Below are 1,153,433 nucleotides of genomic sequence, written 5' to 3'. Positions count from 1 at the left end.
GTCTGCAGGACATTCTGGGGGGGGGGGGGGAAGGAACAGCCAGCTGTCGTAGTGCACATAGGCACCAACGATATAGGTAAAAAACGGGATGAGGTCCTACAAGCGGAACTCAGGGAGTTAGGAGTTAAACTAAAAAGTAGGACCTCAAAGGTAGTAATCTCAGGATTGCTACCAGTGCCACGAGCTAGTCAGAGTAGGAATGTCAGGATAGATAGGATGAATGCGTGGCTCGAGAGATGGTGCAAGAGGGAGGGATTCAAAATCCTGGGGCATTGGGACCGGTTTTGGGGGAGGTGGGACCAGTACAAACCGGACGGTCTGCACTTGGGCAGGACTGGAACCGATGTCCTAGGGGGGGTGTTTTCTAGAGCTGTTGGGGAGGGTTTAAACTAATGTGGCAGGGGGATGGGAACCGATGCAGGAAGTTGGAAGGTAGTAAAACAGGGACAGAAACAAAAGGAAGTAAGGGGAAAAGTGCAAGGCAGAGAAGACATAGTCAGAAATCCATAAGGGCGACAGTACAAGGTACAGTGACTGAGGGGAGCACAGTGAATAGGCCCAGTAATAACAAAAGGAATAAAACTGGAGATGTTAAGATTCAAAACAGAGGTAAAAAAACTAACATAAGTGTACTTTACCTGAATGCTCGTAGTATTCGGAATAAAGTAAATGAGTTGATGGCACAAATCATCGTAAATGACTATGATTTAGTGGCCATTACTGAAACATGGTTAAAGGATGGTCACGACTGGGAGTTAAATATCCGAGGGTATCAAACTATTCGGAAGGACAGAGTGGATGGTAAGGGAGGTGGTGTTGCTCTGTTATTTAAGGATGACATCCGGGCAATAGTAAGGGATGACATCGGTGCTATGGAGGATAAGGTTTAATCCATTTGGGTGGAAATCAGGAATAGTAAGGCGAAAAAGTCACTGATAGGAGTAGTCTATTGGCCACCAAATAGTAACGATATGGTGGGGCAGGCAATAAACAAAGAAATAACTGATGCATGTAGAAATGGTACAGCAGTTATCATGGGGGATTTTAATCTACATGTCGATTGGTTTAACCAGGTCGGTCACGGCAACCTTGAGGAGGAGTTTATAGAATGTATCCGCGATAGTTTCCTAGAACAGTATGTAATGGAACCTACGAGGGAACAAGCGGTCCTAGATCTTGTCCTGTGTAATGAGACAGGATTGATTCATGATCTCATAGTTAGGGATCCTCTCGGAAGGAGCGATCACAATATGGTGGAATTTAAAATACAGATGGAGGGTGAGAAAGTAAAATCAAATACTAGTGTTTTGTGTTTAAACAAAGGAGATTACAAGGGGATGAGAGAAGAACTAGCTAAGGTAGACTGGGAGCTAAGACTTTATGGTGGAACAGTTGAGGAACAGTGGAGAACCTTCCAAGCGATTTTTCACAGTGCTCAGCAAAGGTTTTATACCAACAAAAAGGAAGGAGGGAAGAAAGAGGGAAAATCGACCGTGGATATCTAAGGAAATAAGGGAGTATCAAATTGAAGGAAAAAGCATATAAAGTGGCAAAGATTGCTGGGAGATTAGAGGACTGGGAAATCTTTAGGGGGCAACAGAAAGCTACTAAAAAAGCTATAAAGAAGAGTAAGATAGAGTATGAGAGTAAACTTGCTCAGAATATAAAAACAGACAGTAAAAGTTTTTACAAATATATAAGACAAAAAAGAGTGGCTAAGGTAAATATTGGTCCTTTAGAGGATGAGAAGGGAGTTTTAATAATGGGAAATGAGGAAATGGCTGAGGAACTGAACAGGTTTTTTGGGTCGGTCTTCACAGTGGAAGACACAAATAACATGCCAGCGACTGATAGAAATGAGGCTATGACAGGTGAGGACCTTGAGAGGATTGTTATCACTAAGGAGGGAGTGATGGGCAAGCTAATGGGGCTAAAGGTAGACAAGTCTCCTGGCCCTGATGGAATGCATCCCAGAGTGCTAAAAGAGATGGCTAGGGAAATTGCAGATGCACTAGTGATAATTTACTGAAATTCACTAGACTCTGGGGTGGTCCCGCTGGATTGGAAATTAGCAAACGTGACGCCACTGTTTAAAAAAGGAGGTAGGCAGAAAGCAGGAAATTATAGGCCAGTGACCTTAACTTCGGTAATAGGGAAGATGCTGGAATCTATCATCAAGGAAGAAATTGCGAGGCATCTGGATAGAAATTGTCCCATTGGGCAGACGCAGCATGGGTTCGTAAAAGGCATGTCATGCCTAACTAATTTAGTGGAATTTTTTGAGGACATTACCAGTGCAGTAGATAACGGGGAGCCGATGGATGTGGTATATCTGGATTTCCAGAAAGCCTTTGACAAGGTGCCACACAAAAGGTTGCTGCATAAGATAAAGATGCATGGCATTCAGGGTAAAGTAGTAGCATGGATAGAGGATTGGTTAATTAATAGAAAGCAAAGAGTTGGGATAAATGGGTGTTTCTCTGGTTGACAATCAGTAGCTAGTGGTGTCCCTCAGGGATCCGTGTTGGGCCCACAATTGTTCACAATTTACATAGATGATTTGGAGTTGGGGACCAAGGGCAATGTGTCCAAGTTTGCAGATGACACTAAGATGAGTGGTAAAGCGAAAAGTGCAGAGGATACTGGAAGTCTGCAGAGGGATTTGGATAGGTTACGCGAATGGGCTCGGGTCTGGCAGATGGAATACAATGTTGACAAATGTGAGGTTATCCATTTTGGTAGGAAGAACAGAAAACGGGATTATTATTTAAACGATAAAATATTAAAGCATGCCGCTGTTCAGAGAGACTTGGATGTGCTAGTGCATGAGTCACAGAAGGTTGGTTTACAAGTGCAACAGGTGATTACGAAGGCAAATGGAATTTTGTCCTTCATTGCTAGAGGGATGGAGTTTAAGACTAGGGCGGTTATGTTGCAATTGTATAAGGTGTTAGTGTGGCCACACCTGGAGTATTGTGTTCAGTTTTGGTCTCCTTACTTGAGAAAGGACGTACTGGCGCTGGAGGGTGTGCAGAGGAGATTCACTAGGTTAATCCCAGAGCTGAAGGGGTTGGATTATGAGGAGAGGTTGAGTAGACTGGGACTGTACTCGTTGGAATTTAGAAGGATGAGGGGGGATCTTATAGAAACATTTAAAATTATGAAGGGAATAGATAGGATAGATGCGGGCAGGTTGTTTCCACTGGCGGGTGACAGCAGAACTAGGGGACATAGCCTCAAAATAAGGGGAAGTAGATTTAGGACTGAGTTTAGGAGGAACTTCTTCACCAAAGGGTTGTGAATCTATGGAATTCCTTGCCCAGTGAAGCAGTTGAGGCTCCTTCATTACATGTTTTTAAGGTAAAGATAGATAGTTTTTTGGAGAATAAAGGGATTAAGGGTTATGGTGTTCGGGCCGGAAAGTGGAGCTGAGTCCACAAAAGATCAGCCATGATCTAATTGAATGGCGGAGCAGGCTCGAGGGGCCAGATGGCCTACTCCTGCTCCTAGTTCTTATGTTCTTATGTTCTTATGTTCTTATGATATGGCGCAGGTGCCGCACCATCTCCTTGCTGAGGCAGAGCCTCCTGTTGTTCGGCCTTTCGTACAAGGACCAACAATGCCTGTGCGCCTTGGGCCATTGATGACCTCCCTATCTAGGTCCCTCCCTGGCTTTATGGGTCCTCAGGATGTGGGACAGGCCCCTGAACAAGGTTTCTGCCTTGAGCCTCTGTTGACGCTGCTGCCGTCGCCTTCTCTTGCGTCTGGCTGTCAGGATACGACTGCCACCGCAAGGGCAGCTGCTGCAGAGTCTACAATTTCATCCGTACCATGATAACTGTAAGTAATTGGCGAGGGTGAGACACCGACAATCTGCTATGGCTTCCACTCCGGTAACCTCAAATCCCCCAAGCCTGCCCCACATTAACTTCCCACATCGCAGGGTGCCAATAACGAGCCAGTTGTGCTGGGGGACCCGCCTTGCACACTCACCCCTGGTCACTGCAGTGGCACCTGGGCTCTGGATTCCAGACCTCATCCTCAGATCCCAGATCCCAGATCCCAGACCCCGCCAGGAACTTAGCTTGGGCTGGTCACAGGTGCTGCCCCCGATCCACCCCACCCACCCTCTGGTCCTGGGATGTCCCTAGTGTAGATGTCCCTTGACTGGGCCCATTCTCACGCCCACACGAGGGCTCCCCACCCGCCCTGAGCACTGGGACAGTGCGCCCAGTGTCCCCAGACTGACTGCCCGATTTCCAAGATGGCTACTTACCTCCTCTGATTCCCACAGAAGCTATTGTGGCAGCTTCACGTTTTCAAATAGGTGTGCTAAAGGGTGCCTGCGTGACTGCTCGCGGGGGAGCTGGTTAGATCCCGGGAGGCCATTCAATAGGGGATCCTTCCATTAATGGGATAGAGATTGGCTTTAATTGGTGATTATTGGTTTCTCTCCACATCGCAGCAGGATCCGCGTCTCACCAACGGGAACGAGGCAGTTAGATCAGAAACCGATCGTTGCCTGCCGTGGTTTCCGATTTCAGGCTCTCCCGCAACCTAACCCGCTCGCTCGGATTCGCGCCCGGCACGTCGTGGCCGTTAGATCGTGCTTTTTGCCGTTCCAGGGTAATTTGAAGAAGACGGGGCACTCTGAAGATCCAAAAGTAAAAGCCTTTGGCCCATTTGCAAATTTTCATGATACACAGTGAACAATGATGTGATCAACCCAGCCAAATTAGGCAGTAGGTGGTTATTTGCAGGTTCCTTACTCTGTTCTAACAATGTAGCTCAGCCTTAACCTCAGCTGGTTACCCTCATTACACCAGGGTCACATTTTCACTTTTCCACACCAATCTTTCTGTGCCTTTTTTGAATGATGTTGAAAATTTAGCGCCGTTGTAGAGAGAGGTTCTGTGCTGCAACATTATGTTTACTGGAGGTTATACTGATACTAACCACCGGCGCGAAGAGTTCACAGACAGACGTGTCATTCATCCCAAACATCTGAGCTGGATTTTATCTCGGTTCAATCGGTAAAAAAAACAATATATTAGCTCAGTCCCCTCTAACAGTTTAGGTTTGTATGTGAAATGGCATTTAGCTATTCAGTAGCCTCATCCTATACTTTGTGATGCACCTTTGTGATTATGCAAAGCCCTGTGACAGCATAATTACTGAAATCATTTTGAACTCACCATCTTCGTTTATCATGACTTATGGTCTATTAAACAAGATTACGACTGTTCCTGTAATCATTGCGCAAAGTTAAATATCAATTGTTCATAAATACTTATCCAGAAAAGTACTATCTCTTTGTAATTTGAAATAGCTCCCTCCCCCACCTCCAACATATTTTTAACATAATGAACCTATTCTTCCTCAGACCCACTCCCTCCCTCCCAATGATAGCAAACAACGTAACAATTGCATATGATTTTTAAACCCATAGTCCGCAGTGCCTTGTGATACCACTTGCCTGCTATCAGCAATGCCCAGTGACAGCTATCACGCATTATTTTTGTGTGAATAAATAAAAGAGCTGTTCCCTGATGAGAGCTGGCTGAAGGCTGTGAAAGACAAAATGTAATGGACAGCTTTGGGTGGAACATATAGGAGCGATACTGGTTTGAACTGGTTACTGTTAGAAATGCCTTGTCAGGGAGTCTGCAGGAGAGATAGAAAGGGAGAAATTGAATTGAATTGCGTTCCTCAATTAACACGGAACACTGTTCTTATGCTTCCCATTCAGAACCAAGGATTTATAGTTACAGACAGTATCCCTTTTCTAATCAACTTGTCAGTTCGTGAAAGTGACCACTGACCTTTATGAGTCATGCTAATTTAAATGCCAGATCATCAGTATAGATTGTGGCAGTAAATTTGAATAGCTTATACGAGAAAAATATATTTGAGATAGTACAATTACTGCAATTCATACAAGGATAATGCACTTTCATGTGATAAACTTCGATATGGATCCATAAAGGGACTTACAAGAGGAATAATGGTACATCAAATTGAGTTTTTAATGTTTTCACTGAGTATTATTGCATGGAGTTAATGTAAACGTGATCTGTGGTGGCCAAAAGGACCTGACAAGCTCATTTTTATTCAATATTGGAGTCAATAGGAGATGGAAGCAGATTTCAGTGTGGATATGGAGGTATAAACATCGCAAATTTAAGACATTCTTCACTGGTTGTTCTAAAGACAGTTCTAATTGCGAAACCACACCCTGCATCTTTGCCGTGCCTTTTTAGATATGAACCGATCAAAATTAAAATGAATATACTTCCAGTGGTAAGTATATTTAAGCAGGCTTCATGTTCAATGGTCCCAGCCAAATATAAAACCCCAACCAGGAACAGTTTCATTTAATTGTGAATTTGCTTTATTATTGACACAATGTTTAAACACTCTGAAGGCCTATGTTTTTGTGTGCATTTTACTGCTTGTTTGTCACTTCGACTGGACAATGGGATGGGGGTGGTGGTGGTGGTAGGGCTGATGTTTGTGCAGGGGGTCACCGTATGTTCTTGACGTCCAGAGACCCAAGAATTCTGAATCCAGCTCCTCGCCAGTGTGACGTGTTCATTTTCAGCACGACCCATTGATATTGTCTGTCACGATGAGATAGCCACTTAGTGCTGATTTATGGTTATTATTGCACTTTGGGTTACTGTTTGCCATGAAATGAATTGGTGCTGCCCCATATTAATTGTACTTAAACGTCGCCCGTTAGCTGAAGAATGTTCATTCCATTATCTGGGGTCGGACTGAAAACACCAAAAAGAAGGAAGAAAGAGATGAAAGGTACTTCTCAGATGCCAGAGACTCTCTTTCAATCTCTTCCTTGCACCGTCCAGGTTTATTACCTAAACCAGAAATCCTTAACCTTTCTGAGTAGCATTGCCAATTCAAAGCTAAATTAAGGACAGTTTTGCACTGCGGGACCATATCCAATAAAGACTCCTTTCATATTGGATTTTTGCAACCTCAAAGAAGAACTTTCATCCCATCGTTCTTGCTGGATTAGAACCCAGATGCTGGATGTGAAATGATGATTTGGTGCCAAGGCACCCAGTCTCTTAATGAAACAAGTCACACATTATAATCCCTGCATCCTTGGCAGGTTTTATTGATCACTACTCGGTACATATACTGTGAACAGGTTAGAGTAGCAGCAGCAGCAGAAATAGAATGTGTTTTATCCTGCTCTTTACTTGTAACAAATCTCCCTAGCATTTTTCAGGTTTAAGAACTGGGAGAAGCGTTATGGGACGTGACCAAAGGTGTGATTCAAAGAGGGCTGAGGAAGCTATTGAGGAAGCAGGGGAACAAGTGGTAAACTGGAAGGGTATAGGAAGACAGTCCTACAGTACAGATTGCTGGATGAATTGGAAATACCAGAGTCGTGGGGAGAGAGCATATACACAGTGGAGTGTCGTCTGCAAAACCTCAGATACTTTGACCAGTTTATTACTCAAACTTTTCACCCAGGCATCTCTCTTTGCAAAGTGAACAAAGGACAAATACAAGTTTGTGATTCAACCAAATTCATTTATCAAACAGTAAAAATAGTTACTCCTCTTAAATTACCCAAATAATACTAAATGATCCCAAGATTCTTCATACTACCCCGGCTGATGGACTCAGTCGAGCTGCGGGTCTGATTCTCTGAGTCTCGATTGCATCAGGGCTTTCGTCTGCGAAGATCTGTCTTGCTCGCTGCTCACGTCCGTCTCTGGTCGGTCATCCAATCGTCTCCACTACCTTGGCGCGGAGTATTCGCTGGGGAGGGTCCTGAGTGGTTAATCTTTATCCCTGTATTTGTGCCTTTGCAGAAATTTCTCTGGCCCTCAGCCAATGAGGTCACAAGGCGGGGGTCGCTATACCCAATGGTGTTGCCGATTGCCACTCTGGAGGAAACAAGGAACCCAACGCCAGGGGTCCATTACTAAATGCATTGTGCTTGTGCACATGTAACCTTATCCCATATAAGGTGATCTAGGTGCCAGAAAGTCTGGCTTCATCTGGGCAATCCAAAACAATCGATCCATATGAATAGGACTGATTATTTCCTGATGGGTGATTGACAGGTCAGGTCTGACATGTCCTGGCAGTTGTCTGCTTTCCGTGTATTCGAACTTGGGCAAGTTTGAATTCCCATCAGGACAGTCCGGGAGCTGACTGTGATTTTATTTTAAATGTCCAATTTCTATTTACAACGTTCGATTTTATACTGGGCCCAAAATTTGGGCTGCTGTCCATTTTACCACTGGAGTAAATGTGACTCGGTGCAGGTTGTGGGGGCTGGGGAGTAAAGGGCACCAAAATCTCTGAGAAGTGGGCTCTAACCCACCGACATTGGGTTTCATGCTCCTGGAATATGGGCAGGCACCCAAGCCACTCTCAGGAGGTGGGTGGGCATGCTAAATATATTATCACCATGGAAGCCTCAGAGTTATCTATTTGGCAGGATTCACTGTGGTCAGGTTGGCTATTCCACGCCTTGGGGTCCAACAGCTGCAGTGAGGCAAGGACAGTATCAGGAGCACTCTTTGACAAGGTAAAGCAAGAGTGTTTCCTCCCAGACCTCTTTCCTGGGTCAGACCCTGTGCCAGCCATAAAACCAAAATCCTCTCTGGCATCAAAAGTCAGATGATCCCCCATATGAGTTCAGGGATTGAACCACAGCTTCATTCAAACACTGGATTGGACTCCAACATCCAGGATCAGAAATTAGACCCCCTGATTTGGCACCCCCAGGGCCAGGAAACAGTGCTCCCCAAATCACGCCCACCACGGGTTAGAGATCCCTCTGGCATGCCCTTGGAACAGCAGAGGCTTGGTTCTGCAGCCTCTTTCCCAGTGCTCTACACCAAACTTTAAGCCAAACTTGTCAATTGGACTGACTTCTGGATGGGGCACCTGGAGTAAAAAACACAGCATTAAGGGAAAACACAAAGTTCCAATGTTCCTGCACACTCCTGGGCACAGCCCCTTTCCCCATACCTTTTTCAAGTTCTAGGCTATGACCTCATCTTCAATTTTCTTTTCTTCACCAAGTTTCCCAGATTTGTGTCCACCCCTTCCACAACTCCATGCATGATTCAATTTCACTGGTTTCCATGTCTCTGATAACACTGAAACAGTCTTAACCAAAATCGTGAACAACATTCTCAATGGCTGAATATGGTGCATTATTCCTCATTGTCCTCCTTAGACGCTAGCTATTGACACAGTTGACTCCACCAACTTCCTTCAGTGTCTCTCCTCTGTGTCCCATATTTGTGGGACTACCCTTAGTTATTTTCATTCCTACCTTTTTGATTCTTCATAAAACCATGTTGACTCTGATGGATTGCATTTTGACTTTACAAATGTCCTAATATTACTTCCTTAATAATAAATTCTAACAGTTAAGCTAACTGATCTGTAATTTCTTACATTTTGCCTCCCTCCCTTTTTGAATAAGGGCATTACATAAGCATTTTTCCAATCCACTGGAACCTTTCCCGTGTCCAGGGAATTTTGGATTCTAACTAATGGATTCACTATCTCCGCTGCCACTTCCTTTAACACCCGGGGATGTAAGCTATCAGGCCCTGGGGACTTGACTGCCTTCAATACCAATAGTTGAACACTGTTTCCCTATTGATGTTGATCTCTATATGTTCCATCCTTTCTGTTACCTCTGAATTACCTGTTCTTATAAGGATGATAAAAATGTTATCCACCACGAGAACTAAGGCTAAATATTTATTTAGCATCTCCGCCATTTCTGAGTTTCCCTCTGTTAACTCTCCGATTTCATCTTCCAAGGGACCAACATTCACTTTAGCGACACTCGTCTCTTTTACGTACTTTTTTTACTACCCTTTTCAATATTTTACGCTAGTTTTCTTTCATAATTTACCTTTGCTCTTTTTATAACTTTTTTTAGTAACCCTTTGTTTATGTTTGAAAGTTTCCCAATCTTCCAGCCTGCCACTGGCCTTTGCAACATGGCATATCTTAGAACATAGAACGATACAGCGCAGTACAGGCCCTTCGGCCCTCAATGTTGCACCGACATGGAAAAAAAAACGAAAGGCCATCTAACCTACACTATGCCCTTATCATCCATATGCTTATCCAATAAACTTTTAAATGCCCTCAATGTTGGCGAGTTCACTACTGTTGCAGGTAGGGCATTCCACGGCCTCACCACTCTTTGCGTAAAAAACCCACCTCTGACCTCTGTCCTATATCTTGTGGGTTTTTTTCTTTATATTGTCCTTAACCTCCTTGCCATGGATGTTTTCTTACCCCTCTCCACTGTCTTTCTTCCTCTCTGGAATATATATTTAGTTGTGAGGAGTTGAGTATCTCTTTAAACAACTGCCACTGTTCATCAGCTGTTCTACCTTTTAGATTGCCTGCCCAGTTTACTCGGGCCAAATCTGTACTCATGCCTGTGTATATATACCTCTGTATATATTTATTCCTTTAATAAACCAATATTTGTTAATCAACTTGGTTGTGTGCATCTGTCAGGATATTATAGACAGAACGGACTGGATTCTTCCACCCCGCCCGCCGCAATAATGCCACGGACGAGAGGCGGGCAATGGAGAAGTCCATTGATCTTGGGCGGGATTCTCCAGTTGCCGGACGGAAACGGGGGCTGGTTTAGCTCAATCCATTGTTTATGGTTGAATGAAACTTGTTACATCCTTAACATCCTATTCAACGCTGAACTGGGCTTCCAATCACATATCCACTTGACAACAAAGGTTGCTTACTTCTTTCTCTACAACATCATCTGCCTTCCTCCAACCTCAGCCCATCTGCTACTGAAACCCTTTCTAATTTCCAACTTCAACTATTCCAATGTTCTCCTGGCTAACCTCATTTCCTCCCCTCTCCATAAACCTCAGCACCTGCTGTTCATATTTTATCTGTATCTTTATCCCAGCATGAGCAAACTATTCATCTGACTTCAGCCTCTTTCCTTTCCTTCATCCCATCATTACTGACTGTAATTTCAGCTGCCAAGGCCTCTTTACTAAAGCCTCACTCCCTCTCCATTTCCCTTGTCTCTTTTAAAACTCTTGTTTTTTTAAAACAGATTTAGAGTACCCAATTCATTTTTTCCAATTAAGGGGAAATTTAACGTGGCCAATCCACCTACCCAGCACATCTTTGGGTTGTGGGTGCAAAACCCTCGCATACACGGGGAGAAGGTGCAAACTCCACATGGACAGTGAGCCAGAGCCGGGATCGAACATGGTACCTCGGCGCCGTGAGGCAGTAGTGGTAACCACTAGGCCACCGTGCAGCCCATTTAAAACTCTTCTTAAAACCCACCTCTTTGACCAAATCTTTGCTTCTTCCATCAATGTCTATTTCTCAGATCAGATGTGTTGGATCAGTGAAGCGCTTTAGGACACTTTGCAATATTAAAGGTGTTAGGCAGATGCAATTTGTTGGGCGGGATTCTCCTCAGTGTTGGGATAACCTCAGGACATCACTTGAGGCCCTCCCCCAATTCTCCGGCCCAATGAGCTGACTTCCCGACGGCGTCGGTCGGGTGGCCTCACAGTTTTCAGGGACCACGCTTGGAGGCTCCGGATTGTGTCCAGTATCGCCACAGTCGGAGGGGGAGCCGTTCTGCTGGTCGGGGGGGGGGGGGGGGGGGGGGGGGGGGCTTTGGCAGGGCCTGGTGGGGGGTGGTCTGTGGGTGGCAAGGCTGTTACAGGGGGGCACTATTTCGGCTCCTTCTTGTATGGTGTGGCCGTGTGTATGCGCAGCTGCGGACCCGTCAATTCTCTCTCCGTATCTGCAGGTAAAACCGGGGGCTTTACGTGGCACGGCTTCTAGTCCCCCAGCAGGCGGAGGAGCATCGGAGCGGGGGCAATGCCAACTTTTTCTTTGTAAAACTAGAGACTTCCTCCGGACATAGCCTCAAAATTGTAGAATCCAGACCGTTGTTGTTGGCTTCATCCATGCAGAGATGCTAATAGCTGAATAAGCAATGCTCATCAACCTCTGTAAGACAGTGAGGACCAAGGATACCATCCCAGATGACTGTGTTATAACTGAACGGGTTAAAAGATTGTGTATCTTTTACTTTTTTTGATAAAATGTGGAGAAATAGAGTCACAGGATCACTAATTAGTTTTAACAACAAGAAAAAAATCATTAAGTATGAAAAGTTTGATTATTACACAATACTCCTTTAGAGATAGAGATAGAGATAGAGAAATACAGCACAGAACAGGCCCTTCGGCCCACGATGTTGCGCCGAACTTTTGTCCTAGGTTAATCATAGAATTTTGGACAATTTGTCATGGCCAATCCACCCAACCTGCACATCTTTGGACTGTGGGAGGAAACCGGAGTACCCGGAGGAAACCCACGCAGTCACGGGGAGGATGTGCAGACTCCACACAGACAGTGACCCAAGTCGAAATCGAACTTGGGACCCTGGAGCTGTGAAGCAATTGTGCTATCCACAATGCTACCGTGCTGCCCTTAAGAAGTTAACCTACACTCCCTTATTCTACCCTAATCCAAGTACCTATCCAATAGCCGTTTGAAGGTCCATAAATTTTCCGACTCAACTACTACCACAGGCAGTGCATTCCATGCCCCCACTACTCTCTGGGTAAAGAACCTACCTCTGACATCCCCTCTATATCTTCCACCATTTATCTTAAATTTATGTCCCCTTGTAATGGTGTGTTCCACCCGGGGAAAAAGTCTCTGACTATCTACTCTATCTATTCCCCTGATCATCTTATAAACCTCTATCAAGTCGCCCCTCATCCTTCTCCGTTCTAATGAGAAAAGGCCTAGCACCCTCAACCTTTCCTCATAAGACCTACTCTCCATTCCAGGCAACATCCTGGTAAATCTCCTTTGCACCTTTTCCAAAGCTTCCACATCCTTCCTAAAATGAGGTGACCAGAACTGCACACAGTACTCCAAATGTGGCCTGACCAAGGTTTTGTACAGCTGCATCATCACCTCACGGCTCTTAAATTCAATCCCTCTGCTAATGAACGCTAGCACACCATAGGCCTTCTTCACAGCTCTATCCACTTGAGTGGCAACTTTCAAAGAACAATGAACATAGACCCCAAGATCTCTCTGCTCCTCCACATTGCCAAGAACCCTACCATTAACCCTGTATTCCGCATTCAGATTTGTCCTTCCAAAATGGACAACCTCACACTTGTCAGGGTTAAACTCCATCTGCCACTTCTCAGCCCAGCTCTGCATTCTATCTATGTCTCTTTGAAGCCGACAACAGCCCTCCTCACTATCCACAACTCCACCAATCTTCGTATCATCTGCAAATTTACTGACCCACCCTTCAACTCCCTCATCCAAGTCGTTAATGAAAATCACAAACAGCAGAGGACCCAGAACTGATCCCTGCGGTACGCCACTGATAACTGGGCTCCAGGCTGAATATTTGCCATCCACCACAACTCTCTGTCTTCTATCGGTTAGCCAGTTTGTTATCCAACTGGCCAAATTTCCCACTATCCCATGCCTCCTTACTTTCTGCATAAGCATACCATGGGGAACCTTATCAAATGCCTTACTAAAATCCATGTACACTACATCCACTGCTTTACCTTCATCCACATGCTTGGTCACCTCCTCAAAGAATTCAATAAGACTTGTAAGGCAAGACCTACCCCTCACAAATCCGTGCTGACTATCCCTAATCAAGCAATGCCTTTCCAGATGCTCAGAAATCCTATCCCTCAGTACCCTTTCCATTACTTTGCCTACCACCGAAGTAAGACTAACTGGCCTGTAATTCCCAGGGTTATCCCTATTCCCTTTTTTGAACAGGGGCACGACATTCGCCACTCTCCAATCCTCTGGTACCACCCCTGTTGACAGCGAGGATGAAAAGATCATTGCCAACGGCTCTGCAATTTCATTTCTTGCTTCCCATAGAATCCTTGGATATATCCCGTCAGGCCCGGGGGACTTGTCTATCCTCAAGTTTTTCAAAACGCGCAACACATCTTCCTTCCTGACAAGTATCTCCTCAAGCTTATCAGTCTGCTTCACGCTGTCCTCTCCAACAATATGGCCCCTCTCATTTGTAAATACTGAAGAAAAATACTTGTTCAAGACCTCTCCTATCTCTTCAGACTCAATACACAATCTCCCGCTACTTTCCTTAATCGGACCTACTCTCACTCTAGTCATTCTCATATTTCTCACGTATGTGTAAAAGGCCTTGGGGTTTTCCTTGATCCTACCCGCCAAGGATTTTTCATGCCCTCTCTTAGCTCTCCTAATCCCTTTCTTCAGTTCCCTCCTGGCTATCTTGTATCCCTCCAGCGCCCTGTCTGAACCTTGTTTCTTCAGCCTTACATAAGTCTCCTTCTTCCTCTTAACAAGACATTCAACCTCTCTTGTCAACCATGGTTCCCTCACTCGACCATCTCTTCCCTGCCTGACAGGGACATACATATCAAAGACACGCAGTACCTGATCCTTGAACAAGTTCCACATTTCACTTGTGTCCTTCCCTGACAGCCTATGTTCCCAACTTCTGCACTTCAATTCTTGTCTGACAGCATTGTATTTACCCTTCCCCCAATTATAAACCTTGCCCTGTTGCTCGCACCTATCCCTCTCCATTACTAAAGTGAAAGTCACAGAATTGTGGTCACTACCTCCAAAATGCTCCCCCACTAACAAATCTATCACCTGCCCTGGTTCATTACCAAGTACTAAATCCAATATGGCCTCCCCTCTGGTCGGACAATCTACATACTGTGTTAGAAAAGCTTCCTGGACACACTGCACAAACACTACCCCATCCAAACTATTTGATCTAAAGAGTTTCCACTCAATGTTTGGGAAGTTGAAGTCGCCCATGACTACTACCCTGTGACTTCTGCACCTTTCCAGAATCTGTTTCCCAATCTGTTCCTCCACATCTCTGCTGCTATTGGGGGGCCTATAGAACACACCCAACAAGGTGACTGCTCCTTTCCTATTTCTAACTTCAACCCATATTACCTCAGTAGGCAGATCCCCCTCGAACTGCCTTTCTGCAGCTGTTATACTATCTCTAATTAACAATGCCACCCCCCCACCTCTTTTACCATCCTCCCTAATCTTGTTGAAACATCTATAACCAGGGACCTCCAACAACCATTTCTGCCCCTCTTCTATCCAAGTTTCCGTGATGGCCACCACATCGTAGTCCCAAGTACCGATCCATGCATTAAGTTCACCCACCTTATTCCTGATGCTTCTTGCATTAAAGTATACACACTTCAACCCATCTCCTTGCCTGCAAGTACTCTCCTTTGTCATTGTTACCTTCCCCACTGCATCACTACGTGCTTTGGCGTCCTGACTATCGTCTACCTTAGTTGCTGGACTACAGATCCGGTTCCCATTCCCCTGCCAAATTAGTTTAAAACCCTCCCGAAGAGTACTAGAAAACCTCCCCCCCAGGATATTGGTGCCCCTCTGGTTCAGATGCAACCCGTCCTGCTTGTACAGGTCCCACCTTCCCCAGAATGCGCTCCAATTATCCAAATACCTGAAGCCCTCCCTCCTACACCATTCCTGCAGCCACGTGTTCAACTGCACTCTCTCCCTATTCCTAGCCTCGCTATCACGTGGCACCGGCAACAAACCAGAGATGACAACTCTGTCTGTCCTGGCCCTTAACTTCCAGCCTAACTCCCTAAACTTGTTTATTACCTCCACACCCTTTTTCCTACCTACATCGTTGGTACCAATGTGCACCACGACTTCTGGCTGCTCACCCTCCCCCTTCAGGATCCTGAAGACACGATCAGAGACATCCCTGGCCCTGGCACCCGGGAGGCAACATACCTTTCGGGAGTCTCGCTCGCGACCACAGAATCTCCTATCTATTCCCCTAACCATTGAATCTCCTATTACTATTGCTTTTCTATGCTCCCCCCTTCCCTTCTGAGCCCCAGAGCCAGACTCAGTGCCAGAGACCTGGCCGCTGGGGCCTTCCCCCGGTAGGTCATCCCCCCCAACAGCATCCAAAACGGTATACTTGTTTTGAAGGGGAATGGCCACGAGGGATCCCTGCACTGTCTGCCTGTTAATTTTCTTTCCCCTGACTGTAACCCAGCTACTCTTGTCCAGTACCTTTGGTGTGGCTACCTCCCTGTAACTCTTCTCTATGACCCCCTCTGCCTCCCGGATGATCCGAAGTTCATCCAGCTCCAGCTCCAGTACCTTAACACGGTCTCTGAGGAGCTGGAGTTGGGTGCACTTCCCGCAGGTATAGTCAGCGGGGACACCAGTGGTATCCCTCACCACCCACATCCTACAGGAGGAGCATGCAACTGCCCTAGCCTCCATCCCCTCTTACTTTACAGAATTAGCTGCCCTGTGGACCAACTGGACCTCCGCCCTCCGACTCTGCTCCCAGTCAGCTGTACTCTAAACTCCTGGTTCCCTTCACGCTCTTTGATAAATATAGGAAATTAAATGAAAGGAGTACCTTACTCCCTCCTCACCTAACTCCCTCAGTCACCAAACTCTCACTGTAGCACTCAAATGCCACAAGCTCAGCACTCAGTGCAAAACTCCCCACTTTGTTTAACAAGCACACACAGGTTTTCAGATTACACCAATTACTAAGTATGCCTTGAACTGCAATGGTCTCATTAACACACAAAGTCCCTTTTAAACACACAACATCACTGTGGTATGACACACTCCCCTCTGACCCCGAGTGAATGTTTGTGGATTTCTCCTCAAAATCCGGCCAGATGATTCTCATATCATGAATCACCCTGTCTCACTGAACTCCGGCTTCCATGAGTGATTTCAAATTCCGCTTTGAAAATTTGCACTTTCAAATCTTCTTTTAAATTACGCTTTCTCTCCACTGCTTCCATCAAGGTTTTGCAGTCAGATTTTCCACCTCCCCCATCAGGTTTCCTTTGTCTCAAAGGGTTTTACACAAACTTAGAGGTCCAGCCACCGATTTCCACAATTTTTTCAAATAATGTCTCCAAAACTGTAGTAATTTCTCACAAACCTTAGCATCACCACATATATCTTTATGGACTCTCACAATCCAATGCCTTCCTAACTCTCCGTGACTTTACCGAACAGGAGTCTAAACAGGTTCCCAGCTTCCTCTGTTCCATTAACTCCAGACTTCTTGGAGACTTCTTGAAATTTCCCTAGTTTCCTTAACTAGCTGGGCTTTAGTTTTCAGCACCTGTTTTCTTAACCATTACTCCATAGTATGACTTGTCTTCTAGCAAGGCTGAGAGAGATCTTCCATTGTTCGCCTTTTGAAACCAACTGCTTCTAGCAGAGCTGCCTTCTATCTCACAACCTATTGCCAACTGCAATAAAATTAGCTAACCTAAATCTTAAAAGCTTCTCTACTGTACAAGGCCCCAGTTTCTAAGCAATGCCCACAACCCTCTGCTGGCCTGTTTATTCTTCATGCCGTAGCCCTCTCTAAGCACAATATAAACACAATTGGAACATAACCAACCCCTGCACATATGAACACCTTTGTTCAACATGAATGTAACTATAGGTTAACATTCAGGCAGAGACAACTTAATTAAACCCACTTAAAACTATACTTTGATTCTAACGTTTACCAATGCAAATATAAATCCTTTAAAACTGCCTTTGTTTTCCCAACATCTCACTTTGAAAGAAAGAAATCTTCATAATCAGGAATATTTCTTTACACTGGTGTTACACCCACTATACACAAGTTAACAAGCTAAGTATCTAACCACGAAACTTATTACATCATTCAAGTACAATTTTCTTAGTTCATAATTACAGATATCATAATATATAATTACAATGATTTACCCAAAACAAAGGCATGGGGCATAATCTTACCAGAATTTTGAAAGTGTCAGACTCAGACTGAAAATGAGTATGCAGCTTTCCAGTTTCACAGATCAGGGGCGGAATTCTCGGACCCCCCGGGGGGTCGGAGAATCGCCCGGGATCGGCGTAAATCCCGCCCCCGCCGTGGCCGGAATTCTCCACCACCCGGGAATCGGCGGAGGCGGGAATCGCGCCGGTCGGCGGGCCCCCTGCGGCCATTCTCCGGCCCGTGATGGGCCGAAGTTCCGCTGCAGTCAGTCCTCTCCCACCGACGTGGTTTAAACCACCTCTGGTGTCGGAGGGAGCAGGCTGCGCGAGTGGACCCTGGGGTCCCAGGGGGGGGCGCGGCCCGATCTGACCCCGGGGGGTGCCCCCACGGTGGCCTGGCCCACGATCGGGGCCCACCGATCGGCAGGCGGGCCTGTGCCGTGGGGGCACTCTTTTTCTTCCGCCGCCGCCACGGCCTCCAGCATGGCGGAGGCAGAAGGGACGCCCTCCACCGCGCATGCACGGGGTGACATCAGCGGCCACTGACGATCCGGCACATGCGTGGACTCACGCCGGCCGGCGAAGGCCTTTCGGCCAGCAGTGGTGCCGGTTGGCGGGGTGCCAAAGGCCGTTCGCGTCGGTCGGCGGGGCGCCAACCACTCCGGCGTGGGCCTGGCCCCTAAAGGTGCGGAGAATTCCGCACCTTTGGGCAAACCTGTCGCCGGAGTGGTTCTCGCCACTCCAGTACGCCGGGACCCCCCCGCCCCGCCAAGTAGGGGAGAATCCCAGCCCAGTTATCTCTCCAGATCTTGAGTCTCTTTAAAAATACAAGTGGTCGGATTTACGCCATCACTCTGGTGGGGCAGGGCCTGATGGAGCCAGGACCCAGCTCCATAGAGATCTGGGGATCATCTTTAAAGGACGCCCCAATCAGAACTGAAACTGAATTATCCCCAGCCTCCATCATGGAGGTATTGGGGGTAGTCCCACCATGGACAATCAATGGCCCCCCTCCCCTCCAGGCAATTATCAGAGCTCTCACAAACCCAAATGATCTTCGGGGGCTCCCTCCCCAACCACCGTGGGAGTATTGTCGGTTTTCCCCTCTCAGTGCTGGGTTACCCGATAGCTGCAAGTTCCTCCCAGCCCACTCTCCCCCTCACCACACATTAATGAAAACTCCCCGCCCCGAGGCTCCCAGGAGGGCCCACCGCTGTGCTTCCTGATTTTCTCTGGATTTACCACCTCTCACGGCGATAGCAGTTTGAAAATCACTCTCCATAACTTTAACAGCGTCATCCAAATCTATACATGGTAACATTATTATAACCCAAATATTGTGTTTCTTTTTCTTCTGATTTCCAGGTTTGAACTCAGAAAAGTCCACAAGGCATTGTCCTTTTCATCACTTGTAGGCATAGTTCCATTCTCAAAACCACTTTCCAAATTAAGATGTGGTAAATTTGCATTTTGATTTATCACAGTCAAAATGTCATTTTTGTGCATTAACATCTCTTTTCTTCTCTTGTCAAAATCTCTCATAGCTGTTTCAAGGATGTTGTTAAGATGCTTATATTCACAGAAAATAATATTTCACTCATCTTTTGTCTGTACTTTGAACTTTCTCCCAGTCCCATTTCAAATGAGTTCTTTTCAGTTCTACTTTGGCCTAGTCATTTACTTCCTCTTGTGGTAGTATGACTAGAAGTACTACGGTACCTGGGAGTTTGAGCTGCTATTGGTGGAGAAGGCTCGCTGCTCATTGGCCCAAGTGTTGCTTTCTCATTGGTCAAGACGAAGGTAGCTCCGCCCAATGAGGCGGAGTATAAGAACCTGTGTTTCCCAGCAGCCATCATTCTTTCTGTACTCAAGCTGCTGGGGAAACATCTTGTAGATTAAAGCCTTCAATTCGGACTACTCCTTCGTTTCTGTGGTTATTGATCGCGCATCACCTCTCTCTGAAATTGCATTGGTCATTCTAACCCTTCAACGTTTTTGCACATTTTTTGCACTATCTCAGTCCAGTTCTCAGTAGAGTTTGAATGGTCTTTGGCAAACTGTTCACTTGCCTTTCCCCCAAATATTACATCTTGTGTAGTATCACTGATAAGCATTATTAAATCAGTCTCTGGTCATTGAATCAGCAAGATCATTTTGCAATGTCAGCACTTCGTACTTTCCAATTTTGCGAGTACTTCAGTTGTTTTCTTATAGTCCATTACTGACTTTATGGAACATCAGTGATATTACTTCGATCTGTTATTTGCTCAACTGTATCAGTATCCCACAATCAGATTTTATTCACAGGAACAACTTTAGAATTGCGACATTCCTTAACATCCACTTTCTCCTTCATTTCCTTCAGTTTGCTTTGAAGTTCAAAAATGTCATTGTTCTTTTCATGGCAAAGTTCTAACAGTTCGTTAGTTTTGCTTTATAGTTCTGCATTCAACCAATTATTCTGATTTACCAGAACCTTCTTTTCTTGTGCAAGGCATTTTCCATGTTATTTCACGAATACTTCTAATACTTCATAGAATCATAGAATTTACAGTGCTGAAAGAGGCCATTTGGCCCATTGAGTCAGCATCGGCCCTTGGAAAGAGCACCCTACCCAAGCCCACACTTCCACCCTATCCCCATAACCCAGTTACCCGACTTAACCTTTTTTGGACACTAAGGGAAATTTAGCAAGGCCAATCCACCTAACTGCACATCTTTGGACTTTGGGAGGAAACCGGAGCACCCGGAGGAAACCCACGCAGACACGGGGAGAACATGCTGACTCCGCACAGACAGTTACCAAGCCGGGAATCGAACCTGGCACCCTGGAGCTGTGAGGCAACTGTGCTAACCACTATGCTACCCCTACTTCAAGGTTACCAAGTTTTAACTGAAGATCACCCTTTGCCACGTTTCCTCCATCAAGCTTATCCTTAAGACAGTTAAAATCCTCGGCCAAATGTTTCATTTTTTCTGCCTGATTCTCACTATTTCTCATCAGTTCTCCTTTTTTCTTTCGCCATCTCCTCTTTTCTACGTGCAAACTGATTTTCTGTGTTAGTCAGGTTTTCCTTCAATTGCTTGTTATCTGCAAAACGTTGCCGGTTGCCATACAGTTGTCATAACATTGCTGTCTCCACATCTCAATCATTACCAAGGAGAAAATTTATTCCTCCAATAGGTAATTTAGGAATAATTCCCACCCTAAAAATTCCATTCATAAAATTACTTCTGAAGTTAACTTTACACAAACAAAGAGGTTAATCCCTTCCATTAATATGTCTTACTAACATGTCTTCCTTTATAAAACTTCCTGGAATACAAATTGTATCATCAGCTACCATCACTGATTGATCAGCTCCAGTATCTTTTATTATTTTAATTAATTTATTTATTTTACGAGACGAGTAAGAGAATACTTCTCCCTTTGAAACGAAATATCCAGAACCTCCGAAAGCCTGGTCTCCTTCACCAATGCTCAAATAATTCCCTGAACTATCTCAAGATCTGTCCCCCTTTCTCATTGATTCTGATAGAACACGGTTCACCTGTACTACTGCTACAGTTTTAACAGCCATTTATTTTTCAGATGCTTCCTTTCTTACTACAGCAACTGGTTTTCTATTTAATTTCCAACAATCTTCCCTTATATGTCCCACTTTGTTACAATGGAAACATTTGGGCCTCTGAATGTCGTTTCCACCCTCAGCACCTTTCCTTTTGACCTGAGGTGATATTTCCTGACCATTCCCAACTGTTCCATCACTTTCTCAACTATTTGTTTTCTTTTCCCCTTCCTTTTTTTCTGTCCTTCACTGGTTTAAAAGAATGACGGGAAAAAGGTTTGGTTCTATGGACCATCTTGTAATAATCAGCTAGCTCTACTGCCTGTCTAGCAGTTTTAAAGTTTTGTTCCTCAACATGTGTCCTACTAACCAAAGTAAGTGAATTTTTAAATGTTCTAAAAAAAATTACCCCTTTAAGGGCTTCATATGTTCTCTCCATCTTTAAGGCCCATATCCAATGGTCAAAATTACTTTGCTTTACTCTCTGAAATTCAATATAAGGTTCTTTAGGCTATTCTCATTTGTTCTGAAATGTTATGAACTGTCTGTATAGTACTGTGACCTATGCCCACAAAATGATAATACAATCTACTTCCAGGTATTGTACTGGAACCCCAGTGGGCTCCGCCTCTGGCTCCGCCCTCCCCGGAGCGATATACAGACCAGCCACCTGCGGGCGGCACTCATTTGTATAGCAGACACTGGTAGGCAAGTTCCTGGGTAATAAAGCCTTATGTTCACTCGTTCTCACAGTCTCGCAATGAATTGATGGTATATCAGTGAGGAAGAGTACGAAATGATAGGCACACAGAGGGCACGGGTGAACCTAGTCACTAGTAGAAATAAGTCACCATTGTAAAGCGGACTTGTATTAAAAGTCACTTTATTCACCCATTCAGAGCTTCAGAAATATCATGTTTTTATTTATTCATTTTTACAGGATGTGGACTTCGCCGGCTAGCCCAGCATTTATTGCCCATCCTTAATAGCCCTTGAGAAGATGGTAGTGAACAACCTTCTTGAACCGCTGTGGTGTAGGTACACCCACTGTGCTATTAGGGAAGGAGTCCGAGGATTTTGGCCCAGTGACAGTGAAGGAACAGCAACATATTTAAGTCAGTATGGTGAGTGACTTAATAATAATCTTTATTGTCACAAGTAGGCTTACATTAACACTGCAATTAAGTTACTGTGAAAAGCCCCTAGTCGCCACATTCCATCGCCTGTTCGGGTACACAGAGGGAGAATTCAGAATTCTCAACTGGTACGGGAATTGAACCCGCGCTGCTGGCCTTGTTCTGCATCACAAACTAGCTGTCTTGCCCACTGAGCAAAACCAGCCCCTATTCCAAGTGGTGGTATTTCCATGTATCTGCTGCCCCTGTCTTTCTAAATGGTAATGGTAAAGGGTTTTGGAAGATGGTGCCTAAGGAGCCTTGGTGAGTTCCTGCAGTGCATCTTGTAGATGCTACTGGTAGACAATGCTGCTATTGTGCGTCGGTAGTGGAGGAAGTGAATATTTGTGGAAGGGGTAATAATAAAGCGGGCATGCTTTCTCTCCAGGGACACCCAGCTGTGAATGTAGCCGTGGCAGAGGTGCAGACAGTCAGGTCGGAAGGCCAACACGATCGCCCACTGCCTGGACCTATTGATGACAAGTTTTACCAGTCCCAGGAGCTGGTTCATGAGGAGGTCTTCCTCCTTCCACATGCCTCTCTGCCCCAGTAGTGTGAAGCTAAAGTGCAAACAAAACTGCAACAAAAGGTAACTGAAAAGATGGTGTAGTCTAAAACAACTGATCCACAGACACCACAAAAGGGACTAGGCTTCCAACTATTTTGATGAACACAAGTAACCAAGTAAACTATTGAGAGATAAATTAAAGGGGCAGTCCTTTAAAGGGAAAATGCCTTAAAAGAAACCAAATTGCAAATGAAATTAAAAATCATCTCACCAAAATGTGATTAAAAGGGTCAATAATGCACCGCAGCGTCTGTGGAGCCAAACAGGCATGGAAGGTCTAGAGGTTGCCTGTGGACATTACATGGCCTCACTCCAGGGACACCCAGCTGTGAATGTAGCCGCAGTAGAGGGGCAGATAGTCAAGTTGGACAATCCCCTCGATCGACTACTGCCTGGACCTGTTGATGTCAATTTTGGCCAGGCCCAGGAGCAGGTCCGAGCAGGGGTAGATGGGAGTTCAATTATTTTGATCAATATAAATAACGAACTATACTGAATCAAATAAACTGAGGTACAAATTTAAGGATAGTCTCTTAAAGGGAATCTGCATTAAACAAAAAGCGAATCACAAATGAGACTTAAAATAGCAAACCAAATTGTGACTAAAGGGATCAATAAGGCACGTCAGCCCCTGCAGTGCCCAATGGCATGGAAGGTCTTAGGAGTGCCAGTGAAAACTCCATGCTCACTCGCCAGGGACATCCGACCATGAATGTAGCCATGGAAGTAGCCAGTCAGGTTGGAAACTCTCCTCAGTCGCCCGCAGCCTGGGTATGTTAATGGTAAGTATGGCAAGGCCCCGGAGCAGGTTGACAAACAGGTCCTCCTCCTGCCCCGCTGCACTCTGCACCGGGTGCCCATAGATCAGGAGCAGGGGCTGAAGTGCAAGTAAAACTGTGAGAAAAGATTTTTTAAATTACTGAAAAGCGAGTGCAGTCAAAAGCAGCCCTTAGTCTACAGATTCCACAAGGCTGCAAAAAGGGCAGGTAGCTGGGGAATTCGAGAACCGATGCAACCAATGGTTGTATGGGACTGCTGCATACAACACCCTCCATCCTAGATCCCCAATGTTAAGAGGTAGGACTCCTCCATAGAGGGACCTCCTTTGGGACTCTCCACCACTGGATGGCAAAAAGGTGCGGCAAGTTATGCCTGGGCGATGGGCGAGAGCAAGGAAGTGAAGGGTGTGCAGCAGCAGCCCACACAGGAAACCTCTCTACACCACGAGAAAGGGCTCGGAGGGCATTCCCATGAGGTGGTTCAGGCTGTGAGGTTCCGCGTCTTGGGGGATGGGGGCGGTTTGGGGGGGGGGGGGGGAGTGGGACCTGGGACAAATGTGAAATTCCACCTGAGCAGTGCTTCGCTCAGTCGGAACCCCAAAGGGTAACCAATAGGGTCCCAATTAGTGGCACACTCATGCATTGCAATGCTGACTAAATTGGCAAAACTGACTCATCAAGGAAGGGTCAGGGAGCTGATCGTTTCCCCTTGTGGTAGATGAGGCACACCTGATGCATCTGAAGACTGCATTTTTCTGTCAACTTCATCTTTAATGGGCACTCTCATTCCCCCAGCCACCCAGACGCAATTCCTGACAGCCTGGCTTCCATAACCAGTCATTGGGTCTTGAACGTCCAGACATCTCTTGCCTTCTGGCTTCAAAGTGCTGCCTGTCTATGGGGGTTCATTTTGACTGCACTCATCCTCCCCTCTGTGTGAGGGTCTTCAGCCCTCATGAGGCAGTGATCACCCCTTGTCAGAGTCCCCACTCGGCCCATACAGCCTGGCATAAGGTGGACCACACCTAGGGGCCTCACAGTCAACCCCTGTGCTGACCCTGTGGATATTCCTGCTCCCACCCACTTTCCAGCTGCCACTCCAGAAGGACAATCACTCAGTGGTGATATCATCAAACGCCCAGCAAGGTCAAGGGAAGCACCACCTGCAAACCAGCCACCAGGCCCCTTTAAACCTAGATTCTCAAATCCATTTTTTTTTTAAATAATTTTTATTGAAAATTTTTTACAAAATATATAACAACAAACAGTAACAAACAACAATAAAACAACATAATAAGCTTAACACCCCCAGACCGTAACCACGCATATATCGAGCCCCCCCATCCCACCCCCCCCCCCCCCCCCCCACCCCCACCCCCCCAGACCCGGTAAACAACAAGAGAACTTGAAAATAAATTAAATTAAATAAACATAGTCAACACCCCCCCCCCCCCCTTCGCCTCCCCCCTCCATCCCCCCCCCCCTCCCGGGTTGCTGCTGCTGCTGACCTAGTTCCCTATCGTTGAGCCAGAAAATCGAGGAAAGGCTGCCACCGCCTAAAGAACCCTTGTACCGATACTCTCAGGGCGGATTTGACCTTCTCCAGCTTAATAAAACCCGCCATGTCATTGATCCAGGTCTCCGCACTTGGGGGTCTCGCATCCTTCCACTGTAGCAAGATCTTCCGCCGGGCTACTACGCAAAGGCCAAAACTCCGGCCTCTCTCGCCTCCTGCACTCCCGGCTCCACCCCAACCCCAAAAATCGCGAGTCCCCAGCCTGGCTTGACCCTGGATCCTACCACCCTCAACACCGTCCTCGCCACCCCCTTCCAGAACTCCTCCAGTGCCGGGCATGCCCAGAACATATGGGCATGGTTCGCTGGACTCCCCGAACACCTGACACACCTGTCTTCGCCCCCAAAGAACCTACTCATCCTAGTCCCGGACATATGGGCCCGGTGCAGCACCTTGAATTGGATGAGGCTAAGCCGCGCACATGAGGAGGAAGAGCTCCAGGGCATCCGCCCATGTCCCATCCTCAATCAGCTCCCCCAGCTCCCCCTCCCACTTAGCCTTTAGCTCCTCTACTGACGCCTCCTCCACCTCCTGCATTACCTTGTAGATATCAGATATCTTCCCATCCCCGACCCAGACCCCCAAAAGCACCCTGTCCCTCACCCCCCTCGCGGGCAACAAAGGGAATCCCTCCACCTACCACCTGGCAAATGCCTTTACCTGCAGGTACCTGAACATGTTCCCCGCGGGGTGCTCAAATTTCTCCTCCAACTCTCCCAGGCTCGCAAACCTCCCATCAATGAACATGTCCCTCAGCTTTCTGATGCCCGCTCTGTGCCACCCCAAGAACCCCCCATCAATGTTACCCGGGACGAACCGATGGTTCCCCCTTAGCGGAGCCTCCATTGAGCCCCCCACTTCCCCCCATATCGCCTCCACTGCCCCCAAATCTTGAGGTTAGCCGCCACCACCGGACTCGTGGTATACCTTGTAGGAGGGAGCAGCAATGGCACCGTTACCAGGGCCCCCGGGCTTGTACCTCCACAGGACGCCATCTCCAACCTTTTCCATGCTGCCCCCTCCCCCTCCATCACCCACTTGCGCACCATCGACACATTGGCTGCCCAATAATACCCCGAGAGGTTGGGTAACGCCAGCCCCCCACCATCTCTGCCCCGCTCCAAGAAGACCCTCTTCACCCTCGGGGTCCCATGCGCCCAAACAAAGCTCATGATGCTGCTAGTCACCCTCCTAAAGAAGGCCCTAGGGATAAGGATGGGCAGGCACTGAAAAAGGAACAAGAACCTCGGGAGCACCGTCATTTTGACGGACTGCACTCTACCCGCCAGCGATAGCGGCACCATGTCCCACCTTTTAAATTCCTCCTGCATCTGCTCCACAAGCCTGGTAAAATTAAGCTTGTGGAGAGTCCCCCAACTCCTGGCCACCTGCACCCCCAGGTACCTAAAACTCTTCACTGCCCTCTTAAACGGGAGCCTACCAATTCCCTCCTCCTGATCACCCGGGTGCACTACAAACACCTCGCTCTTACCCAGATTCAGCTTATAGCCCGAGAAGCCCCCAAACTCAGCCAACAGCTCCATCACCCCCGGCATTCCCCCTTCTGGATCCGCCACATACAGCAACAGGTCGTCCGCATACAGCGATACCCGATGTTCCTCCCCACACCGCACCAGACCCCTCCACCTCCCCGACTCCCTCAACGCCATAGCCAAAGGTTCTATCGCCAGTGCAAAAAGCAAGGGGGACAGGGGGCACCCCTGCCTGGTCCCACGGTAGAGCCTGAAATACTCTGACCTCCTTCCATTAGTAGCTACACTCGCCATCGGGGCCTCATAAAGCAACCTCACCCATTTGATGAACCCCTCCCCAAATCCAAACCTCTCCAGCACCTCCCACAGGTACCCCCACTCAACTCTATCAAAGGCCTTCTCTGCATCTAGCGCCACCACTATCTCCGCCTCCCCTTCAACCGCCGGCAGCATAATAACATTTAACAACCTCCGCACATTCGTGTTAAGCTGTCTTCCCTTGACAAATCCTGTCTGATCCTCATGTATCACCCCTGGCACAAGTCCTCTATCCTGGTGGCCAGGATCTTCGCCAGCAACTTAGCGTCCACATTGAGGAGTGAGATAGGCCTGGATGATCCACACTGCAGGGGGTCCTTATCCCGCTTCAGGATCAAAGAAATCAGCACCCGTGACACCGTCGGGGGCAAAGCCCCCCCCCCCCCCCCCCCCCCATGCCTCATTGAAGGCCCGCATCAACAGGGGGCCCACCAGGTCCGCATACTTTTTATAAAATTCCACCAGGAACCCATCCGGCCCCGGCGCCTTCCCTGACTGCATTTGACCAATCCCCCTGACTAGCTCCTCCAACTGAATCGGCACCCCCAGCCCCTCCACCAGCTCCTCCCGCACCTTTGGGAAACGTAGCCTGTTCAGAAAGCTCTCCATCTTCCCCCCCACCCCACCGGTGGCTCCAACCAGTACAGTTCCTCGTAAAAGTCCCTAAAGACCCCGTTCACTTCTGCCCCCTTCCGCACCACATTCCCAGCCTTATCCATCACTCCACCAATTTCCCTAGCCGCATCCCACCTGCGGAGCTGATGCACCAGCATCCTGCTCGCCTTCTCCCCATACTCATAAACCGCGCCTTGCGCCTTCCTCCACTGTGTCTCCGCCTTTCTGGTGGTCAACAAGTCGAACTTGGCCTGCAAGCTACGCCGTTCGCCTATCAATCCCTCCTCCGGGGCCTCCGCGTACCTCCTATCCACATCTAGGAGCTCCCCCACCAGTCTCCCCTCTCCCTCCTCTCCCTCCTTTCCCTATGGGCCCGGATGGAAATCAGCTCCCCCCGGATCACTGCCTTCAGAGCCTCCCACACCTGCCCCATCCGGACCTCCCCCGTATCGTAGGCCTCAAGGTACCCCTCAATACTTCCCCGGACCCTCCTACACACCTCCTCATCAGCCAGCAACCCCACATCCAGACTCCACAGCGGGCGCTGGTCCCGCACCTCCCCCATCTCCAGATCGACCCAGTGCGGAGCATGGTCTGAAATTGCTATGGCCGAATACTCGGCATCCTCCACCCTCGGGATCAATCCCCTGCTCAGGACGAAAAAATCTATTCGTGAGTAAACCCTATGCACATGGGAGAAAAAGGAATACTCCCGCACCCTCGGGCTCCCGAACCTCCAGGGATCCACCCCCCCCATCTGGTCCATAAACCCCCTCAGCACCTTGGCTGCCGCCGGCCTCCTACCCGTCCTTGAACTGGACCGGTCTAGTGGGAGATCAAGCACCGTGTTAAAGTCTCCCCCCATGATCAGGCCCCCTGCTTCCAGGTCCGGAATGCAGCCCAACATACGCCTCATAAAGCCAGCGTCATCCCAATTCGGGGCATACACGTTTACCAGCACCACCTTCTCTCCCTGCAGCTTACCATAACAAATCTGCCCTCCTTGTCCGCCACCACCTCAGACGCCTCGAACGTCACCCTCTTCCCCACCAGAATCGCCACACCCCGGTTCTTTGCATCTAATCCTGAATTGAAAACCTGCCCCACCCACCCCTTCCTCAGACGTACCTGATCCGCCACCTTCAAGTGGGTCTACTGAAGCATAGCCATGTCCGCCTTCAGCCCCTTCAAATGAGAAAATACCCTAGCCCACTTAACCGGCCCATTCAGCCCCCTCACGTTCCAGGTGATCAGCCGGATCAGAGGGCACCCCGCCCCCCTCCCCCACCGACTAACCATAGCTCATCGACTGCTCGCCCCAGGCCAGCACACCCCGCCCGACCCGTTCCCCATGACGATAGCGCATCTCCTCTACCCCCCCCCCCCGCCCCCCCGGCCCACACCAGCTCCTTCCTGACCATTCCAGCAGCAACCCGGTATCCCCCACCCCCCCAGGCTAGGACCCCTCCTAGCCGCGACGCACCATCCATGGTACTTCCGTGAGCCAGCTGACTTCTGCTGACCCCGGCAACTCCCGCCAAAACCCGACCCCTTCCGACATGGGGTCATCCCCCCTCCTGCCACTCCTCCTTGGCACCGCTCCAGCGCGTTCAAGTCCAGCTTCTCCGCCTGTTCAAAGGCCCACACCTCCTCCGGGGACTCGAAGTAGTGGTGCCGGTCCTTATATGTTACCCACAGATGCGCAGGCTGCAGCATTCCAAATTTAACCTGCTTGTTATGCAGCACCGCCTTTGTCCGGTTAAACCCGGCCCGCCGCTTAGCCACCTCCGCACTCCAGTCCTGGTAGATTCGCACTACCGAGTTCTCCCACTTGCTGCTCCTCTCCTTCTTGGCCCAGCGCAGCACACACTCCCGGTCACTGAACCGATGGAACCGCACCAGCACCGCCCGCGGGGGTTCATTTGCCTTGGGCCTCCTAGCCAGCACTCTGTGGGCTCCCTCAAGCTCCAGGGGCAGATGGAAGGACCCCGCCCCCACCAACGAATTCAGCATCGTGGCCACATAGGACGATAGATTCGACCCCTCCAGCCCCTCCGCAAGACCCAGGATCCTCAAATTCTTCCACCTCGTGCGAAAGTCCAGCTCCTCCAAGCGGTCTTGCCACTTTTTGTGAAGTGCCTCGTGCATCTCCACCTTCCCCACGAGGACCACGGCCTCCTCCTCCCGATCAGCGGCCTGCTGCTGCAACTCCTGAATGGCTGCCCCCTGGGCTGTCTGGGTCTCAAGCAGCTTGCTGGTAGTCGCCTGCAGGGAGTCCAGCAATTCAGCCTTCAGCTCCGCAAAACAGCGCAGAAGAGCAGCTTGCTGCTCCTGCGCCCACTGCCTCCAATCCTCGGGTGCTCCGCCGGCCGCCATTTTGTCCTCCTTCCCCTGCTTTTTCTGGGGAGCTGCTGCCGCCTTTTTCTTTGCCCCACTCCGGGTGCGCACCATAAATTCCGGGGAATGTTCCTCCAAACACCTTCCCCCACCGGGAATCGTCGAAACAGCGCTGCAGGGAAGGTCATGTCTTACAAACCTATTATAATTCTTTGAGGAAGTGACAAAGTTAATTGATGAGGGAAGGGCTGTAGATGTCATATACATGGACTTTACTAAGGCGTTTGATAAGTTTTCCCATGGCAGGTTGATGGAAAAAGTGAAGTCGTATGGGGTTCAGGGTGTACTAGCTAGATGGATAAAGAACTGGCTGGGCAACAGGAGACAGAGAGTAGTGGTGGACGGGAGTGTCTCAAAATGGAGAAGGGTGACTAGTGGTGTTCCACAGGGATCCGTGCTCGGACCACTGCTGCTTGTGATCTACATAAATGACCTGGAGGAAGGTATAGGTGGTCTGATTAGCAAGTTTGCAGATGATACTAAGATTGGTGGAGTTGCAGATAGCGAGGACTATCAGAGAATACAACAAAATATTGATAGATTGGAGAGTTGGGCAGAGAAATGGCAGATGGAGTTCAATCCAGGCAAATGCGAGGTGATGCATTTTGGAAGATCAAATTCAAGTGCGGACTATATGGTCAATGGAAGGGTCTCAGGGAAAATTGATGTACAGAGAGATCTGGGAGTTTAGGTCCATTGTACCCTGAAGGTGACAACGCAGGTTGATAGAGTGGTCAAGAAGGCATACAGCGTGCTTGCCTTCATCGGACGAGGTATTGAGTACAAGAGTTGGCAGGTCATGTTACAGTTGTATAGGACTTTGGTTCGGCCATATTTGGAATACTGCGTGCAGTTCTGGTCGCCACATTACCAGAAGGATGTGGATGCTTTGGAGAGGGTGCAGAGGAGGTTCACCAGGATGTTGCCTGGTATGGAGGGTGCTAGCTATGAAGAAAGGTTGAGTAGATTAGGATTGTTTTCGTTGGAAAGACGGAGGTTGAGGGGGGACCTGATTGAGGTCTACAAAATTATGAGAGGTATGGACATGGTGGATAGCAACAAGCTTTTCCCAAGAGTGGGGGTGTCAGTTACAAGGGGTCACGATTTCAAGGTGAGAGGGGGAAAGTTTAAGGGAGATGTGCGTGGAAAGTTTTTTACACAGAGGGTGGTGGGTGCCTGGAATGCTTTCCCAGCGGAGGTGGTAGAGGCGGGCACGATAGCATCATTTAAGAGGCATCTAGACAGGTATATGAACGGGCGGGAACAGAGGGAAGTAGACCTTGGAAAATAGGAGACAGGTTTAGATAAAGGGTCTGGATCGGCGCAGGCTGGGAGGGCCGAAGGGCCTGTTCCTGTGCTGTAATTTTCTTTGTTCTTTGTTCTTTGTTTGGGGCCCTAAAACGGGCCCGAAAGTCCTTTGATAGCGGGAGCTGCCGAACGTGCGGCTTAGCTCCGCATCACTGCAACCGGAAGTCAGATTCTCACATCCATGAAGGGCCCTAATGAGCAACCCCAACCCCTGGACAGCAACACAGTGGTTAGAACTGTTGCTTCACCAGGCCAGGGACCCGGGTTCAATTCCCGGCTTGGGCCACTATCTGTGCAGAGTGTGTCGTCTGCATGGGTTTCCTCCGGGTGCTCCGGTTTTCTCCTATCAGTCCCTAAAGACATGCTTGTTCGGTGAATTAGACATTCTGAATTCTCCCTCAGTGTACCCAAACATGCACCATAGTGTGGCGACTTGGGGATTTACACAGTAACTTCATTGCAGTGTTGATGTAAGCCTATTTGTGGCACTAATAAAGATTGTTATAAATGCCGAGACTGAACCCACCACCCCCACCCTGCCCAAATTGTATTTGTCTGGGACCCCGCGCCTTCTCCGGTGACCCCCTGCAAGTGACACCCTGGAGGGTGATGGTGACCTGAGCACTCACCTTTCATATTATCCCCTTCGGAGATGAGGTGGCCAGGTTCTTGTTTCATGGAGCTGCTGTAAATCACAATAAATTCAGTGAGTGGGGATGTCCCAGCAGGTGGGCTCACTAATATGATATCCATGTATTTAAATGAGGTTCCTGACCTACTGTGGTGGGATTTTCATTATGTCACGGGCGAGGGGCCTGGAAAATCAATCTCACCAGCGAGAGTCCCGTTTCCCGATTCTTCCATTTTTTGCTGTTCTCGCTGACGGCTGTCACAGGCTGAAAATTGCCCCCATACAGTGTGAAACTAGATTCTAGGGACATTATAATGTCAGGACAGAACAAACTGTACTCTGCATTTAACTATATTGTGGTAGCCCTGAGAGAACTTAATGTTTAAATGCGGAGTGTTGTTTCGTATCAATAATATGCACTTTGATGAGAACAAAATCCACTTTCAAAAATGGGAAAGAATAGGTAACTCAAGTCAAACTAGGCTGCAAGTGTTTTTCTGCACATTACATCATATTTATTAACAGCTGACTCCTGTCATCTAGTACTAGGCCACTTAACTGATAGTTCACTTCCCACATCACCTTTTTATATGGTTACTTGACGACACTTCATCTGAAACTGGCCCAGTTAACTTGGAGCTAATGTCACAGTGATGCTCACTGCTCACATCGATCAAAGCTGCCCATAAAGTTCTACAGATCTCTGAGGTGTGAACTTCTCCTTTCCCGATGTTAATTTGATATTGCTGCAAAATCTAAGGAATCGTCAGGTGTTCTTCAAAAGCAGGCCTCGTCACGCCCAACTCAGTGACACGACGACGCTGTTAAATCTCGCGAGAGGCTCCTCGTTAAATCGCACAGGACGTTGCAATTTGGATCTGACCCTCACTGGGCATGGTCCAGATTTACATATTTAAGTGAGCAGGTAGGCTCACTTAAATATATTGGCGCCAGATTCTCCCATGGCCTGGGAATGAACGCTCATGCATGGGGGACATTACCATGGCGTTTAGCACTGGCCCACAAAAATGTGGACGAAGCGTAACAGCACTTGAGGGAGTCTCGCAGGCTATCAGAGGCCTCTGGGTGGTCAGGCTCTGGACAAGGTGGTACCCTGGCATTCCTGCTCCACCCGGGCACTTGGCACTGCCAACCTAGTACCTTGGCATTGCCAACCTGGCACCTGGACATTGCCTGGCAACTGGGCACTCCCACGAATGGACCTGGGCAGTGCAATCCTGGCAGCCCAGATGTGCTATCCTGGCACAGCTAGGGTGATAGGTTGGCTGTGCCAAGATGCACGGTTTCCAGGTTGCCCGTGCCGGGGATCAGACCCAGAGGGGTTCACTACCTTTATGAGGTGGGATGAGGGGGGAGGCTTGAGGACAGGTAGGCTTCGGGGTGGGGGTTGCAGAGGTCGCGTTGGGGGTCCAGAGTTCGAGGTGGTATTTTAAAATGGTGCCCTGATCTCTTCCTGCACTGACGAGCTCAGTGAAGGGAAATGCAGCTGCGGCCAACGCTGAGAAAAACAGAGTTCCATTTGATAGCGAGGTAATTCTCGGCTTTACAGACTCCGAGAAACCCCACACTAAATGCGCCCAAAACAGGACTCTTTTTTTTTTCTGTTAAATTGCACCCATGATCTCATGAAGCAGGTTAAGCAGCCAATCACATTAATGAATTCTCACAGATAGTAAACCAGGAAATGAAATACACTGATTATCATTCTCCTTTTTTTGGCAAATTTTATAGAAAGCAAAAAAAGGATTGGGGTACACTTGGAAAAAGGCAAAAGCTGAAACATCATAACAATTATAACTTTATTATATTAAAAAGCTATGGAATTTATATTATAATGTAAGAAATTTGGTATTACACAAATCTAAAATGGGGTTTTCAGGGCAGAAGAGCACAGGGTAGTATAGCAGTTGCACAACTGGACTGGTAACCCAGATACCCAATAACCCAGAGGAATGAGTTCAAATCCCACATGGGCTGGAGGGGAAACTAAATCCTGTTAATAAATAAAATCAGTAATAAAACACTACTCTCAGTGATGGGGCGGCACAATGGCACAGTGGTTGGCACTGCTGCCTCACAGTGCCAGAGACCTGGGTTCAACACAGCTACAACACATGTCTACTTGCATGTGAAACAACATTAGCAGCAAGTGATAGGCAGAGCTAAGTGATCCCATATCCAACGGATCAGATCTATTCTTTGCAGTCCTGCCACACCCAGTCGTGAATGGTGATGGACAATTGAACAATTCACTGGAGCAGGAGGCTCCACAAATATCCTCATCCTCAATGATGGGGGAACCCAGAACATCTGTGCAAAAGACAAGGCTGAAGTATTTGCAATAATCTTCAGCCAGACGTGCCCAGTGGCTGATCCATCTTCGTCTCCTCCAGAGGTCCGCAGAATCACAGATGTCAGTCTTCAACCAATTTGATTAACCTCACGTGATATCAACAAATGTGAGGTAATGCATTTTGGAAGGTTTAATACAGATGGAAAATATACAGTGAATGGCAGAACCCTTAAGAGTACTGATAGGCAGAGGGATCTGGGTGTACAGGTACACAGGTCACTGAAAGTGGCAACACAGGTGGAGATGGTAGTCAAGAATGCATCTGGCATGCTTTCCTTCATCGGCCGGGGCATTGAGTTAAAAAATTGCCAAGTCATGCTGCAGTTTTATAGAATCTTAGTTAGGTCACACTTGGAATATAGTGTTCAATTCTGATTGCCACACTACCAGAAGGATGTGGAGGCTTTGGATAGGATACAGAAGAGTTTTATCAGGATGTTGCCTGGTATGGAAGGCATGAGCTATGAGGAGGAGTTAGTAGAACAGTAGAACAGTACAGCACAGAACAGGCCCTTCGGCCCTCGATGTTGTGCCGAGCAATGATCACCCTACTCAAACTCACGTATCCACCCTATACCCGTAACCCAACAACCCCCCCCTTAACCTTACTTTTTAGGACACTACGGGCAATTTAGCATGGCCAATCCACCTAACCCGCACATCTTTGGACTGTGGGAGGAAACCGGAGCACCCGGAGGAAACCCACGCACACACGGGGAGGACGTGCAGACTCCACACAGACAGTGACCCAGCCGGGAATCGAACCTGGGACCCTGGAGCTGTGAAGCATTTATGCTAACCACCATGCTACCGTGCTGCCCCTATGTTGGAGAAACTTGTTTTTTTCTCACTGGAATGACAGAGGTTGAGGGGCGACCTGATGGAAATGATGGAAATGGAGATTATGAGGGGCATGGAAAGAGTGGGTAGTCAGAGCTTTTTCCCAGGGTGGAAGAGTAAATTTCTAGGGGGCATAGGTTTAAGGTGCGAGGGACAAGGTTTAAAGGAGATGTACAAGACAAGTTTTTTACACTGAGGATGGTGGGTGCCTGGAACACGCTGCCGGAGGAGGTGGTGGAAGCAGATACGATAGTGACTTTTAAGGGGCATCTTGCCAAATACACGAATAGGATGGGAAAAGAGGGATATGGTCCCCGGAAGGGTAGGGGGTTTTAGTTCAGATAGGCAGCATAGTCGGTGCAGACTTGGAGGGCCGAAGGGCCTGTTCCTGTTCTGTAATTTTCTTTGTTCTTTGTTCTAAACACGCTGAAGGCACTGGATACTGCAAAGACTATGGGCCCTGACAATATTCTGGCACTAGTACTGAAGACATGCTCCAAAAATTTGCCACACCCCTAGCCAAGCTGTTCCAGTACAGCTACGACACTGGCATCCACCTCGCAATGTGGAAAATTGCCTAGGTGTATCCTGAATAAAAGAAACAGGACAAATCCAATCCAGCCAATTACTGCCCTTTCAGTTTATTCTCCATCATCAGCAAAGTGGGGGAAGGGGTTATCAACAATGTGATCAAGAGACACATACTCAGCAATAACCGGCTCACTGATGCACAATTTCGGTTCCGCCAGGGTCACTCAGCTCCTGGCCTCATTACAGCCTTGGTGCAAAAGAGCTGAACTCCAGAGGTGAGGTTAATAGTGACTGCCCTTGACATCAAGGCAGCATTTGACCGGGTATGGCATCAAGGAGCCTTCGCAAAACTGGAGTCAATGGGAATCAGGGAGAAAACACTCCACTGGTTGAGTCATACCTGGCTTTGTGGTTGTTAGACATCAGTCATCTCAGTCCTGGGACATCACTGCAGGTGATTCTCAGGTTAATGTCCTATGTCCAATTATCTTCAGCAGCACAACGATAACCATTTTTCTACCTAAGGTCAGATGTGGGGGTGTTCGCTGATGTAGGGATATTCACTGATGATTGCACAATGTTCAGCACCATTTGTGATTCCTGAGAACTGAAGCAGTCCATGTCCAAATGCAAATGGAAAATATCCAGGCTTGGGCTGACAAGTGGCAAGTAACATTTGCACCACACTAGTGCCAGGTAATGACCAGGTAAAGAGAGAAACAAACCATTTTTCCAATGGCATTGCCATCACTGGATCCCCCTATCAACATCATGGGAGTTACTACTGACCACAAACTGAACTGGTCTTTGTTGGACTAGCCATAGAAATACATACAAGAGCAGGTCAGAGGCTGGGAATCTTGTGGTGAGTAACTCACCTTCTGACTCCCCAAAGCCTGTCCACCACCTACAAGGTCAGGAGTGTAATGGAATACTCTCCACTTGCCTGGATGAGTGCATCTCCAACAACACTCAAGAAGCTTGACACCATCTAGGACAAAGAAGCCCACTTACTTGGCACCCCTTCCACACACATTCACGCCCTCCACCATCGACGCACAATAGTAGCCATGTCTACTGTCTAAAAGCTGCACTGCATGAACTCAGCACGGCTCCGTAAGCAGCACCTTACAAACCCACAACCACTACTATCTAGAAGGACAAGGACAGAAGATACATGGGACCACCACCATGTGCAAGTTCCCCTCTAAATCACTCCCCATCCTGACTTGGAAATATATCTCCATTCCTACATTGTCACTGGTCAAAATCCTGACACTCTTCCTTAGAAACACTGTGGGTCTTCCTACACCACATGGACAGCAGCAGTTCAAAAAGACCCACATGAGTGGCAGCCCACCTTCATCTCAGTGTGCCGCAAGATTGGAATAAGGCATGTTCATTAACTATGACCCTTGAATAAAATTGAATACATTTAATACACACAGAACATTTCATAACAAGTTATGGAAAAGGCTTAATCATTCATATATTAATAGAACTGTCATCAACTTTATGTGGTAAAAACAATATAAATATTTTTGCATGATTGGATGCAGAGGGAGCGGAGGGCTCTTACAGTCAATGTTGCATGCAATCAGTACTCATCTCACTTCGCGGGCTCTTGCTTTATGTGTGTATCACTTCAGTTATACCAGTAGGAAAAAGGCTACATAGGTGGAAATTAGCGGAATGTGGCAATCATGTCCATGGGCTATGGCCAACAAAATGCCTCGTGGGCCGCAGCAGACGCCTGACGGACCACATGTAGTCCCTGGGTCGTAGGTTTTCCACCACAGACCCAGGATGCCATTCAATTGTATTCAAGAAGATGGCTCACCACAACCTTCTCAAGGTCAATAGATTCTGGCCTTACCAGCAACACCTGCATCCTGAGAGCAGATTTTTTTAAAAGTTGTTCGGCTGTAGTGATGACTTAATACTTTGTTAAAAAAACATCTCATCCAACAGCATGTAACCTTTTCAGCCATGTTTGTACAATGATATTACAGTGTGGAAGAGGAAATTTGCATCACGCTAAGTGTTAAGATTGCCTTCTGCCTGCAGGCCGGGGTTTCAGCAGCACACCCTGTGGAGGAGCATGGAATCACTGACAGCAACTTTGGAATTTCAACGTTTAATTGCGCATGTGTGGACACCAAAGGTTGCTGTCAGTTTCACAGATGTAATGACGGCGAATGCTGACAGCTTCAGCATCACCACAACAGCAAAATCCAGGCCTATGAGCTTTCAATTAGCTTCTTAACCCCCACTGATGTGTACACATCAACTTAAAATACTTCATGTACATGTCCAGACAGCAATTGAACTGCACTGTATTTGTACTGGAGAGAGAATACAGCGTTAAAAATATTTACCACAATAGACAATACAGCTAACGATAAAACAATATTACAGTAAGCGTGGTGTACATCGATAGTGCACCAATTTAATGCTGATGAGACAACGTGCGATCAATATATTTTCTGATTGGCTAGCTCCAGTTTCCATGACAACCAGCAATCACAGTAAGGGTTCTGGTCACTGTGAAAATCACACTTATATCTCAAACCTAATGATTTTGAAAAAACGATGAGTCTGTTTTCCAAACAGCTGGTTTATCTTTTTGCCTGATTTGAAATAAGAAACCTATTTTTTTTTACAATTACGTTACGGCTCTTTTTCTTTTGGCTTTTCAATACAGAATTGGGATAACATTGTTAAACTGAGGAAATGTAGTTGCTTTGGACAGTGTGACATAATTTTCAGTGTAAATGTTTTTTCTCATATTTACTGGTGGATGCAGTCGAAGTTCACAACCTTGCAGACGCTCTGAAAGTGGATTGATACTGCATGGGAAACCTGGAAGCATTTGAAATGTGTCTGTCAGTGACATTTTATCGCACACTGCTTGTTATCATTTTATTTCAGGATTTTCTGTTCAAGCTGTGACAGCTAACCTATTTGCTCTGCAGGGCAATGGCTATCCTGACCAGATCATTTTCCCCCATATATATTGCGCAAACTCGCAAATGGGCCAAAGGCCCCCACATTCAGACATGAATACTGTCTGGTCTACTTCAACTTATCCTTGAAAGACAAAAATTAACACAACAGATTCAGCAAGCTATTATCCAGTGACTATGCAAATTGTATTTTGGTATTTTCCACTAATAGGGTGCTGCCGTCAGTCTAAGAGATGTTTTACCGATCACACAATTGATCAACGTCATGAATAAAATTCAGTGCCAGTGAGATACCAAGTATGTAGGCTATGCACGTCAATTCCCGGCGTTTGGCTGATGAATTCAAACAAGATAAACCTTTGGTTTTCATAGCAGGCAGAGTACAGACCATACTCAACCAGCCAGCACTTAGTTGCATAACTCCAAATAAAACACCTACTGTTAGGTGAGATTCCAAAATTGAGCAGCACTTGCTCAACAATCCTGAGTGTGCTAATAATTTCACTAACAGCCAACTGAAAATAAACAGTCATGCTCATAATGTGGCTAATTCAACCTTGCTAAAAGCAACATACATTTGTATGCGGGGACCCATTCTCTGCAAACGAAAAACATACAAATATAGGAAATAGGACCAGGAGGAGGCCATTCAGCCCTTCAAGCCTGCACTGTTACACGTTATGATCATGGCTGATCATCGAGCTCAATAGCCTAATCCCGTCTTCTGCTCTTATTCTTTGATCCCCTTCATCTAACTACTTCTTGAAAGCAAACAGTGTTTTGGTCTCAACCACTTTCTGTGATAGTGAATTCCACAAGCCAACCATTCGCTGGTCCTAAATGGTCTACAAGTATCCTCAAACTGTGACCCTAATTCTGGAAACCCCACCATTGGGAACGTCCTTCTTGCATCTACCCTGTCTAGTTCTGTTAGAATTTTATAGGTTTCTATGAGATTCCCCTCATTCTTCTGAACTCCAGTGAATACAACCCTAACCAACTCAAACTCTCCTCATAGGTTAGTCATGCCATCGCAGGAATCAGTCTGGTAAACCATCTGTGCACTCGCCCTATTGCAAGAACTTCCTTCCTCAGATAAGGAGACCAAAACTGCACACAATATTGCAGGTGTAGCCTCACCAAGGTCCTGTATAATTGCAGCAAGAATCCCTGCTCCTGTACTCGAATCCTCCCACTATGAAAGCTGACATACCATTGGACTTCTTTACCACCTGCTGCACCTGCATGCTTACCTTTAGCGACTGGTTGTCGAGGACACCCAGGTCTCATTGCTCATTCCCCTCTCATAGAACATAGAAGAACATAGAACAGTACAGCACAGAACAGGCCCTTCGGCCCTCAATGTTGTGCCGAGCCATGATCACCCTACTCAAACCCACGTATCCACCCTATACCCGTAACCCAACAACCCCCCCCCCTTAACCTTACTTTTATTAGCACACTACGGGCAATTTAGCATGGCCAATCCACCTAACCCGCACATCTTTGGACTGTGGGAGGAAACCGGAGCACCCGGAGGAAACCCACACACACAGGGGGAGGACGTGCAGACTCCACACAGACAGTGACCCAGCCGGGAATCGAACCTGGGACCCTGGAGCTGTGAAGCATTTATGCTAACCACCATGCTACCCTGCTGCCCCAAGTCCTAAGTTATGTCCATTCAGATAATAATCTGCCTTATTGTTTTTGCTACCAAAGTGTATACCCTCATATTTATCCAAATTATACTGATTCTGCCATTCATTTACCCAAATCACACTAAAGGATCTCTGCATCCTCCTCATAGCTCACCCTTCCACCCAACTCTGTGTCATTCGCAAATTTGGAGATATATTGTTCCCTCATCTAAATCATTAAGATATATTGTGAATAGCTGGGGCCCTAGCACCGATCCCTGCGGTACCCCACTAGTCATTGCCTGACTATTTGAAAAATACCCATTTATTCCTACTCTTTGTTCCCTGTCTGTTTTCTATCCATCTCAAATACACTACCCCTAATCCCATGCACCTTAATGCCATAAGCTAAACTCTTGTGTGGAACTTTATCAAAAGCCTTCTTAAAGTCCAAATAAACCAGATCCACTGGCTCCCCTTCATCAACTCTATTAATGACATCCTTAAAGAATTCCAATAGATTTGTCAAGTATGATTTTCCCATCATAAATCCATACTGACTCTGTCTGATCCTGACCCTGTTTTCTAAGTGCTCTGCTATAAAATCTTTAGGAATGGATTCTAAAATTTTCCCCACTACTGACATCAGGCTTACTGGTCTGTAATTCCCTGGTCTCTAATTTCTCTCTACCTCCCTTTTTAAACAGGGGAGTTATATTACCTGCCCGCTTATCTATGGGCACCGTTCCAGAATAAACAGAATCTTGGAACATGACCACCAATGTATCCATTATTTCTAGAGCCACACCCTTAAATACTCTACAATGTAGAGGTTCTGGGGATTTATCAGCCTTCAGTCCCATCAATTTCCCCAATTCCATTTCTCTACAAACATTGATCTCCTTCAGTTCCTCCCTCTCACTAAACCCTGTGCTGCTCAATATGTCTGGTATTTTATTTGTGTCCTCCTTTGTGAAGATAGAACCAAAGTGCGTCTTTAGCTGGTCAGCCATTTCTTTGTTGCCCATTATACGTTCCCCAGTTTCTGATTCTAAGGGACCTACATTAGATTCAGATTTATTGTCACCGAAGTTCACTGAAAAGTATTGTTCTGCTAAAATCCAGGCAGATTCTCCATGAAAGAATAGCACATATAATAAATACACAATGTAAATACATAAACAGAGACATTGGGTGAAGCATTCAGAATATAGTGATACAACTGTAGAGAAGATGCATAGAAAGATCAGTTCAGTCCACAAGAAGTCTATACAGGAAACTGATAACAGCAGGGAAGAAACTGTTTTTGAATCAATTGGCGGATGTTCTCAGACTTTTATATCTTCCGCTCAATGAAAGAGATTGGAAGAGAGAATACCTGGGTGGAGGGGTCTTTGATTATGCTGCCCGTTTTCCCAAGGCAGTGAGAGGTGCAGACAGAGTCAATGAATGGGAGGCAGGCTTGTATGATGGACTGGGCTGTGTTCACGACTCTGTAGTTTCTTACGATCTTGGGCCGAGCAGTTTCCATAACAAGCTGTGATGCAGACAGATAGGATGCTTTCTCTGGTCCACATGTAAAAATTGGTAAGAGTCATTGTGGACATGCCAGAGTGGGGATAAAGGGGTCTTTTTTAAGATGGCACCCGGTGTGCCTCAGGGGTCTATGCTGGGACCACAACTTTTCACAATGGTGCGACCATCCAGAGGGAGTTGTAATATGGTCCGGGTCAAGCCCCAGAACCCCGTTTTCCACGACGTAGCCGAGGATGGCTAGTCTGGTTGTGCGGAAAACGCATTTCTCCTTGTTTTATGTGAGGTTGAGTATCTTGGCGGTTTGGAGAAATTGGTGGAGGTTGGCGTCGTGGTCCTGCTGGTCATGGCCGCAGATGGTGACGTTATCCAAGTACGGAAACGTGGCCCGCAGCCCGTACTGGTCCACCATCCGGTCCATTGCTCGTTGGAACACCGAGACCCCATTCGTGACGCCGAAGGGGATCCGGAGGAAATGGAAGAGGCGGCCATCTGCCTCGAACGCCGTGTAGTGGCGGTCCTCCGGCAGATTGGGAGCTGGTGGTATGCAGACTTCAGATCCACTGTGGAGAAGATGCGGTACTGGGCGATCTGGTTGACCATGTCAGCAATCCGGGGGAGGGGGTACGCATCGAGGTGCGTGAACCAGTTAATGGTCTGGCTGTAATCAACCACCATCTGGAACTTTCCCCCGGTCTTGACAACCACCACCTGAGCTCTCCAGGTGCTATTACTGACCTCTGTGACTCCCTCACGTAGGAGCCGCTGGACTTCGGCTCTAATAAATACCCTGTCCTGCAGGCTATACCGCCTGCTGCAAGTGGCTACGGGTCTGCAGTTAGCAGTGAGATTAGCGAAGAGTGGAGGGGGGGGGGGTCGATTTTTAGAGTCGCTAAGCTGGCTTACCTGAGGCATACCTTTGCAGGCATACCTTAGCAAAATGTCCCTTTCGACCGCAGCTGCTGCAGGTCGCATTGCGGGCCGGACAGTGCTGCCGTGGGTGTTGGGGCTGGCTGCAGAAATGGCATGATGGCGCTCTGTGGTGGGCAGGTGGCCGCGCGGCGCAGGCCTGGGGTAGTCCCCGGTCGGGGGTCCACGATGGGGTCGCGTGGTCGGCGGGGAACAAGTTCAACTTTGAAAAGCAACCTCCAGGGAGGTTGCTAGCATTACAGTGTCCTCCAAGTTCTGGGCCCCTTTTTCAAGGAGATGCTGGCGCACGTAGTTGGACCGGACCCCTGCAATATGCACATCACGGACAGCGAGTTCCATATGCTGGGAGGGAGTTACAGCCTGAAAGTTACATTCCCGTGCAAGAGCTTTTAGGTCGCGCAGGTAGACCTCTAGCGACTCTGCGGGGCGCTGGTGGCAGGTAGTGAAAATATGCCACGTGTAAACATCATTTACAGGCCGCACGTATAGGCGGTCGTGTATAGCGAGGGCTTTGGTGTACGAGTCGGTACTATCGAGTTGAGTAGAAATGCGATGGCTCACCCGTGCATGTAGGAGTTTCTGCTCTTCAGTAACAGCGGAGGTAGTTGACGCAGCCAGGTAGGCCTTGAAGCACCGAAGCCAATGTAGAAAGATTTCCTTCGCTTCTGCGGCCTGCGGGTCGAGTTCTAGTCGATCAGGTTTGAGGGCTGATTCCATGATGGTTTTTTTAAGTCGATTAAATTGATGCGACCATCAATTCGTTCAAGACACGAGAGGAAGTAAACTGTGGCTTTAATCGACTTATAACTGAGCCTTCTTGCGACCAGAAGAACTGAGGGCAGACTCACAAGACCGCAGCACTTTATACTTCCGGTAGTGGGAGGAGCCATGGGCGGAGCCAAGGGTGGAGCCCTGTACAAGCTCCTCATCTCCCCCTGTGGGCAGAGCCATGCAACGGCTCACAGATGGAGCCCACAGGGACACAGTGATACACAGTGTGAATTATACGCATTATACATTCACCACACACAATATACATAAATGATCTGGAAGAAGAAACTGAAGGCACTGTTGCTAAGTTTGCAGATGATTCAAAGATCTGTAGAGGGACAGGTAGTATTGAGAAAGCAAGGGGGCTGCAGAAGGATTTTGACAAGGGAGGAGAGTGGGCAATGAAGTGACAAATGAAATACAATGTGGAAAAGTGAGGTTATGCACTTTGGAAGGAGACATTTGGCATAGACTATTTTCTAAATGGGGAAATGCTTAGGAAATCAGAAGCACAAAGGTACTTGGAGGTCCTTGTTCATGATTCTCTTTAGGTTAATGTGAAGGTTCAGCCGGCAGTTAAGAAGGCAAATGCAATGTTAGCATTCATGTCAAGAGGGCTAGAATACAAGACCAGGGATGTACTTCTGAGGCTATATAAGGCTCATGTCAGACCCCATTTGGAGTATTATGAGCAGTTTTGGGCCCCGTGTCTAAGGAAGGATGTGCTGGCCTTGGAAAGGGTCCAGAGAAGGTTCATAAGAATGATCCCTGGAATGAACAGTTTGACGTATGAGGAACGGTTGAGGACTCTGATTCTATACTCGTTGGAGTTTAGAAGTATGAGGGGGGTCTTATTGAAACTTACAGGATACTGTGAGGCCTAGAATGAGTGGGCGTGGAGAGGATGTTTCCACTTGTAGGAAAACCTAGAACCAGAGGGTACCATCTTAGACTAAAGGGACGATCCTTTAAAACAGAGATGAGGAGCAATTTCTTCAGCCAGAGGGTGGTGAATCTGTGGAACTCTTTGCCGCAGAAGGCTGTGTTGGCCAAATCATTGAGTGTCTTTAAGACAGAGTTAGATACATTCTTGATTAATAAGAGGATCAGGGGTCATAGGGAGAAGGCAGGAGAATGGGGATGAGAAAATATCAGCCATGATTGAATGACGGAGCAGACTCTTTGGGCCGAGTGGCCTAATTCTGCTCCTATGTCTTGTGGTCTTCTGATCTTATGCCTAATTTCCTTAATTTCCTGATCAAGCACTGTTATGCTTTCTTGGTTGTAGCATTTACGTGGGTGGACCAGGACAGATTGTTGGTGATATTAACACCTAGGAATTTGAAGCTGGCAACCATCTCCACCTCGGCACCATTGATGCAGACAGGGGCATGTACAAAACTTTGCTTCCTGAAGTGATGACCAGCTCCTTCATTTTGCTGACATTGAGGGAGCGATTGTTGTCATTGCACCATGCCACTAGGTTCTCTATCTCCTTCCTGTACTCTGACTCCGGTACTGTCATCAGCAAACCTGTAGATGGAATTGGAGCTGAATTGTGCCACACAGTCATGTGTGTATAAGGAGTATAGCAGGGGGCGAAGTATGCAACCTTTACCCGGCCCCGGTATCGAGGACTATCATGGCGGAGATGCGTTGTCTATCTTTACTGATTGCAGTCTGTGGGTCAGGAAGTCAAGGATCCAGTTGCAGAGGGAGGAATGAAGTCCTAGGTTTTGGAGTTTGGATATAATAATAATCTTTATTGTCACAAGTAGGCTTACATTAAGTTACTGTGAAAAACCCATACGCCACATTCTGGCGCCTGTCCGGGTACACGGAGGGAGAATTCAGAATGTCCACTTTACCTAATAGCATGTCTTTCGGGACTTGTGGGAGGAAACCGGAGCACCCGGAGGAAACCCAGGCAGATACAGGGAGAACGTGCAGACGCCGCACAGTGACTCAAGCTGAGAATCAAATCTGGGTCCCTGGCGCTGTGAAGCCATAATGCTAACCACTATGCTACAGTGCTGGATGTGAGCTTGGCTGGGACTATGGTATTGAAGACGGAGCTGCAGTCAATGAACAGGAATCTAATGTAAGGTGTCCTTCAGTCGAGATGCTCCAGGGATGAATGTAGGGCCACGGAGATAGCATCTGCTGTGGACCAGTTGTGGTAAAAACACGGTTGTGGTGGTAGGCGAATTACAATGGATCAAGGCAATCTGGAAGGTTGGCATTGATGTGTCTCATGACCAACTTCTCAAAGCACTTCATAATAATAGATGTCAGGGCCAGTGGTGGGTAGTCATTGAGGCATGTTGCCTGGCTCCTCTTTGGCACCAGTAGGCGGTCTCTTTTAAGCAGGTGGGAACCTCGGAACAGAGTTGGGAGAGGTTAAAGATGTCTGTGAACACACCCATCAGTTGGTCCTTGCACAATCTGAGTGCTCGATCAGGACCCAGTCCTGTCATCTGATCGAGCACTCAGATTCTGCAAGGACCAAATGATGGGTGTGTTCACAGACATCTTTAACCTCCCCCAACTCCATTCCGAGGTTCCCATCCTCCAACAGGACCCATTGCTTTCCGAGGGTTCACTTTCGAGAAGGCCAATCTCACTTCTGAGGCTTTGATGGTAGGTATGGGTGTGTCGAGGCTATTGGGGCAGTTGACATCGGTTCATTGGCTTCCTGCTCAAAATGAGCATAGAATGCATGGAGTTCAATAGTGAGGGGTGTTCTGTTGCCAGAGATTCTACTCCATTTGTCTTCACCAATCTTTTTCTCTCAGATACTTCTAGAAACTTTTACAGTCAGTTTTATGTCCCCCGTAAACTTACTTTCATACTCTGTTTTCCACTTCTTAATCAATCCCTTGGTCCTCTTTTGCTGAATTCTAATCTGCTCCCAATCCTCAGGTCTATTGTTTGTCTTGGCCAATTTGTATGCTTCTTCCTTAGATCTTATACTATCTCTAATTTCCCTTGTAAGCCATGGTTTGGCCACCTTCCAATTTTACTGTAGCTTCAGAGAGGAATGAACTATTGTTGCAGTTAACAAATGTAGTCCTTGTTTGCCATTGCCTGTCTACCGTCATCCCTTTAAATAATGTTTCCCAGTCCATCATAGCCAACTTGACTCGCACCTCATATCATCATAGTTATTTTGATTCAAGATCCTGGCCTAATAATCAACTATGTCACCCTTCATCTTGAAAAAAAATTCTATCATATTCTGATAGCTCATCCCCAAAGGGTCTCGCACAACTGGATTGCCAATCATTCCTTTCTCATTCCACTGTACCCAGTCTAGGATGGTCAATTCTCTAGTTGGCAGGGGGGTGGGAACCTAACAAGTGTCATAATATACACACAGGTATATGATGGTGCATAGAGAGACACTGACTGACACACTGAATGACCAATCAACACACAGAACACAGCTGCCAATCACCAGACAGGACACGGACACTATAAAGCCAGAGGGCACTAGTTTTCCCGCTCTCTCGGGATGCAGCCTCTGAGACAGCCCGAGCCCCTGATCAGCAACACGAACATCTACCATGTGCTAGCAGTATAGCCTGGTCAGGTTAGCCTCAGGTCTGCAGTCAACTTAACATAGTGTCAACCCACAGTGCAAGTATGTTTAACAGCTCATAGTTAAATAAAATAGAGTTGTACTTCTACAAGTGTTGGTAGCCTGTCTCAATCACTGCTATGCCAAACGCAGTCCTCACAGACCTGGCATACCCAACACATCATGGTACCAGAGCGTGATGTTACAGTTTGATGGACATACCCTGAGATAGTCTGCCTTTGACCAGCGATAAACCATCCAGTAGTATGGACAGTGTCGCCCTCCCCCGCCACTCTGCATCACCGGCAACCTCGGTGCCAACTGGAAGATTTTTAAGCAGAAGTTTCAGCTGTACCTTGAAGCCACCGACCTTGAAGCCACCTCAGATGCCAGAAAGTTTTCTCTCTTTCTCTCCACGGCCGGGGACCAAGCCATCCATATTTTTAACTCCCTCACATTCGCTGAAGGTGAGGACAAGTCCAAGTTCAAAACAGTCCTGCTCAAATTAGACAGCCACTGTGACATCGAAGTCAACAAAAGTTTTGAACGCTACGTCTTTCAACAGTATCTGCAGGGTAAGGATGAACCTTTTCAATCTTTCCTAACCCATCTTCGCATCCTTGCGCAATCCTGCAATTACGGCTCCACCTCCGACTCAATGATCCGCGACCAGATTGTTTTCGGAGAACACTCATACCCCCTGCTCCTTAAGGTGAAACAGCTCACCCTCGCTATAGCCATCGATCCTGCATTCTGCATGAGCACGCCACTAACCGATACGCGCACATTCAAGCGGCAGAGACGGCGCGGCAAGGCCCCCACGATGCAGAGCGGGTGCAGCTTCAGGGCCTGAGCCTGGATGAGGGCAGCCATTTTGCACACTTTTTCTGGGCTCCCGCGCATGCGCGCAATGACCGAGGGGACAGCAAGGCCGAAGACCGAACTGCGCAGGTGCGCTCAACGTACGACCGCACCGCGCATGCGTGGTGGCGCACTGAGCGTTCTGAAATCTCGATGCTGTCTCCAGTGTGGCAAGCTTGGGCACTACGCAGCCCTGTGCAGGTCTGCTCAAACACCTGCCTCCCGTTGCTCTCAGCAGCAGCACAGGAACGTCCAGACCGTACAACAACCGGTCACCGATTCCGACTCTGACATGGTTCCAGACCCTGACACCGAGGATCTCAAATCCCCATTCCGGGTGGGCATCATCACCAAGCATACGATGCTTCAACAAAAAAAGACCAAGCCCTTCCCAGTGATGAGCATTGGTCCGGACGATGAGTGGTGTGCCACCCTTACGGTCAACAAATCTCGCATCCGATTCAGGCTGGACACCGGTGCTTCAGCCAACCTCATTTTGCAGTCTGACCTGGATAACATCCACGTCAAGCCGGACATCCTTCAATCCACCTGCCAGCTTCTCGACTACAATGGCGATGCCATTGCTGCCAGTGGCTCATGCCAGCTTGTGGTCTTGCACCGTTCCTTAAAGGCCACCCTGCACTTCGAGATTGTAGGGTCCACCAAAGCTTCCCTGCTCGGTGCTCAGGCGTGCAAGATCCTGAATCTCGTCCAAAGGGTTCACTCCATGTTGCCCGCTGAGGCATCAGCATCGCCGGACGCCGACTTTCAGACAAGAACTGAAGAACATCATTACTCGATACCACAGCGTCTTCGAGGGCATGGGCACACTCCCATACACGTACAAAATTATTTTGAAACCAAATGCCACGCCTGTGGTTGATGCACCCCGCCGGGTGTCGGCGCCCCTTCAGGACCGCCTCAAGCAGCTGCTGCAGGACCTCCAGGACCAGGGCGTCATCTCTAAGGTAATGAAACCCACCAACTGGGTCAGCTCGATGGTGTGTTAAGAAACATCAGGAGAACAACACATTTGTATCGATCCCAAAGATCTGAACCGTAACATCATGAGGGAACACTACCCTATCCCAAAGTGCGAAGAATTCACCTGCGAGATGGCTCGCGCCAAATCTTTCACAAAGTTGGACGTCTCCAAGGGGTTCTGGCAGATACAACTTGACACATCCAGTCGGAAGCTCTGTACCTTTAACACCCCGTTTGGCCGATATTGTTACAACCGGATGCCGTTTGGCATCATCTCAGCCTCGGAGGTGTTCCACTGAATAATGGAGCAAATGATGGAGGGCATTGAGCGGCTGTGGGCATATGTAGACAACATCATTGCCTGGTCCACCACCCCGCAGGAACACATCGATCAACTCCCACGTGTCTTCCGGAGAATCCATGAGCATGGCCTCCGCCTCAACAGAGCCAAATGCTCCTTTGGTCAAACAGAAATAAAATTCCTCGGCAACCACATATCACAGTTTGGTGTGCAGCCAGATGCTGACAAGGAGTCGCCAATCAATGCCATGAAGACACCGGAGGACAAGAAGGCGGTCCTCCGCTTCCTGGGAATGGTCAACTTCTTGGGGAAGTGACTACGTATATGGACTCCCCAGATTTACGGTCGAAACGGACCACAAGCCACTGGTCAACATTATACAGAAGGACCTTAACGATATGACGCCGCGCCTGCAACGCATCCTCCTTAAACTCTGGCGGTATGACTTCGAACTGGTCTACACCCCGGGCAAGGAGCTCATCGTGGCCGATGCACTCTCCCGTTCCGTCACTATGCCATGCCGTCGGACTTCGTGTGCCAAATTGATGCCCATGTTGAGTTCTGCGCATCTAACTTGCCCGCCATTGACGAACGAGTCATCCCGATTCGTCGTGAAACAGCCAAGGATCCTTTGCTCCAACGAGTCATGCGCCATCTTACAGACGGATGGCTCAAGGGCCAATGCCTGCAATTCTAAACATCAAAGATGACCTGGCAGTGGTAGATGGAATTCTGTTAAATTTGGACAGGATCGTAATTCCGCAAAGCATGCGGGAGCTCGTCCTTGAGCAGCTCCATGAGGGTCACCTGGGGGTGGAGAAGTGCAACCGGCGAGCCCGTGAGGCAGTGTACTGGCCTGGCATCAACCAGGACATCGCCAACGCCGTTCTCAACTGCCCCACATGCCGACGGTTCCAGCCAGCTCAGCCAAAGGAAACCTTGCAGCCACATTAACTGGTGTCGTCCCCATGGACCAAGGTTGGCATTGATCTCTTCCACGCACTGGGCTGGGACTATGTCCTCATTGTGGATTACTTCTCTAACTACCCGGAGGTAGTTAGGCTACACGACCTTACATCGACAGTGGTCATCTGTGCGTGCAAGGAGACTTTTGCTCGCCATGGCATTCCACTCACGGTCATGTCCGATAATGGCCCGTGTTTTGCTAGTCAGGAATGGACCAAATTTGCCCGGCGGTATAATTTCACGCACGTCACCTCAAGTCCCCACTACCCCCAGTTGAATGGCAAAGCTGAAAAGGGGATACACATTGTCAAACGACTCCTGTGCAAAGCGGCTTATGCGGGTTCCGACTTTTATCTCGCACTACCAGCCTACAGGGCGAATCCTTTATCCACTGGCCTGTCACCAGCACAATTGTTAATAAACCGCTCATTACGGACAACGGTGCCTGCAATACACATCCCAGACCTGGACAACTTTCCGGTCCTGCGCAGAATGCAACTGTCTCAGGCCCAACACAAGTCGGCCTATGACGTGCGCGCCACCCATCTCCCTGCTCTCGTTCCTGATGACCAGGTTCGTGTTCAGCTCCCTGAAGGTGGCTGGTCTGCCATCGCTGTGGTAAGCAAGCAAGTGGCCCCCAAATCGTTTCTGGTTCGTATGCAAGATGGCTCTTCGCTGTAATAGGCGGGTACTGCAGCTGCTTCCACGCTCGCCGCAGATCGTGATGCCCTGCCTCGCCCTCAGGACATGCCCTTCCAAGAGCTCGCAGATCTACCTCTTCTGTTGACACCCTCTGTGACTGACACAGCCCCGCCCATTCCAGAGCAGGTGGTCCCCAACCCACCCTTGAGGCGGTCAACCAGAATTCGTCGCCCACAGAGACTGAATTTATGAACTGACTGAATTTATGAACTGACTGAATCTTCGTTCGCGCGTTTGTACATATTGTTATTTATATCCCATGTTTTGTTACATACACTCTATCTGCACTAGACATCTTCCCGTGTAAATATGTTAGGATTTTTGTATATAGCCAGGATCATAGTCATGTAAATATGCTCACATGCTCTCTATATAGTCAGGCACATTCACATACCACACTATTTATTGCCACGTACACATATTTTTTTCAAAAAGGGGGAAATGTCATAATATACACACAGGTATATGATGGTGCATAGACAGACACTAACTGGCACACTGAATGACCAATCAACACACAGAACACAGCAGCCAATCACCAGACAGGACATGGGCACTATAAAGCCAGAGGGCACTAATTTTCCCGCTCTCTCGGGATGCAGCCTCTGAGACAGCCAGAGCCCGTGATCAGCAACACGAACATCTACCATGTGCTAGCAGTACAGTCTGGTCAGGTTAGCCTCAGGTCTGCAGTCAACTTAACATAGTGTCAACCCACAGTGCAAGTATGTTTAACAGCTCATAGTTAAATCAAATAGAGTTGTATTTCTACAAGTGTTGGTAGCCTGTCTCAATCACTGCTCTGGTAAATGCAGTCCTCACAGACCCAGCATACCCAACACATCAACAAGGTTCAGTATTGACCCAGAAATCCATCCCGTATATTCTCCTGGAATTCCTCCTCTACTGTATTATGACTAATTTGATTTACCTAATCTATATTCAGATTAAATTCACTCACAATTACAAATGTTCCTTTATCGCATGCATCGCTAATTTCCTGATTAATGTCATTCCCAACATTGCCACAGTTTGGGGGTCTATTTACAACGGCCACTAGGTTTTTTGCCCCTTGGTGTCTCTCAGCTCGAACCATATAGATTCCACATGTCAGAGCTAATATCCTTCCTCACTACTGGGTTAATCTCTTCTTTAATCACCACCACCAACTCCACCACCTTTGCCTTTTGGTCTGTTGTTCCTAAATACTGAAAACTCCTGGATGTTCAGTTCCTATCCCTGGGTCACCCTGCCGCCTGCATCATGCCCGCTTACATCTATTTGCATAATTAATTCATCCATTTGATTGTGAATATTACATGTGTTAAGGACAAAGCTTTAAGGTTTGTATTTTTAAAATTACTTGGCCCACTCCCACTATTTTTCACTGTGGCCATGTATGAATCTGACCCTTTATTTCTCTCCCTATCACTTTTCTTATTCCCATTTCTATGTTTTGTTTTTGTCTTTGATTCCTCTGACTCTTTGCATAGGTTTCCATTCCCCTGATATTTTAGTTTAAACCCACCCCAGCCACTCCAGTCCACGTCAGTCCTGGTCCTGTCCAGGTGTAACCCATCCAGTTTTTACTTGTCCCACCTCACCCAGAATTGTACCCAATGCCCCAGGAATCTGAAAGTCTCCCCCTCGTACCATCTCTGCATCTCGGTATCCATCAGTGCACGTGGCCCTGGTAGTAATCCTGAGCTCACTAGCTTTGAGGTCCAACTTCTCAACTTTTTTCCTAACTTCTGCTATATTTTAGGAACTCATTCCTTTATTTACCTATGTCATTTGTACCAATGTGTACAACCACTGCCTGTTTACCCTCCCCCTCCAGAATGCCCTGTAACTGCTCCGAGCCTAGCCCCAGGGAAGTGACATTCCATCTTGGAGTCTTGTTTGCATCCACAGAAATGCCTGTCTATTCCCTTTACAATTGAATCCCTATAACTATTGCATTCCCTCACTTTATACTCTTCCCCTCTGCAACAGAACCAACCGTGGTTCAACAAATTTGGTTGTTCCTGATTGTCCCCGAGAGTTAATTCCCCTCAACAGTATCGAAAGCCGTATATCTGCTTTGCAGGAGAATGTCCACAGGAGATTCCTGCACTTCCTGCCTAGTCTTCCTGCTCTGCCTGGTGGTCACCCTATTACCTTCTTGCCTGTGGAGTCTGGACCTGTGATGTGACCACCTCTCTTCACGTGCTATCCACGATACTCTCCACCTCGCGGATGCAGTACAGTGTCCCCCGGCGCTGCACCATCTCTGAAACCCGGGCTTCCAAGAGCTGTAGCTAGAGGCACCTCCTGCACACATGCTGGTCCAATGCACTGGAAATGTTCCTGGCTTCCCACATTGAAGAATATGTTGAAACCTTGCGCCTTTTTCTGAATTCCCAGGGATCACGGGGAGCTTATGGGCACAATCTATCAGCCTTGTTGTATCGCTGTTCAGGTGAACGGGGGTGCAACACAGCCAGTAGATGATGGGAGAGGTCTCTTCCGAGATCTATTTGGCTCGCCACGCCTTGCAAGATCTCACAGGATCACGTGAGATTTTACGATCTGGATTCCGCCCATTGTGGGCAGTATCCGTATTTGGAAATCTGCATATTAGAGTGAGTAGGTGAGTGCCGTTGACTGCTGGTCCCCACAAATGGGGACCAGTCAGAACAGCTTTGGGGGGGATTGCCCCCTGGGCAGGGTGGCGCCCTGGAACTGCTAATGCGATTTGGGCAACTTGGCACTGCCAGACTGGCATTGTACCCATACCAGGGATTCGGCTGGGAGTGCCCTGTCCTTGTGAGATGGGATGTAGGGAGGCCTGAGGACCCACTTAAAGGTGAATTGGGGCTTGGGGTGATCACGTCAGGGAAGGGTTGAGAGATCAAAATGCCATTTAAAAATGGCGCCCAGACCGCCTCCTGCATTGAGGAGCCCTGGCGAGTGGAACGCCTCAGTGCAGGCAACGAGACTAAGTGCCAGCGTGGCGGGACATCCTACACTGAAGCCACGGATTGCAACAACATTCGATAACGGCCGTTCGATAACGTGGTCCTTCTCGGCACTGCAAGAGCCAGGAAACACCCGGCTAAACGCACTCGGCACAGGACTCTGTTGCAATTCAGTTAGATTGCACCAATAGTTCCCTGTTGCTTTCTCCCTGGCAACGCCTCAGCCAATCAGAATCAACTTGCCAACCAATCAGCACCCTTTCTCCTATAGTATAAATGGCTGCATCATTTAAAAGTTCTTACATCAGTCCTGATGAAGGAGCTATGCTCCGAAAGCTAGTGATTCCAAACTTTAACCCGGTGCTGTAAGACTTCTCACTTGTCCTGATGAGTGTTAGGTGAAAGCTTTGGCAACATGTCTCTCTTTACAGCATTAATTCATGAATTGAATCAAAATTCCAACTCATAAAGTAGTGCTTCCAATTGCATTATCTTGCAGTAAATTGCATTAGCTCACCCATTCTATGTTGGTGGCTATCCTTCGTAAAAGTAGTTATTTACATTGCATGAGGGGCTGGTTTAGCTCACAGGGCTAATCGCTGGCTTTTAAAGCAGACCAAGCAGGCCAGCAGCACGGTTCAATTCCCGTACCAGCCTCCCCGGACAGGCACCGGAATGTGGCGACTAGGGGCTTTTCACAGTAACTTCATTGAAGCCTACTCGTGACAATAAGCGATTTTCATTTCATGTCCTTGTCTTGTTCCCTTTCCTCCTTCGACCACATATCCAGCATGTCCTTAAACATGAACAGTCTTCTGTTTCAAACACTAACTCTGGTTGTGCATTCAGCAATCTCACAAAGCCCTGTGTAAAAAGAAGTTTCTCCTGCTCTCTGTCATAAATCCACTACATTTAATCATATCTAAATCTCCAAACATTGCATATCAGCTTGAATATGTAATTTATCTCTATGAGATAAGCATTGCATTTGGTTTCCATGCTGCCACTCCACAGCTTTTTATATGTTTTGCTGCTCAAAATGATGGGTCACCACCACCTTCCCAAAGGCAATTTGCAATGGGAAATAAATGCTGGCTTTTCCAGTGATACTCCTATCCCAAGAATGCATTGTTATAAGCGATTCGCTATGTATTTATCACTTAAGCCTGGTTAAATGTTCACAGAAGGGTAAACAAACGTTCTCTATGCAATACATTCATTATAACTCGAAGTATTCTGTAAAAATTGGATTTGACAGGGAGAATGCTGGTATGGTATAAATAGTTGGCAAAGCTTCCAACATTTAAGGAATGTTTGCACTACAACTTCACTTTCACTGTGAAACAGAACCCGTTTGAGACAACACGATAGTTGTGGAACAGATCTATAAACGGAGTCTGACCTCACTCGAAGGCAAACCTCTCACAGCAAACTTGCTTTTGACACTCCATGAAATTGAACTGTGCTGCGATGTTAAACTGGGTTTAAAAAGTGCTCACGGGTCTTTTAGACCTCGGTGAACGCTGATTAAGCGTAGCAGTTTTGATTTAAACATTTAGAGCATGCAGATGTTACCGCCTGCTCTCTTTAAACATTTAAATTTAAACTGGCAGGAGACAGGCTCTGCCTGTGTGTGTAGTCATGCATGTGCAGAGCTCTCTCCTGGCCAAGAGGGTTGAAGCACTGGCTTGGCAGAGGATACCACTGTCTGCCTGGATCCAATAATAATAATAATAATCTTTATTAGTGTCACAAGTAGGCTTACACGAGCACTGCAATGAAGTTATTGTGAAAATCTCCTCCTCGCCACACTCTGGCGCATGTTCGGGTACACTGAGGGAGAATTCAGGATGTCCAATTCACCTCACAAGCACGTCTTTCGGGACTTTTGGCAGGAAACAGGAGCACCGGAACCCAAGCAGACAGGGGGAGAATGTGCAGACTCTGCACATTCCCAAGCCGGGAATCGAACCCGGGTCCCTGGCGCTGTGAAGCAACAGTGCTAACCACTGTGCCATCATGCCGTTCAATACTGCAGGTACCTACTTTGAATTGGTAGCAGGAGTATAAAAGTAGCATTAAAGGGGGAAAAATAAAAGACTAAAAACCTGAAATATTAACAATATTGTGAAAGTAAGTCAGCATTCAGGATAAAATAATTATTCTGATGATGACCTCCATATGACATGTTAACTCATTTTTTTTCTTCCACCTAGAAAAAGGTTCCCTCCCAATCACGGGCGGAAACTTCCAGGTCAAAAAGTTATTTTGCACGTCATGCATGCTCATTGAATGGACAGCTCGCCAGAATTAAGATCCCCCATCAAATTAATATCCCCACCAGTCAGAAATTTGAACATTTACATTTACCACTACATATAATAATAGGGGCCGCACAGTGGTTCGCAAAGTTGTTTCACAGCTCCAGGGTCCCAGGTTCGAATTCTGGCTTGGATCACTGTCTGTGAGGAGTTCACACGTTCTCCGTGTGTCTGTGTGGACTTCCTCCGGGTGCTCCGATTTCCTCCCACAGTCCAAAGATGTGCAGGTTAGGTGGATTGGCCAGGGTGAATTACCCTTAGTGTCCAAAAAAAGAAAGGTTAGGTGGGGTTACTGGGTTACGGGTTGTGGGCTTAAGTAGGGTGCTTTTTCCAAGGGCTGGTGCAGACTCGATGGGCCGAATGGCCTCCTTCCGCAGTGTAAATTCTATGATTCTATGTAAGCAACAGGTGAGGTTGACTTCTGCCACAATTACGAAGTGGATGGCTGGGTCAGCATCATGATTGAAATCAGATGCAGGTCGGCCAAGCTGTGCGAATGTTGGGCATGGGAGGGAGGACCAGTTGGGAAGGCTGTAGGGGAGGCAGGCTGAGGGGGGAAGAGGGGATAGGGGATGTGGGGGGAGAGCAGAGGCTAGACAGGGAAGGGAGGGAGGACCAGAGAGGAAGGATAAGAGGCTGTCCTGGGAGGGAAGCCAAACTGTCCTGGACATGTTAGACAGGTAAATACTGTCTTGTTATGCTCTTGGCGTAGCATAAGTTGCTTCCTTGATGTTCACTCTGACAAAGGAAGGTTCAGACCTTCCTTGAAGATAACTTCAACACGTTTATTAAACTATTTACAATTCCCCTACTCGGATTTGCCTCTACTGTTAATCCTTCTACAGCTACTCAGACCGACGAACCAGTCTGCTACAATCCACGTGGTGGGTGTGATGTAGAATCAACCCTGTGTCTGTACTCACTGAGTGTCTCCACTGGAAAGAGGAAGATCATGTGTGCTGTGTCCTTTATATATGGGTTGGTGTAATGCCGCCCTATGGTAGTGTCACCTCTGTGTGTATCGTGAATGCCCATTGGCCGTGTCCTATCTTACTGACCTATTGGTTGAGTCTCTGTGTGTCATGTCTCTGGTGCTCCCTCTAGTGTCTAGCTAGTCTACGTTTATTTACATTAACCCCTTGTGTATCTACAGTGATGCATATCACCACAAATACATGTGTATCTTAATCCTGTTGGAGCGTTGTGGCAGACCTTTCTGGGCATGAATGCCGAGAGGGATGTGTCTAAAGGGGCATGGCCTGACAGTTTTTGAAATTCATCCTAGGGGGTTTGAAGGAGGGGACCATGACTCAGAGGGTTCAGTTACAGTCAAAGGGAGGAATTGGATCAGGTAGGATGGAAGCTTTAGGCTTATGGTGGTAATTAATGTTGACTCAGCAGAGGTTCTATAAAACACACAGCCTTTTCAAAGTGTACAACCAATAAAGTGTGCATGATCAGGTGACTATGCCTGAGTAGGATGTAGACTGAGTGAGTAGCAAATTAGGTTTATGTGGGAATTCAGTGCACAGGGCAAGAGGTGTTTGATTTTGATTTTATTCACTCATGGGATGTGAGAGTCACAAGCTAGCCCAGCATTTATTGCCCACACCTAATTGCCCTTGAGAAGGTGGTGGTGAGCTGCCTTCATGAACAGCTGTAGTTCATGTGGTGTAAGTACACCCACAGTGCTGTTAGGGAGCGAGTTCCAGGATTTTGACCCAGTGACAGTGAAGGAATATATTTCATGGTGTGTCAGGTGGGGGGTGGGGGGAGTGGTGGAATGTCAGGGTACAGCTGGCCTCAAGAATGGGAGGGATCGACTTCCAGTGACGGCTATGAAGGAGTATGTCCCACATTTGGTGGCTCCCGCTCGGGCCGGACTTTTGGACCTTCTCCTCTAATTTTCTACCAGACTTGAACTGTAAAACTGATGACAGAGGCAATTGTGTACTGAATTCCCACATTGGTGCATGGAGAGAAGGACTAGAAGTGCTCGTAAAGGCAGAAACAGAAAGACAGAGAAGGCATGGGCTGAAGCTGCAGCAGGAGACAGCATGGGGGAGGACTGGACCTGTGGTTTGTCGGCCCAGCGGTCAACGGAGCAGCTGATGCAAGTTATTCAGGAGGGCTTTGCGAAGCAGAAACAGAACTGTTTGGACCCGATAAAAGAATCGATTGAGCGGCTGGAGCTTAGATTGGACGCCCAAGATCGGGCGATCCAGAAGGTGGAGAAGGCGCTGGCTGAGCAGGAGGAACATCAAACTGCGATGGAATTGGAGGTGGGGATGCTGAGAGACCAGCAGAAAAGACTCCTGGAGAAGGTGGAGGACCTAGAGAATAGGTTCCGCCGGCAGAACATGAGAATCGTTGGGCTCCCGGAGGGGTCCGAAGGATCGGACGCTGGGGCATACATCGCAGATATGTTTGAGAAGCTGCTGGGGGATGGGGCATTCTCCCGACCCTTGGAGGTGGACAGGGTTCACAGAGCGCTCGCGAGGAAGCTGCGAACGGGAGACCCCCCCCACCGAGGGCAATGGTGGTGATATTCCACCGATACTTGGATAAGGAGTGCATTCTACAGTGGGCCAAGCAGACACGGAGCTGTAGGTGGGACAACAGTATCTTGCGGGTTGACCAAGACCTTAGTGTGGAGGTGGCCAGGAGAAGAGCAGGCTTCAACCAGATTAGGTCGATCCTTATTAAGAAAAAGGTGAAGTTCAGACTGTTGTATCCGGCCCATCTCAGGGTCACGCACGAGGAACAGCACTTTTATTTCGAGTCGCCTGAGGATGCGCTGTACTTTGTGAAAAGGGAAGGACTGGTGGTGGACTTTTGAACTTTGCTGCAACGTTCATATTTTTTTTTCTTTCTGTTCTTTGAAAAAAAGTTTCTCATTTTTTGTTTTGTGAAAGCTGTTTGTAATGCCTTCTGTATCGATTTGAGACCAGTGGCAGAGCTGAGTGAGTTAAGGTTTTCATTTGCACTGTTGGGGGATGGAGGTGTGCTTGTTTAGATTTTGGTGTTTTTCTGTCGGGCAATTGTGTGGGGATTGTTTGATGTTGGAGTATGTTTGTATGAGCGGGGGGGGGGGGGGTGTGGGGAGGGAACAATAGGTGGGAAACTATTCGGCACCAGGGATGGGGGCCACCAAGCTAGCTGGGCGGGCTAGCTCACGGAAGCACAGTGGGGGGGGGTGTGCATATGTTCGGTTTATCAAAGGGTTGGGTTACAGAGTGTTTTTACCTGGGGGAGGGGAAAAGTTCTGCTGATGAGGTACGGACTTGGGCTAAGGGACAGAGAGGAGGTTGGGGGCAGAGGCTGCCTGCATTGGGCCGGTGGGGGCGCGGAGCATGGGCTGGAGGCGGGCCCAAAAAAGGGATGGCTGATCGGCGAATGGGGGGGGCAATCAGCCCGCCAACTAGGCTGATCACCTGGAATGTTCGAGGGTTAAATGGGCCGGTCAAGAGGGCACGTGTGTTCGTGCACCTTAGGCGACTGAAGGCGGACATGGTAATGTTGCAGGAGATGCACCTTGGAGTAACTGACCAGATTAGATTGAGGAAAGGCTGGGTCAATCAGGTCTTTCACTCCGGATTGGATTCAAAGACGAGAGGGGTCACGATCCTGATCAATAAGCGGGTGGTGTTTGAGGCGGGTAGAATAGTTTTGGATGTGGGAGGTCGGTACATTGTGGTCAGTGGGAAACTGGAGGGGGAGCAGGTGGTACTAGCAAGTGTGTATGCACCAAATTGGGATGATGTGGAGTTTGTAAAGACGATGCTGGGGAAGATACCGGACCTGGATTCGCACAGGTTGGTCATGGGAGGGGACTTCAACACAGTTATTGACCCTGGCTTGGACCGGTCAAGCACGAAACCGGGCAGGGAGCCACAATTGTTAAGGAACTAAAAGGGTTCACGGAGCAGATGGGTGGGGTGGATCCATGGAGATTTGGGCAGCTGAGGGCGAAGGAACATAGAACAGTACAGCACAGAACAGGCCCTTCGGCCCTCAATGTTGTGCCGAGCAATGATAACCCTACTCAAACCCACGTATCCACCCTATACCCGTAACCCAACAACCCCCCCTTAACCTTACTTTTTAGGACACTACGGGCAATTTAGCATGGCCAATCCACCTAACCCGCATATCTTTGGACTGTGGGAGGAAACCGGAGCACCCGGAGGAAACCCACGCACACACGGGGAGGACGTGCAGACTCCACACAGACAGTGATCCAGCCGGGAATTGAACCTGGGACCCTGGAGCTGTGAAGCATTTGTGCTAACCCAGGAGTTCTCCTTCTACTCACACGTGCATAAAGTGTACTCCCGGATCGATTTCTTCACCTTGAGCAGGACCTTACTGGCAGGGGTGGTGGACACGGGGTACTCGGCGATCACAATCTCAGACCATGCTCCACACTGGGTTGACCTGCCGTTTAGTAAAGAAAGTAAACACTGGAGGCTAGATGTGGGACCTCTGGCAGATGAAGGGGTGTGCGAGCGGCTGAGGAAATGTAATCAGAACCACCTGCAAGTCAACAACACGGGGGAAATTTCAGCAGCGATGGTCTGGGAAGCACTGAAGGCGGTGGTCAGAGGGAAGCTGATCTCGGTACGGACCCATATGGAGAAGGTGGACAGGGCAGAGATGGACCGACTGGTTAAGGACATACTACAGATCGAGAGGAGGTATGCGGAGACCCCAGAGGCAGGGTTTTTAAGGGAATGGCTGAGGCTACAGGCGGAGTTCGGCTTGTTAACCATGGGGGGGGGGGGGGGGGGGGGGGGGGGGGGGGGGGGGGGAGTGGAGCAGCTGAGGAAGGCTGGGGGGCGATCTATGAGTATGGAGAGAAGGCCAGTAGAATGCTTGCACAGGCAGCTTAGAAAGAGGGAGGAAGTCAGGGAGATAGGGAAAGTAAATGACGGAGATAAGAACCTGGTTGGAGATTCAGCAGGGGTGAATAAGGCGTTTAGGGATTTCTACAGTAGCCTTATAGGTCGGAACCCCCTACGGGGCCGGAGAGGATGAGGCACTTCATGGGGGGGCTGAATTTCCCAAAGGTGGATGGGGAGCTGGTAGAAGGGCTGGGAGCCCCGATTGGGTTGGAAGAGATAGTGGAGGGTCTGAAGGCCATGCAGTCGGGTAAAGCCCCGGGGCCGGACGGGTACCCAGTAGAGTTTTATAAAACGTTCTCTGGGATATTGGGGCCGGTGTTGATGCGGATGTTCAATGAGGCAAGGGAAAGAGGGGTGCTGCCCCCAACAATGTCACAGGCCACGGTTTCGCTGATTCTGAAGCAGGACAAGAACCCGGAGCTGTGTGGGTCCTACAGGCCGATATCCCTGTTGAATGTTGACACCGAACTGCTGGCCAACATTTTGTCCTCCAGGATTGAGGATTGTGTTCCAGACGTTATTGGGGAGGACCAGACGGGGTTTGTTATGGGTAGGCAGTTTGTGGCCAATGTAAGAAGTTTGTTAAATGTGATCATGATGCCCCCGGAAGGTAGGAAGGTGGAGGTAGTGATCGCAATGGTGGGACGTACTGGGACAGTTTGGATTTGGGCGAGGCTTTATTGACTGGGTCAGGTTGCTGTATCAGGCTCCTGTGGCAAGTGTACGGATGAATAGGACAGCATCGGACTATTTTAGACTGCACCGGGGGACAAGATAGGGATGACCCCTCTCCCCACTGTTGTTCACGCTGGCTATAGAGCCATTGGCAATTGCTCTGAGAGCCTCAAGGGGCTGGAAGGGGCTGCTGGTCTGGGCGGGGGGGGGGGGGGGGGGGGGGGGGGGGGGGGGGGGGGGGGGGGGGGGGGGGGGGGGGCGGGGGGGGTTGGTGAAGCACAGAGTCTCGCTCTATGCAAACGACCTGCTTCTGTATGTATCGGACCCATTGGAAGGGATGGAAGAAATCATGCTGTAATGTTCTATTTTCTATGAGGATTCTGGGGGGATTTGCTCAGTTTTCAGGGTATAAGCTAAATATGGGGAAAAGTGAAATGTTTGCGGTCCAGGCGAGGGGACAGGAGAGACGATTGGGGGAGCTGCCGTTTAGATTAGTAGGAGGAAGTTTTAGTTACCTAAGTGGCGAGGGAATTGGACCGGCTGCGTGAATTAAATCAGGCCCGGCCAGTAGACCAAATGAAAGACAATTTTCAGAGATGGGATGTGCTCCCGTTGTCATTAGCTGGGAGAGCGCAGACGGTGCAGATGATGGTCCTCCCGAGATTCCTGTTCGTGTTTCAATGTTTCCGCATCTTTATTCCGCGATTCTTTTTAAACGGGTCAACAAAGTGATCTCTGGCTTTGTTTGTGCGGGCAAGACCCCGCGGGTAAGGAAGGTAATGCTTGAGCGGAGTCGGGGAGAGGGTGGGCTGGCGCTGCCAAATTTCACTAACTGTTACTGGGCGGCAATTATAGCCATGATCAGGAAATGGGTGGTGGGGGAGGGGTCGGCATGGGAGCGTATGGAGGCGGCTTCATGCAAGGGCACCAGTTTGGGGGCGTTGGTAAGTGCGCCTCTGCCGTTCCTGCCAGTACGGTACTCCACAAGCCCCGTGTGGTGGTGGCCCTGAGAGTCTGGGGGCAATGGAGGAGACATGTGGGAGCAGAGGGAGCATCGGTCTGGTCCCCAATCTGTATTAATCACCGGTTTGCCCCAAGAAGTATGGATGGGGGATTCCGGATATGGCAGAGAGCAGGGACTGAGAGGATGGGGGATATGTTTTTAGAAAGGAGCTTTCCGAGTATGAGGGCGCTGGAAGAGAAGTTTGGGTTGGCGAGGGGAAACAAATTCAGGTATCTGCAGGTGCGGGACTTCCTACGTAAACAGGTGTCAACCTTCCCGCTCCTACCGCTCGGGGGATTCAGGACAGGGTAGTATGCAAAGGGTGGGAGGAGAAAGGAGCGTCTCGGACATTTACAAGGAACTTATGGGGTCAGAGGAGACTCAGACCAAGGAGCTCAAACACAAGTGGGAGGAGGAGCTGGGAGGAGAGATAGAGGATGGTCTATGGGCGGACGCGTTAAGTAGAGTCAACGCGTCCGCAACATGTGCCAGACTCAGCCTGATACAGTTCAAGGTCGTTCCTCGGGCTCACATGACAGTGGCCCGGATCAGCAGATTCTTTGAGGTGGAAGACAGGTGTGCAAAATTTGTGGGAGGACCAGCGAACAATGTCCACATGTTCTGGGCATGTCCGAAGCTTAGGGGATTTTGGCAGCGGTTTGCAGATGTCATGTTCACGGTGTTAAAAACAAGGGTGGCACTGAGTCCAGAGGTGGCGATTTTCGGGGTGTCGGAAGACCCGGAAATCCAGTAGGAGAAAGAGGCAGACGTTCTGGCCTTTGCTTCCCTGGTAGCGCTTAGACGAATACTATTAGCTTGGAGGGACTCAAAGCTCCCGAAGTCGGAGACCTGGCTATCGGACATGGCTAGCTGTTTGGAGAAAATCAAGTTCGCCTTGAGAGGGTCACTGATAGGGTGGCAACCGTTCATCGACTTCTTCACGGAAAATTAATCGTCTGCAGAAAGGGGGGGGGGGGTTTAGTTTAGCTTAGAGTAGGGGGTTAATAAAGGGAGGGAGACGGCTTTTGCACTATGTTTATAGTTTCATGTACATTGTTTATTGTGTTGTTGTTATAATACCAAAAAATACCTCAATAAAATGTTTATTAAAAAAAAGAATGGGAGGGATCAGGGTCAAGGTCAGGAGGAGTATGGGCACATCAACAGTGAAGGGAATGGGGGGGGGGGGGGAAACAGAAATGACCATTGATTCCAGGGTGCCAGATGCGGGGGTCGGTGGTGGTGGCGGGGGTTTGGGGGGGCGGGGGGGATGAGCTGTGGGAAAGGCCGAATAGTTACAGGAGAGAATGCAATGATAAGGCAATGATTGGGGAGGAGTATGGGGGAATCTGGGAGAACAGGGGAGGGTAGAAGGTGCATGGTGCTCTGGCAAACTTCACACGCATCATGCTGACGCCCTCAATGTTGTTGCGTAGCTCATAAAACCTCTCCAGCATTCCGTATGGGATGACTCTCATAAATGGGTGGGAGGAGTTAATGCATTTTTTTTTGGACCGAGTAAAGGGACACTCTTTTATGTATTCGGCCACTCCATGGAGAACCGGACTCAGCTGAGTTCTGCCCTTGAGGTTCCAGTGTCCAATAAACCAGCATTCCTCCATGGCCAATGAGTCGCCTTCCAGCGAGAACACATCAAGATCTGGAGCTGCCATTCATTCTATGTGATTTACCATCGGCTGCTGTCAGAGGCAGGGATGAAAGGAGTGAGGGAGGCGGTGGATGTCTCCAAGGGGTGCACGGTTTGTGGACAGCAACAAATTCCTGACCACAAACCTCTATCCTCCCAGGTAAATGGTTATGGTTGACAAGGACTCATAGAACATAGAACATAGAACAGTACAGCACAGAACAGGCCCTTCGGCCCTCGATGTTGTGCCGAGCAATGATCACCCCACTTAAACCCACGTAACCCGTATACCCGTAACCCAACTAACCCTACACTACGGGCAATTTAGCATGGCCAATCCACCTAACCCGCACATCTTTGGACTGTGGGAGGAAACCGGAGCACCCGGAGGAAACCCACGCACACACGGGGAGGACGTGCAGACTCCACACAGACAGTGACCCAGCCGGGAATCGAACCTGGGACCCTGGAGCTGTGAAGCATTGATGCTAACCACCATGCTACCGTGAGGCCCCATCGGCTGCTGTCAGAGGCAGAGGCAGGGACTCATGGGGTAACTCTTTCTATGATGGCAAAGCAATGGTCTCCAGAGTGTGTCGAGGGTAATGTACGCAAACTGTCACCATCCTGGTCACTGCATGATGTCTTCATGTACAGTATGTATGAATGGAAGGCACATGGCTTAGCACTGGTTTGGTGACTTAGAGATGGAGGTTAATCTACAAAAAATATGCTCACTTGATAGATTCCTGCATCTCATTCACAAATCAACTGAGGCAACCTTGCTTTTTTACTGGCTCTCATCGAGGTGAGGAGAAGATATCAACAGAGATTAGCGCAAGGCCATGAGGAGCCAGTGCCTAAGCAGCAAAAGGCAACGGGGCTTCAAGAAGGTCAGGATACTGGTGACTAGGGGCCATCTGCCCAACCACAGATCCATCGCAGGCAGTGCATCCATGTACAGATGAGTGAAAGGTAATGCCGGAGGCACCACAAAATGTCCTGGATTGCAGTTGCTAATGTCTACAAGCTTCTTCAAAAAGTATGCACCATCAAGGACTTGGAGGGAATTGCATGTCGGTGGCATTAAAGATCACCAACTCCTAAACTTCTTTGGCTGTAGCTCCTTCCAGGACTCAAGTAGGGACCTGTGCAGCATCTCCAAGTCAGCACTGCAGAAGTGCATTTAAAACTCTATCGAGGAGAGCGTGGATCCCGAAAGCCAGGTTGCCAGAGCATTGGGTTTTGCAGCTACTTTCTCACAAGTGCAAGGGGCTGGTGACGACACACATATAACACATATAGCCTTGAGTGCACCCAGGCATCAGCCAATACATACAGCAAGAGGAAACATTTCCACTCTTTGAATGTGCAACTGATATGTGATCACACAAGACAAATCCTGCGCATTTGTGCTTGTGTCTCAGGAAGCAATCATGATGCTTACCTTCTGACCCACTCCCAGGTGCCACAGGCTTTTGAAGGGCCTCAGCAATTGCTGAAAGAATTACCAAGAAGACCTGGCTGATGATAAGACTGTAAGACCATAAGACATAGGAGCAAAATTAGGCCACTCGGCCCATCGGTTCTGCTCTGCCATTCAATCATGACTAATATTTTTCTCATCCCCATTCTCCTGCCTTCTCCCCGTAATCCCTGATCCCCTTATTAATCAAGTACCTATCTATCTCTGTCTTAATGACACTCAGTGATTTGGCCTCCAACTGATATCAGTTCATTGTCTGAAGAGTGCCGCTGTGTAGAGTTACAATTCCACACTTGCCTCCACAAGGTCCACAAATGAGCAGACGATGGGCCTCCTCAAGATGAGGATCAGATGGTTGGACCGCTCAAGTGGGATTCTTCAATACTCACGATAGTGTGTGTCCTGGATCATAGTTGGCTGCTGTGCTTTGCACAACCTTGCCCGGAGGACCGAGATGTCTCATCCCATGATGAGAAAGGTGAAGGGGATGGTGATAATGAGGACTAGCATGTCATGGAGGCACATGCCAACATGATAGGTGGTTAATGTCCCTTGAAGGACAACACAGCAGAGTAAGGTTCGCAAGGCCTGTGTTACTAATCGGGACTCAGAGTGTGGAATCATCCCATGGTGAGAGAGGCTCTTAGGCAGAGACAGTTTGGGAGCTAACTACAGCCATGAGGTTGCTGTCCAATTCTTGTTAATAACTGCTTTTTGTGATCAGTAATGAAGTCTGTGAAAGCGACTAGGATAAATTATCCTGCCACTGCCTCTGTCCCAACACCTGTGAGTACCCAGTTTAAATCAAAGTCTAACAAAATAACTAACCAGAATGGCTCTCTTTGGGTGAATAGACACATTTGATACCTCCACAGAGGACTGGAGACTTGAGCACCTTGGGTATTATTTCCAAGCAAACAAAATAGGAAAAAAGGCAAAACACAAAGCAATTCTCCAAAGTGTTTTTAGAACTCAGACCTATAACCTTATTCGCAGTGTTATATCCCCAATCGTGCCCAACTCCAAATCATTTAGTGAGCTCATGAATTTAGTGAAGGCTCAATAGCAACCTTAACCTTCAGTCATACTCCAGAGATTCAAATTTAATTCAAGGATGAGAACCCCAGGCAAATCAATCACAACTTACATAGCTAAACTTAAGCAATTATTGGCGTATTGTGATTTTGGAGCCACCCTATTATGTATTCTCTTTTATTTTATTTTATTTTCATGTACTTTATGATCTGTTGAACTGCTGGCAGAAAAATACTTTTTACTGTACCTTGATACACATGACAATATACAAAATCCAAACCCAATCCCTAAATGATATGTTACAGATAGGTTAGTTTGCGGTGTGAACAACAATGCAATTCAATGCTTGCAGATATTGACATAAATGTTAAACAAACAATGGAGCTAGCACTGGCCACGGAAGGCATTGAAAAAGGTGCACAAGAGCTGCAGAGCGCACAAAATGGTGCCGTTCACCAGTTAGAGCAGGAACCTGCAGCCAGCCGTGGTGCCAAAACCACCAAACCACCTACAAAGCATGAAACAATCAGTCAGTAATGCTGATAGGGGAATGTTACTGATGTGGAGGTGACCACACTCCTGAATCATGTTGGTTTAAGGAAGCTGCGTGTTTTTATTGTCACAAAGAAGATACTGGCGCTGGAGGGTGTGCAGAGGAGATTCACTCGGTTAATCCCAGAGCTGAAGGGGTTGGATTATGAGGAGAGGTTGAGTAGACTGGGATTGTACTCGTTGGAATTTAGAAGGATGAGGGGGGATCTTATAGAAACATTTAAAATTATGAAGGGAATAGATAGGATAGATGCGGGCAGGTTGTTTCCACTGGCGGGTGACAGCAGAACTAGGGGACATAGCCTCAAAATAAGGGGAAGTAGATTTAGGACTGAGTTTAGGAGGAACTTCTTCACCCAAAGGGTTGTGAATCTATGGAATTCCTTGCCCAGTGAAGCAGTTGAGGCTCCTTCATTACATGTTTTTAAGGTAAAGATAGATAGTTTTTTGAAGAATAAAGGGATTAAGGGTTATGGTGTTCGGGCCGGTAAGTGGAGCTGAGTCCACAAAAGATCAGCCATGATCTAATTGAATGGCGGAGCAGGCTCGAGGGGCCAGATGGCCTACTCCTGCTCCTAGTTCTTATGTTCTTATTTGATAAAGCAATGCAGAGCTAAGTTATGATTGCCCAATAATTGATCAACCAAGACACAATGATCAACAAGCATACAGTGTGGAAAAGTCAGCACCAGTGATTCTAGTATTCACTCTGTTTAATCTAAAAACAGGCAAGATGGACCCTATTATTGTAACTCACCGGGTAAATGGAAAGCCTCTTAAGATGAAAATGGGTACAGGGGCATCAGCCATTGTGATGGATGAGCATACATTTCAGTACCTATGAGAGGGAGTCCAACCATTGAACTTGAAGAGCACTTCTGCCAAGTTGAAGACTTACACGAGAGAAGCATAGAAATAAAAGGCACCGCAATGGTACACCTTGCATATTCTGCTAAAGAAACACCATTGTTGGTCCAGGAGGAAGCTTTCAACAACGTAAAGCAATTGCTGCATTCCTCAAACCTGTTAGTACACTTTGACCCATCTAAAGAACAGATATTGACCTGTGATGCCTCTCCATTTGGTGTTGGTGCAGTGTTGTCCCATGAGATTAGTCTTTGCCGCCAAGAGATTCGGCCGGTACTTATATGGTAGATATATATAACGAATACGGATGCTCTTAGCTGACCAGCATTGCAAGAAGTTACCATCTGTACTCCAAAACCACAAGAAATCATCATTGCATTACATTTTTTAGACACATTGACAGACCTGGCGAAGCAAATCAGGAACTGGACCAACTGAGATCGACTTGTGTCCAAAGTGAGAGATAAAATATTTATAGGATGAGTAAATGAGCTAGTTTATGAGGAAGTGAAACCACTCTTTATCCGCGAAGAATGAATGAAGTTGTCAGGTTCGAATCATGTTCTGGGGAACAAGAGTAGTCATTCCTGTATGAGGCAGAGAGCTGCTCCTAACTGAATTACACAGCACTCATCCTGGCTGGGTGCCCTCTGGCCCCAGATGACCCATCAACTATATGGGCGCGCTCCAGCACAACCAATGCCATCTTGTTGGCTGGGATGATGTGTGTCGGATTGTAATGTGTATGTGCAGCTGCAGCTTGTCAGCCTCCCCAGTGTAGATCACAGATCCGACGAATCCCGCACCACTGATTATGTGACCAGCAGGCCAAACAAATCTCCTTGTGAGATCCAACAAACACTTCATTCAACTGCACACACACCTCTTTAATTCCCTATTGTAGTCACGCCTAACTTACCTGTTACCTACTTACTTGGAGACTTCACCTGCATGTCAGCTCAAAATGACAAATTAACAAGGCTGATCATTAACAATTGGACGCACCCAGCACAGTTTTCTCCAAACATGGAGGGAAGTCTTTAGTTTCCTATTGTCAATAAGACCCTAGCATGGGATCATAGCAATTTAAGTTTGTTATGGACAAGGAAATAGACAAATTGCAGAAAAAGGTCTTGGACTAGGGGAGAGCAGACTTTAGTAAAATAAGGCAGGATCTGGCCAAGGTAGATTGGACCATGTTACTGGTGGGGAGATCTACAGAAGAGCAGTGGGGGACTGTTCAAAGAGGAAATGGGGAGGATACATGCTCAACATGTCCTCTCTAGGGCAATAGGAAGGAGTAACAAGCCCAGGGAACCATTGATGACCAGAGATATTCAGGATAGAATGGGAAAGAAGAGAGAGGATTTTAATAAGTACAAAGGGAGCAAATCAACAGAGACATTAGTAGAGTACAGAAAGTGCAGGGTGGAGTTTAGGAAAGCAGTAGGAGATCAAAGAGGGGACATGAGAAATCTCTAGCTGGTAGGGAAAATCCCAAAGATATTCTGTCAGTATATCAATGGGAAGAAGATCAAATGGAAGATGGCGGCACAATGGCACAGTGGTTAGCACTGCTACCTCACAGCCCAGGGTCCAAGATTTGCCAATCTCCTCGCAGATACAAATGTAATGAGCTGAATAACGCAAGATCACAGCTAGCCAGCCATCCTGCTCCCCAGTGGAAATTACTCTCACTTCCACTCCTGGAAGATTCTGTCCCACGTACCATCCCGACTTGGACATATATCAACATTACTTCATTAATAAAAGGGTTAAGCTCCTGAAACTCCCTACCTTACAAAACTGTGGGTATACAACCTCCAGAAGGACTGCTGATGCTCATAAAGATGGGTTGCGACCACCACCCAAAGGCAATTAGGGATGGGAAATAAATGTTGGCTTTTCTACCAATACTCCTGTCCCGAGAATGCATTTTTAGAAGTGACATGCAGGTGCTCTTTTTTCTTTAGCACTTTCTGATTTTATCCCAATGTTTAATATTTAGTTGCATAGTCACATTTTGGTAGCCTAGACTGATATATATTTTCTTTATTTTAAATAAAATGCACAGCTTGCTTGCCCAACGGCATACTTGGAGGTGGAAACCCTGAATCAGGAAGCCACAGAATTGTTACTGAGCTGAAGGAGGCCATTCAGCCCGTTGTGCCTGCACCGGCCCTCTGAATGAGCAGTTCACTTGATACCATTCTCCCTCCTTCTCCCCATAGCCCTGCACATTCTCCCTTTTCAGTCTAATTCCATTTTGAATGCTTTCATTGAACCTGCCCCCACTACACTCTCAAGCAGAGCATTCCAGACCTTCACCACTCGCTGCGTGAAAATGTTTTTATCACATTGCTTTTGCCATTTACTTTAAATCTGTAGTCATCTTAAATCTCTGTGGACAAGGAAAGGAAGTGCGGTGATGAGTGGGGAGAGGAAAAAGACGTTATAAGCCTGCATGTACCTTGGACTTAGTGCAACCAGTCAATCATTGCACTGTTCCCAGTTCTTCAGTTTACATACTGACAAGTTTTACATAGTAGATAATAACATTACGTGGGCAGATTTGACCTGAAACCACTCAAACAGGAGTGACAGAAGTCAGTTCAGGAGAATTTAATCACTGTGAGCAACCAAGAGAATTGGTAGCACGGTGATTACGGACTCCTCCCAAGCTCTTAGGCACACTGGAGATAAGCGGATTTTATTGATCATTTACTTTTGTGTTATTAAAATAAAACTATAAATCAATCAAGTCAACTGTTCGCTGATAAGCCAGCAAACAGTATCTTGATTTCAGCAACACTTTTATTTTGAAATGCCAATTAGACCTTAGAAAACTGAAAGGGTGGATAACAAATGACCAGCTTCAACATGGGAATACAACTATGTGCAAACTTTGCAATAATCCTCTGTCTGCGTATTTGTAGATCAGATTCTTTGGCTTGATATGCACCACATTCTCTGATTCTAACATTCCTCAATGTACCATGACCTCAGGTACATTTAAAAAAAATACTCTTTGCACCTCAATCTTCACCCAAATCCTAAAGCAGCTGACTCAGATGCTATCGGATGAGGCGACTGCATTACCACCCCTTGCCCAGGTGTCCATTATGCATTTGTGAGCTGAGACATTGACTGTCAGAGTATTCAGCCATGGAGGGCTTCCTCTTTCCACATGGCATCCACAAATATGTGGTTGCCGTGGAAGTCACTGAAAAGCAAACTTAGGTCAGAACCCAGATTGAATTTTCTTCCTCCTCATCCTAGGGGAATGCTGGAGTTGATTACACTCTTTTGGTTCTCTCGGCTAAGGTCAGGCACCTGGCAAACGAACAAGAGGGGAAATGAGAATAATTTCTAACAGATTGGGTTGTTATGATCTCAAATACACTGTCTGAATGGGGATGGAGGGATCGGGAGCCGATTCAATTATTACCCTCAAGGAGAATTCGATATGTATACTTGAAAAGTAATATTGCTTTAGGGTCAAGGGCAGTGGCAATACTCTTTGAAAACTGGCATATCTGGGTAACCAACCACTTTCAGGCAGTAAGGCCTTCATTAAATATCTTAATTCAGGCTATGTGCTGAAAATCCTTTGAGAAACTCTTGCATTTATGTAGCGCCTTTCATGTCCACCAGATATCTCAACTGTTTTTGAGCCAATGAAGTACTTTTAAATTGTTGTCCCGGTTTTAGGAAACAATGGCAGCCAATCTGTTCACAGCATGCTCTCAGAAACAGCAATGTTGATTGGCGGACAAATATTGGCCCAAGGCACCAGACATAACTACCCCGCTCTCAAATAATGCCAAGGGATCTTTTGCGTACACCTGAGCAGGCAAGCAGAGCCTTGGTTTAATGTCTCATCTGAAAGACAGCGCCTCTGGAAGTGCTAAACTCCCTCAGTAGAGTCAACTTTGAGTTTTATGTTCGACCCCTGGTGTGAACTTGAACCCACAAGGCCCTTGAAAGTCCTCTGATTTACGGGGAATCATGCTCAGGACAGCACTGCAGTTTATTTTAACACTGTTTTTCTTTGTTTCCACCTTATCACTTAAATTGTCGGGTATCCCAGGTGTTTTACAACTGAAGGGGGGGGGGGGGGGGGATTTTCTAGCTGTTCTCGCCAACAGGATCTTCCGGTCCCGCCGATGGCAGACCCACACAGCAGGTTTCCCGTTGGTGGGGGGTGGATTCAATGGAAAATCCCATTGACAGCAATGGGACCTGAAGATCTCGCCACCAGCCAATGGCTGGCAGCCTCCCGCCACCAATAAACATGCTGCGGAGAGCGCAGAAAATCCTCCCTCAAGAAGTGCCGGATTGAACAGGTAGGCATTTTGCCTGTTCTGTTTGTGGGCAGGAGAAAGGGAACTGCTTCCCATGGCCCACAAATCTACCTTGTTCAGTTCCCTAACAACAGGATCAACCCATCTGCTCTGCAATCAGATGTTCTCTTGATCTTTTCCTTGTTGTATGTTGTTTGTTCAGCAGGTCTCACAAAGAGGTGCTGAGTCTTGTATGGTTGAACATGAGTGTTTGTTAATAACACATCAATATGAAAATATATACAGGGTATGGCCCAAGTTATGAGCTAACGCCATGCTTGCTTCTACACAGGTCTCTGTCCACTCCACAACTGACTCTAGTGTCAGGTCATATGTCTCTTTATATCACACTGTGGACAGTATTGTTTGCCAGTCCCACATTAACCCTTGCTTTGTCAGATATCCTTATACTACACTCCTGGACAATGCCCCCATATAGCCTTAAGACCTCCATGGGCGCCCTGCAATCTTAGACCATAAGAGCAGTAGTAGGCCACTTGGCCCATCCAGTCTGCTCCACAATTCAATGAGATCATGGCCGATCTGACATAATTCTCAACTCCACTTTTCCACCTTCTCCCCATAACCCTCGATTAACTTACTGATCAAAAATCTGTCTATCACAGCCTTGAACATACTTAATAATCCAGTTTCTACAGCTCTCTGCGATAAACATTTCCACAGATTCGCTACCCTCTGAGAGAAGAAATTCCTCCTCATCACTTCCTTAAATGGGCGACACTTACTCTGAGACCATGCCCTCTGGCCCGAGAATCTCCCCCAAGAGGATGCATCCCCTCAGCCTCTATCCTGTCAAGGCCCCTGAAAATCCTGCATGCCTCAATAATGTGACCTCCCGTTCTTCTAAATTCCAATGAATACAGGCCCAATCTACTCAACCTCTCCTCATAAGAAAATCCCTCCATACACAGGGTCAACCTAGTGAACCTTCTTTGGACTGCCACCAATGCCAGTATATCTTTCCTTAGATAAGTGGACCAAAACTGTTCACAATTTTCAATATTCTCCTTCTCCAAGAACAAAGATTTGATTTGATTTATTTATTGTCACGTGTACCGGAGTACGGTGAAAAGTATTTTCTGCGGCCAAGGAAATGTACGAGAAAAATTACAGCAGAGGAACAGCCCTTTGGCCCTCCAAGCTTATGTCCATCATGATGCCCTAACTCTCCTCTGAAGTCTCCTGATCCTGTCTGCATGTCCCGTCCTCCCTCAATCTCTCACACCTCCTTCCAAGATGTCTCCCCCCTCCAACCACCATCTACCAAATGGCCAGCTTCCCAACCTGGCTTGCTATGATCTGGAATCGGATTCCAAAAATGCTAATCATATTGCGTGTTAATTCAGTAGGACCTGAGGAAAACACGTTCTTCCAGTTTAAACTGCTGCTAAATGGCACCCTTGCTCACACCCTGCCTCTGTGTTGATATTGGGATCCAAGTCGCCGCCCTGCCTCTGTCACTCTCTTACTGAAACCCTCAGCCATGCTTTGTCACAACCAGACCTGTCTATTTTATTGCTCTCTTGACTGGCCTCCATATATTCCATCCACCATAAATTTCCGAAATTCTGCTGTACCTTTACTCACGCCAAGTTACATTCACCCACCACCCCTATGTTCATTGATATTTGCTCCCAATGCATCAAGGCCTCAAGTTTGGCAACCATGTCTTCAGCCATTGAGGTTTTACGGATTCACCAAGTTCAGAGTCACTGATCTCATGTTCCTTTCTTTGACTTAGTACCTATTTTTGTCTGAATACATTTGTGTGAATGCCACATTTGACTACATTAAAGATATTGTTGCGCATCCTCCACTCCCTTCACTCCATCGTGGTAATTGTAACTTCAGCTGCCTAGGCTCAAAGCTCTGGAATTCTTTCCTGAAGTCTCTACATCTCTCTTTTAGAGGCTTCCTTAAAACCCACTTCTTTTACCAAGCTCTTAGTCAACCTTCCTAAAATCTCAAAAACATCCTATTGCTAAAACAACAGAGAAAGAGAGGAATTATCACAGCCCCTTGGAGGCATCTTTGGAAGCAGGGGCTATGATGAAATTGCAAAACATGGAGGGGATAGCTCCCTAATGTTGTTTGGGTGAGTTTCCCCAGGGTGGCCTGCTATGGGAACCTACAATCTCCATGGAGGGCAACTGCTTCATTTAAGGCTCCAATCAAGGAACATTACCAACAAAGCCTTCCCGGCATCGAGTCCGGAACCAAGAAAATACTTGGAGGCTGCCGCCTTGGGCAGGCTTGAGGGCCTCTTCTCAAACGTTCAATGATAGATTTAAAGGCTGAAATGCCTGCAGCCCATTCCATCTGACACATTGGGATCTCCTTTATGTTAAAGAAGCTTAGCAGCCATCCGAGAGCGTCTCCATTTTGCTACGTCCCAATTCTTTACTTCCTCCCTCAACAGCACCTACCTCTCCTAGCCAGGTTGCCAACCAGCCAATGCTGCAGGCCCTCTGATTAGGCCTCCTGCATTACCGTCCCGCCCACCATCTTTACTTGGATAGCAAATGGGATGGTGGTGTGGTAATTGGCAGCTCCTGTCAGTTCACATCACGGCACAATGCAGATGACTGACACTAGTGAGATCGGGACCAGAAATGGTCCTGAAGCTATATTTGTTTCAATCTCTGGAGGATTCCACCCAGAGACTTCCATTTCTATCCAGCCTTTCATGACAACAGGCTTTCTAGTCAATGTAGAAATGGAGTCAAAAGACTGAAAGATGCTGTACATTTTCAGTGATAAACAAACAATCAACAATACACTATTCTGAAGACATAATGTATGATAAACTCTTCACAGTGTAAAATAATAATTTTGCTCAATGTTGCTGTAGATATTACATTTGTTTTTTTCAGTTTGCAATGTTAACTATCCTGCAGTTCATTTATGAAAATGGTAAAAGTAACAATTAGCAGTTGTCCACAAAGGAACACAGGTGTATTTCGTCATTAAGGAATTGGTTGCATGGCCTGAGGGGAAGCACTCCCCATCAAGTGTGGAACAAGGCAAGGAAGCAGGAAATTGCCGTAGCTGGTATAGGGATTGAACTGAGATCTCGGCTTCAAAACAATGGCCTTACCATAATCAAGGGACCAGGCTCCCTCGAAATTGGTCCAGCCCAGCTCCTCACCATGTTTTCCAGCTCACTGTGCAACATGGCAGCAGCATTCTAATTTGAAACCATCCAACACATGTTCTGCTCCAAGGCGAAGGCTCTGAGTGCTGAGGGAGATTGAATTAATTTTTGAACAACACATCCAAAGTGAATTCTATCTCCTGTGGCAGTAGGAAGGTAGAAATTCTGATCTTGTTGTTCACCTTTGACATGATTATCTTTGTGCCCTACACACCCGGGGACATTTGTGGATAAGCCTTATCTAGCCACTGTAGAATTTTAGTTGCTTTATAATTTTGTAACTACGTCTTGTAAAGAATCGGGCAGAAATCTTAATTCATTTTATCAGGTTGCCTGCTGGAAAGCAAGTGATTATGGACAATTATCTTTCACTTTAACATTTGTTTTTGTTTCTTTTGATTTATATGAAATATTTTCAACACATGGAGCCAAATGAGTTTCGAGGGACCCGAATTAAAACAACAGAGATAGCAACACTGGTTCAGCTCTGACCATGGGGGAGGGGATTTCCAGCCATTTTGCCTTGGATGAAAATGACTGCGTCAGCAGAAAATCCCACGAAAAAAACCACGGGAACGGGAATGTCACCAGCAAGATCTAACTTTTGGATTATCCATCCCCCTTCACTGCTGATGCAATGAGGCTCCTGCCCATTTAAATGTATTTAAAGGGCTTCCTCCCAGGCAGGGAGATCCCCCCTCAGCCACGTGAGGGGTTTCCTATACATGTGTGATTGGGGGGGGGGGGGGGGGCCTAATGTTTGTTGGGGGGGCAGGGCATTGCCTCGATGCTTGTGGGGGGTTCTCCATATCAGTGGTGGGAGGGGAGGAATTTCATTCCAACACTGATCAAGGCGTTCTTTAAAGATAGCACCCCGATCTCTGGGGAGCCGTCGTTGCTGGTTCTAACAGGCCCCACTCCGCCAGAGTGCCGGCACAAATCATGCCCCTAGATTCTCTGTGTCAGAGCACCTGGAGAGTAAGCTCAGCTGTGCAACTGGAAAGCGACATGTCGGTTTTCTCACTGAAACTAACACTCTGACAAACTATGGGAAGATTCCGCCACGTATATGTGACATGAATCCTCTGTACCCATTGCTCTAAGGTGCCCCTCTCGACTGATGATACCGTTAATCATAACTTAAACAAGCAGATTATTGCAAAAGGCTAAGGGAAAGACGGAATCAAAATAATTTGTGATTCATGTTTAAAACAAATCAATGGCGTTCAAGCCCCATATTCTATGAGCTTCTAATTCCAATCAGGCTGCTGATTCCAAGCATCAAAACAATAAAAAGTGATAGTATTGTAGAAACATAACAATAGGCACTTCACAAATGTGGAATCAAGTGAAATTGAACACAGAGGCAAAGGAGATATTAGATAGTGTCAAAAGGTTAATTAAAGAGGTAAAGGGATTTTGGGTGAAGTACACTAAATGTGTGTTTTGCTAATAAGCCATGCCTGTTTGAAAGACTGGTTTTAGCAATTTTGTTCCTAGTTGCTGACATAATGTGAACCTTCCTGGAGGCACTAAAACAGAAACCTGCATGGTTAACATTCAAATTCCCTCAAGCTTTATATGTGAATTCCACCACCACTGGAGTGGGCTAGCTGACACACAACACATTTCAGGATGGCTCTGGGACCAAGTGAGAGGGTGCACAGGTTCCTGCATGTGGCACCTGGGGCCCTGCTGGAGGAAATCTAGAGGAGGGATGATACCCTATACTCAGAGGGGATTGGGGGTGGTGGGGGGACGCCATCCATCTTGATATCCTGTCCCTTCTCTCCCGCAGCAGCTGGTGCAACTCTGACTAGCCTCATCCCCTCCTGATAATCCACCTGTAGACCGTGGGAGATCACCAAGCAAGATACTGGTGACCAAGCACTCACCTTCTCCTAGCCTGGAGACTGCTATAAGGTATACAATAAGATAGATCAGCACTCACTCTTTTTTAAATGAAGTCCGCAGAGAATTTCCACAATAAATGCTGGTAGTATGAGGTTTTTGAAAGTATCCCAGAAGGTCGTTTGATGTGCTTTTTAGTCTGAGTTATAAGGAGACGCTGGATCGCCTGGGACTTTTTTCCCTCGACTCTAGGAGGCCTAGGGGTGATCTTATAGAGGTCTATAAAGTAATGAGGAGTATAGATAAGGTAGATAGTCAACATCTTTTCCCAAAGGTAGCGGAGTCTAGAACTAGAGGGCATAGGTTTAAGATGAGAGGGGAGAGATACAAAAGAGATCATAGGGGAAATTTCTTCACACAAAGGGTGGTGAGCATCTGGAATGGGCTGGCCGAGAAAGTGGTAGAGGCGGGTCCAATTTTGTCCTTTAATAAGCAGTTAGACAATTACATGGCAGGGTGGGTTTAGAAGGATATGAGTCATATGCGGGCAAGTGAGACTAGCTTAGTGATAGAAACTGGGCAGTGTGGACAAACTGGGCTGAAGGGCCTGTTTCCATACTGTAAATATCTATGAGTCTATGACTCAAAATTCTCAGCAGTGACTTAGTTGGTTACTTCTGTTCAGCCAGCCACTCTTAGGAGCAGTCATTAGATAAAGTATTATCCACCAAAATTGCAATCGGCCTATTTAATGAGCACTAGCTGGCAATTAATTCTCAATTATCCCCTAACAGCGATGATTTTCTTGTGCTAAATGTTGGCTAAATTAGCGCTGCTGCTCAAGGTCTCATACTGTACACGTCATTACCCCTTTTGGTGTCTAAATTATTCAGCCAAAATGCCGGAGGTGATGGAGATTCTTGCTGAGTTTGGGAGTTTCTCAGGCTATAAGCTGAACCTGGGCAAGAGTGAGCTGTTTGTTGTACACCCGGGAGATCAGGAGGAGGGGATTGGTAGGCTCCCGCTAAAAAGGGCAGTGAGGAGTTTTAGGTACCTGGGGGTTCAGGTGGCTAGGAGTTGGGGGACTTTGCATAAGCTTAATTTTACTAGGTTGGTGGAGCAGATGGAGGAGGAGTTTAAAAGGTGGGACATGCTGCCGCTGTCGTTGGCGGGTAGAGTACAGTCCGTTAAAATGACGGTGCTCCCGAGGTTTTTGTTTTTATTTCAGTGTCTGCCCATTTTCATTCCGAGGGCCCTTTTTTAGGAGGGTGAACAGCAGCATCATGGGATTTGTTTGGGCGCACGGGACTCCGAGGATGAGGATGGTCTTTTTGGAGCGGGGCAGGGATAGAGGGGGGCTGGCGCTGCCCAACCTCTCTGGGTACTATTGGGCGGCTAATGTCTCGATGGTACGCAAGTGGGTAATGGATGGGGAGGGGCAGCATGGAAACGGATGGAGATGGCGTCCTGTGGAGGCACGAGCCTGAAGGCACTGGCAACGGCGCCGTTGCCGCTCCCTCCAACGAGGTACACTACGAACCCGGTGGTGGCGGCTACCCTCAAGATTTGGGGCAGTGGAGGCGACACAGGGGGGAAGTGGGGGGCTCGGTGGAGGCCCCGCTGCAGGGGAACCACTGGTTTGTCCTAGGGAACATTGATGGCGGGTTCCTGGGGTGGCACAGGGCGGGCATAAGGAAGTTGGGAGACCTGCTCATTGATGGGAGGTTTGCGAGCCTGGGTGAGCTGGAGGAGAAGTTTGAGCTCCCCGGGGAATATGTTCAGGTACCTTCAGGTCAAGGCGTTTGCTAGGCGGCAGGTGGAGGGGTTCCCTTCGCTGCCCCCGTGGGGGGTAAGGGATAGGGTGCTTTTGGGGGTGTTGGTCGGGGATGGGAAGGTGTCTGACATCTACCAGGTGATGCAGAAGGTGGAGGAGGTAGAGGAGCTGAAGGCTAAGTGGGAAGTGGAGCTGGGGGAGCAGATTGAGGAGGGGACATGGGCGGACGCTCCGGAGAGGGTGAACTCCTCCTCTTCATATGCGAGGCTTAGCCTCATCCAGTTCAAGGTACTGCACAGGGCTCATATGTCCGGGACGAGGATGAGCAGGTTTTTTGGGGGTGAGGACAGGTACATTAGGTGTTCGGGGAGCCCAGCGAACCATGCCCATATGTTTTGGGCATGCCCGGCACTGGGGGAATTCTGGCAGGGGGTGGCGAGGACGGTGTCGAGGGTGGTAGGGTCCAGGGTCAAGCCAGGCTGGGGACTTGCGATATTTGGGGTTGGGGTGGAGCCGGGAGTGCAGGAGGCGAAAGAGGCCGGTGTTTTGGCCTTTGCGTCCCTAGTAGCCCAGCGGAGGATCTTGTTGCAATGGAAAGATGCGAGACCCCCAAGCGTGGAGACCTGGATCAATGACATTGCGGGATTCATTATGCTGGAGAAGGTCAAATTCGCCCTGAGGGGGTCGGTACAAGGGTTCTTTAGGCGGTGGCAGCCTTTCCTCGACTTTCTGGCTCAAAGATAGGGAACTAGGTCAGCAGCAGCAGCAACCCGGGGGGGAGGGGGTAGAAAAAGGGGGGAGGGGTTTTCAGGGGGGCATTGTTTATGTTAATTTACTTTATTGTTAATTTATTTTGTTGTATATTGGGTTTGGGGGGGTGGTGGTGTTCGTTATATGCGTTGTTATGGGGGCCGGGGGGTGTTTATTATTGTTATTGTTATTATTATTATTGTTCTGTTGTTATACATTTTTCAAAAATCTCAATAAAAATTATTTTTTTAAAAATTAAAAATTATTCAGCCAAAACCCTAGTAACGTTTGAAGAAGGTCTTCACAGAGGCAAGGGATGGGAGTGGCAAAAACGGTTCGGGCCCAAAATCCATAGTTTGGGGCTTAAGTGGCTGAGGCATAACTGCTAATAGTAAGGCAAAGAGAGTGAATGATGTTTAAGAGGCCAGTGCTGGAGGAATGCGGAATTCTTTGAAAATTGTAGGGTTGAAGGAAGTTTCAGAGCTTGGGAAGAGTGAGGCCAGGAAAACGTTTGAACACAAGAATGGGAATTTTAAATTTGGGACATTGGCGACCATCATGTAAGTCAGCAAACAAGTGGTGGGTGTTTGGAACATGACTTATGCTAAGATACAGACTGCTGAGTTGAAGTTTGTGAAGGATGGGAGAACAAGGATGGAGAGTGAAGGAGTGATGTGTGCAGTGTGCCTAGTATAAAACTGTTGCATTGCACAGCAGGCCAACAGCTAGACAGATGTGAATCTGAAAGTGCTGTTATAAATAACGTAGGCGAGACTTTCTTCGGTGGGGGTGGGGGAAACACAGGAAGAAGTGGGGTTTGTCGGGATGATTGGGAAGCGAATGTTAGGATCTACAAAGTAGTGATTTGAGGTGGCTTTGCGACTGAGATGACTCCTTTGGGACAACTTGCACTTCAAATCGTTACATGGCCTTGAGTTCCACCCTATTTGAGCTTATCCAGTCATACATCCCCTCCACTCAGCTTGCCTGACACAGGATTAATGTTTGTTCCTCAATCACTCTACTCAAGTGCCAGCAGCCAATCTTTTAGCCACTAAAACTCTCTCAAAGCCTCTTCACTTTGTACTTCAAAAACCATACTCTTCAGCCTCTGTTACATTTTCCTTTCGTTTCTGCTGAGGGTCTACCTATCTCCCTTATTAAACACTCAGGCATTTTCTTCTACACAAGGAGAAAATTGTTATTGTGTGATTACTAGTGTTCAGGGCTTCATTTCGTAGCAGTAAAATTTTCTGTTCCTAGTTCACATTGTTCTAAAGCAAACTAGTACCTGCAGAATAACAGGGCCGTAAATAACAAAAGCAATACTTTCAGACCTTGACTCCTGATGCTTCACTGGCAACAGCAAATAAATGGAGTGATGATTCAATGTTTGGCTTGACATGGAATAAAATCAAAGTGAAAACTAAATTACAATTGCTTAAGAGTGAGTAGTTAATACATTGATAGCTACTTAAAAAACATAGAGAATGTAGCTCAAAATGTATTGTTTTCCACAGTTGTTGTATTTTATCAATATCTATTGACTATGTCGTATTTGCAGGACATAACTCAGAGTCGTTTCATTTTTAATCACAACATCCCAACATTAAGCATTGGTGTGGTAACAGACCCCTTTAAGAAACGGATTCTCGGAGGGTCACGTGATCCATTCGGCGTGGGAAACCTGTGGCTGAGCACTGGTTTTATTTTGCCAGTTAGGAGTCTGATGTCGTGGAGTACGGCAGCCTTTGTCTCACTCTCTGTAAATAGTTTCTCACCTTGTGGTATTGTGCGAAGCAAATAATGGCATGATGGGAAAACTAGTCAAGTCTTCTTGGTACAATTGAATTTAAACTGACTTCACATAACCTAAGGCACAAATACAAACAGCCAAGGTCAACTTGACCTGAAACTGGCTGACTCTAAAACTCGGATAAGGCACGTTCGTCATGAGACCAGAGCAGTCTAAATACATACGATAAGCTAAAAAACTGTCTCTTCCTGTACTTAAACAAATTTGCTCCATCTCTTAAAACAAAGACAAGATAATGATATGAGACCCCAGTCCTCTAAAGGTCAGCAAGGTGACGCCATTGAAATGATTATTACTTATGTTTTACTTTTGATCAAATTCCTGACCAAGCTGTATTCATGTTATCTTGATCCTTTAATGTATAAAAAGCGTCTTATTCTTTTGTAATATTGCAGACTTGGGACGGACCCAGCAGTTTGTACTTGACTGCCTTCCGACTTCAAGCCTCAGCCATACTGCTAGCAGTTGTAATTCATAAAATAAAGTTCAGTTTTGCTTGCCTAATGAATGCTGTTTGAATCTTTCTATCACAGTACAGAAGCGGGGAAAATATTGACTACGACAATCTAAATAAGCTGTTTATTTGTTGATCGGCTCAGTGGTCGTCAGTCTTACAGGATACTACATTTGGCGATGAGGATCAATTGGGACTTCCTTCCTACTGTTACAGAAATCAAGAGAGTAGACCTCAAGTGGAAGCCTTTTATTTAAAAAAATTCATTCAGCAGTCTGTGAATGTCAAAATGCCACTTTTTGGGAAACTTGAGCCATTCAGCCATAACACGGAGCACTCGGTACTATATGTCTAACACCTGCGCTATTTTATTTTAAGGCCAATGTAATTGAGGGGGTAGAGAACAGTGGGTAATCCTGTTAACAGCCATAGAATCCCTTCAGTGCAGAAGGATGCCATTCGGCTCATCAAATCCGCACTAACCCTCTGAAAGAGCACTCTACCTATGCCCACTCCCCCACCCTATCCCCATAATCCTGCACATTGATCATGGCCAATCCAATTAACCTGTACATCTTTGGACTGTGGGGGGAGACTGGAGCACCCAGAAGAAACCCATGCAGACAAAGGGAGAATGTACAAACTCCACATAGAAAGTCACTCAAGGCTGGAATCGAACCTGGGTCCCTGGTGCTGTGAAGCAGCAGTGGTAACCATTTTGCCACCAGGCCACCCACCATGCAGGGCTCTGATCTATAACCTGATAAGCAGTCTGGCTTCTCCAGATGTCCCCGACTCCAAAACCTTTGAGGACCTTGTGGAATTTGTCAAGGAAAATTATTACCCCAAGCCCTTGGTGATAATGTAACAATACAAATTTAATTAGACGACAAGAGTCCCAGCAGAGACGATAGTGGCATTCATGGCCGCCTAAGAAAAACAGCTGAACAATGCAAGTTCAGATCTGCACTCAAAGACATGTTGAGAGACAGGCTAGTCAATGGTGTTAACGACACGGCCATACAGAATAAATTATTAGCAGAAGCAGAGATTACTTTAAAGAAGTCATTGGAGATCGACCAGGCTACGGAAAGTGCCGAAAGGGGTTGGCAATGGAACAGCAAAGCAGGCAAGGACCACCAAGTTTGGTGGGAAGCTGCTGGGAATTTGGCACCACAAATGAGGCCGCAGAAAGTAATGAGCAAAGAGGCTTGGAGCAAAAGAGAATGCAAAGGTATAGGGAATTTGGTCCATAGACCAGAAGCAATTAAGAATGCTACCAGTGTGGGGGACATCATCTCCACGTGAAATGTACATTCAGGGAGGCTGTATATTATGCCTGTCAGTGGTATTGCTATGGATGAAAGTAGTTCTGCAGCAAGCTATCCCGAGAAGGAACCATGTAAGGTTTCAGTGGGAACTGAAGAAGTTATCCGCACTGGCACACCTTCGCAAGTTGAGCGACAACTCATTGAGGTTAAAACCAAATTTACCTCTAAGGTTGGAGCACCCACTAGTGAATTATGACACTCCCAAAATCCCCAGATTGACTTACCTTATAAGGGACTGTGTTGAGATTCATTTGTTGTAGAATATTGTAATTTGCTCCATTGTTATTGAAATGTGTTAATCAGGAACTTAAAGGGGGAGTGATATGGTAGCCATTTAAGAGACGGGTTCTCAGAGGGGCATGTGACCCATTTGGCAATTAGGCCGGAGCGTGTGAATCCTGGGGCTGAGCATGGGTTTTCCTTGCCAGTTTAGTGTCATGGAGTCTTGGAAAGGTAGCCTTTATCTCACTCTCTGTAAATAGTTACTTACCTTAACAAACCGTTTATTCCTTGATCTACTTGTTGGTGACCAGTCTTAGAGGATACTATAAGTACCACTGAGCAAAATAAAATCAACCCATTTTCCAGTTTCTCAAATATCAGCCTAACCTTCGAACTTTAATACGAGCAGAAATGGAATAAATTGGTGTGTAAATCATTTGTGGTTCATATCCTTTATTCATTTTAGTCCCTGAGGCCCAGAAGAACCCAAAAGTATGGAACAATCTGCCTGGACTCTCTGCTTAATTTCTCCCCATCTCAGTACTAAATGATCGGCTCCTTATTCTAAGGCTGTGTCCCTGAGTTTCTGATTCTCTGATCAGCAGAAATAATCTCTCAGCGTCCACCCTATCGAAGCCTCTTCGACGTTTTGTTTCAATGAGATCACCTCTCGTTTTTGTAAACTCCAGAGAATAGAAGTCCAATTTACTCAGCCTCTCCTCATAGGACAACAATTGTCTTCAGTCTGTGTCCCACTGGAACCTTGCTGCCACTGGAAATAATTTCTCCTGATCGAGATCCTGCTTGATTTTGAATGCCTCCTTTAAACTCTTCTTCCGCTTCTCCATTCCAAGGAGAACAGTCCCAGCTTCTCCCAGTCCTTTCCCATTAGCTGAAATCACCACATCCAGGGTACCATTCTGGGAAATCTCCTCTCGCACCCTCTCCAATGACTTGCTATCAAATAAATGAATTGATTATTTATGAATTTACCGAACACAAAGCCAAACCCAAAATTATAGATGTGACAGGAAGTTGCATTTAGAAAATGTCTTTGACAAAATGAAAAGTCCAAGACGAGGATGCTACCAGGACTTAATGGTCTGAGTTATAAGGAGAGGCTGGATAGGCTGGGACTTTTTCCCTGGAGGGTAGGAGTCTTAGGGGTGATCTTATAGAGGTCTATAAAATATTGATGAGCATAGATAAGGTAGATAGTCAACATCTTTTCCCAAAGGTCGAGGAGTCTAGAACTAGAGAACATAGGTTTAAGGAGAGAGTGGAGAGATACAAAAGAGACCAGAGGGGAAATTCTTTCACACAGAGGGTGGTGAGCATCTGGAATGAGCTGCCAGAGGCAGTGGTAGAGGCAGGTCCAATTTTTTCCTTTAAAAAGCAGTTAGACAGTTACATGGGCAGGGTGGGTATAGAGGGATATGGGCCAAATGTGGGCAAGTGGGACTAGCTTAGTGATAGAAACTGGGCGGCATGGACAAGCTGGGCTGAAGGGCCTGTTTCCATGCTGTAAACATCTATGACTGACTCTATGACTCTAACCCCTCATCCCAGGGACCAATGTAGTGAACATTCAATGTACTGGCTCCAATACAAGTACATCCTTTCTTAAATGTGGAGACGGAAACTGCACGCAGAATTCCAGATGTGGTCTTAGCAAAACCCTGTACAACTGTAGGAAGACTTATTTATTCTTGTACTCTATCCCCTTACAATAAAGACAAATGAGCCATTTGCCTTCTTACTTGCTTGCTGCACTGGCATGTTAACCGTGTGCTCCTTGGATGAAAACACCCAAATCTCTTTGAACATCAACACTTAGATGTTTTTCACCATTTAAAAGAATACCGTTTTTTACTCTGTTGATCAAAGTGAATACCCTCACACTCCCTGATATTACATTCCACCTACTATTATGTTGCCCACTCACTTAACCTGTATATATCCCTTTGCAGCCTTCACATTTACCGGATCACTACAGGGTGAGATCACATACTAGCTCTGCTACAGAGTACTCAGATGCTGGTTGAGAATACACCAGGAGATGCACATGAGCCAAAGGATAGTAACTTCTCCATGCGTGATGGTTTAGTGTGCACCACGTGGCACAATAGGTTTCAAGTGTCTGCTTCATGCCTGAAAAACAGCTCTAGTTCATAGACCGTAGACTGTATTGTTCACGTAAATACCATGTCCTGGAAGAATAGTTTAAGCAAAATTAACATGATGAAAAATTGTATTATCAATGGACTTTAAAAATTGGATTTGTAAAAATCAATGAGGTTTAAAAATGTGGGCTAAAGACGAAGTGCTTATTTTTGCTGTTAAATATTATTATTTTTTAAAATTTAAAGTGGTCATGGATATGTATGCTCACCCCTACAATTTCTTCTGATCTTTGTCCAAATCCACCATGACCTAAGTGAATGTCGCCCTAGTCCCCGAGGACTGTAGGCTGCTCCCCCCTTTTGAGAGAGAGCTGACTGATGGTGATTTAACCTGAGGGTCACCACATCTCAGAAGGCAGGAGAATGGGGATGAAAACATATAAGCCATGATTGAATGGCGGAGCAGACTCAATGGGCCGAATGGCCTAATTCTGCTCTTATGTCTTATGATCCGGGCAAGGTTGAGAAGGCGGGGACTTCAAGGATAATCTCAGCTGTTTGGGAATTGAACTAGCGCTGTTGGCGTCTGTCCACATCATGAACCAGCCATCCAACCAACTGATCTAACTGACTCCCATGACCTCAGTATGACCAAGACATGTATACACCTCTTATATTTGTGGTAAATACACTCTTGCACTCCAAGAAAATACAGAAAAAAAACTGATTCCTTGATAGATGATGCCTCACTCCTCTCAGCTTTCAACGTCTTTCTCTACATTTCAACCTTTTTATTTTATCCTCTATTGCATTTTTACCTTCTAAGTATATTATGCGAACCATTCTCTTCCCTCCTGCTTGCATCTTCACAATGTTAAACTCAACCCAGCACAACATCTTACCCTAATACTAACTTTCCCAGGCATTTAAAGCTGGAATTCCTCACATTCCTGTTTTATTCCCCGTATCCATTTTTCCTTTCTCAATTCAAGATTTAAAATTCAGCCTTAGTGCTAGTACGCAAAACTTATTGCGGCCGATTTTACCCCCCTCATATATACCAGATAGGTAGCAGGTGGTATAATTGACCATATATTCAGCAGGAGGTCTGAGCCATTTTGAGGGCCGGGTCTCATTTACGTTAGACTGCTCAGAGGAAATGTCATCATGGTGAGGAGGCATTCACGGATAGAGTTTTGGGGGAGGTATGGCTCGGTGGACGAGGAGATTTTCGCAGGGCCTCACAAAAATCGAAATAAAATGGAGAAAACCTTTCCTGAGTTGTCTGCAGTGATCACTATGCGCCATCTATTGCTACCTAAAACTTTTATTGGGGTTTTAGTTTACACCATAGCAACCCAATTCGCATACAGTGTTAAAATGAGGCTCTCACTTGAAGCAAGCCCCAGGCCTCCTGAAAATGGTGGAAATGAAGTGCAACTGGAGCCGTATAAAATGTCAATGTGATTCTTGGGCTGCCTACCCTATTGCCTTTTTTCCTACTCAGCAGAACGACTTAAAATTCGCCCCAACTTCTCTCCTCTTTTCAACTTAGTGGAGTTCTGCAAAATAGGAGCTGGTGCACTACCGATGTTCCTAGAAAAAGTGACAGGTGTGACATTGAGTCAGTGCCATCAGCCTATGTCAGAGTCAGAGTCAAACTGAAGGTGGGAAGCTACCCTACTTTTGATCAGTTAAAGCAATCGCAGGCAGCATAAAAAAATTTAAAAACTTTAATTTGGCATAATATTAACAAAAGAATTGGTGAATTAACAATTCTATCATTTGAAAATGTTAAAGCAAATCACCTTTAAAACCCATTAATGTCAATTGTTCCATGAACTAAAAAGAATTGACATTTGGAAAGTGTGTAAATACTCAGAGTACAATACTTAAAAGTTTACACACTAGATTGAATGAGATACAACAGACATACCAATTTCTCTGATAACAGACTAAGAGCATTCCTTGTATAGCTGCTCTAGTGGTTAACCATCGCAAAGAAGCAAGACTTTATAGCTGCAGTGATATATTATTCTATCAATACATTGATTTCAAAGGGTTCTAGTACAATATAAACTCTGTTAAATCAATAGTTTCAGTAGTAGCCTAACATAACACTTTGTCTTATTTTGCAGATGGTGTTTGCTGCTTAGCAGAAAGTACCCAGTTCTCTTACAGATTGCATTGTAATAAACTGATAAGTTACTGATAAGTGAACAGAGCCTGCAAGCATTATTATAACCAAGAATATGTTAACGTTTTAAACATATTAACAATTGTCCAGGACACCATCAATAACTCCGCTGCTCATGTTTTGAAATGTTGCCATGGGATCTTTCAGATCCATCTCAGAGGGCAGACAAGCCTCTGTTTAACATTTTATTCAACAGATTGCACCTCTGAAAATATAGCAGCCCCTCAATACTGTACAACCTTGATTTCTCTGCTGATGTCTTCGAATGGGGCTCGAATACACAACCTTCTGACTCAAACATGACAGTGCTACTAACTGAACCATGCCTGACCGTAAGGAATTGCTTAAAAGGAAGAAAGGGAGGCAGTAAGGTGGAAGGCTTTAGCAACGCAATTCCAGAAATTATGATCCAGACAGCTTTCGGCACAGGCAACAATGGAGAAATTCAAATTTGGGATGTTGAAGAGGTCAAAAATAAAGGAGCACAGATGTCACAGAGAGGCCGGAGATAGGAGGGGCAAAGCCACGGAAGGACTTGAAAACAAGGAGAATTTTAAAATCAAAGCATCGTTTAACCCAGAGTCAACATACATCAGCGAACACAGGCGAGAAAGGGGAAATGGGATTTGGTTTGAGTTAGGTCACGGGCAGCAGAGCTTTGGAAGGTGCTATGTTTATGGAAGCCAGAACATGGAGACTGATCAGAAGTACATTAGAAACAGTGGTTAACACTGCTGTCTCACGGCGCCGAGAACCCGGGTTCAACGCCAGCCCCGGGTCACTGTCTGTGTGGAGTTTGCGCATTCTCCCCGTGTCTCACTCCCACAAACCCAAAGATGCACGAGGTAGGTGGACTGGCCACTCTAAATTGCCCCTTAATTGGAATTTTAAAAAAGAAGTGCATTTGAATAGTCAAATATAGAAGTAACCAAGGCACAGATGAGTATTTCAGCAGCAGATCAGCTGAGGTCGCGGCTGAATTGGTAATTTTAGGGAGGTATCAATAGTTGGTCCGAGTGACGACGTGGATATGTGGTCAGGAGCAATTCACATGGTCAACTTGAACACCAAGGCTGTGAATAGTCTGGTTCAGCTTCTTAAAGTTACCAGGGAGAGGGATGGAGACATAGACAAAGGATCAGAGTTTATGGCTCTGATTGAAGACAATGCTTTTGGTTTCTCAATATTTAACTGTAGGAAATTTCTGCTCATCAGAGAGAGAGTCTAGCAATTTTGAGTCACTGGAGGAGTTAAGAGAGGTGCTAATGAGGTAGAGCTGGGTGTTGCCAGAGTACACATGGAAACTAAAATTGTGTTTTCAGAAGATGTCACCGAGGGGTATGTAGATGAGAGATTGATGGGGAACAAACTCAGATGCCTGGGGGGCTCCAGAAGTAACTGCGGGAATGGAATAAGAAGCTATTGCAGTGATTCTCTGGCTATGGTTTGATAGATAAAAATGTAACAAGGTGACAGCAGTCCCACCCAGCTGGATGATAATGGAGAAGCATTGGAGGATAACATTAGAAGAGCTGAATTGCATACCCATGCACAGCATACCTTGTGGTCTTCAGCCAGCAATAACTGGGATTTCTGGGCATTTTTAGTATAGAACCTACTAAACTACAGAATTGTAAATTCAATCGTACAATGCCAAAATTAAGCTATATCTGGAATTCTCATTGCTATCAAAGTAGAACCTCAATGGGTGTTTTTACTTGGTTTGTGAAAGAAAGAAAATTGATCTCGGAAGTTATTATGCAACCTATTGTGAGTTAATGATTTAAAAATAAATAAATTTAGAGTACCCAAGTATTATTATTTTTTTCCAATTAAGGGGCAGTTGAGCGTGGCCAATCCACCTAACCTGCCCTTTTTCTGGGTTGCGGGGGTGAGACCCACACGGACATGAAAAGCATTTGCAAACTCCACACAGTCAGTGACCCAGTGCCAGGATAGAACCGGGGTCCTCAGTGCTGCAGGCAGCAGTGCTAACCATGGCACCACCGTGAGCTAATAATTGACCATAAAAATAAACATGGTAATTGAGCAAACGCCAATCAACTGACTTAATTTATATATTAGTTTGAAAAAGAAACATTTGCTGAGTATTATGATGAAATATTGGCTCACGTTTGAAGGCTGACTACTTTTTGTGGTATTGGAGGACTTGCCAGTATATGTGAAATCCTACCTCAGCAGAAAGAAGAAAAAGAAAGAGGACATTCTGGGGAGAAGAAAAGATTTACTTGGTAAAATTTAATTTCCCAAAAGCACTAAATTAAAGCTGCTGCCGTACGGGAGCCATTTAGACTAAATTACTTCTTTGTGGGTATATTATTTAGCCAGTCTATTACTTGAGAAGCATCAATTCTGATTAAGAGATTTTTTTATGAATAGTTTTAGTGACCACTGTTTAACCTACTGTAGCATATTGGATTACAGTCATTAGGAGGTTTAATATTATATATTTAAGATGGAAGACCTGGAGAATCACTCCAGGAGCCAGAATCTTAGATTTGTGGGATTGCCGGAGGGAATGGAAGGCCCAAGTCTGACTGAATACATATCGAAGATGTTTGGGAAAATGGCTGGGGAGGATGGATCAGCATCCCCTCCCGAGCTGGGTCGAACCCACTGGTCTCTTAGGCACAAACCCCGTTCCAGCGAACCACCACTGGCAATCATCATTAGATCCCATAGTTATCAAGAGAAAGAATGAGCCCTGAGGTGGGTGAAGGATCCCCGAGACTACAAATGAGAGGGCCACGCCATCAGGCTGTTTCAAGATGTGGGAGCGGAGCTGGCTAAAAGGCAGGTGGCATTTAACAAGATCAAGGCCGCGTTATGTAAGAGTTATATATAGTTTGGGGTGATATACCCTGCATGCCTCCAAGGAACTTATGAGACAAAAGACTATTGCTTCCATGCGCTGGAGGAGGCTCTTGCTTTTGTTAGGAAGCATGGGCTGCGGGCGAGTTGATTGCAATTTGTATGGGATCTTGGTATGGTTGGGGAGAGAATGTGGTTATAATGGGGTTATAATGGGGTTTCTTGGGGTTTCTTGTACCAGGTTGTATTTTTTTGTTCTTGTGTGGGAAGGGTGTTTTTTCCTTGTTTACTAAAGTTGGCTTTGGGCGGTGGGGGGAGGAGGAGGGTGGGGGCTGGTTGTTATGGCTATTTATTTGTCTTTTCTCTGGGTAGGAGTTGCCCTGCTAGCTGAAGAAGTTAGTTAACAGGAGGGAAGTGGTGGGGATAACTGCAGCTCATTCTTTTAGTGTACATAGAACAGTACAGCACAGTACAGGCCCTTCGATGTTGTGCTGACCATTTATCCTCATCTAAGATCAACCTAACCTGCACCACTTTAATTTCCTGCTGTCCATATGCCTGTCTAAGAGTCGCTTAAATGTCCCTAATGACTCTGACTCCACCACCTCTGCTGGCAGTGCATTCCATGCACCCACCATTCTCTGTGTAAAGAACCTACCTCTGCCATCTCCCCTGTACCTTCCTCCAATCATCTTAAAATTATGTTCCCTCGTGACAGCCATTTTCGCCCTGGGGAAAAGTCTCTGGCTATCCACTCTATCCATGCCTCTCATCACCTTGTACACGTCTATCAAGTCACCTCTCTTCCTTCTTTGCTCCAGTGAGAAAAGCCCTAGCTCCCTCAACCTTTCTTCATAAGACGTGCCCTGGGTGTATCCTAAACTTGGAAGCTTCTGGGTCTCCCCCTTTAACACAACGTCATGGATTCTGGGTATCGAGCTGGAACCATGTCCGTTGGTGGCTATTGTTGGGGTTTCATACTCACCAGTGCTGCAGACAGGTGTGAAGGCGATATTTTCAGCTTTACCTCGTTGATAGCCCGGAGGTGAATTCTGTTGGGGTGGAGATCTCCTACTCTGCCCAGTGCCCCAACTTTGTTGGGTGATTTAATGGAATTCTGTATCTAGAGAAGGTCAAGTACACCATTAGAGGGTCAGTGGAAGGATACTACTCAAGATGGCAGCCTTCATTTACTTTTCCAGAGACTTAGACCCCGTCAGCTGTTGGGGGAGTTATTGTTAGTTATCTGTGGAAGGGTTGAGTTTAGTGGTACAGTATTGGCAATTCTTGATTCTGTTATTCATGTATTGTACCTTTCTGTTGCTGTTGTTAGTGTGGATTTCTTTTTTAATAATGAAAATTTTTTGCAATAAAAATATTTTTAAAAATAATTATGCAAGTGAATATTAATTTCTTCCAGAATCATTGTTTCTCAAAATGTCCTCACCACTGAAGTCAAGCTAACTGTAACAAGGACAAAATCATCCATTACCATGCTGATTAATTTCATCTTGAGCTGATTCTAGTGAAGGATTAGCAATATCCCACTCTTCTTTTCAGGCATCCTTTTACCTCTGGGAAGGCTGAGTTGATTTTTTTCCACAGTGGCTTTCTGGAGTCATGCACTGAAATCATGCTTGTCCCTCCCCAGGGGCTGGAATTACCCAAAATCTGTGCTAACCTTGTTTCCATGGCATCCCCTCACTCCCACAAGCATGGAGCAAGTCTGTTAGCATAGCGTTTGAACTTCACATCCTCCAAAAAGAGCAGAAATGTAACAAAGCTGGAAATAGATCAGACAACAGCAGGAAGTCACAGAGAGCCATGCAGAATTATTTCAGCTTGTATAAATTTGACTAAATTCACTTCTGAAAGTCATTGCTATTGGTCTCTTTAATGGTCAAGACGGTGGCTGATGGAGCTTGGAATACAGAAGAGCATTGTCCATTTGAGAATGGAATTCTTTTTTTTAACCCCTTGTTATCTCAGCCTAGACTAATTTGGAGCAGGCACACATGCTTTTCCCAAGCAGGCATTTCTAATGTATGAGACTACACAGTAAGGTGCCTATCAGCACATCATTAGGGGCAGCGTATCCAAGCCAGAAGCTGTTCTCATCTAACATTTACAGACTTGCACATTTCACCGGGAGATGATCAGGAGCAGGAATATTTGCCGATATTACACCTTTGTGGTCCAGGGATTCTGAGGCTCCCATTTTTAAAATAGACACTAGAGTGTGAGCTGATTGCATGTCTTTTATCGTATAGTCACAATCATGTTGCAACACACACATTATTTTATATTTATCATCTGCATACACTTTGTGTTTCTATGTAATTTATATCAATCCCTCACTGCTGCCTCCATTTCCTTATTTGAGCAAAAGATTGTCAGAGCATGACAGAAACAGCACTACACCAAGTCGATTGGGGACTGATCCAATCTCCTCTCTGTCAGTGTATGCCACAGCATGCAGCTTTGATCACACAACCTGTACCTAACCAGCTACAATTATATCAGGAATCACTGGCAGAAGTGCATGATTTCAAATCAACTTTGGATTCAAACTTCCTGAATCCACACTCATTTCCAATACATTTTACAATGATCCAATTTGTATATGAACAGTGCTTGATTGAGGCAGGACCATGTGTGTGATGATAGGCAGAACAAATTATGTAAATAGTAATGTATATGACCTCCAACCAGCTGGTGGCAGTAGAGAACAACTACGTGACACTGTTACCTCAGGGTGTCCAGAGATAGTTGCCGTAGTGGATAGTCACATTTGTAGTAGCTCTTAGATATTTTATAATAATTAGTAATTTTTGATAATTTTCTTATGGTTATCTAACCCACGTTATTGGTTAACAATAAACATTTAATTAAATTAGACGTTCGCTAGTGCACTTATTCCGACCAGCCAAGCACCAGAACGTAACACTGTGATTAACTCACACGACTAAGCAGTAAGGTACATTATTTTAATTTGTACGATAGCATATTGGATTATATTTCAAGTGTATTACAGGGAATAGCACACGTGCAATGATTTAACTTTTTAACAGATCCTGTAATCACAGGTCCATCTTGAAACAACACTCTGATTACACATGAAGACATTTTATGAATATATTTTGAGCTAAAATAAAGCGGCAAGATCCTGATGATAATAAACAAAAATAAATCTCTGGAAAAGATGTTGGTTTGTGAAAGGGGCTCGAAAGAATTGTTAAGGTCATAATTCAGTCAGTTTGGGAAAATTGTAATGACTGAAAACCAACTGAAAGCAAGGTTAAAAAATACAAAGGCTCAGCAAGTGAAATGAAAGTAACATTGCTGGAAATGCACTGAAGGTGAATCCTGATGAAATCGTGACTGGTGGCATCTTAAAGAGAGAATATGAGAAGAGACATCAATAGATATCTAACGTCAATGGGCATATCAATTGTTTTTAAAAAGCGGTTTGACAAAAGGTTAGCTCCCTTCTCTCTCCACAGATGCTGCCAGAGCTGCTGAGATTGTCCAGTATTTTCTGTTTTTGTGGAAAAAGTAAGAGGGATTCATGCATGGAAGCAGAGAGCATGGCTTATGTACTAAAATAGTTATTTGCAGCTGTCTTTATCAAGGAAGAAGATTATTCCAAAGTCATAGTGAAAGAGGAGGAATTTGAGAAACTGAGTGGGCTAAAAATTAGTAAAGCCCAGATACTAGGTAGACTGTCTGTAAGTTCATATGTCACCGGGCTCAATGGGCACAAAACAGCGCAGGCACAATGGGCAGAATGGCCTCTTTCTGTGCTGTAACTTTCCTATGGTTCCATGGATGAGATAGATCCAAGGATACTGGGCAGCACAGTGGCACAGTGATTAGCAAATCTATTGATGTCTCTTCTCATATTCTCTCTTTAAGATGCCACCAGTCACGATTTCATCAGTGATTATCAAATGGCAACGCTCTTCTGTGCTGTGGCCGTTGTAAAGATACGCACAGAATATCTAGTTTTTTACTAGTAAGATAGTTTATTGATAAAATGAACACGTGGAAAGATAACAAAAGAAAATATACAAATGGTAACGATTAGTGAATGCTACTTCTAATGCAACTGTCCTCTAGGACGACTTACTACAAACTGCCGATCAGTGGAGTCACATGGGGGAATCACTGTCCCCACCTGCTGGTCAGAGGTCATACATCCAACTATATACATTGCTATGCATATATATATCATCACAGAACCCAGGTTTATTACCAGCCTTGGGTGACCATCTGCGTGGAGTTTGCATATTTTCCTTGCGTCTGCTTGGGCTTCCTCCGAGTGCTCCAGTTTCCTCCCACAGTCCAAAGATGTGCAGGTTAGGTGGATTGGCCATGCTAAATTTGCCACTTAGTGTCCAAGATGTACAGGTTAAGTGGGGTTACAGGGATAGCGCAGCGGAGTGGGCCTAGACAAGGTGCTCTTTCAGAGAGACGGTGCAAACTCGATGGGCCAGCTGAATTCCTTCCGCACTGTAGGGCTTTTATGGATACCGAGGGAAGGTTGGAAATAGAGGAGATGCCAGCCTTAATCATCCAATCCTTCTTAGTGACAGGAGTGGTGTTAGAGGGTTGGAGAATTGCAAATGTTACACCATTGCAGAAGAAAAAGGTGTAAGTTGAAGCCCACCAACTGTGTGCCAGTCAGTTTAACCTCGGTGATGGAGGAAGAAAGTTTTTGGAAAAGATAATTTGAGACAAAACTCACAAGCATTTGGACAAATGTGAATAAATTAAGGAAAACTATCATGGATTTGTTAAGGAGATGGTGTATAACTAACTAGACCGAAATTTTTAATGAGGTACCAGGACAGGTTTACGTGGTTAGTGCGATTGATGTGGTGTATATGAACATCCAAAAAGTGTTTGATAAAGTGCCACAGAACAAGCTTGTCAGCAAAGTTATGTCCATGCAATAAAAGAGGCACTCACACAATGAACATGAAGGTGACTGAATGACAGGAAACAGAGAGCAGTGGTAAATGGTTGTCTTTCGGACTGGAAGGAAGTATATATGGGTTTCCCAGGGGCCTGTATTAGGACTATTGTTTTTCTTCATCTAGGTTAGTGGCCACTTGGTTGTACAGGGCACGGTGTCAAAATTTGCTGTTGACACAAAGCTTGGAGTTATTTTGAATTGTACAGTAGATAGTGATAGACTTCAAGAGGACATGGATACGTTGTTGGAAGGAGCAGAAATGTGGCAGATGAAATTTAATGCAGAGAAGTAAGAAGTGATAGGAAGAAGAAGTGGAGACATTGAGCGTAATTCTCCCCCGCCTATGGCAGGTTTGGTGCAGAATCTAGCAAGAATGAAAAGGTCAGAAACTCACCAGCGTAAAATCATGTTGTAATTCTCCCAAAGGCGAGTTAATGGTAGGTTGGTCTTCTCGCTGGCAGATGGCATATTAATTTGCATCTCATTAATGCTCATTAAAATCGCCAACATCCTGTCAGGCCTTCCAATCTTCATCGCACAATGTGAAATTACATTGGTCTAAATCCCCGATTTCGAAAGAGTGGTCCTCAGTTCGCAAGAGACTTCAAAGTGAGTGGAACAAAGCATTTCTGTCATAATGCTGCACTGCTCCTTATGCACTGTTCACCACTCTGCCAAGACAGACCAGTTCCTGCCCTCTGTCTCCAAGCCGAGCTGGCCTTCATTGACAGAACTGTGTGTCTGGACCCATGAACCCTCTTGTCTCAACAAGTCGATCAGTACTGTGCCTGGGGTTGGGGACTACAGGGGTCTCCTTACCCTTGGTGCCCCACACCAGTGTCTATCTGGAGAGCACTCTGCTGCAGGACTGGTTAGCACTGTTGTTTCACAGCACCAGGTACCCAGGTTCGATTCCCGGCTTGGGTCACTGTTTGTGTGCAGTTTGCACATTCGCCCCGTGTCTGCATAGGTTTCTTCCAGGTGCTCCGGTTTCCTCCCGCAAAGTCCCAAAGGACGTGCTGTTAGGTGAATTGGACATTCTGAATTCCCCCTCTGTGTACCCGAACAGGTGCCGGAATGTGGCGACTAGGGGATTTTCACAGTAACCTCACTGCAGTGTTAATGTCATCCTACTTGCGACACTAATAAAGATTATTATCATTATTAAAACTTTGTTTCCTGGAAGGGAATGCACAAAGGCTCCAGATGAGGGAGGGTAGAGGTCTCAGTGGGGCATGGGCAGGTGATGTGGTTAAATCGAGAAACAAACTTCATGAGGTTGTTAGCCTTTTCCCTCTGGGTTGCTGACATCCTGCATGGTCTGGTGAAGGCAGGTGGGTTGGAGACCGTGATATGAGTGTGCTAGTCTGGTGTTTAAAGATGGCCTGGGGATCTTCGAAGAAAAAGCAGAAAGTTATGATTAACATCTATAAATCCCTAGTTGTGTATACATTTGAGAAGCTGGGGTGTTCTCCCCAGAGAAGAGAATGAGAGGAGATTTCGTCGAGGAATTCAAGATTATGTGGGGTCTGGACAGAACAGAGAGAGAGAATCTGTTCTCAGATTGTCAGGCAGAAGGGTCAAGAACCAGAGGACTCTGATTTAAGGTGAAAGGCATAAAAGCCAAAGGGGGCATTTATGAAAAGGGGCTGGATTCTCCGCACCCCAACGCCAAAATCGCGTTCGGCGAGGGGACAGACAATCCGTTTTTCCGCACAAAGTCGGGACTGGTGCCGGTTTCACTATTCTCCGCCCCCAAAAAGCTGCGTATTCAGGAAGCATGCTACGCCGAGTAGCGATCGCCTCAGGCCATAGCCTGAGACCTGCCCCGCTATTCTCTGACCCCGACCGGCTGAATTCCTGACGGCATGGTTCTAATCTGGTCTTGCCGTTCGGGAAGCTCACATAGTGACTGTGGACTCAGTCCGAGGCTGCCACAGTCGGGTGAGGGCTGATCGGAGGGCGGTGGGGGGCTTCGCTCGGGACTGAGGGCTATGTGTGCGGGCGGTCCGGGGCGGGCGAGCAACCGATTGGGGGCACTATTTTGGTGATCCAGATCCGCGGGCTGAGTCCGGCAGGGAGCACGGCGCGGCCGCTGGAGGTCACCAGCATGCACATGCGCGGCCTCTGACCCGGAAGTGCGTGGGCTGTATCGGCAACTGGAGCTGCGAGTTCCACGAAGGCTGCCTGCTAGCCCCCTGCAAGACGGTGAATCTGTGGCTTCCTGGCATAAAAGACCACAGTTTTCTCGATGGCATGGGGACATAGTCCCAAAATCTGAGAATCCAGCCCAAGGTTTTTCTGCAGCAAGTGGTTAGGATCTGGAATGCAGTGCATGAAGTCTGGTGGAGACTGACTCAGCCATGGCTTTCAAAATAGAATCAGGTACTTGTCTGAAGAGAAAGAAGGCGTAGGGCTGCACTGGAAAGGGAATGTGAAGAGCTGGCACAGACACGACAGAGCGAAAGGCCTCTTTCTGAGCTGCAAGCCCTATGATACAGACACTCCAACCTTCTGTAGAATTTCAACCTTTCAAGGTATTTCAACTTTTTCTGTTTCTGGGCAGCACGGTGACACAGTGGTTAGCACTGCAGCCTCAAAGCATCAGAGAACTGGATTCGATTCTGGCCTCAGGTGACGTTTCTGTGTGGAGTTTGCATTTTCTCCCTGTGTCTGCGTAGGTTTCCTCTGGGTGCTCCGGTTTCCTCCCACAGTCCAAAGATGTGCGGGTCAGGTGGATTGGTCAGGCTAAAACTGCCCCTCGGTTGGGTTATGTGGATAGGGTGAAGGATTGGGCCGAGGTAGGGTGCTCTTTCAGCGGACCAGTGCAAACTCTTCTTTTTAAAAATATTTAGATTGAAGTTTTTTTTCATCTTATACACTGCATAATAAAGGTATGTGGATCCAATACAATTTACAAGAGCTCAACATTGGAATTGGCCCTCCATAACCCCACCTCCTTAGTCCCTCCCCTTTTGTTATTTTATGACAGTTTATTGGAATATCTATTTTACAAAAGGTGGGTGTCATCTATTTACATATGTATAGTTCTTCCTCCTTCCCCTTTTCCCCCCATTGATTGGCCCCACCCTATGCTTTAGGTGTTTCTTTGTGGCCTTGCCCCCTGATGTCTATTCCGGCCGTTCCCAACTTCCTCCTCCTCTCTCCCTGGCCTCCCCCCCACCACCCCTCGTTCCCTCGCTATCTGTTCCCTGCTGTCTTGTTGGCTCCAGTGTGCCAACCCCTTCCCTCGCTCTATTGGCTGTAGGCTACAAACAGGCCCTGGAACAAGTTGGTGAATGGCCTCCACGCTTTGAGGAAGCCCTTCCTCTGACCCTCAGATGGCAAATTTGATTTTCTGCAGATGGAGAAATTCCAGCAGATCTGCCAGCCAGTCTGTAGCTATGGGTGGTGCTGCCGATCGTCAACTGAGCAGGTAACTTTGGCTGATTATAAGGGAAGCAAAGGTAAGAGTGTCAGCCCCCATCCCCAGAAATAGTCTTAGCTGGTCCGATACCCCGAAGGCTGCCACTTTCGGGCTTGGCTCCACCCTCACCCCCACAACCTTGGACATTACCTCAAAGGAGACTGTCCAGAACCCAACAAGTCTGGGCCGGGGCCAGGACATGTAGGTGATTGGCCGGGCCTCCTTGGCACCGTTCATTCTTGCCCTCCACCTCCAGGAAGAACATGCTCATTTGGGTTCTTGTCAGGTGTGTTCTGTGCACCACTTTAAGCTGCATGAGGACTAGCCTTGTGCAAGTCGAGGTGGAGTTGGCGCTGTTCAAGTGCTTTGCTCCAGAGTCCCATCCTATTTCCATCCGTAGTTCTTCTTCCCATTATTCCCGTGTTTCGTCCAGTGGGGAGAGTGCTCTTTCTAATAGTCATCCGTACAGGCCCCTGAAGCTCGCCCCTCCCAGGTTACTCATGTCCTCTAACATTGTGTGTCTCGGGGTCCGTGGGTATGTTTTCATCTCGTTGTGGAGTAAGTTCTTTACCTGTAGGTGTCGTAGTTCATTCCTGTTGGGTAGTTGTAGTTTTTCTGTCAGGTCATCCAACGTCGCTAGTCTATCCTTTGTGTAGAGTCCCTAACAGTCACCGTCCTGTCTCCATCTCTTAAACGTGGTGTTTAGCATGGCTGGCGTGAACTTGTGGTTGCTGCAGATGCCACAGTGGACTTCGGATTGGCCGAAGTGCTGTCTCATTTGATTCCAGGTTCAGAGTGTGTCTACCATCACTGGGCTGGTTGAGAGGTTGGCTGGCAGTGAAGGGAGTGCTGGTGTGGCGAGGGCTCGGAGGGTCATCCCTGTACAGGAGCTCTCCTCCATCCTCACCCATTCCATTTCCGGTTCTTTTACCCATCCCCTCAATATTTCTGCTGTGGCTGTCCAGAGGTAATTATGTAGGTTTGGGAGGGCCAGGCCCTCCATGTTTCTTTTTCTTTGTTGGACCTTTTTTGAGGATTCTTGGGTTCTTCACCCACCCCACACTCCATATCTGTAGGTTTATTTTGACCTGCTCTGCCAGACTGGCTAGGTTCCACTTGTGGATCCGTGTCCAGTTGTGGGCAATCTGGATCCCCAGACTCTGTGCTCTCTGTCTCCTCTTCAGATTCCCTTCCAGCTTCTCGTCACTCTGAGGGCGATCACCAGAGTTCCAATTGTCAGGGCAACCAGGAGCGGCGACAGCGGGCATTCCTGCCTTGTCCCTCTGTGCAGCTGTAAGTATTCAGAGCTGATGGTGTTGGTCCGTATGGGTCCATTTGTGGCTTTTTCCTCTCCAGCAGAAGCTCTATGGTCGGGGCCTCAGCATATCTTTTGTCTACCTCCAGGATGGAGTCATACAGTTTGTGCCTGGACACAATCTCTTACCTGTTCCTGCGTGCCTTATGGGCGATAATTTCTTCCATGAATTGCAGAGTGTTCCACTCTTACTATCCCGGGATACACCGGCATTACAAAGAAGTTGATACGGGTACTTGTGAAAAAAATGAGAACTCCTTCTCACCAGGGTGCATGAACCACCATGGGTCCACAGGCCCCACCTGCTCCATAAATGTCCCTAGTTCTCTAGCCATCCCTGCCATTTTTCCCGTTTTAGGGTTCAATCTATCCGTCAGTGGGTCCTGTACATAGTTAAAGTCTTCCCCCATGATCAGTCGGTGCGTATCTATGTTCTTTTCAGTTGGGCACGTCCACGTTCACCAGGGCCACTGGTGCCCCATCCAGGACACCCTGATCATGACGTTCTGTCCCAATGGGTCCGTAACCATCTTCGTTTCAACAAACATCATCCTCATATTTATCAGTATGACTACTCCACCCCTAGATCTCACCCATAACATGAATGATATGCCTGTCCCACCCATCGCTTCCTGACCCGCAGTCGTCCTTCTCCTTGAGGTGTGTCTCTTGGATGAGACTATGTCAGCTTTCATACTTTTCATGTGGACGAAAATTCTCGATCTTTTCACTGAGCTGCTAAGTCCCCTGAAATTACAGGTGGCTATTCTGATAGCCCTTTTTGTTTCCCCCCACTCCTGCAGGGTCAACCATACTTACCTTGTGGATGCGCCCCTGACCTCCAAGGTTCCCTTTGTTAGCGGGCCATCTAAAATGGCCGCAGTCACCATGAGGCCGGGCCTCTGCGCCTCGGAGTTTCCCAATGTCCAGGGAGCACCCAACATGGCTGCCAACTGTGTGTGCGCCATGTAGGTGAGCCCCTGCACTCTCGGGTTTCCCTTTGTCCAAGGGGCCCTCCAAAGTGGCTGTTTGTGCTGCCATCTTGTTCCAAGAGTAACCTGCTGAAGCCAGCCTGGAGCCCTACCCCCCCTGCTGTTTTGTTCCCCCTGTTTCCACTCCTTCTGCTGCCTCCACATTCCCCCCGCCCTCCTCATTCCCTCCCCGTTTGCCCCTCTGGTTCTCCCCCCCCCCGCCATGTGTTTTTCCCCTGATGGGAGTTGTGCCTCGCCTCCCCCTCATTCATACCTCCTGGTGCTGGCTTTCCCGTTAATGATAATGTTAATCCTCCTGGGGTGGGTCTGACCCCCTCCTATGTCTGCTATGTTGGTATCCCCCCTGTCTCCTCCTCACCCTCTCCTGCGCTCTGCTGCACTCGCCCCTTCCTTTCTGTGAACCGGTTCCCCGTTCATATCGAGGCGATATAGTTCCGCGTTGTTTTTGTCCGTTGTTTTTTCTCTGCCTCCTCTGTGTCCGCCTCATCGCTGTCTCCTTTGTTGTTTATCTGGTCCATTTTTTAGGATGAACTCATCCTCACCTGCAGGGGCAGTAAAGTAATGTTCCTTTCCCTGGTATGTTACCCAGAGCATGGCCAGGTACAATATACCAAATTTAATATTGTTCTTGTACGGGGCCGACTTCGTCCTGTTAGGTTCTGCCCTGCGCTTTGCCCGATCTGCCGCAATGTCCTGATAGACTCTGATTTTGTGTCCCTCCCAGCTACAAGCCTTCTTCTGTCTGGCCCAGCAAAGGATTCTTTCCCTGTCCTGGTATCTGTGCAGCTTGGCAATAACCGCTCTCAGCTGTTACCCTGCCTTGGGTTTTGGTCAGAGCGACCTGTGGGCCCTGTCGATCTCTGGCGGCTTTGCGAAGCTGTCTCTCCCCACTATGTTACCCAGCATCTGGGCCATGTAGTCTGTCGGGTCCCTGCCCTCGATTCCCTCTGGCAGATCTACTTTCCTAATATTTTGGTATCTCGACCAGTTTTCCTGGGCATCCACCTGCCTCTTCAGGTTCCCTTGGGCCGCCACCAACCTCTTTATTTCAGCCTCCAGGGTGATGATTCGGTCACTCTTGTCCGTTTAGGCTTTCTCCAGCTCCTTTATCGTGTTCCCCTGGGCCTTCAATCTCTTTCCCTTTTGTTGAGGGACAACTACATGATGGCCAGCACCTCCGTCACTGCCACCTTGCTGCCCCCTTTATTTCTGTCTTAATGTCCTCCTTCATCTCTTTCAGTTCCATGGTGAGGAATGTATTCCATCCATCCCCTGGCGGGGGAGAGCTCAATTTCCAGGTCGCTGGTCTCCCTCTCCCACTGAGTGGCCAGGACCCCTCACCTTGTAGGGCTAAATCGCTGGCTTGAAAGCAGACCAAGGCAGGCCAGCAGCACGGTTCGATTCCCGTACCAGCCTCCCCGAACAGGCACCGGACAGGCGGCTAGGGGCTTTTCACAGTAACTTCATTTGAAGCCTACTTGTGACAAAAGTGATTTTCATTTAATTTCCTACTATAAAGGGGCTGATTTAGCACACATACCAAAAATAGCTGGCTTGTAATGCAGAACAAGGCAGCAGCGCGGGTTCAAGTCACGTACCAGCCTCCCCGAACAGGCACCGGAATGTGGCGACTAGGGGCTTTTCACAGTAACTTCATTGAAGCCTACTTGTGACAATAAGTGATTATTATTATTATTATCTTGCCACAGTTTCTGTTGTCTCTGCGGCCTCTGAAACTGCTGCTTCCTAGCATCTTTGTTGTTCTTAGTGCTGTAGAGGGTGAGGGTATATTTTAGTCCGGTTTTCATGGGCTAATTTTGGCTTTCGGAGGAGAGCCACCTGATGTGCGACTACTGAGCACATCCCAGTCACCGAAAGTCGTCCCCGTGCAGGCTCGATGGGCTGAATGGCCTCCTCTGCTTATAGGGATTCTATGATGTTGCCAGAAACCTCATGGCTTGGGGCATTTGGGGTTATATTTTCAGGACATGCAGCCTCAAGGTTGGTGTGATTCTTTCCCCTTTAAAACATGGCAGAAGGTAATCTTTTAGTATTTCGAATTTGGAGGTCTGCAGAAAGGTCTAATTTGAAATTTAAATTTGGATTCTCAGGTATTCCTAATGCACTATTTACTTATACACCGAGTATCGGAATATAAATTCTGAGCGCTTCCCCTCCCAACTGGTAAAGTCAGACTAATGAAGGCCTATATTTTGCTGCTATCTCCACAATTAATAGGAGGTGCGGTCTTGAGAGAACAAACTGATATTATGTTTTGAAAGAATAACATTTATTCGAATGATTCTGTCTCTATGACACTTTGTTGAACCTCAAATTAATTAATCAAAAAGCTTCAGCTTCATGAAGATCGGATACGTGTCAAGTGACCCCACTCCCTTATGGCACTAACCTCTGACCACCGATGCCCTGACCTCTGACCTGGTTCTCACCCCTCCGACCATGGATCTGTCCTTATTATAAGAACCACACAATGTTTAGCATGGACCAGCAGAGTTGTCGGTCTGAAGCTGCTGCTTATTAAATATACTTCCTTATTAAATTAGTTTAAGGTTCCAGGCAATAAACTACTGAAACAGCTTGTTAAATATAAGTTTTGATGCTTGCAATAATTTTGCTTCAAAATCTAAGAAGCTTATGATACAGTTTATTGAAAGATTTCAAGCTGTTCTATGTTTCTTGAACTTTATATTGTTTGAATTTTAAAGTGTCATTCATTTTTATTGCTTCAGCTATTCCCCCTTACCTTTTAGGCTCCCAATCGGCAGACATCATTCCTATGAGAAGATAGGCCACTAACCTCACCTCAAACGTCTGCTGACGCAATTTCATAAGCAATTGCTGGCGCCTGGGCATAAGTGGAAGAAGGTAATCCTACTCTTTAGCCAAATGGGAACGGATTGCACTTGGCGGCTTGATGAAGAATGAATCACCGGGCACCATCCAATCAAGGATCATTTCCCCTTCGCTCTGAAACCTTCCTACCATCTCACAGGCCCACTGCTGTGTCAGGACCGTGGCTGCACTGTGGAGAAGTCCTTTCACCAAGGGATCAGTAAGCAATGAGGATGGGGGACCTGTAATGCACACAGGAGTTTAGGAGAGGTCGGAGGCACTCACCTGGAGAGAGAGGCCTTAGTTTTGAGGCACCCTCCGGGCCTCTCTCTTCTCCAGTAGTGTGACCTCTCCTAAAGGGCCTGCTGTCCAGACATTGCTGCAGGGCCTCATCCTGGGCCTCCTCCTTCTCTGGTTAGCCACTGAACTTAAATAGACAGTGGCGACCAATTTTTAGGCTGTCCCACATTCTCTGGTGTACACACCAAGGTCATGCTCAGTTCCAGTATATATAGGAACATTTCCACAGATAAGTTTTGAATTAATTTATTCTCCCCCGCTAATTGTAGACCATGGCTGGAATTCTCCATCCGTTGCAATTCACTTTTCCTGCCGGAAGCATCTCCGCCCGTCAGTTTCCGGCAGCTTGGGATGGTTTCAATGGGAAATCCCACTGACAAGGTGGGTAGGAGGGAAGAATCCCGCCGCGAGCCGGCGAGAAACACAGGGCTGGGAAAGCGGAGAATCCCACTCCATGTCTTCTGGCTCTATTCTTTTGAATATGATGAAACAGCTGGTCATAGTCTACATCAAAGGTTCCCGAACTGGGGTCCCAACCCGAGGGGTTTCCGGGGGGTTCACGGGCTTGGCTACCGGCACATGACTGGCAAACACCGGTTTGAAGGGAGCAACTTCACAATTTTGATGGGCCGATGAGCTTGGTATGTCTGATTTATTCCAAAACCAATCAGTTGCAATATGTGTCTTATTTCCCCAATTGCCTCCGACACGGTGTGTGTTTGATCCATGATCAGATCTGTAGTTGTGTTTTACCCCAATTCGAATGCGCTTGGTGTGTGAATTCCATAATTTTATCGATCAGCTCAGTGTGTGTGATACCCACCATAAACGATGAACTCGGTGTGCTTGATTCAACCCTTTGCTGACAATCTCAATTTATGTGATTCACCCTCTGAGCCAATCAGCTCATACGCCATCACTCCCCCCATCTGTCGTTCAGCTTGACGTGTGTGCTTTCCCCCTAGCCCGGTAGCTCGGGATGTCTCTTTCCCCATAACCACTGATCTCAGAATGTGTGATTATATTGTTTGCTGATGAACTTCTTGTGCGTAATTCCCCCCGAGAATCAATGAGCTTGGTGCGTGTGCTTCCCCCCCATAGGAGAATTGCGCCTGTTCCCAAAAGTCCTGAAAGGCGTGCTTGTTAGGTAATTTGTGCATTCTGAATTCTACCTCTGTGTACCCAAACAGGCACCGGAGTGAGGTGACGAGAGGCTTTCACAGTAAGTTCATTACAATGTTAATGTAAGCCTACTTGTGACACTATAAAAGATTATTATTATTGTATATCTCCCCCATGCGCCAGCTGATGAGAGTGGTATATCTAATTACACATGAATGTCAATGACATTAGTGAGTTTGTTTCCTGCCTTAGCAGAGGAGCTCGGTGTTTATGATCCCCCCCCCCCACTGCTATACTTAAGAACTACCTTTGTCCACCAGGAGCATTGAGCTTACTATTTGGGATTCCTCTATTTACCCAAAGGCTTGTTGTGTGTGATATCCTCATAGCTGATGGGCTAGGAGTGTGCAAATTCCCCCCCCCCCCCCACACCCCTCCCCCCCCCCAGTGTGTGTGTGAGGATTTGTGTGTGTGTGGATGAGTGTGTGAGGATGAGTGTGTGAGGATGAGTGTGTGTATGAGGATGAGTGTGTGCGGGTGGGTAAGCTTGCGTGTGCATGAGGATAAGAGTGTGTGTGTGATAATGAGAGCATGTATATGTGCGAGAGGATGAGTTAATGTGTGTGTGAGGATGAGTGTGTGTGAGTTCTCCCAGTGAGCCAGAGAAGACACAGCCAGAGTGAGACACAGGAAAGAGTGAGTTTGGGAATTCGATGCTGGGTGGGGAGGAGGTGCTTTTTTAACCCTGGTAAGTGACTGGTAAGTAGTTTTTCTTTTCATTGTCTAATTTATTTATTAATTTTTTCTTTCGTTTTTTGGAATGTTAGTTGTATAAGTTAACCTAAGGTTTAAGACATTAATTAATTAATTATGGCAGGAGATCCCAGACCCGTGTCATGCTCCTCGTGTGCGATGTGGGAGCTCAGGGACACGCCCACTGTCCCTGGCTCCTTCACGTGCAAGACGTGTGTCCAGTTGCAGCTCCTGTTGGACCGTTTGATGGCTCTGGAACTGCGGATGGACTCACTTTGGAGCATCCGCGATGCTGAGGACGTAGTGGATAGCACATTTAGCGAGTTTGTCACACCGCAGGTGAAAGTTACTGAGGTAGATTGAAAATGGGTGACCAAAAGACAGAGTAAGAGTAAAAAGGCAGTGCAGGTGTCCTCTGCGGTCATCTCCCTGCCTTGGATACTGTTGAGGGAGATGGCTCACCAGGGGAAGGCAGCAGCAGAGCCAGGTTCATGGCACCGTGGCTGGCTCTGCTGCACAGCAGGGCAGGGAGAAGAATGGCAGGGCTATAGTGATAGGGGACTCGATCGTAAGGGGAATAGACAGCCGGTTCTGCGGACGCAATCGGGACTCCAGGATGCTATGTTGCCACCCTTGTGCAAGGGTCAAGGATGTCTCGGAGCGGCTGCAGGACATTCTGGGTGAGGGAGGTGAACATCCCTGTCGTGGTGCACACAGGCACCAACGGTGTAGGTAAAAAATAGGACAAGGTCTTACAAGCTGAACTCAGGGAGTTAGGAGTTAAACTAAAAAGTAGGACCACAAAGGTAGTAATCTCAGGATTGCTACCAGTGCCACGAGCTAGTCAGAGTAGGAATGTCTGGATAGATAGGATGAATGTATGGCTCGAGAGATGGTGCAAGAGGGAGGGATTCAAATTCCTGGTGCATTGGAACTGGTTCTGGGGGAGGTGGGACCAGTACAAACCGGACGGTCTGCAACTGGGCAGGACTGGAACCGATGTCCGAGGGGGTGGGTGTTTGCTAGAGCTGTTGGGGAGGGTTCAAACTAATGTGGCAGGGGGTTGGGAACCAATGCAGGAAGTCGGAAGATAGTTAAACAGGGACAGAAACAAAAGGCAGTAAGGGGGTAAGTGTAAGGCAGAGAAGACATAGTCAAAAATCAAAAAGGGTGACAGTACAAGGTACAGTGACTGAGGGGAGCTCAGTGAATAGGCCCAGTAATACTAAAAGGAATAAAACGAGAAGTAAAAATATAAATTGTAAGCGACGCGGCAGGTTGTTACATGAAGATATGGGTTCAACGTCAAGGAAAATTAGGAGAAAAGTTAAGAGGAAATATAACTTAGGAAAGGTTACTGATCGAGGTGTTAAGATTTAAAACAGAGGTATAAAAGCCAACATAAGTGTACTTTACCTGAATGCTCGTAGTATTTGGAATAAGGTAAATGAGTTGATGGTGCAAATCATCGTGAATGACTGATTTAGTGGCCATTACTGAAACATGGTTAAAGGATGGTCACGACTGGGAGTTAAATATCCGAGGGTATCAAACTATTCGGAAGGACAGAATGGATGGTAAGGGAGCTGGTGTAGCTCTGTTATTTGAGGATGATATCCGGGCAATAGTAAGGGTTGACATTGATGTTATGGAGGATAAGGTTGAATCCATTTGGGTGGAAATCAGGAATAGTAATGCGAAAAAGTCACTGTTAGGAGTAGTCTATAGGCCACCAAATAGTAACATTATGGTGGGGCAGGCAATAAACAAAGAAATAACTGATGCATGTAGAAAGGGTACAGCAGTTATCATGGGGGATTTTAATCTACATGTTGATTGGTTTGACCAGGTCGGTCAAGGCAGCCTTGAGGAGGAGGTTATAGAATGTATCCGCGATAGTTTCCTAGAAGAGTATGTAATGGAACCTACGAGGGAACAAGCAGTCCTAGATCTGGTCCTGTGTAATGAGACAGGATTGATTAATAATCTCATAGTTAGGGATCCTCTCGGAAGGAGCGATCACAATATGGTGGAATTTAAAATACAGATGGAGGGTGTGAAGGTCAAATCAAACTCTAGCGTTTTGTGCTTAAACAAAGGAGATTACAATGGGATGAGAGAAGAACTAGCTAAGGTAGACTGGGAGCAAAGACGTTATGGCGAAACAGTTGAGGGACAGTGGAGAAACTTCCAAGCGATTTTTCACAGTGCTCAGCAAAGGTTTATACCAACAAAAAGGAAGGACTGCAGAAAGAGGGAAAATCGACCGTGGATATCGAAGGAAATAAGGGAGCATACCAAATTGAAGGAAAAAGCGTACAAAGTGGCAAAAATGAGTGGGAGACTAGAGGACTGGGAAATCTTTAGGGGCCAACAGAAAGCTACTAAAAAAGCTATAAAGAAGAGTAAGATAGATTATGAGAGTAAACTTGCTCAGAATATAAAAACAGATAGTAAATATTTCTACAAATATATAAAACAACAAAGAGTGGCTAAGGTAAATATTGGTCCTTTAGAGGATGAGAAGGGAGACTTAATAATGCAAGATGAGGAAATGGCTGAGGAACTGAACAGGTTTTTTGGGTCGGTCTCCACAGTGGAAGACACAAATAACATACCAGTGACTGATAGAAATGAGGCTATGACTGGTGAGGACCTTGAGATGATTGTTATCACTAAGGAGGTAATGATGGGTAAGCTAATGGGGCTAAAGGTAGACAAGTCTCCTGGCCCTGATGGAATGCATCCCAGAATGCTAAAAGAGATGGCTAGGGAAATTGCAAATGCACTAGTGATAATTTACCGAAATTCACTAGACTCTGGGGTGGTCCCGGCAGATTGGAAATTGGCAAACGTGACACCACTGTTTAAAAAAGGAGGTAGGCAGAAAGCGGGCAATTATAGGCCAGTGAGCTTAACTTCGATAGTAGGGAAGATGCTGGAATCTATCATCGAGGAAGAAATAGCGAGGCATCTGGATGGAAAATGTCCTATTGGGCAGGCGCAGCATGGGTTCATAAAGGGCAGGTCGTGCCTAACTAATTTAGTGGAATTTTTTGAGGACATTACCAATGCGGTAGATAAAGTATAGCCAATGGATGTGGTATATCTGGATTTCCAGAAAGCCTTTGACAAGGTGCCACACAAAAGGTTGCTGCATAAGATAAAGATGCATGGCATTAAGGGTGATAGAGGATTGGTTAATTAATAGAAAGCAAAGATTGGGGATTAATAGGTGTTTCTCTGGTTGGCAATCAGTAGCTAGTGGTGTCCCTCAGCCATCCGTGTTGGGCCCACAATTGTTCACAATTTACATAGATGATTTGGAGTTGGGGACCAAGGGCAATGTGTCCAAGTTTGCAGACGACACTAAGATGAGTGGTAAAGCAAAAAGTGCAGAGGATACTGGAAGTCTGCAGAGGGATTTGGATAGGTTAAGTGAATGGGCTAGGGTCTGGCAGATGGAATACAATGTTGACAAATGTGAGGTTATCCATTTTAGTAGGAATAACAGCAAAAGGGATTACTCTTTAAATGGCAAAATATTAAAACATACTGCTGTGCAGAGGGACCTGGGTGTCCTAGTGCATGAGTCGCAAAAAGTTGGTTTACAGGTGCAACAGATGATTAAGAAGGCAAATGGAATTTTGTCCTTCATTGCTAGAGGGATGGAGTTTAAGACTAGGGAGGTTATGCTGAAATTGTATAAGGTATTAGTGAGGCCACACCTGGAGTATTATGTTCAGTTTTGGTCTCCTTACCTAAGAAAAGACGTATTGGCGCTGGAGGGTGTGCAGAGGAAATTCACAATTTTAATCCCAGAGCTGAAGGCATTGGATTATGAGGAGAGGTTGAGTAGACTGGGACTGTATTCGTTGGAATTTAGAAGGATGAGGGAGGATCTTATAGAAACATATAAAATTATGATGGGAATAGATAGGATAGGTGCGGGCAGGTTGTTTCCACTGGTGGGTGAAAGTAGAACTAGGGGGCATAGCCTCAAGATAAAGGGAAGTGGATTTAGGACTGAGTTTAGGAGGAACTTCGTCATCCAAAGGGTTGTGAATCTATGGAATTCCTTGCCCAGTGAAGCAGTTGAGGCTCCTTCATTAAATGTTTTTAAGGTAAAGATAGATAGTTTCTTGAAGAATAAAGGGATTTAAGGGTTTTGGTATTTGGGCCAGAAAGTGAAGCTGAGTCTACAAAAAGATCAGCCATGATCTCATTGAATGGCGGAGCAGGTTCGAGGAACCAGATGGCCTCCCCCTGCTCCTAATTCTTATGTTCTTATGTTCTATGTGAGGATGAGTGTGTGTGAGGATGAGTGTGTGTGAGGATGAGTGTGTGTGAGGATGAGTGTGTGTGAGGATGAGTGTGTGTGTGAGGATGAGTGTGTGTGTGAGGATGAGTGTGTGTGAGGATGAGTGTGTGTGAGGATGAGTGTGTATATCAGGATGAGTGTGTGTGAGGATGAGAGGGTGTGTGAGAGGATGAGAGGGTGTGTGTGAGGATGAGAGGGTGTGTGTGAGGATGAGAGGGTGTGTGTGAGGATGAGAGGGTGTGTGTGAGGATGAGAGGGTGTGTGAGGATGAGTGTGTGTGAGGATGAGTGTGTGTGAGGATGTGTGTGTGTGAGGATGAGTGTGTGTGAGGATGAGAGTATGTGTGTGTGAGGATGAGTGTGTGTGAGGATGAGTGTGTGTGAGGATGAGAGTATGTGTGTGTGAGGTTGAGAGTATGTGTGTGTGAGGATGAGAGTATGTGTGTGTGAGGATGAGTGTGTTTGAGGATGAGAGTATGTGTGTGTGAGGATGAGAGTACATGTGTGTGAGGATGAGAGTATGTGTGTGTGAGGATGAGAGTATGTGTGTGTGAGGATGAGAGTATGTGTGTGTGAGGATGAGAGTATGTGTGTGTGAGGATGAGAGTATGTGTGTGTGAGGATGAGTGTGTGTGAGGATGAGTGTGTGTGAGGATGAGAGTATGTGTGTGTGAGGATGAGTGTATGTGAGGATGAGAGTATGTGTGTGTGAGGATGAGAGTATGTGTGTGTGAGGATGAGAGTATGTGTGTGTGAGGATGAGTGTGTGTGAGGATGAGTGTGTGTGAGGATGAGAGTATGTGTGTGTGAGGATGAGAGTATGTGAGGATGAGAGTATGTGTGTGTGAGGATGAGTGTGTGTGAGGATGAGAGTATGTGTGTGTGAGGATGAGTGTATGTGAGGATGAGAGTATGTGTGTGTATGAGGATGAGTGTGTGTGAGGATGAGTGTGTGTGAGGATGAGTGTGTGTGAGGATGAGAGTATGTGTGTGTGAGGATGAGTGTGTGTGAGGATGAGAGAGTGTGTGTGAGGATGAGTGTGTGTGAGGATGTGTGTGTGTGAGGATGAATGTGTGTGTGAGGATGAGTGTGTGTGAGGATGAGTGTGTGTGAGGATGAGTGTGTGTGAGGATGAGTGTGTGTGAGTATGAGAGTGTGTGAGGATGAGTGTGTGTGTGTGAGGATGAGTGTGTGTGAGGATGAGTGTGTGTGAGGATGAGTGTGTGTGAGGATGAGTGTGTGTGAGGATGAGTGTGTGTGAGGATGAGTGTGTGTGAGGATGAGTGTGTGTGAGGATGAGTGTGTGTGAGGATGAGTGTGTGTGAGGATGAGTGTGTGTGAGGATGAGAGTATGTGTGTGTGAGGATGAGTGTGTGTGAGGATGAGAGTATGTGTGTGTGAGGATGAAAGTATGTGTGTGAGGATGAGTGTGTGTGAGGATGAGTGTGTGTGAGGATGAGAGTATGTGTGTGTGAGGATGAGTGTGTTTGAGGATGAGAGTATGTGTGTGTGAGGATGAGAGTACGTGTGTGTGAGGATGAGAGGGTGTGTGTGAGGATGAGAGGGTGTGTGTGAGGATGAGAGGGTGTGTGTGAGGATGAGAGGGTGTGTGAGGATGAGTGTGTGTGAGGATGAGTGTGTGTGAGGATGTGTGTGTGAGGATGAGTGTGTGTGAGGATGAGAGTATGTGTGTGTGAGGATGAGTGTTTGTGAGGATGAGAGTATGTGTGTGTGAGGATGAAAGTATGTGTGTGTGAGGATGAGTGTGTGTGAGGATGAGTGTGTGTGAGGATGAGAGTATGTGTGTGAGGATGAGTGTGTGTGAGGATGAGTGTGTGTGAGGATGAGAGTATGTGTGTGTGAGGATGAGTGTGTTTGAGGATGAGAGTATGTGTGTGTGAGGATGAGAGTATGTGTGTGTGAGGATGAGAGTATGTGTGTGTGAGGATGAGTGTGTGTGAGGATGAGAGTATGTGTGTGTGAGGATGAGAGTACGTGTGTGTGAGGATGAGAGTATGTGTGTGTGAGGATGAGTGTATGTGAGGATGAGAGTATGTGTGTGTGAGGATGAGAGTATGTGTGTGTGAGGATGAGAGTATGTGTGTGTGAGGATGAGTGTGTGTGAGGATGAGTGTGTGTGAGGATGAGAGTATGTGTGTGTGAGGATGAGAGTATGTGTGTGTGAGGATGAGAGTATGTGAGGATGAGAGTATGTGTGTGTGAGGATGAGAGTATGTGTGTGTGAGGATGAGAGTATGTGTGTGTGAGGATGAGTGTGTGTGAGGATGAGTGTGTGTGAGGATGAGAGTATGTGTGTGTGAGGATGAGAGTACGTGTGTGTGAGGATGAGAGTATGTGTGTGTGAGGATGAGTGTATGTGAGGATGAGAGTATGTGTGTGTGAGGATGAGAGTATGTGTGTGAGGATGAGTGTGTGTGTGTGTGAGGAGGAATGTGTGTGAGGATGAGTGTGTGTGAGGATGAGAGTATGTGTGTGTGAGGATGAGTGTGTGTGAGGATGAGAGTATGTGTGTGTGAGGATGAGAGTATGTGTGTGTGAGGATGAGTGTATGTGAGGATGAGAGTATGTGTGTGTGAGGATGAGAGTATGTGTGTGAGGATGAGTGTGTGTGTGTGTGAGGAGGAATGTGTGTGAGGATGAGTGTGTGTGAGGATGAGAGTATGTGTGTGTGAGGATGAGTGTGTGTGAGGATGAGGGTATGTGTGTGTGAGGATGAAAGTATGTGTGTGTGAGGATGAGTGTGTGTGAGGATGAGTGTGTGTGAGGATGAGAGTATGTGTGTGAGGATGAGTGTGTGTGAGGATGAGTGTGTGTGAGGATGAGAGTATGTGTGTGTGAGGATGAGTGTGTTTGAGGATGAGAGTATGTGTGTGTGAGGATGAGAGTACGTGTGTGTGAGGATGAGAGTATGTGTGTGTGAGGATGAGAGTACGTGTGTGTGAGGATGAGAGTATGTGTGTGTGAGGATGAGAGTATGTGTGTGTGAGGATGAGAGTATGTGTGTGTGAGGATGAGTGTGTGTGAGGATGAGTGTGTGTGAGGATGAGAGTATGTGTGTGTGAGGATGAGTGTATGTGAGGATGAGAGTATGTGTGTGTGAGGATGAGAGTATGTGTGTGTGAGGATGAGAGTACGTGTGTGAGGATGAGTGTGTGTGAGGATGAGTGTGTGTGAGGATGAGAGTATGTGTGTGTGAGGATGAGAGTATGTGAGGATGAGAGTATGTGTGTGTGAGGATGAGAGTATGTGTGTTTGAGGATGAGAGTATGTGTGTGTGAGGATGAGTGTGTGTGAGGATGAGTGTGTGTGAGGATGAGAGTATGTGTGTGTGAGGATGAGAGTACGTGTGTGTGAGGATGAGAGTATGTGTGTGTGAGGATGAGTGTATGTGAGGATGAGAGTATGTGTGTGTGAGGATGATAGTATGTGTGTGTGAGGATGAGAGTATGTGTGTGAGGATGAGTGTGTGTGTGTGAGGAGGAATGTGTGTGAGGATGAGTGTGTGTGAGGATGAGAGTATGTGTGTGTGAGGATGAGAGTATGTGTGTGTGAGGATGAGTGTGTGTGAGGATGAGAGTATGTGTGTGTGAGGATGAGTGTATGTGAGGATGAGAGTATGTGTGTGTATGAGGATGAGTGTGTGTGAGGATGAGTGTGTGTGAGGATGAGTGTGTGTGCATGAGGATGAGTGTGTGTGAGGATGAGTGTGTGTGAGGATGAGAGTATGTGTGTGTGAGGATGAGAGTATGTGTGTTTGAGGATGAGAGTATGTGTGTGTGAGGATGAGTGTGTGTGAGGATGAGTGTGTGTGAGGATGAGAGTATGTGTGTGTGAGGATGAGAGTACGTGTGTGTGAGGATGAGAGTATGTGTGTGTGAGGATGAGTGTATGTGAGGATGAGAGTATGTGTGTGTGAGGATGATAGTATGTGTGTGTGAGGATGAGAGTATGTGTGTGAGGATGAGTGTGTGTGTGTGAGGAGGAATGTGTGTGAGGATGAGTGTGTGTGAGGATGAGAGTATGTGTGTGTGAGGATGAGAGTATGTGTGTGTGAGGATGAGTGTGTGTGAGGATGAGAGTATGTGTGTGTGAGGATGAGTGTATGTGAGGATGAGAGTATGTGTGTGTATGAGGATGAGTGTGTGTGAGGATGAGTGTGTGTGAGGATGAGTGTGTGTGCATGAGGATGAGTGTGTGTGAGGATGAGTGTGTGTGAGGATGAGAGTATGTGTGTGTGAGGATGAGTGTGTGTGCATGAGGATGAATGTATATGAGGATGAGTGTGTGTGAGGATGAGATTATATGTGTGAGGATAACTGTTTGTGTGCGTGACGACGTGTGTGATAGAATATTTTGTGTGTGTGTGAGAGAGATGAATGTGAGTGTGATAGTGAGCTCTCACTAGCCTTCTGGCAGAATTTTTAAACCCCACATATAGATGCATACACTACACCTCACTGCTGGCAAGTCCTGTTCTGCTTGTTTGTGTTTTCTGTCTTGCCTATCAAGAGCTTCACATTGCAGATCTCTGTGATTGGGAGATTCTATCGTCATGGGTTTTTTGAAAGTGTTTTATTAACCAATGGTACCGTCATACTTGTATTGAGGTTTATTCTGTGTTGTGTGTATCTAAAATTTGGATTGTTAATTTGCACGTCATTACAATGGTGTATGGTATTTGAAGCATTATTGTAAGTTTTTTTTGTTTGTGTGTTTTGGACCCAGGAGATGTTCTGATTGGTAGAAAAAGAGACTGTTTTTTCAGTTGGCATGGAGACAGTAGCTCATACCTGTAAAACCATGCGAGTGAAATGCTTGTTTGTGTGTTTGATTAATTGTTTGATTAATTGAGGGGCTGTTTAGCTCACAGGGCTAATCGCTGGCTTTGAAAGCTGACCAAGACAAGCCAGCAGCACGGTTTGATTCCCGTAACAGCCTCCCCGAACAGGTGCCGGAATGTGGCGACTAGGGGCTTTTCACAGTAACTTCATTTGAAGCCTACTCGTGACAATAAGCGATTTTCATTTTTCATTTTCATTATTTTTGTCTGTCAAAACATCTTTTGTGTATTGTAAATTCTTTGCTCTGGGATTTGGGGTATAAATAAACTCCTTTGTGTGAATGTATATTGCATACTTTGTCAATCAGAATATATACATAATTTTTAGCCCAACTTCAGGCCTACGTAATCCTCACCCAAGCCTGAGGTGTGACATGTGTGAGTGAGAAAGTGGGTCAGAGTGAGAGAGAGGGGTGAGTGTGTCAGAGAGAGAGCTGAATGTGTGTGAGAGAGAGGGCAAGTGTGTGTGTGAGAGGAGTGAGTTTGTGTGAAAAAGAGGGGACTAGTGTGTGCAAGAGAGAGGGGTGTGTATGAGAGAGAGGCATGAGTGTGAGAGAGAGGGGCTGAGTGAGAGAAGGGCTAGTGTGTGCAAGAGAGAGGAATGTGTGTGTGAGAGAGAGAGGCATGAGTGTGACAGAGAGAGGGGTGAGTGTGTGAGAGAGGGCTGAGTGTGTGCAAGAGAGAGGAGTGAGTGAGAGGGAGGGATAAGTGTGTGTGCCAGAGAGGGTGAGTGTGTGAGAGAGAGGGTGAGTGTGTGAGGGACAGGAGTGAGTGTTAGAGAGTGGAGGAGTGTGTGAGAAAGAGAGTGGGTGTATGAGAGGGGGTGAGTGTGTGAGAGAGGAGTGACTGTGTGAGAGAGGAAGGGGTGAGTATGTGTGTGAGAGATGGTAAATGTGTGTGAGAGAGAGGGGTGACTCTTTGTGAGAGGGGGTAAGTGTTTGTGAGAGGGGTGAGTGAGAGAGGTGTGTGTATGAGTGTGAGAGAAAGATGTTTGTGTGTGAGCGAGCAAGGTGAGTGTGTGTATGGGTAGATTCTCCGTCAGCGGGATGCTCCATTTTGCCAGCAGGCTGGGGGTTTCCCGACGGCGTGCGGCTGCTCCACAATGGGATACCCCATTGACCAGCCAGCTTAACGGAGCACCTGCTGGTGGGGTGAAACAGAAATGTGGCGCAGTGGGATGGAGAATCCAGCCCTATGTGTGTGAGGGAGAGAGAACTGTATGTGTCCAATATGAGAATCAGTTTTCCAACATCATTCCTCCCATTAAAAATGACAAAAGGTAAGGCTCGAGTCATTTTTAATAAGAAAACGTTTTAATTATTACCAGATTACCCACTCCAAAGTGTGTACTACTTCCGAGGTTAATGTAAGGGGGCCATGTAGCTGGTGAATGTATTTGTGACTGTGCCTCTTCCTAATTCCTAATATATGCATAGATATAGCTAGAAAATACTTGCTTGTATTTAACTTCTGTGTTCGCGTCTATTCGCATCGCAAAATAAGTGTGTTAACATTATGAGAATGTTTGGGGTTCCCCGATACTCTTGGGAAGTCACTAGAGATTCCAGGCTGGAAATGTTTGGGAAACCCTGGTCCACGTTATCTAGTCCCATTAGAATCACACACACAGCAATAACATCAGCTCTCAATCTTCTCTCTGCCAGTGAGAGCAATTCCAATTTATGCAATTGTTCCATACCCTCAATCATTTTACTTACCCTCTTCTCTGCTCTCGAAATAGTTGCGACAGCATTTTATCTGACAACGAAGAGAACTGTACACAGTATTCTAAGTGTTGCTGCATGAATAATTTAGAAAGTAGCAGGATTATCTCCCTAATTTGGCTCAATATTGACCTTTTAATACATCACAGCATCTGATTTCCTTTACTCACTGTAAACAAGTATTATTGCGATAGTCTCATTTTATTGCCAATCGGGACCCTCAGATCTCTTCCATTTCCCGTGCACATTATTTTATTCAATTTAAGCAACAGGTTGCTGTTGATCTTATTTTGTTCCTGTGTGAAGTGGTTTGCATTCCAGAGCACTGAACACTATTTGCCACCTGTCTGCTCACCTACAAAGTGTATTCAAACCCTTCTGAAGCCAACACTGTTCAGCTTAACAGAACAAAATGAAAGATAAATGTAAGGTCAAAATAAGCAAATCATTAAAATGGGTCTGTATTTTGAAATCTGTTAAGGACATCCGGTTCTCAAGAATTGGTCAGCTACAAGGCAAGTGTTAGTATATTTACAAATAAACACATAATGTGATCAGCCGCAAAATGTAATGCCATTACTACAGATACATAACGAGGAGCATTTGCTGAACTACCATAACCCCCTGTTCAAAAGCTAATGAGCCCAGCGATAACCTCAGAGATGTACACAGGACAGGAAACCAATCCAAACTTGCATATAAAACAAATGCAACTTAACTTAAAGCAGTACAATTTTTAAAGAATATTTATTTATCATGATACATGAATTACTAACTCATCTTCAAACAAAATTTATTGTAATGGGTAAGTGCTTAAAATATATTATTATTGTTGAATAAATAGAGGCATGGCAAGGTGCTTCCGTGCTGTGGAATACACATCCTGTTCCATGTGGGAATGCGAAGATGGTTCTAGTATCCTGGACAGCCATATGTGCAGGAAGTGGCATCAGCTAGACAATCTTGAGCTTGAACAACAACTGGCATAACTGCAGAGTACCTGCAAGAATGAAAAGTACATGGTTAGTTTGTTTCTAGATGTGGTCATCCATTGGTTTAAGGGTGTGCAAGCAGAGATGGATTGGGTTGCTGCTAGACAGTCAAGCAAGATCAGGCATGTAGTAAAGGTGTCCTTTGAGTGCACTTCATTAGGCAACCAATATAATGGGCAGGAATTTCACAGCGGCAGAGGCGGCACACCATTGGTTGGAGGCAGGATCTTCTGGTCCAGCCGTTGTCAACAGTGTTTCCCATTGAATGTACCCCCTACAGCTGGGAAACCCACAGCAGGGGTGTCCCATCAGTGGAACCAGAAGGTCCTGCTGGCATAAACAGCTGGAAAATTCTGGCCTAAGTTCTGAATACTAGTGACGGTCCCTTTGTAGAATATAACCAAATCCAATGCATGGTACCATGGGTGATGCAGCTGTGCAAGGAGGGAAATCAAAGTCCAGGAAAGTGATACTGATAAGGACTCAATAGTTATGGGTGCATACATGCATTTCAGCAACGTAGACATGGTACCCGCCGCATATATGCGCACACACCTCCAACGCCATCACAGTGCCAGCATCAAGGATGTAGTTGAGTGCCTACAGAACATTCTGAGAGTAGAGAATTGACAGCCTCTGGCCCTGGTCCATATTGGTTCCAATGACACAGGTAGAAAGCGGAATGAGGTCCTGCAGGCAGATTTCAGAGAGCTAGGAAAGGAATTAAAAAGTTCAACTTCAAAGGTAACAATCTCCAGATTATTCCTGATGACAGATGCTATAAATACAGAAATAGGAAGATAGTACGGTTGAATATGTGATAGAAGAAATGGCACAGGAGGGAAGGATTTACATTCCTTGGTGTATAAGATGAAAGGGATGCACCTCAACAAAGCCAGGACCAATATATTGATGAGGGAGGTTTGCTGGTGCTATTGTGAAGGGTTTAAATGAGTTTAGCAGGGCAATGGGAAACTGAAAGCAGATTCAGAAGGAAGCGAAGCAAAACTGGAAATAGAAGATAGAAGATTAGTAAAACGAGCATGGAAGGTGGAGTAAACAAAGGTTAGAAGATAGATAACAACGGAATTCAGTGAGTAGTGGAATACCCTTCAAAACAAGGCGTCTAATGAAAGGCAAACCAGCTGAGGGCAAAAATTGATATTTGGAAGTAGGATGTCATCGCTGTAATTGAAATGTGCTTAAAGAAAGGTAAAAATGGCAACCCAACACTGCTGCTCACAGGGTATATAGACTGGAGGGTGATGAAGAATGGTGGGAGGTGAGTAGGGTGGTCATAATTTTGGTTAAAGGAACAATCACAGCTTTGAGGAGGGACAATGCACTAGAAAGACCATCAAATGAAGCCACGCAGGTAAGACCGAAAAACAAAAAAGGGCCAACCGCACTGCTGGGATTATTCTATAGATCTCCAGACAGTCAAAGGGAGGTGTAGTCAAATTGGTGAAAAGCGTTGAAATAAAAGGGCCATAATAATAAAGGATTTCAACTAACTGCGCTAAATGCAGTATAAAAGGTGCAGAGAGGGCATAGAGTCAGAAATGTTTACAGCATGGAAACAGGCCCTTCGGCCCAGCTTGTCCAAGCCACCAGTTTCTATCACTAAGCTAGTCCCACTTGCCTGCATTTGGCCCATATCCCCCTATACCCACCCTGCCCATGTAATTATCTAACTCTGGCCGGGATTCTCCCCTACCTGGCGGGGCGGGGGGTCCCGGCATGTTGGAGTGGCGTGAACCACTCCTGCGTCGGGCCGCCCCATAGGTGCGGAAGCCCTCACATTGAGGGGCGAGACCCGCACCGGAGTGGTTCCCGCTCCGCCGGCTGGTGTGAACGGCCTTTGGCGCCACGCCAGCTGGGGCCGAAAGGACTTCGCCGGCCGGCATAAGTCCGCGCATCCACCGGAGCGTCAGCGACCGCTGACGTCATCCCGGCGTATGCGCTGGGGAGGGGGGTCTCTTCCGCCTCCCCATGGTGAAGACCATGGCGAAGGCGGAAGAAAAATAGTGCCCCCACGGCACAGGCCCGCCAGCCGATCGGGAGGGCCCCGATCGCGGGACAGGCCACCGTGGGGGCACCCCCCAGGGTCAGCTCACCCCGCGCCCCTCCCCAGGACCCTGGCGCTTGCCCGCGCCGCTAATCCCGCCGGTCAGGTAAGTGTTTCGATTCCCACCGGCGGGAAAGGCTTGTCAGCGGTGGGACTTTGGCCCATCGTGGGCCGGAGAATCGCCGCGGGGGGCCTGCTGACCGATTGACGCCGGCCCCGGGCGATTCTCCGACCCGGTGGGGGGTCGGAGAATCCTGCCCTCCATTTTAAAAGACAAAATCATACCCGCCTCTACCACTGGCCCTGGCAGGCAGACTATTTATTCAGGAGTGCTTATTTAGCCAGTACATAGCAAGTCCAACAAGAATACTGGACTTAGTTGCAGGGATTGAATACAATACAGTACTGGACTTAGTTGTACGGATTGAATCAAGGCAGGTGTATGGGGTATCAGTGGGACAGAATTTTAGTTAGAATCACAAGGATTATAGTCAAGGATAAAGGTAGAGCAAGAATAATTTGGAAAGGCCAATTTAGCACAGTGGTTAGCACTGTTGCTTCACAGCACCAGATTTGATTCCCGGCTTGCGTCACTGCCTATGCAGAATGCACATTCTCCCCCGTGTTTGTGTGGGTTTCCTCCAGGTGCTCCAGTTTCCTCCCACAAGTCCTGAAAGACATGCTTGTTAGGTGAATTAGACAGTCTGAATTCCCCCGCTGCGTACCCGAACAGGCGCCGGAGTGTGGCGACTAGGGGCTTTTCACTTAGAACATAGAACATAGAACGATACAGCGCAGTACAGGCCCTTCGGCCCTCGATGTTGCACCGACATGGAAAAAAAAACTAAAGGCCATCTAACCTACACTATGCCCTTATCATCCATATGCTTATCCAATAAATTTTTAAATGCCCTCAATGTTGGCGAGTTCACTACTGTTGCAGGTAGGGCATTCCACGGCCTCACCACTCTTTGCGTAAAAAACCCACCTCTGACCTCTGTCCTATATCTATTACCCCTCAATTTGAGGCTATGTCCCCTCGTGCTAGCCACCTCCATCCGCGGGAGAAGGCTCTCGCTGTCCACCCTATCTAACCCTCTGATCATTTTGTATGCCTCTATTAAGTCACCTCTTAACCTTCTTCTCTCTAACGAAAACAACCTCAAGTCCATCAGCCTTTCCTCATAAGATTTTCCCTCCATACCAGGCAACATCCTGGTAAATCTCCTCTGCACCCGTTCCAAAGCTTCCACGTCCTTCCTATAATGAGGCGACCAGAACTGTACGCAATACTCCAAATGCGGCCGTACCAGAGTTTGGTACAGCTGCATCATGACCTCATGGCTCCGGAACTCAATCCCTCTACCAATAAAGGCCAACACACCATAGGCCTTCTTCACAACCCTATCAACCTGGGTGGCAACTTTCAGGGATCTATGTACATGGACACCGAGATCCCTCTGCTCATCCACACTACCAAGAATTTTACCATTAGCCAAATATTCCGCATTCCTGTTATTCTTTCCAAAGTGAATCACCTCACACTTCTCCACATTAAACTCCATTTGCCACCTCTCAGCCCAGCTCTGCAGCTTATCTATGTCCCTCTGTAACCTGCAACATCCTTCCGCACTGTCTACAACTCCACCGACTTTAGTGTCGTCTGCAAATTTACTCACCCATCCTTCTGCGCCCTCCTCTAGGTCATTTATAAAAATGACAAACAGCAACGGCCCCAGAACAGATCCTTGTGGTACGCCACTCGTAACTGAACTCCATTCTGAACATTTCCCATCAACTACCACTCTCTGTCTTCTTTCAACTAGCCAATTTCTGATCCACATCTCTAAATCACCCTCAATCCCCAGCCTCCGTATTTTCTGCAATAGTCGACCGTGGGGAACCTTATCAAACGTTTTACTGAAATCCATATACACCACATCAACTGCTCTACCCTCGTCTACCTGTTCAGTCACCTTCTCAAAGAACTCGATAAGGTTTGTGAGGCATGACCTACCCTTCACAAAACCATGCTGACTATCCCTAATCATATTATTCCTATCTAGATGATTATAAATCGTATCTTTTATAATCCTCTCCAAGACTTTACCCACCACAGACGTTAGGCTCACCGGCCTATAGTTACCGGGGTTATCTCTACTCCCCTTCTTGAACAAAGGGACCACATTTGCTATCCTCCAGTCCTCTGGCACTATTCCTGTAGCCAATGATGACCTAAAAATCAAAGCCAAAGGCTCAGCAATCTCTTCCCTGGCTTCCCAGAGAATCCTAGGATAAATCCCATCCGGCCCCGGGGACTTATCTATTTTCACCTTGTCCAGAATTGCCAACACTTCTTCCCTACGCACCTCAATGCCATCTATTCTAATAGCCTGGGTCTCAGCATTCTCCTCCTCAATATTATCTTTTTCTTGAGTGAATACTGACGAAAAGTATTCATTTAGTATCTCGCTTATCTCCTCAGCCTCCACACACAACTTCCCACCACTGTCCTTGACTGGCCCTACTCTTACCCTAGTCATTCTTTTATTCCTGACATACCTATAGAAAGCTTTTGGGTTTTCCTTGATCCTACCTGCCAAAGACTTCTCATGTCCCCTCCTTGCTCGTCTCAGCTCTCTCTTTAGATCCTTCCTCGCTTCCTTGTAACTATCAAGCGCCCCAACTGAAACTTCACGCCTCATCTTCACATAGGCCTCCTTCTTCCTCTTAACAAGAGATTCCACTTCTTTGGTAAACCACGGTTCCCTCGCTCGACCCCTTCCTCCCTGCCTGACTGGTACGTACTTATCAAGAACATGCAATAGCTGTTCCTTGAACAAGCTCCACATATCCAGTGTGCCCAACCCTTGCAGCCTACTTCTCCAACCAACACATCCTAAGTCATGTCTAATGGCATCATAATTGCCCTTCCCCCAGCTATAACTCTTGCTCTGTGGGGTATACTTATCCCTTTCCATCACTAACGTAAAGGTCACCGAATTATGGTCACTGTCTCCAAAGTGTTCACCTACCTCCAGATCTAACACCTGGCCTGGTTCATTACCCAAAACCAAATCCAAAGTGGCCTCACCTCTTGTTGGCCTGTCAACATATTGTGTCAGAAAACCCTCCTGCACACATTGTACAAAGAACGACCCATCCAATGTACTCGAACTATATCTTTTCCAGTCAATATTAGGAAAGTTAAAGTCTCCCATAACAACTACCCTGTTACTTTCGCTCTTTTCCAGAATCATCTTCGCCATCCTTTCCTCTACATCTCTAGAACTATTAGGTGGCCTATAGAAAACTCCCAACAGTGTTAATGTAAGCCTACTTGTGACAATAACAAAGATTATTATAAGGTTATTATTATTTGACAAACATGAACTGGAACCAGATAGTTAATGGTAAGTCAGTGTCCAGAGCAGTGGGAGACATTCAAGGAGGAAATTAAGAGGGTTCAGAATGAATATGTTTCCACAAAGAAAATAGGTGGAACTCACAAATTTACATGCTGAATGCCAAAGCACATATAGAGGAGAGTCGTTCAAGGCAAAACAAAAGGAAAACTTACATCAGATCCCAAGATCGTAACACCAATGTAAGCCCAGAGGAGCATAGAAAATTAATCGGTGAAATTAAAAAAGGAAATTAAGAAAACAAAGAGAGGCATGAAGAAATATTGGCAAATGAAATCAAGAAAATCCTAAAGATATTTCATAAATAAATGGAGCAAGAGGGTAATTAAGGATTAAGTTGGGCAAATTAGAGAACAAAATGGGAACTTGCATGTGGAGGCAGAAGACATGGATATGATTCTTCATGAAAACTTCAAGCGATTTATATTTGTATTGATAAACATTAGAAATAAGATGTGATTTTAAGTGGGTTTAATTTAATGTTTCTATGCCTGGAAGGGCACAGAAAAATCCCACTTTACGTAGTACTATCTTGCTGAAAATACCATTTTTACAGAATGAAAGTGATTGGGTTATGAACTGAAGTCAGCGCTGGCTGTTCCCCTCAACCACGTGAAATCATTTGAACACAATTTCCTGTTCAATGAGTTGTGGAGGAAAGCAGGGAGAGCTGACTTTTACAGAGCACTTTTGTGTTTAACAAGAGTGAATCCCTGGAAGAGATTTAGAACATAGAACATACAGTGCAGAAGGAGGCCATTCGGCCCATCGAGTCTGCACCGACCCACTTAAACCCGCACTTCCACCCTATCCCCGTAACCCAATAACCCCTCCTAACCTTTTTTAGACACTCAGGGAAATTTAGGATGGCCAAACCACCTAACCTGCACGTCTTTGGACTGTGGGAGGAAACCGGAGCACCCGGAGGAAACCCACGCAGACACGGGGAGAATGTGCAGACTCCGCAAAGATAGTGACCCAGCAGGGAATCGAACCTGGACCCTGGTGCTGTGAAGCCACAATGCTAACGTGCTGCCCGAAGATTTGCTCCAAGTACGAGCAGATCGCTGAGATGAGAGTGGTTAAAGACAAAGACGGGGACAAATTGGCCAATTATAAGCTAGGTGGGGAAACATGAGGATGGAAAATTAACTGATATCCATCACCCCCCTAAACAATAATAAAAGAAAGTGCCTGTGACTGAAATGGAAGGAGATTGGATCTCAGTAAAAGACCAAGATTCAATGTCACTGGTTGTAGGAGCTGTGGCCTCTGTAGCTGCTGTTTCCACTGGCTCCTGAAAATGGCCTTCTCCCCGAGAGTTGTACTGCTGAGAGCCATAGCCACCTCCCGACTTTTTTTCGGCATAGTCCACCCAAACATGGCACCCTTCAAGGGATTTTCCGTTGATCGCCTCCAGTGCACCCCTGGTGTCCTCCAGGTTTTTGAAAGTGATGAGGCTGAAAGCAAAGGATGCCATGGCTAAACTAAAGGTTTGATGATGACCATGAAACCATGTTGATTGCTGCTACAAAACAAACTGGTCCACTAATGCCCTTTGGAGGTGCCCTGGGAGTCCTCAACATCAACTCTGGACCCCATGAAGTCTCATGGCTTCAGGTTAAACATGGGCAAGGAAACCTTCTGCTTATTAATGCCGTCAACTCATAAATCAGTACTTCCCCATGTTGAACATCATCTGGAGGAAACATTGTGGTTGCCAAGGCACAGAATGTACTCTGGGTGGGGGACATCAATGTCCATCACCAAGAGTGGGTGGTGGGGTCCGAAAGGACATAGCTGCTAGACTGGGTCAGAGACAGGTGATGATTGGATTGGATTTGTTTATTGTCACGTGTACCGAGGTACAGTGAAAAGTATTTTTCTGCAAGCAGCTCAACAGATCATTCAGTACATGGGAAGAAAAGGGAATTGAACAGAATTCAAGAAAATACATGAGAATACATAATAGGGCAACACAATATATACAATGTACTACATAAGCATTACATAAGCATTGGCATCGGATGAAGCAGACATGGGTGTAGTGTTAATGAGGACAGTCCATAAAAGGGTCATTTAGGAGTCTGGTGACAGTGGGGAAGAAGCTGTTTTTGAGTCTGTTCGTCCGTGTTCTCAGACTTCTGAATCTCCTGCCCGATGGAAGAAGTTGGAAAAGTGAGTAAGCCGGGTGGGAGGGATCCTTGATTATGCTGCCTGCTTTCCCCCGGCAGCGGGAGGTGTAGATGGAGGGAAGCAACATGAGGGTAAACATAATAGACCTCATCCTCATGAACCTGTCTGCCCCAAGTACATCTGTCCATGACAGTATCGGTAGGAGTGACCAGCACACAATCCTTGTGGAAAGAAAGTCCCGTCTTCACACATTGAGGATATTCTCCATCGTGTTGTGTGGCACTACCACCGTGCTAAATAAAATAGATTCAGAACAGATCTAGCTGAAGACTAGGCATTCTTGAGGCACTGTAGGCCATGAGCAGTAGCAGAGTTGGACTCAACCACAATCTGAACTCATGGCCTGGCATAACCCCCACTTTACCATTACCACCAAGCCAGGGGATCAACCCTGGTTCAATGAAGAGTGCAGGAGAGCATGCCAGGAGCAACACCAAGCATACCGAAAATTGAGATGTCAACCTGGTGAAGCTATAACACAGGATTACTTGCATGTCAACCAACAGTAGCAGCAAATGATAGACAAAGCTAAGCGATCCCAGTACCAATGGATCAGATATAACCTCTGCAGCCCTGCTACATCCAGTCGTGAATAGTGATGGACAATTAAACAACTTACTGGAGGAGGCCCCAAAAATATCCCCATCCTCAATGATGGAGGGGCCCAGCATATCTATGCAAAATATAAGGCTGAAGCATTCGCAATAATCTTCAGACAGAAGTGCAGAAGAGATTGGATTGGATTTGTTTGTTTATTGTCATATATACCGAGATACAGTGAAAAATATTTTTCTGCCAGCAGCTCAAACAGATAATTTAGTACATGAAAATAAAATAAAATTAAAATAAAATACATAATAGGGCAACACAAGATAGACAATGTAAATACATAGCCACCAGCATTAGGTGAAGCACACAGGAGTGTTGTGTTAATCAGGTCAGTCCATAAGAGGGTCATTTAGGTGTCTGGTAACAGCGGGGAAGAGGCTGTTTTTTAATCTGTTCATGCGTGTTCTCATACTTTTGTATCTCCTGCCCAATGGAAGAAGTTGGAAGAGTGAGTAAGCCAGGTGGGAGGGGTCTTTGATTATGCTGCCCGTTTCCCCCAGGCAGCTAGAGGTCCACAGGTCCCCAGCATCACAGATGCCAGTCTTCAGCCAAATCGATTAATTCCACATGACATCAAAATGGCTGAAAACACTGGATACCGCAAAGGTTATGGGCCCTGCCATTATTCCCGCAAAAGTACTCCAGTTAACCTGTGCTCCAGAACTTGCTGCACCCACCTTAGCCAAGCTATCCAGTACAGCTCCAACACTGGCATGTACCCGGCAATGTGGAACATTGCCCAGATGTGCCCTATACACAAAAAGCAGGACAAATCCAACCCGGCCCTATCAGTCTACTTGCAATCATCAGTAAAGTGATGGAAGGAGTCATCAACAGTGCTTTCAAATGGCACTTGCTTTGCAATAACCTGCTCACTGATGCTCAGTTTGGATTCCACCAGGGTTACTCAGCTCCTGACCTCATTACAGCCTTGGTTCAAACATGGACAAAAGAGCTGAACTCCAGAGGTGAGGTGAGAGTGACTGGCCTTGACATCAAGGCAGCATTTGATTGAGTACAGCATTAAGGAACCCTAGCAAAATTGGAGTCAATGGGAATGAGGGGGGAAATTCTCCACTGTTTGGAGTCAAGGGAAGATGATTGTGGTTGTTGGAGGTCAGTCATCTTAGTCCAGGGACTTCACTGCAGGAGTTCCTCAAGGTCGTGTCCCAGTGTTCTAGGCCCAACCATCTTCAGCTGCTTTATCAATTACCTTCCTTCCTTTATAAGGTCAAATATGGGGATGTTGTTTTATGATTGCACAATGTTCAGCACCATTCATGACTCCTCAGTCACTGAAGCAGTCCATCTCCAAATGCAGCCAGACCTGGATAATATCCAGGTTTGGGCTGACAAGTGACAAGTAACATTCGTGCCACACAAGTGCAAGGCATTGAGCATCTCCAATGCCATAGAATCAAACCATCGCCCCTTGACATTCAATAGCATTTCCATGTCTGAATCCACTCACTATCGACATCCTGGGGGTTACCATGGGCAAGAAACTGAACTGGACTAGCTATATAAATACTGTGACGACAAGAATCATTGAATCATAGAATGCCCACACTACAGAAGGAGGCCATTCAGCCCATCAAGGCTGCACAAACCCGCTGAAAGAGCACCCAACATAGGCCCGATCCCCCACCCTATCCCCATAATCCCACCTTGGGGCACTTTAGCATGGCCAATCCACCTAACCTGCACATCTTTGGACTATGGGAGGAAACCGGAGCACCGGGAGGAAAACCACATGGACCTGGAAGTATGTGCAAACTTCACACAGTCACCTGAGGATGGAATCAAACCTGGGTCCCTGGCATTATGAGGCGGCAGTGCTAACCACTATGCCACTGTGTTGCCCCTGAGCAGGCCAAAGATTAGAAATCCTGCAGTGAATAATTCACCTCCTGCCTCCCCAAAGCCTGTCTCCCACCTACAGTCAGGTGTGTGATGGGATACTCCCTATTGACTGGATGCGTGCAGCTCCAACAACACTCAAGAAGCTTGACATCATCCAGGACAAAGCAGCCCACTTGATTGGCGTCCCTCATTCACCCCCTCCACCACCGATGCACAGTAGCAGCCATGTGTACTATTATCAAGCTGCACTGCAGGAACCCGCCAAGGTTCCTGAGGCAGCACCTTCCAAACTCACGACCACGACCATGTAGAAGGACAAGGGTAGCAGATACCCGGGAACACCACCACTTGGCGGTTCCCCTCCAAGTCACTCACCATCCTGACTTGGCGATATATCGCCATTCCTTCACTGTCGCTGGGGCAACATCCTGGAACCCACTCCCTAATAGCACAGTGGGTGTGCCTACACCAAATGGACTACAGCAGTTCAAGAAGGCAGCTCACTGCCACCTTCTCAAGGGCAATTAGGAATGGGCAACAAATGCTGGCCTAGCCAGCAAAGCTCACATCCCATAAAAATTATTATTTTTAAAAATGTATTCCTTCCTCAGGATCTACCTGTGAGCCAAGGTGTTGGACAGCTCACTGGTTCTATGTAACTGAAACCAGAGGCACAATTTCATTTGGGCATCAGGGTGAAATCCGAGGATACATTTGGCCCTAAACTCTATTCAAAGAACTCTGCTGTAAGTGAAAGTACAGAAGCACTCAGATAGTCTGTGGTGCCCATGATGTTTAACATGCTGCTGTTCTCATGATAAATGGCCATTTGTATGAGGTAAAACTGTTTGTGGTATCATGCCTTAGTATTTATACTTACTGTGAAGGGCAAGAAGAATAGATTAGAGAAAATAAATTAACAGACACAATTCTGGGTTATACACCACACTTGGAACAATAGGATGTGACCTGGTGCATAATTCCCCATTGTCACATATGTGTCGTATGACGTGAGCATATTATGACAACATTTTTTTCTTTACAATACAATAACAACATGTCATTTGAAGTACTACCTTGACCCAAGATGACCAGGTGAAACCACTTCTGAATTTACATCTCCTATTGACCGAATATTTACCAAAATTCAAAATCAAAAGCCCCTCCCGGCATACGGTCTTCAAACTGGCCCCTTAACAAAGTAAAATGCAGAGAAACTAGTTCATTGCAAGCAGGTGTGAACAGCTGCCACTTAAACGTCCTTGTGTAGCAGCGGCTTGTCACCTCAAATCAAATTAGTTATGAGGCTGCTGGGAGTACTGATCTTGGAAGGGGTGGTCATATGACCAAAACTGGTTTCATATCAGGCATTCATTTACTCCCTGAACCAGTGAGGGAAAATGGCAGTGTGAAAACCAACAGGACAGAGGGACCATCCTCCAGCAAGGAGGGCAGAACCCTGCATGAAAACCAGTTAATCCAGGCAGCATGAGAGAGGGACTAATTTGTGTTTACCTGCAAAGTTTACCTCAGCAATCCTAATCCTAATTTGTCTGGAGATCAAGAGACTTCTAACTTCCATTCATCCAAAGAACCACGAGACAGATTCCATCTGGGCCAGCTCCACGTGCATTTTTAAAGAACTAAAATTTGAACACTTGATTTACTTGTATTTTCTTCTGTTAATAACCTAAAACACATGCTTTGTCTCTCGAATCCATCTTTATTTCTGTGTATGTCTGTGTGCCTGAGGCAGTGAATGTGTTTCGTTGAATTTACACTTTGAGGTGTTGTGTGAATACACCTTCTCCTTTCTTTTGTTTCATACTCACCTGCTTCATATTTATGACTAAAATCATAATACTCAAAAGGATTTAAAATACTCCCTCTCAAACACATCTCATTGCAGGCAACTGAGAGGTGAGGAGAAAAGGGGAAAAATTGTCCCAGCCTCTCTTCTGTAGTACCATTCCCTTTTTGGAAGCATCACTGGGAAAAGAAGCTTGCGCTTCCGGGCAGAAAGTGGAGAAGAATGTCGTATGGGGAACGGTTGAGGACTCTTGGTCTGTACTCGTTGGAGTTTAGAAGGATGAGAGGGATCTTATTGAAACTTACAGGATACTGCGAAAACTGGATAGAGTGGACGTGGAGAGGACGTTTCCACTAGTAGGAAAAACTAGAACCAGAGGGCACAATCTCAGATTGAAGGGACGATCCTTTAAAACAGAGATGATGAAGAATTTCTTCAGCCAGAGGGTGGTGAATCTGTGGAACTCTTTGCCGCAGAAGGCTGTGGAGGCCAAATCACTGAATGTCTTTAAGACAGAGATAGATAGGTTCTTGATTAATAAGGGGATCAGGGGTTATGGGGAGAAGACAGGAGAATGGGGATGAGAAACATACCAGCCATGATTGAATGGTGGAGCAGATTCGAAGGGCCAAGTGGCGTAATTCTGCTCCTATGTCTTATGCTCTTATAGTCTAAGAATCAAATGGTTGATTCAAATGTTGAAGAAGAGAATTATTTTTTAAAGTTACAGTTCTACAGCTCGTTACTTTATACAATTGAAAAGTTTATCTGAATGGAAAACTGTTGATTTAGCAGCATCAGAGGGCAATTCAAACTGTTACTGCTTCAAGTCTAACACTGGCATGACATGGCAAACATGCCTGGTATGGAAGCAATTTGCAGTAAACACACTGGAGTTTGGGGAAGGGGTGGATGGAGAATAGCTTCAAGTGGCTGAGGAGGGATATCAATTTTTTTTTAAAGGCACAATTCTTGATGAGTGATTTCATATGGAAATGTACCTGGTTATAGATCTTCCATGAGATGGTACAAAGAGTAACTAAATCTAAGACGTTTTCTCCACTTAAGAAAATTGTTAATTAAAATGTACAGGAAGGTTTATGAGATCTACTCAGACAGTAACCTTAGCTTAGTTTATTGCCATTATAAACCATCACATTTAAACTGCTTCGCAGGATTTATGTCTTTCACAATAGGGGTTGAAAATTGGCTATTGATCACCGTATGTTATAATTAAGCTTAGACTTTTTTTCTAGACATACGCTAAGTAACAAAATATGTTCATCTGCGATATGCTACTCATCTCTCATTGTTCATTCATCTCTCATCTGGGGACATATAGTAAAGGAGAAGAAAGATGTAAGAAGATAGTTAAGCTCAGGGAGAAAAGAAAGGTCATCTGGTCCATCAAGCCTCCCTCTGTCCTAAGGCATGTATGGTTCCTCTGTCGTGCATTTTCATTTAAAAGAATATTTGGGGGTCTAAACAATCAGGTGCAATTCCTGTGGCATGCGGGAGGGCTAAGTGCCAACTTAAACTGCCTTCAGACTTCATCAGAATAAACCAGGCGAGTCGTTGGTACCAATCAGGTGCTCCAATGCAGTCACCAGTTAAGAGAGGGAGGCAGACAGGCAGGCAGACAGGCAGGATGGATGATGGTCAGAGGGCTGGGGGAAGTGGGGGAACAGGGTAGTGAGGGCAGTCTGACGGCAGCTTGATTTTTCTAAACATTTTCAAAAATGTTGTGCTTTTTTCGAGCGGCCTGCCTTAATGGTCACTGATTAGCTGCTCGAGCCCTGAAAATCATATCAGAATTTACCTGCCATAAGCTCCAGTTTTCCAATTCAGGCCTGAAATGAGGTAAATGAAGCTGATCAGAGAGATCACAGCAACTGATCAGAGAAATTCTTTGAGATAGGAGAGACTACATGAGATTGATGAGAGAGGTTGCACAAAACTGTGGCGAGAAGCTATTTTACTGATGTCTTGCATGATTGAGTGTTACTAATACTCTGAGGGTTCAGTTTTGACTGCTGAAATGTGCTGGGGTGAGCAGGAATGGTGAGACTACAGGCACCATTTTTGGCCCCTCCTACCCTGTTAACGCAAGTTTTACCAAACAAAAATTGCCCCTTATTGGTTTGCCTCTAGTTTCCCCCACCTACCCTTATGAGGCAACTCTGAAACCAGTTGGTGATCAAAAAGGCAACCTTGAACTTGTGGCCCAACCTCATCTGAATTTAGCAGGTGTACAGCTTGTGCTACACAGAGGTCTTGTTGGGGTTTGTTACCCTCCAGTGTCAAGACAACTGGTGGGAGGGTCAGCAGAGATCCATAGGCAGGTGCTCAGAGAGGTGGGGAAGGATATTTGCAGGAATGTGTGATTGTGATATGGGGCGTCGCAGGATCGGTAACAGCCTGCCATATTTCTCTAAAATCAGGAGAGGCTTTGCCTTCTTTTCCTGACCGCCTCCTGATTGAAACCGTGATACACGTAGGCGGTGAGCTCCACCCGCATGTGCGGGATCCAACTTCCGGGGACCCTGTTTCCAGGGCCTTGTGCTAACTCACTATTGGCTGGGGTTCCCAAGCTGGTCACGTGGTCAATATGCCCGTCTCCTTAAAGGGGCCATGCTACCACAACATGCATCTTACAATTACAATCAAAGTCCTAACTATGTCATTGAGGCTCAGACTTGGTTGGAAAAGGGGCTTGTTTCAGGTAGGCCTTTCAGCAACCAAAGGGAGACAATCATCAGTATAATGCAATTGGTTAAGGTTGTATATCCCATTTTCAGCTGCTTAACATCCTGATTATACCACCTTTCCCTGGCCAAAATCAACCCCTTTAGGTTTTCCACTGAGTGGCCCATCATTGGGAGATATAAGGCCAGGTGCCAAATATATTGGAAAATTGGAGCTGTTCCTTCATGAGGACTGCGTGAAAGGAAAATATGGCAAGCAGGCTACCCAGATGTGACCAGAATCTTGAATAATGACGTTGGGATCAATGAAGGAATAAACTGTCAGTAGCCTTCTTCGTCAGAAGTGGGTGTGAAGCACCGAAAGCTAAATATGAGAAAGTGCAGAGGGAGAATTAATGAGCAAGCCATAAAAATTAGTTTGAGTTAAATGAGTTGATATTTCTGATCTAATATCACGTGATTGAAAAGTTTTATAAAATTAATATTCATTCAATTCCATATCTATGTTGAAGGAGTTTGATGGCAGCAGGACAGCACTAACGGCATGACAATTGGTCTCAGGTAGGCTTCCACTACTGAACATTTGCCAATGACCTCTGGTGGAAAGCAGGTGAGGAAAATTCAGAAAACAAGATTCGGCTCAGCTATGAAGCCACCGTTGTCGAATAGCCTGCCATTAGTCACAGTCCAGACTTACTAATGAAGAATGACCATTTTGGGCAAGGTAGTGAAAGGTGCTCAGTGTTGTGTTATGTAATTTGGAATAACACACGCTGCCACTTGATGCAGTTTTGAGTAAAAGATGCTCCAGACTTTGAAGTGAGTTCAATGTGTTTTATTGAACTATTGGCACAGTTCTCAATGAGTTCCACTCTCTGCTAATCTAAATGTAGTAATTCAGTCTAACTGAACCAGCCTTGCTCTATGCACGTGCTGGGGTGTGATGCTAAGGATACATCTCACTCTGCAGATGTTGGTCTGTGGAAAGAGGAGGGGTGTGAGTGCCTCATCCCTTTTATACTGAGATCCCACCCCTGAGTGTCCTGACTGCTCATTGGTCGTGTCCTATTCTATGTGTTTATTAGCTGCCTGTTTGCATATCATGACACTCAGCACTTGTGGAGCAAGTACTCATCTTTTTCAGCAGACGAGGGTTAACGCATTGCATTTTTCATGGTCGATTGTGAAATCTGCTCCTCAGGAAGAAATTTGGCAGGAAACAGCTTTGAAACATTGAAGAAAATTGTTTTCCCAATAAGTAACCATCTTCAACTTTCAAAAAGTATCCTCAGCAGTGACAGGAGCGAGAGAGAGAAAGAGACAGTAGTTTTCAGCTGACTGTGTTACCAACTGCTGGGATTCCCCCAGGTTTCCCTGGGCTCTGTTCCCTATTCCTGACAAGCCAGAGCTCTGAAAACAAGAAAGAAAGAAAATCCATGTCAGGAATGCTGGGGAGCAGAGATAGGCTTCTAGAGTCCCTAGCAGATGTAGGCAACAATCAATGAAATCAATAGATAATGTTCACTGACTGTAAAATGGTTAAAGAGGTCGCTGTCAAGTGACCATATGATGGATGGGCAGTGAGCACCAGGACTGCATAAAGGTCAGAGGTGGCTATCACCTTGAGATGTAATCTACAGCTGGCTTCTCCTACTGGACACTGATTGTGACCGTAAAAGTGACTTTGTCAGCCTTCTGGTGCATCACGGGATCACGAAGAAGAAGTTGCCCAGTGTCCTTTAGAAGTGCCAGAGGTTCTTCTAAGGGTCTACATGGGTCAGTAGTTCAGTACTGTTTCCAAAAGAAAAGAAATTAAACCCATACACTAGTTTCTTTTCATGTTGCAACAGCAGTAGGCGCACTCAACGAACTGGGCGACACAATGTGTTGGAACATCATTCGGAAGCAATGTTCTTTCAACTTCAGAGTGCAGATTTAAATACAGCTCCACAGAGCAGGTCAAAAAGTCAACTGCTTTGTAGTGGATGACTGCACAACACAGAACTGCAGAAAGTTGTCACAAATTTGGCACCCTTGGTCTTTAGAGACCTAGAGGGTGAAAGTGACATGGCAGTGCAGCAGGACACAGAGCTAAAGCCACATTGTCTAGATAATGTGAAGTGGAGGCGTGAATTGCACCTGATCTCTGGCCTCATTTGACCTAAAAGCACTTGATTGTGTGACTGAGCGCAAAGCAGAAAAATGTCCCATATTCCAGAGCTGTCGCCATTCACTTTGTTGAACATTTGCAAATATAGCTCGACCTGACAAAAAAAAACATAAATTACTTTCTTGTAATTCCAGATGTATGGAATCAAGCTACATACAGCCTGTGCAAAAAAAAATACATTCCGATCATAGCCTGCAACATGCATTTAAAACCTGTTGGTGGCTTACAACAGTCATCAATTAAGTGCACGACACTTCAACTTATTTTAATTAGCTTATCATTATGACAGGATACATTTATATTGATGAAAGGGCATCAAGGCATCGAGGGCAGCACGGTAGCATTGTGGATAGCGCAATTGCTTCACAGCTCCAGGGTCCCAGGTTCGATTCCGGCTTGGGTCACTGTCTGTGCGGAGTCTGCACATCCTCCCCGTGTGTGCGTGGGTTTCCTCTGGGTGCTCCGGTTTCCTCCCACAGTCCCACAGTCCAAAGATGTGCAGGTTAGGTGGATTAGCCACGATAAATTGCCCTGAGTGTCCAAAATTGCCCTTAGTGTTGGGTGGGGTTACTGGGTTATGGGGATAGGGTGGAGGTGTTGACCTTGGGTAGGGTGCTCTTTCCAAGAGCCGGTGCAGACTCGATGGGCCGAATGGCCTCCTTCTGCACTGTATATTCTATGTAAAGCATCAAATCAAACCCATACACTAATCTGACTCAAAGTTCAGAAGCTGGGTTCTCACGCCTGACAATTTTCAAGTGTGGGAAAGGAAGGATTTGAGACAAAGATTATATGATGGGCCTTCATTTTAACAGAGGGAGAAGGGGGGGGGGGGGGGGGGGGAGCTATGCTTAGAAGATGACAGATTTTGAGCTTAGAAGTAGACAGAGAGGAAAGTCTGAGGACAAATAAAATGAGAAAAACAGAGAATGAGGTTAGAGATCACAATCAAGGTTATGACAAGAGGTGTTATAGAGAACTCTTCATGTGAATAGCATTTAAGTCTTGTAACTTGGGTTTATAAAGGGTTAAGAGTTGTTGAAGGGAAACTATTTGAAGTATTGTTGAGTTATTTGACTTCACGGAGGCAAGTAGATTCCTGGTAGGCAGCTGTAGCAATGGAGGAGTCAGCTGAATGAAATTATTTATTCTACAGTAATAATAATCTTTATTGTCACAAGTAGGCTTACATTAACACTGCAATGAAGTTACTGTGAAAAGCCCATAGTCGCCACACTCCAGCACCTGTTCGGATACACAGAGGGAGAATTCAGAATGTCCAATTCACCTAACAGCATGTCTTTCAGTTCTTATGGGAGGAAACCGGAGCGCCCAGAGGAAACCCACGCAGACACCGGGAGAAAATGCAGACTCCGCACAGACAGTGACCGATGATGTGTTGGGCAGGCTGGGTCTATGTGGACTTCGTTTGATGCAGTGTAGCTGGAGACAGACTTCCAACACTTGATGAGATGCAACACAATTTTATTTAACATCTAACTATTTTACATGTTCAACTGAGGGTTGACACTATGCTGAGTTGACTGGAGACCTGATGCTAGCCTGACCAGACTTACTGACTACCACATGGTGTTTGCACTGGCTATACTCACGAGCTCTGTCTATCTCAGAGACTGGATCCCAAGAGAGCTGGAAAACTGGTGCCTTCTGGCTTTATAGTGGTCGTGTCCTGTCTGGTGATTGGCTGCTGTGTTCTGTGTGCTCACTGGTCATCCTGTGTGTCAATCACTGCCTGGCTGCACTCCATTAAATACATGGATGTATATTATGACAACTAAAGCCGGGAATCGAACTTGGGACCCTGGCGCTGTGAAGCAACAATGCTACCCACTGTGCTACACTGCCGCCCACTGTACTACCGTACTGCCCACACTTATGGATCATGGGGCACTGACCTTATTTTAACGTCCTAAAATTGTTCATTTGTAAGTGGATCTTCGACAGTGTTTGAAATGTTCTCAGATTGTGGTAAAGCTTCCAGAACGTAAACATACTTTTTGTCACCGGGGAAATAATTTCAAATCCTGTCACAATTTCTAACACAATTAATGAAACTAAGGATATCTACCTAAAATACTTGCCAGGGGTTTACTTAGGTCAGCTCCCTTTCCTTCAACTGAACTTCACAAGAAGTGCAGCAGATATCCTGCCGTGGTTAAATTGGGTACCTCCGAAAATTGTATGTTATTTGTTATGCACGGTTAACAGACGTATGTCAGATGTAGATAGTGCAGGCAGAACATTTTCATGCTGTCTGTTCATTTATATGAATGCTGCATGCAGCCGATGCTCAACGTGCTGTTTATCAGCTGCACATATCAGCATGGGGCCAAAATTGATATTGCCTAACATGGCTGAAAACTAGCCTACACTACTTATAGCTAGACTACACCTCTGCGGTGTGGCTGCGACAGGTGCTTGGAGTCCTGTGGGAGCTGAACCTGACCAGGGTGAGACAGATGAATGGTTGAATATGGATGAGCAGCATCAAGGTTTCCCAATGCTGGACTGAAGAGTGTACAAAGAGAGGCGAGACTTTGAAAGCTGAGTGGAGCCATTAACAGCGGGAGAGGAGATCATGAGAGTTCAGGAGTTGAGTGGAGCCAGCCGTTGCTGCCAGGAACTAGTCAGAACCGGGTTTGGAGAGGAAAATCAAGGTGCAATATCACAGGGAAGCAGGTAGGTGTCTGGCTGGTGACTACTTTTTTTATTTATCTTAAGTAAACGAGGGAATTTCAATTGGGGTAAGTAGAAGATTTGTTGAAATAAAAATCTATAACCACAAGCAGGACTTGAGGCAATAATTAAAAATTAATTAGTAAAATAATTAATTGGTTAATGAGCTGGAGGCCGAGCTGCAGACACATGCAATGCGTGAGGGAAGGGGAACGTTACCTGCAGCACCACAGGCACTCTTCGAGAAGGTAGTCACATCCCTTAAGTTAGGGTCATCTTATCTGGTCCATGGCCAGAGACAGGAGGATGTGACTGCGAGTGAAGCAGGAATGGGGATGAAGGAGGTAGAAGTAGAAAAGCCCTTACAATTATCCATTTTCAATGTTCTTGCAGCCTTTACGGATGAAAGTGCGAGTTGCGATATGGATGAGCAAATTGATCATGGTGCTGTGATATCGGAAGCCATTCAAATGGGGCAATGAAAAGGAATGCAGTGCTAGTAAGGGGCAGTATAGCCAGGGAGATCAACACCATTCTGAGCCGAGAGCAAGGTTCCAGAAGGCTGTGTTGCCTGCCCGGTGCCAGATTTCAGGACATCTGCTCTGGGCGGGAGAGGAACTTGCAGTGGGAGTCCATGAATCCAGTGGCCGTGATCCACTTCGGCACCAAAGCAATAGTTAGGATTAGGAAAGGGGTTGGCTTCGGAAGTATGATCCATTAGGCATTGAATTAAAAATCAGAATCTCAAAAGTAATCATCTCTGGATTATTACCACAAGCAAATATGGCGTTGGATAAATAAGATTAGAGAGTTCAATGTATGGCTTTGCAATTTATGTGGGAGATTTAGGTTTTGATTGAAGGGGCGCAGGCACCAGGACTGGAGAAAATGGGATGGTCTTCGCCTGAATCATGCTGGGACCAGTGTTCTGGTGAGTAGCATAGCTAGGGTGGTAGAGACGGCTTTAAACTAAATAGTGTGGACAGGACAAGGCAAGAGAGCAAAGTAGCATAAGGGTCAAGGTCACAGTGATCATTACATGATAGAGTTTGCATTCGGTTTGAGAGAGAGAAGAGCAAATCCAAGATTAGTGTTTTAAACTTAAATAAAGGAAATTATAAGGGTGTAAGGAGAGAGTTGGGTGAAGTGAACTGGAAAATTAGGTCACCGTCAGTAGATATACAGTGGAAGGCATTTTAGGAGATATTTCATAGAACTCAGCAAAGATAGATTCCAGCGAGAAAGAAACACTCTGGCACAATCTAACGGAAACGCTTCTAAGTGTCATTTGTGGTGGGTTTTGCTGGGAGTTTCCAGTTGACTGCAGACAAGATCCCCGCTGCTTTCCAACACCATTTGCTCACTTTTGCCTTTGGGGAGTTTCTCATCAGTTTAGCCCACAACAGGGGCGTGATCTACCTGCCGCGTTATGCTCGCGCAGGTGCATGGCGCGGCCGGTAGATTCCGGGAGAGGCCTCCCATGGGCTTCCTGACAGCCTTTACGACTTGTGAGATTTACCCAGATCTCGCGAGGGGCGGAATCAGAACTCCACACAAAAGGGGCATGACCAAACAGCGCACACCTAAGAAGGGTTTAAACCTACTTAGGCAAGTCTTCCTGGTATCCACCGGCCTCCCGGGACCTCCCGGCTGTAACAATATGTATATTGTAAGGAATACAAAGGGTTAACAATTTGATGTTAATACTTCTCACCATCAGATGGAGATAAGGGGCGGGATTCTCTCAGCTGGGGGACGGGCCGGAGAATCCCCGAGACCGGTGGGAATTGCACCAGGCCGCCCCGACGGCGGCACGCGATTCTCTGCAGAGCGGAGAATCGGTGCCATTGGCGCGCCGCCGGTCGGAGGCCGGTCTACGCGGCTGGCCTGCCGATTCTCGGTCCGGGATAGGCTGAGCAGCCGTTGTGAAAACGCCGAGTCCCGCCGACGCCTTCCACACCTGCTCTCAGCCAGTGGGAACTCGGCATGGAAGGGTCGGGGAGCGGCCTGTTGGGTGGGTGGGGGGGGGGGGGGGGGGGGGGGGGTCCGACACCAGGGGGGCCTCCGATGTGGCCTCGCCCGCGATTTGGGCCCACCGATCGGCAGGTCGGACACTCTGGCTGGGGACCTCCTTTCCTACGTGTCGGCCCCTGTAGTCCTGCGTCATGTTCTGTCGGGGCCAGCGCATTGAAGGAAGCCACTGAGCATTGGCACATTGGCGCCAGCGCCACTGTGCATGCGCGGATCCCGCGCCGCCCAGTTCGTGTCGGGATCAGTAACTGGAGCAGCGTGAACCGCTCCAGTGCCATGCTGACCCCCTGTAGGGGCCAGAATTTGTCGTCGGGTCGGCCCGTTCACGCCATCATAAAACGCGACGGCGTTTGCGACGGCGTGGACACTCTGCCGCAGGATTAGAGAATCCCGCCCCAGGAGTAGTCATGTAAATATCATGTGATTCCTGGGATCCTGGGAGAAGGTGTTTAGGCGTAAGATAGATTAGTTGCATAGTATAGAGTTCTGTAGTTAGAGATATCATACAGTTTTGTTTAATAATTTATACCTTGTGACTGTTCGAATCTTATTTAAGTCGTGTGAATAAATGAGCTTTGATCAGTAACTTAGCTTGATGTTCTTTGTTCAACACTGTGTTCTCAAGACATCCTGATTTACAAAACAGAGAACATTACATTGGCCTCCCCAGACAGGCCACAGTACTGGTCCACACAAACATAGAACAGGTGGAACGGCATCCGGGAGGGTTCTCAGGCCATCTGAGGCCCCTGGGTGGCCAGTGATGGTGCAGGGTGGCCCTCTCCCTTGAACGCAGGCACCTTGGCACTGCCACCCTGCAGTAGCCGGCAGTAGCATTACCAAGGTGCCAGGGTGGCACTGCCTAGATTCAGGGCCTGAGGGCTCCATGCCCATGAAAAGAAGGTGGAGGGGGGTATGAAGGATGGGGAGGGTGCAGGGCAGGTAAATAGGGGCCTCTGTGAGGCTGGGGAGTCCTGGAAAGGGGGGGCCTGTAAAAATGGGCCTGTAAGTGCCGCATGGGCCTGAAGAAGGGGGCTCCCAGGGACCCCATAGCGGGGTGTCCTCACTTGGAGGGGTCTGGGGTAATGTCCATGTGCGTGTAGGGTGCCATTGCGCATGGGCGGGGGTGTGTGGGGGATCCACAGCTCTTGGAGCGCCCTTTCAAATTGTCAGTCCGATCTCGGAGTTCAGCTCCCCAGTGATGAAAATATTTCTAAGTGTGGGCTAAACTGATGAGAAACTCCCCAGGGCCCAAAAAAGTGCCGCGTGTCGTTAGATAGCGATGGGAAACTCACCAGCAGATTCATCATGACCGCACTCTCTTGCCACCCGCTAACAAGAGAGAGCGGCATTTAAACCACTCCTGTACAGCCAACCCCACATAGCACGCAGCCATGCCACCCAGGAGACCGGCCACACGATTCGGGGATGTCGACCGGACTGTTCCCCCAAGGGTCTCGGTGGGTCAGCCACAGGGCAGCCAGTGCCCTTGGGAGGAAGTGGCAGCGGCCATCAGCTTGGGGACAATGACAAAGAGGACTGGCCCCCAGTGCCGTAAGAAGATCAACTACCTACACCTGGCTGCATGGGTAGATTGGGTCCGGACCCCTTCCCTCCCCCTCATGAGAATTTGCCTGGCACCGTCCCTGCCCAGCACCTGGTGCACCACCCACCCATGTAATAATAATAATAATCACTTATTGTCACAAGTAGGCTTCAATTTGGACACTAAGGACAATTTATCATGGCCAATCCACCTAACCTGCACATCTTTGGACTGTGGGAGGAAACCGGAGTACCCGGAGGAAACCCACGCACACACGGGGAGAATGTGCAGACTCCGCACAGACAGTGACCCAAGCCGGAATCGAACCTGGGACCCTGGAGCTGTGAAGCGATTGTGCTATCCACAATGCTACCGTGCTGCCTAGTCAAGTAGGCTTCAATGACGTTACTGTGGAAAGCCCCTAGTCGCCACATTCGGGCGCATGTTCGGGGAGGCCGGTACTGGAATTGAACCAGCGCTGCTGTCTTGTTCTGTATTACAAGCCAGCTGTTTAGCCCACTGTACTAAACCAGCCCCTTGTGGTGGTATAACTAGGAGGTTTACGGTACCTATCTGCCATTGGCTCAGGTCGGTCATATGCCTCTCTGCTGATTGGTTGAGGCTAGTCATGTGACTGCTCACCCATTGGCCGAGAGGCAAGTAGTCCCGCCTACGAGGCGGGGTATAAGAACCCGTAGGACCCGGCAGTCGGCCTTTCTCTGTAAATCGACTGTCGGGCTCACAACTAGTTGATTTAAGCCTGATATATGGAACTTCTTCACGACTCGAGTCCAATTGATGGTACATCACCCCTGTCTAGTGTAGCCACCTAAAATGGACACTGGACTAACAAGATGGAGAATTGCTAAGACTGCAGGGAAAAAGCAGTTTAGCCAAGACAGCAGTCTGCAAAGACTGATTAGCATTTTGCAAGCAGCAAAACCAGTTTCTGGCCAGGTGGAAGATCTCAAACCAAAGGTGTTAATAGCAAAACGCTTTGCATATTAATGAGGCAATCCAGATCTGGGCACACACAATGGCAACATTTGGGTTTTGAATAGATACTTTAAGTGGATGTCCAGACAGAGCGGCACCAGAGGTATCCACCACAAAAGACCATAGAGACCGCCCCCTCCATCGAGGAGAGACCCTCAGATTGGGGAATTAATGAGACATCGATTGAGAATCGATCCAATCAATGCATGGAAGGTAAAGCCCGCCCCAAAAGAGGCACGGACATTGGGGCCCTATAAAGATAGACCCCCACACATGGTCCTGTCTGTTGTTTCGTGCTCCGGCTTTGACTTCGACCAAGAACTTTGAATTGTATCCTGACTCCAGCCGTTGAGCACCAGCCGCCGAACCGTAAGTGACAATACGACGCTCGCTACGCGAACCAGGCCCACTAGACCCCCAGCGACCAGCACACTCTCTGAAGGTTACAGACAAAGATCGGAACGAAGGCCTCGCTCCCTGACCTTGCCTGTTCCTGTTTAGTTAAGTATTCTGATCGCTTAGTTTAGTTATAGCTTAGTCACTTAGCGTGTGCATGCGTATTTATTATATTTGTATAATAAATATTGATCGTTTGGAACTTACTAATCGGTGTATCGTTTTATTACTTTGAACCTGACCTTGGAATATTTGTGAGGTGTCTAGATACGGCACCTGGCGACTCCCGAGCTGAAAATACATACATAGAGCCTAGCAGTGTTAAGCACACGGCCTTTAAACGGAGGCATGTTAATACACTCCAATAAACGCGATTTACACTCAAGTAAAACGTGCAACACTAGCAGTATTGCTCACACTGATCCCCCCATAATCCTCATCCCCCACACCTACTCCCCATTCTCCCCCTCCCATAGAGCCCATCTACCCAACCCCCCCAGACAAACAGACCCCCCTCAAGCCACCCCCACCCTCCGGTGGCCACCTCACCCACCTTAGCGATAAACAATACGTGTGATGCTCCATCTGAGTTTCCGCAAGAGAGTTGGTCCACAACAGACGTGCGTGTCCCAGAGGAGCGGCGGGGTGCCAGACATCAGAGTCCTCACTCCCTACAAGGAACAGGAGGTCATGGGGATGGCCAAGGACTGATCTGTCACCAACTTAGAGGTTGACATACGACTTGGAGGTGAAGGTCCACCGGCCCCCACCCAGATGGACTGTCAGGCGTGAGCTGTTAATGCCATACAGAATGATGCATTCCTCCAATTGACCACATAGCCATTTTGCCAAAGATCCGCATCTAATGATGCAGGCCCATCCGAGGTGGTCTCCCTCCCTCTTCCCCCCCCCACACACTACCCCCCCCCCCCCCCCCCCCACACACACACACACACACACACACACACACACACTACCACCCGGCCTTCCATGAGAACACCTTGGGGGACAGTTCCTTGGATGCCATCGTTGATGCGTCACAGCTGTCTTCCTACCCTCCACCAGCACAGACACCCACCTCGATGGGTAACGGTGGTTGACAGGATTCAGGGGCACATTCTGGTGAGCACCACATATTAGGGTTAGGGTTGTTATAGTTGCTGATGCATATCAGGTAGGGCAGGAGGACCCAGACGAGATCCAGCTGGGTCCCAGTCCGATGCTGAGCCTCTGGACCAGGCTAACCAGGAGCTGATGCAGACGCTAGGGTGTGGCTGTGAAATTCAGAGGGGGATGTCAGCAACCTTTCAGCAGATCCATAGCCGATTGGAGGAGTCCCAGAGGCTGCGAGGGCAAGATGACAGCAGCAATGCATGGCACCTTGGCCAACACTGCGAGGGTGGCGACCACAGTGGGGAGCCCGGTGCACAACATCAACAGGATGAGTGGAGGTGCCCAAGGTATAGCTCAGTCAGTGACGGCCGTGGCTGAGCACCTCGAGAGAGTGTCACAGTTGCTGGGGGAAAGTGGCCCACTATCCGGCGGACCTTGATGAGGCACAGTGAGGTATGTCCCAGTCTCAAGTGGGCATTGCCAAGGCCCTCCAGAGCATGTCCGGATCGCTAGGGGAGGTCTCACAGTCCCATGTGGGCATAGCCAAGGCGCTGCAGGACATGTGCCAGTCTCAGCTGGGCATAGCCAAGGCATTGAGCATGCCCCGGTTGCTGGGGAACATGTCCAAGTCGCAGGTGGGCATTGCAGAGGTGCCAGGGTATATCCCAATCACTGAGGAGCATTGCCAATGGCATCAATACAGTACTGCAGACGCGGGGGAGCCGCCAGGACTGGCAGAGCCAGGTAAGGCAGAGGCAGCCGGGGCTCGATCCAGCTGCTCCTCCGACCCGAGTTGAACCCTAGGGCCCTATGGGCACTGACTGGGAGGCGAGTGCCAATCCAAACCACCTTATGGAGTTGATGTGGTGAGGGGTAAAGGGGGATAGGGTGCATTGTGGGGGAGGGATGGGGGTGGGTCTGGGTGTCGTGGGGAGAGTAGGGTAACAGCATAGGGGGAGTGGTAAAGTTGGGGACATGTATAAATTATTAAAAATCATTGACCAAGACCAATATGATATCTCTGGCACTTACTTCTGCAACATAGGCCGAGCACCAATCCCATGCCCCATCTCCCCAGACATGGAGGTCATGGGTGTCTTCCCCCCCTGCGCCCCCCCCCCCCCTCCCCCCCAGCTCCCCCGGCAACCCCACACCCCCTCATTCGGGCACTCTACCTGCAGGTGAAAGGTGTGAGCGAGCACTCGGCAGACAGGCAGTGGTCAGGCTAGGGCTCAGCTCTCAGTGGGTTATCATCACCATCCCTGCCCTTGACAGCGACCTGCTGATAGTGCCAAAACAATCACATTGCCCTGGACTGATGTTACACAGACGCTGGGGGGGGTGGGAAATGGTGGGGGGGGGGGGGGGGGGTGAAGGAGAATGGAAGGGGGGGGAGGAAGGATGAGGGATGGGGAGGGGGTGGGAAGGGAGGGTTGGTCATAGAAGATCATAGAATTTACAGTGCAGAAGGAGGCCATTCGGCCCATCGAGTTTGCACCGGCTCCTGGAAAGAGCACCCTACCCAAGGTTAACACCCTATCCCCATAACCCAGTAACCCCACCCAACACTAAGGGCAATGGTCAGAGGGGGAATGACGGGCGAGGCCACGTCCAATGTGAAGTGATTGAGGATTAGGGTCTCTCTGGCTCTCCAGGCTTGCCGGACCCTCATGGCTCCTGCCCGTCTTCCGTCCTCTGGCTGATCCTGTGGATCTCCCCATGGTCCTGCACCTCCTCATCCTTGTCCTTTTCTTCGGAGGTGGCCAATGTTCCTCCCTCTCCTCTTCCAGCATATCGCCCCGCTGCTGTGCCAGGTTGTGGAGGACACAGCAGGTTGTGGAGGACCACCACTAATCAGGCAACTCTCCAGGAAGTGTACTGCAGAACACCACAGGAGCAGGCAAGGCATCGGAACCGCAGCTTGAGGATTCCAATGCACCCCTGAAACACAGCCCGGGTGGCCACATGGGCATCATTGTATCGGGTCTCCGCATGGGTCACCAGCCTTCATACCGGCGTCATTAGCCAGGTCCTCAGCGGCTACCCCTTATTCCCCAAGAGCCAACCAGCCATCCTGGGGTGGTCCTCGACGAGGCCGGGATGTGTCTGTCGTGCACACTCCCTGGGAAGCGTGCGCGTATGTGCATAATCTTCATGTGGTGTTCACACACGAGCTGGATGTTCAGGGAGTGGAACCCCTTCATGTTGATGTAGGGCACTCCCAGTGGCCCGGTGAGCACAAGGCGACAGGCGTGCCATCTATTAGCCGCCGCCCTCTCTGGGCATCTGACCACCTGACTTGCCAGCAGCTCCACGGGGTCCAAAATATTGTCCATACCGTTTAATATCTATGAAGAATTGGGAGAGTGAGAGACTGACAACCAGCAGTGTCTTCCACTCCAGGACCCTCCAGTCACCTCATTGTTTCCTCCCCCCCCCCCCCCCACCCACCCAGCATGCCCTGCTCACACCCCCCTCAGCCGCAACAGAAGCCCCTGTTCAAAGGACCGCAGACACCCGCATGTAACGTTACCTAAACCTGGCACTGGTCTCCTCTCCAGCACACGCCCGCCCTCTGGCCGTGGAAATGTCTCCGGTGCCGGGGCCCTGTCCCGTGGTATTCGGAGGTTGGCCGCTGTGTCCATTGTGTTGATTCCCGCAGTGTGCAGGCATCACGGTCCGATTGGGATGCTCGGCAATAGTCCACACCTGCTTCTTGGCCTGCCCACCCATGGAAATGCTCATTTAATTATGATTGCCAATTCCATATCAGCTGCACGGTCAGAGCCTTCGTGGGAGGCATGTGTGGGGCAGGCGGGCTGGTGCTGGCGTTGCCCCCAGAATGGGACTACATGGTCCAGGTATTGGCACGGCGGATCGGCTGGCTCTGAGACACCCATCACGTCCCGTGCCAGCCCAGTCCAGCCCAGGCTATTGGTGGCCACCCCCACTGCTCTGCACCCCCCCCCCCCATGGATGCCCGCCATCCCTGACCGAGGCTGATCCCCCGGTGGCCCCACCCCTTTCCGAGACCCAGGTCAGCAACCTCAGTGCCCCAGGCTCTTTGCCTGTGAGCGAAAATGGCTATCCCCTAGTCGGCTCCATTCAGCAGCCCATCCGCAAGCTTCACATTTTTAAAAAGGAGTACTTATCGGCACCCGTGTGATCATTTGCAGGAAAGGTTATTACATCACGGGGGGAGGGGGTGTTTGATTGGGGATCGCTCCCATTAATTGTATGGAGATTGGGCTTAAGTGGTGATTACTGGTTTCTCGCCATGCTGAAGCTGATTTTGCCAATGAGAGTGGGCTGGTTAGATCGCAAACAGATTGGCGCCCGGTATGGTTATCGGTTTTAGTCTCTCCCGCAATTCAACGGCCTCGGTTGAGCTTTTGCATAAGCACAACACAGCCATTCAATTGCGCTTTTAGAAACTTTTTCATTAGTTTGAGACCTTGGAATTTGTTTTAGCACTGGGGAGCTGTCCTCAGTGATTAGGTCACCATTTTGAAAGAGTGCTCGATCACTAAATGAGCTTGAGGGTCTCCCAAACGGTGCTATGTCTTTTCGTCCAACGTCATTTCGTCCAACGACACTTCGTCCACGTCTTTTGGTCCAACGTCTTTTTGTCCGCCCGTCTTTTGGTCCAACGTCACTTCGTCCAATTATCCAATTACAAATAGTTTAATTTAGTTTTTCAATGTTACTGCTCAAGGATCCTCTCCACCTATTTCGCCTCTTGAAGTTGAGTTCTGCATTTGTGCTGCTTGATCTCCAGACATTATTAAGATAAGCTGCAGGATATTCACCCATGTATGCTCCAGCGTGATGAGAGCCATTGTATCTGATGGAATATTTGATCATTTCAGACCTGTAATGTCAGAACCCACTGTCAACCAGAGGTTTTAATCACTCGACGAAAATCGAGTTTAAACCTGCTTCTTTCAGAACTGCACTCATTGTCTAAATCCAATTAGACTCCCACTTATATCTGTGTCTGTCGGAATTGTAGAATATCAAATCATCTTGTCCTCTCCCCATTATTCTCTCTCGGGTACAGTTCTGGAAATCTAACTTTTAGGGAATTTCGGGAATTTACAATTTACATCAATTTTAAGTAATTTCGGGAATTTTAAGTAATTAGTAAACTTTTAGATTTTATAACTGCATTTTTAGATTTTTTAACTTTTTAACTGCATTTTTCAACTTGCATTTTACTTGCATTTTATCAATTACTTTCATTTTAGCAATTAAATTCACTTGCTGTATTGTACTTGCATTTTATCAATTAAATGGTTTTATACGGAGTTAATTTGTAATTGGATAATTGGACGAAGTGACGTTGGACCAAAAGACGGGCGGACAAAAAGACGTTGGACCAAAAGACGTGGACGAAGTGTCGTTGGACGAAATGACGTCGGACGAAAAGACGCGACACGCTCCCAAACCACCCATCCATGGGCAATGTCACCCCCCACACACACACACATGGGAAATTACCGCCCCCCATGTGAGGGCAGTCTGCTATAGGGGTCCCTGGGGGGCCCCCTCTTCAGGCCACCCACACCCCCTTACAGGCAATCCCCTTCCAGGACCCCCACTCATCACCCCCCACAATCTCCCATAGACCCATTCTTACCTGCCCTGCAACTCCCATCCTCCACCCTCCTTTCATGGTCAAGACCCCCTCAGACAGTGCCACCATTGCACCTGGGCACCCTTTCACTGCTACCAAGGCACCCTGGCAGTACTCCTGCCAGCTTGGCAGTGCCACCTGGGCACCTTGGCAGCATCAAGGTGGCAGTGCCAAGGTGCCAGCCATACAGTGCCAAGGCGCCTTCCAGGGGGAGTTCCAGGATGCTAGCCTTCCCTGTCCCTGGCCACCCAGGGGTTTCCAATGGCCTGGGAGACCTCTGGGTGCAGTTTTGTCTGGTCAACATTTGTGTGGACCAGTACTGAATGGTGCCCAGCTGGGGATTCCCTGTGAAGCCCACTAGATGCTGGAAGGCCAGTAGATCTCGGGCGAGTAGGCCTTAGTAGGTTTACATGAGTGTGCCTTGGTCACACCCATTGCGATGGGTTCCTGGTCTCGACATCTTGCGGGACTTGGGTAGATCCCACAAGATATAGTGGCTGCTGGGAAGTCCACTAGAGGCTTCACCTGGCACCTGCCGGCCACGTCACACTCCTGTTCGTTTGCTATGCGGCCGGCAGATCTCGCCCTCTAAGACAAGGATACATCATTCATGACTAACTAAGGAAATTAAAGATAATATCAAATTGAAATTAAAATTATACAATTCCAGAAAGATTAGTGGGAGATAAGAAGATTGAGTCTTGTATAAAAAATAGCAATGAATTACTTTTTTAAATAAATTTAATCAACTTTATTAAATAACAATATGATCCCTTAAATTAACCCAATAACATTTACTAAAGATTCCCAAGATTTGCTATTCTACCAATAAAGATGACAGCTTGGGTCTGAGGCTCTCAGGTCCGTTGTTGCAAAGGTGGGTCTCACACGTTGCTTCCTTCCGCCTCTGGTCTGATGTCTCGATTGTCTCTGCATGGAGTCTTCGCTGCTTATGTGCCTGGGGTGCCTGTTTTTCTCAGCAATGGATGATTAAAAGGATAAAGAGAGAGAAATTAGAGTGTGAGAGGAAGCTAGCTGGAGGTTAAAAAAACCCATATAAGAACAAAGAACAGGAACAGGCCTTTCGGCCCTCCGAGCCTGTGCCAATCATAATGCCTGTCTAAACTAAAACTTTCTGCACTTCCGGGGTCTGTATCTCTCTATTCCCATCCTATTCATTTGTTCATCAAGATGCCTCTTAAAAGTCACTATCATATCTGCTCCCACCACCTCCCCCGGCAGGGTGTTCCAGGTACTCCATAGATTCCATACAATTTACAGTGCAGAAGGAGACCATTCGTCCCATTGAGTCTGCACCGGCCCTTGGAAAGAGCACCCTATTTAACCCCACACTTCCACACTATCCCTGTAACCCAGTAACCCCACCTAACCTTTTTTTGTGGACACTGAGGGCAACTTAGTATGGCCAATCCACCTAACCTGCTCATCTTTGGACTGAGGGAGGAAACCGGAGCACCCGGAGGAAACCCACGCAGACATGGGGAGGATGTACAGACTCCGCACAGACAGTGACCCAGCCTTAATTGAACCTGGGACCCTGGAACAGTGAAGCAACTGTGCTAACTACTGTGCTACCGTAGTCACCACTTTCAATGTAAAACACTTCCCTCGCACATCTCCTCTAAACTTTCCCCCTCGCACCTTAAACCTATGTCCCTCAGTAATTGGGAAAAAGTGACTGACTATCCACTCTGTCCATTCCACTCATAATTTTGTCGACCTCAATCAGGTCACCCCACAACCTCTGTCGTTCCAGTGAAAGCAATCCGAGTTTATCCAACCCTCCTCTTACCTCTCCTTAAGTTTCTCCAATATATTTACTTTCCCGACATGAATATACTTTAATTTGCCCATTCTTTTCAGTCCCTTTTTAGCCTCCATTTCTCGATGCATTCATTGCCTTCCACTGTGATGCCAGACACAAAATATTTGTGCCATTTCCTCCTTTCCCTTATACTTAACCAGTTACACGCGGCTGGCAAAGAGACAAATCTGACAGACTTTCCTGAACTCAAAATACAGTTAAAACCCATCCAGGTAACAATAGTTTAAAAAAGTAAACCCATATCCTGACCTTTGCAAAGTGCACACACAGACAAGTTATAGAGTTGGAGGTTTGGCCAATTCAAATTCAATGATAAATGGTTAGGTGGATTGACCACACTAAAATTTCCCCTTAGTGCGCCCAAATGTTAGGTGGGGTTACGGGGACAGGGTGGGAGAGTGGGCCTAGGGTGCTCATCTGGAGGGTCAGTGCAGACTCGATGGGCTGAATGGCCTCCTTCTGCACTGTAGGGATTCTATGATTCTATGAAAAGGCAAAAATAGAGGGTAGGATTCTCTCAGCCTGGGTGTAATTTGCGCGACGCCGCCCCGTCGATTCTCCGATCAGCGGAGAATCGGCGCCATTGACGCTGGTGCTGTCGTCACGGTACCGGTCGGGGGCTGCTCTACGCCGGCACTGTTCACATGTGGTCGTACCCAGTGGGACCTCGGTATCCATCCTGTCAGGGGTGGCTTGGTGGGCGGGGGAGGGGTGGTCCGACCCCGGGGGGGCCTCTACCGTTGCCTGGCCCGTGATCGGGGCCTAACGATCGGCGGGCCGGCCTCTCCTGGTGGGGGTCTCCTTTGCTCCGCTAATGCGCGAAATAAGCTACCGCGCATGCACGAGTCCGCACCGGTCGCAGTGCGCATGCACAGACCCGCGGCGCACATTTGACGCCGGTATCAACAGTGCTGTGCCGGCCCCCTCTAGGGCAGATGATCACTACACTTAGCGGTTCGATGACTCCGTTGTTAAACTCTCCGGTTTTTACGACAGCGTCAACACTCTGCCGTCAGAAGGGAGAATCCTGCCCAGAGAGTTAACTGTTTTTGAGTCCATTGCTGATACCTTTGGGTGAGGCACAACATTTCCATGGAAGTCTTGAAAATCCAGTGGAGTTAAAACTGATGTAAAGTGTAATTTCAGAAGACAGTGTCAGTTTTAAACATAATCTGTTGGTTACTTTTGCACCTGATGTTACTTTCATTTGAATATTCTCTATCTCTGTGATAGGACTTCAAACTGTTCAGAGAACTTGAACTTGAAAGAGAGCTGGTTTTGGACCCTTGGTCGATTTCATCCAGCCTCCTTTGTTTTTAGAACATTGGTGTTGTACTGAAGAATATTTAAAGATGGTTATTATGGTCGTATGACCTCTCGCCCCATTGCGATTTCAATAGGTAATTGATTTGTTGATGAAACTAAAGGTTAGCATCTCACATGTGCACATCGCATCATCGTGACACACCGATGTAATAGGCTCTGTATAAATTAAAGTTCCCTGGCTATAATTGGATTATGTCACTTTCAAACCTAACATTGAATTCAATGCTATTATGATCAATATTTCCTGGTGAATCTTTTATTATGTTATTACTAATTAACCCTGCCTCAACACACAATGCTGGATCTAAAATAGCATTATCCCTAATCAGTCCCACAATGTGTTGTTCCAGGCAAACGTTCTGCAATGTCATCTTTGGGACACTCCTGCCAATTTGATTGTCTAAGTCTACATGAAGATTAACATAATCTTTTTCATTTTTATCTCAATTTTTCCTTTGCCTGCTACACTTCTCTGGTAACTAAGATTTGGAAAATATTTGGGTGCACTTGAGCTTACAGCTCAGTCATCAAGGCAATTCTTTGATTGACGTCATGGAAAGTGGCACCATAGTGTCCGGGTGAGGCAGTGGTGGGGCCATAAAGACAGTGATCCTGAGACAGGATGGTAGGTTTGGACTTCACAGTGCCACTGTCATTCTCCCTGGCAATGCTTCAGCAATCCTAGTATTCTGTTGGAGGACAGGTTGCTGGACTGCCATAAGAACCTACATGTCACTTTGAGCCGTGATACCAGCAGCCTGAGCCTACATGGCGGCCAGTATGGATTTCTTGACATTCATCTGAGCTTTCGCTGTGTGTTACATCTTGTGTTGCCCTATTATGTATTTTCTTGAATTTTGTTTAATTCCCTTTTCTTCCCATGTACTGAATGATCTGTTGAGCTGCTTGCAGAAAAATACATTTCACTGTACCTCGGTACACGTGACGATAAACAAATCCAATGCAATCCAATCCAATCCACTGCAGCACTCACTCAGAGATCAGATGTATTCTGCCTGTGCTGCAGTGGAAGCTAATACATTGGCCACGAGATATAAGATGGCCAGGTCCACAAGTGCTATTATGGAGTTAGTCACCACTTCCACAGTCGATGGGTTTGGTTGTAAACTTCGCACAATGCCCTCTGGACTACTTTATACTCCTTCGTTGTGACAGGAGGCTGTCTGGTTGGCAATGTGCTGAGCATCTTCATCAACGTCCCTCTGTGTGTCATGCTTAAAATTCCTCATCTGTAACCTTGTAACAAAACAGGTCTGCAAACCAGCCCTCACATCCTGGTGTTGCAATAACTTTAGGTGATGTGCCTGCCTTAGCTGAATAGTTAGAGGTATGTGGAGGCAGTGAGAGGCGGGGGGGGGGGGGGGGGGGGGTGAATCTGGCATCGTCGGTGAGTGTGTAAGGGCTAGGTGATGTATCAGAATATTAAATCTGAGTCCTGAATGGCTGGGTGTGTGATGGGATGCGGCACATTGAGCAGCATGGGGTGGACAGGAGATGTCATTTAAGATGCATTCACTGACTTTGACCATCTGTGTGAGGTCACTGAACTTTTTTTATCCCTGCTGCCAAGTCCTCGGCAGCAAATCTCTTCCACTGACTCGCCTTGTGACCTGCTGCCAGTCCCTTCAAAGGACATTCCTTGATGGCCTCCTGGTGCCCCTGCCACATGATGGCCTCCCTCCTCCTGTCAACCACTCTGCCTAAGGCTGTATCCGTGAGCTCATGTGCCTTCTCTCTGCCCTGATGCTCCACTTTCTGTGTTTCTAATCACTAACCAGTTGCAGCGCCAGCAGTCAGCAGCAGTTTCCTTTCTCCATGTGCAGCACACTTTTTAAGAGGGAGAAACTGCTTTTCGGAACTGGAATATGTATTAACCTCATGCTCTGTTAGGTGCCCTTGTTAAGTGTACAACCAATGCAGATTGCATTCTACAATCAGGCACATGAGGAGGCAGCACAAAGTTGGTGTGCTTGTCTTAATGAGAGGACCGGGAATCATGACTTGTGTGCCCGAAAACAGGCACAGCAATTTTTAGCCCCTAAACCTTGAAGGTCAACTACACAGTGTAATTTTCAAAGTAATTACGTGGTACCTAGTTGCACAGATCTGATATCGTTCTAATCAATCAACATCTTCTTTACCAGGAAACTACAGAAATCATTTCATACTTAGTCTAATATCTAACGAATGATGATTTCCTGTGGTGCCATAGATCCATTTATGGTAATCTATGAACAAAATGAAATCATTAAGTAAGTGCCAACCTTGCAGTCTGCATTAGAGAATAAAATATTTTTAAAGTGCTTAATAATCTTTCATTGTTGTATGGATCCGAAAGAACTCAGTGATTTGTAATTTCCATATGGGATCATAACTGTATATTTGCAAGGCCCTTGTGTGGAACCTGCAAACTAAGCACCTCCTTTCAGGATTTCCTTGAAGAAGCTGGTCAATATCGAGGCTTGCAGTCGAAGTCACAATCAGTCGTACTTAGCTGGTAAGATCATGGTGATATCATTTTCTTTTTAAATTTAGAGTGCCCAATTCATTTTTCCAACTAAGGGGCAATTTAGCATTGTCAATCCATCAAGCCTGCACATCTTTGGGTTGTGGGGGCGAAATCCACGCAAACACGGGGAGAATGTGCAAACTCCACACGGACAGTGACCCAGAGCCGGGATTGAACCTGGTACCTCGGTTCCGTGAGGCAGCAGTTCTAACCACTGTGGCACCATGCTGCCAGATCATGGTGATATCATAAGGTAGGGAGGGTTCTGGAAACATTGGCTGGATTCTCCACCGCTGGCAACGGAGTTCCTGATACAATGGAGAATCCAGCGTCAGGGAAAAGCGCCCATCCGTTTCCAATGCTCCGGTCCCCCGCTGCCCTGCGCCAGCGAGAGGATGCAAATTGGTATTTAAGACCCATTTACATCCTGTCAATGGCCCAGACACTGTATTCTCAAGGCCATCATGATTCTCCAGACCTCTGGGCCGGGAATCACGTGGGCGAGAATTGGTGCATGTCCTGACAAGCCTGTACCTGATGCAGTGGACCTCCTGGTGGGCCAAGAGGGTAACTCTTTCAGGGAGTTTCCCCAAAGTCCATCAGAGGACCACACTCCCCTAACAGTGCAAGGCTTGCCCACACCACCCGACCCCCTACCACGCCCCCACCGGGAACTCCCCTATTTGAAGAGACTCCTGTCAGATAACCCCTAATTAAAGAGACCCCCCCCCCCCCGAGAACCCCCCCCTCTCTTCCCAGAAGAGAAACCCCTGTCTGGAAGCCCCCCCCCAGTATTCAACACTGAAACTAACAGAAAGCACTTAACTTTCTTTGATGTAATCCAGGAACTGTCAATCATAGCATGATGTTTAGAAACATTGTGGTTCGTTTCACAGCTCACTACTTCAAAGTCACTCAAGCTTGAAGGCGGATGAATGGAACAGTTCTGATAGCTCGGGGGGCGGGGAAGGGGGGGGGGTGGAAGCTATCAATCACAGCCTAGTAAAATCAATGTCAAAGAGAAATAAATGAATGGCTTGCGGATCAAAGAACTGAGCGGGTTTAAACGCAGGTGATTGGTTTTCTTTCATCAGGAATTGATAGGTGGACTTCCGGTGGCGGCGATGATGTAGGAAGCCGCATATTTGAGAGCTCCCGTTTCAAACGGACTTTTCGGCTCTTTTTAGAGCCCAAAATTGAAATTTTTCGAGGTCTCCCGGTGGGAGAAGGTATGCTGATCGACTTTCCCCGCAGTTCATGACTCGAACTAGGAGTGGAAAGGGGGGAAAAATGGCAGCAGCTCCCCAGAAAAAACGGGGGAAGGAATCCAAGATGGCGGCCGGCGGAGCTCCAGAGGACTGGAAGCAGTGGGCCCTGGAGCAACAAGCTGCTCTCCTGCGCTGTTTTGCAGATTTCAAGGCTGAGGTACTGAGCTCTCTGCAGGAAACGAACAGAAGGCTCTCGGAGATTCAGACGACCCAGGGTGCTGCCATCAAGGAGTTGCAGACGCAGGCCACTGAACGAGAGGAGGCGGCCGGGATCCTCGTGAGTAAGGTGGAGGGGCACGAGGCACTCCACAAGAAGTGGCAAGACCGCTTCGAGGGGCTTGATCACCGCATGAGGCAGAAAAATCAGCGGATCTTGGGCCTTGCAGAGGGGCTGGAGGGGTCGGACCTGACAACCTACGTGGCTACGATGCTGAACTCGCTAGTGGGGGCCGGGTCTTTCAATCTGCCCTTGGAGCTGGAGGGAGCACACAGAGTACTGGCCAGGAGGCCTAAGGAGAATGAACCCCCGCGTGCGGTGCTGGTGAGGTTCCACCGGTTCAGTGATCGGGAGTGCGTGCTGCGCTGGGCCAAGAAGGTGAAGAGCAGCAACTGGGAGAATGGGGTAGTACGGATCTACCAGGATTGGAGTGCGGAGGTGGGTAAGCGGCGGTCCGGGTTTAATCGGACGAAAGAGGTGCTTTACAAGAAGAAGATAAAATTCGGAATGTTGCAGCCTGCGCACCTGTGGGTAACTTATTCGGACCGGCATTATTATTTCGATTCCCCGGAGGAGGCGTGGACCTTCGTGCGGATGGAGAAACTGGACTTGAACTAGGGGTTGGGGGTTGCGGGGTCGGTTGTAATACTTTATTGCTGGATTCTGCTGTTGCTGTGTTCTCGTTCTCTTTTTCTGTACTTTTGCAATTTTGATATGGTTATTTATGGGGGTGTTGTTCTGCTATGTTTTTTCCTGTGGGGCATTGTTTGAGTTTTGTATCTTGCGGGGAGGGTTGGGGGGTTTGTTGTATTCTATGTCGGGTTGGGGGTATGGAGTGGGGCTGGTATTTGGGAGCTGCGTCAGAAGGGTGTGGTGGGGCAGTGCGAAAGCACGGGCTTTCCTCTGGTTTCCCGCGCTGCGGGACTGGGGGGTGGAGATGATGACGGGGGGAGGGCCTTAACTGGTTCTTCCCCGCGCTGGAGTGGTGCCTGGAGGAGGGATAGGATGGGATATGATCCCACTTTGGGAGGGGTCGGGTTATTGGCGGGAGTTTCCGGGGTCAGCAGAAGTTAGCTGACCCACGGAAGTACAATGGAGGACGGTTCGTGGCTAGGAGGGTTCCTAGCCTGGGGGGGAGGGAGGGGGGGGAAAGGGGAATACCGGGTTGCTGCTGGCAGGGCCAGGAAGGAGCTGGTGGGGGCCGGGGGGACAGAGGTGAGGTGTTGTCGCTGAGGGGACTGGGTCGGGCAGGGGGGTGCTGGCCTGGGGCGGGCAGTCGACGGGCTATGGCTAGTCGACGGGGGAGGGGGGTGGGACGCCCTCTGATCCGGTTGGTCACCTGGAATGCGAGAGGATTGAATGGGCCGGTGAAGCGGTCGAGGGTACTTGCTCATCTGAGGGGGCTAAAGGCAGATGTGGCAATGCTTCAGGAGACCCACCTGAAGGTGGCGGACCAGGTCCGTCTGAGGAAGGGATAGGTGGGGCAGGTTTTCCACTCTGGGTTAGATGTGAAGAACTGGGGAGTGGTGATTCTGGTGGGGTAAAATGTGTCGTTTGAGGCATCGGAGGTGGTGGTGGATAAGGGGGGGTAGGTATGTTATGGTTAGGGGCAGGCTACAAGGAGAGAAGGTGGTACTTGCTAGTGTGTATGCCCCAAATTGGGACGATGCGGGCTTTATGAGGCGTATGTTGGGACGGGTCCCGGATCTGGAGGCGGGAGGTCTGATCATGGGAGGGGACTTCAATACGGTGTTGGATCCTTCACTGGATCGGTCCAGCTCTAGGACGGGTAGGAGGCCGGCGGCGGCCAAGGTACTGAGAGGGTTTATGGACCAGATGGGTGGGGTGGATCCATGGAGGTTTGTGAGGCCGAGGGCACAGGAGTACTCTTTTTTTCTCCCACGTACATAGGGTCTACTCTCGGATAGACTTCTTCGTGGTGAGTAGGGGACTGATTCCGAGAGTGGAGGAGGCCGAGTATTCGGCCATTGCAATCTCCGACCACGCTCCGCATTGGATAGAGTTGGAGATGGGGGAGGTGTGGGACCAGCGCCCGTTGTGGCGGTTGGATGTGGGGTTGTTGGCGGAGGAGGAGGTGTGTAGGAGGGTCCGGGCAAGTATTGAGGGGTACCTCGAGGTGAATGATACGGGGGAGGTTCAGGTGGGGGTGGTCTGGGAAGCCCTGAAAGCAGTGATTCGTGGGGAGCTGATATCCATCCGGGCACACAGGGAGAGGAGCGAGAGGAGAGAGAGGGATAGACTGGTGGGAAAGATGCTGGAGGTAGACAGGAGGTACGCAGAGGCACCAGAGGAGGGACTGTTGGGGGAGAGGCGCAGCCTACAGGCTAAATTTGATTTGCTGACCACTAGAAAAGCGGAGGCACAGTGGAGGAAGGCACAAGGGGCAGTGTACGAACATGGTGAAAAGGCGAGTAGGTTGCTAGCTCATCAGCTCCGCAAGCGGGATGCGGCAAAGGAAATTGCTGGAGTGAGAGACAAGAGTGGGAATGTGGTGCGGAAGGGGGTAGAGGTGAATGAGGTCGTCAAGGACTTTTACGGGGAACTGTACCGTTCGGAGCCAACGGGGGAGAGGAAGGGAATGAAGAGGTTCCTCGACGGGCTTTCTTTCCCGAAGGTGCAGGAGGAGAAGGTGGAGGGACTGGGTGCGCCGATTGAGCTGGAGGAGCTAGTTAAGGGGATCGGGCAGATGCAGTGAGGGAAGGCACCGGGGCCGGATGGGTTCCCGGTGGAATTTTATAAAAAGTTTGTGGACCTAGTGGGCCCCTTGCAGGTGCGGACACTTAATGAAGCGTGGGAAGGGGGGACTTTGCCCCCGACGATGTCGCGGGCGCTGATCTCGTTAATCTTAAAGAGGGACAGGGACCCCCAGCAGTGTGGTTCGCACAGGCCCATATCTCTCCTCAACGTGGATGCTAAGGTGCTGGCAAAAATCCTGGCCACCAGGATAGAGGACTGTGTGCCAGGGGTTGTATACGAGGACCAGACAGGGTTTGTGAAGGGAAGGCAGCTGAACACGAATGTGCGGAGATTGTTGAATGTCATCATGATGCCGCCGATTGAGATAGTGGTGGCGCTGGATGCGGAGAAGGCGTTCGATAGAGTGGAGTGGGGGTACTTATGGGAGGTGTTGGGGAGGTTTGGATTTGGTGAAGGGTTTATTAGATGGGTGAGGCTGCTATATGAGGCCCCGATGGCGTGCGTGGCCATGAATGGGAGGAGGTTGGAGTACTTCCGGCTTTACCGAGGGACCAGGCAGGGTTGCCCCCTGTCCCCCTTGTTGTTTGCATTGGCAATCGAGCCGCTGGCGATGGCATTGAGGGATTCAGAGAGGCGGAGATGTTTGGTGCGAGGTGGGGAGGAACATAGGGTGTCGTTGTATGCCGATGACCTGTTACTGTATGTGGCGGACCCTGTGGGAGGGATGCCGGGGGTGGTGAAGCTGCTAGCTGAGTTTGGGACCTTTTCATGTTATAAACTAAATTTAGGCAAGAGTGAGGTGTTTGTGGTGCACCCTGGAGACCAGGAGGAAGGAATTGGTAGGCTCCCGCTTAGGCGGGCAGGGGAGAGTTTTAGGTACCTGGGGGTGCAGGTGGCCAGGGACTGGGGGACTCTTCACAAACATAATTTCATCAGACTTGTAGATCAGATGGAGGAGGAGTTCAAGAGGTGGGACATGCTGCCATTGTCGTTGGTGGGGAGGGTGCAGTCCGTCAAAATGATGGTGCTTCCGAGGTTCTTGTTCCTCTTTCAGTGCCTGCCCATCTTTAACCCCAGGGCCTTCTTTAGGAGAGTGACTAGCAGTATCATGAGCTTTGTGTGGGCACATGGGACTCCGAAAGTGAAGAGGGTTTTCCTGGAGCGAGGGAGGGATAGAGGCGGGCTGGCGCTGCCCAACCTTTTGGGGTACTATTGGGCGGCCAATGTGTCAATGGTGCGTAAATGGGTGATGGAGTGGGGAGGGGCGGCGTGGAAAAGAATGGAGATGGCGTCATGTAGAGGTACGAGCCTGGGTGCCATGGTAACGGCGCCGTTGCCGCTCTCCCCTAAGAGGTTTACCACGAGCCCGGTGGTGGCGGCGACCCTAAGAATCTGGGGACAGTGGAGACGGCATCGGGGGGAAACAGGGGGCTCGATGGAGGCTCCAATGGGTGGCAATCATCGGTTCATCCCGGGGAACAAGGATGGGGGATTTAGGGGGTGGCAAAGGGTGGGCATCAGTAAATTGAGGGACCTGTTTATTGGCGGGAGGTTTGCGGGCCTGGGGGAACTGGAAGATAAATTTGGGCTTCCCCAAGGGAACATGTTCAGATACTTGCAGGTAAAGGCGTTTGCTAGGCGACAGGTAGAGGGATTCCCTTTGCTGCCCTCGCGGGGGACGATCGACAGAGTGCTTTCGGGGGTGTGGGTCGGAGAGGGGAAGGTGTCTGACATCTATAAGGTAATGCAGGAGGTGGAGGAGTCGTCAGTGGAGGAGCTAAAGGCTAAATGGGAGGGGGAACTCGGGGAGCAGATAGAGGACGGGACTTGGGCGGATGCCTTGGAGAGAGTCAACTCTTCCTCTTCATGTGCGAGGCTTAGTCTCATCCAATTTAAGGTGCTGCACTGGGCCCACATGTCCGGGACCAGGATGAGTAAGTTCTTTGGGGGTGAGGACAGGTGCACCAGGTGTTCGGGGAGTCCAGCGAATCATGCCCATATGTTCTGGGCATGCCCGACACTGGAAGAATTCTGGAAGGGGGTGGCGGGGACGGTGTCGAGGGTGGTTGGATCCAGGGTCAAACCAGGGTGGGGACTCGCGATCTTTGGAGTTGTGGTGGAGCCGGGAGTGCAGGAGGCGAAAGAGGCCGGTGTCCTGGCCTATGCGTCCCTAGTAGCCCGACGAAGGATCTTGCTGCAGTGGAAGGATGCAAGGCCCCCAAGCGTGGAGACCTGGGTCAATGACATGGCGGGATTTATAAAATTGGAAAGGGTCAAATTTGCCCTGAGAGGATCAATACAAGGGTTCTATAAACGGGGCAGCCTTTTCTGGACTTCCTGGCTCAAAGATAGGTAGCTTGGTCAATAGCAGCAGCAACCCGGGGGGGGGGGGGGGGGGGGGGGGGGGGGGTGTTCCTTATTATAGTTTCTATATTTTTTCGCTACGGTTATGTAACTTCACATTGTGTTAATTTAAATTGTTGTTAATATGTTGGGTTGTTCATTGAGGAGGGGCGAAGGTTCATGATTGTTGTCATTACTGTTATCGTTGGTATTTTAGTATGGTTTGATGTTGTATAAATTCAAAATTTTTCAATAAAAATTATTTTTTAAAAAAGGAATTGATAGGTGCTGCTTGCTCTGCCCGAGTCAGAAGGTGTATTGCCCAGGTGAGTTTTACAGCAGTGATTATTTTCACTGACTGTCTGGGCTGCTCTCTAGCTTCCAGGCAGGGATGACTCTTCTCTTGGGCTTCCACACACGGGGCCACTTCTTAGGGCTTCCAAACAGGGGTTTCCTTTCTGAGGGGCTTCCAACAGGCGTTTCTCTTCTCGAGGGGTGGGGTTCCTTTAATTAGGGGGTCTCTCATGGAACTCTTTAATTAGGGGCTCACTGGTGGGGGTCTCTTTCATTAGGGGCTCTCTGGTGGGGAGAGCGGTGGAGACGGGATTGGGTCACCCCATACTGGGGGTTAGGGGAGGGCAGGGGGTGACCCAGAAAATCCTGGGGGAGGGGCTGAATTGCACCACAGGGGGGCACTGAACTGCATAGCAGAGGGGGGGCCCAACCATAGGACCTCCCTGTCGGGCCACCCACTCAGGGTAAATGCAGATAGCCCACTAGCCCTCCCCCTGGAATGTGGGAACCTTTGCACTGCCCAGCTGGCACCTTAGCATTGACACTGTGGCACTGCCAAGATGCCCAGGTGGCACTGCCAAACTGGCTGGAGCACTGCCTGCGTCAGGGTGGCAGTGCCAAGGGTCAGGGCCCAAGGGAAGGCCAACTCATGAAAGGAAGGTGGAGGGGGGTTTGAACGGTGGGGATATGCAAGACAGGTAAGTCGGGGCCTCCGGGAAGTTGTGGGAGTGGCGCGTGAGGATCCTGGAAGGGAGGATGCTGTAAGGCAGGGGGGGGGGGGGGGGGGGGGCAAAGACCCATAGTTGGGGATGTGGTGTGTGGAGGGTGTGGGTAATCCACAAGCTCACTTACAGTTCAGGGCACCCTTTCAAAATGGCAGCCCCATGCCTGGGTTCAGCTCCCCTGCCATCTTCCAAACAGGAAACAAAGTCCCCAAGTGAGCGTGTTTAGCCGCGTGTTCCCCAGCACTAACAGTGCCGAGAAACACATGGCTATTCAATGCGACTCGCTTTGAATAAGGAGCCTAAAAGGGGAATGCGGAGCCGAGGCCACATATAGCCCTGTTTATTACAATGGGGAGCTCTGCTCACCAGAACTCCCCATTCTAGCAAGAGATCGGGACACCATTTTTAAATGGTGTCCCGATCACCTGAGGCACACAAAAAAAAATCCCCGACCTCCCCCCCCCCCACCCCCCAGACCGAACTCAACATGGGAGGTCCCCAGCCTCACTCCACAGGCCGGGCAACCCCGGCCCAATTATGCACGCGCAGAAAATGTCAGCTTGACACCTTGGAAGTGCCAACCTGTCACCCTGGCAGTGCCAGTTGGTAGTGTCACATGGACACCTTGGCAGAGCCAGGCTGGCACCCATATTGTACTACCAAGGTGCCAGGCTGGCACTGCCAGGGTACCCAGGTGGCACCAGCAGTGCTAGGGCACACCCCTGCCCAAAGGGCATGCAGCTGGTGGCCTCCTTGGAGACCCCCACGAGTGCCATTCCGTCTGGTCCCCGTTTGTGGGCACCAGCTCGCCTCAGGTCTCCAAGGCGAAGGGATTGAATCCCAAAGCCTCAGGTAACTTGGGAGTCTGCACATTAGAGTCTGGCTCACTGCTTCACTTTTAAATGCAAGTTTTCCAAAAAGTGATCCCGCCCATTGTGGGTGGGATTCCCCTTGCAACATCCGTGAGAATGCGTTGAATCTCGCGAGGCGTTACGAGCCGGGTAGATCCCGGGAGCGGGGTCTCCTGGCTTTCACTGGCCACGGCTGCACCTCAGCGAGCTGATTTTCAGGCGCAGTGTGACCAGAAGATTGCGCCATAAGTGTGGGCTAAACCAGTGAGAAACTCCCCAGGGTCCAAAAAAGTGACTAATTGTCAGTGAATAGCGGTGGAGAACTCACCGATAGAGCCGACGCGAGACTCCCTGCAAAAACCGCCACAAATGAACTTAGAATTTGGGGGCGGGGGGGGAGAATCTTGCCCCTGATGTGCATATGACTCTTCTTTACAGATCTTTTCCTGACATCAAGAAAGGTTCTTTGCCCTGCCTCAAGCCCTCTGCTTCTGAATACCTCTTAACCTGCTTGTATTATGTCCAGCCTTAACTAATCCAGTACTCTCCTGGGTTGGTTCGTACACTCTATATTTTGTAATTAAGACTTTTGCTCTCAGTTTTCCTGACCTAAATTGGCCCCAACACAAAATTCATTTCCTGGCCCCAATTTTCTTTATCTCTGCAACATCCTCCAACTCTACAACGCTCCAAGAATTCTGAATTCCTCTAACTCTGGACATTTGTGCATCCTCCACTCTCTTCACCCCACCATTGATGGCCATGCTTTGAGCTATCTGGGTTCCTGGCTCTGGATTTCCCTCCCTATACCTCTCTGTCTCTCCACGTTCTTTAAAATTCACCTCATTGACCAAGATTTTAGTTATTCCTCCTCATACCTCCTCATTGGACTCGGGATTAGTTTTTACCTAATCAGATTTTTTGTTGCTGCATTTCATGGATATCATTTTCTACATCAAAGATACTAAATAAACGTAAGATCTCTTTTTCCTACACCTGAAGATTCTAAAGGCAAGATTCTACTTGCTGGTGGAAAGTGGATGGTTTGTCAATGAAAATGACCTGGGTTACTTGCCTGTCCACTGCAGTTATCATCCAGTTAACGTGTTTGTATGAAATGCCAGAGACAGAATTTTATCGAGCAATTTTCCTGCCTGTGGAACTCTTGCCCATCTGGAACTCTGTCCATTGTGTAGATGTTTAAAGACAGGGTTAAGTATCACTTGCTGAACCAAGACAATGGAGCAATTGGAAGGCACAGATTTTGCATTCTGTGTCGCATCCCAGAGTCTCTCGGGCTTTGGGCTGCCTCTCGGGGGGGGGGGGTCACTGGTATGTTTATTGCATGTCCTTGTTACAGGCCCATATTATCATGCTCATTCGTAGCTATATAACAAAACACAAAGAAAAAATAAGAATCTCATGGCTTGAAATGACCAGTTCACAATGATTAATTCTCTTTGATGAAAGCTTACAGATCACAAACCTGGTGGGTTACAGCATTTTGGTTTAAACATAACGAAAAAAGATAAACAAAAACAATTTTAATTGCCACAGTTTTTGATGGATTGAGCCTTCATTGAGGCTAAACGATTGCCTAAAACCTAATATGATATTGTGGATGTTATAAATACTGTATGAATGCAGAGTGATTATCTTTAGCGCGTGCTTCCATCTGAATGCCGGAGTTTGTTTATGTCACTGTGTCATGTATCTGGATACAGTATGTTAGCGGCTTATATAGCATGCTGAAGCTTGAACCTTTTTTGCTATTGATGCCAGGTGATCTACTTCAAACAAAGACATTCATTTTATTTCATGGTGACATTTTTCTCTGGATATTTTATTGATCTGTGAGAAGGTATTATGCTTTTTCCTTTATAATATCTTCTCTTTACATTCCAGGCACCAGAGAAGCAACTTGCTGCCTGACTTTTACTAATTAACCTATAAAATGACAGAACGAAAATGCTGTGAGATGGGTCGGGGTGAACATTTTCACTTTCTTGAACGTGCACAACAGCTCACAGCCTTCTGTTTGCCTCTCTCCTTGTAATCTTATTTTATTTTTCTTTGATTCTACTCCTTGCTGTAGTGTAGTTCCAGAACTTTGGCCAAGGCAATTTTTCAGGGACAAACCAAAACAGCTAGTGTCATTAGGCTATTGACGATGAATCACAGGATTTCTCATAAACTCATGCACTGTAGTTGACTTTAACCCTTTCTGGCTGGAGAAAACCAGTCAAACTGACCTAAGCTACTTACTCACACAAAAGCAACTGAGATTGTAATTTTTACTTGAGCAGGCAGCAAGGACACCCGCCTAAAGCCACCAGGGTCCTTTTTAACATATGTATGTTGGGTTCATATGATACAATTGAGATTCTAACTGCAATCTTTACTCATTTGCTTTCTTGCTCGGAGCAGGAAGCATCAACGTGTTTCCCATTAGGGAAATCCAGCAGCAGAGGGATGGAGGGTCAGAAGAGGCTAAAAAGGCTAATTGTTTAATTTTTGAGAGAGAGAAAAAGTCAGCATGAATTTCTGATGTCTGGGTCGTGTCTGAAAAATCGGATAGGCTATTTTGAAGAAATATCTAAGAAAGTGAACAGAGAGGTGTGTTTGGATAGACATTTGATAAAGTTCCCAATAAGAGACTATTATTTAAAGGTGCAGCTCATGGAATTGAAGGCAAATTATCGACCTAATTAGGAAATTGACTGAACAGTAGCAGACAGAGAGTACAGATAATGGGCAGGGACTTTAATTGGGAGGATGTGATTGGTAGTGTCCTGTAATGATCTGCGTTAGGTGTTCAACCACTTGCCATATTTATTCTTGACTTAGATGATGGGACAAAAGTCACATATCCAAGTTAGCTGATGATACAATGATAGGTGGCAGTACTGTATGCAGTTTCTATAGAAATATGAATTTAGAAAGAGATATTAACAAATAAGAAGGGGGTCGGCTAAGTGAGCTGGGCACTTGGTTTGTGATGTGGATCGATGCCAACAGCGCGGGTTCAAATGCTGTACCAGCTAAGGTTATCCATGAAGGCCTCAGGTTAAATCATCGCCAGTCAGCTCTCAAAGGGGAGAGCAGCCTATGGTCCTCCGGCAACTTTAATTTCATTTCAATAAATTAAGTGAATGGGAAAAACTGTCGCAAATGGATTTCAGTATTCGCAAATTGGGAATCACCCAATTTCATAGAATCATTGAATCATAGAATTTACAGTGCAGAAGGAGGCCATTCGGCCCATCGAGTCTGCACCGGCCCTACTCAAGTCCACACCCCCACCTCATCCCCGTAACCCAGCAACCCCACCCAACCTTTTTTGGACACTAAGGGAAATTTAACATTGCCAATCTACCTAATCTGCACATCTTTGGACTGTGGGAGGAAACCGGAGCACCCGGAGGAAACCCACGCAGACACGGGGAGAACGTGCAGATTCCGCAAAGACAGTGATCCAAGCCGGGAATTGAACCTGGGACCCTGGAGCTGTGAAACAACTGTGCTACCCTGCTGCCTAAAAAGGACCTGAGAAAGATACTTTGTAAATGGTAAAAAGCTAAATAGAGGTCACAAGTGATTTGGGCGTCTGTGTTCATTGATCATTAAAATGTCATGAACAGTTACAGAAAATAATCAAAAAGACTAATAAATCTTTCTATCAAGAGGACTAGGTTACAAGTTCAGAAGTAAGGATACAGCCGTACAAAGCCCTGGGTAAACAATACCTGGAGTACCGTAAATAATTCTGGGTACCACATCTTAGGGAACATGGATTGGCCTTGAAGAGATGTCCGCGCTGTTGGCATCGATTTACCAGAATGGTACTGAGGGCGCAATTCTCCGGAAACATTTCGAAGTGTGGTAGCGAGCGGGAATTGCCATGAGTTTCCTGGCGCTTGGCCCAGCGAGGCCAGCAACGCAATTCAACGTTAATTGTCCACTTAACGAGGCATCACGGGCTTCTTGCCGCAAATGAAGGCTCGGATCTGATTAGCCAGGACCGTGCTCACCAGCCCCACCCCGCAAACAAGGTTGAGCAGCACTTGCTCAGTCAACCCACGATAGCTCGCAACAATGGCGCCCAGGAGAACGGCCCCAAGATTCGGAGATGCTGACCTGAGGATATACGCAGCAGAGGCTAAGGGATGTCCTGTTCCCGCGAGGGTCCCCGAGGGTGAGCCAAAAGAGGTGGAGGCAGCTGTCAGCTTGAGGAGTATGACCAGGAGGACTGGTCAATGGTGCAGGAAGAAGGTGAACGATCTACACCAGGCACCACACCAACGCCACCCCCCCACCAAGGGATCACCCACCCCCGAATCCCCATGCGACCCCCAGGCCACCCACCCTCACCCCCCTCAACCCCCACCCCACCACACCTTCACACCCCCTCTCCCACCAATGTGAACCACTTGTGTAGCTAACAATGCCCTCTTTGTGTCTCCTCAGGAAAAGCTTCTCATAATCATCAGGAGAGGGCTGGTGGAGGGATATCAGGGGTGCCAGGGGAATCCTCATCTCCTTCAAGGAGCAGGCCTTGAAGGTGACCGGTATGGCTGAGGATAGATCGGCTGGCCATGCGGAGGCTGGCGGATGCCGTAGGGGTAAGGAACTACCGGACTCCACCCGGGGGACTCGTCAAACATGAGTACTGATTGTCTTACTGACTGACACATCCCTCCCACTGACCACATGTTCATTGTCCTGCAGGTTCTCCAGCCGAAGGAGCAGGCCCATCCCAGGCGGTCCCCTCCCCTGACTCCGAGGAGAACACATCAGAGGAGTGCCCCGAGGATGGAACTATTATAGTCGCAGCACAGCTGTCACCCCACCCTTCACCAGTGCAGATACACACACCTCGGTGGGACACGTTAGTGGGCAGGCTTCTGGGGCACAATCTGGTGAGCACCATATCGTTGATGATGTACATCAGGTGGAGGCAGGAATCTGTGGTGAATGTGTAACCACTGACCATTACTGTGTCCTTGTGGGCTCCATCTGTGAGCAGTTGCACTGTTCTGCCCACAGAGGGAGATGAGGAGCATGTACAGGGCTCCGCCCTTGGCTCCGCCCCCATCAGGAAGTATAAGTGCTGCGGTCCTGCGAATCCACCCTCAGTTCAGCGCAGTCGCAGGCAGGCTCAGTTGTAAGCCGATTAAAGCCACAGTTTACTCCAACTCGTGTCTCTGAGTGAATTGATTGTCGCATCTATTTAATCGACTTAAAGAACTACTATGGAATCAGCCCTCAAACCTGACCGACTGGAACTCGATCCACAGGCCGCAGAGGCAAAGGAAATCTTTTTGCATTGGCTTTGGTGCTTCAAGGCCTACCTGGCTGTGTCGACTACCTCCTCTGTTACAGAAGAACAGAAACTCAGCCTTCTCCACACACGGGTGAGCCATCGTATTTCTACTCAACTTGATGAAACTGGCTCTTATACTGAGGCCCTCGCGATACTCGACCGCCTGTACGTGCAGCCCGTGAATGAAGTCTACGCGTGACACATCTTCACAACTCGCCGCCAGTGCCCTGGGGAGTCGCTAGCATGCGACTGTAACTTCCAGGGCGTGACAGCCTCCCAGCACATGGAACCCGCCGTCCGAGACGTGTATGTTGCAGGTGTCCGATCAAATTATGTGCGGCAGCGTCTTCTCGGGAAAGGGGCCCAGGACCTGGAGGACACGGTAAAACTAGCGACCTCTTTCCAAAACCTAACTGCGTTCCCGGTCGATCACACGACCCCATCGTGGACCCCCGACCAAAGGCTGCCCCAGGTCTGCGCCCACCACGGAGGACTATCATGCCATTTTTGTGCCAGCCCCAACACCCCTGACAGCAATGCCCGGCCCGCAACGCGACCTGCAGCAGCTGCGGCCGAAAAGTGGACTTTGCTAAGGTCTGCCTGGGCAAATCTAAAAACTCGAACCCGAACCCGAACACTCGCTCATCTGATTCCCAGGCCTGCAGACCCCGCAATGTGGCAGCGTGTCTGCCGACTCCGCCTCCGCACAACATGTGCGACTCAAGGGGGCCGCCATCTTGGCAATGCTCCCCCACACGGCCGGCCATGTGCGATCCATGGGGGCCGCCATGTTGGGCGCCATGTTCCTGGGCGCCCGCCTCGTGCGATCAACGGGGGCTGCCATCTTGGCCATCACCCGCTACGCCACTCGAAGATTACGACCTCCGCGGACAGTCATCACGGGGCCGCTCCAGCACCGCCGACCATGCCACCGACTACCCGCAGCTCAGTGCAGTCACTTTGGATCAGTCGCGGCCAATGCACCTCAAGAGCTCCATGATATCCGTCCAGATCAATGGATATGAGACACCGTGTCTGTTCGACTCCGGGAGCACTGAGAGCTTCATTTACCCAGATCTGGTAAGGCGCTGCTCGCTCCCGATATTCCCGACACAGCAAACAATCTCCCTCGCCTCAAATGCAAGTTCAAATGCAAGGGCGCACTACTGCGACGCTAACAATACAGGGCGCCGACTACACCAATTTCCAACTGTATGTGCTCCCAGACCTCTGCTCCCCCCTCCTCCTAGTACTGGATTTCCAGTGCAACCTCAGGAGCCGAACACTCAGCTTTGGCGGACCCCTTCCCCCACTCACTATATGTAGTACAGCAACTCTGAAAATCGACCCCCCTCCACTCTTCACTAATCTCACCGCCAACTGTAAACCAGTGGCCACTTGCAGCAGGAGGTATAGTCTGCAAGACAGGGTATTTATCAGATCCAAAGTCCGGTGTCCTTTTCGTGAAGGAGTCATAGAGGCCAGTAACAGCCCCTGGAGAGCTCAAGTGGTGGTCGCCAAAACCGGGGAAAAGCTCCGGATGGTGGTTGATTACAGCCAGACCATTAACGAGTTCACGCACCTCGATGCGTACCCCCTCACCCGGATTGCAGACATGGTAAATCAGATCGCCCAGTACCGCATATTCTCCACGGTGGATCTGAAGTCTGCATACCACCAGCTCCCAATCCGCCCGGAGGACCGCCACTACACGGCGTTCGAGGCAGATGGCTGCCTCTTCCATTTCCTCTGGGTTCCCTTTGGTGTCACGAACGGAGTTTCGGTGTTCCAACGAGCAATGGATCGAATGGTGGACCAGTACGGGCTGCAGGCCACTTTTCCGTACTTGGATAACGTCACCATCTGCGGCCATGACCAGCAGGACCACGACGCCAACCTCCACCGATTTCTCCAAATCGCCCAAAAACTCAATCTCACCTATAAAAAGGAGAAATACGTTTTCCGCACTACCAGGCTAGCCATCCTCGGCTATGTTGTGGAAAACGGAGTCCTTAGCCCCGACCCGGACCGTATGTGCCCCCTCTTACAACAACCTCTCCCTCACTGTCACAAGGCCCTCAAGAGGTGCCTCGGATTTTTTTCATACTACGCCCAGTGGGTCCCCCAGTATGCGGACAAAGCCCGCCCACTATTTAAGGCCACACTCTTCCCACTGTCAGCCGAGGCTCGCCAGGCCTTCAACTGCATTAAGGCAGACATCAACAAAGCTGCCATGCGGGCGGTAGATGTGTCCGTCCCATTCCAGGTGGAGAGTGACGCCTCAGAAGTCGCTCTCGCTGCCACTCTGAACCAGGCAGGCAGGCCAGGAGCGTTCTTTTCCCGAACCCTCTCCGCTTCGGAACTTCGACACTCCTCAGTCGAAAAGGAAGCCCAAGCCATTGTGGAAGCCGTACGGCACTGGAGGCACTACCTCACTGGTAGGAGGTTTACCCTCATCACCGACCAAAGATTGGTTGCCTTTATGTTTGACAACTCGCAGCGCGGCAAAATCAAGAATGACAAAATCTTGAGGTGGAGGATCGAACTCTCCACCTATAATTACGATATAATATATCACGCTAGGAAGCTCAATGCCCTGTCCCGCGGCACATGCGCCAGCGCGCAAGACGACCGACTACATGCTACCCACATTGACCGCTGCCATCCGGGGGTCACCCGGCTCGCCCACTACGTCAAGGCCAACAACCTGCCCTTCTCCACCGGGGAGGTTAAAGCCATCACCAGGAATTGCCCGATCTTCACGGAGTGTCAACCGCACTTCTATAGACCAGACAAGGCCCACCTGGTAAAGGCATCCCAGCCCTTTGAACGCCTGAGTATTGATTTCAAAGGGCCACTCCCTTCGAACAACCCCTACTTTCTCAATATTATAGACGAATTCTCCCGTTTCCCTTTTGCCATCCTATGCCCCGATATGACCACCCCCATGGTTATCCCTTGCTATGTCCACAGTGACAGGGGTTCATCCTTCATGAGCGACGAACTGCGTCAGTACCTGCTCGGCAAGGGCATCGCCTCGAGCAGGACTACCAGCTTGATGGAACCATCAATTCACGAGACACGTGCTTTCAGAATTGAACAGTGGTTTTAATCTACTTACTTCAGAGCCAGCCTGTTACCCGTTGAACTCTCGATGAACTCAGGCTGGCTCTGGACACGGTTATTTATACAGCAGTCTAGGGGGAGGAGTCGTGGGCGGAGCCAAGGGTGGAGCCCAGTACAAACACCTGAGCATTCCCAGAGCTACTCCCCCTAGTGGTCAGATAACGCTACTGCGCTTACAATAGTACAATAGTAAATACAGTGTGAATTACTAAGTGACATTCACCACACAGCTATAATCCCAGGGGGAACGGGAAGGTGGAGAGGGAGAACGCGACGGTCTGGAAGACCGTCCTACTGACCCTACGGTCCAGGAATCTCCCGACCTCCCACTGGCAGGAGGTCCTCCCCGATGCGCTCCATGCTATTAGGTCCCTCCTTTGTACGACCACAAACCAGACTCCTCATGATCGATTATTTGCCTTCCCTAGGGGCACTACCACAGGGGCCTCTCTTCCATCCTGGTTGAGGACACCGGGCCCTGTCCTCCTTCGGAAGCACGTCCAGCCACTTAAGACAGACCCCCTGGTAGAGAGGGTCCTGCTCCTGCACGCGAACCCCCGCTACGCGTTTGTCGAACACCCCAATGACCGACAGGGCACCGTTTCCCTCCGGGACCTGGCACCCACAGGCTCTACTACCACTACCGCCGATGTACCTCCCACACTACACCCCACCCGACCTCCCATGCCCTGCGCCCCTGCACCTATTTGCTTCCCGCACTCCCTTCCACACGACACACCGGTCCGCAGGAATGAAGCTCAGGAAGAACCAACCCCGAAGTCCACCCTCGGACTCGCACCGAACATTCTTACACAGCCATCCGAAATGGCTGCAACACCAGTGCTTCGTCGGTTGCAATACACGATTCGGGCGCCGGACCGACTGAACTTGTAGACCCGTCACCCCCGCTGGAGTTTTTAACAGGGGGTGAATGCGGTGAATGTGTAACCCCTATAATTCACACTGTACAGTACTGTGTCCCTTGTGGGCTCCATCTGTGAGCCGGTGCGCGGCTCTGCCCACAGGGGGAGATGAGGAGCATGTACAGGGCTCCGCAATTGGCTCCGCCCCCATCAGGAAGTATAAGTGCTGCGGTCCTGCGAGTCCTCCCTTAGTTCAGCACAGTCGCAGGCAGGCTCAGTTGTAAGCCAATTAAAGCCACAGTTTATTCCAACTCGTGTCTCTGAGTGAATTGATGGTCGCATCAGAATCCCCGGGCGAGACAACAGTAGGAGATCTGCTGGATCCCAGGTCTCAGCTGGGTCCCTGCCTCATGCTAAGTCCATGAAAAGAGTTAGCCAGACTGATGGAGATTACAGGGACCAACCCAAGACATCTCGGAACAGTGGCACCCAGGAGACCGGCCCCAAGATTCGGAGGTGCTGACCTGGGAGGCTCCTATACGCAGCAGAGGCCTAGGGATGTCCTGTAGGGGCTGGTTTAGCATAGGGCTAAAGAGCTGGCTTTTAAAGCAGACCAAGGCGGGCCAGCAGCATTGTTCAATTCCTGTACCAACCTCTCCGAACAGGCGCTGGAATGTGGCGACTAGGGGTTTTTCAGAGTAACTTCATTTGAAGCCTACTTGTGACAATAAGCGATTTTCATTTCATTTCAAACTGGGCGTTCAGAGGGAGATGTCAGTGTCACTCCAGCAGATCCATAGCCTCTTGGAGGAGTCCCAGAGACTAGGGGTGCAGCAGATGTCACCGGGAATGCTAGGATGGCAACCGCAGTGGAGAGCATGGTGCACGACGTCAGCACAATAGTGCGGACCATGGGAACCGTCAGCGCTGGCAGAGCCAGATGATGCAGGGGCATCCAGGGCGTGAAACAGCTGCCCCTCCATCCCAAGGGAACCCCAGGGCCCAATGGGCACCGCCTGGAGACAGTGGCAATGGGTGTCAAGCTGGACGTGTCCCATGGCGTGGCGATGGTGGCCACCAGTTCCCCCAAATTCCACCCCTCTGATGAGGTCATGTCTTGCAGTCAGCACACGGAACAGGCCGTTGGATATGGGGTCGCTCTCGTTAATAGTATGGAAATGAGGTTTATGTGGTGATAATTAAGTTCTCGCCTCACCACGGCGCAATCCCGAATTCGGCTAGGGGAGCGGGCCGGTTGCATCGCAAACTGTTTGCTCACTGATGCGGATCTCGCTTTTGGCCTCTCCCGCTATTCACCGGCCTCATTACACTTGAGCAAGAGCGTAACAAGGCCAGAGAATCGCAACCGTAAACTCGGAGGATTCGATTACTGAGATTACACAAACTAGGATTGTTTTCCCTAGAAATTGGAAGGTGAGGGGCTGATTTGGTCAAAGTATTTAAGATTTGAAGGTGAACCCAGGCAACATTTGGATTATTGCTTCCAGTTTTGGGCATCACTCTTGAGGAAAGATGTGAAGGTATTGGAGAGAGTACAGAGCAGATTCACAAGAATGATTTGAGGGATAAAGAACTGTAGCTGTGAGGATAGATAGGAGAGACTATTTTCCTCAGAGTAAAGAAGGCCGAGAGGAGACTTGAAACAGATATTCAAGATCCTGAGGTGTATGGACCTGGGTAAACAGGGAGAAACCGCTCCCACACAAGAAAGCATCTAGAACTAGAGGGCCCAAATAATGGGCTAAAGGAGTTGAAGTGATGTGAGGAAAATGTTTTGCACCCAGAGGTGGTTGGAGCCTGGAACAAACTTCCTGAGAGAATGATGGAGGTACATAGAACATACAGTGCAGAAGGAGGCCATTTGGCCCATCGAGTCTGCACCGACCCAGTAGTTTCAATTGAAGAATTCAAAAGGGAATTGGACTGCTATCTGAAAAGAAATAACATGCAAGGGGGTAAGGCACGGGAGTGCAATTTAATAGAATGTTCTTTCAGAGAGCTAGTGCAGACTTGATAGGCTGAATGGCCTCCTTCTGCACTGCAATGATTCTGTGATTCTGTAGATAAACACTCATGCTGCTGTTTGGAGAACCTTGGACATAGTTTAAACATTAGAGTCAGACCTTTCAGGTGTAATGATTGGGAAAGCTCTACACGGATAGAGTGGTAGAAATTTCAAACCCTCTTCCTCAAACGGTAGTTGATGCTCTGTCAATTATTAATTTTAAATTCAAGATTGCGAGATGTTTCTTACCCAAAGTTTTTAAGGATTGTGAGGCGAAATATGGAGTTAGGTTTCAGATTAGCCATGACCTCACTGAATGGAAAAGCAGGCTCAAGGGGCTATATAGCCTGCTTCATTTCATATGTTCCTCCTTAACATAAATTTTGCCTTCTTTCTAAGTGCAGTTAGAGACTGAGGTCTCAGCACACTCGGCCTGTGCTTCTCCTCGACGACCCAACCTTCTCTGAATCCTACTCCCATATAGAGAGAAGTAGAGTGTGTGGCCTCTTGATTCAGAAATAATTAAGAAACAAAATTCATACTTTAAAGAACCCGGAACAAAGAACAAAGAAAAGCACAGCACAGGAACAGGCCCTTTGTGCCAGCCATGCTAGCCCTTGAACATCACTATCGTCCCTGCTTCCACCACCTCCTCCTTGGCAGCGAGCACCCACTGTCCTCTGTGTAAAACACTTGCCTCGTACATCTCCTCTAAACCTTGCCCCTCGCACCTTAAACCTATGCCCCCTAGTAATTGACCCATCCAGCCTGGGAAAACCCTCTGACTATCCACTCTGTCTCTGCCCCTCATAATTTTGTCGACCTCTTATCAGGTCGCCCCTCAACCTCAGTTGGTCCAGTGAGAACAACCCGAGTTTATTGAATGTGAAGAAAGAGTTTGCATTCATAAAGTGCATTTCATGTCCTCAGGGACATTATTCCAGCAATAGTATTGGAGACTTGTGCTGCAGAACGAGTCTCACGCCTAGCGAAGCTGTCGACATCTACTCAGCAATGTGGAAAATTGGCCAGGTTAGTCCTGTACACAAAAAACAGGATACATCCAACTCAACCAATTATCACCCATTGTTCTACGCTTGATTATTAGCAAAGTGATGGAAGGGATTGTCAACAGTGCGATCAAATGGTACTTGCTTAGCATTAACCTGCTCTGTTAGGTACCATTATCATCACTGAATGCCCCATTTTCAACATTGTGGGGGTTATTGACCCAAAGCTGATCTGGACCACCAATATAAATACTGTAGCTGCAAGAGCAGGTCATAGGCTGAGAACTCTGCAGAGTGACTCGCTTCCGGATTCCCCAAAGCGTGTTCACCATCTACGAGGCAGAAGTCGTGAATGTTATGGAATTCTTTCCCGCTATCTGGATGAACGTAGCTCCAACAACACTCAAAGAGGTTCAACACCATTACGGACAAAGCAGCCTGTTTGATTGGCACCCCATCCACCATCTTCAACATCCACTCCCTCCACCACCAATGACCAGGGGCAGCAGTGTGTACCATCAGTGTGTGCCAATGCTTCCAAACCTTTAACATCTGGAAGGACACAAGCAGAAGATGTATGGGATTATCACCCCTCCAAACACTCCTCTAAGCCACTCACCATCCTAACAGGAAATATATCATCGTTCCTTCAGTATCGCTCGGTCACAATCCTGGAACTCCATCCCAAACAGCACTGTGGGTGTACCTACTCCATATGGACGGCATTGCTTCAAGGCAGCACACCACCACCTTCTCGAGGACAATTATGGTTCGACAACAAATGCTGGTTTAGCCAGAGATGCCCACATTCCGTGAAAGAATGTTTAATAAAGACTAGGAGGAGGGGAACAGAGATATCTGCCTTCTAATCTTGGCATGTGTTTGGAAATGTAAATAACATGAACGCATGTAACAAAAAATGGTATCTCAGCTTCCTCAGAATGTTACCTTTGGTTGCATGGTATAGATTTCTGCTTCAATTTTTTGAATTTGTAATATTGTTCTGTTTGTCTATTTCCCAGGAAACCATCCAGAAGCATCCCAAATGCAATCTCATGTTCCAATAAATTATTATTTTCTCTTGATGGGAAAGGAAATATTGGACATTTTCCAGTGGAGACTTTTTTTTAAGACAGTCCAAATTACAAATGCAATATTTTGCCAATTCAGCCATTAATTTTCTTAAGTGGTGAGATTTGACAAGATGGAGAAAGATTCATAACATGAGGCTTGCATTACATGTATTCACATTCAAGACCAATTGACACCGAGATCAAAAGGGGCTAATAGTGGACAGGCAGGCAGAAAGTGCCAATCCAGGGGTTAGTACGTCACAAAACCTTTTCTCCAAGAGCATAATAAAGATATTGCAGGCTTTTCCCATTATATTTCCATGCTATATTTTATTGACAGTATTTCATGAATTATTTTGTAGTCTATTTCTCCACTGGATTGCAAATAAACGATCAGTTGATTTAGTCTGCAAAATATCTGGACCACTCATGTCTAAAGACATTGATATTGTAGTTGAAAACTATGATTAGGCCAGGATATTGTTTCCAGTAAATAGGGTAATTATCCACAGAACAATAGGTTGCAAAAAAAGTGTGTTTCTGGTTAGTAGCAAGCGGTAATTATCATGGAATCATTAAGGGAGACACAGTTCCAGAAAATAACAAATTTTATAATGGTAAGGTTGAGAATTCATTTTTTAAAAGCCTAAGGGATTGTATTTCAGGTGCTTGTGAACAATCACATTGAAAAATCTGCTCCTCGGTGTCGTTGCAGAATTTTTGACATTCTTTTGTTGTACAGTTGACCTCCAGTGCCTGTACTTATTGACTCTTTTTCCTCCTTACCATGATAAAACCTTGAGGTGTCAAGCTTTAAGAATGAGCCTCCTTTTCCCTCTTTCTTTGTTGCTTGGATTAGCCAGGCCTTGTCAAAATGCATTTTCTAGTTAGAACCTAAAAATATTTCCCTGCTGGCTCTGAAGTATTGATTTTCTACGCTAGCCATGTCTGTGAACTGAAGAGGTGAAAGGTGAAAGTTCAGTCCAGATGGGCTGGCTTTATTTTTCCTATCAGCACGATTACTGCAAGTGACCAATAACAGTGGCTAAAAATCCATTTACTGACTATCCTATTCTAATAAACGAATGCAGTCCGATTGTGGACTTGCATGCATTTACACAGGCTAAACTGACTAATTGGGCTAAAATATGAATTTCTACAGCACTAATCGATCAATTCTACCGTTCAAAGGAGCCATAACCAGCATTTCATTCAGAGACACCAGGAGACTTGCTATATATATATATATATTATATATATACATTCAATATTTTTCTTTCCAAAACAATTGCAGTGCATGTTATTATGGTACAAATTATTTTACTTGTATTTTGGTGCACATCTGAGACTTAAGGCACAAGTTCTTATTTGTAAAATGAATAATTGATTATTTAAACCTATTTTCTTTTGCATTTCAGTGGCCCAGAATGTTTTGTTCGCAACCTAAATTTCAGGACAATATGCGCACGCAGGTGAATTTAGGAAGCGAGCTAAATAATAGAAATGTTTCATTGAAGAAATGAAAATTCAGAGCTGGCGTACTGCAGAAAGGACAGCAGCTCGTTGTGGCAGGGTGTGCAGTAAAAAATTCGAGCTGTCACTGCAGGTGGACAAAGTCACCCGAGGTCACAGCCTTGCACATGCTCCATGCTGCCTATAGCGAACTCACAGTGACATGATGAACTGCAGAATGAAGCACAGATAGGTCACATCTGCTCATTTTTCCAGAGGACCATATTATCCCTTCACACTCTCGCCTCTCCTCCCCATCCCCCAACCTCCTTTCCCAGGCATTTAATCTGCAGTGGACATTGGGGTTAGAGACCAAAAAAAAAAATCAAAGTATTGGAATTAACCATCAGCGTGAGGGGAGGGGAGGGGGAGGCAGGAAACCACTTGACCTGGTTTTTAAGGGGCAGGCTGTTTTGCTTTCCGAAGAAAATACGTTCCAAAAAGCTTTTCAATTTATTTGAATTGGATTTGAACGTTCTGATGAGAATATTAGCTCGGTGGATGCATTTTATTTTGAAGGACATATAGCTTCATGTTGTTTTCTGATTGCTACACGGGAGCTGCATTGCAGTCTCATAAGAAAACCACTGCACCTAACGCATCAGACCTGTTCATTTTTACATAGCTGTCGTCATCAGGTTTCTTAGACTGTTGCTTAAGAGTGCAAATACAGGTATTTTTCTATTATTGTGGCTTTGTTTCCATTTCTTTCCCCTCTGGCCGGCGCTAACTCATGTTGAAGTACAGTTTCATGTATGGCACGAGGTCTGGCAGCCCTTCCATGGAAGTCCTCATGGAAGTGGCTGTCACATATGATGGAGACTGTCAAAGGTTGGGCATTATGCCCACCGCTGTTCCTGACCTTACCAGATATTCATTTTCCAGTATAGGTCACTGGATAGATAACATCATGAGGCTTTGCAACTAACTGTATCTGCCCTACTGCTGCTCCAGCTGAGATTCTCCATCTCAGCACAGACTGTAAATTAAACCTATGCCTTCCCTGTTCTGCATGTTTCAATGTTCAATTAAGCCAAGGTGGGATTTTCGGAATAGTTTTAACTTTTTTAATACTTAACTCGTGTCTCTACAGGATCACCTCTGGAAACTTTCTGAAATGTGCGAAAGGGCTGAACTCAGCCAAAGGTTCGGCCTTGCATGTTAAAACTAATTTGACTTACGGGCACTTCCAGCGGCGTGTTTCTCGGTGGCTGAGAAGCACCCCATTGTGCAATGACACTTGCCTTTTTTAGGCCCGGGGGATTCTCCCCACTGAGGCTGCACTTGGAGGGATTTTCTGCTGGCGAGCCTTCTTGCACATCATGGTGCCATTTTGTCTGGCAGGAACCCCCGGTCTTCTCCCCGCTCAACTTTTCAGGAACCCCCTTCCACCCCCCCACCCCCACTTGATAAGGCCGATCTGGCCTGACACCTGTCAGTTCCAACCTAGTATCTGGGTATCCTGGCACCCTGGTGGTGCCCCTGGAACCCTGGCAGTGCCAGGGTAGCACTTACAGGGTGCCAGGCTGGCAGTGCCAATGTGTCCAGGTGCCAGTGGGAGTGCCGTGTCCCCGACCATCCGGGGGGGGGTTCTCCAATGGCCTGGGAGATCCCCCCAGGTCCCATTAAGCCAGGTCCACGTTTGTGTGGACCAGTACTAAACAACGCCCTCTTCTCGGCATGGCCTGAGTCCTGGGGGCCGGTTGAATCCGGTGTTCGGGTATTTAAATTAACCATTAGATTGCTCCGGGCGGAACAAATTGGGATCCACACCAGGCACAGTGGGGGTCACTGAACCGCACCTTATATTTTGGTTTGAATGAAAATTCTACTTTGACAAATTGTGACGAAATAATGATGTAATCATAGAATTTACAGTGCAGAAGGAGGCCATTCGGCCCATCGAGTCTGCACCGGCTCTTAGAAAGTGCACCCTACCCAATGTCAACACCTCCCCCTATCCCAATAACCCAGTAACCCCACCCAACACTAAGGGCAATTTTGGACACTAAGGGCAATTTATCATGGCCAATCCACCTAACCTGCACATCTTTGGACTGTGGGAGGAAACCGGAGCACCCGGAGGAAATCCACGCACACACAGGGAGGATGTGCAGACTCCGCACCGACAGTGACCCAAGCCGGAATTGAACCTGGGACCCTGGAGCTGTGAAGCCATTGTGATATCCACAATGCTACCGTGCTGCCCTGCCCTATGATATAGGAGTCCTTTGCAGGAGAAGGTTGAGGAAGCCCAAATGAGGGCATTTGCACTTAAATGTGTCATGCACATGTAACACCGCACAAATTCTCACAGTGCTCTTGCATGATTGGTAACAGTATTGGTAATTATGGTAATCAGACTGAAACCAAGCTGTGTTGCTCTATTTATTAAATTCAAACGAGAGCTGGTGTACAGATTCTTTGTTCCTTATTTGGTGTTGGCTATCTAAGGTTGAGTGGCAGTGTTGGAAAATGGTTGCTTGGTTTTGCAGGAAGAGAACATTTCAACTGGGATCCATGATGAAAAAAGTCCCCATATGCTTGATGCAGAAACATGAACGTTTTTCCAATTAAGGGGCAATTTCACGTGGTCAACCCACCTATCCTGCACATCTTTGGTTTGTGGGGATGAGTCTCTCGCATCCACTGAGAGAATGTGCAAACTCCATACAGACAGAGGCCTGGGGTCAGGATCGAAACTGGTTCCTCGATGCTGGAGACAGCAGTGCTAACCACTGTGCCACAATGACACTCCGAGGGGCATTTCAACATTTGGACATTTTAACACATGTTCACAGTGGCAGAATCGGGAAGTGCATTGGGAATCCAAAGATTTAAACAGTGGATTTTCCGTGGCTTTTCAACCGAGCCATGGGGTCAGCGTGCCACTTTGTTGCTTCCTGTCCAATTAGTGCAGTTGGATGCGTTGATGACCTACTCTTTAAAGGGATGACCTACTCTTTAAAGGAATGTTGGAAGGGTCAGGTGGAAGTGTTATGTAACTATCATGAGAAAGACAGCAGAGAAAGTGATGGATTCTCAACAAGGGGAGGCGGCCCACAGTTTGTTGATGCAAACCTGGACATCCTGTTGTGGATTGTAAGGGCCTGTAGAGTGAATCTGTTCCCAGTGGACAGGAGAAAGAAGATTACCTTGGGGATCGAGCAGGCATGGCTGGAAGACACAGAGGAAGTCAGGATCAGGAGTGGGGTCTATGACTTCAATTACATCATCACAACAGGAGAGTTGAGTGGGATGACACACTGAAATGTAAATGCCCTAATTAAGGATTCCTCAACCTTCTCCTGCATAGGAGCCCTCAGCCCAATAAACCTTGCGCTCATTCCCCTCTTTTGAGACCCCCTCGCATCTCCATTTGACCATCCACCTGTGCTCCTACCTTCATCTTATAGCCATTCTTCAGAGTGATCTTCCATAAATGTTGTCCTTTCATCTTGTCTATCCCCATGTGTCTGCTGTGGCTCAGTTGGCACCACACTTACCTCTGAGTCAGAAGTTAAGAGTTCAACTACCCCTCTAGGACTTGAGCACAAAGATCAATGCTCACAGTCCAGTGCAGTACTGAGGGAATGTTGCATTGTGCTGTCTTTCAGTTCCCTCTCATGTGAATGTAAAATATCCTGTAGCACTTTCTTTTGAAGAGGAGCTGGGACTTATCGTTGGTGTCCCGATTGATCAAAAACAGATTGAGTGATAATTTTCACATTGCTGTTTGTGGAAGGTTTCTGCACACAAATTGGTTACCGTGTATCCGATTGAACAACCATGAAGACCTTTCAAAAATTACTCAATTTGCTTGAAGTGCAATGGGGACAATGGACGTGATTTTCCCACTCCTTTGCACCCATTGCTGATCGCATTAAGCCGGGTGCAGAGAGGGAGAGGCCAAAAACGAGCTCAAGCGAGGCATAATCCAATCAACCATAATGAGACATTAGACTCATTTAAATATGCGCAGCACGTTTGAGTCCACAGTCTCGAGGCGCCCGGTATTCATCTCCTGCATCAGCCAGGCCTCACTCAAATTAGAACTGATGTAATGGCCACGCCAGGCATCTCGGAGGCCTTTGGAACTCTGGGTGGTCGAGGACAAGGTAGGGCAGTGTCCTGGCATTGGTGAGCTGCCACTTCAGCAGTGCCGGCCCCACATGCTGACAGTGCCAATCTGGCACTGCAAGGGTGCCAGGTTGGCATTACCACTGTGCCAGGTTGGTACTGCCAAAGGGAGGGGCCTGAAAGGGACCAGGCTCTTAAAGAGGGTTGAAGGGGTGGTATGAAGGGAAGGGTGGGTGAGTGGGGAGTTATGAAGGGTGAGTGGTGGGGTGAAGGAGGGCCTGTAAGTTGGGGGGGGGGGCCTCAGCGACCCGTAGCAGGCTACACTCACTTTGGGGGGGGGGGGGTCGATGCCCCAATGCCTACGAGGTTGGATGGGTGTGGGGCTGGGTCACCGTCATGCCTGGGTGGGATGGGGTGGGTGGGCGTCACACGGACCTTTAGTGATGGTGGGGAAGTTGCCCATGTGTCCGGGGTGTGGGCAGTCGGAAATGTCCATATGTGAGGACCCTCAACCTCACGTTGAGATCGAAGCACCCTTTAAAAATAGGGCCCTGATCTCTGAGGAACTGGTCTTGCCGGCGTCTTTAGCTGCCCACTGCAGGAAAAAAATTCTAAGTGTGGGATTTTCCAGTGAGAAACTCCCCAAGCTGCAGAAATTGACTAATCGTAGGTGAATATCGGTCTGGAGCTCACCCAGGAATCACCTTGCCAAACCCACCCAAAATGACACAGGCATCTTTTTTGGAAAATCACGCTAGTTAAATAAGTGTATTCTTTCAATACGTTCCATTTCACATACTCAATGGGCAGGATTGTCCATTCCGCGGGATTCTCCAGCACGTCCCTGCCAGACAAGATCAAGATGGCTGGAAGGAGGGCAGTGCCACGGTTCAGGGACGCTGAGCTGGCCACCCTCATGGGCGCTGTGGAGGAGAGGCGAATGACCCTGTACCCCGACCCAGGAAGGAGGCCACCAGGTGCCACCGTTCGCCATGCCTGGGCACAGGTGACAAAGGTGGTCTGTGCCGTGGGCAACGTCGCTCGGACTGGCATGCAGTGCCGGACGAAAGCGCACGACCTCCTCAGGGTGGCCAGGGTGAGCCGGCTTCTCCGTGTCCCAGGCACTAACCTTGCCCCTACCCCCACACCCATTACCTGGCCCCAACCTATCAAACATGCCAGCACCCAGTCCAGCTGCCATCGCCGCCATCTACCCAACCCCTGGGCTGCGTGCGTCAGACTGTCTAACGGTGTCATTGTTTGTGTTTGCCCCCCAGGAGAAGGCCGCACACAACCGCCGGGAGTGGGGAAAGACTGGGGGGGCATCAGCAGAACTGCGGCCCCTCAGCATGACCGAGCAGAGGGCACTGGACGTGGTCGGCGGCCTGGAGGGAAGGGATGTCGCCGAGGTGGATTTCGATGGCAGGCGAGGAAGTGAGACCCTGCTTAGTTGTGGACCCCATGACACATGTGTACAACCCCCCGCCCATACCCCCCTAACCCCCTGCCCATACCCCCCTAACCCCCCCACAACCCACACCCCCCTAACCCCCCACGACCCACACACCCTCAGCCCTCACCCCCCACAACCCACACCCCCCATAACCCACACGCCCATCACCCCGCACCCCCGCCTCCTCCCCCCACCTCCTCCCCTCTCCCCTCCACACCCCCGCCTCCTCCCCTCCCCCTCCCCCCCGCCTCCTCCCACCCCCCCGCCTCAGGACAGCCCAGAGCTCGGGTTGAAGGATGACACTGACTTTCCGTCACAGCTGTCTCCAACATCCTCCACCATCCCAGAGGCTATCATCTTGTTTGCGCACATAAGTGAAGAGGCTCCTGGGACACTACCTGGTGCGCACCACACACCACATCCTGTACAGCAGGTGGAGGGAAGTGCAGCCGAGGGGATAGGTGGTCAGAGGGCACGCTGGCCCCAGGAACCAGCAGCCGCCCAGACGGGTCCCGGGCTTCTGGAATCCAGTCCCAGCCACATTGGAGATGCAGGCAGAGACCCAGGTACTACAGGAGGGGATGACGGTGGGCATCCAGCACCTGCAGGTGGAGGAGTCCTTTCGCGTGCAGGAGTAGTGGGTGATGCTGGTCATGCGTGCCACCCAGGCTGACACCACATGGGTGGCGCCTGCGGTGGAGGCATTAAGGGCGACGGTTTTGGCTATGGATCAGTGTGTCCAAGGCCTGGGGCATTCTGTGCAGGCAGTGACCAGGCCCAGGACAAGGGTGCCGCCTCACAGGCAGCCATGTGCCAGAGTCACTTGGACATTTCAGCGTCGCTCCTCATCATGGCCCAGTCACAGCAGGCCATGGCTGGGAACTTTGGCAGCATTGCCCAGGCGCAGGCCGGCGCTATGCAGACACTGGGCAAGGTGGTCCAGTCCCAGTGGGAAGTGGCCCAGACACTGGCTGATGTGGCACAGTCGCAGCGTGATGTGCAGCAGTCCAAGACGGAGATGGTCCACTCCCTGTGCCCAGTGGCCACGAGCATGCAGACCCTGGTCGAGACCAAAGCGGGTCTCCAGAACAGGCAGCGCCAGGTGGCGGGGGTGCCGCGGGGGCTCCGCTTCCACCCCCATCTAATGGAGTAACCTGGGGCCATCGGGCACTCCAAGGGAGGAGGAGATGCTGGGGCACGTGCCGGTGAATCCCGCAGGGGAGGTGCGGGAACACCGTAGCACCTCGGACAACGGCCCTCCTGTCCCCGGTGCATCTGGTGGACAGTGGGTAGAACAAGGTGGCATGCCCATCCAGGCCGGTCGCCCCAGGAGACACGTGCCAACGGGGTGGATTTCGATGGCAGGCGAGGAAGTGAGACCCTGCTTAGTTGTGGACCCCATGACACGTGTGTACAACCCCCCTTGTCGTAGGGCAGGAGTCACAACAGGCCGCCTTAACTCCTGTAGTACCGTCTGGGGAACCACCTAGGCATAGTGTTAGGGCCCGAAAGGCCAGAAAGTTAGAGGTAAGTTAAGTTGGCACGGGTACAGGGTGCAGTTGAGTTATAGGTGCTCGGACACAGACTGCGTATATGCTTCTGCATAATACACACCTGTTACTACCGTTAAAACCTGCCTCAGCGGGGGACCAGTGCATGTCCTGTGGGAGGACCATGCTCCCCACCCTCCCGTGCCCCGACAATCCTCAGAACCCCACCCCAGGGATTTGGGTACACTAGATTTTTTTTTAAATTTAGAGGGTTTTTCAGAGTTTTCTTAGCCTCCCGCTCCCCCTCCGCAGCCATGGCACCCACTTGTCAATAGATGCATTAATACACCTGCGAGACGTTCGCCTAAGAGGGGTGTGTGGTGAATGTGATTCACACCGGATTATAATCTGTATATCCATGTGTCTATATTGTAAGTGCAGTTGCACTACCTGACCACCGGGGGAGTAGCTCTGGGAATGCTCGAGAATTGTACTGGGCTTCTCCCTTGGCTCCGCCCAGGACTCCTCCCCCTGGAGCTGCTGTATAAAGATCAGTGCCACATGGTCAGCCGGCCAGTTCGCCGAACGTTCAATGGCTAACAGGCTGGCTCTGTTGTGAGTATATTAAAACCGCTATTCTAATCCTACAAGCACGTGTCCGTAGAATTGTTGGTTCCAACAGGGTGGAGCATCACGAAGGGGTGGAGCAAACTGTGCCCGATCCTCTAAGTAAATTTAAATGCATACAAATGATGGTGTTGCATCGCCCTGCCGCATTAGGCGCAAACCTCGATTTTGCTGCCAGGGAGGGAACGGAGCATGGTGCTGGAATTGGCGGAACATCCTGCCCCTGATGTGAAGTCTGAGCCTCATGAAGAACTGTATCCAGGATGCTAATTGTCTGCCTGTAGACCGTGTGTTGGGGTATTGCCTCCTGTAAGAATGAGACTGCTGCTTCTCATGGTTTTGTTACAGTTTCTTGTCATAATAGCCACTCATGTATATCATGAGATGCAGACAGGCAGTGATTGACACACAGGATAACCAATGAACACACACGACACAGAACAACCAATCACCAGACAGGACACCGTCACTATAAAGCCCACAGGGCATTAAGGCTCTCTCTCTCTCACAGGACACGGCCAGGGAGATAGTCGCAGTGCACAGGCCAATGAACATCATCACCATGTGATAGAGAGCTAGTCTGGTCAAGCCAGTAGGAGGTTATCAGTTTGGTTAATAGAGTGTCAACCCACAGCAGATTATGTACAGCAATCAGCAGGTTCAATAAAACAGTGTTGGACCATCTCCTGTGTTGGAAGGCTGTTTCTCGTTTTACTGCATCCAGTTGCAGTCGATGTTAGACCAAAGCAGATAACACATCATGGTACCAGAGAGCTATTAACTCTAACAAACCTACCTCAAGTGAATCTGCAATGACCAGCACGCAGCCATCCAGAGGCATGGAAAAGATCCAACCTCCTCCGCAACTCCGGATCTCCGGCAACCTCGGGACCAACTGGAAAGTCTTCAAACAGAAGTTACTCCTGTACATCGAGGCATCCGACCGCGAGGCAGCATCGGATGCCCGAAAGATCGCGCCGTCCCTGTCGACTGCGGGGGACCACACCGTCCACATCTATAACACGCTCACGTTTGCCGATGGCAAAGACAAATGAAGTTCAAGACGGTTCTCCTGAAATTCGACAACCACTGTGACATTGAGGTGAATGAGAGCTTTGAACGGTATATCTTCCAGCAGAGGCTTCAGGGTAAGGATGAACCTTTTCAGTCCTTCTTGACCCATCTCCGCATCCTAGCGCAGTCAGGTAATTATGACTCGACGGCTGATTCCATGATCTGGGATCAGATCGTTTTCGGGGTCCAGTCTGACTGCCTGCAGGAGCAGCTCCTCAAAATCAAACAGTTGACCCTCTCCGTCGCCATCGAAATGTGCGTTGTCCATGAGCATGCCAGCAATCATTACTCCCGCATCAGGGAGGCAGAAAATGCAAACCTCGGCTCCCACGAGGCAGAAAGGGTGTAGGCCATCGCAAAAATGCAAGGCCTGAGCATCAAGGAGAGTAGCCATTTTGCGCGCTTTCCCTGGGTCCCTACGCATGCACACCACGACCGGGTGGACGACGAGGCCGAAGACCCCGATGCGCATGTGCGAGTGTCGGCGGACCACACTGCACATGCGCGATGACGCACGGAATGCGCTGACGTCAGCGTCATGACGTGTCCAAATTGTGTCCAGCTAAAGGAAGGCAATGTCTACAGTGTGAAAAGCCTGGGCATTACACGGCCTTATGGAGGTCCACTCCAGCGAACAACAGCCAGCGATCCCAGCTGCAGCGCAGACCAGTCCGCTGCGTACGAGGCATGCAAGATTCGGATCCCAACAGCCCAACGGACCCAAATGCTGACTGCCTCGAGTCTCCATACCAGGTGGGCATAATCACCATGCGCGAGCTGGCCTCCACCATGTCTGCAAACCGCCTTTCAATGCTCACTGTGGATCCTGACAACGAGTGGTGTGCTGTTGTCATGGTTAACCACTCTCGCATCCAATTTAAATTGGACATTGGCACATCTGCAAACCTCATATCACAGTCGGACCTTGACAGCATCCGTGACCAACCGAGCATTCTTCCACCAGCCTGCCAGCTCCTTGACTACAGTGGCAATTCCATAGCTGCCAGTGGATCGTGTCAGCTAGGTATATCTCACAAGGCAATCAAAGTGACGTTACGATTTGAGATCATCCGGCCTGACAAGGCATCCCTGCTCGGTGCTCGCGCATGCAAACTCCTAAATCTGATCCAGCGTATCCATACCATGTCCTCGACACCGGCGACTGCCTCGCCCAATGTAAATCTCCAGGCTGAGATAGACGACATTCCCACGCAATGGAATGGGCACGCTCCCATATCGTTACAAGATATTGCTCAAACCGAATGCCATCCCAGTCATCCATGCACCGCGCCGGGTGCCGGCCCCTCTCAAGGATCATCTGAAAACGCAGCTACGAGAGCTCCAAGACCAGGGTATCATCTCAAAGGTCACTTTAGGGGGCAGCAGGATAGCATGGTGGTTAGCATAAATGCTTCACAGCTCCAGGGTCCCAGATCCGATTCCCGGCTGGGTCACTGTCTGTGTGGAGTCTGCACGTCCTCCCCCTGTGTGCGTGGGTTTCCTCCGGGTGCTCCGGTTTCCTCCCACAGTCCAAAGATGTGCGGGTTAGGTGGATTGGCCATGATAAATTGCCCGTATTGTCCTAATAAAAGTAAGGTTAAGGGGGGGGGTTGTTGGGTTACGGGTATAGGGTGGATACGTGGGTTTGAGTAGGGTGATCATGGCTCGGCACAACATTGAGGGCCGAAGGGCCTGTTCTGTGCTGTACTGTTCTATGTTCTATGTCACGGAACCAACAGACTGGGTCAGCTCCATGGTCTGCGTCAAGAAACCCTCTGGTGAACTCTGCATTTGCATTGATCCCAAAGACCTGAATCGCAACATCATGCGTGAGCGCTACCCGATCGCAAAGCGTGAAGAGTTAACCTGTGAGATGGCTCATGCCAAATTCTTTACCAAGCTGGACGCCTCGCGTGGGTTCTGGCAGATACAGCTGGACGAGTCCAGTCGGAAGCTGTGCACGTTTAACACTCTGTTCGGCAGGTATCGCTACAACCGCATGCCTTTTGGTATCATATCAGCTTCCGAAGTATTTCATCGCATAATGGAGCAAATGATGGAGGGCATCGAGGGGGTGCGAGGGTATGTGGACGACGTGATCAACTGGTCCACGACGCCTGAGGAACACATCACTCGCCTCAAACAAGTTTTCCAGAGGATACATGAAAACGGCCTCCAGCTCAACCGGGCGAAATGCTCATGAATGAAATGAAAATGAAATGAAAATCGCTTATTGTCACGAGTAGGCTTCAATGAAGTTACTGTGAAAAGCCCCTAGTCGCCACATTCCGGCGCCTATTCAGGGAGGCTGGTACGGGAATTGAACCGTGCTGCTGGCCTGCCTTGGTCTGCTTTAAAAGCCAGCGATTTAGCCCAGTGGGCTAAACCAGACCCTACCAGACCCTGTTGGTAGGTCCGCTATGAGGTTTCTGGGTGACCACATTTCACAGCATGGTGTGCAACCTGACGCTGACAAGGTGCTGGCAATCAATGCCATGAGGACCCCAGAGGACAAAAAGGCGGTCCTCCGTTTCCTCGGGATGGTGAATTTTCTCGGGAAATTCATTCCCAACATGGCATCCCACACCACAGCCATCCGGCACCTCGTACAAAAGTCGACAGTGTTCCAATGGCTTCCCGCACATCAAGCGGAGTGGCTTGAGCTGAAGGCGAAGCTCACCACAGCCCCAGTACTGGCATTTTTCGACCCAACCAAGGATACCAAGATATCCACAGACGCAAGTCAGGACGGCATTGTGGCGGTGCTCCTCCAGCGAGATGACTCCTCGTCCTGGGCTCCAGTGGCATACGGCTCCAGGGCCATGACTCCGACCGAACAACAGTCTGCCCAGATTGAAAACGTATACGACCTGCCAAAGTTCACGGTGGAAACAGACCACAGGCCTTTAGTCCACATAATCCAAAAGGATTTAAATGACACGACACCTCGGCTGCAGCGAATTCTCCTTTGTCTCCGCCGATATGACTTCGAACTCATCTACACACCGGGTAAGGAGCTGATCGTCGCGGATACCCTATCCCGATCCGTCATCACGCTGTGTGAACAGGGCGACTTCATTTGCCACATTGAAGCACAGGTGCAGCTGTGTGCCAGCAACCTCCCAGCCACCGATGAACGAGTTATACAAATACGCAAAGAAAAACAGTGTTGGTCCATCTCCTGTGTCATAAGGCTGTTTCTCGTTTTACTGCATCCAGTTGCAGTCGATGTTAGACCAACACAGATAACACATCATGGTACCAGAGAGCTATTAACTCTAACGAACCTACCTCAAGTGAATCTGCAACGACCAGCACGCAGCCATCCAGCGGCATGGAAAAGATAACACATCATTTCTCTTGTTCCTCACGATAGGTCCATGCATAAGACACTCCCATGTTGCTGAGGAAGCTGTCAGTTGGGAAGTACGGATTAAAGGAAAAAAACTTTTTAAATAGCAGAAAGCATCGCCAAAGCGGTTAAAGCAGATTCTCACATGTCCTGTAAGCGAAAGCCTTTCACTTCGGTGAAACAGCTTTCTCATCTCAGCGTGTACCTGCAAAGGCGTTCCACCCTGTTAATTGCTCCATGCTGTTAATCTCTGTTGTCCTCTCACTTTATTCAGTTTTAAAGTTCCAAGAAACCCATGCATTGACAGTGATAGCCAAAATTTGAAATGCATTCAGTTGCCTTCCAGCATATGTTAATCATAGAACTGCCTGGCCCAGAGGGCCCCAAAGGGCAACAGGGTAGCACAGTGGTTAGCACTGTGGCTTCACATGCGCCAGGGTCCCAGGTTCGATTCCGGCTTGGGTTACTGTCTGTGCGGAGTCTGCATGCTCTCCCAGTGTCTGCGTGGGTTTACTCCGGGTGCTCCGGTTTCCTTCCACTAGTCCCGAAAGACGTGCTGTTATGTAATTTGGACATTCTGAATTCCCTCTCTGTGTACCCAAACAGGCGCCGGAATGTGGCGACTCGGGGCTTTTCACATAACTTCATTGCAGTATTAATGTAAGCCTACTTGTGACAATAAGGATTATTATTATTAAATTATTATTCCATGTGTGAATGAACCCGCTCCAGTTACATGCCGAAGTCGGCAGGTTTCCTGCTGGCTTCCCAGCATGTTGGCGTTCTGATGTTTTAATCTCTCATACGTATCGGTATCTGCCTACCCTATTGCGTCTGTAATTGTGTTACTTTAACTATGCCTTAATTAAAAATATGAATAACATATAATCTTCAATGTCTGGTCCTGCCGTAATTCAAAACTTGCATTGTTGTAGCACCCTTCAGGATTCCCTAAAGTGCGCTACAGCCAACAATGTACTTTTGAATGATAACCTTTGTTGTAGTGTCAGAATCACAACAGCCAATCTGTGCCCACCAAAGTCCTTCAAACAGCAGTAAAATAAATAAATAATTTGTTTTAGATGTTGGTTGAGGGATGTGTGTTGGCCAGGACACTTGGAGAACTCCTATGCTCTTCTTTACATCGTGCATTGGGTCTATTATGTCCACCAGAGATGACAAGTTTAATAGATTTGGTGTAACTTTTTAGCCATAAAACAGTGCAGCACTTTCCCTGATGCTGCACTGGAGCACCGGCCTTGAGTATCTGGAGTAGGGTTTTAGCCCATCACCCTCTGAACATTGAGCCAAAGTTGACACAACAGGAACCAGATCGCAACGGGGATGGTTTAGCACAGTGGGCTAAACAGCTGACTTGTAATGCAGAACGAGGCCAGCAGCGCGGGTTCAATATCCGTACCAGCCTCCCTGAACAGGCGCCGGAATGTGGCGACTACGGGCTTTTCACAGTAACTTCATTGAAGCCTACTTGTGACAACAAGCGATTTTAAAAAACTCCGACTCAATTGAAGCCATTTATTTAGTAAATCAAGTCCACACTCTTGAGGGAACAGTTCTCCATTATAGGGGAAAATTCAAATTAAAGTGAGATTGCAAAACCGAGTGATCCAGGGGTTCTGATTGTGTTGTTTTATAGCAGACGCAGGTTTGCAACTCTTTGGATTAGCACAGTGCCAACAGCCATAACTTGAAAATGCTTGAAGGTCAGAGACAACTCTTTCATTAATGTCACTGCTGCCACAATCTTCATTCAAAATAACAGAAAGCAGATATCTGCCAAATCTCAGCTAGCAGTGGTCTGCACCATGCAAATGATGTACTGGCCTAGATTTTTCTGCAGTGGTGAGATTGACAATGTCCCCCATTATTTGCCATCGAGTGTGCTGAAGTCACTGGTGATAAATGGCTGACTTTTGCCGATTTTGTAATCAGAATATGATGCAGTGAAATGTAACAGCAATGGTCATTGTGGTCACAGTTAGACCTACTTAAAGATCCAAAAAGCAATTTTACCTTGAATAGCATTGCAATTAAATGTGACGGTTGGGCAATTCTTTTTTAAAGCTTTTGAGACAATCTAACCCTTATCACTTTAGTTCCTCTTCATTTTTCTTTGTAAAGAAAAAACCAGTGACTGTGGATGCGCTCTTTGCAATATGAAGAGAAGGACAACTCTCTTATGATCGCCAGGTTAGACAATCATAACAGAATTGAACACAGGTGGATAAACTGTGGGGTCACCATTTATTATTGTTAAGTTTGCCCTTGGTCACATTGCTGTTAAATTGCTTAATTAAATAAATTTGTTGTCATGTTAAAATTAAAAATTCTGACATGTCATGGGCTAACATTGTCTCTTTGAGCTTGGTTTAATTGCCTTAGGAAGTGAAGGAAAAATATACGTTTTTTTTTCCTGAATTGATCACAGGTTTTGTTGTTCAGGGTTGCACTTTCCAGGGAGGTCAGCTTTGATGGGTCTTTTTGTCCTTTCCACATTTGCATCTCTGTGAAGACCAATAACTGAAAGTTTAAATTTCTCTTTAAAAGTTAACAGGTGAGAATACACGTCAAGGCTTCATCCATTAAAACTTCTACTGTAACAACACTGTTGACTATACTTTTTGTCTTGCAGGCAATTTAGACTTTTAAATGACTGAAATAAATGGTTCATTTTTAATTATCATGCACAGCACTCTCCACAGTGTTAGGGTCCTTCCTGTTTATTCTCCTTATTTCCCCCTTTTATTTTGCCATGCTTATTTTGATTGATGGATGATTAATAGTCAAGTCTCTTAAAGGTAAGCAGCCTGTATCTTTAATTCAAGCAGGCACATGGACAGCAGTAAATTGAAGGGGGTTAGGTTTATCTTAGATTAGGATAAATGGTCGGCACAACATCGTGGGCTGAAGAGCCTGCACTGTGCTGTACTGTTCTATGTTCTATGTTTAAGAATCCAGATGTTACAGGAGAAATCACTTTGCTAACCTGTGCTGGTTTGAACAGGAGACCACAGACCTGCCGGAAGCGGCAAGAGAGATGAGTTGGGACTCGGTTTGATTGATCGGCTGGTGACCAATGAATTGACCCAAAAGGTCGTACTCTGTCTGGTAACAGGTAATGATTGGATCATGTCCCAGTGGGATGCTTTTTAGAGTCCCAAGGAGTTTTGGTTTTGATTCTGGTAGTACAAAGGGAGAACCTACTATCTCTCTCTCTCTCTCTCTCTCTCCAGAAAATCTGCTGTGAGTGCTCTCTCTCTCCAGAAAGCCGACTGAGCATATTGTAATTCTCTAAACGGCCTATCAGTGCCATCTCTGTCCAGAAAGCCTGTGAGTGCTGTTTTTCTAAACTACAGAGAACCTGGATGAATGACTCTACAAAGAAGACCATTCCAAGCTGCAAACAAAGACTTTAACCTGCAAGCTTGCTGTGAAAAAACATATTTCCTTTTGCTTATAATTAGTTTTACCCCATTCCACACCTCTGTGTGTGTCTGTCTTGAGTTTGTATGTGTGTATATATATATATAAATAAATAAATAAGAGAGTGGGAGGGAAGGAAGGCAAGTTAAAGTGGGGGGTTAGGAATTAGTTAAAAGTTAACCAGTTGTTTTTGCTGTATAAAATAAAAGCAAATTACTGCGGATGCTGGAATCCGAAACAAAAACAGAAAATACTGGACAATTTCGGCAGGTTTAACAGCATCTGTGGAGAGCTAATGTTTCGAGTCTAGATGACTCTGTCAAAGCTGTATAGTTCATCGCATAGTTTGCTGCATAGTTCATTATAGTTCATTATGATTCTTGTTATAAATAAACAGTAATTGTGTTTAAATTTACAAACCTGGTGATGTAATTATTGGGCAGCCAAGGGCTAGACTTTGGGTATTTTTGTAAAAATTATTGGTTAATTGACTTGTGCTGTGGCTCTGGGACCAGTGGGGCTGGAATTGACCGCACACTTGCCCAGGGTGTCATAACAACAGAATTATAGTTCCTATCACAGGAAGCCTGTAATATCATCTCAAAAAGGCTTCCTCTACCCTCTTCCCCATGGCAATGGGAAACACATTAACATTTCTACTTAGATACAAAGCTAATTAGCTATTCATGTTCCCAAATTCCTTTAATTTTCGAAGTAAATGGATAGCTGACAGCACAACTGTTCTATAGCACCTTTCTGGGGACTTTGGGAGACTCAGGGTAGATGCATTGTAGACTTTGAAACCGTTGTCATTGTTTCCAAGCATAAATACCTCGCACCTCCTTTTCAATAAAATAATCTGAGTCTTCCTCAGATCTCTAAGAATTAAATCACCCATGTTTACTGCCAGACAGACTCCAGCACATGACCCCAATCACCTACCCTATATTTAAGGCTACAGTCATAAAATATGATAATCTTATAAAGCAAAATATACAGTACTAAAACACAATCTTATAAGCCTCACTATTATAACATACACCATGACTGTTTACAATTTACAGAGATGATCTGTAGTTGGGGACCAAGTGTAATGTGTCAAAGTTCACAGATGACACTAATACGAGCGGTAGAGCCAAGTGTGCAGAGGACACAAAGTCTGCACAGGGATATAAATAGTTTAAGTGAGGAGTACAATGTTGGTAAATGCGAGATCATCTATTTTGGAGGAATAACAGTAAAATGGACTAATAATTAATTGAAAAAAACTGCAGCATGCTGCTTTGCAGAGGGACCTGGGTGTCCTTGTGCATGAATCGCAAAATATTGGTTTGCAGGTGCAGCAAGTAATTAAGAAGACAAGTGGAATTTTGTCCCTCAATGCTAGAGGGATGGAGTTTAAGAGCAGGGAGATAATGTTGCAGTTATATAGGGTGCTGGTGATGCCACACCTGGAGTACTGTGTACAGTTTTGGTCTCCTTGCTTGAGAAATTATGTACTGGCACTGGAGGGTGTGCAGAGGAAATTCACTAGATTGATTCTGGAGTTGAGAGGATTGGCTTACGAGGAGAGACTAAGTAGACTGGGACGATACTCATTGGAATTTAGAAGAGTGAGGGGGATCATTTCAAAACATATGAAATTATGAAGGGAATAGATAGGATAGAAGCAAGAAGTAGGGAGGTTGTTTCCACTGGTGAGTGAAACTAGAACTAAGGAACATAGCCTCAAAATAAGGGGGAGCAGATTTAGGACTGAGTTGAGGAGGAACTTCTTCACCCAAAGGGTCGTGAATCTGTGGAATTCCCTCCCCAGTGAAGCAGTTGAGGCTACCTCGTTGAATGTTTTTAAGGCAAAGGTAGATCGATTTTTGAAAAGTAAAGGAATAAAAGGTGAGCTTGCTGGTAAGTGGAGCTGAGTCCACAAAAAGATCAGCCATGATCTTACTGAATGGCGGAGCAGGCTCAAGGGGCCAAATGGCTTACTCTTGCTCCTTGTTCTTATGTTCCCATGTTAAAAGCTCATGTTCCATGGCCAATTAGAGATTAGAGACCAATTAGATTTTATAAAGCACATGAGAACTATAAGAGACAATAATGAAGAATAAAACTGAGAAATGTAATGAAAATGCCTGAGGGAAACCAGAAAGAATAAGATTTATGAGTCAACATAAAACAAATAGCAATGACTATTTAGCACAAAATAAGAAGCACAAAAGTAAAAGGACTGTCAAAGAAGGGGTAGTGAAACTTGAGAACTTGAGAGTGAAGGAATAGATTATCATGTGTTTCACCCCTTTTTTTAAACAAATGAAAATGGACGTAATATTTCAGCAGGGTGCGAAAAAATGCTGTAGATATATATTCAAAGGGAAACCGTGTTTAAAGGTTATCATGGCCAAAAGTAGGAAAGTTGTCAAATGATAAGGATACCAAAATACTGAAGGCTGGGGAGAGAAAGCAAAAACACGAATCATAATTTTCTAAAAACTTTGGAAACAGGAATAGCTGCCTTAAGGTAGTAATAGATCTGGATTCAAGGAGAAAAAATTACTTCAGCAAATTACAGGTCTGCCAGTCTTGCCTTGGTTGTTAGTAAACTTCCAAGCACCAATGTGTAAATATGCTGCCAACACTGGTGTCATAATATACACCAGTATCCCAATTGAATTGGAGGAGTTGGTGGAGGCGCTGGGAAGCAGGCAGACAGGGAAAGCGCTGGGGCCTGACGGGTTCCCGGTGGAATTTTATAAGAAATTTTCAGATTTGCTGGGCCCGCTGCTGGTGAGGACCCTAAATGAGGCCAGAGAGAGGGGGGGCTTTGCCCCCGACGATGTCCAGGGCAATTATCTCTTTGCTCCTGAAGCGGGACAAGGACCCCATTCAGTGTGGGTCTTATAGGTCAATCTCGCTCCTTAACGTAAATGTCAAGTTGTTGGCAAAGGTGCTGTCCAGGAGGCTGGAGGATGTGGTCCCGACGGTGATTCATGAGGACCAAACGGGGTTTGTAAAGGGGAGACAATTGAATTCAAACGTGCAGAGGCTCCTGAATGTTATGATGATGGTGCCGGTGGTTGGGGAGTCAGAAATAGTGGCGTCCATGGATGCGGAGAAAGCTTTTGATAGGGTGGAGTGGAGTTACCTGTGGGAGGTGTTGCGGAGGTTTGGGTTTTGGTGAGGGGTTCATTAGCTGGGTGAGGTTGCTGTACAGCTCCCCGGTGGCGAGTGTGGTGACGAATGGGAGGAGGTCAGAGGACTTTTGGCTTTCCAGAGGGACGAGGCAGGGGTGCCCCTTGTCTCCCCTGCTCTTCGCGTTAGCAATTGAGCCCCTGGCCATGGCGCTGAGGGACTCAAAGGGTTGGAGGGGAATTGTGCAGGGGGGGGGGGGGGGGGGGGGGGGGGGGAGAGGAGCACCGGTTGTCGCTGTATGCAGATGATCTGCTGTTGTATGTCGTGGACCCGGCTGAGGGGATGCCAGAGGTGCTGAGGATACTTGAGGAGTTTGGGGACTTTTCGGGATATAAGCTGAATGTGGGGAAAAGCGAGCTGTTTGTCCTGCACCTGGGGGGTCAGGAGAGGGAGATAGGGAAACTCCTGTTGAGGAGGGCTGAGCGGAGCTTTAGGTATCTTGGGGTCCACGTGGCTAGGACCTGGGGGGCTATGAATAGGCTTAACTTTTCGAGGCTGGTGGGGCAGATGGAGGAGGAGTTCAGGAGGTGGGATACGCTTCCGCTCTCGTTGGTGGGCAGGGACCAGTCGGTTAAAATGACGGTGCTCCCGAGATTTTCGTTTCTTTTCCAGTGCCTCCCCATATTGATCCTGAAGGCTTTTTTCAGAAAGGTGAATAAGTCGATTCTGGGGCTTGTGTGAGCGCGGAAGGCCCCGAGAGTAAGGAGGGTATTTTTGGAGCGAAGAAGGGAGGTAGGGGGCCTGGCGCTGCCCAACCTGTGTGGATATTATTGGGCGGCGAACGTGGTGATGATTCGCAGGTGGGTGACGGAAGGGGAGGGTGACGCATGGAAGAGGCTGGAGGTGGCATCCTGTGCGGGTACGTGTCTGGAGGCCTTGGTGACGGCCCCACTTCCACTCCCCCCGGCAAAGTACTCTTCGAGTCCGGTGGTGGTTGTGTCCCTCAAAATCTGAGGACAGTGGAGGTGGCATAGGGGGGAAGTGAAGGCCTCAGTTTGGGCCGCGATACGGGGCAATCACTGTTTTGCGCCGGGGAGAACGGGTGGGGGATTTGGGAGTTGGCACAGGGCAGGCATCAGACAGTTTGGGGACCTCTTCTTGGATGGGAAGTTCGCGACTCTGGAGGAGCTGGTGGGGAAGTGGAACCTCCCCCCGGGAACGCTTTTAGGTATATTCAGGTCAGGGACTTTGTTAAGAGGCAGGTGGCAGAGTTTCCGCAGCTGCCGCCAAGGGGGGTGCAGGACAGGGTGCTTTCGGGGACGTGGGTCGGGGAAGGGAAGATCTCGGCTATCGACCAACTGATGCAGGAGGAGGAGGAGGCCTCAGTAGATGAGCTCAAAGCGAAATGGGAGGAAAAGCTTGGGGAAGAGATTGAGGATGGGACGTGGTCGGATGCCCCGGAGAGGGTGAATTCTTTCTCCTCTTGCGCACGGCTCAGCCTAATTCAGCTGAAGGTGCTGCACAGGGGTCACATGACAGGGGCAAGGATGAGCCGGTTCGTCGGAGGGGAAGACAGCTGTGGGAGGTGTTTGGGTGGCCCGGCAAACCACACCCATATGTTTTGGGCATGTCCGGCTCTGGAGGGGTTTTGGAAGGGGGTGGCGGGGATTTTGTCGGAAGTGGTTGGGTCTAGGGTCAGGCCGGGCTGGGGGCTCGCGATCTTGGGGTAGCTTCGGAGCCGGGAGTGCAGGAGGCGAGAGAGGCCGGCATTCTGGCCTTTGCGTCTCTAGTAGCCCGGCGCAGGATTCTGTTACAGTGGACGGATACGCGGCCCCCGAGTTCGGAGACCTGGGTCAACGACATGGCTGGGTTCATCAAGTTGGAGAGGATGAAATTTGCCCTGAGGGGGTCGGTACAGGGGTTCTTTCGGCGGTGGCAGCCCTTTCTCGATTTCCTGGCGAAGGGGTAGAGAGTGGTCGGTCTCGGCAGCAACCCGGGGGGAGGGGGGGGGGGGGGGGGGGTGGGTTTGGTGATGGTTGGGGGGCATGTTTTTGCAGCGGTGGGTTTGTTATGTTATTTTCTTCTTTCTTGTATTGCTATTTGTTATTATTTATTTTGGGGGGGGTTCTTTTCTTGTTTTGTTTTGACATAGAAACACGCCTTGTTTGTTTTAAATTGCGGGGAGAAAATTTGTTATTGTTATTAAAAAACTTGAATAAAAATTAATTTAAAAAAAAAATATACACCAGTATATCATGGTACAGACACATACTGATGGACATACACTAGGACCAATCAACATGCACAAACACCGCAGCCAATCACCAGTTAGAACACACGTACTATAAAGACAGATGGCATCTCTTTTCCCGTTCATTCTGGATGCTGCCTCTCAGAAGCACAAGAGCTCATCAAGTGCAGTACAAACTCACATCACGTGCTGAGAGATTCAACTGGTTCGGACAGCACAGGTCTCTAGTTAAACTAGCATCGTGTAAACCCACAGTTGTAGTATGTCTAGTATTTTATAAGCGTTAATAAAATAGTGCTGAACCTTCTTCAGTGCTGGTGGCATATGTCTGCTTCACAAGTCCACAGTGCCCAACACTTTAACTGGTTTGTCTCACTCATTCTCTGAGGGCGGTCCCTTCCCTTGCTTTTGGAGGTTGTCGGTCGGTGCAGAGGAACAAACCTATATGGTAGTTGTCCAGAAGATTTAAGCCAACATCTCTCATAAGGTTGCGACATGCACTTGAAGGGGATTTCAGGAGTAGTTGTTTGAAAGTGTGTACACTGCTTGTTCATGGGGAACTCTTACTGTTTACAGAGTAGCTGGAAGCAAACGAGGAAGAGGTTTGTTGGTATCATAAACACAAAGGTATACAAACTACTGTAGACTTACTGATCCTTCATCAAGTTGCAATGGCCATTATCTCTTTCATGCAAAACCTCTTTCATACAGCAGTATGTGGGTGGGGGTGGTAGCCGCAGTAAAATCTTACACCCAGCAGTTTAATGGACACTCTCTTATCTTACCAGTTAGTAGATACAACATGTTGGCTCATTTGAAACATCCTGGCCCTAAGACGGAGGCTGCTTAGGAAAGGAAGTGCTGTTTGGGGTGCTCAGGTCATTGTTTATGGGTCAGGGCCACACATAACCACAAAAAAGGACCTCACAGAACCACAGAAAAGAGATCATACATGCTTGACCTCACTTCTTATCTCTGACCAAAATGGCCCAAGGCCTTCACTGATTGGCTCCCCACCTGACTGGACACCAAGTCTTCTGGGTAGCCAATCAGTTAAAAATCCACAGCATGTGAGGGAATCCAGATTTTCTGGGTTCCCCACAACTTTCTGATCCAGTTGCTTTCGGCAGGTCAGGCAGGTAACAAAATCATCCAATATGTAATCACACTTAGTAAATAGACTGTCACATTAGTGCAGTACTGAATGCCAACTCCATTGCCGCAGATGCCATCTTTCAGATACGCCATTAAACGGGGATCAGGTTTCCCTCTCAGGTGGACACAAAGTATCCCATGGCACTATTTACAAAAGTATTTCAGCAAGTCCTGGTTGATATTTATCCCGAAACTATCATCGCTAAATCACGCTTCTCCGTACGGTGCTGACTGAATCATGGAACACTTTAAGGCTGCAATATTAGTTCAGCAGCAAGTATGCATCAGGGTTGGAATAACATCTTAATCCTAAAATGCATCACACTGGGAAATTTATTTCCCAATATTTTACCAGGACTCTCACTTTTTAAGGAACACTGTTGTGTCCAAAAGTTGCGGAATTGGAACAGTGAGACTCCCAGTCATTGACATCCAGATTCAAGCCTTCTGAAATGCCACAGGCAGGATTCTCCGTCCCGGAGATGTCCAGAATATGTTCCCTGATGGGATGGAGAATCGGGCATTGGGATTAGCGCCGGATGCCAGCGGGAGCATGGAACTAAATGCAAATGAATCGTAATGGCCCATTTGCAATCATTTAGTGGGCCTGGCGGCCTATGCTCTGCCCTCTGATGATTTTCCAGTCCCGGGGGCCAAGAATCATGTGGGCACGGTTCACTTGTGGTCTCAGCAATCGTAGCCTTCACGTGACGGAACTCGTGGTGGGCCAAGTGGGCAATCACTGCCCACCGTGAGGTACACCGCTCCCAGGCCATGATTGTAGAGACCATCTGAGGCCATGCAGACTCCGCACAGACAGTGACCCAAGCTGGGAATCGAACCCGGGTCCCTGGTGCTGTGAAGCCACAGTGCTAACCACTGTGCTACAGTGCCGCCCCTGGGGAGACCCCGTAACCCCCCACAGGGACTCCCATAATAGGTGAATCCCCCCCATAGGTGAATCCCTCTTGTTTTCAGGTGATCTCCCACAGGGACCCCCTGCCTAAATGAACCCGCTGCACAGAGCCCCCCCCCCCCCCCCCCCCCCCCCCCCCCCCGCCCATAAACCACCCCCCTCACACAGGCCCCCCCCCACCGGAAAAGAGACCCCTGTCTGGAAGCTAGAGAGCAGTTCAGACAGAGGCTGTGGGGATCATTATAGCTGCAATACTTACCTTGCAGCTCCACGTGTCCATTCCTCGAAGGTGAGCAACTGTGCCTGCATCTGGTTCCCACAGATTCACTGGGCTGGATTCTCCATTTCAGAGGCTAAGTGCTGAAGCTGGGACTGAATCTGTGGTGTTTTACAATGCGGTGCTCGTCCCAGAGCAAGTTGGGATCCATTAATGGGCTAGCACTGGCACCATGTGGAACTAGAGCAATTCCAATTAAAAAGAGGTGTCTGATTCACCGGGTTCGGGATTGGTACTCGAGAGGCTGACTAGCTGCAGCCGTATATTAGCATTCCACTCCCCACACATGCTCATCCCAGCCCGGTTTGCAGATGCAGAGCTCGAGACCTTGCTGGATGCTGTGGAGGAGAGGTGGGGCACCCTATACCCCAGGGTTGCAAGGAGTCTGCCACCTACCTCCGTACACCGGGTCTGGCTGCAGTTGCAGAGGCCGCTTGCACTTTGGGCCCCGCCAGCAGGGCCGGAAAAAGCTGCACAACCTCCTCAGGGCAGCCAGGTTAAGTAGCCAGCGCCATGTTCCTGGCACCAACCCCCTTCCCACAAAAGATTAGGTTGGGTTACTGGGTTATGGGTGGAGGTGTGGGCTTAGGTAGGGTGCTCTTTCCAAGAGCCGGTGCAAACTTGATGGGCTGAATGGCCTCCTTATGCACTGTAAATTCTATGATCACCCCGCCACCACCTCCCCCACACTACCCCAACCCCACCAACCCACCTCCCTCACACCACCCCAACTCCAGCACTCCACCCCACCCACACCACCACCCCAACCCGCGATCAAGCCATGCATCATGTCTTGTGTTTTGCAAGATCACCTGGCAACGAGATGGGCCCTTCTGGTCTCCTCCACACCCAGCCACAACTCAAGGACACGTCGAGCAACGAGGCGGCACCGACAGTGACTCGAGCCCCCAAACACTAGCCTGCGACACCCTGGAGCACCAGGCAGGAACACCGACTGTCCTCCACTATCCCAGAGACACACCTCGGTTGGGCACTTTAGTGAAGATATTCCTGGGTTACTCTCTGGTGCACACCACACACACATGCTGCAGTACATCAGGTGGAGATACGTACTCCCAACGGGACAGACGGACGAGGTCCAGCTGCCATCCAGATGGATCCCAGGGTACTGGAACGTTCCATCACCGACACAGAGGCGGGAGACTACATGAGGGCTTGTCAGCAACCATCCTGTGCCTGCTGGTGAATGTGGAGGAGTCCAACCACCTGGAGGGGCAGGAGGCGGTGCTGACCATGCGTGTCACCCAGGTCAACACCGCACGCATGGTGTCCGTGGTGGAACCCTTGGAGGCGAAGGTATTGGACATGGATAAGAAAGTCCAAGGCCTGGAGAGCTCTGTGCGGGCAGTGGCTGAGACACAGGACAGGGCAGCCCTGTCCCAAGCAGCTTTGTATCAGGGCCACCTGGACATTGCAATGGCATTCCAGAGCTTGGCCCAGTCACAACGGGGCCGCTGTCTGCAGTGCCCGGGCGGTGGCTGACATGCACCAGTCACAGAGGGACATGGCACAGTCCCAGAGGGAGGTGGCCCAGTTCCAGTGCTCCATGACCATGAGCATTGAGACCCTGGTCATGACGAGAGCGGGCCTCCAGGACTGGCAGCGGCAGGTGGCAGGGGAGCCCCCCGGAGCTCGCTCTGGTCGCACACCAGTACCAAGGAGTAGTCTGAGGGGCATTGCGAACCCAGAGGGAAAAGGATGGATGGGCCCCGTGCCGGTGACCCCTGTGTCATAATATCCACTCATGTATATCATGAGATGCAGACAGGCAGTGATTGACACACAGGATAACCAATGAACACACACGACACAGAACAACCAATCACCAGACAGGGCACCACCACAGGGCATTAAGGCTCTCTCTCTCTCTCTCACAGGACACGGCTAGGGAGATAGTCGCAGTTCACAGGCCAATCAACATCATCACCATGTGATAGAGAGCTAGTCTGGTCAAGCCAGTAGGAGGTTATCAGTTAGGTTAATAGAGTGTCAACCCACAGCAGATTATGTACAGAAATCAACAGGTTCAATAAAACAGTGTTGGATCATCTCCTGTGTCGGAAGCCTGTTTCTCGTTTTACTGCATCCAATTGCAGTCAATGTTAGACCAGCATAGATAACACATCATGGTACCAGAGAGCTATTAACTCTAACGAACCTACCGAGTGAATCTGCAACGACCAGCACACAGCCATCCAGCGGCATGGAAAAGATCCAACCTCCTCCGCAACTCCGGATCTCCGGCAACCTCGGCGCCAACTGGAAAGTCTTCAAACAGAAGTTCCTCCTCTATATCGAGGTCTCTGACCTCGAGGCAGCATCGGATGCCCGAAAGATCGCGCTGTTCCTGTCAACTGCGGGGATCACGCCATCCACATCTATAACTCGTTCACATTTGCCAATAGCGAAGACAAGACGAAGTTCAAGTCGGTTCTGCTGAAATTCGACAACCACTGCGATATTGAGGTGAATGAGAGCTTTGAACGGTACATCTTCCAACAGAGGCTTCAGGGTAAGGATGAACCTTTTCAGTCCTTGACCCATCTCTGCATCCTAGCGCAGTCATTTAATTATGACTCGACGGCTGATTCCATGATCCGGGATCAGATCGTTTTCGGGGTCCAGTCCAACTCCCTGTGGGAGCAGCTCCTCAAAATCAAACAGTTGACCCTCACCGTCGCCATCGAAACGTGCGTTGTCCATGAGCATGCCGGGAATCATTACTCCCGCATCAGGGCGGCAGAAAATGCAAAACTAGCCTCCCACAAGGCAAAAGGGTACAGGCCATCACAAAAATGCAAGGCCTGAGCATCGAGGAGAGTAGCCATTTTGCACGCTTTTCCTGGGTCCCTACGCATGCGTGCCACGACCGGGTGGACGATGAGGCCGAAGACCCCGATGCGCACGTGCGAACGTCGGCCGACTGCGCATGCGCGATGGCGCACGGAACGCGTTGACGTGTCCAAATTGTGGCTCCGCCCATTTAAAGCGGCAATGTCCAGCCAAAGGAAGGCGATGTCTACAGTGTGGAAAACCTGGGCATTACGCGGCCTTATGCAGGTCCGCTCCACCGACCAACAGCCAGCGATCCCAGCTGCAGCGCAGACGTGTCCGCTGCGTACAACAAGGCATGCAGGATTTGGATCCCGACAGCCCAACGGACCCCGATGGTGACTGCCTCGAGTCTCCATACTGGGTGGGCATAATCACCACGCGCGAGCTGGCCTCCACCGTGCCTGCAAACCGCCTTTCAATCCTCACTGTGGATCCTGACGACGAGTGGTGTGCTGTTGTCATGGTTAACCAGTTTCGCATCCGATTTAAATTGGACACTGGCACATCTGCAAACTTCATATCACAGTCGGACCTCGACAGCATCTGAGACCAACCGAGCATTCTTCCACCAGCCTGTCAGCTCCTTGACTACAATGGCAATGCCATAGCTGACAGTGGATCGTGTCAGCTAGGTGTATCTCACAAGGCAATCAAAGTGACGTTACGATTCGAGATCGTCCGACCTGACAAGGCATCCCTGTTCGGTGCTCGCGCTTGCAAACTCCTAAATCTGGTCCAGCGCGTCCATGCCATGTCCTCGACACCGGCAACTGCCTCGCCCAATGTAAATCTCCAGGCTGAGATAGACGACATTCTCATGCAATACCACAACGTGTTTGATGGAATGGGCACGCTCCCATATCGTTACAAGATATTGCTCAAACCAAATGCCATCCCAGTCATCCATGCACCGCGCCGGGTGCCGGCCCCTCTCAAGGATCGTCTGAAAACGCAGCTACGAGAGCTCCAAGACCAAGGTATCATCTCAAAGGTCACGGAACCAACAGACGGTGTCAGCTCCATGGTCTGCGTCAAGAAACCCTCTAGTGAACTCCGCTTTTGCATTGATCCCAAAGACCTGAACCACAACATCATGCGCGAGCACTACCCGATCCCAAAGCATGAAGTGTTAACCTGTGAGATGGCTCATATCAAATTCTTTACCAAGCTGGACGCCTCCCGTGGGTTCTGGCAGATACAGCTGGACGAATCCAGTCGCAAGCTGTGCACGTTTAACACTCTGTTCAGCAGGTATTGATAGAACCGCATGCCTTTTGGTATCATAATCAACTTCCGAAGTATTCCATCGCATAATGGAGCAAATGATGGAGGGCATCGAGGGGGTACGAGTCTATGTAGACGGCGTGATCATCTGGTCCACGACGCCCGAGGATCACATCGCTCGCCTCAAACAAGTATTCCAGAGGATACATGAAAACGGCCTCCAGCTCAACAGGGCCAAATGCTCATTTGGTAGGTCCGCTATCAAGTTTCTGGGTGACCACATTTCACAGCAGGGTGTGCAACCTGACGCTGACAAGGTGCTGGAAATCAATGCCATGAAGACCCCAGAGGACAAAAAGGCGGTCCGTCGTTTCCTCGGGATGGTGAATTTTCTCGGGAAATTCATTCCCAACATGGCATCCCACACCACAGTCATCCGGCATCTCGTAAAAAAGTCGACAGTGTTCCAGTGGCTTCCCGCACATCAAGCGGAATGGCTTGAGCTGAAGGCGAAGCTCACCACAGCCCCAGTACTGGCATTCTTTGACCCAACCAAGGATACCAAGATATCCACAGACGCAAGCCAGGACGGCATTGGGGCGGTGTTCCTCGTCCTGGGCTCCAGTGGCACACGCCTCCAGGGCCATAACTCCGACCGAACAACGGTATGCCCAGATCGAAAAGGAGTGTTTGGGTCTCCTGACAGGAATAGTCCAGTTTCATGACTACGTATACGGCCTGCCAAAGTTCACGGTGGAAACAGACCACAGGCCTTTAGTCCACATAATCCAAAAGGATTTAAATGACATGACACCTCGGCTACAGCAAATTCTTCTTTGTCTCCGCCGATATGACTTCGAACTCGTCTACACACCGCGTTAGGAGCTGATCGTCACAGATGCCCTATCCCGATCCGTCACCACGCCGTGTGAACCGGGTGACTTCATTCGCCACGTTGAAGCACAGATGCAGCTGTTTGCCAGCAACCTCCCAGCCACTGATGAACGAGTTATACAAATACATGAAGAAACTGCCAAAGATCCCCATGCACCTCGCCCATGGCTGGCAAAAGGGGCAGTGCCCCCAGTTCTTCAACGTTAAGGACGAGCTGACGGTTGTTGAGCGGATCCTTCTTAACTAGATAGAATCGTCATTCCCCAAAGCATGCAAAACATGGTGCTCAGACAGATCCATGAGGGTCATCTGGGGGTCGAGAAATGTCGACGCAGAGCTCGACAGGCAGTTTACTGGCCTGGCATCAGCCAGGACATTGCCAACATAGTCCTCAACTGTACAACATGCCAGAAGTTTCAACCAGCTCAGCCCAAAGAAACGCTGCAACAGCACGAGATCGTGACCTCTCCGTGGTCCAAGGTGGGGATAGACCTCTTTCGCGCCAATGGGCGTGATTACGTGCTCCTGGTCGACTACTTCTCCAGCTACCCGGAAGTGGAGAAACTGCTGGACCTCACGTCCAAGTCCGTCATCAAAGCCTGCAAAGAGATGTTTGCCAGGCACGGGATACCACTCACGGTAATGAGTGACAATGGTCCATGTTTCTACAGCCAAGAGTGGTCTGACTTTGCACGATCCTACCACTTTAGTCACATTATATCCAGTCCCCATTACCCGCAATCAAACGGGAAGGTCGAGAAAGGGATCCATGTTGTCAAACGGTTGCTGTGCAATGCTGCAGACTCAGCCTTAGATTTCAACCTGGCGCTATCGGCATACAGGGCAACCTCTCTGTCGACTGGTTTGTCTCCGGCGTAGTTGCTTATGAACCGCAACCTGAGGACGACTGTTCCAGCCATCCATGCTCCAGACCTTGACCACCTCACGGTGCTGCAGAAGGTGCAGCGATCCAGGGACCAGCAAAAGATCACGTCTGATGCTCATGCCATGGATCTGCCTGTGCTGGCTCCAGACGATGTTATTCACGTTCAGCTGCCTGAGGGAGGTTGATCAGCCCCAGCTGTTGTCGTCAGACAGGCTGCTCCCAGGCCTTTCGTTGTCCAAATGGGTGATGGCTCCATTTTACGGTGCAACAGGAGGGCACTGCGTAAAGTTCCCTGCCCATCACCCGACCGCACTTCTCCGCATGTCATCATGCCTCCTCCAGACATCTTGCACCACAAGGCCACCAATCTGGCAGCGATCCCACCTATCCACAAGGCCATCGTGAAGGCAGCCATCCCGCCTGTCCAGGTGCCGGAATTCCCCCCCCCCCACCTCTGCGGCGATCAACGAAAATTCGTCGCCCCCCGCAAAGACTGAATCTATAGACTTAAATCTTGTACATTTTGTTCAGTTTGCTCTGTATCTGCACAATAGACACCTTCCCATGTACATATGTTCATTCATTCCCCACTTGTACATAGTTATGCATGCATATACAGCCACGTTCCAAAATTTATTATAAAAAGGGGGAGATGTCATAATATCCACTCATGTATATGAAATGAAAATCGCTTATTGTTAGGAGTAGGCTTCAAATGAAGGTACTGTGTAAAACCCCTAGTCGCCACATTCCGGCGCCTGTACGGGGAGGCTGATTATGTGCAGCAATCAACAGGTTCAATAAACCATCTCCTGTGTCGGAAGCCTGTTCCTTGTTTTACTGCATCCAGTTGCAGTCGATGTTAGACCAACACAGATAACACATCACCCTGCAGGGGAGGTGCTGGAACAGCACTGCATCTCGGACTCCACTCCGCTCCCCCCCCCACTGTTCCTGTCACATCCGATGGGAAGCGGGCAGATGAGGGTTGCACCACGCCACCTGCGACACATGAGAGACTGCTGGGCCCGATCTCTCCTGAGGATGGCTGCCAAAGGGGATCCAGGTCAGAGGGCGGGAATCGCAGCAGGCTGCCTCCACCCCTGATGTACCAATGGGGGATGCAGCTGAACATAGCATTAGGTCCATAAGGCCAGAAATTTAGGCACCAGTTAAGTTGGAACAGGTGCAGCACACAAGATACCAAAGGAGGTAGGGCACAAATCTGTGGAAACATGTTTACCTGTTCACAATAAACACGTGTTCACAAACGTTACAACCTGTCTTGATATTCTGTCAGAAGATTGAGGGATGGGCTGGGTTAGCTGCAGATGGGGTGCTTGTGGGGAGGGATGTGCGGACATTGGAGATGGTGCCCAGGCCAGTTCACGTGCAGGGATAACACAGGTGGATGGTGGAACGTGCTACGTGTGCACGAGTCAGATATTGTCAAACGATGCGGAGCACCAGAGCTCATCACAGAGATCATCATTCTCCACCTCATGGAGCAGACCCACTGTTACTGCCAACTCAGGGCCTGCACCCCTTGGTGAGGCAGGTACGTACCATGGAGGGGGTAGCAGGTGGGGTGCATGGATGGTGCAGGGAAGAGGTGGGATATGGATGCCACTGTCGGCCAAGCCCCCTAGCCAGTGAACCTGGAGACGATGAGAGCGTCCTCTGCACACAGTCCCTGGCACACATGGTGTGTGGCCTTCTGTGCCTGCCCAGGTCCCATGCCCTGCCCATCCCACACATCCTCATCAGACGAGGCCTGTTGTTCATCCCCTCCTCCAGCATGTTGCCCCACAGCTGCACAATGGTGTGGAGGACACCGCAGGCCACCACGATGTGGGAGACCCTCCTAGCGGTATACTGGAGGGCCCCCCGGAGCAGTGCAGGCATCTTGAGTACTCCGATGCACCCCTCTATCACACCCGTGTTCGCTGCATGGCCGTTGTTGTAGCAAGTCCCCGTGTCGGTATGTGTCCCCAGGAGCCATAGCCTAAGCTAGGGGTGTGCCTCAATGTTGTCGGGAATTGTGAAGTGTGCCAGGATGAAGGCATTGTGCATGCTGCTTGGGTATCAAGCATAGATATGAATGATGTGCATCACGTGGTCAGACACCAGCTGCACATTCATGGAGTGATATATCCCTTTTGGTTTGTGAGGACCACTCCCTCGTGCGTCCCGCCGATCATCCTGAGCCTGGGGCATGCCGGAGATGGCAGTGAACCTGTTGCCCATCATCCTGGTGTGTTCAGTCCACACTGAATTTGATATATTGTGCCAAGCGGGCAGATAGGGCCTCCGTGATGGCACAGATGCACCAAGGTTGTGAGATCCCAGAAAGTTCACCATTCAATGCTTTGAAGGACTGCATGGTGGAAAGTCAGGACGACCGTCACAATGATGGCCACCGGGAGCGGGTGTCCTCCTCCATTGCCCCATGGTTCCAGGTGTGCCCTGACCCGGCAGATATGCTGTATGGTCCCCTTGCCCAGTCCGCCAGGTCCTCAAATGACATCTCCTTCCCACCCAGCAGTTCCCCCGGCACTCTGCCCTTTGCACAGTACCCCTGCTCCCATTGGTTCCCGGTGCCTGTCCCTGCCAGCAGGGCTATCGGTGACTCTGCAGCCTCATCCAGTCCCTCCTGTAGGGGCTACCATGGATGTTGCCCTTGGGTGTGCCACATGATGCCCCACCAGTGGATGGTGCCCAGTTGCGGGTAGGGCAAGGGCATTTGGTGGGGTGGAAGGCGGCGTTGGGAGTGGGGTATGTGTACCCATATGGCCGGTGTCGCTCTATGCGACACCCGTCCCATGGCCGCCCTCCCTGCACCAACCCCCCCCGCCCACACCTCCAATCCCCTCTATGATTCATACCTGCTGCACTATGGGGTGCAGGCCCTGGTTTGGCAGTAACAGTGGGTCTGGTTCATGGCATGGAGGCTGGGGTGTGGTGGGGGGGAGCGGTGCCTGTCAGGACCGGAGGGACTAATGGGGGGTGACTAGGGGATGGGCCTTGGCGTCAGGGTGACCCCCGGGGACAGGAACGTCCAGGCACTGACTACCATCATCATGGCCGGCAAGGTAGCCACTTTGCTGCACACCCCACTGACCGCCCACCATGGCCCATGGTTGCTTGGAGCCATCCCATGGACCAACAGTCCATGGTCGCGCCGCTGGGACCAGACCTACCTCTGTTCTCTCCCTCAGCAGCCATTGCTCCTGTTCCTGATTTTTAAAGCCAGAAGTGAACCTCGCCGTCAGGAATTCCTACGAGCAGAGGCTGAGCATCACGGAAGCCCCGGAGAATACCGGGGCAGGCCTGTCAATGATATGCCAACGGCATTTACTGTATTGCGGCATAGAATGCATTCATGCCACTGTTGATGCGCCAGAGCATGGCATTCATTGGGCGCCCAGCGCCGGCCTCGATATTTGGCTGACGTGCGATTCTTTGCCTAATCGTATTTCCCAATTCCGGTGTCTGCAAACCATTCATGGCTTTCGAGCAGTGGTTTGTAATTGACAGCTGGTAAAATCCATTTGTGTGTTTGGGGGGGTCTGTGTGTGGGGGGTTATGTGGAAGGAGTTCCTTTAGGCAACGGGTCCCCCTATTACAGAGGTCACAGTGGGGGTTCCCCCTATTTACAGGGGTCCCAGGAGGGGTGGGATAGGTCACCCCTGTACTTGGGGTAGTGGAGGGCATTGAGATAATCCAGGGCTGGGGGGTCTGCCATGCAATGGGAGGGGGGGTGGGTGGGGGGGGGGGGCAAGAGGGGGTGACAGTGGCCTATCTGTGGTGTGTGTGGAGGAGGGGGCGGAATTGTGGCCAATTTACGGTGTGGGTGGTCATGGCTGATTTGCGTGCTTGGGGAGTGGTGGCCGACAGACTGCGCTATTGGCCCCCCGCTCAAGATGGTGGCCTGATATCGGGATTGCCCCGGGAATCCCCTTGTATTCTACATCATGCATAAATTTGCTTGGTAAGAAATACGGAATTGCATTCTGCTTTATGGCCACAATCGTAAAACTAGTGTAATTCAGTGCGGGCAGAACACAGTCGCCCAACGAAGAATCCGAGTCATAGATGTTTACAGCATGGATACAAGCCCTTCAGCCCAGCTTGTCCATGCTGCCCAGTTTCTACCACTAAGCTCGTCCCACTTGTCTGCATTTGACCCATATCCCTCTAGAGGCCCACAGTATCCTGGCCCACAGTTTTTGCCAGGTTTGGCAATTTTAGCTGGAGGGGCCAGAGGAAGTGGAAAGCAATAAGAGCTGCAAAAATGAATTTATTCCTCAAATTTACTGTTCGGAGAACATTGCTGTGTGCAATATTGTTTTACATTTCCTTACGTAATTGCACTTGGAAGTAACTTCAGTGGCTGTGAGCCACTATGGGATGTCTTAAAGGTGCCAGTTTCAATATAAGTACTTTATTTTCTTCTTGTGCCCCTACTTATTCGAGGAGGAATGTGCGAACTCCGCATATGCTGAGGATTAACCAGAGACCTTCTGGGTCTTTATGATTGGGTCCCACAGTGAGCATTCACCCACTAAGTTGCCTGAGGAAGTGTTGATGAATGGAAACCACCTTTCAGGAGAAAACACGCCATCCAGCACCTACTAAAATACATACATATCTACCTCTTCATTCACCTGAGGAAGGAGCAGTGCTCCAAAAGCTAGTGTTTGAAACAAACATGTTGGACTTTAACCTGCTGTTGTAAGACTTCTTACTGTGCTCACCCCAGTCCAACGCCAGCATCTCCACATCATGGTTACTAAAATAAAAACAGTGAATGTTTTCCCCTCTAACTACCCATGTCACAGTTTCAATATTTAAAGCATGTGATCTTAGAATATATCTCGTTGGTATGTGAGAAAAATAACAACAGTAACTTGAACTGAAATTCTGCTTTAATTAGACATGTAGATATAGAATTGCAGAAACCAAAAGCAACAGGTTTGGATAAATTGCAAAGCAAATAATTTACAGGACAAAGAGACATTTACAACTATTTTAATGAACAAATGACATTAAATTATTATCTTTACAAGTATCACTGAATTTGCTTTACACCCAGATGAGGAGGAAAGCCAAAGACAAGTTAATTCCATATCATGTACACAAATGACCAATCCAAATACGATGCTGACTAAAGATGAAGCTGGTAACACAAGTTTTGCAAAATGACTACTTTTCAGCAGGTATGCACCAAAGCTGAAGAGAAATATTGTAATTCTGACCTGAATCACAAAGGGTAATATTATTGTACAATATTTGGTCGGCAAGCCAAACAGCTGTTTTGTTGAGGACTACTCACAATTTCTAAGAAGCACTTGACTCCAAAAGGAATGTTTTTCAAACATTACATTTCCCAGAGCTTGAATTCCAATTAACTGACATTCAAATACAAGCTTTCCTGAAATGTGCATTTTTGCCAGATTTGGCCAGGGTATCTTGAGGGATGGGGGAGTTGAGTTGGGGCCGGGGGGGGGGGGGGGGAGTTGAAAGCAACAGGATATAAGGAACTATTTTATTCACATTTACCTCATGGATTAAGCAAGGAGTGTTACAAATTCAAATTGGAGACATCCCTCCTCCCCAATGAAAGAGTTTAATATTGATGGGCGGGAGAAGAATACGCTCTAACTGGAATATGATCAAAATAATCAGAATGCACATTTTTATATGCTTAAACAAACAATTTTGTTTCTTATTTCAAGGGGATAAATTTGTCTGTCATATCTTTGCCTTTGCAATCCAAGCAAATGTTATAAATTTATCTAACGCAGTCAAATCTGATCTTTTAGCACTCTCTTTGGTGTTATCTGTTTCCAAGCCACTCTGCTGGATTCAATTAGGATGTGATTATGAGATCCTGACTTGTGGTTCAGCCTCAAAAAGGGAAAGTTGCACTTACTCTCAATTGTTTAGAGAAAGCTGAAACTTCAATTCAGTTGTGTCTAACTCAGAAAACTTGCTGTTGTTTGATATACAGCTGGCTCCCATAAGTCCTTTTCTTTCACAATATACAGGGTATAAATTTACAGTCAGCACAAAGATTATGAAGGGAGAGGTTGGGAGATTTTTAAAAATAATGTAGAGGGGTTGTTAGACATGTCTTATGCCAAATAGTTTTGGGAGTAGAACACAAAATAGTTTTTGAAAGGGAAGGGTATGAAAAATAGAAAATAATTAAAAGGACAAGGGAATAGAAGTAAGGGGTCAGCTCCTTCAGAGTTAATACAGGTGACAATAAATTGTTTCTACTGCTGTGCTGTAAAATTGTATGATTCAATTTATAAAAAGATGGCTGTTGTAATCATTTTAATTTTCAGAGGGAACCATAATCAAAAAAGAAAAATGTGAACTATAAATGAATACAAGATAAACAGAGTTTTAAAAGTTCAGCAAAATTCTGAGTTTTGGACAGTTAAAAGGAAAGGATGTACATGACTGTCCAAGGTACGACTCCAGCGTAATACTAGCCTCAATCATTCAGACAAGTTGCCTGCTATTTTTCATACAAGAAATTCTCAGATGGAAACAAACCAACACTGCTCAGTTTATTCCCAATTGTAATATGGGAGAAATTGTGTGTCAATACTGAAAGAGATTCGACATGAATTTGAAGGGAAAAGGCTAATAATGATTGGCAGTAATTACTGTGAATGAGGAAATTCATTCGGGGTTCAGGTTACCTCACATTCTCAACATCGGAATTTATGAAATAAAGCATCATTTGACCAACCTTAAGGAAACAGGGGAATGACAGAACTTCACCAGATGCAGGAGGAGAAACCACCACTTTGAAACACCGGCTGTTCCTTTTTTGTTGTGGGAGAAACTCAAACTTTCCTGACTTAAGATTGGTTAGAATCTTTGATGCAGTTTGATTCTATTCATCAATAAATATAGAATAACTGGAATCAACTCTGCATCCGGATATGGGGCATTTGATAACACTTGGATGAACACACGCCAAAGAAACACCTGAAGTGGTCCTAAATCCTACTTTACACAACTATGTTTGCACATTGATATAATTTACTAGAGAGATTCATTCATTGTATATTGTCCAAGACAATCTTTGCACTGCAGATGAGCACCTTGGTAGAAGATAACAGACAACACAACAGTATGTATTGGGACTGTTTTGATATCAAAGCAACATCAAATGCACAATGCTTAAACATTTCCAAGCTACCTGCTTACAAACAATCTGAGACTTCCGAACAGATTTTTAGATCCTCTCATCAACATATTTTCAACAGGAATTTACAATTCATACATGACCTTTTAAACAAAATCAAAGCAATGTCCCCCTTTTGTGGTTTTTATCCAAACTATGTATTAAGTGGTAGGTTTTTAAACTAACATTATTTCTGGACCATGACTAAACTAATGGTTTGAGTGACCAATGCTTTTTTTCCCTAAAATCTCTATTCATGTAAACATCACTTAAACCTTGCCGAACCTGTAGCATTGTGAATTATTAAAAAGGCAATTTCTAGTGTGTAGAATTGCCTAATTAGTATTTTATAGAATTGACTCAATTAGATATGTTAGTTGGAAAATAGATTATGTGTATTTTAATAAAGGTGTTCTTTTATTTGTAGCAGTTTTGCAGCAAAATAATGTTTTATATACAGCCCATAATCTAACTTAAACTATGGTCAAAAGACACTGAGCACATTAGTCAAATCTGTAAAATTTTGGATTTCAATCTTCCTCCCACTTGACTACTTGTTTTTAAACCAATAAGGTATTGACACAGAATGATAGCAACATGGTTCAGAGTTTCCATTCCATGCTATTGAGAAATTCAAACAAATTCTCTCAATCTGGCATGGAGTACACACACTTTTCCTATTGGGAAACAACCCATTTAGTGCAGAAACCGTGGTACAAATTGGAAAAAGTCAAAGCTTATGGTTCCTAGGTATGTACAAGAACAATGCTGTAGTAATAAAAAATGTTTAAGCAGCTAAGACAAATGCCACTTACTAGCAAGCATTACAGGTTAAACTGCCCACTGCATGTGTGGCCAGCACCACTATAACTGTACCAACTTACAATTCCACTGAAGACTGAAATACTTTCAACTTTCCATTTCCAGGTATGCCATTTTAAAGCCAACTCAACACCAAAAATACCTCACTTATCTCTCCCTGAACAGAATAGTCATTAGTTGCTCACACAACTATGCCAAAGGTAAACTAACCTCCCTCATCATACTTAACCTGTTTGCAGCCTCCTCCAATGGCTATCCACTATTGTCCAGCTTGATAGGATTGCTCTCACCTGGCTCCATTCTGATATATCGAATTGTAACCAAAGTACCACTTGTCAGGGTTTTGCTTTCCAGTCCCACAACATTACCTCTGGTGTCCCACAAGGAACTATCCTTGACTGTCGGTTCTCATCTACCTGCTGCACCTCAGTGCAATCTTTACATGTACACTAACGACAACCAACCCTAACTCACTACCACCTCTCCTCGACTCCGCCACTATTACTAAATTATTGGACTACTGACCTGAAATCCAGTACAGAATGGAGGAAATTGCTTTCAATTAAATATTGGGAAGTCTGAAGCCATAGCTTTTGGTCTCTGCTCTAAACTCCTCTCCCTCGCAACAGACTGAGACTAAACCAACCTGTTTGTAATTTTGGTGTTACATTAGATCTTGAAATGAGTTTCTGACCACCTATTCATGCCATCACTAAGACCACCTATTTCCACCTCTGCAACATCACCGGATTTCACCACTGTCTCAGCCGATCTGCTGCTGAAATCCTCAGTCATGTCTTTGTTACCATGGCGTTTGACTATATCAATGCACTGCTGGCTGGTCTCCCACATTTTACTCTCCATGGACTTGTCATCCAAAACTCTGCTGACCATGTCCTTACTCTCAAAGTTTCACTCAACTATCACCTTTGTGCTCACTGACCTACAATATTGTTTCCTGGTCAAGAAACATCTTGATTTTAAAATTCTCATGCTTGTTTTCAAATCTCTCCATGGCTTCACCCCTCCCTATCTCGACTCTCCTCCAGCCCAGAAACCTTCTGAAATATTCACGTTCATCCAATTCTGGCCTTGAATATCCACAATTTTGATTGTTCTGCTGTTAGTGTCCTGGCTTTAAGCTGCCGAGATCCACAGCTCTGGAATTTCTTCACTGCACAACGCCACCTCCCTTTCTTCTTTGAAATTGATCTCTTTGGCCAGGTTTTTGGGCATCTGGCCTAATATATGCTTAAGTAGCTCGGTGTCATATTTTGCTTTATAATGCTCCTGTGAAACACATTGGGCTGTTTTATTACTGTAAAGGCACTAGATAAATATAAATTATTATTGTAGTTTGCTGAGAGGGAAATTTAAGAACATTTATTTTAGAAGCGGTCTGCCAATATTTCAGAGAAAATAGAATTTGGAAAACACAAAGTAAAACAATGTGACAAATTTTATTTCTTAAAAAAAATCAAAATCCAGTTGTCCTGATTACATCTGAATCGCCCGTATTATCATTTACACTTGTTACATTTTTTAGGATTTGAGCACAAGATGATGCGACACTCTTTTGTTTTTCTTTAAGTAACATTTTCCAGTCCTTTACTGTTACTTTTTTCCCTTCCTAAAGTATCTAATCTTCCTGGGTTCTGCTTCCTTGGCATTAAATACCATTTTTCTAATAGCTATTCTTTATAGATGGCTTGAAGTGTGAATATCAGCAGGCTATTTTACATGGTGGCATATCTTAGCCAAGCCTAACTGTGCCCTCGTCTGATGCCCACACATTTAATAAAGGTGGCTGATAATGATTCGAAGTGGAACCTTAGTTGATTTCTCCTTAACCCAGGGACATGGAGGCCAATTGTAACCAATTCACTAGTGGCCATGGCTCACCTGGCACTGTCCTGGTTATGTCCTAGCTTAGCCATCTGACAGGAAATAAAACATTTTATCACAATGTCAAATATGTGAGAAAAATCCTCGCAATGTAAATCTTTAAATTTATTACTCAAATTGATACTTTTACACCTCACCTGCTTTCAATTGCTACTGATCACTGGACTTTGATTGTCGGGGTATTTCCAATGATGGGAAAAAGCATTTTGCATTATTATCTAATTTAGAATAACACAACATCCATTCCCTTTGTCTATTCGATACATCAAATAAACATCACCTAAGCATAGAGAACTTGTTGCTATTTCTGTAAAGTTTTGAATTATCAGAACTTTGTTTTATATGGTGAATAATCCTCCAGAAAATAGAAAGGTTCTTTGGTGTATACATGAATCTATAAAGTCAGTTTGGAAAGAGAGCAGTTCATGAAAGAAGATATCATTTATTTAAAATTAAAATAATTTCATAGAAAAAGATAATGGACCTAAATTAAGAAGAATATGCGTAAGCAGATGTACATTAACTACTGACCATGCACCCGAGTCATAAACTTGGACCTTATCTTAGAAGTAAATGTTTTTTCTACATCTGCTCTTTTATTCATTTAAAAGCTCATTGGTTGTACAAAGAGTCTTTAATTTTATAAATAAAGGGTTAAAAAACTGAAGGAATAAAGTATCCTATGCAAATCACCATTCAGACTATTCTATCCAGTTTTGGGTGTTGAAGCACAGGGAGAATGTAGGAGAGATCATTAAGATTATAACAAGGGTGAGACGCTTGAATTGTGAGAATTAATGGGGCTCTTTTCACTCGAGTATTATGAAAGGATTTGATATGCTGAATAAAAAGTCTATTCCAATGGGCCAGTGAGTCAGTAACTAGTTAAGACAATCAGCAAAACAAAGTGGTTGATTGAGGGATTTTATTTTTAAAGCAAAAAGGTTGTCAGGGTATAGAATGTCCTACCAAAAATGGTAGTAAAAGCAGGAGTTGCAGTCAATTTTTAAAAGGGCAATGGATATTTGTTTGAAAGGAAAACATGAAATGGCGATAGGAAAAGGGCAGAAACTAGGTGGATAGTTTTATAGACCTGGCAGAAAGCCAACGGGGAAAATAATCTCTTCCCCTGCAATGTAAAATGTAATGATTCTGGATTTGTTCATCAAAGACCCCTGCAAAGTGAACTTAGTATGTGTGCAAAACAATAGAACTCAAAATGCACAAGTATAACAAACATCCTGGACAGACATTTATAGCCATAAAGCATAAATATTAAAACAATATTTAAAATAACCATTTGCCAGAGGGAGCATAAGTTAAGAGGGGGCTGATCCTTTGAAGAAATCCTGAACATTTCGCCGAGAATTAGTAAAGGTAATTTTCTCCTTCATTAAAAAATTTAACTTAGCCCTTGCCCTCCTATGAATATCTGACAAATAAAAGGCTTGCATTAGCACAGAGGAATTATGCATCTGCCCACTGTAATCAGTCATTTAATGATCCTTTCAGTCATAAATTCCTGTTAAGTGAATAGACAAGTGACAGTTTTTTTGCACAAACCATACTCTTTATGACTTCTAGTTCAAATTACAGGCATCTTCTGCATCACATGACCTCTGCAAGGACAAGGTTTTGTGTTATCATTACAGTTTGAGCAGGATCAAAATAGTTTTTCTTTAATTTAACAATATATGCATTTGAACGGGATTTTAAATAATTTCAAGATATTTTATTACCAAATGTAGCATTCAGAAGCACCCTTCTCAGCCTTGTAGATCATAGAATCCCTTCAGTGCAGAAGGAGGCTATTCGACTCATCGAGCCTGCAGCGACCATCAGAAAGAACACTCCCCCACCCCACCCCATCACTGCAACCCCGTAACCTAACCTACACATCTTTGGAAATTAAGGAGCAATTGATTATGGCCAATCCACCTAACTGGCACATCTTTAGACTGCGGGAGGAAACCGGCACACCCAGAGAAAGCCCATGCAGGCACGGGGAGAACGTGCAAGCCCCACACAGACAGTCACCCAAGGCGAACCCGGGTCCCTGGCGCTGTGAGGCAGCAGTGCTAACCACTGTGTCGACCCCTAAAGTAGATGGGCTTTAAAAGCCGTGCCGTACAAAGATATACAAAAAATCTGCATGAAACCCTTTCAACAAGCCAATTTTAAAAAAATCATTTTATGGGATGTGTGTGTTAAGGCGAGACTAGCATTTTTATTGCCCATCCCTATTTGCCCTGGAGAAGGTTGAGGTGAGCTGCCATCTTGAACTGCTGCAGTCCCTGAGGTGAGGTAGGAAGGGAGTTCGAAGATTATTAGGTGCTGCCTAAGGAGCTTGGTGAGTTCCTGTGCGTCTTGGTGGTACACATGGTTGCCACTGTTCGTCGGTGGTGCAGGGAGTGAAAGTTTATGGAAGGTGCAGAAATCCTGCGGGCTGATTTGTCCTGTAGGGCGTTGAGCTTTTTGGAGCTGCACTCATCCAGCCAAGTGGAGAGTAATCTATTACACTCCTGACTTGCGCCTTGTCGATAGTGGACAGGCTTTGGGAAGTGTTACTCATTGCAGGATTTCTAGCCTTTGACCTTCTCTGGTAGCCACAGTATTTTCAAAGCTAGTGCAGATCAGTTTCGGGTCAATGGCAATGCCCAGGATGTTGACTGTGGGGGATTCAGCGATGGTAATACCATTGAATGTCAAGGGGTGGTGGTTAGGCCTTCTCTTGTTGGAGATGGTGATTGTCTGGCATTTGTGGCCATGAATATTATTTGCCACTTGTCAGCCCAAGCCTGGGTATTATCCAGGTCTTGCTGCATTTGGACATGGACTGTTTCAATATCTGAGCAGTCGTGAATGGTACTGAACATTGTGCTGTCTTCAACAAACATCACCATTTCTGATGGGAGGAAGATCATTGATGAAGCAGCTGAAGTTGTTTGGGCCGAGATCTGTGTTAGCTACATGAATAAACCTGTAACCATATCTATGTAGATAATGCAATAATATACACGGTGTGATATTTAAGTGGGGAAAACAGTTGATACACTTGCTCTGAAGGATTTAAAATGAATGAATGAATGAAAATAGCTTATAACGCGTAGTCTTCAATGAAGTTACTGTGAAAAGCCCCTAGTCGCCACATTCCGGCGCCTGTCCGGGGAGGCTGGTACGGGAATCGAACCGTGCTGCTGGCCTGCTTTAAAAGTCAGCGATTTAGCTCAGTGAGCTAAACCAGCTAAATATGACAGTAACTAATTCTGCTGTCAGTAACAGACCAAAGGCTTCCACTGTAAATATAAGGGGAAGACCTACCAGTATAACTTCATGGAAAATGGGTAGCTCAGAGGTGGCCTGATCACATACATACCACCTAGAGTTATGGAAAAGTACCTGGCAGTGAGAATTGACCCCTGGGCGGAGGTGATTAAGGAACAGTGGGGTTCCAAGCTGAAAAACTGGATAGAGAGCCTGAGAGCTGCAGATCTTAAGACCTATCCAAAGGATTGAAATCCTTAGATTCCAAGAATTTACTTTCCTTTGATCCTTGCAGAAGTATCTCAGAACACTCTCATCAAGTTTCACCATATCATAAAAAATGCTGTAAAGGACATCCTTCACCTTCCACAATGCATCTTGGATGGCATGCTTTACAGCAGGAATAGTAATGGAGGACTTAGTCCATCTAAACTGGAACATCAAATTCCATCCGCCACCATATGGAAACTGGAAGAACTGGAATGGTTGCCTGACAACCAAACCTCCTTCGGGTGAACAACTGGGTGGAAATCGAATCCCTGAGAGACCTAAAAGTTCTTAGGAAAACTGAGGACATCTTGAAAGAGAAGCATGGTGACAGTGATGCATGAAACTGATGTACCCACCAAAGCCAGGGACATGGAAGGGGCAGGCATTGACCCGCCTGTACTCCCAAATCTGGTCAATAAATTTGCAGTTTGTATTCATTAAATGGGCCAAACCCCAGAGACAAAGAACTGGGATAAAATACTACGGCAATGATTATTCCTCAAACACTTGGCTTAAAATGAGCTACAATAACAATCAAGACTTATCAACGGCTTTCTACTATGACGCAACCTATACCACACAAGATTTACACTGCCACAGGGGCGACTGCGCACTATTAAATCATAAAGGAGATGTGAGGCCCCCTTTAAATTTCCTGCTCACATTTCTGGCGCTTGCCTGTTCCTAAAAAATGTGGGATCAAGAGACACAACAAAATTTTGGTTTAACTGCAACATCTCCAGATTCGTGTGGGAATCCTTCCTCGAGCTGAGACTTCTCGCCGGAGATGGCCTGCGGAAACCATGCCTGGTACTCGTCAAAGATGATACTGTTGCGGTTGTGGATGTGACAGTACGGTTTGAGGATAACAGTAATGCTTTGGAGAAAGCATGAGAAACTGCTAAAATATCAACATCTGAAAGATAAAATTATGAAACTAACCGGAGGCACGTCGATTATCTTCTTCGGTTTCGCAATGGGCGCTTGAGAGAAATGGTTAGAGATGAATAACAACCTAACAAGGTTCCTGGGATTATGAAATATGAGCCTTTTGTACATCTAATCTGAAGTCTGATGATATCACTGTCACTTGAATTTTGTAGATAAGTGATTGCCGATTCGTAAATAGGTCAGCCAGGAAGAACATACCCAAGACAGACTCCAGATGTGCTTGAATGAAAGGTATTGTAGAACCTTAGTGCAGGAAAGACGTCTGTTAATACCTGAACCCCGGAAGCCGGGTACTGCGAATTGTTCTTATTGGTTTTGACTGGTGGTGGTTGACATTTAGCTTTTGTGTTTTAGGGTTCATATTTTTATTATTAACATTTAATAATTGAGGCAGCAGCACAAATCAAAGGATGTACCCAAGGGGTATCTTCAGACCACTGATTTTGCAGTTCAGCTACCCCGTTACAAGTTCTTGTTTGGGAAAGATCCCATGTTCAGATGAAAGTGAGGTCCAGGTTAAGTTAGCTTTACCTGACTCCCACAATATCGAGATCCTTTCCTCTGTTTGCAGACTCTCTGACAGTAGTCACAACATGCATGAGCCATGTTAAAACACGGATTGGGCGCCACAAATGTAAACTGGTGAAATGTGTTCAATATTTCAGGAAACTGGCAATTTGTGAAGTTGGTAGTACAACACTTGCCAGGCAATTCTCCTTGCAATGCTATCCGAAGGCATCCAACAGGATTCCCAACAGTAAGTGTTAGATTCATCAGTGACAGGCAAATTTGCACAGCCCTGCAAGTTTGACAGTCCATATTTTTCAGTTCACTACCTTTTGCTCCATTCATTTACAGGAACCAGTGTATAGCAAGGACTGTGTGCATATAGAAGTTTCATTGTACTGGAATGTTAATTAAAAGGAAAAATGCAATACACCATGCTCAATATGTCACCATTTGATAGTACTTGAGAGCTGCACGAAACATATTCTTATTGTAATTGCTGAATGAAACATAATCATGAACTTTTGTAGAACTAAAGAGGGATTCAACAGAGTATTGAACTGAATGTCTGGTTCAGGGTTTAAGTTTCATACACCTTCACATATCAAATAACTGGAAACTTTTCCAAACTCTGTGGTTAGTTGCGAAGGATGAGGTTTATTGCTAGATGCTATACCTTGTGCCAGTTATTCCTGTTCGCCCATAAAAGAACAGAAACGTCACACCCTCAGCAGGCTGATAAAACGGTGGAAAATGTTGAAACTCATGAAAGTGTTGTTAGGAGTTGGCAGTATTGAGACCCAAATTAACAACTTCAAAATAAATGAAGAAAGCTCCTTAACGGAGTGTGATAGATCAATTGCAAACAGAGGCGAATGTCTTAGAGAATGGCAAGGAACCAGGTCAAATTGTCCATTACACTATTCAGCAGTTGTTGGAAGTGAAACAAATTCCCATCCTCGTTACCCACTCTCATTGTCAAAAACTTGAACGTTGGATACAGAATTGTTAAATGTGGAATAATGCTTCAGATGAGTACACCTTACTGCAGCCATAAGCTATTTGCCACTTCAAATAGCCATCTAACTGAGCTTTTTGAGTCATGAGGCTACGAACTAGGACAGTATCGTGCTGTGCTCCACTATCACTAAGGAGTGGGCTGAGAGTTCACAAAGTAATGCCACATAGGATCCTCTATCCCTCTGGTCTTGCCTTATTTCAAGTCTATGTCCTTGAGGTGAAAGATCTGTTGAAAGCCAGTGCACCATTGTGATGATTATTCAGAAACTATCTTCGTAGTCCAACAACTATTGACAATGAAAACATGACTTTTGTTCTATTACCTTCCACTATGTTTCAAGGAGAGCTGCAAGGGAACCTAAATGTTGGTGCAATGCGAGGGATAGGCTTCATACAAGCAATTCCAGTTTTCAGACTTTTACCATAACAGATTGTATTTGCACTGGCAAGAATAAGGAAATGATGTGCAATCACACAAAACTGAACTCTTAAACTATCAATGTTGGGAATAAGCAATGAATATTTAGTAATCAGGTACAAGTATTGGGCAGCCATTTTACCTCTTTTCAAAAACCCACAGAAAGTTGACATTGCAAATTATTCCATGAAAAAAATCTACACGTAAATATCTTAATGTAAACATTAACCAGCATTGCAAACAGCACACACATTTTTATTTCTTTAGTATGTTGCATGTGATTAAGGTGGTGGTTTCAAACCATAAATCGATGCTCTTTCCCATCATGTGCCATAAGGATGACATTGCGGTTGGATGTCCAGATCAGACGCGCCAGTTTCAGTGCATTCTGGGAACCAGGAGAAGCAGGATGAACGGGGGGCACTTGGTATGTTTTCATACATCTGAGCTGGGGGGCAGAGTTTAGCATACCGATACTTCCCAACAGTGAAGTGTTCATCTGTGAAGGAATAAAAAGAAGAAAAGGAATGAATCAAAAATAAAACATGAAAACAACACAGAAAACAACTATGTTACAAATAGGAGCCCTGATTTCTCCTCTCACCACCAGTCTGTGAACAGAAAGGCATTTAGATTTTGATTTCCCCTTTGCGCTGGTATATTTCCCAATCCCTCAGTTTTGGTGTGATCATTTTCTATTAATAACCCCACAGCAAAGTGGTGATAGGATGAGGTTAGGGAATTAGTTTATTTGCATACACTCAAACACGAGAACAGGGCCGCAATATAGTCCACAATGCATTCACACAATAAATGAGGGATAAGAGAAAGAAAGATTTATAAGGCAAAGACCACAGAGTTATTGTTTCATATGAGTCCAGAATCAAAGCCCAATGGTAAATTTCTTTACTGAGATCAGGAGGCACAAAACTGATGCTGGATAATTCACTTTTCCAATAGAGATGACTTCCACAATGAGATAGGCATTCAGAGGTGTATAAGTCTTATCGGTAATGGTACAAGGTTCAGAAGTTCCAGTAGAAACAGCATAGATGGGGGATAAGCATTCAAATCTGGACAGAGCCCCTTTTCTATGCTGCTGCTTGATAAATGGAAGACGGAAGACTGACTTGCAGTACAGCAAGACAGTATAATTTGTTTTCCCAGCTTGGGGGGGGGGGGGGGGGGGGGGGGGCGGCGGTGCGCTCATGTCACATGACTCCCACCTCTCTACTTTAGCTTTTACAAAGGGTGAATATTCCTTTGTCTTAGTTCCCGAGGTTGTTAATGTACAACCATTGAGAGAGGTAACAATCTTTGGAGACAGGTTTAGATAAAGGATCTGGATCGGCGCAGGCTGGGAGGGCTGAAGGGCCTGTTCCTGTGCTGTAATTTTCTTTGTTCTTTGTAATCTCTGTATTGCCCTTTGAATTCGGTCTCTGCAATCCAGAGGGGTGGTGGGCATCTTTTCCCAGATAATGAGACACAAGTCCATACAATTTTCCCAGATAGCTCTTTTGTTTAGGGTCACAGCCATACATAGCATCTGTAATTTTAAAAGGTCATTGTCCAGTTTTAAAATTTTAGGAAATAGCATGATATGTGATAATAGTCATCGCCATCAAACTACATAGAATGATTTTACATCATCGAGATGGACAGAAAGTAATTTATTTCCAGAGAAAACTGAGAGCATAGACAAAGACTAATTTACCCTCCCGAAAAGAGTGGTTGAACTGATGGACTGATCCGATCTCTTCACATATCTTCTGTACTGAGTAGTACTACACTCCTGTATGCTTCACCTGAAGCCTGTGTCAATGTATTTACACTGTGTATTTTAGGTTTGCCCTATGTATTTCCTTTTCATGTACGGAATGATCTGTCTGAACTGTACGCAGAACAATACTTTTCACTGTACGTCGGTACACGTGACAATAAACAAATCCAATCCAAATTAAAATGTCTGTCTCTTTTAGGCTTGACCATATGTTTTCTGGCTATGGCGTTTGTGGCAATCTCAAACATATTAACAAGGTTCAATTTGTCTCTTCTCTTAAATATTTAATTATCTTCCTGAGCCATTCTTCCAGGTAAGCAATCACAAACTATCCAACTCCTCCAGCCCATATGCCTTAAACAAGGTATCAAGTTCATAAAGTCTCATTATCACCTGTTGGGATTGTTTCCTCTCCTTTAAGCTAAACAACCAAAGATTCAATTGTATTTCCGTATTGTTGATACACATCACACTCTTCGTGTGATTTAGCTATCTACCAATGTATCCTAGTTCTCTCTCGTGTATCATTTACACTTTCTTACTCAGAATCACTTATTTTATATTGCCACTGTTTATTTCCTTTCTCTGGCATGATCACTTCATATTGCTTCATGTTAAATGTCATTTGTAACACACCAGTTCATCTTCTTAACCTACCAGATCCTCACATATTGGTTTGGTCCCAATTGTTTAATATGTCTCCCAACCACCAAATTTCATTAGGATCAGCAGAAATATAACTTTATGGACTGTCATTGTGCAAACTCACAAATGACTATTTAGTTCAGATGCTTGAAGGTTCTGCCAAGGAAGGGAAAAATTGGGGTTTTCGGGGCATTAATCTTTCTCCAGAGCTTGGCCAGAGAAATAGATGCTTTTCATTCTAGATATTAACACAGAAATGCAAGGGGCCTCTCGCCCCTTACTCCAGTAAGTCCTGATTACTAAAGATGGCCAGTCCCCGTGGGCACTTGATTCCAATGCTGCACAGAGGTATGTGAAAACAAGTCCAGACTGCTTCACTTTTATAATAATACTCTCCCTTTTCCTTGTGTGGAATTGTCTCCCATTGTCTTCTTTCAAGCATTCCTGTGAGTCAGAAGTCTCCAGCTGGGGAATGCACATCTGCGTTGTACTGCTCTATAATTTATCTGTGTGTAGCTGGTTACCCTTTATGTCCCCTGTTTCTAGCCCCTCATTATTGCTCTCATAACAATGTTTCAATTCAAGGCTCTGAGGACATTTCCCACATATCAGAAAGGCACACAGGAATTGGAAGATGAATGCAGACCAAAGTCCAACTAGTCTGCCTTCTACTGACCTTGGAGTCACATGATATGGGAATGGGTTGTAACATGAGTTGCTATTGCAGGATATGGTAATGGAGTGGCTATAGATCCACTACCCACATATTTCAAACAAGTATGATGATAGTGAGACCTTGGGTTTTCATCCTCGAAACAGGCAGTGGGTGTTGTGATAACTCCCAGCTCAACACACGTTGAGAGAAAGTACCTGCCAAGGCAGGATCTTCATTGCTGGGGATTTTTAAAATTTATTTAATATTTTTATTCTCCTCCTTTTTCACATTGTCTCCCAAATTTTCACCCAACAATAAACAATAATCAGTAACGAATGTAATGTCAATCCCCATATCAATAACAACGATCCCATCCTCCCACCAAACCCACAAACATTAGCCCGCATGTTAACATAAACAAATCACAAAAAAGAATCAGGAATCACCCATAGTCACCATTAACACATACAGCCCCCTGCCCCCAAACCTCCCAGCCCCCAACCCCCCTAATGTACAATGTAATCCAATTCGCGAAAGTGCATAATGAATAATGCCCATGAATTGTAGAACCGCTCCATCCTTCCCCTCAGTTCAAATTTGACCTTCTCAAGAGTCAAGAATTCCAGCAGGTCCCCCCGCCACGCCAGGGCACAGGGTGGAGAGGTTGATCTCCACCATAACAATATCCACCTTCGGGTGATCAGCGAGGCTACAACAGCTTCCTCCGCACCAGTCTCCAACCCTGGCTGGTCCGACACCCCGAATATGGCCTCCCAAGGGCCCGGGTCCAGTTTCACGTGCATCACGTGCACCACTTTAGAGATTACCCTAAAAACCTCCTTCCAGTAATCCTCCAACTTTGGACAGTACCAAAACATACACCCCCCCCACCCACACCCCCCCCCCCCCACACCCACCTCCCCACAACCCCCCCCCCCCCCCACCCAACGTTCACATACATCTTCTACCCCCTCAAAGAGCTGGCTCATCCTCATCCTTGTGAGGTGTGCGCGATACACCACCTCTCCTCCATATGCTCTCCCAACTCTGCCTTCCACTTTGCCTTGATCCCTTCAAGCGGCGCCTTCTCCTCTTCCAAAATAGCCCCGTAAACCGCCGATATTACCCTCTTCTCCAGTCCCCCTGTCGTCAGCAACTCCTCCAGCTCTACTGGTTGCTGAGGATTTATATAGGACCTTTCAGAACTTAGGATGTGCCAAAGAGTTACAGATTTGCTTTTGAAGTGTCGTCACTGTTGTAACAGAGGAAACATGGCACCGAATTTGTGGCAGCTAATTGCCACAGAGCACTGTAATAATGAGTAGATTATCTGATTTAGTGACGCACTGTAGCAGTGGTTAGCACAGTCGCTTCACAGTTCCAGGGTCCCAGGTTAGATTCCCAGCTTGGGTCACTGTCTGTGTGGTGTCTGCACGTTCTCCCTGTGTGTGCGTGGGTTTCCTCCGGGTACTTACTCACACAAGTCTTGAAAGACGTGCTATTAGGTGAGTTGGATATTCTGAGTTCTCCCTCTGTGCACCCGAACAGGCACCGGAATGTGGCGACTGGGGGCTTTTCAAAGTAACTTAATTGCAGTGTTAATGTCAGACTGCTTGTGACAATAAAGATTATAAACAATATGTTAGTTGAATAATAAATAGTGGCCAGGATGAGATAAAACCCCCCCTGCTCTTCTTCAAAATTGTGCCAAGAAATCCTTTACATTGTCTAACATCTGAACTGAAAATGGTACTTTTGGCAGTATAGCACACCCTCAGTCCTGCATTAGAATGCAAGCATAGTTTTTGTGCTTAATTCTTTGCAGTGGGACATGAACCCACAAACTCCTCACCCAGAGCTCCAAGAGAATCAAGGGGCACAGGTGAGTGTAGCGGCCATCATTAAGAAGGTTCTGGGAAAACTGAAAGGTCTGAAGGTGGATAAATCACCTGGATCGGATGGACTAAACCCCAGGGTTCTAAAAGAGTTAGCTGAGGAGATTGTGGAGGCATTGGTGGTGATCTTTCACGAATCACTGGAGGTAGGAAGGGTCCCAGAGGACTGAAAAGTGGCTAATGTAACACCGCTGTTCAAGAAGGGAAAGAGGCAGAAGACAGGAAATTATCAGCCGGTTAGCCTGACTTCAGCCATTGGTAAGATTTTAGAGTCCATTATTAAAGATGAGATCGCAGAGTACTTGGAAGTGCATGATAAAATAGGACTGAGTCAGCGCCGCTTTGTCAATGTCTGAAAAATCCGTTAAGAGTTCTTTGAGGAGGTAACAAGGAAGTTTGACAAAGGAGAACCAGTGGACGTGATTTATTTAGATTTCCTGAAAGACGTTGACAAGGTGCCGCAAAGGAGACTGTTAAATACTTAAGAGCCCCTTGTGATAAGGGTAAGGTCCTGGCATGGATAGACAATTGGCTGACTGGTAGAAGGCAGAGAGGGGGGGGATAAAGGTTTTTTTTCAGGATGGCAGCCGATGACTAGTGGTGTGCCTCAGGGGTCGGTGCTGGGACCACAACTTTTCACAATATACATTAACGATCTGGAAGGAGGAACTGAAGGCACTGTTGCTAAGTTTGTAGATGATACAAAGATATGTAGAGGGACAGGAAGTATTGAGGGAGCATGGGGGCTCCAGAAAGACTTGTACAGTCTAGGAGAGTGGGCAAAGAAGGGACAGATGGAATACAATGTGGAAAAGGAGGGATGGAGGCATAGATTCTTTCTAAATAGGAAAAGGCTTAGGAAATCAGAAGCACAAAGGGACTTGGGAGTTCTTGTTCATGATTCTCTTAAGGTTAACGTGCATGCTCAATTGGCAGTTAGAAAGGCAAATGCAATGTTAGCATGCATGTCGAGAGGGCTAGAATACAAGACCAGGGATGTACGTCTGAGGCTGTATAAGGCCCTGGTCAGACCCCATGTGAGCAGTTTTGGGCCCCGTATCTAAGGAAGGATGTGCTGGACATGGAAAGGGTCCAGAGGAAGTTGATAAGAATGATCCCTAGAATGAAGAGCTTGTCGTATGAGGAACGGCTGAGGACTCTGGGTCTGTACTCGTTGGATTTTAGAAGGATGAGCGGGGATCTTATTGAAACTTACAGGATACTGCAAAACCTGGATAGGGTGGACGTGGAGAGGATGTTTCCCCTGGTTGGAAAAACTAGAACCAGAGGACACAATCTCAGACTAGAGAGACGATCCTTTGAAACAGAGATGAGGAGGAATTTCTTCAGCCAGAGGGTGGTGAATCTGTGGAACTCTTTGCCGCAGAAGGCTGTGAAGGCCAAATCACTGAATACCTTTAAGACAGAGATAGATAGGTTCTTGATTAATAAGGGGATCAGGGGTTATGGGGAGAAGGCAGGAGAATGGGGATGAGAAAAATATCAGCCATGATTGAATAGCAGAGCAGATTCGATGGGCCAAGTGGCCTACTTCTGCCCCTGTCTCTTATGGTCTTATGATTGCCACCACCAAGCCACAGCTGCTATCTATGAGATATGGGTCAGCAATAATCTTGGTACCTCATAAGTTAAGATATTGCCCTGGCTGTGCCAGTTTGAGTTTTGTTCTCACTCCTCTCAGGTTTAGTTCACCAGACTATTGCCATATATAATGTGTCAAGTGCTGAGGCAGCATCTGGCCACTGTAGACAGAAATGAAGCCAAGGCAATTAAAGTCACTTGCAACCTTCAGAAACCAGTAGCTAGAAGAGTGATATCATATTTTGCCGAACTGGATTTAAACACTGGTTTCCATGGGTGAAGGAACAAGTTTCATCTCGAGTAACCCTGGACTCATAGCATTGAATCTAAATGTCGCACTCCAGCAGCAGAGGTAAAATGTCAGTGACATTTTCAGAATCGTTTTAATTCATGTTGAGTAATCACTCTTGGAAGATGACTAATGCCACTCATTTTTTTACATTAATAACTGTAGAGAATCTAGCCCTAGGTCACATTTCAAATGCAAGTGGTATACTCTACCTGACAGTACAACAACTCTGCAATTCATAATTACATCCAAACATTCATATGGACAACAATTTGTGAAGGGCAGGAGGCTGATTAGGGTCTGATTGTCATGTTAAAAGAGCAAAGGTTCTGACCAGTATTTTTCTCAATTTGAATAATACTCATCGTTTATTTCCTTGTCATAAATTTTAATTCAGTGAAGATGCTTTTATGTTTTTTGTTTGAATCATCTGCATTGTAAGATCATCAATATTTCTTAACTTCCTGCCTGTATGAATGGAAACTCAGGGGTGAATTTTGTTGGTGCAGACAACTAATTGATGAACAGAGAACAAGTGACGGAAAGTGATTGTCTGATGGATTATGGAGGAGCTGATAAAAGTGTAAATTCTATGTTGAGATCAGAGTCATGATTACCATTGGAAATTGAAACGTTTGGAAATGAACCTTAATTTAAAAATACAATTTTTAATTAAGCAAATGATTTATTAAAGAAGCTCGTCTAGATTTTAATGAATCAGAAATTAAGTCTCTTACTGGATCTTCTAAATCTCGGAGAGGTTATAACTATTCACCTGAGGCAGGGGCATCACAGCTGAGCCCAATTTATCAGCCAGGAATGTAGAGGTCAATTGAAATTGCTAATTCAGCATAGACTAGGGATCCGTCACAGGATCTTTGTAGTCTGTCAATGGGTCCAATGTTGTGATCTCAAGAACATTTTCCAGCAAATTAATCCATCCATTGATTGTAAAGAAATATTTCCTCATATCCGGCATAAAACTGACCCTCACTTGCTGCATCTGTGCCCTCTGTCAAAGTGTACTGGAATATGTAAAACTATTTAAGGTTTATTTTGTTTATCTTATTCATATTAAATCTCCTCTGTCAAGTTATTTTATCAAATTTATGAAGCTTTGTTTATACCCCTTTCACTAACATCTCTCTCCAACAAACAGATAGACTCCTTACGCTGAACTGCAAGCAGCAATCGACATACTGTCTGATCTGCTTTAATATGGCCAGTCGTTGGTGCACCATTTAGTGCAAGGCGCTGCAAACCAATATCATCCCAGACACCTCAGCTGGTGAATATTGAAGGACACCCCAGGTCTGTCCAGGTACCTTAACTGCATCTGCAAACTCCCATTTGTACTCTCAATCATAACTCTTGTGCCCATATAGTTTCTGCTGTACGTTTTCCACGCACTTGTGCTTGGGTTCCACACTGGTGTCACCAGCCACATTTTTGTATGGTAACCCTGGTTTCCATGGAACCATCCCACAGAATTTGCTTTCAGGTGTGAATTTCTTTGGGAGACATGATTGAAAGAGGGCAAATACATCATGGTCACTTCCCGATTTCCTGCACAGGCATGCAAGACAATCTTTCAGTAGTTGCAGACCATTAAAAGAGTGTAACCCCATTCGATTGGCGAATGTGTGGATGTTTTTTTCTCACATCATTGTTGCTCTTTTGCAGATCACTTTAAATCTATGCCCTCTTGTTCTAGATCCTTTCACGAGCAGGGACAGTTTCTCTCTATCTAAGAGAAGATTGTCCAGATCCCACATAATTTTGAACACTTCTATCACATATATTCTTGGCCTGCTCCCCTAAGGAGAACAATCTCAACCTCTCTAATCTCATAACTGAAGTTTCTCATCCCTAGAACCATCAAGTTAGGTGGATTGGCCATCGGGTTACGGCGATAGTGTGGGGGAGTGGCCCGAGGCAGAGTGCTCTTTCGGAGATTGGTGCAGACTCGACGGGCTGAATGGCCTTGTTCTGCCTGTAGGGATTCTTGTAAACTCCTTCTGCACTCTCACCAAAACATTCACCATCCTTCCTTTAGTGTAGCACCCAGAAATGGACACAATGCTACTCGTTGGTCTGAGGGTGTCTTGATTGCCACGTGTTCAATCTCGGTCTCTCCGGACCTGTGAGAATCCCAGCCCGATTAGAAAATCTGAGAGCCCTCTCTGTCTGACTTGCTTCACCAAATTGCAAATAGGTGCATAATCAACATGGCATCATGTGTGCAGCACTTTGTGAAGTGCACATGTGTGCAGCACTTTGTGAGATCCAACAAATATCACCAGAAACTCCCTGGATGGAAAACAATTATGGGCATGCCCACCTGGTTCATTCTTTCAGGAAGCTGCTAACATCAGCAATGTCTGAGCCTCATGAGGGACTAGTGCTGCCACAGTCTCTGCCTGTGTACCCGGTTTTGGAAGTTTCACTTCCTGTGAGTTGGAGCTCTGTAGACATCACCTCTGTCCTGTGGAATGGAAGGTGGTTGAGGAGGTTGCTGCTGCTGCTCCTTTTGCTCATCATAACAGGTCCAATATAAAGTTTCAGAAGCAGTTGTGCTGCTGCTGTGTAAGGCAACAGCTGAGAACTGTAGCAAATTCCTAGGCAGCAGAAATAACCTGCGAGGTGTTGGAAATCACCTTCAAAGCGACAAAAGCACACTTTCACAACAAACAAGTCTTCTTAGCCAAGGAAGCAGGTTTCAGATCTCAGTATTTGAAGATTTTTTTGGCTGTCAATTGATCAGCCCCATTGTTTTCTGCTGTCCTCTTGCTTTGTTTTACCTGACAAGATCCAGGAAGCCCGGGAATCCAGTGTACAAAGAGTTAAATACAGAATTCCTGTATTAAAATAGCAGCCAATGAGTGTTTAACATAGTTCAATGTAATACCCACCTAAACCATGAGTATTTTGCACGAGTTGATGAGCTGCTTAGAATTAGAGATGGAAGTTGGTGGTTCCTGCCAACTTCCCGATATGCAGGCACTTTCAGGTGTTTTTAATCTGCCACCCAGAAATCCCACCCCACTTCTAATCTCCCCCTCCACAGCTTGGATCCAATTCTCCTATCTATCACCATGGTAAGTGCCATTGAAATCTGTTTAGATGCCATTGTAAGGATCCTCCTGTTAATACCTGTTTATCCCTTGTTTTTTCCTTTTTGAATTTCTGTTGTTTTGCTATTTCAATTTTTGTACATTGACAATTAATGTGCCGATACCTTTAAGGTAGACTTCACCTTTAATTCAAGTGGCTGGTAAACTAAGGATTGACTTATGACCTCAAGCAAGGCAAGTTGCAAAGAGCTGCTTATATTTCAGATCAGCAGATTCAAGGGAGATCAATGCTAACACACCTTGATTGACTTGGCTGCCAGCCAATGGTTTGTTTTGGATTGCTAGGCCTTATCAATGGCCCCTGCTGATTGGTTGAGGTTTTCTCCGGAATGTTCCTTCCTCTGTGTGACTGTGTGTTTTTTTCTTTTCTTTTAGTTTTGTTTTGGTCAGAAGCTGGAGGGTCACAGCCCTGATCTCTCTCTCATTCCATGGATTCTTTCTGAAGATTCAAAGTAAAGACCCTTCTCTCTTCACAGCCAGACTGAACTGCAAGGAATTCCAGTCCAGCCACCAGCTAAAAGGCAGAGTCAGTTGTATTAAAACCTTTTTAAAATCTCGTGTGGGGAACCCTGTTTTTACCTCAGTAAGGTGGTTGGTCATTCTGATGGAGTTGGAAACAAGAAAGAATTGAGCAGGCCTGAGACTGTTCCCTTGAGTGAAGGCCCAGGCTAGTAAAACTTAAACTGCCTCTCCGGAGGAAAACCTATTGTCTGGCCGTACTGGCTGAATGCTCCTGCCAGAAGGCCATCTCTAACCACACAGTGGTGGCTTCGATCCCTAAGCATCCTGGGAGGGCAACCTGCTGCAACAATTTCAACATCAGTAGAAAGGACACTCATCTTTTATGGAGCATGTGGTTAGGATCTACACGTCAGTGCCTGAGAATGTGGGGAATGTACATGGTGAGCGGTGAGCCATCAGTTTCATTCAACTTCTTCTTTAGCATATCCTATTCAATCCAGGGAGGAGATATGGCTTTAAATTTTAGTTCGAAAATGGAGCACTTGTATTTGTCTGTACTCAACTCAATTTTCATAAATCAGCCAAGTTGAATGTCCTAGCAAAACCTCCATGAGATATTGTGATAAAAATGGCGTATTGTTTGAGACACAATCTTCAAAATAGCAGCAGACACATAGGAACATCGTCCCCTGGAAGTTCTACTCAAAGCCTATCACCATCCTGACTTAGAAATATATTGCCGTTCCTTCACTCCTCCTCTAACAGCACTGTGGGTGTATCTACACTACATGGACTGCAGCAGTTCAAGAAAGCAGCTCATCAGCACTGTCTCAAGGGTAATTAGGGATGGGCAACAAATGCTAGCCTAGCCGGCAATGCCCAGATCCCAAGAATGAATTTTAAAAAATGTTTCTGTTTTTTTCACCCTGCATGAGATTAATTATAAAAAAGCCAGACAAGTTAATGCCCACGAACAGAGAATCTTGGCAAATACCAATAAAAATACCCAATGCTAGAAACCATGAACATGCTGGTAATCAACCAAATAACATAATAAAGATAGTACCAACCCAGATTATGTTCCTCATACTCCACAGGTAGCCACTGCAAGTTTTTGTATGCAGCTTCTGAAGTCTGCTGTACATGCTTTGAGTATCTGCCTTGCCAAATGATTTTGCAAAAGTAACGCTGAGTTTCAAAGGATTTTATTATTAATATAAAAATCCAAATCTCCAATGTGCCAAGGGGTTGTGCTGTAGGCATAGATGTCTGTAGTGGTGCAGGTACATAATCTTCAGGAAAAAGTCAAATTTAATATAAAGTAGCATCATTTTATGACACCCATCCACTTTGGTCTTTGTTCTCTCAACTTTTCTATCTGATAGCCCGATCTTCCTTTGTGGACCAAGCAACACTTTGCGTAAGACTGCAATCTTAGTCTTCTCCTGATTACTCGCATTATCCTCTCTCTTCTTATACACAGCCTTATTCCCTACTCTAACTTTCCCCATCATCCTGTTTAAATAGTTTCAACAGATGTTCTTCAGGTGTGGTGAATGTAGAAATTACAGAGATTGTGAGCGTGATTCAATGGAAAAATGTTAAAGTGCGGAGATTCCCGGTGGCAGCCATAGAGTGAGCAGTCGAACATTTCGTGGCCCCTGCTTAAGGCGGTATTTTCTGGTCTTTTCTCAACCCGAAGGGCGACGATTTTAATGGCATGAGGTGCAGGAGTAGTTATGGAAGGTGTTACTCCTCTGTTGTGTCTGGTGGATGGATCCACGAGCTAGGAGTGGGCGAGAGGAAAAGAGCTGCGGGAACAGGAGGTCTTCGTGATGTGCCACAGGATAAGATGGCGGAGGCAAGGAGTTTTTCTGCCTACCCTGTGGTCAATAAAGCAGCGAGTAGAGGCGGCGGTGGGGAACACAACGAGCAGCTGGCCTCATTGGTGGCCAAGGTGAGGGTGATGTGGGAGACCCAGAAGAGGCTGAAGGAAAACGTGGAGGATCTGGAGAATTGCTCCAGAAGACAAATCTGAGGATCGTTGGGATGCCCGAAGACATTGAAGGTTCGGACACTGGCACGTACGTGACCAAAATGTTGGAGCAGTTATGGGGGAGGGGGCCTTTGACCAGCCCCTGGAGGTCGACCGAGCGCACAGGGCGCTGATGAGGCCACAAGCGGGCGAGCCACCAAGGGCGATGGCGGTGCGGTTGCACTGCTTTCTGGATAAGGAGTAGATCCTACGGTGGGTGAAGCAGACGAGGAAGGGCACCTGTAGTGGAATGAGTTGCAGGTGTATCAGGATTTGGGTGCAGAACTGGTGAAGAGGAGGGCCGGGTTTAACCGGGTAAAGGCTGCCCTCTTTAAGAAGAGGGTGAAGTTTGGCATGCTGTACCCGGCCTGCCTGCCTCTGACTCTTCAGAGCGCGAGTATTATTTTGGCATGCCAGAAGAGACAATGGAGTGGAGTTCATGAGAGACAATGGACTGGCAGGAGAGTGAGAACATGGAACTTTGGGAGAGTTTGTGCGAGTGTTTGTTTGTTCTCTGAAAACATTTCCCTTTGAAGTGTTTTTTTTGTGATGGTGGGGTTTTTGGAGGGCAGGCCCTTCATGGGGGAACATCAAGGGTGAGTGCAACTTTTGCTGCTTGTTGGAGGAGTGGGGAGGGAGGGAAGGAAATTGGGGGGGGTAGGGTGGTTGCAGGCCTTGAGCGGGACACACCATGCTAGCTGGGCAGGCTAGTTAATGGGAGTGCAGTGGGGTGGGGGTGGGGGGTTGCCAGGAGGGGCTGGGTTAAGGTTTTGTTTGGGGGTGGACGGCGGGGAGGGTTGCTGACAAGGGTGTGGTTGGTCTGGCGCAGTTGGAAGAGGATCCCTGACGGTGGACAGCCGAGGGTGGGCCCGCAGAGTTGCGTGACACGGGCTGGAATCTTGCCCAAAAAGGGATATGGGGTGGTTTGGGTTCGGGCAGGGGTTTGTGAGCTGATAGACCGGAAATGGATCTTGCCTTGGATGGAGGAACTCAGAACCGCCGAAATCCAGGGTGTAGGTGAGTGCTCTGGCAGAATTCCTGAGGCTGGAGAAGGTCAAGTTTGTCCTGAGAGGGTCAGTTGATGGGTTTTCTCGGAGGTGGAAGCCGCTCATTCACTTCTTTAAGGAGGATCGGGGGGGGGCAGAGTGCGAGTATATTATTTATATTGTTAATGGTGTACGATTTTTCTTCTGCTTCGGTTTGCTTTTATGAAAATGCCTGAATTAAATATATATATTTTTGATTTTAAAGTGCAATCTCTGGCCCGTTTGGTATGATGCTTCGCTGTGGCTGCAATGATGAGATGAAGATCGCTATTCAATGGCACTTATCCATTTTTTGGGGAATTGGGGAGTTTCTCCCTGGTCAAGGCCATACTTTGAAATGTTTCTGGCACTGGGGAGCTGAACTCGCCAGCAGGAATGGCACCTCAAAGATCGGGGCGCATTTTTAAAGGCTGCCCCAATCTCCACACCCCCACTTTCAGGACCCCACAACTTCTCAGAGGCTCCTTCAAAGCTCCCCTCATCCATCTTTCATGGACATAGACCCCCCCTCAGGCCCTGACCCTTTGGCAGTGTTGACCTGGCACCTGGGCACTGGGAGCCAGGCACCATAGCAGTGCCAAACAGGGCACTATGGCAGTGCCAGGTTGGGACTGCCAGGGTGCCGGTTGAGAACCAGGGTACTACCTTGCCCTGTCCCCGGCCACCCGGGGGAGACCCCAGGATGTGCCACCATGCCATGTCCACGCTTGTGGAAACCAGCACTAATCAGCCCGCATGCGCAGCCGTTAACTCTCACCCGCCAGGTGAATGCAGCATTGGGATATTTAAATGAGCCTAATGGTGTGATCCAGACCGCACTGGGCGTAATGAACCCGGCCCAACGCCTGATGCAAAGGCCGATTTGTAACACTCCCGGGATTCACCCGTCGCACCCGGATCTGTGTCGGGCGTAATACGGTGGCTGAATCACGCCATTCTATTACATGTATTTCGTGCAGTAAGGGTTAAAAGCCTGGGTTAGTGTGCGTATGACTGCTGCTCTGGTGTTTTTAAAGATCCTGGTTTGCAAAACAGCTAGGCATTTTGGGAGCAAGAGGTGTAATTAAAGCATCTTAAATGCTTGGGCTAATGGATTTTTGTTTGGATTAAGAGGGATCCCTGGGGAGTAGATAGTTGGAAACATGTGTTTCAGCTTGGTAAGCTGATGTAACTAATGGGAGGAGCTAGAGTACCCGACATTTTAGCAGAGAAGCAGAGATGGCTCAGTTGATTCCTGGAAGTCAACCTGTAAAGAGAGTTTCTGAAGACTTCAGCTAAAGATCCTGCATTGTTCTGACAGGTTTCAGGTCTATCTCTTAAAACAATCTCAAAGAAAATCTCTTTAGCAAGTATACCTGGGTCTGCTAACTGCATTTAAAAGTGGATTGATATCCGAGATCGAAGCATGGTAGCACAAGTGAATAGCATTGTGATTTCACAGCACTAGGGTCCCAGGTTCGATTCCCCGCTGGGTCACTGTCTGTGCGAAGTCTGCACGTTCTTCCCGTGTCTGCGTGGGTTTCCTCTGGGTGCTCCGGTTTCCTCCCACAGTCCAAAGACGTGCAACTTAGGTGGATTTGCCATGATAAATTGCCCTCAGTGACCAAAAAGGTTCGGAGGGGTTATTGGGTTGCGGGGATAAGGCGGAAGTGAGGGCTTAAGTGGGTAGGTGCAGGCTCAATGGGCTGTATGGCCTCGTTCTGCACTGTATGTTCTGTTGTTTAGTGAGAGTAAAGTTAGTAGTTAAGGGTTATTGTGTCACTGTAATGATTCGTATTGTTTAAGGGGTAATTGTAAGCTATTTTCTTGTGCGATATTAAAGATATGTTAATATTATGTCAGTAATAAAGTTTGTTTTAATATACCATATCCCTTTTTTGTGTGAATTCACTCCTGGAGCGAGGTAACTTTCCTCACAGTCTTATAAAATTAAAATTAAATATTGGGGTTTTGTCCAGTGTTCCATCCACTCTTGGGGTTCGGTTCAGTATGGTAATACAAGTTAATCGTGAGGTCTCACTATCCACTTTATTTAAATGCAACCATTTACTCTTGTAACAGCTTTCTCTGTCTCAAAAATGCTAACTGTTACTGATTAACTTTGTTTTGTGATGTTTATAGGTGATCTCATCCATTTACCTAGGAGCGAAAGCATTTCCTGTAAATCTCTATGGTCCTAGTCCTTCACGTAGTTCCCCTAGCCTGACTTCAGTTCTAGCTCCAGTTCTGTTTGATAGTCACCTGAAGCCTAACTTCCTGGGGTCTAGTGCAAAATGATGCAGCCTCCTTTAAAATTCAAGAAATCTTCTTGTGAAGCATGCCCAACAAAAAAGAACAATAGAGGCATACCTGCCAGAATGAGATGTGACTGTCAGCATTGGAATATGTGGCTAGATACCGTCCATCAGGAGCAAAGGACACTGCAGTTATTGGTCCACTGTGGCCAGGAATGGTCTGTAGGAAGTAACATAGACAAAGAGATCTGAGACATGCATTTTTGTTGCTTTAATGTATAGCAAGACAAGAGGTTACATGGAAAATTGTTGATGGATTTGTGCAAAAATTAGCCTCTTCAAAGATCAAGCATTTTAATATGATTATTACACAATCAAAATCTGCAACATCAGTAAGTCCATGGAGATTCAAACATACTGGAGACAGAAAAATGTTTCAACTAAATTTTTCTTTCTTGTAATGTGAGCCTTTGAGTGGGATGCAAGACATTTCCCGTTTGGTGACAGATTCAACATAGGTTAAAAGGTGAATAGTACAATTTATAGATCCCAATAATCCTAATTCTCAGAAATTAGACCGCTTTAAATCATTACTGGTTTTGTGGTAAATGATTGGCAAAGCTACGAGGGGAAAATATTTTGGCAACTTTTCTTACTGTTGACAACACTGCACACAGTCATTGGATAGGGCATGAATCAGATTGTGATATCTTGAAAAAGACTTTCAGAGTGTGAGCTTTGGCACTTCTGATGGCTGAGTGAAGGATGAAATCAGTCACATTGCAAACACCCGAGTCAGGAACACAAGTAGGAAAATCAATTCAATGGTCTATACCAACCAGCAAGTGAACTAGTTTTGATTAACTGAAAAATCTGTACAAAACAAGAACTAACAGCATGTATCGTTTCATTTTAATAACTGCCTGTACTTCTTTGAGAAGTATTAACCTGTCTTTTGACTTTCAGATGCCAATTGATCGATGAATTTCCAAACTCTTGTTTTGAACTTGGATTTCCAGCATTTGCTTTTGTTTCTATATACTGAAGGTTCTAGTTAAACATTAATTTTGGAATTTTTAAGAAACAGGTTAGGATCAACAAATCTTTATGTTTTTCATAGCTCTGAACACCTCTTTCCTTCATCATATAATCTTTCAATCCAGAAATGCAACAAATTACCTCTTGAATCCACTTCAATCGCCTTCCCTGGCAATTTATTCCATGCTTTAGGGGTAAACGCAGGAGCAGCAATTAATGCAATGTTATTTAAATTTATATTCAAAAGGTGGCTCCCTTTGGTGAACTGTGATGATTTCAGGTAGGTCCTACCTGTGATGGGGTTCGCTGATCTCAGGACAGGAAAATAAAATCAGCCGTAGTAATCAACATGACTTAGTGATTGTTTGGAAAGTGTACACATGGGGAAAACAAAATTGGTCTTAACGTAGACTACGAGATTCCTATAGGCTTCCCAAGCAATTAATGTCTACTTTGAATGGGTATTTAGATATGGCGGGTGCTAGCACACGTGAGTTTTGCAGCACAGCAATAGTTAGCACCTTCAGAATAGGAAAAAGAAAATAGAGAGCAATTATGCAAATATTGCACACATTTTTAAAGCTGAAGATGAGATAAACATCCTGGAAAGAGAGGCTGTCATTTTAACTTATTTCTTCAAAGAAGAGACTTGGAGTGTGGTGGAGTGTCTCTTAGCTGATTTTTGAGCTTCACAGTGTAATACAGCATCAGAAAACCTAGGATGTTTTGATGATTGGTAAATGCTTTGAACATGAAGTGACCTTGAGCAGCAGTGTATGAAATACATTCATCACCAAAACTGCAGACCGTCTGTCAATATCTGCCTCTCATTTGTTAAGAGTTCCCCTGCTGAGATTCCCTCACAGCAGCCTGTTTTTGCTTCCTGCATTCATGACAGGTCAGAAGACAAAGCAACCTCTCTTTTTTCTGAACAAGACTCACCGCTGAAAAATTTAAGTCGACAGATGTAGCCAGTCAAATACAGTGAAATCTGTCAACAGTTCCCACCCGTGGCTCCACTATAAGGGGTGCTTTTTAAAATCAGGATTGAAACACCGTGGGGACTAAATTCGATAGACCCTAAAAACGGGCGCAGGATCGGGATCAACCCTTGCCCGTTCAATGTAATGCAGGCAGCATGCCAACTTTGTGCTGCCTGCTGTTTTAAATGATTTCAACGTTCAGCCAGTGCTAACTGTGCTGTTGATTGGCTGGATGCTTCAGCAGGGGGCCAATATCTTGATGGTCTAGCACCAGTTAAAGCTAGACTGCATCTCTTATATAGGAGAAGCTGAAGCAGGTGGTGGCACTCGTGCAGGAAGAGAATCCGACCTGGGAAATACTAAAACTGACACACATGACAGAATGGGCTCCAAAGCTTTTGAAGGCTTTGGCAGAGGAGGTGGTAAAGAGGTTCTGTTTAGCAGAGAGGTGGGGAGGAGGGTCTCCAAACACATGCTCAGAAGGCAGTGGGAGCAGATAGCCTTGGAGTGCAATGACAGGAGTTGTGCCCCAAGGAGCTGGATGCAAGGCTATAATGACCTCACATGTGTAGTCAAGGTCAGTGAATTTATCTTCAAGTGCCATATTCTACTAATTGGACCACAATATTCAGGCACTGCTCAGTTCACATCACAACCACTCAGCAACCAAATTCCTCTATCAGTCTAACTGATATTCATATGCTCCGCTGCATCCTCAGAAGATTCAGACTACTGCAATCCGCAATTATCTTACAAGCAATTAGCAGCAGGAGTAAATGCTCCGCATTCAAAGAAATCCTGGCTGACCTGATTGTGGCCTCAACACCACATTCCCACCTACCCCCGATTACCTTTGACTCCCTTGTTGGTGAAGAATCTATCTACCTCTGCCAGGTTAAAGTCCAACAGGTTTGTTTCGAGTCACTAGCTTTCGGAGCACAGCTCCTTCATCACAACTCCTTCGCGCCCAGCACCGCTGGTACAAACCTAAGATTGTCACAGATTGGCGCCCACGATGACATACCTTCCAACGCAAAATACTGCTTACCTGCCCCCACACCTTTAAAGCCGACAACAATGCCCTGAAATCCGTCCCCCTATCCAGCGCCGTCTCGACCCGCCCCAGGCTGACCTGTCGCCCACAGCCCACTTCCTCACCATCGTATGACAAAGATAGGGAGGATCACTTCCGGTTGCGGCTAGGCGGAGCTAAGCCGCACGTTCGGCAGATCCCGCCAGGAACGGACTTTTGGGCTCTTTTAAGGGCCCCCAGCGGTACCTGATCGACGATTCCTGACGTGGGAAGGTGTCAGCAGCAGATCCCCAGTGGTCTATGGTCTTGACCAGGAGTGGGGCCAGCAAAATAGCGGTGGCAGCGCCTAGAAAAAAGCGGGGGAAGAAAAACACGATGGCGGCCAGCAGAGGCCTCGAGGAATGGAGGCAGTGGACACAGGAGCAGCAGGAGACTCTCCAGCGCTATTTTCTGGAGCTAAAGGTGGAGCTGCTAGACTCGCTGAATACTAATACGGACAAGCTGCTGGCGACGCAGACGGCCCAGGGGGTGGAGATCCGGGAGCTCCGACAACAAGCCTCTGAAAGAGAGGATGTGGCCGCGGCCCTCGTGGTAAAGGTGGGGATGCATGAGGCGCTCCATAAGAAGTGGCAGGAGCAGTTCGAGGTGATGGAGAACCGGTCGAAGCGGAAGGATTTGCGGATCCTGGGCCTCACGGAGGGGTCAGACCTGGGGGCCTATGTGGTCGTCTTGCTGAATTCGCTGATGGGAGCTGGGTCCTTCCAGGGGCCCCTGGAGCTGGAAGGGGCCCACAGAGGCCCAAGCCGAATGAGCCGCCACGGGCAGTGCTGGTGCGGTTCCACCGGTTCGTTGACCGAGAGTGCGTGCTGAGGTGGGCCAAGAAGGAGCGGAGTAGCAAGTGGGAGGGCATGGTAGTGCGGATCTACCAGGACTGGAGCGCGGAGGTGGCTAAGCGGAGGGCCGGGTACAACCGGACGAAGGTGGTGCTCCACAGAAAGAGTGTGACGTTTGGCATGTTACAGCCGGCGCGTCTGTGGGTCACCTACAAGGACCGGCACTTTTATTTTGAGTCCCCGGAGGAGGCGTGGGCCTTTGTGCAGGCCGAGAAGTTGGACTCTAACTGAGGGTCGGGGGTTTGTAAATAACTGTGTTAACTTTTGGTGGGGGGTTCTCTGTTTTATGCTGGTTGTGGGTTGTTTTTAGGGCGGGTGGGGCGCTGTCTTTTTGCGTGTGTTTGGTGGATGGGCTCGAGTTGGGGGGTAGACTTGGAGTGTGGGGAGCTGGTGGTGGGGGCCGACACGGGGAGCTACCCTAGAGGAGGCGGGGTCTGGCAGGGGGAAAGCGCGGGCTTTTCTTTTGCTTACCGCGCTGAGGGTGGATGGGGGCGGGGTCAGAGCTGAGAAGCGCGGGCTTTTTTCCCGCGCAAGAGCGGGAGGGGGAAGAGGAGGGTCTGCTGATGTGTATGGGGGAGGAGAAGTAACCCCATGTTGGGAGGGGTCGGAGGTGTGGCGGGATCCGCCGGAGTCAGCAGAAGTTAGCTGGCTCACGGGAGTGCTATGGAGGGAGTAACGTGGCTGGGATTGGGTGGGGGTGGGGGGTACCGGGTTGCTGCTGAAATGGCCAGGAAGGAGCTGGAGTATGCAGGGGGTGTCCGGGGTGGGGGTTTGCCGCCGTGGGGATGGGCCGAGTGGGGGGCGCTGGCCTAGGGTGGGCAGGGGAGGGGGGCAGGGAGCCCTCTGATTCGGCTGATAACTTGGAATGTGAGGGGGCTGAATGGGCCGGTCAAACGGGCCCGGGTATTTACGCACCTGAAGGGGCTGAAGGCGGACGTGGCTATGCTCCAGGAGACGCACCTGAAGGTGGCGGACCAGGTTAGACTGAGGAAGGGATGGGTAGGCCAAGTGTTTCATTCGGGGCTGGATGCAAAAAATCAGGGGGTGGCGATCCTGGTGGGAAAAAGGGTGTCGGTTTGAGGCGTCGAAGGTGGTGGCTGACAGTGGCGGGAGGTATCTGATGGTGAGCGGCAAGTTGCAAGGGGAGCGGGTGGTGCTGGTGAATGTCTATGCCCCAAATTGGGACGATGCGGGTTTTTTGCGGCGCATGTTGGGCCGCATTTCGGATCTGGAGACGGGGGGCCTGATATTGCGGGGGGGGACTTTAATACAGTGCTGGATCCCCCATTGGATCGATCCATGTCCAGGACGGGCAGGAGGCCCGCGGCGGCTAAGGTGTTTATGGACCAGATGGGAGGGGTGGATCCTTGGAGGTTCGCGAGGCCGAGGGCCAGGGAGTATTAATTTTTCTCCCACGTGCATAAAGCCTATTCCCGGATCGATTTTTTTGTTCTGAGCAGGGGGCTGATTTCGAAGGTGGAGGATGCCGAGTATTCGGCCATAGTCATTTCAGATCATGCCTCGCACTGGGTGGACCTCGAGCTAGGGGAGGAGAGAGACCAGCGCCCGCTCTGGCGCCTGGAGGTGGGGCTGCTGGCGGATGAGGAGGTGGGCAGGCGGGTTCGGGGGTGTATCAAGAGGTTCTTAGAGGCCAATGATAATGGGGAGGTCCGAGTGGGGACGGTTTGGGAGGCATTGAAGGCGGTGATTAGAGGGGAGTTGATTTCCATCCGAGCCCATAGGGAGAGGGGAGAGCAAAGAGAGAGGGAGAGGTTGGTGGGGGAGATGGTGAGGGTGGACAAGAGATATGCGGAGGCTCCGGAGGAGGGATGGCTGAGGGAGCGGCGTAATCTTCAGGCCAAGTTCGACTTACTGACCACCAGAAAGGCAGAAACTCAGTGGAGGAATTCACAGGGAGCGGTGTACAAATATTGGGAGAAGGCGAGTAGGATGTTGGCGCACCAGCTCCGTAAGCGGGATGCGACCAGGGAGATTGGTGGAGTGAAGGATAGGGGAGGAAATGTGGTGCGAAGGGGGGTGGACATTAATGGGGTCTTCAGGGACTTTTATGGGGAATTGTACCGGTCCGAACCCCCGGTGGAGGGGGGGGGGGGGGGGGGGGGGAATGGGGGGCTTTTTCGACAGGCTGAGATTACCGAAGGTGAAGGAGGGGCAGGTGGAGGGGCTGGGGGCGCCGATTGAGCTGGAGGAGTTGGTTACTGGGATAGGCAGCATGCAGTCGGGGAAGGCGCCGGGGCTGGATGGGTTCCTGGTTGAATTTTATAAAATGTACGCAGACCTGCTGGGCCCCCTGTTGGTTAGGACCTTTAACGAGGCAAGGTAGGGGGGGACTTTGCCCCCGACTATGTCTCGGGCGCTGATTTCCTTGATCCCTAAACGGGACAAGGACCTCCTGCAAGTGTGGATCATATAGGCCGATCTCGCTGTTAAATGTGGATGCCAAGCTGTTGGCGAAGATCTTGGCCACAAAGATAGAGGACTGTGTACCGGGGGGTCATTCATGAGGACCAGACGGGGTTTGCGAAGGGAAGGCAGCTGAACACCAACATACGTAGGCTTCTGAATGTTATAATGATGCCAGCGGTAGAAGGGGAGGCGGAGATAGTGGTAGCATTAGACGCGGAGAAGGCCTTTGATAGGGTTGAGTGGGGGTACCTGTGGGAGGTACTGGAAAGGTTTGGGTTCCGGGAGGGGTTTGTCAGTTGGGTGAGGCTGTTATATGAAGCCCCGATGGCGAGCGTAGCCATGAATAGGAGGAGATCGGAGTACTTTCGGTTGTACCGGGGGACGAGACAGGGATGTCCCCTGTCCCCCTTGCTCTTTGCGTTGGCAATTGAGCCCCTGGCCATGGCGTTGAGTGAGTTGAGGAAGTGGAGGGGTCTGGTGCAGAGTGTCACTTTACGCAGATGACTTGCTGCTATATGTGACGGACCCAGTGGGGGGAATGCCGGAGGTGATGAAGATTCTTAGGGAATTTGGGGGCTTTTCAGGGTACAAGCTCAACTTGGGTAAGAGTGAGTTGTTTGTCGTGCACCCGGGGGATCAGGAGGTGGGGATTGGTAGGCTCCCGCTGAAAAGGGCAGGGAGGAGCTTTAGGTACCCGGGAGTCGAGGTGGCTAGGAGCTGGGGGCCCTACACAAACTTAACCTCACTAGGCTGGTGGAGCAAATGGAGGAGGAGTTTAAAAGATGGGACATGTTGCCGCTGTCACTGGCGGGCAGGGTGCAGTCAGTCAAGATGACGGTGTTCCCGAGGTTTTTGTTCCTGTTCCAGTGCGCCCCATCCTTATCCCGAAGGCCTTTTGTAGGAGGGTCAACAGGAGCATTACGGGATTTGTATGGGCACATGTGACTCCGAGGGTGAGAAGGTTGTTTTTGGATACTATTGGGCTGCCAACGCAGCGATGGTGCGGAAGTGGTTAATGGACGAGGAAGGGGCAGCATGGAAGAGGATGGAGATGGCGTCCTGTGTGGACACGAGCCTGGAGGCGCTGGTAACGGCGCCGTTGCCGCTCCCTCGCCGGTGGTGGCGGCTACCCTCAAAATCTGGGGGCAATGGAGATGGCATAGGGGGGAGATGGGGGGCTCGATGGAGTCCCCGATACGGGGGAACCACCGGTTTGTTCCAGGGAGCATCGATGGCGGATTTCTGGGCTGGCACAGGGTAGGTATTAGGAGGTTGAGGGACCTGTTTGTGGATGGGAGGTTTGCGAGCCTGGGTGAGTTAGAGGGGAAGTTTGGGCTCCCCCCGCGGAACATGTTTAGGTACATGCAGGTTAGGGCGTTTGCCAGGCGGCAGGTGGAGGGGTTCCCTCTGCTGCCCCCACATGAGGTACGGGACAGGGTGCTCTCGGGGGTGTGGGTTGGAGGAGTGAGGATTTCGGGCATGTACCACGTCATGCAGGAGGTAGATGAGGCCTCGGTGGAGGATCTGAGGGGTAAATGGGAAGTGGAGCTGGGTGAGGAGATTTAGGAGGGGACATGGGCGGATGCCCTGGAAAGAGTGAATTCCTCCTCTTCTTCTGAGAGGCTTAGCCTCATACAGTTCAAGGTGCTACATATGGCTCACATGACCGGGATGAGGATGAGTAGGTTTTTCGGGGCGAAGACAGGTGTGCTAGGTGCTCAGGGAGCCCAGCGAACCATGCTCATATGTTCTGGGCATGCCCAGCACTGGGGGAATTTTGGAAGGGGGTAGCTAGGACGATGTCGAGGGTGGTAAGATCCAGGGTCAAGCCAGGCTGGGTTCTCCCAATTTTTGGGGTTGCAGTGGAGCCGGGAGTGCAGGAGGCGAAAGAGGCCGGTGTTCTGGCCTATGCGTCCCTAGTAGCCCGGCGGAGGATTCTTCTTCAGTGGAAGGATGCGAGGTCCCCAAGCGTGGAGGCCTGGATCAATGATATGGCGGGGTTCATCAAATTGGAGAGGGTGAAATTTGCCCTGAGGGGATCAGTACAGGGGTTCTTTAGGCGGTGGCAGCCTTTCCTGGACTTCCTGGCAGAACGGTAGGGAAATAGGCCGGCAGCAGCAGCAACCCGGGAGGTGGGGGGTTTGTTTCGGGGGAGGGGAGAGATGTGTACATGTGTTTATTGAATATGCCGGGTGCTTATCTATTTCTTCTTTTTGTAGCTACTGGGGGGGGGGTTGGTTTTGGGGGTTATTGTGTTTTTCTTTTTTTGTTGTTAATATTGTTTTCTTGTTGATATTTTCTGTTTTTGATATGTTGTTTTTTAAAAAAAGATAGGGAGGATCTGAAACACAAACAGCAACCAAGGTAGCACTGTCATTTTCTGTACAGACTGTATAGTTGATTGTTGGGAAGCATGTTTCTCAAGGTGTTTATTTGCTGTAACCCGATAACCTGCTTTGTTACATGTTACTAATAAATACCTAAAACAAAATACTCCCACTCCACCGGGTCAAAAGCCTTCTCTGCGTCCATCGCAACCACTACTTCTATCTCCTGCCCCTCCGAGGGTATCATATTCACGTTAAGTAACCACCTTTCAGATTTCGCACATTCGTCGACAACTGCCTTCCCTTCACAAAACTCGTCTGGAACACCCCCGATCACCCCAGCACACAGTCCTCAATACACTGAGGATCTGAGAATACACCCTGTGCACATGGGAGAAGTATGAATACTCCTTCACCCTCGGCTTTCCAAACCTCCACTGGTTTCCTCCCACCATGCGCTCCATGAACCCCCTCAACTCTCCTACCACTGCTGACATCCTCGATGACTTTGGACTCGACCAGTTCAGATCCAGGTCCAGGATCATATTTAAATTACCACCGATAATCAACTGATGCATGTCCAGGTCCGGATCCTCCAGAACACCTGCCGCATAAAGTCCACATCGTCCCAATTCGGGTCATATACGTTTATCAGGACCACCAGCATCTCCTCCAGCTTCCCAATGACTGATGAGACACAATCACTATTGTCCAATCTGATGGGACCTTTTCAGAATCTGGAGAATTTTGGAAAATTAAAACCAATCCAAATGCTATCTTTGCAGCCACTTATTTTCAGACCCTAGGATGAAGTCCATCATGACCTAGGGACTTGTCAGCATTCAGTTGTAATCATTTTCTCAGCATTGTTTCCCTGGTGATTGTAATTGTTTTAAGTTTCTCGTTCTCTTTCACCTCATGATTCACAATTATTTTGGGGATGTTATTTGTTTCCTCCACAGTGAACAAAAATTCAATTAATCTGGCATTTCCTTATTTTCCATTATTAATTGTTCAGACTCGCTCTCCGGAAGCCTGGAGGATCAACACACACATTATTTACTCTTTTCTCCTTCCCCACAACTCAAATGTTCATACCCGGACAGTTTTAAATCCCTCTCTCTTGTAGGACCAAGTGGTGTACAACTCGCAACAACAGTTGGTAACCACAGAGGGATAGATGGGACTGCATAACCTGACCACCATGAGGGAGATTATTTATTTTATTATTTATTTTTTTGCCCCTTGCTGAAGCTGTGGTCATCAGAGGGACTGAAACCATCAAAAATGATAACAACCTTGCAGAAAGCAGCAAACACTTGTAGAATTGAAGCAACAGACAGAAGAAATCAACCAGTAGCTAACCTGTAAGTAGTTGATGATCTTTTAAATAGTGCTGGTATTGGATCATTCTTGCTGCGGAATGGGTGTTCAGCTGTGCATGCTGTTAGCTTGAGCATTAAGTTCCAAACTGGCATTGCTGGCATAAAATCTGTGTTGTATGCTGATTAACACTATGATCTGTCTGCTCTGTGTACTTATGGCAGCCATTCACTGTGTTGTTACTTTGACTGGTGCAACTCACTCTCAAGGTGTGCTCATTTGACTTCGTCTTCGAGTTCAAAGGGCACTCGCAGCAACCAAACATTAAGTGCAAATGATTCCACTTTACTCCCCAATACACTTGCATCATTGGTTTTTCACCAGGATCCAGGTGTCATTAAATTCATTAAGAAAGATACATTTTGAGCACTTTCTTTTAAAAGATCAGACATTAAACCAAAGCCCCAACTGCCTGCACAGGTGGGTGTAAAAGATCCGATGGCACAACTTCGAAAAAAAAAAGCAGTGGCATTATCCCTGGTGTCCTGACCAATATTCATCTCTTCATCAAAATCACAAAACAGATTTTGTCTTTATCACATGGTTGTTTATGGGAGCTTGCTGGGCACCAATTGGCGGGCGCATTTCCTTTAATACAACAGTGACTGCACTGCAAAGTATACAGGGGTTGGTTTAGCACAGGGCTAAATCGCTGGCTTTGAAAGCAGACCAAGGCAGGCCAGCAGTGTGGGTTCAATTCCTGTACCAGCCTCCCTGAACTGGCGCTGGAATGTGGCGACTAGGGGCTTTTCACATTAACTTCATTTGTAGCCTACTTGTGACAATAAGCGATTTTCATTTCATTTTTTTATTTTCATTTTGTTGACTGTGAAGTGCTTTTTTAAGTGCCTAGTGGTCACGAAAGGGGCTATGCAACTGCAAGTCTTTTCTTTTTATTCTAGAAGTAATTTCATTGCTCCGAACTCTTCCTGAGTTTGTATCGTCACCTGCTTCAAACATTTAGCTATTTACGCTTAAAATTTGCAATGCTCGACGCCTGTTTGTGGAAAAGCATTCCATGTTTTTTAAAATTCATTTTCAGGATGTGGACATCGCTGGTTAGGCCAGCATTTATTGCCCATCTTTAGTTGCCCTTCAGAAGATGGTGGTGAGTTGCCTTCTTTGAACCGTCGCAGTCCATCAGGTGTAGGTACACCCACTATGCTGTTAGGGAGTTCCAGGATGTTTCTCCGGCAACAGTGAAGGAATGGCCATATATTTCCAACTGAGGGTAGTGAGTGGCTTGAAGGGGAACCTCCATGGGTTCCCAGATATCTGCTGCTCTTGTCCTTCTAGATGGTAGTGGTTGTGGGTTTGGAAGGTACTGTCTAAAGAACCTTGGTGAGTTACTGCAGTGCATCTTGTAGATGGTACACAAGGCAGCCACTGTTCGTCAGTGGTGGAGGGTTTGAATGTTTGTGGAAGGAGGAGCAATCAAGTGGGCTGCTGTGTCTTGGATGGTGTCAAGCTTCTTAAGTGTTGTTGGAGCTGCATTCATCCAAGAAGTGGAGAGTATACCAATTCACTCATGACTTGTGCCTTGTAGATGGTGGACAGGCTTTGGGGGCGGGGCGGGGCGGGGCGGGGCGGGGCGGGGGGGGGGGGGTGGTCAGGAGGTGAGTTACTCGTCATAGGATTCCTAGCCTTTGACCTGCCCTGGTAGCCACAGTATTAATGTGGCTTGTCTAGTTCACTTTCTGATCATTGGTAACCCCCAGGATGCTGATTGTCAGTTGTTGATTGCGCAACAAAATTTCTCTTGACATCTCTCTTCACTTCACATAAATTGAAGATTCAACCAGTGGCACCAGTCTTTTTCCTGTTCAATCCATCAAGACATTTCATAATTAAATCTCATTGCCACCTTTTCTCCACTTGGAAATAGTCTCTACTCGGCTTTGCATCTTCCTGGTGAATCTATGCTGGGTATTCTTTATGGCTTTAATGAACATTCAGTCATCTCTCTCCACCTTGAACACCATAAACCAAGAGACATAATTCATTTCTCAGTTTACGTTCCACCAGGACAACCACTCAGCCCCAATCCTCATTGAAGTCTTGCTTCCAGAGGTGGGAGTGAGAGATCCTTGACATCAAGGCAATATTTAGACAAGTGCACCATGAAGAAGACCTAACAGAATTGAAGCAACTGGAAATCTTCTTTACTGGCTGGAGTCATCACGTTGGGGATGGGGCCGGAAAATGTGGTGAGCTGTTCAAAAGTCCTTGAAAATCCCATTGATGGGATGGGTCGTAAAATTCAGCCCAGTGATTTCACGATTTATAAAAAAATATCCACATCACCTGTTTTCATACAAACGAATGACAAGTATCGATATTTAACTACTTCAGAGATCTGTGAAACATGGAACAGTACCTTACACTTAACACTATAACTCAAGAATAAAATACCATATTTTCCACCATTATTCCCCATGCTAATGTAAAATAGATATTAAAATATTTTCTGCTCACTTGCGAACATTTTGTTTCTTTGGCCAATGCCCATCTTTATTTGTATCTTGAAGGGCGGCACGGTAGTACTGTTAGTACTGTTGCTTCACGCGCCGACCCGCGTTCGATTTACTACTTGGGTCACTGTAGGAAAATGATTACTGAGGCAAATCTTTACCTGAGCTATGTAATTCGGAGCAAGGCCATCGCACAAAGAACTAAACTGGATTGCAATTTGGCTTCTCTACTTAGTCCAGGCTCTTGAAATAGTAGTCCAATAGTAGAACCATGACACTTCCGTACCCTTATTAGTTCAGTATTGCAGTAATAGTTACCCCAGGAAATACGTGAATATGAGAACAACACCAATCCAAGTTAACATCATAATGCACATTGAAACAGCCCACATGCTACCATAGGCTTGACCAACCTTGCCCTTTCTCCTTTCTGTGCTCACACTGGCAAATACACATTTAAATGTGTATGTAGCCAAATGAAACAGTATTATACACTGGACGTGCTGGCACATTATTGCCTACTGGCATTGCAGCCTACTTTGCATGAATCAGCGGTATTTTGTAATCGATTCTCCTCACCATAAATATACAAGTACTATCAGGGTATTAATTGCACACAGTGGAAATTTAGTAAGGATTCATACCATATGATAGTTTTAAATGTGGTGATGCAATGAAGGTAAGGCACTTGCGACTGATATCCATATGGTGAGTCAGGCACTGTTGTAAATAAATTGGGTCACATTGTTCGGAGTGAGTACTCTTCATTGGCTAATTCAACTTGATGCATAATTTGCTTGATTGCACAAAAGTCGCTGATTCCAGCACCATACAGTGCAGACAGAGCTATTGTAATGGTGCAGCAGCCCATTATATCTGACAGCAGCCTACTAGAAAGCTAAACAATTACTTCATAATCATGACAAGGCTTAACACACAATATCTATGCTGAGACAATGTCTCCTTTAATGTGATTTTAATTTCCATGTTATAAATGTCTGTTAATTGCACTTGCATTAACTGGAGAATTGATTACATTTTAAATTGGCAGTTTGTGGATGATCTGATCTATATTAGACTTGGATTTGCAGTTGATAAAACAGGGCAATATCACAGACAATGTAGCAATAAACTTCTCACTTATCTCACAGATATGGATTATTCATAACATTCAGTAATATTGTACATTGTGTTTATCAAGACAGTAACTCAACAATGAACAGTGGATAAAATGTTACACATGCCAACCAAATACATGGGGTGTTGTCTTACAAAGGCTTTTATCCTCAAAGAATGTGTGTAAAAATGCAGTTTGAATATATGGAACTGAAATTTCAGCAGTTAAGATTTACTTTTAAATCAATCTTTTCAGCTTGATGCATCTATTTTGGAAGAGAAGGAAGACAAAGAATACAGGGAAAAACATCATGATTGAGTAATATATTTCCTTTTAGCAAACGGGTGCATAGATTATGTGATAATGATTATGTGCCGATGGTCATGCAGCAGGAGTTATTAAAATAATGTAAAACATACCAGTTGCTGTACACAGTAGAATTGGGGGCCGTAATTAAAGCTAAGTGAAAGCTCTTAGCCATAGGAACAAATGGGAAATGCTTAAAGCCTGACCATGTCCAGTTATTGTTAAGGAACAGATAAATTATTTTAAACCCCAGTTCTCCCCCTTCTCCGTGAGGTCTGTTTGCAGAGGAGGATAGATCTTCCTGTGGATCGTTCCAATACTGTCATCTGTTCTGCTGACTAATAGTAATAGTCCTTTAGAGGAAGATTGTGGAGATTTTGGTTTTTCACTTTTCATGTCAGTGCTTCTACAATAAGGTATTTGTTAATTTACAAATGTTGGCCGTGATTCTATGATCCGGCGCCAGAGTGCTGGCGCCAAAACGGGAGTACTTCACTCTGGTGCTGGTGCAGAGACCGGATTCGGGGGGGGGCACGCCGCTCCAGCTGCCGTTCCCAGCGTCGATCCAGCACCGCAGGGTCCAAGCATGCACAGTTGGCCCGGTGCCAACTAGCGCATGCGCATTGGCCGTCATCCCACGCCTGCCTCGACGTCAAATGGCGCAGGGATCCAGGAGCCGGCGCGGAAGAAAAGAGGTCTGCAGCCAAAGGGGTCGGCCTGCCGATCGGTGGGCCTGTATCACGGGCCAGGCCACTACAGAGGGCTTCCCCGGGGTTGGACCACTCCCTCCCTCTGCCCCCAGACCGCCCCCGGACCCTTTAACCCCAAGGTCCCGCCGGCTCAGAGCATGTTAGAACGGTACCTGCGGGACTCAGCGGCTGCTCGGCCATCCAGGCCAGAGAATCGTGGCGCTGCCGGAGGATCGCCGCTACGGCCGTTTGCGGTGATTCTCCGTATGGCCTGGCGTCATTCGCGCGCGGCTGTTTTCACAGGGGTGGGAGAATCGTGTCCCAGCGTTGGGGCGGCGTGGTGCGATTCACGTGGCGATTCTCCCTCCCGGCGGGGGTGTCGGAGAATCCCATCCATGACTCCATGTACACATTCATTCATCTGGTTATGTAAACTCATGTCTAAGCTAGAATTACATCAGGTGCAAGTTTGAGCAGCTTAACAGAAAAAATAAATACCAGTGGTGGGAGGAGGAAACAATTTGCAAATCAAGTTCTGAAAACCTCCGAAGAGTTTTAAATGAGATCTCAACCCATTCACAGCATGTCAAAGCTGAAAGATCTGGGAAATAAAAAGAAAGAGACAAAAATGAAGGGGAGAATATACCCAAAGTAAGGGACAGGATGGTTTAACATCTAACCATCTGCTTGATACCTGTTTAAGTAGAGATGGCTCTGCATTAAGTGGTTGAGATAATTAACCGTTGCGCTAATCAGTGGCACCGACTTTTACCAACTCTTACCAACTTTTACAGATGCACCACAGAAAGCATCCTATCTAGCTGTATCACAGCCTGGCGTGGCAACTGTTCGGTCCAAGACCGTAGAAACTTCAGAGAATCGTGAACACAGCCCAGTCCATCACACAAACCTGCCTCCCATTCACTGACTCAATCTGCACCTCCCGCTGCCTGGGGAAAGTGGGCATAATCATAATCAAAGACCCCTCCCACCCGGCTTACTCACTGTGCCAACTTCTTCCATCGGGCAGGAGGTACAAAAGTCTGAGAAGATGCACGAACAGACTCCAAATCAGCTTCTTTCTCGCTGTTACCAGACTCCTAAATGACCCTCTTATGGACTGGCCTAATTAACACTACACCCCTGTATGCGTCACCCAATACCGGTGTCTATGTAGTTACATTGTGTACCTTGTGTTGCCCTATTATGGATTTTCTTTTCTTTTCATGTACTTAATGATCTGTTGAGCTGCTCACAGAAAAATACTTTTCACCGTACCTCGGTACAAACGACAATAAACAAACAAACCACCCCCAAATCAGCACAGCTGTATGTCTGAAAGGGAATGGAGCAAATTTTCCTAACTCTTATTGGCATGCCAATATTAGCTGTAAATATGCTTTCATAGATGTCTCTTATTCACCGAGAGCCAGACAAGACACTTCCCTAATGGCACTGAAACCTGCTGTTCCTAATCTGGTACCACAAAAAGCTTACATTTGGTCAGTTACCAAAGAATCTACACTGTGTAGAAAAAACCTACTTGCGCAATATGAACATCTTAGGCTAGAAATTCTAAAATAATGATGCAGATAAAATAATCTACATGAGCAACAAGTCGTCAAAATTGTAAGGCATCAAAATATTTGAACATTTGCAATGTTAAAATATTCATTTTGCCTTGCGTATTCTGTGCAGGGAAAGCACAGAACAGTAGAAAAGTATATTGTAAAATATTTTTATTCAAACAAGATTTTCATTATAACAATAAAAAAGTACATCAAATCCAAACCCCATACTATGCCAAAAGTACACACACCCAATCCCCGTCCCCTCCCCCCAGAGAAAACAACCGCAATACAAAAATAAGACAACACCCCCCCTCCAACCAACAGCTGATGGTAATCAGCTGCTTGAAAAAGGAGATTACCTCAAGTAGAACCCTCCCCCCAACCCCTCATGGTATACTTGATCTTCTCAAGATGCAAAAATTCGATCAGGTCCCCCAACCAAGCCAAGGCCTTAGCCAGCACCACGGACCTCCAACCAAGCAGAACATGCCTCTGGGCTATTAGCGAGGCAAAGGCTAGGACATCTGCCCTTGTCCCATCTGCAGCACTGGCGAATCTGATACTCCAAAAATGGTCACCAACGGGCACGGCTCCAGCTGAACACCCAAAATCTCTGACATTATATGAAAAAAGGAGATCCTGACACCAACATGCTTGGGAGAAAACCAAAACGTGTGTGAGTTTTGCTGGCCCCCGAGAGCACCGCTCACACCTATCCTCCACCCCCGAGAAGAACCCACTCATACATGGCCTTGTCAGGTGCACCCTGTGCACCTCCTTCAACAGGATCAGGCTTAACCTTTCAAATGAGCAGGTAAAGTTGACCCTGTGAAGAGCCTTCATCCACCCTCTTTCCTCAATGACCAATCCCACCTCACCCTCACAATTCGGCTTTACTTCCTCCAACGATGCCTGCTCCATCGGCAACATCTGCACATAGACATTCAAAATCTTACCCTGCCCCCTAACTCGACCAAGGACAGGATCCCGCCATAAGCGAAGCTGACGGTACCATGGGAAATGAAGGAAGCTCCTTGCGTAAAAAAATCATGCATCTGAAAGTACCTGAATACATTCCCTCTCGGGAGCTGGAATTTCTCCAGCAACCCGCCGAGGCCGTCGAACCTACCCTCCAGAAATATGTCCCTAAACCTCTCCAATCCTCCCTCTCTCATGCTCTAAACTTGAAACTAAGCCAGGCCGCACAAACCTATGGTTCCTGCAAATTGGAGCCAGCAGTGACATGGAACCCAGTTTAAAGTTCTTCCCAAACTGGTTCCAAATCCTCAAAGTGGCTATCACTGCCGTACTCGACAAGAATCTAGCAGGGGAAAACAGCAGTGGTGCAGTAACCAGGGACCTCAGACCCGACCTTATGCATAAAACTCCTCCATCCACTCCCATAAAAAGTCCGGATCACCGAACCACTCACGCACCTGATCAATATCTGCCACCGGGTAACAACAGATTGAGTAACTCTTTGCAAAAACGTCCGACAAACACAAGTAGTATTACCAGCCCAAACAAAAGCAGATATCAATTTATTAACCCTGCAAAAGAAAGCCTTGGGAAGAAAGACTGAGAGACACTGGAACAAAAAACAATAACCTCGGGAGAAGGGTACCACCTATACCCTTCTTGCTAAGTTCAGAGGGAGGACATCCCACCTTTTCAAATCATTCTGCACCCCGTCCACCAGACGCAATCATGGGCCACCCTGATTCCCAGACACCGGAAGCTAGTCTTGGCCGGACAAAACGGCAGCCTCCCCAGATCAGCTCCCTGCCCCGGGGGGCTCACTGGATATTATTCTCTTGCCCAGATTCAGCTTGCACCCCAGAAAGAAGCCTAACTTGCTGAGGCACTCCATTATCTCCCCCACATTCGAGAGTGGGTGCATGATATATAGTATAAAGACACACCATGCCCCCTCTTCTCATGCTCTATCCACTTCTACCTGGTGGATGATCTGAATGCAATGGCCAGCGACTCGATTGCTAAGGCAAACAAAAGCAGGGACAAAGAACACCCCTGCTTTGTACTCCTAATCAGTTGGAAATAACCTGAGCTCATGGCATTAGTATGAACACTCACGGTGGGGGCCCTGTACAAAACCCAAATCCATGAAATAAATTTTATTTCTCGAGCTGTCTATGTTGATGACAAGACACATGCAAACATTTCCAAAGCAATTGTAGCCTTTTGGCAGACTTCGAAACATCAGTCTGAGAACAAAGAAAAGTACGCCTGCCTACTGAACTGAAAGTCATGATGGTCAAAGGAACCGCTATAAAGACACTTTGAAGGCTTCACTTCGAATTTCGATATTGACTTCAAGTCCTTGGAGAAGCTCACCCAGAATTATTGCACCTGAGGCAACCAAAGCAGCCTCTTCTGAGAGCAAGCATATATCAGAGACAGAGAGAAAACTCAGGGAGAGGAAATCTCGAGCCAGCAGCTCATCCAAACCTCAATCCTGTTCTATTTGCAGCAGATCCTTGCAGGCGCAAATCAGCTTTAGCATTCACTTATGCACCCACTGGACCTTTACAAAACGCACCCGGTGTTGAACATGGTTATCTTTGTCTCAAATGGTGTCTACACAGGGGAAGCAATCCTTGGTAGCAAAGCACTGTTGGACATCCTTAGGATGTGATGAGGCACACTATATAAAAACAAGTTTATTCTTCAAAGATTAGTTTCTTCAAATCTAACCAACAACTAACACTGCAAATAGGACAATAAATAGGCTACTTATCCCATTGAGTCAGCTCTGTAATGTTGTTAGCTATGGCAGCTCTATTTTTTGTCAGCCCAATTCCCTGTCTTTTTTCCATACCCCGCAATAACCTTTCTTAGCCAGTATTTATCTCCCTTTTAAATAGTACAATTGATTTTGTGTCTATGTTTCTGATACAGTGTATTCTACATGCTAACAACCCTTGGGTGAACAAATTTTTCCAGGATATACTTTCAATGGACTGGAAAGTAATTCAGGAGTGGGGGCTGTTTGTTGGCAAACCCAGACTTCGCCATTTACAATTCCGCTGATAATGAAAACTATGACAGCATATAACAGTACATGATTGCATCTGTACCTGGGGTACTAAGTAAAAGGGAACATTCGTACCACAAAAGTGACAAGTAATATTATCTTATTTTAAACACTTCCATGAAATTTTAGCTTGGCAAGGCCATCATTTGTTGCCCACAATGGCCTTGAGAAGGTAGTGGTGATGAGCTGCTTTTTTGAACAGCTGCAACCCCATGGACCTTGAGTAAGTACATCCACAGTGCTGTTAGGAAGGAAGGGCCCAGATTTTGACCCAGTGAAGGAACAGCGATACAGTTCCTCGTCAGGAATCAGTGGAGGTAGTCATGGGGAATAAGGAAATGGCAGAGGAGTTAAATAGATACTTTGCAACACTCTTTATGGTGGAAGATACTCAGAACATCCCATTAATACTAAAGAAAGCAGGAGAGAAATTAAATACCATCACCATCACTGGAGAAGTAGTACTAGACAAACTAATGGGGCTAAAGGCAAATGAGTACCTAGGCCCTGATAGCTTGCATCCCAGGATCCTAAAATAAGTACCTACAGAGATAATGAATACATTGGTTGTAATATTCTTGGATTCTGGACAAGTGCCGAAGGATTGAAAAACTGCCACTGTAATACCCCTATTCAAAAAGGGAGAGGAAAAATGGCTAACTGTAGGGCAATTACCCGAACATCTATTGTTGGAATCAATTAAGGAGGAAGTAATAGCAGCACATTTTTCATTTTATTTTTCATTTGTAAAATCATAATCTAATCCAGCAGAGTCAGGGTGGCTTCTTGAAAGGGAAATCATGTCTGACTCATTTATTAGAGTTTTTCAAGGGAGTCTCAACCAGAGTGTACAAAGTGTACAGAGACTCCTTTTACACTCTCTGCCATGCCAATATATCCTTCCGAAGGAGTAGTGCCCAGAACTGCTCACGTACACCACATGTGGTCTAACCACAGCTTCGTACAGCTGAAGTATGACTGCGACTGTAGGTATTAAGGTCAACATTCCATTAGCCTTCTTGAATATTTTCTGTACCTGTTCATGACATTTTAAGGATCTATGAACCTATACCTTCAAGTCTCTTTGGACCTCTGCCATTTAGAAAGCAACCCGTTCTATCCTTTTTTAGCCCAAACTGGAATACCTCACATTGACCTACATTGAAATTCATTTGCCAGTTTTGACCATTCACTTAATCTATCAAGTAAGAAGTCTTACAACACCAGGTTAAAGTCCAACAGGTTTGTTTCAAACACGAGCTTTCGGAGCACGGCTCCTTCTTCAGGTGAATGGAAAGGCTTGTTCCAGAAATGTTTATATAGACACAGTCAGAGATGCCCCGGAATGCGAGCACCTGCAGGCAATCAAATCATCAAAGATGCAGAGAGAGAGGTAACTCCAGGTTAAAGAGGTGTGAATTGTCCCAAGCCAGTTCAGTCGGTAGGCCTCTGCAAGTCCAGGCTTGTTGGTGGGGGCCGAATGTAATGCGACATGAATCCCAGATCCCGGTTGAGTCCGCATTCATGCGTGCGGAACTTAGCTATAAGTTTTTGCTCAGCAATTTTGCGTTGTCGCGTCTCCTGAAGGCCTCCTTGTAGAATGCTGACCCGGAGATCAGAGGCTGAATGTCCTTGACTGCTGAAGTGTTCCCCAACTGGAAGGGAACAGTCCTGCCTGTTGATAGTCGCACGATGCCCGTTTATTCGTTGTCGCAGTGTCTGCATGGTCTCGCCAATGTACCACGCTTCGGGACATCCTTTCCTGCAGCGTATGAGGTAGACTACATTGGTCGAGTCGCACGAGTATGCGCCGCGTACCTGGTGGGTGGTGTTTCCACGTGTAATGGTGGTGTCCATGTCGATGATCTGGCATGTCTTGCAGAGATTACCCTGGCAGGGTTTTGTGGTGTTGTGGTTGCTGTTCTGAAGGCTGGGTAATTTGCTGCAAACAATGGTTTGTTTGAGGTTGCGCGGTTGTTTGAAGGCCAGTAGTGGGGGTGTGGGGATGACCTTGGCAAGATGTCCATCCTCGCTGATGATGTGTTGGAGGCTGCGAAGAAGATGTCGTAGTTTCTCCGCCCCAGGAAAGTACTGGACGACGAAGGGTACTCTGTCAGTGGTGTCCCGTGTTTGTCTTCTGAGGAGGTCGGTGCGGTTTTTTGCTGTGGCGCGGTGGAACTGTCGATCAATGAGTCGAGCGCCATATCCCGTTCGTACGAGGGCATCTTTCAGCATCTGTAGGTGTCTGTTGCGCTCCTCCTTGTCTGAGCAGATCCTGTGTATACGGAGGGCTTGTCCATAGGGGATGGCTTCTTTAATGTGTTTCGGGTGAAAGCTGGAGAAGTGGAGCATCGTGAGATTATCTGTGGGCTTGCGGTAAAGCGAGGTGCTGAGGTGACCGTCCTTGATGGAGACGAGTGTGTCCAAGAATGGAACTGAATTTGGAGAATAGTCCATGGTGAGTTTGATGGTGGGATGGAACTTATTGATGTCATCGTGTAGTCGTTTCAGTGATGTCTCGCCGTGGGTCCAAAGGAAAAAAATGTCATCGATGTATCTGGTGTATAGCATCGGTTGAAAGTCCTGTGTGGTGAGGAAGTCCTGTTCAAACTTGTGCATGAAGATGTTGGCATATTGAGGTGCAAATTTGGTCCCCATGGCTGTTCCGTGCGTCTGGATGAAGAATTTGTTGTCGAAGGTGAAGACGTTGTGGTCTAGAATGAAACGGATGAGTTGCAGAATTGCGTCTGGAGATTGGCAGTTGTCGGTGTTGAGGACTGAGGCTGTTGCAGCAATGCCGTCGTCATGGGGGATGCTGGTGTAGAGTGCCGAGACATCCATTGTGACGAGGAATGTTCCTGGTTCAACTGGTCCATGGGTGCTGAGTTTCTGTAGGAAGTCCGTCGTGTCGCGACAGAAGCTGGGTGTACCTTGTACGATGGGTTTCAAGATGCCCTCGATGTGGCCAGAGAGGTTCTCACACAGGGTCCCATTGCCTGAAACGATAGGACGGCCTGGTGTGTTGGCCTTGTGTATTTTCGGGAGGCAGTAGAGATCTCCAATGCGGGGATTACGTGGGATGAGAGCACGTAGGGTGTTCTGAAGGTCTGGATCTAAGGTCTTGATCAGTCTGCTGAGTTGGCGGATGTGTTCCTTGGTTGGATCTGCGGGTAACTGCCTGTAGTGTTCCTGGTTGTCGAGTTGTCGGTATACTTCTTTGCAGTAGTCTGTTCTGTTCAGTATGACGGTGGCCCCTCCTTTGTCTGCTGGTTTGATGACGATGTTGCGGTTGGTCTTGAGAGTGCGGATGGCGTTGCGTTGTGCTTGGGTGACGTTTGAGGCTGCCTTCTGATTGCGAGTGATGAATCTGGCATTGACACGACTTCTGACGGCTTGAGCATACATGTCGAGTCTAGGGCAGCGGCCTTCTGGAGGGGTCCAATTCGACCCTTTCCTTTTCGGCTGCTGCACCGCAGATCTCGCGGTCTGCTGTTCCGGTTCATTGGTCGTGTCCCTGGGTTCGCTGTCGGCCTCTTGGGGTCTGTGGAAGAATTCCCGGAGCCTCATTCGCCTGATGAATTCCTCCGTATCTGCCGCGAGACTGATGGGGTCCATTTTGGTGGTGGTGCAGAAATTGAGCCCTCTGCTGAGGACTTCGATTTCGTCTGGTTGAAGGGTGTAGTCTGACAAGTTGACAATGGATTTCCCTGTATTGTTTTCGACTGTTGTACCGGGAGAAGCTTGATTGCTGCTGGTGGTGATGCCAAGTTTCTCAAGCTTCCTGTTCTTGGTGTGCATGTAGGTGGCATAGTATTGCTGTCTCATCTGTTTGGCGGTGTTCCGCAGCTGGTCTGCTGTGTCCTGAGCGCAAGTTGAGAATATGGCCTCTCTCTTGGTTTCCAGGTTGCGTCGACTGCTGTAGAGTTGGTGTACGAGGTGTTTGAGGACAGAACACCCTACGTGCTCTCATCCCACGTAATCCCCGCATTGGAGATCTCTACTGCCTCCCGAAAATACACAAGGCCAACACACCAGGCCGTCCTATCGTTTCAGGCAATGGGACCCTGTGTGAGAACCTCTCTGGCCACATCGAGGGCATCTTGAAACCCATCGTACAAGGTACACCCAGCTTCTGTCGCGACACGACGGACTTCCTACAGAAACTCAGCACCCATGGACCAGTTGAACCAGGAACATTCCTCGTCACAATGGATGTCTCGGCACTCTACACCAGCATCCCCCATGACGACGGCATTGCTGCAACAGCCTCAGTCCTCAACACCGACAACTGCCAATCTCCAGACGCAATTCTGCAACTCATCCGTTTCATTCTAGACCACAACGTCTTCACCTTCGACAACAAATTCTTCATCCAGACGCACGGAACAGCCATGGGGACCAAATTTGCACCTCAATATGCCAACATCTTCATGCACAAGTTTGAACAGGACTTCCTCACCACACAGGACTTTCAACCGATGCTATACACCAGATACATCGATGACATTTTTTTCCTTTGGACCCACGGCGAGACATCACTGAAACGACTACACGATGACATCAATAAGTTCCATCCCACCATCAAACTCACCATGGACTATTCTCCAAATTCAGTTCCATTCTTGGACACACTCGTCTCCATCAAGGACGGTCACCTCAGCACCTCGCTTTACCGCAAGCCCACAGATAATCTCACGATGCTCCACTTCTCCAGCTTTCACCCGAAACACATTAAAGAAGCCATCCCCTATGGACAAGCCCTCCGTATACACAGGATCTGCTCAGACAAGGAGGAGCGCAACAGACACCTACAGATGCTGAAAGATGCCCTCGTACGAACGGGATATGGCGCTCGACTCATTGATCGACAGTTCCACCGCGCCACAGCAAAAAACCGCACCGACCTCCTCAGAAGACAAACACGGGACACCACTGACAGAGTACCCTTCGTCGTCCAGTACTTTCCTGGGGCGGAGAAACTACGACATCTTCTTCGCAGCCTCCAACACATCATCAGCGAGGATGGACATCTTGCCAAGGTCATCCCCACACCCCCACTACTGGCCTTCAAACAACCGCGCAACCTCAAACAAACCATTGTTTGCAGCAAATTACCCAGCCTTCAGAACAGCAACCACAACACCACAAAACCCTGCCAGGGTAATCTCTGCAAGACATGCCAGATCATCGACATGGACACCACCATTACACGTGGAAACACCACCCACCAGGTACGCGGCGCATACTCGTGCGACTCGACCAATGTAGTCTACCTCATACGCTGCAGGAAAGGATGTCCCGAAGCGTGGTACATTGGCGAGACCATGCAGACACTGCGACAACGAATAAACGGGCATCGTGCGACTATCAACAGGCAGGACTGTTCCCTTCCAGTTGGGGAACACTTCAGCAGTCAAGGACATTCAGCCTCTGATCTCCGGGTCAGCATTCTACAAGGAGGCCTTCAGGAGACGCGACAACGCAAAATTGCTGAGCAAAAACTTATAGCTAAGTTCCGCACGCATGAATGCGGACTCAACCGGGATCTGGGATTCATGTCGCATTACATTCGGCCCCCACCAACAAGCCTGGACTTGCAGAGGCCTACCGACTGAACTGGCTTGGGACAATTCACACCTCTTTAACCTGGAGTTACCTCTCTCTCTGCATCTTTGATGATTTGATTGCCTGCAGGTGCTCGCATTCCGGGGCATCTCTGACTGTGTCTATATAAACATTTCTGGAACAAGCCTTTCCATTCACCTGAAGAAGGAGCCGTGCTCCGAAAGCTCGTGTTTGAAACAAACCTGTTGGACTTTAACCTGGTGTTGTAAGACTTCTTACTGTGCTCACCCCAGTCCAACGCCGGCATCTCCACATCATTAATCTATCAATATCTCTTTGTAATTTACGATTCCATTTTCACGGTTTACAATGCCACCTATCTTTGTGTCAGTGGCACAATTAGAAATATAGTTTTCGTTCCCATCATCTAATTTGTGCAGTAAATAGTTGAGGCCCCATCACAAATCTTTACACCACTTGTCATGTTCTGCTGATTAGAGTACCTGCCCATTGTTCCTCTACACAGTCTCCTGCTGCTCAATTTCCTCGACAGGTTAATAACTTGCCTCTGATTTTATGGGCTTCAACTTAAATAATAGTACCTTATAAGGAACTTAATTACCTTATAAGGAACTTAATTAATAACCTTCTTAAAGCGCATATAAAATCCACAGACATTTCCCTGCTCACTGCTTAAGTTTCTTCAAGAAACTTAATCTGCTTCATCAGCCAAGAACTATTTATGCTGGGCCTCTAACCATGTGAAAATGTTCAAGATGCTCCCCTTAATTATAGAATCGGCTAATTTCCTGACACCTGACATTAGATTAACTGGTTTATAATTTCCTGGTTTCCCTGCATCACCATTTTTGAATAGTGGAATGATATTCACAATTTTACAATTAAAAATAAATAAATTTAGTGTACCCAATTAATTTTTTTCAATTAAGGGGCAATTTAGCGTGACCAATCCACCTAGCTTGCAAATCTTTGGGTTGTGGCAGCGAAACCAACTCAAAAACAGGGAGAATGTGCACACTCCACACACACAGTGACCCAGAGCCAGGATCGAACCTGGGACCTCGGCGCAGTGAGGCTGCAGGGCTAACCCACTGCACCACCATGCTGTCCCACAATTTTCCAATCAAAAGAAACAGTTGTTAAATCAAGAAAACTTCAGACGATAATATAGTTAGGCACCTGTAATGTTCTCACCTGCATCCTCCAAAACCCTGGGAGAAAAACCATCTGGTCCTCGGATTTGTAAGCTTTTAGTGTTATTATTTTGTTCGCTACTGTTATTGAGTCCCTGCCCAATTTAATATTTGTTTCCTTGGGATGTCTGGCATGTTGACCTCTTTCTTGCAGTATAAGGTTCTGGCGCATAAAGGGTTAACATGAGACTAAATACAGTGCCATTCATACAGTGAACACATGACCTGCAACAAGGGGTCAGTGTAGTGTTTGACAGAGCTGTGTCAAGAAGCAAACTTGGAGACAGCTCCAAGCTTGGACCTTGGTACATAGTTTCTAGTAGTTAATAAATACTCACTGTTAAACTACGTAAGAATACGAATACCTTACTAAGACCTACTGTACAATGTCCAACACTCCTATCTTGTAAATATTGATACAAAGGAACTGTTTAACATGTCCACCATTTCCTTCTTTTCATAAACAGTATCAATTTTCAAGGGATCCATATTGCTCCTGACAATTCTCTTTTTTGCCAACCTTTGCTGTTCTTTATGTCCTTCCAAATTGTTAGGATGTGTGCTATTTTTTGTATTTTTCCTTTTAGTTTTATATTACCCCTTTAGTCATCCATGGCTGTTTTTTCCCGAACAATTTGTGACTTTTCGGGGATAAATTAGCTCTGTATCATATTAAATTATTTTTGAAATCCTCCCACTGATTTTCTGACATTTTACCAAGAGACCAGATTTGCCTTGTTGATTGTGGACAGTCTCTGTCTCATCAAATTGAAATCAGCCCTCCTGAAATCTCGAATCTTGGCAACTGTTTGGCGTTTCTCTCTTTCAAACTCTAGTTTGGTCTCATTTGGAATATTGTGCACAATTTTGGTCGCCACACTACCAGAAAGATGTGGATGCTTTGGAGAGGGCACAGAAGCGGCTTATTAGGATGTTGCCTGGAATGGATGGCATTAGCTATGAGGAGAGGTTATATAAACTCGGTCTGTTCTCCCTGGAACGACAGAGGTTGAGAGGCGACCTGATAGAGGTCTACAAGATTATGAGTGACATGGACAGAGTGGATAGTCAGATGCTCTTTCCTAGGGTAGGAGAGGGACATAGGTTTAAAGTATGTGGGGAAAGGTTTAGAAGAGATGTGCAAGACAAGTTTTTACACAGAGGGTGGTAAATATATGGAACACGCTGCCTAGGGAGGTGGTGGGAGCAGGTACGAAAGCGGCATTTAAGGCGCATCTAGACAAATATATGAATAGGATGGGAATAGAAGGATACGGACTCGGTAAATGCAGACTGTTTTAGTTTAGGCAGGTACCATGGTCGGCGCAGGCTTGGCGGGCCGAAGGGCCTGTTTCTGTCCTGCTTTGTTCTTTGTTCCATCATATTATGATCGTTATTAAGTAAATGTCTGCACACTGTTAAACAGTTAACTAAATCTGGCACATTGCTCATTATAAAATCCAATATGGCACTTTCCCATGTTGGTGGTAGGACATATAATTTCAGGAAATTATCCTCGGTACAGTCAAGAAACTTACAACATTTCTGACATGGGCTAGCTAGTCTGGTCGTCTCAATTTAAATGGAAATTAAAATCTCCCATTAAAACCACTGCATTTTCCACATGCTTGGTTCGTGACATCATTCCAGCTTGGTTGTTGCAGGAAATAATGGTGTTAGAAAGTTATGTCATTATTCATGCTGCACCATTACTCCCCAAGACATTTGCACCGCTCTGGTGAAGCCCTCGCTGAAACAGAAAACTTCATTATCATAGCTCCATCCAACATTGCAGTAAACGGGCCTAGTGAATTTCCTGGATTTACACCAATTTTCTCACGAGTCACAGACTGTAGCGAATGGTGGAGGTGACCTGGTATTGATGTGATTTATGGCTCTCACATGACTTAGTCTGATTGGACAAAAATGGGATATTTAAAGGTGTTGAGCCTCATTCTTGTGGCCTGGAAACTGTACCCAGATTTTATTTTTGGATTTTCTTGATTTTTTGCAATCTTGCCAGTTTTGCCATTCAGAGTGCTCTGAATTCCTGAAGGCAACACTTACACTTTCAGGAACCCACCTCTCTTTCTACATTAAGAGAAGCAAGGATTACAGTAGCCCATCCATCAGTCATTCCCCTGTTCTTGAATATTATGGACGACCTGGCGGACACAAGGGACATCATCGTCAGTTTCCTTTTATTTGTATAAGCAAAAGAGCCCAAACATTCATCCCATCCTTATCTGTAAGTAATCTACGAATGGATTTTAACGAGATTGCATCACATGCTTGCTGCAGAACAAAAAGCACTTTTCATGAAAGCAAGAGTTTTTTGATGAAATAAGGAACTGCTGATGTTAGTCATTTGGTCTTACCTCAGCTATTGTTCTTAATTTCTGCTCAATTATTGATATTTTACAATACATTAATCTGTATAAACTTGAAATAGAAGATACACATTTCACCCCATATTTGGTCAATGTGAGCAGAGTCTAAGCTGCAGCATAGGCTGCAGAATAGCTAACATCTCACATTAGTGCACTTTTCAATTGCAGTGCTTGTAATGCTCTGTTTATCAAATGAATTAAGAAAAATCTGCTATTAAATTTCAGAGTCTACGGTATAATTGCAAGACAATAACATCCCAAAGAAAGCAGGGGTGTTTCCTTTCCCAATTGGTTACCGGTGGGCATGGTACTGTGTGACTGAAAATGCAATGAGTTTTGAGACCTTATGGGTATACAAATAACAAACAAAAAAAATGCACTCGCAAGTTTCTGCATTGTGCCTGGAGAGGGGGAGGTATATTATGCAGTCTCTGCCTGATCTTTCCGGATGGATTGATCATGAAGGATGCTGCAGATCATTACAAAGCTTTGAGATTTGCCCTTCCACTGAAATAATGCTACAGTAGTTCCCTCTAGGATTGCAAAGCACATTGCAGTTTTTCTATAGGACCTGTGTGCAATGACCTGCTGCATGGTGTCTTCATTTAAAATTCTTTGGATAAATGGCATGCATTGATGTACAGTACTTAGGCTAAGAAAAGGCTATGTTTTATTTAATAAATATTCAATGGAAATTTTTGTTCCCTTTCCTCCTTAATTTCCTGAGGTCCAATTCTGTATAATGTTGATAGCACAGTACTCCAGTACGTTACCCAGGCGAACAGTCATTGTGTGCATTCTATTCCACTGTCGCACTGAGCCAGATGCTATTCCAATCTCATTCCAACATTCAGACATGCTTACTTTTCCAACAATTGTGAAATAGAACAAGTGAAAGGATCTTGCCTCATTTTCCTCCTCCGTAGCCCAGGGACCTAGAGACAGCTAAATCAGAACAGATCAGCTCGATGGATGACTATTGCTTCAGGAAATGCCTTTACCAGTTAGGCCAGTGATGGGCAACATAAGCTGGTGAGTGGGCCACATGTGTGGCCCCCTTCATCTCAGCGGGCCATAAGATTGAAATTAGGTCTATTCACTAATCATGACTCCATGAATAAGATTAAATACATTTAATACACACCGAACATTTCATAATGATTTACAGAAAAGATTAGATTATTTATATATTAATAGAACTGGCAACAACTTTAAATGGTAAAAACAAAGGAAATATTTACACTTTGGACATGGCTCTCAGTCGATGATGTGTGCAATCAGCATGCACTTACATTGCCCTTGCTTCACGTGCTTATCACTTCAGTCATACCGGTAGGAAAAAAAAAATCAATGGAGCCTGGCAATCCTGCAAGTGGCCAACAGTCAACAAAATGTCTCTTGGGCAGCACTCAAAACCCAGATTGGGAAATGTGGTCCCCAGGCCTTAGGTTTCCTATCACTGAATTAGGCTACTGGAGGTCCTGAGTGATCATGTACTAATATAAGTACAATATTTAACATATTTTAATTATCTCTTTCTCATTGTTAAGCTCAGTAAGGCTCACTGGTAACTCGTTTTGGATGTTGTCACCACGTACTGCTTAAAAACACGATGAAGGAAAATAAATAAATGGAATATAGCAATTTGATTTGAAAATTAATACTGGATCTTTGTCCATGGTTTGATTTTTTTTTAAAGATAAATTCTTTAAGTAACATGTGTTTTTCAAATTAAAGCACCATCCCCTGCATGTTTCTAAGAAAATAAATGTCTCATTGAGTTTCAGCTGGAGCATATTTGCACAAATTCTAGACAGTCATTAAAAAAATATGGTCTGTAAATCTATTTGTGTGCCCTAAGGTAGACCAACAGAATCATTTTTTCTGTAGGTGAAACTTGGTTAGAATAGGATGATTATTGCTTGGCCTCCAAAGCTTGCAGTTCCATTCCACATGTATGATGAAGACAGGTGTAAGAGTAGGCATTGTAAATTATATCCTTCAAATACAGAGCTGAAATACATTACTGGAATACTGCAGGAGCAAACAATAGAAGCAAACTTGAGGTTCAGGATGAAAGGTTGGCCATTTATGTCATCAGTTCCTTAAAGCTACAGTCTCTGCACTGTTAGCTTTTGGGGGCAGTTCTTAAGTGTTTTTGCTCATTCTGCTTTCTGGACTTTCAAACCATTAGTGGTGACAGGAAACATAAATGAAACGCAAAGTGTTACAAGGCATTTATCCCCTCTTATTGTTGTGATAACAATAATTATCCTGAGCGCAGACTCAATCACACCCTGTCAAACCTTTTGAATATGAAACAAATGTTCGGCTTCTCAGCCAAGATTGAGCAGATATTGTAGTCTGTGCCTGCTTTGGAGAAGGAAAAACCAGGATCAAGTCACATCTGGGTGGTTTCCAGCTCAGCCGTGGCGAACACTGGTGTAATGTGAAAAGCCTAAATATTAGAATTGTTCGATCCAGTTGGATGACAGAGAGGGAATTATTTATCAGAGAATAAAAACAAGATTCCAACTGTGTGGGTTGCTGGAGATAAACTGGTCAAATCTCCACAACCAAAATGTTCGGGAATCGCATCCGGCATTCTAGGCTGGGAGCACGAACTGGTAAATATATTTTTCTTTATGACACAGACTTTTCAGCTTTATACGAGACAGGCATTTCAGATACAACTCTCTGCCAATGGCATGCCAATTAAAGGACATGCAGCAACTCCACAAACTTTGGCAATGTCAACAGCAGATTTTGCAGAGCGGATGCATTTCAATACATATGTCAAGATACTCAGTAACATAGATTTTGGCGGCCAAAAGGTACAATGGACCAACATGGCATGTTTACAGTTGGCTAGTAGGATCGAAAGGGGAGTGGATAGAAAGAACGCAGTATTTCAATCCATTCACAATACGTTAAATGGGACTTCTGGTGGTGGCTATGAAGGAGTAGGTCGCACAGGGGCTGGTTTAGCTCACTCAGCTAAATCGCTGGCTTTTAAAGCAGACTAAGCATGCCAGCAGCACGGTTCGATTCCCGTTCCAGCCTCCCTGGACAGGCGCCGGAATGTGGCGACTAGGGGCTTTTCACAGTAACTTCATTGAAGCCTACTCGTGACAATAAGCGATTGTCATTTTCATTTCATTTGGTGGCTCCCGCTCGGGTCATAGAACACAGAACAGTACAGCACAGAAAAGGCCCTTCGGCCCTCAATGTTGTGCCGAGCAATGATCACCCTACTCAAACCCACGTATCCACCCTATACCCGTAACCCAACAACCCCCCCCTTAACCTTACTTTTTAGGACACTACGGGCAATTTATCATGGCCAATCCACCTAACCCGCACATCTTTGGACTGTGGGAGGAAACCGGAGCACCCGGAGGAAACCCACGCACACACGGGGAGGACGTGCAGACTCCACACAGACAGTGACCCAGCCGGGAATCGAACCTGGGACCCTGGAGCTATGAAGCATTTATGCTAACCACCATGCTACCGTGCTGCCCGACCTTTGGACCGTTTCCCCCGATTTTCTGTTGTACTTGATTCGGTAAATTGATGGTGGAGGCAATTGTGAAGTGGATTCCTACATTGGTGCATGGAGAGGCGGACCAGAAGTGCTCGCAAAGGAAGAAATAGGCGAAGAGAAGGCTTTGGCTGAAGCTGCAGCGGGAGAAAGCATGGCGGACTACTGGGATCCTGGCTTGACGACCCAGTGGTCGAAGGAGCAGCTGATGCAGTTCATTCAGAAGGGCTTCGCCAAGCAGAAACAAGAATGCTTGGACCCGATTAAGGTATTGATTACGCGGCTGAAACTTAGATTGGATGCTCAAGACCGAGCGATCCAGAAAGTAGAGCAGGCACTGGCTGAGCAGGAGGAACATCAAACAGCAGTGGAGTTGGAGGTGGGGATGTTGAGAGACCAGCAGAAAAGGCTCCTGGAGAAGGTGGAAGACCTGGAGAATAGGTCCCGCTGGCAGAATCTGAGAATCGTTGGTCTCCTGGAGGGGTCCGAAGGAATGAACGCAGGGGCGTACATGACGGGCATGTTGGAGAAATTACTGGGGGATGGGACGTTCTCCCGACCCTTGGAGGTGGACAGGGTTCACACAGCACTCGCGAGGAAGCTGCATGTGGGGGACGCCCCGAGGGTGATGATGGCGAGATTCCACAGGTACTTGGACAAGGAGCGTAATTTACGGTGGGCCAGGCAGACACGGAGCTGTAAATGGGAGAATTGTATCCTGCGGATCTATCAGGATCTGAGTGTGGAGGTGGCAAGGAGAAGACATTTTTATTTTGAGTCGCCCGAGGAAGCGATGGACTTCGCAAGAAGGAAAGGACTGGTGGCGGACTGAGATCTTTGAACTTTGCTGCAGCGCTCATTTTGAAAAAACGTTATTTGTAATGCCTTTTGTCTAGATCTGGGGCTTGTTGCAGAGCTGTGTGAGTTAAAGTTTACATTTGCACTGATGGGGGTTGGAGGTGTGAATGTTATATGTTGGATCTTCTGTTTGATCTTTTCTTTGTTTCTCGTGTTTTTTTTCGGGCAATTGTTGGGATTGGTTTTCTTTGGCATATGTGTGTCCGAGCGGGGGGAGGGGGGAGAACAGCTGGGAGAATGTCTGGCGCCATGGGCGGTGGTCACCAAGCTAGCTGGGCTGCTAGCTCATGGAAGCGCAGTGTGGAGGGTGAACAGATATTATGCTTGTTGAAGGGGTTGGTTTACACAGTGCTGTTACTGGGGGGGGGGGGGGGGGGGGGGGGGGGGGGGGAAAGAGCTCTGCTGACGGAGGAGGGACTTTTGCTTTGGGACAGAAAGGAGGTAGGGGGCGGAGGCTGCCTGGGGGCAGGCCGATGGATGTGTCATTCGAGGTGGGAAGCATAGTTGCGGATGTGGAAGGCCGGTTGATTATGGTCAGTGGGAAAAGGAGCGGCTGCCGGTGGTACTCGTGTATGTGTACGCGCCAAATTGGGACGATGTGGAGTTTATAAAGGGGATGTTAGGGAAGATCCTGGACCTGGATTTGCATAAATTGGGCATGGTGGGGACTTTAACACAGTTATCGGCCCTGGGCTAGACCGGTTGAGCTCAAGGACAGGCAGGGTGTCAGCAATGGCAAAGGAGTTAAAGGGGTTTATGGAGCAAATGGGGGGGGGGGGGGGGGGGTCCATGGAAATTTGGGCGGCTGAGAGTGAAGGGGTTCTCCTTCTAATCACATGTGCAAAAAGTGTACTCCCAGATCTACTTTCTTATTCTGAACAGGGCTCTACTGACGGGGGTAGTGGACTCGGGGTATTCGGCGATCACAATCTCAGATCATACCCCACACTGGGTTTACCTACAGGTTAGCAAGGAGAGTAGCCAGCGCCCACTCTGGAGGCTACACGTGGGACTTTTAGCTGCTGAGGAGGTGTGTAGGCAGCTGAGGAAATATATTCAGAACTACCTGGAAGTTAACGACATGAGTGAAGTTTCAGCGGCAGTGGTCTGGGAGGCATTGAAGGCGGTGGTTAGAGGGGAGCTGATCTCGATATGGGCCCACAGGGAGAAGGTAGACAGAGCAGAGACAGACCGACTGATAAAGGAGATACTGCAGGTCGACAGGAGGTATGCAGAGACTCCAGAGGCAGGGCTTCTAAGGGAGCGACGGAGGCTACAGGTGGAGTTTGGCTTTTTAAGTACAGGGAAGGTGGTGGAGCAGCTGAGGAAGGCGAGGGAATATGGAGAGAGGCCAGCAGAATACTCACGCAGCATCTTAGAAAGAAGGAGGCAGCCAGGAGATAGGGAAAGTAAAGGACAGGGACAGGAACCTGGTCGGAGATTCAGCAGGGGTTAATAAGGCGTTCAAGGAGTTTTACAGTAGGTTGTATGAGTCGGAACCCCCAGCTGGGCCGGAGCGGATGAGGCACTTTTTAGGGGGGCTGACTTTCCCGAAAGTGGACTGGTAGAAGGACTGGGGCCCCGATCGGGTTGGAGGAAATAGCAGAGGGGCTGAAGGCCATGCAGTCAGATAAAGCCCAAGGCTGGATGGGGTACCCAGTAAAGTTTTATAAAAAGTTTTCTGCGATATTGGGGTCGCTGTTGATGAGGCCATTCAATGAGGCAAGGGAGCGTGGGGTGCTTCCCCCAACGATGTCACAGGCCACTTTCTCATTGATCCTGAAGCAGGACAAGGACCCGGAGCTATGCGGGTCCTGCAGGCCGATCTCCCCACTAAATGTAGACGCCAAACTGTTGTCCAAAATCTTGTCCTCTAGGCTTGAAGACTGCGTTCCGGATGTGATTGGGGAGGACCAGACGGGATTTGTTAAGGGTAGGCAGTTGGCGGCCAAGGTAAGAAGGTTGCTAAATGTGTAGGGATGTGGAGGTAGTGATCGCAATGGAAGCAGAGAAGGCATTTGATCGGGTGGAATGGGAATATCTGTGGGACGTACTGGGGCATTTTGGATTTGGGCGGGGCTTCATTGACTGGGTCAGGCTGCTATATCAGGCTCCTGTTGTGAGCGTAAGGACGAACAGGTCAACATCGGACTATTTCAGTCTGCACCGGAGGACGAGGCAGGGATGTCCCCTCTCCCCACTGCTGTTTGCGTTGGCCATAGAGCCACTGGTAATTGCGCTGAGAGCCTAAAGGGGCTGGAAGGGGCATGTCCCCGGGGGGGGGGGGGGGGGGGGGGGGGGAGGAGAACACAGAGTCTTGCTATATGCAGGTGACGTGCTCCGATCTGTTTTGGACCCACTAGAAGGGATGGAAGAAATTATTAGGATTCTGGGGGAATTTGGCCGGTTTTGGGTTATAAACTGAATACGGGGAAAAGTGAGATGTTTGCGGTCCAGGCAAGAGGGCAGGAGAGGCGATTGGGGAGCTGACGTTTAGGGTAGTGGGGGGAAGCTTTTGGTACCTAGGCAATCAGGTGGCGCGGTAATGGGAATGGCTGCACAAGTTAAATTTGGCCTGATTAGTAGACCAAATGAAGGCGATTTCCAAAGGTGGGACGCGCTCCCGTTGTCATTAGCTGGGAGGGTGCAGACAGTGAAAATGACGGTCCTCCCGAGATTCCTATTTGTGTTTCAATGTCTCCCCATCTTCATTCCGCGGTCCTTCTTTAAACGGGTCAATAAGGTGATCACTGGCTTTGTGTGGGTGGATAAGACCCCACGAGTAAAAAAGGGGATGCTGGAGTGGAGCCGGGGGGAGGGTGGGTTGGTGCTGCCGAACTTGAGTAATTGTTATTGGGTGGCGAATATAGCCATGATTAGGAAGTGGGTGGTGGGGGTCGGGGGGTCGGTGTAGGAGCGAGTGGAGGTGGCATCATGCAAGGGTAACGGCACCTCTGCCATTTCTGCTGGCACGGTACTCCACCAATCCCGTGGTGGTGGCAGCCCTGAGAGTCTGGGGGCAGTGGAGGAGACATGTGGGAGCAGAGGGAGCATCGGTCTGGTCCCCAATCTGGACTTTCCCTAGGAAGGCTAGATGGAGGGTTCCGGAGATGGTAGACAGCAGGGATTGAGAGGATGGAAGATATGTTTATAGAGGGGAGTTTTTCTAGCCTAAGGGAGCTGGAGGAAAAATATGGATTGACAAGAGGAAATTAGTTTAGTTACCTGCAGGCGTGGGACTTCCTACGCAGGCAGGTCTCAACCTTCCTGCTCCTACCACCAAGGACAGGAGTAGTTTCCAGAATGTGGGTGGGAGAAGGGAGGGTTTCTGACATTTACAAGGAACTCATGGGGTCAGAGGAGGCGCGGATTGAGGAGTTGAAATGCAAGTGGGAAGAGGAGTTAGGCGGAGAGATAGAGGATGGTCTCTGGGCAGACGCGTTGATTAGAGTCAACGCGCCCACATCATGTGCCAGGCTCAGCCTGAAACAGTTCAAGGTCGTTCACCGGGCTCACATGACAGTGGCCCGGATGAGCAGGTTCTTTGGGGTTGAAGATAGGTGCGCAAGGTGTGCGGGAGGGTCAGCGAACCATGTCCATATATTCTGGGCATGCCCAAAGCTTAGGGGATTCTGGCAGGGGTTTGCGGATGTCATGTCCAAGGTGTTGAAAACAAGGGTGGCACCGAGTCCAGAGGTGGCGATTTTCGGAGTGTCTGAAGACCCGGGAATCCAGGAGGAGAAAGAAACAGACGTTCTGGCCTTTGCTTCCCTGGTAGCCTGGAGACGGATACTATTAGCTTGAAGGGACTCAAAGCCCCTGAAGTCGGAGACCTGGCTATCGGACATGGTGAGCTTTCTCTGTCTGAAGAAAATCAAGTTCGCCTTGAGAGGGTCAATGTTAGGATTCATCCAGAGATGGCAACCGTTCATCGACTTCTTTGGGGAAAATTAACAATCAGCAGGAAGGGGGGATTTAGTTTAGTTTAAAGTAGGGGGTTAGTAAAGGCGGGACCTGTAAGCATGATGGCTTTTGCACTATGTTTATATTTTCACGTACATTGTTTATTCTGTTGTTGTTATAAAACCATAAATACCTCAATAAAATGTTTATTAAAAAAAAAATGCGCTAAATGATCAGCTTCCAATTTCTGCTTTTGCAGCTGTTACCTGCAAGTGCAGTGGAATTGTTTAAGGAGGAGCTGCCTTTATCTTTTAACTTTTGAAAAAGATAAAGCTAGAAAGTTGGCTCACAGGTAAAAGGAAACTGACAATAAGAGATGTCCAGCTTCACAAATAACTCTTCGGGTATGGTGAGAGGGGGGAACATATTAGAATTAAGGAGAACTGAGAAAAGAGAGAGGAGATAGAAAAGCAATAAGAAAAAGAATGAAGGGAGGAAAGAAGAAAAAAATCTAGCAGTAGGGCTTCAGATACAATGTCAACTCCAAAGCTAAATACTTCTGTGTTTCTTCAATAACTAGCCTTGGGCTCTTATCATCTGCGGCATGGTGGCAAAGTGGTTAGCACTGCTGCCTCACAGCTCCAGGATCCCGGGTTCAATTCCAGCCTCGAACGACTGTATGGAGTTTGCACTTTCTCCCCGTGTCTGTGTGGGTTTCCTCCGGGCGCTCCGGTTTCCTCCTCAGTCCAAAGATGTGCAGGTTAGGTGGATTGGCCATGCTAAATTGCCCCTTAGTGTCAAAAAGGTTAGGTTGGGTTACTGGGTTACGGGGATAGGGTGGAGGTGTGGGCTGAAATAGGGTGCTCTTTCCAAGGGCTGGTGCAGACTCAATGGGCCGAATGGCCTCGTTCTGCAATGGAGGGATTCTATGAAACAATTAAATTTGTTAAAAGGGTTGGTTTAGCACAGCGGGCCAAACAGCTGGCTTTTAATGCAGAACAATGCCAGCAGCGTGGGTTTAATTCCCCTACCAGCCTCCCCGAACAGGCGCCGGAATGTGGCGACTAGGGGCTTTTCTTTTTTTTAAAAAGTATTTTTATTAAGGTTTTGCAGAATTTTTCAAAATAAAACAGTAGTAACAATAATAACAAAACAAACTAGAAAGAACATTAACATAGTGCAAAATGAGAATATACAATAACAATTAAATAGACATTACCCCAGGCGACCCAGTCTTCCCACACCATCCCAATGAAGCACTCCCCCCCCCCCCACCCCCAAGGATTGTTGCTGACATTTTAATTTTCCCCGAGAAAGTCGACAAACGGCTGCCACCTCCGAGAGAACCCGAGCGTAGACCCTCTTGAGGCAAACTTTATTTTCTCGAGGCTGAGAAACCCAGCCATGTTGTTAACCCAAGTCTCTACACTTGGGGGCTTAGAGTCCCTCCACATTAATAAAATCAGTCTCTGGACTACTAGGGAGGCGAAGGCCAAGACATCGGCCTCTTTCGCCCCCTGAACTCCCGGGTCTTTTGACACTCTAAAGATCGCTATCTCTGGACTCGGCACCACCCGTGTGTTAACCCTTGCCAGAACACTCTAAGCAATGCTTAGAGTCCAAAAAATGTGGACATGGTTTGCAGGGCTGCCCTTGCACCTCATACAACTGTCTTCTACCACAAAAATCTTGCCCATTCCGAGTTACCCTTGAAAAGGTGTTGGTGAGCCACCTTCTTGAATGCAACTGATTGGCCTGCTAGTATGTTTCACAGCACAGTTAAAAGTCAACCACATTGCTATGGATCTGGAGTCATATAATGGCCAGAGCAGGGAATGACAAAACATCGCCTTCCCTAAAGGACATGTGAATTTTTATGACAATCCAATACATTTATGACAATCCAATCACAAGAAATCGGAGCAGGAGTAGACCGCATGACCCGCACTCCCCTCATCCCAGGAACCAATTTCGCGAACCTGTGTTATGCTCTCCCAAATGCAAGTATATATATTTTTTTGTTCAGGGGTGTGGGCATCTCAGGCTGGGCCAGAAATTACTGCCCATCCCTAATTGCCCTTGAGGGGGAAGTTAAGAATCAACCACCTTGCTGTGGATCTGGAATCACATGTAGTCACAGACCAGGTAAGGACAACAGGTTTCCTTCCCTAAAGGACCTTAGTGAACCAGTTGGATTTTTTACAACAATCTACAATGGTTTCATGGTCATCATTAGACTTTTAATTCCAGATTTTTATCAAATTCAAATTTCACCATCTGCAGTAATGAGGTTTGAACCTGGGTCCCCAGAGCATTACTCTGGGTTTACTAGTCGACTGACAATACCACCGTATCCCCTTGTAGATGGTACACACCGATGCCAGTGTTCGTCGGTGGAGGGAGTGAATGTGTGGAAGGGGTATATTGTTTCTTAAATGTGGACACTAAAATTCCACACAGTATTCCAGATGTGGGCTCACCAAAACCCTATACAATTCTAGCAATTCTATTCATGTCCTCCAATCCCCTTGAAATAAAAGGTAATTTCATGGTCACCATTACTGATAATAGCTTTTATTCCAGATTTACTTAAATTCCCCAACAGCCATGGTGGGATTTGAACTCATGTCTCTGGATCATAAGTTCATGCCCCAGTAACATAACTATTATGCTACTGTACCCCAAGGTCTCTCAAGTAGCAAATAAGCAGCAAATTAAGGTCAATTAATTAAATTTGGCGGTGTTGGCTGAGGCATAACTATTCTTTTTTTTAAAATTTAGATTAGCCAATTATTTTTTCTAATTAAGGGGCAATTTAGCGTGGCCAATCCACCTACTCTGCACATTTTTGGGTTGTGGGGGCGAAACCCACGCAGACACGGGGAGAATGTGCAAACTCCACACGGACAGTGACCCAGAGCCGGGATCGAACCTGAGACCTCAGCGCCGTGAGGCGGTTGTGCTAACCACTAGGCCACCGTGCTGCCCTCAGGCATAACTATTCTGTGGGGCAATCAGAGAAGCCCTCTAGCTCTTGAGCAAACATACTGGGGACCCGAGTTTGGCATCTCATTTAAAGATGACATTTCCAACAATGCAATGTTCCCTCAGTACTGTGCTAGAGACTTAGCCTAGATTATGTGCTCAAAACATAGAATTTACGCTATTCTGACTTTAAGGTATGTGAAATTTCTGAACATAAATAATAAATAGCACTATAAATAACATATATTAACCTGAGGGAACTTGTGCAGCACGGTAGCATGGTGGTTAGCATAAATGCTTCACAGCTCCAGGGTCCCAGGTTCGGTTCCCGGCTGGGTCACTGTCTGTGCGGAGTCTGCACGTCCTCCCCATGTGTGCGTGGGTTTCCTCCGGGTGCTCCGGTTTCCTCCCACAGTCCAAAGATGTGCGGGTTAGGTGGATTGGCCATGCTAAATTGCCCGTAGTGTCCTAAAAAGTAAGGTTAAGGGGGGGTTGTTGGGTTACGGGTATAGGGTGGATACGTGGGTTTGAGTAGGGTGATCATTGCTCGGCACAACATCGAGGGCCGAAGGGCCTGTTCTGTGCTGTACTGTTCTATGTACTAATACTGTGGCTACAGGAGCAGGTCAGGAGCTGGCAATTCCATGGCAAGTAGCTCATCTTCCGACTCGCCAAAGCCTGTCCACCATCTACAAGGCACAAGTCAGGAGTGTGAAAGAATTGTCCTTGGTGGGTCGGATCAAGGAAAACCCCAAGGCTTTTTACTCTTATGTGAGAAATAAAAGAATGACCAGGGTGAGGGTAGGGCCGGTCAAGGACAGTAGTGGGAACTTGTGCATGGAGTCAGAAGAAATAGGAGAGGCGTTGAATGAATATTTTTCTTCAGTGTTCACCAAGGAGAGGGGCCATGTTTTTGAGGATGAGTGTGTGATACAGGTGGGTAGGCTGAAGGAGGAGATGTTCTGAGGGAGGATGTATTAGCAATTTTGAAAAACCTGAGGGTTGATAGGTCCCCTGGCCCAGATGCGATATATCCAAGGATTCTTTGGGAGGCAAGGGATGAGATTGCAGAGTCTTTGGCTTTGATCTTTGGGTCCTCACTGTCTACGGGGATAGTGCCAGAGGACTGGAGAGTGGCGAATGTTGTTCCTCTGTTCAAGAAAGGGAATAGGAATGACCCTGGTAATTATAGGCCAGTTTGTCTTACTTCGGTGGTCGTAAGTCAATGGAAAAGGTCCTGAAGGATAGGATTTATGACCATTTGGAAAGATGCAGCTTAATCCGGGATAGTCAACACGGATTCGTGAAGGGTAAGTCTTGCCTCACAAATTTGATTGAATTCTTTGAGGAGGTAACTAAGTGTGTAGATGAAGGTAGAGCAGTTGATGTTGTATACATGGATTTTAGTAAGGCGTTTGATAAGATTCTCCATGGTCGGCTCATGAAGAAAGTAAGGAGGTGTGGGATAGAGGGAAATTTGGCCAATTGGATAAGTAACTGGCTAATTGCCAACAAGAGGGTGGTAGTGGATGGAACATTTTCAGACTGGAGACCAGTTACTAGCGGTGTACCACAGGGATCAGTGCTGGGTCCTCTGCTATTTGTGATTTTTATCAATGACTTGGAGGAGGGGGCTGAAGGGTGGGTCAGTAGATTTGCTGATGACACCAAGATTGGTGGAGTAGTGGATGAGGTGGAGGGCTGTTGTAGGCTGCAAAGAGACATGATAGGATGCAGAGCTGGGCCGAAAAATGGCAGATGGAGTTTAACCCTTATAAGTCCGAGGTGAATCATTTTGGTAGAAAAAATTTGAATGCTGATTACAGGGTCAACGGCAGGGTTCTGAGGAATGTGGAGGAACAGAGAGATCTTGGGGATCATGTCCACAGATCTCTAAAGGTTGCCACTCAAGTGGATAGAGCCGTGAAGAAGGCTTATAGTGTGTTAGCGTTTATTAACAGGGGGCTTGAGTTTAAGAGCCGCGGGGTTATGCTGCAACTATACATGACCCTGGTGAAACCACATTTGGAGTATTGTGTGCAGTTCTGGTCATCTTATTATAGGAAGGATGTGGAAGAATTGGAAAGGGTGCAAAGGAGATTTACCAGGATGCTGCCTGGTTTGCAGGATAGGTCTTATGAGGAAAGGCTGAGGGAGCTAGGGCTTTTCTCTTTGGAGCGGAGGAGGATAAGAGGCAACTTAATAGAGGTTTATAAGATGGTGAGGGGGATAGATAGAGTGGACGTTCAGAGACTATTTCCTCAGGTGGATGTAGCTGTTACATGGCCGCATAACTATAAGATTCAGGGTGGGAGATATACGAGGGATGTCCGAGGTAGGTTCTTTACTAAGAGAGTGGTTAGGGTGAGGAATGGAGTGCCTGCTGTGATAGTGGAGTCGGAAACTTTAGGAACTTTCAAGCGGTTATTGGATAGGCACATGGAGCACACCAGAATGACAGGTTTCGGACAATGCTCGGTACAACATCGATGGCTGAAGGGCCTGTTCTATGCTCTATGTTCTAATATTCCAGTCTGACTGAGTGCAGCTCCTTCAACTCTCAAGAAGCTCAACACCATTCTGGATAAAGCAGCTTGTTTAACTGTAACCCAATCCAACCCATACTCTATCCACCAACAGTACATAAGAACATAAGCATTAGGAGCAGGAGTAAGCCATCTGACCCCTTGAGCCTGCTCCGTCATTCAATGAGATTGTGGACTCAGCTCCACTTTCCCGGCCGAACACCATAACCCTTAATCCCTTTATTCTTCAAAAAACTATCTATCTTTATCTTGAAAACATTTAATGAAGGAGCCTCAACTGCTTCACTGGGCAAGGAATTCCATAGATTCACAATCCTTCGAGTGAAGACGTTCATCATAAACTCAGTCCTAAATGTACTTCCCCTTATTTTGAGGCTATGCCCCCTAGTTCTGCTTTCACCTGCCAGTGGAAACCATCTCCCTGCATCTATCCTGTCTATTCTCTTCATAATTTTACATGTTTCTATAAGATTCCTCCCCCGCATCCTTCTAAATTCTGACAAGTACAGTTCCAGTCTACACAACCTCTCCGCATAATCCAACCCCCTCAACTCTGGGATTAACCTAGGTATATTTTGTGGCTGCAGTGTGTACCATCTACAAGATGTATATGTACCTTCTTCAAGCCTCCTTCAACAGCACCTTCCAACCACAAAGAAGAGCAAAGGCAACAGACACATGGAAACTTTACCACCTGCATGTTTCTCACCAAGCCACAAAGCATCCTGAATTGGAACCATATAGCTGTTCTGTTATGACCCTGATATTCAATGCCAAGGCTCCCCAAATCCCAGAACAGATACTTGGAACACCAGTTCTTAACTGTTTATTGGCTTGGGAAAAGAATTGAGAAAAGAGGTGAAACCTGGTGAGGAAATGGGTGAGTCTTTTTGTAAATTATTCAATTAACAAAAAAATTCTTTAAACTTTAAAACACATAACAAGAAAGGCAACAGTAAAGAAAGGGAATTACAATGCACTACAATAATGCTTACCCAGACAGTATATTTAAATTACCCCCAATCCAAACCTATCTGCTTTTCCAAATTATGAGAATACTCTTCCCCAGAGTAGGGGCAGCACGGTAGCATGGTGGTTAGCATAAATGCTTCACAGCTCCAGGGTCCCAGGTTTGGTTCCCGGCTGGGTCACTGTCTGTGCGGAGTCTGCACGTCCTCCCCGTGTGTGCGTGGGTTTCCTCCGGGTGCTCCGGTTTCCTCCCACAGTCCAAAGATGTGCGGGTTAGGTGGATTGGCCATGCTAAATTGCCCGTAGTGTCCTAAAAAGTAAGGTTAAGGTTAAGGGGTCGGGGGGGGGGGGGGGGGGGGGGTTGTTGGGTTACGGGTATAGGGTGGATACATGGGTTTGAGTAGGGTGATCATTGCTCGGCACAACATCGAGGGCCGAAGGGCCTGTTCTGTGCTGTACTGTTTTATGTTCTATGTTCTAAAACAACAGTCTATAGGTTTCAACATGATACACCAAATTCAGCAAATAATTGCCAAACAGGGCCTGTACCTTTTTTTTGGAACCCTTTTAGCTTAGTGTAAAGTTTATGGTGTCTGACACAGAAAGACTTCCTTTTCTGCACAACAGCTTGATTCTGAGAGAGCTGGCTTTGCAACTGGGTATGGCAATTATCGAGGTCCCCATACTGCTTGTCTCCACTTTAGAGTCATTGAGTTTTACAGCAGAGACCTTTTGGTCTATAGTTTCTGCACCAGCGATCAAATACCGACCTATTCTTATCCCATTTTCTAGCACTAGGTCCAAAGCCTTATATACTGTGGAACTTGCTTAACTTTGCTTAATGAAGTATCTGTTTCACCTGCTGCTAGGCTAATCTGCATTTTATGTCCTCAGTACAGCTAAATCCCTGACAATTTCTATTTTATCCAATTCTTCAGACTTCCTAGCAGTTCCTTCATTTTCCCTGGGTTTAAAATCCTGGAACTCCCTTCCTAAAAACATATGGAAGGCAGAGGTTCAAGACGACAATAAATGCCCTCACCTTGGCAGCGACCTTCATATCCCATGAATGACTAAAAAGATATTCTTTATGAGGACATCTTTGTTCAGAGGGGTAGTGTCATTGATAGTTGGTACTGTAATGAGTGGGGAAAAAGGTTATACTCAAATTGGTTCCTCCAAAAGTTAAGTTCCCAATCTAAGCTTGGGGCAGCATGGTAGCACAGTGGTTAGCACAGTTTCTTCACAGCTCGAGTCCCAGGTTTGATTCCCGGCTTGGGTCACTATCTGTGTGGAGTCTGCATATTTTCCCAGTGCAGGTTTGGTGGATTGGCCATGATAAATTGCCCTTAGTGTCCAAAAAGGTTAGGTGGGGTTACTGGGTTACAGGGATAGGGTGGGGTGCTCTTTCCAGGGGCCGGTGCAGACTCGATGGGCGAATGGTCTCCTTCTGCACTGTAAATTCTATGTTGATGATACCCTGTCAGAAGCATTATCCACCAGAAGGTTGGTGCTTACCTGCTTGGAGGAAAATAAATCCGAAGATTAGTTATCCTATGTTGCTTTAATGCATGTTGCAGTGGTCAATCGACAGCAGGAAAGCCAGATCAGAGATACCAGCTCACTGCTTTGCCATTAGGGAAACTGAAGTGTAGGAAACGTTTAATAGATGATGTGGAAAAACAATAATCACACATTTGATGAGTTTAATGGAACTCAAAATGGGTTTGAGAGGATAAATACGAGCGATTAGAAGAATTTTTCAGGCAAACTGTTTGTGGGACATGCAATTCAATGCCACATATATGCATTGCAGCCATCAATGCTTCAGAGTCAATTAAAGAAAAATATTTAGGGATATGGGGAAAGAGCAGGGAAATTATATTAGACAGTTTCAGTCTGGAGCTCATGTGCAAAGTGGACCAAATAGTTTCCAGAATTTAAAATTCCATTGGCCCATAAAAAGTCCTTGTTCTCCAGTGTCACATTAGGGGGTACCCCAGTGATGTGATGGGGAATCGCTCTACGAGGTTGCCACACAACTCGGTTAATGCCCAGAAGTGCTAACTTCCTCTGGACCATGGTGCTGGGCTGGGAACCATCTGACAGAAGCGACATAAATTAACTTTAGATGGTTCTGCCAGTTTTATCCATCTGGTTACAGTGAAAGAGTTACAGGATAAAAATAGTCCAGAGTTAAGTATTTAAAAAAACCAGACCCAGCCCCGCACGAGACACACTCCACACACACACACCTCCCCCCACGGATCCCTCCACCCCGACACAAGTCGGCTCCCCTTACTGGTGCGACCCCCCCTCCCCCCCTCTCCTGGACTGCATCCCCTCTCCTGGATTGCACCTGCCCCCACCCTGGACTGATCCCCTCCCCCACCACCACCACACCCAGACCTGACTCGCCCCCTCCCCACCTCCAGTCCAACCCAATGCAGCCTGGGATGCGCTTTGCTGCTCCTGTCTCACCCAGCCTGTGAGGAAGGCTGGGTGTGACGGGGCTTTGCAATCCCAGATTGGGTCAGTCCGTCGAGAGTAGCAATCTGCCACTTGCTTGAAACATCCAAGACTTCTACATGTCTCAATTTCAATGGATCAACGAATAGGTTAAACTGTCTTCTCACCAAGAATTATAAGATAAAGTCAGAGCGATTTTAATTCTTTGCAAAATCCCAATTACGGTTCAAAAGTCTGAGTGCAAAATCTTTGCCAACTTTATGTAAATATGCTTATTTAAACAGATAGGTATCAAAAAAGTTTATGTTCATTGCATTGTTATTTCAAAGGTGCAAAACCGAAAATATTTTTCTAACTGCTAAAGTCACCCTACTGAAATAAAAGCAAAATTCTGCAGAGGTTGAAAATACTAACCAGGTTTTGAGTCGAAAATGGCTTCTTCAGAACTGCTGAAGTGGGGCGGAGGGGAGAAGAAAGAACAAAAGGGGAGGTCTGGGATAGTAGTGGTTGGGAGAAGTTAAATGACAAGGATGTCATGGAACAAAAGGCAAAGAAAGTGGCGATGGTTGTAGTAAAGAAACAAAACATTTGTCCAGGGTGAGTGCGAATGGCAGAATAATGAACAATTCAGCCGAAAAGCAGACATTTAAAAGAAGTTTAAGACTGGCACGCGATAATAAAAAGAAATCAAAACAGAGGGCAGAGTTCATGGTCCGCAATTGTTGGACTCAATGTTGAGTCCAGAAGGCTGTAAAATGCCTAATCAGGAGATGAAATGCTGATCCATGAGCTTAACTGAAACGCTGCAGCAGGCCAAGAACAGAAATGTGAGCATGAGAGCAAGGTGGTGAATTAAAATGGCAAACAACAGGAAGGGGCCATGCATGCCCCTTGCATGGTGAGTGGAGGTGTTCAGTAAGGCGGTCACCCAATCTACGTTTGACCGTCCCATTATAGAGGAAACCACATTGTGGGCAGCAGGTAAACTGCTGTTTCACATGGAAGCTGTTTGGGCCATGGCCAGTGAACAGAGAGAAGGCAAAAAAGCAAGAGTTAAACCTTCTGTGATTGGGTGGGAAGGTGTTGAGGGAAGGGGACAAAATACAAAACCCATCACATTCTGATCTTCCTTCAATTTTATAGAAGCGTCAGATTGAATTGAAAGTTGCTGCTGGATCTGCCCGGTATTACACTATTGAAAGTTAGCTATTAGGTTATTATCAAGATAGATCTTAAACAAGCAGAAGCCCATTCTCCTGCATTCTTTACTGAATAAAGCAGAGTGGGCAGCCAAAATAGAAAAGCAAAAAATCAGGGTTTCAACCTGGGAAAGAGGACATTCTAAAGGAATAAAAGATCGGTCCAGATTAATGGAAAACATTGGCATATAGAGCAGTTGAATATTGAAAAATACTTAAGTACCACATAGTACAATACCACATGATAAAGTGCCACACAACAGATATGCTATGCAAGAAGTAAAATTTGGAGATTTTGTTAAAGACTTGGGAGGCTTCTGCATTGCGTCTTGTATATGGTACACATTGCTGCCTCCAAAGTGGGATTAAGCTAGGGAATAACTAGCAGAGAAAGGAGAGGCACGGTGATGCAGTGGTTGGCATTGCTGCCTCATAGCACCAAGACCCGAGTTTGATCCCGGCTCCGGGTCACTGTCCCTATGGAGTTTGCACATTCTCCCCATGTCTCCATGGGTCTTACTCTCACAACCCAAAAGATGGGCAGCATGGTAGCACAAGTGGATAGCACTGTGGCTTCACAGCTCCAGGGTTCCACGTTCGATTCCCTGCTGGGTCACTGTGCGGAGTCTGCACGTTCTCCCTTTGTCTACGTAGGTTACCTCCTGGTGCTCCGATTTCCTCCCACAGTCCAAAGATGTGCAGGTTAGGTGGATTGGCCATGCTAAATTGCCCTTAGTGTCCAAAAAGATGAGATGGGGTTATTGAGTTATGGGGATAGGGTGGAAGTGAGGGCTTAAGTGGGTCAGTGCAGACCCGATGGGCCGAATGGCCTCCTTCTGCACTGTATGTTCTACGTGCAGAGTAGGTGGATTGGCCATATCTTTTTATTAAAACAGCAAAAATATATACAAGGCCAAACGGTACAAACACTAATTTTGTGTTGGAGAAACAGGATATCTGCCCCTCAGTACCAATGTACGGGGATGGGGGTAGATACTCTGATTACTAAAACAGTTCACAACACATTTCTACAACAAATGGTCCAAGCACTAAACTATGCGCTGGACAGACCAGATACCCTCACCTCTGTACCAACAGAAGGGAAAGGAAGGGGGTGGGTGTGGGGAGATAGGGGAAAGGAGGGTGATGGGGAGTGAGGGAGTTGAAGTGTTGGTGAAGGGGGGGGGGGCAAATAGGGCATGCTAAATTGCCCCTTAATTGGAAAAAAAACGAGCAGAGAAAGTGCAATTTGAAGCATCTGGGATTGAGATGAAGTAGCTGGTCAATCCCAGAGATCTGTGTTAAGACTTCTCTTGATCTCCATATGCTAGGCAATGATAACTCCAACAATCTTCCTTGGTGATACCACAGGCAAAAGCCCACCATCAACATCCTGGGCGTCACCAGTAACAGAATTTTAACTCCACCTGCGACATAAATACTGTCGCTACAAGAACAGATGGAGGCTGGGTATTCTGCATCTTTAAGGCTCTCAATTTTCACCTGCATAGCTTTGCTTAATTATGTTGCTGAAACTCTCATTTATGCCTTTGTTACTTCTGGACTTGACTATTCCAACACACACCTAGCTGGTCTGCCACAATCTACCCTCTGTGAACTTGAAGCCATCCGAACCTCTGCTGCCTGTGTCTTAATTTGCATCAAGTCCTGTTCTCCTATTATCGTTGTGCTCACAAAAACGACACTGGCTCTCGATCAGCCTTGATTTTAAAATTCTCAACCCTGCTTTGAAACTCCTCCATGGCAGCCCCCCCCCCCCCCCCCCCCCCCCTTATCTCAGCAATCTGCCCAGCCCTAGAAACCTCTGAGATGTTAGTGCTCTCTAATTATAACCTCTTGTGCATCCCAACTTTAATTGCTCCACCACTGGTACCTGTGCCTTCAGTAGCCAAGGCACAAAGTTCAGGAGTATAGTCCCTTCATCTCCTCTCTGTCTCATTGTCCTCCTTTATTCAAACCTTAAATCGACCTCTTGACCTACTATTTAGTTATCGCATGCGACTCAATGTCCTATTGCAATTTGTAATGCTGCTGCGAAATGACTTAGGATATTTTATTATGATGTTAAAGGCACTGTGCAAATCTAAGATGTAACTTTTTTGGTGAATAACCACCTGATTCCTGAAGCCTTTCTGCCATATAAAAAGAATACAGCAGTGTGATGGATTTCTTTGACTGGTTGGATGAGTGCAGCTTCAACAATACTCAAGAAGCTCAACACCATCCAGAACAAAGTAGCCTGCTTGATTAGCACTCCATCCACCACCTGAACCAACTACTACTTCCATTACTGATGTACAGTGGCAGCAATGTGTACCACATACAAGACGCAATACCAAAGACAGGGGTGATGGTGGATCAGTACAAGACATTTGTGAGGCAGAAGCCTCCCAAGTCTTTAACAAAATCTCCAGCACCTAAAAGAAATAACAAATGGAAATAACTGCCAATGGAGTGGAAGAAAGAGAGATCCAGACCACCGTGATCTATGAAAGCAGAACTGCTGGTAGAAAAAGCCAATGAAGATCAAATGAGATTCATGTTTTACACAGGGGTGTACTGAATACCAAAGACAGGGGTGATGGTGTATTAGTACAAGACATTTGTGAGGCAGGAGATGGAGTAGTGTGTGTAGTTTTGGAACGTCATTATTGATAGGATGTAAGAGCAATGAGAAGTTGTAACATAGATTACTAGGATAGCACCAGGGATAGGAGGATAGAGTTATGATGAAACGCTTGATAAAACTCAGATTGTATTCACTAGAGCAGAGAACGTTAAGAGATGGATATAATAGAAGTTTTCACAGGTTTGAAATTGTTTGAATAGTATTTCCACTGGTCAGTATGAAACAAGGACCATAAATTTAGGATTGTCGCTTGAATACTGAATGCTGAAAAGAGAGACGTTGCCGAAGTTTTCCATCTTACACTGTTCAGGACAAATGCAAAAATGCCAAATTTCAAACAATCACAACAATTCATAAGATAGGAGAAGTGTGTGTCGATTAGTTGGCAAGTCAACTCAGATCATAAAGCTCAAAAGGCAGGACAAATCCAATCTGGCCAATTCCTGCGTCGTCTGTCTACTCTTGATCATCAGCAAAGTGATAGAAGGTGGGGTTGACAGTGCTGCCAAGTGGCAATTGTTCAGAAATGATGCTTAGTTTGTGTTCTGCCAGGGCCACTCTGCTCCGGATCTCATTATCACCGTGGTCCAAACATGGAGCAAAGAACTGAACTAAAGAGGTGAGGTAAAAAGTGACTGCTCTTGACATTAAGGTAATACTTGACTGAGTGTAATCATTGTCAGTGGCATCAGTTGTCCCTTGGTTTGAAGGTGATGTCTCCCCATGGTCACAAATTCCTGTTGTGGTCTTCATCTGTCTGAACAGGCTGATTCTCAACCCACACATCTTTTGGCACATGGGGCAGGATGCTCCACATGGATGTCTTAGAATGACAGCAACAAATTCTCATATTTTCAGCCATATTGTGTGTACCTCTGGAGAGATCAGCTAAGGTAAAATGTGGAATAGAAAAATGCAACAATATTGATAAAGGAATGTGCTTTGCAGTGCTACAAAACAAGAAGGAAATTACAAAGTGGACATCAAGCATGGTAAAAGAATCAAGAGAATGCAGAGGTTTTGATGGGGGAACCGAAGATGCAGTAGAAGGTAGTGGTTTTGAGGAGTTTTTGACAGCAGAATAAAGAGGCTTGAAAAGTGTGACAGAAGTTTTTTTAGGGATCATGAATGTCATTCTGAAACCAGCTTTCTCAGCATGGACCAGAATATTCCTCGGCAGAACAGCTCAAAAGCAGACTTGACAATGCACAAACCATTTGAGTCATCTTTTAGCTTACGAACCAGTTTCTCAGTGGCCTGGAAACTAACACCAGCATAACCAAGGCCTAAGCAGCAGGTTTGACAACAGATGATCAATAAATTCACAGATGCCAATAGACTCTCTATTACAGCAACCTTTAAACATTAACTGTGAATGAGATGGGCCAATTATCTGGTTACCAGGCAAATTGCACTGAATGGAACAAGACAAACAGACTGAAGTCAAACTCTTTTCTCAAAGATATCTGACATACAAGTTGGCAAACTTGCATAGAAGTCAAGGTGCAAGGAGATGATTTATAAAACTGCAGGTGAACTAATTATTAACATTCTTGTTCATTCTCCTAATCTTATCGAAGTAGTGTCCAAGCACCTGTCAGATTTCTATTGCTCAGCCCACATCACTGGAGACCTTAGCTTATTATATTCTATAAATAGAGATGCACAGCCTCTTCCATTGCCCTCTACATCTCCAATTACTGATCTGAAGTAGCCCTATCACTGCACATTATATCTCATGACTTTATTTCATTTATTGAAGAGGAGGTTTCCAGAATGGCTGCTGCAGTACTAAAGACGACTGGCGAATAAACAACATTATAGCTAACCAGACACTTATAAAATTATTGCTTTTCTAATGAAAAGGAAGGCAAGAAAAAGATTGTGCAGATATATAGTAGACAGAGGCCAGTACATTGCAAGGATTAGAGATAACATCTTCCATATACAATCAACACCATTAGGAAAAAGTCTACATGCAGCTTCCATCATATATTTCACTCCACTTAAGTGATACTTTCTATTAAGTAAACCTTAATAAATAAGGCCAGGCCGGTTAATTTAAGATGCACCCCTTGCCCTGTTTTAGCGCTTCGCCCCCCTTCTGTAGGTTCCTCTTAAGCCAAAAGTCATTCCCAACAGTGTGAACAGAGGATTTACTCCTAAGACTTTGCTAGCATTGAGTAGAATATCAGATGCTACCCTATGCACTTAACTGAAATTAAAAATGGACCATGCAAGGAATTCCAGCTACAACCCGGTTTTATATATATATAAATTTGGTTTAATTTCAATTTTTTTTGACATTCCTAAGTAAAATATATATTTTTTATTTGTTCAGGGGATGCTGAGGCAGCATTTATTGCCCATCTCGAATTGCACTTGAATACAGTGGCTTTCTTGGGCAATTCAGAGGGCATTTAGATGTGCACATCACCAAAAATCTGTCCTCGCCCACCCACGTTGACGCTACCACCAAGAAAGCACAACAGTGCCGTTACTTTTTCAGGAAACTAAGGAAATACGGTATGTCCACACTGACCCCTACCAACTTTTACAGATGCACCATAGAAAGCATCCTATCCGGCTGCATCACAGCCTGTATGGCAACTGCTCGGCCCAAGACTACAAGAAACTTCAGAGAATTGTGAACACAGCCCAGTCCATCTCACAAACCCACTTTCCATCCATTGACTCTATCTACACTTCCCACTGCTTTGGGAAAGCGTGCACCATAATCAAAGGCCCCTCCCACCCAGCTTACTCACCCTTCCAACTTCTTCCATCGGGCAGGAGATACAAAAGTCTGAGAACATGCATGAACAGATCCAAAAACAGTTTCTTCCCCTATGTTACCAAACTCCTAAACAACCCTCTTATGGACTGACCTTATTAATACTACACTCCTGTATGCTTCACCTGATGCCAGTGTCTATGTAGTTACATTGTGTACCTTGTGTTGCCCTATTATGGATTTTCTTTTCTTTTCATGTACTGAATGATATGTTGGGCTGCTTGCAGAAAAATACTTTTCACTGTACCTCGGTACACTTGACAATAAACAAATCCAATTGCTGAGAGTCTAGAGTCACATGTAGGCCAGACCAGGTAAGGACAGCAGATTTCCTTCCCTAAAGGACATCAGTGAACCAGGTGGATTTTACGACAATTGATGATGGTTTCATGGTCATCATTAGACTTTTTATTCCAGGCTGCAAAGACCTTTTACATAGAATCATGCACAGCAAATAGCAGCAGGAGGCGGATATTCGGCCCTCCGCGCCTGCTCTACCATCCATTATGTTCATGGTTGATCATCAAGTTCAAAACCCTGATCCCACCTCCCCTCCCCCCCCCCCCCCCCCCCCCCCCCCCCCCCCATATCTCTTGATTCCTTTGGCTCCAAGAGCTGTATCTAATTCATTCTTGAAATTACACATTTTTGCCTAACTACTTTTTGTGGTAGTGAATTCAAAAGTTCACCACTCTCTGGGTGAAGAAATTTTTCCCTACCTCAGTCTTAAAAGGTTTACCTGTTATCCTCAAACTATGACCTCTTGTTCTGGATTCCCTCACCATCGGAAATATTCTTTCTGAATCTACCCTGTCGAATCCTATTAGAATTTTATAAGTTTCTGTGAGAACCCCTCTCACTCTTCTGAACTCTAATGAATATAATCCTAACCAATTTAGTTTCTCCTCATATGACAGTCTCGCAATCCCTGGAATAAGCCTGATAAATTCAGAGATTGGGGCAGCATTTTGAAAGGGTGCCACAATCTGTGAGCTAGGGGGTCCCCCACACCCCTGGGCAATGTCGCTCCCCGATGTACATGGGGATTGCCCCACAGCCTCCCCCAAGTGACGACTCCCCAGTCTGGAGTCGTTCACGGCCCCCCCTTTCCAGGCCTTCTTATGCTCTCTTCAGGTCCCCACCCTTAACACCCCCCCCCTCAAAATCTTCCAAGGGCCTTCACACCTGCTCTTCACCCCCCGCGCCCCGACCCTTCATACCCCCCATTCCTCATTTCATGGGCTTGGCCCCCCTCAAGCCTTGACCCATTGCCACCCTGGTACCCAGGCACCTTAGCACTGCCACCCGAGCATCTTGACAATAGCACCAGGGCACCTTGGCAGTGCTAGGGTGGCAGTGCCAAGGTGCCAGGCTGGCAGTGCCATGGTACCCGGGTACTAGGGAGAAAACCAGAGTGCCACCCTAGCTTGTCCCTGACCACCCAGGGGCCTACAATGGCCTGTGAGACCCCCCCAGATGCTGTTTTGCTTGGCCCACGTTTATGTGGACCAGTGCTAAATGGCGCCTGCCTGTGGTCTCCTTAGGAGACCGATAGATGCTGGGAGCTAGCATCAGCATGGTTAAGGGGGTTCTTAAACTCACTTAACCGTGCAAGACTGCACAGATCTCATGAAGCGTTTCGGTCATTAGGGATCCCAGGGGAGGTCTTTTCCGGCATTTACCGGCCTAATACCGCATCGATTTCAGTGGGAAGCGGCCAGTAGATCGCGTACACAGTATTTATGTGGCTGGCCCAGTTTAGTTTCTGGTCAATGATAATCCCTAGGATATTGATAGTGGGGGATTCAGCAACGGTATTGTCATTGAATGTCAAGGGGAGATGATTACATTCTCTCTTGTTAGAGATGATTATTGTCTGGCACTTGTGTGGCATGGAGTTTACTTGCCAATTGTCAGCCCAAGTGAACATTGTGCTACATGACATCCCTACAGTGCAGGAGGCCATTCGGCCCATCGAGTCTGCATTGATCCTCCGAAAGAGCACCCGACCTACCCAGGCCAACTCCCTCGCCCTATCCCCGTAACCCCAACAAATACTATGGGGCAATTTAGGATGGTCAATCCACCTAACCTGCACATATTTGGACTGTGGGAGGAAACCGTAGCACCCGGAGGAAACCCACTCGGGAGAAAGTACAAACTCTACACAGTCACCCAAGGACAGAATTGAACACAGGTCCCTGGTGTTGTGAGGCAGCAGTGCTAAACCACTGTGCCAGCTTGCTGTCCCATCTCCACTTCTGACTTCATGTTGGAAGGCAGGTTGCACTGATGACGCAGCTGAAGATGGTTGGGCATGTGCAACTATCCTGAGCAATGTCCTGGGACTGAGATGATTGACCTCAAACAACCACACCCTGTAAAGACTGCATCCCATTCTCCCAGTTTCTTCCCCCTCCGTCACATCTGTTCCGACGATGCCATTTTCTCATTTTTCTTTAGTCAGGGTTTCCCACTCACTGCGGTCGCTAGGGCTCTCAACCATGTCCGACCCATCCTCCACACCTCTGCTCTCACCCCGTCCCCTCCCACCCAGAGCCAGGACATGGGTCTCTCTTGTCCTCACTTTTCACTCCACAAGCCTCTGCATTCAAAGAACTATCCTCCACCATTTCTGCCACCTCCAGCATGATGACAACACTAAACACATTTTCCCCTCACTCCCCCTGTCAGCATTTGGCAGGGACCGTTCCTTCCAGAATACCCTGGTCCACTCCTCCATCACCCCCAATACCTCACTTTCTTCCTATGCCACCTTCCCAATCAATCTCATGTGTAACATCTGCCGCTTTACCTCCTCCCTGCTCACCATGCAAGCACTGCTTCATGTAAACCTCCTTTAATCTGATCCAATGCATTTGTTGCTCCCAACGTGGTCTACTCTACATTGGAGAGACTAAATGCAGACGGGGTGACTAATTTGCAGAACACCGTTGGTCCGTCCGCAAGCAGAACCCAGACCTTCCTGTTGTTTTCCATTTCAACTCACCGTCCTGCTCTCATGACCACATATCTGTTCTCGGCCTGCTGCAATGTTCCAGTGAAACCCAGCGCAAACTGGAGGAACAGTAACACATCTCCCAATTAGGTACATTACAGCTTTCCAGATTTAACATCGAGGTCAACTTTTTCTACAGAACCATAAAAAAGTTACAGCACAGAAAGAAGCCAATCGGTCCATCTTATCCATGCCAGCCTGAGCACGCCCAGGTGTCCTTTCCAATTCCACCTTCATGTTCCCGGTTCTTAGCTCTTAGCTCTGTAGCTTCCAGCACTTAAGGTGCAGATCCAGGTACCTTTCAAAAGAGTTTAGGGTCTTTGCCTCACCACCAACTCAGGGAGAGAATTCCAGACACCCGCTACCCCACGTGTAAAAAAGTTCTTCCTCATGTCCCCTCTCCACCTTCTTGACTTATCTTGAACTACTGGTTCTAGAACTCACACTAATCTGTGTCAAAATGCATCTTCAACTTTACCACCCAATCCACCAACCCATCTATTTAGTTTTGCAGATTATAGCTATCCCCTATGCTATCCACTACTCAGTCAATCTTTATGTCGTCTGCAAATTTCCCAATCCTGCCCCACATGTTCACATCCAAATCGTTAATACATAATGCAAACATGATGTCGAGATGCCGGCGTTGGACTGGAGTGAGCACAGTAAGAAGTCTTACAACACCAGGTTAAAGTCCAACGGGTTTGTTTCAAACACTAGTTTTCGGAGCACTGCTCCTTCCTCAGGTGAGGAAGGAGCAGTGCTCCGAAAGCTGGTGTTTGAAACAAACCTGTTGGACTTTAACCTGGTGTTGTAAGACTTCTTATAATGCAAACAATAAGGGTCCCAACACCAGATCCTGTGGAACACCAATTGAAACCACTTTCCATTTGTAAGGGCATTCATCGACCATTACCTTTTGTTTCCTGTTACTAAGCCAACTTTTTATCGATAGCCACATTACTCTGTATCCCTTGGACTTTTACTCTTTTGACCAATCTACAATGTGGACCTTGAAAATGCCTTGCTAAAATCCATACAAAACATTCACTACACTATTTCATCAACCCTTCTTATCACTTCCTCAACAAAAGAAATCAAATTTTTTGTGAGGCATGACATTCCTTTAACAAATCAATGCTGACCACACCTGACTAGTCCATGCCTTTCTACATGACAGTTAATCCTATCTCTCAGGATCGATTCAAATACATTTCCCACCATCGACTAACTGGCTGATAATCGTTTGGCATATCCTACTATCCCTTTTTAAACAATGCAACTACATTGAACAATGGAACTCCGCATTTCTCCAGTCCCCCGGCACCTCCCCTGTATTCAGTAAGGATTGGAAAATCATACTCAGAGCATCTGCTATCTCCTCCTTCAGCAGCCTTGGAAACAATCCATCTGTCTCTAGCAACTTATCACCTTTCAGGAATTTTAACCCTTCGAGTACTTCCTCTCTTTATGATTATCCCATCCAATATATCACAGCGTTCCCCATGGACCACTATATTTGCGTCATCCCTTTCCTTTGTAAACACGGAGCCAAAATGTTCGTTTACAATCCTATCCACAGCCTCTGCATCTATACACATGTTTCCCTTCCTCATCCTTGAGGAAGTAACAAGGAAGTTAGACAAAGGAGAACCAGTGGACGTGATTTATTTAGATTTCCAGAAGGCCTTTTACAAGGTGCCGCATAGGAGACTGTTAAATAAGTTAAGAATCCAGGTTAGGTGGATTGGCCATGCTAAATTGCCCATAGTGTCCTAAAAAAGTAAGGTTAAGGGGGGGGGTTTGAGTAGGGTAATCATTGCTCGGCACAACATCGAGGGCCGGAGGGCCTGTTCTGTGCTGTACTGTTCTATAGTCCATGGTGTTAAGGTAAAATCCTGGCGTAGAACATAGAACATAGCACGTACAGTGCAGAAGGAGGCCATTCGGCCCACCGAGTCTGCACCGGCCCACTTAAGCCTTCACTTCCACCCTATCCCTATCCCCATAACACAATAACCCCTCCTAACCTTTTTGGTCACTAAGGGCAATTTATCATGGCCAATCCACCTAACCTGCACGTCTTTGGACTGTGGGAGGAAACCGGAGCACCTGGAGGAAACCCACGCAGACACGAGGAGAACGTGCAGACTCCGCACAGACAGTGACTCAGCCGGGAATCGAACCTGGGACCCTGGTGCTGTGAAGCCACAGTGCTATCCATTTGTGCTACCGTGCTGCCCATCTCCCATCTACATTCAGTTCGCCCCCAATTTATAGTTTGCCTTGGCCTTGTTAAATCCGACATGTCTCTTTACTAGCTCCATGCTGATACCTTGATACATTCGGACCCGGTTCCTCTCCCATTTGCAGTTCCACTTCACTCTGGCCCACTGCAGCAGCTCCCCCCGCTCTCAGCTTTTGTCAAAGGGATCTGTGCGCCCTGTCCACCTCTGAGGCCCGGTCCAACATCCCTTCCACCACTAGTCCCGCCAGCGTCCTCAAAACATATCTCGTGGCGCTTGTACCTTCCACACCCTCTGGCAGGCCAGCGTTATGCAAATTCTGCCTTCTGGACCGGTTTTCCAACTCCTCTACCTTTGCCCTCAGCGACTTGCAAAGGTCCCCCAGGATCCCCACCTCTGCCTCCAATGACACCACCTGATTACTGTGATCGGACACCAGCTTCTCCATCTCCTGTAATGTGACCCCTGTGCCCCGAGACATTTCCCCACTCGCTCCATCAATCCTTTCAGGGGTGCTACTGTTCCCTCAATGGCCTTCGGCCGATTCTCATGCATCTCCTTTCTTTGCTGGCGGAACTCTTCTTTAATACATGTCATCAACTGCTCCATCCGAGGCTTTTCAACTTGCAATGACCCCTCCCCCTCTTTCACAATTGCTACTGCACCACAGGACTCCTCCAGTTCCTTGGCAAGGTCTTTCACCATTGTTTGCCGGGTCTGGTAACCAGTAAACATGCCACTCATAGGGGGGGGGGGGGGGGGGGGGGGGGGGGGGCACTTCTCCTCCACACCTTCTGCTGCACTTTGTGCCAAAACAACCCCACTTTTGAGTAAAAAGATCTCAAACCAGCGCGTTCAAGCCGGAGCTGCCCTGTGTGCCCACTCACTCCATTGCCACGACTAGAAGTCCAAACAATACTTTCCTACCTACGTATCGTCAGCAAATTTAGCAACCATTCCAGAAATGTGCTGCCTTTACAAATTGAACTACTCTGCTTCTCCCAATCTACATTAAAATTAAAATCTTCCAATATAACCACATTGTTTGGGGATAGTCTGTACTAATATCGGGGAACAGAGTTACATTTTCTGCTTCAAATGCATATTTTGTGACCAGGAGAGCAGAGGTCCTGCCCCAAGCTTATGACTGTGCTGCTTTGATACAATGGGATCTCTCCAAATTTCCATTTCAGTCCTGATGTAATACCTCTCCACAGAAATGCATGCATCGAAAGTTGAAAATGCATTCCCTCCACTGTGTTTTATATAAAAATTACCTTACCTATTCTCCTGACTAAATGGAATCTGACAATTTGAAGAACACAGAGTGTCTTTAAGACAGTGATAGATAGGCTCGTGATTAATAAGAGGATCAGGGCTTATGGGAAGAAGGCTGGAGAATGGGGATGAGAAAAATATCAGCCATGATAGAATGGCGGAGCAGACTCGATGGGCCAAGTGGCCTAATTCTGCTCCTATGTCTTATGGTCTTAACCTTGATGTCGATCATAGCAAAAGTATACTTCTCTCACACAAAAAGCTAGTTTATAGAGGAATCATAGGTGCACATGTATTACAGCAGCAATGGTACCAGGCGCTTAGTTTTTGTAAGCTGACTAACATACAGTTTGCTTATCACAGATTCCAGTGATTTTTGCTTTGAAACTGCTTTTTCTTCCTTTTTGAAAAGTCCTCCTGAAAAGTCGCCTGGTTGACAGATTGACAATCCTTTTTGTTGGGACAATTGGAAGTGAAATATCCAAAAGGAAGTCTGTAACATCAGGCCCAGTGCTGAAACCGGGAGTTCAGTAAATTTAAACCATTATATGGAGAATATATAGACTGCCTCGGCAAGGAATTAACCAGAAGTCCAACAGATCAATGCAAGCAGAAGAGGAAGGCTACAAAATTAAAAATAAGACTGCAGCCAGGAAGAAAGCAAATGCAAAAGTGCTAGAAAATGTTTCCACAGTAGAGACCTTGAACCATTAAGTATAAAACATCAATATATATGGGTCCAATCGCTATAATCCATGTCCTCCAGTGTTATCCTTTAAACTGTATGCATGCTCTTCATGCCGGCTACCGCTAGCCTGCTCTCATTCACATCCTGAATTGAGTCAAGGATTTGCAATGAACTAGTACAACCTGATTAATGAGTATTTATACCTCGTCCTCAAAGATTAACAAGCAAAATTCTTTCTGCTAAAGGTATTAAATAGATTATTTGTTGTGTGTTCTTTTCTTGTGTAAAATGCCAGATGTTCAATATTAGTTTCACAAAATAAAGGTCTCGTGAAACCCTAAATAGGAACAGGTTTAGTATTAAGGTTTAGGGTTAAGTTCTGGGAGATAAAGAAAAGGTACATTCAATTGTGACTTAGATATCATTGATATCCAACGAAAGAAGATATTGACAGCGTATTAGGAGCATGAAAAAAGCAAACAGGCAAAATGTCAATCAGGTGCAGAAGAAAAAAAATATTAAAATATATCTCCCTGCCTCTAGTCTTTCAGAACTGGGAGCACAAAGGTTTACCACCATATATCTCCCTCTGGTTTGCATCACTGCAAGATGTGATACATTTAGCATAGTTCAGCTCAGAATTACATGGGCAATTAGAGGAATTTCAAATTGATTGGTCTCATCTATTGACGATGTTAGGCTCCAGTTTCACAGCCTACAATAATTTAAAACGTTGTTCATCTGCTGACGGGTGTTGTTCACTTCCTTTCTACTGTAATTGACTTTTTTGTTGGAGAGGGAGTGGGGGCTGGGGTTTGGGAAGAGGAAGAAAAAGAGTCACACTGACTGCATATTTACATGTTTAGATTTGAGCTCCGTCCCTAAGATTGTTTTTTATCTGTAATTTTTATGAATTTTAAATACCGGTGAGATAAATGAAAGGCAAAGAAAAAAAAAGAACAAAAGGTTAAATGGGATTCAAGTTGTGGACTGGAGGCTGCATGGAATTAAGGAAAATGTGGGGGGTGGGGGGGGGGGGGGGGAGGGGAGGGAGGAAAGCGGTGAAGGACAGGAAAACCTGAAAGAGAGCATGTGCACAATTCATTAACTTTCAGCTTGGCAGCAGTTGGGGATATGTATTGCATTAAGGCAGCACATACAGCACCTGATCTTCTGTCGAGATCGCCCCATAGTGTACCTCCTCCTGGTGAAATTCAGCAAATTTACACTGCAGCTATTCCAATATATTCCTCTGATCACTCAACATGCAGCTGCCAAAAACATTTACTAGGATACTCTGCAGTAGTAATATGTGCCAGACCTGGGAACATTAATCTGATGAGAGGTGACTGAGCAGAAATACCCAGACCAACTGAAATGCACAGAAGCCACAAAACAGTTCCATTACTGCACTACTTAGCTCAAATGCAATAGGTAGGTCTGTCGACAACCTGTCGAATGTACTGATTCACCATCACATTGTCAAATCCTCATTTAAAAAGATACTTATCTGCACCCTTTCTTTAGGGCCCACCAAGAGGACAAGTGAGTAGTAGCAAAATCTTTATGAATGGTAGGCTTAAGGCCACCATTTGGAATGCAGAATAATTATCTTGGAAGATTTTCCCATGAGGGTTGGGTGGTGGGAGTGATTGCCTTCCTCTTGATGGATTGTAGATAAAGTAACTGAGCATTTGTGAATCAAGTTTAGATACAATTTATTGTTCAATAAATAAAAAATAAAATAAAATATGTTCAAGAACATGAAAGTTCTTCACATCAATCCTACTCTGTGGTAGCAATATACCAATTAACCATCATTATCACATGCATCACTCAAAAGGATGACAAGTAGCTCATAAATAGTGTTGGTTGTTCAAAGCTAGACCTCTAGTATCATCTGTGGCAACTGCCAGCAAGTTTAATACAATGAATCACAGAACGGTACAGCATTGAAGAAGGCCATTTGGTTGATCGAGTCTGTGTCAATTCTTTCAAAGAGCAAACTGGTTAGTCATATACACCTGCCCTTTCCCCACATTCGTGATTTTTTTTCTTCTTCAAGTATTATTCCAATTCCCTTTTGAAGGCAAATATTGAGTCTGCATTCACCATCCTATTGGGCAGTGCATTCCAAATGTTTTCTCGTCATGTAGTCTCTGGTTCTTTTGTTAATCTGTGCTCATTGGTTATTGACTCTTCAGATGTTGGAAACAGCTTCTCTTTATTTGTTCTATCAAAGCAGTCCATGATTTAAGCACCCATCATTTTAAGCACCTCTATTAGATTTGCTCTTACCTTTCTTTACTCCAAGGAGAACAACTCCAGCTTCTCTAGTCTATCCAGAGATGGTGGCACGGTGGCACAGTGGTTACCACTGTTGCTTCACAGTGCCAGGGACCCGGATTCGATTCCTGACTTGGGTCACTGTTTGTGCGCAGTCTGCACGATCTCCTGTGTCTGCATGGGTTTCCTCTGGGTGCACCGGTTTCCTCCCACAAGTCCCGAAAGATGTGCTGTTAGGTGAATTGGACATTCTGAATTCTCCCTCAGTGTACCCAAACAGGCGCCGGAGTTTGGGAACTAGGGGATTTTCACAGTAACCTCATTGCAGTGTTCATGTAAGCCAACTTGTGAGACTAATAAATGTTATTATAATAATCTCTGGTGCCTATCCGTATAGCTATAATCTCTGGTGCCTGGAACCACTCCTTTAAGTGTCTTCTGTGTCCTCTCTAAAGGCTTCAAGAACTTCCTAAAGTGTATTATCAGAGTTGAACTCAACACTCCCTCTGGAACCAAACTAGTGTTTTATAGCATAACTTCATTGCTTTTGTATTCTATGTCTATGGTATCAGTGGACAGCTCTTACTACCTATTGCAGAGCTTACGTCACTTCCAAATTTTGTCTCATCTGCGAATTTTGAAGTGAAAAAAGATGCCCAAGCTCAGCGGTCCAGGTCATCAATATATAACAAAATAGTGATGGTCCTAGTATTGAAGACAGTTGGAATTCCACTGTATAGCTTCTTGAAAAGCAGCCATTCACCACAACTCTGTTGTCTATCCCTGTGCCAAATTTGTGTTCATGCTGCTACTTCCCCCTTTTCTGCATGGGCTTCATTTTGACAACAAACCTAATATGTGGTACTTACTTTATCAAATGCCATCCGAAAGTCTATATAAACAATACCAACCACACTGTCCTCATTCACCCTCTGTTAACCTAATCAAAAATCTCAATCAAGATTTTGTGTGATTTTTTCTAACTTACATAAGTTAGATAAAATGAAATATTCTCTGCTAAGTTACTGGGATCACCGAGCCAGTGAGGAAGATTTATTATTCACAAGTATACCTTACTTGTGAACGATGTTATTTTTACACTTAAGATTAATTTAGAAATTTACAATTGGATTAATACTCTATTTATAAATACTTATATTCATTTGTACATGAGCATTTTCATTAAAAAAAATCACACCCAACTTAATTTGCTTCACACAATCACCGCTCGAATAATCTTTCATAGTGTTGATATTATGATTTTCCTCTAAAGTGTGTGTAGTTTCATATTATTGCAATTTGATTAATAGGTGAGGCTGGCATGTTACACTGGTACTATGCAGTAGCAACACAAGTGATACTTTCCACAAACTGGAGTCTGCCATCAAGCAAAAAGGATGTTCTGCCTATATGTATATTGGTGCCAGTGTGATGCTGGGTACGTAGCCGGTACAGTGTGCGTACAAACAACTGGCAGATTATATCAAACGGTATGTCCCATTGGCTGTTTGTAGTATTGCATATTATGTTTGTAATACTATGCAATAGTACATGATGTCAGATGTGATTCTGCGATTGGGCAGCACTTGCTGAACAATCCTGAGTGTGCTAAGAATTACATGAACCACCAGTTTAAGATTATCAGTCAGAGCTCGTAATGTGTTTCACTTAAACTTGCTCGAAATTACACTCATATTCTTATGCAAGGACTTGCCAGGCAAAAGGAACATGTCCATGCATGTTTGAGCAAATGGCGTGGGGGAGCAACAGTTCCCTGGTGCATTCCACATGGCAGTGGCTCAACAAGAGTTGACTGAACAACAAATCAGCAGCATTTTCTCATGCAGCATAAATTGTTGCCCCCGTTAAAATTTGGCATTCTTGCAACTGTCCTGATGAGTGCAAGATAAGAAGCTTTGACAAGATGTCTCTTTGTTTTTAGCAATACTAAAGTACTGTAATGGGGAAAATAATTTTTAAATAAATTGCAGGGAAGGGATATAATATGCTTTGCCTTTCTGGCAATGCAGTCTAATGTTTTCATGTGAATTACTGCTAAGTAGCATAGATGGATTAACTCCAAGAATTAATAAATAAATAAATTGGTTAAATAATGGAGTAGTTGCCTTTCTCTGTTTAGAAGAGGATTTTCTGTTTAGTGGGGCATTTCCGATTTTCACTAAGAGGGATATATATTTACACTAAAAGCAATCCTTATATTGAACAAATTTATTTTGCTATTCATTTGTTACCCAACTCAGTTGAACTGTTTCTGAAGTGGGAATACAACTAGCAACATTCTAGTTCAAGGGACAATGCCTTTGAAACAGGTAAGCTTCTATGATGCAGGCATTCAGAGTTGAGATCAGTGGCATGATCCAACGGCCACACTGAGCCTGAAAAGCAGTTCGCCGCGGTGCAGCGTGGCCAACAGAGGTCGGGAGACCCCCACTCCCAGGATCTACCAGGCTCGCAACCCCTGCGAGATCTAACGCGATCTTGCGAGATGTTGCAATGTAAATCCCACCCGTTGTGGTGAGATCACTTTTTGGCAAATCTGTATATTAAAGCAAGACAGTTATTCACTTTAATGTGCAGATTGCGGAGTTACCCGAGGCGTGGGATCTATCCCCTTCGCCTCGGAGACCTCGGGTGAGTGTCGCTCAACACTGGTCTTCACAAACGGGGACCAGATGGAACGGCACATGTGGGGGTCTCCCAGGGGATCGGAGGGCCCCAAGTGCATACCCTTTGGACAGGGTAGTACCCTGGCATCGCTGGTGCCACTTGGGCACCTGACACTGCCAGTCTGACACCCTAGCAGTGCCAGCTGGATGTCAGCATGGCACTGCCAAAGTTCCCAGGTGGCACTGCCAGCATGGCAGGTTGACACTCCCAATGTGTCAAGGTGGCATCTTTTGTGCACTGGTGATTGGGCCGGTGGTGCCCAGTGCAGGTGTTGTGGGGGGTGCGTGGACCCTCCCATAGTGCGTTAGAGATTGGGGGGCCGGTGGTTGCATTGGGGGACCCGTCATTCTGTTTTCTTGCTGGACTGAGGAGTTCCACTGAGTGGAGCTTCTCAGTGCACAAAATAGGGCTATGGCGGCCTTAGCCATGTTTCTTGGAGCTGGGAACTACAGGAAACATGCGAATAAACGTGCTTGCTATGTGACTTTGTTCCCTTTTAGTTGAGTTGCACCCAGCAGTTCATTCTTACACTTTGCCTTTGTACTTTACATAAACTTGCGGTCCTGATCCAACATACAATTTATCTTTTGACATACTTCAAGTTATTTATACACCACGAGGGCAGAATGGCGGCACAGTGGTTAGCACTGCTGCCTCACAGCGCAGGTTCAATCCCGGCCCTGGTCACTGTCCGTGTGGAGTTTGCACATTCACCGCGTGTTTGCGTGGGTTTCACCCCCATAACCCAAAGATGTGCAGGCTAGGTGGATTGGCCACACTAAATTGCCCCTTAATTGGAAAAAATGAATTGGAAAAAAATGAATTGGAAAAAAAGAATCTAAATTAAAAAAAAAGTTATTTATACACCACAATAACAAGCAGGGGTTTGTGCAGTTAGATGGGGGCCTGTTTGTGGCCGACTGTGAAGCAGCATTTAATCAGGAAGTTGTGCCATTCTGATGATAGTTTAATGTATTTGGATATTTAATAAGCAAAATAATAAATTGGCACAGCCCCTACATTCAAAGTTAACTTAATTTTGCAACAGACCTTTCACTGAGCAGGAACCAACTGTAAATTAATGGAGAAATCTCCAGATTGCCTGATTATTCTTATTTACTCTGAGTATATTAAGCCATCACTATGACAATATGGAATTATACTTTGGATTCAAAAATGACAGTGAACTATTTGCATATTACAAGTACAAAAAAGATAATTTTATGGGATGTGGACGCCACTGGCTAGACCAGTATTTATTAGCCATCCCTAGTTGCCCGTGAGAAGGTGTTGTTGAGCTGCTGTCTTAAAGCACTGCATCTCTGAGGTCTAAGTACACCCATAGTGTTGTTACGTCGGGAGTTCCAGCATTTTGACCCAGCGACAGTGAAGAAACGGCGATATATTTCCAAGTCAGGATGGTGAGTGACTTGGAGGGGAATATCCCTCAGGTTTCTGCTGCCCTTCTCCTTCGAGATGGTAATGGTCGTGGGTTTGGAAGGTGCTGCCTAAGAAACCTTGTTGAGTGCATCTTCCCTGCCACTGTTCGTTGGTGGTGAAGGGAGTGAATGTTTATGTCAGGGTGGCAATCAAGCAGGCTGCTTTGTCCTGGATGGTGTCAAGCTTCTTGAGTGTTGTTAGAGCTGCACTCATCCAAGCAAGCGGGGAGTATTCCATTACAATCCTGACAACTGCATGTAAATGGTGGACATATTTTGGGGAGTCAGCAGGTGAGTTACTTGCCGCAGGATTCTAGCAGTCACAATATTTACAAGGCTAGTCCAGTTCAGTTTCTGGTCAATGGTAAGACCCCAGGATGTTGAAAGCGGGGAATCAGCGATGGTAATGCCATTGAATGTCAAAGTTGTGACAGGAATTAGAAAAAAGACATTTTGAAAATAAATTTCTTTGAAAGACAAAGAAAAATATTGGGGTAAAAATTTATCTTGAGCAGTGAAATAAAAGTGCAAAGGAATGGAATATCAGGCGCTGCCTAGAATCAATGGTAATCGATACCACCTATTTTATGCCACTGCCCAAGACAAATTTCTTTATCTTCATGAAGGACACATGTAAAAATATTTCCTGTGTGCAAACCATTTTTGACATCATGCACTATGACTAATCCAGTGTTTCATTAGGAATGAATGTGCTAATCATGTTTTGTGCAAAGACTAGTTAACTGAAATTCTTGAGGAAATCAATTTCTAGATAAAGAAAATGTGGTAGATGTATATATAGCTTATCAAAATTGTTTGGTTAGCTGCCATTGAAGTTAAGAAAATTCATGCATAAGTTATTAAGGAGCCAAAGACTAAAGAAAATTTGTTAAGAAAATTCATGCATATGTTATTAAGGGGCCAAAGAGTAAAGAATAGGGCAAAGTGTGTACTTTTCAGATTGATGAGGATAGTGCTTTCCCAAGGGTTCTTGTGTTTTCTCTTACCCCATGTTAACTGCTGAAAAAACATGATTAATTCCAACATTTCCCTATTATATCTTACCAATTAAATAGCGCCACCATCATGGTAATACATCCCAAGGCATGTCATAGTAATGTTATTAGAAAGCTTTGGACAGTAAAACAAAAAAGGAGATATTAAGTCAGGTGACGAAAAGCTTTGTCAAAGTTGTGGATGTTATGGAGAAGTTTAAAATAGTAGAGAGAGTTGCACTGTTTCGGGGAAAGAATTCTGAGCTTAGGGCCCAGATGGGCAAAGGCACAATCGTGCGAGGTCAGGCAAAGGGAGTGGGAGATGCACAGGAGGCTATAGTTGGAAAGGTGGTGTTTTGTGCTGGTGAGGGGGAGGAGGCGCGGAGCTGTAGGACTAGAGAAAATTACCAAGATATGGAACAGTAAGCCCAGAGAGAAATTTGATTATTAGGGAGAGATTTTACAATTGAGCTCTGGATGGACCATGTGCAAACATCGGTGAGTGAGCAGAGTATTTGGTCATCACAACTTGATACAGGTTAGGATACAGAGAATAGGGATTTGGATGGATTGTATTAATTTACTGTCACGTGAACTGAGGTACAGTGAGAAGTATTTTTCTGCGAGCAGCTCAAACAGATCATTTAGTACATGAAAATAAAAGAAAAAGAAAATAAACAAAAGGGCAACACAAGGTTCACAATGTAAATACATAGACACCGGCATCGGGTGAAGCAGACAGGAGTGAAGTATCAATCAGGTCAGTCCATATGAGGGTCGTTTAGAAGTCTTGTAGCAGCAGGGAAGAAGCTGTTTTTAAATCTGTTTGTGCGTGTTCTCAGACATTCGTCTCTTCTGCCCGATGGAAGAAGTTGGAAGAGTGAGTAAGCCGGGTGGGAGGGATCCTTGATTATGCTGCCCGCTTTCCCCAGGCAGCGGGAGGTGTAGATGGAGTCAATGGATGGGAGGCAGGTTCGTGTGATGGACTGGACTGGATGTGATTAAGTTTATGTACTGCTAAGTGTACTGTAAAAGCATAAGTTGGAAGTTTGCATTCCCGGTGAGGAGAGCATTTGAAAAGTCAGCTGTGGAGGTAACAAAACCATGCACGAGGGTATAAGCAGATCAGTTAAGACAGGGGGAGACTCAGATAAAGTTCCATAAATGGAAGCTGCCAATCTTTGTAATGAAGAGGTTAGAGGACTTGAAGCTCAGCTCAGGGTAAAATAGATGGTTGCAGGGTATTTATAAAACCATAACAGAATCAGGCAGAATTATCATGGTTTTGTGAAAGGGAGGTGATGTTCAACACATTTATTGAAGCTCTTTGGGCTTGCAACTAGCTGGTTGAATAAAGGGGCACCAGAAGATATAGTTCAAAAGGCATTTGAGGAGGTGTCACAGAAAAGGTTGCTACCTGTGGTTGGGGTGATACATTAACAAGATAGAGGATAGATTAACTAACAGGAAATTGAGTCAGGATAAATAGGTACCTTTCAGGTTGGCAAACTAACTAGTGGATGGCCAGAGGAATCAATACCTTTGTTATTCACAATCTTTATTAATGACTAGAGTGAAGGGACTGACTGAACTGTAGCCAAATTTGCTGATGGTACAAAGGTAGGGAGAAAATTGTGAGAAGGGTACAAGGAGTTTGCAAAGGGATATAGAGAGGTTACGTGAGTGGGCAAAAGTTTGATGGGTGGAATATAATGTGGGAAATTGTGAGGTTGTCCATTTTGACTAGAAGAACAAAAGAGTAGAATATTATTTAAATGGAGAGACTTCAGAATGCTGCTGTACCGAAGGATGTGGGTATCCTTGAACATGCGTATCAAAAAGGTAGCATACCGGCACAAGTAATTGAAAGACTAATGGAATGTTGCCCTATATTGCAAGGAGTACAGAGTATTAAGGTCGGGAAGTCTTGCTACCACTGTACAGGACATTGGTGAGACCTCACCGAGATGATTGTTCACAGTTTTAGTCCTTCAACTTGAGGAATATAAATTCATTGGAAGCAGTTCAGAGAAGGTTCGCTGGGCTGATATCTGGGATGATGGGGTTATCTTATGAAATGAAAATCGCTTATTGTCACGAGTAGGCCTCAATGAAGTTACTGTGAAAAGCCCCTAGTCGCCACATTCCGGCGCCTGTCCGGGGAGGCTGGTACGGGAATCGAACCGTGCTGCTGGCCTGCTTGGTCTGCTTTAAAAGCCAGCGATTTAGCTCAGTGAGCTAAACCAGCCCCTTATGATGAAAGTTTCAGCGGGTTCCACCTATACTCATTGGCAAGAATTTCATGCTCCCCCGGTGGGTTCTTTGGCAGGAGGGAAAAGAGTATGAAATTGAGGGAACTGGATTCTCACCAGGTTCCCGCCCACGCCAATCATGCGGTGATTTTACTCTGGGGTGGACAAGGCCTCGGATAGAAACCCGTCTTTGTGCTAATTAAGGCCCATAAGTGGTCACCTCACTTAACAGCTGTTTCCCCACACAGCCTCAATTTTTAGGCTGATGGGAGGATTGACCTTGCATGGAAAAAAGCCTGAAAATCAATGGACTTAGATCTTGGGCAGAAATGGCTGGAGACCAGCCAGCAGAAACACCCTTCTGAAGTTGCGTGCCTCCACCTTAAAGTCTGGTTGCCTCCGGATCTCGTTCACCCCTCTCCTCATCTCCCCAACCCTGAACACCCCTTTCCCGTACATCCTTCCCAGGCCTTCCCTTCTTTCTCCTCCCCACCCTGGTACCCCTTGAACTTATCTTGGCCTCAGATGATCAGCAACTCTCTAAGGCAGGACTTCAATGTGAGTTGGGAGTGGAGAAATAGGGGACAGAGTCCTACCTGCAGCCACTGAACACTCCTTCGAACATGTCATGCCTGCAGGGTGCTTCGAGTTGGCGAGGATGAGTTTCCACTGACGCTGTCATGCGAACACTCACTGTGCCTGGGATGCTTGCAGTAGATGATGGAGACAGTCCTGCTGGCTTGCTGGGCGGTGACACCCGCTAGGAAGGTCGGCACCATGCGGCGGGGCCATGTCCGGTGATGTATTACAGGGAGAGGCTGGTAGAAGCAGTGTGGATCGGGGAGTGAGCAATGTGGCAGCAGGCCAGCCTGACCAGGCCTGGGCTACGCAGAAGGAGCAAAGAGATCGGAGAGCTGTACACGCATTTCTCCAAACAACAGTACCAAGACAAGGAGGCTAACTATAAGATCCTAAGACATAGGAGAAGAATTACGCCACTCGGCCCATCAAGTCTGCTCCGCCATTGAATCAAGGCTGATATTTTTCTAATCCCCATTCTCCTGCCTTCTCCCCGTGATCCCCATATTAATCAAGAACCTATCAATCACTGTCTTAAAGACACTCAGCGATTTGGCCTCCACAACCTTCTGCGGCAAAGTGTTCCACAGATTCACCACCCTCTGGCTGAAGAAATTCTTCCTCATCTCTGTTTTGAAGGATCGTCCCTTTAGTCTGAGATCGTGCCCTCTGCTTCCAGTTTTTCCTACAAGTGGAAACATTCTCTCTATGTCCACTCTATATAGGCCTCGCAGTGTCCTGTAAGTTTCAATAAGATCCCCCCTCATTCTTCTAAACTCCAACAAGTACAGACCCAGAGTCCTCAACCTTTCCTCAGACGACAAGCTCTTTATTCCAGGGATCATTCTTGTGAACCTCCTCTGGACCCTTTCCAAGGCCTTTCCATCCTCCCTTAGATACGGGGCCCAAAACCACTCTCAATACTCCAAATGGGATTGGACCAGAACCTTATGCAGCCTCAGAAGTACATACCTGGTTGTGTATTCTAGCCCTCTCAATATGAATGCTAACATTGCATTTGCTTTCCTAACTGCCGACTGAACCTGCACGTTAATCTTGAGAGAATTGTGAACACAAGGACTCCAAAGTCCCTTTGTGTTTCTGATTTCCGATTTAGAAAATAGTCTATGCCTCCATTTCTCCTTCCAAAGTGCATAACCGTACATTTTTCCATGTTGTATTTCATTTGCCACTTCATTGCCCACTCTCCTAGCTTGTCCAAGTCCTTCTGCAGCCCACCTACTGCCTCAATACTACATGCCCTTCTACATATCTTTGTATCATCTGCAAACTTAGCAACACTGCCTTCAGTTCGTTCTTCCAGATCATGAATGTATATTGTGAATAATTTGGCCCAGCACCGACCCCTCGGGCATATCACTAGTCACCGCTGCCATCCTAAAAAAGACCCCTTTATCCCCACTCCCACTCTCTGCCTCCTAACAGTTAGCCAACCACAACTGAATCCGACCAGCTTTACCTCTTCCTGTCTGTCATCAGGCATTAAAAAAAAAACAGTAGGATTCAGCTGGATTAAAACATTTTTTCCCCCCAAAATGACGCCGAAGCATGGTGACACTCTGCGAGCTCCCCTACAGATCTCCTTCCTACGTCTTTTATAACCGTTACTATAGTATGTTCTAGAATTATAGATTAATAGTGTGTTGACTGCATATATGGAGCAATCTGCCAGAACTGTAAGCAGAACAATACTTTTCACTGTACCTCAGTACATGTGACAATAAATAAATAAATAAAACTTTAAATCTTCGGACAGCTGGAAGCAAGGCCCTGCCATTCAAACATTCAGGCCACTAAATTTAGAAGAATGAGGTGATCCTATTGAGAAACACAAGATCCTAGGGATGCTTTACAGGGTGGCAATGAAAAATGATGTTTTCCCTTGTGGCGGAATTTAGAACTAGGGGGCACAGTTGAAAAAACAACATTTAAGACAGAGACGAGAGGGGAATTTTCATCTCTCAGGTCATTAGTCTGCTGAATTCTCCTTGGAGAGAACAGTGGAGGCTGGGTCGCTAAGTATATTCAAGGTTCAGTTAGAGTTTTGGTCTACACGGGAGCCAAAAGCTACGAGGGGCAGGCAGAAAAGTGGATCTGAGGCCACAATCAGAGCAGTCATTATCTTGTTTAATCGTGGAACAGGCTCAACGGGCTGAATGGCTTATCCTTGCTCCTGTTTCTTATGAATGCAACCTCATGACTGCTGGATGATATCGCTGAGGGGCAGTGTGTAGATTATAAATGCGAAGCAGCTGAGGATAGATCCTTGAGGAACTTCAGAGATAACAGATTTTAAGAACAGAAATTACAATTCCCATTTGCCTGGCCCTTCAAAGGGCTTATCTGAAGATATTTTTTAAAATAAATAATTAATTGTTGTGCACAGCTGCCAAGAAAATCAAGTCCATTAAGCATGAATTACTGGTCAGTCTGAGATCATGAAATCTATGAAGGGGTTTATCTGAGAAGTGTTGGTGCAACTTTAAATCCTCTTAAAGCTTTTGAATCCTTTTCAAAAAATATGAGCAACATAAATTATACAAGTTAACTAGGATAAATAAACAATAGAGAATTTTTACAGAAATGAAGAGGACATTCAGCCAGCAAAGCCTTCTCAATTTATTGACCAAACCTGAACTCCCTTCTTACTCTTAACTTCCTAATTAATTTGTAGCATGTCGTATCTGAACCCTTCACCACAGTGAACAATTTCCCTTTACATTGTTCCATTGGCAGGATAAGACAGTAAAAAAACATAGTTCTTCAGGGGTTAATATTAATATATGGTGAAAATCAACATCCATTGATAGACACTGCAACTGCAATTGAATGACTATAAAATTAATGCTAATAAATGTCAATATGGATTTCTTTACAAATACCACAGCCTCTTACTGAAGCTAATTATTTATTTATAATAAAATTTGCATCAGCCAAATATCTTTTTAACTTGCCACATAAAATTCCTAAAAACCACAAGAATGAAGAAAATAAAAAATGTCACTGTGTTCAATAGTAATCTTTTTCTATATTCCAACAAGACAATTAGTGACCTCTCCATTAATCATACAATTTTGCCAAAATTGAATGTTGGGAAATTGATACAATGGGTGGAATTCTCCCAAAAAATGATTAAGTGCCAATTCGGGCAGAAAAACTGGTGCGACATGCGGCAGTTGTCCCAGTGTGATTCCTGTCGCAATTCTCTCACGCTTAAGTCATTTCTTTGGAGACAGGGGTGAAACCGTTCTTTAACGAGCACACCGATCTCAAAGTGAGAGTGCAAGTCACAACTGCTACCCCGCCCTCCCCCTCCATAGGATCGTTGGCATGGGGCCCTCCCAAAGGGTCTCCCTTCAGGCCCCACCCCCTTTTAGCCAGCAGAAGGCACTGCTTTGCCATGCCCCCAACCATCCGGGAGTGCCAATGGCCTCCAAGCCCCCTGGGTGGTCATCATGTTTGGTCTCCAGTGATGGAGACAACAGTCATTCCCACTGGCCTCAGCTGCGCTGGCGCCAGGGGAGTTGGGGAAAACCAGTTGTAACCCGACAAGTCACATTTAAATGCTTATTAACCAGAATGCGCCAGGTGCCACGGTCTGGGAGCATCGCACTTCAATGGTGCCCAAGAATAGCGGGTTCTGCATCAGATGCAATGCAGCAGGAGAATCACCTCCAAAGCTGTAAATAAATAAGCAAAAGTATAATGATGTTAAGATTTATTTACACTGAATCCCTGTTGCTTTCTGGCTAAATGGCACAGCATAATCATAATCTTTATTAGTGTGACAAGTAGGCTTACATTAACACTGCAATGAAGTTCTGTGAAAATCCCCCAGTGTCACACTCCGGCGCCTGTTCAGGTTCACTGAGGGAGAATTCAGAATGTCCAATTCACCTAACAAGCACGTCTTTCGGGACTTGTGGGAGGAAACCAGAACTCCTGGAAGAAACCCACGCAGACACGGGGAGAACGTGCAGACTCCGCACAGACAGTGACCCAAGCTGGAATTGAACCCAGGACTTGGGCGCTGTGAAGCAACAATGCTAACCACTATGCTACCATACCACCCATACATGGGTTATCTATGGCTTTGTTTGCCAGCAACTAAAAAGAGACTTCGTAAGAGAACAATTTTCACCAAATTGGAAAACCTCTTAGTTGTAAACTGAGTGGCCAGGGAACAAAAGAAAATAAATCTGATTGAAGCACATGCTTAAATCCTTTATGGAATCAATGTAGAGACCATAATTTAATTTATTGGGCTGCAAATATTAATCCAGAAGCTGATAAAATAATTTAAATGTACTAACCAGAGAATATGAAAATCTTTTAGCCTGCATTCATTTTTGCTCTAAAACTCTAAAACCATTTCCACAATCTCTTTCTAAACATTCTGAAAATCCAAGATATATTTCACATTCGGAATTCATAAAATTTATAACCTTGTAGTGCTAAATATACTATAAAGGCACTACTCATGTTGTTTTAAGTACAGAAAACGAAACAGAAATTAAGAGCCCAAAGAAATAAATAACACAACCTTGTAACCAACACAATTAACAAAATGGCTAATCAATGTGGGAAGCCATTTAGCCATGTCAAACCAGATTACATGCAGTTATTTAAGAATTCACGTCATCAATAAATATATTTGGACTGCAGTTACTCGCTAAATGTTCTTAGCTGTATTTGACCATTGCTTTCCCAAATCAACAAACAGCTCAATAGGTGTAGCTGAGTCCTGGCTTTACAGCAGGTATTATGGCAACCGCTTTCCAATTCACAGCAAGCCATCAATTATCTTTATCACATAACAGTATCTCATCTCAGTTCATTATCAAGATGGAGTCTTCTTTGAGCCAGTCGGCAAATGTCTGCAGCCCTATCTTTGTCAGAACTGGTTACAGTGCCAAATAGTGACTGAAAGACTGAAATGATCAATAATCATTATCAAATTGTGGTCAACATATTGTGGCTCGGACATTTAATGAAATCTTGACAGTTCTGCTGTGGACAGAATTTAACCTTTAGAATACCTTCTCACCATTTGAGTCTTTTAAAATACAGAAAGCCATTTAATTTTTCTTTCCTGTCGAAGGAATCTGTCCTTGGAGAAACAGAAGGGAGGATCCCATTGTTGTGGTCCACATAAAAACAAACAACATAACAGACCTAGGAACATACACCTAGACCTACTGTTGCAAAATTTGAGGAGCTAGGGTACAATTTAAAAAAACAGAACTTCAGTGGTAATAATCACTGGATCACTAGCCGAGTCATATGAAAACAACGTAGAAATAAACAGATTGGAGGTTTAAATGTATGGCTGAAACAGTGGTGTGGGAGACATCGGTACTGGGGAAAGGAGGAGTGTTCATTGTGACAGACTTAACTTAAAATGGTTAAGACCAGAATCCTGACATTATCAAATAACTTGGATAGTAGTCTAAAGAGTAATATCAAGTCTGTAGAGTGAAAGAGAAATTTGGGTACAATAACGCAGATTGTGCCAGGGTGGGACAAATAATAATTAACAATGGTAATAGGATATTAGTGACTGGTGCCACATCAGTGAAACATAGAAAAGAGATCAAATTAAAAGTTGTTACATTTGAATGGGCAAAGCATTTTTAAAATTGATTCATGGAGTGTCGATATCGCAGGATCGGCCAACTTTTCTCATCCATCCCGAATTGTCCTCGAGAAAGTGGTGGTGTGCTGTCTTCCTTAAACGCAGTAGTACATGTCATATACCTACACCCACTGTGCTGTTAGGGTGGGAGCTTCCAGCATTTTGGCCCAGCAACAGTGAAGGAATGGCGATATATTTCTAGGTTAGGATGTTGTGTGGCTTGGAGGGTAACTTACAGGTGGTAGTGTTCCCATGCATCTGTTGCCCTTGTCATTCTAGATGGTGGTGGCCATGGCTTTGGAAGGTGTTGTCTCAGGAGGCTTGTATGTTCCTGAAGTGCATCTGGTAAATGGTACACGCTGCTGCTACTGTGCGTCGGTGGTGAAGGGAGAGAATGTTTGTGGATGGGGTGCCAATCAAGAGGGCTGCTTTGTCCTGGATAGTGTTGAGCTTCTCGCGTGTTAGAGGTAGATAAATTATTTTTAAAATAATAATCTTTATTGTCACAAGTAGGCTTACATGAACACTGCAATAAAGTTACTGTGAAAAGCCCCTAGTCGCCACATTCCAGCACTTGTTGGGGTACATAGAGGGAGAATTCAGAATGTCCAATTCACCTAACAGCACGTCTTTCGGGACTTGTGGGAGGAAACCGGAGCACCTGTAGGAAATCCATGCAGGCATTGGTAGAACGTGCAGACTCCGCACAGATAGTGAACCAAACTGGGAATCAAACCTGGGACCCTGGCGCTGTGAAGTAACAGTGCTAACCACTGTGCTGCCATAATGGCACAATTAGACACAAGTTTGGTCTAGTAGTCTAGCGAAGTCGTTGTAGGGTAACTAAAATTGGGAAGTAAATATTTCTGAGTCATTGATTTTTTTTTTGGACAATTGCAAAATAGGAAAGGAGGGTGGGAGAGCTCTAAACATGGCAGATTAAATAAAGACAGTAGTCAGAAAAGATCCTCGCCCAGAACATCAGGATATAGAATTAATAGGGTAGAAACTAATAAAGGGCGGAACAGGAAATAGGACCACACTTAAACCGTATGGCCCATTGAGCCTGCTTCATCATTCAATCCGATCATGGCTGACCATGAACTTCAATTCCAATTTCTCACCCATAATCCCATTCCTGACCCTTTCAGTGAAGTAATTTCTCTTCACCTTGGTCCTAAATTATCACTGCCTTATCCTGACGCGATGCTCCTGGCCAATCCACCTAACGTGCACATCTTTGGACTGTGGGAGGAAACCGAGGCACCCAAAGGAAACGCACGCAGACACGGGGAGAACGTGCAGATTCTGCACAGACAGTGAGCCAAGCCGGGAATCGAACCTGGGACCCTGGAGCTGTGAAGCAAATGTATTAACCACTGTGCTAACATGTCACCTGCCTCCTAACAGCATGCTAACTTTCTGTATTCCTTATTCATGTTCAAAGAGACTCGATGAGTTCCAGGCTGCCAAGAAAACTCGTGCTTAAATGTTAAAGGCAAAATATTTGTTTACATTTCTCACAATGCATTATTCTCCATTGTAATTTTTCCTGTTTCCACCTCTAACGGACCTATGTTTACTTTCACTGATCACTTCCTTTTAACCTACCTGTTTTTTTGATTATGAATAGTAACAAATTGCACAATTAAAAAAAAAAATCTGCTTTTTTATTCTTACCACAGTGGAACCACTTGTGGGAGACGTGAACAGTCCCGAATAATAATCACACAGTTGAACAAAATATAAATCAAGGAATTAGAGGAACAATAACACAATAATCCGATGAGACTTAATCTTCATTTAAACCAGAGCAAATCAAATTGGGAAAAGTAGTTTGGAGGACGATTTCAAGTAATGCATTTAAAGACAATTTCTGGAAATATATGTTGAGGAACCAAGAGTGAACAGGCTATTTTAGATCCAACATTGTGTAATGAGACAGGGTTAATTGGTAATCTTATAGAAAAGGGAGGAGCGATCACAATATGATGGAATTGCATATTAAAAGTTAGGATCCTAAATTTAAACAATGACAGAGATATGAGAGTCAAGCTGGCTGAGGCAGTTGGGAAGTTAGATTAATAGATACGATGATAGATAAGCAAAAGCAAACATTTAATGAAATAATTCATAATTTTCAACAAATAAACATTCTTGTGAGGAATAAAAACTCCAGCGGCGAGGTGGCACAACTATAGCTAAGCGCAGAGTTTAACAATGCTATTTTATTAAAATAAGAAGCCAACAAAATTGTCAAAACAAGTAGGAAGCCTGAGGATTTAAACTCAGCAAAGGATGACCAAGGAAGTGATAAAGAGGGAATAAATAAAACAATTAAATGAACAAGAAATATGAAAGCAGATTCCCTCACTATAAGCACTGTAGGTTCATCTTCAGATGGCCCACAGAGGCTCAGTCCCACCTTCTCAGGGATAATTTGGGATGGGCAACAAATGCCTGCCTTACCAGCAATACTCACAATCCATGAAAGAATAAAAAAATAACTTTCGCAGGTGGGCAAAACGGAAGAGATCAGGGAAAGTAAACGTAGGTCCATTAGAGGTGGAGACAGGGAAAATGGTAATAATAATCTTTATTGTCACAAGTAGGCTTACATTAACACTGCAACAAAGTTACTGTGAAAAGCCCCTAATCGACACATTCCAGTGCCTATTCGGGTACACGGAGGGTGAATTCAGAATGTCCAAATTACCTAACAGCACATTTTTCGGGACTTGTGGGACAAAACCAGAGCACCTGGAGGAAACCCACGCACATACTGGGAGAATGTGATAATGGACAATAGGAAATTTCGGGACGTTAACAAATATTTTGCCTTAAACTTTGAGACAATGAGTTTCCGAGACTGCCTGGAACTCACAGAAACATTGGAAACATTCTTCCTGCATCTAGCCTGTCAGAATTTTATAGGTTTCTATGAGATCCTCCCATATTCTTCTAAACGCCAGTGACCAGCACCCTGACTCAATTTCTCCTCATATTCCAGTCCCGCCATCCCAGGAATCTGATGAACTATTACTGCACTCCCTCTATAGCAAGAACATTCTTCCTCAGATAAGGAGACCAAAACTGCACACAATATTCCAGGTGTGGTCTCACCAAGGCCCTGTATAATTGCAGCAAGACATCCCTGTACTCAAATGCTCTGGCTATGAAGGCCAACATACTATGTGCCTTCGCTACCGCCTGCTGTACCTGCATACTTACCTTCAGCAAGTGGTATATGAGGAACACACGTCTTGTTGCGCAATCCCCTCTCTCAATTTATAGACATTCAGATAAATCTTTATTACCAAAGTGGATAACCTCATATTTATCCACATTATACTGCATTTGCCATGCATTTGTCCACTCACTCAATTTGTCCAAATCACATTGAAGCATTTTTGCATCCTCCTCACAGCTCATCCCTCTCACCCAGCTTTGTGTCATCTGCAAATTTGGAGGTATTACATTTAGTTCCCTCATCTAAACCATTAATATATATTGTGAATACCTGGGGTCCCAGTACTAATCCCTTCTGTACCCCATTAGTCACTGCCTGCCAATCAGAAAAATATCTGTTTATTCCAACTTTTTGTTTCCTGTCTGCCAATCAGTTTTCTATCCATCTCAATACATTACCCCAATCCCATGCACTTAATTTTACACGTTTATGTGGGACTTTTTTGAAAGCCTTCTGAAAGTCCAAATAAACTAACATCCACGGGTGCCCCTCATCAACTCTAGTACTTACATCCTCGAAGAATTCCAGATTTGTCAAGCACAATATCCCTTTCGTACATCCATGCTGACTCTGTACGATCCTGCGACTATTTTCCAAGTGCTCTGCTGTAAAATCTTTGATAATGGACCAGAGAATTTTCCCCACTACCGACTGTCAGATTGACTTACGTGCCGAGGGGACAACAGAAAATGACGGGTGTGAGCAATTGACAGGAAAGAGACGCTTTAAACTGACAGGGCTTGGAAGCCGTTGTGCAGCTCTACACATTCAACCTCTGACGAGGAGCAATAGGGACAGCACTAACAAAGCTGCAGCAGGAACAACATCAGCAGCCTTCTCTTTGACCACAGTTACTTCATAGGACAGAACGGAGAAGCAGAAAGCCCCAACTTGCAGGAGGTAACAATGCTGTACATGGTATAAAAGGCAAAAAATTAACTTTCTGCAAATCACTGGACACCAGTGCCTCAGGAGGCTTAGACATTCCCCAACAGGCGGTTGTCTACATTTCCAGCCTCCTAAAAGAAGAGTTCCTTTCTGAGGTGGGCATGCACTGCTTGTATTGGTCAAGGTAATAACAGCCCTGAATTTCTTTGTCTCTGTCCCCTTCCATAGATTTATTGGTCACATTTGCAGAATTGCACAATATATCCACAACTGCATTTAACAGTGACGGATGCCATTTTGACAGGATTATGCACATTAATTGAACTTCACCACTTGTTGAGACCAGTCAGAATAAGTGGACACTTTGATTTGCTGCTCTAGCTAGATTCCCAAGTTCAGAAAGTCACCGGTGACTAACACAGAGGTTTGAATTACACATGTGACTATCAAGGTGCCCTCAGATCTCTATTCCCGTGAGTTGTGGCTGCTCAGTCATCGAGTACTTTCAAGACTGAGATCGACAGATTGCCAATGGAAATGAGGACTATAGGGACAGGGCGAGAAAGTGGGCCTGAAGTTCATACATGATCTTGCTGAATGCTGGAGTAGGTTTGAGGGACCGTATAGTGCATTTCTGCTCCTATTTCTTATGAATATATTACAAAACACGGTAGCATTGTGGATAGCACAATTGCTTCACAGCTCCAGGGTCCCAGGTTCGATTCCGTCTTGGGTCACTGTCTGTGTGGAGTCTGCACATCCTCTCCGTGTGTGCGTGGGTTTCCTCCGGGTGCTCCGGTTTCATCCCACAGACCAAAGATGTGCAGGTTAGGTGGATTGGCCATGATAAATTGCCCATAGTGTCCAAAATTGCCCTTAGTGTTGGGTGGGGTTACAGGGTTATGGGGTTAGGGTGGAGGTGTTGACCTTGGGTAGGGTGCTCTTTCCAAGAGCCGGTGCAGACTCGTTGGGCCGAATAGCCTCCTTCTGCACTGTAAATTCTATGATAAAACAGGCTTTATAAGTTATGCGATGGCGGATTCTGATGTACTGGTAAGCTGTCAGAAACTAAACTTAAGTGTTAGATATTAGCATTCTACTGAGTTTTCAGTTCGTAGAAAACAACTAATAAAACCAGATTATATGTGTTGCCGCTTGATTGATATAAAAAAAAATCTACATTTGATAAATTTGTGTCAACAAATAGTCAATGCTGCAATGATCCAAAAAATGTCTATGCCACTCCAGTTCAAAGCTGCATTCAAACCATGACCACTCCCACCCAGCCATTCTGATGCATTCACAGAAACTCTGCACCCTCCAATGCTTCAAAGAACAAAGAAAGGTCCAGCACAGAAACAGGACCTTCGGCCCTCCAAGCCTGAGCCGACCATGCTGCCCGCCGAAACTAAAACCTTCTACACTTCTGGGATCCGTGTCCCTCTATTCCCATCCTATTCATTTATTTGTCAAGGTGCCCCTTAAACGTCACTATCGTCCCTGCTTCCACCACCTCCTCCGGTGGCGGGTTCCAGGCACCCAATACCCTCTGTGTAAAATATTTGCCTCGTACATCTCCTCTAAGCCCTGTCCTTTGCACCTTAAACCTACGCCCCCTAATAATTGATCCCTCTAACTGGGAAAAAGTCTCTGACTATCCACTCTGTCTATGCCCCTCATAACTTTGTAGACCTCTATCAGGTCGCCCCTCAACCTCCGTCGTTCCAGTGAGAACAAACCAATTTTATTCAACCTCTCCTCATGGCTAATGCCCTCCATACCAGGCAACATCCTAGTAAATCTCTTCTGCACCCTCGCCAAAACCTCCACATCCTTTTGGCAATGTGGCGACCAGAATTGAACACTATACTCCAAGTGTGGCCTAACTAAGGTTCTTATAAGTTCAGAGATGGTGAGGAGTGGCATTCCATTGAGGGGAGGGGGTCCACTCAGTGCTAATGTTGCCAATAAGTGTGGACATGTAGATGGTTGGTACATGTATTTTGGTTATTTTGTATATATGTGCTTATTGTTTGTGTTCAGTCTCCAGCATGCTTAGTTTGGAAGTTCTCATTGAAGAGTTTACTGCTTCTGCGTCATCTATTCAACAAAATCACGGGTTTGAACAAAGCAGAAAAACACCTTTCTGACCTCCCGCATAAGAATTAGACCAACTGAAAAAGCTGCCCCGTCAGGAAATGTTGTCAGGATTGCAATTCTTAATTGGCTTCCTAATAGAATCTGTTGCTCTAATCTCTGAAGCAATGGTGCCAAGTAGAATATGTCATAGAAGGACCCAAGATTAAATTATCTTCTCACTCATGCTCCGATTCCTTTCTCCCTCATATCCACTCTCCTGCTGGTATTCCTGGGCCACGGATATGTGAAGTGGTAGGACTTACGTAATGCTGGCCTGGGAAAACGACAACATTTTGTCTGTACATGTAGGGTTTCCCTACATTTTGTTCCTGAAAACAGGCTGACCATCTGTCTCATAATTTAAGGGATTGCCCCTTGTTTTGACTAATTGTCCTGTGTTCCTTAAGGAAAGCTTTTGTTCCTATTTCTCGGGCAGCCTGTGGGAGCTGAGCCTTTGTTGCCTTTGTAACCATGCACACTGTGTCATTAGTCATGAGGGGTTATGGTCAGCAGCGGCCCCCCACCTCTTATTTTAGTCACCAGCAGCCCCCACCGTTTCCACAGCCAAAGTGTCTCTTATTTAAGTATTAGTCACCCTGAGCATGCCTTATTATATTTCCTCAGAATTGGTTACTTTGCCTGAAACCCCAACATTTTTCTACCTTTTATGAAAGTTTTAGAATACAGTCTCAGCGACTGAGCCCAGTAGATAATAAAAAACTTAGTATCTATACCAGACTATTATATGGGAAAAACCAAGATATTCTGGAATTCGCTCCCTCACAACACAGCGGGTGTACCTATACCACATGGGCTGCAGTAATTCAAGAGGGTGGCTCACCATCAAATTCCCAAGGGAAATAAGGGATTAAATGTAGGGACTGCCACTGACACACATGAACAAATAAAATAAATTCACATGTTAATGGCACAAGATGTATGGCAGATTTCCTTCCCTGAATGATATTGGTGAACCAGATGGGCATTTACAACACCTGACCATGGTTTAAAGGTCATCGTTAGGCTTTTAATTCCAGAGTATTATTTGTAGTGATCTGTATATCTGCTGGTATGTAGAGGGTTAACAACTGTATCATAGTGTTAGACAACCACTAGATGGCAGCACTAGATCCATGTATATAAACTGAACTCAGAGGATTTTTCTGCCTCTTTGAACCAGGAGTGACTAGACAGCAGAGTGTTAGAGAGATATAGCTTAGTTGGCACATGTAATTGAACATAGTTAATACTTGTTTTGATTTACTTTATCATCAGTTATAGTTTGGAAGAGTGAACAAACTCATCAGTATTTATATTTGTTATTCATTAAATGTTATTTGCTTTAAATTGAAGACTGATAGTTTCATTGAACTACAACCATCAGTCCAAAGAGTAACAAAGTATTACAATTACGTAATATAACATGCTACCAGGAATTTAAATCTAACATTATTGAATTCAAATTTGACCCATCTGCAGTGGCAGGATTTGAACCTGAATCCCAGAGCATTGCCATGGACCTCTGGTTCACTAGTCTAGTGACAATACCACACCAGAAGGGTATATGGTTGCTTTGTCCAATGCCTATTAACGGCTTCCGATGAGGAAAGAGTGCCTGTCACTGGTATGCCTTTTCAGTTCAGAGCCAGGATAAATGCACAGAAGAAAAGATATTGGGGAGGGAGGGGAGAATTTTCCAGCCATTCTCGGAAGCGGGATCTTCCACTTATGGTGAATCCCCGCCACAGGTTTTCACAGGCGGGCGGTAGACTGAATGTGGAGTGCCATTGACAACAGCAGGACCAGGCGAACTCGCCGCCGGTCAACGGTAGGCCACCTTCCGGCACTGAGAAACATGCCGCAGGGGCTTGCAGAAAATCCCCCCCCCCATTCATTGAACAATATGGATTCAAATCAGCTCCATGCATAAACAGAATTCTATCAAATTACTGCACGGACAGGCTATTCAGGTTTGGTCGATATTGGTATTTGGACTCAACACGAGCCTCCTCCCACCTTATTTCCTCTCACCCTATCAGCATGTTTCTTTATTCCTTTCTCCTCAGGTGTTCTCCTTACATATACCCAAGCTATTCACCACAACTGTTGCATGTGGTAGTAAGTTCCACAATCTAATCACTGTTATCTTTTGTTTACTACTGTTTTGTTAAACTTCATTATTTATTTATATCAAGAAGATCACATTCCATGACCTTTTTTGTGTACTCAAGTTATCACAATGACATGGGCCTGAGCTTTTCAATTGGCATCGTCATGCGACCGACAGGCCTGGAAGTGGACGTAATATCCGATCGCGTCCGCACTCACAAGCCAAAGCTGATTTCACGCTGGCTGGCTAATTAACAGACGGCAAGCGTGAAAATGTGCTGACACTGGTTTAATGTTGCCAGAGGAGGTGGTCGTATACAGGGCCAAGTTCCAATGGGTTTCAGAGTGATGTTTAGAAATTACACAGCGTGATCCCTGAAGGCTCCCAAGTGTTGCATCAGGGAGCTGTGTGAAATTGACTCCAATTGGCAGCAATTATGGCCTCAGGGACCACTGCCCATGCCAAGCATGAGGGCAGTGCCACTGGACACTCTACCCCCTACTTCGCTTGTAAGGATCCTCCTGTTAATCCCTCTTTTCCCCTTGTTTTTACCCTTTTAATTTAGGTTATTTTGCGATTACAATTTTTTTACATGGATAATTAATGTACTAGTACCTTTAAGATGGAGTTTGCCTTTAATTCAAGTGACTGGTTTAAACTGAGCCGAAGGCAATGCAAATTGCACAAAGCTTTGGGCATTTCAAACCAGCAGATTCCAGGGTTATCAGTGCTGACACACCTTGATGGACTTGGCTGTCGGCCAATGGACTGACTCAGATTGCCATTAGTGTCAATGGTTCCTGCCGATTGGTCAGGTTTTGTTCTGGAATGTTCCTTCCTCTGTGAGATTGTGTTTCCAGCTTTGGTTTTGTTTTAAACTCAGAGCTAGAGGATGCGATTCCCTCCCTCAAATGGTGAAACCTCTCTGTTGTTGAAGACACCAGGTTCAAGCATTGGCAGCTTTATGGCCACATATGTGCACTCTACGGGCCCCTGGAAGTGGGGAAACCCAGAAATTGCAGCGAAGCCTGACGCTCGCTCAGCCTAGCTGACTTCGCCAGCCTTTGCTCTCCCCCCCCCCCCCCCCCCCCCCCCCACCACCCCATGATGCCTTCTGAGGTGATTTTACACATGATCTGGACCAGCACACACCTTCTTGGATACTTGTGATGAATGTTGGACTATCAGATATATTTTGTATTGTACATATTTGGTGCAGTAAGGGTTAAAAGCCAGATTTAGTGTGTGTATGACTGCTGCAACAATATTTAAAAAAAAATTTACTTTAAAAGACAGACACTTTGGCTACAAGGGATAATAAAGCATCGTAAAAGTTTGGGCTAATATAATTTTGTTTATATCAATAAGGTTCCTTGGGGGTAGAGAAGAATAGACATTGGGTGACACGCAGTAGACTGTAGTTAAAGTCTGCTGAATGGCGATTTTAGCGGGTGTTTCTAGATGGCAGCAGTGTCAGAAACATCCCGCTAACCAAGCGCACATTGCTATTGTTTTTAGCCTCAGGGAATTTCTCATTGCTGAGGCTGCCAGCAGAAATGGCTCCTCACAGATTGGGACGCCATTTAGTCTGGCAGCCCTGATCTTCCCCATCCGTTTCAGCCCCCCATGCATTTTGACCCACCCTCGCCTCCTCCAACCTTTGGGAGGTCCCCCGGATCCTCCCTCAACCACCCTCCCCACCTGGCAGGCCTCACCCCTACCCAACCCCTGGCAGTACCAAGGTGCCACCCTACTCTGCCCCGACCACCTAAGGGCCTCCCCAATGGGCTAGGTGACCACCCAGATACCGTTACGATTGGTCCACGTTTGTGTGGACCAGTACCAAACTGTGTCCTGGAGAGTTCTCCCAGGCGTGGCCAGGTGACTCCGCGCTGAGGAGATTGATTTGGGGCTTGTGTGCAATTCACCTGTTGCGTGAATTGCAATTCACCTGATCCACACTGTGTGTAACGGGGGTTGCTAAATCACACCCAAGGTATTTGGCCTTAGTAAAATGGTGCAGTTAATGGGAGGATCTAGGGGTTAAAGCAGTCAGGTGTTGAGTTTCAGTTTTGATCTGTCTGTGAACATTCAAAGTAGTTTAATTAAAAAGATTTTGCCTGTGACCAGAATAGAAGTTTATGAAAAGATGGCAGGTTAAACAGTAGTTTGACATAGGCAAGACTCTATAATTTGGTTTCCTGGAGGATCTTTTTCTCTAAGTGGTTAATCCAAAGCATCTATTTACAGCAAGTATTCCTGGGTTGGTTAACTGTATTTACAAATGGATTTTAACCTGGAATGGACTTTGATTGAGTGGAGATAAAATATAGCAGTTAGGAGTGTTTCATTGTCATTGTTAAGCATTGTTTATCTGGTAATTGTAAGCTGTTTTCTTTATTATGTTAAAGTTAGTAATATTGTGTTTGTAATAAAGTTTGTTTTAATATGGCATATCTCTATTTCTGCATGGCATCACTCCTGGAGCAACGTATCCTTTCCTCACAATCTTACAAATGAAATATTGGGCTTTCTGTCAAGGCATCTTAGCAACTGTTGAGGTTTGGTCCGGGATCCTAATATGCCATAAAATTCATTGGAATAGAATGTAAATTAGTTTGATATAAAGTGATAGGATTATTTTCCAACACTGGTTCTTTCTAGTCCTGAAGGAATGGAGATCCAAGGAAACAGAGAAACCTTGGGGCCAAGCTATCTGCCATCAGTGGAATCCAAGCTGATGTAATTTTGGGTGCCTTTCCCTCACCATACCACTGAGAATTGAAAATAGCTCCAGCTTCATGAATAGAAAATTCAACCTTGAAAAAAATTAGTTCACATGCTGATTGCATCATGTACCAGCAATGAGTTGCAGATTGACAAAATTAGTCTGACTAATTACGTGACAATTAGTGATTCTTCAAACATTGGCATTGCATATTAGGTACAGTACCCTGACCACCAGTATCAACAGCAGAAGAAAACACTGAAAATATAATGAAGTTGCTTTGTCAAAGTCACATTATTGTGTTGTAAAAAAAAGCGTATATGGGACTGACTGATTGGAAGGCTGTAATGGTATTGTGTGTTCAGATTACTGTTATACACTGTCCAAGCTTTGTTCTTGCAGTTTATGACATCACCTTGATAGGAGAAGTGCATTGTAATCACGCTCAGATATTGATTACTTTTATACTGATTTCAGTCCCAATTTTACCACAAGTGGTCTTTAGAAACTTTACACAGGACAGAAAATGAAAACAGCAAATATTGCAATGAATTTTACTCAAGCCGAGCTATAACCTTTGCACCATTACTAACAATGTTTTGGGGATTAAAATAAACTTCTGGAAATAGAGGAGGAAAGAAAATCCCATCCATGCGGAATTGCACAGGTTAATAATTGCTGTAGCTCTAACCACAGTCATTTATTTTAGGGACAGTCTGACAGGCAGAGGAGGACATTAGTTCATAAATTTAACAAAATCCACTTCATCTCACACAAAGGATAAGACAACCGGTTGCATCCTTGACTTTAGATGATGAAAGACTTCAATTAGTATCTTTGATTTCATACGGGACAGGCCTGGCAATTTGCACCTGACAAACTGCAGTTCACAGACCCTGATCAAAGTTGAAGCAGATGGCTCGGTTTGGACCCTTCCTCATTTTCGTAGAATCAAGGTTCCTTCCTCAAGCAAAGAGCATTAGGATCCAGCAACTGAAAGGCAACCTTTGATTAACCAATGGCACCAATCTCTGCACTGAAAAATATTCTCACTTGGTGCACTCCAATCAAGGCTTGAAAGCAGCAGTTTTGCAGAAGTGAAAATCAAACTGATCACAACTGGAGTTAGAGTAAAAACATTGCATTAAATTCCAGGTATGGAATTAGACTGGGGCATGATAAACAGACAATGCCTGTATAAAATTACAAGTATAAGAATTATAAATAACACCAAGAATGGAAATTGCTTCTGTCAGTTGGTACTTTATCAGCAACAGTATTTATTAACTTTCAGTGCCATGATTCGGTTTACACTCATAAATTCAGATTTGGAAGCCAGTGTGCAGTCTTTTCGTTAATAAAGCCCTTTCCATAAAGGTTTGTCAGTGAATAATCTGGCTGCATTCTAGGTGCGATAATGGCAACCTTCACATTCTAAGTTTATAATTGAAAAACTAACATTTCAACCCAGGTGAATGAAAACCCAGTATCTTAATAGTCACTTCCAACTCCAAGGTGGGCACAGTAAAAAGTCTTACAATACCAGATTAAAGTCCAACAGGTTTATTTGGAATTACTAGCTTTCGGAGCACTGCTCCTTCATCAGGTGACTCACTTTAACCTGATGTTGTAAGACCTCTTACTGTGCTCACTCCAGTCCAATGCCAGCATCTCCACATCATAACTCCAAGGTGAACTGTGGGCAGTAGTGGAAAAAACAGAATGTGAAAAGTAAAAGTGAAAATAACAAGCTGCTGACAGAGTAAGCAGAATGGAAATGACTGTATTTATAATGTATATTTATATCGTTAGCAGTTATTACAGCTATATGGAAGGTACTCCCCACATTTGATTAGTTCGGCTATTGTAATATTGGCATTGTTTAATTATAATAATAATCTTTATTAGTGTCACAAGTAAGCTTACATGAACTCTGCAATGAAGTTACTGTGAAAATCCCCTAGTCGCCACATTCCGACGTCTATTCGGGTACACGGAGGGAGAATTCAGAATGTTCAATTCACCTAACAAGCATGTCTTTCGGGGCTTGTGGGAGGAAACCGGAGCACCCGGAGGAAACCCACGCAGACATGGGGAGAACGTGCAGACTTCGCACAGACGGTGACATTTATAACTTAATAAACTTAAAATGGCTCGGCCAGGAACACAGAACTATCTCTGGACATGTTGCCAATCTGAAAATTAAATGATCTTCAAGAAAATATCTCTTCACCTTTCTATGTTTCAAGTATGTCACACTCGGTCAAATACTGGCTTGATGTCACGGGTGGTCACTCTCACACCTCTGGAGTCAGCTCTCTTGTCCATGTTTGAACCAAGGCTGTACTGTGATCAGAAGCAGAGTGGCCCTGGCAGAACCCAGGCAGTGTCAGTGAGCAACTTATTGCTGAGTAAGTGCCGCTGGACGGTGCTGTTGATGACACCTTTCATCACTTTGCTGATGGTCAGGGTTAGACTGATGGTGCTGCGATTGGCTGGGTTGTATTTGTTGTGTTTCTTGTGTACAGGATATAGCTGGGCAATTTTCCACACTGCTGGGTAGATGCCAGTGTTGCAGCTGTACTGGAACAACTTGGCTAGGGGAAGCACAAGTCTTCAGTACTATTGCTGGGGTGTTGTCAGGGCCCATAATCTTTGCAGTTTCCAGTACATTCAGCCATTTCCTCATATCACATGGAGTGAATCAAAATGGCTGAAGACTGGCACCCTTGACGCTGGAGACATCAAGAGGAGGCCAAGATAGATCATCCACTTGGCACTTCTGGCTGAAGATGGTTGGAAATGCTTCAACCTTGTCTTTTGCACTGATATGCTGGGCTACCAACACTGAAGATGGGAATATCTGTGGAGCCTCCTCCTTATTAGCTGTTCAATTGTCCACCATCATTCATGACTGGATGCAACAGGATTGCAGAGCTTAGATTTGATCTGTTGGTTGTGAGATCGCTTAGCTTGGTCTATCGGATGCTGCTTCCGTTCTTTGCATGCATGTAATCCTGTGTTGCAGCTTTGCCAGGTTGAGATTTGCTGTTCCTGGTATGCCCTCTTGCACTCTTTATTGAAGCAGGGTTGATCGGAAGATGTTAAGAGTGGGAGATATGATAGGTCATGAGGTTACAGATTGTGGTTGTATCCAATTCTACTACTGCTGACAGCCCATATGGATTCCCAGTTTTGAGCTGCTAGATCTGTTCGAAATCTATCCCATGTAGTATTGTGGTAATGCCACATAATTAACATGAAGGTGGGTATCCTCAATGAGAACATGGGACTTTGTCTCCACAAGGACTGTGCGGTGATCACTCCTCAATATTATCATGGTAGACTGGTGAGGATGAGGTCAGGAGATTTTTACAGCAATTGATGAGTTTCATGGTTACCATTACTGACATTATATTCAATTGCAACATTATATTCCAGATTTTATTAAGTGAATTTTACTTTCACCAGCTGTTGTGGTGGGATTTGAATGCATGTCCCCAGGACATTAGCCTGGCCTCTGGATTACTAGTTCAGTGACATTACCACTACACCACCATCTCCCCACGTTAGCACCTTTACGGAGATCATCAAACTGTAAGAAAATGATTTAGGAGCAATAACTGAAAGTCGAAAGAAGAGGCTTTAAAAGACAGAGAGTGATCAGCAGCAGAGAATTGTCTTGGAAGATAGTTTCCCAGGTAATACTAAGATAACTACATGAGAAAACAGGAGACTGATGCATTGGAGCCCCATTTTCTGTGGAGAAAAGAGCACAGGGAAGGATGTAAGGATGGAAGAGGCTGCTTAGGTGGGAAAGGTAAGGATATGGAATTATGTAATAGAAGGCAAGGATTTTTATTACATTAAGGTACAGGGAGCCAAAGGATGTTGGCAAGGATAAGCTATGAAGGGAAAAATAAAAATATAATAATCTGCTTTTATACAGTGACTTTCAGCATGTCTCAAAATATTTTACAGACAATTGACTATTTTGAAGCGCAGTCACTATTGTAATATAATGAACATAGAGATCAGCATAAATGATAAAATAATCTGTTCCCATGATGTCGGAATAGCGGGAACTCCTATGGAATTGTTCAAAATGGGATTGGTTTAACCTCTCATCTAAAAGACTGATGGAACTGCAGGACAAGGTGGAGGTGACAAAATTTGGACATGTTGGTGTAAATTTCCAAAGGGCAGTGAGCTGGCTATTGTGGAAGTATAAGGACCTTGGAAGTCACTGCTGTCATCGATCATCTGCATAATGAATAATATGTCTGCTTTGAGGCCCAATTCAAGTTTCAAAAGTACAACGAGGCTCCAAATTATTTGCTTAACAAATGCCCTACTTATTTTCTTTCCCAATGAAGAAAGCCTTTCAAAGCTGAAAGTTGCAATGATGAGCTCCCCACATCTAAGAATTGTTTCATTCATAGAAATAAGGACCAGGACGTGGGACTTGCCTGGAAACTCTTGACTGGCTGAGCACGCAAACAGCACCCAGGAGAAAAGGAGTGTCTGATCCCGCTCAATGGAGAAATTCAAAGGGCCAGATTTTGATCTCAGTGCTGAACGGAATGGACTAGCCAATGTTAGCTTGCTCACGGGAATATACAGCAAATGGAGCCAAAAAGCCCAAGGCCCTCTACATTCACTTAGTGAAAGCAACTGCGTATTTCCTTAATGAATCAGACTGTAGAATTATTAAAGAATAATTCTTTAAACAGGAAGTTTAAATTGGAATATTCAATTCATGCCAATTCAGGAGCAGAGAGAGGGGAAGAAAAGATTGATTCAGAGATAGGAGAGAGAGCAAGAAATGAAGAGCAAGAAAGAAAAAAGGTGAATAAAAAAATTCTAATTTGACAAACAATTAAAATCTGAAAAAAAAGAGAGACTCCAGTTCTTGTAAAGGTTCATTTTCAGTGGCAGAGGGCTTGCCTGGCAGTACGCAAGACTTTCCATGTTGTTAAAATAATGCTTACACTGACAACTTCTAACTTTGTGTGACAAGTGTAGTTCATATATATATATGCTATATAGTTTTTGAAAGTAGCCAGACACCATTTTCAGGAGGCTTTTGGACGAGAATTGCATTCGAGACACAACAGTTGGATTTCCATGTTTAACTGTGCATTTGTTGTTTCCAGATGCTACTGTCTGATTTCCACATAAATAAAAGTGAACCGTGTCAGCATCACGATCACTTGTGCAGCAAAGTCTGCAACTGTACTTTTCTTGACTGGCAATGGGGGAAAAATATTCTCGACAATTGCATTTCTCCTTAACTTTAAATAATTATCATCAGGCGCTTTTGTAAAGAGCAGCATGTGGCGCAGTGGGACTGCGGCGCTGAGGACCCGGGTTTGAATCCCAGCCCTGGGTCACTGTCCGTGTAGAGTTTGCACATTCTCCCCATGTGTGTGTGGGTCCCACCCCCACAACCTAAAGATGTGCAGGGTAGGTGGACTGACCACGCTCAGTTGTCCCTTAATTGGGAAAAAAATAATTGGGTACACTAAATTTATTAAAAAATCAGGATCTTTTGTGCATTTTTGTCATCAAAACTGTATATGTTTGCTTTATTAAACCAGCAGTTACAATTTGTATCCAATCCGCTAAATCCACAGTGGAAAGTTAATATGCAGACTTACACAAAAATATATCTTAAGGTCACAAATGATTTTAAAATGTATGATCATTTCAACCACAATTATTAATTTCAACTGTTTAACCATTGTATTAAAGCATTCATTTTGTTCCATAATCCCTATTTCACACCTTATAGAACTCAGCATTTTTCACCCTCTCTCCTTCAAAAACAATAATAATTTACAATTAGTGCTCTCTGGAAATTTTCAGGCTATGCCAGGGAGGGAAACAAAAATCAGGTGGTAGTCGAGACAGGATGCAGGAGATACAATGTTTTATTACGATCACCATGGTGACGGTGTGGAAAACCAAGAGCCACGGGGCAGTAGCTGCAACCAGGTCAATAATGCACACAGAGACATTGTGTAGATAATCAACAACAGGGCCCTTGGTTCTCTTCAATGTGCAAACAGCTGAAGGGCAAATCAATACAGCAATGGGAACAAGGTTGCCCCAGCTCTACTTCCCACAATCCACCATCAATAAGTACTGAAGGAACCCAAAAAAATCTTATTGAATTTGTTGTGCAGGCATTAAAATGAAAATTTTAAAATAATTTCCAACTCCAGCGATTGAAATAAATTCTCAAAATATTTCAATAATTACTTCTACTGTGTGTCAGATTATCAATATTTCTATTTCTAATGTTGCAAAATCCTATCAGGCCAAATGTACAGCAGGTATTCCAATACACGGTCCTCGTCTATGAAATATGCAAATATACCTCAATTTTAGACGGAGAGAAAATGGAGCTTTTGAAATTTTCTTCAAATTTACAAAAAAAAACTTACGAATTATAAGTGGCTGGATTAATTAAACAGAAACAACTTCTTCAGCCCTTTTTAAATAATAAGGGTTGCGTCCTGTTTACATGTTTTTTTTAAAAATCTGTTACCGTCTATTTTTTTAAAAAATTTAATGAAACACATTTTCAATTTATTGCTCCCCAATTATGAAAAATATAAGCATAAAAACTATTTTATTTGAAAAATGGATGCAAAAAAATATGAATTTGTAGGCATCCATTTTAAAATATTATTATTAATGCTTGCCTGCTGGTTATTAGTGTGTCTCAGAAATGTAATAAGCAAAGAACCTCCTGTCAGTCACAGTGAAACTGGGAATGAGCAGTTGGCGCAACAATTTGCATTCGCATAGCACCAAGTAAAACATCCCAAGGCACATCACATTATTATCAAATACAATTTAATCCCAAGCCGCATACAGAGGCTTTGGAAGAAATACTTGAAGGATTATCTTAAAGAAGGAGAGATAGCTGGAGGAGCAGAGTGGTTATCGGAGGGAATTACAGACCTTAGGCCCAGAAGAGCTGGCAACAATTGAGCAATGAAAATCAGGGATGTGTAACAATAACAACTTATATTTATATAGCACATTTAACATAATCAAACTTCCCAAGGTACTTCATAGGAGTATTATAAAACAAAATGTGACTACAAGCCACAGAGATATTAGGAAAGGTGACCATAAACTTGATCAAAGAGGTAGGTTTAAAGGGTTGCTTTAAAGGAAGAAAGAGAAGCAGTGCAGGAAGAGATTACAGAGCTGAGGACAGAGGCAACTGAAGACATGGCCTCGAGTGGTGGATTGATTATAATTGGGGTTGCACAACAGGCCAGAATCAGAGGAGTGCAGATAATATCTGAAATGGCCGAACAAGCCACTAGGATCAAGGGCAATGAGGGATGGGCACAAATGCTGGCCTGGCCAGTGATGTCCATATTCCATGAATGAATACAATAAATCTCAGAGGGTTGTGAGGTTAGAGGAGCTCACAGAGATAGCGAGGGGTATGGTCATGGGTGGATTTGGGAAAAGAGGATGGGAATTTTAAGCCCAAGATTTTGCTGAACGATCAATGAACACAGGGGCAATAGGAGAATGGGACTTGGAACAAGATAAGACATCAACTGCAATTTTGGATGACCTCTAGTTTTCAAGGATAGAATATGGGAGACCAGTCAGGAGTACATTGCGTAGGCAAGTGAAGGGTTAATGAAGTATGAATGAGATTATCAGCAGCAGATGAGGTGGGCAAGGGTGAAGTTGCATGATGTTATGGAGGTGGAAATAGGTGATCTTTGTGGTGGAATGAACTTGTTGTCGGAAGCCATCTCAGGATCAAATGTGCCGCCAAGGCTGCAAACAGACTGGTTGAATCTCAGACAGTTGTCATAATATTCACTCATGTATATAATGAGATGCAGACAGGCAGTGATTGATATATAGGATGACCAGTAAGCATACAGCACAGTACAGCCAATCACCAGACAGGACGCTACCACTATAAAGCCAGAAGGCACTAGGTTTCCCGCTCTCTCGGGACCCAGCTACTGAGACAGTCAGAGTCCACGAGCTAGCAAGTGAAAACACAGTGAGTCTGGTCAGGCTACTACAAGGTCACCAGTCAGATCAGTATAGTGTCGACCCACAGCTGAATATGTATAGCAGTTCTATCGTTGAATAAAACAGTCTTGGATCTTCTCCAGTGTTAGATGGACTGCATCGAGTGCAGTCCACATCGAACCAACCTGCCGAACACATCATGGTACCAGAGTTATACTGATCTTGACGGACCTACCTTGAGTGAATCAGCATTGACCAGCAAGCAGCCATCCAGCGAAATGGAAAACATCCAGCCTCCTCCGCAACTCCGGCAACCTCGGTGCCACCTGGAAAATCTTCAAGCAAAAGTTCCTCTTGTACATCGAGGCCTCCGACCTCGAGGCAGCATCGGATGCCAGGAAGATCGCGCTATTTCTCTCCACTGCGGGGGATCACGCCATCCATATCTACAACTCCCTTACATTTGCCGACGGCGAAGACAAAACAAAATTCATGGTGCAGATGATGGAGGGCATCGAGGGGGTGCGAGAATACGTGGACGACGTGATTATCTGGTCCACATCGCCCCAGGAACACATCGCTCGCCTCAAGCAGGTCGCGAGACCCCGGAGGCCAGGAAGGCGGTCCTCCGCTTCCTCGGGATGGTCAACCTTCTCGGGAAATTCATTCCCAATATGGCATCCCACACCACGGCCCTCCGCCATCTCGTCAAGAAGTCAAAGTAATTCCAGTGGCTGCCCACACGTGAAGCGGAATGGTGTGAGCTGAAGGCAAAGCTCACCACAGCCCCAGTTCTAGCGTTCTTCAACCCAACCAAGGAAACCAAGATATCAACTGATGCAAGCCAGGATGGCATTGGGGCGATGCTCCTCCAGCGAGATGACTCCTCGCCTGGGCTCCAGTGGTATATGCCTCCAGGGCCATGATGCCCACCGAGCTACGGTATGCCCAGATCGAAAAGGAGTGTCTGGGTCTCGTGACAGGAATAGTCAAGTTTCATGACTACGTTTATGGCCTGCCGAAATTCACGGTGGAAACGGACCACAGGCCTCTAGTCCACATAATCCAGAAGGATTTAAATGACACGACACCTCGGTTACAGCGAATTCTTCTTCAATTCCGCTGCTATGACTTCGAACTTGTCTACACGCCAGGCAAAGAGCTGATCATTGCAGATGCCCTATCCCGGTCCATCACCACACCGTGTGAACAAGGTGACTTAATCTGCCACATAGAAGCGCAAGTGCAACTGTGTGCCACCAACCTCCCAGCCTCTGAGGAACAGGTGGTCCAAATTTGTGATGAAACGGCAAAGGATCCTCTAATGCAGCGTGTGATGCAGCACCTTACCCATGGCTGGCAGAAGGGACAATGTCCCCAATTCTTCAACGTGAAAGACAAGCTGACGGTTGTGGAGGGAATCCTTCTGAAACTCGACAGAATCGTTATTCCTCAGAGCATGCAGGCTATGGTGCTGGGTCAACTCCATGAGGGTCACCTTGGAGTCGAGAAATGCTGACGCAGTGCTCGGGAGGAGGTTTATTGGCCGGGCATTAACCAGGACATTGCCAACACGGTCCTCAACTGCCCCACCTGTCAGAAGTTTCAACCGGCTCAACCCAAGGAAACACTGGAACAGCACGAGATCGTGACCTCTCCGTAGTCCAAAGTAGGTGTAGACCTTTTCCACGCCAAGGGGTGTGACTACGTACTCCTGGTCGACTACTTCTCCAGTTACCCAGAAGTGATGAAACTGTCCGACCTCACGTCGAAGGCGGTCATCAAAGCCTGCAAAGAAACGTTCGGGAGGCACAGGATACCGCTCACGGTCCATGCTTTTACAGCCAGGAATAGTCTGATTTTGCACAGTCCTACAACTTCCGTCACGTTACCTCCAGTCCCTACTACCCGCAATTAAACGGGAAGGCCGAGAAAGGGGTCCATATTATCAAGCGGTTGCTGTGCAAAGCTGCAGACTCAGGCTCCGACTTCAACCTGGCAATGCTGGCATACAGGGCAACCCCACTGTCCACTGACCACTGGCAGCGATCCCACCTTTCCACGTGCAGGCAGCTCCTGATCCACCTCTGCGGCGATCGACAAGAATTCGTCGCCCACCACAAAGAGTGAATCTGCAGACTGAACTTTTGTAAATTTTGTGACTGAATTCATCGATTTAACCTTCGTAAATATTGCTTCGTTTGCCATGTATCTGCACCATCGACACCTTCCCATGTATATACGTTTGTTCAAGCACCGTTTGCGTATAGTCAGGCATATATATATATATGCGTATACATACCTCAGTATTTATTTAACTAGTACAGCCAATCACCAGACAGGACACTACCACTATAAAGCCAGAAGGCACTAGGTTTCCCGCGCTCTCGGGACCCAGCTACTGAGACAGTCAGAGTCCACGAGCTAGCAAGTGCAAACACCATGCGGTAGCTAATAGGTTTGGTCAGGCTACTACAAGGTCACCAGTCAGATCAGTACAGCGTTGACCCACAGCTGAATATGTATAGCAGTTCTATAGTTGAATAAAACAGTGTTGGATCTTTTCCAGTGTTAGACGTCTGTTTCTAACTTCCCTGCATCGAGTGCAGTCCACATCGAACCAACCTGCCTAACACATCAAGTTTCTTGGAAGAGAGATGGAGTCAGTAGCTAGACAACATAGCTTGGAGCAAGGACTGAAAACAATGGCTTTAGGCTTCCCAATATTTAATTGAAAAAATATTTCTGCTCATCCAGTACTAGATGTCAGATAAGCAGTCTGATAGTTCAGAAACAGTGTATGTTGTGGATATCAGACTCCTATTTATTGATTGATTGACTACAGATCCGCCTTCAACACCATACTCCCAGCCAAGCTCATATCAAAGCTCAAAACCTAGGACTTGGCTCTCCACTCTGCAACTGGATCCTCGATTTTCTGACCAACAGACCACAATCAGTAAGAATGAACACTAACACCTCCTCCACAATAGTCCTCGATACCGGTGCCCCGCAAGGCTACGTACTTAGCACCCTACTCTACTCCCTGTACACACACGACTGCGTGGCAAAACTTGGTTCCAACTCCATCTATAAGTTTTCTGACGATACGACCATAGTGGGCCGGATCTCGAATAACGATGAGTCAGAATACAGGAGGGAGATAGGGAACCTGGTGGAGTGGTGTAACAACAACAATCTCTCCCTCAATGCCAGCAAAACTAAAGAGCTGGTCATTGACTTCAGGAAGCAATGTACTGTACACACTCCTGTCAGCATCAACGGGGCCGAGGTGGAGATGGTTAGCAGTTTCAAATTGCTAGGGGTGCACATCAACAAAAATCTGTCCTGGTCCACTCACGTCGACGCTATCACCAAGAAAGCACAACAGCGCCTATACATCCTCAGCAAACTAAGGAAATTCGGCATGTCCACATTAACCCTTACCAACTTATACAGATGCACCATAGAAAGCATCCTATCGGGCTGTAGCACAGCCTGGTATGGCAACTGCTCGGCCCAGGATCGCAATGAACTTCAGAGAGTCGTGAATACCGCCCAGTCCATCACACAAACGTGCCTCCCATCCATTGACACCATCTACACCTCCCGCTGCCTGTGGAAAGCGGGCAGCATAATCAAGGATCCCTCCCACCCGGCTTACTCACTTTTCCAACTTCTTCCATCGGGCAGGAGATACAGAAGTCTGAGAACACGCACGAACAGACTCAAAAACAGCTTCTTCCCCACTGTCACCAGACTCCTAAATGACTCTCTTATTGACTGACCTCATTAACACTACACCCTGTATGCTTCATCCGATGCCGGTGCTTATGTAGTACATTGTATATCTTGTGTTGCCCTATTATGTATTTTCTTGTATTTCCTTGAATTTTGTTTAATTCCCTTTCCTTCCCATGTACTGAATGATCTGTTGAGCTGCTTGCAGAAAAATACTTTTCACTGTACCTTGGTACATGTGACAATAAACAAATCCAATCCAATCCAATCCAATGTGCCAGGGGAGGTGGTGGCGTTGTAGAGCTGGATATTTTCTGCATACATAAGAAAATCAGAAATAGGAGTAGGAAACCATAATAAGACCATACTGGCTGTTGAGCCTGCTCCACTATTCAATATGATCATGGCTAACAGCTGTGCTTCCAGAAAATGTGGTATAGGGGCAACATGTATGCAACGGTAGCATGGTGGTTAGCATAAATGCTTCACAGCTCCAGGGTCCCAGGTTCGATTCCCGGCTGGGTCACTGTCTGTATGGAGTCTGCACGTCCTCCCCGTGTGCGCGTGGGTTTCCTCCGGGTGCTCCGGTTTCCTCCCACAGTCCAAAGATGTGCGGGTTAGGTGGATTGGCCATGCTAAATTGCCCGTAGTGTCCTAAAAAGTAAGGTTAAAGGGGGGGGGGGGTTATTAGGTTACGGGTATGAGTAGGGTGATCATTGCTCGGCACAACATCGAGGGCCGAAGGGCCTGTTCTGTGCTGTACTGTTCTATGTTCTATAAGGAATAGGAGGTTACCAGAGATAGATCCTTAGGGAACACCAGAGTAAATGGTGCAGAAGCATCAAAAAAAGCAATTGCAAATGATTCTGTCTATGATTAGGAAGAATAGAACCAGATGAGACAGGAACTGCAAGAGTGCAGAGTGATGTAAATTTGGAGAGATAGGGAAGGGACAGGCCACAGAAGAATTTCAAAAGGATGAGAATGTTTAAATCAAAATGACGCTGGACCAGGAGCCAATGTAGTTTAGTGAGATGAGTGAAAGGGATCTGGTTCATAGATTTCATAGCATTTACAATGCAGTAGGAGGCCATTCGGCCTATCGAGTCTGCACCAGCTCTTGAAAAGAGCACCCTACCCAAGCCCACACCTCCACCCTATCCCCATAACCCAATAACGCAAATTAACACTAAGGGCAATTTTGGACACAAAGGGCAATTTATCATGGCCAATCCACCTCGCCTGCACGTGTTTGGGCTGTGGGAGGAAACCGGAGCACCCGGAGGAAACCTACGCAGACACGGGGAGAACGTGCAGACTCCGCACAGACAATGACCCAAGTCGGGAATCGAACCTGGGACCCTGGAGCTGTGAAGCATTTGTGCTAACCACTATGCTACCGTGCTGCCCTACCTGGTGCGAGCCACAATATAAAATCAGAATAGTAGCGGCACAGAAGGAGGCCATATGGCCTTTTCAATAAATGCTGGCTCTCTGAAAGAGCTTTTTAGTTTGTCTACTCTCCGCCCTTTCCCCAGAGACCTGCAAATATTTTCTTTTCAGTTGATTATTCAATTCCCTTTTGAAAACTACAATTAAATCTGCCTCCAGCACACGCCTACCCCTTCACTGCATTAAAAGCTTTTTCTCACGTCACCTTCGGTTCTTTTGTCAGTTACCTTAAAGCCTGTCTCTGGTTCTTAACCTTTCCACCAATAGAAACAGTTTCTCTCTTTGTCCATATTCCTCAGGATTTTGAACACCTCAACTCTCCTGTCAGCTTTTTCTTCTCGAAGGAAAAGAGCCCCCATTTCTCCAATTTATACATGTAACCGTTTAAAATTAATTCAAGGGATGTGGTCTTTGCTGGTTCGGGCAGCATTTACTAATTGCCCTCGAGAAGGTGAGCTGCTTTCTTGAACCACTGCAGCCCATGTGGTGTAGGTACACCGACACTGCTGCTGGGAGGGAGTTGCAGGATTTTGACCTCTTGACCATGTTGTCAACCTTTCTGTCACCTTCAACAATTTGTGCACCTACACTCTGCTCCTGCACACTTTCATAATCGGATCCTTTATTTGACCATACAGAAGAGCACCAGATTACTCGAAGACAGAGGTAACAAAAACACAGATGATGGTTTCAGCAGCAAATGAGCAGAGTTGGAGACAGGTGATGCAATGGAGGCAATCTTGGTGATGGAGGGGAAACAGGTGTCAAGGTGCCACCAGACTCCCTTAACCTTAGACAGTAAGAAAGTGCCAGAGGCTGAAGTCAATGGCTTTGGTCGTCTAATATTTTACTTATCTAATACAGGAAGTAGGACAAATGTGTGACAAATCAGGAGCAACAGAGAGGTTGAAAGAGTTGATGGCATCGCTTCTTAGCCTTTTGGTTAAGATTGAGCGTGAGATCAGATGTAATGCCTGGGTCTGGTATATCTCTCTTGTGGGGACCATGAATTGGATTCAATTTTAATTTGAATTGTTTTTTAGAGAAGGCAAGGAGATGGATTAGGGGTTTACCTCAGTCCACTCTGTGCTTTGGCTTTGTAACTCTGATAAAGGAATTTAACAAAAAACAAAGAGTTGGTGGCGTTGGGTATCTTCAGTGTATCGTCAACACTATGTTTTTGGAGAATGTTGCTGAGGGATAGCATGTAGATGAGAAACAGGAGGGAGTCAGGATAGATCCTTGGGGTCTCCTAGGGTAGAGACCCATTGCAGGAGATTCTCTAATTACAATTGGATAGATAGGAATGAAGAAATGACCAGCTGGGGCAGCACTGTAGCACAGTGGTTAGCATTGTGGCTTCACAGCACCACCAAGATCTCAGGTTCGACTCCCAGCTTGGGTCACTGTCTGTGTGGAACCTGCACGTTCACCCCATGTCTGCGTGGGTTTCCACCGAGTGTTCCGGTTTCCTCTCACAAGTTCCAAAAGACATGCTGTTGGGTGAATTAGACATTCTGAATTCTCCCTCTGTGTACCCGAACAGGCGTCGGAGTGTGGCGACTAGGGTATTTTCACAGTAACTTCATTGCAGTGTGAATGTAAGCCTACATGTGACAATAAAAGATTATTATTATAGATGGTGAATATTTATTCTTTACGGATGGCCTGACTATCTTTTATTAAAAATTTAGAATATCCAATTCATTATTTTCCAATTAAAGGGCAATTTAGTGCGGCCAATCCACCTACCTTGCACGTTTTGGCGTGTGGGGGCGGAACCCACGAAACCACGGGATGAATGTGCAAACTCCACACGGACAATGACCCAGAGCCGGGGTCGAACCTGGGACCTCGGCGCCGTGACGCCGCAGTGCTAACCCACTGCGCCACCACGCTGCCCTCGGCCGGAAAATATCTAATCAATAAATTCTCATTTTTATATATCAGTAGTAGTTTACAAAATGTTAATAAACAACTACTGACAAATATTTTGACTTTTATACAGCAGATCAGACTGATGGTAAGTCTGCATATTTTGCATCGAGGTAATTTATATCAAATTCTGGCATGCAATGTAAGATTACATTGTTCACAAGTATTCAGCTTTGAACTAGCTGATTGTAAGTAAAGCTGACAGTACAGCTAAGGTCTTCCAGCACCACGTTGCTGTGAACAGGTACCTGTCATATAGCAGCTTTTACACTAACACGTAACAAAGCAACTGTGTCCAATTCTGAGCACTGCAGTTCACGATGGATGTAAACATTTTTGGAGAGGATGCCGAAAAGGTTTACAAGAATCGTTCCAGAGATGATGGCCTTCAGCATGTGGTTGTTCTCTTTTGAGAATATTAAGAGGAGATCTGATAGAGGTGTTCAAAATGATAGAGTAGATCGAGAGAAACTATTACCATTGATGAAAGGGAGGTGAACCAAACAACACGGATTTAAGGTGATTGGCCAATGAAGCAACAGTGAGATGAGGAAGAATGTTTTGTTTTACGCAGCGAGTGGCGAGGATCTGGAATGCACTGTCTGAGAGTGTGGCAGAGGCAGTTTCAATCCTGGTTTTCACAAGGGAATTGGATAAACACCTGAAGAGCCACATGGAAGGGGCTGGTAAGTGGCATCAGCAGAGTTGAAAAGGGATGGCATTGACACAACGGGCCAAACGGCCTCCTTCTATGTTGTAACCATTCCATAATTCTATTAAAATATGCAATTGGAAATCGGTGAAATTTATCAGAGTGTTACGAAGATAACAAGAACTGGTATCACATATCAACATAATATTGCAGAGGATTAGGAATTGATGCCTCGTAATAAAGACTATTTTGAAAACTATCAAGGTTCAAATTTTCATCGTACTGGTACGAGCATTTCTTCATGGCCAAAGTAAAAAGGGAAAATATCTAAAGTAATTTGAACGAGATATTGATAGTACGCATGAGAAAATCAATATTTTGACACTGCCTATTTTGGAACAGCAGAACTAGTGTTGAGATGGACGTTATCCGAATCAACTGTATTAGGCCATTAAGAATATAGGATAGTAACCCATATAAAAATGGAGGCATCATTCTGATTCATAAGGTTTAGATATTGAACCCATAAATATACCATCCTGTGTAGTGGGGCAAAGTAGTTTGTTAAAATATAATGCCATTAAGAATATAATAATACTACTTCTAAATGACACATCAGTTAAGGTGCAGTACTTTTTATAAGGAGTACAAAGCTTCTCCGGACGAAGCCCTTGTAAAATGTAAATGCGAAAATTATCATTTTATTTTTCAATTTATTTCTTGCCTTGGTACAGGACCATCATTTCAGGTTTCCTTCTTCCAGTATCCTCCAATTTATGATTCAACATGGAGGCTGTTTTGGAACTGGCTGGTCCCTAATTTTCTTTTAATTCATTTACGGGATGTGGGCATCGCTGGTTAGGCCAGCATTTATTGCCCATCCCTACTTGCCCTTCAGAAGATGGTGATGAGTTGCCATCTTGAACCATTGCAGACCCTGAGGTGTAGGTATACCCACTGAACAGTTGGGGAGGGTGTTCCAGCATTTTGACCCAGCAGCAGTGAAGGAACGGCGATATATTTCCAAGTCAGGATAGTAGTGACTTGGAGGGAAACAGCGAGGCGGTGATGTTCGCAGGTATCTGCTGCTCTTGTCCTTTTGGATGGTGATGGTTGTGGGTTCAGAGTATTCTTGGTGAGTTACTGTAGTGCATCTTACAGATGTTAGACATGGCTGCCACTGCTCGCTGGTAATGGACGGATTGATTGTTTGTGGAAGCAGGAGCAATCAAGTCGCTGGTTTGTCCTGGAAGGCGTTGAGCTTCCCAGGTGCTGTTGGAGTTGCACTCATCCAGGTAAGTGGAGAGTATTCCATTACACTCCTGACGTGCCCTGTAGAGATGGTTTTGGGGGCTCAGGTGGTGAGTTACTCGCTGTTGGGTTCCTAGCCTTTGACCTGCTCTTGTCGCCAGAGCATTAATATGGCTCGTCCAGTTCAGTCTCTGGTCAATGGTAGCCCCCAGGATGTTGATTGTGGAGGATTCAGCGATGGTAATGCCATTGAATGTCAAGGGGCGATGGTTAGATCCTCTCTTGTAGGAGATGGTCATTGTCTGGCACTTGTGTGGCGCAAATGCACCCCGTCACTTGATCAGTCCAAGCCTGGATATTTTCAGATCTTGCTGCATTTGAACATGGACTGCTTCATTATCTGAGGAATTATGAATGGTGAACATTATGCAGTCACCTGCGAAACCCCCACTTCTGATCTTATGATGGAAGGAAGGTCATTGATGAAGCAGCTGAAGATGGTTAGGCCTAGGACACTACCCTGATGAACTCCTGCACTGGATTGGATTGGATTGGATTGGATTTGTTTATTGTCACGTGTACCGAGGTACAGTGAAAAGTATTTTTCTGCAAGCAGCTCAACAGATCATTCAGTACATGGGAAGAAAAGGGAATTAAACAGAATTCAAGAAAATACATGAGAATACATAATAGGGCAACACAATATATACAATGTAACTACATAAGCATTGGCATCGGTTGAAGCATACAGGGTGTAGTGTTAATGAGGTCAGTCCATAAGAGGGTCATTTAGGAGTCTGGTGACAGTGGGGAAGAAGCTGTTTTTGAGTCTGTTCGTGCGTGTTCTCAGACTTCTGAATCTCCTGCCCGATGGAAGAAGATGGAAAAGTGAGTAAGCCAGGTGGCCGGGTGGGAGGGATCCTAGATTATGCTGCCTGCTTTCCCCCGGCAGCGGGAGGTGTAGATGGAATCAATGGATGGGAGGCAGGTTCGTGTGATGGACTGGGCGGTATTCACGACTCTCTGAAGTTCCTTGCGGTCCTGGGCCGAGCAGTTGCCATACCAGGCTGTGATGCAACCCGATAGGATGCTCTCTATAGTGCATCTGTAAAAGTTGGTAAGGGTTAATGTGGACATGCCGAATTTCCTTAGTTTCCTGAGGAAGTATAGGCGCTGTTGTGCTTTCTTGGTGATAGCGTCGACGTGAGTGGACCAGGATAGATATTTGGTGATGTGCACCCCTAGGAATTTGAAACTGCTCACCATCTCTACCTCGGCTCCGTTGATGCTGACAGGGGTGTGTACAGTACTTTGCTTCCTGAAGTCGATGACCAGCTCTTTAGTTTTGCTGGCATTGAGGGAGAGATTGTTGTCGTTACACCACTCCGCTAGGTTCTCTATCTCCCTCCTGTATTCGGACTCGTCGTTATTCGAGATCCGGCCCACTATGGTCGTATCATCAGCAAACTTGTAGATGGTGTTGGAACCAAGTTTTGCCATGCAGTCGTGTGTGTACAGGGAGTAGAGTAGGGGGCTAAGTACGCAGCCTTGCGGGTATCTGGCATCCTGGAGTGGAGATGATTGATTTCCAACCACTACAACCATCTTCCTATGTATCAGGTATGACTCCCAACAGCTGAGTGTTTTACCCCTCATTTCCAGTAACTCCAGTTTTGCTAGGGCTCCTTGATGCCATGCTCAGTCAAATGCTGCCTTGATGTAAAGGGCAGTCACTCTCACCTCACCTCTGGCATTCAGCTCTTTTGTCCATGTTTGAACCAAGGATGTAATGAGGTAAGGAGCTGAGTGATTCTGGTGGAACCCAAACTGAGCGTCCGTAAACAGGGCATTGAAATACTACCAGCAGATCAGTACTACCAGCAGGTTAATGAAATACTACCAGCAGATCAGTACTACCAGCAGGTTCATGAAATACTATCAGCAGATCAGTACTACCAGCAGGTTCATGAAATACTACTAGCAGATTAGTACTACCAGCAGGTTCATGAAATACTACCAGCAGATTAGTACTACCAGCAGGTTAATGAAATACTACCAGCAGATCAGTACTACCAGCAGGTTCATGAAATACTACCAGCAGATCAGTACTACCAGCAGGTTCATGAAATACTACCAGCAGATTCGTACTATCTGCAGGTTAATGAAATACTACCAGTAGATCAGTACTACCAGCAGGTTCATGAAATACTACCAGCAGATTAGTATGACCAGCAGGTTAATGAAATACTACCAGCAGATTAGTATGACCAGCAGGTTAATGAAATACTACCAGCAGAGTATGGCGCATTCCAAGCTGGTGCCATGTTTTTAAACAGTTATGTGACTTCAGTAAATCTGAAGCTGCTGCCCATTGCTCAATTAAGTTTCACTGCTTTGGGGGAATAGGGAAGTTGCCCCCATCAGTAATACTATCAGAGTATTCTTGAGGTAAGAAGATCCAAAATGACAGATCTCTATTTGAAATGTTGGCGTGCAGTGAGATGTGGGTGTTACAAGAAACACAAAGTTTGCATGCAGATGTAGCAAGCAATTAGGAAGGCAAATAGCATGTTGCCTTCATTGCAAGGGGTTTGATGCTTTAGAGCAAGGAAATCCAAATTCTACAATTATACATGGATTTGCTTAAATTAACCGTTGGGGGGGAGGGGGGGGGGGGGGAGGGGGGAGAGCAGTGGAGCCAAAGTGCAAGGAAAACATAGGTAGTTTTAAGAGATTTATATTTGTACTATTAAATATTAGAAATAGGGTATTGATTTAAGTGGGTTTAATTTGGAGGTTGTGTGTAAGAAGAGTAAAACTCTAGTTAGATTCATGTTCGACATAAGTGTTTGCATGTGTGGGGGTTTTGGCCAGCTCAAACTGTGCTTCTACTGACTGTGCTTAGAGGCCTGAACAGTAAACAAGGTTGGAGAATTAAAAAATGTTGTTTAGTAACCAGGGGTACCTTGAGGTTCAGAAGGATTTTGTGATTGTTTTTAACTGAATTCATAGCAGTTGGTTACGGGATGCTGGAGATGAAACATCTCTCTCAGCTTTGCTATGATGAAAGCTGTACCATGGAGTAATGGTGGAAAAATCGAACTGACATCTCCACTGCCAGCAGCTGAGTTATCTATGCGGTGGAGAATCCTGCGTCAGGGAAAAAAAATGGGATTGGTGGAAGGCTTTGATGCTCCAGTCCCCCTCTGATCACGGCATCGAGGTTCGTGCCCCACGGTAGTGGGAGAATGCAAATGGTTCAAAACAACCCATTAGCATCCTAATAACAGATTGGGCACCGGATTCTCCACGCTCCTTGGGCCGGGATTCACATATGTGTGGACTAAGGACGTGCATTTGCCCGTGTGGTTTTGATGCAGTGCACCCCATGGTGGGCCAAGTGGGTACGTATTTAGGGTAGGTGCCTCCAAAGTCCACTGGACGCACCCCTCAACCCCACAATCTAAATGCGGCCTACCCAGCCTCCCCACCAGAATCCCCTCAACAGAGACCCCCACCAGACCCCTCCATTTGAGACCCAAACTAGAGACCCCTATCAGGACCCCTCCCCACCAGAGACCCCCCAAAGCAGGGATTCTCCCCCATAGCAAAGAACCCCCCCTATAGCAGAGAACCTCCTCCCCACAGCAGAGAACCTCCTCCCCACAGCAGAGAACCTCCTTCCCATAGCAGAGAACCTCACCCCCCAATAGCAGAGAACCTCCCCCCTCCATAGCAGAGAACATCCCCCCCCCCCCATAGCAGAGATCCTCGTCCCCATTGCAGAGATCCTCCTCCCCATAGCAGAGAACCTCCCAGAACCCTTAGCAGAGAACCCATCCCCTTTTTTCCCATCAGTCATCCTTGCCTGGAAGCTCTGGCAGAAACAGTGAAAAAACACCACTTTTTCACTCACCTGTTCCTTACACCTGCTGCCTCAGACAGATGTCCAGAAAGCAGCAGCAGTAACTTAACAGAAAGCCAAAACCACATCACAATGCTTTAATAAGGTGCAAAGCATCTATTCATTCAAAGAGAAATAGCTTTTAGTAGGCTGTAATTGACAGTTTTCAGACGGCCAGATGTCTGGAATATCTATTTTAATTTCCCTTCACACTTGAATGGATCTCAAGTAGCCTGCTCTGAAACTACCTGCAATGTTGATAAATATCTAGGAGTTGAGCACTTCAACTTCCTCTTTTTTCAGAAGAAAGTATTTAACTGCTTTTGGTGTAGTCGGGAGATGTCAATAATAATGGGGGCGGGGGAAGGATTTGAGTTTCGGGGTGGGGGCAGCCGCCAGACCTTACAATCAAGCCAGCTGCTCAAAATGGCGGCCCAATAGCGTGATTCACGAGGGAATGCCTTGCGATTCCCTCCATGCATAAATTTGCTGCTCTCAACAGCGGCATGAAATAGAAGTGATTCACTCCGGAGGGAGAACATAGTTTCCCAGTCAAAGAATCCAGCCAATTATTGTGAATAATTTTAGAAATCAATGACTGAATCTTGGAGTTTATGTAAAAGCATTCAAAACAAAGGAACCCTGAAATAATTGTTGGAAAACCTTGACCTGGATTCTTAATCAAAGCAGCTGATGAAAAGAAGATATAAAGCTTGTTTGTTTTTGGGAGTGAAGGTTTGAGACATTGTCACAACGATCTGGGGGGGAATTTGAATAGAAATCCACGGAAGATCAGTGGAGTGGCATCGGTCATTTACTTTCCGAGTAGAGTGTTATCTTTGAAAACGCTACATATTTGTGAAGTTAAAGATGCAGCAAAGGAGTATTTTTTCTTGGTCTTAACAACTACTTAGCAGTCCTGGGACTCTGTTCCTCCACATTTTCTTGAAAAAGTAAAACGTTACGGTCTTCTGAGTCAGGGTTCCATTTGGGGATCTTCATCCAGCAGTAGCACCAAAAGGAACCCAGTTCGGGATGATGTGATAATAATAATCTTTATTGTCACAAGTAGGCTTACATTAACACTGCAATGAAGTTACTGTGTAAAGCACCTCGTCACCACATTCCGGTACGTGTTCGGGTACACAGAGAGAGGATTCAGAATGTCCAAATTGCCTAACAGCACGTGTTTCAGGTCTTGTGGGAGGAAACCAGAGCACCCGGAGGAAACCCACTCAGACACAGGGAGAACGTGCAGAGTCCACACAGCCAGTGACCCAAAACAGGAATCGAACCTGGGACCTTGGCGCTGTGAAGCAACAGTACTACCCATTGTGCTACCGTGCTGCCCTATAAAATGGAAGAGAAAGCGACTGGTAACACAAATATGGCAGTCTTGGACACATGCCTTTCAAAGACACTGGACGAAGCTCAAGGGAAGCAAAACACCGGCAAATCAACCAGTCTGACGAGGTGAGCAACAACTCAGAAGAATAAGATCTGAAATGTTGAGAGGACAATCTTTAGACGTACATGATACAATCATCAAAATCTGGAACCGAGCAAAGTCGTTGACGAAGTTGCAACTCCAAGGTCATGTCATTGAGACTGAATTGGGTATGAAAATGAGAAAGAACAAGGCCCATGTTAAACTACACCCGGTCCTTCACCCTCAGAAGAGTCTTTTGCAGCATCACCATATCAGCTTTCAAATTCTTCAAATGCACAAAAGTTCTGCTCCCTTCACCATTGCCCCTAACCTCCTCATGTTCCACGTCACCATTCTGACTGGGGGGGTCTCTCTCACCCCCCCCCCCCCCCCCTCCTATCCGCCATCCCCATAAATTATACAGAGAAATTATAATCAGAGCGTGGCAGGAAGGGACAGAGTGTACAAACCTAAGAGTGCACCAGAAGATAAAGCTGGAGATTACAAAAAAGTTAAAAGGAAGAACTACATACAGATAGCATTCATGACAAAGCAGATGAATTGTTTCAGTGAACAGAAATAAACATGTATGGTCTGAGTCACTACAAAGACATGTTTGCAGGATGAAAAAGACTGGGACCTGAATATTCAAGGATTCATGACATTTAGGAAGGACAGGAAGTGAAGAAAGGTTGGAAGGACAGCTCTGTTAATTAAGGATTACATTGGTACAATAGAAAGAGATTATCTTAATTCTGGAGATCAAGATGTAGAATCAATTTGGGTCGAGATGAAAAATTGTAAAGGTACAAGTCACTTGTAAGAGTGGTTTATAAGTCCCCTGGAAAGGAAGATTTGGGCATCATTAGATGATAGATATTACAGGGAAGCCAGTTTAAAAACTTTAGCTCCATCATACTGGGAGAAGGTACAGAGTTACACAGTTCTGACTGGTGAAAACAAACTGCTAAGTGTAATAATAGAAGGACACAAATTGACTCTGAAGAGGCCGGTTCCAGGGGTGGAATTTGCAGATGTTAGGTCTCAAGCTTTGTTGTTCAGTGTGGGACACTGTGCCATTTGCTGTGACTCCAACCTGTCTACTGATAATAGTGGGGAGGATAAATGGATGGCATCCATGCCTTGACAGGGGCCAGTAAAACGGCAGGGGGAAGGTGATCGATGGCTACACCCTAGATGTCAGACCACTGATATCACTAATTGCAAACCACCATACGTGCCTTTATCATGACTGGATAGCATGATGTGGAGATGTCGGTGTTGGACTGGGGTGAGCACAGTAAGAAGTCTTACAACACCAGGTTAAAGTCCAACAGGTTTGTTTCAAACACTAGCTTTCGGAGCACTGCTCCTTCCTCAGGTGACTGGATGGATAGTATCCATGACTGGATAGGTTAATTAAGCATGCGGGCCTCAGTATTATTGGTATGCAGGATGCAACCTTAATCAATAATCCTGATTGGATGTAGATAACTTGTACCAAATGACTGGTATATGCTAATTTCTTGTAATCAAATCTTGACGTATAACTGTTTGTACTATTGTTATGTTGGAGGGCATTTTGTGATACTGGATTATGATATAAATTATAGGTGGCCCTGTAACTACATTTGTGCTCCTATATTACTTTTGAGTAGTTCTGATGAAACAAAAGGTACTCATTGGCTTAGATGCCTGTTTAGAAGAGGCAATTTGTAGAAATAGATAGTGTATACACAATGCTATTAATATCAGAAAAGACACAAAATGGTTGTTAGCTATTTTGTGATATGAATGACACAAAATGGCTGAACAAGCCACATTCCCTGTAAACTGTCTCATGAGACCCAAGCATGGGTATGTGTAGAGAGAGTCCCAACAGCCGCTGGTAACAGCTTCACAGAACAAGACATGCAATGTATCCTTATAAGCTCAAGGTCTGCAGCTGTAGACAGGACACATTATGATGTTAGTTTTGAATGACTTCTGTATGAAGTTAGGGGCGGGTAAGACGACACCCACTTTAACCATATATGTAATAATTGGGGATGCTTGGAAAATTGATTGACTGCATGTAATAAATGTGACGTGAATATAGTTGATTGATTGTATGTAAATGAGAATACAAACTAATTCGGCCCCTTGAATCTGTATATTAACCTGCGTGAGCTTCGGCTCAAGTGGGATAAGGTGCTTTCAGGGGCTGCGGAGCCTCCAGATTTTGTCTCCCAGAATTCTGACATCATAAACTACTTTTTCTACTTATACTCAGGCCTTCGTGTGAATATTTTCACCCCTAACAGTTATATCTGGGCTTCTCTGCTGTCCCACTTGGAATGCCAGAGGCCCGAACTGCAGCATAAATAAACTGGACCCTTTACTCCAAGAGTCTTCGCCTGGTTTCTCATGAGTGGATGAGTGAAGTACATCAAGGTTGCATAGTTGTACTTTTCTCCACAACATCCCCTAACAGTAACCACTGGACGAGGTATTCAGCAAGAAATAAATGGGGGCTAATGAGAAAGGTACAACATTAATCATGGGCAATTTTAATCTACGTATTTTTTGGTGAAATCAGATTGGCAAAGGCAGCTTGGATAATGTCACATGCTTTTGGCATAGCTTTTAAGAGCAGCACGTTTCGGCACCAACCAAACAGCAGGCTACTAGATCTGGTAATGTCCAATCAGACAGGATTAATTAATGACTTCATCGTGAAGGTGTTCCTCAGCGACTGTGATCATAATATGATTGAAATTCACATTCAGCTTTAGGGAGAGAGGAGTGAATCTAAGACTAGTATTTTAAATGTAAATAAGGGTAATTCTGAGGGCATGAAGACAGAGGTGAAAAGAGACATTAGGTTAAAGGATAACTTAGTAGAGATGTAGTGACAGATATTTAAGAAGATAATTCAGAATACACAGAAAAGGTACATTCCAGTGAGAAAGAAAATTCAGAGAAGGAAACACTATCTGTGGCTAACTAAAGAAGTTTAAGAATTGAAAGAGAACGTGTATAATTCTGCAAATATGACTTTAAGGTCATGACTTTAAGGTCATCACATTGGACAGAATATAAAGAACAGCAAAGAATGACAAAGAAAAAGAGGAGGGAGATATTAAATTATGAAAGAAAGCGAACCAGAAATATAAAATTAATAGTAAGAGTTTACATAGGGATTTAAAAAGTAAAAAAACAAAGTGAGTGCTGGTCCCCTGGAAAGTGAGAATGGGGAATTAATAACGGAAAATAAGGAAACCATGGATAAATTGAATAGATTTTTTGTATCTGCCTTCACTGCAGAGGAAACAAACAACATGCACAAAATAAATGTGAATCATAAAATGAAAGGGAGGGAGGAACTTAAAACAATTACAATCATCAGGGAAACAGTACTGAGAAAATTATTAGAACTAAAAACTGACTGCTGTAGTAGATGCACTGATTTCAATTTTCCAAAATTCCCTACAATCTGGAGAGGATCCATCAGATTGGACAATTACAAATGTAACTCCTCTATTCAAGAAACGAAGGAAACAGAAAGCAATAAACTTCAGGCTAGTTAGCTTAACATCTGTTGTAGAGAAATTGCTGGAATCTGTTATTAAGGAGGTTATAGCAGTGTAATTAGAAAATCTCAACATAATCAAGCAGAGTTAATATGATTTTGTGAAAGGAAAATCCTGCTTGACTAATTTATTGGCGTTCTTTGAGGAAATAACAAGCAAAATGGATAAAGGGGAACCTGTGGGTGTGCTGTAGTTAGATTTCCAGAAGGCCCAGAAGGTTGACAAGGCCCAACCATCTTCAGCTGCTTCATCAGTGACCTTCCTTCAATCATAAGGTCGAAGTGGGGATGTTCACAGATGACTGCACAATCTTTAGTGCCATTCACGACTCCTCAAAAATTGAAGCAATCCATATTCAAATGCAGCAAGACCTGGACAGTATCCAGCTTGGGCTGACAAATGACAAGTAACATTTGCACCACACAAGTGCCAGGTAATGCCCATCTCCAGCAAGAGAAGATCCAAACATTACCCCTTGACATTCAATGGCATTACCATATCTAAATCGCCCACTATCAACATTCTGGGTGTTACCATTGACCAGAAACTGACCTGGAATAGCCACATAAACATTGGGGCTTCCGAGAGCAGGTCACAGGCTCGTAATCCTGTGGTGAGTAACTCATCTCATGACTCTCCAGAGCCTGCCCAACATCTATAAGGCACAATCAGGAGTGCAATGGAATATTCTCCACTTGCCTGGCTGATTGCAGCTCCAACAACATTCAAGAAGATTGACACCATAAGGACAAAGAAGTTCACTTGATTGCTCCCGCAGACATTCATTCCTTTCACCACCGACAAACACTAACAGCCATGTGTGCCATCTACAAAATGCACTGTAGGAACTCATCAAGGTTCCTTGGGCACACCTTCTGAAACCACAGCCACTACCACCTAGGGACAAGAGCAGCAGATATCTAGAAACATCACCAGCTGGAAGCTCCCCTCCGAGTTAACCACCATCCTGATTTGGAAATATATCACCGTTTCTTCATTGTCGCTGGGTCAAAATCCTGGAATTTCCTCCCAATAGCACCGTGGGTATAGCTACACCTCAGGGACTGCAGTGGTTCAAGGCAGCTCACCACCACCTTCTCAAAGGCAATTAGGGATGGGCAATAAATGCTGGCCTCGCCAGCAACGGCCACATCCCGTAAATTAATTTTAACAAAGACATGCCAGATCCAAAGTTACTCTGCAAAATAAGAATTCATAGTGTAGGCGGTAACATATTAGCATGGATCGAGAATTAATTAGCTTACAGGAAGCAACGTAAAGATAAATGGACCATTTTCAGGTTGGCTAAATGGCACAGGGATCCAGTGCTGGGGCCTCAACAATTTACAATTTATATAAATGACGTTGATGAAGGAACGAAATGTACGAGCACTAGATTTGCCGATGATACAAAAGATAAGTAGGAAATTAAGTTGTGAAGAGGACATAAGGAGACTGCAAAAGGATATAGATGGCTTAATTGGGTGGGCAAAAATCTGGCAGATGGAGTATAATGTGGGAAAATGTGAACTTTCCCAAATTGGCATGATGAATAGATTGGCATGATGAATAGATAAGCAGGACATTATGTAGATGAAGTGAGATGATTGCAGAATTTTGTGGTGCGGAGGGAACCGGGTGCCTGGGAGGCGAATTGCAAAATGCTAATATGCATGTACAGTATGAGGATAGCAAATGGAATTCTGTTATTTTTGAAAGGGGACTGGAATATAAAAAGGATGTTTTTCTCCAGTTGGATCAGGCATTGGTGAGCCCACATCTAGAGTATTGTGTAGTCTTATTTCAGAAAGGATGTAAATGCATTAAAAGTAGTTCAGAGAAGGTTCAGGCGACTGATGCCTGAGATGGTGAGGGGGGAGGGTTTGTTATCTTACTGGGAAAAGTTGAACAGGTTGGGCCTGCACCACTGGCATTTAGAACGTTGACAGGTGATCCTATTGAAACAGATAGGATTCTGAGGTGACTTGGCAGGATGGATGCAGAAAGGATGTTTGAACTGGTGGGAGAGACTGTAACTAGGGCAATAAAGGGTCTACCATTTAAGAGAACATGAGAAGAAATGTTTTCCCTCAGAAGGTCACAAATCTTTGAAACTCTCTCTTCCCTGAAGAGTGGTGGAAGGATGGTCAATTATTATTTTTAAGGCAGACGTAGATAGGATTCTTAACATGGAATCAAAGGTTTTTGGGGGTAGGCAGAATGTAGTGTTGGGACCACAACCAGATCAGCCATGATCTTACTGAATAGCAGAGCAGGCTCAAGGGGCTGAATGGCCTGCTCCTACTCTTAACTTGTTTGTTCGTATGAACTAGTGCACATTTTTGGTCTCCTTATCAAAAGTTGGGTATACTTGCAGCAAAGGTTCACAAGATGATTTCCTGGAATGAAAAGGTTTTCCTAGGCTGAGACATTAAGTTTATACTCTCTGGAGTTTAGAATCATTAGAGGTAGCCCTCACTAAAACCTAAATGGTCTGAGGGGTCTTAACAAGGTAGATGCTGAAAGGCTGTGTGGAAAATCTAGAACTCGGTGGTTCAACTCTTGACAATAAAGGCTGATCATGTAAGAGAAGTTTTTTTTGGAAATTGCTACACCAGAGGGAAACGGATGTTCAAAAGGCTGAGATAAATATATTTTTGAACTCAAGGGAAATAGGGATTGGGCAGAAATATGGAATTGAGGTCAAAGATCATCTGCAATCTTATTGAATGGTAGAGAAGGCTTGGGGAACCATATGCCCCAATATGCATTAAAGCCAGAAACTTGAAGGTTTTTCAGAAATGGAAACAAAAATATTTCAAATTATATATTTTTAGTTGAAATGAGGAGGTTTCACTGAAGAAATTCCCTGTATTCTTCTTCTCCTTACACAGAATATGAAACAAACATAAAAACATCTTTCAGTGAAGGAAAATGTCAGTTCTATGTGTTGAGTGCCACAAGCATAAGAGCAGTTTATAAAGAGAAACCTCATGACGTAAGATTCCTTCCTGTTTATTCCCTTATTTACCGTGTGTTTTATTTTTGCCGTTACATTTTTGATTCATGAATGATTAATGGACATGTGTCTTTAAGGGATGGATCGGTATCTTTAATTCAAGCAGCAGAAAGCAGAAGACTGTGCTGATTTAAATTGAAGTTGTAGACTGACCGGCACCAATGTCAGATGTGCTGGGACTTGGTTTGAGTGATTTGGCTGCTGGCCAATGAATTGGCCCAAAAGGCTATACTTTGCCTGGCAACAGGTGGTGGTTGGATGTTATCCCACTGAAATGGTTCAGAGACCTAAGGTGGTTTCAGTTTGACTCCTAGCAGTCCCAAGGAAGGTCCTGCTATTCTCTCCTCTCAGTTTTTCTCTAGGAGGGCTATGTTTCTGAACTGGAAGAGAGCCTGGATGATCCTATAGGAGAACCATTACAGGCTGTGCAGGCAAATCTGCTAACTCACCAGAAAAGCTGATGTGAATCGACTATCTCTCTCCCCAGAAGGCCTGCTGCCTGTGAGTACTCATTTTCTAAATTACAGAGGGCAAGCCATGAACTGAAAGCAAAGTTTGATAAACCAAAGACTCTGCCTCTGCAGGAAAGTTGTGAGCATGGTATTTTAAAACTGCAGAAAAGATTAATACAGGCTGCAAAACAGAGACTTTAATTTGCAAGTTTACTGTGAAGAAAGCATGCTAAGAACCATCATCTGAAGAAAAAACTCTTTTATCTTTCCACTTACTTTTTATTTACCCCTTTCCAAACCGCTGTGTTTGTCTGTCATGTGGGTGCGTGTAGATGGTGGGGAGGCAAATTAAAGTAAGAGTTCAGTATTTATTAATAGTTTACCAACTGTATTTGCTGCGTATTTCATTGTAATTCTTGTTGCAAATAAACAATAATTGTGTTTAAACTTGCATCCTCAGGTACAACCTTCCTGATGCTCGCATGGAGTCTGAACACTGTGCCCACTGATCTTATGCCCTGACAATGCCAGGAGGGTAATGATCCCCAGAACTGGGAAAAGTTCTTAATGCTGATTCTTTCCCTGACCTGTGATGGGCTGTTGGAACTTTAACTTCAAAGGGTTAAGCACCTGACCATTGAACCATTTGATTTAACTTTTTAAACTCTTCCTGCCTAGAGATAATCCACACCTTCATGTAGCTGCTCTGATATAGACAGTTGCTAAACACCTGCCCCCTCTGAGAATATTAGCTTTTAATAAGCCCTCAACAATCTTAATTGCTATGATAATAGGTGTGGGCCAGTTCTGAAGTCCTCGCTCTCCCTGGCTGTCGGGAAGATTGGTGAAGGTACAAATGGAGATGAGACTTCCGGCTGTTGATGCTGCCTTTTTGTTTTTACCCTGCCCACCTCCTTTTCAGACCCGTACATCTGAATTTTTCGAACAAGCTTCAACAATGACCTTTTGAACAGCCTGTGAAAATCCATATTATCAACATCTACTGCATTCTTTTTATCTGTCCAAAAAGAGACCGATTAAATTTGCCAAACCTGACTTATCTTAACAAATTGATGTTGGCTGTTCTTGATTATCCTTTGAGTTTCTAAATACTCCATTAATTCTATCTTGAATTATGGATTGAAAGAATTTGAACCAATGGCACTGACAAACTCCACAGTTTTACCAGGGATGGTGGGATCGTCATAAGAGGAGAGATTGACAAGGTTGAGATTGATCTTGCTGGAGTTCAGAAGAATGCGAGGGGATTTCATAGAGACTTATAAAATTTTAACATGGCTAGACAGGGTAGATGCAGGGAAGATGTTACCAATGACGGGTGTGTCCAGAACCAGGGGTCACAGTCTGAGGATTCAGGTAAACCATTTCGGACAGAGATGAGGAGACATTTCTTCACCAAAAGAGTGGTGAGCCTGTGGAATTCATTACCACAGGAAGTAGTTGATGCTAAAACATTGAATATATTTAAGAGACGGCTAGATATAGAACTTGGGGAGAATAGGATCAAAGGCTATGGGAATAAAGCAGGATTAGGAGTTGGATGATCAGACATGATCGGAGCAGGTTCAAAGGGCCAAAAGGCCTCCTCCTGCTCCTATCTTCTATGTATCTATATATCTATGTACGTAGGCTTATATTAATACTGCAATGAAGTTACTGTGAAAAACCCTTCGTCACCACACTCCAGCGCCTGTTCGGGTACACAGATGGAGAATTCAGAATGTCCAAATTACCTCACAAGCATGTCTTTCAGGACTTGTGGGAGGAAACTGGAGCACCCGGAGGAAACCCACGCAGACTCCGCACAAACAGTGACCCTGGCGCTGTGAAGCAACAGTGCTAACCACTGTGCTACCGTGCAATATAATTAATTGATACTTCCATGGGTAACAAACCTTTGTAGTCAAATTGGAGAGGTCATAAGTGGCATGGTTCAATAAATAGAACTCTTGTTCTTACCTTAAAGCTAATCATTAGTTTCTTTAATTACATACATTAAAAATATGTAGCAGTAATATACTTGGACAACTATCTCATTCCATTTACAGATGTTCCTTCAATAGTAAAGGATATAATTGTTACTCCAACACTCAGGGTTAAAACATTTTGAATGGAAAAAGTAAAATATGAAGCTGGTGCCTTTGAGAACATTAACATTTTTCAGTAATAAATTGCTTTAAAATTAAATTGAGTACTGCTATCATTCTATGCCATAGGAGCACAGAGGTTTGGTAATTTGGATCTTGTAAATGGCTATGGTTGACATTCTTCCAATTTACTTACAATAATGTACCTTGCCAGCCACCGACATAGACTGGCAGCAATCAGCAGAAATCCTGTTTGAAAAGTCTTTGCTTTAGTAGCACAATTTATTTTTTGTACTTAAAACGTTGAATACAACTGTACACCCAAGTGCACATGAGAAAGTCCATTAAAACATAAATTAGAAATACATACCACATACACTACAATCCAGCATCACACATACAAAAATCTCATCCAATTATTTCAGAGGCATCCCTGAGCAATTAGTGTGTGATGCCAAGTGGGCCTTCTAATTTCATGTTACAATATCACCAAGTTCTTCTACTTTGAATCTTCTTGAATGTTGCAACCAATTGGAACTGACTAATCAGTGCGCATATTTCATGAAACATACAGATTCAATATAAGGCAACTGTAGGAAAACGATGATTTGTTCCCCACCAGCCTCGGGACAACGCTTACACCATTAATAATTAATGTATGTAATGTTTTGTGAGAGACAGCCTTCAATCCTGATGTCAGATGTCATTACTGAGAAGTATGAGGTCAGAGGCATTTTTCAGTGCAATCTGTAAGAAGTAGCCACCATATTCAGTGGTTTAACATAGGAACATAGGAATTAGGAGCAGAAGTAGGCAGTTCAGCCCTTCGAGCCTGCTCCACCATTCAATCAAATTACGACTGATCTAAGGCAGCACGGTGGCGCAGTGGGTTAGCCCTGCTGCCTCACGGCGCCGAGGTCCCAGGTTCGATCCTGGCTCTGGTTCACTGTCCGTGTGGAGTTTGCACATTCTACCTGTGTCTGCGTGGGTTTCGCCCCCGCAACCCAAAGATGTGCAGGGTAGGTCAATTGGCCACATTAAATTGCCCCTTAATTGGAGAAAATGAATTGGATATTCTAAATTTATAAAAAAAAAAATTACAACTGATCTTTTCCTGGTTCTCACCTTCTCCCCCCCATTACCCATATCCCTTTAACCCATTTGTATCAGAAATATATCTATTTCCTTCTTTAAACCATTTAATGACTCAGATTCCACTGCACTATGGGGCAGCGAGTTCCACAAATTTACTACTCTCTGCAAAAAGTAGTTTCTCCTCATCGCAGTTCGAAATCTACCACCTCTCAACCTATATCTGTGACATCACATTCTATATTGCCCCACAAGGGGGGACATTTGGTTTACGTATAGGTTATCAATCAGATCCCCTCCCATCCTTCTAAACTCCAGCGAGTATAAGCCCAAACGGTTTAACCTCTCCTCATACGTCAACCCTTTCATCCCCGGATTCAATCTGGTGAATCCCTCTGCTTCCAATGCCACCACATCCTTCTTCAAATAAAGAGACCAAAACTGGACACAATACTCTAGATGTGGTCTCACCAACACTCTATACAATTGCAATAACACTTTTCTACTTTTATACTTCAGTCCTTTTGCAACAAACACTAACATTCCATTTGCCTTTTTTATTACATGCTGTACCTACTAACCAACTTTCTGTGATTCATGAACAAAGACACCTTGATTCCTCTGCCCAAGCGCATCTTAAATTTTCATTCCATTTAGATAAGAATTTACCTTTCTATTTTTTCAGCCAAAATAGATAACCACACACTTATCTATATTAAATTCCATCTGCCACATTTTGGTCTAATCTCCTACCATATCTATATCTGCCTTTAAAATCTTTATCTCCTCTTCACTGCCTGCTTTCCACCTATTTTAGTATCATCCACAAATTTTGCTATGTTACACTCTGTCCCTGCTTATATAGATTGTGAATAGTTGAGGTCCGAGGACTGACTCCTGCGACACCCCACTAGTTACAGTTTGCCAGCCAGAGAACGGCCCTTTTATCCCAACCCTCTGCTTTATATCAGTGAGCCAATCCTCAATCCAATCTAGTACTCTACCCCAATCCTCTGCAATTTCATCTTCTGGATCAGTCTTTTATGCGGAACCTTGTCAAATGTCTTCTGGAACTTTAGATATACAACATCTACAGGTTCCCCCTTACCTACCTTACTGGTTATGTCCTCAAAGAACTCAAGCAAGTTTGTCAAGCATGATTAGCCTTCATAAAACCATGCTGACACTGGTGGATTGAGCTTTGTCTTTCCAAATGTTCAGTCATCTCCTCCTTAATGGTTGATTTCAGCAACTTACCCACCACAGAGGTCAAGCTAACCGGTGAATAGTTTTCTACTTTTTGCCTCTCTCCCTTGTGAATAGGGGCATCACATTAGCGTGTTCCCAATGCACTGGGACCTTCCAGAATTGAGGGAATTCTGAAATATCACATAACCAATGCATCCACTATCTCTGCTGCAACGTCCCTTAATACTCCAAAGTGCAGGCCGTAGGACCCGGAGACCTATCTGTCTTTGATCCCAGTAGTTTATTCAATCCTGTCTCCCTCGTGATGGATATTGCACCAAGTTTCTCTGCATTAACTGTAGTTTTTGGAAAATTTTTATTATCTTCTACCATGAAGACAGTGGCAAAATATTGGTTCAGTCCTCCGCTATCTGTGTTCCCGATTTTTACCTCATCAGTATCGTCCTCTAAAGGGCCAACATTTACTTTAGCTATTCTCTTCTTCCTTATATACTGATAGAAGCTTTCGGTATCACTATTTATGTTTCCTGCTAGTTTCTTTTCTTAGTTCGTCTCAGCTCTTTTGTTTTTATTTTTATTAGTCTTTTGCTGAACCTTAAAGTTCTTCCAATCCTCCAGCTTACCACTAGCTTTTGCAGTATGGTATGTCATAGTTTTTGCCTTTATGTCTTCCTTGACTTCCTTATTTAGCCATGGAACATTTTTCTCCCTTTTAAAATTCCTCTTGCTCTCAGGAATATACTTTAATTGAAAGTTATTAATTCCCTGAACATCTGCCATTGTTCCTCAATTGTCCTACCCTCAATTATTTGTGCCCAGTCTACTTGGGCCAACTCTTTCCTCAGGCCTGTATAATTACCTCTGCCCAACGTTAAAACTCTAGTCTGGCACTCTGTCTTCTCTTGCTCAATCTGAATTTGAAATTCTAGCATAGTGTGATCACTCTTTCCAAGAGGATCCTTAATGACAAGACTATTTATCAATCCTTCTAACGTAATACTAAATCTAAAATAGCCTGCTCCCTGGTTGGCTCCATAAAATATTGCTTGAAGACAAAATCCCTCATACACACCATCAAATCTCCCTGGAGGCGACCCTTGCCAATTAGATTAGTCCAGTCAATATGCATATTAAAATCACTCATGATTACTGTTGCCCTTCTCGCAAGCCCTCATTATTTCTTGGTTTATACTATGTCTCATTTTGGAAGTATTGTTTGGAGACCTGCAAATTACTCCAACCAAGGAGTTTTTTTCCATGCTTTTTTATTTCCACAGATCAATTCAACATTTTGGCCCTTAGTGCCAATATCATTTGTTAATAAAGATGCTATCTTTAAATAATAAAGCAACCCCACCTCCTGTTCCATCCTGTCTATCCGTTCGGAATACTGAGTACCCTTAAACATTCAACTCCCAGTCCCAGTCCTCCTGCAACCATGTTTCAGTAATCCGCACCAGATCATGCCTGTTTGCCTTTATTCATGCCATCAGCTCATTGACCTTATTCTGAATACTGCATACATTTAGGTACAAGGTTTTTACATATATCATACTGACTTGACTTTCCCTTGCAGGATTGTCTTGTGCACTACGTTTTTAGTACATTCTGACCTCATTTACTTATCTCTGATAACACTCAGCTACATCCCCAACTTTCAATCTCACAGTCACCTTATATTTTGACTTCTTACTTTTCCTTTCCCCTCCATAGTCAATAGATAGGCCCTGCCTGTTCATCCTATTAACCTCGATCTTCCCCTCACATGCTGACCTGCTGCTTTGGTTTCCATTAACCATTATACTCTGCGTAGTTTGGCCCTTCTCTTCTTCCCCCACCCACTCGAATTTGCTACTTTAAGAATGTGGTAACTCCCTCCCGTGAAAACAGAATCAGTTAACTGCAGTTTGTAAAGACCTATCAGCTTATATCACAGGTGTGTAGCAAGTATATTTTAAAAGGGAACTGAAAATTCAAATAATGACACAAATCTTTTCATTCATTACATTTTTTAAAGCAATTTCTTATTTGGATAGTCACTTTTACTATTACCCTTGCGGGGCAAAGGTATGGGAATGGCACTCAGTCAGGATATTTGTTTAGGCAGTCGTAGCAGAGACAATGGGCCAAATGGTCTCCTTTGGTGTTGTAACAATGCGGTGATTGCCATGTTATATTTTTCTCGTGGTTATGAGTAAGTGGTGTGATGAATACCCCAATGTGTCTCGTACCAGTCTCCCCGAACAGGCGCCGGAATGTGACGACTAGGAGCTTTTTACTGTAACTTCATTTGAAGCCTACTCGTGACAATAAGCGATTTTCATTTCATTTTTTTTTCATTTCAAGTCAAAATCAACTTCCATTACCTGATTTGAATTCAGTAAGGTGAATGTTGCAGAACACAGCATTCGACAGGATGTGAATTTAGTTATTTACCTGCATTCATTGGCACAGGTAACAACATACAAATGACACAGTGATTTAGGTAAATTATAATAGAAGGGATCGATGGCAGGAATGACAAACAACTAAAACTGGATAGACTTCAGCACTTTTTCTTTTTATATTAAATAAAGTCCCTAGTGATGGCATTCTAAGGGGTTTGAATCACTCGGGCAAAGAACAAAACTCATTCACTTTGTTGTACAAATATCTTCATGTATCCTATGGAAATCTGTGTATGTTTATGTCAGGTTAGCATTTAGGAGGAACAGTTAACATCGGGCGGATGCTGTATTATCAAAATAAATGAAGTTCACTGCAAACTAACTTAAACAAATCAAGCCGTGAGCTCAAAATTAGATTGTGTTTGAATTGGACCCTGATCCTGTAATGTATGCTCCGATTAAACTGACAGCAGGACCGCAACAAGTTGCTCTGCTGGCTTCATTAGGATAGTACTGGTGGTCTATAGGCACCTTTCGTAGCCCCAGAGGCAGCTCACTTATCACAGGAATGATGCAGCAAGATCAAATGGCTCAGGTGCAGGCTGAGGACCACAGTAGAGTTTGGGAGGAGAGTGGGAAGTGGAAATCAGGTCAGGATAAACTGTGGTCAAAAACTGTCCATGGCTTTAATGGGGACCACAAATGTAAAATAGTAAATCTACCTGTCTATCCATTCAGAATACGGAGTACCTTTGGACATTCAACTCCCAGGGATGACTGCCTCCAGCAATCCCTTTCAAGACCACTGGTTTGGCTGCTGTGTGTCTGAAAAAACTGACCACAGCATCCACAGCATGCCTACTGCCAGGTTCTAGCTCCTGCCCTGGACAATTAACCAGATCCAAAATGGCAGGCAGCACACTTTCAGCTTGAAAGTAGCATGCACATGCTACCAACAATACTGAATCCTTTGCTGCCTTTTTTGTCTTGTAAAAATAATGTAGCATCACTTTATTTCTGAGCCTTTCTTTTTAAAGAGAATTACAATTTTCAAATGTTAGGTTTTTACAGCAAACTAATGCAACACATGGCATTCATTTGGCATGTTTATGCTTTATTAAAAAATTGGAGTAGTCTACATTTTGTAGTTCGGGTGGCATTGTACAACATCAGAATTCAATCTCTACAGTGAGCTTTCAACCCTCTTACAGCCATCCATTAATTCTCACCATAAATCTTCAGCTGCACCAGTTTGTAACCAAAATTATGAATTGTCAGGTTTTATGTCATTTCTTGCCAGACACAAAACAGAATGCACTCATCATTCAATAATGAAATCACAAATGTAATTATGAGAATGGTTATGAATTTTGAAAAATGTCATCAAGCCATCACAGGTAGATTTAAAATGACACCGTAAATTAAAGTTGGTTCAATTTTCAAAAATCACAAACAAATGTTAATTGGTTTTATGCCTGCTTCCCACTTTTAAAATGCTCTACATTAGCAATATTGTTTTAATGTTTAGCAGTACACTAATTTGCCGTTACACGCAAGTACATTTCAAATTTACTATAACGTGAACAAAGCACTTCAATTCTGATGAATCTTACTTATTGCGGTCATAAATTAATGTCTAAGAGCATGTGTCAGCTGTACTTCAGTTGGTAGCACATTCGCATGAGTCAGATGGTTCTGGGTTCAGGACTTGAGCACAAAAATCTAGGCTGAGACTACAGTGCAGGACTGAAAGAACACTGTACTGCTGGAGATGCTCTCTTTTGGGTAAGTCATTAGACCAAGGTCTATTCTCCCAGAGAACGTAAAAGATTTCATGGCCCTATTTGGAACAAGAGTATGGGAGTTATACCCGCATCCTGGAAAAAATGTGATCCCTTAAAGCAGAATGACTAAAAGCAGATTTTGTGATCATTATCACATTGCTATTTTGTGGGAGCTTGCCATGTGACAAGTGGCTGCCACATGACAGGGTTCTGCTTCTTTTTAAATCAGAAGTCAGGGTGCCCTTTAAAAATTGGTGCCCACATCTTGGGATTCCTGGATTTCCCAGCTTTATTCAGCTCAAAGCGTGGGCCATTCCTCCATTTTATTTTGCACAGTTTGCAGCACAATGTGGCAAGTAAAGCCCAATGTTTTTCTCACCTCGGCCAGCACTCTGTGCAGAAATGGAAGCATTCCACCCAATGGATCTGTCAAACAAGGGTTGAATCTATGACGTTTAATTGGTCAGAAGGATAGGCTCAATGGGCTGAATGGTTGATTCTCATTCTATGTTTTCATATGAAATCCCTGTTCAAGCATTGAAAAATATGCTGCTGCTCTGAATCAGATTTTTTCTATCACCTTGAGCTGGTCCTGTGCCTCTCCCCTGTTATCCAGCTGTATGGGACTGAACCCGTCAGGTTTCATTCTTATCCATCTCATCACCACTTGCAGTAGCGTCCCTTCCTGCTCCATTACCTCTCGCATCTATACAGATTCAGGCTGAGGTCATAATGGCTGCGGATCTCAGTGCTCAAAGGAGTATTTAAGTTCTCACAGCAGTCCAGCAATTTTTATACAGCAGGTTACGAGGATTCCCGAGGTGCCACCCCAAGGAGTATCAGTGGCTCCATTGTACCCAAACTTGCTGTCCGCTCTCAGGGTGGCAGTATTTTGTGTTTCCATCACTGCCACTGCAGCGGTGCCCATGCCTTTGCTCTTCAGCCAGCTGGCCAAATAGTTGTTGCTCATATGGAAGGGGTGCAGTCTGAAGCCACTTGATAAGTTTGGTGTGGACAAGTGTTTTTGCTGGTAGCTTTATTTCAGGATTTTGACCAAGAAGAGGTGCTGATGGAATGTAGCAAATGGACTGAAAGCTGGGAAATTGTGGAGCAATACTGACAATGGGATTAAGTCTTAGAGGAAGGAAGTCACTAACAGCAAGTCCAGAATGAAGAGGTCCTGGATGCCTCCTCCAGAGGTTGTCTTCAAATGCCTGGTAACAACCCCTCCCTCAATGCAGTCCAGACAACAGAACCATTGCTTCAGGATTCTGATGGTCTGCTCCACAAAGTTCCTGTGATTACATGATCCACATTCCAGATGTGTTCGCCTAATGTGGTTGAATGGTGGAGGAAATTCATGAGCCAGGTGTATGGAGGGCATTCCTTGCCACCTGGTAGCCAGCCTTTGGATCACTGTAATGGTCCAAGGACATTTTGAATGGCTGAAAACCGCAGGGTGAAAGCATTGTGGCTGCTGCCAGGATAGTGGACCTTCACCAACACTTCGATGGAGTGACAGCACTGGCAGTTCTGGTACATATCCCTGATTAGAGGCAGGGCCTGGGGAGCCATTTGTGCACTTGATGGCTTCCAGCGCCGACTGGGTATCCCACTACATTGGCAAGCCACATGTTCGCTCATTTTGCTTCTCGCTGGTAAGAGATGATGATGATCTCCAACTTGATGTACGTCCATCGCCTACCTGATGTAGTGACACGCAACAAATTGGGAAATGTTGATGATGTCACCTGCTTCTGCCTGGAGGGACTCATTTGCCTAGAGGTTGAAGGCAATGATGACACCAATGGTCAATAGCACCACCATCTTCACCCTGTGAGGCTACAGCTCCGGTTGGAAGAAATGACTAGTTGAGTAACCACCTGCCAGTTGAACTGTAGGCAGGTCAAACATTGTTCCTGCTGAAGTGAAGGGAGAAGAGATTCCTGAAGATCATGGGTGAAAAGAGCTGTCTTTGTAGAGCTCTTTCTTTTCCCTCTCTCAACGCTTCCCTTCTCTAGTCAGTGCTCCATATCCCTGTCATGCTTCAACCCAAGAGAGATTACAATCATCACCCCCGTCATATTAGCTGATGTGCTGTTGATATGGCAGATACATGCTCTGATCTCTGTGTCGAGATGCAACAACATGCCTTTCAATATTCAAGAAGGTGCCAAACCCCCTCCAAGAAAACACCACAGTGCTTCCACAAACCTTTAAGAGAAAACCTAGGTCAAAAGCATCTCATCTGAAAATTGAATGACTGACTCTTTAAATAGCATTGTTAGGGGAGGGGATGATGAAGTCTTATGCATCTGAGGGCAGTAGCTGGATCTACACAGTCAAAATTGTCAGAAAAAAGGCCTTAAAAGCAGCTTGATGTCACAATTTTCTTACTCGCCATATTTCTGGCACAAGCATGGCACACCTGCACTCGCACCCTTACAAGCACGGCAGTCTTGGCAGAGGGGCCTTGCCCACCATTTTCAGCTTTTCTGGCTTACAGCAAAGCAAGTTTTGTGGCCAATATTTAATTAGTGTCTGCCTATTTCTTTAAGATTCTGGACAGACAACATGGTAACATAAGAAATAGGAGTTGCAGGTCGACATCTGGCCCCTGCAACCTGCTCCGCTATTCAACAAGGTCATGGCTGATCTGATTGTGGCCTTAATTCTACTTTGCTGCCTGTTCCTCAGAACTTTTGATCCCCTTGTCGATCAAAAGTCTGTCTAAATCAACATTGACCCACCGTCTAATACTCTGACTGGGATGCAGGATTGCAAAGATTAACCACCCTCTGTGATAAGAAATTCCTCCTCATCTTCACCTTGAATGGGAGACCCCTTATTTTGAAACTGTGGCCCCCGAGCTCCACCTTTATACCCCCACAAGGAGAAACACCCTCTCACTATCTACTCTGTCAAGCCCCCTCAAAACCTTATCCATTTCAATAAGATCACCTCTCATTGTTCCATAGGAACAATTCTTGCTTTGCGTGCAGCAACTGAGGATCAAAGTAGTGAGGCTGCTAAAACCCATCGTGACCCTCCTTTACTCCTCTCAAACAGCAAGCAGCTCCTGTGCTTCAAATCAGCATCAGGCTGAAACAGGTGTCAAATCTAGGGCTGCTGTGCTATTGCCGACAATAAATTGACACCACAAAATTCGATTCACCTGTGATTCTCAACAGCCTGAAGTGAAGGAAGGTCTTAATCTCCTTTCCTTCCACTGGCCTGCCACTCGGGCCAACATTCAATTACTGAAAATGGGGATCAATGAGATGTGCTTAGGTGGGGGAATCTGAAAAATGTGCACAGAGAAACTGTGTGTTGGTTTCATTTCCTGAATCGTTCAGCTCTATCTGCCGAGCTAACTAATATCTATAAACAACCGTTAAAAGAAAAAAAAAATCACGGAAAGAAAAAGGCCTCAAATTGAATGCAGGAGTTTCAATAAAATGAGGAGGTAACTCCAACCAAATAGAGAGAGATGACAACTGACTTCTAAAGTCGCAAAAGGAAGACAGGTGATTCCTTCACCCAACTATCGTAATAAATTTCCAGCTAAAGGTGTCCAGATTAGTCTACATTTTACATCTGTACCTTTATTCAGATGAATAATCAAACTATTGTCCACCATTAGTACTACAATTGCCTGAAAACAAAAGCAGAAAATGCTGGAATTACTCAGAAGGTCAGTCAGTGTCAGCAGAAAAACAGAAACCAGCCTGCTAGTCAATGTTTCAGATGTAAAATTAGTCCTCTGTTTGGGTCTTGGGTCTGAAAAACGTATTAAATGGCAGATATAACTAAGAGAGGTCTCACAAATTAATTCAGCAGTAGGTCATCAATCTCAGTCAAAAAGTTCTTCAAGTCTCCATCTTCCACACAAAGAATTTTAATTCCTCTTCTTCTATGAAGTAGCGTGATCCTCAGCCGACAGCAGCACCCAACCAACCTGGGTCTTCACCAAAAATGGCACACTTCTGTAGAACCACCTCAACGTGGGCTGTTATCTTCAAGCAACAGAAACAGACACAGCAACCGTATTGTTGCTTATTCTCAGCTTCTGGATATAGCCTCCGCCTTCTTCAGCTTACCTATACTGCACCACTTTTCATCTTGGTTTTCTTAGCAACTGGAATGGTCAGTTTCCTCTTTCATTCAGTGTTTTTCTCAAAATACAACCTTTGCCTACAGATTCCATCACAAAGTGTTGTCATTGTTATCATGGAGAGAACCACAACAGTTAATTTACACACATCAAGGTTTCACAAATATCAATGAGCTAAATGACCAGACCATCAATGATCTTGGTTAAGTGTTAACTATTGGCCAGACCACCAAGAGAACTCACCTGATCCTCTCTGAATAATGCCATCAGATTTTTTACATTTATTTGAGAAGGCAGAAGTTGCCTTGGTGTAACAGCTCATCCAAAAGATAGCACATCTGCAGTACAGAGCTCCCTTACTATTAAAGTGATTGGCAGCTGACAGCATGCGGGATTGGCATTAAACAATGAACCAAGGCCCCATCTACCTTTTCAGATTAGTGCTAAAAGATCCAATGACATTTCAAAGAACAGTGGAATTGTCCCAATGTTCTGGGCAATATGTATCCCTCAACTCAATTACCTGTTTGTTTATCTCGGTTATTTCTGGAACCTTGCTGTGCATAAATATTACCTTAGTCCCTTACATTATTTATTTAAAAATAAATAAATTTAGAGTACCCACTTCATTTATTTCCAATTAAGGCGCAATTTAGCCTGGCCAATCCAACTACCCTGCACATCTTTGGGTTGTGGGAGTGAAACCCACGCAAACACGGGGAGAATGTACAAACTCCACACGGCCAATGACCCAGGGCCGGGATTGAACCTGGGTCCTCGGCGCCGTGAGGCAGCATTGCTAATCACTGCGCCACCGTGCTGCCTATTCCTTACATTATAATAGTGAATATTCTCCAAAAGTATTCAATAGTTATGGCAGCCTAAGCTGGTGTAGGAAACTGGCTCCTTTAGCTCAGTTAGCCAGACAGTTGGATTATGATGCAGAGCAAGACCAACAACACGGGTTCAATTCCCATACTAGCTGAGGTTATTCATGAAGGCCCACCTTCTCAAGCTTGCCACTCGCCTGAGATGTGTGGTCCCCCGGTTAAATTACCACCAGCCAGCTCTCCCCCTCAAAGGGGAAAGCAGCCGAAGGTCATCTGGGTCCATGATGACTTTACTTATCTGTAAATGTTTGTTCTTTTTTCCCTTTCTAGAAATATGCCAACGCAATAGTTTTTGCCTATATACAGTGACCTATCATTGTTAACTATTAACCATCTGACATTGGGATGGGCGACCCATGTATTCTTCATGAGTAGCTGATAGTAATTTGAGGTTAATTAGATCTGGGCCACTCAAATCCATACCTAGCCGAGAATAGGAATGCAAGTTCAGCTCACAAGAGAATCACAGAATACAAACATCATTTGCAAGCCACGAAGGCAAGAAAGATGCTGGGAAAAATCTGAGACTGAGTTTTGAAAAATTAATCTATCTGGTGGGTTCTTTGAATGACATGCATCTTCAGCAACTGTGTAACCTAGTTTGACAGGTTGTAGAAAAGCTAAAGCATGGACCTTAAAATTTCCTGATGATGTAGCAGATAGGGATGTCATACACTGGTCACTGAATTCTCGGTAGCATCAAGCCCCATGTTTGTTTATTTTAGCAGCAGATAATTTGCAATTAATAATCATTTCATAGAGCTGAATGGTGGGATTGTAATGTGCAGAGGATGTATATCAGCACACTGAATATTTTATCTTCGTTCTGTATCCTCCAGACCACAGCAGCATCGGATTTAAATCCATAAAAGTGTGTGTTGGAGAGATGTCACACAACTTTGGTGCAGCAAGTTTACTTCGGTGCAGGTAATATATTGTGTGCCAGTGGTGTTCACTGTACTATAGCACTCTCCTGGGAACACTTTCTGAATTTAGTGCAAAATTCTCAGGTGTGCCTTTCTCCCTTGTTCCAAATTATTTATAATTTGATACCTGTTTCACTCTGTGTAACTTTGGAAAGCATAGGAACCGCCACACTTATTATTTAATATAAACAGTTCTTTGTGTACATGTTCTGAGAAGGACATCCTACTTTTCTGGGGGTTCTTCATGTGATACAGGATATCTTTGGGATTTAGAAAACTCGAAAGAAAAACACAGAAATGTGAATGGCTGGTTTAGATAACTAAATGCTCAGAACGCTGTTTAATCTAATTCCTTTTGTAAAAGGATGAAGGCTCTTGATAGCTAGAGCGTCTAACACCAGAATCAGTTAAAGAGAACCTTTAACTGGGTAAAAATTAACTGGTACAGAAGCAAATGACCATGATGGACAATTGGGTAAAAACTGGGCTTCTTTAAACCGGTTTTATTTAAAATGGATGTGGCAAGGCCCACTTGCTACCAGGTAGAACAAGAGTGCTCCTGGAATCTCTTATGAAGTGAAAATCACTTATTGTCACGATGAAGTTACTGTGAAAAGCCCCTAGTCTCCACATTCCGGCGCCTGTCCGGGGAGGCTGTTATTTTATTTTATTTACATTTTTTGTAAATTAAAGGCAATTTAATGTGACCAATCCACCAACCCTGCACATCTTTGGGTTGTGGGGGTGAGACCCATGTAGTCATGGGGAGAATGTGAAAACACCACATCAACAGTGACCGTGGCCAGGATCAAACCTGGGTCCTCAGCTCTGTGAGACAGCAGTGCTAAGCACTGGGCCATAACGCCCCTGGTAGCTCTTATATCCAACTTAGAGAGCACAGGGCAGATTCCCTCAGTGTTGTAAAGTCGCCATAGTCCCAGGCGATCATAAGCTTACTGGTGGTGTTCAACCTGAGGATCAGCACACCTCAAGCGAGGGACAAAGGTGAGACAGCGGATTTTCATGAATAACCTCAGACAGTTTGGAAATTGAACCTGCCTTGTTGTCCTCGCTGGGCATCACTCAATTATAGAATTTACAGTGCAGAAGGAGGCTATTCTGCCCATCGAGTCAGCACCGGTCCTTGGGAAGAGCACCCCACCTAAGCCCACACTTTCACCCTATTCCCGCAACCAGTTGCTCATCCAGCTGAGCGAAACTAGCCCCGCACCGTCTGCCGAGAGTTTAAAGTTTCTTAGTGGGGCTCGGATCCACAATGAAATTAAATGAAAATGAAATGAAAATCGCTTATTGTCATAAGTAGGCTTCAAATTAAGTTACTGTGAAAAGCCCCTAGTCGCCACATTCCGGTGCCTGTTTGTGGAGGCTGGTACGGGAATTGAACCCCTGCTGCTGGCCTGCCCTGGTCTGCTTTAAAAGCCAGCTGTTTAGCTCTGTGCTAAACCAGCCCCTGACTTTCTGACTCTGAGGTGAGATAGTTACCAAGTGAGCCATTGTTGACATATTTTGTGTGCACATTTATCCAGACACCACCTCAACAGTGCATAGAACATAAACTAATTTTCTCCCTAAACCTCCACTTTAAATTGATTTAGTCTGACTATTGCCCTCTCAAAGAACAAAGAATATTCCAACACAGGAACAGGCCCTTCGGCCCACCACGCCGGTGCGATCCAGATTCCTTATTTAGACCTACTACTTATTGCCAAAAGATCGGCATCACTCCATTGCCCACCCATTCATGTGTCTTATCAAGATACATCCTAAATGTTGCTATCGTGCCTGCCTTCACCACTTCCATTGGTTACATTAACAAGGCTACCATTTACTTGGCTACCATCCTGCAAACCCACCTCACTGCCCCTTTCCCACATGTCATCCCATGACCCAAGAGCGAGCAAAGGATAGGTCCCATCCGAGAAATTTGCACAGCAGCCAAAATCTTTAAATTTCCAGATAAAGGTTCTTGCACTTTGATTTATTCAGGCACCAGATCTTAACAATATTGGCAAGGCCACCCTTATTGGGGTGATCACTGGTGAGGAAATAGACAGAGATCCACCTGCTTGACTGTTTGCTCGACCACTTCACTGGATGACACTCAGCCACCTGGAGTAGAACTGCAGGAAGCAGGAGCCACATGCAGGTACAGGTGGGTAAGGCTGGCTGCTTCCCATTCCCTGAACGACATGGGTGACCATTGGGACTTTGCTGACAATTTGTCCACTTTCACAGTCACTTCCACTTTCCTGGCACCACCCTCACAAATGACCATGATTCTTCAATTCAATTCCGGCGCTTTTTGACAAAATCTGAATTTGCAACAAATATAGCCTTTTAGGATTTTTAACCAGTGAAGTCTTACGCAATAGTTTTATTGGATCAAACTCCCTGGGGTGGAATCATCATGGCAGGGCATGGTACTCAGGTTTGGCAGATATAGATTTACCAGGATGTTTTTAAACAGAGTGTAGTGGGTGCCTGGAACTCACTACCGGAGAAGGTGGTGGCAGCAGGGACGATAGTGACATTTAAGGGGCATCTTGACAAATGCATGAATAGGATGGGAATAGAGGGATACGGACCCAGGAAGTGTAGAAGATTTTAGTTTAGACAGGCAGCACGGTCGGCACAGGCTTGGAGGGCTGTGCTGTACTTTTCTTTGTTCTTTGTGGCATTTTTCTGTTATAAGCCATAAAAAGTGCACCTTGCCCGTAGTAATTTATCACCTTTTGAAGCTATCCTGCACTAAGTTAGCTCAAATGTTGCCAGTTTAACAGGATTAACAACCGGTTAAAGCAGTTGACCTTTATTAATTGGCAGAATTTATAGAAAGAGTTATGGACGTAGGCTGGGATATTCCAGTCCCACCAACAGCAGGTATCATCGTGGGCAGGACTGGAAAATTTGGATAATGGTCAAAAGTCAGTTGACCCAAACCGAATTCAAATCCAGTTCCATGAAGAAATCTAGGGATATGGGGACAGGCAGTGAAAATGGAGCTGAGGGCAGAGACTCACCATGATCTTACTAACTGGCGGAGCAGGCTTGTGTGGGAGGGTGGGGGGCGACTGTTTCAATTCTTGTGTTCTTACAAAACCCCTTACCGAAAAATAAGTGACCTGAAAAAAGTTAACTCTATCTTTCTTTCAATCCAGGGTATTGGTTAGCTCAGTTGGCTGGTCATCTGATTCATGATGCAGAGCAACAGAAGACTCCGCCTGCTCAACCTTGCCCCTTGCCTGAGGTGCGGTGACCTTCACTTAATCACCACCAGTCAGCTCTCAAAGTGGCGGGCAGCCTATGAGACAATGGTGACATTTACACTTTTTATAATAATCCACAACTATGTACAGAAACAGACAGATTGTGCACAACCAACACTCCCTTTAACATGTGAGCAGGTACGGACGCACAGCCATTTTCAAAGGACAGTGCAGTGCCACAAACAGGCTGCACACACTGGCTTGTGTTGAGTTGATGGGGATTTGCTCCCCTGCTCCATATCACTACTGTGTGGGAAGTTAAAAATGGATTGATGGAAGAGATGAAAATAGATTGATAAAAATGGTGTGAAGGTGGAGCAAAGAGTTCAGAGTCAGAAGTTGTTGAACTCAGTGTAAAGTCCGGAAGGCTGTAATGTGCCTAATAGGAAGATGAGGTGCTGTTCCTCTAGTTTGTGCTGGGATTCAACAGAACATTTCAGCAGGTTAAGAGCGGTCTTGGGCACAAGGGAGCAGGATGATGATTTGAAATTCTAAGCGACTGGAAGGTCTGGGCCCTGTTTGCAGACGGACCAAAAGTGTTTTGCAAACTGGTCATCCAATCTGTGTTTAGTCTCTCCAATCTCAGACTTAGCTCTCAGGTGTGAGCTGTGTTCTCTCTCCCCAGATGCCGTGAGACCAGTTGAGAATTTCCAGCATTTTCGGTTTTCCTCTCAGACGTCATTGGTCACAAAATACTGCTTGTGACTGTGACCATGGTGCATTATTTCTCCTTAAGACACAACCTCCAAAGGGAGGTAATGTCTGACAAATCTGTTAGAGTTCTTTGAGAAGGTAAAAAGGAAGTTAGACAAAGGAGAACCAGTGGACTTGATTTATTTAGATTTCCAGAAGGCCTTTGACAAGGTGCTGCATAGGAGACTGTTAAATAAGTTAAAAGTCCATGGTGTTCAGGGTAAGATCCTGGAATGGATAGAGGCTTGGCTGACTGGCAGAAGGCAGAGAGTGGGATAAAGGGGCCTTTTTCAGCATGGCAGCCAGTGACTAGTGGTGTGCCTCAGGGGTCTGTGCTGGGACCACAACTTTTCATAATATACATTAATGATCTGGAAGAAGGAACTGAAGGTACTGTTGCTAAGTTTGCAGATGAAACAAAGATCTGTAGAGGGACAGGTAGTATTTAGGAAGCAAGGGGGCTGCACAAGGATTTGGACAAGCTAGGAGAGTGGGCAATGAAGTGGCAAATGAAATACAATGTGGAAAAATGTGAGGTTATGCACTTTGGAAGGAGGCATTTAGGCATAGACTATTTTCTAAATGGGGAAATGCTTAGAAAATCAGAAGTACAAAGGGACTTTGGAGTCCTTGTTCACGGTCCGTTTAAGGTTAATGTATAGGTTCAGTCGCCAGTTAAGAAGGCAAATGCAATGTTAGCATTCATGTTAAGAGGACTAGAATACAAGACCAGGGGTCTACTTCTGAGGCTGTATAAGGCTCTGGTCAGACCCCATTTGGAGTATTCCGAGCAGTTTTGGGCCCCGTATCTAAGGAAGGATGTGCTGTGTAGCCACCTGGGGTGGCCACTGCCCAACACAAAATAGAAGGTTACAAAGAATGCAGGGAAAATGGACATGTTGCAAAAGCAAGCAGCTTGCAAAAGCGCTTGTGTATTCTGACTGCTGCAGAAACCAGACAGCACTGTAAAAAAAACAAGTTAGCATACTAATGAGGCGATACCCGGTGATTCCCAGGTACAATGGAAACAAGTTAACTCAAATCGCTACAGTGAATAGAAGGTCAGACTTCTCGGCGCCAAGAGAAGTCCAAAACAATAAGCCCCAAGAACCGCCCAGTGATCGAGGGACTGCCCCGTTATTAGGGAAATTCAAATCAATCGATTGGGAAGAGACCCAATCGATTGCGAGTGTATAAAGGGTCCGCCCAGGTGGGCGCGAGACCCTGGGAGAGGTATAAGACAGAGACCCCGACCCCAGCTCTCTCTCTCAGCCAACCTCTCCATGACCAGCTCTCTGCCGGCCCTCCCAACAAGAACACCTTTGTAGCAGCTCTCGAACTTGACCACGGAGAGGAGGCCTGGCCAGCAGCCACCATCAAGTAAGTGTCACACAACGCACGCTATGAGAGTAGACACTCTTGATCCAGGACAAAGCTAGAGGCCGTTGTTCCCTGATCCGGCAGTTCCCTTATTCCAGATAAGTATTGACCTGTTAGTGGTAGGATTAGCCTAGTCTTGTAGTTTTATATGCATAATTAGTAGATAACTATTATAATAAACGTGTCTTGTTTGAATTTACTAACTGGTGTATGGAGTTATTGGTCTGAACTTGAACTTGGAACTTATGGCGGTATCTTAACGATATCTGGTGACTCTAGAGCTAAGGAACGAAACAGAGCCAAATTGAGTGTAAAGCGCACTCACCCAGAACGAGCAACAGCTGGCCTTGGAAAGGGTCCAGAGGAGGTTCACAAGAATGATCCCTGGAATGAAGAACTTGTCCTATAAGGAATGGTTGAGGACTCTGGGTTTGGACTCGTTGGAGTTTAGGAGGATGAGAGGGGATCTTATCGAAACTTGCAGAATGCTGCGAGGCCTGGATAGAGTGGATGTGGAGAGGATGTTTCCACTTCTGGGAAGAAACTAGAACCAGAGGACACAATCTCAGACTAAAGGGAAGATCCTTTAAAACAGAGTTGAGGAGGAATTTTTTCAGCCAGAGGGTGGTGAATCTGTGGAACTCTTTGCCGCAAAAGGCTGTGGAGGCCAAATTATTGAGTGTCTTTAAGACAGAGATAGATAGGTTCTTGATTAATAAGGGGATCAGGGGTTATGGGGAGAAGGCAGGAGAATGTGGATGAGAAAATATCAGCCATGATTGAATGGTGGAGCAGACTCAATGGGTCGAGTGGCCTAATTCAGCTCCTATGTCTCATGGTCTTGAACTCTCTGTAAAATATGATACAAGATCCAATGATAATTATGGATAATTCATCCAACCTGTGATATCCTACAATCCATCTATAAATTACCTTGATTTTGTTGTCAACGGCGAACGACCAGCACTTGTGGATTTTTGAACTCTGATTTAAGTAATTAGAAATCTATTTCAGGAGGAGCAGAGAAACTTGGATAGCAACTTCCTAATTTCTGCATTTAACTGTGCTTTCGTGGACACCCAATTTAGTCTTTAACTGAGCACTGAGCCTCATATTTCTTTCTATTAGAAAATCCAAATCGTTATTCAATTCGTTTTGAAACAACTCAATCACTCCATCTCACCTAAATGGAAGTCTATTGCAAGTTCTCTTTGTGTGAATAAAAAACGATATCAGTCTGAAATCGACCCTTTGACCAGCCTGAGCTTGTGATCGCTCATCCTATTCAATCAATTTCCTTTTAGATCATTTCAATAACTTACTTTCTGTGCGCTGCATATTTTTCAATAATATTACTTGTTGGATCTCCTTTTTAGAGAATAAAATGCCTTCTTTTCTTTGACATGTCTTTGTTACCAGATGGCTGTCACTATGGATCAACCTCCTGGCTCTTTTCTGCACTGCTCTCCATTGTTTGAATATTTCCCTTCCGTACTGATCATCACAATTGCAGACAATATTCAAGGTGAGGTCTCGGTAGAGTTCTACATAGTTTGTAAATTACTTAAATTACTTCCTTTGACATGTATTCTACTATGCTGGTAATATCAATGAAAATGCCTTTGGTTTTATTAATTTCTGCTGTAATGTTTGGACGTGTTCAGTATTTAGTCTGTTAAGACTCTTGGTTCTCTTTCAACTTCATTTCATAGCCATTTGAAAAGTATTCATGGAGTTTTCAATTTTTCCTTAATTTTGCATCCCTCCTCCTCCCTTTCCTTTATCATCCTCCTCCTTGGCCTTGCTCTCTGGAATGCTCCATCCTGAATCTTCCGCCTTACTAATTCTCTCATCACCTGCAAAAAGATTTCTGAGTACGTATCATTTCTGCCAAGTTTTATGTCACTCAACTGAATCTCTTCCCCCCTCGTTCATAGCGTTCCTCTTCTCCCCTCTCTGTCAATAGCATGTGATGTTTTCTCTGTCCTATATTTATATGCGAGTAATTTCTGTTGAATTAAAAATAATTACATCCTACCATCACAGTCCCAATGTAAAATGGCAACACCAATTAGGCGGCCAGTCAATGCATTCAAGTTTATTTTTAAATTATATATTTGCGATTTCCATCAGTGTTCAGGAACTTCATTTGCAGTTTCCCCCTTTTTTTTCCAGTCTTAACACGTCACTTAAGAAATCAGAGGTTTGGAATTTCTTTGCTGCTGCTCCCAGTCCACCATCAGAACTTGACTGAATGTTTACCTTCAAAAATGGGGGTTTCCACCGGTATTCCAGCAAGTTATGGAGGCAGAGTGAAAGAAGCTCTCAGGAAATTCCCTTCCATTATCAGCAGCGTGGACAGGCAATGTGCTGCCAGTTTTCCCTCGACTTGAACTGAAAAAGTTTCGAGGAAGTTTGTGAGAGGACACCTTTTTTGTGACTGAATCTTCATTGCATCACTTGAAAAAGCATGACATTGTTGCTTCAGTATGTTGTGACTCAAGCTTTTAAAAATATACTTGAATAGAGGCGGCTTCTTTAGCTTGAGAATAATATCTTTATAATACTCTGCAATCCCTCTATGATACTTTTTGAGGGGGGGGGGTTAACATACTGTACTATGTAATCCAGTATGTATGTGTAGAGGTAAACATCAAAAATAATTGATCTTTGTAACACTATTACACAAAGCCAGGTTTTTTTTAAATGGATGAATTGTAATACTATAGTTTTACTCCATTGTTATTACCAGATGTTTGCTTCATTTACTATTCCAATCTCAACAATAAAGAAATTCATTTCAGTATGCAACTCTGTTGATAATCTGGTTTTAATAATATTCAACAATTGAGTCTTCAGAAAACATGCATTTTTTAAAAAAGCCCTGAAAGTGAATTGATCATGATGATAGTCCATGGCAAAACTCAGCTAGCAGTCAACAGTGAGCAGATACAATTCGGCAACCAAACACCTAGACAATAGATTCTGAAAGGATTGAAAATCATAAGATAAGATACTTTAGAGTATCAACAAACCTAAGGGTAATGAGGCCGACAGGCAGGTTTGTTACTGCGCACTCAACAAACTAAACAATATAGCTGTAGGCAGCAATAACCTGTCCATCAACAGCTTTAACCTTAAATGAGACAACTGAGTCCAATAGTGCCAACAGTGCATTTCAAGAATTAGCTTTACTACAATTCTTAAAGAAACCTCTGAAGAAACCAGGTATCTGAAAACCTACCTGTGCTATTTTTCTAATACATCTTTGAGCCTATTCAATCCTTCAGGGCCTAATTTAAACAGAAATCTACAAAACACCAATGGAGCTTCATCAACAGATTTGAAGAATGCATTTTTCTTCTTATAGAGTCCCCGGACATCTTAATCAAATATTTTAAAAGATCAGGTACATTAGTGTCGACATTGACAAAATAGTTTCGAGGAAGTTTGAGAGAGGATTTCTTTACATTTCTAATGCTGGAAAACCATGAAAGGAAATGGTACTGGAGTGGATAAATGTGATGGAGTACACGGCCTTCTTTATTTTAAACAAGCCATCAAGCAGACCGTCATTCTTCAAAACAACTCAAGTCATTTTATCTGTCCGCAATTCACAAACGTATTTCTGTCCCCTTTCATAGAGCTATCTCCCCACAATTAACAGAGGAATTCCCCTCCCCCCCCCCCCCCACCACACACAACCAACCTCCCACACCTCCTGATTCAGGGCTACTATCTTTTTCTAACCTCTTCCTTCCTCTTCATTAAAACACTCTTTCCCCCTTCTCCCTCAGTTTGTACCTGCATCGGTTTCCTGTAACTCGTCTATAAAATACTCTTTTCCCACTCTTCCTCCTCCGGTTCACAATGGCAACTTTCAACTGACACTCAGCTCTTGGTAATACCTGTCACCCACCATATGTACTCAAGCCTCCCTATCCCCACCCCACCATCCCATCTCTTTCAATTCATGGTGGCACATTTCAGTCATTCATTAACCACTAGCACTTTTAACCCCATAGTTCCTAGTTGACATTTCCCGTTTTCTCTCCACTTACACAGCTAGCCCACACCTACCTCCTGCTGTTTTCCAGGATGATACCAGACACAACCCTGATCTCAAAAGACTAAATGCAGGCACACCAGAGTGAAATCTATTTTACCTCACATCAAGCACTTGGGAGTGCATTTGCTGATCAGTGTTGAATAAGAAAAGTTTTTGTGTCTTGAGCAAGATGCACAATGCCATTTCAAAGTGAAGACTTTTCATTCCATTATTCAGGACTAGATTTGAACCTGGGTTCAATATGTGTAATGCACAAACTCACGATCATCCAATACCCGCAAGTGTAATTAATTGTTTAACTGATCAATTGAAACACAAGTACGGTTAAATTACAGCAGCGTGCTGCTTCTAGTACAGTAAGGAAGGAAAAGTCAGAGATTAGGATTCACCTGTGGCATATTTTAATGCCATTGCCCAAGCTGGCCACAGATCACCTTTTAAGGAGACTATGGAGATCTCTATAGCCAGCCTAGATCCTTTTGATCACAATGCAACTGGGAATGATAACAAATCAGAATAAACCTGAGAAATAATAATGATTTTCTGAAAAAAAAAGTTGGATTGCAAGAATAACGTTTTAGGAGACCACAATTCAACTTGGAAAATCTCTAACCATTAATGTTCCAAATAATTACTCAGTATATCTGCATAAAGATGGCCCAGCTCTTTACAAATTTAGGGGCAGTCAGTGCAGGCAAATGACCAAGGAGCACTGCCAAAATCCATCAATTGCCATCAATAAGCCCCAGTGCCATAATACAAGTTTCTAAAACTTGCTACTTGTCATCAAAAAGCACAATACTCAAGGTTTAGTAAATACATCATTGGTCAGGAACACTCAAAATTTATTGACATAAGATCTGATTACTAATAATTAAGGGATGGATGGCATTAATGACACCTCATAGTACCATCAATTCAGTTTACAGTTTTCCTGCAGCAAGTATAGTACCTATTTTTCCCATTCTTCCCTGCCTTTGGTCATCACTTTGATTACAGTGGGTGGCAACATGGGGAGGGGGTCTCGATAAGGCCTTCCTTAAATTATTGATTAGTTTGGCTTATCCATAGTCTTACCCTATCATGGAAAGTCAAAGGCTGCAATGCAAGTCCTTCTCTTCAATCACCTTCAGAGTTTATGGAGAGGAAGTCACAATAATTTATTTACCTGGCATTTTCCTGTGCGGATGTCGTATAAAGCCACTGAGCCATGTCGAGCTCCGACTGCTATCCTGTTACTCCTCTCACAGTAGCTTACCATGTAGAACCTGAAATCCACAGAGAATAACAAAAGGACTGAAATCAACTGGCATGTCATAGTAGCGAAGAAGCAACAGCAGCAGTGTGCTTTGAGATCACTAATCCATGCGTTTAAATAAAAACAAATCAAAAGGTAATATTACTCCCAATGTACAAGGTTGATTTTGATTTTATGTGCATGCTTTATTGTAACATTTGTGAAAAATATTATTTGCCAATTTGTGTCAATAACAGTATTTTTATGTTTTCTTTTGCTATCAAAGCGATTGGGTAAGGTGATCAGTGACAAATTTATCAATTCTGCCAAGACTTGCTCATGAAATGATTAACCATCTCATCAAATAAGGTGTTCAAAAAAATATAACGCAGGGATCATCCTCCAAGCCAACTTCCTCCTCTCTCATTTTTTGGAGAATGCCGCTGATGCAGTTCCATTTCAGAGGATACTTCGACAGTTGGCCGAGCAACACGTTTGCGTACAAATAGGGAAATGTGAACATAACAGAGTTTAACAATGTTTAAAATCTTTCAGAATTGTGAGAGGCACAATGTTGTTAAACTGGTTAAATAGATAATCTGTTGCATTAACGTTTTATAACATGGGCACAAAAAAACCCTTGAAAATTAACACATCTATTTTACCATGATCAACATGATTTCTTGGAAACAAAACAAAACTATCGATCGTGTGTTTTATTGAAAACTATAGTTGCCCATGCTACTTCCCTTTAAAACAATATCTTAATGAAGTGCTCTTATTATGTAAAGAATACTCACATCAAAATACTGTGAAATAGTTCTTCTGTCATGGGCTGCACATGACAGGATTTTCTACTTTAGCACCGATGCTAATCCATTTAAAGAAGCATGAGGACGAGCATTGGTGTTAAAGTTGAAAAACCTGTGCCAAGATACTGAACTGCTAAAACTCAGATGCAGCAAGGTTTTATTTAAGATATATTGTTTATTAAATCAAATTATTTATATCATTACAGCAATATTTAGATTTTGGATAACTAACAGCTGAACATTCTATTCAAATAAATAAAGCACTTAAAATATCTTAATCCTATACTACCATCATCGTATTACCCGGTCCCATTATTCTACATGGACCAACTTTACTCGAGCCATAACTGTTATCTGCATTGTGCAACAATATTAACGCTAGTAGCTATTTTTCCATGGGGCATGGGGGGGTTTGGGAATGTTTGTCACTTGATAAACTGCATTGTTCCATTGTCTTAATGTTTATAATCCAGGAAAAAAAATCATTTAAATCCCTATTCTTGCAATTGTCAAGCACAAGTGCCAGGCACCGACTGCTGCGAAGAAGAGAGAATTGAACCATTGCCCCTTGACATTCAATGGCATTACCATCGTTGAACCCCCCACGAAAAACATCCTGGGGGTTACCATTGACCAGAAACTGAACTGGACGAGCCATATAAATAGTGTGACTACAAGAGCAGTTCAGAGGCTAGGAATCCTGCAGCAAGTACCTGACCTCCTGACCCCAAAGCCGTCCACCAACAAGGCAAAGGTAAGGCACCTGCTTCGATGAGTGCAGCTTCAAAAACAAGCTTGACACCATCCAGGAAAAAGCAGCACACTTGATTGATACTGCTTCCACAAACATTCACTCCCTCCACCAACGCGAACACTGGCAGCCATGTGCACCATCTGCAAGGGGAGGCAGTGGTGGAGTGGTATTGTCACTGGACTAGTAATCCAGAGACCCAGGATAATGATCTGGGGACCGAATCCAACCATGGCAGATGGTGGAATTTAAACTCAATAAAATACCTGCAATGTGAAATCTAACCATGAAACCATTGTCAATAATTGTAAAAATCCATCTGGTTCACTACTGTCCTTTAGGGAAGGAAATCTACCATCCTTACCTGGTCTGGCCTAGATGTGACTCCAGGCCAACAGCAATGTGGCTGACTCGTAAATGGCTAGCAAGCCACTCAGTTGTATTCAACCGCGACAAAAACCCAAAAAAGGAATGAAACCGAACAGACCACTCGGGGATCAACCCAGGCACCGGAAATTACAATGGCAAATCCAGCCCAGTCAACCCTACTAAGTTCTCCTTACTAACATCTCGGGGCTCACCACTATCTTTCAAGGGCAACTAAAGGATGGGTAATAAATGCTGCCTAGCCTGCAACACTGACATCCTATGAATGAATTTTAAAAAAACCAATGGGACAGTTGCAAAAACAGTCCAAGCCCAGACTTGAGAGTTAAACTGGAAAAGTCTCATCAGGTGAGCCTTTAACTCAGAGGTTTAATGTTGTGAAAGGTTTAAAAAAAAAATGTTTTCTTAAAAGTAATTAAGGGGCAATTTAGCGTGGCCAATCCACCTAACCTGCACATTATTGGGTTGTGGGGGTGAAACCCACTCAGACACGGGGAGAATGTGCAAACTCCACACGGACAGTGACTAAGGGCCGGGATTTGAACCTGGGTCCACAGCGCTTTAGTCCCAAGTGTAATATTGTAAAAGATAATGTTAAACGTGCAAATATACCCCTTGCCTACTTACCGACAAATTGAAGGGAAACATTCTTGAAGCCCCTTTTTCTTGACCAAGGATCCTTCCAGGCAATACATGATGATATCCATAACCTGGAATAGTAAATGAGAATGCCATCGTTTCAACAGTAAAAATTAACACTTCAGATATACTATTTGCCTTTTCCAAGAGTCCTTTAGTTCTTGAAATATGCAATTTCATTGTCTCTTCACCACAAGGCTTAAATCAGGAATGTGATGGTATTTGCCTGGGTGGGTTGAGCGACAATAACAATAATCAAGGTCATCACGCCTTCCTGCCACACCATTTCTCTTAATCAGCATCTATCACTAGACTCAATAATTTGCCCAGTATGAGCACTGCTGGCACACTGCGATTGCCATGTGCAGAACCACAGGATGCACTGCACGACTGCTAACCCTAATGACTACTGAGAAGTTAAGCATACTGCTGTACTCTATTATAGTCCTTCTTGTGTGTCTTCTTTTAAGTTAATAAATATTCTTTATTAATTGATCACAAAACGGTTGTGCTATTCCACCCTGATTTGCATATCTTTTCTCACAGTACACTAAATTAAAAATATATACCACGAAGAATTCCAGGTTACACTTCTGGGATTAGGGATACCCTCCTATTTAACATCAGTGGGGTTCTTAACACAAGGTATTTTGGTGTTGGGCTGTGGCTGAGTGATAGGCCACAGGACTGGACACAAATTCCTTCACTGGTCTTTGAGATGCTCAAGTGGAAGGCTGAAACAGCAGTATTGGCAGCATTGGGTTAAAATCTACATTTTCTGAAGATAGATAACATAGATCTTCAGTGAGTGAGAACCCAGGGCCAAATCATCAGCATTTACAAAGTACAGTGAATTTGTGGAGGTCATTGGTGCATATATGTAAGAGGGCCAGTGTGAAGACTTGATCCCTGAGGGAGCCTGTTGTTGGTTTTGTGTGGGCGGTGAATGGATCTCTAATTTGCCAGTTGCTAATTATGGAGTTGATTCCTGTAGGCTTTTCACATAGGTGATCTTGGAGAGTTTCAGCAGCATGCCTGTGCTCCATACTATGGCATAGGCACACGCTAAGTCAACAAAGGTGGTTCTTGTCTTCAGGCCTTTCTGGAAAGCAGCATCAATGTGTGAGATCAGTCTCTGGACCTGTTATGGGATGCGCAAAACCTGTCTGTAAGTAGGGCTTTGCTGTTCCCAGCGTGGGATTCAGTCTGTTCAGCAGTTCCATTTATATTTCACTGAGAGCAGAGCGATAGAGTGACTGAGGCGCTGCTTCACCTGGGAGGCAATGTAGTTGCGTGGGTCTCGTGGCCTGACAATGGCCACAATCTTGGAATGGCACCAATGTTTGATGTGGTGCTTGTGTTGTGGATGCTGGTAAACAGCTTTGCAGGAGAGGGAAGGGGAGGAGAGGGGGGATTACGGACGGTCTGGGTCTTTGCAATAGTTACCCAGAAGTTAGAAGCGGTTTCAATTCTAACTTTTTCTGGGTAATTATCGGTGTAACCCTGTTGGAACCATCTGAAGTTTATGATTTAGAACTATAGAATTCCTCCAGTGCAAATGGAGGCCATTCAGTCCATCAGGTCTGCACCAACCCTCTGAAAGAGCAGCCTAGCTAGGCCAACTCCCCCGCTCTTTCCCCACCTAACCTGCGTGAAGGAAAAAACTTAGCATGGTCAATCCACATCTTTGGACTGTGGGAGGAAACCAGAGCACCCGGAAGAAATCCAAGCAGACAAGGGTAGAAAGTGCAAACTCCACACAGACAGTAACCCAAGGCTGGAATTGAACTACGGTGCATGGCCCTGTGAGGCCGCAGTGCTAACCACTGTGCATCGTTTACATTTTCAGATGTTTCCCAGTGCAGGGCAATTAGAGGAAGTTTCCAAGTTCCAAGAGGGGTTCCCTGTCGTCTCTTTGGGGTACTCCCATAATCTGGCGCTGAGGAGCTCGGAAACTACTATCCATGTGACATATGAATAGGCCATTAAGTCCAATAAGTTTGTCCTTTTCCTTAATAAATCAATTTTACCTCCTCATGACATCACTCAATCTCTTTTTCTTTCCAAAACTGCAACAACTAGCAGTTTTGAAGCCAAGATAATGTTGGTTTTAGGTGATAATTTATTCTCTCAACCTTGAAAATAGTGCCTACATTCTAACTTGTCCTTCGCTTACCTCCACTAGAAGGTCAACTACATCTGTTGGCATCTTTTCTATTAGTATCTCAATCACTCGCAGAATTTCACTCTTTGCACGAGCCAAGGTGCTGGTGTGTACATTTGGCTGGGACTGCGTATTGGCTGCTAAAGCTGTGTGTCGGTGGACCTACAAGAGAATCACATCAAATATACTCAATGGTTTAGACTCAAAAGAGGACATTTTCTAAAATAAATAAATGATTATTTATTAAAGAATATACGCTTCATCAGTATAGTCAGTTTTTTCTAAGCAACTTATATTCATACAGCACCTTTGACATAATTATGGATGGATTTGTTTATTGTCACATGACGTGTACCGAAGTACAGTGAAAAGTATTGTTCTGCCTACAGTTCAGACAGATAATTCCGGACATGACAGGAAAATACATAGGGTAAACATAAATACACAATCTAAATACATAGGGTGAAGCATACAGGAGTGTAGTACTACTATGTGTGAATATGTGTGAAGAGATCAGATCAGTCCATAAGAGGGCCGTTTAGGAGTCTGGAAACACCCCAACACGTTTCATAGGTGACACCGAGGCACATTAGGGGATATTAGAGCAGGTGTACAAAAGCTTGGTTAAAGAGATAGAATTTAAAGAGTGTCTTAAAAGAACAAAATGAGGTGGAGACAAAGTGGTTTCAGGGAGTGAATTTCAGTGCTTAGAACCTGGGCAGCTTTGGCACGGACACCAATGGTGGAATTATTAAAATCAGCAATCGTCAAGAGGCCAGAATTAGAGAAGCGCAGACATTCTGGAGGGTTGTTGGGTGAAGATTATGTAGATAGCAAGGGGCGAGGGCATGGAGGACTTTGAAAACAAGGTTTAGAATTTTACAGCTGAGGTAAAAACAGAAAGCGCTGGAAAAGCCAAACAGGTTTGGCAGCATCCGTGGGGAGAGAAACAGCGTGAACGTTTCAAGTCCAATATCAGTCTTCTTGAAATGTTACCCCTGTCACTCTCTCTCCACAGATGCTGGCAGACCAGCTGAGTTTTGCCAGCACTTTTTGTTTTTACCGCAATTGTAAAATTCTAATTTTTTGTTTCCAGTGCTTCGTCCTTATTTCAGATCTCAAGCATCTGCAGTATTTACTTTTATATACAGTTGCAGTGCTACTTAACTGGGAGCCAATGTAGTTCTGCACTCAGGGGTAATGGATAAATGGAATTTATTGCGAGTTAGGCCACTAAAGTTTGAACGACTTCAAGCTTAAGGAGGGTAGAATATGTGAGGCATGGCAGAAATATGTTAGAATAATAGCCAAGGCTGGAGGTAATACAAGCATAGATATGGGTTTCAACTGCAGAAGAAAGAGATGAGGGCAGCGGCAATGTCAAAAAGATGGAAGTAAATGAAGGATCCTCAACATATTTCTAAGCTTCATGAAAAACATTATTAAAAATATGCTGAAAATATCAAAGGGAAATAACTTGTTTTTAACAAATGTATATCATAGGGGTTCAATACTTCAAGCGTTTGGTGCCAGTTCAAAAGTGTTTTGATGCAAAATTGTGCACGAGACTACAAAATCTTCAAAACAGCAATATAGTTAAGGCATTTTAAATCAATCAGGAGACATGTTCAGTACAATGTTTACTTAGTACTTAGAACAGTACAGCACAGAACAGGCCCTTCGGCCCTCGATGTTGTGCCGGGCAGTGATCACCCCACTCAAACTCACGTATCCACCCTATACCCGTAACCCAACAACTCCCCCTTAACCTTACTTTTTAGGACACTACGGGCAATTTAGCATGGCCAATCCACCTAACCTGCACATCTTTGGACTGTGGGAGGAAACCGGAGCACCCGGAGGAAACCCACGCACACACGGGGAGGACGTGCAGACTCCGCACAGACAGTGACCCAGCCGGGAACCGAACCTGGGACCCTGGAGCTGTGAAGCATTGATGCTAACCACTATGCTACCGTGCTGCCCAAATCTCAAATCTTTTTATTCTCTGATCTCTGATGGAATCCTGTGGCTTTCTTAAAACGATAAATGATAAACCTAATGCAGTTAAAAGAAGTTACTTGAATCATAAACATATGCAGTAAAACGTTGATGTGACATTGTAAGAATTCCATAAGATGATCACCCAAAAGACAGAAGTTAATTTATTATGCAGAGTTTTAGATGTTCAGAAAGGCGAAATATGGAGGAGAGGAGTAAGGCTTTTCAGGTTCATATGGAAACTGATAAGATAATATAGGAGAAAGGTACAAAGTAAAATGGCTTAACTTAAAAAGACGCTAACAAAATTAATAATCATTGCTGGCTATGGCTGTGATTTTTCACTCCTGATTGTGTCGGGTGGGTTCGGCAATGGGAGCAGAAAATATTGCGAGAACAGCGAAATCTCGTTTTCCAGCGACATAAACACATGACGCAATTGTCCCCTCTCCCGATTAGTGACAGAGCAGGTTTCCGGACGTTCAATGTCAAGTACGGAATTTGTATTGATTATCAGGCCCCTACATTTTAATCATATTCCCCACCCTAGTCAGAAAATCAATCCATGCCTGCATGATAGAACAGCATGAAACTGACTGGTCTCCTAAGGTGTGCATCTGGTGAGCAGACCTCCCAAAGGAGCTCGGTGATCTTGTAGGAATTAGTAAGGCACCAGGGCAGTGCCAAGGCTGTGTTGGGGCAGTAACCAGGTAGTGCCGGGGCAGGGCTAGAGGTGGTTCCAGGGGGCAGCGCTCTGGGCGTTTAAGGGTGAACTCCTTTGCACTGCGCCGGCCTTTAAAAACGTTGCCCTGATCCTCGAGTTACTAAGTTCCTGGCAGGGTGGGCGTATCAGAGGCTGGCCTTCCAGCGATACATCATGGGACCTGCCCTTTGGCATTTTTTTGCATGTCCTGCGCTATACAGCAGAAAATGCTAATATCTGGGAAAATCTCGCCCAATTCTTCAGTTGCCTAAATCCTAAACTCTGGAATTAAATCACTAAACCTCTTTGCCTGTCCACTTCTCAACCATTTTTAAACACCGTTCTTAAAAGTTTGGATCAAGCTTTTAGACACCTGTTATAATAAACCATTATTTCTTGCCAATTTTTTGTTCGAAGAAGTTTTTTTTATTCATTTACGGGATTTGGGTATCGCTGGTTAGGCCAGCATTTATTGTCCATCCCCAGTTCCCCTTCAGAAGGTGGTGGTGAGTTGCTTTTTTGAACCGCTATAGTCCTTGAGCTATGGTACAGCGTCTTTGTTGTTATGGAGGGCATTCCAGGATGTTGCCCAGCTACAATTAAGGAATGGCGATATATTTCCAAGTCAGGGTGGTGAGTGACTTGGAGGGGAAACTCCAGGTGGTTCCCAGGTATCTGCTGCTCTTGACCTTCTAGTTGGTAGTGATTGTGGGTTTTGAAGGTGTTGTCTAAGGAACCTTGGTGAGTTCCTGCAGTGCATCTTGTAGATTGTACACATGGCTGCCACTGTTGGTCGGTGATGGAGGGTCAGAATGTTTGTGGAAGGGAGAGCAATCAAGCGGGCTGCTTTGTCCTGGATAGTGTTGAACGTCTTGAGTGCTGTTGGAGCTGCATTAATCCAGGCAAGTGGCGAGTATTACATTGCACTCCTGACTTGTGCCTTGTAGATGGTGACAGGCTTTGGGGGGTCAAAGGGTGAGTTACTCGCCATAGGATTCCTGGCCTTTGACCTTCCCTAGTAGCCACAGCATTAATATGGCTAGTCCAGTTCATGTTTCTCATCAATGGTAACCCCCAGGATGTTGATTGTGGGGGAATCAGCGATGGTAATGCCATTGAATGTCAAGGTTAAATCCTCTTTTATTCCCATTTCTTCCCATGTACTTCATGATCTGTTGAGCTGCTCACAGAAAATTACTTTTCACTGTACCTCAGTACACATGACAATAAACAAATCCAATCCAATCTTGTAGGAAATGACCATTGTCGAGCACTTGTATGGTGCAAATGTCATTTGCCACTTGTCAGTCCAAGCCTGGATATTGTCCAGGGAGCTGCAATTGGGTATGGACTGCGTCATTATCTGAGGAATCGTGTATGGTGCTGAACATTGTGCAGTCATTCACAAACATCCCAACATGGTATGTTACAGGTATAATATAAATGCAAACTGTTCGTAAAGCCTCTGGCCAAACTGAAAACATAATAAAGGAAAAAAGCATAATAATTGGTAACAAATAAGTCCAAGGATTACAGAGTACATTGAAATGGGAGTGTGACAGTAAAACCTTCATGGGTTTCCGCCATAAAATCTCAGGTGAGCTTCCAGCGTAGTTCTGTGAAAGTGTTCTGAGTTCTGAGACGTGTACTGTCGAAGGCATCGTCCTTAAAATATCCCACAACACTATTCAAAGATGAGCAGGAGAGTTCTCTCATTGCCCTGGCAAATGTTTATTCCTCAGTCAACATCATTAAAATTATTCCATTTGTCCTTTATCTCACTGACATTTGTAAGATCTCGATGATTGCAAATTGGATGCTGTGTCTCCCTGTGACAACAATGGGCGCAATTAAACGACCACGCTGCGCCGGAAAAGCAGCTCACCGAGGCACAGTGCAACCGATGAAAGCAGGGAGACCTTGCGTCTGGGATCTACCCATCTCACGAAGCCTCACAAGATCGAACGAAACGTTGCAATGTAAACCCCGCCCATTGTGTGCAGGATCACTTTTTAGCAAATCTGCATTTTGGAACAAGACAGCTATCTTCGCTCTAATGTGCAGATTCCTGAGGTACCTGAGACTTTGGGATTCATCCCCTTCACCTCAGAGACCTCGGGGGCAAGCGCTGTTGAGCACCGGGCCCCACAAATGGGGACCAGATGGAACGGCACTCGTGGGGGTCTCCCAGAGTGTCAGAGGTCCCAAGCTGCATACCCTTTGGGCAGGGTGGTGCTTGGCATGGCTTATGCCACCTGTGTACCAACTTGTTTACCAAGTATCCCAGGTGGCACTGGCAGCTGGCATGGGCACTACCAGGGTGCCAAACTGGCATTTTTTTTGCACACACGATTGGGCCGGAGTACCTGCGTGGGTGTTGGAGAGGGGGGATTCAGGGATCCTCCCATAGTGCGTTTGGGGGGGGGGGAGAGGAGGAGAGGAGAGGAGAGGTGGAATTAATCGTTCCCAATATCTCTGTGACAGAAAAAACAGGAAAGAACATCAGGTCAGATGAGGTGGTGTTGGCTAGGGAAACAAACATTTCTTTTTTAAACTTTAAAAAAGATGTAATATTAGTCTGGGGGTGAGGGGTGTGTAGCAGGTGGGGGAGGGGAGGTATTGCAGCAGGCAGTTGGCATTTGAACCTCTGTAGTTTTTGATCCAAATTAATGATCTAATATCAAAATCATTTAGCATGTGAAATATGCTAAGAAAATAGAGAGCAGTAAGTAAATGTACAATAGAAAATAACCTTTTAACATTAAACTTATTGTTCATTCATGGGTTTGATGCAGCAGAGTAGCTTGCTGAGCCACTTTGAAAAGGGGTGCAGAGTCAACAACATTGTAGGAGGTCTGGAGTCACATACAGGTATGGTTGGCAAACCTCTCGGAACAGCCAGGAGTATGTCAGAATCAGCATCAATCGCTCGGTGGCTATTGGAAGCACCGCAGCAGGTTTTAGACTGTTGGTTTAAGCAAGCAAATAAATTAATTTGCACATAATTCGTAAGCAGCTCAACATTTGTTGACTGTGCACTTGGCAGTGTAATGACATAAAGCGTAAACCGGTATGGACATGGGTCATGCACGCAAACTCCACTCATGAACATCGTTGCCCCTCCTTTCCTGTCAAGCAGGAGAGGCTCGAGGAAATATAAGGAGTGAGTGCTGGGCTGTCCGCTAGAAAAATTACATAGTTAAGCCAAGAAAGTTTTTAACCTGCAGAGACTTGTGGTAAAAGGAGCGCTAATTTTAGCCCTGGCTGATTTAAACAAAATTCAACTACTGTGAGCATTTGTCAGAATTTATACACAAGTTTTATCTGGTCAGAATGCAGTGGGTTTGATAGAGGTCTTGGTGTGATTTCTTATTGTGCTTCCTTAGAACCCGCTTCTCTATGCTGCTGTGACATCACTTCTGCCAGCATCTCCCAGAATATGTTTCGCCAATGTTGGCAACCCTGCATGCATGGAAGCCAGATCAGAAAAGGGCGGCAGATTTCCTCCCCTAAAGGATATCAATGTACCAGATAAGTATTTATGACAATCTCGTAGTTTCATGCTCGCCAAGACTGATCCTCGCTTTTAATTCCATTTTAATTATGCAATTAACTGAATTTTAATTCCTCAGATTCTAAGATCATTAGTCCAGGTCTCTAAATGATTAGTCTAGTAACATAACTAGTATACCACAATATCCAAATATGAAATAATAAATTGCTTGAAAGAACATCCTAAGTGTGAATTAGCAGAAAGAGATTTTGAAAGTGACTTGGGAATAGCAATAGACTCGTCACTTTCAATGTCTAGGGAAAATGGTGAATCAATTAGAAGAGCTAATAGAATGTTGGGATATCGTGGAATCCAGTTACCGTGATTGATTTGGACAGGTACTAAAGTGATCACTATAATCAAATGTTCACTAAATCAAAAGGTGGCCATTCCAAAATACACTAGAAGGCAGTTTTCATGCCAAATTGGGAAACTGAGCGGGGCACTGCTTAGCTGTTTAAAATTCCAGCAAGCTATCTTGTTGAATAGCTGTGCAGTGCTAACCTGCAATTTAGACAGCTGCTCAGTATGCTGTGTAAGAGCCACAATATACTCCTCACCATATTCTGCTAAAGCTCAAAAAAAACTAAGCATTACAGTTCACAGTTAACAGGCTTATTTTGAATTGCTAATCATCACTGTTCATTGTCCAATGACTCCACCTCCTGATCTCTCCTGGGAAATCAGAACAACATGGTTATGGAGGCTGGATGATGGACCTGCACAAGCAGATGGGTTGCACCTGAACAGAGCTGGAACCAGTATCCTTCTAAGGCGATTCGATAGTGAACTGGGGAGGGTTCAAATTAACATGGAAGGGGAATGGCAATCAGGAGGTAACATTTGAGAAGAAAAACAAGATGCGCAAAGAATTCACAGATAGCACGAGAGTAAGAAATGATAAGATATTAGGTGGATCTGAGCAAAAGAAAATGCAATAAGACCTCGGCCTAAGTTAGGTACATTGTGCACATATGTGAATGCGAGAGTGTGATAAATAAGGTTGATGAGTTGCAGGCGCAGGTTGCCATGTGGGAATGTGGTATTTCAGCAATAACAAAGACGTGCTTCAAAAAAAATGGAGAACTGGGTACTAAATATTTTTGGATACAAGGTATTCAGGAAAGACAGGAAAGGAGGCTGGGGTCGCTGTATTGATTTGTGGGCGGCACAGTAGCACAGTGGTTAGTACTGTTGCTGCACTACTCCAGGGTCCCAGGTTCGATTCCCGACTTGGGTCACTGTCTGTGCAGAATCTGCACGTTCTCCTCCTGTCTGCGTGGGTTTCCTCTGGGTGCTCCGGTTTTCTCCCACAGTCCAAAGATGTGCAGGTTAGGTGGATTGGCCATGCTAAATTGCCGTTAGTGTCCAAAAAGGTTGGGTGGGTTTACTGGGTTACGGGGATAGGTTGGAGGTGTGGCCTTAAGTAGGGTGCTCTTTCCAAGGGCTTGTGCAGACTCGATGGGCCGAATAGCCTCCTTCTGCACTGTAAATTCTATGATTCAATGATTAAGAATAATATTACACTGCCGGAGAAGGAGAATGGGGCAAAGGACAAATATATTTGGTTAGAGCTAAGAAACAACAGAGAACAATAGAGAATAAGAAACATGACATGTCTGGTTGTATTTCAGAAACCAACGGGCAACAAATAGTGGGAAAGGTACAGAGGAGAACTTTTGCAAGGAAATTACAGAGGGGCAAAAAACTCTAGCTATAATGAGGCACTTTGAAGATTCTAAAAGAGGCCGGGATAGTAATAGTATAAAGGGAAGAAAAGGGGAATAATTTATAACGGGCAGAAAGAGGAAAGAATTTATAAAAGGTAATCAGGAACATTTTCTGCATCGGTACATTTCTAATCCAGCAAGGAAGAAGCTATTACAGGCTCTCCTTCTGGGTAATGAGGTAGATCAAATGCTGGTAGGGATACATTGAAGGGAGAGAGACCATAGTGTCATACAATAGAAATGAATAAGTAGAGTAAAAATGGTTAGCGGGCGTGGGCAGGCAGTGGGAATTATGTCAAGAGAGTGAGAACAGATTGGGCCCTGGTTAATTGGCATAAAAGATTGACAGGCAAAGCTATCATTGAATAAGTGGGCTTCCTTTAGAAAGGATATAGTTTAGGTACAGTTGATGAGATGTCCTTAGAGGGGAAAGGCAAGACAAAAAAACAGAGCTCTATGGATGATGAAAGAGTATAGAGAGCAAGGAGCAGAAAAAGGGTGTCAGTGACAGATGTCAGGTTGATAAGACAAGTGTGAACCAGACTGAATATAGAAAGTGCCGAGGGAAAATGAAAAAGAACAGTAAAGATAGAATATTAGAGGAATGCAGCCAATATAAAAGGGAATGCAAAAGGCTTCTACAGGTTTATACAAAGAAAATGGATGCCAAAAGGCCATGGAGCCGATTAAGGAATTTGCGCATGGAGGCAGAAAGCATGGCAAAGGTATAAAACGAGTTTTCTGTATCTGCATTTACCAAGGAAGGAAGATGCTGCCAAAGTCATTGTCAAACAGGATGTAGTTGAGATCACAATAGGCTAAAAATTGATTAAAAAGGCCAGATGTACCTAAAGTTTGAAGGTACCAGGATCAGATCAGATGCATCCAAGGATACGGAGCTAAGCTAGGGTGAAATTGCAGAAGCGCTGGCCATAATCTTCTTATCCTCTTTGGCTACAGGGTGGTGTCTGAGGCCTGGAAAGTTCTGGGAGCGCACTCTACGTATGATATGAGGTATTGGAGAAGATGCAGAAAAGATTTACGAAAATTGTTCTCGAAATGAGGGACTTCACTTATGTGGATAGATTGGAGAATCAATGACTGTTCTCCTTAGAGAGGTTGAGAGCAGAGCGGATTTGATAGAGGAGTTCAAAATCATGAGGGACCTGGACAGAATAGATAGGGACAGAGTTTTCCCATTGTGCACTCTGGTTCTTAACCCTTCCGCCACATTTAAAGCGACTGGCAAAAGGGAACATGAGGAAAGATGTCTTTTTTTAAATATTTATTCGCAGGATGTGGGCATTGTTGGCAAGGGAGGTGTTTATTGTTCATCACTATTTGCTCTGATGATGGGCATTTGTGAACCTCTCATTTATACAACTGACTACTTGATAGACTACTTTGAGAGCAAGTAAAGGTCAACCATGTCACATATAGCCTATACAAGGCAATGACAGCATTTTCCTTCCATAAACAGATATCAGTAAACCAGCTAAGTTTTTATTTTAAAAAATTTTATTGATGATAATATAACAGGTGCATGGATACGGTTACTGATCCAGATGCTTTTTAAACAAAATACTTGAATTCAAATTCTCAAACTGCTACGAGTTTGAGGTTGAATTATTAGCCCAGCCTCTCGAACGCTAGTCTTGAAACATATCCGCTGTCATTTCATAGAATTTACAGTACAGAAGGAGGCCATTCGGCCCATCGAGTCTGCACCGGCTCTTTGAAAGAGCACCCAAGGTCAACACCTCCACCCTATCCCCATAACCCAGTAACTCCACCCAACACTAAGGGCAATTTTGGACACTAAGGGCAATTTATCATGGCCAACCCACCTAACCTGCACATCTTTGGACTGTGGGAGGAAACCGGAGCACCTGGAGGAAACCCACGCACACACGGGGAGGATGTGCAGACTCCGCACCGACAGTCACCCAAGCTGGAATCGAACCTGGGACCCTGGAGCTGTGAAGCAATTGTGCTATCGACAATGCTACCGTACTGTCATATGCGGTATACTAAAATAGATGTCACATAAAGAGGTTCTGAGGCCTATAATGTTGAACATTAAGTGTTCATTGATAACACATAACTGTATACATATTTACACGGCATAGTCCAAGATAGAAGTTAACTCCTTGCTTCGACACATGTCACATGCAAATGTAGTGTACAGGTACTGGAAACTACAGTTTCCCAGTTCCAAATTAACCCTTGCTATGTCAGATACCTGTACACTACAAGCACGACATTACTGTACCAAATGGAGGACCAGGCATTGTACGAGAGTCTAGATTCAGAGGAATTCACAGTTCTAGGGGGCATTGATGGTGGTTATAGAGATAGATAGGGAAAATGCCATGAAAGGATATAAATATGAGCATAACATTTTTAAATTGGAGACACTGGAGGACTGCGAAGCAATATAAGCCAGCAAAACCATGAGTAATAGGTAACAGGGATTTAATAATAATAATCGCTTATTGTCACAAGGCGGCTTCAATGAATTTACTGTGAAAAACCCCTAATCGCCTGTTTGAGGAAGTCGATATGAGAATTGAACCCACGCTGCTGGCCTTGTTCTGCATTACCAAGCCCACTATGCTAAACCAGCCCCTTCGGAAAATAATATACAGCAGGGATTTAAATTAGCTCCAGTGAGATCAGAGTACACATAATTCTGGAGATGGAAATTACATGGATGAGGTTTCAGCAGCAAATGCCTGAGGTCAGGGGCAAAGTAGGTGAAGTTAAGAAGCATGAAGAAGGCAGTCGATGATGGGGAAAAATGGGATTGAAAGCTCAGCCAAGGCTGGCATAAAATACTGAAGTACCAAGAAGTCTGGTTCAAACTGAGAGAGCCTGCAGAGAGAATGGAAAGAGTGGAATGGAAGTGGCTAAAACTGGCGATTGGGCAAGAAGTCTGAAAGTGCAGAGGCAGTGGATGATGTTGTCAAGGCATAGCATGAAGAGGAAGAGGGCAAGAGCAGGGACAAGATAGATCCTTGGAAACTACAGAGGTAAGTGTGTTAGAACAGAAAAGACCCATTTCTGGAGTTGCCTTGCCTTTGACTAGATGGGTAAGAATAGACACGAGCACAAACCCTGAGAGCTGAACTATGGAAAAGAAATATTAGAGGAGGCTGGTGTTAGTGTTCCCAGTATCAAAGGCTGTGGAGATGTTAAGGAGGAATGAAAATGCATCACGACCATGTAAGTGACCTTTGATTCAAAGCAGGGATGAATTTTATAAAAATGTAATAAACTTGATGTCAGCGATTTATGATATCATTAAGGATAGATTGCCAATAAATAGTATATTTGAAATGAAATTAAACCTTCAATTAAAAATAACAGATTACTTAAGGAAGTGGTTTTCAAAACAGTGGATGCATTGGTGGTCAACTTCCAAGATTCTATAGACTCTGGGACAGTTCCTACAGATTGGAGGGTAGCTAATGTAATCCCTCTATTTAAAAAGGAAGGGAACAGGGAGTTGTAGACCAGCCTGTCTGATGTCAGTCACGGCGCAAATGCTAGTGTCCATAGTCCATTATAAAAGGTTTTATAGCAGAGCACTGGGAAACAAGTAGCAGGATTGCAGAATCACCATGGATTTAGGAATAGGAAATCATTCTTGACAAGTCTTCTGCAATTCTTCAAAGATATAATGAGCAGAATTGATGAAGGGGGAAGGGAGCCAGTGGATGTGGTTTATTTGGACTTTCAGAAGACATTCAACAAGGTCCCACAGAAGAGATTAGTGTGTAAAAGTAATACGCATGGGATATGTAGTATTATATTGAGATGAATAGAAAACTAGTTGACAGACAGGAAACAAAGAATAGGAATAAACAGGCCTTTTTCCAAGTGACAGGCAGTGACTAGTGGAGTACTTCAGGGATTAGTGCAAAAACTCGAGCTATTCGCAATCCATATTAATGATTTAGATGCGGGAACTAAGTGCAACATTTCCAAATTTGCAGATGACGCAAAGTTGGGAGGCTGGTGAGCTGTGTGGAGGAGGCAGAGATCTTTCAGTGTGATGTAGTCAACTTGTGTGAGTGGCAATTGCAGTATAATTTGGAAAATGCAAGGTTATCCACTTTGGTAGAAAAAACGGGAAGGCAGATTATCTGAATGGACATAAATTAGGAGAGGGGAATGTGCAATGAGACCTGGAAGACCTTGTAGACCAGTTGCTGAAGGTAAGCATGCAGGTGTAGGAGGCAGTAAAGCCAGCAAATGGTAAGTTAGCCTTCATAACGAGAGGATTTGAGAGCAGGGATCTCTTGTTGCAATTATACAGTGCCTTGGTGAGACCATACCTGGAAAAGTGTGCAGTTTTGGTCTCATCTGAGGAAGGGTGTTCTTGCTCTAGAGGCAGTGCAGTGAAGGTTTACCAGACCGATGCCTAGGATGGCAGGATGGACTTATGAGGAGCGATTGAGTCAGTTAGGATTGTATTCGCTGGAGTTCAGAAGAATGAGGTGGGATCTCATAGAAACCAATGAAATTTTAACAGGACTAGACAGGGGAGATGCAAGAATGATGTTTCCGATGGCGAGGTGTCCAGAACCAAGGTAGACTAGACAGGGTAGATGCAAGAATTATGTTTCCGGTGGCGAGGTGTCCAGAACCAAGGGTCACAGTCTGAGGATATGGGGTAGAACATTTACAGCCGAGATGAAGAGAAATGTCTTCACCCAAAGAGCGGTGAGGCTGTGGAATCATGACACAGAAGTAGTTGAGGCCAAAGCATTGCATGTTTTGAAGAAGCAGTTAGATATAGCACTTGGGGCGAAGGTGACCGAAGGATATTGGGGGGGGGGGGGGGGGGGGAGAAGAAGAGTTGGATAATCAGTCATGATCAGAACGAATAGCGGAGCAGGGGATTCCGGGGATGGCGGGACTGACATAAGAAGAGAGATCGTGTCTTTCAGGGTTATATTCGCTGGAGTTTAGAAGAATGAGGGGGGGATCTCATAGAAACTAGTTAGTTTGTGTTGAGGCTGCAAAGAGAAAGAATCAGAGGAGGCACATATCGAGTTTGTATAACATAGTGCAAAGGATTTAGAAGATGTTGCTCGAGTAGGGTACATTGGTGAACTCCACAAAAGCCCTCAAAATGCTCTGATGACATCATTACATCACACGTGACATTACAGCCAATGGCGTTACTCTGATACATAACACCCCCGGCATTTTTACTTGATCAAACACTAAGGGAGGAGGTGTCATAGTGGCATTGTCACTGGACTAGTAAACCGGAGACCCAGAGTAATGCTCTGAGGACCCAGGTTCAAATCCTGCCACTGCAGATGGTGAAATTTGAATTCAATAAAAATCTGGCCTTAAAAGTCTATTGATGACAATGAGACCATTGTCGATTGTTGTAAAAATCCACCTAGTTCACTTTAGGGAAAGAAATCTGCCATCCTTACCTGGTCTGTGACGACATGTGATTCCTGATCCGCAGCAAGTTAATTGGGATTCTTAACTTCTCCCTTAAGGGTAATTAGGGATAGGCAATAAATGCTGGCCCAGCCTGCAATGCCGATGTCCCATGAACGAATCAAAAAAAACTTTAACACAGATCCAACACATGCCATAACTAACATTGTTATGTTACGGATACATATGTACATTAGTAAGACAGTCTGTTGAGTAGACATCTGTCTTGTTTTGGCAGAACATGACGTTCAGGAACTTGGCTCTTAGGGATACTGGAGTGTTACATCTGACAAAATCAACTCAGGAAATCTCTGGTTGTGTTGATGATTCAGTTTTAACAGATTCCGTAATTTCAGCAGTTGCACTCCTTAAGTCAGGAATGGTGCTGTCTATGCTCTCTGTGGTGAAAACATCTGGTACAAATTCTGTACTCACTATGTGAAGACAATAATTGGTCAGTGTGCGAAGCTAAATTCATTCATCGTCAGTTCGAATAGTATATGAAATTGGACCAGTTTTGGCTAGTACAATTCCTGGAGCCCATTTTACGCCTGAGGTGTAGTTTCTCCCAAGAACATGTCAAAGACTCTGCTTTTGGAATATGCAACTTGCATCTGATGTTTTTGCCTAGCTCTGAAGTTGAAGGGCGAATTAAAAGGTCAACTGTGTGCATAGTTCCCTTTTGAACATCAGTATAACCGGTGAGCTTTGTGCTGTTGAATGCATAGTGTTTCTGTATGTCATTAAAAAGCTGTTACACATTTAGGTAGAGAACCTTTATCCCTCAAAACCTTCACTGCATGTTTGAGCAATTGTACAAAACATTAAGCTAAGCCACTGGTAGCTGAATGATCGGGGGCAGATTTGATATGGCGGATGCCACACCACTTCAGGTAGTCCTCAGAATCGGCTGATATGAACTTTGAGTACTGTTGCTACTCACAAATTGTTCAGGTCACCCGGATCTTGCAACTATCTCATCAAGCCTTTCTATGGTCTGATCCATAGTTGTCAATTTCACGTTGGCAACCTTCGGCCACTTTGAATGAGCGTCAACCATGACCAATATTACAATCTCGGACCAGACCTCCAACATGGCTAGGATTCCACGTAGAAACTCAAATATTTTATTCCAATTTTGTAAGACTGTGAGGAAAGTATACCTCGCTCCAGGGATGATTTCACACAAAATAGGGATACGGTACATTAAAAGAAACTTTATTACTAACACAGTATTAAAATACCTTTAACATCACAAAACAAAATAGCTTACAATTACCCCTTTAACAATGCTAATCAATATAATACAATACAGTGACACAATAACCCTCAACTGCTCTCCTTACTCCCACTAAACAACAGAACCATCTCAGACAAGTGGTAAAGGGTACTGATCAGCACAGAATAAAGAGTTGATAGCCATTTCAAAATCCTGCATATTCAACTGAACCATCGTTCTTTAAGACTGAGACGACTGGGTTTTCCCAATCACTGGTGGTAACAGGCTCAATGACTCATGTCTCCAGTAACTTCTCAAGTTCTTCTTAATAATAATAATAATAATAATCTTTATTGTCACAAGTAGGCTTACATTAATACTGCAATGAAGTTACTGTGAAAATCCCCTAGTCGCCACATTCCGGCGCCTGTTCGGGTACACTGAGGGAGAATTCAGAAAGTCCAAATTACCGAATAGCACGTCTTTCGGGACTTGTGCGAGGAAACCGGAGCACCGGAGGAAAGCCGCACAGACACGGAGGGAACGTGCAGACTCCGCACAGATAGTGACCAAAGCCGGGAATCGAACCTGGGAACCAAGCACTGTGAAGCTATTGTACTAACCACTATGCTACTGTGCTGACCGAATAGTATAGGGTACGGTACACACTTTCAAAAACTTAGGCACACCAGCTGCCTTTATCTTGAGTTTCACAGATCCCTGTCATGGATCCAAGTGACTCCTCGAATACCTGTGCATACTTTCTCAGATAAGAACAAAGAACAAAGAAAATTACAGCACAGGAACAGGCCCTTCGGCCCTCCCAGCCTGCGCCGATCCAGATCCTTTATCTAAACCTGTCTCCTATTTTACAAGGTCTACTTCCCTCTGTTCCTGCCCATTCATATACCTGTCTAGATGCTTCTTAAATGATGCTATCGTGCCCGCCTCTACCACCTCCGCTGGTAAAGCGTTCCAGGCACCCACCACCCTCTGCGTAAAAAACTTTCCACGCACATCTCCCTTAAACTTTCCCCCTCTCACCTTGAAATCATGACCCCTTGTAACTGACACCCCAACTCTTGGGAAAAGCTTGTTGCTGTCCACCCTGTCCATACCTCTCATAATTTTGTAGACCTCAATCAGGTCCCCCCTCAACCTCCGTCTTTCCAATGAAAACAATCCTAATCTACTCAACCTTTCTTCATAGCTAGCACCCTCCATACCAGGCAACATCCTGGTGAACCTCCTCTGCACCCTCTCCAAGGCATCCACATCCTTCTGGTAATGTGGCGACCAGAACTGCACGCAGTATTCCAAATGTGGCCGAACGAAAGTCCTATACAACTGTAACATGACCTGCCAACTCTTGTACTCAATACCCCGTCCGATGAAGGCAAGCATGCTGTATGCCTTCTTGACCACTCTATCAACCTGCGTTGCCACCTTCAGGGTACAATGGACCTGAACTCCCAGATCTCTCTGCACATCAATTTTCCCCAAGACCCTTCCATTGACCATATAGTCCGCTCTTGAATTTGATCTTCCAAAATGCATCACCTCGCATTTGCCTGGATTGAACTCCATCTGCCATTTCTCTGCCTAACTCTCCAATCTATCTATATTTTGTTGTATTCTCTGACAGTCCTCCTCGCTATCTGCAACTCCACCAATCTTAGCATCATCTGCAAACTTGCTAATCAGACCACCTATACCTGCCTCCAGGTCATTTATGTAGATCACAAACAACAGTGGTCCGAGCACGGATCCCTGTGGAACACCACTAGTCACCCTTCTCCATTTTCAGACACTCCCTTCCACCACTACTCTCTGTCTCCTGTTGCCCAGCCAGTTCTTTATCCATCTCGCTAGTACACCCTGAACCCCATACGACTTCACTTTTTTCATCAACCTGCCATGGGAAACCTTATCAAACGCCTTACTAAAGTCCATGTATACGACATCTACAGCCCTTCCCTCATCAATTAACTTTGTCACTTCCTCAAAGAATTCTATTAGGTTTGTAAGACATGACCTTCCCTGCACAAAACCATGCTGCCTATCACTGATAAGTCTATTTTCTTCCAAATGTGAATAGATCCTATCCCTCAATATCTTCTCCAACAGTTTGCCTACCACTGACGTCACGCTCACAGGTCTATAATTCCCTGGATTATCCCTGCTACCCTTCTTAAACAAAGGGACAACATTAGCAATTCTCCAGTCCTCCGGGACCTCACCCGTGCTCAAGGGTGCTGCAAAGATATCTATTAAGGCCCCAGCTATTTCGACCCTCGCTTCCTGGGATAGATCCCATCCGGTCCTGGGGACTTGTCCACCTTAATGTCTTTTAGAATACCCAAAACCTCCCCCTTCCGTATGACAACTTGACCAAGAGTATTTAAACATCCATCCCTAGCCTCAACATCCATCTTGTCCCTCTCCTTTGTGTATACCGATGCAAAGTACTCATTAAGAATCTCACCCATTTCCTCTGAGTCCACGCATAAATTCCCTCTTTTGTCTTTAAGTGGGCCAACCCTTTCTCTAGTTACCCTCTTGCTCCTTACATACGAATAAAATGCTTTGGGATTTTCCTTAACCCTGTTAGCCAAAGATATTTCATGACCCCTTTTAGCCCTCTTTATTGCGCGTTTGAGATTCGTCCTACTTTCCCGATATTCCTCCAAAGCGTCATCAGTTTTGAGTTGCCTCGATCCTATGTATGCTTCCTTTTTCATCTTAGCTAGTCTCACAATTTCACCCGTCATCCATGGTTCCCTAATCTTGCCATTTCTATCTTTCATTTTCACAGGAACATGTCTGTCCTGCACTCTAATCAACCTTTCCTTAAAAGACTTCCACATTTTAAATGTGGATTTACCCTTAAACAGCTGCTCCCAATCCACATTCCCTAGCTCCTGCCGAATTTTGTTATACTCTGCCTTTCCCCAATTTAGTATTCTTCCTTTCGGACCCCTCTTGTCCTTGTCCATGAGTATTCTAAAACTTACGGAATTGTGATCGCTATTCCCAAAGTAATCACTGACTGAAACATCAACCACCTGGCCGGGATCATTCCCCAATACCAGGTCCAGTATGGCCCCTTCCCGAGTTGGACTATTTACATACTGCTCTAAGGTTGAAGATCGTTCATAGAAACAACACGTTGGTTCACAACAGCCCAGTTTAGTTTAACCTTCCTGAACTAAGATCTCCCAAACAATACTGGAAAGTTTCCTTGAACAACGTGAAGAGGCTGCTCCATTTTGTGCTTGTTAACTTCCACAGTCACATTGATTAAACCTTTCAGCGCCACGACCTCCTCGGTAAATGCCCTTAAGACCACATCAGATGGTTGCAATGACATATATGTCAATTCCTGATGGTTGCTGGTCTCCTTGTACTGCTTGAACACCGCGCTTAAATTCCTTAAGCTGACTTGATACTTTGGTACTCAGTGAGCCTTCAGTTGGATCACTTAACTGATAAACTCGTCCTGTAAACTTTGCAGTATTTTTCTTGGTACACTTCTTTTGTGTTGTTAAAGGCTGACGTCGCCAACATGCCGTGGCAATGTGTCCAACTTTACCACAATTTTTGCATTTGTTCTTCTTGCTCCAACAATCTCCAGTCAAATGTCCCACTTGGTTGCAGCGATGGCATGTTGGGTTCTTGGTGGAAGTGATTCTCACAGACTCCTGCTTATGGACTTTAGCTCAAATTCCAATCAGTGAAGCCCGTCTTGCAGCAGGTTCCAGAGACATTGCGATTTCTATAGCAGACTTTAGTGTTAATGCACATTCAGTCAACAATTTCCTTTGGATGGCTTCATTCCTGAGGCCACAAACTAATCGGTCGTGAGGTGTCTTATCGGGCAATTTCTCAATACTTTGTTAGTTTTTGCAGTGGTGCAACAAATTGTGAAATGTTTTCCCCTTCCACCTGTGCACGACAGCGAAAGCAGAATCATTCAGGTATTAATAGTGGATGGGAAGAGAAATGTTCTTGAAAGACAGTCATTAACTCATCACCTGACTTGTCTCCAGGTTTAGCTGGGTGTACTAAATTCTGCAGAAACATGTTTTGCTCCCAACTGAGCTAAGAAAAGTCACAGTATGTAGGTCTGCTGGTGGCTTTAAGGAATGACTGGAACCTTTCCTCATAAGAGTCCCATGTCGATTCCACCTCATAAAATGCACAAATGGTGCCTTTTCTTTCTTCCATTTTGGATTGCAACTCTCTGATCTGTGTTACTCAGGCTTCAGTCTGTTTCCCTCTCTGTTTAAAGTAGAAAAATGTGCAGCACACAAGCAGACTTGTTGGCTTTTGTGCCCCGCTATTGATTCCTGGGCAGTAGATAGCAGAGTCGGTTACCACGTAGGTTTGCGATTCTGCAGCCCATTCCAGTGCATAGTGCACGGTCTATGCAGTGCTAGCCACTACAACGCTAAGTGTACTGAAAACTTTAATCCTCCATTTGAAGTAAGCCTCCAGTAACTCTCAGTCATCCAAAAGCTTTTATTAAAAAAAATATTTTACTGCGGTTGTCGCGTCAACGGGACGGTTCACCGGCATCCCGCTACAAACTGTCTGGGTGGTAAAATATTTAGTTGAGTTGTTTTTACTTGCCACAACCAAGAATTTGTCGTGGAAGTCAATGCTATTTCTCCCTGCATCACTCCCAACGGTGTCTGGGCCTGGATCTCCATCGATGATTCCTTCTTGTGGCTCACAAAATCGTAGTTGAAAGTTGCCTTTCTCCTGCTTTTTATTATATTTCCAAATCTCATCGGCAGTTTTTATTTTGTTATGTTCTTTGTGGTAGCCGCAAAGAAAAAGAATCAGGAGTGGCACACATCGAGTTCATATAACATAGTGCAAGGGATTTATTTAGAAGATGCCGCTTAAACAGGGTACATTGGTGAACTCCACAAAAGCCTGCAAAGCACTCCGATGACATCATTGTGTAACATATGACATTACATCAGCAATGGTGATACTCTGAAACCTATAAAATTCTAACAGGAAGAGAGGGTAGATTTAGGAAGAATATTTTGGATGGTGGGGGAGTCCAGAACCAGCGTCACAATCTGTGGATACGTGATAAATCTTTTAGGACTGAGATGAGGGGACATTTCTTCACCCAGCAAATGGTGATTCTGTGTAATTCTCTACCACGGAAAGCAGTCAAGGCCAAAACATTGTATGTTTTCAAGTGGAGTTCGATACAGCTCTTGGAGGCAAAAGGATCAAAGGATATGGGGGCGGGTACCAGGAACAGGTTAAAGGTGAGAATAATTTATAATTCAAAGGCAGCATTCAGTGTTAATTTCCTCGTACAGGTCAAGCATCCTTTATCCAAAATCATTGGAGCCGATTATGCAAAAAGAAAAAAGCAGTTTCTTTTTGCCATCTTACTGCGTGCAAAACATGTACACAGAACAACTACTTACAATTGGGAATCAACGTCCATAATTCTACTTTGTTTTCCATTTGATAATTGGTTTGCTTTCTGTACCCCAATCCATAAACACTGATGCAAATATAGATGCAAGATATTTGTATCAAAAAGATTCACTTTCAAATTCTACTTGGAAAATGAAGATAATAGAACGGCCTAAAAAGGAACATGTGGTTCTACACTTAATATGAGGACTTTTCCTTCATATCAACCTGTTTCCGGGGGAGAGTGAATGCAGGATGTAAAATAAAAAATCCGACCTGAATCAATGCGTTTTTTCCATGAAAGGGCTCGTCAGGATTGCAATTGTAAAAGGGGATATAATTACTGGCTAATAATTATAGCTTGCAGGGACACGGCACAATGACTCACCTCACGGGCAATAGTAGTAATGAAGGCTGGTGGTCTGGCTGTGGCAATGAGTGAAAGAGCGTGACGTGCTGAGCGGGAGGAGTCAGCTGCTGGGCTGAGCGGCAGCCCCATTGTAATGCTAAACAGGATCAGAGACAGAGAGAAAACACATTGAGAAGCTGAGACTGAAAAGATTACCAGTTTATAATGTCATTTCAAGGTCAATGGAATCAGTCAAACAGCTTGAAAACAATGAACTGCTACAAGGTGGTGTGATTAGGATTCTGGGGGTCCCAACATACATACAAAGTCAAGTAATTCCATGTATCAAAATACAGCGAATCGACTTTACATATGAAAGGGAATATTAACAAATTAACCCATTTGATTGAGGAATATCCAGCTGAACCAGAATATTTACACGGTTTTGTTTCAAAGGGAACACAAAGCACTTGTTTAAAGGATAACACTGGTCAATAGTATTTTTCTCTGTGGGAACATGTTGATGCACTTTGAAAAAAAAACCTCAAAATTGAAAATTAATTACCAAGGTTAACAAACATTGCAGCTCTAGATTAACAGGTAGAATAATTGCCATGCTTGTCAATACAGACAGATCAAGAAGTGGCAATGTCTGAATATCAAAGCTGGCAACTAAAAATAGTAAAATCTCAAAGTCAGCACTAAGAACTACAAATATCTCAAACCAGTTTGTTTTGCTTCCGGTATTTTAACTAAGGGTATGTGTTTTTGTTTCAGGGATTCTTATTCTTTTGGTGACACATTCAAGCATCTTCATCTTCCCTCTTACAAATGGCCACAATAAAGACTTAACTAAAAATCTGATCAGTGTAATTTAAAATAACTGAAGTGAGCATAAAAAACAGTGCATAAAATATCCAGCAGTATCTTAAAATGGTAAAGAATGGTTTTGGGTATAGAAACTTCAGCATTGCTTTTCAGATGCCAGTGACCTGCTATTTTATGATCAGCATTTTCTGCTTTTATTTCAATTTCACAATTCTTTTCCTATTAATTAAGATTGAAAAGGCTACCGAAACACATGATTTAATTACTCAAACCGGATAAACTGACACTGTTTGCTAACACGAAGCGATAGGTAACATGCAAAGTTTTAGCATGCTAGCATTTTTATAAACCTTAAAGTGAAATTTTCAAGCCAATATTGGTCGAAGTCAGGCGGCAGCCCCCCCCCCCAAACCCGGGTTGCACAGCCCTTCGGTTCCTCATCTATAAATTTTTTAAAGCTTACTCCCTGCTGCTGGCCTCGAACAGGTTTTGGAACAGGCCGACGAACTGCCCCCCAAGTATCCATGAAGCCTTCCTCTGACCCTGGGATGGCGTACTTAATCTTCTCCAGGTGAGAAAATTCCGAGAGGTCAGCGAGCCAGTCTGCAGCTTTGGGTGGTGCTGATCGCCAGCCAAGCAGGATTCTCCGGCGTGCGATCAGGGAAGCGAAAGCAAGGGCGTTGGCCCCCTTCCCCATGTGTAGCTGCTCCGATACGCCGAAGATTGCCACTGTTGGGCATGGCTTCACCTTCACCCCCACAACCCTGGACATTGCCTCAGAGAAGGCTGTCCAGAACCCAGCAAGTTTGGGACAAGCCCAAAACATGTGGGCGTGGTTGGCCGGGCCCCTCTGGCACCGTTCTCCACCTCCAGGAAGAACCTGCTCATTCGAGTTCTGGTCAGATGCGCTTTGTGCACCACTTTAAGCTGTACTAGCCTTGCGCAGGAGGAGGTGGAGTTCGCCCTGCTCAGTGCTTCGCTCCAGAGTCCCCATCCTACCTCTGTCCCCAGTTCGTCCTCCCATTTTTGTCTGGTCTATTCCAGTGGTGTCCGAGCTCTGTCCAGCAGCTGTCAGTATATTTTCCCACATAGCCCCCCCTTCTCGCTGCTTGTGCCTATCAGGTCCTCTAGTAGTGTGTTTTCTGGGGCCCACGGGTGCCCTACTGTCTCTTTGCGGAGGAAGTGTTTTATTTGGAGGTGTCTCAATTCCTGTCCTTTTGCTAGTTCCCACTTCTTTGTCAGTTCATCCAGTGTCGCCAGTCTGCGCCCCAGAAGTCCCCTGTCCCGCCTCTACCTTTTGAAGGTGGGAAACCTAAACCCACTTATAAGCCGGTAACTAATTCAGTTGTTCTTTGAAAAATTTCAGAAATTAAAATGTCATCCCAAATGGAATTGCATAGTTGAACCCACATAACAGAACATTCAATGGCTGCATCATATTAGGGAACCATAAATAAGGAATTATAATTCGGTAATAATTATTTGCTTGTGGCAGAATCTGTTTTAAAGGACTTACTTTCACAAGTTCAAAACCACCAATTCATTTATTTTCTGTATTGAATGCGATATTTAATGAAAACAATTTCACGTGAGACAATGTCAAAGTGTAATAGTCGAACAGGAAACACACATTTAAAGATATCTTCTGAAGACTTATTAGTGCATTGGCTTCACATAATTTTAATTTCAAATTCACTGTGGCACTTTGAATTAACTGCATTAATTGAAAATACATGTAGGATTATGTGTAAATTGTTGATGTTTTAGCACACTCACATAATTTCAAGAATTTCACATTGCAAAATAGAGGCTCAATCATTAAAGTTCACTTCCTCAAAAAGGCCGAGAAAACATGTTAGTGCCTTACAGTGAAACAAATTAGCCAACTAGACATCAACAATCCGAGGAACAGATCTCACATGTTCAGATGCAACAATCAGTCAAAACTGACCTGCTATAATTTGTCCTATTAACAAACGGTGTGCAGAGCATTCAGAACATCTCCACAAAACTGCAGGTCATCAGTCGGGTAGCATATGCTACAAACATTTTCAAAGCCGCTTGTAACCTCCCACCATCCTCTTTTTTGTGAATTGAAAAAAGCATAAAATATTGCATAGCAGGGTTCTCCTTTGAACTTAGTAACAGGCGAAACACCAGAGCATGCTGCCTATTGTTGTAGCATTCATCTATTCAGGAAAAAACATCCCTCATTTTAAACACTAAGCTGGTCTTTCTACGCACAAAAAACAAAAGGTTTTCTCATTGAAACACAATGTTAGAAAGGATCTTTCAGGCAGGGAAACATAGCTTCCCTCTATAAAACCTTAAACACTCTTACAATAACAATACTGGAAATATATGACAACTTGGTCAGCTTCCAAAGGTAAGGTAAGTTAACTCTGATTCAGGTTTTGATAACCTTAAACATCAACCAATCTTTTTCAGATTCTGGTTTATTTGTTATCCGTTTCCCGCATTTAGAGTTTGTTTTTCTAATTTCATATATCCCTGTTTAAATAATACCTGAAAACGAAATGAAATGAAAACTGCTTATTGTCACAAGTAGGCTACAAATGAAGTTACTGTGAAAAGCCTCTAGTCGCCACATTCCGGTGCCTGTTCGGGGAGGCTGGTACGGGAATTGAACCGTGCTTCTGGCCTGCCTTGGTCTGCTTTCAAAGCCAGCGATTTAGCCGTGTGCTAAACCAGCCCCTCGTGTGCTAAACCAGCCCCTTATATTAATAAATTACTTATATTAAAAATGGCAACAAAGGGACCATGATATATAGTTCTTGCAGGAGCGGGATCTAACAGATGTAGATGCTAACAAACACACCTGTAGGAATTGGCCTCCTCTGAAAGATCTCATGACCTGAGGCAGAATTGAAGACAATTGGACACATCAGAGAGGGTTAAAAGTTTTTGGGGCCAACGTTTCAGTTTCGCAGGGGAACTACTAAAGGTAAAGGGAGGAGTGGTAACTATAAAGGGAATTGAAAATGGACAAGTTGGAGCAGGAACACCCAACGTAACTTTTCATCAATAGGTGTGAAGTGGGATCAAATGGTACCAAAAAACTCAGCTCATGGGCAGCACGGTAGCATGGTGGTTAGCATAAATGCTTCACAGCTCCAGGGTCCCAGGTTCGGTTCCCGGCTGGGTCACTGTCTGTGCGGAGTCTGCACGTCCTCCCCGTGTGCGCGTGGGTTTCCTCCGGGTGCTCCGGTTTCCTCCCACAGTCCAAAGATGTGCGGGTTAGGTGGATTGGCCATGCTAAATTGCCCGTAGTGTCCTTAAAAGTAAGGTTAGGGGGGTTGTTGAGTTACGGGTATAGGGTGGATACGTGGGTTTGAGTAGGGTGATCATTGCTCGGCACAACATCGAGGGCTGAAGGGCCTGTTCTGTGCTGTACTGTTCTATGTCTATGTCTATGGTGGGCTGGATGGGGATGGGAGGGTGATGGAAAAAGTGATATTAGCAATTCAGTTAGGTATGCATGAGTAAAAGGTGTCAATTTAAATTTAAAATGAAAAGGGCGAACAAAAACAATCAGAAAGTGCAGGTAGACATAGCTGAATATGCTAATAAAAAATATTAGAGAAAGAAATAACACAGAAAGAATACATATATATGTGGAAAATCAAATCAACCAGTTGCAAGCAGGAAGTTATTGATGAAAATTAAAAAGTGACAGCACAGGAATTTGGGAGTTCAGGTCACAAGACATTAAAAGCAGGATCTTAAGTTTGAAGAGGCCATTAAACTAAGCTAATGGAATATTCAATGTTATAGCAGGAGGTACACAATATGAAAGCCAAAATGTAATGATTTATTCTGTATAAATTCTTAATTACGTCAAAGCATTGTGTGCAATTTAGTATTTAGGTTTATCTTCTGGAAGACAAATGTCATATCACAATGATCCAGGTATGTTTGTGTTTGTCCAGTCTGGTGTTACGAAATTGACGTATGAATGGTAGAAACACAGGGTCAATTCTAACAGTAGTTGCATTATTTATCTTACAGTGCAAATTGACAAAGGTTGCAACAGTAGTGAACACGCCAACATTGAGGGCATTAAAAAATTTATTGGATAAGCATATGGATGATAAGGGCATAGTGTAGGTTAGATGGCCTTTAGATTTTTTCCATGTCGGTGCAACATCGAGGGCCGAAGGGCCTGTACTGCGCTGTATCGTTCTATGTTCTATGTTCTATGTATCACACTACTTTCAGCTTTAAGTCTAGTGATCTTTCTTTCATATAGAAGTATGTATTCTTTTTTGGAAGAAACTTTTATGAAGATTTAAAAATATTTAATTTCCTTACTGACATGTAGATCCTTGGGTTGGGTCTCCCTATTTTTGTGGCTGTATCAATGCAAAGGACTATCACTCTGAACCTGAAGCAGGTTAGTAGGAATCTGGAACACTATTTCTCTAAGAAGACAAAACCAACTGGAGGTTTCAAGGCAGATAGATAATATTTTCTTTGGAAAGGGTATCAAAAGATATGTAGCAAAGACAAGCAAAGAAGCATAGAGTTGCAGGTCAGCCATATTCTCATAGAACACAGAACATACAATGCAGAAGGAGGCCATTCGGCCCATTGAGTCTGCACCGACCCACTTAAACCCTCACTTCAATCCTATTCCCGTAACCCAATAACCCCTCCAAACATTTTTTGGTCACTAAGGTCAATTTATCATGGCCAATCCACCTAACCTGCACATCTTTGGACTGTGGGAGGAAACTGGAGCACATGGAGGAAACCCACGCAGACATGGGGAGAACGAGCAGACTCCGCACAGACAATAACCCAATGGGGAATTGAAGCTGGGACCCTGGCGCTGTGAAGCCACAGTGCTATCCACTTGTGCTATCGTGCTGCCTAAGAGGCTTGAGTGGTTGAATTGGTCCTGGTGTTTCTAAGTAGCACCAGCACTTCAAGTTTAGTGTTTCCGGTCCTGATTGCTATTCAGTGACCTGTGAAAATACGTGTGCAAGGAGTGAAAGCAGAATCATGTTTGGGTATGATGGCCCCCAAGCACACTCCAATAGGGTCTTTGGTAGAATTCAACACCAGTGAAAGCATATCCCAACACTGGATCAATACTTTTCGACACAAGGGGAGATAAACTGCTGAGTTAAAAAAAAACAAATGGCTTATGCCAAAAGCTCTTGAGTCTTTTGTACTCTACACATTTTTGAATTTGTTACTGCCATACCTAGAATCAATACTCATCAGTTCACCAATCAAGGTCAATCACCAATCAAACTTAAGTACTGAAATAATTTTCCTCACTATTGACCCATTAACGCCGATATTTTTATTTTCAAACTTCTACAAAAAGGAAATGGAACATCAAAAAAATTAATAATTCTAATTATAACTCTACATTTTTGCAAATAAAAGTATTCCATTGACAACTTCCAGCACATTTTTGGTCAAATTATACTTGTCAGTAGCTTTGATGGTAGAACTATTACATAGAACAACCTATCAAAATAGCTTATTTATCCATTCAAACAATATTTCTGGATGTTTCTTAATTCCTAAAATTAAGAGCAACCAAATCAGAAAAAAATAAGTGACAATAACTTTCATCAAATTATTTTTTGTATCATTTTGTTTCAATTACCAATAGGATAAGAAAGTGTGAAACCCTTTTAAAATTATGAAAATTAAAACGTTTCCATTGTTAAAATTTCAGTAAGCTCGAGACCAGAAGATGACAGTGCTACAAATCTGTTAACGTTGTTCGATTATTACAATCTCCATTTTTCTGCATGCTTTGCACCTGCTATTGGTTAAGTTTTTTTTTCTCCAAGGTTGGCAATGCTTGACCCTTTACAAAAAGCAACTGGCTGCCTATCCCTTTATTAACAAAGCCCAGTAGTTAGTGATAGTATGTGGCCACGGATTAGTCCCTCCTGCAGCTGGTCCAGCTGGACGGTATGTCATTCTCTGGGGGAAGCAGAGTGTGATTGGATTAGTACTTGCTGCACAGATGCAGACAGCAGCGGGCCTGAGCTGGAACCAAAAGTTCATTAAACTTTTGGTGTACATTTTGAAACTGAGGTGAGTGAAACTAAAAATATTGTAGCACAACCATAAATATGTTTCTTTAAAGCACTAGAATACATCCATCTCCCATGCTTAAATGATGGTGTGACGACCTTGGCTCAGCTTAAAGCACTAATTTTGGAAACCAAAGTTAGTGGGTCCAAATCTGACTCCAGGGATTTGAACACAACATTTAGGTGGTCACTCCACTGCAGCACTGAGACTAATCATTAGATCATAAGAAATAGGAAGAGGACTTTGCCATTCGGCCCACTGAGCCTGTTCTGCCATTCACAAAGTTCATGGTTGCTCTGACCGAAGTACTGTCAGGAAGTGCTGCCTATGGGATTAAATATTCAACCAACGTCCTGCATCTCTCTCAGGTGAATTATAAAACATATTGTGATGTCTCAAAAGAGCAGGGAAATTACTCAACTTCTGACTAATATTTAACGCCCAAACTTGGTCATTAAAACATTGTTGTTTGTTGGACCTTTTACGATGTATATTTCCAAAATGACAATGTTCACACTTAAAATTATTTAATTGGCTGTGAAATGCTTTGAGGTTGCAAAAGATGCCACATCAATGCAACTTTAAAAAAAAAAATAAACTCTGTATTTGCAATGTCTCTCTATTAACCTAGACATTGATTATTGGATCAAATTTAGAAACATAAAATGACTAAATTCAGTTCAAAAGATAAATTCAACTATATATCTTCCGATGTGTACATGCATTCACACACACACGTATAGATCTACACCCACCCACATAGGTATGCATCTACACACACACACATAAGTATGCATCTACACACACACATACGTATGCATCTACACACACACATATATGCATCTACACACACAAACATATGCATCTACCCATATATATATATAATGCATCGACACACACACATACATATATATGCATCGACACACACATACATATATATGCATCGACACACACTCACATACATATATGCATCCATACACACATAGATATGTGCATCTGCACACATATATATGTGCATCTGTGCACACATATATATGCGCATCTACACACGCACATATAAATGCATCTACACACACACATACAAATGCATCTACACACACACACGCATCTACACACACACATGCATCTACACACACACATATATATATATATAAATACATCTACATATATATATATATGCATCTACACACACACATATATATATGCATCTACACACACACACATATATGCATCTACACACACACACCTATATATCTGCATCTACACACACACATGTGCATCTACACACACATATATATGCATCTACAGACACACACATATATATATGCATCTACACACACACATATATATGCATCTACACACACACATATATATGCATCTACACACACACACACATATATATGCATCTACACACACACACACATATATATGCATCTACACACACATATATATATATGCATCTACACACATATATATGCATCTACACATACATATATATGCATCTACACACACATATATATGCATCTACACACACATATATATGCATCTACACACATATATATGCATCTACACACATATATATATGCATCTACACACATATATATGCATCTACACACACATATATATGCATCTACACACACATATATATGCATCTACACACACACATATATATGCATCTACACACACATATATATATGCATCTACACACATATATATGCATCTACACACACATATATATGCATCTACACACACATATATATGCATCTACACACACATATATATGCATCTACACACACACACACACATATATGCATCTACACGCACACATACCTATATGCATCTACACACACACATACATATATGCATCTACACACACACACACATAGATGCATCTACACACATATATGCATCTACAAACACATATAGATGCATCTACATTTACACACACATATGCATCTACACACATATATGCATCTACATTTACACACACATATATGCATCTGCATCTACACACACATATATGCATCTACATCTACACACACATATATGCATCTACATCTACACACACATATATGCATCTACATCTACACACAAATATATATATGCATCTAGACACATATATGCATCTAGACACATATATGCATCTAGACACATATATGCATCTAGACACATATATGCATCTAGACACATATATGCATCTAGACACATATATGCATCTAGACACATATATGCATCTAGACACATATGTATATACATACATGTATGCAGCTACATACATTTACATGTATGCTTTCAGTTTGACAGAGATTCACTCGGTTATCCACCCTGCGGACTCACCAGAGAGTTCACACCGGGGAGAAACCGTTCATCTGCTCTCAGTGTGGGCAGGGATTTATTCGGTTACCCATCTTGCGGAGACACCGGCGAGTTCACACTGGGGAGAAGCCATTCACTTGCTCCCTCTGTGGCAATGGATTCACACAGGTATCCAGTTAGCAGACACACCAGTGTTTTCACACCAGGGAGAGGCCATTCACCTGCTCTTAGTGTGGGAAGGGATTACATGGAAATATAGAAAATAGGAGCAGGAAGAGGCCATTTGACCCTTCATGCCTGCTCTGCCAATCATTATGATTATGGTTTATCATCCAACCCAATTGCTTAATCCCGCTTTCCCCTCCATATCTTTTGATCTGAGTGGATTTCCTCCGGGTGCTCTGGTTTCCTCCCACAATCCAGAGAAGTGCAGGTTAGGTGGATTGGCCATGCTAAATTACCCTTCGTGTCCAAAAGGTTGGGTGGGGTTACTGGATTACGGGGATGGGGTGGAGGTGTGGGCTTGGGTAGGGTGCTCTTTCCAAGGGCCGATGCAGACTCGATGTGCCGAATGGCCTCCTTCTGCTCTGTAAATTCTATGATTCTACACACACGTATGCATCGACACACACGTATGCATCGACACACACGTATGCATCGACACACACGTATGCATCGACACACACATATGCATCGGCACACACACACATATGCATCGACACACACACACATATGCATCGACACACACACACATATGCATCTACTCTCAATTGCATTTACACACAGACATAAATATGCCTCAAAACACACTGACATATATGCACCTGCACTCATATACGTATGTACCCAGAGGAACCACATGGATTCAAAACGTTATTTCTATTTTTCTCTCCACTGATTCTGCCTTGCCTGTTGGGTTTTCCCAGCATTTCCTGTTTTTATTTCAAATTCCCAGCATCCACAGTATATTTCCTTTATGTTAGCCTCTGAAATACTAGCCCAGTGATGACATCGTCTTCCCAGAATCTACACATGCACACACATACATCAAACAGAATACATCATATCAAAATGATTAAAACTGAAAATTAGATTGGCAAGGTGAAATATGCGAACAACAGTTGTTATATCATGCAGCAAATGTTCAAGTCATGGGTGCAGCATATTTGGAGGTGCATGCCGCAGTTATAACTGGAGCCCACTTGCGGCCTTTTCCTGGTTTCTAATTGGCAATGCAGCACAGTATGTCAGATTCCTTCCCTAAATCATTCTCAAAATCAATGCTGAAATATAGTATCATCTTCAAGATCAAAATAGGGAACTGCACCTTGGGGGTAATGAACAGGGAAGAGACCTTCAGTGAAGTCCTGATGAGAAAAGGAGCAGATTTTTATTTCCTGAACACTTGTCTTGACGCGTGCCCATAAACTTTGAAAATGTGAAGGAAAATCCATTTTTGAGTATCCAGGTCAGATTGCTGTAAATTAAAAAAACACCAGAGGACCAAACTGACACTGCAGTGCAGGACCATGGGAATGCGGCATTGTTGGATTTGCCATGCTTCAAATTAAATGCTAAAATGAGGCTCCATCTGCTCGTTCAGGTAGATGGGAAAAACAAAATGGTACTGTTTAAAGAAAGCAGGGTTTCCTTTCTCTCATGTCTTGGTTGACATTTCTTCCTCAAATACCCCACCACCAAAAACAGGTTATTCCTCTCTCTGCTGTTTGTAAGACATTCTAGTGCACAAACGAGTTGTTATTTAAAATTTTTTTTAGAGTACCTAATAATTTTTTCCAATTAAGGGGCAATTTAGCATGGCCAATCCACCTACTCTGCACATTTGTGGGTTGTGGGGGCAAAACCCATGCAAACATGGGGAGAATGTGCAAACTTCACACGGACAGTGACCCAGAGCCGGGATCGAACCTGGGACCTCGACGTCATGGGGCAGCAGGGCTAACCCATGCGCCACCGTGCTGCCCCAGTTGTTATTTTTACCCACATGCTGTTATTACACTTCTTTCTTTTGACCATTCAAGCTTTCTCTGATAGTCGAAGACTTGAACATCCATGCTGCATCATTACACTTCACATTGTTTTATATTCTTTAAATTCTTGGCTATGACAAGCAAACTCTTGCTTCCAACTATTATGAACTCCAACCATATAAGAATAAAATAACATAGTCATGTTCTGGGATGCTGCAAATTTAAGACAATCAAAGAAAGAACTAAAGAGCAGGCAAAGATTCTTTACACAGAGGGTGTTTGGATTACGGAAGTAGGGGCAATAAATAATTTACAAAGGAATTAAATAGTTGCTTGACAAAATAGGTACATTTAAAGGTTGCAGGGAGGGAGGAGAGATTACATTAATTGGCACACATGGAGAAACTCAACAGCAATTAATTGGCATGTTTCTGTCCTCTAACATTCTAATATTCTATGTCAAAAGTAGGCAGAAAATACATTTTTTTGACCCTCACAACACTACTTTCCTGCTTTCATACGAATACCCTGTGTTTCATAGTGATCCACAGCTGAGTTCTACAGGTGTCTCAGCCTTCAACGCGTTGACTGGACATTTTCTTGTGAAGATTTTAACTTTATTTGTTATTGATACAAGAATAGATCTCAGAATAAAGTCCAACTTACATTTGTGCACTTCATTAGAAAATCTGTACTACTCACAATTTGTCATGAACACCCATCTGATTCACTTGTATCCTTGCTTGTCTGGCCTATACGGAGTCAAGACTCTCAGTAATCGCTTCGACTCTTAGCTGCCATCTGAAATGGCCCCGTGGGGGTCTCAGTGTATTTGAGGTGCTGGTGGCTCCTGGCATTTGCGTTGTGTTCTTTACAACGATACACCAGCAGGTTTTTATTATTTTTGATATTGATAGTGTAGGGACAAAACAAATTTCTCAACGATTGGGCCACATGCCTGAAACATCCACTTGTCAGTAGGTTCTACAAATACTGCACGGCCCAAGTGTCTCCAGGTTTTTCTGTTTTTATTTCAGATTTTCAACATCGATACTGTTTTTTAAATTCTTTTTGGTGGATCTGTGTGCATAGAAAATTAAACTGCAATAGTTCCCAATTCAAATAACTCCTGTGAAACAAATGCATTAATAAAAAAGCTAAAGAGGCTGGATGGAGTATCATTTGTAATAATGTTATTTGGTGTTTAATTTTGGGGTTTCAAGTTCACCAACATAATGTGTAACGTTAGAACAAGTTAATCTTGGATGCAAAGTTCTTTGACTAAGGAATTTTATAAAAACAAAACTTTCTTTCTAATGTAGGAATCAAAGCAAAATGTTAATCTAGAGGTCTTCATCTTTTTAAACTGACCTATAACAACAGTGAGTCCCGCCTTCGTGCCACGAATTTGAGTACATTTGTTGAATGCCCTCATCATCAACATCCGAGTATTACTGTTGACCAGAGCCGTAACTAGATAGCCACATTATTATGGTCCAGGGTTTATTAAAACCCCAAAGTGTATCATGGAGTTCACCTGACCCATAACTTTAAATTGATTTTGGTTATGGGGAACACAAGGGTCCACTTTACAGGTGTGGTGCAACAGAGAACTAAGAGTATTTTTAAACAAAAACAATGTTTATTCTATGAACACAGTTAACATTTTACAAAAATGCAGTGAACATCTCAGCAACCATCAATTCAAATACACCCTCCCCCAAAGAATACAGTACTCTGTAAGACATTCCTCAGACAAAAACCCTTTCACAGAAGGACAGCAGGTTTAGATTCTCTACTGAGAGCAGTTACCACTTTGAAATCACCAAATGAACATTCTTTATCTTGCAGTGATTCATACACATCTTGCTATGACTGCAGCTTCTCCAAATCTAAAATGAAACTAAACAGAGCCATAAAGCAGCTATTCAGCTCAAAATGAAAGTGAAAGATAGAAAGACAGCCCAGCTCCACCCACGCTCTGACATCACTGTTGCCATTTGAGAAAGACACATTTCTTAAAGGGATTTTTACATGACAACATAAATACTGATCTTACAAGAGCAAATCAGACATTGGGTGTTCTGCAGCAAACTGTTAACACCTTTCAAATTTGTGACCTCTAGCAAAATAATTTACATTTAAATAACACCTTCCATGATCATTGAATGTCTCAAAGCACTTAGCCAATTAAGTACTTCTGAAGTATAGTTCCTGGTGTAACATAGGTAATGCCAATATGCACACAAAAGGTTTCACAAACTGCAACGTGATAATAACAGGATACCCTATTTTTGTGATATTGATTGAATGATAAATTTGGCTGGGACACTCGGGATAACTCCCTTCTCTTCTTTGCAAGAGTGACATGGGGATTTTATACAACCACTTGAGGGACCAAACTTAGCTTAACACCTCACCCCAAAAATGGCACATCTGACAGTTCAACACTTCCTTTGTACTGCAGTGAGCATAGATTTCTTTGTTCAGGTCTCTAAAGTGGGACTTGAACCCAGAATCTTCTGAGAGAACTACCGATGGAAACATGGCCAACACTCAACATACTCATCAGCATGGTAGCATTGTGGGGCAGCATGGTAACATTGTGGATAGCACAATTGCTTCACAGCTCCAGGGTCCCAGGTTCAATTCCGGCTTGGGTCACTGTCTGTACGGAGTCTGAACATCCTCCCCGTGTGTGCGTGGGTTTCCTCCGTGTGCTCCGGTTTCCTCCCACAGTCCAAAGATGTGCGGGTTAGGTGGATTGGCCATGATAAATTGCCCTTAGTGTCCAAAATTGCCCTTAGTGTTGGGTGGGGTTACTGGGTTATGGGGATAGGGTGGGGGTGTTGACCTTGGGTAGGGTGCTCTTTTCAAGAGCCGGTGCAGACTCAATGGGCCGAATGGCCTCCTTCTGCACTGTAAATTCTATAATTGAATAAGACCATAAGACGTAGGGGAAGTAGGCTATTTGGCCCATTGAGTCTGCTCTGCCATTCAATGAGATCATGACTGATCTGATATGATAATCCTCAACTCCACTTTCCCGCCTTAATCTCAAAACTTTTGATTCCCTTATTGATTAAAAATTTGTCTATCTCAGCCTTGAATATACTGAACAACTCATATTCCACAGATTAATTACACTCCAAGATAAGAGATTCCTCATCATCTCTAAAGGTTGATTAAAGGTTAGGATTGTTTCGTGGAAAGACGGAGGTTGAGGGGGGACCTGATTGAGGTATACAAAATTATGAGAGGTATGGACAGGGTGGATAGCAACAAGCTTTTCCCAAGAGTGGGGGTGTCAGTTACAAGGGGGTCACGATTTAAAGTGAGAGGGGGAAAGTTAAGGGAGATGTGCGTAGAAAGTTTTTTACGCAGAGGGTGGTGGGTGCCTGGAACGCTTTACCAGCGGAGGTGGTAGAGGCGGGCATGATAGCATCATTTAAGAGGCATCTAGACAGGTATATGAATGGGCGGCAACAGAGGGAAGTAGACCTTGGAAAATAGGAGACAGGTTTAGATAAAGGATCTGGATCGGCGCAGGCTGGGAGGGCCGAAGGGCCTGTTCCTGTGCTGTAATTTTCTTTGTCCTTTGTTCTATCGTAAATGGGCGAACCTTTGCTCTTTGATTTTGCCCTCTGGTCCTAGACTCTCCCACAAGAGGAAACATCCTCTCAGCATCTCCCCTGTCAAGGTCTAACTAGTGCCTTGTATAGCTTTAGCAAGACTTCCCGATATTTGTACTCCATTCCCATAGAAATAAAGGCCAACATTCCATTTGGCTTCCCTACTACCTGCTGAATCTGCATTCTGACTTTTTGTTATATATGCATGAGGACCCCCCCCCCCCACCACCACTACACACTTCCCCGGCTGCAGCTTTCTGCAGTGTTTCTGCAGCCTCGCCCTCCTGGCATGTCGGATCCTTGCCGCCACCTGTTCCTCCGCCTCTTCCTCCAGGACTGTCGCCCCGCTGCTGTGCCTATGGTGGGGGACACAGCAGACCACCACAAAGTGGGAGACCCTTTGTGGGTTTATTGCAAGGCACCACGAGAGCAGTCAAGGCATCAAAACTGCAATTTCAGCAGACCGATGCACCACTCAACAACGGCATGGGTGGCAACGTGGCCCTCAATAATAACGGGTCTCCGCCTCAGTTTCAGGTCTCTGCACCTGCATCATTAGCAATGACCTCAGCGGGTATCCCTTGTCCTCCACGAACCAATCCGTCATCCTGGGGTAGTCCTCGAAGACAACAGAAATCTCAGAGTGCCCCAGGATGTCATGCACGCTTCCACTTCCAGGGTAACAGGCACCCACGTGCATGATTCAGAGTCAGTGGTTCGACGTGATCGGAACATTCGGGAAGTGGAACCATTTCCTGTTAATATAGGACACTCCCTGATGCCCTGGTGCTCGCAGGGCGACATGCATGTCATCGATCATCCCCTGGACCTGGGGAATCCGGTGATGGCAGTAAAACTTGCAGCCCGGGCATCTTGGTGGACCTGGTCCAGTTCGAAAGTGATCTATCTGGATGCTCGGGCATACAGAGCATCCGTCACCTCCCAGATGCACCTGCGGGCAAAAGCTTATGATATGCCACACAGGCACCCCCCTCGAGGCCTGGAATGACCCTGTGGTATAAATGCTCAGGGCTGGATTGACCTTGAAGGAAAGTGGGTGCTTTCCTCCTCCATGGGGTGCCAGGTCCACAAGGATGTGGCACAGGTGCCGCACTGTCTCCCTGTTGGGACGCAGTCTTCCGCGGCACATGGTGTCCCTTCAGCTCATTGAATAACCAACTACACCTGTACACCTTGGGCTGTCACTGGCCCCCAGTCGGAGTCCCTCCTCAACCTGATGGTGACTGGGTCCACAGGGATGGTCCCCTGCAAATGTAGTGTCACCTCAAGTCTGTGTTGGCAGTGCTGCCACTTTCGGCATCTGCCTGCCTCGACTACCACAAGTAACTTAAGGGCAACCTCGGCTGGATCAAAGCCAGCAAACATTGTTTTATCTCGAAGGAATTGGAGAAGGGGAGAGACTGACATCAGTTTGGGCTTCCACCCCGGGATTCTCAAATCCCCCCAAGCCTCCCCCCACCCTTACCTATCCCATCTTCGTGCCATCCAGTGAGCCAGTTGTGCTGGCAAACCTTACCCTCACCCCTGGCCCCAAGACACACCTCTACCAGGAGCATTAGGGAGACCGTGTTCAGGTACCCTCCCCCGATGCACACACACAATCTTTGGCCGCGAGAGCATTCCCCAAATGGAAATGGCTACTCATCTTGTTAATGAGATTGAAATGAATGCAAATGAGGGTTAATGCTATTTTCACCATTTTGGGGGGTGATTCACAACTCGCCATCGGGAACAGGTCAGGTGAGTCGCAAAATGGTTTGTGCTTGTCGCACGGTTATAGAGAACATTATAGCCGAAATGCGGGAGGACACCTCAGAGGATCATACAATGAGACAATCTGGGTGGAACTCAGGAACAGGACGGGGGCATTCACAATGCTGGGGGTTAATTGCAGGCCCCCAACTGCCAGTGAGAGATGCAAGAGCAGATAGGTAGAGAGATTTTGGTTAGGTGCAAAAGTACCAGGGTTGTTGTGGTAGGGGATTTTAATTTCCCCTATGCTGACTGGGACTCTCTTAGTGCAAGGGGTTTGGATGGGGCAGAATTTGTAAGGTGTATCCAGGAAGCCTTGTTGATGCAATATGTAGATAGTCCAAATAGGGAAGGGGAAGTACTGGATCTGGTATTGGGGAATGAGCCTGGGCAGGTGGTTGAGGTCTCAGTAGGAAACATTTTGGGAGTAGTGACCACAATTCCATAAGTTTTAGGGTACTTTTCAATAGGGATGAGGGTAACCCTTGCTTAAGGTGCTAAACTGGGGAAAGGCAAATTACGATAATATTTGACAGGAATTGAAAAATTTGCACTGGGTGTGGATGTTGGATGGTAAATCAACAACGGACATGTGGGAGTCTTTCAAGCAACAGTAGATTAGGATTCAGGAAAGTCACGTTCCTGAAAGAACGAAGGGTAAGTATGGGAAGTTTAGGGAGCCTTGGATAACGAGGGATATTGTGAACCTCGCCAAAAAGAAAAAGGAGACTTTTGTACAGTCGAGAAGGGTGGGGACAATCAAAACCCTTGGGAAGTATAAAGAAAGTAGGACGATACTTAAGTGGGAAATTTGGAGGGCTAATACTTTATTGTGTCACAAGTAGGCTGACGTTAACACTGCAATTAGGTTACTGTGAAATGACCCGAGTCGCCACGTTCCGGCACCTGTTCTCCGAGGGAGAATTCAGAATGTCCAAATTACCTAACAAGCACGTCTTTCAGGACTTGAGAGGGGAAACTGGAGAACTTGGAAGAAACCCACGCAGACGTGGGGAAAACGTGCAGACCCCACATAGACCCAAGACGGGAATCGAACCTGGGTCCCTGGCGCTGTGAAGCAACAGCGCTAACCACTGTGCTACCATGTCCACCTTGGACTCTCGACTTAGTGAGGCAAGTCTTCTTGTTGGCTGCGTGAATTTAAGTGGAACGTTGAAAACAGCTCCAGCTGCCAAGCTCTTTAGCGCTAACTCTGGCCCCAGCGATTAGAACACCCGCTAGGCCAGGAATTGTTCTCGAATAGTGCCCTCAATGGGAACACGAACTGCATACAATTCAGTCCCGGAGTCAACACTTACGTTTCCTAAATAGAGAATCCAGCAGAGAGCAGCAGAGAGGAGCTACTGATTGGCTGTTCCGGGGAGATTTGCATACGTGCAGTGCGGTCAGCATAATTTGAAGGCGTACCTGTGCAAGAGACCCGAGGTGTTCGAGTGAAGGCAAGCATCCAGCAGAGGGCAGCAGAGCAGAGCTACTGATTGGCTGTTCCGGGGAGATTTGCATACGTGCAGTGCAGTCAGCGTAATTTGAAGGTGGTTTGTGAAGGGGTTGTTGTCAAGTGACAGTTAAACCCGAAACACTTCCTCAGTGTTCCCTCCCTACCCCCCTCCTCTAACCAAAAAAAAACCAACCGTGGTTGTCGGGAAGGTAGGTTTATCTCTTTAAAAACTTACCTTGAAGGGTGACATCACAGCAAAGCAGTGATTGGCTGGTAAGGAAAGTGCTCCAATTAGCAGTAGCTGGGAGAAATTTAACTCTTCGTGTGTTGGTGAGTATTGTGATTGGTAAGTAAAATCTTCATTCCTTTCACTTATTAATTATTTGGTATTATATTTGTAGTCAGTTAAGGTAAAGGGTAAAAATGGCAGGAGATCCCAGACCCATGTTATGCTCCTCGTGCGCAATGTGGGAGTTCAGGGACGCGGCCGATGCCCTGACTCCTTTATGTGCAGGAAGTGTGTCCAGCTGCAACTCCTGTTAGACCGCATGACGGCTCTCGAGCTGCGGATGGACTCACTTTGGAACATCCGCGATGCTGAGGAGGTCGTGGATAGCACATTCAGTGAGTTGGTTCAGATTAGGATTGGTGAGGGAGACAGGGAATGGGTGACCAAAAGGCAGATAAAGAGCAGGAAGGCAGTGCAGGTGTCCCCTGTGTTCATCTTCCTCCAAAACAGGTATACCGTTTTGGATACTGTTGCGGGAGAATGACTTCAACCAGGGGAAGGCAGTGAGTAAGGCCAGGCCTCATTGGCACCGTGGCTGGCTCTGCTGCACAGAAGGGGGGGGGGGGGGGGGGGGGGGGTGGGAAACTGGCAGGGGCTATAGTCATAGGGGATTCAATCGTAAGGGGAGCAGACAGGCGTTTCTGTGGTTGAAAACGAGACTCCGAATGGTATGTTGACTCCCGGGTGCACAGGTTAGGGAGTCTCAGATCGGCTGCAGGACATACTGAAGGGGGAGGGTGAACAGCCAGTTGTCGTGGTGCATATAGGCACCAACGATATAGGTAAAAAACAGGATGACGTCCTACAATCAGAATTTAGGGAGTTAGGAGATAAGTTAAAAAGTAGGACCTCAAAGGTAGTAATCTCAGGATTGCTACCAGTGCCACAAAACAGTCAGAGTAGAAATTTAAGAATAGTCAGAATGAATACATGGCTTGAGAGATGGTGCAGGAGGTAGGGGTTCAGATTTTTGGGACATTGGAACCAGTTCTGGGGGCGGTGGTACCATTACAAATCGGATGGTCTACACCTGGGCAGGACTTGAACCAATGTCCTCGGGGGTGCTTTTGCTAACACTGTTGGGGAGGTTTTAAACTAATATGGCAGGGGGATGGGAACCAGATTAGGAAGTTAGAGGCCAGTAAGGAAGCAACAACTAAAGCCAGTAAGGTACTGGATAAAAAACTATATGTGGCTAAGGGGAAGAGTAGACAGGAAAGAGATGATGATCGCAAAGGGACAGGTGGTCTGAGGTGCATTTGTTTTAATGCGAGAAGTGTAGCAGGTAAGGCAGATGAATTTAGGGCTTGGATTAGTACTTGGGAATATGATGTTATTGGTATTACTGAGACTTGATTGAAGGATGGGCAAGACTGGCAACTAAATATCCCAGGGTATAGATGCTTCAGGAGAGATAGAGAGGGAGGTAAAAGGGGTGGAGGAGTTGCATTACTGGTCAGAGATGATATCACAGCTGTGATTAAGGAGGGCACTATGGAGGATTCGAGCACTGAGGCAATGTGGACAGAGCTAAGTAATAGGAAGGGTGCAGTAACATTGTTAGGACTTTACTATAGGCCTCCTAAAAGCGAGCGTGAAGTAGAGGTACAAGTATGTAGACAGATTATAGAACAATGTAGGAGCAATAGGGTGGTCGTGATGGGAGATTTTAACTTCCCCAACATTGAATGGGACTTATGTAGTGTTGGAGGCGTAGATGGAGCAGAATTTGTAAGGAGCATCCAGGAGAGTTTTTTAGAGCAGTATGTAAATAGTCCAACTCGGGAGGACCAATACTGGACCTGGTATTGGGGAATGATCCCGGCCAGGTGGTTGACGTTTCATTTGGCGATTACTTTGGGAATAGCGATCAGAATTCCATAAATTTTAGAATACACATGGACAAAGACGAGAGTGGTCCTAAAAGAAGAATTCTAAATTGGGGAAAGGCCAACTATAACAATATTCGGCAGGAGCTCAGGAATGTGGACTGGGAGCAGCTGTTTAAAGGTAAATCCACATTTGAAATGTGGGAGTCTTTTAAGGAAAGGTTGATTAGAGTGCAGGACAGACATATTCCTGTGAAAATGAGAGATAGAAATGGCAAGATTAGGGAACCATGAATGACGGGTGGAATTGTGAGACCAGCTAAGATGAAAAAGGAAGCATATGTAAGATCGAGGTGACTCAAAACTGATGAAGCTTTGGAGGAATATTGGGAAAGTAGGACAAATCTCAAACGCGCAATAAAGAGGGCTAAAAGGCGTCATGAAATATCTTTGGCTAACAGGGTTAAGGAATACCCCAAAGCCTTTTATTCATATATAAGGTGCAAGAGGGTAACTAGAGAAAGGATTGTCCCCAGGACCGGATGGGATCTATCCCAGGTTACTGAGAGAAGCGAGGGACAAAATAGCTGGGGCCTTAACAGATATCTTTGCAGCATCCTTGAGCACGGGTGAGGTCCCGGAGGACTGGAGAATTGCTAATGTTGTCCATTTGTTTAAGAAGGGTAACAGGGATAATCCAGAGAATTATAGACCTGTGAGCTTGAAGTCAGTGGTAGGCAAACTGTTGGAGAAGATACTGAGGGATAGGATCTATTCACATTTGGAAGAAAATAGACTTATCAGTGATAGGCAGCATGGTTTTGTGCAGGCAAGGTCATGTCTTACAAACCTAATAGAATTCTTTGAGGAAGTGACAAAGTTAATTGATGAGGGAAGGGCTGTAGATGTCATATCACGTGGACTTCAGTAAAGCATTTGATAAAGTTTCCCATGGCAGGTTGATGGAAAAAGTGAAGTCGTATGGGGTTCAGGGTGTACTAGCTAGATGGATAAAGAACTGGCTGGGCAACAGGAAACAGAGAAGGGAGGTGGAAGGGAGTGTCTCAAAATAGAGAAAGGTGACTAGTGGTGTGGTAACTCTCCTCCATTCTGACCGACTGGGAATCAACCCCTCTGACCCAGTTCTGCATCTTTTCTACATTCGCAGGCCAGTAGCAATACATCAGGTTCGGAAGACCCAAACCCCTGCCTGCCTTCCCCTCTGTAGCAGCACCTTTTAACTCTGGCCACCTTCCCTCCCCATATGAACGAAGTAATCATTCCCTCAATCTCTCTTTGGCAGGAAAATGAGCAGGCATTGAAAAATAAAAATAAATCACGGCAACATGTTCATTTTAAAAGCCAATGACAGAGGGAGACCATCCCACCTAGCCAGATCAGCTTTCACTCTCCCCACCAAATTAGAAACATTGTACCTGCAGAGCCCCCCCACTCCCAGGCAACCTGCACCCCCAGGTACCTAAAGTGAGTCCCTGCTGACGGAATGGCAGCCCCCACACCCCTGCCCCCACCCTCGGCCGAGACACCACAAAATACTCGCTCTTGTCGAGATTTAGTTTGTACCCCGAGAAAGACCCAAACACTTGAAGCAGCTCCAATATTTCTCCTACCGACAAACTCAGTTCCGACACGTATAACAGCAAGTCATCGGCATATAAGGACACCCCATGCTCTATCCCCCCCGCACTATTCCTTCCATACCTCCAAACTTCTTAATGCAATGGCCAACGGCTCAATCGCGAGTGCAAACAGCAAGGGGTGCAAAGGACATCCCTGCCTAGTCCCACGGTGGAGAGAAATGTATCTAGAGCTGATGTTATTTGTGCGGACACTGGTCCTCTGATCCTTATATAGTAGCTTTAACCAGTTGACAAATCTTGGTCCAATCCCAACCCGCTCCAGAACTGCCATCAAGTACCCCCATTCTACCCGGTCAAACGTCTTCTCAGCATCCAATGCCACAACCATGTCTGTTTCCTTCCCCTCTGCCGGTGCCATAACCACGTTCTATACCTTCTAACGTTTGAAAGGAGCTGCCTCCCTCTCACGAACCCCGTCTGATCTTCACCTATCACCTTTGGGAGGCACTCCTCCAGTCTACCCGCCAGTACCTTCGCCAATACTTTTGGGTCCATGTTCAAAAGGGATACGGGCCTATACGACTCACACTCTGTCGGGTCGTTATTGTTTTTTAGCAACAGGGAAATCAATGCCTGCTCCAAAGTTTGTGGTAACACCCTCTTCCCTATCACCTCCTCAAATATTCCCATCATCAGGGGTGCCAGCTTATCCTTGAATATTTTTATAATGTTCAACCGGAAACCCATCTGGCCCTGCCACCTTCCCGGACTGCATCCTCTCAATCACATCTTTTATCTCCTGCTCCCCTATTGCTCCTTCTAATGTAGCCCTGTCCCACTCCCCTAGCCTCGGGTACTCCAAACCCATCTAGAAATTCCTGCATCTCATGATCTCCCCCAGGTGGCTCTGGCCTGTACAACCTCTCATAAAATTCCTCCAGGACCTTGTTAATCAGATCTGGAGCCACCACCAACTTCCCTGCCCTCTCCCTCACCTGAACAACTTCCCTTACCGCTGCCTCCTTCCAAAGCTGACCTGCTGCTAGCCTTATCTCCATTCTCGTAAACTGCACCCCTTGCTTGCCTCAGTTGGCGCACCGCCTTCCTGGTAGATAGTCGGTCAAAGCTCGCCTGCAGTTCCTTCCTCTTTTCCAACTTCGCTGGGTCCCCAGCTTCTGCATAACTCCTATCGACCTCCAACATCTCATCTATCACCCTCTGCCGCTCCAACCTCCTCTTTGTCCACCCTAGCCTTAAACAAGATCACCTCACCCCTCACCACCACCTTTAGAGTCTCCCAGACAACTGCCTTCGTCACCTCACCCGGACAGTTGAAACCTACATATTCCTCAATTAACTTTTCAATTTTGTCACAGAACTCTTGGTCCCCAAAAGTCCCACATCTAATTTTCACCCTGGTCTCTGCACTACCCCTTTCTCCAGCACCATATCCACCCAATGCGGAGCATGATCTGACACTGCAATTGCCGAGTATTCTAACCCCTTAACCCAAACACTTTCTTTGCGAATCCCACATTATAAGACCGGAAGACATAGGAGCGGAAGTAAGGCCATTCGGCCCATCGAGTCCACTCCACCATTCAATCATGGTTGATTTCAACTCCATTTACCCGCTCTCTCCCCATAGCCCTTAATTCCTCGAGAAATCAAGAATTTATCAATTTCTGTCTTAAAGACACTCAACGTCCCGGCCTCCACCGCCCTCTGTGGCAATGAATTCCACAGACCTACCACTCTCTGGCTGAAGAAATTTCTCCTCATCTCTGTTCTAAAGTGACTCCCTTTTATTCTAAGGCTGTGCCCCCGCGTCCTAGTCTCCCCTGCTAATGGAAACAACTTCCCAACGTCCATCCTATCCAAGCCATTCATTATCTTGTAAGTTTCTATTAGATCTCCCCTCAACCTCCTAAACTCCAATGAATATAATCCCACGATCCTCAGACGTTCATCGTATGTTAGACCTACCATTCCTGGGATCATCCGTGTGAATCTCCGCTGGACCCGCTCCAGTGCCAGTATGTCCTTCCTAAGGTGTGGGGCCCAAAATTGCTCACAGTATTCTAAATGGGGCCTAACTAGTGCTTTATAAAGCCTCAGAAGTACATCCCTGCTTTTATATTCCAAGCCTCTTGAGATAAATGACAACATTACATTTGCTTTCTTAATTACGGACTCAACCTGCAAGTTTACCTTTAGAGAATCCTGGACTAGGACTCCCAAGTCCCTTTGCACTTTAGCATTATGAATTTTGTCACCGTTTAGAAAATAGTCCATGCCTCTATTCTTTTTTCCAAAGTGCAAGACCTCGCACTTGCCCACGTTGAATTTCATCAGCCACTTCTTGGACCATTCTCCTAAACTGTCTAAATCTTTCTGCAGCCTCCCCACCTCCTCAATACTACCTGCCCCTCCACCTATCTTTGTATCATCGGCAAACTTGGCCAGAATGCCCCCAGTCCCGTCATCTAGATCGTTAATATATAAAGAGAATATATATAAAGACATTGTCCCAATTGGGACCGTACACACTTAACAGCGCCACGAACCTCCCCTCCAGCGCCCCCGTCACAATCACATATCTACCCCCCTGATCTGCCACCACATTCTCCATCTGGAAACGTACTCTTTTGCTGACCATTACCGCTACCCCTCGAGTACTTCCGTTAAATTCAGAGTGAAAAACCTGATTAACCCAGTCCGTTTTAAGTCTCACCTGGTCCTTCACCCTGAAGTGAGTTCCTGCAGCATTGCTACATTGGCTTTCAAACTTTTAAGATGCGCAGGCACCCTTGACTTCTTGATCGGACCTCCTAACCCCCTCACGTTTCAAGTGACATTCCTCACTGGGGTTCACTCTCACCCCTCCCCCCCTTCTTATCCACCATCATCATATCACCAGGCCCTGCCCCATGAGCCGGATGTGCCCCTATCCATTATTAACACTGAACCCCTTCCCAAAATCCCCCCCCCCCCCAATTTCCTCTCGAAAAAACATCACCCAGCATCGATCCCTCCCCCCCCACCCCCTTGCTCGCCTCAAAGGCCCATCGAAACCTGCCAACCAGGCTCCATGTCTGCAGCCCTCCTCTCACCTCTGTTCACTAGCAAACTTTAGTTAGCTAGCGCAGGTGGCTTCCCCCCTCCCCCCCTCCCGAAGGTATACTGTTCCCTCCCACCCAGTCCCAGAGAAAAAAACAAAAAACAATCCAACCCATACCATTCACTAAAATAAGATATAACCATCGCAACACAGAATGCCAATCAACCCAACCAATAACTTGAACTCTGTAACAATGTGAAGTGAAGTAAATTACAATATACGTCAACGAAAAGAAATTTACAGCATTTATACATTTTCTAGCTCCCCAATCACAGTCCGCAGTCTCTCTTCCAGCTCCGTTCCTCACGTCTGTCCCAAGCCTTCTGCCCTCACGAACGCTTCAGCCGTCTCCACTGTCACCGCGGCAGCACGGTAGCATGGTGGTTAGCATAAATGCTTCACAGCTCCAGGGTCCCAGGTTCGATTCCCGGCTGGGTCACTGTCTGTGCGGAGTCTGCATGTCCTCCCTGTGTGTGCGTGGGTTTCCTCCGGGTGCTCCGGTTTCCTCCCACAGTCCAAAGATGTGCGGGTTAGGTGGATTGGCCATGCTAAAATTGCCCGTAGCGGGAGGGGGGGGGGGGGGGGGGGGGGGTGTTGGGTTACGGGTATAGGGTGGATACGTGGGTTTGAGTAGGGTGATCATTGCTCGGCACAACATCGAGGGCCGAAGGGCCTGTTCTGTGCTGTACTGTTCTATGTTCTATGTCTCGAAATAAAAGTCTTTGGCGTTATACATCACCCTCAGCTTCACCGGGTGCACCATACCAAATTGCACCCCCTTGGCCCGATGCCTCAGCTCCAGCCGCCCAACAGCCGCGCGGGGTTCCTCGCCGGTTTTCAAACCGGCCCCGCTTGACGCCCGGGACGGCCCCAAAGGCCGACAACAATCCAGGAGGGGGGAGAGCGAAGAATCTGGGAAACCCCCAAAAGCGGTGTAAATAGTGGCCACCGGCGGGAGCTCCTCTCGATGCGGCCCCCTTTAATGTATATGTTATGTAAAGCATGCTTTGTATTATTCCATAAAAGAACAGCACCAAAAATATTAGAATGGGAATTATTGCATGAAATTCAGCAGACAACATTTAAAATAAAAAATTATTTCAGCCAATTTGTTTGAGAAATAAGATTCCACAGCAGAGAGTCTGAGCAGAGAGTCAGAAACAGCACTGGAGGTGATCATTCGGCCCCTCAAACACATGGAGGCTCCCTGCAGAGCAAACCAGTCAGCCCCATTCCCCCACTCAACCCCCGTAAGATATTTTTTTAAAAAATCACTTCAGCCATGAGGCACCCTCAATTACGATGCGAGAGCGAGGTCGGTAATCAAAAGGCTTTAATCTACAGAGAACAGGACAGCATTCGAGAGAAGTGTGCTCGCCACATGGAGCCTTATCTTATATACCGTTTCCTGGGGGCGTAGCCAGAGGCGGAGTCCCCCAGGGTTCCAAGCCTCTTAAAGGGGCAAGGTATTAAAGGTCAGGTACCGTTTACGGCAGTTATTAATACCATTCATCACATTCACCCCCTGTTTAAAAAAAAACATATAGTCCGTCGGGGGTGAAGTGTAGTTATAAGTTCAGTCTTTGTGGTGGTCTGATCGTCCGTGCTGACTTCCGCTGCTCCGGTGGTGGCGCCGTGGATGCGGTTGGTTCCGATGGTGGTATATCCGGGAGCACGGTTGACTGAGCCTTTGCCCGCCTTGGAGGGGGAGGGATATCAGGGGTGATTAGGGTGGTTGGTGCCGGCACCGGATGGGGGGAAGGGGGCGCTATGGGGGGGGGGGGGCGCTGTCGGAGTCGGCGTTCGGTGCGGGGAGCGTCGGTAGAAAGGGGGGGGGTCGGTGGGGAAAACGTCGGGGTCGGTGGGTGAGTCGGTGGGATCGGTGGGAGAGCCAGCGGGTGCCAGGTCTCGCAGGGAGACGGTATCCTGCCTGCCGTTGGGGTGCTCGATGTAGGCATATTGAGGGTTTGCGTGCAGCAGGTGGACCCTCTCGACTATGGAATCCGTTTTATGGCTCCTCACATGTCTGCGGAGTAGGACTGGACCCAGAGTCGTCAGCCAGAGTGGAAGCGAGACCCCAGAGGTGGACTTGCTGGGGAAGACAAACAGACGATTGTGAGGGGTCTCGTTCGTGGCCGTACAGAGGAGCGACCTAATGGAGTGGAAGGCATCGGGTAGGAACTCCTGCCAGCAGGCGACTGGGAGACTCATTGACCGCAGGGCTAGGAGGACAGCCTTCCAAACTGTCGCGTTCTCCCTCTCCACTTGCCCGTTTCCCCACGGGTTATAGCTCGTCGTTCTGCTCGAGGCGATGCCCTTGCTTGAGCAGATACCAACGCAGCTCATCGCTCATGAACGATGTACCCCGGTCGCTGTGGATATAAGCGGGGAAACCAAACAGTGTGAAGATGCTGCGCAGTGCCTTGATCACAGAGGCCGAGGTCATATCGGGGCAGGGGACAGCAAAAGGGAAGCGGGAGAACTCATCGATGACGGTGAGGAAATAGATGTTGCGGTTGGTGGACGGGAGGGGCCCTTTGAAGTCCACACTTAGTCGCTCAAAGGGCCCAGAGGCCTTTATCAGGCGGGCCTTGACTGGCCGATAGAATTGCGGTTTGCATTCCGCACAGATCTGGCATGCCTTAGTCATGGCCTTGACCCCCCCTGTGGAGTAGGGTAGGTTGCGGGATTTGATGAAGTGGGCAAGCCGGGTGACCCCCGGGTGGCAGAGGTCATCGTGGATGGATCTCAGGAGGTCCAATTACGCGCACGTGCCGCGGGACAGGGCATCTGGGGACTCGTTGAGCTTCCCCGGGCGATATTTAATATCGTAAGTATAGGTGGAGAGCTCTATTCTCCACCTCAGAATTTTGTCATTCATTATTTTGCCCTGTTGTGCGTTATCGAACATAAAGGCGATCGACCATTGGTCGGTGACGAGGGTGAACCTCCTACCGGCTAGGTAGTGCCTCCAGTGTCGCACGGCCTCCACAATGGCTTGTGCCTCCTTCTCGACTGCAGAGTGCCGAATTTCCGAGGCGTTGAGGGTTCGGGAGAAGAACGCTACTGGTCTGCCCACCTGGTTGAGGGTAGCAGCCAGGGCGACGTCTGATGCGTTGCTTTCTACTTGGAAGGGAATGGCTTTTTCCACCGCGTGCATGGCGGCCTTGATGATGCCGGCCTTGAGTAGAAAACCAATTGGGCCTCATCCGTCAGGGGAAAAACCATGGTCTTAATGAGTGGCCGGGCTTTGTCCGCATATCTGGGGACCCACTGGGCGTAATAGGAGAAAAGCCCCAAGCACCGTTTGAGTACCTTGAGGGTACGGGGGAGGGGGAGTTCCTTAAGGGGATGCATGCGGTCGGGGTCCGGGCCTAGGACCCCGTTTTCCACGACGTAGCCGAGGATGGCTAGTCGGGTTGTGTGGAGCACGCATTTCTCTTTGTTGTCCGTGAGGTTAAGGGCCCGGGCAGTCTGGAGGAACTTCCTCAGGTTTGCGTCGTGGTCCTGCTGGTCATGGCCGCAGATGGTGACGTTGTCCAAGTACGGGAAGGCAGCCCGTAAGCCATACTGGTCCACCATTTGATCCATCGCCCTCTGGAAAACGGAGACTCCGTTTGTAACACCAAAGGGGACCCTGAGGAAGTGAAACAGCCGACCGGCTGCTTCGAAAGCCGTGTAGAGGCGGTCCTCCAAGCGGATAGGGAGTTGATGGTAGGCCGATTTTAGGTCAACCGTGGAGAATACCCGATACCGGGCGATGAGAGTCACCATTTCAGCTATGCGGGGAAGTGGGTAAGCATCGAGTTGTGTAAAGCGGTTTATGGTCTGGCTATAATCCACTACCATTCGTTGCTTTTCCCCAGAGCGGACTACCAATACTTGAGCCCTCCAAGGGCTGTTGCTGGCCTGTATGACCCCCTCTTTTAGTAGTCGTTGAACCTCTGACTTGATAAAAGTCATGTCTTGAGTACTGTACCGGCGACTCCTGGTGGCGCCGGGCTTACAGTCGGGAGTGAGGTTCGTGAAGAGGGAGGGTGGCGCAACTTTGCGTGTCGCCAGGCTGCATACCGTGAGTGGGGGCAGGGGTCCGCCGAACTTCAGTGTCAGGCTCCGGTAGCTGCACTGAAAGTCCAGACCGAGCAGCAGGGGGGTGCAGAGTTGAGGAAAGATGTAAAGTTTAAAACGGGTGTATTCAACGCCTTGAATTGCGAGGTCAGCGACACAATACCCCGTGATTTGAACCAGATGGGACCCTGAAGAGAGGGCGATAGTTTGGGAGGCGGGGTAGGTGCGCAGGGAGCAGCGCCTTACCGTGTCTGGGTAGATAAAGCTCTCCGTGCTCCCGGAGTTGAATAGGTAGGGAGTGTCGTGGCCGTTGATTCGCACCCGCATCAGAGAGTTTCGCAGGTGTTTCGGCCGCGATTGATCGAGTGTGATCGCTCCTAGTTGCGGGCCGTCAGAGTCGAACTCACAAAATGGCCGCCTGGAGTCACAAGATGGCCGCCGCCATGATGGCTGCTCCCATGACTCGCACGAGGTCGATGATGCATCGGAAGTGGGCGTGCCCGGCTACAGTGCGGCCGTGTTGCGGGGTCTGAGAGGCCGGGAGCTTGATTTCTGGGCTTGGTGAGGGTTTTGTTTGTGGCCTTTGGGCCCAGCCAGGCAGACTTTGGCGAAGTGCCCTTTCTTCCCGCAGTCGTTGCAGATTGCGGAGCAGGCCGGGCAACGCGGACGTGGGTGCTGGCCTTGCCCACAGAAATAGCATGGGGAACCCCCGGAGTGGGCAAATCGCCGCGCGGCACAGGCTTGTAGCGTGGCCGAGTCTGGAGGGGATCGAGGGGGGTTCGCAAGGTCCGCGGAGTACGTACGGAGGTTACGGTGGGCCGTTTCGAGAGAAGAGGCGAGCATTACCGTGCCCTGGAGATCCTTTGCCCCGTCTTCTAGGAGCCGCTGCCGGATGTACGAGGACCTGATGCCGGACACAAGGGCGTCGCGAATATGTAAGTTCCTGTGGTCTTCTGCCGTCACTGCTTTGTGGTCGCAGTTCCTCGCGAGCGCATTGAGTCTTTCCACGAACTTGTCCAGCGTTTCCCCGGAATGCTGGCTGCAGGTTGAGAGCAAATGTCTGGCGTGTACCTCGTTAGTAGGTTTTATGAAGCGTTTCTTCAGTATTTCGTCCGCCGCATCACAGGTTGTAGCGTTTTCGATCACGGCGGAGAGTCGGTGGCCCACACGGCCATGTAGTAAACGCAGCTTGCGAGTGTTGTCGACATCAGTCGTTGAGGAGTCCAGATAGTCCTCAAAACACCGGTGCCAATATTAAAAAATTTCCGGGGCTTCCGGCGGCCTGGGGTCCAGGTTGAGTTTCTCCGGTTTTAGAGCGCTGTCCATCTTGATGTGTCTGTAGATTAAATTGAGGCACCCTCAATTATGACGCGAGAGTGAGGTCGGTAATCAAAAGGCTTTAATCTACAGAGAACAGGACAGCATTCGAGAGAAGTGTGCTCGCCACATGGAGCCTTATCCTCTATACTGTTTCCTGGGGGCGTAGCCAGAGGCGGAGTCCCCCAGGGTTCCAAGCCTCTTAAAGGGGCAAGGTATTAAAGGTCAGGTACCGTTTACGGCAGTTATTAATACCGTTCATCACAAGCCAATTTGTGTGAGAAATAAGTTTCAAGAGCAAAGCGAGCTGGTGTCTAGGAGTGAGAAAGGGAGATGCCAGGCACATAGCAGATAAGTTGCATCCAGGACTGTAACCTGTGGCACAGCAAAATGATTGATTAACTAAAGGGGACCATTATACGAAACAGAAAGACTGAGCTGTCATTTTAAGGTCCAGTTTCTAAGACTCCAGTGAAAATACTGCATTTACACAGCTGTTAAGAAAACCTCAGCAAAATAAATTCTGATGCTCCGACATACTACAACTGTAAAAGGTACAGACTGAACAAAAAGGAAGAGGGTGTTTTCCACTATTCTATACAGTCTTACTACTTCGCAGAGATGAAAAGAGTCCCCCACCCACTTAAAGGATCCTTCTAAAACTCTGATTAGCCACATGCACAGGCAATTCCACACAGCATGCTTAATGCAGCGGATTCTAGGGGGATTATCCCTAATGCCGGCAGGCTGGGGTGCTGAAATTCGTTTCAGTCAATGCACATAAACTGATGAACACAGCCTGCTGTTTTTCGAGTCAATAAATGTGAATTGAAATAAAAAAAAAGCCACGAGCTCAACATAAAAGCTCTCTTGTGAAGCATGCTTAACATTGTAGACAGAAGCAAGGCAGCTGTGTGCATTTTATTGTGTACATGGTAAATCAAGCACAAAGGGGGCAGCACAGCGGGGCACCATGAGGGCAAGACGTACGCTTCATAATACATCTGCTATTCCAACGTTTTCCCTCTGCCCTCTCCCCCCTTCGGTAAGCTTCAAGGATGTAATGCACCATTTTCAATCTAAATCTAGTTATGGATTAATAAGTAAACAGTTTCTCGCTTATTATACAATTTATCACATTGAAAATTGCATTGGACTCCTGGAGGCTGCGTGGTGATATATTCGTTAGCTGGCATTTTGCACACACAGCAAACCTTATAATCTTTAGCAAGTGAATGTATATTTATAACTTGCTAATCAAAATGACACTTTGTTTCTTCAAACAAATTCAATTGAAACAGATAATCTCCAATGCAGCAAAGATGAAAAGGAAAAAGGAAATCAGGCAGTGATCTGTGCAATGCCACAAAAGGCAGGTTCCGGGCCCAAAATTCTTCAAACAAGTTCCCAAATTTATGTCCAGCAGTTATGGAAACACACTGAGCAGAGCCCAACATCCACGCCTATTAGGATGGTGATATTTTACAAAGAAACTAGAATTCACACAGATATAAGGTGCATGCTGAAACCACACTTCTGGTGTTCCTCTTTATAGATAAATCAAAAATATCATTGACAGAGGCACTGGAGCTGTGGTATTGTCACTGGACTAGTAATCCAGAGACCCAGGGTAGTGCTTCGGGCACCTGGGTTTGAATCCCACCAAGGACAGTTGGTAGAAGAATTTAATAAAAATCTGGAATTAAAGATCTAATGACGACCATGAAACGGTTGTCAATTGTCGTAAAAACCCATCTAATTCACCAATATCCTTTAGGGAAGGAAATCTGCTATCGTTATCTGGTCTGGCATCCATGTTTGATTGATTGATTGATTTGATTGATTGTCAAATGTACCGAAGTACAGTGAAAAGTATTTTTCTGCGGCTAAGGGAACGTACACAATACGTACATTGTAGACAAAAGAATAATCAACACAGAACATTGACAAATGGTACTTCGATAAACAGTGATTGATTACAGTGCAGAACAAGGGGCCAAACAAAGCAAATATATGAGAAAGAGCAGCATAGGGCGTCGTGAATAGTGTTCTTACAGGGAACAGATCAGTCCGAGGGGGAAGTCGTTGAGGAGTCTTGTAGCTGTGGGGAAGAAGCTGTTCCTGGATGTGCGGGTCTTCAGACTTCTGTACCTTCTGCCTGATGGAAGGGTCTGGAAGAAGGCAATGTCTGGGTGGGAGAGGTCTCTGATAATGCTGTCTGCCTTTCTGAGGCAACGGGAGGTGTAGACAAAATCAATGTGAGGGTGGCAGGTTTGTGTGATGTGTTGGGCTGAGTTGACCATACTTTGCAGTTTCTTGCGATCTTGGGCCGAGCAGTTGCCATACCAGGCTGTGATTCAGCCGGATAGGATGCTCTCTATCGCACATCTGCTGAAGTTTGAGAGCGTCGATGCAGACGTGCCAAATTTCTTCAGCTTCCGGAAGTAGAGACGTTGTTGGGCTTTCTTTTTTTTAATAAATTTAGATTACCCAATTATTTTTTCCAATTAAGGGGCAATTTAGCGTGGCCAATCCACCTACTCTACACATTTTTGGGTTGTGGGGGCGAAACCCACGCAGACACAGGGAGAATGTGCAAACTCCACACGGACAGTGACCCAGAGCCGGGATCGAACCTGGGACCTGTTGTTGGGCTTTCTTGACTGTTACATCGACGTGCATCGATGTGACTCCAGACTCACAGCAATATGGTTGATTCTTAAATGGGCTCATTTGATAATAAATTGTGGCCCAGCCAGCGACGTCCACGTCCCATTGACGAATTTTTAAAAAGAGATCTAGGACTGGGTCACCAGCCCATGGTCTCAGATATAGAATGTATTTGGTGCAAGGAGGAGGAAAATAGAAAATTGCATGTGCTACAAAATAAAGAAAACTGTTAGAATCAATTTGTTTGGCAGCAGAGCTACTTTATCTGTGCAGTTATTAACTGTATGCTTCTGTGAAACAGATAACACACATGCATTCCATTTTCCAATCTTTAATTAATTAATTAATGACGGAAGAACGTAGAATAAGAAAATAAGTCCTTATTTGTGCAGGAAGATTTTCAACAGCACATGTTAAAAATAAACTAGTGATGAATAGGGATTATTAATATATTATTTTGATCTAGTTTGCAACAGTGATTTGATGTGCTTTCAGAGGGGAAGATTTGCTGAGGTAAAACCATGGGCAATTTCCAAACTTATAAGGCTGGATCCGCCTGCAGCGGAGTTTCCGATGTGGTGGGAAATCTGGTTTCAGGCAAAAAATGGCCTCCCTCATGGGGAGCTTCCAGGCTGGGGTCTCTCGCATTGTGGACTGCCAGGCAGGGGTCTCTCGCATAGGGGGCTTCCACGCAGGGGTCTCTGTCTCATGAGTGGCTTCCAGGCAAGCGTCGCTGTCTTATGGGGGGGGGCTTTCAGACAAGCGTCTCTGTCTCATGGGGGGCTTCCAGGCAAGAGTCTCTGTCTCATGGGGGGCTTCCAGACAAGCGTCTCTGTCTCATGGGGGGCTTCCAGACAAGCGTCGCTGTCTCATGGGGGGCTTCCAGGCAAGCTTCTCTGTCTCATGGGGGGCTTCCAGGCAAGAGTCTCTGTCTCATGGGGGGCTTCCAGACAAGCGTCTCTGTCTCATGGGGGGCTTCCAGACAAGCGTCTCTGTCTCATGGGGGGCTTCCAGACAAGCGTCTCTGTCTCATGGGGGGCTTCCAGGCAAGCGTCTCTGTCTCATGGGGGGCTTCCAGGCAAGCGTCTCTGTCTCATGGGGGGCTTCCAGGCAAGCGTCTCTGTCTCATGGGGGGCTTCCAGACAAGCGTCTCTGTCTCATGGGGGGCTTCCAGGCAAGAGTCTCTGTCTCATGGGGGCTTTCGGCAAGCGTCGCTGTCTCATGGGGGGCTTCCAGGCAAGAGTCTCTGTCTCATGGGGGCTTTCGGCAAGCGTCTCTGTCTCATGGGGGGTTTCAGGCAAGGGTCTCTGTCTCATGGGGGGCTTCCAGGCAAGCATTTCTATCTCATGATGGGGGGCTTCCAGGCAAGCTTCTCTACCTCATGGGGGGTTTCCAGGCAAGCGTCGCTGTCTCATGGGGGGGGGGGGGGCTTCCAGGCAAGCATCTCTCTCTCATGGGGGGCTTTCAGGCAAGCGTCGCTGTCTCATGGGGGGTTTCCAGGCAAGCTTCTCTGTCTCATGAGGGCTCTGTCTCATGGGGGCTTTCAGGCAAGTGTCTCTGTCTCATGGGGGGCTTACAGGTAGGGGTCTATCTCATGGGGGGCTTCCAGGCAGGGGTCTATCTCATGGGGGGCTTCTGGGCAGGTTGGTGTCTTATGGAGGGCTTCCAGGTAGGGGTCTCTCTTTTGGGGGTCTCTGTAATTGGGGTGCCTCTTATGGAAGGTCTCTGGTGAGGGGTCAGGTCATTCTCGTACTTTGGAGGTAGGGGGTAAGCAGAATTGCATTGCAGGGGCGTGAGGGAGGGGGCCCAGTCACTGGACTTTGCTATCAGGCCGCCCGCTCAAAATAGTGGCCATATAGTGGGATTTACGATGGAATCCCTTGCAATCCCCACCATGCATAAATTTGCATGGCAACGGTTAGGAATCACTTCGGGATTTGCACTCCCAGCTCAAGCTAGGGGCTGGTTTAGCACACTGGGCTAAATCGCTGGCTTTTAAAGCAGACCGAGGCAGGCCAGCAGCACGGTTCAATTCCCGTACCAGCCTCCCCGAACAGGCGCCAGAATGTGGCGACGAGAGGCTTTTCACAGTAACTTCATTGAAGTCTAGTCGTGACAATAAGCGATTTGCATTTCATTTTCATTTCATTCATTTCAAGCGCAAATTAGTTGCGCTTCATCCCTAGTGGGAGAACATAGGGCGGGATTCTCCATTGCCTGACGCCGAAATTGTATTCGGCGATCGGGCGGAGAATCCCTGTTTGCAACCGAATCGGGGCCGAAGCTGTTTTTCGGTTGCTGTGTCCCTCCAAATTGGCGTCATCTAGGAACGTGGCGCATGCCGTTGTGACGGAGTCAGTGCGTTGCTTTGAGGTCCTTTCTCGATGCTGCGCCCCCGGTAAGCAGAGTTCATGACCACACGGGTTGCATGTGGTCTGAATTTTTGTAAACTGGCGTGGCAGCTGCGGGCTGTGTCCAGTGCTGCCACAGTCGGTTGGGGAGGGGGGGGGGGGGGGGGGGGGGCTTGCTGTTGGCAGGGGGGGCTTTGGAGAGGGCTGGGGAGACTGGTGGGGGGTGGTCCAGGAGGACACTATTTGGCTGGCCGGATCCATGTGTAGCCGGCGCCAGGTTGTACAGCGCGACCGTTGCAGATCGTCGCCGTGTGCGGCCACGGACCCAGCAATTCTCTGGTCGTTTATGATGGAAACGCCAGGGGTTTTACCTGGTGCCACTGCTAGCCCCCCCCCCCTCCAACTGGGTGGACGATCGGTATGGGGGCATTGCCAATTTTTTCATTGTAAAATAGACACTTCCTCCAAACATCGGCTCAAAATCGGTGAATCCAGCCCATCGTCTCCCAAACGGAGAATTCGGCCATGATATCTACTTCAAATTTCTTGGTATACTGGTGTTTTAATGCATAGGGCCATAACATTGGGGGTTGTAGTTTTAAACCACATGGAGTTGAGTTGCTGAAATTAGTTGCTGTGTATAGACATTAAGTACAGAACATACTTTCTTCTTGTCTGTAGATAGCGCACATTATGAAGCTACATTTTAGGACAGAAGAAGGGATTTCACACCAGAACCAAAATGAAAAAATGTGAAATATATCGAGGATTCCTTTCTATTAATGAATGTAATTATATTAAGCATAATACACAATTGGCTGCAATTTTAATTTCAGTTAACCTAGCACGATCTCTTTCCCCTCAGACCTCTAAGCTTAAATCCTTCAACTGTGCATCCAATTTACTTCAGAAATCATTGGTCATCTCCGCTTCCATCACCCCTGTCGGCAGTGACCTCCAGGTCACCACGCCTTGGTGTGTAAAAAAGCTTTTCCTCACCTACCCCTTTCAGCATTCACCCCCCCCCCCCCCCCCCCAACTCCAAAACATTAAATCTGTGTCTCCTGGTCCTTCCATTATCATCTAATGGGGCAGCTTTTCTTTGGCTATCATTTAAACCTGCCATAACCTTGTACTGCACTATCAAATCTAATAATAACAATAATCTTTATTAGTGTCACAAGTAGGTTCACATTAACACTGTAATGAAGTTACTGTGAAAATCCTCTAGTTGCCATACTAAGGCGTCTGTTCGGGTACACTGAGGGAGAATTCAGAATGTCCAAAGTACCTAACAAGCACGTTTTTCGGAACTAGCGGGAAGAAACCGGAGCACCCGGAGGAAACCCACGCAGACACGAGGAGAACGTGCAGACTCTGTACCAACAGTGATCCAAGCTGGGAATAGAACCCGGATTCCTAGTGCTGTGATGCAGCAGTGCTAACCACTGTGCCACAACCCAATTTCTCCAACCGAACTTTGTAGCTAAAATCTCTCATTCCTAAAACTAGTCTGCTAAACGTCCTATGAATGTTCTAAAGGACCTCCATATCCTTCCGAAATGAGGTGAACAGAATTGGACGCAATACTCGATAAAGCTCAGAGTTTTTTTTTTTTTTTTTTTAAATAATTTTTATTGAATTTTTCAAAATACAAACATTTTAACCCCCCCTACATTTACATTTAAATTATAACAACACAAAGTCAAACCCCCCTACTTAACAAGAAAGAGAAAAAGAATCCCCCCCCCCCCCCCCTACCCGCGCATCCCCCCCCCTCCCCCCCCGCCGGCGAACCGACAGTCAGACCAACTTATCATTTCTAGCAGCGTCCTCGGGCAGGCCTTGCCCGTGCCACCGCCGCTACCGTACTTCCTTCGTCGTTTTCCCCCCTCCCCCCCCCCCCCCCCTCCCCCCCCTCCCGCCCTCCCCTCCCCTCCCGGGTTGCTGCTGTCATGGCCTCAGTTTCTATCTCTGATCCAAGAGGTCTAGGAAGGGTTGCCATCGCCTGGAAAACCCCTGCACCGACCCTCTCAGGGCGAATTTGATCCTTTCCAATTGGATAAAGTTTGCCATGTCGTTTAACCAGGTGTTAACACTCGGAGGCCTTTCGTCCCTCCACTGAATCAGGATCCTCCTCCGAGCCACCAAGGACGCAAAGGCTAATATTCCAGCCTCCCTCGCCTCCTGTACCCCCGGTTCCACCCCAACCCCGAAGATCGCAAGTCCCCATCCTGGCTTGACCCTGGACCCCACCACTCTCGACACCGTCCCTGCCACCCCCTTCCAGAACTCCTCCAGTGCCGGACATGCCCAAAACATATGTGCATGATTCGCAGGGCTTCCCGAACATCTAATACACCTGTCTTCACCCCCGAAAAACCGACTCATCCTTGTCCCCGTCATGTGGGCTCTATGCAGTACCTTAAATTGAATGAGACTTAGTCGCGCACATGACGACGACGAGTTAACCCTCTCCAGGGCGTCTGCCCATGTCCCGTCCTCTATCTGTTCCCCCAGCTCTAACTCCCACTTATCTTTCAGCTCCTCTACTGGTACCTCCTCCACCTCCTGCATAATCTTATAGATGTCCGAGATCTTCCCCTCCCCGACCCAGACCCCTGATAGCACCCTATCACTCACCCCCCTGTCGGGGAGCGCGGGGAACCCCGCTACCTGTCGTCTGGCAAATGCCTTCACTTGGAGGTACCTGAACGTGTTCCCCGGGGGGAGCCCAAATTTCTCCTCCAGCTCTCCCAGGCTCGCAAACCTCCCCTCTATAAACAAGTCCCTCAGTTGTCTAATACCCGCCCTCTGCCAGCTCTGGAATCCCCCTCCTGTGTTTCCCGGCGCAAATCTGTGGTTCCCTCTTAGTGGTGCCCCTATCAGACCTCCCACTTCCCCCCTGTGTCGCCTCCACTGCCCCCAGATCTTGAGGGTGGCCGCCACCACCGGGCTCGTGGTATACCTCGTGGGAGGGAGCGGCCATGGTGCCGTTACCAGTGCCCCTAAGCTTATGTTGCCGCAGGACGCCCTCTCCATGCGCTTCCAGGCTGCCCCCTCCCCTTCCATCATCCACTTTCGTACCATCGATGTATTTGCCGCCCAGTAATATCCTGAAAGGTTGGGTAACGCCAGCCCTCCACTATCCCTACTCCGCTCCAAAAAGACCCTTCTAACTCTCGGGGTGCCATGTGCCCACACATACCCCATGATACTACTCGTTACCTTCTTGAAAAAGGCCCTGGGGAGGAAGATGGGCAGACACTGGAACAAAAACAAGAACCTCGGGAGGACCGTCATTTTAACTGACTGCACCCTCCCTGCTAGCGACAGCGGCACCATGTCCCACCTCTTAAACTCCTCCTCCATCTGCTCCACCAGTCTGGAAAAGTTCAACTTGTGTAGGGTCCCCCAGTTCTTTGCCACCTGCACCCCCAAATACCTAAAACTTTTAACTGCTCTTTTGAAGGGGAGCCTCCCAATTCCCTCCCCTTGGTCTCCCGGGTGTATTACAAAGACCTCACTTTTCCCCAGATTTAATTTATATCCCGAAAAGTCCCCGAACTCCGCTAGTATCCCCATTACCTCCGGCATTCCCCCCTCCGGGTCTGCCACATACAACAACAAATCATCCGCATAGAGCGAGACCCGATGTTCCTCCCCTCCCCTTGTCAGTCCTCTCCACCCCCCTGAACCCCTCAGTGCCATCGCCAACGGCTCAATCGCTAATGCAAAGAGTAAGGGAGATAGGGGACATCCCTGCCTGGTACCTCGATGGAGCCCAAAATATTCTGACCTCCTCCCGTTTGTTACCACACTTGCCATCGGAGCTGAATAGAGCAGTTTTACCCACTTGATAAATCCCTCCCCAAACCCAAACCTTTCCAACGTCTCCCACAAGTATTCCCACTCCACCCTGTCAAATGCCTTCTCCGCGTCCAGCGCTACCACTATCTCCGCCTCCCCTTCCACTGCTGGCATCATAATCACATTTAACAATCTCCGAACATTTGTGTTAAGTTGGCGTCCCTTCACGAACCCCGTCTGGTCTTCATGGACTACCCCTGGCACACAGTCCTCTATCCTGGTTGCCAGGACCTTTGCTAACAGCTTGGCATCTACATTTAAGAGGGAGATAGGCCTGTAGGACCCGCACTGGACCGGGTCCTTGTCCCGCTTCAAAATCAAGGAGATCAGGGCCTGCGACATTGTTGGAGGCAGAACCCCCCCCTCGCGCGCCTCATTGAAGGCTCGCACCAGCACTGGACCCACCAAGTCCACAAATTTCCTGTAAAACTCCACCGGGAACCCATCCGGCCCCGGCGCCTTCCCCGCCTGCATCTGGCCTATCCCTTTAATTAGCTCCTGCAGCTCTATCGGCGCCCCCAACCCTTCCACCAGCTCCTCCTGTACCTTTGGGAACCCCAATTTGTCGAGAAAGTTCTTCATTCCCCCTCTCCTCTTCGGCGGTTCAGACCTATACAATTCCCTATAGAAGTCCCTAAAGACCCTATTCACCTCTTGCCCCTTCTGCACTACATCCCCACCCCTCTCTCTCACTCCCCCAATCTCTCTGGCTGCATCTCGCTTACGAAGCTGGTGTGCCAGCATCCTGCTCGCCTTTTCCCCGTACTCATACGCCGCACCCTGCACCCTTCTCCACTGCATTTCCGCCTTCCTAGTGGTCAGTAGGTCGAACCTGGCCTGCAAGCTACGCCGCTCCCTTAATAGCCCCTCCTCTGGCGCCGCCGCATATTTCCTATCTACTTCTAGGAGCTCCCCCACCAGCCTCTCCCTTTCCTGCCTCTCCTTCCTCTCTCTGTGTGCCCTTATGGAGATCAGCTCTCCTCTAATCACTGCTTTCAAGGCCTCCCAGACCGTCCCCACCTGCACCTCACCTGTGTCATTCGTACCCAGATAGTTCTCAATGCCCGTTCTCACCCTTCTGCACACCTCTTCGTCCGCCAACAGCCCTACATCCAGGCGCCACAACGGGCGTTGGTCCCGCGCCTCCCCCATGTCCACGTCCACCCAATGTGGTGCATGGTCCGATATCGCAATGGCCGAGTACTCCGTGTCCTGCACTCTCGGTATCAGCCCCCTGTTCAATACGAAAAAATCGATCCTAGAGTACACTCTGTGGACGTGGGAGAAAAAAGAATACTCCCTCGCCCTAGGCCTACCAAATCTCCATGGGTCTACCCCTCCCATCTGCTCCATGAACCCCCTTAACACCTCTGCCGCTGCCGGCCTCCTATTCGTCCTGGAACTCGATCTATCCAGCCCAGGGTCTAACACCGTATTAAAGTCCCCTCCCATGATCAGGCCCCCTGCCTCCAGTCCCGGGATGAGGCCCAGCAGGCGCCTCATAAAACCCGCGTCGTCCCAGTTCGGGGCATACACATTTACCAGTACCACACTCTCTCCCTGCAGCCTACCCCTCACCATCACGTACCTGCCCTCCTTGTCTGCCACCACCTCTGCCGCCACAAACGACACTCTCTTTCCCACCAAAATCGCCACCCCCCGGTTCTTGATATCCAAGCCTGAGTGGAACACCTGTCCCACCCACCCCCTTCTCAGGCGGACCTGATCTGCTACCCTCAAATGAGTCTCCTGCAGCATTGCTACATCAGCCTTCAGTCCCTTCAGGTGTGAGAAGACCCTTGATCTTTTGACCGGCCCATTCAGCCCCCTTACGTTCCACGTGATCAATCGGGTCGCAGAGCGACCCGTCCCTACTCCCTGTCGATTAGCCATGTCTTGTCCCTTGCTCGCCCCGGGTCATCCCTTCTTTTCTGACCCGCTTCCCATAGCGATGGCCCCCCCCCCCACCCCCCCCGGCTCTCCCCTTCTCGTCCCTGGTCTTTCTAGCAGCAACCCGGTGTCCCCCCCCAGTCCCCTCCCCTTCCCCCCCCCCCCCCCCCCCCCCCCCCTGGCTAGGACCCCTCCTAGCCGCGATGTACCCCACATCGTACTCCCGAGAGTCAGCTGGTCTCCGCTGACCCGGCTGCTCCTGCCACATTCCGACTCCTCCCGGTTCACCCCATCTGCGCCCGTGAAAGATCCCCTTAAAACCCCCGAGAAAGACCCGCATAATCAACCCGCTCCCCCCCGTCCCGTCTCCCCAACTTAACGCTATAAATACAAATACCCAATGGCAACTAAATACATAAATACTTAACTACATACTTAAATAACAAAATAATTAACTAACTATCAACTAACCGCGTGCCCAACCATCACCCTCCATCAAACAGTATAAATAACCGCAGATAACCATAACCCGAAAAGAAAAAAAAGAACCAAAAAACCCCCCCAAGCACCCAAAGAAAAAGGGTAGGAGGGGTAAATAACTAAGGGAAATTGGAAACGGGAAAAAACACCCCATAAGAAGCCAACGACCCACAATAGAGATTTCAACAGTACAAATATACAGAAACACCCAACAACTCGAAACCTTCAAAATATTCAGAAAAGTCAACCGTTCGAGAAAAAACACCCCAAACACTCCACGAAACTGTTACCCAGTTCCGACCTGGCCTGAAAAAGAAAAGGGCCACTTGCACAATCAAGAGTCCCCCGGCGGCTACGACCGCCGGTGCTCCCAGGTTTTAGTTCGTGTCCAACTTTTCCTCTTGTACAAAGGTCCAGGCCTCCTCTGGGGACTCGAAATAATGATGTTGGTCCTTGTAGGTGACCCACAAGCGCGCCGGTTGCAACATTCCAAATTTGATCTTTTTCGCGTGTAGCACCGCCTTTGTCCGGTTGTACCGGGCCCGCCGCTTTGCCACCTCCGCACTCCAGTCCTGGTACACCCTTACCGTCGAGTTCTGCCACTTGCTGCTTTTCTCCCTTTTAGCCCACCTCAGGACTTTCTCTCGATCACTTAGCCGCTGGAACCGCACCAGCACCGCCCTCGGGGGCTCGTTTGCCCTAGGCCTCCTGGCCATGACCCGGTATGCCTCTTCCAATTCCAGGGGCGCCGGACCGGCCCCTTCCCCCATCAGGGAGCTCAACATCTCCGCCACATATCCCGGGAGATCCGACCCCTCCAGGCCTTCTTCCAGGCCCAGGATCCTCAAATTATTCCTCCTCATCCGAGTGTCCAGCTCCTCGAAGCGGCTCTGCCACTTCGTGTGGAGTGCCTCGTGCGCCTCCACCTTTGCCCCGATGACTGTGGCCTCCTCCTCCCTCGCGGCCATCTCCTGCTGCAGATCTTTAATCGACGCCTCTTGGATCGCCTGGGCTCCCACCAACCTGGTGGCCGTCGCGTTCATGGACTCTAAGAGTTCCACTTTCATCTCCGTGAAAAAACGGAGGAGAGCGGCCTGCTGCTCCTCCGCCCATTTCTTCCACTCCTCCGGTGCACCGCCGGCCGCCATTTTGATTTTCTTCCCCCGCTTTTTTTGGGGAGCTGCTGCCGTTTTTCTTGCCGCTCCGCTCCGGGTACCGACCATAAAATCGGTCTAGTTCTCCTCAGGGGACCTTCCCCCACCGGGATTCGTTTTTTCAGCGCCGTTGGGGCCCTCCAATTGGCCCAAAAACACCTTTGTTGCAGGAGCTTCCAAATGTGCGGCTTAGCTAGTCATAGCCGCAACCGGAAGTCGATAAAGCTCAGAGTTGATGACTGCGTGAAGCTGCACAAAAATACGGAGATCGGGAGTAAGTAGATTCTTACTCCCAAGGATCTACTTACTCCTGATCTGCAATTCTGCCTTTATCCTAAAGATAGTCTGAAATACTGTATCCAGCTCCCCATGTCCTGATGACAGGACGCCACATGAGAGGACGGGAACCCTTGTTGGGATTGGATATGTTAGAGCCAGAATTGACAGCTATCAGCCAAGAAAAATGTGTACAACAATTGAGCGATAATATCTAAGCCACCCTCAGACCAAGGATGTGAAGAATCAGATTGGGAATAAAGTCATGCTCCAAATTCACCAACCTGGAACGTTTTTGTCCCCTAAATATAGGGGCCCATATTCTATAGTAGACAAAACAAGTCCCTCGGTGTACAAAGTCCTGCTAGACTCTGGCAAAACCGGGTGGTACCATGTAAATCAATAAAAGCTATTCAACCCTCAGGGCAATCACAAGCATCATGTGTTGCTGGATGTGGGTGGGGAAGATGCAGTGACACCGTCTGCTCGTCCCCTTGTAGAGAATGGATTGTCTGCAGGCTAGCTCTAATCAAGCGACAGGCTTGTAGAAGCACCGAAAAGCAAAATCACGAAAGAGACACCCGCAGGTTGAGAGGAAAGAAGGGAAATGGGAGACGATTAATCCAGTAAGATCATAGTGAAGAAGACATTTTTGGCCGAAAGAGCGATTTGGTGTTACGGAAGAAATTAAATCGGAAATGTATAAAATCCTGAGGGAGTTTGACAAGGTAGATGCTGAGAGGATGTTTCCCCTTGTGGAGGAATCTAGAACAGGGGGCAGCGTTTAAAAATAATGGGCCTCCCATTTAAGCCAGAGATGAGGGGGGAATGCTTTATCTCAGGTGGTTGTTAATCTTGGAATACTCTTGCTCAGACAAGAGTGGAGGCTGGATCATTGAATATATTCAAGTTCAAGGTGGAAAGATTTTAGATCAATAAGTGAGTTAAGGGTGATGTTAAAGCCACAGTCAGATTAGCCCTGATTTTATCAAATGGCGGAGCAGGCTGAACGATCTAGTCCTGTTTCAATTTTTCATGATCTTACCATCTTAGGTCAGACAGCACCTTTGGAGAGACAAACAGAGTTAATATCTTAGGTCCGTGACCCGTAATCAGAACTTTGAGAAAAAGTTAAGGAGGTGGTCGTATTTTAAACCTTGGACTGTCCAAGTTGATGGAGATTACACGCTAAATGTGACCCAAACAAATTATTATTTTCTATGGTGAAAATGTCAAATAACAACAAAGCTAAAAAAAATTATTTTAGAAATAAGAGAAGATGGCGGAACCTCTCTTTCAACAGGTAGAAGAGTTGTTGAATAAGGGGTCAGAGAAGGTCATTAGGCAAGTGTATTTCTGGACAGAGACGAAATTGAGCGAAGTCAGATTGATGCTGCTAAGGTCACTCACAAAGGGACAGAGGATTGTTGTTTCTGGTTTCTAAAAATTCTTGCACTCTTCAACTATATTAGTAAATGGAGGACAGCAGCATCCAGCATTAATTGGTTTTGTGAGAGAGACCTTGATATTTCACATGACTTTGTCACTCATGACTTAGCAGGTCACCCGCCGTTGAATAATAAATCTTGTCTTCCAACAGTTCATCCAGTATCCTCTATATAGACGTCACATTTTAAATAAATTACAGCATTAACTATTGCAGCTGCCACCTTAAATGATATATATCTAGAATTTATCTTTCATGTGAGGCTGTTAATTTTACAGATACTTCAGATCAGCAACAAGGGGAAAAATAATGAAGAATGACTTAATCTTAAGCTATCTTAAAGTTGTATTAAGTAAAAATATTTTTTCCCTCCCAACTGTAGCTTTTACTTCCACGGCAGATTTTATGCTTCTTTTAGTTGTATTACAGTGCCACAGGTTTCTGGTTTTCAGTTCTGCAATCAGATTAGATGAATGTTATGTTGAACCTTCAGCAAAGACTATGCCCCAGATTCTGCAGTACCAATAGATAGCAAAAGCAAAACTGACAGCAACTTCTGCTGTCTGCACCCGAGAACGAGACTGGATAATTTATTGTAGGAATACAAGGCGGTGACATGGACTTTGAACAAGTACTTTATAATTGTCTCCAGAGTAGAATACACAAAAAGCATCCCAAGCACAGGAGAAAAATCAAGGGCACAAGGAAGGCTGGAACTCAAAACAATCACTGAAGAAAGAGCACTCAGAAAACTAAGGGACCAAAGGCTGACAAGTCCCCTGGACCTGACGGTGCACATCTTAGTAACTTAAAAGAAGTGGCTGCAGAGATGGTGGATGCATTGCATTGGATTTTGTTTATTGTCATGTGTACCAAGGTACAGTGAAAGGTAGTTTTCTGCGAGCAGTACAACAGATCATTAAGTACATGAAAAAAGGAAATAAAAGAAAATACATAATAGGGCAACACAAGGTACACAATGTAACTACATAACACCAGCATCGGGTGAAGCATACAAGGGTGTAGTGTTAATGAGATCAGTCCATAAGAGGGTCATTTCGGTGTCTGGTAACAGCAGGGAAGAAACTGTTTTTAAGTCTGTTCGTGCATGTTCTCAGACTTTTGTATCTCCTGCTCAGTGGAATAAGTTGGAAGAGTGAGGAAGCCGGGTGGGAGGGGTCTTTGATTATGCTGCCCGCTTTCCCAAGGCAGCGGGAGATGTAGATGGAGTCAATGGATGGCAGGCAGGTTTGTGAGATGAACTGGGCTGTGTTCATGACTCTGAAGTTTCTTGCAGTCTTGGGCCGAGCAATTGCCAAACGAGTCTGTTGTGATGCAGCCAGATAGTATGCTTTCTATGACGCATCTGTAAAAGTTGATAAGAGTTAATGTGGACATGCCGAATTTCCTTAGTTTCTGGAGGAAGTATAGACGCAGTTGTGCTTTCATGGTGGTAGCGTCGACATGGGTGGACCAGGACAGAATTTTGGAGAGGTGTACCCCTTGGAATTTGAAACTGCTAACCGTCTGTACCTCGGCCCCATTGATGCTGACAGAGGTGTGTACAGTACTCTGCTTTCTGAAGTCAATGACCAGCTCTTTAGTTTTGCTGGCATTGAGGGATAGATTGTTGTCGCTGCACCACTCCACTAGGTTCTCAATCTCCCTCCTGTATTCTGACTCGTCGTTATTCGAGATCCGGCCCACTACGATCGTATCGTCAGCAAACTTGTAGATGGAGTTGGAACCAAATTTTGCCACGCAGTTGTGTGTGTACAGGGAGTATAGTAGGGGGCTATGTACGCAGCCTTGCAGGGCCCCAGTATTGAGGACTATTGTGGAGAGGTGTTGTTGTTTATTCTTAGTGATTGTGGTCTGTGGGTTAGAAAGTCGAGGATCCAGTTGCAGAGTGAGGAGCCAAGTCCTAGGTTTTGGAGCTTTGATATGAGCTTGGCTGGGATTATGGTGTTGAAGCCGGAGCTGTAGTCAATAAATAAGAGTCTGATGTAGGAGTCCTTGTTGTCGAGATGCTCTAGGGATGAGTGTAGGGCCAGGGAGATGGCGTCTGCTGTGGACCGATTGCGACGGTATGCAAATTGCAGTGGATCAAGGCGTTCTGGGAGTATGGAGTTGATGCGCTTCATGACCAACCTCTCGAAGCACTTCATTACGACTGAAGTCAGGGCCACCGGATGGTAGTCATTGAGGCACATTGCCTGGTTCTTCTTTGGCACTGGTATGATGGTGGTCTTTTTGAAGCAGGTGAGGACCTCAGAGTGGAGTAGGGACAGGTTAAAGCTATCCGCAAACACATCTACCAACTGGTCCGCGCAGGTTCTGAGTGCATGACCAGGGATCCCGTCCGGACCCCTCGCCTTCCGAGGGTTCACTTTCAGGAAAGCCGATCTGACTTCGGAAACGGTGATGGTGTGTTGTACAACAGTGGTTGTAACTTTCCAAAATTCCCAAATTCTGGAAATGCCTGGCAGAGTGCAAAACTGCAAATATAATGCCCTTATTCAGGAATCAAGAGAAACAGAAAGCAGGAAACTCGAGGGCAGTTAGCCCAACATCTGTTACTGGGAAAATGCTGGCAAGCAACATTAAGGAAGTAGTAGCAGGACATATCAAAAAATTTAATACAATTAGGCAGAGTCAGCATGCGTTTATGAAAGGGATATGTGCTTGGCACTGCTTTTTAAAAAAAAAAAGAGTTCTTTGAGGATGTTACAAGCAGGGTGGATGAAGAGGAACCAGAACATGTAGCATATTTGGATTTTCCAGCGATAGTCAATAAGTGGCCAGATAAAAGTGCTTATGATGTTGGGGATAATATATTGGCATGTATGGAGAATTAACTATTCATCAATAAACAAAGTTGGGACAAATGGACCATTTTCAGGTTGGCAAACTGATAACTAGTTTTATAGAATTTACAGTGCAGAAAGAGGCCATTCGGCCCATCGAGTCTGCACAGGCTCTTGGAAAGAGCACCCTACCCAAGGTCAACAACTCCACCCTATCCCCAGAACCCAGTAACCCCACCCAACACTAAGGGCAATTTTGGACACTAAGGACAATTTATCATGGCCAATCCACCTGACCTGCACATCTTTGGACTGTGGGAGGAAACAGGAGCACCTGGAGGAAACCCACGCACACACGGGGAGGATGTGCAAACTCCGCACAGACAATGACCCAAGCCGGAATCGAACCAGGGACCCTGGAGCTGTGAAGCAATTGTGCTATCCACAATGCTACCGTGTTAAGTGTTATGGGATGCCAATTTAATAATAAAGGATCTTTCATTGATGATGATGAAGATGAAGATGACTGGGTTATTAATATTTGGAACTCTCTACATCAGGGAGCAGCAAATTCTGGGTCATTGGCAATTTTCAAGACTGAGTGAGACAAAGATTTGATCGAAGGGAGCCACAGGTTATGGGGAGCAGATAGGAAACAGGGAAATTTGTGTCTAGATGCAGAGACTGTGGGAAGGGTTTTAAATTATTTTTTTGTCTCCATGTTTACAAAGGAAATGGATGATACAGATATAGTAGTCCAGGAGGAACACTGTGAGACACTGGACGGGATATCATAGAGAGGAAGTACTTGAAGGATTGAAATCCTTGAAAGTGGTTGAGTCACCAGAGCCAGATGGATTGTTTCTGAGATTACTGAAGCAGGCCAGGAAGGAGGTAGCAGATGCTCAGAGGATGATTTTCCAATCGTCACTAGACATTGGGGAGATACCGGAGGACTGGAGAAATGCAAACGTGGCACCACTGTTTAAAAAGGGATCAAAGGAAATGGCAAACAATTATCGGCCAGATAGTCAGTGGTGGGCAAATGAGTAGAATCAATCCTCATAGAATCATAGAATTAACAGTGCAGAATGAGGCCATGCAGCCCATCGGATCTGTACCAGCGCATAGGATTAATAGGAATGCATGGACGAGTCCATATGGATTTGTTAAAGCAAGATCGTACCTCACAAATTTGATCAAATTCTTTACAGAAGTGACAAGTGGGGTTGATAAAGGTAGTGCAGTGGATGTGGTGTATATGGATTTTATCAAGGTATTTGACAAAGTCCCACAAAAGACCATAAGACATAGGAGCAGAATTAGGACACTCAGCCCATCGAGTCTGCTCCGCCATTCAATCATGGCTGATATGTTTCTCATCCCTATTCTCCTGCCTTCCCCCCCAATAACCCCTAATCCTCTTATTAATCAAGAACCTATCTAACTCGGTCTTAAAGACACTCAGTGATTTGGCCTCCAGAGCCTTCTGCGGCAAAGAGTTCCACAGATTCACTACTTTGGCTGAAGAATTTCTTCCTCATCTCAGTTTTAAAGGATTGTCCCTTTCGTCTGAAATGGTGTCCTCTGGTAGTAGTTTTTCCTACAAGTGGAAACATCCTCTCCACATCCACTCTATCCATGCCTCGCAGTATCCTGTAAGTTTCAATAAGATCCCCCCTTATCTTTCTAAACTCCAACGAGTACAGACCCAGAGTCCTCAACCGTTCCTCGTACGACAAGTTCTTCATTCCAGGGATCATTCTTGTGAACCTCCTCTGGACCCTTTGCAAGGCCAGCACATCCTTCCTTAGATACGGGGCCCAAAACTGCCCACAATACTCCAAATGGGGTCTGACCAGAGCCTTATACAGCTTCAGAAGTACATCCCTATCTTGTATTCTATCCCTCTTGACATGAATGCTAACATTGCATTTGCCTTCTTAACTGTCGACTGAACCTGCATGTTAACCTTAAGAGAATCGTGAACAAGAACGCCCAGGTCCCTTGTGCTTCTGATTTCCTAAGCATTTCCCCATTTATCAAATAGTCTGTGCCTAAATTCCTCCTTCCAAAGTGCATAACCTCACACTTTTCCACATTGTATTTCATTTTCCACTTCATTGACCAGATTGGTAGATTGGTCAAGAAATTGAAAGCCCATGGGATACAGGGCAATGTGGCAAACTGAATAAAAAGTTGGCTTAGTCACAGGAAACAAAGGGTAATGGTCGATGGCTGCACTTGCAATTGGAAAGTTGTTTCAAATGGGGTCCCACAGGGCTCGCTGTTGGGACCCTTATTTTTTGTGTTATATATTAATGATTTGGATGTGAATGTGGAGAGTATAACAGGGAAATTTGAAGACGGCACAAAGATTGGCCGAGTGGTGGACGGTGTAGAGGATAGCTATAATCTTCAGAATAATATAGCTGGATTGGTGGAGTGGGCAATAAAGTGGCAGATGGAATTTAACACCGAGAAGTGTGAGGTCATGCATTTGGGGAGGTCAAACAGTTGTAGGGAGTACACAATAAATGGGAATATACTAAGAGGGGTAGACAAAGCGAGAGATCTTAACATACAGGTATACAGATCCCTAAAGGCAGCAGTTCAAGTAGACAAGGTTGTTAAGAAAGCATATGGAATGCTCTCCTTCATTGGCAGAAGTATAGAATACAAAAGTAAGAACAGGACAACACAAGACCAGTGGTCGGAAGGCCACACCAACCACGGGCTCGAAACCAGGATTAGCTGCTTTCCATCGAATTTCTCTAATGCAAGAACCTCCTCATGCGCCTCCATAAAAACACCCTGCAATTCTTGGAATTGGGACTTGGCGAGCTCTACCTCGGAGCCAAGATTTTCACCCAGAACAGCATCTTTGTTGGCAGCCATCATTCGTTGATGCACACCACACCATCAGGGTGGTAGCCCGCTCAAAAGCAACTGTACCAGTAAAGGCAGGACACCACCCAACTCCTTCCTGCGGCCACAAACAAGGTAATCAAACATTCTAAGTTAGCTCCATCATGCAGAAATACTGATTCTCGGGTCATAGTATAGACCATGTAAACCAAGAAAGACAAAAAGGAAATGTGCAGAAGGATAAAAAGATGGATTAAAAGATGAGCAGAGCCAGAAATCACGAAAACGCAGCCACTCCTGTGCTACATCTAGTGACCCCCCAACCTCCCTTATTTAATAATGATACAATGTTAGCAGTGATTCAGTCCTCTAGAAACTCATCTGTGGCCAGAGAGGAGTTGAAAACGATTGCCAGTGCCCCTAATATCTCCTACTTTGCCTTCCTAAACATCCTGGGATACATCTCATCCGGGCCTGCAGATTTATCCACTTTTGAGGCCGCTAAACCTGCTCATATCTCCTCTCCCTCAATGTGAGTGAAAGCTCCAGGATTTTGACTCAGCCATAATAATCTCATCAGTGAATTTTCCCCAGCAATTTGAACAAATAAGCCTCTCATTACATGATTGTTGACACAAACAATAAAAGTGAGTTCAATTTATGGAGAAAGAAGAATTGAGTGATAAGGGGAAATGTTAAAATAGGAATAAGAGTCATCAAAAATTTATATATACATTCATATATTGCGATTCAAAGCCGAGACACAAAGAAATCCAACACATGGTCATGCAAACATGCACTAGCTCCGTTCTTTGAAAAACATACATTTTATTCAAATGGCTATTTTGTATGACTTGTGTGTGGTTGGATGTTTTTCTGATCCACCAATTTATTACACAAGATATTGGAACAACTACGACATGCACCACAGTTGCAATCATCTCACAATGGTAAGCACCAGAATCTGAATATACCGCATCCTGAGAGCATTCATAATGTTTACATGTATTTTATCATTTTTAAAAATAGGGCTGTTTTATGATATGAAGTCTCATTTTTCAGTGTAAGCTGCTGCTTATCCTTTCTTGTTCGTTAGACAGTGCCCAGCTGGACATGTATGCAAGTAAAGAATTGGCGTGTCAATTTACTGCTTCTGTAAAACCAACATATGCTCTGAATACTTTTGACTGAAATTGGGAGCTGGAGATTGACATTTTACTGGTGAGTGGGGAGGGAAGATCCCTTAACAGGGAGAAAAAGTGTTTATCCAGAGTCTAATTTATGATTTTCAAAATTATAAACATTTCCTGAGGGAAATTATATAAATATTTTTAAAGTTAGCACCCAGTGACTCATTAGGACCTAATGCATTAAAGGTAAGTGGACGTGGCGTGGGTCCCAAAGGTCGGCCAGTTGGCAAAAGTGGGTCCCGGAAAAAAAAAGTTTGAAAAACATTGCTCTTAGGCACTGAAAATTAATGATGACAGATCTGGAATCTCATTCCTTCAAATTTTAACAGTTCTTGGACATTTATTTCTCTCTCCGCACCTGGTTTGACAGCGAGTACAACCAATCCAATTATTTTACTTCATTCTCAGCCCATGTGCTATTAATTTCACAATCCTTCAGTCTGATGTGTTAAGGAGATAGCCTCATTCACCCAGGTTACACATTCTGTACCCAGTTTCTCTTGCTTCATTGTCACTTGCAGCAACCTGCCACACAAAATGTTTTAAAACCTAAACCTTGAAGGATAAGTCTAACTAGTGGCAGATGCTGTAAGATTTCCTGCTGCAGCAAATTATGAGCCTATATTTGTACAGCATCCAAAAAGATACCATCATCAATCATTTATGACTACCTAACTCAGTTGTAGATGGCTTGCCTCTGAGTTAGAAGGTTGTGTGTTCAACCCCTAGCCCCCAATTTCATCACAAACTCTTAGCTGGACTGAGGGCAGAATTATCAGACATGCATTGCTTAGATGGGATCTTAAATCTCTGCCAACCCAAAAAGGCATGAATTAATCCACAGTAAAATTCGATGTAATTGTACCAAAGTGGCAGATTCTGTAAAAGTTAAGGTAAACGAGGAGGTTGCCAAAATACTTGTTGAGGTAACAATAAAGAGGAACCACCAGGGGGGCTGAAAGTACTAGAATTTGGTAAATTATCCGGTTCAAATGGATACATCCTAGATTACAGAGGCAAATAGGAGTCAAAATCGCAGAGAGGCCACCAGCTACATTCTTCTAACCCTCCTTGGATAACATTAGCAGTGTCAAACTACTGAAGGATTGCAAATGTAACACTCTAGTTCAAAGAATGGGAGGACGACAAACTTGGTAATTATAGACCAGTCAATTTAATGCTGGAAGTCCGGAAGCTCTTAGGAACAATAATCTGGAAGAAAATGGACACCCACTTGACCAAGCCTTTAATGTGGAGTTTGAAGGCAGATGGGCAATCCCAGCACAAAAACTGTGAGAAGGCAACAGATTTTTTTATATTACGTCTGGCACCTAATGAGACCATGACACAAGCTGTGTGCTATAAATTGTAGCCAGACAGAAAATTATTTGCAGAAAAGATCAGATCTGGAAAATGTCTCCGAGCTGCTTGCCTAATTTTAGATCCCCTACCCCATTCTACATCTACCTAACCTAACTTAGAATTTGCAGTGGTATTGATCACTCCTGCTGTGCATTCTGAACATTTATGTTCCTATTCCTGGTCATCAATTATCCTTCTAAGAAACAGATTTTACACCCGTGATCTTATTTTAGTCCTCCTAAGAGATGATAACACTGGAACCCTGATTAATTTTAGTTATGGTTCGGAATGGTTCAATCCTGGAAGGAAAACAGCTGGAACATAGTACAAAATTTGCTGAAACCCAGACAGTGCCAAAAATTCATACATATAAAAGGTTTGTTGCATTGGTTCTGTCAAACTGTACACATTTTAAAATATTGCTTGCATGCACTAAAAACAAAAGGGAACTCAGCATTAATTCCTGACATGCCTACAGTACAATTATTTTAGCAAATGCATTCGCAGCATATTAACATATAAAAACATAAAAATATCTATTACAAATTGAATGAAAAATTAAACATTGTCTATTGAACAAAAAATCAATTCAGCCACAAAGCAATCATTCTAGATCTTTGGCTGCTCTTCACTATTGACAGCATGAACTGCTAATGTCTTGCCAAAGTGAATTACTTACACTGGATTACTAGACAAGAGGACCAAGGGCGGAAATCGGTATTCAAGCATGAAAACACCTGGGGATTAACACCTGAGCCTTTTAACCCTGCAATGGCTGCTGGACTATCACTGTTCCTGATTCAGAAATAACTGGGGCTGGTTTAGCACAGGGCTAAAAAGCTGGCTTTTAAAGCAGACCAAGGCAGGCCAGCAGCACGGTTTAATTCCTGTACCAGCCTCCCCGAACAGGCACCGGAATGTTGTGACTAGTGGCTTTTCACAGTAACTTCTCTTGAAGCCTACTTGTGACAATAAGCGATGTTCATTTCATTGCATTTTTAAGTATACTCCAAGAAAATGAGACTCGTGGATACATTACGTTTTTCTGTTCCTTCCATTTATTTTAAAACAGATTAGAAAACAAAGCTAAACACAGAAAATAAACTGATATAAAAAAACAATAAAAACTAACATACACAAACGTTCTACAAGCATTTGTTGTTGTTTCTGCCTTTTAGTTAAAGGTGAGAGTTTTAATTCAGATTTTGGATAGAACAGAATGGGTATGCAGACACTCTAAATCTAAAATCTGCATTTGAAGCTACATGATTGAAATTCATCTATTGCATTTCCTTACAAATGGCTAATAATTGTCTTTTTCTGATTTGTGCACTACAGACTTTTTGGTGTATCAGAGGATTATAGAGTACTATCTCAAAGAATAAGGATCTGGGGGACAGTGGACATGGATGCACTAATGCCACCTCATGTGACATCCTGCCCTGTGGACGAATAATTGGACAGAATCATCACTATCCTAGAGGCCACATAAAGGCTTTCTCTCTCCTCTCCCTCCTTCTAAAATAACCACAAGATTCTTCACAATTAGGAACCCTGGCAAGATGTTTTCCTTTCTTTTAAAAATCCTATTGATGTCTTGTCTCCCACCAACTAGCAGCATCAGTCCACTAGTGATGACAGTAAGGCAAGTTTGAAGTGAAATTGCACACTCAGAGGAAAACATTTTGTTCATTTGTGCATTGATGTCAAATAGAAAAAAAATATAGAAAAATATAGGGCAATCTGAAATTTTAAAAGAAACAGAGGACAGATAAATGCAAGGCAAGCCATTGAAAAAAAAATCTGGTTTTATTTTGGATCATGGTGTCAAAAAAAAGTGATAATGCTAAATTTATATTAAGCACTGGTGAGGCCAGAATTACAATATTGTATCCAGTTTAGACTATCCTATTTCAGGACGACGCCAAGGTTGTGAAGAATATGCAGTAAGATGATAGCAGAGATATAAAGACAGGTTAGATAGACTGGGGCTTTCATTAAAACAAAGATGAACACAACATTCAAAATAATGAAAGGTTTGGATAAAGTTAATCCAAAAACATATTTCCACGGGCCAAATAATCACGAATTTGGGGTACAATTCAAGATTGCTGAACAAAGGAAGAACTTGGAAGAATTATTTCTTTATGACAAGTGCAATTAGGACAAGGAATGCCCATCAGAGAGATGGGGAAATATCAATAATAGCTTTTAAAACGTAAATGGATAAATACTTGAAAAATAAAAAAATGAAGGGGCACAGTACATGAGCAGAAGTATATGACTAATTAGATGAGTAATTAGATGGAACAGACACAGGAATGATGGGCTAATAACCCTTTACTGTTCTCTAAAATACGATGACAAATAGAATTTTACAGTGCAGAAGGAGGCTATTCAGCCCATTGAGTCTGCACCGGTCCTTGGAACAAGCACCCTACTCCACCCTACCCCTGTAACACAGTCACCCCACCTAACCTTTTGGGCACCAAGGAGCAATTTAGCATGACTAATCCACCTAACCTGCACATCTTGGGACTGTGGGAGGAAACCGGAGCACCCGGAGGAAATTCACGCAGACACGGGGAGAAAGTGCAAACTCCACACAGACAGTCACCCGAGGCTGGAACCTAACCTGGGTTCCCAGAGCTGTGAGGCAGCAGTGCTAACCACCGTGCCACCCAAATAAGACACGTTTTTTGTAAAATAAACCTGGTTTGGTTCAAGTTAGGCCTGTTGAGGTTTGAAATTTTGTTAACAGCTTAGAATGTTTTCTTTTGCATATATTCATCCACATGTGTATCTGTCAAAAGTTTTCTGTGGCATGTTGGCCACTTCCTCGAGCTTTTAAAACAACTCAGAAATACCTCCTAAATTAAGTCGGCAATCTCTAGGAAAGAGCACATTGAGGAACCAAGTGGGATAAATCTAGGCGTGAATTGCAAGGTTCTAAACAAAAGAAGCGATATATCCAAGAGTCAATATTGGGTCTACTTTTCTCTGTATATTTTGGACAGTTGTCAGAGACTTCAGGAGGATTTGGACAGGCTAGTTTATAAATTCATAAGATATAGGAGCAGAAAGGCCATTTGGCCCATCGAGTCTGCTACGCCTTTTGATCATGGCTGATCACATCCTGGCCTTAACTTCGCCATCCTGCCCGTTTTCCATAACCCTTCAACCCATTACCAATAAAAAATCTGTCTACTCCTCCTTAAATTTACTCACTATCCCAGCATCCACCGCACTCAGGGGTAGCAAATTCCATAGATTCACAACCCTTTGGGAGAAGTAGTTTCTCCTCAACTCGGTTTTAAATTTGTTACCTCTTCTCCAAAGACCTTGACGTCTTGTTCTAGAATGCCCCATAAGAGGAATAATCTACTTTATCCATACCTTTTATCATCTTGTATACCTCAATTTGATCTCCCCTCTTCTAAACTCTAGAGAGTATAGGCCTAAACTGTCAATCTCCATATGACAAACCCCTCATCTCTGGAATAAACTGAGTGAACCTCCTTTGAACTGCCTCCAATGCCAGTTTCCTCAAATAAGTGGACCAAAACTATGCACAATATTCCGGTGTGGTCTCACCAACGCCTTGTATAGTTGCAACACTTCCTTACCTTTATACTCTATTCCTTTAGTTATAAATGCCAACATTCCATTTGCTTTCTTTATGATTTGCTGTACCTGCATGTTAGTTTTCTAAGACTCATGAACGAGGACACCCAGATCCCTCTGCAACGGAACACCCAAAGTCTTTCCCCATTTAGATAATAATTTGCCTTCCTATTTATCCGACCAAAATGCATGGTGTAGCGGAATGCAGAGACGTGACAGCTGCAATTTAATATAGAGGTGTGTAAGGTAATGCTTTCTGAGAGGAAAAAAATTGAAATATATGTTGGACAGAAACGCACTCAAAGGATTGAATGTTCGAGTGCAGGTAGATAAAGTCATAAAAAGGATAGCAATATTTTGAATTTTAGAAATACGGCAGAAACTACAAGAGCAAATAGGAAATTATAAATGCGTATAAAGCAATAACAAAACCACAAATGAAGTACCGCATGCACCCCATTAGAAAAAGGAAATAAAAGCACAGAACATAGATGCAACATTAAACGAGGGATGAACAACTATGGTTATGAAGAGACAGAAGACATCGCTACCATTTCCAGTGGATAAGCGAAGCCAATTTCATAAGGAGATTTCATAAAGATTTGTAAAATTACGGAGGATCTGAAAAGCTGAATAGGAAAATATTTTCTCTAGTTGGGGAGTGAGCAACAGTGGTTCATCAATTGAAAATTAGCAGTAAGAGAACAAGGAAACCAATCAGAAGTTTTTTTTACAGTGAGTTATGAGAGCATGGGATGTTTTTCAGCAGCGAGCAATTGTAATAGAGATAATTGCATCTTTTAGAAGGAAAGTGAGGAAAAAATGAAACATAGGATGTATCTTGACAAAGAGCCGGCAGAGACACAATGAACCTCAGTCTGCGCTGTAAACATCCATGGTTCTAAGCATAGTCCCCAACAATATTTCCTGCTGTCCCTGAAGCTTGGATTGGATTCATTTATTAAGAAGAAAAACAGAAAATTCTGGAAATACACAGGTCAGGCAGCATCTGTAGGAATGCCATGGGAGTGTCCCTTTAAGAAAGGTTTTTGTCTTATCAAAGGGGCTGGTTTAGCACAGGGCTAAAGAGCTGGCTTTTAAAGCAGACCAAGGCAGGCCAGCAGCGTGGTTTCAATTCCCGTACCAGCCTCCCCGAACTGGCGCCGGAATGTGGCGACTAGGGGCTTTTCACAGTAACTTAATTTGAAACTTACTTGTAACAATAAGCAATTTTCATTTCATTTTCATTTCATTACTTGGCTTCAGTGATGTAATTTGTGTGGGTGGAGCTGGGCTGTGGCTCTGTGTGTTTTTACTTTTGCTTTGAGTTTTGGACTGGTTTGAACTGCACAGGCTGAAAGAAGTGTCTTTCTCTATCTTCATTTTAAAAGCTGTTCCAGACTGCATGGTAACCTATAATAGATAATTGCCTACTAGAAGGAATTCAAATCTGCTGTTTGAAAAGGGGAACAGAGTATCAATAACAACAGTCTTATACCAGTGAGAATGCCCAGTGCTGGGCCACCCCTTTGAAAAGGGGTTTCTGGTTTTATTTGGATTGTATTATTGACTTGGAACAGTTAAGGGGGAATTCATTGAGGGTTTTACATAGATTACTGTAGCTGCGTGGGGTCTTTATGTTTGTCATTGATAAGAATTCTTGCTGTGTGTGTTTGTACAAATGTTAGTTAAATTCTTAGAACAAAGCTTGTTTTTTTTTGATTAAAAGCAGCTAAGAAGTCTGTTGAATAACACCTGAAAGGAAGGCTTTTGTGCTCATCCTCGCCAAAATCAATAAAAAGTTACAGGGTCAGGGGGACTCTATGATACATTTTGGAGTTGTTAAACCCTGGCCCATAACAGGAGAGATAAACAGAGTTAACCTTTCAGGTCGATGGCCTGTCACCAATTCTGCTCATGACCCGCACTTTCTGTTTTCATTTCAGATTTCCAGCATCACAATATTTTGCTTCTGTACATCGATTGAGAAGCTTTGAGAATAATGAGAACTTTCCTTGTTATTTAAAAAAATCAGCAGCCTGAGTGACAGGCTGATATTGTTATAAGCCAGGGTTTAGAGAACCCCAAAGTGTATCATGGAGGTCACCTGACCCACAACTTTCAATGGATGCTGGTATGGGGAGCACACGGCCCACTCTACAGGTGTAGTACAGCAGAACTGGAAAAGTATTTTTTAAAGCAAAACAATGTTTATTCTATGAACTCAAGTTAAAATTTTTAAAACATAGTGAACATCTTAGCAACTATCAATTCAAATAACACCCCCAAAGAATACAACACTAAATAATCCTTAATAACTTTCCAAACAACCTCCAGAAGACAAAAGAAACACCTTTTAACAAGAGCACATTAGGTTTACAATCACTACTGAGAACATTTATAATTCTGAATTCACCAAATGATCGAGAGATAGTCTTTACATGGCAGAGAGATTAACAGTATACCTGCTCTGTCTGGCTTCAGCTCCAACACTGAAAATGAAACCAAAAACTCACTCTATAGCAGCCTGATCAAAATCAAAAGTAAAAAGCTGACAGACAGCCCAGCTCCACCCACTCTCTGACATCACTGCAGTAGTAAACACCCATTTCTTAAAGGTACTTTCACTAAAGATATTTATATACACACCGATTTATAAACACCCGTTTCTTAAAGGTACTCTCACATGACAATATTCGTGCACTGTATGACACCACAAAGGCTGAAATAATAGTGAAGATAAGGTGAATTAAAATGTAATAATTAGATTATATTGCGCTTGCATTTTAAAATCTGATTGTGGAAGGAAGTGAAGACCAAGGGAGGTAAAAAGATATTTTGTTTTTAAGTTCCAGGAAGGGATACATGAAAGAGAATATGATGAGTTTGATTTCAACAAAGTGAGAATGTATGAGGATCCTAGCCAACCAAGCTGGGCAGAGCATTTACTTTAGTAAAATAAACTTAATGAACTCTCAGTGCATGTGAATTGTGTGTCCCCATTCCCTGTTAGTTTATATATTTATTTTTAATTTAAAGAAATGGACTCTTACACAACAAAACAAAGCTACTATTCCCAGTAAAATTAAGTTGTGAAATGATTGCATCAATATCAAATCTGGAAGAAGATAGCTTCTTTCCAATGCTGTAAAGATTTTATGATCTGCTGCAAACTCGACTGTCAGTTTGTTGGATTAAATTATCAAATGTCCCTTTCACTGAGTCAAAGGCTTAATGTCTGAATGAGTCTCTGGTTTCAGCCTCCACACAGCCTTGTAGAAATAGACATATTAACTCAATTAGCAGGGCTTTGCGACATTAAATTGGTTAACGGCCCATTTCGAATTTTAATGTTACCTCCAATAGCTTATGTACTTTCTTAGGCAGCCAGAATCACGTCTCTAAAAGTTAGATTTATCTGTAGAAAGCTCTTATATTCCTTTAATGTACAAAAATATTCTGAAGTACTTCGCAGAGGTGTGAGGGAATGAGCACCAAACAAAAGGTGGTAAGAAAAAAGTTTAAGCAGGTGAAAATCACTTATTGTCACAAGTAGGCTTCAAATGAAGTTACTGTGAAAAGCCCCTGGTCACCACATTCCGGCGCCAGTTCGATGAGGCTGGTACGGGAATTGAACTGTGCTGCTGGCCTGCCTTGGTCTGCTTTAAAAGAAAGCTCTTTAGCCCTATGCTAAACCAGCCCCGAGTGAGCAGGTCACTGAAGACATGCCAAATTGAGATCTGGTGGATTTTGAGGTGATGAGATCTCTAGTGAGGTGTAAGGGTTTAGTAAGAGAATTCCAGAGGCAATAGGCGGGCATAGTGACAGGCTTGATGAGTGGCTTTAAACTCAGATCAGTAGATATGGATTCAATTCAAGACATGAAGTCTTGAGTGAGAAGCCTTTATATAATATGATCATTGTGATTACTAATACAGACAGGAAGTAACCTTACCCAGCAATTATGTTACCAGCTCATACATTTTGACTGTGACTATATAAAATTGAAGATCCCTCATCACTGACTTGCCAACCAGGTATTTCCCTATTAACACGCCCTCAAATATTTCCATATAAAAAAAAATCTCAATTAAACCTCCTCTCGGCCTTTTCTCTCACGAAAATAGTTCCGGTGGACGGAACGGTGGAACAGTGGTCAGCACTGCTGCCTCACGGTGCTGAGGATCTCGGTTTGATCCTGGCCCTGGGTCCCTGTACGTGTGGAGTTCGCACATTCTCCCCGTTTCTGTGTTGGTCTCACCCCACAACACAAAGATGTGCAGGGTAGGTGGACTGGCCACGGTAAATTGCCCTTTAATTGTAAAAATAAAGAATTGAGTACTCTAAATTTCTTTTAGAAAAGAAAATAGTTCCAGTATCTTAAGTATTCCCTCAGAACAATGCCCTATTCTTGATATCATCCTAGTGATTCTGCACCATGTACTCTCCTGGGCTAAATCGCTGGCTTTTAAAGCAAACCAAGGCAGACCAGCAGCACGGTTCAATTCCCGTACCAGCCTCCCCGGGCAGGCGCCGGAATGTGGCAACTAGGGGCTTTTCACAGTAACTTCATTTGAAGCCGACCTGTGACAATAAGCGATTTTCATTTCATTTGCATTTCATTTCAATGACTTTAATGCCTTCTGTTTGGAGAAAGCACCTTACTGAAATATGAACTGGTGGGGAGTTAGTGAGACAGTGACTGGGCAATTACAGCTTAGCAAGTCAAGAAAATCTAAATACAATTATTTTTCTTATCTTAAGTAAATGACTTATGAAATGTACATGCTAAAGTTACCAGAAAAATATTTAATATTTTCAGACACACCAGGAAACATACTACCAATTTTATACCTTCCTTTTCCACGATGGCGCCAGAGCGCGGCGACACTCTGCGAGCTCTGCCCCACAGAACTTCTTCCTCCGAGGTGGAGATGGTTGCCAGCTTCAAATTCCTAGGTGTACACATACCAACAATCTGTCCTGGCTCACCTATAACAATGCTACATCCAAGAAAGCACAACAGCACCTATACTCCCTCAGGAAGCTAAGGAAATTCACATCGACTCTGATAAATGTTTACAGACGCACCACAGAAAGCATCCTAACTGACTGCATCACAGCTTTGGTGTGGCAACTGCTCAGCCCAAGTCCGTAATAAACTACAGAGAGTTGTGAACACAGCCCAATCTATCACACAAACCATTAGATTTATCTGTAGCAGATAAGCCTCCCATCCATTGACTCTACCTATACCTCCCATTGCCATGGGAAAGTGGGCAAAATAATCAAAGACCCCTCCCACACGGGTTATTCCCTCTTCCAACCTCTCCCATCGGGCAGGAGATACAGAAGTCTGAGAACATACATGGACAGATTCAAAAACAGCTTCTTTCCCGCTGTTACCAGACTCCTGATTAACCCTGTTATGGATTGAACTGATCTCTCTACGCATCTTCTCTACTGTTGTAGCACTACATTGCATGTGCTGCACCAGATGTCTATGTCTTTGGATTTGCACTGTATATTTATTGTATGTCCTATGTTTTTCGATGGATGGAACGATTTGCCGGGACTGTACGCAGAACAATGCTTTTCACTGTATCGCGGTACACGTGACAATAATCTAAACATTTAGATTTCCCCTTCAAGCTTTCAAGTACTTTAAAAAGAAATTCCTGAAATATAAAATGTTTTAAACACCAACTGCTTAAGAGCCAAGGTCTGTGCTTGTTATCACAGCAGGACTATTCTTGAGCTGTAGCTATGAAGTTGTTAGACATTTTGCTAGTTTTCTGGGTTGACATGTGAGAGTTGATGCTGCATTTCATTGATTGTAATGTATTTTTTTGCCACAGTACATTAGAACTCAAACTATACTTAGTAAAATCCATTTACAACCAAACTATGTAATTCAGAAAGCAAGTATGAGCTTATATATTGTCTGATGGCTTTCAATTTCAAAACTACAACATCCTCCTCCTTTCTCTACAGCATTCACTTTTACAACTGTCAAAAAGGTTATAAAGAAATGTAGTTGCTTTTAACCCTCTAGAATACTAAGTACAATGAACAGAGGCGGACTTTCATTGAAACATACAGTGCTGCAGCGCGGGGCCCTGAGCAATGGGGAGGCCCACAGGAAGAGGTGACTGCTGTGGTGGGAACACCAATCAGAGCCTTGGTAGATCTAAATTTGCTGATAGGATCAAGAAATTTGAATGAGCGCACCAGCAGGAAATACAGAACAACATCGGACTCTGATTGGTGTCCCCTTTTCGAGCGGGAAAACAGTTTGCCAGACATTGGGAGGTGGTGGAGACTTAGAACAGTTCAGACACGGATCTCTTGAATTGGTGTGAAGTTTATGAACTTTCATTCAGTAAAGTTGTAAAGCAGCAGCCAGGTTTCTGGCATTCGGCCTGGCAGGCAGCCTGACTCAAAAGTGAAGTTGCCGGCCTGCGAAGCCTTCAGTGAGGGGAGGTGACATCGCTGGCCAACAGCTGCCGAGTGGAGCATCGGGACGACTCCCGAGCTCCAGGCCAGGGCTGAGGGTGGGCAGGCAACCAATCACCCAAAAAGAACAGATAGCCAGCCAGGAGCATAACATGGCCGTCGAGGCTCAGACACCTGAGCAAGTGCTGTGAGGTGAGTAGAGAAGCAGTCAGAAGGTGCAAAGAAGACCAGGCAAGCACCAGCGTCATATCTTAGGGAATCACTTCAGCTGGTCATCGACTTCAGGAAGCATAGTACTGTACACACCCCTGTCAGCATCAACGGAGCCGAGGTAGAGATGGTGAGCAGTTTCAAATTCCTAGGGGTGCACATCACCAAAAATCTATCCTGGTCCACTCATGTCGATGCTGTCACCAAGAAAGTACAACAGCGCCTTTACTTCCTCAGGAAACTAAGGAAATTTGGCATGTCCACATTAACCCTTACCAACTTTTACAGATGCACTATAGAGAGCATCCTCTCGGGCTGCATCACAGCCTGGTATGGCAACTGCTCGGCCCAGGACCGCAAGGAACTTCAGAGAGTCGTGAATACCGCCCAGTCCATCACACGAACCTGCCTCCCATCCATTGATTCCATCTACACCTCCCGCTGCCGGGAGAAAGCAGGCAGCATAATCAAGGATCCCTCCCACCCGGCTTACTCACTTTTCCAACTTCTTCCATCGGGCAGGAGATTCAGAAGTCTGAGAACACGGACGAACAGACTCAAAAACAGCTTCTTCCCCACTGTCACCAGACTCCTAAATGACCCTTTTATGGACTGTCCTCATTAACACTACACCCTGTCTGCCTCATCCGATGCCAATGCTTATGTAGTTACATTGTATATCTTGTGTTGCCCTATTATGTATTCTCATGTATTTTCTTGAATTCTGTTCAATTCCCTTTTCTTCCCATGTACTGAATGATCTGTTGAGCTGCTTGCAGAAAAATACTTTTCACTGTACCTCGGTACACGTGACAATAAACAAATCCAATCCAATCCAATCCAAGTAGCAACAGCCAGCGGGAACGGGTCAGCTCGACCAGAGCCAGAAGCTGGCCAGGAAGGGCTGAGAGTGAGGGCATTGGGCTGGACAGCAACCGGACTGGACGCTGAATGTCACTGTGAGCAGGGCTCAATGTCAATGGGAGCGGGGCTCGATATCACTGGGTCCTTGGCTCAATGCCACCGGGGGGAGCGGCATTACGTGGGGTCCCCGTAAAGAGGGAGAGCATGGGGTCACCAAAAGTGTAAGGCTGCCTCTGACTATAAAGCTCTGGTTTGGCCCCAGGGATGAGGTATTTTAGCCACAAGGTTAGGTTGGAGAATCTGGACTTGTTCTCCTTGGAGTAAGGGAGATTGAAAGGAGATTTGATAGAGATGGAAACGATTCTACAGGCTTAGATAAGGTAGACAAAGAAAAGTTGTTTCCATGAGCTGATTGGCTCCATGGACTTGGGGATACAAATTTAAGACTTTGGGCAAGAGATGCAAGGGGATCAGAAAAATAACTTCTTTAATGCAGTGAGGAGTAATAACTTGGAACTTGCTGCCTACCAAGGCAATAGAAGCGGAGATGATGAACAATTTGGAAAGGAAATTGAATGTGAGCTTCAAGGGAATAAACCCGCAAGGCTACAGGGATAATGGGATTCACCGGATTGATCCACAGAGAACCAGCATGGACCTGATGAGCAGAATGGCCCACTTTGCTCGGAAAATAATAGTGAATGTCTTTTTAGTGTATAAATAACCCTGCAATTTGTGCTCAGGAAAAGATATGCCGTGAGTAGTGAATTGTGTCAAATTGTTGGATGATTTCTCGTGAAAATATAAGTTCCCCATCAATTTCCACACAAGCCTTTTTTTATTCATTCAAGGGCTGTGGACATCACTGGCTACGGCAGCATTTATTGCCCACCCCTAATTGCCCTCGAGAAGGTGATGGACGGTGAGGTGCCGACACTACAGTTCATGCCATGTAGATACACCCACTGCGCTGTTCGGGAGGAAGTTCCTGGATTTTGACTTAGTGACAGTGAAGCAACGCCAATACATTTCTAAGTCAGAATGGTGACTTACTTAATGAAATTGCTGCAGTTGCGATGTTAAAATGAATTAACCTCACCATAGAAAGTTAAGGCGAGAATTTAATGCAAGGAGCCTTTTCATGACAAGATTTCCTGCAATGTCACTCAACCTCTCCAGCCAGAAAGGGAACAATTCAAACCACAGTCTCAGTCCTACAGGCAGTAAATCGTTCCTTGGGAAGTTTTTAAAATTGAAATTTATTTTTTACTGTCTATGCCTTCGTTAGCACAGTGTTTAGCACTGTCGCTTCATAGCGCCAGGGCCCCAGGTTTGATTCCTTGGGTCACTGTCTGTGCGGAGACTGCACGTTCTCCCTGTGTCTGCATGGGCTTTCTCCGGGTGCTCCGGTTTCCTCCCACAAGTCCTGAAAGGCATGCTGTTAAGTGAATTCTGAATTCTCCCTCTGTGTACCCGAACAGGCGCCGGAATGTGGCATCTCGGGGCTTTTCACAGTAACTTCATTTTAGTGTTTATGGAAGCCTGCTTGTGACAATAAAGATTATATTAGTCTGATCTTTCTTTCCATTTCTATTTCTCCCTCTGTACCAAATTTGATTTTAATTCACCCTATTTCCTTCTCTATCCTTCCTCTGTTTCTCCCTCTGTACCAAATCTCATGGATCTGTTGTTTATTAAGTTCTCAGTTCTCATTACCCTTGGCATGTTACCATCAGCTCACACTTCAATTTGTGGCACATAAATGGCCTTGCTGCAGCATATATGTTAATAGCCTTTATTGCAAAGGTCTAATTTCTTCAAGACAAGTTGCAACTGCCCTTTTGAAATGAGATGATGTCAACCCATTAACTAGCTTTAGTTTAGTTTGTTAGTAAACTTGATCGGGTTTTTTGAGGAAGTGATTGATGAAGGAAGGACAGTGGATGTTGTCTACATGGACTTCAGAAAAACAACAGATGGAGTTTAATCCGGACAAATGTGAGGTAATGCATTTTTGAAGGTGTAATACAGGTGGGAATTATACAGTAAATGGCAGAACTATTAGGAGTATTGACAGGCAAATGGATCTGGGTGTTCAGGTCCACAGATCACTGAAAGTGCCAATGCAGGTGGATAAGGTAGTCAAGAAGGCATACGACATGCTTGCCTTCATCGGTCGGAGCACGGAGTATAAAAATTGGCAAGTCATGCCGCAGCTGTACAGAACCTTAGTTAGGCCACATTTGGAATATTGCGGACAATTTTGGTTGCCACATTACCAAAAGGATGTGAATGCTTTAGAGAGGGTGCAGAAGTGGTTTACCAGAATGTTGCCTAGTCTGGAGGGTATTAACTATGAGGAGAGATTGGATAAACTCGGATTATTTTCACTGGAACAATGAAGGTTGAAATGAAATGAAAATCACTTATTGTCACGAGTAGGCTTCAAATGAAGTTACTATGAAAAGCCCCCAGTCGCCACATTCCGGCGCCTGTTCGGGAAGGCTGTTATGGGACTTGGGGCGACTTGATAGAGGTTTGCAAAATTATGTGTGGCATGGACAGAGTGGATAGTCAAACGCTTTTTTCTAGGGTGGAAAAGTCAATTCCAGGGGACATAGCTTTATGGTGCAAGGGGAAAAATGTTGGGGAGATGTGCAAGGCAAGTTTTTTTCACACAGCGGGTGGTGAGTGCCTGGAACATGCTGGATGGGGAGGTACCGGGAGCAGATACAATAGCAATAAAAATGTTGAGAGGCATCTTAACAAATACATGAATAGGATGGGAAGAGAGGGATGCGGACCCCAGAAGTGAAGATTTCAGTTTAAACAGGCATCATGATCGGGGCAGACTTGGAGGGCTGAAGGGCCTGTTCCTGTCTACTGTTCTTTGTTCTTTATTCCTATCAGTGCATTTCCAATGCTTAGAAATAAAGTAGGGAGGAGGGTTAAAGTGATGAGTTATACTTAATTTTAACAAAGTTACATTAAAAGTCCTATAATTAGGATTTTACCACAGTCTGCTAAGGTGAGGCAACCATTAGTTTATAGGATCTTATGACACAGAAGGAGGCCATTCAGCTTTTCGTGCCAGTGCTGGTTCTTTGCAAAAGCTTTTCAATGAGCCATTTCTCCAGCTCTTTGCCAACAGCCCGACAAATTGGTTGCAATGCCTGGTTGTATAACTTTGCAAGCTGTCTCCAGTTTGTTTATGCATCCAGAGTGGAGATGATGATGCATCCATAGAGCTGGGAAGGAGGATAAACTCAATCTACCCTGATTAAAATCAGTCAAAGCTTCCAGGGAATAGGAGAATAGATTGTAAATCTGAAAATGTAAATAGTCAAGTGTATCTGTGAAAACAAAATTCACTCTGTGCCAAGTCATGCAAACTATGTTTTTGTGCATTTTCAGATTTTCTTTTGATGGTACAGTGCAATGATTTTGATTTCTACCATGGTGGTATTTGAACCTGTGACCCCAGAGCATTACCCTGGGTCTCTGGAATACTAGTCCAGTGACAATACCACTGCCTCCCCATATATCGACTGAGCTAGGATTTATTACTGTATTCTATCTTTGCATTTGCATTTTAACAAAAGAGTGCTGTTATGACTCTGAACAGTTCAGGTTCTACAGAGCAAATGAAAAGTCTCTGTTATTGTTTTACTTGACTGCTTGCCTGACAAAGTTTCTCCCTTCCCAGGGAAACGTCTGGTCTGCACTTTGTAACTCTCCATTGTGGCATGATTGAAATTAAGAATTCACTGCATCGGAAAGAAAATCAGACAGATTTCTGACGGAAATCAGAAAGCTAACCATCTGGAATTAAATGTCTAATAATGACCATGAAACCATTGTCGATTGTCATAACAACCCATCTGGTTCACTAATGTCCTTTAGGGAAAGAAATCTAACGTTGTTACCTGGTCTGGCCTACATGTGACTCCAGACCCACAGCAATGTGGTTGACCCTGAAGGGCAAAATGTCCTCCAAGGGCAAATAGGGAAAGGCTCGGCCAGCTGGTGATGCCCACATCCCATGAAAGAGTGAAAAAAAAGTGTCTATCCATCCTAAATGCCCAGATGACGCTACTCTTGATTTTATGAAAAAAACAAGAACAAAGAAAATTACAGCACAGAAACAGGCCCTTCGGCCCTCCCAGCCTGCGCCGATCCAGATCCTTTATCTAAACCTGTCACCTATTTTCCAAGGATCTACCTCCCTCTGTTCCCCGCTCGTTCATATATCTGTCTAGATGCATCTTAAATTATGCTATCGTGCCCGCTTCCACCACCTCCACTGGCAAAGCGTTCCAGGCACCCGCCACCCTCTGCGTAAAAAAACTTTCCACGCACATCTCCCTTAAATTTCCCCCTCTCACCTTGAAATCGTGACCCCTTGTAATTGACACCCCCACTCTTGGAAAAAGCTTGTTGCTATCTACCCTGTCCATACCTCTCATAATTTTGTAGACCTCAATCAGGTCCCCCCTCAACCTCCATCTTTCCAACGAAAACAATCCTAATCTACTCAACCTTCCTTTATAGCTAGCACCCTCCATACCAGGCAACATCCTGCACTCTCTCTAAAGCATCCGCATCCTTCTGGTAATTTGGTGACCAGAACTACACGCAGTATTCCAAATGTGGCCTAACCAAAGTCCTGTGCAACTGTAACATGACCTGCCAACTCTTGTACTCAATACCCCGTCCGATGAAGGGAAGCATGCTGTATGCCTTCTTGACCACTCTATCGACCTGCGTTGCCACTTTCAGGGTACAATGGACCTGAACTCCCAGAGCTCTCTGTACATCAATTTTCCCCAGGACTCTTCCATTGACCGTTTAGTCCGCTCTTGAATTAGATCTTCCAAAATGCATCACCTCACATTTGCCTGTATTGAACTCCATCTGCCATTTCTCTGCCCAACTCTCCAATCCATCTATATTTTGCTGTATTCTCTGACAGTCCTCCTCGCTATCTGCAACTCCACCAATCTTAGTATCATCTGCAAACTTGCTAATCAGACCATCTATACCTTCATCCAGATCATTTATGTATATCACAAACAACAGTGGTCCGAGCACGGATCCCTGTGGAACACCACTAGTCACCTTTCTCCATTTTGAGACACTACCTTCCACCACAACTCTCTGTCTCCTGTTGCCCAGCCAGTTCTTTATCAAGCTAGCTAGTACACCCTGAACCCCATACGACTTCATTTTTTCCATCAACCTGCCTTGGAAAAATTTATCAAACGCCTTACTAAAGTCCATGGATATGACATCTACAGCCCTTCCCTCATCAATTAACTTTGTCACTTCCTCAAAGAATTCTATTAGGTTTGTAAGACATGACCTTGCCTGCACAAAACCATGCTGCCTATCACTGATAAGTCTATTTTCTTCCAAATGTGAATAGATCCTATCCCTCAGTACCTTCTCCAACAGTTTGCCTACCACTGATGTCAAGCTCACAGGTCTATAATTCCTGGATTATCCCTGCTACCCTTCTTAAACAAAGGGACAACATTAGCAATTCTCCAGTCCTCCAAGACCTCACCCGTGCTCAAGGATGCAGCAAAGATATCTGCTGAAGGAAGGTGGTTCCCAGACTGCAGACTCATATGAACTCCTTCCTCTTCTAATTTTATATGTGGCCATGTATTGCCATTTTATATCTTTCCCACTCACCCTTCACTGCTCCTTGATTACTGAAGACCGTCAGAGAGTATGATTTAGTTTGAGCTAGAAATGTAACACTCCTGGTAGATAGCACACTGCCCATTCCCCTCAACTCCGCTTGTTGCATGTTTTTCTGGTATACACTTCAACAGTTAGAACTATGCTAATACCTAATTATCCAATTCCTGGATTCTTCTGTTCTCTTGGACCACCCCGTATGCTTTGGCTGCCATGTTTGCCGCCCTTGCTAATCAATCATTTCAAGTTTAAGGTAACCTGCTCCAACCCCACCTGCTGCTACTAGTTGAATTTGAGGACCCGGTTTCATTGTAAGACACAGAATAATGTTTTGTCCCAATAAGAATCAGCTATTTTTTCCCCACAAAGCCCATTTCTCCAATGCGTTCCAGGATTTACTGCGGACTTTATTATTTTCTAGGGTATCTCTATTCTACTAGCTGGTCTGCCTCTGTACTCGAGAATTCCCACCCATTTCCTGCAAAGGTGCTGATCTTCCTCTGAGAATTTGCTTAAAAAATAGCTCTCTGACAAAGGTTTTTTTTTAAACCCTTCATAATGTCCTCTTTGGGTTAGAGTTTATTTGTCCCTGTCTATACATTTTTGAAATATCTTGGGACTTTTTTCCATGTCAAAGGAATAGTATAAATAGAAGTTGTTACTTTCAATACAACTGTTAAGTATTGTGAATGAGTGCAGTGAATTGGCCTCTGGTTCGAGCCTTCGTTACTGCATAAGCAACTGCTCTATGACCAAAAACATAAACCTCTCCCAAATTCCCTGGTTATGAACCAAGTGTGGGTAACAGTGATGGAAAAACTTTTCTCCTCTGTAATATGGGATGTTTGCAAACCATTAGTACAGCTAAATGTGGACATTATAATTATTCACTGAATATACCAAACATTTCTCAATTTCTTAACTAGGCAACCCTAAATACAATAGTCCTGAAAGATGATGGTGAAATTGTACGCAATGGGCTGAATTTTCAAGGTACCAATTGGGACCAATCGTAGGTCCCACCTCTGATTCTGTCCTTCACCAATTTCATGAGGGCAGGTGAGGAAGCAGGCCCTGACATCCACCTGCTCGTACTAATGGGACAATTGGCACTATTCCCCCCCCCACCAGGCAAACATTTTTTTAAAAACAGCATTTTGGTTTTCCACCAGCAGGTGTGACCCATGATTTAGAGATGGAGAGTTTCAGAGGTAATATGGTTTTGCCTCCTTTATAGCTCATCATGATATATCCAGCATGAGTTGTATCTATGCCCATTAAGCTGAGTTATAACAGTGCTGTGATTGGAAGATGTAACTATCCATTAAACAAGTTTGCCAAATTATTACTTCTACCAACTGGTAAGCCACCAAGTAAAAGATCAGCATTGTAAATGTAAAAACGTCGTCAGGCGAGTTAAAAAAGTTAATTTAATGGATTGAAAAGGTTGCATACATTCCACACTGTAGAAAGGGTAGCCTCGGATGATAATAATCTGTAAATGTTGAATCTTTTCTCAATTATATTATATATTCAAGTCAAAAAATCTGTTGAGATAGCAGGTCTGAAGTCTATTTATTTATTTATTCAATGGCTTCCAACTGTTATAATAGGGATTGTGAGTGATGTTCATCAAGTGGATAATGGGAAAGGATCTGGCGGGGGGTGGGGGTTGTTGAGGGTAAGAGAGTGAGGGGGTCAGGGTGACGTATACAGGAGAATAGGGTGAGAAGTTTAAAAATGGTCAGAAGGTTCAATTGCATATAGATGAGCTGCTGATTGTACTGGGCTGAGGTTTTTTTAATGAATGGAGGTGGGTCTTTTAACCTGTTAGCTCTGGACTCTGGTCTGTCTCCCCAAAATCTTGCTTCCAGGCAGTCTTGACATGGAGGCAGGACAGGGTATTGGTCCTTTCTCCTGATTCCAGCCTCCAAAATCAAGCCCTATGTTGCCTTCATTTAAGCGAGAGTGCAATAGCTGCCTGTATAACATTACCAATCACAAAAACAAGAGAGCTAATTCATATGCTTTCATATTAGAAACAATGACATTGTGAATAATATTTTCAAATTAATTTAAGCTTCTGTAACTGTCTCTTTTCCAGGCTACGTTGCAAAAGATTTCCATAAATATCGACTGTTGTTTTTATTCCTTTTAGCGTCTGTACAATCGCTAGAATAACCTAAAGTGTGCCTAATAGTTCATATCAATTTTAAAATTTATGTGAAAAGCTGCAGATTGCGTGTGATAATTTTGAAGAGGTTCAAAACAAAAATTCTACTTAAAAAACACCTCAAAACAAATATTGGGTTTGAATTTTGCAACAAGTAACCTTGAAGAACATCTTAACAGTCAACAAATTATGCATAGGGCTGCATAAATATATTAATGTTATTTTATTAATTTCTGGCATCCTATCTGATCGTTCTGCTTATTAGCCAATGTAAGAGCTATGTAAACTGGGCACAGTCTCAATTTTTCTCTCCTGATGACACTCAAGTACTGGGCTATCTACATCACCTGGTACGGGAAGACAGACAAAGCACCAATGGGCATAACTGAAATGGACAATTTTGGCTCTCATAGTAATTTCAGCTGTGTGGGAAGAAAAACTGTTGTATCACAGAGGTGTTTACACTTAGCTATCTGAGTTTTTCCACAGACTGTAAAGTATAAACATGTCTAAAATGTATATATCATCCAGTCAGTGTCGACATGGTCTTGTTTTGAACAGGCATTTATTATTTTACTTTACAAGAATATGCTGGAGTGTTTTCCCACATAGAGGAAGTTTTCTCTAAATTAAAAGCAAAATACCGCCGACGCTGGACTCAAACAACAACATAAAATGATGGAAAAAATCAGCAACTCTGGCAGCATCTGGAGAAGAGCCATACGGAATTGAAATGTTAACTATTTTCTCGCTCCACAGTTGCTGCCAGACCTGCTGAGTCTTTCCAGCATTTTCTGCTTTTTGTAAACTTGCTTTAAAATCTGCTTTGTCGTCATTTGCCAATAAGTAAACATTGTGTTGGAGTTTAAAAATAATTTATTCTGTTCTTAGTAAAGGACACAGAACCTAACCCATGTAATCTAATTGATGGTGCATCAACAATGAGCAAGAAGATTAAGAGATTCCCACAAATAGTTGAATATAACATTTTTCTCACCATTAACGTGCATTATGTTGATCCAGGCACTATAGGGAAAGACAAAACACCCAACAGAGACAAATGCAACTGAGTTATCATTTTCTTCATTTAAGTTCCTTCCTTCAGAGGGATGATGACATAGTCCCATTGTCACTGGATGAGTAATCTAGAGACTCATGGTAATGTTCTGGGAACGAAGGTTCGAATGCCACCACAGCAGGTGGTGGAATTTGAATTCATTAAAATATCTGAATTCAAAAATCTGGTGATGATCATGAAGCCACTGTTGATTGTCGTAAAAAACTCATCTGGTTCACTAATGTCCTTTTTGGAAGGAAATCTGCCATCCTTACTAGGTCTGGCCTACATGTGACTCCACACCCACAGCAATAACCTGTCCCACTGACAGGATAGACCCAGCAGAGGTGGCAGCACAGCTGTATACCGTTATACAGTTGGGAGGGAGTTGCCTTGGGAGTCCTGAACATTGACTCCGGACTCCATGAAGTCTCATGGCATCAGGTCAAGCACGGGCAAGGAAACATCCTGCTGATTACCACGTACCGCCCAACCCCCTCAGCTGATGAATGAGTACTGGCACATGTTGAACAACACTTACAGGAAGCACTGAGGGTGACAAGGGGACAGTATGTACTCTGGGTGGGAGATTTCAATGTCCATCACCAAGACTGGCTTAATAGCACCACTACAGGCTAAACTGCAAGGGCATAGGTGCTATATTGGGTCTGCGGCATGTGGTGAAGAAACAAACAAGAGGGAAAAACACACTTTACATCATACTAATCAACCTGCCGGCTGCAAATACATCTTTCCATGACAATATCAGTTGGAGTGACCACCACACAGTCCTTATGGAGACAAAGTCCCGTCTTCACGTTGAGGATACCCTCCATCATGTTAAGTGACATCCCAATATTAACTGGGGTAGCCACAGTGTGAAAGGTGCACTGGGAGCGGAATTCTTCAAATGCATTCAGGCGAATTTTTTAAACCAGTATGTAGAAGAACCTACAAGAGAAGGGGCGGTCGTGGACTTAATTTTCAGTCACAAAGCTGGGCAAGTGGTTGAAGTATCACTGAGGAGCATTTTGCAGATAGTGATCGCAACTCAGTTAGATTCACGATTGTTCTGGAAAAGGACAAGGAAGGCCTGAGATCTAAGTTCTAAACTGGGGGAAGACTGATTTTAATAAGATCAGATGTGATTTGACCAGAATGGATTGGGAGCAGAGACTTTTAGGTAAATCTTTGACCGAACAGTGGGACACATTCAAGATGGATTTAGAGCGAGTACAGGGTTAACATGCTCTAATCAAGAAAAAGAATGGGACTAACAAATCCAGTGAACCCTGGATGTTGAGGAACATACAGCATTGGATCAGGACAAAAAGGGAGGCTTATGGCAGACATCAAGGGCCCAAAACAGCAGAAGGCCTCTGTGTATAAAATGTGCAAGAGGGAACTAAAAACGGAAATTAGGAGATCAGAAAGGGGCATGAAAGGATACTGGCAGGTAAAATAAAGGAAAATCCGAAGTTGTTTTACAAGTACATTAAGGATGGCAGGATAACTAGGAAAAGAGTCGGGCCCATTAAGGACCATTGTAGCAAACTGTGTGTGAAGCCGGAGAATGTAGGTACGGTTCTCAATGAACACTCTGCGTCAGTGTTCAGTTGTGAGAGGGGCAGTGTGGGTATCGGAATCAGGGAGAAGGACTGCCATAAAATTAAAGAGATTAACATAGGCAAAACGGCGGTTCTGAGTGGTTTGGCAGGTTTAAAAGTAGACAAATATCTAGGGCGAGGTTAAATGTATCCCAGGCTGTTGAGTGAGGCAAGGGAGGAAATAGCAGGGGCGCTGGCAATAATTTCCAATTCCACTTCCGTGGCCACAGGAGAGTTGTCGGAGGACTGGAGAACAGCCAATGTGGTATCATTATTTAAGAAAGGAAGAAGTGATGAACCAAGAAGCTACAGGCCAGTCAGTCCAACTTCAGTAGTAGGAAAACTATTGGAAGCAATTCTGAGAGACAGAATTAATCTGCATTTCAAGAGGCAGGGACTAATCAAGAACAGTCAGCATGCTTTTGTTAAGGGGAGGTCATGTCTGACCAACTTGATTGAATTTTATGAAGATCTGACCATGTATGTAGATGAGGGAAATGCATTTGATGTAGTTTATTTGGACTTCAGCAAGGCTTTTGATAAGGTCCCACATGGGTGACTGATAGCGAAGGTACGCGCCCATGGCATTCAAGAAAATATGGCAAATTGGAACCAAAATTGGCTGTGGTAGGAAGCAGAGGGTGATGGCCGTGGGTGCTTTTCTGACTGGAAGCCAGTTTCCAGTGGGGTACATACATAGATACATAGAAGATAGGAGCAGGAAGGCCTTTTGACCCTTTGAGCCTGCTCCGCCATTCATCACGATCATGGCTGATCATCCAACTCAATAGCCTAATCCTGCTTTCTCCCCATAGCCTTTGATCCCATTCTCCCCAAGTACTATATCCAGCCACCTCTTAAATATATTCAAAGTTTTAACTTCAACTACCTCCTGTGGTAATGAATTCCACAGGCTCACCACTCATTGTGTGAAGAAATGTCTCCTTATCTCTGTCCGAAATGGTTTACCCTGAATCCTCAGACTCTGACCCCTGGTTCTGGACACACACATCATTGGTAACTGCATCTACCCTGTTTGTCCTGTTAGAATTTTATAAGTCTCTATGAGATCCCCCCTCATTCTTCTGAACCCCAGCGAGAACAATACCAACCTAGTCAATCTCTCAACATATGACAGTCCCGCCATCCGGGGAATCAGTCTGGTAAACCTTCGCTGCACTCCCTCGAGAGCAAGAACATCCTTCCTCAGAGAAGGTGACTAAATCTGCATACAATACTCCAAGTGTGGCCTCACCAAGGCCCTGTACAATTGCAGCAACACGTCCCTGGTTCTATACTCGAAACCTCTTGCAATGAAGGCCAACATACCATTAGCCTCCTTTACCGCCTGCTGCACCTGCATGCTTACCTTCAGCGAATGGTGCACAAGGACACCCAGGTCCCACTGCACACCCGCCTCTCCCAATTTATAACCATTCAGGTAGTAATCTGCCTTCCTGTTTTTGCTTCCAAAATTAATAACCTCACACTTATACAAATTATGCTGCATCTGCCATTGGTTTGCCAACTCGCCCAACCTGTCCAAATCTTGCTGTAGGAGCCCTGCATCCTCGTCACAATTCACCCTCCGCAGGGTTCAAATAATATGAATGTAGGAGGGTTGATCAGTAAATTTGCAGATGATATGAAAATTGGTGGGTTGGTAAATAGAGAGGAGGATAACCTTTGACTACAGGAGAGCATAGATGGGCTGGTCAGATGGGCAGATCAGTGGCAGTGAAGTTCAATCCGGATAAGTGTGAGGTGAAGCACTTGGGTAGGACAAACAAGGCAAAGGAATACATGATAAACGCCAGGACCCTGGGATGCACCGAGGATGAGAGGGATCTTGGTATGCATGGACACTGGTCCCTTAAGGTAGCAGAGCAGCTGGACACACTGGTTAAGAAGGCACATGGTATACTTGCCTTTAGTAAATAGGATTGATTTCAAATGATATAACAACTCAAAACTGGAAAATCATGAAGTGCTGTGGGCCATCAGCAGCAGCAGGACTGCACTCAACCACAATCTAATAAAAAACTTCATGGCTCAACATCCCCCACTCTACCATAACCACCAAGCCAGGGGATCAACTCTTGGTCAAAGAAAAGCGCAGGAATGCATGCCAGACATACCTAAAAATGAGGTGTCAATCTGGTTAAGCGACAACTCAAGACTACTTGCATGCCAAACAGCAGAAGCATCAAGTGATAGACATGGCTAAGCAATCCCACAACCAACGGATCAGCAGCGGGATTCTCAGACCCCCCCCAGTCACGTGTTTCCCAGCGGCGCGCCATTTGTAGGCGGCGGTATTCTATACTCCTGCCGTCTGTCAATGGAATTTCCCATTGAAGCCACCCCATGCCTACTGGAAACTTGTGGGTGGGGGTGCAATGCCGGCGGGAAAAGAGAACCCCCACAGCCAAAGAACTCCAGCCGGGATCCAAGCTCTGTGGTCCTGCCACAGCCCGTCGTGAATGGTGGTGGACAATTAAACAACTCACTGGAGGAGGAGGAGGTTCCACAAATATCCCCATCCCCAATGATGGAGGAGCTCAGAATATCTGTGCAGAAGACAAGGCTGAACCATTTGCCTCAGAAGTACCGAGTGGAAGATCCATCTCGGCCTCCTCTGGAGGCACCGAACCTCACAGATGTCAGTCTTCAGCAAATTTGAATCACTCCACGTGATATCTAGAAACAGCTGAAGGCACTGGACAATGATAGGTAATGGGCCCTGACAATCTGCTGGCAATAGTACTGAAGACTTTTGCTCTAGAGCTTCCGTACCCCGAGCCATGCTTTTCCAGTACAGCTACAACACTGACATTTACACAGCAATGTGAAAAATTGTCAAGGTATGACCTCTGCACAAAAAGCACGACAATTCCAACCTGGCCAATTACCGCCCCATCAGTCAATTCTCAATCATCAGTAAAGTCATGGAAGAGATCATCAACAGTGATATCAAGCAGCACTTAATTAGTAATAACCTGCTCACTGTTGTTCAGTTTGGTTTCCACCAGGCTCACTCAGCTCCTGACCTCATTACAGCCTTGGTTAAAACATAGACAAAAGAGCTGAGCTCGTGAAGTGAGGTGAGAGTGACTGCCATTGACATACAGGCAGCATTCAACCAAGTATGGCATCAAGGAGCCTTAGCAAAACTAGAGTTAAAGAGAATCATGGCACTCTTTGCTGGTTGGTCTCATGCCTAGCACAAAGGAATATGGTTATGATTGTTGGAGATCAGTCATTTCAGCTCCAGGTCATCACTACAAGAGTTCCTCAGGCTAGTGTCCTAGGCCCAAATATCTTCAGATGCTTCAGCAATGACTTTCCTTTCATCAGAAGGTCAGACATGGGGATGTTCACTGATGATTACGCAATGTTTAGCACCATTCATGAATCCTCAGACACTGAAGCAGTATATGCCCAATGCAGCAAGACCTGGATAATATTCAGGCTTGGGCTAACAAGTGACAAGTAACAGTCATGCCACACAAGAGCGAGACAAAGACCATCTCCAACAAGAGAGAATGTAACCATCACCACATAACACTCAATGACATTACTATCTTTGATTTCCCCATGATCAACATCCTGGGGGGGGTTACCACTGAATAGAAACTGAACTGCACTCGCCATATAAATACTGTGAACGCAAAAGCAGTTCAAAGGGTAGGAATCCTGTGGCGAGTAACTCACCACCTGACTCCCCAAAGCCTGCTTCACCAGCTTCCATCTACAAGCCACAAGTCAGGAGCATGATGAAATACTCTCCAATTGCATAGATGAATGCAGCTCCAAGAACATTCAGGAAGCTTGCCACTATTCAAGACAAAGCAGCCTGCTTCACTGGCACCCCATCCACCACTGCAAACACACAGTGGCAGCAGTGTGTACCATCTACAAGATGAACTGTTGGAACTCACCAAGGCTCCTTATGCAGCAGCTTCGAAACTAAAGGTCATTACCGTATAGAATATCAGAGGCAGCTGACACATGGGAACACCACCACCTGGGCATTTCAGCCCAAGCCATTCACCATCCCCATTTGGAAATATATAGTCGTTTCTTCGCTGTAGCTGGGTCAAATTCCTGGAACTCTCTCCCTAACAGCACTTCGAGTGCCCCTACCCCACATAGACTACACTCGTTCAAGAAGGCAGCTCACTTACCACCGACTCAAGGACAATAATTGCTGACCTAACCATCAATGCCCACGTTTTTGAATTAATAAAAAATCAAGCGTAAGGTGGGCACTTTCACTTTGTTCGAATCCATACGAGGAACAGGACAAAAAATAATATATTGAGTTATGGGTTCATTTTCTGATGAAAATGTTAATAATTAATACCAATGTTGTAAACGACAAATTTAATTTTTATAATCCCCGCTACCGGTGGAAAGTTTTCCGAAGAAGCAGTGGAAAATTATTTGAGACCAAATCAAAGCAAATTAATTTACCCCTTTCTGTCCCATATTAACGTTTTTTTGTTACATCTTAGATTATGTTTAAAAGATACCAGGATGAGATAATTCAATGCAAAAGAGAGGGAGAAAGAACATTTGGAAAATAAACTGATTGATGTTACTTTATATTTTAGGAATTTCCCCCACTGAATTGTTATCAAGCGGCACTTTATTAGCAATAACCTGCTCACTTACACTCAGTTTTGGTTCCGCCAGGGTCATTCGACTCCTGACCTCATTACAACCTTGGTTAGAACATGGACAAAAGAGCTGAACTCAAGAGGTGAGGTGAGAGTGACTGCCATTGACATCAAGGCAGCATTTGATTGAGTATAGCATTAAGGAGCCCCAGCAAAACTGGAATCAATGGGAATCAGAGGGGAAATACTTCGCTGGTGGATCTCATACCTAGCACAAAGGAAGATAGTTGTGGTTGTGGATAACCAGCAACTGTGGTGAACCAAACCTCCACACCAAGAACTGCCTGCTGATGAGGCACATTACATTTTGCACAACGGTGTCTCTTTGCAGAATTTGGGCAAGAATTTCTGTCTTCAGTAGCCCGCAGATTGTTAAGTATTACTTCACTCATGTTACTGTTGATTTTTACATGTGTGAAATATTGATTCTGTGGCCAGAACAATGGGGCGTATTTATCACTTCATTTGGGCACAGATAGAATGGAACTTCAAGGCTGAATACATGTTTAAAAAATTCAATGAGTGAAGGGAATCAGAAACTGAAATACTTTCAATCCACCACTAAAGCAGAGCAGTATTTACATGTTTAAATCAATTATCAGAAATATTAAACAAGTCTAAATAGTAATCCCTCCTTTGTCATATTTACATCTGCAATTATGACATTTTCAACAGCAATAAATAGTCTCTGATATCTACTAAATATGTTCTGACATGGCTATTTGTATTTAATAAATGGATCTTTAAAAGACTTTAAGAAAATAAATTACCAGGAACAACAATAGGTTAAGAAAATGGAATTTAAAAGGTCCTTAATAAGCTATTGTGGTAACCGAGAAGCTCTCTCAACTGTTTCAAGGGCTCATGACTGATTTACTCTGCTGCATAACCAATTTGTTCCCAAATGTTTTCAACACTCTGCTTTCATGCAAGCCTTTGCATTATCCTGATGGAAGCACCATTGTGATGACAGATTCCAGAGACTGGAGTAAAGCAATAACGGAGACTTATTTTTAAAAACACGAAACAGGTTTGTGTTGGCAGCAGGATTAATGTTTGCAAATCAAGATCTAAAACTCATTGATTGCTCGCTTCACAATTTCAAGGATACTCACATTTCAATGCTGGATTGACATTTCTGCCCCATATTAACATTTGTTTGCCACATCTTAGTAATTTCTGTACAATTTATTAGCTAATTCTAGATCTCAGTCACCACTCGATGGATATGAAGTGTAATGACACATGGGCAGATGAAATAGAAAAGGTACTGTAACAGTGCTTTCATCTTTTTTTTTTAAAACAGCTTATAGTCTCCATTTTGAAGCACCCTCAAAGAACTATTAAGTATTCATTTTTAACTGTGTCTGTGCTAGACAGGCAGGTTCCAACAATTAGAGGGATGAGCGGCAGTATCAGAACTATGGGGTTGACCACTGCTGCCAGAGGGCCCCTCCATGGCCCATTGGGCAGCCATTAAGGAAGGTGCCCACACACCCAGGAATCCACTGATAAGCTGCTACCATTTTATAGGCAGCCCGTTTTGATGTCAGTAAAATGCTGGGTGGGAGTGGGCAGTGGCTGTTAAATAGCCAGTTAATTGCTTGACTTGGCTGTCCACCTCTGTTTGGCTGGTGGCCAGGTTACTGCCATTTCCACCCCTGACAATATCACCTGGCAGTGGGAAGGCATCAGGCATCCCTCTTATCCAGCCAGACTGCAGAGGGCTGGTAAAATTCAGCCCACGATAGTTCTTTTCCAAGATTTCATAAACTCAGCAGACAAATTTAAACTTTTTCTTGACCGTCAAATAGACTTTTCCTTGCAAGGGTTTCAAACTGGTGGGTTCCTTTCTCTGTGATTTTCAACATCTTTTATATTACATAAATTCTTTTTACAAGGATTTTGTGTACTTCACTACTTAAATTAAACAAAACCCCACATATGAATTGAACCAATGATACTGCACTGTTTCATTCATTTAATTCCTCTCACAAAACTGTTAGCAACAACATTTACAACATTACACAAAAATGAATTTGCTACAGGAATCTGAACTGTAGTCTCACTTATATGAGACATTTTGCGTGTTGTTTAAAAATTGCCTGGCATGCATTGTGCTAAGAAACAATTCCTGCAGGGCAGAGGGTGCTGTGGTTTTTCTCTTTTTCACAAAATAAATCAGAGGAGTATCAGGCACACAACAATCATTTATTGACCAACTCGTTGGGAGACCCCAGCTTCAGAAAGACCTCTGGAGCTGACTCTACCACTCCCTTTTTTGAAGAATAAAGGGATTAAGGGTTATGGTGTTCGGGCCGGAAAGTGGAGCTGAGTCCACAAAAGATCAGCCATGATCTAATTGAATGGCGGAGCAGGCTCGAGGGGCCAGATGGCCTACTCCTGCTCCTAGTTCTTATGTTCTTATGTTCTTATAAATAATCAGGTAACATTTATAGAGAGTTTGGCTACAAAGGCAAGAATCTTGTTTACATTGGATCTTGTTGGTCTTAAATTTTACATTCAATAAGTTATGTATGTGCACTCAGGCAGAATGAGTGTTATCTACACTTATCTACCGATTTTTCAATGGATCCCTTGCTAACCTCCCGACTTGGTGCCAGACCGATAGATGTGTCTGGTCCTTAGGTTGAATTTGAAAAGCATGCTTTTTAATCTTTATGCAGACTGCTGTAGATTGTCTCTTATGAATGAGCTGTTTAAGGTCACTGAAATCTGGTTTAACTGAAACATGTTTCTTGACCCCCTTCTGCTGACTGCTGTAGATGGTGCCACGTCAGTTTTTAACTGACATCTTGATGAAAATTGACCATTACTGCTTTAATATACTGTACTACATTATAAAGATTCAAAATCCCGAAAAATAGGTGCTAATTGTCTGAATAGATTGTTATTAATAAATCCTAATCATTTGTCTTCCCGCAACAGGGGGTAAGTAAAGGCACAACTGATATCTAACCTTTTTTTTACTTGAGACCGGTGAGCGGCAGACGAGGTACCTCAAGGCCGCTCTCAAGTGAATAGGACAGTGAGGTCCTGGGCAAGGGGTGATGGAGCTAAAGCGAGAGGCAGAATGAGTCAGGAGGGAGGAGTAAGTATTCATGAGATGAAGGGTTGCAATTGGGAGAGGAAAGCTGGAGGAGGCTATCGGAGGTGATGGTGAGAGGTGGCAATGCAGTAACTGTCTTTGCGACTGCACCGAAGCCAGGAGAAACAGCTGTAAAACACATGACGCCACATTCACATGTAGATCTCTCGTGGTCTCTTTAAGGTTAGGCCACAAGGAGATCATGTAGCCCAGTTTCTGCTGCATTCAAGGTAACTGATCTTTGCAAAACAGGCTCCCTTGAAACTTTAAGTTTCCTATTTACAAATGCAAATATTTAAAATCTATTTCAGACATGAGCCCTGAACAGCTCTTTTTCTGCTTTACCTGTCTGTTATGTAACAAACGCACCCTGCTCCTCTGTCTGTATTGGACATTTTGGCACCCATTTTGTGCTTGTGAAATAGGGGCTGAATTTCTAGGCTAACATGTTGAGTTGAAAAGTCACAGCCCTGAAAGGCGAACTCTATTTCTCTCTCCACGGATGCTCCCAGGTCCGCTATTTCAAACTCCTGGTAGCAACAGTATTTTTCATTTGTTCAGTTGATTTACTGCGTGATTAGATTTACATTCTTTGTTGTCATCCTTCCATCTGTGTACCAACAGTATGCCACAAATCAAATCTGTTGAATGGGGTAGCTTAATTTGGTGGACTTTTGTTGAAGAGACCAATCCATGAGGGGCAGGTTCTCCCCAAATGTCACATATGAAGTGTTTACGAAGTGTTGTGGGTTGTTGTTTTTGAATTTTGCACTTGCCACTGTTGCTACTGATTGTCATGACGGTGCACTACAGCCCAGAAGTGATGTCACCATCTTCCTCTGTTACAACCATAGAATTTCTACAGTGTAGGAGGCTGCCATTCGGCCCATTGAGCCTGTACCAACCTTCTGAAACAACACCCTACTAAGGCCCATTCTCCACCCTATACTCTTAACCCCATCTATGGACACCAAGGGCAATTTAGCATGGCCAATTCACCCAACATGCACATCTTTGGACTGTGGGAGGAAACCAGAGAACCCGGAGGAAACCCACGCAGACACGGGGAGAAAGTGCAAACTCTACACAGACAGTCACCCGAGGTCAGAATTGAATCTGGGTCCCTGGCGCTGTGAGGCAGCAGTGCCAATCACTAGCCTCTGTTGTCGACTAGTGACTTCCAAGTAAGAAAACCGATGTTTAGGGCCTAATGTCAAGCGTGCAATCATCTTTGAAGTACAGGTTTGAAGATCCTTCCTGGTCACCTGTCTCTGGCTACTTAATCACACAGTACACCCTTAGGTATGTGCTTTTCAGGGCAGCATGGTGGCGCAATGCGTTAGCACAGTGGCCTCTTGGCGCTAAGGTCCCAGGTTCAATCCCGGCTCTGGGTCACTGTCCGTGTGGAGTTTGCACATTCTCCCCGTGTTTGTGTGGGTTTCGCCCCCACACGCCAAAAGGTATGTGCATTTTTATATTCTCAAAGTATAAATTTTTTTACAACATATAATTTGGTCGGTTCTAGAACTTATTTTCTGTGTACAAATGCACTGGGTACATGATTTGAAAGAAAGGAGTCAAACCACAATGGCTGTGTTATAGATCTGAATAGCTTGATCTATACAAACTCAAATAATCGATGGTCATAATCAAAACTTTTTTGAATAGACTGTCTTTTACTGATTCCATACTCATTATTACTTTCCAAGAGATTACACACAGCATTGAAAGTTTCCTCCTGATGTACACAATACAGCCGGGTTCAAAGCAATTGTAAATGGCTTATAGGGACCTGGTTGATTCTGTAATCAGAACATAATAATATGTTTATAAAAACATAAACTGAGCACAAGAACCAACCTCTGAAGTATCTCGTTACTTTAAAAAAATGAATTCCATTGCTGAAAATATTTCCAGTTTATAAATGCTCACAAAATGATTTTAAACCCGGCATTCTCACAATCCCTACACCCCTGCCCACCCAAACAATCAGCTTTTTCCCCTTTATTCCTCATTACTCTCAGGTATTCAATACTCAGAACTTCTTGCTTCATCTTATTGAATGTTTTTATTTTAACCTATAAAAATAAATTTAATGCTTTCATTTGAAAATCTTTCAAACATTATGGTTCATTTTCTGCATTAGAAAAGCAAAATAGTTACACCCTGTTAATTGATGCTAAAAATGAGGATTCACATTCACAATCAATTCATCCTGTTCGTCTTACAAAATATCATGAGGCTTTCTTCCTCCGAATAAAGCACTGTATGAAAAATTCAGGAATTAAACCTCATTCCAACTGCTGAAAAAATTGTACAAATATTCAGATGTGGGATAAGCCCATTCTACCAAGCGGTACGTGTGCGGGGGAAGAGAGAGAGAGAAGAAAATTAGGATTTGATCATTCAACTTTAAGATGCGTCTTTCAGTGCAGTAACTAAAGTGCCATCTAGGGGTAAAATTCAGACTTGAACATCATGAATTTTAAATCGTTTTTCTAACCCTCGCTTCGCTTAGAAAACAAGGACTGCAATGAGGAGGCATTCTCAGGCTGATCCAATATATATAATGGCAGGCACACTGAAGGGGCACAAATTATGCCAGGATCCAGATATACTTTGTTCTGTTTTTTCTCTGGACTGGGAGAGGTTATAGGGGCAATACGCCTGCTTGCAATATGCCTGGAAAATCACTGATGAGCACTGAGCTAAGTGAAAACAGACTGTGGATATGAGCCAACCTGGATCGAGGTGACTTTTGAAATACTTTTTAGCCTCCTTACAAAGAAGCATTATTATATTAGTTTCAAAATATATATATTTCAGTAGTTGTTGTCACAAACTGCAATTTAAATGAATGTTAATCAAACCGCTTATGCGATCAAAAACCCACAGACCTTGGATCACAGTGCAACCGTTGGAATCTACCCAGAAATGACGTCAGAAGCCGATCCTACAAAGGTTTGCGAGTTCATGAGGAGATCATCTTACTATTGGTGGGTGTCACACAGATGGTACAATGTGGCCACTCGCCATGATGGGAGATTCTAACTGAGTGTGTAAATTTGTTGACACAGAAAATTAAGAATCACCCACAGCCCCATCCCCCAAACTCAGCACTGGGATCCAAAATCTATAGGTTTTTGGTCCCATAGGTGGTTTGATTGTATGTTCATTTAATTGAAGTATGTGACAAGAGTAAAAAAACAAGATGTATTTTGGAACAAATAATCAGTGCTGCAATATGCTTTAGAAAAATGTGTTGATTTAAAAAATGTTCTGATTATGTGTTTCATAATTGCTGCTATCATAGTATACTCCATCTCCTTTATGGTAAAATAACACAGCTTCGTTCTGGGGATGGGATTGGTTGTTCGCAATAGAACATAGAACATAGAACAGTACAGCACAGAACAGGCCCTTCGGCCCTCAATGTTGTGCCGAGCCATGATCACCCTACTCAAACCCACGTATCCACCCTATACCCGTAACCCAACAACCCCCCCTTAACCTTACTTTTATTAGGACACTACGGGCAATTTAGCATGGCCAATCCACCTAACCTGCACATCTTTGGACTGTGGGAGGAAACCGGAGCACCCGGAGGAAACCCACGCACACAGGGGGAGGACGTGCAGACTCCACACAGACAGTGACCCAGCCGGGAATCGAACCTGGGACCCTGGAGCTGTGAAGCATTTATGCTAACCACCATGCTACCCTGCTGCCCCAATGGTTGAAGCAACAGCTTATTTTTGGAAGCATTACGTATAAGGCCATAATCTTAACATTCTGGCTTCGAGTCACAATTTAAGGCACAAACATATTTGTATAAGTCTCTTGTTGGATTAAGTATTCTTTTTGAAAAATGGAAACTGGCTGTGGCAACTAACCGAGCAATTCTTGTGATCTATCATTTACAGAAGACTGCTTACATTGCAATGCAAGGTTCTCGAACCATTTCATTAATATTAAATATTCCAGCATAAATTATAAAATTAAAGCACTATAGGGACTATGATGTAATGCAGCAACTCAAGCAACATACACTGTTTACAGCTTGACATTGATCAATTCATTATACTGATGAGTTAGGAATTGGGGAAAATTCAGATTAAAATGAAATTGGGACAAAATTAAAAAGTGGGGAATTATTAAGGGCAAAATCCCTGAATAAAGGGGATTTTGTTGTGCGAATTAGCACATCAGTGAGAAAAGCAAGTGTTTATGTATATGACTAAGGAAAAATAATGGGGTATAGAACAGGTAACTTCAAAGTTGCGAGATAAGGGAATTGGCACTTATGTATTTGTTAAAAAGTCGAGTTCACAAAGTAACAAACATCAAAGAGAAAAAATATCCATAGCACAATAACTGGAGAAAGGGACACAGTAGATGCCACACCCAGCTGCAGAAAACAATCTCCCTTGAAGTTATTACTAAAAGGGCAACCGGTTAAAATCAAAAACCCGGACCAAGAATGACACCTTTGCTGAAACTGATGACGCTTTTCTCAAATATGGACAAAACCTGTGGTGGAATCATCTGCTGGGTTTAGTTCATAGAGTTATTGGATGTTGTTTGGGAACAAGGGAACTCAGGAAACGTAGAGATAACTTAATGTAATACTGTGTGTGTAAAGCCATCAGCGTAGTTAAGTGTACTGTTGTACTGCATTATAGTCCTTCTTGTCATGTGTTTTTTTTCTTTTAAGGTAATAAGTATTCTTTACTCCTTCCTGGTTTGCACATAGAACATAGAACATAGAACAGTACAGCACAGAACAGGCCCTTCGGCCCTCAATGTTGTGCCGAGCCATGATCACCCTACTCAAACCCACATATCCACCCTATACCCGTAACCCAACAACCCCCCCCCCCCTTAACCTTACATTTATTAGGACACTACGGGCAATTTATCACGGCCAATCCACCTAACCCGCACATCTTTGGACTGTGGGAGGAAACCGGAGCACCCGGAGGAAACCCACGCACACAGGGGGAGGACGTGCAGACTCCACACAGACAGTGACCCTGCCGGGAATCGAACCTGGGACCCTGGAGCTGTGAAGCATTTATGCTAACCACCATGCTACCCTGCTGCTACCAAATAGAAAATGCATGCCATGAAGAACTGATAATCCAAGTTATCCTTCTGGGTTTTGGGACACCTTCGCATTTCACATCAGAGGGGTTCTTAACAATGCCAGGTTCTCAGAGCTTCACTGACCTACGTTAATTCATTTTCAGCAGGATCTACAGCTTATTTTAAGTTAGAATGGGCTTCATTATTTGACACTTTATGCCATGTCATTCTGTTTCACTGCGCGAATAAGTAGAGTCAAGCAACAGCAAACTTACTTAGTATACAATCACTGTCATCAGTTTGCTGAGTAACTGACAAAGTAGAGATTCCGGCTTCCACAGAACGTGGGAGCCATTCATGCAATTGTTCCGGGACCTGTTTGTGGCCAACGTACAAGAGGAAGAATAGTCGGGGGAAGGTAGCCCGGGGGGGGGGGGGGCTACGGGCTCGTTACGGGGGTTTGATGGCTAGCTAAGGCCCAAAACCAAACTAAATAAATGCCAATAAACATGTTGGGGAATGTAAAATATGTATGCCGGTGAAAAGGGGGAGGCCACAGTTATTACTACGAAGATGCTCACCTGTAAATATATATGTTAATTTTTGCGTGTTCTTTTTTTTCTCTCTCTCTAACAATTTGTAATTTGTTCAATATAAAACATGAAAACTGAATAAAAAACATTTATAAAAAAAAAGTAAATGAAGACTGTGGGCAGAATTTCATGGGGGTGGTGGTAGGTGGGGTGGAGGGGGTCGCAATAGTCAGCCGGCAGTCGATGAGCCTCAAAAGAGCCCGGCCTGCAGCGATAGCATACTGCCAGCAGGCCTAAGTGGAGGATTTGGGCCACTCAGTGGGAGGAAGTCCTGCCCTCGAGAGCTGACAGCTAATCTGATCAGCTTCAGCAGTCCCAGCAACACAGGAACTTTGTAGTGGACACTGCTGTGACTGCAAGTAGTTCTTGAAGACCTTCATTGGATCGCGCAGCCTTTTACATCCCGGGCTTTTAAGACTGGAAAAAGATCAAGCAGCTCAGGGAGACGGTTTTGGAGGTTAGGTGGGGAGGAACAAAGGAGTTAACACCTTGGTGGTAGGGTGCCCTGAAGTGCAACACGCACCCCCAAATGCCATATTCTTTTTCAAAAGCAGGCTCCCTACTAATACTACTACGTACCATAAACCACGTTCATATGTTTTGGTCCTGTCCAAAGATGGAGGATTACTGGAAGCAGGTCTTTCGGGTAATCTCTAAAGTGGTGCATGTGAAACTGGACCCGGGCCCTCGGGAGGCCATATTCGGGGTGTCGGACCAGCCAGGGTTAGAAACCGGTGCGGAGGAAGCTGTTGTAGCCTTCTCCTCATTGATCGCCCGAAGGCGGATCCTGTTAGGGTGGAGATCAACCTCGCCACCCTCTGCCCTAACGTGGCGGGGGGACCTGCCGGAATTCTTGACGCTTCAAAAAGGTCAAATTTGAACTGAGGGGAAGGATGGAGAGGTTCGACAATTCATTGGCGTTATTCATTATGCACTTTCGAGAATTGGATCACATCAAACATTAGGGGGGTTGGGGTCTGGGAGCGTTGGGGGGGGGGGGGGGACTGTATGTGTTAATGGTGGCTATGGGTGATTCCTGATTCCTCTTTGTCATTTGTTCAAGTTAACATGCGGGCTAATGTTTGGGGGTTTGTGGGAGGATGGGATCGTTGTTATTGATATGGGGATTGACATTACATTCGTTACTGATTATTATTTACTGTTGGCTGTAAATCTGGGAGAAAATGTGAAAAAGGAGAATAAAAATTTTTTTTAAAAAAAAGGAAATTAGGAGAGCAAAAAGAGGACATGAAGGCATACCGGCAGGTAAAATAAAGGAAATCGAAACTTGTTTTACAAGTACATTGAGGGTAAAAGGATAACAAGGGAAAGAGTAGGATCCATTACAGACCACAGTTGTAATTTGTCTGTGGGGTTGGAGGTCATAGGTTCAGTTTGAAATTAATATTTTGTGTCAGTGTTCACTAGTGAGAATTCATAATGTGGGTACAGAAATGAAGGAGGATTAACAACAATAGTTTTTATTGTAGGGGAGGGGGACAGGGCTACTTTAGAGGGGACAATAGTGGAGCAGGAGATAAAAGATGCGAATGAGAGGATGCAGTCGGGGAAGGTGGCAGGGCCGGATGGGTTTCCGGTGGAATATTATAAAAAGTTCAAAAATAAGCTGGTACCGCCGCTAATGGTGGGGATGTTTGAGGAGGCGATAGGGAAGGGGGTGTTACCACAAAATTTTGGGCAGGCCTCGATTTTCCTGTTACTTAAGAAAGATAAGGATCCGACGGAGTGTGGGTTGTATAGGCCCATATCACTTTTAAACGTGGACGCAAAGTTACTGGCCAAGGCACTGGCAGGTAGGCTAGAGGTGTGCCTCCCGAAGGTGATAGGTGAAGATCAGACGGGGTTTGTGAGAGGGAAGCAGCTCTTTTCGAACACTAGGAGGGTATTGAACGTGGTTATGGTGCCGGTGGAGGGGAAGGAAACAAAGCTGGTTGTGGCGTTGGATGGTGAGAAAGCGTTTGGCCAGGTAGAATGGGGGCACTTTTTTAAAATATAAATTTAGAGTACCCAATTCATTTTTTCCAATTAACAGGCAATTTAGCATGGCCAATCCACCTAGCCTGCACATCTTTTGGGTTGTGGGGGCAAAACCCACGCAAACACAGGGAGAATGTGCAAACTCCACATGGACAGTGTCCCAGAGCCGGGACCTCAGCACTGTGAGGCAGCAGGGCTAACCAACTGTGCTGCCCTAGAATGGGTGTACTTGATGGCAGTTCTAGAGCGGTTTGGAATTGTACCCAGATTTGTGGACTGGGTAAAGCTATTATACAAGGAGCTGAGGGCCAGTGTCCACACAAATAACATCAGCTCGGAATACTTCCCTCGCCACCGTGGGACTAGGCAGGGATGTCCTATGTCCTCCCTGCTGTTTGCACTCGAGATTGAGCCATTGGCCATCATGTTGAGAAGTTCAGGGGTATGGAAAGGGTTAGTGCAGGGGGGGATAGAGCATAGGGTGTCCTTATATGCCGATGACTTGCTGTTATACGTGTCAGAACCGAGTGTGTCAATAGGGGGAGCTGCTTCAGGTGTTTTCGAGGTACAAATTAAATTTCGACAAGAGTGAATATTTTGTGGTGTCTCGGCCAGGAGTGAGAGCAGGAACGTGGGTCTGTCATTCCGCAGGACAGGGACTCCCATTAGATACCTGGGGGCTGCAGGTTGCTCGGGATTCGGGTGGGCTCAGTAGGTACAACATTTCCAGTTTGGTGGGGAGGGTGAAAGCTGATCTGGCAAGGTGGGATGGTCTCCCTCTGTTACTGGCGGGTCGGGTACAGGCAGTTAAAATAAATGTGCTGCTGTGATTCCGGTTTATTTTTCAATGCCTGCCGATTTTCCTGCCAAAGGCATTTTTTAGAGAGACTGAAGGGATGGTTACCTTGTTCATATGGGATGGGAAGGTGGCCAGAATTAGAAAGGTGCGACTACAGAGAGGAAGGCAGGCAAGAGTTTTGAGTCTCCCGAAGCTGATGTATTATTACTGGGCGGCGAATGTGGAGAAGGTACAGAACTGGGTCAAAGGGGTTGACTCCCAATGGGTCAGAATGGAGGAAAGTTTGGGTAGGGGGTCAGGATTGAAGGCGCTAGTGATAGCGCCGTTCCCGACGGCCATGGGGAAATACTCAGCGAGTCCGGCAGTAATAGTTTTGTTCAGAATTTGGAGGCAGTTTCGCCAGCATTTCATGTTGGGCGCAGGGTCAAAGAAAATGCCGATTTGGGAGATCCATAGATTTGAGCCAGGGAATTGGGATGGAAATTTTCGGAAATGGGAGGAGAAAGGAATTAGTACACTAAAAGATTTGTTTCTTGAGAGTCGGTTTGCGGGATTGAAGGAGCTGGGAGCAAAGTATGGGCTGGAGCAGGGGGAAATATTTAGCTACACACAGGTTCGAAACTTTGCCAGAAAGGAGATACATAGCTTCCCAGTAGAGCCCGCTTCCACAGGAGGAAGCGTTGACGACAGGGGGGCTGGAGAAGCGGGTAGTATCGGCGGTTTACGGGGCTTCTAGTCTAGTAGCCTGTATCTCAGTATTCTCCTCGACAACATTGTCTTTTTCCTGCGTGAATACTGACAAAAAATATTCATTTAGCACCTCTCCTATCTCCTCAGACTCCACGCACAACTTCCCACTACTGTCCTTGACTGGCCCTACACTTACCCTAGTCATTCTTTTATTCCTGACATATCTATAGAAAGCTTTAGGGTTATCCTTGATCCAACCTGCCAAAGACTTCTCATGTCCCCTCACTTGCAGCATCCTTGAGCACAGGTGAGGTCCCGGAGGACTGGAGAATTGCTAATGTTGTCCCTTTGTTTAAGAAGGGTAGCAGGGATAATCCAGGGAATTATAGACCTGTGAGCTTGACGTCAGTGGTAGGCAAACGGTCTCATGTCCCCTCACTTCCTCAAAGAATTCTATTAGGTTTGTAAGACATGACCTTCCCTGCACAAAACCATGTTGCCTATCACTGATAAGTCTATTTTCTTCCAAATGTGAATAGATCCTATCCCTCAGTATCTTCTCCAACAGTTTGCCTACCACTGACGTCAAGCTCACAGCTCTATAATTCTCTGGATTATCCCTGTTACCCTTCTTAAACAAATGGACAACATTAGCAATTCTCCAGTCCTCCGGGACCTCACCGTGCTCAAGGATGCAGCAAAGATATCTGTTAAGGCCCCAGCTATTTCGTCCCTCGCTTCCCTCAGAAACCTGGGATAGATCCCATACGGACCTGGGGACTTGTCCACCTTAATGCCTTTTAGAATACCCAAAACCTCCCCCTTCCTTATGCCGACTTGACCTAGAGTATTTAAACATCCATCCCTAACCTCAACATCCGTTATGCCCCTCTCCTTGGTGAATACCGATGCAAAGAACTCATTAAGAATCTCATCCATTTTCTCTGACTCCACGCATAAATTCCCTCTTTTGTTTTTGAGTGGGCCAATCCGTTCTCTAGTTACCCTCTTGCTCCTTACATACGAATAAAAGGCTTTGGGATTTTCCTTAACCCTGTTAGCCAAAGATATTTCATGACCCCTTTTAGCCCTCTTTATTGCGCGTTTGAGATATGTCCTACTTTCCCGATATTCCTCCAAAGCTTCATCAGTTTTAAGTCGCCTAGATCTTATGTATGCTTCCTTTTTCATCTTAGCTAGTCTCACAATTCCACCCTTCATCCATGGTTCCCTAATCTTGCTATTTCTATCCCTCATTTTCACAGGGACATGTCTGTCCTGAACTCGAATCAACCTTTCCTTAAAAGACTCCCACATTTCAAACGTGGATTTACCCTTAAACAGCTGCTGGCAATCCACATTCCCGAGCTCCTGCCGAATTTTGTTATACTTGGCCTTTCCCCAATTTAGCACTCTTCCTTTAGGACCACTCTCGTCTTTGTCCATGAGTATTCTAAAACCTCCGGAATTGTGATCGCTATTCCCAAAGTAATCACCGACTGAAACTTCAACCACCTGGCCGGAATACCAGGTCCAGTATGGCTCCTTCCCGAGTTGGACTATTTACATACTGCTCTAAAAAAACTCTCCTGGATGCTCCTTACAAATTCTGCTCCATCTACGCCTCCAACACTACATGAGTCCCATTCAATGTTGGGGAAGTTAAAATCTCCCATCACGACCACCCTATTGCTCCTACATTGTTCTATAATCTGTCTACATATTTGTACCTCTACTTCACGCTCGCTTTTGGGAGGCCTGTAGTAAAGTCCCAACAATATTACTGCACCCTTCCTATTTCTTAGCTCTACCCATATTGCCTCAGTGCTCGAATCCTCCATAGTGCCCTCCTTAATCACAGCTGTGATATCATCTCTGGCCAGTAATGCAACTCCTCCACCCCTTTTACCTCCCTCTCTATCCCTCCTGAAGCATCTATACCCTGGGATATTTAGTTGCCAATCTTGCCCTTCCCTCAACCAAGTCTCAGTAATACCAATAACATCATATTCCCAGGTACTAATCCAAGCCATAAATTCAACTGCCTTACCTGCTACACTTCTCGCATTAAAACAAATTCACCTCAGACCACCTGTCCATTTGCATTCATCATCTCTTCCCTGTCTACTCTTCCCCTTCGTCACAATTAGTTTATTATCTAGTGCCTTACTGGCTTTAGTTCCTGCCCCTTTACTGACCTCTAACTTCCTAATCTGGTTCCCATCCCCCTGCCACATCAGTTTAAAACCTCCCCAACAGTGTTAGCAAAAGCACCCCCGAGGACATTGGTTCCAGTCATGCCCAGGTGTAGACCATCCGATTTGTAATGGTCCCACCACCCCAGAACCGGTTCTAATGTCCCAAAAATCTGAACCCCTCCCTCCTGCACTCTCTCTCAAACAAAGTATTCATTCTGACTATTCTTGAATTTCTACTCTGACTGTCTCGTGGCACTGGTAGCAATCCTGAGATTGCTACCTTTGAGGTCCTACTTTTTAAACTTATCTCCCAACTCCCTAAATTCTCATTGTCGGACCTCATCCTGTTTTTTACCTATATCGTTGGTGCCTATATGCACCACGACAACTGGCTGTTCAGCCTCCCCCTTCAGTATGTCCTGCAGCCGATCTGACACATCCCTGACCCGTGCACCCGGGAGGCAACATATCATTTGGGAGTTTCGTTTTCGATCACAGAAACGCCTGTCTACTCCCCTTACGATTGAATCCCCCATGACCATAGTCCGGCCAGTCTTTTTCCCGCCCTTCTGTGCAGCAAAGCCAACCACGGTGCCATGAGCCTGGCTACTACTGCCTTCCCGTGATGAGTCATCTCCCCCAACAGTATCCAAAATGGCATACCTGTTTTGGAGGGAGGTTTTTAGGGTAATCGCTAAAGTGGTGCATGTGAAATTGGACCCGGACCCTCGGGAGGCCATATTCGGGGTGTCGGACCAGCCGGGGTTGGAAACGGGCGTGAAGGCAGATGTTGTAGCCTTCGCCTCGTTGATTGCCCAAAGATGGATCCTGTTAGGGTGGAGATCAACCTCTCCATTCTGTGCGTAGCGGGGGCACCTGCTGGAATTCTTGACGCTTGAAAAGGTCAAATTTGAACTGAGGGGAAGGATGGAGGGGTTCTACAATTCATGGGCATTATTCATTATGCACTTTCGAGAATTGGATTACATCGAACATTAGGGGTGTATGCTGGGAGGGTTTGTGTTAATGGTGACTATGGGTGATTCCTGATTCCTCTTTGTCATTTGTTTATGTTAACATGCGGTCTAATGTTTGGGGGCTTGGGGGGAGGATGGGATCGTTGTTTTTGATATGGGGATTGACATTGCATTCGTTACTGATTATTGTTTATTGTTGGGTGTAAATTTGAGAGAAAATATGAAAAAGGTGGAGAATAAAAAATATTTTTAAAACGTCTTTATTGTCCCAAGTAGGCTTACATTAACAGTGCAATGCAGTTATAGTGAATTCAAGAAATTGATGCAGACAGAGCGGAGGTTCTGAGAGGTCTGGCATGCTTAAAAGTAGATAAATCTCCAGGACCAAATGAAATGAATCCCAGGCTGTTGAGGCAAGGGAAGAAATAGCAGGGATGCTGCCAATAATTTTCAATTCCTCTCTGGCCACAGGAGAGGTGCCGGAGGACAGGAGGATAGCCAATGGAGGATAGCCAATGTGGTACCATTATTCAAGAAGGGAGGATGGAATAAACTAGCCAGTCAGTCTAACCTTCGTGGTGGGGAAACTATTAGCAGCAATTCTGCATTAATCTGCATTTGGAGTGGCAGGGATTAATCAAGAATGGTCAGCATAGTATGTAAAGGGCAGAGGGGTCATTTCTGACCAACTTCATTGAATTTTTCGAAGTGATAACGAGGCGTGCAGATGAAAGCAATGCATTTATCGTAGTCTACTTCGACTTCAACAAGGCTTTTGTTAAGGTCCCACATGGGAGGCTGATCAGGAAGGTAAGAGCCCATGGGATCCAAAGAAATTTGGTAAATGGGATCCAGAATTGGCTGAGTGGCAGGAAGCAGAGGGTATAGTTGAGGGGTGCTTTTCTGACTGGAAGCCTGTGTCCAGTGGGGTCCGACAGGGATTAGTTGAGGCTTTTGCTGCTTGTGGTTTATATAAATGATTTAGACATGAATGTAGGAGGGTTGATCAGTAAGATCACGGATGATATGAAAATTGGTGGGGTGGTAAATAGTGAGGAGGATAGCCTTTGATTACAGGATTGTATAGACGGGCTGGTCAGATGGGCTGATCAATGACAAATGGGATTTAATCCGGATAAGTGTGAAGTGATGCATTTGGGTAGGACAAACAAGACAAGGGAATATATGATGAACGGCAAGACCCTGGTAAGCAGAGAGGTTGAGAGAGGCTTTGATGTACATGTACACTGGTCCCTTACGGTAGCAGGGCAGGTAGACATAGTGGTTAAGAAGGCATATGGTATCCTTGCCTTTGTTAGCTGAGGCATAGAGTTTAATAGCAGGGACATTATGCTGAAACTGAATAAAATGTTGATTAGGTAACAGCTAGAATATTGTGTGCAGTTCTGGAATCCACAGAAGAGGGATGCAATTGCGCTGGAAAATTTGCAGAGAAGATTTACAAGGTGTTGCCTGGGCTGGAGAGTTTTAACTATGAAGAGAGATCGGTTAGACTGGAGTTATTTTCTTTCAAGCAGAGGAGACTGAGGGGATACATGATTGAGGTGTATAAAATTATGAGGGACGTAGATAGAGTACACAGGAAGATATCTTTCCCCTTGGTGGAGGGATCAATGACCAAGGGGCACAGATTTAGGATGACAGACAGGAGGTTTAGAAGGGATGTGAGGAAAAATCTTTTCATCCAGTGGGTAGTAGGAGTCTAGAACTCACTGCCTGGAAGGGTGGTAGAGGCAGAGACGCTGATAGCATTGAGTAAATATTTAGATGTGCCCTTGCGATGCCAAGACATACAAGGATATGGGCCAAGTGCTGGAAAATGGGATTAGAATAGTTACATGGTTGTTTTGACCAGCACAGATGTTATGAGCCGAATGGCCGTTTCTGTGCTATCGACCTCTTTGATTCTATATAAGCTCCAAGTTTAAGCTTTATTGACATTCAAATGGTAACATACTAATGAAGCCAAGTCACTAGATAAAAATATTGCAGTTGAAGCATAAATGTATCTTCAATCTGAAAACTAATACAGAAAAGAAAACTGGGAATACTCAGTAGATGAAGATAGATTGATGCAGAGGTATCAGTCAGTCAATGTTTCAGGTCTTAAGGAAAACATGTTAAACAGCATTACAAAAAAACAAGCGAACAAGATAAGGGAATAAAAACACACATACAGCAAAGGAAATAAAATTACCGTGTACACTATTCGGCTGGAGCACAGAAGAGGCTGAAACAGCAGAAGTGATATTAGCAGATGACACAAAGAGGCATAATGACAGAAATAACATGATGGTGTGAATAGCTAGAAGGGAAGAACAGAGATGGAAACATGAAAAACCTGCAAGGTAAAGTAGCCTCCAGTGGCCCTTAATCTTATCTGATTTATTTGTTTACACCCATGTGACTGATTCTCGTAAATAATATGTTTAATCATATAAACGGCACAAATTATATAATATAAAGACTTGTTTCATCAGCTTAAAGCGTGCTAAATCGAGTAATGGTATGAAACAAATTACATTACAATCAAATTTATATTACAATAAACAGAATTGCAGAAAATTATTACAGTTTTTCATTGTTAGCTGCAAAACACGTCATCAGCTGAACAGAGTTAGGATGTAGTTTGCAGGCCTATTATTGCAGTGCACAGGAACCAAAAACTATATTTAGAATAATAATAATCTTTATTGACACAAGTAGGCTTACATTAACACTGCAATGAAGTTATTGTGAAAAGCCCCTAGTCGCCACATCCCGGCGCCTGTTCGGGTACACAGAGGGAGAATTCAGAATGTCCAAATTACCTAACAGCGCGCCTTTCGGGATTTGTGGGAGGAAACCGGAACGTCCGGAGGAAACCCACGCAGACACAGGGAGAATGTGCAGACTCCGCACAGACAGTGGCCCAGTTGGGAATCGAACCTGGGACTCTGGAGCTGTGAAGCCACAGTGCTAACCACTTTGCTACCGTGCTTCCCTATTTATTAACATGTTGAAGATGATGTATTTTATTTTCACCAAAGCTGTCGATAATTTTGAAATGTTCAGAACGAAAGTCTATTTTCTCGTCCCTTCATATAAAACTTGAAATTAAAGCACAATATTCAATTCTGAGCTCTCCCACCCCATTGAATTGCAAATTAAGTGAGCAGCTAATTTCAGAAACTTGAGCTGATAGAAAAGCACTGTAAAGATCTTCCAAACAGGTTAACTAATGCTTAATTATTCTCCTCCTTTATTGCAGCAGTGACTAAATGGTACCATAATCAGTTCCAAAGCAAAAGCATATGAACAAGAAGTCCAATGTTGTGTGTCCAGATCATTGTCTGACCAGTTAACTGGACAAAGGATATCGCTGGATGCACAATCTGATCTGTAAATGTAAGGATTTCAAAAAAACTAGGTATCTATTCACATTTTTAGACATTCTTCAGATATGGCTATCTTAAATCCCTATAATAATTTCATTACTTACAATAGTGTCGCCACTTGGCACAACTTGCATCCATGCTACCTGATTATATTGATGCTACCAAGAGTTCTTGTTGGCATTAAAGGACTAATGACAAATAGCAATGAATCAGTTATGTGCTAAAAATCAACCATGTTAAACTCTAAATCTAATGCACAAGTTGAATGATTGCAGTGCATTTTTGCATCAGGGAACTTTGGAGCACAAGGTTTCTGAGCAGCTACGGTCCATTAAAGTCATAATGATGCCTTTTGCACTGACAAGATCATTGGATTTTACAGGAATCGTTTCAATATTTCAAAATAGAAACATAATATTCAGCTTTGAAGACAGGTATGGAGCTTTAAATCTCGGACAATTTTATTGAATGAGTATCACCAACAGGTAACATTTAAAAAAAATTTACCTGATGTTCTGAGTTTAGACTTTCTCTGATATTTAATTTTCCTTTGTGCATAGTTTCCATATAATTAATATGCAGTCAGAATCTAAGCAAAATCGAATATTTCTATATGTGGATCCTCTTCTGCTTAGCATGCCAATAATTGAATGTCCATTTGTGAAACCTTTTTTAAAGCTTCACTTTGATATGTGGTCCAATAATCTCCCTCACCCAATAATATTGATTGAAGATGTATCATACAATTATAGGATGACCTTCCATACTATAGCAACCCAGCAAACTACTACTGAAATATTGTACAGCGGCTTATTTTGACAGGTCAGAAACGCAGCAATTTGAGTGTTACAAATTGGGGGGGGGGGGGGGGGGGGGGCAGAGAAAAAATTATGTCTGCATCCAACTCTAGTGTGGGTTAAACTGAGAAAATTATTGAATACCGCGAGATACAATTTCAGTGTTTGAAAGCTAAATCAATTTAAATGAATCCACACACAGCTTTCTGATCACAGGTATTACTTTCATCGTACTTTTATCTTCATTTTTACACCTCAAATCAATTAACTGCACTCCCAGTTTAAATGTTATATTATGGAAAGTTGAAGCAAATCTTGCTAATACACATCATAAATGAAATATTTTATTAAATATTAATTTCTGATGCACTAAGGCAAAAGGACCACACAGCAGTTATTAAATTGCAAAGTAAAATACATTTTCTAGTTAAATCCATCAATTTCCAATATTGATTGCAAGATATAGCTTTTAAAATTTAAGAATGATGACGTTTTCATCAGATTTTCATTTTGTTTGATTTAAATGCAGCATAGCTAAAGCATTACCCTGCCCTGAGGATTACACAACATATAGGAAACCAAAGCAGAATAGGGCAGACCGCTCAAGCTCAACTGAAAAGAGGTTTAAAAAATGTAAGGCAACTGAAGTAATCACAATCATTACAAAATAGGTATCTAACAAGCAGCTATCTGATTTTCAAGGTAAGCCTAATCATGTTACAGGCATTCCTGTAAATACCCTATTTTTGTCATCTGCGTTCACATTTTACATCAAGTACCAAAGGGGTTTTTTTTCTTGGCTATAGTGCAGTATAGATTAAAAAAAACAACACCCAAGGCCACAATCATTTAATGTCTTGAACAGATCTAGCAAAGGAAAAATGGCAGGATTTTCTTGCAAAACCTCTTCTTCGCTCAGCTTTTCTACCTCCCCCCACCCCACCTCTCCACTCTGTTGCGCTGTGGCCACACCCTTGTATTTCCAAATTGTTGCATGCATGGAAGAAAAAGTTTGGAATAGCACAGCAGTTTGCGATATTAACATGTTGTGATGAAATTATGGTTATCTCAAGAAACAATGCAATGCAAATGAATTTCCAGGCCGTGGGCCTTCAGTTTTGAATGTATACTAAGACATGACCAATACTTATGTCAATCTATTGCAGCTTTTGACACACATAGAAAATAGGAGAAGTAGGCCATTCAGACCTTTGAGCCTGCTCCACCTCCGCAATTCAATATGATCATGGCTGATCATCCAATTCAGTAACCTGTTCCCGCTTTGATAGTTCTTGTCCCAAGAGCTATATCTAACTCCTTCTTGAAAAAATACGTTTTGACTTCAACTGCTATCTGTCGTAGTGAATTCCACAGGCTTACCACTCTCTGGGACAATAAACCTCCTCATCTCAGTCCTAGAAGGTTTACCCTATATCCTTGGACTATGACTCATGGTTCTGGACACTCCCACCATCGGGAATATCCTTCCTGCATCTGCCGCGTCTAGTCCTGTTAGAATTTTAGGTCAATAATAATAATCCTTATTGTCACAACAATATGCTAATCTCTGGATTTGTGTGGGCGGGGAAAACCCTGCCGGTTTGGAGGGCTTTCTTGGAGTGGCGGTAAAGGGGGGAAGACTGCTGAATATGATGAACTACTACTGGGTGGCAAATATTGCGATGGTTAGGAAATAGACCTTCGGGGAGCGGTCGACGTGGGGTCAGATGGAGGCTGCATTGTGGAGGGGAACATGTTTACCAGCTTAGTTGTTGGTGCCTCTAGCGTTCTCACTGAGCCCAGTGGTGATGTTGACCCTAAGGGTGTGGGGACAGTGGAGGCAGCACCTGGAGCTGGAGCACGATGTGGGCACGAATCTGCGATAACCATAGGTTTGCGCCAGCGGGGCTGGATACGAGGTTTCGGGGTGGCGGCAGGCAGGATTTGAGCAATTTGTGATCTGTTTATAGGGACAAATCTGCGGACGTGATGTCTGCGTTGCTGGGCATGGAGGTGGTCCCGAGTCCAGAGGTGATAACTGTATGCAACAAATTCAGGCACAAATAAATGCATTTTCTGTTTTCATGCTGCAGGTAGTCAAAGCATCAGAGAATGCCACGCATTTTACTCGACATAATACACACATCCCATCAAATATACATTGGAGGTCAGAAAATGGGAACTTTAACAAAAATAATTAAACTGAGCTTTATTCAATGGCAACACCTAGTGCAATCTGCATTTTTGTGGAACATTTGGAAACTATATGTTGAGTAAAATGGAAAAACAAAATTGATAGAACATAGAACAGTACAGCACAGAACAGGCCCTTCGGCCCTCAATGTTGTGCCGAGCCATGATCACCCTACTCAAACCCACGTATCCACCCTATACCCGTAACCCAACAACCCCCCCCCCCCTAACCTTACTTTTTATTAGGACACTACGGGCAATTTAGCATGGCCAATCCACCTAACCCGCACATCTTTGGACTGTGGGAGGAAACCGGAGCACCCGGAGGAAACCCACGCACACAGGGGGAGGACGTGCAGACTCCACACAGACAGTGACCCAGCCGGGAATCGAACCTGGGACCCTGGAGCTGTGAAGCATTTATGCTAACCACCATGCTACCCTGCTGCCCTAATGATGCCCTGATGATGCAGAAGAATGTCTATTTTTTTTTTTTAAAGGGGCACCATATTTCTCACAAAATCTGAATTAGTTGCAGAGCATTTTAATTTGAATGACATTTTCAACACGCAGTTCCATCATCATTTTAAGCGTTTGTCAAACAAAACGGTTTGCAGCTCTCTGCAGATAACTGCGGCCTTTTGAAGAGTCTCACTGACGAAAACATACACGTCGAACTGGAGACCATGGTCCACTAAAAGCTACAAATTGGGAGGTTGCTACTAGGATAGAAGTTCTATGTGCTGGCAAGAATTGGCCATGTCCAACATATAATCAGAATGACTTAAGATTTCCAAACTTGGCTTTACACTATACTTTGTTAACACTCATTACAAATCTGTACAGGTGAACATTGAATTCAAAACATGCATCCCGCCAGACAAATTTCCGTACTAGTCTATCCTTACAAGTCATCTGCATCAGGAATCAATTTTTTTGCAGCTGTCCTGCCTATTTCTTGAAACCAAAATAATGTCAGTTAAAGTGAGTCAAGGTGGGTAATTTAGCACTAAGAAATGCCATGTAGTTTTAACTCAAATTAGCTCAGCCTTTGGATAAATAACACCAATTCTTTGAATCGTACTTAGGCTTGTTTAAGTTTCATTCGCATCAGATGTTTATTCATGTTAAATTGGGTTTTCCCCAGTTCTCAGCATGGACTTCAGTGGTTTAAAGGTGTACAGTAAATGTTGGCCTAGCCAGCAAAGCCCACATCCCTTGAATGAATAAAGAAAAAAACTTCAAATCCTTAAGCCACAAATTATATTCTAAAACATTTAGATGATGAACTCGGTCTTCCTGACATGATATATCTTTCAAAACATTACCCAATTGACAGCTCTTTCTATATAAACTATTCTGTCAAATGAATAATGTTTACTTACATAAGATAACAAAGTGTCAATGGCTTGGATTTTTTTCTATTGAGACTTTAAAGGTCTAGATAACTGTCACTTTTATAGGGTTGTAGGAAAAAGTTTTTAAAAAATAAAATGCTGTGAATGAATAATTTTAAAGAAAAAATTCTGCACATGATACTGTTACTACAGGATTCATGGTTCTGTATATTGGGTGAATGGGCATGGAAGTGCCATATTTTGCATGGATGGTATGCGGGGCACAGGTTGGCATGGAGTGTATGAGCGGCAATAGAGGATGAGTAAAGGTGCATATCTTGACATGTCGTGCATGATGCGCCATGGTGGGTGAGTAGAGGGACATAGCTTGGCATGGGCAAGTCCTTTAGAACTTACCTTTCAAAATGTTCCCTCAGACTATGGTTCACAAACTCTGAGAACCCGAGAACATTTGAAAAGCTGGCATGACTCCATGAAAATTGCGGAGGGTCAGAAGTCTACTCCCACAATCGAGCCAGTCAGGTAGGGAGTGCAGGGCTCACAACCTGTAACAGCCTGCAATCTTATCCTGCTTAGATGATAATCGAAGACCACGATTCCCCAAATCCTGGCCACTGTTATTAAATGTCTGTGAAGGCTCTCTGATTTCACAAAAATCCAGTTCAATACTCTATTTTTGTCCACTCGCTTAATCTACCTATATCCCTATCCTACCTCTCTGCAAACACTCCACAACTTGCTTCCCTACCTTTAGTCATTTCAAAGTTTAGCTGCCATACACTCAGTTCCTTCAATGTGGTTTTACAGCTAGATTTTTAGCAGAAAACTTTGCAATTATAAATACAATTTTATCTGTTCTGTAAAAAAAAAATCAGGCTGAATTCGAGTTGCTTTCCTTAATATATTATCAAGAAAAGCTATATTTTCCAACTTTTCCGTTTGATAAAGACAATGGAAAAAGATTATTTTTCTGCTGTAATATGTCCTTTTTAAGCACAGAAATGTGGCTGTACTTATGGTATAAATGTAACATTGGTCTTCATTTTAAACCAGTATGGAGTTGGGATGCAATCTGATCCAAAATGAAGTAAGGGGCGCGATTTAACTAAATGGAACCAATTTCCATATCGAGCTTGTTTAGCCACGTGTATCCCGGCGCTCGCAGTGATGAGAAATACGCTATCAAACGGCACTTGGTTTAGATAGGGGCCAGAAATAGGGGCCACAGATAGCCCTGCCTTCTGCACTGAGCATCTCTGCTTGCCGGAACTCCTCAGTGTAGTGAGAGATCAAAATGGTGTCCCAATCTCTGGAGCCCCCAATGCAACCCCCATCCCCCAAGCCCTAACCCCAACTAACTAGGAGGGAGTGCCCTACCCCACTCCCCCCACAACACCACGTGGGCAGTCCCCAGACCAATTTCTACTGTTGGGTGCAAAAGATTCCATGACAATATTTCATAGGCCGGCAGAGGTGTGAGCCCTGTTTTCCTGGTCAATCCTTATCCCTCAATCAATAAAGATAGGTTACCTGATCACTAAAGCATTGTTCTTTGTCGGAGGGGAGTTTAAGGGAGGGAGCAGGTAGGAAGAAAGGGGGACCATCCCGTGATCGGCAAAAGGCAACCCCTGAAGAATGGTACCCTTCCTTCCTACCCTTTAAATATGAAGTGGATTTCCTGCTCTCGCCCTGTTGCCAAGGCCAAAACTATTATGGCATGGGCAGCATATCATCAGGAACAGCAGGCTTGGTAAAAATCCTAATTAACCCTTAGTTGTTCATTTAAATATGGTGTCTCCCTCCCCATGCCATATTATGCGGGTGAGTTCGGGGGTGATTTTATTTTATTGTCATGTGTACCAAGGTACAGTGAAAATAATGTTCTGCATACAGTCCAGATAGTTCCATACATGAAAAAAACATAGGGCATACATAAATACAAAGTGTAAATACATAGACACAGGCATCGGGTGAAGCATGCAGCGTGTAGCACTACTCAGTAGAGAAGATATCCATAAGTCCATAAGAGTATAATTCTGGAGTCTGGTAACAGCCGGGTAGAAGCTGTTTTTGAATCTATTGGTGTGTGTTCTCAGACTTTTGTATCTCCAGCCCGAGGAAGAAATTGGAAGAGGGGATTGCCCAGGTGGGAGGGTTCTTTGATTATGCTGCCCGCTTTCCCAAGGCAGCGGGAGTTGACGGAGTCAATGGGTTGGAGGTGGTTTCACGTGATGGACTGGACTGCGTATACAACTCTCTGTAGTTTTGTATGGTCTTGGACCAAGCAGTTTCTATACCAGTGTTGCTATATTTATCTGGTTAGAAATATGGCAGTCAATATGGTTGCCTTCCTTAATCCTAATTATGTTTACTCTAGAGTCGCCAGGTATCTTTCGATACTGCCACAAGGTTCAAACCCGAATACTGATCAAAGAGCCAATACATAAGTTAGTTAGTTCAAAGTCAATACTATTTTTTTACACACACAGTAATATCTACTCATGCACAAAGTACTACAAACTAAACTATCTCTAATGCTAACGCTTCTACTTAACTTCGGGTGCCCACTCAGTCAGAGGAACAATGGCCGTTGTTCGGGTCTGAGGTTGTTGGGTTTGAAGAGGTACAGGAGAACAGCTAAGGTCGTCTGTCTGATGGCGAGCGTTGACCTTGGACTTACTTGCTTCTGGTGCAGCTGGAGGACGGGTCTCTCCGTTTTGAGAGCCGAGTCCAAGAGAGCGATTCTCTCTCGGGGGTTTCTTCTTATACCCGAAGGTACTTCGCGCGCTTTTGGGTGGGCATTGAACTTGGCCCCAATTAATTGGGCCGTATCTTGATCACTGGTATTGACCTTGACCAATAAAGGGGTGGGTGCCCTGATGGCTGGGCATGTCCTAGGTGGCCGTAGGTCTTGCTTTGTTTTACGCTTTCGGTTTGGGGAACTGGCGCCGGGGTGTCTGGAGCTGGATCGGTTGCTTGAGTGTCTTTCCTTTGTTCCCGGAGATGGGCCATCAATATGTTAATTGACCTATAGTTTCAGTCTCGTCTGGGAGCTGCCTTCTCCAATATGCATACAGGCTCTGTGCCTGCTTGCTTTCTTAACATTGTCCATATTTCCCTACAGTCATTGCGACCATCCATTTTGTATTCTGGAAGTGGCCATCCCAGATGGCTACACAAGGTTGTGATGCAGCCAGATAGGATGCTTTCTATGGTGCATCTGTAAAAATTGCTAAGAGTCAATGTGGACATGCCGAATCTCCTTAGTCTCCTGACAAAGTACAGACGCTGTTGTGCTTTCTTAGTCATAGCGTCAATGTGGGTGGACCAGGACAGATTGTTGGTGATAAACACACCTAGGAATTTGAAGCCATCAACCATCTCCATCTCAGCACCATTGATGTAGACACAATACTTCCCTTCCTGAAGTCACAGACCAGCTCCATAGCTTTGCTGACGTTGAGGCAGAAGTTGTTGTCGTTAATCCATGCCACTATGTTCCCCACCTCCCTCATTATTTTTCACTATCTGACCCACTGGATGGGCAGGAAGATGGTGGGATGGGCGGCTACCCCGTTCTACACGTGTCCCCCTCCCCCTCGTGGGAAACGAGGCTCCCTGGGGCATGTAAAATTCAACCCATTGCACAGATGCAAGTCTTCTTGTTTTTTTCCCAGTAATTTTTATATTTTAGAGCTTCTGTTGCTGTCAACATTAATTTTGCATACATACTGCTAACAAACATCCGAGCAACAGTTACAATCATAGAAACGATTGTATTGAAAACCAGAGGTGATTATCACAGGGTGATAAAACACATGTTTCACACTTTAAAAAGATGCTGACTGATATAAACACACTTAAAATACACCTCATACTTGAATCACTTATTCAGCAAGATAATTACTATGCTTTGAGCAAAGATAGAAATATTAATTTGTCATCAGCTTGCTGCTGGGCAGAGAGGAAAAGAAATTTACTAACAAAATCTAATTTCCAACCAGCAACCACATCTCATCTCTAACCCGAGCTGTGCACTGCGCAATGTGCTGCCTGCATCAGCCCCTTTCTAATAAACATTGAAAGATTACACTCTCAGTGTAACTATATTAGAAGGGGTCACAGCAAGCCAGAATCATTTATGTAGTATATCTACACTGAGTGATGTAATCACTCAGCAATTTGAAGCTCACATCCTTCCTCGGGTTGCTGACTAGATAATGATTACTAGTGGATAGTATTTGCACTTCAGTTTCTGCAATACCAGAGTGATAATGTCATAATGGAATATTGCAAACTAACAATATTAATATCCTGACAATAAGGGCAGTTTATGATAACACCCCTGGACTTATGCCAGTGCATGTGTTTTCCAAGTGATGAAAAAAAACATAAATCCTTGAACAAATGATGCCATTGGCAAAAAGAATGGTTTCATTCATAACCAAATTTGTTTCGGTTTTCTAATCCTGGAAATTCAAGATCTAAAAATAATTGCTGGGTAATTATATTGGGTCAAGAATTACAAAAGGTTTGTGTTAAAATATCAGACTAAAATTAGAAATGCTAAAAATATGAATACATTCGCGAAGATTACATTTTCCTCACAAATGATTTGGCTGGTGCAAATTGTTCATTATTCATCATGGGATGTGGGCATCGCTGGATGCGCCAACATTTGCCTTTGAACCGAGTTGCTTGCTCGGCCAGAGAGCAATTGAGAGTCAACCCCATTGCTGTGGTTTTGGAGTCAGATGTATGCCTGGCCATATAAGTATGGCAGATTTCCTTCACGAAAGGACATTAGTGAACCAGATGGGTTTTTATGACAATCAACATTGGCTTCATGGTCATTATGAGACTTTAATTCCAGATTTCTATTGAATTCAAATTTCATCATCTGCCATCGTGGGATTTGAACCCGGTTCCCCAGGATATTATTGTGGATTACTAGTCCAGTGACAATACCAGTATGCCATTGTGTCCATTGACCCTTTTATATCAACTTGCTATTTTGAAAAATAAATACTAATATCAGCTTTAAAACAACTCCCTTATATAATTTTTAAGTTCAAAGATGCTAACAGCGTTCTGATTTTTTCCATTAATTTCACTACCCCCACCCCCAAAGTTAAGCTTTTATTGAAAAATGTTGTGTTGTTGACAACAGGGGAGATTATATTTGAGGAATTGCTGAATTGGCATTGTGAATCTGGTAAATTCACATTACTGTAAGCTGCCATTAACCTGGCATGCTACAGTTATCTTGTAATTACACTGGGGATGTTAAATAATTCCCTCACAGTGCATAGTAAGAGCCACAGTCGCTTTCCCCAGTGACAATCTGGCCAATACTGGAGGACATTTTTTTTGCAAAAAAGGCGATAGAAGCTAAAATTAAGAAATACATTATTAGAAACATTAAAGAGTTACAAGATGTTAAAGAAATATCTTGAGGGGCTTATAATAATAATAATAATATTTATTAGTGTCACAGTAGGCTTATATTAACACTGCAATGAAATTACTGTGAAAATCCCCTCGTTGCCACACTCCGGTGCCTGCTCGGCTACACTGAGGGAGAATTAAGAATGTCCAGTTCACCTAACAAGCACGTCTTTCAGGCGTTGTGGGAGTAAACCGGAGCATCCGGAGGAAACCCATGCAGTCACAGGGAGAACGTGCAGACGCCGCACAGAGACCCAAGCTGGAAATCAAACCAAAACGAAGATGCATGGTGCAAGATTTTAACTAATTCAAAACCCATTATCTTGCACGGAGACAAAATCAAATCCATGGCACTGAATGAATGCAGCTGCTTAGGTCTTTTGAAACTTTTTATGGATTGGTAGAATATTGGCAGTGCTGGGCCCATGACATTAGTACAAGAATTGCATTAAAACATGATAATAATAAATTATGGGGTGCGGAAAAATGAAAAAAGATCATTGGAGGACAAAGATAAAAGAGTGGGCTGATAAGCGGCAGTCACAATTCAATACAGAAGAACGTGAACTGTCAACCTTAGAAAAACAGGAGAAGGAGCGACAGTAAGATCCTTAAAGTGAAGGCAAAGATCCAGAGTCACAGATACAAAGAACTTTACAATAACAATTTACTTTTATAAAGCACCTTACTGTAAATAAAAACCTCTAAGGTGCTTCACCTAAGCTTTTTGGTCTCTTCAAACATTTCTTTTTAGCTTTGTGCTAGGTAATGGTCTGAGACAGTTCCCGATATTAAAGGCACAATATAAATGTACGTTTTGGTTGCTGTTATATGGGACATAGGAACACAAGAATTAGGAGCAGAAGTAGGCAATTCAGTCTCTCCACACTGCTCCCTCATTCAATCAGATCTTGGCTGATCTCTTCCTGGACTCAAATCTATCTCCCTACCTGTTCTCCATATCCATTTAACGCATTTAAAAAAATCAGAAGTATATCTATCTATCTATATATATCTATCTCCTTCTTGAAACCATTTAATGACTCAGACTCCACCGCACAATGGGGCAGCGAGTTCCACAAATTCACCACTATCTGTAGTTTAGTATGTAAACTATCTCCTCTTCACTGCCTGGATTCCCATCTATTTGAGTATGCTCCACACATTTTGCTACGTTACACTCTGTCCCTGCTTACAGATCATTCATTACATTACATCCAAAAGAAGGAAAAGGATCCAAATAGTTTTGTGTTCCTTTTGTATAGCTTTCACTTAGAGTCTTCCGAGTGGTGTAGAGCACCACCGATTTTGGAATGGGAAATTATTTTTCACAAGTATGGAAGAAAATCATTGCAATCAAGCCACCCTTTTCAAACCGGTTCGGGTTCATGTTCTTTTAATTCTCTACTTACGTAGTGAGATGTTTTTCAGCATCAGCACAGAGCTCTAGAAGTCCCATCAGCACGGCCGACACATCCATATAGGGCTCCCACACAGTAAAGCCACGGCCAATCAAATCAATGGCAGTTCTGCGGATTGTGCTGTGTGCTGGAAGTTTAGGGGTAGAAGGCTGCAGCAGGAGGAATGTCAAAGCCTTGCCTGTAATAAAATAGGAGGAGTCAGAATAAAAAACAAGTTGAAAATTAATTCATCTAATTTTTTATTTATTTGAATAAACTACAGCAGAGACTGGAAATTCCCATTTCAGATATATTGCAGAAATTGGCAGTTGGTGCTCATGCAAACTATAGTTATTGCAGAATTAGTTTCAAGTGGACTATTGCTGAGATTTGGCAAGCTGACATAACACCATTGTACCATTGTTGCCAAACAATGTACATACATGTGACATATATATTATTTTCTTCTTTACCAGTAGCAGGCATGCCAGTCAACTATTGCAAAATTCTAAAGATCCATTAATGGAAGGTAACTGTGATATTCCCTTTCTCTCATCATCACATTCTCTACAACAGCACTTTTTCAAACCAGTATTCCATGGATTTAGAATAGAAAAAACAATAAAAGGACATGAACCAGAGAGCTGCACATCACCAACACTCAATAAAATTGGGAAACACCTGCAGTTTTTTTTGCTGCCACTAGCAGTGTCATCTTGGTTATCACATGAAGACAATGCCTCTAATTCTCATTGACTCCAGTTTTACTAGGATGCATTGGTGGCCCACTTGGTTAAGTACTGCCTTGATGTCAAGGGCAGTCACTCTCATCTGTGGAGACCAGTCCTTTTGTCAATGAGGTCTGGTGCGGAATAATCCTGGTGGAAACCTAACTCAGCATCATTGAGTGGATTATTGGCAAGTAATTCGGACTTGATAAACTCTTAATGATTGTTAATGATTTATACTAGTGCTTTCATTCTCTGTATTAATGCTCTACATGAAGGTGAAGGTTGTAGTCAGTATGGTAGTTAGCAGATGGTACAAAGATTTGTTTGACCCAGTGTGAAAACAAAATTAACATCAGATCGAAAAGTATTGGGTGAAGAGGCTTGTGTCTGGCATGTGACATTTAATGTAAATAGGTGCAATGTTCTGCAGATGGCAGGGCTATTATTAAGTATGCATATGGTATGCAGTGCACAGTACAAAGTATGTTGAATTGGAAACCACCTGGGTGTTATAATACACGAGTCACTAAAAGCGCATAATTCATGCTGTGAGCCTAGTATAGAGACTAATAAAATACTGGGATGCACTGTGAACAAGACCCAGTATAAAACATATTATCTTCATTCTAGATCTTGGTCAGGCCTTGTCCATTTTTAATCCCCTCAGATAATGAGTAATTTAGTGGCCCTGAAAAAGATTCAAAAGAGAGCCATGCATATTTAATACCTCCTAGTTCTCATTACAAGCTCAGAGGGCTGGATCTTTATAATTTAGCAAAGCGTAGTCTTTGGGGAAACTTGATTGTGGCATTTAAAATAATGAAGGGACAGACTGCATCTCTGTTGATGGACCATTTGAACAGGAGAGTTTTTTGAAAAGAAACATAAATGCATAAAATGCTCAAAGAAAGTGAATGATTCCCAGGGCTAATATCATTGAATAAAAACATAATAATAATCTTTATTATTGTCACACATAGGCTTACATTAAAACTGCAATGAAGTTATCGCGAAAATCCCCTAGTTGCCACATTCCGGCACCTGTTCGGTACACCTGAGGGAGAATTCAGAATGTCCAATTCATCTAACAAGCACGTCTTTCAGGACTTGTGGGAGGAAACCAGAGCACCTGGAGGAAACCCACGCAGACACGGAGACATAGGTGGAATGTTAGCTCACATGCCTCTTGTAACTTGTTTTAAATTGCCTTTTTGATGGTCGAAGAAGGATTTCCCAGAATTAATTTTCCTCTGAACAGGACTTAAGTTTTGACTTGTCTGTTTCTTTTGCCTTTCCCACATTTCGTGGATGCTGGACAATGGGATCATTGGGGGTCATGGCATTTATTTTGTAACTCTGTTATATCGCACAAGCTCAATGGAGCAGCTGGTCTTGTCTGCCTTTTTCTACGTTTGTAAATTAAAGAACTCTTTAATAACCATGATCTGTATTTGCACACAAAATGAGAACAGCTGAGGAACTACAATTTATTAGTCAATAACTTTGTAAACTATTTTTGATAACTGTTATTGGACTCTATAAACCTGGTAATGCCTTCAAGTTTAGCTGATGTATTTAAGGAGCAGCCTTTGACGAAACAGGGAATCTGGGAAGCTGAAGTTTAGCCTCTTTTGTTAATCTGCACATCTTGCAAGAGATGAAGGAAACAAGTGTAATTTGTGCAGCATTTGACATTGCAACTTGCATTTACGTCAAAAAATCAAGGCAAAATGTTAATTCTCGCACAATATTAAGCCCGAGGAACTTTATACCTCAAAATCACAGGTCTAAAATTTTTTTTGTGCGATTTGAGAATAAGACTTTTTTTTTTAAATTTTAAAACCTTGGAAATGTTTCAAAGCACAGCCAAAAGGAACAGGCTGCATATGTTCTTTCCTATCTCATATCATAGCATTATGACATGGTGTTATAGGGTATCACTGACTTAGTATCAGTCTTCCAAACAGAAAAGAAGAGTATCTTTGGGTTACATGCTGCAGACTCTGTGAATGTAGCTCTGTTTCTGCAGTGGTCAGCAAAGTGCATGAAGGGGAAGGGTCTCAGGAGAGTGTCATGGCAGTTTATGCTGGCGTTTATCGGAAACCTTTTGGCTATTGCTTACAGATAAGGATAGGGTGAATTATAGCCTTAGCTCACAGCATCAATCTGTGCTGGATAATTATCTGGCCACATAATGATAAGTGTAGAGAAGGCCACGACTACCGTTTTTACCAAATGAAGACAGGAAGAAGGTAATTGTTTAATTTTTTTAATTGATTTTTCAACAATATTTTGCATCGCAGATTCATATTTTTTTTAAAAACAAGCTAACACCTTTCACATATCATTAGCATCTAAAGCTCAAACACAAATCCATGAATGGCAGTTTTGAAAGGAAGCAGCCAGGCTAAGCAATTTTCCTTTCTTGCAGGGAAAGAACATTGGTGCAACACAGATATTCATCTTGAACTGGCCGAGCAGCCTAATTAAATAATGATGAAAATAAAATAAGATGACGGTGATGCAGCAACAAAAATAGATTGACATTAGTAGCTTAGGTTTCAGTATTGGAACTAAACACAGATAAATGCAGGGCTGCCTAGGTTTATTTCACAAAGCAAATGCGTTTAAGAATTAACATTCCATAGGCATCATAAGCAAACATTCACCATAATTTCAAACTTAATGCCCTCAAATTTGTTTGCTGAGATTTTATTTAATACTTTGAGGTTTAACTTATGTAAGTCAATTGTGTAGCCAGAAACGTTTATAAAAATGACTAGAGTCTGAAGTACGTGCAGCAATATCAATCAATAGTCAAAATATTTCCCAGCTGCAGTGACTGTAATAGTGCAGAGATTATGCTATATAACTGGTTACTCAAGCATCCTGTTTTAACATTTGCCCTTCCCTCATAGCCCCCAATTATGTGTTAATTACGAACAATAGTCTGTCCCCTCTCCGCCCCATCGTGGAGAAGCTTATATGGATACTCTTAGAAATGCAATGTAATGTCATCTGAATATTAATTTTGAGCAGCAACATATTTCTTGTAAATTATGTTAAAGCTGACCAGAAGTTATCTGGAGGAAGGGAATGGTTATTCTCAATTAAATAGGAATATTAACTGGGACCATTGAATGCTGTAAACTGCTGATTCACTGTGACTTCCCTGGCTCCTGTGCATTTTTGGAGCTACATTATTTTAAAATTAATAAAATGCACATTGCATGGACTAATCACCTAAACTGAGGAATGGACATCTCTACATAACAGCTTGCATATTTATGATTAAAATTATAACATGCTATTCAATATTAGATATTAAAATAAATTCAAGTGACATTTTGAAATGAGGAAAAAAATATAGTAAAACAAACTATGCTAATTCCAATGTCTGCATTTTCTGAGAAATATAAAAAGTGAGGTCCTGGGTGGGATGCTCTTTCAGAGGGTTGGTGCATATTCGAAGGGCCAAATGGCCTCCTTCTGCACTGTAGGAATTCTTTGATCGATTAGATTTCAAGTCAAGAAATTGACTCATAGAACATACAGTGCAAAAGGAGGCCATACGGCCCATTGAGTCTGCACCCGCCCAGTTAAGCCCTCACTTCCACCCTATCCCCGTAACCCAATAACCACTCCTATCCTTTTTGGACACTGAGGGCAATTTAGCATGGCCAATCCACCTAACCTTTAGACTGTGGGAGGAAATTGTAACACCCGGTGGAAACCCACGCAGACACGGAGAGAACGTGCAGACTCCGCACAGACAGTGATCCAGAGGGGAATCGAATCTGGGACCCTGGCGCTGTGAAACCACAGTGCTATCCACTTGAATGCAGATAATAAATGTTGAGAGGGAAACTGAGTTTGAAGCATGTTTTTAACCTGAAGATTTACGTGTGTAGTATTATACTTCTTTCCAACCTGCAGTTGACATTGTGATGGACAGTGACTTCCAGATTCTCTGCAATTGTGCTCAAAGCAAAAGATCTTCATTGGAGGACTAAAAATTAGGATGTCTGCTGAGAAGTAATCTAATTTACCAAGCCAGTTAGCACATATATATTTATATATATATAAATCTATATATGTAAGGTCATTGTGATGATCAATATAGAGAGAAAGATGTGTTGATAGAGTTAAATGAAGTAGGATATGAGTTGATTCATGGGAAGCTTAATCACCAGTATGGACTATTTGGGCTGAATGGCATGATTCTGTGCTGTAGATTGTATGTATTTTTATGTACCTCCTAACTGCAACGACCGACATACTGAACTGATCTAACGGGTATCAAAAACACTTAAGGAAAAAAACGTTTGTTTAAATTCTGGGCTCATCAGTGACAATATCATTGCAGAAAGTCAAACAGGTGGCCTGTTATTTTTTTATAGCCAGTTGACTTAATTTGAGGTGTTGCATGCAAGTGTCATACACTTAGAGCACAAAGTTAAAAGGTGCACGATCACATTTTTGAAAAATAATGCCAAAACCAACAAACATAATTTTGGCCTCGCTATTTCTTTGAGGAGAGTAGAGTGGCGGTTATTTTAATGGAAGAGTACATAGAGACCTGGATGAGAAGTACAGAGAATCTCAATTATTTCAAGAACATCCTTTAGGGTTGGAAACCTAATGTCCTTTCCTTGACTAGTCCAAACACAATCCCTGTTGTAGTCCAACCTAGCTGACACAACTGTGAAGTGCCTTAGAATGTTTTATAATGTGAAATGTGTAATATAAATGCAAGTAATTGCTTTAAGAATATTACAAGCTGTTTGGTAATTCTGTAAATGTAGTCTTCTTGTGCTGTACATGCTGAGATTCCATGTTACAGGGTGGCTTGAGTTTGCTAGAGACTACACGGTGTCATGAGAATGTCACTTTAAGAAAAGGCAGTCTGCTAAAATTACTGCAGTGATGTCAGAGTGTGGGTGGAGCTGAGCTCTGGCTCTGCTTTTTAGTTTCACTTTGAGAAAAGCTCGGGTGTGTCTGTTTTTTTGGTTTCGTTTTCAGTGTTGGAGCTGCAGTCAGCCAGAAATGGTGTAATGTTGTTCTTTCTGCCATGCAAAGACTATCTCTTGATCATTTGGTGAATTCACAGTGATAACTGTTCTCAGTAGTGAATTTAAACCTGATGTGCTTCTGTTAGAAGGTTTTTTTTTAGTGTTATGGATGTTAACAGGAAAATAAGGATTACTTAGCGTTGTATTCTTTGGGGGTTGTATTTGAATTGATGGTTGCTAAGATGTTCACTATATGTTTTAAAAAGGTTAACTTGAGTTCATAGAATAAACATTGTTTTGCTTTAAAAATTACTGTTAGATGTCTGCTGTACCACACCTGTAGAGTGGGCCGTGTGCTCCCCATACCACAATCTAGTAAAAGTTGTGGGTCAGGTGAACTCCATGATACACTTTGGGGTTCTCTAAACCCTGGCCCATAACAACAGTCAGAAGCACTCTGGCCTAAAAAGGAAAATAAAACTGTTCCAAGAGTCAAGTTCCACTTTTGCTGGAATCAACAAAGTACTTTGTAGTTTAAATGTAGTTTAAAATTTGAAAATTAAGTAGGAGGCCCCTTAATGCAATGCAGGTTCTCAATTCCACAAGTTAACAAGTTGGCATGTAAAATGGTGATAAAAATAGTTTCCTTGAATAAAATATAGAAATTCACAAAATGTTTCTCATTGCAAATCATCGCTACAAAAAATATTTTGCAGCTGATTGAATGCAGAGTAAATCCTGTACGAACAGATACCTGCAAAAAAAACAAAATGGACACATACTGCAGTCCCATATTAGAATAAACAAATCGTCCCTGGAAATTACAACTGCTCACAAATTACAAACCTTCAAATCTGAAGGTTGAAAATATCACATACAAGAGTAAGTGTGAGGTGGCATCCCGTGAAAATAAAATGGCTTCTGTTTAATGGAGACATCATTATCAAAATCCGTCGGAACAGAGAAACCTCTCTATCTCTGAGAATGAATGCTTACATTGGTCTTTGACATTGAAAAGGGTAATTCTTCCAACTATGGATGCAATGCCACTATGAACTCTGCATTCCACAAAATTCAGGAATTGCACCAAAATGATGGGTATTCTGGTGAAAAGGAACTTGGGTGTCTGAGATGCTTTTTCCAGGTGATTTATGCAACAATTATCGGCTTAAATTTTCCTCTGCAGTGGGCAATTGTCCCATCTAATGACACTGCTACTTCCACAGGTTTTGTGTGTGTGTGTGTGTGTGTGTGTATGTGTGTGTCTGAAATCAGGAGCAAGAGAAGGAAACTGGGAAATGAGGACTTCGGGATCGATGGGGAAAGGGGAGAAAATAGGCTAGGGGAACAAGCAGAGGAGGATTGATCTCTGCAGATTCACGAGCAGCAGTAAATTGGACTGAGAGGATCATTTAGAGAGGAACAGCCAATAAATAAAGTAGGAGAACAAAGGGGAAAGTTCTTATATTGTGGGATCCTTTACCTTGTTTCCAATTTAAGCCAGAAGAAGAGAGAGACGGGAACCTGAAAGCAGCCTGCAAAAGACTGTGAGCAACAGGGGAAATGTGTGAGCCGAGCAAACGCAAAATTTAACTCAACATATTTATACCCCATAACTTGGCTGGACATCCGAGACAATCCTTCACTACAGCAGCCACCTAACCCTGTGCAGGCTGCTAATGGAGCAGATCCCAGAATCAGGGCATCTCTTCCTCAACGGGAAAAGACCCAGAGTGGCAATGAATAGGAAAACCCAATGAATGGAACATAGAACTGAATTCACTTCATACTGGCAGGGTTCCAGGAACAGGTACAATTCAAAATGAGAGTTAAGAAGTAATATATTACAAATATGTTTTCAGAAGATTGTTACATTTTGGGACTGTGTCTTTAATTTGGGCTGTGGCCTGTTCGGAGGTCTTGTCAAGAATAGTTCTGGGTGGGTGACGTTACTGTTAAAGATTAAAAGGAGGCCCAGCTTCTTTTGCTGGAAAGGTGTAAGGTGTTCACAATTGGAGACAACGGCAGCAGTGTCAATGTTCGCAGCAGTTAAACTGCTAATTCCAAAGTCCCAGGAAGATATGAGAAAGTTGGCTGTAAACAATTATGCTTTAAATTGTGCATTTACTTCCAAGATAAAAGAATGCTGGCATTTCTTTCAAAAATCATTTTTACCTAGAATTCAGGCTCATGTGATTAGCATTACGATGGAGATAAGACTTCAAGAGGAAAAGAGTTATTCAGATTTCTCTGAAAATCCACAGACATCGGCACTCTGCCAAGGTCCAGGTGAGGGGGGTGGGGTGGGAGGTGCTCAGATTGGAAAGTCCAAATTTGTGAGTAAATGGAACAAGGCCAGAAGATTTGCTGAGGCTATGCAAGAGGGGGAATCTCCAAGAAATAAAACCTCACCATAAAAGGCAGGTCAGGGGTTAATAGTTACCAAGTAAATGAACAAAGTGAACCCTCAGGATATAAAAATCAGTTTGGAATGGGTCCAGGAAAATCAAATGATTACATAAGGGACAGTGAATTGAGTTTTTTAGTTGTGTTGCAAATCAAAAGGGGATTCTGTAGTTTAATGTATAAGTTGCCTACAAATGCTTAGTTCTGGTGGTTTTTGTCTGTTACAGTAAAAATCTCAAAACTTGAAATCTTGTTGTTTCATCTTTTCAGCTATCAACTGAAAGTTCAAATTTATTTTTTGTCTCTCGGCGATCATAACAAACACTGCAGAAAATGCATCCAATCCTGATATATTTAGCTATCTGGTTTACTGCGCATACAATGACCATGCTGAAAATAAGAACACCTGCAAGCATAGGACACCTGTTGCAAATCCTTCAGTTGTTCTTAATTTGCAGGTTTTGCAGCAATTACACTGACCACAACCCCCCACCATTCCCCTCCTATGTTTCTGTGATAGATTAAGTTCTGAAAGCTTCAACAATTCTGAAGATGTACCAAATTATTTAATAGTATATTTTGTCATTTCAACTGTAGTATTGGAGAGACTGCCAATTCACTGCACCAGAGAGAGAGATAGGGTGAACCTATTGACATGCATTTTTTTTTTCTATGCCACCCAGTCAATACTAAACAGAAGCCATATGCTAATTTACAGGGAGAGAAACAAAACAAAACATAAGCATGCCAGTTGACACATCCAGTAAACAGAGAACTCTTCTGGTGAAAACCTAAATTCCGATTTACATCACTTCCAAATCACTTATGTGAGCTGATATTGCAGTTGTTGTATGTAGACGCCGACTGGATCCGTTTTGTTATCAATCTCTGTTTGTAGACAGGATTTGTTTTGTTATCAATCTCTCTTTGTATCAGTGTAATGATGCCCTTTCACAGACTTCATTTGTGAATACAAGAAGGATTTATTAATAAAAAAAACAGCAGCCACATGGCTGCACCTCGCTCTCTACATGTCTCCTGCCAAAAGAGGGGCCTCCGCCCCCAGCGGTGATTACACACTCGTAGCCCAGATTGGTCCCCCAAGTCAGGTGACCCTTTTTCTGCTGTGTTGCCCTTAAAGGAACAATCACCACCATCAGACTTGTTCAAATTTACAGACACAAGAGTAATCTCCAATACCCAAATATTTCACACTTTGATTGAAATACAATAACCAAACAGCAAAATATACAGGCCAGTATTCTTTGTTTGCGAGACTATGTTCTCCTGCCGGAGGATAATTGCTACTAATTTGCGCTCCCAGCAATTTAGCATCCCTCGTCATACAAATTTATGCATGGCGAGAAATACGAAGAATTCCCGAGGTAATCCCGCTATCATGGCGCCATTTTGAGGGAGCTGCCCAATAGCGAAGTCCTGCTGCTGGCCATGCCCCCTCGGCACATCAGCTCCCCCCCCCCCCCCGCAAGCAAAGCAAACTCCTATTCCCAGATTTTCTGGGTGGCTCCCATCCCCCAAGTATGACGGTGACTCGACCCACCCTCCAGGGACCCTCGATATTGAGAGGCCACCACAGACTCCCTAAAACAGGAGACCCACCAGGGACCCCTTAACTAAAGGAACCCCCCACAGAAACCCATTAAATAGGGAGCCCACCCCACAGGGACTCCCTAACTAATTCAATCCCCAGAGACCCACAAAATAGGGAGACCTGCAAAATAGGGAGCCCGCCCCCCCCCCCCCCCCCCCCCCCCCGCGCCACAGGAACCCCCAGCCAAAGGGACATCCCCCCAGAGACCACCTAACTAAAGTGATCCCCACAGGGATCACCTAATGAAAGCTTCTCCCCCCCACCCCTACACAAACCGCCAGAAGAGACCTCTGTCTGGCAGCTAGCGAGCGGTCCAGAAAAAAAAATGGCAATTCTAACAGTCATCTGGAAGCACCACATGTCCATTCCTGGAAAGAGAACAGCTGTGACTTGGGCAAAAAGCCCTCAGATCCTTTAGCTGCAAGCCATTCATTCAATTCTCCTGGTTGGCTGTGATTAACAGCTTTCACAAAACAGCTGTGAGCGTTGGTTCACTCATCTTCTTCATGGATATGTAACTCTATGTGCTGTCACCACCATGTTTATAAACATCAACCATACCAACTAAAGGGGGTCCCTTTAGTTAGGCCATCTTGGGGGTGGGGGTCCCTTTAGTTAGGGGGTTCCTGTAGGGGGTCAATGGGGGGGGGGGGGGAGGTGATCCCTTTAGTTAGGGGGTCTCCCTATTTAGGGGACACAATGGGATGCTTTAGTTAGGGGGTCGCTGTGGGGGTCTCCCTATTTAGGGTGTTCCTGGGGGAAGTCGCCCATATTTAGGAGGTGCTGGAAGGAGGTGCTGTATGGGAAGCGGTCTGGTAGGGGAGCGGTGGGCTGACAGTGCATTGTGTGGAGGGTGGCCCCTGGATGGACCTTGGGGGTAAGGAGCTATCCCTTGGCTCACCATGAGGGCCATCACATTGGATTTATCTTCGGTGATACCTGTAGTAATCCCCACCCACCTGATTCCTGGTCCAGAGGAACGGAGAATCATGGGGACCGGAGAATCTGGTGCCAGGCCCACTGTGGATACAAATGGGTCATCCGGAACATTTTGCATCCATAAGTATCCTCCCTCTGGCATATGGGTGCAAACCCCAATCCTGCCGTCAGCAGGGGGGGTCAGAACATTGCATCGGTTCACATCCGGCACAAACCTCTATTTCGGACGGACGCCCGATTCTTCTTTTAACCGCGGTCCACATTGCTGACGTTCAGCCCATAAACTCCATTGCATCATCAGGCTGCACTGTCAAGCTTCCATTTTATGACACAGCAAAATAATTATGTATTTCCCTAGATGAGACTTCTTTTTTTACAGATATAAAGTAAATAGAACAAATTGCAATTGTGTAGGTTTCTCCAATTTTGTTTTACAATGATCATCATTTGAAATTTACAGAAAAATAGTTAAATAACTGACAAATGCCAAAACCTGTCTTTTATTGGTGGTTGAAAATAATAAATATTCAATAAATATTATTAAATCCAGAAACGTGTTGTATAAGAGCCGAAATCTACACCTGGTTGAAGCTGGACAGATCTCAACAGACCTTTACAGGATGAGAAAAAAAGGGCTATTTCTGATAGCAAAACAAGCGGAGTTTATTTTTTTCTCCATCTTATACATCAAGTGGTCAGAACAAACAGTCCTCATTCTGCTGCCCATTTCTGAGAACAGACATCTTTGTTTAAGCTTTGACTTGGCTTAAATGAACGAATTAATATTGACAAAACATCAACTAAGCTAATGATTGTTAGTTAAGGCAATAAACATGTCACATTACAGTCAGCACAGTAAAGAGGTAATTAGCTCTGGAAAAGCACTGCTGATTGGAGCGGTTGAGATCCTTTGCTCTTGACCTTTGAGCCCATTATCTGGCACAGGACATACGTAGCTATGCTAATTTCAATTCACAGTTGACAGCTTGGTTGTTTGGAAGCTAGTGGGCATTCAGCGGTATTCAGTTAATATTAGCTTAGACCATAAGTGTGAATTTTGAGCTACTGTGTATTAAAATTTAACGTGTGTTATTTAAAAAAAACATACATTCCACCACGAATCAGGTCAGAAGCAAGTAGCTGCAAGATTAGTTACATATAGTTAAAACCATGAACTTCAGAACTCCTCCACCCGATGAAAAAGATAAGGAAACAAAATTAGGTTTATCCAACAATTACTACACACTTAGTATCCAAACAATTTAGGCGGTATCACACTGGTGAATAACCTATAAAGCCACTTCTGAAATTACTCAGGTTTTTTGCACACAAGTGTAATTTCAACCTTTTTCCTACCTGTCCCCTATTTGGTGCTTGCCGCTTTGCATATATTTTCTGTGTGTGTTACAGTGGCTTGGTGATGCCTGCCTTTCTTGAGAATCACAATTTCTATTTAGATTTGAGAGGCTGAAACTAATGCACGAGTGAATCAGCCAACCCCCTTGATGCAAATAGAAATTGTACTTCAATAAGAATTAGGAATTATCCTCCATTTGTTATGAATATATCTTTAAAGGATTTAAGGCTGCAAATCACCATGTGGCAAAGAAAGTGATAAGCAAAATTTTTTTAAAAGTAGTTTTCTGTTTTGCATAGAGGATAGGAAAAAGGTTAGAATAGTACAAGGAAAGAAACAGAGGCTTTGGCAGCATAAACCATAAAGGTGGAACTCAGGCAGTTTATCAATGTCACCTCAACCCTGAAATGTATAACTGATGATATACACTGCAACATATACAAATGGAGTTCAGGGATGGCATGATTAATTCAATTTTCAGCATGTCCTTACCAGCTGTAAGTATAATGATGAGCCCCAGCTCCTACAAATGAATCACAAGGGGCTGATTTAGCTCATTGGGCTAAATCGCTGGCTTTTAAAGCAGACCAAGGCAGGCCAGAAGCACGGTTCAATTCCCGTACCAGCCTCCCCGAACAGGCGCCGGAATGTGGCGACTAGGGGCGTTTCACAGTAACTTCATTGAAGCCTACTCGTGACAATAAGCAATTTTCATTTCATTTTCATTTCACATGATATGAACCCAAGTCATGCTAAAACTTAAATACAATATTTTATTCTGCTGCTAACCTCAATGTCCACAACATCACCTGACCCCACTCCTACCTAAGCCAATCTGCTACTAAACCCCTCATCTTCTTTTAGTACTTTCAAACGTAACTATTCAAATGTCTCCCATTTTTTATCCTTTGCACATTTCAGCTCATTCAAAACTCTGCTGCTCATGTCCTAAATCCCACCAAGCCCCTTTGATCCCGGGCTCAGTGGCAATTGCTGTCTCACCAGTTCAACATTACCTCAAATTGGCAATTCCCATACCTATGTTCAGAACTCTCCATGGCTTCGCCTTTTTCTATCTTTGTGACCCCCTTCAGCCTCACAAGTCACGAGAAAATCTACATTTCTCCAACTCGAGCTTCTTTGGCACATCTGATTTTCTTTAGCCCACCACCAGCAGCCGTGCCTTTATGTCTAGGCCCTAAACCATAGTTTTTTTGTCTGAAGCCTTTTCACCTCTTTACCCTTTTAAAACCTACGGATTTACCCATTTGACCTCGTATCTCTATGGTTTGGAGTCATATTTTGTCTGATTACGCTCATTTCAAACGCCTTGAAGCTTTTATACTGTTCAAGATACATCATTAATGTAAGATCATTTTTGCATGTTGCAGGGAAATATGTCAATTTTACATACAAGATTGTAGCAAGAAAGTGAGGTTGAAAATATTGCAAACAAGAACAAAGCTTGGGTAGCTTAACATTTCTGTTGGAGCCTGGAAAATATGTATAAATTCCTATATATTTGTTTCTGTACTCCAACTGGTAGTTTCTGCTCAGCATAATATTTTTTGCTGGAATATTTGACAGGAACATAGAATTTAGGAGTAGGCCATTCAGCCTTTCAAGCCTGATTGTGTTCTCAACTCCACCTTGCATTCTACACAATATGCCTTGATTCCCTTTGTCTGTTAAAAATCTATCTGACTCAACCTTGAATAACATGAATGACCCAGTCTCCACTGCTTTCTGGGGAAGAGAATTCCACAAGTTGATGACACTCAAGAAAATAACTATCCTCATTTTCATTTTAAAAGCAAGACCTCTTACTTTTAGAATAGAATAAAATCTGTACAGTACAGAAGGAGGACTCCACCCCGGTCCTCCCCCCATCCACCCCGCCCCACCCTCGTAACCTAACCTGCACTAAGGGGAAATTTAGCATGGCCAATCCACCTAACCTGCACATCTGTGGACGGAAACCGGAGCACCTGCAGGAAACCCACGCAGATGCGGGGAGAATGTGAAAACTTCACACAGGCAGGCAGCCAAGGCCAGAATTGAACCCAGGTCCCTGGTGCTATGAGGCAGCAGTGCTAACCACCGTGCCACCTGTGTCCCCTGCTAGTTATAATCTCCCCAGTGGGAAACATCCTCCTGGTATCCACCCTATCAAATCTCCTCAGGACCTTATATATTTCAAAAAGATCATGTCTTATTCTTCTCAATTCCAATGGGTATCGGCCCCATCTGTTCAACCTTTCTTCATAAGACAATCCCTTCATCCCAGGAATTAGTCAAGTGAAACTTCCTCAAGTGCTTCTAAAGCAATTATATCTTTTTTTCAAATACAGAGACCAAAACTCTACTCAGTACTCTAGAAGTAGTGTCACCAAGGCCCGGCATAGCTGCAGTCGAACGTCCCTACATTTATATTCCATTCCTCTTGCAATAAATGCCAACATTCAATTTATATTTATTTCACATCATGTAACACTAGATAACAAAAATAATACATTATTTTTACCACAACAGTTATCCTTCTATAAATAAAATCCAAATGCATTCTCTGTCGTCAGTTTAAAAGAAGAAAAAAGTACAATTCCAAAAGGGTTTGAAGTATGAAGTAAGTCAGGTAAACAACACATTAAAATAATCACAAATAAAGTAAATTCAACCAATGCTTCTCAGGTCCATGTCAAATTAACAATAACATAATAAAAATGGAGAACAGCAGGTTTATATATTGTTTAAATGGTAAAGTCCCAACTTGTCCTTAGTTTGAATTATGCCATGGAACAGTGCCATAGGAAGACAGCAGTGCACAAATGGGGATATATTGTTTGAGGAGACTGATTTTATTATCTTACCATATACACAACGCACTCAACCACCTTGTAATTCACCGTTAGAAACAACATGGTATTATTGAATTTCCTGCGTCATAAATTCTACTCTCTTTCAATCCATTTGCTCCTCTTCGCTTGTTTTTTTTAAATAGTATTGGTTTTATTCCATTCTTTTGTTTCGCCCCAGATACGCATCGTTTTCATTTTGCCACTTGATTTTACAGTTTCCCTGCCATTTTCCTTCACTTCCCCTAAGGCAAGTCCTACCTTTGATGTGGTTTCCTGCTGAACGCTGTTGTGTTATATTATTATCTTGGTAGCATGTTATATTACTTGAAGTAATATATGTTACTCATTTGTTTATGCCGAGAAGTTCTTAACGATAATGCTGAATACGCGGACTCTTCCAGTGATAACAAATAATTTATTGAGTAATTAATCAATTAACTTGAGTTTGATTCTTCAATACCTTTACTAATAGTTAAATTAAACAAGATAGAATTATATTAACTATGAATATTATACTTACACTCTGAGCCAACTATATACTTCTGTTCTCTAGCCATGTAATTCAACATTAGACGTTGTAGAAATATCATGAAGGCAACCTCAAAACTGCTATTCCATCTCGAGTAACATAGGCAGATGACCATTTTAAATACCGGAGGTTTTGTTGATTCATGGCATCAGAGCACCTCATTAACATTGCCATCGATATAATAGACGGCCAACCATGTTTGTTAAGTCCCAATAGTTTTAGTCCCTTCTCACCTATTACCTGACCAGTTTAAAATATTCAACACACAGAATTATATTTTAGGATTTTAAATATTTTCAGCAAGCCATTTGCAAGAACATGTGCTTTGTGTACTCGTGTGCACTCCAGGATCAGCACACTCCAGGAAAGGCTATTGACAAGCACACAAACTGAATTTTGTAAAAGAAAAGCAAGGTGATTGAGCAAATTTGTTTTAAACTACTCATAGAATCCCTCCAGTGCAGAAGGAGGCCATTCGGCCCATTAAGTCTGCATCAACCCGCTGGAAGATGCCCCACCTAGGTTCTTGGCTCCACCCTATCCTGTAACCCCACCTAACCTTTTGGACACTAAGGGGTAATCCAGCATGGCCAATCCGTCTAACCTGCACATCTTTGGACTGTGGGAGGTAACCGGAGCACCTGGATGAAACCCACACAGACAAGGGAGAACGTACAAACTCCACAGGGACAGTCGCCAAGGCTGGAATTCAACCCGGGTTCCTGGCGCTGTGAGGCGTCAGGGCCATTCTGCCGCCCTTCAATATTCAAATGCTTACCAGGAGCAAAATTCTCTGTTAGGGCGCAGCAATCTTTTTTCACAATGCCTTCAAAATCCTCATTTGTAACATCAATCCAATAACTTTATTTATATATATATTTACATACAAAGAACAAAAACAAAGAACAATATAGCACAGAAACAGGCCTTTTGGCTCTCCAAGCTTAAACCAGTCATGATACCACCCTTTGCCAAAACCCTCAGCACTTCCCTGTGCCCTATTCCTCTGTACCCCGCCTATCCATATATCTGTCAAGATGCCTTTTGAACGACGTTAACGTATCTGCTTCCACAACCTCCCCTGGCAACGAGTTCCAGGCACTCACCACCCTCTGTAAAAACCCGCCTCGCACATCTCCTCTAAACTTTGCCCCATGTACCTTGCCCCCTGGTGACTGACACCTCCACTCGAGGAAAGAGTGCCTGCCCATCCACTCTATCCATGCCCCTCAATCTTGTAGACCTCTATCACCCCTCAACCTCAGTCATTCTAATGAAAACAGTCCGAGTTTATTCAGCTTCTCTGCATAGCTAACATCCTCCAGACCAGGCAACATCCTGGTAAACCTCCTCTGCACCCTCTCCAAAGTCTCCGCATACTTCTGGTAGTGTGGCGACTGGAATTGTGCGCAATATTCCAAATCTAGCCTTACCAAGGTTCTATACAACTGTAGGATGACTTGCCTGTTTTTATACTCGATGCCCCATCCAATGAAGGCAAGCATTCCATATGTTTTCTTGACCACCTTGTCCATTTGACTTTGTAAACATTATAGTTAGACAAGTTGTATTACAATGTTGTGGTTTTGGAAAAGCTAGCTAAAAATATCGGACTGTTTTGGGACTATTTTGATGGCAAATCATTACTGGGAGAGTTTGCCACAGAATTGAAAGTATAAAAGTGTGAACAATAAATAAATCTAGCATGCAGCAATTTTCTGATTACTGTCAACAACAGGAATAATAAGAACATAAGAACTAGGAGCAGGAGTAGGCCATCTGGTCCCTCGAGCCTGCTCCGCCATTTAATGAGATCATGGCTGATCTTTTGTGGACTCAGCTCCACTTTCCGGCCCAAGCACCATAACACTTAATCCCTTTATTCTTCAAAAAACTAGCTATCTTTACCTTAAAAACATTTAATGAAGGAGCCTCAACTGATTCACTGGGCAAGGAATTCCATAGATTCACAACCCTTTGGGTGAAGAAGTTCCTCCTAAACTCAGTCCTCAATCTACTTCCCCTTATTTTGAGGCTATGTCCCCTAGTTCTGCTTTCACCCGCCAGTGGAAACAACCTGCCCGCATCTATCCTATCTATTCCCTTCATAATTTTAAATGTTTCTATAAGATCCCCCCTCATCCTTCTAAATTCCAACAAGTACAGTCCCAGTCTACTCAACCTCTCCTCGTAATCCAACCCCTTCAGCTCTGGGATTAACCTAGTGAATCTCCTCTGCATACCCACCAGTGCCAGTACGTCCTTTCTCAAGTAAGGAGACCAAAACTGAACACAATACTCCAGGTGTGGCCTCACTAATACCTTATACAATTGCAACATAACCTCCCTAGTCTGAAACTCCATCCCTCTAGCAATGAAGGACAACATTCCATTTGCCTTCTTAATCACTTGTTGCACCTGTAAACCAACTTTCTGTGACTCATGCACTAGCACACCCAGGTCTCTCTGCACAGCAGCATGCTTTAATATTTTATCGTTTAAATAATAATCCCGTTTGCTGTTATTCCTACCAAAATGGATAACCTCACATTTGTCAACATTGTATTCCATCTGCCAGACCCTAGCCCATTCACTTAACCTATCCAAATCCCTCTGTAGACTTCCAGTATCCTCTGCACTTTTCGCTTTACCACTCACCTTAGTGTCATCTGCAAACTTGGACACATTGCCCTTGGTCCCCAACTCCAAATCATCTATGTAAATTGTGAACAATTGTGGGCCCAACACGGATCCCTGAGGGACACCACTAGCTACTGATTGCCAACCAGAGAAACACCCATTAATCCCACTCTTTGCTTTCTATTAATTAACCAATCCTCTATCCATGCTACTATTTTACCCTTAATGCCATGCATCTTTATCTTGTGCAGCAACCTTTTGTGCAGCACCTTGTCAAAGGCTTTCTGGAAATCCAGATATACCACATCCATTGGCTCCCCGTTATCTACTGCACTGGTAATGTCCTCAAAATATTCCACTAAAATAGTTAGGCACGACCTGCCCTTTATGAACTCATGCTGCGTCTGCCCAATGGGACAATTTCTATCCAGATGCCTCGCTATTTCTTCCTTGATGATAGATTCCAGCATCTTCCCTACTACCGAAGTTAAGCTCACTGGCCTATAATTTCCTGCTTTCTGCCTACCTCCTTTTTTCAACAGTGGTGTCACGTTTGCTAATTTCCAATCCACCGGGACCACCCTAGAGTCTAGTGAATTTCGGTAAATTATCACTAGTGCATCTGCAATTTCCCTAGCCATCTCTTTTAGCACTCTGGGATGCATTCCATCAGGGCCAGGAGACTTGTCTACATTTAGCCCCATTAGCTTGCCCATCACTACCTCCTTAATGATAACAATCCTCTCAAGGTCCTCACCTGTCAGAGCCTCATTTCTATCAGTCGCTGGCATGTTATTTGTGTCTTCCACTGTGAAGACCGACCAAAAAAACTTGTTCAATTCCTCAGCCATTTCCTCATTTCCCATTTTTAAAACTCCCTTCTCATCCTCTAAAGGACCAATATTTACCTTAGCCACTCTTTTTTGTTTTATATATTTGTAAAAACTTTTACTGTCTGTTTTTATATTCTGAGCAAGTTTACTCTCATACTCTATCTTACTCTGCTTTATAGCTTTTTTAGTAGCTTTCTGTTGCCCCCTAAAGATTTCCCAGTCCTCTAATCCCCCGGCAATCTTTGCCACTTTATATGCTTTCTCCTTCAATTTGATACTCTCCCTTATTTCCTTAGATATCCACGGTCGATTTTCCCTCTTTCTACCGTCCTTCCTTTTTGTTCGTATAAACCTTTGCTGAGCACTGTGAAAAATTGCTTGGAAGGTTCTCCACTGTTCCTCAACTGTTCCACCATAAAGTCTTAGCTCCCAGTCTACCTTAGCTAGTTCTTCTCTCATCCCCTTGTAATCTCCTTTGTTTAAACACAAAACACTAGTATTTGATTTTACTTTCTCACCCTCCATCTGTATTTTAAATTCCAGCGTATTGTGATCGCTCCTTCCGAGAGGATCCCTAACTATGAGATCGTTAATCAATCCTGTCTCATTACACAGGACAAGATCTAGGACCGCTTGTTCCCTCGTAGGTTCCATTACATACTGTTCTAGGAAACTATCGCGGATACATTCTATAAACTCCTCCTCAAGGTTGCCTTGACCGACCTGGTTAAACCAATCGACATGTAGATTAAAATCCCCCATGATAACTGCTGTACCATTTCTACATGCATCAGTTATTTCTTTGTTTATTGCCTGCCCCACCATAACGTTACTATTTGGTGGCCGATAGACTACTCCTATCAGTGACTTTTTCGCCTTACTATTCCTGATTTCCACCCAAATGGATTCAACCTTTTCCTCCATAGCACCGATGTCATCCCTTACTATTGCCCGGATGTCATCCTTAAATAACAGAGCTACACCACCTCCCTTACCATCCACTCTGTCCTTCCGAATAGTTTGATACCCTCGGATATTTAACTCCCAGTCGTGACCATCCTTTAATCATGTTTCAGTAATGGCCACTAAATCATAGTCATTCACAATGATTTGCGCCATCAACTCATTTACTTTATTCCGAATACTACGAGCAATCAGGTAAATTTCGGTACCTCAGTTGCAAAAGACAGCATCATTAGGTACTGACCAACAGGGTCTGTGGCTCTCATTCAATTACTGTATTAAAAGATTGTACATACTTTACAGGACTCACTTCTATGAACAAAATAAATAGTTTATCCTAATTTGTTACCGATGCTAAAAAGCCTGGTGTTAGATTTTTAATAGCTCCCTGCTCTGATAAGCCAACCACAATCTATCTTTTTTTATAAATTTAGGGTACCCAATTCATTTTTTCCAATTCAGGGGCAATTAAGTGTGGTCAATCCAACTACCCTGCACATCTTTGGGTTGTGGCATCACAATCTATCTTCAACATTTTCTCCACAAGATGATCCATGGTCTCACTGAGAAACAGCGATAACAATAGCAGCAGGCAAATCTTGAATGCACACAAGGGTAACTATCCCTGATGACTAAAAATATGCACTATGCATGGACTGATATTTAACACATTCGCTAGTAATAGTGGTTCAAAATTAAATTTTGCGGAAAACGATAATCAGGTTTCATGGGGACATAATCTCCTTAAATAGGACACAAAGAAACCCTGAACATCCTATTTATCCTTCATAATAACATGCCCTGAGGCTTAGCTATCGTTATTCTCTGTCAGTTACCCATCACGGAGAGAAAGGGGGGGGGGGGGGGGGGGGGAAGAGCCAAGGCAGATTTTAGTATACCTACAAGCAAAAATCTTTCAATGTACCAACAAGGGTTCAGAAAGCAAACAAAAAGGCGACTTTCCCAGTTTCGCATAATTTGCATAACTAGAATTTACAGAACATCCTAAATCTTTGATGCAATTATACTTTGAAAAATGGTTTTAAACTCAACTTTAAAATCCTTTAGAAGTATTATCCTATTAACAATCGTTCAGTGCCAAATCTCAAAACAATTCCGTTTCATTCATAATGAGTTTGGGTTAAAACGCTTAAGTGCAATATTTCAGTGGATCAAATTATTTGGGATTATGTTGAATGTAAATGTTTTAGAAACATCTGGGTTGGTGAAGGGAAATAGAGATGTCTTTTCATAGCTGCTTCCAGTCAAGGCTTCACTTCAAAACTGCATTCACCAACTCGGCCCTCACAATTCAAACTAGAATGTAGCACTTAGTGCATAAGTTGACATGGGGGGCTGAGTACACCACACCATGGAATAATATGGAAGAACTGAAAACAGCATAGTACATCATATTATACTACAATTCTAAAAGATCACAATGCTTTGTTACCATTTCATTTTCTTGAATTATATAGCATTTGAGAGCACCAAATCCCAATGAATCAAACTAGTTCAATGCTACATTTTCCAAAAATAACCCGGCTTTATTCCAATAGAATTTTCAGTCAGGAATCTAAAATAAAACAGGACAGTCAAAAATCAAAAAAATAAATGAAGATGATGTCCCCTGGATATGGGAGTAACTTTGTAATATGGCTTACTTTGCCTAAGACAAGAAACACGCCTCTCCGTTGTCATGTGAGAGTACCTTTAAGAAATGGGTGTTTAAGAAATGTACCTTTAAGAAATGGGTGTTCATCAGTGATGTCAGAGCGTTGGTGGAGCTGGGCTGTTTGTCAGCTTTTTATTTTCGTTTTAGGCTGTTTGCTGTAGGGTGTGTTTTACTTTCATTTTCAGTGTTGGAGCTGAGGCCAGACCAAGCAGGTGTACTGCTGTTCTCTCTGCCATCAAAAGACTATCTCTTGATCATTTGGTGAATTCAGAATTATAAATGTTCTCAGTAGTGAATGTAAACTTAATGTGCTTCTGTTAAAAGGTGTTTCTTTTGTCTTCTGGATGTTGTTTGGAACGTTATTAAGGATTACTTAGTGTTGTATTCTTTGGGGGTTGTATTTGAATTAATGGTTGCTAAGATGTTCACTGTATGTTTTAAAAAGGTTAACTTGAGTTCATAGAATAAACATTGTTTTGCTTTAAAAAATACTTGCATTTCTGCTGTACCACACCTGCCAGGTGGGCCGTGTGCTCCGCATACCACAATGTATTAAAAGTTGGGGGGTCAGGTGAACTCCATGATACACTTCAGGGTTCTCTAAACCCTGGCTCATAACACCGTTGAGACAGATTTGTACCATATAAATCATTTTCTTTCCGTTTCGAACTGCAGAAATAATTTAAATATTTCACAAGATCCAGAACAACTGGCAGCATTGTAAGCATATATTTAATTGTGCACAAAGACATGAAAGCCTGTGAGATCAAAGGTTAGGTCATGAGTAAACAGTTAACACACTGACACATAAGTTGTTATCTTTCAATACTTCACCTTAAATTCTGTATTTAACTAAGAGGAGATATTTGGCAGAGATTTTATGATCTTTCTGCAAAAAAAATGTAGAATAGGATGGTTGGGTACGAATTAATGAGAAAGAACAAATGAACTTGTAGTCAGAAATTGTTTCATCAGGGTCCCCACAGCATTTCACATTCAAACAATTCATTTTGAAGACATTGTTGTCATACAGGCAAACATGGCAATCAGTTTGTGTCCAGGAAGGTCCCTGAATAGTAAACAAATGAAAGATCAAATGATCTATTTTTGGTGGTGTTAAGGAGTAAATATCGGTCAGAACATTGGGGAGAACTGTTGCAAATGGTACCACAGGATATTATGTCTACCATGTGTCACAGTATAATATCTCATCTGAAAGTCAGCAGTTGCAACAAGTCAGCACTTGCCATTTACTGCACTGATGTGTCAGGTAGATTATATATTCAAGTCCTGGAATATGACTTGAACCTATTAAACCTTACTGAGAGAGGAGAGCGATACTACCTCACACAAAAAAGTCATAGTCTGGCTGTCCTCTACGACTGCAGGGGTGAGTTGCCAAGGAACAAAACTTTTCATTTAATCATCATGCTTGGCTTCTACATGCGTACCATCAAGGCACAGTTTAACCAAGTTTATTGACATGTTGGGAAGCCTCTTGTAAGACTTTTCTATGTGATTAGACACAATAGAGATGCAATTATAGTTTATTATTTTATTTGCTTTGTCTGCATTTTACAGGTTTACATATTGCTTTGTAGATGGTGGCCGGGATTCTCTAAAAACGCGGCTAAGCGTTGATACCGGTGTAACCACCAGAGTGTTTTATGCCAGTATCAACGGGCCTCTTGGCCCAGCAATTCTGTAGCCCACAGGGGGCCAGCACGGTGGCAGAGTGCTCCACACTGCTCCAGCCCCTGCACAGGCCCTGCACTGCTCGCGCGGGTCCGCGCATGCGCACGGCAGCTGCTTGTGTGCCGGCACTGCGCAACATGGTGGAGCCACACAACGGGCTGGCGCGGAAGAAGGTGGTCCCAGATCGCGTGGCTGATCGGTGGCCCCCGATTACGGGGCTTGACAGTCGTCGTGGTGGAGCCCCGCACCCCCCCCCACCCCCCAAATAGACATCCCCCGCCCCCCACCAGGACGGCCACCGCAACCTCAATGGCGAGCACCCGCTAGTTGGAACCATACATGAACCACGCCGGCGGGAACTCGGCCGGTCGATTTAGGAGAATTGCCGCAGGGGCCTCTTTCAACGGCCCCTGACCGGCGCCGCGTCGAATATCGCAGGTCTGAGGCCCCATTCTCTGCGCGGAGGCTCAGAGAATCCCGGCCAAGGTTTTTCACTTCAACTATTGCTGATAAAGGAGACGTGTCAAAAATTTTCATTTTGCACTCATCAGGACATTTCACAAGAATATCAATGTGAGTAGAAAACACAGGCACAAAGCAATTAAGAGCAGAAGTATTTATATTGGATGATAAGACGGTACTGAATAGTTGGGAACTGGACTCTGGTGTGGAAGTTGCCATCGGGAATACATCCGTTGATGGTGACTAACAGTTAACTGCCAAGCATTGTTTGAAATTTCAACCAGGCAGCATGGCCCTGAGGGATGAGTCAGCAAATGGCTGTCACTTATTTTGTTTAGCTGAATTAGGCACAATGTGTGGACATGTTCTTTCTGCCGACAAAAAACAGGGCCCTGTGTTTTTTTCATTTGTTCATGGGACGTGGGTGTCACAGGCTATGCCAGCATTTATTGTCCATCCCTAATTGCCATCAAAGGGGTAGTTAAGAGTCAACCACATTGCATTAATATGTAATTAATATTCCTTTATTAAAATATGTAATAAGTGCAATTATTAATTGTTCAAATCCACACTGTTTTAAGTTTTGCAAGCATGGGCTGGTTGGATACGGTCTGTACCTTGCCGATTGCCAACAGCAGATATTTGATACAATCCAGCAGTCTATGTGGTATGTGTGTCTCAAATACTGTCCAAAAGTAGGTGTGTTTCCACAATTGGACAATATTTGCTAAGTAATACTCAGTGTGCTAAGAATTATGCTGACAACCAATCTAAGATTGTCAGTTGGGCTCACCATATAGCACTTTGCATGTACTGGATGCTGAATATATTAATATACAGAACCCAGTTCTTTGCAGATAGAAAGAGTATGCATACATGTCAAAATCTTTAGCATGTCTCCTTTTTCAACAATAATTGAATTGAAAAATCTTGCAGACTCATTCCTCAGGCCCAATCGGGGGCAAGCTGCCTGGTTAAAGTTTCAAACATTACTTGGAGGTTAACTGTCAGTCACCAAAACGGTTCCTTGATGGACTGGACATAGCAGCCGTTGGGGAGGGCAGAAAACAGGGCCTGGAAGCACCATTAGCGCTGGGAGAGATCATGGACAGCATTAGCTCCATGCAGGCAGGGAAGGTGCCGGGACCAGACAGGTTCCCGGCAGACTTCTACAAAAGATTTGTGACAGCACTGGTCCCGCACTTGTGGGAGATGTTCACAGACTCGCTGGCGAGGGGCACACTGCCACCCATGCTAGCACAGGATTCACCTCCTGGATAAAACTCCTATATAATGCTCCCATGGCGAGCGTACGGACCAACAACACCAACTTCCAGCTGCACAGGGGCACCAGACAAGGATGCCCACTGTCCCCGCTGCTGGTCGCTCCAGCGATCGAGCCACTAGCAATTGCGCTCAGAGCAACAAAAAGCTGGAGGGGGATCCGAAGGGGTGGCAGAGAGACAGAGTCTCACTCGATGCAGATGACCTGCTACTCTACATTGGATCCTGAAGAAGGTCGACAAAAAACAAAATCCAGGTGAGGGCTAGCCCTCCCAAACCTACAATTCTACCACTGGGCGGTGATAGCCGAGCGAATAAGGGGATGGATCAAGGAGCCAGAAGCCGAGTGGGTGCGCGCGGAAGAGGCCTCCTGCATGGGGACCTCCCTCCGGGCCCTCGCCACGGCAGCACTCCCATCCCCACCCAAAAAACACTCCAGCAGCCCAGTGGTGACAGCCACCCTCCAGTCCTGGAACCAACTGCGGCAGCAATTTGGCCTGACCAAAATGTCGAACAAAGCTCCCATCTGCACAACCATAGGTTCACACCAGCGCTGACGAACACCACCTTCCAAATGTGGGGACAGGACAGAAGGACACTGACAGTCAGGGACCTATACATGGATGGCAGGATCGCAACACTGTATGAACTGACAGAGAAATTCCAGCTAGCCAGGGGAAACGAGCTAAGGTACCTGCAACTCAAAAGCTTCCTACGAAAGGAGACAAGGACGTACCCAAAACCGCCACGACAGACATTACTGGAAGAGTTACTGGACGCAAGCATACTAGATGAAGGATATTGTAGCGACATGTACGACTGACTGGTAGAAAGGGCCGACACCGTACTGAAAGCAACAAGAAAGAAATGGGAGGACGATCTTGGGATTGAAATATGGTGGGGGTCTCTGGAATGAAGCACTTCATAGGGTCAACTCCACCTCCACTTGCGCAAGGCTCAGCCTGACGCAACTAAAAGTGGGACATAGAGCCCACTTAACAAGAACCGTATGAGTAGGTTTTTCCCAGAGGTGGAGGATAAATATGAACGGTGCCAAGGAGGCCCAACCAACCACGCCCACATGTTCTGGTCTTGCCCCAGACTTGCGGGGTACTGGACAGCCTTCTTTGAGGTAATGTCCAAAGTGGTAGGGATGAGGGTGGATCCATGCCCGAAAGTGGGGGTCTTCGGGGTTTCAGACCAGCCAGATTTATTCCTGGGGAGGAGGGCGGACGCCCTTGCCTTTGCCTCCCTGAACGCCTGCCGCAGAATCCTGTTCGGCTGGCGGTCAACAGCACTACCCAAAGCTGCAGACTGACTGTCCGACCTCTCGGAATCTCTCCAAATGGAGAAAATCAAATTCACTATCCGAGGGTCAGACGACGGCTTCCATAGAACGTGGGAGCCATTCACCCAATTGTTCCGGGACCTGTTTGTGGCCAACGAACAAGCAGAAGAATAGCCAGGTAGCCAAGAATCAGGGGAAAGTAGCCAAAGCATGAGAGGGAGAGATAGACCGGGAGAGGTGGGGCGGGAAACAGCTAAACCTAAGGGGAAAGAAAGGTAAACCACAGCGGGGGGCAGAAGCGGGGGGTGGGAAGAGGGAAGAGACAAGGAACAATAGAGGAGAACCAGGGAGGTTGGGGGTGAGGGGGGAGGTAGGGAAACAATAACAAACTTGACGTCCACAGGAACAGAGAAAAAGGAGAATACAGGCGGAAGACGGGAGGAACGGCTGAAGTAGAGGTGAGCGCGAGACGACAACAGCGGCGAGATCCGTCCGGGAGAAGCAAGTGACATCACCAATACCAGACCCATTCGAATATCTAGCTCCCCAGTCTCCAATCACCACCCCCCACTCCCAAACAGATGCCTACTTATGTGTTGTAAATAATTTTGCCAAGTGTACAGAGTTGCTGCTGTTGAGCTGGTGCATAATACCAGTTACTTTATTCAATTTTTTATTTCTTTTTTATGATTACATTTTTTTTGTGATATGTTTGTGTGCCCTTCTCTTCTACATATATATATCATATCCTGTGTACATAATGGCAAATATACTTTGTTCAAAAACCCAATAAAAAATATTTATAAAAAACTGTCAGTCAGCATCAACTGGCAAATTCTCCATAATAACACCTCTACCAATCAAAGTCCACTTGCCACCAATCAGTACTCACTTCTCATACAGCACAAGTTCTTGTTTTCCCCTTATACTGGTATTCCTGCAAAGTATCCTGATGCGTGCAAGACAAAAAGTTTTGACCTCGCTCTTTTTTTTCCAGCAGTACAAAGGTTCTGCACTACCCACCGACTGTTTTTTCAATTCATACTGTTAACTGCTTCCTTCTCCCCACTATATCATAGATTACAATAGAATCATAGAATCCCTGCAGTACAGGAGGCCATTTGGCCCATCAAGTCTGCACCGACCCTCTGAAAGAGTACCCCACCTAGACCCCCTCCCCAGCTCCAACCCACCCCAGTAACCCCACCTAACCAACACTTTGGTAATTTAGCATGACCAACCACCAAACCTGCACATCTTTGGACTATGGGAGGAAACTGGAGAACCCGGAATAAACCCACGCTGACACATGGGAAACATACAAACTCAATTCCATGCAGACAGTGACCCAAGGCTGGAATCAAACTCGGGTGCATCGTGCTATGAGGCAGTACCCCCTCGAGGGCAATTAGGTATGGGCAATAATTGGGCAGTTAACCCCTGTTTAAGAAGGGACAGAGGCAGAAGACGGGAAACTATAGGCTGGTTAGCCTGACTTCGGTCATTGGTAAGATTTTAGAGTCCATTATTAAAGATGAGATCGCGGAGTACTTGGAAGTGCTCGATAAAATAGGGCTGAGTCAGCACGGCTTCATCAAGGAGGTCATGTCTGACAGAACGAGGGCAGCACGGTGGCCTAGTGGTTAGCACAACCGCCTCACGGCGCTGAGGTCCCAGGTTCGATCCCGGCTCTGGGTCACTGTCCGTGTGGAGTTTGCACATTCTCCCCGTGTCTGCGTGGGTTTCGCCCCCACAAGCCAAAAAATAAATGTGCAGAGTAGGTGGATTGGCCACGCTAAATTGCCCCTTAATTGGAAAAAATAATTGGGTAATCTAAATTTTAAAAAAAAAAAGTCTGACAGAACTGTTAGAGTTCTTTGAGAAAGTAACAAGGAAGTTGGACAAAGGAGAACCAGTGGACGTGATTTATTTTGATTTCCAGAAGGCCTTTGACAAGGTGTCGCATAAAAGACTGTTAAATGAGTTAAGAGACCATGGTGTTAAAGGTAAGATCATGGCATGGATAGAGGATTGGCTGACTGGCAGAAGGCAGAGAGTGGGGATAAAGGGGTCTTTTTCAGGATGGCAACCGGTGACTAGTGGTGTACCTCAGGGGTCTGCGCTGGGACCACAACTTTTCACAGTATACATTAATGATCTGGAGGAAGGAACTGAAGGCACGTTTGCTAAGTTTGCAGATGATACAAGATCTGTAGAGGGACAGGTAGCATTGAGGAAGCCGGCGGACTGCAGAAGGACTTGGACAGGCTAGGAGAGTGGGAAAAGAAGTGGCAGATGGAATACAATGTGGAAAAGTGTGAGAGTATGCACATTGGAAGGAGAAATTGAGTCATAGACTATTTTCTAAATGGGAAGATGCTTAGGTAATCAGAAGCACAAAGGGACTTGGAAGTCCTTGTTCATGACTCTCTGAAGGTTAACGTGCAGGTTCAGTTGGCAGCTAGGAAGGCAAATGCAATGTTAGCATTCATGTCGAGAGGGCTAGAATACAAGACCAGGAATGTACTTCTGAGGCTATACAAGGTTCTGGTCAGACCCCATTCGGAGTATTGTGAGCAGTTTGGGGCCCCGTATCTAAGGAAGGATGTGCTGGCCTTGGAAAGGGTCCAGGGGAGGTTCACAGGAATGAACAGCTTGTCGTAAGAGGAACGGTTAATGACTCTGGGTCTGTCTTCTTGAGTTGAGAAGGATGAGGGGAAACTTCTTGAAACTAACATGGCCTGGATAGAGTAGATGTGGAGAGGATGTTTCCACTTGTAGGAAAACTAGAACCAGAGGACAAAATCTCAGATTAAAGCAACGATCTTTTGAAAGAGAGATGAGGAGGAATTTCTTCAGCCAGAGGTTGGTGAATTGTGGAACTCTTTGCCACAGAAGGCTGTGGAGGCCAAATCACTGAGTGCCTTTAAGACAGAGATAGATATATTTTTGATTAATAAGAGGATCAGGGATATGGAGTGTAGGCAGGAGAATGTGGATGAGAAAAATATCAGCCATGATTGAATGGCAGAGCAGACTTGATGGGCTGAGTGGCCTATTTCTGCTCCTATGTCTTATGGTCTTATAGTAGTGCTAACCACTGTGCCATGCACAATCGTGCTTCCAAGATTCTGCCAATTCCATTATGAGCACACAAAATTATTGCACAACTGCAGCCGAGAGGCATCTCTTCCTCAAATTTCATTCCCTCGGTTTAACTTCTTCCCAAAATGTGGTACCTGACTTCAGGGGTTTAGTGAAGGATCAAACTACATCAAAAAAAAGTCAAGGGGCTGAATAGTGTAAGAATTTACAACACAGAATCATGAAAACCAAGGTGAGAATAGTATGCAAGAACTCACTTTCCAATGGTATTCAAGCATTCCAGTGATACTGCAGTTTTAAATATAAATCAAACGGATGCCAGTTTTAAAAGGAAAGTAGGCGATTCCAATGTGACCTCATGTGCTTATAAAATTCTGCAGTCCCTCTCGAGATAAGCGGCTTCTACCATCTTTTTGCAGGCAGACACAGATGGGAGGTTGAAGGGAACAACTAATACATCCAATTCTCTACAGGATGAGTAACAAGATTTAGTGCCAGGCTTATGAGATTAGTGGGTCACTTTAAGAAAAGTAAGAGCAGTAAGAAAAGAACAATAAGAAACAAAATATTACACATTTCATTGTAAAAATCATTCAGCAGTGATTTACTCTGAGGCTATTTTCAATTTAAACTGCTTTTATGTTTAGTCCTGCAGGCCAATATATAAAACAATAGTTTTCCATGCAGAGGTATAATTGCAATCAAGCATATTTTTACATTCAATTTGTGCTCCAGTTGACAGATCTGGAGCTGAACCATTGTGCAAGGATCAGATATGACACACTTACAGAATTAAATATTTGAAGGAGGGAGAAAAAAATTAATAGCTGCCTGAAATTTAACTAAACAGCTTTTTAACATGGGGCAGTTTTTTAAGTGGATCATTTTTAAATGGCCGTTATTTTTCAACAAAAAGGTGTGTGACCCACATTGTAGATGTCATTTGGCGCATCAGTAATGAGCAGCTCAATGGGTGGCATCATTTTATAATTAAATACCTCATGAACCATTTGTAAGGTCAGCAAAAGATTAATGTTACAAGTCAACCAGGGTCAGAATGTGCATTTGTGTAGAATTTTGTCAACGCCTATTGGAGTGCAAACGAAAGCTTAGAATTTGTAGCAGTGAACTATTACCAGTGCAACAGGAAGCTCAAAGTCAACTAGTAATTATAAAAGACAATGTCAAACAGACACAACTCTTTTGATTGCTTCATTTAGTCAATTTTATTGGCTGTATTATTTTATCCTGTGTTGTAACTGAAATTTTAGAGTTCATTTAATTAACTCTCATGTGGAACTACCTCAAAGCAGCCATATCTAATATTACAAAGGAAATTAATATTTTTTTAATATTACCTACGCAGCCAAAAGACATTCAAGATACTATCAGAGAATAGTGTATGACAAGCACATTAAAATTTCATTTACATTCTTAAAGGGACTGCAAATTAAACTGTTCACAAGCAGCTGGAGTTTTGGACATTCCAGTGTTATTCTGAAATAAAAGACACTAGTATGTGCAAAGGTTCTCTGCTTACAAAGAGGGTGGGATTTGAAACTGAAACTTCAATTATACTGATTATTCAATGTCGGTTGAAACATTGCCAAGGCTTAGGGATTTGTCCTGCTGGAGGTCCTGTCAGTATTCACATTTTTTAAAACCACTCAGCTTTTCAACACACCGCCTGGCTTAAGTTTCCGGCTTTTTGTCCAGCTAGGATCAAGTGGTGTATTTGGGTACTTGCCTGCACATTTATTTGGAGTTGAGGGGGTAAAATCTAATTCTCTGGTAATAAATCTACCCCTCAAGGCCCCGTTAATGAACGTGGCTGACTGAACAATCATCAATAATGCACTGGAGTATTGCAGGCATAACATAGAATTCAGATACCGGAGTTGACCATCAAAATGGTCCAATTCACCATTCAGCAATGAGCCATTTTGAAGCCAACTCAATTCTAAAGTGATCTTATCTATACTTCCCACCACTGTTATCCTGCAAGGATGACTGTCACTGCGTGATTAGACAATTGTTTTTTGGATATAAAGATATTATTCCAGCGCCAAACCAAAGGTTAAACACTGTATAGTCCAATACGTGCACTGTATAGTGCAAAATGGGTGCCTAAACATCCAGCAAGTGCGTGTTCATTTTGCGCTACAAGTGCACTTTTCCCCATATTGGACTGGTCTCAACTGTTGGCATTCAGGTTTCACACCAAATGTATCAAATTATCTCCATGTAATAATTAAATAGGGAGCCCCAACTTCTTGTAATAATAATAATCTTTATTGTCACAAATAGGCTTACATTAACACTACAATTACGTTACTGTGAAAAGCCCCTAGTTGCCACATTCCGGCGCCTGTTCGAGTACACAGAGGGAGAATTCAGAATGCCCAATTCACCTAACAGCACATCTTTTGGGACTTGTGGGAGGGAACCAGAGCACCCGGAGGAAACCCACGCAGACACGGGGCGAAAGTGCAGACTCCACACAGACAGTGAACCAAGCCTGGAATCGAACCGAGGACCCTGGAGCTGGGAAACAACAGTGCTACCCACTGTACTACCATGCCCTTTTTTTTTTAAACTGAGCTGCCCCAGTGCTTGACACATGATAAACGCACTCAGCAAAACAATGCATTAAGAGACGGCAAGGATCTTGCATCGAAGCAACTTAACAGGGTCTCTCACTGAATATAGTTTTTGTTGTATTTTTAAATTAATTCTTGTAATGCAGGCATTGTTGTCAAAGCCAGCATTTATTACCCATGAGAGGATGGTGATTGCCTTTCTTTTTTAACTGCTGTACTTGATTTTTGTGGTGAAGGCTCTTTCACAATTCTGATGGGTAGGAAGTTACAGGATTCTGAGCCACTGTGGGACTGGTGTTATAGGCCCAAGTCAAGATGATATGCAGTTTGGAGGGACCTTGGAGGTGATGGCATTCTCTTGTTCTTCTGTGGTAGCCATTGCGGCCTTGACACGTACTGCTGAAGCAGCCTTGGCAAGTCTTTGCACTGCAGCTTATAAATAGTACATATGACACCCAGAGTACACTGATGCAGAAAGTCGATATTTAAGCTTATCATAGATTATCATAGAATTTACAGTGCAGAAGGAGGCCATTCGGCCCATCCAGTCTGCACTGGCTCTTGGAAAGAGCACTCTACCCAAGGTCCACACCTCCACCCTATCCCCATAACCCAGTAATCCCACCCAACACTAAGGGCAATTTTGGACACTAAGGGCAATTTAGCATGGCCAATCCACCTAACCTGCACATCTTTGGACTGTGGAAGGAAACCGGAGCACCCGGAGGAAACCCACACACACACGGGGAGGATGTGCAGACTCCACACAGACAGTGCCCCAAGCCAGAATCGAACCTGGGACCCTGGAGCTGTGAAGCAATTGTGCTATCCACAATGCTACCGTGCTGCCCCTATGAATAGGTTGCCCCAATCAAATGGATTGCTTTGCCTGGGATGATGTCAAACTGCTCAAGTATTGTTGAAACTGCAACCAAGTGCAGAGTTGCCCATTTCAGTGCCCCATACCTTGTAGGTTATAAAGCTTTGGGGAATTGGTAGGTGAGCCACCCACTGTAGATTACTGTTTTGGTAGTCACTGTATTTATGTCAATTTAATAATCTTCATTGTCACAAGTAGGCTTCCATTAACACTGCAATGAAGTTACTGTGAAAAACCCCTGGTCGCCACATTCTGGCGCCTGTTCGGGTACACAGGAGGAGAATTCAGAATGTCCAAATTACATAACTGCACGTCTTTCGGAATTTGTGGGAGGAAACCAGAGCACCCGGAGGAAACCCACAAAGACACAGGGAGAATGTGCAGACTCTGTACAGACAGTGATCCAAGCCGGGAATCGAACTTGGGATCCTGGTGCTGTGAAGATACATTGCTAACCACTGTGCTCCCGTGACTGATCCAGTTCAATTTCTTCTCAATGGCATTGCTCAGGATGGTGGGGGATTTGGCAATGATAATACCACTGAATATCAAGGGAGGTGGTAATATTCTGTTTTGGAGATAGTAATTACTTACCTTTTGCATCCAAGAACAAATGTCAGCGCTGGGGAACAGAATTGTTTCTCACTTTCATCGCAATTAGGTTTGCGAGGGAGAAGAACCAAAAACTAAGGTTTTAAAATAAGGCAAACTTTGAAGAACGAAAAATACACCCAATTGCTGATTTAAGTATTTCAAATCAGATGTAACACTGTAAAAACAGAATAAATCTGGGAAGCACGATAGCACAAGTGGATAGCACTGTGGCTTCACAGCTCCAGTGTCCCAGGTTCGATTCCCCGCTGGGTCATTGTCTGTACAGAGTCTGCACATTCTCCCCTTGTCTGCGTGGGTTTCCTCCGGGTGCTCCGAATTCCTCCCACAGTCCAAAGACGTGCAGGTTAGGTGTACTGGCCATGCTAAATTGCCCTTAGTTTCCAAAAAGGTTAGGATGGGTTACTGGGCTTCGGGGATAGGGTGAAAGTGAGGGCTTAAGTGGGTCAGTGCAGACTCGATGGGCCGAATGGCCTCTTTCTGTACTGTATGTTCTATGTTTTATGCAATCTTCCTCTAACCTGAATCAAATAATTTTGCTAAATAAACCATTTTATGTAGCCTAGTGAGCAGACAAGATTATTTCATCCCATCAATCTGAGCGGGATCCATAACTAAAGATGCAAAATTAGATAACACCTTCCAAACCTGCAGCCTCAACCAACCGGAAGAACATGGCATCAGATAGGAACAACACCTGCAAGTTTCCCCTCCAAGCCACACACTATCTTGACTTGGAACTATACTGTTGTTCCTTTACTGTCGGAGAGTCAAAATCCTGAAACTCTCCAACAGCATTGTACCTACAACACATGGATAGCAGCAGTTCAAGAAGGGGCTCACCACCACCTCAAGGGCAATTAGGGATGGGCAATAAATGTTAGCTGAGCTAGTGAAATTTACATCCTGAGAAATAATCTTTAAAAAATTAATCAAATGTCCCAGACAATCGCCAACTAAAGAAATTTCCATGCTTGTACCCAATCATGTCAGATAAGGGTCAGCATACATGAGACAAAAAAAAGTATTCCATTTGGCTATAAATGTACAACTTAAATTATAAAGCGATATGATTGTGACATTAAACAAAAAAAGTCCTGATACTCCTTATTTAAATAAATTGCATAAACCAAGTTGAAACCACTTTGAGGACGACTATAATAACTCAGTTGTGAAGGTCTTCCTTGTTAAGGTACAAACAGCAACATCCAATTATTTGGCCGATATCAATCAGCTCAGGAATGTCGGCAAGAATCTGCCAAACGTTGGAAGAACAGAAGGCTATTTGGAGCCCCTTTAACCAGGCCCAACTTGTAATCAGGTCAGTGTTGATCTGTACATTAACCTGCCTTTATTCCATAGCTCTCAAGAACCTTACCTAATAAAAATTAATTGATCAGTCACAAAAATTTCAATATACCCAGAACCACTTTGGGTGACAAAGTTCCAGATTTCTAATACCCTTTTTATGCTTACACATCACTAGTTTATTTCAGCACATTCCAATCTAATATATTTATCTAAACAGTCTATCTGATATCCTTACACATTTTGCAACTTCCTTTTTGCGCTTATTAATAATTATATCCTTTTTTTGTTTTGGATAGCTCTCCAGTCCAATGGATGCCCACTTTCTATTGCCTCCGAATCAGCCTTTTCTTTGAGCTTAATATCCTTTCTAATTTTTTGTGCTGAACTGCATTAGTGGAGCCTTTGCCTTTTAGGGGTACATACAGCTTTGTACTAGACCCAATACTCTCTAAATATGAAACATTGGCTCAACATTCTTACAAACCACAGAATGATAAAGTAGCTCACATTTTTAAAATGCTGGTTTGACAGAGAGAGAGAGAGAAAAGGACAGTAGAAGAGTGACACAGATCCCTTGTGACGATTGGCAGATTTTTAGGAAAATTGGATTATAAATGTAGTGGTAAATATAAAAGTTAAAAGCCTGGGGTTAATGGGCGTTTGACTGCAGTTGTCATGTTTTTTTTCCCCAAGAATTCCATATACAGAGCCTGGGTGCTTTTATCAGCCAGAAGGTGAAATTGATTAAGAAATGTATCACTAGTCTGGGCTAATGCACAGTGGTTTGACTGGGGAGGTCCCTGGGGAGTTAATCTGTTTTTGCAGCCTGCAGAAATAAAGTGTTTTCCAGCTGGGGGGGGGGGGGGGGGGGAGAGGATGAGTGGAGCTGGGTGGGGCTCAGAAATGCAGTGAGTTTGAAGAAGCTTTGAGGGAGAGAGAGGAGCTGAGTTCTGATCTGCCTGAGTCTACAAACTTTCCAAGTAGGATAGTTTTGTTTTCAAGCATTAATATTTTAAAGCAGAGCAGTCTTGTCTGAAGACAAGCAAGATGCTGAAACAACCTAGTTGAAGTAGCTATTTGAAGACATTCAGCCAGAGTCTGAAGGGATTCAAACCGGAGCCTCGTCTGTTTTATAAACCAAGTATGCTCTGCTAATTTTAAGATGTTTCTTTTCTGGTTGTTTCATGGGAAATTGTATTGTTGTGTTAAAGGGAAATTGTAAGCTGTTCTTCTTGGGTGTGAAGTTAAAAGCTTAATAATGTATTCATAATAAAGTTTTATTTTAAAATAGCAATGCCCTATTTTTTGCCTGCCGATTGTTTGGTGTTATCAATATGGCAGCAATGCAATTCCAACTTGTAAATAGGCTGGGTGTCCTGGTTGCCGTAAAGGAAGCAAAAGTGGGCATTTAGCTTCTGGAAAATGGGAGCTGTATGGCAGTATGTCGAGTTCGGTGTGTGGATGAGTGTGGGATATAGAGAGAAAACAAGTATGTGTGTTTGTGTGCAAGCGAGCACTCATGTTGAGCATGCGTGCACTTGTGTCAAACATGAAATTGCATTTTCAAAATGTACATTAATTCATTGCACATTATTTTACAAGAGCGAGCAGCTGAAATCTCAGTCATATATTGAGTGGGTGGCAAAGGGAATGACAATCAAAAGCTTCACAAATACTATATTTAATGAGCAATCATCAGGATCTTTGAAATATACCTTACAAGATATTGAAAGATTCTAGTCACTTTTACTAATTTCTTTATCATGCCAGAATACTAAATGTCTCTTTTCAATGGGCAATCCTATCCTTCAATTGTTGCAGTGCTGTGTATGCAAGTTTCCAATTCAATGATGAACAGTGTTCATTGCTGCCAAACTCAGTCCCGAACAGGTACAATGTCATTGCAACTTTGTCCACATTACTGAAACAATAAAACCAGGCTCATGAAGAGGTAGGGTGAACATTTTTGCAAATCATCTTATTGCAAGCCTAATTTTTCCTCTTAATTTAAATTTTGGCTACTTTTTCGAGAGTCCAAGCAAGATTGGTGCACTTCAAACTGTACAAAATACAAGACCCAAACCCAGTCTAATGTAACATGTTCATCTTAGCGGAGGAGAGAAAATAGCATTATTAATTCTAACACTGATATTTCTGGTAGGAGATAGCCAGGAATGCCATCTTAATAAAAAAGTGTCATTAATATTTCTTTGCCAGAGGGAAAAGAAAATATCTGTGAATTTATTGCTGCTACATTGCAGGCTGCCATTTAATTAAATACATTTGCATTTATTACGTGAAATGAAAATGCAGAGGTATATGAGGTCCCGGAGGTTATATTTGAGGTCATTAACAAAATGTCTAATTTCTCCCCCCGCCCCCCCTTCCTTTCATGACTGACGACATTTCAAGGAGCATGTTTTGCCATTGATTTTGCCACTTACATGCACACACATAAATCCACTTCCTCCTTTTAATAAAGCAAATTAGGCCAGTGTGTTTTCCGGGACAAGAGTGACGATATATTGTCAAGTGTGTAAGATATGTTTCAGTATAATTCTGTAAAACTCTATTTCAATCTGAACCTAAACCTAATGGATGTTGTAAAATTCACTCAGAAGTGAAGAATGGTTTGCAATTATGAACAAGTGTATTATAATGCAGCAATGCATAATATATTGCACGGAATTCCAAATTCACCATACAGCTTGATAACTGTTCCTCTGTGTTTCCGGCAACAGATAAGTAGTGCGTTTTAAATGTACTTGAGTGATTTCCGATTCCAAGCCAGCTGTCACATATAAAAGCATTGCAAATAATGCTGAGACTGCCAGATGCTATTTCTATTAACCCTTCTGAATGTGGGCAAATGGAACGGCCAGTAAAAGAATTTTGCTCTGGTTGTATTCCACAATCTTTCTTGCTCAGGAGCTCCTCTACCAGCTGAAATGCACTCGGAATTTGGATAGAACTTGTCAAGCAAACTGATAAATGTTAAACACACACAAAAACAGAATCCTCAGTTTACTTCACCATCTTCTTACATTGCTGCTCGTCTGTACAAATGAGTCCTCAAAAAGTGATTGCAATGGTCAGGAAAACTCAGCAGATTCTGTGGGAGAGTAATTTAAGAATGGTTTGCAATAATGAACAATTGTATTATAATGCAGCAAAGCAAAATATAATTATTTTGAGCCAGAATCTATTTGCTCTGTTGGGTGAATCCAGAAAAAATGGCTGTGAATGTTAGGACAGTTGAAATTTTCAAGACTGAGAGTAAGGTTAAGGGTATTGAGAGATATGGAGTTGAGGTAAGCAGTCATTATCTAAATGAATGAGGAAACAGGCTTAAAGGACAAAATGGTCCACTCCTGTTTCTATGCTCCACCCACTGAGTAATTATACATTCATTAGTTCAAATCAGTATCTTATTTTCTTATTTGCAACTGGGTTGAAGCCAGTTGTATACAGTATGTGCATCCAGAATGGAAAAATGAGGACGTTCATATCAAATGTAACTGATCGAACATTCTTCCTCATTCACTCATATGTCACACACAGTAGCAACAATACCATCATAATGTGGAACCATACCAAGTGGCGTCACAAAGGGCTACATTTTCAAGACAACTTGGCCTCAGTCACATCAAAGTACTCATTATAATGGTTTTGTAAACTGAAGACTGAAATGTACATATACTGCTGTCAGCTGCTGTTTTGTGAACAGGCTCAAGAGAAATTATCTACAAGCTATCAGAAGGAGTAACTACTGGAAAGGGGAAGATGTGAAACTTTACTTTGCAATAACATCTTGAAATAGTCTGCTAATCTCAATATTGTAATAGGCTTTACCCAAAGAAATGAGAGGTTCACTATGACATCCTCTATAGAATGTATTTTGGTAGGAACAAGGAGAGGCAATAGAAAATCAAGGCTACAGTTCAAGAGTAGGGCAATGGCTATGTGAGTTGCTCTTGCATAGAGGCAGCACAGAAATGACAGTGTAACTATTCTGTGATACTATGCAAGTAGCCATCGCAATTAACTATTCTCATTGGCACCAAATCAGGAAATAAAATACATTGAATACCCATCACATTTTATAAATTTTGAAAAAAGCGAAATAAATGATTGGCACATACATATTATGAGCTGAAATATCATGAACTTTAAGCAAAATGATTACAATTTGCAGCGACTTGAACAACAGACCCAATGGACAAGAGTAAAATTACTGACAACATATTGTGGATTACTGTGGTTAATTGCACATGTGCAGATTCCATAAATCAGTTTCAGAAGGGTAATCGCAGTGTAAGATTCTGGCACATACACGGTTAACGTGGGACTGAGTACAGTACTACCTACACAGCGATGGAAGAGGGCACATGATCCTACACAGGCTCAGGAAGGCTTTGAAACTGAAGGCATAAATTTAAAAATCCGCACTGCAGGAGCAGACTCCATTGAATCTCCTTTGGAAGTTTAGCTTCTAATCATAGAGCGCAATGTCAGCAGACAGAACATAGTTGAGGTAAAAGCTCCAAGTTACAGCAATCCTGATAAATCTTTAAATAATATAGAGCCAAAAGAGCAGTTTGAAAAAAAACCATCGCTAAAACCCAATCCCCAAGTCAGGGCATGAACACATGGTATCTGAGTTTGTTTCAAAGTGGTAAAAGATCGTTGACTAAATAATTTGGGAGAATCGTGACTTCTAAACTCAATTGAGAGAAAGTAGAAGCCAGAATTTGACAAATTGGTGACTTTGGAAAAATGAGAAGTAATCCTATTGAGACACACAGGATTCTCAAGGGGCTTGACAGGGGAGATGCTGAGAGGATGTTTCCTCTTGTGGGAGCGTCTAGGACCAGGAGGCATAATCAAAGAATAAGGGGTCGCCCATTTAATACAGAGATGAGGAGGAGTTTCTTCTCTCAGAGTGTATTGAATCCGTGGAATTCCTTATTGCAGAGAGCTGGAAAGTATGTTCAAGGCTGAGATAGACAGACTCGATGAACTGAGTGGCCTACTTCTGCTCCTGCGTCTTATGGTCTAACACTGATCAAGAGAACTCTGCATTCAGGTGATCCAGGCAACCATTGAATTTTATCAAGCTAAGTACGATTGGCATGTAGTGGAGCTAGCCAAAACCGGCAAGCGGGAGAAATCCCTTTGTCTCCAAGTGAATGGCGACGCCATCTTGAAATCCAGAAAGCTTTTAAAGCAGAACATGAAACTTATAGCTATGGATCAGATTTCCACTCAACCAGAACAATTTGGAATAATTCGGACGACAAATCTAACAGAAAATTGGGTGTCCTCAGGAGAATTTCTAAACTACCAGAGTATAACAGGGCTAAGTAGAAAGTCAGAAAAAATCTAGATTAATAACTTTGTATTCTGGTTTGGTGAATTTTCAGATTAATTAATCCTAATGCAGTGCATTGATGAGTGCCTAAGCAGCTTCAATCAAATATTAAAAGCCATTGGCGATTATTTTAAACTCCAAATTGCGAAGCACAACGCTTAAAAAGAGGAATACATAATCCCCAGTAAAAGTATGAAAAGTTAAAGACATTAATCAAGCAAATTACACAAGGGCATCAGGGAGGTAAAGAACTTTGAGAAAAAGTTGCAAAAGTATATATTTTTGCAAACCCCAACATATTACCTGAACTGTCGAACCTATCACCACCTTGTTTACAAAGAATCTATCCAGCTCTGTGTTAAACATGTTCAAAACTCTGCTTTCGCCACCTTTTCTGGTTGAGAGCTCCAAAGACGTATAACTCTTTGAAAGAAAAGATTTCATCTCACTTTAGTTTTAAATTGCGGCCCCTTATTTTTAAACAGTGACTCCTAGTTCTAGATTCTCCCACAAGAGTAAACCATCTTCTCCACACCCACAGCCGCCTTGTCAAGTTCACTCAGGATCTTATATGTTTCAATCAATTTGCTTCTTACTCATTGTGGTGAATCATAAACCTAGTAATTCACACTGTGTTATATTATATGTGTTGTGTCTTTGTAAGCTCGGTATACGAGCAGTTGCGCGGCTCTGCCCATAGGGGGAGGCCATTCAGGGCGCTAGCTACTCGAACTTCCAGCTATACATACTTCCCAAACTCTGCGCCCCACTCTTACTGGGACTCGACTTCCAGTGCAACCTCAAAAGCCTCACACTCAGCTTCGGCGGGCCCCTGTCCCCACTCACTATCTGCAGTCTAGCGACGCTAAAAATTGACCCCCCTCCACTCTTTGCCAATCTCACTCCAAACTGCAAACCCGTAGTCACTCGCAGCAGGCGATACAGCCTGCAGGACAGGATGTTTATCAGAACCGAGGTCCATAGGCTTCTACGTGAGGGGATCATAGAGGCCAGTAATAGCCCCTGGAGAGCTCAGGTGGTGGTCGTCAAGACCGGGGGAAAATTCCGAATGGCAGTGGACTATAGCCAGACCATTAATCGGTTCACGCTCCTCGATGCGTACCCTCTCCCCAGGATTGCAGACATGGGTGAATCAGATCGCCCATTATCACATCTTCTCCACAGTGGATCTGAAGTCTGCATACCACCAGCTCCCAATCCGCCCGGAGGACCGCCACTACATGGCGTTCGAGGCCAACGGCCGCCTCTGCCACTTCCTCCGGGTTCCCTTTGGCGTCACGAATGGGGTCTCGGTGTTCCAACGAGCAATGGACCAAATGGTGGACCAGTACGGGCTGCAGGCCACGTTTTCGTACTTGGGCAACGTCACCATCTGCGGCCATGATCAGCAGGACCACAATGCTAACCTCAATTGATTTCTCCAGACTGCCCAGAAACTCAACCTCACGTATAACACGGAGAAATGCGTTTTCCGCACGACCAGGCTAGCCATCCTCGGGCTATGTCGTGGAAAACGGAGTCCTGGGCCCCGACCCGGACCGTATGCGCCCCCTCTTACAACTCCCTCTCCCTCATTGTCCCAGGGTCCTCAAAAGGTGCCTCGGATTTTTCACGTATTATGCCCAGTGGGTCCCTCAGTATGCGGACAAAGCCCGCCCACTATTTAAGGCCACACTCTTTCCTCCACCTGCATCAAGGAGGACGTCGCCAAAGCGGCCATGCGGGCGGTGCATGAATCCGTCCCTTTTCAGGTAGAGAGCGACGCCTCAGAGGTCGCTCTCGCAGCCACACTAAACCAGGCAGGGAGACCAGTCGCCTTTTTCTCCCGAACCCTCTCCGCTTCGGAACTTTGACACTCCTCAGTCGAAAAGGAAGCACAGGCCATCGTGGAAGCCATACGTCACTGGAGGCACTACCTCGCAGGTAGGAGGTTCACCCTCATCGCCGACCAATGATCGGTAGCCTTCATGTTTGACAACTCACAAAGGGGCAAAATTAAAAACGATAAGATCCTACGGTGGAGGATCAAACTCTCCACCTATAAGTACGATATTATGTACCGACCGGGGAAGCTCAACGAGCCCCCAGATGCCCTGTCCCGCGGCACATGTGCCAGCGCGCAACACGACTGCTTGAAAGCTATCCACAACGATCTCTGCCACCCGGGGGTCACCCGACTCGCCCACTACGTCACAGCCCGAAATCTGCCTTTCTCCACCGAGGAGGTAAAAGCCATCACCAGGGATTGCCTGATCTGTGCGGAGTGCAAACCGCACTTCTATAGACCAGACAGGGCCCACCTGGTAAAGGCATCCCGGCCCTTTGAACGCCTGAACATCAATTTCAAAAGGCCACTCCCCTCGACCAATCGGAATGTGTACTTCCTAAACGTCATCGACGAGTTCTCCCGCTTCCCCTTTGCTATCCCGTTCCCCGATATGACCTCCCACACAGTCATCAGAGCCCTACACAGTATCTTCACCCTGTTCGGTTTCCCCAGCTACGTACACAGCGGCAGGGGTTCGTCCTTTATGAGCGACAAGCTGCGTCAGTACCTGCTCGACAAGGGCATCGCCTCGAGCACGACTACCAGCAACAACCCCGGGGGAATGGGCAGATGGAGAGGGAGAACGCGAAGGTCTGGAAGACCGTCCTACTGACCCTCTGGTCCAGGAAGCTCCCGACCTCCCATTGGCAGGAGGTCCTCCCCGACGCACTCCATGCTATTAGGTCCCTCCTATGTACAGCCACTAATCAGACCCCTCACGAGCGGCTATTTGTTTTTTCCAAGGGCACTACCACGGGGGTTTCGCTCCCAGCTTCGTTGAAGACACCGCGCCCGGTTCGCCTCCAGAAGCACGTCCGGGCACACAAAACTGACCCACTCGTAGAGGGAGTGCTCCTACTCCACTCGAACCCCCAATACGCGTTCATCGAATACCCTGACAGCCGCCAGGACACTGTTTCCCTCCGGGACCTGGCGCCTGCAGGATCCAACTCCAACACTACTACCGCCGAGGTACCCCTCACACTACACCCCACCCAACCCCCAGCGCTCTGCGCCCCCACGTTCACTGCCTGTGCTCCGCGCCCCCGCGTCTATGGATTTCCGGCGCTCCCCATCGCCAGTCGAACCAGTCGGGTACGAAGCTCGGACCGAGTCATCCCCGGAGTCCGCCATCGTACCCTCACCGGCCGCCACCACTCAGCCACCAGAAGAGGCTGCAACCCCGGTGCTCTGCCAATCGCAGAGGACAACTCGGCCGCCGGACCGGCTCAATTTGTAGACCCATCGCCCCCGCCGGACTTGATTTTTTTTTACAGGGGGTGAATGTGGTGAATCATAATCCTAGTAATTCACACTGTGTTATATTATATGTTTTGTGTCTTTGTAAGCTTGGTATAGATGAGGAGTTTGTACTGTGCTCCACCCTTGGCTCCGCCCATGGCTCCTCCCACTAACCGGAAGTATCAAGATCTGCAGTCTTGAGCCTGCTGCCAGTTCATCTCATCGCAGGCAGGTTCAGTTGTAAGACTATTAAAACCACTGTAAACTTCCAATCACGTGTCTTGTGAATTGATGGTCTCATCAATCATCTAAACCCCAGCAGATACAAGTCTAGCCTGTCCAACCATAAGACAACTCCTCCATTCCAGGTATTAGTCTGGGTAAACCTTCTCTGAACTGCTTCTAACCTACTTACAAAGCTTCCTTAATTAAGGTGACCATGACTGTACATAGTACCATGTACTATGATATGACTAATGCTCGTTTTAACTGAAGCATAGCCTCCCTACTTATGTATTCAATTCCCCTCATAATAAATTAGAACATTTTATTAGCTTTCCTAATTACTTGCTGCACCTGACTATTAGAGATTTGCAATTTATGCACTAAGACACCCATATTCTCTGCATCTTAGAGCTTGGAAATCTCTCACCATTTAGACCAGGGGTGGGCAAACTTTTCCGTACAAGGGCCACATTCAGAAATACACAATTTTAAATGGCCGCATAGTATATTAAGTAAAATAATTACTTCACCCGGTTATGATTCTGGGCGCCTCATATAGGACACAGAACAGTACAGCACAGAACAGGCCCTTCGGCCCTCGACGTTGTGCCGAGTAATGATCACCCTACTCAAGTCAACGTATCCACCCTATACCAGTAAGTAACCCAACAGCCCCCCCCCCCATTAACCTTAAAAAAAATAATAAAAAAATTTTTTTTTTTTTTTAAATGACTTGGTGGGCCGCATAAAGACCTTTGGCGGGCCGCATGCGGCCCACGGGCCGTAGTTTGCCCACCCCTGATTTAGACAATACACGTCTCTTTTATTCTTCCTGCCAAAATGGACAATATCCATCCCTTTAACCAAGTTGTTAACATGAATTATAATCATTTGGGGTCCCAGCAGTGATCCCTGTGGAATACGACGCATTACATCTTGCCAACCTTAAAATTTACTAATCTATGCATAATTTCTGCTTCCTGTTAGCCAGCCAATCTTTAATCCATGCCAATATGTCTCCTCTATACCATAAGCTTTTATTTTTCGCAATGACCTTTGATGTGGCACTTTATAAAATGCCTCTAGACATCTAGAGGCCCCGGACAGGCGCCGGAATGTGGCGACTAGGGGCTTTTCACAGTAACTTAATTGAAGCCTACTCGTGACAATAAGCGATTTTCATTTCATTCTAAGTTAATCATTTTTATTGTCACAAGTAGGCTTACATTAACACTGCAATGAAGTTACTGTGAAAAGCCCCGAGGCGCCACACTCCAGCGCCTGTTCGGGTATACAGAGGGAGAAGTCAGAAAGTCCAATTCACCTAACAGCATGTCTTTCGGGACTTGTGGGAGGAAACCAGAGCACCCAGAGGAAACCGATGCTGACACGGGGAGAATGTGCAAACTCCGCACAGATAATCACCCAAGCCGGAATCGAACCTGGAACCTTGGTGCTGTGAACAACAGTGCTCACCACTGTGCTCTAGCACATCTAACAGTTCCCCTTTATTCATAGTGCATTTTACTTCCTCAAAGAGCTCCAATAAGTTGGTTAAATACGATTGCCCTTTCACAAAATGAAATGAAATGAAAATCGCTTATTGTCACGAGTAGGCTTCAATGAAGTTACTGTGAAAAGCCCCTAGTCGCCACATTCCGGCATCTGTCCAGGGAGGCTGGTACGGGAATCGAACCGTGCTGCTGGCCTGCTTTAAAAGCCAGCGATTTAGCCCAGTGAGCTAAACCAGCCCATTATGTTAACTCTTCCTGATTACCTTGAACTTAATGTTCAAAACTATTACATAATAATAGTTTCGAACATTTTCACTATGGCAAATCCCAAGCTGCCCTGTATTTTCCCACTTTCTGCCTCCCTCTATTTGTGAATAATGGAGTTAATTTTCTATCTCACAATCTAAAGCACCTTCCCAGAATCAACAGAGCTTCATAAAATTAAAACCAATGCACTAGTTCTTCACTAGCCACTTAAGAACATAAGAACTGGGGCAGCACGGTGGCCTAGTGGTTAGCACAATCGCCTCATGGCGCTGAGGTCCTAGGTACGATCCCGGCTCTGGGTCACTGTCCGTGTGGAGTTTGCACGTTCTCCCCGTGTCTGCGTGGGTTTCGTCCCCACAACCCAGAAATGTGCAGAGTAGGTGGATTGGCCATGCTAAATTGCCCCTTAATTGGAAAAAATAATTGGGTAATCTAAATTTAAAAAAAAGAACATAAGAACTAAGAGTAGGAGTAGGAGTAGGCCATCTGGCCCCTCGAGCCTGCTCCGCCATTCAATGAGATCTTGGCTGATCTTTTCTGGACTCAGCTCCACTTTCCGGCCTGAACTCCAGAACCCTTAATCCCTTTTAGTCTTCAAAAAACTATCTATCTTTATCTTAAAAACATTTAATGAAGGAGCCTCAACTGCTTCACTGGGCAAGGAATTCCATAGATTCACAACCCTTTGGGTGAAGAAGTTCCTCCTAAACTCAGTCCTAAATCTACTTCCCCTTATTTTGAGGCTATGCCATCTGGTTCTGCTTTCACCCGCCAGTGGAAACAACCTGTCTCTGCATCTATCCTATCTATTCTCTTCATAATTTTATACGTTTCTATAATTCTAAATTAAATCCCGTATCCTTCTAAATTCCAACGAGTAAAGTCCCAGTCTACTCAACCTCTCCTCATAATCCAACCCCTTCAGCTCTGGGATTAACCTAATTAATCTCCTCTGCACACCCTCCAGCACCAATACGTCCTTTTTCCGGTAAGGAGACCAAAACTGAACACAATACTCCAGGTGTGGCCTCACTAACACCTTATACAATTGCAGCATAACTTCCCTAGTCTTAAACTCCATCTCTCTAGCAATGAAGGACAAAATTCCATTTGCCTTCTTAATCACTTGCTGCGTCTGTAAACCAACTTTTTGCGACTCATGCACTAGCACACCCAGGTCTCTCTGCACAGCAGCATGCTTTAATATTTTATCGTTTAAATAATAATCCCGTTTGCTGTTATTCCTACCAAAATGGATAACCTCACATTTGTCAACATTGTATTCCATCTGCCAGACCCTAGCCCATTCACTTAACCTATCCAAATCCCTCTGCAGACTTCCAGTATCATTTTAGTGTCATCTGCAAACTTGGACACATTGCCCTTGGTCCCCAACTCCAAATCATCTATGTAAATTGTGAACAATTGTGGGCCCAACACTGAACCCTGAGGGACACCACTAGCTACTGATTTCCAACCAGAGGAACACCCATTAATCCCCACTCTTCACTTTCTATTAATTAACCAATCCTCTATCCATGCTTCTACTTTACCCTTCATGCCATGCATCTTTCTCTTATGCAGCAATCTTTTGTGTGGCACCTTGTCAAAGGTTTTCTGGAAATCCATATATACCACATCCATTGGCTCCCCATTATCTACCGCACTGGTAATGAGCCCATGCTGCGTCTGCCCATTGGGACAATTTCTATCCAGATGCCTCACTATTTCTCCCTTGATGATAGATTCCAGCATCTTCCCAGCCACCGAAGTTAAGCTAACTGGCCTATAATTACCCGTTTTTTGCCTACCTCCTTTTTTAAACAGTGGTGTCATGTTTGCTAATTTCCAATCCACCGGGACCACCACAGAGTCTAGTGAATTTTGGTAAATTATCACTAGTGCACTTGCAATTTCCCTAGCCATCTCTTTTAGCACTCTGGGATGTATTCCATCAGGCCAGGAGACTTGTCTACCTTTAGCCCCATTAGCTTGCCCATCAGTACTTCCTCAGTGATAGCAATCATCTCAAGGTCCTCACCTGTCATAGCCTCATTTCCATCAGTCACTGGCATGTTATTTGTGTCTTCCACTGTGAAGACCGACCCATAAAACCTGTTCAGTTCCTCAGCCATTTCCTCATCTCCCATTATTAAATCTCCCTTCTCATCCTCTAAAGGACCAATATTTACCTTAGCCACTCTTTTTTGTTTTATATATTTGTAGAAACTTTTACTGTCTGTTTTTATATTCTGAGCAAGTTTACCCTGATAATCTATCTTACTCTTCTGTATAGCTTTTTTAGTAGCTTTCTGTTGCCCCCTAAAGATTTCCAAGTCCTCTAGTCGTCCACTAATCTTTGCCACTTTGTATGCTTTTTCCTTCAATTTTATATTCTCCCTTATTTCCTTAGATATCCACGGTCGATTTTCCCTCTATCTACCATCTTTCCTTTTTGTTCGTATAAACCTTTGCTGAGCACTGTGAAAATAATTGCTTGGAAGGTTCTCCACTGTTCCTCAACTGTTTCACCATAAAGTCTTTGCTCCCAGTCTACCTTAGCTAGGTCTTCTCTCATCCCGTTGTAATCTCCTTTAAACACTAGTGTTTGATTTTACCTTCTCACCCTCCACCATATTATGATCGCTCCTTCCGAGAGGATCCCTAACTATGAGATCATTAATCAATCCTGTCTCATTATACAGGACCAGATCTAGGACCGCGTGTTCTCTCGTAGGTTCCATACACACTTCTTTTAAGATCCGAGAAAGAAGTCCATCAGGCCCTTGGCACTTGTCAGCCCGTTGTTCCAAGGAGTTTCTCAGCACTCCAGTGACTGTAATTTTCCTGAGTTCTTCCCTCCCTTCCATTCTCTGATTTGAATGCAACAAAGCTACCTGGTGAAGTTGAAAATACACAAACTCTGCAAAAGTAAAATGAAATAAGCTGGAAAATGTTCACACCAAAGCTGAATTAGATGATTTGAAACGGAAAATCTGAAACAAATACAGAGCTGAAGAAACTGGTCGGACATTTGGAAGAAAACTTGGGAAAAAGCAACATTTCCTCAGATACATATGAAGAGATTAAACATAAGAATCAAGAAGTAGAACTTCTCACAAAAGATCATTAAGAGTCTCAGAAACAGTTGGCAGAAGTGCATTTTCAGAACGTGAGCTAGAAGGACAGTGCAGAATCCCTGATCAGCGTAGAGAAGCAACTGTCACGCATAAAAGATGAGTTGGGAGAGCAAAATAAGAAATGATGAGAACACAGTAATGTCACTCAAGGGAAGAAGGACACATGAAAGAGGATTTGAACTGCTCAAATAATGAACTAATCAGGGCAAATTCAACAAGGACAGATATTCAATTAGAACTTGATTAATTCCAAGCATCAGACATCTCCAGTCAGCATCGTGTAAAATGCCTCAAACAGGAAAGAATTGCTGATGGTTCAGAACAGTTGCTTTAAAGCAGAATTGACAACCAAAAGTGAGGAAATTCTTGAACTTTGATCCAATTTGACCAACTTGAAGGTAGTGATACGCAATATGGACTGCAAATCCTGAATTTGAAGGCAGGAAAGAGAAATTCGATAAACAGACTGACAATCTAATGAAAGAGTCCAAGGAATAGTCAATGGCCTGGAAGGAAGATTTCAAACAGAACTGGATGCCCAGGTGATGTTATCAAACTTATACAAGAGTTCTGCAGGTAACTTCTGGGTATATGGGTTACGTGGGTTTAATTAGGGTGATCATTGCTCGGCACAACATCGAGGGCCGAAGGGCCTGTTCTGTGCTGTACTGTTCTATGTTCTAACTCTAAATGAACACAACTCAACTTTACCAGAATAGTTGCTGAGCTGAATGAAAAGATTCATTAGCTCGAAAAACAACTGGAAAAGAGGACAGTACTCAAAACATTTTAATAAAATTGTGAAGCAAATTGGAACAAGGGTTTCATTTTTGAAATGTAAACTTCCACATACGTTGTGACAAGCCACACGATGACGGAAGAAGCAAACAAAATGACAAGGACATTATCCATCTGCCCCCCAAGAAACTAGTTAGAGCAGCAACTATTGATCAGCACAACGGCCAGAGCGACCAAGAGTGGTTCAACACAAAAGAATGATAGAAAGGGATGAAAACATATCCAGATACCCGAACACCCTCCAAACCTACAAGAAGCAATGGCAGAGTCTACCACGCCCATGACAGTAGTATGAACAAGATGAGAAATAGATTTTAAGGGGATGATCATTGACCAGAAACTGAACTGGACGAGCCATATAAATACTGTGGCTACAAGAGGTCAGAGGCTGGGGACCCTGTGGCGAGTAACTCACCTCCTGACTCCCCAAAGCCTGTCCACCATCCACAAGGCTCAAGTCAGGAGTGTGATGGAACACTTGCCTGGATGAGTGCATTTCCAACAGCACTCAAGATGCTCGACACCATCCAGGACAAAGCAGGAACTCACCAAAGCTCCTTAGACAGCATCTTTCCAACCTGTCATCTCTATCACATAGGGGAAGGACAGCAGACACATGGGAACACCACCTGAAAATTATCCTCCAAGCCACTCACCATCCTGACAGGGGAACATGGATAAAACTAACAGGAAGCTTGAAGTAGGTATAAGGTGGTCATTTTTGGGTTGGCAAGCTATAACTAATGGACTGCCGCAGGGATCAGTGCGGAGGCCTCAACCATTTGCAATCTACGTACTGACTTAGATGAAAAGACTAACAGCCAAATTTGCTAACACTAAGATAGGCAGATAAGTAGGTTGTCAAGAGAAGGTACACACCTTGAAAAGGGATAGGTTGAGCGAGTGGGCAAAAATTTGGAAGATGGGAAAGTGTGAGCTTGTCCACTTTTGACAGGAAGAATAAAAAAGCAGTTTATTATTTAAATGAGAATAGATTGCAGAGCTCAGTGGTACAACGTGATCTGGGCACCCTAACATATGAATCACAAAATGTTAGCATGCAGTACATCAAGTGATTAAGAAGGCAAATGGAACAGTGGCATTTATTGCAAGGGGAATGGGTTATATTGCAGCTGTACATGGTCTTGGTGAGCCCTCATCTGGAATACTGTGGACAGTTTTTGCCTCGTTATTCAAAATAAAGGATATAATTGTATCAGAAGCAGTTTAGCAAAGGTTCACTTGACACATTCCTGGGATAAAGGGCTTATCCTGCGAAGAAAAATTCAACAGATAGGGCCTATACCCATTGTAGTTTAGCAGAATGAGAGGTGATCTTATTGAAACATGCAAGAGCCTGGCAGCCTTGAAAGGGTAGTTACTGGGAGGATGTTTCCTCTTGTGGGGGAGACTAAAACTAGGGTAGTGGTTTAATAAGAGGTTTGTCTCCCTTTTAAGACAGAGATGAGGAGAAATCTTTTTCACAGAGGCTCGTCAGTATCTGGAATTCCCTTCTCCACAAAGCAGTGGAGGCTGGGTTATTGAGTTTATTCAAGGCTGAGTGAGATATATTTTTGATAGCCAAAAGAATCAAGGATTATGGGGTGGGGTGGGAGGGGGGAGCAGACAGAAAAGTGCAGGTAACACCACACACAAATAATTCAGTATCTCATCAAAAGCAGGGAGCAGGTTCAGAGGGCTGAATGGCCTACTCTTTCTCCCAAGTATCATGTCCCTGTTATAGAGCTCCCAGAAGTGAACATTGTGTGTAGCACAGGCTCTAAAGTTCTATTTCCCTGACAACACAAGTGGAGACTGCTTCTTAGAGCACAGTACTCCAACATTATCAATGTCTACTCATATCCAACCCGGCAGGGGCTGGTTTAGCACAGTGGGCTAAGACAGCTGGCTTATAATGCAGAACAAGACCAGCAGCACGGGTTCAATTCCTGTTCCAGCCTCCCCGAACACGCGCCGGAATGCGCCGACTAGGGGCTTTTCACAGTAACTTAATTGTAGCCTACTTGCGACAATAAGCGATTATTGTTATTATAATATTCTAAATATGGCAATTGAAAATAATGTCTTCATGGTATTGTACTTCATGGTATAGTTTAGGAAAATACAAGGCACTAAATACCTCCCAAATATTATTGCTCGTTATCAAATAACCTCTTCAATTTTGGCATGATGTTCATTGTGTCGAGTTAATATTTTGTTCAGCAATATTAAAACACTCAGATGCATTAATTAAATGTAATAAATTCACAAGTAGGAGTGTGCAATAACAGCTTGTGGAAGGAACTTTTGATTAAAACTGAGCTAGTGCAAAATAAAAAAAGAACACAATCATGTAGGACAACAATGAATGTAGTTCTGCTCTCCTTGACACTCTTCACAACTATTCATAAATGTCTTGGTGCAAAGTTTTTCACCAGTATCTTAGGAAATCAATGAGGCAATTAGCATCCCCTATTCCAATATTAAAAAATGGTTAAAAGAGGTTCATACAAACTCTGCCAATTAACTCCAAGCTAAGTTCAGGTCAATAATATTTTCCAAAGCCCAATATTAGGCCACAACTCGGATGAAAGAATACATTGTTAACTTTCACCTTCTCAAGTGTGGTTGGTTCTATTTACTGTATACATATTATGCTACATAAAACTAAACTTTATTTTTGTATAGATATACGTCAGTAAAAATCTATTGTAACTATCTTAGAGTGATTTGCTGACCTGTAATACACAACAATTAAACTCAAGATAGAAAACACACTATACATCAAGCACTGTGGAGTTCACCTCTTTTTACAGTTAATTTTATATTAAGGAGCATCGTCTCTGTCCTAACACTGAAATTCTTCAAAACAAACTTCATTTGGCTGAGCTAGGTCGCCCCAAGGTAGAAGAGGCCACACTGTGAGCAGAGAATACAGTAATCTAGATGGAAAGTAGTAAGAACAAACAGCAAAGAACAATATAGGACAGGAACAAGCTGGTCCTTCGGCTTTCCAAGCCTGCGCCGACCATGGTATCTGCCTAACTAAAAACATATACACTTACGGAGTCCGTATCCTTCCATTCCCACCCGATTCATATATTTGTCTAGATGCCCCTTAAATGCCCCTGTCATACCTGCTCACACCACCTCCCTCGGCAGCGCATTCCATATATTTATCAGTACTCGACTCTCCTACCCTAGAAAAGAGGATCTGACTGTCCACTCTGTCCATGCCTCTCAATCTTGTCGACCTCTATCAGGTCGCTTCTCAACCTCCGTCGTTCCAGTGAGAACAGACTGGGTTTATTTCATCCTCTCCTCATAGCTAATGCCCTCCATACCAGGCAAAATCCTAGTAACCCACTCTGTACCCTCTCTAGAGCATCCACATCCTTCTGGTAGTGTGGTGACCAGCATTGTACACAATATTCCAAGTGAGGCTTAACTAATGCCCTGTACAGCTGCAACATGACTTGCCAGTTTTTATATTCAATGCCCCGACCGACGAAGGCCAGCATGCTCCATGTCTTCTTGACCACCTTATCCACGTGCCTTGCCACTTTCAGTGATCGGTGGACATGCACACCCAGATTTCTCTGCCTGTCAGTACTCGCAAGAGTTCTACCATTTATTGTGCAATTCCAACATGCATTGGACCTTCCAAAGTGCGTTACCTCACATTCGTCCGGATTAAACTCCATCTGCCATTTCTCCTCCCAAGACTCCAACTAGTTTATATCCTGCTGTATCCTCTGCACCATCCACAACTCGACCAATTTTTCTGTCATCTGCGAATTTACTGATCAGAAATCAAAGGGCTCATCCAGTATTTGAACACGGGACCTCTCCGAAATTACGAGACTGAAACACCCAAAGCGAGAATCATACCCCTAGACCAACGAGCCCCTCAAACTTGAAGGTTAGTGCTACAAAGATTTTTTTCAATCTTTTCAGCATTCACCAATTCCTCTCAATATAATTACTTCAACTGAAAGGTATGAAAGCATTGCCGAGATTCAAATCACCGAATATCCAATTCATAGAACCACAGAAAAGTTACAGCACAGAAGGGAGTCCCTTGGCCCTACTTGATCATGCCATCCCGAGGCACTCAGTTGTCCTTTCTAATCCCACCTACCTGCATCCGTTCCATAGTCTGCATCTTAGAGCACCTGAGGTGCAGATCCAGGTACTTTTTAAAAAGAGTTTAGGGTCTCTGCCTCCACCACCAACTTGAACAGCGAATTCCAGACTCCCACTACCCTCAGCGTGAAAACGTTCTGCCTCATGTCACCTCTACACCTTCTGCCACTTACCTTGAATTTACGTCCCCTGGTTTTGGAATTCTCCACCAAGGGAAACAATTTTATCCAGTCTATTCCTACTGTCGAGCTGTGTTCAAAGGATGTACTTGTCAAAGAATCAGTGCAGAGATTCGGATATTTCAAATGTGGATGAGCGAACATTGCTCAGGTAATGGGATATACGATGTGCGATGTACAAAGTACAACGTGTGGTAAGTGAAATTGCAAACCAGGAAGGCGGGATCTTATTGTATTGCAGTGTCACATCCTTGATCAAAGATTTGGAATGGAATTCACTGCAGCAAAGGAGGGAATCAAATAAACTGACCATGTTCTATAAAATCTGAAAGGGACTCGTAGGATTTGACAGAAACAAGAACCTGGCCCCCAGAGGCAGACTTACAATGAAACACACAGTGTTGCAGCGTGAGACCGCGGACAATGGGGGGGCCTGATACGGCGAGTTGGCTGCGGTGTGAGAGCACCGATCAGAGCCTGGCAACTCCTAATGCGCTAAAAGGCTCATTCTTGAGCTTATCAGCAGGCAATAAAACAGCAATTGGGCTGATTGGTGGACTCTCTTTTAGAGCGGGAAATCATTGTGCCAGACGTTGAGGGGTGGTGAAGATAGAGCAGTTCAGATGGATCTCCTGATTGGTGTGAAGCTTCTGAACTTCCAATGAGTAAAGCAGCAGTGAAGCCACTTTTCTGACATTCGGCCCGGCAGCCTGAAACAAAATGAGGTCGGCAACCTTACATCGGGGTTTGAGTTTGCAAAACCTTCAGCGAGGCAAGGAAGCACTTGCCTGTGGCTGTTGAGGGGAAAAGCAGGGTGACTCCCGACCTCCAGGGCAAGGCTGAGGAGCGCAGGTGGAGAACCAACCAAAGAGAGCTTAGAGGCCAGGACAGGCCAGATAAAGCGAGCACCTAGCAGCAGCAAGGCATTCAGTCAGGAGCACACGAGGTCATCGAGGCTCAAGGACCAGCCACCCGAGCGAGAGGTGAGCAGTCGGGAGGTGTGAGGGCCAGGCAAGTGTCAATGTTGTGGTTATCAGGGAGTAGTGGCTAGTGGGGTGACTCAACCAGAGCCACAGGCCAGGGCTGAGTGAGAGGCCTGGGCGGCAACTGGACCAGCGATGATGAGAGCAGAGGCCAGACCACATAGCCAGCAGCAGCAGCCAGTGAGCCACCACTAGTACACCTGCAAGCGTAGATGGTAAAGAGCAGCAGCTGCAGGGGTGATACACCCTCCAGACCAAGGCTGAGGGCAAAGAAGCCTGTTCTCTCTGAAAATTCATATTTGTTGCAATCAAAACAGATCAGTCAATATGAAGAAACACTGGAATTTGGTCAAAAATGCAGAAAGGTGAAGGCAAAGCAAGAGACTGAAGCTAGGCAAAAGACAGTTTGACACTTTACATTAATAGGTTTCAAGTATTGAGCAGTACCCGAGCTGCACATTCATCCTCAACAACAACATCCACTGAAGGTTTTGGTGACTTGTCTGATATTTCGACGTGCCAATTTTCAGAGGCAATACATTGCGTGAAAATCCTGAAGAAGATGTGGACTTGAAATGAGAATTGAACGACAAGATGCTGCTCAAACACATTGTTCTGCAGCAGAAGTGAGGGAAGAAACCTATCCGAAAGACATCGCCTTACGGCCAAAATCTGTCCCACTGGGTATGATTGGATATTTTGCAATAAATAAACCAGACAACTTGGGTTACATGGACAATTTGAGAAAAGAGTTTGAGGTTCGAAGCCGAAAGCAGTTTAGAAGTCTTCATGAGTCCCATTTTTCGAGGGTGAAGTGAAATGGCATGACCGAAAACAGAAATCTTTCAGATACCTCTGAGGCAGTCTACTGTTAAGTTTCCAATTATTCCCTGACCCTAGTAAGGAGAAATAATCATTTGTCAATGGGTACTCTAACTGGAAAAATGTTGGAAGAGATACTGCTGATCATGAAACTTGCAAAAGTTATATTAAGGCAGTGTGCGTCCAAAGATGTAAATTATCTGGAAGAATTGATTGTGCATTATCAGCTCAGTTTCAGAAGAAGTACACTTACTGGAGGAAAGTGCTGAGATGTGATGTTGTCACAGTCAAACTGCTATCTTCCTTGGGACTTTCTTTAAGAGAACATGATGAGCCATCATTGTCAAGTCGAAGAAGTAGTTTTTTAGCTGCCTTGAATCTCTCAGTGATTTGGCAAGCTTTTCAAAAAGCAAAGTTATGATGTGGCTCAGGGAAGACCAACGTTTTAAACGCATGAGCTCATCACTACAATGGCAGAGTGGCTCAGAAATCAATTCACTAATGAAGTAAAAGATGCCAAATACTATTCCAGAATAGTTGATTCAACATCAGTTGTGAGTCATGTAGACCAATGAATATTAATCTTGAATGAAAATGAAATGAAAATCGCTTATTGTCACAAGTAGGCTTCAAATGAAGTTACTGTGAAAAGCCCCTAGTCGCCACATTCCGGCGCCTGTTCGGGGAGGCTGGTACGGGAATTGAACCGTGCTGCTGGTCTGCCTTGGTCTGCTTTAAAATCCAGCTATTTAGCCCAGTGTGCTAAACCAGCCCCTGTAAGACATGTAACCAATGATGGTGATGTTCCAGAATGATTTCTTGGTTTTGTCCAGCTACAGTCTTGGCAAATTTTGGTTGGGTCATCAAAAATTGTTGTGGACACAGCTTCGATAATGCTGCAAATATGGTAGGAAACTATTCAGGTCCACTGGTAAGACTAAACAATTCAAACCTCTGTGCGTTATTTCATCCCATGTTTCAGTCACCCCTTGAATTTAATCTGCAATGCAGTAGCTGAATTGTGTGAGGCAGCTGCATATTTTTGGGATTTTGTTCAAAAGTGGCCTTCACTTTTGTTTCCACACATTGGTGAAATGTGCTGCAATCACGCTTGGAGCAGGCACATGGAAAATATTTTACAGTCAAAAGAAATTTTGACACCAGGTAGTCCACTTGTTCAGAAGCTGTTTTGTCTTTGGGAAAAACTTTTTCAATATAAAAGAATGGTCATCAGACATCACCACATCAAAATCAGAGAAATCACTTGTGAAAGCCGAAGCAAAATCCTTAGCAGAGACGTATAAAAATTACAATATTGCAGTTTCTACTGTTTTCTGGAACTGCACACTTCAAAGAATCAATGCTGCCAGCAAATTGCTGCAAAATAAACAATTTTATTGAACATTTGACAATTGTTAGCCTCAGTTAGAGGTTTTGTTGTGGAAGTTTGAAATGACTATACATCAGTTGAAGCAGAGGCACTAATGTTAACAAATTATCATCTCTCTGATGATGTGAAGCATACAAGACATCGGGTGTTTTGTTTTGATGAAACTTGAGATAATTAAATCACTTTAAAAGGAAAAGAGAAGATCATTGTTAAGACTGTCAGTGATCTTTGTGGCATAGTAATGGTGCAATTGCAGAGTAGCAATAAATCTCTGAAGAAAACTGTTAAATTTCTTTCCATAATCTTGGTGCCTTTTCAATAAAAGTTGGGATGAGAATTCTAAGAGCCACTGCAGTCAGAGATTAATTGAATTCCACCAGGAGAAAATAGACAAATCTTTTTGAAGGTGAAGTCAAATAATTCATTAATTTCATCAATAATGATGAGCTCTGTGCTTCGAGATTATCATGATTTGTACAGACTTGTACGTGATGGTTTGCAGGCAACCTTTCCAAATGTGGAAATAATTCTGAAAATATTTTTAACACTACCTGTCACAACTTCTTCCGGTGAACTTTCTTTCTTGTGTGAAAAATCTGAGAAGTATAATGACTCTGGAACATTTTATAATGCTGACTATTGAAAATGCATCCGAACAAGATTTTACCTACAATGATATTATTGATGATATTGTGAAGAAAAAGTGAAGGAAAGTTATCTAAATTCCCATGGATTTCGAACAACTGATGAAGCAAGAAAATCTGAAAAAAGCTGTCCCCTCTCCCATGTTCTCCAGTCTAAAGTCTGTTCTTCAAAAGAGAATACGTGCTGGTCTGATAAAATGGCTGGTGGTCACATACATAGACATAAAACACACTGTGTAGGAGGACATTCGGCCCATCAAGTCTGCACCGACCCACTTAAGCCCTCACTTCCACTCTATCCACATAACCCAATAATCCCTCCTAACCTTTTTGGACACCAAGGACAATTTAGCATGACCAATCCACCTAACCTGCACGTCTTTGGACTGTGACAGAAAACTGGAGCACCCAGAGGATGTGCAGACTCTGCACAGACAGTGACCCAGCAGAGAATCGAACCTGGGATCCTGGCGCTGTGAAGCCACTGTGTCACCGTGCTGTAACAGACAGTTACGGCCAGTGAGTAACCCCCATTCCCCATCGTTCTCAATACTGGACTTCAGAAAATCTCTTCTCTTCTAGACAAATAATGGAATCCTGCCAAACAGTTGTCAGCAATCTCAAACTTGGACTGGACACAACACTTCGTTGGAGTATTTGTTCCTGCACTGGACTTTTTCCGGCTCATTCTGTCCTGCACTGGCCTGTGATGTAGTCATATCATTAACTGATTTTTCTGTTCTGTTGCTCTTCAGCCAGTCCATGTTTGCTAGCTTCAAGACACACAGAATACAATATTGACTATCTCTACTGGCATAATCTTATAATAACCTTTATTGTCACAAGTAGTCCTACATTAATACTGCAATTTGGTTACTGTGAAAAGCCCCTTGTCGCCACATTCCAGCACCTGTCCGGGTACATAGAGGGAGAATTCAGAATGTCCAATTAACTAACAGCACGTCATTTGGGACTTGTAGGAAGAAACCGGAGCACCCGGAGGAAACCCATGTAGACACGGGGAGAACGTGCAGACTCCACACAGACAGTGACCCAAGCCGGGAATTGAATCTGGGACCCGAAAGATGTGAAGCAACAGTGCTAACCATGTGCTAACCATGTGCTAACATGCTGCCCACACCCACTTCTGACAACAGGTAGGCTTGGATTTAAATAAATGAATTACAGGCTTCTTCTCATAGGTTAAAGAGCACTAAAGCAGTCGAGCAGTAATTTGGGGATTTTGTGGCTTGCATTGTGGATTTCAATTAATCAATTACAGGCTTGTTATTACATATCTTTTTATTAAAACAGCAAAAAATATATACAAGGCCAAACGGTACAAACACTCATTTTGTGTTGGAGAAACAGGATATCTGCCCCTCAGTACCAATGTACGGGGAGAGGGGAGGGGGGGATACTCTGATTATTAAAACAGTTCACAACACGTTTCTACAAAAACAAATGGTACAAGCAGCAAAACTTGCGCTGGAGAGACCAGATACCCTCGCCTCTGTACCAACAGAAGGGAAAGGAAGGGGGGTGGTGGGGAGAAAGGGGAAAGGAGGATGGTGGGGAGAGAGGGAGTCGGGGTGTTGGTGAAGGGGAGGCCCAATAGGGCACTGCCTGAACTATCTACAGAGGCAGAAAAACACAGAACCTTCAATTATGATGTGCCAGATTCTGGGAGTTCCCCAGAGGGGTTGAGGTGTGACATAGTGTCAGGCACGAGTGAGACCCGCACCCCACTACGGACAGTCTCGTGCACCCTGCGCTCCCCACTACGGACAGTCTCGTGCACCCTGCGCTCCCCACTACGGACAGTCTCGTGCACCCTGCGCTCCCGACACTGGGCGGTTGACAGCCTTCAGAGTGCGGCGGGCGACAGGGGCCCACCAACCAACTCAGGGGCTGCCTTTATCCCGCCACCAGGATCATCGACAGATGGGATCTCCTCAGGCTCCTCCCGGGGTCCCGGGCCAACTGGAGGCGGTTGTGCAGATGCCTGCTCCGCCCCGCCGTCTGGTCACTGGAAGGTCCCGAAAATAACTCCGGAAACAGGTCTGGGAGGGTGGCAGAGGTGCCCAATGGCACCGGCTGGGACAGAGAGTCTTCCAAACCATAACCTGCTAAGAACCTAACAAGCAGAGGGTTATCGCTGACCCCCTCCCATGAGAAATTGAATAATGCCGGGGTGCTAAATTGTACTGGGTGGAACGGGCCCTCTAGGGTCCCGTCCGACCCTGAAGCACCCTGCTCGGGGGACAGCGGCAGCTTCCTCACTATCCTCCCGCCTCTTTTCTTTCAGGGACTGGGCGTGACATCGATGGTAAAGAACCTGGATTGATGCCATTTGCGGCGGGGGAGGGGGGGGGGCACACGCCAGGGAAACCTCTATCTCTGGAGGCCCCTCCAGGCTGACTCCTTGTCCCTCAATGCTTCTCTCCAGAATTTGTGGCTGGGACAGAGCACCCTCTGGTTCGAGGTTGCGCACCTCATTACCACCACCCAGAGGGGCCCGCGCAGAAGTGTCGCTGGGCCCGAAGTTAAAAAGCACTGATGCAGTGATTTGTGTTTTATGTGGCTTGCATTGTGTGAGCTGAGAGTGGGTGGGGTCAGTAGGGCATTGACGTTATTGGGGACAGGGCTTAGCATAATTTGAGCGGGGCTTGACGTCACTTGGGGCAGGCTTTCGCATCACCAGAGGGAGGTGACATGGGTGCCTCACAAAGAGGGAGAGCATGGCCCTCCTAAAAGTGTAAGTCAGCATCTGCTGGCTCCACCTGGCATGGCAAAACACGAGATCGTCACCCACACCAACTACAAAGAGCATTTGTTTCCAAGGCAGCAGGCTGACAATCTTTCTTCCCAAGGATAATCCCACAATTGAACAAGCTGACAAAGGAAATAGTCACATTTCCCATCACTTGGAACCTTCAAGACCCATCTTCAGATTACTTCCATTTAAAAGTTTTCATTATCAGGACCACCGTCTCAGCAGGACATGCCTGGTTTTTTTTTTCTAAAAATTTAGAGTACCCAATTATTTTTACCAATTAAGGGGCAATTTAGCGTGGCCAATCCACCTAACCTGCACATCTTTCGGTTGTGGGGGCGAAACCCACGCAGACACAGGGAGAACGTGCAAACTCCACACACAGACAGTGACCCAGTGCCGGGATTCGAACCCGGGTGCTCAGCGCCGTAGGCAACAATGCTAACCACTGTGCCACCGTGCTGCCCCGGACATGCCTGGTTTAGCGAATGTTATCCATGTAAACGTTGATGAGATACAGAAATTAGTCCGTAATTGCAACACAACTAAAGCAGAGGCAGAAACCTGACTCCAAACTCCAAGCTGCCTATCATTTTAATTCTCCACCTTTCACTCAAACTGACGCTCTGTTCTCGGCCTGCTGCACTGTCCCAGTGAAGTTTAACGTAAGCTTGAGGAATGGTATCTCATCTTTTAACAAGACACTTTACAGCCTTTCGCATTCAACATGGAGTTCAACAATTTCAGACCGTAATCATGGTGCCTATATTGTTTCCTTGGGCAAGATTTTCCAGCCTTCTCGGGTGGAATCCTCTGGTGGATTCCCCGGCGACAGGGCAGGTGTGCCATTGCCTTTGGTAAGACTGAAAAATGCATACTCTTTACATTGAAATGTTATTTTACAATTGGACCTATAATGCATAAACACTAAATAGATGCCTGAATTTATCAAATTTGTATCAATACTTATCAGCAACAGTTATGTATTAAAATAAGAATGTAGCAACATGAATCGTAAAACATCAAAAGCAGTCGCTTAAAATAAATCCAATCTTGGGATTTCTGCAGCTCCCAACAAGAAAGGCATGTAATGCAAACTGAATACTTACAGGTGTGTCTAGCTAGGGAATAATTGGACCCTCCACTGGTCAGTCCAAAGCCCTCTGGGACCTGATTGGTGTTCCGAGTTCGCGTTGGCAGCTTCGGAGGTTCAATCTCAGCACCAAATTCTGCTCCAATGACACCAAGAAGGACAATGGCTGTAGCCTGTTTACGGCGCTCCTCATAAGACGACGATAATTTCTTTGTTTGTAGCAGGAAACCTGGCAAACAGCCTAAAAGACAAACCAAAGAAAATGCTATGTGATAAAGATATGTATGGCACATACTGACACTGTAAAATGCACAGGAATTGTCGTAAAGACAAAGTTCCACTCTCAGCTGTCCTTCCTTCTGAGGCACTACATCTTCTCTGATTTAGATTTAAAAATTCTCCATTGGCACATTTTTCAGACTTACAAACATTTCCAGAGTGAGAAAATCATCAACAGGATTCATGCAAACCTTCACGAAAAAATGTCATTGACCATTTAAAAAAAAATTTAAAATTTTAGAGTGCCCAATTCAGTTTTTCCAATTAAGGGGCAATTTAGCATGGCCAATCGAGTCCGAACCCTAACCCTAACCTTGCATATCTTTGGGTTGTGGGAACGAAACCCATGCAAGCATGGGGAGAATGTACAAACTCCACATGAACAGTAACCCAGAGCTGGGATCGAAACTGGGACCTCTGCGTTGTGAGGCAGCAGTGCTATCCACTGCGCCACCATGCTGCCCTGACAATGTTTTAAAAATGTTATTTTTAAACAGTGATTCCTGATGACAGTAACAGACCCATTTATCTCCAAGAGCGCAAATACCAAGCAGACGAGGTTCAGCGTTATGTCCATCAATTCCATTTGAGTTCCAACATAGTACTGAGCTGTCACTTGCATTCCCTATTTAGGCAACACTGCTATAAAAGGAAGGAAAAAAGATAGAATACAATTCTTTCTTCCCGATTTGTAAATGGATTCTGCTCTACCCAGGTTGGATCAAGTATCTCAACATAAAACAGAGAAGTCTCCTTTCTTAGTCGAGAATCTTCAGCCCACATCCTTGTAATATATAGCCTATTTCATTTCTTCCCAAGGAGTGGGAGATGGTGGTGTAGTGGTAATGTCACTGGACTGTGTTCTGGAGAGCATGCTCTGCGTTCGATTCCACCACAGCTGGTAGAATTTAAATTCAATTAATTCAGTAATGGTCACCATTACAGTGATCAATGATTGTTGTGAAAATCCATTTTGTTCACTACTGTCCTTTAAGGGAGGAAGTCTGGATAGATGTGATTCCAGACCATTAACAATGTGGTTGGTTGACTCTTGACTGCCCCTTGTAATGGCCTACAAAGTCACTCAGTTCAATGGCAATTTACGATGAGCAAAAATGCTGGCAACAGCCACATCCCATGAAAAAAAAATGCAAAAGCAGGGCAGAGGCTCGGAATTCTGTGGTGACCAATTCATCTCCTGACTCCCCAAAGCCCATCCACCATCTAAAAGGCACAAGTCAGGTCTGTGATGGAATATTCTCCAACACACACTTGACACCATCCAGGTCAAAGTAGCCCACTTGATTGGCACTGCACCCACTGCCTGAAACATTCATTCCATCCACCATTGATGCAGAGAAGCGGCAGTGTGCATCATCTACAAAATGCACCAAAAAGTGACTCACCAAAGCTCCTTTGTCAGCACCTTTCATACCCATGATCTCTATCACCTTGGAGGGAAGGATCAACAGGTGCATTTGAACACCACCGCCTGCAAGTTTCCCTCCAAGCCACTCACCATCCTGACTTGGAAATATATCACCATTCCTTCACGTTGCTGGTTCAAAATCCTGAACGCCCTCCCTAACAGCGCTATGAGTGTACCTACATGCCCTTCAGTAGTTCAACAAGACAGCTCACCACCACCTTCTGAAGGGCAAGTAGAAATGAGAAATAAATGTTGGCTGTCCAATCACATAAATTTAAAGTATTAAAAAAATGTAATGGCAGAGCCTCACCTTTCTTACATAGGATGTGCAGCACAAAGATAGACCAAAAATGCCAGTATCTGCACATTTAGATTCTTAAGTCGTACTATGCAGGTGGCTCCCCAGTTAATATTGTAATTTTGCAAATAATTTTAAAAATTGACGATGCAATTATTTTTGACAATATGTTGGGTAGCACAAAACCTACCTCAGCAAGGCTGCACTTGTGGAATAGACAAATTGCATTTACATAGCATATCTAACATAGAAAACCATCCCAAGGTACAAACAGAATACAGGTGCAGTTCCAACCATCTACATCTTAGTTCTAATTCATGCATAGTAACAAATGCAACACCACTGTAATTTTTGAGTGCCCAAAGAATGAGGATAAATTGAACATATGTTTCAAGAAATAAGTTTCTTTGGTGCATTTCCTGAACCATTAGGCCCCTAATGCAAACCTTTTTAAAGCTAATAGTTTTGAAGTTGCTGCAATGAAATTACTAGGTGAATACTCAACACTTTCATGTGACACTCTGGTAGTTTAGCAAAAGCATTAAGCTTGCATTAAAATAATGGGAAAATGCATGCAATATGAATGTGTTAAGTGCTCTCGGCTAAGTGTGCTAATAACTATTTTCAGGCTTATATCATAGCATGGGGCCCATAACTCACTCTCAATGCTTTGACTAAGTATTTTGACAAATTATAAGCATGAAAATTACTGAATAGACAGGCGAATGCCATGTAAGGTTGACAATCCCTTTCTAATACTTGTCGAAACCTTCCATTTTTGGGGAAGTCTTGCGAAGATTTGCGTGACATTACAGATATATATTAGTATATCTTGTACATTAACACTTCGCTCCTCTAAAAATACTACAGCCTTTCTGATATTTGTACAAGGCAGGGAAAGAATTAAATACATGTTATCTTCATATAGATGAATAGTCCTTTTCATCAGAGTATGACCCTGGGGCATCGGTTGTTTTTTATTTCTTCATGGGATGTGGACAGCACTGGCCGCCAGCATCTAATTGCCCTTGGAGTAGTGGTAGTGAACCTCCACTTTTAACTGCTGTAGCCCATGAGCTCGAGGTACAGCCAACTACTCTGAGGGAGGGAGTCCCAGGATTTTGACCCAGTGACACTGAAGGAATGATGTTATAGTGCCAAGTCAGGTTGGAGTCTGGAGGATGTGGTGTTCCTATGCATTCGTTCATGAGAAATCAAGATCTATCCTAGACTGTCCTACATGACTAAAAGTCACAAACATCTCAATGGTGTTTCACTTCCAAAGGATGCAATTGATATCGACCATGCAAATATTTTCTATTTTCTTTCTGACCTATTTACTTCCTCCCCTCTTTTGCACTTCTCTTTACTCTGGAAACAGCAATGATGAGGTGTTAAATCAGAACTTTCCTGGTGAACACAGCTCATTTTCCATGATTCAAAGGTTTTCATTGGTTTATGGGCAAAGCCCAGCAGGGTAGCACATTTGGGCTTTGGGTGGGAAAATCCAATGTCTCCACTGGATGTCACCTCCCTCCAGGTCTTTGCTATCCAGCTCACCTTGGGTGCCTTCTCTCTCTTCCAACCTTTGCAACCCAGTCCCCACTGCCCTCCCGAGGCCGCTTCCCCTTGCTGCACCAAGAGACCCCCAGATTCACCTGCATCCTGAGTTACCAACGCTTTGTTTTGTGAGAGTCTGTGTCTAAGTCTGCGGCCACTCATTCCGGTAAAGCTGCTGGGACAGGAGAACTGCCAGCCAATCAGATGGCCAGCAACTCTCCAAGATGCGTGTTCGTCCCCAGGTAGAGACAGAAGGCCCATCTCCAGCCACTGAATGCGCCACAGAGAGCTAACAGGTCGCAGGGCAACCATCAGAGTGGGGATGAATTTGCTGTCCACCGATCCAAAAAACTGCCCATGAAGAATTATCACTTGGGTGGGCACAGTCAGACGTCTTATAACACCAGGTTAAAGTCCAACGGGTTTGTTTCAAATGACGAGCTTTCGGGGTGCAGCTCCTTCATCAGGTGAGGTACAAGAACAACAACATTGATGGTTCATTGAAATATACTCCAGTCAATACTTTCAGGAAAGGGAGAAAGTAACTTTGAGGGGATTCCGGAGGGGGTACAACAAAATAAGATTTCAAATATTGTTGCAGCCAAACACAAGATATTTTTCTATCACAAGATAGAACATAAAATAATTTTAACGAGACAACCAATCGATTCCATAAACTTGCGCACAAATAGACTGTCGGACCATGATTGTTGGTATTTACAATGTGAGCTCTGAAACTTTGCAACAACAGCTTGCATACATCCCGTCATTAATATTTAAACATTCCAAAGCATATCACAGGAGCGTAATCAGATAGAACTGCCACTGAGTCAAAGAGATATCAGTAAAGGTGTCAAAAGGTATGGTAAAAGTTTAAAGGATTGCATAAAAAGAGGAGAGGTTGAATGATGTGTGAGGGAATTCCAGAGCTGGCGGCCTACACAGCTGTAGGCTCAACCAACAATGGTGGACGAGAGGACGTAATGGGTACATAAGAAGTGAACTTGAAGGAATGTAGAGTTCTCAAGAGCTGCAGGACTGAAGGAGGTTACAGAAATAGGGAAGGGTGAGGCTTTCGAGGGGCTGAAACACAAAGATGACAATCTTAAAGTTGTGCTGTTGGTGGACCGGAGGAAATCAATGTCAGTCAGCAAGCACAGGATTGATGGATTGTTGGGATTTGGTGCAAGTTAGCATTCTGACAGCAGATTTCTTGTCAAGTTTATGAAAGTTGCTAGATGGGAGGCTGACCAGGAAAATATTGGAATAGCTTGGGAGGTAACAAAAGCCCAGATGAGGGTTCTAGGGACTAAGACAGGGGTAGACGTGAGCAATAGTAGAGGTGGAAGTAGGCAGTCTCGGTGATGTCAGGTTGGAGGCCTGCTCTCAGTATCCCCACACTTTTAATGGGTTGGGAGAAGAGAAACGGAAAAGGAGAAGGAAGGGATAGTTAATCAAAGGGCTCTCATTCCCGAGGAGTGTCCAACTATTCTCTTGGAAATACAAGTTTGGAAATGTTGGATGATGGCATTCTTCATCTTATTGAGACCATACACCCAAAGTTGAATAGCTTGAATACTCACCCTTGAAGAATGTTAAGTTAGAAGGAAGGGAGTGGAGCATTGCTATATTCCATACTAGGGATACTGCAGCCACCGATATGTCCCTCACAGATGCCCACCACATATTGACTCTAGGCTACGTGCACTTCGCAGTTCTCCTTAACTACCAGTTCGAACTTGCACAAGACACTTTTCAAGCCTTCCCAACTGTGTTCTACAATACTTGCTGCAAGTATAACAATAGAACACGAGTCAGAATATTAAGAGCACAGTGGTAACTATCAGTTTGTTGTTCACTAGAAATTGAAATAAAGTAAGACATGAGAACATTAAAACTCCTTCCTAACGCTCACTTGTATTCTTATGGATTCCCTTGAGAAACCTTCCAACCATACTGAGACAAAGAACCTTGAATGGTTTTGAGGAGTGTCAGGTACAGACTATATTAGAAATGTATGCCTTTGGTTAAAATTTAGTTTCTGTTGTGGTAGCTGATATAAATTGTAAATATTGGCAATGAAAATGCACATGTTAGGTAATTTGGACATTCTGAATTCAATGCCCTGTTTCCTCAACTATCTAACCAGGATCCCATTATGTTTGCCTGGTAACATGCAAATGGGATGAGTTATGTAGGTTAAACAGATATTAGTTTCTGTAAGATACTGTGTTTAATTGAATGTTGAAGGAAGCCATTTGTATTTTGAAGTGTAATATTACTGAGCATAGTCCATTAACTCAGGAGCACAAATCCCAGCACCCAAAAGCAATTTCAGATGCTAATCAGATACTAAAAGTCATTATTTGCTCTTACTGGAATATTAATTTTCAGATTTCATAAAACAAATAGCTGTAATCCCCCAATGTGTTTAAAACTGCAAGGTTCTTCAATGTATCTTGAATTTAAGATTCAATCAGTTGGAAGAGATTCTAAACCAAGATTTGCGCCATGTACATCTTTAATTGAAATTGACACCAAAGGACAAAAGATATTGAAAGGTCAAATATAAGTAGGATTTCCCAATCCAGAAACTATTATCCAAAGATATTTCTTGCAAAATGTAATAAACACACTGGGGACATTTAATATTTTCAGTTATTTATAGTGAAACATTTAACTGCTTCCAGTCTGTAAATCTATAGCAGATGATTATATTCTATTTCTACAAACAGCTCATTTGGTGTATAACAAAGATATTTTATTCCAGTAACTATTTTTATTCCGGTCAGTTCAAGTGTAGTAATTAATTTTCAAAACCCTATATCCTTGCGATGCCACGGGCAAGGCCTGCTTAAGGAAGTGATGCGAAAAGGTTGAAAGGGAAATACTTTATAAAATACGTCAAATTGTAACAATTCTTATGAACCAAGCATAAGATAGAGGGAACCTATGCAGAGCAGAAAACACGTAAATTACAAAAACACAAGGAACGGAATTTTACAAAAAAATGACAGAGTAGATTTTCAATGAGAAAATCGGTGTGATTCTCGTCGGCCCTGGCGGCACAAACTGGACCGCAATTTTCAAGCATGTACTCTGAAGACTTTGTTTCTCCTCACATGAAAATCGGCACCCCCTTCACCTGCCCTGGGGGTCATCTGAGCACTTCAATGAAGGGGGCGCTGCATTTAAACAGCTCCACAGAACTTGCTCCCTCAAGCCAGGAGGAAACCAGCTCCTAGATTTAAGAAGGAGGCCCTCAGCTATTTGTGGATGCTGTGGAGGGCTACAATGTACCCAGGCTGGCTCTCCATCAAGGTGATGAATCCTGCCTGGGTGATGGTGGTAGCACTGTGTGGTGATATGATCTGCATACCTGTCTGCCATTGGGCCAGAACGTCGGCTTACCATTGGCCCTGGTCGGTCATGTGCCTCTCGACCTATTGGCCGAGAGGCTGAGTTAACCACGCCTCTATTAACGAGGTATAAATGGTCAGACGCCTGACGATCGTCCTTTCCATTGTAGACGATCGTAGAGCTGTGTTCTAGGTAATTAAAGCCAGACTTTGGTAAATCACTCGCCTCGCGTACAATTGATGGTACATCAATTTAATTGACTACGGCTTTGAAGATGGAGTTCCGCATCAAGCCCGAATGCCTCCGCATCAGCCCGCAAACTCCGAACTCTGCAGAACTTTTCCAACTCTGGCTGACTTGCCTCGAAGGGTTCCTATTATCTACAACCACCCCCCCCCCCCCCCCCCCCCCACCGGGGCACAGAAGCTGCACGTCATCCACTCCAGCGTGGGTATCGACGCTTACGCAATAATCAAAGAGGAAACGGATTATGATGACGCTATACAAAAGCTAAAAGGACAATTCATCAAACCGGTCAACAGGATATTCGCTCGACATCTGCTGGCCACCAGAAAGCAGGTGCCCGGTGAGTCTCTAAGCCAATACGCCCGGGCCCTCTATGCCCTGGGGAGAAGTTGCTCCTGTGTAGCGGTCTCGGCTACAGAGCACATGGAGCTACTGATCAGAGACGCTTACGTGGCTGGGATGCTGTCTCCCGTGATCCGCCAGCGGATGCTGGAAAGAGACGAACTCAGTTTAACTGAGACGCTGACTCTCTCCGTCTCTCTGGAGGTCGCAGATCAAAGCGCTCGCACCTATGACCCTGGCCAAGCCTCCCGGCACGCTTCCCACCCGCCACCTGCCGCTCCCGACCTCCCTCAGGCTTGTGCCGCGGGACGCCCCGATAAATCCGTGGGGCCCCGCTGCTACTTTTGCGGGTACGGAAAATACCCTCGCTCGGGCTGCCCAGCCCGCTCCGCTCCGCCCTCTGTAAGAGCTGCGGGAAGAAGGGCCACTACTCCACGGTCTGCCAGGCCAAAACGCTCTCTGCAGCGCTTCTGGAAGCTGCACAGCTCTCTCTTCCCCCCCCCCCCCCCCCCCCCCCCGCCGCCCCCAGGCCTCTGCGAACGGCCTGTGTGTCTCTCTCTCTCTCTCTCCCCCCGCCGCTCCCAACTCGCGCCTCGCCGGCCGACAAGCGCACCTCCCCGGCCCCTCCAGGTCTCTGCCGGCCCGCCACGCACATTTCTCCCCCGGGCCCCGACGCCCGACCGGCTCGCCCTCCGGCCCTCCCGGTCCCTACCTGCCCGCCGCGCGTACCTCGCCCCCCCACCCCCGGGCCCCGGTGCCTGACCGGCTCGCCTCTCCGGGCCCTCCCGGTCCCTGCCTGCCCGCCACGCAAATCTGCTCCTCCCGCCCCCGGGCCCTGGCGCCCGACCGGCTCGCCTCTCCAGGCCCTCCCGGTCCCTACCTGCCCGCCGCGGGAATCTGCTCCCGCCGCTCCCGGCCTCCTGCCCCCGGCCTGCGCGCCTCACCTCCTCCCACAGCTGCTCCACCCGGCTCGCCGGCAACGCTAGCTCCGCCCCCAGCGGCCACGAGGACTTCCTGGGCGCCGCCATCTTGGGGCGCCGACCCCACGTGTGGGTTCTGGGCGCCGCCATCTTGGGAAGCCGACCCCACGTGCGGGTCCTGGGCGCCGCCATCGTGGGGCGCAGACTTCACATATGGATCCTGGCCACCGACTTCCGGGACTGCCACGCAAGGTCCCTCCAGCATCGACTCGGACGGCGACGACGGATTTTCTCCACGGCTCGCGACCGTTCAACTCGACCAGTCACGTCCACGCACGCTCGCCAAAACGACAACGCTGATCCACCTCAACGGCCACGAGACGGACTGCCTGCTGGACTCCGGGAGCACGGAAAGCTTCGTTCACCGACACGGTAAGACGCTGCGCGCTCCCTGTCCATCCCGTAACACAGAAAATCGGGTTAGCCTCAGGTTCGCACTCCGTCCACATCACCGGCTGCTGCATCGCGGACCTCACGGTCCAAGGGAAGGTTTGTAAAAATTATAAATTCCTTGTCCTCCCTGACCTTTGCGCACCGGCACTCCTAGGACTGGACTTCCAGTGCAACCTGCAGAGCTTGACCTTTCAATTCAGCGGCCCTATACCCCCCCTCACTGTCTGCAGCCTCGCATCCCTCAAAGTGGACCCCCCTCCCTGTCTGCTAATGTCACCCCCGATTGCAAACCCGTCGCGACACGGAGCAGACGGTACAGCGGCCAGGACCGGACCTTCATCAGGTCCGAGGTCCAGAGGTTGCTGAAGGAAGGGGTCATCGAGGCCAGCAACAGTCCCTGGCGAGCCCAAGTGCTGGTGGTCCGGACTGGGGAGAAAAACCGGATGGTCATCGACTATAGCCAGACCATCAACCGGTTTACGCAACTGGACGCGTATCCTCTCCCCCGCATTTCCACCATGGTAAACGAGATCGCGACATACAAGGTCTTCTCCACTGTGGACCTTAAGTCCGCTTACCACCAGCTCCCCATCCGCGCGAGTGACCGCCTGTACACCGCGTTCGAGGCTGATGGGCGCCTCTACCACTTCCTTAGGGTTCCGTTTGGTGTCACAAATGGGGTCTCGGTCTTCCAACGGGAGATGGACCGAATGGTCGACAAGTGCGGATTACGGGCTACCTTCCCCTATCTTGATAATGTCACCATCCGCGGCCACGACCAGCAGGACCATGACGCCAACCTCCAGAAATTCCTCCAAACCGCAAAACTCCTTATCCTCACGTACAATAAGGATAAATGCGTGTTTAGCACCGACCGCCTAGCCATACTCGGCTACGTAGTGCGTAAGGGAGTGATAGGCCCCGACCCCGAACGCATGCGCCCCCTGATGGAACTCCCTCTCCCCAATACCCCCAAATCCCTCAAACGCTGCCTGGGGTTCTTCGCATACTACACCCAATGGGTTCCCAATTACGCTGACAGGGCCCGTCCCCTCATGCAAACCACGACCTTCCCGCCGTCGACGGAGGCCTGCCAGGCCTTTAGCCGCATCAAAGCGGACATCGCAAAGGCCACGATGCGCGCCATCGACGAGGCCCTCCCCTTCCAGGTCGAGAGCGACGCATCAGAAGTAGCTCTGGCGGCCACCCTGAACCAAGCGGGCAGACTCGTGGCCTTCTTCTCCAGAATTCTCCAGGCTTCCGAACTCCGCTACCCCTCTGTGGAAAAGGAAGCCCAGGCCATAGTCGAAGCCGTGCGACATTGGAGGCACTATTTGGCCGGCAGGAGGTTTACCCTCCTCACAGACCAACGGTCAGTAGCCTTCATGTTTGATAATGCACAAAGGGGCAAGATCAAAAATGACAAGATTTTACGGTGGCGGATCGAGTTGTCCACGTACAACTATGATATCGTGCATCGTCCTGGGAAGCTCAATGAGCCTCCTGATGCCCTGTCCCGCGGTACCTGCGCCAGCGCGCAGACAGACCGCCTCCGCTCACTCCACGTAGACCTCTGCCATCCAGGGGTGACCCGCCTACACCATTTCATTAAGGCCCGCAACCTGCCCTACTCCATCGAGGAAGTCAGGTCAGTAACCCGTGACTGCCACATCTGCGCCGAGTGCAAACCGCACTTCTACCGCCCCGAGCGCGCACACCTGATCAAAGCATCCCGCCCCTTCGAACGTCTTAGCATTGACTTCAAGGGGCCCCTTCCCTCTAACAACCGCAACATTTGCTTCCTGGCGGTTATCGACGAATACTCCCGCTTCTCCTTTGCCATTCCCTGTCCCGACATGACCACATCGACCGTCATTAAGGCCCTACTCTCCATCTTCTCACTGTTCGGCTACCCCGCGTACATACACAGCGATCAGGGGTCCTCATTTATGAGCGACGAGCTGCGTCAATTCCTGCTCGACAGGGGCATCGCCTCTAGCAGGACGACCAGCTATAACCCTCGGGGTAACGGACAGGTCGAGCGGGAGAATGGTACCATCTGGAAGACCATACTACTGGGCCTCCGGTGCAGAAATCTCCCTATTTCCCGATGGCAAGAGGTGATCCCCGATGCCCTACACTCTATCCGCTCACTCCTCTGTACCGCAACTAATCAGACACCTCATGAACGTCTTCTTGTTTTCCCCAGGAAGTCATCCTCCGGATCCCCTCTCCCGACTTGGCTGGTCACCCCCGGGCCCATCTTGCTCCGGAAGCATGTGCGGGTGCACAAGTCCGACCTGTTGGTGGAGCATGTCCAGTTACTCCACGCTAACCCGCAGTACGCGTATGTGGAGTACCCCGACGGTCGGCAGGACACGGTCTCCCTCCGGGACCTGGCACCCGCCGGCGTGCTTCCCCCCCCCACCCACCACAGACCCCCCCCTCCCCTTTTTCACCCCAGCACCCCGCTCAGCTTCCCCATCCCTCATCCATGGCGTCTCCGCGGTCAGCTCAGGTGACGGAGACATAGAACATAGAACATAGAACAGTACAGCACAGAACAGGCCCTTCGGCCCTCGATGTTGTGCCGAGCAATGATCACCCTACTTAAACCCACGTAACCCGTATACCCGTAACCCAACAATCCCCCTATTAACCTTACACTATGGGCAATTTAGCATGGCCAATCCACCTAACCCGCACATCTTTGGACTGTGGGAGGAAACCGGAGCACCCGGAGGAAACCCACGCACACACGGGGAGGACGTGCAGACTCCACACAGACAGTGACCCAGCCGGGAATCGAACTTGGGACCCTGGAGCTGTGAAGCATTGATGCTAACCACCATGCTACCGTGAGGCCCCAGTGGTCCCGTGAGACTACTCGAAGTGCATCGATCCCGGACTCCAGGACATCAGCAGGACCATCGGCCGATCCGACGTCAACTCCTCCACTGCGGCGCTCTGCCAGGACGTCAAGGACCACCAAAAGACTGATCGAATCCTTCTAGAGTTCTACAGCCCCATGGACTTTTATTTTTGTAAATATCGTTATGTCTGGGCCAGTGGGAAGCCCCCAGATTCGATAAGGGTAAGGAGAGAAAATTTATTCTCCCAACGGCTACTCATGTCACCAGTTCTCCCTCCCCCCCCCCCCCCCCCCCACCCCCCCCCACCCTGGGTCTCGTTCACCCCCCCCCCCGCATTCCTTCTCCGCAAGGGGTGAATGTGGTGATATGATCTGCATACGTGTCTGCCATTGGGCCAGAACATCGGCTTACCATTGGCCCTGGTCGGTCATGTGCCTCTCGACCGAGAGGCTGAGTTAACCACGCCTCTATTAACGAGGTATAAATGGTCAGACGCCTGACGATCGTCCTTTCCATTGTAGACGATCGCAGAGCTGTGTTCTAGTCAATTAAAGCCAGACTTTGGTAAATCACTCGCCTCGCGTACAATTGATGGTACATCACATTGGTCGATTCAGTGGTCTGACCAACAGGATGGGTGTATAATGCAGTAAATAGATGAATGAACGACTCCGACCAGCCAGGGTAAGTGCTCCCAGTCTCCTCTCTGCACTCCAGCCTTCTATCACACCCCCTAGAATTTCACCTTCTGTCATCCCCCTAGAATTTCACCTTCTGTCATCCCCCTAGAATTTCATCTCGATCTTACGTGCTGTCGGATTGTAGAATCGCAACACCTGACCTTTCACCAGCACCCTCAAACCCCCTGGCACACATCAGCACCCCTCCTGTTTAGGTGCAGTGACCACAAATGGCAGGTGTCATCAACTTTTGACCCACCAGACGTGCAGCTCACATTATCCCCATTTGTGTTCCTGCAGGAGAAGTTCGCTCACAACCACATGAGCTAGAGAAAACGGGCGGTGGGGTGCCCAAGCTGAGGATCCTGACTACACCACGGTCAGTGACCTTAGTAGACATATTTCTGGATTACAATCTCGTGATCACTACACAACTTCTGATGCACATCAGGTGGAGACCGGAACATCCAAAAGATCGGACAGTCAGAGGTGTGCTGGGCACCAAAGACACCGCTGTGCCCCAGCCAGGTGCAGTGCCTCTGGAAACATTTATCTCTCAGCTGCTGGGGGTACACAGGCAAAGAGAGAAAGGTTATTAATCACAATCCATCAGATGACAGAGAGTTCTGACCTGGATTTTCCCAGATTCTTGATTCAAAAGTAAAACTAACTGCTGTGACCAAGTCTGTGCTTGCAGAACATTCTGGAACATCCCACACCAATCAGCATCAAGAGATCAAGAGTTAATCATCCCGGGAATTCCATTGGACTAAACCAAGCATCACAACTCATCGGGAGGGGTTGCTGAGGTTAGACCAAGTAGCACATCTGGCGAGGGTATCCCGTTTATTTTGAAATTGCAGTCCATCTGGAAGGCTTAAATACTGGGAACTGTCCAGGCACGAAAGTTAGAACAGCATAGAATGACAGAAAATAAAGTGAATACACAAGGGAAACCAGGTTTAAACAGGAGGATCCTTACAACTGGTCTGTCACAAGTAACTGTGAGCCTTCTTGTATTCGGCCTCTACTGTGATATCTGGCCTCCGCACTGGGGTACACTTGACAAAGACAAGGGTTTGTGATTGTCCGAGGATGTAACGATCATGCATGCTCCCTGGAAAACGTGCATGAACCGCATCTGGTGGTCACAAACTAGCAACACAACGAAGGAATGGAACCCCTTCCTGTCTGTGAAGAGGGCTCCATGATGCCACGGATATGCATAGATCGACTTGGGTGCAGTCAATCGCTTCCTGCAGCTGTGGCAGACCAGCTATGGTTCTGAATCCAGGAACCTTCTTCTCTTGCTGGGTCTGCTCCAGGTCCAAATGAATGAAGTCTAAAGCCAGATTATGTAGGGCACAGCAGACCACCACAATGCGTGACCTCACAAATGCACTTATGAGCAGAAGACTGAGAGATGCCAAAAAAGGTCACCCTTGGAGCTCTGGAATGACGCAGTCATTTAAGGTGGAGGGCTACCGTGACCTTCACATTCACAGGGAGCAGGTTTGCGCAATCGCCACGTGGCGCATAAGTCAGAAAAGGTGTGGCACAGGTACTGCACTGTCTCCCTGGTGAGTGGAGTCTCCTATGGCACAGTCAGAGAGTGAGGGAGAGAAAGAGAGAGGCAGCGAGAAACAGAGGCAGAGAGAGGCAGAGTGAGGCAGAGAGAGAAGCCGAGAGAAAGAGGCAGAGAGAGACAGATAGAGATGCAGTGAGAGAGAGCGACAGAGAGAGAGAGAGAGCGACAGAGAGAGAGAGACAAAGACAGAGAGAGAGAGAGAGACAGAGGCAGAGCGAGAGTAAGAGATTGAGACACAGAGACTGAGAGAGAGAGAGAGAGCGTGACAGAGAGAAAGAGAGCCAGACAGACCGAGAGAGAGACCGACTGAGAGTCAGACAGTGAGAGAGAGTCAGAGTCAGACAGAAGTTGGTGTCGCTGCCGGTTAACATCAGTACCTCCCCTGACCCATTGGCCTCCCAGACTTGGAAGCAACTAGTCCTCACACCTTGTCTGGTGGCTACCAGTCATTCACAGCTCAGGGCCCTCCCACCTCTATTACATGATTGACCCCGGCCTATGCCTTGCCCTCGCCCAGTCAGACACCTTGGCCTCCTGTATGATTCCCCATTCTGTCATGTGAGAGTCTCTTTACAAAAAGTGTGTTTCATCAAATGGCTGCAGTAATGTCATTGTGTGGGTGGAGCTGGGCTCTGCTCTACTTTTTACTTTCGTTTTGAGCTGGCAGCTGCAGTGTGTTTAGTTTCTTTTTCAGAATTGGAGAGCTGCATTCACAGCAAGAAGATGTTATGATCTGTCTCTCTGCAATCTAAAGAATGTCTCCAAATCACTTGATGATTTCAAAGTAATACCTCTTTCTGTAGAGAATTTAAACCTGCTGTCTTTATTTGAAAAGGGTTTAACTTACAGATGTTGTTTGGGAAGTTATTAAGAGTTATCTATAGAGTACTGTATCTTTAGGTGGGGGGGTTGTCAGGTTTGGTAGTTGATAAACTGTTTACTGTGTGTTTCTAAAATGTTAACTGGATTCTTACAATAAACATTGTTTTGTTTTTAAAATACTTTTAGTTCGCTGTTGCATCACACCTGTAAAGTGGGCCCTTGTGCTCCCCATAACCAAAATCTATTAAACGTTGTGGGTCAGGTGAACTCCATGATATACTTTGGGATTCTCTAAACCCTGGCCCATAATAATTCCCTTATTCCCTGTATCACTGGGGATTTTGACCGGATGTTTATATGATCACAGACTCCTAGTGGGTAGGGTGAACTGGACCTGATGTCAGTCTGGGGTTAATGTATATTCACTGGCAGGCACTGGGGTCCAGCACATAAGCAAGCCCAGTCCCTCTAAATCCCTTGTACGCAAGCGTTTAACCTTGAAACACGAGTCCTCATCCCATTCCTAGCTTCGAGACTGTGGGCAGTTGACACTGTCAAGGGTTAACTCTGATGGCCAATTCGTTTGACGAGCAGGAGTCTCAGGAATGTTAGACGGCACAATTGCTTTCTGCTTCTGGGATATGTACAATTAATAGGCAATCTTCTTACTCAGGCTGCATCATTCCAAGATCCCATTGCTGTCATGCCTCTACACTTAAGACTCTTGGACAGCCACTCAAGAGATTTTGCGACCCCACCCCATCATGTTGCCTTCCCTTTCAGGGTCGCATCTAACCAGCACATTAGGCCTGCCTCCTTGACTCTAATCAACCCCACCCTCCCAGCCCACTTCCGCCCCATATTCCAATGCTATATGCAACACACTTACACTGCCCTCTAAGAACTGTTGAACAACACAGGCAGCAGACCAGTACAGCCGTCTAAGAAATTTAAAACAACACACGCAGGAGATTTCAGGGCCACTGACACCAATGGCAAACCCCATCCCAGTAAGCCACCCCTGCCAGACGCTCCTGAGCAGCCACCCCTTCTCTGGAGCTGGACAGTGGGCTCTGCTCCCTTGGGCTCCCTGGTGCGATGTGGAGATAATGTCATCATCTCCTTCCTCCCTCCCTCTTGGAGGTCATGATGCCTGGTTCCTGCTTTGAAAATGCAGTAGGAAGTTGCACCTATGTGACGTCACACCTGATGGGTGGGAAGATTCAATGAGGGCTGAATATACAATATTAACTACGCTAAGTATATTATAAGCAATTCAAATTAATGTGAATCAGGTTCATGCGTTTGCTGGGAATGAACCTGGTTGTGTTATCGCAAAAGGCGTGGGAAGTTGGTGCTCTAAAATCTCGCTGGCGCAAATCCCATTTTTGGCTCTTGGGAGATTTAGCGGGTATTACTGGATTTGTGCATTCGGCTAACAGATCTGCTAAATCGAGCCCAAGAAATATTTACTCAACGATCATTCTCTAAAGCACTGCTACAGGTTAACTGATATAAAATACCACTAAAGCTAAAGTTTGTGATTAGTGTATACGCAAAATCTCAGAATTAAATTTCTACAATATACTATTTCATCTTTAAATTGTCAAAGAACAAAAATCATCTGACATAACTAACCCTATTCTTTTGAGATATTGTTTTCCCTATGACCTTGCTGTGTAGAACGCGCTGTGTTCAATGACCCATTATTTCTCGTTAAAACAAATGTGGACACAGCCAGTTGGGCCAAAAAGATATACAAAAGCCTACAACTTACAGAATGACTGAGCACAGCCAGCCTCACTTTGATTGTTCTGTCAGCTGACCTCTGCAGAAGCAATGGTTAGGTGATCCTGTGCTCCTTAGCTGACAAATGAATGATCCAAGCTCCTTATATTTTCTACTGCTGCAGCCTTTAGTCCAGGTGCTTGGACAGTGAGCCAGCATGACATCTCAGATCAAGATGAATTGGTGCAAACTCCAAGCCAAGATTGTTTTATAGCATTTAATTTAGTTTCTTCCCCTGCTTGGATGAGCACAGTCTGGTTATGGATTTCTATTCTAATGTACTGGAGCAGGCCTGAAAGGAGCCAATGAAGCAGATGCTGGAGTGGAGAGGCAGGAATACCGATCAATAGGCAAGGCCCTGACCTCAGCGCTCTCAGCTCGAGCAATGGCCACCACACTCTGAAGGAAAAAGAAAAGCCATGTATGCTCATTCCAGTCAGAAATGATTCACAAGGAATGCAAGGATAACTCTTTTGCGCTTCTTTAATGATTTCCAAGTTTTTTTTAAATATAGAAGACTATGAATATATTCTTGTTTCAAATCTGCACATTTTGTTTCATTATGCAACATGACTACTGACAAATTAATCATGTGAATGGTTGGATTAAAAGGTAATTTTTAAATACATTTTAGAATCTGTTGTAAAGGCCATGAGGCAAATCTAATATGTTGAGGTGCACAGAAGCTAGCAGCTGCATTACAAAAATATTACTGCACAAGGTACAATCTGGAGTTTGGACGAATTTGGTGATCGTTTTTGTTTTGTAATATTCTGCTGTAAAGTGAAAAATTATGTTTAGCAATGAACGAAGTTGGGGGGGGGGGGGCGGCGACCGAAGTACCTGATCACATCAATACCCCAAAGTTACTTGCTTGACTCACAGAACAATCAGGTAGAGGTTTAAGGGTCCAAATACTGATCAAGTCACATGATATCCGTCAACACGATTTCTGTACCATTGCGCAGATAAAAGGACATAATAGATGAGTTTTCGAAAATTATACACCAATAATTAATATTTATATAGTGCCTTTACCATAATGAAATTTCTTAAGGTGCTTCAGAGGAGCATTATAAAACAAAGTATGACATCAAGTTACACAAGGAGATAACCAAAGCTTGGCCAAAGAGGGAGGGTTAAAGGAATGTCTCAGTGGGACAACAGTTGGAAAACCAAAGAGGATTTTAAAGGATTTGTATTTGTATTGGTAAACATTAGATTAAGGTATGGGTTTAATTTAATGTTTCTGTGCCTGGAAAGGGAAAACCTACAGTTACACGTTCATGCTGGAAAGCTGTTTGGTTAAGTCCCGACTGTTTCTATTATGCTGAGAGGGGGCTACAGTGTAAAAAGTAAATAAATGGCATAAACGTGTGGCCATTGCTTAGCAACTGGAGGATCTCATAAGGTAACATTTTTCTTAAAGATTTAGTTCAGATAATTTGAGAGCAGTTGGAGGCAGGATCTCGAGGAGTGAACATCTCTCGATTCAGAAGGAAGACTGGTCACGATCGGAAGTGCAAAGAGGAAGGCTTCCTACAGTCCAAGTCACCAGGGAACTGGGACAGAAAAAGTGTCTAAGTCATCTGGAATTAATTGAACAAGAAACCAAGGTATTGTTCAGAAGAATTCAAGGAAGAGTAAACAAAGTGTTCTGAATTAAAGGGACAATCACAAAAACTAGATTTTAAGTGGGAAAGCATACTTCAGTGGTAGATGAAACGTTTGGTGTCATTGCAGTAGTCTGGGAGTTGAGAGTTAAAGCAATTGTGAGCAGTTTGCACAGCAGTCAAGACAAAGAAATCTTAAAGGAGTTATGTGAAACCCTGGACTGGATTCACCGTTAAAAGTGGAGTGGAAGCTTTGCTTGAAAGTGTAATTTGTACACTTATCTAATTATCTAATTATCCATGTTCTTCCTACAAAAATTAATCACTTAACATTTCTTTGCATTGAGCTGCAACTGTCACCTCTCCGCCCATTCCACCAATGTTTATGTGCTTTTGAAGCTCTACACTATCCTCCTCACAATTCACAATGCTTCCAAGTTCCGTATCATCTACAATTTTTGAAATTTGTTCTGGACACCAAGGTCCAGATCCTTTCACACATACATACATACATACAAGGACAAACAAGGGTCCCAACATTGACCTCTGGGGAACTCTACTACAAGCCTTGCTCTCGCCTGAAAAACAGCCATTAACCACTATTCACTCATTCAATTATATATCCATGTTGCTACTTTCCTGTGGCTGAGCCCAATTCCATCCTTTACCACTTACCACACAGAAAGAATTGGGGGAGAACTGTCAAAAATAAAACAGTTCTCTCAAGACATATGACACAATCAGCAGAGTATATAAATGTTGTTCATGCAGTGATTCACATCAAGCATTTAAGCAATAGCTTTTTAGATATAAATGTAACACGTATGCAATGTATAGAACCTGAATTTATACTTGTACCCTACTTTAGTGTTGATTTACTGCAATTATTACAAATATGGTCACATTCACTTAAAATTTCAGAGAGCCCATTTACTTTAAATTTTACTTTTAAAATATTTAAGTCATTGAACGACAAATGTAGATAGAGCTTTCCTAAATTTAAACTATTGCAAGCATTGACACCTACTATCGCAATTACAAGAAATTCATATAAATAGAAGGCAATGTGATCTTTAAAAGAAATGTTAAACCAATTTTGAACAGATTATTGTTAGAACTGTAATTTCTTTGTGAACAATAACGTTCCATTTAATCATAGTACAGGTGACATAAAGATCTATTTTCTTGACAAGACAGTTGATCACCCTATCACAGCAAGAAAATTAATAACCTGAAGTAACTATTTCAATGCTGAATTTAATTTCACGTCAGATTTTGACTTTCTGAAACAGCATTTGCTACCACAATTTCATCCTACATTGCTGTACTTAAAAACAATCTAGATTTGGATCTCAGTCATTAAATAGAAGATCGAAGCAGGAGGTGAAACAATATTAGAAACAAGCCATCAGCCAACGTTCCTTTCCTTGCTGTTGCTAATCTACCATTGTGCCATGAATAAAAATAAAGTTTTACAATGGAACAAATTAATAATCAGAAAAACACACAGGTAAGTTGGAATTGAAAAGTAAATGTGAATTAAGTGCCTTCCAAAATCTCATTGAAACGTTGACTAACTTTTGTGCATTCCAGTATTTTCTGTTAATTCACATTTCCAACATTTGCTTCTCTTGTGAAAATAAAACAGTTGCTATTGCTATTCTACTATAAAATGCTGTATGTTGGTTAGACTCTCGACTTTAATGCCAAAGGTCTCCTAGGTGCAAAAGTAACATCACTTTACAATAAGATGTAGGTGCAACTTATCCTAATTTTATAGTTCTCTACCTGTGTATAAAATTTTATTCATGTTAATTGGACCATTTTGAGAGAAGTATATGGAAACCAAGAGACAATTTTCCTCATATAGTTAGACAAGCATATCAATAACAGAATGGAATCCTAGTTACCTTAGTAATCCAAAGTGAGTGTTTGCCACTTGCATTGCTTCCATCAATTATCCTGAGACTTTCAACACAATGGGTCAAATTTTAACTCTGTGCCAATGGGTGGATTTTGAACAAATTAAAATCTTGCCTAATACTTCATGTGGATCTTTCGAAAAAACTCAAAGTTATCGGAAGTGCTTGGCCAAGACTTAACCAATATGTGTACAGGAATTGCAAAATCCATGTGAGGGTACAAAGACTCACGAGAAGTATCTAACTTGGAAGAGGGGTGTGGCAAGGTTGTTCACTGCTCTCCATCCTGTTTGATCCCTTCATTTTGCCTGGCATCATGAGGTTGCAGTGTCTCTTCCAGACATTTCTGATAATATTGTGATGCACTTTTTTGCCAACAATATTAGTTTGCTGACAAATTGACCGAAGGATCAAATGTATTTTAGAAATCATCTTGAACAATGGGCTAACCATTGTGATACAGCAGTGGGTATCTCCCAAGTGCAAGATATGACTGCATAGTTCCGGAAGAGATACAGGAGGTATTGACAGGATTAGAAAGGCTGCATCTGTCTTAGCTGTTGCTTCACATTGCTGCCTAGGTTCCTTGATAGATAATAACTTCGACTTGCACACCATCCTCCTGGGTCCTGGGAAGGGGATTTTGCCTTATCTTCAGTTACAGCAAAATTCCATGTAAGACGTCCTTCATGGTCGATAGGTCAAAATCCTGGATCTCTCTTAACAGAGCTGCGGATGTACCTATACCACATGGACTGCAGAGGTTCAAGAAGGTGGCTCACCACCACCTTCTCAGGGTTTCCTTTGCTTTATATGCAAATTCTATGACCAAGAACTAAGTTGGATTTATGGATTCAGCGAAGGGGGACTCTAATTTATACATGTCACTATACAACTACCTGGGAGGCAGAATTGGCCACAAGACGTACATAACCTTGTACCCAATCTCTCATACAAGAAAATAAAAGAACCTTATGGACTCAAAACGTTAATTCTGTTTCTCTCTACACAGATGCTGCCAGATTTGCTGAGATAATCCTTCATTGTGTTTTTATCTCTCGTACAAGGATCTGGGTCAAGGAGTTGATGATGCATAAGCCTGATACATGAAATTTTACTTGGATACTGATAGGAATTGACTATTTCCTGATAGATCTGATAGGTAAAAGAAGGCTATTTAGTGTAAATATTAAGCCCCAGTTATAATACCTATTTTAAATTAAGGATTTCAGTACTCATAACCTCAGGTCATGATAAAACACAGCTTCAACAGAGATCACAAAAAGCCTGACCCATGCATAAACTCATTGGAGATTAAAACAACATTTTTACTAAGCAAAGATGAAAAAGCCATTGTTCTAACAAACATATTTTCAAAGACAGTTTGACATTAAAACATGAGCTGTACCAGTAATCAGGGGCAAAATTCTCCGACCCCCCGCAGGGTCGGAGAATCGCCCGGGGCCGGCGAAAATCCCTCCCCCGCCGTGGCAGAAATTCTCCGCCACCCGGGAATTGGCGGGGGCGGGAATCACGCCCCGCCGATCGGCGAGCCCCATGCGCCGATTATCCGGCCTGCGATGGTCAAATACATTTGATTCTAACCCAAACCAATTTGGACAACATAGAGGTATAGATAGATGGCTCAAGACAGATAAGATTTCCTATAAACGTGATGGTCCGTACGGCCATCTTTATACAGGATCACTCTAAACTTTGACCTAACTATTCACCATCCTTATTTTCGTATTTTCAGTTTTCCACTCTAATTCTTGAAGTAAATGCAAGCTGTTTTGCTGTAAGCAAGAAACCCTTTCTGTATTATTTTGAAAGTTAAATTGTTTATAAGTTATTTCTCTTTAAGTCCTTTTGCTAGCCGGACTTTATTGAGAATAGATTTAAGTTTCTCTCAATTGTAATAAAATAAAGGCAATAAAGATTCTTGTTTGCATCCGAGAAGTTTAACTCAAGTTTCTACTGAGTTTTAGTGTCGCTAAAATTCCACATGGTAGATCTCATCAGATGCCTAGAACAACAACATACCTTACAGAACACAAATTGCCCTATATAGGCCCTTCCACCACATTGGTAGAAGCTCATTGTGTAACTCATGAAGAAACTGACAATTGGGAGACATTAGTTGGAGCCAAATATGAAAACACACACATATACCCACGGCTTCATTTCTACCTTGAAGTTGTAAATAAGACAGGCAGCAGTTACTGAAGCTCCCATCGAGTCGAAGTTGAACCAATCATCCTCAACCCCGAGGGACTGCCTCAGAAAGAGTGGAAGATGACATGTCCAACTGGTGGAACTTGCAACACTGAGTTTTGGTTACTTATCCATTCTGTGCTCAGCTTGTTGGTGGCAATGCATGCTCATATCTTATGTTGAATTTTGTTACTTGTGATTCTATTTGTGAAGAGCCCCCCCCCCCCCCCCCCCCCCCCCATAACTTGTCCAACTGGTTATGGGCTCACATTCACAACAGTTTGTGGCTTACTGGTCAACTAGCAAAAATAATCTGTAGCTGAGGAGAGATTTGAGCAGGAAAACAAAGTAACATTTGTTAAAAGGAGAAAAAGTGCAACAACTTTCAAGTAGAAGTAGAGGGAAAACAGTGCACATTTATTGTTTTAGCTTATATTTGAAGAACCATCTTTTGAAGTCTATCAATAACCCATTAAAGCCCCACACAAACTTGGATTTGAGTACTCATATTGTCGTTTTTTTGACAAGGCCATGAAAATAATACCAATCTATACTGCCCTCAACTCAATTTTTGTAACATATGCTTACATTAATTGTAACAAGATTCTGTCTGCCTAAATTCATTGCAGTCAGCATTCTGAACAATCTCCAGGGAGAACTGGCTTTTATCTGTCTAGCTGGACAGAACCTGAACCCACATTCAAGGGGTAACGTTTAGTGTTATTCTGTGGTGATGTAAATTCTTGATAAAGTACTTCAATTGTAAAAACTAATACAGAATTTATCAACTATACTGCAATGATTGTGCACACCCATAAGTAGTTCATCTGCGAAAAATCTGATTCAGATTGGATTAGACTCAGATATTTATTGGAGGAATGAATGTGGAGACTGGGTAGATAATGACATGCTTTGACCTTCCTCATTTTTCAATTGAAGTTCAATCTGTGACATTTGATTTCCATCAATGCTATATCTGCATTGTACTGAAGCAAAAATCAAGGGAGCAATTCCCACCTTGCCATCTTAGCAACTGGCCCTCTTTAGCAGACTTAAACCAACAGTCCTGCCTGTAACTTTAATTTGTATGAACACCAAATGTAGAACGCCATACTCTTTGCTCTGCTTGTATGTGACTTTTAATGCAGTGGAAAAGACAAAGATGGAGCTACTGCCACAAACCATACAACATAACTTAGATTTGTCACTTTTTCCTGGATGGTGTCGAGCTTCTTGAGTGTTGTTGGAGCTGCACTCATCCAGATAATTCCATTACAGGAGAGTATTCCATTACACTCCTGGCTAATGTCTTGTATATGGTGGACAGGCCTTTTGGGGGGGGGGGGGGGGGGGGGGGGGTCATTACTCGCCATTGGATTCCTAGCCTTTGACCTGCCCTGGTAGCCACAGTATTAATATGGCTAGTCCAGTTCAGTTTCAGATCTATGGTAACCCCCAAGATGTTGATTGTGGGGTATGCAGCAATGGCAATGCCATTGAATGTCAAGGGGCAGTGGTTAGATCCCCTCTTGTCAGAGATGGTCATTGCCTGGCAGTTGTGTGGCGTGAATGTAACTTGCCACTTACATCATAAGGTCAGAAGTGGGGATTGTTTGCTGATGCCTGCACAATGTTCAGCACCATTGACAGATAATGAAGCAGTCCATGTCCAAATGCAGCAAGACCTGGACAATATCCAGGCTTGGGCTGACAAGTGGCAAGTTACATTCGTGCCACACAAGTGCCAGGCAATGACCATCTCTGACAAGAGGGGATCTAACCACTGCCCCTTGACATTCAATGACATTGCCATCGCTGCATACCCCACAATCAACATCCTGGGGGTTACCATAGATCAGAAACTGAACTGGACTAGCTATATGAATACTGTGGCTACCAGGGCAGGTCAAAGGCTAGGAATCCAATGGCGAGTAACTCATTTCCTGACCCCCCCCCCCACCCCCACCAAAGACCTGTTCACCATATACAAGACATTAGTCAGGAGTGTAATGGAATACTCTCCACTTATCTGGATGAGTGCAGCTCCAACAACACTCAGGAAGCTCGACACCATCCAGGAAAAATCACGAGGTTTCGTGAAGGGGAGATCGTGCCTCACTAACGTGATCGAGTTTTTTGAGGAGGAGACAAAGATGATTGATGAAAGATGGGCGGTGGATGTTGTTTACATGGACTTTAGGAAAGCCTTTTTTGACAAGTTGCCTCATGGTAGACTGGTACAAAAGGTGAAGTCACACGGTGACACAGAGGTGAGGTGATGAGATGGATACAGAACTGGCTCGGTCACAGAAGGCAAAGGGTTACAGTAGAAGGGTGTTTTCCTGAATGGAAGGTTGTGACTAGTGGTGTTCCACGAGGATCGGTGCTTAGGCCTCTGCTGTTTATAGTGTAAATAAACAATTTGGAAGAAAGTGTAGCCGGTCTGATTATTAAGTTTGTGGATGACACCAAGGTTGGTGGAGTGGCAGATAGTGTTGAGGATTGTCAGAGGATATAGCAGGACATAGATAGGTTGGAGACTTGGGCAGAAAAATAGCAAATGGAGTTTAATCTGAAGAAATGTGAGATAATGCATTTTGGTAGGTCTAACATAGAGGGGAAATATACCGTAAATGGCAAAACTCTTAGGACTATAGAAAGTCAGAGAGATCTGGGCGTGCAGGTCCACAGATCTTTGAAGGTGGCAACACAAGTGGACATGGTAGTCAAGAAAGCATACAGAATGCTTGCCTTCATTGGATGGGGCATCGAGTATAAAACCTGGCAAGTCATGCTACAGTTGTATAGAACCTTGGTAAGGCCACACTTGGAATATTGCGCATAATTCTGGTCACCACACTACCAGAAGGATGTGGAGGCTTTGGAGAGGGTGCAGAGAAGGTTTACCAGGATGTTGCCTGGTATGCTATGTGGAGAGGATGAATAAACTTGGACTGTTTTCATTAGAAAGACGGAGGTTCAGGGGTGACCTGATAGGGATCTACAAGATTAAGTGGCATGGATAGAGTGGATGGGCAGGCACTCTTTCCCAGGGTGGAGGGGTCAGTCACCAGGGGTCATAAGTTTAAAGTCTGTGGGGCAAAGTTTAGAGGAGATGTGCGAGGCAAGTTTTTTTATGCAGAGGGTGGTGAGTGCCTGGAACGCGTTGCCAGGGAAGGTTGTGGAAGCAGATACATTAATGGCGTTCAAAAGGCATCTTGACAAACACATGGATAGGATGGGCATCGAAGGATATGGCACAAGGAAGTGCTGAATGTTTTGGTATAGGCTTGGAGGGCCCAAGAGCCTGTTCCTGTGCTGTTTTGTTCTCTGTTCTAACCCGCTTCATTGCCCCCCCCCCCTTCCACAAACATTCAAACCTTCTTCCACCGATGAACAATGACAGCCGTGTGTACCATCTACAAGATGCACTGCACTAACTCACCAAGGTTCCTTAGACAGCACCTTCCAAACCCACAAACACTATTATCCAGAAGGAAAAGAGTAGCTGATACCTGGGAATCCCACCACCTGGAGGTTCTTTTCCAAGTCACTCACCACTCTGACTTGGAAATAAATCACCGTTCATTTACTGTTGCTGGGGCAACATCCTGGAATTCCCTCCCGAACAGCACAGTGGGTGTACCTACACCTCAGGGACTGCAGCGGTTTAAGAAAACAATTCACCACCACCTTCTGAAGGGCAGCTAGGGGTGGGCAATAAATGCTGGTCTAACCACATCCCGTAAATGAATAAAAACAAAATACTGTTCACTTCAACCAGTCTCGGCACGTACAGCAATGCATCCAACAATGTTAACTTTATTCTGGACCACGGTTAATGATTCAGATCTATCAAACAGTTCTGAAGAATAGTAATGGGGTGCAGTCAGACTTAATTGTTTGAAAACAATCAGTCCTGATATGATTTCTCATTACTGGATCTTGAGGGGATGCAAGGAGGGAATTGAGCAAAATCAGAAAGGTGACTATCCAACTGCCGCTAATATAACTTAATCCTTTTTTTTATTCACAAAAACACAAGCAACAGGAGGAGTATCCATGAGGCCCATCAAGCCTGTTCTGCCAACTAATACAAATATGGCTGATATTGGGCTGCATCTTAATTTTCCCGCATGCTCCCCATATCCCTTAATACCCCAAGACACTAAAACACTGTCTAGCCCAGCCTTAAATATATTCAACAATGGAACACATACAAACATCTGGGTTAGAGAATTCCAAAGATACACAACCCTTTGAGTGAAGTAATAAATGCTGCCCTAACCAGCGACGCCCATATCCTGTGAATGAATTTTTAAAAAATTCTCCTCATCTCAACCCTAAATGATCGGCTACTTATACTGGCACTATATCCCTGTGTTCTAGATGCCCCAACTACTGGAAACAATCTCTCAGCGTCTACTCCTTTAAGCCCCTTCAGATTTCTGCAAGTTTCAATGAGATCACCTCTGATGTTTCTAAACTTGAGGATATAAGTCCAAATTATTTAGCCTCCCATTTTAGGACAATCCTCTTCTCCAGGGACCAACTTAGTGAACTATTGTAATGCCTCCAATGCAATTATATTCTTTCTTAAATGTGGAGACCAAAACTCCATACAGTATTCCAGATGTGGTCTCACCAAAACCCTGTGCAACTGTGGCATGACACATTCATTCTTGTGCTCAACCCCCTTGCAATAAAGGCCAACATGTCATTTGCTTTCCTGACTGCTTGCTACACTTGCATGCTAATTTTCTTTATTCCTTATTTGAGCACATGAATCTCTTTGAACATCAACATGTGTAAGCTTCACACCTTTTAAAGAATATTCTGCTTTTCTATTTTTAAGACCAAAGTGAATAACTTCACATTTGCCTACATTATATTTCATTGCCATCTTGTTGCCCACTCACTTATGTTAATGGTTTAATTATGCTGCAACAAAGTACATGCTTTAAGCTGGCAATCCATTCAGGAAATATTAGGGGTTCATGGCAAGAGTATAAAAAGACGTTTACCCTGGGTCTTTGGGTGGGGGGGGGGGGGGGGGGGGGGGGGGGAGAGAGGGGGCGGGGGCGGAATTGGAATAGTCTGCACATTTACTCTGCAGGCTTGTAAATAAATGTCTTAAGGCACAGTCTGGCTTCAGACTCATTCTTTCCTCAACATACAATTATTGGAAATGATAGTTTCAACTGTCTATATCTTTTTGCAGCCTCTCTGTGCCCTCCCACAGGGTATCTTCCCACCTGGCTTCGTATCATCAGCAAATTTGATACATTATTCTCCACCTCTTTACCAAAGTCATTTATTTAAGTTTTACATAGCTGAGATCCCAGCACTGATCCATGCAGTACCCCACCAGTCACAGCTTGCAGACTTGAAAATGCCCCATATGTTCCCATACTCTGTTTCCTGTCCATTAACCAATCCCCTATCTATGTTACAATATCACTCCCAACTCCATCAGCTCTTTTCTTGTGTATCAACCTTTTTGTGACGCTTTATCGAATGCCTTTTGTAAATCAATCCATCTATTGGTTCGCTTTTATCTACCCTACTAGCTACATCCTCAAAAAGCTCTAATAAATTTGTCTAATAGGATTTCCCTCGAGTGAAACCGTGTTGACTTGTTCTAATCATATTATCCTTTTCTAAGTGCATTGTTAAGAGTTCCTTAATGATAGCAATTCCAGCATTTCTCCAACATGTAATGATAGACTGACTTGCAGTTCACTGTTTCCTCCCTCCCTCCTTTCTTGAAAAGCAGTGTAACATTTGCCAATTTCTAATCTAGTGGGAAATTTTCCAAATCTAAGGAGTTTTGGAAAATCATAGCTGGTCCATCCACTATCTCAGCAGCTATCTCTTTTAGAACCCTCGGGTGTAGTCCATCAGGTCGCAGGAAATTATCACATTTTAGTCACTTAAGTTTCTCCAATACTTTTTCTCTGCTGATACTAATTTCCTCATTTTTAGCACCTAGGTTGCCATCTATTTTTGGTATGAAACTTGTGTCTTCTGCATGAAAGCAGACAAAATATTTGTTCTGTGCCTCTGCTATTATCTCATTCGCCATGATAACTTTGCTGCTTCGAAGGGTCCAATGTTTAATCTTTTCCTTTGCATATACTGAGAAAAGCTCTTAAAACCAGTAATATTTTTCTGGTTAGTTTATTCATATTCTATTTTTTCTCCTTTTAATCACTTTTTGGTGGCTCTCTGCTGGTTTCTAAAGCAATCCTCAAACTGACCTTTTTTTCCAACCTTGTAAGCAATTTCTTTTAAACTAATCCTGCCCCAACTTTCTGAGTGAGCTAGTGATGAGTTTTCTTATTGAATTTTTATTTGGCAATGCAATGTATATTTGTTGAACAGTTTGAATTGTTTCTTCAAATGTTTGCCTCTCTTTGTCTCCCTTAATACCTTTTAGTCTATTTATCTAATTAATTGTAGATCGTTCTCTCCTCATGCCTATGTAATTTGCTTTGTTTAAGATTCTTGTTTGTGATTGGAGAAAACACTTTCAAACTTAACATGGAATTCAATGGTATTATGATCACTACTTCCCGATTAATCTTTTACATTATTACTCATTAACCCTGCTTACTTACATCGTACTAGATCAAACATAGCTTTATCCAAAGTCAGTTCCACAACTTATTGCTCCGAGAAACTGTCATAAAAATTCCATAAACCTATCTTTGAGACAGCTCTTGCCAATTTGATCGTCCCAGTGTACATGAAAATTAAAGTTCCCCTATAATTCCTTTGTTACAAGCTTCAATCATTTCTTATTGAATGCTTTGCTCAATCGTTTAACTATGGTTAGGGGGCCTATAGAATAGTCCCAGCAAAGTTTTCTGACTCTTGCTATTCTTAATTTGCACCCATATTGATTCTACTTTATGATCTTTTGATCCTTTCTCACAAATGTCCCTATGTCAGTGTTTCTCAACTTTTCCGGCCTCAGAACCCTTTTGACATCCTACTGCTATGACGGAACCCTCAAGAAACATTGAAGAGTCAAATCACTAAAAATCTGATTGTTTTTGTGCAATGGGTACAAACATAGAGACACAAATTTGTAGGAGTCTTTTATATATACACTATAATTAAAAACTTATATTATTCAAAGTACTTATCTTTGTCATTTTTAGTGAGGCGTGATGCTGCTTCAATTGGTTCACAATGTTCGTTTAATATTAGGAGTGATGCGGGAGAGCTAAATTCAATTATCATATTGGACACACATACACACACTCACCTCTCTCTTTGCACACAACCCTTCCACCGTATCTCTCACTTGCATGCACCCTTTCCCCTGTCTTTCTCTCACAAATACCCTTCACCCATCTCTTACACTTACCCACACACACGCTGCTCTCCCCTCACACACAGGCACTCTTCCCCCCTCACATACCCGTGGGCCCCATTCTCCCACCCCGTCCCTCATCCGAGGCCCATTCTGCAGCCCCCTCTCTTCATTTTCCACTCTAGCTCCAAGTCCGTGGACCACCCTCTCCCGGCTCTGTGGCACACCTTCTCCCTCGCCCCATGCTGTGCTCTCTCTCACCCGTGCTTTGTCCTCACTCTTGCCTTGTGCTCCATCTTCTCTCTTACCCTGTGCTCCGCCTGCTCCCTCTCCCCGTGCTCCATGGTTCGCTCTCTGCTTCGCTTCATAAGCTGCTCTCTCCCTTACTCTGAAACTTACTTTAAAATTTACTTTCCTGCTGTTTCAAGGTCATCAAATCACTCTGGTTTCGCACTCCATCATCAACCTCTGATTGGACAAGCAGCTTTAAAACATTTTTCAAAATGCACACCACGTTGCAGGAACTGAATAAAATGTGTTATCGAGGCTGATCCACCACGGGGCCCCTTGATATATCATGTGGACCCCACAGTTCTGCGGAATACCGTTTAGGAAACCCTGCCCGATGTCAGCCTTTGGTTTCAGGTCTACAGTTCCTCCTTTGCCATCCAGTCTGTCTTTCCAAGATATTGTGTTACCTTTCACGGGATCCAAGCACTGCTGGCCAACATTTATTGCCAATCCCTAATTGCTCTTGATTAGCCATCTTCTTGAATCATGCACTCCATGTGGTGTCGGAACACCAACCATGTTGACTAATGAAACCAATGGAGCACACTTACAAAAACAATTACTCAATAAAACTGTACCGAGCCATGAAAAACAGATCAAGTAACTCACGACTGGTGTTCAGTGCCTTTTATGTCCTCAGGATGATAATTAGTTAATCATTGAATGTGTTAACTGCAAAGGTTAACAACACTCATCCTGTAACACCAGCTAACATTAGAGTAGATTTTCAAATACTCATTATTACAACACACAATGCTCTCTGATTACCAATACATCTGTCAACATGCTAAATTATTGCCTATTCCAGCTGATCAGCTAGTTAACCGAGGAACGGTGTTTATGTGATAAGGGTCCTATTTCCGATTATTCATAACCGTGATGAGATAGATTTGAAGGAAAGTCTAAACCTGCTGTATTAGCACTGTGCTAGATCATTTCACAGAAGTCGTTCCGTTTTCCCTCCTTGTAACAGACAGTACTTTGTTTTACCACCCAACAGAAAATAAGGTTTGAAGGGAAATATTTATGGAATTAGTTTAACCATTTCTGTTTGAACAGTGGCTAGTCACCAGGTGTTTATGAAAATGATCACATTGCAGAAACTCAATTGACCATTATGCTTTTATCTGTCTCACTGACAGTCTTAATATCGTCCACACAACGGAAGCCATATAATCTCCTGGGAAAGGCAAAAAAAAAAACCTTGCCCCGTGGGATCGGTGTGGAAGAATGAATGGATTTGTGGGAAATTTTATTTCAGAAAGCAATAAGAAATTTAGTTTCAGTAGCTGCATTGACCAACATATCGCCCTGCCTTTGTATGACACATATCAACCTTCTCCAATACCCTGTTAAAAATTGGCAATGAATCCAAAGCCATTGAATGAACTGGCAATGTATTCAAAAAGTAAATGATTTTCACTGCAAAGAAAAAAAATCTCCTGACATGTCGTCCAGTTCAACACTTTCTACACATGTCCATTTGTCTGAAATTTTCAAAAACCATACTTGCTGTCCTTTCACTTAACTGATTCTATATGTGGAAAGATTACAGCAGATCCCATTTAGTTGGATTGAACTGTATATTGTGCTGTCAAAAGTAGGAGCATAATTAAGCATTCCTAACAGCTCTAAAAAGGGAGGAAATAGAAGAATATTTTCTGGAGTATTTGTGAGGCCATATGGGAAAAATGTTTTCATTTTTCCGTGGAACTTTTCTCAGGTGAGCCAGTGGGATTGAACATGCAAGGAATGGTGACCAAGTTAAAATCTTAGGTACTCTCTGTGGAACATACTTTTAAATTTTCAGCATTTACAAGGCTAGGTATTAAATTTTGTAAAAATAGAAAATAATTATCACCTCTTAAGCAATTCTCCCAGTGTGCACACATAATTACCCAAATTATTTGCCGTTCATCGCAAAAAAGTCACGTGCAGGTTAGGTGGATTGGCCACCCTAAATTGGCCCTCAATTGGAAAAAAAAATAATTGTGTACTCTAAAGTGCCTCCACAGCTGGTTCCAGACCTTAAACGTGGACTGCAACACAGGGCTCTCTGAGTGTTCCCTTGGTATCATTGGCAATGCCGCCAAGGGCATGAAATCCCTTGACTGCCTTTGAAATGCAAATCTTCCATTCAATTGCACACAGTAATACATTGTATTAGCCAGTGAGTGACAGTTTTATTCCTCTAGAGACTGCTGCTTGGGAGACTGTTAATTGAACTTGCCCTTCACACTTGAATGCATCTTCTGACCATGCTTTGATGCTAACCATAATACTCGATATGATTGACAGCCCTCCACTACATCAAAACAGCGAAGTGCGTTGACTTCCTCTTTTTCATAGAAGGAAGCACTTTGCTGCTTTGATGTGGTGAGGAACTGTCACTCATAGCAAGAATGTTTATAAAGATTATGGTTAGCATCAAAGGTGGGGGAGGGGTCTGATAGGGAGAATCAAGCCCTAGAATTATGGGGCACAGCTCCAAAATAAGTGGTCTCCCAGAGATTATGAATGTGTTTTCTCTTCGAGGTTCGCAAGTCTATGGAACTCTTCCCCAAGGAGTGTTAGAAGTGGGGTCAATTAATATCTTTCAGGCAGAGGGTGACAGATTCTTTACTGATGAGAGAGTCAAAGGATATTTAGGGCAGCATGGTAGCCTTGTGGATAGCACAATTGCTTCACAGCTCCAGGGTCCCAGGTTTGATTCCGGCTTGGGTCACTGTCTGTGTGGAGTCTGCACATCCTCCCCGTGTGTGCGTGGGTTTCCTCCGGGTGCTCCGGTTTCCTCCCACAGTCCAAAGATGTGCAGGTTAGGTGGATTGGCCATGCTAAATTGCCCTTAGTGTCCAAAATTGCCCTTAGTGTTGGGTGGGGTTACTGGGTTATGGGGATAAGGTGGAGATGTTGACCTTGAGTAGGGTGCTCTTTCCAAGTGCCGGTGCAGACACGATGGGCCGAATGGCCTCCTTCTGCACTGTAAATTCTATGTAATATCTATGATATAAAGAGTAGCATTGAGAGCACAATCAAATCAGCTCATATCTTATTGATAGGAAATAGCTATCATTAACTCTGTGATTCTGCTATTTTGCAGGCTCGAGGGGCAGAATGGCCTATTCTTGGTCCTAATTTACATGTTTATATGTTTGAATATTTCTTCAAAGACATGATGAGGTGAATATCTTCCTTCTGTGCCATAAATTCTCCATGTTTCTGTTCAAAGGGAAATATTGGGTATATTGGGAGTGTGGTTTAACAGCAGGTTGTAGAGAAACAAGAAGAAATGAAGATTAAACAGTGAGAATCTGACATATATTAAATTCCAAAAGATATCACAATACATTGGGGCAGGATTTACCGGGGGGAGGGGGGTGGCCCGCCATTGGTCAGCAGCAGAATCTTCTGGTCCCACCATTATTCAACGAGTTTTCCCATTGAATGCACCCATCGCCGCCAAGATACCCGTAGTGGGGGTGAGCTGCCAGCATGAACAGCTGAAAAATCTCACCTTTCCTTTGCACACAAATATAACAAGCACACATTTGGCTGGTTTAGCACAGTGGGCTAAACAGCTGTCTTGTAATGCAGAACAAGGCAGCAGCGCGGATTCAATTCCCGTACCGGCCTCCCCAAACAGGCACCGGAATGTGGCGACTAGGGGCTTTTCACAGTAACTTCATTGAGCCTACTTGTGACAAAATCGATTATCATTATTTTATCTCTCTCACTTTTTTAATACTCTTGTGGAAAATGGAGAAGAAAGAAAGCTCAACAATCTGGGATAACACACTCATCAACACATATGGGATGCAAACAAGTACTTGGATATAGAAATACATTCACATACAGTGAATAAAATTAACACAGACTGGATATTATACCATGTACATTTTCATTTCACGTAACCAAACAGTATCATTTATTTGGTTACCTGGTATAATTATCCATAATCTTTAAATGAGTGTCGGGCAGCACGGTGGCACAGTGGTTAGCATTGCTGCCTACAGCGCTGAGGATCCGGGTTCGAATCCCGGCCCTGGGTCACTGTCTGTGTGGAGTTTGCACGTTCTCCCCGTGTCTGCATGGGTTTCGCCCCCACAACCCAAAAAGATGTGCCGGTTAGGTGGATTGGCCACGCTAAATTGCCCCTTAATTGGAAAATAAAAAAATAAAAAAATAAAAATAATTGGGTACTCTAAATTTATAGAAAAAAAAAAATCTTTAAACGAGTGAAGCACCCCACCCCTGGAGTCCTGCATATCATGTTACGATTCATTTTGCTGGGAGAATAAATGCTCACACTCCTTCGGTATGAGAGTGAATGGACAATAGAGGATGGGAAATATATTGGTCCTGCTTTTGTGGCGATAATAATGCCAAAACTGGTAGCACTCTCCATCATTACCCCACTGAAACATACAGCAACATTGTCCATGTATGCACACAGTAATGTGAAAATTCAGTATTTGCCATCAGTAATTCGACATCCCTCCAGAGAACATTTGTTCTCCCGGACTGCAATCCCTAACCAGTGAATTGATGAAAACCTCCACTTTTTCACCATTAATCTCACTGCAAAAACCCTTGAAAAAGTTGCACTTTGTTAAGAGGAGCTGGGTTTCTAAACTAGCACACTAGCTTTATAATTGTCTCGAAACACCCTCACTGGTTCTAAAAAGCTAATTTTATATTTGTAAAATGCCACATTTCTCCATTCCAGTTTTAACAAAACAACTTTCATCTTTAGCTGAACTTCTATCTTAATCAAATCACAATTATTTACTTTTTGATCTGAATAATTACATTAAAATTGAAGGAATTCAGTGTTAACATCCTGGTTTGTTTTCTGTCAGAATACTTCAATGTGACTGGCTACTTCTTGGCATCACAGTGACTGGCCGTCTCCACTTGATGCTAGATTAAACTGCTGTTGGGAAAAGGACAGTGCATGCCACAGAGACACTCGATCTTTGTGGGCAGCTTTCTTTGAGATCAACAGCGAGCATTATTGCTTCCTTGCTGACTACTAAGTCTCATTCAGTGTCAGCAGTTGAGTGCACTTCTGCCTACGGCATTTTCCCAAACCCATCACAAACATGATTTTTTTTCAGATTTAACTTTTTTGTAAACTGACCAATATCCAGAATGCTTTAAAATTTCAGATAATTTTTATTAAAAAATCGAGCCTTTGTTATAGAAATCATTTTTGTATGGCTCCAAAGTGTTTGGGATTAAAGGTCAAGCAAATTTCGACATCAATTTGACTGCAGAGGGAGTGTGCAGACGTTTAAATGTTATGCAAATCCATTAATTAGAAGTTCCATGAATGAGACGTTTTACATTAAAAATAGGAGTGTTCATTTGACCTTTAAAAGTATTTTAAAGTAATGCAACTCATTCATAGTAGATATTAATTCTGATGGCAATGTAAATAACCCAGGAAAACACATTGAAGAAATCAAATTTTGCCACTGAAAATATAAAGTAGCAGGTGAAATTTGAAATTAGGCACATCTTATCATTTACATGGAAATATCTTTCAAGCACTAACCTAGATTTTTTTACAATGAAAAATGTGGTCTACACCTTGAGATAGTATACAAAATAACAAACAACATGACTGGGTTGGAGAGTTTTCGCTATGAAGAGAGATTGAAGAGATTGAGGTTTTTTTCCTTGGAGCAGAGGAGACTGAGCAGGACATGATTGAGATGTATAAAGTTATGAGGGGCACAGATAGAGCAGACAGGAAGAAACGTTTCCCCTTGGTGGAGGGAGCAATGACCAGGGGGCATAGATTTAACGTAAGGGGCAGGAGGTTTAATGGCGATGTCTGGGTGGTGGAAATCTGGAACTCACTGCCTGAAAGGGTAGTGGAGGAAGAGACACTCCTAACATTTGAGAAGTATTTAATGTGCACTTGCAAGGCCAAGGCATACAAGGCTATAGGCCAAATGGTGGATAATCGGATTAATAATAATTTTTCTTAGTGTCACAAGTAGGCTTACATTAACGCGGCAATGAAGTTACTGTGGAAATATCCTAGTCGCCACACTCCGGCGCCTGTTCGGGTGTCCGGCGCCTGTTCGGGTGCACGGAGGGAGAATTCAGAATGTCCAATTCACCTTACAAGCACATCTTTTGGAACTTACGGGAGGAAACTAGAGCCGATGACTTGCTGTTATACGTATTGGAACCGAGTGTGTCGATAGGGGAAATATTGGGGCTGCTTCGAGTGTTTGGGTCTTTCTCGGGGTACAAACTAAATCTCGACAAGAGCAGTATTTTGTGGTCTCTCGGCCGGGGGTGGGGGCAGGGGTGTGGGGGCTGCCATTCCGTAGGGCAGGGACCCACTTTAGGTACCTGGGGGTGCAGATTGCCCGTGAGTGGGGGTCTCCGCAGATACAACATTTCTAGTTTGGTGGGGAGAGTGAAGGCTGATCTGGCAATGTGGGATGGTCTCCCTCGGTCACTGGTGGGTTGGGTACAGGCATTTAAAATGAACGTGTTGCCGCGATTTCTGTTTATTTTTCAATCCCTACCAATTTTTCTGCCAAAGGCTTTTTTCAGAGAGATTGAGGGAAGGTCGTTCATATGGGGAGGGAAGGTGGCCAGAGTTAGAAAGTTGCTGCTACAGCGGGGAAGGCAGGCAGGGGGTTTGGGTCTTCCGAACCTGATATATTACTACTGGGTGGCGAATGTGGAGAAGATACGGAGCTGGGTCAGGGGGGCTGATTCCCAGTCGGTCAAAATGGAGGAGAGTTCGTGCAAGGGGTCGGGATTGAAAGCACTAGCAACAGCGCCGCTCCCGATAGCCCCGGTGAAATACCCCCGGAGAAACACTCAGGCAGTCCAGTAATAATAGCTTCATTGAAAATTTGGAGGCAGTTTCGCCAACATTTCGGGTTAGGGGCAGGATCAAGGGAAATGCTGATTCGGGAGAACCACAGATTTGAGCCAGGGAGGTGGGATGGAAATTTTCAGAAATGGGAGGAGAACGGGATTAAGACACTAAAAGATTTGTTTCTTCGAGGTTGGTTTGCAGGACTGAAGAAGCTGGAAGCGAAGTGTGGGCTGGAGCAGGGGGAAATGTTTAGATACATGCCAGAAAGGAGATACAAGGCTTCCTGGTGGAGCCGGCCTCTGGAGGAGGTGCTAACGACAGGGGGACAGGAGAAGGGGGTAGTGTCGGCGCTTTACAGGGCTATTTTGGAAGAGGCGAAGGCCCCACTGGAAGGGATGAAAGCAAAGTGGGAGGAAGAGTTGGGAGGGGATATGGAGGAGAGTGAATGCCTCCACCTCGTGCGCGAGGTTGGGGCTGCTACAGCTGAAGGTGGTATGCAGAGCACACCTCACGAGGGCGAGGATGAGCCGATTCTTTGAAGGAGTAGAAGATGTGTGTGAATGTTGCGCGGGTGGGGGGTGCTAATCACGTTCATATGTTTTGGTACTGTCCAAAGCTACAGGATTACTGGAAGGACGTTTTTAGGGTAATTTCTAAAGGTGCACATGAAACTGGACCCGAGCCCCCGGGAGGCCATATTATTCGGTGCGTCGGACCAGCCAGGGTTGGAAACGGGTGCGGAGGCAGATGTTGTAGCCTTCGCCTCGTTGATCGCCCGGCGGATCCTGATGGGTTGGAGAGCAACTTCTCCACTCTGTGCCCTGGCGTGGCGGGGGGACCTGTTGGAATTTTTGACTCTTGAGAAGGTAACGTTTGAACTGAGGGAAAGGATGGAGGGTTTCTGCAATTCATGGGCATTATTTATAATGCACTTTCAAGAACTGGACAACATCAAACATTAGTTGGGGGCGGGGGGGGGGGGGGGGGGGGGGTGGAATGGTTGAGGGGAGGGGGGCAGTGTGTGTTAGTACAGGCTATGGGTGATTCCTGATTCGTTTTGTCATTTGTTTATGTGAACATGTGGGCTAATGTTTGGGGTTTGGTGGGAGGATGGGATCATTGTTATTGATATGGGGATTGACATATTTGTTACTGATTATTGTTTATTGTTGGTGGGTGTAAATTTGGGAGAAAATGTGAAAAAGGAGAATAAAAAATATTTTAAAAAAAAGTCATATCTTAATTGAAAAAAAAGAATTGGGCACCTTTTTTAAATTTAGAGTACCCAATCATTGTTTTCCAAGTAAGGGGCAGTTTAGCGTGGCCAATCCACCTAACCTGCACATCCCTGGGTTGTGGGGGTGAAACCCATGCAGATATGGGGAGAATGTGCAAATTCCACGTGGACAGTGACCTAGGCCGGTGTTCAAACCCGAGTCCTCAGCGCTGTAGGCAGCAGTGCTAACCGTTCTGCCTAAGAATTGGGTACTTTAAATTTATTTTTTAAAAGTCACAAAGCTGAAGAAACAGAAATACAAGCTAATAAGCATGAACAAATATAACAATTCAGAAGTAATGTAACTTTTGCAGTATAAATTCTGTCTCAATTAAAAAATTTATTTACATGCACTAAACCTTTACAAAGTCACGTAAATAACTTGATGCCTCATATTTTATACTGCAGGGCAGATCAAAGAGAATGGTACTGGTTAATATTTTAAAGCCTTACTGCTCTCTTGGAGCTAAATTCCCACAGAGCATTGAGATCAATATTGCTTTCCCGTCATCAGTATTTCAATTTCAAACCTGCAAAATTACTGTGAATGACTTAATAATTTCATTACTTTAATCATAATTAGTATCTAAAAATTCCTTATGAAATGCTTTTGCAAATAAAACTTGCAGCATCACAGGACTTGACACATGATTCAAGAATAGTTTGGCACTGAAATCCCAAGTAGCAGCAAAAACTTTGGATCTTATGTCTTACTACCTCAACCACTGGGTAACAATGCGATTTTTTAAAACATGTTCTTATGCACATTATATTAATTGCCCAGTAAAAAACTAAGGGTTCTAATTCATCTCAAATTACAAACAACAATGTGAAACTGCTGGTGGTTCATTTTTCTGTGTTACATTACAATTTTGGAAACAAGCACATAAGTCATGTTTAAAGTGTACACAATTTGCAGTCAAGCTCATTACACTACATGAGATCATGTGCTCCATAACTCCATTCAATAATGTTCCCAAAAGTTTTATTTTTTTCATACAAAAGTCATTTAAGCTATAGGTACAAACAGTGACTCATTTTAGTTCATTAAATGGGAAATTATTCAAATACATTTTGTCCCAATTACCTGAGAAATAGCAAAATGCGGTAACTGTTTAAAATATGCGAATCCTATCTTTAAAGAGCTGCATGCACCTTGATCGGCAGTGTTATTAGCACCCTAATTTCCAAGAATGAAAATAGATTTCCTTTTAAATTTACAAATTACTTAGCATATGTAATGAAATGAAAGGATTTTCACTGAACAACTTAATACTTACAGCACAAGTAACAAAATAGGAAGGATTTTTGTCAAATGGTCTACAATTAGATTTGTTAATCCATTATCAGAACTGTACAGAGCTTAAAATACTCAGCAGCTCAGTACAGAATCACTACTTGGGGACTCCAGAGAGTTAACTCCATGTGATAAAAGGCTCAACAAAGCAATTTTGACTGCACAGCTACAACATGATGTGCACTGAATACGAGAAAAGGAGTGGGAACTGCTGTTCTTTCAACCCACACAATTTGCACATGGCTTATCAATAGCTTTAGTGCTGAATATAGAACTCAGTCTATTTGGCTTTCAGTCAATTAAGCTTTAAGCTGTCAGCAAACAACACTTTTAAGTTAATTTTGAATCACTGAGAATCAAGTTGAAGGTTGTGAAAGGGCGCGTGCACACATACACAGACAGGAAAAAAGACAGTTTAATTGCCCTGAACAGCCATTATGTGTTGTGATAGGTCTATTGAATCTTAGCTAATCTATTTATCAAAAGTGCAACTGAATGGTTGGTTAAGTTCCACTATGCACTGATCTTTAATAATGTTTCATATTAATAAAGATCATAAACCAAAGGCATTTTTAAAATGTAATGTTCAATTACAGATCTAGTGCATTAATCCAAGAAGGAATGTGCAAAATGTTTTCATTCTCAACATCTAAACTATTAAATGGCAATTAACAATATTAAACATCGACAGAAAAGCATGATGAAACACTAACAACTAGAATAGGGTTTATGGATAGCAAGTGTACATCACAGGCAAGGTTATAATGCTGTGCAAGATTATGCAAACATTTTTAAATAATCTAAAAACGGGTTTCAGCTTTCATTTTTATTATTCACTAAACGTATACCAATTCATTATTGTGATATCTTAAGTAGATCCAAAATTGTCATATAATTGTGTAACCCAAACAATGTCTTATTAAAAGCACAAGTTATATCCTTGTATATTTTTCAAATTACATCCATCGGGAGATTAAGGCGTTATACAATAGTTAAATGAACAAGGAATAGGAGGAGTCCTTTTGGCCCATCATGAATGTGTCAGTTCTTTGAAAGCATTATCCAATTAGTTCCACTCCCTAGCTCTATACTTGTGGTGTGGAAAAATTTTCAAGTATTTATCCAATTTCCTTTTGAAAGTTACTGCTGAATCTGCTTCTACCTTTACAGATCCAGATCATAACAAATTGCAGCAGAAAACAAATTATTTTCATTCCCCTCCTGAACATTGCCAATTAGCTTAAATCTTTGTCCTCTGGTATGGATCCTCTTGGCAGCGGAAACAGTTTCCCCCGTGTGCTCAAAACCTCTCCATTTTGAACGCTTCTAATAAACACCTTCGTCATCTATGCTCAAAGAACAATTACAGCTGCTCTAGTCTCTCCACAAGACGGAAGTCCTCAGGAGGGATTTTCCAGTCGTTCTCAATAGCCGGATCTTCTGGTCCTACCGACTGCTAACCCCCACTGTGCGTTTCCCGGTGGCGGGGGAGGATTCAATGGGAAATCCCAATGACAACGGCAGGCTGGCCTATGGCCCAGAAACGGCCAACGGGACCACCTATTGCTGCCGAGGAAAATCCCCCCCCCCCCCATCTCTGGTGTCATTCTTGTAAATCTCAACTCTACTCTCTCCAAGACCAGGACATTCGTTTCAATGTATGCCATCAACAATTGGACATAACACTTCAACTTAGGCCAAACCAGTGATTTATAAAAGGTTTAGCATAACTTCCATGCTTTTGTATTATTTGCCATTATTTAAAGCCAACAAATCCCTTAACAGCCTTATCATCTGGTCTTTCCAACTTCAAAGATGTGTAAGAATCTCAGGTATCTTTCTAAATTGCATTTCCTTTAACAACTTTACCATTTAGTGTTTATTGTCTTGCCTTATTTTCCTATCCAAAATGCATGACTTCAAAATATTCTCTGTTAAATTTCAAGAGCTATGTGAAACCGATTTCAGGTCAAAAACTTCCTACGGTCTGCTTCTATCTTCCTTGCCATTTACTAAATTTCCAAGTTTTGTCATCCGCAAACTTTCAAAGTTATGTCCCTATACCCATACATTATATCATAGGTTCCAATATCAATATCACTGTATACTTCATTCCAGTCTAATGAATAACCATTTACTGCTAATCTGCTTTCCGTCTCTCAGGCAATTTTGTTTCCATGCTGTTATTGCCCATTTAATTTCACGTGGTTCAATTAACAGGATTATGATGTGGCACTTCTACTAAAAGGTTAATTCAGTATAAATTGTATACTCTCATTTGGTTTCCATAACCATTCTAAGCCAGTACCACAAATATGTCATGAGCGAGTCTACAGCACATTGTTTTTAATCACCTAACCATTGGTAGCACAGTGGTTAGCACTGTCATTTCACAGCGCCAGGGACTGGGTTTGATTCCCGGCTTGGGTCACTGTTTCTGTGGAGTCTGCACTTTCTCCCCGTGTCTGTGTGGCTTTCCTCCGGGCGCTCTAGTTTCCTCCCGTAAGTCCGAAAAGATGTGCTTGTAAGGTGAATTGGATATTCTGAATTCTCCCTCCGTGCACCCGAACAGGCGCCGGAGTGTGGCGACTAGGGTATTTCCACAGTAACTTCATTGCCGTGTTAATGTAAGCCTACTTGTGACACTAAGAAAAATTATTATTAATCCGATTATCCACCATTTGGCCTATAGCCTTGTATGCCTTGGCCTTGCAAGTGCACATTAAATACTTCTCAAATGTTAGGAGTGTCTCTTCCTCCACTACCCTTTCAGGCAGTGAGTTCCAGATTTCCACCACCCAGACATCGCCATTAAACCTCCTGCCCCTTACGTTAAATCTATGCCCCTGGTCATTGCTCCCTCCACCAAGGGGAAACGTTTCTTCCTGTCTGCTCTATCTGTGCCCCTCATAACTTTATACATCTCAATCATGTCCCTGCTCGGCCTCCTCTGCTCCAAGGAAAACAACCTCAATCTCTTCAATCTCTCTTCATAGCGAAAACTCTCCAACCCAGGCAATATCCTGGTAAATCTCCTCTGCACCCTTGTCAGTAATATCACATCCCTCCTATAGTGAGGGCTGGTTTAGCTCAGTTGGCTAGACAGCTGGTTCGTGATGCAGAGCAAAGGTAACAGCCAGGGTTTAATTCCCGATTATTCATGAATAACCTCGTTACGCTAGATTTTCAGTGGCAAAATTTGATTATCTGATGAGTTTGCCGAGGCTATTTACAGTGGCATCTGAATTAATATCTACTTTGGATGAGTTGCTATGTTTTAAAAGAGTTTTAAAAGTTAAATGAAGGCCTGCCTTCTCAATCTTGCACCTTGCCTGGGGTGTGGTGATCATCAGGTTAAATCACCACCAGTCAGCTCTCCCTCTCAAAGGGGAAAGCAACCTATGGCCATCTGGAACTATGGCGACTTTACTTTTTATAATGTGAATTCCAGAACTGCACACCATTCAGTCTTATAAGGCCATAAGACCATTAGACATAGGGGCAGAATTAGGCCACTCGGCCCATCGAGTCTGCTCCGCCATTCAACTATGGCTGATACTTTTCTCATCTCCATTCTCCTGCCTTCTCCCTATAACTTCAGATCCCCTTATTAATCAAGAACCTATCTATCTCTGTCTTAAAGACACTCAGTGAATTGGCCTCCACAGCCTTCTGCTGTAATGTGTTCCACAGATTCACCACGCTCTGGCTGAAGGAATTCCTCCTCATCTCTGTTTAAAGGATCGTCCCTTTAGTCTGAGATGGTGTCCTCTGCTTCTAGTTTTTCCTACAAGTGGAAACATCTTCTCCACGTCCACTCTATCCAGACCTCACAGTATCCTGCAAGTTTCAATAAGATGCCCCCTTTTAGCACTGTCGCTTCACAGCGTCAGGGACCGGGTTTGATTCCCGGCTTGGGTCACTGTTTGTGTGGAGTCTGCACTTTCTCCCCGTATCCTTCTAAACTCCAACGTGTACAGCCCCAGACACCTCAAACAGTTCCTCATACGACATTCCAGGGATCATTCTTGTGAACCTCCTCTGGACCCTTTCCAAGGCCAGCACACCCTTCCTTAGATTCGGGACCCAAGACTGCTCACAATACTCCAAATGGAGTCTGACCAGAGCCTTATGTAGCCACCTGGGGTGGCCACTGCCCAACACAAAATGGAAGATTGCAAGGAATGCAGGGAAAATGGACATGTTGTAAAGCGATTGTATATTGGGACGACTGCAGAAACCAGTTTTGACTGTTGCAGAAACCAGACAGCACTGTGAAAAGAAACCAGTTAACATACTGATGAGGCGATACCGGGCGAGTCCCAGATACAATGGAAACAAGTTAAACACAGATCGATACATTCTATGGAAGGCCAGACCCTTTGGCGCCAGAGGAGCCGAAAACAATAAGTCCCAAGAACCGCCCCAGCGACCGAGGAACTGCCCCATGATTGTGGGGTCAAACATATCGATTGGGAAGAGACCCAATCGATTCCAAGCAGGTAAAGGAGTCTGCCCAAAGGGGCGCGGATCCCCTGGGACCTATAAAAGAAAGGTCCCACACCTGGTTCAGTCTCCTGGCTCCTGTTCCAGCCTTCGGACAGCAGCCACCAACAAGTAAGTGCCTCCCAACGGCCGCTACCAGAGATAGGCACTCCTGACTCCCTTTTTAATTAATACCAACCTGAAGTCTGCAGACCAGAGCAGAGCAAGAGGCCTTGTTCCCTGACCCAGCAGTTCCTTCGAGAGAAGTATTAGTTATTTAGTGGTAGGAATAAGTTTAATCCTTTTAGCGTGTGCATGGGTAGTTATTATAATTGTATTATAATAAACTCTAGTTGTTTGGACTTACTAATTGGTGTACGGTTTTATTGCTTTGAACTTCACCTTGAAACTTGTGGCGGTGTCTTAACGGCACCTGGCGACTCCAGAGCTTAGACAAGAAACAGAGCCAAATTGAGTGTTCAGCACACTCACACAGAAGTCACAACACTTATACAGCCTCAGAAGTACTTCCCTGGTCATGTGCAGTTCTAGTATAACCACCCCACTCTTAAAATCTGCGCCTCGGCTAATGAAGGCAACTACACCATATGCCTTCTTAACCACTTTATCCCCCTGCCCTGTTACCTCAAGGGACTGATGTACATGCACAGCAAGGCTCCTCTGATCCTCGGTGCTTCCCATGGTCCTGATATTCAACATGTATTCCTTTGCCTTGTTTGTCCTGCCCAAGTGCATCACCACAAACTATCCAGAATAAATTACATTTGCCACTGATCAGCCCATCTATCCAGCCCATCTATTTGTAATCTAAGGCTATCCGCCTCACTATTTATCAACCCCCAAATTTTGCATCATCCACAAACTTACTGATCAACCTTCCTAAATCATTTATACAAACCACAAGCAAGGCGCAAACACAGCTCCTGCAGGACACAAGTTTCCAGTCAAAAAAACACGCCTGAACCATCACCCTCTTCTTCCTGCCATTCAGCCAATTATTGATCCAATTTGCCAAAATTCCATGGATCCCATGGGCTCTTACCTTCTATCAATCTTCCATGTGGGACACCATCAAAAGCCTTGCTGAAGTCCAAGTAGACTATGTCAAATGCATTTCCCTCATCTACACACCTCGTCATCTCTTTTAAAAATTCAATCAAGTTGGTCAGTCACGACCTTCCCTTAACAAAACCATGCTGACTGTTCTTGATTAAACCCTGCCTTCCCAAAAACAGATGAATTCTGTCTCAGAATTGCTTCCAACCTCATTGTTTACAAACATCTAGCTATGATTGACAGCTCCTGGACAACATCAAATACAGTTGTGCTTCCTGCAAAAAAGAGGAAGTGAGAGCACTTAAAGTACTTAACTAGTTAGTTTCACAGCTGGATACTTCAAAGTCACTTGATCCTGAAGGGAGGAGAATGAAACAATGCAAGCAATTAGCGGGCGCGGGGGGGGGGGGGGGGGGGGGGGGGGTGAAGACTGCCAATCACAGCCTGGTGAAAGCCATTTCACAGAGAAGTGAACCAATAGCTTGCAGATCAAAGATCTAAGGGGTTTAAACCCAGCTGACTGGTATTCGCTTCCGGGAATTGACAGGTTGTGCTCCCTTTGCCTGCCCCAGCAAGTGTATTGCCCAAGTGACTTTTAAAGCATAATTTTCTATTCCAATACCTCTGGACTGCTCTCTTGCTTCCAGGCAGGGATCTCTTTTATGGGGGAATTCCAGGCAGAGGTCTCTTCTTGTGGGGGGCTTCCAGGCAGGGTTCTGTCTTATGGGGGGGGGGGCTTCCAGGCAGGGGTCTCTCATGGGAGGGTCTCTGGTGCGAGGCTCTTGTGGATGTCTCTCTAATTATGGGTTCTCTGGTGGGCATCGCATGGAGGTCTCTGATGGGGTAGGGAAGGGTCACCCTCGTCCTGTGGGGGGGGGGGGGGGGGGTTGCGGATGAGGGTCCTGCCGCCAGATCTCGCTATCGGGCCACCCGCTCAAAATGGCAGCCCTATAGCAGGATTCCTTCTCGCAATCCTCGCCATACATAAATTCGCAAAATTGAGTCCAGGATCAGCCCCCCTCTTGTAGGTCTTTCTATGTATAGGCTTAAAATGTTCTCCTGGATGCATTTTAAGAATTCTGCTCCCTCTTAACCTTTCACATATGGCTACCCGAGCTACTGTTGGGGGAAATTGAAATCCTCTAGTATCACTACCCTGTTACTTTTATATTTCTCTGAAATTTGCCTAGTGTTTGCTCTTCTGGTTTCTCTCGGGCTGTTTGGGGCCCTATAGAACACTCTCAGCAACGTGATTGCTCCTTTCTGGTTTTTAAGTTCTACCGATATGGCTTCAATTTGAAGAGCCTTCTAAGATATCGTCCATCCTTACTGCTGCAATTGATTCACTGATCAAAATTGTGACACCCCCTCCTCTTTTACCTCTTTCCGTGTCTCGCCTGAAGTTCCGATATTCCGGAATAATGAGCTGCCAATCCTGCCCCTCTCGCAACCATGTCTCAGTGACAGCAATCACAACATACCTCATATTTAAAGCCAAATTTTAATTATTTTCCCAATTTACACCTCCTTTTAAGATATTGACTCCTTGCTGATTTTCAAAAGAAACCACAATGTTTGGGACTTATTTAACACAGAGATTAAACATACTGTCTTCCAATTGTAATTACAGGGTAATGGACCACTAATACACCAGCCCATGGAATAGCTACAGATCGATTCAAACCTGTGATCCTCTAGTTTTAAACATTTGCATCTCCAACTTGCCACTGTAGGGAGACAACCAAAGAAATTACAGGTACTTCCTCATTAACAGGTTGACTTACAGCTATGTTTCAGAGGTAAGTTTCGGAGGAGCAGAAGTTAAAACCTGGGATGAATTGGGAGGAATGCACCGACACATGAAATTAAAGGAAGATAGGAGGAAAACACATATCGGTTGCAATACTGAGGGTATGGAAAGTCTCCAACTGAGGGTGGAATTTCATGCCCTCCCGAAGGCATTAGTCAGGATAAAGGATGCAGGTTGGGACATTACCGTTTTTCCACCTCTGTCCTGATCAAGTCTGGGGAATCTCATGGATGCCAGTTAAGGACCTCATTCACTGCCACTTGTATTCAATGAGCAGCAGGCATGATACTTGCCACACAAAAATTGAAAGGACAAGCCCTGTTGAATTTTCTAGTGGGAGCACATTGAGGGGGAACGCCTGGTTCAAAGCCACTCACTGACCATCGAGGGACCTGGCATCGGGTAGGCAAGGGCCCACTGAGAGCCACACCATGGCCGTTTCCTCACACGGTCTGAATCAACTCCTCTCCCAGTCCAGCCTGCAGTTCTTCCCCATGAACTCTGATGCATGCATTATTAGCAGCTACTATTTCTCTCCATGGCATGCCTGCAACAAAGTGATACTAGCTTCTGATCAGTTGGCCGTTCTCGTCACTGTGTGTGGGAGGTGGGGGTAGGATTTCCATTCCTCGAGTCCTTGATCTTGGGGAAAATCCACCATTGGCCACTTAAATGCCTGATAGGCACTTAACACAGCAGGCCTTTCCTAATGGAGGCCACACGTGGCGCTCGCAACAGCTCTCCAACCGATGGGTCGGATCCTGGGTTAAATTCTATCCCGAATCTTGCTTCTTAATTCCAGAGAGTCTTTATATGATTTTTAATGAGTAAGCAGTAAGAACATATAAGTAATGAAGCCCTTGAATCTTTGACATATTCAACTAATATCCTTTTTAGGTTGCCATTGTATCCACAACGAACGGAAATTGTAGATATCTGCTCTCATATTATCTACCAGTGTAGAGCACATATTGCTGTGTTCGGCTATAAAGAAACAAGACTTACGATTCCCATGCCGTCATGAAGCTCTAAATACATTCATCCCTACAATAACCTCTTCCACAAGACTTAATAGTCGAAGCATGCTCAGTTGCAGGACACAATTCCTGCACCAGAATTGTGAGTGCTAAGGAGTTGCAATATTGGACTTCAGGCCTTACTTCCATGAAACAGATGAGTTGCAAAGTTAGTGGCAGTTTGTCTGGCAAACATGTTTGAAGGTCAGGCACCCGTGACCCAAGCATTTATCCTCAGTTAAGAAAGAATCGGGGCCTAGGAGGAGCCATGAACTGCATGGGCTATTGGTGACAGAGGGGGGTGAAATTAAAAATCAGTAGCTTTAAATTAGTGCTCGAGAAGAGCAACCAACTCCACATACAGTTAAGCTTCCTTCAGAAACTATCCCTTGTAGATTGCTGCTGGGTTATCTGGCAGTCCCTTAAGCAAAGTGCCTATTGGCCACATATAGCACGGTATCTGCTGTCTTAATCTTTCCGTGTGGACCTCAAACAAGTGTTGGGCCCATACGTAACCTAAGTTAGGCATGCGCTGCGCAACAACATTCTGGTCTTTACTCATATAGTAAGTGTCACATTTCTAGCTCACAACAAGCATGCTATTCATAGAATCCTAAAATCCCTGACATAGAACATAGAACATTACAGCGCAGTACAGGCCCTTCGGCCCTCGATGTTGCGCCGACCTGTGAAACCACTCTAAAGCCCATCCACACTATTCTCTTATCGTCCATATGCCTATCCAATGACCATTTAAATTCCCTTAGTGTTGGCGAGTCCACTACTATTGCAGGCAGGGCATTCCACGCCCTTACTACTCTCTGAGTAAAGAATCTACCTCTGACATCTGTCCTATATCTATCTCCCCTCAATTTAAAGCTATGTCCCCTCGTGTTAGACATCACCATCCGAGGAAAAAGGCTCTCAATGTCCACCCTATCTAATCCTCTGATCATCTTGTATGCCTCAAGTCACCTCTTAACCTTCTTCTCTCTAACGAAAACAGCCTTAGGTCCCTCAGCCTTCTCTCATAAGATCTTCCCTCTATACCAGGCAACATTCTGGTAAATCTCCTCTGCACCCTTTCCAATGCTTCCACATCCTTCCTATAATGCGGCGACCAGAATTGCACGCAATACTCCAAATGCAGCCGCACCAGAGTTTTGTAGAGCTGCAACATGACCTCATGGCTCCGAAACTCAATCCCTGTACCAATAAAAGCTAACACACCGTAAGCCTTCTTAACAACCCTCTCAACCTGGGTGGCAACTTTCAGGGATCTATGTACATGGACACCGAGATCTCTCTGCTCATCCACACTACCAAGAATCTTACTCTGTCTTCTGTACTCTGTACAGAGCCCAGTACTCTGTCTTCCTGTTATTCCTTCCAAAATGAATCACCTCACACTTTTCTACATTAAACTCCATTTGCCATCTCTCAGCCCAGCTCTGCAGCTTATCTATGTCCCTCTGTAACTTGTAACATCCTTCCGCACTGTCCACAACTCCACCGACTTTAGTGTCATCTGCAAATTTACTCACCCATCCTTCTACGCCCTCCTCCAGGTCATTTATAAAAATGACAAACAGCAGTGGCCCCAAAACAGATCCTTGTGGTACACCACTAGTAACTGGACTCCAGGCTGAACAGTTCCCATCAACCACCACCCTTTGTCTTCTTCCAGTTAGCCAATTTCTGATCCAAACTGCTAAATCACCCTGAATCCCATGCCTCCGTATTTTCTGCAATAGCCTACCGTGGGGAACCTTATAAAACGCTTTATTGAAATCCATATACACCACATCAACTGCTTTACCCTCGTCCACCTGTTTGGTCACCTTCTCAAAGAACTCAATAAGGTTTGTGAGGCACGACCTACCCTTCACAAAACAGTGTTGACTATCTCTAATGAAATTATTCCTTTCCAGATGATTATACATCCTATCTCTTATAAACCTTTCTGAGACTTTGCCCACAACAGAAGTAAGGCTCACTGGTCTATAGTTACCGGGTTTGTCTCTACTCCCCTTCTTGAACAACGGGACAACATTTGTTATCCTCCAGTCTTCTGGCACTATTCCTGTAGACAATGATGACATAAAGATCAAAGCCAAAGGCTCAGCCATCTCATCCCTAGCTTCCCAGAGAATCCTAGGATAAATCCCATCCGGCCCAGGGGACTTATCTATTTTCACACTTTCCAGAATTGCTAACACCTCCTCCTTATGAACCTCAAGTCCTTGTAGTCTAGTAGCCTGTACCTCAGTATTCTCCTCGACAACATTGTCTTTTTCCTGTGTGAATACTGATGAAAAATATTCATTTAGCACCTCTCCTATCTCCTCGGACTCCACGCACAACTTCCCACTACTGTCTTTGACTGGCCGCTCTCTTACCCTAGTCATTCAGTCTGCACCGACCCTCCAAAAGAGCACCCTACCCAGGCCCACAGCCCCCACCCCTTTCCCGTAACCCAGTAACCCCATCTATCATTTTGGACACTAAGGGGCAATTTAGCATGGCCAATTCACCTTCCCTGCACATCTCTGGGTTGTGGGGGTGAAACCCACACAAACACGGGGAGAATGTGCAAACTATACATGGACAGCGACCCAGAGCCGGGATCGAGCCTGGGACCTCGGTGCTGTGAGGCAGCAGGGCTAACCCACTGTGCCACCAAGAAGAAATGCTTCCTGACATCACTTCGGAATGACCTTGCTCTAATTTTAACGTTATTCCTTGTTCTAGAATTCCCCTGAGGAAATAGTTTCACTCTCATCGACCTACCTGATCAAATTCTAGCAACTTAAATGCCTCAATCAGATCAGACTTAATCTTCCATACTAAACGGAGTAGAAGCGGATTCTATGCAACTTCCCATAGTTTAATATTTGTAGCCTTGGTAAACACAATATGCGGCCATTTATCTCATTGTTATGTGTAAATTGCATTCCATAGTTGCCTAAGAAACTGTCCTCCACAAGTTACTGGTGAAGCATTTTAGCTTGTCCCAAGGACGCAAAAGATCTATTTCTTTCTTTTTAAATTCTTTCTTGGGCTACACACCAACATAAAATTCCTGGTGTACACAATCATATTGCTCATTCAGAACTTCAATTATTTTTTCCCTGTAGCTGCTAAGATGACTTCTTGAATTTTGCTGCAGTTTATTGATTTCATTTTTTAAAAAAGTCAACAAGCTTTGATGAAACAATGAGTGTCTTGTGCCAGGCAATGGCAGCATAGTAATAATATCTGATGCACACACAACTCTACATGCCTAAATAAGTAGCTGGAAGATAATTTAAAGCAGCGTTTCACGTCTAGTACTGGTTAATGTTCATTAACTACTCAAATTTTGCTCTTACAACTTATGGTTCAGTAGACAGAGAAAATTCCACTTTTAGGGAAGATCAAAACTAGAGACCATCAAATTCAGATAATCACAAAGAAATGAAATAGGGAATTCAGAAGGATCTTCTTTTCCTCGAGTGCTGAGAATATGAAACTCCACAAGGAGTATGTGGGGCAAATAGCACATAAGTTTTTAAAGCGAATTCAGGTAAAATATAAGAGTATAAGAGGGTAATGCTGAGGAAGGATGGGAGGATTGGCTGATGAAGGATGGAAGGAAGTTTAAGTGAACCATAGATGATGGCTTGAACTGGCTGGGCCATACAGTCCATTTCCGTGCTGTATGTTCTATGTGTTTCTATATAAAATTAATCACTCCACGACCTCAATCGACCCGTTAGCTTTCATAGAACAGTACAGCACAGAACAGGCCCTTCGGCCCTCAATGTTGTGCCGAGCCATGATCACCCTACTCAAACCCACGTATCCACCCTATACCCGTAACCCAACAACCCCCCCTTAACATTACTTTTTTATTAGGACACTACGGGCAATTTAGCATGGCCAATCCACCTAACCCGCACATCTTTGGACTGTGGGAGGAAACCGGAGCACCCGGAGGAAACCCACGCACACAGGGGGAGGACGTGCAGACTCCACACAGACAGTGACCCAGCCGGGAATCGAACCTGGGACCCTGGAGCTGTGAAGCATTTATGCTTTCAGTAAATCCAATAACCTTTTCTGAAATAGCATCTTTAAACACCCAATTTTAAGAAAACCACTGAATATATGAGCTGATTTTGATCAAAGTATTGCCTTTGACATGGGACATTAAACTGAGGTCCACTCTGCCTATTTGAATATTCCACTCCCTGTTTTAACAGAACTAAAAAAAATCACCGCCTCACGACTGAAAGACAGCATAGGAACATAGGAAATAGGAGAAGTAGGCAATTCATCCCTTCGAGCCTGCTCCGCCATTCAATCAGATCTTGGCTGATCTCTTCCTGGTATCAAATCCATCTCTCTGCCTGTGCCCCATATCTCGTTAACCCTTGTTTAAAAATCAGAAATGTCCAACCAGGGAGTACATGCCACAATTCCACCGTTTACCGGCTATTTAACACACTTCGTGTTTGTTGGTCTGGTCTGTAGAATTTGCCTGTGTCAGAACTGTGGCTCTTGTGACGTTAGCTCAGGAGTGCCCCTAGGTTCTCTCCTTCACCCCCTCCTGTTTCTCAAGTATATGTTGCCATCAATGACATCACCCAAAAACACGCCAAATCGACACAGCTCTACATCACCACCACCACCACTCTCGATCCCCTCCACCGCATCGGATTTGGCACACTGTTCATTTAAATATTCTATAGCATGAACAGATGCTAGAGGGCAGCACAGTAGCATTGTGGATAGCACAATCGCTTCACAGCTCCAGGTCCCAGGTTCGATTCCGGCTTGGGTCACTGTCTGTGCGGAGTCTGCACATCCTCCCCGTGTGTGCGTGGGTTTCCTCCGGGTGCTCCGGTTTCCTCCCACAGTCCAAAGGTGTGCGGGTTAGGTGGATTGGCCATGATAAAAATTGCCCTTAGTGTCCAAAATTGCCCTTAGTGTTGGGTGGGGTTACTGAGTTATGGGGATAAGGTGGAGGTGTTGACCTTGGGTAGGGGGTAGGGTGCTCTTTCCAAGAGCCGGTGCAGACTCGATGGGCCGAATGGCCTCCTTCTGCACTGTAAATTCTATGAATAGTTTGCCCTTCAGGTGCTTACTGAAATCTGTTTTGAAGGCTCTGAAAATATCTGTCTTTGCCATTTAAGGCTGTGCATTCCAGATCATCATCATTCCCTTTGCCACATGTCACATTTAGTTATTTGTCAATCACCTTAAATCTGTGTACAATGGTCAGTTTCTCTCTATCCATTCTATCTCGATCCCTCATGATTTTTAACATCTCCATCAAATACCTTCTCAATCTTCACATCTCCAAGGAGAGCAACCTTACTTCCAACATAACTGGAAGCCATCAGCCATTCTCGTAAATCTTTTCTGCACCCTCTCTAAAGCCTTCAAAATCTTTCTAAAATGCAGTGCTCATAACAGGGCGCAATAACGTTTCATAAAAGTTCACTTAGCTTTCTTGCTTTTATGCTCTACACTTCTATTAATAAAGCTCAAGATCCCAGATGCCTTTTCTCAACCTCCCCTGCCACCTTGGATGTTCAATGCACATATACCCACAGATTTCTCTTTAGTTTATATCGCCTCTCCTCATTCTTCTGACTACTTTGCTGCATTCAATTTCTTACAAGTGTCTGCCCATTTCACACGCATATTTACTCTCAATGTCTATCATTATCCTCACAATTCATGTTGCTTTCAAATTTTGCATTACTGCAAATTTTGAAATTCTGCCCTGTACTTCCAGAATAGGAAAAGTAGTGATCCTACAACCCTTGGGGAACTGTTATAACCTGCCCGTTTACCATTGGCTGGGGACTAATGACAAGTATGAACTTCCCCAATGGGGGTGGGGGGGGGGAGAGAAGTCATTAGCAGACTCCCTGCATAAATAGAGCTGGCCAGTTTGGAACCAGCAGAGAGAGAGGAGTGAGCAGCAAGGGAAGTTGCTGTTGTATATATATGTTATTGTAAATAAATGTTATTTCTTTGTATCCTGAAAACTCGTGCTGGATTCTTTGTAGCCCTCACAAAAGGAACCCACCGTATATTTTCCAAAAAAGCAACTGTTCACTACGACTATGCTTCTCGTCATCCAGCCAACTTTGTATCCATGCTGCTGCATCAGTTTATTCCATGGGTTTGAACTGTGCTGACAAGCCAATTACATGACAGTTTATCAAACAGACTTTGGAACTCCACATACGCATGAATTGTATTACCCTCAACAATTGTATCGCTTCATTCATCATAAACACTTTGCTCTTTACAATTTCTATCTGCTTTCCTTCAGTAATCTGCACTTGTCCAAATAGTCGTTCATTTTGCCTGGATTATTGTCTCTAAAAGCTTTCCCACCACTGAGAGTAAACTGGTGGGCCTGTAATTGCTGGTTTTATCCTTTATTGAACAAGGGTGTAACATTTGTGATTCTTCAGTCTTCTGGCACTACGCCATAATTGAGGATTGGAAGAGTATTGTCAGTGCCGCCTCAACCTCCATCTTTACTTCCCCCACCCATCCTCTGAACTTTGAATGTTTAGCCTAGTTTTAATTTGTATTATCACCTGACATCTGTCATACAGTCCCTTTTGCTGTTACATCCTTACTCTCGTCGGTCGTTCAGGATGCTCTGATTTTGGTCGGCTTACCTTTCTCCCTCATGTAATGTGCCATAACCGTACCCAAATCATTTCCTCTTTCAAGGCTGCCCACTGATTCAATATCCTGTTACTTCTCATTCTTTGGTCCCAATTTTCCCAGGATGTACCATTTCCAACCAATTGAAATTGACCCTCCTCCAATTAAGTAATTTTATTCCAGATTGTTCCTTGTCTTTTCCATTACTAACCCGAACCTTATGATGCTATAATCATGATTTATTAAATGTTCCTATGATGACACTTGATTAACAAAGCTAGGTCGGAATGCAGGCTGTGAGGAGGACACACAGGGATTGCACAGAGGTTAAATGAGGGAGAACAAGGTGATGGATGGAGATGGGGAAATGTGAAGTTATTCATGTTGGGCACAAGAAAAGAAAATCAGATTTTTTTTTTTGAAGTGTAAAACTTGTAAATTTTGATGACTTGGGTGTTTGCACAAGGAACAAAGAAAGTTACAGAAAGTTGCAACAAACAATTAGGAAGGCAAATTGGATGTTGGTCATTGTTGCAAGGGGACTAAGAATACAGGAAAAATAAGCCTTGTGACAATTGTACAGGATTGCAGTGAGGCCGGATCTGGAATATGTTTTGCTGTTTTGGCCTCCAGATTTAAGGCAGCTCATATTTGCATTGAAGGCAGTACAGTAAAGGATCTGTAAAATGGTCCATGGGATGAAGGGGTTCTTCTTTGATGAGAAGCTGTGTAAATTGATTCAGAAGAATGAGTGGTAATCTTATTGATACATAGAGTTCTGAAGGAGCATGATAGGGTAGAAGCTGAGAGATTGTTTCCATTGTCCGTGGAATCTACAATATGGATGCTGAGTCTCAGGATAAGGGGCTGATCATTTGGGACCGTGATGAGGAGAAATTTCTTCACACAATGGGTTGTGAATTTTTGGAGTTCACTACCCAAGAGTTGTGAATGTGCCATCATTAAACATATATCAGGCTGAGATAAGACAGAGTTTTGATCTCAGAAACTCGAGGGAAAGAGAAAGCAGATGGGAAAGTGAAGTTGAAACCGAAGAGCAGCAATTATTATACTGAATGGCAGAACAGGCACGATGAACTGGATGGTCTTTTCCTGATCCTATTTCTTATGCTATGTTTAGGTTAATTAAAGTCTTCCATTATCACTACTCTAGAGTAATTGCACCTTCTCTGCAAATTTGCTCTTCTTAGCTTTCCTACTCGTTGAAGACCCAGGAGTACAATGCCACATGCTTTGTCTCCTAACTCTTAACCAAATAGATTTTATATCTGACTCCTCAAGGACATCCTCTCTCTTCAGCACAGCAATATTCTCCTTAAAACCATCCTGCCACTCCTCCTCCTTTCTTTCCTTCCTGAACACCTTGTTGCTCAGAGGATTTGGTACTCAGTCCTGCCCTTCTTTAAGTCAGGTTGCCATTATTGCCATTACATCATACCCCCAACTGGCTATTTGGACAAGCAGTTCTCCATCCTTATTTACCACATTTTATGCATTTATAGGAGTGCATTGTGAACCTATTTTCAACCTTGCTGTATTCTCTATTAGCCTAAATCCACCAAATACTTTCAGATTTCGTACTTGAGTGCTATTTGTCTCTCCAAATCCTTGGTGTAACTTGTTTTTCCTCCAATCCTTTGCGCACTTTGTTTCTCCCCCTGGACCTCCTCCAGTCCTCAAAACATCACAGAACTCTGTACCGAAAATTCTAGCCTCATGTAACTGATATTCTTTGCCCCTCCCCTCCTTTCCTTCCTTCCTGAGAACCTTGTAGCTAGGAGGATTTGGTACTCAGTTCTGCCCCAGGAATTCCTCCCCTTGACCTCTTTGTAAGTCTCTGTCCCCACCTTTAAGACGTTCCTTAAAGCCTACCTCAGTGACGAGCTTTTTGACACTGTCCTAACATCTCACTGTGAATGGGTAGCAAATCTCATCTGATTATACTTACACTCCTGTGAAGCACCTTGGGATATTTGCTCCATTCAAGAAGCTACAAAAATGCAAGTTGTTCTTGTGCCGAAAAATCATGCATTGACTATGCAACATTTTGTAAAGTTGGCAGGACATGAATGGTGCTGTATAAATGCAAGATCTTCCATCTTCAATTAATTTTAATATTTTCCCCCCTAAAAGGAATCACAGCTCCCTATTGTTAATACAGTGTTGTACTACAAACTCAAAGTGGCAGTGGTACAACTAGGATCAGATTGCAAGTTTTAGAAAATATTCACCGATATTGAAAATTGCTGTGCAGGCACAACTCAACTAAAATTTATATGAACATGCATTTATTTTTTAATTCTAATGGAAACACTTGCTTAGTTATTAAATTATTAACATTTTCCATTTATACCAACAACAATCTTAAATAATTTAATGCTTCTTAAACAGATTTGCTGTGAAGAATGTAATGGGCCATCATTTGTTGTTGCAGAGCAGCTAACATCATTTGCCATTAGTTAGACTGGACCGTGCACATTTTAGGTTTAAAATTTTTGCACAGTAAGTTGCTGAAAGTGCAAGTTGATAACATTGCAGCAAGAGCAGGCAGATATCTAGGACCAGAATAAACAGAACAAGCAACATTGGCCGAGATCTTTCAGTCTCCTGATCGCTGAGATAGGACATGTGATTAAAGATGCATGTCGGGACATTGTGGAATTCCCAATGTGCATCTGTGGGAATTGCTTGCAAAGTCTGAACTTCCGATCGGCAATTCCTCTGCTCCCCAGGACCCTCTGAAAAGGTCTCCAACACTAACTTAATGTTGGAGACTTTGGATAGTTCCGCAGTATTTACCTGAAAACAGTTACACAGGAAATGTTAAGACAGAAAAATCTGTCTAAAATCTCTGCCTCTCACTCTACCACTTCACTCACCTATCATTCTACCTACCTGCCAGTTTACCATGTCACCTACCTTTCACCCCACCCACTTAACTGGTCCACCCTACCCTATTCATTCACTAACATTCACACTGACATCTGAACTTACCAGGTGGCAGCTCGGGCTGTAAAAAGGGAGCACGTCTTCTGCACAGATTCATTTTACTGCTCCCTGCGTGGATTCCTGCACTGAGGGAGCCCTTCTGCATCATGGATCAGATGTTTGGCCTTTTTAAATAGATCCAACTAAGTGGGTCATTTTCTGTCTGATCAGCATCAGGTTTAGCAGTTCTACCTCTGACCGGAATTTGGGCCTGTGTATATCTTTAATGAATCAGATTTAAGCATTGTGAAATTAACCATACAAGGACTGAAAATAGGGGGGGTCAAATCTGTGTCAAATCAGATACAGAAAAAGAGTAAAGAGAAAGAAAGATTAAGAGAGAACAAAGGGGACAAAATGGTAAAGCAGTTTTTTAAAAATTCCTACCCTTTTAACGTTTTTAACAATAATTAAATCCTGAAAGAATGAGACTCCACATTTGCAATTTTTACTTTTCAGCATCAGAGCATTGATAGTCAGTAATTGACACTTACCATGTTGTTAACTTAGACTGAAGTGGAGGGGACATAACAGGATATGCATATTTGAAATTCTAAAATGTTGTTTTTGTGCATCTAATGGCAGTGTGATTGAACTTGGACAGCAACTTTTGTTTATCTGACAAATTGCACATCTGCTAGAAGCTGCTGCAATATTTATGTTTAAATAATGGCAAGTTTAATTTGTATCTCAGTTATTTTGCCACTAATCACGGCCCAAGAGAAGAGTACATGATAAATCCCAAGGAGTTTCTCCTCTCCCAGTAGAACAAGTACATTAATTGCTTATGATATGCCATCTCTGAAAGGAGGGAACTGCAAGTATTAGTATATGAAACCTTGATTACACTCCTTCCATCTTGCTTCCTGCAAGGATTCCATTTCATTCTTCCAGTGTCTCTGTTTCATCTGTTCTGAAAATGCCACCTACCATAGCAGTGCCTTACATTTACCCCAACCAAGAATTCCCCTCCATTCTTAATGAGCTGGTCTCATTTCCTGCACTTCTGCCCTCACTTCTTCTTATTCCCTTCCTCTATAGTTATGTAGGTTTCACCTCTCCGTATCGTCCACTCCATGAGCCTTCACGTTCAATGGATTGTTCTCCATTTCTGCTAATTCAAATATAATCTCATCATCAAACGCACCTTTCCCAATGTTATAACTTGCCCGGATCCTGTTGGCGAGGGACAATTGGTTACCCCATGAATCTTGGAGAACGTGAGCTCCCCCGATGAGGGGTGGAGCAGTCGCTAACCTATCAGCTATATAAATAAAGATGGCCAATGTTGGACTGGCTTGAGAGAGAACCAGCACTGAACAATTGGCGTTGTGCAAATAATAATAATCTTTATTCATGTCACAAGTAGGCTTACATTAACACTGCAATGAAGTTACTGTGAAAATCCCCTAGTCGCCACTCTCCAGCGCCTGTTCAGTACACTGAGGGAGAATTCAGAATGTCCAATTCACCTAACAAGCATGTCTTTAAGGACTTGTGGGAGAAAACTGAAGCACCTGGAGGAAACCCACGCAGACACGACGAGAACATGCAGATTCTGCACAGACAGTGACCAAAGCTGGGAATTCAACCCAGCTCCCTGGCTCTGTGACATTGTTGTAAATAAAAGTTACTTTCTGTTTGACTCCGCAAAGTCATTCTGGACACTTCATGGCCCTCACAAAACCGACTATCCTCTCTCAGTAAACCAAAGGAGTCATTCCATCATAGCACCCTGCTCCACTCCTCAATATCCCCAACACTGGCATCCGTTCTGGTGGCTGGAGGCACAGGCATTCCCACCCTCCCACTGAGCTGTACCTCAAACAGTCCTTCCAGGTGAAACAATGATTTGTACTTCTATCAATGCATTAAACTGTATTTTCTGCTCACTACACTATACTGATTGGGGAATTACATGCTCAACAACTACATTCAGTCTGCAAGCATGACCCTGAACTGCCAGTTTCTTGCTGTATGACTACATTGTTCCACTCTGTCCTCGGCTTCCTATATTGTTTCAACAAAGCTCAAGAAACAGTTCCTCATCTTTTGAATTGACATGTTAAAAACTTCCAGATGCAACATCAAGTTCAAGAATTTCAAATCATAACCATTATTTCCATTTTTGGCAATGGGTGCTGCAAAAGGTCCTTCTGTGACCTTTACAGCTCCTCTATACCATACCTTTGTTTCCTTACCTGTTACATTACCTCCCTTCTACTTTGTACCATCACCCCTTTTCTCTTTAGTTCTCTCCTCTCTTCCACCTTATTACAGATCATCTTACCGCCCCACCTTTGCCTCTGTACTTGCTTGAAACCTGCTACATTTATACATTTTCAACTTCTGACAATAGATCACCGTCCGAAAATGCTAACTCAGCTTCTGTAGAGAGAGAAACAATCTGACCTGCAAAGTATTTATGGCTTTGCTTTCTATATTGCAGATTTCCAGCATCCAGTGTTTTGATTTGTATTTGAAAGCAATATTCGTCTCAATATTGTGATCATTATTTTCCCACAGTGTTTTAGAGTGAAAAAAATATTGATCTTCACTGCCTAACAGCACTTTGCATGCACCTACACCACATGGACTGCAATGGTTCAAGAAGGTGGCTCGCCACCACCCTTGGAACACAAGGGCAATTAAGGATGGGTAACAAATGCTGGCCAAGCCAGTGGCACCCAAATCCCGTGAAAGAATAAAACAAAATTGCATAATCAATATATTACGTTAAAGTTTAATTTTCAGTGATTACTAGCAAATGGCATAATTAGCCCGAACACTTTGCTACTTGTTTACAAAGGTAAAAAGATTGCAGCGATATTAAAACAGCAGCAGAAGTGTATGTGACTGACAGGATTTGTCTGCTAGTTTTCACCTTCTCGGGTTCTTGTCTGAACCCCGCCTCTGGCCGCTGTCAGTTAAGCTTATAAAGGGCCTTTTGGAGTAGAAAGTAGTCTGGTGTAAAATTAGTTTTGTCAGCAGCTTACACTCTGGGTCTGAGGATTGTTTTTCTTGCATCATAAAACTTGACAAAGCTGGCAGTGTTAACAATTATATGCAGAACACCTGCTCAAAGGCCCCCAGGTTCTGTTTGTAGCTTTGGATCTGAATGTAAATACTGTGATCCAAGGGTGTAGAGCATAATTAGAGCTGGGTGAGCTAGGCGTAAAATCTAGCAGTATTTTCTTAAATAAAGGGTAGTGGAAATCCAGAACACTGTCCAAATAGGCCAGAGATGGCAGATTAATTGAATTGAACTAAAATTGATGGATTTTTGCGTGGTAAAGGCGTCAAGGGATTTGAAGCAAAAGGAGTTGAGCTACAGGTCAATCATGATCTAATTGAATAGCAGAAGAAGCTCGAGGGGTTCAATAGCCTATTCCTGTTTTTGGGTTCTTAACAGATAATGGTCAATTTTAACGATTTTATTATGGGTAACTTTTCATACTTTAACTCAATGCTCTATCCATTCTGATCCACATGTAAAAAAACACGGCATCATAATAACCTGTAACAAACATAACCTATTGTCAAAGCAGAGTTAATGGCTGGAGGTGACGCTCAGTTGGGAGGAAGGACGGGGAGAGAAGGTGAGGCCTGAGGGCATGGGTGAGAGAACTGAAGGAGCACACACAGGGGCCAGACCTCGAGGACAAAGCACCTGATATTGAAAGGAGACTGTTGGTGAAGGCCTGATTATGGTCACTTTCCAAGCTCCCCCCCCCCCCCCCCCCCCCCCCCTGAACTCCTCCCAACAGCCTGAAAACTTCCCTCAAGTGTCATTAATTGGCCACGTAATAGACAACTCCGGCAAGGGCAGAGGGGGCTGTCCAAAACCTCAACCACCCAGCCGGAAAATTCCAGAGTGTTCAGGGCAAATGGGAGCCCACTGGGAGGCCATCCAAGGAATTTTATGAGCCGCTCCCCCCCATCCAAGAATGTAAAATTCTGCCTCAGATAACTAGTGATGTTCTTTAGGTGTAGTAAACTTCCCATGAAGATGACCTCCCTCACTATGGTATGAAATCAATATCAAGACATTTTAATAGACCTGATTGATAGTAATGTCAGTACTAGTATTTTTTTTCATGCATCCCTTGTCCTGTCCTGCTCACCAATATAAAAATCTGCACCTCAAAATCAAATACACCAGGTTTATTCTTAATTTGTTTGTGCCTTTAATTAGAATGTTTTACATCAATATGGCAGCCCTCAGTCCCTCATTGTAAAATTGATCATTTTTAATATTTTGAAAAATCTCTGTATAGTTACCGGACTTAAGATGCAATTAACCTTTTTATTGATCCTAATCATCTTGCAGTTGTTCCAGAAACCTAATAAGTTATTTTTTTTAGGCCCTATGATGGGGTTGTGGGGGGTAGGTGATGCTGGCAAGAGCAAGAGGGGAGTTACTTTGTGTGGTACAACAAAATTGCAAATCCATTTATAGAGAATGGATTTACGATTTCAATATCTATAGTACCCAGAGGAAATCTTCCTTCACTATTTTCACCATGCTACATGATCTCTGCAATAAGATGACAATAGCTTCTACAAGTCTACAGAAAGGGAACTCACAGAAGTCAGTAGGTTACAGCACCATACGTAAGTATTCTGTGCTTAGTGCATGTTAATGATACTCGAGGTTTTGGTAAAGGGCAACAGTTTCAAACTTTGCCCCAAATATAGCCTTCATTTCACAAATATGGGAATATGATCACCCCACTTTTCGTTTGCAAACATGACACCCTGATTCCTGGCTTGTCAAAACAGAACTACACATTGCTGCCCAAAAACAAAATACCCCAGATGCTGATAATCTGAAATCTGAAATAAAAACAGATAACACTGGAAAGACTCAGCAGGTCAGGTGACATCTGTAGAAAGAGAAAAACAAAGCTGGCATTTCAGGTCTGTGACCTTCCATCACAACTTCTAATGAAAGGTTACAAACCTGGAATGCTCATTGTGTTTCCTCTCACAGATGTATGCTAAATCAACAGTCTGAATAAAGCAGCAGGGAGTTTAGGTGGGAAACTGAAGTTTTCACTGTCCAGGGCACATGGTGCCCCAACTGTGGTGACCATCACCCTCAGAACAGTGCAGCATGTTTGGCTTATGGTACATTTGCTGCAACAAATGTGGAAAGTAGAATCACTTTGCAAAATTCTGCAGATCGAAATCACAGCAGCTTTCCTTTGACAAGATACACAATATACCTGGTTAGTCCTCCAAGGTTAGGAGACAAGAAGAGGAATGAACTGGAGCTCAGCCAGAGAACCCTCAACAACACTCCACTGTGAAAGTGTCGACAGTCAGTAAAAGGGTGAGATCTTCACCACCCTGAACATGATTTACAACAACAGCAGCAAGGATTAAGATAAAGATAGACACTGGAGCAAAGCAAAATGTAATAGCTAGCCGAATGTTATGGGAACTAGACCCATATGCAGCACCGGACCCCAATACCCAGGCGCATCTCGTGACCTACGGTGGGCAAACCAAAGGTGTGCAGGTTCGGTGGATTGGCCATGCTAAATTTTACCGTAGTGTTCAAAGATGTGATTAGGTAGGGTGCTCTTTCGAACGGTCGGTGCAGAATCGATGGGCCAGATGACCTCCTTCTGCACTGTAGAAATTCTCTGATTCGATGAAACCATCCACACAGAAGGTGTGGCCACTCTCCATTGCACACTGGGCAGTTGCAAGTTTCATACAGTTGGGCAAAACACAAGGCCACTGCGAAGTCTTAGGTTCAGCATCACACAGGGGCTGCAACACCAGGCCCAGAAATGAGAGAGTATGAAGACCTCTTCAACTGCAACATCATTGATAAGCTAATATACCGCGTGACCAGATACTCAGTACCATTAACAGTTTGTGCTCCAAAAAGAGTACCAATAGTCATGAAGCAGGAAGTAGCCAATTAGCCGCATCGGATGATACTGAGTGTCATAACTCCCATTGACGAGGCCACAGAATGTGTTTCAGCAATGGTGGCCGCAGTAAAGAAAGATGGTACAGTCAAGATATGCATTGACCCAGTTAACTTCAACAAGGCGTTGCTCAGACCATATCACCCTATGAAGACAGTGGAACAGGTGATAGCAAACATGCCCAACATCAAGGTTTTCAGCATCCTGGATGAATGCAGGTTCTGGCAGATCCCATTAAATAAATAATCTTTTTATTCGTTCTTGAGATACGGGCTTCGCAGCCTGGTCCAACATCTCTTGGACATCCCTAATTGCTCCTGAACTGAGTGGCCTTGTTCGGCCATTTCAGAGGGGCTGTTAAGAATCAATCGCATTGCTGTGTGGGTCTGGAGTCACATGTAGGCCAGACGGCAGATTTCCTTCCCTGAAGGACATTAATGAACCAGGGTGGGTTTTACAACAATTGCCAATGCTTGCATGATCATCATTATACTTCTAATTCCAGACTTTTACTGAAGTCAAATTTCACCATTTGCCATGGCCAGATTTGAACCCGGGAACCCAGAGCATTACCCTGGGTCTCTGGATTACTGGTCAAGTACTGGTCAATATCACTACGTCACCACCTCCCCTTCGGAACTTACAACATTTATGTCTCCTTTATGTCTCCGGTAGGTATATATTGTATACTTTGTATGTCCTATGGCATCTCTACTGGCAGCAAGTTCTTCCAAAGGTGCATGGGGCAACTCTACCAGCCAATCCTGCAAAATAATTGTTGACGACATTCTCGTCCGGGGTCATACTGTGCATGAACACGATGTACATCTTCGTCTCATCCTCGACATAATCAGGACCAAACAACTGAAGCTCAACCCTGCTAAATGCAGATTTAGGGTCAGTCAGGTTCCTTATGTGGGTTACTTACTCACAGCCGATGATGCAAAGCCAGTTCCAGATAACAGGAAACGACAGATAGCCATCCCCATGGACCAGAACAGTTTATAGCGCTCAAATTATCTTTCAAAGTTCACCTTTGTTCTGTTGAGGTCACCAGACCTCTTCAGTTCCACCACTAAGTTGCTGAATGGTGTTGGCTGGAGCACCACATAGCGATCTTCAACAAATTCAAACAGGCACTCTCGGCTCCACCGGTGATACGATACTTCGATATTCGAACACCTGTACCCATATCAAAAGATGCCTCCCAGCATTGACTTGGCGCAGTCTTCATCCAGAATGGAAGGCGGATAGCCTTTTTTATCTGAGAGTAATGAGTCTCAATGTCAATCAAGGTTCCTGATGCAAAGGAACTCTTCGCTTTTACTTTTCATCTGTCTTAAATTTCCTTTCCATAAATATATGGTCATTCTGCGACTGTTGAAACAGATTATCAGTAACTCATTACTTTCTTTAAAAAAACCCTCTTCACACTGTGTCTGCACAACTGCAGCATCAAACAAAAGAACCGCTGCACCTACATGAGGTCCCAGACCTCCCCATGGTCATTTACTGCAATTGACATTGTCGAATGGAATGGTAAACAACATTGGTCTTAGTCAATTTGTATTCCGGGTGGATTGAACTCAACTATCTGCCAAACATGACGAGTAAAAGAGTCACCATCAAGCTCAAGAGACACTTCGATAAACATAGCATCCCTCAGACTCATGACCAACAATCTCTGCAAATTAGAAACTTTGCACACACATGGGACTTTGAGCATATCATGTGCAGCCCCCTATACCCACAGTCCAAAAGCTTGGCGGAATGGGTGGTATGCTTAACTAAGCATCTTCCAGAGAAGTGGACCTGGAATCAGACATATTACTATACTGCACTCCTCAGCCTGCAAAACATGTCAAGACAGGGTCTGCCCTCATCAGCAAGCAACTATTCTCCAAGCGCACCAGGTCTACAATTCCTACTGCCAAGCCTTTTTTGCAGCCCAAATTCAAAACCAGTGTGTCATGCCCTCATGGAATGGCAATTAAGAGGGAAAGTGCACTATGATCACAATGCTCACAGGTTCAGACCTTTAACATCTGATCAAATGGTCAGGATCCAGACCACACGTGGCCATGATAAGTTCGAGGTGGTACACAACCACGCCCCACAGCCGAACCATTACATATCAGCCTCGGACAGTACCACTAAGGTACAAAACTGACGTCACCTACTACGGGTACTGAAATCAGCACCAGCAGAAGCCACAGTATCTTAGCCTACAACACAGGTTGCCTATATCAGTGGAAATGGAGGCCCCACCAGAGTCTGACACAATAAGCCCTACACCCACTGGAAACACCAATCAAGAACCCAGGTCATTCACACTGAAGACACCAGCCCGAAAATATCTAGAGCGCAGCCAACTGCACAATCATATGCTCAGGGTGGATAACCAACCAAACCGGAAGATTGTCGAGTTTCGTAACAAGCTAGTCTACAACTGCTTCACACAACTGAACGGGGGGGGGGGGGGGGGGGAACGACACATGTGCACCAGCTGCAACAGCTTAATTTGTGTTCCACCATATGTAAATAGTTATGTATTGCTACCCGTCTCAATCTGTATGTTATAAAGTGGTTTGCACACAATTAATGTTTGCGCACAGTTAGCAGAGAACCATAGAATCCCTATAATGCAGGAGGCCATTCAGCCCATTGATTCTGCACTGACCCGAAGCGCACCATATCTAGACTCACTCCCCCATCCTATCTCCATAACCCATCGAACCTGCACATCTTTGGCCACCGAGGGCAATTTAGCATGACCAATCCACCTCACCTGTTTATTTTGTACTTTACATCTCAGTACATCTTTACCTCTGAGTACCACCGGTTGTCCCAACTTTAATGGGGACATGGTCCGTGATGATGTGGTTACTTAAGAGGTCACGTGACAGAAGCATGGGAGATCCCTGCCAGAGTGCAGCAGAGTAGCAGCATGTAATAGCTGCTCAGCTCATGAATAAACTATTGCTTTTTATAAGTCTTTGGTCGCCAGTCTTGGGAACCCCGCACTTCTAACTGTTTGAGAGAGTTTGGCGATTAATACAGCTGATTCCATTCTGGTCACTCTGAGATAAACCCTTTTCTGGTAGCTATGCTCGACTGGAGAAACCCAATTAATTCTTTCTTCCTCCCCAGCTCCTGAGGTAATAGAGCTCGAATTGCGACTCAGCTAACTCAGTTTATTTAATTTTGCATTGTTTGATCTTTATTGTTCAGTATCACACCACATCATGCATTTATCCATCAAGCTTCTTAGGCCTTACTAAGTAGTCATACAGGTTAAAAATAACCTCTGATCAAATGTCCTTGGGAAGCCTCTCAGTATTTGATGAGTCTCACTGATAACAGCTTCACATTGACTGAATACTTTAAGCGTATGGTCAATAATTACATTCAAATCTGTATGTGAAGGTTGAACTACAAAGGATGAGGAAGACCAGACCAAAGAAAATTAATCCACCACTCCTGCTTATTTATTCGACACTCATAACAACAGTAATTAAGGAGCATAGCAGCATATATGGAGCACTTTGATTTAATTTTGAACGTTCAAATATTTATCAACTTAACTGCTCCAAGAAAAAAGAGTTTCAACAAAAAAAACCTGACATTGCAATTGTGCAAGAAAATTGTGCGCGAACACTACCTCGAAATGGGCATGAGCGTGCCAGGGAATGTTCAAAAGGCAGCAACAAGAATGATACTGGAAGTTAAATTTAATTTTCTGAATCAGATTCAAGGAGTTCACTTATTTTATTTAAGCAAAGGTGATTTGAGGACAGTTGTGGAAATGATATCCTTAAAATGGAGATACATTGATGCAACTGAGTGCTTTTCCCGTTCCTTGTTCACATTCAACTTTTTTTTCAAGTATATATCTACTTCCCTTTACTAAGCTGGTAAAGATTTCACTTCCACCTTAGTTTTGGGTAGGTTCCATATAAAAAAGAATTGGGCAGGATTCTCTGTCCCACCACACCTGTTTTCTGGTACAGCCTGCCCCCCCCCCCCCCCCCCCCCCCCCCCGCAGGCAGCAGGATTCTCCGTCCCACCAGCCTGCCAATGGGGTTTGCCATTGTAGGGCACCCCCACACCATCCGTGGGTGTGAGCGCTCTGCCAGTGAAATGGAGGGTCCCGCCAATGGAGAATGAAGCCCATTATTTCCTAACCGCTCTCTTTATTCTTTTGATGATAACCTTCAAATTATGTCCACGGCTCTTTTTTGCTGATTTGTTCACAAAAATCTGGTACCTTTGTTAAGGCCAATTGTTCCTGCCCATCCCTAATTGCCACATCCACCTTTTTAAAGCAATGCAGTCCATGTGTGTAGGTACACCCACTGTACCATTAGGTAGGTAGTTCCAGAAATTAGACCAGCAAAAATGAAGGGACGGTGATATATTTCAACGTCAGGCTGGTGTGTAACCTGGAACTTACAGTTGCTAACATTCCCATGGCCTATCCTTGTTCTTCTAGTTGACAGAGATGGTAAGTTTCAAAATTGCTGCTGAAGAAGCCTGGGTGAATAGTTGCTGCATATCTTCCAGGTGGCACATGCATTGACCATACTAATGTAGCCACCTAGGGTGGACAAGTCCCGATTACAAAATGGACACTTTGCAAAGAATGCAGGAAAAATGAACAATGCTGAGAAAGCAAGCAGGTGCAAGGTTTGTCTGCTGATTGGAGCTGTAGCCAGGGCCGGCCCAAGGCACCGGCAACTCGGGCAGTCGCCCGGGGCGCCATGTGCTAGGGGGCGCCAGAGACTCGGGTCCCGCGCATGCGCAGTTGGGCCGGTGCCAACCAGCGCATGCGCGGTGGCCGCCCTCCCCCAGGGCGGCCCCCTCCGCCCCCCCCCCCCCTCCGGCCCCCCCCCCCCCCCCCCCCCCCCCCCCCCACCTCGGGCCCCCCGCCTCGGGCCCGCCCCCCCCCGGCCTCGCCCCCCCCCGCCTCGGGCCCGCCCCCCCCCGCCTCGGGCCCGCCCCTCGGCCCCCCTACAAACCCCCCCCCGGCCCCGCCCCCCCTACGCCCCCGGCCCCGCCCCCCCCCCCCCCGCCCCGAAGGGTGCCGAAGTTCATCTTGCCCGGAGGGCGCCAGCAACCCTAGGGCCGGCGCTGGCTGTAGGTCCCAGACAAGACCGATACTGCAAAGCCATAACCATACTAATGAGCCATCTCCGGGGACAAAAGAGAAACATTTAGGTAAACGATACTAAAGCAGACACCCTGGTGCCAGAGGAGACTAGAACAAAGCAGGCCAACGGCCACTTAGGACCTGCCCAGCAATCAGGGCAGCCACCCCTTTATTAGAGGAAATCGATACCGATGATCAAGATACGGTCCAATTAATTGGGACCAAGTTTAAGGCCCGCCCAAAAGTGTGCAAAGCCCCTTTTGAGTATAAGAAGAAGCCCCCAGGAGAGAATCGTTCTCTTGGCCTTGGCTCTCAGTGACGAGAGGCCTGCCTAGCAGCTGCACCAGAACAAGCAAGTCCAAAGTCAACGCACACTACGAGATAGACGCTCCCAGCTACCATTCCGTACCAGCTCGGCCCCAGCAGCCCCAGAACCGGACAACTCTGACTGAGTAGGTGCCCGAAGCGAAGTATAAGCTTTAGTAGTAGTGATAGTTTAGTTGGTAGAGTTTGTGCATGTGTATAATTGACTGTGTGTGTAAATAAATGAGCACTAATTTCGAACTTACTAACTGGTGTATCGAGTCTTTGATCAGTATTCGGTTTTGAACCTTGTGGCGGTATCGAAAGATACCTGGCGGCTCTTGAGCAAACGTAATTAGAATTAAGGAAGGCGACCATATTAACCGCCATAAACAGAGCCAATCAAAGAGCAACACTAAGTTGGTGAACGTTTGGGAAAAAACAAACTATTAAGTTATTTTGAGAGGCACTCAATTTTTTCGAGTATCTTATGATTAAAGTTTCACATCTTATCATCACCACAGTAAGTATTTTTTGCACCCTCACCAGGATGTTGATAACCCCTGTCATGAAGTTGTTGGAAGAAATTTTTAAAAATTTTATATTTTTTGAATGGTGAGAGACTGGTAAATCTTTGTACTCTGAAGAACCAAGGTGTCTTTATTCATGAATCACAGAAAGCTAACATGCTGGTAGAAAGATCTTAATACAGGGCACTGTTGAAGATACACCTGGACGACTGTGTGTAGTTTGTGTCACCTTACTTAAAGGAGGATGCACTGATCTAAATGGGGTGGAACTGAAGGCTCAATAAATTGGTGATGGAACACCCTCACATGTCTGGATGAATGTGGCTGCAACATTTAAGAAGCTAAACATCACCTAGGACAAAGAAGAGCTCTGGATTCCGATTCACCACCACCTTCAACATTCACTCTCTCCACCACCAACACACACAGGCAGTAGTTTGCACTATCTACAAAATGGACTGCAGCAACTAACCAAGGCTTCTTCGACCTCCAGAGCTAATACACTAAAATATTGGGGTTTTGATCCAGTGCCCTAGCCACTGTTGGGGTCTGGTTTGGGATCTTAATACTTGAGCTATCAAGGTGAGTGCAAGATGAAAAGCTTTGATAACATGTCCCTTCATTCAGCAATGCTCAAGTTCTATACTACCAAATATCTATTTTGATGAACTACTAGTTTGTAGGCTAAAGATAATTTGTAGCAATTTCCTCAATTTGAATAGAAAAAGTAATGATAATCTCAATAGACTCAAATGCCCACGGAACCAGATATTACATAATGGGGCTGAAGGTAGACAAGTCTCCTGGCCCTGATGGAATGCATCCCAGAGTGCTAAAAGAGATGGCTAGGGAAATTGCAGATGCACTAGTGATGATTTACCAAAATTCACTAGACTCTGGGGTGGTCCCGGTGGATTGGAAATTAGCAAACGTGACACCACTGTTTAAAAAAGGAGGTAGGCAGAGAGCAGGAAATTATAGGCCAGTGAGCTTAACGTCGGTAGTAGGGAAGATGCTGGAATCTATCATCAAGGAAGAAATAGCGAGGCATCTGGATAGAAATTGTCCCATTGGGCAGACGCAGCATGGGTTCATAAAGGGCAGGTCGTGCCTAACTAATTTAGTGGAATTTTTTGAGGACATTACCAGTGCAGTGGATAACGGGGAGCCAATGGATGTGGTATATCTGGATTTCCAGAAAGCTTTTGACAAGGTGTCACACATAAGGCTGCTGCATAAGATAAAGATGCATGGTATTAAGGGTAAAGTAGTAGCATGGATAGAGGATTGGTTAATTAATAGAAGGCAAAAAGTGGGGATTAATGGGTGTTTCTCTGGTTGGCAATCAGTAGCTAGTGGTGTCCCTCAGGGATCCGTGTTGGGCCCACAATTGTTCACAATCTACATAGATGATTTGGAGTTGGGGACCAAGGGCAATGTGTCCAAGTTTGCAGATGACACTAAGATGAGTGGCAAAGCGAAAAGTGCAGAGGATACTGGAAGTCTGCAGAGGGATTTGGTTAGGTTAAGTGAATGGGCTAGGGTCTGGCAAATGGAATACAATGTTGACAAATGTGAGGTTATCCATTTTGGTAGGAATAACAGCAAACGGGATTATTATTTAAACAATAAAATGTTAAAGCATGCTGCTGTGTAGAGAGACCTGGGTGTGCTAGTGCATGAATCACAGAAAGTTGGTTTACAAGTGCAACAGGTGATTAAGAAGGCAAATGGAATTTTGTCCTTCATTGCTAGAGGGATGGAGTTTAAGACTAGGGAGGTTATGCTGCAATTGTATAAGGTGTTAGTGAGGCCACACCTGGAGTATTGTGTTTTGTTCAGTTTTGGTTTCCTTACTTGAGAAAGGACGTACTGGCACTGGAGGGTGTGCTGAGGAGATTCACTAGGTTAATCCCAGAGCTGAAGGGGTTGGATTACGAGGAGAGGTTGAGTAGACTGGGACTGTACTCGTTGGAATTTAGAAGGATGAGGGGGGGATCTTATCGAAACATTTAAAATTATGAAGGGAATAGATAGGATAGATGCGGGCAGGTTGTTTCCACTGGCGAGTGAAAGCAGAACTAGGGGGCATAGCCTCAAAATAAGGGGAAGTAGATTTAGGACTGAGTTTAGGAGGAACTTCTTCACCCAAAGGGTTGTGAATCTATGGAATTCCTTGCCCAGTGAAGCAGTTGAGGCTCCTTCATTACATGTTTTTAAGGTAAAGATAGATAGTTTTTTGAAGAAAAAAGGGATTAAGGGTTATGGTGTTCGGGCCGGAAAGTGGAGCCGAGTCCACAAAAGATCAGCCATGATCTCATTGAATGGCGGAGCAGGCTCGAGGGGCCAGGTGGCCTACTCCTGCTCCTAGTTCTTATGTTCTTATAAGATCTAGCAGCAGGAGTAGGCCATTTGGCCCTTCGAGCCTGCTCTGCCATTCAATGAAGAGCTGGTTTAGCACACGGGGCTAAATAGCTGGCTTTTAAAGCAAACCAAGGCAGGCCAGCAGCACGGTTCAATTCCCATACCAGCCTCCCCGAACAGGCACCGGAATGTGGTGACTAGGGTCTTTTCACAGGAACTTCATTTGAGGCCTACTCGTGACAATAAGCGATTATCATTTTTCATTTCATTAGATCATGGCTGATCTGTTGTGGACTCAGCTCCACTTTCCCGTCCAAACACCATAACCCTTTATTCCTCAAAACTATCTATCTTTTATCTTGAAAGCATTTAATGAAGGAGCCTCAAGTACTTCACTGCACAAGGAATTACATAGATTCACAACCCTTTGGGTGAAGAAGTTCCTCCTGAACTCAGTCCTAAATCTACTTCCCCCTTATTTTCAGGCTATGCCCCCTAGTTCTGATTTCACCCGCCAGTGGAAACAACCTGCCCGCATCTATCTTATCCATTCCCTTCATAATTTTATATGTTTCTATAAGATCCCCCCCGCATCCCTCTAAATTCCAACGAGTACAGTCCCAGTCTACTCAACCTCATTTCGTAATCCAACCCCCTCAACTCTGGGATTAACCTAGTGAATCTCCTCGGCACACCCTCCAGCGCCAGTACATAAGGTAAGGAGACCAAAACTGAACACAATACTCCAGGTGTGGCCTCACTAACACCTTATACAGTTGCAGCATAACCTCGCTAGTCTTAAACTCTATCTCTTGAGCAACACCTGTTCTTAACCACCTGTTGCACCTGTAAACCAACATTTTGCGACTCATGCACTAGGACACCCAGGTCCCTCTGAACAGCAGCATGTATTAATAACAAGAATAATATTTTTAGACATCTTCCAGTTAAGTGTTTGCTCGTTCACGTTATCAGGAAACACCTCGGGCTGGATTCTCCGTTGGCCAACGCGTTTATCGTAATCGGCAATCGGGCGGAGAATCGACTCAGATGCCCAAATCAGGGCTGGCGCTGGTTTGACGCTGGTCAACCATGCTCCGCCCCCTCCTAAATGGCATAATTGCATCACGCGCCATTGCAATGGCGTTGGCGTGTCATCGGCCGGCCCTCTCATGATGCCCCGCCCCCAATGGGCCAAGTTCTCGATGACGCGGGACACGTGTGGTCTCAGCGGTCGGAAACCCAGCATGGTGGCTGCGGGCTGTGCTCAGTGTGCCACACTCAGCCGGGATCCGCTGGCCGCGGGGGCTACCGTGAGGGCTCGGCAGACTGATGGAGATTGGCCACGGGAGGCCAGTGGAGTTGCAGATGGCATGTCGGGTCCACGCACAACTGCTGCCATGCTGTACGCAACAACCGCTGCAGGTAGTCAGCCATGCGCAAGCGCGGCCAGGGATCCGGACGTTTTTGGCGGCAGAGCCGAAGGTTTCACCCAGCGTTGCTGCTAGCCCCGCACTGGTCCTGGAATCGGTGAGGGGTCGGCGCCGATATTTTGGTCGTAAACCTCCCATGGATTCTCCGTTCCAGCCGGCACTTATCCGCTGAAACGGAGAATCGAGCCCCTCTTCTCTCACCTGGTCAGATATGGACATACCTAAACTAATTGTTTCTTACTCCAGAACATACAAACGTACAAATTAGGAACAAGAGTAAGTTATTCAACTCTTCAAACCTGCTCCTCCATTTGATAAACTTAGTAAGGAATTATTGGCCTTGGAGAGGAGAAATTTCTTGCCAATTATCTCGCACTTGATGAGATAATAACTGCTTTTAATTCAAAAGGCTGGCAGTGTTTTCCACTAAGTTTGAAATTCTTCTTCCTTTTTGTTTCCTATTGAGTTATGATTTAGTTCGTATGCATATTTTTCATTTTCTCTTTTCCCTGCTTCCTGGGGTAAAATTTCCCATAATTAAAGAGTTTCCCCACTTTCTGTTCAGATCCCAGCACAATAAATTTGTTTCTTCCTTATTATTTACGATCACTTCCAATTTGGTACAATTAGCCAGTTTGATGAACGATCCTAAACATGCAGAACCTTTGTTCGCCACGTTTTTCCATGTCATGCTGCTCTCCTTAACTTGGCATACTCTGATTCAAGTGGTTAGTTCTGCACTTCAATCCTGCTTCATGCATTTCGAAGTAGAAAAGTAATTTCCACTGTGAGATGGTATCCAAGACTTTGCTGAGACTAGGTATATTAAATCTACCACCTTCCCCTTGTCAGGTTACATCCTGTCGCGGAGAAGGTAAGAGCAGTTCAACAAGCTCCTACACCTGAAAACACCAGAGTTTGGTCTTTTTTGGGATTGGTGAACTATTATGGCATCCTTAGCCTCATGATCATATTAGTCCACCAACGTCTTCTGTTAAGAACAACTAGGGCTGGGCACACAGAAAGCAACATGAAGCAGCGTTCACGCAAGTAAAAAAACAATTAACTTCCTCCGGCTTGTTAACACATTATGATCCCACCAAACAGCTAATTGTCTCATGTGATGCGTCACCGTATGGCATTAGTGCCATTTAATGACATTGCACGGAAGATGGCTATGAGAGGCCAATTACTTCCGCCTCCCGGACACTGGCCGTGGCCAAGCGCAATTATGCGCAAATTGAGAAGGAAGGTTTGGCAGTTGTCTTCGTCGTGAAGAAATTTCATCAATACATGCACGGTCGATGATTCACAATTATCACGGACCAGAAGCCACTGTTCAGTCTTTTTAAAGAAGAGAATTCCATCCATCTCCTCCAGCATTGAGCACTACTGCAAGCTGCCTCTGAGTACTCGTTTGAACACTATCCCGATAGCCAGATGGCAAATGCAGATTCATAAAGCCGACTGCTTTTGCCGACGCGCCCTCCTTCTCCTCCCAGGGCAACGATCTAGTGGCCATACTCAACTTTATGGATTTGTTGTCTGTTAGTGTCCCAAATCTGTGAGTGGACAGAGACCGACCCAGTCCTTTCGAAAGTTCGACACACAGTCCTATATGGGGATCAGCATCGGCGACTATCAGACATGTTAAGGGGAATCTCAACGAAGATGTCAGAGTTTAGCATGGAAGATGGCATCCTGTTGTGTGTATGTATGCGCGTCGTCATCCCAGGCAAGGGCTTGAACCTTATCCTGAGGGATCTGCACAACAGGCGCCCATGCGTGTGCAAAATGAAAATGCTAGCACATAGCTACATTTGATGGCCAGGCCTGGATGAAAGAGTAGTCCAGTAGGGCGACTTATGTCAGGAGCATCAGAAGTTCCACCAGCTGGGCCCCTTCACCCATGGGAATGCCGGAGCAGCCAGAGGTGCAGTTACATGCCGAATTTGCAAGCCCATTTCAAGGCGTGATGTTCTTCCTCCTCACAGATGCCCACTCTAAGTGGTCGGAAAGCCATAGAATGGCGACGACTGCCTCTAGAGCGACCATTGAAAAACTGTGATTGTCCTTCAGTACACATGGCATCCCAGAGGTTTGGGTGACTGACAATGAAACACCTTTTACAAGTGAGTAGTTCTTGGGATACTTGAAGGATAACGGGATACGGCTCATCCATATGGCTGCCTGTCTCCTGGCTTCAAACGGGCTGGCGGAAAGGACAGTACAAACATTCAAATAAGGACAAAAAAGCAGACTTCTAGGTCAATGCACACAAGACTGCCATAGGACCATTCCGCAAGCCGCAACCGGGGTGGCGTCGGCTGAATTGCTAATGGGTCGGAGGTTTCAAACCCGCCTTAGTCTGGTTTTCCCATATATAGGTGGAACGTACGCCACAACCAGGAGCTGCAAGGGCATTGCCCTGTTCGAAGAACACCGCCCAGACTATTTCCCAGGTGACGCACTCCATATTCAAAACTTGGCAGGCGGCGCCTAGTGGATCTCAGGGACAATCGTCTGCCAGACAGTGCCGGTATCTTATCAAGTTCAGGCACAGGGTCACATCATGAAAAAGCCGCTCGATCACATAAGGTCCAGATGACCAGTTATACTCAAACTTTCTTGGGAGAGGCAAGTTTCAGCCAAACCAAATCTAATGCCCGATGAGGTTAGAGCATTACCTCAAGTGGGTCAAGAATCCAAAATGTAAGTTGTAGATTCGGATTTTGACATGGAAACCCAGGCATCAGAGGTTTCCGAAAGGAAGCAAGTAGTGCAGCAGCCTCAGACAGTGCATCCACCATGATGCTCCAATTGGAAGTGACAATTGCCGTCTTGATATATGCCACCAGATCTAGGGATGGACAATAAATGCTGACCTAACCAGTGATGCCCACATCTCATAAATTAATTTTTTTAAATCCAGCACAGCGAGAGCAAGAAGAACAGCCAAGTACGAAGAGAGTCCTGCACCCTCCTGCTTCACAGTCGTCAGAAGAGATTTCAGACTTTGGTGGGGACGGATGTTATAACCTGCACTAGACCTACGGGGTTGGAGCAATCAGTCGCCCTGTGAGTCGCTAAGAGTCAGGAAGCCTGAGGTCATTCATTATTAAGATCTGTTTAAAGTTGGTCAGGTATGGAGCAGAGAAGACCCAATTGGGATCTGATGTAGCTTGTAGATATCATCGCGAGAAACCAACTTTTCTTTTTGCTAACTCGGTTTGGCTATTTGCGGCCTCTACAAAAATCAGACTACTGAAAAATACTGAACATGACTGTAGTTTCAAGTTATAGGTTAAAGTACTCTAGGTATACATCGGTTTAAATTTTACCCTTGGTACACCATTTTGTTATCTAGGTATTTTTATCAACACAGTGCAGCAAATGTAGCTGTTTGTACCCTTCAAGGGAAGGTTCTAATTTAACACGTTCAATCAACAACATATTTTGTTGCTGGTGGCTGTAGCTATTAGTCACCAGTTTTCATTTACACTGGCAAAACTGCTCTGAAGCATGAGAGACTGGGAGGACAATGAAGGCTGAGTCTTGGGTTGCAGGCTGTGAATTCTTTCTGACAGTTTTATTTCTCTGATTGGAATTCTAACCTGCAAACATAAAGATGGCGAATACACTGGTATTTTCTCCATTCAGTTGGGACCAAAATAGAACTCGGCCAGCCAGCTAAAGAAATAAGATTTTACTGTTATCAAAAATGCATTTTAGCATTAAATGTGCTCTTTGAAAACTTCAGAAGAATTTTTGCTTCAAAATCAAAGTAAAATTGGTCAAAATATTCAAAACTATTGTAAATAAACATTTTGTATTTTTCCCAAATCCTGGTTTTAAAAAATCATCAAAATACAGAAATTTAAATGGCTATTTTGAGTTTTAAAGGCAAATATCCCTATTAGCATCCTATTTATGAAAGTAGATATATTGAGAGATTAGATGTACTCTGGATTAATTACTCTTTTTCTCCAATCTGCCATGCAAAATACTTCTTGTATCGTAGATGGCAACAAAGATGAATATATTCAAGTTTAAGACTGATACATTTTTGGACATGAAGGGAATCAATGCCCACTAAAATATTTGTTCTTTACAACCCACAAAAAAAACTATTATTGGTCATAATTTACTCAAGCTGGTATTGCAACTGCCTGAACCATATATTAGTTTTTGTTTTCCATGAGAATTTGCAATGCAACTAACTGCAAATGGGAAAATGAAATAGTGCAGTGCCCTCTAGAGGGCACCCAGGAACCATGTCAACAGGACAAACATCTCCTTAACCGTGCGAGATTGATGGTTTGACCAGCAGAGAGTCTGAGTCAGGAGCTGTTAGAGTAATATCAAATCAGATACAGAAAGTAAAAGAGAGAGGGAGAAAGAAAGATTGTACTTGAGAGAGAAAAGAAAGGCAAAGTAAAATAAAAAGATTTTAAATTCCGAACAATTAAAAGCTGAAGGAATGAGACTCCATACTTGTAATCGTTATTTTTCAGTGCCACGAAGATTGGTTGCCAGTAATAAGACCCATGATAAAGGGTAATACACAAGATATAATTTTCTGTAATAAGCTTCATTTGCATTCATCATGCAAGTAGTTGAACTTCCTCTTGTTGGGGGCCTACATCACTATTTTTTGCAATTGTTTGCTCGTTGCTCTTGATTGTAAGCAAACTTGTATTAAGCTGACATTGATTTTTTTTGGAATTAAATAATGAACCTTGATTTAAAATCAAGTGTGATTGTGCTTTAAGTCAAGTAATTAATCAATAATCAATAGTGATTATTATTAACTGTGGACTTGTATTTTTTACTTTGTTTTCATACTGGTCAGGCCATGTCCAAAGTTGTTGCTTTGTCTAAATTGCTGTTTTTCCTTTTTGTGCTACACCTGCCAAATGTTTTTAATTCTCCTCCTTTTTCACATTTTCTCCCACATTTACACCCACCAACAATAAACAATAATCAGTCACAAATATGTCAATCCCCATATCAAGAACAACGATCCCATCCTCCCACCAAACCTCAAACACTAGCCCGCATGATCACATAAACAAATGACAAAAAGGAATCAGGAATCACCCATAGTCACCATTAACACATACAGTCACCCCCCCCCCCCCCCACCCATCCCCCCCAACTAATGTTTGATGTTATCCAGTTCTTGAAAGTGCATGATGATTAATGCCCATGAATTATAGAACCCCTCCATCCTTCCCCTCATTCCAAACTTAACCTTCTCAAGAGTCAAGAATTCCAACAGGTCCCCTCCCCCCCCCCCCCCCCCCCCCCCCCCCCCCCCGGCCACGCCAGGGCACAGGATAGGGAGGTTGCTCTCCAACCCATCAGGATCGGCCTTCGGGTGAGCAACGAGGTGAAGGCTACAACATCTGCCGCCACACCCGTTTCCAACCAGGGTTGGTCAGACATCCCGAATATGGCCTCCCGGGGGCCTGGGTCCAGTTTCGCGTGCACCACTTTAGAAATTACCCTAAAAACCTCCTTCCAGTAATTCTCTAGCTTTGTACAGGACCAAAACATATGAACGCTATTAGCCCTCCCCCCCCGACCGTTGACACACATCTTCTACTCCTTCAAAGAATCGGCTCATCCCCACCCTCGTGAGGTGTGCTCTGTATATCACCTTCAGCCCCAACCTCGCACATGAAGTGGAGGCATTCATTCTCCGGAGCACCTCACACTCTATATCCTCTCCCAACTGTTCCTCCCACTTTGCTTTGATCCCTTCCAGTGGTGCCTTGTCCTCTTCCAAAATAGCCCCGTAAACCGCTGACACTATCCCCTTCTCCAGTCCCATTGCCGTCAGCACCTCCTCAGCAATGTGGAGGCTGGTTCCACCGGGAAGCTCTGTATCTCCTTTCTAAATCTCTGTATCTCCTGTATCTAAACATTTCACCTGCTCCAGCCCATACTTCGCTTCCAGCTCCTTCAGACCTGCAAACCGACTCCTAAGAAACAAATCTTTTAGTGACATCTGCGAAAATAAAAGTTGTTTACAGGAATCAATTCTTATTGCACTCAATGGCCCTTGAACTACAAGCCAGGACAATGGATAACCTTGCATATCCCGTGGTCAATTATGGTGCAGAATCAGGAGATGAGAGTCTGATTGATGGACAGTATCATTTTACAGATGAAAGGTGGGAGACACCAAAAAAATGTGCAAACAGACTGAATATTGCAAGCCTCGTTTTGCCTGTGGGAAGAATTTGATAAGAACTCATGGCTGCCAGACTCTTTTTTGAGAAAACCTGAACAAGGCGATGGAAAGCTGGTTTGGAGTCAGAAATTCAAAATAAAGGGACACAGAATTCAGTGTTAGGGCTGCAACTGGAGTGGATTAGTCAACAACTTAAGACTACAGAGGAAAGGCTGTCAACCAAGCAACTAACTGGAGAATCCACCCCCAAATAAGGTTATTCGCAGACTTGGTGATAAAAAAAGAGGAATTGTACTATTTTAGGGAACTATCTCAAAACAACTAATTTGGAATTGTTTTACCATTAAGGAAGTCTTGAACAGACCAATTTGGGGTTGCTATTCGTGCTACAATAAAGTTTATTTTATTTTTCTTAATTTTAATTGATAAAGGGAAGAAAGATAATTTTATTAAAATGAAGGAAAAGAGCAGCAACTTTATTGTAGCACCATTTTCAATTGAGTCACTCATTCCTGTTCACCCAAAGTATGGGTCTAAGCCCAAGTGAGACGCAACAATGGAACCTCGCTCCTAAACTGTTCTCTTTTCTTTTCCTTTTATTTTTTTTCCTATAAATTTAGAATACCGAATTAATTTATCCAATTAAGGGGCAATTTAGCGTGGCCAATCCACCTAGCCTGTACATCTTTGGGTTGAGGGGGCGAAACCCACACAGGCATGGGGAGAATGTGCAAACTCCACACGCACAGTGACCCAGAGCTGGGATCGAACCTGGGACCTTGGCGCCATGAGGTAGCAGGGCTAACCCACTGTGCCACCGTGCTGCCCTTAAACTGTTCGATGCACTTGAATGGTGAATGTATTTTTGTGGAATTGTGTGTCCCTGGCAGCAAGATCTAAATTTTTATACTTAGCTGTGTAACTGCCCTTGCCTAAATTTCTGAGAGATTTGGGCATAATTAATGGTGACCACCATTAGATCACTGTTATTTTGACAGTAATTTCTTGCTCAATAACAAGCTACCACTAACATATAATTTCAAAAAAATTAAGGAAGAAACCAGACAAAAAAGGCAGTGCTAATATGGTTACATTTAATGAACCAAAGGAGAATTGAGATTAGTCTACAAGATGCACTGCAGGAACTCGCCAAAGTTCCTAGGCAGTACCTTCCAAACCCATGGCCACCATCATCTCGAAGGACAAGAGCAGCAGATACCTGTGATCCTACCACCTGGAGGTTCCCCTCCAGGTCACCAAACTTTGAAATACATCCCGACTTTGAAATATATTGCTGTTCCTTCACTGTCGCTGGATCAACACCGTGGAACTCCCTCCCTCACAGTCAGTGGCTGCAGCGGATCACGGAGGCAACTCCCACCACCTTCTGAAGAGCGACAAGGGATGGGCAATAAATGCTGGCCTACCAGCGATGCCCACATCCCATAAACGAACAATGAAAAAAAAGAATGATTGTAAAGGCTTATTTTTCCAATCAACATTGTATCCGGAATACACACAGAACACTAATTATTTGTTCTAAATCATAATCGCCTGTAAAGTCCAATTCATTATGAATAAAAATAATTAACATCTCTTTATGTTTCAGTAAGGATTCCCCAGCTGAAGCACGATTCCTCCCTTTAACTTAAAATGAATGTATATCAAAATCCATGTGCATAAATCAGATCTAAAAATCATACAATACAACCATTACATTTCAATCTATTTGTCGGAAAGTTTGTTTAATTGACAGTTTTTTCAAATGCTATGCAACTGAATAAATTAGTATTTCTGATGTAGTGAAACCACTGCCCATAAAATTGAATGTTTACATTTTAATCTCTCTTGCTTAACTTGGAATAATAATTCAGGTATAATATCGGGAAAAAAAAAAATCAAGTTTCTATTTTTAGGTTAGGTTTGTAGAAGAGAACTAATCGCAGCCTTTGGATGTGAGCTCCATTTTTCAGAAATCACACTTATTTGGGAGGTCGCAGGATGATTAACAAAAAACTTTCACTGATCTCGAACTTCTAACAGAGAAAAATTCCCCAACATGTTTCACAAAAGCATAACCAGACAAAAATGCCACAGGAGGAAATATTACCAGTTGTGATTAAAAACTTGGTCAAACAGATTAGTTTTAATGACGGTTTGAAAAAGATGGAGGAACAGAGGGAGGTATACAAATTGGGATGTTCAGAGATGTTTGTAGGGTTGTAGGTGGTTCGGGATAGAAGGAACAAGGGCGTGAAAGGATTTATACACAAGGATGAGCATTTAAAATCGGAGTATTACTAAAAGAGAATTAACAATTATTGTACATGCTGGTCTTTTTGCAAAATTACATTGTAAACTTGGTAATCTTGCAAACCAGCAATTTTATTCACTGTATTCTATCAGAGCACTGACTCAGCATCCAACATGCAAGATGTTAAAGCCCTGTTCTTTATTGGACCATGTCCCCTTCATGCCAAAACCACTCTCCGCAGGACCTCTTGCAGCCATGAGCATCCTGGAAAGTGTCAGAACATGCTCGAACCATTTCTCCCACTCAGTAGTAAGAAAATGTTCACAATAAGAGCTGTTGGTGTCACAGAAGACATTTCCTTTCCCTAGTGGATTCCTCCCAGAGTCATGATCTGTGTTTTGGGAATACAGCATGTTTAGGGAAATAAGTTGAACTTAAGTTATGCAGAGGCTGATACCTAAGAAAGACAAAGACCCAACGGAATGTGGGTCATACAGACCCATATCTCTGCTGAACGCAGACGCCAAAATACTAGCCAAAAGGCTAGAAGACTGTGTACCTGAGGTGGTCACAGAGGACCAGACGGGCTTCGTCAGGCAGACAGCTCACCTCGAACATCAGGCGCCTGCTGAACGTGATAATGACCCCCTCCGGGGAGAGAACACAAGAGGTGATCATCTCCCTGGACGCAGAAACGGCCTTCGACAGAGTCGAATGGAAATACCTCATAGAGGTACTGGAGCGATTCGGGCTTGGAACAGGGTTCACCGCTTGGGTAAAGCTCCTATACAACGCTCCCATGGCGAGTGTACGGACCAACAATACCAACTCCCAATACTTCCAGCTGCACAGGGGCACCAGACAAGGATGCCCACTGTCCCCGCTGCTGTTCGCACTAGCAATCGAACCGCTAGCAATCGCGCTCAGGGCAGCAAAAAATTGGAGGGGGATCCGAAAGGGAGGCAGAGAGCACAGAGTCTCACGGGGCAGCAGCACTAAAGGGGCTGCCGTTCAAACAAGCCCGACATAAATTCCGCTACCTGGGGATCCAAATAGCCCATGACTGGAAAGGGATCCACAAATGGAACCTCACCAGCCTGGCGGAGGAAGTAAAAAAGGACCTGCAAAGATGGAACACACTCCCACTCTCCCTCGCGGGGAGAGTCCAGACGATCAAAATGAATGTATTGCCCAGGTTCCTCTTCCTGTTTAGATCCATTCCGATCTACATCCCCAAGGCCTTCTTCAAAGTGCTGGACAAACCTATCATGGCGTTCGTATGGGGGTTAAAAATGCTAGGATCCCAAAGAAGGTCCTACAAAAAACAAAATCCAGGGGGGGGGCTAGCTCTCCCGAATCTACAATTCTACCACTGGGCGGCAACAGCCGAGCGAGTAAGGGGATGGATCCAGGAGCCAGAAGCCGAGTGGGTGCATGCGGAGGAGGCCTCCTGCATGGGGACCTCCCTCCGGGCCCTCGCCACGTCAGCACTCCCATCCCCACCCAAAAAACACTCCAGCAGCCCAGTGGTGACAGCCACCCTCCAATCCTGGAACCAACTGCGGCAGCAATTTGGCCTGACCAAAATATCGGACAAGGCTCCCATCTGCAACAACCATAGGTTCACACCAGCACTGACTGACGCCACCTTCAAAAGGTGGAGGCAGGACCGGGGGACACTGACAGTCAGGGACCTATACATGGACAACAGGATCGCAACACTGGACGAACTGACAGAGAAATTCGGCTAGCTGGGGGGAACGAGCTGCGGTACCTCCAGCTCAAAAACTTCCTACGAAAGGAGACAAGGACGTACCCACAACCGCCACGACAGACACTACTGGAAGACCTACTGGACGCAAGTATCCTAGAGAAAGGGAACTGTAGCGACTTGTATGACCGACTGGTAGAAAGGGACGACACCGTACTGGACGCAACAAGAAGGAAACGGGAGGACGACCTGGGGATGGAGATAGGGTGGGGACTTTGGAGCGAAGCACTACATAGGGTCAACTCCACCTCCACGTGCGCAAGGCTCAGCCTGACGCAACTAAAAGTGGTACATAGAGCCCACTTAACAAGAAACCATATGAGCAGGTTCTTCCCGGAGGTGGAGGACAGATGCGAATGGTGCCAAAGAGGCCCGGCCAACCACGCCCACATGTTCTGGTCTTGCCCCAGACTTGTGGAGTACTGGACAGCCTTCTTCGAGGTTATGTCCAAAGTGGTGGGGGTGAGGGTGGAGCCATAGTGGCGGTCTTCGGGGTTTCAGACCAGCCAGATCTACTCCTGGGGAGGAGGGCGGACGCCCTTGCCTTTGCCTCCTTAATCGCCTGCCGTAGAATCCTGTTTGGCTGGCGGTCAGCAGCACCGCCCAGAGCTGCAGACTGGCTGTCCGACCTCTCGGAATCTCTCCAAATGGAGAAAATCAAATTCGCCATCCGAGGGTCGGACGACGGCTTCCACAGAACGTGGGAGCCATTCATGCAATTGTTCCGGGATCTGTTTGTGGCCAACGAACAAGAGGAAGAATAGTCGGGTGGCAAGAATCAGGGGGAAAATGGATGGGAATCAGGGGAAGGTTGCCGGGGCGGGGGCGGGGGCGGGGGGGGGGGGGGGGGGGGGGGGGGGGGCTACGGGTTCGTTATGGGGGTTTGATGGCTAGCTAAGGCCCAAAACCAAACTGTAAATAAATGCCTATAAACATGTGCCTCGGCCATATTGGGGAATGTAAGATATGAATGCAGGCTAAAGGGGGGCGGCCACAGTTATTATTACGAAGATGCTTACCTGTAAATATATATGTTAATTTTTCCGTTTTTTTTTTCTCTCTAACAATTTGTAATTTGTTCAATGTAAAACATGAAAACTGAATAAAAAACATTTATTAAAAAAAAGTTATGCATAGGATCTATATAAATAGTTGCATGTTAGTAGCACCTAAAGAGCAGTTTTGCTGCTGCTGTATTAAGACTTAATTTGCAGCCCCAATATGTTTTGCTCATTATTCTATGTTATCAACACTATTTGCTTCCACTATCTCCGTATGAAGCCTATTCTACCAATGGATCCTTCGCAAAGTGAAGTAATGTTCCCACAGATTAATTTTAAATTTGCCGCCTTCAGGTGTAGGCCACGTTCTCTATATCTACTGTTCTAGACAAGATGAAGTTCGATCAACATAGTCTACATTATATAGTCTGTGCAGAGTCTTGCAAAACACAATTATAATAACCTTTCAACCTTTTCTCTTTCAATGAGAACATCTTTAATTTATATAATTACTATTTTACAATGCCATCACTTCATTCCATCAAGATTTGGGAAGCACGATAGGGCAGCACGATAGTACAGTGGTTAGCACTGTTGCTTCACAGCGCCAGGGTCCCAGGTTCGATTCCCGGCTTGGGCCACTGTCTGTGCGAAGTCTACACCTTCTCCCTGTGTCTGCGTGGGTTCCTCCCGGTGCTCCAGTTTCCTCCAAGTCCCGAAAGACGTGCTATAAAGGTAATTTGGCCATTCCGAATTCTCCCTCCGTGTACCCAAACAGGCGTCGGAATGTGGCAACTAGGGGCTTTTCACTGTAACGTAATTGATGTGTTAATGTAAGCCTACTTGTGACAATAAAGCAGATGAAAATTGCCAGTTAAACAACTGGATGACTGTGTGAAATGCTACAGTGAAGTGTTAAATAAATGCAGAGGAATTGGCAGGCCCCGTCACGTCATCTGGATCTATCTAACATTGTGTCCATTTTTATTGGATTTAAATTATTAGCTGGCTCAAATCAATGTATATGATTTCTCTTAGCATAATCCATCTATTTCCTATTGGGACTTCCTTGAAAGATTTTTTGAGATTCTGGAAATAATTGTTTAATTGATTTATTTTTGATCTCTGACCCACATTGTATCCCTATTATGTAGTGCCACTGAGGATCTTCCTTGGAGATTTACTTGGATCTAAATAAACATGCAGTGTAGAATATCTGTTTTACCTCCCAAGCCAGGCAAGTTCTTTTGAATGCATAGTAAGAATGACGATTGCGTAACTACAATGAATAAATCAGAAGCTGCCAAGTGAGCAGTGGTCCCACATGTTTTGATAGAAGCTGACATTTCCATTGTTATGGGCTAGGAATTGATACGGCAGTGCAAAATAGGCTTCAGTATACTATGGTAGGCCTGATTCCCTCAAGTATGAGCATCAATAGTTGTAGATTTGTGATCTTTCCTATCATCATGGAATAGCATAATTATTGCCTCACTCTGCAATTCTGGTGTAGTGTTCTGGTCCTGAACATAGGCTCATGGAGTAATACGAGTTTCCTTAACTGGTATCCCTTCTTTCATAATACTTCGTCCATGTTGGAGGACTCGCTGTCAGAAATGCTGGTGCCTGCACTGTTTGAGATGTGAGAACTAATACCTTGAAAAATTCATCAATAAAATACAATGAAACACAACAACGCGCATTTATTGAATTCCTTTGATACAGACAAGTATTGCAAAGTGTGAGGAAAATGGACTGAATCAAAGGAGAGATGGTTTGGGTGACCATGCACACAAAAATATACGACAAAGCACTGACGATACACTATTGATTGGAGAAAACTAGTGAATTATAATCTGCACTAATACACATTTGTCAGTAAAAACGGTAAATCTCCACAAGAGTTCCAAGTTGGTGTTTATGTCTCTCTTTTCATATGGCTGCAACACGTTGTAATGGCCTCCTACACCAGTTAACGTTTGCAGAAATAATTCATCTTAATATGGTTAATTTAATTAAATTCAGTACAGCATAGAGTGGACAGCTCGACACATTTTGTACCCAAAGTATTGAGCATTAATCACTAATTGATAAGCACCACCTTACTCAGTACTGTTAATTAACATATAACTGTCGGTTTTACATCGAGTCTGCTTTGTCCCACTGAACATTGCAGACTGATCTTCTAAGTCATTTAGGAGTAATTATCACATTGTTGAAACTTATTGGATGACGAGAAAAGTAAAAATGTGTTCATATCATTTGAAAGAAAAGTGTAAAAATGCTTCAAGCTGTCTCATCGAGCGTAACTATTATAACTTTAACTATATTAAGAATTGTATGTCTGCCTACATCTGTCAGCTTTTTTATTCCTCATTATAACGTTTCCTTATGTTTATAATAGAAACTGTCTGTGTAAACTTGTCAGGCTACAATTAAACCCTTTCCCTCATGGAGCTGCTTCAGTGTTATTACTGATAAAAAGTTGCAACTACCGCACAAGTTTAAGTAGGCAGATTGCATTATTAATTCAGATGTAAGAATTAATCATGGAAATATATCATACAAAGAGAAATGATTTTAAAATAGATTTAATAGTGAAACCTCCTATTCCAATTCCCCCTTGTCCTGTCCTCTAATCCAATGTTTCCAACATTACAACAGTAATAATAACTATAAAAGTTCTTAATTGGTGATAAGTTACTTTGGAATTCTCATGAAGGATGCTATACAACTTTTGTATTACTTAATCGGAATGCTACCCTGAGTCTTGCTAGATATGGTGGTTGTATGTTAAAGTTCACGTAGGGAGACAGTTTCCTGTTGCAACATGCACTTTTACATGAATGTTGTAGTCTGGAGCGGTGCGTAGCGATGGTGCAGGCTTCAAGTTTCTTTCCTTCTCATGGCTGACCAGGAATCTCCGAGTCTTACCATCTGCCATTGATGTGTGTCGGGAGGATTTGCAGATTGATCCTCAACCTGTAGGGCACGTTCTGAACATACCTACCTTGGTTGTGGGTCTCAAACCTGGAGCTACTGGTTGAGTGGTGGGCACTAACGATTGCACTGCAAGACCTCTACATTTATAGATGTATCTCATTTAAACTGGAGTTTGGATGTCCAGTATCTAATTTATACAGTATACAGCAGTTGATTCAGTCACCAAGTACACCAGACAGAATCGTCACTGATTTCTCCCACTCCCTCTCCCCAACATCCGCCTATGACTTCAGGTACTAATATATTTTGCGAAACAAAAGAGGCTGAAACAAATAACAAACATTAAATGTCTCCCATGTATTTGTGTAAAGTTTCAAACTTCTACCAAATGTGCCTTTTGATTGTATTTCTATTTTTCCTGATTTGAAAATTCTCAGTGGGCACATCAAGTTCTACGTACATACAAAAATCCAAGAAAGGAAAGCAATTTCATACAAGAACAGACATGCAGATAGATAATAAATAGCAACGTCGTCATAACATATAGATGGTTAATTAAATAGTACAATTAAGTACTACTCATTTCATTCATTCTTTTCCCCACATATAAAATACCTTACTTTCTTCCACGCATGATAAAATAGAACACGGCTGCCAATGCCAAATACCTTACAGGCAGATTCTTTCCATCAATCGCTTACTCAAAATATTAAATAATTCAAACTATTAAATAATTGCTAACAATATTCAGTTCCTTTTATTTTTTTTCCAAAGTCAGTTCTGACACAGGTGGATGAAAGCAAAAAGAAGAAATCAGTTGGGTACAAGTTACGGAGACTGATGCGGTGTGCATGTTAAATAACAATCAATAGGTCGAGTGAATAACCCAGGATATTCAACTCTTCTACCATTTTAACTGCATGTGGGAACTCAGTTTTCTTTCATTGTTTAACTGAGTAGCAATTCATATCCAGTTTCTCCAATTAGGTTAAATGTCACTTTAGCATGAATGAAGCTTCTTCACAAATCAAACCTATTTCCTGGGTGTTGGTTTTATTGACTGACAGCAAAGATTATTTAGAACTAGTGAAGAAATTTTCCTTCAAGAATAAAATTACTACGAGTGATATAGAAAACTATAAAGTTTATCTTTAGATGTTATGAAGCTGGTGGCATGAGCAATGCAGGTACAACTAAGGAGTTTCAGTTTAAGACTTATGTGTATGACAGAAGTGGGCGGAAGAGGGTGACAGAATATTTACAAATAATTTGGGCAGATAATAATTTAAATTCTGTTTCGTCAAATTTTTTGGACAAGCAAGTCAAATTAAAGTATACGGTTCTGATCAAATAAAATCTTATCTCTGTCTAAATCAGTGTTATATTCAGGTCAGTTTGAGTCAACAGTGTGGAAATAAGATTATAATGGAGCATCATAGTAAAACAAATTTTAAGTACATTAGTCTGGAATTCACTGCAGCTACATATTTGTGACAGAGTAAAATAGGAAGCCCTGACATCACTGTTTACATGTAGCCTATTATGTCAGAGAGTGATTATGACACAGAAGAAGGTAGTCATTCTGTCCATTGAGTCCATGCTAGCTCTCCATAGAGCAATTCACTCAGTCCCATTCCCTTGCTCTATTTCTGTAGTCCTGCAGATTTATTTTTCTCAAATGCCCACCCAATTTCCTTGCAAAATCAGTCATCATCCTTCCGCCACCCTTTTAGGCAGCAAGTTTCAGGCTATTTGCACTTGCTGCATAATCTCACTGCCTCTACATTCCTTAAAAAAAAAATGAAATCAGTGTCCCTGATCCAAATGGAAACAATTTTTTTTTGTCTTTGGGGGTCGGTTAGCTCAGTTGGCTAGATACCTGGATTTAGAACAGAATAACACCAACTTTACGGATTCAATCTCCTTAACGGCGATAGAACATACAACATACAGTGCAGAAGGAGGCCATTCAGCCCATCAAGTCAGCACCGACTCACTTAAGCCCTCATTCCCACCCTATCCCCGTAACCCAATAACCCCTCCTACCCTTTTTGGTCACTAAGGGCAATTTATCATGGCCAATCCACCTAACCTGCACGTCTTCGAACTGTGGGAGGAAACCAGAGCACCCGGAGGAAACCCACGCAGACTGGGGGAGAATGTGCAGACTCTGCGCAGACAGTGACCCAGCAAGGAATCAAACCTGGGACCCTGGCACTGTGAAGCCACAGTGCTGACCACTTGTGCCACTGTGCTGCGCAAAGTGCAAGGCCAGTTTCCTTACATTGCCTTTCAAGCTATATAACCAACTGTCTCACTCTAATGGAGATACCTATGGCCGTCGCGGACTATGGAGAAGTACCTCACCTTATCTAAACCTGCAATAGTCTTATATACCACTCTCAATTCTCCCTCAATCTATTTTTCTCCAAGGCAAACAATCCTAGCTTTTCAAACTTAACATCGTAGCTAAAATCTCTCATCCGTGAAACCATTCTGCTAAATTTTCACTGAGACTCCTCAAGGACCTCCAGACCAAACCGAACTGTGGTGACCACAACTGGATCCAATAGCCCAGTTGCAACCTAACCAGAACTTCAGAAACGATTCAACACAATTTCCCTGCATTCATACTCAGTACTCATTTTGCTTTGTTCATTACTCTCGCAATCTGCCCTGCTATTTTGAAAGATCTGTGCACATGAACCCTTTCTCTACATACTCTTTAGAACTGTCATTAAGTCTATATTGTCTTGTGCTGTCCCTTCTTCTAAAATGCAGCACCAAACATTTCTCTGTATCAAATTAAACCTATCTGCCCATTCTCCTTGCCTATGTTCTGTTCAGTTGGTTGGTATCACCCTCACTGTTTACCACACCTACAACTCTGGAATCATTGGAAAATTTTGAAATTTTACTCTGTATTCCAAGATCCAATGTTTCCGACATTGTAACTTCACTGCACTTCACTGGCTGCAAGATGCTATGGGACATCCTGTGGTCACAAAAAGCGGTATTGACACAAACGACACTGGTACAAACGACATATGTGAAAATCGGGATGAGATCCTAAAAGCGGAAGTTAGGGAGTTAGGAAGAAAGTTGAGAAGTCAGACTTCAAAGCTAATGATCAGACCTCAGGATTACTATCAGTGTCATGTGCTAGTCAGAGTAGAAATAGCAGAATATATCAGATGAATATGTGGCTGAAGAGATGGTGTGAGGGGGAGAGTTTCAGATTCCTGGGGCATTGGGGTCAATACAAACTGGACGGGTTGCACCTGGGCAGGACCGAGACTGATGTCTGCGGGGTAGTATTTGTCAGAGTGGCTGGGGAGGGTGGAAACTAAAATGGCAGGAGGATGGGAACCTATGCACAGAGAAGGAGTCAAGGTCAAGAACAAAAGGCAGAAAGGGGAATAGGAAAATGTAGATAGGCAGAGAAACAAAAGGCCAGATTCAAACAAAACCACAATAGAAAATAGTGGGACAGGGCACGGAGTGTTAAAAAGACAAGCCGAAAGGTTTTGTGGCTGAACGCGCGGAGCATTTGCAATAAAGTAGATAATTTATTCATGCAAATAGATGTAAACAGGTATGATATAGTCGGGATTATGGAGACATGCTGCAAATTGGCCAGAGATGGAAACTGAGCATCCGGGGTATTCAGCATTTACGAAGGACAGGAAAAAAGGAAAAGGCAGTGGCGTTGCCTTGCCTTAACGTAATAGTGAAGAAGGATATTGGCTCTGACAATGTGGAATCTGTATGGGTAGAGGTGAAAAACACCAAGGGGTAAAAAATGTTAGTGGAGTTGTATACACACCCCCAAACTGTAGTGGTGATGTTGGAAATGGCATTAAACAGGAAATTAGAGGCGCATGCGATAAAAGAACATCTGTAATTATCAATGACTTTAATCTGCATATAGATTGGCAAATCAAATCAGTAACAATATCGTAAAGGAGGAATTCCTTAAGTGCATGCGTGATGGTCTTCCAGATCCAATATGTTGAGGATCCAACTACAGAACAGGCCATCCTAGATTGGATACTGCGCAATGAGAAATAATCATTGACAAATGTGTTGTGCAACACATCTGGGGGATGAGCAACAATAACATGATAGAAATTTTCAAGATGGAGAGCGACGTAGTTGATTCCGCGACTAGGGTCCTGAATCTTAAAGGAAACTACGATGAGTTGGCTACGATAGATTGGGAAACGTTACTGAAAGGGAGGACAGTGGATAGGCAATGGCAAACATTCAAGGAGCGCATGGTGAACTGCAACAACTGCTGAAGGCTGTTTGGCACAAAAGTAAAACGTGAAATAGTGGATGCATTGGTGGTCACCTTCCAAGATTCGAGCGACTCTGGAACAGTTCTTACAAATTGAAACGGTGGCCAAACCATGGCTTACAAGGGAATTTAGAGATAGTATAAGATCCAAGGAAGAAGCATACAAATAGAAAAACAACAGACTCGAGGATTAGGAGCAGTTTAGAATTCAGCAAAGGAGTACCAAGGGACTGATTAAGAAGGGGAAAATAGAGCATGAAAGTAAGCTTGCAGGGAACATAAACTGAAAATGTTTCGATAGGTATGTGAAGAGAAAAACATTATTGAAGATTTCTTATTGTAGGTCTCTTACAGTCAGAAACTGGTGAATTGAAAATGGGGAACAAAGAAATGGCTAACTAAATACATACTTTAGTTCTGTGTTCATAACGGAGGACACAAATAACATAGCAGTAATGTTGGGAACACAGAGTTTAATGAGAAGAAAGAACTAAAGGAGATCAGTAGTAGTAGAGAAATGGTGGGGAAATTGATGGGACTGAAGGACAATAAACTCCCAGGGTCTGATAACCTACATCACAGTCATCTACTTTAATAGCAGAAACAGGAAGGCACATTATCTCAATGGTCAAAAATTAGGAGGGGGAAATGTGCTGTGCTTCCTCGTACTCCAGTCGCTGAAGGTAAGCATGCAGGTAAAACAGATGGTAAAATGAGGCAAATGGTATCTTGGCCTTCATGGGAGAGGATTCCAATGCAGGAGCAGGGATATCTTGCTGCAATTATGCAGGACCTTGATCACACCTGGAATACTGTGTGCAGTTTTGGACTTCTTATCTGAGGAAGCATGTTCTTTCTATAGAGGGAGTGCAGAGAAGGTTTACCAGACTGATTCCTGGGATGGCAGGACTAACGTACAAGGAGAGATTGAGTCGGTTAGGATTGTACTCGTTGGAGTTCAGAAGAATGAGGGGCAATCTCACAGAAACTTTAAAATTAGAATCATAGAAATGTTACAGCACAGAATGAGACCATTCAGCCCATCTTGTCCATGCCAGCCCAGGGACACCCAGGTGGTATTTCTAATCCCACCTTCCTGCACTCGGCCCATAGTCCTGTAGCTTAGAGCACTTAATGTGCAGATCCAGGTACCTTTCAAAAGAGTTTAGGGTCTCTGCCTCCACCACCAACTCGGGCAGCGAATTCCAGACTCCCACTACCCTTTGAGTAAAAAAGGTTTTTCCTCATGTACCCTGTACACCTTCTGCCACTATTCTTGACTCTCTGTCCCCTGGTTCTCGAATTCTCCACCAAGGGAAACAATTTCATACTGTCCACCCAATCTCTTCTCCTCATAACTTTGTACACCTCAATTAAGTCACCCTCAGCCTTCTTTTTTCCCCAAGGAAAATGGCCCCAACCTATCCAATCTCTCCTCATAGTCACACTTTTCTGGCCCTGACAACATTCTTGTAAATCTCCTCTGCACTTTGTCCAGAGCAATAACATCCTTCCTGTAATGTGGTGACCAGAACTGCATACAGTACTCCAGTTGTGGCATCACCAGTGTTTTATACAATTCAATTATATCCTTACTTTTATATTCTGTGCCTCTGCCAATGATGGAGATAAGTCCATATGTGTTCTTAACAACCTTGCCTACTTGAACTGCTGCCTTCAGGAACCTGTATATCTGTACACCAAGATCTCTCACTTCATCTACCACTCTTAGTATATTCCCATTTACTGTGTACTCCCTATAACTGTTTGACCTCTCTAAATGCATTACCTCACCCTTCTCGGTGTAAAATTCCATCTGCCACTTTATCGCCCACCCCACCAACCCATCAATATCATTTTGATGATTATAGCTAGCCTCTACACTGTCCACCACACGGTCAATCTTTGTGTCATCTGCAAATTTCCCAATCATGCACCTCACGTTCACATTCAAATCGTCAATATATAACACAATAGTAAGGCCCAACACCGAGCCCTGTGGAACACCACTTCACACAACTTTCCAATCGCAAGGACAGTCATCCGCTATTACCGTTTGTTTCCTGTTACTAAATCAACTTTTTATCCAGTTTGCCATATTGTCCTGTATCCCATGGGCTTTCACTTTAGAACATAGAACATAGAACAGTACAGCACAGAACAGGCCCTTCGGCCCTCGATGTTGTGCCGAACAATGATCACCCTACTTAAACCCACGTAACCCGTAGACCCGTAACCCAACAATCCCCCCATTAACCTTACACTACGGGCAATTTAGCATGGCCAATCCACCTAACCCGCACATCTTTGGACTGTGGGAGGAAACCGGAGCACCCGGAGGAAACCCACGCACACACGGGAAGGACGTGCAGACTCCACACAGACAGTGACCCAGCCGGGAATCGAACCTGGGACCCTGGAGCTGTGAAGCATTGATGCTAACCACCATGCTACCGTGAGGCCCCAGGGCCTCTTGACCATCTGCCATGTGCCCCTTGACCATCTGCCATGTGAAACCTTGTTAAATGGGTTGCTAAAATCTATGTACACCACATCTACTACACTACCTTCATCAACCCTTCTTGTCACTTCCTCAAAGAATCCAATCAACTTTGTGAGGCAAGACCTTCCTTTAACAAATCCACGCTGACTATCCCTGACTAATCCATGCCTTCCGATGTGACAGTTAATCATATCTCTCAGGATTGATTCTACAAATTTGTCCACCACTCACATCAGACTAACTGGCCTCTAATTGTTCGGCATTTCCATCAATCCCTTTTTAAACATAGATACATGTTTGCATTTCTCCAATCCTCCAGTGCCCCCCTGTGTCTAGTGGAGATTCGGAAATCATCCTCTAAGCATCTGTTATCTCGTCCCTGACCTCCTTCAGTAGCCTTGGAACCAATCCATCTGACCCTAGCGACTCATGAACTTTCAAGGATTTCAATTCTTCGAGTACCTTCTCTCTCTTTATGATTATCGCATCCAGTATCTCTCAGTGCTCCTCCTGGGCTACTATGTCTGCATCATCCATTTCCTTTGTAAACACAAAAAATTTTTTTTAAAGCCTTCCCACAACCTCTGCATCTACACACATATTCCCCTCTTCATCTCTGATAGGTCCCATATTTTCCTTAACTAACCTTTTACCATCAATATATTGGTAAAAACATCCTTAGGTTTTCTTTAACTTTAATTGCTCATCTTTCTTCATGCCCTCTCTTCGATTTCCTTCTTGACTTCGTCCTTGCACATTCTATACTCGTATAGGGTATCTGCAGTGCTCAGTTCTTTATGCCTATCATTTTCTTTTCTTTTTCTTTTTGATCTTCCTCTTTATTCCTCTCGACAACCATGAGGGTCCATATTTGGAAGTACCACTCTTATTTTTGGAGGGGACATGTCTACTTTGTACACTTCGGATATCACTTTTTAGTGCTTCTCACTGGTTTTACATATATGTATCCTCTAGCAAGGCTGGCCAGTCCACCTCAGCCGAGTCCCTTCTCATTCCTACAAAATTTACCTTCCCCCAGTTGAAACTTTTTATTCCTGTTTTATCTCTGTCCTTTTCCATGGTAAATTCTAACAGGATAAGACAGAGTAGATGCAAGGCAAATGTTCCCAATGATGGGGGTGGCCAGAGCCAGGGGTCACAGTCTGATCATACAGGGTAGACTATTTAGGACAGATATGAGGAGACATTTCTTCACCCAGAGAGTGGTCAGCCTATGGATTTTGCTATCACAGAAAGCAGATGAGGCCAAAACATTGTATGCTTTCAAGAAGCAGTTAGATATAGCACTTGGGCTGAGAGGTATCAAAGGATATGGCGGGAGTGGGAGGGTTGGGATCAGGTTATTGAATTGGATGATCAGCCATGATAATAATTAATGACAAAACAGGCTCGAAGGGCCTAATGGCCTCCTCCCGTTTTAATGTCAGCGTAGTCACATGTCATGCAAGGGAGATATTAGGCAATTGGGTCCAGAAATTATACCCAATGTGGCAGGCAATTTAGGGGTTAAATTGACAGAGAAAAAAACCCTGCTAGCACAGAGTCCGAAGGATACGTCCACACTTGGCCGAGTTACATTGCCCCACTTAAACATATTAGTGGGAATACAGAGGATGGTCCAGTTCAGTAAGGATGATTCACTCGAGATCCAATGTCTTTCAGGAAACTCCTGTCTGACCAGAGTCTTATGGCCTCTACGTCCATCAGGGAGGTTAGTTGCATATCAATAGCATGGCTGTGTTATTTTGTATAAATGAAAGTGGGAAATCAAACAGCCAACATAACGCTGACTGGTTCTTCAAGTCTGGGCACCCCAGGAGGGACCCTTAGTTTGAGGGGCTGGGCAGAATTTAGTGAGAGAGTAAGAAAGCTGTTTTGAACAGTTACAGGAAGGCGGCTTTGGAAATCGACAGAGAAGGTCATGAACGTTGTCACCAAGGCAGGCTTTGGAAAAGGGTCAGAACGAATGTCCCTACCAGAAGTAAAATTGCGTTATAAATAGAAGTATTACCTTTGTCTGCCTTTGAAAATGGAATGAGGGCTGCAGGTCTGGTTGAAGTGTGAAAGTTTAAATATTGCTTTCTTTTCTTTTGATGAAGTTAATTTATAAAATAAACAAGCCCTATTTCTTATATCATCAATCCTGGAATGAATCCATCTCTCCGCACTGCCTTAAAACTTAAAAGAACGTTATGGTTCTGGTTCAGCCTCTTAGCCAGGCGTCCATAACACACAGATCACCGTAGGCTGCTTTCCCCTTTTGAGGGGAGGGCTGACTGACGGTGATTTAACTCAAGGATCATCACTCCTCAGGTGAGGTGCAAGAATACGGCGCCAGGCCTTCATGAATAACCTCCGCTGGTAAGGGAATTGAACCCGTGCTATTGGCCTCGCTCTGCATCACGAATCAGCTGTCCAGCAAACTGAGCTAAACCAGTCCCCAATATACAAGTACAATCTCTCAAAGTGTAAAAGGATTGAGTTAGTAAAAGAAAACTCTTCGCTTGAATAAAAGTTCCACACAACTTTAGACAGTGGCAATTTTATGTCATTGGAACTTCATTCAAATGGTCAGATTCAGAGACCTCCAGCATTATGGTACAATGCACTAATGGTTCATCACAGTAGTGTTGATTCAGCAAATTTGATCTCGTAGGGGCGAACTGTAACAACTAACTAGTCAACTCTTTCAACAAGGGTCTCTGGAACGGTGCAAAAATCACATCAAATTTCAGTGTGGCATATGCAATTGCGTTTGTCCCTCAAGTTAATTTCCAAAAATGTCTGCAACATTACAATAATATACAGCAGAGAAATAATTTTTTTTAAGTAAAGCATAAAAATAACATTTTAAAACACAAAATGAAAATAAACAGGCAGCAAATAAATATTTTGCGGTCACTGTGGGGGTTTTGTGCAAAGTCTGGTACAATAAGGTCTGAAAAGGCACTCTGATGTGATAAAACTTTTTAAAGTACTTGATTGGCAATAGATTATACGTGTTTAAAATTTGCTTGAATGTCCTTCCCTCTTCAATAAAAAGGTTGAGACTCAAGTGGTATATCTATTGATAGTTTTACAAATATTTTCAGCCAAATATCAAAAATTTAAGGAAAATAAAACTGCCAACCCTTATTATTTATTCACATACATTGAAATTAAACTAAAACGGATGGAAATTTCTCACGATGTGTTTAAACAGCCATAGCCACTACTCACTTCAAACTATAAAAAAAAACTATAGCAATTGGTTCCATCGGAAGTCAGTGCGACAGGTGCATCTATGAAAAACCTTACTCCTGAGCCTTGCATGAGCCATTCCCCAATATTCTGAAAGGTCTAAAACTGAGTAATAAATAAGGCCATCTGTCAGTCTGAACTAACAGATCTGGGGCCCACTGCTGGATACAATGATCGTGCCAAAAATGTCAGGCACTAACAAAGTTCCTGCTGGGTTCCATTTAAAGAGCTTAGACAAACCCAAGAGCTTGCTTTAGATCCTGTCAACATGCATTTCTTTAAGCGGCCTCATGCGAGCATGTCTCACAATGATCAAAGGGCCTTTTAATTTGAATTTAATTACTTCTTAGAAACCATCAGCACCATCTCTCACACATTACAGTAACCGGAAACATTAAACCACTACCCCATCTCTGCGCACTCCAGAAGATTTCCTCTTTGCTCTTCAAGTTTGACAAACGAGCGTAACAGAGTGCAGCATTTACACAGAAAGTAGATGCGCAGGTTTCTCTTCCAATTCAGATGATTATTTAATGTGCAATGAACATGACACAGACATGGCTTCTGCTAAGAACAGTAAAAACCTTTAAAAATAAACATTTCTCACAAAGGATTGAAATCAAGCAATGAAAATGTAAAACTAAACAACGCCACATATAAAATGATGAAAAGAAAGTATATCTATCCAACGAGAGAATAAAGCTGAAAGGAGTGGAGGAGGATGGGAATGGAGGTAGAGGGGTGCAGGCAAAAGGGGGAGGTGGTGGAGGAAGGGTGGGTGATAAGGAGGGAGAGGTGGGTGATAAGGAGCGAAGGGGCCCGGGGTGGGGGGGTGAGCAAGCCGAGGGTGCGGGAGTGAGCCGAGGGTGCGGGAGCGAGCCGAGGGGGGCGGGGGAGAGGGGCTGCGGAGGGCTGGGGCAGATGGCTGGGAGAGGGGGCAGCCAAATGGGGAGGAGGCGGTTGTGGGAGACCGAGTGGGGATGAGGGAAACGGGGAGGGGGAGGAGACTGAGAGGAAGGTGGAGAGGGAAAATCGTGTTCAATTAGCTTGAGTTTTTTGAGGAGGTAACAGAAATGGGCGATGAGGGCAATGCTGTTGATCTGGAATGTAGGAACTTTCAGAAGACATTCAATACGGTGCCACACAAGACTTATGAGCAACATTGTATGAGTTAGCTCAAGTGGCTGACTGGTTTGTTGCCTGATGTGGAGCGACACCAACAACGTATGTTCAATTCCCTTACCAGCTGAGACTATTCATGAAGGTCCACGCCTTCTCAACCTTAGGGTGGCATGGTGACACAGTGGTCAGCACTTCTGCCTCACAACGCCAGGGACCTGGGTTCAATTCCAGTCTTGGGTGACTGTGTCGAGTTTGCATTGTCTCCCCCTGTCTGTGTGGGTTTCTTCCTGGTGCTCTGGTTTCCCACCACAGTCCAAAGATGTGCAGGTTAGGTGGGGTTATGGGTTAGGTTGGGGAATTGGGCCTAGTTATGGTGCTCTGTCAGAGGGTAATGCGGACTCGATTGGTCACTCCAAAAATATGGTTTCCTTCTGCACTGTATGGATTCTATAGATAACCCAAAGAAATTTTAAATAAATGGCGCAGCAGGCTGGAGTGGGCAAATGGCCTACTCCTGCTCCTATATCCCTAACCCTTGATATTTTCAATGTAGAAATCTATCACTCTGTTGAACACACTCAATGATTGAGCATGCATAGCCCTCTTGGTCGAGAATTCCAAAGATTCACCACCCGTCCTGTGAAGAAATTCTTCCTCGTCACAGTCCTAAAGCATTGTCTGGCATCTCTGACTTTGTCTAAATGTTTCTGGAACATACCTCTCCATTCACCCGAGGAAGGAGCAGCGCTCCGAAAGCTCGTGTTTGAAACAAACCTGTTAGACTTTAACCTGGTGTTGTAAGACTTCTTATTGTGCTTACCCCAGTCCAACGCCAGCATCTCCACATCACAGTCCTAAATGACTGACCTTTTATTCTGGGACTGTGTCACCTGTTTTTAGCCCCCACAGCCAGAGGAAACATTCTTCCTGCATCTACTCTGTTGAGTGCTATGAGAATTATGCATGCTTCAATGAGATCACCTCACATTTTCCAAACCTCCAAAGAAAACAGGTCAAGTCTCCTCAATTTTTCTTTAAAGGACAATTCCACCACCCCAGGGATCAGCTGAGTAGACCTTCGTTGATGGCAAGTATATCGATCCTTTGGTAAGGAGACAAAACTGTACACAATACTTGTGGTCTCATCAAGGCTTTATACAACTGCATCAAGACTTATTTGATCCTGTACTCAAATCCCCTTGCCATCAGGACCAACCTACCATTTGTGTTCATCATTGCTTGATGAACCTACATGCTAGCTTTCAGCAACTTATGAACACGGGACTCCCAGATCTCTTTGGACAGGAATATTTCCCATTTTCTCAGCATTTATCAAGTATTCTGTATTTCTGCTCTTCCTGCCAAAGTTGATAACTTCATATTTTTCCTCATTATTCCATAGTTCTTGCCCCTCACTTAGCTGCCCCTTGAACATAGAACGTAGAGCAGTACAGCACAGAACAAGCCCTTCGACCCTCGATGTTGTGCTGAGCTTTGTCCAAAACCAAGATCAAGCTATCCCACTCCCTGTCATTCTGGTGTGCTCCATGTGCCTATCCAATAACCGCTTGAAAGTTCCTGAAGTGTCCGACTCCACTATCACAGCAGGCAGTCCATTCCACACCCTAACCACTCTCTGAGTAAAGAACCTACCTCGGACTGTTTATTGCTGCTCTCTGTTTTCTGCCGATTAAACAATCCTGAATGCATGCCATTATGTTGCCCCCAAACTCAAGTGGTCTAATTTTTCTTCCCAACCTTTTCATAGAATGATATAATTCCTACAGTTCAGAAGGAGGCCATTTGGCCCAACGAGTCTGCACGACCCTCTGAAAGAGCACATTTCCCCCACCCTGTCCCCATAACCCCACCTAACCTGTACATCTTTGGACTGTGGGAGGAAACCGTAGCACCGGGAGGAAACCAACAAGGACACGGGGAGAAAGTGCAAACCTCAGTTACCCAAGGTATAAATTGAACCCAGGTCTGGTGCAGTGAAGCAGCAGTGCTAGCCACTGTGCCACCCATGCCATTTTGTGTGGAATTTTTTCAAAAGCCTTCTGAAAATCCAAATACTCAATTTCCACTGGTTCTTCCTGATCTATTCTGCTGGTTACATCCTCAAAAAACTTCAACAGGTTTGTCAAATATGATTTCCCTTTCATAAATCTATGTTGATTCTGCCTAATCCTACTATTATTTTCTAAGTGTTCAGTTACCACATTCTTTATGATAGATTCAAGCATTTTCCCTACTCTTCATGTCAAACCAACAGGTCTGTAGTTACTCATTTTCTGTTTAGTTTTTCTGCCATTTCCTTATTCCCCGTTATAAATTCTCCTGTCTCTGCCTGTAACGCTCCCACAATTGCCTTTCCTAATATTTTTCCTTTTTACATACCTATAGGAGCTTTTGCAGTCCATTTTTATGTTTCTCACTAGTTTACTTTTATATTCTATTTTCTCTTGCTCTATCAGAGTCTTGGCACTTTTTTGCTGTATTCTAAAAAAACTCCCAATCCCTAGGCATTACCACTTTTTTGGCAACTTTAAAGCCTCTTTCTTTGATCTAACACAATTTTTAACTTCTCTTGCTAGTGACGGTTTATCTTGTTAGAGCTGACATTTCCTCAACAGGGTGTTCTAGAAAACTATCTTGTCTACATTCAAGGATTACGTCCTCAACAGTATTAATGCTCATTCTTACCTAGTCTGTTTGTAGAGTCAAGTCCCTCATGATTCCGGTATTACTCTGTAATTTCCTGATTCATACCATCCTATGTATTATTCCTCTATTTGGTGGCCTATTAACAATAACCAATGTTTGCTGCCCTTTACTGTTTCTTAGCTCCACCCAACCAAATTTGACCTCTTGATCTTCCTATTGAAGATGCTCTCTCACTGACGTATTAATCTCATCCTTTGGAAGGTGAGAGCTTTCACAAAATTGCTTCTTAATGAGGGTAGGGAGTGGGACTGTGAAGTTTTTTCTCATTATGGATACAAGGGAAGGGAGTGGGAGGGAAGAGGCATGTTGGAGTGTCCTGGTGAGGAACTGCAAGTGTCAGTTGGTGATCCTAATGGCTGAACACAGTAAGAAGTCTTACAACACCAGGTTAAAGTCCAACATGTTTGTTTCAAACACTAGCTTTCGGAGCACTACGCCTTCCTCGGGTGAATGGCTGAAGGTTAGGCAGTTTCAGTTTGTCCTTTGTTGGCATCATTTTCAGGTTCAGCTTTGAATTGTGAATGGAAACCATAACATTTTCCAAGCTAGTTCACTCAGCTTGACATCTAGATCATCGGTTCAATTAATGGCCCACATTTTGCTGGAGGGGGACAACTCGCATGCTCCATTTTGCACAGTACGGCGCGATGAGAGTTGATAATGTTGCGGTGAATGCAACTCATCCTTTAGAACTTTTACAAACAATGATATCAGTAGTTTATGTTCTTAACCAATGAGACCTAATGAAGAAACCAAGAAATGATGGAGAAGAAAATTGGGTTAATTCAAGTCAATTCAGATGCAGAAAGAAAAATGAGGAGAAAAAGAGATTGAATTAAAATAGAAAAATAAGACACAACGGAAAGATAAAGACTAAAAAAAATGTCATTTCAAAATGTCTCCAACAATTTATTACCTGCAGGAATGAGACCCCAAAGTGTCCTTTCTGAATCAGAGAGGTTGATCGGCATTGCAAGAAAATAAATCTCACTAAAAGAATGCTTACACTGTAAAGTAGCAGCCCTAACTTTCTGCAACAAGTTGAGTAGGCAATTAATGCACAAATCCAGCAATTTCACGAAACTCACAGGATGGTTTAGGGTGAGCTGTTGTTTTTACAAGGCTAACAGCAGAGAACCGCAAATCGCCCAGCAATCTGTTTTTACAACTCACAAGGTAATCTCCTCCATGTTGCTGTTATTTTTGCAGAAAAATCTGAGTCATTAAAATGTCACCACATATAATGGAAGCGAAAGCGCGCTACTGGTGGGGGCGAGAGAGGTAGGTGCAATTATGGTGTGGTAGAGCAGTTTTCATTATAAATGTGGATTCAGAAATTTATACTGGGAAAGGGTGACAGTAAATGGATGTAGTTGTAAAATGCTTAATATACTGACTCGACCAGGACAGAATATACGTGTTTCGAGTGACTATTACCACTAACGATACTCGCATCATCATAGGGGCTGTTTAGCACAGGGCTAAATCGCTGGCTTTGAAAGCAGACCAAGCAGGCCAGCAGCACAGTTCGATTCCCGTAACAGCCTCCCCAAACAGGCGCTAGAATGTGGCGACTAGGGGCTTTTCACAGTAACTTCATTTGAAGCCTACTCGTGACAATAAGCGATTTTCATTTCATTTCATATGTTTTTAAGCTTTTAGAAAAATAAAAGAAATGCTTAATAGGGTGATCTAATTGCGAAAAAGAGGACATGTTTGGATTCATGATTGTGACTTTCAGAACTGGGTTATAAATGTTTTGTTTTAATAATGTTGGCTTGCTTACCCTGGTCTCTTTTGAAGCTACTTAAAAATAGAGGTTTGTGCACACTCTCCGGGAATGCCCTGTGTGCTACTGGATTGCCACAAGGTCCAGGACATGGACAGAGAGAATAGTGAGCCAGAATAAGATATAGCTGAGGTTACCCTGTGAGTAAAAGGAACTGGACACTTCAAAATGGTATCTAAATCCCTAGTTTTATTTCTCATTTGTGTAACATATGCTGGATCAATGTTTGACTTAAAGTAGCATTATACTAGATTCCAAAGTATCAGAAAATTCAAAGTGCCAAAAATCGGAACTTTGGGAAGGAGTGGTGGACAATTTAGTCTTCATAGATAAAACCTCCACATTCCTCTCTTTTCCCCCCACCCCACCCACCAAACAAACATCTCCCAGCATTTGTCCCCCTTCAACTTCAAATGCTGCAAATTTCACTTCTCTGCATTGCATTTTTTAAAATCTTTTGTAATAATGGAAGAAAATGTAGCGGGTCTGATTAGGAATACTAAGATTGCAGATAGTGATGAGGATAGTCAAAGAATACAGCAGCAGGAAAATAGGCTGCAAAATTGGGCAGAGAAATGGCAGATGGAATTTAACCCAGATAAATGTGAGGTGATGCATTTTGGTGGATCGAATTCAGGTGGGAGCTATAAAATAAATGGCAGAACCATCAGGAGCGTAGAGACACAGAGAGATCTGGGCATGCAGTCCACAGATCCTTAAAAGTGGCAGCACAGGTGGATATGGAGGTAAAGAAAGCATATGGCATGCTTGGCTTCATAGGACAGGGTATTGAGTATAAAAGCTCGAAAATTATGTTACAGTTATATAGAATGTTGGTTCGGCCACATTTAGAATACTTGTCCAATTCTGGTCACTGCACTAACAGAAGGACGTGGAGGCTTTGGAGAGAGTACAGGAAATGTTTACCAGGATGTTGCCTGGTATGAAGGATATTAGTCATGAGGAGAGATTGAATAAACTAGGATTGTTCTCCCTATAGAGAAGGAGGCTGAGGGGCAACCAGATAGAAGTTCATAAAATTATTAGGGGTATAGATAGGGTGAACAGTTGGAGGCTTTTTCCCAGGGCGGAAATGACAATTGCAAGGGGGCACAAGTTCAAGGTGAGAGGGGAAGGGTTTAGGGGAGATGTCCGGAGAACGTTCTTTTTTCCACAGGGGGTGGTGGTGGCCTGGAATGTACTGCCAAGTGAGGTGGTTGAAGCAGATACATTAGCGACCTTTAAGACTAATCTGGTTAGGCACATGCACATAGAAGGATACAGGCGATTGGTCTAGATAGGACACATGATCGGTGCAGGCTTGGAGGGCCGAAGGGCCTGTTCCTGTGCTGTACTTTTCTTTGTTCTTAAGCGATATAATGCAGGGAATATCAAAGCCAACTTCAATCCAGTCTTTAAAGCCAGAAATAAATTAACCCTGCTGAAGTTTTCTTTTATTAATTTATGGGATGTGGGCATCACTGGTTAGGCCAGCATTTATTGTCCACCCCTAGTTACCCTTCAGAAGGTGGGGATGAGTTGTCTTCTTGAACCACTGCAGTCCCGGAAGTGTAGGTACACACACAGTGCTGTTAGGAAGGGTGTTCCAGGATATCTTAAATATTAAAATGAAAGTTAACGTAACTCCAGATACACAATGTAAATGATGCAATCGGCTGTCATTGCCTTTTTATAATAATCTTTCTTATTGTCACAAGTAGGCTTACATTAACATGAAGTTAGGGCAGCCCGGTGGCACAGTGGTTAACATTGCCACCTCACGGCCTGGAGGTTCTGGGTCACTGTCCGTGTGGAGTTTGCACATTCTTCTCGTGTTTGGGTGGGTTTCGCCCCCACAACCCAAAGATGTACAGGGTAGGTGGATTGGCCACGCTAAATTGCCCCTTAATTGGAAAAAATGAATTGGGTAATCTAAATTTATTTAAAAAAAACACTGCAATGAAATTACTGTGAAAATTTCCTAGTCATAGAATCATAGAATTTACAGCGCAGGAGGCCATTCGCACCACTCGGAGACCAACTGTTCACATTATATATTTATAATTTGGATGTGGGAACTAAATGTAGTATTTCCAAATTTGCAGATGATACAAATACAAACTTTCTCCCCGTGTATGTGTCGGTTTCCTCCAGGTGCTCTAGTTTCCTCCCACAGTCCAAAGATGTACAGGGTAGGTGAATTGGCCATGCTAATATTGCCCAAAACGTCAGGGGAGTTACAGGGATAGGAGCCCGGGATTGGGCCGAGGTCGGGTGCTATATCAGAGCAAGGGCGGGTGCAGACTTGATGGGCCAAATAACCTCCTTCTACACTGTCAGGATTCTATGATTCTCCCCACAGTTATTTTGAATCATTAGCTTTCTGCAGAGCGACGTCAGCTTTGTTGACACTGCTCACGATGTGTTCCGTTTTTCAGGCTGCCATTGATGAAAGCGAATTATCAACTGCTGGGATAAGTTTCTTGTATTTATTATATTTCATACAGATGCACATAATTTCCTTAAATCTCATTTTACCTCAGCTAGTTGTAGCCATTATTCCTTAATTGCTTTCAGTTGTGCTGCAGACTTTTTCTCAGTACAGAGGACGCAGGGGTTATGGGGCCACAGACAGGAAAGTGAAGTTGACATCACAACCAGATCAGTCATGACATTATCGAGAGGCACAGAAAGCTCAAAGGACTAAGTGAACTACCTGCGATCCTAAATCCTATGTCCTATGTTGGAATGGGTCTTTTTCCAAAATGGCAGGCAGTGACAAGTGGGGTGGGAGGATGAACTGTGAGGAAGATGTAGAAATACTTCAGCAGGACTTGGACAGGCTGAGTGAGCGGGCATATGCATGGCAGATGCAGTATAAAGTGGATAAACGTAACATTATACACTTGGTAGCAAAAATAGGAAAGCAGATTATTATTTGAATGGGTGTACATTGAGAGAGATGGATACTCAGTACGTCTGATATTTAATAAAACCAACCTGTCATAACATACACACAAGTATATGATGGTGCACAGATAGGCATTGATTGACACACAGGATGACAAATGAACACACAGAACACAGCAGCCAATCACCAGACAGGACACGACCACTATAAAGCCAGAGGGCACTAGTTTTTCCGCTCTCTTGGGATCCAGCCTCTGAGACAGTCAGAGCCCGTGAGCAACAACTAGAACATACACCATGTGGTAGTAAGATAGTCTGGTCAGGTTAGCCTCAGGTCTCCAGTCAACTCAGCATTGTGTCAACCCACAGTTAAAGTATGTATGATAGTTAAGAGTTCAATAAAATAGAGTTGCATTTCTTTAAGTGTTGGAAGCCTCTCTCTCTCTCACTGCTGCAGTAAACACAGTCCTCGCAGACCCAGCTTACCTAACACATCACAACCTAGGTGGATAAAATGACATTTCTCAGAGATCTGTAGTTAACAGATCCAGGATTGAATCAATGTTTTATTCCAAATAAAGTTACAAGTCAAAACCTTTTAATTACAATCTCACGGTCAAATACTGTCATCTTACTGTTTTGAAATTCAAATACAACATCCAAGCTTAATATTCAAACTAGAATTAGTCTCGGCTAAGCTGCATATCTGTACATTTCTGAATATAAATTGCCAGTTTTCCATGCAAGTCATGCCTTATTAGCAATTGATAGCATATGAATGATGACAGGTCACTTAGATTTAGATCCACCGAAAGAAAAAAAACCTCATTCACAGAGACCTGCAAAATATGGGTCCACTGGAGACTAGATCAATAGATCTGGAGACATACACCAACTGGCCAGCATCAGAATCAAAAGTTGACCACCAAGTCTGCATTGTGGTAAAAGCATTAATCCATAGACACAATATTAAGTTGATTTCATATAAATTTGCTTGCTCTTAGTTCTGCTATTTAACTGGTGCAATTATTTAAACATTGCAGACAACCTTAAGTGAATTCATTGTTTATCCTATTATAAGGTTCAAACTCGTTTTTCACATAATTCTCATTTGGCCAGCAGACAAGGTCCAAAATTTTGAGCTAATATTTGCCTGGATGTATCCTACATTTTACTTTGTCTCACTGGATAATATTTAAAATGGAACCTCGTGTTAAAAATAAGCTTTCATGATTTCCATCATTGTAAAAAGTAGCAGTTTCCTTTTATTACTTGACTAAGAATGTGTAATTGTAAGCCACAAAAGCAAGATTGCATTACTGCAACTCTGTCCCACAAAGAGGTGTCTCTTTGGAATCATATGCAAGGACACTCTCTTCAAAGTTGATCTGGAGGCTATAGCAGAAGCTTAGATCTCTAAAATATATTTATAATTCATAAGCATTTTGCTTTTAACAGCTTCAATAAACTTGCACTGTACAGCAGTTGCTAATAAAATCGCAACAGCAGTTTCCCGGATGACAAAGTGAATCTTTTGCCTCCAAAACAGTTTTTCTGTTGAAAACATTGGGTGACATTTTAAAATAATATGAGACATACTACTTTTGGCCAAACCCAAACTGGAAGGTTATAAAGTGTCACATGTACACACAGCCAGCGTGGAGTGCAGGAAGACAGGACTGATCACCCTCAATTCACTGACAGTCTGATCTCAGCAGCACTTCTGTGGAAAGGCATTTATTTACCCTGGGGGCGAGGACATCAAAGCAAGAGCTACCGTCTGGTTGCTACCAACTTCCCTCTAGTGGCAAGCTGAAGACCAACACCTGCAGAAATTGTTCACATCCAATTTTTACCACGGTAAGCTATACTGCATAGGGAGAACATTAAAGCCTTCAAACATGCAAACTGAGAGAAAATATCTGCAGCATTCTTGAACTAAAATAACTAAACAGTGACTGATAATGAATTTTAACCAGAGTAACAGGACAGCACGCTGTCCAAAAGGGTGCTGCATTTTTTTCAAAACTAGTTACAGGGGGTGGGTGGGGATGATTCAGTTTATCTATTCCATCCCACGAAAAGACTAGGGGCTGGATTCTCTGGCTTCTCAGCGGTGGCAGGTGGCGTCGGTATGGGACAATTGGGCGCGGCCGTTTTGGCGCGGCCGTTTGGACGCAGCCGTTTGGGCGCCATGGGACAATTGGGGCGTGCTGTCTGCTGGCGACAGGACTCTCTCTTCACTAGTCTATGCTCTAGTCAACAGGACTTCCTAATGAAACCACCCCACAGTGGAAGAAAACCCATGGACAGTGCTCTGCCTGCGGGATCGGAGAGTCCCGCCACCAGTGAGACGCTGGAGAATTCCAGCCCAGATCGCTGAATCAGTTTGTTTTAAAATTGATATTTTGTTCCATTCACAACATCAACAAAATACACAAAAGCACAGTTAACAGTTTGTACAATTTTTCCCCTTTTAATCCCTCCCCACCCCGCCACTCGAAACCGGGCGGCCAACAGCTCCTCAAATAAAGTCATGAACGGCTTCCACCACACCTTGAAACCCTCCTCTGATCCCCTCAACTCGAACTTTATCTTCGCCAGTCGGTGAAAGTAGAATCCCCTCGCCAGGTCGCCAACCCCTCGGCTTCTCCGACCTCCAAGTCAACAGGATACTTCGTCGGGCAATCAAAGAGGTGAAGGCCACTATATCGGCCCCCTGCTCCTCCAGCATCTCCAGCTCCTCCAAAACCTCAAAGATCGCCACCATAAGGCCCGTCTCCACAATCATCCCAAACACCCACTCACAAAAAAGCTCCCCAGCTTCTTGCAACCCCAGAACATAGATAGAGAAATACAGCACAGAACAGGCCCTTTGGCCCACAATGTTGTGCCGAACTTTTGTCCTAGGTTAATCATAGAATTTTGGACACTAAGGGCAATTTATCATGACCAATCCACCCAACCTGCACATCTTTGGACTGTGGGAGGAAACCGGAGTACCCAGAGGAAACCCACGCACACACGGGGAGGATGTGCAGACTCCACACAGACAGTGACCCAAGTCGAAATCGAACTTGGGACCCTGGAGCTGTGAAGCAATTGTGCTATCCACAATGCTACCGTGCTGCCCTTAAGAAGAAATTAATCTACACTCCATTATTCTACCCTAATCCATGTACCTATCCAATAGCCGCTTGAAGGTCCCTAACGTTTCCGACTCAACTACTTCCACAGGCAGTGCATTCCATGTCCCCACTACTCTCTGGGTAAAGAACATGTCAGCATGATTCGCCGGCCCCCGCCCATACTTCTCACACACATCAGTCACCCCCTGGAAGACGCCACTCATCCTCGCCCGAGTCATTGGATCAGCTTTAATGCACAACTACAGTTATATCACAATTTCAACTCTATCCTGATAATAACACGGGCAATTAATGTTATTATGAGGACAGACTACAAGTTTTTTTTTTAAAGAAAGATTAGGGGTAAAAAAAAATCATCCAACTTTTCCTACTGTTAGACAGGTAGATGGTACAACTACTATTTGGACTGTAAGTAAAGAAGCAGGTGGTACATGTTCAAAACAAGACTGGATGTACAAAATCAATTCAAAAAGAATGGTATTATGGGCAGCACGGTAGCACAGTGGTTAGCACTGTTGCTTCACAGCACCAGGGTCCCAGGTACGATTTGCGGCTTGGGTAACAATCTGTGCGGAGTCTGCACATTCTCTGTGGGTTTCCTCCCACAAGTCCTGAAAGACGTGCTGTTAGGTGAATTCAACATTCTGAATTCTTCCTCTGTAAAACCAAACAGGTGCTGGAATGTGGGGACTAGGGGCTTTTCACATTAACTTCATTGCAGTGTTACTGTAAGCCTACTTGTGACAATAAAGATTATTAAAAAAATAGATTTAAAAAAATTTTAAATTCCTGTACCTGCTGACTGAAGAAATGACCCCACGCCAGAAATAAATATCTTACTCAACAATTTTAGGAAATGATTTACAACGCCATCCGAACAAGGGACCACAAGGTTCCCCACCAAGCCACACACCATCCTGACTTGGAACCATGTTGCTGTTCCTTCACTGTCGCTGGGAAATGGTTAGATTCTCAATTGTTGGAGATGGTCATTTCCTGGCACTTGGGTTACTTGCAACTCAGGCCTGAATTTTGTCCAGGTCTTGCTGCATGTTGTTCTGGAAAATACAGAATGTGTCATTTGAAACATAGAGGTCTGCCAACATCTGATCGAGGAGAGTGCAGGGAAAGATCCCACAAGAGGTTGGTGGCAGCTGAAGGGCACAGAAACTGTGGGCAGCAATTTCAGTCTATCAGAATGGTTATTACAACCTGCAGCAGGAGAAAGGCAACAGAAAAAAGTTTTAAAAAATCTCTTTGTGTTGTTGGAAAATTGTGATGGACTGCCCCTTTAAGACCCGAAGTCCGATCCTTATCAGAGGTCCCGATCAGAACAGCTGAAACAAAGAAACCAGCGTGGACTTCAGACTCCTCCCCTTTTTCTCCCCACGAGGCAAGAAGCAAGAACAAAGACACCAGCAGCAGAACACCAGCGGCACCCGAAGAAGCAAGAAGGACAGCTCAGCCACAGCAGCCGGAAAAGAGAAAACTGCACCAGGAGAGATGACCAGGAGGCTTGAAAGTGAAAGAGAGAGAGAGAGAGTCTGAAGGCCTCACCAACCAACCAGACAACATCAAAAAGTAAATAATGTTTTTAATTTAATGAGATAAAAAGAGTATGTTAATAATAAAATAATTTAACCTGAAAAAGTGGTTATTAGCTTACTTCACTTCCTTAAGAACGCAGGACCCGTGACATCGATGCCATTAAGGGGTAAGTAAGTAAAATTCTTCAGTGAAGGTAGGAGTTATACCGGGGGATAACTTGAAAGGAGAGTTTGACCCGAATCGCACTCTCAGAGGCCTGTACTGGAGTCAGGGAGGAAATTCCCTGGTCGCCGTTTTTAGAATATCGGCCATTAAGGTTCTTTGGTATAAAGGGAATTCTAAAACATATAGGTGAATTTAAAAAACATGGCGCCCAACGTGGGGCCTAGAATATTAGAAGTTTCTAGGTAAAGCGAGGCTAGAATATTAGAAGTTTCTAGTTAAGCGGAGTAGGGGCTAGAATATTAGAAGTTTCTAGTTCCCAAGAAAAGCCTAGAATATTAGAAGTTTCTAGGTAAAGCGAGGCTAGAATATTAGAAGTTTCTAGGTAAAGCGAGGCTAGAATATTAGAAGTTTCTAGTTAAGCAGAGTAGGGGCTAAAGAATAAATCATCCTCAGAGTAAGGCGGATTGTGCGGACATTTTCTGGAAAATAGGGACGCTTATATTCAGAAACCAATAATCAATCGACCCTTAACTAGAGCAGGAAGATAGTGCCTTGGTCAGCCTTGGATAGGGCCCAGAAAGGGTACTTATCCTTAATTTCAGAGTGCACCTGAAAGGGACAACCAGGAACAGAACTAAAAATCCGAAAATGGCAATTAGGGTAATTCTCATGCCCTGGGATACGGTCAAGAGAAATGTAGAAATGAAAAGGGAATGGAAGAAATTAAAAGAGCAAAAGAAATCCTGGACAGGAGATATGTATCCAGACGGAGATATCTCCCTCTTTGTTAGAGTGCCAAAAGCCCTGCAATATACAGATTCAGTCAGGGTCCTTAAAGCACTTTGTCAGTTTGCATTTGAAAAGCGAGCTGAATCACTAATCGTATTTGGACACAGACAGAAGCATGCAGCTGCTCAAGTGGGCAAAGTGTGTTCCAAACTGATTAAAATCATTGACGGAGTAAACAGGACAGAAATAATACAGATCCATAGTAAACACAAAATTAACTCTGAAGTGGTAGGCAAATATATAAAACAACTGCAGAAAAATGAACCATTAGAAATGGAAAGTGACGAGGAATCAGGCCTAGAATCAGATAGCCGAGAGAATTCGGACTCCTGTGAAAATTTCCCAACGGGATACAATTTTCCATACCCAGATCCAAGTCTGTTTCAGGAAGAAAATTGGCCTCAGCAATCTGCCACACATAAGAAAGAAGCGTTTATCGATCATTTCGTTGAACCACAAGAAAGTGAAGAGGAACAAGGCATAGTTGGGATTATGGCGCCTCCTGTGATGGGACAGGAAGAATTATCATCCTCATCCGAGAATGAGGAAATAGTCAAACCAAAGAGAGGAATAGGGAATAGAAAAAATTCTAAACCATTAGAAATAGGGGATTATAGCGATCACTGGAAACACCAACAACCTTCCACTTATCAACCAGTAAATAAGGATGTACCGTATTATATGTATAATCCAGAAGCAGAAATGGTACACCATAGAGATCAGGAAGGATGGGAAAGAGAGGTTACAGCTAGGGGACTTAAAATAGGAGAAATATTAGGCGGAAGTCCACAAATTGATTCTTCGAAATTACTAGAATTACCAAACGTTACCCCCAAAGCTAAAATTTGGCAAATGAGCAAAGGGTATGACAGTTTCGGAAGAGCCATGAGTAGGGTAAGGAACAGCACAGAAACACAAGGCCAGATAATAGCAGCACTAAGACCACAGGAAAGGATACAGAATCGTCCAAGACCCCAAAAAACTGCTCCTACTCCAATGGATAGGGCAAGTTATGCTCCACGAGATAGCCAGGTACCAAGTGCAAGGTTTGAAGAATATATAGAATCGGTGGAAGAGTTTGCACAACATGGTACCCCCTATTTTGAGGAAGAACCGGTACGACGACGGATACATTTCTCCGAATATAGGGACCCAGATAGAGGTGCCCCTTTGAGAACACCATGCCCCAGAAGTGAGAAAATAGTTCAGTCATTTACACCAGGTCCAGAGGAAGGACAGGGAGGCATGGTACCGTATAAAATAGTAGCAGCCGTAATGAAGACAGCAGGCCCAAAGAAACATGGGGAGAGTAGAATTGAGTATTCACAGAGGTTAAAACAGTTAGCGAAGAAAATGGGGGCATCAGGAGAATCCACCAAATTGATTGATTTACATACAGTGGGAGAAATAGTTACAGGCGAAGTCGCAGATTTAATAAATGAGTTAGATTTGGGAAATGAGAGAGCTAATTTAATGAAAGAGATGACAGAGGCAGCATATGCAGGGGAACACCTCACACCATATATCGACCGAATATATGAGGTTAATAAGGAAGAGGGGGTCGATGTAGTCAGATTCCTGAGGGAATTAGGACCCAAGATTCCAGGAGGAAAAAGCCTCTCAATAATACTGTTAACGACCTCTAGAAGAGAAATAGGAAGAGAACTGGTTAAATTTGATTTGGCAGGCAAAGCATTTAAGGATAAACACACAAAAGGGGAACAAAAAAGAGCAGCTGCCCAAAATAATGTTTCAACACAAAATGCTCAGATTAGACCACCAAACCGACAGATACCTGACAAATCGGAACAAAATCCAGCACAACCAGCAATGCCACAACATGGGTATAATTTGCGGTCACAAGGGCCACCTCCACCACAAAATCTAGATTATTTACCAAGGGGACAATTCCTAGCCCTCAGTCGGGAGGAAAGAGACAGATTCATTGAGGATAGGAGAAGAAGAGCAGCTGGTCAGGGGAGGATTGAGCAAGGTAGATATCAACCACCAGAAGGGTATCCGGGACGCTCGCGAGGGGGATTCCGAGGAGGAGGCAGAGGAGGCCCCGGTATATATGGACAGGATTCGGCTTCTCCCCTTAAACAGGCTATACAAAATCTAACAACAGAAACAGACAAAGGAGAATTAGTAGTAGTATACAAGGGGGAAAGATGTATAGTGGACACAGGGGCTGAGATATCAATGATAAGGGAAGAAGCTGGAAATCCGACAGGAAAGAAATACATAGTAGAAGGAGCATTAGGGAATAAGGATATTAGACCAGAAGTTAGATTGGGAGAATTACTGGCAATATCAGGAACTGATAATCTGATGGCAGGGAAAGATTTAATAAAAATAGATACTGGAAAAATAAGGATATTAAAACCAATTGATAACATGGAGGAAATAAGGAAACAGAAAGAGAAAAGTATTTTAAATGACGAAGCTTGGAAGAAGATGGAAGAAGTACTGATGGGAGCAAACCTAGCGATAGGTAAGAATGACACAGGTTTGCTTAGCCAGCAATTTCAACACACAATTCACGGGGGACAACACAGACCTCAAAAACAGTATCCTTTGCCTAGAGGAGCTAAGAGCGAGCTGGAGATAATAATCAAGGAATTGGAGCAGCAGGGGATTATTCAAGGGGTCACATATGCCTCAACAAATAGTCCACTTCAGGTAGTAAGAAAACCAGATGGTACATTTAGAATGGTAACAAATTACAAAGCTTTAAATAAAGTCACAAAGAAGGACAAGAGATATTTAATAAATCCACAAGCTACCTTAGAGCAAGTCGCGGGAAAAACTTACTTAACTAGTATAGATTTGGCGAATGGATTCTGGAGTGTTCCATTAGACCCAGACAGCAGGGAGAAAACAGCATTCACCTTTGGAACTAAGCATTATGTATATTGTAGACTTCCACAGGGATATGTTAATTCTCCAAATCACTTTCAGGCAATAATCAGGGAGCTGATTCAAGATGATTTGGCCTTAGTATATATCGATGATATATTAATTGGAGATGACGATCAGGACATACATGTGGAAAGAGTGGCCAGGATCATTAAGACACTTGGTGAAGCAGGCTTTAAAATAGGGCTAAAGAAATGTCAAATTGGGAGAAGCGAAGTCAACTATTTGGGTTATTCAGTATCGAAGGAAGGTAGAGAGGCCAGTATTGAAATGAGGAAGAAGATAGCTGAAATTACTGCGCCGGTTTCGAAAAAAGGGGTTCAAAAAATAATGGGAATGTTGGGATATCTAAGGCCAGTAGTGAAGGACTTCAGTCTCTATGCTAAAGCCATTTATCAAACCTTGAAAGGGGATTTTATTTGGACCCGCGAGGCCCAGAGAGGGTTAGATCAGTTAAAGGCAGCAATTGCGATATCGGGGTCATTAGTTGGGAGACAAGAAGAGGATGATTTAAGCATTAAATTAGACATATATAAAAATGGATATGGTATGGTACTTGCTAATCTTAGCAATCAGACACCTATCAAACATCTGACAGGAAACTGGTCGAGAGCTGAACAAAAGTTTTCAAACATCGAGAAATGTCTAGCAGCTATAACAAAGAGAATAGCAGAGATAGAAAACTTGTCGGGTGGTAAGAAAATTTATGTCACCACTGAGTTTTTGGAGTTAAAGGAGCTAACCAAGAGACAGATTTGCCAGCAAGGCGCGAATACAGCTCGATGGGAAAGATGGGAAACCATTCTTCTAAACCCTGACTTAATGTTTGTTCATAATATTCAAAAGGGACAGAAACTTGATGAGCCAGTTAGTAAAACGGAGTTGGTGAATGCTTGGGTATTATATACTGATGGTAGTAAAGTCAAGAAGGACGAAGAACAAGCCAGATGGGCATTCATTTTAAAAAATTCAGGAAACATAGTAGTGGAGGAACAGGGAGTAATCACTGGATCAGCTCAGACAGCTGAGGTAGAGGGAGTATTGCAAGGGTTGAAGGAGTGTCACCAGCGAAAGCTGCAGGAAGTTACCGTTGTAACCGATAGCTTTTTCGTGCAGCAAGGATTGGAGAAAGATTTGGAGTTTTGGAAACTAAACGGTTGGACGAACGGTAGAAATAAACTACTGGAACAGAAAGAACAGTGGGAAGAGATAGATAAAATTTTAGCCGATATGGAGATCCAGACAATTCATCAAAAAGCACACACAAAAGGAATTGGGGAACTGTGTAAGGGGAATCAGGAAGTGGATGAATTAGCCAGACTTAGGACAATAATCTTGGGGACTCTTGGGAACTCAGCAGCCGACCATCAAATGATAATTAAGCAAGTACATGAAGCCACAGGACATGGGGGTCATGTTGTAGTCTCAAGGGAGTTGAAGAAGTTGGGACTTAAAATAGCCTATTGGAGACAACATTTAACTGCAGTAAGGAGAAAATGTGAGAGATGTATGGCCTGTGGAGGACAGAGAGGAAATAAAACATATGGGAGCATAAAAACTGAGAAACCAATGCAGGAATGGTCATTAGATTATGCAGGACCACTTTTTCCCAGAAGCAGCAAAGGTAATTTGTATTTTTTAGTCAAAGCTGATAGCTGCACGGGAGAAATTGACCTTAGAGCAACCAGCAAAGCAAATGGAGCCACAACCAAAAGGGTATTGGCAGAAATGATGACCTCCAGAGGTAGACCAGAATCGATCCGAATGGACAACGCGCCACACTTTAGAAACAATACTGTTATTAACTTTTGTGCTGACAGAGGAATAACAATCAATTGGGCCGTGAAATATGCACCTGAGAGTAATGGAATGGCTGAGAGGTCTGTAAGAAAAGTAAAGGATTGGATCATAAAGAATCAGAATAATAAAGGCTGGGATAAAGACATTGAAAGAATAGTATTTGATCTTAATAGCAACCTTGGAACCTCTGTCCCCCAGGGACAAGGAGACCCAAGTGAATCTGGGAATTATCAAGTAGGAGACGAAGTTTGGGTGAAGTTACCAACTAAGACTGCGGGGAAAATCATTCGCGAGACTGTAAAATGTAAAGACAAGATTGTTCAGATTCTGGGTACACATACAATTGAATTAGAGAAGCATGGTGTCTGGAGCAAAAGAAATTGTGTCACGCTTGAAACACACGACCCAGTGAGCATCAGAGGGGTTTGAGATTCTTCGAATCTCACTCAGGGGTGCAATGACAGAAGGAGGCTTGACTACATCAAGGATATGGAATATAAACCAGTTCAAAAAGAAATGATGGCAAAAGGAATCCGGAAGTCCTGGAGAGGGCACTTCTGGGATAATCCGAATTAAAGAATAGGGCCCTCTCCACCCTTGATCTGTTCATTTGCTTTTTCAGGTGGAAAAAATTAATAACAAACCAGGTCGCAAGAAGGAAGAGAACTACACTCCAGAGAAGAATCTGTTCGACAGGATTGGGGGGAAACTAATGATATAATTGGCTACAAATTTGAGGGAATTAAATGCAAATTAGAATATCAAATTATAACTGGACAGTGAAACCCCCGGTCAGACATCTCTAACTGGACATTAGTTGATGGATGATCTGTGGTCTCCATGGGGTATGTACTACGCAGTGGAATCATTAAGGTCTCGGCAGCAGATAGCAGCGACTGACGAGGAACCCCAATATGATCAATGATAATAGGTTAAGAATTTCAGTAGCTTGATACTACGGCGGGAAAATTGTTACCAATGCAACAAAACAATATTGCATTGAAGAGCTATAATCGTTGATAAGAAAATTTTTTTTATTTTCATGTAAATTGATAGGGACTGTTGTATATATATGAGAAGGGGGGTATGTGTGTCGGTAAATAACTTGATCCGCATTTCTAAACTGTGAATGTTTTAATAGAGGGTTAGTTAGTATGTAATAATGATTGTTCCAAAAGCCAAGAAGCGATGTTTCGATATTGATATTAAATTGTTAACAGTTGAAAATATGTAAAGTGTAACACACAGTCTATTGGTTAGGTAATGAATAAGGTGTTAAGATAAGATAAAAATTTTACTATGTATAGAACAATAGGGAGAATTTGTTTGGGAAGAAAAAAAAAAGAGACGGTTCAATGCGGTTTTGTAAATGCTGAAATGAAAAATATACACGTTGTCAGAAAGATGTTCTCTCATGTAAACCAGGGGTTGGCAGACTTACATGATTCACGACAATGTTAGACATTAATGGGGAAGTTAGGAATACAAGCAGGATCAATTGAACATTTTAAATTAATAAGACTAGGGGATCAGTGGGGGGTAAAAGATATCACAATTACCACATTCCAATCAGAAATGGAAAACAAGTTGGACTGGAACGGAAAACAAGACTCGTATTGACACTGGTCGGTGATATGCATACAAATGACAATGATCAGGGATGTATGTTAGTACAATTGGATGGGGGGACAATAAACCAAATTATAGTAATGTTTCAAATGTCAAGACGGGGTGTTCTGGAAAATACAGAATGTGTCATTTGAAACATAGAGGTCTGCCAACATCTGATCGAGGAGAGTGCAGGGAAAGATCCCACAAGAGGTTGGTGGCAGCTGAAGGGCACAGAAACTGTGGGCAGCAATTTCAGTCTATCAGAATGGTTATTACAACCTGCAGCAGGAGAAAGGCAACAGAAAAAAGTTTTAAAAAATCTCTTTGTGTTGTTGGAAAATTGTGATGGACTGCCCCTTTAAGACCCGAAGTCCGATCCTTATCAGAGGTCCCGATCAGAACAGCTGAAACAAAGAAACCAGCGTGGACTTCAGACTCCTCCCCTTTTTCTCCCCACGAGGCAAGAAGCAAGAACAAAGACACCAGCAGCAGAACACCAGCGGCACCCGAAGAAGCAAGAAGGACAGCTCAGCCACAGCAGCCGGAAAAGAGAAAACTGCACCAGGAGAGATGACCAGGAGGCTTGAAAGTGAAAGAGAGAGAGAGAGAGTCTGAAGGCCTCACCAACCAACCAGACAACATCAAAAAGTAAATAATGTTTTTAATTTAATGAGATAAAAAGAGTATGTTAATAATAAAATAATTTAACCTGAAAAAGTGGTTATTAGCTTACTTCACTTCCTTAAGAACGCAGGACCCGTGACATCGATGCCATTAAGGGGTAAGTAAGTAAAATTCTTCAGTGAAGGTAGGAGTTATACCGGGGGATAACTTGAAAGGAGAGTTTGACCCGAATCGCACTCTCAGAGGCCTGTACTGGAGTCAGGGAGGAAATTCCCTGGTCGCCGTTTTTAGAATATCGGCCATTAAGGTTCTTTGGTATAAAGGGAATTCTAAAACATATAGGTGAATTTAAAAAACAATGTGAACACAGACTGCTTCAGTATCTGACGAGTCATGAATGGTGTTGAATATCGCGCAATCATCAGCGAACACGCCTACTTCTAATCTTATGATGGAGGGAAGGTCATTGATGAAGCAAAAGAAAATGGCTGGGCCTAGGCTTCTATCCAAAGGAACTCCAGCAGCGATGCCCTGGGACTAAGATGCTTAACCTCCAACAACCATCTTCTTTATACCAGGAATGACTCCAAACAGTGGAGTTTGCGCCCCTTAATACAAATTGTCTCCAGTTTTGCATCGGCTCTTTGTTACTATGCTCAAATCAAATTCTGCCTCAATATCAAGGGCAGTCACGCTCACTGCAGCTCATTTACTCATAGAATCTCTACAGTGCAGAAAGAGGCCATTCGGCCCATCGGTTCTGCACCGACCCTCTGAAAGAGCACCTTACCCCCCCCCCACCCTGTCCCTGTAAACCCACCTAACCTGTACATCCCTGGATACTAAGGGGCAATTTTATCATTGCCAATCCACCTAATATGCACCTCTTTGGACTGCGGGAGAAAACCCACACAGACAAGGGGAGAAAGTGCAAACTCCACACAGAGAGTTACCCAAGGCCGGGATTGAACCCGGATCCCTGGCGCTGTGAGGCAGCAGTGCTAATTACTGTGCCACCATGCTGCCCTTCCTCGAGTCCATGCTTGGACCAAGATTGTCAATGAGGTCAGAGCTGAGTAGCTCTGATGAAACCCAAACGGAGTGGATGTGAGCAGGTTATTGATGAGCAAGTGCCACTTGATAGCACTGTCAACACCTTCTTCCATAATTTTGCTGGGTTGGATTTGTCCTGCTTTTACGCACAGGACATATTTGGGCAGTTTTCCACGTAGAAGCCAGTGTTGTAGTTGTACTGGAACAGCTTGGCTAGCGGTGAAGTTAGTTCCGTAGCATAATTCTTCAGTACTATTGCTGGAATGGTGCCTTTGTAGTATCAAGTGTGACTCTCCATATGACCCAGTCACAGTAAAATAACAGCGATATAGCTCAAGGTCAGGGTGGTATGTGGCTTTGAGGGGAACTTGCAGGAGGTAATGTTCCCATGCATCTGCTGCCATTGTCCTTTGAAGTGGCAGAGGTTGCAGGTTTGCACCGTGTTGTAGAAGGGGCATTGTTGAATGCAAGGCATTAAGGCAATCATTGGAGGTATTCAACATTTGGAGATAGGTTAATAAGACTAATCACTTGGACAATGGAACTCTGGCTTAGATAGTTTTCCAGACATGAGTTAATCAAACAACCTTCAGAAGACACAGAAAAGGTCTGTTTTTCTGGATCCCCCAGCAGCTAGATAAGTCACAATGTAGCAATCTAAGATGGCCTCCTGCAAAGGACCATGGGAACTATGGCCAACCCAGGACTCAGACAGATAAACAGTCTACGTGTATCTAAAACACAGGTAACCAGACCTGATCGAACTCCAATAGAACTCCAATCAAGCAACCGGTACAGCCACAGATTGATTGGCGCCATTCCCCTTACTCAGAAAGCCCAACTGCCAAAGTCAATGACCGCTAAGGACCCGCCCAGCTACCAAGGCACCCGTCCCTTTATTGGTCGAAATCGAAGAGAGTGATCAGAGCCCTGTCGAACTATTGGGTCCAAGGTAAAGGAGCGCCCCAAAGAGCGTGAAATCCCAGAGGAATAAAAGAGGACACAGCCATGTGTTGTGTCTCTCTTGGATCCGGCCTGTGCCTACCCAATTGCAGCAGGAACAGCCAGGTAAGTTCAAGACCAACGTTCGCTATCTGACGGATGAGCCCAGCAGAGACAGAGCCGCTTTCTTTGAACCAGCCAAGTGAAATCCAGATAAAGGCCTTATCCATTTGCACAGTGCCGGTCGTCCTGAAGTTAAGTATAGGTTATTGTAGCTGATAGGTGTAGTTTAACCCGTTGTAGATGTTGTGTTTGCATGTTGACATAACTCTTGTGTATGTAAATAAACCATCTTCTGAACTAACTAACTGGTTATGTGGTCATTTGATCGATATAAGGGAAAGACTTGTGGTTCACCGAGATAAATAAATAGAGCAACAACATGATAAGCCAACAGATTGCATGCTTTAACGATGTGTTCTCAGCAGAGCAGAGGACAAGTAGCGTACGGAGAAGCCCTAAGTGAGCAACCTCATGCCATTGTCTCGCTACATACCACTCAGTATTCTTCAACACCTGCTTGCTGACCTTGAATCCAGGGATGCCCTGCTCTTTCATGTCCTCCAGGATGATTCACAGCAAATGGAGTACTTTCGAAAGGAAGCCACTGTTGTAATGTGACAGTCAATTTTCACAAAGCCTGCTTCCACAAACAGAATAGATAAACAGCCATTGAATCCAGGTTTGGTGATGGTGATTGAATGACACATGTTGACGAGGATAACAGAGAAAACCTCCGTGCTTTGAACAGCACTGCAGGAAATTTCACACTCAAATGAACAGGTGAATAATACCTTCACTAGCATTTCATGCAACCGATGGCATCTCAGACTGGAGCACTCTCCCAGTACTGCACTAAGCTCCAATCTCGAGTAGTGCATGAACCCATGACCTCTGACTCAGAGACAAAATCACTACCACTGAACTAAGGATGAATCCCTATAATACATTATTTGGTAAAAGATTGTTTGATTCAAAAAATAAAAGTCAAATTTGACAGCTTACTTCAATCTTCTCCAATTGAGTCATGATGGTTTCTTCAGGGGTCGCTTAAACATTTGAGGTAGATATAACTGACATTATTCAAAAGTACTTCAGTTGGTCAAAATATCTCATGACACACGTGACTCAACTGGACTCCAGGGTACAAAGCAGTGATGTGGGAGTAATAAGCTATTTGCCACACAGCTTGATTTTTGTCTGATTTTTTTTCTGGAAGTAAGGGTCAATCTCTAGGGCTGACCCTGAAAAAAAACATTGATACTACATCTGCTACCTTTGAGCAGCTCGTATTTGTCCATCATTTTATCCAGTTCACAAAAGGGTTGTAGTCTTGCTTTCACACATACAAAATGAAAATTATTTCCACTTTCCCTATTTTTCATACAGCAAAGCAGTGCTAGTTGTATGTGCATGCTCTGAGCATTTTGAAACCACTGGGGATTTTTATATTTCGATAGTAAGATCCATATTTAAGAACTCAGCGACCAGCTAAAATGAGTACGACACCATTGTCACAGACTTCACCAGCAAATGTGTGGACGACTGCATGCCAAAGAAAGCAGTACATACGTTCCCCAACCGGAAACCATGGCTCAATCACGGGGTTGACTCCCTACTGAAGGACAGTCTGAGGCGTTCAAGTCAAACGATTCTGACCTACACAAGAAATCCAGGTACGACCTTCGCAAAGCCATCCAAGATGCCAAGAGAGAATATCAGACCAAGCTAGAGTCACAGACGAGCGTTACAGACTCTCGGCGGCTGTGGCAAGGCCGAAACAACATAACCGGCTACAAAGCGAAGCCGAGCATTATCTCCAGCAGCAGCGCATCCCTCCCCGATGAACTCAATGAATTCTATGCTCGGTTTAAGCAGGAAATCAACAAGCCGCTGTCCGAGTGCCCCAGCAGCCCATAACACACCCATACCCACTATCACAGCTTTCAAAGTCAGATTGGCTTTCCTGAAAATGAACCCTTGAAAGGCGATGGGTCCGGATGGGATCCCTGGTTGTGCACTAAGAGCCTGCACGGACCAGCTGGCAGATGTGTTCACGGACATCTTTAATCTGACCCTACTCCGCTCCGAGGCCCCCACCTGCTTCAAGACGACCACCATCATACCGGTGCCAAAGAAAACCCAGGCAACGTGCTTCAATGACTACTATCCGGTGGCCCTGACTTCAGTCGTAATGAAATGCTTTGAGAGGTTGGTCATGAAGCACATCACCTCCATACTCCCAGAACGCCTTGATCCACTGCAATTCACATAGCGCCACAGCCTGTCCATAGCAGACGCCATCTCCCTAGGCCCGACACTCATCCCTCGAGCATCTCGACAACAAGGACTCCTACATCAGACTCCTATTTATTGACTATAGCTCCGCCTTCAACATCATAATCCCAGCCAAGCTCATATCAAAACTCCAAAGCCTAGGACTTGGCTCCTCACTCTGCAACTGGGTCCTCGACTTTCTCACCCACAGTCCATAATCAGCAAAAATAAACATCAACACCTCCTCCACAATAGTACTCAATACCGGGGCCCCGCAAGGCTGCATACTTAGCCTCCTACTATACTCCCTGTATACACACGACTGCGTGGCAAAATTTGATTTCAATTCCATCTATAAGTTTGCTGGCGAATCAACCATAGTGGGCTGGATCTCGAATAACGACAAGTCAGAATACGTGAGGGAGATTGAGAATCTAGTGGAGTGGTGCAGTGACAACAATCTCTCCCTCAATGTCAACAAAACTAAAGAGCTGGTCATTGACTTCAGAAAGCAAAGTACTGTACACAACTCTGTCAGCAAGACCGGGGCTGAAGTGGATATGGTTAGCAGTTTCAAATTCCTAGGGGTACACATCTCCAAAAATCTGTCCTGGCCCACCCACGTTGAAGCTACTACCAAGAAAGCACACAGCGCCTATACTTCCTCAGGAAACTAAGGAAATTCGGCATGTCAACATTAACCCTTACCAACTTTTACAGATGCACTATAGAAAGCATCCTATATGGCTGCATCACAGCCTGGTATGGCAACTGCTCGGCCCAAGACCGCAAGAAACTTCAGAGAGTCATGAACATAGCTCAGTCCATCACACAAACCTGCCTCCCATCCATTGACTCCATCTATATCTCCCGTTTCCTGGCGAAAGCAGGCAGCATAATCAAAGAATCCTCCTCCCCCGGCCTACTCACTCTTCCAACTTCTCCCATCAGACAGGAGATACAAAAGTCTGAGAACACAAATGAACAGGCTCAAAAACAGCTTCTTCCCCACTGTTACCAGACTCCTAAACGATCCTCTTAGCAGTGACTTGATTAACACTACACCCCTGTATGCTTCACCCGATGCCGGTGTTATCTAGTTACATTGTGTACTTTGTGTTGCTCTATTATGTATTTTCTTTTATTTTCATGTAGTTAATGATCTGTTGAGCTGCTTGCAGAAAAATACTTTACACTGTACCTTGCTACACGTGACAATAAACAAATCCAAATTATCCAATTTTCATGAAATGCCAAGTTTCCAGTCTTGCATCAAATATAGCACAGAAACAGGCCATTTGGCCAAACCCGTTCGTGCCAGCATTTACACGCCTCCTACTTATTCTCGGCTGATTTGAATAGCGAAGTCCTCTAATCCCTTTGCTTCCATATGCTTATCTAGTCTTCCTTTAAATGCATATGCACTATTTGCCTTAAGCTTTCACAGTGGTATTAAGTGTTGTATTCTCACCACTCTCTGGTGAAGAAGTTTCTTCTGAATTCTCTAATTTCTTGATTTTTTTTGTTGACGATCCTATATATTGATGGCCTCTGGTCTTGCTCTTCCCCACAAGAGCAAACACTGTGTCCAGTATCAAAACCTTCTGTAGCTTTAAAAGTCATGCCTCAGCATTTTTCTCCAAGAGAAAAAGGACTCAAGTCTGTTGCCTGATGGATATGACCTCACATCTTTCACATCATGCTTGTAAATCTTTTTTTCATCCTCTCCAATGTTTCTACATCATTTTTATAATATGGCCAGTAGAATTGTACACAGTATCACAAATATGGCCTTGCCAAAGTTCAATCCATGTTCAATATAACTTCTCTTCTATCCCTCTAGAAAGAAATACGAGTTAAGTGGATTGGAAGCTTTTTCCCTTCGCCTAAGAGTCAATTACCAGGGGACATAGGTTTAAGATGAGAGTGGCAAAGTATAGAGGAGATGTGCGAGGGAAGTATTTTTACACAAAGGTTAGTGAGTGCCTGGAACTTGCTGCCAGAGGAGGTAGTGGGAACAGGTATGATAGTGGCATTTAAAGGGGCGTCTTGACAAATACATGAATAGGTTGGGAATAGAGGGATAGGGACTCCGCAAGTATAGAAAGTTTTAGTTTAAGCGGTACTGTGGCCGGTGTAGGCTTGGAGGACCGAAAGGCCTGTTCCAGTGCTGTACTTTTCTTTGTTCTTCGAGTGCTTGGTTTTCTTTTTTCGAAATGACCTTATTAATCTGCGACGCCAGTTTTAGCTGTTTGTGTTTTTATTCTAGGATCCATTTTCTCTTCCACACTATTTAGTTTCCTATTTTTCAAATAATGCAAACTCATTACTTTTCTTACCAAAATAGAATACTTCACCAATGTGTTGAAATTCATTTGCCAATTCAAAACGTAAAGTCTTGCCCCATTTAATTCTATCAAGTGAAGGGAGTAGACAGTGGTAATGTAGTAGATGTAATTCACCCAGTTTTCAAAAAGCCTTTGATAAGTGTCCACATAATAAGACTAATTCATATGACCAGCATGGACACAGCAGGCTGAATGGCCTGTGCTGTAACTATTCTAGGATTCTTGTAATTGGTTGCAATTTCCTCAGTATTGACTATCCCTCCCAACTTGGCGGTGCCCACAAATTCCTAAACTGTGTTTATGATTCCAAAGTCAGTAACTTGAATAAAAATTAACGTTGGTCCCAGAACTGATCTTAATGGGATCCAATTTTCCGACTTTGTGTCATTCTAAATAGCTACTTTCTCTGCTTTCGGTTTTGAATAGCCAGATGGTTATTCATTCAGCTACTTGTCCCTTGCCTCCGCTCATTAGTCTATTACATGGAAACTTATTGAAGACAGTTTGGAAATCTGGATAAATTATATCTACTGTATCAACCTCATCTCCTCTCTTTGTAACCTCTTCAATAAATTCAATGAGATTGGTCAAGCCCTTTTGAAATCCATATTTGTTATTATAGTTTTGGTGTCTAGAAGCTTTCTATTTTCATGGTTATTCGGATTCCATTATTTTCCCTACCAATAGTTCTCTGGACATGTTCCATGTCCCTTCTTACATATAGATACTACTTTAGCTACCGCAGTCATTTGGTAATACATCTTTTTCAAACAAATTATTAATGCTATCCTTTCCCTCGAGTATTTTAAAATGTATGGATATAATCCATCCAGAACACAGGTTATATTCAAATTTGAGCATGATTACTTCTTAAAATACTTTTCTTTTTATTTTATATGCTGTTACATAATTCAGGATCTCAACTTCCAATGTTCTGTCTGCCTGATCTATCTCCATGGTAAATACTGAAGAAAAGTCATTAGATAATATTCTTGCCATTTTGCTAATGCTCCCTGTGATTGTATTTAGTCCATTCCTTATTGACTCTAATCTCATCCTATCCTTTTTAATTATATAACTGTCCAATATTAAACTATTTCATGTTCTTATTATTTTCCTCTCTGCCGTCCTAATTTTTTTGACTTCTCTATTAATCTCTTGGTAAGTTTCCTTATCGGCATCTTTCCTGCTATCTATGTATGTAGTTTATGCCTCTTTCTTTTCTTCTTCATTCAACCATGATATCTATGATAATAAAATATTGAACTTGCAATCAGAGCTGAAATTCAGATACGACTAGTTATCTGCAATTTTGAGTATTTATGAATGTGTGATAGAGTGCTAAATATATGATGGGGCTGCAAAGGAGAAAGGGGGTAGGATGGAGGTGGACTGAGGACTTGTAAAATTTGCCATGATTTTTCAGACAGCAGTTCATTTCAGATGATTACACATGAATAATAATAATCTTTATAATAATCGTTATCGTCACAAATAGGCTTACATTAACACTGCAATGAAGATATTGTGAAAAACCCCTAGTTGCCACATTCCGGCGCCTGTTCGGGTAAACGGAGGGAGAATTCAGAATGTCCAATTCACCAATTTTGCGGAGCAGGCTCGAGGGGCCAGATGGCCTACTCCTGCTCCTAGTTCTTATGTTCAAACAGCACGTCTTTCGGGACTTGTGGGAGGAAACCATGGGAGGATACCAGAGCACCCGGACGAAACCCATGCAGACACACCGAGAACGTGCAACCTCCGCTCAGACAGTGACCCAAGCCAGGAATCAAACCTGGGACCCGGGCATTGTGAAGCAACAGTGCTGACCACTGTGCTACCATGCCGCCCAATAATGAAATCAAAGTCTAAGCTACATTACCTGTTCTTCCAAAGGCATTATGAAACAGGCTGCTAAAATTAGTATTGTTGGTTCTCTTCCCAACTGCTGCAGGCAAAGAATAACAGGTGCGTCCTTCAGGTAACAACAAAGCATGGAAGCTGTTGCCAAGTATTATTAATTGCAGTTGGTTACCAACCTGTTTCCCAATGCTCAGTTTGGTTTACACCAGCGCCACTCTGCTCCAGAGCTCATTACAGCCTTGGTCCAAAAGAACTGAACTGCCAATCTGGGGCAAAAGTGATTGTTTTGATGTCAAGGCAAAATTGGACTAAGTGTAGCACGAAGGATCCCAATTAAAACGGAACAAATGGGAATCAAACCTAGCACGAGGGGAAGATATTTGCAGTTTTTAGAGGTCAACTATCTCAGCCTCATGTCAATGCTGCAGGTGGTCCTCAGTATGCTTAACCTAGCTAACCTTCATCAATAACTTTCCCTCCCTCATAAGGGCAAAGGTGGACTGTTCTCTGATGATTGCACAGTCATCAGATCCCTTTGCAATTCTGCATAATGAATCAGTTTGTTCCCACAAAATACAGCAAGACTAGAATAACAAATAGGCTAGGCCTAGTAAATTATAAATGACATTCACATCGCAAGAGTGTCAAGGTAATGATCATTGTTGTGCTCCTGTTGAGGACCATTAGCGTTTGAAGAAATCCAAACAGATCAATTAACCAACCAAACTATGCCACAAGATTTCATGTTTTTTTCAACAGAAACAACTTTATTGCATCATTAAAAAGAATTAAACAAAGTAAACATCATTAATTTAGCCATATTGTTTATAAAGATTTATGCTGTAAATACAGTTCTACTTCTCACACTGACATTTCTTCATTATTCCAGTTATTGTCCAAGGGACCAGATTTAATGGGAGTCATTCCATTAGCCTTTGACTAAGTACTCTTCCAATCCTGCTTTAAAATCTCATCACTCTGGAGACTTCCGGTGGCGGCTGGTAGGAGGAAGCGGCACGTTGCAGGGCTCTCGCCCGAGAATTGATTTTTCTGAGTTTTGATGCACCTTCCCAGGAGTAACTTTTGGTGAAACAAGGGTAGGAAGGCACAGAAAAGAGAGATGTCCAAACCTCAAAGAAAAAATGCCGTGAAAAAGGGGGTTAATGAAGGTCCGCCGGTGGGTGGAAAGGTCGGCTCAGGAACTGGAAGGAAGGCAGGGGCGCCAGGTGAGGCCGCACTGCTCATGGCAGAAAGGATGACCGAGGCGATGGCCATGGAACTTGAAAAGCAGTTCACAAAACACATGGAAGCGATGAAGAAGGAGAGGGGGGCGATATTGAAAGTGCCGGTGGAGGAGGCGATTGCCCCGGTGAGGGCGGCGGTATCGAGTGCAGCGGCTGAGGTGCAGGAGCAAGGTGAGACACTGAAGGAAGTGGAAGAGGCACTATCGCAACACAATGATCAACTCATCCTGATGGGGAAGGAGCTGCGGAGGGTGATAGAGGCCAACAAGGGTCTGCGAGCCAAAATGAAAGACCTGGAAAACAGATCTAGGTGGCAGAATCTGAGGGTCGTGGATCTGCCTGAAGGGGTGGTAGACCCGAGGCCGACAGAGTATTTTGCTCCAATGTTGGCGGAGCTATTGGGGAGGGAGATGATCCCTCTCTATACGAGCTGGATCAGGCTCATAGGTTGTGGAGGCCCATACCAAAGGCGAGTGAGCCGCCAAGAGTGGTGACTGTTTGTTTCCGTAGGTACCGAGTGAAGAAGGTCCTGTGTCGGGCAAAGCAGAAGTGGGAGGTGCAGTGGGCTGGAGTTGGTATATGCATATACCAGGACTTTACGGTGGAGTTGGCGAGGAGGCGGGCGGCCTTCAGCCGAGTGAAGATGGTACTGTATAACAGCAAAGTGCAGTGCGGCATACTGTACCATACAAGGATCCCTCCCACCCGGCTTACTCACACTTCCAACTTCTTCCATCGGGCAGGAAATTCAGAAGTCTGAGAACACGCACGAACAGACTCAAAAACAGCTTCTTCCCCACTGTCACCAGACTCCTAAATGACCCTCTTATGGACTGACCTCATTAACACTACACCCTGTATGCTTCATCCGATGCCAATGCTTATATAGTTACATTGCATATATTGTGTTGCCCTATTATGTATTCTCATGTATTTTCTTGAATTCTGTTTAATTCCCTTTTCTTCCCATGTACTGAATGATCTGTTGAGCTGCTTGCAGAAAAATACTTTTCACTGTACCTCGGTACACGTGACAATAAACAAATCCAAATCCAAATGTATCCAGCTAAGTTGAGGGTGACCTACAAATCCAAAGACTTTTATTTTGAGACGGTGGAAGCGGCGGAGGTGTTTGCGAAGGCAGAAGGTCTGTGACAGAATTGAGAAATGGGGCTGAGGACAGGTCTTGTACTGAGGTTAGGGGGTTGGTGGGAGAGTATGTAGCTTTATCTTTTCACTGCATGTTGTTATATGCACCATAGAAAGCATCCTATCGGGCTGCATCACAGCCTGGTATGGCAACTGCTCAGCCCAGGACTGCAAGGAACTTCAGAGAGTCGTGAATACCGCCCAGTCCATCACACGAACCTGCCTCCCATCCATGGACTCCATCTACACCTCCCGCTGCCGGGGGAAAGCGGGCAGCGTAATCAAGGATCCCTCCCACCCGGCTTACTCGCTTTTCCAACTTCTTCCATCGGGCAGGAGATACAGAAGTTGAGAACACGCACGAACAGACTCAAAAACAGCTTCTTCCCCACTATCACCAGACTCCTAAATGACCCTCTTTTTGACTAACCTCATTAACGCTACACCCTGTATGCTTCATCCGATGCCAGTGCTTATGTAGTTACATTGTATCTTGTGTTGCCCTATTATGTATTTTCATGTATTTTCTTGAATTTTCTTTAATTCCCTTTTCTTCCCATGTACTGAATGATCTGTTGAGCTGCTTGCAGAAAAATACTTTTCATTGTACCTCGGTACACGTGACAATAAACAAATCCAATCCAATCCAATGCACTAAATGAGTCGACGCTGTCTATTTGGACAAGGTAAGAGTTGGGACTTTCCTTTGCAATGATGGTTCTTTGGGGCTTGTGTGTTTATGCTGGGGTTGTGTGTTAAAGAGGATTTCTTTGTTTTCCTGGGACCGGGTCAGGGGGGAAGGAGACCCGGGCGGGGGCCTCCACACTGGAGGTTTAAGCTGGCCAGAAGAGGAGTGAGATGGATTGAGGGGCTGCGGCCATCAGAGCTTGGTAGAACGGGTTTCGATGAGCCTAGCCAGGGTGAAAAGTTGGCGGAAGGGGCCGATACTGGGTGAGGTGTTTTCGAGAGGAAGCACGGTGGCGCAGTGGGTTAGCTCTGCTGCCTCACAGCACCTGTGTGGAGTTTGCACATTCTCCCTGTGTTTGCACGAGTTTCGCCCCCACAACCCAAAGATGTGCAGGCTAGGTGGATTGGCCACACTAAATTACCCCTTAATTAGAAAATATGAATTGGGTACTCTAAATTTCTAAAAAGAAAAAGGTTGTACACTTTCGGGGATTGGATTGCCTTGAATATTAGCCGGGGGGGGGGGGGGGGGGGGGGGGGGGGGGGGGTAATGGTAATCATGGGCGATTCCTGATGCCTTTTCTGGAGTTTTTCTGATGCTTGTATTGTCATGCGGCTGTTGTGTGGGGTTGGGGGGAGGATAGGATCATTGTTAATAAGGGATTTGACATTGTATCCATTGCTGTTTACTGTTGGTGGGGGTAAATCTTGAAGAAAATGTGAAAAAGGAGAATAAAAACATTTTTTTTTTAAATCTCATGACTCGGGATTCTACATTTCAATCCCGGGCCGCCACATCTCAATCACCGTCCTACCTGCAACTTCTACACAGTAGCTTAAAACACTGATTTCCAATAGCCCATTGCCATGGTTTCAAATTGCAACCAGGATGATTACTTCCAGAATTCTATCTTGGAGATGGCACTGTGAAAAAAAGCTCAACCTTCTTTCAAGGAGAGGATTACTGCAAATTATTTCCTTCAGCTTCTAGCTAAACAAATCTTCCAGTCACTTTCTTCCCCTGACCAACTCTGCCTTATAATGAATACCAATCGGAGGCTGCATCATAGATTATAGATCTAGCATTTACTTCAGGTGTAACTTTGGCTTTATTTCTTGGCTTTCAAAAGAGCTACAAACTACATATGACCTAAAACTGACATAGGCTCTTAGCTGCCTTCCAAACATCACCCAATTTTGCTTGCTGTCTATGCACTGAATTAAAACCTCAAAACAAAGAATCTCACGAAGCTCCACCCATTTCCAAAGCCACACATGTCCTGTTCCTAGTTAGAAAGGATAATTAACTACCTTTTGATTTGAAAAGCTTTGCTTAATTTTGGAACCATATTGTTAGGTACTGAAGTAACACATCCCTCCTGGTGGAACGTCACGTGGTCTGTTGTGACGTCAACAGAGTGTTTGCGCGGGCTTTAGTTCTCCATCGCAGAATTGTATGAGCAACATCTCCTGAATAAACCTTGCAACGTGTTTGGAAGAAACCCAAGTGTTTAGCATCTCCATAATGTTTCTTTTTACTGCACATTGAGTATACAACACATATGAATAACTTTCCCCTTATTGGAATAAATGCAGATGTCATATCTCCAGTTCCTTAGCCTAGTAAGCCCATCTGCCATTTTGTGAACATAATTTTCTCATTGTTAAAGTATTAAGCCAACATGGCCACAACCTTTTAACTGTAATTAATTCCAAGCCTGCATAGATTTCACTGAGCTGCTTGTCAGTTTAACCAGATGCCCTACGTTCTACAGTTAAATTGTAATTCTTAGAACAAAATGCTATGTTCGGAAACAAAGAGAACATAGAATATACAGTGCAAAAGGAGGCCATTCGGCCCATCGAGTCTGCACTGACCCACTTCAGCCCTCACCTCCACCCTATCCCTGTAACCCAACAACCCCTCCTACCCTTTTTGGTCACTAAGGGCAATTTATCATGGCCAATCCAGCTAACCTGCACGTCTTTGGACTGTGGGAGGAAACCGGAGCACCCGGAGGAAACCCACGCAGACACGGGGAGAACATGCAGACTCTGCATAGACAGTGACCCAGCGGGGAATCGACCCTGGGACCCTGGCGCTGTGAAACCACAGCGCTATCCACTTGTGCTAACGTGCTGCTAAGTGTTATGAAGTAGATATTCACAACACCATCTTCAAAGTAGAATCGAATCATCACCATTGCCAAATCCATCACTGCCAACATTATTGGCTGGAAACTCAACTGACCCAGTCATATAAATACTGTGGTTACTGAAGCAGGTCAGAGGTTAAAGATTTTGCAATTAGTGGCTCACCTACTGACTCCACAAAGCCTCTCTACCACCTACACTGTGCAAGTCAGGAGTGAAGGAATACTCTCTATTTGTCTGGATGGATGCAAAGCATAAAATATTCAAGAAGCATGACCCCAGCAAAGACAAAGTAATACACTGATCAGCAGACCATTTACCGTCTTAAACGTTCACTCCAGCGACAAAGATGGTAATGGTTTGTTCCAGCTCAGATATAAGCTTGAGTTCAATTGACAGGAATTTCAGAAGGTCATGGGTTCTAGCTCCACTCCAGTGAACTGACCTCCTAGTTTAGTTCAGTACTGATAGGATGCCACACTGTCAGAGATGCCGTCCTTTGGATGAGTTGGTAAACACTATCTGCCCCCTCGAGTGCACGGAAAAGATCCATTGGTACTTTTTAGAGCAAGGGGTTCTCCTGTCAATACTTACCTCTCAACCAACAGCACTAGATACATATTATCTGGTCATCATCACATTGCTGCTTGTGGGACATTGCTCTGCTCAAATCTATACCACAAAAATAAAGCTAGTGATTAAAAACAAAAATGCCGCACATTAACCCTTCAAAAAAAATTTAGAATACCCAATTATTTTTTCCAATTAAGGGGCAATTTAGCATGGCCAATCCACCTACCTTGCACATCTTTGGGTTGTGGGGGTGAAACCCACGCAGACACGAGGAGAACATGCTAACTCCACATTGTCAGTGACCCAGGGCCGGGATTCAAACCTGGGTCCTCAGCGCTATAGACAGCAATGCTAACCATTGTGCCACCGTGCTGCCCTTGTGTTCACCTGGTGTTGGAAGACATCTTACAGTGCCCACCCCAGTCCAACACTGGCATCTTCACATCATAGCTACTATCAACACCACAAACTGCCGGCTCAAGTGGAGAGCATCTCCAAGAAGATCACGCATATAGACACTGATATCAAGTTTCTACAAATCACAAACCCACTTAAGTCGACCTACAACACAGACTACGCTGAGAGCCGTGGCACCTCTCTCGCACTCCTCAATCACCTCGTACACCAGCTCTATAGCAAACGGCACAACCGTGAAACCAAGATAGAGCCCATATTCTCAACTTGCGCTCAGGATGCATCCGACCAGCTGCCACCGAAATGCACACCAAGAACAGGAAGCTTGAGAAACTCAGCCTCTCCCGGTACCACAGCAGAAAACAATACAGGGAAATATGTTGTCAATTTGTCGGACTACACCCTTCAGCCAGACAAAATTGAAGTTCTCAGCAGAGGGCTCAATTTCTGCACCACCACCAAAATGGACCCCATCAGTCTTGCGGCAGACACGGAGGAATTCATTAGGCGAATGAGGCTCGGGGACTTCTTCCACAGACCCAAAGATGCCAACAGCAAATGATACAACAAATGAACCGGAACATCTGACTGAGTGATCTGCGGTGCAGCAACCGAAGAGGGAAGAGTCGAATTGGACCCCTCCAGAAGGCCGCTGCCCTCGACTGGACATGTGTGCTCAAGCTATCAGGAGTCGTGTCAATGCCAGATTCATCGGTTGCATTCACAAGACAGCCCCAAACATCACACGAGCACAAAGCAACGCCATCCAACGCGCTTAAGACCAGCTGCGTAATCAAACCAGCAGACAAAGGAGTTATACTGAACAGAACGGACTACTGCAAAGAAGTGTACCGACAACTCAACAACCAGGAACACTATAGACAGTTACCCGCACATCCGACCAAAGAACACATCCGCCAACTCAACAGATTGATCAAGACCTTGGATCCAAATCTTCAGAGCACCCTACGTGCTCTCATCCCACGTACTCCCCCACATTGGAGATCTCTACTGCCTCACAAAAATACATAAGGCCAACACACCAGGCCGTCCTATTGGATCAGGCAATGGGACCCTGTGTGAGAACCTCTCTGGCTACATCGAGGGTATCTTGAAACCCATCGTACAAGGAACGCCCAGCTTCTGTCGCTATACAACGGACTTCTTACAGAAACAGCACCCATGGACCAGTTGAACCAGGACCATTCCTTGTCACAATGGACGTCTCGGCACTCTACACCAGCGTATTGCTGCAACAGCCACTGTACTCAACACTGACAACTGCCAATCTCCAGACGCAACGGTAGCATGGTGGTTAGCATCAATGCTTCACAGCTCCAGGATCCCAGGTTCGATTCCCGGCTGGGTCACTGTCTGTGTGGAGTCTGCACGTCCTCCCCGTGTGTGCGTGGGTTTCCTCCGGGTGCTCCGGTTTCCTCCCACAGTCCAAAGATGTGCGGGTTAGGTGGATTGGCCATGCTAAATTGCCCGTAGTGTAAGGTTAATGGGGGGGATTGTTGGGTTACGGGTATACGGGTTACATGGGTTTAAGTAGGGTGATCATTGCTCGGCACAACATCGAGGGCCGAAGGGCCTGTTCTGTGCTGTTCTATGTAACTCTACAACTCATCTGCTTCATCCTGGATCACAATGTCTTCACCTTTGACAACAAGTTCTTCATCCAGACACACGGAACAGCCGTGGGGACCAAATTCACACCTCAATACGCCAACATCTTCACGCATAAGTTCGATAAGATCTCCTCACCGCACAGGACCTTCACTGATGTTATACACCAGATACATTGATGATATTTTTTCCTTTGGACCCACAGTGAAGAATCACTGAAATGACTACACAATGACATCACTAAGTTCCCACCATCAGACTCACCATGGACTATTCTCCAAATTCTGTTGCATTCTTGGACACACTCATCTCTATTAAGGACGGTCACCTCAGCACTTTGCTTTACCGCAAGCCCACGGATAACCTCACGATGCTCCACTTCTCCAGCTCCCACCCTCAACACATTAAAGAAGCCATTCCCTATGAACAAGCGCGCCGCATACACATGATCTGCTCAGACGAGGAGGAACATAACAGACATCGACAGGCGCTGAAAGACGCCCTGGTAAGAACGGGATATGGCGCTCGACTCATCGATCGACAGTTCCAACGCGCCACAACAAAAAACCGCACCTATCTCATCAGAAGACAAACACGGGACACAACCGACAGAGTACCCTTTGTCGCCCAGTACTTCCCCGGAGCGGAGAAACTATGACATCTACTTCAGAGCCTTCAACACATCACCGATGAAGATGAACATCTTGCCAAGGCCATCCCCACGTCCCCATAACCTCAAACAGACCATTGTTTGCAGCAAACTACCCAGCCTTCAGGAGAACAGCGACCACAACACCACACAACCTTGCTATGGCAACCTCTGCAAGACGTACCAGATCATCGACATGGGTACCACCATTACAAGCAAGAGCACCACCCACCAGGTATGCGGAAGATACTCGTGCGACTCAGCCAATGTTGTTTACCTCATACGCTGCAGTAAAGGATGTCCTGAGGCGTGGTACATTGGCGAGACCATGCAGACGCTGCGCCAATGGTAGAACGGACATCGCACGACAATCACCAGGCGGGAATGTTCCCTTCCAGTCGGGGAACACTTCAGCAGTCAAGGGCACTCAGCCTCTGATCTTCAGGTAAGCGTTCTCCGGGATCGCCTTCAGGACGCGCGACAAATATCACCGAGGAGAAACTGATCGACAAGGTTTCATTTGTCACGCAATCGTAAAATAGCAGAGTGCCGAGCTAAAGCACTTCAGTGTCTTTCACCTAGTGTGAACCAGAGTTATCATTTGGCCACGAAGAACATATCCATCTCCCATCAACTACTTATTGCAAACCATGTTTGACAAACTATCACAACATTTAAACATCTGAAATAGAATGTCAACTTGCACAACGAAATGCTATGTTGCAGCATTTATTAGTCTCGAGACTACTCAATTTCTTTCACCTTTTTTTAAAAAAAGCCTCTCTTCTGAATTTGGTGACATTTTTTCACGCAAGGGCTAAAATAGTCAGTAAACGACATTACAAAGTGGTTGGAATGAATTGCCTTTTTGTTGCCCGTGTTGCTTTTTTACTCTATTTTTTGTAATTTGAGATGTTATCACTAGTATCCACATTACCACCATCAGCCTCTCCTCAATCCCAGCTAAAAAACATCCATTATGATACTATTATGCAAAGTGTACCACACTGTTCTTATGCCCAACTTCCTAAAATAAAACTGGGGGTAGTTACCACATTGATTTCTTCAACAGAAAACAGTTCATTATTGCACACAGTAATCTCTCAAAGTTATTACTCTACTAATAGACTTTTCGGATCAACATTTAGAAAAGTTAAATAAAACTTAAGATTAAAAATTATTAACTATCATGAAGTGACTGCACAATCTTGATATTAAAGCAGGAGTGTCACCAGTTAGAACCCTGCTGAACATTAATTTAATTTAGGCGAGTAGTTAGACCAGATATATTACTACAATATCACAGGTATCAGATGTTGTTCAGTTGATAGAATTCTGGTCTCTGAGTCAGAAGGTTACCGGTTCAGGTTCAACTGCAGAGATTTAGGCACAATCTAGGCCGACATTCCAGCGCAGTACGAAAAGAGTGCTACATTGCCAGGGATAGCATCTTTCAAATGCACAGTTGCTTCACAGCGCCAGGGTCCCAGGTTCGATTCCTGGCTTGGGTCACAGTTTGTGTGGAGTCTGCATGTTCTCCCCGTGTCTGCGTGGGTTTCCTCCGGGTGCTCCGGTTTCCTCCCACAAGTCCTGAAAGACGTGGTTGTGAGGTGAATTGGACATTCTGAATTCTCCCTCAGTGTACCCAAATAGGCGCTGGGTTGTGGCGACTAGGGGCTTTTCACAGTAACTTCATTACAGTGTTAATGTAAGCCTACTTGTGACAATAAAGATTAAGATTAAGACTGCTCCTTCTATGACAGCTTGGTCCACTGCTCCATCATTCCCAACTCCCCATCTCTTCCAAAGTACCTGCCCTTGCAAACGAGAAGGTGCAACACCTGCCCCTTTACCTTCTCACCATTCAAGTCCTCAAACACTCCTTTCAGGTTAAGCAGAGTTTCACTTCGTTCAATTTGGTCGACTGTATTTGCTGCTCCCAATGCAGGGGAGACTAAACGCAGACTAGGTGACGGCTTTGCGAAACACCTCTGCTCAGTACGCAAGCATGACTCCAACCTTCCTGTTGCTTGCATCTTGCTCTCATGCCCACATGCCTGTCCTTAGCCTGTTGCAATGCTCCAAGGAAGTCAAACAAAGCTGGAGGAGCAGCATCTCATTTTCCAATTAAATACATTGCACCCTCAGGACTCAACATTGAGTTCAGCTACTTCAGACTGTGATGTTTCTCCTCCATCTTAACCTTTTTTTTAATAATCCATACATTCATTGTTACAATGTAGAAACTCCCTTCCTCATTCCGACACCAGACCATGCGTCTCTTGTTTTAAGGTTGCTACATTTTTTTGTAATCTCTCCCAGAAACAGTTTTCAAAAAACGCTTAAGTGGGTCAGTGCAGACTCGATTGGCTGAATGTCCTGCTTCTGCACTGTATGTTCTATGAGACAATGAAACTATGATAAGATCAAACACATTTCTGCCTTTCTTTAACTCTGACGGATTTGAAACGTTAACTTCTTACTCCCTACACACGCTGTCGGTCGAGCTTGTTTTTCCAGCATTTTTTGTTCACCCTTCATTAATGATGGCTGGTAATTAATTCAGCTCTTCTATCTGGCCAAAATTTGTAAGTTCTCTTAATGTCATAATTTGGACATTCTAATACAAAGGACGTTTCAGCAAACTAATGAATTTAAAAAATGCCTTTATTTCATTTCATTGGTACCTTATACAGTTTGCACAATTAGCTACCAGATCAGTGAACTCTATTTTGTCATCAAATTCTAACCTTCCAGGTCTTTTATCAATAGATTCACATAAATACCTGGGAACATCACCACCAGGTGGATTCAGCCTCTAGAGGCCGTTTAGCACAGGGCTAAATCGCTGGCTTTGAAAGCAGACCAAGGTAGGCCAGCAGCACAGTTCAATTCCCGTAACAGCCTCCCTGAACAGGTGCCGGAATGTGACGACTAGGGGATATTCACAGTAACTTTGTTTGAAGCCTACTTGTGACAATAAACAATTTTCATTTTCAATTTTTCATTTCATTACCTCCAAATCACTCACCATTCGGACTTGGAAATATATCGCTTGTAGCCATCTAAGATGGCCACCTACAAAGGACCATGGGAGTTATGGTCAACCCAGGACTCAGACAGATATACCGCCTATGTGTATCTAAAACACAGGTAACCAGACCTGATCGAAACCCATGCTCATTTGCATTTTAATGGCCCATTTTCCCAGGACAATAGAACTCCAATCAAGCAACCGGTACAGCCACAGACTAATCAGCACCACTCCCCTTACTCAGAAAGCACAACTGCCAAGGTCAATGACCGCTAAGGACCCGCCCACCATCAAGGAACCCACCCCTTTATTGGCCGAAATCGAAGACAGTGATCAGAGCCTTGTCGAACTATTGGGTCCAAGGTTAAGGACCGCCCCAAAGAGCGTGAAATTCCAGAGGTATAAAAGAGGACACAGCCATGTGTTCTGTCTCTTTTGGATCCGGCCTGTGCCAACCCATTTGCAGCAGGAACAGCCAGCCAAGTTCAAGACCAACGATCGCTACTTGACATGAGCCCAGAAGAAACAGAGCCACTTTCTTCGAACCATCCAAGTGAAATCCAGATAAAGGCCTTATCCATTTGCACAGTGCCGGTCACCCTGAAGTTAAGTATATTGTAACTGATAGGTGTAGTTCAACTCGTAGTAGATATTGTGTTTGCATATTGAGATAACTCTTGTGTAAGTAAATAAACCACCGAACTAGCTAACTGGGTGTGTGGTCATTTGATATAAGGGAAGGCTTGTGGTTCACTAAGATAAATAGAAATACCCACAGTATTGGCGCTGCTGTTGGGACCAAAACAGAGCAACACGCTGTTCCTTCACTGTCGCTGGTTCAAATCATGGAACTCCCTCCCTCACAGCATTGTGGGTGAAGCTACAGGAACTGCATCAGTTCAAGAAGACAGCTCATTGCACCTACTGAAGAGCAACTAGTGGTGGGCACTAAATGCTGACCAAGCCAGTGATGCCCACATCCAGCAAGTGAATTCAAAACATATAATGTGTATTATATGCAGACATGCATCGAGATAAAATATTTGCCTAATAAGTGACTGAGCTAATATATTGTCCACAATATTCCAGTTACAAATTAGTTTATTGTGCAGGATAAACTAATTAGTCTCTGAAGTGGTCACTGCCTAGTATTTATTTGCATTAATGTAGCTTGCCACCTGATAAGTCTTTTTTGTTTATAAACGCATTTTATTCAAACTTGTATCAAAGTAGGTTACAGCAAATAATCACCCCGGGAAACATTCTTCCCAACAATCAACGATACAGTTTGTACAGGTTTTTCTCCTAGTTCACCCCCCTCCCCATCACCCACCACACCACACCCTGCAACGAACAGCTCCTCAAACACCGTCACAAACATCCCCCACCTTTTCTCAAACTCCCCTGCTGAGCCCCTTAACTCATACTTTATCTTCTCTACCAGCAGGAAGTCATACAAGTCACCCAACCATGCTACTACCCCCGGTGGCGATGCCCACCGCCACTCCAGCAAAATCCGTCACCGTGCAATCAGAGAGGCAAAGGTCAAGACCAAGAAACCCCAAATATCGCCACCAAAGGGTCCGGGTTCACTCCCTCCTCCACTATCCTGGCTAAGACTGCGAACACTCCCGCCCAGAATCTTCCCAATTTTTCACAACCCCAAAACATGTGCGCATGATTCGCTGGCCCCCGGCCACACCTCTCACACTCATCTGCTACCCTCTGAAAGAATCCACACATTCTCGCCCGTGCCATATGCACCCTGTGCACCACCTTAAACTGTATCAGGCTCATCCTTGCGCAAGAGGAGGTCCCCTTTACTCTTCACAGTGCCTCACTCCATACTCCCCAATTGATCTCCATTCCCAACTCTGCTTCCCATTTCTCCTTGATCTTCACCATCCACTCCCTCCTCCCCCTCCACATCCGGAAGCAGCAATCGCTCCAGCAGGGTGTATCCCGGCAATCTAGGGAACCCCTTCCAGACCTTTTGTGCAAAATCCCTAACCTGTAGATACCTGAACTCACCACCCCTTGGCAGCTCTACCCTCTCCCTTAGCTCTTCCAGACTGGCGAACCCTTCCTCCAAATACAAATCCCTCACCTTGACCAACCCCACTTCCCTCCACCTCCTTTATACTATCCAACACCAACACCCCCCCCCCCCCCCCCCCCCACCCCGGCTCAAACCCATGATTCTCGCACAGCGGCGTTAGCACCGACATCCCTTACACCCGAAAATGCCTCCACAGCCAATTCCATATCTTCACTGTGGACTGCACCACTGGGCTCCCTGAATACCTACTAGGAGCCATTGGCAATGCTGCCGTCACCATATCCCTCAAACTAGACCCCTTACAAGATTCCTCCTACCCACTCTACCCCATCTCCTTCCCACCACCGCCACACCTTGTCCACATTCGCCGCCCAATAATAATGAAGCAAGTTTGGCAACGCCAACCCCCCCCCCTGCTGCCTCTGCCTCTGCAGCAGGGTCCTCCCCACCCTCAGCATCTTCCCCACCCATACAAAGTCAGAGACAATCGTGTCCACTTTCCCAAAAAAGGACTTTGGTATAAAGATCCGGAGAGCCTGAAAGATAAACAAGAACCTCGGCAGAATATTCATTTTCACCATTTGGACCCTCCCCGTCAACGTTAAGTGCAGTGTATCCCACCTGTTAAGATCCTCCCTGGCCTCCTCCACCAGCTTCGTTAAGTTCCACTTATGGAGCCCCGTCCATTCCCTCGCAACCAGAATCTCCAAGTACCTAAACCTATCCCTCGCTACCATAAATGGCATCCTCCCTAAATTAGCCCGCTCTGCCAGCTCATTCACCGGGAATACCTCGCTTTTCCCTACATTCAGCTTGTATCCCGAGAACCCTCCAAACCTCCCCAAAAGGGCCAAAATCCTTCCCATACTCTCCAACGGATCCAAAATATACAGCAAGAGGTCATCGGCATAGAGCGACACCCATTGCTCCCTCTGTCCCCTCATTATCCCCTGCCACTCTGCTGACCACCTGAGAGCCATCACCAATGGCTCCATGACCAGAGCAAACAGCAGCGGCGACAGCGGACACCCCTGCCTCGTACCCGTGTAAGTCAAAGCTTCGTGAGATCATATAATTCGTCTTCACCCTTGCTCTTGGCGCCACATACAGCAACCTCACTCATGCCACAAATCGCAGACCAAACCCAAACCTTCTCAAAACTTCGAACAAGTACCACCACTCCACCCGATCAATTGTTTTCTCCGTGTCCATGGATGCCACCACCTCGGGTACCAGAGCTCTCGACAGGTTCATCACCACATTAACCACATTCTTATATTACTCGCGAGCTGCCTGCACTTCACGAAGCCCGTTTAATCTTCTGCAACCACCCCCGGGAAAAAATCCTCCATCCTCCCCGCTAACAACTTAGCGAATACTTTCACATCCGTGTTCAATAGTGATATGGGTCTATACGACCCACATTCCACCGGGTCCTTCCCCTTTTTTTGGGATTAGTGTGATCATTGCCTGCTTCATTGTCTCCGGCAACTCCCCCTTCTCCAGTGCTTCATTAAACACCCCCAACAGATGTGGTGCCAGGTCCGCCACAAATTCCTTATAAAATTCTGCCGGGTACCCATCCGGCTCAGGGACCATCCCCGACGTCATACCCCTGATACTATCCAGCACCTCCCTCAGCCCCAGCGGCTCCTCCAACGCCTGCCTCTTTGCTTCCTCCACCTGGGGAAATTCCAGCTCGTCCAGAAACCACCCAATGTCCCCCTCCTCTCCTCCTGGGTCTACCTCATAAAGTCCCTGATAATATTCTTTAAATGCCTCATTTATCTTCCCTGGCTCTGGCACCACATCCCCAGCCCAGATCTTCAATATTTCCCTGGATGCAGCCTGCTTCCGCAGCTGGTGCGCCAGCATGCGGCTCGCCTTCTTCCCATACTCGTTATTGCACCCCTCTTGCCCTCCACAGTTGCCCTACTGCCCTCCCCATTGTCAGCCTGTCAAATTGCCCCTGCAACTTTTTCCTGCTCGCCAATCCCTCCACGGTGGGCGCCCTCGAATATTCCCTGTTCACCTCCACTATCTCGCTCACTTGACGGTCATGTTCCGCCCTCCTTTCCTTATTCGCACGAACCGTAAATTAGATAATTTCTCCACGGACCACTGCCTTCAGTGCTTCCAAAAATATGCCCGCCGACACCCCCCCATTCTGATTGAAATCCACATAATCCCTAATCGCCAACCGCACCTTATCACAAAAACCTCCATCCATCAACAACCCAGAGTTAAACGTCCACCCCAGCCTCTGCTCTCGTCCCGTACTGAACCGAATCTCCAGCCAGTGGGGTGCATGGTCCTAGATAACTATCCCCACATACTCTGTCCCCTCCACCCCAACCAAAATCTCCCGGCTCACTACAAAGTAATCAATCCTCGAATACACCTTATAGACGTTCGAAAAGAAGGAAAACCCCCTTCCCCCTGCGTTCTGAAAGCGCTATGGATCCACCATATACATCCACTCCATAAATACAACCAGCTCCCTTACCATTCGTACCCTACCCATCGACCTGGGGCTCGATCTATCCACCCGTGGCACCAGGACACAGTTAAAATCTCCTCCCATGATCAACTGGTACGTGGCCAAATCCGAGATTTACATAGATTTACATAGAATTTACAGTGCAGAAGGAGGCCATACGGCCCATCGAGTCTGCACCGGCTCTTGGAAAGAGCACCCTACCCAAGGTTAACACCTCCACCCTATCCCCATAACTCAGTAACCCCACTCAACACTAAGGGCAATTTTGGACACTAAGGGCAATTTATCATGGCCAATCCACCTAACCCGCACATCTTTGGACTGTGGGAGGAAACCGGAACACCCGGAGGAAACCCACGCACACACGGGGAGGATGTGCAGACTCCGCACAGGCAGTGACCCAAGCCGGAATCGAACCTGGGACCCTGGAGCTGTGAAGCGATTGTGCTATCCACAATGCTACCGTGCTGCCAGCAACACCCTCATAAAACCCACATCATCCTAATTTGGGGCATACACATTTACCAACACTACCGGTGCCCCTTCCAATACCCCACTCACAATCACATATCTCCCACCTTGATCCCTCACCTCCTTCGCACTCACAAATCCCATTTTTCTGCTCATTAAAATTTCCACACCCCTCGATTTCAAATCAAACCCAAACCCCGAGTGAAAAACCTGCCCTGTGTCTCCTGCAAAAAGACATCCCTGCTTTCAAGCTCCTGAGGTGCGCGACCACCCACGATCTTTCAACTGGCCCATTCAGTCCCCGGGCGTTCCATGTTATTAAACTTACCGGAGGCGTGCGCCTCCAATCCCCTCTACTGTCCGTCATCTTCCCCACTTAACTCCTGCCCCTTTAATTCCACTCTGTACCTAGCCCATCCCAGATGGTCCCTTTCTTCGCCTTGACCATGTCATCTCTCCCCTCCCCGCGTCACAGAAACCCCCCCCCCGCCTCGCTATTCCCCTTCTTCCCCACCACTTCCCCTTTCCCCCCTACCCACTGCCACCCCTCTTTGCCTTCTCCCCCACCACCTCACTTCCGTTCGCCAGCATAACCTGCTGGCGCGGCTGCCCCTGCCCAAAGGCACATCCTAATGACCTCCCCCCTCTCCCCCCCCCCCCCCCCCCCTCAGATCAAAGAAGAAGGTCTCCTGCTGGCCTTACCCTCCCTCACGCAAACAAGGACTTCTCCTGAACTCCAGGTAGCCTTCTCCAAAAGCAAACAAACAGATGTTAAACACAAACAGTCACATAAAACAGGAGGGGCTGGGGGGGTGGGAACATCCATCCCCACATAAACTTTTCACCCCTACAACTCCTCACAATCACAACGTTGAACAGAGACCCCACCCCCCACAAAAAAATATTACTCCCTACACCCACTTCAACCATGCTCCCGACCATTACATAGTGCCAGCACCCCAGTTCCCAAACATTGTCCACTCAGTTCTCCGCCAGTTTATGCTCCTTAATGAAGTCTTCGGCCGCTTCTGGGGTCTCGAAATAATACTCCCGTCCTCCGAACACCACCCATAATTTCGTCGGGTAGAACACCCCAAACCTGATCATCCGCTGATGCAGCACCGCCTTCACCTTGTTGAAACCTGCCTGCCGTTTTGCCAACTCGGCTCCGGTGTCCTGAAAAATCCGGACGTCATTTCCCTCCAAGTCGCAGCTTCTCCCTGGCCCACCGTAGAATTTTCTCCTTCTCCACAAGTATATGGAGTCTCACGATCACCACATGTGGTGGTTCCCCAGCTCTAGGCTTTTGCCTCAGAGACCTATGCGCTCGGTCCACTTCAGGTTCCTTATCTAGCAACCCTTCTGCCGCCAGTCTCGCCAGCATCCTCGAGACGTACCCCGTGGCACTCACACCTTCCACTCCTTCAGGCAGGCCCACTATTCGCAGGTTCTGCTTCCCGAGGCATTCTCCTGCTCTTCCACCTTTGCCCTCAGCGTTTTACAAAGGTCTCCTAGGAGCCCCACCTCCGTCTCCAGATCGCTGTGGTCCGAGATCACTCCTTCAATCTTCCAAATCTGTGACCCCTGCACCTCCAAACACCTCTCCATCCACTCCAAAGTACTCTTCAGGGGTGCCACAGCTTCTGCAATGGCCTTTGCATGATCCTCATGCATTTCTTTCCTCGGTTTCTGGAATTCCTCCTTGATAAAAGTCATCAGTTCTGGTATCTAGGGCCTACCCCTCCCCCGCCTGCATGCTGGAAGAGACCGTCTGTGAAGCACAAGACTGTTTCAACTTTCCAGCCAAACCTCTCACTGTTTTCTGCCGGGTCTTGTAATCGGAAGACACACCATTCCAGGGAAAACTACTCCTCTAACATTCACCCACGCCTTTTCATCAAAATTCCACCCAGATTTGGGTAAAAAGATCCCTTTTCTGTGACTTTGAACTGGAACAGCCCTTTATGTGACCAATCACTCCATGGTCACAAGCGGAGGTCACCTGATAGTCTTTTTATGTATGCTGGCATACATTTGTTTCACTATCAGGAAATTTTGAATTAAGGTGAACACTTGGAATTGGCAGCAAACAGCTACATTTCTAACTTTGTGATGAAAGGTCATTGAAGAAACAGGGTGGAGATAAGCAAAGCATGCCACTCCGATGAACTCATGTAATCCTCCAAATATTGGCAAGATAAGAGATTAATTAATTGTGATAATTAACATCTGACAAGCATTGCTCCCTTCCTGGATGTTAAGTAAAGTCACCATAGTCCCAGATGACCACAGGCGGTTTTCCTTAAGTTGGCAAATGCTCCATGATGACAGACTGCAACTGTGTTGAGTGGAAGGTAGCAGACAGCGTCAAAACCCAGACTCTAGTCTAGCCAGCTGTGAGGTAGCCCACAGTATTTAGAATACTAAATACCAGCCTCTCCAGATAGGCCACCATTGACAAGGAGATCCAAGAACATACTGCGGGTTTCAGTTCACCCCTTTAAGAAATTTCAGCAATACGTCTTGGTCGTGGAAGAGAGGTAAATTGGGAGGCTCGTGCTACAACTATCTGGATGTCCAGTATATTTTTCATAACTTGGCAAGTGCTCCATGATGACAGGCTGCAACTGTGTTGAGTGGAAGACGTCTGCAAGTCAATTGAAGTTCTAATGTGCACTGCAGTTTTTGCCACCACGCTCCCGCACAGCAGCGAGACAGGGACAGCATATCAGCCACACAAAAGAGGACAATAGAAATTCCATCAACAATGCCACCACCACATCCTTCAAACAAACATCACAAGAGTTCAGGCAAAATTCCTGCAATATTAACTTTGATGTGCTGGCCATTGTGTCAGAATGTCTGAAAACTGTCTCCCCTGATTAATGATCTGGAGGAAGGAACGGAAGGCACAGTTGCTAAGTTTGCAGATGAAACAATGATCTGTAGAGGAACAGGTAGTATTGAGGAAGCAGGTGGGCTTCAGAAGGACTTGGACAGGCTAGGAGAGTGGGCAAAGAAGTCGCAGATGGAGTACAATGTGGAAAAGTGTGAGGTTATGCACTTTGGAAGGAGAAATGGAGGCAGAGACTATTTTCTAAATGGGAAGATGCCTAAATGGGAGTCCTTGTTCACGATTCTCTTAAGGTTAATGTGCAGGTTCAGTCGGCAGTTAGGAAGGCAACTGCAATGTTAGCATTCATGTCGAGGGCTAGAATACAAGGCCAGGGATGTACTTCTGAGGCTATATAAGGCTCTGGTCATTTGGAGTGTTGTGAGCAGTTTAGAGCCCCGTATCCAAGGAAGGTGGTGCTGGCCTTGAAAAGAGTCCAGAGGAGGTTCACAAGAATGATCTCTGGAATGAAGAGTTTGCCATACGAGTAATGGTCGAGGACTCTGGGTCGGTACTCATTGGAGTTTAGAAGGATGGGGGGGGGGGGGGGGGGGGGGGGGGGATTTTGAAACTTACAGGATACTGCGTGGCCTGGATAGAGTGGGCGTGAAGAGAATGTTTCCATTTGCAGGAAAAACTAGAAGCAGAGGACACAATCTCAGACTCAAGGAACGACCCTTTAAAACGGAGATGAGGAGGATCTTCTTCAGCCATAGGGTGGTGAATCTGTGGAACTCTTTGCCGCAGAAGACTGTGGAGTGCAAATTACTGACTGTCTTTAAAACAGAGATAGATATGGGGATCAGTGATTATGGAGAGAAGGCAGGAGAATGGGGATGAGAAAAATATCAGCCATGATTGAATGGCGGAGCAGACTCGATGGGTCGAGTGGCCTAATTCCGCTCCTATGTCTTATGGTCTTCTGGCCAGTTCTCTCAACTCTGAAATGACCAACGTTCCATGGTAGGACAAAGAGAATGCTTCAGAGACACCCAGAAGTTCTCTTTGCTGCATGGTGATATTGACCTTAATGATGAGATGAAGCAACAACTTGTCCCATCAAGCTTAAGCCCCACTTTAATGAAGGGGAAGAGGGACAGCAAAAGAGGAAGGAAAGGAAATAAACCCTATACACGGGATCTGATCACTCAAGGGATATCTGTCTCACATTCTCAAAGATCTGTGGGTTCAAAATCAGCCTGCTTAGTCACATGAAGGTCCATGGCAGAAATAGAAAATGATTATAAACTGGATTTAATTAGGATCAGAATCCACTAGTTAAACCTAAATATGAGTCAACAGAAATAACTGCCAACCTGTTATATTACTTTTATCCTCGTGAACTCCTGACAGACAGGATTTCCAGTTTTGAAATGTTGTTCTCATGGAAGACAGAGGCAGAAGGCAGTGACATTAAAATGAGGATATGCAATAAATTATGAAAACAACTCAAGTTGGCCACACAAACAGGCCAGCCTTTGTACTTTTATATACATTCAAGAAATAGCCATTGATAGCCCAGCCAAATGCACAATAAGCACTCCTACCTGTAACAATAAAATATAACACAAGCAATGGACGAACTCTGCTGGAGAAAATAGGAGATCGGAGGAAGATGTACAGGAGAAAGATGAGTGGTACCAGGAAATTATGATGCCTCAAAAAGACTAGCTCAGGTGAAAGCCTAGTTAGAAATACTGAATAGGGTAAAGACTAACTTCTTTCATTGGATATTTTTGGAAATGACAATTTTAGCAACAAGACAGTGACATAGCAACTGAATCATTGAATTAGAACATTGAGCTTTTGATGCTGTTACTGAACATTGACTGAAATATCAGCTCGAGTTCACAATGCTTTTAAGGGTGGGGGAGGGTGAGGGAAGCGCAAGGTAGATCAAATTCTTGTTTAAAGGCAATATTAGTCATTTTTAATGCATGCTGGGACTCAGTAATCTTCAGAAAAAGTAAAAAAGCTCAGTTTTTATTTACAGCATTATTTTATCCGTATACAAATGTAAGGTGGCAGAGGGATGACATAAGTTTGCACATTTCACCAATATTTTACAGTACAGAACATTTTTGACATCATTAAACTATGCCTCATGTTTATAGATAGTAATAAATTAGAGTTGCGCTGTACGCGGACGACCTGCTCTTATACATATCGGATCCAGGGGCAGGGATGGGTGAAATCATTGCGATTTTGGGGGAATTTGGTCGGTTTTCGGGGTATAAACTGAATATGGCAAAGAGTGAGATGTTTGTAGTCCAGGCGAGGGGCCAGGAGGGTCGCCTGAGGGAGCTGCCGTTTAGGTTAGTAGGGGCCAGTTTCAGGTGCTTAGGGATACAAGTGGCACGCGACTGGGGCCAGTTACACAAGTTGAACTTGTCCCGGTTGGTCGAACAGATGAGGGCCGGGTTTTGGAGATGGGATGCGCTCCCACTGTCGCTAGCTGGGAGTGTGCAGACGGTCAAAATGACGGTCCTACTGAGATTTCTGTTCGTATTTCAGTGTCTCCCAATTTTCATACCGCAGTGCTTTTTTAAGAGGGTCAATAAAATCATCCTGGGCTTTATGAGGGCGGGTAAGTCCCCGCGAGTGAAGAAGGTGATGCTCGAGTGGAACCGGGGGGAGTGGAGGCTTGTGCTGCCAAATTTTAACAATTATTACTGGGCGACTAACATAGCCATGATAAGGAAGTGGGTGGTGGGGGTGGGGTTGGTTTGGGAGCGGACGGAGGCAGCTTCGTGTCGGGGCACCAGTCTGGGGACGTTGGTAATGGCACCTCTGCCGTTCCCGCCGGTGCGGTACTCCACCAGCCCCGTAGTGGTGGCGGCCCTGAGAATTTGGAGTCAGTGGAGGAGATACGCTGGAGCAGTGGGAGCATCGGTCTGGTCCCCAATATGTGACAATCACCGGTTTGCCACGGTGAGCTTGGATGGGGGGTGTTCAGAGTATGGCGAAGGGCGGGAATTAAGAGGATGGGGGACCTGTTCTTAGAGGGGAGCTTCCCTAGCTTGAGGGCGCTGGAGGAGAAGTTTGGGTTGGCAAGGGGGAATTAATTTAGATATTTACAGGTGCGGGACTTTCTGCGCAGGCAGGTATCACCCTTCCCGCTCCTGCTACTAAGGGGGATCCAGGATAGGGTAGTGTCTAGAGGATGGGTGGGGGAGGGGAGCGTCTCGGACATCTACAAAGAACTCATGGGGGCGGAGGAGACGCAGACCGAGGAGCTGAAGCGCAAGTGGGAGGAAGAGCTTGGTGGTGAGATGGAGGATGCCTTATGGGCGGACGCGTTGAGTAGAGTCAACGCAACCGCAACATGCGCCAGGCTCAGCTTGATCCAATTCAAGGTGGTCCACCGGGCCCACATGACAGTGGCCGGGATGAGTAGATTCTTTGGGGTAGAGGACAGGTGTGCAAAATGTGCGGGAGGACCAGCGAACCATGTTCACATGTTCTGGGCGTGTCCAAAACCTAGGGGCTATTGGCAGGGGTTTGTGGACATCATGTCCAGAGTATTGAAAACAAGGGTGGTAACGAGTCCAGACATGGCGATTTTTGGGGGTTGCGACGGACCCGAAGTCCAGGAGGAGAAAGAGGCTGACATTTTGGCCTTTGCTTCCCTGGTAGCCCAGAGACGGATACTGCTAGCTTGGAGGGACTCAATGCCTTCGAAGTCGGGATCCTGGCTAACTGACATGGCGAGCTTTCTCGGCCCAGAGAAGATTACGTTCGCCTTAAGAGGATCACTGTTCGGGTTCGCCCGGAGGTGGTTTCAGTTTTGGTTTGTTGCTTTGTATTGCAGAAGGGAAGCAGTGTTTCCATGTTTTCATTTTAAAGCTGTTCCAGGGAAGTGAAAGCACATTGGGTGTGGCAAGCTGCCTTGGTAACTTTAAAAATAGAGTTGCTTTCTGGAAGGAGTTTTGAATCTGTTTGTTGGAGTCTGGATCTCAAGGAAAGGGCCAGTCCTATTCAAGTGAAATTACAGTGTGTTGGGCCATGCCCTCGAAAGGGGGTTTATTGGATTTTGTATTGAATTGGAACACCTACGAAGGGGGGTCATTTGAAGTTATATACATAGATCACTGCAGCTGACGTGTTTTCTTCATATTTGTAATTGATACCAAATTCTTGTTTTATGTTAACTACATTCTTATAATTATCTTTGTTTTGGTAAAAGGCTTAGGAAGCCTGATGAATTACAACTAAAGTGAAGGCTCCTCTGCTCATCCTAGACAAATTCAACATAAAAGTTGTCGGTCAGGTCAGCTTCATAATGCACTTTTAGAGTTTCTAAGCCCTGTCCCATAACAATATGCAATACATACAAGCTGAAAATCTTACCATGCGTTAATACGTTTTGAAGTCCCTGTACTTAAACACATATGATTATGAAACAGTTAAACAGATAGTGAATGCAAACAATGACAATCTCTTGATAAAGCTGTTAGTTAATTTTCGAAGGCTGACAGCACCAGATATTACCCCAGGAATATTTTGTTTTTTGCTGTCTGTATGCTTTAATGTAGTATTTTAATAAAATAAATTTAAACAACAAACTGGTCGTGACATTCTCTTAATCTGCTAAATAGATTTCAGATCAGCCACATGCATGCTCTCTGCCATGCCAGAACAATCAATAGGTACCAGTATAAATAAAGACAAATAATATCAGGAACTCCTTTTTTTTTTACAAAGATAAAAAAAGGAGTTGAAAATAATAACGAACAGTCCCTTAAGTGGAATAGTGATAGATTCTCAACAATAAGAAAGAATCAGCACCTTACAAGTGACTGAGCAAATGTAACAAAAAAAAATCAAATACTTTCTTCATAACATTTCAAAAGTATATAATAACTTTTATTATAAAGGGACTTTTATTTAAAGGGGCTTTTCACAGTAACTTCATTTGAAGCCTACAATAAGCGATTTTCATTCATTTCATTTAATTCATAACGAGAGGGAGCAAGAGCTAAATTTAAACAGCACAGAAACATTCCATTTGACCCAATTGTTCGATATCATTCAATTGTATTAACACCATCAGCAAGCAATTTATTTAATATATCCAGCTTTACATATCTGGATGTCCCTTAATTTGTGAGTGCGATCATTTTCTAGCCATTTAGGAAGGCAAGACAAATCGCATGAAATTCAGATTCTCAACAATTCAGTGAAGGGGTAATTACTAACACTGAAATAAGCAAGTCAGGTCAATCAAAGCAGAAGTTATAAACGTTGGGCAATTAAAAGCTGCAGTCTGCCTATGGAAATTGCCATTTTTCAAAGATTTGAGCAAAGTTGGAAGACAGCCCCAATCAATTTTTAAAATATTTTAATTACCATTTTTCAATTTATAAAATACAAAATAAAAAAATTACAGACATTAACCATAAAAACAAAAACATAAAACAGCCCCTCACAAAACTTAATTCCCTCCCACCCCTCAGCCACCTTAACGACTACCATGAACCAATTCCTTGAAATAAACAATAAAAGACTGCCATCTCCAACAGAATCTCTCAATTTCTACCCTCAGTGCACTTGACTTTATCGAAGTACAGAAACTCCATCAGGTCTGCCAATCACACCGAGGCAGTGGGTGGAGATGTAGTCCTCCAACCCAGGAGTACTGACACCCAGAATACGGCCACTAAAGGACAGGGCTCCAGCTCAACCATCAGAATCACTGGCATGGTGCTAAAGAAAGAGACCGAAAAACCCATGAGCTTGAAACAAGACCAGAACATGTGCACCTGATTAGCCAGACCGACTGAATAGTGCTTGCACGTGTCCTGAACAGTGCTTGCCAAGAAGCGACTTATTTTGGACTTGGTCAGGTGCGCCTAAAAACTACCTTTAAGTTCGGTCAAAACAAGCCTCAAGGACATGGCGTTAACCCTGCGAAGGGCCTCACCCGTCACCTCGTCATCTAATGTGGACCCCAGCTCCTCCTCCCAAACTCACCTTAACCCCCTCTACTAACAGTTTTCTGACAAAATTCATCCATAAATACTGGTAGTTCCACATTCGTCCAACTCCACGAGCGAAAGGACACTCTCCAGTGGAGATGCTAGCAGCGTGACGGGGAATGTCTGGAAAATCCATTTTGCAAAATTGCGAACTGGAGATACCGGAATAGTTTTGAACCCGAGAGCCCAAACCTTTCCATTAATTCTTCTAGACTGGCAAACTGTCCCTCAATCGCCCACAGGCTCCAGCCCCTTCCCTTCCCACCCCCTCCAAACATGGCATCTAATGATTAACCTAGGACAAAAGTTTGGCACAACATCGTGGGCCGAAGGGCCTGTTCTGTGCTGTATTTCTCGATCTATCTAATGTCGCCAGCTCGAACAGATGGTTAGCACAGATGGGGACCAGCTTTACCACCAACCCCAATTTAAAATGTTGCTGAAATTGTCTTCATATCTTCAAAGTGGAAACAAACACTGGATGTGGAACTTCCAGTATTTATGGATAATATTTTTTTGGTGAGAGCGGGAATAAGGCCGTCGCTAATGCCTCCAGACCAGACCCCCTATACGACCTCAATTCTATCCGCACCCATGTAGCCCCTACTTCAACTCAACACCTTCGCTGCATTAGCTGCCCAGTAATAAAATATCAGGTTCAGCAATGCTAGGCCCCCTAGCTGTCTGTCCATTTGAAGGACTGCCCCACGAATCCTCGGGGTCTTGCCCGCCCATATAAAGCACGATATCAACTTTTAGACCACGCCCAAAAAAAATTTACAAAGGAAAATCTTCAAACGCTGGAAAAAAAACAAAAATCATGGCAAAATGTTCACCTTGATTGACTGGACCCTGACAACCAAGAACAGGAGAAAGTTATCCCCCTACGCCCCCCCCCCCCCCCCCCCCCCCCTTTGCAGGTCGGTCTTGACTCTACTTACCAGGCTAGTATAATTCATTTTACAAAGTCGGGCCCAATCTCGAGCACTCGGACCCCCAAATAGCTGAAGCTGGAACCAGCCACGTGAAATGGAAGGACCCCCAGATTGGCTCCGCTCCCTGGGGAGGTATCCAGAAAACACTCACTCTTTTCCACATTTAATTTATGGAAAAAGACCAAAGCTCCTCAATAGTTCCATTATATCACCCGTAGTGCGGACCAGGTCCGTCACGGAAAGCAAAAGGTCATTGGCATACAGGGGCATCCTGTGCTCCACCCCTCCCCTTATTATCCCCTTCCACTTTCCTGACGCCCTCAAAGCGATGGCCAAAGGCTTGATCGCAAATGCAAACAAGAGGGCGGACACCTGTCTCCTTCCCCTATGCAACTGAAAGTACCTCGAGCTAGTGGTGTCGGTGTGAACACTAGCCAAGAGAGCTTTATACACAGGTGTATCCAAGGCACAAACCTGGCCCCAACCCAAACCTCTCCAAAATCATAAAAAGATACCCCTATTGTACCCGATCAAATGCCTTTTCTAATGAGACAATTACCTCTGGATTAGGCCCTTCAGACGGAGAAAGAAGCTGATTTAGAAATCACCACACATCGGACAACAATTGATGATTACCGGCCCCGAACAAATCCTGTCTCATCTTCCCCACCTTAGATAAATAAGTTTCTAACCTCAATGCTAGCACCTTAGCCAGTAACGTGGCATTTACATGAATAAATTAAATAAGACGGTATGACCTGCATTCCATGGGGTCCTTTTTCAACAGAAGGGATATCGATGCCTGTACCAACGCTGCAAGAAGGGAGCCCCATGTTACAGAGACTTCAAACATCCCCACCGGTAACATAACCAACTGTCCAGCAAACTTCATGGAAAACTCCACCGTCAACCTATCTGGCCCAGAGGCCTCATCTGTTTACATCCAACCTATCGCTGCCATAACTCTTCTGGACTCGATGGCTCCTCCATTTCTTCACACACTTCCTCCCCTACCTCAGGAAACTCTAAGCCCTCCAAAATATCTGACATATCTGACCACCCTCCCCCCTCCCACCCCAGCAGCTCCGACTTATAAAGACAAGCCAAAAGAAGACTGGCCTTCTTTCCATTTCATAAGTGCCCTTGAGCACCACAACTGGCACACCACCTTATCTGTAGTTAGCTCAAACAGCATCTGCAGTTTTTTCATGCTTGCCAGGAGCTCTGGGTTGAGTCATTCAAGCATTTGCGGTCTACTTCCAACTACCAACTTATGGCACTCCTCTCTAGCCTCACTATCCATATGTGATTTGTGGAACATGATCTAATTTCTAATCACCGCTTTCAAGGCATTCCATAATACTGAGGTAAAAGACCAACCCATTCCCATTAAACCCCACGTACTCATCAATCAGCTTTGATATCCGTCCACAGAACCACATGTCCGCTAATAACCCCACATCTAGTCTCCATGCTGGTCACTGAGCCGAACATACCTAATGGTTGGTTTAGCACACTGGGCTAAACAGCTGGATTGTAATGCAGAACAAGACCAGCAGTGCGGGTTCAATTCCCATATCAGCCTTCCCCGAACAGGTGCCAGAATGTGGCGACTAGGGGCTTTTCACAGTAACTTCATTGAAGCCTACTTGTGACAATAAGCGATCATTATTATATTATTATTATGTCAAATCCACTGATGTGGAGCATGATCTGAGATCACTATAGTTGAGTACACCCCCTCCCACCCCCTTCTCCGTCATAAACTCCAACAACACCTTCTCCAACCCCAAAGAGGCAACTGACTTTGGCCTAGACCGGTCAACTTTTGCATTCTAAACGCAATTTAAAATTCTCCAGAATCAACTGATGTGTGTCCAAATCTCCTCATAATAGTCCCAAATCGGGGCACATACATTCACCAGCTTACCTTCCAGTGGCTATCACATACCTACCTCCCTGATCCGCCACCACCCTTCCCGCTAGAAAACCTACCACCTTGTTACTCCAAGTAATTCCTGGAACCAAGATGCCTGCGAACCACACCCATAAAATGAGACAAAGAAAACCCCCTGGTGGCTGTCAGCACTCTACCTCTCCTCCCTCCAATTCAAAAGCCTGCGAACCATGCTCCCTTCTTACCAGCCACCACCTCCTCCTCCCCCCCCCCCCCCCAACCAGACAAACATGTTAGGCACATCAAAACCTATCTAAATAGGTCCTATAGTCCATAGCCCCTCCCCTCATCTCACTCCCATTTACTAGCTAAGACATAACTGCCAGTGAGGTAGTCCCCATCAGGTTTCACACCTAATGAACAAAGAAAAAAAGAGAAGCTCCCCCATTCAGCCCGCTGAAAGAAAAACAAAACCAAGGGAGCTCAATCATAACAAGGGCATCCCCGCTTGTCTTCAGGGAGCTAAAATCTGCAGAGCAACTTGATTAACTGTTCCATTCTGCAATGCATTGATATCTTATGAACAATAAACAATATGTTAAACTGTCACATATGTTAAACTATGGATAGGCTGTCACGTAATAGATTTAATGGAGAACATTCAGCTGTCCATTCCACCAGTAGTTGGTGGCTCATTAAACTAGAACATGGTCTTCCTAATCATAAATTGTACATTTCAAATAAGGCAAGTACCTTAATGTCAAGATTGCCCATAAAACACAAGATGGAAGAGAGGCAAGAAAACTTCCCATTGTCCTCAACTGAACTAAAGAACAATAATTGACACCTGCGTAGAAGCCAGATGTAAACAGGCAGATTTAAAGATATTTAGCAAAGGTCAGCCTGCCTGTTTACCCAAATCCACAGATGTGTGCATGTTACAGGGGTCTGAAGAGTTTAAATAGATATCAATCTAACTAATGTTGTATTCGGAAATGGCTTTTATTGCTGTCAATCATTTGTGTGTGCTTAACTATGTATACACACACATTATTTGAAACCAAAATCCAGAAGAGCAATTCAACTTTCAAAAAAGCCTCCAATAACCTTAAAAACTCTTACATGACCCATAAAATATCATAATCCTGTGTAGTGCTCCTAATAGTCAGGAAGTACTGCATTAGTCAACTGATTCACAGAAACTAAATCATCGCAGGAATTTATACAGTCTAAAATCTTAAAACAATATTAATTAATTTGTTCTTACAAACTTACAAAAATGTTATCTATATTCATTGCTTTCTGATGCATTATCCTATATTATGCAAAATGTCAATTTCCCCAGACCACTTCTGACTGATAGTCCATCTCCTCCTGCTCTTTATGGCAGTTTATTTTCCTATTTACAAAAACAGTGCACTAAGTAAAAAAATGAATTTTTCAACAAGAAGCAGGCATCATAATAAATAATTTCTAGTCATTCATATTGTCTGACTTAAAAATTACACCAATAATAGTCCTCATCCTAATATTATGCACACTGAAAGAAACCTAATATTTAATTTGGGCTATTTTTTTTTCTTAAAAGGACTCTACTTACTCAATAAAAATTTAATAAAGATAGCAAACAAGCCTTAATTTAACACAAAGTTTTGAAAGGATCCTTTTGACAATACATTATAGACACTTCACAGTTATGCCGAGAAGTTATTGCGCTCTCCTGTGTAAACCATTCTACTGGAGACAAATCGGAATCTTTCAAACAATGGCTGCGGGTTTAGCGAGAACGCTGAAGATCTGTATCAAGGTCGAGGGGTGAGGTGGACAATAGGTCAGGAATTTGTTAAAGATACGCACTCGCTGATTTCAAAATGATCATTTACAAACTCTAAGGCATAATTTTACGGCTCCTCCCACCACAAGATTTTCTGGTCCCACTGAAATCAGCGGATCATTGAGCAGCTGGCTGTATTTTACGGCACCGCTTCCTCCGCAACAGGTCTGTAAAATTCCGCCCCTCGTGTTTTTCTATTTGTGATTTTTACATAGCAGTACTTACGAAGATATAACATGACATTCAAGGAATTTTTAAAAAAAAATTTGGGTAGCCAATTTTTTTTTTCCAATTAAGGGGCAATTTAGCATAGCCAATCCACCAAACCAGCACATGTTTGGGTTGTGGGGGTGAAGCCCACGCAGACATTGGGAGAATGTGCAAACTCCACACGGACAGTGACCCAGGGCTGGGATTCGAAACTGGGTCCACTGCGCCACATGCTGCCCATGACATTCCAGGAATGACTGCTCATTTAAGAAACATAATGGTGACCTGTTTGGGAGGAAAGGGGATGTATGGAGGCTGATTGGCATTCTTCATCTATATATGCTCTCCCCGCCTGTGCGTGGGTTTCCTCCCACAGCCCAAAGATGTGCAGGTTAGGTGGATTGATCATTCTAAATTTCCCTCAGTATCCAAAAAAGGTTAGGTGGGGTTACCGGAATAAAGGGGATAGGATGGAGGCATGGGGCATAAGTAGTGTGCTCTTTCCAAGGGCCGGTGCAGACTCGATGGGCTGAATGGCCTCCTTCTGCACTGTAATTTCTATGATTCTATGATAATACGCAACAAAAACAAATCTGGCTCAAAGTGGGCCGGGGTGTCAATTTTCACATACGCTAGAAGCAGAATAGCTGAAGTGATAAAGGCAATGAATTTCTAGAAAATATCAGGGCAGTTTTCTCGAACTGACAAAGGGTTAGGCCACACTAAATTTAGTGATGAGCAACAAACAAGAATTAGTTAACAATGTGATGGTATCCTGCAAAAACTAACGCACCAAAATGGCTCTTAACAAATTCACAAATGGCACTCTGTGTAATTGTGGTCATGGTAAACCTCCCCTACTCAATCTGTCTGCAGCCTCTGACACCATCCTCCATGAATGTTTCTCTTCCATCATCCATCTGGGTGAGACTTCATTTGTCTGGTTCTATTATCTATACAGTAGTAGCCAGAAATTCACCTGCAATGGATTTGCTTCCTGCACCAATGCCTTTTATGTCCCCCAGATATATTCATGGCTCCTCCTATTGCTTACCTACATGCTACCTCTCAGCAACATAATCTGAAAACACACCAGTTTCCAGATTTACACTGAGGATATGCAGCTCTACTATATCACCACCTCTCTCAACCCTTCCACGGTCTCCAAATTATGGGCAGCACGGCAGCACAGTGGTGAGCACAGTTGCTTCACAGCTCCAGGGTCCCAGGTTCAATTCCTGACTTGGGTCACAGTCTGTGCGGCGTCTGCACGTTCTCCCAGTGTCTGCGTGGGTTTCCTCTGGGGGGCTCCGGTTTCCTCCAACAGTCCAAAGATGTGCAGGTTAGGTGGATTGGTCATGATAAATTGCCCCTAGTGTCCAAAAGGGTTAGGTGGGGTTACTGGGTTACGGGGATCAGGTGGAGGCATGGGCTTAAGTGGCGTGCTCTTTCCAAGGGCCGGTGCAGACTCATTGGCCGAATGGCCTCCTTCTGCACTGTAAATTCTATGAAGTATATGAAATCAGCCTCCTCCATGCCCAAGCAATTGACTCTATACCTTTCCATGACAAACATCTCTGGCTGAACCAGACTGTTCAAAACCTTGGTGTCATAGGTTACTGAGATAAGACTCCAACTACATATCCGCACTATTAAGGCCATCAATTTTCATCTCTACCTACCTGTTTATTTCTTTTTAAAAAGAGATCTGAGAGAGGCTGAGGCATATTTGTAATGTCACCGGACTAGTAATCCAGAGACCCAGAACAATCATCTGGGTTTGAATCCCACCATGCCAGATGGTGAAATTTGAGTTCAATAAAAATCTGCAATTATAAGTCTAATGATGACCATGCAATCATTGTTGACTGTTGTAAAAATCCACCTGTTTGTGAGAGACATCCTTTAGAGAAGGATATCTGCCAACCTTACCTGGTCTGGTCTACAGGTGACTCCAGATCCACAGCAATGTGATTGATTATTAAATGCCCTCTTAAATGGAGGTCAACTAGGAATGGGCAATAAATTCTGGCCCAGCCAGCAACATCCACATCCCGTGAATGAATAAAAACAAACATAACATTGGAGTACAAACAAAAAATAGCATCTTATGCATTTTTGAATGGGATGGGGAGAAAGAGATTAAGGCATCCAAAAGAAAACATTTTTTTAAAATCCAAAATATGACCAACTGCTGAGACTAATGGACTTATTGTACTAAAATGTTCTTTTAATAATACCCCGACTGGATATTTTTAAAACTTGGCTGTCTTGACAATAGGTTCTGTACTGCTTCAATGTCAACCATCAAATGGTAATATTCTGCAAACTCAATCTTGAAAAACCACAACTAGAAAAGCTGTCATGTAATATAAAGTTGAAAATATTGTGAATTTATTGAAAGCAACTGGAAAATAAATGTTATCCGATGGCTATACATCTGAATGTAACACTATTAGAGGACTGAGACTATTATTGTATTTAAATACTTTTGGAGTTTAAAAAAAGCAATGCAGAAGGAAAGCCATTCAAAGTATGCATTCAATTTGGTATAGTGATTGAGATTTAATAATCTGTTCAGGCAACAAGAACAGCATGTGAAAAATTCCAACTCATCTTTGTGTTTGCTGGAATATTTTAATATCATAGCTGTCACATTCAATTACCTCTCTTCCTGATCAAAGTTCTGGAGAAGCTAATAATAATAATAATCACTCATTGTCATAAGTAGGCTTCAATGAAGTTACTGTGAAAAGCCCCTAGTCGCTATATTTCCGGCGCCTGTTCGGAGGGGCCGGTATAGGAATTGAACCCGTGCTGCTGGCTGTGTTCTGCATTACAAGCCAGCGATTTCGCCCACTGTGCTAAACCAGCTAGAGCCTCTATTTGATTACAAGTACACAAGCAATTAAGGGTAAAATAGCAATGTAAAAAAATCCTTAACTTTAATTCTACAAATCTGCCATTCAACCTAATTTACTAGGCTATGCCATCATAATTACCTCAATGTTTGCCAAGGTCTGCAACACCAATATGCAAAGCAATATTCAACTAGATAACAATTTCCAACCATCAAGATATCACAAGTCTATAAATGCTACTGTACACAGAAATTCAAAGGTCAAAAGTAGAGGTGTTTTATCAATAAATGGGCACACTGAACATAGTAAAGCACTACAATTAACACTACATTACAGAATTAACCTCTATTAAAAAGTACGAAGATTAGAACAGGTTGAAACTTAAAGGTTAGTGGAAATGATTACTTGACAATTCTCAATATGACTGCAAAAAATCAAATGCAGGAATCACATGATCCTAATTTGGCCATGACTGTTTTATGTAGTATAATTAGAACAAACGTTTTGCATTGTGTTCGGGTAACACAAGAGAGTCATTGTTTCATCAGTATTATAGATCTCATTTTATGATTTCTTCAAACAAAATCAAGAAAATATTCTTTAGTAAAAAGGCCCTTTTGCAAGTTTGGAAACAGAACCACTTACCTGTAGTAATGTCATCATCTGCTAGGTCAGCTTCTTCTTCTTGAACTTTGGCATCTGCCCCTTGTATATCAGGACCTGCACCAACAGCTTGCAAGGTTTCTGTTGTCACACCAGCTAAAAAGCAATCCATCAAAAACAGCATTTAATTTCTTTTTTGAAAATAACATTTGAATTAAATTTAATTCTTAGCCTTTAAATCCCAACGCCACATAGCATCCACTTATCAGTGGAACAATCACATATACTTCCTGAAGCACTGTGAATGAGTTATATCACACCAATTACTTGTAATATTGTTCTGTTGGGCAAAGCAAGATTCAAGCATGAAACAACTTATTCTTCTGGTATATTTTTCATGTAACAAAACAAAAATGAAGTGTTAGTAAAGGAAGGGATCAGTGCTGTAGTGAGAAATAATATTGGCACTGGAGATCAAGACATGGAATTGGTCTGGGTAGAAATAATAGCAAGGGAAAGAAGCCCCTGGTGGGAGTAATCTATTGGTCCCCTAATGGTACTTCCACATTAGGACGCAATATAAACTAGGAAATACTGGGGGCTTGTAAGAAAGGGAAAACAATGATCATATGCGATTTTAATATGCATACAGACGAGATTCATCAAATTGGCACAGTAAACCAACTAGGACGCAGCTGGGAGCATAGATGGGTCAAGAGGTACATAATTGAGTAATGGGGGTGATTTAGAGTATAACAATTCTAGGTAAGTATCTGGCAAAGTACAGCACATCTAGCCCAAGTCTCCAACACCACGATCAGTAAGAAGTCTTACAACACCAGGTTAAAGTCCAACAAGTTTGTTTCAAATCACTTGCTTTCGGAGCACTGCTCCTTCCTCAGGTTACCTTCCTCAGGAGCAGTGCTCTGAAAGCTAGTGATTTGAAATAAACCTGCTGGACTTTAACCTGGTGCTGTAAGACTTCTTACTGTGCTCACCCCAGTCCAACGCCAGCATCTCCACATCATGACTAAGATCAGTGTAAGAGACATTTGCAAAGGGTCTCGGGCAGCACAAATTAGCCTCAAGTTTAAATGCCCAGGGCAATTGCAGCACATGCACACATCAGAGCCTCCTCAGGGTCCCAACATGCACCAGCACCGCAATTCAGTGCACCACCACTCACAATGCTGCAAGGTATGGTTCATTCATTTTTAGCCCTATCACAAACTCCATGCCTTGAATGCCAATTTAATTCCCCTCTCAGGCCACAAAAGCATCAATTTACCTCTGTAGCATGACTCATCTCCACCACATCTCAACCTATTTGCTGCAATAACTTTGGCCACTGTCATCACAACACTGAACGATTCAATTTTCCCCCGTCAATGCCCCCATCTTCCACAAGATGTAAATTGCAGCTCATGCAAAACTTCTCTGCGAGCATCTTATCCATCAATCTCAGTCAACCATCATTGCTTTCCTTGCTGATTTGCCTAGGCTCAAAGTCTCCCAATACTTTGAATTTAAGATTTGCATTCAAGTATCTCTGTCCCTATCTCTGCAGCCTCTGCTTCTACAAGCCCCACCAACTATCCAGCTAGCTGACTATGGCCCACTTTGGTCCAATGGCGCCCGTACCTTCAAATGTCTACTAACTACATTCAATTCTTTCCATAAAATCCACTCTTGTTCTTTAAGAAGACCAACATCAAATATTCCTCCGAATATTTCTTGCTTTGGTTCATTGATTTTCTTATTGATTATGTATCTGCAAAGTGCCGTACAATATCACCCTACATTAGAGGTGTCATGTAAAATGCAAGCTGTCATTTAGTGCCAAGTCTTTATCACTCTTTTCCCTGATTGATCAATCATGTCTATTTTTGAATACTTACATTAAGTCTGGATATGATTTGAAAAAAAACTATCTCCCTCAACTTTTACCTTATCTCCTCTTTCCCACAAATGACTCTTCTCTATTAACAGATTTAGTCACCCTTATTTTTTAGGTAATTGACTTAAAACCCTCTGAACAGATCAGGCTGTGCCTGGGAACAATGTTATAAGCTATCCAGAGAAATTAGTTTAAAAGAACAAGTTTTATCATTCAGCTGGGAATGCATTTATCACCCCCAGCATTTAATTAATGGCTGTATAATTGCCATCTTGATCATTTAGATACAGGCTTAAAATTTGAAAAGGGGGCCATATGTTGACCAACATGCTGTATTCGAGGCAGTGTTGAACCTAATGCTTATGTTTTTACACCATCTTGCATGTTTTTTGGTAAATTCAACTTTCCAAGTAGATTACTTACAAACTGTGTTTTATAATCTGCTAACTGATTACATTAATTTAATAGTGGATACCAGATTGCTTCAGCACATAGGTTTTGGGAGTTAAATGTTTACTGACTCTTATTAGATTCCTTCAATACATAGGAGAACAGACAAATTTGGTACAAAACATTTCCATTGAAAATGTGGTTCAGTACTCCGGGAAATTGAGCTTTCTACCATAGATCAGTTCTGCCCTAGATTTTTAGTGCGCTTTGATAGACAGACTGCCTGCCTCACATTAATTCACTTCACACCATTTCAATCGATCAATGGCAGGCTCCCTAGCCACTTTAGACAGTGCCTGTCTGGCTGTCTGCATGCACAGGAGCACACCAACTCAGACAAATCAGTGCTCAGGAGCGTGCACAGATTGAGAGTGCACTGTAGTCAAGGCCTTGAAGGTGGAGCCTGATGGGAATCCATGCCCTGCCATTCAGATTGGCTGATCATGCATGCCACGTGAACCAGTTTCAATTTCTCTCTTCATTTGTGACTGCAGCAGATTACTACGTGACATGCATTTGAGTGAGAATGAGAGCAGTACACAACAGAGTTGTACCTCTTAATCCTTTAAAAACTGTGGTTATCTCTTCTGTTTATAGGTCTTTAATAACAGGGTTAATCTTTTTAAATCATGAAATACCAGCACAAAATAAGGTAATATTTTATCTTTTCATGCTCTAATTAAAAATTACATACAAAAGGATCAAAAAGTGCTTTTGCACTGGTATATCTTACTTCTAACACAAAAAAATCACCATATTCTGAGTTAGTATTATTTGGAAAGCAGATGTTAACTGATGAGTAAAAAAAAAAGATAAAGTCACCATAGTCCCAGATGACCATAGGCTGCTTTCTCCTTTGAGGGGGGAGAGCTGACTGGTGGTGAGTTAACCTGAGGATCACTACATCTCAAGCGAGGGGCAAGATTGAGAAGGTGGAGCCTTGATGAGTAACCTCAGCCTTTGCAGAAATTAAACCCTCACTGCTGGCCTTGCTCTGCATCATGAAGCAGCTTTCTAGCCCAGTGAGCTAAACATCCCCCCCCCAATCCGCCCCCGATAAGAGCAACAAACAAGGAACACGGATGTTACTGGATGAAATAATTCAAGGTTCAAGTGGTTTGGCATCCTGCTGCCATTCTAACTCATACGTTACAATGACTATGGAGTAGCTGAGCAATCAATCTCTGTCAATTAGTCGACAATAGACTAAGGGGCATGACAACTCCAGTACTCAATGTTCTGGCGTCAGAAATGCACGATCGGGCGGCACGGTGGCGCAGTGGTTAGCACTGGGACTACAGCACTGAGGACTCGGATTTGAATCCCGGCCCTGGGTCACTGCCCGTGTGGAGTTTGCACATTCTCCCAGAGTCTGCGTGGGTTTCACCCCCACAACCCAAAGATGTGCAGTGTAGGTGGATTGGCCATGCTAAATTGCCCCTTAATTGGAAAAAAAATTGGGTACTCGAAATTTATTTAAAAATTTAAAAGATATCCAAAATCATCTTTACCCTTCCATGTATGTTACACTGACTGCATCATATCTCAAATTACACATACAATGCATCCCGCAATGTTGGGAAAGTATAAAGCCCTCCCCATAAAATGTCCTACTCCTGCTCATAAGGCTTGTGAAAGCAGAAAAATTCACTGGACAATTAGCAACTCTTCACCCTATAATCTATGCATAATCTATGAATTCAGAAAGTGCTATTCATTCCAAAGTAGTGGCCAGAAACTGATGCAAAACACCAGTGTTAATGCTGTGCCTGCCTTGGGAGCTCCATTCTGAATCATCCAATTGAATCATCTGGAACTCTTCTCTACAAGCCCTTTAGGGTTCTTGGAAAATCAGCTTTCTTACATTAACTCTGATCAGCTTTCGTCTATCTAACACCATTGATCATTAATGCCAAGTTTCACTTAACCATCTGTTACTACTGAAACAAACTAAACGCAGACTAAAAAACAATAACTTATTTGCTATGATTACATTTTTCAGATATGCTTTTTAAAAATGAAAATCTAGTCAAAAGCAGTACTAGGCTTCTATAAACTGACGTTGGACTACATTCAGATTTTGGAAGAATGTCACATGATAATGTAAGTCAGCGATAACGGGTTTCCTTAATCCAATGGGGTACATTGCAAACCCAAGCACTTGTGTGTTGTCAACTCGCCCTATACATGACTTTCCATTAAATAGGGCTTAAGTTCTCTTGATGGAAAATGTTGTCCTGATTTATAAAACAATACAAAATTGATCATTTGTACTGATGCTGACAGGGCTAATATAAATAGCTCCTACTATTGCAACTAATGCAAGGTTTTGCGCATCTTCGCAAGCTTGAAGATCAATTTTAATTTGCTAAAACAGTAAACAAATCACTTCTCCAAAAAGGATGATATACTAACTTTGCTTTAATGCTGGATATGAACGTCAATCATTTCTATCAGATGACAATTAAAACATTGGCGATTACATCATCCTTCGCCATATCTTTTCTATTTGGGAGATTCCTTTGCTTAGGCCAATTTCTGAGATTTTACTACAGAATCTGAACGAAGTTTCAGAGTACAAAATAAAATAACAAGCTTTAGAAGAGAAAAACAGTAAAACTTTCATCATTGCAATTCCAACATTTTATCAGGATGTTTTTCAACTGCATCTGGCAACGCTTTTAAAATCTCCAAAGCCTTCAGAAGCAGTTCTGTTCTCTGTAAATATCACGAAGGAGCTGGCATTTTCAGCAAGTCTGAGCATTCTCTCAAACACCAATTCTCTTCAATCAATATTGATTTAAAAAATTTCAACAGCTCTAAAGAAACAGATTCCCAAGGAAAACACAGCAGCTGACTTCGTATCGATCAGTTTGGCGCTCCACGACACTATTATACTCGTGCTTTTCTATGGAAACCTGGGACGTGATGCAAAAATCAAACACAGACATAGTCCTGAAGTAACAATACTGGGAATGCTATTTTCTGTTTCATTATGGCAAGAATTCCTTCTATTCCTATTCAGAAATAGACTTCATGTCTGTCTTTGCATCAATGCTACTGAAGACTACAGTTAGAACAAATCTTGAATTTGATGTTTTTTTCAGAGAATAATAGAATTTGCTATTACAAAAGCACAATCTTTTCACTTGGCAAAATGAAGGATATTGGAGTGGCTAACAGAAGGGGACCCAAGCTACATAGCAATCATTGGAACATAGAACATACAGTACAGAAGGCCATTCGGCCCATCGAGTCTGCACTGACCCATTTCCAAAAAAAAGAGGTAATATGATCATTATGTAAGCTGCTAAAACTGCAAATTTCTACAAATATAATAAAGGCACTGTTCGATCCAGGAGCGGTATCAAACTTAAACTTATATAGTATCAATAGTAACAAAGCCAGTTTCCCCATCAGTGAATAAGAACAGTTGTGGCGCACTGCTTATTCATTGTAGCAGTGCAGCATTCCACAATGCCCTATTTTATTCATATTGCTAGTTTAAAAAAGCACTGAAAGAATTTACCAATGTTAAGCTCCAAAGTTTAAAACGTATATAACAGCATTTGCACCACAAGGCAGACTGACTTTTAAATTCCTTCATGGGATGTAAGCAGCACTGGCAAGGCCAACAATTATTTTCCATCCTTAATTAGAACATATGGTGCAGAAGGAGGCCATTCGGCCCATCGAGTCTGCACCAACCCACTTAAGCCCTCACTTCCTCCCTATCTTTTGATTTGATTTATTATGAAAATGAAATTAAATGAAATGAAAGAAATGAAAATCGCTTATTGTCACGAGTAGGCTTCAATGAAGTTACTGTGAAAACCCCCTAGTCGCCACATTCCGGCACCTGTTCGGGGAGGCTGGTACGGGAATTGAACCGTGCTGCAGGCCTGCCTTGGTCTGCTTTAGAAGCCAGCAATTTAGCCTAGTGTGCTAAACCAGCCCCTATTATTGTCACATGTATTAGTCGCACATAGGGCAGGAAGGAGAGACCGCAGAATATAATGTTAGTTATAGCAAGGTGCAGAGAAAAGATCAACTTAATACGAGGTAGGTCCATTCAAAAGTCAGATGGCAGTCGGGATGAAACAGTTCTTGAGTCGGTTGGTACGTGACCTCAAACTTTGGTATCTTTTTCCTGACGGAAGAAGGTGGAAGAGAGTATGTCCGGGGTGTGTAGGGTCCTTACTGAGGCAGCGTGAATTTTAGATAGAGTCAATGGATGGGAGGCTGGTTTGCATGATGGACTGGGCTACATTCACGACCTTTTGTAGTTTCCTGCGGTCTTGGGCAGAGCAGGCTCCATACCAAGCTGTGATACAATCAGAAAGAATGCTTTCTATGGTGCATCTGTAGAAGTTGGTGAGGGTCGTAGCTGACATGCCAAATTTCCTTAGCCTTCTGAGAAAGTAGAGTTGTTGGTGGACTTTCTTAACTATAGTGTCGGCATGGGAGTACCAGGACAGGCTGTTGGTGATCTGTATACCTAAAAACTTGAAGCTCTCGAATCTTTCTACTTTGTTCCCATTGATGTAGACAGGGGCATGTTTTCCACTACGCTTCATGAAGTTAATGCCAATCTCCTTCATTTTGTTGACATTGAGGGAGAGATTATTGTCATCACACCAGTTCACCAGATTCTCTATCTCATTCCTAAACTCTGTCTCGTCATTGTTTGAAATCCGACCCACTACGGTGGTGTCATCAGAAAATTTGAAAATTGAGTTGGAGGGGTATTTGGCCAAACAGTCATTGGTGTATAAGGAGTATAGTAGAGGGCTGAGGACACAGCCTTGTGGGGCACCGGTGTTGAGGATGATCATAGATGAAGTGCTGTTGCCTATCTTTACTGATCTCCGTAACCCAATAACCCCTCCTAACCTTTTTGGACACTAAGGGCAATTTAGCATGGCCAATCCGACCTAACCTGTACATCTTTGAACTGTGGGAGGAAACCGGAGCACCCGGAGGAAACCCACGCAGACACAGGGAGAACGTGTAGACTCCGCACAGACAGTGTCCCAGCAGGGAATCGAACCTGGGACCCTGGCGCTGTGAAGCCACCGTGCTAGCCACTTGTGCAACCGTGCTGCCTGCCTCGAGAAGATGGTAGTGAGCCGTGGTCCTGAACCACTGCAGTCCATTCGGTGCAGATACACTCAGAGTGCTGCTAAAAAGGGAGTTCCAAGGTGTTGGCCCAGCAACAGTGAAGAAATGGCGATATGGACCACGTCAGAATTATCTGTGGCTTGGAGGGAAACTTACAAGTGGTGGTGTTTCCACACAGCTGCTGCTGCTGTTGTTCTCCTGGATGGCAGAGGTTGCAGGTTTAGAAGGTCCTGCTGAAGGAGACTTAGAATTATCATAGAATTCCTATAGTGCAGAAGGCCATTTGGTCCATTGGGTTTGCACCAACCCTCCAGGAGCACTGTACCTACCATGTCCCCACCTTATTTCTGTTACCCCACCAAATCTTTTGGACACTAAGGGGCAATTTAGCATGGCCAAACCACTTAACCTGCACATCTTTGGGCTCTGGGAGGAAACCGGAGCACCTGGAGGAAACCCACGCAGACACAGGGAGAACGTACAAACTCCACACAGCCACCCAAGGTCGGAATTAAACCGGGTCCCTAGCAATGTGATGCAGCAGTTCTAACCAATGTGCCACCGGGCCATCCAAGGCTTGACGATTGTTACAGTGTATCTTGTATGTAGTACACACTATTGCCGCTATGTATCAGTGGCGGTGAGAGGGAATGGGTGGGTGGGGTGCCAATCAAGTGGGATGCTTTGCCCTGGATAGTGCTGAGCTTCAAGTGTGACGAAGGCTACATTTACCTGGCAAGTGGAGAATACTTCATCACACTCCTGTCTTGTGCCTCACAGATGATGGACAAGCTTTGGGGAGATAGGAGGTGATTGCTCATTGCAGAAATCACAGCCCCTGACCTGCTCTTGTCACCATTCAATGTATATGAGTAGACCAGTTCGGCTTCTGATCAATGGCAACCCCTAGGTTGTTGATAGTAGGAGTTTCAGTGATGGTAACACCATTGAATGTCAGTAAGAGACGGTCAGATTATCTCTTCTCTTGGAGATAGTCATTGCCTAGCATTTGTGTTTCATGCCACTTAACAGCCCAAACCTGAATGGCTAGGTCTTGATTGATATGGCAACAGACTAATTCAGAACCTAAGGAGTTGCTGATGATTCGATAGACCGGTGCAATCAGCAGTGAACATTCCCCCCCTTCTGATCTTATGCTGGAGGAAATTTCATTGATGAAGTAGCTGAAGATGGTTGGGCTGAAGCAGCTGTATTATCACCTGCTTTCACACTAAGCTCTGGAATTCCCACCTGGAATCTCTTCATCGTTCCTTGCTCAAGGTGGTGCTTGAAATCTCTCTTTTTGACCAAGCTTTTGGTCACCTGTCCTATTATCTCAAGTTTGTGTCAAATCTTGTTTGACCAATGTCCTTGTGAAATGAAATGAAATGAAATGAAATGAAAATTGCTTATTGTCACAAGTAGGCTTCAAATTAAGTTACTATGAAAAGCCCCTAGTCGCCACATTCCCGTGCCTGTTCGGGGAGGCTGGTATGGGAATTGAACCGTGCTGCTGGCCTGCCTTGGTCTGCTTTAAAAGCCAGCGATTTAGGCCAGTGTGCTAAACTAGCCCCTGGAGCCTTGGGATGTTTTAATATGTTAACGGCACTACATCAATGTAAGTTGTTCTATGCACATGATTCCTCATACAAACCTACGTTGTTTTGCAGTGGTACCAAGTTGCATCAAGTATTGGGCCATGGGTCCTAACATGTGTTGGGGTGAGTTCCCACAGCAGAGGCACCTGCATTCTATGCTATATGTATATGAAATACACACCGTTTGCTATTATACCAAGAATATATAAATCCTAGCCAAAATGAAGGATAGCCGAAGTGGGCTGAGTAACTGTTTGAAAATATATAATTATCAATGATTTGCCTTTGTTCAGCGATGAAGTGCATGGTGTTCCCAGCAGCTTACTCCCACCAACATTATCAATAAACTATTTGACTTTTGGAGCAGACCTGAGTGTGGAGTGATTCTTCCAATGTTCTTTCCTGTTAACATATGCATACAAGAATCTCATCAACATTGCCATAAATGACATTTGCTTCTTTCATATTTCTGCCTAATTTCTAAAGATGTCACCAAAGCACCATAAATTCAATAGGGAAATAAGAGCGATGTGAGATTGAGTACTCTTGACATCAAGGCAGTATTTGACCAATTGTGGCGTAAAAAGGATTTAACAAAAATGAAGTCAAAGGGAATAAGGGGTATTCAGTGGAATACTCTCCACTGTTTGGAGTCATACCGAGCACAAAGGAAGATGGCTGTGATTGTTGAGACCAATCATCTCACACGCAGGACATCACTGCAGGAATTTTTTAGCGTAGTATCCCAGACCCAACCACCTTCAGCTGCTTCATCGATGAACATCAGGTCAGAAGTGAGGTAATCATTGATAATTGTTGGATGTTCAGTAACATTCACAACTCCATGGTTTCTGAAGCAGTTCATGCTCACATGCAGTAAGACCTGAATGACATTTAGTCTTGGGGTGTAAAGTTGCACCACACAAGTGCCAGGCAATGGCCATCTCCAACAAGGGAGAATCTAACCATTTCTCCTCAACATTCAATGTTATTGTTATTGTTAAATCCCCTACCATTAACATCATGACGGTCATCATAAACCAGAGACTTCGCTGGAGCAGCCATATAAATACTGTCGATACAAGGGCAGGTCAGAGACTGGGAATACTGTGGCAAGTAACTAATCTTCTGACTTTCCAAAGCCTAGCCACCATCTAGAAGGCACAAGTTAGCAGTGTGATTAAATACTTTCCACTTTACTGAATGGCTGGACTCAACACTCAAGAAGCTCAACATCATTCAGGGTAAAGCAGCCCGCTTGATCAACACCACCTTGAACAATCATCCCTCCATACCCGGACCACAGTCAACCATCGGCAAGAAGCATCGTACCAACTCACCACCACCAGGATGTCTCCTCCAAACCACACATCAGCATAAGTTGGGAACAATATCACTGTTCCTTCACTGTCACTAGGCTAAAATCATGGAACAACCCGGGCTAACTGCACTGTGGGTGTACCTACATCTATTGGAGTCACACGGTTCTAAAAGGCAGCTCTCTGCCAACTTCCCAAGGGTAATTAAGATGCTGATCTTGCTAGTGATGCTCACATCCCATGAACTAATAATTTAAAAATTATCCTTCCAAAAGTCCTTTTTTTTTTCCAGACAAGTTTTTGTTCAATTCTCCTATCTCTTTCACCAAGATTTGACATTTGATTTTGCTGTCTGCACCGCAGCTTTCTCTCAATGAAGACTTTATAGAAAAGCAAGCTGATATAGATTTCTAGCATGTTTACTTTTTGTGTAGGGCGGCATATGGCGCAGTGGTTAGCACTGGGACTGCGGTGCTGAGGACCCTGGTTCAAATCCCAGCCCTGGGTCACTGTCCATGTGGAGCTTGCACATTCTCCCCATACATGCATAGGTTTTACCCCCACAACTCAAAGATGTGCAGGCTAGGAGGATTGGCCACACTAAAATGCCCCTTAATTGGAAAAAAAATAATTGGGTACTCTAAATTTATTTTTAAAAAGTGTTTACTTTTTGTCAAAAGGTATTATCACACCCTGGGCTAGTGCGTCAATTCCAGCCCCACAGGCTCCGGAGTCCCAACATAAGTGAATTAACCAATAATATATATATATATATATATATATATAAAGGTGCTGAGATCCTTGGCCCTTGACTGTTCTAATGACTTACAGGCACCAGAGTTGTAAGTGAAACACCACACCTGTTTATTGCTAACAAAAATAGAGTTAAGATGTGCAATAATTATGGTTGAATAACAGCCAGCTAATCTACTACTTCCCCGCCCTCCCCCTTTACTGCCCCATCCTCTACCTAAACGCACACAATGTATACACATAAATGGGAGGGGGATGGGAAAAATAAAAGAGGATTAATGTGAGATGGAAGATGAGTGCACTTGCTTCAGAAATTGAAGTTGTTTTTTCAGCTGGCTGTGCTTCCAGGACGCGGAGTAATTGAAAACCACCGTGCGGATGGCTAACGAGGATTTTCTGGCTAAACATTCAATCCAAATCCCCAGTCTCGGAGATTCCCTCTGGCAGTCACTTAAATTCTTATTAACCAAGGCCTTTATTCAAAGGATCCGCCTCAAGCTGTTTAATTCTGACCTATTTCCAACTCCAGAATGACCAACTGCCTTTCCAAGGAAAGAACAGAATTTGTCACATGAGATTGCAAGAAAGGTTTTATAACAACTGACCCTTTCAGCCAGTGGCTGGATTGGTTCCTTAGGATTCCTCATCTCCTCTCAAACCCAGCTCTCAGATTGGATCTTATTCTTACTTGGTGTCCAGTCTCATTAGAATGTCAACCGGCTTGGCTGAGGAAAAGACAAAGCCTCCAACTGGGATGTTTGAGAGAAATTTACCCATTTTGGGGGAGAGAAATCCAAAAGAACCTGCTTCAGCTCCGAGTTCAAAACAAAACTAAAAACCAGATGAAGCCTTCCTGTCCTTGGCAGAACATTCCGGAATAATCAGCACCAATCAGCATAGACTATCAGTTAAGAACCCAGCAAATTAAACAGCTCATCAGCTGACAGCCAAGTCCATCGAGATGAGTCATCACCGATGTCAGCACATCCTGCTCGATTCATCTTTCTTTAAATTAAAGGCGAAATCTGTCTTCAATGTATAAGTTCCAGTAATTGTCCAGGTACAAAAATTATAAAAGCCAGAAGAAAATAAAATAAAGGGAATAAACAATGGACAAATATGGATTAACAGGAGAATCCTTACAATTGTGATACACAAGTTGTATTTGATTTGATCCCAGTGGGGTGGGGGATGACCAAAATCATGGAGACCCAGTTTGGGGGGGGGGGGGGGGGGGAAATGACCAAAATCATGGAGGAACTTGGGCGATTTACAGGCTACAAGTTGAATATGGGAAAGAGCGAGATGTTTGTGATCCAGGCACGGGGTCAGGAAAGGGGACTGAGGGAGTTACCTTTTAAAGTGGTTGTGGGGAGTTTTAGATATTTAGGGATTCAAGTGGCTAAAGAGTGGGGGCATTTCCACAAGTTAAATTTGGGCAAAGCGGTCGACCAAATGAAAAGGGATTTCCACAGATGGGACATGCTCCCGCTGACGCTGGCGGGAAGGGTCCAGACGGTGAAGGTGACAGTCCTCCCAAGACTGCTTTTCTTTTTTCAATGCCTTCCGATTTTTTGTCCCAGGGGGTTTTTTACAAAAATAAATGTGGCGATTACAGGTTGTGTGGGCGGGGGAAACCCTGAGAGTAAAGAGGGCACTCCTGGAGCAGGGTCGCGAAGAGGGGAGCCTAGCCCTCCCGAGCTTTATTAATTATTACTGGGCGGCAAACATATTGATGGTCAGGAAGTGGGTAGTGTGGGAGGGGTCGACCTGGGAGCGCGTGGAAGCGGCATCCTGCAAGGGTACGAGTATGGAGGCTTCACTGACAGCGCCCCTGCCATTTTCGCCAGCTCAGTACTCTACAAGCCCTGTGGTGGTGGCAGCCCGAAGGGTGTGGGGGCAATGGAGGCCGCATATGGGATTGGAGGGGGCGTCAGTGTGGTCTCCAATTTGTAACAATCACCGGTTTGTCCTGTGGAGGTTGGATGGGGGTTTCAGGAGGTGGCAGCAGGCAGGGATCGAGAGATTTGGGGATTTATTTATCCAGGAGGACTTTCCGACCTTGAAGGTAGTGTTTGAGCTACCGGGCGGGAATGGGTTTCAAAACCTTCAGGTCCGGAACTTTGTACAAAGGTAGGTTCCTAGCTTTCCTCACATCTCCCTGAGGGGACTACAGGATATGGTGATGTCGAAAACTGGGGTTGGAGAGGGGGGGATTTCGGAGATATACAAGGAGTTGATGGAGTGGGAAGGGGTCCTGATCAGGGAGGTGAAGCGGAAGTGGTAAGAGGAGCTGGGAAGAAGAGAGCTGGAAATGGAAAAGTGGTAAAAAGCCTTGAAGAGAGTCATTTCATCCTCGTCCTGTGCCAGCCTGATCCAGTTCAAAGTGGTCCACAGGGCCCACATGACGGTAGCCCGGATGAGCATGTTCATTGAGAGGTGGAGGACAGATGTGGGCGGTGTGGGGATAGTCCGGCTAACCATGTGCATATGTTCTGGGCATTTCCGAAGTGGAGGGGATTCTGGCAGGGATTTGCGGACGTTATGTCACAAGTCCTGGATATGAGGGTAACTCAGAGTCCAGAATTGGCAATACTTGGAATATTGGATGATCCGGGGGCCAAGGGAGGGAGGGAGGCCGATGTCTTGGTCTTCTCCTCCCTGGAGGCCCGGAGACGGATTTTGCTGGGATGAAGGGACTCGGAGCCCCCGAAGGCAGGAGTGTGGGTCAGCGATATGGCAGGGTTTCTCAGTCTGGAACAAATCAAGTTCGCCTTGAGAGGATCAACTCAGGGGTTCGCCCAAAGATGGCAACTGTTCGTCGATTCTTCAAAGAAAATTGAACGTCAGCAATAAGGCGGGTGGGGGGGGGGGGGGGGGGGGGGTGGAAGAGAAAATAGGAGGCATGGCAGTGTTAGACAAGGACAGGGAACTCAGTATACTGGTAATTAGGGTGTGGGCAGTAGGGGACATTGTTTTTTAGGATTTTTGCGTGTGTCAGCCCACGCGGTTGTTTGAGAAATGTTAATGTGGTCAATAAAATATTTTCTTTAAAAAAAAGTTTTTGATTTGATGTTGAAAACTTGCAGATTGTTCCATCAAACAATGCCATTTAAAAACTGTGACGATTGCTGGGTTTTAGGAATATTGGCTTCAAAATATTGGGACATGTTAAGAGCTAAAAGCCTGGGGGTATAGTATGTTTAGCTACAATGGTCATGTTTTTAACAAAGGGTTTTGTGTTGCTTCGAGTAAAAGCAGATGAAATTGACCAGAAGAATGTGGATTGACTGGGAAGGTCCCTGGAGAATTAATGTGCTTTTGTAGCCTGCAGAGATTATGTGCTTTTCAGCTTGGTGAGATGAGGTCCTTGCTGGGTGGAGCTTGGAAAAGCAGAGAGGCAGCAAGTTCAGAGAAGCTTTACGAGAGAGAGAGAGAGACAGAGAGCGACAGAGAGAGACCGAGAGAGAGAGGGGCTGAGTTCTGATCTGCCTGAGTCCACAATGCTTTCCAAGTTGGATAGCTTAAAGAAAAAAGAGTAATAATATTTCAAAGCAGAGCAGTCTTGTCTGAAGACAAGGAAGAGGCTAAAAAACATGGATGAAGCAGCTATTTGAAGATATTCAGCCAGAGTCTAAAGGGGTTCCAACCAGAGCCAAATCTATTTTATAAAGCAAGTATTCCTCCATGCCCTGCTAATTTTAAACTGGATTAAGAGCTGCATGTTGTTTTTCTTGGTGTTTAATGGGAAATTGTAGAGTTGTGTTAAAGGGTAATTATACGGTGTTCTTTTCAGGTGTGACGTTAAAAGCTTAATATTGCATTGATAACAAAGTTTTGTTTTAGAAATAGCAACGCCCTATTTTTTTAGGTAATCGCTTCTGGAGTGAATCATTCATTACGCACAATCTTAAAATAAACAAAATCATTGGAGTTTTGGTCCAGTATGCTAGCCACTGTTGGGGTCTGGGATCGTAATAATCCAGGATCGGATTCTTAAGTATAATTCCTTGTTTGGCTTGGGGTTATTGAATTTAATGACAGAGTCTGTTTGGGACAATTGCATTCTTTCAGGTTTTGGAATTGAAATAGGGACAGAGTCGTGATGCTTCTTCAGTTACAAAGGTTTTCTTGGGTGTGGAAGCGATTACTCAGGATGATTTGCAAAGGGAGACTAAAGATAAACTTTTCGGTTTAGTGGAGGAGCTGCATTTACCCTTATAGAAAGGGGTGAGGAAAGTAGAGATATTACAAACCATAGCTTAATTTTTAAATTTGCCAGAGACTCAGCCTGAATCATTGGCGTTAGCTAGAATTCGTTAACAAATTAAACAATTAGAAATGCAGGAGGACGGCATGTGGCGCAGTGGTTAGCACTGGGACTGCGACGCTGAGGACCCGGGTTCGAATCCTGGCCCTGGGTCACTGTCCGTGTGAAGTTTGCACATTCTCCCCATGTCTGCATGGATTTCACCCCCACAACCCAAAGATGTACAGGTTAGGTGGATTGGCCACAATAAATTGCCCCTTAATTGGAAAAAAAAACAATTGATACTCTAAATTTAAAATAAGGAAATGCAGAAAAAAGATAAACAGAAAGAAATAGAACTGAAACAATGGGAAATGAAGGAAAAGGTGAGATTTGCAAATGCAGAAGAAAAGGAAAAGGAGAGATTGGCAATGGCAGCAGATAAAGATAGGGAACAAAAGGAAAAGAGAGAGCTTTTCAGAAGGAAATGCAAAGGAGGAAAGATTGAGGTAGAAATGGAAATATTAGCAAAGGAAGAAAGGGATCAGGAAAGAGAGAATTTGAACTGCAAGAACATCAAGTTCAAAGGTTGGTGGGCAGCACGATAGCGCAGTGGTTAGCACTGCTGCCTCATGACACCGAGGACCTGGGTTCGATACCGGCCCCGGGTCACTGTCTGTGTGGAGTTTGAAAATACTCTCATGTCTGTATGGGTCTCATCCTCACAACCCAAAGATGTGCAGGGTAGGTGAATTGGCCACGCTAAATTGCCCCTTAATTTAAAATTTTTTTAAAAATTAAACTTAAAAGGTTGGAATTAAAGACAAAAGCTGAGGAAGGTCCAGAAGAAGAAAGAATACTTTCTAATCAAAACTTACGAGAGATATGTCTAAATATATTCAAGCATTGCCAAGATTTGATTTGAGAAAGTGGCTAAACAACTGAATTGACCAAAGGCCATGGGATGTCGGCATTGCAGCCTGTGCCAGCACTTATTGTCCATCCTAATTGCTTTTGAAGGGGAAGTTAAGAGTCAACCACATTGCTGTGGGTCTGGAGTCACATGTAGGCCTGACCAGGTAAGGACCCTAAAGGACATTAATGGACCAAATGGGTTTTTACAACAATTGGTAATGGTTTCATAGTCATCATTAGACTTTTAATTCCAGATTTTTTTTTATTGGATTCAGATTTCACCATCTGCAGTGGTGGGATTTGAACCTGGATCCCCAGAACATTACTCTGGGTTTCTGGTTTACTCGTCCAGTTACAATACCACTATGCCACTGCCTCCTCCACGTGTTCCACAGGAACAAGAGTAGACCATTGAGCCCCTCAGCCTGTCCCACCATTCAATGAGATCATGGCAGATCTGAAACCCAACTCCATATCCTTTGGCCCATAATCCCTTAATATGTTTCTTGAACAAAAATCTATTGATCTCGGGTTTAAAATTAACAACTGTTCTAGCTTCAACTGCTGCTTGTGGGAGAGAGTTCCAAACCTCTACCACCCTTTGAGTGAAGAAGGCTTCCTAGCATATCTCCTGAATGGTCCAGCCCTAACCTTTGACTAAGACCCTAGTTTTAGAATCTCCAACCAGTGGAAATCTATATCTACCCTGTCTTTCCCTGTTAATATCTTGAATACTTCAATTAGACCACCCCTTGGTCTTCTAAATTCTAGCGAAAACAGGTCTAATTTTTAAAAAATAAATTTAGAGTAGTCAATTATTTTTTCCAATTAAGGGGCAATTTAGCGTGGCCAATTCACCTAACCTGTACATCTTTGGGTTGTGGGGGAAAAACCCACGCAGACACGGGGAGAATGTGCAAACTCCACACGGACAGTGACCCTGGGCTGGGATTCGAACCTGGGTCCTCAGCGCCGTAGGCAGCAATGCTAACCACTGTGCCACCGTGCTGCCCTAAAACAGGTCTAATTTAAGTAACCTCGCCTCATAACTTGTAATGAATAAAGTTGGACATGTGAAGTTACAGTGTTGGTGGCTTAAGAAAAGAACTGGGAAGACAGACTCGGTAAAAGAGGATAAGCCACTTATTAAAATGGAGGAAAAAAACATTGTCTCAGAGGAAAAGGTACAACAGAGTGTACAGCCTGTTCAGAGGTTGGTGGATAAGCAGGTACCAGGACCTTTTAAGGAGTTTATCTGTGAAGGTAAGGTTTACTTGTGTGTACAAACGGGAATAGGTAAGGAGATTAAGATCTTAGGGACAGGAGCAAGTCAATCTTTAACGGTGAGAGATAAGGAGATATGTAGCTTGGAAGAAGAATTGCCTGAGAAGGTGGTACATGTGGAATTGGTGGTGACAATGTACCACAATGTAAGATAAGGTTAGAGTGTCTGGTGAAAATTGAGGTGGTAATAAGAGTAAAACAAAAATGATCTTTTTCGGGGGTAAAATTTATCCCAGGTAATGGTATACCACGATCACAGGTGGGAATGCAGCTTAATGTGGTTGAAAAGCAGTGGAAAGTCAAACAACTGAGATGGTGCAAGAAGTATATCTGGAAATGTTTACTGATTGTGTGGTCACCAGATCTCAAAGCCAAAAAGTGAGACAGGAGGAAGAGAACTTGAGGAGTACCAATAGGGAGACTGACAGACACCATGTTTGATCAGATGGTTCATAAAGAACAAGAGCAGGTGGCGGATGAAGTGGATATCTTCAGTTCAAGCAAGTTGGTTGAATTACAACAGAAAGATTCAGAGACAATCATATCAGAGCAGTCATATAAGAAAGCATATACGGAAATGGAATCAGAGTGTATACCAGAGTGTTATTACATTAGAAATAATATATTAATGAGAAATTGGAGACCTTTAACTATTCAAGCAGATGCAAAATGAGCAGAAGTTCATAAAGTGGTACTACCGATGAGTTATAGAAAGGAGGTTTGCGGGTAAAGCATGAGGTTCCAGTCTGGGGTCATTTAGGAGGAACAAAACCTCATGCAAAAACACAAATATTTTTATTGGCCTGAACTACATAAGGATGGAGTTGCATTTGTGACACATGTCAAGTGATATGGAAACCTCAGGTGTTAATCAAACCAGCACCTTTAATACCCATTCCAGCATTTGAGGAACCTTTACAAAGGATCTTATTTGATTGCATGGGACCCCTGTGTAAAACTAAAAGTGGGAATCAGTATCTGTTGGCCATAATGGATGTGTCTACTAGATTTCCGGAGCCAATTCCTTTAAGAAACGTGACATCTAAGAAGGTTGTAGCGGAGTTGACCAATTTTGTTTACTAGATATGGACTACCCAAAGAAATTCATTCAGATCCAGATTGTCCTTATCTGAGGAAGGATGTTCATGCTGTGGAGGGAGTGCAACAAAGGTTTACTAGACTGCTTCCTGGGATGGTGGGACTGCCATTTGAGGGCAGGCTAAGTCGGTTAGGATTGTATTCATTGGAGTTCAGAACCGTGAGAGGGGATCGCATAGAAACTTATAAAATTCTAACAGGATTAGACAGGGCAGATTCAGAAAGAGTGTTCCCAATGGTGGGGGAGCCTTGAACTAGGGGCCATAGTTTGAGGTTAAGAGGTAAACTTAGAATGACTGAGGTGAGGAGAAATTTCTTCATCCAGAGAGTGGTGAATCTATGAAATTCACTACCACAGGAAATAGTTGAGGTCAAAACGTTGTCTAATTTCAAGAAGGAATTAGATATAGCTCTTGGGGCTAATGGAATCAAGGGATTTGGGGGAATGCAGGATCAGGTTATTGAACTTGATGATCAGCCATGATCACAATGTACAGCGGAGCAGGCTCGAAGGGCCGAATGGCCTCATCCTACATCTATTTTTAATGTATGTTTCTATGTATGTTTCCACCAGGGATCCAAGTTTATGTCAAAATTATTCAAGAAAGTTATGGATAGCTTCGGAATAAAGCAATTGAACTCAAAGGCGTACCATCCAGAATCTCAAGGGGCATTAGAAAGATGGTATCAAACTCTAAAGACCATGTTGAGGGCCGATAGTGAAGATTATGCAGCGGATTGGGACCAAGGAATTCCATTTGTATTATTTGCAATTAGGGATGCACCTATTGCATCAACTAAATTCCGTCCATTCAAATGGATTTTTGGTCATGAGGTGGGAGGACCACTTAAACTGAAATTGGTGAGTCAGTGGTCGGTGATTATGTTGTTGGAGTGTGTGTCAAACTTTAGAGAGAGATTAACTAGGGTTGATGAATTAGCTAAGAAACATTTCAAATTGTCACAACAGGTAATGAAAAAAGAGGCACAGAAGAAATTTTAAAATTGTAGTTTTGTTAGAGGAGAGATCGTACCTGTACGTTTATCAATAGAAGGTGAACCATTAAAAGCAAGATTTAGTGGGCCTTATCAAATTGAAAGGAAATTGAGTGAGGTGAATTATTTGAATGCCAGACAGAGGAAAGTTCAGAGTAGCCATGCTTAAAAGTTATTTTCACAGAGATGGAAAGAAGGAGGAAGTGTTAGTCATGTAGCTCAGGGAAAAGAGATAAATCCAGACAATTCTGAATTTGACATTCCTCAAATTGGATTGAGGTGTATTAAAAAGTTGGGATAAATTATTGAGTTACCGTTTGGAGGAAAATCAAACTGACCTGAAAATGTTATTACAGTCACAGAGCTGTATGTGGGAATAAATTGGGAAGTATGAAAGTAATTATGCATGATGTAGAAAAAGGAAATGCTATTCTCATAAACAACAAGTATACAGGCCCAACCCACTAAGTTAACACAGGTACAAAAGGAGATCAACAACATGCTTGGAATATCATCGAAGTGAGTTGTAGCGACTAACTGGAGCTCACCGATAGTCACGGTAACAAAATAAGATGGAACACAACGATTACGTGTGGACAATAGAAAGGTTAACACAGTTATGAAGTCAAATTCATACCCTATTCCTCATTTGGAAGACTGTTGAAAAGGTGGGACTAGCACATTTCACATGCGACCACAATATGATGCAATTTACCCTGCAGTTTGAGAGGGAGTAGCTGGAATCAGATGTGACGGTCTTCGAACTGAATAAAAGTAACTACAAAAACATGAGGGAGGAGCTGGCCAGAGTTGAGCAGAAAGGAGTCTAAGTGCGTCCTCGGCGGGCCCAAAAATGAAGCAAAATCCCATTTAATAGTAGGGTTGTTCTCAGCACTGCAAGCGCCGGGAAATACCCGGCTAAATGCACCTGTAACAGACTCTTTCATTTCCGTTCAATCGCGCCCAAAGTGCTTTTCCGCTTGGGGAGATGAGGTCATTGCTGGGTTGAGCTCAGAAAAGCAGAGAGTCAGCGACTTTGGAGAAACTTTGCGAGAGAGAGCAGAGTTCTGATCTGCACAAGTCCACAATTCTTTCTAAGTAGCATGGTTAAAAAAAGTAACATTTTTTGTCTTGTCTGAAGACAAGGATGATGGTGAAACAACATGGTTGAAGTCACTATTATAAGATATTCAGCCAAAGTCTAAAGGGGTTGCAACCAGTGCCAAATCGGTTACAAAGAAAATATTACTCTATGCCCTGCTAATTTTAAGATAGATTAATAGCTGTATGTTTCTTTTCTTATTTTGTAATGGTAAACTGTATAATGTTGTTAAAGGGTAATTGTAAGCTGTTATTTTCAGGTGTGTAGTTGAATACTGTATTCATAATAGAGCTTTGTTTTAGAAATACCAAAGACCTACTTTTTAATAGAATCACTCCTGAAGCAAATCATTCTTTCCACACAATCTTTAAATTAAGTAAAATGTTGAGGTTTCGATCCAGTATCCTGGCCACAGTTGGGCTGGTCTGGGTCACAATATGCCAAAAAATAAACATCCACCTACAGATAACCACAATGATGTATTTATACATTTCCTGTTAAACCTTAAGAATCAATGCCATTAATGGGTAAACTTAGAAGATAAATACAGTTCTTAAAAAAAAAAGCAGCCTGGTTCCTGGTTATGTTTTAGTGCAAGACTGCAGTTATGGTAAATTCTTAAGACCACTGTCCCTGATGAACAGCCCTATTGTTAAAAATGGTACGGTTAAGATTATTCCCGTAATGTACAAAATCATCTCCCATTGCAATTTGCTGATTGCATTGCAGAACAGCTTTGATATTATTTTAGTACAATATTAGCAGCATGGTAGCACAAGTAGCTGGCACTGTGGCCAGGGTTCCAGGTTCAATTCCCCGCTGGGTCACTGTGTGTGCGGAGTCCGCATGTTCTCTCCGTGACTCCGTAGGTTTCATCCGGGTGCTCCGGTTTCCTCCCACAGTCCAAAGACGTGCAGGTTATGTGGATTGGCCATGCTAAATTGCCTTTAGTGTCCAAAAGGTTTAGGAGGGGATATTGGGTTATGGGGATAGGGTGGAAGTGGGTCGGTGCAGACTCAATGGGCTGAATGGATTCCTTCTGCACTGTATGTTCTATGTTCTAATAGAGGCTGCATGGTGGCACAGTGCCAGGGACCTGGTTTAAATTCTGGCCTTGGGTGACTGTGTGGATTTGCCCTTTCTCCCCCAGTCTGTGCTCTCCGTGTTTCCTCTGGGTGCTCCAGTTTCCTCCCAAGATCCAAAGATGTACATGTTAGGAGAATTGGCCATGCTAAATTGCCTCTTAAGTGTCCAAAGGTGGTTGGTTAGATGGGGTTACAGGGAGAGGGCAGGGTAGTGAGTTGAGGTAGGGTGCTCTTTTAGAGGGTTAGTGCAAAGTCAATGGGCCAAATGGCCACCATTTGCACTGTAGGGTTTCTATGATTCTATTGTGTGGAACATTACAGAATATGTAACTGCGTAATTTAATCTAGTGAACAGATGTTTATAAATACCTATCTGGAGCCAACAATGAACAATTGAAAGATGTGATACAGATTTGGAAAACATTTGGAACAAAAAAAAACATATTCGTTGGCAATCCTTTTGGGAAAGGCGAGGTCCACAAAAGTACTAAATCACGGGATACAGTTTTTCTGTAATTCTTACTGCATCTGTGGTTTTAATACGCTAAAAATTGAGAACATCCATTAAGAACCTTCCTAATTTCTGCTAATTTGGATATGAAATTGTAAGATAAAGAATTCAAAATACATCTGTTGTGGAATAGGTAGAATATTATACTGCAGTAAATTATTTAAGAAATTTTTTAAAATATTTTTATTTGACAAATCTTCAGCATTTTCACCATACAAAAGAACAACAAGAACTACCCCAACAATGTAATAAAAAATTCCATCCAAATTAGAAACCCCCACCTCTCCACCTGATCATCCCCCTTGAACAGTAACCAATTCCCGAAAGTGCATAATGAACAAATCCCAACAATTGTAGAACCCTTCCTTTTCCCCCCTCAGTTCAAACTTCACCTTCTCCAGGATCAAAATGCAGCAGGTCCTCTTGCCATGTCAAGGAACAGGATGGCGAGACTGACCTCCATCCCAACAGGACCCGCCTACAAGTGATCAGCGAGGCGAAGGTTAAAACAACCACCCCTGCTCCCGCCTGCCATTCAGGCAGATCAGACACCCCAAATATGGTTTCTAGGAGACCGGTCTCCACATGCTAAATGCCATCCTCCAAAACTTCTCCATCTTAAGGCAGGACCAAAACATATAATCTTGATTTGCAGGGTCCCTCCCACATCGCTTACAGATGTGCTGGAGAGGGTGCAGAGGAGGTTTACCAGGATGCTGCCTGGTCTGGAGGGTGTTAGCTATGTGGAGAGGCTGAATAGACTCTGACGGTTTTCATTAGAACGACGAAGGTTGAGGGGTGACCTGATAGAGGTCTACAAGATTATGAGGGTCATGGGTAAGCACTCTTGCCCAGTGTGGGGGTGGGGTCACCATGAGGCACAGATTCAGGTCTGTGGAGAAAAGTTGAGAGGAGATGTGCGAGGCAGGTGTTTTTTTTTTACGCAGAGGGTGGTGAATGCCTGGAATGCGTTGCCAGGGGATGTTGCAGAAGAAGATACATTAACGGGTTCAAAAGGCATCTCCAGCAACAAAGAGGCTGGTGCTATCGGGAAGGTCAGAAAACCTTTCTTGCAAAGTTGCGAACCTGTCGGTACCTAAACTCTTCCCCCTGCGCCAACCCATACTTCTATCCCAACACCTCCAGGCTCACAAATCGCCCTAGGAACAAATCCTTAATTTCCTTGGTCCCCCTCTCATCCCATTTAAATTATTTAACAATTAATATTTCCCTTGCTTTAATTATTTAAAGATGAGTGAGTGAGGGGAATAAACAGGAAACTAGCTACTTTATGTACAAACAGCTACTGGGAGTAACTATACAAAGCAATTTGCATTGATCCACTGTGCCAATTTTTTATCCATCTCTAGGTACAGTTTGCTTCCAGTCAAGACGACTGGTCAAGGTGACAGGAGGTTTAGTCCAGTTACCCAGTACCGAGTACATTTCATATTAGTCTCAATTTTTAAAAAAATATTAAATATAACTGCTGAAAAACTGGTTTTCAAAATACACAATTGCTTTCCTTCTATCTGCTGACTTTTCTTTGAGACATTTTTATTTAATTCATAATGTTCTTGGGCTCCTTAAACAAACTTCCGACACAATCATATTTGGTTCAAAAATGTAATACATTAGCTGACAGCAAGAGAAATGACTCATCCATTTTGTTCTCTCATTTCAAACTCAATTAAAGAAACTGAGCCTGTTTGGATTTTACAAATGACGGAAAAAAGGTTTTCAAGGGTGCTTCAACTACTATACATTTTGACTACAATATTACACCAATTACTAAAATGTTCTTATTACAAGTATACAGAAGCACATATGATGCTTTGCAAGGTAAAATTGCAAAGGAAAATACCAGAGGTCAGCAATTGCATTCAGAATATTTTAATTATACTATGGTAGTGCTGCAACTAATAAAATCCCAGGTCAATCATCAAAAATCTGAAGTTAGGGTCAATATAGTTAAAGGGGCAGCAAAGATCATGAGTTTTAAATTAAAGATTATCTGTTCATAAATTCAACAGATCGTGTGCTACATCAATTAAAGTTAACAAGGATAATTCAAGTGCACGTTTTGAGTCAAGAGTAACCCAAAGCCAAACTAGTTGAGAAGTGTACCAATGATGACACCAATATTATTAAACCATTCAGCATACAAACACTTTGGAAGTACGGACTGCATTGCACTTGCTCGATCACTTATTTGAAAGGCGTGCAGAAACAGATATATGCTAATTAATCCATCAAGTCTTATTCCTTTCTAATCTGCCCGATTTGGCAGGTTTACATTTTATTTTTAATACCAATATTTCATCTCTTAATTCCTCACTTTCTAAACAAGTTATAATTGCACTTTTGATATTATATTTATAGCCTTCCAGGACAAAGTATTCATATTTCCAATACTGCGTGGGTGGAAAATATAATAGTTTAACCCAAATTTTAAGCTTATACCTTCTGTTCTCAATTCCTTTAATTGTGTGAAGGTACCTTTTCCAAACTACTTGTCAACTCTATTATTTTAAACGTTTAATTTAAATAACTCCTCGACCTGCATCTCCAGTGAGTATACACAGAGTTTACCCAGCCTCCCATTATAGGTGTCGGGTTATAAAAACTATGAACCCGATGAGTCACTGCTGAGCTTTTACCAAGTCAGGCTATTGTGTGACAAAACATATATGGTTAAGAGGTTCATTGAGATCCATGAAGACTCCAAATCTGAATTAGCCTTGAGAAAGGTTGGTGGCCAGGTACAACGTTTGTTTTGGCAGTTGATGGCGATGATTTCAGTCTTGTCCATGTTCAGCTGAAAGGAATTACAGCTCATCCAAGACTGGATATCAGGCGAGCTCTTTGACAGCAACAATGGATGGGCCAAGACAGCGAGTGAAGAAGTAGAGTTGGGTGTCATCAGTAAACTACATTGCCAAGGAACAACATGTAGTTGATCAATAAGAGAGAATAAAGATGAACTATTGGCTAAGATCAGGTAGGTAAGAATAAACCAACAAATTGGCCCAACAAGCTGGACCATGAGCAAAGCCATCGGAGGAGGATGGTACAGCCAACTGTGGAAAAGACTGTGGAAAGGAGAACAAGGAACAATGTACCATGCTCACACTCAAGAGAATAATGTGTATAATCTTGGTATGAGCTTACTTGGTGGAAGCAATGTTAACCAGATTGGAAAAATTCAGGAAAGATGCACACTGACTTGCAGGTTGGCAAAATATTCAAGGAGTTTGGTGAGAAAGGGCATTTGTAAGTAATGGTGACATATTATGTCTAAATCATTTTATCAAATCCCTATGTCAACCTTTTCAGGACACTTTGTGATGAGTGATAAATGCCAATCCTTCCAGAAATGTGCTCGCATTTTTTTTAAAAATCTAATCTTTCCAAAAGAAAAAATGGATAAAATTCAATGGACACGACCCTGTATGTTAGCTCAAGAGTAAATCTCCCTGAAGAATTCCTTCCTACCACTAACGTTTCCATTGATTCTTCTTTCCAGTTATGTTTTCTTAGTGATCCACTTTAATATCTCTGCCAATGCTGATCAAGCAAGTGCATAAGAGATGCAATAACATAATCCAAGTTAACTTTAACTTTGGGGAAGGACTCAATTTTTGAGCAGTAAACTCCTGAATACATTAGTTGAGATCTCCAACTGAATCACAAGCATGAGCTCCCTTCCTAATGCACCCAGATACAGTGGTCTATGCTTTCTACCCCCTTCACCAGCAATTGGGTTGCAATGCCAACAGTACCGACCCAGAAAGGCTCACTTACACTTTGGATGCAAGCATTTCAGGGCTTGATATAGGAGGAAAGAAACCTCAATGTGAGGAAAACGTTTCTTCCAAGATTTTTACTTTATTTTGATGATAAAGCCCATCAAGCTCAGAGTACTTCAGCAGCTCCATTCTTGTCTTCCTGTCTTAAGCCCCCTCACTGACTTCAAAACATGGCTCCCTGAATCCAGCATAGAACTCAAATAGCAGATAAACTAGTAGAGGCAATGTTTCTATCTGCGTACTTTTAGTTTTCAACTAACTCCCATGACTTTACACGCTTTCCTAATCTTTTCACTATATCCTTTTATATTGTACAACTGCGTAATATACGTGGAAAGCAGGGAATTTAGTAATTCACAAATTATTGGAAACTACTTAATTTCTGAAAATATTTCATAATCCAAAAGATATCAAGATTCCCCATTAACCTCAACTCTAATGTTTTTTTTAAAACTGCAAGCATTCTGTCAATAGTCAGAGTCTCCCATGTCTGGTATAATTTTATTGAATTTTCAAAGTACCGACTTGTTTCATTGTTCTGCTAACAATTCTAGAATGGCTCAATTGACTTACCTGCACACTCAAAATTTACCATTTATGATTTACATTCTTTCATCAACTATACTGCCACATAGATATTTGCATCAGCTACACCTCTACCCATATTATTAAGAAGTCCATGTCCAACTGCAATCTTCCTCTTTCCATTCAGCGTCATTCCATGCCAAATCACCTTCCAAGTTATCCAACTTAAGTTTCATTCCTGTAGTGGCTTGTCTAAATTATTCATTTAAAGAGTAAAACAAATGATGTGCATCACAAATCTCTAGTGCACATCATTGTTCATATCTGAAAAACATCCACATGCTCCTAATCCCTGGTATTGTATATTCATTTAGCTAGAGCACCTCTAATAAGTGTCTTGTGGTTGGAAGCAAGGGAAGAGGGATGGCTTTTGCACCACTTCAGGCTTCACAACATGACAGAGCAGGGGCAGCCTTGGGAGGCAAGAAAGAGCTGTGCTAATTCCCATTTAATCCGCGGCAGTAATAAGCTTGGCTGGGGTCAGGGATAATTGATTTCAAGTGGCTCATTAATAAGCTGAATCGCTGTCCTTCTGGATTCCCTCATTGGGCCCTTCTGGCCCCTCACTTAATTGGGGACAGTTTTTCCAATGTCAGGAATTGCAAATAGTCCCACCTGATTTTCCCAGCCAACCAGATTCTCCTGGCCACCTCCACCATCATGTCCGCTCCGGCAAGCTCCATTCTGCCCATTTTCTCATGAACCGAAATTGCTCTGTCTATTTGTGGAAATTTCAGCTGAACTAACTTCCCAACTTCATCAGTTTAAAAAAATTTTTTTGCATGATGTGGGTATTGCTGGCTTGGCTGGCATTTATTGCCCATCCCTAATTGCCCTTCAAAAGGTGGTGGAGAGGTGCTTTCCTGAACCACCGCAGTCCCGGAGGTGTTTGTGCGCCCACAGTGCTGTTAGGGACGAAATATCGGAATTTCCATGCAGTGACAGTGAAGGAACAGCAATATATTCCCATGTCCGGATGGTGATGAGTTGGAGGGAACCTCCAGGTGGTGGAGTTCCCATTGTCATGTGAATGTCCCTTTAAGAAATGGCTGCAGTGATGTCATTGTGTGGGTGGAGCTGGGCTCTGCTCTGCTTTTTACTTTTGATTTGTGCTGAAAGCTGTTTTGGTTCTGTGTTTAGCTTTGCTTTCAGTTGGAGAGCTGCATTCAAACCAAGCAGATGTGTGCATTGCCCTCTCTCTGCAATCTAAAGAATGTCTCCAGATCACTTGATGATTTCAAAGTAATATCCGTTTCTGTAGAGAATTTAAACCTGCTGTCTTTGTCAAAAGTGTTTAACTTATGGATGTTGCTGGGAAAGGTATTAAGGGTTACCTATAGAGTATTGTATCTGTGGGGTTAGTTGATAAGATGTTTACTGTATGTTTATAAAATGTTAACTGGGTTCATAGAATAAACATTGTTTTTGTTTAAAAATACTTAAGACCTCTGTTGCCTAACAACTGGAGAGTGGATCCTTGTGCTCCCCATAACCAAAATCTATTAAAAGTCATGGGTTAGGTGAACTCCATGATATACTTTGGACTTTTCTAAACCCTGGCCCATAACACCAGGTATCTGCTTCTCTAGTCCTGTTAGATGATAGTGGTTGAGGATTTGGAAGGTGCTGTCAAAGGAACCTTGGTGAGTTCCGGCACTGCACCTTGTAAATGACGCACATGGCTACCATTGTTTGCCGATGGAGGCATTGAAAGTTTGTTGACGGGGTAGCAATCAAGCAGGTTGCTCTCTCCTGGATGGCGTTGAGTTACTTGAGTGTTGTTGAAGCTGCACTCATCTAGGCAAGTGGAGAGTATTCTATTACACTCCTGAGTGGTGCCTTGGAGGGGTCAGGAGGTGAGTTACTCATCGCAGGATTCCTTGCCTTTGACCTGCTCTAGTAGCCATAGTATTTATATGGCTAGTCCAGTTCAGTTTCTGGTCAATGGCTACCCCCAGGAGCTTGATAGTGAAGAATTCAGCAATGATAATTAAATAGCTATCAAGTCTCAAGGGGCAATGGTTAGGTCCACTCTTTTGGAGATGGCAAATTGTTAAGCTTTCTGAAGTATACCTCAGCTCAGGTTTTATCAAGCAACAAAATTTAACCCTGGATAGCTGGCTTTATAAATTACCTGGCTTTATTTCTTATCTATCTTGAAGCCACATAATCACTTGCAATGGCTTCTCTTCCTCCTCCTGCACCAGTACCTTGTATCCCCCAACGATCTATCCTCCTATTTCTCATCCACATGCTGCAACATCCCTTAGCAACATCTTTGGAAAGGACAGTGTTCGATTTCAGAATTAGGTTGATGACACCCTGCTCACCACCATCTGTCTTAACGCCTCCACTGTTGCTCGATTATCAGACTGATTATCAGACTGTTTATCTGACATCCAATACTGGATGAACAGAAATGTCCTCCAATCAAATAAAAAAGATTGAAGTAATTGTTTTTGATTCCAGGGCGACACAATGGCAAGCAGCGTTGCCTCACAGCGCCGACGAACTGGGTTTGCTCCCGGCCCAGGATCACTGTCCATCTAGAGTTTGCACATTCGCCTCATGTCGGTGTGGGTTTCATCCCACAATCCAAAGATGTGCAGGGTGGGTGGATTGGCCACAAGTTCCCCTTAATTGGAATTTTTAAAAATTGTTTTCGATTCCTGCTCCAAATTCTGTTCTCTGGTCACTGACTCCATCCCTCTCTTTGTCAACAGCCTAAGATTAAGCCAGTCTGCTTGCAACCTTGATGGTACATTTAACCCTGAGGTGAGCTTCCGATATCATATTCACGCCATCAAGACTGTGTATTTAGATCTTCATAATATCACCCCAGCTTCTCCCTTGTCTCAGTTCATCTGTTCCTTGAACCCTCATTCATGTTTTCGTTACCTTTAAATTTGATTATTTCAACACATTCCTCGCTTTCCTTCTGTGAGACACTCATTCAAACCTACCACTTCAACCTAATTTTGGTCAACTGACCTAATATCTCCTTCTGTGGCTTGGCATCATGCTTTGTTTCACAGTACTACTTTGTCGCACTTTGGGACATTTTATTATGTTAAAGGCACTATATAATAATAATATTTATTAGTGCCACAAGTAGGCTTACACTAACACTGCAACTAAATTACTGTGAAAGTCCCCTGGTCGCCACACTACGGCGCCTCTTCGGGTATACTGAGGGAGCATTCAGAATGTCCAATTCATCTCACAAGCACGTCTTTCGGGACTTTACATAGATAGATTTACATAGAATTTACAGTGCAGAAGGAGGCCATTTGGCCCATCGAGTCTGGACCGGCTCCTGGAAAGAGCACCCTACCCAAGGTTAACACCTCCACCCTATCCCCATAACCCAGCAACCCCACCCAACACTAAGGGCAATTTTGGACACCAAGGGCAATTTATCATGGCCAATCCACCTAACCTGCACATCTTTGGACTGTGGGAGGAAACCGGAGCACCAGGAGGAAACCCACGCACACACGGGGAAAAAGTGCAGACTCCGCACAGACAGTGACCCGTAACCCAAGCCGGCAATCGAACCCAGGTCCCTGGCGCTGTGAATCAACAGTGCTAACCACTGTGTTAATAATAATCTCTTATTGTCGCAAGTCGGCTTCAATGAAGTTACTGTGAAAAGCCCCTAGTCGCCACATTCCGGCACCTGTTCAGGGAGGCCGGTACGGGAATTAAACCCACGCTGCTGGCCTCGTTCTGCATTACAAGTCAGCTGTTTAGCCCACTGTGCTAAACCAGCCCCTTACCACCTGGGTGCTACCGTACCACCCAGGAACAGATATCAACATATTGCTGTCATTTCAGAAGCTGAGGGCTTCATCAGTATTTGACGTAATAGTCTCTTATTAACGTTACAGTTGCAAACACAAAGTTGTGGTAATCTCAATTTCCAGAGGTTTCTAACTTTGTCCTCACATATTTAACTCTGCTGCATGTACTGTTATAGTAAAAACCAAGAAATTATGCAAATTTTCAAAAAAATGTAAAAAAAAGTACAGTAATTTATTCTACAATGTGAAGGTAACAGAAAAATAGGCTTTCATTCATGCATACTGCCTATTTCGAAACTGGCATTTATGTCTTGATATTGTTGCTATATTCAGCTACTATACTAAATTTGGTGAGTCAAGGAGATGTGATTTTGAAGAGACAATTATTTACGGTCAGCTGCTTTTACAAGTACTGATTATTTGAAGCCATGGTTTAGCATCTGTTACCAGTGCTTTGTTATGCAGGCTGCATCACTAAGCTGTGTGTTCCAGTAAATCATCATTTGACAGAGAATAATCAAACATTGAATAATATACCAACTGACATATCACATGGACATTCGCATTTAGCTGAAAAATGGGCAAAAATGAGATGGAACTCAGTCCCTGATGTACTATCAGCAAGGTCTTCAGGGACCACCTCCTGACATATTACCTTTTATAGTAAGAACTGTAATGACCGAGTAAATACATGTTTGAACACAGGAATGAACAAACAAGTGTGCAATTTGGTTTCAACAGCCAAAGGTAAAATCTTGTGGAATTAATAATGGCACATTGCTTGCAATCAAATTTGTTCCTCTCAGCATTTTTTTGGATATTTCTTTTTTTACATCACTCACTGCAATCCATGGTGATCCAATTTAGAAAGGATGGGCGACATGACTGGAAAACAGGAAATGTATCATCTGCTATGCTACAGGATTGGTGTTAACTAGATAGGTCTATAATATTTCAAATTCGGTGTCAAAATGTTCATTGCCGTGGCATACAAATCTATACTGGGATCTTTGCAGATAGCGCATCATTAAAAAAAATACATTAGTTTGGTGGGCATGTTGCTTTTGAATATGAAACACAATTTCTTGACCTTTTGACCCAAGTCACAGAGAGGTCAGGCAACATCACTGCAGCTGAAACAAAATACTGACCATCAGCGGTTGCTATGAAAGTTGATACCTAGAGCAGGGCTTTAGCTGTTTTCAGATTATCGCCATTCCAACAACTGACCACGGTTAACGGCATACATCAGGAAATGAATGCAGTTTACTTAATTAATGTTACATACACCATGTTCTGCCATTTTCTCTAATTCCGTCAAAAAAAATAAATTGCCTACATTAATCAAAACAAAATAGATAGTTTGCAATGGTAAAGATGCTTTAAAAACTGTATTTAAAATTAATATTTTCTCGATATAACCTTTGGCAAATAGGTCTCTTTGCACTGGGTAGCCTTTTTTGAAGGAATAGCAAATAGAAAGAAAAACTTGCATGTCACCGAGTCTTGCACATGCATCGGACTTTTCAAAACGCATTACAATCAATTAAGTTCCTTTGAAATGTCACAATGGTAATATGGGAAACATAGCAACCAATGTGCACACAGCAAGCTTCTACAAAACAGCAATGCGATGATGGCCAGATCATCTGTTTTTTGATGCTATCAGCCAGGATACCAGGGACTAACACCCCTGCCCTTATTCGAATAAAGACATGGAAGCTTTTACATCCAAGTCTCATCCGAAAGAAATCATCATTCTATAATGCAAGAGTCCAACAACAACAAAAATTCAGAGACTTATTTTAGGCTTTCCCGTAACTGGCCAGTGTAGTTTTCAACCTGGAATTAGACAGGGAGATTGTGGCATAATAAAGATATTATTAGATTAGCAATCTAGAGGTCTGAACTCGTGCTCCGGAGACAGGAGTTGAAATCCTGACAAGGCAGCTGGAGGAAATTAAATTGAATTAATAAATCTGGAAGAAAGTGCTGGTATCATTAGTAATGATCATAAAACTACAGATTGTCATAAACACCCATCAGGTTCACTAATGTCCTTCAGGGAGGAAATCTGCCAATGCAGAATCACAACACAACCATATAGGAGTATCAAAGGCCTGGACTAGTAATCGAGCTGCCTGAAAGCAAAATACCACAGATGCTGTAAATTTGGAAAAAAAACAGAAAATGAAGGAAGTACAATGTCAGGGAGCATCTGTGTAAAGAATAAAATAGAATTAATGTTACATGTTTCAGATCAATAACCTTTGATCAGAAATTTAGAATACCGTGTCCTGGTCAAACTCCTCAGCAATCGGCACACGTCACATTTGTGATAACTTATCATGATTTCCCTTTAACATTTGGGGACACGGAAATTCATAGCTCTTACAATGGTACTGTATTGATGAGGTGTCACCCGAATGCGAAAATGTTATCTCTGTTAATCTAAAATAACATACGTGTATGGAGATGTTAACTCTGCACCATATCATTGTTACACAGAGTAATTTTATCAACTACTCATATGTAAATCATCTTTCTGATGAAAAACAAGAAGCCCACTTCATTCTTTCGTAACATTTACCTGTCAAAATTAGTGTAATAAAGATCACAGAACGAAGGCTGTGAGAGCGAAGAGAGAGGAGAAAGCAATTCAGGACATTTTAAATTGTATGTGCAATTTTGTAAGAAAATGAAAAGCAACCGTGGAACTACAATATTTCTGGCAGGTATTCAATATTTTTCAAAGAATAGAATATTTGAAATCTCAAAATCAATAGGGCAAAATTGTAATGGGGTAAATACATTAGAGGTCAATTATTTTATTCACTTCAATGATGTGGCTTCTGCTGCCACGGCCAGCATTTATCGCCAATCCCTAGCTACTGTTGACTATCTTGTGGTGAACTATCAGATGGATGCAACTAAGTGGCTTACCAGACTATTTGAAGGGCAGTTAAGTGTTAATCACATTGTTGCGAGTATGGAGTCATGCGTAGGCCAGGCTGAGCAAGTATGGCAGATTTCTTTTCCTCAAGGGCATGAGTGACCCAGAGCAGTTTTTATAACAATTTATAGAATCATAGAATTTACAGTGCAGAAGGAGGCCATTCGGCCCATCAAGTCTGCACCGGCCTTTGGAAAGGTCACCTTACTTAAGCCCACACCTCCACCCTATTTAGTAGTTTTGTGGTCCCCATCATTGCATTAGCTTTTAAGATTTAATTAATTGTTCGGAAAATAATGGTAGTTTTAAAGGATTTATATTTGTATTGGAAAACATGAAATAAGATACAGTTTTAGGTGGGGTTAAATTAAGGTTTCTTTGCCCGGAAGAAACCTATAGAATTCATACTGGACAAAGGTGTTTGCATGTTTTGGGGATGTGTTTCGGTTCAAACTGGGATCCACTTCAATGACGTGGCTGTTGCTGCCAAGGCCAGCATTTATTGATGATCCCTAACTGCGTATCTGTGTAACAATGACATGGCATAGAGATAACATTGTCCCCATACATGTGTTATTTTAGATTGACAGAAGGTGGAGAGAGTCTGGAACTCACTGCCTGAAAGAGTGGTGGAGTCAGAGACCCTCATAACATTTAATTATTTAAATATGCACTTACAATGCCAAGACATACAGAGCTATGAGCCAAGTACTGGAGAATAGGATTACAATACTTAGGTGGTTGTTTTTGACTGGTGCAGACACGATGGGCTGAAGGGGCCTTTCTGTGCTGTCGACCTCTCGGACACTACTCATTGATGTGGTTGGCAGCAGGCTGCTCATGTAAAATACCATCCATGCTGCTACGGCAGAGTATAATTTCAAAATTTAGAAGCATTATGAAGAGTGACCTGGATAGAATAGAACTTTAAAATGACGTAGACAGATTGGTGGAATGGTTAGCAGATGGAATTAAATTCAGACTACTGTGTGAAGTGATTGATTCATTTTGGTGGGAAGAATTCAGAGACTCAATACAAAATAGAGGGTTCAGTTCTAAAGGAGGTAGAGGAACAGGTACACAAGTCATTCATGTGGCAAGACAGGTTGAGAGAGCAGTTAATAAAGCACACAGCATCCGAGGCTTTATTAATAAGCTCAGGCGTACAAAAGCAAGGCTGTTATGTTAAAGCTGTATATAATTATGTTAATCCCAAAATAAGTCCCAACTTTCCCAGATATCTACATTTGAATCTCACTAATCCAGTTTCCACCCCACCATAGTACTGAAACAGCTCTTCTCATGTGACTGCAATAAAGGTAAACATTTGTTCCTCGTCCTGCTGGACCACTCTACAGCCTTTGTCACGGGTGGCTACAGCACCCTCATCCTATGCCTCTCCACTGACCTCCAGCTGCATGGGGCTGCTCTAACCTGATTAAATTCTTATCCAACAACTCGCAGCCAGAAAAACTTTCAATGGCTTCTCTTCTTGTTCCCCCATTACCTCATTCGTCTCCCAAGGATTTATCCTTGGCCCCCTCCGATTTCTCATTTACATGTCGCTCCTTGCTGATGTCATGGGAAAGCACAGCATTAGTCTTCACATACACATTGACGACACCCAACTGGACCATACCCATCACCTCTCTCAACTCCTCCCCTGTTGTTGTGATCAGACTGCTTTTGTGATCAGACTGTTCAAGTGACATCCAGTACTGAGGGTGCAAACATTACCTCCAACTAAATATCAGGAAACCTGAAACCACTGTTTTCAGTCCCCTCTCGAAACTCCATTCCTCTCCCTGACGGAGATTAAGCCACTGTCCACAACCTTGGTGTCACATCTGATCCTCAAAATAAGCCTTGAACTTCATATGAATGTCATCACTAAGATCGCCCTTTCCATTTCTGTAACATCATCTTACTTTGACCCCATCTCAGCTCATCAGCTGCTGAAACCCACATTCATGCCTTCATTACCTCTGGATTTGACTACTACAACATGCTCCTGGTTGGTTTCCCATAGTCTACCCTATGGAAACTTTGGTCATCCAAAATTCTGCTGCCGTTGCTTAACTTGTGCTAAGTCCCAATTGCCGATCATCCCTGTGCTCACTAGTCTACATTAGTTCCTGATCATGCCATGTCTTACTTCTAAAATTCTCATCTCTGCATTCAAATCCCTCCATGGTCTCACCCTCCCCCATATCTGTAATCTTCTGCTGCCTCACATTCCTCCAACATATCTGCGCTCCTCCAATTCTGGTCTTGTATGCATCGCTGATTTGAATTGCTCCACCAATGGTGGCTGTGCCTTCAAGCTCTCAAAGACTTTGTACCTCACTTTCCTCCTTTATGCATAAAAACTTACCTGTTTGACCAAGTTTTTGTCACCCAATTTAATATCTGCTTATGTAGTTCAGTGTCATAGTTCATTTTATAATGCTGCTAAAAAACCATCGTGGGTTGTTTTACTGTGTTAAAGGCGCTATTTAAACATAAGCTGTTTTTGTTAAATCTCAGCTGAAATGTTGCTTGCAATGTCATTTAGATCAAAGATTATAACTTCAATTCCTTGAAATAAAGCTACCTTTATATTTTTAAAAAGGAAAAAAAAAAACGAAGATCAATATGAAGCATGTCAAACCTTTGTTGATTAACTGCCCATCAGTGAATAGTATGAACAGAGTTGGAATTGTGTGCGTTTTAAAATGTATTTGAAAGTCAAACTTTAATCAGTACACCCAAAAGTAAAGATACAGAGTAAGCAATTAACCTCGTAATTTGGGTTGATGTTGATTTTAATCATGAATTTAATTTCTAAAGTTGAATTTAATTCAAAATACTATAGCATTATATACATTACCAAAGACCAAAAGATGCCAGAAAATAGTTCAAATCAGGAAAGTAACTTTGCTGCTGTGGTGCAGGCTTGTGCATTATTTTAGATGTTGCGTGCTCACAACCACGTGATTAGCTCTGCTAAGTTACAAATGCACAGGCAAGAGTTCTGTATTCCATGTCCTCAGACCTGCCATTGAGATGCTACAGCCTTTTTTCTTGCCTCCAGTTGGTCAGATTGCTAAGTATTAATTCAAAATCTCATTATGGCTACTGTAGGCAAAGAGGTGAGATCAGGATGATCAACTCTTCTCTAGTTAGCAGAACAGTAAATGATGATTAGATTCTGCAGAATTCCCCCCGAGTCAGTGCTAGCAGACATCAATAATTATGTACCTCAAAGTTTGCTTACTTGTAGGTCAGTTAAGAGTACAAAACTTGGACATCCCTCCCCCTGCCCCCAATGGCTGGACTAAGACTCTCCATCAAGGGAAAGCTTGAATGCAAATGTCAGTCGGATTCAAGTTCTTGTCTGCCAGTTAACAGTCCAGTGCTGCAGTTTTTTGGCTTCGTTAATATGAAGCTTTCGGTCAACAAAGTAAAATGGAGTAAAATTGTTTTGGCAAATGACCTATGCAGAATGGCAAATAGGAATGCATTATTTCAGAGGTACCACTTTAGTTTACAGATATATAAACAGAGGCATATTAAACAGGTTATGCTATGACCTCATTAATGTTTCAGTTGTACATTATCCCCTTTTATTAAAAAAAGACAAACTGAAGACATTTTGCTGGCATAAAGGCAAAACCTACAAATTTTGTCTGAGCATAGCTTCGAATGCTATTTGTAGCCCACTGATTTCTATGACTGGGATGTTAAAAACCTATTCATCACTTTGATGTATTAGGTATACAACAGGATTAATGCCGGTGGCAATGTAAAAACTAAAACCATAGGAATCACAATTAATGAGCTGTGCCTCTCTCAGCTACTGAATAAAACACTTCTTATAATTAACTCTTTAGTCTCCCAAACACCCTTCGAGAAATGTACTTTAATGAAAAAAATCAATTGGTTGAGGGGAAGCATGTCAAATCCAAAATATTTTTTAATAATTTTAACTCTCTATATTGTCTAAGAAAATACTCAACTCAAAAAATATATTTGTACCTTTATTTCTTTGCTTTCAGGAAAACCAAAAAAGAAAACCCATTGATAATTAATGGGTGACATGTCTAGTTCTTCAGACTCTCCATCCTAATTTATCTTGTAGTATTTTCAAGATATATGAGGTATTCAGGATTATACACATTTTTATTTACCAGCCCATAAAGCATCATCCTCCATTTTGTTAACCTTGGCAGTCAGTGCCTCATTTTTGTAATCCCAATTCTTCACCATAATATCCCTCAATATCCTTCCCACCCGATAGCTATATCCCTTCTCTCTAAACAGCACACACTTCAATTGATTATAGATCTGCAGCTGGGGCAGCGTATTCCACATTTACTTTAACTGACCTCAGTTGAGATTTCATGTCCTTTTTGTTCTACTGGAGGAAGAGTTGGCTGGCAACACTGTGAACTCGCCACAATATTTTAAATTTATCCAATGATCCCCTTTATCTCACGCATAGGAAATACACTAAATATAACAGTTCAGATAAACCACCATGCTAACAATCCCTACAGTTCAAACAATTTGTTAACGCTTAACACTAATACTCAGTTGACCATGGAAAACTGAGTGGAACAGGTATTGTGGTTTCTTACTTTTCTTCATAATGTCATTACTGATGATGTGTTCAAGAATATTTGATGCCACTGGTCAGTTAGGATGCATTACTGCCTTGAGAGAATATCGAGAGCAGATGTAAAATTTGTTGCAAGCTGGACGGAACATTGGCCTGCATCTTGCGCATTACAGGCACAATTATTTATTACAACATGGCAGATAAGCAACAGGTTGGCCTTCTACTTCATGGAAGTTGCCAAGCGCTCCTTTCGCTGTCGACGCTTTGCTTCAGCTTGTCGAGTGATTAAACGTAAAGTGTTCAACTCCTTCCCAGGTGCATTCCCTCCACTTCGGGTACTCCTATGCTGGGGATTCCCAGGCGTCGGGTGGGGATGTTGTAATTTTTCGAGGAAGCTTTGAGGATATTCGTCAGGTGGGCTCACTTGCCATGCCAAAGCTCCAAGTAGAGTTCTTGTTTCAGGAGTCGCGTGTCAGGCATCCAGACGCTGTGGCATTCCCAGCGGAACTGATCAGGCATCGTCAATGCCTTGATGCTGGGGATGTTGGCATGAGCGAGAACATCAAGGCTGGTGTGCCTATCCTGGCAATGAATTACCAGGATTTTATGTAGGTGTTGCTGGTGGTATTTCTCCATGCTGTTGAGATGCTTGCTGTACATAGTCCACATTTCTGAGCCATCGAAGAGGGTGTCTATCCATGAGCATGGTGCCAGGTCTGTGGTCCTCGGGTGGGGGGGGGGGGAATTAGAAGTGCAGTGTGGCGGGGCAGGGCAGATTAGTAGAGGGCCTTTGTTGGGTGTTTAGTGTTTCATGCAAGGTCCACGCTCTCATATACCTCAGCGAAGGTGTTGACAATGGTTATGGTCTGCATACAGTAGTTCAATGAAAGAAGATGGGATGACATTGGATCTGGCCTGCCGACAGCAGAGGTTGGGCAGATACCCATTCGTTTTGTGGTTTAGCTCCACTCCAGCTGAACGTTGCTGAGAGTGAGATGGAGTCTTGCTGCAAGGAAGTCGGAGAAGAGCGGAGAGGACGTAATTTCCATGCTGGTCCAACCACCCCTGCCAGCAACCTCTTATCCAACAAATCAATTGGGGAACACACCTGGTGAACATGCAAACAGAATGAGAATTCCTTCGCCCTCCCAAATCACCACACGTTTACCCCTCCTATCCACTCCGTAAACCCCAGCAGTTCCCTCGCCAGTGGCGACACCTTCCAAGGACTTAGGACGCGACCGATGTACCTATGGACCCAGAACCGTATTTAAATCCCATCGCACCCCGCACCCCCCCCCCCCTCCCCCCCTCCCCATTAATCATCCAGTGTGTACCCAATTCGGGGACCTTCATAAACACCTTCTTCACAAACTCTGCATCATCCTACTTGGGTGCATGTATATTCACCAATACTACAGGTGCCCCCACCAACCTCCCTCTCACCATCACAAATCTGTCCCAGGATCTGCCATAATATTACCTGTCGAAAATGCCACCCTCCTACTAATCAGCACCGCTACCTCCCCTGCCTTCAGCCCCGAATGGAACACCTGCCTCACCAAACTTTTCCTCAACCTTGTTTGATCAGCAACCTTTGAATGAGTCTCCTGCACCAACACCATATCTGTCGTCAAGGTCTTTCAGTGCGCAAAGACATGGGACCTCTTGGTCGTCCTATTCAGTCCCCTAACGTTGCAGGCGATCAGCATGGTTGGAGGGCTCCAGGCACCCCTTCACATGATCAGCCACATCCACCGTTTAATGGGCTCTTCCAGGCCTGTGCCCCACCCACCTCCGGGGCCTCCTCAAGATGATGGCCGCTATTCCCCCCTAACCAATTGCATCACACCAACACCCTCCATGTCAGCGACCTATTCTCTCCCCTCCCCCAACCCTAGCCCCCAACGCAAATACCAAATGATCCAATGTCCCAGCCCTGCCTTTCCACAGCCCAAAGAAAGCAAACCCTCCTCTCCCAAGCACCGCACTCCCCCCCCCCCCCCCCCCCCCGGCAACACCCCTCATCAACACAATATTAAATACCGTAAATCAGCAGATCATGCAAATGCTCTTTCAAGGTTTCTGGTGAACACTGATTCATTTTTAACCGCCGAGTTACCTATGAATCACTTTTTGTTACAGTCTCTGTAGAGACCAGTATTTCTTCTGAAATTCCAGTTGTTTGCTAAACAACGAAGCCACAAGATTACATCGTTTAAAACAAGATTTTTTGCCACACAGTCAAACAAAGCAAACACTAAATATTATATTTGGTAACAATTTACATTCTGAAACCTCGAATCAACACAAGTTAAACATTCATTAACAGGCAAATTGAAATCAACTATAAATCACAAATTACAGGATAAATGGCAGGTATGGCAATGTCAGATCTTACAACGTGGATTATCTTTCTCCTGCCTTCTCTCCATAACTCCTGATCCCATCTATCTCTGTCTTAAAGACACTAGTGTTCAACTGCCTTCCCTGCTAATCAACTTCCAATCAACTCTAGCCAGCTCATCTCGTATGGTACCTTTACTCAATGGTAAAAACATTACATCTGATTCCAGCTTCTCCCTCTCAAACTGGAGTGTGAATTCTATCATATTGTGGTCACTGCCCCCTAAGGGTACCTTCACCTTAAGATCCGTAATCAATTCTGCCTCAACTGAAAAACAGCGTCCAAGTAACTCTCCACTTTGCAGAGTCCAAAGCTCAGACCCCAGCTCACCAACTGTGAGCCGAATTTCCTCAAGCAATCAACACTTGCTACAGATGTGTTTATTTGGAACCATTATGGGGTCCCATCACCCCCCCCCCCCCCCCCCCCCCCCCCCCCCCAATCATGCAGGTCACATCGCCTGGCCCAGCATCTCGATTTTATTCAACTACTTTTAAATTTTGTTTATACCTGAAATTTCCAGCTGGTTGTTAGCCTTTTTAATCTGTAAATTTTTTTCTTGTTACCTTTAATCTGAAAACAATTTGGAATAGGTAACGCAAATTACCAGTTACTTACCGGCCAATGAATTTACCGTTTCCAATGACATCACTCCTGGATTGCTTTGAAAACTCAGCCCGCTGTCCAGAGGTTTGACTGGCAACTCCCGCTCTTTCTAAATCTCTGCTCTCCCACTCTTACCTTAACTCCCAGCGTTCAGAGCAAAGCAGCACTCTGTGCAAGGCACTGAGAAAACTGTTTTTGTTTCATCTTCCTCTGCTTAAAGAAACCGGTCTGAACTGGTTTACCAATGGCCCTTGTCTTTCTTTAAATCTGAAGTATTTTCAAATTTCCACCAGCAATTTGTAATCTAGTAAAATTACCAGCAATATATGTTAGATTTTAAAAGAATTTAAAAAACTTAAAGGTTGATCCTCTAAAACTGCCACTCTTAACTTTACTCGCAGCACTCGAGCAAAACTGCGCTAGTAGCTGGTTAGAACTGGTTTCTCTTTCCGGCACTGGCTGACTCACCTCTGTAGAATTTCCAATAGCAGGAATACAGGTGGTCTTGTTAAGTACACAAAGTAAGCAAAAAGGTATTAGCTTGAGACAGTGTGCAAGCTTGACAATTTGTTAAATGAGGGAGGAGGTGCTGTTCGAATCTTTTGCAGAGAAGGAATGGTCCAGGTGGGAGTTGGAGACTAACTGTAGGACGGGAGAGCTGAGTACTGTAAACATTAATCAGGTGAGCAGGCAGATCAGTGTTTAGCGAGTCTTACGTATTTCTCTCTACAAATGAGGGCAAAAGTTTAACCTGATACTGGGGAGGGAAGTTGTATTCAATTTACAGTTTATGGCCAACAATGACAAAAGTATGATTGGAAGGCACAGTGCCTGCAAACATAGGAGTGCATCGGCAAATAAGAGGTCCGAGTAGGTAAAAACACAGAATTAAAGGCCGTTTATCCAAATGTCTGCAGCATTCATAACCAGATAGAATAGTTTATAGCATAGAATATACAGTGGTTAGCACTGCTGCATCACAGCTCCAGGGACCCAGATTCAATTCTGGCCTTGGGTGACTGTGTGGAGTTTGCACTTTCTCCCCTTGTCTACATGGGTTTCCTCCGGGTGCTCCAGTTTCTTTCCACAGTCCAAAGGTGTGTAGATTAGGTGGTTTGACCATGCTAAATTGCCCATCAGTTTCCAAAACGTTAGGTGGGGTTGCTGGGATAGGGTGTTGTGGGCTTAAGTAGGGTGCCCTTTCCAAGTGCCGGTGCAGACCCGATGGGCCAAATCGCCTGCTTTTGCATTGTAAATTCTATGATTTCATGATTCTATAATAGAGTATGCTATAACAGCATATTACAAGGACATGGTTGCAAGGTGACCACGGGAGAAACCTGAATATTCAAGGATATTTGACACTTTGCAAGGACAGGAGGAAAGGAAAAGGATCTGGGTTGGCTCTGTTGTTAAAGGACGAGGTCAGTACAATACTGAGAAATTATCAAGGTTAAAAAAATCACAATATAGAATCAGATTTGTTGTGAAATAATAAATCGCAAAGAAAAAAAGTCACTGGTGGTAGTCGTTTACAGGTCCCTGACAAGAGTGAATCAATACAAAACAGTATACGTCAAGGAATACTGGGGACGTACAGGAAAAATACTTCAATAATTGTGGGTGGCTTTAATTTTCACATTGATTGGACAAATCAAATTGGCAAAGGAAGCCTGCCTGGAGGATGAGTTTGAGCATTTTGGGACAGTTTCTTAGAACAATACATCCCAGACCCTGCCAGGACCAGGCTAATTTGAGCCTAGCAATGTGTTGAGACAGGATTAATTAGTAGTAAAAGATTCTCTCGGCAGGAGTGATCATAACATGATGGATGACGAAAGGAAATAAAGAGGGAGAAATTGGAGTATGGCAGCAGACTAAATATATTTTAAAAGACAATAAAAAGATCTGTGTATAGGAAAATCTGATTTAACATTTTAGGAACGCAATTACAAAGAGCAACCTTAAATGAAACAACATTCAGCGAGTCAAGTGTTTCCTTTAAAAACAATGTAAAAGCTGTAATTAGATTCTACAGAACCCTTCTTAACATAACATTAAAACATTACTGTGAGCTGAAATACTTTAAATTCCTAAATTCTGATAGTCATAAATGAAAATAAATTTTCAATTCAGAAATATGCAGACTCTGTCTACTTACTTCCGGCTCAACGTCACTTCTGATCGCTGACCCACCAGCTTTCCACCTCTCCTGCCCTCTGACCCTCCCAGTCGCTGCCGATGGTGCTCACCGAGCCTCCCTCTTAACAAACTTCCCTCTCGCCGAATCCTCAATATAAGCAAATGCTTGTAAGATGAGCAGTGAAAAGCAGGAAGAGCGGCTTTTTGCTGCAGGGTTGCAGAAGCAAGCAGCAAGCTGGAGAGGTGGAAAGAGGGAAGTTCTGCAGCAGCCAAGAGGGCTGACGAAAGTAAAGATCAGTGAGTATTTTGGTTGGCAGAAACCATGAGGGTCAGTGAGAGGCAATGTCAACACTGACCATGAGGGTTGGTGAGAGGGAATGTCACATCGGCAAGAGGGAAGATCATTAGCAAATTGAGAGAGGCCAGGTGACTGAAAGGATCAGCGAGAACATCAACAGCATCCGGAAGAGTGGTGGCCGAGAAGATCCGCAGTGACTGGGAGAGTCAGCGTACATGAGAGGCAGCTCCAAAATGGTACTGATCGGGTCACATGGCCCAATCACAGACCCAGCATTAAGACAAAATTCCCAAAGCGAAAAATGAACACAGGCCCTACTAGAACATACATGCAGAAGGAGGCCACCCGGCCCACCGAGTCTGCACCGACTCACTTAGGCCCCCATTTCCATCCTATCCCCGTAACCCAATAACCCATCCTAACCTTTTTGGAAACTAAGGGCAACTTATCATGGCCAATCCACCTAACCTGCACGTCTTTGGACTGTGGAGGAAACCGGAGCACCCAGTGGAAATCCACGCAGACACGAGGAGAATGTGCAGACAGTGGTCCAGCAGGGAATCGAACCTGGGACCCTGGTGCTGTGAAGCTCACTGACGTTAAAGATGAATGACTGACAAAAGAAAACTAAAAATTGGACTTACTATTGTTAGGATCCTGAACCAGACATCCAAATTTTGGTGTGGTCAGGTTTGGGACCAGTAATACTTGGTTTAAAATTGACAAAGTTTGAAATCCCGGAAACTTATCAAGAGAATAATGCCACACAATTCCACGGTTATAAACAAACCAACATAAACTTCACTGTAAGAAGTCAGAAACGTAAAATAATTTACAATATATGATTTATACTATCACATTCAGAACTAGCATGGAGGTACATGTGAATTAACAAGCAACCTGTGGTCAAATACCCTGCACAATAAGTGGCAGATGTGGCGAAGACAGATCTCAAGGATTTGCCAGTAACCCACCGGATGTCCATGTCCACTGTGAGTTACACAATCTCTTTATTAATGCATCTCCCTCATGAGAGTTTTCAAGTCTTCATTTTCATCGATCGAGTCTCTGAATTCCAGCAAAGGTCACTCTGACTTGTGCCTCAATGATTGCTCACCTCCCAATGATTTAATCTATTCTACAGAAGCTGCATTCCACCACCTTCCCAAGGCTGCATTCCAGCACCAACTCCAGCACTTCAGCCACCCTGAGCAGAAAACCACTGCTCCAAAGAGTTACCTTTGCCCAACGGCCTGCAACACAAAGTCATTAACCTTCCACTACCTTGTCAGCTCCTCAGGCTTCTCTGAGCCCTACCTACATGGAGCCAGCACTCAACTCCTCTGTCATCCAAAGCCTCTTTTTTTGCTCCTCCCCAGTGGTTTCTCTCACTGGTGGTCTTCACATAATGGTCTCTCATTTTCTCTCTCTCTGGGTCCTTTCTATGGTACCTCCTTCTCTGGATTACCCTCCGAGTCCTCTCTTTCTATCATGGGATTATTTATGATGCCATACTGGATCCCATGATGGCTTTTTTTGCATTCTGCAGGGACCCTACATTACAGATGACTGAGCCCGTTAACTGCAAAAAACAAAGATAAAACAAGGAGAAGTGTGCACAGCCTGTCACTCTAATTAATGCGCTCCATGAATGCACCCAAACTTTTCAGCCTGCCATGGAATGAAGTCCTCTATTCTGCCAAAAGCAAGCTAAGTTCATGTTTTGTAATTGTATATCAAAAGATAAATAGTACTTAATGCGAGGGTGAGACTGAGGAATTAAAAATGAGCAATGGAGAATGGTAAATTCAATTTGTATTAAAATTCAATGCAGAAGATACAAAAAAGCACTCCAAGAGGAGGAGAAAATCAAAAGCAAAAAGGAAAGGAGGAATTTAAATGATAACTGGAAGAAAAAGCCACGTGAATAATAGTGGGGCTGGCTGACCAGTCCCCTTGTTAGGAAAACAAACGGATTTCCATTTGTAAACATTAGAAATAAGGTATAGTTTGAAGTATAGTTAATTTAATGGTTTGATACTCGAAGGGTAAAACCTGTAGTGAGATTAATGCTGCACAACGGTATTTTATGTGTGGGGGTTGTTTGTTACAACACCCTGGGTCAGTGCACAGTCAATTCCATCCCCAGCACTGCAGCACAGTGGGTAGCACAGTTGCTTCACAGCTCCAGGGTCCCAGGTTTGATTCCCAGCTTGGGTCACTGTCTGTGCGGAGTCCACACATTCTCCCCGTATCTGCGTGGGTTTCCTCCGGGTGCTCCGGTTTCCTCCCACAGTCTAAAGATGTGCAGGTTAGATGGATTGGCCATGCTAAATTGCCCTTGGTGTCCAAAAACGTTATGTGGAGTTACTGGGTTATGGGGATAGGGTGAAGACGTGGGATTAAGTAGGGTGCTCTTTCCTGGAGCTTTTTCAGACTCGACGGGCTGAATGGCCTCCTTCTGCACTGTAAATTCTATGAAATTCTATGACCCAAATCACAACACGATTGAAGTTAAATTTCATTTTAAAATACCCGAGGTCTTCGGCTGCCCAATACCGACAAGTCACCAGGTTTGTAAATTCAAATACGATTAACATTTTATCAACAGTAACTATCACTGTCCATGTGGAGTTTCCATATTCTCACCATGTCTGCGTGGGTTCGCCCCCCCCACAACCCAAAGATGTGCAGGGTAGGTGGATTGGCCATGCTAAATTGCCCCTTAATTGGAAAAAAATGAATTGGGCACTCTAAATTTATTTAAAAAAAACAGTAACTGTAACTAAATAAGCAACTAACACAACTTGTTAACTACTAACTAATCGCTACACACCCCCCCCCCCACACTCCCCCCCCCCCCCCCCCCACACACACACACACAGACTTTTAACTCACCCCACCCTCTACACACAAACGCACACACATGGGAAAGAAGTGTGTAAATTAATGATGAAATTAAAAGTATAAGAGTCTTTGTTTCAGATGGACATCTTCCAGTTCGCTTCTTATTCAGTCTAGACTTTAAGATGAATTTGGCTAAATCGCTGGCTTTTAAAGCAGACCAAGCAGGCCAGCAGCACGGTTCGATTCCCGTACCAGGCGCCGGAATGTGGCTACTAGGGGCTTTTCACAGTAACTTCATTGAAGCCTACTCCTGACAATAAGCCATTTTCATTTCATTTCATCTTTTCTTCCAGCTTGTAATGGTTTTCACTGAAAACTCGCAGTCATAGAGGGTATGAGAGAGAGAAAGAGAGAGTCTCTTTTCAGGGTCAAAAGCTTCTGCCTTCAGACAGGAGGCAACAGAGTAGAGAAAGAGCTGCTTCCACCTTGAGGGTCCAGTGACTGCTCCCGGATTCTCTCCGAAAGACCCCACCTGACAGCAATCAATCGCTGACGATCATTGGGCAGAAAACAGTGCCCAATCCATTGGCCACCAGCCAACCAATCAAAACAAACCCCTCCAATCTCTTCAATACCATAAAGTCTGGGTTCTTCTGCCCAAAGTACAAAAATTCATAACACAGTGTATTATTTTGACACTGAGTTCTTACTCCTCTGCTCAACTTAATAATAATAATCTTTATTAGTGTCACAAGTAGGCTTACATTAACGCTGCGATGAAGTCACTGTGAAAATTCCCTAGTCAACACATTCCGGCGTCTGTTCGGGTACACGGAGAGTCAATTCAGAATGTTCAATTCACCTAACTGAGACTAGTGGGAGGAAACAGGAGCACCCGGAGGAAACCCACGCAGACAGCAGACTTTGCCCCCTCAGGGACTTCCGGAATCTGTCACATTATGATTGAAGGATCTTCTTTTTTCTGCCTCCATAGTTCAGGCAGTGCCCTATTGGGCCCCCTCCACTACCCCCCCCCCCCACCCCCCTCACCAACCCCCCCTCCACCTCCCTCCTTTCCCTTTTTCACCACCACCCCTCTTCCCTCCTCCCCCTTATGTTGGCACCGAGGCAAGAGTATCTGGTCTCTCCAGTGCAAAGTTTAGTGCTTGTACCATTTGTTTTTGTACAACTGTGCTTCCCCCCCCCCCCCCCCCCCCCCCCCCCCGCCCCTGTACATTGGTACAGAGGTGAGGGTACCCAGTTTCTCCAACACAAAGTTAGTGTTTGTACTGTTTGGCCTTGCGCAACTGCAATATTTTTGATTAAAATATTTCATGGGATAACCCGACCAACCACACCCACATGCTGGGCATGTCCCAGATTTGTTGGGTTCTGGACAGTCTTCTTCAAGGCAATGTCCAAGGTTGTGGGAGGATGAGAGTGGAGCCGTGCCCAAAAGTGGCAGTCTTCGAACGGCCGACTCCGTAGCCTTTGCTTCTCTAATCGCACATCGGAGAATCCTGCTCGGCTAACGATCAGCAACTGCTGCAGACCAGCTGACAGACCTATCGGAATTTCTCCACCTGGAGAAGATTAAGTTCACCATTCGAGGGTCAGAGGATAGCTTCCACAAAGCATGGAGGCCATTCACAAACTTGTTGCAGGAAATGTTCGAAGGTATCAGCTAATAGAACTGGGGAGGCACTACGCTTGGGAGCCAATGGGATTCTGGGAGCAGATGGGAAATGGAGTGGGGGGGGGGGCATCGCCACTTGTAAATAACAGATAACTACACGTTGTACAATGAGGCTGGAAGAGGACCCTGAAACTGCGAGTGAACGGGCGGAGGAGGACCATTACAAATTGAGTACATTGTAATCGGCTGCAATAGTGTACATGTTAGAAATTTCAATAAAACCATGAAACAAAAGAACAAAGCTCTGCGGTCCTGCCTCATCCAGTGAGAATGGTAAACAACCCGGTAACTGACAAGTGAATGAAACTCCATGAAACTTCCACATCCTGAAACTTGTTTGAGTCTGCATTGGGGTATTATATCATTTAGCATTTGCAGCCAGAAGACTGAACTGCACAATCCTGCACAGCTTCCTCTCAATTACCACCAGACATTATTACTGCCCAACCCACCCGATTCACCCACGGTAGCACAGTGGTTAGCACTATTGCTACAGAACGATAGGATCCCAGTTTCGATTCCCACTTGGGTCACTGTCTGTGTGGAGTCTGCACGTTCTCCCCGTGTCTGCGTGGGTTTCCTCCAGAGGTGCTCAGGTTTCCTCCCACAAGTCCCGAAAGACGTACTTGTTACGTGAATTGGACATTCTGAGTTCTCCCTCTATGTACCCGAACAAGCGGAAATTGGCGACTAGGGGATTTTCACAGTAACTTCATTGCAGTGTTAATGTAAGCCTACTTGTGACACTAACAAAGATTATCACTTAACAGCATGACATTGGGCACAGTTCATTGACCACAGTAACAGAAATGGGTTCTGACAATTACCTTGCTAAGGATTGGATGATATTTGAATCAGGCACAGTTGTGACACTGAGGAGTCCAATGCAGAGAAAAATGGGGATAACTTTAATCCGGTCATTTACCAAACTGTCAGTCTACTCCCAATCATCAGCAGAATAATTATAAGAATCATTTGTACCAACAAATCTATTCATTAATGGTAATCACTGTCATTGGGTCAAAATCCTGGTGTTCTCTTCCTAACAGCTCTGTGGGTGTACCTGCACCACATGGACTCAGCAGTTCAACAAGTTGGCACATCATCACCTTCTCAAGGGTAATTAGGGATGGGCAATAAAGCCGACCTAGCCAACAACGCCCACATCTTATGAACAAATAAACAATGTATTCACGTTTAGCCAGTATGGTTTGGCTTCAGAACTCAGCACAATCTTGCTCAGACATGAACACAAGTGCTCAATACCACAGGAGAGAGGAAACTGACTGCCTTCAATATAGGCAACATTTGATAAAGAAAGTCACCAAGGAACCATAGCAAATCCTGCATTACTGGATGTACAGGACAAGCCTCCAGTGTCCGCACGCATAAAGAAAATGGCTGTCTGGGATGTTAGAAGCTAATCATCAAAACTGTTTAGAAATCATTGTACAAGTTCTTCAGTTATGCCTTCTTAACCCTGACACATGCAGATGCCATAAAGATCTTAAATTGACGTTTAATGTTTGGCCTAATCCAAGTTTGTATTGACTATCATGCAAAACCATTTTCTTGATCTTCTTGAAATAAATTGCAGTGTTGCTCACTCAAGGAATAAAGAATAGCCTTCTAAGTCACATTAATTACTCTGCTAATGGTGATTCTTAGTTATTCACAGACAGCACAACCATCAGAAGGTCACAGATTTGAAAATGGATCAATTATTTTGGAACTTAATTCTCTTAGTAAGCACCTTGAATATAGATAAATTAGATTTTTAATCTGGGTTGGTAATCCTACAAACTGGTTGAAGACAACCAGCTAAATGCTCAGCAGGAATTCAATAAACAAGACATGACCAAATTAATTAAGGCAACAAGACGGTAGCAAACTAACATTTGGTGACCAAGCATTTGCCTGCCTAGGCAATCAGCTCTAAAATTCCCTTCCTAAACCTTTCCACCTCGCTCAGTCTTGAAAGAAGATACTCTTTAAGATCTACAATTAAACTCCAATCAGCTCAATGAGAAGAATTATGAAACTTCTGTCTACTCATGAACAATTTTGAATGTTTGTGTTGGAATCCTTACTTTACTGACTGAAACTTGGTTCCTGTGTGGTAACATGATGCCCATCACGAAAGCTTCCCCATCAGTCTATATTTTCCACCACAAGTTCAACCTAAGATGTTTACTCAGTGTGCTGAAAAATATTAGGTAGGAGATGTGGGGCAAGTGACAATCATTACAAGAATGTACAACTTAAAACTATCAGTGTGGTGGTGATACTCAAAATAAGTAACTTCAGTAACTACACATTCATTCATCTTACGACCATTTCTTGTAAATTATCAATGAGGATCATCTGTGCAACTGTAATATTGGGCGCGACTGAACGGAAATTAAACAGAGCCCGTGTTGAGTGTGTTCAGCCAGGTGTTTCCCAGCGTTGGCAGCACTGAGACTGACCCAGCTATTAAATGTGATTCTGCTTCATTTCAGGGACTCAGCAAGGAACGCTCCGCCTAGGCCGCACTAACGAGCTCCTCTCTAGACCCTCCACTGCAGCCTCTGGAACGTTCCCCCCCCCCCACCCCCCAACACACATCACTGACCCAACTCACCTCTAAAGGGGTCAGTGAGCCCCTTGCACCCACCTCATAACGGCAGGACACCACTGGGCCCCAACCCCGGAGAGGGCAAATGCCACCTCGGCACTGTCAGCCTGACACCCTGGCAGTGCCCCTCCCAACCCACAGTGCCATCTGGACACCCTGGCAGTGCCCAGAGGGCAACCACACGGGGGGCCTCCAATCGTCTGGGAGACTGGAAGCCCTCCCCCCCCCCCCCCCCCGTGTCATTTTGCCTGATCCACACTGATCAACAGTGCTAAGGCACTTGCTTGGGGTCTCCGAGGCGCAGGGGTTAGATCCCCTGCCTTGGGTAACTGAAGCGAGAGCATATTCAAGTGAGCCTGACTGTACACTTGGATATGCAAATGGCCGGGATCCAGATCACGACGTCTCGCGAGATCCTGTTACATCTTGCAAGGCTCAACGGGTGAGGTAAATCTCGCGGGACACCTCCGGGTTTGGCACGGCCAGTACATCACACCCATAATCAATAGCAGTCAACATGGAAGCACATGCCTAACACACCTTCTCAACTTTTTTTTAGGAATGATCTGTGATAAGCCCTATGAAGCAATGTTTGTTGACTTTCAAAATACACCAAACAAGTTAAACATGGTAGGATATTAATTAAACTCAAAGGTTTGGGGATTTAGAATAAACCGTATAATGCATGAGAACAGTTGGTAATGAATGGTCAGTCAAGGATTAATTTCAGTGAGACAATGGGGCAGCACAGTGGCGAAGTGGTTAGCCCTGCTGCCTCATGGCACCAAGGTCCCAGGTTCGATCCGACTCTGGGTTACTGTCCGTGTAGAGTTTGCATATTCTCCCCGTGTTTACGTGTGGTTTCATCCCCACAATCCAAAGATGTGCAGGGGAGGTGGATTGGCCACGCTAAATTGCCCCTTAATTGGAAAAAAATGAATTGGGTACGCTAAATTTATATTTTAAAAAACTTCAAAGACAAGTAGAACAGAGTTGGTTGCCTCAGGGTCAATGCTACTATCGATTTTAATTTATAAAAATAGACTGGATTCAGAAACTTAAAGAGCAGACATTTGCAGATGATATGAAATTATACGGAGCAATGGAATAGGACAGAGGCAACTCAAATTACCGCGTTTCTAAAAGCAGAAAGGACAATGGCTGAAGAAACTTAACACAAGAAAATGTAAAATGTTCCAGAGGGGAAGGTAGCACAGATGACACAAATCACTCAAATAATTCCCTGGGAGTCTCAATAGATTCAGCAAGAGGTCCAACCACCAAAACCAATATACATTGCCTTAACAATAGAGTACAAGCTGAAGAAATAACAATGAAATTCACAGTGCTCTGGTCAGAGCATTATCTTGAATGCCATGTCCAATTCTGGGAATCAGAAAAAAAGAGAAACAATTTAAAATTAGAAGCTTCTCCAGTCTGATCTTAGTATCAGAATATAAGTTTTAAAAATACATGAGAAAAATTGACTTTACAGCCCAAAAGAAGGTGTTCGAGTGGTGATCTGAAACTGTAGATTGTTAAAATTATAGAAAAAGCTAGCCCTGAATATCACTGTAAATTATGGGAGTAGAAAGAGAGAACACAAGTTCAATCTTGTAAGAGATAGCATCAGCATTAAGATCAAGAAAATTCTTCTCACTCAGTGACCTTACAGAATATATTTCCAGAAAGATGTGGAAGCAAAAACACTCGAGCCATTTTAAGATCTGTAATCGGAGAGGACGTAACACTTTTATAATGTTTTGCATGGACATTCCTTCTTCAATTTTAATTATTTTATGATCTTGTAACATAGAACCAATCCCAAAGAAGGTGGCAGGATTAAGGTCATTCAATATATTTTTTAAAGGAATTAGATTAACATCTGCTAAAAGCAGGACTGGGCCATGACTTGACCTCCCCCACTTGTCCACCACCACAAAGAAATCAGAGAAAGGAATTAGATTTTTTAAAGTAGGACGTTGTGAGTGGAAAATCTGTGATAGAATAAGTCTACTTGGCTTCTGGATAAAACGAGTTCGCTAGGCTGAAAGAGTTTGTTTTACCCTGAATTCAACATTTCACATTATAATGGTCAACGCAGTACATCTTATTTCTCCTTCAGCTAATCAATGAGGTAGGGAAGAAAGAGGGAAAAATTCAAGCAAAACGATCACCTTGTTCCAGTTAGGAGCATAATTCAGAAAGTTGAGAGTTCAAGCTCTACTTCAAGGCTTGAACTCATAATCTAGGCTAATATTTGATTTTATTATTGAAATGCAGTCCTTGAGATAAGTCCTTGAAGCCTTGTCTCCTGGATCCAGTGATTTTAATGGATGTAGAAGATTCCACTGCACCTTTCATAGAAAAACAGGGAGCTCTCTTCGTATGCTGGACAATATTTCCTCAATCAGCACCACCAAAAACAGATTAATTGAACATTCACCTTATTTATTTGTTGGGCTAGGCTTTGTGAAAATTGTCAATGTCCCCACATAACAACAATGATGACATTTCAAAAGGTAGTCGACTGCGCACAAATCTCAAAACATCTCGAGACACACAAGACATATGACATAATGCATAGCGCATAGAGAATAACTGCAATGCTCTATGTCTGTATCGCCTATAGCACTGCCATGAAATCATCGTTTTTAATCAAACCAATTTTCTAGACAGTCCTTCATTTGGAATACCAAAGGATGCAAAACCTTAGAAAATCTGCATGCATAATAAATGAAGGTGAAAGGCAAACAGTCAAAAATATGCACAATGTCTTCACCAAAATGTTAAGTTGAATATTGAATATTTTTTGTTGTACAAATCAATTAAGTTGTTGTTCAACTGACTGACTGCTATCACAAAATAATCAAAGCAGGCAGTAGATTAATTCCCTCTAGGGATGTAATAAATAATAACCTTGTTTCTAATACAACACCATTAGCAGATTCATCAGTCTCACATTACACAGCACTTAGGTGATTTCAACTCAAACAGGGTTTAAATACTGATATGCGGTACAATAGCAGCAAAATTATCTTTCCTGTTGTTTGACATTGTTCCTCACATAATTACTACAAAAGCCTATTGTCTCTAAGGAATTAAAACTAATCACAATAATTACCTGAAAATATAATGGAGCTATAAACAATTGAGTGTACTTTTTCTAAGAAACGGAATTTAAAAACCAACAATTACCAAAGGTTTTATAATACAGAGAAGTAAAATAAATTCATGCTGCACCTACAAAGACAGCATGAAATAAAATGTTCCAGATGATTGGCTAATACACATACGGTCAACAAGAAATAATTCCATTGTATGTAACATTCAGTAACATACAAAATAAATATTAAACATATTTCAGTTCAGGGACATGATGAAAGAAAATGGATTCCCAATTTAACTGCTTCATATGGGCTTATGCCCAAAATGTTTCAGCCTCAGCATAATGGTAACACACCCACTTGAGTCACACAGTTGCAGCCTCAAGCCAACTCCAGAAATTTGTGCATGTGACTCTGTCCAGTTTGCGACATGATTAAACCGAGACCCCTCCTATTACAGATGTAAAAGATTCCATGGTTCTATTCTATTGTCTCTTAACCAACTTCACCAATACATATTATTTGGTAATTCATCTCAATGCCAGAGAGATTTTGTTCTGTGTAAACTGCTGCTATTCTGTACATTACAACTGTGATTGTGTTTCATAATGCTCACTGGCTGACAAGCATTTTTGGGCTGACTGAAGGTTGTGAACGGTACAAATATAAATGCAGATCTCTCTTATTTCTCTTCATGGACTCTGGAGTGTATGGCTTGTAATTGCAGGTTTAGTTTTCCACAGATATAGATTTGGTAGCATATGTAGGCTAAACAGCTCAACACTAATCTGTGTGAGCCATGGTTCAGTTCTTTGAAACATAGAAAATAGGAGTGGGATATTCGGCCCTTCAAGCCTTTCATTATGATCATGATTAATAATCCAGCTGAGTAACCGTTTACGCTTTGCCCCCCCCCCCCCCCCCCCCCCCATAGCCTTTTATTCCTTTATCCCCAAGAACTACTGCTTCTTAAAAACAAAATGAAATGAAAATGAAATGAAAATCGCTTATTGTCACAAATAGACTTCAAATGAAGTTACTGTGAAAAGCCCCTAGTCGCCACATTCCTGCGCCTGTTCGGGAGACTGGTACGGGAATTGAACCGTGCTGCTGGCCTGCCTTGGTCTGCTTTCAAAGCCAGCGATTTAGCCATGTGCTAAACAAGCCCCTTAAATGTTTTGGCTTTAACTACTTTCTGTGGTAGAGAATTCCACAAGCTCACCATTCTCTAGGTGAAGACATTTCTCCTCATTTCAGTCCTAGGTGGTCTTCCCCGTATCCTTAAACTGTGACCCCTGGTTCTGGACTCCCCTTCCATCTGGAATATCCTTCCTGCATCTACTCTGTCTGGACCCGTTAGAATTTTTATATGTTTCTATAATCCCCCCTCATTCTTCTAAACTCCAATGACAAAAATTATCTGGAGTCAATCTCTCCTCATACGCAAGTCCTGCCAGGTCAGGAATCAGTCTGATAAGCCTTCACTGCACGAACATCCTTCCTCAGATAAGGAGAGAAAAATTGCACACAATATTCCAGGTGTGGTCTCACTAAAGCCCTGTATAACTGCAGCAAGACATCCTTGCTCCTGTACTCTAATTCACTCACTGTGAAGGCCAATATACCTTTTGCCTTCTTCATCACCTGCTGTACCTGCCTGCATGCTTACATTCAGCAACTCATGTAACAGTACACCGAGGTGTCGTTGCACATTCCCCTCTCTCAATCTATAGCCATTCAGATAACAATCTGCCCTCGTGTTTTTTCTACCAAAGTGGATAACCTCGCATTTATCCACATTATGGATTCTCTGTCCATTCACAGCAGCAAGATTCTCCCACTGCAGTGAATGGGAGACTTGGCTGAGCACCAAATTCTCCGCCTTTGCAGTGATAATGGGGCGGACTGGCAACAGAGAATCCCAGCCACTCAACTTGTCCAAATCGCATTGAAGCATCTCTGCATCCTCCTCACAGCTCACCCTCCCACCCAGCTTTCTGTCATCTGCAAATATGGAGATACTACATTTAGTTCCCTCATCTGAATCATGAATATACGTTGTGAATAGCTGGGGCCCTAGCACAGATACCTGCGGTACCCCACTAGTCGCTGCCTGCCACTTGGAAAAAGTCACGTTTATTCTCACGTTTCCTGTCTGCCAACTAGTTCTCTATAAATCCTAATGCACTATCCCCAATTCCATGCACTTTAATTTTACATGCTAATCTCTTATGTGGAACCTTATCAAAAGCCTTTTGAAAGTCCAAATAACCCACACTGACTGGCTCTCCTCCATTAACTCTAATAGTTACATTCTCGAAGAATTTCATTAGATTTTTCAAGCTTGATTTCCCTTTCGTAACTCCATGCTGACGCTATCCGATCCTGCCACTGTTTAACAAGTGCCCTGCTATTAAATATTGTAATTCTCATTTTCCCCATAACCGATGTCAGGCTGACTGCTCTGTAGCTCCCAGTTTTCTCTCTACCTCCCTTTTTAAATAGTGGGGTTACATTAGCTTTCCTCCAATTCTTAGGAACTGTTCCAGAGTCAATAGAATCTTTGAGATGACCACTAATTTCTTGGGCACTTCTTAAGCACTCTATGACATCATTTTCATTAGAAGATTGTGGATTCAAGTCCCACTCCAGAACATAGATACAAAATTTGAATAACATTTGGTTGTGGTACTGAGTGAGGGAGTGCAGTAAAGGCGGGGGGGGGGGGGGGGGGGGGGGGGGCAACATCTGGATGAGAAATAAATTGTGTCCTTGCGCCCAGGAGAAGGGAAGATATCCTCGGTAGGCTGGCAAACCGTTCAATCAGCATCACAAAAAAAATGATCTGGTCATTATCTAATTGATTGTAAAGTGCTTTGAGATGTCCAAGACTCGTGAAAGACATTATTTGAACGCAAGTCTTTGTTTTCTTTTTCATGGCTTTGGAGACTCAGTTTATTAGAATACCCTCGCATTCTTACCTTATTAAACGCTACAAACAACTGTTTTAATGCGCTGCTAAAATACAATCAAAATAAGCGGGTAATATTAGCTTCTTAGAATTTACAGTGCAGAAGGAAGCCATACGGCCCATCAAGTCTGCACCGGCTCTTGGAACGAGCACCCTACTTAAGCCCATGCTTGCACCCTATCCAGGTAACGCAGTAACCCCACCTAACCTTTTGGGGGGGGGGGGGGGGGGGGGGGGTGTTAAGGGGCAATTTAACATGGCCAATCCACCCAACCTGCACATCTTTGGACTGGTTGTGCCAAACCGGGAGGAAACCGGAGCACCCGGAAGAAATTCACGCAGACACGGGGAGAAAGTGCAAACTCCACACAGACAGATGGTCATCGGAGGCCGGAATTGAACCTGGGACCCTGGAGCTGTGAGGCAGCAGCTATCTGTGCCACCGTGCTGATTGATCTCATCAGCAATGCCATTGAAAACCAATTGCTGGTAACCTCTTGGCTACCATGACAGCATTTAAATACATCTTCAATGATGCCAGAGTTTTGTTCTCTGCTACGTTAAACAGGGAGCATTTCCAGGTGACAATCACACTTTTCTGGCATCAGTCCTGAGCTGGCCTCTATGAGGTTCTACCCATGTTCCCAAATAAAAGCATAAAATGCTAGAAATACTCAGCACGTCAGGAACATAGGTTCCTATGAAAGGTATTGGACCTGAAAAATTTATTTTATTTCTCTGCACAGATTCTGCCCGACTTACTCAGTATTTGTAGCATCCATATTATTTTGCTTTCCTACCCATGTACTTTGATTTCCAGATATGGCTGAGCTTGACACACTACAAATGAGTGAACCATTTTTCTTCTGTTTGGTATCCTTTCTTTCATTCTAAAATTAAAGGGTCTGAATTTTTATAACCTTTCTTTCAGGACAGTTTATTTGGCCCTAGGAATCAGTGACAGTGGTTAGCATTGATGCCTCACATCGACAGGGACCCGGGTTCAATCCCGACCTCGGGTGACTGTCTCTGTGGACTTTACACATTCCCTCAGTGTCTGCGTGGGATTCCTCCAGGTGCTCCAGTTTCCTCCCACATTCCAAAGATGTGCAGGTTAGGTGGATTGGTCATGATAAATTTCCCCCAAGTGTCCAAAGGTTAGGTGGGGATATACAGGGATAGGGCAGACTCGATGGGCCGAATAGTCTTCTGAATGCAGGGATTCTATAAATCAGCCTCTTGATTATTCTGGAAAAACCCTTTAGGGTTGGAATGTTTTCCTTGTGCCAACAGAATGTAGTAACTATGATTAATCCTGAATCACTTCAGCAGCCCTGCCTCAAACGTAACTTCTGAAACATGTGGTAATACTATTTAGTAAATGCGCTTATTTCAAACCTCAAAGTTATTAATCTCATAGAAATCCAGCATTAGGACCATAGAATTCCTCCAGTAAAGACGGTCCATCGAGTCTCTGAGAGAGCAACCTACCTCGGCTCACTCCTCCCACCCTATCCCCATAACCCCACGTAACCTGCACATCATTTGGACACGAAAGAAAAATTTATCATGGCCAATCCACCTGCATATCTTTGGATTGTGGGACAAAACCGGAGCATGCAGAGAAAACCCACAAAGACATGGGGAGCAAGTGCAAACTCCACACTGACAGGCACCTCAGGCCAAATTGAACCCTGGCGCTGTGAGGCGGCAGTGCTAACTATTGTGCCACCATGCCGTCCCTATTCTAGATTTTCTTCTTTAAATTACAAACTCCCCTGACCTTATTTTTGAATTCAACTACACAAGTATCATAAGGCCCTTCAAGAGAACCTTCAGATCACTCACTTAGTGGAAGTTCATTATTGTGTAAGCCTTAATAATAGATCAACAGGTTGATATACGTGGGCAACATCACACAAAAGCTTACACTCTGTCTTCAGCCAGTTTTCATAAATGGTGCCTTCTAGCAGAATCTACTGGAGTTGGAGCTCTGTCTGATTTCTCCTTTCCGTACTCTGAGGTACAATTACAATTATGATCCCAGACCAGACCCCAACAGTTGCTAGGATACTGAACAGAAACCCTAATATTTTACTTTAATTTTGGAAGACTGAGAGGAAAGAATACTTCGCCCTCGGAGTGATTGCACAAAGTAATAGGGATATGGTATATTAGAACAATCCATATTACTAACTGTCTTAAAATCTTCAGCATGACACCAGAAAATAGCTTACAATTCCCCATTAAACAATACTGCTCAATCGTGAATACAGTACCCTTAATTACTGTCTTTATTCCCAATTAAACAACAAGGAAAAAAAAACATCTCAGCTCTGAGTCCACCTTAAATACCAATGACACAGAGGAATACTTGCCAACAGAGTTATTCTTTGAGAAAGCAATCTCTTGACACTGCTTTACAGAAAGAAGTGCTTTACAGAAAGATCGAACTCCTGTCAGACCCATGCAGAAACTCTTACTGGATGTCTGGAAAAGCTGTAACAACTGGCTTGTTTTAGCTCCCCCTTGTCCTCATAGACATCTGCACTGCTTTCAAGACTGTTAATCTCTTTTCAACTAACTTACAGTGAGAGCAGAACTGTTTCACTGTGCACATAGTTTCAGTAAGAAGTCTCACAACACCAGGTTAACGTCCAACAGGTTTATTTGGAATCACTAGCTTTCGGAGTGCAGCCCCTTCATCAGGTGAGTGTTAACCTGATGAAGGAACTTCACTCATCTGATGATGGAGCTGCACTCCGAAAGCTAGTGATTCCAAGCAAACCTGTTGGACGTTAACCTGGTGTTGTAAGACTTCTTACTATGCCCACCCCAGTCCAATGCCAGCATCTCCACATAATTTCAGCCGCACCAGCCAAACCAGAACTTAACTGAAAATTGCTACATGGCTCAGCTCCGCCCAGCAATGACATCATCTCACCAAGCTGAAAACTAATTAACTCCTCAGGGAATCCCGTTAATCAAACAAAACTACATTAGCCCAAGCTTTTTACGATGGCTCCCTCTGGCTCACAGAAGCATTGTTGTATTTTACCCCAGGAATGTTTCAAAACATGATTTCATCAGTCAAACACACTCTAACCCACACCTTTAACCCTTATTTCACCAAATACGTATTATATAATATATCTGAAATTCCTACATTACTCACACTATCAAATGTAGCGTAACAATTCCTAGGTCAACAGGAATCGCCAAACTTCAAATGGATTAAAACACAAGCCTGGTTTGGTTCAGTGTAAGAACTGGCCATGTATTTATATAGTAATTCCTTCAACTAGTGAAGCAGATGTACTCCAAAACTATCACAATTTTCCAGATATCAGAATCTTCTAATTAAGGAGGCCAAGAAAATACTTACGTGACATTATGTTGTCTACATACTGTGGCAGGTATGGTGACCACATGTCTATTGTTTCTTTTCGTCCTTCTTTCTCAATTCTACGAAGCTCTGCCAACAGTAAAGCTTGAGCAGCTTCTCTCACCTTTCAAGAAAAGATTAAAATAGATTTATTTGGATGTGAAATGCCGTATAATAGGCATTAAATAAAACTGAAACACTTAAAAAGTCATTAAATTTACATATTTTTGGAAACATTTACACATTTTGAAGGATCAATTAATGGAGAAGAAATAGGAGTAGGTCATTTGGCTGCTCTATCCTTCTAAACCAAGCCAAGTAAGGACGGTTGGTTTTGATCCTTAAATAACATTGGTGAACGAGGTGGGTTTTTATGCCAATCCAGTAGTCAAATGGTCACCTTTACTTGCAGCAGTTTTTTATTCCAGATTTATTTAAGTAACTGAATTTAGTCTTCTTAGCTGTCGCAGTGGAATTTAAATTCATGTCTCTGGATCGTTAGTCCAGGCTTCTGAATTATTAGCTCAGTTACATAACCACTGAACGCCAGTCCTCAGTTTTCGGAAGGGAATTCCAGAGCCCAGGGCTGAGGCAGCTGAAAACATGGCCAGTTAAGCGAAGATACTCAGGGATTCACATGGGGGCAGAGTTGGAGGAATGCAAAGATCTCAAAGGGCTATTACAGAGCTAGAGAGGGGCATCCTTGGAGGGAGTTGAAAACACGGAGAATTTTAAGATAACAGCACCAACTGGCTGGGAGCCAATAAAGATCAGCAAGCACTGAGGTGATACTTCAATGAGACTTGACTGAGTTAGGTATGAGCAGCAGAATTTTGGATCAGATCAAATTTACTGAGGGATCAAGGTGGGAAGCCAGCTGAAACAGCACTGAAATAGTCAACTCTAGATATTACAAATGTACGGATGAGTGTTTCCGTAGCAGATGAGCTGAGGCAGATATGGAGCCAGGTAGCACAAATACATTGTGTCAAATACAGTAAATCTTGCTTTCCCACAAGTAATTCACAGACTTTATTTTTTTTTTAAATCGGGAACTGATATGACGACTTCTAAATTATTCAGCTTCATTTATTCTCTAAAAGAATACTATGCTCATGTGAATCTTGATCACCTAACCAAGAATACCAATGACAAGTAATTGAAGGAAGAGAATGGTGGGTGAGACAAGCAAAGGTGTGAGAAATCCAATTGCAATGAAAATATTTTAATAAATTGGGGATGGGGTATTGTCCTCAAACACCACATAAGTGAAATTCTTCTTCCCTAAACATGCATCACAATGTCAACTGTTGCAATGCTTAAGAAAGCAAACAGTATTTTGTGTTCAAGTTATTTATCAAAATGGTAAAATCCCAGCTGCCCCTCATTCAACTCCTCATAGAATCTTTCTCACAAAGCTGCACATTCAACAAAATTTCTGCCACAGCAGCAGAGGTGTGATGTCAAGGCTACCTCCTCATTTATCAAATATAGGTACAAAAAAACCATTTACTAGTCTCTATGAAAAGTTCTAAAACTGTAACAGTCAGCAATGTGTCATTGGGAACCATAAAGTACAAATTCTGCGCTGTAACAGCCTCAGATGTTCCAACAAAAAGCTGGAAATATCAAATTAGAATATTGGCACAATCTCCATTGGGGATGTTAAACCAAATTTACCAATAACCTGCAGATGAAGTTGCCAAGAAGATTTCATAATTTAAAAAAAAACTTCAAGACAAATCAGGACCAATGCACATTAAAAATAAATGAACAGGCAAATGATACTCCAAATAAAAATGCAAATTATTAGGGAGGGGGTGGGGATCGGCCAGTCCCTTTTCAAGTTACTTAATTGCTGGATATCTTGTTACTTCTGCCATAGAATTCATCTTCTAATCAGTGGTGGGGTCTCTTCGGTTGAGGATGATGGAAGTTTTCTAATGTCAGTGGGTCTGGTGTGCTGCCCTGGGTTAGTGAGGAGTGAGGCCAGTTGTATGATGAGTAATAGAATTTATAGTGCAGAAGGAGGCCATTCGGCCCATCAGGTCTGCACCAGCCTTGGCATGCGTTGGGTATCCTGGGGGTACTGACTTCTATGTGCGTATGCTGGGCTAGGCCAGGTCAGGTGCTGTAGCTGGTATCCTATTGTCCCCTTATGCTTGGGACGTCCCTCCTCGAAGGCACTCAGTACGGACATCCTGAAAGGCCGAGTCTTGATATGTGCTGAGTATCCTTAGTTTACTGACACCAAAGTGAACAAGGCTGGATTAGTTCCTGTACTATGGTTAATATCCTGCTGCCTCCCCACCACCCTCTCTTATGGTTGGGATGTTCCTTCTTAGCCGGTTGTTAGGAGAGGCTGAGTGAACTTTGAACGAGTAACATTTTCTCTTCTTTATCTTATGGTAAGATGTGTGTGTCAGAGAGTCATGGGTTTGTGGCTGTGTCCTGATCCTTTTTATGCTGAGATCCTCTCCTCTTTGTAGTTTGCCTTTCATGTCCCACCCCACTTAGTTTGTTGGGAGGCTCTGACCGCACTGATTATAATCCGAACCTATTGTATGAATACTTGCCGGAACCCTCAGTATAAATATGTGGAATGATCATCATCCGGGACTGTAGCAGCAGAGGTTGGAGTTTTATGATTCTTGAGGTATGTACAAAATATCCTTTTATAACTGGTGTTCTCGCGAATTTCTGTAGCAATGTTTTATTTTGGTTAATGTGAGGTTAAAGAATCTGTGATGACTCCTGCAAGGGTACAGACAAGTCTGATATCCGAGAGGGTGCTGTTAGTGTGTTATTAGAGCCTCTGGTGTTGCTAAAGTTGAGGGAGATGTGTTTTGCTGCGTGTCAGAACATGACGCAAAGATCATATCTTGAATTCTTTTGGTCGTTGCAGACAATCACCAAGTGGGAAGGTGTGCACCATTTTGCCATGTTTTCATGGCATTGCCCTCCTCTCCCTTGTTCTCTGGTAATGCGTACAGAGGTACCAAGTTGAGTCTAATGATTGTACTGGGCCAACTGTATAGAATTTCTCCTGTCCTCATCCGTATCTATGTGTCATGAGACATTTTTGCCATGCTGTACAATGCCTGTGGTTTTGTCTTACTTGGTAAGATGGAAAGATTTCAATAAATATACTTTTTTAAAAATGGAAATTATATTTTAAGTCGGGGATAAAACAAAGATACCACAAACACCCATCTCACTCCCTGCACAGTCTTTCCAATTCGGCCTCTGGTATGTTGGGAGTTCACACTTTTCTCACTCAACGGATTTGGTCTCCACCTGTAACTTCACTCCTTCCAAGTTCCCCACAGAAAAGTAATCACCCAAGCAACACACTCTTGCAGAACCTCCTTGCCTGGATGTGTGACAGATCCTGATAGCTCAGATGTCCCAAAGACTCTATTCGCTGACTCTTTTAATAGAACTCGTGAAACGTTCTGGTCAGTTCTGGCAAAATTGGAGCAGATCAATGGAATTCTCCAGTTCACCATCCATGCTCAACTTGGTCTTTCTGTCCCTTTTAGATTTATTTCGCACACAGCTCTTTGCAAATGTGCCTTCCCTGTTCTTGCCCTGCTTTTTTGGTATCTGGACACATAGGATCTATATCTTAACTTCCTCTCCGATTATTGCTGAAGCTTTTCATCTTGAACTCATCAGGACAAATGCAAGAATGTAAAATTTCAAACCAATCCAACAATTTGAAGGAGAAAAAGGTGCTGATTGGTTGACAAGTCAACTCTTGTTTAGCCATGACATTGCCATGGAAAAAGCAATGGCAACTCTAGATGCCCCAAGCCTCTGGTACTTCAGGCTTGTCCAAATTCTAGAAGCTCGCAAAGCCCCTATGTACGATCCCTGGCACCAGTTTTCAAAATAACAGTCAAAGAGGTGAGTTTCAATGATAAATTCTTCATGGAGCCTCTCATAGATTTTCATAGAATTTACAGTGCAGAAGGAGGCAATTCGGCCCATCGAGTCTGCACCGGCTCTTGGAAAGAGCACCCTACCCAAGGTCAACACCTCCACCCTATCCCCATAACCCAGTAACCCCACCCAACATTAAGGGCAATTTATTTGGACACGAAGGGCAATTTATCATGGCCAATCTACCTAACCTGCACATCTTTGGACTGTGGGAGGAAACCGGAGCACCCGGAGGAAACCCACGCACACACGGGGAGGATGTGCAGACTCTGCTCAGATAGTGACCCAAGCCGGAATCGAACCTGGGACCCTGGAGCTGTGAAGCAATCGTGCTATCCACAATGCTACCGTGCTGCCCTTAAATCTCTCCTCTAATCACAGACCATTTCTATCCCACTTTTGCTTCTGAAAGGCGGACTAGTGAGCCTATCAGCAGAAAATAAGGGAGGGAAACAATCTCTGATTGTAAGAGTCGCCAACACCAGTATTAGAGAGTGTGCTGAGGGCTGCTTGGTCAAGGGAAGCAAAGCAAAGGGCTGGAATCTGGGGAGGGCGAGGCAGAGTAGGGGCCCGGGGAAAGCAAAGTTTTAAATCTCCTTCAATAAACTTAGTTTAAAATCCGTTCGTATACTGCTATTTTCACAACACGAGGATGTGAATGCGGTCACCTCCTAAATATTTGAAAAGAAAAACATTTCAAGGATGCACATTTTTGCTTTATTTTCACTTAGTCAGTAGTTCTTTCTATGATCGATCAAATTAGGGGTGGAATAGTCTCCTCCTACTCTGTAAACCTCTATGATTCTATATAACTCTTTCAGAAAAGAAGTGGAATGGTTCATTATGCAGGACTGCACCAACATTTAGAAGAGGTAAGGGGTAATTTATTGAGTAATGATGCAATGGCATTAAACATGGGTTTAAAAAGGCTAAAGACTGTGGGAAGAATAATAAATGGTAACCAGGGCCAAGGAAATCAATTGGAGGGCCCAAAAAAGAACGATTCAGACAAGACATTGTATGATGAAGCTCTATCACATATTCTGGGCCAAAGTTTAGAGAACACCAATGTATATCATGGAGTTCACCTGACCCACAACTTTGAATAGATTTTGGTTATGGAGAGCACAAGGGCCCAATTTACAGGTGTGATGCAACAGAGAACTAAAAGTATTTTTAAACAAAAACAATGTTTATTCTATGAACCCAGTTAACATTTTATTAACGCATAGTAAACAGTTTAACAACAACCAATCCTGATAACAACCCAAAAGATACAGTACTCTATAGATAACACTTAATAACTTTCCAAACAGCATCCATTAGTCAAAAACCCCTTTTGACATAGACAGTAGGTTTGCATTCCTTATAGAAACAGGTATTACTTTGAAATCAAGTGATCTGGAGACATTCTTTAGAGAGAGAGAGATACAGCTTCGTCTTTGAATGCAGCTCTCCAACTGAAAATGAAACTAAACAGAGCCAAAAAAGCTTTCAGCACAAAACAAAAGTAAAAAGCAGAGCAGAGCCCAGCTCCACCCACACAATGACATCACTGCAGTTATTTGATGAAGCAACTTTTCTTAAAGGGACATGCACATGACACACAACACTGATAGGATTATATGGCACATGGAAAAACTGTTCCCAATGTACATACTATGTTACATTTAAACTCCAAGGCCTATACTGCATAAAATTGTCCCTGGATAAATATTCCTTTGTTCCCATTATTCATCCTCTGCATATCATATTATTTCCTCCAGCAGCAATGCAACAAATAGTGTCTCACGGAATATTTGATGAAGTCAATCAAATCTACCCTGTATAAACCTCAATTCCATTGGGTATGAAACTGTACTGTGAAATCTAGAAATTACTTTTGCATAACATCCCATAAGTAAGGTTAAAATGTATGTTTATCGCTACCAGAATTCACTGCCAATGCCATAAAATCTAATACAAAGCAATTGCAGCGTTAACACTTAAATTAAATTTGCATTGCAGTGCTTGTCTATTTGCTCATCTGTTATCTCAAAGCAAATCTGTGCATGATCAAACAGGAGAGGCTGCATCAATAGAAATAATCCAAATCTTTTCAACACATTTGGAAACAACATTCTGTTCGGCAAATAGCTTGGTGCGCATCAGTTCAATCAGCAGCATGTCCTTAAATAAAGCCTTACCTCTAAACAACGATCTTGCCATCGCCGGGCCAACATCTCTAGGAGGGGTGGTCTAAACTTGTCCTGTCCCAGGTAATCAGGAAGCATTACGCAATGCATGGCTGCTAGTTGACTCCAGCCTATAAAAGTACATCAAGAGCATTGTGCATGATGATACATTGAATATTGAGCTGAAGTTACCACAACCCTAATAGTCTTGCACACATTTTATTCAAAATGAAGTACCAAAGTTTGCTTTAACTAGAATTTCTCCTAAAGCTTGCATCAGAGAGATACGAGAACCTACACTGTTGACTGCTTCTGTTTAAACAAAAACTTTAAAACACTTCCCATTTAATAGCACATTTAAGAAGCGTCTTTTTCAACTGCTCATTTTCAAGGCCAAATGCAAAATATGTTGATTGAAAAACAAATTGTCTGTATTATTTAAATAACCTTAACAGAAAAAAGGACCAACGCAAACTAACTGCAGAGTTTCTATAGTGACAAAATACAAGATTCAAATCTAATTATAAAATTCAAAATGATGTAAACCATTTCCTTAAAGACATTATCCATTCAAACTGCAATGACAAAACATAATATAAAGGCAACATAAAAAATTGCTAAAATTGATAAATGCAACAATATATTGTGGACTACAAAGACAGCAAAATGCATAATTTTGACAAAATAGTCGAAAAAGGAGTTTACAAGAAACAGTATGCAGCTACTATTAACATGTTCATAATAGATTTAATATATACACAATGAACACAGTGATATATTTTAAGTGGATCATTTGTCATTTTTAAAATCACTTTCCAATTTGCAAACTCTTTGGGTCCATTAACCAGAAAATGAGAATCTGAGGATGCTTGAATATCAGAAATAATTTCAAGTGTAATCCAAAATGTGGGAGACAATCAAACAGGAATTTGATTTAAATCACCATCAATGTCCAGCGATGGATTGTAGACAGGTCTCACTTGATGATGTGACGGAAATGGATCTTCTTGTCATTGCAACAAAAGCCACACAAATTATGCTCTCAGACCATCTCTGACCAGCAGCTTTGAACAAGGGGCAACTGAATAACGACAAGACTAATACTGGGTGCTCTGAATGACCAGTAGAGTTATGCCCCTTTGTCACTTCGGATAGCTTTTCAGATTTCCTCATGGACTTCGATTCAGCAGAACTTCTGCTTAATTTGTTGCAGCAAAAACATTCCCATTTTTAATTTACTCTACTTGGCAGCGAATCATGGAAAGACGTAGCTGAAACTGTTTCTTATGACACACTTTGTCCCGTTCAATCAAAATTTGAATAATTTATATTTCATACATTCAACTGACTTACTTATGAAAATGCAACATTTTTCATCCCATGTTGAGAAAACTTGTATGGAGGCAAAAAAATGAAAGTGCATTCTAATTGTTTTCTTACTGTAAAAGCTCAAGGAAAATCACCTTCTGCACAAATGCACTTACCTCTACGCAAGGCTGGTTAACGTTGCATGATAAATAACTACTGAAATTAACAGAATGAAAGCTGGTATGATGTATTAGAGAGGGAGCAGAATACCTTCATTGACTGAGGGGCAGTTATGTAAAACATTGCCAGAGCAGTCAGCCTCATGGGCAGCAACAGCAGCTTGGAAAAGAAAAGGAAGACAGAAAAGAGAAGAGAAGCAGAGTAATTTTTAGAGGACAAAATAAAAATAATAGCATTAGTAAGAGTGGAAAAATGAGATTGTAAAAAATATTAATGAAGTATTAATCCATGGTTTAGTAAAACCACCATTTAGTAGAATCCACAGTCCTTTTAACTGCAAGATCTTCACAATAATGCACATGAAATTCTTATGCTACTTTCAATGACGTTCTTAAAAAACATTGCATTGTCTTAAAATACCTGGCACTGCTGTAAGTCTGTGCAAATAAAAAGTGATGTGAAAGTTCCAGCAAACTATTTTTCTTGAAAAGCAGTCTAATGATCAGTGCCTTTAATAGCAATGTAATAACTATAAACAAAACATATTTTCAAATCAAGAGGAGAAAAATCATTCCAATAAAAATTAATTCCCCTAAACCCAATGACCAAAAATATATAAACTGTAATCTGTGTTGGAAATAATCCACCAAGCATGAAGAGTGACCATAAAAAAAATCATATTAATTTTATTCAGGGATTATAATTTATATACTCTATCCTATAATGTTATTATCCAATTCGAGACCAGTAATCCCAGTTACCCATTAGAAGCATAAAGCCACAAAGTTCGGCACAACATCGTGGGCCGAAGGGCCTGTTCTGTGCTGTACTTTTCTACGTTTGAAGGGCATATGTTAGCTTTTTTGTAAAGTGAGAAGCGTCAAGTCACAACTGCTGAATCTTGATGTTGACTTTTAGTTGGATATCCAATCTGACGAATTTTCAAATTCTATTTTATTTTTCTGATAACATTTCAAATTCTGATTAAAATAGGTGAGAGGCACTCTTGTTTTAACACAAAATAAAAGCTGTTTCAATGATCTGGATACAATTCAAATCAGAATTGCGAATTAATATAGGTATCAAGGTTAACATTGCTTGACCCGAAGCACAGTTTTACTCAATTACATTTTTTAAAAATAAATTTAGAGTACCCAATTATTTTTTCCAATGAAGGGGCAATTTAGCATGGCCAATTCACCTAACCTGCACATCTTTGGGTTGTGGGAGCGAAACCCACACAGACACGGGGAGAATGTGCAAACTCCACACGGACAGTGGCCCAGGGCCGGGATTCGAACCCGGGTCCTCAGCGCCGTAGGCAGTAATGCTAACCACTGTGCCACCGTGCTGCCCTCTCAATTACTTTTTACGTGAATTTACTATCATGGGCAAAAGAAATTCATTTCTGGCCAGTTTTAATTTTGTGTATAAATGTCATTTAAATATCTGCCTCATTATTTTTGTTTCATCTCAAAATTAGAACAGATTCTCTGTTCGGCTCATCATCTACTCAAACACTTGTACTGACTCACCACATTTACAATAAATCTTCAAAATGCCTGTGCAAAAATAGTGCCATGTTCTGCAGATCAAGTGATTTTCTGGTGCATTGTTTCAGTGAACCTTACTTCTGCCCTTTTGTCACAAAAAGTAAACCACCGTCAAATAATTCGGTCTGATGTTGAACAGCAAATTATGGCCTGGCACAAAATTAAAATTACCACTAATTTTAATTAAGCCTGCTGCAAGAAAATGTAGTTCACTAAAAAACATTTACATTTTTCAATGGTTAACAGTAGTCTACTACAGTATGATCATTATGTACTGGGTCAGATTGTCGACAAAAGACATTTGTTCCCATCATCTACTGGTTACATCATTCAAAACGAACAATATGAATAGGATTGTTTTTTGGAAAATGGCTCATATAATTTAAGGTCAATGAGACTACTAAAAATAAAATCCTCATTCCAGATTTATTTTGTAAAAATTCATTTCAACCCGATTGTTTACTTTAGTCTGCAAGGTTTTCTTTCCCTAAATTATTCATTTTTTCACACAGAAATAATTCTACTTACTCATTGTAAATCTCATCTAGTTATTAACAGAAATGTTTAAAGATTCTGTCCTAGTTATTAATGCTGTTACTTGGAGCACCTCAGGGTTCAATATTAGAATCATTATCGTTTTACATTTTAAATTGCAATTCACTCAGCCATTCTTTCCTCCAGAAAGAATGAGGAATTTTCGTAGTTTTTATAATTGAATCTGTGTAACAAATTAAATGTGTTAACTATCATCTAATCAGGCTGAAATCGGTAGCAAGTGGGCTTCCAGAGTCCATAAAATGGGATCAACAATCATTTGGGTAATTCAGGGCAGCAAGCTCAGGTTTGCATTTGATGACGTGTGACAAATTTAATAGTTCTTCAAGGAGCTCATGTTTAATACTCAAGAAGCTAATATTTAATACTCAAAAGGCTCATGTCAAAAGTGTTTGTAACAATATCACACAGGAAGCTTGACGAAATTAAAAGGGTAATATGGCAGTATGGAGAGGAAGTTTGTTAAAAGACAGAAAGCAGAGAAATGGTTTCTGGATGTTTGTGTACCAGATGAAAGTAGACAATGGAGACACCCAGGGGTCAATGCTTAGAGTAGTTAAATAATCCTGCCTTGGTTACGGGAGAACAATATCAACATTTTGGACAAGAACAAAAAGCAGCTGGTTTTAACTGGGAAGAGGAAAGTGAATGATTACAGGAGAACGTATGGATTGGTAGGTTAAAGGGACAGATGTTAAGTGGCATGCATTTGAGACAGCTTCCTGGAGCAATTCATTGTGCAACCAACTGGAAAAGGAGGCTATTTTGGATGTTGTTTTGTGTAATTAGACATAGTTAATTTGTAATTTCCTGGTAATGGACCCTACATAGATAGTGATCATAATATGAGGAGTTTCATGTTGAGCTCAAGTCCGAAACTAAAGTATTGAAGTTAAACACAGCCAATCACAGAATTAGGAGGAGCAACGTGGCCGAGGTAGATTGGAAAATTAGATTAAAAGGTAAGTGAGCAATCGCGGTTAGAACATTGAACAGAGTGCAGCAGGCCATTCGGCCCATCGAGTCTGCACCGACCCATCTAAATCCCCACCTCCACTCTATCCCGCAACCCAATAACTCCTCCTAACCGTTATTTTGGTCACTAAGGGCAATTTATCATGGCCAATCCACCCAACCTGCACGTCTTTGGACTGTGGGAGGAAACCGGAGCACCCGGAGGAAACCCACGCAGACACAGGGAGAACGTGCAGACTCCGCACAGTGACCCAGGTTGTTTAAAGAAATGTTTGTAATGCTCAATTAATATACATTCTATTATAAAATAAAAATGCCACAAAAATGATCCATCCATGTCCAACAAAAGAGGTTCTAGATGGTATTACATTGAGAGGAGAGGCTTATAATTTTGCCAAGAGTAATAATCTCAAGGCTTTAGGTTTTTAGAAATGAGCAGAGGGTGACCAAAAAAATAGATTAAAGGAATAGGAGTGTAAGTTAGCAAGAAAATCAAAATTAAGAGCTCCAACAGGTACCTAAAATCTGGAAAAGAGCAGCCTAAGGAAATGGAGGAGAGAAGAAATTTCTATGGGGAATAAAGAAATGACAGAAGGACACAAACTAGACACACAACAAAAATCATGCAAAACCGAAGAGCTAATGACAATAAGGAACATAAAGCAACTTATCAGCAGAGAAAAAGTACAAGAGAAACTAATGTTCTAAATTTCAAAGAATTCCGCAGGCCTGATGGCCAGCATCTAAGGGTCCTACAAAGTGCCTGCAGGATGTGATCTTTCAAAATTTCCTAGAATCTAGAATGGTCCAACTGGAAAAGAAGATGGCAACATAACAACTCTTAGTCAACAATTAGGGAATGAGAAAACAGGGAACTACAGGCTGGTTATTTTGACATCAGTTGTTGGGAAACTGCTGGAATCCATTATGGAGGACGTGATACCAAGACACTTGGAAAATCCTAACATGATTAGGCAGAGTCAACATTGTTTTATTGCAGAGAAATTGAGTTTGACAAAGGTACGAGAGATTTTTAGGGTACAACAATTAAAGGGCAACTAAAGAGCATATAGTACTTTTGGATTTTCAAAAGGCATTTGAGAACGTGCTACACAAAAGATTATTGCAAAGAATAACAGGTCATTGAGATTAGGATAATATATTAGCATAGATAGAGTTTTGGTTGAATGTCAGAAAAAAGACAGAAGATCATTTCAGGTTGGCAGGCTGTTACAAGCGGGATTCCACAAGGATCAATGCTAGGGATAATCTATATTATTACCTCGGTGAAGGGACCAAGTGTAATGCATTATATTTGGGGAAGTAAGCTGGATGAGGAGGATACAAAGAGTCCACAAAGGGATAGGGCCAAAAAAAGTGAGTGGGCCAAGTTGACAAATCAAGTATAATTTGCAGACATTTAAAGCTATTTATTTTGATGGGATGACCAGAAAAAGACTGGACTGGATTCTCCGATTTTGAGGCTATGTCCGGAGGATGCGTCTGGTTTTACGACGAAAAGGTTGGTGCTGTCCCCGCACCGATCCTCCAAATGGTGAGGAGCTAGCAGTCGCGCCACGTAAAATGCACGGATATAAACCCCTGGAGAATTGCCGAGTTCATGGCCGCACATGCGCACAGCGACGACCTGCATCGGTCGCGCCGTACAACATGGCACAGGTCGCGCACGGATCCAACCTGCCAGATAGTGTACCCCTGGACACACTTTCGCCAACCCCCATCAGTCTCCCCAGCCCTCGCTGAAGCCCCCCCCCCCGGCCAGCAGCATGGCTCCCACCCGACTTGAGTTGCTAGATCTGTTCAAAGTGTTATTATATTTAGCATGATGGTAGTGCCACACAACAGATTTAGGGTTAACCTCAATGTGAAGGTGGGACTTAGACTACACTAAGGATACCATGCAGAATTCACGAAAACAGAGAGCACACATGTGCCCCGCTCAATCAGGGGAGGGGTTCAGGTAGTGTGCTGAGGCCATCCCAACAACATGCGGCATACCCCTTGATGATGCCATTTTGGAGGGGACGGAGCATCCGAAAACAGGCACCTCCCCCGATTCAGTCGTAAACAGGGATTACGATGTCGCCGTTGGGCAACAGAAAATCCTGCCCGCTATCTTTCACATGATGAGTTGGAGACTCTTGACTCCATAAAAGCTCATGGATTCAGGTTAAACATGGGCAAGGAAACTGCCTGCTGATTATCACATATCAGCCACAATCAGCTGATGAATTAGTATTTCTCCATGTTTAACACCACTTGGAGGAAGCATCAAGGGTGGCAAGGTCGCAGAATATACTCTGGTTGGGGGACTTCAATGTCCATCATCAAGAATACCTTGGTAGTACCAACACAGACTCAGTTGGACAGATCCTGACGGAAAAAACATTTTTTCTTTATAAATTTAGAGTAACCAATTCTTTTTTTTTCCCCAATTAAGGGGCAATTTTAGAGTGGCCAAATCACCTACCCTGCACATCTATACGTTGTGGGAGTGAGACGCACGCAAACACGGGGAGAATGTGCAAACTCCACAAGGACAGTGACCCAGGGCTGGGATCGAACCCAGGTCCTCAGCGCTGTGAGGCTGCAGTGCTAACCACTGCGCCAGCTTGCTGCCCAGGTAAAAACGCATACTTGACCATATCCTCACAACCTGCCTGCCACAGATGCATCTGTCTGTGACAATATCGGTAGGAGTGACCACCGCACAGGCCTTGTGTAGACTAAGACCCACCTTCACATTGAGGTTAACCCTAAATGTGTTGTGTGGCACTACCATCATGCTAAATATGACAATACTTTGAACAGATCTAGCAACTCAAGACTGGGCATCTACGAAGCGCTGTGGGCAATCAATAGCAGCAGAATTGCACTGAACCGTGCAGAAAGACAAGCCAGGAGCAACACCAAAAACGAGGTGGAAGTGTCAACCTGGTGTCTCTCCAACACAGGACTACTTGCCAAAAGCATAAGCAGCAAGTAATAGAGTGAAGCAATTCCACAATCAACGGATCAGATCTCAACTGCAGACCAGACACATCCTTCTGTGAACGGTGGTGAACAATTAAACTCACTGGAGCAGGAGGTTTCATAAATATCTCGAACAGGCCGAGGGCGAGGGAGTATTCCTTTTTCTCCCACGTCCATAGAGTGTACTCCAGAATCGATTTCTTCGTGTTGAGCAGGGGGCTGATCCCGAGGGTACGGGAAGCTGAGTACTCGGCCATTGCGATCTCTGATCATGCACCGCATTGGGTGGATGTGGAAATGGGGGAGGCGCGGGACCAGCGCCCGCTGTGGCGGCTGGATGTGGGGCTGTTAGCGGACGACGAGGTGTGTAAAAGGGTCCGGAAGAGCATTGAGAGCTATCTGGACTTGAATGACACGGGTGAGGTGCAGGTGGGGATGGTCTGGGAGGCCCTGAAGGCAGTGATCAGGGGAGAGCTGATCTCCATAAGGGCGCATAGAGAAAGAAAGGAGAGGCAGGAGAGGGAGAGGCTGGTGGGGGAGCTATTGGAAGTGGATAGGAGATATGCGGAGGCACCAGAGGAGGGGCTGCTGGAAGAACGGCGCAGCCTGCAGGTCAAGTTCGACCTGCTGACCACCAGGAAGGCAGAGACGCAGTGGAGAAGGGCACAGGGCGCAGTCTATGAGTATGGGGAAAAGGCGAGCAGGATGCTGGCACACCAGCTTCGCAAACGAGATGCGGCTAGGGAGATTGGGGGAGTGAAGGAGAGGGGCGGGAAGGTAGTGCAGAAGGGGCAAGAAGTGAACGGGGTCTTCAGGGATTTTTACAAGGAGTTGTATCGGTCTGAGCCGCCGACAAGGAGAGGGGGAATGGAGGACTTCCTAAACAAATTGAGGTTCCCAAGGGTCCAGGAGGGGCTGGTAGAAGGGCTGGGGGCGCCAATAGGGCTAGAGGAGCTAGTCAAGGGAATAGGTCAGATGCAAGCGGGGAAGGCGCCGGGGCCAGATGGGTTCCCGGTGGAATTCTATAAGAAAAATGTGGACTTGGTGGGACCGGTACTGGTACGAGCCTTTAATGAGGCGCGAGAGGGGGGGGTTCTGCCCCCGACAATGTCGCAGGCTCTGATCTCCCTGATATTGAAGCGGGATAAAGACCCCGTGCAGTGCGGGTCCTACAGGCCTATCTCGCTTCTGAACGTGGATGCCAAGTTGCTGGCAAAGATCCTGGCAGCTAGAATAGAGGATTGTGTGCCAGGGGTAATCCATGAGGACCAGACGGGGTTCGTGAAGGGGCGGCAGCTCAACACGAACGTGCGGAGATTGCTGAATGTAATTATGATGCCGGCAGTGGAGGGGGAGGCTGAGATAGTGGTAGCGCTGGACGCGGAGAAGGCATTCGATAGGGTGGAGTGGGAGTACCTGTGGGAGACGTTGAAACGGTTTGGGTTTGGGGAAGGGTTTATTAAGTGGGTGAAGTTGCTCTACTCGGCCCCGACGGCGAGTGTAGTGACAAACGGGAGGAGGTCGGAGTATTTCGGGCTCCACCGAGGGACCAGGCAGGGATGTCCCCTATCCCCCCTACTTTTCGCACTGGCGATTGAACCGTTGGCGATGGCACTGAGGGGTTCAGGGGGGTGGAGAGGACTGACTAGGGGAGGGGAGGAACATCGAGTATCGCTGTATGCGGATGATCTACTGCTGTACGTGGCAGACCCAGAAGGGGGAATGCCGGAGATAATGGAACTATTAGCAGAGTTTGGGGACTTTTCGGGGTACAAATTAAATTTGGGCAAAAGCGAGGTTTTTGTGATACACCCGGGGGACCAGGGAGAGGGTATTGGGAGACTCCCCTTCAAGCGAGCAGGAAAGAGCTTTAGGTACTTAGGGGTGCAGGTGGCAAGGAACTGGGGGACCCTCCACAAGTTGAACTTTTCCAGGCTGGTGGAACAGATGGAGGAGGAGTTTAAGAGGTGGGACATGGTACCGTTGTCGCTGGCGGGGAGGGTGCAGTCAATCAAAATGACGGTCCTCCCAAGGTTCTTGTTTTTATTTCAGTGCTTGCCCATCTTCCTCCCTAGGGCCTTCTTCAAAAAGGTGACGAGTAGCATCATGAGCTACGTGTGGGCGCATGGCACCCCAAGGGTGAGGAGGGTCTTTTTGGAGCGGAGTAGGGACAGTGGAGGGCTGGCACTGCCCAATCTCTCGGGGTACTACTGGGCGGCAAATGTGTCAATGGTGCGCAAGTGGATGATGGAAGGGGAGGGGGCAGCTTGGAAACGAATGGAGAGGGCGTCCTGTGGCAACACAAGCCTGGGGGCCCTAGTAACGGCACCATGGCCGCTCCCCCCCACGAGGTACACCACGAGCCCGGTGGTGGCGGCCACCCTCAAGATATGGGGGCAGTGGAGGCGACATAGGGGTGAAATGGGAGGTCTGTTGGCGGCGCCAATAAGAGGGAACCATAGATTCATCCCGGGGAACATCGACGGGGGATTTCAGAGCTGGTACAGGGTGGGCATACGGCAGCTGAAGGACCTGTTTATAGAGGGGAGGTTTGCGAGCCTGGGAGGGCTGGAGGAGAAGTTTGAGCTCCCCCCGGGAAACATGTTCAGATATTTACAAGTGAAGGCATTTGCTAGGCGGCAGGTGGAGGGGTTTCCCCTGCTCCCCAGTAAGGGGGCGAGTGATAGGGTGCTCTCGGGGGTCTGGGTCGGAGGGGGGAAGATATCAGACATCTACAAGATAATGCAGGAGGCGGAAGCAGCATCGGGGGAGGAGCTGAAAGCCAAGTGGGAAGGGGAGCTGGGAGAGCAGATAGAAGACGGGACGTGGGCGGATGCACTGGAGAAGGTCAACTCTTCCTCCTCGTGTGCGAGACTGAGCCTCATTCAATTTAAGGTGCTGCATAGAGCTCACATGACGGGGACAAGGATGAGCCGGTTCTTTGGGGGTGAGGACAGGTGTGTCAGATGTCTGGGAAGCCCAGCGAACCATGTGCATATGTTCTGGGCATGTCCGGTGCTGGAAGGGTTCTGGAAGGGGGTGGCAAGGACGGTGTCGAAGGTGGTGGGGTCCAGGGTCAAACCAGGATGGGGGCTTGCGATCTTTGGGGTCGGGGTAGAACCGGGGGTACAGGAGGCTAGGGAGGCCGGAATACTGGCCTTTGCGTCCCTAGTGGCTCGACGAAGGATATTAATTCAATGGAAGGACGCGAGGCCTCCAAGCGTTGAAACTTGGATTAACGATATGGCTAGCTATATTCAGCTAGAAAGGATCAAATTTGCCCTGAGAGGGTCGGTACAGGGATTCGCCAGGCGGTGGCAACCTTTCCTTGACTTTTTAGATCAGAGATAGACGTTCGGGGTCGTGGCAGCAGCAACCCGGGGGGGGGGGGGGGGGGGGAGGGGGAGGGGGGGGGGAGGGGAGGGGGGGGGGCAGCAAGGGTCGTGGGGGGACACGCACGACTGTAACGCGGGCAAGCCTGCTCGCTGCTCATGTCTGAAACTGTAGGCTGCCTTGGTTGTTAAGGTCGCCTGGGGGGGGGGGGGGGGGGGGGGGGAGGACTGGTGCGCGCGAGAGGGCGGGCGAGGGAGGGACATTTGCCTAGAGGGATTGTGTTGTAAATAATTTAAAAATTAGTAGGGGTAAATGTCTGTATGGAAAAACTCTTTCAATAAAATTATTTTAAAAAAATAAATATCTCGAACCTTAATGATGGAGGAGCCCAGCACATCTGTGGCAAATGATAAGGCTGAAGCATTCACACCAATCTTCAGACAGAAGTGCAGAGTGATTGATCCATCTTAGCCTCCTCCAGAGGTCCCCAGCATAACAGATGTTCGTTTTCAGCCAATTCGATTCACTCCATGTGATATCAAGAAATAGCTGAAGACTCTGGATGCTGCAAAGGCTATGGACCCTCACAATATTCCTGCAATAGTACTGAAGACTTGTGCTCCAGAACTTGCCATGCCCCTAGCCATGGTGTTCCAGTACAAATACAACACTGGCATCTATCTGCCAATGTGGAAAATTTCCCAGGTATCTACTGTACACAAGAAACAGAACAAATCCAACCCGGCCAATTACCACCCCATGGGTCTACTCGCGATCCTCAAAAGATTTTGCCATTGCTTCACTGTCACTGGGTTAAAATCCTGGAATTCCCTCCCTAACCGCACTGTGTGTGTACCTACACCTCAGGGACTGCAGCTGTTCAAGAAGGCAGCTCAACACCAACTTCTGAAGAGCAATTAAGGATGGGTAATAAATGCTGGCCTAGCTGTCAATGCATAAATGCTGGCCTAGCTGTCAATGCCCACATCCGGTAAATAATTTTTTTGAAAATCACACATGCGCAATTAAATGCTGAAATCCGAAGTTGTTGTCAGTGATTCTGCACTTCACCATAGGCTGTGCCATTAAAGTCCCCTTATACTGCAATAAAGTATAAATCTCTGAAGTAACAAGAACTTGCCCTTTGACGCGATTAGCCAACCAGTGAAAACCCATGAAAAAGTTGCATCTTGCTGAATGAGGTGTAACGATGTACTAAGTTCATATTTACTGTGAAAGCCTCTCTGGTTCTGAAATTTTATATTTCTACATTGTCAAATTTTTCCATTACAATAAAGGAAAATTTCTTGAATAAAATGTTTTTGTGTGCGATATTTTAGTTTCTACCTTAATCCCATGTACATGTCTCAATCATCTCTTCTGCTTTCTATAAAATTTAATTTAAAAAAGGATAATCAGTGCATTTTACTTCCTGGATTGCTGTTTATGAGAATATTTCAAGTTGATTGGCTGCTTATCCTGTTTGATGCCTGGACATTGCCTTGTCTTGGTGCCAGATTCCAATTAACTTTGGGAAAAGGGGAAATCAAAACAGAGTGGAGAGTGGAGCTGCAGAAGTCTTGGATGGTGGGAGGGTCTTCAGAGTTTCTGATTTGATGTTGCGCTCGGTGACCCAGCAAAGTGTGTTGGTCTACCAGGTTCTTGATATTTCAATTAGTGTCTATTCTACAAGTGTAATCCTTTCAAAACCTTTCATAATTTTGAAGGTAGTGTAGCCACCTGGGTTGGCCACTTCCCGACTCCAAAATAGATGCCCGCTAAGAATGCAGGGAAATTCAGTCAAGCGCAGGGAAACAAGCAAGTACAAAGTTTCCTGTAGATTAGAACTTGCAGAACCCAGACGGAACCGAAACCAAAAACAATCTGCATAGTAATGAGCAATTGGTAACATTAAGAGTAATCAAGACCAAACCAGACTCCTCGGCGCCAGCAGGAGCCAAGACAAAGGAAGGCCAACGGACACTTAGGAACCACCCAGCGATTGGGAACAGCTCCAGTATTGGAGAAATCGATCCAAGTGATCAGAACTTAGTCCAATCACTTGGAACCAGATACGGGGTCCACCCAAAAGGGCGCGAAGCCCCTGGGGACTATAAAATAGAGTCCCCAAGTTCAGTTCGATCTTCTTGGCAGGGTCTCTCAGCAGCTCGAAACAACCCTTGACCGTGACCTGCCTAGCAGCTGCACCAACCAAATAAGTGTCCAGTCACGCACGCTACGAGATAGGCGCTCCTAACCCTTAGTCCATACCAGCTGGAAGCCTGCAGACTCAGAATAGAATGAAAGGCCATTTGTTCCCCTGATCTGGTGGGCCAGTTTCCAAAGCTAAGTATTGGCCTTTTAGTGTTAGAAATAGTCTGGCGAGTAGTATTTTATACTTGAGTAGCGATTGACTGTGTATATAATAAATGTGTTTTGATTTGAACCTTACTAACTGGTGTATTGAGTTATTGATCAGCACTTGAACTTGAACCTCGTGGTCGTATCAGAAAGATACCTGGCGACTCTAGAGCAAGGTGATTAAACAGAGCAAATTAAGGAAAACACAACGAGCAACAGTACCCATTAGATTCATCCCTGACCTGCAATGCAACCCAGATTTACAACTCATTAATCATAACTTCAACTATTTGTGAAAGCTTAACTACCTTATAGTCTGACAAATGTGCAACTGTTAGCATATTTCTAGTATAGTCAGTAAATACATTGACAAAGAGTCATCGGACTCGAAACGTTAGCTCTTTTCCCTCCCTACAGATGCTGCCAAACGTGCTGAGATTTTCCAGCATTTTCTCTTTCGTTTCAGATTCCAGCAACCTCAATAATTTGCTTTTATCCAAAATACATTTTTAGTTTCCTCTTTTATACCTCTGTGTTAACATTGTAATTTTTGGGGGGGTTTCCCAAGTTTGCGTGTTCACATCAGGCTAAGAAATATTAGTTAATCTTGCAGTGTCTATTTTAAAAGTATAGCTTGCAGGCAGCCCATTATTCTAAGACAGTTTAGATGCCAAAGGAGTCATGTGGTGTTTGTCTGGTCATACAGTAGCCTTATTCACAATTCAGTTAAGTTTGTAAGCATGATTAGCTTGGAGACAGTTAAAAAGCAATCTGAAAGTAACAGGAGAATTGAGTTGACAATTGCAGTCCAAGATAAGGATGGCGCTAGAGCATCGGGCCCATTGCGGTCCAAGATATACAATCTCTCTTTTGTTTGGCTGTAGTGAAGAATCTATTTACAGTAAACATGTTTGAATAAAGCTACTGGATTTGGCATGGCTGTCGAAATGTTAACAGTTTATCTAGTGTTTTAAAATGTTAGTTACAAGACCACAATCTATGGTTGTTATACTAGAGGTGGCACAGTATTGCCTAGAAGAGTCCAATGTGTTGCATATAGAGTAGTCAGATTCTTAGTGCTGCATTCATTACCATTGTTAACCTCACTCCTCTGATCACAAGTTAAAGTTCCAAATACAATCTGATAAAGCTCCTGCAAAGAAACTGGATTTTTTAAAATGATTTATCAAATATTTACATTTCTCTTTGAGTAACTTAAATGCTTTTCTGGCAAGTTTCACACACTCCTGAGCAAGATGCTAGAAAGAGCTGGTCATCTGAACATCAGTTCCCCTTTCACCCCTTTCCTGTTTTCCTTGGTCTTATTTAAATGATGTGGAGATTTTATTTTATTTAAATTTTATTTAATTTTATTTAAATTATTTTATTTTATTTAAATGACTATGATAAGTATTCCTTTGAATTTTGCCAATCTTTATACGCTGCCAATGTGCCACCTTCATTGTTCAAAAATCAATACAAGGTTTCAGATTGGTATGTTTTCAAATTGTGTTTCAATATAGGGCAAAATGGAGGAATAGAGGGGTCATCTGGAATATTCTGACTTCTGCTGACAGAAAACCTGGGTTGTATGACTGTTAAAGATTAAATGGGGCCCTAAATTGTTTTACTGGAAATGAGGTGAAAGATATATCACACGAGTTGACAAAGACAGTAGCGGATAGTGTTAGTCTCCAAAATCCCAGGAAGGTGTTCAAGAATATCACGTTTTGTAAACAATTATGCTTCAGCTGTATATGTAATTTAAAGATATTATGAAGTGGATGTAGAGTCCCTGCAGTTTACTTGACACACCAAAGGGCTCGAGAGGGATGAGTCCATCGAAAGCCAATGTAGGATGAGGTTACAAAGCTATCCGAAAAACAATGCCCGAATTTCAAAGGTCAGTCTTTCTGGATCTGGGAGAGAGAAAGGGAGCAGATGGGGGCGGCAAGTTTCTGACAGTTCGCTATGCAGGAATGTGGATGGGAGCTCATACTCGGATTGAAAGGACCAAATTCATGAGGCTTTAAAATAAGTCAGGAAGATTCACCTCGCTTAAGCTTCAGGGAGAATCTCAAGAAAAGCCCTCATGGGGATAGATAGTTTGAGGGTTAAAAGTTACCAGGCTGGCAAAGGAAAAGAATGGATGCAAAACCTCAAGAGCCAAGAAGCACTTTGGATTGGCTCTGGGAGAACTGAATGTCTACTTAAGAGACAGTGTAAAATAGAACTGAAGTGGGATTTTCAGTTGTATTAAAAGTAAAAAAGTATAGTTCTGTTGTAGTTTGAAGTATAAGTTGCCAAGAAAAAACCTGACTGGCTAAAGTTGCTTTTGGTTTGTTTGCTGCAGTAAAAGTCTTGAAAGCTGACATTTTTGCCAAGCAACCCTTAAATTTGGTCACAGCAAAATCAAATTTCCTTTTCAAAGTTATTAGTTTCTATGGAGACTGTAACACAAGACTTAATCTATTCTCATTCTCTTAGGATCTCACACTGGGTGCTTTCATCAATCCTTTTACAATTACTTTAAAATAGACTTGAAAACTAAGCTGGCCATGACGTCGTCTTTTGTTGGCGTCCTGTGTTACGGGTCTTGTCCCAGCATACTAGAATTCATATTCCTTGGTTTCCACTTGCTCGTGATGTAGGGCATGTGCAAGTAAGGTCTTATTCTAAGCAACATGAATGAAAGATAGTTGTCTGTGGCCGAGATGTTTATGTCCTGCCCATAAGATGGTTGTGGAAGAATACTCTTCAACATGTTTCAATATGCTATTTATTATAACTGATATGCTTTGGTCTCAAAACACCACATATTTAACTTTAATTTGTAAAACTGATTTCTTTAAACACATTAACATTTGAATTCATTGTGGCCCAATTCATTTCAATCAAACTTCACCCTGGTACAAAAACTAAAATCACATGGGATTCGGGGTGGGCTGGCTGGATGAATACAGAACTGGCTGGATTATAGAAGACAGAGTAGCGGTGGAAAGATGTTTTTCAGAATTGAGATCTGCAGTTAGTGGTGTTCAGCAGGGATCAGTGCTGGGACTTCTGTTGTTTGTACTATATATAAATGATCGGGAGGAAAATGTGGGTGGTTGAATTAGTAAGTTTGCAAATGATTCCAAGATTGGCGGATTTGCCGAGGATTGTCAGAGGATACAACAGGAAATAGATGGATTGGAGACTTGGGCACAGAAATGGCAGTTGGAGGTTAATCTGGACAAATGCGAGGTGATGCATTTTTGAGGATCAAATCTAGGTATGTATTATACCAGGCATTTTCAAAGTGGAAGTCGCGGCCCGTAGGTGTGTCGGGGGCGGGTGTCGGGAGGGTCACGGAGCCATCCATCGCGGCATTCCCGATGGCAGGAATTCAGGCGCAACAGCTGCTGCAGCCAGCTTTTAAAAATGCCGGCTGTGAGCAGCTTTAAAAATGCAGGCGCGCTGTGCATGCTTGCCCGCCCATCAATGCATATGCCCGGAGCCCAGAGAGAAACACCGCCTCCTCCTGATGTCAGTACGCCGACCCAGGAGAAGATATGTTTTAAAAATTCAATTCAGTCTTCCTGCATCTGTCTTGAATGTGCTCAATGGCTGAGCCTGCAGAACTCTCTTTGATAGTGAATTTTAGAGATTAAAAAGATTCACAATACTTTGAGTTTAGTAATTCCTCCTTATTTCTCTCTAAAATCATCGCATTGTAATTTGACAACTATATTCCCAGGCTGTAAACCACCCACATCTGAGGAAAACTTACATTCGGCATCTGTTCTGTAGAGTCCCGAGAGAATAATGCCTATTTCAATTAGGTCATTTTTCATTCTTCGCTACTCTAGACTATAGAATATAAACCTCGGCTCACCTCTCACATTAAAGGTAAGAGAAAATTATGGGTCTTGAAGGCCGGCCGGCATGGGTCGCAAAGACCGGCCGGTTGGTAAAAATGGGTCCCAGGCAAAAAGTTTGAAAAACACTATAATACTGTAAATGGAACATTAACATTCAGAGAGATCTGGGTGTGCAGGTCTCCAGTTCCCTAAAAATGGCAACACAGGTGGTCAAAGTGAATAAGAAGGCATATGGCATGCTTGCCTTCATCAGCCAGATCATTGAGTACAGGAGTTGGGAAATCATGTTGCAGCTATATAAAACCTTGGTTAGGCCACACTTGGAGTAATGCGTGCAGTTCTAGTTGCCAAATTATCAGAAGTGGAAGCTTTGGAGACAGTGCAAAGAAGGTTCACCAGGATATTGCCTTGTCTCAAGGATGTTGGCTATGAGGAGAGGTTGAATAAACTAGGATTATTTTCACTGGAAAGACCAAGGCTGAGGGAAGTCCTGATCGCGGTCTACAAAATGATGAGAAGCATAGACAGGGTGGATAGTCAGACGTTTTTTCCAAAGGTGGAAGTGCCAATTACAAGGGGGCACAGGTTCAAGGGAAAATTTAAGGGAGAGGTGCAGGGTACATTTTTCATGCAGAGTGTGCTGGGTGCCTGGAATGTGCTGCCAAAGGATGTGGTGGAAGCAGGCACATTAACAACATTTAAGAGGCATCTGGATGGGAACATGAATATGGAGGAAATAGAGAGATACGGACCCAGTCAGGGCAGAAGGGATTTTTCATAAAATTAGGGCATCATGATCGGCACAGGCTTGGAGGGACGATCCCTGTGTACTTTTCTTTGTTCTCTTCACACTGTTAATCAGTTTTCTCCTATTTGCTTCCTGTCATTCTAATAAGACTTTTAGATGTAGAAGGGAAGGGTTTTCCTTGCCAACATTCACTATTATTTATCATGAAGAATGTCAGTTGAAATAATCCGACTTTCTATCCCTTTTCCTGGTTTCTGTTCAAAACTATTATATTGACATTGGGTGATTTATAAACTATTCTATTTATATATCTATTATATATTGTTCATACAAACACCCCATTAGTTTATTAAAGAGGCAACCAAGGTAAAATTGTAACCAAATATAACTCACCATTGAAGGGAAAGCATCTACCGGATGCTTTTCTGGTGGACTTTCATTCTTTCAATTGTTCCTACCATCAAGTCTAATTCATCAATTACCAATTGTGCTCAGACCTGCAGTGGCTCCCAGCCCAGCAATACATCGCTTCAAATTTCTAATTTTGGTTTTCAAACTCCTCCATGGCCTCGTTCCTCCCATTCTATCACTTCCTTCAGCCCTAACAACCCTCTGCTATCTCTGCTCCCCTCCAATTCTGGATTCTTCTGCAGCACTGATTTACTTTGCATCATCTGTTGGGCCTTCTGTTGCCGAGGCCCCATGTTCTACCATTTTCTCCCTCAACCTCTCCAGTTCTCCATTCCTTTACAATGCTCGTTAAAATTCATCACCATTTTGGCCATCTGTCCCAGAATATCCTTCCATGGCTGAGTATCAAATCTTGTTTGGTAACATTCCCACAAAGCACTTTGCAACATTTTACTGGATCAAAGCTACTATATAAATACAACATGTTACATGAAATTTGAATCTGGTTTTAAAAAGTGAACTTTTTTTCAGAAACACAGTAGCTGCAATCAAAAAGTTAATGTAGATCATATTGGATCCAGACACAAACGTCGTAAGACTCAATGACATACTATTGTTCTTTATTTAAGTTAAGATCATCTCTACAATTGAAATTGAACTGAGAATCTGCTGACTAAAGTGTCATCAGTAGATTGTGTCAAAAAGAGTATGGATTAAACAGGACACAGAAATCAAACAACATTTTAACAAGCGTTTGATATTTCTTCATCTTCACTTATGGGACGTGGACACCACTACTAAAGGCCAATAGTTAATTAACCTCGAGATGGTGGTGAGCTGTCCTCTTGAACAGCAGCAATCTGAATGGTGTAGGATCCCACCCCCCAGTGCCGTTAGGGAGGGAGTTCCAAGATTTTAACCCAGTGACAATGAAAGAAAGCTGATTAAGTTCCAAGTCAGGATGATGCTCGACTTAGAGGAAACTGGCAGGCGTTAGTGCTCACATGCATCTGCTGCCCTTGTCCTTCTAGGTAGTAGAGATCGTACGTTTGGAAGGTGCACTGCAAAGTATCTGCAGTGCCTCTTAGAGATGGTACACAGTGGAGGTCATGTGGCGCAGTGGGTAGAGAACCATAAGTTCTGGGTTTGAATACTATATCAGGACTGATGGCCACAGAAGGTGCGTTTGTAAAGTGGCCAAACAGGTTGATAATCCTTCCAATACAACTAAGGCAGGCAGTAAGAACAGTTTCCTGGTCAGCCAAAACCATGTGATAGCTGCAACAGCCTCCTCATGTTAAAGATTCTGCACACAACTCTTGCCAAGGGCTGTACTTTGAATCCAGCACCCTCCTCACTTCAAGGGACTAGTAGATAGACAGTGATGGCACACACTGCTGCACTATGTGATAGTTGTGGAGAGAGAGAATATTTAAGATATTGATGCGGTGACATGTGCACCCAAATCTAAATCATAAATATATGCCATAAAAAACATACCGGCCTTCATATTGATAAATATGTATATGCTATTCAGTGTTAAATATTTGGATTGGATTTCCTCAGTCGTTTAAACTACCATAAGACCACATTAGAATCAAATGTTCTTTAGTACCAGATTAGCTGCACGAACAGAAATATTCAATTTTTTACAAATTTGCAATCAATACTCATTAGGATCTATTTCCTTTATAAATTAACACTCCTTCACTGAAACCGTCTTTTCATTTTTTTTGTGGAATGTGGACGATGCTGGCAGGACTGTGTTGCTCGTTCTGGGTGAGTGTGCTTTACACTTAATATGGCTCTGTTTTATTCCTTAGCTCTAGAGTCGCCAGGTATCGTTAAGATACCGCCACAAGTTTCAAGTTGAAGTTCAGACCAATAACTCAATACACCAGTTAGTAAGTTCAAAAAAGACACGTTTATTATAATAGTTATCTACTAATTATGCATATAAAACTACAAGACTAGGCTAATCCTACCATTAACAGGCCAATACTTATCTGGAATAAGGGAACTGCCGGATCAGGGAACAACGGCCTCTTGCTTTGTCCTGGATCCGCAGGCTTCCAGTCGGTGTGGACTAAAGGGGTCAGGAGTGTCTACTCTCGTAGCGTGCGTTGTATGACACTTACTTGATGGCGGCTGCTGACCAGGCCTCTCCTTCTCAAGGTTCTTCGAGAGCTGCTAAGATGTTCTGCTGGAGGGCCAGCTAAGAGCGCTGGTCAAGAGGAGCTGGTCAAGAGAGCGAATCAGTCCTGGGACCTGACTTTTATAGGTCCCAGGGGCTTCGCATCCTTCTGGGCGGACCCTCTATAAACCTGCAATCGATTGGGTCTCTTCCCAATCGATTGATTTGAATTTCCCCAATAACGGGGCCGTTCCTCGATCACCGGGCGGTTCCTTACACCTTATTGGTGTCCTTTGTCTTAGACTCTAGTGGCGCCGAAATGTCTGACCTTCCATAGAATGTTTAACTGTTGTGTCCATTGTGCCTGGGAATCACCGTAAATCGCTTCATTAATATGCGCAGCTTGTTAGTTACAATTCTGTTGGGTTTCTGTGGCAGCTAGAATACAGGGGATTCTGCAGACTGCCTGTTTCTTTGCCAATGTCCATTTTACCCTGCAATCTTTGCGTCCTTCCATTTTGTGTGAGGAAGTGGCCAACCCAGGTGGCTACAACTGCATGTATCACCCGCTCTTGGGAAGGTGGCGGCAGGTTTTCTCCTTGCACATCTGCAGCCTTTGTGGAGGTGATACTCCCATAGCGGTATTGGGTCAGGATTTCGAACAGAGGATTCAGTAAAAATGATGGATAATATTAGATGCACAAGTAATAGAAACTTAGAAAATAGCTGCAGGAGTAGGTAATTTGGCCCTTCGAGTCTGCACCACCATTTAATACGATCATGGCTGATCACGCAAATTCAGTGTCCCACTCCTGCTTTCTCTCCTTATTCCTTTAGCTGCAAGAGCCACATCCAGCTCTGTCTTGAATATATCCAAAGAACTGGCCCCAACAGCTTTCTGTGGTAGAGAATTTCACAAGTTCACAACTCTTGCGAGAAGACGTTCTTTCTTATCTCAGTCCTGAATGGTGTACCCCTTATTCTTTGGCTGTGCCCCTCGCCAATTCTTCCCGCATCAACCCTGTCCAGTCCCATCAGGATTCTATATGTTTCTATGAGATCCCCTCTCATTCTTCTAAACCCCAGTGAGTACAAGCCCAGACGATCCAGTCTTTCTTCATATGTCAATCCTGCCTTCCCGGGAATTAGTCTGGTGAACCTTCGCTGGACACTTTCAATAGCAAGAATGTCCTTCCCCAAACTGCACACAATACTCGAGGTGCGGCCTAACCATGCACTGTATAACTGCAGCAAGACATCCCTATTCCTATACTCAAGTCTTCTTGCTATGAAGGCCAGCATGAAATTAGCTTCCCTCACCGCCTGCTGTACCTGCATGCCAACCTTCAGTGACTGTTCAACCTTAGCATCCAGGTCTCGTTGCACTTCCCTTTTCTTAAACTGCCACCATTTAGATCATAATCTGCCTTCCTATTTTTTGCCAAAATGGCAACCTCGCATTTATCCACATTGTATTGCATTTGCCAAGTATTTTCCCACTCAGCCAGCCTGTCCAAATCACCCTGCCGTATTAACAATTGACTCCAGCACTTTTCCCACCATCGATGTCAGGCTAACTGGTCTATAATTCCCTGTTTTCTCTCTCCCTCCTTTTTAAAAAGTGGGATTACATTAGCTACCGTCCAATCTACTGGAACTCTTCCATTGTCTACAGAATACTGGAAAATGATCAACAATGCATCCACTATTTCTAGGGCCACTTCCTTAAGTATTCTGGGATGCAGAGCATCAAGCCTTGGGGATTTATCGTGTTTTAATCCCATCAATTTCCCCCAATACAATTTTCTGACTAATAAATCAAGATGGTGTGTGACTTAGAGGGCACATTAAAGGTGATGAAGTTGCCACAGTTTTGCTGTACACCCTTCTTAATGGTAATAGTTTCAAGGGATTGAGGTGCTGCCAAGTAACATTAGGTTTTGGTATGCAATTCCTGTAGGTTATACATGTTACAGATACAGTACACTGATAATGAATCTGGTGTCAGGGATGCCAACCAAGCACACTGGTCTGTTGTGAATGATGCCAAACCTGTTAACTGTTGTTGGAGCTGCAATAATCCACAGAAGTGATGAGTATACTGCAACGCTTTCTGACTGGAGCTTTGTACATTTTAGATAGGCTTTCAAGGAGCAGATATTAAGCAACATACCTTAGGGCATCCAGCCCATGCTCTGCTCTTACAGCCACAGTATTGGTATGGCTGGTGTAATTAAACTTCTGATCAATGGTGACCGTTCAACACGTTTTTGGTAGTAAATTACTAATGGTGGTACTGTTGAATAGCAAGAGAAAATGGGTGATATTTCTCTTGCTCAAGTTGATCATTTGGAATTCAACCCTGTTATCCAAGTCCTGTAGACTGGCATGGGCTGTATTGTCAATATCAGGATCTCTATCATTTAGAAAGTCAAGGATACTAGGTGCATGGGGCCACTTAGGGGGTAGGCCATTTAGGACTGAAATGGGGAGAAAGCTCTTCACTCAGAGGGTGGTCAACCTGCCGAATTCGCTACTTGGCCCTGGAAGCCAAGACGCTGAATTTATTTAAGGAGAATACAGATAGATTTATAGACACTAAAGGTGTAAAGAAGTATGGAGAGGTATATGTTTTTAAAAAATTATTATTAATTTAATAGCTAGGCCAGCATTTATTTCCCATTCCTGGATGTCCTTCAGAATGCAGTGGTGGGCTGTCTTCGTAAACTACTAAAGTACCCGAGTTGCAGGTACACCCATAGTGCTGTTATGGGGGAAATTCCAGGATTTTGATCCAGCGACAAGTAAAGGAACAGCGATATATTTCCAAGTGAGGAGAGGGAGTGACTTGGAGGAAAACCTCCAGGTGATGAGGTTACCGGGTATCTGCTGCTCGTCCTTCTAGATCGTAGTGGTCATGCGTTTGGAAGGTGCTGCCAAAAGAACCTCGGGGAGTTCCAGTTCATCTTGTAGATGGTACTCACGGTTGCCACTGTTAGTCGGTGGTGGAGGGAGTGAATGTTTGTGGAAGGGAGAGCAAGCAAGCAAGCGACTTTGCCCTGGATAGTGACAAGCTTCTTGAGTGCTACTGGAGCTGCACTCATCCAGGAAAGAAGTGTGTATTCCATTACATTCCTAACTTGTGCCTTGGTAGGCAGGCTTTTGGGGGTCAGAAGGGGAGTTATTCGCCACAGTATTCCTGGCCTTTGACCTGCTCTGGTAGCCACCAGTATTTATATGGCTAGTCCAGTTCAATGCTGGACCCGAGATGATTGACCTCCAACCACCACAACAGTCTTCCTTTCTGCCAGGTATGGCTCCAACCAATGGAGTCCCCCCACCCCCCCCCCCCCCCCCCCCCCCCCACCCTCCATTCCCATTAACTCCATTTTTGCAAGGTATCCTAGATGCCATAATTGATCAAATGCTGCTTTGATATCAGGGACAGTTACTCTCCACTCACCTCTGGTGCACAGCTATTTTGTCAATATTTGAACCAAGGTTGTAATGAGGTCAGAAGCTTAGTGACCCTGATGGAACCCAAACTGAGCATCCGTGAGCAGGTCATTGCCAAGTGCCATTTGATAGCACGGTTGATGACCCCTTCCATCATTTTAGTGATAATCAAGAGTGGAGCATTCAGTTAGAGGATCAGCCATGATAATATTGAATTGCGGAACAGGCTCAAAGTGCTACTCTTGCTCCTATATTCTACGCTTCTAAACTAATAGAATGCAGGACCGGAGTTGAAACTGGGATGCAATAATATCAATTTATCCGACAAAAGGGAGCTGCAATATTTATGGCCAAGATAGGGACTGGGACAGTACCATAAACAGTTAATTCTAGGTGAACATGTCGAATATTTTCCCATTATAAAGTACAAGACAGTTACATTGTTTTTCTTGTCAAAGTTAACTCAGAATAAGTTCAATGACATATTTCTTAATCACATTGTCTTAATTTACTTTCAACGTGTTCATATCATTGGTTTTAGCTGTTGGGATCGTTAATATCAGGTAAGTGTAGGTATAAAACTTATAGACAGTAAGTGCTAATCTTGTGTGTGAATGACTAACCTTGGAAACAACCACCAAAGGAAAATTTGAGCATGTTCCACAAGCCAAATCATATGAGGTATGGTCAAGTTCATTGAAAGAAGGTTCATTGAAAGAGAATCTGGAAGCTGTAGTCTGTAGAACGCTTGTACAGCAGGGCGATGCTGCATTTTAGGAGATTCACTCCATTACTTTGCTGAGATCGTCATTGTGTGCTCAAACTAATGTATTCAAAGAGGAACAGGCTTGCAGAGGGAAATGCTATTCGAAATATTTGAAACACAGAAAAAGGAAATGGAAGAATAAGTTCTGTGATTGTTTGAGAGGATTGTCTGATTTTTATGAACTACAATCTGATTTTTCTTTTGTTCATCTGTAAGGTTCCATAGCTTTTCATTGCCAATTTTCTCTTTCTTTAACATAACATAAAGGTTAATCAATTGATGGCATAAAAGACGCATGCTAAACAAGACCTTCAGAAACGAAGAATTCACAAATTCTTCAATACATTCCACTTATTGAGCTTGACCTGTATTTAGCAAAGCAAAGCAAGCATTCAATATCCACAATGAAATAGTAGAAAACCACACTACAAAATGAGACTGGATATCTAAAGCAAACAACGTTGACATTTCATAATTACCTCTTGTGTGTTCTATATGAATCACAGAACCCAAATCTATTTGGTATATTGAAACATTGTGATGAATATAAATATATGCACAAACACACACTCTGCTTAACTTTGGGCTTTTAGCAGGGTAAAATAAAATTCAACAACACAAGACAGATAAGGAATCATTTCACAGACTGCATTTAGCCTTCCCCCCCCTGTCATTTTAATGCTGTGCTCCTCTCCAAGCTTTGCTTTGTAGTTACCTTGTTTGATCTGTCCCTGTATAGTACTGGAGGAGACTGGAGGGGAAGGCTTCCCTTTAGTCATCTCTAGGGTGCTTGGTTTCTGTGGTCTGCAAGGAATAACAATCAAATATTAATTACAGACTTTCAGAACAGGTCAGGCCTGCTTGATGTGCAGAGTTTGAAGCTCCACTATATCAGTCATATGTTCTGAGTTTTAGTGTCTTCCCATCTCGTCCACAAATCACTGAGTAACAATAGCCTTATGGTTACAAACCATTTAACTTTGAAAGAAACACACAAATCACAGAAAATTGTTCTCCGCAACAGTCCAGAACAAAAATATTTCCAAAGGGATACCCCAGACTACATGTTGAAGGTATTCATCATTTATTAAAACTACATCAGTTAAATCCTCTGTTTATGTGGTGCCATGCCAGATGGTCATTGTGAACACAAAAGTATCAGGAAAGATAAGTTTAATGTAGGCAATTATTATAGACTTCCTACATATACTATAAAGAGAAATAAATCATTGCTAAGACCTGATCTTCAGCCTGAAGAGCAGATTTTTTTTTTTTTTTTTTAAATGGAAAGCTAAAACTCTGGTGCATTCAAATGGAAATGCATTTTTTGGTAATAAAATGCAGCTCCTGAAAATAAAAATGTTATTTTGGGAAAGTAGCATTTATTTTAGTTTTGTCTAGAATTTAGTCAAACTTTAATTGCAGCTTGCACAAAATAATAAATTTGGCTTAGTCTTTAGCGACAATAATTTAGCTTGTTTTGCCAAAAGCTCAATTTTGGTCTTCCATATTTTGCTGTATTTCTTATGTTTTGAAAAGTGTTATCTTTGCTGTTTCACTTCTTTCAGTAATAATCACCTGGCCACTAAATTGTAATAATTATGCCTTTCAAGCCTTCCTTAAATTAACGAAGAACAGTGGCCTCTGGTGCAAGTACCATGGGAGATCCTCCCATGCAACTTAAGAATTCAGAAATACACGTGACACAAAATACACAATTTCAATTGCTTCATCCGTAAAACGTTATGAGTGGGATGGGCATATAATGCTTATAAATATTGTTAATTCAAATGATAAACAATCACAACTATGTGCTGAAGCTAATACAGTTTCTCTATTAAGTAGTGTAATTTTTGCTCCATTATTTAACAATCTAGAGTCATTTGATGTCCCTGTGTGGCTGCTTCATACGTAAAAGGCAATTTTGCACTAAACAAAACATCAGCCAATAAACATTGATTTCTGAATGTTCAAAGGATGGGACAAAAATTCCACATTTTGATCAAAGTGGACCGCGTCTGTTGTTGATGCACTGCAAGCAACACTTCAGAAACTTGAATTTTGATTTCTTTTTCCTCAATATGATTGAATTATGATTGCTGCCTCACTGATACAAATTGTGAATAGCTCACTCAACACATGAACCTCATCAGCTGCACTCTGCCTATAGTTATTTATAAGTTATTTGGCAAAAACTTAAGATTCATATAACCTTCATGTAAAAGAAATTCACAAAACTTTACAAGGGGAAAAGCTGGAAATCAAGCAAAGCCAATAACATAGGGTTGACCAAAATTTCAGGCAAGCCAAGAAGCACAGGACAGATTTAAAAATTATTTCAGTGGACAAGAGGAACAGAAATGCAAAATCGGCTTTCGAGCATATTCCAGAAATCAAGGGCATGGCAAATGAATTAATCTGATGATGAAACAGAGTATAAGCAGCAGACTCAACTTCATTTGTACAGTGGAGGCAGTAAAGCGTAGGTTCACTAGATTGATTTTATAGGATGGGAGGGTTGTCCACTGCTGAAAGGCTAAGTGAATTGGGTCTATATTCCCTAGAGTTAAAAAATGAGAGCTGATCTCATCAAAATGTGAAGATTCTGAAGGGGTTTGACAGGGTAGACAATATCAGGTTCTTTTCCCTGGCTGGGAATTCTACAACACAGGGGAAAAGGCTCAGCGTGAAGTTTATCATTCAGGACTGAGATGAGAAATTACTTCACTCAAAGGGTTGCAAATCTTTGGAATTCTCTACTCCAGAGGGTTGAGATTGCTCCATCATGGAATATATTTAAAGTTGGGGTAGACTGATTTTTGATTACTCAGGGAACCATGAGAAATGGGGAGTCGGCAGGAAGGTGGAGTTGAAAACTGAAATCACCTTCGATCATGCTGAATTGTGCAGCAGGCTTAACGGTCTGTACAGTCTACTCCTATCTCTTGTGCATTTCCACAAACTCAGAATGTCTGAAAATTTGCTACAGCCAAAGGAATGCAGCTGAAATGCAGCCATCGCTGTAACATACAAAATACAACAGCTAACTTGGACAAAAGCTTCCACAAACAAGAATTGATCAGAGCATTTGTTTTAGATGTTCGAGGGGAATATTATGTACAGAAAGCACTCCCCTGTCCTTTATGATTCCACGAGAGCAGGCATGACTTTGGTTTAGTGTCATATACAGAAGACAATGTAGCATTCCCATAGTATCTCAGCATCATAGAATGATTACAGCACAAAAGTAGGCCTTTTGACCCGTCTTGTCCAGGCTGGCTCTCTGGAAGGGCAACTCACCTAGTCCCCATCTCTCAACTTTTCGTTTTAACACTTTGTTTTATCACTTCATATAATGATCCAATAATCTCTTGAAGGCCACAATTGAACCAACCTTCACCACACTTTGATGCAAAGCATTACAGGTCCTACCCCTGACCATTTCATGTCAGGATTGCATTTCTTGCCAATCGTCTTATTTCACATCCTCTGCTAGCTGACCCTTCCACCAAGCACAACAATTTCTCCACATTTGCTCTGCTCAGGCGTCTCATGGTTTTGAAAACCTCCATCAAATGTCTCCCTCATCTTCTCCTTTCCAAGGAGAACAGTCCCAAATTCTCCAATTTATCCACGGAACTCAAGTTCCTCATCCCTGGAACCATTCATGTGAATCTTTTCTGCATTCCGCCTAATGCCTTCACATCCTTTCGAAAGTTTAGTACCCGTAATGGACACCAATCACAGCCAGGATTTTATAAAGGTTGGTCATAACTTCCTTGCTTTTGCACTCTATGTCCTGAGAAAAATTTGTGGTCAGATTGCTCATTCCTGAACCCCCTTTTCTTGTGGCTCCTCTTTCTTCCCTCCAAAATTAATCACTTCACACATCTACACATGAAATTTCATCTGCCACTTGTCCATCCCTTTCACCAGCCTAAGTCCTCTCTTCGTTCACGCCTTTCTACCTCAATTGTTCTACACTAAATATAAGGTTATTGATATAGTTGATGTTATAACTGGACAGGAAGATCTCAGAATGGAGCCATGGCTCAAAAGGCCATAACTTTTACTTTTGTTTTTAAAGGGGGAGGAAAAGTGTCACAGGACCGTTAATTAGTTTTAACAACATGGAAAAAAAGTTATTAAACTTGAAAAAATTGGATGAGAATACATTACGTCTTTATTTGAACAATTACACACAGGTTATAAGATTAACCTGGATTACAAAGTACATCTTAAGCTACAACAGTCAATTAACACAACGTCCTTTTTCGGCACACATGACGACTGTGGTCAAATACACGCACTCTACTCTGAACTCAAGTCAGTGTCTGTAGATTTCTCCTCGGAAACCTCCCAAATGATTGTTATACAGTGATCAACCTTATCTCACTGAATTCTAGCTTCAATATGAGAGATTTCAAATTCCGCTTCCAAATCTTCTTTTAAATTATGCTTTTCCCTGTACTGCTTGAATCAAGGTTTCACTTTCAGGTTTTACATCTCTCCCTTCAAGTTTCCTTCATCACAAACTCCGAGGTCCTTGCACCATTTCCACAATTATTTCACATAATGTCTCTCAAACTGTAGTAATTTCTCACAAACTTCAGCACTTCTGCAGGTACCTTTCTGGCCTCTCAGGATCCTATACATTTTCAACTCTGTGATTTTACTGAACAGCAATCTGTTCTGGGTTTTAGTTTGCTTAACTCCAGACTTATTGGAAACTTCTCATCATTTCTCTTGTTTCCTTACCAAGCTGGACTTTAGATGTTTCCTTCACCATTACTCAAGAGTATGGCTTTTCTTCTAGTAAGGCTGCGAGAGATGTGCCCCCTTTAGCCTTCTATAATTAACTGTTTCTAGCAGAGCTGTGAGAGCTGCCTGCAAAGTACTGTGCACACCCCTGTCTGCATTAAGGGAGCGGTGGTTTAAGGCGGAGATGGTTAACAGCTTCAAATTCCTAGGAGTAGACACCACCAAACATCTGTCCTGGTCCACCCACATCGACCACCAAGAAAATACAACAGCGCCTATACTTCATCAGGAAACTAAGGCAATTCGGCATGTCGACACTGACTCTAACCAACGTTTACAGATGCACCATAGAAAGCATTCTATTTGGCTGCATCACAGTCTGGTATGGCAACTGCTCGGCCCAAGACCGCAAGAACCGTCAGAGAGTCGTGAACACAGCCCAATCCATCGCACGAACCCGCCTCCCATCCATTGACTAGCTACGCATCCCGCTGCCTGGGGAAAGCAGACAGCATAATCAAAGACCTCTCCCACCCGGTTTATTCACTCTTCCAACTTCTTCCATCGGGCAGGAGATCCAAAATTCCGAGAACATGCACAAACAGTTTCAAAAACACCTCCTTCCCCGCTGTTACCAGACTCCGAAACGACCTCTTATAAACTGACCTGATTAATATTACACTCCTGTATGCTTCATCCGATGCCGGTATCTATGTATTTGGATTGTGGACATTGTGTTGCCCTTTTATGTATTTTCTTTCTATTTTATTTTCATGTACTAAATGATCTGTTTGAGCTGCTCGCAGAAAAGTACTTTTAACTGTACCTCGGTACACGTGACAACAAATAAATTCAAATTCACTCCCTATCTCCAACTGCAATAAAATTAGCTAAACTAAAATTTAAAAGCTTCTCTACAAGATCCCTATTGCGAAGTAGCCACTGCTGGTTTATTTACCCTTCATATTGTAGCCCTTTCTAAGCACAATAGAATCACAGTTGGAATTGAAATCAATTCCCACACATACAAACACCTTTGCCCAGCATAAATCTAACTACAACTTACTGATGCAGATACATTAAATTAAACGCACTGAAAATTATTCCTGATTTCTAATGTTTACCAACATAAATACGTATCCCTTATAACTACCTTTATTTTCCTAATAATATAGATAGAAAAAAAAGCAATGGTCCAAACAGCAACTCTACTATAAACTTTCCTCCAGCCCAAAACACAATTGTTTACCACTACTGCTTTGCTTCCCAACACTGCACCAACTTCCTATCCATTCTTCCACTGTCCTATTTTATGGGCTTTGTCTTTGCTGTCAAGCCTGTTATGAGGCACTTTATCAATGCTTTTCGGGTCCATGTACACCACATCAACTGCATTATCCTCATCAACCGACTCTTGTTATCACATCAGAAAACCTTTTTGCACAAGGGTATAATACTTGAAATTTTCCAGTCCGCTGGCACCACCCATAAGTCGAACGATGACTGAAAGATTATGATCAGAACCTTCACAATTTCTATTTTCCCTTCAATATCCTTAGACATATTATATCCAGTTCTGGTGACTTTAAGCACAGCCAGCCTGCCTTACATTTCACAAAATAAGGCAGACAGAAATGGTCATTGTCACAAGAGGGAAGGAAGTTGGGCTTGGGAACAAAAGATGAATTACGGTTCCACACCTCCAAACTTGGCCCAACCAAGCAGCTGCGTACACGGATTAAATCAATGCCCAAAGACCAGTGGGTGCTGGCCAAAGCCAAAGTGGATGACGTTTAGTCTTTGTCAATATTAATTTAAATTCACTCACTACTCAATGTCATGCAATGTCAGTTAGATAGTGAGACAACAATCATGATATCAAATGGAGGTGATGTAGAGGAAGAGCTAATTTTAACATATATTGGGAAGCTGCTCACATGCTCCCAAATGATATCAATAAGGGATAAACTATAAAAGGAGGAAGAGTCAAAAGATAAAGTTCATCATACACCAGACTTGACAGCACAGGCAATAGAGGCAAAAATAAAAGTTAAATGGAGGCAATGTCTACATTCAGAAAGGTGCCAGGAAGACAAATTGCAGGAAAAGAAATATTGAAGCGGATGACGTTGCTGAAGACAATGGAGAAGTGAAGTTGAGGAGAAACATCTTGTCATGGTCACAGTCACACAGATCTTGACCATATCTGACCAACACGGCCTCAGCAGTGTGGCTGGGAGAGATGTTAGATTTGTGACTCTCCAGACGGAACAGGGTGGGGAATGTGACTCTCCAGGTGGAACAGGAGAGGTTGTTTGTGGGAAGATGCATTGTTGCCCAGCAATGGAGGAAATGGAGAGTTGAAGATGGATCATAGCTGGAGACAATGATTACAATGCATAGTCTGTTTCTTAAAGTTGCTTTTGAAAACCATTAACTAAATATTAAAAGTAAATAATGAAGTTACCAAAAGTCAAGAAAGAAATAACTTTACCTCACAATACCTTATCAAAATTCAGTATTAATTCTCATAATTTAAATGCTTTTTCTTTAAATTACACAAGAACAGAGAACAGAGAACGGTTCACACCTTTGTGGCAATTTTTTCATGTGCTCTCCGATGAAGGTGGCATTAGTCATGCTCATTAATGTATTAGCTAAGGAGATAAGAGAGAGCAGGTGTTGAGTTGTGACTGCCCTGGACACATTATATGCGCTGTTTCCCAGAATGAGTTTTTTTCCTGTTTCAATGGCACCATCTAGTGTCATGCAAGTAGTCTGTTTGAAGCCAGGAAGCATCAGTGACATATGTCCTCCCCTTGAAATCAAACCAAAAGATACGGGACAGTGAGGTTTTAACATGCCAAGGCGAATGAGGCAAACCTCATCTAATCCTTCATTCAACCCCCAAGCATGAAGACAGGACATGAATAGCTTGGCAGTGTCCATTGTTAGGTTGTACTCTAACAGTGTGAGTGGTTTTGACTTGCTGCCCTTGTATTCCGAGTCACTTTCTTCCCTTTTCTGCTTCTTCATCTCCTCGTCATCATCTTCATCATCATCCAGCAAATGCTCCTTAATATTCTCTTTGATGGTTTCTTTCACCTGCTGGAAGAGGACAGCTGCTCTCTTCCCAGTCAGGAAGGAACTGCCTTTGTCAGTGCTACCTTGTGTTTTCTGGAGGCTCTCTGGAGAAATAAGAGTGGGATTGGGTCTGGATGCTTCTTCCGTTAGCAGCTGGATGATCAGAGCTTCCACATCAAAAAATAATATATGGATATCTGGGTCTGTGAGGTTGGTTTTCATGGCTTGAACCATAAGAGCATTATGGGAGTACTTTGGCAAAGCCCCCTACAGAAAAAGGACACAGGAAAATAAATTAGTGATGATAGAAATCCATAATTAACAAACTGAAGATTTCAAACAAAGCATTTTGAACTAAATGGCTGAACAAGCTCTTTCCCAAAACAAGCATTCTAAATTAATAGGCTTACTCAACTATTCCTGCTAAAGCCAAAAGGAACATTGAGAAAATTGTGGAACAAGAGAATGTCATTGTTAATCCATTTCAAGGGGCTGGTTTAGCACAAGGCTAAATCGCTGGCTTTGAAAGCAGGCCAGCAGCACGGTTCGATTCCCGTACCAGCCTCCCTGAACAGGCGCTGGAATGTGGCAACTAGGGGCTTTTCACAGTAACTTCATTTAAAGCCAAATTGTGCCAATAAGCGATTTTCATTTCATTTCTTCCACAGAACTCATCAACATTCCCTTTACATTTGGTCTTCCTCAACAATTTAAGCTCCCCTGGACATAATGTGCCAAGTTCATCCTCACTGCCAGTGGAAAAGGAAAATCAGTTTTTACTACTGAATTGCATTAACTGACCAGATTAGTTTGAGGGGAAAATGAGAGCCACCCAAACCAATCAGATCAGTTGAAGGGCAAGTCTAGATTTTGAGAACACCAAATTGGTAGCAGATTGAAAATAAAGGTTGTTATAAACAAAGCAGGCAGTGGGAGAGCGTCAGCATGAAACATTACTTCTCTTTGTGTTGCTCAAACACAAACCTGAGGCAGTAAATTATGATAAGTTGCCAGCTTTTAAAAACGATAGTAACAAGTGTATGCATTTAATACATAGAGCATAGAACAGTACAGCACAGAACAGGCACTTCGGCCCACAATGTTGTGCCGAGCATTGTCCGAAACCAAGATCAAGCTATCCCACTCCCTGTCATTGTGGTGTGCTCCATGTGCCTACCTAATAACCGCTTGAAAGTTCCTAAAGCGTCCGACTCCACCATCACAGCAGGCAGTCCATTCCACACCCTAACCACTCTGAGTAAAGAACCTACCTCGGACATCCCTCCTATATCTCCCACCCCGAACCTTATAGTTATGCCCCCTTGTAACAGCTGCATCCACCCGAGGAAATAGTCTCTGAACGTCCACTCTATCTATCCCCCTCATCATCTTATAAACCTCTATTATATAGAACATAGAACACTACAGCACAGAACAGGCCCTTCGGCCCTCAATGCTGTGCCGAGCCATGATCACCCTACTCAAACCCACGTATCCACCCTATACCCGTAACCCAACAACTCCCCCCCTTAACCTTACTTTTATTAGGACACTACGGGCAATTTAGCATGGCCAATCCACCTAACCCGCAAATCTTTGGACTGTGGGAGGAAACCGGAGCACCCGGAGGAAACCCACGCACACAGTGGGAGGACGTGCAGACTCCACACAGACAGTGACCCAGCCGGGAATCGAACCTGGGACCCTGGAGCTGTGAAGCATTTATGCTAACCACCATGCTACCCTGCTGCCTATATTATGTCGCCTCAACCTCCTCCGCTCCAAAGAGAAAAGCTCTAGCTCCCTCAGCCTTTCCTCATAAGACCTATCCTGCAAACCAGGCAGCATCCTGGTAAATCTCCTTTGCACCCTTTCCAATTCTTCCACATCCTTCCTATAATAAGATGACCAGAACTGCACACAATACTCCAAATGTGGTCTCACCAGGGTCATGTATAGTTGCAGCATAACCCCGCGGCTCTTAAACTCAAGCCCCCTGTTAATAAACGCTAACACACTATAAGCCTTCTTCACGGCTCTATCCACTTGAGTGGCAACCTTTAGAGATCTGTGGACGTGATCCCCAAGATCTCTCTGTTCCTCCACATTCCTCAGAACCCTGCTTTGACCCTGTAATCCGCATTCAGATTTTTCCTACCAAAAAGAATCACCTCGCACTTATCAGGGTTAAACTCCATCTGCCATTTTTCAGCCCAGCTCTGCATCCTATCAATGTCTCTTTGCAGCCTACGACAGCCCTCCACCTCATCCACTACTCCACCAATCTTGGTGTCATCAGCAAATTTACTGACCCACCCTTCAGCCCCCTCCTCCAAGTCATTGATAAAAATCACAAATAGCAGAGGATCCAGCACTGATCCCTGTGGTACACCGCTAGTAACTGGTCTCCAGTCTGAACATTTTCCATCCACTACCACCCTCTTGTCTTCTATGTGATAGCCAGTTACTTATCCATTTGGCCAAATTTCCCTCTATCCCACACCTCCTTACTTTCTTCATGAGCCGACCATGGGGAACCTTATAAGAACATAAGAACATAAAACTAGGAGCAGGAGTAGGCCATCTGGCCCCTCGAGCCTGCTCCGCCATTCAATGAGATCATGGCTGATCTTTTGTGGACTCAGCTCCACTTTCCGGCCCGAACACCATAACCCTTAATCCATTTATTCTTCAAAAAACTATCTATCTTTACCTTAAAAACATTTAATGAAGGAGCCTCAACTGCTTCACTGGGCAAGGAATTCCATAGATTCACAACCCTTTGGGTGAAGAATCTCCTCCTAAACTCAGTCCTAAATCTACTTCCCCTTATTTTGAGGCTATGTCCCCTAGTTCTGCTGTCACCCGCCAGTGGAAACAACCTGCCCGCATCTATCCTATCTATTCCCTTCATAATTTTAAATGTTTCTATAAGATCCCCCCTCATCCTTCTAAATTCCAACGAGTACAGTCCCAGTCTACTCAACCTCTCCTCATAATCCAACCCCTTCAGTTCTGGGATTAACCTAGTGAATCTCCTCTGCACACCCTCCAGTGCCAGTATGTCCTTTCTCAAGTAAGGAGACCAAAACTGAACACAATACTCCAGGTGTGGCCTCACTAACACCTTATACAATTACAACATAACCTCCCTAGTCTTAAACTCCATCCCTCTAGAAATGAAGGACAAAATTCCATTTGCCTTCTTAATCACCTGTTGCACCTGTAAACCAACTTTCTGTGACTCGTGCACTAGCACACCCAGGTCTCTCTGCACAGCGGCATGCTTTAATATTTTATCGTTTAAATAATAATCCCATTTGCTGTTATTCCTACCAAAATGGATAACCCCACATTTGTCGACATTGTATTCCATCTGCCAGACCCTAGCCCATTCACTTAACCTATCCAAATTCCTCTGCAGACTTCCAGTATCCTCTGCACTTTTTGCTTTACCACTCATCTTAGTGTCATCTGCAAACTTGGACACATTGCCCTTGGTCCCCAACTCCAAATCATCTATGTAAATTGTGAACAATTGTGGGCCCAACATGGATCCCTGAGGGACACCACTAGCTACTGATTGCCAACCAGAGAAACACCCATTAATCCCCACTCTTTGCTTTCTATTAATTAACCAATCCTCTATCCATGCTACTACTTTACCCTTAATGCCATGCATCTTTATCTGATGCAGCAACCTTTTGTGTGGCACCTTGTCAAAGGCTTTCTGGAAATCCAGATATACCACATACATTGGCTCCCCGTTATCTACTGCACTGGTAATGTCCTCAAAAAATTCCACTAAATTAGTTAGGCACGACCTGCCCTTTATGAACCCATGCTGCGTCTGCCCAATGGGACAATTTCTATCCAGGTGCCTCGCTATTTCTTCCTTGATGATTGATTCCAGCATCTTCCCTACTACCTAAATTAAGCTCACTGGCCTATAATTTCCTGCTCTCTGCCTACCTCCTTTTTTAAACAGTGGTGTCACGTTTGCTCATTTCCAATCCACCGGGACCACCCCAGAGTCTAGTGAATTTTGGTAAATCATCATTAGTGCATCTGCAATTTCCCTAGCCATCTCTTTTAGCACTCTGGGATGCATTCCATCAGGACCAGGAGACTTGTTTACCTTTAGCCCCATTAGCTTGCCCATCACTACCTCCTTAGTGATAACAATCCTCTCAAGGTCCTCACCTGTCATAGCCACATTTCTATCAGTCACTGGCATGCTATTTGTGTCTTCCACTGTGAAGACCGACCCAAAAAACCTGTTCAGTTCCTCAGCCATTTCCTCATCTCCCATTATTAAAACTCCCTTCTCATCCTCTAAAGGACCAATATTTACCTTAGCCACTCTTTTTTGTTTTATATATTTGTAAAAACTTTTACTGTCTGTTTTTATATTCTGAGCAAGTTTACTCTCATACTCTATCTTACTCTTCTTTATAGCTTTTTTAGTAGCTTTCTGTTGCCCCCTAAAGATTTCCCAGTCCTCTAGTCTCCCACCAATCTTTGCCACTTTATATGCTTTTTCCTTCAATTTGATACTCTCCCTTATTTCCTTAGATATCCACGGTCGATTTTCCCTCTTTCTACCGTCCTTCCTTTTGTTGGTATAAACCTTTGCTGAGCACTGTGAAAAATCGCTTGGAAGGTTCTCCACTGTTCCACCATAAAGTCTTTGCTCCCAGTCTACCTTAGCTAGTTCTTCTCTCATCCCATTGTAATCGCCTTTGTTTAAACACAAAACACTAGTATTTGATTTTACTTTCTCACCCTCCATCTGTATTTTAAATTCCACCATATTGTGATCGCTCCTTACGAGAGGATCCCTAACTATGAGATCATGAATCAATCCTGTCTCATTACACAGGACAAGATCTAGGACCGCTTGTTCCCTCGTAGGTTCCATTACATACTGTTCTAGGAAACTATCGCGGATACATTCAATAAACTCCTCCTCAAGGTTGCCTTTTTCCTTGATCCGACCCACCAAGGACTTCTCATGCCCCCTCCTAGTTCTCCGAAGCCCTTTTTTTAAGCTCATTCCTTGCTACCTTGTAACCCTCAAGCGACCCAACTGAACCTTGTTTTCTTATCCTTGCATACGCTTCCTTTTTCCTCTTGACAAGACATTCAACCTCTTTTGTGAACCATGGTTCCCTCACACGGCCATTTTCTCCCTGCCTGACAGGGACATACCTATCAAGGACACGCAGTATTTGTTCCTTGAACAAGCTCCACTTTATATTTGTGTCTTTTCCTGACAGTTTCTGTTCCCATTTTATGCTCCCTAATTCTTGCCTAATGGCATCATAATTGCCCCTCCCCCAATTATAAACCTTGCCCTGCCGTGTAGTCCTATCCTTCTCCATTGCAATAGTGAAAGACACCGAATTGTGGTCACTATCTCCAAAGTACTGTCCCACAAACAAATCTAACACTTGGCCCGGTTCATTACCCAGTACCAAATCCAATGTGTGGTATTGTCGGCCTATCCACATATTGGGTCAGGAAACCCTCCTGCACACACTGTACAAAAACTGCCCCATCCGAACTGTTTGATATATAGAGGTTCCAATCAATATTTGGAAAGTTAAAGTCACCCATGACAACTACCCTGAGACCTCCACACCTATCCATAATCTGTTTTGCAATTTCTTCCTCCACATCTCTATTACTACTTGGGGGTCTATAGAAAACTCCTAACAACGTGACCGCTCCTTTCCTGTTTCTAACTTCAGCCCATATTACCTCAGTTGGCAGATCCCCTTCGAACTGCCTTTCTGCAGCCATTAAACTATCCTTGATTAACAATGCCACTCCTCCACCTCTTTTACCACCTTCCCTACTCTTGGTGAAACATCTATACCCCGGAACTTCCAACAACCATTCCCGTCCCTGTTCTAACCATGTCTCCCGTAATGGCCACAACAGCGTAGTCCCAAGTACCAATCCTCGCTCCAAGTTCACCTACCTTATTCTGGATGCTCCTTGCATTGAAGTAGACACACTTCAACCCACCTTCCTGTCTGCTGGTACACTTCTGCAACCTTGATACCCTCCTCAGTACCTCACTACTCTCAACACTGGCTTCTGGACTACATCTCGTTTTCCCATCCCCCTGACAAATTAGTTTAAACCCCCCCCCCCCCGAAGAGCCGCAGCAAATTTCCCTCCCAGGATATTGGTGCCCCTCTGGTTCAGGTGAAAACCATCCTGTCTGTACAGGTCTCACCTTCCCCAGAATGTGCTCCAATTATCCACGTAACTGAAACCCTCCCTCCTCCACCATCCCTGCAGCCACTTGTTTATCTGCACTCTCTCCCTGTTCCTCAACTCACTAGCACGTGGCACTGGCAACAAACCAGAGATGACAACATGGTTTGTCCTAGCTCTCAGCTTCCACCCTAATGTTCATGGATTATGTGGATTTCAGCAAAGCCTGTGACTGGGCATCCCACATGGGATCCAGGGTAACTTGGGCAAGTTGGATCCAAAATTGGCTTAGTGGTAGCAGACAGAGGGTGGTGGTAGAAGGCTGTTTTGTACGCCTGAAATGCAGTGTCCAGTGGTATACAATAGGGATCAATGCTACGTCCCTTATTGTTCGAAATACGTATAAACGATATAGATGAGAATGTGTGTGGGGGTGGAGCAGATAATTAGTAAGTTTGTGGATGACATGAAGATAGGCAAATTGGTCCGATGGACAGGTCAGTGGCATAGGCAATGTAACCCTGAAAAGTGCGAGGTGATGCACGTTGGAAGACAAGGGAGTACTCAATGAATGGCAGGACACTCGGATGTACAGTGGAAGAGGGATCTTGGGTATTGGTCCACAGATCCCTGAGGACAGCAGCACAGGTTAAAGGATAGCAAGAAGTCATACGGGATATTTGCCTCTATCAGTCATGGCATAGATTATAAGAGCGGTTGGGGGGGGTTACATTGGAGCTGTACAAAACTTTGGTTAGGCCACAGCTGGAGTGCCATGTGTAGTTCTGGTCACCTCCCTTTGGGAAGGATGGATTGCACTGGAGTGTGGAGAGGATATTCACCAGGATGTTGGCTGGGATGGAGCATTTGAGCTCTGAAGAGAAGCTGAGTAGGCTCAGTTTTCTTTCTTCAGAGCAGACAAGGCAGACTTGATTGAGGGGTGTACGACTATAAGGGGTAGGAACAGGGTGGAGAAGAAGCAGCTGTTCCCCTTAGTTGAAGGATCAATATCAAGGGGATATAATTTCAAGGTGAGGGGATTTGAAGAAAACATTTTAAACCCAGAGGGTGGTGGGAGTCTGGAATTCATTGCCTGGGAGGCTAGTAGTGGCAGGAAACCTCAAAACCTTTGGCAAGTACATGGATGAGCATTTGAAATGTTACAACATGCAAGGTTAATAACTATTCAAACACACAGACCCGCATTTGAACACCTCCCCACCTATAGAATTATACAGGGAATATGTAGAAATTTCCAATCGTCTACAACCATGTTGTAAGATATAAACTTCTGGTCAATGCTGGATGACTTAGAATGCCTGCCTATTTTCTGAAACAAAGCTGTTTTTGATATCTAGCCATGAAGGCCATACTAAAGCAGTTGACATCCATTGGGAAACATGAGACATGACATTAATAATGAATAAAGAAACACAGATCAAAAATGCTGGAGTGTGGGTCGTCAGTTAGGTCCACAGTAAAAAAAAACAAAATTGGTTCTACATGCCTGCTCCTGCAAATTATATATTTGTATATTTTCTGAATTCAGTGATTCCATTGCAAAATAATTTATTTCCAATGCAAGAAAACAAACTCCCATTATCTAGAAACTACATTGGAAAATATACTCGAAGAATTATTATGGTTTTATGGCATTGCACAGACTCTAAAAAATTGTATTAAAATACCTAGTTTTTTCCAATTTAAATGATATGTAATCCTTCCAGGATAAATAATTCTTCTTGAGAAGCAGTGCTTCAAAACACACCAAATAAAATGTCAAATAAACTTCAGACAGCCTGTGAACAACTAGTAATCTCTAAATTTGATCTTGAAAAATGTGCTCTTGTGCATGTTAGGTATTTTAAACTGAAGCTACGACAAGGTGGCTGAGGCTTTCACATATCATGAAGGCTAGATTTAGACTGCTTTTTAAGTTATCAACCACGTAAGCCGATGTCAGCTTTTATTAATTTTCTAGTCATGCAAGTAAAAGTGGAAGTTCATGGAATTCAGGGGGAAATGGTCGTGATGACACAAAGTGACAGGAGACAGAAAGGGATGGTGTTCCCTCAGGATTAGTTGTCGGTTCATGACTCTTGTTAATTTTTATGAACAACCTAGGTGCAGTGTAAAGCAATATCAAGTACACAGCTGATATAAAACTTGACAAAGTAGTAGACATTGACAAGCAGGGAGCAGTGGCTAGAACTAGTAACCCAGAGGCCCAGTCTAATGGTCTGGGGACATGGGCTGAAATCACACCATGGCAATTAGAAGAATTTAAATTGAGTCAATAATTCTAGAATTAAAGCGCTAGTCTTGGTAATAGTGACAATGCAACCATTGTTGATTGTCGTAAAGAACCATCTTTAGAGAAGGAAATCTTCCATTACTACCCGGACTACATGTGACAGCACAGCAGCACAGTGAGAGCACTGCTGCTTCACAGCGCCAGGATCCCAGGTTCAATTCCCGCTTAGGTCACTGTCTGTGTGGAGTCTGCATGTTCTCCCCATGTCGGAGTGGGATTCCTCTGGGTGCTCCGGTTTCCTCCCACAAGTCCTGAAAGATGTGCTGTTAGGTGAATTGCACATTCTGAATTCTCCCTCTGTTTACCCGAACTGGCGCCAGAATGTGGCGACTCGGGGCTTTTCACAGTAACCTCATTGCAGTGTTAATGTAAGCCTATTTGTGACAATAAAGATTATTTTTTTAAAAAAGCATCTCAGTCCCAAGACATCACTGCAGGAGTTCCTCAGGCTAGTGTCCTCGGCCCAACAATCTTTAGCTGCTTCATCTATGACCTCCCCTCCAGCATAAGGTCAGAAGTGGGCATATTCGCTGAACATTGTGCAATGTTTGGCAAATTCGCAACACCTCAGATACTGAAGCAGTCCATGTTCAAATCCAGGTCATTGGAATAACGTGGCTACAAGTGTAGGTAAAGGGCTTGGAATTCTGCAGCACGTACCCCAAGCCTGTCCAACATCAACAAGACACATGTCAGGAATTTGATACAATGCTCTCTAATCTGATACTCTCTAATTGCCTGGATCAGTGCTATTCAAAAACTGTTGAGAGGTTTGACATCATCCAAGAAAAATAAATTCGCTTGAATGGATTCCCATCCACCACCATCAACATCCACTCCCTTCATCATCTGTGCACAATGGCAGCAGTGTGTACCATCTACAAGATGTACTGCATCACCGTACCAAAGCTCTTTCGACAGCACCTTCCACATCACGACCTCTACCACCTAAAACAATGGTAACAGATGTACGGGATTGCCACCACCTGAAAATTCTCCTCCAACCCAAACACCATCCTCACTTGGAACTACAGCGTCCTTCTTTTACTGTTGCTGGATCAAAATCCAGTAACTTACTCCCCAATAGTACTGTGGGTGTACCTACACCACATAGATGGCAGTGGTTCAAGAAGGCAGCTCACCACCACCTTCTCAAGACTAATTAGGATGGACAATGAATGCTGGCCTAGCCAGTGAAGTCAACATCCCTTGAATGAATGTTAAAAATAAACAATGAATGGGAGGAGACGGCTCCATGAATCTCCATCGTCAATGATGGCAGAGTCCAGTATATGAATGCAAATGGCATGCAGTCAATAACCAATTTGAGCTTCCTCCCGAGGTCGCCACCATCAAATAAGCCAATCCTCAGCCAATGCGATCAATTCCATGTGCTAGAGAAATGACTGAGAACACAATGTAGGAAAGGCCACAGACCCCAACGACAATGTTGTCATGAAGATGTGTGCTTCAGAACAAGCTGTGCCTCTGCACAAGCTGTTCCAATTCAGCTCCACCACTGGCACCAACCTGACAAAGTACAAAAGAACCCCCTCATGGCCTGTCCACAAAAAGCAGGAAAAATCAAAACCTACATACCTGCCTACTCTCAAAGTGATGGAACGTGCTGTTTGCAAAGCCATAAAGCAGCTCACCAATAATCTGGTCAGTTTGGATTATTCCAGAAATGGTCATCATCAGCCTTAATCCAAATATGAAATGGAATTTCTGAATTTCAGGTTGGGATAACAGTCCTTAACATCAGGTCAGATAAGAGACTACATGCGGATAGTTGCTTAATGTTTGCTTCCAATCACAATTCAGCAGTCTGTTCCCACATACAGCAAAACCTGAACAACATTCAAGCTTGAACTGATAAGTGACAAGGAACAGTGGAGGTACACAGCTGTCAAGGAATTACAGAGATAAAGTCAAAATACTGCAGATGCGGAAAATCGAAAATAAGAACAGAAAGTACTACAAAACCACAGCAGGTCAGATGTCCACCATTATCAATCTCCTTCCAACTGCGCATATACCACCGCACCCTTGTCAGCAACCTCCTCCCGCGGGAGGAGGTGCTGACAAAACAACAGTAGGGGCAGCAGGGTAGCATGGTGGTTAGCATAAATGCTTCACAGCTCCAGGGTCCCAGGTTCGATTCCCGGCTGGGTCACTGTCTGTGTGGAGTCTGCACGTCCTCCCCCTGTGTGCGTGGGTTTCCTCCGGGTGCTCCGGTTTCCTCCCACAGTCCAAAGATGTGCGGGTTAGGTGGATTGGCCATGCTAAATTGCCCGTAGTGTCCTAATAAAAAGTAAGGTTAAGGGGGGGGGGTTGTTGGGTTACGGGTATAGGGTGGATACATGGGTTTGAGTAGGGTGATCATGGCTCGGCACAACATTGAGGGCCGAAGGGCCTGTTCTGTGCTGTACTGTTCTATGTTCTATGTCTGGCAGCATCTGTTGAGCAAGAAACAGTGTCAATATTTAAAATCTGTATGACTGGTTCTTTGTTTGAGAGTGTGGGGGCCCGCGGGAGGAGGTTGCTGACAAGGGTGCGGTGGTATATGCGCAGTTGAAAGGAGATTGATAATGGTGGACATCTGAGTGCTGGCCTGGAGGGTTGCGTGACACAGGCCAGGGGACAACTCAAAAAAGGGTATGGCTGGGGGGCAGCACGGTGGCGCAGTGGGTTAGCCCTGCTGCCTCACGACGCTGCGGTCCCAGGTTCGATCCCGGCTCTGGGACACTGTCAGTGTGGAGTTTGCACATTCTCCCCGTGATTGCGTGGGTTTCGCCCCCACAACCCAAAGATGTGTAGGCTAGGTGGATTGGCCATGCTAAATTGCCCCTTAATTGGAAAAATGAATTGGGTACTCTAAATTTATATATTAAAAAAAAGGGTATGGCTGATCAGCAGGGGAGGGGGGAGGCCCCCAACAAGCTGATCAAACGATTGTGTATGTTAGCGCACCTGAGGAGTCTGAAAGCAGATGTGGCCTTTTCACAGGAGATTCAGTTGAAGACAGGGGACCAGATGAGGCTGAGGAAGGGATGGGTGGGACCGCCGCTTCATTCGGGACTGGATAAAAAGGCGAGAGGGGATAGTGGTGTTTGAGGTGAGGAGAATTGTGACCTATCCAGTGAGGAGAATATGTGATGGCGAGTGGAAAGTTGGAGGGAATGCCAGTAATTTTGGAAAATGTCTATGTCCTGACTTGGACTCACATCGGTTGATTAAAGCGGGGGGGGAAATTTTAATACGGTTATAGAACCAAGCTTGGAACGATCGAGTCTCAAGTTATCAAAGATGTCGGCAGCAGCAAAGGAGCTGAACGGGTTTAAGGAGCACATGGGGGAAGGTGGGGGGGGGGCGGACCTGTGGAGGTTTGTAAGGCGGAGAGTGAAGGAGTTTTTATACTTCCCCCATATGCACTGGGTGTACTCCCAGATTGATTATTTTCGTGCTAGATAAGACACTGTTGGTGGGGGTGGTCAACTCGGAGTATTTGGCAATTGTGGTTTCAGACCACCACCACATTGGGTGGATCTGCACATGGCTCCTGGGGAGGTGGGTGCAGCAGCCACAGTGAAGGCTGGACTTGGGGTTGTTGGTGGACGAGGTGGTGTGTGAGCGGGTAAGGGCTGCCATTCGGGGCTACATGGAGCTAAACAATACAGGGGAGGTCACGGCCGCCACGCTGTGGGAGGCAGTCAAGGCGGTGGTTAGGGAGGAGTTTATTTCAATTGGCCGCATATGGAAGAAGCTAAGCGACTAGAGACGGCACGACTGCTGGACGTGATTTTGAGGGTGGATAGGAGATACTCGGAGCCAGGACTGTTGAAGGAGAGGCAGAGGCTTCAGATGGAGTTTGGGCTCGTCTCCACAGGGAAGGCTGTGGGGCAGTTACGGAGGGCCAGAGGGATAGTGTATGAGTACAGGGAGAAGGCGTGCAGAATGTTGGCCCATCAGTTGCGAAAGCAAGAGGCTGCGAGGGAGATTGGCAGAGTGAGGGACTAACTCTGTGGTGACTAACCCGGAGTGGGTGAATGGTGTGTTTGAGGCGTCCTATAGAACATTATACGGGTCTGAGCCCCTGGCCGAGGATGAGGGGATGTGGCAGTTTTAGAACGTGTTGGAGTTTCCCCAAAGTGGAGGAGAGGCTGGTTCCGGGGCTGGGGTCTCCAAATCGAGTTGAGGGTGGTGTTAGAGAGTATGGGGGCAATGCAGGCAGAGAAGGACCCAGGGCCGGACGGGTTCCTGGTGAACTTCTATAAAAGCATTGGAGTGGACCTTGAGGGGCGCAAAATTAAGCATGGGAGAGAAGGGATCTCCCCCTACATTGTTGCAGGCTTCCATCTCCCTGATTTTAAATAAGGAGAAGGATCCGGAGCAGTATAGGTCGTACAGCCCGATATCACTACTGAATGTTGACACCAAGCTGTTGACCTCACAAATCCAGGACTTCCTCCGGTGGTGATAGGTGAGGATCAAACAGCTTTTGTAAAGGAGAGGCAGTTGCCGGCAGACATGAAGAGGCTGTTTAATATAATCATAAGAGCATAAGACCATAAAGATATAGGAGCAGAATTAGGCCACTCGCCCCTTCGAGTTTGCTTCGCCATTCAATCAGGCTGATATTTTTCTCATCCCCATTCTCCTGCCTTCTCCCCATAAGCCCTGATCCCCTTATTGATCAAAAACCTATCTATCTCTGTTTCAAAGACACTCAGTGATGTGGCCTCCACAGCCTTCTGGGGCAAAGAGTTCCAAAGATTCACCACCCTCTGGCTGAAGAAATTCCTCCCTCTCTCTGTTCTAAAGGATCATCCCTTTAGTCTGAGATAGTGTCCTCTGCTTTTAGTTTTTCCGACAAGTGGAAGCATCCTCTCCACACCCAGTCTCTCCAGGCCTCTCGTATCCTGCAAGTTTAAATATGATCCCCTCTCATCTTTCTAAACTCCAATGAGTACAGACCCAGAGTCCTCAAACGTTCCTCACACGACAAGTTCTTCATTCCATGGATCATTCTTGTGAACCTCCTCTGCACCCTTTCCAAGGCCAGCACATCCTTCCTTAGATGCGGGACCCAAAACTGCCCACAATACTCCAAATGGGGTCTGACCAGAGCCTTATACAGCCTCAGAGGTACATCCCTGCACTTGTATTCTAGCCCTCTCGACATGAATGCTAACATTGCATTTGCCTTCCTAACTGCTGACTGAACCTGCACGTTAACCTTAAGAGAATCGTGAACAAGGACTCCCATTTAGGCATCTTCCCATTTAGAAAATAGTCTCTGCCTCCATTTCTACTTCCAAAGTGCATAACCTCACACTTTTCCACATTGTATTCCATCTGCCACTTCTTTACCCACTCTCCTAGCCTGTCCAAGTCCTTTTGAAGCCTGCCTGCTTCCTCAACACTACATGTCCCGCCAGATCTTTGTATCATCTACAACTTAGCAACAGTGTCTTCAGTTCCTTCTTCCAGATCATTAATGTATATTGTGAAAAGTTGTGGTCCCAGCACAGAACCCTGAGGCACACCACTAGTCACCAGCTGCCATCCTGAAAAAGGGCCCCTTATCCCCACTCTCTGCCTTCTGCCAGTCAGTCAATCCTCTATCCATGCCAGGATTTTACCCTGAACATGATGGTCTCTTAACTTATTTCTCAGTCTCCAATGCGGCACCTTGTCAAAGGCCTTCTGGAAATCGAAATAAATCACGTCGACTGGTTCTCCTTTGTCTAACTTCCTTGTTACTGCCTCAAAGAATTGTAACATTTTTGTCAGACATGACCTCTCCTTCACGAAGCCGTGCTGACTCAGTCCTAATTCATCATGTACTCCGCAATCTCATTTTAAATAATGGATGCTTTTCTATTTTGTATGCTTTTTCTTTAGCTTTTATGCTATCCTTGACTTCCCTCATCAGCCATGGATGCCTTGTCCTCCCCTTAGCATGTTTCCTCCTCCTTGGGATGAATTTCTGTTGTGCCTCCCTAATAACCCCCTAAAACTCTTGCCATTGCTGTTCCACTGTCTTCCGTGCTCGGCTCCTTTTCCAATCAACCCTGGCCAGCTCCTCCCCCATGTCTTCGTAGTTATCCTTATTTAATTGTAATACCGTTACATCTGATTGCAGCTTCTCCCTCTCAAACTGCAGGGTAAATTCTATCATATTGTGGTCGCTGCTCCCCAAGGGTTCCTTCACCTCGAGTTCCCCAATCAAGTTTGCCTCATTACACATCACTAAATCTAGAATTGCCCGTTCCCTAGTAGGCTCGGTCACAAGCTGCTCTAAAAATACATCTCTTAGACATTCCACAAATTCCTTTTCTTGGTATCTACTACAAACCTGATTTTCCCAGTCCACCTGTATATTGAAGTCCACCATAATTATTGCCTTTTTTACATGCCTTTTCTAGTTCCTGATTTATTTTCCGCCCCACCTCCTGACTACTGCTAGGGGGCCTGTACATAACTCCCATCACATCAGGGTCTTTTTACCTTTGCGATTCCTCAACTCTACCCACAGAGATTCTATGCCTTCTGATCCTATATCACTCCTTGCTATCGATTTAACTTCATTCCTTACTAACAATGCAACCCCGCCCCCTTTGCCCATCTGCCTGTCCTTTCGATAGGACACATACCTTGTATATTTAGATCCCAGCCCTTATCCCCTTGCAGCCATGTCTCTGTGAAGCCCACAACATCTTACCGGCCAATTTCAATGTGCGCAACAAGCGCCTTATGCTTTCGGAGGGGAGGAGGTGGAGGTCGTGGTGGGGCAGTTTGGGTTCGGGCAGGGGTTTGTGGATTGGGTCCGGTTTCTGTATAAGGCGCCGCTCGCAAGCCTGCAGATGAACCAAGTGAGTTTCGGGTACTTTGGGTCACATCATGGGATGAGGCAGGGGTGCCCACTCTCCCTGTTGCTCGTCACCTTGGCAGCACCGCCGCTGGCAATGGCACCTAGGACATCGAGGGACTGGAGGGAGATTAAGTGGGGGGAACATTGAGCACAGAGTCTCATTGTGTGCAGACATCCTGTTGCTGTACATTTCAGACCCCTTCAACAGTATCGAAGGCATCATGGGGATTTTGGAAGAACGTGGCCGGTTTTCGGGGTATAAGTTGAATATGGGGAAGAGTGAGGTGTTCCAGATTGAGGCGAGAGGGCAGGAAAGGAGGTTAGGGGGTTGCCATTCAGGGTGGTGGGGGCGTGTTTTAGACACTTGGGTGTCGAGGTGGCTTCGTGGGTACCATCTAGTAGGTGCATCGCAGTAACTCACCAAGGTTCCTTAGACAGCACCTTCCACACCCACAACCACTACTATCTAGAAGAACAAGACCAGCTGATACCTGGAGGTTCCCTTCCAAGTCACTCACCACCCTGACTTGGAACTATATCACCATTTCTTTACTGTCGCTTGGTCAAAGTCCTGGACCTCCCTCCCCAACAGCACTGTGGGTGTACCTACACCTCGGACTGCAACGGTTCAAGTTAGCAGCTCATCACCACTTTTTAAAGGGGAACGAGGGATGGGCAATGAATGCTGGCCAGGCCAGCAAAGTCGACATCCTGTAAATTATTTGTAAAAAAAATCTACTGGGTGCACGACAGCAACCATAGAACATAGAACGTTACAGCGCAGTACAGGCCCTTCGGCCCACGATGTTGCACCGTCCTCTGAAACCCTTCTAAAGTCCCTCTACACTATTCCCTTATCGTCCATATGCCTATCCAATGACCATTTGAATGCGTTTAGTGTTGGCGAGTCCACTACTGTTGCAGGCAGGGCATTCCACGCCCTTACTACTCTCTGAGTAAAGAATCTACCTCTGACATCTGTCCTATATCTATCTCCCCTCAATTTAAAGCTATGTCCCCTCGTGCTGGACATCACCATCCAAGGAAAAAGGCTCTCACTGTCCACCCTATCTAATCCTCTGATCATCTTGTATGCCTCAATTAAGTCACCTCTTAACCTTCTTCTCTCTAACGAAAACAGCTTCAAGTCCTTCAGCCTTTCCTCATATGATCTTCCCTCCATACCAGGCAACATTCTTGTAAATCTCCTCTGTACCCTTTCCAATGCTTCCACATCCTTCCTATAATGTGGCGACCAGAACTGCACACAATACTCCAAATGCGGCCGCACCAGAGTTTTGTACAACTGCAACATGACCTCATGGCTCCGAAACTCAATTCCTCTACCAATAAAAGCTAACACACCGTACGCCTTCTTAACAACCCTCTCAACCTGGGTGGCAACTTTCAGGGATCTATGGACATTGACACCGAGATCGCTCTGCTCGTCCACACTACCAAGAATCTTACCATTAGCCCAGTACTCTGCCTTTCTGTTATTCCTTCCAAAATGAATCACCTCACACTTTTCTGCATTAAACTCCATTTTCCACCCGTCAGCCCAGCTCTGCAGCTTATCTACGTCCCTCTGTAACTTGTAACATCCTTCTGCACTGTCCACAACTCCACCGACTTTAGTGTCATCTGCAAATTTACTCACCCATCCTTCTACGCCCTCCTCCAGGTCATTTATAAAAATGACAAACAGCAACGGCCCCAAACCAGATCCTTGTGGCACACCACTAGTAACTGGACACCAGTCAGAGCATTTCCCATCAACCACCACTCTTTGTCTTCTATCAGCTAGCCAATTTCTGATCCAAACCGCTAAATCACCCTGAATCCCAATCTGCAATAGCCTACCGTGGGGAACCTTATTAAACGCTTTACTGAAATCCATAAACACCACATCAACTGCTTTACCCTCATCTACCTGTTTGGTCACCTTCTCGAAGAACTCAATGAGGTTTGTGAGGCACGACCTACCCTTCACAAAACCATGTTGACTATCTCTAATCAAATTATTCCTTTCCAGATGATTATACATCCTATCTCTTATAAACCTTTCCAAGACTTTTCCCACAACAGAAGTAAGGCTCACTGGTCTATAGTTACCGGGGTTATCTCTACCCCCCTTCTTGTACAAGGGGACAACATTTGCTATCCTCCAGTCCTCTGGCACTATTCCTGTAGACAAAGATGACTTAAAGATCAAAGCCAAAGGCACAGCAATCTCCTCCCTAGATTCCCAGAGAATCCTAGGATAAATCCCATCCGGCCCAGGGGACCCACTGAGGCTTCTCCAACAGCACCTTCCAAGTTTAATTCATGAATCCTGAATGAGTTTGTGTGGAAACATAATATTTAACTAACTTGCTAGAATTTTTTTTAGAAGTTTGCAATGCTGTCAATGTGGCATACATGGACTTTCAAAAGGCATTTGATAGTGATGCACAACAGACTTGCGAGCCAAGTTACAGATCTTAGAATAAAAGGGACAGTAGAGAAACATGGATGTAAAGTTGGCTGAATGATAGGAAACAGGAGTGATTAAACCTCTTTTTTGTGCTGGAGACAAGTTTATAGCGGAGTTCCCCAGTGGTCGCTATTGTGCCCCTTGCTTTTCCTAATATAAATTGATGCCCCAGACCTTGGTGTAGAGGTAACAATTTCAAAATCTCTGGAAGACATAAAACTTGGAGGCATTGTGAAATGAGGGTAGTGTAAAATTTCAAAAGGACATAGGTTGGTGGAAATAGCCAGATAAAATCTAACACGGAGAAGTGTAAAATGATTAATTTTGGTCGGAAAAATGAGGAAAGATAATATTAACTGAGGGGTACAATTCTAAAGGGGGTGCAGTTGCAAATGGACCTGGATATATATGTGCATAAGACATTGAAGGACAGATTGAGAAAACAATTAGTAAGGTATACAACATCTAGAGTTTATTTACAGGGTCATAGAGTACAAGAGCAAGGAAGTTACGTCAAACTTGTCTAAAACACTAGTTCAGCATCAACTGGAGTATTGCAGCGAGTCCTGGGAGCTGCATTTTCAGGAAAACGTGAAGGCAATGGAGAGTGCAATAAAGATTCACAAGGAATATCCCAAGGATGAGGAATTTCAGTTACAAAGATAATTGGAGTAGTTGGGACTAACGTCCTTAGAGAAAAGGTTGAGAGGAGATTTGACACGGATATCTAAAATCTTGACAGCAGATGGGGAAAAGCTGCTCCTATTCATGAAAGGATTGAAAGCGAGAATGCATGGTTTAAAAGTAATTGACAAAAGCAGCAACTGGAACAGGAGGAAAACCTTTTTGCACAGCAAATGATTGGGATCTGGAATGCGAGTATGGAGGCAGATTCAATCAACACATTTGAAAGGAACTTAAATGGTTATTGGAAAGTTAATTTTCTGCAGGGTTAAGGGCGAAGGTGGGAGAACGGCATGAGGTGAACTGCTCATTCAGAGAACCAGTGCAGACATGATTGGTTGAATGGCCTCCTTCAGTGCTGTAACAATTTTGTGATTGCGAAATCCAAGGCTCCACCATCTGGAAGGACTAGGGTATATATAGGGTAGATAGGAAGAAATTTTTCCCCTTACTCAAATGAACCAAGGGCATAGATTAAGTGAAGGAGCAAGAGATTTAGAGGCGATTTGAGGGAAAAGTTTTCATGAGGGTGGTAGGAATCTGGAAGTTACTGGCTGATCTTTGAGAAGCATTTAGATCAGCAGTTGAAATGCCGCAGCACACAAAGCTCTGGACCAAGTGCTGGAAAATTGGATTAGAATAGTTTTGTGAGAGCCACGCAGAGTCCAACACAAGTTTGAGTCAAACGAAACTTAGCTTTCTTTACACAGTACCAGCAGTTCATGACTGGTCATCTCTCTAGCCGGTACTATTTATACAACAGAAAAAGTTAACAATTGCCTACCGCCTTATCCGGGCAGCTCATATTCCACAAGATCCATGGGGTAACTAATTGTGTCTACCCAATACGATCTGTGCAGGTTACAACAAATAGACAGGTGCCTGATGGGTATACAAACATGATGGGTGGCAGGGGTTCTTGCTGTGACGTAAAAATATGATTTTATGGCAGCAAGCCCTTTGGCCTGCAATCAGTAACACGCTCAGGTGATTAATCCGAGTTGAGGGGTGTTGGCTGGGTTTTCTGGGCAGGGTGAACGCCGATCCTGATTTTTTGAACAACTGCAGAAGATTATGGAATGTGGATCTACACTGATTATAATTTTTTTATAATGTTCTTTGATCTTTTCTGGTGGTTCTGCCAAATTGCAATGGAATTAACTGTGTAATCTAGTGGAAACTCCAGGCCATTATGTATGCAAATAAATTTGAATATACAAATTGGGTAATGCATACAAGAAAATCAAACAGTAAACGTGTGAAATAAAGTATTCCAAATTGGACGAGGATTATTGGCTGAAAATATATTTGTTACCTCTTCTTGGACATAACACCATCAAAGATTGATTTGGAATTCTGTCTACACTGATCGTCAAGTAAAACAGGTTCAAAATGAAAAAAATATTGAATACCCAGAAGTGAAATCTAATAATTTCTTTAAAAAAATAATACACCTATTGTGCATATGCTGAAGCAAGCAATTAATTTCAAAAAGTACGCACAACTAAAGGATTAATGTATAATATTTCACAAGCCAAGTTTGCGATTGAGCGCTACAATGCAGCAAACTTGTAACAGCAAAGGAATCTGGTGTGCTGGCTAATATTTATTCCTAATCAGCATTACTAAAAGAAACAGAATATCTAGTTTTTATTTCACTGCTGTTCGAGGAACTTTGCGGTGCACAAACCAATTGTCGCATTCTCTGTACTTCAAAGGTATCCCATTAGTGGTTCAGTGCTTTTGGAAACCTTTATTTTCTTTTATACTGGGTGTTAGATTTGTGGAACAGAAATACATAAAGCATATAATAGAGTCAATTGATACATTTAAAAGAGGGTTGAATTATATCTGTTGAGAGAGTCAACAACACAAATAATCATGCAGAGAGTCTAACTAGAACTGTGTTGAATAGGTGCTTTTCTTCCTGGACTCTCCCATGAAATGGCAAAAAGTATAGTATGGTGATATCTAAAGACCATACTATGATATCTATGGCTGTCTTCTGTGGAAGAAGTCTCTTTGGGATCAGGTTGGGTTCAAGATAATATGCTTAGCAATGAGAAATTCAATCCTCTGTGATAAGCCTTAGTAATATTATCCCTGAGCTAATTAGACCCTAAGTACTCCAGGGCATCTGGCTCTTTGACGGACCTAGAGGAATAGAACCAATACAGGGAGCTGGGGTTTGTACCACTCAGCTCCAAATAACACACAAAACCACTGCCTGAACAAGCAAGGTGACCTTCGCCTGGTAAATAACTGGAAGCTTGCTGATACTCAGCCTTTTTAGCCAGTTAAATTCCAGCAATATCCTATCACATATTCTAATATTAGATGATTTGGTGGGAGGATGAATTTTTTTGTAGAATCCTTGGAGCCAAAACAAAAACTTTACTTCTCTGGATTTCTCAGTCATTTGATTTGGACAAATTTACCCTGTTGATGTCTTTCAATACATCAGGGGCAAGGCTTCACAGAAATAAGAACCAAACTAGAGGCATCTCTTTTGTTTTTTGAATTACTTCTTCCCTGGTGATACCGGTTTTATTTATGGGCTTTCTGATGATTACAAAAACTACTTTGTTTGTCGTGCTTCAATATACAAATGTGTTCTGTCTTCAAAACGTTCTCCGTAAATACCATTAATTTTGATTAAATATCATTAGATCCTCCAAAATAAAAGGACACTGTGGATCTGACAAAAAACAGATGACATGTGCTCAGTTATTTGCTCAACGTAACCGCAATTTCAGTCTGCATGTGATTTCTCAAAGAGGAATAGAATGAAAACTTTATACAAAAATACAACTTTAGCTGAGAGCGGATGCGAGATTCAACAGGGAATGGTTGAAGCAAATACAGAGGCAAATGAGCATATGAGGAAGAAGTGAATAGAGGGTAATGATGATAGATTACGACGAGGAAAATGTGGGGATAATAGTCAGGTGAAGCATAAACACTGGCAAGGACTGGTTGGGCTGAATAGTCTGTGAATGTATAAATACTCCATGTAGTCCAATGTAACTGCCAACAAAAACTCTTAGAAAACAATGGGCTGTTTTTGAAGAGGATACAGTTTGGGCACATTTGTGGCACATTCCCTCATGGGGGAAATTGGTCTGTTTGTACTGTGCATCTTATGTAATCTTGTATAATTAACTGGAATGATGTAAATGAGCACGTTTGATTGACTCGCGATATCCACCAGTCCCACTGTTAAGGTATATAAACGGGTACCAGGAAAGGAAAATCCACAGAGGTGGAAGGGCATTCAGACATGAATCAATGTGAGCTTCAGCTTAATATCTCCAGCCAATCGTGCTGACATTGTTACCGCAGTCCACAAAGGAAAAAAAAAACCTGACCTCATTTGTATGTGCATTTAATCCAGGATCAGTAACCAACCTCACCTGTTACAGCTTGTATGTTGACTTATTCTGACTATATGTTATAGTTGAGCTATTGGTCTGTCAATTCTCAATAAATTCTCCAATAATGGTTCAATCTTCACGAGGCGGGACTTCCGATGGCGGCCATGGCGTGCGTGGTCACCCATTTGGCAGTTCCAGCTCGCCGCTGTTTTTTTGTACCTTTTCCATGCTTATAGGGTGGATGTTTTGCAGAAAAGAGGAGTAGGACTGGCTGGAGAAGAGTTTGACTCCACTAGTGGGTCTGATGGATTAATCCATGGACCAGAATATGGTCCAGAAGAAGGGAGCAGTTGGAGCAAGGGAATCTCTGTGCGCCACAGGACAATATGGCGGAGGTAAAGGGTCTGCCTTGCTTGTCCAGTGGTCGACGGAGCAACTTGTGGACTTTCCAACTGAAAAGTTTAGCCGACAGAGGAAAGAGACCCAGGAGGATCTCGTCAAGGCGGTAGAGCCGTTAAAGCGGGAATTGACCGAGTGGAGTAGAGGCCGGAGCCCCAGGGCCAGGCCATTCAGAAAGTGGAGGAGGCGCTCGCTTTGTTGGCGGCCGAGATAGGTGTGATGCGGGAGATTCAGCAGCGGTTAAGGAGAAGGTGAAGGACTTGGAGAACCTTGTCCAGAGGCAGAACATAAGAATCGTGGGGTTGTCTGAATGTATCGAGGGAGCGGATGCTGGCGTGTATTTAGCCAAGATATTGAAGAATATGGTGGGCGAGGAGCCCTTTGACTGGCCCCGGAGGTCGACCAAGCGCAGAGGGTACTGATGAGGAAGCTGCAGGCAAATGAGTCACCGAGGGAGATGCTGGTGCATCTTCAGCGGTTCCTGGACAAGGAGAAGAAACTGAGATGGGCAAGGCAGGCGAGAGGTGCACCTGGGAGGGGAGTGAGCTTCAGGTGTACCAAGACTTGGGCGTGGACCTGCCGAAGAAGAGAGCCGGGTTTAACCGGGTGAAGGGGGCGAAGTTTGGGATGTTGTACCCAGCCCGCCTCTAGGTAACGTTTAATAGCCGAGAGCACTATTTTGGAACACCAAGGAGGCGATGGAGCTTGTAAGAGACAATGGACTGACAGGGGAATGAGGACATTGAACGTGGAAGTCATGTGAGGAGATGGGCATTTTTTTGGTCCACTTTTTCTTGTTAGTTGTTGGAGAACTTTCCTCATTCAAGATGTTTTGTTCTGATTGAGGGCAAGAGCACCTTTTTTTCCTTGTTGCATTGGAGATGTGTTGGAGAAGGGGGGGGAGGGGAGAAAGAGAGTAGGCGGTTTAGCCGCATTGGGCAGGGGCTACCAGGCTAGTTGGGCAGGCTAGTTAACAGGAGATCAGTGGGAAGTGATCAGGTGGTTAGTGCAGCAAAGGGGGATGGGGTAATTGTTTTGCTTAAGGAAAGGGGGAGGGGAGATGCTGACAAAGGTGCTGTTGCTGGGGCATAGCATGGGACGGTGGACACCTGAGTGTGGCCCTGGAGGGGCACTGGTCACAGGCCAGGGACTGGCCTAAGAAGGGGTATGGTTGACCGGCAGCGGAAGGGGGGGGGGGGGGGGGGGGGGGGCAGTGCCCTTCGACCAGGCTGGTTACATGGAACGTGAGGGAGCTGAATGGGCCGGTTAAACGGTGGCACGTTCACACGTACCCGAGGAGCTTGAAGGCGAACGTGGCCTTTTCACAAGAATCACACTTGCAGATTGCAGATTGTACATGGCTAAGGAAAGGATGGGTAGGGCAAGTCTTCTATTCGGGATTAGACGAATTAAGGGGAGGGAAACTTTAACACGGTCATTGATCCAAGGTTGGACCGGTTGAGCCCGAGGTTTGGGAGGTTGGCGGCAGTGGCGAAGAGCTGAAGGGATTCATAGAGCGCATGGGGGGGTATGGACCCGTGGAGGTTTGGGAGGCCGAGGGCAAAGGAGTTTTCGTACTTCTCCCATATGCACAGGGTGTACTCTCGGATTGATTTATTTGTGGTAGGTAAGGCATTATTGGCAGGTGTACTCGGTGATCGATGTGTCAGACCATGCACTGCATTGGATGGACTTGCAAGTTGATTGGGGGAGGGTGGTGGGTGCCCAGTGCCCACAGTGGAGGCTGGGTGTAGAGTTGCTGGCAGATAAGGAGGTATGTGAGCGGGTGAGGGCGCCATTTGAGGGTAAGTAGAGCTCAATGACACAAGGGAGGTCTCGGCCGCCACGCTGTGGGAGGCACTCAAGGCAGTGATTAGAGGGGAGTTCATATCGATCAAGGGTGCATAGGGAGAAGGGGGAGCAAGCAGAGATGGCAAGGCTGGTAGATGAGAGTTTGAAGGTGAACAGGAGGTATTCAGTGGCTCCTTAGGCAGGATTTTTGGAGGCAGAAGCTCAAGATGGAGTTTGGGCTGGTGCTCACAGGAAAGGCAGTAGGGCAGTTGCGGAGGGCCGGGGGGGGGGGGGGGGGGCAGTGTGAGTACAGGGCGAATGCTAGTAGGATGCTGGCCCATCAACGCAGGAAGCAGGAGGTGGCGAGGAGACTGGAAGTGTGAAGGAATGTAGTGGTGGAGCCAGTGGGGGTGGTAGGAGAAGACCAGACAGGGTTTGGTAAAGGGAGGCATCTGTCAGCTAATGTTAGGCGTTTGTTACAATGGTGCTGTCGGAGGGACGGAATATGGAGGCGGCGGTTGCCACGGATGCGGAGAAGGCCTTTGGTCAGGGCAGCACGGTGGCGCAGTGGTTAGCACTGGGACTACGGCACTGAGGACCGGGTTCGAATCCTGGTCCTGGGTCACTGTCCGTGTGGAGGGTCACTGTCCGTGTGGAGTTTGCACATTCTCCCCGTATCTGCGTGTGTTTCACTCCCACAACCCAAGATGTGCAGGGTAGGTGGATTGGCCACACTAAATTGCCCATTAATTGGGAAAAAAATAATTTGGTACTCTAAATTTATATTAAAAAAAAGTCGGGTAGAATGGGAACATCTGTGGGAGATACTGGGGCGGTTTGGGTTCTGGCAGGGGTTTGTGGACTGGGTCCAGCTGGTATGAAGCGTGACAGCGGGTGTAAGGATGAATTGGGTGAGCTTGGGGTACTTTAGGCTGCATCATGGGACGAGGCAGGGATGCTCACTCTCCCCATTGTTCTTTGCCTTGGCGATAGAGCTACTGGCAATGGGACTTAAGAGCGCCAAGGGGTTGGCAGGGGATAGTGCCGGGGTGGGGGGGCATAGGGTCTCGCCATATGCAGGCGACCTGTTGCTATACATATCGAAAGCATTGGAGATATCGTGGCCATTTTGGTGGAATTCAGACGGTTCTCGGGGTAGAGGTTAAACATGGGAAAAACTGAGGTCTTCCCGATCCAGGCGAGGGGCAGCAGAGGATGTTGGGCTAGCTGCCGTTTAAGGTAGTGGGGGTGAGCTTCAGGTATCTGGGCATCCAGGTGGTGCAGGGATGGGAGCAATTACATAAACTGAATTTGGCCCTTTGGTGGGGCAAATGAAGGGGGATTTTAGGAGGCAGGACCTGCTCCCGTTGTCATTGGCGGGCCGGGTGCAGTCCGTGAAGATGACGGAACTCGCAAGGTTTTTATTTGTGTTTCAGAACCTTTCGATTTTTATCTCAAAAGCCTTTTTTAGGAAGATCAGTTTAGGAAGATCTTGAGGTTTGTGTGGGCGGGAAAGTCCTTTAGGAGAAGGTGATGCTGTTGGAGCGGGGGAATGCTGGCCGTGCCAAATTTAATAAACGATTACTGGGAAGCAAACATAGCCATGGTAAGGAAGTGAGTCGTGGGGGAGGAGTCGGTATGGGAGCAGATGGAGGCAGCCTCTTGCAAAGACACTTGCTTGGGGGTACTGTTGACGGCACCTCTGCTGTTCTCGCCAGCCAGGTACTCCACAAGTCCGGTAGTGACGGTGGCCCCGCGGGCGTGGGGACAGCGGCAACAACACAGAGGCTGGAGGGGGCCTCGGTTTAGGCTCCGATTTGTGGGAACCACAGGTTTGTACCAGGGGGAGCTGGACTTGAGGTCCGGGGTGGCAACAGGCGGGGATTGAGCGATTTGGGGACCTGTTTGTGAGGTCAGCTTTTCAAGCTTGGAGGGGTTGGTGGAGGAGTATGAGCTGCCCAGCGGGAATGGGTTCTGGTACTTACAGCTTTGGGACTACGTGAGGAAGCAGATGTAGATGTTGTCCTTTCTTGGCCTGCCCCCCCCACCCACCCCCCACAGGGGTTGCAGGTCAAAATGGTGTCGAAAGCAGGAGTTGTTGAGGGCAGGGTGTCGGAGATTTATAAACAATTAATGGACTGGGAGGGCGCCCCGATAGGAGAAGTTAAGCAGAGGTGGGTGGAAGAGCTGGGGGATGGGGGGTTGGAGGCCGGACAATGGGAAGAGGTTCCAAGAAGGGTGAATGCATCCCCTTTGTAAAGTAGCTCACCGGGTGCATATGACGGTGGCCAGAATGAGCAGGTTTTTTGAGGGGGGTGGAGAATAGTTGTGGGGGGTGCGCAGGGTTCCTCCGAACCATGTCCACATGTTTTGGGTCTGCCTGAAGCTGGAAGGATTCTGGTGGAGGTTCGCTGACATGATGTCTGAGGTGCTGAGGTTGAAGGCGGTCCCAAGTCCAGAAGTGGCAATTTTTGGAGTGTTGGAAGATGGAGTGTCCTCAGGATGGAAAGAAAATCAGGTTTGCTTTGAGGGGGTCTGTCGAGGGGTTTGCCCGGAGATGGAAACTGCTTATTGATTTCTTCCAGGATAGTTAAGTCAGCAGGTGGAGTGGAGGGGGGATTTTGGGGTGAAAAAAAGGAGGCTGAGCGGGTGGGGGGTAACACCAGGGAGGGTAGGGAGCAGGGGTGTTGGTTATTTATTTAAATATAAGATTTCCAATTTGTTCTCTTTTTGGTTTTGGTTCAGAGACTTGCATACATAATCCAGGCTGGTACTGGTGCAGTGATGAGGCAGCACTCGTGATTCCTCGATTCTTAAGTATTCTGTGGAACCCCCCTCCCCTTCCTACCGGCCACCAAACCTTGCTGTTGTTATAGCTGCTTGCAGCTGCGCTTAAGAGGAATCATGGTATGCCACAGTATATCAAATTTTCCAGTACTGAAAATTAACTATGAAGTACAGGATTTCATTCTCAGGTTTTAGTTGTTCAAGAATTTTTAATGAAACTCCTTTTTACCTTAAACTTGTTTCCGCCTCTTTTTTCCTCACACTTAATCCAATTTTGTTTCCCCTCTCTATTTCTCTTCCTGCATTTTTACATGTACTTCCTTCTCAGTTCCTAAGATTTTAATTTCACAATCATTCAATCTAATTGGCCAAGAAGCTGCACAGATTTGCACCTTGTTCACCAAGAACACTACTAAGGTGTCTGGTTATTTTCATTATGCAAGGCAAGCAACTTGCAGTGCAAAATATTTAAAAATGTGCACAGACAAGTCTAAGTAATGAAGTTTGGGGAGGGATGTGTGTCAGAGAAAGAGTCGTAGAGGACTCTCATTGACCAGTGACGGCAAATTCTGAGCCATTATGGGATAGATCCTAATTTATCTTCAATATTCTTATCGACACATCAAGCAACAGTGTTGCTAATGCAGAGAATCATAGAATAGTTATAGTTCAGAAGGAGGCCATTCGGCCCATCGAGTCTGCATGGACCCTCTGAAAGAACACCCTACCTCAAACCAATCCCCAGCTTTATCCCTGTAACACCACTTAACCTTTGGGCACTTAGGGGAAATTTAGCATGGCCAATGCACCTAACTTGCACATCTTTGGACTCAGAGGACACCTGAGAATTTGGAGGAATCCACATAAAAATGGGAAGAACGTGCAAACTCCATATAGTCACCCGAGGTCGGAATTGAACCATGGTCAACATTTCAACTGGATTTGTTTGCTAATAACAAGTACAGCCAGGTTCCCTGTGCTCCCATTTCCACCACTCAATTCAGTTACTTAACAATGTCCAAAAGAGACATCAGACGTGTGTACAGCCAGAAGGGGCAAACATATAAACATTAATGTGAAGTCATACATTTTATTGTGTCAATCTTTCAATACTCTTCAACAATACAAAAGCAATTTTAAAAACACCTACAAATAAAATTAAAGTTCATGCTGTGTGTTTTTTATTGTGAGGTCGGTCACTGCAAATGCCATCACGAATATTTCTTGTGTTATATTTTATGATTCAATAATAAAACAAGCAGTAATGAAAGAAAGACACAGACAGAGACAGTCAGTTAGGCAGAAATAAATATTTGCATTCATGTTTGCACCTTGCACAACATCTGGATGTCCTTTGCAGAAAATTAAGTACTTTTCTAAAATGTCGTCACAGTTATAATGCTGGAAACATGGCAGCCAATTTGTATACAGTAAGGTCTCACAAACATCAATGAGAGAAGGCCAAATAATTAATTTTAGGGGCATTGGTTGAGGGATTAATGTTTGCCAGGACACAGAGGATACCTCGCCTGCTCTTCTTCAAAATAGCACCATGGGATTTTTTACACCCACCTCAGAAGACAAACAGGGTCTCAGTTGAACATTCCATCGGAAAGATGGCAACTCTGACACTGCAGCCCTCCCTTAGTATTAGACTGAAATATCAACCTCGATTGCATTTGCAAGTCTCTGGAGTGCAGCATGACCCTGAATCACAGGCAAGAGTGGTGCCAATGATCCACAACTGATAGGAAACGGCCTAATAAAGGTTTTTAAAAACAATTTTAGAGTGCCCAATTATTATTTTTTTTTCCAATTAAGGGATAATTTAGCGTGACCAATCCACCTAACCAGCACATCTTTGGGTTGTAGGGGTGAAACCAACACAGGCACAGGGAGAATGTGCAAACTCCATACAGACAGTGACTCGGGGCCAGGATCGAACCCGGGTACACAGCGACTCAGGCAGCAGTGCTAACCACTGAGCCACCATGCCACCCAATCATGAAGATTTAATCATTATAAGAAACATTTCAAAATTGCAAGCAGTCATTTTTAAGAGAGGAATCACAAAAAAACACAAAGAGCCTGTAATAAATTTCCATTAAAATGAATATAGATGGGCTTCCGGTGACGGCCTTGGAGGAGTAGGTCGCACATTTGATAGCTCCCGCCTGTGACGAACAAAGTTCTACAAGGAAGACACGAGCAGAGCTGGCAACGTGGGAATGCATAGCGGAGAATAAAGGCCACTGGGAGACAGCACAGTGGTCGACAGAGCAGCTGGTGAAGTTTTTTGAAGATTGCTTCGTCAAGCTTAAGGAGGACACACTGGACCCGATCAAGGCTTCAATTGATCAGGTGATGCAGAATCAAGAAACCCACGGACGTGCAATCCAGGAGGTGGAGAAAAAGGTGTCTGAACATGAGCAATACCTAACCATGGTGGAGACCAAGGTGGGGATGATGAATGACCGCCAGAAAAGAATGCAGGAGAAGCTGGAGGATCTGGAGAACAGGCCCAGGAGACAGAATCTGAGAATCGTCGGCCTCCCTAAAGGCAGTGAGGGATCAGGTGTGAGAGCTTATGTGACGAACATACTGGAGAAGTTGATGGGGCCTGCGGCGTTCTCTCGGCCACTGGAAGTGGATAGAACGGACAAAGCCCTCGTGAAGAACCCCCGAGCGAACGAGCTGCCGAAGGAGATGGTGGTACGTCTGCACCAATTCCTGGACAAGGAACAATTTCTGCAGTCGGCCAAGAAAGAACGGAGCAGCAAGTGGGAGAATTGCGAGCTGCGCGTTTATCAAGACCTGGGTGCAGATTTAGCCAAGAGGCGAGCTGGGTTTAGTCGGGCAAAAACGGCCCTCTTTAAGAAGGGGGTGAAGTTCGGGATGCTGTACCCAGCCCGTCTGTGGGTCACATATGAGGAACGGAATTTTTACTTTGAAACACCAGATGACGAATTGATTTTCATCAACGAAAAAAGACTGGATGTGAACTAAAGACGCTGAATCCTTGGAGAGTATTGTAGTGGTGATTTGTTGAAAATCACTTGTGTGCTGGTTTCAATAAGTACTGTTACGTGCAATAAGGGGCTGTTTTGAAATGAAATGAAAGGAAATGAAATGAAAATCGATTATTGTCACAAGTAGGCTTCAAATGAAGTTACTGTGAAAATCCCCTAGTCACCACATTCCGGCGCCTGTTCGGGGAGGCTGGTACGGGAATTGAACCATGCTGCTGGCCTGCCTTGATCTGCTTTAAAAGCCAGAACTTTAGCCCTGTGCTAAACCAGCCCCTAATAGCTAAAGTTAACTTTGTCTTACTGGGAGCTGGTTTCTGTGGTTGTTTTTTCTGTGGTTGTTTTTCCAATGTTTTTTCTGATGTTTGTTTACTGGGGAATGTGATGCTTTGAATATGTTTGTGCAAGTGGGGGGGAGAGGGGAGAGAACAATGGGAAGACAGGCTGTTTGGTGCAATGGGTGGGAGCTATCAAGTCAGCTTAGTCAGCGGACTCACAGAAGCACAGTGGGGATTGAGCAGGTGTTAAGCTGGAGCTTGATATGGGGGGTTGGGTTTCTAGTGCTGTTACTGGGGGGGGGGGGGGGGGGGGGGGGGGGGGGAGAGGGGCTGCTAAGCTGACAGGGGAGGAACTGCTACTCGGGGACAAATGGGAGGTCGGGGACAGCAAATGCCCGAGGGGGGGCTCTAAGAGGTCGGGGGTGCAAGCTGGAGGCTGGCCTAAAAAAGGTGATGCTATTAGGGGGGGGGGGCAGACAACTTCAGAGATTCGTCAACCTCTGCGAGAAGAAATTTCTACGCAGCTATGTTTTAAATGACCAGCCCATTATCTTATTGCTATGTCCCCTTGTTCGAGACTCTCCCACTAGTGAAAACATCTCACCATCTACCCTGTCAAGCCTCCTCAGGATCTTGTATGTTTGGGCAATCCTCTCATCCTAGGAATATCTCCTTTGAACTGCCTCCAATGTTACTATATCCTTTTTATGTAAGGGGACCAAAACGGAACATAACATTCCAGATGAGGCTTCACCAAAACCCTATATAATTGCAACAAACCTCACAATTTTTAAATTCCAACCCATTTGCAATAAAGGCCAAAATGCCGTTTGCCTTAACTACTTATTGCACCTGCCTGTTACATTTTTGGGTTTCATGCACTAGAACACCTAGAATCCTCAACTTCTCTCACCTGCAGTCTCTCTCCATTGAGATAACAATCTGCCTTTTGATTCCTCCCATCGAAGTGCATGACCTCACACTTCCCCACATTAAACTCCATTTGCCAGGTTTCCACCCAGTCACCAATCTATCTATATCCCATTGCAGAATCACAATGCTTTCAACACAACTTGCTCTTCCACCTATTTTTATCACCACCAAATTTGGAAACCTTACATTCTGTTCCTTCCTCCAGGCCCTGAATGTAAATAGTGAACAATTGTGGGCCAGGAGTTGATTCCTGCAGTACTCCATTAGTTACATCTTTCCACTCTGAAAAAGGCCCATTTATTCCAGTAATTATTTATTTGTGCCTGATTGGTGGAATAATGTAGCAAAGTCCCTTCTTAAGAATTATTTTTCTCCTGAATCCTGGTGCATCCTCGCCAATATTATAATACTGGTCAGACGTGTGACTAGCTCCTGGCACGACCATTGTACCACTGCTGGAGAATTGACTTCGTAAAAGCACTATGCTTCCTGCTTTCAACAGACGCTCGGCTCAATACTTCCAAGCAAAATACTGTACTACACCATACTAAACCTGATAACTTGTGTTGTGTTTATCCAATTGTTACTTCCTCTGGCAACTTAAAATGACTTGATTGAAATTAAATAAGAAGGCTAGTTTTAAACATAGCAATTGTAAGGTTACTATGAATTTATTAAAAAAGTGAATCTAACTATACCATCACTATTCAATATAACTGTTCATTTTTTTAAAAATAAATTTAGAGTACCCAATTATTTTTTGCAATTAAGGGGCAATTTAGCGTGGCCAATCCACCTATCCTGCACATCTTTTGGGTTGTGGGGGTGAAACCCACGCAGACACGGGGAGAATGTGCAAACTCCTCACGGACAGTGACCCAGGGCCGGGATTCGAACCCGGGTCCTCAGCGCCGTAGGTAGCAATGATAACCACTGTGCCACCATGCTGCCCTGAACCGTTCATTTTTATCCCATCATTAGTTTGCTCTGCAAGATAAATGTTAGACGCTTGTGGTCATTCAGTCCACTGAACATTTGAGTTATTTTGTTTATAAAGAAGCTGTTGGTAGGACAACCCTGGGCTTAATACAGAGCTGTACTTTGTTTAAAGACAATGGACACTAATTAATGCCTTAGCAAATAGTCCATGGTGCATTGGTTCCCTCTTCTGTTAGATCCAAGTATTAGCACTAATCAACAAATACAACACTGCCAGGTCAATGACCCTTAATTAAAGCTGGAAAAAGTTGGAAATGTAATCGATTTTGAGCAAAGGAGCGGGACAAGGACAAAAGGAAGGTCTATTACAGGATGAAAGACAGGATGACAGAAGAGTTAGTCTTCCAGGGCCAATGGTAATGGGACAAGAAAAGAAACAAACGAGAGCGGCTAGAGCAAGTCTGCTACTGACTGTACGGAAAAAAACAGCTAAGAAAAGGCAACAAAATGGACACAGATTGCGGTCTGAAATTGTTGAACTCAAATGTTCAGGCCTGAAAGCTGTGAAGTGCCTAATCGAGAGATGAGGTGCTGTTCCTTCAAGCTTATGTTGAGCCACATTGGAACAGTGCAAGAGGCAGAGGACAGAGGTGTCAGGGTGAAAGCAAAGGTGGAGAATTTCAGTGACAAGGCCACTGAAAACTCGGGGTAATGCTTTGGGGCTAAACAAGAGGTGCTCCATGAAGTAGAGGGGGAGCCGGTTCTGTCAAGGGGATATATAGGTTTGCAAAGCCAAAGGGTATGACAGCATTACAAGACAGCTATACCCAGAGTATCAAAGGTTGGTAAAGAGCACACAAAAATTCAAAAACAGCAACAAGGTCAAAAAAAGGGAAAATTAATGGTACTTTACTCAAATGCTCATAGCATTCAGAACAAAATAAATGAATTAACGGCACAAATGGAGGTTAATGGGTATGATCTTACAGCCATTACAGAGATGTGGTTAAGGGGAGATCAAAACGGGAAACTAAACATTCAAAGAACAATACAGCACAGGAACAGGCCCTGCGACCCTCCAAGCCTGCGCCGATCATAACGCCTGTCTAAACTAAAACCTTCTGCACTTCCCGGGTCCATAACACTCGATTTCCATCGTATTCACGTATTTGTCAAGATGCCTCTTAAATGCCGCTATCGTATCTGCTTCCACCACCTACCCCGGCAGCATGTTCCAAGCACTCACCACCCTGTGTAAAAAAACTTGCCTCACACATCTCTCTAAACTTTCCCCCATGCACCTTAAATCTAAGTCCCCTAGTAATTGACTTTTTTACCCTGGGAAAAGACATCTGATTATCCACTCTGTCCATGCCATTCATAATTTTGTAAACCTCTGTTAGGTCACCCTGAACCTCTTACGTTTCAGTGAAATCAATCTGAGTTTATCCAACCTCGCCTTTATAACTAACACCCTCAAGAGCAGACAACATCCTGGTAAACTTCTTCTGTACCCTCGCCAAAGCCTCCACATCCTTCTGGTAGTGTGGTGACCAGAATTGTACACAAGATTCCAAATGTGGCCTAACCAAGGTTCTGTACAGCTACAGCATAACTTTTATACTCAATGTCCAACCGAAGAAGGCAAGCATGCCATATGCCTTCTTGACTGCCTTATCTGCCTGCGTTGCCACTTTGTGATCTGTGGATCTGTACCCCTAGATCTCTTTGCCTGCCAATACACCCAAGTCGGGAATCGAACGTAGGACCCTGGAGCTGTGAAGCAACTGTGCTAACCACTGTGCTACCCAAAGTACAACAACAAGAAGTGAGCTGGATTGGAAGATGTAGAATCCAGACGGGTGGAGGTAAGAAATAAGGAAGTAGAAGACACCAGTGGAAATGGTCTACCGGTCTCCAAACAGTAACTATACTGTAGAAATGAGAATAAATCAGGAGATAATAAAGGCGTGTAAAAAGGCACTACTTAATCATGGGTGGCTTTAATCTTCATGTAGATTGGGAAAATCAAATTGGCAGAGGTAACCACGATGAAGAACTCAAGTGCACTCAGGACAGTTCCCTAGAACATGTTGTGGATCCAACCAGGGATCAAACCATTTTGGATTTGGCAATGTGTAATGAGGCAGATTGAATAAACAATCTCAGAGTAAAAGATTCCCTTGGAAGCAGTGACCATAACATGGTAGGATTTAGCATTCAATTTAAGAGCGTCAAATTAGAGTCCGAAACAACTGTGCTACACTTAGATAAGGGTAATTATAAAGGAATGAAGGCAAAGTTGGCTGGAGTGGATCGGGAAACGGGTTTAGCAGGCAAGATGGCTGATCATCAATGACAGATGACTCTGAAAATAGTTCATGACCCACAACAAAAATATATCCCAGTGTAGTCAGGTATTCCATTCAGACTTTGATTGTCAGGGACGGGGTGGTGGCAGTTCTGATAAACAAAATAATCCGGTTCCCGATGGAGGTGGATAAGGGTGGGAGGTATCTGATGGGGGTGCTGCAGGGAAAATGTTTTGGTGAAGGTTTACGCACCAAATTGGGAGGATATACGCAATGATCCCTGGCATTGATACATCAGTTGATATTGTTTGTGTGTGTGTGTGTGAGCATGAGTGTGTGTGTGTGTGTGTGTGTGTGTGTGTGTGTGTGTGGGGGGGGGGGGGGGGGGGGGGGGGGGGAGAAAGAGACCTGAATAGAGTCTTGAACCCAAAAGATGACTGCTCCAGGCCAAAGTAGGGAGGGGAGGGGATAAGAAGGTATTGGTGGTGTTTATGACAGAGTTTAAGGAGGGGGCACGGTACCCATGGTGATTCATCCATTGGGGGTGGGATTCTCCTTCTTCGCACCAGTGCATAAGGTCTACTCGCGGATGAACGTTTTTATAATGTGTAGGGCTTTACTGCTGGAGGTCAGGAAAGCGGAGTACTCTTCGATTGTAATTTTAGATCATGCTCCGCACCTGGTGAAAGTAATTTTGGAGAGGGGGCCAATTCGTCGGCTGGCATGGAGTTGGATGTGGCGCTATTAGTGGACCTGGGGTTTTATGCAAGATGGCCAAGGTGTTGGATGATTATGAAAAGTTCAACAGGAATGGGGAAGTTTTGCCCTCAATGTTGCGGGAAGCACTGAAGATGGTGCTGAGAGGCAAGGTGATTGCAGACAAGGCACAGGTCAATAGGGGTGCAAGGGAAGAACAGCAGCTGTTGGTGTCCGGGGGCAAGGGGGGGGGGGGGGTTGTTAGCAAGTTGGTTTCAGCCCCGGAGAAGATGAATAAAGCGTTTGAGACATTTTACTAAAAGTTGTACAGCTTGGATCCTCATAAGGACGATTCGGACATGGTTGATATTTTGGAGGGGTTGGAGTGTCCAAGGGTGGAGGAGGAGGACCGGGAGGGATTTGAGGAGCCTCTGTGGGGAAGAGGAAGTCATGAAAGCAATTGGGAATATGCAGACGGGGAAGGCACCGGGGTCAAGTGGGCACCCGGTGGGGTTTTATAAAAAGTTTACAGACAGCTTGGTCCCGCTGCTGGTGGAAGTGTTTGAGGCTGTGATGGTTCGGGGAGAGCTCCCAGAAACCATGAGTCAGGCCTCCATCTCACTCTTTTTGAAGAAGGATAGGGACCCGGTAGAATGTGGGTCATACTGACCAATTTTGTTGTTGAACATGGACACAAAGATTGTAGCAAAGGTGTTGACACTCAGGTTGGAGGGGCAACTCCCACAGGTCACTGGGGAAGATCAGACAGGATTGGTGAAGGGTAGACAATGATCTTCCAAAGTGCGACACCTGTTGAACATGTTGTTGTCTTCGCCAGAGGGAGGTGAGGAGGAAGTGATAGTGACGTTGGAGGCAAAAAAGGCCTTTGATAGGGTGAAGTGGAGGTACCTGCTCACAACGCTGGAGTGATTTGGGGTCAGGCCAAAGTTTGTGTCGTGGGTTAAGTTGTTGTCCCAGGAGCCAAAGGCTAGTGACTGGACAAATAATGTAAGCTCGGGCTACTTGTGACTGTGTAGGGGAACGAGATGGGAACTATGTGAAATGAAAATCGCTATTGTCACGAGTAGGCTTCAAATGAAGTTACTGTGAAAAGCCCCTAGTCGCCACATTCCGGCGCCTATTCGGGGAGGCTGTTACGGGAATCGAACCGTGCTGCTGGCCTGCTTGGTCATTCTCCTATTCGCATTAGCAATTGTGCATTTGGCCATCACCTTGAGGAACTTGGATAAATGGAGGGGATAATGAAGGCAAGGGTGTGGGAGAGAAGCATAGGGTGTCCCTGTATGCCGACGACCCATTACTGTAGGTCACGGATCTGGTCCGGATGATGGGGGGCATAATGGGAATAAACTTAATTGGGACAAAAGAGATTGTTTTCCGGTCACCCTGCCGGGGAGGGGAACCAATGTGGGAATGTTGCCATTCAGGCTGACAAATTCATATTTCAGGTACTTACGGGTGCAGCTTCAGAAGCTACATTTTGGAAGCTTGGTGAATTAGGTGACCCACAGAGATGGGAAAGTCTCCCACTGTCATTCGCCAGGCAGGTGCAATCAGTGAAGATGAACACTTGCCACGATTCTTGTTCCTGTTTCAATGCCTGCCGTGTTTCTAACAAAGGCATTCTTTGTAAGGGCAAAAAGCAATGGGCAGGGAAAGTGGTGAGCATCTGGGGCTGGTTTAGCTCACAAAGCTAAATCGCTGGCTTATAAAGCAGACCAGCAGCACGGTTCGATTCCCGTACCAGCCTCCCTGGACAGGTGCCGGAATGTGGCGACTAGGGGCTTTTCACAGTAACTTCATTGAAGCCTACTCGTGACAATAAGCGATTTTCATTTTCATTTTCATCTGAAGAATTGGATTGGATTTGTTTATTGTCACGTTTATCGAGGTACAGTGAAAAGTATTTTTCTGTGTGTAGCTCAAACAGATCAAGAAGTAAATGAAAATAAATAAAAAGATAACACATAATAGGGCAACACCAGGTACACAATGTAAATACATAGACACCGCATGAAGCATATAGGGGTGTAATATTAATCAGGTCAGTCCGTAAGAGGGTCGTTTAGGAGTCTGGTAACAGCGGAGAAGCTGTTTTTGAATCTGTTTGTGCGTGTCCTCAGACTTTTGGATGTTCTGCCCGATGGAAGAAGCTGAAAAAGTAAGCCTGGTGGGAGGGGTATTTGATTATACAGCCCACTTTCCCCAGGCAGCGGGAGGTGTAGATGGAGTTAATGGATGGGAGGCAGGTTCATGAGATGGACTGGGTTGTGTTCACGACTCTCCTGTAGGAATGGTCCTACAGGAGGGGTTGGCAGTCAGGAGTGTTCGAGGCTGCCAAACCTGCTTTACTACTGTGGGTGGCAAATGCGGAGAAGGTGTTGGGTTGGTAGGGGGGGGAACAGGAGTCAGTTTGGATAAAGATGGAGGCAAGGTCTCGAGGGACGGGTTTGCAGGCGCTGGTGACGATCCCACTCCCACCGAGGAAGGTGAACCCGGTGGTGATGGTTACGCAAAAAATATGGAGGCAATAATGGCAGTACTTTAATGCAAGGAGAGGCTCAAGGATGATACCGATCAGGCACCAACCATATGTTTGAGCCGGCTAGGCTGGGCGGCAGGTTTAGGGGATGGGAGGCAAGGGGGTGATAGTAATGAGATTTATTCCTGAAGGGGCGGTTTGCAAGTTTGGGGGAATTGGGGGAGAAGTATGGGATCACGCAGTCAGAGGTGTTCAGGTACTTGTAAGTCTGGAATTTTGCAAGGAAGCTTGAATCGAGTTTTTCGGTTGCGCCACCCGCATCATTGGTGGAGAGGGCACTGTCGCTGGCTGGGTTGGCGCGGGGTAAAACTTCAGGTATCTATGGGAGGCTGTTGGCGGAGGACAGGACCTCGCTCAAGGGGGCTAAGGTGAAATGGGAGGAGGAACTAGGGGGTAAAGTGAAGGAGGGGGTGTGGTGTGAGGGCTTACAGAGGGTGAATGTCACATTGTTGTGAACGAGACTCGAGCTCATACAACTGAAGGTAGTGCATCGGATTCACAACGGGGTGTTTGCTGGCGTAGATGTTAAGTGCGAGTGGTGTGGGAGGGGCCCAGAAAATCACGTACGTATGTTCTGGACATGTCCCATGTCCTCAGCTAGCAAACATTTGGGGCTCTTTCTTCAGCACTATGTCGCCGATCTTCGACAGGGACTGGAGCCGGGTTCCCTCGAGGCCATATTCAGGGTGTCAGAGCTGCTGGAGTTGCAGGTAGGAACGGGGTCATGTGTTTTCGCCTTCACCTCGCTGACTGCTCGTAGGTTGTTCTGCTGGAGTGCAGGTCAGCTTCGCCACCCAGTGCCTCAGTGTGGCTGGTGTACCTCCTGGAATTTTTGTATTTGGAAAAAGTTAAATACACGCTGAAGGAGTCGTTTAGAAGGTTCTATGTAAGATGGCAACCGTTCGTTATGTATTTTAAAGAACTGGTCACTGTCAACTGTTGGGTGGTTGGGAGGGGATAGGTTTGGGGGGCTATTGTTTTTGAATCATGTTTTTATGTTTATATATAAATTTTTTAATGTTCAATAAAAATATTTACAAAAATAATATGAATATAACCCGGTAAGGAAGGATTCTTGGAAAGGGAGGTTAGCATTAAACTGGATATAAACGTGGCAAAAATTAGTGGTAAACCAGATGATTGAGTCAACTATAAAAACCAACAAAAGCAGACCAAAAAATAATAAAGGGGGAGAAAATAAACTATGAGGGGTGGTGCAGCAGCGAGCACTGTTGCCTCACGATGCCGAGGATCCAGGTTCAATCCCAGCCTCGGGTCGCTGTCCGTGTGGAGTTTGCACATTCTCCCAGTGTCTGCGTGGGTCTCACCCCCACAACCCACAGATGTGGGCGCCGGAATGTGGCGACTAGGGGCTTTTCACAGTAACTTCATTGAAGCCTACTCGTGACAATAAGCGATTTTCATTTTTCATTTCATGTACTGGGTAGGTGGATTGGACACGCTAAAATTGCCCCTTAATTGGTGAAAAAAATTTTTGTGAACTAGCAAGTAATAGACAAACGGACAGCAAGAGTTTCTTGAAATATATAAAAAGAGGGAACCCCAAGTCAACATAGGCCCCTTGAAGAATGAGAATGGGGAAATAATCTGGGGGAAGCAGGAAATGGGAGAAGAGTTGAACAAATACTTTGCATAAGTCTTCACGGTGGTAGACACTGATAACATTCCAAAAACAAATAATGAAGGGGCAGAAGCGGGGTGGGGGGAAATAAGTTCAACAAGAATCACTTTGGAAATGAATGGGGCTAAATGCTGATAGTTCCCCTGGGCCTGTTGGATTGCATCCCCAGATATTAAAGGAAATAGCTACAGAGATAGTGTATGCACTGGTTATCATCTTCCAAGAATCCTTAAATTCTCAAAAAACTCAGAACACTTTGTTCACTCTTCCTTGAATTCTTCTGAACCATACTTTGGTCTCTGTTCACTTAACTCCGGATATTTTGGGCACTTTGTTTTATTTCTTTAATTTCCTTAACTGGCTGGACTTAGATTTCCGGCATGTGTTTTCTTAGCCATTAATCAATAATGTGGCTTTTCTTTTCAGCAAAGATGTTCCCTCTCTAAACATCTAAAGCAACTACTTGAAGCAGAGCTGTCTTCTCTCGTACTACCCGTCTCCGAATGCAATCAAATTTGCTAATTTTAAAACTTAAAAGCTTCTCTACCTTATAAGGTCCCAGTTGCTAAGCAACACCCACATTCTTATGCTTTTTATTTATTTTTCATTTGATAGCTCTCTCTAAGCATAATAAAAGCACAGTTGGAACTCAACCAACCCCCTCACAGGCAAACACCTTTATTCAGCATGCATCTAACTGTAGGTTTTACTCTTCCAGGCAAAGAAACATGAGATTAAACCCACTTAAAACTCCACTTAATTAGGGTTCAGAGCAGAGTGTGTATTTGACCACAATCATCTTACCTAAAAGGAACTTTGTGTGCATTAGACCATTGTAGATTAAGATGTACTTTGTAATCTGGGTTAATTCTAAAACGTGTGTAATTATTAAGCTGCGGACGGCACAGTGAAGCAGTGGTTAGCACTGCTGCCTCACGGCGCTGACGACCCGGGTTCACTCCCGACCCTGGGTCACTGTCCGTGTGGAGTCTGCACATTCTCCCAGTGCCTGCGTGGGTCTCACCCCACAACCCAAAAATGTGCAGGGTAGGTAGGTTGCCCACGCTAAATTGCCCCTTAATTGGAAAAATGCTATTTTTAAAAATAACTTCAGCTAAATAAAGGCATCATAGATCAAAGTGTATCATAATCCAATTTTTTCATATTTAATAAATGTTTCTGTTCTTATTAAAAAATAAGTAGCAGCCCTGTGACTCTGTCCCTCCACACTTTATTTAAGTTATGGTCTTTTGAGCCAGTGCTCCATTCTGAGATCTTCCCTTCCAGTTATAATATCAACTGGGATCATAACAATTTAGGCGGTATGGAGCACAGTGGTTAGCACTGCTCCCTCACAGCACCAGGCACCTGGGTTCAATTCCGACCTTAAGGGGCTGACTGTGTTGAGTTTGCATATTCTCCCCATCTCTATGTAGGTTTCCTCTGGGTTTGTCCTACAGTCCAAAGATGTGCAGGTTAGGTGGATTGGCCATGCTAAATTGCCCCTAAGTGACCAATAGGTTAGGTGGTGTTACACGAATAGGGCGGAGCATGGGCCTAGGTGGGGTGGCTCTTCTTTGGAGGGTCAGGACAGAATGGGTCGAATGGTCTACTTGTGCACGATGTGGAGATACCAGCGTTGGACTGGGATGGGCACAGGAAGAAGTCTTACAACACCAGGTTAAAGTCCAACAGGTTTAGTTGGAATCACTAGCTTTCGGAGCGCAGCTTCTTCATCAGGCGAGTGAAAACTCGGTTGTAAGACTTCTAACTCTACTCATTCACTGTAGGGATTCCATGAAAAGACAGGATGGCCCTGTCAACGTTCAGGACAACGATCTTCTTTCAAGCTAATATTTAAGTTGTCAAGTCAGCACAGATGCCCTACCAAAAAAAATGACTGCAATTGCTGAAGCTATTCAAAATCATTTCATGAGCTAGTGTTGAGTCTCACAGATCTATGAAGTTTGAGAGTTAATCACCATTGGCTAACTTCAGCTAGGGGTGACTGTAGACCCACTTTGATTGGCTTCAGCATTTAATATCCCTGATCAAAGAGGAGCGCTCGGAAAGAGAAGAGAGCAAAAACAGAAAATACTGGACAATCTCAGCTTGTCTGACAGCATCTGTGGAGAGAGAAGGGAGTTAATGTCGAGTCTGGATGAATCTTTGCCAAAGCTGGACAGAACTGGAAATAGGGTCAGATTTATACTGTTGTCGGGGGGTGGAGGAGCAGTGGGGAAAAAGCAGTCAGGAGATGATCATCAGTGCTCTTGCCCAATTATCTACTGGCTCCTGCACAAAAAACATGCGTTCATTTGCACAGACAGACATGGCCAAATCACTTCCAATGAATAAAGGGAAATCTCATTTCAAAGGTGGAATATCCAGGAAAAAGACACAGTATACAGAAAAATGTATTTTATCTTTCAGTAACCTATACTTTTTTCTGGGCTAATAATTGAAAACTTGTAAGAAATAGTAATAATTATTCTGCTTGTAAGTTGCTGTCAGTTTCATCCATGCAATGATGGCAAACACAGACAGTTTTGCCATATGACCTGAATTTTGCAGTGACCCAGATCTTTTGTCAACATGAATCTGAAGCCAACTAAAAACAAAACTTAGCATTGGGATTTTCCAATATCCTGCAAAACAACAAAACATTTTTTCAAGGAACTGCACCTGATATTTGATTAAACTTTTGCATTTACAAGTGGAGCAAAATATAGTACCGATATCTTCTAGAGGTTCAAAGCCAAAACTTCACTTCCACAAATTCATATGGCATTACTCCTTGAAGTCCTGCAAGTTCAATTAACTTGCTCATAATCTGTCAGCTTCTTCTAGTCTATTTCATGACCTAGTTTAAACATCCTCATTGCCAAGAAGGAGAAAACCATGCTCAGCAACAGGGTGCCACTGTTCTATACTTTCCAAAAGATTTTATGCTTTTCAGCTGTAGCTTTAATCTCTGCACAGGAGTACTGGAAAATCCATGATAGCAGCATACATTTTTCATGAAGTGATTATTCCTTCATCCTCATAATTATTACCACATATGTGAAGATATAATTGCAGTTCTCCTGGACCCCAAAAGGACTTTGCAGGCCATATAGTTTCATGTTTCGAAGCCTGAGTAATGTTTGCCATTTCTGATGCTATTATCTCTAATTGCACTATAAAAGCGTGCTATTAAAAATTCACAGCAGAAAATAAAAGTTATTGTAACACTACATAGAAAGCATGCTGTGCATAAACAACATCAGGCAGATCACCTAACAGTTGTAGATAAATGCTGTATTGCAAGCTTGTTGATTTGCTTTTAAACACATTCATTTACAATTCATTTCAGCAATAAAGAACGAACCACATTTTCCTGTTTTGTCATTAGAAATAATATTTTCCACATTTTGCACCACGCAAACAAAATGAGATATAAATCAATAGTTCGTCACTCATTTAAAATGTCGCAATAGCTGAAAGAGACAGTAATATATATGTGTGCAAGTATTGCTCGTGGTCAATGTCCTTTTTCTTCTCTGCAAGTATTTCCTGCTCATTACATTCTCATTGTTCTGAAATCTAAATATACAGCGTGTCAGTTTATCCTCCAACTAATCAGTTGCCTTAACGTCACAAAATTCCATAACATGTTACCACCTTCAATTTTTCCTTCCTCAATTTATTGTGTTAATACCCAAGCTAATTGATTTATTCCATTTTCTTCAGTCTTAGTGATACCCTACAATACAGGCTTTGGTCTTCATCTAACAAAAAATCTTCATTGCCCATGCAAATTTATGAAAATTACCACAATCAATTTCAATTAGAAGTCGGCATTGTGTAATATTTTACTGGAAAATAAGTTTGCAGAGGGAACGTCAGAATTTTAAAATACCTTATCAGCAGCTTCAGAGGCCAAAAGGTTGGTAGCAAGTGTCTGTAGCTTGTGGTGTGCCATATGTTTCAAAGCTGTGAGGCTCCGTCGAGTCATGGCCTGTTTTAGGTTTACAGCAGGGTGACTTAGAGTATCTACAGCAGCTGGAACAGCTTCATCACAGGCATTCAAGATTTCCAGTGCAGTAATTCCCATTACACAGCGGTCTAATGCACCTGTTGAGAGAAAAATCTGAGACATGATTTTCAGTTACTATTATCACTCAACTGGAGATTATGCAACCAATCCAGGAAGGTGATACTGATTGTGCATTACCTGTGACAGGTGAGGCAAATGAGACCATCCATTTCAAATTTTGTTTATTCTTCACATTGAAATATTGCATGCCATACCTGTTTGTTTTAACATTTCTTAATTTTATAAATTGCCACAATCTATGGCACTAAATGAAATAAAATGTATATACCCGATGCATGTTTGGTGACTTCATTTTCTGCTCAATTGCAGTATTTAATAAACCCTAAACATAAAAAAGTACAACTGTCTAAAGCTCTGTTGGAGGCATCCTATGTACAAAACCCAAAATTTTTCACATTTTCCCAAATGACTAGGCCAAGTTTGCACTTGCAACTGGACTCAAGGTGCTGTTCTGTGCTGTATTTTTCTATGTTCTATGCATTATGCATCGAGGTGCACTATCAACAACAATGCTTTGTTCCTCCCATCTCCCCATGTTTTGTTACCAAATAAGCCCTTGGGAATTAGCATGGTTTTCACTCAAAGCTTCTTTGCTCCAAATGAAACTTGGATAATGGGGGTTAATTCATGATATTTCTTAAAAAAAAATTCTTGAGCTTAGAAAAAACCATGACAACAGGGCAACTTCTTAATTCTTGTGGTCTTTAACCAAAGAGGAGGTTGAGCTAGAAAGATTGCATTCTGCCAGTGGCAAGTGAATTGGAATTAGAAGTCGGGGGAGGGTCTGGACAAATTTACTTTGAAGAAGCACTGCAAGTTAAAAAGTTAAAAATGAAAGTAACAGCTAAAAGTCAAAGAGGAGAGAGGGAAAGCTCACGTAAGGTTTCCTGACATATCACAATGAAGACATGCCTTATTCTCATAGACTACAACACTCAGGATGTTCTCTTTTAAGCCATGATGTGGAGATGCCGGCATTGAACTGGGGTGGGCACAGTAACAGGTCTTACAACACCAGGTTAAAGTCTAACAGGTTTGTTTCGAATCACTCGCTTTCAGAGCGCAGCTCCTTCATCGGATGATTCAAAACAAACTTGTTGGACTTTAACCGGGTGTTGTAAGACTTCTTACTGTTCTCTTTTAAAATAAGGTTTGCTATTTAGCAGTTCTTAGAAATAATGGTTGTGCATGTTAATTTTCAGATTCTTTTGAACACAAAACAAGGTTAACTTAAAATGTACTTTTGCACTTGAATTGCAATTACACAAAATCATGATCATAATAAATATCCTTCTTGAACTACAAATTCATTAAAAGCCAGGAGATGATCAACAAATTTAACCAATAATGAATGGCCCTGCTTTAAAATATAATGCCTATTTAATTAATACCTGATTCATAAGATTAACGAAAGAACATTATTGCTGAAAACAGTATAGGGATCTAGACCAGTATTCCATGAATCCATATTCATCAAACTTATGAACTCAGCAAGTCGCGCAGTTGAGTACACTTTTAGCAACACCATGTATGCCCAGTTGAAACTGTTGCCAAGTGATCCCCTCGAGGCTCAGCCCTCACAAATATCTTTGTTGGGTTCCATGAGAAATGTGCCTTCGATGGAATGAAGCCCAACCTTCTACCCCTTTCATATTTTCTGATACCTGGATGATATGTTTGCAATATTTAAATCTACAGTTGCATGTAATAATTTCTTTCCACATCTTAATGGGCTCCAATCCTGTACCTTTGAAATGGAGCAATCAAATGAACTCCCTTTCCTTGACGTACTAGTTGGGAAATCTGCAAGGGGTGCTCTGTCATGGTCTACTACAAACCGACCTTCACTGGTCAATATACATGTTGGGATTCCTACAGTTCTAAATGCTATAGGTTGGCCTCATTGTCAGCCTCGCAAATAGGGCCCCAAGCTATTTCCTCACCACGCAAGCTAAAATCAAAAGGATCCTGTGGGATAATGGTTACCCTGATCAAATCATTTCACTATGTATATCACACAAATTCCAGAATTGGACTCCAAGACTGTCACTTTCAGCCATGAAAGGTGCCTTGTCTACCTCCAATTAGCCTGGAAGAACAAGATATCTCAAATATATGAGTAAAACGTGAAGCTATCTGTTTCACGTACTATGCAGTAACAACATGAGTGACATTCGCCGTCAAGCCAAAAAGATGTTTTACGTAGAGAAACATAGACAATAGGACGTCATTCATCCTTCAAGCCTGTCCCGCCATTCATTATCATGGCTGATCAAGTTCAATACCCTGATCTTGCCTTCCCCCCCCAAATCCCTCGATCTCTTTCGCCCCAATAGTTATATCTAATTCCTTCTTGAAATTCCGCAATGTTTTGGCCTCTACTTTGTGGTAGCGAATTCCACAGATTCACCATTCGCTGGGTGAAGAAATTTCTCCTCACCTCAGTCCTAAAAGATTTACCCCTCATCTTCAAATCATGACCCCTAGTTCTGGACTCCCCCACCATCGGGAACATTCTTTCTGAATATACCCTGGCTAATCCTGTTAGAATTTTGCAAGTTTATGTGCGATCCACACTCACTTTTCTAAACTCCAATGAATATAATCCTAACCAAGTTAGTCTCTCCTCATATGACAGTCCCGCCATTCTAGGAATCAGCCCGGTAAATCTTCGCTGCACTTCCTCCATAGGAAGAACATCCTTCCTCAGATAAGGACACCAAAACTGCACACAATATTCCAGGTGTGGCCTCACCAAGGCCCTGTACAATTGTGGTAAAACTCCTACTCCCATACTCAAATCCTCTCTCTATGAAGGCCAACATACCATTTGCCTACTTTCCTGCCTGCTGTAGCGGCATGCATACCTACAGCGACTGATGCACGAGGACACCAAGGTCTTGCCGAGTATCCACCTCTCTCAATTTACACCCATTCAAATAATAATCTGCCTTCCTATTTTTGCTACTGAAGCGGATAACCTCACATTTATCCACATTATACTGCATCTGCCATGCATTTGCCCACTCATTCAGCCTGTCTAAATCCTGAAGCTCTGCACCTTCCTCGCAGCTCACCCTCCCACCCAACTTTGCATCATCTGCAAATTTGGAGATAATGCATTTAGTTCCCTTATCCACCTCAAAAAGCTGGGGTCCCAGCACAGATCCCTGCGATGCTCCACGAGTCACTGCCTGCCAATCAGAAAAAGACCCATTTATTCTAACTTTTTGCTTCATGTCTGTTAACCAGCTTTCTATCCATCTCAAGACACTACCCATTATTATTTTTTTTTTTAAATTTTAGAGTATCCAATTCATTTTTTCCAATTAAGGGGCAATTTAGCATGGCCAATCCACCTAGCTTGCACATTTTTGGGTTGTGGGGGCGAAACCCACGCAGACACGGGGAGAATGTGCAAACTCCACATGGACAGTGACCCAGAGCCGGGATCAAACCTGGGACCTCAGCGCCGTGAGGCTGCAGTGCTAACCCACTGTGCCACCGTGCTGCCCTACTACCCATTATTATTGTCCATCTCAAGACAGTACCCGTAATCTCAAGCGCTTTAACTTTACATATTCAGCTGCAATGTGAGACCTTGTCGAAAGCCTTCTGAAGGTCTAAATAAACCACATCCACCGGTTCTCCCTGGTCAACCGATACAATGAGTAATGTGGCATGTGAATTTCAGTGCCAGTGTGATGCTAAGTTATATTGGCCAATCGTCCCAATTACCGGCAGATCGTATCAACAGCATGTCCCAGCTGATGTTCACTATGGGCAAGGCACAGAATGTACCCAACCAGCACGTACTTGAAAAACTCAAAACAGTGTCCAACATTCAATATGATTCCGCGATTGCACAATACTTGCCAAATAATCTTCAGTGTGATCGGAATTATGCTGACAACCAATTTAAGATAGTCAGTCGGGCTTGCAGTGTGGCACATCAGTTTGTACTGGAAGCTGGCATATATTAATACACAGGGCCATGCTCTTTGCAGACAGAAATAATTTATACCTTATACACACATTGTGCCTGTCTCAGCTAAACAAAATAAGTGACACCATTTGCAGGCTCATTCCTCAGGACAATGCCTTGCCCAGAGTCAAGATGTCTGGTTCAAATTTTGAAACATTTGGTAGTTAACTGTCAAGTTACCATCAACTGGTACATCCAAGGCAACACCTCTACCAATCACAGTCCACTTGCCAAACAATCAGCACTCTCCGATCAGTACAAATTTGTTAATTTCTCTGCACTGCATTCTTGCATGACAAAAAATGTCTCTTTTTCAGCAATAGTAAAGTTCCACACTACCAAATGACAAAAAGAATATGGTATGAAGCAAATGATTCAAATGAACTTGCAATTTGAATATAGATGGATTTACACTTAACGTTGTGACACATTATTTTAGATTTTGGAAGATGTATTCTTCACCTTCAGGACCAGGACAGATTGGTACTCCTAACTGGTCAAGTTTAGATATTGCATCACTCACTTACTTTAGATCTATATATATTTTAAAAAGCAGTAACATTTAAAAATGTGAAATAAAAACACTAACAATCACACCACTGTAACTTTGTTCAGACATATGCATTTAGATATTTTTTGAATTACTCCTATTAAAGGGCAACTTAACCTGTGTCAAGCTTTTTGTGAATACAATTTTTCCTTTAGTGAACTGGAGGCCATCCAAAGTTCTACTATTTGTATCTTTATTCGCACCAGGCCCTGTTCACCTATCACCCCAGGGGAATCAACATGCGGGGTAACATAGTCTCAGGAAAGCCAAACATTTAGGACTGAGCAGAGGAGAAATCTCTTCACTCAAACCATTGTGAATCTTTGGAACTGTCCCAGATAGTTTTGATCCTCCATTCTTGAATATATTTTAAGGCTGAGCAGAAAAGATTTTTAGTCTCTCGGGGAATCATGGGACACAGGAAATGGATGGAAAAACAAGCAGTCTGCAGCTGCTCATGTCAGTGGGAAGCAAGAATCACCTGAATTAGGATATCAACATCCTTCTTTTGAGTACAACTCTCGTTGTTTAATAAATTATCCTAATATCAAATGTCTCCTCCTTGGAAATTTGTCTAATCTCAAAACCTCTTAAAGTCAGCTCGAAACACAATATTCAGATGAAGAAAAATTTGGCATACTTCTCTAATAGATGGGAAATTGGAGGAAAATCGGTACAATTGCTGCCCTAAATACTTTTATACTACCAGCAGAATCACAAAGCCTTGCATTCAGATTCTATTCAACACACGCGCTTTAGAGACTCTCCATTTTCTTAACTTAAAATTTCAATCTTTCACCTTTCATAATCAAAACAAAAAAATTGCTCCCAGAAAACTGACCAATTTTACCTCTGTTACATCGCCTCACTGTGTTCCTGCCTATTCTCATTTGCTGAAGCCCTCATTCATGTCGATTCTACCTCTCGGCTGACTATTCCAATGCACTCCTGGCTGGCCTTCCATATCTACTGTAGCCACCTGGGGTGGCCACGTCCCGATTCCAAAATGGATACCCGCAAAGAGAGCAGGGAAAAATGGACAGCACTAGAGCAAACAAGCAGGTGCAAGGTTTCCTGTGTATTAGGACTTGCAGAATTGAAACTACTAGCCATTAGCATAGTAATGAGCTATCTCCAGGGACAAAAAGAAACATTGAAACAATCGGTGCCAGAACAGACTTCCCAGCGCCAGTGGAAGCCAAAACAAAGGCAGGCCAACGGTTACATAGGGCCCGCCTTTGTTCTGCCATTCACACATTTTAATCTCTTCCTGCGCCACTATCAGCACTCCTTTTAGCCTTAATCACCCTCATTTACATTCCTTTTGTCCTCTATCCTCAACATCTTTGTCAACCTCCACCTATTGCTGGCTCCTATCCAGTCCCACCGCTCCACGGCCCCACTAAAGTATAAATCTGACACCATTTCCAGTTCTCTCTAGCCTTGACAAAGTCATCCAGGCTTGAAGTGTTAGCTCCCTTTTCATAGAATCATCGAATTCACAGTGCAGAAGGAGGCCTCTCAGCCCATCGAGTCTGCACCGGCTCTTGGAAAGAGCACCCCACTTAAGTCCACACCTCCACCCTATCCCCATAACCCAGTTTTCTCTCCACAGATGCTGTCAGACCTGCTGAGATTGTCCAGTATTTTCTGTTGTTGAAAAATAGTCTGGTCATTAAGGATCCTCTTGGATGGAGTGATCACAGCATGCTAGAATTTCAAATTTAGATTGAGGAGCGAAGACAGAGTCCCATACTAGAGTTTTAGCAATGGGCAGAGGTAATTATGCAGGCCTGAGGAAAGAGTTGGCCAAATAGACTGGGCACAAATAATTGAGGGTAGGACAGTTGAGGAACAGTGAGAGTATACAGGGATATATTGAATACCTCTCAATTAAAGTATATTCCTGAGAGGAAAAGGAGTTGAAAAAGGGAGAAAAACATTCTATGGCTGAAAAGGGAAGGTTAAAGAGGACATAAAGTCAAAAACTTGGGCATACCATACAGCAAAAGATAGTGATAAACTGGATGATTGGGAGAACTTTAAGGTCCAGCAAAAGGATACTAAAAATAAAAATCAAAAGAGAAAAGCGAACTACCAAAGGAAACTAGCAGAAAACAAACACTGCTACCAAAAGCTTTATAAAGAGGAAAAGAAAAGCTAAATGTTGGCCCTTTAGAGGACAATACTGGTGAAGTAATAATGAGGAACACAGAGGTGGCAGAAGCACTCAACCAATATTTTGCCTGTCTTCACGGGAGAGGAAATTTAAAAAATTCCAAAAACTGCAGTTAATTAAGAGGAACTTGATGCAATAGCCATCACATAACCTGTGGGATAAAAGGCAGATACGTCTCTGGAACCAGCTGGCCTCCACCCTAGGGTATTCAAGGAAGTGGCAGCAGAGATAGTGGATGCATTGGTTATCATCTTTCGAAAGTCCCTGGATTCTGGAAAGATTCCAGTGCATTGGAAACACGCTAATGTGACATCTCTGTTCAAAACGAGAGACGGGCAAAAAAGTAGGAAACTATAAATCTGTTAGCTTGACCTCTGTGGTGAGGAAGTTGCTGGATCAATCATTAAGGAGATGACTGAATATTTGGAAAGACAAAGCTCATTGTCAGCATGGTTTTATGAACAGTAAGTTATGCTTGACAACCTTGGTTAAGTTCTTTGATGATGTAACCAGTAAGGTGGATAATGGGGAACCTGTGGATGTGGTATATCTAAACTTCCAGAAGGCTTTTGACAAGGTGCTGCATTAAAAGACTGATCCAGAAGGTGAAGTCGCAGGGAATTGGGGATAGAGTACGAGATTAGATTGAGGCTTGGCAGGCTGACAGAAAGCAGAAGGTCGGGATAAATGGATCCTTCTCTGGCTGGTGAATTGTAACTAGTGGGGTGCCAGAGGTCAGTCCTCTGACTTCCAACTGTTTACAATCTACATAAATGATCTGCAAGCAGGGACAGAGTGTAACACATTAACATTTCAGGATGATACTAAAATAGGTGGGAAAGCAGGCAGTGAAGAGGAGATAAAGAGCTTACAGACGGATAAAGGCTAGGAGAATGGGCCAAAATTTGGCAGATGGAGTTTAATGTAGATAAGTGGGAGGTTATCTATTTTGGCTGAAAAAATAGAAAGGTAAATTGTGCAAGTGTAAAGCAGACTCAAAATGTGTCTGGGCAGAGGCCTTTGTTCATGAATCGCAGGCAGGTGCAGCTCACAGCCAGAGATGGTCCTCGGGTTGGACGGGAACACAAGGAGTGGGAAGGAATCGGACGTCAAAATGAGCCACTGCAAAAAAGCACAGCTGCAGTCCTTTGCACCACTTAACATAGTGGAGAAGATCTCTGAAGAGCCTGCAATGTATTGGTTGAATGCAGTCTAATTGAATAAGGTGACTCCGGTTGAAATGGTGTGAAGAGTAAATGGTCAACCCCTTAAAATGGAAGTCAATACCTGGACTTCAGTGACCGCAGTGGATGATCAAACCTTCAAATATCTTTGTGCTGGAGCAGTCATTAATCTTGAAGAGGACAACAGCCAAGCTTTCAACATACATGGGGAAATTTTGAAGATCCTCAGAACAGCCAGGACCCCAGTGGCCTACAGGGGTCAGGAGGCCAATTTGCCATGGAGGGACATAGGCCCAATTTGTTGGTAAGAGTCTGGTTCAGAAAATAGATTCAACGAGATGGAAATCTTCAAAATATTAGATATCATCCTTCAAGATGTTTTAATGCATTAAGATGACCTTCACAAAGAACTGGGCCGGATTAAGGCACAAAAGCTAAGATATATGTCAACCTGAATTCAACACCCAAGTTCTTCAACCAGACCAATGCCATGTGCATTGTACAAGAACCTTGAAGCAGAGATAAAAAGTTTGGAACAGCTCGGTATGATCAAAACGTTTCAATTTTCAGAGTGGGCAGCACCAACAGTCCCTGTACTTAAATCTGACCGGTCAAAATAAGGATTTGTGGGGACTACAAACGGACCATAAATCAAGCTGCCTAGGTTGATAGGTATCCGATTCCCTGAATTAAAGACCTCGACACCAAACATGTGAGGGCCTCACCTATTCAAAACTAGACTTCAGTCGCTCCCACCTGAAACTGGAGCTGGATGAAGAGTTTCAGAAATTTGCTAACCAATACCCACACAGGGAATATACTAAGAAGGGTAGATGAAGTGAGAGACCTTGGCTTACAAGTACACAGGTCCCTAAAGGCATTAGTTCAAGTTGACAAGGTTATAAATAAAGCATATGGAATGCTCTCCTTTGTTGGCAGAGGTATAAAATACCAAAACAAAGATATAGGGCGAGATTCTCCGCAAATGCGGAGAATCGTAAAGGCTGCCGCACGTCAAGCGTCACGTCGGCCACGCATGCGCAGGTTGGACAACGCCAACCCGCGCATGCGCAGTTGCCGTCTTTTCCCTCAGCCACCCCGCAAGACGTGGCGGCTTGATCTTGCGGGGCGGCGGAGGGAAAAGAGTGCGTCCGTTACGGACGCACGGCCTGTGATCGGTGGGCACCGATCGTGGGCCTATGCCCCCATTGGCATGGCCGTGGTACTGCTGTGCCAATCGGGCCCCCAGATGCCCCAAACGGGCATCTGGCGTCCGTTTCATGACGGCAGCAAGCAGGTGTGTTTGCTGCCGTTTTGAAACGGGCGTGAAGGCCCGGCTGCTCGGCCCATCGGCCTCGGAGAATCGCCGCTCGCCGTTAAAAAAAACGGCGAGCGGCGATTCGTGGCGTGTGTCGGGCGTGTGGGGGTGGGGTGGAGAATAGCGGGAGGACGTGAAAAATGTCGGGAGGCCCTCCCGCTATTCTCCCACCCGGCATGGGGGGCGGAGAATTGCGCCCATAATGTTTGAATTATATAGAACACTGGTGACGCCACAACTGGAGCATTGCATGCAATTATAGTCACCACATTACTGGAAGGATGTAATTGTTCTGGAGAGAGTGCAGAGGAGGTTTACAAGAAAGTTGGCAGGGGTAGAAAAGTGTAGCTACAAGGAGAGATTGGATAGGTTGAGGTTATTTTCCTCGGAATAAAGAAGGCTGAGAGGTGACTTAATTGAGGTGTACAAAATTGAGGGGAAATTATAATAATCGCATATTGTCACAAGTTGGCTTCAATGAAGTTACTGTGAAAAGCCTCTGAAAATTGACAGACAGGACAGGATAAAATTATTTTCCTTGGTGGAGAACTCCAGAACCAGGGTTCAAGACAAGTCAAAAAGGTGGAGAAGGTACATGAGGAGGAACGTTTTTTTTTTTAAACACAGAAGGTAGTGAGAGTCTGGAATTTGCTGCCCGACTTGGTGATGGAGACAGTGGTCCTAAACTCTTTTGAAAAGTACGGACAGCACGTGATTAGCACTGTGGCTTCACAGCTCCAGGTTCCCAGGTTCGATTCCCTGCTGGGTCACTGTCTGTGCGGAGTCTGCACATTCTCCCAGTGTCTGCGTGGGTTTCCTCTGGGTGCTCCGGTTTCCTCCCACAGTCCAAAGACGTGCAGGTTAATGGATTGGCCATAATAAATTGCCCTGAGTGACCAAAAAGGTTTAGATGGGGTTATTGGGTTATGGGGATAGGGTGGGGCTTAAGTGGGTCGGTGCAGACTCGATGGGCCGAATAGCCTCCTTTTGCACTGTATGTTCTATGTTCCATGTAAAAGTATCTGGGCCTGTACCTTAAGTGGTGTAAGTCACAGGGTTATGGACTGGGATTAGAAAAGGCATCTTGGTGTCCTCGGGTTGGCATGAAGATGGGCCAAATGGCTTCCTTGTGTGCTGTAACTGTTCTATGGTTCAAAAGGCCCCTTGAATATGCCGGACTACCGTTCGGCATAATTTTAGTCTGCACTATCCTCCAGCATAATATGGAAAATCTCCATCAGGGAATTCCCACGGTGATGTTTTACCTTGATGACATGGTAGTAATCGGCACTAAGTCAGAGGAACACATAGCCAGCCAAGAGGAAGTATTGAAGAGGATTTGTGATGTAGGGGTTTGCCTAAAATGCGGAAAATGTACTTTTCAGGCCTCCGAAGTGATGTAACTAGGATTGTGTTTTGATGCAAAAGGATTGCACCCATTGGAAGAAAAGATTAAGGCCATTGGAGACAGCCCTGCTCCCAAAAATGTCAGTGAGCTTAAGCCTTTCCTTTAATTATTGAAATGAAATGAAAATCGCTTATGGTCACAAGTAGGCTTCAAATGAAGTTACTGTGAAAAGCACTTAGTCACCACATTCCATAAGACCATAAGACCATAAGACATAGGAGTGGAAGTAAGGCCATTCGGCCCATCGAGTCCACTCCACCATTCAATCATGGTTGATTTCAACTCCATTTACCCGCTCTCTCCCCATAGCCCTTAATTCCTCGAGAAATCAAGAATTTATCAATTTCTGTCTTAAAGACACTCAATGTCCCGGCCTCCACCGCCCTCTGTGGCAATGAATTCCACAGACCTACCACTCTCTGGCTGAAGAAATTTCTCCTCATCTCTGTTCTAAAGTGACTCCCTTTTATTCTAAGGCTGTGCCCCCGCGTCCTAGTCTCCCCTGCTAATGGAAACAACTTCCCTACGTCCATCCTATCCAAGCCATTCATTATCTTGTACGTTTCTATTAGATCTCCCCTCAACCTCCTAAACTCCAATGAATATAATCCCACGATCCTCAGACGTTCATCGTATGTTAGGCCTACCATTCCTGGGATTCCGGCGCCTGTTCGGGAGGCAGGTATGGGAATTGAACCCGCGCTGCTGGCTGCCCTGGTCTGCTTTAAAAGCCAGCTATTTCGCCCTGTGCTAAACCAGTCCCTATTACGATGGAAGGGTTATTTCGAATCTACTCACAACATTGATACCATTACACCAAATATTAATAAAGTATCAGCGTTGGCAATGAACAAATGCTTAAGAAGAAGCCTCCTTACAAGTTGTGAACCAAGCCTTACAGTTGTCAGCCCCCTTGCTCATTTTGATCCAGGGAAACCAATCTTGTTGACATGTGGTGCATCCCTTTACAGTAGGGGCTGTTTTATCACACAAAATGGTAGATAGTTCAGAACACCCCATCGTTTGCCTCAAGGACCCTTTCAGAACAAACTATGCCCAGATTTAGGGCGGCTTAGCAGTTATATTCAGAGTGAACAAATTCCACTAGTCTGTGTATGCACAACATTTTGACATAGTGACTGATCACAGGCCATTACTGAGCCTGTTAAAAGAAAGATACACCCATATTGTTCTTAGCCTCGGCAAGGGTGCAGTGTTGCGCCCTGTTGTTAGCGACTTGCTTTTCAGCACCGGCATGGGACGCAGTCAGGGCCGATGTATTATGTGGTGGACGTTAATGGGATGACCAATAAAAATCAAGTCAACCACCTGAGTCATCGCGTGGTGGCAACCCACAACATGGAATGGCACAGTGGTTAGCACTGCTGACTCACAGCCCTCGGGGCTCAAGTTCATTTCCAAGCTTGGGTGACTATCTGTGTGGAGTTTGCTCATTCTCCCAGTGTCTGCATGGGTTTCCTCCCACAGTCCAAAAATGTGCAGGTTAGGTGGATTGGCCATACTAAATTGCCCGAGTGTCCAAAAGGTTAGGTGGGTTCACTGGGTTCGGGGATAGGGTGGTACTCGGTCAGAGGGTTGGTGCAGACTTGACAGGCCAAATGGCCTCCTTCTGCACTGTAGTGATTATATGGTTCTATGGAGTCGACAAGACCAGTGAGCATTGTGAATACTCCTGTAACTCAGTCCAGCCAAGGGCACCCAGGGACTCCTGTTTCTATTCAACCTGCTGCTTCTGTCTAAGGCAGTGAGGCTAGTTCACCAGGCATCAAAGTGGTCCCTCCTGAGGTGGCATCGAATGTGGACCACCCGATCACCCAAAAGAGCATCAAGCCTGTGGCAGGGCTATGGAGGTTTGGGAGACCTGGAGGTCTCCAGAGCGTCTGACTTTTTGATGGACTCTCTATCGTTGGTTATCCCCATTAATAATGATAACTTTTGTATATAGTTTTTGGGTAGTATGTTAATGGATTTCAGGTGGGGGGGGGATGTGCTTGCTTGGTCCCTTAAAAGGGGGTGGGCTCCGTAGGCCACGCGGTCACCTTGGGAGCACACAAACCCTGGCCGATGGGGCATTTGCACAGGACCTTGGGCAGTGTGGACCAGTGAGCTGAAGTGTAAAGCCCTGTTGTATAGTGTTCTGTGCCTGTTACCTAACTCGTGTCCCATCAACAAAGCTCCTGGTTTCTTACTGGAAGCCTCCTATGTACGTCTTGAGCCACCACATATATATTCCTCTGTTTAAATTATGGCGAGTTTATGGGACAATTAACTTGCAAATGCAGCAAATTCATGAAAACCGCTGGACAGTTAAGTAAAACTTGCCTTTTGCGCAAGCTAATAGCTGAGCTGCGTACGTCAGTCAATAGCTTGTGGCGATTAGCAACCTGGGTGTTTCTTCCTTGAAAGTTGTGGTCAATTTGCACATCAATAATGGTGTGCCTTGTTGCAACACTATTATTTTTCATTCAAAATCTGGTCTGTTAATAACTCCACAATTCCAGCCTTCCCAAAGTCAAACACAAGCAAATAATTCAAAATACTTTTAACTATCACCTTTCAAATAGAATAATTCATAAAACCATCTTATCAATTCAACCCAATTGCCTTCAGCAATGTGCATAAGTACATCAGAACATACTATAGAAAACTCTTCAAGTTTGTGACACACTCAGTGGACTATGATGCCCTTCAAACTATGTTCTTATCCCTCCGTTTTCAAGAGCAGTTAATGTGTCTAATGTAGCCTGAAATGTTGACTTTCAACATGTGCACACTTGATTTATTAGAAATGAAAATTGCATTGAGATGAATGGTCTATATTTTCTGTCTTTATGCACACTTACAGCAGCAATTAAATAAATGCAATTTAAACGAGAATTTCCAAGGCTTCGCTTCAGGCAATAAGCTCATTGAAGCTCAACTGAACAAGATCCTACGTAAGTAGGTGAAGTGGACTGGTCCTCTGGGAAGTGGGGGAGGGGAAGAAGGTACATTAGAAAAAAATCTACCGAGATACTATAACTGGAGTTTATCAATATTCACCATCACAGAAGTGGAAAAGCAAACTAATTTAAAACTATTCTAACTAGAGCATAAAAGACTTGAACACAACTTAAACTGCAAACACTATATGCAGCAAGCTGTTATGCAATTTGACAGTTCCGAAAAGTAATCCCATCTTCTGCACTGAAAGGAACCCCACAGAACATTAGATTGAGAAGTCTTTTGCATTAATAATTGACTATCGGGAAGCCACCACATTTAATCAGCCGCTCACCCAATTCATGCTTCTCCCTTGCGCTGAAATAAAATCAAGTCTCTACAGCATATGGTATACCCCGATGAGTAATGCTGCAATTATAAAGAAAAGCTAAGGAATATTATTAACCATTGAAAAATATCCCAGTTATACAATTCACGGTTTCACATATTCAAAATATATTATACATAAAACTATTGTCGGCTTCTGTATTTGGTAGGATAAAATTAGATAATTTTTCATCTCATGACAGTAAACATCTTGAAATTATGAAAACGTTATTAAAGCCCAAAACCATCTATTTAACAGGTGACATACTGATCTGGGATGTATAATTTTGTTAATCCATTAGAATTGTTATTAGGATTGTAAAAGTGGAGCATCGACCATGTGACTATATAATTTGTACACTGAAATAAAAAATTTACACTTACATAGTGGGCTGGATTCTCCGCTGGCGGGATTCTCCATTGCGCCGGCAGTGCACCCACACCCGGGGATTTCCCGACGGCATGGGGCAGACCACAATGGGAAACCCCATTGGCCAGCTGGCAGGATGGAGAATTCCGCTGCCGGCAGGGGCATGCCACACCTGAAAACCGGTGTGGCGGGATGGCGAATGCCGCCCGCTATCTCCCATGTCTTTCTGATGTCCCCAAATGCTTAAAAGCCAATTGAATACTTTTGAAGCATTGACAATGTTGTGATGCATGCAAATTCCCGGACCACCCAGAAGCAGCCACCAACCAAGGAAAGGAGGGAAACGTGCCAGTCTGCAGGTGAAACTAAAACAACATGATTTGACAACGGTTTGAAGTCTTCTCTCCTCAGAATACTCCTGAGAAACGTTCAAGCAATCGAAAACAAGCTGGACGAACTTAACGCTCGACATCCCTCTCAGAGGGAAGTGAGCAGACTGCTGAGTGCCCTGCTTCACAGAGACATGGCTCACTCCTGGTTCAACAGACTGTGCCATACAACCAGAGGGCTTCTCAATTCACCGGGTGAATGCATCATAGGGCAAGGCGAAGGGTGGAGGGGTTTGACTCCTCATCAACACCTCCTGGTGCTCAGACGTGGCGACCCTGGCGAACTACTATTCCCTAGACCTGGAATACCAAGGAGAATCAGCTGGTCTCCCTTTGGGATACGGGACGATTGGTTGAGGCTGGAGTAGAATGGCTCTTTTGTCTCATCCTTGCATCTAGGGTTGGGGCCTAGGCACTGACCGCTGTGATGTGCTGCTGCTGGGGCAGGGTAAGTCGTAGGGTCATGAGGCGTTCGCTCACCCCAGTGGGGGATTTGTTGAGATGACCGACCAATTTGTTTTTTAGGGTGGAGCCAACCCCGTGGTTTGCCTTTCCAGAAGAAGGGGTATCTGCCACTTTGTTCTTTAAGCTGGCCTTCTCCTGCCAGTTGTCTCTCATTCAGGGCGGTGATGTCAATGTTGTGGCACCGGAGTTCCCGGACTTGGATGGCGGTGCAGCATTCAGGTCTGTTGCTGTTGGGGTTGTCCATAAGGGTCCTGCCATTCCAGGTGATGAAATTCATTTGGGTGGGTGGGTGGGGTGGAAGATGGCTGCGCGTAGATTTTTTTTTAAACGTGGGAAGGTCGTTACACACAAACCAATTCACGATCCCAGCAGAGCAAGGTCTTGGCCCAGTGGCAGGGAAATCCAAGACGACTGGAGACCAGACTTGCTGGAGGATGGGGACTAACAAACATTATTCTGCCTGTCAGCGCATGTAAAGCATGATGTCATTTTACCACTCTCATGCCATGCAGTTTCATCCCTGTTTGCGCTGCTCCACTCGCCCCACCGCTACTCCTCTCGCCCGATTGCACTGCTCCTCTCACCTCGCTGCTGCTCCTCTTGCCCAGTTGCACTGCTCCTCTCACCTCGCTGCTGCTCCTCTTGCCCAGTTGCACTGCTCCTCTCACCTCACTGCTGTTCCTCTCGCCCCTTCACTGTGATACTGACTGCGATAGCATACCATTACCAGACAGCTTCACTGCGACGCTGATGGTGGCAGGACACCGTTCCCAGACTGATTATTCGACTGCACTGCTAACTTACTTGCGCCTTCTAAATGGTAGACAGACATGGGGAGTCAGGCGTGCTTTATTCACCGCAGAATTTCCAGCCTCTTAATCTTGTGCTGTTCACAAATATTCCCAGAATTATTTTTCTCATTTACATGCCTCTCATCTTTCGGCTTCGGTGATATTGTCTAAATAAATCCAAAACCTGTGAATGTATTTAGCTCTCATTTAAAATTCACATCCTATTTTAATTTACCTTGACAGAGCACGTCATGAAGATCCTTGACATTGAATCCATACTCCATTTGTGGTATTTGCGTAATTCACTAAGGTCATCTCTTTGTGGGATATAAATCATAATCTATGATCCATTATGGTTTTTCTATTTACACAGGGTGTGACACATTATACCTATTCTGGAAGTACTTGATGTTGTTCGTGTCCAAGTGGTAATTAATATCCTTCACATTCATGATTATGCACAGAATATTTTTAAATTATTTGGCTATCATAAATTTTCCTTCAGAATTAAGAGTAAATATTGGATTTAGGGATAAGATGAGACATCAGTGTCATGGAATTCATGATTGATGAGTGTGGTCTGACTTGAGGGGACAAGAGTGAGGGGACAAGAGTATGGGGAGATGTGATACAAGGAAGCTAAAATGTTTCTAAAAGCATGTGGATAATGTACCACATGCAGATAGTCTTGATCAATATGCATGCACACATTCAAAAAGAGCAACAGAAATGATTACACGTGAAAAGCAAAAGAGCTAAAGCTGTATCAGCTATACAGAAGAAAGTGAAAAGATCAAACCCAGAATTTGTTTTTCATTTATGAATTTGGAGTATCCAATTCTTTTTTTCCCCAATTAAGGGGCAATTTAGCGTGGCCAATCCACCTACCCTTCACATCTTTGGGATATGGGGGTTGAGACCCACACACCTAGAATATTACTCAAAGTTCAACATACCAACGAGAGCAGAAGACACAGGATTAAAACTGCACGATGAAGTTATTCATTGGTCATTAAGCACTTCATGAAAGCCTGGCTGTTTGATGGCAAACGAGACATTTTCCTTTACTGGCTGAGGCATAGAAAATAGTGAAGAGAGATTAGGCTTGAAGTGTGTAAAACATCAGTTAGACCACAGCTGGAATACTGCATATATTTCTGGTCATCACATTCCAAGGAAGATGTGATCACGCTTGACAAGGTAAAACAGTTTTACTAGGATATTGACAGAAATTGAAAGTTTTAGCTTTGAGGAACAATGAGGTAAACTGGGGCTGTTTTCTTTTGAAGGGGATGCTGAAAGAAGATTTAATTGAGGTGTATAAAGATTATGAAGTGGCTCAATAGTGTGGTCAGGAAGGACTTACATGCCTGAGCCAAGAGATCAATGACTGGGGCATAAATTTGAAGGAACAAGCTGAAGGATTAGAGGGAAGCTGAGGAGAATTATTTTCAACCAGAGAATTTTAATGCACAAATAGAAGCAAAGATAGAATTGTCCTACAAATAGCAAATAAATAAGCGGTCTGCTAACATATTTTTGGTGGTGTTTGTATAAGAAGGAATAGTGGCTAAGGCATCAAGACAAATCCTTTTGCATCTCTGAGTGTGTCAGGGATCTTTTACATTTACCTGACAAGCCAAACAGGGTCTGATTTAACATTTAATCTGGAAATCAACGCCTCCGATAATATAACATCCTCTCAGTGTTGCTCTAATGAGTCAACGTTTTGTGCTGAAACAGAGAGTGGGGTTTGCTGTACATGAACTGTTGACTCTGGTAACGTCACTAACAGCTAAGCCAAGTTTACCAACATAGTTAGGAACATTGTTGATGACAACAATGGAGGCAACTCATTTCTCCACTCGGCATCATAGGTGGCTTATCCTGTCATGCGAAACTTGTATTAGAAGTATTAAAAATATTTGCTGGCTAGACAGAGTAAGGAGATGAGTTTCAATCAACCTTCTGACAGATCACAGTAGTACCAATGAGTGTCAACTAATGTGTTATGGCAGCAAAAGTACTTATTATCCTCAATAGCTTCATCTGCATTTTAATTAGTTATTTTAGTGAGAGATTCACATGAGACTGACTACCATGACATCTTACAAAGACAAGGGAAATACAGTCAGGTCCATCATTCCAGCTCGCATTTATTCACAAGGTATAGAATTACAACTAAGAAAAATGGTGCAATAAGGCCCCAATTGCTTAACTTAAGCACCACATTCAATGCACAAAATCCTAAGTAACCTTTCCAAAATCTTTGAGCAAAGATTGTTGATTAGATGGTGCCGGAGCGTGGCAATGTTCTGCAAGCTCTCTCCCAAAGATCCTCCTTCCAACATCTCTTTCACCGTACTCACTACATTCCATATGCGTCACCTGATGTCTATGTCTATGTATTTATCAGGGCAGCACTGCTGCCTCACAGGGCAGAGGACCCGGGTCACTGTCAGTATGGAATTTGCACAGTCTCCCCATGTCTGCATGGGTCTCGCCCCCACAACCCAAAGATGTGTAGAGTCGGTGGATTGGCCACCCTAAATTGCTTCTTAATTGGAAAAAAAGAATTTGGATACGTGTCTATGTATTTACATTGTGCATTTATCATATGTCCTCTGTTTTTCATGTATGGAACGATCTGCCTGGACTATACGCAGAATAGTTTTCACTGTCCCTCGGTACATGTAACAATAAATCTAAATTAATTACAACATGGGCATACAATAGAAATGAAAGGCAGAAAATATAGAAAACTAGAATAGAGGTAATCATCAATACCTATGCTTATTCACACTGGCTTTTTGTTGTCCCAGAGTTTCCCCTTGCACAGGCATTTAAGTATTTTTATAGTGTGAAGATGCCAGCATACTTCGTCAATTGCCTGAACCATCTTTCAGATGGCTTAACTGTCAGTCAACAGATTGGGCAGCACGGTAGCATGGTGGTTAGCACAGTTACTTCACAGCTCCAGGGTCCCAGGTTCGATTCCCGGCTTGGGTCACTGTCTGTGCAGAGTCTGCTCGATCCCCCCGTGCCTGCGTGATTTCCTCCGGGTGCTCCGGTTTCCTCCCACAATCCAAAGATGTGCGGGTTAGGTGGATTGGCAATGCTAAATTGCCCGTAGTGTCCAAAAATGTTAAGTGGGGATGACTGGGTTACGTGGATAGGGTAGAGATGTGGGCTTGAGTAGGGTGCTCTTTGTAAAGGCCGGTGCAGACTCGACGGCTGAATGGCTTCCTTCTGCACTGTAAATTCTATGATAACTTTGTACAATAAGACATTGAAACACACCTGCCGTTAGCAATTCAAAAACCTGATTTCCATAAACTCTTAACCCATGCCCCTCATAACAATTTCTCCTCGACTCTGTGTGTACATTTAATTTTACCCCACCTCCACAAAACTTATGCTTGGAAGGTAACGAATGGAACTCCACTTAAATAGGTGATTTGTTGGCCTATCTAAAAGGTCAAACTGTAAACTTCTCCATTATCATTCTTAAAGAAAAATTAAGCTTTGTGTCTATCGTAAACAGCTTAACATAAGTAACTGAGGACTTAAAATTCTCAGTGTTCAGCTTCTGGCCAGCATTAGACTGAACGACAATATGTGCAGACATTCAAAGTGCGAAGTATGTACTCACCAGTGTCCATTTGCCAAACATACACCGATCCATCTGAACACCCAACCACGAGGTAATCATCAGAAGGTCTCCACTTGATAATTTGAATAGGAAATAGATGCCTCGATGCCAGCATAATGCACTTCTTGTCTCGGAGGCTGAGAAGACCCACTGAATGGTCGCTGGCGACTGAGCAGATACAGTACTGTACTCGAGACTACAGCCAAAGTCAACAAGGAAAAAATATGCACTTTTTAATATTACGGAGATACTTTTGTTTGGAGACATGTTTACTGAAAAGAACTACTTTCTGTTTTGAATAGGACAAGTGAAAATTAATTAGACTGACCTTAGAATACAAGGCCAAAATACAAATTGCTAATAGACTAATTAAACTCACTGCAACTCCTCGGAGCGCCAATCAGCAGCAGACTGCAACTCCGCTGAATTGTTAAAGCGCCTGTCTTGCCCGACATTTGTGACTCAGGCCAAATGAGACTGCGTCCCCAGCTCCGGCCACAAGGTGTGAAAGGAATGGAGTGAAGGAAGACTCGACCCCTTTTTACGGCACTATCTGGGATGTAGGATTCCAACATGGGATGTAAGGGGGGTTGCTGTCATATGCGGGGCTCAGTCTGGGTCTTTAAAATAGTTATGTTGAAGTTAACAGTGTAAAACTGGCTGAACCATCCAAAGTTAAGAGATTTAAATCGCTTTGTTGGATATTTCCCCAAACAGTGCAATCGTCCCGGGAGAAGTTAGCCCTTCGGAATTGCCGGGTAAACCCCTAAAAACTTCAGAGGGGAATTCCTCAGCGCATCTTTGGAGTACATCCCAAATCATACGTTGGGGAGCCAGGAAATTATGGATCTTAGTTTCAAGAACATAAGCTTGGATAAGATTACATTAAAAATAACAAAATCTACTTTTAGAACAGCAATTGGCCCACTGTTGAAAGTGCATACTATTGCTGGCAAAGATCATACAGGATTGTGTCCTGGAGGTGACAGGGGAGGACCAGGCGCGGTTCATGAAGGGATGTCACCTGACGTCCAACATTAGACGGCTCTTAAATGTTTTAATGATACCAGCAGAGGGCCGCCATGTCGAGGTGGTGGCAGCCATGGATGCAGAAAAGGCCTTTGATCGGGTAGGGTGGAAGTAGCTGTGGGATATCCTGGGAAGGTTTTGGTTCGGGCAGGGATTCGTTGACTGGGTCCAGCTGTTATATCAGGCACCACTGGCAAATGCCAACCTGAACCGGTCAGAATATTTTAGTTTGTGTAGAGACACAAGACAGGGCTGTCCACTCTCCCCACTACTATTTGCCCTGGCCATAGAGCCCTTGGCAATGCTCCCGAGATTGTTACTTGTGTTTCAATGTCTTCCAATTTTTATCCCCAAGGCATTTTTCAGGAAGATGAACGGAGTGATCCCGGGTTTTGTATGGGCTGGTAAGGCCCCGAGGAAGGTCCTTTTGGAATGGGGGCACTGGATGGGGGGTTTGGACCTTCCGAATTTTATTAATTATTACTGGGCAATGAATATATCGATGGTTAGAAAGTGTGTAGTGGGGCCGGCATCCTGTAAGGGTACAAGCTTGGAGGCTTTGTTAACGCCATATCTTCCATTCTTGTCGGCTCAGTACTCCACAGCTCAGTGGTAGTGGTAGCCCTGAGGGCGTGGGGGCAATGGAGGCAGCACATGAGACTGGAGGGGGCATCTGTGTGGTCACCGATCTGTGAAAACCACCGTTTTGTTCTGGGAGGGCTGGACGGGGGCTTTCGGAGATGGCTGCAGGCAGGGATTGAGAGATTTGGTGATCTCTTCATTGAAGAAGGTTTTCCAAGCCTGGAGAGATTAGAGGAGGAGTTTGAGTTACCGGGTGGGAACTGATTGCGGTACCTGCAAGTATGGGACTTTGTCTGGAAGCAGGTTACAAGCTTACCTCGCCTCCCTCTAAGGGGACTGCAGGATAAGGCGATGTCAAAAACATGGGTTGTGGTGGTGGTGGTTTTGGGGGGGGGGGGTCTCGGAAATATATAAAGAATTGATGGAGTGGGAAGGGGTCCCAATCGGGGAGGTGAAGAGGAAATGGGAGGAAGAGTTGGGAGGGGTGCTGGAAGTCGGACTATGGGAAAAGACCTCGAGAAGAGTCAATTCATCCTTGTCGTGTGCCAGGCTTAGCCTGATCCAGTTCATGGTGGTCCATAGGGCTCAGGTGACTATGGCCCGGATGACTAGTTTTTTTGAGGAGGTGGAGGACAGGTGTGGGCAGTGTGGGGGAAGCCCAGCGAATCACGTACACATGTTTTGGGCGTGTCCAAAGCTGAGGGGATTCTGGCAGGGATTTGCGGACATCATGTCAGAGGTCCTAGAAGGGAGCATTACTCAGAGTCCAGAGATGGCAATATTTGGGGTGTCGGAGGATCCGGAGGCCCAGAAGGGGAGAGAAGCTGACGTACTGGCCTTTGATCCCTGGTGGCTCCGAGATGGATTTTGCTGGGATGGAGGGTCTCGGAGCCTCCAAAGTCAGGAGTGTGGGTTAGTGGCATGGCAGAGTTTCTCAGGCTGGAGAAGATTAGGTTTGCCTTAAGAGGTTCAATTCAGGGGTTCGCTCGGAGGTGGCAGTTTTCTTTAAGGAAAACTAACCGTCAGCAGAAGGTGGAAAGGGAGGCATTTAGAATAAGGGCAGGAAATCTAATATTTGGGCAGTCAGGAGGTAGGGCGGGGGGGGAGTTGGGTATGTTATTGTGATGTTGTTGCGTGTGTCAGTCCGCTCTGCTGTTTCGAATGTTTAAATGTTAAAATTATAAACGCCTCAATAAAATGTTTTCTAAAAAAAAAGTGCATACTATTCCCGAATCTCCCAGTCAGCTTTCTATACTGCAAACTTCCGTTCATCCAAAGCTCAGTTTCCTGTGACCTAAGCCATACCAAGTCCCACACTTCAGGCATGATGTGAGGGCCCTTGAGAGGAGGCAAAGGAAATTTACCAGAGTGGCTCAAGGAATGAGGGATTTTTAGATACAAGATTAGGTTGGAGAAGCTGGAGTTCTTTACCTTGAAGCGAAGCAGAGAGGAATGATTTTATGACAGGTTTAGATAAGGGGGCAAAGAAAAATTGTTCCCATTAGTTGAGGTACAAGAATCAGGGAACACAGATTTAAGGTTATGGGCAAGTGATGGAGGAATGATGTGAGAAAGAATCTCTTACCATTATTTTTAAAAATTTGAGTACGCAATTCTTTTTTTTCCCCAATTAAGGGGCAATTTAGCGTGGCCAATCCACCTATCCTGCGCATCATTGGGTTGCGAAGCGAGACCCACGCAGACGAATCGAACCTGGGTCCCCGGTGCTGTGAGGCAGCAGTGCTAACCACTGGAAGAACCTATTAAAAAGCAATGAGTGATCATGTCTTGGAACTCTCTGCCTACCAAAGTAGTGGAAGTAGAAATAATGAAGGATTTCAAAAGGACACTAGATGGGCTCTTAAATGTACAGTGTTACAGGAATAGTGCGGAGAGATAGGACTGTCTGGATTGCTCTGGAGAGCCAACATGGGTTCAATGATGATGGATTGCTCTTGAAAAGTCAAGAATGATTATATGACGGCACTAAATGGATTTGATAGTTCAAAGTTAGCAAATAACGTCCATAGAGTCCCTACAGTGCAGAAGGAGGCCATTTGGGCCATCGAGTCTGCACGAACCCTCCAAAAGAGCACCTTACCTAGGCCACTCCCCGACCCGATGGCCTAACCCCACCTAACCTGTTTTTCTTTGCCCAAACATATTCCTTACCATCTAGAACTTCAAGGTAGGTGGGCTAAGGTACAAGAATCCAGGTCCTAGACCCACAATAGGCATGATATTGTACCATACTTAGAATATTTGTATTATATCTGCCATTTCGTGGAATGGTTCACAAAAGAACAGCAGCAACAAATTTGAACTGAAAAGGTGGAAAATGTTAAAGTCAGAAGTGATTTTAAAACTGATAATGAGAGTTGACCAAGGGTTTATAGAAATAAATGATCGTGGGCAGTTAGCCAAGTTTTTGGTCAGACTCGTTTCGGGGCTAATAAATAACATTTTATTTGCAGTAGACAAACTTTGAAATTCAAAACATTTGCCCAGTGAATAAAGCCATAAGATTCCACAGGCTTAGAACAAAGAAAATATCAACTTTACCATTCAAAGTCAGAAAGATAAAACAATTTACAATTTCTAACCTGCACTCAAATTTTTTTTAAAAATTCATTCAAGGGATGTGTGTCACTGGCTCGGCCATCATTCACCGCCCCGGCCATCATTCACTGCCCATCCCTAATTACCCTCGAGATGACGGCAATGAGCCACCTTCTTGAACCATTGCAGTTCATGTGGTGTAGGTCATCCACAGTGTAATTGGGAGAGAGTTCCAGGATGTTGGCCTGGAAATAGTAGAGGAACAGCAATTTATTTCAAAGTAAGGATGGTCTTTGGCTGAAGAGAGGAAATTGCAGGTGGCATTCCGATGTCTCTGCTGCCCTTGATCCTTCTCATGGAATCATTGAATTTACAGAGCTATTCGGCCCATAGAATCTGTATCGGCCCTTGGAAAGAGCACCCTACTTAAGCCCACGCCTTCACTCTATCACTGTAGCCCAATAACCCCATCTAACCTTTTGGACTCTAAGGGGCAATTTAGCACGGCCAATCCACCTAACCTAGGGGGGTTGTTTGCAAGCGCTGTTGGGGAGGGTTTAAACTAATGTGGCAGGGGGATGGGAACCAATGCAGGAAGTCAGAGGGTAGTAAGGACGGGACAGAATCAAAAGCTATTAAGGAGAAAAGTGGAAGGCAGAGAAACAGATTAAACTGCCTAGTATGGCAGGGGGGTGGGAACCAGAGCAGTAGGTCGGTGGGAGAAATAACTGAGGGAAAGCTACAGACCAAGGCCAGTAAGATTAAGAGGAAGAGCAGGCAGGGAGTGATTGTTCAACGCAGAGGGGCTGGTGGGCTGAAGTGCGTTAGTTTCAATGTGAGGAGTATTTTAGGTAAAACAGATGAACCTGGAGCTTAGATTAGTACATGGAATTATGATGTTGTTGCTATTACAGAAACTTGGTTGAAAGAGGAACAGGATTGGCAACTAAACATTCCAGGATTTAGATGCTTCAGGCAGGATGGAGGGGGATGCAAAAGTGGTGGGTGAGTTGTATTATTGGTTAAGGAGAATATCACAGCTGTGCTGAGGGAGGACACCTTGGAGGGTTCAGGCAGCAAGGCAATATGGGTAGAGATCAGGAATAGGAAGGGTGCTGTCACAATGTTGGGGATTTACTACAGACCTCCTAACAGCCAGAGGGAGATAGAGCTGCAGATATTCAGACAGATTTTGGAAAGATGCATAAACAATAGCTTTGTTCTGGTGGGTGATTCTAACTTTCCCTATATTGACTGGGGCACACTTACTGCTAGATGCATGGATGGGGCAGAATTTGTAAGGAGCGTCCAGGAGAGTTTCCTGAAACAATATGTAAGTAGCCCAACTCAGTTAGGGGCCATATTAGACCTGGTGCTGGGAAATTAGCCCGGCCAGGTGATCAACGTTTCAGTAGGAGATCATTTCGGGAACAGTGATCATAATTCTGTAAGTTTTAAGCTGCTTATGGAAAAGGACAAGAGGGGTCCTCAGGTGAAGGTGTTAGACTGGGGGAAGGCTAATTACAACAACATTAGGCAGGGTCTGGTGCGTGTTGCCTGGACGAGGCTGTTTGAGGGAAAAAGAAACATCCGGCATGTGGGAGGCTTTCAAATGTCAGTTGATTAGAGTTCAGGACCAGTATGTACCTGAAAATGAAATGAAAAATGAAAATGAAAATCACTTATTGTCACAAGTAGGCTTCAAATAAAGTTACTGTGAAAACCCCCTAGTCGCCACATTCCGGCACCTGTTCGGGGAGGCTGGCAACGGGAATTGAACCGTGCTGCTGGCCTGCCTTGGTCTGCTTTAAAAAGCTAGTGATTTAGCCCAGTGTTAAACCAGCCCTTTGTGAGGACGAAAGATAAGGGTGGCAAGTATAGGAAATCCTGGATAACGAGGGATATTATGAATCTTGTAAAAAATAAAAAGGAAGCATTCCTAAGGTCTAAAAGGCTTAGGGCAGATAAAGCCCTTGAAGAATATAAAGTAGGAAGGAACTTAAAGTAGGAGTTAGGAAGGCTAATAGGGGTCATGAAATGTCAATGGCAAACAGGATTAAGGAAAATCCTAAAGCGTTTTCCTAATCCTATACCGTGGCAGCACGGTAGCATTGTGGATAGCACAATCGCTTCACAGCTCCAGGGTCCCAGAATCGATTCCGGCTTGGGTCGTTGTCTGTGTGGAGTCTGCACATCCTCCCCGTGTGTGCGTGGGTTTCCTCCGGGTGCTCCGGTTTCCTCCCACAGTCCAAAGATGTGCAGGTTAGGTGGATTGGCCATGATAAATTGCCCTTCGTGTCCAAAATTGCCCTTAGTGTTGGGTGGGGTACTGGGTTATGGGGACAGGGTGGAGGTGTTAACCTTGGGTAGGGAGCTCTTTCCAAGAGCCGGTGCAGACTCGATGGGCCGAACGGCCTCCTTCTGCACTGTAAATTCTATGTAAAAAAAATTCTATGTATTATATATATGCAAAGAGCAAGATGGTAGCCAGAGAAAGGGTTAGTCCATTCAAGGATATTATGTATCTATGTATGGAACCAGAGGAAATGGGAGAGATACGAAATTAATACTTTGCCTCAGTGTTCACCAAAGAGATGGACTTGATGGATGAGAAGTATAGGGTAGATATTCATGTTGATATTAATAAAGAGGTGTTGGGCATCTTAAAAAGCATTAAAGTAGACAAGTCACCAGGGCCTGAACAGATCGACCCCAGAATACTGCGGGAGGCAAGGAAGGACATTTTTGGGACTTGACAGTAATCTTTGTATCCTCATTGGCTACAGGTAAAGTTCCAGAGGACTGGAGAGTAGCCAAGGTTGTTCCAAAAAGGGCAGCAGGAATAATCCAGAAAATTATAGGCCGGCGAACCTTACATCAGTGGTAGGGAAACTATTGGAAAAGATTCTTAGAGATATGATTTACTCACATTTGGAAATAAATGGACTTATTAGTGATGGATAACATGGTTGTGTGAGGGGAGGTCATGACTCACTAATTTGATCGAGTTTTTCGAGGAAGTGACAAAGATGATAGATGAGGGAAAGGCAGTAGATGTTGTATACATGGACTTCAGTGAAGCCTTTGACAAGGTGCCTCATGGTAGACTGGTACAAAAGGTGAAGTCACATGGGATCAGAGGAGAGCTGGCAAGTTGGATACAAAACTGGCTTGGGCACAGAAGACAGAGGGTAGCAGTATTAGGGTGCTTTTCTGAATGGAAGGCGGTGACTCGCTGAGTTCTACAGGGATCAGGGGCGAAATTCTTCCCTACCCGGCAGGGCGGGGGCCCCGGCGTAGCGGTGTGGTGCCAACCACTCCGGCGTCGGGCCTCCTCAAAGGTGCGGCGACAGAAGAAAAAGAGTGCCCCCGCGGCACAGGCCTGCCCGCCGATCGGTGGGCCCCGATCGCGGGCCAGGCCACCGTGGGGGCACGCCCCGGGGTCCGATCACCCCGCGCCCCCCCCCCCCCCCCCTCAAGGACCCCGGGGCCCGCTCGCGCCGCCTGCTCCCGCCGGCACAGAGGTGGTTTAAACCTAGTCGGCGGGAGAGGCCTGACAGCGGTGGGACTTGGCCCATCGCGGGCCGGAGTATCGCTGCGGGGGGCCCGCCAACCGGCGGGGCGCGATTCCTACCCCCGCCGATTCCCGGGTGGCGTAGAATTCCTGCCACGGCGGGAGCGGGATTTACGCCGGCCCCGGGCAATTCCCCGACCTTGCGGGGGGGGGTCGGAGAATTCCGCCCCAGTTCTGGGGCCTTTGTTGTTTGTGGTGTATATAAATGATTTGGAAGAAAACGTGGCTGGTCTGATCAGCAAGTTCGCAGATGACACAAAAATTGGTTCAGTTGCGGATAGTGAAGAGAATTGTCAGAGGATACAGCAGGTTAACTGGTTGGAGTCTTGGGCGGAGAAATCGCAGATGGAGTTTAATGCGGACAAGTGTGAGGTAATGCACTTTGGAAGGTCCAATGCATGTAGGAACAGTAAATGGTAGAACTCTTGCAAATACTGACAGGCAGAGAGATCTGGGCGTGCATGTCCACCGATCACTGAAAGTAGCAAACATGCGGTTATTGTGGTCAAGAAGGCATACGGAATGTTGGCATTCATCGGTCAGGGCATTGAATATAAAAATTGGCAAGACATGTTGCAACTGTCCAGAACCTTAGTTAGGTCTCATTTGGAATATTGTGTACAATTCTGGTTGCCACACTACCAGAAGGATGTGGATGCTTTGGAGAGAGTACAGAAGCGGTTTGCTAGGATGTTGGCTGGTATGGAGGGCATTAGCTATGAGGAGAGGTTAGATAAACCCAGTCTGTTCTCACTGGAACGGCGGAGGTTGAGAGGCGACCTGATAGAGGTCAACACGATTATGAGTGGCATGGACTAGTGGACAGTCAGATGCTCTTTCCTCGGGTAGGAGAGTTAAGTACTAGGGGACATAGGTTTAAAGTGCGTGGGGAAAAGTTAAGAACAGATGTGCAAGGCAAGTATTTTTATACAGAGGGTGGTAAATATATGGAACGCGCTGCCTGGGGCAGTGGGAGGAGCAGGTATGATAGCAGCATTTAAGGAACAGCTAGACAAATATATGAATAAGGTGGGAATGGAAGGATATGGACTCCGTAAGGGCAGACGGTTTTAGTTTAGGCAGGTACCATGGTCGGTGCAGGCTTGGAGAACCAAAGGACCTGTCCCTGTGCTATCCTGTTCGTTGTTCTTTGAACCTGCACATCTTTGGACTGTGGGAGGAAAACGGAACAGCCGGAGTAAACCCAGGCAAACATGTGGATAAAGTGCAAACCCCACAGTCACCCGAGACTGGAATTGAACCCGGGACCCTGCAGCTTTGAGGCAACAGTGCTAACTACTGTGCCACCGTGGTGTAGCGGCCATGGGTTTGAGAGATGCTGTGCAAGCAGCTTTGTTGAGATTGTGCAGTGCATCTTCTAGATGGTACACATTGCTGCCACAGTGAGACGGTATTGGAGGGAGTGAATGCTCGTGAAAAGGATGCCAATTAAGTAGGCTGTTTTGTCTTGGATGGAGTCAAGCTTCTTGAGTGTTGTTGAAGCTGTATTCATCCACGCAAAGAGATAGTATTCCACCACAGCCTTGACTTGTACATTGTAGCTGGTTGACAGGCTTTGGGAAGTCAGGTGGTGAGTAACTCGCCGCAGGATTCTGAGCCTGACCTGCTCTTGTAGCCACAGTATTTATACGGCTAGTCCAGTTCAGTTTCTGCAGTTCTGTTAACAATGAGGGATTCACTGATGGCAATGCCATTAAATATCAAGACTGCGTGGTTAGATTCTCTCCTGCTGGATATGGTCATTGCCTGGCACTTGGGTGGCACAAATGTTACTTGCAACTCGTCAACCCAAGCCTCAATATTGTCCAGGGCCGGTTGTATTTCAACAGTCCTCTGAGGAACTCCTGCAGTGATGTCCCTGAACTGAGATGACTGACCTCCAACCACCACAACCATCTTCCTTTGTGCTCTGTAAGACCAACCACTGGAGAATTTTCCATCTGGTTCCCTTTGATTCCAGTTTTGCGAGGGCTCCTTGATGCCACACTCAGTTAATTGCTGCCTTGATGTCGGAGCAGTCACTCTCATCTCACCTTTGGAATTCAGCTCTTTTGTCCATGTTTGAACCAAGGCTGTAATGAGGGCAGGAGCTGAGTGACCTTCGTGAAAACCAAACTGTACAACACTGAGCCGGTTTTGCTGAGCAAGTGCCGCTTGATTACACTGTTGATGATCCCTTCCAGCACTTTATGAGAGTAAAACAATTGGCCAGGTTGAATTGGTCATGCCTTTTACACAAACGACATAACTGGACAATTTTCCACATAGTTGGGTAGATGCGAGCATTATAGCTGTACAGCAACAGTTTGGGTATGAGTGTGGAAAGTTCTGGAGAACAAGTATTCAGTATTATTGCTGGACTATTGACCAGGCCCACAGCCTTTGCAGTATCCAGAGCCTTCAGCCATTTCTTGATATAACATGGAGTAGATCAAATTGGCTCAAGACCGACAACTGTGATGCTGGGGATCCTGGAAGGAGGAAGGAATTGATCATCCACACGTTACTTCTGGTGAGGGGTGGGAGGTTTGTTTACCAGGGAATGGTGACGGTCTGAAGTGCACTGCCTGGAAGGGTGGTAGAGGCAGGATGCCTAATGCCCTTTAAAATGTACCTGGATGAGTACTTGGCACACCATAACATTCAAAGCTATGGGACAAGTGCTGGCAAGTGGGATTTGGTGGACAGGTCAGTGCCTTTCATTCATTGGTGCAGGCTTGATGGGCCGAAGAGTCTCTTCTGCACTATAGTATTCTGTGATTCTGGTGAAGATTATAGCAAGTACTTTCGCCTTATCTTTTGCACTGAAGCGTTGGGCTCGCCCATCATTGAGGGTGATGATATGTGTGGAGCCGCCTGCTCCATGGAGTGGTTTAATTCCCGTACCTTCCTGCCCAAACAGGCGCCGGAATGTGACGACTAGGAACTTTTCACAGTAACTTCATTAAAGGTTACTTGTGACAATAAGCAATTATTATTATTGTCCACCATCATTCCTCATAGAATTTATAGTATTTACAATGCAGAAGGAGGCCATTTGGCCAATCGAGTCTGCACCGGCTCTTGGAAAGAGCACCCCACTTAATTCGCCCACATCCACCCTATCCAGTAACCCCACCCAACCCTAAGGGCAATTTTGAACACTAAGGGCAATTTAGCATGGCCAATCCACTTAACCGGCACATCTTTGCAATGTGGGAGTAAACCGGAGCACCCGGAGGAAACCACACACACACACACACAGAGGGAGAACATGCAGACTCCGCGCAGGCAGTGAGCCAAGCTGGGAATCGAACCTGGGACCCTGGAGCTGTGAAGCAATTGTGCTAACCACTATGCTACCGTGCTGCCCCTAACAGATTCATCGCTGGATGCAGCAGGACTGCAGAGTTTAGATTTGATTTGTTGGTTGTGGGATCACTTAGCTCTATCACTTGCTGTTTATGCTGTTTGGTGCACAAGTAGTCCGATGTTGCAGCTTCACCAGGTTGATACCTCATTTTTAGGTATACCTGGTACTGTTCCAGTCATACCTTCCTACACTCTTCATTGAACCAGGGTTGATCCTCTGGCTTGGTTGTAATGGTAGAGCGGGGGATTGTGTTACAGATTGTGGTAGAGTACAATTCTGCTGCTGTTGGGCCACAAGATTGCCCAGTCTCAAGTTGCTAAATCTATTCAAAATGTATCCCATTTAGAATGATATCAGTGCCACACAACATGGAAGGTATCCTCAATGTGAAGACTGAGTTCAACACCACTTTCCTGCCGACAAGGATACCCATTGACTCCCCTGTTTGTCAAGAATCTACACATCTCTACCTTAAAAATATTCAATGACCCTGCCTCGACCTCTCTCTGGGAAGAGAGTTCCACAGACTTGCTACCCTCTGAGAAAAAAAACTTCTCATCGTCTCCATCTTAACTGGGAGATTCCTTATTTTTAAAAGCTCTAGTCTCTCTCACATCTCTGACTCCAATGGAAAAAGGCCCGGCCAATCCAACGTTGTCTCATAAGATAACCATCTCATCATAGGAATCAGTCGAATAAAAGTTCTCTGCTTCTAAAACAAATATATCCTTCCTTAAATGAGGCAAAACCGCACACAGGTGAGGTGAGAGTGACTGCCCTTGATATCAAGGCAGCATTTGACTCGAGTATGGCATCAAGGAGCCCGAGCTAAACCGGAATCAATGGGAATTAGGGGGAAAACGCACCACTTGTTGGAGTCATACCTGGCACAAAGGAAGGTGGTTGTGATGGTTGGAGGTCAATCATCTCAGCTCCAGGACATCACTGCAGGAGTTCCTCAGGGTCATGTCCGAGGCCCAACCATCTTCAACTGCTCCATCAATGACCTGCCTTCCATCATAAGGTCAGAAGTGGGAATGTTTGCGGATGACTGCACAATGTTCAGCACCATTCGCGACTCCTCAGATAATGAAGCAATCCATGACCAAATGCAGCAAGACCTGGACTATGTCCAGGCTTGGGCTGACAAGTGTAAAGTATATTTGCGCCACACAAGTGCCAGACAATGACCATCTCTTACAAGAGAGGATCTAACCATCGCTGAATCCCCCAAAATCAACATCCTGGGGGCTACCACTGATCAGAAACTGAACTGGACTAGCCACATTAATACTGTGGCTTCCAGGGCAGGTCAAAGGCTAGGAATCCTACAACTAGTAACTCACCTCCTGACACCACCAAAGACTGTCCTCCATCTGCAAGGCACAAGTCAGAAGTGTAATGGAATGCTCTCCACACCTGGATGAATGAGCTTCAACAACACTCAAGAAGTTGACACCATTCAGGACAAAGCAGCCCACTTGATTGCTCCTCCTTTCACAGACATTCAAACCCTCCACCACCGACAAACAGTGGCAGGCCTGTGCACCATCTACAAGATGCTCTGCAGTAACTCACCAAGGTTCCTTAGACAGCACCTTCCAAACCCACGACCACTACCATCTTGAAGGACAAGAGCAGCAGATATCTAGGAACACCACCAACTGGAGGTTCCCCTCTAAGTCACACACCACCCCAACTTGGAAATATATTGCCATTCCTTCACTGTTGCTGGGGCAAAATCCTAGAACCTCCCCCTAAACAGCACAGTGGATGTACCTACATCTGAAGGACTGCAGCGATTCAAGAAAGTAATTCACCACCACCTTCTGGAGGACAACTAGGGATGGCATAAATGCTGGCCTAATCAGCGACACCCACAGCCCGCAAATGAATTTTTAAAAATTCTCGATCTGGTCTCACCAATAATCTATACAACGGTAGCAAAACATTCCTACGTCTATCACCCATTCCTCTTGCAATACAGTTAAATGAGTTTACGGAAGTAGTTTTCAGTATTAATGTGGAGATAAGAATTTCTGAAAGAAATGTAAGATTACTAACAGAACACACAGATCTAAAATGGGGACTAAATATATGCATATGCTATTGCAAATACCCCCATATTCTAACCCTGCTACACCTAGACTTGCTCTGGACTCCCATCTGCAATATCACAGCAGATTACAGGGAGTGCCATAGATACAATTCAGTTGGGTACAGTTCCTTTCTTCAAGGATAATTTTTTGAATTCTTAAGGAAACAGTTTTTAAACCCACTGAAAGCACAGTGTAATTCATTGGTCTTAAATTTTGGGTCTCTGTGTGCTTGAAGCTACATGGTGCCTGTCTGAATCAGTGGTCATGGCCCTTCCACAGGAATTTGAAAATGTCCGTGTTTTTACTTTTAAAATTGGATTGACGGCATAGGGAGGAAGAATCAGGTGCAAAGGAAATCCATCATTGTGAGTGCATTTATATATACCCAAGTGACATGGATCCCACCTCTGAAAGCACGCCTTTGTACTTTCAAGCAAAATTGGATAGCTGGCTTTTCAGAACCCTTTGATACTAAGAGCTGTAGACATTTCGGGAAACAAAATCCCCATTGGTCAATCTAAATGGAAATTTGGATCTAAAACCACTCTGAACGGTTATCCCAGGGGGTAAGGTCTCAGTCTCATCAAAGTAATTTTTGTAGCTGGAATAGACAGTAATGCTGGATTATGATAGGTAATATAGGCAGAGACACAACTTCACTTATTTACATTTAGGGCAGAGTTTATTAAAAAAAGACTTGCGGAATGCTAGAAATATCCACTTCTGCTGACTGCCATAAACAGCAGCTCTCTCATCATATCCTAGGTGACAAGGGCGAACTCTAGCTCAGTGAAAGACAAAATGTTGGTGCAGAAATCCGAAGTGCACATTCCAGGGAGGAATAAATGCCCACAATAATCTTTTAAACACTTTAAAATATTCTTTAAAACTTTTAAAAATTATCCAATTAAGTTCCCACCCAGGCTACAAGAGCATAAGGCTTTTTGGGCACAAGGTGGACAATGTTCAATAAACGCTGCATAAGCCAAGTTGCACTATACAGTTTGAAAATGTATATGGCAGCTTTAAAAGTAGCAGTTGCACACTTCATCTGCAGGACAAACATACAATTGATGAAAAGCTAGCTTCAAAGTGTTCCTTGATCTCCAAATGTCAGAAAATAACAGTTTTTCACAAGTGACACTAAAATGACAACCCTTCAAAAAATACCAAGAGATTGTATCAAGGCAACAGTGTACCTCAGGAATAGGAGGCTCAATACACCAAGAGACAAAAATTGTAGGTTAGAAGAAAAAGGAAGCAAGAGAGGGCTAAAGTTGGAGAGGAAAAGGAGATGGATAAAGAAAGGAATTATGAAAACAAGGAGGAAGATGATAAGGACAAAGTAACTAGGGAAAACATTCCAGTGCTAGAAGAAAGTGGTCTCTGCAACTAACTGGATGGAAGGGAGGAAACTGACTGTGTACCAAGTGCAAAAATGTACATTGTGTATTATGTATTAAGTGTAAACAGATTAATATAGAGAAATATAAATATGTAGAAATACACAAAAATTACACCCAAATGATAATTATAGAAGTATATTGTGAATAATATTAGGAATACTACTTCTACGTTGCTGTTTCATCAACGGTAAACTTTGTGCTCACAATATGCTGCTTTGAAGAGGTAAATGTAAAGTGAGATTTCCTCTGGGGTTGCCAAACATTGGTTTCATGAACTCATTCATTCATGGGATATGAATATTGCTAGCAAGGCCAGCATTTATTTCCCATTCCTCACGTTCGTTTTAATCATTCTAGGCTTGTGGGCATCATCGGCTAAATCAACATTTTTATTGTCCATCCCTAATGGCCCATGAGAAGATGCTGGTGAGACACTTTCTTGAGCCACTGCAGTCTGTGTGGTCTAGATGCATGCACAGTGCAGTTAGGAAGGAAGTTCCAGGATTTTGACCCAGTGACAGTGAAACCGCAGCTTCCAAGTCAGGATGGACTGTCACTTGGAGAGAACTTGCAGGTGGTGGCTCTTGACCTTTTAGATGGTTGAGGGTTTGGAAGATGTTGCCAAAGAAGCCTTGGGTGTGTTCCACCAATGCATCTTTTTTTAAAAATTCATTTACGGGATGTGGGTGTCGCTAATTCGGCAAACATTTATTGCCCACTCCTGGTTGCCCTTCAGAAGGTAGTGGTGAGTTGCCTTCTTGATCCTCTGCAGTCTGAGGTGGAGGTACATCCACTATGCTGTTCGGAAGAATGTTCAAGGATTTCGACCCAGCAACAGTGAAGGAACAGCGATATATTTTGGGGATATCGAGGTGGTGAGTGACTAAGGGGAACCTCCAGGTGGTGGGGTTCCCAGGTATCTTCTGCTCTTCTCCTTCGAGAAGGTAGTGGTCGTGGGTTTGCAAGGTGCTGTCAAAGGAACCTTGGTGAGTTACTGCAGTGCATCTTGTATATGGTACACAAAGCTGCCACTGTTCGACGGTGGTCAAGGGTTTGAATTATTGTAGGAGGAGGAGAAATCAGGCGAGCTGTTTTGTCCTAGATAGTATGAAGCTTCCTGAGTGGTGTTGGAGCTGCACTTATCTTTTAGGTGGTGCACGCTGCTGCCACTAAGCATTGACGGTGGAGGAAGTGAATGATTAAGGTGGTGGATAGCAGGCAAATTAAGCGAATTGCTTTGTGCTGGCTGGTGTCCGCTTGAGTGCTGTTCACTTATCCAGGCAAGTGGAATGCATTGCATCACAGTCCTGACCTGTGCCTTTTAGATTGTGGACAGGCTTTAGCGAGTCAGGAGCTTTCCCCCGTAGAGTAGCCACAATATTAATATGGCTGGTCCAGTTCAGTTTCTGGTCAATGGTCCCTCAGGATGTTGCTAGTGAGGGATTCAATTAGGATGTCACTCAGTACCATGAGGACATGATTGGATTCTCTCTTGATGGAGATGGCCATTGCTAGCACTTGAGAAGGGATGGGAAGCACTGAAGGTTTTGCTGGGTCAAGGGTTCAAATGCAGAGGTGAAGTGGTTGAGCAAATCAACAGCTGCAGTTGAGAATTGGAGAGTACAACTACAAGAAAATTCTAGTACATTCGACAGGAGGAGGATTATCACAGAGCACAGAAGGTAATTTGAAATGTTCATGATAAGCTAATTAAAGGGGACGATATCCTCCAACATACTGGAATGAATTATTTGCATAAGGGGCACATTCTACAGTGGTTCTCAACTTGCTGCCCAGTTGATCAGCTAAAACTTTATGTACATTTCATCAATCACCACAAGATTGCTTTAAGAGTCCATTGCTAAAACTATTCATGGCCATCATGTTCATGTTTACACACATGTTGCTGATCTCACCATTGGCAAATTTCACTCCATCATTAATCAGAATCTCTGCTGGTGCCCTTATCCATTTCCCCATAATGTTGTCTATAATCACCTTTTGCCCTCACTAAGCATTATTGTCGAAAGTCTAAATCTGGTCACCAGGTCGACAAAGTGTTGAATGAAAATACTTCTGTCCTTGTTCCATACTTTAGATCCATGAAAACTACCTTAAGGTTGCTTGCCAATACTTACAATAGGACGTAATGGAATTCTCAGATTTCTGTTGAACACCGATTTCACATTCCACACAAATGTCTTCAATAGGCTTTGCATACTCATTAACCATCCCTACATCTTTGCGTCAGATTTTTAACCTTTAACAATTGTCTATATAACGTTGAACAATCTTTTTTCCCCTTTGATTCTGATCAGGTGATGCCATTATTACTCTAAGAAAAATCAGCTTTTGTTACAGAAATACAATGTGCTGACTGGGTAAGCAGTCAATCCAATAATTGCCGTATCCTACTCCATGACAGGTTTTATTTGAGTCTTTTTCATAGGTTTATTGAACAGCAAAAATATCTAACCAGAGTCTACATCAGTACTTATAAAATTTCCTATTCCAACCAATTTACATGGAATTGCAACACTCTTTCATGACATCAATGCATTATCAAACCTAAAGCAGTAGAGTTTTTTCATTCCTTAACCCTGCAATGAATCTCACTATTTAGCCAAATCTGTTCCACGTACTGTTGAAGTGCAAGAACTAGCGAGTAGAGCAGTTAAAGGGATCTGTGGCCAACACATTCATCACAACAATTCATTTATTCGTGTTCATCATCCAATCCATCCTTTTCCTCAGAATTCTTCACTTCATGCGTCATTTCAAGGATCCTGTCTCACCAAGTCATATCTGAAGCACCAATTTGTTATCTGTTCCATGGGTGCTTTGTAATTTCCGGGTTGCTGCCTCAAACTCAACTATTTTTCCTATTAGCATAATTTATCAGTTTACATTGAAAGAACAGATCTGTAAAAAACTGTGGCACTCCAGTCAGCACTTCCCCTTTAAATCCAAGAAGAATCCCTTGAATTGTCAGCACCCGTTAGCTTAATTCCTTCTGCATTTAATCAGTTTTACTTCAAATTCCGAGACCAGAGCTTAATTCACAGCTTCAGGAAACGTCAACGTCACTTTCTCAAGATGTCAAGCATGATCACGCCTTTCTGAATTTGTTCAGTGCTTTTTACTAGGTTGGAAATCAAAACATTTTCCATTCCCATTCACCAGTTATTCATTTTGCTATTTCTCAACTACATTGAGCCATCTGCACACCATTTATCCCTTTCTCTCCACACAATCACACCAATTGACCCTCTAACCCAATTACATGTTCACTTCAAAGGCCTTCCTTGGTGATTTATTCCATAATGTGGAGATACCGGCGTTGGACTGGGGTGAGCATAATAAGAAGTCTTACAACACCAGGTTAAACTCCAACAGGTTTGTTTCAAACACGAGCTTTCGGAGCACTGCTCCTTCCTCAGGTGAATGGAGAGGTATGTTCCAGAAACATTTATATAGACAAAGTCAGAGATGCCAGACAATGCTTGGAATATGAGCATTTGCGGGTTGATGCGCTATCAATTGCACTTAAAGACTCGAATCGGTACAAGAGAGGCCTTATTACAGTTAGATGTTTAACGTCCGACTGCAGCTGGTAGAATGGCAGCTCAGGAGAACTCATACATATTTATACAGCTCCCTGTGAGCGGAGCTACCGGCAGGGGCTACCGGCGAACCTGTAATACAGGTACTGCTGTACATCCCCTAATACAGGCACACACACACAATTACACAGTGGTGGATCACCACATTCACCCCCTGCTAAAAATGAGTCCGGCAGGGATGACGTGGAACTATATACAAATTATTTACAGAGGGGAGGGGAAACAAAATTATGTGTCCATCTTGCAACCCGGTGCCCGTCAGAGGTTAAGTCTGTCCGGTGGTCTGACGGTTTTGTTGGGAGCGACGCAACAGTGGTGGTGAACTCTGAACAGGCGGTGTCGACGGCGTCGGTGCTGGCGGTGTTGGTGCTGGCCAGTGGCTGGATGACTCCAGGAGCGTGCCGAAATCTTCCTTGTCCTCCAGTGTGGGCAGGGGAAGGAGGGATGGACCTGGTGGGGCTGATGCTGGGAGCGGCGGGGGAGGGGAGGGTGGCTGGGGAGGTGTGTGGGAGTGGGAGTGGCACCCGAGGGGGCCAGGTCCCTGAGCGAGACCATATCCTGGTGGCCGTCGGGGAACTCCACCTAGGCAAACTGGGGGTTTGCGTGGAGCAGGCGTACCCTGTCCACCAAGGGGTCCGCCTTGTGGAGTCGGACATGCCTACGCAGTAGAACCGGCCCTGGAGCTGCAAGCCAAGTCGGGAGCGACACCCCGGATGTAGACTTCCTACAGAAGGTAAAAACACGTTCATGGAGCATGTTATTCGTGGCAGTGCACAGTAGTGACCGGATGGAGTTCAATGCATCCGGGAGGACCTGCTGCCAGCGAGCCGCTGGAAGGTTTCTGGACCGTAGGGCCAGCTTGACGGCCCTCCAAACCGTCCTGTTCTCCCTCTCTACCTGCCCGTTTCCCCTGGGGTTGTAGCTGGTCGTCCTGCTGGAGGCGATACTGATCCTGCTGAGCAGGAACTGACGCAGTTCATCGCTCATGAATGAGGATCCCCTGTCACTGTCGATGTAGTCGGGGAAACCGAACAGAGCGAATATGGAATCGAAGGCCTTGATGACAGTGGCAGACGTCATATCCGGGCATGGGATGGCGAATGGGAACCTAGAGAATTCATCGACCACACTAAGGATGAACGTATTGCGGTCGGTGGAGGGGAGGGGCCCTTTGAAATCCACTGAGGCGTTCAAAGGGGCGGGACGCTTTCACCAGGCGCACGCGGTCTGGCCGGTAGAAGTGCGGCTTGCACTCCGCACAGACCTGGCAGTCTCTGTTGACTGTCCGTACTTCCTCGATGGAGTCGGACAGATTACGGGCTTTGACTAGGTGGTACAACCGAGTAACTCCCAGATGGCAAAGGCTGTCGTGCAGGGCACGGAGCTGGTCTACTTGTGCGCTGGCACATGTACCTCGGGAGAGGGCGTCTGGGGGCTCGTTGAGCTTGCCGGGGTGATACAAGATCTCGTAATTATAGGTGGAGAGCTCGATTCTCCACCTCAAGATTTTATCGTTTTTGATCTTGCCCCGCTACGTGTTGTTAAACATGAAGGCTACCGACCGTTGGTCAGTGAGGAGAGTGAATCTCCTGCCGGCCAGGTAATGCCTCCAGTGCCACACCGCTTCAACGATTGCCTGGGCCTCCTTTTCAGCAGACGAATGTCGAATTTCGGAGGCATGGAGGGTGCGGGATAAGAATGCCCCGGGTCTGCCTGCCTGGTTTAGAGTGGCGGCAAGGGCGACATCTGAAGCGTCGCTCTCTACTTGAAAGGCAGTGTCTCGTCTACTGCATGCATCCCGGCCTTGGCAATGTCAGATCGAATACGGGCAAAGGCATGTTCTGCCTCGGCCGTGAGGGGAAATTGAGTGGACTGTATCAGTGGGCGGGCCTTGTCCTCATATTGTGGGACCCACTGGGCATAGTAGGAGAAGAACCCCAGGCAACGTTTGAGGGCCTTGGGGCAATGGGGAGCTCCATGATGGCGCGCATGCGGTCGGGATCGGGCCCCAGGAGTCCGTTTTGGACTACATAGCCGAGGATGGCCAAGCGGTTAGTGCTGAACACGCACTTCTTGTTGTAAGTGAGGTTGAGGAAAGGTGCGGTGTGGAGAAATTTGGCACGGTTGGCGTCGTGGTCCTGCTGGTCATGGCCGCAGATGGTGACATTATCTAAGTACGGAAACGTGGCCCACAGTCCGTACCGGTCAACCATTCGGTCCATTTCTCTTTGGAATACCGAAACCCCGTTAGTGACGCCGAAGGGAACCCTAAGAAATTGATAGAGGCGACCGTCCACCTCGAAGGCAGTGTATGGACTGTCCGATTTGCGGATCGGGAGCTGGTGGTATGCGGATTTAAGGTCAATCGTTGAGAAGACCCGGTACTGTGCAATCTGATTGACCATATCAGATATGCGAGAGGGAGGGTACGCGTCAAGCTGCGTGTACCGATTGATGGTCTGGCTGTAGTCCACGACCATCCTGTGTTTCTCCCCAGTTTTAACCACCACTACTTGGGCTCTCCAGGGGCTGTTGCTGGCCTCGATAATACCCTCCCGAAGCAGCCGCTGGACTTCGGACCTGATGAAGGTCTTGTCCTGGGTGCTGTACCGTCTGCTCCTGGTGGCGACGGGCTTGCAATCTGCAGTCAGATTGGCAAAGAGGGAGGGAGGGTCAACCTTGATGGTCGTGAGGCCGGCCGAATTTGAGGTTGAGACTCTGGAGGTTACATTGGGAATCCAGGCCCAGTAATAGTGTAGCACAGAGGTTGGGGAGAACGTACAGGCGGAAACCGCTGAATTCAACGCCTTGTATGGTGAGGTTGACCACACAGAAACCCCGGATCGGGACAGAGTGGGACCCGGAAGCCAGGAGATCTGCTGGTTGGCGGGATGGACCACAAGGGAGCAGCGCCTTACCGTGTCCAGGTGGATGAAGCTATCGGTGCTCCCAGAGTCCAGTAGGCAGGAGGTCGCGTCGCCATTGATTAGCACCGTCGTCGAAGCGGTAGCCAGGTTGTGAGGACGGGATTGGCCCAGCGTCATGGAGGCGAGCAGCGGGCGATCGTCCGAGGAGTCCGACGGACGAGGAGCGGCAGCCACCCGGGTTCCGCGGTCCAGTCCCGAGGGGAGGACAAAATGCCGGCGTCAGAGGGACCTGTGGGGGAGAAGATGGCAGCGCCCATCCAGCGCACGTTACGGGCGCAGGGCAAGATGGCGCCGCCCATGTTGCGTATGATGTGGGGGCGGGGCCGCACGTGGACCTGGGGGGGGGTAAGATGGCGGCGCCCATGGTGCGCATGTTGTGGGGGCTGCGCAAGATGGCGGCGCCCACGGGCCACACGTGGACCTGGGAGGAGAAGATGGCGGCACCCACTGGTCGCACGTGGCTCCGGGAGCAGAGGATGGCGGCGCCCATTGTGCAATCAGCTGAGGGAAGGGAGAGAAGTCGGGCATGATAGCGGCAACCGCGCGGGCCTGGCACACGACCGCAAAGTGGCCCTTCTTGCCGCAGAATTTACAGGTGGTGGCGCGGGCTGGGTAGTGCTGGCGGGGGTGCTTCTGCTGGCCACAAAAGTAGCAGCGGGGACCCCCAAGGTGCGCGGTGTGGTGAGCAGCGCAGGCATATTGTGCGGGAGCGGCCCCAGTCGGGGGAGGGGTCCAGTTGCGGGGTCCACGAGGGGTAGGGTGGGTTGGCCGAGCGGGGTAGGACTGTACATTACGAGAAGCGACCGTCATGGAAAGCGCTAAAGTTTTTGTCGCCGTTAGGTCGAGCGCGGCCCCTTCCAGCAGTCTTTGCCGGATGGGGTCCGATGCAATCCCCGTCATAAATGCATCACGCATGAGGAGATTGGAATGTTCCGTGGCCGTGACGACCTGACAGTCACAGTCCCGTACGAGAGGGGCAAGGGCCTGCCAGAAGTCTTCAATCGACTCACCAGGTAGTTGTACGTGAGTGGCGAGTACCTGCCTTGCAAATAGAGTGTTCGTCTTCTGTACGTAGTTTTCTTTAAGGAGTTCCATGGCGCCTGCGTAATCTGGCGTGTCCTGTATCAGCGGGAACACGCTGGAGCTCAACCTTGAGTAGAGAAGTTTGATTTTCTGAGCTTCCGTTGGCTCGGGATTCGCTGAGTTGATATAGACCTCAAAGCAAGCCAGCCAGTGATTAAAGTCTTTTCTGGCGTATGGCGATTGCGGATTCAGCTGCAAGCGATCTGGTTTGATCCTGATGTCCATGATGCGGAAATTCTAACTAATAAATTGATGCGCTATCAATTGCACTTAAAGACTCGAATCGGTACAAGAGAGCTTTATTACAGTTAGATTTTTATCCTCCGACTGCAGCTGGTAGAATGGCAGCTCAGGAGAACTCATACATATTTATACTGCTCCCTGTGGGCGGAGCTAGCCAGCAGGGGCTACCGGCGAACCTGTAGTACAGGTACTGCTGTACATCCCCTAATACAGGCACACACATAATTACACAGTGGTGGATCACCACACGGGTAATCAAATCATTACAGATCCAGAGATAGGGGGTGATCCTAGGTTAAAGAGGTGTGAATTGTCTCAAGCCAGGACAGTTGATAGGATTTTGCAAGTCCAGGCCAGATGGTGGGGATGAATGTAATGCGACATGAATCCAAGATCCCGGTTGAGGCCGCACTCGTGTGTACGGAACTTAGCTATAAGTTTTTGCTTGGTTATTCTGTGTTGTCGCGTGTCCTGAAGACCGCCTTGGAGAATGCTTATTCCATAAGTCTACTACTGCAAATTCTCTTCTTTTAAACAAACAATTTATTGAGGCATTTTAAGGCATATAGAAAAAGTGACACTGTACAATACAAAAAAAAAAGAAGTCAAGACACAAATTAAACATAGTGCAAACCACAGCTCTGTCCACCCCCTTGCCTGTCGTCAGCACCCCAAATTCGGCCTGCAGCCTCTGTCGTTTCCTGAGTAACTCTAGCCTCGGAGATTCTGCGTAACTCCTGTCCGTTCGTAGAATTTCCTTAATCAGTCCGTCCGTCTCTGCCCCGTCTGTCCTGTCCCTATGAGCCCGAATTGACATCAGCTCCCCTCTCACCACCGCCTTCAGCGCCTCCCAGAGCACCGCTGCCGAGACTTCTCCAGTATCGTTCACCTGCAGGTAATTCTGCATGCATTTCCTCAGCCTCTCACACACCGCCTCGTCCGCGAGTAATCCAACTTCCAGCCTCCATGGTGGGCGCAGAAAGCTGTCCTCACAAAACTGCAGGTCTACCCAGTACGGAGCATGGTCCGATATGGCAATTGCCGAGTATTCTGCCCCCACCATTCCAGCCAGTAGGTCCCTACTCACAACAAAGTAGTCAATTCGGGAATACCCCTCACCATGATGAACCTACCACCCCCATTCATGACTGTGCCCTCCACCTCAAATTGTACCCTTTTATTAATCAGGATCGCAACCCCCCTCGTCTTAGATTCACGCCCCGAATGAAAGACCTGACTGACTCAGCCCTTCCTTAATCTAACCTGGTCTGCCACTTTCAGGTGCGTCTCCTGCAGCATGACTATGTCCGCCTTCAGAACCCGCAGATGCGCAAACACATGCGCCCTCTTCATTGGCCCGTTTAACCCACTAACATTCCAGGTGATCAGCCTGGTTGGGGAGAACTTCGCCTCGCCTCGCCCCCCCCCCCCCAACTTTGCCGATCAGCCATCCCCTTTCCTTGGCCAGCCCCCCAGCCATGTGTCACGCTTCATCTGGCCTGCCTCCTGAGCAACTCCACCCATGACCTCCTCACTGTTGCCATGCCCAGTTTCCATCCCCATCAGCAGAACAACTCCTCCCCCTCACCCCTGAGCAACACCATCCTATCAACTAACCCCTGTTCTAGTCTAACTATATGCACACCCCCCCCACCTCAGCTTCCGTTGACTAGCCCCACTCAGCTAGCCTGGAGTTCCCAGCCTCGGCGCCAGCACGTCTCCCACCCATTGTTCCCAGTCACCACTCCCCCGACCCATCCATACCACTTCCCCAGATCAGCCCTACTTAAGCAAACACTCTATACAAGTCATAATCAACCCCCACAATAGCACAATTCAAGGTAAAGACAAAAAAAAAGATAAGAAATAACAGGCACTCTCAGTCCTTCCCATACAGACACAGAAAAGATTGCACAAAGTTCCCCTGAAGCATCCCTCTTAACGAAAATGAAAATGAAAATCGCTTATTGTCACGAGTAGGCTTCAAATGAAGTTACTGTGAAAAGCCCCTAGTCGCCACATTCCGGCGCCTGTTCGGGGAGGCTGGTACGGGAATTGAACCGTGCTGCTGGCCTGCCTTGGTCTGCTTTCAAAGCCAGCAATTTAGCGTTGTGCTAAACAGCCCCAACCCTTTTAACGGTATTTTCCCCCCCGTCAAGCTCCAACTAATTAAAGAGCGCAAAAAGGAAACCTTCAGGTAAACTACGCAAAAAGGACGCAAAGAAACGACAAACATGGACCCAAACATACAGGCAATTTTCAAAACGGGAGAGACACCACATATACTTAAAAGTTCTAACAGGAGTCCAAACGCCCTCAGCTCAGGGCTGCCCTTGTTTCTTAATGAAGTCCATCGCCTCTTCAGGTTCCTCGAAATAGTGGTGCTGGCCCTCATACGTAACCCAGTCGCGCCGGAAAAAGCAGCCCGAATTTCACCTTGTTTTTATACAGTATCTCCTTCTCCTGCCTGTAGCCTTCCGTCCTCCTGGCCACCTCAGCGCTCAAATCTTGGGAAACACACAGGGTGGTATTGTCCCAAGTACAACTTTGTGTGCTCTTTGCCCATTGCAGCACCCATTCTTTGTCCAGGTACCTGTGAAGGCGTACTACCATCGCTCATGGGGGACCCCTTTGTCGCGGCTGCCTCACCGTGTGCCCTGTCTACCACCTGCGGGCACGGGAACACCTCGTTCCCCAGCAACTTCTGAAACATACCCTCCACATACGTGGCAGCGTCTGGCCCCTCTGCCCCTCCGGGAGGCCCACGATTCTCACGTTCTGCCGGCGAGATCTGTTGTCCAGGTCCTCCAGCCTTTCCAGAAGCACTTTTTTCTGGTCCCTCAACCTCCGAATCTCCACATCCGCCACCGTTTGAAAGTCAGCCTGCTCCTCCACTGACTTCTCCAACTGCTTGAGCTTCTCAGCCTGATCATCTAGCCTTTTTTCCATCCGGTACTACTACAAATTCTCGATAAGGGAAAGTGATTTTGAATATGTTTGTTCAAACAAGAACTAAACGTAGTCCTAAATTCTAGTAGTTTAAGAGATCTGAAAACTCATCACTCTGAATGCGAGTTGAGCCAACCCAATTAACCATCATCCATAAGTATCCCATAGCCAGAATAAACCATGTTGGGCATGGAACTGAATTACTTTGGCTAAAATTTGAGAAGAATACTTCGGAGAACTCTCCTTAAAAATTAAATCCTTCCAAAGGGCCTGCCCTTTAGCTAGATTGAATCAAAATGAAAAGAATAATACTTTTAGAGCCCTAAAATCTATATTACAACATAAAATGAAGATTCTGAAATTAGTAACTAGTATTGGACTTGAGCATATATTTAAGTACAAGATTGAATACATTCAAACCTGAATTTCAATATTCTCATAATGAACTTACACTGCAATTTTCTGGTGGTACTACCAGTTGGGTGATTTCTCCACCATGGACGCAGAAGATATGTTTCATTTCCCCAGAGTTGATATCCCAGATGATTACAGAGAAATCTACTCCTCCTGACACCAAGTAGCGCTGATCATACCGTGTTGAGACCTGGTGTGGATACAACAGGCACGTCACTTTGCTTCGGTGGCCACGTAGAGTTCGATGAGGTGGCCAGCCTGATAAAAGATAAATAAAATTAAATAAATGTTTAAATCCATGGTGCATTCAAATTTATGAGGCCATATGGCACTTTATGTAGTGCTTCCAGATCTCATGATGGATGGCTCAATGTTCATGCCTGTGCCCCTAGGATTTGAAGGAGTGTAGATGTGGAGTATACCAGAGTAAAAGACCAGGATAGAAAAATGTCAATGATTTTGGAAGACAATAAATTCAAAGGTGGAGTTAAGGACGTGGCGGAGCGCCATTCTGTGAGGGACTCACTTTAGATACCTGGGGGTACATGTTACTCAGGATGGGGGGGGGGGGGGGGCCTCCATAAGTACAACATTTCTAGTTTGGTGGGGAGGGTAAAAGCTGCTCTGGCAAGGTGGGATGGTCTTTCTCTCACTGGTGGGTTGAGTACATGCGGTTAAAATGAACGTGCTGCCACGATTTCTGGTTATTTTCCACTGCCTGCTGATTTTCCTGCCAAAGGCATTTTTAGAGAGATTGAAGGGATGATTACCTCGTTCATATGGGGAGGGAAGGTGGGCAGAATTAGAACGGTGCTACTAGAGAGGAAGGCAGGTAAGGGGTTTGGGTCTTCCGAACCTGATGTGTTATTACTGGGCGACGAATGTGGAAAGGTGCAGAGCTGGGCCAGAGGGGTTGACTCACAATGGGTCAGAATGGAGGCGAATTTGGATCGGGATTGAAGGCGCTAGCGACAGCGCCGCTCCCGATGGCCCCGGGGAAACATTCAGGGAGTCCGGTAGTAATAGCTTTGTTGAGAATTTGGAGGCAGTTTCGCCAGCACTTCAGGTTGGGTGCCGGGTCAAGGGAAATGCCGATTCGGGGGAACCACAGATTTGAGCCAGGGAAGTGGGATGGAAATTTTTGGACATACGAGGAGAAAGGAATTAGGACGCTAAAAGATTTGTTTCTTGGGGGTTGGTTTGCAGGATTGAAGGAACTGGAAGCGAAGTATGGGCTGGAGCAGGGGGAAATATTTAGATCCATGTGGGTTTGCATCTTTGCCAGAAAGGAGATACAGAGTTTCCCAGTCGCCGGCCTCCACATTTCCGGAGGAGGTGCTGACGACAGGAGGACTGGAGAAGAGAGTAGTGTCGGAGGTTTACAGGGCTATTTTGGGATAAGAAGGCACAGCTGGACGGGATCAAAGCAAAGTTGGAGGAAGAGTTCGGAGAGGATATGGGGAAGGGTTTCCATTGTAGGTGCTCCGGAGAGTGAATGCAGCACGGTAGCATTGTGGATAGCACAATGGTTTCACAGCTCCAGGGTCCCAGGTTCGATTCCGGCTTGGGTCACTGTCTGTGCGGAGTCTGCACATCCTCCCCGTGTGCGCGTGGGTTTCCTCCGGGTGCTCTGGTTTCCTCCCACAGTACAGTGCAGGTTAGGTGGATTGGCCATGATAAATTGCCCTTCGTGACCAAAATTGCCCTTAGTGTTGGGTGGGGTTACTGGGTTATGGGGATAGGATGGAAGTGTTGACCAAAGTTGAGCCAAGTTTCAGACAATGCATTTTTCCATAAGCTCGTGGATGGCAATAATTTTGAGTGGGAGTAAGTGGCCATTCTGGAAGGAAATGTAAAGGGGCATTGATTGTTGATCTGCAAAAAATAGCCAAATAAGCCCCCAGTCAACAAATCTGATGTAAGTTCACGAGGAGAGGAGGGGGGAGGTTCTGGTTGCTGCCCTTAGGAGGTAACGATGGGTGCTTCAATGGACCTCTTGGTGAATGCCAGGACAGGCATTAAGGGCAACTGAAAACTAAATCCAGGAGAATTGAAGCCTGGGACAGCTACAGAAGAAAAGAAATGCAGTGATGGATTGAGTAGGGATTTGGGGACACGTACCAGAAAGCAAATTGTAAAGGTGCTTGATTTTACATTGAGTAAGCACACACAATTCTCAAATGAGATTCTCAATTCACAGCATAACATTTCCGTTCTATAAAATATGGCACCTTGTTTCCTACATCAGTGCATCGTCTATAAGTTGACCAGATATCTATAAATGCCATTCCAGCACTTCTGATTATAAACCTAGACTAAAGCTTGTTCTATTGCATAAAAAGCCCACCTGTCATCTACACCCCTCTGACCCTTTTTTCCTCCCTACCCCCTCCGCATCCCAGCAGCTACACTATTTCCTTTTGCCTCCATTCATACTACAGGTAAATCTCATATTTATGTAATACCAATTTACTAAAATTGCCAGTTTTACAGAATTCAAGTGATTTGGGATGAGTGTTATTTTGGTTTATTTTTTCTGTCAATTAGACTGGAGCGTTCCCTTGCAGAAATTATTTTACTAACAATTTGCTGAAGGGTGGTATGTGGCGCAGTGGTTAGCACTGGGACTACGGCACTGAGGACCCACGTTTGAATCCCGGCTCTGGGTCACTGTCTGTGCGGAGTTTGCACATTCTCCCCGTGTCTGTGTGGGTTTCACCCTCACAACCCAAAGATGTGCAGGTTAGGTGGATTGGCCACACTAAATTGCCCCTTAACTGGAAAAAAATAATTGAATTTGTAAATCTTAAGTGCTTGCTGTGGATAAACGGTAAAAAATGCTGTAATATGATAGACACATCTCACCAAAGAGCTGTAACGGTTCTATCCGACGGCCAATCCAGTACAGATTTAAAAGAAATCATGGTTCCCTGATATTGACAAACTGAAGTCAAATGGTAAATAAGTTGACTATCAGAGATTAAACTAGCTCTTAGGCTTACGTATTAATTGAAAGCACACTTAGTTGTTTAACTTATATTTTAATTTTTAAAGGTTTTAGAAATAAGAAACAGAAACTCTCAACAAGCCACACTTTTTATAGTACAGTACTACCTAATATATATATTACTTAATTATGTTCTGAATTTAAAATGTTCTTTATGTTAAACAATTGTAAGGTTGCCAAATGTTTACTTACTAAATCATGTGAAATCGAATAGTTCTGAAAAATTATGTATTAAAACAAATGTCTCGGTTTAAAAATCTATTACAAGGGATGGCATTTCAGCATGAAATTCAAGCTAGAGCACAGATGATATTTTACCTCGTCTCAGCATGTGTTCTCCTTGCAGTAGCTGAACTATAGCAGTCTGAGTAGCTGGCACAATAACAATACTGCCATCTTCACGCCCACACACCAGACGTCCATGAGAGGGAATATAAACGCTAGCTGTCACCTTCAAAGGCTCCTCACTGCCAGGAAGTGTGCTCAGCTGGTCTATAATTCCAGCAGGCCTTGGAATGAGATTATCAAATGTATCTTGCAAGCATGCAGAAGTGGTGACTTTCAACTCTGTGAAGGCAATTTGTAATTTAATATATAATGTATAAGACACAGTAAATTTGGTTTCTTAGATAGAAGGAAATATTCATTTTGTTAAGGTTTTAAGTAGCTACATTTTCATCACAACAAACTCAAGATTAAATAAATCTACATTTATTGAAGAGACAAAAACAAATCTGTGAAAATCTGCTTTTCTCTCCACTGATCCTGCAAGATTTTGCGTATTCCAGTATCTTCTGTTTATTTCAGATTTCTAGTATCCGTAGCATTTTGCTTTTCGGCATACTGGAAGCACTAGGCAGGTCAGGCATAATCATCTAAACTGGACACTATTTAGGTCTTAAATTTTGTTTTCTCTAACAAGTGTCTAAAACTGCATGCGGTGGTTTAACTGTGACTTTAAATTTTGGACTAGTTCACCATTACTAATTTTACTCTGGTACCAGTTGTCCCTATTTAGAGAACACAAACGTCTTTGGCCCTTTTGGCTGACACGGTTAAAATCTGAAACCACATTTATCAGTGTTCAGTTTTTGTGATAAGAGGTCTAGAAATTTGCTCCTTGGTGATACCAGCTCCTGAATCGATAGTTACTCACTTTGGTCAAACCAGATCCAAGACGTGGACAAAATACTCAGAAAATTTGGAAATGAATATTTCAAGATCAGACTTCATCACATATTCACAATGCCGACTAACACTTGACCAGGAGCAAAAGAAAAATAAATACATACCAGTCAAGAAAATACTCCTCAACCACATTGTTACCTAAAAGCCAAGCTATTAAATTAAACTGAAAACTATTTTTCTGGTGTACACAAAGTTGAGGAATTACATGATCCAGAAACTTTCACATGTCAGCTTTGGAATGTTTTGTGGATCTGAATTATTCCCATTGACAACTACAGCATCCAGTAATGGTTTCTGTCCTAATTATTTTTGTAAAATATGAAAACAACAAGCCTGAAGATCTAAATAATAGTCAGATCTATATTAATTATTATAAGCAGTAGATATGCAAGCATCTTACCGTGAATTGTACCTTTCTGAGGTAAGTCAACTGTTTCAGGAATACACCATATTAAGAGTCTCCCTGATGAATCTCCCTGAATCAACAGTTTATGGAAAGGTTCTCTACGGCCATAAAAGAACCGTGTGACAGGTGGGCAGATGAGAAGCTGCAATATCACAAAATGAAGGTCAGTTCCAGTTAACACAGTGGAAAAATGAACATGCAACCTGCACTGCAGACATTACTCACAAAAGCTCAATCACAGACATAGCAAAATGAAAAGAAAGCAAAGATACATACAGCCAGAAGCTGATTAAACAATGTTACCTGAAGGAAACATGAAAAACATTAAAAAGGAGTCAATGGGCCTGATTATAACTCTGTACAAGTGAATGGGATATTGCTCGAGTTAGTGTCACCCAATTCATCACCTTTAATATTTTTAAAGTAAAGTGAGCACAAGGTGCCTTAATCACAGGAGTAAGTTTAAATGTAAAAGATTTACAACAAAGAACAGAATTTTATATAGATTTTTGAGATTTTACAATTGACCTCTAGGGTTAGTGCTCAAGGCAGAAACTACATCAAGTATCAAGATGAGATCAGATAGGTGGGTGAATGAAAATAAACTGAAGGGTTTTGAGAGCAAGGTGATTAACGTGATTAGAACTACTAAATCACATGGAGGATAAACACCAAAGTGGACACGTTGGACCAAAAGGACTGCCCTGTATTGTGACTTCAGTGTTGTTGAGGTTTTAGCTGCCGTAGAACATTTAAATTGTGGCCGAGACACATACTTTCTTTTTTAAAACAAATTCTTAGCAGAAAAAGGGTTTTAAGTGGCATAATTGTTTTTACTTAATAAACCTTACAATACATAGTTTTCTCCAACTTCAGACCTAATAAAACTCAACTCTAAAATAATCGTACAAAAAATTGTACTTTAAAAAAAACTTTTGATGAAGGTTCTCAAGGAACTTAGTGGCAAGCTCGTGTTTTTAGACTGATATCCAAAAGTGCATGGTATACGCCTGATTTTAACAGGTAAATTCTAATCTGATGAAGCCACCATTGCACTTTTGGGGGGAAATTTTAAAAATGCAAGGACAAGTCATTTCTTTTGGCTCTGAGCAGGAAAGACCATTCCCTCCATTATCTTTCCCAACTTAACAAGGATGTCTTAAGTGCTTTGCACAAGAAATGACAACTACTATTTAATATACTCAATCCTTATACATAGATCATGACAAACTAGATAAGCTGAACAAGTGGATAGCTTAACAAAAGGCTTGTAACACAGCAAGAAATAATGTAAGCAATTAAATACAAAGCAGTAAGTACAAGAAAAGATCTGTAGTTTAGAGGAAATTAGTAAAATATTACCCTGCATTTGTCATCAACACCAATATTGAAATACGAGAAATTGAAACAATTGAATTTACACTGCTAATTCGCAAAATTAGCTGCAGGTGTAAACAAATACAGGCGAAACAGCAGTAGAAAAAAATCTCGGCTCTAGAATAATGGCCAAATCCTTAAAGTAAACAAAATCTAAATTCAACAGAAACGGGCACAAATGCAGGCAGCAATAAAGCAATTAAATTTTACAGTGCAGCTGTGAACATTTTAATTTGTAGAAACACCTTTTGACAACATACTAATACATAGATAAAACCCTACTGATCACAAAGTCAGCAGTAAGACTTCTGGACAAACAACTAGATGTTTCTAACATGTCAAGAGTTTTGATAATTTAAAACAATCCACAAATAGGAACAAATCTGTTGTGTTTCATTGGCCACAGCAAACATAACTGTTCATGAAGTCTAAATGAACAATAAACAGCATTCGAGGAATTTTCCACATTCTGAAGCAAAAAAATTGCTTTTGCTGCACCACACATGTAAATATTAAGATGTACTTATTCCCAAACATAGGCAAGATGCAAGTCGAAATTAGCTCTGACAGAGCAGCCATCAATGATACAAAATCAACACCTTTAATTCTTTGGCATTCAGCCAAGTTCTAACACTTAAATAACAATTTTCTTGCTGCATACTATCTTGCATTCTGATGCCTCTTCAAATTGTCACAGTGCATTAAACATGCAAATAAGTAGAGATAGCAATTAAAGCACAGCATGCTGAACAGAATATCAGGCCGTCTATATGCTAAGCAAAATCTGTAGGATTTATCAGCATTTAATACGGTTTCATGTAAAAGCCTTAGGACAAAGTTAGTTGCACATGAAATTAAGAGAATGTGGTTGCATTAATACAGACATAAGAATGGTTAAAAAAATAGAAAGTCGTTGGTCATTTGGCTCCTCAAGCCCGATCCACCATTCAATAAGACCATGACTGATTTTTGACCTCAGCTGCATTTTCCAGCACCATTCCCATCTCTCCCAATTCCCTTCCTATCCAAAAATCTGTCCATCTCGGACTTCAATATACTCAATGACTGACAGCTTGTAGGGTACAGAATTCTGAAGGTTCATTACCCTTTGAGAAGTGATTTCTCACCTCAGCCTTACATAGTCAACCCCTTTTGAGATGGAGACTCTCAGCAGGACACACATGAAAGGCGGCCATTCAGCCCTTCGAGCCTACCCCGCCATTCAGTATCATGGCTGTCCAACTCAGTAACCTGTTCCCACTTTTCCCCCATATCCTTCAGCAAAGAAATATATCAACTCCTTCTTGAAATATACAATGTTTTGGTCTCAACTGCTTTCCATGACAGCAAATTCTCTGGGTAAATAATGTTTTGTTTATCTCAGTCCCAGATGGTTTATCCTGTATCCTTAGACTGTTGACCCATTGTTCTCGACTCATCCGGCCCTGGGAACATCCTTCCTGCGTCTACCCTGTCTCGTCCTGTTAGAATTTTATAGGTTTGTATAAGAACCCGCCCTCATTCTTCTAAACTCCAACAAACATAATCCGAACCGACTTGATCTCTCCTCATATGTCAGTTCCAGCATCCCAAGAATTAAGTTGGTAAACCTTCTTTGCACTCCCTCTATAGCAAGAATAAGACAAGAAATCTAAAATGGCACACAATATTTCAGGTGTGGTCTCACCAAGGTCCTGCATAATTGCAGCCATGCATCCCTGCTCCTGTACTCGAATCCTCAAATTAGAATATCACAGGAATCCTCATGATAGCCTCAATCGCAAGACATCCTACCAGCATCTACCCTATCAAGCTCTTTAATAATTTTATATGCTTCAATCTGACTCCCTCTTCTAAACTCTGGGGAATATAGCTTAGTCTACTGAACCTCTCCTGAAATAGTGATCTCAGGATTGGGTCCAATGAATCCTCATTGCTCTCCTTCCATTGGTAAGGAATCCAAAACTGTACACAATACTCACAGTACTGGTTTGGCCTCACCAAAGCCCTGTACAAATACACTTCGATATCTCTCCTACTTTCATTCAATCCCTTGAAATAGAAGGTTAACATTTTGTTCCCATCTGCACGGTAAAACCATGAACCCAAATGATCACATGCCTTCCCCAAATAAAAAATTGCTAAAGGGTCCACCGTATCTAGTTTTTACTTTAAAACCAATCAGAACCAACACAGATTACACATAAACTAACAGGCAAATGATACTTCAAATAAAAATTGAAAATTTGCTTTAAAAGAGTCGATATGTTTTTGATGACCACCACCATTCACATCGCTCCCACACAAATGAGACACAACAAAGCCACACAGTGGCACAATATGCTGTTCTTTAGTCACATGGGCTGTGTCAGGAATCCAACAAACAACAGCTTTCACTTAGTTTCATGAGGACCATTATCATTAGAAAGGCAAATTTCTATGAACCCTCCCTCAGGCCACGAAAGACCTAAAGTGCTGATTGAGTGATCCATCTAGACCTCTTCCTGAGGATCCCTGCATTAGAAATGCCAATATTCAACCTATTCGATTGCCTTCAGTCACATATCATGTGGAGTCACTGGACACTGCAAAGGCGATAGGCCCTGCTAACATTCTAGCAATAGCACTGAAGGATTGTGCTCCAGAACTAATTGCACCCCTAACCAAGCTGTTCCTGTACAGCTAAAACATTGGCATTGAACCAGCAATGTGGAAAATTGCTCAGTTATGCCTGTCCACAAAAAAACAAGACCAATCCAACCAGCCAATTACCACACAACCAGTCTACGCTTGATCATCAGCAAACTGATGGAAGGGGTAGTCAACCGTGCTATCAAGTGGCACTTGCACTGCAACAGCTTGCTCACTGACTCTCACTACAATCTTTGTTCAAACATTGACAAAAGAGATTAACTCCAGAGGTGAGGACAGAATGACTGTCCTTTACAGCAAGGTTACATTTCACCAAGTCTGGCATCAAGTAAACGGGAATCGGATTGAACTCAATCATGCCTGGCACAAAGCAAGCTGGTTGTGATGGTTGACATCAGTCACCTCAGTCCCAGGACATCACTGCAGGAGTTCCTCAGGGTCGTTTCCTAGGCCCAACCATCTTCAGCTGCTTCATAAAATGAACTTCCCTCCGTAATATGGGTATGCTCCTTGATGATTTCACAACGTTCTGCACTATCTGTGACTCAGATACTGAAGCAGCCCTTGTCAATACATAGCAAGACCTGGACAATATACAGGCTTTGGCTGACAACTGGCAAGTAACATTTATGCCACACAATTGGCAGGTAATGACAATCTCCATCAAGATCTATCTGATCATTGCCCTTTGGCATTCACTAACATTACCATCGCTGAATCATCCACGATCAACATAGAACTCCTACAGTGCAGAAGGCGGCCATTTAGTCCATCAAGTCTGCACTGACCCGCCAAAAGAGCACCCGACCTAATACCACTCCCCCACCCTATTCCCGTAACCTAAACCTGTAACATATCTTTGGACACTTGGGGGCAATTTAGCATGGCCAACCCACCTAACCTATACAACTTTGGACTGTGGGAGGAAAGCTGAGAACCTGGAAGGAAGCCCATACATACACGAGGAGAATGTCCAAACTCCACACAGCCACCAAGATTGGAATCAAATCCAGGTCCCTGGCACTGTGCCAACCTAACATCCTGGGGGGAGGTTACCATTAACCAGGAATGGAACTGGACAAGCCACATAAATGCCACAAGAGCAGATCAGAGGCTTGTAATTCTGTGCAGAGTAACCCACCTGCTGGATCCCCAAAGCCAGTCCATCAGCTGCAAGGCACGAATCAGGAGTGTGACAGAATACCCACTTGCCTGAATGAGTGCAGCACCAATAATGCTGAAGAAGCTCAACACCATTTAGCAAAAAGCAGCTCATTTGATGGTGGAGGGAGTGAATGTTGAAGGTGGTGAGTGGAGTGCCAATGCACTATTGCAGCAATATATACCATCTACCAGATACACTGGAGCTCTCACTAAAACACTCCTTTGACAGCACCATCCAAACCCTCCACATCTATCATCTAGAAATGGGAACACCACAACCTGCAAGTTCGCCTCTCAGATACATCACCACCCGACTTGGAAATATCTCACCATTCCTTCACTGTCACTGGGTCAAAATCCAGCACTCCCTTCTAACAGCACTATGGTGTTCCTACAACACATCAGCAGTTCAAGAAGACAGCACACTGCCACCTTCTTGAGGGCAATTAGGGATGGGAAATAAACACTGATCAGCCAGTGAAATTTGCATCCCATGAATAAATAAACAAAAACAGTCCTGATGATGTAGCTTTCCACTGTTCCTTTTCAATTGACCACTTGTGGCAAAACAACCACATCTTTGGCACCTTGGAACTATTCAAGACTCTGCAGGTTTCATACCTTTACAAGTCAGCTCACACAATACCTCCAAGAGCTCTAGTCTCCTTCTTCAGCCAAACAGAAAAATTGACCTCTTCCTGACAGCGATTTGCATCTTCTCACAATAATTCTCCATGTTTCCCTTCATGCCACTGTCTGCTTTCTCTTTGTGGCTGCATCAGTATGTTGATCACCTTCACCCATCAGCCCTCTGCTAATAACTCTCCTGTGACTGCAGCCGTGTTTAGCCACACAACTTCAATTTTAACATCCTTTCTGTTGGTACTGCTTCAAGGGCAAATGTCAGCAGATCACATGACCAGTATTTCTTTTCATCGAAGAAAAATACAAGTGATCTCTTTACAATTGACGCAAACATTTAAAAGCCCTTTTCAAACATTCTTAGAAACAAGTACAGGCTCCCAAGACATTTCAAATACGCTACATTTTTTTCTTTCTACACTGTTTCCAGATCAAAGCTGATCATAATACAATTTGCCTTCCTAACTGTTGGCATGTTACCATTCTGCGATTCATGTCAAAGGACACCCACATTCCCCTGAATAACAGCATTTTCCGGTCTCAAGCAGTTTTTGTTTAAATCTGGTTTTCTCTTTGTCACATCAAAATTGATAACTTCATATTTTCGCCACATTATATTCTATCTGCCATGTTCTTGCCACTTCTTTAACCTCTCTAAATCCTTTTAGAGCCTCATTGCTTCCTTTTCACTGCCTACTTCCCAACTATCAGCAAACCTCGACATATCTCATCTAAACTACTGATATACATTGGAATTAACAACAAATGACCCATTTATTCTTAATGGTTTTCAATCTGTCAGCCAAACCTCAATTCATGCCAATATGTTTCCCAATCTACCTTCGCCAACTCAAGCTGCATATCAACTTAGTAAGCTTCAAATTTCAGGCACTAGTTTTGTAAAGCACTAAATCACTCTCAAATTAAATGTAGCATTCTATCTTAAAAAGTTATTGGAGGGCAGAAAGCTAAGGGTGGAGAGAGGTTTTTTTCTGGATGGAAAGTCTACTAAGTGATGTTGCACATGGTTTTATTTACTATATACAGACAGATGATCTTTTTTACAATTGTCACAAACATTTAAAAGCCCTTTTCAAACATTCTTAGAATGGGCCGGTTTAGCTCAAGTGGGCCAGCCAGCTGGTCTGCAATGCACAACAAGACCAGCAGCGCGGGTTCAATTCCCGCACCGGCTTCCCCGAACAAGCGCCGGAATGTGGCGACTAGGGACTTTTCACAGTAACTTCATACTTGCGACAATAAAAGATTACATTATTATTATGATCTGATTTAAAATGGATGGAAATACGAACTTGTGAATCACACCAAATTACTGGGATATGTTAAATTGTGGTGAGGAGTGTGAAAGACTGAAGAAGATATATGAGCTTTTATTGAGAATCATAAAGAGATAATTGATAGATGCAACTGTTGCAAGAAGTCGAATGCAAAACATTTTGGAAGAATAATAAAATAAATCTCAGAAGGAGGCGGTTTTAAATGAAGCAGAAGAACACGGGCCTCAGTGTACAAACATGTAGATCATCAAAAATACCATGAAGGAGGTAAGATTGTGAAAAAAAAGTGCTCCACTTTTTGGAATAAATGGGACAGTCGCAGCATGGATACAAAATTGGTGAGCAATAGGAAATGGAGAGCAATGGTCAATAGATATTTTTCGGACTGAAGGAAGGTAGAGTGGAGTTCCCCACGGGGCAGAACTGAGACCCTTGCTTTTCCTGAATGATCTTGTGTGCAGGGGACAACTTCAAACTTTGTCGGTGACACGTAACTTGGAAGTATTGTAAACTGTGAGAAGGACAATGTAGAATTTCAAAACAGCATAGACATGTTTGCTGAGTGGATAGATAGGTGGCAGATGAAGTTTGATGCAAAGATGTGCGAGATGATGCATTTTGGTAGGAAGCACATGAAGAGACAATACAAAATAACGGGTTAAATTCCTAAGAGGGTGCAGGATCGGAGCGACTTGGGTGAATATTTGCATAGATAATTGAAGTAAACAGGACAGGTGGAGAGAGCAGTTAATAAGGCATATGGTATCCTGAGCTTTATGAATAAAGGCACAGATGACAAGAGTAAGCAAGTTATGCTGAACTCATGCAAGGCACCAATTGGACCTTAGCTGGAGTATTGTGTGCCGTTCTGAATGCCATATGATAGGAAAGATGTAAATGCATTGCAGAGAGTGCAGAAGAATGGTCCCAGAGATGAAAAACTTCAGTTCTGAGGACAGATTGGAGAGCTTGGGTCTGTTCTTCTTGAAGGCGAAGAGAAGATTTGATAGATGTGTTCAAAACAATGAGGGGGCTGGGCAGAGCAAATACAGAGAAATTGTTCCCATTCGTAAAAGGATTGAGAACGGGAGAACACAGATTAAAAGTGATTTGCAAAAGAAGCAAATGTGATGTGAGAAGTAACTTTTTCACACAGCGAGCGGTTCGAGTTGGGAATGCATGGCCTGGAAGTGTAGTGGAGGTAGGTTCAATCGAGGAATTCAAGAGGGCATTAAATGATTATTTGAATAGAAACAATGTGCAAGGCTATGGGGAAAAACACAGGAGAATGGCACTAAGCCATAATGTCCATTTGAAGAGCCTGTGCAGACTTGATGGGCTGCACAGCCTCCTCTGCTTGTTAAGAGATCTGCGATTTTTATCTCCAGCTTTAGAGTACAATGAAAGAATATTGAACTTGTACAAGATCCTAGGCTTCACATGAAGTATTTGTCGATGACTTTGCACCGTCAATTACAAGAAGTGCTACAATAGGGAAATGTTAGGAAACTGGATCTGGAAATGGGATCGAAGGTATAGTGGGCAATTTAGGGGTTAACAGACTGAGGATGAAACAGCTGGCACTGAGTCAGATATATACGCACACGCCTGGCCCGAGTTACATTGTCCCATTCAGACTTAAATTTGTTAATAGGAATAAACAAGATGGCCCTGATCAGCCGGGGCAATTCACTCGAGACCCATTGTCCTCCAAGACACTCTGATCGGACCAGCTGTTGCCCATTATAAAGTCTGATGGCTTCTTTTGTCTGTAAATTGGAGGTTAATTGCATATAATGGTCCTGTTCTTTTGTGTAAACGGGAGCGGACAATCAAAAGCCCAGATATCAATGGTGCGTTCAAGTCTGGACACCCAAACCGGTGCTCCCAGGGCTGGTCAAGGCAGAGTACTCCGCAATCGTAATCTCCGACCACGCTCCACATTGCATGGATGTTAGGTTGGAGACAGACAGTACCCAACGTAGCACATGGAGGTTGGATACTGCCCTACTGGCCCACAAGGCCTTCAGCGAGAGGCCATAGCGGAGTACACGACAAACAACCAAAACAGGGAGGCCTCACCCTTCATGTTCTGGGAGGTGCTAAAGGTTGTGATTAGAGGGGGAATTATCGCCTTTAAAGTGCAAAGGGATAGAGAGGAGGGAGAGGCTAGCCAGCAGACGGTCGACTCCATACTGGAGGTGGACCATAAATACTACGAGGCCCCGACCGTGGAGCTCTTGGCGGAGAGGAAAAAGCTACAAATTAACTTTGACCTGCTCTCCATGAGGAAAGCAGTGCACCAACTCCACCAGGCATGGGGGACCCTATACGGAACAAAGCCAGCCTGCTGGCGCACTAGCTGAGAAAGCAGGTGGCCACCAGAGAGATTGCGTAAATTAGGGACAACAGAGGCACGCTAGAAACGGACCCAGACAAGGTTAACAAGACCTTCGAAGACTTTTACAGGGGAATGTACACCTTAGAGTCCCCACCAGAGGACTCGGGGATGAAACAATTCCTCGATGGACAGGACATGCCAGTCGTGGGGTTGGACAGAAAACGGGGCCTGGGAGCACAACAAAAACTGGGAGAGATCATGGAGTGTATAAACTCCATGCAGACGGGGAAGACGCCGGAACCAGACGGGTTCCCAATGGACTTCTACAAAACAGTCACGACAACACTGGCCACACACCTGCAGGAGATGCGCACAGACTCGCTGGTGAGGGGCACGCTGCCAGCTACGCTCGCACAAGCCACAAGCTTGCTAATACCCAAAAAAGACAAAGACCCCCTACGGCACTGAGGACCCGGGTTCGAATCCCGGCCCTGGGTCACTGTCCGTGTGGAGTTTGCACATTCTCCCCGTATCTGCATGGGTTTCACCGGCACAACATAAAGATGTGCAGGTTAGGTGGATTGGCCACTCTAAATTGCCCCTTAATTGGAAAAAAAATTATTGGGTGCACTAAATTTTTTTTAAAAGACAGACAAAAACCCGACTGAATGTGGTTCATACAAACCCATCTCGCTACTGAATGTAGACGCCAAAATATTGGCCAAGGTGCTAGCCAAAAGTCTAGAAGATTGCATACCGGAGGTGGTCGCAGAGGATTAAACAGGCTTTGTCAAAAGTAGACAGCTAACATTGAACATCAGGCGCCTGCTGAACGTGATCATGACCCCATCCAGAGACAGAGCACCTGAGGTGATCGTCTCTCTGGACGCAGAAAAGGCCTTCGACAAGAGTAAGGTGGAAGTACCTGCACCCAGTACTTCCAACTACACAGGGGCACCAGGCAGGGATGCCCGCTGTCACTGCTGCTGTTTGCCCTAGCGACTGAACCATTAGCGATCGCTCTCAGGACAGCAAAGAACTGGATGGGGATCCAAAGAGGAGGCAGAGAGCACAGTCTCGCTCTACATGGTGACTTGCTCCTCCCAAACCTACAATTCTACCACTGGGCAGCGACAGCGGAAAGAGTGATGCAATGGATAAAGAGCCAGAAGTCAAGTGGGTGCTGCGTAGGAGGCCTCCTGCAAGGGGACCTCGCTTCGGGCCCTCGCCACGGCGGCACTCCCATCCCCGCCCAAGAAACACTCCAACATCCCAGTGGTGGTAGCCACCCTCCAGATGTGGAACCAACTACGGCAGCAACTCAGACTGACCGAAATGGCCAACACATCAATAAATAAATATCCAGTAGCCAGGGGGAAATAGCCAGGACAGGATAGAAAGAGGAAAGCGAGGGAGGACCAGGGAGTGTGGGTGGGGGGCAAGGTGAGGTAGCAAACCCCAGCAAGACAAAATGGGGAACAGTAGTGAAAAAGCAGGGAAGGGGGGGTCAAGGAGAGAAGAGCTGGGAAAGGGGGGGGGGGGGGGGGATTGTAGGCTGAGCCAGCCAGACGACAACACACTGTAAATAGAGAAACCTAAAGAAGGAACCTTTGTTACTGTACAATAAATGAAAATGAACGACAATGTATATCATTTTGAAAATGCCAATAAAATGATTTTGTTTGAACGTCTGGACACCAGGGGCAGAACCATTATTTCAGGGACTGGGCAGAGCTCAGAGAGAGAAAATAAACCTGTTCGAACAAGTGGGGGAGAGAATGTTTTGGAAAGTGACGAGAGAGGTCATGAGATGTTGTCATCAAGAGGGGGCTTTCGGAAAGGGGTCTAAAAAAGCTTCACTACCAGCAGGAACAAATTCTGTGAATACAAGTATCAATGATGTGGAGATGCCGGCGTTGGACTGGGGTGAGCACAGTAAGAAGTCTTACAACACCAGGTTAAAGTCCAACAGGTTTGTTTCAAACACTAGCTTTCGGAGCACCTGAGGAAGGAGCAGTGCTCCGGAAGCTAGTGTTTGAAACAAACCTGTTGGATTTTAACCTGGTGTTGTAAGACTTCTTACTGTTAAAGTATCAAGTTTGCCCTCTGTCCAAGTGGAGCATAAAGCTGTATGTCATGTTACCTGCTACTTAATGGGACCATGTGTTAGGGTCAAAAGATACATGTAAGCTCTTCGTTTTAGGTTTGAATATTGTTTTTCTTTTGTTTGAATGAAGTCTTGTTTGTAAAAATAATCACTCCTGGAGCGAATCCATCTTTCTGCACAGTCTGAAAAGTCAAAAAAAGGTTTCAGCTCTAGTCCAGTTTCTTAGCCACGGTTGGGATCTGACCAGGTGTCTGTAACAAACGATACAAAAAAATGGAAAAGTGTGGTATCGTTATTACGACAGGTGAGAAGTATGTTCCTTCTCTTAACTCGGTCAAAACTACAGGGATTACAGATAAGGAGCAACAGGAACCTGGAGCGATGTGTTACATAACATCAGTCAACAAGGAGAGGGTTCTGGAAACCAGAGTCTGGAGATGCAAAAGGCACAGATGAAGTGGTAGATGAGCTTAGATAGGAGTGGAGATAGAAAATGTTGCTGAGAAATTGACAATCTCTGCAATGGAGGCGGTGTGGGATGGGTTCCACTCAAGAGTTGATTTATCTGGAGGAAGTTACAAATCATCCAAGGTTTGATGATAGTCAAGCAGTCTCTGGCTGCTGTTGAGTAAAGAGTCAAGAGTTCTGCTCCTTTTCCCAAACACCTTTATTTTTCCTTTGAACACACTCAGTACCAAACTATGGTCACATCACATGCTCCCAAGGTCAGCTGTAGCCTCTTTACATATCAGTGCTAATTATTGAATCAATGAGATATCTAATTGGAATGTTTCTTAACCTATTCCTCAACAGTCTCCCCTTCCTTGGAGAAAAAATAATAATTTGGTGAAAACAAAATTACAAGAAACTCAAAAACACGCAATTTTCCCCCTCTTTTAAAAACATTTTTTTTTGGAAGAAAAAAACCAAAAGAAACAGTCACAGAAACAGGCGCCCTTTATTAACAATATCCAAAAGTTTCTGTGAACTAGCCCCTCTTTTCGTTAAAGTCAGATAATTGATAGCTACTGTCGACCCATTTAATTTTTGCTATCTCCCCTCTGTCCAACATCTGCTTCAAACTTGAGATGTCTATCCTCAGCCTTTTCTCATTGATACTTTTTGTAGAGTGCACATTTTCCCACAGGGATTTATTGGTAATGTGACACTCAATGGGTATGTTACCCAAATCCCCTAATCCCAAAATGTCTGTCAATATCAGTGATATATAAAAGGCCATATCCACCGTCTGTACAAGGCTTAAAGTCTCAGCAGCCAAAGTGCTTTTGACCACTCTCCTTATTTTCTTTATTTCCCACACAAGAGGGCAACATTTACCATTGATCCCTATAAGGAAAATTATAAAACCTTCTGCGCTTGAAACCCCATCACATAAATTTGCATAGGACACATCACTATAAACGATAAGTTTCAAGTGCCTAAGATCACCTAAAAACGGGAACCTCAAAACACACTCCTCCATTTTTAGTTTGACCAACGCTTTATTTGCCTTCATTATGTCTTCCACTTTAGGGTCATTCATTTTTGTACTCAACTCTAAGACATCAAAACTAACATCCGGTCTAGTCTGTCTACCTAACCAATTCAGTTGCCCAATTAAACTTCGCAATTGCTCTTTTTCCATCTTTGAAACCACTGTGTCTTTTTGTGAAACCCGGCTACGACTAACTGCTATTGGGCTGAAGCTCTCAAAATAAGATTGTTGATGTAAAGTTGCCCCTAACTTAGTCTGTCCGTTTTCCAGTCCAATATATTTAAATGCACCGGAAGCCTGACTTCCAACCCAAATTCTTTCATCAACCCAGAGATTACAATAGCTTCAAAATCACTAGTCCCATCCCACAAAAAATCATCAACATGCATCATAAAAATACCGCCCATGCTGAGGCTGAATTTAACTTGCAATTTGGTCTATCTGCCAAAATTTTACGGAGCACGTCATCTATTACTGCATGGTTTCTTTCACACACATACCATTACTAAATGAGCTTTCCGCAGCCGTATTCATAACTGTGATATTTAGGTTTTCACACATCTCCAAACTCATCATTAACAAATTCTCCCCCGGTGTCTAGAAGGAATTTTGCCAGTGAGCCCATTCCTGTCCCTATCCATTTTTCCATGATCTGATCCAGGATTACACTCTTTACTTTGTACAATGGTTGATTGACTAAATCTGGTTGCTAAATCTACAAAATGCTAAATAAATATATTGTTAACTTTATCCCAGAGGTTCATGGCCACAATGTCATTAAAATCCTTGGCCAAAGGTAGGATTACTATCAATCATGATGGTGTCCTTCTGTACTTCCTACAAACCTCACAGCGATCACTAACCTGCTTTAACAGCTTTGTATTGTCTTCATCCCTTACCCCTGCATCCTTTTTTCAGCTGCCAAGGGGACGGATGCGCAAATTGCCTACGCAGTTTTAATACAACACGCTTTTTAATCAGCTAAAGTCCCATTTCCAGCTGCCAATAACACATCCTTAATAACTGCACCTGAAATATTATTTGTCAGTAATGGAATACAATAGTGTCCCGGCTGTGTAAATTGTAAGGCCACCGTCTTTGCAAAAACTGCTGCCTTATCCTGTTTCATATCCAGTTTCATGTATGCATTCTTCATCGACGGCCTGCTCAGAAGCAAATGTATCTCACTTGATACAACATCCATGCTAATGAAATGATTCACTATGGCAATACTGAAGGAATCGCCACTCTTTACAGCGATTTCAGAGTATTATCATCCCCAAACCTGACATTTGTGGAACTTTCAAATTCCTTAATCTTATTACGATTTTCAGCATTCAGAGTGTCCAGGTAACATTTTAACCAGTCAATTCCACACACATTAGATGTGCAGGCACTGTCCAATACAGTACAATTTTTTTTATTTTTTTTAAAATTTAGATTACCCAATTATTTTTTCCAATTAAGGGGCAATTTAGCGTGGCCAATCCACCTACTCTGCACATTTTTGGGTTGTGGGGGCGAAACCCATGCAGACACGGGGAGAATGTGCAAACTCCGCACGGACAGTGACCCAGAGCCGGGATCGAACCTGGGACCTCAGCGCCGTGAGGCGGTTGTGCTAACCACTAGGCCTCCGTGCTGCCCATAATACAGCACAATTGAAGGATTCTGCAACCAACACCCTCATTACTGGAGTAAAATGGCTTGTTGACAGGAAAATGCCTTCTTTCTGGTCACTATCCTTTTCCTCTTCCATGTCATGTGTAGTTTCAAACTATTATAACGTGTTGGACAGTTGAGAGCATAATGGTATTGAGAGTCACACCAAAAATATCAATTTATCATACCCTGGGCATTTCTGGGGTTCATTTTCCTATTCCCATTCTCCATGTCCCTCCTTCTATTCTAAGTTTTAAATTAATTTCTGTCCTCATAATTTCCTGGTCCCCGGCGCCGATGGCGAGTGTAGTCACAAATGTTCATCAAATGGGTGAGGCTACTTTACGCGGCGCCGATGGCGAGTGTAGTCACAAATGGAAGGAGATCGGAGTATTTTAGGCTTTATCGTGGGACCAGGCAGGGGTGTCCCCTGTCCCCCCTGCTCTTTGCACTGGCGATTGAACCGCTGGCCATGTCGTTGAGGGAGTCAGGGAAGTGGAGGGGTCTGGTGCGGGGTGGGGAGGAGCACCGGGTATCGCTGTATGCGGACGACCTGCTGTTATATGTGGCGGACCCAGAGGGAGGAATGCCGGGGGTGATGGAGCTGTTAGCGGAATTTGGAGGCTTCTCGGGCTATAAGCTGAACTTAGGAAAGAGCGAGGTATTTGTAGTGCACCCGGGAGATCAGGAGGAGGGAATTGGGAGGCTCCCCTTCAGGAGGGCAGTGAAGAGTTTCAGGTACCTGGGGGTGCAGGTGGCCAGGAGTTGGGGGGCTCTTCATAAGCTTAACTTCACAAGCTTAACTTCACCAGACTAGTGGAACAGATGGAGGAGGAATTTAAAAGGTGGGACATGGTGCCGCTATCGCTGGCGGGCAGAGTGCAATCCGTCAAAATGATGGTTCTCCCGAGGTTCTTGTTCCTCTTCGTGTGCTTGCCCATCTTTATCCCTAGGGCCTTTTTTAAAAGGGTGACCAGCAGCATCATGGGATTTGTTTGGGCGCATGGCACCCCAAGGGTGAAGAGGGTCTTCTTGGAGCGGAGTAGAGATGGGAGGGGCTGGCGTTGCCCAACCTCTCGGGGTATTATTGGGCGGCCAATGTGTCGATGGTGCGTAAGTGGGTGATGGAGGGGGAGGGGGCAGCATGGAAACGGATGGAGAGAGCGTCCTGTGGGGATACAAGCCTGGGGGCCCTGGTAACGGCGCCGTGGCCGCTCCCACCCACGAGGTATACCACGAGTCCGGTGGTGGCGGCTACCCTCAAGATTTGGGGGCAGTGGAGGCGACATAGGGGAGAAGTGGGGTGCTCAATGGAGGCTCCGTTAAGGGGGAACCATAGGTTCGTCCCGGGGAACATGGATGGGGGATTTCGGGGATGGTATAGAGCGGGCATTAGACAGCTGAGGGACCTGTTTATCGACGGAAGGTTTGCGAGCCTGGGGGAGTTGGAGGAGAAATTTGGGCTCCCGCCGGGAAACATGTTTAGATATCTGCAGGTAAAGGCATTTGCGAGACGGCAGGTGGAGGGATTCCCTGCGCTCCCCGCGAGGGGGGTGAGTGACAGGGTGCTCTCGGGGGTCTGGGTCGGGGAGGGGAAGATATCCGATATCTACAAGCTTATGCAGGAGGTGGAAGAGGCGTCAGTAGAGGAGCTGAAAACGAAGTGGGAGGGGGAACTGGGGGAACAGATCGAAGACGGGACATCGGCTGATGCCCTGGAGAGGGTAAATTCTTCCTCCTCGTGTGCGCGGCTTAGCCTCATCCAATTCAAGGTGCTGCATAGGGCCCACATGACTGGGACGAGGATGAGTAGGTTCTTTGGGGGTGAAGATAGGTGTGCCAGGTGCTCGGGGAGTCCAGCGAACCACGCCCATATGTTCTGGGCATGCCCGGCATTGGAGGAGTTCTGGAAGGGGGTGGCGAGGACGGTGGGATCCAGGGTCAAGCCAGGATGGGGACTCGCGATCTTTGGGGTTGGGGTAGAGCCGGGGGTGCAGGAGGCGAAAGAGGCCGGTGTGCTGGCCTTTGCGTCCCTAGTAGCCCGGCGAAGGATTTTGCTACAGTGGAAGGACACGAGGCCCCCAAGCGTGGAGCCCTGGATCAATGACATGGCGGGCTTCATTAAGCTTGAGAAGGTTAAATTCGCCCCGAGAGGATTGGTGCAAGGGTTCTTTAAACGGTGGCAACCTTTCCTCGACTTTCTGGCTCAACGATAGGGTACTGGGACAGTAGCAGCAGCAACCCCCGCGGGGCGGGTGAGGGGGAGGACGTTGGTTAATTTTTTTTCTTATTTTATTTAAATTTGATTTAATTAATTTTAATTTATGGTTAAGTTCTCTTGTTGGGGGGGGGGGGTGGGGGGAGTGTGATACATGTGATGTTACGGTATGGGGGGAATTGTGGGTGTTATGGGGCTGTTAGTTGCATATTACTGCTTGTTGCTATACTTGTTATATTTTTATATTTTCTGTAAAAAATTCCAATAAAAATTATTTTTTAAAAAATAATAATTTCCTGGTCCCGATCTCCTTCCATATTCTCGTAACCTGTTTGTAGCCGTACGATCTCTCCATCCTGTCAGTAGTGTATCTTCCATAGTCTGCTTTATTGCTGACTGGCCCATTTGTGACATGAGAGCCATAGGAATTGAATGTTTCCCCAGGAACTTCTTTAAGCCCTCTATCATCTGATCGAATAAGGTATCATTATCCTCAAACTAAACTCCTGTCAAAACCAGGAGTCCATCCAGGAGCCTGGAATTTCCAGACGGTGCTTGTGCAGCCTTTTGCATAGTCTGCTAAATTTGATTATGAAGTCCTCAATAGAGATATCCTCTGTTTTCTGGAATTTATCGAATTCTGACCAGGCTTCATACACACGTAACAAGTCATCCTTTTGATAAATCTTATCCATAAACTATAATAGTCTCCAGACCTTCTTCTGAGTCTAACTCTTCCAATTCCTGTTCAGAAAACGCTATGCTTTGGATTTTACTCTCATAAGGTCGAGAAAGAGCCAATGCTATACTGGTTTCCTCTTTCCCAAGGCACACAAGTGTGTCCCTTAGTCCACATAATGACTGCACTTCTCCATTAGTCGTACGATCCCCTTTCAGAAAATAATGGTGGATAGTCATATCCGATCATCTTTATCCTAGGTTCAGACATATTTCTTTTTTCCTTCTCATTCACTCCTTGGTTGATGAAAAATTTTGGGTTTTTTTCCTGCAAAGTATCTTTCAACCCTCAACATTTACACAGCAACTATCCTCTGCTACCAATGTTAGCCTCTGGCTGCTGTTGAATAAAGAGTCAAGAGTTCTGCTCCTTTTCCCAAACACCTTTAGTTTTCCTTTGAACACACAGCACCAAACTCTATCGTCACATCACATGCACCCAAGGCCAGCTGTAGCCTCTTTCCATATCAGTGCCAATTATTGGATCAATGAGACATCAAATTGGAATGTTCCTTAACCCATTCCTTAACAGTGTGGCGGCACAGAAGTAGTGCAGGGATCAAGAGAGGTGATGGAAATGTAGACCTGGATATCATAAAAAACATGATTGAGAGAGAGGAGTTTTCAAAGATTTTTATTGGTTAAAAAAATAATCAAGTCATGTGCGACTGCAAGGTAATCTTAAAATTGCATCTAGTTTTGGCAGAGTAAAAGTGCGGCCTTCTGAACTTGAACGCAATTTGAGTCAGAACTCTTATTGGATGCATAACCTAGCTACCTCGGGGATGGTTCAGCACAGTGGGCTAAACAGCTAGCTTGTAATGCAGAACAAGTTCAGCAGCGCGGGTTCAATTCCCGTACCGCCTCCCCAAACAGTTGCCGGAATGTGGTGACTCGGGGCTTTTCACAGTAATTTGATTTGAAGCCTACTTGTGACAATAAGCAATTTTCATTTTGGGGCTGGTTTAGCACACTGGGCTAAATCGCTTGCTTTTAAAGCAGACCAAGGCAGGCCAGCAGCACTGTTCAATTCCCGTACCAGCCTCCCCGAACAGGTGCCAGAATGTGGCAACTAGTGGCATTTCACAGTAACTTCATTGAAGCCTACTCGTGGCAATAAGTGATTTTCATTTCATTTTCATTTTCCATATAATAATAATAAATAATAATAATTGCTTTTTGTCACAAGTAGACTTCAATGAAGTTATGCGGGAGAATGAGAAGGATGGTCAATTATGAAGGTTTTGCTGTGGACAAGGGAAACTGTGAGGACATGGCTGAGAGCTTCAAAAATTGGTGTTATGGAGGATGAAAAACATGGCAGCGGGGAATTTGAGAGTGCATTCTAAGGGACATCCAGAGGAAGTGGTGTTGGAAGAGTTTGGGAGATGTGGTTTCACTGCAATTGTTATAATTAGGGTCGAAGTTCCACTCATAATAGTACCCTAGCATAGAAGATACATAATTATTTGTAAGAAGATAAAATCAAAACACTTTCACCCATATATGTATTATTTAAATTTTTTCAGTTCTATTTTTTTCTATGAACTTATATAATGCTGAATGGATTTCCAAGGCAACTCCTGTCCTCGACCCTATATACAGTATTGGAAATCTAATGTCAGCACTAATGCAAACTAAATGTACAGAATTCTGACCACACAAGGACAACAGTCTCTGTAAGCTCCCTGCCATGAAATTGTGCAGCTCTCAGGAATCCACTGCGATAAACAATTCACCATTAGAAATGTAGGGCAGCAGTGGTTAGCATTGCTGTCTCACAGCACCAAAGTCCCAGGTTCGATCCCAGCTCTGGGTCACAGTTCGTGTGGAGTTTGCACATTCTCCCCGTGTTTGCGTCGGTTTCGGCCCCACAACCCAAAAGACGTGCAGGGTAGGTGGGTAGGCCACGCTAAAATTGCCCCCAATTGGAAAAACAATTTGGGTACTCTAAATTTAAAATTTGTCTCTCAGCAAATTTACATTGGAGTAAAAAGGCAAAGTTTAATTTCCTCGTTCTATTTTATTTTCTGATTAATCTGGAACCTTTCGCTTCAGGAAGATTCTAATTGTTTTCCTCTCCCAAGAGCAAGCAAGCAATATAAGATGAAGTGCAGCAACATACAGATAAAGTGAAATCAAGAACTTTTTAAAAATTAAATCAGTGGTTCTTCTTGGACAATAAGCCAATTTCAGCTTTACTAGACAATTTAAAATATTCGAGACTTCTGCATTTTACAATTAATATTCATCAGCAATATTTATTCAACTAGCATTATTTTGCTTGGATTAGCAAGGTCAAATCAGGGCTCTTGTCCTTATTGCAAAACTAAAAACCCACATTCAACCAAGGAAAACTCTTCAGAATCTAGGTTTCTGTTGACATATTTTAATTAGCAAAGTAGCTAAGTAAAATCATCCAAATGAGAGAAGATAGACTGAAAAAGGAGAGTCTCATTATTGAGGGACTTCCATATTGTATGTATTGGCATATCACTGTATCTTGACATCAAATACTTTGGAGGCACGAATTGTGAATACATAGATGTGTCAAACCAGAGCATGGTTACCAGAATCATTTAAACACAGATTTTCATCAATCTGTGCACAAATAGATTTTATTCCCATCAGCCAGTGACTGTGCCTCGTAGTGCAACTGTAACATATGATATTTCAGAATATAACAGGAGCAAGAGTAGGCCATTCAGCCCTTCGAGCCTACACCACCACTCATGGTGATCATGGCTGATCTTCTATTCTCAACACCATTTTCCTGCACTATCACCTTCAACGTTTTTAACATGTAGAAACCTATCGATATCAGCCTTGAACAAAGCCAATAACTCAAACACCAGAGTCCTGTGGGGCAGAGAATGCCAAAGATTCCTAACCCTCCGAGTGAAGAAATTCCTCATGTCAGTCCTAAATGACCTACCCCTTATTCTGAGACTGCACCCCCTGATTTTAGATATACTATCCAGAGAAAACATCCTTCTTGCATCTACCTGCTGAGCCCGGTAAGAATTATGTGTTTTTTATAAAATATTTTCATTCTCCTTTTTCACAATTTGTCCAAAACTTACACCCAACAATAAGCAATAATCAGAAACAAATGTTATGTCAATCCCCATATGAATAACAACGCTCCCATGCTCCCACCAAAACCTCAAACATTAGCCCGCATGTTAACATAAACAAATGACAAAAAGGAATCAGGAATCACCCATAGTCACCATTAAAACTCTCAGTCTCTCTCCCCCCAGCCCCATCCCCCAATAATGTTCGATGTAATCCAATTCTCAAAAGTGCATAATGAATAACACCCATGAATTGTAGAACCCCTCCATCCTTCCCTTCAGTTCAAATGTGACTTTCCAAGCGTCAAGAATTCCAGCAGGACCCTCGCCACGCCAGGGCACAGGGTGGAGAGGTTGATCTCCACGCTAACAGGATCTGCGTTCGGGCAATCAATGAGGCGGAGGCGCCAACATCTGCCTCCACGCCCGTTCCCAATCCCGGCGGGTCCAGTTTCACGTACAACATTTTAGAGATTATCTAAAAACCTCCTTCCAGTGATCCTCCAGTTTTGGACAGGACCAAAACATATGAACATGGTTTGCGGGGACGCCCACGGATCGTTCACGCACATCTTCTACCCCCTCAAAGAGCCAGCTCATCTTCGCTTTATGAGCCCCAATCTCGTACACAAGGTGGAGCCGTTCACCCTCCAGAGCACCTCACACCAGAACCCCTCCTCCATACCCTCTCCCAACTCTTCCTCCCACTTTTCCTTGATCCCTTCCAGCAGCGCCGTCTCCTCCTCCAAAATAGCCCCATAAACCGCCACACCATCCCCTTCTCTAGTCCCCTTGTCGTCAGCACCTCCTCCAGCAATGTGGAAGCCGGCTCGACTGGGAAGCCTGGGACACTGGAGCTGTGAAGCAATTATGCTAGCCACTGTGCTACCGTGCTGTTCAAACCACTTCTGGGTATCAACGCCCCTATTTCGGCTGCCAACAAAGTAAACTGCTCCTCGTGCTCCCCCACCACCTCCTCCACCTTCTCGATCGCCTGGCTTGAGTCTCCAGCCTCAGTTCCACACGGTTGATCCCACCTTAAACGGGTCCACCATCTTCGCCAGATCCTCCAGAGACTCCTTTCTCATCTGGCTGAACTTCACATTGAAGTCTACCAGCTGCTCCATCGACCATTGAAACGGTATGGCCAACCCCTTGCCCTCCATTGGGAGCGCAGTCGGGGTGGGGCGGTTGGCGCTGCCGAACTTTCACAACTACTACTGGGCGGCCAATATAGCTATGATCAGGAGGTGGGCGATGGGAGGAGAGGGTAGCAACTGGAGGCAGCATCATATAAAGGTACTAGTCTGGGAACTTTGATAACGGCTCCTTTGCCGTTCTCGCCGACCCGTTACTCCACAGTTCCGGTGGTGGCGGCGCCACTGCGGATCTGGGGACAGTGGGGGAGGTACAAGAAGGTGGAGGGAGCGTCGGTCTGGACCCCGATATGCAACAATCACAGGTTTGTCACAGGTAGGATGGATGGTGGGTTCCAGAGCTGGCAGAGGGAAGGCATCAGAAGGATAGGAGATCTGTTCATAGGCGGAAGTTTTCCCAGTTTGAAGGCGCAAAAGGACAAATTTAATCTGCCGCCAGGAAACGCCTTTAAATATCTGCGAGTACAAGTCTTCCTGAAAAAACAGGTGGTGACCTTTCCGACGCTGCCGCCACTGAGGATACAGGACAGGGTGGTCTCCGGCATCTGGGTGGGGGAGGGGAAGGTGTCGGATATCTACCAGGAACTACAGGAGGCGGAGGAAACCCCCGGTGGAGGAGCTCAAGGGCAAGTGGGAGGAGGAGCTAGGTGAGGAGTTGGAAGCGGGTCTGTGGGCAGAGGTCCTGGGCAGGGTTAATTCCTCCTCATGTGCCAGGTTCAGTCTAATTCAATTTAAGGTGGTCCACCAGGCACACATGAATGCAGCGAGAATGAGCAAGTTTTTTGGGGTAGAAAACAGTTGTATGAGGTGCAAGGGCAGCCCTGCAAACCATGTCCACATGTTTTGGGCATGCCCGGAGCTTAGTATTCTGGCAAGGGTTCGCCCTTGTGATTAATCAGCCTTTAATTCCATCAATTTCCCCAAACACCATTTTCCTACTAATACTGATTTCCTTCAGTTCCTGCCTCTCACTAAAATCTGTGTTCCCAACATTTATGGTACATTGACGGCCCGTAACTTTCTCAGAGTGGGACTCTCCAGCGGATTGCCTCTCTGGACAAACTCACATTCGCTGGGATTTCAAAGCCACAGTTTCGCTCAACCTTTCTCAATGAGGCTAGGTGAGACACGAGTAGAGAAACGCACCCCGGCTGAATCGGAATGGAGTAACTGGAGTGCAGAGAGTTAAGTCATTCTGTGGTGATTGCAAGATGTTTGAAATATTGACTTCTAAATATTGGAACAAACGTTAAAAGTCGGAGCTTATAGTGTGTGGCTGCAGTGGTATTGGGTTTAAAAAGGGTTTTGATTTGCTTCTGGGGAATAGCAGGTGAAATTGATGAGAGCGGATTTTTCAGTCGAGGCTAATGGACTGTGTTTCGACTGGGGAAGTCACTGGGCTTTTGCAGCCTGCCGGGATCATGTGTTTTCCAGCTTGGGGAGATGAGGTAATTGCTGGGTGGTGCTCAGAAAGGCAGAGAGCCAGTGAGTTTGGAACGAGAGAGGGGGGGGGGGGGCGCGAGAGAGAGGGGGGGGGCCGCGAGAGAGAGGGGGGGGCGACAGAGAGAGGGGGGGGGGCGCGAGAGAGGGGGGGGCGCGAGAGAGAGAGGGGGCGAGAGAGAGAGAGGGGGGCGAGAGAGAGAGAGGGGGCGAGAGAGAGAGAGGGGGCGAGAGAGAGAGAGGGGGCGAGAGAGAGAGAGAGAGGGGCGAGAGAGAGAGAGGGGGCGAGAGAGGAGAGAGGGGGCGAGAGAGAGAGAGAGGGGGCGAGAGAGAGAGAGGGGGGCGGAGGAGGAGAGAGAGAGGGGCGCGAGAGAGAGAGAGAGAGGGAGAGGAGAGGGGAGGGGCGAGAGAGAGAGAGAGGGAGGAGAGAGGAGGAGAGAGAGAGGGGGGGGCGAGAGGGAGGGGCGGGGGGAGGGAGAGAGAGAGAGAGAGTGATGGGGGGAGAGAGGAGAGGGAGAGAGAGAGAGAGAGGGGGGAGGGAGAGAGAGAGAGGAGAGAGGAGGAGGGGGCGAGAGAGAGAGAGGGAGAGAGAGGGAGAGAGGGGGCGAGAGAGGGGGAGAGAGAGAGAGAGAGAGGCGAGAGAGAGGAGGGAGAGAGAGAGAGAGAGGGGGGCGGAGAGAGAGAGGGGGGGAGGAGAGAGAGAGAGAGGGGGGCGAGAGAGAGAGAGAGAGGGGGCGAGAGAGAGAGAGGGGGGGGCGAGAGAGGAGAGAGAGAGAGAGGGGGCGAGAGAGGAGAGGAGAGAGAGAGAGGGGCGAGAGAGAGAGAGAGGGGGCGAGAGAGAGAGAGGGGGGGGAGGGAGAGAGAGGGGGCGAGAGAGAGAGAGAGAGAGAGAGGGGGGGGGAGGGCGAGAGGAGGAGAGGAGAGAGAGAGAGAGAGAGGGGCGAGGAGAGAGAGAGAGAGGGGGCGAGAGAGGAGAGAGAGAGAGAGAGGGGGCGAGAGGAGAGGAGATGCGAGAGAGAGGGAGAGAAGGGCGAGGAGAGAGAGGAGAGGGAGCGAGAGAGCGAGGGAGGGGAGAGTGAGAGGAAGAGAGAGATGCGAGAGAGGGAGAGAGAGGGGGCGAGAGGCACAGAGAGAGGAGAGGGGGAGAGAGAGAGAGAGAGGAACAGAGAGAGGAGAGAGGGAGAGGGGGGGCGGAGAGGAGAGAGGGGGCGAGAGAGAGAGAGGGGGCGAGAGAGGAGAGAGAGAGAGGGAGGGGGCGAGAGAGAGAGAGAGGGGGCGAGAGAGAGAGAGAGAGGGGGCGAGAGAGAGAGAGGGGGGCGAGAGAGAGAGAGAGGGCGAGAGAGAGGGGGCGAGAGGAAAGCCTCTGCCTGGTCCACAATTCTTTCCAAGTAGGGTAGTTAAAAAAGAGTAATAATATTTTAAATCAGAGCAGTCTTGTCTGAAGACAAGGAAGACGCTGAAACAACCGAGTTGAAGACATTCAGCTGCAGTCTGAAGGGGTTCCAACCAGAGCCAAATCAGTTTTATAAAGCAAATATTACTCTATGTCCAGTTAATCCACCATAGGCAACTCGTATCTCACACGATCATTGTTCCCTTTATTTAGATTCAGAACCAGAGGTTCAGAATCAACTACGTCACTCTCCATCTTGATCAAGAATTCCAAAATAGTTCCCTTTTACATACCTGTAGAAGTTAGTACATTCCGTTTTTGTGCTTCTTTAGTTTACTGGTAAAAGATTCTTCATATTTTTCTTGATTCTCCTTTGCAGAATTCTAAAATGCTCACAATTCTCAGGCTTACCTCTTTTTGGCAACTTTATGCAGCTCTTCTTTTGATCTAATATAATTCCCGATTTCTTGTGTTTTCTGCAGTTGAATACGGTCTTTCATTGGTTTTTTAAGCAATATATTTTTGTTGTAATAGATTTAAAATAGCCTGTTCCAGAGTTGGTTCCTCAATGTACTACTCTAGAAAACCATCTTGCATACATTCTAAGAATAAGTCCTCTTCAAAATTAGTACTGGCTAGGTTTTCCCAATCTTTATGTAGATTGAAATCCCTCATTACTGTATTCGCCTTGTTGCATGCACCTCTAATTTCCTGATTTATACGGACAGTTAGATTATCACTGCTCTTGGATGGCCTACAATTCTCACCAATGTTTTCTGACCCTTGCTGTTTCTTAGTTGTACCCAAACATAGTCCTAATCTTGATCTTTAGAATTAAAAGGTCATCTCTCACTACAATACCAATACCCTCTTTAATGATCATGGCTACCCCACCACCTTTTCCCAACCACCTGCCCTTCCTGAATGCAGCATACCCTTGAATAGTCAGGGCCCAGGTTTGGTTTCCTTGTAGCCACCTCTCTGTAATGGGTATGAGATCATACCTGCAGTTACAATACCTGTAACTTCAATTATAAATTTGTGTCCAAGTTGCATTTACATTCAGAAATGATAGTAAGTAGTAACGTTTAATCCATAACAAGTTCACATTAAGCACACATCATCTTACACATTTTTTAAATCCCCAAAAATGACACCATGCATTTAAACACAAAGAAGCTATTCCATGCATTACAGAGCAAGCGCAAGTGAAAGAAATATAGAAAACAATAACCACTTCAGAAGTGACGTGGGAATCTCTGAACATTTGGGCTATACCAGTCAGTTCAAATTTTAGTCAACAGAAATTCAAATCCACATACATATATTAGTAGAAACACAATAATACTGCACACATTTTTATATGGTCTGGAATTGGGCTATGTTGCTCACTGACTATTCCAAAATGTGCAGCTTCCTTTACAATATTTCAAATAACAAAACAGCACATGCCCATCTACAATCGGATAACATCCAGGTTTGGGCTAATAATCGGTACATAACGTATAATACCAGCTGACAACCATCTTGAACAAGAAAATACCTCACCACTTCCTGACCTTTTCAACAATACCAGCATCAGATCACACCCATCAGCTACATCTTGTAGTCACCACTGAATAAAAGCTGAATTTGTTCACCCACCTCAACACCACAGCTAAAGGAGATCATAGGCTGATAATCTGTGATGGATGGCTCACTTCCGACTAAAAAAAGCCTCTCCACGGTCTACAAAGTTCGAATCGGAAATGTGGTGAAATATTTGGCACATATCTGGACAGGGACAATGCAACAACATTCAAAAGCTTAAACACCATTGGTAACCTGTTGCTGGATTCCATCTCCTCCATCACGGAGGCACTATGGCTGAAGAAAATATGATATACACGATTCAGTGGCAGCAACACATGAACTTGACTTGGACAGCACCAGCCTCCCCAACAAACTCTCCAACAGAGAAAACTAACAGCAACAATGTTGGCAGCATGGTGGCACAGTGGTTTGCACTGCTGCCTCACCACGCTAGCAACCCGGGTTCAATTCCAAATTTGGGTGACTGTCTGTGGAGTTTGCACTTGAGTTTCCTCAGTCCAAAGATGTGCAGATTATGGGAATGGGACAAGGGAGTCGGCCTAGGCAGGGTACTCTTTCAGGGGGCTGGTGCAGAACCCATGGACTGAATGGCCTCCTTCTTGCACTGTAAGACGTTTCATGTATGGTTCTAATGCAGCAAAAACAACTTCAATTCCAAACTGCAAACCATCCTGACCTGGACATACAACAGACATCCTTCACTTATTTAATCAATATCTTCAAATTTATTAATTAGTACAAGCATCATCACAAGGACTGCAACAGTTCACAGAGGCATCCACCACCACAAAACAACTAGTGATGGGGAACAAATGCCGCCTTGGCATATCGCCACGGTCCCAAGAACAAATAGAAGATAATAACTTTCTGGTCAGGTTAGAAGACTGACGGCCGTTATTTCACATTACAGAACAGGAGGGTTTTTTGTAGCTTTCAAGTCAACTGCATGAACAAACACCACAACAAAAAAAACTTCATTTGAAGAAACAGAACTTTGAGTACTGCTGAAAGAAAATTCTGTTAAGCTTTTCGTCTTACAATCATCAGGGCAGATTAGCAAGAATACCCATTGTAAAGAAACAACAATTTATAATGCATGAAGATTGCACTGATTAGTTGCAAAGTGGACTCTGATTGGTCAAGACATTGCCATGGAGAATACACTATAGAGGACATGCAGTAATATAATAATAATCTTTATTAGTGTCATTACATTAACACTGCAATGAAGTTACTGTGAAAGTCCCCTCGTCGCCACAGTCTAGTGCCTGTTCAGGTACACAGAGGGAGAATTCAGAATGTCCAATTCACCTCTCAAGCATGTCTTTCGGGACTTGTGGGAGAAACCTGGAGGGCCCAAGCCGGGAATCAAACCAGATTTCCTGGCGCTTTGAAACAACAGTGCTAACCACTGTGCTACCCTACCACATAAATTGTTATTTTTGCACAACTGTCCTGATGAGGGCAAGACAAAAAGATTCCACAGATGTCTCTTTTTCGGCAATAATTCAATGCAACAATATTTGCAGAAATTGAATGACTGGTATATACCGTTAATTTATACTTTTAGGGTAGAAAAATATCCAAATATTTGGCCAAATAGTTCAATTAACAGAGTGCCTGATTCAGTACTAACATATATACACCAGTATTAAAACATACCAACACCATAAGAACACACAAATGGTATGAATCTTCACTTCAAAATTTAATGCACTAATTAATTACACAGCACAAATTATTTAATTACACCAGAACGACTGAAAATTCATTTCTGATTTTTCTAAAAAAAGACAAAATAGCCAGAGATTCATTCCACTGGTAAGTAAATCAAAGACACAATCATAATCTTACGGGTGAACTCAGTACATGCAGTATGAGATTCGAAAGGCAGAATAGACCTTTTTTACCAATTCAGTTATGGGATGTGGGCATCATTGGCTGAGCCAGCCTTTTTTGCCCACCCCTAAAATCCTTAAAAAGATGGTTGTGAAAAGCTATAGCTCACCTATAGCTATAGGTACACCCACCAAATGGTAAAATATTGCAGCATGCTGCTGTGCAGAGGGACCTGGGTGTCCTTGTGCACGAATTGTAAAAAGTTGGTTTGCAGGTGTAGCAGGTAATTAAGAAGGCAAATGGAATTTTGTCCTTTATTGCTGGAGGGATGGAGTTTAAAAACAGAGTGGTTATGTATAGGGTGCTGGTGAGGCCACACTTGGAGTGCTGTATATTGTTTTTGTCTCCTTACTTGAGAAAGGATGTGCAGGCACTAGAGAGATTGCAGAGGAGATTCACTAGGTTGATTCCAGAGTTGACAGGATTGGCTTATGAGGAGAGATTCAGTAGAATGGGACTATACTCATTGGAATTTAGAAGAATGAGGGGGGAAACTAATAGAAACATAGAAAAATTATGAAAGGAATAGACAAGATAGAAGCAGGGAGGTTTTTTCCACTAGCAGGTGAAACTAGTACTAGGGGAAAGACTCAAATTAATGGGGAGCAGATTTAGGATTGAGTTGAGGACATACTTTTTCACCCAAAGGGTTGTGAATCGGTGGAATTGAAGCAGGTGAAGCTACCTCGTTGATATTCTTAAGGTAAAGACAGTTAGATTTTTGAACAGTAAAGGAATAAAAGGTTACAGTGAACGGGCAGGTAAGTGAAGCTGAGTCCACAAAAAGATTAGTCATGATCTTGTTGAATGGTAGAGGAGGCTTCAAGGACCAGGTGGCCTACTCCTGCTCCTAGTTCTTATGTTATCATGTTTTATGCTGTTATGGAGGGAGTTCAGGATTTTGACCCAGTGACAGTGAGGGAACGGTGATATATTTCCAAATGAGGATGGGGAGTGGCTTGGAGGGGAACTTCCAGGTGGCGGCATTCCCATGCGTCTGCTGCCCTTGTCCTTCTAGATGGTAGTGCTTGTGGGTTTGGAAGATATCCAAGTGCTCTGATGAGCTCCTTCAGTGCAACTTGTAGACACTGCTGCCACTATGCATTGGTGGTGGATGGAGTAAATCTTTGTGGATGGGGTGCCAACCATGTTGGTTGCTTTGCCCTAGATGGTGTCAAGCTTCTTGAAAGTCGTTGGAGCTGCACTCACCCAGGCAAGTGGAGAGTATTCCATCACACTCCTGACCTGTGTGTGTTGTAGATTGCGGACAGGCTTTCAGGAGTCAGATAGTGAATTACTTGCTGCAGGATTCCTCGTCTCAAACCTGCTCTTATAGCCAAGTATTCACATGGCTCATCCTGTTCAGTTTATGGTCAATAGTAACCCCAGGATGTTGATAGTGGGAGATTCAGCAATGGCAATGTAATTGAATGTCAAGGCACTGTTGGAGATTATCACGGTCTGCCACTTCTCAGCCCAAGCCTGGATAGTGTCTGGATCTTGCTGCATTTGGAAATGGACTGCTTCACAATGGTCAATGTTAAATAATTACAACAGCCAGATAATTACAGGATAATTACTAAAATTACACAAAATGCTGTGGGGAAAGCAGACACTAGGATTTATTTGGGGAAATGGTGGAAACATGGACTGTGAAAAATCATTCTCTAAGAGGTGACCAAGGTCAATGTTGCAAGGCAGCCAAATTGCCTTAAATAAAAGCAAAGTACTGTGGATGCAAGAAATCTGAAATCAAACAGAATATTCTGGCTCAACTCACAGGTCTGGCAGCATCTGTGGAGGGAGAAAGAAAGGAGTTAACATCTCGAGTCTGAAGAACAGACATACAGACTCAAAACATTAACTGTTTCTCTCTCCACAGATATTTCCAGACCTGTTGACTTTTTCCGGAACTGCGTTTTTCGGCCTTATTGTACTAAATAATTTCTATACTACTTCCACCAGCAACATGGTGCAGCAACAAACCAAATAACCAATATATGCCTTTCATTTGAAAGTTAATTGCCAAGTAGCATTCTTCAGAGCATAATAAGACTACCTCGACTCCAGTTGGGTAAACATTATTCTAGGTCTTAATTATATCCTCCAAAAAGAAAAATCAGAAGTGAAATTATCAGAAGTTGCAACATATATTTTGAAAACAACTTATATTCAAATTTTTGGGGTGCTAGAATACCAGTGTCAAAAATGATGAAAGAAGCAGCAAGCCAGCAGCCTATGTTAAGATTAACTATTGGTGTTTTAGGCACCAAATATTGCATGGCTAGACAGACACACAAAGAGAATGATTGATGATTCTTACTGGTGCCTCAAAAGGCCGAGCATAAGACAACACCTGCGGTTTGTAGAGCTCCCAGGCCTGTACAGGGTCAGGGTAACACTCATGAGGAACGTGGACAACTGCCTCCCCTACATACCCAGACTCTACATGCTGGACATTCTGCCAAAAGGGTAAATAAATGTTGGAGGAAGAGGAACAGAGCAAAAGAAAAAAGCAAATAAAAACAATTAATGTTCAAATCATATATAACAATAATGGTATCAACAAACATCAAGTTAAGTAAGAAATGTGTAAGTGGATTAACCATAAAACAAATTTTTAAATCTCTACCAAGCCAAATTACACTCTTATTGTACAGTGCACTAATTAAGTTAAACTTTAGTTTATTTAGCATATTATACAATTAATTGTGACATTTTAAAAATTACATAATGCAACACTTAAAACAATGACTGCAAAAATTATATAGTAAAATCCACATGTTCTCTTTAAAATACTGCAGAATTCTTTAATATTATAGAATTGTCTATGTGATTACTTTCAACGTATGCAATTTCAAGTACAATTTTTCTTCATCACAACATGTAACTTAGGATATAAGGCATGTCCTTTGACCAACCTCCTTGATACTTCGTTTTATTCAACTATTCATTGACATTTTAAAATATCCAATTCTAAATATTGGGGGAGGATCAAGACATTGGCCATCAAACATGTAGCCCCAAAAGCAGGTATTTTGTTGACCGGCGATATATATTCTGTTTTAGCATTATTTGATCAAGCCGACAAAGGACAGGACATTTTCATGCCGTTTTTAAAAAATAACAACAGTACTATTGCATGTCCAATGTCAGATTCAATGTACCTTCAGGCGTCACATAATTAAAGCATTTACTTTATGTCATACAATGTTTGTTACCAAAAGAAAAATAGCACATTGGGAAGAAAAAGGAAAATTCACTGCACAACATTCCTCAGTTTATTTAAGACTACAATCCAATTTCAGACTTCGGATGCCAAAAATAATCTACTAAAGCTTTGCTCAGGCAGTACATGACATCTAAATTGCTCAACTAGATTACTGCCTTCCAATTCACTTATCAAATATCTATTATCTATAATTAAAGAAAACTGAAAACAGCACATGGTGGTCAGCTGCATTGACTTCAACATTAAAATTGCATCACAAAAAATACTGTTCGAAAAAGTCAATGTTTTGATGTATATGTTGTGAAATTTCATTTTCTGAATTCACCTTGGACTCGGAGAATAATTCTCCTTTTTAGAGAATGACTCCTGCATGCAACCTCTATTTTAAAAATTGTAATCACACAGTCAGTCTTAAATTACATGAAGATCTTAAAGTAAAATACTTCACTCACAATAAGTGAAAGAGATATGCTGATAAGCTGTTATGATTCATGTTCTGGGAAAACAAAATCCCGAAAACAAGAGTGTTCTTCCCGGAACAAGTTCACAACATATTTTAATATTTTACAAATATCTTGACTCTTGGGATCATATTTCTTGAAAATGTCAAGTATATAATTGCTGTTATTCTATACTAACACATAAGCCATGGCAAAAATCAGGAAAATTACACCGTAATTTTTGAAAGGGTCAATTATGATTGCTGAAGCACAGAACAGCTCACCAGTTGCACTGTGTTAACCTCCACATTTAAAGATATTGCCCACTGGGGGTGGATGGTTAGGAGGATAATGGATGGCTGTGGAAAATAATGGCTGTAAAGTTGTGACTGAGCCCAATTATATTACACAGCCAAATTAAGAGAAAGTCAGTAATTGAAAACATTGTGAAAAATGGAAGTGGGAGAGCGAAGAAAAGGAAAGGAAAGAAAACTAACTTAGTAAAACACTTTACATTTCTGCAGCATCTTTCACAATCTCCGAATGTGCTAAACCACAGCGGAACAAGTGTTTTGAAACATAATCTTCATTGTAATGTCGGTAACATCCGCTTGTGAACATCAAGGTCCCACAAATAGCAATGAGATGAATAACTAATCACTGCTTTTGTGTGTTGATCAAGGGATAAATGTTCCCCATATCTTCTTCAAAATGGCAATTGGATCTTTGTGATCCATCGGAAAAGCAGATGTGCCCGACAACTGATCCAAAGGACACCACCACTGACAAACTAACGCTCACTCCTAAATGCCCAGATTACAGTTACAGAGCACCTCCATTCAGTCCACAAGCATGATCCTGAACTTCCAGTTGCATGCCATTTTAGTTCTCCAGCTTTTTCCTGTGCTGATCTGTGTGCCACTGGCTTGCTGCAGTGTTCTGGTGAAACTCAAAGCAAGCTCAAGGAACAGCACTTTATCTATCGACTTGGCACTCTCTTGTCTTCCAGATTAAACATGGAGTTCAACCTCTTGGGATCATAACCTCTGCCTTCGTCCTGTTCTATTTGTTTTTTCTTTTTCTTGGTTGGTCTTGTCTTGTTCATTTCTTTAACCTTTCATGTTGTGTTTAGGTGGCTATGTAGCCATTCACAGCTCATTTGGGCACGACCTTTGTTCCTTTACTATATTCATTCTACTCTCTTTGGCTATTGCATTATGAAGTATTTTGTTATTTAATCTACCCTGGCTTCTACTCTATTAGAGGCCTTCTCTTTTATTCTGCCCCTCCCTCTTAACTGTTGTGTCTTTCCTGCAGTTCCAATAAAAGGTCATCACGGCCTGAAACATCAACTTTGTCTCTCTTCACATATGCTACCTGACCTGTTGAGTATTTCCAGATTTTTTTCATTTTCTCTACCAAAACAAGGAAATATGGTAAACCTAAAAAAAAAGTTTCGGGCTCAACTGGAATATTGTGTACAGTTCTAGGCACCACATTTTAGAAAGGATATGAAGGCATTAGAGAGGGTGCAGAAAAGATTCACAAGAATAGGTCACGGTTGAGTAGTTTCAGTTATCTTGATAGATGGGAGAAGCCAGGGGTTGTTCTCTTTGGAGAAGCTTTAGAGGAGATTTGATAGAGGTGTTCAAAATCATGAGGGGTCTGGACAAATAAATATCGTTTCCAATCGCAGAAGGATCCAGAATCAGAGAAATTTAAAGAAGCAAAGGTGACATCAGTGCAGCGTGTGGCTAGGATCTGGAAAGCCCTGTCTGAAAGTGTGGTGGAAGCAGAGTCAATCAAGGCTTTTAAAAGGGACTTGGACAATTATCTGAGCAGAAAAATTGTGCGGAGCTATGAGGCAAAGCTGGGCCAGCAAGACCAGGCAGGCTGTTCCAGCAGAGAATCACCATGGACACTTGATCAAATAAGCTCCTTTGGTGCTGCAATAGTAAAGGATTGTTTACACAGGTAGGTAAATAGGGAATGGAACCAGAGGGTGAGGATTCTCACCGGAAAAAACAATGGGCAAGAGGGAGAACATTTTTGACTGAGGGCTATTAGACCATTGGATGCGTCATCACAATTAATTATTGAGGTAGAGGCTGGACAATCTTTTAGAAGAAAATATTTGAAAAGGAGGAATATAAATGTACCTGTGGGAAATAGGTTACCTGAGAGACTGCTGGTATCTCTCAGGCGCCACAGGAAAAATTGCATCCTCTTTTGCTTAAATTTCTATGCTAACTCTCTATTTAGCCTAACCTCAAGGGAGTGGTTTAGAAATATTCATGATGAGCTGAGTATTGGGCCATATGCCCTAGGAGAAGTGCCCCAAACATCAAGCTTGTTAGAATAATTGTAAGTGAGATATTTTTTTCCCCTTCACATTTCTCCTCTGTTCCTTGCTTGAAGTTATTGACTTCTTGCCAACAGCATTAGTTGCACTTTGGCATATTGCCTAATTGGTCATTATTTCTACTTAAGCCTGGATAATGTCACCACACGATTTGATCTGAGCAGAAACCTCAGCCAGGAGTGATCCTGTCCTCACATATGAACTCTCACTTGATTAGCATAAAAAGAGGAACCCAGGCTGATTTTCTCTTTTCTAAGTGAGGAAAATTCTAATGTCTTTACCACTGCCCCGATTATAATTAACTAATGCAGACTTCTTAGTACGATACCACTTGCCGCATACGTTTTCAGAACTTTTTTAACCTTATGCTTTCATGTTTCAAATTGAAGCCCTACTATTATCACACAGAAATGACTTGATGTAACATTGAATAATAAAAATGGATGATACCATGGAACATTTGACTTCATAACATTCTCAAAATTAAGCACATGAAAATTAGTTTTAAATCAGTATTCAATTCTTGAAACACTCTTCAATAATCTATAACTGCTTAGTTTTTGAGCAAAACACCAAGTTGATGAAACATTTGAAAATTAGTCAAACATAATATCCAATGGACAATAAAGTTTTTTTATTGGGATTTAAGTGCATCTCATTCCAAGAGGAGCTATGTCAGAAAAGCCTTCATTCACAAATCAACTAAATCATCACTGCAAGATTAACCTGGACACGAGGTCAAACAAAATGGTGCAGCAGTAATTATAGAAATGAAGATAGAGAATGCTGGAAATATGCACAGAATCATTGCCATCTAAATACAAGACAAATGTTCAAGTTTCACATGGAGGCTCTCCATTAGCAAAGTTTGATATCAGTCTCAATTTAGAATGTTAGCCCAGATGTTCATCGGCCTGTTTTGTGGGTCTGATTTCATTTCAAATTTCCAGAAGTCACCACTTTTTTAGTATACAATTACTTGCATTTACATCGAGCTTTATTGCATTGAAATACTCATTGGAGAGGAAGTGCAATAGCGTACAGCAAAAATGCTGCATCATGCCAACATTCACTTGGATACAGAGCCTTGCGTCTGCTCCAAGTATCAAAATACTCTAGTACCAACTTAGTACTGCTTAGTGACATCCTGGGCTAGTGCGCAATCAATTCCAATCCACAGGCCCACCCCCGCCCCACCCTACCCCACACTCTTCTCCCTCCCCCCCCCACACTCCCCCACACACTCCCCCCACCCTACCCCCCCCACCCAACCTAGCCCCCCCACCCACCCTACCCCCCCACCCACCCTACCCCACACCCCCCCCCTCCCACCCTACCCCACACCCCCCCTCCCACCCTACCCCACACCCCCCCCCCCCCCCCCACACCCCCCCCTACCCCACACCCCCCCCCTACCCCCCCCCCCCCAACAAGTCCCAACACAATAATTTGTATATCATTTCTGAAATCTTTGACCCGGGACTGCTCCAATGACTTACAGGCACCAGATTTGTAAGTAAAACACAAATATAATTGTTTATTTATAACAAGAGATAAACATTCAATGGCAATAATAACGGTTCTGCTAACCTAATTATAAACCCTCTTTTTTTTGTGGAAGGTTTTATTGAGGTATTTGTAATTTTATAATAATAACAGTGAACAGTGGGCCTTGTTTAGCACACTGGGCTAAATCGCTGGCTTTTAAAGCAGACCCAGGCTGGCCAGCAGCACGGTTCAATTCCCGTACCAGCCTCCCCGAACAGGCGCCGGAATGTGGCGACTAGGGACTTTTCACAGTAACTTCATTGAAGCCTACTCGTGACAATAAGCGATTTTCATTTTAATTTAGAACAGCACAAATACAAATATAAAATTAGTGCATGAACCACCTCCATCTCCAACAAATTTCACCTACCCTAAACAGAAAATAGCCTAACTTCCCCCACCCCCTTTTCTTATTGCCTCTGCTAACAGTTAGTGTTCCTCGAAGAAGTCAACAAACGGCTGCCACCTCCAGACGAACCCTAGCATTGACCCTCTTAAGGTGAACTTAATTTTTTCCAGTCTGAGAAACCCGGCCATGTTGTTAAAGCTCCCGAAATCAGAGATCCGGGTTAAGTCCCTCCGTGCTAACAAAATCAGCCTCCTGGCTGCCAAGGAGACAAAGCCCAAGACGTCAGTCTCTCGTGCTCCCTGGTCTCCCGACACTCCAAAAATCGCCACCTCTGGACTCGGCCCCCAAGCTTCGGACATGCCCAAAACATATGGACATGGTTTGCTGGCCCTCCCGCACACCACTCGCACCTGTCTTCTACCCCAAAAAACCTGATCACGCACGCACGCGCACAGGGGAAGTGATTTAAAAGATGGTTTTCCATCCCTCCCGTCTGCTCTTTCTGTAAGTCAAGAGAAAAATTGTCTCTTCTTCAAGACCTTTAGAGATCTCAGGAGAGATATTAGATCAGGCTTTCCTCAGCCTTACCAAAAGGAGTAAAGCATCCCCCAGCAGCCCAGAGAGAGAGACTACTTACAGCCTTTTAATCAGAAATTAAACTTTCGCAGACTGGCTGGAAAGCGTTTCAATCACCAGCCTTAGCTGACAGAGACCCAAATCTGTGTCCCTGCTCTCTACTGGTCTAAGCAGAACTAAACTCAAAATGGAGTCTGCCTTCTTTGCCAGACACTTCTGGAACTCACCACACCAATCAAAGCAAGTCCTGGGATTCCAAAGGAGTTGATTGGCTGTTAGCCAAGTCCATCAAAATGTGACATCATTGGACCAGACCAAATAGCACATTGCCCTGGGGTCTTGTTGGGCCAACCACGTAGCACCTTGTATCGGGGGGTTATTTCAGTTAGAAGTCAAAAAGGACAGAACTGCAAGGGAAAACAAGGGGACTGACAAGGATTTACAAGAGGTTCCTTACAATAAGTCTTTCTGGGATGATACAATTAGAAGGGCTTTGGATTTCTGACTCTGCATTATACTAATTTCAATGATACTATAATAATTGTTGAACAAACATCCTGCCATTCAGGATCTCATCTAATGACCCTTCAGATATGACTCTGAGCAACAAGCATTTACCAATTTCTCAATTGTAGGAAGCTTCAAAGCAAAGCGCAATCCAATCCTCAGTGAAAATCAACACACTTTTTAAGTAAGTAACTGAAATCATGATCAATTGTGGAAACCGTGGCTCATCTCCTCCACCTGCCTAGCCCTAGATTACGCGTTAACTCAGCACAGAAGATGGTGAAAGATGATCCACATGACTCAGTTCCATATGGAGTACATTTAGTAACTGAGAAATCAAAAAACAAAGAGTTTTATCTTCTTATGCCACCATTTCTCAAGCAACAATTGTTAGTGCAGGCACCACCCATGAGTTTGTTTCATATTACAGACAGCAGAGAATAAGTGCATGCGGAAAGAATTGAGATTACCAAGATTAACAGGAAATCTGCCGAATTCATATTATGATTGAGGCAAATGGCAAAAGTATTATGGCTGACAAATGCCTATTTTAATTTCTCCATCCAGGAAGATCATAAAATTATTCTACTGCAGCATCGAATTGTGTTTTGTAGAATGCATGGGTTGGAGTGTATAATAAGATAATAGCTCAGATGGTTAACGCAGCATAAACTGAGAGCAAAGATGACTTCTTCAATGTCACTTGGATCCTGGGGATGCATTATATCCGAACAATTCCAGTCTATAAGTTCCACAAGTGAATCTGTTGCAATTTGCAGCAGAGGAAAGAGTTCTATTCCACTGCCAATAAATGCAATAAAGGACAGCAAGAAGCTGCGAAGCCCATGATGAAACTTGGATTTAGAGTATATCAATATCTGGTTTTATTTCATTTCATGTGGAAATAGCAAAACTACACCATATATTCGAATATTTTTTCCAAAGAGCTGTATACTTAATTCCAAATATAGCACTCTGCTTTTCACATCATGACCCCCTTTTTGCATCTGGCTGAGTTGACTAAAGCTGTGCACGCCGACTTTTTTTGCATTTCCAAGACATTAACAATAATAATAATCTTTATTTGTGTCACAAGTAGGCTTACATTAACTCTGCAATGAAGTTACTGTGAAAAGCCCCTAGTCACCACACTCCGGCGCCTGTTCGGGTACACCGAGGGAGAATTCAGAATGTCCAATTCACCTAACAAGCCCATCTTTCCGGACTTGTGGGAGGAAACCGGAGCACCCGGAGGAAACCCTGCAGACACGGGGAGAACGTGCAGACTCCACTCAGACAGTGACCCAAGCCGGGAATGGAACCCGGGTCCCTGGCAAAATGAAGTAACAGTGCTAACCACTGTGCTACTGTGTTCCATGCCTGCCAGTTGGGCTAGAGAAAGGCAGCTTTAATTTTGACAAGATGGTCCTCATTTCAATTCAGCATATTTTAAAAAACCTATAACATTAAAATGAATTGAGTTATAAGTGAAAGCACACAACAGTCCTGCGATACTATAGGAATATTTGGACAGTTGCATTTTCAAGTCCATAATATGTCAATAATATTTCAACCAAAATATGTCAGGAGGTGGTTTGTACTTTTCTACTTATATTTAAATGTTCACACTTAGGGCTGTTCACGGATACAACTGAAATCTTGCTGACTTTAATTTGCAGTGTTTCTCAGCAAGATTGGAGTTGCACAATTTGAAACCATACTTAAAAAAGGGGGGGAAATGGCATATGCTACAATTCCAAAGCAAAATATATGGTACGTGCTGGTACTATAGCATCCTCTACTGGTTAACTGATGCCATTGCAGCAATGACATTCTCAATCTCGATATCTGTTCCATTTCATGCTATTAAAACAGAAATATTGCTACTATTAAAATCTATCACCAATTAAGCACTATATGAAATGCCACCTCCTCTAGTACATGATTTGCGTGCAAAATTTTCACTCCAGACCTTTGCCAGCTGGCGAACACTTCACAGATTATACTGAAAGGATGTCTCTGTACAGCAATGCAGAATTGTCAATTCACACCTCAACAGCCATTTTGCAACTGCTTCTGCCTTGGTCCTTATAAAGGCCAAGAAAATGTAATTCAATTTGTCTCCGGTTCAGAAAATCCTGCTGAACTATATCTTGTGAAAAAATGCAATTTTAATGCGGAATGTAATGTGTAACAAAAATGCAAGTTAACTTAGTTTTGAATAAAATACTTGTTACTCAAGTACATTTTTAAAAATAACTACTAAAATATTATTTTCACCTTCCATTCACATTACTTGCACATTGCAAACTGGCTGCTGTGTTCCCATATGACACTCTGATTGCACTTCAAAAATAATTCATTGGTCTTAAAGCATTGAGCAATGTTTTGAGAATATAAAAACACTACAAAAATGTAAATTATTCCTTCTTCAGTTCTTGATTTTACTACACAAGTTATTTTTCTTTGTATTGTAACTTATTGTTTTCTGATTTAAGCCCTTTTTAAATAAGGGAATGCTAAATTAGTCCTCAACTTGCTCAATGTAATTTGGCTCAGACATATTTTGGTAATCATAGAATCCATAAAATGCAACAGGAGGCCATTCAGCCCACCGATTCTGCACCACCCCTCTGAAAGAGCACCCTTCTCAGGCCCACCCCCTATCCTTGTAACCCCATAACCCAACATAACCTGCCCATCTTTGGGGCAACCTTTAGCATGGCCAATCCACCTTTACCTGCACTTCTTTGGTTTGCAGACAGAAACCAGAGCATCCGGAGGAAACCCACGCAGAAACGTTGAGAAAGTGCAAACTCCATACAGACTCCAGGCAGACCAGGAACTGAACCCCAGTTCCTGGCACTGTGAGGCAGCAGTGCTAACCACTGTGCCACCGTGACACCCATGATGCTTTAAGGTTTGAGGAATGAGGAATAAATAACACAAGGCCTCAATTATGTGTGGCCTTGTGTTATTAACCTTAATTGACATGCTTTAAATTGAAAATGAGCTTTGAACACTATGTGTGTGCAGATTAATGGAAGGGAACACAAAATCATGGAATACAAGGGGAAAGTTTTTAATTTACAAAGTACCTTTCATAACCTCAGGATCAAATAAGGCTTTATTGTCCATCAGTATTTTCCATATATAATTACTACTAAGGTAGGGAAATAGCAGCCAATGTGAATCCAGCAACAGATGGCCACATGTCTTTTTTAGTGATTCATTTGAGAAATATATTGGCAAGACACTAACAAGGGCAGAGAGAGAAATCATGTACTCCAGTGTTTCTCCTATTTCCAGGTCCCTTGTTCCTCCCCCACATCTCTCTCCACCGCTTTAACACTCAGCCTCAGTCATGCATGGTATTTTTCCCCTTGCAAGCTTCACCAATCAATTCACCAAATCATCACAGAAAGGTCCTAGTAAAATGGTGACACCCATTGTTGGTATCTGGTTACAAATGCCATCTAATATGCAGCATGGGTTATTAATATAAAAAGTAGCAAAGGTGTAATCCAGTATTAGTGTGTCCAAGCTGTCGTCCTACTGTGATTAAAGTATTTTTTTTAGTTTCTGGTTAATCAGCAGTCTTCAATATTGTTAATTTTACAAGAAAATATCCCATCAGTTATTTATAATGCTCGGCAGACAATAATGGTTTTGGGGACTGCCTCAGCCCTCATTAATATGTTCTGCACATTGCACCATATGGACAAATATGACAGAAAATTCATATTTGGGGGAAAGATGTAATACTAGCAAACTAGATAAACTGCACAAAATTGTTTCAATTCTGTGGAAATAGATTTTCTTTCGCCTGGGTGCAGGATATTATTCAATATTAGTTCATTCGAGGGGTATAATTAGATTCCATTTTATCAATAATCTCACAGGGTAGAAAGATTAAAAGACTCCCGAGCAACAAAGTGGAATGATTGAACAAAAGGCCTTCACTGTCAGTGAGAAGTGCTGGAGCTCTCAGGTGTCTCTATGTGACACATTATTTAAGAGATCAGAGGACAAAAACTGAATGGTTCTGGGTTTTCTTGATCAGCGGGTCTGAAGACTCTGCTGATTGTTGCTTATCACTATATTGATAAATATTTACTATTCAACACAACTTTATCATGATATTCAGAAAAAGAACCAAGATCACGTTCAAGGTCAAGATTTGCGTGGGTTTCGTCCCACAACCCAAAGATGTGTGGGCTAGGTGGATTGGCCATGCTAAATTGCCCCTTAATTGGAAAAAATGAATTGGGTACTCTAAATTTATTTTTTTTAAATTAAAGAGCAGAAAAATAAACAGAATCCAGCCATGGTTCCACCCTCGATTCGCAAGATGATTATGGATGACAAAGGTCTTCCAGCCCAGTTCATCTCATCCATCCCAGGATGTCATACAGACATAGGGGTGCTCTTTCACTCTTCTTTTTTTTAAATAAATTTAGAATACCCAATTCATTTTCTCCAATTAAGGGGATATTTAACGTGGCCAATCCACCTACCCTGCACATCTTTTTTGGGTTGTGGGGACAAAACCCACGCAGACACGGGGAGAATGTGCAAACTCCACACGGACAATGACCCAGAGCCGGGATCGAACCTGGGACCTCGGCGCCATGTGGCAGCAGGGCTAACCCACTGCGCCACCGTGCTGCCCTCTCTTTCACTCTTCTGCTATGCTCTATGTTAGTGTGACTTTCTGGCATGATTACTCCTGCCTTTGAGAGCTGGCTGCTGGTAGTTTCCAGAGGTGGAGTGACCCGAATGCTGTTGCAGCTGCCTGGAGGTGTGTTTGTTGCTGCCGCCTCTTTTACTTCTGTACCCTGGAGCAAGGAAAGGGAGGACATCAGGTGACCTGCTGCTGAAGGAGAGGAAGGGTGATGGCCCGATTCCACTGAACAGTGTGCTGAAGGTCTTGAAGAAATGCTTTTGCTTCTTGCTGGTGACTTTATTGTACTGTTGCACATTTACTGGTTTATGGCTGAATGTGTGCAGATTACTGGTTATTTTATTGTACTGTTGACAATCTGTGGTTAAATGTACAGAAGCCATGTGTTTGCTATTACATTGTTACTGTTTAATGTCTGGAAACTGCGAGTTTGTCTGATGCCGCTCATCTTGCTTCTGTACCTTGGAGTAAGGGGAAGGGTGACAGTAAGATGACTTACTACCAGTGCTAGCAAAGGGGCAGGAGTGCACTTTTGCTCTTCTGCCATGCTCGGTGTCAGCGTGGTTTTTCTGGTGTTTAGTTATACTACCTTCAAGCGACTTTCCACTGATGTGAGTCTACTGATGGAGCGGAGCAAAGGGGAAGATGGGGGGAGAGATATTGTACTCTTGACTGTTTATTGTCTAATGTCTGGAAGCCATTCCTGCATAAGTTTCCTCCGGGTACTCCAGTTTCCTCCCACAGTCCAAAGATGTGCAGTTAGGTGCATTGGCCATGCTAAATTGCCCTTAGTGACAAAAAGATGGGGTGGGTTACTGGGAGGTGCAGGCTTGAGTAGAGTGCTATTTCCAAGGGCCGGTGCAGATTCGATGGGCCCAAGGGCCGGTGCAGATTCGATGGGCCAAATGGCCTCCTTCTGCACTGCAAATTCTATGAAATTAAGCCCATCAAGCCTGCCCCGCCATTTGCTAACATTGCGTACATTATACTAATGACTTCAGTACAAAAGTACGTAATTGGCTGTAAGCAATTTGGGACATCGTGAAAAGCGCTGGATAAATATTGGCTTTGTCTTTCTTTCACTAGGTCTGCATGCAGACAGCAGTCTGACTGCAGTAATGGTGCAATTGGAGGCCCAATGCGAATTCACTAAGAATAATCAATCACAGAGGTTAGGAAAGTGGCTACAAAAAGAAATCACCACACTTACAAAACAATTCAACTCTGTAACTAACCTCCCCTCAACCATCCACCCCATCTCCCTGAAACCTCCTTCCAACATCCTCCCACCCCCACCACAACACTCAAACCCACTCTCGCACAACATCCAATTGGTTCCAAAATTGCAGGGACTTTAGACACTCTTAGACAGTTAACCTTCTGGCGGCTTCAGTTTTCTGGCGTGCTTGTCAAAAAATAAAAATTTGGCCCATGAAACTACCCAAAGGTCTGATTCAGTGAAATTGATATCGACACAGATAGACCACCTTTGAAAAGACCAGAACTTTCCAGTTCCGATTTCTATAAGTTGGTCTGTGACTCTGGCTGTACAGTCTGGACGTTGTGAAACTCCGTTTAAAACACAAAGGCCAGGCTCCGGAGTTTGGCACCTCCTCTCCCAGGCTTTAGACACTAAAACCAGTGTTCTGCTTTAGAAAGCATCTTTGGATTGTTTACATCCATCTGAGAGAGCTGACAGGGCTTCTGTTTAATGGATCTTCCAAAAGATAACTCCTCTAAAATTGCAGACACTCTCACTGCTGCAATAAACTGCCCACCGTGATTCTGTGCTCAAGTCTTGAAGGGGGGGGGGGGAGAGACTTGGACCCACAACTTCCTGAGAGTGAAGAAAAGACTCAAAGGAATGATCCCAGGGATGAGGAACTTCATTTGCATAGAACGATGAGAAATTGGGACTGTTCTTGAAGAAAAGGTTGAGAGGAAATTTCATAGACGTATTCAAACTGTTGAGGGGTCTGAACAGAGTAGAAAGGGAGAAGCTTCTTTTGGCGGAATAATAGAGAACCAGAATGCACAGATTTAAGGTAATTGGCAAAAGAATCAATGGGAACACAAGGGTAAACTTTTTCTTGCAGCGGGTGGCTAGGTGTGTGGCGAAGGCAGATTCAATCGAGGCTTTCAAGAGGGAATTGAGCTGAAAAGTAAACATGTTCAGAACGAGAGGGAAAAGGCAAAGGAAAAGTGAGAGGCCTGAGGTGAATTGCTTCTTCAGAGGCTTATCACAAACAAAACAGGCCGAATGGCCTTCTTTTGTGCTGTAGCCATTTTAAGATTCTATTCTATGGTTGCTACAGGTGGAATGTTTTGAGAATTTCAAGAAAGCACTGTCTACCTTATCTTTCAATCTAGTTTGCCCTTCAGATATGTTATTTTAGCCTTCAAAAGGCAGTGGGGAGGCATTTCCTTCAAGGATTGCAAGTAAAACAAAGATAAATTGTGATGAAGAAAGGGGGACTGTGGAATTAATTTTGACTTGGTCCAGCAAACAGCTAGTACCAAACTTGAGCTGATAATTTCCAAGGGAGCCAAATTGGATAGCCATAGAAAATGAGAAGCGTGATTAACTCTTGTTTCAATGCACAAAGTACATTAACTTAATGCTGCTTATTTACTTGAATCATCTCTACACCCAGCCAAGGACGAATATTATGAGTGGCTCACAACACATAAAGCTAACCTGCACCTCTTACCGAGGAGGTTTACTGTGGCTACAGCAAAGGCTGGAAATCTGGGGAAATGGCACAATCGGAGACACTTTCCAGACACTACACTTGGAGATCTTGATGGAAAAGGTGAAAAGGAGAAATACCCTGCATCCATAAGGGAAAAAAGGCCCTTCAAATTTGGTCAAAGGCACTGAGGTAAAAGAGTCAATGCCTGGAGTCAAATCCCGACTACCTGGATGCAGTGTCTCAAGAAGTTCAATGACCTTCTCAAGAAGCTCAGTTACCTCAGGGGTGGTCAAATGCCATATCATAACTGCAGCAACCGCCTCACACCACCATTCACTCACCTACCAACAAATGAATAAGGCCTCATACCCAGCACAATTTGCTTCACCTCACTCTCACATTCTTAGTGCTGCTGCATGCTTCATACCCACATTTCACATCCTGAACGTACTGCCAGCTTTGACAGTCACATCAGCCAAAAGGATTGCACAGCACTCACTGATACACTTCCCTTACTCTTGAAGAACAAGGTGGATCATAATCAGGGAAGCAGGAGCTAAATGGGTTCTCAGTGCTGGAATGGCCAGTGCTCAGGCCTTGGCCAGTGTAGGCACTCGAGTCATTGAACCTGACTCTAGCCTCACACTTAATCCTTGTCCATTCAGCTCACTTTGCCCCTCATGCCAGACTCTTCTGATTTACAAGCTACAGATAGTCCCTCTATTCTTGTGCTCTAATCTTTTCAGACACCCAAGAGATGCAACAAGGTCAAGCAATAGAGGAACACCAAGAAGAGAGTGATAATGCAAACACAATCGCTTGATTTCACACTCTCAACTACCAATTCCAAAACTAATATCACATATTTTAAAATATAGAGATAGATTCTTGCATCCGTGTAGGAGCAAATGGATGGTGCAGAAGCCTTGAAGTAAGCAAAATCATCCGAAGAAAAACTGCAGAAAGCAGCAAACATTTGTACACTCGCAGCAACTAGCAGAATAAATCAAACACCAATTAACATATAAAGTAGTGTTATGATCCCAGTTGATGTTATCAATGGATGGGAAGATCCCAGAATTGAAACCCGATTCAAAAGATCGGAACTTTTACTTTTTGTTTTACAAAATATGAAGGAAGTGTCTCACAGGACTGCCAATTAGTTTTGACAACAAAAAAATATTTATTAACATGGAAAAACTGGATGATGATAATATTTTACTCCCCTTCTCTTACAACTACACACAAATTTTAGGTTTAACATGGAATACAAGGTATATCTTAAGCTACAACAGTCTTTCAAGCTACAACACAGCAAGAAAAGATATCGTGCATCCACAAGGGGAAAAAAGGCCCTTCAAACATGGTCAAAATGCCCCTTTAAATACACGATACACTCTGCACTCTGAACATTAAGTGAATGTCTGTGGCTTTCTCCTCCGACCCCCCCCCCCCCCCCCCCCCCCCCCCCCCCCAAATGATTGTCAAATTTAAGTTTCCAAACTCCACTCCCAAAACACACTTTACAATCTTCTCTCACAATCATGGTTTCCCTTAGTGATCCGGACCCGGTTTTCCAAATTACACTTTTAAACAACACTTCTGCTCTACTTGGTGTTCCTCTATTGCTTGAGAATTCAGTCCAATATTTACACCAACCCCTTTTGGATTTCTTAGTCTTGACTGTTGTACAAAATGGTTCACAATTGCTTTAACACTCGATTCCCAGACATTAAAATGGTAACAAAGACATCATAATAATTGCAGGGGACATCAATCTTCATACAGACTGGGCCAATCCAGTCTCGAACATGAGTTTGTTGAACATTTTTGTGATAGTTTCCTGGAGCAATTTGTGGAAGCAACTAGGGATAGCACTATTGTAGATCTATGATTGTATAATGAAGTAGGGTTAATCAATAACCTCATAGTAAAAGATCCGCAGGGAATTAGTGATCACAATGCAACTAAATTACATATTAAATTTGAAAATTATATACTCTTATCACAAACAAGAATCTTAAAATTAAACAAAGCCAATTACATAGGTATGAGGGGAGAACTTGCTCAAGTTGATTGAGCAAATAGACTAAAACGTATGACTGTAAACACAATAGCAGGAAACATTTAACAAAAAAATTAAGTGTTCAACAAAAATGCATTGTATTGAAAAATAAAACTGGGCCAAGGAAGATCCATCTGTGGTTTACTCAAAGGTAAGGACAAAATTCGACAAAAAGGGGTTTATGTGGTTGCAAAGAAAGTCCAAAGACTGAGGATCAAAATTATTTGAGAAATGAGTAAACAACCTCCAAAAATTTAATAGAAAGGGAAAAGTAAACATACAAGAGCAAACACCCATGATTATAATGGTGATTTTTAGATATTTTCAAGTATGCAAAAAGGAAGACAGTAGCTGAAATAAACATTGTTCGCTTAGAGTAGGAGAAAGGAGAAATTATTCTGGCGAATGAGGAAATGGGAGACATTGAACAAATATTTTGTGTCTGTCTTCATCGTAGAAAACACAAGTTGTATATCAGTAATAGAGGGTGACTAAGTGCTAAAAAGACTGAGGAAATTAACATCAGCGTACTGTAGAAACTTAAGGGACAAAAATCGGACAAATCCCCAGGACCTGAAAGCCTACATCAAAGGGTACTAATAGAGAAAACTGTAGACACAGTGAATGCTGTGGCTATGATTTTCCCAGATTCTTTAGATTCAAGAATGGTCCCAGCAAATTGGAAGTTCGCAAATATGACACATCCAATAAAGAAGGGAGAGAGAAAACAGCAAACTATGACCAGTTGACCTGACATCAGACATTGGGAAACTGCAAGAATCTATTGTTAAGGAAGTCTTGACAATGCAGATAGAAAATCATTGAATGATCAGAAAAAGCTAGCCTGAAAGGGAAATTGCGTTTGACAAATTAATTGAAAATTTTGGAGGATGTAACTGGGAGGGCAGATAAATGGGAACCAATAGATGCAGCATGGTAGGGGCTGGTTTTGCACAGCAGGCTAAACAGCTGGCTTGTAATGCAGAACAAGGCAGCAGCGCTGGTTCAATTCCCGTACCGGCCTCCCCGAACATGCGCCGGAATGTGGCGACTAGGGGCTTTTCACAGTAACTTCATTGAAGCCGACTCGTGACAATAATCGATTATTATTATGCCTTAATGTCCAAAAGACATTTGATAAGGCCCACCACAAATAATAGGCAAGTTAAGGGCTCAGGGAAAATGATTCTGCAATAACTTCAAAGATTTAAAATCTCTACACCGGCAAATTCTAAAACACATTTTTTCACATTTATTCCTTTATGCGTTGTGGGCATCACTGGCTAGGCCAGCATTTATTGCCCATCCCTGAATGCCCTCATGAAGGTGTTGGTGAGCCGCCTTCTTGAACCAGTGTAATCCACATAGTATAGGTACATTCACTGCGTTGTTGGGAAAGAAGTTGCAGATTTTGATCGATTTTGTTCCAAAGCAGCAGAGTGTGTGGCTTGAGGGAAACTTGCAGGTGTTGGCATTCCCATACAAAATTTAATTCAGTTATTGAAAGATGATAATGGTACCGGATGGTCAAGGGGTACCATACTGAGCTTGAAACTGGAGTCAACTATAGCCAAGGTGGGGCAGCACGGTGGCCTAGTGGTTAGCACAACCGCCTCACGGCGCTGAGGTCCCAGGTTCGATCCCGGCTCTGGGTCACTGTCCGTGTGGAGTTTGCACATTCTCCCCGTGTCTGCGTGGGTTTCGCCCCCACAACCCAAAAATGTGCAGAGTAGGTGGATTGGCCACGCTAAATTGCCCCTTAATTGGAAAAAATTATTGGCTAATCTAAATTTAAAAAAAAAAAACTATAGCCAAGGTCAAGGGTGGAGCAGGGGTTAGCACAGCAGCCTCACAACTCCAAGGATCCCGGTTCGATCCCCACCCTGGGTCACATTCCGTGTGGAGTTTGCACATTCTCCCCGTGTCTGTATAGGTCTCATCACCACAACCCAAAGATATGCAGGGTATGTGGATCGGCCTTGCTAAATTGCCCCTTAATTGGAAAAAAGTTACAAAAACTCTCTCCAAGACCTCATCTCTTTGTAATCTGCAAGATTCTGAATAAGTCTTTAGTCACGTCATAGGGATACAGACCCATTCCAAAGAAAATCCTTCCACAATGCAAAGGACACAAATCTCATTCTGAAAATTTTAAGTTGAGAAAATGAAGCGTGACAGCAGCGTAATAATTTAATGTCAATGGATCCTGTCAAGAAGAGAAAATGGAGAACTCAATACTGTACCAGAAATAGATGTATTCCGTTCTCTGAAATAAATAACCTTCATAAATTCACCCAAAAATTAAGCAAAAAGTTGCCTACTGAAATCAATTGGTTGAACAAAATTAAAATTGCTTACAGATTTATCTTTCCTGTCCAACACATGATACAATAATGGAGGAATGGAATTCTCAATGGCTTTGCCAACATTACTGCGGAATGATTCACTGGCTGGTAAACAGCTGTTGGAAAAATACAAAGAAAAATGTTTTCTCAATTTTCGATACATCACCACATATTGCAACTTCTCACTGCAATAAACTTCATCACAGGGCAGCACTTAACAGAATTTTAAAAACCAAATAAGAAAATGCTTTAACATGTACAAATGCAATACTTTCATTTGCATGCACCCTGAGTTATATTTATTCAGCACAAGGCTAATTACAGTAATAACTTGCTGAAAAAGAGAACCCCACATAATGTTGCTAATAATTAAGTTTATTATTTTAAGGACCAGCTAGAGTGGTGGTGTATTCACCTGCATTGTAACACATTATTGATATTCCTCATTCCAATAACATACATCACCTAGAAATAACTTCCCAAAATTTTAAACCGAATGAAAAATAACTGATTCGATTCAATTCATTAAATAAATCTCCTGTGGTTCCTCTTCATTAATCAAACATCACAGACAAATTACAGAGGCTGTTAGCCAACTTTGATTAAATGGTATTTTGGAATTTTACTGGTACTTCAGGGATTAATTACCACAACTCTATTGTTCAGTGAAAACAGTCAGTGTCTTTCAATATATTTAATATTAATCCAACATTGAGAATATGCAGCAAAATAATGTGAAAGATGCACAAATTGGAAATAGGTATTGGACACGTAGCAGAACTCGGATGGGGAAATAGGATGCAACTGCATGGTCAGGAGTAATGAACAGAAAACAGTGCTCCACTGGTAAATGAGGACAAAAATGGGCTTTGAACATTATTGGAGATGGTGCTGTGCTTTCATAGTGTTGGGCAATGATCCTAGGGTTTCACAAAAGATGGAAGAGCTGCTTAAATTTAGAGGCAATGAATCCTTTCATCCAACATCATTCTGTAGAAAGAAGATTCTGCAAAACTGACAGGCAGACCCAAGTTGAGCTACACTTGGCATTAAAAGTGAAATTTGAGTCTGGAAGACTTTTTACTACATCAGTAGGGATGGGACAAGGCATGACCCTGAGTGGAAGGATTTCATGTCCGAAAGCATTGGGATTTCAACTTTAACGGGATCCCGACAAACATGGAATTTGATCATTTGTAATGGATTCCAGATTGTGAATCTCAGTGTCTGACTCTCCTTCTCAGACACAAGCACACGTGTAAATAAAATGCAAAAATATAAGGAAAATTTTGCACATGCTGAAAATTTGACATAAAAACAGAAAAGACCAGCGACCTGAATTGTTAACTTTGTTTCTCTCTACACAGATGTAGTTGAGCTGCTCAGTATTTCAAGCGTTTTGTTTTTTTCATTTCTGAAAATCTAACCATTGTACATACTATCACTGAAATACAGCAGGCAATTCAACTTATTAAAATTTAACTCTTTTACTTTTGTTTGAAAAGAACTCAAATTAAGATGACAAAACAATGTATTTGTCAAATCACAGTAAATCATAGATATCGCTGATTAGAACATTTTGTCAACCTAACACGCGATACACAAGACCTAATGTGGATCACTTACTTGCCTTCCCTCCAGCTCTCTATTTAATTTATATCACCAATCAGAATATCAACATTTGCTTACCATCAGTATAACAGGTGATAATCCACTGCTGATATGTACAAGCATCAGGACAATATTTGATAAACGTCTGATAACTTTACAAGTGGAGAAAATAAAACGGGAACAAAACAGATCTCCAGCAGATGCCGAATCAACATTTGGGGGAGATGGTGGCATCACTGGACTAGTAACCCACAGGCCCAGCCGAGTGCTCTTGAGGTCTTGGGTTCAAATCTCACCATGGCAGCTGGTTGAATTTCAATTCAAATTAATACATCTGCAATACAAGGCTAGTTTCAAACTATCAATTATTGTAAAAACCCATCTGGCTCACCAATGTCTTTGAAATAAATCTGCCATCTTTACCTGGTCTGGTCTACATGTGACTCCAGACCCAGAGCAATGTGGTTAAATGCCCTCTGAATGGCCTCGCAAGCCACTCAGTGTAAGGGCAATCAGAGAAGTGTCTGTAAAACCTCAAACTTCAACCAGTTTATTACTAGAATGTTTTACCCAGTTTTAATTAATACTAATTTTTGTTGTCACAAGTAGGCTTACATTAACACTGCAATGAAGTAATTGTGAAAAGCCCCTAGTCGCCACAGTCCAGCGCCTGTTCGGGTACACCGAGGGAGAATTCAGAATGTCCAAATAACCTAACAGCACATCTTTCAATAATAAATTGGTGGGACGAAACCGGAGCACCCGGAGGAAACCCACGCAGACACGGGGAGAACGTGCAGACTCCACACAGACAGTGACCCAAGCCGGGAATCGAATCTGGGACCCTGAAGGTGGGAAATAACAGTGCTAACCACTGTGCTACCGTGCTGCCCATTATTACTGCTGTACAGTTGCCCTTATTTGCGAGATGAACAAAGGACAAAAAAAAAACATGGCAGCCTGGTGCAGTGGTCAGCACTGCTGCCTCACAGCACCAGGGACCTGGATTCAATTCCAGCCTCGGGTAGCTATCTGTGTGTGGTTTGCACTTTCTCCTCCGGGTGCTCTGGTTTCCTTCCACAGTCCAAAAGATGTGCAGGTTAGGTGGATTGGCCATGCAAAATTGTCCCTTCATATATGCAAACTGTTAGGTATGGTTACTGGGTTATGGGCATAGGGTAGGAGGGTGGGCCTAGGTAGGATTCTCCTTCAAAGGGTTGGTGCAGACTCAATGGGCTGAATTGCCTCCTTCTGCATTGTAGGGATTCTATGAAATACAAGTTTATGATTCAACCAATTTATTATTAAACATAATAAAACAGTTTCCCCTTTCAAATTATCCCAACTAATAGTATTGCCAAGATTCCTAATACTACCCATACCGATTAACTCATTTGAACTGTGGTCCAAATTCTCTGGAGTCTCAGTTGTCTCATGGCCTTCATCCACGAAGGTGAATCTCACATGCTGCTTCCTTCCGTCCTCTGGACTACTGCAAATCTTCTCTGCTACCTTGGCACCGAGTCTTCGCTCGCGAGGTCCTGGGTGTTCCATCTGTATAACCCTCTTCATGCCTTTCCAGAACGTTCTCTGGCCCTCAGCCAACGAGGTCTTGGTACAGGAGTCGCAACAACCAAAGGAGTTGCCAATTGCAACTCTGCAGGACGCCGGGGACCCACCACCAGGGGTCTATCTTCAGGCATATTGTCCACACATAACCGAACTCCATATATGGTAATGGCAAGAAAACTGGGTGCCAGAAAGTCGAGCCTTATATGGGCAATCCACAATCATCGATCCAACTGAATGGGACAGAATATCTCCGGATGTCTTGTTGACAGGGCAGGCTAGACTTGTCCTGTCAGTCTGTGGTCAGTGGATTCTAACTTGGCTGCTCAAATTCCCATCAAGCCTGTCTGGAGCGGACTGTGGTTTAATTTAAAATGTCCAATTCTTAATTTAAAGTGTCCAATTTTATATTGGGCCAAAAATTGAGGCTGCTGTCCATTTTACCACAGGCAGACCTTGCCAGTGACACCATCATGCTAGTGACACCACAGCTCATGCAAGAATAAAATAAACAATACTCAAAAAGCATTTTCAAATTCAAGACAAGTACCTCGATGGCAGTCGGTAAGTGAAGCTACTTCCATCTTCTGTCCAAATAACAATCTTGTCAGCATCTACAAATTCACCCCCAGTCCAAGACTGGTCACTCTCACTGGATACTGAGCATAACAAAGAAAAATCTCCAGCATCAAACACCTGAAAAAAACAGCAAAGAAATGTATCCTACCTACAGCGTTACATCAAGTGTAAATTCCATAGTGTCTGGCTAATTTAAAAAAAATTGTTTCAGCTTTATATTTAAAATTTAATCGCAAACCTTAAATAGCTACAAAGAACCTTACCCTCCAATATTTGGAACAAACCACCAGCAGGGATCGCTGTGTAAATGTGCAAAATGAAATGCTTTGACAATTGAGGCAGTAAATGGGTTTGGATTCCTCTTCAAATATTGGCTCAGTATCCTATAAATTATAAAAAGTAAATGAAGCATGTTTGTACTTGTCACAGTTCTGATCCAGATTTAGAGGCGGCAATGCATTGCAATTAATTATAAGTGTATCAAAGAAAACAGAGGTATAACAATCAATAATTCAAGCTAAGAATCTGAAGACCAACGCTCAATCACCTATTATGATCTGCACAATAATTTTCTCGTTCAGTAACTGAGCTAGAAAAACAAAGCATATATAGTTAAACCCACATCTTCAAATATCCTCGTCAACTTGGGCCTAGTTGGGGTGCTAAGTTGGGAGGCTCTTTCGGAGAGTTGGTGTAGACTTGATGGGTCGATTGGCCTCCTTCTACACTGCAGGGATTCTATGAACTTATTCATATACATGATCAGTGCCAAATTCTGCTGTGATCTCTCAGGGTGACACCCTCCAAAGAGCAACAAAGTCAATATTCCCAAGTCTGAACATTACCTCCCCAAAGAGTTTAACATGGCACATGTGAAAGGTACCTCCATTGCTGATCTTGATTCGGCTGAAAGTATATATATCTTTTCAAGAGGAAATCCTATTAAACCAGTTATTTCTAAAACTCTGCTTAATCACCTTCCTAAAAATAGAGATCAGGTCACCTTCGCACAATGTGATTCACCAGATCAGCTTGGTCTATGGTAGTCATAAAACTTTAATTACTCTTCCAGTTATTTGATTGCTCTTTGAGAATCATGGATGCATACTGTCAATATTCTTCAAACAATCTGAATTGTTTAACTTTTAGGAAAGGCCTTTACTTGAGACTACTCTCAAAAATATTCACAAGGTTTTTGTCACCCGGGAGTTAACTTCTCCAATATCGTCTTTGCCAGGCTCCCAATATTCTACCACTGTAAACTCTACCTTGTTCAAACATCAACTACAGCATCTGTATTCTGTCAGATTCAAGTTTTTTTAACCATCATTTTTCCCCCACTGATCTATAATAACGAGTGCATTGAATTTGAATCCTCATTTCAATCTTGAAGTACCTGCAACCCTTGTCCCACCAATCTGTGAAATCTCCTGCTTTTTATATCCTCGCTGTAGTACTCTCGTCCAAGGCCAAAGATTGTTGGTTCAAACCGTGCTCTAGGATTTCAATATATAACCTAGATTGATACTTCAGTGTAGTAGTTAAGGATTGCTGCATTGTCAGAAGTTTCATCTTTCAGATCTGTATTAAATTAGCCCCATCAGCTTGTTTAGATGGTTCAAGGGATCCCATGGAAGGTGCAAACAAGAACGGACTGTTCTCAGGGCTCTGGACCATGTTCAAGAACACAAGAATGAGGAGGTGTAGACCATTCAGCCTCTCAAGCCTGTTTCGCCATTCAATAAGATCACGGTTGATCTGATTATTATTGATTATGAAACAAAACTAGCAGAAAACAGAAACACTGATGCTAAAAGCTTCTGTAAGTATATAAAGAGGAAGGTAATAGTGAAAGTAAATACAGGCCCTTACTAGTACTGAACGACGATACTGTTGAGGAAATAATGAGGGGCTGGTTTAGCTCATCAGGCTAAATCGCTGGCTTTTAAAGCAGACCAACAGCACGGTTCGATTCCCGTACCAGCCTCCCCGGACAGGCGCCGGAATGTGGCGACTAGGGGCTTTTCACAGTAACTTCATTGAAGCCTACTCGTGACAATAAGCGATTTTCATTTCATTTCATTTCATTTCACTCATTTAATGGGAAACAAAGAAGTGGCAGAGGCACTGAGCTAATATTTTACTTCGCCCTTCATGGCAGAAGATAAAATATTTCCAAAAATTATAGTTAATGCAGAAGACCTTGGTTCAACAACCATTACTAGGGTGATGGTATTGAATAAACTAATGGGATTAAAGTCAGATAAATCTCCGGGACCTGATGGCCTGCACCCGAGGGTATTAAGGGAGGTGGCAGCAGAGAAAGTGGATGCATTGGTAATGATATTTCAGAATTCCCTGGATTCTGGAAGAGTCCCGGTGGATTGTAAACACGCTAATGTGATGCCCGCATTGAAAAAGAGGGACAAAAAGCTAGAATCTGTAGACCAGTTAGCTTGACCTCTGTGGTGGGAGGTTGCAAGAACCAATCATTAAGGAGGAGATGACTGAACATTTTGAAAAACGAGGCTCAGTCCACCATTGTCAGCTTGGTTTTATACAGGGTAAGTCATGCTTGACAAACTTGTGTGAGTTCTATGAGGACATAACCAGCAAGATGGATAATGTGGAATCTGTGGATGTGGCATATCTAGACTTCCAGAAGGCATTAAATAAGGTGCCGCATAAAAGACTGAGCCAAACGGTGAGATGGCATGGGGAGTCGAGTACTAGATTTGATTGAGGATTGGTTGATTGACAGAAAACAGAGGGTCAGGATAAATGAGTCCTTCAATGGGTGGTGAACTGTAATTAGCACGGTGCCGCAGGGCAGAGTGCAACTTAGCAAAATTTGCGGATGACACCAGAATAGGTTGGAAGGCAGGTAGTGAAGAGATAAAAGATTTTACAAACTGATATGGATAGGAGATTGGGCCAAAATTTGACAGATGGGGTTTAATTTAGATAAGTGAGGTCATCCATTCTGACCGAAAAAATATAAAGGCAAATTATTACCGAAATGGAAAGGAGACTCAAGATGCGTCTGGACAGAAGGATCTGGGTAACTTTGTTCATGAATCGCAGAAAGTCAATATGCTGGTCAGCATGTAATTAAAAAGGCAAATGGAGGACTTCCGGCGGCTGCCATGAAGGAGGGCACACATTTGATAGCTCCCGCCTGTGAAGGACTTTTGGGACCTTTTTCCACCGGTTTTTCCCGGATTTTATGGGATAATTCAGTGAAGAGTGAGACAGTGAGGAGAATTGGACCAGAAGTGGCCGTGTGAGAAGACAAAGTCCTATAAGGAAGACGCAAGCAGAACCGGCAACGCAGGAAAGCATGGCGGAGAGCACGGGCTGCGGGGAGACAGCACAGTGGTCGATGGGGCAGCTGGTGGAGTTTTTTTGAAGATTGCTTCGCCAAGCGAAGAAGGACACGTTAGACCCAATTAAGGCTTCAGTTGATCAAGTTGTGCAGAGTCAAGAGACCCATGGGAGAGTGATCCAGGATGTGGAGAAAAAGGTGTCCAAGCACGAGTACATAAACGCGCTGGAGACTATGAAATGAAAATCGCTTATTGTCACGAGTAGGCTTCAAATGAAGTTACTGTGAAAAGCCCCTAGTCGCCACATTCCGGCACCTGTTCGGGGAGGCTGTTACGGGAATTGAACCGCGCTGCTGGCTTGCTTTGGTCTGCTTTCAACGCCAGCGATTAGCCCTGTGAGCTAAACAGCCCCTAAAAGCCAGCGATTTAGCCCAGTGTGCTAAACCAGCCCCTAATGCTAAACCAGCCCCTAAGGTGGAGATGAATAACGACCGCCAGAAAAGAATGCAGGAGAAGCTGGGGAACCTGGAGAACAGGTCCAGGAGGAAGAATCTGAGAATCGTTGGCCTCCCCGGAAAGCAGTGAGGGATCGGATGCGAGGACTTATGTGACGGACATGTTGGAGAAGTTGATGGGGGCTGAGGCATTCCTTCGGCCCCTGAAAGTGGATAGAGCGCACAAAGCCCTCGCGAAGAAGCCCCAAGAGAACGAGCCGCCGAGGGCAATGGTGGTACGCTTTCACCGATTCCTGGACAAGGAACACGTTCTGCGGTGGGCCAAGAAGGAACGCAGAAGTAAGTGGGAGAATTGTGAGATGCGTATTTATCAGGACCTGGGCGCAGATCTGGCCAAGAGGCAAGCTGGGTTCAATCGGGCAAAATCAGCCCTCTTTAAGAAGATGATGAAGTTTGGGATGCTGTACCCAGCCCATCTGTGGATCACACATGAGGAACGGGACTTCTACTTCGAAACACCAGATGAAGTATGGACTTTTATTAAAGAAAAGAGGCTGGAGGCGATCCAAACCTTCCCTAAGTCTCCCGCAGGTAATTGCACTCCACCCGATCAAAAGCTTTCCCCGCATCCATCGCTGCCTCCACCACCTCTCCTTCTGAGGGCATTATAATAACATTCACAAGTTTCGAACATTGGCCTTGAGTTGCCTGCCCTTTACAAATCCCGTCTGGTCTTCCCCTATCACCCCCGGGACACAGTCCTCTATCCTTGTGGCCAGTATCTTAGCCAACAGTTTGGCGTGCACATTCAATAGAGAAATTGGCCTGTATGACCCGCATTGCTCCAGATCCTTCTCCCGTTTCAGGATGAATGAAATCGAGGCCTGCGACATTGTCGGGGGGAGGACTCCCTTCTCTCTTGCTTCATTAAATGTTCTCACCAGCAGTGGGCTCAATATCTCTGAAAACCTCTTACAGAATTCCACCGGGTAGCTGTCAGGCCCCGGGGCCTTGCCCGACTGCATGCCCTCCAGCCCCTTGATTATTTCCTCAATCTCAATTGGGGCTCCCAACCCTTCCACCAGATCCTCATCTACCCTCGGAAACCTCAACTGATCCAAAAACTGCCTCATCCCCTCCACCCCAGCCCGGGGTTCCGACTGATATAATTTACTGTAGAAGTACTTATACACCTTGTTCAATCCCACTGGGTCCAGGACAGTATTCCCGCCTCTACAGTTTACTTTTCCTATCCCCCTGGCTGCCTCCCTATTCCTGAGCTGGTGCGCAAACATTCTGCTTGCCTTTTCCCCGTACTCATAAATCACCCCCCCTGCCTTCCTCAACTGTTTCACCGCTTTCCCTGTGGTCAACAGCCCAAACTTCTCCTGTAACCTCCGCCACTTCCTCAGTAGTCCCGGGCCTCCGAGTATCACCTGTCCACCTGGAGTATCTCCTCAACTAACCTATCCCTCTCGGCCCGTTCCTCCTTTTATCTGTGGGCCCGTATCGAGATTAATTCCCCTCTGACCATTGCCTTCAGCGCTTCCCAAACCGTCGCTGCGGAGACCACCCCCGTATCATTTGTTTCCAGGTAGTTCTGGATGGACTTGTTAACCCGCCCACAGATCGCTTTGTCCGCCAGCAAGCCCACATCCAGTCTCCACAGCGGGCGTTGCCCTCTCTTCACACTAACCCGTAGATCCACCCAATGCGGGGCATGATCCGACACTTCAATTGCTGAGTACTCAGTATCCACGACCCCCGGTATTAGCGCCCTGCTCAGAACAAAAAAGTCGATGCAAGAGTATACCTTGTGGACATGTGAGAAAAAGGAAGACTTCTTCGCTTTACCTTCATCCACATGCTTGGTCACCTCCTCAAAGAATTCAATAAGACTTGTGAGGCAAGATCTACTCCTCACAAATCCATGCTGACTGCCCCTAATCAAGCAGTGTCTTTCCAGATGCTCAGAAATTCTATCTCTCAGTACCCTTTCCGTTACTTTGCCTACCATCGAAGTAAGACTAACTGGCCTGTAATTCCCAGGGTTATCCCTATTCCCTTTCTTGAACAGGGGCACCACATTCGCCGCTCTCCAATCTCCTGGTACCACCCCTGTTGACAATGAGGACGAAAAGATCATTGGCAACGGCTCTGCAATTTCATCTCTTGCTTCCCATAGAATCCTTGGATATATTCCGTCAGGCCCGGTGGACTTGTCTATCCTCAAGTTTTTCAAAATACCCAACACATCTTCCTTCCTAACAAGTATCTCCTCGAGCTTACCAGTCTGTTTCATACTGTCCTCTCCAACAATATGGCCCCTCTCATTTGTCAATACTGAAGAGAAGTACTCGTTCAAGGCCTCTCCTAACTCTTCAAACTCAATACACGATCTCCCGCTACTGTCCTTGATCGTCATTCTCATATTTCTCACATATGGGTAAAAGGCCTTGGGGTTTTCCTTGATTCTACCCGCAAAAGATTTTTCATGCCCTCTCTTAGCTCTCTAATCCCTTTCTTCAGTTCCCTCCTGGCTATCTTGTATCCCTCCAGCACCCTGTCTGAACCTTGTTTCCTCAGCCTTACATAAGTCTCCTTCTTCCTCTTAACAAGACATTCAACCTCTCTTGTCAACCATGGTGCCCTCACTCAACCATCTCTTCCCTGCCTGACAGGGACATACATATCAAGGACACGTAGTATCTGTTCCTTGAACGAGTTCCACATTTCAATTGTGTCCTTCCCTGACAGCCTATGTTCCCAACTTATGCACTTCAGTTCTTGTCTGACAGCATCGTATTTACCCTTCCCCCAATTGTAAACCTATCCCTCTCCAATACTGAAGTGAAAGTCACAGAATTGTGGTCACTATCTCCAAAATGCTCCCCCACTAACAAATCTATCACTTGCCCTGGTTCATTACCAAGTACCAAATCCAATATGGCCTCCCCTCTGGTCGGACAAACTACATACTGTGTTTAAAAAGCTTCCTGGACACACTGCACAAACACCACCCCATCCAAACTATTTGATCTAAAGAGTTTCCACTCAATATTTGGGAAGTTGATGTCACCCATGACTACTACCCTGTGACTTCTGCACCTTTCCAAAATCTGTTCCTCCACATCTCTGCTGCTATTGGGGAGCCAATAGAAAATTCCCAACAAGGTGACTGCTCCTTTCCTATTTCTGACTTCAACCCATACTACCTCAGTAGGCACATCCTCCTCGAACTGCCTTTCTGCAGCTGTTATACTATCTCTAATTAACAATGCAATACCCCCTCCCCACCTCTTACCGCCCTCCCTAATCTTATTGAAACATCAATAACCAGGAACCTCCAACAACCATTTCTGCCTCTCTACTATCCAAGTTTCTGTGATGGCCACCACATCGTAGTCCCAAGTACCGATCCATGCCTTAAGTTCACCCACCTTATTCCTGATGCTTCTTGCATTAAAGTATACACACTTCAACCCATCTCCTTGCCTGCAAGTACTCTCCTTTGTCATTGTTACATTCTCCACTGCCTCACTACATGCTTTGACGTACTGAACGTCGACGACCTTAGTTGCTGGACTACAAATCCAATTCCCATTCCTCAGCCAAATTAATTTAAACCCTCCCAAAGAGTACTAGAAAACCTCCCTCCCAGGATATTGGTGCCCCTCAGGTTCGGATGCAACCCGTCCCACCTTCCCCAGAATGCACTCCAATTATCCAAATACCTGAAGCCCTCCCTCCTACACTGTCCCTGCACCACGTGTTCAACTGCACTCTCCCTATTCCTAGCCTCGCTATTACGTGGCACTGGCAACAAACCAGAGATGACAACTCTGTCTGTCCTGCCTTTTAACTTCCAGCCTAACTCCCTAAACTCGTTTGTTACATCCACACCCCTTTTCCTGCCTACGTCATTGGTACCAATGTGCACCACGACTTTTGGCTGTTCACCCTCCCCCTTAAGGATCCTGAAGGCACAATCAGAGACATCCCTGGCCCTGGCACCTGGTAAGCAACATACCTTCCAGGAGTCTCGCTCGTGACCACAGAATTTCCTATCTATTCCCCTAACCATTGAGTCTCCTGTCACTATTGCTTTTCTATTCTCCCCCTTCCCTTCTGAGCTCCAAGGCCAGACTCAATGCGAGAGACCCCCCCCCCCCCCCCCCCCACCCCAAACAGCATCCAAAACGGTATACTTGTTTTGAAGGGGAATGGCCACGAGGGATCCCTGCACTGTCTGCCCGTTCGTTTTCCTTCCCCTGACTGTAACAATGTTGAGGTTTATTGCAAAAGGACTGGAGTATAAAAGTAGAGAAGTGTTGTTGCAATGGTATAGGGTGTTGATGAGACCACATTTGGAGAATTGTGTCCATTTTTTGTCTCCTTATTTGAGGAAGGATGTGGTGGCATTGGAGGCATTTCAGAGGAGGTTCACCAGATTGATTCTGCGGATGAAAGGGTTGATTTATGAGGTGAGATTAAACAATTTGGGTTTATATTCGCTGGAGTTTAGAAGGATGAGAGCAGAGGTGAGTGAGGCGTATAAAATATTAAAAGGGATTGATGAAGTAAATGTAGATCAAATGTTCCCCCTTGTGGGGCAATCTAGAACAAGGGGTCATGGATATAGGTTGAGAGGGGGTAGATTTAGAACTCAGATGAGGAAGAACTATTTCTCGCAGAAGGTAGTAACTGCCCAAAGTGCAGTGGGATCTGAGTCATTAACTAGTGTCACAACTAGGCTCACAATAACTCTGCAATGAAATTGCTGTGAAAATCCCCTAGTCACCACACCCCGGCGCCTGTTTGGGTACTCCAAGAGAGAATTCAGAATGTCGAATTCACCTAACAAGCATGTCTTTCGGGACTTGTGGGAGGAAACCGGAACACTCAGAGGAAACCCACACAGACACGGAGAACGTGCAGACTCCGCAAAAACAGTGGCCCAAGCCAGGATCGAACCTGTGAAGCAACCGTGCTAAGCACTGTGCTACCGTGCCGTCGAAATAGCTTCAAGACGACGACTGATATATTTCTGATTAAAAAACAGGTTAAAGTGATATGGGCAACACGTTGGGAGGTGGATTTGAGAACAGGAAGAGATCAGCCATGATCTGATTGAATGGCAGAGCAGGCTCGATGGGCTATTGCCTACATCTACTCCTAATTCCTGTGCTCCGTTCCTGCCCCCACCCATCAGTGAAAAGAGTTTCTCCTCATCCATTCTCTCAAAACCCCTCATATTTTGAGGGTCTCTAGGAAATCTCCCCTCAACCTTCTCCACTCAAAGGAGAAACAGCTGAGCTTCTCTAGTCACTCCACATATAAAGCCCCTCATTTATGGTATAACTCTGATACTTGAAGAACTGTATTAAGATCAGATCACAATATAAGGTTTTATCTTAAAGCATTCATGTAAATGACAAGACTGAAGACTAGAAATCACTAAAAATAAGTTTTATTTTTACATGTTTGCAAATGACAAAGCACACGACAGATTGGTAATTAACACTCGTCCATAAGGATCATAGGCATCTCTCTCCATTATTGAGATACAACTGGTTATATAGCATGAGGGACACCAACCCACATTCAGCATGGGACAGGCAAAGGAGTCAAGTCTCCATGTGCGACCAAAACTTTCATAATGCTCAACATACTGTACTATGAAATATCCACTGTCAGGTTATACCAGAAGAAATGTTGAAGGTAAACCAGATGATAGAAAGTACAATAAATGCATTGAACAAAAGCAAACAATTAAAGTATGCACACTCTTAAAAATGCATTACTTAATTATAAATAAGGATAGGGTTAGAATCCAGAAATTTCCCAGTCCCGTCTGTTTGGTATTCAGAAACCAGTTATAATCTCAATGCTAGATCTGCATTAATACAAGTTATTCATGATGTGTGCAAAGTCTGTGCTCGAGTAGACGTGAAAAATTTAATCAGAAGAGAATTTGCTGAGTTATAAAAATACACTATCCAAACACTTAAAATCCTACCTGCATTCGGCTGATTTCAGCAGTAATAATCCACACCTTCAAAATTCCAGTTATTGAAACAGCAACCACTGTATCCTCTGAGAATAGAAAAGGAGCAAATTGATGATTTAATGTGATTAGTTCAGCTATAGGTCATGCATGTTGGTATGATTTGCATGGCACCTTATTTCTACTGCAGAGCTTCCTCTGAACAAGCCCTGTCACAAAATACAAATGAGAGCTCATGCTTCTACATATCATGTCACTTCCTGGAGCAAACTGTCACCAGCAACAAGATAGCCAAACCCATGTTGTTCTGGTTGCAAGCGGATGAGCTTGTAGCTGAAGAGGGGTCACATTTTATCACTGTTGATCTGCGGGATCATGACAATGGAACAAAGTTCTGATTTAGAAAAATTCAATCTCAAAAGCGCGATCTGATGAGTTTATGCAGAAACAATTCTTTCATTGCTATTGCAAATACTCAAATTCCACTGCACAGTATTAGAGAATGTCAACAAAACTGGTTCCACAAAAAAAAGGTGCATTTATGGCCAACACTGGAAAATAATTATCTTTGAACTTGATAGGCCAACCCACCTCATAATGAAAATGCAAAACATTACACTATGTGACAATCCTTGGACCAGCAACGGCGTTGTCCTGAACACGTATGGCAATTAAGCGAATAGGAGCATTGCAGTTGTGTAACTGGATGAGTAATCCAGGTGCCCAGATTAGCAATATGGAGACGCAAGGTCAAATCACATCACGGGAGCTGAGAAATTTAATCTCAGTTGCTAAATAAAATTTGGAATAAAAATCTAATCTTAATAAAGTTGACCATTCAACTACCATTTTGTTGTTAAAAAATCTGCTGTTCTCACTGTGCTGGCCGATGTGACTTCAGACATACAGTGAGACGGTTGAGTTCTGACTGCCCTTGTCAATGACCTAGCAAGTCACTCCATTTATAGAGATGAGTAATAAATGCCGGCTTTGACAGCAGTGTCCATATCTCAGCAATGAACTCAGAATTATGAATGAAATGAAATGAAAATCGCTTATTGTCACGAGTAGGCTTCAATGAAGTTACTGTGAAAAGCCCCTAGTCGCCACATTCCGGCGCCTGTCCGGGGAGGCTGGTACGGGAATCGAACCGTGCTGCTGGCCTGCTTGGTCTGCTTTCAAAGCCAGCGATTTAGCCAAGTGAGCTAAACCAGCCCCAGATGTAGTTAAAGAAATTTTTATAAATTATTTTTTCAGGACAAAAAAAAGCAACAAAATTAGTTCGTCCAAACTCTGACTGTATCTATTAGGATCACCATTTACACAGTTGCCATGAGCACTGTGATTTCACAATTCTCAATAATCATGACAGAATTAGCCCAATCCCCGTAACCCCATATCCCCAACGATCCTTCTGGATACTAAGGGACGATTTAGAATAGCCAATCCATCTAACCTGCACACCTCGAGAAGGGCACCTGGAGCACCCCGAGTAAATCCACGCAGATGTGCAAACTCAGCAGATCTAGTTTGAAATAAAACTTTAGTGTACAAACAGGAACACACTTACTCAGGAATAGTATTTTAATACCTCGGTGTTCAATGTCACCTGCAACATCATTCATTCCTACTTGCAGTCTTTGTGTCCCTTAGAAACCTGGGAATCATAACCTAGAATCTTTACGACATACGCAAACTACTATAATCTCACCCGGGCCATCAGGTCTACTTACCCAGCTTGAAGGAAAGTGACCGGAAACTAATTCAGTGCGACAAGGCATGGTGTCAAACTGGTTTGTTTGACATAATACACAGGAATGAATAGAACAAAGTTTTCACTGTCTGCAACACTTCATAGCTTGCGTCCTTCCCTACAAGTTTTTTTTAAAATCTAACTGTCATGATTCTAAGTGAAAGTTTATTTTCAAGTCATCAAAATCTAAGGTAATTGACCACGTCTTTCATTTTTGCAAGTAATGTGATCATAGAGCCTTCTCTGTTATCTCGCTGGAAGGATGCATCGTGTTCTGCCTTACATCTGTTTATGCCCAAATTATTTTCTTTGAATTTATTTGGCCAATAATGATAATTCCATCAACTGTGAAGACCCACCTTGGGTCACTGTCTGTACGGAGTCGGCACATCCTCCCCGTGTCTACGTGGGTTTCCTCCGGTTTCCTCCAAAAGTCCAAAGATGTGCAGGCTAGGTCAATTGGTCATGCTAAATTGTCCATAGCGTCCAAAGAAAAAAGGTTAGGTGGGGTATGGGGACAGGGTGGAGGTGTACAGATATGGTGGAGGTGTGGGCATAGGTAGGGTGCTCTTTCTTAGGGCCGGTGCAGACTCGATGGACCAAATAGCCTTCTTCTGCACTGTAAATTCATTCATGACATATGACACAATTTTAATGGTGGTCCCCTCCTCAATGTTAAACCTACAGAAACTTGTGCAAATAAATATCTTCGGAGCTAGCCCTTCTCTCTTTGGTCATGAATTAGGATTTCAAATTGCTTTTGTCCTTTAACTGATGGTTGAGTCAAAAATGCAGCATTTTCTATGTAAGAAATATTATAACTGGAGTCATGCTCAGGGAATACCTGTATCAGTAAAACTCAATGTTACACGTTATATTATTTTAAGTTTTATTTCTGCAATCTCTATAATAATTTTGGAACTAAAACAGCTTGAATGGCCAAAGTTTCTTTCTGGGTTGAGTGGGGTACCGTTGCCAAGACGTAGTCTGATAAATTTGACACGTGGAATTTAAATAATGAATGACTTATTAAAATCATCTCTATAACAAATTTTCAAAAGTTCGAATTATAGCTTTGTTATAACTTGTAATAATTATACAAAAGAAAAAATGTCAATGCAGGTTCACAAAATTAAATCCTCACCTTGTGTTCTGAGTGAACGTATAATGCTCACTGAACTAATCCAATCAGGAGAAATCTTGGACACCAAAGAATAAAGGACCTCCAGGCTAATGGCATCAACTACAAGGATTTCTGGGTAATGTCCATAGCACAGTAGTCTTCCTTCACGTTGTGTCCCAATGCTGAACTGATAAAACTATTTTTGATACAATAATAGAATGAGAAAATTAAAAACTACAATTCTATCCCTTTTTGAACCTTCCCAATGTTTTCACCTCACAAATCAGTGCCCCCCTTTCACGTATCATGTTTAGATCTCTCTAATCAGGTATTCACACCACCAGAGACCTAACCTTCTTGTGATTGAGATCCAATGCAGTCTTTGGCATGGTTGACCATGCCACTTCCTCCAACGCATCTCCTTATTGCCTTGTTCAGAAGTACTCACCACTTAGTTCTCTCTCACCAATTGATCACAACCCCATCACCTCCAGCAATTGTTTCTGCTTTCATGTCAATACCATTCTCTCCAGAGTAGTTTTGGGAATGAGCCACACAATCTTGAATCTGTCTTGCAATACAATTACATCATGGCTGATCTATAATCTCATCTCCATTTATCTTTGTTCCATTACGTCTTGAGAATCTTAATTTACAAAATTGAAGCGACGATAGTCTTAAAAATGTCAACTGATACAAGCCTCACAGGAACACAAATTTAATTTTTCTATGACATGTGAAACTTGTGGTGAAATGTTGTGCCTTGTTTTAAAATTCTCATCATCATGTTCAACTCCTTCATGGCTCTGTCTCATCTTACTTCTGTCACTTCCCCAGCCCTACACCACTCCAACTCTGGCCATTTGTGCATCCTTATGTGCTAATATTTGGCATGCTTTTAACCATTTAGGCGCTAAGAAGCTCTTGAATTTCCAATCTAAAATTCTGCACCATTCCATCATCCTCCAACAACTCCCTCAAAACCCATCTCTTTAACCAAATGTAGTTAGTATGAATTTTCAACTGCACAAGCTCCTGTCAAGCACCTTGGGGAGTTTGAAGGTGATTGTTTTGCAGTTCTCCAAAGAACAATGCTTGGCTCCTATTCCAAACCTATGTGTTGCTAACTGGCAATATCATATTCACTACGAGATCGGTATCCACACATACACCAATGACAACAATCTCTACCTTGCCCTCAGCATTCTCAAATCCTTCATTGCCCGTCCTCTCAGGCTGTTTTATCCACATCCAGATATCTTTGGCCTCCGCTTAAAACACCACACTCCTGCCACTAATTACGACTACCTCCCAATGGACTATCTCAGAGAGAATAACGTTGTTCCCAAACTCAGTGTCCACTTGATTCCTGTTGTAGTCTAGAAACACTACCTATTTCCACCTGCATAATATCGCACATTTCCACCTGTGCTTGTCCAGTTGCTGTCAAAATTCTGATCCATGCTTTTGTCGCCTCCAGACAACTACTTCAATGCATCCCTTGCAGCCCACCCCAATCAGCCACAATCTAACTCCACCTGTTATTCTAACCCATTATGGGCTGAATGACCACCTCTGCCAAAATGACTCTCTGATTCAAGCCCCACTTGAACATTGCACCTACTTGCTTACATGCATTTGCAAATCTTTCTGCTGGCCAGCAAATTTTAATTACTTCAAACATAGCAATATTTACATTTTCAACATGTTACAAAATACTCTGCCTAAGACAATCAAGTGCACAGGTGGTCCAAGGAATTACACCAAAATTATAGCAAGAAGTCTTAAAACACCAGAGTAAAGTCCAACAGGTTTGTTTTGAATGACTAGCTTTCAAAGCGAAGCTCCTTCCTCAGGTGAAAAAAAGGTGGGTTCCAAAAACACATATATAGACAAATTCAATAATGTAAGACGATACTTTAAATGCGAGTCATTGCAGGTAAGTTGTTCGCAGCAAACTACCTAGCCTTCAGGAGAACAGCGACCACACCACCACACAACCCTGCCATGGCAACCTCTGCAATACGTGCCAGCTCATCGACATGGGTACCACCATTACACGCGAGAACACCACCCATCAGGTAAGCAGTACATACTCGTGCAACTCGGCCAACCTCATACATTGCAGGAAAGTATGTCCCGAGGCGTAATACATTGGCAAGACCACGCAGATGCTACAACAACGGATGAACGGACATCGCGCGTCAATCACCAGGCAGGAATGTTCCCTTCCAGTCAGGGAACCTGTTCAGGAGTCAAGGGCATCAGCCTCTGATCTTCTGGTAAGCGTTCTTCAAGGCAGCCTTCAGGACACGCGACAACGCAGAATCGACGAGCAGAAACTGATAGCACACATGAGTACGGCTTCAACCGGGAGCTTGGATTCATGTTGCATTACATTCACCCCCCACTATCTGGCCTGGGCTTGCAAAATCCTACCAACTGTTCTGGCCAGACAATTCACACCTCTTTAACCTGTGATTATCCCTCTCTCCAGTCGCTCCGTCTGGACCTCGAAAGACTTAATTACATGCAAAGATTCACATTCAAAGTATCGATTTGCATCACTGACTTTGTCTATATGTGTGTTTCTGAAACCCACCTCTTCATTCACCCGAGAAAGGAGCTGCGCTCCAAAAGCTAGTGATTCGAAACAAACGTGTTAGACTTTAACCTGGTGTTATAAGACTTCTTACTGTGCCCACTACGTCCAATGCCGGCATCTCCACATCATGACTAAAATTATACACGTGATAAACCTAGCTATGTGAGAGAATGTCCTTGAGCAATTTACATAGGTGGCACGATATCACAGTGGTCAGCACTGTTGCTTCACAGCGCCAGGGTCCCGGGTTCAATTCCCACTTGGGTCACTGTCTGCGCGGAGTCTGCACGTTCTCCCAGTGTCTGCGTGGGTTTCCTCCGGGTGCTCCGGTTTCCTCCCACAAGTCCCGAAAGACGTGCTTGTTAGGTGAATTGAATATTCTAAATTCTCCCTCTGTGTACCGAACATGCGCCAAGTGTGGCGACTAGGGGGTTTTCACAGTAACTTCATTGCAGTGTTAATGTAAGACTACTTGTGACACTATATAATAAAGATTAAAATATACAAGGCCGGAATTGCAAAGTAATGCAATTAATTTTGCATAATGGGAGAGTGGTTCTGCTTCATGGCAAAACAAAACACAGAAACAGGGGACAACTATTTCATATTCCAGAATTTAAAAAAAGTTTATAAGGGTTCCAGCAATTTCACGTATACTCACTTGTATACCAGTATGAGTGCATGCCAGTTTAGTAAATTCGATGCATCTTCCATCATTCACATCCCAAAGACACATCTCTCTGCAAGAAATTTTTTGTATGAGCAATATATTTAGATCATGCTGTAGATTTAATTAAGTATCTTTTAGCATAAACACAAACTATGTCTTGAATAATATCTTGAATAACTCAGGAGATCCATCCAATAAACGTTGGGAGTTAATTCAATCGACTGAAGTTTCCAAGACAAAGTCAAAGTCTCCATATTCAACTAAGCACAGGCATGGGGGTGAACGGACTGAGGTTTACAAAATGATGAAGGGATTGTGCTTATGTAGACAAATTATTTCAACCAAACTGGTTTGGGAAGTTCCAGGGGTCACACTCTCAATTTATGCAGAATTAGACTGAATGTTAAGAGGTTCTTCCCAACCTACCCCAAGCAGAAAATAGTGAATCTGTGTAATAGATTCCGGTTTCGTGAGGTGAACACTGATTTACTAAATTCCTTCAAGCAAGAGCTTTCTCACCACAGCACTGCAGGCAAATTGCCTGCAGCAGAGATCTCCCCACACAAAAAGCTATGCACTTCGTAATGTTAATCAGGCCTAGAGAGATTTCCTGGATTATTTTTCGAACTAGTACAAGTTGTAAAAACATTCTCCAGCTATCTCCCCCTAATTGGACTGTTTTCCACCACTCCCAGGAGATAACAAGTCTTCCAAATGGGGTGAAGAGTGCATATGGTGTACTGCCCAGGGGGCACAGCTGTTTGGCCAGAGCATGTGAACTAATGATTTCTTCGAAAATGTGAAAAGGCTATTACATTGTCATCTGTTTCTTTTACGGGGTTCAACCAGCTTATCATAACACTCAATTATGCCTCCAAAAATGCACCTAATAGTTTTGCTGAAGAAAAAAAGTGACATGTTGAAGCTTTCCGTTTAACACTCATCAGGACACTTCGCAAGAATACCAGTATAAGGCGAAAACAACAATTTATACTGGAAAACAATGAAATTAAAAATGAAATGAAATGAAATGAAAATCGCTTATTGTCACGAGTAGGCTTCAATGAAGTTACTGTGAAAAGCCCCTAGTCGCCACATTCTGACGCCTGTCCGGGGAGGCTGGTACAGGAATCGAACCGTGCTGCTGGCCTGCTTTGGTCTGCTTTAAAAGCCAGCAATTTAGCTCAGTGAGCTAAATCAGCCCCTTGATGAACAATCAAGGTCAAGCTGCCTGGTTTAAATCTCAAACGAGGCTTGGCAGTTTTTGGTCAGTCAGCAGCAACTTGTGCATTCTCCATGGCAACACAACAAGGCCACTTGTCAACCAATCAGCACTCTCTTCTCATGCAGTATCAACTGCTTTCCCCCCATGACTGGTATTCTTCAAAATGTCCTCATGAATAAAAGACAAAAAGCTTGACACGTCTCTTTTCCCAGCAACACTCAAGTCCAGTACTACTAAACAGCTCTACATCCAATGACACAGTCATTTACACCTCACTGGCCTTATTTGATAACCGACCACATGTCAACACTATTCTTTGGTTTGAAAAAGCGGCATCTGGCTTTTCGTTACTGCTAACTTATCAATTTTTAAGACTCATTTTATCTGGTCAAAAACCTTGGCCATGGTGAACATTTGTCTGGATCAGTTCCATCAGTTCCTTCATAATCTTGAAAATTTTTATCACGTTACCTTCGATTCCCTTTTCCAAACAGAACAAATTCAATTTCCTTAATCCTATCACTTGAGCTCCTGAATCCCAGAATTATGTTAGTTATTCACCTCTACTCTCTCGAGGGCAAAAATATTATTCTACGGTTAGGAATTAAACCCCATTTAGAAATATTAAAATCAACACAGACAGCAATTGTAGGTGTCAAGATTGTGTTGGTCACAGTCTTTCTACAGAAACACCAGCTCTGTCAATTAGCTCTCTATCTTTTTGTTACCAGGGCTGAAAAAATTTAATTTCACTGCAGCGTGGCATTGTGCCAATAATCTTTCATCCCAAAAATACTGCTGGATGTTTCTTGCGACAGGAGTTCATATCGACTGATTTTTGAAAATATTTGATCTGAGCACTGTGGAACCAAGATTAAGCAGCATGTGGTATTATCATGGATGTAAGAACTGCAAGGGTTAATGAAATGTCTAGATCAGCCCCCAGAGGGAGCTAGAGTTACAAGTATATAAGACATTGATGTGTGGGAGGAGAGAAGTGGAGTTAGCTAGAGTACAGACTGAAGGAAAGATAGTGTGAGTGAGAGCAGATCATAGTTTAAAATAGTGTAGAGATTAGTTGTAGATAAGTGTACATAGAACATACAATGCAGGAGACCATTCGGCCCATCGAGTCTGCACCGACCCACTTAAGCCCTCACTGCCACCCGATTCCCACAACCCAATAACCCCTCCTAACCTTTTTGGTCACTAAGGGCAATTTATCATGGTCAATCCACCTAACCTGAATGTCTTTGGACCATGGGAGGACACTGGAGCACCCGGAGGAAACCTACATGGGGAGAACATGCAGACTCCGCACAGACAGTGACCCAGCAGGGAATCGAACCTGGGACTCTTGGACCCACAAAGCAGCATGGACAGAATCATCGCGCTCCTGAAAGAGTTTGGAGCCTTCTCAGGCTACAAACTCAACATGAGCAAAAGCGAGATCTTCCCAGTACACCCGCAGGGGTGGGGCAGCACTAAAGGGGCTGCCGTTCAAACAAGCCCGACACAAATTCCGCTACCTGGGGATCCAAATAGCCCATGACTGGAAAGGGATCCACAAATGGAACCTCACCAGCCTGACGGAGGAAGTAAAAAAGGACCTGCAAAGATGGAATACACTCCCACTCTCCCTCGCGGGGAGAGTCCAGACGATCAAAATGAACGTACTGCCCAGGTTCCTCTTCCTGTTTAGATCCATTCCGATCTACATCCCCAAGGCCTTTTTCAAAGTGCTGGACAAACTTATCATAGCGTTCGTATGGGGGGGGGGGGGGGGGGGGGGGGGGGGGGGGGGGGTAAAAATGCTAGGATCCCAAAGAAGGTCCTACAAAAAACAAAATCCAGGGGGGGACTAGCCCTCCCAAATCTACAATTCTACCACTGGGCGGCAACAGCCGAGCGAGTAAGGGGATGGATCCAGAAGCCGAGTGGGTGCGTGTGGAGGAGGCCTCCTGCATGGGGACCTCCCTCCGGGCCCTCGCCACGGCAGCACTCCCATCCCCACCCAAAAAACACTCCAACAGCCCAGTGGTGACAGCCACCCTCCAATCCTGGAACCAACTGCGGCAGCAATTTAGCCTGACCAAAATGTCCGACAAGGCTCCCATCTGCAACAACCATAGGTTCACACCAGCACTGACTGACGCCACCTTCAAAAGGTGGAGGCAGGACGGGGGGACACCGACAGTCAGGGACCTATACATGGACGACAGGATCACAACACTGGACGAACTGACAGGGAAATTTCGGCTAGCTGGGGGGGGGGAACGAGCTACGGTACCTGCAGCTCAAAAACTTCCTACGAAAGGAGACAAGGACGTACCCACAACCGCCACGACAGACACTACTGGAAGACCTACTGGACGCAAGTATCCTAGAGAAAGGGAACTGTAGCGACATGTATGACCGACTGGTAGAAAGGGACGACACCGTACTGGACGCAACAAGAATGAAATGGAAGGACGACCTAGGGATTGAGATAGGGTGGGGACTCTGGAGTGAAGCACTGCATAGGGTCAACTCCACCTCCACGTGCGCAAGGCTCAGCCTGACGCAACTAAAAGTGGTACATAGAGCCCACTTAACAAGAAACCGTATGAGTAGGTTCTTCCCGGAGGTGGAGGACAGATGCGAACGGTGCCAAAGAGGCCCGGCCAACCACGCCCACATGTTCTGGTCTTGCCCCAGACTTGTGGAGTACTGGACAGCCTTCTTCGAGGCTATGTCCAAAGTGGTGGGGGTGAGGGTGGAGCCATGCCTGATAGTGGCGGTCTTCGGGGTTTCAGACCAGCCAGATCTATTCCTGGGGAGGGCGGACGCCCTTGCCCTTGCCTCCCTGATCGCCCGCCGTAGAATCCTGTTTGGCTGGCGGTCAGCAGCACCGCCCAGAGCTGCAGACTGGCTGTCCGACCTCTCGGAATCTCTCCAAATGGAGAAAATCAAATTCGCCATCCGAGGGTCGGACGACGGCTTCCACAGAACGTGGGAGCCATTCATGCAATTGTTCCGGGACCTGTTTGTGGCCAACGTACAAGAGGAAGAATAGTCGGGTGGCCAAGAATAAGGGGAAAATGGACGGGAATCGGGGGGGGGGGGGGGGGGGGGGGGGGGGTGTAAGCCAGCTAAAGGGGGCGGCCACAGTTGTTATTACAAAGATGCTTACCTGTAAATATACATGTTAATTTTGCATGTTTTTTTTCTCTCTAATAATTTGTTATTTGTTCAATATAAAATATGAAAACTCAATAAAAAAAACATTAAAAAAAAACTATTATTTAGGAATCCAAATTAGTAGTGTTAATAAATGTACAGCTTTGTTGAAGTTAAAGCTTTTTTGTGGTCTTTGGAAACACCACGCCAACCATCCTGAATTTAGCAACACAAAGAACACCACACAGCACTAACGTTATCATAAGACTTGAAGATGTAGGAGCAAAAGTAGGTGATTCGGCCCATCAAATTTGCTTTACTATTCAATGACATTATGGCTGATCTGATATAATCGTCAGCTCAACTTTCCCACCTTATCCCCTTAAGCCTCGATTCCCTTACTGAAATATCGCTAGCGTCATAATTTGAAGTGTGCAAACATGTGATGGGCAAAAAGAAGTTAAGGGCATGTCAAAATCAACCAGCTTCCACATGAACAAACTTTAAACCATCATAGAACCTGCATATTTCCTCTAAAGCATGTCATTTCTCCAGAGAGTCATCTTTTCAGGATCTTGAACATTTTTCAACAGTATGTGTCCATTTTCCTGTGTTTCCCTTCCCCATTTTGACTTCTATTAAATAATCATTGTATGTTTTGTCACAGTATGAACATTTTTACCATTATCGCATACTTCCTTAAGAATGCTGAACTACTTATTGGGATTAAAGACTGCATTTCCTAATGGAATTGCGACTACTTTAACAAACTGTGGAGTTCCCATTTTTCAATCATACTCACCCACTTTCAGAAGCACTGACGACATACTGTTTCTCACTGCTGGCATTAGCTTTAGAAAGGCAAGTGATGGATGATGTGTGGCCAAACAGTAAAGCCCTAGGAATGATCTGTTTATACACAGGAGCATAAAAATACAATAAGTGGTTAGTGCATGAATTCAGCAGCAAATGGGCTTTTCCTACGTACAGCCAGGTTTTGGGTGGCCATTCATCCTATTAACAGTCAACGTGTTTGACAGTAAAGTTTTGAGTGTACAAGATAATAATAAAGTAAGTAAAATAATTTAGGTTGGGCTTGTAATAAGCTGGAGCTGTTTTCCCAAACTGAGTGTTTCGTTTCTGTGAATTAAGCTTCAACTACTATGGGTTTCATATTAAACAAAGAAACAAACAGATTCCTCCCCATGCTTTCACTTTCATAAATGGCAACCAGAATAAATTTACGGAAAATGAGCATTTATTATACCTTCTCTGAGTTCATTACTTTCTTGAAAAAAAAGAGTAAAACCATATAAACAAATTGGACAAAAACACCTAGAAATTGTTTTTCAGGGTTGAGAAATTTGCCTCATTGTGTCTCAACCAAAACAATTTGCACTTCAACAAAATATTTGCACAATGAACAGAAGAAAAAAAGAAGAAAGTTGGAGCTGAGGCAAAGTGGAGAACGGTGAGTGGAAGATGCGGATGGCGCGGCAGCAGGATGGGGAGGCAGCTGGGGGAGAGAAAAGAGGGAGTTAGCTGGAGAAAAAGAGAGGGGAGGAAAGGGCAGGTGGGGGCAGAGAGGGAGGGAGGTAAGAGGGAGGGAGGGAGGTAAGAGGGAGGGAGGGAGGTAAGAGGGAGGGAGGGAGGTAAGAGGGAGGGAGGGAGGTAAGAGGGAGGGAGGGAGGCAAGACGGAGGGAGGGAGGCAAGAGGGAGGGAGGGAGGCAAGAGGGAGGGAGGGAGGAAGAGGGGGGGTGGAAGAGGGGGGGGTGGAAGAGGGGGGGGTGGAAGAGGGGGGGTGGAAGAGGGGGGGGTGGAAGAGGGGGGGGTGGAAGAGGGGGGGGTGGAAGAGGGGGGGGTGGAAGAGGGGGGGGTGGAAGAGGGGGGGGTGGAAGAGGGGGGGGTGGAAGAGGGGGGGTGGAAGAGGGGGGGGTGGAAGAGGGGGGGTGGAAGAGGGGGGGTGGAAGAGGGGGGGTGGAAGAGGGGGGGTGGAAGAGGGAGGGTGGAAGAGGGGGGGGGGAAGAGGGGGGGTGGAAGAGGGGGGGTGGAAGAGGGGGGGGGGAAGAGGGGGGGTGGAAGAGGGGGGGTGGAAGAGGGGGGGTGGAAGAGGGGGGGTGGAAGAGGGGGGGTGGAAGAGGGGGGTGGAAGAGGGGGGTGGAAGAGGGGGGTGGAAGAGGGGGGTGGAAGAGGGGGGTGGAAGAGGGGGGGGGAAGAGGGGGGTGGAAGAGGGGGGTGGAAGAGGGGGGTGGAAGAGGGGGGTGGAAGAGGGGGGGAAGAGGGGGGAAGAGGGGGAAGAGGGGGGAAGAGGGAAGGGGAAGAGGGGGGAAGAGGGGGGGAAGAGGAGGGAGGGAAGAGTGAGGGGGAGCGGGGCGGCGGGGGAGCGAGGCGGGGAGCGAGGCGGGGAGCGAGGCGGGGAGCGAGGCGGGGAGCGAGGCGGGGAGCGAGGCGGGGAGCGAGGCGGGGAGCGAGGCGGGGCAGCACGGGGGAGCGGGGGAGCAGGGGAAAGGGGAAAGGGGAAGGGGAAGGGGAAGGGGAAAGGGGAGAAGGGGAGGGGGGAAGGGGAGGGGGGAAGGGGAGGGGGGAAGGGGAGGGGGGAAGGGGGGAAGGGGAGGGGGAAGGGGAAGGGGAGGGGGAAGGGGAGGGGGGGAAGGGGAGGGGGGAAGGGGAGGGGGGAGTGGGGAAGGGGAGGGGAGGGGGAAGGGGAGGGGAAGGGGAGGGGAGGGGGAAGGGGAGGGGAGGGGAGGGGAGGGGGGAAGGGGAGGGGGAGGGGGAAGGGGAGGGGAGGGGGGAAGGGGAGGGGGAAGGGGAGGGGGAAGGGGAGGGGGAAGGGGAGGGGGAAGGGGAGGGGGAGGGGGAGGGGGAGGGGAAGGGGAGGGGGAAGGGGAGGGGGAAGGGGAGGGGGAAGGGGAGGGGGAAGGGGAGGGGGAAGGGGAGGGGGAAGGGGAGGGGGAAGGGGAGGGGGAAGGGGAGGGGAAGGGGAGGGGGAAGGGGAGGGGGAAGGGAGGGGGAAGGGGAGGGGGAAGGGGAGGGGGGGAAGGGGAGGGGGGGAAGGGGAGGGGGGGAAGGGGAGGGGAGGGGGGGAGGGGAGGGGAGGGGGGGAGGGGAGGGGGGAGGGGGGAAGGGGAGGGGGGGAAGGGGAGGGGAGGGGGGAAGGGGAGGGAGGGGGGAAGGGGAGGGGAGGGGGGAAGGGGAGGGGAGGGGAGCAGAGTGGGGGTGGGGAGCAGAGTGGGGTGGGGGAGCAGAGTGGGGGTGGGGGAGCAGAGTGGGGTGTGGGGGAGCAGAGGGGGTGGGGGAGCAGAGTGGGGGTGGGGGAGCAGAGTGGGGGTGGGGGAGCAGAGTGGGGGTGGGGAGCAGAGTGGGGGTGGGGGAGCAGAGTGGGGGTGGGGGAGCAGAGTGGGGGTGGGGGAGCAGAGTGGGGGTGGGGGAGCAGAGTGGGGGTGGGGGAGCAGAGTGGGAGTGGGGGAGCAGAGTGGGGGAGGGGGAGCAGAGTGGGGGAGGGGGAGCAGAGTGGGGGAGGGGGAGCAGAGTGGGGGAGGGGGAGCAGAGTGGGGGAGGGGGAGCAGAGTGGGGGAGGGGGAGCAGAGTGGGGGAGGGGGAGCAGAGTGGGGGAGGGGGAGCAGAGTGGGGGAGGGGGAGCAGAGTGGGGGAGGGGGAGCAGAGTGGGGGAGGGGGAGCAGAGTGGGGAGGGGGAGCAGAGTGGGGGAGGGGGAGCAGAGTGGGGGAGGGGGAGCAGAGTGGGGGAGGGGAGCAGAGTGGGGGAGGGGGAGCAGAGTGGGGGAGGGGGAGCAGAGTGGGGGAGGGGGAGCAGAGTGGGGGAGGGGGAGCAGAGTGGGGGAGGGGGAGCAGAGTGGGGGAGGGGAGCAGAGTGGGGGAGGGGAGCAGAGTGGGGGAGGGGAGCAGAGTGGGGGGGGGGGAGCAGAGTGGGGGAGGGGGAGCAGAGTGGGGGAGGGGGAGCAGAGTGGGGGAGGGGGAGCAGAGTGGGGGAGGGGGAGCAGAGTGGGGGAGGGGGAGCAGAGTGGGGGAGGGGGAGCAGAGTGGGGGAGGGGGAGCAGAGTGGGGGAGGGGGAGCAGAGTGGGGGAGGGGGAGCAGAGTGGGGGAGGGGGAGCAGAGTGGGGGAGGGGGAGCAGAGTGGGGGAGGGGGAGCAGAGTGGGGGAGGGGGAGCAGAGTGGGGGAGGGGGAGCAGAGTGGGGGAGGGGGAGCAGAGTGGGGGAGGGGGAGCAGAGTGGGGGAGGGGGAGCAGAGTGGGGGAGGGGGAGCAGAGTGGGGGAGGGGGAGCAGAGTGGGGGAGGGGGAGCAGAGTGGGGGAGGGGGAGCAGAGTGGGGGAGGGGGAGCAGAGTGGGGGAGGGGGAGCAGAGTGGGGGAGGGGGAGCAGAGTGGGGGAGGGGGAGCAGAGTGGGGGAGGGGAGCAGAGTGGGGGAGGGGGAGCAGAGTGGGGGAGGGGAGAGGGCAGAGTGGGGGAGGGGAGCAGAGTGGGGGAGGGGAGCAGAGTGGGGGAGGGCAGAGTGGGGGGGGGGGAGCAGAGTGGGGGAGGGGGGCAGAGTGGGGGAGGGGGAGCAGAGTGGGGGAGGGGGAGCAGAGTGGGGGAGGGGGAGCAGAGTGGGGGGGGAGCAGAGTGGGGGTGGGGGAGCAGAGTGGGGGTGGGGGAGCAGAGTGGGGGTGGGGGAGCAGAGTGGGGGTGGGGGAGCAGAGTGGGGGTGGGGGAGCAGAGTGGGGGTGGGGGAGCAGAGTGGGGGTGGGGGAGCAGAGTGGGGGTGGGGGAGCAGAGTGGGGGTGGGGGAGCAGAGTGGGGGTGGGGGAGCAGAGTGGGGGTGGGGGAGCAGAGTGGGGGTGGGGGAGCAGAGTGGGGGTGGGGGAGCAGAGTGGGGTGGGGGAGCAGAGTGGGGGCGGGGGAAGGGGAGCAGAGTGGGGGCGGGGGAAGGGGAGCAGAGTGGGGGGGGGGGAAGGGGAGCAGAGTGGGGGCGGGGGAAGGGGAGCAGAGTGGGGGCGGGGGAAGGGGAGCAGAGTGGGGGCGGGGGAAGGGGAGCAGAGTGGGGGCGGGGGAAGGGGAGCAGAGTGGGGGCGGGGGAAGGGGAGCAGAGTGGGGGCGGGGGAAGGGGAGCAGAGTGGGGGCGGGGGTGGGGGAGCAGAGCGGGGGAGGGGGAGCAGAGCGGGGGAGGGGGAGCAGAGCGGGGGAGGGGGAGCAGAGCGGGGGAGGGGGAGCAGAGCGGGGGAGGGGGAGCAGAGCGGGGGAGGGGGAGCAGAGCGGGGGAGGGGGAGCAGAGTGGGGGAGGGGGAGCAGAGTGGGGGAGGGGGAGCAGAGTGGGGGAGCAAAGTGGAGGTGGGCGAGCAAAGTGGAGGAGGGGGAGCAATTCCAATTTCTTACACTCAAAACCCAAAGGAAGGGTCAAACTGATATTTTTAAAAATTGAGAGAAAAGCAGAGCGGTCATTTGTCTCTTAATTCTAATATTTTTGAATCAATGGTTTGATTTTGAATGACAAAAAAGTGAGGTGGGGAGGATCTCCCAAGGGCAGGGGGGACTATGGACTGGAATCATGCATGGAGCATTAAAAGTGAGTTGATGAACAGCAAACCAAGGAGGACAAGGGAAGATATGATGTTGAGCACTTAAAAAGGTCTATATTTAATCCCATATATCACCATTCCAAATACAATCATTTGGGCTGCATGATGGCACAGTGGTTAGCACTGCTACCTCACAGAGCCAGAGATTCAGTAGATTGACTCCAGAGTTGAGGAGAATGGCTTAAGAGGCGAGACTGAGTAGACTGGAATTATACTCATTGGAATTTAGAAGAATGAGGGGGGATCTTATAGAAACATATAAAATTATGAAGGGAATGGATAGGATAGAAGCAGGGAGGTTGTTTCCACTGGCGGGTGAAAGCAGAACTGGAGGGCACAGCCTCAAATTAGGGGGGAGCAGATTTAGGACCAAGTTGAGGACAAACGTCTTTCACCCAAAGGGTTCTAAATCTGTGGAATTCCCTGCCCAGTGAAGCAGTTGAGGCTATCTCGTTAAATGTTTTCAAGGCAAAGATAGATTTTTTTTTTAAATTTAGAGTACCCAATTATTTTTTTCCAATTAAGGGGCAATTTAGCTTGGCCAATCCACCTACTCTGCACATCTTTGGGTTGTGGGGGTGAAACCCACGCAGATACGGGGAGAATGTGCAAACTGCACACGGACAGTGACCCAGAGCCGGATTCGAACCTGGGACCTCGGCGCCATGAGGCAGCAGGGCTAACCCACTGCGCCACTGTGCTGCCCCAAAGATAGATTTTTGAACAGTAAAGGAAATAAGGGTTATGATGAATGGGCGGGTAAGTGGAGCGGAGTCCACAAAAAGGTCAGCCAAGATCTTATTGAATGGCGGAGCAGACTCGTGGGACCAGTTGGCCTACTCCTGCTTCTTATGTTCTTATAAACCCGGGTTCCATTTTGACCTTGGTTTCTGTCTGCATGGAAGTTGGTATTTTCTCCCTGTGTCTGTATGGGTTTCCTATGGGTGTTCCGGTGTCCTTCCACAGTCCAAAGATGCACAGGTTAGGTTAGTTGGCTCTGCTAAATTGGTTCTAGGTGAGGTTACAGAGATAATGTGGTGTTTGGGCCTAAGTAGGCTGCTCTTTCAGAGAGCTGGTACAGACCCGATGGGCCGAATGGCCTCCTACTGACTATTGTGCATCACTGCACCCACTACCTGAAAAGAACAGAAAGAGCAGGGAAGGAGACAGGGAGATTTTAAAAAAAGAAAGCAGGACTAAGCAGAGAGAAGAGAGAAAGAGCAGATAAAGGGATAGGTATAAACGAAGAGCAGACAGAAACAAACATTAACACGAAATGACAATTATTTAGCTCAATGTGCACGGCAATGTAGCACAGTGGTTAGCACAGTTGCTTGACAGCTCCAGGGTCCCAGGTTCGATTACCGGCTTGGGTCACTGTTTGTGCAGAGTCTGCATGTTCTTCCCGTGTCTGCGTGGGTTTCCTCCAGGTGCTCTGGTTTCCTCCCACAGTTGAAAGATATACAAGTTAGGTGGATTGGCCATGCTAAATTGCCCTTAGTGTCCAAAAAGGTTAAATGGGGTTACGGGGATAGGGTGGAGATATGGGCTTGGAGAGGGTGATCTTTCGATAGGCTGAATGGCTTCCTTCTGCACTGTAAATTCCATGATCTATGCCACACAAAATCAGATCAGAGTGTTACAGCACAGAAAAGCCCTTTAGCCCATTGAGACTGCACCAATCAAAAACAACCTAACTATTCTAATCTCATTTCCGTGCACTTGGCGCACAGCCTTGTATGCCTTGGAATTGCAAATGCACATCTAAATAATTTTTCAATGTTAGGAGTATCTCTGCCTCCACTACCCTTTCAGGCAGCAAGTTACAAACTCCCACCACCCTCCGGTAAAAAGCTTTTTCCTCACATCCCTTCTAAAACTTCTGTCCCTTGCCTCCTGGTCATTAATCCCTCCAGCAAGTGGAAGATTTTCTTCCTGTCTACTCTATCTATGTCCCTCATAATTTTATACATCTCAATCATATCCCCCCTCAGTCTCCTCTGCTCCAGTTAAACAATCCAAGTCGATCCAATCTCTCTTCATAACTAAAACTCTCAAGGCCCAGACAGCATCCTAGTAAATCTCCTCTGCACCCTTGCAAGTACCATCACATTCCTCCTACAATGCGGAGTCCAGAACTGCAGACAATAAGCAATTATTATTATTATTATATAGTCCCAGCATAACCTCCCTGCTCTCAAACTCAATGCTTTGGCTAATAAAGGACAGTATACCATATGTCTTCTTAACCACTGTATCCACCTGCCCTGCTACGTTAAGCGTACATGCAGACCAAGGTCCCTCTGATCCTCGGTGCATCCCAGGGTCCTGCCTTTTATCATGCATTTCCTTGCCTTATTTGTCCTCATCTCACTTATTCTGATTGTATTCCATTTACCACTGATCAGCATATCCATATCCTCCTGTAATGGAAGTCTATCCTCCTCACTCTTTACCACTTCACCAATTTTCGAATCATCTGCAAACTTACTGATCAACCCTCCTACATTCATATGTAAATCATTTATATAAACCACAAACAGCAAAGGTCTCAACACTGATCCCTGCAGGACCCTCCTGGACACGTACTTCCAGTCAGAAAAACATCCCTCGACTGTCACCCTTTGCTTCCTGTCACTCAGCCAATTCTGGATCCAAATTGCCAAATTTCCCATGGATCCCATGGGCTCTTACCTTCACCATCGGTCTCCCATGTGGGACCTTAACAAAAGTCTTGCTGAAGTCCAAGTAGACGACGCCAAATGCATTTTCCTCATTTACACACCTGGTCACCTCTTTGAAATCTATGATCAAGTTGGTCAGACAGGACCTCTCCTCAACATAACCTTGCTGCATGTTCTTGATTAATCCCTGCCTCCCCAACTGCAGATTAATTTGGTTCCTCAGAATTGCTTCCAATAGTTTCCCCACCACTGAGGTTAGATTGACTGGTCTGTAGTTTCTCGGTTTATCCCTTCCTCCCTTCTTGAATAATGGTACCACATTGGCCATCCTCCAGATCTCCAACACCTCTCCTGTGGCCAGAGAGGCTCCCTCAACAGCCTGGGATATGTCTCATCTGGCCCCGGAGACTTATCTACCTTTAAGGCTGCAAGACCACTCAGAAGCTCCTCTCTGTCTATGTTAATCTCTTCAATATTATTACAGTCCTTCACCCTGATTTCCAGACCCACAATGTCCCTTTCATGAGTGAACACGGACACAGAGTATTCATTTGGAGCCCTACCTACTCCTCCGGCTCCGCACACAAATTACCACTGTGGTCCTTAATGGGCCCTACTCTTTTCCTAGTTATCCTTTCACCCTTAATGTACTTGTAAAACAACTTGGGATTTTCCTCTATTTTACCTGCCAGCATCCTTTCATATTTCATAATTTCCTTTTCATATTCCCTCTTGCACATCCTCAGGCTTCTGCTGTTTTGAGCCCTTGAGATCTGCCATAAGTCTCCCTTTTTCTCCTGATCCAATGCGGCGTATCCTTCGATATCCAGGGTCCCACCCTTTTCCTTGATTGGAACATGTTGGTACTGCACTGTCCTCCTCGAGTCTCTCAGATTTACTTAAAAGTGTCTTCTACCAGTCCACGTAAAGTGCGCCACGTAAAGTGCGCCACGTAAAGTGCGATACTCACGCAGGCTCGGTGGTGCAAACGCGCAATTTCCATATTGTGACATTCCATGATTTTATTCTGTCATTCTAAAAAATAAATATAATTTGCGATATCCAGAACTAACCTCTAATTTTGGAGTTAGATCCCAAAGGCAAATTTGCCCATCATGACATCCTGTAACGATAGTTGCCAAATCATCCATTACCAGTAACGCTGAAATACAATGTGTTGGAGCTTTGGGGCCCCACAGTACGATGGGCAACACCAGGCTATTCGCAGCCATTTTTGTTTTCGGCCTGTTTAAGAATAAAATTAAAATTTAGAAGTCTGTGGAAAATAGTAAAATCAAGGTGCAATAGCAGAATTATTCTGCACAATCAAACGTAAAACAATTGTTTTACCAGTTAGCTGAAGTCTAAAGTATTTGGCAATTATAGATTATGTTATACAGTGTTGTTACCAGTAACTTCGGAAGAAAAAAACTACTATTTTTGTATCAAATTTGTGAAGTATTTACACATTTATTCCAAAAATAGCATGAAGCAGCAGAAGAGGCAGTGGTATTGTTACTGGAGTGGTGATACAGAGACCCAGGATAATACTCTGGGGACCCGGGTTCAAAACCCACCACGGCAGGTGGTGGAAACTGAATCCAATAAATATCTGGAATTCATGACTGTGAAACCACATTGATCGTCGTAAAAAACCTAGCCAGTTCACAAATGTTCTTTAGGACGGACCACCCGGCATCGAGCTAGGTTCTGGAAACGGCAACAGAAACCCCATCCCTGCAAATGAAATGAAAATCGCTTATTGTCACGAGTAGGCTTCAATGAAGTTACTGTGAAAAGCCCCTAGTCGCCACATTCCGGCGCCTGTCCGGGGAGGCTGGTACAGGAATCGAACCGTGCTGCTGGCCTGCTTGGTCTGCTTTAAAAGCCAGCGATTTAGCCTTGTGAGCTAAACCAGCCCCTCTTTACTAACATCTGGGGGCTTGGACCAAAATTGGGAGAGCTGTCTCATAGGCTAGTCAAACAACATCCTGACATAGTCATATTCACGGAGTCATACCTTACAGATAATGTCCCAGACATTACTCTCACCACCGGCAAGACGGACCCAGGAGTAGCGGTGGCACAGTGGTATACAGTCAGGAGGGAGTTGCCCTGAGAGTCCTCAACATTGACTCTGGATCCCATGAAGTCTCAAACATAGGCAAGGAGACCTCCTGCTGATTACCACCTTCAACTGATGAATCAATAACGCTCTCCGTTGAACACCACTTAGAGGAAACAGAGAGGGTGGCAAGGGCACGGAGGGGACTTCAATGTCCATCACTAAGAATGGCTTGGTAGCACTACTGCTGTCTAGGTGGATCTGCGACAGGTGCCGAGGAAACCAAGAGAAAATAGACCCAACCTCATCCTCACCAACCTCCCTGCATCTGTCCATGACATATTGCAAAGTCCCTTCTTCACATTCATGCTAAATGGGATAGATTCTAAACAGATCTCGCAACTCAAGACTGGGCATCCATAAGGCAGCAGCACAATAGTACTCAGCCACAATCTGAAATCTCATGGCCCGGCAGATCCCCAACTTTACCATTACCACTAATCCAGCGAATCAACCCTGGCTCAAAGAAGAGTGCAGGAGGGCATGTCAGGAGCAGCATCAGACAAATGAGCTGTCAACCTGGTCGAGCTACAACACAGGACTACATGCATACCAAATAACATAAGCAGCAAGTGATAGATAGAGCCAAATGATTCCAGAACCATCGCAATAGATCTCAGCTCTGCAGTCCTGTCACATGCCTCTGCCTTTGTGTTTACATTGTGTATTTATGTATGTCCTATGTTTTTGTCATGTATGGAACGATCTTCCTGGACTGAACGCGGAACAATACTTGTCACTGTACCAAATCCATCCAGTCATTAATGGTGGTAGATAATTAAATAACTCACTGGAGGAGGAGGCTCCATAAACATCCCAATCCTCAATGATGGAGGAGGTCAGCACATCTGTGCAAAGACAAGCCTGAAGCATTTGCAATCATCTTCAGCCAGAAGTGGGGAGTGGGTGATCCATCTCTGCCTCATCCAGAGGACCCCAGCATCACAGACGTCAGTCTTCAGCCAATTTGATTCTCCCCTCGTGATATCGGGAAATAGCTGCAGTCATGGGGCACTGCAAAGGCCATGGGTCCTGACAATATTCCAGCATTAGTGCTCCAATAGCAGTCTAATTGTACTCCAGAACTTGCCGCGCCCCAACCAAGCCGTTCCAGCTAAAACACTGGCATCTGTATTGGATTTTGTTTATTGTCACGTGTACCAAGGTACAGTGAAAAGTATTTTTTCTACGAGCAGCTCAACAGATCATTATGTACACGAAAAGAAAAGGAAATAAAAGAAAATACATAATAGGGAACAAATGTAAGGTAAAAAGAGGATCTGTTAAGGAGAGCTCTCAGAGAATCGCCACACTCGGGCGTTATCTTGTGAGAATCTATACGGCAATGTGAAAAATTGTCCATGTATGTTCTGTACACAAAAAGCAGGGCAAATCCAACCCAGCCAATTACCATCCATCAGTCTCTCTCGATCATCAGTAAAGAACGGAAGGCGTCGTCAACAGCTATCAAGCAGCATTTGTTTAGCAATAACCTGCTCGCTGACTCTCAGTTTGGGTTCCGCCAGGGTAACCCAACTCCTGACCTCATTACAGCCTTAATTCAAACATGAACGAAAGAGCTGAACTCCAGAGGTGAAGCGTGTGTGACTGCCCTTGACATCAAGGCAGCTATTAATCGAGTAGGAGATCATGGAGCCCTAATAAAACTGTAGTCAACAGGAATCAGGGGGGAAATTCTCCACTGGTTGGAGTCGTACCTAACACAAAGGAAGACAGTTGTAGTTATTGCAGGTGAGTCATCGCTGCAGGAGTTCCTCAGGATAGTGTCCTAGGCAACCATGTTCGCTGATGATTGCACAATGTTCAGCGCCATTCGCAACTCCTCAGACACCGAAGCAGTCCACATGCAAATGCAGCAAAACCTGGACAATATTCAGGCTTGAAGTGGCAAGTAACACTTGCGCCACACAAGTGCCAGGCAATGACCATCTCCAATAAGAGAGAATCGAACCATCAACCCTTGACATTCAATAATAATAATAAGCTTTTATTGTCACAAGTTTGAAGTTACTGTGAAAAGCCCCTGGTTGCCACACTCTGGCGCCTGTTCAGGTAAACTGGTACGGGAATTGAACCCACGCTGCAGGCCTTGTTCTGCATCACAAACCAGCTGTCAAGCCCACTGAGCTAAACCAGCATTACCATCATTGAACCCCCCCACAATCAACATCCTGGGGGTTACATTTGATCAGAAACTGAACTGGACAGTCATATAAATACTGTGGTGACAAGAGCAGGTCAGAGGCGAGGAATCCTTAGGCGTGTGACTCACCTCCCGTCTCCCCAATGCCTCTCCATCACCAAGAGGTACAAGTCAAGAGTGAGATGGAATATTCCCCACTTTCCTGAATGAGTGCAGCTCCAACACCACTTAAAAGCTTAACTCCATCCAGGACAAAACAGCCCGCTTGATTGGCACCCCTTCCACATACATTAACTCCCTCCACCACCGATGCATAGCAGCAGCACATCAGTACCATCTATAAGATGTATGGTATGAACTCACCAAGGTTCCTTCAACAGCACCATCCAAACCCATAACTACTACTGTCTCGAAGGGTGGCAGCTAAATGGGAACACCATCATTTGGAAGTTCCTCTCCAAGTCCCTCACCATCCACACTTGGTAATATATTGCCATTCCTTCACTGTCGCTGGGTTCAAGTCCTGGAACTCCCTCCCTAATATCATAGTGGGTAGACCTACACCACATGGACTGGAGCTGTTCAAGAAGGCAAAGCACCACTACAACCTGCTCAAGGGGAACATGTAGTTTAATAACCATTGCTCCCATTTTTTCAGATAAATTATGCTGGCAACGGTTCTGTCATTGAGTAGCAAGGTAGCACAGTGGTTAGCACTTAGGACACGGGTTAGATCCTGGCCCCGGGTCACTGTCTGTGTGGAGTTTGCACATTCTCCCAGTATTTGCATGGGTCTCACCCCCATAATCCTAAAGATGTGCAGGCCATGCTAACTCACCCCTTTAATCGGAAAAAAAATAATTGGTTACAATAAATTTATTTTTTAAAAAGATTCTGTCATCATCAACAGCTCTTCTAAGCCCACCTTCTGTTTTTTGACTTGCCCTATTTCCTGTTCTTCACCTTATTACACATCTTCCCTGCTTTTCATCACTCTGCTAAAGTAGGATTGCCAACCACTTTCCTCCCTGCCTATCCTTCATGGGATATGAGCGTCACAGTCAAGGTCAACTTTTATTACCCATTCTTAATTGCCCTCGAGAAGAGTCTATACTTGCTCAAACATATTCCATCATTTTCCAATTTTGACAAAAGGTCATCGACCAGAAATATTAACTCTGCTTCTTTGTCCCTGGATCATTCCTGATATGCTGTGTATTTGGATCATTTTCTGTTTGCAGATCAGATTTGCTTTAATCACTGCCACTGAGCATTATTGTGATGGCTTCAATTTACCATCAATCCAATCCCCAGGATCTCAGATCTACATATTATCTTTGATCCATTTAAGCAATTATTTTTCTCCCCATTTGCATCACTTTACATTTCCTGACATTGTCTCAATTCCCACTCTCCTGAAATGTTCTGCTAGCCGAACCTTTTCAGATTTGGAGTCTATCACATTCATTAGCATCTACAAAGTTGAATCATAATGATAATCAATGTCACAAGTAGGCTTGCATTAACAATGAAGTTACTGTGAAAATCCAAGTTGCAGATCATTCCTCAAGACATTAAACAAAATATTTCCTGAACTATTACCCTCTCAGTTAACCAATTATGTGTCCATTGTAATGTCATTCCACCATGTAAAGTGGTGCAAATGGGGAGAAAAATAATTGCTTAAATGGAACAAAGATAATATGTAGATCTGAGATCTAGCGGATTGGATTGATGGTAAATTGAAGCCATCACAATAATGCTCAGTGGCAGTGATTAAAGCAAATCTGATCTGCGAACAGAAAGTGATCCAAATACGCAGCATATCAGGAATGATCCAGGGACAAGGAATGTCATTCCACCAATTCCTGCATTATTTCCAATACTGGCTTATCCAAAGGATCTACATCAGAGAGCTTACTCAAATCCAATACAGCGCATCCAATGCCTTATCCTCTCAAACCATTTTATCACACCTCAAAGAAACTAGGAAATACAAGATCTCCTTTAATGAACTCATATTAGCCAAGATTTCGCAGAGATTGGAATTTTCCTTATGTTTGTTTTCCTTCTTCTTGACCCAAGAATTAGAGAGCTCTGCACAGTCAGAGTATTGTCTTCAGAATGAGATGGTAAACCAAGGCCCATCCCCCTCAGTAGGATGTAAACGATCCCAGTGCCCTGTGCAATATTTATTCCCCAATCAACACCACAACAAACAGATTATCTGTTCATTATCACATTTCTGATGATAAGAACTTGCTGAGCATATGTACAATACAACAGTGAGTACACTCCAAAAATTACTTCATCAGCTGTGAATAGCATTGAGACATCCGGTGGTCATGAAATGCACTATATAAATACAAATCTTTCTTTTCTTTCATCCAAAACAGTTATGTTGATTAATTATGTTTTTTAATGGCTGAATAAAATGGATCACTTTCAGAGTCAGATTTTCCTAGAAGTTTTATATGGCAATACACACCCGACATAACAAGGACTTGAATTTGCTTGAGAGAGCAAAAGTAGAAGAGTAAGAGAAGAAGGAACAATGTCCCATGGTGGTGCAGATAAGTGTAATCAAACAAAATGGGCACTGGGGCAGAGGTACTAGTTATGAGGTGCAGTGACCAAAACATATTTGTCAAAGAGGAGGGTTTTAAGGGGGGCCACAAAAGAGGGGATTGGGTGGAGGTTTGGGTTGGAATTTGCAATGAGTAAAGCCCAGAAAATTGAAGACATGGCCACCAGGATGGGACAAAGGGAGCAGGGATGCACAGTGAGAGAATCAAAGAGTTCAAGTTTAGTTGGAGCACAGGAGCTAATAGAGATAGCATACAAAATAGAAGTAGGCCATTCAACCCCTCAAATCTGCCCATCATTCATTCAGATCATGGCTGGTCCGTTTCTGTTTAAAGTTCCACATTTCCATCTACCCCCGATAACCGTTGATTCCTTCACCCAACAAGAATCTACCGAACTTGTCTGCCTTAAAAATATTGAATGGCCCACCTCGACCACCTTCTGAGGCAGAGTGTTCCAAAATTGCACAATTCTCAAGAGAAAAAAATTCTCCTCATCTGTGTCAGAAAAAGGGGACCCCTAATTTTAAACCAGTACGCCTTGTTCTGGACTCACCCACAAGAGGAAACATCCTTTCACATCCACCTTGTCAAGGCCATTCAGGATCTTATCTACATCAATTAAGTCACTCCTCCCTCTAAGCTGCAGAGAGCACAAGCCCAGCAAGTCCAATAATTCTCAGAAGACAAATTGCTCATTCCAGATATCAATCCAGTAATCCTCCTCTGAACCACCGGCAATGTATTCTTCCTCAAGTGAGACCCAAACTGCAGAGCATTAAATTTATGGGCTCAACCAGGTCCCATATAATCGAAGCATAACATCTATACTTTAATGTTTAATTCCTCTCGTAATAAAGGATAGCATTCCATTAGTGTGACAATTGGAAGATTTTAGGAAAATTGGATTATAAATGTAGTGGGAAATGTAAGGGTTAAAAGCCTGGGGTTGAAATGTGTTTGAGCGCAATGGTCATGTTTTTAAAAATTCAGTTTTGCAGGGTGCCTGGGTGCTTTCAGCAACCAGAAGGCAAAAATTGACAAAACAATATGTTTTTGTCTGGGCCACTGCATTGTGGTTTGACTGGGGAAGTCCCTGGAGAGTTAATGTACTTTCAGTCCCAGGAAAGTTAATTTGCTTTTTTGCTTGGGGAAACAATGTCAGTGCTGGGTGGAGCTAAGAGATTATTGTTTTGCAAAAGACTTTTTGAAGTAAAGTCCGATCTGGAAACCCTTGTTGACAATGAAGAGGCTGAAACAACCCAGCTGAAACAGCTATTTGAAGACTTCAACCACAGTCTGAAGGGGGTCCAACAAGAGCCAGAAACTATTCTGTAAAGTATGTATTGATTTTTAAATTGGATCAGGAGGTGTATGTTTTTTTCTTGTTGTTTAATGAGAAATGGAGTAGTAATATTATGGGGCAATTGTCAGATGTTCTTTTCGGGTGTGAAATTACAAAGTTTCATATTGTATTCATAAAAACATTTTGTTTTAGAAATACCAACGCCCTTTTTATCATCCAATCACTCCTGGAGTGAGTCGTTCTCTCCGCAGTCTTATGAATAAATGGAAATATTGGGGTTTCGGTGACAGTGTCTTTGGAAAAAAAAAAATCAGCCAGATACGATTTTCACACTGAATTCTGCAACAATGCTTTTGCAAGAGTGGCTCAATTGTACAGATCTCATGAATGGTCACCTACCAAAAGGTCACCACCGGCTGTTTCACTTAACTGATCCCGTGTGTATTTCAAGCATTTTTTATTTCATTTCATTCTGTACTACCATATAAGCAGACTACCATCAGCCAAAACTGAATCAAATCCAAATTTATTGTTTCAATTAATTATCAAGTTTTATGTATAGCTGCAATACACTTGTGTGCAGAATATAACACTTGTTTTAGTTTATTAGGACTGTTAATCAGCAATTAGCTTGAAGCTGACAACGATTTTGATGAATCTGCAAAAATGTGCCAGCCTCAACAACCGTCAATTCACAGCTCTTCACATCACTGCTCAAAGTGATGCTGTAAATTTCCATGGCTCACAACATCCCTACACACTCTCAGTTAACAATCTAGCTTTAGGCATGGAACATATCTTGTCCTCCCAGTTGAATACCATGCTTAACATCGCTACAAGCTAAAAGCATCAAATGAGGATACACAGTTTTCTGAATATGCAAAGAGACAAGTTAAAATAGAATAAAATGACTGTAAAGTCCGTTGTGTGATGAATAGTCTCACATACACTCATTTATATCCAAAATATATTTTTAGTGCGTCACTGTGGAGCAATAGCTTACATTTATATAGTACCTACACATGTAGAAAAACATCATAAGGAACAAATTTTGACACTGAGCCACATTCAGATATCAGAACTTGGCCAAAAGCTTGGTCAAATGAGTAACAAGGACACAGTGAAAGTGTTCTGTGGATGCATTTCCAGAGTTTAAGGCCGATGCAGTGGAAGGCACAGCTACCAAGTACAAGAAACCACAGAAGCAGCACAAAGATCATGGTGGGATTGAGGGCTAGTGGAGATTACAGAGTTAGGGAAGGGCAAAACTACCAAGATATATGAAAGCAAGATTGCAGAGTTCAAATCAAGATATTGCTGAATGAAAAGCAAATGTAGGTCAACAAACAGAGGGGTAATGGATAATCAGACTTTGGTGCACTGCTACAGACGACTGGTCAGCTCTCAGCAGTGGCTAAGATACTGGACCAGAACCATAACGTTACCAAGTTTTAATACGGTGCCAAAAGATCGATTCATTCCAGGAGTGACAACATAAGAAATAGGGCTTGATTATTTTATAAACCAACTTCATTGAAATACAAGAAAAACAATATTTAAACTTTTAAACTTCAACGCTAACGATAACAGATTCCATGCAGTTTTTCATCCTAACACACCAGTTCCAATTTAGCAGCACTTGTAATGAACATGCAGCTCACTCCACTTACACAGCCAGGCAAAGACGATACTTGCATTTACAAAGCAATTTTTCCTCTATCAAAAAAGTTATTTTAGAACCCTTTTGAAAACCTGTCTCAGATATGGCTTTCCACGTCCCCTCTCCGTGGATTTTGTTGCTCGTTCTGGGTGAGTGTGCTTAACACTCAATTTGGCTCTGTTTCGTTACTTAGGTCTGGAGTCGCCAAGTATCGTTAAGATACCGCCACAAGTTTCAAGGTCAAGTTCAAAGCAATAAACCATACACCAATTAGTAAGTTCAAACAAATGAGTTTATTATAATACAATTATAATACTACCCATGCACACGCTAAGATGACTAAACTATTCCTACCACTAAATAAACCAATACTTACCTTAAAGGGAACTGCCGGATCAGGGGTCAAGGCCTCTTGCTCTGCTCCGGGTCCGCAGACTTCAGGTTGGTACGGGTTAAAAAGAGATCAGGAGTGTCTATCTCTGGTAGCGACCATTGTGAGACACTTACTTGCTGGCGGCTGCTGTCCCAAACCTCTCCTCTCTCTCGGTCAAGGTCTTCTTCGGTAAAAGGCTGGTCGAGAGGGCTGGTCAAGAGAGGAGGGCTGGTCAAGAAGGACGAACTAAGTTTGGGACCTGTCTTTTATAGGTCCTAGGGCTTCGCGCCCTTTTGGGCAGACCCTCTATCTGCTGGGGATCGATCGGGTCTCTTCTCAATCGATTTGTTTAAATCCCCCCAATACTGAGGCTGTCCCTCGGCTACTGGGCGGGCCTTCAGATGCTTTGTCTTCGAACCCCACTGGTGTCGGGGTGTCTGGTTTCCCATACACTGTTGCAATCACTTCCCTATTTGTGTCCATTGTCCCTGGGATCGTTCCATTACTATGTTAACTATCCCGGAGATTGCCTCATTAGTATGCGGAATGTTCGTTTCGGTGCTGTCTGCTCTCTTAGCAGACAGAATACACATTGGCTTGGTGCAGCCTGCTTGTGCTGCAAACTTTGTCCATTTTAACCTGCAAGCTTTGCGTTCCTCCATTTTGTATTGAGGGAATGGCCAACTTCGGTGGCTACAATTTTCAAATCCTTCTCTCTCCAACAGGTGAAACAGGATTCTTCCTCTCCCTCTCTCAGCTCTGCCCAGCCCCTCAAACAAATATAAGAACATAAGAACTAGGAGCAGAAGTAGACCGTCCAGCCCTTCGAGCCTGCTCCGCCATTCTATAAGATCATTGCTGATCTTTTCGTGGTCTCAGAACCACTTACCCGCATTCTCGCCATATCCCGTAATTCCTTTATTTTTCAAAAAAACATCTACCCTATCTTTAAATATATTCAATGAAGTAGCGTCTACTACTCCTTTCGGTTGGGAATTCCATACTTTAACCACCCTCTGAGTGAAGAAGTTCCTCCTTGATTCAGTCCTAAATCTGCTCCCCCTAATCTTGAGGCTATGCCCTCTTGTCCTACTTTCACCTACCAGTGGAAACATCCTTTCTACTTCTATCTTATCCATTCCCTTCAAAATGTTATATGTTTCTATTAGATTCCCCCCGCAACCTTCTGAATTCCAGTGAATATAATCCCAATCTACTCAGCCTCTTCTCATACAATAACCCCCTCAACTCCGGAATCAGCCTAGTGAATCTCCTCTGCACCCCCTCTAGTGCCAGCACATCTTTCTCAAGTGTGAAGACCAAAACTGCACACAGTACTCCAGGTGTGGCCTCACCAGCACCTTGTACAACTGCAACATTACCTCTCTGCTTCTAAACTCAATCCCCTTCGCAATGAAGGACAAAATTCCATTTGCCTTCCTAATTACTTGTTGCACCCGCAGACCAACCGTCTGTGACTCATGCACAACTACACCCAGGTCCCTTTGCATAGCAGCATGCTGCAGCTTTTTACCATTTAAGTAATAATCCGTTCTATTGTTACTCCTACCAAAATGCATGACTTCACACTTATCGACATCATACTCCATCTGCCAGACCTTTGCCCACTCACTCAATGTTCCTCTGTACGGTTTTAAGAGTCCTCAGTACACTTTGCTCTGCCACACACCTTCGTGTCGTGTTTTCCAATCCTCTGGGACTGCCCCAGTGTTCAGCGAACTTTGGAAAATTACCGCCAGTGCATCTGCTATTACTCCAGCCATCTCTTTCAGTATCCTGGGATGCATTCCATCAGGGCCAGGAGACTTATCTATCCTGAGCTCCATTAGCTTGCCCAACACTTGCTCTTTTGTGATAGTAATGGTTTCCAGGTCCTCACCTACCTTCTTCTCTCGGTCAATTGCTGGCATGTTATTAGTGTCCTCCACTGTGAAGACCGATACAAAATATTTGTTCAATGCCTCCGCCATTTCATCATATCCCATAACTAAATGACCACTCTCATCCTCTAATGGACCAATGTTTACTTTAGCTTTTGTTCTCTCCTGCGGTATTTATACTTGAACCCATCATTGTTATCTTGGCTGTCTGATTTCCATGTTATTGATCTGCAACTAACCTTCTTCCATTGGCGGACAAATACGTTTGATACGTCATCAGACTCTGTAATGGGCTAATGGCTCTTCAAACACGGGTGTCCCGAAAGACAATGGATCTGGAGTGGATCACCCTGGCTGAACGGGGCATCTTGTGTATTCCCACCAACTAGTTTAAGTCTGAATGAGCATGAAATTTATGCCAGGTGGGAGCGTATTCCTCGGATTCCGTGCTAGCAGTTTTTTCTTTAACCCCTAAACTACCCACTGCATCTTCTATCCCATTTCTGGACCCAAGTTCCTAATATCTCCCTCTTGTAACATGTGCATGTAAGGATTTAGGATAATTGAGCTAATGCTAAAAATTTGCATTTTAATTCAACTAATGCTACGTAATTTCAAAGGATGTCACTCAAAATAATTTATTACTTTTTTTTTTAAACGTCACATTTCGTTGTTACAAAGCTATTTCCTGTCTGGTGTTTCCCTTTTCAATTTGTTTCTTTTTGCTTTCCTCTTTTCAGTTCTTTGATTCTGTACAGCTTTGTGACCAAAAACATCTGAAACCACCACGAGGAGCTGCATAAACAATGCTCTCAGGAGGCCTGTCCAATGATATTCCTATTCACTACCTGAGAAGCATTGCATCATCACTCCACCGACCTGCTAATGGTTCAGTCATAAGCATAAACCTATGCTGGAGAATTGTATGCCTTGAGATCTTTCAGAATTTCTGGTGACCAGAACGAGACACAATACCTAAGCTCAGACGCAACACAAGAGTTATGTAAAACGTTTCATAAGATTCTTGCTTTTATACTCAAAAAGCCAAGGACCCTGATGTGTCTTTTTTAAACAAAGCTTGTCTTGACAACTTCACATTTTTATATATCTCCCCATTAAGTCCCCATTTAATTCATGTTGCCTATCCCTACTCTTCTTTCCAAAATCTCTCACTTCTCTGCATTGAATTTTGTCTACTATTAGTCTACTCAAGTCAACAGTCCATATCGCACTGTAATCTACTGCTTTCCTCTTCACTGTCTACGTCGGTAGTAGGTAAATTATTGGAGAGAATTCTCAGGGACAGGATTTGTAGCCATTTGGAAACAAATGGACTCATAAGCAATAGTCAGCATGGTTTTGTGAAGGGGAGGCGTGCCTCACTAACCTGATTGAGTTTTTTTGAAGAGGTGACAAAGTTGATTGATGAGGGAAGGGCGGTGGATGCTGTTTACATAGACTTCAGTAAAGCCTTTGACCAGGTGACTCATAAGGCAGACTGGTACAAACGGTGAAGTCACAAGGGATCCGAGGTGAGGGGGTAAGATGGATACAGAACTGGCTCAGTCACAGAAGGCTAAGGGTAGCAGTAGAAGGGTGTTTTTCTGAAGGGAAGGTTGTGACTAGTGGTGTTCCACAGGGATCTGTGCTTGGGTCTCTGTTGTTTTTACATGGTTAGCCGGCCCTCCGGCGCATCTGGCACACTTGTCCTCCAGCCCAAAGAATTTGCTCATCCGGGCCACCGTCATGTGGGCCCGGTGCACGACCTTAAACTCGATCAGGCTGAGCCTGGCGCATGTTGCGGTCGTGTTTACTCTGCTCCGGGCTTCTGCCCAGACACCGTCCTCCTTTCTCTTCTTTCTCCCCCCCCCCCCAGCTCCTTTTCCCACTTAAGCTTCAGGTCCTCGATCTGCGTATCCTCAGCTCCCATTCGTTCCTTGTAGACGTCTGAGACTCTACCCTCTCCCACCTTTCCCCTGGAAACTACCCTGTCCTGCCTGCCCTTCGGCGGGAGACGTGGGAAGGACGGTATCAGTCTGCGTACAAAATCCCACACCTGCAAGTATCTAAAGTCGTTCCCTCTTGCCAGGCCAAACTTCTCCTCCAGTGCACTCATGCTCGGAAAGCTCCCTTCCAGGAACAGATCCCCCATCCTCACAATCCCCGCCCTCCTCCACAGTCGATACCCCCATCCATGTTCCCCAGGGCAAATAGGTGGTTGCCGTAGATTGGGGTCCACACCGATGCTCTTACCTCCCCGACATGCCTCTTCCACTGGCCCCAGATCCGAAGAGCCGCCACCACTATCGGGCTGGTGGAGTACAATGCCGGCGAAAGCAGCAGAGGCGCCGTGACCAGGGCTGCCAAGCTAGTGCCCCTGCACGAAGCAGCCTCCATCCGCTCCTAAACCGACCCCGCACCCACCATCCATTTCCTTATCATCGCTATGTTGGGCGCTCAGTAATAGTAGCTGAAGTTCGGCAACGCCAGCCCCCCTTCCCCTCTGTTCCTTTCAAGCATCACCCTCTTCATCCGCGGGGACTTCCCTGCCCATACAAATCCCAGAATAATTTTTATTCAGCCTCTTAAAGAAGGACCGAGTGATAAAGATGGGAAGACACACTGAAAAACAAACAAGAACCGCGTGAGAATCATCATCATAACAGTCTGCACCCTCCCCGCCAATGAAGGCGGGAGCGCATCCCACCTCCGGACATCCTCCCTCACTCATTCCACCAGTCGGGACAGGTTGAGCTTATGCAACTTGCCCCAGTCCCGTGCCACCTGAATCCCCAAATATTGGAAACTCTCCCCCACGAGCCTGAACAGCAACCCCTTCAGCCTACTCTCCTGCCCCCTCGCCTGAATTACAAACAACTCGCTCTTAGCCATGTTCAGTTTGTATCCGGAGAACCGGCCAAATTCCTTCAGGGTTGCCATAATACCGTCCATCCCCACCATTGGGTCCGATACATATAACAGCAGATCATCTGCGGATAACGAGACTCTATGTTCCACTCCCCCCCGGACCAGCCCTTTCCAGCCCCTAGAAGCTCTCAGTGCAATTGCCAGCAGCTCTATGGCCAGCGCAAACAGCAGTAGGGAGAGAGGGCAGCCCTGTCTTGTCCCACGTTGCAGTCTAAAGTAGTCCGATGTCGTCCTGTTCGTCCTTCCACTCACCTCCGGGGCCTGATACAATAGCCTAACCCAGACGATGAACCCCACCCCGAACGCAAACCATCTTAGTACCTCCCAGAGATAATCCCACTCGACCCAGTCAAAAGCCTTTTCAGCATCCATGGCTACCACTATTTCTACCTCCCTACTCTCGGGGGGCATCATAATCACGTTGAGCATCCTTCTTAGGTTGGCCACCAGCTGCCTCCCCTTTACAAACCCGGTTTGGTCTTCCACAATTACATCCAGTACACAGTCCTCAATTCTGGTCGCCAAAATCTTGGCCAGTAACTTGGCGTCTACATTGATCAAACAGATCGGCCTGTATGACCCACAAGCCTCCAGGGTCCCCGGGTCCTTATCCCGCTTCAGAATGAGCGAGATGGTGGCCTGCGACATCGTCGGGGGGTAAACTCCCTCTGTCTTATTATCGATATGCAGCATCACAAGGATACAAAGCAGAACCATTTCTTCAGACAATGTTCCTACCAACAGAAACTACACTTTTCATTACCACTAGACATTGCAAAGAGCTTTCAAGCCAATTAAGTATTTTTTAACTCTAGTCACTCTTGTAAAGTAGGAACCACTACAGCCATTTTACACACAGCAAACTCCCACAAACAACAATGCAATAAAGATCAGATAATCTGTTTTTTTGTGAAGCTGATTAAAGGATAAATATTGGTCAGGACACCAGAAGTAACTCCCCTCCACTTCTTCAAAGTATTGCTGTGGGATTTCTTCATCCATTCAGGCAGGCAGATTGGCCCTTAGTTTCATTTCTCATGTGAAAAATAGGAACGCCAACAGCGCAGCACTCCCTTGGTACGACAAAGGAGTGTCACCTCTGATTTTGTGCTCGGGTCCTGGAGTGAACTAAGAACCTTGCGACTCAGTGAGTGCTGCCAAACAAGCCACAGCTGCCTTCTTGAAACTCAGCAGTCCATATGGTATAGGTAGACCTGCAGTACTGTTGGGGAGTTCCAGGATTTTGACTGAGGAACAATGAAGGAATAGCAATATTGTTCCGTGACAGGATGGTGTATGGCTTGGAGGGTAACTTGCAGGTGGTGGTGTTTCCATGAATCTACTGTCTTTGTCCTTCTAGGTGCTTGAGGCTGCAGGTTTAGAAGACATTGTCTAAAAGAGATGGTATGCTGCAGCACATCTTGTACATAGTGTACACTGTTGCCACCATGTATCAGTGGTGAAGGGAGTGAATGCTTCAGGTGGTGAATGGGATGCCAATCAAGTGGGCTTTTTTGTTCTGGATGGTGTCAAGCTTCCTGAGAATTGTTGGAGCTGCATTCATCCAGGCAGGGGGAGAATATTCCATCACAATCTTGATTTGTCAATGGTGGACAGGATTGGACGAGTCAGCAGGTGAGTAACTCACCGCAGAATTATCAAACTCTGAGCTATTCTTGTAGCTGCAGCACTGAAATGGCTAGTTCAGTTTCTGGTCAATGGTAACCCCCAGGATTTTGATAGTGGGGATTCAGTGATGGCAATGGAATTGAAGGGCTGGTTTAGCTCAGTGGGCTAGACAGCTAGTATGTGATGCAGAACAAGGCCAGCAGCGCTAGTTCAATTCCTGTACCAGCTTACCTGAACAGGCGCCAGAATGTGGGCTTTTCACAGCAACTTCATTCTTGTGACAATAAAAGGTTATAATCATTATTATTACTGAATGACAAGGGGTGACAGTTAAGTTTCTTCTTGTTGAAGATGGTCATTGCCTGGCATTCGTGGTGTCAATGTTACTTGCCCTTTGTCAGCCCATACCCGAATATTGCCCAGGTCTTGCTGCATTTGAACATGGGCTGCTTCAACATGAGGAGTTGCAAATGGTGAACTATGTGGAATCATCAGCAAACATCCCCCACTTCAGACCAGATGATGGAAGTAAAGTCATTGATGAAGCAGCTGAAGAGCACGGGTTCTCTCCCGTGTCTGTGCGGGTTTCCTCCGGACACTGGGGTTACCTCCCACAAGTCCCGAAAGACGTTATTAGGTGAATTGGACATTCTGAATTCTCCCTTAGTGTACCCGAACAGGCGCCTGTGTGTGACGACTTGGGGATTTTCACAATAACTTCACTGAAGTGTTCATGTAGGGCTACTTGTGACACTAATAAATATTATAGATTATATTATAAGATGGTTGGGTCGATGACAGCTATGTTGAGGAGCCCCTGCAGTGATGCCCTGGAACTGAAGTGATTGACCTCCAACCATCTTCCTTTGTGCTAGATATGAGCTCAACCAGTGGAGCATTTACCCAATTCCCACTGACTTCAGTTTTGCTCGGGCCCCCTGACACCAAACTCCGTCAAATGCCTTCTTGATGTCGAGGGCAGCCACTCTCACCTTACCATTGTGAGTTTAATGTCTTTGTCCATATTTGAACCAAGGCTGTGAGGAGGTCAGGAGCTGAGTGAGTGGTCCTGGTGGAACCCAAACTGAGTGTAGGTGAGTAGTTTATTGCTAAATAAGTGCTGCTTTTTCAAATTACCAAGTAGGTGCCATTGTTGTAGCTGTACTCGAACAGCCTGGCTAAAGGCTTGACAAATCTTCAGTAATCTTGCTGGAATGTTGTCAGGTCCATAGCTTTTGCAGAATCCAGGATCTTCAGAATTTTCTTGATAGAGGATGGTGTGAAACTTTGAGAGAAACCTGCCAGCCATGTTGTTCCCATGCATCTGCTATTGATCTTCTAGATGGTAGAGGCTGCAGTTTTTCAAGGTACTGTCGAAGGAGTCTTACAGATGGTACATGTTACACACTGCTGTCACTTCATGCCAATGCTGGAAGTGAGTGAATGCTTACGGTGACAAATGGGATGTCAATCAAGTGGGCTGCTTTGTCCTGGATGGTGTAGAGATTCCTGTAATGTTTGGAGTTGGAATCATCCAAGTACATGAAGAGCATTCCAACACATTGTTGACTTGTGGCTTGTAGATGGTGGACAGGCGTTGGAAATCAGGTGGCAAGTTACGTTCCATAGAATTCCCAGTCTCTGACCTGCTCTTATAGCCACAGTAATTTTTTTAATAAATGTTTTTTTATAAATTTAGAGTACCCAATTCTCCCCCCCCCCCCTCCAAGAAGCAATTTGGCATTGCCAATCCACCTACCTGCATATCTTTAGGTTGTGGGGCTGAGACCCACGCAGACACGGGGAGAATTTACAAACTCCACACGGACAGTGACCCAGGTCTGGGATCAAACCTAGGTCCTCGGTGAAGTGAGGCTTGTCAAAAGCAATTTCTGATGAATTGCAACCCCCAGAATGTTAATGGTGGGAATTCAGCAATGGGAAGGGGAATGATTAGATATTCTCTTGTTAGAGATGATAATTGTTTGGCAAATAATCATTGCCTGTGATGCAAATGTCATTAACCTAAGTCTGAATATTGTCCAGGTCTTTCTGCACATGGAAACAGCCTGTTTCAGTATCTGAGAAGTCACAAACAGTGCCGAACACATGTACATTCAATGAACATGCCTGCTTCTGATCCGATGTTGGAGGAAAAGTTACTGACAAAGCAGGTGAAGACAGTTGGGCCTAGATCAGTACCCTGAGGAACTCGTGCAACATGTCCTGCAACTTTGATTGGCCCCCAGCAATCACAATTATCTTGTTTTGTGCCAGGTGTAACTCCACCCATGGGAAAGATTTTCCTGATCCCCAGCTACTTTAATTTTGCTTGGGTTCCTTGGTGCCACATTAGGTCAAATGCGACCTTGAAATTCTCACTTCAGCTTTTGTCCATGTTTGGATTAGGGCTGGAATGGGTTCTTGAGCTGAGTGACTGTGGAAGAATCCAAACTGAGCATCTATGATTAGGTTGTTGCTGAGGAAGTGCCACTTAATAGCAATGTTGAAAACACCATACATTATTTTACTGATGATTGAGAGCAGACTGGTCGGGTTGTAATTTGCTGTTTTAAATTTGTCCTGCTTTTTGTGGACAGGACACAGCTAACAAAATTTCTACATCGCCAGGTAGATTCCAGTGTTGTAGCTATACTGTAACCACTTCATTGTGTCGCTTGTTCCAGAGCCAAGTTGGAACATTACAAAACATCAACTAACCAGCATTTAATTATTCTATTTTGATTCTCACAATATGTTTTAAACTTTTCTTTATCTATGGAACCTTTGTTACTGGATTATATTTTAGCCAGAAAGAACTTGGTATTAACATGCATACAAGTGCTTATTTTCAAAAAGAATGGTCATGGAAATATTCATATTATTGCAGAAAGCATAATTAAAAAGGAATCGTCACCATCCTGCGAGAGACAGTACAAAGAAAACATACTTCAAGAGGCTCAGTGGAGTGCCACGTGTGAATTCTGCCACCTTTCACATCAGTTTACCAAGGAATTGCACAGTCAGAAGATAATGAGCAAATATAGACAGGATACAGATTATGCAATAAAAACAGTTCCCACATTTGTGTCACAAAGAAATACAGATCTACCTGGCTGGCATTCTCCATTTCCCCTTGACTGAGGCAAAACGTCTGGATTTCACTAATATTTTTCTTAGGTTTTTGCAAGCAAAGGAATGCATGGTAACATCAGATTTATCCACTCTGCTTTAAAGCGACTGGAACACCCAAGCTTCACATTAATTAACCGAACAAAACAATTTCAGGAACTGATTCATCTGCACGGCTTTGCACCACACAATCAATAGTTATAGAGACATTGGTGGAGACGACATTACATGTTCAATGAGCCATAACAGTTTTGCGAACATGAACTGTACTGCTCAACTCCACTTGCATCATTACTGTAAAATGTATGCAATATATAATTCAGCTGCACCAAGAAGGACAAATATTTTTTATATTGCATAAGTCAATCTACAAAGCAGATTTACCAAATGGACTGACACCAATCAAAAAATGCTGATAATTCAACAAATGAATTACACATAAAACTCAGCACTGAAGAAGTTCACTTCCTTCTTATTTTCTGGAATTTCAGGAGTCCCATTAAGTTCTGTCATTTTCACACTTTAAATGTGACGTCACTGATGGGCAGATGAGCAGAGGATGATGAGTGTGTGTTAGCCCCCGCCCTCAGCAACTCGCCAACAACCACGATGTGCGCAGCGGCTTCTTCAGCGCAATCAAAACCATCTACAGTCTGACTACCCAGGGACCCACCCCAGAAAGAGCCAAAAACAGAGAGGCACTCATCAAAGACAGAGAGGCAGTCAACGCCCGCAGGAGTGAACAATTCAAGAACCTCCTCACCCAAAACACAGCCTTCGACACAAGCGCTCTCGACACCATCCCACCACATGCAACCCGCCACCATCCCAGTGCAACCCCAGATCACTGAGGTCAAAAAAAGCCATTTAACAGCGGAAGAACAACAAGGCCTTAGCGCAAAAGAACAAAGAACAAAAAAAAGTACAGCACAGGAACAAGCCCTTCAGCCCTCCAAGCCCACACTCGACCAGCTGCCCCCATGTCCAACACAAGACTCCGAAAACAAGTGCTCTACTCTGAGCTCCGCAATGGCAAGTGATCACTAGGAGGGCAAAAGAAACACCACCACGACACTCAAAGTCTCTCTAAATAAATGCAACGCCCCCACGTGGAAATCGCCTGCCTGAGAAAGCAGAAACTGGAGGAAAAAGCATCGGCAAAGGTGCTAATCATCTTGAGCATCGCAGGGTGGAGCACGCGGAAGCTAAGCATAAACAGCGGAAGGACAGCAGAGATCCAGAGCGTACCACTCACCCACCTCGTCCAGCACTACCTGCCAAACTTGTGGCAGTCTACAGATCCAGAATTGGACTGTTCAGCCACATCCCTGAAATGGAAGCAAGTTGTCCTCGACACCGAGGGACTGCCCAAGGAGGAGCAGGAGATGATGATAAATATTGTGTAGTCATATTCCCAATGTAGTTTGTTTGTGAAAATAAATCAAGTGACCTCATGGATGGCATACAAATACAAATGGAAATGCAGTAGTGCATACATTTAAGACATAGCTACAGCCAGGATCAATACTCCCCAAGTACTCTTTTGAACTAAAAAACTGAAGTGCATGAAGTGCAAATTTTGCAATGGCAAATTTAGTAAAACTTGCAGGGTAATTTGGTTCAGATACCAGAGGTTTTGGTTTTGTAGGGAAATCCAAAAACATACTCCTCTGCTCCCCATCAGAACAACCCACTGAACTCCTGTAACCAACCTGAACAGGCGATTTTAACTTTTGATTATTTTAGTGCATTTTTCAGCATTTTTAATTGCACTATGATTGAGAACTTAAAACCAAACCAAAAATAATTTATTCCAAAATAATGTAACTGACTAAAATTGACAAAATTGCCTCAAAAATGCCACCCCAACATATAAATTACTTCTATTCTTAAAATGATGAAGTGAGAAACGGCTTAAATGGAACCGTTTTGAACCATTATTTAAATAATGCATATGCAGAAACAGGAAAGTAGAACTGGCATAAAACACGCTGTTATCTGCAAGAGTACCCCAACTAGGAGCACCGGTTCGTGCAAGTGCACCATTTTATTTTGTTCTGGTGTGAGGGGACGTGAAACCCCAGTGAGAATAAATAGCCCAGTCGTCATGTAATAATTATTAAAGACTATTTATTAAAGTAAAGAAAAGAGAAATACACAAACATAAGGACTCTAGTCTCTCACTCATACAGCTTTGAATACAAAGTACCCCTTGTTACGACCTCAACTCCCTTGCTCCCCAAACAACATCAAAATAGAATAACCAGCTATAGTTACCACAGAACACAAGGATGATACTCCAATCTGGGAACCGTCTTTTACCTGCTCCAGTGAAGATATTTCAAAATTGCTGTTAAGAAGGTTTTCTGCACATCCTTGGCTCTGAGATTTAGAAGCTTGTTTGCTGTAAACCTGGCCTTCAGGTTTGGTGGCCAGAGAATGGCCTGTCCACTTTGAGACTGCGAGATCAGGGGTGGGCAAACTTTTCCGTGCAGAAATTCAAAATTTTAAAGGGCCGCATAGTATATTAAGTAAAATAATTAATATTTAAAATAGCCAAAATAAAAGGTTTTTAAAGAAAAAAAAGCAATTAATCTTTATTAATTAATATTTTAAAGTAGAAACTTCACATGAAACACATGTTGTGCCGAGCAATGATCACCCTACTCAAGTCAACGTATCCACCCTATACCAGTAACCAACAGCCCCCCCCCCCCCCCATTAACCTTAAAAAAAAAAAAATTTTAATTTAAAAAAAAAAAAAATTTTTAATGACTTGATCTTGGTGGGCCGCATAAAGACCTTTGGCGGGCCGCATGCGGCCCGCGGGCCGTAGTTTGCCCACCCCTGTGCTAGATGGTAACTTCCTCTCCTGGCTTTTCAAAATCCAGACAATTATACCTTTGTTGTTCTTTGATTATGCCTATGTATTCGGTTGTCTGCTGCCATCAACTTTCTTGCCGAAACATTGACATGTCTCTCTCAGGGGCTTTCCCCATCGTATATAGTCAGTTCCTCCTCCATTAACTATTCACACTTGATTATCCAAACTGCTGTTCTAAACTCGTTACTGGGAGATCCATACCAATTGAGGCCCCTTTGAATACGGTCCATTGCTGTCTCATGGCAGATTCATGACAAAAATTGAAACGAAGATGCAACAGAGTGGGTCTGAGTCACAGGAGATGGAGCGCCTTGAAGCTCAGATTAATTTTGTGCACTCAGAATCGTCCGTCAATTTTATATGTTTTCAATAGGGGAACAAGAATACTTGCTAATTTTTAATCCTCTCAAAGACTCTCAAGACTTTGTATTTGCTTCATATTGGAGGGGTCTTTGCTTTTCAGGCCTGCTTCACAAAACTTTGTAAACCTACACCTTATTATGCTTATACATTATAAGTTAATATATTTTCCATTATATTTTTTTCCTTTGCCACCCACTTCCTTCATATGATTGCAATCATACAATATGATAAATTGTCTATACACAGTCTGAATATTTGTGACTGCAGCCAGTTAATTCCTAGGTATTCTTCGAAAGCTAAAACTACATTCAAACAATCATACACCGCATTACAACAATAGATACAGTATAAATTGGTTACAATCCAATACAGGATAACTGAATGCATAAAATTGCCTTAAAAACATTAATTCTAGATAGAATAGCAAGAGCACGAAGCAGCCTGGCAAAAATCTTGCTATTCACATGAATAATTCAGCCTGAGGGTTTGGGCTTCCGTTCCCAAAGCCCTGTCCTGTCCTATGTCTACACGAGTTTCTCCTTCAGCCCTTCATGGATCCAAGATCAACTCAAGTAGGATGCATGACAGCAATATTGCATCCTGGAAACCCATGTTAACAACTTCGCAGAATTTCACTTTTATGAAATGAAAAGGAAATGAAATGAAAATCACTTATTGTCACGAGTAGGCTTCAAATGAAGTTACTGTGAAAAGCCCCTAGTCGCCACATTCCAGCGCCTGTTCGGGGAGGCTGTTACGGGAATTGAACCGTGCTGCTGGCTTTCTTTAGTCTGCTTTCAAAGCCAGCGATTAGCCCTGTGAGCTAAACAGCCCCTCTTAAAAAGCAATATTCAGTTCTCCATGTCGAAAACAGCTACTCTGGCCACTCTGTTACATAATTCTGGACTCACAATGACAATGTGATTCAATATTCATAAATCAGCTTCAAGAAAGGTCAGGTTCAATTGTGCTTTTTTGTTTTATTTTTTAAAGCAGAACACTGGAAATGGCTGAATGGTGGACTGACAAGTACTATTTCACAGGACTAATTTAGAAAATAGAGAAGCAGTAGCAGACATTTAAGGAGATGCTTCAGAATACTCAGAAAATGTATATTCCTGCTGTGAGGAGAAATTCTAAAGAGGAGCCACCATCCATGGTTGACTAAAGAAGAAAAGCAACAGAGGAAAAAACATCGTAAAGGTGAGTGCCAGGTCAGATAATCGATCAGAATATAAAGAACACCAGAGGATTATTAAAAGTTAATCATCAGTGAACATCCCCACATCTGACCTTATGCTGGAAAGAAGGTCACTGATGAAGCTGAAGATGGTTGAGCCTCCAACTCCATCTACAGGTTTGCTGACTGCTCAATCGTAGTGGGTCGGATCTCAAACAACCATGAGTCAGAATACAGGAGGGAGATAGAGAACCTAGTGGAGTGACAATAATCAGCAAAACTAAAGAGCTGGTCATTGACTTCAGGAAGCAAAGTGTTGGACACAGCCCTGCCTGCACCAACGGCGCCGAGGTGGAGATGGTTGACAGCTTCAAATTCATAGGCGTGCACATCACCAAATATCTGTCCTGGTCCACCCACGTCAACGCTACGACCAAGAAAGCACAACAGCACCTATACTTCCTCAGGAAACTAAGGAGATTCGGCATGTCCACATTGATTCTTGCCATCTTTTCCAGGTGCACCATAGAAAGCATCCTATCTGGCTGCCTCACGGCCTGGTATGGCAACTGCTCGGCCCAGGACCGCAAGAAACTTCAGTGAGTCATGAACACCGCCCAGTCCATGACACAAATCCGCCTCCAATCCATTGACTCTGTCTACACCTCCCGCTGCCTTGGGACAGCAGGCAGCATAATCAAAGGCCCCTCCCACTCGGCTTAGTCACTCTTCCAACTTCTTCCATCGGGCAGGAGACGCAAAAGTCAGAGAATACGCACTAACAGATTCAAAAACAGGTTCTTCCCCGATGTTACCAACTCCTATCGATCCGCTTAGGAACTGATCCAATCTCTTCACACATCTTCTTTACTAAGTAGTACTACACTCCTGTATGCTGCACCCGATGCCTGTGTCGATGTATTTCCATTGTATATTTGGACTTGGGACTCCACAAGACTGTGCAGTGGTCACTCCCAACCATACTGTTATGGAAAAATGCATCTGCAGCAAGCAGGTTGAGGATGAGATTGTGTGTGTTGTTCCCTCACCACTTGTGTAGTCTCAGTCTTGCAGCTATATCCTTTAGGACCCGACCAGCTCCGTCTGCAGTGGCACTACCAAGCCACTCTTGGTGATGGACATGAAGTCCCCAACCCAGGGTACATTCTGTGCCCATGTCACCCTTAGTGCTTTCTCAAAGTGGTGATCAACATGGAGTAGTACTGATTCATCCTGGACAAAGCAGCCCGATTGCTCCTCTTTCCACAAACATTCAATCCCCCTACTGACAACAGTGGCAGCAGTGAGTACCATCTAAAAGATGCACGACAAGAACTCACCAACGTTCCTTCGGCAGCACCTTCCAAACGCATGACCACTACCATCTAGAAGGACAAAAGCAGCTGGGGACTAGGTAGGATCCTCTTATTGGCCACTGGTTACCTCCGATCAAAGGTATGCTTTTGACTGGCATATGCAAATCATTTTTAAGATAAACTAAAGGTATAATTGCCATAGCATTTCTTTGTTCTGGGAATGGGCAGACCACATGGTAGATGACTACGTCCCATGCGAACGCACCCAAAGCCTTTCTCTTTCAGTTGACCTTGACCTGCCCATCATGTCTCACTGAGGGCAATAATATCAATGTTCTCAAGTATTGATGATGGTGAGGCTCTCAGGTTTGTCACTGCTTTGTTGTCCATGAGGGTCCTAATGTCTGTCCCAGGTCCCAAGCTTCATTCTGATGAGTGGAAGATGTTTGCGCATGATTTTTTTTAACATCATTTTTTTTTAAACGTGGGGTGGTTGTTGCACACTGACTACCACACAGTCTCAGCAAACAGAGGTTTTGATTCAATAGCAAGGGTGTTGGGAGACAATTGGAAGCTAGGCAGCTAATCTTGATAGCTGAACACAAATGAGTTTCATGAATTGTCCCATAATACACTTCAAGTATCCCACCGGAACAAGCAAAAATAATTTGCACATTATTATGAGCCAATTTGAAGATCCTAAAATGCACAAGGAAGTGGGAAAAGAGATCAGAATACTGACCGCTGACACTAAACGAAAGTAATTGGCAATTCATAAACTGTGCAATGCAAATTGTTTTCAACTATAAGTACATTAACCAAATGTCAGTATGATTTCCATGTCTCCTTTGCCATACAATTTTTTTTTTAATTCCTTTCTTAGGTTGAGGGTGTCGCTGGCAAGGCTAGGGGTTATGGGGAGAAGGCAGGAGGATGGGGATGAGAAAATATCTGCCAGATTGAATGGTGGAGCAGACTCCATGGGCCGAGTGGCCTAATTCTGCTCCTATGTCTTATGGTCTTATTTACTGTCCATCCTTAATTGCCCTCAAGAAAGTGGTGGCGAGCCACCATCTTGAAACAGTGCAGTTCATCTGGTTGCAGATGTCATGTGTTGGAAGGTGCTGTTGCAGGAGCCTTGGCGAGTTGTAATGCATCTTGTAAATATGGTATTGCAGCCACTGTGTCGGTGTTGAAGGGAGTGAATATCTATGTTTGCAGATGGGGTGTCAATCAACCAGCCTGCAGTCTTGAACGTGGAATTTCTTCAGTTTTGCTGAAATTGTTCTTATCCAAGCAAGTGGAGAGACTGATGCAGAACACTGTAATCAAAATGAGATTTAAAACCTTTGATGGCAGCAAAAATTATTTAATAGGGAAACTATATATTTGGTGAAATATTTTTATTCAATTTCTTTTCAATACGATACAAACAGGTAACCTGCTTTCCAAATCACCATAACTGAATACTGGTGGTGACCAATGTATCCCAGGTGTTTCAGCTTCCTCACTCATTCCTCCAGTGGTCAAATATTCTGCACACTACGCCTTTGTTTATAAGGGAAAACTACCTTTGTTGTGTGCACTTCATGTGGATAGGCATGTCAACCCAAAATTGCATTTCTATCAGAAATGATTTTATAAAGTGAATCATGCCTCAGACTAAGAATCTGCAGACTATTTTGTTTTAATTTAGGGTACCCAATTATTTTTTTTCCAATTATTGGCAATTTAGCATGGCTAATCCATCTAAATTTGTTTCCTTTCTTCTGTTTTGTTGGTGGACCTCAAAAGAGTGGCAAATCCATCTGCCCTGCGCATCTTTGGGTTGTTGGGGTGAGACCCAACCAAAGACGGAGAGAATGTGTAAACTCCACACAGACAGTGACCCGGGGCCAGGACCGAACCCGGCTCCTCAGCACCCTGAGGCAGCAGTGCCAACCATTGCTCCACTGTGCCGTCCCAAGATTTGCAGACTAAATTAATATGTTGTGGACCATTGTCTCGTCAAATTTTTGCTTTGTCAGACTGATGAGTAAGGTTAAATATTTTGTAAAATAACATTGGCTATCATAGATTTGCAACTTGGCACATTAAAACTATCGAACTTCGCTGCCAATATGCAGTGCTGGGGGCCATTCGGCTCATCGAGTCTACACCGACACTCTGAGCAAGCACCCTACCAACGCCCACATCCCCATCTTAATCCTGTAACCCCATAACCCCACATCACCTTTCTTGGACACTAGGGGCAATTTAGCATGGACAATCCACCTGACCCACATATTGTTGGACTGTGCGAGGAAACCGGAGCATCCTGAGTAAACCCACACAGACATGAGGAGAATGTGCAAGCTCGACACAGAGTCACTCGAGGCTGGTATTGAACCTGGGTCCCTCGTACTATGAGGCGGTAGTGTTAACCAATACGCCACCATGCCACCCACACAATAGTAGTCATAATTTCTGTATAACCAACTGGTTACCAGGTTAATTTGGGAAAGAAAGTGAATTACTCATTTAATTTCCTACTTCCAAGCTATCTCCAACAGTTTTATCTGCTACACGCATGATCAAGGTGTTTACGTGCAAAAATTACTTGGTGTTTGATCACTTAATTGACCATCCCCCACCCCCAACAGCATTAAATAGTGCTGCAACAAATAGTAAAACTCAATCAATAGCTATTTGTCATCTATGTTGGTCAACCCCACTTATTTCGAAGTTTCTTTTTTTTTTAATTTTTCCATTGAGGGGCAATTTGGCATGGCCAATCCACCTACCCTGGACAACTTTGAATTATGGAAGTGAGACCCATGCAGACACGGTGGGGGAAATGTGCAGACTGCACATGGACAGTGACTGGGGGGCAGGGCCGAACCCGGGGTCCTCAGCGCCTGAGGTAACAGTGCCGCCGCCGCCGACGTCACTCTGCCACCCACTTCCCTCTTATCATCTTGAGCGACACATCTTCAGGAAAATACTTGGAACCAATTCAAGGAACAGAAATTTTGTTACAGAAAAAATATTTTTGCCTGCATAAATTTAGTTTTAAAAATGACCACATCTTACTAAAACAAATTTCAACTGGAGTCATGGGAACCAATGCAGCAAAGTTAATTGATTTGCAATAGGAAATGTTAGCTACTGTATATTTTTAGACGAAAACCAATTTAATCTATGTGCTGTGATAAAATACCTCGAGGCAAGGGCAAGCTTCATGAAACGTTAAACTTAACCCTCTCTTGGTCAGGCTAAGCACATCATTATTGTAGCATATTAGAAAAATATCCATCTCCACTCCACCCTGCATTACAAAATGTTATTGAACAAAGAACAAAGAAAAGTACAACAAAGGAACAGGCCCTTCGGCCCTCCAAGCCTTCGCTGACCATGCTGCCCATCTAAACTAAAATCTTCTACACTTCCGGGGTCCGTATCCCTCTATTCCCATCCTATTCATGTATTTGTCAAGATACCCCTTAAAACGTCACTATCGTCCCTGCTTCAACCGCCTCCTCTGGCAGCGAGTTCCAGGCACCCACTACCCTCTGTGTAAAAGAACTTGCTTCGTATATCTCCTCTAAACCTTGCCCCTCGCACCTTAAACCTATGCCCCCTAGTAATTGACCCCTCTATCCTGGGAAAAAGTCTCTGACTATCCACTCTGTCTATGCCCCCCATAATTTTGTAGACCTCTATCAGGTCGCCCCTCAACCTCCTTCATTCCAGTGAGAACAAACCAAGTTTATTCAACCTCTCCTCTTAGCTAATGCCCTCCATACCAGGCAACATCCTGGTAAATTTCTTCTGCACCCTCTCTAAAGCCTCCACATCCTTCTGGTAGTGTGGTGACCAGAATTGAACACTATACTCCAAGTGTGGCCGAAGCATGGTTCTATACAGCTGCAACATGTCTTGCCAATTTTTATGCTCAATGCCCCGGCCAATGAAGTCAAGCATGCCATATGCCTTCTTGACTACCTTCTCTACCTCTGTTGCTCCTTTCAGTGACCTGTGGACCTGTACACATCTCTGACTGTCAATACTCTTGAGGGTTCTACCATTCATTGTATATTCCCTACCTGCATTAGACCTTCCAAAATGCATTACCTCACATTTATCCGGATTAAACTCCATCTGCCATCTCTCCACCCAAGTCTCCAAACGATCTAAATGCTGCTGTATCCTCGGACAGTCCTCATCGCTATCAGCAATTCCACCGACCTTTGTGTTGTCCGCAAACTTACTAATCAGACCAGTTACATTTTCCTCCAAATCATTTATACATACTGCAAACAGCAACGGTCCTAGCACTGAACCCTGCAGAGCACCACTAGTCACAGCCCTCCAATCAGAAAAGAACCCTTCCATTGCGACTCTCTGCCTTCTATGTCCAAGCCAGTTCTGTATCCATCTTGCCAACTCACCTCTGATCCAGTGTGACTTCACCTTTTGTACCAGTCTGCCATGAGGAACCTTGTCAAAGGCCTTACTGAAGTCCATATAGACAACATCCACTGCCCTACTTGTAATCATCTTTGTGACCTCCTTGAAAAAATTGCACATTAGCCATCTGCTCAATGAGCCTATTAACACTTCTGATTGATATTTTTCCTGACCATGGGATGCATTGTGTCAGTGAACCGAACGCAAAAATATCTTCTTGGATAAAGTAGTGATAGAATGTGGTCTGTTTGCAATGATCTGGAATGCATTAATTTGGTCACTTGTGTCTAGAGCAGTAAAACAGTGGGAGATACATATCAGAGCAAAGTAGATATGGGGTTTAAGAGGGAAAAATAACTATGATAACAATAACTAGAACAAATTGGGACGGTCTAAGTGTATTTTGCTGGCTCCATGTTGTTATTCTGCTATCTAGTCTCATTGCATCTGGATCACCTTGGTGCAATGCATGGAATGTAGAGACCAAAGGTAAATTAATATGAAACATGAGTGTGAAACTTTGAATGCTGGAATCTTGAAATGTGATGTGCCTATACACAAAAAAATGATAGAAACAGAAAATCAGAAAAATTGGAGCAGGAGGCCATTCGGCCCTTCAAGCCCGCTCCGCCATTCATGAAGATCATGGCTGATCATCCAACTCGATAATCTATTCCCACTTTCCCCATATCCTTTGATCCCATTTACCCTAAGTGCTATATCTAACTGCTTGAGAGATATGGTGCCACAATAAAGATCTGATCTTGCATTGTTACATCTGCACACATGTACATTTCAGTGTTTAAAGTAACAATATTAGAATGAGAAATCAGCCCAGTGGGATGACAATGTTCATTGGTTGAATTAGTTAAGAATTTCTACGTGCAACTCAGATGGCAAATTCCAAATACGCTCTTAATCGGGAAGAAGTGAGACTATCTCTTCGGCAAAACTTTTCAGGCCCAGGTTCTGCAAGCTGCATTCATGCTATAAACAACAAGCATTTGAAACAGAATTGAAAAATGATGAAAACACTCAATTGAGAACCTCCAAGTTAACTTGTCAAATGTAGAGCCTTGTAAGTCCCAATAAATTACAGATGATTATCATTTAAAAGAGAACAGAACAAAAGTGGGGGCAGGGTGAGCATCTACACAAACAGAACAACCAGCCTTAAATAGCTGAATTGATATGAGCATGAGACTATTAGTAGTTCTCTTCTGCACAAGAGAAACCAAATGCAGATGACCATTTTGTCAAACTGCCTCATTCTATGACCTGAATCTCTTGCCACTTCAAACTAATTCCCCACTGCGATATAATCCCCATACTTATTTAATCTCAATTAAGGTAAATATTATGGGGCTGGTTTAGCTCATAAGGCTAAATCGCTGGCTTTTAAAGCAGACCAAGCAGGCCAGCAGCACGGTTCGATTCCCGTACCAGCCTCCCCGGACAGGCGCCGGAATGTGGCAACTAGGGGCTTTTCACAGTAACTTAATTGAAGCCTACTCGTGACAATAAGCAATTTTCATTTCATTTCATTTCATTATTCAGTTTGCTTTTTTTAACCACCTTACAGCGCAGAAGTGCCTCAAATATCTGCAGGCATGCACTCGGAGGTCCTTCTATTCCTCTACACCTCTAAGCATGCTACCATTTACTGCATCTTTCCTTGTCTGGTTAACCTTCATCAAATGCATTGCCTTACATTTCTCTGCATGGAATTCCATTGGCACCTCTCTGCCCACCTGACTAGACATTGGCATCTTCCTGCAGTTCACAGCCTTCATCACTATCAATCACATGGCCAATTTCCATACCATCTGAAAACTTCATCAATAACCCCACATTGAAGTCTAAATCATGAACATAGATCACATAAAGCAACAGACCAAACCACAATGTAACAGTCTTCCAACCACAAAATCCTCTTTCAATAACGCCACTTTGCTTTTTGCCACTGAGACAATTTTAGATCCAACTTGCCACTTGCCCTTGGATCCCACAGGCCAGGCTGTCATGTCATATGGGCGGCACAGTGGTACTGCTGCCTCACAGCGCCACGGACCCAGGTATAAATCCAACCTTGTGTCACTGTGTGAGTTTGAACTTTCTTCCTCCATGTCTGCATGGATTTCCTCCAGGTGCTGTGGTTTTCACCCACAGTCCAAAGATGTGCAGGCTGGATGGATTGGCCATGCTAAATTGGCCCTTAGTGAAAAGGATGTGTAGGTTAGGTGGGGTGACAGGGATAGGGGCCTAGTTAGGGTGTTTTTTCAGAGGGTCAGTGCAGACTTGATGGGCCTAATGGCTTCCTTCTGCGCTGTAGGAATTCTATTCTATGGGACCTTGCCAAAAGACTTGCTAAAATCAATGTAGACCTCAACAGGCTCACTACCCTCATCGCCTCTCCTTGTTACTTCGTCAAAGAATTCAGTCTATTCAGATGCATCCTTCCTGTAATAAATCTTTACTCTGTCTTTGATTAATCCATGCCCATTTTAGTGATCAATACCATTCCTCAGAAACTTTCCAAATAATTCTGCCACCACCAAGGTTAATGTGACTGGCCTATAATTAAATGGTCTATCCCTTTCTCCCTTTTTAAAGGAAGATACAAGGTTAGCAATGGAGCCAGAGGGGATCGGAAAATCATGGCCAGTAATTATACTGTTTCCTCCATTGCATTTCTTAACAGCGGGGATACATTTCACTTGGGTCAAGCATTTTGTCTTCTTTCAAAGGTGTCAATTCCTCCTTAGTATTTCCTCGCACTATGTTTATCATATCCAACATTTCACACTTCACCTCCTTAATTACAATGTCAGCAGCATAATGTCTGTCCACACAAGGGGTTAAGTATTCATTAAGAACATGTACCTTCTCATAGGTATATTAGAGTTCTCTAATCAGCTCAGATAACCACAGTTTTCAAGTGCCCACTTTCTCTTTGGTATGACATGATGGCCTTGGTCTATCTCGCGCCACCTCAACTTTTCTTCATTTCAGCATCTCACCTCGTTCCACCTTCACATTTCTCCTGTAAAATCCTCTGTAACACCCACCACCCAAGTCTAAAATCAAGTTTCACAACAAGATAGCTTCTCTGCTTTCCTCTCATTGCCTTTGAACAAAGCAATTTATTAGGCAGAGTAATTTCAAACTCCATCTCAATTTACTACTCCCCTTTCCTCCCGAAATCTGTCTCATCCATATTCGTGGCCCCAGTTTTGACCTTGATCATTCCATGGTAACCACCATAGAAAAGGCAGTCTCTGATCATTTCCTTACTTTGCTCTGTATTTTCCTTCCCCTCCATCTTCTATTTATTTCTGTATCACGCCCTGGAAAAAACTCTCCCGGTCAAATTTTCTGTCAAACCTCACTTTACAATTCTCCACAATATACCCTTTGATACTCTTGTCCCGACTAAATCCCCTCACCCTGATATACCTGCAGCCTCACAGCTTTGCTCCCATACGTCTAAGGGATGCAAGTTTGAACACCTTTGGAGGACTTGGTAGGTTAGATACTGGATGTTTCCAGGAGAGACGAGAATAGGGGATACAGTTTAAGAATGAGGTGTACCATTTAAGGCGGAGATGAGGAGAAAGTTTTTCTCTCTAAGGAATTAAGATATGCGGAATTATCTTCGCCAGAAAGCAGGGAGGGGAGGCTGGGTCATTTAACATTTTCAAAGCAGTGTTAGATAGATATTTGATAAACAAGGGAGTCAAGGATTGAGGGCAGGCAGTGAAGTGGAGTTGAGACTGCAACCAGATCCCCTATCATCGTTTGGAATGGTGGAGCAGGCTCGAAAGGCTGAATGGTCTACTCCATTTTCCAAGTCCTCTACTCCATTGTCAGATGTGGCTGGATGACAGAGGACATCATCAAGTCCTCCTCTCCAGCCCTGAAACTGCCCACTATTAAAAGATTGCCCTAACCCTAAATTTGTATCATCATCTATTTTCTCTCCCATCTCCCACACTCATCTTGTCCATGAGACACCACCACCCTATTCCTACCGAACTATTGACCACCAACTTCCTGTTCTGGCTCTTAGGTTATCTTGTATTATTCATGATTTCCATTACTCGGGTACTGTTCCCTCACCTTCAAATCCACCACTACCCCTCTCCTCAAAAAACTGATATGACAGGACTTCCAGTGGCAGCATAGAACATAGAACGATACAGCGCAGTACAGGCCCTTCGGCCCTCGATGTTGCACCGACATGGAAAAAAACTAAAGGCCATCTAACCTACACTATGCCCTTATCATCCATATGCTTATCCAATAAACTTTTAAATGCCCTCAATGTTGGCGAGTTCACTACTGTTGCAGGTAGGGCATTCCACGGCCTCACCACTCTTTGCGTAAAAAACCCACCTCTGACCTCTGTCCTATATCTATTACCCCTCAATTTAAGGCTATGTCCCCTCGTGCTAGCCACCCCCATCCGCGGGAGAAGGCTCTCGCTGTCCACCCTATCTAACCCTCTGATCATTTTGTATGCCTCTATTAAGTCACCTCTTAACCTTCTTCTCTCTAACGAAAACAACCTCAAGTCCATCAGCCTTTCCTCATAAGATTTTCCCTCCATACCAGGCAACATCCTGGTAAATCTCCTCTGCACCCGTTCCAAAGCTTCCACGTCCTTCCTATAATGAGGCGACCAGAACTGTACGCAATACTCCAAATGCGGCCCAACTAGAGTTTTGTACAACTGCAACATGACCTCATGGCTCCGGAACTCAATCCCTCTACCAATAAAGGCCAACACACCATAGGCCTTCTTCACAACCCTATCTACCTGGGTGGCAACTTTCAGGGATCTATGTACATGGACACCAAGATCCCTCTGCTCATCCACACTACCAAGAATTTTACAATTAGCCAAATATTCCGCATTCCTGTTATTCTTTCCAAAGTGAATCACCTCACACTTCTCCACATTAAACTCCATTTGCCACCTCTCAGCCCAGCTCTGCAGCTTATCTATGTCCCTCTGTAACCTGCAACATCCTTCCGCACTGTCTACAACTCCACCGACTTTAGTGTCGTCTGCAAATTTACTCACCCATCCTTCTGTGCCCTCCTCTAGGTCATTTATAAAAATGACAAACAGCAACGGCCCCAGAACAGATCCTTGTGGTACGCCACTCGTAACTGAACTCCATTCTGAACATTTCCCATCAACTACCACTCTCTGTCTTCTTTCAACTAGCCAATTTCTGATCCACATCTCTAAATCACCCTCAATCCCCAGCCTCCGTATTTTCTGCAATAGCCGACCGTGGGGAACCTTATCAAACGCTTTACTGAAATCCATATACACCACATCAACTGCTCTACCCTCGTCTACCTGTTCAGTCACCTTCTCAAAGAACTCGATAAGGTTTGTGAGGCATGACCTACCCTTCACAAAACCATGCTGACTATCCCTAATCATATTATTCCTATCTAGATGATTATAAATCGTATCTTTTATAATCCTCTCCAAGACCTTACCCACCACAGACGTTAGGCTCACCGGCCTATAGTTACCGGGGTTATCTCTACTCCCCTTCTTGAACAAAGGGACCACATTTGCTATCCTCCAGTCCTCTGGCACTATTCCTGTAGCCAATGATGACCTAAAAATCAAAGCCAAAGGCTCAGCAATCTCTTCCCTGGCTTCCCAGAGAATCCTAGGATAAATCCCATCCAGCCCCGGGGACTTATCTATTTTCACCTTGTCCAGAATTGCCAACACTTCTTCCCTACGCAGCTCAATGCCATCTATTCTAATAGCCTGGGTCTCAGCATTCTCCTCCACAATATTATCTTTTTCTTGAGTGAATACTGACGAAAAGTATCCATTTAGTATCTCGCTTATCTCCTCAGCCTCCACACACAACTTCCCACCACTGTCCTGGACTGGCCCTACTCTTACCCTAGTCATTCTTTTATTCCTGACATACCTATAGAAAGCTTTTGGGTTTTCCTTGATCCTACCTGCCAAAGACTTCTCACGTCCCCTCCTTGCTCGTCTCAGCTCTCTCTTTAGATCCTTCCTCGCTTCCTTGTAACTATCAAGCGCCCCAACTGAAACTTCATGCCTCATCTTCACATAGGCCTCCTTCTTCCTCTTAACAAGAGATTCCACTTCTTTGGTAAACCACGGTTCCCTCGCTCGACCCCTTCCTCCCTGCCTGACTGGTACGTACTTATCAAGAACATGCAATAGCTGTTCCTTGAACAAGCTCCACATATCCAGTCTGCCCAACCCTTGCAGCCTACTTCTCCAACCAACACATCCTAAGTCATGTCTAATGGCATCATAATTGCCCTTCCCCCAGCTATAACTCTTGCCCTGCGGGGTATACTTATCCCTTTCCATCACTAACGTAAAGGTCACCGAATTGTGGTCACTGTTTCCAAAGTGCTCACCTACCTCCAGATCTAACACCTGGCCTGGTTCATTACCCAAAACCAAATCCAATGTGGCCTCGCCTCTTGTTGGCCTGTCAACATATTGTGTCAGGAAACCCTCCTGCACACATTGTACAAAGAACGACCCATCTAATGTACTCGAACTATATCTTTTCCAGTCAATATTTGGAAAGTTAAAGTCTCCCATAACAACTACCCTGTTACTTTCGCTCTTTTCCAGAATCATCTTCGCCATCCTTTCCTCTACATCCCTAGAACTATTAGGTGGCCTATAGAAAACTCCCAGCAGTGTGGCCTCTCCTTTCCTGTTTCTAACCTCAGCCCATACTACCTCGGAAGAAGAGTCCCCATCTTGCATCCTTTCTGCCACCGTAATACTGTCCTTGACTAGCAGCGCCACACCTCCCCCTCTTACCTTACTAAAACACCTAAACCCCGGAACTTGCAACAACCATTTCTGTCCCTGCTCTATCCATGTCTCTGAAATGGCCACAACATCGAAGTCCCAGGTACCAACCCATGCTGCCAGTTCCCCTACCTTATTTCGTATACTCCTGGCATTGAAGTAGACACACTTCAAACCACCTACCTGAACACTGGCACCCTCCTGCGAAGTCAAATCTGTGCTCCTGACCTCTATACTCTCAATCTCCCGTACCCCAAAACTACAATCCAGGTTCCCATGCCCCTGCTGAATTAGTTTAAACCCCCCCAAAGAGCACTAACAAATCTCCCCCCCAGAATATTGGTGCCCCTCAGGTTCAGATGTAGACCATCCTGTCTATAGAGGTCCCACCTTCCCCAGAAAGAGCCCCAGTTATCCAGAAATCTGAATCCCTCCCGCCTGCACCATCCCTGTAGCCACGTGTTTAATTGCTCTCTCTCCCTATTCCTCATCTCACTATCACGTGGCACGGGCAACAACCCAGAGATAACAACTCTGTTTGTTCTCGCTCTGAGCTTCCATCCTAGCTCCCTAAAGGCCTGCCTGACATCCTTGTCCCCTTTCCTACCTATGTCGTTAGTGCCAATGTGGACTACGACTTGGGGCTGCTCCCCCTCCCCCTTAAGGACCCGGAAAACACGATCCGAGACATCACTTACCCTTGCACCTGGGAGGCAACATACCAAACGTGAGTCTCTCTCGCTCCCACAAAATCTCCTATCTGTGCCCCTGACTATTGAGTCCCCAATTACTAATGTTCTACTCCTTTGCCCCCTTCCCTTCTGAGCAACAGGGACAGACTCCGTGCAAGAGGCCCGTACCCCATGGCTTGCCCCTGGTAAGTCGTCCCCCCCACAAGTATCCAAAACGGTATACTTGTTACTCAGGGGAACGACCGCAGGGGGTCCCTGCACTGACTGCTTCTTCCCAGTCCCTCTTACAGTTACCCATCTATCTCCAGTCTTTGGTGTAACTACTTCCCTGAAGCTCCTATCTATGACCCCCTCTGCCTCCCGAATGATCCGAAGTTCATCCAGCTCAAGCTCCAGGTCCCTAACACGGTTTTTGAGGAGCTGGAGTTGGGTGCACTTCCCACAGATGAAGTCAGCAGGGACACTGACGGCATCCCTCACCTCAAACATTCTGCAGGAGGAGCATTGTACTGCCTTCCCTGACATCCCCTCTAGATTAAAAAAAAACAAGAAAAAGAAAAAGAAAGGAAGAGCTTACCTGATATTACCTCAAACCCTGCTCCCACTGAAAGTTAAGCAAATTTAAAGGCACTCACTCACCTTCACGACAGGCCCCTGCTCCCGCTTCCCAACCACCATGGGGTGGGGGGGTTGGTTAGAGGAGGAAGTAGGGTGGAAAACACTCACGAAGTGTTTCGGGTTTAACTGTCACTTGCCAACAGCCCTTCCACAAACCACCTTCAACTTAGGCTGACCGCACTGCACGTATGCAAATTCCCCCAGAACAGCTGATCAGTAGCTTTGCTCTGCTGCCCTCTGCTGGATGCTTGCTTTCACTCAAACTCCTTGGGTCTCCTTCGCCGGTTCACCTTCAACTTAGGCTGACCGCACTGCACGTATGCAAATTCCCCCAGAACAGCTGATCAGTAGCTTTGCTCTGCTGCCCTCTGCTGGATGCAGGGCAGCTCCTACTAGGGCGCTTTACTTTTAGCCCTTTGCACCCAGTTTTGGGGGGGATCTTCGGGTTATAACTTCACTAAGCGGTGAGATAATAGAGAAATGCCCAGAAGATCCAGATCAAGGAAGCCAGCAAATAAAGAGTTTTCTTGAGGCCAGTCAGCTGAGAAAATGGCAGCAGAGACTGCTACTGTGACTCTGACCACTGCATTGATAGCCAAAATGCTAACAGGCATTTTGGCAATGAAATTCCAGAAATAGTGGCAGGTCGTCTCAGAGGTCAATAGAAGAAGCCCTAGCTCCCATTTGGCCAGCATTGGTGAAGACTGATGAGACGGTAAAGGCGCATGACGCGGTGCTACAGGATGTAAAGACGGCTCTATCAAGGCAGAGCGATCAGATTGTCTCCTTGGAAGCAGAGATGGCACAGCTGGCTGGTGATAATAAAGCACTGAGAGCCAAGGTGGATGATCTGAGGGATCGCTCCAGGAGACAGAACTTTAGAATTGTGGGATTGCCAGAGGGAATGGAAGCCCCAAATCCATCTGACAACACCTTGAAGATGTTTTGGAACATGGTGGGGTGGAAGGGGGGGTTGATGTCCCCCTCCCAAGCTGGTTCAAGCCCACTGGTCACTTTGGCAGAAGCACCGTTCTGGCGAACAACCACGGTCAATCATCAGGAGGTTCCACAGCTTTCAGGAGAACTAGTCCTGAAGTAGGTTGAGGGTCATCGGGACTACAGATGGGAGGGTCAAACCTTCAGGTTCCATCAAGGTGTGGACATGGAGCTGACTAGAAGCCTGGCAACATTTAATAAAGCGAAGGCCAGCTTGTAGCATAGTAAAGTTCGTTTTAGGATGGTATACCTTTCACACCTCAGAGTGACTTATGATTTGATGAACTAATATTTCGATGCGCCAGAGGTGGTAGATCCTTTTGTCAGGAAGAATGGGATGGGGGCGAGTTAATTGTTATCTTCATGATTTCTTTGTATTATGGGGGAAGGCATGTAGTTATGAGGGTTTTTTGGGTTTTCTTCTACAAGTTTGTATTTTCTTCTTCCCGTGTGGGATGGGTGTTGTTTCTTTGATTATTAAAGTTGGATGTGGGTGGGGGGAAGGTGCTGGTTGTTATGGCTATTTATTTGTCTTTACTCCGGGCAGTGGCCACCCTGCTGGCTGAAGAGTTAACTAACGGGAACAGAGTGGTGAGGTAACTGCAGCTTATTATTTTAGGGTAGTTTTAGATAATAAGATTAATGTTTTTGTTTAGTCTGGGGTTTGGGCCCGCCTTGTGGTGGATTGATTGTTTAGTAGGGTGTGGTATTGTTGGGAGACGGGGAGGATTAGGAATAGTTTCTGACCGTGGCTACAGCTTGTTCTTTTTTTTGTCATGAGAGGGGGCTTGGCGGCCACCTTGGTTCGTCCCGGTGCCTGTACGCTTTAAGTAGTTGCTGGATTATCCCTCTTGGTTCAAATGGCTGTCAGGCTTTGGGGGAGCGTGACTGGCTTTGGGGGAGGCGCAACTGGAAGACCCCAATTCGGCTGGTCACTTGGAATGAAAGGGGGTTGAATGAACCAGGAAAAAGGTCCAGGATATTTGCTCACCTGAAAAGTTTGACGGTTGATGTGGTGTTTCTGCAAGAGACCCATTTGCGGATCAGGGATCACACAAGATTTCAGAAGCGATGGGTGGGGCAGGTATTCCACTCAGGTTTTGATGGTAGGACTTGGGATGCTGCAATGCTGATTCATAACATTTAACTTGTGTTTTAAGCTTGTTCAAGTTTATGCCCGGATTGACTTATTTGTGGTGGGTAGATGTCTCCTTCCTGGAGTGAAGAGGACGGGGTACTCGGTAATTGTTATCTCAGACCATGCCCCACATTTTTGTGGATCTGGTGTTAGAGCCAGGTCCCTTTCAACGTCCACTGCGGAGATTGGACATGATATTACTGGCAGACAAAGGATTATGTGAATGCACATCCTCTGCCATTGGGGAGTACATTACGTTTAATAACAATGAGTCTGTCTCATAGAATTCCTACAGTATAGGAGGCCATTCAGCACATCAAGTCTGCACTGACCCTCTGAAAGAGCACCCTACCTAGGTCCACACAGATGCCCTATCCCTGAAACCCACCTAATCTTTTGGACACCATGAGATAATTTTAGCACGGCCAACCCACCTAACCTGCACATCTTTGGACTGTGGGAAGAAACCGGAGTACATGGAGGAAACCCACAAATACATGGGAGAAACACAGACAGTCACCCAAGGCCTAAACTGAACCCGGGTTCCTGTCGCTGTGAGGCAGTAGTGCTAACCACTGTGCCACCTTGCCTTCTCACATTCTGTGTTATGGGAGGCTGTCAGTATGAGTAGATTATTTCCTACAAGTCACAGAAGGAAAGGACTGGGAGGGTGGAGCGGCAGAGGCTGGTGGGTTCCATCTGGAGGTGGACCGCCAGTACTCGCTTGCCGATAGCCGGAGTTGCTGGAGTCAGAAAATGTTACTGACAGAATTTGAACTACTCTCAATGGGTGTAAGTACAGTACAAAAGGAAGCTTGCAGGGAACATAAAGACTGACACTAAGAGTTTCTATAGATATGTGAAGAGAAAGAGATTGGTAAAAAGAAAGGTAGGCCCCCTACAGACTGAAACAGGGGAATGCATAATAAGGGACAAAGAAATGGCTGAGCAATTGACTACATACGTTGGTTCTGTCTTCACAAAAGAGGACACAAATCAGATACCAGAAATTTTGGAGAATGAAAAGTTTAGTGAGAGGGAAGAACTGAGGGAGGTCAACATTAGTGGAGAAATGGTGCTGGGAAAATTGATGGGATTGAAGGCGGATAAATTTCCAGGGCCTGAGTGGATGCTTTGTTGGTCATCTTCCAGGATTCTATAGATTCTGGAACAGTCCCTGCAGATTGGAGGGTAGCTCATCACTCCAATATTCAAAAAGGGAGGTAGAGAGAAAGCAGGGAATTATAGACCAGTAAGCCTAACATCGATAGTGGGGAAATTCTTGAATCCATTATCAAGGACTTTATAGCGGAACGTTTGGAAAGCAATGGCAGGATCAGTGAGAGTCAGCATGGATCTATGAAGGGAAAATCATGCTTGACAAATCTGTTCAAATTCTTTGAAGAGGTGACCAGTACAGTCGACAAGGGGAAGCCAGTCGATGTGGTATATTTGGACCTTCATAAAGTATTTGAAAAAGTCCCACATAAGAGATTATTGTGCAAAATTAAAGCGCATGGGATTGGGAGAAACATATTGAGGTGGATGGAAAACTGGTTGGCAGAGAGGAAACAAAGAGTAGGAATTAATGGGTCCTTTTCAAATTGACAGGCAGTAATTAGTGGAATGCCACAGGGATCGGTGCTGGGACCCCAGCTATTTACAATATATATTAATGATTTGGATGAGGGAACAAAATGTAACATCTCAAAGTTTACAGATGGTGCCAAGTTAGGTGGGAGGGTGAATTGTGACGAGGATGCAGGGCTCCTACAGCAAGATCTGGACAGGTTGGGCAAGCAGGCAAATCAATGGCAGATGCAGTATAATTTGGATAAGTGTGAGGTTATTCACTTTGGAAGCAAAAACAGGAAGGCAGATTACTACCCGAATGGTTGTAAATTGGGATAAGGGAGTGTGTAGCGGGACCCAAGTGTCCTTGTGCACTAGTCACTGAAGGTAAGCATGCAATTGCAGCAAGCGGTAAAGAAGGCTAATGGTATGTTGGCCTTCATCGCGAGAGGTTGAGTATAGAAGCAAGGATGTGTTGCTGCAATTGTACAGGGCCTTGGTGAGGTCACACCTGGAGTATTGTGTGCAGTTTTGATCTCCTTCTCGGACGAAGAATGTTCTTGCTCTCGAGGGAGTGCAGCAAAGGTTTACCAGACTGATTCCAGGGATGACGAGACTCATATGGGGAGAGATCGACTAGGGTGGGATTGTTCTCGCTGGAGTTCAGAATGAGGGGGGGGATCTCATAGAGACTTGTAAAATTCTAATAGGACTAGACAGGGTAGATGTTACCAATGATGGGTGTGACCAGAACTCTGGGTCACAGTCTGAGGATTCAGGGTAAACCATTTCGTTCAGAGATGAGGAGACATTTCTTCACACAAAGAGTGGAGAGCCTGTGGAATTCATTACCACAGGAAGTAGTTGATGCTAAATCATTGAATATATTCAAGAGGCGGCTAGATATAGCATTTGGGAGAATGGGATCAAAGACTATGGGGAGAAAGCAGGATTAGACTATTGAGTTAGATGATCAACCATGATAGTGATAAATGGCGGAGCAGGCTTGAAGGGCCAAAAGGCCTCCTCCTGCTCCTATCTTCGATGTATCTATGTATATAAGTATGTAACTCAATTAAATTTGTCAGACACGAGTCCTTGACAAAGCCATGTTGGCTGTTTGGCATCAACTTATTTTGCCTCAGTGTATATTTATCTTATCCCATATTATGGCCTCCATCAGTTTTCCTACTATTGATGTCAAGCTGACATGTCTGTAATTTCCGGGGTTAACCTTTGCCCCTTTGTCTTTTTAATATATTTTATTCATGGAATTTTCACATATATACACAAAATATCAGAAGAACAAAACTACTCAATGGACAACCGCATCCCGCCTGACCCCCGTCGGATAACAATATCCCGCCACATCCCGCCTTGCCATCTTAAGTCCCCCCCACAACCCCTCAATTCTCCTCAAGGAAATCGATAAACGCCTTCCACGTCCGAGTGAACCCCTCTGTCTACTCTTGGAGGACGAACTTGATGTTTTCCAGCCTCGAGAATTCTGCCAGGTCGCTCAGCCACACTCCCGCTTTCGGCAGCTCAGAATCCCACCATCCAAGCAAAATCCGTCTCCGCGCTATCAGGGAGGCAAAGGCCAACACTTTGGTCTCTCTCCCCCCTGGACTCCTGGGTCTTCCAACACCCCAAATTTCGCCACCTGCGGACTCAGTACCACCCCCACACCCAACATCTAGACATCATGTCCAAGACCGCTGCCAGACCCCACTTAGTCTTGGGCATGCCCAGAACGTGCAGACGTGATTCTAGAGTCCCCCCCACACCTATCCTCTACCCCTGCAAAGAATCTGCTCATCCTCGCCACCATCATATGAGCCCTGTGCACCACCTTGAACTAGATGAGGCTTAAACCACGCACATGACGAGGACACGTTCACCCTCCGCAAGGCATCCGCCCACACCACCCCTTCCAGCTCCTCCTCCCATTTACGCAGCCCCAGAAAGGATGGAACTTCCTTCCTAAGTCCTGAACCAGCAGGAACCTAAAGCCATTCCCTCTGGGCAACTCATACAATTATGCCAAGTCCTCCAGCCCCACAAATCTTCCCCCTATAAACAAGTCCCCAAAGCACTCAATCCCCGCCTGATGCCATCTCCTAAACCTCGTATCCAACCACGCTTGCGTAAACCTATGATTATGACAGATCAGCGTCCACAGCGAAGCACCCTCCAGCCCTAAATGCTGCCTCCACTGCCCCTACACCCTTAGGGCCGACATCACGACTGGGCTCATGGAGTACCTGACTGGTGAGCATGGTAAAGGTCCTTTCTTAAGCAACAGCATCACATTTGCAATCCTCCAGTCCCCTGGGACTAACCTGGTGTTCAGAGGAGCCTGTAAAGTTTCTGTTAACAGCTCCGCAATACATTCCCTTACCTCTCTCAGCACCCCAGGATGCATCCCATTTGGGCCTGGCAACTTGTCTATCTGGAATGCTGTCAGTCTTTTTAGCACCTTTTTTAAAAAATCTATCACAATACTATTCAGTTGTTACACCCACATTTTCAACTGGGCCATTGTCACCACCATCTTCTAATTTGGTGAAGACAGAAGCAAAGTACTCATTTAATACTACTGCCATACCCTCCATTTCAGTGAGCAGTTTACTCTGCTTGTCCCTTATGGGCCCCACTCGAACCTTCACTAATCTTTACCATTAATATGTTTGAAGAACATTTTGCTATTTGTTTTAGCAGTCTGCCACCCTTCCTCATGCTTCCTCTTGGCCTTTCTTATGCCAGCCTGAGCCTCTCTCCGGCATTGCTATTATTATTCTGGCATGCATCATACACCTCTTTTTTTTCTTCCTTATTTTATCATCAATATCCTTCATCCAGGGTACTCTAGCTTTGGATACCACATATTTATTTCTCATGGGTACCTTCCTAGCTTGCACCCTATTAATCTCTCTTTTGAAAATCGCCTATTTTTTTATCCACTGTTTTAACCACCATAATGCATTTCTAATCAACCTACTCCAGTTCAACTTTTAGACCCCTAAAATTTGCCCTTTTCCAGACTGGGATCTTAATCAGAGATTGATTTTTATCCTTTTCCAACGTATTATTGAATCGTATTATATTATGATCGCTGTTTGCCAACTGCTCCCCAATTGGACCCTCTCCACCTGCCCCGCCTCATTCTGTTGGACCAGATCAGGCACAGCTTGCTCCTTAGTAGGACTGGAAATTTACTGTTCCAGAAAGTTCTCCTGCACACTCTGCAGGAATTTCTCCCTTTCCATGCCGGACACTCCACGCTTTTCCCAATCTACCCTAGGGTAATTGAAATCCCCAACTATCATAAACCCTTCTTACACTGCAGATTTCCATAATCTGCCTACAAATACTCTCTTCCACTTCCTCCCCACTATTTGGTGGTCTATAATAAATACCAAACAAAGTCACCGCTCCCTAGTTGTTCACCTCCAACCACATAGATTCTAATTCAGGAACTGCATCTTGTTCAAAAGATTATGAGACTAATAATAATATTATACCATTAATGTCACAAGTACACTTACACAAAGATACTGTGAAAATCCCCTAGTCGCCACACTATGGCTCCTGTTCGAGTGCACTGAGGGAGAATTCAAAATGTCCACTTCATCTAATAAGCACATCTTTTGATCTTTTGTGGGAGAAAACGGAGCACTCAAGAGGAAATGCATACAGACACGGAGAGAAAGTGCAGAATCCGCACAGACAGAGACCGAAGCCGGGAAGTGAACACTGGTCACTGGCACTGTGAAGCAACAGTGCTAACCACTGTGCCACTTACTTTGACCCACCTGCTCCCTTTTTACCCACCTTGTTCCTACTAAAATCCTTAAAAACCGGGATATTAAGCATCCAGTCCTGTTCTGGCTTGAGCCACGTTTCATCAATGCTGCTACGTCATATGCAACTAGAGCAAGTCTTTAGCAGCCCCCCGCTACCTCAATACTACCTGTCCCTCTACATATCTTTGTATCATCTGCAAACTTAGCAACAGTGCCTTCAGTTCCTTCTTCCAGATCATTAATGTATATTGTGAAAAGTTGTGGTCGCAGCACAGACCCGAGTCACACCACTAGTCACCGGCTCCCATCCTGAAAAAGACCTATTTATCCCCACTCTCTGCCTTCTGCCAGTCAGCCAATCCTTGATACGTGCCAGGATCGTACCCATAATACCTTGAACTCTTAACTTATTTAACAGTCTCCTATTCGGTTCCTTGACAAAACCTTCTGGAAATCTAAATAAATCATGCCCACTGGTCCTCCTGTGTATAACTTCCTTGTTACCTCCTCAAAGAACTCTAACAGATTTGTCAGACATGATCTCCCTTTGACAAAGCCATCCTGACTCGGTCCTATTTTATCATGCACTTTCAAGCACTCCACGATCTCGTCTTTAATAATGGACTCCAAACTCTTACCAATGACCAAAGTCAGGCTAACTGGCCTATAATTTCCCAACATCTGCCTCGCTCCCTTCTTAAACAGCGGTGTTATATTAGCCACTTTCCAGTCCTCTGGGACCCTTCCTGCCTTCAGTGATTCCTGAAAGATCACCACCAATGCCTCAACAATCTCCTCAGCTATCTCTTTTAGAACCCTGGGGTGTAATCCATCCGGTCCAGGTTATTTATCCACCTTCAGACCTTTCCATTTCCCCAGAACCTTTTCCTTCGTGATGGCCACTGAACTCACCTCTGCCCCGTGATTCTGCTGGAGCTCTGGCATCCCACTAGTGTCTCCCACCATGAAGACTGATGCAAATTTAACTATTCAGTTCCTCTGCCATTTCTTTATTTCCTGTTATTACTTCTCCCGCCACATTTTCCAGCGGTCCAATATCTATTTTTCGCCTATCTCTTGCCTTTTATAGATTGATTGAAAAAACCTCTTCCTATCTTCTTTTATATTACTCAGTAGCTTGCACACACACTTCATCTTCTCTCTTCCCCCCCCCCCCCCCCAACTCCTTATTGCTTTTTTAGTTGTCCTCTGCTCGCTTTTAAAGGCTTCCCAATCATTTGGCATCCCACTAATCATCGTCACTTTTATGCTTTTTCTTTTGCTTTTATGCTGTCCTTGACTTCCCTCGTCAACCATCTTGTCCTCCCCTTAGCAGGTTTCCTCCTCCTTGGGATGCTTTTCCCCAAAAACCTCTGCCATTGCTATTCCACTGTCTTCCCTGCTAGGCTCCTTTTCCAATCAACTCTGGCAAGTTCCTCCCTCATTCTTTGTAGTTACCCATATTTAATTGTAATACCGTTACATCGGATTCCACCTTATCCCTTTCAAACTGCAGGGTAAATTCTATCATATTGTGGTCGCTGCTCCCCAAGGGTTCCTTCACCTTAAGTTCCATAATAAAGTCTGCCTCATTACACATCACCAAATCCAGAATTGCCTGTTCCTTAGTAGGCTTTGTCATAAGCAGCTCCAAAAAAACCATCTCTTAGACATTTCACAAATTATTTTTCTTGGAATCCATTACCAATCTGATTTTCCCAGTCCACCTGCATATTGAAGTCCCCCATGATTATTGTAATATTGCCTTTTTTACATGCCTTTTATACCTCGGATTTATTTTCTGCCCCACATCCTGACTACTGCTAGGGGGCCTGTACATAACGCCCATCATGGTCTTTTTACCTTTGCGATTCCTCAACTCTACCCACAGAGATTCTATGCCTTCTGAACCTCTCTCGCCCCTAGCTATCGATATAACTTAATTCCTTACTAACAATGCAACCCCGCCTCCTTTGCTCATCTGCCTGACCTTTCGATAGAATACATCTCCTTGTATATTTAGATCCCAGCCCTGATCCCCTTGCAGCCACGTCTCTGTGATGCCCACAACATCGTACCGGCCAATTTCAAAGTGCGCAACAAGCTCCTTGTTCCGTATACTACAGGCATTTAGGCACAACACCCACAGTCCTGCATTGACCACCTTCATTCTCACACTTGTCACCTTTTTAGCTCTGCCTGAGGGCGATGTTGTTCTCTTATTTTGATTCTCTATTTCCCCTTCAGTTATTACACCTTCTAAGACAACGCTCTGGTTCATGCCCCGATGTAATACTAGTTTAAATCCTCTTAAGTGACTCTAGCAAACCTCCCAGCAAGGATATTGGTGCCCCTCCTGTTTCAATGCAACCCGCCCTTCTTGTACAGGTCACACCTGTCCCGGAAGACATCCCATGATGTTCAACACTTCCACTAAACCTCCTCTGAACCCCCTATTCTCCAACAACAACAACCCCTGTTTCTCCAATCTATCCAAATGACTCAAAAGTCCCTCATCCCTGGAACTATTTACATAAACAGTGGGCTAAACAGCTGGCTTGTAATGCAGAACAATGCCAGCAGCACGGGTCCAATTCCCGTACCGGCCTCCCCGAACAGGTGCCAGAATGTGGCGACTAGGGGCTTTTCACGGTAACTTTATTGAAGCCTACATGTGACAATAAACGATTATCAAATAATTTCTGCAACTTTTTGATGCCTTCACATCTTTCCCAAAGTGTGGTGACCAGAATTGGATACAATCTTCCAGTTGAGGCCAAGCCAGTGCTTCGTAAAGTAGTACAGGCCAGGTTTAGGGAACCCCAAAGTGTATCATGGAGTTCACCTGACCCACAACTTTTAATAGATTTTGGTTATGGGGAGCACAAGGGCCCACCTCTACAGGTCTGATGCAATAGAGATCCAAAGTACTTTTAAAACAGAACAATATTTATTCTATGAATCCAGTTAACATTTTATAAACACACAATAAACATCTTTGCAAATATCAACTCAAATACTTCCTCCAAAAAATACAGTACTCTATAAGTAATCCATAATCCTTCCTAGCAACATTCCCAAGACAAATACCCTCTTTAACAAAGACAGCCGATTTAAATTCTCTACTGAGAGCCGTTATCACTTTTAAATTAGCAAGTGATCTGAAGACATTCTTTTCATGCAGAGAGAGATCAAAATTACACCTTGTTTGGCTGGATGCAGCTTCAACTTGAAAACTAAACTGAACACAGACTGTAGCTGCCAGCTCAAAAATGAAAGGAAAAGCAGACAGACAGCCCAGCTCCACCCACACTCTGACATCACTGCAGCTATTTGATAAACATCAATTTCTTAAAGGTACTCTCATGACAAAAGATTCATCATAACTTCCTTGTTTTTATACTCTATGCCACTATGCATAAAGCACGGGAATCCATATGCCTTGTTAACCACTTACTCAACCTGGCACCATCAACACCTATGTGCACATATGCCCTTTTAGAAATTAACCCTTTGTTCTTATTGTCACTTCTTTTTCTCTTAGCAAAATGTATCACTTTAAACAGCTTGGCACTTAATTGCATCCACAAAATGTCCGCTCATTCGATCAGCATGGCAATATCGTCCTCATGTCTCTCACTATCTCCCTCAAGGTCGGTATCCTCTGTATCCCAGCTATGTCACACTTATCGAACTGCATTTGCTCAATAATGACTGTCAAGGCTTCAGAAGGAGACCAAGCAAAATTATTCACTTGGCACTTCCAGCTAAAAATGCTTCAGAAGATTTTTCTGTGTCCAGTATATTCAGTTGCATTCTAATGACCTTAAACCAAAGCACAATTTTAAACTGAATTGGCAATGTGCAACACATATCCAGTACCCAGATTTGTTTCAATGATAATGTCATTTAAAATCAATAATCAAATTGTTTCTCAATAACATAGTATCACTTACAACATGCAAATACTTTATGCTACAGAAGAATCTGCAATTTGAAATGTATAGCACTAGCTCTCCATTTAGAATAAGCCAACTTTTATTTTATAAGGTCTCAAATAAGGGCGACACAGTGGTTAGCACAGCTGCCTCACCGCACCAGGGATCCGGGTTCAATTTCGGCCTCGGGTGACCGTCTGTGTGGAGTTTGCACTTTCTTCCAGTGTCTGCGTGGGTTTTCTCCAGGTGCTCCAGTTTTCTCCCACAGTTCAAAGATGCGCAGGTTAGATGGATTGGCCGTGCTAAATTGCCCTTTCGTGTCCAAAAGGTGTGGTGTGGTTACAAAGATAGGGTGGAGTTGTGTGATTGAGTAGGGTGCTCTTTCTAAGGGCAAGTGCAGACTTGATGGGCCGAATGGCTTCCTTCTGCACTGCAAATTCTATGATTCTATGAAATGGAGTCAGCTTATTTTGTTTTTGACTCAACGACAGTCAGCTGATCTTTTCTGGGCCATAACTAGCAGTTAGATGCTGTGAATCCATATGTATAGGTTTGTCCTGGACGAGCCAAGAGGGGCCAAACATCCTATGTTTGTGCAAAAGGAATTACTGTCTATATCACTGCACTGGTCTAATTAGGAACTGCAGCACCGTTCGTCTCCTGGTGAGGATGCTGCCAAGAACTGGAATTGACAGCTCAGCACCACCATCAACAGGAACACAACAGGACTACACACAATTGATAAAAGTCTCCAGCTCAAACATAACAGAAATCTTGCCCACGCAAAAATAATACACAAAACGAAATGTAGTATAACTTCTTCTAAAGCTATACAAGCACAGCCAGGAATTATCACAACAAACTGAGATCACGGCATGGTCACATCACAGGAGGCTGTCATCCAGCCTGTGCAAGAGATGGTCCCAATCTCCTTTTTTAAAAAAAAATATTTAGGTGGTACCCAATTGCTGCTGAAAAATACAGTTGCATCTGCCTCCTTCACCCACTCAGGCAGTCCATTTTAGATCCTAGCCACTCACTACAGAACAAATGTTCACGCACGTCACCTTTGCCTTCGCCAATCACCTCAAATCTGCTTTCTGGTTCTCCACCTTCCACCAATGGGAACAGTTTATTTCTATCTGCTCATTTCTACACCTTCTTGATTTTGAGGACATCGAATCAAATTACCTTCCAACCTTCTCTCAGGAGAACAATCCCAGCGTCTCCAATCTATCCTCGTCACTGAAGCCCTCATCCTGGAACAATTTTCGTAAATGTTCACTGCACCTCTTCTAATGCCTTCACATCATGCCTAAGGTTTGGTGACCACAATTGACACAATCCTCCAGTTGACACCAAGCCACTGTTTTATAAAAGTTCTTCACACCATGCTTGTTTTTGTACTCTTTGCCTCAATTTATAACACCCAAATGTTACGCCCTTTAACTTTAACCTCTCCAGAACATCAAAAGGGAGGAGGAACTTATCACTCTCACTAGATAAAGGGCACTGGGAAATCTAACAGGACTAAAGACTGACATGTCCCCAAGACCTGATGGCTTGCATCCTCGGGTCTGAAATGTCTGCAGAGATTGTGGTTGCATTGGTCGTAATCTTCCAAATTCCCTAGATTCTGGAAAGATCCATGCAGATCAGAAAACTGCAAATCTAACATTTCTCTTTGAGAGGGAGAAAGTCAGAAACTGTAGGCCAATTAGCTTAACATCGGTCATTGACCAAAAGCTAGAAACAATTACATAGCTTTAACGAGGACATTTCGGAAATAATAATGCAATCGGGCAGGGTCAACATGGTTTTGTGAAAAGGAAATTGTGCTTGATTAAACTGAGCTTTTTGAGGATGTAACAAGCATGGTGCAGAAAGGGGAACCAGTAATTAAAGTGGAGATGGATTTCTAAAAAACATTTGATGAGGTGACACATAAAAAGGTCATAAATAAGAGCTCATTGTATTGGGGTGAAGTATATAATAAATGGGTCGATCTCAGGTTGGCAAACTGTAACTAGTGGAGTGCCACAGGGATCAGTGCTGAAGCTTAAACTATATTAATGACTTGGATGACTGTATTGTAGCCAGATTTACTGACAATACAAAGACAGACAGGAGAACAGTGAAGCAGATACACGGGAATGCAAAGGGACACAGGTAGATTAAGTGATTGGGCAAAATTTGGTAGGTGGAGTATAATGTGGGAAAATGTGAAGTTGTCCACATTGTCACAAAGAATAGAAAAGCAGAATGCTAATCAAATAGAGAGATTGTAGAATGCTGCAATAGAGGCATCTCGGCGTCCTCTTACATGAGTCACAAAAAGTAGGCATCCAAGTAGAGCAAATGGAGTGTTGCCCTTTAATGTTAGGAAGTGGAGTATAAAAGTCAGGATGTCTTGTTACAACAGCACAAGATATTGGGTAGATCGCACCTAGAATACAATGTACAACTGTACTATTTTCGTCTCCTTATTTAAGAGACCAACTTGGAGGCAATTCAGAGAAGATCCACCAGGCTGATTCCTAGGATCAAAAGATTGCCTAAGAGGAAAGACTGAGCAGCTTGAGCCTATATTCATTGGAGTTCTAATTGAAACAGGTTTTGAAGAGGCTTGACGAGATAGATGCTGATAGGATTCTTCCCCTTGTGAAGGAATCTGAAACTAGAGGACAGTCTAAAAGAAAATTCACCCATTTGAGACGTACATGAGGAATCTATTCTCAGAGGACTGGTAAGCTTAGGAATTCTCTCCCCCAGCGAGAAGTCGAGGCTGCGTTATTGAATATATTCAAGGCAGAGTGATAGATTTTTTCAGGGAGTCAAGGAATTGGGGTCAGAGCTGGGGGGGCACGGGGGGGGGGGGGGGGGGGGGGGGGGGGGGGCAGGCAGAAAAGTGCTGTTCAGGTCACAATCAGCTCAGCCGTGAATGTCAGAGCAGGCTCCAGGGGATGAATGGCCTCCTACTCCTATCTCTTTGGCTCTTATGAACTTTTGCAACTTGCCCTGTCACCTTTAATTATTTGTGGACATAGAAAATAGGAGGAGCAGACCATTCAGCCCTTCGAGCCTGCTTCAGCATTCATTGTGATCATGGCTGATCATCCAATTGTTCCCGTTTTCTCCAACACCCCCATATCCTTTGATACCTTTTGCCCCAAGAGTTATATCTGATTTTATGTTTTCAAGAACCTTCCTGTGGTAGAGAATTCCACAAGGTCAGCACACTCTGCATGAAGAAATGTCTCCTCATCTCAGTCCTAAAAGATTTACCTGGTACCTTAGACTATGACCCCTGTTCTGCACACCGCCACCATCTGGATCATCCCCCTTGCGTCTACCCTGTCTAGTCCTGCCTGCAATTTATAGATTTAAATGAGATGCACCCTCATTCTTCTGAACGCCAGTGAAAATAATCCGAACCGACTCAATCTCTCCTCATACATCAGCCCCTACATCCTAGGAATTGTTGCACTCCCCCTGTAGCAAAACCATCCTTCCTCAGATGAGGAGACCAAAACGGCACACAATCTTCCAGGTGTGGCCTCACCAAGGCCCTGTATAATTGCAGCAAGACATCCATGCTCTTGTACTCGAATCCTCTCACTATGAAAGCCAACATACCATTTGCCTTCTTTACTGTCTGCTGCACCTGCTTGCTTACCTTCAGCAACTGGTGTATGAGAACACCTAGGTCGCATTTCACATTTCCCTCTCCCAATCAATATTTTTTCTGATAATAATCTGCTTTCCTGTTTTTGCTACCTCACATTTATCCACATAATACTGCATCTGGCAAGCATTTGCCCACTCACAGCTTGACTAAATCACACTGGAGCATCTCTGCATTCATCTCAAAGCTCACCCTCCCCCCACCTTTGTGTCCTCTACCCCAAGGTCTGTCAGTTTCTGCACCCATTTAGGAATTGTATCTTACATTGCCTCTCCTCATTCTTCCTACCAAAATTCACCACTTCACATTTTTCTACATTAAATTTCATATGCCACGTGTCCAACCATTTCATCAGCCTGTGCATATCCTCTTGAAGTCTACTGATTTAGCACAGTGGGCTAAACAGCTGACTTGCAATGCAGAACAATGCGAGCAGCATGGGTTCAATTCCCGTACTGGTCTCCCCGAACAGGCGCCGGAATGTGGTCACTAGGGGCTTTTCACAGTAACTTCATTGAAGCCTACTTGTGACAATAAGCGATTATTATTATATTATCAAAAAATTCAAATCAGTTTACTAAACATGATTTGCCTTTAACTGTTGATGGCTTTCCTTAATTCCTGGAACTGCTTCCCTAACAGCACAGTGGATGGACCTACATCACACAGACTACAGTGATTCAAGGTAGCAGCTTATCACCACCTTCTCATGGGAAATTAGGGATGGGCAATAAATGCTGACCATCGGCATCAACATCCCAGGAAAGAATAAAAAATTACTCAGACAGGTCCATTCTCAGCTGACTGAAATGGATTCTCTCCCACTTAATTATGTTTTTTTTTCCACTGTAGATTGCTCCCAGTCTTTCTCCACAGTATCTTACGATCATTATTAAATATGATTACTATTCCTGAAACGTTCCCCTCCTGTCAGTCAAGACACCTCGCCCACCTCATTGCCAGAACCAGATTTAGCTATACCTCCCTTCCTCATTATTTGCAATTGTAAGTGGTGTCCAACTTGACAGAATTATGACATCAGCACAAATTCAGCAATTCCCGAGCTATCTGATCAACATTTATTAAGTACTAGTTACCCCTGCCCACCTGTCCTTTCCTCCTCACCTCTGCCAATAATGAGATATTGGAAGCATAAAAAATAAATGGCAGGGCAGCACGGTGGCGCAATTGTTAGCACTGCTGCCTCAAGGCGCCGAGGACCCAGGTTCGATCCCAGCCCCGGGTCACTGTCCGTGTGGAGTTTGCATATTCTCCCCGTGTCTACATGGACCTCACCCCCACAACCCAAAGGTATGCAGGGTAGGTGGATTGACCACACTAAATTGCCCCTTCATTGGCAAAAAATAACTGGTCACTCGAAATTTATAAAAACAGAAAAAAATAAAACTTAATGGCAAAGTTGTGTTGATAGCATGATGCTTTAAAAGAAATGTGTTCTTGTTTTCCGATCCCAATATGCATTGGGAATAAGGTACATGTACCTAACCTCCAACGTCAATCCTCTGACTGGGCTGTAAAAGGTTCCAAAAGATAACCAGGATGATTCTCTTTCCTAATGACACCTAAATTCCAAGTGTTCAAGTACAAGGGAGAATTATACAAACTGCCGCTGTACTCCCTGCCATTTTGACAGTTAGTGGCGATTGGACTGAAGTTTCAAATATCTTAAGGGGAAGAGACAGGTTTGATGAAGAGAAACTCCTGTCAGAAATGCAAGTCTTTGTTTTCTTTTCCTTATGTTGCTGTTAAATACATCGTATTGAGAGCAACTTGATCAATTGCAACACTTTTAAAAATTTATCTGCATGCATAAAGATTGAAACTGTCGAAGTAATATGCTTTCTCTGGTACTTTAGTTCAAAATGAGGTCCAATAAAATATTGTAGATCAAGCAAAAGCCAGAAGCTCAGAATATGAATTGCTTACGAACATCAAAAAGGCAAAAACAATGGTAGTCAGAAGGAATATATTGGCAAATTATAGTGAAGTTTGAAGTGGATGGTGTTACACTGGAACATGGAGGTAAGTTTGTCTACTTAGAACAGATGATAACAGCAGATGGTTGTTGCAATACCAAAGTCAAAAAAAGATAAGATAACCAGAAGTAATTTTGCGAAGATGAAGGATGTGTTAACTACAAAACCTCATAAGATGCTACATTCTATCCATTTTCTATGTCTCAGAAACCTGGACAATATGTGGTAGAAAATAGAGGCCTTTGAAATATGAGTGCTGAGACGTATGCTAAAAATTTAATGTACAGGTTGTGCGACAAAAAAGGTGCTTGAAGTTGCAAGAGAGCAGAAAGTAAAAGTGACATCCAGAAAAGAAAATGCCAGTATTGCAGCCATTTGATCAGAGCTGAAAAGCTAAAGATCTCTCCTACAGGGCAAAGTAGAGGGCAGCAGACCGAGGTGTAGGGGAGGCGGTAGCGTAATGGTATTGTCACTGGATTAGTAATCCAGAGATCTAGAGTACTCTGGGGTCTCAGGTTCAAATCCTGCCACCGCAGATGGTGAAATTTGATTTCAATAAAAACCTGGAATTAAAAGTCGCGAGATGACCATTGTCGATTGTCATAAAAACCCATCTGGTTCACTAATGCCCTTTAGGGAAGGAAATCTACCATCCTTACCTGGTCTGGCCTTTATGGGACTTCAGACTCACAGAAATGTGTTGACTCTTAACTGTCCCTCAAGGGCAATTAGGATGGACAATAAATGCTGGCACAGCTTCAAACCCACGTAATAATAATAATCTTTATTAGTGTCACAAGTCGGCTTACATTAATATTGCAATGAAGTTACTGTGAAAATCCCCGAGTTGCCACACTTCGGCGCCTGTCCGGGTACACAGAGGGAGAATTCAGAATGTACAATTCACCTAACAAGCACGTCTTTCGGGACTTGTAGAAGGAAACCAATAGCACCTGGAGGAAACCCATGCAGACATGGGGAGAACGTGCAGGCGCTGCACAGACAGTGACCCAAGCCAAGAATCGAACTTGGGTCCCTGGCATTGTGAAACAACAGTGCCGTCATATTTCACAGAGCAGCTGCAGACAAGCTATAATGGATGTATAAGATAGATGAGCATGACAGAGAATCTCCTGGTAGGAGGACCTACAAGCAGAACATGACAGCACAATATTAGGTATGTTCTCATAGATGTGTTGAGAAAGTGACATTAGCTCTTATATCCAGACCCGACATTGGTTTGGAGACTCAAGAAAGAGGAAATTAGTTAACAACGTACTCATGTTGTACAATGTTGTCACTTCATTTATTTGTATCATGTATCTGTTAATGCACTGGGTAATAAAAGGATAATTAAAACAAAACTTCAGGCAAATAATAAATGTTGCACATGGATGGTAAAATTCTAATCCTGTTTTCTATCAGGAGTTGGAGATTCATACGATATCCTCGGACTAATACTGCTTACCAGATTTATGGATTTATTATCTACCAGCAATATAGCAACTCATATTCTTTCAAAGGGTACAAAATAAATATGCTCCAAATGCTGGAAATCTGAAGGAAGCACAGGGTTGGTCGACTGGCTCGATGGTAATGCGAGAATAAGTGATGTGCCATACCATGAGGTTACAGATCATACTGGAATACAATTCTGCTGATGCTGCTGGCGTGCACGGCCTTACATAAACCTAGTTTGAACCATTAAATCAGTTTTGAATCAATCCCAGTGTCAACTAGCATCATGGAGGATATCCTTAGTATGAAGGCGGAACTTGGTTTCCGCAAGGACTGTGTGGTAGCCACTAATAGCAATGCTGGAATGGACAGATGCATTTGCAACAGATAGATAGAGAACCTAGGTTTATCCCATAAATTGGTTCTCCCACCATCTGCTGCAAGCTTCGTCTGGCAAGTACATCCTTCAGTCAGCTCAGTCAGTAGTGGTATTGCCAGGTTACTCTTGGCAATGGACATTGAAGTCCCCTATCCAACATACACTCTGTGCCTTCGGTTCCCTGAGTACCTCTTTGAAGTTCTAATCATCATGGAGGCGTACTGATTCATCAGTGGAGGGAAGGAGTTGATAACCAGCAAGCGATTTCCTTGTCCGAGTTTGACCTGATGGCATGGAACTCCAGGGAATCCAGAGTCAATGTTGAGGATTCCCAAGGTCATTTCTGTATGGTGTCACCTTTGGGAGGGGTGGTGATGAGAGGTTCTGGGATATTGACTAATGGCCGTGCTCACAAATTGAAACCTGTATGGGGAAGTTTCCTAACTTAGGCATCAAATGTTAGGAAGTGGACTTCACGTTACTCAACAAGTCTCTTTGTCATGTCCAAATTCAGTGCCCAGGTTAATGGTGGGTGGTCCATCTGATTTTATTCTTAAGAATATCTGGAGTACTTGAACGCAACTAACTGGCTTTCACTGCCTTTTCAGAGGACAGACAAGAATCAACTGCACTGCTGTGAATCTGGAACCATATAGATCAGAAAAGGTTAGGACAGCAGATAACCTTCCCTGAAGAACAATAGTAAACCAGTCAAGTTATACAACATCCAACAGCTTCATGATCACAATTATGGATACTAGCTTGTTATTCCAGATTTATCAACTGAAATTAAATTCATGATGTGATTACTCATCGACTAAGAAAGCCACTGTTGTACCAGTACGCCATGCACAATTTACAATATTCCACATTTCCACAAAAGATAAGTTATCTGATATTTGACAGCATAGCTTCAACAATCTCTTCAATTAATTAGCTGACAGCAGAAATATTTTGACAATTTTAATCACAAAATATCTGAAATAAAAATTACAATTCAGGGTTGTGTTTCAATGTGCATTCACACACCAAGCAGCAAAATTATAAAAATGACACGCATTTGACACAGACATCGAAGAAAACACATGTGCAACTCCCAAGTCAGAATCAGCCACTTACTTGCTCCCGCTGGAGTCAGACTTTCACGTCGTCAAAAACCTGGAGTGTTAGCATGAAGGACGCTGCAACTTCTCAGTACCAATCAATGTTCTAACAAATGGAGCTGGTCTCTCTATAGGAATGAAATGACTAATGGTCAGTACCTAGTCAAAGGTCACCAGCCACCTCCATGTAATAGTCTAAAGAAAAATGCACTGAACAAATACATCAACCAGCATAAAGATTTTAGGTTTAAAAAATAAAACAAATTGGAAAAAATGTTATTCAATGCTGCTCAGATCCTCAATCTCATTCACGATAACAAGTGGCATATTTACCCTTGGAAGAAAGAAAAGAACATGTATCATTCAAGGCTGCTTTGAATATGCAAATAGGTATAAGACAAAATACTTCAGATGCTGGAAATCTTAAATATATACATAAATGCTGTCAGAAAGGCAACATCTGTGGAGTAATAAACTGGTTTCAGATTGGTGAGCCATTCGCACCCTGCATTTATACAACACCTTTCATGATCTCAGGCTGTCCCAAAGCACTTTACAACCAATTGACTGTTTTTCAAGTGGAGTCACGATTGCAATATGGGAACTATGGCAGCTAATTTTCACACCGCAAAGTCCCACAAACAGTAATGTAATAATGATTACATAATCTGTTTGCAAAATAGAAATACTAAAAGTACTGAGCAGGTCTGTCAGCATCTGTGGAGATAGAAACAAAATTAACATTTCAGGATGTCAGAACAGAGGTTCATAGTTTGTGATCCAATTGGCTTCCCAATTCAGATAGTTTCAAACGCATCCTTTTTTTCTCATTTACTTATTCAAAGGCATGAGAAATGCGATCAAATAGCTACAAAATCTTCCTTGTACTATGTAACGGTATTTAAGATCAAGAGAGCAGTTTATAATGTCCTGTTGTAAACCATGTTTACCTAGTCCTCCTGCAATTGGTCGTGAAGAGACCAGGTAGGTCAAAGAAGTAAATAATACTGGCTGCAATGCAGGCACCAAAGAAATGGGATTCCTGAATGTTGAATTTTATTCTAAATTTTAGAACAGCATTCAGTTGACTTACCATACATATAGCTTTCAAGAGAATTATCTACCAAACCCACTATTATTCTGAGAAGCAAAATTTAGAGCTTATTGCAATAGGAGAAATATTAGTCTCAAAAAGGTGAACAATTATTCACCAAGCAGCAGGATTAGGATGCAAACTAACTCAAAAACTGCAACTATCAGCCAGATGAGTTGCAGGTGGCATCAACAAACACTGCCTGAAATTTCCAAGACATAAAATTTAAAAGAAATAAAGACACTTTATGAACGTCTCTTCGGATCTTTTGCATGCATTTCAGGTCTTCATCAGAAAGGCGACACTGCCAGCAAATCTTTTGATTCCAGACAGTCAGAAACCAGACTTACACTGAAAGGTGTGCTTCGGAACCCTCTCGGAAGTCCAAATGCACTGATTCAGTTGGAATTGCCCAGGAAGTCTGAAACTACAATGGGTAATTTCCCTCCTTCCTGGGCTCTCAGTAAAGAGTCAAAGGTTTTTTCTACTGTTACAATTTAATTACCTGGATCGTTATCTAGAAAATGAGACAAAAAAAATCTTCATCCAACTCCAGGCCAACTACAGAACTGACCCCCCCCCCCCCCCCCCCCCACTCCCACCACCCCAGAGCCCCTAACTCACCCCCACCACAAGACAAATCACCCTTAACCCCTCCAATTCACCCAACCCGAGCTCACCACCTGACTCCACTGACCAGATCTGACTAGCCCCGACCAGCCCCCTGACCGCCCAGCACAGCCTGACACAACCCCACCACCTGCCAACCATTTCCAACTCCTCCCTGACCAACCAACTCCAACCCCTGACCACCCAACTCCACCACTTGACTGGCCCCCAACCCCACCCAACAAGCCCCACAACCCGCCTTATCTGACACCCCTCCTCACCTGATCTGACTGGCCTGTAATCTGACAACCTATCCTGACCCCCGACACCCTGACACATCCATTCACCCACCTGCCTCCTTACCCATGTCACCCATAAGCCACCCCATTGCCCCCACCACCAACACTTTTACCTTCACTCCGTAGTTTTTCAAAGAAGCTTTGAAACATTTAATCTTACTTACCAGAATAAGACAGCTGATGCTATAAAAAGGAGGCATGGCCTGTCCTCCCTGACACTCCAGTGCTACGGTGAAACAATGAAACTCTTTGGGGATTGTGTGCCCTGCACTTCTGGAGAAACCAGGATCAGAAATCCCAACTAGAAATGCAGAGCTTGAGCATGGCATAAGAAAGTAGCATTGGCAAACCGATTGCCATTGCCAAACTACTGTCAGGAAGATTTGGGTGGTATGGGGTTGGAGTCGCCATTATTTCTGTAGTGGATAGACTCTTACACAAGAACCCAATGGGAAAGGGGACATATCGGAACAGAACTGCAAATGAGGAAAAGAAGAAACATTCAAAACAAAATTAAGGAAGAGAGAGAGACAGTGAATTGGAAATAAATACAAAACCAAGGGAGAAATTGAGGAATGACAGGACAATAAAAAGGTGACAATTGGAAAGTAAAAGGAAAGCAGACTTATTTGAGAAAGTAACAGATATGATGTCTTAAGTGCACATGAGCTTTGAGGGGCATTTGACCAGGTACCTTATAGAAGGTTAAGGGGTATGAAATTAGGAAGATACCAGCAATTTGAAGAGAATGGAGGAAATAGTGTTTGAGACAAGGGTAGTGACACACATAAGTTGGAAGGGTGTTGTAGTAAGTACTTCACAAGGTTTTGGGACTGAGTTCATTGTCTATCTTATGGATTTGGATATAGGACTACCAGGAATGGTATCACGTCATAACTGATATTTACGTAGCTTCTTTAAATGGAAGAAAACTCCAAGATGCCTCACAGTGACATTACAAAACAAAATATAACACCTGTTACGGATGCCTGGTCAGCTCTCAACAGTGGCTAATTCACTGGACCAGATGCCATACGTTTTTTTAAGTTTAACATGGTGCGGGAAGATGTATTTGTTCCAGGAGTGATAATAAAAGACATATTGGTTATTTTACAACAAACTTTGTTAAAACAAAACAAATGAAAACAATATTTAAACTTTTACTTCAGTTCTAAACACTAACAGATGGAGTTCCATACCCTTAACACACTAGTTCCTATTAAACATCATTTAAAATAACCACATCACTCTCATATAACATACAGCGCAGGAGGCGGCCATTCGGCCCATCGAATCTGCACCCACCCACTTCAGCCCTCACTTCCACCCTATCCCCGTAACCCAATAACCTCTCCTAACCTTTTTGGACACTAAGGATAATTTAGTATGTCAATCCACCTAACTTGCACGTCTTTGGACTGTGGGAGGAAACGGGAGCACCCGGAGGAAACCCATGCAGACAGGGGGAGAACGTGAAGACTTCGCACAGACTGCGACCCAGCGGGAAATCAAATCTGGGACCCTGGCGCTGTGAAGCCACAGTGCTATCCACTTGTGCTTCCGTGCTCATGCTGCTTATGCAGTGAGGACAAGGTAATGGGCAGCACGGTAGCATGGTGGTTAGCATAAATGCTTCACAGCTCCAGGGTCCCAGGTTCGGTTCCCGGCTGGGTCACTGTCTGTGCGGAGTCTGCACGTCCTCCCCGTGTGTGCGTGGGTTTCTTCCGGGTACTCCGGTTTCCTCCCACAGTCCAAAGATGTGTGGGTTAGGTGGATTGGCCATGCTAAATTGCCCGTAGTGTCCTAAAAAGGTAGGGTTAATGGGGGGGGGCGGGGTTGTTGGATTACGGGTATAGGGTGGATACGTGGTTTGAGTAGGGTGATCATTGCTCGGCACAACATCGAGGGCCGAAGGGCCTGTTCTGTGCTGTACTGTTCTATGTTCTATATGTTCTAATACTTGCATTTACAAAGCAATTTTCCTTGTTAGGGACATTTGCTCAGAATAATTTTCCAAAGCCTGCTTTGGTGGCAACTTTCATGTCCTCTGTTCGATTTCCATAGCTTTCCAAATCCTGCAACTGTTCGGAACAGTGTCTTTCTCTTTCTCTGTAATCTCCACCCAGCCATTCAAACAAAGTTCCTCTCGGGTTTCCAGACTTGAAACTATCATTGTTATCTTGGCTGATTGCCCATTCCTGTTTATACAGAAGAACAGAGCCATGCTTTTGATATGCAACTAACCTTCCATTGACGGACAAATACGTCATCAGACTCTGTGATGGGCTAATGGCTGGTCAAATTATTATTTGAGTGGGTGTAAATTCAGAGAGGTGGATAGTCAGCGAGACCTTGGTGTCCTCGTGCATCAGTCGGAGCAAGTAAATGCGCAGAATGAGCTGGGTTGGCAGGTTAATTTAGGGGAAATGCCATTTATGGTAGCAAGGGATAGATTTAGGTATTTGGGGATTCAGGTAGCGATGGAATGAACGGGTCTCCATAAGTGAACTTAACGGAGCTGGTGGAGGATGCCAGGAAGGACCTTAAGAGATGGGATACACTGCACTTAATGTTGGCGGGGAGGGTCCAAGTGGTGATCTTTATACCAAAGACCTTTTTTCGGAAATTGGACATGATCATTTTGAACTTTCTACGGTCGTGGAAGGTGCTGACGGTCGGGAGGACCCTGCTACAGAGGCAGAGACAGCAAGCAGGGTGGTGTTGCCAAACCCGTTTCATTATTATTGAGCGACGAATGTGGATAAGGTGCTGCGATGATGGGAAGGAGAAGGGGTAGAGTGGGTTAGGATGAGGAATCTTGTAAGGGGTCTAGTTTAAGTGCAATGGTGATGGCAGCATTGGCTCAGAGGAGGTATTCAGGGAGCCCGGTGGTGCAGTCCAAGGTGAAGATATGGAACAGTTGAGGAGGCATTTTAGTGTGGAAGGGATGTCTGTGTTAACGCGCTGTGCAAAAATCATGGGTTTGAGCCGGGGATGGATGAATAGATGGATGGATGGTGTATACAGGAGGTGGAGGGAAGTGAGGCTGGTTAAGATGAGGGATCTGTATTTGGAGGAAAGGTTCGCCAGTCTGAAGGAGCTAAGGGAGAAGGTAGAGCTGCCGAGGGGGAGTGAGTTCAGGTATCTGCAGGTAAGGGACTTTGCGCGAATGGAGAGGGTTTCCTAGGTTGCCAGGGTACACCCTGCTGGAGCGACTGCTGCTTCCGGATTTGGAAGGGGAGGGAAGAATTGGAAATATATACAAAGGTTAGGGGGGCAGAGAGGCGAGCAGATATAGATCAAGGAGAAATAGAAAGGAGAGTTGGGAGGGGAGATCAATTGGGGAGTATGGAGTGAGGCACTGCGTACGGTAAACGAGGCCTTCTCTTCTGCAAGGATGAGCCTGATACAGTTTAAGGTGGTGCATAGGGTGCATATGACTCAGGCAAAAATGAATGGGTTCTTTCAACGGTAGCAGATGAATCTGAGAGGTGTGAGCAGGGGCTAGCGAATCACACGCACCCATTTTGGGGTTGCGAACAATTGGGAAGATTCTGGGCGGGAGTATTCGCGGTCTTAGCCAGGATAGTGGAGGAGGAGATGGACCCATACACTTTGGTGGCGATATTTGGGGTTTCAGAGAAGCTCATTGAGAGAGGAGGAAGGCCGATGTTGCGGCTTTCGCCTCTGATTGTACGGCAGCGAATTTTGTTGGAGTGGTGGTCGGCATTGCCACCAGATGTAGCGGCTTGGTTAGGTGATCTGTACGACTTCCTGCGGTTGGAGAAGATAAAGTATTAGTCAAGGGGCTCGACAGAGGGGTTTTGAGAAAAGATGGGGAATGTTTGTGACTGTGTTTGAGGAGCTGTTTGTCGCACGGTAGTGGGGGCTGAATAGGGAAAACATTTGCACAGACTGTATAGTTGATTGCGTGGAAGTATGTTTCCCGGGGTGTTTTGATACACGTATGTAATATAAATTCATTTTTGTTACAAAGTGCGCAGGAATAGCAGGCAGTAAAGAAGGTGTAGTAATCCACGGGAGGCAGGAGTTCCATCACCACACCAATATTTATTTACAATAATATTACAGGAGCAGCTACAAACAGTGCTGCAAGCAGTCCAGTCAACTTAAGACTGGCTCACAAAGCCTACACAGGTGCTTATATGGGCCCCCTCAATGAGCTATCATTGAGGGAGCTCATACTCCAATTGGCCAACCAATAAAGCCAATTGGAGTTCATTACAGAAGGCAAATGGTTGTCCTTCATAGAAAGCAGGTTTGAGTATAGGAAAGGAGATGTTTTACTCCAATTGTACGAGGGCATTGGTGAAGCCACATCTGGAGTATTATGTGCAATTCTGGTGTCCTTATGTGAGGACGGATGTTCTTCCTATGAAGGGACTGCAACAAGGGTTTCCCAGGCTGATTCCTGGGATGGCCAGGTCGGTTATGGGGATCAAGGGTTACGGGGAGAAGGTAGGAGAATGGGGATGAGAAAGTATCAGCCATGATTGAATGCAGAACAGACTTGATGGGTCGAGTGGCCTAATTCTGCTCCAATGTCTGATGGGGCACAATTCTCCCATCGGGAGACTAAGTCCCGACGCCAGAGTGAAAACTGGAGTGTTTCACTCCGGCGTCGGAGGCCGCTCCCAGCCCCCTATTCTCCCGCCCCCGGGGGGCTAGGGGCGGCGCAGCATCATTTATGTGCGTCGGGCCTTAGCGCCGCGTGATAGCGGCGGCGCGTAAATGACGACACCCGCGCATGCGCGGGTTGGCCGGCGCAAACCCGCGCCTGCGCAGTTGCCGTCTTCCCCACGGCCGCCCCGCAAGAAGATGTCGGATTGATCTTGCGGGGCGGCGGAGGAAAGGAGGTCCTCCTTCAGAGAGGCCGGCCCGCTTATCGTTGGGCACCGATCACAGGCCAGACCCCTTTTGAGGCCCCCCCCCATTGCAAGACCCCCCCTCCCCCTCCCACAGGCCGCCCCCCAAGCGTTCCTGAGCTTTTCCCGCCGGCAGCGACCAGGTGTGGACAGCGCTGGCAGGAACCTGTCGTGTTGGGCAGGCCGCTCGGCCCATCCGGGTGGGAGAATCGCCGCTCGCCCGTTACGAACGGCGATCGGCGATTCTCCGAGCAGCCATCCGTGAATCTCGCCGCCCCGGTTTGGCGGGCGTGTGGTGGAAGAATCACGTGCGGGTGCCGGGACTCACTCGGCGCCCCGGCGATTCTCCCACCCGGCGTGGGGGGGGGGGGGATTCCGCCCATGGTCCTATGGTTAGGATTATAGTCATTTGAGTTTAGAAGAGTGAGAGGGGATCTCATAGAAACTTATAAAATTCTAACACGATTCATCAGGGTAGATTCAGAAAGAACATTCCCAATGGTAGGGGAGCCCAGAACTAGGGGTCATAGTTTAAGGATAGGGGGCAAACATTTTAGGACGATGGGGAGGAGAAATTTCTTCACCCAGAGAGGTGAATCTGTGGAATTCACTACCACAGAAAGTAGTTGAGGTCGAAATATTGCGTAATTTCAAGAAGGGATTAGATATGGCTGTTGGGGCTAAAGGGATCAAGGGATATAAGGAGAGGGGGGCGGGGAAGGTGGAATCAGGGTATTGAACTTGATCAGCCATGATCACAATGAATGGTGTAGCAGGCTCAAAGGGTCGAATGGTCTCCTCCTGCTTCTATTTTCTATGTTTCTATGTTTCAAACAAAGTTGTCCCGAAGAACAATGGATCTCGAATGGATCATCCTGGCTGAACCGGGGCATCCTATGTATTCTCCCTAATGAGGTTAAGTCTGAATCGGAGAAGGCAACTCAGGCTATGGGTATATTCCTCTGACTCTGCTGCTAGCAGTCTTTTCCCTCAGTCTGTTTAGCACCTAAATTCCCCGTTACATGTTGGACCCCATTTCTGGACCAAAGTTCCTAATACCTCCCTGGAATGACAAACCACACTACAGAGGAGATATTGAGTCAGATAACAGAAGCTTGATGAATTAAGTAGATTTTGAGGTTGGAAGGGAGGAGCATCCAGAGCTTAAGCAACTCTGGCTGTTGAACTGTAACTAGTGGGGTGCCACAAGGGTCAGTCCTCGGACCTCAACTGTTTACAATTTATATAAATTATCTGCAAGCAGGGACAGAGTATAATATCACAAAATTTGCGGATGATACTAAAACAGGTGGCGAAGCAGGCAGTAAAAAGAAGATTTTACAGATGGATATAGATTGGCCCAATCGCCGAGCCTAAGATTGGCAAATGGAGCTCAATGTGGATAAGTGAGAGTTATCCATTTTGGCCAAAAAGAAAGAAAGGCAAATTATCTAAATGGAAAGCCGATTCAAGATGCATCTGGGCAGAGGGATCTGAGTGTTTTTGTTCATGAATTGCAGAAAGTTGGTATGCAGGTTCAGCATGTAATTAAAAAGGCAAATGGAATGTTTGCGTTTATTGCAAACGGACTGGAGTATAAAAGTAGAGAAATGTTGTTGCAATTGTATAGGGTGTTGGGGAGACCACATCTGGAGTATTTTGTCCAGTTTTGGTCTCCTTATTTTAGGAAGAACGTGATGGCATTGGAGGCAATTCAGAGGAGGTTCACCAGATTGATTCCGGGGATGAAAGGATGGTCGTATGAGGATAAACAGTTTTGGCTTATACTTAGAAGGACGAGAGGGGTTCTGATCGAGGTGTATAAAATACTAAATGGGTTTGATAAAGTAAACGCAGACCAAATGTTCCACTTTGTGTGGAAATCTAGAATTAGAGGTCACGGATATAGGCTGAGAGGTGGTAGATTTAGAACAGAGATGAGGAGGAACTACTTCTCGCAGAGTGTGGTGAAGTTGGCAAACTCGCTGCCACATAGTGATGGAATCGGAGTCATCAAATGGTTTCAAGAAATGGATCGATATATTTGATTTTAAAAACGGGTTAAAGGGATATGGGCAACAGGTGGGGAGGTGATTTGAGACCAGGAAGAGATCTGCGATGATCTGACTGAATGGTGGAGCAGGCTCAAAGGGCTGAATTGCTTACTTCGGCTCCTAAATCCTCTGTTCCTATGACAGCCTCCCCGAACAGGCGCCGGAATGTGGCGACTGGGGGCTTTTCACAGTAACTTCATTTGAAGCCTACTTGTGACAATAAGCGATTTTCATTTCATTTTTTTATTTTCATTTTATTCATCTTCACCACTGGTGAAGTAATTTAAATAGGGGACACAGGAGACCAGAGTTAGAGGAGCGCAGTCTGGAGATTACAAAACTAGAGAGGGGCAAGACTGTGGAGGGATTTGCAAACAAGGAAGAGGGTTTCAAAATGAAGATATTGCTTGACTGGAAGCCAATGTACGCCAGCGAGCACAGAGCTGATAAATGAGCAAGAGTTGCTGTGAGTTAATACATAGGCATCAGAGCTTTGGATGACCTCAAAATTTATGGAGAGATGAATGTCATAGACAAGCCAATAGTGCATCAGAATAGACAATTTCAGAGCTTACAAAGTCATGAAGGTTTCAGCAGATGAGCTGAGATAGATAGGAAGACAATGCTAAACAGGTGGGTCACAACAATTTATACCAAAGGTGATCATTTAAAATTTGGCACTCTGACACGCCGCCCTGACAAGCACCAGTCACAAAGTTTCAGCAACATGTCTCACTTTTCAGCAATAATCAGATGGATGGGTGGAATCTAGCTGTCACCACTTCAGCTCTGATATTAAACACCTGGAGGCAAACAGTCTATGGGCATGGAAAAAAAAGAGGACAAAAGAAATGATCAGATGCTGGAAAAGAGAGCCAATCATACAACAGTTGGCTCTAATGCAGTTTCTCACTTCAGTAACTGGACCAAAGATCTTGAGCTATGACTCAATGCACTCTCAATTACACCTCCCCCACAGTTTTTGACTCAAGGAAAAATAAATACAGGATCAGCACACGTCTGCTCAATAGTTTCAGACTCTAAATGAAAATTTGTTCCCATTGTGACTGATGATATAATTTACCCCACTCTCATCTGATAAGTTTTCTGGCAGGGCAATTAACTTGTGGTTGTGGGATCGAGCTGCTGAATACCAATGTCAATGCACCAGTAGATGCTTCAGCCATGTAGTCTGCAGAACTAAGATGGAAGAGAACAAAAGACCTCAACTAAGCCTGGTAACAGGCCAATGCAGTGTCAGCTATGACAGATAAGGACACTCCAAAGATATCCTATAGGTTGAACCACAAAACTAAAGCGACATTCCTTTTAAAGTTTACTTTCCCTCTTGATTCATCTGCTTCCTTGATATGAAAAATGAAATGAAAATCACTCGTCACAAGTAGGCTTCAAATGAAGTTACTGTGAAAAGCCCCTAGTCGCCACATTCCAGCACCTGTTCGGGGAGGCTGGTTCGGGAATTGAACCGTGCTGCTGGCCTGGCTTGGACTGCTTTAAAAGCCAGCTATTTAGCCCTGTACTAAAACAGTCCAGATACGTTAAATTTGCTGCAATTGAAAGGATATGCAGCTGATCGTACCTGTAGCAATGCCCATCTAAAATGGTCAATGCGGTGGGCAGCATGTGGCGCAGTGGTTAGCATTGCTGCCACGGCGCTGAGGAGCTGGTTCGAAACCCGGCCCTGGTCACTGTCCGTGTGGAGTTTGCACATTCGCCCCGTGTCCGCGTGGGTTTCACCCCACAACACAAAGATGTGCAGGTTAGGTGGATTCGCCACACTAAATTGACCGTTAATGGGAAAAAAAATAATTGGGTACTCTAAATTTATTTTCAAAATAATAAAATGGTCAATGTGCTAAACAGCTGAGATCCCATCCAACAGTGCAACTTGGATTACAAAGTGTCATGTGAGAGTACCTTTAAGAAATGGGCGTGTATATAAATACCTGTAGTGAGTGTACCTTTAAGAAATGGGTGTTTACTACTGCAGTGATGTCAGAATGGGTGGAGCTGGGCTGTCTGTCAGATTTTTACTTTCGATTTTAAGCAGGGTGTGTTTTCAGTGTTGGAGCTGAAGCCAGACCAAGCAGGTGTACTGATGTTCTCTCTGCCATCAAAAGACTATCTCTTGATCATTTAGTGAATTCAGAATTATAAATGTTTTCAGTAGTGACTTTCATCTACTTTCATCAGATGTGCTTCTGATAAAAGGTTTTGTTTTTAAGTCATATGGATGTTAAAAAGGAAAGCTTAAAGGATTTAGTGTTGTAGTCTTTGGGGGTTGTATTTGAATTAATGGTTGCTAAGGTGTTCACTATGTTTTAAAAAGGTTAACTTGAGTTCATAGAATAAACATTGGTTTTGCTTAAAAATACTTTTCCTACCACACCTGTAGAGTGGGCCGTGTGCTCCCCATACCACAATCTATTAAAAGTTGTGGGTCAGGTGAACTCCATGATACACTTTGGGGTTCTCTAAACCCTGGCCCATAACAAAATGGAACAGAGCAGCCCACAGGAATTTGCAACATGCCAAGACCATCAAGACCAAATGATCAAAATTGTCACCTTATCTCCTGACACTAATATAATCACATCGACAACATAGCTTTCCTCCAAAGCTTTAGAATGCTCCCAGACTACCCCCACACCAAGCCACAGACTGCAATTCATCAGGGGGGGTGGAGGGGAATCATTATCCTCTTTAAGACGGTGCTGGTAATCAATTTGCAGAGATCGACATCAGCTTCTGCCAGTAACAGTGTGAATCCAAGTCACAAGGGGCAGAGTGTAGAGGTCAGCACGCAAAACGGGTTAAAACACTCAAAAAACGATGACTTCCTCAAAACAGATCAAATTTGGACTAATGTAAAACGCGCAAGGGAATTTCAGCTTTCAACCGGAGGTTCGCAGATGTCCCTGCATCAAAGTCCTGATTTGGTGCTTTTTGCATTTAAAAAAATGTGTAACACCAGCTGACCGAAGACGGGGCAAATAAAATACTTTATAACATCAAATAAACGTTGTCCCATCGTTATGAACAGGGCTGACAGTCTTCAAGGCCACTGGGCAGACAGCACTAAATAATAAACAGGCTTCCTTCCATTGAAAGATGGGGGTGTTAGTTATCCATGGCAAAAGATGTTTACAAAAACAAAATGGGTAGGGGCCAGTTGTGTTCCCAAAAAGCGCGATTCCTTCCATTACAGACAAGGCTACTGGGTTAGACACAGGCCTGAATGAAATCTGTCAACAGCTGCATTTCTGGCTACTATTTAAATCATAGTTTTCAAAATAAAACACGCTGTCAGAGAGGGGACGCGGGTGGCTCTAAAGGTTTACTTTATTGCCGACTGCCTGTGCTCGCTCACCTTCCCCGTCTGCTGACTGTTTCGCTTCTAATTTCACTCCATATTGCAGCTCCTGCTCTGCCACTGCTTCACCGGCTGCACTCACTCGGCTCCGCCCAGCCGTGTCCGGCCTCACAGCCGGCCGGCCGGCCGCCTGACTCCCCCGGCAGCGCCACCTGCGGCAACCCCACTTTACTGCCGCCAATCCTCGTATTGCTGCCGGTGGCAATTCATCCAGGCAGGTTGAACATTCACGTTTCTTATCGTCACCGGAGACCCACTTAAATAAGAGGAGGAAAAAATTGCCAAAGTCCCACATGTCACCACAGAAAAGTCACCCTGCAGAAAGAGACCATTCAGCCCATCTAGCCTGCGTGGCCCAGAAAAATAAAAGAGCAGCTCATTTTAATCTCATTTTCAGCACCTGGACCATAACTTTGCAGGTTACAGCACTTACAGAAGGATGATGTAGGTATAGAAATAGCATTGTGATTTATTTGAACGACTGAACATTGAGAGGGACGAGATATTAACAGTTTTAATGGGCCTAAAAGTGGACAAACCCCCAGGGTCAGATGAGATGTACCCCAGGTTGGTGTGGGAGGCAAGGGAGGAGATTGCAGTGGCTCTGACAAAAAAACTCTGATCTTCACTGGCCACAGGAGAGGTGCCAGAGGACTGGAAGACAGCTAATGTGGTGCCATTCTTTAATGGAAGTAATAATAATAACAATTTTTACTGTCATAAGTAGGCTTACATTGCAATGAAATTACTGTGAAAAGTCTGTCGTTGCCACATTCCGGCACCTGGTCGAGTACACAGAGGGAGAATTCAGAATGTCCAAATTACCTAACAACACATCTTTCGGGACTTGTGGAAGGAAACCCACGCAGACACAGTGAGAACATGCAGACTCCGCACAGACAGTTATCCAGCCAGGAATCGAACCTGGGACCTGAGCGCTGTGAAGCCACAGTGCTAACCACTGTGCTACCTTGCTGTCCTGTCGTGCTCCCCAAATCTTAGGGACAAACCAGGAAATTACAGGCCATTAAGTCTAACTTCAGTGGTTGGGAAACTCGTGGAAAAAATTCTGAGAGTCAGAATTAATTTTCACTTGAAGAGGCAAGGATTACTCAAGGATAATCAGCATGGCTTTGTCTTGCAAATATGATTGCATTTTTTGAGGAGGTGATTAGGTGAGCAGATGAGATTGTGCAGTTGATGTAGTCAACATGGACTTCAGTAAGGCTTTTGACAAGGTCCCACATGGGAGGCTGATAAAAAAGGTAAGAACCCATCTTTTCGAACCCACATTTAGGGGCAGCAGGGTAGCATGGTGGTTAGCATAAATGCTTCACAGCTCCAGGGTCCCAGGTTCGATTCCCGGCTGGGTCACTGTCTGTGTGGAGTCTGCACGTCCTCCCCCTGTGTGCGTGGGTTTCCTCCGGGTGCTCCGGTTTCCTCCCACAGTCCAAAGATGTGCGGGTTAGGTGGATTGGCCATGCTAAATTGCCCGTAGTGTCCTAATAAAAATAAGGTTAAGGGGGGGGGGTTGTTGGGTTACGGGTATAGGGTGGATACGTGGGTTTGAGTGGGGTGATCATGGCTCGGCACAACATTGAGGGCCGAAGGGCCTGTTCTGTGCTGTACTGTTCTATGTTCTAACCCATGGAATCCAGGACAATTTGGCAAACTGGATCCAAAACTGGCTTAGTGGTAGGATCAGAGAGTGATGGTTGAAGGTTGTTTTGGTGACTAGAAGCCTGTGTCCAGTGGTGTTCCACAGGGATCGGTGCTGGGTCCCTTGTTGTTTGTAGTGTACATTAATGATCTGGATATGAATATAGGAGGTACGATAAGTAAATTCACAGATGTCACAAAAATCGGTGGTGTGCTAAATAGTGAGGAGCAAGGCCTTAGATTATAGGATGATATAAATGGGCTGGTTAGATGGGACGAAGATTGGCAAATAAAATGTAACCATGAAAAGTGTGAGTATTTTGGGAGACTAACCTAGCAAGGGAATATACAACAAATGGTTGGGCTCAAGGAAGTGCAGAGGATCAAAGGGATCTTGGTGTTCGGGTTCACAGATCTCTGAAGACATCAGGGCAAGTTGATAAGGTGGTTAAGAAGTCTTATGGGATTCTTGTCTTTATTAATAGGGCGGCACGGTAGCACAAGTGGATAGCACTGTTGTTTCACAGCGCCAGGGTCCCAGGTTCGATTCCCTGCTGGGACACTGTGCGGATCCTGCACGTTCTCCCCATGTCTGCGTGGGTTTCCTCCGGGTGCTCCGGTTTCCTTCCACAGTCCAAAGACGTGCAGGTTAGGTGGATTGGCCATGATAAATTGCTCTTGGTCACCAAAAAAGATTAGGAGGGTTACGGGGATAGGGTGGAAGTGAGGGCTTAAGTGGCTCAATAGCCTCCTTCTGCACTGTATGTTCTATGTTCATTCATTATTATCCATGGCATTGAAGATAAGAGCAAAGAGATTTTGCTGGAGCTGTATAAAATGCTGGTTAGGCCCCAACGGGAGTACTGTATGCAGTTCTGGTCACCATACGATCGAAAGGAAGTAATTTCACTGGAGAGGGTCCAGAGGAGATTCACCAGGATGTTGCCTTGGCTGTATCATTTCAGCTATCATGAGAGACTGCATAGGATGGGGTTGTTTTCCCTAGGACCTGCTTAAGGTGAATAAAATTATGAGGGACTAAATAGAGTGGTCAGGAAGTCAATTTTCCCCTTAGTGGAGGGGTCAATAATCAGGGGCATAGATTGAAGGTAATGGACAGGAAGTTTAGAGGAGAGGTGAGGGAAAAACTTTTCACCTGAGAGGGTTGGAATCTGGAACTCACTGCCTGAAAGGATGGTAAAAGGGGCAATCCTCACAACGTTTTTTAAAATTTAGAGTACCCAATTCTTTATTTCCAAATAGGGAGCAATTTAGCTTGGCCAATTCATGCAGACACGGAGAGAATGTGCAAACTTCACATGGACAATTTTTGTGTAATCTGCAAATTTCCCAATCATGCTTCCCACATTTAATTCTAATTCATGAATATATACGAATATATATGAATATGAATATATAGGCAGCACGGTAGCATGGTGGTTAGCATAAATGGTTCACAGCTCCAGGGTCCCAGGTTCGGTTCCCGGCTGGGTCACTGTCTGTGCGGAGTCTGCACGTCCTCCCCGTGTGTGCGTGGGTTTCCTCCGGGTGCTCCGGTTTCCTCCCACAGTCCAAAGATGTGCGGGTTAGGTGGATTGGCCATGCTAAATTGCCCGTAGTGTCCTAAAAAAGTAAGGTTAAGAGGGGGGGGGGGTTGTTGGGTTACTGGTATAGGGTGGATACGTGGGTTTGAGTAGGGTGATCATTGCTCGGCACAACATCAAGGGCTGAAGGGCCTGTTCTGTGCTGTACTGTTCTATGTTCTATGTTCTAAATAGTAAGGGCCCTAACTCTGAGTCCTGTGGAACATCATTGGAAACTGTTTTCATTTGCAAAAACATCCATCGACCATTCAACTTTGTTTTCTGTCACTGAGCCAGTTTTGGATCCAACCTGCTACCTTTTCCTGGATCCTGTAAGATCTCACTTTTCTGACCATACTGCCACATGGGACCTTGTCAAATGCCTTACTGAAATCCAAATAGCCTATATTCACTGCACACTCCATCAATCCTCCTTGTTACTTTCTCAAAAAATTATTTTAAGTTAGTAAGACACAATCTTCCTCTAATGAAACCATTCATAATCAATCCGCACCTTTCTAATTGACAGTTTAACCTGTTTCTCAGGACTGCAACTATAATTTGCCAACCATTGAGGTCAGACTGGCCAGAATGTAGCTTTCTGGCCTAACACTGGCAAACTTTTTAAATAATGGTACAATGCTCACAAACCTCCAATCATAGAATCAGGGCAGCACGGTGGTCTAGTGGTTAGCACAGCTGCCACACGTCACTGAGGTCCCAGGTTCAATCCCGGCTCTGGGTCACTGTCCGTGTGCAGTTTGCACATTCTTCCTGTGTCTGCGTGGGTTTCGCCCCCACAACCCAAAAATGTGCAGAGTAGGTGGATTGGTCACGCTAAATTGCCCCTTAATTGGAAAAAATAATTGGGTAATCTAAATTTATTTTTTAAAAATAATAATATATCATAGAATTTACAGTGCAGAAGGAGGCCATTCAGCCCATTGAATCTGCACCAATGCTTGGAAACAGCACACTACTTAAACCCATGCCTCCACCTTATCCCCGTAACCCAGTAACCATGCCTAACCTTTTGGACACTAAGAGTCAATTTAGCATGGCCAATCCACCTAAACTGCACATCTTTGGACTGTGGGAGGAAACTAACGCAGACACAGGGAGAAAGTGCAAACTCTAAATAGACAGTCACCCGAGGCCAGAATTAAACCTGGGACCCTGGTGCAGTGAGGCAGCAGTGCTAACCACTATGTCACCATGCCACCCTCTTTTTTTCACTCAAACACGGAGGGTGTCTTGCTGAGGTCCACATTCTGGAAGCACTGACCGCCCGATGCAAATCTTCCCCAAAACTGCCCATCAGTGTCACTGCTCTGCTCTCAGGTACATCAATGGTTACTGTGCAAAATAAGAGCTCACGGTGTAAGAAGCAAAATATTAGCATGTATAGAGGATTGGTGAGCCAACAGGAAGCAAAGAATAGGGTTAATTGGGCCTTTTTCAGGTTGGCAAGATGTGATGACTGGAGTGCCACAGGCACCAGCACTGAGGCCTCAACTATTAACAATTTATATCAATAAGTTGAATGAAGATACTGAGTGTATGGTTGCTAAATTTGCAGGTGATACAAAGATGAGCAGAAAATAAAGTTGTGATGAGGACAAAAGGAATCTGAAAAGGGACAAATAGGTTAAGCAAGTGAGCAAAAAATTGGCAGATGGAATATAATGTAGGCAGGCAAGAAGAATAAAAAAGCAGATTATTTGATTGCAAATTGTGTCATGGGAATGTCACTTTAAGAAATGTTTGTCTGCTCAAGTGGCTGCAGTGATGTCAGAGTGCGGGTGGAACTGAGCTCTGGCTCTGCTTTTTAGTTTTGCTTTGAAGAAAAGTTTGGGTGTGTCTGTGTTTTTTGGTTTTGTTTTAGTGTTGGAGCCAAAGAAGGTGTAATTTTGATCTCTCTGCAATCTAAAGACTATCTCTAGATCATTTGGTGAATTCAGAGTGATAACTGCTCTCAGTAGAGAATTTAAACCTGATGAGCTTCTGTTAAAAGGTTTTTTGTCTTATGGATGTTAAAAAGAAAGTTTAAAGATTACTTAGAGTGTTCTATTCTTTGGGGTTGTATTTGAATTGATGCTTGCTAAGATGTTCACTGTATGTTTTAAAAAGATTATCTGAGTTCATAGAATAAACATTGTTTTGCTTGAAAAATTACTTTAAAATTTCTGCTGCACCACACCTGTGGAGTGGGCCGTGTGCTCCCCATACCACAATCTGTTAAAAATCGTGGATTAGGTGAACTCCATGATACACTTTGGGATTCTCTAAACCCTCACCCATAACAATTGCAGAACTCTGAGATACCGAGATCTGGGTGTCATGCAGGTACAGCAAGTGATTGGGAAGGCAAATGGTGTGATTATTTCAACGGGAATGGAATAGAAACACAGGAATGAATGGCTACAGTTGTACAGGGTGCTGGTACAAACACATCGAGAGTAGAATGTACAAATTTGGTCTCCTCATTTGAGAAAGGATATTAATGCATTCAAAGCAGTTCAGAGAAAGTTCACTTGATTACTACCTGGGATAGGGCGGAGGAGGGGATGGGATGTGGGGGGTGTAATGATCTTTGATTGGACTGATGTTGAATCTTGATATTGTAGTGTGAACAAAGAACATTAGACTTTGTTTTACAAACAAAGTTATTTATTACTAACACTACACCAACAAATTACTAAAATGTCTAACATTAATAGAGTTAGAAATAATGGTCTCACACTGACTTACACTAAGATACTACAGAGCTACTCTAATATGTGACTGCTACCAACTCCTTACTAACACATTCTCGTGGAACACATGGTGTGTCCGGGTCACATGTCTGCATACTCTGATGGTCGGATGCAGGAACTACAAGTTATACAGAGATTATTATTTTCATACAGCTGATAACACAGATGGCAATCTACTTATCATCACAGGGAGTGGCCGCTATCTTAAGAAGAAAGGTTAGACAGGCTGTGCCTGTATCTATTGGAATTTAGAAAACTGAGAGGTGAACTTATTGAAACAAATAAGATCCTGAGGAAATTTGGCACGGTGGATGCTGGAAGGATGTTTCCTGTGTGGAAGAAACAAGAACTATCCAAGATGGACATTGGAAGAATTTTCTCTCTCAGAGGATTGTGAATCTTTGGAACTTGCAGAGCTAAGCTGAGAAGTGGCAGATGGAGTTTAATCCTGAAAAGTGTGAGGTTGTCCATTTTGGAAGGGCACATATGAATGCGGAATACAGGGTTAATGGTAGGGTTCTTGGCAATGTGGAGGAGCAGAGAGATCTTGGGGTCTATGTTCATAGATCTTTGACAGTTGCCACTCAAGTGGATAGAGCTGTGAAGAAGGCCTATGGTGTGCTAGCGTTCATTAGCAGAGGGATTGAATTTAAGAGCCGTGAGGTGATGATGCAACTGTACAAAACCTTGGTAAGGCCACATTTGGAGTACTATGTGCAGTTCTGGTCGCCTCATTTTAGGAAGGATGTGGAAGCTTTGGAAAAGGTGCAAAGGAGATTTACCAGGATGTTGCCTGGAATGGAGAGTAGGTCTTACGAGGAAAGGTTGAGGGTGCTAGGCCTTTTCCCATTAGAACTGAGAAGGATGAGGGGCGACTTGATAGTTGTTTATAAGATGATCAGGTGAATAGATAGAGTAGACAGTCAGAGACTTTTTCCCCAGGTGTAACAAACCATTACTAGGGGACATAAATTTAAGGTGAATGGTGGAAGATATAGGGGGGATGTCAGAGGTAGGTTCTTTACCCAGAGAGTAGTGGGGGCATGGAATGCACAGCCTGTGGAAGTAATTGAGTCAGAAACATTAGGGACCTTCAAGTGGCTATTGGATAGGTAAATGGATTACGGTAGAATAATGGCGTGTAGATTAATTTGTTCTTAAGGGCAGCACGGCAGCATTGTGGATAGCACAATTGCTTCACAGCTCCAGGGTCCCAGTTTCGATTACGGCTTGGGTCACTGTCTGTGCAGAGTCTGCACATCCTCCCCGTGTGTGCGTGGGTTTCCTCCGGGTGCTCCGGTTTCCTCCCACAGTCCAAAAATGTGCAGGTTAGGTGGATTGGCCATGATAAATTGCCCTTCATGTCCAAAATTGCCCTTAGTGTTTGGTGGGGTTACTGGGTTATGGAGATAGGGTGGAGGTGTTGACCTTGGGTAGGGTGCTCTTTCCAACAGCCGGTGTAGACTCGATGGGCCGAATGGCCTCCTTCTGCACTGTAAATTCTATGATAATCTATGATTAATCTAGGACAAAGGTTCGGCACAATATCGTGGGCCGAAGGGCCTGTTCTGTGCTGTATTTTTCTATGTTCTATGTTCTATGGTGGAAGATATAGGGGGGATGTCAGAGGTATGTTCTTTACCCAGAGAGTTGTCGGGGCATAGAATGCACTGCCTGTGGAAGTAGTTGAGTTGGAAACATTAGGGACCTTCAAGCGGCTATTGGATAGGTACATGGATTACGGTAGAATGATGGGGTGTAGATTCATTTGTTCTTAATCTAGGACAAAAGTTCGGCACAACATCGGGGGCCGAAGGGCCTGTTCTGTGCTGTATTTTCCATTAATATTTTTAAGGCAGAGGTGGATAGATTCTTTACTAACAAAGGAGTCAAACATCATCAGGGATAGGCAAAATATGTAGTTGAATCCACAGTCAGATCCGCCATGATCTTATTGAATGGCAGGGCAAACTCAAAGGGCTCCTGGTCTTAGTTTGTGTGTTCATAAACAAGTTCAGTAGCACTTAGCAGGTTTAGCATCTGTGAAGAAAGAGGTAAACTGTAGTCACTGATTCAGTTCTGCAACTCTTCATCAAAAGCAGACCGCAGTATCCCTTTCGCTCTGTTTCTCTCTCCATGCATCTGTCTGACTAGCTGAGTGATTCTAGCATATTCTGTTTTTATTTTTAACATTTCCAGCATCTGCAGTCTGATTGTTTTTGTGCTAGTGTTGAAAGACCTACTCAATTGCTCTCCACATTGCTCTGGTTCCGTTTTACTGACGCAAACACTTTTCTTCAAGAGCACATATACTCCTCATGTTTAGGTTGGTTGAGGATACGGCATCAGCTTTGGTCTGAGCTCTAGTGCTTCGCCCAGAAAAAAAATAACTTGGCTTTCTGTACTTCCACCCAACTGGAAGCGTGATTATCAGCGTCATAGAATCATAGAATTGTTACATCACAGAAGAAGGCCATTCTCTTTACTTATTCAGCCCACCATGTCCATGCTAGCTCTCGTAAGAATCAATTCCCATATTCCCACTCCACCACCACTTTCCCATATCCCTGCACATTCCTCCTTTTCAGATATTTGGAAAATTTAAAAACATTTACAGCACAGAAAGTAGCCACACTGCCAATTGTGTCTGTGCCAGATAAAAACAAGCCACCCAGCCTAATTCCATTTCCATTATTATCCACATCAGCTACCTCAAGTTGGGCAAGATAGTCAGAATCAATTTCTACATATTCACTTGGTTTATTAAATACTTCGAACAACCGATCATTTATCCCAAACACAATACACATTAGTCCTTACAAAGCCTGTTGGGCTAGATATCGACTCAATAAACTGTTCTCTCTTCAAGAGACCATTACAATTTCATCAGAGGACCAATTTTATCATTATTGACAATAGGCCACAGGATTAATTTTGGCAACAATTGACAATAGACTTTAAGCGGGGTAACAACTTAAGATCATAATTATAAAGCTCTCTGAAGAACACATCCCACAGATTTTGCTTGTCCCCCGAATGACTCGCGGACTCATGAAGTTTGCATCATAATCTACCTTTACAACAGCCTCTGATCATTATTACTTCAAAGTTTCTTTGCTATTGCTTCATAGTTCTTTTTCTTTTTCCCATTGCCTCAGTACTCTCTAGTTCATGAGCCACTAGTTTTTTGGTTCATGATCTACAAAATAAAATTCCTTCCATCACGTGGTAGGAGTTTCGCTCGTGCACGAACACCAAACATTTTGTGTAATGTTCTGATGCAGTTTCAAGTTATTTTTTGTCATCTTAGTTTTTCACAACACCTTTCCAAAATCTTATACAACCTTTGCATTGATATGCCAAAACATTATTTAAAGTTTCACAAGAATCTCCTGCATTTTAAGTGATAAATAGTTTAATCTCAAGTACCTGACTGCAAATACTATTGGACACTTGGGCAAATAGACCCATCATTTCAGGAGATGATTTAACTAGAAAAGACATGTTTTCAAAATCAGAATTCTTCAACAATATATTAATGGCTTTAAGACGAGGAACAACACATTTATTTTTGTTTTTTTTTATTGAGCCAGCGCAATGTCCCAGCCATATTATCTACCCCATTAACTTTTATGTAGAAAATTTAATGTGACTAACTACAGAACAAAGAAAATCAATCAACATTGCTCGAAATAGTTATATCCTGATCAATTCAACCGTATGTTTACTTTGTCTACATAGCTAACCATAAACTTTTAAATTATCAAGATAAAGACAGAACTCTTTGGTTATTTTGCAATACAATATTAATATTAATTAAAATGTATTTGACTAATTAACTCTGTAACATATATTTTGAGTTCCTTCGCCAAAAACAAAGAGTGAAATAATATGGGCTTTGAATTATCGAGTAAACCTTACAAGTGCTTTTATTTTCTGTAACATGCGATAATGTCAAAACACATGCCCACGCAAAAAATATAACTGCAACAAAAATGTTTTGCTCGTCTGCCAATCGGTCTGCTTCACCAGGAACAAAGCCAGGGATTCTTTCATTTTTAGATTACTGCTATAATTCAGGAATATGTACTCACAGACTTTCACCAATATTTCAGTGTCATTCCCAGTGATTTTTCACTGTTATTTCCTCTGTGAGGTCATTGTCTGCCTTCACTCTACACTTACTTACAAAACAACGGTTGCGATCAGGAATTTAGATGTTTACCCTCTTCAGAACAATGTTTTGCCGTGGACAACGTCCCTATTGAATTGATATTTTTGGCAATAGTAGTCTGTGAAATTGAATGGAAGATGTAACAACCAGAGATTGGCAGACATAATCGTGCACTGTGACTACATTGCAACAATGTTAAATTATCTTAATGTTGTAATATGCATACAGGATACAAAAATCTATGTTTCATTATTCATCCAAGTTTTCCGACTTGGCTATGCAGTGAAAATTTATTTTATGTTGATCATGGAAAGATAGGCACCATCCAATGGCCACACTACGCCCAGAAAGCAGTTTGCCATGGCGCAAAGTACCGATAAAAGCTGGGAGACCAGCTGCCAGGATCTACCCGGCTCGCAATGCCTCGCAACAGCTAACGTGATCTCACAAGACGGTGCGATGTAAATCCTGACCGTTGTGGGCAGGTTCATTTTTGTCAAATCTGCATATTAGAGCGAGACAGCCAGTTTCACTGTTATATGCAGTTTCTTGAGGTACCCGAGACGTTGGGTTCTAACCCCTTCGCCTTAGAGACCTTGGGAAAGTGCCATTCAGCACTGGTCTCCACAAACGGGGACCAGACAGAACGGCAGTTATGGGGGTCTCCCAAGAGATCAGAGGCCTGCAAGTGCATGCCCATTGGACAGGGTGGTACCCTGGCACGGCTGGTTCCTCCAAGACACCCTGGCAGAGACACCAGGATGCCAGCCTGGCATTGCCAATGTACCCAGCTGGTACTTCCAGCTGGTACTGCCAAGATTCCAAGTTGGCAATGCCAAGGTGCCAAGCTGGCCTTTTTTGTTGTCTGGTGATTGGACGCGGGTACCCTGGGCGAGTGTTAGAGGAGTGTGGGGAGCAAGTGCGATGAGGGGGACCCTCCCATAGTGCTTTGGGACTGGGGGAACACTCCCATAGTGCTTTGGGGCTGGGGGATTGGTGTTCAGGTCAGGTAGCACGGTAGCATAGTGGTTAGCACTATGACTTCACAGCGCCAGGGTCCCAGGCTCGATTCAAGCTTGGGTCACTGTCTGTGCGAAGTCTGCACGTTCTTCCCGTCTCTGCGTGAGTTTCTTCCGGTTCATCCGGTTTCCTCCCACAGTCCAAAGATGTGCAGGTTAGGTGGATTGGCCATGCTAAATTGTCCTTAGGTTAAATGGGGTTGCTGGGTAACGGGGATAGGGTGGAGGTGTGGGCTTAGGTAGGGTGCTCTTTCCAAGAGCCAGTGCAGACTCGATGGGCCGAATGGCCTTCTTCTGCACTGTAAATTCTATGATTCTATGATTCAGGTGCCTCGTAGATCAGGACGCCATTTAAAAATGTGAAGGGAGGGTGATGCGGTGAGGTGAGGTTGGAGAAGAAACATGGAGGGGCCAGTTAAATGGTGAAATTAACGGGGGTGGAACTGAGAGATGAGGATGGCGGACGGTAAAAGGGAATGGACACGTAAGCCCCGGTATGGCTCAATGGACTGGTGAAGAGATCTCGGGTCTTTGCGCACTTAAGGGGCAAGATTCTCCGCAAATGCGGAGAATCGTAAAGGCTGCTGTGGGACAGGCCGTGACCCACGGCAGCCTTCGCGCCCACTTCCAGGGCTGATTCTCCCCCCGGGGCGGGGCTAGGAGCGCGGCCCCGTATGTGACGGCCGCACGTCAAGCGTCACGCCGGCTGACGCGACCGATGATGTCAGCCGCGCATGCGCAGGCTGGACAACGCCAACCCGCGCATGCTCAGTTGGCGTCTTTTCCCTCAGCCACCCCGCAAGACGTGGCAGCATGATCTTGCGGGGCGGCGGAGGGAAAAGAACGCACGGCCCGCGATCGGTGGGCACCGATCGCGGGCCTATGCCCCCCTTGGCACGGCCATGGTACGGCCATGCCAATCGGGCCCCCAGATGCCCCAAACGGGCATCTGACGGCCGTTTCACGACGGCAACGAGCAGGTGTGTTTGCTGCCGTGTTGAATAGTGGGAGGGCGTGAAAAATGTCGGGAGGCCCTCCCGCTATTCTCCCACCCGGCGTGGGGGGGGGGGGGGGGGGGGGAATCTCACCCCTCAAGTTTAAAAGCGGAGTCTTTCTGCAGGAGACGCACATCCACGTCACCTACTGAGGAAGGGATGAGTGGGTCAGATATTCCACTTGGGGTTTGATTCAAAGTCGCAGGAGATGGCAATCTTGATGAGTAAGAAAACGAGTTTATGAGAATGAAGGGAGGGACCTGGGTGGGAGATATGTGATGGTGAGTGGGATATTAGAAGGGATGCCAGTAGTATTGGTGAATGTATATGCACTGAATTGGGACGATGTAGGATTTTTAAGGGTGTTACTGGCAGCAATCCCGGACTTGGCCACGCACCAGTTGTTCATGGAAGGAGATTTTAATTGTGTCCTAGAACCGAGGGTAGATAGGTTGATCCCCAGGTCAAAGGGTAGAATACGAATGGCGAAGGAACTGGGAGTTTTTTTGGAAAAGATAGGTATGGTGGACCCATGGTGCTTCCAGAACCCAGGGGGAAGGAAGTATTCCTTTGTCTCACATGTGTATAGGGTGTATTCAAGAATCAACTTTTTTGTGGCGAGTCGGGAGATTTTGGTTGGGGTGGAGGGGGACAGAGTTTGCGGGGATAGTAATCTCGGACCATGTGCCAGACTGGTTTGAGATTCAGCTTAGATCGGGAAGGGAGCAGAGGCTGGGGTAGAGGCTCGATTCGGGGTTGTTGGCAGATAGAGGATTTTGTGACAAAGTGCAGGCTGTGATTAAAGATTATGATAAATTGAACCAAAATGGGGAGGTGTCGGCGGCCACATTTTGGAACGCACTAAGTCTAAGGTTCCATTAGCTCATTCAAGGCACATGCAGATACGGAAAGGACGGAGGAATATGAACGGCTAATGAACGAGATAGTGGAGGTAGGGAGTACTCGAAGGCACCCACCACGGAGGGATTGGCGAGGAGGAAAGAAAAATCACAGGGGCAATTTGATAGCTTGACAACGGGGAGGGTGGTAGGACAGCCTCTGGGGCAAGAGAGGTGTAGAACGAATACGGGGAGAAGGCAAGCTGAATGTTGCTACGGAGGCAGGCAGCGTCCAGGGAAATATTGAAGATATGAACTGGGGCAGGGGATGTGTGTCGGAGCCAGGGAAGATAAACAAGGTGTTTAGGGATTACTATAAGGAGCTGTACAGAGCGGACCCGGGGGGTGAAGAGGGGTACGTGAAACGGTTCTTAGACGAACTGGAGTTGCACAGTTGGAGGAAGAGAAGAGGCAGGCGGAAGAGGAGCCTTTGGGGCTGAGGGAGGTATTGGATACTATAAGGGGTGTGAAGTCGGGGAAGGCCCGGGGCCCGATGGTTATCCGACAAAATTCTATAAGGAGTTTGCGACGGACTGGCACCACATCTCTTGGGGGGATATAATGAGGCGCTGCATTAGTGGGAGCTGCCAGAGATGATGACGCAGGCAACGATCACATTAATACTAAAAAAAGGCGAAGGACACTTTGGAAAATGGATCGTATCGGCCCATATCGCTGTTAAATATGGATGTGAAAGTACTGGCTAAGTTAGTGGCGGGAAGGATAGAAGGTTGTGTCCCGGGGATGGTTGCGGAGGACCAAACAGTTTTCGTAAAGGGCAGGCAGCCCTTGGAAAATAGGCGACAGGTTTAGATAAAGGATCTGGATCGGCGCAGGCTGGGAGGGCCGAAGGGCCTGTTCCTGTGCTGTAATTTTCTTTGTCCTTTGTTCTTATTAATATAAGGCAGCTTTCTAGTAATATAAGATGGCTGTTAAATGTGATCATGACCCCGTTGACGTGCCGGAGCTAATGGATGCAGGGAAGGCATTCGACGAGGTGGAGTGGCGGTACATATTTGAGATCCTGGGAAGGTTTGGGTTTGAGCCAAAGTTTGTGGCATGGGTGTGCCTGTTATATGTGGCACCAATGGCGAGTTTGCGGACTAATGACATGGGTTCACGAACTTTGAACTGCACAAGGGAACAAGGCAGGGGTGCCCATGGTTTCCACTGCTGTTTGCGTTGGCTATACAGCCTCTGGCAATGGCTCTTAGGGGTTCGGCAGAGGGGCGAGGGATTACAAGGGGACGAAGGGAGCATTGGGTGTTGCTATATGCTGACGACCTACAATTGTATGCGTTGGACCCCCTGCAGAGCATGGGCCTGTTAGGGAAGTTTGGTGCGTTATCGGGATATAAGTTAAATGTAGGGAAAAGCGAAGTGTTCCCGGTGAACGAGTTGGGTCAGCGAGCCAATCCAGGGGGGATGCCATTTAAGGTAGCCAGAGACAGGTTTAGATACCTGGGGATTCAGGTGGCGAGGGAATGGGCGATGCTACATAAATGGAATTTAACAAAACTGGTGGAGGCGGTTAGGGAGGATCTGAAGAGGTGGGACACGCTGCACTTGGTTTTTGCAGGGAGGGTCCAAGCGGTGAAGATGAACATTCTGCCGAGGTTCCTGCTCATATTCCAGACACTCCTTATCTTTGCACCAATGGCCTTCTTTCAAAAACTGGATGATTATTTCACACTTTGTATGGGCAGGAAGGTGCCAAGGGTTAAGAGGACCCTGTTACAGAGATAGAGGCAACAGGGAGGATTGGTGTTGCCGAACCTGCTACATTATTACTGGGCGGCAAACGTGGAGAAGGTGAGGTGGTGATGAGAAGGGGAAGGAGTAGAATGGTTTAGGATGGAGGAGGAATCCTACAGGGGGTCCAGCTTGAGGGCTATGGTGACGGCAGCATTGCCAATGGCGCCCAGGAAACACTCAGAGAGCCTGTGGTGCAGTCCACGGTGAAGGTCTGAAACTAGTTGAGGAGGCACTTTAGGATAGAGATGTCGGTGTTAACGCCATTGTGCGAAAACCATGGTTTCGGGCTCGAGGTGATAGGTGGTATGTATAAGAAGTGGAGAGAAGTGGGGCTGGTTACGGTGAGGGATTTGTACCTTGAAGTGTTTCAAGTATATTGGAACTGAAGGAGAGGGTAGCACTCCCGAGAAGAAGAGGTAAGGGACTTCACGTTTAAGGTTTGGAAGGAGTTCCCCAGGTTGCCCACGTACATCCTGTTGGAGTGACTACAGGATCGGAGACATATATGGGTGGCTGGGAGAGCAGGGAGGTTAACAGGTGAAGAAGATTAAGGAGAAGTAGGAGGGAGAGCTGGGAAGGGAGATAAATAGGGGAGTATGGAATGAGGCGCTATGAAGGGTAAACACGATCGCCCAGATGAGCCTGATCCAGTTCAAGGTGGTACACAGGGTACACACAACTCTGGCAAGAGTGAGTGGGTTCTTCCAGGGAGTGACAGACAAGTGTGAGAAGTGTGGGAAAGGACCAGTGAATCATGTTTATATATTCTTGGGCTGCGTAACATTGGGGAGATTTTGGGTGGGAGTGTTCACGGCGCTAACAAGGATAGTGGGGTGGAAGTTGAGCCGGACCCTTTGATGGCAATATTTGGGACATCGGAGAAGCTGGAGCTGATGGAGGGGAGGAGGGCCAAAGTTGTGGCCTTTGCCTCTCTGATTGTCGGGAAGAATTCTGCTGGAGTGGCGGTCAGCAATGCTGCTGGCGGTGGCGGCTTGCCTGGGGGACATATACGAGTTTCTTTAGTTGGAATAGATTGAGTACAAATTAAAGGGTTCAGCGGAGAGCTTTGAGCAAGGTGGGGGATGTTCGTTACCGTGTTTGAGGAGCTGTTCGTCGCGGGAGGTGAGTGGGGGAGAGAGGAGGGGGTGATAAAGGGGAAAATTGTACAAACTGTATATTTGTGTGTTGGGGAGTTTGTTCCCCGAATTGTTTATGTTTTTAAAAAATATTTTATTGAGGCATTTATATCTTTACACATCAAACACAATCACAAAACAAAACAAGCCAACACGGCTGCAAATAACCAACTCAACAAAATACCTAACTCCCCACCACCCTGCACCCCAGCTCCCCTACCTCCCCATTTTACCCCCCCCCCCCCCCCCCCCCCCACTGCTGACATCTTAACTATTCTCAAAGAAGTCGATGGACGGCTGCCATCTCCAGGCAAACCCCTCCATAGATCCTCTCATGGTGAACTTTACCTTTTCTAGCCTGAGAAACTCTACCAGGTCACTCACCCACATCCCCGGCGTTGGATTGGATTGGATTTGTTTATTGTCATGTGTATCGAGGTACAATGAAAAGTATTTTTCTGTGAGCATCTCAACAGATCATTAAGTACATGAAAATAAAATAAAACAAAAAGAAAATACATAATAGGGAAACACAAGGTAACAACAATGTAAGTACATACACACCAGCATGGGTGAAGCATACAGGAGTGTAGTATTCATCAGGTCAGTCCATAAGAGGATCGTTTCGGAGTCTGATAACAGCGGGGAAGGAGCTGCTCTCAGAATTTTGTATCTTCTGACCGATGGAAGAAGTTGGAACAGTGAGTAAACTGGGTGGGAGGGGTCTTTGATTATGCTGCCCGCTTTCCCAAGGCAGCGGGAGATGTAGATGGAGTCAATGGATGGGAGGCAGGTTTGTCTGATGGACTGGGCTGTGTTCATGACTCTCTGAAATTTCTTGCAGTCTTGGGCCGAGCAGTTGCCATACCAGGCTGTGATGCAGCCAGATAGGATGCTTTCTATGGTGCATCTGTAAAAGTTGGTAAGAGTCAATGTGGACATGCCGAATTCCCTGAGGAAGTATAGGTGCTGTTGTGCTTTCTTGGTGGTAGCGTTGACGTGGGCTAACCAGGACAGAGTTTTGGCGATATGCACACCGAGGAATTTGAAGCTGTTAACCATCTCCACTCGGCCCGTTGATGCACACAGATGTGTGTGCAGTACTTGTTTCCTGAAGTCAATGACTAGCTCTTTAGGTTTGCTGGCATTGAGGGACAGATTGTTGTTGTTGCACCACTCCACTAGCTCCTCTATCTTTCTCCATATTCTGACTCGTCATTGTTCGACATCAGATCTTCTATGGTCGTGTCGTCAGCAAACTTGTACATGGAGTTGGAACCAAATTTTGCCACGCAGTCCTGTGTGTACAGGGAGTATAGTAGGAACCTAAGTCTGCAGCCTTGAGGAGCCCCGGTATTGAGGACTATAGTGAAGGAAGTGTCCCTCCATTCTAATAATATCAGTCTCTGGCTACCAGGGACAGCGGGAGCACATCCCACCTCTTTCCTCTGTCAGATGAGGCTCGCCTTCACCTTCACCTTCACCTTCACCTGCATCAAGGAGGACATCGCCAAAGCAGCCATGCGGGCGGTGGATGAATCCGTCCCCTTTCAGGTGGAGAGCGATGCCTCGGAGGTCGCTCTCGCAGCCACAGTAAATCAGGCAGGGAGACCAGTCGCCTTTTTCTCCCGAACCCTCTCCGCTTCGAAACTTCAACACTCCTCAGTCGAAAAGGAAGCACGAGCCATCGTGGAAGCTATACGACACTGGAGGCGCAACCTCGCAGGTAGGAAGTTCACCTTCATCACCGACCAAAGATCGGTTGCCTTCATGTTTGACAACTCACAAAGGGGCAAAACTAAAAATGATAAGATCCTACGGTGGAGGATCGAACTCTCCACCTAGAAGTACGATATTATGTATCGACCGGGGCAGCTCAACGAGCCCCCAGATGCCCTGTCCCGCGGCACGTGCGCCAGCGCGCAAGACGACCGCCTGAAAGCTATCCACAATTACCTCTGCCATCCGGGGGTCACCCGGCTCGCCCACTACATCAAAGCCCGAAATCTGCCTTTCTCCACCGAGGAGGTAAAAGCCATCACCAGGGATTGCCCGATCTCTGCGGAGTGCAAACTGCACTTCTATTGACCAGACAGGGCCCACCTGGTAAAGGCTGTTTGACCACCTGAGCATTGATTTTAAAGGGCCAATCCCCTCGACCAATCGGAATGTGTACTTCCTGAACATCATCGACGAGTTCTCCCGCTTCCCCTTTGCTATCCCGTGCCCCGATATGACCTCCCACACAGTCATCAGAGCCCTGCACAGTATCTTCACCCTGTTCGGTTTCCCCAGCTACATACACAGCAACAGGGATTCGTCCTTTATGAGCATAGAGCTGCGTCAGTACCTGCTCGACAAGGGCATCGCCTCGAGCAGGACTACCAGCTCCAACCCCAGGGGGAACGGGCAGGTGGAGAAGGAGAACGCGACGGTCTGGAAGACCGTCCTACTGACCCTCTGGTCCAGGAATCTCCCAACCTCCCATTGGCAGGAGGTCTTCCCCGACGCGCTCCATGCTATTAGGTCCCTCCTATGTACAGCCACCAACCAGACCCCTCACGAATGGCTATTCGTTTTTTCTAGGGGCGGTACCACAGGGGTTTTGCTCCCAGCATGGTTGAAGACACCGGGCCCGGTTCTCCTCCGGAAGCACGTCCGGGCACACAAAACTGACCCACTCGTAGAGAGAGTGCTCCTACTCCACTCGAACCCCCAATACGCCTTCATCGAATACCCTGACGGCCATTAGGACACTGTTTCCCTCCGGGACCTGGCGCCTGCAGGATCCAATCCCACCACTACTACCGCCGAGGTACCCCTCACACTACACCCCGCACAACCCTCTGCGCCCTGCACCCCCGCACCTACAGGTTCACTGCCCGTGCTGCTCCGCGCCCCTGCGCCAATGGGTTTCCGCCGCTCCCCATCGCCAGTCGAACCAGTCGGGTACGAAGATCAGACCGAATCACCCCCGGTGTCCACCAACGTACCCGCACTGACCGTCACCACACAGCCACCAGAAGAGGCTGCAACCCCAGTGCTTCGCCGATCCCAAAGGACAACTCGGCCGCCGGACCGGCTCAATTTGTAGACCCATCACCCCCGCCGGACTTGATTTTTTTTACAGGGGATGAATATGGTGAATTATAAACCTGGTAATTCACACTGTGTTGTATCACATGTATTGTGTCCTTGTGAGCTCTGTATACGAGCCGTTGCGCGTTCTGCCCATAGGGGAGATGAGTTTGTACTGGGCTCCACCCTTGGCTCCGCCCATGGCTTCTCCCACTAACCGGAAGTATAAAGATCTGCAGTCGTGAGCCTGCTGCCAGTTCATCTCAACGCAGGCAGGCTCAGTTGTAAGACTATTAAAACCACTGTTCACTTCCAATCACGTGTCTTGTGAATTGATGGTCTCATCGATGTGTATGTTTATAAACATGTTAGCTAAATTTGTAGAATAAAGCTTGTTTTTGATTAAAAGTGCTTAAGGTCTCTGTTGAATAATACTTGAAGGGCAGGCCCTTGTGCTCATCTTATCCAAAATCGCTTACAGTTGTCGGTCAGGTGAACTCCGTGATATACTTTGGAGTTTTATGAACCCTCGCCCATAACACAGGGGTCTGTATGAGTATACACGGTTTCCCTTTGGAGTATCCTCTGCCTGCGTTATCTTTTAATGCATCATGGAGGGCATCTTGAGGGGTTTACCACGTGTTGCTGTTTACTTCGATGACGTTTTGATTACGGGAACTTCGGAGCAGGAACATTTGGAAAACTTGGAGGCTGCCCTTAGACTTTTCTCAGAGGCTGGAGTTTGTTTACGTCGTACAAAGTGCGTCTTTCAGGCGAAGGAAGTGGTCTCCCTAGGTTATTGGGTGGACTGCAAATGTTTGCACCCCGTCACAAATTCAACAGGCCCCCGCCCTGACTGATGCTTCGCATCTTCATTCTTTTCTCGGCCTCTTAAACTATTACGGGACGTTCCTCCCCAATCTAGCCACTACACTGACCCCATTGCACCTTCTGTTGAAGAAGAATCACACCTGGGTTTGGGGTCAGCCACAAGAAACCGCTTTCCGGCGGGTGAAACAGCAATTGTCGTCGTCTGGGTTACTAACCCACTATGATCTTGAAAAGCCTTTGCTCATCACGTGTGGTGCATCCCGGTATGACTCGTTTTTTTGTTTTCGTACAGGACCACTCCACAGGACTGTGGAACTCCTAATGGGCCGAAGGCTTCGCACCCACCTTAACATGGTTTTCCTCTGGGCACCAGGGTGGCGCAGTGGGTTAGCCCTGCTGCCTCATGGCGCCGAGGTCCCAGGTTCGATCCCGGCTCTGGGTCACTGTCCGTGTGGAGTTTGCACATTCTCCCCGTGTTTGCGTGGGTTTCACCCCCACAAGCCAAAGATGTGCAGAGTAGGTGGATTGGCCACGCTAATTTCCCCCTAAATTGGAAAAAATTAATTGGGTACTCTAAATTTTTTTAAAAACATGATTTTCCTGGACATTGGCGCAAAAGTGAGCCGCACTTAAGAACGGCAGGGGCATGGCCTTTTTCGACATCGGTCGATTCAGCAATTTGCGCCTGGTGACCCGGCATTCATTCATTATTTTGCTGGTGGTGCCCAGTGGATCCCTGGCGTTACCTTTTGACGAATGGGCTCGATCTCTTACCAGGCGCAGGCCCAGGATCGTATCCAGTGTAAACATTTAGACCACGTTCGATCCAGATGGCTGCCTTTTCAACGGATTCCCCGTGCCCGGAGCTCACTTCTACAGCCACAGAGACCAGACACAGTGGAGATTCATCCTCACGATCTTCCTCTGGCGCTTCACTCAAAGCCTGCGCGGGTTGTTGCAGAACCGCGTGGAGATATGGATGCCAAGATGACGGAGGCTTTGGATTCCGACTGCGAGATGGAGGCACAGGACATCTCCAAGGGAGAGTCCTCAATCCCATGGCCCGTGGAGGTACAACCATTACGCCGTTCATCGTGGAAGCGCCATTCGCCTTTCCATTACACGGCATTCGATCCAGCGTCTTGTGCAAATGGTGTCCAACCTGCGGCAAAACGGGTCCGAAGTCCTCCTTAGCCAAGGTCCTTGGTGGATCCCTCGAACTTTGGGGGGGGGGGGGGGGGGAGGGATGTTATAACCTGCCAGATTATGATTGGCTGGGGACTAATGGCAATCACACAATCCTTAGTGAGTAAAAGCTCTCCCAATGAGAAAGGCAGAGAAATCATTAGTAGAGACACCTGCATAAATAGAGCTGGCCAGTGTGCAACCAGCCAGAGGAGAGAGAGCAGTGGTGGAGCACTGCTGTTGTGTATATGTAGTTGTAAATTAAGTTATTTCTTTTCGATTCTACAAACTTGTGCTGGATTATTCGTGGCTCTCTTCAAACCCTCTGATTCTTCCAAACTCCAATGAACACAGGCCTAATCAACTTCTCTTCATAAAATAAATCCCTCCATACCTAGGATCAACCCAGTGAACCTCCTGTGGACTGCCTTCAATGCCAGTATATCTTACCTGAGATAAGGGGACCAAAGCTGTCCACAAAATTCCAGACGTGGTTTAACACCTGGTATAATTTAATGCCTTGTCTAATTTTTAGCAAGATTTCCCTAATTTTATACTCCATTCCCTTTGAAATAAAGGCCAACATTCATTTGCCTTTCCCATTATCTGCTGAACTTGCATGCCAACTTATTGTGATTATTGCACTAGAATGCCCAAATCCTACTGTGCTGCAGCTTTCTCCATTTAAATAATATTCAGCTCCTCTATTCTAGCTCCTCTTACCAAAGTGCACATCTTCACATTTTCCTACATTATATTCCACCTGCTGAGTGTTTTCCCACTTAGTTAACCTGTTCATATCCCGCTGTAGACTTTGAATCATCCTCACCACTTGCCTTCCCACCTATGTTTGTGTCATCTGCTACCTTGGCAATTGTACATTCACTTTCCTCGTCCAAGTCATGAATATATATTGTAAATAATTGTGGCCCCAGCACTGATCCCTGTGACATTCCACTAGCTAGATGTTGCCATCCTGAAAATGCCCCTTTTATCCTTACTCTCTGTGCTCTATCTGTTTGCCAATCCTCTATCCATGTTAACACCCCCAAACGCATGGGCTCTTGTCTTATTAAGTAGAGGATGCAATAAACGTGCGTCTTCTACTGGAAACTCAAATGTCGCACTTTCAGCCCAAAATAGCCTGCTAAAACCAGGAGAGAAAAACCCTCACCCTCCTCCAACACCATCAAGACATGCCAAGCGGCAGCGCCTCCAGGGGCCGTAAAGGCAACAAAAGCCTGGAGAGAAAGACCGGGTTCTCTAGTTTCCTCCCACAAGTCCCAAAAGACCTGCTTGTTAGGTGAATTAGACATTTTGAATTCTCCTTCAATGTACCTGAACAGGTGCCGGAGTGTGGTGACGAGGGAATTTTCACAGTAACTTCATTGCATTGTTAATGTAAGCCTACTTGTGACACTAGTAAAGATTAAGGTTCTTCTCGGAGTTAGAGGACAAATGCGAATGGTGCCATGGAGGCCCGGCGAACTATACCCACATGTTTTGGGACTACCCTAGACTTGTCTGGTTCTGGACAACCTTCTTTGAGGCAATGTCCAAGGTTGTGGCGGTAAGAGTGGAGCTATGCCCAAAAGTGGTGGTCTTCAGGGTCTCAGAAAAGACAGAACTCTTTATGGGGAGGGGGTCCGATGCACTAGCCTTTGCCTCCCTAACTGCCCACCGAAGAATCCTGTTCAAGTGGCGATTGGCAGCACCTCCCAAAGCTGCAGACTGGCGGTCCGACTTGGCGGAATTCCTCTAACTGAAGAAGATAAAATTAGCTATCCAGGTGTTGGAAGCAGGCTTCCACGTGACGTGGAAGTTGTTCACCAATTTGTTCCAAGACCTGTTTGTAGCCAGGAACCAGTAGAGCAAGGGGGTGCGGGAGTCACAGATGAATCAAAGAACAGAAAGGAAAAAAGGGAGTGGGGGAAGGGGAGGTGTGGTAAGGTCCACAAAAAAGGTTGCAAGGGACAAGAGACAAAGCCACAGGGGATGCAAAAAACATCAAGAAGACACCGATTAATGCATGTTGGGGCTACACTAGGGCGTACAGCCCAGGCAGATCGGCTAAAGGGGGACCAAGGCCCCAGAGGGAGGGCTGACAAGTGCATGTAAATATAGATAATGATATTTATTTGTTTTTGTTTTCTTTTTCTCTTTGGTTTTACTCGTGTAATTTTAATTTTTCCTTGGTTGTTTTTGCTATGTATTATGCATGGTTACGCAACTTGCAAATTAACTTACCAACTGAAATGTGAAACATAAAAACTGTGAAACCACTAAAAACATTTTTTAAAAAGTACATCTTTGACTGCAAAGCGCTTTGAGACGTCTGGTGTTGAAAAGAACTACATAAATGCAAATCTTCCTTTGAATACATCGAAAAAAGGAGGGTGTCCAAAGTTAAACTCAGAGACCCATGGGGGGATAAAATGTTGGGGCAGCACAGTAGCATGGTGGTTAGCATAAATGCTTCACAGCTCCAGGGTCCCAGGTTCGATTCCCGGCTGGGTCACTGTCTTTGCGGAGTCTGCACGTCCTCCCCGTGTCTGCGTGGGTTTCCTCCGGGTGCTCCGGTTTCCTCCCACAGTCCAAAGATGTGCGGGTTAGGTGGATTGGCCATGCTAAATTGCCCGTAGTGTAATAGAAAGGTTAAAGGGGGGGTTGTTGGATTACGGGTATAGGGTGGATACGTGGGTTTGAGTAGAGTGATCATTGCTCGGCACAACATCGAGGGCCGATGGACCTGTTCTGTGCTGTACTGTTCTATGTTGTCCAGATTTGTCAATAGGTGTGGCAGACAAGTGATACGTCTTGGGTCGAATGCTCTTTCAGCAAGCCAGTGCACACTTTGATGGCCAAATGGCCTCCTGTGTATTCCAGTGCAGAAGCACACTCTCGGTGGCCAGAAAAGTTCAAGTTTGACTTCCCCTTTCCCCTCCAATGTTTTTGAATATGTTGCTTTCGCTTCCGAATTTGAGTCCAGATTTTCTGGGCACTTGTTGTGGCGGGTCACAAGCCTCAGAGCAACACGGTGGTGATGAAAGAACGCGATTGCCTTGCGGTTGGCTGGACTGGGGAGGACAAGGAGGAGGGAGAGGTGGAAGAAGAAGAAAAATAAGCAGCAGCCCCAATCACATGAGCAGCGATGCCACTTGGCTTGGGGCAAAGCGCGAGACACAGCGAGCAAGTGCGCACGCGCGGGTCCGCGGTGCCCGCTGGATAATTGCCGGCTCGCGCGGCCATGACTTAGCAAAGAAGCTGGAGTCCGCCCCAAGACGCAGCCGGGGAGGCGGGGGCCACGCGACGAACGTCATTTGAGGGACAACCCTCTCCCCCAATCATCACAAAGCATCCGACAAATACGTCTTCGGAATCCGCGGTGCTTGGCCAATGGGCGGCGGGGAAGCGGAGTGGGTGGGAGCTTCCAACCTCTTTTGGTCGGTGCCGGTACTGTTGTTGCCTCTCCTCTACCCCCCCCCCCCCCCCACCCTACACACACTCTCACCCTGTGGTTGGAAGCGCGTTTTTTATTTTTAAAATTGTTTTTTTAAAACTGAGGCCTGGACTGGATCGGGAGCCGCTGCTGATAAATTATATTCGACGCCGTTCACTGACGATGAGGGTGAAAGTGGTGGCGGTCGACGGCGAGTTTCAGCCGGAATTGACCAACGCCGGCTGTCGGTTAACGGTGGTGAAGTTCACCATGAAAGGGTGAGTGACCGAAGCGGCGGCCCGGCCCAGCCCGGGGAGGGAAGGTTGTTGCTTTCTGCGTCGGGCCCAGGCTTTGCGGCCTGGGATCGCCCGTGTTGTGTCTTCTAACTCGGGAGGGAGTGTCGGCTCCAGCGGCGCCTGTTCGCCCCATCGACGTTTCCGGACCGCCGTCTCCGGCCTCTGATCCTGTGCAGAGTCTGAGGGTGGGCTGACAGTGCCAGGAAAGGAGACTGCCTCGGTGCTGAGGCTGTGTGAGGAAGGTGAAGACCAAATCCATGCGAGTAACTAAGAAATTAAAAATAGAATCTCAGCTGTTACTGGGCATCATTTATTGTTGCAAATCCATATGGGCAATTAAGATATTAGAATAGAAATGACACTTTTTAGTAAGTATTACAGAATATCAAACCGTGAAGATAGTGAAGACGGTAAGGCTTGTACTTCCGAGTAGTATGCCAGCGCTGGGCAATAAGATTGAATTTCTTTCACAATCAATCTGAGAATGGACACTGGCAGCCTTCTGTCTTGAGCTGTGCTGGTCAAATATGCTAAGTATCTTCCGGTGTGGTTCAGGTGCCCAACTCTGGCATGGCAATCTTTGCTGCTGTTCTTGCAAAGGAAGGCACTGATTTGCTGACCTTCGTTTGGTCTCGGCCTTTTTTCTCTGCCAGCTGAGCTTTTCGTTTCTGTTCACTCCTAGAATCGTATAATTCCTGGAGTTTAGAAGGAGGCCATTTGCCCCATCCCTCCAAAATAGCGTTCTACTGAAATGCACTTCCCCGCCCTATCTGCGCATAGGTCATAGCCAATCCACCTGACCTGCGCATCTTTGGACTGCGGGAAGAAACCGGAGCACCCGGAGGAAACCCATACAGATATGGGGACAGCATGCAAACTCCACACAGACAATACCCCAAGACCGGAATCAAACCAGGGTCCTTGGCAATGTGAAGCCGCAGTTTTCATATAATCCCTACAATGCAGAAAGAGGCCAATTGAGTCTACACCGACCCTCTGAAAGTGCACTCTACCTATGCATTCTCCCCGCCTGATCCCTGTAACCCCAGCTAACCGTTGGACACTAAGGGACAATTTAGAATGGCCAATCCACCTAACCACATCTTTAGACCGTGGGAGAAAACCGGAGCACCCTGAGGAAACCCCCGTAGACATGGGGAATGTGAAATCTCCATACAGACAGTGACCCGAGGTCGGAATTGAACCAGGATCCCTGGGGCTGTGAGGCAACGGTGTTAACCACTGTGCCACTGAGTGGAAGTACCTCAAAGAAGTACTGGCACAGTTTAGGCTGGAGCCAGGGTTCACCATCTGGGTGAAGCTACTATGCAGCTCCTTGCAGTCAGCCACCAGAGGATGGGGTCTGAGGATCAGTTAGGTAAGGATCAATTAATCATGTGATTAAAACTGGGAGTGCTTTTGTCTGGGATTGCTTTCTGCATTGGTTTCGAATCCAGCAAGAAGAAAAATTAATGATTCAGTTCTGGGAAATGAAGAGGAAAAAATAATGGGAGAGTAGAATAATTGGGAATAGTGACGAGGTAGATAAGTGTGAGAATAGGAAAAGGTTCTATGATTCTCTGATAATGTTGAGAGATAAAAGTGCTGGACAGGAAAAATAAACATAGTAAACCTAGGATATTCAAAAACACTTTACAACCAATTGGGTAATCTAGTCGCATGTAATGTAGGAAAAGGCAAAAAGCTTTGCACGATAAAAAGAGATCTGGCCAAGAATGACTGAACAGAAAAAATAGCAAAAGTTAACAAATAAGCAACGAGAAGTTAGAAGTTAATGCACAGAGTAATTAAGTCTATGTAGTGAAAAAAGGTCTTTGTCAACGTCTATGGACAAATAATTACTATATGCTTAAGGGAGGCGTGTAACAAATTTAGGGCTAACGAATGAAGAAAGTTCTGAATATAGGAAGTTCCGTTGGGATTTGAAAAGAAACATCTTGTATTTACTACAGAGTACTAATTCGGCGTTTCTGCTAGATAGTGTTTACAAAAGGCATGAATTCCTGAAATTTGTGCATGAGAAACTTTTTGGTCATTGCTTCTATCATAACAAATGCTTCATTGTAACAAAGAAAGAAGTAGTGTTATATCTAGTTCTAGAGAATTAAGTGAGGGAAGTAGAGAATTTTGGAGAGCATGGTGTCTTCAGGTTTAGAAAAGCGATTTTAAAAAAAAGGTATGGAAAAAGAATGTAAAACTCCTTAATTGGAGGAAGGCGACCATCAGTGAGTTGAAAGGGACATGGTCCAGATGGATTGGAATCAAAAACCATAGAATTTAGTGTAGAAGGAGGCCATTCCGCCCATTGAGTCTGCACCAACCCTTGGAAAGAGCACCCTACTTAAGCACGCACCTCCGCCCTACCCCTGTAACCCAGTAACTCCACCTAACTTTTTTTGTACACGAAGGCCAATTTAGCATAGCCAATCCACCTAACCTGCACATTTTTGGACAAAACAGTAATTGAACAATGAGAGGCCTTCAAAAAGGAAATGGTTCAAGTCAAGAGTAGCCCTTGGAATGGAGAATCCTCAGACTTGTGTGCACAAATCTTTTAAGATGACAGGGCAATTCAAGAACACAGTTTTTATTGACAGAAATAGAGTACAAAAAGAAGGAAGCTATGTTAAATCTTCTTTTGCGGGGATGCCAAGGCCTGGGGAGTGCAGGATAAATGTACTAGGCTAGTATCGGGGATGAGGGCTGACTGTACAGCTACTCATGGTACAATGTTAATGACATAGTCAATAGTACAATGTACTATTATACATTGGAGAATCTGTGGTACTACTTAAAGAGGAGATTTTGAAGTGTTCACAATCATGAAGGGTTTGACTGATAATATTTAAGAATTAACTCTTTCCAGTGACTGAAGGATCATTAACCAGGATTGGCAAAAGAACCAGAGTAGATATTTAGATTTATCGTCAAGTGTACAGTGAAAAGTGACACGAGAAGCCTCTTTTCTGTTAGTGTAATAGTGCTAACCAGTGTGCCACCATGCTGCCCGAAAATCAAAGTTAAAGGAGAAGATGAGTCCAGGTTAATGGTGAGGTCGATTGTTACCAGAAAACAAAAGGAAGGAACAGAATGTGTGAAAGCAATATTGCACCAAGGAAGCAGACAAGAGGATGGAGACTTGATAATAACTTAAAGGCTTTGTGTCTGAATGCACAACCCGTTCAGAACAAAATTAATCCGATATCAGTGCAAATATACAAATGGGTATGATTTGGTGGCGATTATTGAGACAATGGTTACAAGGAGATCAGGTCTAGGAATTGAACATCCAAGGGTATTCAGTATTTCGGAAGGATAGACAGAAAAGTAAAGGCGGTGGTATAACTTTACTGGTGAAGGAAGGGATCAGTGCTGTAGTGAGAAGTGATATGGGCAGTGGCGATCAAGACGTAGAATCAGTCTGGGTAGAAATCTGAATAGCAAAGGAAAGAAGTCCCTGGTGGGAGTAATGTACAGATCTCCAAACAGTCGTGGCACAGTGTAAGGCAGAAAATATTTGAGGCTTGTAAGAAAAGTACAACAGTAATCATGTGTGATTATTAATTTGCATATATCTGGATTAATTAGCAAGGGTAGCCCGAGTCGATAGAGTTTATTGAATGTATTGGAGATTGTTTCTTGGGAGAAATATGTTGTTGAACCAATCAGGGAGCAGGCTATTCTGGACTTGTGCATAGAGGGGGGATTAGTTAATGACATCCAAGTTAAAGACCCTCGAGGGAAGAGTGGTCAGAGCATGATAGAACTTCAAATTCAGTTTGAGCAGCTTCTGGGTTGGATTGGATTTAGGTTTATTGTCTTGTGTACTGAGGTACAGTGAACAGTATTTCTGCATACGGTCCAGACAAATCGCCCCATACATGTAAAAGATAGGACATACGATAGATGCACAAGGTAAATGCATAAACATAGAGTGAAGCATACAGAGTGTAGTACTTGCTACTCCTTTCTGCTCGGTATGACTCAACTCAACCAGTGGAGGGTTTTTCCTCTGATTCCCACTAACTCCAGTTTTGCTAGGTGTTCTTTATGCCACACATGTTGAATTGCAATCTGAGTGTGAAGGGCAGTCACTCTCCTTCTGAAGTTCAGTTCTTTTGTCCATTTTTGTACCAAGACTGTAATGGTCAGTTGTTGAGTGGCACTGGCGGCACCCAAACTGAGCGTTAAGTGAGCAGGTTACTGCTAAGCAAGTGCTGCTTGATAATACTGTTTATGACACCTTCCATTACTTCACTGACTATCGAGAGTAGACTGATGAGGTGGTAATTAGCTGGGTTGGATTTGTCCTGCTTTTTTTGTGTACAGGATGTACCTGGGCAATTTTCTACATTGCTGGGTCGATGCCAGTGTATCAGCTGTACTGGAACAACTTGACTGGTAGCACAGGACGTTCTGGAGCAAAAGTCTTCAGTACTGTTGGCGGAATATAGTCAGGGTCAATGGTCGATGCAGTATCCAGTGCCTTTCGCTGTCCCTTGCTATGTGGAGTGAATCAAATTGCCTGTAGACTGGCATTTGTAATGCTGGGGATCTTGGGAGGAGGCCACCCGGCACTTCTGGCTGAAGATTGTAGCAAATTCTTTAGTCTTTTGCAGAGATGCTGGGCTTCTTCTTTGAGGATGGGGATATTTGTGCAGCCCCCTGCTCCAATAAGTTATTTTCATTGACCATCACTATTCATGACTGGATGTGGAAGATTGAAGAGCTTAGATCTGATCTGTAGGTTGTGAAATGTGTCTGTCACTTGCTACTTGTGCTGTTTTGTACGCACGTAATCCTGATTTGTTGCTTCACCGGGTTGATGCCTCATTTTTTGGTATGCATGTTGCTGCTCCTGGTATGCCCTCCTGCACTCTTATTGACCTAGGGTTGATTTCTGGTTTCATGGGAATGGTAGAGTGGAGTGTATGCCTGCCTTTGAAGTTACAGATCACTGAGTACAACTCTGCTGGTGCGGTTGGCCCACAGTGGCTCATGGTCTTGAGTTGTGAGATCTGTTCAAAATATATCCCATTTAGCATGGCGGTAGAGCCACACATGATGTGAAGACAAGTGCTGTGTGGTGGTCACTCCTACTGACATTGTCATAGACAGATGCATATGTGGTAGACAGGTTGGTGAGGATGAGGTCACCATTGTTTTGTTAGTTCCCGCACCACCTGCTGCAAACCCAGTCTATGTCCTGAAGGACCCAGCCAGATGGTACTGCCGAGCCACTGTTGGTGATGGATGTTGAAGTCCCTCATCCAGAGTATATTCTGTACATCCTTAGTGCTTCCTCCAATTGGTGTACTACATGGGGGAGTGCAGAAGGGAGGCGGTCCATGGTGATTGGGAGATTCCTTGCCCATGTTTAACCTGATGCCACAACATTTTCCGGTGTCAATGCCAAGGCCCAATGTATGCCTGGCTATTCCATTGTGCTACTACCTCTGTTGGATTTGTCATGCTGGTGGACAGACATACCCAGGGTTGGTGGTGTTTGGGACGTTGCTTGTAAGGTATGATTCCATGGGTGTCAGGCTGATTCTGAGCCAGTCTATGAGACCGCTCTCCCAATTTTGCCGCAAGCCCCGGATTCACAGGGCTGAGTTGTCATTTCTGGGGCGCAAATCTATATCGGGAGGGTCCATCTGGTTTCATTCTTTTGAGTAGTTAGCACTTTGATAGAATTGAGTGGCTTTCTGGGCCATTTCAGAGGATATTTGAGAGTCATATGTAAGCCAGACCAGGTAAGGACGGCAGATTTCCTTCCCTAAAGGGCCTTAATGAACCCATGGAGTTCTATGACAATGTCACTTCATGGCGATCATTCAACTTTTAATTCCAGATGTTTAAATATTGAATTCAAATTCCGCCATTGTGGCACAATTTGATCCCCAAGTTAGAGTCCAGCGACAATACCACTATGCCACCATCTCCCTGCTTGTTGGACTGCTTGTCCAATATCCTATATTGGATTCATAGAAATTACTCCCATTGTCTTCTGTCTCTGCTGCAAAGTCTGGACATGACTATTTGCAACCTTAGTGTCATATTTGATTGATAAGCTTGCTTGTCTGTGCCTTTTCTGTAACATCATCTGGCTTCATTCCTGCATCATCTCATCCAGTTCTGAAACTCTCATTAGTCATTTATTGCCACTAGACTTTCCAGTGCACGTAAGGTGGAGTTTTTGGAGGGATTGGAATGCCCTATGGTGGAGGAGGAGGATGGGGAGGGGTTGGAGGAGCCACTGGAGATTGAGGAGGTTCGGGCAGCCATAGGGAAAATGCAGATTGGCAAGGCACTGGGACAGATGGATTCCCGTTAGAATTTTATAAAAAGTTTGATGACCGACTGGTTCTGCTGTTGGTGGAGATGTTTGAGGATGCGGTGACAAGGGAAGGGCCCCCGGAGCCTATGAAGCTGGCTTCTATTGAAGAAAGATAAGGACCCGGTGGAGAGCAGGTCGTAGTGGCCGATATCTACAAAATTTGGATGCCATGATTCTTGCTGAGGTGCTGACGCTCAGTTTAGAGGACTGTCTTCTGCAGGTGGTTGGGGAGGACCAGACAGGGTTGTCCGTGAACGTGTGGCGTTTGTTGAACATGGTGCTCTCCCTGTTGGGAAGCGGGGAGCAAGAGGTTATTGTGCTGTTGGATGTTGGGAAGGCTTTTGATAGGTTGAAGTGGAGTTAGCTCCTTGCGGTGTTGGAACGGGCCCAAGTTTGTGTCGTGGGCTAAGTTGCACAAGGCGACTATCCATACGAATGATCAGAATTCGGGATACTTCCAGTTGCATCGGAAAACGAGACACAGGTGCCCTATGTCCCCCCTCCTATTTGCGTTGATGATGTAGCTTTTGGCAATTGCATGGTTGGGGAGAAGGATGGGAAGTGGAGCATAGGGTTTCTCTAAATGCTGATGACAGCCTTTTCTACATCTCAGACCCACACTGGAGGATATAATGGGGCTGTTGACTCAATTTAGGACTTTCTCGGGATGCAAACTGAACTTGGAGAAAAGCTTCTCTGCTTCTCCGCCGAGTTGGGGCGTGGATTTGCTACTCTGTGTGGTGTCCTCCATTTTGGGTATCTCGGGGTGCAGGTGGCTTGAGATTGGGCCCGGCTCCGTAAATTGAACGTTATAAGCCTGATGGGCTTTGTCAAGGCAGATTTACAGAGGTGGGTTAGCCTCCCTCTGTTGTTGGCTGGCCGGGTTCAGTCAATAGAGATGAATATTTTACCATGGTTTCTATTTTTATTCCAATGCCTGTTGGTGTTTTTGACGAAGGCATGTTTTCAGGTGGTGGAGTGGTTGATTACATTGTTTAGCTGGGCGGGCAAGGTAGCCACAATTCGGAGAATGGTGCAACAGTGGTGTCGCCAGTCGAGTGGCTTGTCAGTGCCAAACTTGATTTCGTACCACCGGGCGGCAAATGCGAGAAGGTGCTGAGTTGGTATGGAGACCAAGAGGACATTTCGGTTGAGGTGGGTTCATGTAAGGGATTGCAGGCGCTGGTGACGGTGCCATTCCTGTTATCCCCAGCGAAATACTCGGGTAGGCTGGTGGTGATATCGACTTTGAAGATTTGGAGGCAATTTCGGCACAGTTGAAGATGGTACCAATCTGTGCAAATCACTTGTTTCAACTGGCTGGATTAGATGTGAGGGTCTGGGGCTGGGAGGACAAGTGAGTGGTAGGAATGAGGGATTTGGGGCAGCACGGTGGCACAGTGGTTAGCATTGCTGCCTACGGCACTGAGGACCCGGGTTCGAATCCCGGCCCTGAGCCACTGTCTGTGTGGAGTTTGCACATTCTCCCCGTGTCTGCGTGGGTTTCGCCCCCACAACCCAAAGATGTGCAGGTTGTCATAGAATTTACAGTGCAGAAGGAGGCCATTCGGCCCATCGAGTCTGCACCGGCTCTTGGAAAGAGCACCCTACCCAAGGTCAACACCCCCACCCTATCCCCATAACCCAGTAACCCCACCCAACACCAAGGGCAATTTTGGACACTAAGGGCAATTTATCATGGCCAATCCACCTAACCTGCACATCTTTGGACTGTGGGAGGAAACCGAAGCACCCGGAGGAAACCCACGCACACACGGGGAGGATGTGCAGACTCCGCACAGACAGTGACCCAAGCCGGAATCTTGCAAGGGAGGTTTGCAAATTTGGAGGCGCTGATGGAGAAGTATGGGATCCCATGGACCGAGATCTTCCAGTATATACAGTTGCAGGATTTTTCAAGGAAGATGTTTCCGACGTTCCTGGTGATGCCACCCTCCTCACTGTTGAGAGTTCTGTCAGTAAGGGCAGCATGGCGGTGCAGTGGTTAGTCTTGCTGCCTCATAGTGCTGAGGTCCCACGTTCGATCCCAACTCTGGGTCACTGTTCGAGTGGAGTTTGCACATTCTGCCCGTGTTTGTATGGGTTTCACCCTCACAACCCAAAGATGTGCAGGGTAGGTGGATTGGCCATGCTAAATTGCCCCTTAAGTGGGAAAAATGAATTGGGTACTCTAAATTTATAAATCAATACATTAAAAAGAATGCTGTCGGTGGTGGATTTGGAGAAGGGGATTCACAGGAGGATTCTGGCGGAAGATATGGTGCTGCTGGAGGGGTTTCAGGCTTGGTGGGAGGATGAGTTTGGGATGGCTCTGGAGGAGAGGTGTGAAGTGTTGCGCAGGGTGCCTTTGTGAGTGAGATTAGGGTTAATTCAATTAAAGGTGGTGCACAGGGCGCATTTAACAAGTCCGAGGATGAGCCGGCTATTTGAGGGAGTGGATGACAAGTATCAACAGTGTGGGATGGGCTTGGCCAATCATATTCACATGTTCTGCTCTTGCCCTGAGCTGGGAAGGCTTTGGGGCTCGCTCTTTACCATGCCAGCAATCTTGCAAATGGATTCGGAGCCCAATCCCCTCGGGCTGTATTTGGGGTGTCGGAGCTGCAGATGGGCGGATGTTTACTAGTCTTTGCCTTGCTGATTGCTCGCAGGCGGGTCCTATTGGGTAGAGGTCAGCTTCTCTATCTTGTGCCTCAGTATGGCTGGGGGATGTAATTGAATTCCTACATCTTGAAAAAGTAAAGTTCACCTTGAGAGGGGCGATGGAAGGTTCTGCCAAAGATAGTGCCCATTCATTCTATATTTCAAGGAGTGGTCACCGACAGCTGCCCGGGGTGGGTAGGTGGGGCTGGAGGGTTTGTTTTGTACTAGTTCTGTGTGGGGTGGGTTTTCTTTGTTATGTACTAAATGTTAAAAACTTAATAAAACTATTGCAAAACATAAAAGTCTTTCCAATGCATGCCTAGCCAGGCACCCATATTCTACCTCTTTAAACATGAGATTATCCAAAATGCTGCTGTCGTGTCTATGCCTGCGAGTCACCGTCAACCTCCCCTCGCTGGCTTACATTGAGTTCCTGTTTGAACAAGGTCTCGAATTTAACATTCTGACCTTTATTTTCAAACCCTTCTACGGCCTCACCATGAATGCAGCTTAAACAACGCTTAAGCTTGACACTACCCAGGGTAATGTGGCTACCTTAATGGTCATCCCTTCCACAAACATTAACTCCCTCCCACCTCCGCATACTAGCAGCAACGTGTACCACATGCAAGATGTTTTGATGGGGATGCCGTGGCGTAGTGGTATTGTCACTAGTTAACCAGAGATCCAGAGTAATGCTCTCGGGACCCAAGTTCAAATCTTGCCACTGCAGGTGGTGAAATTTGAATTCAATAAAACTCTGGGATTTAAAGTCTAGTGATGACCATGAAGCCATTGTCATCATTAAAATCCCATTCGGTTCACTAATGCCTGAAAGAAATCTGCCGTCCTTACCTGGTCTGGCTGACATGTGACTCCAGACCCTCAGCAATGTGGTTGACTCTTAACTGCCCCCTAAAGGGCAATTAGGGATGGGCAATAAATGCTGGCACAGCCAGCGATGCACATGTCCCATGAATGAATAAAAAACACTCACCAAGGCACCTTCCAAACCCATGATGCGTACCATCCAAAAGGACCAAGGAAGCAGATATATGGGAACACCACCTGTTAAGTTCTAATCCAATCTGCTCACCTTCTCCATCCTGACTTGAAAGCATGCTGTCAGTCCTTCACTGTTGCTGGATCAAAATGTTTTTAAAAATTCCTTCATGAGATGTTGGCATTGCAGGCTGCACCAGCATTTATTGCCCATCCCTAACTGCTTAGAGTCCAGTAAGAAGTCTTACAACACCAGGTTAAAGTCCAACAGGTTTGATTCAAACACGAGCTTTCGGAGCGCAGCTCCTTCCTCAGGTAAGGACAGCTTCACCTGAGGAAGGAGCTGCACTCCGAAAGCTCGTGTTTGAATCAAACCTGTTGGACTTTAACCTGGTGTTGTAAGACTTCTTACTGTGCTCACCCCAGTCCAACGCCGGCATCTCCACATCATGCTTAGAGTCAACCACAATGCAGTGGCGTCTGGAGTCGCATGTAGGCAGAAGAGGAAAGGATGGTAGATTTCCTTCCCTGAAGGACATTAGTGAACCAGGTGGATATTTATGGCAATTGACAAAGGTTGCATGGTCATCATTGAACTTTTAGTTCCAGATTTTTATTCCTGGAATCAGCTTAGGTGGCATTTCAGATTGTAGGACATGTCGGTTTTGGCGCCAATCTGGGGAAATCACAGATTTGCACTGTCAGAGAGTGGCGCAAGTTATAGGAGCTGGAGGAGGGACAGGGTTGTTTGGGCAGTTGTTTTGGAGGTAAAACTAGTTGGGTTATAAACCTAAAAATGACAAACTGTCAGTATTATGATTGTGAGTGTTTTATATGATTGTGGACACTTTTGTATCGTTTGGAATATAATTTATTTTATGAAAGGATGGGAAATGAATACAAGGAAAGTTGGTGACGTCCACATCCCTTGCATGAATAAAAAATAACTTTTGCAGCTCCACGACACTCCCAAGCGACCCGCTGTTCTCTAATTCTGGCTTCTTGTCTATCCCTGATTTTTATCACTCGACCTTAAGGGCTGTGCCTTCAGCTGGTGAGGCTCGATCAACTCCCTAAACCTCCATCTTTGTTTCCTCTGAAACACTGCTTGGGAAAAATATTCAAAAGCTTTGGCTGTCTGCTCTAATTTCTCTTTGCATGTCTTGATTACCAATTTTGATCTATGAAGCACCTTGATCATTTTATTATGTTAAAGATGAGAGATAAGTACAGTTTTGTTGGTTTCTTCTCTTCATTTTAAATAATGGATTGACGTGTAATTTTCCCACCTGAGGGATTGGTTCAAGAATCAAGACTTCCAAAAAGTATAGTCAAGGCATCTGAAAAGTTCTCACCTCCTTTGTTTGAAGTGCTGGAATGGAGAACTATCTGATCCAAGGGTTTTCTCATTGTCATCATTTTCTTAATTATTATTCTTATGTTCTTTTACTTTGAATAATTTTGGTGTGTCCCTGGTCCTGATCAATATTAGTTTTCTTTGGATGTCTGATTCTACTGTGACTAATGACAGGATGTAGTGCTTCAGCCATTTTCTTAATTTCATTGACAATGTCACCATTAACCATTTGCCCCAGACTGCCCTCTTTTTTACGACTATGATTGTAAAATATTTTATCTTGATTTGATATCCATTGGAAGTTTCCCTTCATACTTCCTACTTTCTATGGGATCATAGAAAAATTCCTACAGTGCAAACAGAGCCATTTAGCCCATCAAATCTGCACCAACTCTCTGAAAAAGCACCCTATCCCTATAACCTACACATGTTTGGACACTTATGGGGCAATTTAGCATGGTCAATCCACCTAACCGGCACATCTTTGGACTGTGGGAAGAAACCTCAGCACCTGGAGAAATCCCACGCAAACATTGGGAGAACGTGCAAAGTTCACAGACAGTCATCCAAGGCCAGAATTGAACATGGGACCCTGGTACTGTGGGGCCGCAGGGCTAATTATGGGGCCACCTTGCCATTATCTTGTGCTATATATTTTGCCCCTAGTTGTTCTTTGTGTTTTTCCATATTTTATGAAGTGTACATTTATCTACGCTTTTTTTAGGTTTATGTTTTCTCCTACTACTTTAGTAGTCTGTGCATGCTTTGCTTTGGGAGGTAGTTTTGGCCTTTGAGGTCAGCCTCACCTAAATTGAAAACCTTAGTTTTTGAGCATTTCTCCTTTTCAGTTATGATGTTCAACTCCTGGTCTTGTTAATAATTATAATAATAATCATTATTATTGTCACAGGTAGGCTTACATTAACACTGCAATGAAGTTACTGTGAAAATCGGCTAGTCGCCACACTCCGGTGCATATTCGAGTACACAGACAGAGAACTCAGAATGTCCAATTCACCTAACAAATGAAATGAAATTAAAAATCGCTTATTGTCACAAGTAGGCTTCAAATGAAGTTACTGTGAAAAGCCCCTAGTCGCAATATTCTGCCGCCTGTTCGGGGTGGCTGGTACGGGAATTGAACCGTGCTGCTGCCCTGGTCTGCTTTAAAAGCCAGCTCTTTAGCCCTGTGCTAAACCAGCTAAACCAAGCACGTCTTTTGGGACAATTTAGCACGGCCAACCACCTGACCTCTACATCTTTGGACTGTGGGAGGAAACGGTACGCCCGTAGGAAACCCATGCAGACTCCGCACAGACAGTGACCCAAGCAGGAATCGAACCACAAGTCCTGCAAGACGTGCTTGTTTGGTGAATTGGACATTCTGAATTCTACCTTCATGTACCCTAACAGGCACTGGAATGTGGCGACTAGGGGCTTTTCACAGTAACTTCATTGCAGTGTTAATGTATGCCTACTTGTGACAATAAAGATAATTATTATACTGCTTCCATAATAATGTATTCCAGAATTCTCTCAATGGCACATATTATGCTAATCGACCAATAGTTTGCTGCTTTCTGTCTCTTTCCTTTCTTGAATTGATGCTTAACATTTGTGATTTTCCAATCCACTGGAACCTTTCCACAATCTAGGAATTTTGGAAGATTACTACGAATGCACGTACCATCTCTGCAGCAATTTATTTTAAGACCCGGAGTTCCATTACTTTACCTAGTACTTTTTCTCTAGTGATAGTAATTATTTGAAATTCCTCCTTCACTCGAGAGCCTTTTTAGGGTTATTTGTGTTTTTTACTGTGAAGACGGATACTAAGTAGTTGTTTAAAGTCTTTCATTTGTGTTCAAGAATGTGATTCACCAGCTCCACCTCAAGGACAGTTTGTGGTGGGCAGTAGATGCTAGCCTTGCCAGCAGTGCTCATATCATGTGAATGATTTATTTAAAAAAAGAAAGAGAATTTGTTGGTGTAGGGTAAAATGCATTGGCAGAAGCAGTTTTGAGCATGTTTATTTGCAACTTGTTACAAATATGCAATTGAAGTAAAGCTCTTACCAGAACGGCCTTGTGATCTTGAAAGTACTGAATCATAAATTGAAGTGGGTCATCTCAACCCTATGTAATAGATTCACATTTAGAATAATGTATTTTGTGATTTTTTTTCCGTCAATGGTATGATGCTTTGAAGAGAGAACAGAGAGCTACGGTTCTAAAACTTGGCGTGATGAGGCAAATAAATAACTTTCATTGGAGAAAAGCAAATCATGGATGTACATGATTCAGATCTTTTAAAGAATGACACGTATGTGATACTATGAGTTATAAGACACAAAGCATGCATCCTGTCCAGTACACCCTTTAATTCATGGTTGTCAAGAAATGTGACATTAAAATAATAGTGCTTTCGCTAGTTATTTTTCACTCGAGTGAACAGTTTCGAATCACTGGTCAAAAAATGTTTCTCTCTCTAATAATGGTTGAGTAATAAACTCGTTGTGATTTGTTTTCAAAGATGTGGACCGTGTGTGAGAATCGCTCCAGCTTTTAGTGCATTGAGTTCCAAATACCCACATGCTGTCTTTCTGGACGTTGATGTGCATCAGTGTCAGGTGAGTAGATTAAAAATTCCCATAATTAGTTCATAAATTAAAAATAAAGTTTATCATCTGGAGTAAACCAGGTGTTTCTATGTCTTCTGTTGTTTAAACTAATGTGCGGCTTCCATGCGGCTCTCCCTGTGTTGAACTAAGGATTGATCAGATTATAATTTTCCCCAGGACACCTCGGTTACAGACCCAATATTGCTCCTTCTGCAGTAGATTAGTTAACGCATGTATTTGGCATGATTTTTATTTTTTTTTAACTTGCATAACATGTGATCTCACTAGATTGCTGCTGCACATTTAGGCCAATGAAGGCTCACAATGTGCCTGGATGAGTGCAGCTCCGACAACACACAAGAAGCTCGACACCATCCAGGCCAAAGCAGCCTGCTTGATTGCTCCCCCGCCACAAAAATTCAAACCCTCCACCACCGACGAACAGTGGCAGCCCTATGCACCATCTGCAAGATGCACTGCAGTAACTCACCAAGGTTCCTTAGACAACACCTTCCAAACCTATGACCACTACCATCTAGAAGGACAAGACAGCAGATAGCTGAGAACCCCACCACCTGGAGGTTCCCCATAAAGTTGGTATGGGAGAACAGTAGTTAGCACTGCTGCTTCACAGCTCCAGGGTTCCAGGTTCCATTCCCGACTTGGGTCACTGTCTGTGCAGAGTCTGCAGGTTCTCCCTGTGTTTGCATGGGTTTCCTCTGGGTGTTCTGGTTTCCTCCCACAGTCCAAAGAGATGCAGGTTAGGTGGAATGGCCATGCTAAATTGCCCTTGGTGTCCAAAAAAGGTTAGGTGGGGTTATTGGGTTACGGGGAAACGGTGGAGATGTGGGCTTAAGTAGCCCCCCCCCCCCACAGTCTACACCAACGGCTCCAAAGTGGAGGTGGTCGATAGCTTGAAGTTCCTGGGGGTCGCCATCACCAACAGTCTGTCCTGGTCCACTTGCTTTGATGCAACAGTCAAGAAACCCAACAACGTCTCTACTTCCTACGGAAGCTAAAGAAATTCGCATTTCTGCATCGACTCGTCTTAAATCTCTACAGATGTGCCATAGAGAGCATCCTATCACAGCTTGGTAAGGCAACTGTTTGTCCCAAGATGGCAAGAAACTGCAGAGTGTGGTGAACTCAGACCAACGCATCACACAACCATTCCGCCCTCACATTGATTATGTCGACACCTCCCGCTGTCTCAGGAAGGCAGACAGCATGATCAGAGACACCTCCCACCCAGGCTTTCCCTTCTTCCAGACCCTTCCATCAGGCAGAGTGTACAGAAGCCTGCACATCCAGACATAGGAACAGCTTCTTCCCCACAGCTACTAGACTTCTCAACGACTCTCACTCGGACTGATCTGTTCCCTATAAGAACACTATTCACGGTGCCCTATGCTGTTCTTGCTCATGTATTTGCTTTGTTTGGCCTCTTGTTCTGCACTGTAATCAATCACTGTTTGTCGAACTACCATTTGTCAATGTTTTGTGTTGATTATTCTTTTGTCTACTGTGTACGTTCCCTTGGCCGCAGAAAAATACTTTTCACTGTACTTCAGTACATGTGACGAATCAAATCAAATGGGCCAAATGGCATCCTTCTGCCTTGTAAATTCTATGATCTTAAAGTCACTCACCACCCTGACTTGGAAATATATCGCTGCTCCTTCACTGTTGCTGGGGCAACATCCTGGAACTCCCTCCCTAACAGCACAGTGGGTGTACCGACACCTCAAGGACTTCAGCGATTCAAGAAAGTAACCACCACCTTCTGAAGGGCAACTAGGGATGGGCGATAAGTGATGGCCTAACCAGCGATGCCCACATCCCATAAATGAATTTTTAAAATAAAAATTTGCTGATACAGACCAATCAGTATGCTGCATTTGAAATAAACCTGGGAAAATAGATTTTTTTGTGCTCGTTATTTTCCGATTCCGGTGTACGTCCAGCTTATGATGTATTGTCTCCTTTCTTGCCCAATGTGAATTCTCAATGCTGTGCACCATGTGGTAAAAATGATGGGGAAGGGTCCTGCCCCCTGGCATTTATAGTTAAAGGAATAAGGTATAACGGTAAAGAAGTGTTGTTGCAACTATCCACGGCATTGGTGAGACCGCACCTGGAGTATTGTGCACGGTTTTGGATCCTTTATTTGAGTAAAGATGTAGTGGCATTGGAGGCAGTTCAGAAGCACTTCATTAGATCTATTCCAGAGATGAGGGGCTGGATTCTCTGCCCCGCCGCGCCACATTTCAGGTTCACCCCGCTGGTGGGATGCTCCGTTACGCCGGCCGGTCAATGGAGTTTCCCATTGTGGGGCAGACTCGCGCCGTAATAAAGGCAAACATACCATTAGCACCTTTTTGATTGCATGCCTCATCTGCATGTTAACTTTAAATGACTTATTGGTGAGGACACTCTGGTCCCTTTGTACATCTACACTTTCTAAACTCTTGCCATTTAGGAAATACCCTGCGCATTGGTTCCTCCTACCAAAGTGGATAACCTCACATTTTTCCACGCTGTTTTACTGAAACGTGGTTTACAGCGGAATGGTGGATACGAAACAGTACAGGGAAGTGACCAGATTAATTGTGACAAAAAGTGCAATGAATGTAGTTTTGGGGTGACTTTTTATATGAATTTAAAGTACCCAATCATTTTTTCCTCCAATTAAGGGGCAATTTAACAGCCAATTCATCTACCCTGTATATCTTTGGGTTGTGGGGGTGAGACCCACGCAGACATGGGGAGAATGTGCAGACTCCACATGGACAGTGGGCCGGGATCGAACCCGGGTCCTCGCTACTGTGAGGCAGCAATGCACATGAGGTGACCTTTGAAGATTCCAGAGAAAAACAGTTGGGCAGCAATTTAATAGAGTGCAGGTGGTTTGATTAGTTTAAAATAGCCTTAAATATTGGAGGGGGGGGGGGGGTCAAGTCACATGCAGCAGAGTGTATGCTGAACATCAACCTGGAGAAGGCAGTGGAGGGACTGGTAAGTTGAGAATTTCTAATGTGATGCACCTTGTGATCTGCAAGAGTGTGGATAATTGCACGTGAATTTTTATGAAGTGGGATACAAGCTGTGAAGTGAAGCTTCAAACTGACAAGAAAATTCTTGGAGAAATCAACCTTTGGAGAATTTCAGCTAAGATAACAGTGATTTGGAGATGCAGGGAACCATTTTTCAGCAGGTGGGCAAGTCCGTTGCAGGACTTGAAACTCAGCTGAGGATTGAGCAGGATGTGTGTAATTAAAAGCTCTTTCGTTCATCACCACATCCCACCTCTTTGGGCCTCTCTACTTCAGCATTGGCCACTATCTATCCTAAATTGGAGTTTTGCTTGCAGTCCCAAGAAATTGAAGTTAGAATTAGTCTTATTTTATAAAACATGTTCTTTAAGTGTTCTTAATAAACTTGTTACTGTTTCAGCAAACAGCAACAGCCAATAACATCACAGCAACACCATCATTTTTGTTCTTCCGAAATAAAGTGAGAATTGACCATCTTCATGGAGCAGATGCCAATGGATTAGAAGAGAAAATTAAGCAACATCTGGAAAATGATCCTGGAATTGAAGATCTGGACATTCCCAGAGGCTATGTATGTAAAACAAATTATTGTGGGAACTGTAAAAACTTTTTTTTAGAGAAATGTAGCTTCCATGTTATTCTATTTGATTTTTTTTTGGATGCCCCTCCTTCTGCCTTGTTAAAAGGGCTAGGATCAGTTCAATTGCTCTTTCCGCATTCTTCTAACTTGGCCAAATATTCAAGGGAAAATCAGGTGATTTCCTTTTAACCAGCAATTAGAATTTGCAATGCACTACCTGAATGGATGAAAGTAGATTGAATTGTAACTTTCAAAAAGTAATTTGATAACTTTAGAAAATAAATCCATACTGTTATCGCACAAGAGCACAACACAGGGGGTAATTAACTATTTCTGGCAATATGGATGGAGTGGCTTCCTTTTGTGCTGTATGATTCTAAAATTCTATTCTACCCTCCTGCCAGGGAGCCTGATTTGAAGATTTACGAGCAGGCAAGAGCATGGTGGTTCTCATCTATTTGAAACTAAAATAGATTGTCTTACCAGCTGCTTCATTCTCAGTTAATGGATCATACTTAACAGAATTGAATTAAGGAAATTAAGAAAATTCATGAAAGTATACAGTGGTACTTCCCCCAAGTATTGGTATTTGGGTTGCAAGCACTGAAGTATGAGTTTAGATTATGTCTGACACAAACATGATGGACCAAATGCCAAATTTCTATGCTGCATCATGCAATAATTTTACATGCTCGTTCTTCAAAGTGAGACTTGAACCCATATCCTTTGGACTCCGATGTGGGAGTACTATAACTGAGTCAAGACCGAGACCTCAAGGTGAATCTCCATCACTTGGTGAGTGTGTTAAGGGGCTGGTTTACCTCACTCGGCTAAATCGCTGGCTTTTAAAGCAGGCCAGCAGCACAGTTCAATTCCCGTACCAGCCTCCCCGGACAGGCGCTGGAATGTGGCGACTAGGGACTTTTCACAGTAACTTCATTGAAGCCTACTCGTGACAATAAGCGATTTTCATTTTTTCATAAGTGGTGGTGAACCTAATGAAATTCTTGGAAATCTCATTTCCATTCGGGGCTGTTTAGCACAGGGCTAAATCGCAGGCTTTGAAAGCAGGCCAGCAGCATGGTTCAATTCCCGTAACAGCCTCCCCGAACAGGCGCCGGAATGTGGCGACGAGGGGCTTTTCACAGTAACTTCATTTGAAGCCTACTCGTGACAAGTGATTTTCATTTCATTTAATTTAATTCTTGGCACGTAGAGCAAAGCTAGTAAGCATATTGATATTCTGCCTTAATTTGTATATGCTGCACAGTAACTTAATTGGGAACAAAAATTTACTGCTGAGCAGCATAAAGCCAGAATTAGCTTTTACGTACTGTCCTGATTACCTAATAACTAAAGAATTGATGGCTGGCCAGAAGGGTCCAGAAGAAAATCATTAAGTGCTACTGCCTTTGGGTAGGGAAGCAAAATAGTAATGGTTCCCATTCCAAGTTCTACCCAGTGGTTGATTACACTTGGCTGTGATGTCTTTTACAGTTCACTGGTCTGCTGATATTCACTTAAACTTGTGAGAGACAGCCACTGGGTGAAAGTAATTGACAGATTGGCGGGAGGATGGGGCAGCTTGTACACTTGGAAAGATAGGATAGTTCCTCATACAGAAAAGGGTGACAATTCGGTTGGGGGGGGGGGGGGGGGGGGGGGGGGGGGGGAAGTATAAATAGTGCAAGAGTGCCTTTAATTGATGAAATGATTGGAGGTTTCAAGTCTTGAATGTAGTGGTTAAAGATTGAACAAATAGCATATAGTGCAATATTTAGAACATAAAGCGGAATAAAATTGATACTGTATTAAATTTAAGTGCAGTTATTTTTTGAAAACAGGTTAAATTTTTGGATTCCTCATTACAGAGTAGAGATGTGGACTTCAAACACTGCCTGGAATTAATATATATTTGGTCAAATCGGTAATTCCAGATGTTTTTTAATTAAAAATGGTGCATCAATAATGCATCAAATATTTTCATCATAGGGCAGCACGGTGGCGTCGTGATTAGCGCCTCTGCCTCACGGTGCCAAGGACCTGGGTTTGATCCCGGCCCCGGGTCACTGAGTGTGGAGTTTGCACATTCTCCCGTGTCTCACCCCCACAACAAAGAAAGATGTGCAGGGTAGGTGGATTGGCTACGCTAAATTGCTCCTTAATTGGAAAAAAATAATTGGGTACTCTAAATTGTGAAAATATATATATTTTCATCTCTCAATTTGTCAATAAAATGTTACAATTGTTGCATTTTTCTCACATTTCAGTCACAGATTCATATTAAAATGGAGGCTACATTGCATCTGCATGCTCTAGTCTCTCTTCACCTGAACGGTGCGATACGGCAGGAGGTCAGCAAGGAGCATTTGAAAGCAGACGATGCTGGAAATACTCAGCAGGTCTGACGGTCTCTGGAGAGAGAGAAACTGTTCATGTTTGAGGTCTGCGACTACCCATCAGAACTCTCCTTCTGACCTAAGGTCACAGCTGAAACATTGACTGTTTCTCTTTCAACAGATGCAGCCAGATGTACTGAATGTTTCCATTTTCTGTCTTCCGTTCATATTTCCAGCATCTGCAGTATTTTGCTTCAGCAAGTAGGGGTTTCTACTTGTTTTTTAAAATTTTTATTCTTACAGATGGATTTGACTCCATTTATAAATAAGACTGGGTGTGAATGTCTTAATGAAAGTGATGAAAATGGATTTGACAATTGTCTACAAAAAGATCCAACATATTTGGAATCAGATTGTGATGAACAGGTAAAGGTTTTCACTTTTTTTTTTACAGTAAAATGTTAACTTGAGTAAGGCTTTGTGAGGATTGTACTTTCTGCAATCGTTTAACATAATTTTACATCAAGTAACTTAATTTTGATTCCCCTCATGCTCTATCTAACATCAAGAACAAAATAACTTGCCTGAAAACGTTATTTCTTTCAATGAAAAGATAATTAAGAACAAAGAAAAGTACAGTGCAGGAACAGGCCCTTCAGCCCTCCAAGACTGTGCCGACCATGCTGCCCGTCTAAACTTAAAATCTTCTACGCTTCCTGGGTCCGTATCCCTCTCTTCTCATCCTATTCATGTATTTGTCAAGATGCCCCTTAAATGTCACTATCATCCCTGCTTCCACCACCTCCTCCAGCAGCGAGTTCCAGGCACCCACTACCCCCTGTTTATAAAAAAAAAAAACTTGCCTCATCCATCTCCGCTAAATCTTGCCCCTCGCACCTTAAACTATGCCCCCTCGTAATTGACCCCTCGACCTAGTTTCACTGCAATGAAAGATTGTATACTGTATTGATGTAGGGAAAGTTTTCAGTAGACAACAGTAAGTCTGTTGAAATTCAGTGATTCAGTCACTAATGCAGAGAGAAAGTAGTACAGATAAATGTCATTAGGTGCACTAAGGTTGGAGAAATGTTTGGTCTTGCTCTTGCCAGTAAATAAAGTCAGCAGCTTGATGAGCTTATGAGCTTGATTCTGACTGACAGTCCTCTTGGGGAGGAAGTTCCAATGAGTGGCGGGAGGGGGTGCGTGCGGGGAGTGTCAACCACATTACTATGTGACTGCAGTTTCATCTCTTCAGATCATTTAAAGGGCAGTAGTGAACCAGGTGGGTTTTGCGTCAATCATTAATGATATCAGCTTTCCAAACGTAAATAATTGTATTTAAATTCCACCAACTGCCATGGTGGGATTTGAACCCATGTCTCCAGTGCTTAGCCTGAGTCTTCGGTTACTAGTCGATTGCTGCTGAGGCTGAGAGTCTGGGGTTGCAGGAAGATATAGACAGGATGGTCAAATGGCAGATAAGTGGCAGATGGAATTTAATCTTGAAAATGTGAGGTAATACACTTTGAAAGGAAAAATGTGATGGGGAAATGTTCAATAGCGCTGGGAAGTCCTGAGGAACAAAGAGACCGTGACATGTTTGTAAATGCATCTCTGCAGACAGGCAGGTCAATAGGGTGCTGAAAAAGGCATATGGTACACCAATCGTGGCATTGATTACAAAAGCAAAGAAGTCATGTTGGAGTTATATAGAACATTGGTGAAGCCACAGCTGGAGTACTGTACGCCATTCTGGTCACCACATTATAGAAAGGATGTGATTACACTGGAGCTGGTGCAGAGGCATTTCACCAGGATGTTGCCTGGGATGGAACATAGTTTTTAAGAGAGATTGGATAGACTTGGGTTGTTTTTGCTGGAGCAGAGAAGACTGAGGGGCGACCTGATCAAGGTGTACATGATTGAGAAGCATGGGCAGGGTGGATAGGGAACAGCTGTTCTCCTTAGTTGAAGGGAGTTCAAGGTGAGGGGCAGGAGGTTCAGGTAGGATTTGAGGAAAAGCTTTTTTACCTAGAGGGTGGTGACGGTCTGGAACGCACTGCCTGGGAGGGTGGTAGAGGTGGGTTACCTCACATCCTTTAAAAGGTACCTGGATGAGCACTTGGCACATCATAACATCCAAGGCTATGGGCCAAGTGCTGGCAGATGGGATTAGGAGCAGATCCTTTCATGCGGTGGTGCAGACTCAATGGGCCGAAGGGCCTTTTCTTCATGCTATTTTTCTGTGATTCTGTCTCCCAGTTGCTAATGCTGTACCACAGTGGTGAGTGTGTTTGAGGCAAACTGCACAGCAGCAGATAAACATGAGGGATAAGAGAGTAGAATAATTCTGTTAACTGGGTGAGAAGTAAAGAAGTGGGAGGAGGTGCAAGTGGAGCTTAAACACCAGTATAGACACGTTGGAGGAAATGACATTTTGAAACATGGAATCTCTTTTTTTAAAAGGGCACCCAATACAAAACAGGAGATTTAGAGGGGATTTGAGGAAGAACTTTTTCCACCAGGGGTGCAGGAATCTGGAACTCACTGCCTGAAAAGGTGGTAGAGCTGGGAACGCTTGCAACATTTAAGAAGCTTTTAAATGAGCAGTTGAAATGCCGTAGCATACAAGGCTACAGACCAAGTGCTGGAAAATGGGATTAGAATAGATAGGTGCTTGACACGATCGATTGTCCGAAGAGCCCCTCTGTGTGCTATTTTATATAATATTTTATATAACCTATTTTATATCTGGGTACACCTTTATACTATAAACCGTTTTGAGGCACACCTCCTATTTTCTCCAAGTGAACTGCAGTCTTGCAGAAAGCCTCAAACATCCTAAAACCGTCAAGCCACTATTTAATACAATTCATTAATTTAAAGCCTTTTAACCATTTGCAAGTCAAATATAATATTGGAGCCTGTTACTTCCTTTTTAACTTTTTAAAAAAATATTTTTTATTCAAGGTGTTTTCATTTTCTATACAAAGCATAAAATAAAACCATCTTTATACAATTATCATAAAACAAAACTAACTTAAATGCTCCCGTTTTATAACTATACAGTAAACTAGCTCAGAACAACCCCCCCCCTCTCCCCCCAACCAGCTGATATTTTAGCCAATCCTTAACGAAGGAGATTAACAACCTCCGCCTCGAGAGGAACCCCTTTTCCGACCCCCTAATGGCATCTCTTCTAGGTGCAGGAATTCTACCAAGTCACTCACCCACACGGCTGCCTTGCCTGTTCTGGAGCCTGCCACCCTAATGAAATCTGCCTACGGGCTATCAGGGAGGCAAAGGGCATCGGGGAGGCAAAGGCCAACCCATCAGCCCCTCTCTCCATCTGCACTCCAGGATCCTCTGAAACCCTAAATATCGCCACCCATGGGCTTGGAACCGCCTTAACCACCACCACCCCCCCCCCCCCCCCCACCCCAAATCCTTGACCGGGTCCCCAAGAAGGACTCCTCAAAACTCCTCCAATTTCAGGTAGGACCAAACCATAAATGTGGCTTGCCAGCCCCTCTAAACACTGCCCATATTCATCCTCCACCTCTGTGGGAGAGGGGGGTGGGGGGCGGAACGACGCACACACAACTTTGTCACATGTGCTCTGTGCACCACTTTAAATTGATTTCAACTCATTCTTGGAAATGAGAGGAAATTCCATTTATCCTCCACAGGGCCTCACTCCAAGCTCTCCTTTCAAATACCCCACTCCACTCCTCCTCCTACTTCCTCTTACTACTTCCAACGAGGCTCTCTTCTCCCTCCATTAACTGCCCATAGATATCAGAGGTGGTACCCTCTTTGGACACGATCCTTTCCAGCAATGGCGTGAACAGAAACGTGACCAGTTCTTTCCCAACAAAATCCCTAATCTGCTGGTACTGAACCCATTTCCCCAAGGCAACTGAAACTTCTCACCAACTCTCTCAACTCTGCAAACCTGCCTTCCACGAATAAGTCCCTGAACCTCTCTATCCCCGCCTGCTCCCACGCCATGTATGTTACATCCAGCCTAGCTGGGACAAATCTGTGATTGCGATAGATTGACACCTCCAATGACATGCCCTCAATCTTAAAATGCTGTCTGAACTGAATCCAGACTCTTAACGAGCCTACCACCACTGGGCCCGTATGGCAGGTGAGAACGCAAGGGGCGCCATCACCAGTGCCCTCAGACATGTCTGCCGACATCCACCCCCATGTTGATCCCTCTTCCACGATCCACTTCTGCACCTTCTTGCCATTCGCCGGCCAGTAATACTTCAACAAATTCGGCAGAGCCAAGCCTCCCCTCTGTCTATCTCTCTCCAAGCATACCCTCTGAATAGGAAGCACCTTCCCAGCCCATATAAAGCCCTAAGATCATTCTATTTACTCACCCAAAAAACTACCTGGGCACAAAAATCGGGAGATTCTGAAAAACTAACAAAAACATCGGGAGAGCCATCATCTTCATGGCCTGGACCTGATAATGGGAGAGCATCCCACTTCTTGAAATCTTTCATCCCATCAACCAAATTAGCAAAATTCACTTTATGTAGCTGAGCCCAAACATGCGCCACCCGTATTCCCAAACAGTGAAAGTTCGACTTGACCAGCTGAAATGGTGACTTCTCCAACTCCCTCCCATGCACCTGAGCATTGACCTGGAACACTTTGTTCTTTCCCACATTGAGCTTGAAAAACCTGAAAATGACCCAAATTTCGTCAATATTCCTTTTCTTAACTTTTATTGCTTCATGCTTCTTGCCTGTCGTCTTCCCTTCCTGGGAACTTTGTATTTTTTTCACTTGTCCCTGTCTTCTCTCTCTTTTTTTTTTCCTTTTTCAACCTCTCCCTGTCTCCCTCACTTCCCCAGGCTTTTGCACCCCTTTTGCGTTTTAGCTTTTTCCACACCCGCATGGGGCCATTGTCTTCAACTCCATGGTCGGCATCTCCAATTCCCAAAGAAACTGGGATCTTCTATGCATGCGTCAGCCAGCAAAGGGCTGCACATGCGCCGTTTGGAATGTTTTATGTTGGTAATCTTAACTGTGCATGCGCCAGCTGGGAAAGGGCCACGCACGAGCAGTTCTAATTTTGCATGCATGTGCAGCCCATTCCCAGCAGGTACGTGGATGGGAGGTTCATGTGACTTGCAGATGCCGACCACGGAGCTGTGAATGTGATTAGATTTACTTTATTTGCATTAGTGTTTCATCATTTTGAATCTTATTTTGCAGCAGACTTGCAGAGCTTTCACCGCACACTCATGTGCCCTGCTCTAACTAATAGTAGCCTGGTAGTAAAGAATTTAGTATTGCTGAAAAAATATATTTTGTCGAAGCTTCTTTCCTTGCACTCATCAGGACAGGACAATCGCATGAATACATGTTGTCAGTGGAGTCAACAACTTTACACTATGAGAAGAAGCTGCTGGTTGGTCAGCAAGTACACTCTGGCAGAGGTGTTGCCATGAGGTATGCACCAATTGATGGTGACTCACAGTCAACTGCCAAGCAAACCAAGAAGATGCCCTGTGAAATGAATCATCAAATGACTCTCTTATTTTGCTCAGCTGAAGCAAGTGCAATGTGTGTACATGTTCTTTCTGTCTGTGAGGAATAGGGCCCTTGTGTTAATATATGTAGCTTCCACTACACACGTGCCACACTGAGCTCAACTGATTCTCTTAAATTGGTTGTCAGTTTAATTTTTAGCACACTGATGATTATTTCACACATGTTGTCCAGTCGCGGAATCACATCTAATGTTGGACACTGATTTGTGTTTTGCAAGCATGGGCTAGTTGGGTATGGTCTGTACTTTGTTGCGGACAATGGAAGGGACATATTGATTGATATGATTTGTTAATTATTAATTTGTAACTCTTGATATTTAAGGGATTCATTTTGTTTTGAACAGCTTCTCGTGACGATATCATTTAACCAGCCAGTCAAGCTTTATTCAATGAGGCTTCAAGCCCCTGACAATGGTGAGTTTGATTATTCCAATTCTTCAAATTTTATTGATATTTGCTTTTCTCTTAATTGATTTGTAATTATTACAGTAATGGTAAGGTAAGGCATGGCATTAAAAAGGACATTAGAGATGCATGATATATATGTATCAACAATTGGGACAAAAATGTAATATTTCCAAATTTGCTGACAATACAAAACTTAGTGGAATTGTGAGTGGTGAGGAGGGAGTAAAGAGACTCAAGGTGATTTGGACAAGTTGAGTGAGTGGGTAAATACATTGCAGATGCAGTATGATATGGATAAGTGTGAAGTTATTCACTTCAGTAGGAAAAACAGAATAGCAGAGTACTATTTAAATGATAGATTGGGAGATGTTGATGTTCAAAGGTACCGGAATGTCCCTGTACACCAGTCATTGAAAGCAAGCATGCATGCAGAAAGCAACTAAGAAGGCAAATGGTATGTTGGCCGCCTTTGCAAGAGGATTTGAGTACAACAGGAGTAAAGATGTCTCACTGCAGCTGTACAGGGTCTTGGTGCGACCACATCTCGAGTATTGTATGCAGTTTTATAATAATAATCACTTATTGTCACAAGTAGGCTTCAAGGAAGTTACTGTGAAAAGTCCCTAGTCATCACATTCCGGTGCCTGTTCTGGGAGGCCGGTACAGGAATTGAACCTGTTCTGCTGGCATTGTTCTGCATTACAAGCCAGCTGTTTAGCTCACTGTGCAAAACCAGCCCACAAGAAAATATACCTAAGAAAATACTTGCCATAGAGGAAGCGCGGAGAAAGTCTATCAGACTTAACTTGGAATGGCCTAGTTGATTAGGTCAACTAGGCCAGTAGTCACTGGAGTTTAGAGGAATGGATGGGGATCTCATTGAAACAAATAAAATTCTGACAGGGTTGGACAGGGTCACAGTCTCAGAATACAGGGTAGGTCAATTAGGACTGAGATGAGGAGAAATATCTTCATTCACTGGTGATCCTGCAGATTTCTTCACCACACAAGGCTGTGGAGGCCGCTGTATTTAAAAAAGAAATAGATTTCTCTGCTAAAGGCTTCAAGGGGTAAGGGGAGAGAGTGGGAGTTTGGCATTGCGATAGAGCATCAGCCATGATTACATTGAATAGCAGAGCAGGCTCGATGGGCTGCATGGTCTACTCCCATTTTCTGGTTCAGTGAAACTGAACTTGGTTACCCTGATTTCGGATTGCATTACTAAATTTGTCAAAAGTCTTAGTCATTTTAACTATAAAATGTTCATTTTCTGTTGTTGAACTTTGCTATTGGAATTTTGATCAAATTTCTATTGCAGAAGTTCAGACAGATGGCAATGAGTTGTTTTTATAATGTGGGGGAATTCCATAGACAAAAAACAACATTGTATTTTGAGAACACATTTTTATAAGTTTCGCTATTGCCGAACCGTGATTGGCAGATAGCTTGCTGACCTGCCTTGACATAAAAACAGATTCTAGTCTTCCTTTCCCAATAACTTATCTTTCCCCTGCCAACATTAAGCTGGTAAGGGAAAAATACTGTGAACTTGCTTTGTCATTTTACAGTGCAATATGTTATTCACCCACATGGTTGGCCTTAAAGAAAAGAACTTGAGGTAAATTTTAGTGTTATATGCGATTACACTCCATCTTCATTATCTACCCCAATGCTGCAACATACAAGGCCCTATGAAATACAATGCATTTTGAAAGCAAATCCACTTATTTTGGCCTGGTAACTAATTTGAAACCTCAGCATTCCTAACCTTTGTCAACATAAAATTACAAAAATACATATGCTGATGTAACTTTGAATTTGTGGGAAGTATCATGTATTCCCTACTTTGTTTAGGTGAGGAAAGATAGACGATCGATATATTAAGAGTGCGATTACTACTGAATTGTTTGGTATGAGCGATTGGAACACAGTAAAACATGAGACAATGAAAAACTGTTGTCTCAAAAACGAATACCTTTCGATAGATGGAGTTAACTAGTCCCGAAATCAATAGATCAGAATGAAGCTAGATCATATCAGTCAAAAGCAGTGGTAGATATTTGGGCACTAACCATGAGGAAGAGTGAGGTTCATCTACATTTCACCCTTGACTGTAATGGAGCCAAGAGGAAACAAGGTGGAAATGTTTCCAAACATCTACACTGTAATAGATGTCAATATCCATCCACTTAAATTTACTATGTGACATTGAGACAGATTGTACTGGTCGTTTCAATAAGGCTTGTATACCATAACTAATGACCCCGGCGAAGGTTTTTGAGTGAAGATAAGTACTGGAACCTACTTGACTGTGGAATGTTGCCCAGGCATGTCACTCTCTGATAACAACCAATTTGGTCAGTCTGTTCATCAATCTACAGAGTAATGAATGAAGTCATAAACAGTTGAATCAAACACCATCTGCTCATGACTAACCTCACTTGATGTTCAGTTCAAATTCCACCAGAAGCACTGCACTGGACCATGTCACAGGCGTGGATGCAAGTGCAGAATGCTGAAAAATCAGAGTAGCTGACCTGAGCATTGAAATAGGATTCAAAAGCTGCAGTGCTTGTGATGCTGAAAGCTTCAGTAAAATCAAGCTCTTGCATCAAATGCGTAAAAATGGTCATACCAAATGCATAGAAGGATGGTGTTTAAGTTTTTTTTCCAATTGAGGGGCAATTTAGCTAGGCCACTCCACCTACCCTGCACATATTTGGGTTGTGGGGTTGAGACCCACGCAGACACTGGGAGAATGTGCAGACTCCACATGGACAGTGACCTGGGGCTGGGATCAAACCCGGGTCCTTGCCACAGCAGCAGTGCTAACCACTGCTCCACCGTGCTGCCCAGGATGGTGTGTATTGGAAGTCAGTCATTGCAACCCCAAGACATTGATCCAGGAGTTGTTCAGGGAAGTATCCCTGGCTCAATCATCTTAATCAATTATGTGTTTGCACCATCAGCATGCCGAGGATTACTATTACCAGATTGGTCTCCAATCATACAAGTGCACCTGATTTTGATCTGTGACAAATAGTCGCTTTTTGCTGAGCTAGAAATAATGTTAAACATAACCAGGACCTCTGCTTTCTGATGAATGATGTTCATTTGATACATCTTTAGTTTACTCGGGCAGCATGGTTGGCACGGGCTTGGAGGGCCGAAGGGCCTATTCCTGTGCTGTACTTTTCTTTGTTCTTTGCTCGTTGAACGTTTCATAAACCATTTTCAGCCAGCACTATTGATTTTGAAGATCTGCCAATTAAATTAACACCAAAACTGCTTTGGATGAACTGGGTTGCTCTGTAGCATGCTTACATTGCAGTTGTATGGTTTGCACTCCTTGCTAGCAGCAAAGGCAGAAGTACTCATCAAAAAGTACAATACGAACGATGAAGAAGTAGAGTTGGTGAACTCTGCTTTTGTGAATCACCTTTGGAGGATCTTAATTTCTTGCATCCCATTTGCAACATAGCTGATGTGGCTACTCAAGGTGGGAAACTGCTATTAAGATTGAATTTATCTGGGGACTTCCGGTGACGGCGGCTGCGCAACAGAGGGCTCCTGTTCGGGAACGGCATTTTCGGGGCTTTAAGCCCGGTCCCAGGGTCCACGGAGGCATCAAAGGCGCAGAGGAGGCACAGCAGAAGAAGATGTCATGGGTCAGTAAGAAAACGGCCGTTATAAAAGCAGCTGAGGGCCCGTTGGGGAGTGGAGAGGTCACCAGGGAAAAATGAGGCTGGAGCACCAGGGGAAGCCGCATTGCTTAAGGCTGAAGAAATAACCAAGGTGATGGCTGCAGAATTCGAAAGGCAGTTTACAAAACACTTGGAGGAGATGAGGGAGGTTTTGAGTGTGCTGGTGGAGGAGGCGATTTCCCCGGTGGCGAGCGCAGTGGCGGAGGTGCGGGCGTAAGGGGAGGCGCTGAAGGAAGTGGAGGAGACGGTGTTGCAGCACGGTGATCAACTTGCCTCAATGGGGAAGGAGATGCGGAAGGTGATGGAGGTGAACAAGGATCTTCAAGGAAAATTGGAAGACCTGGAAAACAGATCCAGGCGACAGAATTTGAGGATTGTGGGGCTGCCCGAAGGAGTTGAAGGGCTGAGGCCGATGGAGTATTTTGCCGCTATGCTGGCGAAACTATTGGGGCAGGGGAAGGATCCCTCCCAATATGAACTGGATCGGGCTCATCGGTTGTGGAGGCCTGTACCAAAGGCGGGTGAGCCGCCAAGTGTAGTGACTTTGCGCTTCCGTAGGTCCAGTGGGAAGGAGAAGGTCCTGTGCTGGGCCAAGCAGAAGCGTGTGGTGCAGTGGGCTGGAGCTGGTATACGTGTATACCAGGACTTTAAGGTGGAGCTGGCGAGGAAGCGGGCTGCTTTCAACCGGGTGAAGAGGGCACTGTACATTAGCAAGGTGCAGTGCGGCATTGTATATCCAGCGAACCTCAGGGTGACTTATAAGCTCAAGGACTTTTATTTTGGAACGGCGGAAGCAACGGAGGAGTTTGCGAAGGCAGTAGGACTGTGGCTGAACTGAGAAATAGCCATGTGCCGATGTAACCTCAGGACTGTATTTTCTTCTTTGTTGTCTCTTTTTTGTTTCACTGCGTGCGGGTGTACGGGCTAAAGGAGATAATGGTGTATATATTTGGACAAGGGAAGTGATGGGACTTGCACTAGAAGTGAGGGTTCTTTGGGATGTAAGTGGATATGCGGGGTGTGTGCGCTAAAAGGGGATTTCTGGGTTTTCCTAGAGCCGGGCAAGGGGGAAAGGGACCCAGGCGGGGGCCTCCGACCGGCCAGTGAATGGGAGTGAGGTGGGGGGAGGGGCTGCGGCCATCGGAGTCTGGCAGAACAGGGTCCGAGTGGTCTAGCCGGGGTGGAAAGTTGGGGGGAAGGAACAGCGGTTGGGGGGAGGAGTTTTACAAGAGGCAGTGGGCGGGAGGAGTTGGAGGGGAGGGGGGTGGTGTTTACAACTCTTGGGTATCATGTACCATTCTCGTTCAGAGGTTGGACAGCGTTGAGTGGGGGTGGGGGGGGGGGGGGGGGGGGGGGGGCTCTAGGGTGACCATGGGTGGTCCTGGACTCCTTTCTCTTTTCTCCTTTGTGTTTTGTTTCCACCGTGGGAGTGTTTGTTTTATTGGATGCATATATTGACAGGTGGGCCGTTGTTTGGGGTGGTGGGAGGATGGGATCGTTGTTATGGTTAAGGGAATTGAATTTGTATTTGTTACCGTTTACTGTTTGTGGGTGGGGTGTGAATTTTGGAGGAAAATGTGAAAATGGAGAATAAAAACATTTTTTAAAAAAGATTGAATTTATCTATCAATTAAGAAAGATTTCAAAAAGCTGGCATGAGGCAATAAATGCTGCCATTTTAAATTTTATCAAATTATACAACCAGCTATGGACAATATCACTCCTCTCCACAACTGAAAGATGTAAAGGGTTTTACCTAACTACTTGTATTCCTAAGGAACAAGTCGCTTTGGATGAGGTTTGTGACCAGGCACTATCGATTGAGTCAAATTTGAGAACCAGAGTGGTGGTAAATTCTTGTGGCGTGATGTGTGCTTTATTGTTCAGACATCAAGTGGTCATCATGTATACCCTTCACTTTTCAGATTCAATTTCATGTAAATTAATGATTGCTGATCTGATTCTTATGCTACAAGATAAGGACTTTGCTGCCATAGACGAGGCCCTTTATTGACCTGCAGCCAGGAGCAAAGCTGATCTGACAGTTCTTTTACCGAACAATAAAGTTGCCAAGGAATCCCATGTGCTGCTTTTTGCACCCAACATGTTTTAAAAGAGCTCTATTGGAGGAATTTCAGTACATTCTTGAACAAAAAACATAACTTTAAAGCTTGTCTGAAAATATATTTGAAGGTGACTTGCAATTAAATCTTTATTCCACTATTTTGAACAAAGATTTTCTTGAAACTGAGCAGCCCGGCAGCCTGATGTGTACTAATTTAATTGAGGGCTGTATAACAGTACAACACAACTGAATAACAGTATTGGTTAGTCAGCAGTATTTTGTTACAATGGTGCAGATGATGCTGCGGATTTCACTACCGCCATTTGCAGGCTTTTAAGAGTGGTTCGCAAAACTAATCTAGCATTCTACTTCTTCATGTTCACTTCTTTAGCCTATTCCGAATAAATATCGGACTCATTCCGCTATTGGGAAAGACTTGATTCAGTTGTTTAGGATTTTAGATTTCATTGATGATGGCTAGTCAACCATCCTACAATTTCACTATATAGTTTAATAATATTCTTGCATTCACAGGCCGAGGTCCTAAGTTTGTAAAAATATTCACCAATCTGCCACGCTCTTTTGATTTTGATGACGCTGAAAGAAGTGAACCAACCCAAACCCTGGAGTTGACACTAGAGGACCTCAAAGAAGAAGGAATCGTGCCACTGCGCTATGTCAAATTTCAGAATGTTAATAGTGTAACAGTGAGTGCCGATGTTTGTTTGAAATTTGTTTTAGAAAGTTCATACAATATTTGTGCTGAAATTTTTGACACTGAATTCATTTTACTTTGTGTTGGAGACATAATCCAATCAAATCCTGCAATGACAATTAACTACAATAATTTCCAAACACCACAGATTTTAAGGATTGAGGAAGGTGAATTAATCAAATTGGGTACACAGAAATAAAACTGGATTGAAAGGAAATGTTTAAAAACAAATTTGACTTTAAAATCTCACCTATTTGCTGTCTGAAGGAAAGTTTATTTTTTTTAATATTCTGACCTGGGGAGGTTGGTTGGCGGTCATTGAGAATTGTCAGGTTAAAAGGGTGCTTGTATTATTAATGTTCAATGCGTATAGGCAGCAATTATTTTGAAATACTGTGATACTATTTATAGAATGAGTTGTTTTGGGTTCTTATTGGTTTGGAAAAAATTGCAATTTTGGGTTCTTAGACTGCTATGGGTACATGCCGTCTTTCCTTCTGGAATGGCGAATCTGGATGAGACTAAAGAAATCTCATTGCAAGCTGAAGATCAGCAGGTCTTGCATAAATCTGCATTAGTGCTCATGCAAACTGAGTAAGCAATTACTTCTGGAACCACAGTAATGTAAGAGGTAAAGTATAAGTGTGATTAGGCATTGCAACAGGTGTGTTTTTGTTAATCCTCCTGCCATTCACTTTTTGTTTCCAGCTTTTTATCAAATCAAACCAGGGTGATGAGGACACCACAAGAATTAATTACCTTGCATTTATTGGAACCCCTGTGCAAACCACAAACATGTTGGACTTCAGACGAGTAAGTTTTACCAATAAATACTTGAGATTTAATGTCTTGAAGTCACTGAACTAGTGGGTGCATCTGGCACTTTCCATGTACCTAGTTATTGCATCCAGCTGGTCAAACTGAATAGCTAAGACAGGAGGCTACACTGCATATCGCCCAACTTGTGACTGCGTGAGGAGAAAGGCAGCAATTCAGATTCAATGCCCATTGAAAGCTGTGCCTCTAAAATCTTTGAAATTTTTTTGAGTAAAGGGCTGGTGGATGGTAATTGTATGGAAATATGTTTCTTGGTTACTAGCTAATGTGACAAAGAATAATAAACTCTTGTCTTCACTGCCTTGGATATTCTTGGGTCAGACCTGATTATTAGATCTAACTGGAGAGATCCAGAAACCATTAAAATGAGCTAGTGATCATTGCAACTTTGGTGTAATTCATAAACATGGCCCTTTATGCTATTGCATAATTCTGCTATTTCACAATTGTTAGAATTGTTTGTTCAAGACATGCCCTAATAACTTTCAGAATTGGCTACCTTGATGACAACATTGTTGGGTTACTCTTGTGCATCTAAAATATTGGGTTGAATGTTGAGATGTGTCATGGCTACAGAAGATGCGCAGTCATGAGAAATCAAATGGAGAAAAGTGAAGGGACAAAGTGCAACTTGCTCAAAAATAAATAATGGTGACAAAAACAATGGCTGTGGATTTTTACATCAAACCTATCATGGTGGCATGGTCGGTGATTTTGAGTCCCCACTGATTTGACAACTTAACACATGACAGATCAATTATGTTTAGCTGCTGTAGCAGTGGAGTATTATTGGCTTTTAACCCTGGGGCAGTGGGTCGTGGAAGAAACTGGATGAAGTTCTGGCTGCAATCAAAAGACATTTGTTGGAGATATGTAGTTGCTAATATTAAGAATGTGCAACGATCCCCCCCCCTTTTGATTTAAAATCATTATTTCAGTAAACTGCGACATGCCAGATTGTGCCAATTAATCCGCGGGGGGGGAGGGGCGGAATTCTCGGTAAATTGAAAAGGCAGATTTATATTCAAAGCTTAACATTTGAAGTGTTCAATGGTAGAATTTATCATAAAATAAATGCACTTTTAATTTATTTTCCTAGATTGCTGGAAAGAAAGGAGAAAGCCACTAACCGAATGAAGGAAAGACTGGGAATGCTGACTGTGTTGATAAGACCACATTTGGCCAATACTGTGTTTTCTGGATTCTTGCAATATCATCAATACCATGACTCTTGATTTGGTTCACTAAAATCTCTTGCTTCCAGACTTCCAAGCAAATCATTGTTAAGTTCAAAATATTTTGTGGATTATTCTTGATTGTGATGAACTGGTTTAATTATTTTCTGCAAAATGAGAATTAGTCATTCTGGAAGTCACCTTGGAATGCACCTGAAAGTTAAAGTTGTGCACTTAACCTTGCTGTAACTAGCCAACCTAAATGTGGTGGTACTTTCCAGATCTTCGTGTCACATGGATTCCAGTGGTAAGCTGGTAGTTGTTTCCTCCAAATTTGAGATATAAACCTGACTGCACCTGCTGTCTGTTGACTAATACGAATAGTGTTGGATAATTAAAATAACGTTTACCTAATTGTGCCAACTGATTGTGATTTTTTTAAAAAATAATTTACTGTGGACATATTAAAGATGCACTTGGATATTGATTTTTCGTGGTAAATTACACTTTATACACTATTTACGTTACGGCTTGGTCTAGTCCAAACTTTACCTGGGTAATCGTATCATGCTTCTTCTCTACTTTGACTGACTATGAAGAATGTTGAAAGATCAATGCAGAGTGTCATAAGCGTTTAATACTTGAAGAATGGTTACCTTGCAGCAGGAATGTTCAAGATGTCTTGTGCACTTTTATGGTCATTGCCCCATAGAACATAAACTTCCATAAACACAAATAGAATACTGTACCCTTTTAGGTTCCTTGCCAGAAGGGATTCACAATATTTGAATTTGTACGGCCCCTCTCACTACCTCAGGATGTCGTTAAATGCTTTGTGGGCAGACACATGGCAGATGCAGTTTAATACTAAGTATAAAGTAATGTGTTTGACTTAAAACACCAGGGAGAGAAAACGTTATCTAAATTGTATTTTTTGAGGGGTTGCAAAAAGAGGCTCAATCTGCTTAGTCGCAAATGTTTGAAGTTTTCCGAAAAAGTTGATGAGGTAAGTAAGAAAAAAATGCATTGGACACTTGACTTTGCATATAAAGGCAGAGGACAAAAACAAGGAAGTCCTGCTGGATTATAACAAACTACAACTACAGTATATAGTACAATTCTGGACAGCATATTTCAAGGAGAATGTCAGATGTTTCAAGGGAGGTTTACCAAGGGTGAGTTCTTCAATTATGTCGAGAGGTTGGCAAAGCTGGGACTGTTCTTCGGGTAGTGATGTTTAAGAGGAGACCTAATGAAATACTTTAATATTGGGGGATTTTGAGTAGGGAGAAGCTGTTTCCTCTGACAAATGGATCGGTAATCGAAGTCTCTGATTCAAAGTAATTGGCAAAAAGATAGCAGCTGGAAGGAGGTGGAGAGTGTATGGAAATTGTTTTTTTTTTCTTGCAAGGTTAATTTCTGGATTGCACTACTTGATTGATGCAAACTGATGTCTAAGGAACATTGGAAGACAAGTAGAGATGTACTTGACTAATTGGTATGGTTATAAAGAAAAGATTAACTTGCATTTATATCTTGTCTTTCAAAGGACATTCCAAAGCATGTTGCACTTTATTTTGAAGTGTAGTCACATTTATGATGTGGGAAACATGGCAGCCAGTTTTTCACAGCATGCGCCCACAAATAACAATGTGATTACGACCAGGTAATCTGTTCTTGTGATTTTATTTTTATTCCTTTATGGGGTGTGGGCATCGTTGGTTAGTCAGCATTTATTGCCCTTGAAAAGGTGGCGGTGACCTGCGTTCTTGAATCACTGCAGTCCATGTGGTCTAGGTACACCCACAGTGCTGTTAGGGAGGGAGTTCCAGGATTTTGACCCAGTGATAGTGAAGGAACGGTGATATATTTCCAAGTCCGGGTGGTGAGTGACTTGGAGGGGAACCTCCAGATGGTGGGGTTCCCGTGTATCTATTGCTCTTGTCCTAGATTGTAGCGGTCCTGTTTGGAAGGTGTTGTCTAAGAGATTAAGGAATACATATTGGCCAGGATACCAAAGAAAACACTTGCTTTTCTTAAGTAGTCCATTAAATTGTTGAGTCCACCAGGCCTCTGACCCAGGTTCGATTCCTGGCTTGGGTCACTGTCTGTGTGGAGTCTGCACATTCTCCCTGTCTGCATGGGTTTCCTCCGGTGTGCTCCGGTTTCCTCCCACAATTCCCAAAAGACGTGCTGCTAGGTAATTTGGACGTTCTGAATTCTCCCTCTGTACCTGAAAAGGCGCTGGAATGTGGCGACTAAGGGCTTTTCACAGTAATTTAATTGCAGTGTTAATGTAAGCCTACTTGTGACAATAAAGATTATTATTATTTCTTGTCTTCTTATGATCAGACCTTTCAGCTTCAACAAAACCTCCTTAGTGATGGCTACTGTACGCACCTCTGCCCCCTGACTCCCTCGAAGTTCTGGTATGCTGCTGATATCTTCCACCGGGAAGTTTGAGGCAAAGGGTCTGGTTTGCACAGTGGGCCCAACAGCTGGCTTGTAATGCAGAACAATGCCAGCACGGTAGCACAGTGGTTAGCACAGTAGTTTCACAGCTCCAGGGTCCCAGGTTCGAATCCCGGCTTGGGTCAATGTTTGTGCGGAGTCTGCACGTTCTCCCTGTGTCTGCGTGGGTTTCCTCCGGATGCTCTGGTTTCCTCCCACAGTCCAAAGATGTGTAGGTTATGCGGATTAGCTATTCTAAATTGCCCTTTGTATCCAAAAAAAAGTTAGTTTGGGTTACAGATGTGGGCTTAATTGGGGTGGTATTTCCAAGGGCCGGTTCAGGCTCGATGGGCCAAATGGACGACTCCTGCACTGTAAATTCTATGAAGGCCAGACCAGCTAATGATGCTTCCCTAAAGGACGTTGGTGATCCAGATGGGATTTTTCAACATTCGACAATGATTTCATGGTCATCATCAGACTTTTATTTCCAGATTTTTATTCAATTCAAATTTCACCATCTGCTTTGGTGGGATTCAAACCTAGGTCCCCAGAGCATTACCCTGGGTCTCTGGAATTCTAATCCAGTGACGTTACCACTTGGCTCCAGTTAAGCCGAACCAGTGTTTTGTACAGCTTTAACATTCCTTGTTTTTATTGTCTATGTCCATGTTAATAACTTCAGGTTGTTGTATGCTTTATTAACCACTCTCTCAAGGTGTCCTGCCACCTTCAACGACTTACGTACACGTACACCCAAGTCCCTCTGTTCTTGCACCCTCTTGAGAATTGTACCCTTTCTCTGGTTTCTTTCCATCAAACTTAATCACATCACATTTCTCAGCATTGAATTTCGTCTGCCTGTTTCATCACCCTGTCTATGTCCCTTAGAAGTTCTATACTAACCCCCTTACAGTTCACTTATGTTTTGTGGCATCTGCAAATTTTGAATTGTCCTGAAGGTTTGCATCATAAACATACATCAGGGAGGAGCAGGGGTCTTAACACAGATGCCCGGGGGACACCTACAAACATTCCTCCAGTGCTCAAAACAACCATTCACCAACACTGACCCCATTGCTCAGTCAACTTAATATCCATGCTGCTTCTGGCTCTTATTCCATGAGCTCTTTATTGTGGCAGAACAGGCTTGTGAGCACTTACCAATTACCTTTTGGAAGTCCAGGTACACTCGATCAAAAGCATTACCCTCATCAACCTCCATTAATATTTTAAAAAGCTCCAAGTTAAACACAATTTTCCATTTGCAAATCCATATGGTTTTCCTTAATCACTTGCATTTTCCCAAGTGGCAATTTTGTATATCATTTGCAATTCTCCATTCCTCTGGCACTACCTGTGATCCTAAGTAAGACTGAAAAATTATGGCCATTGCCTCTGCAATTTCTACCTTCACTTCCCTCCATGTACTTGGCTACATCTCATGGGGTCTTGATCAGCTTTCAGTGCAGTCAATGTATTCAATACCTCCTGATCAAATTTAAATCCATCCAGTATCTGAGCTGCCTCTTCAACCACAATCGTTTGCGACTTAGCCAAGACCTCTGCCTTCATGTGTAAATCATCTTTTTGATTCCTAATCCACCCCATGCTTTTTACCACCCTTTTACTATTGACATGCCTGTAGAGGACTGTTGAATTACCATTCAGATTAGCTGCCAGTCTTAGTCTCTTATGGAACACTGACTTAGCTTGCAGTTGAGAGGAGATTTGTGGGTGGGGAGACAACTGGGTCCTGGCACTGAGACCGAGAATTAAAGTCTTGTAACAGTGGGTGTTGTCCAGGCATGGCAGCTTTGTTGGTAGGAAGCCCTGAAAAGCTGTACCCAAATTACCATTGATGTATTTCATGTTTTGTCCATCAGCCGCTTCCCATATCCATCTACAGCCCGTTCTCGGCTTCAAAGGTACTTCTTTGGCTGTAGGGTGCATTTACCATCCGATGATAGTGAAAGGACCATATAAATGCAAGCCTTTTTTAAAAAAAACACTTTTTATTCTCTTTCATATTTTCATATGTACAACAAATAATTAACAATAATAACAAATACAATGGCAATCCTCAGGCCAACAGCTCCCAACATTTTGCAGATAAAACACAATGAAAAAGAATCATAATTAATTTATACGTTCCAACCACTCCCCTTTGTTCGATGGCATTAAATTCATGAAAATACGTAAGAACTAGGAGCAGGAGTAGGCCACCTGACCCTTCAAGTCTACTCCACCATTCAATGAGATCATGGCTGATCTTTGGTGGATTCAGCTCCACTTTCCAGCCCGAACCAAAGCCGACCTCCACCCCACAGAATCCATCTTTGGACAATCAGCGAGGCGAAGGCTAAGACATCTGCTTCTGCACCTGCTTCCAACCCTGGCCAATCTGACACTCCAAATTTAGCTTGTAAAGGACCTGATTCGAGTCTTGTGCACCACCTTTGAGATTATCCTAAGGACCTCCCTCCATTGCCCTTCCAGTTTTGGGCAGGACCAAAACATATGAACGTGATTTCTCCCCCCCCCCCCCAACAAAGTTCACATACATCCTCCACCCCCTCAAAAAGTCAGTTCATCCTCGTCCTTGTGAGGTGCACTCTATACACTGCCTTCAACTATCAGCCCCAACCTCACACATGAAATTGATGCATTCACCCTCCGAAGCACCTCAACACCACAAACCTTCCTCCATGCCCCTCCAATTATTCCTCCTACTTTGCCTTAATCCCATCCAGTGATACCTTATCTTCTCCCAGAATGACCCTATAAATCGCCGACACCACCCCTTTCTCCAATTCCCCCACGTCAATATATCTTCCAATAGTGTGGGGGCCATGGAATCAGAAAGCTCTGTACCTCCTTCCTGGCAAAATTTGGACCTGCACATACCTAAACATCTCCCCCTGCTGAACTCCCCCCCCCCCCCCCCCCCCCCCCCCCCCAGCTCCTCCAACTTCACAAACCGGCCTCGCAGAAACAAATCCTTTAATACCCTTACTTCCCCCCTCCTCCCATCTCGGAAAATTCCCATCCCACCTTCCTGGTTCAAATCTATGATTCCCACGAATCATGATTTCCCTTGATCCTGCCCACAACCTAAATTTCTGGCGCAACTGCCTCCAGAACTTTAGTGTTTCCGTTAGCACGGACTCCCTGAGTATTTCCATGGGGCCATTGGAAGCAGCGCTGTTGCCAACCCTGACCTTCTGCATAGCCTCTCCTCCGTTCTTCACCCAACCCCCCTCCCTCATCCCCCACCCAGCCGCACACCTTCTCAGCATTCACCGCCCAGTAATAATACAATAAATTTGGGAGACCCAACCCCCCTGACTGCCGTTCTCTCTGCAACAGCACCTTCTTAATCCTAGCCACTTTACCCTCCCCAAATAAACAAGGTAATCATCTTTTCTACTTCCTTAAAAAACATCTTTGATAAAAAGATCGGCTGGCACTGAAAAATGAATTGAAACCACAGCAATACGTTCATCTTAATTGCCTGCACCCGACCTGCCAGTGATCGAGGAAGACAATTCCATCTTGCCAAATCTGCTTTCATGCTCTCCAACAAACCAGTGATGTTATATCTACGGAGCTCTCCCCAATCTCGTGCTACCTGCACCCCCAGTTATCTAAAGTGGGTTACCTCCTTATGGAGTGGCAGCCCCCCCGCAACCCCTGCACCCACCCCCGACTGGGACACCATAACATTTTTTTGTTTATACCCTGAGAAAGACTCAAACACTCGAAACAGCTCCAATATACCACCCATCGATGCACTGGGTTCCAACACTTACAATAGTAATTCATGTGCGTACAAAGGTACCCTATGCTCCACCTCCCCCCGCGCTATCCCCCTCCACACCCCCGAACTTCTCAACGCGATAGCCAAAGGCTCGATCACAAGCACAAACAAATGGGGGACAGAGGACACCCCTGCCTCGTACCTCGATGTAGAGAAAAATATTCAGAATTCATGTTATTCGTGCGGACACTCGCCCTCTGCTCCCTTTAAAGTAATTTTACCCAATCCACAAATCGCGGCCCAATCCCGAACCGCTCCTAAACCGCCATCAAATACCTCCACTCTATCCAGTCATATGCCTTCTCGGTGTCCAGTGCCACTACTACCTCTGTCTCCCTCCCCTCCGCTGGTGCCATAACTACATTCAGAACCCTCCTAATGTTTGTAAAAAGCTCCCTCCCTCTTATAAACGCCGTCTGATCTTACCCTATCACCTTTGGTAGGCACTCCTCCAACCTACCCACCAACACCTTCGTCAACACCTTTGCATCTACATTCAAGAGTGATATGGGCCTATACGACCCACACTCTGTCGGATCTTTATCCTTATTGAGCAACAAGGAGATCGATGCCTGCCTCAAAGTCTGTGGCAACACCCGCTTCCCTATCACCTCCTCAAACATCCCCACCATCAGCAGTGCCAGCTTATCCCTAAATTTTTTATAGTACTCCACTGGAAACTCATCTGGCCTTGTTACCTTTCCCGACTGCATCCTCCCAATCGCATCCTTTATCTCCTGCTCCCCTATCACCCCTGCCAATGTGATCCTATCCTCCTCCCCCAACCTTAGATATTCCAAACCATCCAGGAATTCCTGCATTCCCCGATCCTCCCCCGAGCTCTAGACATTCTCATAGAACTCCTCAAACACCCTATTAATCTCATCCAGAGCCACCACCAACTTCCTTGTCTCATCCCGAACCTGAACAATTTCCCTCGCTGCTGCCTCCTTCCAAAGGTCTCTCCATACTCATAGACCGCTCCCCTCGCCCGCCTCAATTGGCACTCCGCCCTCCTTGTGTATAGCCGGTCGGAACTCGCCTGCAACTCCTTCCTTTTCCAAGTGTTGGATCTACATCCTCTGCAAACCTCCTGCCAATTCCAACATCTCATCTATTAATCGTTGCCGCTCCACCCTCTCCTCCTTATCCCCCTTTGCCATAAACAATATCACTCCCCCACCCCCACCACTGCCTTCAAAGCTTCCCATACCACCGCCTGCGAGACCTCACCCATACAATTAAACTGCACATATTCCTCAATCACTTTTCCAATCTTATCACAAAATCCTCGGTCTCCCAACAGCCCCACATCCAATCTCCGCTGCTGCAGTATTCTCTTCTCCAACACCATATCAACCCAGTGTGGCGCATGGCCCGATATCGCAATTGCTGAATATTCCAATCCCTTGATTCCGGCCAACAGTGACTTCCCCACCCCAAAGAAATCTTATCTGCAAATAGGCCTTATGAACTGAAGAGAATAAAGAATACTCCCGCTCCCCCTGGGTGCAAGAACCTACAAGGGTCCACTCCCATTTCCACCATTAGCCCAGCCAACGCCTTCGCTCCCCCTGACTGGGTAAGTGATCACGGTCGTGACCTGTCCAATTTGGTCCTGCACCAGATTCCAGTCTCCACTCACTATCAATTCATGTGACTCCCAAGTCGGGGATAGCCCCACAACTTTGCAAACCCTGCAGCATCCCAATTTGGACCATACACATCAGTTCTGCCAACATCTTGGCAAAGTACTCTGTCGGCCTCGGACCCTCCACTCCATCGGGCAGATCCACAATCCTCAGATTTTGTTGTCTCGGGGGGTTCTCCATATCCTGCAGCTTTGAGGTGAGCTGATTGCTGTCCTGCGACATGGCCTCTTCCACTCCCTTCATCTTCTCACTCTGTTCCGTCGCCTCGGCCACGCCTTTGCAACAGCTGCCCTCACCGGGGCAATTGCTTTCTCTACCAACGCCTTCAATGCTATCACCATCTCCTTTCTCATCCATATGTTTTGCGAATGCTTTTCGAGCTCAAGAGACACGACCTCAGCCATCCTCTCTGCTGTAAGCAGTGCGGCTCCACCCAGCGGCCCCGTCACCGCCATCTTGTCAGCTCCTCCGGGCTGGTCCTCACTCTTGATGGTGAGCTCTCATTCTCTCCCTTCCTCGCTGATGTTTTCCTCTGGCCTTTGGACATCTTTCGCCTTCGTTACAGCTTCTTAATTCTTCATGAATTGCCCCCAGGAGTGGGAATTAAAATGTCCTAAAAAGAAAAAAAAAAACATTTACGCCTTAAGTAGGAGCCACCCAATGTGTGACGACCCCTCTACATGCCGCCTTCACCTGTGTCGTGTTCAGCTTAACACCGCTACTTCGGCTGCATTGTGCACTGGACCCAGCCTCGCTGATCCAGCTGCCTCGTGTTCTAGGCCCAGTCCCACCGCTCCGGTGCTTCAAACACTGACCTCAGTCTCACTGGCCCAGCTGCTTTACATTCTGCCATCAGACCTGCTACTCCAGCTGCTTTACACTCTGCCCACCATTTAAGCTGCCTCGCCTCCCTTATTCAGGTCCGCCGCCTCAAATGCCTCGTGTGTGTCAGACTCTGCTCTCGCCGCTCCAACGGCCCCGCATTCCGAGTTCGATACCTCCTCTCCGGCTGCCCCACACTCCCGTGGGGTTTATCACCAGTGTTAATATAAGCCTACTTGTGATGATAATAATAAAGAAGATTAATAGCTTAATTTTTAAATAGTTCAGAAGAGGCATGTTAATTCAATTTTTCATGGCAAGTAATCCTCTCAACAATAATTTTTAAACAATCAACAAAGTAATGATTATCACAAGTGCTGATTTCAAGGGTGCTTTGGTATCTAGATGTTGCTTGTTGATAAATTTAAACCAACACCTAGACTTGCTTGAAATTAGTTTTGGCAATTCAATCTCCAGTTTTCAGGATGTGGTGTGCCATCCTGCATTCCCTGTCATGTACAATTTTCAGGCTGAGACATTCTGTAAAAGTGCATTGAATTACATAGAATGCACAGCACAGAAACAGGTAATTCAATCCAACTGATCCACACTGGTAAAGATTTCCACAAGCCTCCTTCTACCCTACTTCTTTTACCGCACCATAATTTAAAATAAAATAAAACATTTAAAGTACCCAATTAATTTTTACCAAATAAGGGGCAATTTAGCGTGGCCAATCCACCTATCCTGCACATCTTTGGGTTGTTGATGCGAAACCCACGCAAACATGGGGAGAATGTGCAAACTCCACACGGACAGTGACCCAGAGCTGGGATAGAATGTGGGTCCTCAAACCGTGAGACAGCAGTGCTAACCACTGCATCACCCTGCTGCCCTACCGCACAATCATTTTTTTAAAAATTTAGAGTACCCAATTATTTTTTCCAATTAAGGGGCAATTTAGAGTGGCCAATCTACCTACCCTGCATATCTTTGGGTTGTGGGGGTGAAACCCACGCAGACACGGGGAGAATGTGCAAACTCCTCACGGACAGTGACCCAGGGCCGGGATTCGAACCCGGGTCCTCAGTGCCGTAGGCAGCAATGCTAACCACTGTGCCACCGTGCTGCCCTACCGCACAATCATAACCTACTTCTTTCTGAGCTTCCTTCAAATGCATCTATACTATTTGCCTTAATTCGTTGTGGTAGAAAATTCCACATTCTCGCCGTTCTGAGAAAGAAGTTTCTCGTAAATTTCTGATTGGATTTCTTAGTCACCAGTATTTACGACCCCTAGTTTTGGCCACCCCACAAGTGAAACAAGTGAAACAGTCTATCATGAACCCTTTCCAAATTATTAAGACTTCGATGTAAAGGTTTTTCAAATCAGTGGTTAAATTAAAGAGATTTTTAAAATTGGTTGAAAGCCTTTTGTACACTAAATTATTTTAACAAGGTTTATCAGAAACAGATGCAAGTGGATAATCTATTTGCCTCCAAGTGAAATCAATAGTTGACAATCAAAGATTTTTAAAGTACATGTTTAGCACAGGGCTAAATAGCTGGCTTTTAAAGCAGCGCAGGTTAAATTCCTGTACCAGCCTCCCCGAACAGGCGCCGGAATGTGGCGACTAGGGGCTTTTCACAGTAACTTCATTTGAAGCCGACTTGTGACAATAAGCGATTTATTTCATTTCATTTTCATAATTGCAGGAAGTAAATTCAAATTACTTTTGCAGGGATCAGTGCTGACACAATGGTCTAAATGATCACCACCTGTGCTATAAAATGATTTACTTCAACTGTTACTTGACCATTGACAGTGTGGCTGGGGGGTGGGGCAAACCTCATCTCAGCTTTTGACTGCTGTTGAGCACATCGCTGAGATTTGGAAAGGGATTACTATTAGATGGAAGCAGATAGCTCATGCAAAAACATTTAGTCGTTCACTTTATAGATATCAGACAGATTTTTTAAAAATGCCATCATTGGAAAATGCAGAGATATTCCATTTTAATACCTGGCAGACTCATTCTGAAAAAATTGTATTGGGTTAAAAAGTTCAATAAACAAGCAACATGGCAATCCTCGGTGCAAAATAGTCACTTTTTTTATTTCTGTGGCTGCTGAATTCTGCATGAACTCATCACTGATGAACTTAGCAAGGTTTTAAGAAAAAATGAGACCATGCTCACTTTTTATTATCCTGATGAAGTTAAGAGGCTTATTTCAGAGCTAAATATTACAAATAATTTGTTTGTCTGTTCCGTTGACATTACACCACATTTTACTCACTGTTTTGCCAAAATTATTAAAATGTGACCGCTCACTAATTATATCAATAACCATGAGTTTCAAAACTTTTTTTTTCAATGGTCATGAATTCCCTTTTTAAATTGTCCTGAATTTCATTTTATTGAAATTAGAAATATTAAATGTTGAGGAAAATATTTAATATCACCTCAGTTTAAATGTCCATAAGCAACTTATACTTTGTGCCAGTGGCTTATGTTGACTTCTCAACACCCACTCATCCATAGTTCCACGCCTGCACACTTACTGATTACACTCATTCCTCCCTTGTTTCTTTGTTAAAACTGCTGGTTAGACTAAGAGACAGCCCAAGGACAAGAAATCCTCCTATTGTGACATTATGAAGTTCCATTCCAGTGACATTATGAATAGAGATTGCTGTCCATAACCTACTGTCCCCATTCACAATGTTGTTGCAGCATGAATTTGAAGTTGTCACTGTCGCGAAAATTGCACACAAACCCTGTTCACTAGCTGCTGTTGACCAACACATTTAAAGCAAGCAAAACATGAATACAATGGATCAGTGGGAGACATCAGTAGGTGGACAGTAAGTCTTTGATCCCAACACATTTTTGTCAAGATTATAATACTGCGCCACTTATCTCCTCTCCACCTGCACTTCAGACGAGGCAGAAGAGTTCATCAACTGCATTGGACAGTATCTGATTTTGAAGATACTCAAACTAAACAAAGTTAGATAACAGACAAAAAGAATGTCATTGAACAAGATAAAATACATGAGTTTTGAGAAGAAATGCCAGGAACTGATGGTAGATAAAATAGAAAATGTTGGCAATGCTCTCAACAGGCAAAGGAACATCTATGGAGAGAGAAATAGTTAACATTTTGGAACCCGGATTCGTTTCCTGGCTTAGGTCACTGTCTGAGCGGAGCCTGCACGTTCTCCCTATGTCTGTGTGGGTTTCCTCCAGGTGCTCCGGTTTCCTCTCTCAAGTCCCAAAAGATTTGTGAGAGGAATGTACAAGATGACATTGCACAATCACACCTTTGACAATAGTAAATAAAGATAATGATTATTTATTTCTTGATTAATCCTATCCAACAAGGACAGCAACACATGAAGCGGCAGAACCAGTCAGCAAATACAAAGCAACTAGCAGTTTTGTTCTTTAA

General features: G+C 44.7%; 2 protein-coding genes across 7 annotated transcripts; one reads left to right on the top strand and one right to left on the bottom strand.

The window, feature by feature from the left end:
• Positions 1–212,572: 212,572 nt before the first annotated feature.
• LOC119962662 (WD repeat-containing protein 7) lies at positions 212,573–1,082,110 on the bottom strand. 6 transcript variants are annotated; one of them, XM_038790561.1, is made up of 30 exons: positions 1,081,973–1,082,110; positions 1,069,657–1,069,768; positions 1,012,490–1,012,661; positions 1,003,963–1,004,069; positions 998,768–998,846; positions 995,523–995,697; positions 992,638–992,714; positions 983,101–983,220; positions 982,809–982,954; positions 979,092–979,194; positions 960,601–960,738; positions 930,019–930,166; positions 928,749–928,997; positions 925,461–925,681; positions 899,563–899,758; positions 879,744–879,958; positions 836,030–836,790; positions 829,394–829,482; positions 805,620–805,688; positions 804,054–804,172; positions 797,923–798,046; positions 737,761–737,874; positions 576,812–577,036; positions 515,361–515,547; positions 406,293–406,410; positions 385,797–385,946; positions 383,609–383,691; positions 380,963–381,062; positions 239,919–240,023; positions 212,573–224,525 (listed from the first exon to the last, which is right to left on the bottom strand). In XM_038790561.1, exons 3-30 carry the CDS (start codon positions 1,012,646–1,012,648, stop codon positions 224,322–224,324), a joined length of 4,581 nt encoding a protein of 1,526 aa, XP_038646489.1. In that variant the 5' UTR covers positions 1,012,649–1,012,661; positions 1,069,657–1,069,768; positions 1,081,973–1,082,110; the 3' UTR covers positions 212,573–224,321. The 6 variants fall into 6 exon arrangements, with proteins under 6 accessions (XP_038646489.1, XP_038646490.1, XP_038646487.1 ...); XM_038790562.1 differs by lacking the exon at positions 1,069,657–1,069,768 and having other exon boundaries at positions 1,081,973–1,082,079; XM_038790559.1 differs by lacking the exons at positions 1,069,657–1,069,768; positions 1,081,973–1,082,110 and adding an exon at positions 1,031,200–1,031,342.
• A 24,413-nt stretch (positions 1,082,111–1,106,523) lies between these two features.
• txnl1 (thioredoxin-like 1) lies at positions 1,106,524–1,141,722 on the top strand. The gene is made up of 8 exons (XM_038790558.1): positions 1,106,524–1,106,762; positions 1,120,697–1,120,793; positions 1,124,238–1,124,408; positions 1,127,060–1,127,182; positions 1,132,676–1,132,745; positions 1,139,043–1,139,215; positions 1,139,932–1,140,036; positions 1,141,160–1,141,722. Exons 1-8 carry the CDS (start codon positions 1,106,668–1,106,670, stop codon positions 1,141,187–1,141,189), a joined length of 864 nt encoding a protein of 287 aa, XP_038646486.1. The 5' UTR covers positions 1,106,524–1,106,667; the 3' UTR covers positions 1,141,190–1,141,722.
• Positions 1,141,723–1,153,433: the final 11,711 nt, after the last annotated feature.

Source organism: Scyliorhinus canicula, chromosome 3 (assembly GCF_902713615.1).
Source record: "Scyliorhinus canicula chromosome 3, sScyCan1.1, whole genome shotgun sequence".
Classification (NCBI taxonomy): domain Eukaryota; kingdom Metazoa; phylum Chordata; class Chondrichthyes; order Carcharhiniformes; family Scyliorhinidae; genus Scyliorhinus; species Scyliorhinus canicula.
The sequence above is the reverse complement of the archived record's forward strand: the minus strand, read 5'-3'. Positions and strand labels throughout refer to the sequence as shown.

Bases quoted from the DNA above. Each gene is read 5' to 3' on its own strand.
- LOC119962662 (XM_038790559.1), bottom strand. From the start codon at position 1,031,291: ATGCATTCCTTTGCTTGCAAAAACCTAAGAAAAATATTAGTGAAATCC. The intron at 928,998-930,018 runs GTAAGATGCTTG...TTGCCTTCACAG, and splicing joins TCAGAAAGGTACAATTCACG to AGTTGAAAGTCACCACTTCT. The intron at 836,791-879,743 runs GTATTTTAAAAT...CTTTTTCTGTAG, and splicing joins CCTCTGAAGCTGCTGATAAG to GGGGCTTTGCCAAAGTACTC.
- txnl1 (XM_038790558.1), top strand. From the start codon at position 1,106,668: ATGAGGGTGAAAGTGGTGGCGGTCGACGGCGAGTTTCAGCCGGAATTG. The intron at 1,120,794-1,124,237 runs GTGAGTAGATTA...TTACTGTTTCAG, and splicing joins TTGATGTGCATCAGTGTCAG to CAAACAGCAACAGCCAATAA. The intron at 1,132,746-1,139,042 runs GTGAGTTTGATT...TTGCATTCACAG, and splicing joins GCTTCAAGCCCCTGACAATG to GCCGAGGTCCTAAGTTTGTA.